This window comes from Ambystoma mexicanum, chromosome 10 (genome assembly GCF_040938575.1).
Source record: "Ambystoma mexicanum isolate Mex_15411 chromosome 10, UKY_AmexF1_1, whole genome shotgun sequence".
Taxonomy (NCBI): domain Eukaryota; kingdom Metazoa; phylum Chordata; class Amphibia; order Caudata; family Ambystomatidae; genus Ambystoma; species Ambystoma mexicanum.
Genome location: NC_090932.1, coordinates 727,145,703 through 728,299,135, shown reverse-complemented (window position 1 = coordinate 728,299,135; position 1,153,433 = coordinate 727,145,703). Strand labels below are relative to the sequence as shown.

General features: G+C 46.4%; 2 protein-coding genes across 2 annotated transcripts; one reads left to right on the top strand and one right to left on the bottom strand.

Annotated features, from left to right (window-relative positions):
* The first annotated feature begins 79,521 nt into the window (after positions 1-79,521).
* Positions 79,522-243,233, top strand: TM4SF18 (transmembrane 4 L six family member 18). The gene is made up of 5 exons (XM_069620369.1): positions 79,522-79,823; positions 120,380-120,475; positions 166,649-166,791; positions 180,945-181,125; positions 243,073-243,233. Exons 1-5 carry the CDS (start codon positions 79,644-79,646, stop codon positions 243,085-243,087), a joined length of 615 nt encoding a protein of 204 aa, XP_069476470.1. The 5' UTR covers positions 79,522-79,643; the 3' UTR covers positions 243,088-243,233.
* An 87,963-nt stretch (positions 243,234-331,196) lies between these two features.
* HPS3 (HPS3 biogenesis of lysosomal organelles complex 2 subunit 1) lies at positions 331,197-1,139,097 on the bottom strand. The gene is made up of 17 exons (XM_069618362.1): positions 1,138,831-1,139,097; positions 1,074,522-1,075,007; positions 1,011,137-1,011,323; positions 1,009,162-1,009,247; positions 994,300-994,495; positions 887,761-887,842; positions 830,783-830,937; positions 756,009-756,117; positions 755,648-755,829; positions 620,232-620,406; positions 619,897-620,127; positions 563,787-563,972; positions 561,399-561,590; positions 518,424-518,525; positions 424,521-424,727; positions 398,438-398,528; positions 331,197-331,914 (listed from the first exon to the last, which is right to left on the bottom strand). Exons 1-17 carry the CDS (start codon positions 1,139,045-1,139,047, stop codon positions 331,787-331,789), a joined length of 3,012 nt encoding a protein of 1,003 aa, XP_069474463.1. The 5' UTR covers positions 1,139,048-1,139,097; the 3' UTR covers positions 331,197-331,786.
* Between the last annotated feature and the right edge of the window lie 14,336 nt (positions 1,139,098-1,153,433).

The following is a 1,153,433-nucleotide window of genomic DNA, read 5'->3' as shown; positions in this document are numbered from 1 at the left end:
ACTTGATAACATCAATTGCTGCCTGCCTAAAGCAATCAATCACACTAATGAGATTGATGCGTTCAATGGAGCCTATAATACCGACTCCTAAAGCAAAAGAAACCACTGGAACACCTCATTCCGACTCAATGGAATTAATGCCGAAGGAGCCAGCCGTGTCCAACGACGTGGCAATAATAGTAGGGCCTGTGGAGCCACCTTCTATGTCTTCTAACCTTAAGCCAGGACTAGATGAGTGTGAACCCAAGTCCCAAGACTCTATTAAATGTGCCACTCAAACCCGACCATGCTCATCTTTCGGGATTTTCTTTGGAGCAGCAAAAAATTTTAAAGGAATAGGAAAAAATCCAACATTGGAGAAAGAAAACGCTGAGAAACCTAAAAAGCTGCTGGCCACTGATAACACCTCGAAGAAACGGAAAGAAAAGAAAAAACATTGTGAACCTCGCAATCAAACTAACAAATCTAGAAAATTTATACGCAATCTGACGTCTCCGGCCAAACCGAATTTCTTTTTAAGAACTCAAAAAAGTAATGCACCAATGCCGTCTAAAGAGACCGCAAGTAGGAGTAAAGATGTCGGCGAACCTACAGCTGAAAAGGGAAACCCCAAAAAACACCAGAGAGTGGAAACGGAAGAAGTTGGAAGCCCAGCCCAAACTTCGTCTATTGACCTTTGCAACCTATCAACGTATTCAATAGAAGATGACCGCGAGACAAACAACCCAAACGCCTCAATTATGTCGACGAGCAGCTTGGAAATAAATGAGTCCCTCAATTCTGACCAAAATGAATCCTATACATCCAAGGGAAAAAGGGCGGGAAACCCTTGGATACTAAAATCCAAATCTCTCTCGAAGGCCCCCGTGCATCGGGCCAAATCGGACTGTAAAAACCAAAAAATGCCCAGAGACGATTTGTCAGACGTGGGCTCCTTAACACAAGGCTCAGGTGGCAGCCCTATTAACATGAGAAGTCTAAATCCCAAATGTACAGCCGGACAAAGATTACATCAGGCGGTGAAGACCAGGCCTAGAATCCACGAATCAACGGTTGATAGAAACCCACGAATTGCAATCACGAACATCCACAAAGATGATCCAGATGTGAACTTGAACAGAAGGAACGTTATGCGCCTCTTACACGCGGTACCGGCTCTGAGAACTGTGACGTCTAATGACATCGCTATTATCGAATTTGTGTCTGAGAAATACACTGACAAAGTATATCTTCACATATCTTCCAAAGCAGTACGCAATACAATTCTGGCAGCAAAGGATGAAATTCTGCAGTTTGGCTTTGAGACAAGAGAAGTATCGTCTGACTTGGTAAGTCATAGACCAGTCAATTTAAAGAATCAGTTAAACAGCTTCGGACATAAAGTGCCCTCTCAAGATCACCGGAGGAGTGAACTAAGAAAAGAACTAAGACCTGAACCGCCTTTGCTCCACTCTGGGAAAATCAACAAATACGGGGCAGGCTCAAACTAGCTAGTCTCCGACAAAGAGATGAAATTGACTTCCCTGATCTCCTGGAACACAAGAGGCTTCCATCATCTCTATGAAAGTTTTCCGATTGAGCTGAACGATAATCTCATAATTTGTCTACAGGAAACATGGTTAAGATGTTCTCCTGTGAAAGAAGGCTATGTCACTATGCTGAATTCTGCAGGAAAAAATTCTCATGGACGCCCTTTCTCTGGCCTGATAACCATGATGAAAATCGGATGTGATTGGAAGGTGCTAAGAAGTGAAAACCCAAATCTGTTTGTGCAATGTACGCTGATGCAACAAAAAAGTCACGATGAGAACAACCCACAACAACTCCTCGTATTAAATGTATACTGGAATCCGGCGATGATCACCACCAAACGATTTATAGGCACGGTAACAAATATGTTGGACAAGCACATGCACAAGAAGAACAATATCATATTATTAATATGTGGTGACATGAACTTGTCCTGGTTTTCTGAGAAGGGTGTGCGAATATCCAATGACCGTGCCAATAACCCCTCAAATCAGGAGAGAAGGATCATCTGGGATAATATCATGGAGGCGTATGATTGTGATATGGTCAACGGTCAAATTGATGGCGACAGGCCCCCTAAAATTACGTGGCAGAACTTGGACACTGCAAAGGTTCTGGACTATATATGGGTCTCAAAACATGCCTGGAACTTACTTCATGAATTGAATGTAACCCCCACAAAAATCAGTGACCATGACCCGTTAGTATTACATCTGAGGATACATCCAGGAACAAATAAGTCAACAGCGACTCAAGCTCTGGAAGTAAACAACGGAAAAAACAGGCTACGATTATCTACTACTCAGATAACCAGTCTAACGGCGAAACTGGATGAAGCAGACCGTCTGTCTCTGTGTAACGTGGATTATGTATCACTCTTACCGCTGAAAAGTTTACCGACCTTGTGGAAGAAAAATTCTGAGAAAAAACATATCCATGAATGGAGCTCAAGAGTCAACGAAGAAAAAAAGCGTTTAAAGAGTGATATACGCAAGCTGAAAGCGCAAGGTGGTGTTAACAGCGCCATCCAAATAAAAAAAAGGTCTCAAACATACCGTAATTGGTCTAAGGCATTTAAATTCCAACGCGACCAAGAAAGAGGCGAACTCATACTGACCATGATAAGATCACACAAATGCAGAGACATCTGGCACACTCTAAACAACTGTACAGCCTACCAATCGACCAAAATGGCAAACGTGGTCACGGAGGCGGAGTGGAATAAACATTTTCTTAAGGTTTTCTCAGGAGATAATGAAACAGATATCAAACAAAGAAACCTAAGATCTGTAAACTGGGACTGAACCGAAACCAGGGATGACATATTATCTGCCATTGAAAAACTGAACAACTCGCGAGCCGCTGGGCCAGACGGCATTTCGAACGTTATACTCAAACAACACAAATCGGAATGGGCAAAATTGATCGAAATTCTATTTGTCAATATCAAAAAGCTTAGAGAGATACCGGCATCGTGGACATCTGCAATTATAGTCCCTATATTTAAGAAAGGCGATCGAGCTGTTCCGGCAAACTATCGCCCTATCGCCTTACTGGACACCATCGGCAAAGTGTTTGCGAACTTCCTGCAAAAAAAACTAACGAAGTGGGCTAACACGAGAGGAATTACTGATTCCAGACAAACGGGCTTTACGAAAGGCGTTGGAACTGAAAACAATCTGACCCTGTTAAACCTACTCAAGTTGAATGCTTTGGAAAAAAAAACACAGTTATTTATAGCATTCATTGATCTTCATCAAGCCTTTGACTGCATAGATCGGGAAACCTTGTGGGCTAAATTAATCAACTGGAATTGTCCAGAGGAGATTCTGTTCCCCATCATTGCATTGCATACAGCTACGACCATTCAGATAAGGCTAAATGAAGCAGGGACTCTATCGGATAAAATGAAGACCCAGAGAGGTGTAAAACAGGGATGCCCTATTGCAGCATGCTTGTTTAAACTATTCATCGCGGATATTCCATCAGCATTGAAAGAGGTGCGTTGCTTTCCACCGAAACTGAATGGATTCCACCTAAACTGCTTAATATACGCAGACGACATAATCTTAATAGACACCACGCCGATCGGTCTACAACGTTTACTACATAAATTATACCAATACATGAACATAAACCATCTGAAGATAAATACGTCAAAAACAAAAATTATGAAAATTGGAACGCTGAAAGGAACAAAGAAAAAATGTTTCAAGTGGCAAATTGGAAATTTGAGTCTTGAGGAAGTAAATGAATTCAGATACCTAGGTATAATGATATCCTCCTCGATATGTGAGAAGAGCTGGTCAAGACATCTACTATGTCGTATGAATACCTTGGCCATCCAAGGAACCAGAATTCATAACCTTTTCGGTAAATTTTCCCTGACCCCAATTCGGCTATTCTACTTGCAAAAAGTAATTCCATGTGTCACCTATGGATCCGAAGCCGGTTGGAATCTTGATTACAATCTCTGGGCAAAACTGGAAGGATATTTCTGGCGACGTGTCTTAAAGCTCCCGAAATGCTTCTCAATATCAACAATAAGGCATGAACTTGCCTTGGATGCTTTACACACAACAGTTATTTGGAAATCAATAGCTCTACTGAGAAAGATGACAATAACAGAGAAAGAACCCGCCTATGAAATCCTAGCAACCGACGACGTGTGCCCTTCAAAGACGATCCTAAACATCTGGGCCACAAGAATTTATGACATCATGAGAGCAGCCAATATAAGTAAGGAAATGCTGGTAAAATGGCCTCAACTCGCAAAGAAAAAACTAAAAGAATGGGCTTGGGTACAAAACATCGAGCGTCTGGAGAAAATGGCATCGGCGCCTAAATTGGGACCTACCATCAACAAGATAAATAAGATGCCAAGATATCTTACTCAGTTTCCTTCAAGACATCACCGTGACCGCTTTCTTCATCTGCGAATGAATGCGCTACATACAAAAGAAGTTTTACTAAGACGGAAAGCCCCAATGATCTGTGACAGCTGGTGCAGATTTTGTCTAAAGGAAACCGAAACCATAAAACATTTGGTGATTGGCTGCACTAAACTGAATTCAATTAGATCGATACATCTGAGCAAATATGCACCAACAAATGGAAATATGGAGGATTGGTGGTTTAGAATACTGAGTGGGAGCTCCGTATTTCTAACTTGTTCGGTGATAAACTTCATCGACATGCTCGATGTATAAGATTGTAGGCCGGATATGAGAACTGTAATCCTTGAGCTTCCTTAATAGAATGGGGAAATGATTAAGAAATAGTTTTTCAAAAAGTTTATTATTAAACTAAGTAAATAAAATAAAAAATAAAAAATAACATCTGCTTCTGTGATGCAGGATTGAGAACCACTTACTCCCCATAAGGCAATCCAAGGCCACTCAACCCCGGCCTGATGTACTAGTCAGGGATGGGTGGATGTTAAGGAGACAATATTCAATGCTCATTCTGACATCCTGGTTCTTCTCCTGGGAGACAACAATTGGAGAAGAGTAGGGGCTCCTGGACTCCTGAGTAATACCTGCACTGTAGAAGTCATCCAGGTCATGTTGGACAGAATCCTTCCATAAACAGTGTCTCATCATTGAAACTGATCCAGTGCTCCATGCTGTGGGCCTTTACAATGTCCCAGGAGCTCGTGAAAAATACCTCAACACATTGGGAAAGTTGTTCACGCAGCTGATCCCTGTCCCTCTCAGCAAAGCAGTGAGCTTCCAAAGTTGAGGCTCTTCGGAGCAAACCTTGTCACAGGTTGGTTATTGATGACACGTGCTGGAGCCAAAGAAATGATCAGGTCGATCTAAGCTATTGTGCTTCCTGCAGGCTGATGGTCCTGTTGGTAAAGTTGGTGATAAGGCTCTTGAAGTTCTTGAGGTTCAGGCCATCATCAATCACCAGGGTCTACTGTAGCACTAATCTTCCTGGAAGGGATCTAAACTCTCGTGCATCTATCATAAGGCACCTCAGCCATTGACCTCCTCTGAGACATAATCTGGCAGGAATTATTATTGTGGTCTGTGCAGGGATGGTAATCTGCACAAATGTGGTGGTGCCAGCATCACCAGCAGGCACATCAGGTGGTGCTCTATATGGATCTCCCTGGTACGCACAGAAAGTTCATGAATAGTCTGCAAGTATATTGCTGTGCTAACATCTTCTGACACAGCACATCCAGTACATCAAATGTTGAGGAATCGGTTGCAAGAGCTGGGGTGTTGATGGGAGTGTGGACTCTGGCTACCTCCGGTGGAAGCTGCAGTGAAAGCTGCAGTCTCAATCAGATTTCTGCAATTTTTTCAGGGGGTGTTGCCTATGCTGTGGAAAACCAGTTAATGAATCCATGGGTATCTGTATAAGGTGTTTGTGATAGAATGACTTATACGTGATGGTGAAATGTAAGCTGCCATGCAGGAGCATGCATTGCCTTTTTTTCGAGTGATGGTACCCTGTAAAGTGATTGGTGGTCCTACACGACTGGCGATCCCTATGTTTTTGTAGGCTGTGTTCAGTGATAGTGAGGCTGCAGACAGTCTACACTGGATGGTGACAAGTCATTCCTGGTCATTCCTGGCAGCAGATGGTTAGCAGGTGACACATCAGCTGATGATATTGGTGAAGCCTTGGCTCTACTGGTGTTCTAGCCTTTATGTCTTTGGTCTTTACTGGGACGGAGCATACCACTGATGAGATTACATTTGCTCAGCTTCCCGGGGCTTTCTGGCATTTCCCATGATACCGCGTGTTGTGGTTCTGAGTATGTTAAAATGGTCCACGAGCTTGTTATAGCCTGGTGGATTTGCACAGAAACAGATTGTGTGACCTTCCTGACACACTTGAAAGGGCTGAAGTGGTCTGATCTGCCATGAGTACTTTCCGGATCTTTGAGCACGTAAGAAGAAAAACTAGTGTTCACTCTCTCACATTTTCAATGCAGAGCCTCTTCCTTGCTCCAGTGGACTTGACATGGCTGATTGAGCCTCCCACATGCTAAATGGCAACTTAGCAGCTTTTTAAATGGTTAACCATGCATCTCTAATAAAGAGGCTTGAAGAAGCAGCACTGGGCAACACAGCATCACAATGAATGAGGGAGTTTCTCTCGGCTAGAACAGAAACCACCTGTCTAAATCCTCCAGATATAAGATCTAACTCAGGCACCATAATCTGTGGAATACTGCAAGGATTGAGCTTTTCACCTCTACTTGTTAACATATAAATGGCCTCGCTCATGGAACTAATTAAATGTCCTGGTCTTGCTTGCTGTAACCTCTCATATGACTCAGAAATCAGTTTTGAAAAGATTAAGAGCAAAGATACAGAAGCTACCCTTGTGAACTGCCTCACTCAATTAAATATGTACATATTGATTAATAACCTGAAAGTAAACCTAGAGAAGACGGGAATCGTGATCTCCTCAGTCAATGCCACGCATACACAACACCTTCCTGGCCTAGCTGACGAGAAGCTTAAAAATTGTAAAAATTATATGGATTCTGATGGACATTGGACTTCTGCCACCTAAACCCAACAGGCCTAGAATGACCTCTTCACAGGGGACCCTAACCATCACATTGCTATATTTATCAAGAATCGATTATATACTGATCTTATATCTCAGCATGGCATCTACCTTACTAACAAACTTCGAGCCATCCAGTACACTGCAGCATGATACTACTCAGACTTAACAGATGCGAACATATTACACCAGCTCTAAGATCACTCCACTGGCTAAGTCAAGAAAAATATTCTTTTCAAAGTGTTCCAGAGATGAATTCATCCAAGAAATATCATCCTTAACATGAATATTGAGATCCAGCTAAAACATGCTCCTGAAAATAATGCGATACACCAGAAAGAGACATAATTGATCGGCTTTCTCCAACATCATGGGTAAACTCTAGAACTCTCCACCGTTTATTCACACAGTCCACAAACATCTTTCGCTCTGGAGAATGCTAAAGGCCTGACATTTGAACTGACTCCAACCAACTTTTGCACCCATCAACTGCCAATTGGACCACATACAAAAGTGCTCCCTACTGTGCTTCACTGGAATGTGCCCAATGTGATATTGCCAATGGTGTTTTCCCCATGATGCCAATATAATGAATGCAACACAGTGACCCTACTGCCAGGTACCTGATGTAACAGTACTTGCTTTGATTCACCCCTGATGCTGAATGCAATGAGTGCTCTACAGGGAAGTGCTTGCGATGCCCAGTTAATTCCACTGTATAACACCTTGATCTCACATCATGCAGAGTTTTCCTTCAAGCCTCACAGTAACTTGGCCCTGCCGGAAACACCTACTCTGGCCCTGCAAAGGAATTATGCTCACATGCTGCTTGACTGGCACCCACAGCTTTATACTCGCTATATTGTCCCTCCTACCTTGTTCCACAATCTCAACAAGAACCAGTCTTTGCACACTGCACACTACCAGAAATGTCAGCCCATACCCGAATGACTCAGGATGTCTCCTCAAAAGAACCTACTGGTTCTGAGATGTCACCCACAGGGCACCTCCACCTCCACCAACACATTGTTAAGGACGCATCGGATAGATGCCCCAAATGCCTCACTGGGCCATCCACCCTATCATTCTCAAATGATACACCCAAACACACTTCACTCAGACCAGCTAAACCACTCACACATTGCAAAACATCAAACAAAAGAACACTTTTTCTTTTTTTATTGATACAGTAATAAAGTATCAATTTTCACAATTTCACAACAGATTAAGTTAAAAAGAAAGAAATTCAGCATTTCTCAAAATTTTTAAAAAATACCACCTATCTATTTTCATCTTACTGTTTATACCAATTAATCACCACCACAGTTACTATCATCTGTCAATCTCAAAGCTAATAAAAAATTCACAACAGCAATTCTTATTTTAGTCAAACCAGTGTTATAAACCTGCAGCCAAAAGGTTTCAGTCGTAGGCTTCAAAATGGGGTCTAAATAAAGTAATTATTTTGTCTAACAGACTCGGGCAAGTCACTACTAAATGGTGTAGAGATTCAGGTGTCACCGGATCCTTGCAAAAACGACAAATGTTCATGCTGGAAGGAATTAAACTGCATTTGGACAAAACCTCTCTGGTGTGCCAAACATTAAATCTAAAAAAAGCAGATCTCTATATTTTGCACGAGGGAATTTTAGTAAGTATGATTCAGGTGTTCTTAACTTTTTAGCATCAGTCCGATACACGTTGCATGCTTGGTATTTACACATTGTGTGCGCGTGTTAATCCAATCACATAGCAAGATTTTATTTTTAGCCCTGTTCGGATTGGTTATCAATAGTTCTTCTGAAACACTGGCGTTTTGCAAGAAATCTTGAACACTCTGTCGCCATATAGCCATAGAGCAGTATTTTGTTGTCTTTTTATAAATAGCCAGAGTATGTAGAATTGAATTTTCTTGGCAAATCATTATGCACTTGCGATACAAACTACATAACTTCCACTTATACATTGCATAAAGTGAAGTTAGCCCCAGTTTGTAACGCAGCAAGCACACTGACACAGTTTTGGGTAGTTTTAACAAGGACTTCCAAAAGGAACCTTCTAGGACTGACCAGAACAACTCATCCTTCCAGTCCCTCGTCTCAGCACCATAGATTACTGTGGGAACTGCTTTTTGACAGTAAAAGATTAACAATAGTTTCAAAGAAAACATTCCATATTTATAATTTAGTATTGAGGCCTGTGCAATTGCAGTTCTCATCTTGGATCTAACTTCTTTATAATATGGAACATCAGAATCTAATGTGTTAACATTCAAGCCCAAATATTTGTATTCTGGAACGCTTTCAAGGCGCTGAGACTGCAGAGAGCAAGTTAGATGAGTTGCCTTTTTCTTCTGAATAGTTACAATCTGCATGACTTTCAATTTTGACAAATTTACAGTAAGCTCATTATTGCTTACATATTTTCCCAAAACATCCAATAGTACCTACAGGCCCACGGGTGTTTTTCCTAACAGCACAAGGTCGTCAGCATAAAGCAGCCAGGGGATCGCAATTGACCCAAGGCGAGGGGAATCTGAAGTTACACCCCTAAATTTCCCTGCTACATCTGCTATAACGTAATTAAATAACGAGGATGCCAACAGGCATCCCTGCTTCAGTCCTCTATAGGTATAGATACAGCGAGTCAGGTTACCATCCATGGATATCCTGACCTGGATCGAGATATTTGTATGAAACTCTTGTATCCAGTACTGAAGATGTACGGGGCAAATACTGGATGCTAACTTTTTGAGTAATAACTGTCTTGAAACGGAATCAAAGGCAGTTTCAAAGTCAATAAATGCCATGAATAAGGATTGTTTCATTTGCAGTTCATGTTTTTTGATGGCATGGATTACATGTAAATTAATTGACGTCCCAGGCCTGGACGAAAACCCGATTGAAATGGATCATTAGTGCCAGAGGAGCTGGTCCATTTATTGAATTCATCCAACACTGCGTGGGCAAATAACTTCCCAGGGGCATCTAACAATGCCACTGGCCTATAATTTCGAGGGTCCGCCCTATCCACTTTTTTGTAAATAGGGATTATAATCGACTTCTGCCAAGAGAGTGAAAGTTTGAGAGTATAGACAGTCTGATCAAATATAACTCGCAAGATAGAAGCCCATGCTTCTGGGTGTTCCTTGAGCATGGCATTCGACAGCCCGTCAGGGCCAATTGACCTAGAAGTGCTAAGTTTCTTAAAGCTATACAGTGTATCCTCTTCACATATTTTTAACTGTGATATCGCATTAAGATTCAATGACGAAGGATAGTTAGCCCAAACAATGCTAGCATATAATGAAGGGTAGTACTGGGCCCAAACGTCCTCTGGCACAGCATTTATTTGTATAATTGATTGTGTGGGGACATAAATGGTTTTTATCAACCCCCAAATTAAAGCAGAGCTCTTAGAAGCTATAGAGTATAGCATGATCCTAGCATCTTTTCAGTATCATGTCCGCTCTGTGTTGTTTCATCCAATTCTTGTATCGATTTTTCAACTTAGCAATTGCTCTTTTTCTTTCTGGGAAGACTAAAGCAGACATATCTCGAATTTCCTTTCTAAGTTTGGTCTTCTGAAGTCTGACCTTTTCATGTATGAGCCTAAAGATTTGTTCTTTTTAAACAGTTGAAGAATAGCTATTTAATTTCCATCTTGATATGATATGTTGGGTTCTAAAACATCTTTGGGATATGAATTAGCTTCCAGTAGGTCTTTCAGAACAGGTGGTGTCCATCTAAAACGATTCCCCCTGGAAGATAGAGTCAGAGCACCATCATATGATCCATTAATTTCTCTCTCGATTTCATCAGCCCATTATTTTCTGAAGAAAAAAAAGGCCAGGCAGCTCTTCTACTGAGAAGGAACACTGACAAATAACCTGTTCTGTGGGAAGGTGCCCACTTAGGAAGGTCTAGAAGCAAGTAATAGCTCGCTGTACTTTTCACAGAGGAGAAATATCGATTTGCATATCAGTCTGGTCCCACCCACTTAGGAAGTTTAGCACTCACCTATTTGGGTCTCATCAGTGAGATGAAGCTATGCCTCTCTAAGAGTGGGCAAGGGGCAGTGGCATCGCCAGGAATCAAATCAAATCAAAGGGGCACAGAGGGGGCCAAAGACAAAAATAGGGGTGCACAGACAAAAGTAAGGGGAGAGCATGGTCACTGCTCGTCTTAGGTAGGGGGGCCACAAGGGTGGCATGGGGGGGCCCGCCCCCTGGGCCCCAACCTAGTGACGCCACTGGCAAGGGGTCCCCATCTGGATTATCCTGGGTAATTTAGATTGAAACCCCAAGTTCCTATACATTAAAAAAGGTCTGGGAGCCCCTCTATCAAGAATGATGAATAACCATTTCTGTGGGAAGGTGCCCACCAGGAGGCTCTACAACCATGTCTTAGCACACTGTACTTTTCACAGATGAGAAATAACAATTTGCATATCAGTCTAGTCCCACCCACCTAGGCAGTCCAGCAACAAAATGCTTGCCAATTCTCCTCTGACCAAGAGTAACAACAGCAACTCCAGATACGTATTTTGGCCTAGTCAAGCCTAATCAGTGAGGTGAAACTGTGCATCTCTAAGCACAGTAAGCAAAGGGTCCAAGTCTGGCTCATCCTGGGTAACTTAGGGTACTCCATTTCAGATTTTTCGAGGATATTCTCACATGCAACCAAATTATACATGCCCTCAAGAGTGTCAACTTTGTTACCTGCAAACCATCCACAAAGATACTTTAAGGACTAATGTGAAACTGCCTCAAAGGTTTGACTCTCGTTCTTGGTGAGCTCTCTAAAGCTCCTGAGATTCTGTTCAGGGTTTAGCAGAACCTCCTGAGGATGGTGGTCTTCATTTGTGTAAATGGGCATCTCCTCCGGAGTTAACTGAATGATTACATCAATTCCAGCCATCGGTAGGTGGCTTGTATGGGCTGCTCTCCACGACTCCACTTGCACCTCCTGGAGGTGGAAAGCTAGTTCCAATCCTTCAGACCAATCACAGATGTCTCTACCCACCTCACATGGCTGGATGAAGTCCTAGGCATCCCTTGGGTGCAACCTCTAGAAATACTTCCTTCCCCAATGGTAGTCTTTTTGCAGGCCTCCAGTTCAAGCTTGCATAGCATTACAAAGTCCCACTGTTTCTGTATCTCGTCCCTTTGTTTCTGTGCCTCCAAGGCCACCCTGCAGTCCTCTAAGAGGATCTTCCACTCAGACTATTTGGTTCTGGGGAGACAACCTTGAAACCTGGCTGAGCCATGTCAGCAAACAGAAACTTGGGAAAGGACAGAAGCCTGGGACCTGTTAGAGGCTATACTACCTGCCCTCATGGGGCTTTGGTGAGAACTGCTATTTTCATCTATCATCTGCCCAAAAAAGGGTACCTAAATTGGGTGTTCCAGATCTCTGCTGGCCCCCTGGTAACTCCTCCATTTCCCTGACGTTCTCAAAACTTTTCAGGCGTCTGGATTTTTTTACCTTTCTGCCAATAGGGCGTCCCCTCTCTTGGTACAGATCATGCTGTTTGCTTGCTTTCAAGCTTGCTGCTGTCTTTGTGTCCACTTCCATAGCAGCACAAATGCCTTTCAATGTTTCTAGCATTAGCTGCACACATTTTTATATTGCAAGACTAAGCTGTAGGAACAGTCTTTCTCAAAATCATACCACTGCCACTAGTGTGATGAAATGACTTCTGATCTGCAGGACTAGTAGGATGAGTGGTGGCTAAACTGGCTACCCAGCCCCCACACTTCTACAAGCCAATAGTGATATCAGTCAGAACAGTAATAAAAGCCACAGCTAAGAGATATACCTCCTTCACCTTTTGTGGTAACGTAGGCCAAAGGAAGACTATGCTCTCAGAAGGGGTGTGAATGTGTACCAATATTAACCCAAACAGCACTAGTACACAGTTCCAAAATAAATTAAAGAATGTCCAATCAGTGTACTATAAAAATATATACTTTAATCAAACAAATCAATTATACAAATAACTATTAAAAACACGATTAAAAGCCTGTCCATATAAAACGAAGACAGAAGAAACAGAACAGAACTGTATAAGCACACTGGATACTTTGTCATGGACGAAAAAGGCAAGGAATACAACAATGTGTTCACAAAGGATATGTCTTGCAAGTTGAAAATGCAAAAAGGGACTTTACTAGTTTCTAGCGCCCCAAAAGGTGGACCGGGGAAAAAGGTAAATTCAAATTACCTGATTCCAAAGTTAGGTAGGTCAATTGTCGCAATCAGGCTTTGAGCTGTTATGCTTGTGGGTCAAATGGGTTTCATAGATGGAGAGTTGCATTAATTCCGTGGTGGCGAGTCAGCATTATGTCAGGTTTGAACAGGTGCTCCGTGCAGTTTGAGGGAGAATCAAGCAATGCAGGTCGAATGGATAACCATGACTAGTTAGACGATCGAGCGTAGTTTGAGATCAGACCAACAGGCCATACATATATGTAGTTGTTGCCCTCAAACACAAAGAACACAGGAGGTGGACATAGGTCTAACAAGACCATGGAAACAAACAAAATTCACCAACTGTAACACGACAATGGTTGTTTATGCAATTTTTTGTCCATATCAAAGATTGTAAATAGGGAAAACTGAACACAAAATAAAAATCCATATTTGTGAACACAAAAGCTTCACAAGAAATACAGTCCTAACAGCCCCCCTAGTAGGACACTTTGTAATAGCAGATCATAAGTGCAAAGACCTAAGATGGACAGTATTAATGAAAATTGCATGCAGTAATAACAAATGCAACATGTTAAAAAAAAACTGTCAATACAAGAGCATTGTCTATTTTTTTGACAAAAAAAGACATGAGTTAGGCTTGAACGAGTGCATTGAATGGCACAATGCAACATAGCGTGAACGGCCGCAGTAACACATTACATATGCAATTGTCCAGAGGTCTGTGTTATGAATGAGTGTTCAGCTTTGTTTCCGACATGTGCTTATGGATGCAATAGTTGTGATGATACATGTTGAAATCAAGAATTACTAATAGCTAGAGTAAGTGTAACACGAGCCACTGTCAAAACACAGAGGGTTCTTAGTATAACTATACATTGGAGAACAGCATTAAAACCATAAAGAGATGGGCACAGGTCTAGATATAGTTGATGGATGCATACATTACGTTACGACTGTGAGGAATTTGATCAGCCGCACAGTGGGTGTGCGCTCGCCTGGGCTTTTTTAAAATGTTTAAATTAAATTGAATGATGGTTGATCAACCCTGTAAAATGTGTAGGGCTAAGCAGCACACATTTTCCGATGCTCACCGCATGACATACACACAGATCCATGTACCCTGGGTGTACACAGCATACAGTTGAAGTCCCCCCTGTCATATTTAGTTGGGACATGACAGGAGGAGTAAACAATGCTTCTCCAGAAGGGGGAGGAACAAACCTTCCCACTGTCATGGCTAGCCTGATTACCTAACAAAGGCTCCATGGATCCGCCATTTCTTTTTGTTGTACCCTGCAGCTGGTGGCAGCGATTCCCATACCAATCAGAGGGTAATTCAAACAAAGGCCTGGCTGCAGAGGTTAACAAAAGAGACAGGAAACCCCAACAATCTTTAATTTGCAACTGTGTCAACCTGAAGCCCGTTCCTGGCCTCAGTATCAATTGACAGTGTACTGTCATGTCTGGGACTGCATGTTTACAGTTGTTCACCAGGCAGGGGGACCCCATTCATAAGGTACAAGTATATAGTTTGCAGGAGCCAGAGCGTCTGGTCTCACCGCAGCTTCAAAGTAGGCATGCTGCTTTAATCTGGAACCACAGAGAGCTTCATTAACCAGAGAGACCCTTTGATCCACAACAGACAGGAAGATGGGTGGCACTTAGTATTACATATTTTCACCCCGTTACCTTTTCTGTTGCAAAGCACTCTGGTTATGACCCCACACATATGAGAGATTGTTGATGGGGACCCAGGACTGTTTCATTAAGATAGGCTTAGTCTAAACAAATCTGTGTGGTCCATTTGTCTTTAAAAGAGGGCAGAGCCCCTCTGTTGGCAGATCATCTGAAGGTTTCACCTGAAGCAGAAGAATGAACTCATCATTGCACCCTGGCTGAAGGTACAGTCTGCCTTATATCTCCCACCAGAGAAGGAAGGCCAGGACCTCCAAGAGAGAAGCAATATCCCTCCCGTAAGCATCTCCCAGGGAACAGAGGGGGATACCAAATCCAGAGGACACTCCAGCAGCTGTAGAACGTGTACCCATCCAGCACACAGTGTGCCCTGCAAGGCTCAGCATCAAGTTTCCTAGGTGGGAAGTGCCAGAGAGTCTCTGAACCCGAAACCAAGGACAAGTCAGCTGCCTGCAACACACTTCTCAACTTTGGGCGGTCCAACTTAAAGGATGACACAAGCACAGTGATGAAACTAGGAGAAGTGCACTGATGAGCATATACCCACCTCCACCTTAAAGGGGAAGGTCACTCAAAAATGTTATTGTCTCCAAAGATGGGCCATAATTAAAAATATATATAAAAAATATTTTTAAAGAAAGTTTCAATGTAAAACTCTGAGCAAAAGAGGCTAAAAGTTTTGTCAAGGGGGCCTCCATTTTGTGTAATGAAGCAGCCTCCTCTGTTCATGTAAAGCTCTGCTCTGGCAGTAATAATCAAGCAAAAGCCCCCTACTTGGAGCTTTTGCTTACTGCTGCCAGAGGGCAGAGCTTAACATGGAGAGGAGGCTGCCACAGTGTTTACAACTGCCTTGACTTTCATTTTACATTTTCTGTGCTCCCCAGGCCCAGGGAAGCACGGAAAGCGTAACATGAAAGGCCCAGCAATTATAAATAATTTGCTGACCCCCCCGGCAGAGTTTTCATAATTGCTGCGACTTTCTTTTCTAGTTTCCCGAGCACGGGAAACTGAAAACTAAAGTTGCAACAATTATGAAAACTTTGCCGGCAGCTGGCGAAGAATTAATAATTACCTGGACTTTCTTTTTAAGTCTCCTGGGCTCCCCCAGGCTCTGTGGAGCCTGGGAGACTTAAAACATAGCCACGGCAATCATAAATGCAAGGCGGTTCTATTCATAATTGCCGGCACTTTTGCTTTAAGTCTCCCGCGCTCCCCAGGCTCTGGGGAGTACAGGAGAATTAAATCCAAAGTACCGGCAATTATAAATATAACGTTGCTTTATTTATGATTGCAGGCACTTTTGTTTCAAGTCTCCCGAGCTCCCCCGAGCCAAGGGAGCCCGGGAGACTTGAAACGAAAGGAACAGCAATCAAAAATACAACAAAGTTGTATTTTTAATTGACAGTACTTTCGCTTTAGGACTCCCGGACTCCCCCGGCTCGGGGGAGCCCAGGAGAGTTAAAGCCAAAGTACTGGCAATTATAAATACAATGTTGTTGATTTATAATTGCAGGAAATTTTGTTTCAAGTCTCCAAGATCCCTCGAGACGGGGGAGCCCGGGAGACTTGAAATGAAATGCACAGCGATCATAAATACAACAATGTTGTATTTATAATTGACGGTACTTTCGCTTTAAGTCTCCCGGGCTCCCTGAACCGGGGGCACCCGGTAGACTTGAAACGAAAGGCGCAGCAATCATAAATACAACAATGTTGTATTTATAATTGCCTGGATTTTTGCTAAGCAGTAAAACAAAGAAGCACTCACCAGCAGGGCAGGAAGGAGCCTGCCAGTATCCTCTGGCTCTGCTCTACAGCTGTAATAAGCAAAAGCTCCAGGTACGGGGCTTTTGGTTCATTATTGCTGCTAGTGCAGAGCTTAACACAAGCACAGGAGGCTCATTCATTTCACAAAATGGATGCCTCCTAGTGCTTGAAATGTTTGACTTTGAGCCTCATTTGCTCAAAAGTTCACATAGGAACTTTCTTTAAAAATAGTTTTAATATATATTTTGTTTTATAGCCCATCTTTTGAGTCAATACCATTTTTGAGTGAACTTCCCCTTTAAAGGACATTTTTGAGCCAGTGGAGTCCCTCGAGCTGCAATCAAGTGCAACGCTGACTGTTGTTATACCACAGTTGCTTAAAAACTTCTGAGATGCCTCAACCATTGCTTCAGATCCACCGACCTGCACTGAGACAACGGTTCCTGACGCAGAGCCGCCACGTAAGCCAGCCTGCAGCCGTCCATCCAGCTTCACTCACCTAACTGTTTGCCACCTGATACCTGCAGCTGTCTCCCATCTTGAGCTCTGTCACAGAAGCTGCTAAGCACCCTGAAACCAACTCAAACCTGTTAAGCACAAAGAACATTTACAGCACAAGGTACATTCTGTTTCGGTCTCCCTGGTCCTTCTCCTAAGGCCAGAGGGAGTGTTGGAGGAAGGTGTTACCTGGCCTCACAAAGAATCAAAGAGTGACAGCTTCCACTGGCTATTGTCCTGCTGGTTACAGCAGAGACAGCCAGCCTATGGGATATATTCATAGCCTGGCCATTGCTGGCATGGGCTCAGAGAGTTGACATGTGTATGATACAGATCAGATGTGGCTTTAATAATCATGAGAACTACCAGCCAACTGAGGTATGGCCTATGTTTTAAGATTACATTGCCATCACGATGATATTTCATCATAATTATGTGGGTTTGAAACAGAGGTGCAGATTTTAAAAGCAGCCTCTGCACTGCAGTGTATTTGCTGTCACAGCAGCTGTCAGACTAGTCACCTGTGACCCATGAACCCTCTCTGTGCCACAGGAGATCCTGGGCTTCAGATCAAGGTACTGATGCAGTAGGGAATAGGTGTAAACTATTGGATCAATTTTAATGAAAGCTGATGGTCTCTTCAGCAGTTCACCCTTTCTGAGATTGATTACCCAGATTCATTTTATATTTTTAATAAAAACTTTTTTTTAAAGCTAGGGCTTTTACATCCTGCCCTGCCAGCAATCCTTCCCACATTATTCGCATAAGTGCACATGTTTGTGGTTTACAGGCATTTTTCTGTTAGTGTAAGTATTGTGGCAAATACAGCAGAGAGCCAAGTTTGCAATACTTCCTCAGAAGGGTTCATGCTAAAATCCCTATTGCAGACATATTTCAAATATAAAACTCTGTGCTCATTCATATGTTCCCAAAATGCCCTTCGTTTTTATGCAAATCGCCAGGACTTAGCCCCTCCTGCAGAGAAGACCATCTGCACTTGATTCGTTTCCTTGAAGAAATCGGGCACCCCTTTATCTGGCTGGGCCTCCACCCTCAGCCTACCCACAAGGATCCCAGAGAAAAAATCAATTTGCAGCAATGGTTTCTACCTCTAAAAAAGCACACGCTCTTTTAGATCAAAATGTTGAACACAACCACAATTTTCTTAGTACTATTAATATAACAATCATCTGCTGAGAAAAGTCTACGCGCATATTTCAATAATAAAAAACATCTGGTATTGAAAACGCAAACGCGTGTATGTCCAAGGAAATACCATGTGCGAGTGGGAAATGGCTGTACTAGATAAGAGTTCATTGCCTATTCATCTTCCTTACGAGGGCGCTCTAGAAATCCGCATTTTAAACATTTGCTTTTTGAAATTATTATTGCAGCTTGTAAAGCACTGTTGCAAATGCAAGCATCAGCTTTGCATACCCTCGGTGCATTTTGCAAACGTAAAAACCAAGGTCCGTTGCTTCACAAAGTTCATGGACTTTGCAAGAGCTCCGTGTCTGTTCCCGTAACTTTCAGTAAAATAGCAATTAATGATTCAACAAAAGTTTTCCAGGTTTTGCAATTTCTTTCCCTGAATCCTGGGTGAACCAGTTAGGAAGCCGGAAAACGCCTATTTTGTTCCAGTAATATTTGTAAATGTTTCAAATACGTGTTCCACAACGTGTACAATTTGTAGATACAATTAAGGGCCTGATTAACAGCATTTTTCAATGGGATTGTGACATTATAACATGCTTCTGTGAATAAGGCCATGTGGATTGGAGTGTTCTTCGAACAATATCTTTTTAAAATCCTTCAAATTATTTTTTGGGGGACAATGTATGGTACATTTTTCAAGGAATGAGGTTAGAATAGCGGACACAGGCACGGGAGACATGATCTACACACAATCTCCATCGCCCCATCTGTAATTCCTCATTTCATTGAATCTTGGAATCCTTGGTATGTCCTAAAACCGACTCTTGTTTCTCTCTGGCCCTTTCCATCTCCACTAAAGCCACTGCTTAAAGTGAGAGCAGAGCTTCGAGCAGGGACGTCATTTCATCAAAATTCCAAGGGTAGCGTAAGTGACATTGCATGACCCTTGACCTCCGATGACATCACAGGAAGTTATGTCATTTGACCCCATCCTGAAGTGACATCACAGGTAGCGATGGAACACAAACTTTCACCCCTTGACAAAACAGAAAAGTGGCATCACATAGCATTGTCCCTACGTACACTATGAAAAATATGGTTACAATATCAGGTGCTACCCCTGGCGACTCCCAAATGACATCCCTGGCTTTGACATACATACTCACCACACGTTGGCTGCCTCTGCTCCCCACTATCTGATTGGCCATTTTGTGTGGTGCATTGTGATCATTTTACCGCAGCGTTCTTTTTGCAGTTTAACTGTACTCGCTATTCCCTCTGCAGCCTGCCCCCCTCTGCCTCTATTTTTTCTCATTTCCAGGACCACTTTTGGTTCCCAGCCCACTCCTCCTTATTTCTAACCAGAGTCCAGAGCATTATAAAGATGGAGATATTCTGTAATGCCAACTCCTTATAGTTTGGTTGGTAGATTGATAGCTCTTGCTGTATCCCTGGGCACCTTGCATGCACGCAATATGTTGCCACTTTCTATGGATATTTTCGGGCTTCGACCAAAGTGATAATTTGATGGTTGCTTTCTGTGCTCCTTATTGCTGTGTTTAGGTCATGGAAAAATGTGCATGTCCTGGATCGTGCTCCAAAGCTTCGACCATCGGGAATAGGCATAATAACTTCAACATGCAGGACTTTGTATGCAGTAAATTCACATGCTATACATTTTACTAAAAGTACTCCACATCTACCACCACAGGTGAAGGTCTCTTCTCATGGCGCCTCTGCCGTTCCCACCCCCTTTCTCATGACCTTCATCTTCCATAGCCTTCCGATAGTCTCTATGTTCCAGATAGGTGGCAGATGGCCTCCACTGGGGGAGCTCAGGTTCCAATAGTTTGTATCCATGTCAGCACTCCAGATCAAGTCCCTTAGCCATTGGTGCTCAGTTTGAGGGGCCCTATGAGACCATGTAAGAAGGAACCAGCGCTTCGCCAGAAGCAGACACATAGCTAAGATTTTAGCGGCAGATTTTGCAAGACCACTCACTCCTCTCACCAAGCAGACTTGGGGTTTAGCGGCAACCTCTCTACCTAATATCTTTCCAATTAAGGCCAGCACCTCTGCCAATAATGCTGTATGGACAGAACTTCGTTGGGCATGATGTTCGGTTTGTTTCGCCTCTAGGGCCTCAGCTCCCAGTCCACCTGGGTGGAATTCCGATAAATAGCACCGCAGATCATCCAGAGAGACTACATCATTGGCTGCATATATCTTACTATAGAAGTCCCGAAGTGAGTATAGGATACCAGTAGGGGAGGTCTGCAGCACCTCCAGGCCCTTGAGAGGCACAATATACGCATTCCCTCTCTCACCGTGGTCCAGCCTAGCCAACGCCGGCCAGGATGTCTGGCCTCCCTGTGCATATGGGCCAACACAGGCCATGCATATACCGAACCTCATGGTCTGCAGTCTGCCTAAATCTATCCAGTTTATCCTGCAGCAGAGGGAAATATACTCTATCTAGAGAGCCTGCCTATTATAGCTCCAAGGCTTTCATTTCCTTTACCAGACCATCTAGTTCTCATCTTACCACACATAGACCACATCTCAGTGCCCATACATATTCCTCTTATATGGACTTTGAAGGCTCCAAAGACTGTATCCATCACCGGCAAGGAGTTCATATTTACCTCAAAGTAGGTAGTCATTGCTGTATCTAGATTCCCCCTTGAAGGCAACGCCATCAATTGCTTGGGGCTTAAACCACCACATGGGTTTCTTCTGCAATGTCTCTTCAAAGACAAGGGTTCACTTTTCGGAGGAGTGGTCCAAAAATGTATGGGGGAGTTTGATGCAATCCACAGTGTTGCAGGTACGTGTAGGAGTAGTTAATATGAGATCCATGTGTGAGAGTGCATGTCATGCTCCAAAAACTAAAAAGAAATATCCATCCGTTCACAGTTAAGGGTACACCAGAGGTCATGAATTTCAACAAAAGACATTGGCCCTAATTATAACTTTGCCAGTCCGGAAACAACTGTGCTGTTTCCGGCAAGTCAGGCTGCAGTAAATCATTACGGGTCTGGCGGCTACCTGCCAGTTTTACTGGCACGGTTACCGCCGGACCCGTAATGAGGGCCATTGTCTTATGTACTACCTGCACTGCCCGTGTAAGAGAATGTGGCTTAGAGCTACACATGTCCCAGATAGTGTCCAATATGGTATTAAAATGTCCCAACTAAATGATCTGAGAATAACTGGGGGTTGTCTTTATTGGGGGCGTAAATATTGACCAGTGTAAGACATGTCCCAAACAGGTACCTATGTAGTAGAAAGTAAAGGCCCTCCTGATCTAGCTCTACAGACTCCATTGTGAATGGAATGGGCTTGTGGATCAGCGTTAGCATTCCTGGGAGTTAGAGGAGTAAGATGTGAAGTAGCAGGCCAGCCCCAACGACTTGGCAAAGCCTGGTCATGCAAGGTGGGATTCGTGGATCAGTAGTATCTTAGCGTAGTGTCTCTCACAGTATGCCTGAATATTCCTAGCTTTGACCACATTGTTCAGGCCAAGGACATTCCAACTTACAACAATACATTGCTCCCCCATTATCTAGCTGAGACCATAGACTGGCCATCCGCCTGGCCATTAAACAAACATAACTTGGACAGTCGGGAAAAGTCAAACAATTACAATCAGCTGCCGAGATCATTTTACAGAACAAAACAACTGGAAACACTGACAACAAATAAGTTATTTTGCCCTCCCCACCCTCACTGCCCCCCAAATTAACAATGGCTTGCCCATTTCCCAAATCCAACTCTGGCTATCACCTAGGGCTGCACAAGAGGCCGGAACTGATGGCCCCCGGACCGGGTGCAGCGCCACCAGAGCTCCTTGATTAATTAATGAAGCAATCCAAACTGACATGTTACATTCCTACTTCGAATTTTAAACAAGCCAGTAACGGCCAGATCATTCATCCAGTAGTTAGTACAGCAGGTCATCTCATTGGTGCCCACATTCGTGGGGTTTTGACCCAGCATATGGTTCTGGGTGCATGCCAAGGGGTAGTGAGTCCACAAAGGAGTGCACCTCCTCCGTGGCCGTGAAGAGTTGAGTTGAATTGTTCTGGGTCACCCCGAGTTTCACAGGAAACAGCATGACGTATTTGATGCCTTTATAACAGAGATGTTGCTTGACGGATGCAAAGGTCTGATGTGCCTTCTCAGTGGCCAGTGCTAGGTCCGGGTAGAAGGAGACCCACGCCTCCTGATGTCGGAGCTCTCCCACTTTGTGCACTCAGTGCAGGATAGTGTCCCTGTCACGATTATTGAGTTGGCAAACAATTATTGAGCAAGGGTTTTGACCTGGCTTAACCAGGGCCTGGGATCTGTGTGCCCTGTCAATCAAGAATTGAGGAGAAAGAGGAGGATCCTGAAGTATATTTTTATTAAAGGTTTCCATAAAGGTTTCCAAGTTACTTGACAAAACCAATTCAGGCAGTCCCACAATGCAAACATTATTCCTGCATGACCTTGACTCTAGGTCCTCACCCATGTCTGGACCACTTTCATGTTGGACTGCTCGCCTCATTTGGACATCCCGTCCTACAAAGCACTGGTGCACTCCTCAACAATGGTTATGCAGCCACTTTCCCTATCGATCCATTGCTGCATGAGTTCGACCTTGCACGCCAGGCTGTCTAGCTTGCTGTTTATTGATTCAAATCCCTCTTTCAGCTCAGGAAGTATCAGTGACATGACAGGCGCTACAGTGTGATTTCTGCAGCCCTCCGATGGGTGTCTCCTGATGCCCCCTACAGTGTTGTGGAGGTGCCTTTTGGTCTCTGTTTTGGGATTTACGGTCAGAATTGAGTTGCCCCTGTTTCTTATTGCCCTTAGCAATAAGTGCACACCATTTACAACAGCAGGTGCCTTCCTGTGCAACAGGAGTTGACGCATCCACCCGGGCGCAAAATGGGGAGGGCCTCAAAGCCCCGTTCCGGTAAATCCCCCACTGTCTGCTCAGAAGAGTCGTGTCCCAAGATCCGTGAAAGCCTGCAAAAGCTGTTGTGGATGCTGAGCGCCGTCGCCCACCGCAAGCAGTCCTCTGTAGCCTCAGCTGCTGTTATGATGGGGGAACAGCACCCACTGAGAAGCTCCTGTCGGAATGCATGAAAAGGGGGCACCAACCACTCCAGGACCAGTCTGTGCAGCCCCACTGGGCCTTCCAGCCCCTGCACACACAGCCCAGGAAGGGACTCTGGGGCGGACCTGCAACCCACCCGATCACAGGGCCTCAGCTGCACTTCCCACTCTTCCACATCTGGACAAGCAGTTGCGCTGGTCCCTTGGGGCAAATCTGCCACTTGAGCTCACAGGCTCCTGGTGGCTCAGGCCACGTCACTGTATCCTCATGCCCACTGGTATCTCGCTCCCGCCTATCACTAGGTTGCTGAGTATTACCCCCTAATGACTGCTCTACCTCGAGATGCTCACTTACCTCCTCTGTGCCTTCAGCATGGGGGCCCAGCACATTTACGTCCATGCGATCTTCCTGCTTTTTATATATAAATTCATATTGTGTGAGAATTCATGCATCATGTCAGGTCACTGCCATCTTAACTGCGTCTAAAAGAATGGTGAAGCACCAAAAGGGGTGCTGGGCGAATGTATTTATTTGAACTTCGAACCACCCAAATTTGAGGTGGTTCAAAACATGTTAATTAAGTTTCGAGCCTGCTGGCTATATAAGAAGCCATGTGATTGCACTTAATGCAGTCTCAAGTAGCTTTCAGAGAGCCAGGAGGTTTTAGTGGAAGCAGACTTTGGACAGTTGGGAAAGTTACAGAGTAGTTGAGTGGGAGGAAGGTTTGGGAGAGGTGTTGATGGTGTGAGTGTTTGGATAACTAGTTTTAAAAAGGGTTATAGAATATTTTTCGATAGTGTTTTAATGTGCACTGCAACACAATCAGTTTTTCGCCAGATAACTACACAAGTGCCATCAGTGTAGTGGGAGGGAATCCCTGAGCATGGGATCAGCTTTGGAGTCCGATCTGTGGAATATACATTGAAGCCTCTACATTTTGTGTGAGAAGTATTGGGATCTGGAGAAAATATCAGTGACTCTTGACAGGATAAAGGGACAGACCATCAGGTGGGCAAGACCTATGCAGCCTAGAAGTGAGCAAACAAATGCATAGTCTACGTGCCCTAAAGTGACGTGCAGGGGGGAGCATAGACTCCCCAGCACATTTTGTGCTAATGTTTTGAGAGAGACATCCAGGGGGGCAGGAGATATCTGTCAGAGACAGTCCATTTTTTGTACTAAGTGAACTGCACAAGTGTCCCTTGGGGACCCTCGGGCGCAGACCTTCAGGGAGTCACAACAAGAGAAACCATCTCTTGATCTGAGGGAACTGTGCAGATGTCCTTCAGTGACACCTGAGAGCAGGGAGGATCAGAGAAGTCCCAAGCGTAGCTTGCGCTATTGTGCTGAGAGACAGTGATGAGACACTTGGGGTGGGAGAAGTGACAGATAAGCAGAGAGGCAGGAGATAACTGTCAGTGACCATCTCTTGAAGTGAGTGAGTGACACTTGCACAGACAATATGTCTGGTGGAGAACAGAAACTATCTAAAAGTAGGGGGAGATGTGCCGCTTGTTGCCTGTTTACACCAGCTGCAGCACTTCCTGTCTGCACTGGTGATGTCAGAACAGTGCAAAGCAAAACTGAAAGTAACATAAAAGCCCCACCCTCACAAGTCATTCTCAGGTGCATGCACTACACGTTAATGCAGAGGAATTGGGCCACAATGATTGTGCACTTAGACTTTCAGAGGAGTTTTGCACTTATAAATCTGCCCTATATTGGAGAACTCAAGGATCAGTTCTCATGCAATGAATATCCTGACAGAACAATACACATTGCACTTGAACTGCGGGTCGAAATTGAAACTTCCAGGCCTTCGTCTCCTCAACTCCCATCCTCTGAAGATGTTGGGGATGACATGGATTACTTTACCATACTTTACTAACACACGAGCACATAGCATGTGATTTGGACATGACTTTATGTGGAACCTTGTTGGAATACTCGCCAATTACTTTTAGAAAGAGCTCTGGTTTTGGGATCTATTTGAATTGAGCTTGTGTTTAAACCAGCACTAGGTTGTGTGCTGGTCTTTCCCAGGCACAGCAGTTCTGCTCTCTCACTGCATAGCATATTACTAGTGGCGCAGCCTACTCTTCTGTGACAAACCACACATATTCTATTTGCTGCAGGAAATAAGTGACAGTGAAGAGCAGGAGGAGAATACAACGACAGACACTGAGGCAAAATTAGTAGAGGATTTCCTCCACCTGTATGTAGCATCGCCGGCAGTCACGTGTGGGCGCAGCGGTGCGCACGAGGGTCAGCTGACCCACGTTGATGCAAGCGCGCAAGTTGTGCCAATAAAGCAATAACGCAGTTACCCTGCAACATCAACCTGGTGTAGGCGCAGCGTCGGACTGGCACAAGAAATAAACCCGGACACCCAAAAAAAAGTGGCCCACCCCTCGCCTCAGAAAAGTGGCCCACCCCTCACCTCAAAAAGTGCCCCACCCCTCACCTCAAAAAAGTGGCCCTCAAACCATCATCCGTGAATCACGTCAATTCACGACTTAACAGAAAATGCTAATTATGGAGGGTTCATTTCATGTGTCTGTTGCATGTTATGTTTCCTTGTGATCAGCCTCAGGGACCAAAGTACAGAATAGGAGAAACTCACCACTAAATTATGTACACCGTTGGCGAGTTCTGTTACCATACACCCAAATGAGCGTTCACCATTATTCTACTGAACTCGTCTGACAAATAGTTGGATGCGGTTTGCCACATTTTGGAAGCACGCATTTCCCTTCCCTCCATATGTTTTACATACCTCAAGTTTCAACCTTTTGTAGCCCCATGCAGCAGGGCCGGTGAAAAAAAAAACCGACGATTTTGTTAATGGCAGATGAGATAAAAACACATTGAAATGTATGGATGGGTTAGGGGTGAACTGATTTCATGGTGGGGGCTGCCAAAGCATGGCAGTGGTCAGGTGACTCAGGTCTAGTTTTGTACGACCAGGTCAGTTCTAGTGGCTAAGCGGACAGGCCAATAGTATTTTTCCTTAGACTGGAGCAACAAGCATGACCCATTTTGTCTAATAAATGTCGAATGCTGATTGAGAACCCCCCTCCCATCTTTTTTAGATAGATAAACGTCCTCTTGTACATGCCATGGTGCAAAACTGTGGGGCTGTACTGCTGGGTCACAGACTAGTTCCTGCCACAATCACGCCGCATAACAGAAACAAGGGTGGACATAATAAAAACACAAATTGTGGCCACAATTGAATATTTTAACAATATTAATTCCAGGTAGAAAGACCAGACAGGTGTATGTCTTGATTAACCAACTTGCACCAAGTTAATAGCTGTAACCAGTCCAGTCCAGGAACAGCAAAATAAATAAACACGGTCAGTATTCTACACCCGTTCTCTGTTATTGACATTCTGCTCTGGAAACAAATCATCCGGACCAGGCAGGCAGGCCAGGTTCACACACACACAGCCCTTTCAACAAAGAGTACTACACGGTCGCTAACCCTGCCCTCAAGAGTGGTATGACACTGATGAAGGAAGCTGTTCTGCTCTTGCCTTTGCATGGGAAATCAAAGTAGTTGGCCACTTTCTCAGTGTGATTTATTGTTACTGAGAACAGTTCATGTGCTACGCTTTAGGATTCAGATTAAAAAATATACTGGCAAAATGCGACTCTGCTCGACCAGACTGGTTTCTAGATTGGAATGCCAGCAAGTGGCAGGGAAAAGTAATGTGGATGCACATTATTATTTTTTTTTTGTTGCATTTATATAGCGCTATGAGCCCTCAGGCATCTAAGCGCTGCTACCACGGTGTGTGTGGTGCTCATTTATTGATCTCGGAAGGATGAGAGGCTGAGTTCGGCACTGCTGGGATTCGAACCTGCATCAGCAGGCTCTGCACGGATGTCAAAGCGAGCACTGTGCTAGAACCTAATCCCTGGCAACCAGCAGCAACCCTGGCCAGTGGCCACTTGGATGAAGAGCTGCAGTACATGATGTAAATGTAAATTTGCGTGACCAATTTTGCAGACTTTTGGGTAAAACAAACTGCACACTGTGCACCTAGTCCGGTAACACTCTCCAAAGATTGCGAGCCATCTGACATGGCAGCCGTGCTGGGGCACCGGCCCTCGGCCCCAACCAGTGCGATTGTGTGCAAGCTTGCGAGGCCCACCTCACAGGTGCATGCCCCTGCCGAGTCAGGCAGGCAAATACCAGCAAGACAGCATCTATGAATCATGAGGGCAAATATATTCAGCTCAGTGTGGCGCACCAACAGCTAATGTGTAGTTAAAGGAGGCACTGAGGCAGGCCAGGCGGCCGGGCGGCCAGGGCCACCGAGTGCAGGCTGCAGAAATCCCAGTGGAAACTAAACATGAAGAGATGTAACATTGCATTCCTGCATGCATAAGGCAAATTGTAAATATTGCTCAGAGCAAAGGGTAATCAGCGCATACCCCACTGTTGGACACAATAAAAAGGCCCTTCTGTACGGCACCGCTTTGCTGCACTGCATGCAGACAGAGACCCCCGTCACGACTGACCACCACCAATCCCAAATTCTTACCTGTCCTCAGCCCAGGAGTCTCCACAGACAGTCTACGATTCTCTTCTTCGGTCCTCTTATGGACTTCTTCGGACCGGCTCGGCCTGGTCCGCCACCGGCTGGTGGCTGGGGACTGGGGGGGCTGGCAGACGGCAGTCAGAGTGGCACTGCCACTGCTAGCACAGCACTGCGGTGTGACTGTGCAGCAAGTTGGCACTAGTGACATCGTCACGTGGCAGACTGGTCTGCTGCTGACTGCTGCTGAGCTGTGCTGCTGCACGCCGGTGTCAGTCATGTGCCGGGCTGGCCGAAATCCTCATGCCCAGGTCAGGAGAGGAGGCCAACTTATATCCTCCAAAGTCAGAGGCTCTCCGAGCAGTCACGTCACGTGTAGTCCATGGCGGCACAGAGTCTGTCAGCGGCCCAGCCCCAGGCACAACTAAGTTGCTTTCAACTTTGCAAAGTGCAACACATTCGTTGTTGTTACTTCCTGCAAAGTTGAAAGCAACTTGTTGTTAGAGTAACTGATGTGCTGCACAATCGCACAGGGGGGCCCGGGCATTGCCAGCCCGGCTGAGCCCGCCCCAGCCTCCCTGCAGGACTCCGGCCTGGCCAGCCTGCAGCAGGTGCTATAATATTAGCACTTCAGAGAGTGACTTTACTTAATCACAGAGCAAGCTGGGGCCAGGGGGCAGGCCCCAGCGAGCACAGAGCTGGAGGCGAGCTGTGATCACCAAGTGGCTGCACAGCCGCCGCCACCGCGGCGCCCGAGGCTGAGGGAGCATGCATGCATGATGCAAAATGCACATAATTATGCATGAATCGATGCTGCACGCAAATCAAATCATCACATCAAAGCAAGGTAACACAACGTGTATGTGTTACCTTGCTTTGATGAATATGCTCCAAGCCCCGGCCCGCCCTACTAGTGCCTGTGTGCAAGTTTTCTTCCGCGACTGCCAATCCATTAGCGAGGCAGCCAGCTCAGCCGCTCAGCCTCAGGGAGCTGCCTGCTGCTTCTGCTTGGGCCGGCCCGCTAGCGACCAGCCGTAGACAGCGCTGCAGGTAGCCTCAGATTCAAATCACAAAAATAAAAAAAATAAACCTGGGAGAGAATCTCAGGATCTGCAAACAAAAGGCTAGCTAGCCCCGAGTCCGGACAGGGGCCACTCGTCACTCCACATTGCCCTGTTGGAGAGGCTGTGGGAGCAAGGCAATGCCATCTCCAACTATTGCAACACGCACAGCAGAGCGCTAGGTGAGGTCTTCAGTTTTCACTTTCTTCATTTTACATATGCTTAAATTATACTTAACTAAAAAGAATCATGTGCACGCTTCCCCTTTGTTCCCCTTTATCTGTTGTGAGTTCATGGTTTGCTGCCCGAAAACAAAAACTCAACTGTTCTTGCCTGCATAACCTCTGTGTTCACTCTAAATCACATTTTAGGTGCATGTTTTCAACCTTTACTTAGTGGGTCAGATATACGGTTCCCTACCTGAAATTAAATTCAGGTGTTCTGGGCTGGACATCTTTTGTGATTTCTCAGAAAAGAAAATGTACATACATGTTTCTTAAACCTTTTCTGTACAGAGCTGAATGTGTGCTTCCCTACCAATATAACATTCAGATTTTCTCGGCTGAGTGCCTTGTGTTATCTCCCAGAAAAAATATATGCATGCATGTTTTTCAAAGCACATATTTCGTAAAAGGGATGACCCTTCACACCTTAAAATGTTTTCAAGGTGCAGCTTTGCCACAAGGGGTGATGCCAGCAGGGACGTACTATGTCTTTGGCCCACTAAATAGCTCAGCCAACCCATGGATTGCTTTCTGCCCCTCCCAGTAACTTGTATGTGCTTCACACTCAAGCTAGTCACATGGGTGTTTCGGTGTCCGGTCAAAAGTTCGAATCCAAAAGGATCGAATGCCATAGGGTCGAGTCAATAGGACCTAAAACAAAAGGGTCAGATTTCTTTTTGGGGAAATCTACATTTTCTTGGGCAGTTTCGTATAGGAAAAAAAGTGGTTTTTACTAAAAAAAAGTGGGTTTGGGGGCCCCCTCCAAAAAAAGAAAACAAACAAAAAAAAATCAACCTTTTTGGTTTCAGTCCTTTTGATTCGACCCTTTTGTCATTCAATCCTTTTCATTCGAACCTTTGACCTATAACCAGTGTTTCTATGCTACTCCGGAAAAAAATAATCAGAAATGGATTACCTTTGAAATGGGTATCAATTGTAATAAAACAATGTATTAGCGTTTAGTGAAGAGAGAAATCAGCATAGAGCACTGGAAAGAACATGTTTTTTTTGCCTTTGTGTATGTTTTATTTGGTGGGAATTTTCATGTGTGCATTGTCTTATATTTGTATTTTTAAGCGGAAGGAACAAAACTGTGGAATGTGAACTTAGACAACAAAACAAAAAATAGAAGGGATCTCCTGCACCTGACTCAGGTGTGACTGCCATGATGCAGTGTGATGTCTCCTGAGGTAGCCCAACATAGAAAAACTCCTCTCCCTTGCCCTGCGCCCTGCCACTACAGCATGGAAAATGCTGCATACCTCGGTAACAACATCCCAGGATACCTAAGAGCTGGAGTAGAATACGACAGCCGACAATGAGACAAAAGCAGTAGAGGATGGCTTTCACCTGTCTTCCAGTTGCACATCAGATAGTGGCACCCATCATCAGATGCCACCTTAAAGAACACCACTGTCACGCCCTCCCTTCACCACCGTGTTCAGAAGAACCCAGCCTGCGGGTTGTTAACCCACAATAAAAATGCAATCTTCGGCAGTACTGCACACACAAAAAGATGAAAATAAAATCTGGCCACATGCTAAAAGTCATTTTGCACTGCAAGAATACACTTTGCATAGCTCTGTGAATCGGGGGTTTGTTAGCAGTGCAAAGTGATTTCGTACCAGTGCAAAGTCACTTTGCACTGTGGCAAAAAATACCATGAATCAGGCCCTATGTCTCTTCCCCAGGTGCCTCAGCATACTGGTGGTATTCAAATGGGGCTTGTTTCCCCTGACTACCACCTCCCCACAAATGTTGCAGACCACCTTAGTGGCCTTTTTGTTGGTGGGTTCCCCTGCAGGGGTGTGGTTAGGACAGCTTTTCTGAAGTCCAACTAAGGGTTTAGTAAAACCATTCATCTGAGGCAGTACAAGACTCCACTCTTAGTATAAGGCTGTATCGCCAGAGTTCAGGGTAGCGTAGACAGAGCAGCCAGGCTTATCTTAGGACGGAGAGAGGGCTGTAGAAACAGTACAAATAAATTGTAATATAAATGGTCCAAAAAAACACTGAAACACTATGAATTGTAAAAATAAATGGTTTATTTAAATACAAGTAGAGCCAGATAAATCGTGGGGGAAATAAGTACTATCACAGATCATGTAAACACATAGAAAAACACAACACTATGCTTGAAAGTACACAGACCAAAGCATTTAATCTTATTTGAAACACCAAACAGGAGTTCTAGGGAAGTCAAAACCAATAGTTACTTTTAAATTACTTTCAGTAATACTAGGGTAGAAGATCCTATCAGTTGTATCGTGACACTCAGCAAGACATCACATAGTAATATCAACTGGAAAATATACTTTTCTGATCTAGTGAAACACAGAATCTAGGAACAGTATAAACATATAACTCTAATTAAGGATAACACAGTTATTCTAGGGTAGGTGAACCTTGGGGTGTAATATTCAATTACAGTTGCTTTTCAGTTCACAGACCAAGTGATGCAATGGCTGACTTATTTTAGGATAACACAGTTATACTTAAGGTAGGTAAACCATTTTGATGTAATATTCAATTACAGTTGCTTTTCAGTTCACAGACTAGAGGAAACAATAACTCAAATTCTTTTTAGGATAACACAGTTATGCTCAAGTTAAGTAAAACCTATACACTTTTTACAGGAGCTATCAGCAATTTAAAGGCAGTTTTTGTGTCTGTCTAAAACAGACCAGGTAAAGCAAAACCCAATGTTACTCTTTATGAATGACTTAAGGTTATTCTAGGTAGGTAAAACCTAAGGCAGACTTATTCTGGACAGGCTAACAGCAAGTCACGGGAAGCAAGATCCAGTTGGGGGATACCCATACATTTATCCTAACAGGAATAGGGAAGTGAAACCAGCAGCATTACGTTTTGGAATAGGCACAACCAAATCACAGGTGAGTAATATAACCTTACATTTACTTTCTGTTAGAATGGCGAAACAGTTTCTAAGGAAAGAAAGATGTTACATATACTTTTCAAAATGGCAAAACATTTCTAAGTAAGTAAAACAACCTTATATCTACTTAACTGAATGGCAGAACATTTCTTAGATAAGTAATAACCTTACAAATACTTTTTTGAATGGCAGAACATTTCTAAGGTAAGTAATATCTTTTGCAACTGTTCACTCTCAGAGTTACAGTTACCAACCAACTTCTTTTGCAAGTAAGTCACTTTTAAACACTGTTTTCTAGGCAAAAGGCCCAATCCTTTAAAAGTATTTCCCTTATTCTTGGAGCATGAGTGTTTTCAGTGGCAGAAGGGGGGTCACTACGATCTAGTGTCCATCAGGCAGTGTCAGGATAATTTCTTAAGTAGCAAAATTCAGAGTTCCTAAGGAAGACTGTTCAAACAGGTGAGTATTTTACTTTAGGGTTAGTTGAGGGTCCAAGGGCTTCACAGAAGACACCCTAGAAGGATTCCAGCAGGGGCCTGGGTGCACTCGACGGTAGGACTCCCAGCCACAGAAAACACCACAAAACTGCACAGGAATCACAAGGGACTTAAGGTAAGTAAATACCCAAGCCAGCGCATTACCTCAGCACAGATGAAGATTTTGCAGCAGGAGGACTTCAGGATCGGCAGCCAAAAACCTGGTCGTTGAATTGCTTCATTAAGAAGACAGAAGACAGGACACTGGAAGGAGTTTTGCAGCAAGGGTCACGGATAAGGCTCTAGGCAAGGTTTTCCTCACTGCTGGATGGGCTCTGTGGATTTGGCGCCTTTTTCAGGAGCACAGAAGAAGACAGAATATCGTTGGTCGGACTCTCGGCATTTGCAAGGTCCAGCACTCATTATGCTTCTGGAGATCCAGCAGGATGCCCACAAAGTTTCAGTGGGATTCTGAATTCGGAAGACTGTGCACCGCACAATGGCTCAAATTCCCAGAGTATTGAGGTATTGCAGCCCTGCAAGATCGCAGCTGTGGGATGGCTCAAAATGCAGGTATTCTTGAGGCTAGTGGGTCTCACTAGGCTCTGGGTCAGAGTCGTCGTTTTCAGAGTCCCCAGGTTGATTGGAAGGAAGGGCTACAGCAGGCTCTGTTTTCACAGCAGGCTCTCTGGTTGCTGGAAATCATTTCAGCTGCAAATACTTCATCATCCTCTTTGGTTTTGGTTGCAGTGGCCGACTACCTGTTCAGCTTCCAGGATTGGACTTTATGCAGGAACCCACCCAAACAAACAGCCTTGCAACATGCAAACCTGGGGGTTTGGAAGTCCTTTCAGGACAACCAGCTGCACAGCTTGAACTGTATTCTTAAAGGCAGGCTGGAAAACAATGGGCTGCAGAGGTTTGGACTCCTCCCTCACTTCCTGCCTTCACAGCCACTCTGGAGCCTGGGCGGGGAGTCCAAATGACTCCTGCCGAAGATAGAAATCACACAAAGGAATTTCCCACCCTGGATGTCAGTGGAAGGAACAAGAAATAACAAGGAACACTAACATGGCGAAACAATAAGACAGGGGCCATTTTGGTAAAATGAGTACCCATGGGTGCCTTTATCGGGGTTGTGCAAACAGCCTGCGCTAAAGGTGCACCAAATTAATAAAAAGGTTCACTGACACCAGCTATTAAAGGTAAGTTTGTCACTTAATAAACATGTTAAAGGGATCCAAAGATCCTTTCTACCTTTGGGAACTTAGTCAGAGAAAGTTAAAAGGGGAGCCTCTAGGGCAACCCAGCAACAATAGGCACTTATTGCCAAAGAGGATAACCTTTAAAGACACTATGGAGAGTCTTAAATATGACACCCATAAAAAGAGTAAAAGAGTAAAGGATTCTCTGAGTGTGGGCAAAGGTTCCGACTCACAGAGGTATAAGGAAAAATAATCCACCAGTAAAAGCAAAATGTTCTGGGGTTGACACAGGTCAGGAAGATTTATCATTTCCATGAAAATCTTACCTAACAGTTGGCAGTAATGTACTGTCATGCCTCTAAGTGAAAGCCTGAACCACTTGGACCCGAGCCCTGAGATGGTAGAGATCTACCTGAGCCTTCCTGCTGCATCAGAGCTTCAGCTTGTGGTGGCTGCTGCGCCTCAGGAGCAACCAGGGCAGTGACTGATACTAAGTCCTCTTTGCAGTCTGCTGGCTAGCCTTTTTAAAATGTTGTTCTGATTAAGAATAGGTGTTTGAATGCAGCAATTATTGAATGCGGAGAGATCCCAAAAACCTGCATACTATAGTTCATATGATATAATATGATATGATTTGGTATTTATAACGTGCCTTTATACAAGTGTTTCTAGGTGCCACAAGATAAAGGAAGGGAGACAGAGGGTTGACTAGACAAACGATCTTACTAGGCCTTGTGACATTCATATCGTGCAAGTCTAACGAGAAAGTACAGGGGAGAGGATGAGGGGAGAAGTGCAGGGAAGGGTAGGGAAAGTGAAGTCAGGGCAGCAGGGCTCTGAGTAGCTGTGAGGACAGCAGAGAACTAAACGGGTGCAGTCCCAGAGCGGAAGTGCTGGGTAGACCAGAAGGCAGTGCAAGGTGGTCAAGGGCGGGTCTATTGCACCGTGTGTGAATCTGAGGGCAACCACGCCACCAGTCAGGACGAGCAGACAGGTAGATAAGCAGAGGAGAGGGAGATCGAAGGAAGAAGAGAAGAGGAAAGTCTTGAACAGCTCCAGGAACTTCAGGTGATCCGGCTCAAGACAGAGAGGGGCAGGGAGGCCATTCCAGAGGCAGGCACATGTCGAGGAGAGAGATATATGTATGTGTTCAATGCTGCATGCAGAAAATCTTTCTTGCTACCCTCATTTCTCTTGTAGTACTCCCTTACTTTAACAATGCCTTATCGTGCAGGAGTTTTGACAATTTCTCACAGCCAAAAATAAACAAGAATTGTCATAGAGAATAAATAAAGATTAGGCTGGGTGGTATCACAGAGGGGAAAAGGAGTGGTATTAATATGTTTTAATGAAAATGCAGATCTCTCAATAAAGGTTTATAGAACGTCCTGCCAAAAACAGTATTTTTAAAGATCCTGCAATGGCGTATATGTGAAGAGGATGTGAGGGTGCTCATTTTATGCAAAGACTGGAAGGAGGAAGAATGAGACAAGTTTTCTTTGATATTTCACCAATCATTTCCACAGCTACTACTTGCCCCATTTCATTTTGTAGTTTAGTTTGTGGTTTTGGCCGCAGGTGTGGTTTTGGTGCCACCGACTGTGAGACAAAACGAATTCCATGCAGTGTGGCAAGGGGAAGATGGCAGTTGCTGATCACTACCTATCCATGTGCTGTGCCAAGCCCTAACACTTTTACTAAACAAGAGTGATCTCAGTCTTAAAGGTAAAACAGGCACAGCTAAGTGATATGCCTCCTTCAACGTGTGTGGTTATGTTGCCAGAGGGAAGGCTATACTCTCAGAAGGGGTATGAATGGGATCCAGTAGCAACCCAAACAGCAAAGTGCAACAATCCAAAATAAAAAGAAATGTCCAATTCATGTTTTATAAAATATATATCCTTAAATTAAACGCACCAATGTACAAATAATTATGAAACACTATAAAAAACCCACCCCTATATAGAGAATTAAGCAATATGACCCGAGCGGCGGGGGCATTACCGACTATGGTAATGCCCCGGGGCCCATAGTTATAGGCCTGAGCGAAACTTTTAGTAAGATTTGCGTGACTGGGGCACTAAAAGCATTTTTTTCGGGACAAAAAAAAAACCACCAAGAAAATGCCTATTGGGAAAGGGAAAACTGAGTCTGTTTTCCCTTTCCATGGTGGCCATCGGGAGCAGATGCACTGGAAACAGAAGTGTTCCCAGTGCGTATGCTCCCGAAAAAAAAGGAGAAGAAGGTAAGTGGGGTTGGGAGGGAGAGAAGGAGAGAGGGAGGGGGAAATAAAACCTTATCTGAGTCCCTGGCGGGGGGCAAAGGCAGCCTCTCAGCCGTGGGGAGGCTCGGAGCGTGGATGGCCCCGCTTTGAGCCTCCTCATTGGCTGAGGGGCTGCCACGCCCCCTGCCATGGACAAAGAGACTGGAATCCCAGCTGAGAATTGAGGGATTCTCGGCCGGGTAACGACCCGGCGAGAGCCATCAGAATGCGTGTTGCATTCTGCTTGACTCTCGCCGGGTACTAATACATGATAAGGAACAGATAGAATGATGCAGCACTGTGGGCAATGAAACAGGGCTAAAAAGGCAATAAGCAACTGCAATGAATTTAAAAGGATAGCTTTCCAGTGAAAATCATTGCAAAAGTGAACTATCCATGGTCTATAGCCCAAAGATACACCAGACGGGGTGGGGGGCATGGCTGAGTTAATAATATGTTTTTGATCTTCTTGGGTGGTCGAACTAGGCTATGAGCTCTACTGCAGTGCCTGTCTAACCAGGTTCAGGAGCTGTAAATTGTGCTGTGTCAAATGACTGAGCTGCCGTCTAGTCGATTAGAATCGGTGGCTGGAGTGCGGCATTCAAGTTGTGCGGTTCTGAAGGCTCACCATGCTCGGATCGGAAATAGAGTCAGTTTGAGATGTTGGTACCGTTGGCTCATATCATTGTGTGATGAGATGCTCCAGTTATTAGAGTCGAGGTCTGTCAGCTTGAAGTGGTGACCTTGGTGATCCGATGCAAGTTTTGAAAAGGCAGCAGTTCTAGTTTGGTCTGCAGCGGCGAGTAGGTTATTTGAGTCAAACAGTTCACTTGCTCCACTTGGCACAATGTGGTGAAGGAGCCCGTTTGACCGGTGGGATGCAGCGGTAGTGTAACGTTCACCTGGCTCCCACTGAGGCGCTGGTCTGGTCTGGGTTGCTGTGGCCTCTTCAAGCGTGATGCGCAGAATTCGGACCACCAATTGAACAGGACCCCCAAATCTTGCTTGTCTGGCCCGTAGGAATATCCTTCTGCAGATGAGAAAGGGGATTAACTGTCTGCTGAATAGTGTGCTTGCTCCCCCCTTTGCCCCTTCGTTCTTCTCTGACTTCCTCCAAAACCCCCGGTTTAAGCTCACCTTATGGTTTGGAAGGATGAACTCTCCATCCTGCTTCTGGTGCAGGGGCGCGCGTTCGTCCAGTTACTTCACTGGTTTTCAGAATGGCGCTGGCAAATCCACTTGACTTTTCTGAGCGATACGCCGTAAGTATGAAGATGCAAAAGTTCAAGTGTGAGCCTCCTTTTATGTTGTTTTTCCTGACCTGTGATCTGTCCTTTATTTCAGGTGCAGAACAAAGGCGATGCGTTGAGGGATTAAATTGCCGGTGGTAAAATTAGGTGAGTTAGTGATGAGGGGGACCCCTCTAAATGTCTTTATAATTCCCCAGTAATGTCTTTTGTCCTTTCCCCATAGGGGCCGGGGTGCGGTACCTGCCAAAGATGCGGCGCCGACCCGAGAGGTGGAATGGTTCACCAAGAAAAGCCGGTAAGTAATATGGCTGAAAATTCGGCTTTCCTCTTGTGTTCCCTTGCTCACCTATTGTCTCTTCTTCTCTCCCCTAGGTGCAGAGATGTGGCGACCGGCGCTGAGAGCCGCGATGGAGCCGGGCGGCGTCTCGGGAACAGGTGAGTGAAGCGCGGCGCTGCAGCGAGCAACGCAGTGCTTTTAAATGGAAGTCTTCCTTCAGGAATGCTGGCGTGAAGATTCCGGATGCAGGTAAGAAGGTTGAATAAGTTCTTGGTTTTCACCTTTCTCTTCTCTTCTTTCCTTACAGGTGTTCCAGGTTCGAGGCGGACGTGGCTGGAGTCCAGGTGCAGGAGCAGACACGGTGAGCATTCAGCTGCTGGGATGCAGAACAACGCGAAGCACGTGTGGCTGTCCGGGCGTGGCTTAAATAGCCTTGGATGAAGTTCCAGGTGAGTATTCTTCCACAGCCCCACCCAAGTAACAAAATAGTTCCTTCAGAAAAATAGTCCCTCCTAAGCATCATTTGGCTTGGTTCTTCATGCAGCATGGTCTGCATCAGGTGAGTGTGCAGCATGGTCTGCTTCAGGTAAGTGCACCAAACACTTCCCCTTATGAGCCTGGCGCCTATGGTGCCAGGACTGATGCCCAACATGAGCCTGGCGCCAACGGCGCCAGGACAGAGTCCAAAGAGCCCCTATAAAGGGCCACTGGGCTTTTACCCGGGGGTGTGATGCCTGCTCCCGGGGGTGCTGGGCCTGGCCTGGTGCTCCGGGGGTAGGCATCATGACAATATAAGCCATACCTGAGATTAGGGTATTATTGCTACTATTTCATACAATTATTAAAGCCACACTTGAATATGTATCAACCACTTCTCAACACTTTGAGCCAGCTCAGCCATGGACAGAATGTGTGTTCCCCCTAGACTGGCTTTCTCTGCTGCAACCAGCAGGACATTTGATCCATTATGAGGTCAGGTAACACCTCTCTCCAGAGAGGTCTGCTTGCCGAGCTTGAAAACGAACTCTCAGACCTCGCATTTCACTGTGTCAATGGTCCTCGTAGATCCGGAACAGCCTAAGCGGTTGCATGCAATAAAGGCATACATCGATAGTGGAGCTATAGGAAACTACGTGGATCGTGAATTGGTCTCCAGGATTAACCTCCCCCTGTGTCCTAAAACCAGCAAAGATGTCATCACCACAGTCGATGGAACCGAAATTGCCTCGGGACCGGTAACACATTCCACAGCTGAGGTAACACTTGTAGGTCCGGACGGCCATCGGGAGGCAGTTGTGTTTGATGTAATCAAGGCCCCACAGTTTCAGGTTATACTCGGAATCCCTTGGTTAGAGACACATAATCCTCGAATTGATTGGCGAGCAAAGAGAATAACCTTTCCAGAGTGTGCACGAACCTGCTACCCTGAAAATCTGAAGGTCAGTCTAGCATCAGTAACCTCTGTCCCCATGCAACTACCTCCGGAATACCAAGACTTCCAGGACGTCTTCCAAAGGGAACAGGCCAACACGTTACCTCCTCACAGATCGTACGATTGGCAAATCGATCTGGTGCCCGGTGCACAACCCCCTTGTAGCAGGATTTATGCCCTTACTGAGCCGGAGAATCTGCATTTGAGACAATATTTAGATCAATACCTAGCCAATGGTTTCATTCGCCCGTCAAAGTCTCCGGCATCCTCGGCTTTGTTCTTCGTGCCAAAAAAAGAAGGCGACCTTAGAACTTGTATCGATTACCGCACATTGAACCAGACAACTGTTAAAAATCGTTACCCTCTGCCTTTGATCCCTGAACTCCTTGACCAGGTGAAGGGCGCTTGCATATACACCAAGTTAGATCTCCGGGGGGCTTATCATCTGGTACGAGTTAAAGAAGGCGACAAATGGAAAACGGCCTTCCCTACAAAATATGGACTATTCGAATACCAGGTGATGCCTTTCGGGTTGTGCAACGCGCCTGCTGCCTTCCAATTCTTCATGAACGATGTCCTTCGGGAACTCTTCGACGTCTGTGTTGTCGTGTATATCGATGACATTCTGGTGTACTCCTCTTCGGAATCTGATCACAGAAAACATGTCAGGGCCGTCCTTGAGAAATTGTGCCAGCACAAACTGTTTGCAAAGCTGGAAAAATGCGTTTTCCATACCACCGAGGTTGAATTTCTTGGATTCATCCTGACACCTAAAGGGGTCCGAATGGACTCACGGAAAGTGGATGCCATCCTCAAATGGCCATCACCTAGTTCGGTGAAAGGTGTCCAAAGCATGCTTTGTTTTGCCAATTTTTATCGCAGGTTTATCCCAGAATTTTCACGGGTGGTGCAACCCATCACTGCACTCTTGCGGAAGAATAAACGTTTTGAATGGACTGAGGAAGCTGAACAGGCCTTTCAGGAATTAAAAGCTACATTTATGTCTGCACCTATTTTGAAACATCTGCGTCCTGAGCTCCCATATATAGTCGAAACCGATGCATCCAGCTTAGCCATGGGAGCTGTCCTGTCTCAGAGAGACCCCGAAACCAACCAACTGCACCCCGTAGCATTTTGGTCCAGAAAGTTCTCGCCGCCGGAGATAAATTATGCAATCACCGATAAGGAATTATTAGCCATTAAGTCCGCCTTTAAGGCTTGGCGGCATTATCTTCTGGGCGCCAGGCATACCATCACCGTGATCACTGATCACCGAAATTTACAATATTTAAAAACTGCCAAGGCTCAGTCTTCACGACAGCTCCGATGGGCTTTATTCTTTGCTGAGTTCGATTTTGTAATCACTTACCGTCCCGGCTGTAAGAATGGCAAAGCAGACGCGCTATCTCGAATTGGAATGGGAGAAATGGACACAAACTCAGAACCTGTGCCGATAATTCCCGAACAAAGAATCTTGGGGATAACCACTTTACAAACCCTTGAAGACATTCAAGCACGAGTAAAACTATTCCTGGACTCTTCATCCTTGCAGGATTGGATCAAAAGGGGGTCTGCCTTTTCAATCAACAATGGCTTACCTTACTTCCAAGGACGTTTATTTTTGCCAGAAAAGGAATTGCAAGAACTGGTTATTTCCTGTCATCATGATACTCTGATGGAAGGACATCCTGGCATTGCCAAAACAGAGGAAAAAATTCAACGACAATTCTGGTGGCCATCCTGGCGAAAGGATATTAAATCTTTTGTGATGTCCTGTGGAGTTTGCGCCCAAAACAAAGGTCAAAAAACAAAATCCGCTGGTCTTCTTCAACCCTTAGACATTCCACCAGCAACTTGGCACACCTTGTCACTAGATTTTATCATGGACCTGCCCTCTTGTAATGGATACAATACTATTCTGGTTGTGGTGGATTTATTTTCCAAGATGGCCCATTTTATTCCGTTGAAAGGATTACCTTCAGCTTTTGTTCTTGCCAAGGAATTCCTCGAAAATGTCATCCGTCTGCATGGATTCCCGTCCATACTAATCTCCGATCGGGGAAGCCAGTTCATTTCTCGTTTTTGGAAAAATTGTTGTCAACTGGCACAAATCGACGTAAGACTCTCAACCAGTCACCACCCACAGACCGATGGTCAGACGGAGAGAACGAACCAGACCCTTGAACGATATCTACGATGTATGTTGCACCAATCGGAGGGTAATTGGAAGGACATTTTATGGGTGGCTGAATATGCATACAATAACTCGATACACTCTGGAACTGGTCAGAGCCCCTTTTATACCCTATATGGACATCACCCTCGTACTTCAGACCTGGACTCACCTTTGAGCCTCGAAATGCCCGCAGTCGACCATTTGCATTCTACGATTACTCAAGCCTTCAAGGATGCTACTGCACACTTACAACATGCGAAAGAGAAATACAAAAAGAATGCAGACCTGCATCGCAAGGAGGCGCCTCCATACCAAATAGGGGATCAAGTATGGTTGGCTACCAAACACTTATCACTCAAGGGACGTCGGACTTTTAATCCAAGGTATTTAGGCCCTTACTTGATCAAAGCTGTAATTAACCCAGTGGCAGTCAAGCTAGATCTACCAGCTAACATGCAGATTCATCCCGTCTTTCATGTGTCGCTTTTGAAACCAGTGCAACCAGGAACCAGACTAATAAAGCCACGAGAACCAATCCAGATAGATGGGGAGCCTGAATTCGAGGTGAAGAACATTTTGGACTCTAAGATCTCAAAATCAAAACTTTTCTATCTAATTGATTGGAAGGGGTACGCGCCTCAGGAAAGATCTTGGGAACCCAGCGACCACGTACATGCACCTCGGCTAGTAAAAAGGTTCCATCGGAATTTCACGAACAAACCGAAACCTCCTGGGGAAAAGGCCTTGGGAGGGGCCTTGGGGGGGAGTGCTGTCATGATGCCTACCCCCGGAGCACCAGGCCAGGCCCAGCACCCCCGGGAGCAGGCATCACGCCCACGGGTAAAAGCCCAGCGGCCCTTTATAGGGGCTCTTTGGACTCTGTCCTGGCGCCGTTGGCGCCAGGCTCATGTTGGACATCAGTCCTGGCGCCATAGGCGCCAGGCTCATAAAGGGAAGTGTTTGGTGCACTTACCTGAAGCAGACCATGCTGCACACTCACCTGATGCAGACCATGCTGCATGAAGAACCAAGCCAAATGAGGCTTAGGAGGGACTATTTTTCTGAAGGAACTATTTTGTTAGTTGGGTGGGGCTGTGGAAGAATACTCACCTGGAACTTCTTCCAAGGCTATTTAAGCCACACCCGTACAGCCACACGTGCTTCGCGTTGTTCTGCATCCCAGCAGCTGAACGCTCACCGTGTCTGCTCCTGCACCTGGACTCCAGCCACGCCCGCCTCGAACCTGGAACACCTGTAAGGGAATAAGAGAAGAGAAAGGTGAAAACCAAGAACTATTTCAACCTTCTTACCTGCATCCGGAATCTTCACGCCAGCATTCCTGAAGGAAGACTTCCATTTAAAAGCACCGCGTTGCTCGCAGCAGCGCCGCGCTTCACTCACCTGTTCCCGAGATGCCGCCCGGCTCCATCGCGGCTCTCAGTGCCGGTCGCCACATCTCTGCACCGCACCTAAGGGAGAGAAGAAGAGACAAAAGGTGAGCAAGGGAACACAAGAGAAAGCCGGATTTTCAGCCATATTACTTACCGGCTATTCTTGGTGAGCCATTCCACATCTCAGGTCGGCGCCACATCTCTGGCAGGTAGCGCACCCCGGCCCCTATGGGGAAAGGACAAAAGACATTACTGGGGAATTATAAAGACATTTAAAGGGGTCGCCCTCATCACTGACTCACCTGATTTTACCCCGGCAATTTAACCCCTCAATGCATTGCCTTTGTTCTGCACCTGAAATAAAGGACAGAAAAAGACAACATAAAAGGAGGCTCACACTTGAACTTTTGCATCTTCATACTCACGGTGTATCGCTCAGTAAAGTCAAGTGGATTTGCCAGCGCCATTCTGAAAACCAGTGAAGTAACTGGACGAACGCAGGCCCCTGCACCAGAAGCAGGATGGAGAGTTCATCCTTCCAAACCATAAGGTGAGCTTAAACCGGGGGTTTTGGAGGAAGTCAGAGGAGAACGAAGGGGGAACGGGGAAGCAAGCACATTATTCAGCAGACAGTTAATCCCCTTTCTCATCTGCAGAAGGATATTCCTGTGGGCCAGACAAGCAAGATTTGGGGGTCCTGTTCAATCGATGGTCCGAATTCTGCGCATCACGCTTGAAGAGGCCACAGCAACCCAGACCAGACCAGCGCCTCCGTGGGAGCCAGGTGAGCGTTACATATATTTAAAGTGTACAACTGCTACCAGGATAGGACCGTTCATAGTTATGTGGTTTGGGATCAGAGGTGGGTGTCTTAAATGCAGCCCTGTGCTGATGTGACTTTGCTGTCACTGCAGCTGTCAAGAAAGCACCTGCTCTGTGCCACTGAAGAACGGTCACTGCAGATCAGGCTACTGATGTGGGAGGGCACATGCATACACTATGCTTTTGGCATGGAGTTTGCTGAAAGGGGGGTCTGGTTAGCAGGTCACCCTTTCTGGGTCAGAATTACCCCGTCATTTTATTCTAAATACAAAATTGAAAAAACAGGGTTTCTGCAACCTTGCCAGATGGCAATCCTTCACACTCATGGCCTGTTATCGATTGTTGACTGTTTCAGAGACTACTCTTTGACAGAAAGAGTGCACTGGTTTTTGGAGATTCAGTTTCACTTTGTTGTTTATCTGTCCTTTGTCTCCCCCTCCCTTGTGCTCCCAGTCTCTGCCTTGCTCTTAAGGTCGTTCCTCTTAAAGGCATCAGTGAAGGTTTATGACCACAACATCGCCCCATTCTTATCTTCGGACTGCTCTCATTTTCCTTCTGCTACTGTTTTGGCCACCCGCTCGTCCTTCTCGGTCACCCACTCTCCTGCAATGTTTTTTCATTGTCTTCTTGTTTCCCTTGCAGCGTTTCATCAGCCTTTCCTTTCCTCTTTCTTCCTTGTGGTGTTTCCCCTCCTTTCATTCTTGCAGTGGCTCTCTGTTCTTGGTAAACTGCTCTGGTTCTGCCCACCCTTTTGCATCCTTCCTTGAAGGGCTGCTCTCGTGCATCATTTACCATTTTCTGTAGGTTCATAGTATTCATCTTCGCTTTCTGCTTGTTAGCTCTTCTTCCTTCCCTATTCTCCCCTGAGTTCTTGCCCTACTTCACAACCACTTCCTGGAGCATGATGTTTATTCAGGCGCACTCCTGCCAATTGCTGTCCTTCATTCTCTATTTCCTCCCATCTGCTGTTTGTGTCCTGCTGCTTATCTTCTTGGATGTTTACTTGCATCCTGGTCTGCAACAGCCCATGCTCTTTCCTTCAGGTGCCACTGCCTTCCCTTAGTTTATGGTTACCCATTCCACCCTCCTGGTTCTCCTCTCTCTGTTCCTGTGGTAATTGTTTGCCTCTTTTACTTGGGTGTGTATACCACACGCTCATCCGTACACTCTTCAGTGTTTCTGTTTTGGGCATCATTTTCTTCAACATTTCTGTCGTCCCATTTCTTCATTTCCCTCTTTGCAGAGGAAAACTGTGCAGTTCGTGTACTGGCAGATGGGTGCCGGAGCTTCTTTTTGTCACTTCTGGGGCATGAGTTAGGTGTTTCTGTATACCCCCTTTGTTGGAGATATTTTTTGTGGGAAAAAAGTTTCTTACCGACCGCGTCACCAGTTGTTTCTTTTGTTGTAGGAGGAACTGCTTCTGGACTTCTGGACTCCTTTTGAACTCTGGTGTGCAGCAGGACGTGCGTTGTGATAGTGCGGTAAACTGTTGCTGCTTGTGCAGGTTCTTTTTATGGAACTTGGATTGTCTCCCTCTGTGAAGGTACAGTTCTTCTTGGAACAAGCTATAGGGAGCTCCTAAGTATGTTACTTCGGTCGGGAGGGGGGTGGTTGCTCAATGCAGCATTGTGCGCAGTCAGATTTTTCGTGATGCTGGTGTTATGTAACATTTGGTATCCCACACCGATCCAGTATTCCCTGGTCTTCGGCTGTGTTCTGCTCATTGCTGATTGGCTGCATTAAGCCTTAGCACCGCCTCCGTTAGCCTGAGCTCTTCCGAGCAGTCACAGACAAAAGCAGCAGAGTACCGAGCAAGCTTCCTCCGCTGCTGTAATAGATAAACACTGTTTATTCTCAGAGAAAGCTTTGCATTAAAATGTGAGGCTGATTTTGAGGAAGCCGTTGATGTAAAGCTTTCTCTCAGAATAGCGTATACCCACAACGGAACGAGGTTCTGCATTTCATAAACTTTAACTTGTCATTAAAATACGAGGCTTCGACTGAGGAAGCCATTAATGGCTTGTTACAGTTCATGAAATGTCGAGCTGCGCTCCGTTGTGGTAATAACAAGACAGGTACAGCTTATGTGAAATGTTTCTTAAGCCTCCCTATATTGTCCAGTCAGGGGAGTATCCAGCATTGCAAGAGTGCGGAGGTGGGTGGGGGGCATTTTAGGGGGAGGGGCCTAGCCACAATAAAAGTCCTGCTACTTTCCCCCCAAAAGCAGTGCCCGCAATTCCATATGGTCTCATTCGCGCCCTTTCCGCCCACCCATGCCCCAATCTACTTTTGTGGTAACATTACTAGTGGCATATGGCATTTTAACACACAAACAAAAATACTGCAGAATCATTATAGATGCAGGGAACTCATCTTTTAGAGCTCTGTCCAGGCACTCTGGGGCAAAATACATGCAAACTTAATTTGCATATGGATTGCACCACCAGAAATGACTTCACAGAAAAGGACATCACAAGGAGCATCATCAGTCTTTGATACTTGGAGGCACCATGGAAGTGATTTTAGAATAAGTTATCATAAGTAAGCCAAGTGGCAAATAATTTTGTGGTGCAAAATACCTAAATTGCACTGTTATATATGGAGCAACTCTATAGTCAGGCTTTTTAAAAAAAATAACAGCATGATATATTAACACATACGCTTTGATGTGATTACATGATCTGTCCAGGATCACACACTTTGGTTAAATGGTGAAACCGGGATGTGGACAATTTAAACGACGGAGTACATCTTCACAGTTTTTTAATTTATATAGATATTTATTAAGGATTCCCTTTGCATTTCATGTGCTTAAATAATACTCTTGTTATAGCAATGTCTTGGACGCAAAGCACATTGCATAAGAAACTACCCTTTCATTATTAACTTTACACTATACATCGAAATATGTTGAGCAATAAGAGGATTAGTTTTATTCTCCCCACCCAGCACGCAGAATCACAATAGCATCATGCAGATTAATGTGAGCATAACAAATCCCCCTTGGCTAAAGCCATAGTCATAATTTCATAAAGCCTGCAGCATTATGCAACCTTCTCACTGCTGATCACTCCCTCCCAAGCACATTTCTAAAGGGACACAAGTCCCTGCTAATAGTACCCCCTCCCTCCCATCAGTGCCTACTGGCTCACATTGAAATGCTCTGTTGACACAGAGCAACTTGAGAGCCCCTCTGCTGCTGCCCGGAACTCCTTGGGACATTGTCATGGCAGAAGTTTCAGAAAGGGGTAAGGTTTCCTGCTGTCAGGACAATGACTGTGCTGAGCAGGAATGCTGAATGGGAGAGGTGGCCCACGGACGAAAGTTCCAGTCAGACTCTCAAAAGAGCCTGTGTGGGGGCAGCGTGCATTTCACCCATTCGCCTGATTGAGGGGCTTCAACACACCACATAAGACTTCCTCCATTAGGTTCTACACTTTTTTGTCAAAATCTTAAATTCAAGAAAGAGCGTGAATAGTAATGTCAACCAAGTCATACATCCTCATCATATACCGCCACAGATTCCTTACATAAATCAAGAAATGCAACCTTTCAAATACAATTTTCCAACAAGGAGGGACAAATAGAAACAACCACAAAGAGCAATACATAAGAAAAGTCGGTGGGTGCAAGGTGTGTCTGTGACAGACAGCAACAGGAATATCGTCAAGACGGAACACACTGATACAACAAGTATTAGCAATGCCAACAGTTTGGGCTTTCGTGTAGGCATGGGAAAAGGCACTTGCCAGGCTCAGTCGTATTGGTATTAACTGCCCATTGATAGTTGCAGGTGCAAAATGGTGCGAATACCTGGGCATCCAAGCAGTGCCCGCAAGTTCCTAATATTATACACAAGCCAAAACTGTTGGCTTTGCCAATGCTGGTGCTTAACAGGACTTCAATGAAATAAACACAGAGTGCTTATAAATCAAGTGGCTGAATGCAGACCTGGCTTTGGCATTTTTATTGCATCAGTAGCGTGTTTACAGCACCAATTAAGTTCTGCAAACTGTGTGCCAAACAACATCTACAAGCTATGTGGCTCGCATCATATGCCGACACCTAAAGGGTTTCTGTTAAAGAAGCTGATACCTTAAAAGTAGGTACTGGGACAAGGAAGAGGAACATCGAGGTAATGTGCCTGAGAGATATGTGTGAAATGAGCATTTCTACAGATAAAGTTGACTTCCTTAAAAAAATAAGAATAAGATATGTGTTTAACTCGATTGAGATTATAACTTTATAATCTCAATCGAGTTAAACACAAGAATTGGATAACCAAGAATAACTTATCTTTTGCAGAAAGGAAAGCACTCATCTCGCTTAAAACGGATTCACGAATAGTGATCAAAGAGGCTGATAAGGGAGGCAATATTGTGTTAATGGACAGAGAAGATTATTTGGAATTGGCATCCCAACATCTTAACACTCCCGGTTGCTACAAAATAAGAACGGACAATTATCGGCAAACAGCATTGGAACAAATTGAAGCACATATTTTAAATTGGCACAGAAAAGGACTTATAACCGATGATGAACGTACTTTCCTACTTATCAAAGAACCGGTAACTCCAACCATGTATTTTTTACCGAAAATACATAAGCCCTATGATAGGATACCAGGAGGCCGCCCAATCATGAGTGGGATTGGGTGGGCCACAGAGAATATCTCGGAATACTTGGACTCAATATTCAAGCCAAGGGCTATGTAACTTCATTCGTACTTACAAGATTCTACCAGCCTTATACGGAAACTTCAAGATTTTACTTGGCAGAATACCTTCCTTCTAGTAACCCTAGATGTGAAGGCATTGTACACTTCCATTCAGCATAAATGTGCTATGATTGCAGTGGACTATACTTTCAGGCATGAATCAGCTTCCTATTATAATCACATTAACATGATAAAAGAAATGTTACATCTTACATTTGACCTCAATGTCTTCACTTTTGACAACAGGGTATACCAACAGACCAAGGGGGTAGCCATGGGTACTAAATATGCCCCAGCACTTGCGAATATCTTCATGGGGATGTTGGAAGATAAAGCAGTATACTCAGAACCTTTTCATAAAGATAAAATTCAACTTTGGACAAGGTACATCGACAATGTTTTTTGTATCATATATGGCAGCATCGATGAATTCAAGGAATTTGTGGAAAAGTTAAATCTCAATTGTTTTGACATTCAATTTACAGGAGAATGTAACAAACATCAGATAAAATATTTTGGATCTAACGATATACTCAGATGGCCAAACGTTACAAACATGGACATTTAGAAAACCAACTGAAGTCAATTCGATATTGCATGCCAAGAGCTGCCATTTTCAACCCACCATTTCCAACATACCTCTGGGTGAACATATTAGAGCGAGACGCAATTGTCAAAATAACATGAAATTTGAAGAGGAATGCAGCCTGCTACAACGACGTTTCAGAAAAAGGGGATATGCTCAGAAAGCGATACGCAGGGCATATAAGACAACTAAATGCATGCAACAGCGAGATACGTTGGAACATTGGCAATTGGATAACCCAGAGTCAAATATGCTAATAAGCTTTATTACTCAATTTTGCTCTGACCATCAGAAAATACGCAGAGTTTTGAACAAGCATTGGTGCTTATTAAAACTGGACAGTCATATCGGCGAGTTCGTGGGTGATCACCCACGTATTACATTCAGAAGAGCCAACACACTGAAATCCATTCTCAGTCCATCACTACTACCAGACATTGACAATAACAACCAAGGTACATGGTTACACAAGAAAGAATTGGGTTTCAGGAAATGTGCTGTTTGTCCACAATGCAAATATGCATACAAGCAAATAACGGAATTTGAAGATATCAGTGGGAATTATTGGACCATCAAACAAGGAATTCATTGTAAAACTATCTTTGTAGTGTATGGTATTATTTGTGTCTGTAACAAAATGTATATAGGCAGTACCAAGAGACAGTTGAGAATCCGAATACGAGAGCATCTAACCAAGATTGGCAGCCAGGACCCATCACTCCCACTAGCTGAACATTGGCAGAAAGCACACCAACTACAGCATAAATCGGAGATTAGATTTATTGGCTTACAACAAGTGACTCTAAATAAGAGGGGTGGGGACAGGCTGAAAGCATTACGACAAGCAGAAGCGAGAGCAATTTGTTATTTTAATTTGACAATTACAGGTCTCAATACTGATAGTGAGATGGCTTCATTCCTGTAGATTTAGTACACTGCAATTTTGCGATCCGATTTGGAGGTTCATTGTTATTTTATGAAGGAATAGGATGCAGTACACAGTCTGAGGTTGCACATAATGGGTCCGTAATGAGATCCCTTACTACAATTGATTGTTTAAAGTAATGCGCAAGCACAAATAATGCAGCCGTTCGATTCCTTATTTTGAAATATCCACAACATTGGAATGGTATTTCACCATTTTCTGATGCATTACAGTTGTTACTCAATACATGAGCACACAATTTACAGCCAGATATTACGGCACTATGTAATTAAATAATTAATCAATCGAATTTGTGCAAGAAAAACTTTATGTATAGATGTAGTAGTCTTTACAGCAATTATTGTAAGTTTCTGACGTTCTCTTACACGGCGCACGCAAGTGTAGAATGCCGTGGGATACGAGCTGAACGCGGTCAGTCATGGCGACGCTAGTATACATCGCCATGGTACCCGCGCACAACAATGACACGCAGTATAAGATGGCGCATGTAGTAGGCATTCGGATTGCTTGCCGACGCATGCGACCATCGTTTAGAACGAAACAGGTAAGAGCTGGACGCTCGTTTCTAAGCATACTTTTGTTGCTGTTCGTTTAAATGCTTTCATCAATGGCAGATTATGGTATACGGCATGAAATAAAGAAAGCCATATCAATCCAGTGCTTTCGTCTCAGGCATAGTTGTTTTGTTACAGTATTTATTTCCTGAACCACACCGATATACAGCGTTGGTTTGTGGATTACATTGGCTAATCTGATCGTTTGTAACGGGTAAAGGAATATTTGTGCATGTGATAATAGTTATGCTCATCTTTGAATTCAGAGGTATTCTTATAGATACAACTTAGACCAGGAACTAGTACAATTTTAAAGAACGACCAACATTTGAGAAGTGCAATTTGGGGCGTAAAATACCATACTATATCCTTGTCCTTATCTTCATCCTGTTTTAGATTGTCACTGGGGATCATACCCCGTTATTACTACATGGACATTAGTCCTACGAATTGGTTACATCTATTTTCGGGTAAGGATATCAGACTAGTTTGCATAAACTTCTGGACCATTTTATGGGTCATTGGAATAATGTGATTACAGCATTTATGATTCGATGTATTAAGATTAATAATTTTATTTCCTTTTTTCTTTGTTTTGTCCTTTTATGTATTGCTCATATTTAATAATATAACATGATTTGTTTTTTTCTACACCCATCAATCCTTCCCTACGCCCATCCTTGTTTTTCTGTTTAATTTTGGCACACATTTTCAATATGTTATGATGTACATTGTTCGGCATGATGCTTGAATGCCGGGGCAATGGTCTTTCAAAAATGTTATATATATGAATGATTTTTGGCTCATGGGATGTTGTGTTTCTTTGTGCTCATCGCATATAATAATGTGTTGGGGATGTAATTGAAAATTATATTTAGCCCGGATTTGCAAAAGGCTCAGCATAGCCGAAACATGTTATCGCATATGGGCTCAACGTGTGATGTTTAACAAAGGAATAAGATATAAAATAGATATATATCTTGATGGCGCCGAGTCCTGTATTCTTTTCCACTATATACTGTTTTTGGTGACGGTTAGGCTTTTGTTACCGTCCACATACAGTTGACCCACGACATCCTGGATCGTATCTTTGATGGCCATACAAAAATGTTTCACCTAAGATTCAACAGTTGTGCATTACCAATTTAAGGGATTGGAAGGTGTCGCCCTGCAGAGCAACTTTTTCTAAAGCCACAAATTTTGGAGATTCCTTAAATAAAGCACATAGGGCCTCATTACAACGAGTGTGGTAGAGTGATAACGGCGCCGGTAGAGCTGCCGGCGCCGTTATCACTCTACCGCCTCATTACGAGGTCTGCTCGCGGGTGCCGCTAAGGACAGCTGGTCAGACCAGGCGTCCTTAGCAGCAGCGGCTAGCAGACCATGATGCTAACAAAGGGCCTGCCATTAACAGGCCCGTTGTTAGCATTATCCCCATTCCCACTGAGCCCTATGGGGGCTCAAATGGGAATGGGGATGTACCGGGTCTGGGTCTCGTGAATGGGAATTACCTGGGCCTGCCAAAGTCGGAATGGCCCAGTAATTCCCTATTTCTGGAACCGGACCCGATACCCGGTTTGGGGGTAGCCATGCCACTAAAAACGGCATGGCTACCTCCAAACTCGTAATGAGGCCCATAGTCTTGTTATTGTTAACAAGATACTGTATTATTCTTCATAAAGCATCTATGCTGCTATCACACCCGGCTGGTGTGCATAGTGTAGTTCAGTCAACAAGCAGGAGAGCCCTATGGGAGCAACCTCACTGCCTGCCGCTATGTGCTTTCTGTGCAGTGCCCTGCGACAACCCCACACTCCTCCCCGCACCCTGAACAGTGTGCCCTTGTGGCGTGGGTCTCACCCATTAGAGCACCTGCAGGTAAGAATCCTTCAATTCCGAACATGACTAGGATACTGCTTTGGTGCATGGGTGCAGCAGGCACGCATTATGTTGCCTCTCTTTTACAATGGCCTGGGCCCACAGACCCTGAGTCAGGAGGCAAGGGAGATGTGATGCTGCAAAGTACCACCTCTTCTCTCCTGCATGTCCTTTGTTCTCACGTCCTTAGATCAGAAAATGTGCATGAGTGGAGTACTGTACTGATGTATTCCTCTTTTGTGCAGTTCAATACAGAAGCCCTGCTGGATTATTTGTCAGTGAGTAGGATTGATACAGTGTTCCCTCTGAAGCCCCACTGCCACAAGCCTGTTAAAGCATGTTAGCTGCTTCTAGTGCAGTTCTCTGTGTAATCCCCTGGTTTAGCAAAGTCTGCCATACCAGATGATACTCTAAAAAAATGGAACAGTTCCCATTTCATCAACCTTCCGGCCGTGCAAGCTGTCGATGTTTTCAACGCTGTGAGGCCTCATTAGAATATATTTCACCATGAAAATATTTGAAATAAATAAAATAAAAATGTTACCTACTCTTGCTCACATGAAGAGCACTGTAGCGAGCATATTTATCCTCTCCACAGCAATATTACCACAGTCTACATTACCAGGCTGTGTAAATCATACATTTGTTAAGAAGGAGATGCATACAGCAGGCACAGGCTGTATGTAAAAACTAATTAATTGGCATGCATATTAATGCTGTTCAAGGGTGCCACAGTGATTGGTGGTGTTCTAGAGGTGGGGATTAAACATATAACATGTGTTTATCCCTTCCATGATGATTTTCAGGATGCCACATTTGGTGCTGGAATGGTAAGTGTTTGTCTTTATCTCTCTCTACCTGTCTCTCTTACATAATCTTTGACAAAACCCCCTCCATAAACTAAATGTACTCTTGCCACTTCAATAAAACACCTTGACCATTAACCTCATAATTTCAAGGTCTTTGATAGACCCTGAAATTATAAAAGGCTCAGTCTAGAGGTGATCCTCAGATCTCTGTGATGGGGACTCAACCCACGGAACAACCTTACTGGCTGAACAGATGGCTATAGTCGGCCAGGGTCCGCAATCGCCATCCGTTATCAGCAAGACTTGACCATGATTGGCGGTGCTTGACAATGGTTGGCTATGATTGGGGATGGTGGGCCATTGTTTTTTTTTATATTTGCATTTTTAAAGCGCTCACACAGCCAGGGGGCATTGAGGCGCTGTTACAGCAATATGTCTCTTAGTTGCATATTTATAACACGCTTAATACCGAGAGGTTTCTAAGCGCGGACCCGGCGATCGAACCTGTGTTGCTTTGTGTCGTCTTGTTTGCAAGGTGAGCACATTGCCGCTGAGCTATCCTCCCGGGACGGCAATGATTGGCTTGGAGATAGGCAACCGTGGTTGGTTTGGACGTTGGCGAAAGTCAGCAATGGCCGACTGTGTTTGGCAATGGTTGCCGGCTGTCTGATCCTAAAAAAAGTTTGCTAATATGAATAATGCAAAATGCAAAATCTTTTATCTGCAGATAACCAAGTCAAAAGACAGTTCAGCCAAACAAATGCCAGACTCTATCTGCCTCTTACAACCCTTATCTCCTAGTCATCATTTAGCGCATTAATTTTGGCTCACATGCAGAGGGGAACAAAACCACCACCCCTTGGAGCCAAAACTTAAAAATTCAACATTTAATCAGCACTCAAATAATTCTACTAAAATAAAAAGTCGAATAAAAAATGAATCAAATAAGAGATACAAGTTTGAGTCCCTGTAATATAGCCTGGGGTGTTAATGTCTCTGTTTCAGAGATATACTTGTATCCTAAGGGTCAGAATTTCCCATTCCTCGTTATTAAAATTAATTTAATATAATATGTGATGTCATCAGTGATGTCATCAATGACATTTGTGATGTCATCTTTCATGTCCTGTCTGTTAGTTTTAGCAGTGCGAAATGGTGATGTGAGTTATGGTTGCTTAGCTTAACATAACTGGTGAATTTCTGGGTTTTTCGGTTTGACTTCTAACCATAACGTCCCTTTAACAAAGTGTTTTCATTGTATTTCTGAGGTTTTTCTTAGTGCAATTTATAACGTCCCTTTAACGTTTTCTCAGTGAATATATATATATATTTATATATATATGTATATATATATACACATCTATTCTTTATACAATGCAAGAAAAATCACATCTATTTACACAATTTTGTATGTTCTCTGCCTCTCGTCCCTTACCGCGGACGAAGGGTACAGTCATCCTTATTTCCCACTCTTAGTTCTAAAGCAGCACTGCCCTCCCTCCTGCACTGAGGGATTCGTACACTTTACTTACTAAGTCTTATAATTAACGTGACATCACTGCTTCTCGATACAGGAGTCCTCTTCAATTTCTACTAAAAACAAAAAAGAAAGCAAAGCAACTTCAAACCCCACGTGGTTCACACCGTCACACAGTCTGCTTCTGCATTTATACTCACTCTCCCATTGTCGTTCTCAGATGAGGTGCACTGGCTCGCTTTGGTCTTCCAAAGTCTTCCGGGACTGCCTCTCCCCACAAAGGCCTGCACTTGAGGGGGCGGGCCAGAACCGGAAGTGATCAGTCTAACCTTCTGGCTAACCCTTGCATGTGCTGCTTCCTCGTGGTCTCGTGGTCTGAGCAGTCTTCTGCTCTCTCCATGTGGACCTCGCTTCCCACTGAGTGCAGCAGAGGAGCTCACAGCTGCCAGAAGAGACTTGGATCCCCGTACGGGCAAGTCCCAATTTCAATAGTAAAAATCAATCCAAAGACCAAAATGCATAATGCGCAAGATGTGAGAAAAACAAAAGCTTATTACAACAGAGCCTAGACCAGGGAATTATCAAAAAGACATTCAACATAGTGACAGAAACTTGCTGTTTTTATAGCAAATTAAGAGGAGAAATGACAACAATGTTACAGGTTATTCATGCTTTCCCGGCCTCTGATTGGGCATCAACGATACCCAGATTCTGGTCTGATTAGATCTGGACCAGGCCAGGGCATCCTCAGTGTTGTGTGAATGTCTGTCAGCAGTAAGGGGGTGGATGAATGGGAACTGATTTGAGCTGAACGGGGACAGGACAGAAGTCCTGGTGGTGGGCCCCGTCTCTGGCTCTGCTATGTGGACATCCTCATTCTGGCCTTCCACTCTTGGTGACCTTCCCATTCTCATGACGACTGTCAGGAACTTAGGGATTCCCTGGTCATCGTCTTTTTCAATGACCCAGCAGGTGTGTGCGGTTTGCAAAACAGGGCACTTTCTTCTTAGAGTGCTCGGAAAAGTACTTCCTTTTATTCCTAGTCATATGCGACCATTGGTAGTGGGATCACTTATTATTAGTCGTATTGAATATTGCAATGCTCTCTACTTGGCCCAACCCGCAGGCTCTATACATCGCCTGCAACTTTCGCAAAATCTGGCGGCTCGGGTGGCCAATAATTCTCCCTATGGAGCACACATCAGCCCAGTGTTTCGTGCTCTCCATTGGCTCCCTGTGGCCCAGAGGATTAGGTTTCAGTCCATCTGTCTGGTCCACCGGGCCTTTTATCGCCAGGGAGCTGAGTACCTTCAAGATACATTTTGCCTATATATTCCAGGGCGATCACTTCGCTCTAGTAATACAGATTTAGTGGCAATTCCTAAAATGTGGCTATCCTTCTCGGCTGGGAAGCTGTGGAATGGTCTACCTCCTGACCGCTGATGTATTGAGAATCACCTTAAATTCAGGCGTGACCTGAAAAACCTTCTGTTTTAGATGCCCATAGGGGGGGTGACTACCTTGGAATTCCCACGCCAAGATTCCTTCTGGTGAATGTGCACGCTATAAATGCAAATAACATAACATAACATCGTCTTTTGCACTATATGTGAATCTATACAGTATCTAGCTCTATTGGCATATTCCATCCTCGTGACCTCAGTTTATTAATTAATTAGCATTGAGATCACTCCCTTTCCCATAGTGCTGATTTGACACTGCTCTTTTATTTGCTATCAGCTAGATTTGATGCTTGATTGTCTGTTCCAGGAGGAGTATGTGTGGAGTGAGCGACTGAGTAGACTTCAACCGATCCCTGTGTGAGATGTGACAGTGTGAGAAACAAAATGATAACATGTGAATCCTTTTTGGAAACAACCACATCGGTTGGCACTGTCTTACCGTTTCCATCATTGTGTACTATTCATCGCCACTTCAACCTTGCAACTCTTCATTAGAAACATGGCATGCTGTACTTTCCCTCCTCATAGTTCCATTTTCCCTGCCTCTGACATTATGTGCTGGACGTTTAGAGACCTGCAACTTCATTCTCTTACAATGACAGGAATATATATGTGTATATATATATATGTATATATATAAAAATAACAGTCTCCCAAAGTCACGTAGGCATTAGCCTCAACTAGCCATACAGGGAAACAAATTGCACAGGCACTCAAAGACCGTACTGGATAAAAAAATATTAAACTTTATTAGTAATAATTCATCACAATGATGTAAAAACAAACATTGGCAAACACCCAATGTAGGCAGACCAGGGAAAAGAAGCACTTACCCCTGTGGGTGAAAAACACCACGAGGTTCGCTCTGTCTTGAGCTTCCTCAGGCAAATATAAAACAACATTACGATTCGCATTCCAATTTCTTTTTAGGAACAACGTCTGCCAGGCTACACTACTCCAGTGGTAGGTCAGGTGACTAAACATCGTGGGACCTCCAATGGAATTGTATCTCTAATCAATCAGCCATGATGAAATGGTAAAATTGGAATAAAGCCACTACTCAGAGCATGGTGAACCGAGGAGTAGTTATAAATATAACTCAAGCTAGAGCTGTATACCACATGAGTGGCTAAGCCAGACAAACGTTTAACAAAGTCATGGACAAATAATGGGAGCATTATGTACCAGCGCTTGATTCCATAGTAATTGTCGGCTCTGTCTGATGTAAATATCAGCACTGGGGCCAGCTAGCCCGACAGGGGCAGTGCAAACAAGAGGACAAACATCAGCAGCTGCCTAAAAGACATCAATAATATATCAGCACCATTGATTGGCACCCAACGAACAAATTATTAGTGCGTGTTATTTTAACAATTCTTGCTCTAGCACTGTCGCCAAAGTGCCAAAGCAGTGCTGTCATAGCTAAAATGCACATGCATGATAATAAAAGAACACACAGCAATATAACATCATAGCGCTATGTTATTGCCAACCACTGGGATCAGCATCAGGTGTATCGTAAAGCAGTTCGCCATAAGATAACTATTGTCATCTGAGCTAAAGTGTAATTGCAAGATGGAGTATTAGCTTACAGTAAATATATACTAATGTTATGTATGTGCTTTTTCCTACCGAGAGCAGTGCTGCTCCTTGATCTTTCTGCCCTGACAGGGGTAGTTTTCCCTGCTCATTGTTTGGTTCTTACCAGCTGGTGACCTTCATTATGATACTTTTTGATGCACTGACTAGGAACCTAAGTTGTCATATGCCCTTTAAACACAGGTTTGGGAACCCAGCTAAGCTGATGGATTTTGACCAATCCATATGCACTATGTGTCCTTTAGCTCTGGGGTCCAATACATCTTTGTTGCTTTTTCATGACCTCACTACTGCAGTTCAGGCCTGTGAATGTGTTCGCCCCCTTTGCCTTAACCAATCACTGTGCGAAATTCAGTCTTGCTGTGGAACGTTACAGCTTGGTATGTGTGTGTCTCCTTGCCAGAACCTGGCTGATATTTTCTGTTGAGGGAGCAAGGGTTTTCATGCTTCAGAGATGGCCAACTAGGTCGTGAGGCCTACATGTGTTGATCAGTGTGAAGGCTCACTGTCATTTCCAATCGTAATGAGTGCCCCCTAATGTTTCTGTGACTACAATTCTAACTTGCTTCAGCTATGAACAAATAACTGGTGCAATCAGTTTTTCAAATTTAGGGAGCAATTTGTACTGGGAAACTCTCCGGAGGGGATTGCAAGGATCCACATGAATAAGGACTATGAAAATGTTGAAAATGGAGATACATGTGGAAGAATTTGCTGAGGTCTTTTGGTGCATTGAAATGTCCAAAGTCCTTCTTTGTTACAGTAATTGCTTGCCCTACTACTTCCTGGGGCTGCATTGTAAAAAACATTTGCACCGTCTTTCACCTGCCCCATCCTCTCCACTGCATGCTACCATCACTGCACTTGGATCTGCATTTGTACCCCTACTTTCTGCTTTTCACTGAAAGATATGCATTTGTGAAGTCAATAGCTTTGATTAATTATGTTCTCTCTTTTGCTCTTGGCATGCCAGAGAGTGATTAGCAATTGTCACTAGCTGAGCTAACTGTTTTGTTTGCAATCCAACACAAACTAATTTCAATTACTGGGGTCATTTTGGTTGTAGTCCTTGAACAAATGCTGCAGTGACCACCTGCTGTGCCAACTCTTCGGGACTGTTGAAGCCCGATTGTTGGTTAAAGAGTACTTTAAAGTGATCCAAATAATCGGCCAGGTGATAATAATCTAACCATAATCTACTAATAAATGATCTAATAAAACAATAATCAGTGGCACCCACCTGAAATTTGACACGTTCCTCAAACATCTGAATATGCAACAGCACTGAAGGGCAGGGAATCTGAAGAAATTCGTAAAGCACTGCAGTGCTGTGGACATTTATCTCCAATTGTTAAGTTAGCAAGGATGTATTTATTTATTTATTGTGCATTTGTAAGGTGGTATACATCAAGTAAAGTGTGTTTTTTCTACAAATTCCATTTCTTAGGTTGTGTTTGGTTGGCTGCAACTGTAAGTTCCCTTTGACAGTCACTGAGTTTATGATTTTTATTTCTGACAACATTGTGATGTTTGGCTACAGCAGAGGATCAGCATATACTCACTGTGCCAGCTAATGGACATCCTTTATACATTGGCAAACAAGGCCATTCCTACTAGACATTTGCTGTATTGGCTTTAAGCTCCAAGTACACAAATGCTGTAACAGGAAGAGACTTTACAATTTGCATTGGTGGCGCTACTTTGAGGAAGAACTATTTATCGTCATCAAAACTGCTGATGCTGTTTCTGTTTTAATGGACGGTAGTAAAAAAGGATTTGGTATACGTGGTATGCATAAATCCACAAAGTATTGAAGTGGAGGTGTCATTCCTAAAAATAAAATCATTTAGTGATGGTCGCAGTAAAGTGTTGAAAAGACTACTTCTGGAAGTCCTTAGTGAAGCAGGGCTCGCCTTAGACAAATTGTTAGGTTTTGGGGTTTACAAGTTAGCCGTGAATTTGGGTGTTAAGCGAGGTGTTTCAGCACTGATCAGGGAAGACATTAAGTGGCTGGTATCTGCCCATTGTTTCTCACACCGTTTTGAATTGCAGGTGAAATATGCATTAAATAAAACCTACTTTAGTGATGTATCCAGCATTCGAATACAGTTTTATTTAGTTGTATTAAAAAAAGTCTTGAAGGTTTGTGGGAATTGAGTACTTTGGTATTGAGTACTCTGAGATTGGCCATGGAACAATCTTTTCAGAAACCAAAAACGGTGCATGGAACAGTTGCGTCCAACATATGTTGCTAAATACTCAGGTCCTAAATAAATCCTTCTCAGTAGTGTACACACATATGGCAGATGATCCAAGCCCTGACCAGGCAAAAGCCAAGGGAGTATTGCAGCTTTTAATACAGTATTAGATCAGATGCTTTTTTGAAGCAAATTTTGCAACCCCTTCCTGGATTTTAATTTGCCCTTCAGGATAAAGTAATTGAAGGGCCAGGACTCATTAGCTTTAGTTCTACTTATAAATGACTCTGCAAACCTTGCGTCAAGACACTGCCATAGCAGCAAGTGAGCGTGATATCCTCACAAGTGAAGCCAATAAATTATTGTCTGGAACAATGTGAGTTTGTTTTCTACTGTGGGGTCCAACTAACATATGCCAATGCACAGGTTCTGAAAACTGTTTTAGAAACTGCTCAAAATATGTCACAAACATTGAAATCCCTTGTGAAGGATCATTGGGGCTCATTACGAGTACAGTAGTGTGACAAAAAATGGCAGCAATGCAGCATTAATTCTGTTTCCACCTCATTACTGCCGAATGACCGCAATGCTGATCTACGAGATTGGACGTAGTGAGGTAGTTTTATCTCCAAATAAAATTTGATGGTTAATTGTCCTCCCTACTTCCAAAAATCAGCAGAATTACCAAGGCAGAATTACCGCTAGTGGTAATTCCACTGAAATCCCACTGAGTCCTATGGACACCATTAATGGGGACCTACACCACCTACCGCCACCTGTAATCCTGTGTTGAATCCATTTGACTGTATTTCAGCAGATTTGCCACCAGAATGCCACCAAACTCGTAATGAGGCTTTACTGAGGACAGTATGTATATATGTGCAAAAGTGTTTTACAACAGATTATGGCCATCACAGCTGAAAGATTTCAAGAAAATATGGAAATGATGAAATTATTACAGCGGCAGAACACTTTTCTGATTTGATTCTGAGCTGCAGTTTTTCAACAGTTATGGAACAATTCCATTCCACGGGCAACCATTTAAAGTATTTGCTTTTAACAGCCTTTGTTAACTGCCACCAAAAAGATCTGGGTTAAACTGACCAGGCTCTATGTCACCTCTTATCCCCAGCTTGTAAAACTCATCAACATGCTTTGGGTTTTCCTGGTGTGCAATGGAGTTGTACAACTTTGATCTTCTCACAGCAAGAAGTAAAACCTATGGAGGGCAGCCCTGTCAAAGAAGACTGTCAAAATCCTCATTCGCATTGAGAATCTGGGCTCTTCTAAATACATTTTTAGCATGTCACCAAAACATCTCGGTGATGCCGATGCTGAATTAACGCCAATCACACCCAAAAAGAGCTCATGATGCATGTCAGCCACAGATTTCATTCAAACATGTGTTCCCAAGTTGTAAGATAACCAGTTACTTCTGCCCGTATACGTTTGTGTCAAACACTTGCAACATGTTCTAATTATACATGCATGAACTGTTGAGTCTTTAAGTTCTTGCACCATCGAAAACAGTGTTAGGAAAATTGCTAATCCTTTTGATTGGATTGATGGTCAAAGATCATTTATCTAGCATTTTCAAATAAATAGTTTTGCAAGACTTATATATGCCTCGCCATTGTTCAAGAGAAACATCTGTACTTTTCGGAGCACAGAAGTTAAATTTGAGCAAACAAATACTTCAATGTACCAAAAAAAAGTCAACCCAACACTCACACAATGTTGCTGAGTTGTTTGCAGTAAGTCTGTTCCACTCTACATAAGTCATCTCCACCAGCGCCAGTGAATAGGCTAAGTGCCTAGGCCTTTAAAGGTGAAAGGCTCATTATTTCCCCGTGTGGCAAAGTCCGTTTGTTGAATTCAGCTGATCATTACTATGCCCTTTGCAGATGTATGGCGAGCACACGGTTTCTCAATCAGACACGCCGTGATTTAATGAAGTGAAAAGACATGCCTTCATTCACGACAGAAAATACAAAAATCGATTTTGATGAGTGTCATTTTAGATTTCTATATATATATATATTTTTTTTTTATTTCCAAACTTTTCCGCACAGAATATTTTGCTGGCTGTCAGTCGTTTTCACGTTTGTGCTCAAATAAGGATATTCCATTAGGGAAGCAGGCCTGCATAAAAACGAATATTTAGGCCTTACATGTTCGTTCCGAGAGCTTCACAACAGAAACGCATTGAACTAAATCAAAAACACATGGCTGAGCCTGCAGAGGAGGTCAAAATATGGAGCAGAAGCTCACAATCTTTGGGGATTCACAAATACAGATGTGATCCTCAAATCAGTCAACTTGAGACCTTTACTTACTCTGATGCATTTTATCCAGGACTTTAAAAAACGATTTGTTTATGTAGTATTTGGGGCAACTAATGTGTAAATCTTCTGATTTTCAAAAAATACATCCACCTAAAAGAGAAGACAGTTTTTCTTCCGCGTTTCGGCGCAGCAACTTTGGTCCAGGTCCCATTTAGGTGCCCTCTGTTTGCCGCGGCCAAAAGGGTGCAGGGACATAGCAGCACTAGGACTTTACTGCAAACAGTAATATCCTGCCGAGATTTTTCTGGTTTCTTAAATGTATTGATATACGAAGCACTAGGGCCCAGGTCCCAACCTGCCCAGCTGCACACCTGCACTGCCTCCTGGCAACCCTTGCACTTGGGTCTGTCTGTAACCCTACAGTCCACCAACCTGCACTTTTGGAAACCTGCTGTCTGCACTTACCCTGGCACCTGCAACCTGCTGGCCGCACTTCTTATTGTTTTGATCCCATGTACAGCACTGCCCCCTCCCCTTTCCCCTGGCACTTTTCCCTTCCACCCTTCCCTGCACTTGTGCGATCTCAATGTCACCTGGCCTAGTAAGATCGTTGTCTCTGTCCTCCCTCTGTTCCCCCTTCCTTGCCTCATTGCGCCTTGAAATAGTTGTGTGTAGGCGCGTTATAAAGGCCATATCATATCATATCATAACCTAATAAAGGCAGTGCTTTGGAAGACAGCATATTTAAGCCAAACACTACATGCTCAGTACATGGGACAGACAGCTCCATGTACTGATCACATAGTGTTTGGCTTAAATACACTGTCAACCAAAGCACTGCAATGTATTACTGCTTAGGCTGACACTATATTTAATCAAGCCGGAACATCCCGGCTTCAATAGGTCCCTGCGCTGGCCAGGACCATCTTAAACACTTTTGGTGCCTTGGGCACGGACGCCTTGGTTAAACCCCCCACTAAAGCAAAGAAATTAAGGGTTCCAGGATATCTGGTCACGCCCCCTTTGTCGTGATCACAACCCATTGGTTGATATGCTGCCTCGCTGCGATCAAAATTAGAATGGGTACTCCCTTTTAGTCCTCTTACCCGCTTAATTCTTGCTGTAATAAGAATAATACATATGTAGCATTTCAAGGGAACATTAGCAGTCCACAAGGAGGGTACGTGTGGTCTCGCATGAGGACAGGGCACTTTTTTTAATATCAAAATCAGTCACGAGAAATGTTTACAGCTGTGGTAAAATGCAGGAGACTGATTGTATGAAAATGGGCGCAATTCCAGAGGACTCAGATTATCTGCCTAACAGAATGCAAAAGCACTGAAGCATTCATACAGGAGAGCAACTGGAAGCAGAGAGAAAGCTACACATACCATGACATAGCCAGCGGATGAATATTACAAGCTACCAGGAAGGTGTTCCGATCCAGACAGATTGAGATTAGAAGAGTGAAGTGGTTTTCAAGTGGTGTTTCAATTATAGAGCAAAAAAACACCTGGCTCTGGTGTGAATTATATCAATGCTTACTATTATTACAGATGAAGCAACGCTATAGCCAGTGAAACCATGTGTGAGGCTTTTTTGAAGCTCATAACCTGAGAGTGAGATCCCTCAAGGGCTGTACATTTGAAAGGTTTAGGGACTGAAGATTTTGCCAGGTTGAGCAATATGATATTAAATGAGCTGCCGAGAATCACACATTGATTAAGAGGTGTAGCTGGGATGGCATCCAATCTGCAATTTCTGTACTTCCCCACTGGCGTTTTCCGGTTCTTACCATAAGCCTGGGGCGCATGCCCTTTTCGCCGGCCATGAAGGCGCCTCTGCGCCATGATATTTTCACAGCAATTTTGTGGCGTGGCTAGGTCTCTGGGCCCTGTTTGCAGCAGCCAATGAGATCAGAGATCCATGTGCTTCGGCAGACTTGGATCTCATTTTACAGTTACTAACACTTTTAAAGAAAATAAAAACAGCATTTTAATAGTCGCAAGATAGCTACGTGGGCTGGACCAGTGCCACGTACCTGCAGATCACATTGACATGTTCAAACAAGCCAGACTAAGGCTTTCATGCATCAAAGGTACATCATTTGAGTACAGTAGAGGTTGGCAACAGTAAAATCTATGAGTATAGCTTTCATGACCCGCCAGAGGGCGGACATGGCATTTAACGGCCAGCCAGCCTGAGCTTTGGTAGGCCCGAGCAAAGTGAGGTCCTCAGCTCGGGGTGCAGGCCGTTACATGCCAAGTCCGTCGCCCTGGCCGGGGCCTGAAAGCTATTCGCACCCCGGGATTTTCCGAGGTGTGATTGTTTTCTTTTTTTTTTGTCCAACGGAAGATGAGCTCACTGCGAGCCCATGTTCCGTCAGAGGAAAAAAAGACAAAAAATGGCTGCCGCCATTAAAATAGAAAGGGGACTATCTGCCTTTTTTAGGATGAGAGCGGTCATGGGAAAAAAAGTTCCAAAAGGGCGGGCATTTTTTGTCATTTAAAAAAAATATTTTTAACATTTTCTTTCCACTTTGAATGCACAATAGCGCCCCTGAAAGGCATATTGTGATAGGTCAATCTGCCTTTCCCAGGTGCGAATACTCCATTTAAACCATTACTTACTGTGTGTCCCCTTCCACCTGCAAACTAATGCATTACAATAGGATACACCAAGTGCAAAATGCTGTGGAGCTCATGCTCCTTGACACATATCACAGTCTAATACCACAACCATTATCTCAGGTACACAGGCTCATACTTCAATAGTCCTCTAGAGCAGAACATGAGACTGCTCCTGCCTGTGTCCCGACCTGTGCGTGTCATGGGCCCAGCACTCGAACCAAGGACATCTTTATGCATGTGCAAAAGGAGCACCTACCCTAGGCTCTCCAATGTTAAGAGTTCCCAGTTTAATGATGCCTCCTTCTGATTTTAGTCACCTCCTGCAATGTTTTATAGAGTGACCTGACTAGTGATCTCTCTTTCTGGCGAATTCCAATCAGTGAAGAATCAAAAATGACTCAAGACACAAATCAGTGGTCAAACAACAAGATGCACTGATATTAAATCAATGCAATTAGAGTAAACATTAAACCATTTGTAGGTGGGCCTCTTTAATGCAGGGTAAGAATGCAAATTAACATGTGCAATGAATGTTCATATGGTTCAGTACCAATCTTATACAAGAGACAGTGGCATGTCTCCAGATGTTTTTCAACAGTTTGAGAACAGGATGGATTTCTGCTGAAAAGGAAACTAAGTCCTCCAATGATTATAACAAATAGAACATAAATAATTAATTAATAATACCGAATTTATTTAAAAGAAATATGTGGGGGTGGGATAAGGGGTTAAATCTGGTGGGGATGGGTTTGGGCTGGGGTTTTAAACATGGGGAAACAGGGAGCTTGGGGGACCCCTTGGGGATCTCCCGAAAAAACATTCAGTATGTTTTTCGTTGTGTTGGGTTCGGTATAAATTCATTGTTTATTTATTCGTTATAATCACATGTAATCGTTCTCCACAGTCCTCTAGATCTGGATTCCCGAGACCATCAAATAAAGGGACGCCTCCTACAGTTCTTTTTGTCATAGTTCAGGACACCCTAGAGAAAAATATCCTTATAGGTATTTATTTCTTTGTTCCTGTAGCCCACAAGTTAAACAAAGTCTCTCAAATCTCTCTGGGAAAAGGCTAGGCCTGCTGGGCTGCGGTCGCTGATCTATCTCTTTGCCATGTGTCCTAGGTTCATTTTCATGCTGTCACTATTATAGCCTCCTTGCCAAGGGCAAAGTCTCATGCGCGTAGCTGGTCACTGGCTCGAGTTATCGAGCTCTCTTCCTTGAAAGATCATCTGTCAGGGAACCATCTAGGCTTGGAATTCACAACAATCCTCTGGGTTGCAGTCTCAAAGAGCCTTCCCAGCCCAAGCTGTCAAATGTTCTTCTTGAGATGGGCTTGTCCAAGAGCTCTCTTGGTTTAAACTCTCATACAGGTGCCAGGCTCATTGTCTCTGGGGAATTCTTAATTGTGTCGCTTTGTTGGGTTTGCCAGGCCCACCAGCTCCAGATCATGGCTCCTGGCTAGCCTGCTAATCTCCTCTTAGATTCCCATCCTCTTGTGGCAGCAACTGTTCATCATTATCCTTTGTTGACTTGCCATTGCCACCAGATCTGGATTATGGCTCCTCTCTAGCCTGTCGCTTGTATCTTACTTAATAAACGTCTCTTTTGTTTTTCAACTTTATTCAGTGTTTTCCAGTTTACAAGAAACCTTTTATTGTGTCTCTTGTGCCTGTACATTTTTCCCCCCCATCCCCTGACCCCAGGTCCACATTGCTTTAAACTGTACTAATCCTGATATTCTTTCTTCTACCCAACGCAGGCCCACCTAGTTTTGCCTTTGACCTCTTGGCATCCGTTTCAGTCTCTGGCGCTCTTGTTTTAGCCAAAGCTGGGGTTTCTCTCTGGTCCTTACTTAATAAACGTATCTTGTGTCTGTACCTTTTGTCCCTCCCAGTGTATGACCCCAGGTCCACATTGCTTTAAACTGTACTAATCCTGATATTCTTGCTTCTACCCAACGCAGGCCCACCTAGTTTTGCCTTTCACCTCTTGGCATCCGTTTCAGTCTCTGGCGCTCTTGTTTTAGCCAAAGCTGGGGTTTCTCTCTGGTCCTTACTTAATAAACGTATCTTGTGTCTGTACCTTTTGTCCCTCCCAGTGTATGACCCCAGGTCCACATTGCTTTAAACTGTACTAATCCTGATATTCTTGCTTCTACCCAACGCAGGCCAACCTGGTGTTGCCTTTCACCTCTTGGCATACCTTCCAGCCTCTGGCTCTCTTGTTTTAGCCAATGCTGGGTTTTCTCTCTGGTCCTTGAAACCAACTGCCACTTTCAGCTGCCTTCCTCTTTTCTCTAATGCTGATGGTCTGCTTGCTTACTCCCTCCTCCAGCACCTTCTCTTTCATCTCACTTCCTTCCTTCCAGCACATGGACATGCCCACCTCTTACTCATTCATTTCACTTACCCCCTTCTGGTATCCTCTTGGCGTGCCATTTCCCAACTCATTCCATTCCCTTCTCTTGCCTCCTTCCTTCTCCTGGTCTTGCCCTTATTTAACTTGTTCCTTTCCTTTCACTTGTCTCTTTCCTGCTCCCTTTCTTGACCTGCTTCAAATTTCTGCTTTGTCTTCTTTTTCTCTTTGCTTCTGCTTTATCACTCTCCTGCTTCACCTTCATGCTGCCAACTTGTCTCAATCCTCCCTCGCTTCTCCCAAGGAGCACCTGTGGGGATTATTGTCTGGGCGTGGGGATTGGTGAAGTGTGGTGAGTTTGGTCCACAATCTCAGTATTACCTCCCATATGGAGTAAGTTATTGGGCAGCTCGTGACTCAGTGGGCTGAAGCTAAAATTGACGGCTGCCATTTTGGAATCAGACAACCCTGTCATGGCGGCCATTTCATTTCTCTATGGGTCCCTCTGTCCCATGTGTGCTGGGTCGTCTCCCACTGGCATCCTGTATTCTAGTTCTCACATTCCGAACGGCCACTGCATTCTGTTTGAGTGTAGGGTATGCGGGAGCTGACCGTCTAATCTGTGTGCAACGTACACATGCCCATTATGTCCCGCTGTGTGTGACACTCACGTGTGGGCATGAGTCACACACTGTGTTTGCTTCTCATAGTACTAATTATGCCAATAACGTTCTACCTCCTTCCTACAGGGCATGGAGTGGTCAAATTACAGAGAGTGAAAATTGGGGAGAAGCCTGGGAGAACCTCCATCTTCCACCTCCATATCTTAGTATATGGAGTCACAGCAGCAATATGAGCAGGGACAGGAGGCACTCAGGCAAACTCTCACCTAATTTGTCGTGTCCTGCTCTTTCTCTCACTCAATCATTTAACAGTAAGAGACTGGCCTCACCGAACGGGTGTGTCGCAACTAGTTCCTCAGAGCCGCACTTAGCCCACTTAGCAGCCCCACGAATGGGCTTCATCACAGGAAGCTGCCTTATTTACAATTTGTGGGCTACGATTAGTTTTTATTTGTCAAGTACCTTTGTAGCTGTGAATTGCTCCAAGGGAGGATTTGGGAAATAGTTATCGTTTGCACCCTGTAATATGAGTAAGATAGGGCTATGAATATTTTCCCATTTGCAAGTTGCGGGAAACTAGAGAGAACCAAAATGGATCCGTTTTTATGGAACACAGCAATTAACTCCTAAGTAGGCTTACTCTGCTGAACTTACAATAACATTGGATTTCAGCTGACAAACACGTTTAATAGTCTCCAATTCACAAGTCTTTGTGCCCAATCCAGATGCATTAAAATATGTTCTTTCCTAAATCCTGAGGATACAAAACTGAAGTTTGTTTAGTTGTGCACTAGATATGTTTAAAAAACAAGTTTGTTTATTTATAAAGCGCGCCAAACCCTCAGGTATCTGGGCGCATTTACAGGTTACAAAAATTGACATTGCAATAGGTAATTACAATGAAAGCTACAGAAGTTTAATTTACATTACGTAAAACAGACACTCTTAATTACACGAATACACTACAGATATATGCATGATTGCTGATATAATAATTGTGTATAAATACATGTACAGTTTCTCAACCTTTTGCAGTTCCAAATGGTCCAGTACTGTTAAAATGCTGCATCAACATGTACTCTGTTTGCATTAGAAAGCATTGGCCTGAGAATTATTTTTGCAGTTTATCTAACTCCAAATAACTGTGAAAGGTTGGTATCCTAGCTGTATTGGCGAGGATGTACTGCATAAAATAATCTATAAATAAACATTGACAGATGGCCAGACAGATGAAGGTGTGGAAATGACAGATATATATATAATCAGATTAACATTTGCAACAATGTTCGAACATTAAGACAAAAACCACAAGGATCTTAATATCACGACAACTGTGTGCATTAAGGCCTAGACAAATATGTGTGTGACTACTGGAGATTACAACCACTCCAAATACACAAATCTCCAGCTGTGGAAATAGCGAAAAAGTATTGATGTTTTGAATTTGCTGTGGACATTAGATAGTATGATAGTTAACATGTGCTGTGTTTAGCTGTGTGTGATTGTCTTGAAAAAGATCTGAGGTCGAACCCATGTTGGCAGGAACAACTATGTACTTATCAGAATATTAAAACCAATTGTGTGGAATTAAAATGTCTTAATTCAAGCAAAGTTAGATAGGATAATTAATGTATACCTTGATATACTTATCTGCGTGTTAGGAATTTGTATTTTGAAGTTAAAATTGTGTTGCTTTGTGATTTCGTCAGACGTAAGCTAATCAGTGTGTAAACTGTGACTCGCGTCATAGTTTTAATGATATGACAGACTTCATCGATTGAAATTAACCAATAGAGCGCCATTGCGAAAAATATTATTTTTGGGAGATGCGCACAAACATTGACATCTTGTGATAATTTCTGATGATATGGCAAGGACATTTTGCTAGGTTTTATGCGTACTCATGCGCCAATACAGATAGAAAAATATTTAACATATGCATAAATCATTTTAGCTCTTTGGTACATGCTCATTGCGTTTTGAACAAAACCTCTGTCTGTTAGCGTTCAATGTTATTTCCGGGTTACTCACCCATTTGGCTTGCTGGAGTCCGCAGAGCTCCTCCTCCAGCAGCCGCATTGGTGCCTGCTCTGTGCCGGATACAGTGTTCACTGAGTAATTGCTCTTCCATGTGTTATGGCAACCTCTAGAGGTCAAGAGGGGAATTTAAATTGAAATGCACAGGTAACCAACTTGGGAGTCCCCCAAGAGATAATCTCTGTCAGGTGGGGGAGACAGGCCTTAGGCCCCGACATGCCAGCAAATTCCATTTAGGCAACTGGTAGGCTGGCAGAAAATGTGAAACCTTTAGTAATGGTTCAGGTGGTACAAGAGGGTATGGATTCCGTATGTTTTCCTCAAATAATACGCTGGCATCAGCCTTCGTTAGGCTGACAGATAAAATTGCAGACCTTCAACCTGTTTATAGTTCAGACTTGCTTCCTTCAGCCAGATCTTTGACCCAATGGTCACCATAATCTTATAAAACTAATCAGATTTCTAATGAGTCTGAAGTGTACGCGGGTTCCCTTGTCATGTTCATTCATTATAAGGTGGTATTACAAGTAAGAAGGATGGGCCAGAGATGCTTGCTCCCTCTCAGGTACCCAAAAGGGCGTAATTGACCAGGAATTCTCATTACCCTGTTAATGTCTCATAATCTCCCTTTCAGATTCGGATCATTTTAATTCCCACCCAAAACGTAAATAGAAACACTCTGAACCATCTATGCCTAAGGATTCAACTATAATTGATGATCCGATTTTTGACCTGTCATTGGGTTAGCATCCCAGGCCAGTGGAATGTCTCCAGTCAGAGTTGGTTGCTTCTTGCGTTAGGAGTCCTTTAACCAGGGTGGTGCCTAGCAGAGAAACCAGGCTCATGCCTCAATTTCAGGTGTTGGCAAACAGAGGCATTTACTCATTGGCTTGAAGTCAAGGAAACCAGCATAGTGTGACTAACAGAGTGCCACCAACTTGACCTGAGCTGTCCTCCAGACCCTTTACCTTTATATAGCAGCAGTCGTCTCACCTGAGTATAATTGAGAAAGCAATTCTTGGCCTTCTACCTCATTCATTAAAGTCAGTTCTCTATTTCAATTTCCACTTGTGACATCTTCTGACAAAGTTTGGTCTGGTGATCACTTCCGAGGGGTATTGTACCTCTACCCCCATAATGATTTTCAGTCAATAATAAGTAGTTCTGCTGTCCTTACCAATTTTAACATGGGTGCTGGCGAAAATGGCACCAGTTTCTGCTGAACAGCCCTTTTTTATCCACCACAGAGCACATACTCATAAGAGGTCATGGAGAGAACAAGCTATGGCCAAGCCTAAAGAGATGGAGAAACCTCATTAACAATTCAGTTCATGATCAAATTAAAATATTGATGTATTTAGTTGAAAGGATCCACTCCCACAAGCTCAGAGTGCCCTCATCCTTTCCTGATAAAATTAATTAGACTTCAGAGATAAATTATACAATGGGCCTCATTACGACCCAGGCGGTAAGTTACCGCCTGGGTCGTACCTTTACCACCATGGCGTAAACTATGTTTACGCCATGGTGGTTGGCCGACTTACCGCCCCATTCCGAGGTTGGCGGGCGGTAAGTCCCCAATCCCCATTTACCCTTCCCCATTCCCATTTTTGCCCCATAGGGCATAATGGGAGTGGGGAAGGCGTTAATTACGCCACCGTAAATTACGGTGGCGTAATTAACAACAAGGTCCCTTAGCGCCATGGATTTTAACACCTGCTAAAAGCAGGTGTTAAATCCTCCATGGCGCTAAGGGACCTCGGAATCAGGCGGTAAGGGTCGGCGCTGTTTACGCTGCCGTAAACCCCTTACCGCCTGGGTCGTAATGAGGCCCAATGTCTGTTTCCTTCGTTTAAAAAGGGCAAGACCCAAAGAAAGGAATAGACAAGGCACTTAAGTCCTGTCAGGAAAACTCTTGGATACATGGGGCACATGACAACAAATATTCAAACTCGTTAAGAGTTTACATCGAGTGAAGACTTAACGAGTCTTCGGCCTTGTTGGACCTCCTCAGTGAGGTGCAGCCTGGTTCCCTGTGGCGCAGCGAGCAAGGGACCCACATCTGGGCAAACCCTCTCTCACAAGGAGAAACAAACTGACCACAAAAGTGATGGGTGGAAGGTTTCGAATGAATCTAAACCACTGGCAATTGCTCTGGGCAACCTTCCACACCACCGTTTGTTAGCCCGTCTGCGCCATTGCAAAAGGGGACCAGCCATGTGCAAATCAGTCAGCTGCTGTCGCCACCGAAGGTAGCAGCCCAGCCCGAACTGCTAGGCCAGGTCCCCTCTGCACAGAAAACCAAGCAACTCCAGACATGTTTCGGCCTTGTTGGACCTCCTCAGTGAGGTGCAGCCTGGTTCCCTGTGGCGCAGCGAGCAAGGGACCCACGTCTGGGCATACCCTCTCTCACAAGGAGAAACAAACTGACCACAAAAGTGATGGGTGGAAGGTTTCGAATGAATCTAAACCACTGGAAATTGCTCTGGGCAAACTTCCACACCACCGTTTTTTGGCCCGTCTGCGCCATTGCAAAAGGGGAGCAGCCGTGTGCAAATCAGTCAGCAGCTGCCGCTGGACCAGGATACCCCATTTTTAACGTTGGCAGAAAGTCGCAAGGCCACCTTGTACATTGCCCTCACTCCAACTGGATTGCCCACGACCAACAGCAGGGAACTACTCCACGCTCAAGGATAGACTAGAAGTGATGAGTGGCATACTCAGGGGGAGGGAAACCAACATTAACCACAGTGATAGAGTAGAACAACCCAAACTCAAAAATAGTAACTTAAGATCTTGTAGGGTAACCTTGAAGCGATTGTTACTTGCAAAGGATGGCCTTATTTTGAACCAATTCAACATTCTAAAACTGCTCCATAATGTGCCTTTGCTGCGATTCCATCAATCAGAGGATATTTATATAGTGGAATTTCTGATAGAGCATATAACCGACAAGGTCATCCTCCCATCTACGTTCAAAGGTTGTTAAGACCTCCCATTTGGAAATGGCCCATTTATTACTTTCTATGGGCTTTGAATGTCGAGACTTTAAAAATAAACAACGCTCAAGCTGCTTCCCACATACTAGGAGAATGTACGCACTGTCACTTAAACCTAGGGGGACCCGGAGTCAAGATATAGATCAGTCCTCTGACACTGAGCAACCTCGTGATAATTTCGAGCAAACCTCCATTGGGGGAGCCGACTCGGAAACAGAAGGCTACTCAAGAAGACCTAAAGGCCTGCTCAAGAGGACACACGCACCTTTCTGACAGTTCAAGACATACAATTAGATATCCTGGACATAATCCGTTTAGAGGAAACCTTGTTTTGGACTACCCCGATCTAGATGGCTATACCACCCTATTTACACCAGCCTACGGAGGTGACAGAGGGCGTCCTGGGACCGGTCTAGTCATCTTTGTTAAGAACAGGACGGGATTGATGGTGGAATTCTTTGACAGCCCTAACCCTTTCATGCAACTCATACTCATTGGCCTGAAGGAAGCCTCAGATATGGAAGGTCAAGGCGATCTGGTGACCAACATCTACTAGAATCCAGCCATCCTCTCCCCGACAAGGTTTATGAGTGCAGTTGCGACTGCTCTAGACAACTTCCCCAGTATTCTTTTATATGAGGGTATTTGAATTGCCCATGCATCGAGAAGAGAAATGGCTCTTACCTGCTGAACATGAGATCTGCTGCTAGAAGAGAACCCGGAGCATCGAAGTGGCGAAACCTGATGAAAACCTGGGATCTCTACATTCTAATTGGACAAATGAAGGGAGACTGTCTCCCGAAAATAACTTGGTCTAGTGGTAGCTTGTCTAGTTTCCTGGACTACGTATTCGTATCATCTTGTCTACTGCAGGACATAGTCAACTTCTAAATCATCCAGAAAATGGCAAGTGTTCAATCGCTGCTAGCATTTAGCTGGAAGGGAAGACCCATTGTAGTACGACAAATGAAACAGATGGCTCTCAAACTTTGAGGATGAAGCGACCTAGCATAACATTCTCGAAAACTTTGATGAATATGCTGATGCTTGTGGACGAAATGAACTACATCCCACTCCTTTTGGAATTCAAATCTCAGTAAAAAAAACGACTTCCTTTGGCACATGCTTGATGAAAGAATAAAGGTAGAGAAAAAACATATGCGCAATTACATGAAGCTCCTAAATCGAGGGAAAGTGGCCAACCAGCCAATACTGATGAAAAAAAGGAAACAGAAATATAGGAATTGGCTGATGATGTACAAAGCGGAGATTATGCAAAAAGAAGCAGAACGGATGTTTGCGGCCCTGGGAAAAAAGATGTTAGATCCATCCGACAAATGTTGAACCAACTGAGTGCGGGCCAACATACCCCGCTTCTGAACGTTGGCACTGAGGCAGCATGGACGACCTTCTACCAACAACTATTTGAATAAAAGACAAGTCTAGTCCAGATTGCTCCTCCAAATACAAGCAGAGGGTGGTCATTTCCACTAGACCTTTTAGACGTCAAACTGTTAATCTAGAAGCCCAACCATTCAAGAGCTCCGGGCCCAGATGGCATTACAAATTCCTTGATTAAGGAAGCCCCTGAACTTTGGATTCCTTTGGTATTTGAGCTTTTCAAACAGGTCATGAGAGTGGGGGTGATCCCAGGGTCGTGGAAATCCATGATAATCATCCCCATTTATAAGCAAGGCAACAGGGTGGACCCGTCCAGCTACCGGCTGATAGCTTTGCTAGACTCTCTTGGCAAACTATTTGCAGGTTTTCTCTGAAAAACAACCTTAGAAATGGATTAAGATTGCTGATAGAGAAGACCCGAGTGAGACAGGATTTGTCAAGGGTGTCAGAACAGACCTGAACCTGTTTTTGATTAACATTCTGAAAGGAAAAGCTTTTAATGAGAAGAGCAAAATCTACATGGCATTTTGGACTTAAAAAAGGCATGGCATGATCAGTAATGGTTATGGGCAGAAATTAAGATGTGGAATTGTCCGTCTGACTCATTGGAGGTGATCAAATCCTTGTAAGAGTCTATGAACGTTCAGATCCATTTAAATGCTCAGGACCAATAGTGACCTTTGGTGGCCTAAAACAGTGCTGTCCTTTGACCCCAATCTTATTTGGGTTATACATCTCATATCTGAGAGAAGTGTGGCACAAGACAAGAGTCTTTCCCCCCAAGCTTGGTGACCAACCAGTTGCAAGACTCCTTTTCGCTGACAACATGGTCTTGGTTGACCTCACGCCTATCGGATTGCAGCGGAGCCTGGCTGCCCTCCGTGAATACATGATCATAAATGGACTGCCTATGAACCCGGGTAAGCCCACCACCATGGTATTGGGCACTCTGGGTCCAAGGTCAAGATCTGACTTTAATACGTCAACAAATAACCGTTGATACAGACTCAATAGGTGCTTTATCTGGGGGCTTGATTAACAACAGTAAGACTGATCAACCCCGTCAGCTGGCCCTAAAGGTCAAACTAAGAACTCTGATTGCTCAGGGAAGAATGCTTCAGAGGAAATATAGAAATCGCTCTGCCCTGCCGTTGTTATCTTTTTTTTCTAGCGAAGGTCACCCTGTACTTATATACTGGGCTGAAGGTTTTCCTCTGACTCCCTGGGAAATATGGCCTTCATTAGAGGGAGTGTTTTGGAGAACATTTTTAAAGATCCCCAACCTTATCCCAACCTCAATCATTAGGTTTGAGCTGGGTTTGATCTCCTTGCGAGCGAAATCAATGTGGAAAACTCTGGCACTGTACCGTAAATGCTGGTTACCCTGTCGGGCTAAACCGTTACACATTTTGGAGTCAGCTTTATACACCTCTAGAGAGACCCTGTTAACAGAGTGGAGAAACAGCGGTGACTGACTACTTAATCCTTAACCATCTTAATGTGGACCTGGAAGATCTAATTAATAATCCTGCGAGGGTGAAGTGGAAACTATGGCAGGATGATTGGACCAACAGGATTGCAGAAAACAACCAATGTAAAGTCCAAACAGATATGAGAGAGGAACATAAGGCTTTGGGTTCACTCCTGAAGTATCTGATGACATTTCCCAAGAGATGGTCTAGGAACCAGTTAATGCATTTTTGGATGAACTTGTCCCCAACCAAACAGATTTTGAAACTCTATGGGCAGGTGTCTTTGACAAGCTCTAGGTTCTGTCTCAAGGAAGGGGATGATGAAACACTGAAGCATATATCCGTATTCTGCCCTGGGTTTACTGACATGCAAACTATATTCCTGAGCAAGATTGTCGAGGAAATGCATCTTCAAGATTCAGAAGTATTTTGGTCCTTTCTCTTACAAGGCGAGTTTTATCCAGCAACATTTGCCTTGGTGAAGTTATTGAAGGGCGCCTTTGATAAGGAGGGGAAGGGAACTTGTAGAAAGCAACTTTTTGAGGTTGATTACTATGAGGGACCTCACTGTGTTTTGGGATTTTAGAACAGGGATTTTCTTTCCGTTGTTTTTTTTCTGATTTTTAGTTGTATTTGATAAAAAGGTTTGTAATAAACCAGTAATCAATAAAAAAATAAAAAAATAAAAGAATTTGTCAGGTATAACCTTCATTTGTCCAAGCACTACTATCGTTTGCTTTGGTTCTGCAATTGTGTGACAGGTATTGCTACCATACATCAGCCGTTGACATGAAACTCCCAAGTACTCACACCAATGACACGTTGTGCCATTAAATCTACAGATAATGACACTATGCCATGGATTGGCACCAAATACATAGGTATTTACACCAATGGGCATAGATCACCATCAAATGACCAGGTACTCATATCATTGGCCAATTATTGTCAGGTATTTGCATCACAAAGTGAAGGTACTCACAGCATTGCAATGGATTATCAACAAATGCCTGGGCACACACATTATTGCCAAGTATTGCCATAAAATGTTCTGGTTCTTCTATCACCTTCCAAGTGTTGGCATCACACACTCAGGTACTTGCACAATTTTAAAAGTTTGCTATCAGTTGCCCAAGTACTCACACCATTGCCAAGAGTTGCCTTCAAATGCCCATAGACCCACACCATTGGCCATGAATAGCCATCAAATTCCCAAATACTTACACAATAAAATGTCCAGGTATTCACACCATTGCTAGGCACTGCCATCATATACATTCCCAGGGATAGTGCGTGAGGTTGTGAGTACATCATTGCTGTTCCTTCTGATAGAATGATGCTTACAAGGCAGCAGGAAAACGGACAGGGAGGACGCCGGTGTGTGAGAGGGAGAAGGGATGCTTCTCTTTTCTCTTACTCAATGCACTTTTTCAGGAACTGTCCGCAAAGAATGTAGCATGATTTTGCTCCTCCAGCCCCTCACTTATCAGGCCTTGCACACTTTTACAGTTTGAAAGGGAAGGCAGTTGGAACCGTGGGTTCTCTGGGATAGTGGAGGACAATGCCCTTGTGCTCCCTTAGTTCCGGCCAGTCCTCAAACATTGCTGCCTTTCAAGCCTAACTCGGTGAGGCAGTCAGGGTTGAGGTTATGCAGGTACAGGGAGATGCAGGGCTATGTCCTCTCACAGTTTTGACTTCACAGACAAATGCACACAGTGAAGAAAGCAGGTACCTTTTTAACCATGTGCATTCATCAGTGAAGCCAAGGAAACTGCCAGAGCATGAACAGCAACTAGCATCCTGTGTAAGAGTGGGGCTACTGTGCCACTTCCCCAATGAGAGAGCAGAATTGCCTTCCTGCTCAACCTCCACATTCCATGGCACTGTATACTGTTTGTATTCTGTATCGTGACCACAAAAGTGATGGGTGGAAGGTTTCGAATTAATCTAAACCACTGGCAATTGCTCTGGGCAACCTTCACACCACCGTTTTTTAGCACGTCTGCGCCATTGCAAAAGGGGACCAGCCATGTGCAAATCAGTCAGCAGCTGCCACCACCGAATGTAGCAGCCCAGCCCGAACTGCTAAGCCAGGTCCCCTCTGCACAGAAAACCAAGCAACCCCAGACATGTTTCAGCCTTGTTGGACCTCCTCAGTGAGGTGCAGCCTGGTTCCCTGTGGCGCAGAGAGCAAGGGACCCACGTCTGGGCATACCCTCTCTCACAAGGAGATACAAACTGACCACAAAAGTGATGGGTGTAAGGTTTCGAATGAATTTAAACCACTGGCAATTGCTCTGGGCAACCTTCCACACCACCGTTTTTTAGCCCGTCTGCGCCATTGCAAAAGGGGACCAGCCATGTGCAAATCAGTCAACAGCTGCCGCCACCGAAGGTAGCAGCCCAGCCCGAACTGTTAGGCCAGGTCCCCTCTGCACAGAAACCAAGCAACCCCAGACATGTTTTGGCCTTGTTGGACCTCCTCATGAGCAGTCCACTGATCATGAGTTGTTGTTGGATCTGTCGTACTGAAAGGGGGCCTTAAACTATCCCGGTGAGTTTGGCTTGCGAAAGGCTGAGATCATTGAAGGAATGAAGATGTTCTGGATGGGAGTGATGGGTACACGACTGAGAGAACCTCATCCTTAAACGTGTATGTGGAGCAATTCAAACAGACGTCATTGATTCCTTCTGGAATGTTACCCAAAACCATGCTCCCACCTCCCTTTGACTTAAGCTGGTCTGATAGATTCCACATAGTCCTGCTATTAGCTAGCGGCATGCATTGGTCTGTAGTTAGAGCAATGTTGGGGCATGGGTTGGGAAGGTTTCTAATCGAGGCAGGGATGTTCTTAGTAATCTTAAACTTGGAAGGCAATACTTCCTTTCTTTTTTTTCTCCTGGGGCGTCTCTTTGTCGATCCATCTATTAAGTTTCCTTTTCTTCCTTCGCTGAAAAATGGCAAAAGGTTGGGAGTCTGCTCTTGCAGTCGCCTGACCATCGGTGTCAAGAGAGGGAAACTCTCCTGGCTGATCGTAACAGTAGGTTCACCTAAAATTAGGTCAGCCGTGGGGGGGAGCTGTTGTCATATTGACCCTCCCCCGGGAACTATCAGAGTGATTCAAAGAAATGTCCCCTGTCACGTTGTCCCCATTTAGGGGCACTAAGCCCTTGGCATGGAGAGTGTGAAATTTGTATACAAATAGCATTACATTTCTTCAAATTGCTGACAGCATATATCTTAAAGCAGCAGCAGTCACCAGAGCAACCGTTTGTTGACATGGGAAAATTGAGCTAGTATTTCTTTCCTGTATGGCTTCATGTGCACTTTAATAAATGCATTTTTTTAATTAGAATAAATGCAGAAAAAAACTTGTTGCAAATTTTTTTATATGACAAAAATAAATGTGGATAAATACAGAAAAAAGGTAAACAAATATATATGGATAAATACACACCGAAATGGCAGAAAAATAAATAAAATAAAACCGGGAGCCTTACATACAGCTCTAAAACTCTACATTTCTTATTTCATTCATCCTATCGATCTCTGACTATGCCCATACACCAATATCAAAGCAGTCATTAAACAAGCTCGCTTTTCCCCTACAGGGAGCTTTTATAAACACCTAACCGAATGTCCATGCTTCTTTTTGGGCAGTTACGCACACTCAGTGGAAAATTGCCCACACAATGCATTGCTTTTTTATATTTTATGAAACTATTATTGACAGATCACAATAAGTTGTAGAATTGGGTATTATTCAAGCGTGTTATTCATTACTGTCTACATAGCGTGTTTTCCGTTTGGCTGTAGGCTATAGCGAATCCAGCTTTTCAGCCCCGCCACCCAGGAATCACAGGAACACACGGGTGTCGGTGTTACGCACCTGTTGCTCCTGGTGAAGCACTCCAGGGCAGACAATGATTGCTTGGAAACAGGCCCCAGCAACAAAGCGCGCCATGCGTGCAGCCCGCAAACAAACACGCGCTCAGGTTTGCAGCACTTAGCGATCTTTCCACGGGCTTCCACGCTCGTAATGAGTGAATAGCAACTTTTTAAAAAAACCCTAGGAAATTTTCTTTTGCCGATATGTGCACGGCGCAGAAGCTGGGAGACTGGCTAAGCTTCTTATTGATCCCGTCTGCAGTGTGCTGTATTGCTGCCAACATTTTGCTGTACTTCCCGAATGGCGACTCCACCTACGCAGCAGACAACAGACTAACCAACTATGTGTGGTATTTTGAAGGAATTTGTTTCAGTGGCGTGATGGTAAGTCCCGTTTGTGTGGACGTTGTTAACAGGAAAGAAATGCATGCTACCGTATTTTGCTCTATCAAAGAGGTGTATTTCTGAAAGTATGTATATATTGCAGAGTGCTGACTGGTGAATGTTTTAATTGGATGTGTATGTTTACATGGATGTGCCATAGCACATAGCGAGCATAGATAGGTTTCGTAAATGTGATATTTTCAGTTTGTGGTTTGCAATTGAAAGGGAAAGGATTTGAGTTTGTGTTTTCAAAGGTATATTGTTTGCGTCAGACCCAATCATGATGCTTTCATGATCTGATTTCAAAAGGGGGTCATGCATTTGTATGGTTGATTTGAGTCAAATAAAAGTCTGTAAAAGCGAAAGTGAGGTCGTTTTGTAATTTTGTTCTGAATATGTATTGTGCTTGTTTTCTTTGTGGTAATGACATGTACACTGAGTGCTTGTGATTTTGTGTTACGCATGGCTGAAATTGGATCTGTTGTCATGTTCGTTTATTTGGTTACACAGTATATTCCCACTTTAGTGGGTTCCTTTTGACCATACTGTGCTTTATGTAATCTAGGGAATTGGTGTATGTGTGTATACATTATTGTTTGTATGCGGGTGCTTTATAATTTTCATCTAAAAAACATGCAAATTCAGTGTAAAAAAAAGTTTATGATTAAGCTACATGTGTGCAACAAGACAAAGGCTTTTTAATGAGTGATGTTCAGTGCAGCGACAGTAAGAGACACCTTTGACATTCAGGGCCGATACTTTAGTTGAAAGGAAGTTGCAGTACAAAATGTAAAATTCATAGACTCCTCCAGTTATGATAAGCTACAAAACCATAGCATGCACCCTCACCATGCACTTCTCATACACACCAGGGCTCAAGTCGAGGGAACATGTGAGTGGATGGCTTCTGCCTACTCTTTTCAGAGGGTGGACGCAGTTCCCCTCTGTGTATTTTCATGGAATACAAAATATATACTTTCCTTTGCCTTCCTGGCCATAGCCAGGATTCAAACCCGGGTGGCCTGGCTCTAAAGCCAAACATTTAACTACGAGCCCACACAAATCTTTGAATATGACCTGTAATATGTCCTATTTAGAAATTTTACTACACAGGACCTGTTTTCACACAATTTTAAACATAAGGTGCGCACCTTTAATACTTAGGAAGCAAAAATGAGTGGGAACCACTGGAACATTAATCTCCTTAATGTCCTTAATACTTGGTAAATGAAGTCTCTGATGTATAGTTCTCAATAGCAGGGTAGTTTACTATGTGCAGGAGCCGGCTGTAAAAGACTTGGAGATACCCCAGTCAAAAAATAACAGTAGAAGCAAGAGACTAGGTGCAATACCCAGTCATACAGCCGCTCTCTGAATCCCAATCCGGGTTTAATTAGTTACAATGTTGGTAAACACTTAGTGTAGAGATAAAAGATGATTAGAAAAAACTCAAAAGTAGTGTTGTTTTTCAGTGATGATTTTATCTATCCAATCAAGGTTCATATGCAAAAAAATAATGAGTAGTCACTAATAATTTTTAGTGAGGAAGAGTTCTGCCACAAGTCACTCTTTCAACAGACTCAAATTGTGCCAATGCATTTCGGAATACAAATTCCTTCATCAGGGCAAGTCTGAACAACATAATCATAACATATATATTTGAAAGTAACAGTACCGTAAGTATTATAAAACAAATTCAAGCCCAAGGATATGACAATTATGTGAAACATGCGTGAACATATGTCGAAATGGAATAAGCATCCAGTTAAATAGCATATGAAAATAAAATAAAACACATACCCAGCAATAATGTATGTAGAAGTAGAAGGTGGACCGGAAATTGAAAAAAGAATAAAAGCAATCAATCAGTGAAATGTCATGCCTTCATAAAGTATGGCCAATAAAAGTCTGTGAGGTTGTTTTGTAATTTTGTTCTGAATATGTATTGTGCTTGTTTTCTTTGTGGTAATGACATGTACAGTGAGTGCTTGTGATTTTGTGTTACGCATGGCTGAAATTGGATCTGTTGTCATGTTCGTTTATTTGGTTACACAGTATATTCCCACTTTAGTGGGTTCCTTTTGACCATACTGTGCTTTATGTAATCTAGGGAATTGGTGTATGTGTGTATACATTATTGTTTGTATGCGGGTGCTTTATAATTTGCATTTAAAAAACATGCAAATTCAGTGTAAAAAAAAGTTTATGATTAACCTACATGTGTGCAACAAGACAAAGGCTTTTTAATGAGTGATGTTCAGTGCAGCGACAGTAAGTTACACCTTTGACATTCAGGGCCGATACTTTAGTTGAAAGGAGGTTGCAGTACAAATTGTAAAATTCATAGACTCCTCCAGTTATGATAAGCTTCAAAACCATAGCATGCACCCTCACCATGCACTTCTCATACACACCAGGGCTCAAGTCGAGTGAACATGTGAGTGGATGGCTTCTGCCTACTCTTTTCAGAGGGTGGACACAGTTCCCCTCTGTGTATTTTCATGGAATACAAAATATATACTTTCCTTTGCCTTCCTGGCCTTAGCCAGGATTCAAACCCGGGTGGCCTGGCTCTAAAGCCAAACATTTAACTACGAGCCCACACAAATCTTTGAATATGACCTGTATAATGTCCTATTTAGAAATTTTACTACACAGGACCTGTTTTCACACAATTGTAAACATAAGGTGCGCACCTTTAATACTTAGCCAGCAATGTTAAAGTAACATCTTTTTTTTTTTTTGGGCAAATGCGTATTTGTCTTGTGAAGTTTTTTTTTTTTTAATTGGGGAAGACAAATTGAATGATATGTGCATATGTCACTTTAAGATATGTTCCCTTCCAGTGACGTCATTTCCCCATGTGTATTGTACCCCACTTTTATTTTAGTAGCTGAGCCCTAAAACCGACACAACTGACATCACAGAAAATATCACAAATGGCATTATCGATTGGAATACCTGCAAGAGGGTTTTAGAGCACTGAGTGTAGAGCTGCCTTTTGTCTCAACCTGTTTTTCTTGTATTTCATGAACTGCATTCACAAGTACCTATTCGGTATAAAAGTATCTTGTGATTATTTTATGATCACTCCCTTTTGCACCATACAATTCCACAAGAGAACTCAGCAAAGACTCAAAGGCAGCACTTGATGTAAACCCCAGTCTTAAGTACGCATTGAACAGATATATTTCCAAAAAATCTCTAAAAGTAATTTTAAACCACAGCATATCCAATCAAGTTTTTCAGTTAGATTCGTGATATTGTTAAGGACTGTTGAGACGCACATCAAGAGCCCACCACTGCAGCGGCCCCTTCCCTTTTCCCCTCTACTGGAGGTACTGTAAAAGTGACTTATGCAGGTGGAACCAGAGGCCAGGTTTCCTGGAGACAAATTATGTGGGTGTTTTTTGTAAACTCGTTCCAATTAATGCCTTCTAGCTTTGTTTGCAGACCAGATATATTTAAGCAATATGCCCCGAGCGGGGGGGGGGCATTACCGACTCAGGTAATACCCCGGGGCCCATAGCAACACTTGAAATAGTACTCTCAGAGGGAAGCTGGATATAGGTGCCTCTTCAGGGAACCAAAGGTTTGGGAAGGCAGATGTATAAAGGCAAACATTAGGCAAAGCATCTGAGCAATAGAGTGAATTACAGATGGGATATGGGGCCTCATTACGACCCAGGCGCTAATGGGTTAACGGCGCCGTAAAAGGCTGCGGCGCCGTTAACCTATTAGCGCCTAATTACGAGGTCCCTTTGCGGGACCCGACCTTAACGGCTGGTGCAGACCAGACGTTAAAGTAGGGACCCGCAAAGGGACCTTGGTGCTAATTAAGGTGCCGCAATTTGCGGCACCGTACTTAGCGCCTTCCCCATTCCCATTGAGCCCTATGGGGCAAAAATGGGAATGGGGAAGGGCCGTGGAGGAAGAGGGAATTACCGCCCCGCCAACCTTGTAATGGGGTGGTAATTCCCCCTTTCTCCATGGCGGAGTCGGTAACTTACTGGCTTGGACCATGGTGCTAATAGCACCATGGTCTTCCGCCAGGGTCGTAATGAGGCCCATGGTGTGGAAAGTAGGGCAAAAATAAGCAGTAGGAGCTTCAAAAGGAGAGGGGCCAAAAGATGCTCCGGGCAAGGAAAGAAACGGGAAATGTTCCATCCATAACAGGTGTGGTAATGCCACATAATGGCAACCCTGTGCATTGTTATTTTAATGATGGAGGTCATCATGGGAGTTTGTGTCATAGGAAACTGCCAGGAAAATCAATTATGGACCTTGGCATCAGTGATTCTTATCTATATTTAGGACATTGACTTCTGAGAGGGATGCCAGAATAAACCATTGCAGACTCTAAAAGCTAATACATAAACCATTGCTGTTTCGTATTTTAACAGGAAGGGGCATGCCATGGATCATGTGGCGACACCAACTGATTTTGGTGTGATTTAAAGCAGTTTCTTTTAATTTCAGGGCGATGGGGACTCAATACAATAGCTAAGAAAAGTGGTAGCCAATCAAAGACATTACCTAAAGTTCAGAGAGTCTTGGGATTCCTGCCCCTACCCCGCTCTTCATACCGGCTCCACTATACACCTCTTCCCTCCTCATGTGCATTTCCCTGCCAGCTCTCGTATGTCTAGACACACCTCTACCCACACTTCTCCCAGGCATGCACCTGTGTTACCTGTTACCTCTCAACAGCTTTCCACTCTCGCGGACACCTCATCTCAACTCGCACCCAGCCCTTTCCATAGATGTACCGCTCTCCGCGACCCAGCAGACCTTGCACTTCTCAAAACTAACAGCTTTCTCAAGAGTGCACTTATGACTGACCCCTTTTTTTCCATTTGGCTCTGTTTTCCTAAGGCAAGGCATCCTAAAGGATCTTGGGGCCTGGGGCCCAGACTAATTCCAGGCCCTACCCGAACCAATGAAATCAAGGTATCCACGAGTCTCGGTCCAACCAATCGCCCTACCGTTCCCCAAACCAGAACATGTCACAATCACAACCTAGCTACATATACTACCCCGGCAGATATACAAATAAGCCAGGGTCGCTTAAAGTCCCCGTATCATTTTCCTCCTCGCTATAACCCGAATGATAAGCTAGTGGCATTTCAAGGGCACCATACATTAGCAGTTAAAGTGAAGGTATTTGGTTCTAGCAGACATTCGGGTCACTTGTTAGCAACAGCAGACACGATGAAAATACACTGGCTGCAGTATTGTTGCAGGACACAGATCAGTAACAATATGGAAAAAGTACACGTATCCCAGCATAGCCGCAGAACTCAGATTAGTAGCCTCACAGAACGTGCAGGTGCTCATGCATCAATACAGGAGACTGCTGGGACGCTACGAGAAAGGTACATATATCATAGCATGGACCGTGAGATTAGAGGAAGGCTATGGTTTTCCAGTGGCGTTTCTATAAGTGAGCAAAGAAACAAATGACTTTGTCACGTGCAAAATATCTATGATTATATGTGAAGCATCACTATAGCCAGCTAAACCATAAGTGGGACTTTTGCAATATCCTGATAACGTACACTAGGGGGTACATTAACCCATGTATCACAGGATAATTGTGACTACACAACTGACCTGTAGTAAGAAAATGACAACAAATATGCTATTTAATTAGTCATTACGATTCAGTTGCGACGACATCATGCCTACTGCTGGAGCCAGCACACAACAAAATTGCAGCTGCCACGGCAGCACTTAAAGGAATGGTTCAGTCAAAAAATGTTATTGTCCCTACGGGTCGGCCATGTGTTTTTAAGCCTAAGTCGCTCGATTTTAGAAAAATGTCCTATGAACCTTACCCGAGTTTTCATCCATTAAACGCACGCAAAAACAGGCACCAGGGAGCTGCCATTTTGTGATAATCCTATCACTTGCCCCATTGCCCTGGCTGACCCACTTTTGCGGCACTAAATCATATCCCCCGCCTCGGAGCCTGTCATCAGCAGACGCATAACGCCCGTTTCACAACGCCAAAGCACGTCTCGTGTCAACAATCGCTGTGCTTCAGCTAATGACGTGTCGCCATGGAAATGGCAGGACGCCTTTTTCCTCAATAAGTATAAACAGACCGTTTCACAACACACAGCAGCAGATTTTCGATTCCATTCCTCTCTCTGTGTTACTTTGAGTATTCTGTAACTTGTTTCTATGCTCTGGTCAGCTACCTTCGCCGCTTGTAGCCCGTGTGAACACCTGTACCATCGCTATAAATTATTTTAGTTTGTTTACCACACGATGGCTACATTAATGCACTACATGTACGAGCCCGAGTATACCGAGGAGGAACTACTGGAAAGGGAAACATGCGAAAACTATGGGGTTTCGGACGGCAGTTGGCAGGACGAATCAACGGATGAAGACACTGGACCTAGTCGCATGGACGTTGTTTCCACCTGCTGCACATGCAATCGGTGCGAGCTAATGCCAACCGAGGAGGAGAACTGCTGCTGCTGTGAAAACTCAGGATGCGTGGCCTACATTTCGGAAGGCGAGCCACGACCGCAATGCATCACCGAGCTGCCAGACTTCAGGGCAGCCTGACTCACACGGTCCGTGTTGAGGATAATGATGGTGCTTATGCACGATCTTCGCGCAACTGTTCGTCCTCGTAATCCGAGTAACGAGTAAGTATACACTCTGGTTGTGATGCCAGTACTATTTCATGGTCATCTCCTATATCCAAAATGACATCTACATATCATTGTAACGCATGAAAGTCGTTCAATAGTGTGCAGTGTCTAGATAGCATTTGTCCGAGCAGAATGCCATTAGTTACAAGAATTGTCATTGACAACACACGTTTAATAAACTTATCTTGGTCATTTAAAAACAGTTTGAATCATTCTTTTTCACAGGTGGTACAGGCTGGTGGCCTATCGTTTCTTTACATGGTGGCTTCACGGGAGGCTTGGACACCGCGTTTGAAGAGTAATACCCGCCTGTGCCGTTTGTTCCATAAGACAAACTTTCCCCAGTGACAGCGGTCAGTACAGGGGATTTTCCCTCGCTGTGCTGCAACCTGACCTGTACAATTTGTAAAGTTTTGTATTTTTGTGCCATCAAAATAAGAAACAAAATAAAACACCACATATATTTTACCAACGGTTGTTTCAATTTTTTAAATGAATCAAGTGTGTCTCCATTCAGCAGTCTTCCTGTGCCTTGGTTGTCTGCACGCCCACCGGCCCATCCACGCCCCCATCAAAGGCGGTTCGCGCCAGTGGATGCGCGCTGCCATGGGGGGCTGTCAGGGGTGCAAACGGCCAAGGTGCCAAACACCATGTACACTTCAAAAGGTATCCCACGCCCAGGGGCCATCGCTCACATGGCCTCCTCAGACCTCGTGTCTCCAGGAAGGCCTCCCCTGACGCTGGCCGCCCCTCTCCATCCACATAAGTGTGTCTCCATTCAGCAGTCTTCCTGTGCCTTGCTTGTCTGCACGCCCACCGGCCCATCCAACCCCCCCATCAAAGGCGGTTTGCGCCAGTGGATACGCGCTGCCATGGGGGGCTGTCACGGGCGCAAACGGCCAAGGCGCCAAACACCATTAACACTTCAAAAGGTATCCCAAGCCCAGGGGCCATCGCTCACATGGCCTCCTCAGACCCCGTGTCTCCAGGAAGGCCTCCCTTGATGCTGTCCACCCCCCTCCATCCACATAAGTGTGTCTCCATTCAGCAATCTTCCTGTGTCTTGCTTGTCTGCACGCCCACCGGCCCATCCACTTCCCCCATCAAAGGCGGTTCGCGCCAGTGGATACGCACTGCCACGGGGGGCTGTCAGGGGCGCAAACGGCGTAGGTGCCAAACACCATGTACACTTCAAAAGGTATCCCACGCCCAGGGGCCATCGCTCACATGGCCTTATCAAACCCTGTGTCTCCAGGAAGGCCTCCCCTGATGCTGGCCGCCCCCCTGCCATCCACATAAGTGTGTCTCCATTCAACAGTCTTCCTGTGCCTTGCTTATCTGCATGCCCACGGCCCATGCACCCCCCCATCAAAGGCGGTTCACGCCAGTGGATGCGCGCTGCCATGGGGGGCTGTCAGGGGCGCAAACGGCCAAGGTGCCAAACACCATGTACACTTCAACCTGAGAACCACTGAAATCTATGCTAATCTGCTCGTCGTCGTGCTATCCGTGAACTTCTGTGTCCGCTTCGAGCAAACTCGTCAGTGTGCTACCTGTGGCCATCTACATGTTCTCCTGCAACATACTGCTCTGCTTGCTGAATCCAACTGTTTGTTGGTCAAGGTAAGGCCATGTATCCTAGTCATATTTTGTTGATTTTTAAATTTCTATCTATTTGCGAGTAGAGTACTCAATAGTGCTATGTTCATTGGTCTCATTGCTATTGACTTGAGTTTCAATTGCTATGCTATCAATAGATCTATTTATTTTCATCTGTGTCAGTTGTCATCGAATTGCATCCTTCGGGGGTCCAGTCTATAATGTAAGCATGTTTCCTTCTTGTGCAAGACAGAACATCCAAGGGACGAGTCACATGTCCAGAGTTTAGTCACATCATTTATACATTTCTGCAACTTATTCAAATACTAAGCCGCACATGATGAACTGGTATAGTTCCGGCGACCAAAACAAACCTTGCATTGAACATGGTATGGTTAATTTACTTTCGTATGACATTTTTATTCATCAAGATTGTATAATAACAAACGTCGATATTTACTTTTCAGAATTTTCAACAATGCCTGCCTGTTCGATTGGCGGTTGCCCTTCGAAGACCCATGCTAAATCTGAAGACACTACAATGCATGTATTCCCGAAAACTGTTGATCGAATAAGAGAATGGGTCAGACATTGCGGATATCCACTGGTTGAGCTGGAAAGTAGAGTCCAACAAGTCTTAGAGGACAAGCGGGGTGATCGATACTGCATCTGCAGCCGGCACTTTCCCTCGAACATGTACGCCACATCTTGGGTAACAACGAAGAATAAACAGCGAACGACACGAAAATTGCTCGCAAACGCCATTCCCACTCTATTCATCCACATTCCGCCACTGGTGAGTCAAGTGTCCGGATTTAGCTTTAGGCCTTGCGGTAGTGTGTAGGTAGCCGAATGGATTAATTGATATTTTAGGTTTTGTGTCCCTTGTAATACTTTCGACATTGATAGGAGTGTATAGCTTTTTGAATAATGTCAATTTTTAATATTGGCATTTCATTGTCAAACAATAATTTACCTTTACAACTGCTTGACTATCCCTTGAATCTGAAGCAAGAACATTCTACATCCGCAGTTATCAACCACTTCTAGTGCGTATCAGGTAATCGGTTCCATGTAATAATGTTGCCACAATAATCTCGCCATGCAAAAATATCGCCGAAAAATGGCAGTTTTTTGTGGCGACATTATTGCATGCAACTCACGGGGGACACCCCTGCAACCTCCAAACTTTTTTTTCTTCTTTTTTTTTGTTAAAAAACATATATTTTTTTTTTGCCCCTGTCACCATATATATGGTCACCCAAATAATATTGCCACGACATTTTACCGGCGATATTATTTATGGCGACCGTATATATGGCGATGTTATTACCTGATACAAGGTAATCGTACTTGGCTATTCCGCTACAGACTTGTTTTATGCATGTCAAGTAATAGTTTTTATGTATCGTGTAATTATTTTACCGAATGTTTGGTTAGTGCTTTCCAATTGATATACACCTTAGTTATCGTCCACTGGAGTTTGTTTTCAGTTATAATTAGTGTAATCCATACTAATGCAAGTACTGTCTTTCAGGGAGATGCAGAAGCGTCCACCACATTGACAACATCCCTAGATGTTCTTCATCAGCACGAGGTATGGATACTGACAGCTCCATCGAACTAGATCATCAGAGCTGGAATACTTGTCGTTTGATTGTTCTACACAATGTTTCATTCGTGGTTAGCCATTGATATGTACCTTTGCGGTCAACCCCAAGTGTGTGTTATGTTTTCAATATTGTAATCCCTACTAATGCAAGTACTATGTTTCAGGCAGTTGATGGAGTGTCAACCCCTGCACTTGATGCAGAGCCTGACATTCAAGTAATTCCAGGGGAAGTGGAAGCGGGACCTTGAGTATACGATTCGGCGCAACAGCTTTCTACATTTACAACATCCCTAGATATTCTTCGGCAGCACGAGGTATGGATACTGACAGCTCCATCGAGCGTGATCATATAACGTGATTCCATTTGCTATACTTTCCTCCCTATTAACGCAAGTACTATGTTTCACGGAGACGACGGAGCTTCCACTACAATCACAACATCCCATTTAGATGATGCAGATCTAAATAAATCGGAGAAATAAGTTGATTAAATCTGACCATATTTAGATATTCCTTGATTCTTTTAGACAATGCATCATTTGTGCTTATCTCTTTATATGTACATGTGCCGTCGACCCCAAGTGTGTGTTATGTTTACAATATTGAAAACCATACTAACTCAAGTACTGTGTTTCAGGGAGACGACGGAGAATCCTCTACAATCACAACATCCCTTGTTGGTGATGCAGATGTAAAGAAATCTGAGAAATAAGTCGATTAAATCGGTTCATATTTAGATATCCATTGATTCTTTTAGACAATGCATCATTTGTGGTTATCTCTTTATATGTACCTGTGCCGTTGACCACAAGTGTGTGTTATGTTTACAATATTGAAAACCATACTAATGCAAGTACTGTGTTTCAGGGAGTTGCTGATGCCTCCTATCCAATACAATCATTCATGGCAGTCCATGCGGACCCAGAGTTATAGATACTGACAGTTCCATCAAACTAGATCGTCAGTGCTCGAATACTTGTCGTTTGATTGTTCACACAATGTTTAATTGATGTTTAGCTATTGAGATGTACGTGTGTGTTCATCCTCACGTGTGTTTTATGTTTTCAATATTGTGATACATAGTAATGAAAGTACTATGTTTCAGGGAATCGATGGAGCGTTATTCCGTGCTGTCTATGCGGATACAGAAAATATAGTCATTGCAGCGCAAGAGGAAGGGAAGACATGCGGAAACGAATCGGAGCAACAGCGTGCAGATGTTGAAGTTCGAGTCAAGAAAGTTGCAAAGAAAAGAAGCAAAAATAAGGTTAGTTACAAGCAGTTCATAATTTTAGAAATTGTTTTGTGCTGGGGACTATATTATGTTTTTTTCCTGTCAATTGTACTATACTTTATCTTGTGTTTAAACTGAGCATCCCTTTTCCAATCTGTCCTCTAGTTACCCGTGGGTGTACGAACTATACATACACAGACAGTGAAGCAAATGAGAGATGTTGCTTGCCAGACCATTTACACTATGGAGGAACTAATAATTCAGACGCGGCGTGTTGAGACTCGAGATGCTTATGTCCAATGGCCAGAACATGAATTGAATGTGTCCGGAGAATCCAGTAAAGTTTTATTGGACCATTGCTACAGTGCGACCGCACCGCCACAAGAAGATGATACTGAATGTATTGAAGATAGCTCTGAAGTAGTCGCAGATAAGTTCACACAATCTACACCTGCCAAAAAAATGACACCCAAAAGTTGTCGACATTGTTGTGTTCTCCCATCATTGTTGAAGTAACAGATGTTGAAATGAAAGAGAATGAACCAGCAGCAGCATTCACTGACGCATCAGAACTTGATATCAGCGATATTACTTTCAATTGTGGTGATATGTCCTCAACGATACTGTCCGAAACAACTTTGACGCCGGATGACAGTCTAATGAAAGAGGGCAAATACATAGTATTCGACAGTTGTTTGATGGATAAGTATGCTGAAATGTGGCCATTCAGTTAGAGGGAAATTATGTGGGAAGCCATTGATTCATGTGACTCGTCAAAAACAAGGCAGTAACATCAAAATACATGCCGCCTGTAGATTAAATCATACGTTCTCGTGGTCTGCACAACTGATGCTGGGGAAACTGCCAGCAGGCAATCTACTGTGTGCAGCTGCCTCACGTTTTAGTGGGTCCAGTTTTAGAAAGTTAGAGTCTTTCTTTCAGTTTGTGGGACTCCATTTCATTTCTAAAACGCAGTACTACAAATTCCAACATGATTATATATTTCCGGCCATTACTGATGCTTGGAAAATTGAACAATTGTCACTAGCAAGTACATTCGAAGGCAAACGATTCAGGCTATCTGACGATGGACAGTGCGACAGCCCTGGATTTTCTGCCAAGTACTGCACCTACCACTTTCAGGACATGGATAGTAAGAAAATTGTGAGTTCAGTGGTCGTGCAGGTGTCCCAATGCAAATCCTCAGTGGCCATGGAGAAACTAGGCTTTATAAAATAATTGGAATATCTACAATCGAGGGGAATGCACATCGACCTCATAGCCACAAACAGACACGTTTCAATTGCCAAGACAATGAGTGAGCAGTTCCCACATATTAAACATCAATTTGACATATGGCATCTTGCTAAATCAATCAATAAGAAAATCTTGGCTGCAGGGAAAAAAAAGGATTGGAAAGTATTTCACAGTGGTCCCAGTCTATCAGCAACCATCTTTGGTGGAGCTCCAAAACTTGTGAACGGTCAGTGGAAATCCTACTTGAAAAATGGTGGTCACTGATGCACCACTGTACCAACGTTCACCGCTGGACAGAAAACCAACATTTCCAACAATGTGAACATGGCCATTTGTCCACAGAGGAGGCACGGAAGAAGAAGTGGTTGATTCCATCTTCACCTACACACAAAGCCATTGAGAAGATTGTTTTCGATAAAACTCTATCAAGAGATTTGAGGGGACTGACAGAATTCTGTCACATAGGAGATTTGGAGGTGTTCCACAATATGTGCCTAAAGTACAGGCCAAAGCTATTGCATTTCGGCATACAGGGCATGAAACATAGGACTCGACTAGCGGTCTTGGCCCATAACGAGAATGTGTGCCGTGAACAATCTAGGACTATGGGAAATGTAGGGATGCCTTGCTACACTACGGCCTTTGCAAAAAGAAGTAAGAAATGGGTGGTAAAATCAGTATATGAGGAAATGGAGTACGACTTTGTTAAAGGCCTTATTGTTACTGTCCTAGAGAAGCACAGATATGGAATTTTGAGCGTTTCTGTGCACAGCACTGATGCATTGCCACCAAACATTGCCACTGTGCCATGTCCACCCAAAGCAGAGCTCGTTGAGAAGTACAAATCCTGGTTTAAATGATTGTAATCTGATGGTCTTTTTGAAAATAATGTTATTGTACAGTGTGCATACAAAGTATGCTAACCCTAACCCCTCCCTTCAACATCCTGGGTGGCGAACAAAATGGGTGTCATCTTTGACTTCTCTCTCTATTCACCTCATATCGCTGACCTTGTGAATATGTGTATGTATATATTTTTGTTGCTGTAACTAAGTTTCTCAATCTCATGTAAATGCTGCGCACTGTTAACCGAGGGGAGGCTTGCGTATTGCAATTAATAAAACAAACAAACAATAAATCTCACTTTCAACTCAACTCCTCAGGTACTTTATACTTTCCCTGACCTTCCCCCAAAAAGTCAATGTCTCCATAGTTATGGTTCTCTAGGCCTGCAAAGCTCGCGGACAACGAGGACAAAATTGTGGGCCTTAGAACGCGCCAAGCGAGGCGTTGCAGATGGGAGAGAAGCCAGTTCTCATTTGCATATTGAGGCCTAGTACATGTAGATGGAGTCGAAAATTCAAGTTCTCACAGATGGCTTTACACGGGATGTTGCAAAGTAAGAATGTATGCTCATGCAGATTGAAGGTCAGCGGCTTTGATTTTTTGCTCGCGGGCTGAAGAGGCCCGCGACTCGCACTGGCAGTATAAGGTTCTATTGTTTTTTGACCTTGAGAGACAGGGACCATGCCAAAAGGACTTCATTTGAAGGAGGGGTGCAATAACGTAAGAGACGATAAGGCTGAAAATTCTGAAACTAGACCGAGTTTCATGTTAGTTCAGTATATGAAAAATCGTTGCCACGAACACAGTGGGATTTGCGGACTGCATTACGCAGAGACACAATGGAAATGGCAAATATAATGTAACTCTTTACACGCTTTTGTACCGGAATGAAGAATTAATTAATTAATTAATTAATTAATAGATGAAGAGCAAGTAAAACGTTTGTGGGATCGTCTTTCTGCCGGGCAGAAAGACGGGAAAAAAAAGTCACATTTTTTTTTCTCAAATGTTTTCTTTTTTTATTTACATTTTTTTTTGGGTTCCGCAAGTAAAAAAAAAAGGGGTAAAACAAAAAAGATTACAAAAAAGGATGGTTGGGGGAACCCCATTTCGAACAAAAGACAAACAAAAATAGACATTAAAAAAAAAATGTCAACTTTTTTTTCTCGACATGACTTTCAACATAATGTAATTCGAAATTATCACTATAAACCGTATCCCGTGTATCAGGCAGTAGCAGTGACAGAGGTGGCTCTTCTCGGTCTGCACTCCAACATCAGTGATGTTTGGATTATGAGGTCACAGGGAGCCCTGGCATTGCAACATGCAAAGCTGACCCGTTTATTTTGAGAGGATGCCAATACACACACTCATTTTTCTTTCCATTGTAAAACCGAGCCCAGGATAAACGCGTCTCAAAATGTGGCATTTTGATACTTAACCTCTGCCCCATCAATAGGCTCTGCAGGGGATCCCCCACCTTTGTTTATAATCTGTAAAAATGTGTTTCTCCAATGTGGATTTAAGAACATGTGCAATGCTTTAACACAGAGGAAGGCCTCACAATTGCTTTTTGTGGAGAAGGAATGTTTTGCAGCCCAGCTACAATGTTTACACACGCTAACGTGTCCTATTCGATATAGTAGATATGTAACTGATCTTGGTTTCCATTATAAGTTATTGGACTCATGGGGCCTCATTACGAGGTTGGAGGTAGCCATGCCCTTAATAAGGGCATGGCTGCCTCCAAACTCGGGTCCGGGTTCCCTGAATGGGGAAATACTGGGCCATTCCGACCTTGGAGGGCCCAGAATTTCCCCATTCAGGGAAGCCAGACCCAGACCATCCCCATTCCCATTTGAGCCCCCATAGGGCTCAAATGGGATTGGGGAGCATGCTAACAACGGGCCCGTTAATGACGGGCCCGTTGTTGGCATGCTGGCCCCCTTGCGGGACCCGCTAAGGACGTCTGGTAAAACCAGGCGTCCTGAGCGGGTCCCGCGAGCGGACCTCATAATGGGGCCGTAAGGGGTTAACGGCTCCGGCACCTTTACCGACGCTGTTAACCCCTTACCGCCCACCTTGTAATGAGGCCCATAGGCTTGGTTTTATAAAGGGAAAAGCAAAACTACAAGGCTGAAAACTAAAAGGAAGAGCAGGACTGGATCAGATTCTACTGCATGAGACATGTCGACATGTATGTTTATCATAACACCAATCACTTTATTTATTACATGATGCTGTTCTCTCTCTGTCTCCATGTATATCTGCAGCTAGTTGCCTTTAGATATGTATAGTGGTGCATTCTGTTAATTGCTAATATCAGAAAGCATGTTCGCAACACAGTGTGCTCTATGCTGCTTCATAAGCACTAGCTCTGTATACCTTTCTATGATTTTGGCATACAGAAGCATCAATAAATGTTCTTATTTTAAAGAATATTTTTGAATAATGTGTTGCACCTTTAAAGATCACAAGAAATTGATGCTACTAATGGATGTTTATTGTTCTGCTGTATGTACATCATGAGCGTATCCCCCCTTTTCCGCTGCCCAGAAAACCTTGTGTGCACTTACCTCGTCTGCATCCACTTCGCCGGACATCATGCATTTACCTCTGCATGCCTTTACGTTATCCATATCTTCACATTGTGAAGGTTGTAATGGCTGTGCTTAAGGTTAGCTTAAGGTTACGGTTGGGGCCAAATGGTGCCAGCGCCAAGGAAAATGAGGTAGAAAAGAAAGGGATACAGAGGATCTCCTCCTGTAATGATGAAGTGGATGCTAGGGGAAGTGAAAGACAGGAGAAATAAAGTTATGGAGAAGTAAAAGTGTCAAAGTGAATGTATGGCAAAGTGAATGCAGGCGAAGTAAAGACATAATCCCATCATGAGCAAATGTAACTGTGAGGCAGGTGGGACATGTTTGCCCCAGTTAGTTGATGAGACTTTGCCTCTGTTTTTATAAAAATGTGTGATCCTTTTCAGATCACCATATCTCACTGTGTCTCAGTCTACTTGCCCAGCAAAATCGCAAGTTGTAATGGTAGCAGAGGTTGCGTTGAGCTTTCTTGCACTGGAAATTTCGTTTGTGTAAAGGCTGGGTTACAATCCCAGCCTCCTTACATCACTCTTGATGTGTGATACTGGGCAAATCAACTTCTTGTACAGTGGCAATACAGTATTATTGGGCATAGTCAACAATGGTGCGTTCTTACAGCGGCAATGCTGGCATTTATTGTGGAGACAGGTATCATGAAAATCGACTTTTCAATACTTACAATGCCTGAATATAGATTTATGTCAGCTGTCATGCTTCCCAATAGACTGTCCTATGGAGTAATGGATGCTTGTTGCCCAAAGGTACATTTGTCCTAGCAGGATGGACTGTAACAAAAGAATCATTAGACTGGGCCCATATGTTAATAGGAAAGGCAAAGCTACAGACTCCTAGCTGATGCGGTTTTCAGGCTACATCATATTGTCACAGGGTATTTGCTTATCAGATCTGAGCCTGGGCTGGCACTTATCAGTTTAACCGTGGCACTTTGAAGCAAATGTTAGTCTTGGTTGTACTTCATGACTGCTTTTATCAGTGTTTGCGAAGATACCACACAACACTGAGCTTACGGTGGTGTTGTTTCACTAGTTCTATTGCTCTTCAAATTGTTACATAATACCTCATTGAGGATAGCAATGTCTCGGTTTATAGGTACTATAATTTTAGATGACTTAGATGACTTTAATAGCTCGAGGTGCAAGGCTTCGGCTTTGCCACATTAAAAGCAACTTAATACAGAAACTGCTTATAAGATTACGTACCGTAAAGACCAAATGCTGGCTAAAATCTTCAGGATAATTAGGCATGAATTGATTCCTATATAATCATGTTAATTAATCAATTACAGAACAAACACTGGCAGTGCAATGAATAGTTCCATGAGGCGGGCCCAAAGAAACACATAGCAGGAATTGTACAAAAAAAAATTCGTAAAGTGTGGCATACAGAATTGCTAAGTAGTAGCAATCAAAATCAATCAAATACAGATTATGAGTTCATAAAGTGCTAAGTGCAGGATACAGGGTGCGGGGGCAAAATGGAAAATAATAAAAAAATAAATCACATGCATTAGAGATTCCATTCACACTCATATACATAGTGGCAGTAAAGTGGTTACTGCAGTCGAAAGAGGACCTTTTGTCAGAACCTGCACTGTGCTGTGCCGTTGTGCTCCGGGAACGAAAAACAAAGTCCTGGGACTCCACCCACTTTACCATATAATCACTCGAGGGCTGCGAAGCGGCCGCGAAGTGGCAGTAAAGTGGTTCCTGCAGTCGGCAGTACTTAAGACGGAGAGGAGCACCCACACTGGCATCAGCCACTCCAATGATCAACTTGACAAGAAAAGGTGGGTGTGAAGGCACAGAGCCCCCGAGGGAGAACTTGTTGTGTGCAGAATTCTATTCTGACTTATCCCCCCCCCTCCTTTTTTCCTTTCAAAGCCTGACAGCTAAATACTCCCAAATGAAAGGGGCAAAGAAGCAATATCATCTTCGGAGTGAGCGGACTGCTGCTCAGGTGACTGTAACGCTCAAAAGCAGTTAATGGCTGTGAAAAAGGTCGCAAGTACCAGATAAAACCAAAATCGCAGGCTTCTTTCCCCCACGCCTAACAACATCTTTCAGCAAAATAATCCAGGGCAGATATCTGAAATGGAGGTAGAACAGGCTCCAACCCACCCGGTTGAACTTAGTCTGTGACATTTCTGGACCTGTACTGGGTGAAACAGAGCAAAGATTAAATATTTTGCCACCTGATGGAGGCCGGAGGTCAGCTAGGAGAGAGAGAGTTAACAGCTTCTGACCCCTTGACAGAGCGACTAAGTATTTCACTGCGACTGTTTGAATCTCAAACACAAAATCGCTTGCTGGAGACGAGTACTTCAGACTTAGAGGGTGGCTCGGACTGGGAAGAAGAGGCAGACCAGTTCTCGCAGTCCCTTCCTGGTGATTTAACTGCAGATATGGAACAAATAGATCCAATTCTAGTCCTCTGGTGGCTGTGAACATCATGCTACAATCGTTTAGAAGACTGTATGATGCGGTGGTGCACAATGTCAGGGCAAATTCAATCTCACTGAGGGAGATTCAAGCCTTACTTTCAGACTGGAGTAAGGCCAAACTTGCTGTGGCAGAGGTGAATCCACCCATGCATGGTCTGAGCCCTGGAACTGGGCTAGATAAGGTTGAACCTAATAATCTATAAGCGCACATCTACAAGTAGCTATACGTATATGACAATCTTAAGTGACTTTCTGGACTGCAATCCCGAAGGATCTGGTGCGTAAATCACTTGGGAAGCAGCTTTAGGGGCTTGTTGATGTTGATGCTCAGTGAGCAGTTGTACATTTATCGTTATCCGTTTTTGGCCCATTTCATGTACTGTAGTGGAGCAGTTTGAGTTTTTTCAATCGTTTTATGTTTACCAACTTGTGCTATTTGTGATGGGTTTCCCTTGTGTTTTTGTAGCTTCCGGCCCTGTTTTTCTGTGATGGCCTGCATGTAGAGTGTGCAGTCCCTGAGGTGTAGTCGTTTGGTTGTTTCTGGCTTTCTCCCAGTCCCGCCCTCCCCTCTTCCAAATGGCTGGAATAGTCAGGTGTGTCTCTTCCTTGCTCTCAGCAGCCATTTACCCCTTGCTTTCTGGACTGCAATCTCGAAGGATCTGGTAGGGAAACCACTTGGGAAGCAGGGGCTGGTTGATGCTCAGTGAGTAGTTGTACATTGATTATAATCCTTTTTTGGCCCATTTCATGTACTGTAGTGGAGGGGTTTCAGTGTTTGTTCAATCATTTTTTTTTCTAACATGCTATTTGTGATGGGCTTTTCTTGTGTTTTTGTAGCGTCTGACCCTGTTTTTCTGTGCTGGCCTGCATGTAGAGTGTGCAGTCCCTGGGGTGTAGTCCTTTGTTTGTGTCTGGCTTTCTCCAGTCCTGCCTACCTCCCTTGATTGGTACATCCACCTGGTCATAACTGACCTTCTCAGGGCAGCCCTCTGCCCGTGCAGCCCCTGCGGCTCCCACAGAGGCAGCTCCAGATTGTGTCTGCAGGGGAGCTCAGTGGCCAGCCGCCAACCAGCAGCAACCATCAAGGTAGGTATGGCCTACTCAGAACCCAGCTTTAGGAAAGGGATGTCAAGGCCCCAATGTCCAATCCTTCTGATAGCTGAGCAGATCCAGGCCTGTGAAGAGAGAGCAGACCTTATCATTCAGTGGGAGAAAAGCTCAGCTGTAGGAGGTGACCCTACTGGAGGCCATTTGGCCATCACAGGCTGAGATCCCTGGGCATACCTGAAACAGAAGAGTCATTAGACAATTTCTCCTGCTTTCAAACACATTAATTCACAAAGTAAGTGAAGGAATGCCATGCGAAGGTCATCAATATATATTGACTGCCAAATGTAATTTCCATTGTGCAATACACGGTTTAATTAACTTCCTGTGCTATCATGAGAAGGGATAGCATAGATCAAATGTGTGCTTCCATACTTTGCCCATCTGTGAATATAAATAAGTAGCCTGGGCTACCCAAATCATTTCCCACCTAGACTGAATTGTTCATGCTGTTCACTAGTTTGGATGTCAGAGAGAAAAATTCTTGTAATTGGTCCTATTAAGAAGACAATGGGTTCGCAGAATTAACAATGTTCACAGCCCCTACTCACACACTTTACCAAGACAGTTATGTGGTTTATATGCATAAAGTACAGGGCCTTCACAGTGCAATTATGAGACATAAGATGCATTGGTGAAGAGCAGCGCTCATTAGATCCACCACATAAAGGGTTGCTTTTCAATCATTCACAAAGAAAGAAAAGGTCCTACCCAAATTAATGTTGATTCAATTTCCAATTATTTAAGCAATATGCCCCGAGCGGCAGGGCATTACCGACTCAGGTAATGCCCCGGAGCCCATAGTTTTAGGTCCTGAGCGAAGCGAAGGCCCCGGGGCATTACCAGAGTCGGTAATGCCCCCGCTGCGAGGGGCATATAGCTATTAGTACCCCGGCCCGCAAAAACTGCGTGACCGGGGCACTAAAAGCTTTATTTTTTGCGGCGTTTCGGGAAAAAAAAGACATCAAAGAAAATGGCTGCCATGGAAAGGGAAAACGGGAGCGGACGTGCTGGTAACAGAAGCATTTCCAGCGCGTCCGCTCCCGAAAAAAAAGAAGGTAAGTGGGGTTGGGAGGGTGGAAGGGAGGGGAAAGGAAAAATAAATAATTAAAAAAAAAAAAAAAACATACCTGGGTCCCCCGTGGGGGACGATGGAAGTCTCCAGCCACGTGGAGGTTCACACGGCTGGAGGCTTTCATAGAAGGTAAGTAGGATGGGGAGGGCAGGGAGGTGGGAGGAGGGAGGGAAGGAAAAAAAAAGCCTTACCTCTGTCCCCGGCGGGGGGCGAAGTAAGCCTCTCAGCCTTGGGCAGGCTCGGAGCGGGGATGGCCCTGCTTCGAGCCTGCTCATTGGCTGAGGGGCTGCCATGCTCCCGCTGGGGACAAATGTCATGGAATCCTGATGGAGGGATTCCCGGCCTGGTAACTACTCGGCGAGGGCCAATCAGAATGGCTCTTTCAGGAGCTACTGTCTATAAAATCTAGAGCATTACTGATTGATGGTTCTAGCATTGAACTGCACAGTTCAAGGGTTATTCCTTAGCAACCTCCTACTTCTTTTTTCCTGCTGGCTTCTCTTCCTCAGGATAATGATTTAATCACTTTGAATTGATATTGAGGCCTCTCGCTCTCCATATCTCAGAAGAGAAGGTGCCCCTTGAAGCTACTACAAATTCGACCACTAAAAACCTCAAGTGCATTTCCTTGGTTCTAGCAGGCCTCACTAGCACTTTGTGGGCCAACATCACATTATATGTGTTCAGGAAACATGGGCTATAGGAGCTGCACTTTAGTTAAATTATGTATCTTATGCTATCTCAGGCATTAATGGTGCAATAGTGGCAGCTTGGTTGTATGGAGTTCAACTGTATTAATGCTAAAATTGCCATCAAGGATACAAGTTCATTGTATATCCCATACCTTTCCATCCTCCTGCAGCCAGGCATGATTATTGTTTTACTTAATGTTTATAATATCTGGAACTTTTTATATTAATTGAATCTCTCCTAGAGGAGTTGTGTGGCCCACATGGCCCACTGGAGCCTTTTATTTTTGTGGTAGGTGACTCAAATATACAATTCAAACCCTTGAATGAGGCCAGGGGGCTACAAGAAGAGGAGAATGAAGCTTGGATCACGCCTGCCCTATGTAGGTTCAACCCTTAGCTTGTTTTGATTTAGAAAGCTTTTTTTCCATGCAACAGCCCATTTGAGAATGATTTCCCCTGAAAGATTACTTGTAGAAGTAACGACAATTCAAGACAAACCTATTATATTCTAATTAACATCTAGAATGTGTGTAATTTGGAAGGTTTTAGGGTTGAAAGCAATCAAAACCCCTTAATAAGTTTTAGCAAGAACCCATATGCTATTATAGATGCCAGTATCTCACTTGCCAACTGTCTACCAGTCTCTAGCATGATCCTTTGGTCATCTATAGAGCATGAGAGAAAAATCCCTATGTTATGTATTTATTTTTATATTTGTATCTGGTTAAATACAATTCAACCTTTACAAAATAACCATCAATGCATCATAAAAACAATCAATGGGAAAAAAAAGAAGCAAAATCCTCAAAACATAATTTTAATAATATAACCATAAGATGAAAAAATAAAACTCTCATCTAAAATACAAATCCTACAAGTCATATTCATAACAAATTAATAATATCGGTAAAGAACAAGACAATCAGCAGCAAAGTTCATATTCAATTCATAACAAAAACGAATAACTAGGTTTATAAAGATGAAAAGAATTACAAAAATATAATGGTTAGCTTTCAATTGGAATCACATTTAGCATCAATTCATGCCAATCTATGGAAAGGCTTCATTCAATTTAAGACATTTAAAAAACCTAAAACTGCAAGGACCGCTGAGGTTGCCTGTCTATCTAATTAATAACCTTACCCAGAGTTTTTCAGTCAATAAAAGGGGGATCATGTATTTGTTTTTGAAGTACAATGACCGATATCCCCTTAATGCTGGACAGCAGATGAACAAATGTTTTAATGTTTCTTTTTCACTCCAGACCTTGCAGAATCGGCAAAAGATTTTATCTTCAGATAACACATTTCTTCTACACAAGATAAACCTTGTAGACAGTAGTTCAAATCTGAATCAAAAGAATTCTGCTCTCATAGCTCCAGAGGAAAATTATATAAATACAAGGCCAACACTTCCAATTTCTTATGATCAAAAGTCAAATGCTCCAAAGAGCTATATGAGTGCATGGAATTCATGATATGAGTCTAGTCTTTACAATGTAACATATTGTTGACATTAGCAGGGTTATGAATTAAATCCGCACTACTCATGTCAAGTTATGCCAACATTTGATTACACCTAAGGGCCCATTGACTAACATGTCCACTTCCTTTATCTTTCAAAATCGCAGCAAGATCATTATTAACAGAATTTGCAGGAGGGACTCATATTTTCTGGTAGTTTAGCAAATACCACCATCTTGATCTACTTTGTAATGATGTTAGCCCCATCTCAAATCTAAGAGCAACTGCAGGCAAACATGGCAGAGCCTTATACACTCAGCGCCAAATTTGTGCTTCAATAATATCCATGAAATTCGGAAGCCATGACTGTACTAACTCAACCCCATCAATTAATTTCAGGATTTACTTTCCCTTCATAAAACTTAATTATGGTGTGTACCGAAAATGTACAATATTTATAACAAATCTTCAACATTTGGGCTACGAGAACATCCTCCCTAGATGTTAACATCTCCTTAATATATACCCTCCTAGGCTTCCTCATAATAACATAGCCTAAGTAAGTACATTTGTTGACTTGCACGTATTTCCATTAAGATACCATGTAACATGAACTTTTTTAGAAGATTTGGAAAATCGTATAGCTTTGGTTTTGTCCGGATTGACTCATAAGCAATTTTCACAAAACGCGGTTGGGAGCCTTTGTAAGCCAATGGGCATGTAATCAAGGCACAAAAAATCATCATCAGAAGCCAGACAGTGTACTTAAAATTTGCCAATTTCAGTGTGCAGACAGATGCTATGTCTAGGAAATCCTCCAAGTCTGAATCATACCGATTAAAAAGGTAGGGAGCTAATATGGATCCCTGCCTAAGACCACACTCAATATTAATTTTTCATTGCCATCCATATCCAATCTGACCAGCATGTTTGTATCTTTATATGAAGTCATTATTCATTTGAGTAAGCCTACACAGATCCCCCAGGCAGCAACCTTTTTCCATAACAATTCACAAATTTACCAAGTCAAATGCAAAGGATAAATCAATAGAAGCAATAAACACAAAAAGTATAATTCACCCCCTGCCATGATAGTTTCCAAAAATATTTCAGTATAAAACCATTTAGCGAAGTTCATGTGCATTTTCTAAAACCCATTTCAAACATTTTGGGACGACCTACACTCTCTTCCAACTCCATCAAAAGTGATAAAAGGACACAAGCCAAAATCTTACTGTCAGCATCTAAAACTGAGATGGGCCTATAATTCTTCAGATTCCGTGCGCAGGCAATTTAAAAAAATTGGAACTACAAATGGTGTTTCGCACGAAGCTGGAAATGTTCTTTCTCATAGAATACTGTTAAAATAACAAGTAAACAAGTAGGAATAGTGGCGCATATGTGAGGTCTTGTTTAAATAAATAATTTGAAAGCTTATTAGGGCCTGCTACACAGGAATTGCTTGCTTTAATAATAAGTTCACACATTTGTCCTCGGGATATTTGGAGGGGAGATAATTCAAATGGAGGAAATTCCCACCAAAGAACCAGTTTACCGCCTACTACATCACTGTTGATTTTAACATAAGTCCCAGAAAATTGATCCACCCACTGACTCTCCAAAAGGATTACATTGTTTCATGACTTGGAGGCTTCCCATTTCATTAATAATGGGCCAAAAATTCTTGTTAATTCTATCCTTCAAGATCTTTAACATGCTCTCTGCTTCTTTCGGGCAGATTTTAGCACGATGACCTACTTTTTGAACAGTTTGTGTGCTCTTGTTTTATCTTTCGCAGTGAGCATTGGAAGAAATCAAACCTAAATCATTCTCCATCATGTAATTAAAGAGTTGAAAACAGTTCTCACAATTAAAAGTATCCCACTTCCACTCATACGAAATAGAGGGTAAAATATCCTCCATCCTATCATTACAATTTTCAATATTTTTATATAATCCATTTATTTCTATTCCTTCCTACATTAATTTTTAATTGCTCTACCCAGCTACCACAATTAGTTTCCACATGAATTGCAAAACTGGCCATAATAAAATGATGGTAGCTCAATTCTGTTGGAGACATTTTAAAATCTATACATAAATCATAAGAACCATATCAGCAAACACATGATCCAAAACAACTTTGCTCTGCCCCATCTTCCAAGTTGCTTGCATTGAAGCATTACCCTGGGTAGTTCCATTGAGCAAATACAACTAACGTTCGCCCAGTTTCTGTGCCCACTTGGCATCACCTGACATTTTTCTTTGATGAGCCATACTCAAATCAGTACCAATCGGGGTGTCTTTCGCGGGATCAAAATGAACACATGTCGAATTAAAATCCCCTTGTATAAGAATCCGCACACCGTTCTGGATTCTATACATTCATGAATGAACTGGTTTAAGATCTCTAAGAAATCCTCAATGGGAGCCACCCCAAAATTCCAATATATATTAATAACCAAGAGTTGTAATTGCCCGTTCCCATCAGATACCTTTAAGGACACTACCATGGACCCTGTCTGAATATGTTGATTACCCATAATGCTCAGACCACCACACCCCCTAGATATTACCACAGACAAACGGCCACCATAGGAGTGAACAAATGCATTATTTTTTGCCATTTCACAGATAACAACGTAACCATCCAATAGTGGGTTCTCCAAGAGCTAAGTCTCTTGTAATAGGATGATTTAATTTCTTTTTATGAATTTACCCAAAACTGAATCTCTATATAAATTATAGTGGCCTCTGGTATTCCATGAGATCAAGTTCAAAGATCTTTGAAAGCTAAAGGCATTTCTGCTGGTCTTTTCTTTGCTCAACCGAGGACACCAATGCACCCGCTTTCTGCTAGTCATTCTTTTCCTGGGTTAAATGGGACCTAGGAGGCACAAGGAACACTTCTCTACTCCACCCAAAACCTTGGATAACCAAAATGTGTATATCCCTGAAAGCTCCACTTGCAATATTGGACCGATCTCCCCCCACATCCAACTATGAAATATTGGGGGTAATATCTTAACCCAATTGTCTGAGGGAGTGGCTTCATACACAGTAACATCATAAAGGTTTTTAGAAAAGATGTCACGAACAATTATATCAGTCCGTCTATCATCTTTCTGAAAGTCCACCCTAGCAATACCATGAGTTGTAATAGGCCTCAGATTGGGTACCTCGGCAAATAATGCTAACACATTAGATCTGTTGAGCAGCTGAGGAAATTATTCTCTAAACACGCTTTCTAATAAGAGTTGGTAGTGTCTAGCTAGGTTGCTGTTGGTACTCTTTTTCAGAGGAGAATTGCCTAGCATTTCGATGCTCGACTGCCCCAGTGGGTGGGACCAGACTGATATGCAAATGTATATTTCTCCTCTTTGAAAGTTACAATGAGCTAAAAAGTGGCTGTAGACCCTCTGGCTACCCAGAGAACAGATTATCTGGCTCTGTTTATTCTCAGGAGAGGGGCTCACAGACCATTTGCATAAATACTATATTTGTAAGTGATTCTTGTTTTGGGGTGCATTGTTATTTCCTTCATCGGGCATTCCCCAATAAGATATTCAAAATATCCAGGGGAAAGATGAATGGCTTCAAAGGAAAGTATAATTCTGAAACATACAGATTTTGTGTGAATATTTTAAATGGAAAGCTAAGTTAATATAAAAAGTTTTAACGTTTGAATGGTTTAGATGTAAAACAAAATTAACTGATTAATATTTGTATCATTAATAATAATAATCTTCATATATAAAGTTGAATGTATGTGTGTGTGTATGTTTGTCCTGCTGTACAAATCCACAACGGTAAACCCATTGCTGGCAAATTTTGCATGGATTACTCATATGTCTGGGGCAAGATTGTAGTCTATATTTAGATGCAAAAAAATGTACTCTGTAGACACCCTCACTTACTGATGCTCACCCCAATTCACCACAATAGGTACTAAAAGGAGGCAACATTCAGAAAAGTGTCAAATCTGGGAAATGGCAAAGTTACAGTTTACTTAAGTTTACTTCACGAAAAGAGAGCACAATCAATCAATCTTTCTTGGATATTTTATCAAATGTGCTGGAGCTATTAAGTGACTGAAACATGGATCCCAAAAAATGAACATCACTTGGAAAAGCTCTGTCTGATGCAAAGCAAAAATCAATATTAAGATTTTCTGAAACACAACAACAAACATCAGCACGACTTGCCGACCAGAGGAGAAGAGCAACTTTCTCCAGGGCAAATGAGATGCCAGACCATACTGAAGTAAGTTTTGCTGACAAGAGGGCAAGAGCAACATCCTCCAGGGCACATAAGGCGTTAGAGCAAACCAAAGCAAGACGTGCTAACATGAGAACAAGAGCCACTCCCTCCAGGGCAAATGAGACATCAGACCAAACTGAATCACGCCTTGCTAACATGAGGACAAAAACCACAACAATCAAGGCAAATGATATGCAGAGGAATTTAACAAGAATAGCATTAGCCTTTTCTCACAATGTAAATCACAATTACCATCTGCATCCAAATGTTGTGATTGGAAGCATGGAAACCATTTGCACTCATTGCGGAGCATACAAATGGAAAGAAGAGCCACCAGGAATGTGTTGCTCAAATAGGAAAGTCGAACTAACTCATCTCTGCCCTACTCCTTATCCTTTAGGAGAATTTATGTTGGGGACCACACCTACATCAAAACATTTCCTCGAAAACACCAGAAAGTACAAATCATGCTTTCAAATGACATCTTTTGGCACAGCTCAGGAAATTGGAGAAGCTGGCTTTATGCCAACTTTCAAAGTGCAGGGACAGGTCTACCATCAAGCTGGATCTTTACTCCCACCTGCAAACGAAGAGGCAATATTTTACCAAATCTACTTCATGGGTGAGATGACAAATGAGGCAAAACAGAGGTGTTCTAACATTGCTGATGTTCGCCAAGACATTGTTTTGGACTTGCAACAATTTCTCCATGAAAACAATGCCTATGTTCTGCTTTTTCAAGACAGCACTGGAACAAATGCCAACAGATGATTGCAAAGTTGTGATCACAGCAGATAAATCCCCAAGAAGGGTACATGAAAAAAGGTACAATGCTGCTACCACTGATGAAGTTGCCATTGTTATGGTGGATGATCAATTTGAAGGCTGCAACATTGTCCTTCAGAAATGAAACAACAATCCTTCAAAGAGTTGCAGAAACACATTGATCATATGATTCCCTACAGTATCCCATCATATTTTGGAAAGGCGAATATGGTTATTACTTTGGCATATCACAGACCAATCCAATTACAGGCAACCCTCTTCAAGGAAAAAAGGTCTCTGGTATGGACTTCTATGCTCACAGAATCATGACACGAGTCGGCGTGGAGAACCATATTCTCAAATGTCACCAGATTTTCCATCAGTTCATTGTAAACATATATGTCAAGATTGAAAGTGAACGCTTGATCTATATATGCATCAATAAAAAATATCTGTGTGTCGATGACTACATTCACCTCAAAGATGCCATTGCCAATGATGTCAATCCCAATGACTCGGGATAATAGTTATTTTGCCAGCAACCTTCACGGGCAGCCCAAGACACAAGCATGAGTATGCCCAAGATGCAATGACATATGTCGGGAACTACGGGCGCCCTGACCTTTCCATCACTTTCACTTGCAATCCTCTTTGGCCAGAAATCCTAACAAATTAACAAATCTTCGGCCTGGACACTCGGCAGTTGATCATCACAACGTGGTTGCTCAAGTTTTCAAAAGAAAATTGGCTAAATTAATGGACGTCATCACAAAATGCAAAGCCTTTGGGGACACTTGGTGCTGGATGTACTCCATTTAATGGCAAAAGAGAGGTCTTCCCCATTCCCATAAACGAATTTGACTGAAAGAAAAAATCTGACCAACAGAAACTGACCAAGTCATCTCTGCAGAACTACCGAACTTTGAAGAAGACCCCCTGCTCTTGACATCATCACCAATAACATGTTTCATGGCCAATGTGGAATTCTGAATAAAAGGTCTCCCTGCATGGTTGATGGAAAGTGTTCCAAAAAGTACCCACATGACCTGATCCTTAAAACACAGACTGGAGATGATGGCTACCCTTTGTACAGATGACGAAAACCTGAAGATGGTGGTTTCACGGCAAAGATCAAAATGCATGTTGGAACATCCTATCAGGAGATTGAGATTGACAACAAATGGGTGGTTCCTTATACACCTCTGTTGTCCAAAATGTTTCAATCTCACAAATGTTATATCTTGCCAATTGGTCAAATCAATCAAGTACATCTGCAAGTATGTTAACAAATGCAGTGACCAAGCAGTTTTTTAGCTTAAAAAAGTGGAGCAAATCTGGATGTGGTTCGCACATTTCAAATGGGGAGGTAAATAAGCAGCGATTGCTCCATTTGGAGGATTCTAAGCTTTCCCATTTATGAACGCTTTCCTACCATTGTTCATATTAGTGTCCACCTAGAGAATGCACAAAGAATTTACTTAAACCAAGACAACGTGCACCAACCACTTGAGAACCGACCAAGGACAACCTTAACTGCTTTCTTTGAACAGAATGATCCTTTTGCTACTACCAATCTGTACAGCGGCATTCCTCAGTTCTACACATGGAATCCATCTCAAAAAAGATTTCAACGTTACAAGCAAGCAGCACATGTTGAAGGCTTCCCCTGGAGTGAAATCTACGGAGACTCTTGGTCGTGTCTACACAGCACATCCATCAAATTCGGAGTGATTCTTTTTGAGAATGCCACTTCATGTTGTCAGAGGACACACATCATTTACTGATATGAAAACAACCAATGGTCAGGCGTGGGAAACCTTCAGAGATGTTTGCCAGAGAAGGGGACTGCAGACCACATGTGCCATTTCAAATCCACTCTCTCTGTGGGAACAATGCCAAGATAATCTCAGTGAGGACCCCCTTTTGCAACTCAGAAGACTAAACCCACCACTGCAAATCAATTTCTCTGAAGTCATCCTCAACAAGGCACTCATTCTTATTGAAAACATTTGTCATTCAATGTCCAGAAAAGGTCTTCACCAACTGAAAAGGGCTTCACCAATCAAAGAAGTGTCAACAATCTCCTTTCCACCGAAATTCTATGCAAGACATAGTACAACACTGACACCTTGGAAGTATACTTGGAGAGCGCCAATCTGGCTTCCATCCACAGCAAAGTATAGAAACAGCTTTAAAGACACAAATAGATGAACTCAGGGACAAAGAAAAAACAGCCCTCCTTCTCCTAATAGACATGTCAGCTGCTTTTGACCTTTTGGAGCATAAGGTCCTCTGTAGCCATCTGAAATCAGCTGCCCACTTCTCCAAGGAAGCTATTATGTGGATCGAATCTTTCTTAAGTAATAGGACTATGAGAGTATTCTCACCTTCTGCTGCAGCTGACCCTATCTCATGTAGAGTACCCCAGGCATCCTGTGTCTCGCCCACTTTATACAATATTTTCACCAAGCCCCTTTTCGATGAGCTGGACTTTTTTTGGTATCACCTACACAAACTATGCAGATGATACTCAGATTCTTCTTCCACTTTCTGGAGATTACGACACGGATTTGGCCTTGGTAAATAAAGTCTACCTCATCATCCAGGCATGGATGGCATTACCATCCATGTTCTTGGTCTATGCCTGAATGATGACAAAACTGAGATCATCATCATGGGCACTACCTCCAACCTCAAAAAACGAAACCCCGACTATACTTCCTTTTTAATTGATGGCAACTCTATAAAGGTCGCCAAAGAGGTAAAAACTCTAGACTTTTCCCTTGATTCACCCTTATCTTTTACTAAACAAGTCAACTCCATGGCATCCTCTACAGCATATACATACAAACTTATTAGAACAGGCAAAGCATTCCTCTCTAATGATAGCTGTACCACTCTGCCAGAGCCCTGCTATTATCCAAACTGGACTACTGTAATTCCCTCTACATTGTTTCCAATAAGTATATCACCAAGAGAATTCAAACTCTTCAGAACAACTGTCATGATCCCTGCTTCCAAGGGGTCAGGACTTGCCCCACGACCTTGGAAGCAGGCCCATGACTCTGATCCCAGGAACCAGCCAGTCCCTATAGGGACCCTCTGGACCTTGTCCTGGCACCAGTGGCGCCAGGCTCATGATGGTGACTGGTCCCGGCACAGGAAGCGCCGGGCTCATATTGGATAAGAGTGCTTGGTGGACCTACCTGTAGCAGACCATGCTGCTTACTTACCAGCTAACTGGTCTCCTGATCCTTCTCTGCCTGGAATTACTTTTTCTGTCTGGGTGGAGCAGGAGCCACTCCCTGGAAGCAGAACACAGGAACTCTTTTAGAAATCTGGAACTCTTTTCTTACCTGGGTGGGGCCGTGGAAGGAGACGCCTAAGCACTACAGAAGGCTATTTAAACCACACCCGATTGGTTTCACGTGCTTCGCGTTATTCTGCATCTGCAGCAGGACGCTCACCGTGTCAGCTCCAGGAAACCTCCAGCTCCAGATCCTGTGAACACGAAATAACCTGCTGGAATCCAATCTTCAGTCTTCTTCAGTCTTCTGCAGCTCCTGCAAAACAAAGGCACAGGTTAGGCTAAAGTAAAGGCAGCGAATCTACTTACCTAATCCAACGGCAGCATCCAAGGCGCCTTTTTCTGCCTTTCTCTTCCGGCATCCGACATCTGCAAAGAGAGAGAACATCGGTCAGTAATATTCAACTACAAGTTCTGCTTACCTGTGTTACGCCCGTTCCAACTCAGCTCGCGCTGCATTCCGGCACCTGCAAGGCAAGATACATCGGTTAGTAACGCTTAGTTACAAGACTGCTTACCCGTCGCTTTCAATCTGTTCGCGCTGCACCTCAGCACCTGCAAAGACAAAAGAGACATTACGGAGCATTCTCCAGCGCTAGTGCAGTCTTTCTACTTACGTGCCATTAGAAGGATAATCTTCATCGTCACAGCATCTGAAAAGGGAAAGACATAGACTTTACAGACTTAAGACTTTGAAAGAGAAGAGAACAAAGCAAAAGGAACTTTAATACTTACAAGGCACGCTCGTGCATTAACAGCGTCTTCGCTCTCAGCAAATCCTCTGCTATCAAGAGGCAGAGCTCGCATCCAGTGAAGCAACTGGATCCAGCGCCCCTGCACAAGACGCAGGATGGAGAGCCCGGCATTTACCTATATAAGGTAAGCGCAATATCAACCCAGTTCCACGGGGAAAGAAAGGGCGAGAGGGGCTAGGAACTTTCCGAACCTTCCAAACACTAATACCTTGGTTTACCCTTGCAGACATCTCACTCTTCAGCTTAAACTGTCGGTGGGAAGGGGGCCCAGTTCGGGAGCAAAACGAACCCTGCGCCTAACACTGAAGACAGTATCCTCACCAGATCAAGACCTGCGCCTCCGGGGGAACCAGGTGAGCGTTACAGAACGCGAAGCCTTACCACAAAATTCCCGCCCAGGCGCAATGGAAACCTCAGACACAGACCAGTTGGCCCAATTACTCGGGGAGTTGAGGGCGGAAGTACACGCTGCACGTCAGGAAACAAATGCCCTAAGGAGGGAGTTAGTGGTCTCCAAAGAGCGAACAGACGATTTGGCTAGACAATTGCTGCAAGCCCAAGCTGGACAAACTCCTCTACCAACCCCAAGTGGGGGCCACGCTCCTCCAGCTTCCTCGAATCCGGTACAAATCAATCTACCAGGAAATATACCTTTGGCTCCGCCCGAACGCTTTTCAGGTGATTCAAAAAGGTTTGCTGTGTTCTTCAATCAATGTCGCTTGCACTTTTTGTGCAGACCAGCCGCTTTTCCAACGGACCAGGCTAAAGTGGCCTTCGTGCTCTCTTATCTCAGTGGCAGTGCCGCAGATTGGTCTGTTCCTTTAGTGTCTCAAGATGACCCCATTCTCCATAACTTCCAGGACTTCCAAGCCAGTATGGAGAAACTGTTCGCAAGGCACTATCAGGGACAGGCCTTGGACAATGAACTTCTTTCACTACGACAGGGCAATCAAGATCTTCTGACTTATATTGCATCATTTAACAGACTAGTGGTGGAAACCGGATGGCCGGAGGATAAGAGGATCACACTGTTTTACAGAGGTCTGCGTGGGGAATTAAAAGACGTTCTGGCTCAAGTGGTAAATCCTCCACAAGACTGTTCCGAATATATCGATCTGGTAGTGCAATTGGATCATCGACTACAGAATCGGAAAGCCGATCGATCCAGATTTGAAACCCGACTTTTTTCAAGGCCACAAAGTTCTACGAAAGGAACTGATTCCGTAGAACCCATGCAAATAGGGGGTGTAAAAGGACCTTTAACCCAAAAGGAGAGGGAAAGGAGGAGACAACTGCAATTATGCCTCTATTGCGGAAACTCAGGGCACTTTCTTCGAGATTGTCCAGTGAAGCCCAAGAAGAAGATAGTAGGGGCGTCTGATAAAGGTACCGAGAATTCTGAGCCGGGAAACGACCTCGCCCGGCAAGTGTAGAGGTCCGCTTGCCGAGCGTTAAAACCAGTTCTTTGACCTCGCATTTCATCATGCCCATGGTCCTCGTGAGTCCTGAACAACCTAATCGTATGCATGCCATTAAAGCATACATTGATAGTGGCGCAATCGGGAATTACTTGGACTGTGAGCTGGCCGCTAGGATGTATCTGTCTCTTTGTCCAAAGACGGTGAAAGACGTCATTACCACCGTGGATGGGACGGAAATAGCTTCCGGACCCGTAACTCACACCACCATGGAAGTAACGTTAGTAAGTCAAGATGGGCATCAAGAGAAGATCGTGTTTGATGTGATCAAGGCCCCTCAGTTTCAAGAGATCTTGGGAGTTCCTTGGTTGGAGAAACACAATCCTCAAATCGATTGGCGAGCAAAGACAATCCGGTTTCCAGAATGCGCTTCTACCTGCTACCCTCAGCTCTCCACCAAACTAGCTGCAACTGTTTCTGAGAGTCCGCAACTGCCTCCTGAATACCAGGAATTCCAAGATGTCTTTCGGAAAGACCAAGCTAATTCTTTGCCTCCTCACAGATCATACGACTGTCAGATAGACCTGATTCCCGGATCCACTCCTCCTGTGCAGTCGGATTTATGCCCTTACTGAACCTGAAAATCTCCACCTAAGGCAATATTTGGACCAGTACCTGGCTAACGGATTCATCCGTCCTTCGAAGTCCCCGGCCTCCTCAGCTCTGTTCTTCGTGCCAAAAAAGGAGGGAGACTTAAGAACGTGTATAGACTACCGTGCCCTGAACCAGATTACAATTAAGAACAGGTATCCATTGCCATTGATCCCAGAACTACTTGACCAAGTCAAAAACGCCTGCATATATACTAAGTTAGACCTCAGAGGAGCCTACCATTTGGTGCGAATAAAGGAGGGCGATGAATGGAAGACGGCCTTTCGTACCAAGTATGGACTGTTCGAGTATCAAGTGATGCCCTTCGGGTTGTGTAACGCACCGGCCGCATTCCAGTTCTTTATGAATGACGTGCTCCGTGAACTCATTGATGTGTGTGTAGTTGCATACATTGACGACATTCTGGTTTATTCGTCCTCTGAGGCAGAACACCGAAAACATGTAACCGCAGTACTGGAGAGGCTCCGCAAACACAAACTTTTTGCAAAATTAGAGAAGTGCGTCTTTCATGTTACTGAGGTCGAATTTCTGGGATTTATTTTGTCACCTAACGGAGTTCACATGGACTCGAGGAAAGTAGATGCAATAATCAAGTGGCCCTCACCATCATCTGTAAAAGGGGTTCAAAGTATGTTGGGCTTCGCCAACTTCTATCGCAGGTTTATTCCAGACTTTTCTCGGGTAGTCCAACCCATTACAGCTCTCCTCAAAAAAAACAAACGTTTTGAATGGTCTACCGAGGCAGAACAAGCCTTTCAGGAGCTAAAGACTAAATTTACCTCCGCCCCGATTTTAAAACATCCCCGCCCGGAACTACCTTACATCGTCGAGACCGATGCCTCCAGCCTTGCTATGGGAGCAGTGCTTTCACAAAGAGATCCAGAAACCAACCAGTTGCACCCCGTGGCATTTTGGTCTCGCAAATTATCAGCCCCAGAAATCAATTACACCATTACTGATAAGGAACTGTTGGCTATTAAGTCCGCCTTTAAGGCCTGGCGGCATTATCTCTTAGGAGCCCGACACACAGTCACTGTCATTACTGACCATCGATCGTAATCTACAGTATCTTAAATCAGCCAAAGCTCAATCCTCCAGACAACTTCGCTGGGCATTATTTTTTGCCGAATTTGATTTTATAATCACCTACCGACCAGGCAATAAGAATGGTAAAGCGGATGCCCTCTCTCGAATCGGAGTAGAGGAACACATGGTTAACCCCGAGCTGGTACCTATTATTCCTGAACAAAGAATCCTGGGTTTGATCAGCATGCAATCCATTGAAGAAATTGAAACCCAGGTTAAACAACTTGTAACTCCAACGGACATACAAAAATGGCAACTTCAGGGGGAAGACTTCACAGTAAAGAACGACTTATTATACTTCAAGGAACGACTTTATCTACCCTGTACCAGCTTACAAACTCAAGTCATCTCTTGTTATCACGACTCCTTAATGGAAGGACACCAGGGTATGGCCAAGACCTCGGAAAAGGTCAAGCGTCACTTTTGGTGGCCATCTTGGAGAAAAGACATCAGAAACTTTGTCATGTCCTGTGGAGTGTGCGCCCAGAACAAGAGTCCTAAGGAAAAACCAGCAGGCCTCTTACAACCACTTGAAATTCCACCTCATCCCTGGCATACCCTTTCCATGGACTTTATCACCGACTTACCTCCCTGTTCCGGATACAATACAATCCTGGTAATCGTAGACTTATTTTCAAAAATGGCACATTTCATCCCACTAAAGGGGTTACCGTCAGCAGCAATCCTGGCTCGAGAATTTCTTGAAAACATCGTTCGGTTGCACGGCTTTCCTTCAGTTTTAATCTCAGACAGAGGAAGTCAATTCATCTCCCACTTCTGGCGGAGTTGCTGTCGGTTAGCTCAAATTGATGTTAGGCTTTCCACCAGTCACCACCCACAAACCGATGGTCAGACCGAAAGGACCAATCAGACTTTGGAACAGTACCTACGCTGCATGCTGCAACAGACAGGAGGAACTTGGAAGGACATCCTTTGAATAGCCGAGTACGCTTACAATAACTCAGTCCACTCTGGAACCGGAAAGACCTCGTTTTTTCTTTTGTATGGTAATCACCCTCGAACCTCTAGCCTGGATCAACCTCAGGATCTTGGAACACCCGCAGTTGACCACCTACATTCAACCATCACCCAAGCCTTCAAGGAAGCTACTACCCACCTTCAAAGGGCCAAGGAACAATACAAGAAAGGAGCAGATCAACATCGAAAGGAAGCCCCTCAATACCAAATAGGAGATCAAGTCTGGTTATCCACCAAATATTTACCCCTAAAGGGACCACGCACCTTTAACCCAAGATACCTGGGACCCTACTCTGTTACTGCCATAATAAATCCAGTAGCGGTCAAGTTGGATTTACCCCCTCGCATGAAAATGCACCCAGTCTTCCATGTTTCACTACTAAAACCTGTTCAACCAGAAACCCGATTGACTAAATCTCCTGAACCTATCCTAGTTGACGGAGAACTTGAGTTTGAAATCAAAAATATCCTGGATTCCAAGATCTCCAAATCAAAACTAAACTACCTGATTGACTGGAAAGGCTACGGCCCCCAAGAAAGATCTTGGGAACCTGCAGAACATGTACACGCTCCCCGACTAATCAAGAAATTTCATCGGACATTTCCTAACAAACCAAGACCTCCGGAGAAGTCAACCTTGGGAGGGGCCTTGAGGGGGGGTGCTGTCATGATCCCTGCTTCCAAGGGGTCAGGACTTGCCCCACGACCTTGGAAGCAGGCCCATGACTCTGATCCCAGGAACCAGCCAGTCCCTATAGGGACCCTCTGGACCTTGTCCTGGCGCCAGTGGCGCCAGGCTCATGATGGTGACTGGTCCCGGCACAGGAAGCGCCGGGCTCATATTGGATAAGAGTGTTTGGTGGACCTACCTGTAGCAGACCATGCTGCTTACTTACCAGCTAACTGGTCTCCTGATCCTTCTCTGCCTGGAACTACTTTTTCTGTCTGGGTGGAGCAGGAGCCACTCCCTGGAAGCAGAACACAGGAACTCTTTTAGAAATCTGGAACTCTTTTCTTACCTGGGTGGGGCCGTGGAAGGAGACGCCTAAGCACTACAGAAGGCTATTTAAACCACACCCGATTGGTTTCACGTGCTTCGCGTTATTCTGCATCTGCAGCAGGACGCTCACCGTGTCAGCTCCAGGAAACCTCCAGCTCCAGATCCTGTGAACACGAAATAACCTGCTGGAATCCAATCTTCAGTCTTCTTCAGTCTTCTGCAGCTCCTGCAAAACAAAGGCACAGGTTAGGCTAAAGTAAAGGCAGCAAATCTACTTACCTAATCCAACGGCAGCATCCAAGGCGCCTTTTTCTGCCTTTCTCTTCCGGCATCCGACATCTGCAAAGAGAGAGAACATCGGTCAGTAATATTCAACTACAAGTTCTGCTTACCTGTGTTACGCCCGTTCCAACTCAGCTCGCGCTGCATTCCGGCACCTGCAAGGCAAGATACATCGGTTAGTAACGCTTAGTTACAAGACTGCTTACCCGTCGCTTTCAATCTGTTCGCGCTGCACCTCAGCACCTGCAAAGACAAAAGAGACATTACGGAGCATTCTCCAGCGCTAGTGCAGTCTTTCTACTTACGTGCCATTAGAAGGATAATCTTCATCGTCACAGCATCTGAAAAGGGAAAGACATAGACTTTACAGACTTAAGACTTTGAAAGAGAAGAGAACAACGCAAAAGGAACTTTAATACTTACAAGGCACGCTCGTGCATTAACGGCGTCTTCGCTCTCAGCAAATCCTCTGCTATCAAGAGGCAGAGCTCGCATCCAGTGAAGCAACTGGATCCAGCGCCCCTGCACAAGACGCAGGATGGAGAGCCCGGCATTTACCTATATAAGGTAAGCGCAATATCAACCCAGTTCCACGGGGAAAGAAAGGGCGAGAGGGGCTAGGAACTTTCCGAACCTTCCAAACACTAATACCTTGGTTTACCCTTGCAGACATCTCACTCTTCAGCTTAAACTGTCGGTGGGAAGGGGGCCCAGTTCGGGAGCAAAACGAACCCTGCGCCTAACACTGAAGACAGTATCCTCGCCAGATCAAGACCTGCGCCTCCGGGGGAACCAGGTGAGCGTTACAACAACGTCCTTAGAGCTGCCCTGGGCATCTCTAAAAGAGAGCACATATCTGATATCAGAAGACAAAACAACTGGCTTACCATGAACGACAAAATCCATATCAAAACTGTCTCGCTCACTTACAAATGCCTAAATAATGCTGCCCCTCTCTACCTCAGCAAAAGATTTTGTAGAAAAGCCTCAACTAGACCCACTACATCAGTGAATTCCAACTGCCTTATTGTCCCTAGGGCTGAACTGTCCACTTTTTTCCCAGTAAAAGCTGCCCGGCTGTGGAACTCTCTGCCACCCATTATATGTGGGGGGGTCAGCCCTATTTGCAGTTTAGACTGAATCTTATCAACTGGTTTAAAATACAAGATGAGTAAAGACCCTGCACTGTATGCTACCTGACCGTTCACCTCTTCTCTTGTATAACCCTGCGACTTTTCCACTCTGTGTCACGACTTTAATGTACCAATTGTAATGACTTTTGACTGTATATTACCTATGCAACTAAGCTTTGAACCCTCTCGCAATCTCTGTATACTTGCCTGCATATTACCTATGTAACTAAGCTTTGAACCTTCTTGTTCTCTGCACCCTGATACCTTCGGGTCTGGTGCACAATACAAATGAATAAACAAACAAACAAACAAACAAGCATATGTTGCAACAAAAGAACCACATTTGGTACCAGACCAAAGAACAGCCTATTTTGAAATTCTAAATGCCATACAAGCCAAGAAAGGTGGCCTTTCCTTTCTTGATGCCCCTGGAGGAACTGGAAAGACCTTTGTCTTAAACTTGCTACTGGCAAAGGTTCGCCAGCAAAAAGGGATTGCTTTGGCAGTAGTTTTCTCAGGTATCGCTGCCACACTGCTGGTAGGTGGCGGAACAACCCATTCCACCTTCAAATTCCCACTAAACTTAGATCACAGAGCAGAGCAAGTTTGCAACATAACCAAAGGATCAGGACAAGCCAGAGTACTTTAACAAAGCTGTGTCATTGTTTGGTATGAGTGCACCATATCACACAAGCAGGCTACTGAAGGTCTGGACATGACGCTGAAAGACTTACATAGGAAAGCCAGCTATTGATGGAAGGAGCAGTTGTTGTTTTGGCCAGTGACTTTTGCCAGATTCTGCCTGTTATTCCAATGTCAACTCCCACTGATGAACTGAATGCCTGCTTGTAAGCATCCTGTCTCTGGAGATTTGTCAGGAAAATTTCCCTAACCACTAACATGCGAGTTCACCTGTTGGGAGATGTAACAAGTGGCCAATTTTCTCAACAGCTGCTTCTTAGAGGCGAGGGAAAAACTCAATCTAACACTGAAACAGGACTCCTCACTTTCCCAAACAACTTTTGCAACATCCTGAAGTCCATTGAGGAACTGAAATCTCACGTTTTCCCAAACATCAAGCTGCACTTTCAAAACCACAAATGGCTGTCTGAGTGAGCAATCCTTTCTCCCAAAAATGTCAGTGTTAATGACATCAATGCTCAAATACAAAACTTGCTACCTGCAGATGCCAAATGCTACAAGTCACTTGACACAGTCACCAAAGCAGCTCAAGCTGTCTTTTACCCAACAGAGTATTTGAATTCATTCATTGGAGCCACCAGGTATCCCATCCCACAACCTGCTCTTGAAGATTGGCGCACCCATCATGCTCCTCAGAAACCTGGATCCACAAAAGCTGTGCAATGGCACTCAACTCTGCCTCATTGAATCCACGATTCTGACAGAATTTTCAAAGGGATAAGACATATTCATACCAAGAATTCCTCTAATCCCAACTGATTTACCATTTGACTTCAAACGTTTGCAATTCCCAGTTCGACTTGCCTTTGTAATGTCAATCAACAAAGCCCAATGATAGTCGCTGAAGGTTGCTGGAATCAACTTGGAGGACGCATGCTTTGTTCACAGACAACCTTATATTGCTTGCTCCAGATCTGGAACACCAAATAATCTGTTCATCTTTCCTCCAGATGAAAAAAACAAAAACATTGTCTACCAAAAAGCACTTTTGTGACAAATTTCAATTCAAGTTTCTGTGATGTTGTTCAGAATTTGAAATGTTTTTATTTGTGAAATGAGCAAATACAAGTTTAACAATAATCTATCATGCTATTTCTGGCAGTTTTTTTAAAAAAAATCTGTAAGGCAGGGGTGAAACATTACTGTTCTTCCATTACTTGATCATTTTTTGGAAAAGACACGGCAACGCTGGGTACCTCAGCTAGTAATAATAATAATTATTATGATTACAGCAATAAGTATAATACTAATCCAACTTGTAACAGCTGAGTTGCTTATCTGTACTTATTTTTGACATGATTGCTCCACAAGAGGAAGATTGAAAATGTTCACAGATGTTGGCATATTTTGCTAAAAGAGATTTGGGCCAGTCTTTGTTAAATAAATGTAAACCCATATGGATCTAACTTTAAATACCTCATGATTCCTTGTGTAAACAAATATAGTTCCTTTTCATCCTGTGCAATATAAAAAAGGATATTTTCCAACTGCATATGACAAAAAAGGTGTCTTATGAAATGTATATCACAATGAAATAGAGCATTTCAGTCATAATACTTACAAATGTACTTGCTTTCACTACAGATACTTATAATAGCCACTCTGCTTCTTACTGTGGATCAGTATACTTGCTTTGCTTGCTGTTGCTACCCGAAAAAAGCCTGGAGCCAGAGATTCTCGGTAAGTGCCATCATGTATTTAATATCAACAGTTTCCTAATGATCAAATAAAATATAGAGTTCTCAATGTGCTTCATATTTGTTATCCTGCTGTTTGCCATTTTGCATTATGCTGATAATGTGAGGCCTAAATTGGTATTTGTGGAAGTCAAACATGATGATTTGCTGCTGATATTTATCTGCTGTCTGTTTGTTCCCCTACAGAGTACATTTACGGGCAATAGTACTTTCAGCATGTCCCAAAACCCATGTGTGCTGATTAGGCCTCAGTGTATATACAGTTTCCTGTCCTCTGGATAAAATGGTGGATTGGACAGAGTCATGGCTGGGGTAATCAACAAATGAGTCAGATGTCTGTGCATCAGTTCTCTTTCTTCTTTATTTGGAATTTACCACATCAGGGATTTGGGTTTTTGCTGTACCCACAGAGGAGTTTTACGGTTTCAACTAAGCAGTTTTGGCTTACTTCAGGTTCATGTACCTAAGACTTCTCAAGATCCCCAAAACGAGCCTTTTTGGCAGAGAACAATCACCCACAGTCTCCCGGATTTATCCAAAATTATTTGCCCAGCCTGTTTGCTTGCTCTCCTAGGCACACCATGTATTTGTCCTTTGGGACCTGCTAGGTCTTCCCGGTTCCCCCTCCTTTGCTTGCCAACATTCCCCTTTTGATTTGTCCAGTCTTTTACCCTGGTGAGTACACTTGCCTCCTGGGAGTGCAGAATACTTATCATGTTAAGGCAGGTGGCCGTCGCTAATTTTGTTAAGGGACTGTATCCCAGGCCTGTTCTTCCTTGAGTATAACAGAGTTGTTTTTATCTTGGATCTTACTAAACTTCTCGTTTCCCTAAGCTTGCTGTTTGTTCTTGGCCACCTCCAATACTGCCAATGAATCTGCAATCTTGGGATCACTCTGAGGTTCTGGCTTTCCCCAAGCTCTCCCCTCTCTTCCCAAATTGTGTGTGTTTCCTTCATGGCTTGATTTCACTTATCATTCTCTTTTCTTGCTCTTATTCGTCTCACGCAGGCAGAAATTGTGTGTTCTTCTACTTTACTATACCCAAACCCGGGTGTAGCTGGGCGCTTGAAAGCTTGTGGTTACATACATGCAAGGTAGACAGATACAGAAAGCATAGAAATATCCTGACAGGTTCACTAAACATACATATAAATTCAATTTATAGTAGTTTCCTCAACGCCAAGAAAATGTCACAAACTATCTGAAATAGTTCCTAGGTCTGTATTTTATAATTTTATGTGTCCACCTAAGTCTTCATTGGGATAAATCTTTCAAATCCACCATTTCATACTCTTGTTTAAGAATTTTTTACAAAAGTGACTTTGTATTATTTATTTTTTTATTTTTTTGTTATTGCTCACAAGCTAGGTCTATACATTACCTAGCCCAATTGGCTAAAAATAAATTTCAAAGCAAGCACAATCTATACAAAAATGGAACAAATTAGTATCCATATTCATGTGCAGAAACAATTCTTCATGTAAAACAAAATACAATTATTTACACATATTTTGAAAAGAACATTTGGGAAAAAAAACCTTTTTCTCGAAACAATCAACACATTGTAAATATTGGAAATGCTAAGTCCCTTCTTAGAGGTTGAAACCATATATAGCTGAATTTTAAATTTTTCAGTTGAATTGAGGGCATTTCCAATTTGCTAGCTAGACTCAAGGTCTACTAGCTGAACTCGGGGTCTACGTGTGACACCAGGATGGATTTAGAGGGTGTCGTACCCGTACAAATATGGATCAGAAAGTACAAGTAATCTACGTTTCGGCGGAGTAGGCAATCCCGCCTTCCTCAGGAACAGTAGAAGTCAAGACCCCTGAGGTACAGAAAAAATAATAAAAGAGAGAAAAGAGAGAAAAAGAAACATAATCCCACTAAGAATCTCAGAATCACAATCTGAGTACCACAAAATAATGTGAATCCCGTGACTCTTTGGGCATGCAACTACAAAGCCCAAAAGGCATTGGGCTCATGAGTCTGTGAAAACAGGGAGATAAAAAGGAACCAATCCCTCTATAGATAGAGCCTGTTGGAAACAGTTGCCTCTTGTGCAGAAACCATGTCAAAATCAATAAAAACCAATGTAAAACCATTAGTAATGTATCATACAATAAACACATATACATAGCATGCAGAGAGCATATCCACAAAACCATGAAATGTGGTTAGACAAAACCATGAGTTACAGCCAGAGATCAGTGGGGTGCACGGCAGATTTACAACATGCAGCACATTATGTGTGTCTGTACTTAGAAGAAATAGCGTGCCGAGAAAATGTGTTAAATATATGAACTCACATATCTGGGGCTCAAGATCGAATTTGCCGCTTGTTATGCAATCAAAAGAATGTGTAGCGCAACAGTGCGTCACGTATGAAAACAGACGTTTCTATTCAAAAGAGCAGAGTCACTGTGTAAGGGCCAGCATTAGCATAGTAATGAAAAAAGTAAATAAAATGAAAATGCAACTTTGCAACAATCGGTCACTGGATCTACCTTAAGTAACAGACGAAACTGTGCAGCATTCACTTAGCATCTTGCCACGTGTGGAGTGCTAGGGTGTCGTTAGGAAGCCATGCGCAATAGACATCGAGGTGATGCCCAGGATGGACTGCAGCCTTACTAGGTAATACGCGTCAGTCTGCAAAAAGGTAGTATGATTGTAAGCTAAGGCCTGTCCAAGTTGGATAATTTACAATACTGAGGCTAGGGTATGTACGGCCTGTATTTCTTACCTGTGTGCAGGTACAGTGAAGAACAAATAACTAACATCATCCTAGGACCGTCCCTTTTTGATTCTAATAACGGTACTGGCCCTGCCTTTATTAGTAACAATGCTGATGAATTATTAAAACTCAAGAAAAAGGGTTTTAGGACCGAACTTCACGGTCATTTCTTGAGGGAATACCTCAGAGCAAGTATTATTCCAGCTGGTCTCGTAGTACGGAACAAGCCAGGCTTGTTTCTAGAGGACGAACTGTATAAAACAGGCTTTAGCCAAATTCCAACTAAGTGCAGTAGAGACCTTATGGTTTTAACGATCTCTACTGCCCAAAGATTAGCAATTACGGCACAGAGAGAATTGGAAGCAGAAGAACTCAAATTCACTACGAACCAGCTTAATATTAATGCTAACGAGAACATTCGGGAAATAGAAAAAATCTTTGAGGAATTTAAGACTGCCACTCTAACTAAAAAAACAAAGAAATTAAGCAAAGACATACAAGAATTTAGAGTTGAAACTATTTATCCCTATCGAACTGCTGAATATCTACAAAAAAAAAATCAGCCTAGACAACAGCAAACAACAAACAATAGAAGGGGACACCGAAGGTGGGTAACTTTCTCTGATACAAGCAGTGACTCCTCTGGGGATACCCCGTATCAAACAGGGCAGCAACAACAAATATATAGATCAAGAGGACAAAGGCCTTTTTTAGGGAGAGCCCAATTCCACGCATCTCAAGGAGAATTTTACAACCAAGGATGGGAGCCTTGGCCAGGCAGGAGACGGCAACGCCAGTGGAGGAGGGGCTTCTTCCAATAGACCCCATAAATAGACTATTGAATCGCCCCATATCTGACTTACAGCAACCAATGGATATCCCCATTTTCAATCTCTCAGGGATTGAGCTATCCCCTATCAAGATGAAAATATTGGGCATGGGTCTTTCATTTGTCCCTACAAACCATACGGACTGGTTCACTATAGAAATGGAGATCAAAGCATTCTTTAGGAAACTCAGTTTGAGACACTACTTCCAAGACAGAGACGAAGGACAAAATATACAAGACACAGGTCTTCGGATCCCTTCTACATTCACCCCGTTGGACAACCAAGTGGCTAATGAAATTGTATTATTTGAAAAATGTGTTTTAGGTGATCTCCAAAGACTTAAAGGTAAAACGAAAAACAAAAGGAGTAATCTTTCCAATGAAGAAAGAAAAGCATTGTCAGAACTAATGTCAGACCAAAGGCTGGTTATTAAACCGGATGATAAGGGAGGGGGCATAGTAGTCTTCTCCCAGACAACATATAATAGGATGGTTTTGGACCTCCTAGAGGACAGACAGAGTTACCTACCATTACGGAAGGATCCATCAGCAAATATTCAGGAGCTCATCCGAGAGTCTACACAACTTGGAGTAGAAAGAGGCTGGATAACCCAAGAAGAATCAGAATATCTCAATAATTCGGAAAAAAGGACCCCCTCTTTCTATGCGCTCCCTAAAATACACAAGCACCCCTCTAGACCACCAGGAAGACCAATTGTGTCAAGATGTGGCTCCCTGTTGGAACCACTATGCAAATTTGTCGACTTATTCTTACAACCGATTAGTCAGAAGACTAGCACATATCTAAAAGATACTACTGCAACCATTAACATCTTTGAAGGAATAAGCTTTAACAATGAGAAGGAGTTACTAGTGACAATGGACATACAGGCACTCTATACTAATATACCACAGGAGGAAGCAATAGACATCATACATCAGCAACTCATTCATAATGCCACCCAACAAAGAGTGCCAGCAGCATTCATTGTAGAACTTATGGCCATTGCCTTACAGAAGAATTTCTTCAAATATGTAGACCAATTTTACCTCCAAACTGGAGGCACGGCAATGGGGGCAGCATTCGCCCCGAGTTTGGCGATAATGTTCATGGCCAATTTTGAAGACAGATTTGTACTTAGTGATACTAACCCCTTCATTTCACACGTCTCTAAATGGTATAGGTACATAGATGACGTCATTTTCAACTGGGAAGTTAGCACTCAACTACTTGGAGAATTCTTAACATACCTCAATGGGATACATGATACCATCACTTTCACTATGGAGCATGATCATCATACAATTAACTTTCTGGATCTACAGATTACTGCCAATATGGGCCATCTATCTTGCTCTCTCTATAAAAAAAACCACAGATCACAATATCAAATTACACTTCTCTAGTTTTCACCCGAGGGCACTGAAGGAAAATCTGCTTTATAGCCAGTTCCTGAGGCTCCGACGAAACTGTACTACAGTGCCAGATTATTATAAACATGCGGACCAACTAGCTGGAGACTTGCGAGAACGTGGCTACCCTAAAAAACTTGTGAAGAAAACCCTTACAAGGGCTAGGTTTACAACAAGAGAGAGCTTATTGACACCAAAAATTAAAACTGCAACACACGAGAGGGTTGCTTGTGTCACTACCTACAGTACTGAATCTTTTGCAGTGAAAAAGACCTTAATGAAATATTGGCCCATGATTTCCACCTGCCTGCCCAATCTTGGTAGGCCCCTGTTCCCCTTTAAAAGATCAAAGAACTTCCGTGACCAACTGGTTCATGCTAAGTCCGAACAGAAGACTAATACCAGCCAACGAGTTTTACGCCCCATTGTGGGGCATTTCCCTTGTGGAAACTGTAGAGCGTGTAAATTCACGAGCAAAACTATAAACTTCCAGATTGGCACAAAACAATGGGACATCAGATTTATGTCAAATTGCAAAACATGCAATGTGATTTATTGCATTGAGTGCCCTTGTGGCCTTAGGTATGTAGGCCAGATCACTCGCGCCATCTCCATAAGGATTGGTGAACATCGGTCAAGAATCAGATGTTGCAACCATGCAGCTCCGATGGTATCACACTTTTTGGAATTACAGCATTCTCCAGATGATCTCAAATGGTGGGTGATTGATGTTGTGAAAAACAGCATGAATACACAAAAAACCTCGCTGTATAAGGAAGCTAGATGGATTTACAGACTCGACTCCTTGAATAAAACCAAAGGTTTAAATGAGGAGTCAACGTTTAGGTGGGCATAGTATTGCTTCAATGTGTAAAATGAATCTCAGTACTGCAATAGATGCATAGAAGGATTATTCGCAGCAGGCATCAGTGTAGGGACATGCGTATATTGTTGGTGATTTACACTGAGGCGCCCCTGGATGACATTCCTGCTACTTTGTGCACCGAGGGTTGGCTTCTCTGCACCCGCCCGCTTTCATATATGCACCTTTGCAGTCTACTTGTTCCATTTCCCTCTGCATTGCAGGAATGCATTTTTACATTTGTGCCTTTCTGCATTTAGAACTAATTGGTGGTTATTCCATCTTCCACCACTTAGCTCCCATGGCGCTGTTGAGGTTTGGATTACGCCTGCCGGGTCTTGTGTGCCAGCAGGTTTACTATGACCACGCTTGCATGCCTCACCGACCTACACGTCCGTAGTTCTGCACGAGAGCAACAACTCGTATACTGTGGCTTCTGCACACAGGTAAGAAATACAGGCCGTACATACCCTAGCCTCAGTATTGTAAATGATCCAACTTGGACAGGCCTTATCTTACAATCATACTACCTTTTTGCAGACTGACGCGTATTACCTCGTAAGGCTGCAGTCCATCCTGGGCATCACCTCAATGTTTATTGCACATGGCTTCCTAACGGCACCCTAGCACTCCACACGTGGCAAGATGCTAAGTGAATGCTGCACAGTTTCGTCTGCTACTTAAGGTAGAGCCAGTGACCGATTGTTGCAAAGTTGCATTTTCATTTTATTTACTTTTTTCATTACTATGCTAATGCCGGTCCTTACACAGTGACTCTGCTCTTTTGAATAGAAACGTCTGTTTTCATATGTGACGCACTGTTGCGCTACACATTCTATTGATTGCATAACAAGCGGCAAATTCGATCTTGAGCCCCAGATATGTGAGTTCATATATTTAACACATTTTTTCGGCACGCTATTTCTTCTAAGTACAGACACACATAGGGTGCTGCATGTTGTAAATATGCTGTGCACCCCCTGATCTCTGGCTGCAACTCATGGTTTTGTCTAACCACATTTCGTGGTTTTGTGGATATGCTCTCTGCATGCTGTGTATATGTGTTTGTTGTATGATGCATTACTTATGGTTTTACATTGGTTTTTATTGATTTTAACATGGTTTCTGCACAAGAGGCAACTGTGTCCAACAGGCTCTATCTATAGAGGGATTGGTTCCTTTTTTATCTCCCTGTTTTCACAGACTCATGAGCCCAATGCCTTGTGGGCTTTGTAGTTGCATGCCCAAAGAGTCACGGCATTCACATTATTTTGTGGTACTCAGATTGTGATTCCGAGTTTCTTTTTCTCTCTTTTCTCTCTTTTATTATTTTTTCTGTACCTCAGGGGTCTTGACTTCTACTGGTCCTGAGGAAGGCGGGATTGCCTACTCCGCCAAAACGTAGATTACTTGTGCTTTCTGATCCATATTTGTACGAGTACGACACCCACTAGATCCATCCTGGTGTCACACGTAGACCCCGAGTTCAGCTAGTAGACCTTGAGTCTAGCTAGCAAATTGGAAATGCCCTCAATTCAACTGAAAAATTTAAAATTCAGCTATATATGGTTTCAACCTCTAAGAAGGGACTTAGCATTTCCAATATTTACACTGTGTTGATTGTTTCGAGAAAAAGGTTTTTTTCCCAAATGTTCTTTTCAAAATATGTGTAAATAATTGTATTTTGTTTTACATGAAGAATTGTTTCTGCACATGAATATGGATACACATTTGTTCCATTTTTGTATAGATTGTGCTTGCTTTGAAATGTATTTTTAGCCAATTGGGCTAGGTAATGTATAGACCTAGCTTGTGAGCAATAACACAAAAATAATAAAAAGTCACTTTTGTAAAAAATTCTTAAACAAGAGTATGAAATGGTGGATTTGAAAGATTTATCCCAATGAAGACTTATGTGGACACATTATATTATTATAAAATACAGACCTAGGAACTATTTCAGATAGTTTGTGCCATTACTATAAATTGAATTTATATGTATGTTTAGTGAACCTGTCAGGATATTTCTATGTTTTCTGTTTCAGTGATGTCCTTGACAGAGTAGGGAATTACCCTCTAGTAGACAGATACAGTCAGGCATGAGGAAAATAGATAGATAAATGGGACCTTGGTTACATTTAGGTCTGAGGAATCATGGGTGGCAAAAAAGCGGTTGCCTACAGTGAGTCGATGGAATACAGTTCAATGAGTAACAACTAGGTATCAGTATCTAGCAGACCTCCGATTTCCTTCTCCTAACTTTCTCTTCTTCAAAAATCTCCTCATATGGGCAACCCCCCTGACTGCTCTCTTGACTTTATAATTCACTCCACGTTTGTCTCCGTTCTGCCTAGTTTGCTTCTCTTCAAAGTATACACCTTTCTGTTACAGTTGCCTCATTTTGTATTGCCCTCCCCCCGGACTGTCTCCTTTGACCAGCCTTACTTGTATTTTGTTCCAACATAGGCCTTTGATTTGCTGTGTAGATGGAGCCCTGTCATGGAGGCATCCCTATGTACGCAGACACTGTCTTTTTCAATACTACCAGGCAGTCTGCACTGGGCCTACCTACATCATCCAATGGAACTGCATCACTGCCCTGATGCTAACTCTCCTCTCAGAGCATCCACCTGGCATTCATAAGCCATAATGTGTGGGTTATAGGAGTCTCTTGATATATTAACGGTTGGGAGAGTTGAGCAGTAAGGGCTTGGGCTCATTGAGGGTGATGCCACAATGAAGAGTGAATGGACTTTGCAGGGTGCTGCGGTTCTGAAGACTGTTGTGTGTGTGTGGAGTATGACACATCAGTGGAGGTGGAGAATTATGTGTCAGTGAATGCGGGGGTGCTGCAACAGTCGGGGATGATGTGAATATGTAAGATGTTGCCAATGTCAAAGTTGATAAGAATGTTGCATGTCATGAAGGCGGTGAGGGTATGGCGATTTCTTAAATTAAATTGATTAAGCAATTAATAGACTTTCGATAACTTCATATACAACATTATTTATAAGGTTTTTCTGGTGGATATGTACTTTAATATGTGTTAGTTGCAATACCGTAGAATTTCCAAGAAACAATGTGAACTTTGACTTGAAGTTCCAGGATTCAATAGTTCTCCTTTCATTCTCTATACCATTTTTAGGTTGTAACTTTGACTTCAAGTTCCATGACTAAATGCAGCTTCTCCAAATCAATTGCTCAACAGTACCAAGATCTTTGACTTCAAGATTAATTATTCAGCATTTTGACTTTCAATCACTTTCTTAATTAGCTTTAGGAGCTTTGCCTTCAGAGTCCAGCATGCAACAATTTTCTTTGGTTTCTCTTTCTCAGGATGTTTTTGTAATTCTTACTTCACATTCTTGAATGCAATGGTTCCCTCCAGTTTCAATTTATCAAGCTGTTTCAGAGGTTCTGACTCTAAGATTCAGCAAAAATGTTTCCTTCACAGCAATATTCTCTAGGGGAGTTCTAACATCCAGCAGATAATGGTTTCCTTTTATTTTGCTCTCTTAAGATGTTTTAGGAGTTGTGCGTTCAACTTCCAGAGTGCAATGAATTCCTTTGTTTACACTTTTTCAATATCTTTTAGGAGTTTTAACTTAAAGTTCCACTGTGCAATGGTTTCCTTCATTTCACATTCTGCAGAGGGCTAAGGAGTTCTGGCTCCATGGTCCAGCATTCACCAAGTCTCTATAACCCTTTGACTCTTTGTATTTGTAGTCATTCTGCCTTGGTGTTCTATAAAGCTGCACATTTTATGTGCATTTATTCTTTAAATTCTGTTTGACCTTTCAGGGTCATCACTATCCTCTCTATGGAGATGAACAGGCCCTTTCTTTATAGTATATGTATTCTGAAGTTTTATAATGTGCAACAAATTGTGCCAGGACTAATTGAGCTCACAACGGGGGCGGAAGGAGGAGCTGAGTGGTGTAGGCTGATGACAGAATCCAAGCTCTGAGTTTCTAGCAGAATGTTTGGATGGAAAGTACAGATCTAAGCTCCAGCCCAATGTTGTCACAATATGCAGACCCAAAGAGATCTTGAGAATGGTCACTGTGCTAGTTCGCTGGAACTTGGGTGTGCTTAGACAGTTCAGTGAAGAAGATTTCAAATTCATGGACAGGATATGCTGCTTGATGCTGAGTGGAAGGTAGTTGGGGACTTTGTTATAATTGCACTTGTGCATTACAGAGGGCCTTAAAAATTATTATTTGTTCTACTGGAAGACATGTTATCACTTTCAAGAATAATTTGCTTGCATCCCAATGTTTGCGCGTCAATGTGAGTCTAGCTCCCTTATTTTGCATCAGCTGTCAATGGTAGATTGAGTCTTTGTTGTGACCTACGTAGACCAAAAATGTAATGATCTAATGTGGATAGCACCAAAGCTTGAGAAACCTTGATTTGTGATGCATTTTGGGGTACGGACAATTCATTGTTTATCCTCATGTGCACTTTTAAATGCGTTGTTTTGCAGTTAGATACATTTGATCAGTGAACAAAATGCTTTCTTCGAAAAAGATGCTCAGGTTCTTTCCATACCGTACCAGATAGAAGAGTGGGAGGAACATCTGAAATAGACCTTAGGGCTAGAAGTTAGGCTGGATTGGTGTAAAGAAAACAAATGATTTCAGTTGTCGCAGGATTGTAGCACATGCCATTCTTGTTTGTCCAGGAGCAATGTGGGAATCAGATAATTTTCTGTCACTTTAAGCATGGCCTCCAAGTATGTGGGAGTCATCATTTTAGATATGAAGTAAGGTTCAGAAGAAATCAAACAGCTTGGCCAAAAGGGAAACATAAATGTTGAATTGCCAAGGCGAGACATTGGAGCCCTGGGTAACACCACAGGTTAACTGGGTGTTGTGGGAGGTAAAATCACCAGTGTGTATGTGGTAGATATGCCTCTGGGTTCTATGAATGGTTGCCAAATTATTTTTACCAACCTACACCTTTGCCGATTTTTATTGAACCAATTTTACTACTTTAATTTAAGTGAAAAGTGTGGGGGAAACCCATTCCTTGCTTAAGGCCCCAAACCCTTTCTTCTATACACACTACCCCAACTTATCATCACATTTTTCAGGGAAGAAAGTGGTAAAAATGATGGTAAAAAGTTATTCAATGAAAGTGGAGGTCGGAAAAAGTGGGGTATACCTTACTCTGGAGGTGGTTGTTGATCCAATTAAGTGCAGTGCGTTCTAGGCCAATAGTGGTGAGGAGTATTTTGAAGAGCAGGTCATTATTCATAGTGGCAAACACTGCTTGAAGTTCCAGAGGAATATATTCTTCATGGATGTTCTTGTGCAAAGCTTCAAGGAATTTCTTTCTCATAAAAAAGCTTTTGAGTGGGCTTAAACCAGATTGGTCATTGTGTAACTGCGCATGGTTCTTGCTATGTGCTATAAATTGATTGGCCATGATCTTTCGAAGGAATTTTCCCAGGAAAGGGATATTGGAGATGGCTCCATGATGGCGGTGTCAGCAGTGTGTTTTAGTCGTGGTGTGATGGTGGTTGACTTGAGTGAGGCCCTAACAAGACCCCTAGTGAGGGAAGAGTTGCAGAGTTCTGTGATGGGTTCAGCTAGAATGTGCATTGTAGCTTTCAGGAAGGAAGTGTGGCAGGTATAACATTCCTCTGCTGAGGCCTTGCACTTCCTGATTAACAAGTGTATGTACATAGCTGTAACAGCTGAGAGGTTAGCAAAGTGTATGGTTGTCGGATTGCCAAAAAGGGGAGGATGAGTAGAATTAGTTAATGCTTGACAGTCTGATGGACTTGTTTCACCTTTTCCTGGTGGGCAGAGGCAGTATCTGTGGCCAGGTTTACTGGAGAAATAGAACAGGAGGCTTGGTCTGAGAGGAGTTGCTGAGTTCTGTTTATGCTTCAAAAACTGCTCCTGTTTTCTTATGTGCATTAACAATGCAATTCTTCTCAATTGGGTAATGGTACCAAGGTTGAGGATTATTTATTAAAGCCTGTCCTAAAGAGTGTTGCAGTTTCTCTTTGCTCTCTCTATGATGGAGAGGTCTTCATCAAACTATCCATTAACGTGTTTAAATAACAGTGTCGCTAATGTCCCTTTGATAGGAGCAATAATGCCTAGTGAACTGGAGACTTCAAGCACTTTAATATGAGTAGCAATACCCTGAAGATGGATGGGCCTGTGCAGATTGCTTTTTTCAATTCATCAAAGCCTTTTTCCATTGACTCAGTCCACACGGTTGTTTTCTTTGTTGCCTGTGCTTTTTTCAAGGCCTGCAAAAGGGGCCTCATATATGATCTGTAGTCAAAGACCCATGCCCTGACATAATTACATAGTCCTAGATAACTCTGCCTTTGTTTTATCGTGTGTGGCTTGGCTGTTTTTAAAATGGCCTCAGCTCTTTCAGGGGTGACCGTCTTTCCCACATGTGAAATCAATTGACCTATGTACAACACGTCTTGTTGACAATATTGTAACTTTTCCTTGTCAACCTTTTATCCTTTGTCAGCTAGTATAATCATCTGCTGAACAGAATCGCGCCTGCAGTCTTCCTCTGTGATGCTGCAAACTAAAATGTCTTCTACGTATTGCAGCACAATGCTCTCTAAAGTAATATTGGTCAGGTCCACCTGGAGGACTCTGTTAAAAATTGATGGGTACTCACAGTACCCCTGAGGCAGCCTTATGCTTTTTAATCGCAATTGTCTAAAAGTAAACAATGTCAAATCTTGTGAGTCTTTGTGCAATGGGATTGAGAAAAATGCATTTTTCAAGTCAATCACCATGTAATATCGTGCATCAACAGGTATATTACATAAAATTGTAAACAGTTTAGGGACTAGAGGGAACTCAGCCTCTACAATTTGATTTATTGGGCGAAGGTCTTGCACTAGCCTCCAAGAGCCCCCATTCCCTTTTTTCACTGGGTAAATCGACGTATTACAAGGTGACTCTGACGTCACTAAAATACCTTGGGCCATCATGGCGGAAATTGTCTTAAAAATGCCTTCATCTGCCTCTCTAGACAAGGGATACTGTCGTGCTCAAGGTAATATTGCCCCTGGCTTCAATTTAATCTTCACTTCCCCAATTCCTTTCAGTAAGCCTATGTTATAGGGGCCAGTAGTCCAAAATGAAATTGGCACTTTTACCATATCTTCATCAAAATATTCAGGACACCTCTTTGCTAGCATCATTCTATGTGGGACTTCTCTTGATCACGTTTATCCAATAAGTAATGCACATTTCAATTATCACAAAATCGTCATATCCAAACATGTCCTCATCAATAACGTCAGTCACTCTGCAACCTTCCTCAATGGCAATTATTGTGCTCCATCGTCTACCTTTGTCATCAGTTGCATCAAGCAATGCCATATTTACTCGGACTATAGCTGCTTCTATGTCCAAGGGGACAATTCGCCCCTCCTCTTCGTCCATGGGTATCTGAGGTCTAAAGAGAAACTCATCTGCTATTCTCATGGTTCTGCCTACTAGACCTGGCAGCCATGTTAACAAAACACGTATCCCATAACGGAACACTTCAGGTTCCAACAGTATTGCTCTAGGCGCTACTTGGCCTGCATATGCCCTGATCACTTTGCACACATCTAAATAGTGCATTCCCTGTGTTGATCATACTATGCCATTGTCTGTAAACAAAATGGTTATATTCATTTTCGTCATTAAATCTCGTCCTAATATGTTGACAGGTCTTTGCCTCAAATAACGCAGTGGCACTGTCATATTGCATTCTCCTATGGAGACTGGTAATTCTTTGGCAAAAGTAACACAACTCATTGCTCCTGTAAAGCCCTGAGTATTCATGGCATCTCCACACATTGAAAATGTACCCTCATGTATGCACGAGTGCGTTGCACCCGTGTCCACTAAGAAGGAAAAAGCTTTGCCGCCTATAATTACTACTTCTACCCTAAGCTCCTCCTGTGGATTCAGCATAATAGATAGGACTGTACACATCAGGTCTCCCAGTGAGATGTCCTAATTCATGCACAGTCTCACTCCATCACCAGTGAATGGATTTCCTCCATCAACAGTAACACCTCCTATTCTACGTGTCATAGACTGTTCTGTGTTTCTGTTCTGCTGAAGTTGTATAGGAGATTGCTGCGATTCTCCTTGCGGTTGATTACCTGTTACTTGCTGTGATTGCAAGCCTTGCTGCACTCTCAGCACTTTGCACTCTTTGATCCATTTCCACCCTGCTGCGAATATGCAGGTGGATTTGGCATTGCCTGTCTTGAAAATTGATCATTCTGTACCATCCCTTGGCTTCTACACATACGAGCTATGTGCCCTGTTATTCCACATGTCCAACATACAAGTGGCTGTCTCCCCATCTGCCCATATTGCATGTTCTGATTCCCATTTTGCATATTCTGGAACCCTCCCTGATTATTCTGCCAATACCCTTGATTACCTTGCCAACCTCTCCCTCGATATCCCTTTCCCCGTGGAGCATATCCATTATTTGTCTGATCAAACTGTCTTTGGTTATTTACTTGTGGCATATGCACTGCCTGCTTCGAATTTGATCCGCCTACGTTAGTTAACATTGCCCCTTCAATGGCATACTTGGATAGCTTTTTCTGAACTAATTTTGCGTCTTCACCTTTTCATGCATCATCCTTTTTGCGACTCTTTTCCTGCAGGAGTCTGCAATAATGTGCAATGGTTAACTGGATTTTCGACCATGGTTTGGCTTCAATCCCCACTAATTTCTTGAGCTGTTTCTGTACCTGCTCTGGCAGCCCTTGGCATAATATATGATAAAATACAGGTATGGACTTCCCCCAAGCCTCACGTGTCTCAAGCACCCATGCGTCTTGAAAACTTTGAATGTAAAGTAACGGGTCCTCTCCTTCCTTCATTTTTCTCGTCATTATAGCTCCCATATCGATGGGTCCGGATATAGCACTCAAAGTGCTTTCCAAATCGCTGTTCTACAGTTATTAAATGGTGCTCCATTATGCACGGTGTTGACTGTAGTCACACCAGGGTAACCTGCTCGTGTCCATACGTCATCAGCTCTCTCACCAAGTATTGCGATTAGAAGACCTTTAATATCCCCTATAGCTAATGAATTCTCTCCCGTAATTTTTTCTAACTCATGTATCCATTTTCCAGCAATGGAAGTTACATTTGGGAGTTTACATTTTAAATTTTCTCTGTCCATCTGGGGCCATGGTATATATTATGGCCTGACCCCTCCCTTTCCCAACAAGGGGAACTGTGTCGCTCCAAACTCATTCTCATCTCTCATAATTTGTCTATCTACCGCTGGAGTAATATTCCCACATCGCCGTCTACCTGGCAATGATCTTAACCTGCTTACATAAGGCGGGCGCTCCCCCCTCTGACCATCGGGTTGCCTTTTATTTCGTTGACTGTGTCAATTCCTCTGGTGTCTTAGACATAGGTATTTCTGAATCTGACCATATTTCTGACTTATCCATAGGTGAACATCCATCTGGACCACATATATCACTTCTTTTTTCCCTCGGGAAGATTTCCCTTTCTTCGTTTGATACTTCTTGTGCCCAACTCGTACAACTTCTTTCATCATCATCTCTATTTAAGGTTAGTCTGTCTAAAGACAGCTCTTGATGTCTCACACTACAGGAGGCTCCCTCCGTGACATAAAACTGAGTGCTCTCGAGACGATCATTTTTTCCTTTCCCTTGTGATACTTTTTGGGCTCGCATTTCATGGTATACCTTATCAATCGTGTCCCCAATACTTCGTGAGTCAAACTCGTCTTCTAGATTTACTCTAGACGTACCTGGTAATGATTTGGGAAAGAATTCCTCTATATCTTCTCATGCTACCCGTGGATTGGGATTTCTTACTTCCCTTTCCAAATACTCGAGATATCGTGCTGTGCCTTCTTTTACGTTCCATGTCATCATCGACTTCTCTGTGCTTTCTTCCTTCTTCTCTTACTCTATCTTCCTCTTTCTTTTTCATATCCCTTCGTTCATATGCTCTTCGTATTTCCTAACCCCTTCGTCTTTGTATTATTTTCTCTCTTATCTTTTCCTATTCATCATCTTCTATTCTTTTTCTTTCTAGCCTTTCCTGTTCATCGACTGTTCTCCTTTTATTATCATGTTTTCTTTGCTCTTCTGCTCTCTCTTGTTTTTTAGTTTGCTCATCTTGATATAACAGTTCTTGTCTTTGTCTATCTTTCTTTTTGCTCCTTCATCTTTCAATCGTTCCTCCCTCTCCTTGTCTTTTCTGTCTTGTTAGTCTCGATCTCCCCTTTACCTTACAACTTCAATACTCTTGCCATCAAGTTTAAGCAGAATCTGACCTCCAAACCATTCGTTCTGTAAGAGCGCTATCTCATCAGTTTTATCCTCATCTCCTTTTCCATCTATTTATTTCTCTCCTTATGTCTAGAGATGTGCTTGCTCGATCATTTCTCTCCTTATCGCATCTCTCCTTGTCCCTCAAGACTTTGGAGGTTATATCTTTCTCGGTGTCTTTCTCTGGGCCTTCGTCACTACTTTGCATAGGTGACTCATATGATGGATTGCTATATCCCGTTGCTGCTTTAAGTTCTCTTAATGGGTATAATCCTTCGACTTTCTTAATCTCGTCTTTTATTTCAGATGGGGTGGGCAGAGCAGAAGGCTCTTCACCCCCTCTTTGCATATATTGAGTATCCAATCTAAAGGAGGCTCCTCCACCTTCTCGTAATCATACATTTTCCAAAGCTCTAGACTCGCTAGGTGCTTTTCTAACTTTTCCCCTGTGTACGCAGCATGCAAATATGTCATCATGTGCTGCAGATCTTCTCTCGATAATGACCTGCCTTGTGGCCACGGCATAAACATTTTATCTGCGGTCCCTTTAACCCATTCTGCACTGTATTGTTTAAGTTTAAGCACGTGCTTTGGTAGCTGTTTGCAAAGATGCACTAATGGCATACATTCTTCCTTTTTTTTAACCTTTACTTTTCTCTTTGCTACCACTTGCTTATGCTTTAGTTACAGTTTTCAGTTTTACGTCTCAATCAACATACACTTATGAACGAGCACCAACCATTGCAAGCTCCAATCCCATCACAATGCAATTTCTTTTACTTTACTCTTGTTAAAAAACAACCAGTAAAGTTAATCTTAAAATAATCAATTTTCGTGTCTCAACTTCATGTTTTTCTATTACTTAAAATATTTATTTTTTCAACTCTGACGTCATCACACCTTACAACCACATAAAACAAGACAGCCAGACTTGACCAGCCACATGTACGTACTGCTCAGAATCTTTTTCTAAGACTCGTTTTACCCTCTAGGTCTGCTCCGATTGGAACTTAAGCTAATTCCTTTAAGAAAGTATTTAACCAATCTCGTCTCCTATATGTCCCTTGTAAAGGGGGCTCTGAATTAAAAGCTTCTGCTAGCACTCTTTAAAGTATAGGAAGAGAGCGTATACTCATAGGGTGACTACACTCACAACTACTTTTTCCTCATATATTACTTGACCATACTCAAGTCAATAAAATATCTTGTTTCCCATATACATATATATTACACTCTTACTCTTGCATTATGTTTTATCCCGCTTCCCTCCGTTACTCTCCGTTATTTACTTCGCATGCATCCCTTTGCCACACTCTTTGGTCTATTCACCTACGGTTCGCATGTTTTTCATCTTTGGACCCTCGGGATTACCACCTTTGTTACCGCGTCTTCGAGCCGCTTTCCCATCTGCTTCTCGTAGATGTGGAGGGGTTTCTATGTCAAAATAGGTGTCCCATCAAACCTTTCCTTGCAAGGATTTTTCTTGTTCTAACCACTATCTACGGGGAGCTTCACGTCCTGTCAGCCGAATGGCAAAGGTTGTGCGATATTGCCGAGACTCTAAAATTACTTATGTCGATGGCTGATGGCTTATCTAATTTAACCATCTAATCTCTGCTGCCAAGTGAACTGGAGGCTTCCAGCCCTTTAAGATGGGTAGCAATACCCTGGACATGGATGGGGATGCAGATTTTACTCATACATCAATAATCAAGACGACACAAATAGTTTGGCAAAAGTTTGTCTGTTTTAATGCAAGTCTTTAAAACAGGGAGTACAACGAACATCAGCAATCGCTCGATACTCTAACTCTAACTATTTCATAAAAAAGTTGGGTTCTTATACCCATAATTGGTCGTAGCTGTTGTGTTGACCTGCATCATTACCAACGTCATCCTACGTGGCAAACTACAGAAACTTATCGGGAAGCGGGATTGGTTCTAAGTGAATAACTAAGCATAGGTACTATATCTGTATGGAGTAACGGAGAAAAGTAATAGGATAGTTAACATCAGGTGGGGCAACTAAGCCCTCCCTTCAAAATGGCCACTATGAACGTTACTAAATGTGCGACGTCCCATTGGCTACATAAACTATAGGACCCTCAACTACGTGGTCCCCTATGATTGTTTGGCTACTAACCCTCGTTAGTAATTTCCACCTACGTGAGCAGCACGCAGACTGAACAACCAAGTGCGGGTGAGCTTGTCTCGATACCAGCTTCCCCCCAATTAAAAATGTAATCCATCATCACCTTGATGGTCCAGTGTCAATTAGTCCTTTGAACTTGTCCTTGTGTCTGTACTGTTCTCTGAGAATTTTTAAGGAGTATGGGTACTATCCGGCTTCCGTGCATAGGTGTGATCTTCTTGTTCGTCCATTTCTTCCAACACGTGACTGGATACCATGAATTGAGCCTTTTCGTGTATTTGATTTTATTCTCCAATAGTCCTCTGATGTCTTTTGTTTTTGCTTGACTTTCCTAAACAGGAGCTTCTGTTCTTTCACGTTAATTGTATCTAATGTCAGCCAACTCCTAGTTTGATAAGTCCTTGGCTTTATTGGCTCAGTGAACTCCTTAGCTGAAATGCATTCGGTTTAATTCAATTGCTTTTTGTTACTGCAACACTGAACTGAGGCCTTCTTGCATTGTTCAGTACTGCTTTATACATAGCGGAAACATTCATTCTACACTTAATCCATATGTATCTATGAGGTATAAAGCTATATGTTGGCGCTTGCCACGATCTAATCTATTTAAGCATGTGGCTAGCTTCATGATTGCTTTGCTGTTTGCGTTTCATTGCATCTGTACATGTTTAAACTAACTAAATATCTTCATTAAGTTTGTGGCATACGTTTCTTCATCTTGATCCCAAGATGTCACATATCCTTGGTACTCCTTTGTTCTTTATAAATCATCTGCCTCTCTGGTCTGGTTATCTTTCTATCTGGGTGTCCATTCAACTTTGTATGACTTCACCATTCATCCTGGTCAATCAGTGTCTTTGTTTCATCAGGAATCTCATTCAAATGGTCATCATATTGCCTTGGATGCAAGTATGGTTTCCTCAAAGGGTACTTTAGCTTCCACCTTCTCTTAGGTATAAGTATTCTTATGGGTACTGCACAGAGTCCTCGCGCTTTTCTTTGCTGGTTTAACTGTTCAGTATACGTCACATATTTTGGTTCATACACTTCAGGTAATGTAGGCGGGGCAGGTGAAGTGGGAGTACTTGACTCCTCCTCTACACTAGTGTGATAGTAATCGTCTTGTTAAGTTTGCTGCATGGATAGTCTGGGCCCAAAGCAGGAAAGCTTGCAGGAGTAAGCGTGATAAATTATATTTGAAATTAGACTTGGTTAGGGGATTGCAGGATCTGGAGAAGATGCACTTGTTCAACAGGAAATGGTGATCTGACCGAGGAAGGGGCACATGATCTGTGTGGATAATTGGGAAGGTTAAAGTAGAAATAACATCCTGCATGTGGCTGTCCTAATGGGTGGGCTTGCTAACTGAGGGGGCTGGTTCCTCTGGTCTGTATGCAGTGAAAGCAGTGACGAAAGTATTGGTGCAAATCAAAGGTTTCCCAAAGGGTTTCTTTACAGAACTGTAAAGGCAAATATAGGAGGTGGGCGTATGAAGGCCTGTAGGCTACACCAGTGCCACTCTGCCACCCTTATTACCAGTGTGTCTGTTGACGAAGGTCACGCCACGTTGGAGGAACAGGGTGGAGGTAATTGTCAGGGAATCAAGTTTTGGTTAAAGTGTGGATTTCAATGCTGAAATCATCAATGGACTTTGCAATGTTGGCAGCATGACTGAAAGATGACCTGCAATTGAATATAGCAAAGGAGATGTGTCGCAAGAAAGAGGATTTTGTAACTTCAAATTCATCATTCTTTACTGGGGCTGTCTTATTGGTTTATTCTACAACCTGTGACCTATTTGGGGCATATTGCTGTGGATTGCTAATGCTAGACTTAGGGCACCCCAACACCTCTCTGTCCTTCTTGGTCACAGGCAGGGGTGACCCTTCCTAAAAACCACTATGCTCTTCAGTAGTCTAGCCAGCGGTATGAAAATCGCTCCAGGCGTACACTGCTCTTTGGTGCAAAAGAAGAAAAACACATGAACTGATTAAGGGATAGGAACCAGATTTCTGACACCAATAGGCAGTAGATCACACAATGCGGAATCCCCAAGCATGCATGGAAGTGAGAAGAACTATGATGTGATTTCTCGGAAACACTGGCATCTACATATTCTTACATGCAACTGTGTCCGCATTATCTCGGATGGGGACCTTCAACCTACAAAAGAAACTAAAGTCAAATAGACCAGGACATTTGGAATGGGTTGTTACTACTCTCTTTGAAAGATAAATTACACAAGAAAGTCCCAGACACATTAGACACACTTACTGAACACGCCACACTGGGCACCAAGCGCCAAGCAGCCCCCGAATCCAAGAGCCATGACACCAACCCTGATGCCTGGAAATCCATCAATGTTCCAGACATTCCATGATTGAAGTTTGCTCTCTGAGCAGTAGGCTGCAATGTTTATAGTGACACATAACCATTAATATCTGTCTGCCTATCGTATAACCTTTGCTCGATCTTTTGTAGATGGTGATAGCCGTCTGCTGCCAGGTACTGGACCCACTGTTTCTCATCTTCTTTGGTATTGGTCATAGAAGAAGCCTCAATTAGCTGTTATCTAGAAAAACATCTATGCAATGTTATCAACTATTTCCAACGTACATTCTAACTATTCCTGCAAGATGTTGTCCCTATGTTTAAAACAACCAAATAAGGTGCATGTGCCGGATATGTTTAGGTGGTTACAGGGATTGGTAGAGTCACTTTTACAAGAATGGTTTGTTACAGATCCCCAATCAATACACTGATGATCATTCTACAATGTATCACTTATTAGTGGTAAATGCACAGTAAAATATGCAGTGGTTGCTCCTTTTTCAATTGTGTCATATGTGCTATTTGTCATAGGGAACCAGCAACCTCTTTGCAAACAATAACTGGGAGCTCATAACATATAATCAGTTGCAATGTAATCAGTTGCGTCAAAATACAACCTGGTTTCTATTGGAAAAATAATTTGTAACACCCTGTTTCCAAGTGCTGTACTTGGACTACCTTGACCACCATGTTGTACCCTCCCTAGTATGCCTGTGATCTTATGTGCAATTCTGAAAAGAATATGTTATGTTGTATGGGCTTATGTAACAAAACTGCTTCTATTTTCATGGATACTTGATGCTTTGTTTGTATTTGTATGTTATCTGTTATTTATATAGCACCTTATGCTAAGGCGCTGTACATATGCCAATTTACAGTTCAATAGCTGTTACACATAATGATACAAAACATAATGATAAAAGAATTGGATAACAAAGTTACTTGGCGAAGAAAACTTTTCAGAGCGGCACGAAAAAAAGAATAATAATAAATAGATCGAAGAGAAAGGAGAAGAGCATTCAAGTAAAGTGGGGCAAACCGGGAAAATGAGTGAAATCGGGATTGCGCACAGGGGGGCGAGGAACTGATAAAAGGAAATATAATTGAGAATGAAGGACACGAGAAGGGACGAAAAACACACGAGAGATGTAAGATAGATATGGGCAAGGGCATAAAGAGACTTAAATACAATACAAAGAAATGTAAATTTGAGTTGAGAATGGGAAGACAACCAGCCAAGAGATGTAAAGAAGTGGAAATAGAATTGTGAGGAGAAAACGAGTACAAAGATGAATAAAATAATTGAAAACGGACTTTAAAGGAGCTAGACGAGAAACAGGAAGACCAAAGAGTAAAGCAGAACAATAAGATGACGTGGGAACATAAGTGAAGAACTCAGAAATTTAGTAGCACTAAAAGTAACACAGGCACTGGCTTTATGGATGTTGAAAAGATGAAATCGACAAGTGATAATAGAAATATGGTGAATGAAGGACAGGTCAGTGTCAAGTTGAACGCCAAGAGTACGGGCAGTAAGAGAAATAGGGAGGCGACAGGGTGGAAACAGGACGGAAACAGGACAGAGGAAGGAGGGGACGGAGGAGGAATAGTGCAAGCTGGGAAATAAAGATCATCAGTTTTTGAAGCTTTAAGGACAAGGAAGTGATCGTACATCCAGGTTTTAATGGTGGAGAGACAGGCCGAAAGATTTGTATGAATGGCAGGTGTGAAGTAGGAAAAAGACAAAAAGAGTTTGCTATCATCATCATAAAAGTGATCAGATAACTTAAAGGAAGACATAATGGTAGCAAGAGGAGACCTGTAGAGAGAAGGAAAAAAAGGACCAAGGACAGAACTTTGTGGAACGCCATGGGAGAGAGGAGAGGAATCAGAGCAAGTTCCGGCCCATGAGATCGAGTAGGAACGGTTAGATAAATAGGAATGAAACCAAGTACAGATCCGGAAAGCCCAAAGGAAGAAAGAGACTGTGAGAGAAATGTGTGATCCACTGCGTCTTTAAGACCTACAAGAGAATGCTTTGGGTTTGGTTAGTAGGAGCAGCAAGAAAAGTGTTACATTGCTTTAATCTTGTGTTAAAATGAACTGTGCGTGTGGGTACAATTCTAGGTGTTTTGGTGTGTTTTCCTTTGCCCATAGTCTGGGCAAACCCCTGGGTGGACCCGCATACTGCCTGCTTTCTCAATATATGTTATGGTAACTTTTGAAATTATGATTATGTGGGCTTGTGTTTATTTTGGACGTGGGTGCGTGTGGTGGAGTTTGTGCAATGTTGGGTTTGTGATTAATGATGTTTATGGTCATTTTTTGGATCTATGAATGTTTGCAGATTTCTTTTTTGCCGAATGGCAATTTCACCAAATTTATTTTGTTCGATGTTTCACCTTTTCTTTACCACAAGCAATAGGGGGAGACACCCTGTACCCCTCATCCCCCCTTTTCTATATATCTCTTACTGCAAACTATCATCTGTACGTTTTTTCTTTTAAAGCAGCAGAAAAGTCAGAAAAAAATTAGATGAAATTGTGGGAAAAGTGGGTAGTACGCATTTTCTTTGGTGTAGTCTGTTAAATGCAGCGGTAAAATCTCAGTTATTTTGGAAGGGTGAGAAGATTAGTACGGAGCTGGTTTGGTACCAAATGTCAAACATCAAACGGGAAAATAATAGCACAAGTTATATTGAAAAAGCACATTAAGGTGGTTGAGTGAGATAGGACAGGGTTTAATAAAATCAATTTCATATAGCAGGGCATAGACAATTAAATTGCATTTTTCTAATCGCACTTCATACTGGAGTGCATCCGCTAAGTGCGAGACCGAGTCTCGAACCTCTGCTGTTTCGAGTTATCTTTCTTGCAAGAAAAGCAAGTTACCACAGACCTATCTGCCTGGCCAGTAACTCCTGCATAACATGGCTACCAATGCATAATAAGACATGCAATGTATAACAAAGCATTCAAAGACATAGCATAGCGTGAACAAACATTAACGTCCACATGCACTACATGACCTCATCACCCACACTCCTACCAGTGGCAGTGTGGCACTGCAGACTGGGCCAGTTTTCACTTCCTCATATTTCCACTGTCACACCGTCCCTATCTCTCTCAAATAGATGCATTGCTCACTGTTTGCAACAAAGCATCAGGAAATGGCAAACGATGCGAGGAGGTGGATAAGGAACGTCCCACTTTAAGAGAAGTTCTGGGAGGAATTCATATTTTGATTCACAGAAAGCGCTGAGCAACAAACCCACAGCTCTCTTTTCATCTTGATAAGAATATTGGTTGGCTAGATGGATGCCGTTGGAAAGCTCATGCTCTCTTGCTCAGGTGCAGTGACCAGTAGGGTCTTCTGGGGTGTTTCCCCACCAGTGCAGTGGCTCTCAGACAAGGATTGGCAAATGTCTCTCTCTCTCTCTCTCTCTCTCACACACACACACACACACACACACACACACACACACACACACACACACACACACACACACACACACACACACACACACACACACACACACACACACACACACACACACACACACACACACACACACACACACACACACACACACACACACACACACACACACACACACACACACACACACACACACACACACACACACACACACACACACACACACACACACACACGCACGCACGCACGCACGCACGCACACGCACACACACACACACACTCTTTCCAACCTTGTTTTAATGTGCAGAACAGAATCTCTGTGTCTTTTCTTCAATACAGTAAAATGGTTGTTTGAATGAGCCATGGTAAGGGGGTTAAAGGGTGGGCCTCTCTGATGCTCCTTCTCTCACTACCATACCACTGTAATGAATAAAAGCGCCAGTATTGACACTTCTCTGTATTAAAAAAATGTAGGGTTGTGGGCAGGCCCTGTGGTCACACAGGCCAGCTCGATCAGTGCTGGGGGTACTCAGCAGACACCAGGAGTGCTGTGGTCACACGGCACGGACCGCTGCCGGGATCACCCTGATAGTCATGATCACACAGCAGGACATCAGCTGCCGGGGTGCCTGGACTAGCAGCTCAGCTTTTGCTGGCACAGCGGGACACTGGCCTGGGGGTACCCAGGTTACACATGCTGATCTGGGGGCACCCAGATCAGCAGAGCGGCAGGACGGTGGACACACAGAGTCAGCCTGCAAACCCAACAAATGAGATAAGGGACACAGTGCCACTCATGGAGTCTGCCCCGTTCTCCAGCATGTGCGTGCGCAGGCTCCTTTTATTTACAGTCTGTCATGACGTCGTCTTGACACATTCTTAATGGGCCAGCACCACATCCACTACTGTACATTAGACATGTTCACCTTAAATTTGTAGGTGGAAATGGACGTAAAATAAATTACACAAACGTTTCTTCAGAGGTTACCATTGGCAGAGGTGATATTTCTTGAGTATCACTGGTGGTGTTACGGAATTACCATCTCCCACAGCATTAATCACTAAATGCTCAAATTCCACTGATAGGGGTGGTAATTTCCTCTGGCAGTGTTCCCTCCCAAAACTTCGCTCACATCATCAGGAAGCCCTTGGTGCTTAGTTGCAACACATTTCCAGACCAGCTTAAGTGCACTTAACACACAATCCGCTTTAAATTTCCATGGCTTTATTAAAAACGTCGTAGCACAAATATTCATGAGGAAGGGAAAAAGAATGAGAGAGAAAAGGCTTGGCTGTCATACGCTAGATTGGGAAAGTTGGTAAGAGGGAATTCTTTTGGCCAAAACCAAAGAGCAAATAGAAGCAGTAAACCTGGAGACAGGGTAAATGGAAGCAGAAACTGTCCAGGATTTTCTTTGCAGCAGTTTCTGCTGCTTTATTTTAGCACAAGCATGTAGATGCTAAGTTGCAGTAAGGTATTTAGAAGGGGGTGTTGGAGGGTGTGAGGGTCTCGCCCGGCTGTTTGTTGTAATAAAGAAAAAGCCGCAAAACCAGCCAAAGGCAATGCAGCAAAATTGCCATTCGGCAAACAAATCATTACACGTTCATAGATCGAAGAGGTATACTGGGGAAAAAGTAGTGCATGGAAGAATTGCAGTGCTGCGGGGAAAAAGAGATGGGATTCAACCAGCAAGAGAAGGAATGCATGACAGTGACAGGCGCAGAAATAGAAAATATAGATCATAGAAGGAAAACTGAAAAGAAAGAGGAGTGAAATCAGGGAGAGCAGAAGCTGCTGAATAGAATGAGGGAAGTGGGGGAAAGCTGCAGGAACTACTGAGGACACAAATGGATCGAGTGGGACAAGCAGGAAGAACAGCTACTGAGAAGATAAGCGTAAATCCGGACAAAGGAATATGATGTGCCGAAAAGGTATAGAAGGCAGGATAATGACATCTTGTACCTATGTGGTGAGGCAATGGAACCAGGAACTGTGGACACAGGAATGGAGGCAGAATAGAACAACGGGAAAAACGTAAGAAATGAGAGGAACACATAGGGAACATGGGTCGGAACCGCTGACGAGATAGTGGTATAGACTCAGATAGCAAGGGTACCAAGAAATGCTGGGGATCGCGAGGGATGGGCTTGATGTTCACTGAGTGCAAGGACTGATAAACAGTAAGACTGAGGGACTGACAGGGAGATGAGCAGGACCTTCTTATCTTAGAGGGTAAACAGGGGAATTAGGAGCAAACAAATGCTAAAAAGAGAGGTATAGGATGTAAAGGAAGTGAGGTTAGTAACTGCCATGAATAGAGAGTGTGGCAGAAAATTCAGCGAGAGCAAGAACCCCTGACAGGGCAGAAAAGGGGGGCATTGTTCTGCTGAGGTAAGAGCCAGGTTCACAAAGGGAGGAATACAGCGAAATCAGACAGAAAGGTAGACCAGAGAAGGAAACTCTACACCAAGGAGAACTTTTTCAGGGAAGAGAGAAAGAGCGAGACAGGAGGGAGTAAATTGGGAGGAGCAAGAAATGCTTAGGTTTCTATTTGCAACTTCTCCAAATTGTAGAGTTTATATAGCAGGCTAAAGAGGGCATGGCCACAATGACTATGTTGATTAGTTCCAGGCCCGAATCTCTGGGTCCTCCAACAACACGGCAGAACTTTTCAAAATCTGCAAGAATCTCCCAAATCCTACTGCAGTCTCCACTTCTGCTCTTCCATTCCAGGCCCTCTGCACTGCACTGGCCTCCCACTTCACATCCACCTCACTTCCAACTCTCCTTCCATTCTCATCCTTCTTTATCTTTCCTCTGCCTTTGATACGACCACCCTTATAAATCAGCTCTGTGAAACCCCTGGCATCACAGACCTGGCACTGGACTGGTTGACCTCCTTCCTATCTGACCGACCTTCTCAGGTTCAACTGGGCCCTTTCCTCTCCTCCACATCACTCTCTACCTGCAACGTCCCTCAGGGCTCTATCCTCACGCTGTGGCTCTTCAACATCTACCTTGCCCCTCTGGCCCAATTGATCACCTTCTCTCCTCACTTCCAGTGTTATGTGGACGACATGTAGCTCTCCTTGAAGCTTCCCTCCACTGTCTCCTCTTCTTCCTCTCTCTCTCCTTCCTGACTGCCTAACTGCTATCCAGGCATGGTGTGCTGCTAACAATCCCTGCCTTAATGCCAGTAAGACTGATATCCTTCTCATTGGGACCTCTGCTCCTTCCTTCCCTCCTACTCTCTGGGTGCCCTCCTTCCGTCCCCTCCACTCACCCTCTTGTGAGGCTAAAAACCTGCGCATCCTCTTCAATTCCTCTCCCACCTTCTCTCCTCACATCACGGACCTTGCCAAGAAGACCCACTTTCAGCTTCACCTGCCCAGAGGCATTCTTCCTTTCATCACCTTCTCCCAGAAACTCAATGTTGCCAGGGCTATGGTCCTCTCTAGGCTGGATTACTGCAACAGCGTTTTACTCAATCTGCCTTTATCCTACCTTCGCCCACTTCAACTAATCCAGAATAGGACTGCAAGACTTATCCTTGCCTCAAGGCCATGGACCGCATCTCTCCAGCCCTGAAATCTCTCCACTGGCTCACAGTGGCTGCAAGGATCAGGTTCAAGAACCTTGGCATCATCCTCAAGGCATTCTGGGGCCTGGGTGCCTGCTACATCAAACTCTCTCTCCCTAAATACCCCCTTGCTAGAGCCCTTTGTTCTTCTAGCTCCAACTCTCTGCAGATCAGACGCTTTTCCAAGCAGAGAGCTCTTCGGCAGGAGCCTCCCTCTGAAATTGCCTCTCTGTCCCTCTCATGCTTGAGACGGATCTCTTTAAGTCCTGGAAGCTTCTCAAGACCCTCGTTTTCTCCCTCTCCCCCTCCCTCTGCCTCTTCGACTGGCTCCCTGGTCCCCTCTGAGTCCTACTCGGCACCAGGCCCTCCTAGACCAGTCTACCCTAGAACCCACCCTAACCTGCACTTGGCCTTCTGGGCCCCTTCCCTCGACTAGCCTGGCTGTGTGTGCCTCTCTACCGAGTCTGGTCCACCCCCATCCTCGCATTTAGCATGCGGTCCCCACCCCCTGCATCATCTGGCACTTGCCCTCCTGGCCACCTCTTAGCACTTGCCTAGCCCCTTGGGCCCTCTTCTTCCCCTCCTCTTCGCCCACGTGCACTTGTATGCCATTCCACCCTCTGCCCCACACTTCCCTCCCACCCTAGCATTATTCCTTCTGCCCTGACTGACCCCCATCCCCCACCCCACTCCCTTGCAATTCTCATTACTGCTTTTGCACGATCCGAATGATACAAGACCTAGTAGGACTGTTATTGTTGTTTTTCTTACCTGTTCCCGCACCCCTTTTCTTGTCTTGTGGCGCCTTGAAACACCTTTTTCTTTATAGGCACTTTATAAATACTCAATAAATAGAATAAATAAAACTGCTTTGACTGCCTATAGGGTCTCTATAGATCATGGGAAGGAGTCTGCTGCAATGGGAAAAAGGGAGGAGGGAACAATGTCTTTCATCGCTGTGCCTGATCTCTGCAGAAGCAGTTTCTACTTCTTGTCTCACCTTTTCCATTCTGGGCAAACTTCATTTTGCATGTAGTTGAACTGTGTGTGAGACATTAGGGATTAAACTGTGCTCCTGTTGTGCCACACCACAAGGGGAGTAGTAGCACCAACACTGGGCGCTGAAGTGCACAGAGGACAGGAAAGGAAAGATATGTTGTAAAATCCACTTTTTGAGCCAGTGTTTCAAGACTTTGTTGTGGTTGGAGGATATTGTCAAACGTTACTTGTAAAGGGCTGTCTTGTCTGCTCCATTCACGCACTAAGGGATCTCAAACCATTTGGCAACCCATATCATTTTACTCAAATTATGCTTATGGGAGAACAAGACTGATTTTTGAGAAAATGCCCCTGTTGTTTTAATCTGCTAATCTGATATTGCACATGGTGGAATAACTCACAGATTATAATAACATAGATTGTCACAATATTAGTACAATAATACAAAATGTACAATTCTTAATCATGGACCACTGCTATTTATTACATTTATTTTTACAGTGCTTCTTTAGCATTTTTATCCAAAGTGCTGTACACAATTATTGAATGGTACAAAGAAGTGAACAGACAATATAGCCATGCACATGAACTCACGAGATTAGGAGAGGAAAGGCCTAACAGCACACAGATTGAAGAAAATACAGTTTTAGCCATTTATTAGAGAAGTAGAGAAGTAGAGAATAGGACATACACAAATATCGAGAGTGGAAGGGTATTCAAGAGTCTAGGAGCTAGAGGCTTAAATAAGCGAAAGTAGGAGGCGTACACAGAGGACGGGGACAAACAGAAGAAACTGAGAAGCACAGCAGAGATCTCTGAAAGGGTGATACTAGGAGATCAAACAACAAAGGTGGGGAGAGCAAGTGCAAAACTGAAATTAAAACAGCTGTTTGATTGGGAGCCAATGAAGATGATAAAGATCAGATGAGATATTAGAAGTAGGGGGAAGACAGAAGAGAAGTCGAACTGCAGAGTGTAAGATAGAATGCAGCGGTAGAATGGCGTAGTTGGGGAGGGCAACATACAGGGAACAACAATAGTCATACCAACACAGAACAATAGTTTGCAAAATAATTTTTATAGATGCAAAAGTCAGGAGGGGTTGAAATGTTCCTAATATTAAAAAGATGAAAGTGACAGGATCGAGCAAGAGTAGAGTCAAAAATTAACGCACAATTTCGTGCTTGTTGACTAATGGAAAGCTGAAGGGGGGGGGAATAGACAGAGGCGAAGAGAGAGAAGAAGAAGCTGTCATGGTCATGAAGTCAGGGGCACAGGCATGCAGGGGTCACATGCACAGGAGACCTGGGTGGACACTGTCCTGGCGCCTTGGGCAAAAGTAAACAAGAACATCCATTTAACACCAAAAGGCTTTTATTATGGACATAGCACTTCAGATGCATTAACCTTGAACATTCCATCCATTAAGCATCCCCAAGTGTATTCTTGGGTGTAGCTTCTAATGGATTGCCTTTGCACATGCTCACTCTCTAGGAGTGGTAGGGTGTGGCTGGTAAACCGGCCCTAATGGGCGTACCCACGATGTCAGCTATATAAGCTGCCCAATCCTCAAGACAGATGCTTCACGTTATTCTGCACTTGCAAGCAGTGTAACGCTCACTTTCGCCTGAGGTCGGACTTACCTTTGCAGATCCTGCTTCCTGGACATCCTGCTTCCTACCAGCACACTTACCAACCGGGGAAGCTGTTCTTACCTGTACATCTCTTAGGCGAACCAAGTATTCATCTTTACACTTTCCGGAACGCCAAAATCTTCATCTTGGCACCGCAGCACGACATGCTCCATCGTCGACAGCTGCGCCGGCAAGGAAAAACAGAAGACAAGGTTAGACAGTTTAAGGTTACGCTTCGCCATACTTTGCGCTTTTCCTTAAACCATCACTTACCTGCTGTCGAACATTGCGGTAGCATCTATCTTCCATCCGGAAGCGTCTCACAGCTGCATTGGGGCCGCATTTCCATCTAAGGGAAGAAAACAGAAGAGTGACATTATTGCAGGCATAAATAGGAGCAACATATAAAGACATTAAAGAGAATGAATAGCATCACAAGAGCTCAAGAAAAACTTAAAAATCATAAGGAGCAGCATAGTCGCAGATGGACTGGACTAATCCTTGTCAGGGATCAGTGAAGGAACTAGATTCCATTCGACGTGCCCCTGCCAGAAGTAGCAGGACGGAGAGCTTATCTTTCATAATTCACAGGTGAGCATTATGGGCCGGTGTATGCTCACAGAAACCGTACTTTGGGGGTGAATGGTTTGAGAGGTACAACAATCACAGATTGGTGCACTCACACACTCTTATCTCCACGCAGGAGCAGTATCACCACGTACCACCGCTCACAGCTTTTCTACTGAGGCAGAGGCCTGAATGGGGTGATTCAAGTTCAGGGAGGGCTGCAACCGTGCCCCAATGCCTCCGCAGAGACCAGGTGAGCGTAACAGAACATGAAGCCTCTAATACTCTCTGCCTGCGCGTTATGGAAACTTCAGAAACAGATCAGTTAGCCCACCTACTAGGGGAATTAAGGGCTGAAGTACATGCTTCAAGACAGGAAACCAATGCATTAAGGAGGGATCTTATTGTAACTCGAGAAAGAACTGACGAATTGGCAAGACAAATGCTACAAGCACAAGCAGGACAGGATTCACTGCCTGGAGTGACCCAATCTTATCATTCTTCCACACCACAACAATCAACACCGGTTCAGGTGGTTCTTCCAGGAGCAGTGCCTCTAGCCCCTCCCGAACGCTTCATCGGTGACCCAAACAAGTTCGCTGTATTTATGAACCAATGTCACCTTAATTTCTTGAGCAGACCAGGAGCCTTTCCTAATGATCAAGCCAAAGTGGCATTTGTACTCTCGTATTTAGGAGTTAGTGCGGCGGATGGTCTATACCTTTGTTAAATCAAGATGACCCTTTACTCCGGAACTTTGGGAATTTCCAACATGAGATGGAGAAATTGTTTGCCCGTCATACTCAAGGACAAGCTCTGGAAATGAGTTGTTGTCAGTCAGACAAGGGAGTCAAGATCTATTAACCTATATTGCAACCTTCAATCGTCTCATAGCCCAGACCAACTGGCCAGAAGAGAAGAGGACTACACTCTTTTACTGAGGGTTACGTGGAGAACTTAAGGATGTGTTGGCGCAAGTGGTGAATCCCCCTGAGAGTTGTGCGGACTACATAAACCTGACGGTGTAACTTGATCATAGGTTGCAGAATTGGAAACTGGATTGAGCTAGATCAGAGGGACAGTCAGTTTACGTATGACCTCGTGAGAATCAGACTAAACCACATGAACAGTCTGAGCCAATGCAAATTGGTGGATTATGAAGTCCCCTTACAAAAGCAGAAAGGGAAAAAAGAAGACAACAACAGCTTTGCTTATATTGTGGACAAGCCGGTCACTTCCTCTGTTACTTCCCAATAAAACCACCCTAGAAAACGGTTGGGGCAACAGACAAAACTGATGAAGAAGAAGAACAGAACTCAGGAGATACCAATGCCCGGCAAGTGTAGGGGTCTGCTTGTCTGGCATGAAAAAGGAATCCGTACAGACCTCACATCTAGTCCTTCCAGTGCTTTTGGTGAATCACAAGCTACCATCAAAAATACAGGCCTTGGAGGCATATATTGATTGTGGGCTGTGGGTAACTACATTGACCAAGATTTGGCTCTCCGAAAAGGCCTTCCTCTCCGACAGAAGCATAAATTGGAAAAACGTCACTCCTGTGGATGGTTCTCAGCTATCATCCGGCCTGGTGACACAACACACTGAGAAAGTCAAGCTTCTGTGTCAGGACGGGCATCAAGAGGACATTACTTTCGATCTCATCGGTACTCCTCAGTACCAGATGGTATTGGGAATGCCCTGGCTGGAGAACCACAATCCAAGGATCGACTGGCGAAAACGAGTTCTGACATTTCCTCATGATTGTGCCGACACATGTTACAAAAAAGATGACACCATTCTGAAACCGAAGAAAGGAATTGTGTTGGGCCTCATCAGCTCCTTACCACTTGAATACCAAGATTACCAGGATGTCTTCAAAAAAGAGCAAGCCAATGTTCTGCCCTGCACAGACCCTACGATTTTCAAATAGATCTTGCACCCAGAGCTCAGATCCCTTGCAGATGAATTTATGCTCTGACAGAACAGGAAAATCAGCGTCTTAGAACTTAACTGGATCAGTACCTGGCAAACGGTTTCATTCGCCTGTCAAAGTCACCTCCCTCCTCGCCCTTATTCTTCGTGCCTAAAAAGGAGGGGGACTTAAGAACTTGCATCGACTATAGAGTCATCAATCAGATCACAGTAAAAAAATCAATATCCTTTACCACTTATACCAGAGCTCCCGGACCAAGTGAAACATGCTCAAATCTACACAAAACTGAATTTAAGAGAAGCATACCATCTTGTAAGAGTAAAAGAGGGAGACGAGTGGAAAACGGCCTTCCACACGAAGTACGGCCTCTTTGAATGCCAGGTCATGCCCTTCAGGCTATGCAATTCCCCCACAGCATTCCAATTCTTTGTGAATGATGTACTGTGTGAACTACTGGACGTTTGTGCTCTTGTTTACATTGACAACATTCTTATCTACTCAAATTCCATGGAAGAACATGTAGGCCATGTCCGGGCAGTCTTAGAGAAGCTTCAATAACACTAATTGTATGCCAAGTTGGAAAAATGTTTTTTCCATGTAACCGAGGTCGAGTGTCTCGGTTTCATGCTCACACCACAAGGCGTACATATGGATACACAAAAGGTGGATGCAATCCTCCAATGACCCTCACCAACATCCACGAAAGGAGTGCAAAGCGTGCTCGAATTCGCCAACTTTTAACGTCGGTTTATACCTGGGTTTTCACAAATTTTACATCCAATTACCTCCTTGTTAAAGAAAAACCAAAGTTCCATTGGTTGACAGAGCTGAAGAAGCCTTCCAGAAGTTGAAACTAGCATTCACTACAGCACCAGTCCTTCGACACCCACGACCATACCTACAGATGCTTCAAAAACAGCCATGGGAGCAGTATTGTCACAATGAGACCCTGAAACAGGACAACTACACCCCGTTGCATTCTGCTCCTGCAAATTTTCAGCCCCCGAGTTGAACTACGCAATCACAGATAAGGAATTACTGGCGATTAAATCAGTATACAAGGTCTGGAGACATTACCTTCTTGGGGCGAGACATACGGTCACTGTCATCACGGACCACCATAACTTGCAATACTTAAAAACCGCCAAAGCACAATCCTTGCGTCAACTTCGTTGAGCGGAATACAATTTTATTATCACTAATAGACCTGGCGTATGCAATGGGAAAGCAGACGCTCAATCACGCATGAGTGAAGAAAAAGAGGCTTTTACAGCATCCAACCCCGTGGCCATGATTCCTGAGGAAAGGATTCAAACCAGAATAGCTGCCACCATGTGTGTGGATGACCAAAGAACCAGTTTACAATCCCAGATGGATCAATCAACACAACAGGAATGGCTGTTAAAAGGTGACCAGTACACCATCGAAGACAATCTACTGTATTTCCAAGGACAATTATATGTCCAAGACCCAGAACTGCAAAAGCAAATCATCACAAATTACCACGATTCATTAGTGGAAGGACACCCAGAGATAGCCAAAACTCAGGCTAAGGTAAAACAAAACTACTGGTGGCCAACCTGGTGAAAAGACATCTCCCAATTGATTGAAACCTGCAGTGTTTGTGTACAACACAAGTCTCAGAAACAGAACCCCGCTGGCTTACTACATCCCCTAACAGTACCGCCAGCACCTTGGCATACCCTGTCGGGACTCCCAACTGCGTCAACTCTCGCTTCTGTGTTCCTAGAACAAATTGTTTCATTGCATGGATTTCCATCAATATTAGTATCTGATTGTGGAACGCAATTTGTTTCTGCCTTTTGGAGAAAGTGCTGTACGATTGCCAAAATCGATCTCCGGTTGTCCACAAGCCATCACCCTCAAACTGATGGGCAAACTGAAGGAATCAACCAAACTTTATAGCAATATCCCAAGTGTATGTTGCAACAAGGATTCTTGGAAAAATATACTCTGGATAGCTGACTATGCATACAACAACTCAGTTCACACAAGCACAGGGAAAACTCCATTCTACACTGTGCACAGAAGACATCCAAGGACATCAGTATTTGATCCACCCGATACCCTGGAAATGCCAGCCATACCAATCTTGCATAAAGCTATCACTCAGGTTCTTAAGGAGGCGACAGAGCATCTGACCAAGGCTAAGGAAAGACAAAAACTGTTTGCTGATCGACTTCGGAAGGAAGCTCCCGCCTACCAGATTGGAGAAAAGATGTGGTTAGCATCCAAATATATTCCCCTGAAGGGGCCAAGAGCTTCCCGGCCAAGATACCTGGGCCCCTATACTATAAAGTCCATAATCAATCCTGTTGCCATGAAATTGGAGTTACAAAATTCACCCCGTATTTCATGTCTCTCTCCTCAAACCAATGAAGTCCAATACACGGCTTAGTTCTCCGCCAGAGCCCGAAGTAATAGATGGAGAACCAGAATATGAAGTCAAATCCATCCCAGACTCCAAGGTGGTTCGATCAAAATTGTATTACCTAATTGACTGGAAAGGTTACAGACTTCAAGACCGAACTTGGAAAGCCAGTAAACATATCCATGCTCTGCGTTTAATCAGACAGTTCCATCGCAGTAATCCCACCAAACCAGGACCGGGAGGAGAACCACCCTTGAGAGGGGTTTTGAGGGGGAGTGCTGTCATGATCATGAAGTCAGAGCACAGGCATGCAGGGGTCGCATGCACAGGAGACCTGGGAGGACACTGTCCTGGTGCCTTTGCCGCCAGGATCATGAACAAAAGTAGCAAGAACATCCATTTAACACCAAAGGCTTTTATTATGGACATAGCAATTCAGATGCATTAACCTTGAACATTCCATCCATTAAGCAGGATGCATTAACCTTGAACATTCCATCCATCAAGCAGCCCCAAGTGTATTCTTGGGTGTGCCTGCTAATGGCTTGCCTTTGCACATTCTCACTCTCTAGGAGTGGCAGGGTGTGGCTGGTATGCCCACCCTAATGGGCGTGCCCACGGTCTCAGCTATATAAGCTGCCCGATCCTCAAGACAGATGCTTTGTGTTATTCTGCACTTGCAAGCAGCATAACGCTCACCGTCGCCTGAGGTCAGACTTACCTTTGAAGATCCTGCTTCCTGGACATCCTGCTTCCTGCCAGCATACTTACCAACTGGGGGAAGCTGTTCTTACCTGTACATCTCTTCAGCAAACCAAGTATTCATCTTTACACTTTCCGGAATGCCGAAATCTTCATCTTGGCTCCGCAGCACGAGACGCTCCATCGTCGACAACAGCGCCTGCAAGGAAAAACAGAAGACAAGGTTAGACATCGAAAAAACTGTCAGTTTAAGTTTGCGCTTTGCCGTACCTTTGGACCAACTGCTCCAATAATTTAGAGGGGTTGTGAAGGAGAGAAATAGAACAAATGTTTGATGGTTTGGCAGGGTCCAAAAAAGGTTTTTTAAGGAGTGGAATAACAGTGGTGGCTTTAAATGCATATGGGAAATATCGAGAAGATAAAGAAGAGTTTAAATTAAAGGATAAGGCAGTGATTAAAGCAGGAAAAATAGATTTAATAATCAGGCAGGTAAGGGCACTGAGGGAGCAGCAGTGGGAGATATGGATAAGAACATCAGTCTCAGAAATTCGGCTCAACGTTAAGGAAGGGTCATGTAGGACCGAAGATGGAAGACCCATAGAAGTGTGGAAATGTCAGTGGCCTGCAGAATTAGAGGATGTCTAATCTTCTCAATTTTAGAAAGGAAAAAGTTAGCAAATCCATTTGGCGTAAGAGGATAGCAAGCAGAGGAGTCAGCAGAGGGTAGACTAACACTTTATCTAGAGTAGAATGAAGAATGTTAGGAAAAGCGTTCTGGGACCGAACGAGATTGTGGCAATAATTACTGTGGCTTTCTTAAATTGAAAAGAAAATGACTGAAAAAGAGCAGAGAATGATTGAAAAGTAGTGAAGCGAAATGTGGGCAATTTCCTTCTGCTCTACGAAACTGAATTCTGAGATGAGCCAAGGTCACAGAAGTTTGCCCCTTGATGTGAATTTGGACCTTGGACACAAGACGTCCAAGGATGAAGAAATGCCAGAGAGAAGCTTATGTACCACCAGGTCCAACTAAAAAATCATCAACGTCCTGTAAATAGAAGAGAATCAAAGTAATTAAAGCAGAGGGGTCAAGATTCTGAAATGTTACGGTGAAAGAAAGAAAATGAAGAATTAGTAATAGGAGGAGTAGGTAGGAATAAGGACAATGAAATAAAAAAATAGTCAGCAGAAGGAAGAACATGAGGCTGAATAGGGTTAAGTACAGAACAGTCAGCCCAATTGAAAACCAGATCTAAGACTCCTCCTTTAAAGTATGCAGCAGGCAAGGGGAGTAACGTCAAATTATATGAGCGCATAGAGAAAACTAGAGGTCAAGAGGGAGGGTCAGTGGAAGAGAGGTGGATATTGAAATCTCTGAGCACTATAAGAGAAAAAGGAGCAAAAGAAAAGAGAGACAATAAAGAGTCAAAATCTTAAAAAGAGCCGAGGGTAGCTGGGGGATGATAGATTGCAAACAAGGTAAGTGAAACCAGAACAGAGAAGGAAAGAGCATGAAATTCAAAAGAAGAAAAAGAAAGGGGGTGAAAAGAAAGAGGGCAGAGATCCAATGTAGTTGGAAAAGCACACCAGTCCTGCTGCCAGATCGCAGCAGTCTAGGAGAGTGAGAGGCAGAAGTGGAGGAAAAAGTAAGTGCTGCTGAAGTAGCTGTGCCATAGTGGCAAATCCATGTTTCAGTAAGACAAAGAAGATCAACATGAAAGCAAAGGAAGAGATCCAGGACCAAGTCCATTTGAGAAACATTGGAGTGAGCATTTCAGAACCCTAAGTTAATAGAAACAGGTAGAGAGTCCTGAATAATGGGATAAGATAAGAGCATGACATTGGGCAAGCAACACGCCTAGGCCTGGAAAAGGAGATGCAGTCAGGTATATTGATGCAACAGTACCATGTAGAAAGGTAATGCTACTAGGGTGCTCAAACACACTTCTCTTCATAGTGATATCAATGTAGTTCTTAGTACCACAGACACTGAGATTTTTACCGATTTCTAATTTGACAAAAAAATGTGCATATCAAAAGGCTTTAAATGTTCCTGTGGATAACGTCCTCTCATCAAATATTAACAGTTTCAATCAGTAAGAGTCAGTGAAAGAGCTATAAAAAGGTTCACCTTACTAATCAGTGGTCATTATAACACACCTGCCGAAATGACCCCCTCCTTTAATATAAAGCGCATGAAATCAAAATGACACTAATATTTCTCCTTCATAAATGTGTTGCAGAATTATACTTTCATTGATGAGATTACCACATGATGTTTATTTGGTGTTCAGGACTCCAGATGAATAGCCACCAGTGTAACTTGTTTTTAAATACAGTAGTAAAAATCATGGAATTTATGTTCCACCTGTGTACTGCCAAGAGGTAGCAGGATCTAGTAATTTAATGCGTAGGCAAGTGACATGTAAGTTGGATCTTTGACCTTAACAACAATCTGCTATATCAGATAAACAAACTAGGCTTGGGGTGCCTACCTTAATAGGCAAGGTGTAGGGACTAAGAAGTAAATGTACCGGGGAATGTGAACATTTACATCTGATCTTAATGCAACAGACATGAGAGAGGTGTTAATGCCCTTCAGTAACCTTCATTACTCTGTGGCATCTCTTCCTTTCCAAAGTCTTTGCTTGTTGAGGTTTGTTCACACCCATAGAGAGGTATCTGTTCTTTCATACTAAAAAACTAAAAAAAGAAAACAGTGCTATACCCTGCCCCTTCTATGGGAGCTATACTTGTGGGACTACCCGAGGTCAACTCCTGTGTATTCCAAACGAAGCCCGAACACATCAAAACAATGGTACAAGTCCGGGTGTGGTGGGCGTGAATCCTTGGCTGTGACAAGAACTGGAGATTACCGGTAAGTCATCAGGAAATTTCCCTCATTGTTTCTTCTTCATCATAGTCTTGTTGAGGATGTAGCAAGCTGAGGTTGTTTTGAGGTGAAGGATCATAAGAAAAAAAACACACAGAGAACATGTTTGCAAAGCCCTCTGTATTGTAATGGATGCAGAGAAATGTGTACCACATTTCAAGGCATTGTACTCGTTGTATAGATGATAAGAAAACAAGAAATACAATTCTCACAAAATCACTTAGTTGTAGAGCAGAGAATAGGTGAAACATAATGGGCATGCACAGTGTCAGAAACAAGTAGATGATACTGATTAATGAAGGTGTTGGGTTTTGCCCAGGTGGCTGCCCAACAGATGTCAGCCATAGCTACCACTTTAATATCAGTTCAGATGGATGACAGATCTATGGAGACAAAAAGGGAGGGAGATGTCTGTAACTTCATAGGAGATTGTGTGCTTAGCCATCTAAACAGAGTGAAGGACAAAGGGTTATTTCCCAAATTCTGTTGAGGTGTAATTTCGGTCACCTGGAGATGCCCAGAGTGTACAAGAGTTATTTATGTAATTAACAGGGCGGAGGTAAAATTATAGTGGAACCATTTCTTGGGACCAGTGAAACAGAGAGGTAATTTTAGGCATAAAGAACTGAGTCAAAGTCCAACCCTCCCTACCGGTAACTGGAGAAAAAGAGGAGTGGTTAGGCCAGGATCCAGTCATCTGGCTAGGGTGATTGACACTAGGAATAAAACATTAACAAACAAAACAGGAAACGGTACAGATTCTAAAGCAGGGGACTGCAACCATTGGCTCTCCAGATGCTCACATGATCCCACTCCATTGTCTATGCTGGCTATGGCTTTTTGGAGTTGGTGTCCAAAACAGCTAGAGAGCTAATGGTTACAGAGCCCTGATCAAGAGGTTCAATGGGAAGTTATTGAAGGGTATTTAACACCAATGGAAAATCCCAGGGTGAGGGAATGTTTTTCCTGGGGGTCTTGAGACAGAAAAACTCTGTTGAAGTCGGGAGAAAAAAAATCTTCTATTCTTCCCCAATGGATGCTTTCACCTAATGTCTGCCCATTGGACTCGGAAAAAGGAGATGCAGCAGCACAGCAAGAAACACTTGTGTAAGATTTGGAGAATCTGGGGATTGTCATCGAAAATGGGTTAGCCTCCCTTGGATAGCAACAATTGGGAAAATATAACCAGTGGCAGTTGTAGATGTGATGGTTTCCTGAAACTTTTCAATCCTTAATGATAAGAAAGATAGACAGCGACCCCCTTTGCAGTCGTAATCTTTGCATACTTAGACCATCAGATTGAGTATGTTCCACCAGGACACCAGAAGTAGGGGGAAAGTAATGGGCTGGGACTAAGTGGAGGATGGAGTATCCTGCTGCTTGAGAGCTGAGGTAGAGGGGGGACAACTGTCCCCTCGGCCTTTGGGATACAATCAAAAAAGTGATGAGTTTGTGTAGTAAGCCACTGAGCCAATGTTTGTAGAGCTTATCCCATCCCTGCATGCATTTCACATATTCAGAATGTTCTTTGTGTATTGGTGAGTGTGATGCTGGAAATGCATTGGAGGGACAAGGCCTCCATGTCCTTGTTCTGTACTCCCTTATCATGTGTGTTCTGTGTTGATATCTGAAGATTTCCAGTTGGGACCCTTGGCAGTGCAGCTCTTCCTCTTTTTGGTTGTGGTGAACAGAGACCCTTGGGACACCCTTATGGCACCCATGGGTGAGGGTACAACCCTGCACCCTGAGTGTATGTTCTGGGCCCCTGTGTGTGGCCATCAGAGCAGGGTATGGGCTGGTGGCAGCTTCATGCTGATGTGACAGGAGCTCTGAGTATCCTCCATTTTGGGATGCCCAGGCCCTGCCATAGAAATCAGTGGGGCCGCTTGGTTTCAATTTCCTGTTTTCCAAAGGTCCTGGTAAAGCCAGACTCTCTCCCTTCCCCTAAGGGCTGTTGGGTGGAAGAACCATATATGGTATTATGGGAAAGTCCAGGCCAGACTGTCTGAAGCCTTCCCAGTGACTGTATGTTGTGGGTACACCCTTGGAGTGGGACCTGTGTGAAAAGAGTGTGCAACCAATATGCATTCTATGTTATCAGTGTCTGGTTTCTGTGTGTGTGTGAAACACAATGAATGAGACAGCCCTGCCTGAAACTGACAATAATGCAGTGTGGTGTGCTGAAAGGCTGGGTGCTTGCCCCAATCTACTTTCCTTGTTATGGGTGTCTGGGTGGAAGTGAATGGCCTGAATGCCTGTGAGGAAACTGAAAAAGTATCCAGAGGACTCTATTAAAATATTATGTATCAAAATGATTTATTTCACTTGATACGAAATGTACAAAAATGAGTCTATCATGTATAAATCTACACTCTAAAACACATTTAAGTTGCAGGAAGAACAGAATTTTAAAAACATTGCAGATAACCAAACTCATTTCTGCATTGAGCAATTCAATCATTCATCAACAAACATTCTCATACGCACATATACATACAAAAATACCTACACAAAGTTTTAATCTATATGTAAAAAGGGCATTCAGATGACAACATGAAAGAATTTTGAAACAAATTTCATAATATTGCAGCAATTTAAGAACATGTCATCAAATATTGGAGTGGATCTGGTTAATCATTTTTACAAAATTCATTTGATCCTGTCTCCAGCAATCTTCGGAATCAGTTGATTGGCTGCCTGCCTGCTTGAATGCCCTTCTGTGTGATTGGCTGACTGAGCCTGGCTCAGCCAAAGTGAATAAGGGACAGATGTGTATATCTGGGGACCTCTCACTTACCAAGTTGTTCAGAAGCTGAAGTCAAAACTTGAAGCTCATCCCTGATACCCATCTGGAAGAAGAAGATTGCTGCTGCATTTCCTTCGATGTAATCTAAAAGCTTTGATTCTGTTGAGGACTGATCCAACAGAGGACCTGGCTAGGAGCTACGAGGGGCCATCGTGTAAAAACTGCTATTCTTCATCGAGGTACCCTGCAAGGAAGTTCTGTGAGTCTGATGTCCGGAGAAGGGGTCCGTTGGGAATCCTGAAGAGGGCGCCTGGACATCAAGCCCCTCAAAGTCCATTGCCACCGACTGGGGTTCAGAAGATTTCCGTACCGCTGGAAGCCAGTTCATATAATGTCACCCAGAAGTGGGGACACCTTGATGCTGTGCTGCTTGACACCTGAGCTGAGAAAGCTCCACCATTGCCTAAGAACATTGGACAGAGGGCTACCTTGCCATTACCGTCGACCACTTTGTCCCACCGGAGAAAGCAAAGGTCTCCGGCTGCCGGACATTGTCCGCCTGGGGGTTTCTCACCACCCGAAGCTAACAAAGACATCTCAATGACACTGACAGAGTGAAGATCCGAGGTTCAGCCCGTGATTGAGTCCCGATCGCCGAAGCTATCCCAAGGTACGTGCTGCAGCTGCAACATCGACAGGCTAGAGGATCGCTGAACATGATTCACATCAACTGACGCCAGCTGCCGGGCCTGCACCCATCACTGAGTCTTATTTGCGTCACCAAACACTTTGCATCAAGGTTTACCGCACGCCTCACCTTCCCAGGACTACCATGATTGAACATCAAAGGGCACAGCGAAGGTCGAAGCTGAAGCATCACTGCAAGTGTTTCACTTTTCCTACAGGTTTTCAATGCCCAGGGGTTCCTGCTTGAAATGGAGTACAATCTCGAAGGATCCCGTCAACGAACCATTGAAGAAACTCTTCCACTTCAGGTAAATTGGGGTGGTTGAACTTTTTAACCAAGAAGCAAGGCTTATTGAGCATTTATGAACTGGGCTTGTTAATTATTTTACTACAGGTTACCCTGGTGAGGGGATCCTCATTTAAAATTGTGCACCTATATCCAAAGAAAACATTATGCCATTGCTTAACCTTAACCTGCCTTCCTTCCTTATTATCTATGTGGATATGTTGATACACCTTACTGAAAGATTTGTATGCTCTATTATAACTGCCAGCAGTTGATGTATTTTAAAGGAGTCTAAAGTCTAAGTGTGGTAGTGTGTTATTGAATTGTGTATATATAACTGAACCTTATTTTTATATAAAGAACTTTGGTAGCGCATAAAATAGTGTGTGGACATTCCTTTATGGGGGCTTGGGGACTCACTGTACTGAAGAACCAGCCTGCATCACCTCCTGAGAGCTTAAGCCTTGGTTGGTCGTCCATAGATACCCTATAGAGAACCCTGGCTGGGGTTCTCCGTGTCTCTACCCTACCCTATAGGGAGCAGAAGTACAGATACCCCCCTCCAGTCTTTACACTGGTGGCAGAAGTGGGATGCTGATGGTTTAAGACTCAGTGTGAAACCTTGCCACCTAAAAAATATCCACATTTTTGTATTTGAGGTTTAGTTGAGTATACTAGTATAACTACATTACATGCAATGGAATCTATTGCAAATGGCAGATTGACTAGGATGAGCTTAGAGGCTCTCCAGAGTGCTTGCCAAGAGAGAGAAATATATTTTACTGATAAGTCTAGGGCAGAGCTAATAGCTGCCCTTGTGGTCTACCAGGCATATTGTGACACACATGATGTAAATGGGGTGGGCTCTGATGGGGTCCTTACACGTGGTAAAGTCACAGATGTTGCCACTGGGATTGCCACCTCTCCTGCCACTTCTATTCTGAAACCCAGCCTTTTTTCTTAAAGGAATACCTTGGAACTTGGGTTATTAAGGATGAAACTGGCCTCTGAATTCAAAAAGTTGGAAACTGAAGCTGAATTGAAGAAAGAGGAGTTGGCACAGCAAGGGATACTCAAAGATAGGGATCTTGAACTCAAATAAAAAGACAATGAATGTCAGAAAATCCAGCTAGAGAAAGCTAGAGTGCCAAACCAGTTGAGAGTGTCAGGTCCCCTGCCACCAAGTTTATGAAAGATTTGGTTGGTGTGTATGTGGAGGGTTCTAATATCCTCTAATGGATAGAAGCATTTAGAGATTATGCTCTGCGATGTCTGTTGATGTCCATTGTACGCCCTGTTTTAGACAATTGTTAATAAAACAGAGTCCTCTGCCAACTTCCTGAGTCAGTCTTATTATTTAGTTTGAGAAGTTATTCTCCGTCCTATCCATAGTATGATGTGTTACCATGAGTAAAAGGGCCTCTAGGGTTCACTTAAACTGGTTTGAGAGTCACTGGGGCGTTCATGACACTGGATCATGGCAGAGGGCTATGTAGGTGCTCCTCTGAGAACTACCAGGTTAGCTGGTGGGCCTCCCAAATTATCCCCTATAGCCCGAGTTTCCATCCACATTGAGGACAAGACAGCAAAGCTTCCCGTCCTGGTTCAGGACAATGTGCCTGCCCACATATTGTTGGGGAATGATCTAGCTGAGTTGGGGTTGATCTCTGATGCGCTACCCCTGACTGTGGCTGCAGTCACTAGGTCTCAGGTCAATCAGAGCCTGACTGCTAGTCAGTTACTCAAGCCAAAGGGGAGACCCAAGGCAAAACGGAAGAGCAAGAGGACAACATCGGTGAAGGGGGCACCTTCTCTTACTGCTGTTTTAGCAACACACACTGTGATCCAAGCGCCAGACTGGCTTGTCCCAGTGGTAACCCTACACTCAACTCCTGAGGAAGAGCCAGAAGTCCCTCCTTAGGGAGAGGTACTCAACCAAGAGGATCAACCTAATCCTCAATGCCTGCTGACTGAAGGTGGGCCCACTATGGGAGACTTCTGTTAGGGTCAGAGAGAGTGCCACTTTCTCGAGGGGCTAAGAAAACTGGGCCAGGCCCAGGCACAAGGAGAAGTACCCAGGTCATTCAAGATCTATTGGGACGTTGAGCTCCTTTGTAGTGAGCCCACTAAGCCTGAAACCTGGGTCCCTCAAGAGGTTGGTGGTACCCAAGGTTTACAGGTGCTTCCCATGAGGTGCACTTAGCCAGTCATCTTGGCACTAAGAAGAGCAAGCAAAGGATCTCTGCACATTTCTACTGGCCCAGGATGGGAGTATAAGTGGAGTCCCACTGCCGACCTGTCCGACTTGTCAATTGTCTGGCAAGATTGGAGGCAGTGTCATTGTCCCACTGCAGCCTTTGCCAGTGGTTGGCACCCCATTTGAGAGGGTAGTCATCGACATTGTCGGTTCCTTGGACCCTTCCACATCAGGTGGATACTGGTTCATCCTGGTACTGGTTGATCATGCCACCAGGTACCCTGAGGCTATACCCCTTCTGATCATAACTATCGAAGGGGTTCAGGTGGATGCAAGGGCTTTCCTGGGCATTTTTACCAGAGTTGGCTTCCCTAAAGAGGTGGTCTCTGACACAGGATCCAACTTCATGTATACTTACATGCAAGTCGAAAGCTATCCCGAGGTACATTCTGCTGTATTTTTATATAAAGAACTTATGTAGCGCATAACATAGTGTGTGTACATTCCTTTGTGGGTGCTTGGGGACTCACTGTACTTAAGAACCAGCCTGCATCACCTCCAGAGAGCTTAAGCCTTGGTTGCTCATCCATAGCTACCCTATAGAGAACATTGGCTGGGGTACTCTGTGTCTCTACTCTACCATATAGGGGGCAGAAGTACAGATACCCCCTCCAGTCTTTCAGTGAGATCCTGAGAGACTGGAAAAAATACTAGTTTGTTCTCTGTTTTCAGTACCTGGCTGGCTTTGATGAATGTTAGTTGTGTCTTAGTACAAGTGCACATGTTGGTGGTGACGAATGACAGGTGTCACTTATATTTCAGAGCTATTGAGTGCAAGATGGCACCCCAACCCATCTGACTTATGCCTTGCTTTAAAATCTTAAAATGCTAAAAGTAGTGTCCTTACTACGTTAAGAGTGAGCCGAAATGCCTCTGTTCGCGAACACAAGGGCAGAATAAATGTGCACAACTGTTTCTTTCCACTACAAACTTAAGGATTCCGCAAAACGTGTTTCCCCAATTTCGTAATACACAAGCAGAAAAACTGGTGCTAAGTGTATTGAATCCATTTTTATCACCAGGGAAAACGTTAGACAATCCTGCCTCTGGGGTCTGTTCTGAATGCAGTGCCCTGTTTTACATATGGCAAGGATCTGCAACCTTTGGCTCTCCAGATGCTTTGAACTGTCACCTCACTTAGACCCTCATCATTGACTATGCTGGCTAAGGTTGATGGGAGTTGTAGTCCAAAACCTCTGGAGAGACGAAGGTTGCAGACCTCTGATTGCTTTTATGCAAGCAGCAACATTGGTACCAACATATGAATCTGCTGATGTTCCCAACAGTACAAAGTTGATCTATTATGGCTGAATGTGTGTACTGTATTTTGAGGAAAACCATGGTTAATGAGACGGAGGCTATGCAAGACAATAACTCTCGTTTGTTCATTTAGAGGTTGGGATCCCCACTCTTGGCGCTGCTCGGAGTTACTTTCTCGGGGTACTGCCTCATCATTTCATCGTTGGGTTTATCACAAGGACCATACTGCAACACTGTCATCGGATGGACGTATCCCTTCAAGGATACACCAGGGAGGTGAGAAACTGTTTGGAATACTCTGATTTGTGCATTAATTAGTATTGAATAAAAAATAATATTTAACTTAATAACAAATTGCAATGTTGTACATGGTAAGCATAAACAATTATGCGTGTTGTCACTGACCATGCAGTGACAATGGGGCCACACTGACTATACATTTTTTTTTCAATCTCTTCTCCTTAATTCCTGGTTCCCAACCCAGTTTGGGGTTATTATTTTTCATCTATCGTCTTCTTTCCCTCACTTAACTAGTGTAATATAAAAACATATAAGCCACAGTAACAATAAAAAACAAGGAGAAATCTGCCAACTAAGTAGATGACAATGGTGTCAATAGCATGAAATGGTGTGCTCTGCTGGTTTTATTTACAGCATGGTCTAATTCCTCCCTTAACGCAATAGAGATCAGATTGCTGCCTAAGAATATGGCACACCATTGTTAAAAGATTGTTAAAAATCCAGTCTAACGGGCCGTGGTATTAATGGAAATAAAGCCCCTCTCGGTGGGGGGCTATTACTACATCCGGTAATGCTCCCGGGGCCTTGGCTAAGGCCCTCGCTACGCTCAGACCTGTAACTATGGGCACTAGGGGCATTACTGGACATGGTAATGGCCCCCCAGCAAGGGTCTTATTGCCTTATTAGAACCCAGCAGATTTGTATTCTTCTGAGTGAAACAGTACAAATATCATTGAAATCTGTAACACTTAAAAAGTGAGGTTTCATATGAGTGATGTAGTCACATTGTGGCACATTCCATTTTGGCTCAAAGGTGCTTTGCAGGGGACCAAGCATGTCCACCTACTGTGTGAATTGCTCCCTGAAGAAGGTACAGAAGAATTCCAAACAGCACCTCCTTGTTTCCTGGATCATTAGACCTTATACACTCAGGGGATGATTCTGCATAATCTCCACGTCACAGCCAGAGACTTAGGAAGAGTCGGGAGGGTGCTCCTATGCATGAGTCAAAGACATACATTCCAGTATGGTGTTCTTTCACCCTTCTACCTTACAAACTGGATACGGATACAGCACCAAGACTAAGGTGCAGCAGCAGTGACCCAAAAGGAGTTACTGCCTCTATATGCACCCATAGATGGAGACCCTTTGCTCACTCATCTGCTAGGCTGTATAATTCTGTGCCCACAAGCCAGAGCATAGCTGTAAGTGACTCTAGAGAGATAGTCACACAGAACCATTCTTCAGTATGTCAGTCCACTGCACACTTCCCACTCCAAATAGAAAATTAGCCCAGAGCTAGTTTAATGGATGGCAGTGGTACCCACAAACAGAGAGAAGTCAGCACGGGGAAAGGTTTCTATTGTGAAGTCGCCAAAAGCCGAAATAGTGCCTTTGTGTGAGACCTTCACTCAACCCCTGCCATTACTTTCCCTGTGGAAGCAAAACTCAATGCTAAGCTTGAGTGACAGTCCTTGACCCCTTCGCAGAAGCTCAAGTGAATCTGTATCCCGTTGTGGAACTACGGTTCAGCTCCATTACTTTCACATGACTTCAAGATGGTGACACAACCCTTTCATCCTTCCATGCCTGCCACAGAGCCAATCATTATGTCTTATTACAAGCAGGGAGCTGGGGATCAGAACGATGGGCATCACCAAAACCATTTGGAAAAGCATCTTACAGGGACTAATTGAGAAGCAGGAATAGCCAATCACTGACTGGGGTTTGAGGAAGAAGACAGACCATAGGAATAAGAAAGAAAATCTAAATAACCATTCCCCCTACAAAAGGGCACTATGCCCTGCAGGGAGTGTCAGAGAGTGGGCTAGCAAGCTTGAGGCACATACAGGAAATAAGGAGCGAGAGTCTGTACCTGGAGAAGACCATAGTGAGAAAGGGGTCACAATCCTGCTGTATATATCTCAGAACCTTGCAAAAGCCAAAGCCATAGATAGGAGGAGAGAAAACCACACATCTGCTGAGGACTGTCTCAGACACTGGCAAAAGCCAGAGGCAAGGAGACACCAGTTGACAAGTACCAGAGACAGAGAGACACCAGAGAGCACGCTGAGTATTGTAGACGTGGTCAGAGTAGGATAATTGCTACCGCAATGAGCCTGCTCTGGGCAACACCCAAAAGCTGGGAGGAGACCGGACTGCGAAAAACAGAAGAGGATTTGCCCCACAAGGGAACCTATGACTGGGGGGTTATAAAACACAGCTTGACAAAAGCAAGGGCAAAGCAGACGTTGCTAGTGGGGGTGTGTAAAAGGTATCATCACCCCATTATGGTGATAATATGTGGGCCTGACACATGCAATAATGCAAGGATGGCGAAGTACTTGCCAGGATGAAAAGTCAAGAAGCATTCCAAGTGGCTTTGCCGCTAATCAGTAAGCCTGAGTGAATTGTTTTGAGGACTATATCTCTGAGATTATGTACTAGTTAAGTACACTGGAGAGGTTCTCCTATTCCAATAGATAAGTCCTTTTATCATGTTGGTTTAACCTATCATTGGAGCATTGGCATTCATTTCTTGTATGGTGGTTTGTTTGATTTCCTTACACTCTGTAGGAGCTATCCTTACCCATGCTGTTGTGGTGAATACAATCCTTGATCTACACTGATGGCAACTCATGCATGTTCTGCTGCTTCTTCTTAACAAATATAAAGAAATTGTTATTAAGGGGGAGATTTAATTTTTCCAATTTAGAAGCAGGAGCCCTCCCTATGTTGCCACATTCCTTCCTTGACCAAACAATGTGATTCTGGATCATCACTTTTTCTTCCTTGGCTTCATTTTCCTTTTCTGAGAAAACTGCTTAAATAAAGGCATACCACAGCATTAAGCTGCTTATAAAACAAAATATTATTTTTAGATAAAACTCAAAATAGTATTATAGTTCTGACCATTTGTGAAAAAATGATTTTAATTCACATGACCATCGCGCTACACAGTGATAAAACTAACATGATAGAAATATTTGCCTCCTACACTATCATTTGATAGAATAATTGGTGTTTTTGTCAGTAAACTAAAAGCTTCATTATGCTCCAAAAGGTGCTAAAAGGGCCCCTATGAACCCACTGATGTCATTTGTTAAAGCTGATTCTCCATTGGCTAATGCAAAGAACTTTCGATCTCTGTATTGGTGGCAGTGTTTGTTTACCAACAAAGATGTAAAATAATTCTATAGGTTGCCTGGCAGAGATTTGCGGAGATATGCAGCACTCTGCTTTGGCAACACAAGTGCGAGACTGACTACACACATGCTTGGTGGCAACACACTTTGAGATGGGGGAAGCATGGATGCACACTAAGTTCTTGGTAAAATCACCAAAGAGATGCATGCAATCCATACTCCACCCCCGGCTGTCCACTGTGCCCTGTGTAGATTCCTCATTTTTGTCTGCTTCTCTCGACTTGCTACCTTTGACGGGTAGTTTGGGGAAGTAGTATGAGTGGAGAGTCGAAAACCCTGCTCTACCTTTTAATTCAGTATGACCACTAGGGCATAAGAAAGCAACAATGCTGCCGTCCTCCTTTACTAAATTCATGCATAATAGAGAAATCAGCCAGTGGGTAAAACTGCAGTGGAATTACCACCAGGCACTTGAAGCCAGGACTTAGCAAGGAGGGGCTTTACCTTTTGATGACAATTTCTTGTATACCCGGGATCTTGAAGATAAAACCTGCCAGTGATGTCAGTACTTAGATATTTGATAGCAACACCTGTCCATTGATGTGAGTACCAGCACAAATTATACCAATGCTTGTTAATGGGTGTGGGTAGCTGCACGGATGATGGAAATGCCTGGCACATTTTGTGAGCTAGGATTTACAGAATTTTGTTGAATGTACCAAAATAATCTGCTTCCTAAAAACATTGGGCCTCATAACGAGTATGGTGGTGCGGGAAAAAAGTGGCAGTAACAGAATTACTGCCACTTTTTCCAGTCTGCCATATTATGAGTTTGGCCCTGGAGTGGTGGATTTACCTCTAGTATCATGCTTGAGTTAAATTATCCCACTGAATTCTGTCAAAATCCCCAATGGAGCCCTATAGACTCCAAATTATTGGGGATTTACACTGCCACCACCACTTGTAATCTGGTGGAAAATCCGGCGAACCAAGTGGCGGTAATGGTAATTCCGTTGGGAAGTATTCTGCCAGATTTACCACCAGAATACTGCCCAACTTGTAATGAGGCCCATTGTCTTTAACTCCAGTTTATTGATGAGGTTTTACAACATTATTTAGTCCAGCAGTTACTCTTCTCAGAGATGTTCATGTGTGGTGTTGATGTGTCTCTCTTGATTTAAATGTATCCATTTGCAAAATGGAAATTATGCTGGGTGGTTTATTATGCTTGCTTTATTAACTACATGGTAATAATATTTTGATTTTATTGTACACATATCTATGCCTTATCACTGTAGCTTGACGCCATTTTGAACATTGTGAACATCTGCTGATGAATGTATTAACATTGTGACTACAGACTATATAATAACAGCTTGGTGAAAAGCAGGGGGTACACGATTTATTGTATTTTATTTATTTATTTTATTTGACACTTATATAGCGCACAAAATCCGGAGGTATCTAGGTACCTTAACTTAAGAATACGGTTACAGTAAGTGCTTCAGGTTACAGAGGTGGAAGCGTATGAGGTGATTTACATCGAGGAACGTGCAAACAGGTAAATAATACATTGTGCTCCAGAAAACACATAGTGATCACATCCAATGAACCTGACCCCATGTTGCGGGTAGGCAGTAGCACACAGATGCAAAGTCAAAATCAGTGGGCAAATACATGGTGCCTACCCCAAATTGCAGGGCGGCAGTAGCACACAAATACGAACAGACAAATCAATGGGCAAATGCATGGTGCCTACCCCATGTTGCAGGGCGGCAGCAGCACACAAATACAAGAGTCCAGTAATAGGCAAATACATGGTGCCTACCCCATGTTGCAGGGCGGCAGCAGAACATAAATGCAAAAATCCACCACTAGCAAATACATGGTGCCTACCCCATGTTGCAGGGCAGCAGCAGCACACAAATGCAAGAGTCCAGCAAAAGGCAAATACATGGTGCCTACCCCATGTTGCAGGGCGGCAACAGCACACAAATGCAAGAGTCCAGCAATGGGCAAATACATGTGCATACCCCACATTGCAGGGCGGCAGCAGCACACACATGCGAGAAGGCAAATCAGTGGGCAAATACATGGTGCCTACCCCATGGGGGGACCAGGGGGGGCACACACAACATCACAGTTGACCAGGGAGGCACACACACAACATCACAGGTGACCAGGTGGGGTGGGGGACACGCACAACATCACAGGTGACCGGGGGGCATACGCAGCATCACAGGCGACCAGGGGGCGCATGGGGGGGCGCACCCAACATCACAGGTGACCAGAAAGGGGCACACACACAACATCACATGCGTCCAGGAGGCTTGGGGGGCACACACAACATCACAGACGACTGGAGGGGCACACACAACATCACAGGTGACCAGGGAGGCACACACACAACATCACAGGTGACCAGGTGGGGTGGGGGCACACACGACATCACAAGTGACCAGGGGGGTGTGGGGCACACATGACATCACAGGCAACCAGGGGGGGCACAAACAACATCACAGATGACCAGGGGGTGTAGAGGGCACACACATCACCAGGCAGAGCCAGGCAAAATAGTGCAGCCATCTTGTCATGCCACGGGCCTCCTTCTTGGAGACTTCAACATCCACCTGGGTGCCTCCTGTCCTTCCTCTGGACTCTTTTGCGACCTCTGCGACTCTCACTCTCTATTCTCTCCTCTGGCCCGACTCACTCTGCAGCGCACACTCTGGATGTTCTGATCTCCTCAGACCTTCCCCTTTCCGTCCCTCTCACCACTCCTCTCTCCTGGAGTGATCACTTTCTCCTCTCCTCTCAGCTCACCCTCTCTACCCCTCGGGCCAAGCCAACATCATCACTGCCAACCATCTTCTCGGGCATCCAACCCATGAAGCTAGTGTCAGTTGTGGCTTTCACCTCCACTTTCTCACCTCCCCCTTCCCCTCCCCTTTGGCTGACTCTCACCCTGACACAGCCCTTTCCATGCTCCTCTCTGCTATATCTGATACTCTTGATATTCTTGCCCCTGTCATGAAGATCCGCCTCAAGCCCAAAGCCAAGTGCAACTCTTGGTATGACTCAGACCTCGTCACCCTTAAACGCAAGTGCAGGGTGGCTGAGAGGAAATGGCGTGCTTCATGTACATCCTCTGACAAATTGGCCTGCCGCCCTCTCCAAAGGCAATACCGGCTCTCTGTTCTCACTAAGAAGAGAGCTCACACCCAAGCCCGCATGTCTGCAGTCTCTGACAACTCGGCTGAACTCTTTAAAATCTGCAAAAAAACTGCCCAATCCTTCCGCAGTCTCTACCTCTCATGTCCCTTCCCAGGCCCTCTGCACAGCACTGGCTTCTCATTTCATCTCTAAAACTCAGGACATTCTGTTCTCTCTCTCCTCCTCCTCCTCTCCTCTTGCTCCTTCTACTCCCTGCTCCTCTTCTGGCCCTTCTATAGCCACATCTCCTCCCTCCTTCACTGCTTTTCCACTGTTCTCCCCAGACAAGGTTTCTTGACAAGTCCGGTCACCCCTGTTCTCCAAAACCATCAAGTACCACATTGAATCCCTGGCTCCTGCCCTGGCCGACTTCTGCAGCCACTCCTTCGCCTCTGGAGTCTTCCCGTCACCCCTGAAGCACTCCCCTGTGCACCCCCTTCTTAAGAAACCCTCTGCCGAACCCTCCTGCCTGGCTAACTATCACCCAATTTCCATCACTCCATTCCTGGGCAAACTCTTGGAAAAGCTGTCCATCTCCCAGCTCAACCTTCACTCTGAATCTGTTGGCTTTCTCCATGATCATCAGTCTGGCTTCAGAGCTGCCAGAAGCACGGAAAGTGCTCTCCTAAAAATCTGTGAAGACCTGCTCTACAACCTCGATTCCAACACCCCCTGTGTCCTCATCTTACTTGATCTCTCCTCTGCCTTTGACATGGTTAACCATTCCATCCTGCTGAATCGTCTCTGTGACAACCTGGGGATCACAGGTCAGGTCAGTGGTTGACTTCTTTCCTTTCTGACCGACCCTCCCAGGTTCAACTTGGGTCCTTCCTCTCCTCTATCTTTATCTCTACCTGTGGTGTTCCCCAGGGGTCTAACCTCTCTCCCTGGCTGTTCAACCAATACCTGGAACTTCTTGCCCACCGCATTGCTGCGCGCTGCCCCAACTTCCAGTGCTATACGGATGACACTCAGCTCATTTTCAAGCTATCCTCAGCCACCTCTTCTCCCTCTCTCATCTCTGACTGTCTGTCTGCCATCCAGGAGTGGTGTGCCGCAAATGATCTTTGCCTTAATGCCAGTAAGACCAAGATTATCCTCATCGGCACACCCGCTCCCTCCTTTCCTGTCACTCTCTGGCAGGCCTCTATTGATCCCTTGCCGGCCCCCACCTGTGAGGCTAAAAACCTCGGGGTCACCTTCAACCCTACACTCTCCTTCGCTCCTCACATCTCTGACATCTCTAAGAAGTCACAATACCAGCTGCACCTTTTCAGAGGCATTCTTCCTTTCCTCTCCTTCCCCCAGAGGCTCACTGTCTCCAGAGCTCTGGGTCTCTCCAGGGTGGTCTAGTGCAACAGCCTCTTTCTAAATCTGCCTGCTTCTACTCTCAGCCCTTTGCAACTCATCCAGAACTGGACTGCGAGACTTGTCCTTGGCCTAAAGCCCAGGGATTGTATGTCGCCAGGACTGAAATCTCTGCACTTGCTCGCAGTGGCTGCAAGGATTAAGTTCAAAACCCTCTGCATTTTCCACACGGCCTTCTGGGGCCTGCGGCCTCAATACCTTCAACTCTCTTCCCAAATACCTTCTTTCTCGAGCTCTTAGCTCAGCCGCCTCCAACTCCATCAGAGTCAGTCGCTTCTATAAAGCAATGGGTTGGTGGTAGATCTCTTTCTTCGGCTGGGGTCTCTCTCTGGAACAGACTCCCTGCCTCTCTGAAACTTGAAGAGAACCATCTCCGGTTCTGGAAGCACCTCAAAACCTTTCTCTTTGCCTCTGCTTTTTCACCTCCTCTCCCCTGCTGACCTCCTGGCTGAAACTGAAACTGTACTGGTTACCTGGCCACCCTCTGATCTCCGGGCCCAGGTCCCTCCCCCACCAGTCACACACACCCGCACTGCCTCCATTGCAACCCCCGCACTTGGGGACTGTTCTGTATCCCCACAGTCCCACTACCAGCACTTGGCACCTGATGTCTGCACTCGTTGCACCTGCCACCTGCTGGCTGCACTTTCACTTATTGCTTATTTATTCTATTATCCCATGTACTGCACTTCCCCTTCCCCTCGCCCTCCCGGCCCCTGCACTTTCCCCCTTCCCATGCACTTGAGCAATCTGAATGATACCTGGCCTAGTAGGATTGTTGTCTGTCTTCTCTCTGTCCCCCCCTTTGCCTCGTCGCGCCTTGAAACACTTGTGTATAGGTGCGTTATAAATGCCATATCATATCATATCATATCATATCAATGAGGCACTAAGAGTGCAAAGTTGCAGGTAGATCGATAAAACAAGAATAAGGTAAAACGCAGGGTAGGGAATATCACATCCTGCAAGCTTCAGGATGCCTTTGAATTTAGGCATGATTTCGACTTCAAATGAAGAAATCTGCGCGTTGAGCGCAAAGCACAGCACATTAGCAATGGGCTTACCCCAGCAATGCGCGTGCTCTGTAGTGATAGTAGAAGGCAGGCGAGGTGTTGCAGGAGCCCAGGCAGCATGGCTCCTTCCACGTTGCTGTAGAGAGATGAAACAGGAAGAAGAATTAGGGAATGCCCCTTGCATGGTAACACCTGCCCTACATTTTCAATATAGACATGCCTGCTGTACTGCCTCTTACCTGAATGATGTCAACCTTTGTGCTTGTCATAGCCAATTCTCTCGTGATTTCCCTGCTCATCCAACTTTTCATACAGATTTGAGGAAAAGAGTCCAGAAATAGGCAAATACATGGTGCCTACCCCATGTTGCAGGGCGGCAGCAGCACACAAATGCGAGAAGGCAACTCAATGGGCAAACACATGGTGCCTAGTCCATGTTGCAGGGCGGCAGCATTACACACATACATGAAGGCAAATCAATGGGCAAAAACATGGTGCCTACCCCATGTTGCAGGGCGGCAGCCACACACAAATGCGAGAAGACAAATCAATGGGCAAATACAAGGTGCCTACCCCATATTGCTGAGTGGCAGCAGCATGTATATGCAGAGATAGGGGGGCACAATCCAGCTTGGAGGAGTGGGATGTGGGGAGGGGAGAGGAAATCAAGGGCAAGAGATGGGTTGGGGTACACACAACATCACAGGCGACCAAGGGGAGCGTGGGGGGAAGACACAACATTGCAGGCGACCAGGGGGGTCTGGGGGGTAGACACAACATCACAGGCGACCAGGGGGTTGGGTGGCACACAACATCACAGGCAACCAGGGGGGTGGGGGGCACACACAACATCACAGGCAACCAGGGGTGTGGGGGGCACACACAACATCACAGGCAACCTGGGGGGGCACACACAACATCACAGGCGACCAGGGTCGGGCACACACACAACATCACAGGCGACCGTGGAGGGATGGGGGGCACACACAACATCACAGGTGACCAGGGGGGGTGTTGGGCACACACAACATCACAAGCAACCAAGGGGGTTGGGGGGCACACACAACATCACAGCTGACCAGGGGGAATGAGGGGCACACACAACATCACAGGCGACCAGGGGGGGTGCACACACAACATCACAGGTGACCGGGGGGGGGGCACACACAGCATCACAGGCGACCAGGGGAGGCACACACAACATCACATGCGACCAGGTGGTAGTGGGGGGCACACACAACATCACAGGTGACCGGGGGGCATACATAACATCACAGGGGACCAGGGGGCACACACACAACATCACAGGAGACCCGGGAGGGGGCAACCACAACATCACAGGTGACCAGGGGGGTGGGGGCAGACACATCACAGATGACCTGGGGTGGGGGGTACATACAACATCACAGACGAGCGGGGGGGGGGCACACACATAATCACATTTGACCGGGGGGGAGGCGGGGGGCGGCACACACAACATCAACAGGCAGAGCCAGGCAAAATAGTGGAGTGCGGCCATCTTGTCTTGCAACAAGCACAATGAGGCACTAAGAGTGCAAAGTTGAAGGTAGATTGATAAAACAAGAATAAGGTCGAAAGCAGGGCAGGGAATATCACATCCTGCAAGCCTCAGGATGCCTTTGAATTTATGCACAATTTTGACTTTTAATAACGAAATCTGTGCGGCGAGCGCGAAGCACAGCCCATTAGCAATGGGCTTACCCCATCAATGCGCATGCTCTGTGGCGATGGTAGAAGGCAGGCAGGGTTTTGCAGGACTCCAGGCAGCATGGCTCCTTCCACGTTTCTGTAGAGAGATGAAACAGGAAGAAGAAGTAGGGAATGCCCCTTGCATGGTTTGTTTGTTTGTGTAGTTATTTGTATTGCGCACCAGACCCTGAGGTATCAAGGCGCACAAGTTACAAGGAAGGTTTATGTTACAGAAAATAAATTACACATGAAAAATATGGAACACAGAAAGGCAGAGGGTAGCAAATACATGTCATCATAAACAGAGCTAGGAACACAAAATTACACGTGACAAATATGGAACACAGTAAGGCAGAAGGTAGCAAAAACATGTCATTATAAACAGAGATAGGAACACAAGCAGGAGAACAATGTCTAAGATCTATAAGGTTCTATGTACAAGGTGGTGAGGGTGTCAGGCCTTAGTGGTATGTTGTCTTAAGCCAGTTGATACAGTTGTATCTTAAATTCTGGTATGTTTGACCCGCTCAGGGTGATGGTGGCAGGGAGTTCCAGAACTGGGCCGCTTTGACAGGAAAGCTGCTACCCCCAACCCTTGAACGTGGGAATGGATAGGCAGTTGGTGTTGATGAGTCTAGAAGGTCTAGTGGAGGGCCTTCTGTGGAATCTCTCAGAGAGATAGATAGGAGCAGCATTATTCAACGATTTGTGAATGAGCAAGGCGGTTTAAAGTAAGATTTTGTTATTGGTAGAAAGCCAATTATTTTGTTGCCTAATCTCAGATATATGTTCTCTCCTAGTTACGCCAAGGGCCGCTCTGAGGGCGTTATTTTATAAAGTGTGGATTCTCCTGATGATATATTTATTGGAACCAATGTAGAGGGTGTTGCAGTAGTCCAGCCTGGACAAGATGAGGGCTCTGTCCAGAATGATGCAGCTATTATTAGAGTGAAATGATTTGCCAGCTCTGATAAGTTTACAAGTGTAAGCGGTGGCAGAGGCCATGGAATTAACTTATTTGGTGAAGGTGAGAGTGGAGTGGAGCTAAAAGCCTAGGGTTTTTACCTTGTTAGCAACTTTAATGAAGTTGCCGTCAATTTACACCTGCCCTACATGTTCAATATCGATATGCCTGCTGTACTGCCTCTTACCTGAATGATTTCAACCATTGTGCTCGTCATAGCCAATTCTCTCGTGATTTCCCTGCTCATCCAACTTTTCATACAGATTCGAGGAAAAGACCCATTGATGATAGTTTCATAAATGTATCAAACATTTTAGTTGCTGTTTTCGAAGTTATACCACGCTTAAAATGCTACAATGATCCATTGTATCTGACCACTGTAATCGATGGGGCCAAGGAGAACTGGAGTTTGATTAATTTTCAGACTATGGCTGTCTTATTAGCAACTCTCATAGATTACATAGGGAAAACATAAGCACTGAGACTCACATTCAAGCACTTCATGTAGACGTATTTTCATTTTCTACAAGTTTTTTCACACATTCTTTTAGATGGCACAAATGTAATTAGCATGTATACCTACTTAATTAAAACAGAAAACATATATGGCCAGATATGCTTGTCATATCTGTACCACAAATGTTGCAACACATTTATGTTTTTTATGGAGAGTGCAGGAAGGCAAAAGAAACCCTTCTGGCTGTAATTGAAGAACCTGCAAATAAATAGGATTAGGATCCTAATGAGGAACGCAAGACCTTAAGAAACAGTAAAAAGAAATCATTGAAAGAAAGAAGGTGGGGAATCCTCCAGCAAGGACGTAAAGTCCAAACAGAAATCCAGAGGGGTTTTGGCCCATTGTGGCTAATGGTCAATTGGTGAAATTTCCCCCGTGTCTCAAATACACAAGGTGATGAGTGGTTCTTATACTCCCAGAGTTTCTATGATCTGGGGGATGTTGAAGTAATATCTATGAGGCATATATATTGCAGTATTGTTAACACCTCAAGAGAGGATTCCTGGTTGATATACAGACCCAGAAATTAGGAAACGTTCTGGACTTGATTGGTTACCTATTGACAATTAAAAGCAAAACCGGCTGTCTGGGTATAAATTATACTGAAATTTTTTTAATACACATTTAATAAGGCCTGAGAGTTGGAAAGGTGCAGAGGTTATCCCCGTGAATAAGAAAGGGGTGCAAGTAAATTCCTCAAACTACGGCCAAATATCTTTATTCAACTGTCTGGCCAAGTTCTTTGGCAAAGTAATATCAAAACAACTAGTCCTTTGGAGTAAAAGACACCAAGGTCTTGATGCATCTACAGGCAGGGTTTCAAAAAGGAAATGAAATAATGGATCGGGTTTTTCAGGTTTTTTATGCTGCAAAATGTGTTTATTTGCTGAAGCAGTTGTTATATTCTGTGTTTGACTGTGTTCACCGCGACCTTCAGTAGAAAACCTTGAAAGAAATGCAAGTCCCCTCATTGATGTTTGAGGCGGTCCATGAACTTTGCAATGAAGATGTTCCTTCTCTAAGATATGGCATGGGCAAGAGACAAACAGGCCATTTCCTGCTCTGAGGGGCGTAAGGCAGGAATGTGCTGAGGTATATAAAAACTACAGCAATCAACTTAAACATATTTATCTGGATGGAACCCTTAACATAGGTCCACATAATAAAAAGGAGATCCATCACACACTGAGCGTCAGAGAAGGTTGCATGACCTATCAATACCTGGATGTAAATTGAGGCTGGCAATGGTAAATCATTGAATGTCATTGAACCCTTTGTTAGAAAGTGTATTTTACCTAAAATTACATCAGGAGGTCTAACGTTAGCGTTTTATTTTAGCAGAGTGAAAATCAAGGTTATCAGGATAAAGGTTTGTATTGCAATGAAACTAAAGAAGCATTTGTTGTTCTTTTACCCATTATTTGATGAATTCAGGAAAATATACTGTCACGTTGATGTCTCCATGGACACGGCGAGGTGGGTAGTTGGGACAAGGGAAATGACGGGGAAAGGGAAGTGACGGGCTGGGGGGCAGGGCAAAGGCAGGGTATTCTGGAAGTTGAATAAAGAAGACGTTGATTCAAATGCTCTGCGTCCGCATCTTATTTGAAGTGCACCACCACTCCTTCCAGGCCAACCCACGGCCATTACATATACTGGTGGCCATCCTTGGGATTAGAACTATGCATGAGGCACTCTATCATAAGGATGTACAATTTTGGGTAGTTACATTCCTAAGAATGCATGGCTGTATAGGACCAAATACCTAGAAATGGTTCATACATACATTTGTAATTGATTGTAAGCCGCTTATGATGTAGTGGGTGAATCTGAAACTAGAGTCACACCTTTTTATGTTTACACAAAGAATGGTTTATTATGATAAGTGAAGAGATCATGGATTCATGATGATCAAGGGATAATGTATTTTAATTTTAGAGATGTTATTGTTAACACATAATGTTGATTTTGTTTAATGTGGCACTTGGTTTTATACCCTTTGTTAATATGAAACTATTTTTATAATTCTGTGGTTTAGTTGTATATCATTTATCAGTGATGTGTTTGTCTTATTTTAATGGCGTAGAAAATGGTACTATGGTTCTCGATACAATTGTTCTCAGGGACTTGTATCTGGAATACACCAATCAACAACAACGTAAGTGATATTTGAGTTCCAAAGGTTACCATGTTGCATGTTGATTGAAATTCGTCAACTGGTCTTCTTATCCAAATGTTATGCTTCTCTTTGTCCCCAGTTACCTGACCAACAGCTCCACCTGGACGCTCTGCCTGAAACCCGCATACATCGTGGAATGGAACATAGTGTTGTTTTCAGTGCTGATAGGACTCAGTGCATTCCAAGCAATCATCTGTTTTGTGAAAGCAATCAGCGAGCTACATAGGATGCTGTGCGGCACACATTCCATGGTTGTTCAGGTAACCAAAATATATATATATATATATATATATATTATCTTTGTGGAATCTGAAACCTTTCTGGTGGTGTTAATCAAAACAAGTAGAAGCTTCTGAATCAAGCGAAGCTACTAGGGATTGTACAGTGAATTCTAGTCAAGTCTACAAATGCATATTCGTCCTAGTTAAGCCAAAGTCAATGGAAACGATTAATGGCCCTCATTACAAAAGAATGAACCCATGTGGTAAATTTCCCCATTGCTCAGAATGGTACTCTGCTGACGGGTAAAAGAGGTAGTAATAAAATAATGCATCACTTCTTGTAAAAATACGAAGTGTATTTACCACAGCAGTTAAAAAAAATAAAATAAAAAATGGTCGAATTGCAGGGGCCGTGACACGGATCCGGTACCAATAGAACACACCTCAGTTATCGCCCAATTACATGGTGGCTATGCCGGATGTACCTGGTTAGTGACAGCTGGTTCTGATTTTTCACTTTTTAAGAACGGTTCAGAGCTGATCCTATTATGGGATGCCCTCCACATTTTCTAGCTTCATTATTTGTGCTAATGGGGATTCATAACACTCATACAATTGCTACCAGAGAAAATGCCTTTACCATGACTGGTAACTTTCCACCCAGCGGGTACCTGCGGATAGAATTTAGGGTGTGATAGCCAATTTGTTTTGGTATGTGAGTAGCCTAAATTAACTAATAAAATGAAGCTGCCTTAGTTAATTAATTGAAATAATGTCCATGTTCTAAAGGTTACAAGCTTTAAAAGCTGTAATGGAACTAGTGACCAATGTTTTATCCTAGAGGGTTTTAAAATTCGCCATAATTTTATCATTGATATATCTTTTATAACGTTATCTTATATTTCGATTAATTGTATGCCTGTCATGCTATTTCTGCTTTGTATTGTGAAGTATATGATGTTGTTTTTATTTTGTACATTTTCCTGTGATTTTATGTATATATATATATATATATATATATATATATGTTCATGGCAGATGACGAAAGTCGAATACAAGCTATTTGATTGATTGATTGATTGATTAAGAACTTAACTAACAGCACTCACATTCTGCAAAGGGTGGCTAAAAGGAGTGCTTTCACAGCATGTTGAAAGCCACATCCTTCCATTTAACAAGACGCGGAATGAGCTCAGATGGTATATCCGCGCAGCAGCACTAGTAATTGTGCATACACATATGGAAACTCCATGGGTTCATGTACCTAGCACATACACTTGTAAACTCTTTCTGCAGAGGGAAAATGCAGAATTTCTGATTCTGTAGGTTTTGTACACTGGTGAATATATCAGACTGCTCAAAAACTCCTTCAGATAAGTGCGCCACTTGAAGCAAGAAAGCAAACATCGAATCCCCAGCTATTAAAGATTGAAATGGCACCAACACAAACAATAGCACCCTGGATGCTGCATCCTAGCACTTGGTCGCCCTCAGGAAAATTCCAATTCTTGCAGTGGAACTAGCACATCGAGCAAAGGATGGGGAGGACCTACTGCACAGATGGTAGTACAGCAGTGGAAGATGACATGAAGGATGTAGAGGCCTTGGTTGAGCCCCAGAACTTGGGGATCAACTTCTTTGATTATTTGTGTGCCTACATCAAAGCAGCAGTATAGTTGTGTTTGGTAAAAAAAAAAAAAGGTCAGTGCACGGAACTATTTGTGATAAATAAGGGAGTTTCCTGAGGTTGAGTGTTAGTGACATTTCTATTTATACCATGAAGTCCTATTACTACCAAATTCGGGGAGCAGGTCTCCCAAAGCAGAAAGATGCAACACACCATCAAAGACAGATGGCGTATGGTGCCACCCTCCAACTGACACATGCCTGTGCTTGCCTTCTGAGCTCCACCCATCACAAGTTTATCTTGAAGAACTGCTGCCTATCAGGGATCGTGGAGAAATGAGTGGCACAAACGACCAGCCCCCTAGGTGAGAAAGCTATGTAATACACCACCCCCACACACAGCTACACACACACATCCAGACCATATAGAGAGTGTGGCTGGTGGCCATAGAAGCATACACTGCACCAGGAAGGTGATTGATTGGTATGTGGGCATGGAGGAAAGGCACGGGAGAGGACAGGTGGAATGGAGATAAGACATGGGTTGGTGTGAAGCAAAAGGGCCCAGAATGATGTTTCATCTTTCCCCTTCACAATGGTTTCTGGAAATGCAAAGCATCCGGGACTCATAGCTCCACTGCAGCGACCTGCTACTATCCGAAGCAGCATTTATAAATTGCTTAACAGAAGATTTTGCAACATTATTGGGCGGGCCGTTTGGCTACTTTAGAAAGGGTATACTTTATACACAAAACAGAGGGTAGACTTCAGTGTAAACGGCATATCCTGGATACAGTGTGCTTTGTTGCATTGCTGTCTGCATCTTACACTACATTTTAATAGAACCTAATGTGCCTATTCCATCCAATCAAGAGAAGGAGGAAGAGTTTAAGCGCAATTCATAAGATGACATTCATTTACCAAACATGCTTTAAGAGATGCATAATAATGCAGCTAGTGCCATGAACAAATATGACCTCATACACAATTTCTTTGCCAGAAAATATATTTTGTGAACACAATACTGTGTGTGCTGGCATGTCCCCCACCTAGCAGCATCAGGTGCACAGTAGAGTCACATTGCCCTTGTCTACCGCAACAATCCCCAAAGTGAGCTTCATTGTCCATGCCCACCCCCAAATTCAGCCCCACCAACATCCATTGTCCAGGTTATTTCCTTGTAGGAGGAGGTACCTGTCATAAATCAGGGTAACTGGCGCACATGGAATAACTGGAAACTTGGCCTCCATTCATTGTTCCATTACGTTTTTGGTTGCACGTTTTGTCAGCAGTCTAGTGTTTTTGCAACATGGCCGCTGCCGAGTGCTTTTATTCATTCAGCCCTCGGCGTCCGGCGCGTTGCAACGTACTTGGATTTTCACCTTTGTTGTTAGCGCTCCCACTTCATTTCTCTTAGCGGTGATCGGCCTTGCCTATTACAGTGTTATTTGCATCTTTGCTTTCATCCTGCTCTCATCAGCCTTCTGTCTCCTCCTCCTCTGTTTTTGCCGTTTATTACTCTCCTTTTCTCCCCGTTTCCCAAGTTTTGTTTCTTTCCTTGTTCTTGCCTCCCGTGCTGTGCTTTACCTTTATTAGCCATTCCTTCCCTGCTCCTGCTGGTTTTTTCGGCAGTTTTCAGCCCTGCTGCATCGTTCCTTCCGGGGTTGTTTTTACTTGAACATCTGGAATCCATCAGTTTCTGGTGTATTCTGGTACCGGACGATACCTTGCTGTGCTTGCCATACTTCTGCCACGCCCCTACTCCTTGCAAACTGGCGATCTACTCATCAGTGTGTTTCCAACATTAGTTTTTTTTTCTGCCTGTGGCTTTTTCCCCCCCACAGAGTCCCTGGCTACTTCGGGAGAGAGGTCCCTGGACTGCCATAAACTTGGGTCACAGTGGCTTCCTCTCGAGGCAGACCATAACTACATAAAAAAAGAAGGAGGTACCTCAAAGAAGAAGAAAGAAACGACTGGATACTTCATCAATATCCTCAGGTGAGGAGGAAGGGGAGGAAAGGGGATCTTTACTCTCCGAAGTAGAAGAGGATATTACTGACCCACCTGATAGCTTGCAACGCCTAACAGATAACATGTGTACTGCTCAACAAATCCAAGAATTGGTTGCTGCAGTTCAAAATTTAAACTTGGAGGTACAGACACTCAAGACTGAAAACGCGTCCCTATAACAAAGGGTTGCTGCCCGAGAACAACAAGCTTCTGATCTCCCTCCTATGGCCCTTGTTTCGGGGAAGTTTAATGGTTCCGCCAAGAAAGTCAAGGAATTCTTAGAAGCATGTAACATTCACTTCGCTTTTAGAGCGGGTGCCTTCTCCTCCGACCATGCCAAAGTGGGGTTTATGATCACACATATGACTGGTAATGCCTTGGCATGGGCCACCCCCTTAGTTTCCCAGACAGACCCTGTTTTGCAAGATTATGGGGCCTTTAAGACTCTCTTACAACAAACATTTCAAAAAACAGAAAGTGCATTCATCGCCAGCAAAGACCTATTGGATGTACGCCAAGGCAGCGCCAAATTGCTCTCTTACATCACCACATTTAAGCAATTGGCCGCTGAAGCAGGTTGACAGGAACAGGCACAATACACCATCTTTCGCAGAGGTCTGAGAGAGGATTTAAAGGACAAGCTAGCTCAGATCCCTCGTCCCACTACCTTTTCTGACCTCCTCACTGCAGATCTTCGTATAGATTTCCGCATGACTGAGAGAAGAAACGAAAAGAAGAAGAACCGTGGATCTTTGGCTTATTCCGAATCTAGCCCATTACCCTTCTCGCCTGCGATGCATCAAATAAGAGACAAACCTATGCAGATAGGAACCACTCAAGCTCCTTTTACACCTGAAGAGAGAAAGAGAAGAAGAGACGGAAGCCCCTGCATGTACTGTGGCGCCTCTACTCATCTTTTAAGAGACTGTACTGATGTGCCTCCCCGAAGGTCGGGAAACAAACGCCCTCGATAGTTAGTAGGACGGACTATCAAGGGGCTTCCTCCAGTCCCTACAGAACACTCTCTGTCTCCTCTTCTAAGATATCAGAAGACTCCCATCTTATGGTAATAGCTGTCAAGATTCAGTTCAGTGGTAAGGAAGTAGACACTCAAGCCTTATTGGATTGTGGGGCAGCTGGGAACTTTATAGATACCCTTTGGGCTGACAAGGTTGGATTGAAAAGAATTGCAAAGAAGGAAGACCAAAAGGTTGAAGGGGTGGATGGAGAACCTTTGAGCTCTGGCCTTATTACTCATACCACTGAAGAATTAAAGATCTTAATACAGCAACATTCTGAACGGTTGACTTTTGACATAATCCGAGCCACACATTTCCCTGTGATCTTCGGCATTGGATGGCTCCAGAGACACAATCCCGCCATCAATTGGACAAATAATCTATTGAGTTTTCACTCCGTGTACTGTAAAAAATAATGTCTACCTGAACCAAGAATCGAAACGGTGAAAACAGTCAGTTCTACTGAAAGAAGTGCCATCCATTGTATTCCTAGCTACCTGACTGAGTATGTTGGGGTATTCGAAGAAAAAGTTCCTATGGAGTTACCACCTCACAGACCTGAAGATTGTTGTATAGACTTGCTCCCTGAAGATTTAGTTCCTTTTGGCAGGATGTACCCTCTCTCTGTAGGTGAAAAGAAGGTGCTCAGGGACTACCTTGACGACAATCTTGCCAGCGGTCTCATAAGGCCTTCTCGATCACCAGCGGGGGTGTCTCTATTTTTTATTCCAAAGAGAGACTCAAAGGAATTAAGACCTTGTATAGATTATCGAGGGATTAATAAACTAACCATAAGGGACCGCTATCCCATGCCTATCATCTCTGAGATTATGGAAACAGTACAGGGATCTACTATGTTCACAAAATTAGATCTCCGGAACGCATATCACCTGCTTCGTGTAAGAGCAGGTGATGAGTGGAAGACCGTGTTCCATACTCCTTATGGATTATTTGAATGCCAGGTGATGCCCTTCGGACTGGTTAATGCCGCATCCATATTTCAGAGATTCATGGACCGTCTGTTTTCCGATCTGCTGGGCTAATCCACTGTGGTTTATTTGGATGATATTCTGATCTTTTCCCGTAACCCACAGGATCATAAGGAGCACATCAAGGAGGTTCTACGCACACTACAGACTCATCATCTTTTGGCCAAACCAGAGAAGTGTGCTTTTTCAAAGTCTACAATCTCCTATCTAGGGTTTATTTTGCCTGACCAAGGTGTTACTATAGATCCTCGTAAGGTAGAAGCCATCCTTGAGTGGCCTTCTCCCACTTCAGTCAAAGAGATCCAAATATTTCTTGGACTAGCAAATTTCTATCAAAAATTCATACCAGAATTCTCTCAGCTAGTGTTACCTATTACCTCTTTGCTCAAAAAGTCTTCTTCTCCGTTTCACTGGACGCAAGATGCTGAAGAAAGCTTCTTCCATCTCAAACAGAGATTCTGCTCTGCTCCCATATTGAGACAACCAGACCAAAATCAATCTTTTATCCTGGAGACGGATGCTTCAGCAGCAGCAGTGGGGGCTGTTCTTCTTCAATCTAATGAAGGTACGGAGTATCCGATAGCATATTTTTCAAAGACTTTGAATCCCAGTCAAAGAAATTATTCTGTGATTGAACCTGAATTATTGGCTACGAAATTAGCTTGCCTTGAATGGAGGCATTTACTCCAAGGAGGTCCTCATCGTTTTCTAATATGCACCGACCATAAGAATCTACAGGTACTTAAACAACTGGAATGTTACAACACCGGCCAAGAAAGATGGGCTAATTTTTTTGCCCAATTTCGTTTCAGCATTACTAACAGTCCTGGTTTCCAAAATCCGGTAGCTGATGCCTTATCTCGCTGCTGTGTACCTTATGCCAACCAAGATCAGGAAAAGGAACTAATGTTTCCCCATACTAAGATCATCACAATGGTTTCCTCCTTCCATCAGCAAGTCAGGGAGGCTTCTCTTGGAGTGGAAGGATCTACGCTATCACACAATAAGTGTCCTTACAAAAGGAAAGAAGGGCTCTACTTTATTCAAGGAAAGTTATACTTACCCACTCGTAAACACAGACGAGAGGCTCTTGCTTGGTGTCATGACTCTAAGATTGCCGGTCACCGGGGGCTAAGAGGTGCGCTGGATCTTCTCAGACGATCCTTCCATTGGTCTAACATGACTGCGGAGATGCTCGAGTATTTTCGGACTTGCCCAGTTTGTCTTTGAAGTAAACAGCAAACACAAAAGCCTTTGGGTCTTCTTCAACAAAGTCTGGTGCCACCGGGACCTTGGATGCAAATTTCTACAGACTTTATTGTGGACTTGTCTGTCTCACAAGGTTGTTCATGTGTGATGGTAACGGTGGATTAATTCTCTAAATTAGCCCATTTCTCCCCACTGGCTGGGTTTCCTTCAGCCTCTGGTATGGCAGAAGTCTTTCTGAAGGATATTTTCCGACTTCATGGTCTTCCCCAGAAAATAGTCTCTGATTGTGGAAGCTAATATACCTCAAAATTTTGGAAAGTCCTGTGTGAAAGACTGGGTATCGAAACAGCATTGTCTTCTGGGTTTCATCCCCAGACAAACAGACAGACAGAGAGACTGAACGGAACCTTGGAACAATATCTCTGTTGTTTCATCAACCGTCAACAGGATAATTGGGTTTCTCTGCTTCCCACAGCAGAGTTTGCCTACAACAACTCAATACACACTGCCTTAGGAATAAGTCCTTTCTATTGTACCTATAGTATACATCCTCAATCCATAATTCCTTCTTTTTTGGTTGGGTCGAATATACCATCCATTGAAACCACCCTTAACCAAATTCAAGAAGCCCATAGAACAGATAAGAAGAGTTTAAAAGAGGCTTGTGACCGTTGCAAGGGGCAAGCCGATAAACACTGAAGACAGGCTCCTAAATGGGACATGGGATCTAAGGATGTGCTTTCCAAAAACATTTGCCTCGCTGGGTCCATCCCTCTAAGTTATCTCCCCATTACATAGGGCCTTACGAGATGACTTCTAAAATAAATCATGTGGCCTTTCGTCTTAGACTACCCAAGGATCTACGACACATTCATCCCGTGTTCCATACTTCACTGTTACGGCCTTATCTACCAGACACCTGGGCATGATCGACTCCCCTTATGGATTTACCACCCAATCCCTCTCTCGATGAGTATGAGGTGTCACAAATTTGTGATTCTAGATATCGCAGAGGTCGTTTGGAGTATTTGGTACATTGGAAGGGATAACCTTGATCTGAAGATTCATGGGAACCCTGGTCTCACATTCAAGCCCCTCTCTTGTAAAGAAAGTTCCACAGGCCCCACCCAGGCAAGCCGGGAGGACTAGGCCTTTCGAAGGGGGCATACTGTCATAAATCAGGGTAACTGACGCATATGAAATAAATGGAGACTTGGCCCCCATTAATTGTTCCGTTACGTTTTTGGTTACACGTTTTGTCAGCAGTCTAGTGTTTTTGCAACATGGCTGCCACCGAGTGCTTTTATTCATTCAGCCCTCGGCGTCCGGCGCGTTGCAACGTACTTGGATTTTCTGCTTTGTTGTTAGCGCTCCCATTTCATTTCTCTTAGTGGTGATCCACCTTGCCTATTACAGTGTTATTTCCCTCTTTGCTTTCATCCTGCTCTCATCAGCCTTCTGTCTCCTCCTCCTCTCTTTTTGCCGTTTATAACTCTGCTTTTCTCCCCGTTGCCCAAGTTTTGATTCTTTCCTCCCGTGCTGTGCTTTACCTTTATTAGCCATTCCTTCCCTCGCTCCTGCTGGTTTTTTCGGCAGTTTTCAGCCCTGCTGCATCCTTCCTTTCGGGGTTTGTTTTTACTTGAACGTCTGGAATCCATCAGTTTCCTGTGTATTCTGGTACCGGAGGATACCTTGCTGTGCTTGCCATACTTCTGCCACGCCCCTACACCTCGCGAACCGACGATCTACTCATCAGTGTCTTTCCAACATTTGGGTTTTTTCTGCCTGTGGCTTTTTCCCCACAGAGTCCCTGGCTACTTCGGGAGAGAGGTCCCTGGACTGCCATAAACTTGGGTCACAGTGGCTTCCTCTCGAGGCAGACCATATCTACATAAAAAAAGAAGGAGGTACCTCAAAGAAGAAGAAAGAAACGACTGGATACTTCATCAATATCCTCAGGTGAGGAGGAAGGGGAGGAAATGGGATCTTTACTCTATGAAGTAGAAGAGGATATTACTGACCCACCTGATAGTACCCTGTCCCTGGATGGAGAAGGATGACTGTCCCCTGAGCAACACTGGAGGCTACTGACGGGAATATTGGGAGGGGAAGTTGGAAGAGACAGTGGTAGTAGATATATCCCATATTCCAGTAAAGCGGTCCAGTCATGGTGACATGAGACTGGGCATGCCGTGAGTCAGAGTGTAGGAGGACATTGGTGTGTGTTGAGTAACACACAGTTTACAATGTTTGGCTGTAGTGTAGATGAGCGTCAGTTTCGTTTGAGATCCTGTAGTCGTTTTTTATGGTAGTTGAAGGCATTTGGAAAGGGAACTTGGCATACGGCCAATGTGATAAGCATAATTTAAACTAGGCCAAATTTCATCTTCCATTAGGCCAAAGGCCAAAAGTAATCCTGTATGCTCCTGCTCATGCCAGGACCTCCAGAAGTGCCTGTCTATGCATTATAGCCAGTGTGATGAATTGCCATCTGGCAAGGGTGTGAAAGCCCTGGCCTTTTTGATTTGTATTAAGTAATACAATGATGCAGGCAAATCCATCCCTGAAAGGGAAATCTGCTAATCAGATTCCCCTTTCATAAGCCACTTGCCAAAAGCAAAGTGTGTACTTGTGTTTTGTTGCATCTGTGTCCTGATTCACATCACCTGCTCGACCAGTGGCACAAAGCAGGTAAGGGGCCACAGGCGCCCTCTTGACAGCTGCAGTGACACTCAAGTCTCTGCAGCACAGGGGCTTCAATTAAAATATGCACCTGTGTTCCAAAAACAACATAACCCCAAAGATGCTGTCCTGGTAGCACATATAAATATACATATAAGCCAGACCTGAGTTAGACTATGGTGGCCAGTATCCCAGCCACATTAAACTGATTTCATACATGTGACAGCCCTGGGGCCAAGTTCAGCTGTGGAAGAATTATATGTATTTCGCCCAGACAAGGCCCACCCCTGTTCACTGAAAGGACTAGATGTAGCGGATTACTTCTCTTTGTTCCTTTCTAAAGGGCAGATAAAACCCTTTCCCCCCAGGACAGCCACTCCATAGGACACTGGCCTGAACACCGAAACCAAGAGTCACTGACATTCACACAGAGCCAGGCCTCACACCAGGGGGCTGCATTTTGAAAGGCCTTTGATCCTATTGAAAGGGGAGGAGGCATAATTAGGGTGAGTCAGAGAGGGGACAGCACAGTCTTCTGCCATCTTGATTCTCTCAATGCCCCTCTCTTTCCTGTCCCCTCCACTTCGTCTGGAGCAAAGTGCATTGGGTGTGACATCATAAGGGAAAAAAAATCCACTCATTTCAAGATCAGGGGTTGGATCCCTAAAGTAGGCTAGCTTTAGTCCAATCACCTGGAGACATTTGCCTATAAAAGAAGGGGTCTCCCACCACTTCTTCGAATCATCTTGGGAATGATCTTGAAGCATCTTTGGATCATCACTTGGGGAGATTTCACTGGGCCCTGCTGAGAGAGCAGTCCTTTCGAAAGACCTCTAATTGTGAGGTGAAGGCAGGTGTTCCAAGGCAGAGACCAGTTGTGTCCCCTTACCATTCCCAGGCCCATTGGGAGTAATCTGCTGCTAGAACATGTCCTGCCTCTCTGCCAGCCACCGTGGTACCCAGGACCTCACTGTGTTAGAGGACCCCTGCAGTTGTGTGCCAGCCTCCCCTGTGTTTGGGAGTCCGAGAACAAGACTACCTTCTCCCTGAGTCCCTGGAGTCGGACTCACAGCAACCTAACAAGTGACTTGCTGCTGGATCAATCCCACTCTCTCCGAAAGTCACAATGGTACCCAGGACATCACCATGTTGGAGGACCCCTGAAGTTGTGGGGCAGTATCCCCCATTTTTGGGAGCATGAAAAAAGGACTCATCTTGTCCCTGAGCCCCTTGATTGGGACTCACAGCACCCTGAGAGTCAAGACAGCCGGGAGCCTAGTGTCATTAAACTATGTGGACCATATTTCATAAACTGTTCAACACATTTGAACTAGCAGGATCCACTGTTGCTTCCTTTTGCTTTCTCCTGATCTTCACACAGCACCAAGAAGTCTGGTCCGGTGTTGCCGAACCACCAAGAACAGAAAAGTAGGTACTATTAACTACTCACTGCTCACTTGGTCCATTTTTGGGCCATGAGACTGGTTATGTCACCTTGAACCCTCTGTGCCCGAAAGTATATATCCTTTTGTAGAGGAGCAGCTGTATACATCTGCAGGAGATCCTGCCCCCCTACTTCCCCTGTATTGGAGACATGAGACCGTACATTGCCTAACACCAGCTATCGTACCAATACTGCAGCAAGTATTTGGAAGGAGATACCCTTTGAGACAGCCCTATCGAATGTACCCCCGAAGTGATGACAACCTGCAGGAAGAACTCCATGAAGAAATATGAGAAAGAGCAGAGAAAATGATCAGATGACGTCTTAAGAAAGTGTGCACGACGTCCCAAGACATTGAAGGAAGACAATGTATGGATCCTGGAGGACAAATGACGAAGTAAAGAATTGAGTAAACTATCAAGGTGGAAAAGGAGTAGATTACACGTTAACAAAGTGTTGCAGAAATAAAAGTTCAATAAATGCACAGACGCTGAAATGCAAGGTAGATCAAGTCATCGTGTAGGCTAGCTATGAGTAGTGAATAGAATGCAGGCATAGTCACCATTGTATTGATACTGGAGATTGGTATCAAGAAATAGTAAGCCAAAAAAACCATGAAAGGAGATTGAAAAGCTGCTTCACAGCAGTATAAGCAGTCTAATGGAGCTGCGTGACGAGGCTGTCTGGCCTGAAGTCAAGATCCTAGAAATGGAGGTTGGTTATCTACTCTAAAGAGAACGAATGTGCGAAGGATGAATCTTCTCACACTAAGTTGCAAGAAAGAACCCAAAGGCTGCCAAGTTTTAATTCATTGAAAGCATTTAAAAGCTGCAAAATGGACCAAATCGTGGTCTCTTGTCACGTGAGCCAAAGATGGAAATAGAGCTTGAACTTGGAGTTCCAGACAGGATAGCGAGTGCCCTTACTCCCGTGCATTCCCAAGATGAGAATACTCTGCAAGGCCAAGTACAAAGACAAGCTGATGGCAGAAGGCATGGGTGATGAGAGATGCTGGGCTTATTGGGTGGTGAGATAGCTTCATGTCCTATCTCCCTGCACCTGGGTTTTGGCTTACATGCTGCTAAATTAATCGAATGTTCCAGACATGGCACAAGCGTGCCAACCAATTGTATTAGTCTGTATAACGAAGGACCTTGTAGCTTGTAAAACCAATGAGAAACTGTGTCTCTGATGTTCCTGAAATGACATGTTTGAAGAGGTCGGCATGTGTTATCCGCCTGATAAAGAACAGCCAATAACAATCCTAGCTCCTATATGATTGTATATCTAGATGTTTACCTTAACCAATCCCGAGCCTTGATAAATTAGTCACTCTGACGCATAAATGAGTATGCAAATTGTATTTTTTTTGGAGATCATTGAGAGACTGAGTGTACGCCCGTTGATATTCGTTGTAGCATCCCAGTTCAAGATACTTGTTAATAAAACAGTAACTTGCCATCTTCTTGAGTTTGTTCGGTTATTTGGACTCAGAATTATTCTGGTGTTATCCCAACCATTACATATGCACGTTCCAAAGGGCCATAAGCTCACCTTTCAATAACATTGTTGCTTTTGTTTGGCTTTCACCCCTGATTCATTACCCAGAGTGCTGTGTTAGGGAGAATTCTTATAAATGTGCTAATTCCCTTCACCTTAGAGACCCCCTGCAACTTTGCTGGATTTTGAGGACTTGATTTCTTACCTGGAGAGAGTGTGAGACTTTTTTCCCACTCTCTCATGTATTTTTAGTGTTTTACTCTTGTATTCTTTGAATGTGGAGTTTTAGATAACTACATAGGTATCATGTTTTCATATGTGTCACACAGCACCCTCAGTGCAGTGACACAGGGAAGCCCTTTAGGCTGTCCCAAGGTTTAAATACCTTCTCTAGGATAAATTACTGTTTAACAGAGAAAGTAAAGTGAAATTAACTTTACTAGTCTTTCCAAATTCCTATACCCAGCACACCCTATCTTACAATAGAGTGCTGGAGCGGTTACTTAGTATCCCCTATGTCTAGAAACACATGTAGCAGTCAAATGCTACCCTTTCCTCTCGAAATGGCTGGTGGCAGTGGTTTTACAACAAACTACCATGATGTTTCCCAACCGCGAACACCGGTAGTGTTAAATCGCTGGAGCCATGTTTTTCAAGATGGCGTCTGAGCCTCCTTTGTTTAAACGTGTCCCGGTCTTCTTTTTTCGCCATTTCATTTTGGAATGATCGTTCTAGAGTTTGTCTCTGCGCGCCATACCAGGTTTGGTCCCTTTGTTCCTATGCCTTTGGTGGGCGTCAGAACTGAAAACCGCCTCTGGTGCCCGAGTGTCTGGGGTGGGCAGGAAGTGAGGGAGGTGCCCGAAACTCCCTGCGCTTAGTCTGCTAGGAGACCCGAATGCACTCTGGCGTGATTGGCTGCCTGACTGTCCGGCAAGGACAGCCACCCTGCTGGGTGAGTGGCAGCTATGCTGGAATGAATGGGAGGAAACTGGATAAAAGGCAAGTCTCTTGGCTTGAAAGGCAGAGTCGACCACTGGAACGAAAGAACCGAAGACGAGCTGGAAGAGAATGGCTGTTGCAACTCCTGGACCGTTGGTTTGCCTGTTGAAGCCCTGCTGCAGGTCCGAATCACCTAGTTCATCTCAACAGAGAAGCCCTTCAAGGACGACTTCTCCCTTTGAGTTTGTGGGACCAATCTACTCGTAAACCACCTGGATACCATTCTCGGAGCTGGTTGTATTTTCCTCAGAGTGCTGCAGGAAACCGAATAGCCAGGCAGTGGGACACCAGTTTGTGTGCTTGTCTACAGCTACCGGAATTGAGGATTTGCCTTTGCCAGCTTTTTGACCAGTCCCAGTGCAATGCAGGAGTCCCCCGACGTCCTCCCTCTTGTCCCCACGACTGAGGTTCAGGAACAGCAAGATCTGCACGAACTGCCAGGAACAGACGTCTTTAGCTGCATCTTTTTCTTCATTATAAGGTATTGTCAAAACCTGACCGAGAGAACTTACCTCTCACTGCGAAAGCGCTTGAAACTTTGGCAACTTGCAGGCCTAGTCAGCTTGTGACCCAGCATATGAATCTTTCTGTTACAAACTACTTCTGAGAACTTTGGCAAATACCTTTCCGTTTAACTACCAGAACTGCCTATCCTATACAAGACTTTAGCCCATTGACTTTGACCTAACCTATTGCATTGAATTGACTCCTCTGGTGAACTCAAACTATTTGCACTGTTTAAGAACAACCATAATATTATTTTTATTAACCTATGCCTTTTTGCTCCTACTTCAAACGCTCTGAATGCCATTTTGCTCCTCCTTCAAAGTAGTTTAAATGCCTCAGAACCTGACAGTGCGAAGTATTGAAGTATATTTTTGTGTGATATAGATTGACTACTCCTAGTGAATGATTTATAACTGACTGTGAAATAAATGAATAAGTGTTTTACCAAGAAACCTTAAGTGTAAGAGTGTGTTTGAATACTTGTGATTCTAGACCTCTGTGTAACATCCTTACAGCTCAAATTCCCCTCTTGAGATAAGCCTGGCTGCTCAGCAACGCTACCACAAAACTGTGTAGTACGGGCTTATACCAAAGGTTGGATTTGCTTACACCTGTAGTCCTAGTTGTGTGTAGTGGTCCCAAAGGGTACTGCATACAAACGTGCCTAACATGGTGCATCTACTATCTTCGCTTATTCAGTGTTCTTTCCACAGGGATGGGTTTTTTGTACTGTTTTTCTAGTTATTTTGTATAGGACATGTTGTGTTTAATTACATTTTATATATTATTATAGAACCTTGATTGGATATTCCTTTATGTTTTACTGTAATACTGCACTGCTTGGGTTTCTACTGAACCACATTCACACCCTTTTTAAGAGTATAGCCTTCCGTTGGCCCATGCTACCACAAAAGGCGAAGGAGGTATATCTCTTAATTGTGCCTGTTTTACCTTTATGATTCTGTTGGCTCCTAGTTTGTAGAGGTGTGAGGGCTGAGTGGGCGTTTTAGCCTCTACTCATCCTTGTATTCCTACAGGGCAGAAGTCAATTTGTCTTAGCCAGGACCAAACAAATGTAGTGGGGAGCTGTTTGAAGGTAGCAAAAGAGCACCTTGCGGGCCAAGACAAACATCTACCTCCAGAAACAGAGTTCCAGGACCCTCACCAAACACTTAGCCAAGGTTCTAGCCCCAGATATAAGCCCCAGTCTTCACAACTGGTACTTATTATTTATGTGGGTTGAAAAGAAAGAGATAAACAAAATAAGTTGAGTTATTAAACTATCATTTTATGGTGCCGAATACCAACATAGTCCAAATGTTTGATAACTCAAGACCGGTGGACTGTCTGAGAAAGGAATATGTGAAGGTATAGTGTTTGTGTATTGTGTCTGAGAAAGGAATATGAGAAGATCCAGTATGTCTGTATAAGATAAAGTAAATCAGGCAGATGACATTTCAGGAGATTGGGCGATGTAATCCACTAAATATGAACCTTTTGATTGATCTTGGAGTTGAGTGAGAGGTTTGTGATGGGAAAACAGTATGCCAAGATGTCTTAACCCAGCTTGAGAATGGGAAGGACTCAGTCAGTTTTGTTTGAAGAGGAGAACGTGTCATAATTGAGCATGGTGTTGATGGAATTCAGTAATGGGGGAGTGCAGCTGGGTCAGGTGATTTGATTATGGCTAAGGGAAGTATATCATTGTTGCATGAAGTGGCTTTGAGGCATTTGTGGATGATGCAGAGAAACTCAGTGAGGAGAAGTTGTGAAGAATGGCATTGGGAGGCTGTGGGTGGATTGAGGGGCTGCCACAGTATGATTTAGAACTTTCAATGTTGTCCACATAGTGCTATCTTGTTGATGACAGATTTATGCTTGTTGATTTTTCAGTAACGTATGGGAGGAAGGCAGATTGAAGATGGTTGAAACAGATTGAAAAGGGTGCTTTGTTTTCACTGTCAGCCTCAGAAAATGTTTTCATGTGGGAAACAGATTTTGCCTTGTGGATTGGGAACTTTGGTGTTTGACGGCAAGGATGACAGCTTTTGTTCAAGTCCCATGCCTTTTCTGATTTCCTCATGTGGCTTTTATTGGCATTAGGATCTTGAGTATATAGAGGAACTGTTTGGGTCTGACCTTTTGTGTGTGCAGGAACGCATGAGTGCCTTTGAAGGTGCAGAGTGTAGTGTTGAGATTTTCAGCGAGGGTTTCTGTTTTGTTTGATATGTTGTGGAGAAGAGTACCAAGGGTTTTATTCTATGACACCATTGGGATATTCTTGAATGATCTTCGAGTGATAGTGAAGGGATATGGGTTTTCTAATGTGCAGGGAGGAACAGCAGATAGATCGAGGATCACAGTAGCTTTGCGAATATGTGGGTGGTTTGTGCGTGAAGTGAGTCTGAGTGACGTGAGGCGATGAGATTGAGCAGGTATGCTTTTATCATGTCGGTGAATGATGTTTCAGAAAGGTAAACATCCCCATGTTTGGTGTTGTCAATGTTGGAGATTGCTCCGGAGGCTGTGCCGCTGGTAGAGTCATCAACATATCTTTGTAGCCAGCAGGATGATAGATGAGGTGCAAGGTGGTTGGATCAGCATTGTAAGTGAGAGGCATTTGTCTGGATGCTCAGTGCCATGAGTTTAGCGAATGTTAGGATCTACAATATTGAAGCGGCCACCAGGCCTGTGACTTAATTCATAGTGAAAAATGTTTTATCCACTCGATAATTTGATGCATGGGAGCAGGATGCTGTATTCACACAGGAGGCGGCGGGGTTGGTAGAGCCATTCATCATATCCTTGTTGTAGCGAGCAGGATGATAGCTGAGGTGCAAGGTGGTTGTATCAGCAGTGTGAATGAGAGGCGTATGGCTGGATGATATTTAAGATCTGCAATGATGAAGCAGCCACATGGCCTTTGATTTTATTGATACTGAAGGATATTCTATCCAGCGGATGAGCTCAACAAAGATGGGTGTGAAGGTGAGGGTGACTTATGTCGATGTGATGAAGAGAATGTATAGATTCTACTGTGTGATTATCTCATACATCTATGAGGCATGCTGTTATGCAAAAAGTGCTCTGAGGATCCGTTGTGAAGTGGTGCAAGGTGTGCAGTTATGGTGGTGTTTTTTATTTCACTGACTTCGTGTGATGGCCATTACGCCTCACCTGTGAGGATCTGTATTCTGATGATTGAGCAGTTTCAGACTTAACAGAACTAAATAAGAAGTGTCCACAAAATCTTGACCTTTGCTATTATGACCCTTTCACTGTTTTGATGCCCTGACTGCAGGCAATGGGAGGTCTAACGATTAGGCGAGTAGTGGTATGTGGCCTGGTAAGGTAGTACGTTTTGCCCCAATCAGGGTGATTATATGGCTGCAGGAAGGGGAAGACGGGTGCAAAGATTTCTGGGGTCTGGGTAGTATTGCATCGAGAAAGCAGGTCTTCATTAGAAGACACGTCCCTAGACGGGGAGATGGTCCTGTTGAAGCATTGTAAGTGCAAAGCATTTTGCTAAACAGACTCCAGACTATCATGGGGGTAATAGAGTCATTGGGGAGGAGAAATCATAGGGATGGCACTTCGGGGACTAATGGTTCCTCATATTGTGGCCTGTTTGCTCTCTATTTCATTCCTAAAAGAAAGAAGAAGTGTGTGTTTTAAAAAAATATATATTACATTAAAAATAAAGACATCTGTGCATGCATAAAAGGTGTAGGGATGTGGACAACATTCGACATGGATTTGGTGCATAATATATTGCGAGTGGGGTGGGTTATGTACAAGGTGAGGGTTTCGACTGTGTATCCTCCAGTGTGTCTATCGCAGTATATTTATCTCAGTGTTCCTTTTAGTTGTATTTCAATTCGTGGTATGCTCACCATGTCAATTAATTTGGCTAATATGCCTCTTTGCTGATAGACCATGTTCTCAAAGAAGAAATGGTCCATCAATTCATATGGCCACTCACCTGCTAGGGTGGCAAAAATATCTGCGAGTTCACAACCGGAAGTTCGAAGCCCAAGAAAAAAGGCCTCCCAACGTGGCTGGCTGACAGAATATCAAGGTGGGAGTCTCATTTATTTTGTTCTCCTCGCACCTGCTCATTCTAGAGGGTGTGTGTTACATGCCGGTAGAAACACAGGGTCCTTGCACTTAATTCCTGCTGCAAGCTGAGAGAAGAGGGAGACAAGAGAAGCGTCCTTCCTGTACCCTCAACAGTCAACATGGCTGCTGAGCTGACTAAAGGGCGAGACGTGGTAATCATTTCCTTTTCGCAAAAGTGATATCACAGTACAAGCAGGTTAGAAGAGTGTGGCATCCTCGCTTTCTTTCCATTAAGACCCTAGTAAGCCTCCACACCTCACACCCATAATGCTTACAAGATGGAGGCAGGGAGGCTGGTAAGTGTGGCTTCTAAAGAGAGAAGACGTGTTGGTGTTCTGCTTTCCCACTTAACACTACCATAGGGGTACTAGTATATTGTCCAAGGAACAGATTTTAATGACATAGACAATACAAAATAATGGCCATATCTTACCCAACTAAGTGTATGTAAGCCTTCTAGGAGCCTGCTCAAACTAAAACCTAACAAACGTATTCACAACAATTACATTGATAAACAAATACATTATATACAAAACCCACATGGTAAAAGAAGTGCATCGAGTTGTGTATTCAATTAAAATGCCATTAATAGAAAAACATGTTTTGAAAATTAAATTTTACATACAATTAATTGATAATAAATGCAATGTAACATGAACCATTACCTAGCACCATTCTTCAATCATTACACTCTCTTACTCCATTTCTACACATTCATACTAATCATTGTATTAATCATTCCAGGGCTTATCTGAAGTGCATTATATGAAATCACACAAAAACAGGGATATAACAGTAACAGTAAACACAATCAGACTTTATAGAGCATTCCTGTATTGAAGTCTGCGGCACCGAACATGTGTCACTTATTCCAACATGTTCCTGCTCGTATTGCCCTGCATGCTTATACATTCATCTGGGGAAAATAATATTTAGTAGTTCGTTTCTGGGAAGGTTCACTCTAATTAATACAACTATCAGAAACTATATAAAATAATAAAAACAATTATTAGAATTCTTAGATTGTTATGGTACATAAGTGGTTACACCAACTAGTCTTTGGCCGAACAATTGAAGTGTTAAATTAAATACCTTTACATAGTAGCATTTAAGCATTGCCAGGTTTTTCAAGTTCATTTTCCTCCGATTAGGAATTTTGCTGCCATTTCAAATATTTATGCTTTGAATGACTTTCTCTTAAAAGAAACAGAGATTTGAAAGTATCTCTGTTGAACAGCACTACCACTGGGTAGAATTCTGACTATAATCGTGTGACAGTCCCATCTAGCTAGCTACGCTACACCTCACTGATGAGAACCAAAGAGGCTGAAACATGTCTGGGGTTGCTTAGGGTCTCACGTAAAATGGATTTGCACCGCCGGTTCAGTCGGGACCTCCGAAATTGTGGTGGGACAAAGCCTGATTTCCATATAGCCTTTCCCCCAACTTTAAATGCATGGCAGGCTGTAAAAAATGATCTGGAGTGTTGGCCAGAGCAACACCAATGGTGGTGATTTTTTCCAAGCCCCTCAACCACCCTCCCATCATCTGTTGTATTAAATGGGAAACCTTAGCACATTTTATGAGTATTAAGTGTATAATTGCAAAAATTGGAATTTGATTGGCTTTCTTGGGCACACACTGGCAGTGCCTGGTAAATTATTGGATGTTTGGGCAACGACAGCAATACCTTTCAAATATGGTAATACCTGTCACTATGATTACAATACTTTGTCTATGATAAATAGATCCCCTACAAAAGCCTTTTAACAACTACCGTATAACAGTGGGGCCGGTAAATGATGAAAACGAGGCAGGTAAATGTTTACCAAGTTCAGTTAGTGGGAACACAGCAACTCATGGGAGTACTTGGGGATGGGGAATTGACCCATTGAGAAATGTATTTAACTAATTGCTCTCAATTGTGCATTTTACATAAAAATAGGGCAATAATTCATAGAATGTGTAATTGATTCTGTAGGGGAAAACATGAAATACCCCAATACATGCCAGATTACAAACAGCACACAGGAGCATTTCATAACACATTTTCATGCTGGATGTGTCCAAAAAAAATCATAATGCCCGTCGAATATATGCCAGCACCCCCCGTTCATGCTGATAGTGCCCAAATAACATCATATGTTCTGTCTCAAACATGTATGCCATTGCTGTCCCCTTTTCATACTAGTTGTGTCCATAGACAATCATGATGCTTCTCTCTACAATATATGCAATCATTGACAGTATACAACACATTTTCATGCTTCTTGTGGACAAAAATAGTCATGAGGCTTGGCTCAATAATATATGCCAGCATTGCCTCTGTAAAACCCATAGTCATAGTCATGCTGCTTGCACCGATAAGACAATCATGAGACTTGCCTCAAAAATACATCCCAGCTTTGCCACTTTAAACTGCGTATTCATGATCCTTATGTAATACATTGCTGAGACGTGTATTAAAAATGTATGACAGCATTTTCACTGTAAAACACGCTTTTATTCTACTTATTCCCCAAAGAAAATCATTGGGCTTGTCTCCCAATATATGCGTGCAATGTCCCACTTCATGCTTGCTGTGTACACAGAACATCATGGGGACTGTCTCAATGATACATAACTTAATTGCCACTGTAAAACATAGTTTCATGCTGAGTATTACCAGCTCAACCAAATGCCCCCCTTTCTGCCCAACATGTCCCACCTGCCACTCTGTCAGTGCCCACTCCCCCCCCTTTGGCACATTCCATTTGTCTCTTAGTGCCCAATTCTGCCCCACTATCACACTCAGTGACCAATTCTGCCCCATGCGGCTTTCAGTTAATAGTGCTGCATCATATAGCATGCAGTGCCAAAAGTCTGCCCTATTCTCATTCTTAGGATCCGGTTCTGCTCCAGTGACTCTCGGGGCACAGTTCTGTACCCAAAATAACCCTCACTGCATAATAGTACCTTGACAGACCTCCGGGTCCATGTACAAACATGCACAGAAAAAAAAGCACACTTGCATCATCATTAATTTTGTGTTCACTCACAGCACACATCAAAATTCTTTCTTTCTTTTTCCCTCTCTCTTTCTCAAACACACACACACACAACACACACACACACACGCTGGAATCCACATTCACCTACCTGCAATTACCCAACTCCCAGCTAAGTTTCTCTCACAGAAGTGACAGGAAGGGGTACATTTTCACACTTTATTGGGTGACTGCCCTCGCGCAGAGGGATTAAAGACCAGGCCTACACAGGAGGGGATTCATCCAGCAATGTGTGCTTCCCTTCACACCTCCTTTTCCACATTTTCTCCGCTGACTGGAGGCAGTATTGTGCCCCCCCCAACTTATGAAAGACAGAAGGAGGTGTGAAGAGCATACATTCTGCTCGATAGGTACCTCTAGTAAATATCCATAATAATCTTCAGTAGCATCATCTGGCAGGTCTAGGCTTCTTGATTGACCATTGTGTACCACACAGGTGTCAGTGATGGCCTTCAGTTCACTAAACCCGACCCCTGACTAATGCATAGTTCTGTGCATGGTGTCAAGTAGGTGAGAGTTGGACCACTGCAAGTTCAATTTTATTATAGGCAAACTATAATGCATCTGGATTTGCAAGACCACAGAAAAGGGTGTAGGCAGCTGCCTACAAGCAACCAGCTGCCATCACATGATTTGAGTGCCTGACAATATCATGGTAACACCTGGCAAATTAAGATAGTACCTAAATGTGCGAAGACAGTACCTGAAACATAGTTTGACTACCTAGGTAGATGAAAACAATACCTGAAATATGGTGTGAGCACTTGAGCATACCATGCCACAACCTAGCAGCACAGAAACCATTTCCATGATATAAAAATAGTTCCTTTCTCATAGCTTGTTTATAGCAGGTGTAACTACCCTTAACATCCCTTTGACTTACTTTACCATCCATCCCTACGCTAACCCATCCTGAATTTACAAAATGATAGTCTACATTCTGTCTCTGGACCCTCTTCTGAAAGTCGTAAAGCAACTATAGTCAAACATGGGACAACAATGCATGCCATTTACACTGGCGTAACACAAAATGTCGTGCTCATGCAAGCCCTGCTGAGGACCCCCACTGCCACTACCACCCCCCCCCCCAACCCACCCCCTTGCTGGGCTTGGGCAGCTTGGGGCACCTGTTACGCCAGTGGCCATATATAACAACTATTAGGCATATTTTAATTGGGCACATACTTTGTGTTCAAAAGTTATACATTGGTAGACTTCTCTAAACAATGGGATTTTTGGCATTTTATCATGCCTCAGCCACCTTTACTCTACCGCACCCTTAATATGTGTGCCTTTATATTTCAATATGTTATCAAACAGACTTGCTGAGCTATTCCTTAACCACACCATTGCACAGCAAGGGACATTGGGGGAGGCAGCTTTTGATGTTGGGGAGTGGGCGGTTCCTGTGAGGGCACAGGTATTGTAAAAAACTCAAGGACAGTGGCGGCTGGTGGAGGGCCATTACCATCTGCCCAAAATGAGCAGAAGCAGCCAAGTGAAACCAGGAAACCCTACGCGATGAGGGGGCGTGGTGGTTAAAAATAAGTTGTTTAAATGGTGCATTTTTCAAGCACACTTTTTGGGAATAATAAAGGAAAAAGCGATACAATATGGAACTAGTATTTGTAGGATAATACAGGAAATAATCAGATAGATGTGAAGTTACCAACAGCACAGGAGAGCAATTCTAAACATTTTCATGACACCCGTGTCCACAATATTTGCAAGCAGTGCCACTGCAAACCACTTCAATGAATCTGTACTCAGAATATTTGTCTACATTGCCACAGAGTACAGGATGCTAGGTCCACAATATATGTCAACATTGCTAAGGTAAATTGAGTTCATGAAGGTGCACTTAAAATATGTTCAAATATTGCCACGGAACATCACATTCATGTGGCAATGCACATAGTGTGTGGCAGCATTACCACTGTATATCACTGTCATGATATTGCATTCTAATATATACCGGTATTGCCACTGTAACCCTTTTCCCTTAATCTGTGCCAATATATGTCACGTAACGCAAGTGGTCTAATGTAGTGCCATGTGCCACTATTGGTGGCCTCGCTGCACTTAGTTTTGTCAGAAAAAAGTGGATGAGGTATGATAGTGGAACAATGGGAAAGACTGAAGTGAAACCTGTGGTCTTGATGGGTGCAGGTCGGATGTACCTGGTTCCTGGGTGCCAATCTACTTTCTAAGGGTTTGGCAGAGTATGTTATCCATAGGGAAGAGCCCAACCTCAGCTAGACTAGAGCACTATGGGACTGGTTAGACGCTGATGTGGGTGAGTGTGACAGGGATATAGAGGAGAGATTTTTTTGTGGCCCAATAAGTGTTGATGTGCTAATGGCTAGTTTTGTCCATTGAGGGCAGGGCATACTGAGGCAGGGCTAGGCATTTGTCAGGTGTTAGTCAGGCATTGGTCTGGGCAGGGACCAGAATCCCTGCTTATTTCGCACAGAGGCCTAACCTGCTGTCTTCCACACGCCATAAACTCTTCTCACACAGTCCAACTTGAAATCCCCTCTTTACCACCACCAACAGACCCAACTCATCTGGTTTTGATGTGGCACTAGACCTTTGGTATCAGGGTGATGCTGAAACTCTGCAATGGGTGCTTCATGATAAAAACAGGAGTGCAAAGAATGAAGTTGGAGTGTGGATTCCCGGGAAAAAAAAAATATGTGCAGCACCTTGGCGTAAAAGGGGGGCAGGGAGGTGTACGGCTGCAGGGTGGTGAAGAGGAGTCTGTTGGAAGTGAAGACAGAGGTTTCCAATGAGACTGCAATCTCGAATTTGCAGTTTCTTTGGCACCTTGCTAACTAAGAGACTCAGGTGGAACTTCCTGACTTGTATCAAAGCCAAACGATGGTAGCATGACAAGAACAGCCATGCTATATTCATCCCGATGTTGAGGTCTGTCTTTCCAAGGGTAGAGAGGGGCTGTCGAGGATTAGTATATGCACAAGGTGTGAGCTGTTTACCACAGGTGGTCTACTGGAGCCAGGTAAGATACCACCTCACCTATTTACAACTATTTACACTACAGAAGAGAGGAAAAAGGTGAGAGGCTGTTGGGCTGTCTTTCTGAGGTACATGGGCTTTGACTGAAATATACTCTTACATTTACAACTGCTGGTCCTCCCCTGTCAGGCAGCATTAAGCTGATGATGTAAGAATGAGAGCTGGCGGGGCTAGTCTTCCAACGCCCCACTGGCTCCCATTATTAGCTGCTACATTTGTTGCCTAGCCCAAAAGCTCAGCAACAAATGAAAAAAAAGAAAAAAGATGTAGCAGGAGATGTGCCCTTGGAGAGAGGCATGCAGCACAGACCCCCATGAAAATAAAGGGCATTGGGGATTGTGTCGCCTGTCACTCAGGCGAGAGGGCGGCCTGATGCTCAGGTGGGGGGGGAGTGGTGCCCCTGACCCAAAGTGACTGGCTGCCACTGAAACCAAAGACATAAATACACTCATGCACAGACTTGCTCACTCATACACATACACAATCGTTCAACTCTTGAACAACACACACAGGCTATTACATTAAAGCAAACACGCATATAAACACTTGTTTTTTTTTAAACATATCCTTACACAGGGTCATCTGTTGCTTGTATGTTCTCTGCAGTTGAAGCAGCAGGAACAAATTCAGCCTCAGAAAGCAAGCACCACAGAAAGATTGAAACACATAGGGCACTCACCACAGTAACACAGTATATTGGCTTGGATGCCTAGAAGACAAGGGGCGATCCTAGATGCCGAGTGGCTCCACTCACTACTTGCACATTAAAAAAACAAAAAAAGACTATCAGATTAACTTACACCAGACCCACGGGAAGCATGGGGGCACAGTGTGAATCCCAAGGGAATCACTTGCTGCTCTGCCCTTCCTGGCTCCACCACTGCCAATGGGGATAGATTGCAGTACATCATTGATTTAAATATTCTGAAGCTGCTTTGCAACTTTATTGTGCAAGACTTCCATTTTGGAAGGGGTTTGAGAACAACGTAGCTTAACATTTTTATACAAAAGGTCTTTCCTGGTAGAGTATTGCCTGTCTTTATCATGCAGGCTGTGTAGGGTTATTGTTTAAGTGCCATCGAGTTTCTTCAGCTGCTATGAATTCCAGTAACTGGCTTCAGGCAATAGAACACAGTCATGCCAAGTGTTTTAATTAATAATTAACTTTCCATATCTCATTGTACGTATAACAAAGAGAACCTGTGATTAGAATTGTGCAACTGGATAAACAGTGTCTTTCTTTGTGCCACATAGAGGAGTTGCTGTGACTTCCTTTTGAGGATCTGTTCCTTTTGATACTTATTATTTCTCAACTAATTTTCCATCAAGGAAGATGTACTCTGCTGCCAACACAGTTTCAGCATTTGGCCATTCACGCTTGACTTCTGGGACCTTTCAGTGCAGTCATTCTCATGCCGGGCCTGTGGCTCTGTGGACTAATGTATCACCTTTATTGCAGTTCTTGGATTATTATTGCAGTTCTTGGATTCATCAAATGATGGGTTTTACAATTTGACGCAACTTGATAAATCATCATACTCTTTAATGTTTGAATTTTTCTGCCATCCGCTCATATCTGTTTTGAGACACACTTTTTACTGTGTAACAATATTCAAATGAAATGTATTGCTCATTGACGCACAAGGTTAAATAGAAGAGGGGGAAACCTATGAATTTTATCAATTCCCTTTTAATGATTTAGATTTTATGAAATTCACCTGATGTCCTTTTGTACTGTTATAAAATCTCAAGATGTCTTTTTTTATACTGTTTATTAAAGGTTGATTGTATTAACCATATAAGAAAATTAAAAAAAATAATAATGTATCACCTTTGGAGATCAGTGACTGACATCATGGTCACAAGTTTAAATCTCAGCAGATCGCCTCACCCCTTCATCCTTCCAAGGTTGGCTAACATTACTAAAATTGGGCAAGAAAATATATCTGTCCTCTTTACCTAGAATCCCAACTGCCTTTAGGTGCACATTTTGTTATACTCTGTGAATCTTCATTCAACATTCTGGAAAAACTACATTTTAATGAGGGTAGCTCATTTCAGCTTCACAAAAAAGAGCTCAGTCTCTATGTATGCAAAATGCACCTGCAAGTTATAAACAACCATTGGCAAAAGCCATCAGATCTGTTTAATTAAAGAGCATGTGTGTGCTAGAAGGGAAGGTGAATCCTGGGTGATACACGGGTGGAGTGTAAGTGGGGAAAGACCCCAAGACTACCATGGAGGTAATTATCCTTCAATTCAAATAGCCACTGACCTACTAGGGTGGCAAAAGCATCTGCTAGTTCACAACAAGATGGACACCCAAGAAAAGAGGCCACCCAAAGTGGCTGGATGACAGCAGAGCAAGGCAGCGTCCTGTCCCATTTTCCTCATTCTCCTCTCAGCTGCTCTTTCTTGAGGCTGGGTGTTACATTGAACGTGCTCAGACGTAACAGGACTAAACAGGGAGTGCCCACAAAATCTTGATCTTTGCTATTATGATCCTTTAACTGTATTGATGCCTCAACTACTGGAAATGGGAGGTCTAAAGATCTGGGGGGCATGGTATGTGTCCTATTGGGGTGGTATGTTCTGCCCCAATCAGGATGATCATATGGCTGCAGGAAGGGTCCTTCTGGGGTCTGAGTAGTATTGCATGGAGGAAGCAGGTCTTTATTAGGTAGAGTAAGTAGAAACACAGGGTCTTACACTACCTATTCCTTACCTAAGAACTGATTTGGCCTGGAAGGGCAGGGATGTTGCACTTAATTCCTGCTGCAAGCTGAGCGAAGAGGGAGAGAAGAGAAGCACCCTTGCTTCCTCTTACTGGTCAGCATAGCTGCTGTGCTGAGAAATGGGTGAGCAGTGGCACTGCTTTCCTTTTGCTAAAGTGACATCACAGTGCCAGCACGTTAGAAGAGTGTGACATCATCGCTTTTTTTCCATTGACACCCTAGTAAGCCTCCACACATTACACCCACCATGTTTAAAAGATGGGGTGTAGGTAGGCTGATAGGTGGGGCCCCTAAATAGAGGAAGATGGGTTGTTGTTCTCCTTTCCCACTTAACACTACCATGGGGTACTGGTATATTGCCCAAGGAACAGATTGGAGGCCACCCCCTCAAATGCATTCACAACAAATACATTGATAAACAAATACATTACATACACAAGCCAAATGGCAAGAACAATAGAAGTTGTTTATTCAATTAAAATATATTTTGCATACAATTAATTGATAATAAATTCAACATTACATGAACCAATCGCTTAATACCATTCTTCAATCATTACTCACTTACGCCATTTATACACATTCATACTAATCACTTGTATTAATCATTTCAAGAATTATTTAAAGTGCATTAGCTTACATCACTTACATACAAGTGCAAAACAGTAAACACACTCAGACTTTATATAATATTCCTGTATAGAAGTCGGTTGCGCTCGCCATGCGTCATTTATCCCACATCTTCCTGCTCTTATCGCATCGCATGCTTAAACATTCACCCGGGGAACATAACATTTAGTAGTTTATTTTTGGGATGTGTGACAAATCTAACAAACTCGTCACTGTATCTCCAAGGGAAATAACCCCTCATGTGTCCAGGGAAAGGCAGAAGCTACCTGACTCCGGAGGTGACAACCTGTGGTAGGACCAAGTGACGGAGGACAACCCTTGGGAGGTAAAATGAGACAAGGGGATCAAACCAAGTCCTTACCCCTGTTTCTAGGTAGTACCCAGGTAGCTTCCCCCCATTTTTATATGGTTTATTGTCATGTGGCTGAAGAACCTCCACTAATTGCTGCACACTAATCTTATACTTATTCTACTCACTTAATTGAAGCTGATAATATCAACACTGAGACCTGTGTACTCCCGTCCCCTTTTTACTATACTGAGAGGAGGAAGAGGAGAGGAATAATGAAGATTACCAAGAGCGGCAAACCAACGCTGCGGTCTAGTCATTGGACGTTACTATCAAGTGCTGGGACATTCAAAAGCAGAACCCCTGGGCACACAAGAGATTGGAGTCTCACAATGCTGGTTGGGACATGAGAGGAAGCGAGGCAGTCCGAAGCAAGGAAACAGTAGAAGATGGAATCAAGAGATGTCAGATCAAAAAGTGCCCACCGCGTTGCCAGGAGGAGCAGCAGGAACCACTGAGAGTAGGAAGAGTCAAGGCGAAGACAGCAAAGGCCAACAGGACACTTTCCTGGACAGCAGACGGATCGACCAAGCAACTGGAGAGACCCGAGGGATGCTGAAGCTGCCAAAGACAACTGGTAAGCCCAGAGAAGGAGAATGGGTTACCAGTGCACTTCAGGCTGAATGCTGCGTACTGGTAGAAGCGCAGAAAAGCCTATACAGGGGAACTGGAACATTAGGTTTATCTGAAGTAGGATGAATGACCCAAGGTATAAGAAGTCTAATTTATTGGATACAAGAATGATCGAATGCAAGTAGAGAGGGGAATTCTGGCACTGTCATGCAAATATTGAACAGACTGAAAAGCATGGCTGGAGAGTAAACCAGGCACTCAGTGAGTCTGGGACTCTTATCCAATTCAAACAGTGAAAGGCCCTGGCAGGAGAGCAAACCAGGCACTGAGTCTGGGACCCACATTTAAGTAAAGCAGAAAAAAGTACTGGTAGTAGAGTAAATAAGACATACAGCGAGTCTGATACACCCATGTAAGCAAGAGAACTACCCTGGCAGGAGAGTAAGCTAGGAACTAGAGAACCGGGGTAGAGCCCCCTCTTTTTTCTTTCGATATTGTGCAAAGCTAAAAGAGCTGGGTAAGATATAACCCCACCTTATTTTTTTGTGAATCATAAAGTCATGCCACTTTCTTTCTGTAGCAAGATAATAGAAAACCAAAGAATGAACATTGTGAATATTTGTGGTAGCCCAAGGAAAGAACCATTCTCCTTGTGGATCATATACCAAGAACATTGTGCACAACCACAAAGACTCTAGGGAAAAGGAAGATCCCTTCTCTACTGGAACCTTGTTTTTACTTTTCTTTTCCTCACCTTCAAGTCTTTTCTGTTCGGAACCTTGAGAAGAAGCTGTTGGTGTACAGCGCAAAGACACTTTCGCGTTATATTTGGTTTAGTGTGTGAGTGTCAGCTTAGGATTTTTGGATACAGTACAGAGCCCACTTGATTTAGACATCCTGACACAGACATTGCTTAGTTTTGTTGAGGCAGTTAAACCCCTCATAGAGTTAGGGACAGGTAGAATTTTCCCAACCCCTCATTTTCCTTTAATAAAGGTCTTTGAAAATCCCCAAAAATGCCAATGTGTCCTAGTCTTACACTTGATCCCTCAAAGATAGTTCACTCTAATTGGTAAAACTATCAGAAAACTATATGAAACCAACAAAAATCAATTCTTAGAATTCTTAGATCGTTATGGTACATAGTTGATTAGCGCAACTAGTATATGACCGAACAATTGAAGTGTTATGTTAAATACCTTGGCATAGTTACCTATTTACGCATCAATTGCCAATTCAAGTTCACTTTCCTCTTAGTAGGAATTGTGTTGCAAGTTCAATATATTTTTGGGAAACTTGTCTCTAAAAAGAAGCCAACAGAGATTTGTGATTATATCTCTGTTGAACAGCACCACCACCACGTACAATTCTCCCAGTCCCACCTAGCTAGCTACGCTACACCTCACTGATGCGAACCAAAGAGGCCGAAACATGTCTGGGGTTGCTTGGCGTCTTGTGCAGAATGGATTTGCCCCAGGAGTTCAAAATGGACTGCTGTTAGTGTGTTTGGAGAATGTCTGATTTGCATATGGTCTTTCCCCTTCTTTAATGACATGGCAGGCAAAAAGAACAATGATCTGGAGAGCTGCCAGGGAATCACCAATGGATGTGAGTTATTACAAGCCCTCCATCATCACTATTCAAGGTGGCATTGTCACCCTAAGTGGAACAGGTATGCCCAGAAGGGGCACCGGAGCTTGCTATTAGTAGAGAACCAAGCTACACTGCTCTTTGACGATGCCCAATTAGGAAGAAACATGTCTGTTTGGCCTGGACTGTCCCTTTTGGTGTGGGACAGTGCTTGATTTATATATGGTTTTTCCCCATCGTTAGTGGTATGGCAGGCTGAAAAACAATGATCTGAAGGGCTGCCCAGGGCAACACCAGTGGCTCTGGTTTATTCCAAGCCCTCCAACCATCACTCTGCAGTGTTGTATTTGATGGGAAACTCTGACACATTCTATGAGTATTAGGTATATTATTGCAAATATTGGAATTTGGTTGACTTTCTTGAGCATACACTGGTGGTGCCTGGTAAATGATGTGAATGCCAGGGCAATTACAAAATAAAAGGTCCTATTGGGCAAACATGTTTTCCTCTCTTACACCCAAATGTCATAATGAAAACACTATCAAGAAAAGGCCGAACTACTTACCAACCTGGGAACCTAGGTAAATATCCCTAAAAAGGTACTAAATGTCCCTTGTGCAGTGGTGTGCTGACCATAGAGATTGATAATGGGCTGCCTATCTAGGGAAAGGATAGAAAGAAGACTTTCCCTATCTAATCTCCCTTGTTTCAAAAACAACCTACACAAGAAATACTGTTAGAGGTGTTGGAGCCTAGTTTTAAACTACTTTTTGCTGACTATCCAACCACCACAATATAATTAAAAGGGAGGAGGAAAAATACTCCAAACTGAAGGTAAGACTGCTGCGTCTCATACATCTGTATATATCGTCAACCGGTTTCGGTGGACAGCACCATTTATTACCCACTTCTATAGCATGTCACTGCAGTTTCTGGAGTACTGGGGGTGAGAGGGTATTTCTCCCTTGTGACATGTGTTAAGTAATTGGTCAAAATTGTGCATTTTACAGAACTTTAGGGCAACGCATGAAATGCTCCAATAGATGCCAAGGTACAAACAGTACAGAAGCAATTTTATAGATATATGCCAGCATCTCCTCCTTTCGTGCTGATTGTGCCCAACAAACATCATTCCTCCTTTCTCAATAATATTTGCCAGTGCTATCCCCTTTTCATGCTACATGGGTCCAAAGAAAATCATTAGGCTTCTCTCTACAATATATGCCATCATTGACACTATATAATCAATTTTCATGGGTGTTGTGCCCGAAGAAATTCAGGGGGCTTGTCTCAATAATATATGCCAGCATTGCCACTGTAAAACCCATAAAGTCTCTTTACCATTTTCCTGTTGTAGGAAATTTGCTGATAAAAGTGCTGGTAATTATGTTACTAGAACTTTTCCCGCACTGGGACAAAACAAGTATACCGGTGGGGGTCACTGATTTTCGTCAGAGCTGGAGGTAAATCAGGCCCCCACCAACAGAAAACTGCCGGAATTACAGGCACTGATAAAACTGGTGCTGGTAATTCAGGTAACTCCCCCCTTCCCCCCTCGAGACCTATGGGGATCCATAGAATTGGGAATTACTGGGATTCTTGCCACTGGTAATATCCCTGTATTACCGGAATATCAGGTTGCGGGAATGTTAATTCGGTTTGGTGGTATCCTGCCGGTATTTCCAGCTAGGGTCACCTAACCCTGCTTGGACGGTGAAGGAAGGTTTGTGGCAATCAAAGTACACATAGGAGGTGAGAAATTGGTTGTAGGTTCAGCTAGATATCATATGTTTACTTCCTGTGTCCATGGCACGCAATCGAGAATTGATTGATTTATAATAGCCCAGCATTTACTATGTAAAGTCTCTCAGTGCAACATACCACTGGGGGAATATCTGATCATGAAGCAGTAACCTTAAGCCTAGACATGCTTCTAAAATAGCAGGGCCCCAACAGATGGAGACTGAACGTCGGCCTAATTAAAAACCCTAGGGGAGTTTACAGTTTCTACTATAATTTTGGATAGGTGTCAGAAGCGGCTGACTATGGTATCGATCAGTGAGGCTTGACGTCGGAGACTGAAGATCTGCTTGTCATCACAAAGTCCTTTCGTCTATTTCTTCCTGACCATGGCTGTCCACTGCAGTGTCTGGAGCCCCAGTGTTTTTGGGGCTTCCTGGCAAATCCTCCACAGGAGGGGAGTCCGAGAAGGGTGTGCTCTTTCATGGTGGCGGCAGGCCCTTCCAACTGGTAAGTGCAGTGATGCCGTGGACCGTTCTGCCATGCAGTGACACTGTGCTGCTGCGCTGCTAGTTACTCAACTGTGACCCAGCTGTGCCCGTGCTCACGAGCCACAAACCCATCTGGCTTGATACTGGTGCAAGGTATGTGCTGAGTGTGCCGGACGAGGGTGGTTGACATTGGAATGTCTCTTCCCTGACACGTGGCGCTGCACACAGTGCTCTGTGCTGACTGTAGAGTGCGGAGTGTGTAGTCTTCCCACTATCTTTCCCACAAACTTGCCTCTTGCTTGGGTGGAGTAATTTACCTGGAGAAGCTGTGCAGGGTGCACAGGAAGTGTGCAGCTTACACAATTGTTGTGGCCACTGCAGGAGGGCTAGCTCTTCCCTGGTTTTAACAGCTATTACTGGCAAAATGCTGGTAAAAAATAAGGACAAGGACACATTGTCTTATAACTTGCGTAGGACAGAGCAAGGTAAAGCCCAAGTGAACCATATGATATGATAGGTTATTCATAACGTGCTTCATACCCAGAGGTTTCTAAGCGCGAACCCGAGAATCGCACCTGTATTGCTTCACGTCGCCTTGCTCTCACGGTGGGCCGTTGCCGCTGAGCTATCCTCCCGACACTTAATGTTAACAGCTGTTCTCCGATGCATCTGGGGGACTTGAAGCTGTGACTGCAGTCGCTACAACTGAAGTGAAAGCAGGAAATACCAACGTGACTTACAAAATGGACAATACAATCACTATGTAGTTTTCCAAGGTACAATCTTCTCCTCTGGGGCCCACGTTTCTTGCGGAAACAAGGACTAAACACTGCACTGAATGCACTTTACGCTTCAATTGCATCTAACAATTGCACTGCCTCCGGACCACCCCTTGAACTGGGGTCTGTATCTGTACCCATACAGTCCCCACCCCTTTTTTCTTCCTGCACTTATCAGACCTACCCTGTCTGCGGCCTTAAACCGAGCACTTGCCAATTGCTGGCTGCACTACCACTGTTTGTGAAAGCACGAAGACAGGTTTGCTACAGTCTCCGCAGCGCGATAGGCACAATGGGAAAATGTGGCAGGAACCCGGTGTTGAGTATATGTGCCAAGAAAGCCCTCTCATGTAGGAAGAAGGGAAAACATGACCAAATACCTGGGGCTAATGGATATCAGCCTTCTATTTTAGGCTTCCTGGGCTCTTGGGACTCGCCAGGGGTGACCAGGTGCAGTTCTCCAGTGCCTGTAGCAGTGGAAGATAATACACGCATTTATGTTGAGGCTTTGGAACTATCTAAATATCACAGTATCACGAATGGGTCGTGGCCGCGTTTCTTTCGGCCATGGTGGCGGAGTGTATCTGTAAACATGAGGATTCATTCTCTACCTTCGGCTTTGAGTTTGCTGTTTTTCACCCATCGGGGAGTTTAGAGAAGGAGGTTAATATGGGTACAAGAACTTTGTCGGGTTCTCATAGAGTATCCAATAATAAGGAGACTGACTTTTGGTTGGTGAATAAGCAAGCACCTGGCACATGGCTGAAGGTGCTTATGTCTCCTCAATGACATAAATCTACTTATCTTGAAAATACCTTTGGGTTAATCTCCTGGAACACATGCACATTTCTTTTTTCTCCAGGAAACTTGGATGACTGCCCCCTTTGCGCTCGATGGTCTTATACTACTCTTTTACCTCTCTCGGAAACCCATAGCTGGTCGTCCTAATGGGGGTCTTTGCATTGGGTCAAGGAACACGTTAGGTTTGAAAGAAATGATGAATATGAAAACGCATAATAACTTTCTTTGTGCAGAATTGGTGAACCCCATGCTCAGTAAAGGACCTAACCTGATAGTTACTCTTTATGACCCTCTGGGTGCTCACATAACATATTGCTTGTGTGGTACACTGTCTGATATCATTAGACCTTGGCTTCTCCAACACCCAAAGGGTGAGATTATTGTATTTGGTGATTTTAATGCAGATTGCTGTGCCCTCTCTTGTGTGCTTGGGGGGGCCGACATGGTACCGGGGGTGCTTACAGGTGACAGATGGTGTGGAACCCTGGCAGAGTTTGATCTGCTACCTCTGATGTCCTAGAGAAAAGATGTGTTATTCATCTGGTCAAATGGGACTTGTAATAGTTTTGTTGATTTTATCTTTGTGATTCCGGCAATTAATAGTTATCTTCCAGAACATCATGCCATTCTTGAATTTGAATGTCAAATAATTAAACCTCCGGCAAGGAAAACCTATTTTTAACCCCACTGTAAATATCCAGGGCAACCGATTGCACTGGACAGCAGCTGATATGTGCAGTTTTAATTTGTCCTTGCCACTTTGGTGAAATCGGGGAGGGAGGCATTGAGTGAATGTGAATGGGAGCTGGAACACCTGGTAAAGCTTTATGGCCCTAGAGCTTGTAGTCATATGCACATCAGTGGGTTTGTGAAGAAGGGGGGAGCACCTCTTTGATGTCGGTGTGTTTAGGAAAAAAGGGAACTGAGCAATCCATATGTTCGATCAAGAGAAACTGTAATATGAATGAACTTGCTAAGAGGACTAGCTTTAGCAAACTGAAATCCCATTATAACTCTTGTCTGCGCAGTTATCGATCCAGCAAAGCCTGTTTAGGCTGTACATTTGTGAACCAGCTCATTAAGACCGGTGACTCAAGTACATTTTAGCATATTATACAAACCTGCAGTGCAGGCTTGAGCGAAATTGAAATCTCTGGGGCATCGGAAGTTGCTGGGCCAGCCATGTTAAATCAATCCCTGTAGTGATCCATTGTAAAACAATGGTTGGCTCCTTGGTTTGGCAAGAGGTTCAGAAGGTTGACTTGGTTAGGATCTTAATTAAGGTAAAATCCTCTAGAGCAGTTGGCCCGGACGGATTATCTAATATGACGATCAAGAGTGACCCTTGTTTTTGGGCCAAGATCATGTACCAACTTTTTCTCCATATTTGTGAAATGGGTAGATTGCCCCGTTCTTGGCACCAGTCAATTTTAATCCCAGTCCACAAAAAGGGACCTCGGCAGTTGCCAGAAAACTATAGACTGCTGCCCATGTTAGACAGCAGCTCAAAGGTTTTTCTGCTCTGCTCTTGGACCTTTTAACAGTGTGGGTGAAAGACAAGGTACTTCTGAGCATGACCCAGACGGGTTTCAAGAAGAAGTGTAGCACATTGCATTCTATTTGGGTTTTGCAGACTCTGATTTCAAATACATTGCTTTCTCGAGAGTCCACACTGTATATATGTTTCATAGATTACAGTTTCGCTTTCAATGGTGTTAATCGAAGTAAGTTGCGGGATAAGCTGAGGTGGTGGGATATTGATCCTTCCATTCTCTACTTTCTTACATCACTATATAATGACACTCATGTTAGGATCCGTTTATCTCAAGAAGGAGATCTATCTGACTCCTTTGCCACAAAGAGAGGTTTGAAGAAGAGGTGCGCTCTTGCCCCCATGCTTTATAACCTGTATGTGTAGGATTGTGCCCCCACACTGACTACAGTAAATAACCTTCCACCTTGTTTTGGTAATGTGGCCATTTGCTCCCTGGTATATGCTGATGCACTGTAATTTTGGACCATACAGCAATAGGCCTACAGCAGTCCTTGGATGGTTTGGGCCAGTATGCTAGGGCAAATGGGCAGCAGATAAAAGGTAATAAAACTAAAAATAATGACCATTGGGAGAAAAAGCATATGGTCAGCCATCCTTTACTTGGAGGCTCGGGGACCTGCTCTTAGAATGGGTCAATGAGTATTAATACCTGGGCATGAACATTAGGAATACTATGTCCCTGACCCATTTGACTAAAACAGTTTAGCTGAAGGCTTGGACAAAATGGCTCTCCATTTGGCAGGTCATTGATAACCAGAGGGTGAGGGCTCAATTGTGGCTTAACTCCGGGCCTATAAGATTTCCATAATGACATCTTTTTATATGCCTTGGAAATCCACTTGGAAAGTGCTGTGTCAGGTTAACAAAGTTGGAATCAAATATTGTGCCGCATTTTGGGCCTAGCGGAGGTGGTTTCTGTTCAGGCAATTAAGTTGGGCCTCCAATCCTTAATTTCACTGTGGAAGGTGTCGGTTTGTCATTTTTGGGCCAAAATAAGATATAGAGCAGTAGGGTGAACTTCTCTAATTGCCCAAATGGCCGAATATGCTCAGAGGTGCACGTGTAGTGTATGGTTTAAGGATATGGAGTCTGTTGTTGGTCGACACTTTGTTGAGATTGGCCTGACCAAACTGCCAGACTCAACCTTAGATTTCCATCTGTCCGGCTACGTGGAGAAAACTAGGCAAATAGACAGAATTCAATCTCTAGCACATCTGGCTGTCACTCTGAAATATGTAGGCTACTCTCATCAGGGTGATTTTGCAGAATATCGGCGTAAATATTTGACTTGTCTCTGTTACCCATCCCTTACATGCTTCATTCTTTATTTAAGGTTGGAGGTTCTACCAGTTCTGGTAAATACTGGTGCCTGAAGGGGAACCCACTGAGAAGAAAGACTATGCAAGCTGTGTAATTCTCATGTCGAAAAATCTCGTCATATTCTTACACAATGCATGGCATTGACTGATATGTATGGAAAGGCCTATGTCGACTTTACTGACTACCAATTGGATCAGAGTTGAGTAGAATCCTTGCCGCTGATTCGTGGGTTCTAAATTAGTGAGCATATTGTGGGCTTTATGGTCCATACCATGAATGTATTGAGGAATTGGTTTTGTAGGATCCCTCCTACTGTGTTTTAATGAAGTTGATAAACGTTTAGACTTATTTATGTAACTTAAAATAAAATGGTGTGCTAAATGTGATTTGATGTTTTTAACTTGATGTGTTCCTATTGTGTTTTTTAATCATGTGAAAGTTTGTTTAATCATATGAACGGAAATAAGTCAAAAAGAAAAAAAAGACAAGAAAGAGTTTGACCGTCCTTAACAGACTTGTTCGAGCTCCACATAGGGAAAATAGTACATTCCTAATATTTGTTAATCAAGGAACAATTTTGGTTATAATGCAAGAGTTTTGCAGTTCCAATGAAGCTGCATACATACAACGCCCAGCAGACCAATATTTTTCCAGACAGGAATCAAGAATGCTCTTTTCCACGAATTAGGAATGCAATTGTCTTCCATGATCCCTATAAATATTATTACTCTTTGTAGCCCACAAATCTGTGTTCTTTCTCAGTGCAATGTTTGCAAGAACATCAGTATTGAAACTCACTCTGCAGGGCTCACTCTGGATGTTCTGATCTCCTCAGACCTCCCCCTCTCTATCTCCCTCACCACTCCTCTCTCTTGGAGTGATCACTTTCTCCTTTCCTCCCATCTCTCCCTCTCTACCCCTCATGCCAAGCCAACTCCAGCACTGCCACCTACCTTCTCGGTCATCCGACCCATGAAGCGTGTGTCAGTTGAGGCTTTCGCTACCACTTTCTCTCCCCTCCTCCTCCTCTGGCTGACTGACATCTGTGTTGCTTTTAAAAGAGCTAAAAACCTAAAAGACAGACTTGTGCGCACTTACGAAGAACCAAAAATACGACCATCTGCGCAGACCACTCTGTGGCAGCTCCCTCTCGTAATCGGCCACTTCCGATGCGGCACCTGCTCAGTTTGCTCCCTTACGAAAGACATAAAAAACATTGACCTATACGTAATCAACTGGCAATACCGCCAATTCTCAAACTGCAAAACAAAATGGTCACTGTATGGGATTAAATGCCCCTGTGGACTAATATATGTGGGCAAATACAAATGCGAAATTCGACAGCGCATTAGAGAACACCGCTCTTGCCTTAAGAACTCAGTTGAAGACAAACCAATGGTAGTACATTTCAAGGCACTAGGACCTAAATACACAGAATTTACATGGTTCGTGATACAAACTGCACCTAACCCCTTTCGGGGCGGCGACCGTGATTTAGCTCTTAAGAAATTAGAACAAAAATTGACATATCGTCTGGACTCAGTTAAGAACGGTCTTAATATAGCGATAGAGTGGAGTCTGTTTTTTCATTAACTAGAACATACTAATATAAACCCTTATGACTCTATAATCCAGTCCTTTGCTATTTCACACATTTATAATCTTGTGCACCAAATTGATGGTATCCTATATACAGTAAATATCCATTCTTTCATGTTGCCTCAAGAACCTGTCGGTCATAAAATGGCTTGCTTGAAAAATGTGCTATATAGAAAAAATGTACTATATGACCGCATGCAACTATGACACATTTCTTAGATTTAGGCATTCCCAAACGTATAGTAGAATTGTCTCATTTTTCGTTTTTTGTTAAGTGTACTGTCAACTGCTTTTGATTCAATTCCTTAACTATGTCCATTTTGTGCTCTATTAACATCATTGCACCTATTCATGAATAAACCTGGTTGTCTGTCTTGCATTTTAACATCCTGACCCAAGACAAACAAGCACCTTCACCTCGAATTCAAGAACTGTTCCCATTTTTTCATTCGTTGTTTGAATACTGTATTATAATTATTCACATGTCCTCTTCGAGATCATGATACAATCCTGCATTTGGAAAAACACCTTTTTTGATAAAGTTTAAAACTGTGATTATTCCTCTATTTCTGCGCAAATACCGAGTGGCACCTCGCTCACCATCTGTATGCGAAAATCCAAACATTTACATATTATTATAGAATGCAATAAGCACTCATTTATGTCCCCTGACACTTTACTATTCTTTAAGACATGTATCCTCAGGATGTACATGACGATCCTCATGACACGCCTGACGACAGGATACAATCATTAACTTCCCTGATCACCACTGCGCATGCGCTGGAAACAAGACATTGCTCCAGGCACCCGGCGACTGAAAGCAGGTAAAACCACACATCTCTTCTCATCCCGCTCACTCACGGGAGCATCCAACTCTACATATCAGTGTTATACAGCACTGCATTCGCCGTTTTGCTATTTAGCAATCAGATAACTAACAGTAGATCCTGACTCCGCAGCCCTGTTGATTGCGGTTCCTACCCTGACCTCACGGCCATAGTTATCAACATTCTTACAGCATCTCGCATCTCTCCCGAGTTCTACATTCTTCTTGTTAACCAGGTACTTTTAGCAACATTATTTCCTTTCTTTGCCCTAATGTGCCACTAATTAGCAATTTTTGCAATTGTAGCAACATTTTGACCTGATCATTACATGTCCTTGAAACATCATATTCGATGACCTGACGTCCGCCATGACGGCCCCTGTCCAATGCCTGACAGTGCCTAATCACATTAATTAAACGGTATGTCATCCTAATCTTTACTAGAGCCCAGCCAATACTGTCTTTCTTTGGAAACACACCCACTTATTTTATTATATTTGTTATTTTTTAGATGACACTCTGAAACTTTATTGTCTTCGTGCCTCCCTGAACACGACCAGTCCTGATGACAGTTCTGACACCTTTCCTTATGAACTGTGTTACTAAACAACCGTTTACAAGAATGAACTATTCCAAACTTAAAACACTTAAATACAGTGTCGACAAGTCTCACCATGAGTCATGCACTGAGCAGGGACGTCATTTCACCAAAATGCCAGGGGTAGCGGAAGTGACATCACATGACCTTTGCCCTCTGATGACATCACAGGAAGTGATGTCATTTGACCCCCACCTGGACGTGACATCACGGGAAGCAATGGAACACAAACTTTCACCCCGTGACAAAACAGGAAAGGACATCACATATTGTCCCTAAGTACACTACAAAAAATATGGTTGCGATATCACTATAATGTTATATACATTTCCTACAAGAATGGATCACCATATGTATCATTAATATCAGTGTTTATAGGACCATATTACCAAATTACTGAGAATGCAAGCAGACGTCCAAGGCCAAATGATAATGATATGTTATTATACAGCACTTACACTTAAGCGCTTTACATAGATCAAATGTACATACAATATCAGCCAACCTGTGTTGGTACTCATTTATCGACCTCAGAAGGGTGAAAGGCTGAGTTGAGATGTTAAAGAACAGGCTAAATCAGTGACTCACCACCTGAAGTGCCTGGAAATAAACCTTTATTTTGTGTCTAGCAATTATTTGATAGAATTCCATAAAGACAAAATATGTGTTATTCCTATTCTTTCTTGTTTAGCGTCACTGCTCAAAGTGATACACCTGTGGAACCCTATTTTTTTTTTAAGAGGCCTGCACAAGAAATTCAGCCACTCCAAAAATAAAGAGCCACATGACACTGGCCACAGCCTAGGAGCTTACATTTAAAAAAAAAAGTTACAAAAAATAAAGTTTAAAAAAAAGAATCTTTTTTTTCTAGTGGTAGTAAGGGAGACCACAGGGGTAGCAAGGGAGACCTCAGGGGTTGCAAGCACGACCCCTGGCGATCCCCAAATGACATCCCTGGCACCGAGCTGTGACTCATAAATACCTCAAATATGCATTCTGCATCCTGGAATACCCCGAATTCGTTTCATGTGCATATACAAATGTCTTTAAATGTTGTTTTTTGTCATGCTATGATGTACAACTCCAGACTGCGTCAAACTCGCCATATGTCCTCTCCTATTTTTTAGTCAGTTTTTACTAGAATAAATGTATTATGTTTTTCAACATACCGTGTCTTACTAGTGTAATCTAATGTCTTTCCACTAGTCTCTAGCTAGATTTTGACATTTGCACAGCGCTTGAAAGGCAAGGTAGCTCTGACTCATCCCCTCTTCCTCTACTGACTCACAGCCTGACAAAGCCCTTTCCATGCTCCACTCTTCTATCTCTGATACTCTTGATGTTCTTGCCCCTGTCATGAGGATCCGCTTGAAACTCAAAGCCAAGTGCAAACCCTGTTATGACTCTGACCTCGTCACCCTTAAACGCAAGTGCAGGGTGGCTGAGAGGAAACGGTTAGCTTCTTGTGCATCCTATGACAAACTGGCCTGCCCCCTGCTCCAAAGGCAATACCGGCTCTCTGTCAGCACTATGAAGAGAGCCGACATCCAAGCCTGCGTTTCTGCGGCATCTAACAACTTGGCCGATCTCTTTAAAATCTTCAAGGAGCTGGCCAATCCTCCTGCAGTCTCTACCTCCCCTGTCCCCACCCAGGCCCTCTGCACGGCCCTGGCTTCTCATTTCATCTCTAAAACCCAGGGCATCCTGTCCACCCTCTTGTCCTCTCCTCATCCTCCCTTCATTCTCTCCTCTACCTCCGGCCCACTGTCGCCCCCTCTCCTCCCTCTTTCTCTTCCTTTCCTCTGTTCTCCCCTGACAAGGTTTCTAGACAAGTCCGATCTATGAAAGTCTTGTCAAAACAGATTCTTCCCTATGCTTCCAAAACCATCAAGGACTATATTGACACCCTTGCTCCTGCCCTGGCTGACAACTGCAATCACTCCTTCGCCAATGGAGCCTTCCCTTCCCCACTGAAGCACTCTCTTGTGTACCATCTTCTCAAGAAACCCTGAGCCGACCCCTCCTGCCCGGTTAACTGTCGCCCATCTCCATCACTCCTTATCGGAGTAAACTCCTGGAAAAGCTGGCCATCTCCCAGCTTAATCTTCACACTGAATCTGTTGGTTGTTTCCATGACCATCAGTCTGGCTTCAGAGCAGCCAGAAGCACAGAAACTGCTCTCCTGACCATCCGTGAAGACCTGCTCTCTAACCTCGATTATCATCTCCCCTCTGTCCTCATCTTACTTGATCACTCTTCTGCCTTTGACACAGTCAACCATGCCATCCTGTTCAATTGTCTCCATGATAACCTGGTATCACCGATCAGGCCCTTTGCTGGCTGACCTCGTTCCTCTATGATCGACCCTCCCAAGTCCAACTTGGGTCCTTCCTCTCCTCTATCTCACTCTCTACCTGTGGTGTTCCCCAGGAGTGTAACCACTCTCCCTTGCCGTTCAACCAATACCTGGCACCTCTTGCCCACTGCATTGCCTCTCTCTGCTCCAATATTCAGTGATATGCGCATGACACTCAGCTAATTTTCAGGCTACCCTCGGCCACCTCTTCTCCCTCTCTCATCTCTGACTGTCTGTCTGCTATTCAGGAGTGGTGTGCCGCCAACGAACTCTGCCTTAATGCCAGTAAAACAGAGATTCTCCTCATCACAGATATTCTCCTCATCAGCACATCTGCACCCTCCTTTCCTGTCACTCTCTGGATGGCCTCCGTTGGCCCTCTTCCTGCTCCCGCCTGTAAGGCTAAGAACCAACAGGGTCATTTTCGACTCCACACTCTCCTTTTCTCCTCACATCTCTGATGTCTCTAAGAAGTCAAACTACCCACTGCTCCTCCTCAGAGGTATTCTTCTTTTCCTCTCCTTCCCCCAGAAGCTCACTGTCTCTCAAGCTCTAGTTCTCTGTATTCTGGACTACTGCAACAGCCTCTTTTTAAATCTGCCTGCTTCTACTCTCCGTCCTCTGCAACTCCTCTAGAACAGGACTGCAAAACTTGTCCTTGTCCTCAAGCCCAGGGATCATATCTCTCAAGCACTGAAATCTCTGCATTGGCTTCCAGTGGCTGCAAGGATTAATTTCAAGGCCCTCTGTATCGTCCACAAGGCCATCTGGGTCCTGGGTCCTCAATATCTCCAACTCTCCCTTTGTAAATACCTTCCTACTCGAGCTCTTCGCTGTCTCTCTGAAACTTGAGGTGAACCATCTCTGGTTCCGGAAGCACCTCAAGACCTTCCTCTTTGCTTCTGCCTTCTCTCTTGATCTCCACTTCTGATTTCCTGTCCTATACTGCACTGGTCACTTGGCTTCCCTCTGTTTGCAGGCCCAGGTCACTACCCGCCCAGTTGCACACCCGCATTGCCTCCCAGCAAACCTTGCACTTGGGTCTGTATCTGTAACCCTACAGTCCCCCTACCAGCACTTTTGCGCACCTGCTGTCTGCACTTACCCTTGCACATGTCGGCCACACTTGCACGATCGCAATGTCACTTGGCCTAGTAAGGTTGTTGTCTCTGTCCTCCCTCTATTCCCCCTTCCTTGCCTCGTCGCGCCTTGAAACACTTGTGTGTATGCGCGTTACAAATGCCATATTATATCATATCAAATTATCATGATCAATTGCTCTAGTCAGAATGTGGTTAATTATCTGCAAACAGTTGGAAAGCACCAGCGTATGCATTCACTGCCAGTGAGACTCATAAATTCTAATAAGTGTATGGAATAAATGGATAATCACACTTGGACATTTGTTAGAGCAACACTAGCTAGTAGTAAATTAAAATCTCGCATCTACCATCCTGTATGTGAGAAAATGCTGAATTCGGCAGTGTAAAAAAGAACACAATCCCAAAATGTCAAAGAAGGGAAGCAGGGATTGCATAGATTTTATTATATGTGTATAATAGCTTTCCCCTTCTTCTTTTTCATTCTTAATTTTTATAAAGATAGTGTGAAAAGTTTATTGTTTAAACTATAACAGACTTGAATAACATTTCTTTTTTAAACTAGAGACAAAGCAGTGCTCTCAGACTCCATTACAGAGTAGTTATTTCACTCTCAATGAAGGATCTTTGGACTCTATCTGCTGCAGCGAAAGCTTACATCAGGGGAGTCCTAATTCAGAAAAGTGCGAGGAAGATAAAAGCTGAGAGACACAGGGTGTCATCCTTAGAGAAGGAGGTGGTGGGGCTGACATGATAATATGAAGGGCATCCTGCAGAAACACCTTATTGGCGCTCAGAAGAGCAACATCTGACCTGAATAACTTTGTCATGAAGAAGGCAGAGTAGTCTCTCTTTAGACTGAATACCGCACAATTTGAGCAGGGGGGAAACGCAGGATGCCTCTTAGGCGGCCAGCTCGAACAACAGAAGAAGCAAAGTGAGATTCCCATGATCAAATGTAAAGAAATGGGCAAATGTGTGACTGACCCCAATTATATAATGCAAGAGTTCTGCAATTTCTATGAAGCTCTATACACGGCCGAATCCACAGCAGACCGATCAACAGAAGGGGCTTTTTCATGGGTGGGCTATCTCTTCCAGAACTGGGGCCCCCGGGATCAGAAAATGCTAGGCAGGCCAATCCTGTTAGAAGAGGTACAGGAAAGCAAAGCAGAAATGAGCAGCAGGTATTCACTGGGGGGAGGACGGGTTACCTATTGCATTTTATATGATGTGGGGACAGAAGTGCTAACGGAAAAGTTAAATGAGGATGAGGAACAAGGTCTAAACAAAACTGAAATTAATGCAGTGATCCATAACATCATCCACAAAGCTGGCAGGAAGCCCTTAATCTGTGGCAGCTTCCTCCCGATTTTAATTAATACAGACATACAAATATTGGCAAAGGTGCTAGCTCTGAGACTTTAAAAGGTTATTACGAAACTGGTTCAAAGGGACACAAGTGAGCTTTATCCCAGGCACATCAGTAAGAGACAAAAAGCACCTGTTACTGCATTTAATCTGCCAGGAGAAGAGAGCCAAAATAGTGCTCTCCTTAGATGCTAAGAAAGCATGTGTCTGGGTAAGGTGGGGGTTACTTATTTCAAACCTTGGAAAAGTTTGGTTTGGGTTGGCATTTCATCAATAATGTAGGACTCCTCTATAATCGGCGGAGTGCCAAAGTAGGCTATGGGAGTTCCAGGTTGGACTATTTCTGCATACGCAGAGGGAGGAGCCAGGACTTGCCCCTTTGCTCTCTATGCTGGCACTGCAACCACTATCCCTAGCCATTAGACACACATGCAAATTAAGGGGATTAAGACCCCAGTCAGGGAACTAAAGGCATGCTGACATTATCTGACCCCGACACCTGTGCCAGAGCTTCTGGGGGTGATCCGTGACTTCTCCTCCTTTTCAGGCTACATAGTAAACTAGGAAAAACGCAAAGCTATGCCCCTGAACATTAACACACACAGGCATTGTTTCAAGACAGTCCAGTTTCAGTGGATGGAAGCCGACCTTAAATATCTGGGGATATACATGAGCCGAGATATGGCAGAGTTGGCCAACGATAATTTAGAGATAGTTTGGTCCAAGACGCAACTAGACTTTTCCAAATAGTTGTCACTGAATCTATCCATTTGGGGCCAAGTACATATAGTTAAAATTGTGTTAATTGCACGACTGAACTATATATTTGGACTTCTGCCCCTGACCACCCATCCTCTTGAAAAGGATAATGTGAGTCATCAAGACGTTTGTTGGGGGGAGCTTACGCCAGAGGCTCAAAATAGAGAAACTGTATGCTGCGCCGAATTTGAACAATTCACACCTTATCACCAGAGGGGAGCCACCCCCTTTGAGGCTAGAGAGGTAAGCAAGCAAGACCCTCCCTAGGGGTCGGGGCAAGTGGGACCTAACTGGGAGTGACTCCTCTCTCGGGGAAAAGAACTCCCATTCCAATAAGAAACTCCCTATCCGGAAACACGCTTTCTGCCTACATGGAAATCGGAAAGACTGTTAACCTTGTTTTCGATTTAATGATTAATGAAATGTCTACAATCTCTTTGGCTTCAGGTACTGCTGGATTCCACCTGAATGACAGAGTCAGTGAGGAAGGACATGTTCCTTTTGGATGTGCTCACATGCATAAAACCATGAGGAACTTTGAATCAGGGAGTCTGAGAAACTCCTACGCAGTTGGAGGAGAAAATCCTACGCAGAGGCAATCCTGTTATGGAAAGACTTTCTGGACAGGTGGCGGCATGCTAGATCGCAGTGCCAACGGTAGCGTGGAGATTGAACAAAGCACTCGCAAGATGCCGGAAGGCTGGCATCCTGACCGACTGGGAAGCCAAAGTCACGAGAGAGACAGAAACAGGAGAGCGACAGTCTCACCTGGTTGCCCGAGCACAGAGAAGTTGTGGTGAGCCTAGAGCCCGTCGTTCGCCACCGACACCAGACTGCAGAGGAGAGCTTGGAAGCCTGAGCTCTGCACATGAAGTACAGTGACTGCCGAGCTGAGCAAGGGAAGGGAAGCAAAAGCCCCTGAGAAGGTAACGCTGTGGAGAAGGGTGACCAGGGTGATTCATGACTGGAAAAACCATAAGGGGTACGAGAACCAGATCAACCCTAATACAGACTCAGTAAACCTATCAGTTGGAAAAAGGGTGTTGGGAAGCCCTGAGAAACCAACAGACATTAATAGTCCATGCTGGAGAAACCAAAGGGGTCACAGTAGCCTGGAAAACCCAAACAGGCAGACACTGTACTGGGCCATATTCAAGAAAGCCTGATAGCGGGTCCGAGGATTTTAGGGAGTCCAAGAAACCTGAAATCAAATGTGCAGAATTGGAAGGAGTGTGAACCTGTAGGGTTCGAGTCTGCGAGTGCAAGACAAGCTCACTGTCAATCACCAAGAGGGAAGTGGTGCAGTCATGTGAAAGAAACCTTGTTTTTCCAGAGAAGAAGGAAACAGTATGTCAAGGTTTTAATTGTACGAAAGTGCTGAACTTTGCTAGAACTTTGAGAAACCTTAGCAAAACTTTGAGGAACTTTCTAAAAACCCTGTTTCCAGAGAAAAGGAATCCAGAATTAACAAACTTGTAAAACCTGCTTTGAGGAGGAATTGGATTTTTGGGCCAGACAGAAGTCCCAGGCAGAGGCCTTATCCTGGTCGCCTTCTTTTTGTTTGTTTTTCTGAAGTGGCAGGGCCAGGTATTTGGTTAGGATTTAGACAGAGGACCTTTTACTTTGCACTTTGACATGCATTGGATGCTTTAGTTTGTTAGGTAGGGACTTCCTCTCATAGGGATAGGGACAGATAGGTGTTTTACTTTTATTTTAAATAAAAATCCTTGACCATGTCAGTAACTCATCATACTCCTTCTTCTGGTTAAAATAAAATAGAATGGGTTTTTCTGAAATTCTGTTTCCATTTTAAAACTATCTAAAATAATACCATTAAATAGAAACAATTAAACAAAAAGAAAGAGAAAAGAGGAAAGAAAACATCCAATACAGGAAGTTACAATAGACAGTTACATGTAAATCCTTCAAAAAATATCAGAAATTGAAAATTTCCGGCATATCCTTAGTAAAACTAGAAACATAAACACACTTCCCTAAGAAATTTGATCAAGGAGAAGATCAATGAAAAATGTTCTCCCAAAATCAATGTCGACCACCAGTCTTCAGCGGTATAGGTTTTATTAATTTCAATAAATCTCCTTATATATCGGGTCCTGACAGTTGTAAGGCTCGTGCAGAACAAAGTCACATGTTTTAAGGATTCAATCTCTCCCTTTATGCCACAAAATCCACAGCTAGTATCTTTATCTGATTTTCCATAAAGCGATCAAATTTGTTTAGTTGGATAAGAATTTATCTGAAATCTCAGAAAGCCGTATCTATATCTACGACACAGAAATGTAATCAGATATTTAGGGAGACAATTATAAGCCTTTGTTTCGAACTTCAAACAATCATATAATTGCATATTGCTTTTGGCTTCTAACGTCGATAACCAATCCTGCAGCAATAGCTTTTTTTAGCTTTTTTTTAGCTCTTCCTGGGTTTACACCTAGAGAGTCTTGGCCTCTCCCAAGTACTCTAAGATAGACATACATCTTGTTATCCAATAGGTCATCAAGCTCCCATTGCCCCTAACCACTTCCTCTCTTGGAATATGATAATGGAGGGGAAGGGCCTCATGATGCATTTGCAGTAAAGGGCCAGAGTGTTCCAGATCACTCCTGCAAATAAAGATATCAGACCCAACGCATAACTAATTATCGTCATTGGAATTCTGTGAGGTAGTCCTAAAATGACTTTCCAAAAGGATCCCTCAAAACAAAACCATAGTATCACAGGAGTACATAGGAAAACCTCTGCCCCATAAATTACGGTTGGACCTACTTTCGATTTGTAAAAGATCAACATCTGATGAATAGAACATTTCCTGTATTTCCTGTATATCACCCAGCCTTGCGCTATAACATTTTTCATTCTCATTTTTAGATCCAATTTCAATAGGCTACCCAAGCCTATATGCCGTCTAAAGGTACTTTTATGTTTATTTCTCAAGGCCCCTAGAATTAAAATATATGTTTTAGCAGAGTTTATCTCTAATCAATTTTCATTCATGTATGTCTGTAGCAATAGCAATCTGCGTTGTAGGCCTATAGAGGTTTGACCAGTCAGGACCAGGATGTCCGCATAAAGCATCCAACCTAGATCCTGATTTTATTATTTTTTAAATATTTTTTTTGGTTAAATAACCTTTACAAATTGTCCACATCCAAGAGCAAACAAAGACAAATTAACGAAAGTGACGAAGGTCAGAAATCAACATAAGCAAATGTAAATCACATTAAACTGCTCAATACAATTAAAAAAACAAATAATTAAAAATCACCAAATCTTATATAATCAAATATTCTCTTACTCATCCCTAAAATAAAAAAAACATACAATTTTTGTTAAAAAACACAAAAATAATTATTTCATGCTATAGCACTGACGTCCCCAGTACAGTATTAGTGTTGCGATAACCTTTGTTTACATTCAAAGATTTAAAAAAGGAAGTTACAGCTAGAGTTTCAGAAGTATTGCGTCCACTCAAACAGCGATGCCATATTTGTTGCTAACTGGCCCATTGATGATTAGAGTACATTTTTGCCAATTAGCATTCTCATTTTCTGTTCAGTTCCTTACAAAAGGAATAAAGTGTCTTGTTGACTCAGTGGATCCATGTTGGTGGCAAAATCGACAAACCAATCCCGAAGGATCAATTAGGCCATGTCGTGCAAGAATGTCTTTTGTTTGCGAAAGATTCCATCAAACTTGCATAAATGTTTGTCTATAATGTTTATCAGGTTAATTAGCAAGCTATTGAGCAATCTTCCCACGTTTTTCATATTCATGGCTTATATGCAACATGGAGGGGTAACCCAAATTTCCATCCTATCAGATTCCAATGATTTATGTTTTACTTTATTTGGATTTGAGATTAGGGTCTGATTGCTGATCTTAGGATGGAAGAACTTGGATGTCTTTAAGGAATCAGCCAGATCAGACAGGAACAAATTAAAGAGGGTCAGCGCCAGGAGCATATCTGCTTTAGACCTTTATACAGAGGAATCTCTTCAGTTAGGTTGCCCTGCATATTCAACCTGATCCAGACCTTAGTGGAAGTGTATAAAGCTTTCATTGCCAGGAGAAGGTCCGGTGGACAATCCCACGCTTTGAATTTTTTCCATAAAATTGCTCTATCAACACTATTGAACGGCTTTTTCATGTAAAAAGAAGGCTTAATACATGTTTGTCTGCTGTTTAAATAGGTTTGACTTAAAAAAATTAAAAAATAATAAGTTGAGGTTCGTTCCCACCCCCTTTACAAACCCAGATTGACCAGGAGGAATTCTGTTCGATACTTTCATCCATTTCTGAAGATGAAGAAGAATTAATGAGGCATATCGTTTGCCAAATACATCTAAAAGGACAACAGAGTGATATTTCATTTCGAAGGATCAGCCTTATTACCACTATTGAATATCAGGACGACAATCATCAGGTTCGATGTATCAGGGATGGAGCCCAGACGATTTATCCAATTGAATAGTTTTGCCAAGAAAGGTATCCACACTTCTGGAGCCTGCTTGATCATATCGTAAATAAGTCTGTTTGGGCCAGGAGCTCCCGATGAATTGGTCTTTTTAATCAGACACTCCATATCCAAACAGTCGAAAGGGATCACCCAGGATCTAGCGGTTTCATTAGGCAAAAATTGCATAGTGGAGTGGTTCGACGCAAGAAGCTCTCCATAAAATTTTACCCATTCATGCTCCGTGACCGCATTAATCAAAAGAGCTGATTGCAGATTTACGCCTTATAAAAACCAAGCCAATTCTTGTATTTCTGTTTCCGTTTTTGAATAATTCACATCTTTGCTCATTTGCAAGCTGATTAATGGCTCAAAGATCCTTCCTCAGCTATTGTTTTCCGATACAATTTTCTGATCAAATGTATGTTTTGGAATGTTCATATGTTATCTTCTGCTTGAAGCCTTAAATTAAATGCCCTGCTTCAGCTACTTTCATATGTAAGTGATTACTACCTGATGAAATCTCAGACATAAAATGCCAGCTTTCTTTTTGTTGCCTCAAACCTAAGGTGCAGGTCAATTTTAGGAGGACATGGTCACTATTTCCCTTCTCCAAAACCTCATGGTTTGGATTGTACCGATCCGAGTATACAAACCAAAGAAATAATCCAAACATAGATCTCATAGACATTAAACTGAAGTTGGCTACCTCCCATAGAACGGCTGATTCCAAACCTGGTACAAATTCTGACAAAACTAAATAAAATATGACATTATAATCATGTGCCAGTGTCATGTCAACAGGCCATAAAGCACAATGATTCTGAAATTAGGCAAGGACCCCAGCAATGTGGTTTATATATGCCTATTTGCTAAATTTTAGTGATTTATTTAATAAGCTAAATAATCCTACAATTTACTAAATGTGTGTTTAAGATGTTGAGCAAAATACTGATTACCTTATGGACAGACATTTAAGATCAGTCATCTTTAAAGATGAGAAAGGGTTTATACCTGGTGAACAATTTACACATTTATCCAATCATGTCCTGAGATTCATATATTGGGCACAAAGTAATACTTTCCCTTTGTTTATAATAACAGTACATGTAAAGAAAGCCTTTGCCTAGGTTGTATCAGTGTCCCTATGCTAGGTGTGAGGCTGTCCGGTCAAATGGTCGAAAATAAAAGATTGAATGACCCTTTAATCGAAGTCAAATGGTCGAAAAAAAAAGGTCATAAAAAAAATAAAAAAAGTAAAAAATCGACCTTTTTTTTTCGACCATTTGACTTCGATGAAATGGTCATTCGATAATTTTGTTTTCGACCAGTTGACCTACAACCCTGTCTGAGGACAGTAATGGGGTTTCTCCCTAGACAGATAACTAAATCCCTATACTCAAAAATATATGCACAACTAATTCCTATCAATTGAGATATCCACAAAGGGTATTGTCTCAGGGGTTATTTAATGTCTATATCAAACCGCAGGCGATTATGATACAAGAAAATAAGCAGAGTAAGGGAATCTGCGCTCAAAAACTCTAGGGTCAAATTAAAATATATGCAGATGGATCTAAGATCTTACACCGCTTATTTGATGCAACGAAAGCAAAACAAAAGAGAAGGTTTGGCTGGAAGGTTTAGAATTAATCTTAACCTGTGGGCAATCCTCCAGACCATCGTTCTTTGTTCTTCACCCGCCAAGCCGTGACAAAAGTGGAAATACCAAATGCAAATCAGGCTTGGTCCCAAGCCAAAAAGGGTAGTCCAACCCGAACTGCTTGTTCACATTCCTTCTGCACTAGACTTCAATCATCCCCAAACATGTTTCAGCCTCATCAGTGAGGAGTAGCTTGGGTCTCTAGGCCACGTCTTGGCATACCCGTTTCACTCGGGGTGACCACAGCAAAACAAAAGAGGTGATAGCTTGAAGGTTTAGAATTAATCTTAACCTCTGGCATTGCTCTGGTCAAACCTCTTCTTCACCTGCAAAGCCGTTAGAAAAGGGGAAAGACCATTTGCAAATCAGGCTTGGCTGCAACTTTACCAACATTAATGTAAGACATAAATATGCTTGGACTTGTTTCAGGCTACAAGATGAAGCATGCAAAGACATAACTATTAAGTAGAAATTGCACACCATCAGAAGAAAGTCCTAGACAGAAAATAAGACGCTTAGTCGTCTGAACAACAACTAACTGAAACATGTACAGTGAAAATTAGAGTTAAGTTCTTTGAGAATCCCAAAATTCTTAAAGGCCGAAGTGCCCATTACAATTATTGGCTTAAATTGATATTTATATTTAGTCGTAAGCTTATCTTCCTGAAGCAAGTTTTTTCACAAAAATATATGGTCTGCTAAGCAAAACAAATGCTTTATTGAGTTGGAGAAGTTTGAGACCTGCATTGTAAAATGGGGGACTTCCTTGCTCAATAGCGCTTTTCTCAAACAAGTAAGACCCAAAATGGTTGGACATTATTGCCAAGACTGGACAACAATTTGCAGACTGTCATTTGAGTATTCCCTTATACAGTGAACACCTTCTCTTTTGGGACTCGCCATTGTTTAGAGAGCTTTTCAAATTAAAGCATTCAAACCACTAAAGAGTGACTAAAGCATAACAAAATATTACTAATGATGCCCAATGAGGCTGAAGCATACCTGGGGATGCTTGTGATCACGTGCAGAAGGGATGTCTCATAGCAGTTTGGGTTGGACTGAACCTTTTGCACAGCATATATTATTTCTAGGTTATGTTTACATTTATACATGGTTTTCCCCTCTACTACGAATCACACACGCACTTCTCAGCCATGCCCTATGGAGATATTTGGCTACAAAGTATGAGGTTAATATCTTTGCTTTTCCTGCAATTGCATCTTCTGCCCTTTGAATGTCTTTCAATCAAAAAATTGGCTTTAAATACTTGGCTCTGACATCCTTAGATCTGGGGCAGAACAATACACTGGATCACATGAGGCCCCGCAGGCCAGGCATTCAGTGCTGTTTCGGTAACTCCAATTTCTCTTTAAGGCGCCATCTAGGTGTCTTAGATCTTCCAATATAGGTTTACTGCAAATGACCATAACGAAAAAGCAAAACGGCCTAGGTAAGGCCTTCCCGACCAAAAGCACTAAAATATGGAATGAACTACCAATATCACTGAAACTTGAATCCAACTATATTCAGTTCAGGAAGAAATTGAAAACACTGCTATTCAAATAATTCCGGAATTACGACAACCCTATTATGATGAAACAATGGCCTATTATTATGAAACAATGGCCTGGTTCACGTCTTTATCCCGTCTTTATTATCTTTTGTCTTGTCTCTTTGGAAGCGCTCTGATGCCTGCGGGCTTTAGCGCTATATAAACAAACAAATAAATAAATAAATAAGGAGGCCACTCGCAGTGTCCCTGCTCTCAAGTCACAGAATAGTGACTAGGCCTAACTGGGGGTAATAACATCTAAATATCATTCATAGCCAAAGACTTCCTTGACCTGCATATACTGCTGGCCACAGGAAAGTCTAGCACACACTCCCTCCATTGATCTTCTGCAATTCCATCTACAGGCCATTTATATCACTCCCTTAGAATCAGGAGTCATACTGGATGGCTGATCCCAATACTGCCCAAGACCCAACTTCTTGCACCAGAATTGAATGTTCATCAGCCATGGGTGGGGGATCGACTTCCTTCCAAGGCAATAACATTTATAATAATTTCCTTGAACTTATGTTGCCTGGGTGCAGTCCATCTACGGGCCCAAAAAAGTAGTGGTTTGACTGCTATTGAGTACGCAATATGACATGAGTCACATTCGAGATGCAATATAGCGTTTGGTGCACTATTGGGTTTCATCAATAAGGATTTGAGGAATTTGTTTTCAGCCACTCCTATGGTTGCTGTTTTAGCAAATTCAAGGATTTCTGCACCGTACACTGCTCCCGGGCTAGCCTGTAGTCTATATAATTCAAGGGCAGGGGCCAAAGCACCCCTCCCATACGACTGGTAGAATTTCTTAATGCCCCCACTGTGTTTGCTCAAGGTCTTGGTGGCTTTCAATACATGTTCACACAAAGAACCATTCCAAGAAAATCACAAACCCATAGGTGGTAACCTGCTCCAATATTACACCTTCTATCTCTATATGGACATTTACATGTTTGGCTGTTCTGTGTCTGAAAACAAGGGTTTTAGTTTTGCGTTTGTTGATTTCCAAATGAAGGTTGCCACATTTCTTTGAAAAAAAACACCCATAGTGTGCCTTATGCCAATTGGAGTAGCTGATAACATCGCTGCATTGTCTGCAAAAAACAGGGCCGGTAAGCATGAGCTGCCTATCTTTGGGGGGTACATGCAATTGGCCTCAAACTCTTCTATTAAGCTGTTGATATAAATGCAAGAGAGGAGTGGCACCAGCCCGCAAATCTGCCTAACCCCATCCTGCACCTCAAACCTCTCTGTATTTTCTCCACTCATCCCCAAGCACACAGAGACACTGTTGTTGGAGTATGGAGCCTGTTTTGTGGACAGTAGAACTGCAGGAATGTTATAGCCATTCAAGACCTGCCACAACTGGTTTGTAGGCACAGAGTCAAATGCTGTTTTTAGCTCAGCAAACACAGCATACAATTTGTTGTTACTCAGGCTTGTATATTTTTTAACAACAATATCAAGCTTCAGGCACTGCTCGAGGGTACCCATTCCCTGCTGGAATCCCACATGCAACTGGGTTTATTATTCCTCTTGACTCAACCCATTCTTGAAGACTCTCCAGAATAACCTTTGCATATAATTTCCCTTCCCCGTCTAACAAAGAGATGGGGTGGTCATTTTCTAGGCAGTCTTTTTAACTCTTATTTAATATAGGGATGTTTACGGCCTCCCACCAAGTGGCAGGAATTTGTCCTGACTTAATAACAGCATTACAAACTTGTGTGGCCCATATTACCAGTTTGTTTTAAAAGAGGACTATGGGTATTCAGTCAGGGACAGGTTTGTTGCCTCTCCCAAGGGCACTAATAGCCTTCTGAACCTCCTCCACAGTCACTGCAACGTCTGGGGAATACCCGAGTGGGTCCCCATTTTGTGCACCCGAGTTCAGTGAGTTACTCGGGACCCCCGAGCCCTTATACAGGTTCATGGAGCGGGCCCATCAAGTGTTCGGTGCAATGCTACATTGCAGATCGTGAGGGGCATCTGGGGCCATGCCCAATGCAAGCTTCCAAAAGCTCCACCTCACTGATGAGGCCCAACAAGGCTGTAACGTGTGTTTGGGGTTGCTGTTGGTACTCTTGTTCAGAAGGGAATTGCCATAGCATTTCGGTGCTCGACTTCCTGATATGCAAATGTATATTTCCCATCTGTGAAAGGTACAGTGAGCAAAAAGCGATGGCTGCGCACTCTCAAAGTGGGAAAATACCACAGAGCAGGTTATCATGCCATGTTCTTTCTGGAGAAGGGCGCCTGCTACCTTTTTGAACATTTTTTGCAAGGAACTTGGGGTTGGTCACCCTGAGTTACCTGGGGGAACCCAGATGTGGGCTCCCTGCTCACTGTGCTCAGTGAGGCACAGCTCCACCTCACTGATTAGGCCCAACAAGGCTGAAACACGTGTATGGGGTTGTTGTTGGTATTCTTGTTCAGAAGGGAATTGCCCATGTGGGCGGGACAAAGACTGACATGCAAATGGTTATTTCCCTTCTGTGAAAGGTACAGTGAGCAAAAAGCGATGGCTTGCGAACTCTCAAAGTGGGAAAAAAACACAGAACATGTTATCATGGCATGTTCTTTCTGGAAAGGGGCGCCTGCTATCTTTTTCAAAATAAGCTTCCAAAGGTGTGCGTGTCATTGGCCTTGCATGCCTCCTGCATGGCTTCCCATCTTTCATGGTGGAAAAGCGTTTTCTTGTTCCCAATGGTAGTTTTATAGACACATCTAAACAGCCTCATGTTTTTTGTGTCTACAATTGGACCCTCTTTAAGGCATACCAAGATGTTCTCCTTGCATAATTACACTCCTCGTCATACCAGCCCTGGCTGGTCTGTACATAATTCTTCACCTTGGTACCTGGTTTGCTAAATGAGGAGTGTAGGGCTGCAACCTTCTCTACATACTCATCCAATGCTTAAAGTGTTTCCCTAGCCAGATCACTGATGTCTGCAATATACCCAATAATTGTAGAATACATGTCTGGTAACCAATGATATGATATGATAGGTTATTTATAACACACTTAATACCCAGAGGTTTCTAAGCGCAGACCCGGGTATCGAACCTGCGTTGCCCTGTGTCATCTTGCCTCCAAGGCGCACGTTTCCCCTGAGCTATCTGCCCGAGACCCAATCTCTGTTCATCACCTCTGTCCACTTAACCACACTTCTCGAGTGACCACCAATCTCTATAGAGGTTGCTCTATGTGATACATCAGTACTGGCCTGTTTGCCAAGTACTGGTTAGATGCTACACAGGATTAGCCTGTGATCGCTCTCTCTACAGTCTGAAACATTGAATAATGTAATCAAGTGCCAATCTTTAGCTCCAATTATGACATAGTCTATTCGGCTCGAGCCATTATGCCCATAGCAAGTGTTCTTTGAGGGCTGATCCACAGCACAATGGCCGTTCCATGCCCTTAGATTAAGATCATTCAGGAGTTGTACCACGCCAACGGATAATGGGTGGGATTTCTGGGGATAGACCACCATTAGTGGTGGAATTCCCCATCTGGCGTCTTCATCGTCCCACATATTATCAACATGTCTGAGGGGTTCATACTGGAGATTTAAATCACTGACTACCAGGGTTACTATTGTAGAGCTGTCGCTACGATAAGCTCATTCATCCTTAACAGTCTATGTAGTGGGTAAAGCCCCATGGTTTGGTTATAGATGTTAAACAGATGTACCCTGACTCCTTTGTTCATAGTGAAGTTACTGAATTATAAATCAGGTGAGCCAGTAGGTACTTGGTCAGCTACCCAACTAAGCAATGAATTGACCCAGGTCAACATTTCCCCACTTGGGCGTCCTCTTGCACCCTTAGTCCCTTTGGTCATGTAGGCAGAGTACCCTTGTAGGGCTTGGATGCCCATGTTTCCTGCAAGCATATTAGGTTCAATCCCAGAATGAAGTGTCTCCAGCTCGGGTCAACCATATATTTGATCACTCCTGCAATGTTCCATGAAATAATTTTAATGTCCTTAGATGCTGGTGTTCTAGTATGTTCTGGGGAGGTGTAAGTCAATCCACTTATTCTAAGCCACAATCTGCTTGTTCTTGGCTGGGTGGTGCTCTCTGCTGCCCCAAGGAGCCTCCGCTATTTATACTTTTCAGAATAGTTGATCGTATGGTGTCTTAGAACCATTGGGCATGATTCAATTGACAAGAGCCCATCAGCCAATAATTTGCTCCTCAAGATTAGATGGATGTAGTCTGTGTTTCCCAGTGGCATCTGCACTCTGGTACATTAAATGATGTCTTCTCTGATCAATGAGGCAAAGCCCCTGGTGCTTCTAATTCATTGTATTAGTTTGTTGATGAGTGAATCCTTTTCGAATTGCCCCCTAGATAGTGCTGGGAGGTTACACATGAATACCCTACATTCATTTTTCATACATGTGCCCTTATCCATAGGGTTCTTATGAAATGACCTTGCATCGGCTCTCAAAGGTCCCATATGTAGGATGTTATGTGATTTGTTATGTGCTGTGAAGGCCTCCTGTATGGATTTACTTGCACAAATGTGTCTATTACTGCAGTGATTGCTGTGTCAATCCGGTTCTTTGGTGTCATTTTACCGGCCTGTTCATGTTTTTATGGGTGACAAGGCATCTCTGCTTATGGCACATTTACCCCGGCTATAGTTGTACAACCTGACAGGTCAGATTTCAGGTAAGCAGATAATCCTCGGGTATACTGGGTTGTGAACTGCAATCTTCTGTGTCTGGGACGGGCGGCCCGGCCTTGTTTTGTTGGTGGTAGCTCTGATGGATTAATTCCCTCCAGCAACGGTTCTGGATTGAGATTTCACTGCACAGTTGCACATCTAACAATGTGTGGCCATGTCATACTTATTAGAAAAAGTGTGTTCCGGGTCCAAGACAGTATTTATCAAAGTTTCAATTTTGCCAGGCACAGCTTTAACTAGAGTTTTAATTTCCCCCAGATCTTCCATTATCATTAATTGTCTCAGGCCTTCAGAGGAATCCCCTGCACTCTTGCTGGGGGTAGTGCTACTATCCATATTTTTATCTTTCTCAGTTTCTTGGGCCTCTGTACTGCCATGCACCAGATCCCCCGATGGGACATCCCTGTTTCATAGGGCCAAATTACAGACGACCGCTCCTTCCCCACTTGCAGGTGCCTTGTTGGCATTAGTGGCACAGGGTGTTTTAGGCTCCTCCATCAGCAGGTTTAAATTGGCAATGTCTTTTGATAGAGGAGGGCAATGGTCGTGGGTGGGACCATGGGGGGGTTATTGCATCTTTCCCCATGGATTCACTAGGTTCCATAATCTCCTCAGCTTGGCCCGAGGGAATTCTAATTGTGATGTTGGTGAACATATGGGTTTATTGGGTGCCACCCGTTTGGGTATGAGAGCGCTGTTGATACATCTTTGGGTCTCAAGCACTACTAGGTGTCCAAGCCAGGAACCCCTTTTTCACCCAGAGAGATACAGTAGTTTCCCCCTCAATCTGGTTGAGCCTCATGTCCACTTCACAACCAGAAGTGGGTCAGGCAGTGGTTTGGTCCTTCCCACTCGCCCCATGCTGGGTCTGGTAGCTGATTTGAATATTGTCTTTCCTCTTTCTGTAATAGTTTTGCAGGTGTAGAATGATGGTCTGGAGGGTTGCCCAGAGTGATGCCTGAGGTTATGATTAAATCCAAACCTTCCAGCCATCACCTCTTTTGTTTTGCTTTAGTCACCTTAAGTGGGACGAGTATGACCAGATGTGGAACCCATGCCTACTGGGCCTAGAGACCCAAGCTACTCCTCACTGATGAGGCCCAATGAGGCTGAAACATGTCTGGAGATGCTTGTAGCCTCGTGCAGCAGGGATGTGACCTTGTAGTTTGGGCTGGACTGCACCTTTTGGGGTGGGACCAAGCTTGATTTGCATCTGGTCTTTCCCCTTTCTTTAATGGCTTGGCAGGTGAAGAACAGTGGTCTGGAGGGTTGCCCAGAGACATGCCAGCGGTTAAGATTAATTCTAAACTTTCCATCCATCACCTCTTTTGTTTTTCTACATTGAAGAACACAGACAGTTACTGTGCATCATGGGTAAAGCAAACATGACACGTTATTTACCTGGCAAGTGAAATGTTATTACATAGATAGGCTGGACTACATTGAATCTAGGCCAGTCTAGCCACATAATAACAATTGTCTTTGCTTTTCCCTTGATGCACAGTTACTGTGTATTAGGGTAAAGTAAACATGCCAGGTTTTTTTACTTACTGGCCTGCATCCAATGTAAGCCAGTCTATGCAGTTAATGTTAACACTTAGCGTGCAGCCATATCCCAATTTCAAGTGTTTAGTCTCTGGTGCATTCTCATTACCAGAATAGTAGAGGAGAAAAACCCCAAGCATATGCAACACTTAGTTTGCAACATGGAGAATTATTCACGCCACCCCAACTTGCTCCAGACATCTGTTAATGGAAATGCAATACCCAACATCAAATTAAGTACCTCAGAATAATAATCCAACCCAAAAAGGTTCTGAAGACATGTCATTAAGTGACCTTGTCTGGCACAGATGCAGACTTTACAGGTTATCTTCCTTCTACAAGGAGATTCAAAATCAACCCGAAAAACCTAGACAACACTTCAACATGTACCGCCAGCTGGAATGAGATTTACAAAAACAATAAAAAAAGAACTGGGCTCAACAACACAGCTGATGGCACACCTAGTCCCACAAGGTTACAGAGGCACACATCAAATGACATAACAAATACAGCTACATGATTAGCATTTCAACCAAGTGAAAAGATCAACACAGAGGATGTTAATATTAAAACTATGGAGATGTGAGCATTAGCCTTCTGCACGGGCCTATGTTATATGTGTTATGGTTCTGCAGTTATATCCTAGATAGCGGTGCTTCTCTCCAAGCCTCCCAATTAATAGATAGTGGAACATATACATATTGTTGGGTATTAAGGCCATGCTCTATCTATTTTCATTTCAACTACACAAAATACTTCTGTGTTGATGATATTGTAATACAAAAACTCAACAGTAATTGCTTAAAATATGCTATATTTTATTACAATTATTGTGTTCATGTTACCTGATTGCTTGAAGAGTGGACAGAGCAAAACAATATTAACTAGCTATGACCATCGTGCCATATGCTGATCTAGAATTCTCTCTCCCTCTCTTTCCCTCTCACTCTGCACTCTCTTTCTAGCTCTCTCTCTCTGTCTATGCACTCTCTTCCTCTCTCACTCTCTCTTTAACCCCCTTTCACCTGATTGCGATTTTGGACACATTATCATTCTGTTACTGCATGCATTAAGCGTACAGGACCTTGAAGGTTCCGCTTGATGTGAATCTTGCAGGTCCTTCAGTTATTCTGCATTTTGGAGTCCTATCGGACTCAATGAGAATTGTATATGATCACTTGAGATCATTACTGAATGCAGTAATGCTTTTTTGTGGAGTTAATTACAGCCACTTCTGAGGTCGGGATAGTCACAGTGAGCTTGTGAGTATGACTTCTGTAGTGTGATACATTTGTATGTGTGATGTGGTTTAAAGTGTTTGGGTTTTCCGAGAAAACAATTACATATTCAAAAGTAGCAATTTTCATATTTTGAATTATGTATTCATGATATAATTCTGCTTGTCTACTTCTGTTTTGAGTACTCACACTTCATCAGTGTGTTTGACATTGTATAACTGCTGTCTTGTGGGTTTTTTCAATTCATTCTGTGTGAATAATTCAAATGTAGTTTTGAAATTTCGATTGACTTCTAATGGATAAAGTATCTGCATTTGTGTTAGCAGCTACTATGGGCGCTAGCATTACTTAGTTGGTGATGTGGGCATTACCATGTAAGGATAGCCTTAACCAGCTAATTGCAATTTTAGGTGTCCTAGCAAAGTCTTAACTTGGTCTATTTCCAGCATGGACCTGGCAACCAGAACACATGTGTTGTAGCTTCATTGTGAATCAACATTTGAAAGACCAAATGTTTGACATATAGACATTTGCTTCAATCTTACATAAGAGTAACACGAGTTAATATGAAGGAAATTATACACATGCAATTATTCTAAAACATTCACTGAATAGCAGTGCAACACTTCAAGATGAGGAACCAGTGCCCAAACATGAGCTTGTGAGAAGGTGTAGAGGAGAAGAATCCTATTATGTCACTATCCTGTAAATCAAAGAAGCTGCTCGTAATCAGGTATCAAGCTGTGAAAGAAGCCTGAAGGAAGGCAGACCTGCGGGTTTGGAAAGACCATTAAAAATGGATAAAAAAAAACTCTAAAAAATGATAATCGACATTGGAAACTCGCCAGCCTTTATTTGGAAGCAAGTCTCAAACCAGTATGATCAAACCTCCTGAAAAGCCTGCAAAGTCCCACCCATGTGTACTGGACACAGTTAGTGATTAGGATAAGACATTTGAGAATGTACTGCTTCTTCAAGCATAGCCATCCAACTTGGAGGTGAGGAGATTAGGTAGGTGTAGATCAAGCAAGATTGTAGAGGTTATCGGAAACAGCATTCAGTGCTTTGCTGAGTGAGGTGAGAGAGCAGAGGGGAAGGGTCGGAAGAGGTTAGAACATAAGGCATGACCAGATAAAGGCATTGTCACAGGGACATTACGCCTTGGGAGATCTAAGGGCAGTGCAGCTACTAGTTCACATCCGGATTCACATATCTCATGGCTCAATTACCCCTGGTGGGCATGTGTTAATCTTGGATTGGTGGATCTATTACAATGACTAGAGAAATCACTATAAATTGAAAACATTGTGACAACATGTGCCAGACACATGGTATCAATAATATGTAAAACAGTCATGTATGAACCTCTCAGACAAAACCACTGGTCGTGCCTGGTCAGTGATGTAATGCGTATTTTCTGACCAATCCATTTGTTCTTTTTTTACAGCCTGAATCCATTTAACATCGGCCAAAGACCTTGTAATCCCAAAACGATGCTGCTGTTTCGCCCATTTCATTGTACAGGTGCCTTTGAAGAGAAAATGGGACCACCAGTCTTATGAAAGTCTTCAACCGATAACAATTTTTATAATAAAGAAAACAATCTACTACACATGTGTGCATCTGTTACGTGCTGGCTAACAGTATATGAACATGAGTTCTAGTATGATTGTATTCTCATTTATTTCCCACATCACCTGACTCATTTTTAAGTCCCATTGTAAAAACTCGTGTTTGGTACTAATATGATTACTGTACTGGGTGGCATAATTATATGGAAAACATCTATTTATTGATGAGACAATTTCATTAAAGACTCCATTTGAATATGTCATGGTGATTTCACCTATCTCAGAATGTGTTCTGCGCCCTTAATGCTCAGACCTACCTGTTACAAAATTTGATGAATGTGTGATTTTTCCATTTTCCTTAACGTGCTAGGACTGCTAAAGTTGCTATATTTATTTATCTCATCACAGCATTAGAAAGGAGGATTAGTGGTAGTATCTTATATGCACTGCTAGCAGCACTGTGGGGGTGCAAATGCAATGTTCCTGAATAATGTCAGCCTTGACATGCCCATTCCATATGCCATATCACTAGAGTTGTTACACACAGATGAATACCTTAACAATACCTTATGGCAGGCACACAAATCATGAAAGGAGAGCTCCCTCAAAAATACAATATGCCCTAACGTCTTTGGCTTTATAAAGAAGTGGCGAGGCAGTGAAAACATTAAGGAATTTACTAATTCAAGGAATGACGCTAGAACTAGCGATATTACAAATTCTACAAGCATGATAGATGAAGATAAGGCTTTTGATTTAGTGGAATGGTTTTTCCCAAAGTCCTCTTTACATACTTTTGAGAGCTGTGACAATTTTTTTCAAATTGGTTCAGAGACTCTAATAAGGTGAAAACCACCTTTACCAACAGTCATCTCTTCTACATTTGAGGAGTTTAGAGGAACAAGGCAGGTTTACCCTGCCTCAATGAATACTCCAAACTTTCCTAGAACCACTGGCACGTTGCAGTCCAAAAATGCAAACATTAAAGGCATTAGGTACAATGCTGAGCAATACAATGCTATCACGATATAACTGTAATATTGGTGAATGTGCTGTTTTGGGTATGCAGAGAAGCTGGTTTAACTGCATATTCACATGATGGATCTTTACATAGGTGAAAAGTAAGTTAACACATTTTGGCATTTGGTTTTCTAGAAAACTTGCTAGCACTGTTCAAATAAACCTCAATCCAGTTCTAGAGAATATCAAGTTGGTAATGAATTAACATATATTTGTAGGTGTCTCCCTATAAAGATTGGAGACAGATTCTGTTTGATTGGTTAGACTAATATCATTTCTTTAAGCAGACAAAGGTGGCAAACAAGGACTCATTTGATTTAATGATGCTCATGTGAATACCAAGTCGACTTTAGCTTGCCATATTTTTATCTTTTTTATAGGGTGTCAAAATGATATCACATAGATGTGTACTTTAGGAATGTTCAGGAATAAAGACTCAGAACCCTGTAAGAGGAGGTTGTGTGCACAGTAGTCTTGTTGTGTATTGCTTTAACTTGGCATCAACATATATAGAAACCTAACAAAGCAACAAGAGAAATTCGGGCACAAGTCACTGGTCAGGTCGAGTATCAAAGTCCATCCAAGAATAAACATGTTGGTTAAGGGAATCTGTAGTAGGGTGAAGCACACACAGAAAGTGATATAAACCTTGAAAAAGTAACCATCAGTATCTACAACCAGTCAAAGAGTGTTGCACTGGGATATAATACTCCATGATTGTCTTGATGTCCTCCTCTGACAGAACAGATAATTACTAAATTGGCCTCTCAAATGATAACTATACAGAAAATAGGTACAAACATATGATTAATCACCTTGAGACAAGCTATGCCTAATTTACCACAGAAGGAGCACTTGAGTCTTCTAATGCCTCCAGTGGAAAAATATCTTCTTGACTGGTAGCATGTCCTGGCAATTAGCCCATTCTATAAAATGTGCCTCCTAAACTTGAGGAAGACTCTGCAGGTTTCTTCTTTCCTCGAAATAGCAAACGGCATAATGTGCAGCAAGGATTCGCAATGCAGGAACGGGGCAGGAACCCGGGTCAAGTTTGTGTATGCTGCCTAATAATGTGCTTCTGAAGTGCAGTCTCTCTCCTTTATGATTCCTCCTGGGGAACTAATGTAAGAGCGAGTCCTGTTACGTACTGCCCATCCAATTCATTTAATGAAGCACTATTCCATATCAGAACTTTCCTCTGCAAGCCCGATCCTGGGAAAGATTTCCACTGGCATGCATGCCAGTGGAAAGATTTCCACTGGCATGCATGCCAATGCGCATCCTCTGAATCCATTCCTCAGCTTGTTAATCTGTTTCCCAAATGCCACGACAAGGCTGTGCCATGCCTCTCAAAATTTAAATTGCCTGCCCTGCACCCTACCCCCACAGTCTGGCATGTCATGCATGCTCCACCAAGTCTCAGGCAGACTGTGACTATAGTGGGTCTTTGAAATGATATGTACATCAGTGTTAAGAAAACCTGTCAATCCAATCTTTAGAATTATGTCTGGCAAGCCTGGTTTGCCTCCGAAGAACCAGTTTTGATCCTCCTGGCCTTTGTCATACAGAACAGTGAGTTCCTTGATGCATGGAGTACAATCACAGCCCTAGAGATCAGCATTGCTCAGCCTAATTCAAACAATGGAAAACACCACAATGTTAACCAAAAAAGATTCAAGCCCACCATTCCAAACCTGTGCATAAGACACATATGACTCACAGTGTATGTAACAACTGTCTGAACTTTTGTGCATAGACCAAATGCTATACGGGTAAACCCTGATTCCAAATATCGACCCCTCAGTAATCTCCAAATGAGAAGTCACAAATGATGAACACCACTGATCTGTACCTGTCCGTGGTTATGCATTCTTTCCCTCTCCATGCCAGTCTCATTTGCTTAGGACTGAGGCTAATCCTGGCACAGGCATACACAAGTGATGATGCACATTGAACTTCTGGGGCAAAGGCAGAACTAGAGGGAGCCCTGGTAGGCATGCATATGGTTTAGAACCCCCGCACATGCCTGCAATTTAGCAACTTTATATGGCAAGGCATTGACTGTTCAAGAATGTGCACCTTTTACAGTTACGTCTTAAGCCTTTGTAACTAATTCCTTTCGTAGCTAAGTCCATTGGTTCAATGTCATATAGGAGTGAGGCAATTTCCTCGATCATCGCGTTAGCTTGTTCAATGGGATCCGTTAACTTTGCAATTTTTTTCCCCTGCTGGCTCATGGGGCGCATTTTGACGGCCTTGCGTTTCGACATTAGGGCAAATGTCAGTATAAATGAGTAAAAGCACCCGCTCTCGAAAATCCAGCGCATATGCCTCCAGTAAAAGTCAACACTTGCTTAAAACCCAGAACTCAGGGAGGCAATCTGAGCCAGACAGTTCCCTCTTAGTGAGTGCCACACACCAACAACAAACGTACTCTGGCACAGGATGCTAGTGGGCTACAGTAATACCATTGTGAGGCTAAAGTTGCAGCTAATACTGCTTCCATGTACCGTCACTGCAGTAAACAACTGAGAGCGTCAGCGTTTCCTTTTAAAAGAACTCTTAAGTCTCAGCCAAAAATGAGTAAAAGTGCCTGAACAAGATAGATGAGTTCTGTTATGGTACAAATTAGACAGTGAAGTTAATCAAACTTCATTATAACTCAGAAAAGCTAACTTAGTAACGCAGACGTCGCGTACCCTATATATACTCGTTAGCAATTTTCCCTCTAAGCTCTATACATGTGCGCTTGCCCAGCTTCATTCTGAGTGTCACTCAGGATATATTTATCCCATTTTTGTTGTGCACATTTTCCTGTTTTTACAGAGAATAAATGAACGGTGTATACTTCACTTCACTTTAAGGCGCTGCGCTTACCTACCAGCAGCTGACTTCAGCACGCAGCGCTACTCACCCACAAAATACCTAGGCAAACAAAGACAATACAAACAATTCAGGAGACTAAACAGTCTTTGCGCAATGTTCACTTGGAAAAGACTTTCTAGCCAGTGAAGAAACTGGCGCCTTGAACACTCGGCCTCGCTCTGAAGGCATATAACAGCGTGTGGCATCTGAACTCAGCCAACAGACATTGGCATCATCCATATGAGCAAATTGTGCCCCTGCGAATGCAGGATGGAGTGCACACCTTACTAAAGATCAAGGTAAGCCCTTAGGGGACATCACAGCACACCTTAAAGTAAAGGGAAGGGCCCAGGGGAATCAGGTGAATTCAGGTCTGAGTGTTTACCTTGTATTTGACAGGAATCCCTCTAGGTGAAAACAGGGGAAGTGAGAACTCGGGGGTCAAGGGAGGCTCATCCATCGCTCCTGCACAGACACAGGTGAGTGTGACAGAACACAAAGCCATCCTCAATACCTCTGCCAGAGCAATGGAAACCTATGAGGTAGGCCAGCTTTCCATATTGTTAGGTGAACTACGGGCCGAGGTGCATGCAGCCCGCTCTGAGGCAAATGCCCTAAGGTGCAAACTGGTAGTCAACAGGGATAAGCCAGATGACTTGGCAAGACAGCTCTTACAGACCCAAGCTGGTCTAGCATCCCTACCAAGTGGAGTCCCTCAGGGACAGCCTACCGTGGCACCTGTAGCCACACCCGTTCAAGTATTGCTTCCAGGCAACATCCCTTTAGCACCCCCGGAACGCTTCTCTGGAGATCCCAGGAAATTTGGAGCGTTCATGAATCAATGCCGCCTATACTTATATGCAAACCAGACACTTTTCTGAATGACCAAGCTAAAGTAGCTTTCGTCCTCTCTTATTTAGGAGGGCACGCGGCGGACTGGTCTGTCCCGTTAGTGCTTAGGGATGACCCTTTACTGAGAAATTATCCAGGTTTTCAGCGTGAACTGGAAAAACTATTTGCCCATCGGACTCGAGGTCAGGCCCTGGATGATGAGCTACTCTCTCTGCGACAGGGTGGTCAGGATCTTGTTTCATATGTCGCCACATTCAACCGCCTAATAGCCGAATCAGGTTGGCCGGAGGAGAAACGAATAACTTCATTTTAACGAGGACTGAGAGGAGAATTAAAAGATGTCTTGGCGCAAGTAGTTAATCCTCCCAAAGATTGCAGTGAATACATCGACCTAACTATGCAACTAGACCACCGGTTACAGGATCGCAAGGCCGACCGACCCAGATCAGAGCATAGACCAGTGTATGTCCGACCAAAGGAAACGCCCCATCGACAGGCCTCAGAAACACACTCAGAGCCCATGAAATTGGGTGTTCTCAAGGGACCACTCACCAAGGCAGAGAGAGAACAGAGGCATTAGGAAAAACTTTGCTTATATTGCGGCCAATCTGGTCACTTCCTCCGGAACTGCATGTTTAAACCTCTGCGGAAGACAATGGGGGTACTAGATAACACAGGGGAAGACACAGGCGCGGTAGCGGAAAACTCCAATGCCCGGCAGATGTAGAGGTTGATCTGTCGAGCCAGGAATGGAGCACTCAGATCTCACATTTCAGTATTTCTGTAGTTTTGGTAGACCCTGCATAGCCCACCCGAATGCATGCCCTCAAGGCTTTCATAGACAGTGGGGCTATTGGTAACTCCCTGGACATAATCACGGCAAGGACCTTGAGATTGGCATTCCACCGTAAGGACACAGTTGAAAGCGTGATGGCTGTGGATGGCACACAGCTCCTTTCGGGACCAGTAACACAGTGTACTTCCATCATCACCTTAATCTGCCAAGATGGCCACAGGGAGAGTATTCGATTCGACCTTATCGCTGCACCCCAATTCCAGTTGATTCTTGGGATACCGTGGTTACAGACGCACAACCCAAAGATAGATTGGCAAGCTCGAACCTTACTCTTTTCCACGAAATGCGCCTCTTGCTACGACAACAAAGGGATCCAAGGCAGCCCACTGCTAGCTACACAGGAAAAGATAGCAGGTTTAGGCTTGGTGGGCACTTTACCAGAGGAAAAACAGGAGTTCCAGGATGTGTTCACTAAGGAGCAAGTTAATACATTACCACCACATTGAGTTTACGACTGCCAGATCGATCTGCAGCCAGGGGCACAAGTACCGTGCAGCCGCATTTATGCCTTAACCGAGTAAGAAAACGCTCATCTACGGACCTACTTGGACCAATACCTAGCCAATGGCTTCATTAGACCATCTAAGTCACCAGCCGCCTCCCCACTCTTTTTCGTACCGAAGAAAGAGGAGGACTTAAGAACGTGTATTGATTACCGGGCCCTAAATCAAGTCCACATAAAAAATAAGTGCCCGTTACCTCTGATACCAGTACTCATAGACCAGGTGAAACAAGCGAAGATTTTCACCAAGCTAGACGCACGCGGCGCATATCACCTGGTACGCATGAAGAAAGGGGACGAGTGGAAGACTGTGTTCCGTACCCGCTATGGCTTGTATGATTACCAGGTCATGCCCTTTGGGCTTTGCAATGCCCCGGCAGCGTTCCAGCATTTTATGAATGATGTGTTACGGAAACTCCTCGATGTCAGCGCAGTCGGCTACATCGATGACATTCTGATCTACTCCACCACTCCCCAAGAACACGTAACCCACGTGCGGGCTGTACTCCGTAAACTGCGTGAAAACCAACTGTACTCAAAGCTAGAAAAATGCTCCTTCCATGTCAACGAGGTAGAGTTTCTGGGATATGTATTGACACCGCAAGGGATCAAGATGGACAATAGAAAAGTGGAGGCAATCCTCACTTGGTCCAGATCCACGTCTGTAAAGCGAGTACAAAGTTTCCTTGGGTTTGCAAACTTTTATCGGCGCTTCATACCAGGATTCTCACATATTGTACATCCAATAACGTCCTTGCTGCGCAAACACCGAATGTTTGAGTAGACACCAGTGACGGAAGAAGCTTTCAGAGCTCTCAAGGAAAAATTCACCTCAGCCCCAATACTGCAACACCCACAGCCCGATTTACCATACATCGTGGAAACGGATGCTTTAAGCATTGCCATGAAGGCCGTATTGTCTCAACAAAATCCTGAAACCGGATTCCTTCATCCCATAGCCTTTTGGTCAAGGAAATTTTCCCCAGCTGAATTGAACTACGCGATTTCTGAGAAAGAACTCCTAGCAATCAAAAGCGCACTGTGTGAATGGCGACATTACTTACTAGGAGCAAAACACACCATCACAATAATAACAGATCATCGGAACTTGCAATACTTACGCTCAGCAAAAGCTCAGTCTTCTAGGCAGCTCCGTTGGGCCCTATCTTTAATGGAATATGACTTTGTGATCACCTACCGCCCCGGAGTTAAGAACGGGAAAGCGGATGCGTTATCCCGCATTGGCACACGAGAAGAAGTCTACAATGCCCCTAACCCGGTGGAGATCATACTCAGCCATTCTCGGCCTCTGCACCGGCCCATCTCCGTTAAACACACTGCAGGAAGCAATAAAAGAATATATGGCTGAAGAAGACCTACTGGCTTGGGACACAAAGGGAGATCAGTTCACCATTCAAGACAAACTACCATACTACCAAAAACGCCTCTACGTTACAACTAACGATCTGCAACAAGCAATCATATCAGACTACCACGACTCGCTGTTAGAAGCCCATCCGGGTATAGCCAAAACCATGAAGAAAGTAAGCAAATCCTATTGGTGGCCAACTTGGTGAGAGGATATTGCCACCTACATAGGCACCTATGAGGTGTGTGCACAAAAAAAGACATCCAGGCAAAAACCAGCCGGCCTCCTTCAGCCTATCACCATTCCGCCAGTGCCCTGGCACACAGTATCAATGGACTTCGTCACTGACTTACCTCCTAACTCAGGTTTTAATACCATCCTCGTAGTAGAGGACCTCTTCTCCAAAATGGCCTATTTCATAGCTCTAAAAGGTATTCCCTCAGCTCAGACTCTGGCACAGGTTTTTCTAGACCGAATCGTCAAGTTACATGGATTCCCTACCCTAATTGTTTCTGACAGAGGCTGCCAATTTGTATCTCGTTTTTGGAAAAAGTGTCGTGCCCTGGCAAGAGTGGAAGTCCGTCTGTCTTCTAGTCACCATCCCCAAACTGAAGGCCAAACTGAACCAGACCATGGAACAGTATTTTGCGCTGTCTCTTACACAAAACAAGCCAAAGCTGGACAGAAATACTATGGATGGCAGAGTATGCCTACAACAACTCAACACATTCATCAACTCAAGCAACACCCTTCTTTACTATATATGGTCGAAACCCCAGAACGTCAATCTACGATCCGCCAGAAAATATTTAAATGCCTGCAGTAAAGAATCTGCATGCCAGTATCATGAAAGCAGCCAGAGAAGCCAGCAGGAACCTACAGCAAGCCAAAGAAACACAGAAAAGAAACGCTGATCACCATCGACAAGAAGGATTATCAGGTGGGAGACTCGGTCTGGCTGGCAACTAGACACATTGCTTTAAAGGGTCCCAAAAAATGTCAGCCTAGATACATCGGCCCGTATACGATTGAAAAAGTCATTAATCCAGCAGTCATGAGACTGGCGTTACCTCAACATATGCGCATACATCCCGTATTTCACGTGTCACTATTAAAACCAGCACACCCAGGAACCCGAACTTCCACACCTCCTGCACCCATACAAGTGGGTGAAGAAGCACGAGAATATGAAGTAAAGAACATATTAGATTCCAAACTAGTACGAAAGACCCTGTATTATTTGATTGACTGGAAGGGGTACAGACCCCAGGAAAGATCATGGGAACCATGCGCACACGTGCATGCCCCTCGATTTGTGCGAAAATTCCATCGGAACCATCCTGAGAAACCAAAGCCCTCATACACACCATTGGGTGGGGTATTCAGGGGGAAGACTGTCATGGGTATCAGGCAAACAGTTCGGGCAAGCTGGGTGGAGGCTTGGCAGGCCTGGCATAGGCACACAAAGAACCCATAGCAGATCCATCCGTTACTTCCTTCCTAGCGTTTGTAGTAACTTTCTGGTTACCACTTCCTGTTGCCAAACAGGAAGTGCATGACAATCCATGAGCTCTTGAGTGTTTGGGTTTTCCTGGTTACCACTTCCTGTTGCCGAACAGGAAGTGCATGACAATCCATGAGTTCTCTAGTGTTTGGGTGTGGCTGGCTATATAAGCCACACCCAAGAATCTTCCAGTGATTTGTGTTGCTTACTTTGAGCTGCATCAGCAACACACTCGCCGTGCTCTGGATCAGCCAGCTTCTGCTTACCTGCTCCGGATCATCCTGCTTCAGCTTACCTGCTCCGGATCTTCCTGCTTCAGCTTACCTGCTCCGGATCATCCTGCTTCAGTTTACCTGCTCCGGAACATCCTACTACTCTGTTTACCTGCTTCGGATCCTTCTGCTTCAGTTTACAGGTACTCCGTGTTTTCTCCACGCCGCGGCTATCTCCGGTCAAGAGGGGACTTCAACACCGGCATCTGTAAGAACAAAGAAGAACAGCATTAGCGCGCGCACTGCAATAACGCTGCACATACTCACCGAATCTTCCTGCGACGCTGGTATCCAGGTCAGTTGTGCGAGCGCACAAACCCCTGCAAAAGAAAGAAGAGACATTAGTCATTGCGCTCGCCCTAATAACGCAGTATATACTTACCAATATCTCTGTGCAAACTTACCAGACAACCAAGTCTTCGGTAGCGCTGAACCCGGACTCGAGGCGCTAATATCACGTAATCCACTCCTGCAAGGGAAGAAAAAGGAGAGACATTACCAGGTGCGCTCGAATTTAAGGCGCTGCACTTACCTACCAGCAGCTGACTTCAGCACGCAGCGCTATTCACCCACAAAATACCTAGGCAAACAAAGACAATACGAACAATTCAGGACACTAAACAGTCTCTGTGCAACGTTCACCTGAAAAAGACTTTCTAGCCAGTGAAGAAACTGGCGCCTTGAACACTCGGCCTTGCTGTGAAGGCATATAACAGCGTGTGGCATCTGAACTCAGCCAACAGACATTGGCATCATCCATATGAGCGAATCGCGCCCCTGCGAATGCAGGATGGAGTGCACACCTTATTAAAAATCTAGGTAAACCCTTAGGGGACATCACAGCACACCTTAAAGTAAAGGGAAGGGCCCAGGGGAATCAGGTGAATTCAGGTCTGAGTGTTTACCTTATATTTGACAGGAATCCCTCTGGTTGAAAACAGGGCAAGTGAGAACTCAGGGGTCAAGGGAGGCTCATCCATCGCTCCTGCAGAGACTCAGGTGAGTGTGACAGGTGATGATGGATGATATGCTAATTGGTGGGAAGCTGGTGCTAAGACGATCTCACCCGCACCTGGTTGTTCAGTCTGCGTGCTGCTAGACCTAGGTGGAAAAGTACTGACGGGGGTTAGGAGCTAACCAATTGTAGGGGACTGCCTAATTAAGGGTCCAATAGCTTGTGTAGCCAATGGGATGTCATACATTTAGTGACATCCATAGTGGCCATTTTGAGGGGAGGGCTTAGTTGCCCCACCTGATGTTAAGTGTCCTATCATCTTCCTACACTGCTCTATACAGATATAGAGCCTATATTTAGAAATACACTTAGACCCAATCACACCCTCCGTTAGGTTTTTGTAGTTTGCCACATAGGATGACGTTGGTAGGGGCGCAGGTCAAAACGTCAATGATGACCAATTGTGGGTATAAGAGCCCAGTTTTTTTTATGAAGTAAGTAGAGTCAGAGGATCGAGTGATTGCTGATGTTCGTTGTACTCTCTGTTTTAGATACTTAACACTAAAACAGACAAACTATGCCAAACTATTTGTGTCGTCTTGATTATTGATGTATGAATAAAATCTGCATCCCAATCCATCTTCAGGGTATCACTACTTATCTTAAAGGGCTGTCTGAGAGAACACACAGCTCACTTGGTAGCAGAGATAGGATGGCTAGATAAGATAACCATCGGCCGTCGACATAAGTAACTTTAGAGTCTCTGCAATATTGCACGACCTTTGCCATTTGGCTGACAGGACGTGAAGCTCCCCGTAGATAGTGGATAGTGTAAACAACTCCTTGCAAGGGACGGTATGACGGGACCCCTATTTTCAGATAGAAACCCCTCCCACATATACGAGAAGCACATCGAAAAGCAGCTCGAAGAGGCGTTAATGAAAGCGGTGATCCCCTGGGTCCGAAGAAGAAAAACATACTAACAGTGAGTAAATAGACCAAAGAGTGTGGCAAAGGAATACATGTATAGTAAATAACAGAGAGTAACGGAGGGAGGTGGGATAAAATATAACATAAGAGTAAGAGTGTAATATATATGTATATGGGAAAGAAGATGTTGTCTTGAGTGTGGCCGAGCAATACTTAAAGAAGAATAGTTGTGAGTGAGACCAGGATAAGAGGATACGCCCTGTTCATAATCTTTAAAGAGTATTAGCAGAAACCTTAATTCAGAGCCCCTTAGTGGGACATATCGAAGACGGGAATGGTTAAAGATGATCCTAAACTAATTGGTTTAAGTTCCAATCGGAGCAGATTTTAGAGGGCAAGACACATCTTAAGGAAAAGATTGTGAATAGTATATGTAGCCTGTCAAGTCTGGCTGTTTGTTTTATGTGATTGAAAGGAGTGATGACGTCAGAGTTGAAAGAACATTTTTTATGTAATAGAGAAGTGTGAAGTTGAGACACAGAAATTGATTGTTTTTACATTTTTATTTTGATGGTTGTTTTTTAGCAAGTTTAAAGTAAAAAAAATGTGTTTTGACGGGATTGGAGCTTGCGACGATTGGTGCTCCCTCATATTGTATGTTGATTGAGATGTATTTAAAAAATCTGTGATTAAAAATGAAGTGCTAGCAAAGAGAAAAGTGGAAGGTTAAAAATGGAAGAGGTTACTCCATTAGTTTATCTTTGCAAGTAGCTGCCGAAACACGCGCCCAAACTTAGACAGTAGAGTGCAGAATGGGTTAAAGGAACCGAGGATGAAATGTTTATGCCATGGCCCCAAGGTGGATCATTATCGAAGGCACTCCAGCTGCATATGATGACATATTTCCATGCAGCGTACACGGGAAAGAAGCTAGAAAAGCACCTAGCGAGTCTAGAACTTTGAAAAATGTACCAACAAGAAAAGGAGGAGGAGCCTCCTTTAGATTGGATACACAATGTATGCAAAGAGGGGGGTGAAGAGCCTTTTCCTCCACCCGCCCCGTCTGTAACGAAAGACGAGGTTAAGAAAGACGATGAGTTATACCCATTAAGGGAACTTAAAGCAGCGGCGGAATATAGCAATCCCTTGTATGAGTCACCTACGGAAAGTAGTGACAAGGGCCCAGAGAAAGATACTGAGAAAGATGTAACCTCCAAAGTACTGAGAGACAAGGAGAGACGCGACAAGGAGAAAAGTGATAGAGCAAGCACATCTCTAGATATAAGGAGAGAAATAAAGAGATGGAAAGGAGACAAGGATAAAACTGATGAGATAGCTCTCTTACTGAACGAAAGGATGGGAGGGCAGATTTTACTTAAACTTGATAGTAAAGGCATCGAGGATGTAAGACAAAGGGAAGATCAAGACGAACAAGACAGGAAAGACAAAGAAAGAGAAGAACGATTGAAAAATGAAGGAGCGAAAAGAAAATATAGACAAAGACGAGAACAGTTATATCAAGATGAACAAGCAAAAGAACAGGAGAGGGCAGAAGAGCAAAGAAAACGTGACAATAGACAAAGAACGTCTGATGAGCAGGACATGATAGCAAGACAAAGAATAGATGATGAACAGGAAAGGATAAGAGAGAAAAGAACACAGAGACGAAGGGATGAGGAGATACGAAGAGCATATGAACAAAGGGATATGAAAAAGAAAGAGGAAGACAGAGTAAGAGAGGAAGCGAGAAAGCACAGAGCAGTCGATGACGACATTGAACGTAAAAGAAGACAGAGAGCATGCAATCTCGAATATTTGGAAAGGGAAATAAGAAATCCCGATCCATTGGTAGAATGGGAAGATATAGAGGAATATTTTCCTGAATACGAGTCATTACCAGGCACTTCTAGAGCAAATCTAGAAGACGAGTTTGACTCAAAAAGTATTGGGGAAGTGATTGATAAAGTATATCATGACATGAGAGCTCAGAAGGAAGGAATAAAATGATTGTCTCGAGAGCACTCAGTTGTATGACACGTAAGAAGCCTCATGTAGCACGAGACATAAGGAGCTGTCTTTAGACAGACTAACTTTGAATAGAAAAGATGACGAGAGAAGTTGCACAAGTTGGGCACAGGAAGTGTCAGACGAAGAAAGGGAAACCTTCCAGGGGGAAGAGAGAAGTAATGTATGTGGTCCAGAGGGATGTTCGCCTGTGAATAAGGGAGTAAGATGGTCAGATTTAAAAATACCTGTGTCTAAGGCATCAGAGCCACTGACACAGTCAGACCAACATAAGGGGCAACCCCACGGTCATAGCGGGGAGTCCCCGGCTTATGTGAGCAGGTTGAGATCATTCCAGGTAGACAGCGATGTGGGAATATCACCCCAGCAGTGGACAGACAAATGATGAGAGATACGAAGGAGTTTGGCGCGTCACAGATCCCTTTGCTAGAAAAAGGAGGAACGAGGCCACAGTATATATCATGGCCTCAAATGGACAGAGACAATCTAAGGTGTAAACTCCCGATTTTGACTTCTGGTGCTGAGAAATGGATACACGAGCTAGAAAAGAAGATAGGAGGAAATACATTGGCTATAGGGGACATTAAAGGTCTTCTGATCGCCATACTCGGTGAGAGAGCTGACTATGTATGGACACGGGCAGGCTACCTTGGTGTGTCTACAGTCAACACTGTGCATTATGGAGCGCCGTTTAACAATTGCAGAGCAGCAGTTTGGAAAGTTCTTCGAGTACTATAGCCAGAAACGTCCGCTATGGGCGCTATAATGACAAAAAAGATGAAAGAAGGAGAGAATCCTTTGCTTTACATTCAAAATTTATAAGGCGCCTGGAAGCTTGAAACTCAGGAATTTTGGGGGAAATCTATAACTGTGTTCTATCATATATTATGCCAAGGGCTGCCAGAGCAAGTGCCGAAACAGCTAAAGAAATTAGTGGGTATAGAAGCTAAACCGTGGTCGGAAATTCAGCTGACCATTGCACATTACTGCAGACTTCTACAGGAAAAGAATCGCAAAAAAGATGATACTCGAAAAGGCGAGGAGGAAAAATTGGTTCAGAAAAAACTGTCCAAGGACGTCATAGAAGGGGCAAAGTTAACTAGTACAGACGGATCCAAATCACAACAGATAATGAACATGCCACAGGCAAATAACCAAAAGCAGTTCGATCGAATCAACAATGGATATGCTCCACCAGGAAGGGGTTTCCAAGGAAGAGGTTGTCAAGGTAATAAAGGTAATGGCAGCATAATAGGGGAGATTTTCAAAGCCATCAAGGTGGGTTTCAAAATATGCAAAATGGGCAGATGGCGGAGGCCACCAGGGGGCGCGCAGGCAATGGCTGCCTGAACGTGCTGCTCTCCCCGAAGCCAGGCGTCTAGAGGGAATTGAGCCCCCCCCGAGAACCCCCTGGCGGGCCCAACGCGGCGAAGGGGACGGGTGAACCCTCGGGGCGCCCTGCGAGAGAAAGAGCGGAGCCCGACGACCCCGGGGTTCCCGAGATCGGGTCCAGCGAAAGAAGACGCGGCCTGAACTCTTGAACGCGGCCCAAATGGGCCCCACGCCAGAGGAGGGACAAGGCCTCCTCGCCTTGACGAGAGGCCGGAAGTATTGCGAGCCCGGCGGCGGCTCGGGAGACGGGTTCCCCCCTCCCCTCCCCCAAACTGCCCGGACCAGAGAAGCGGCGCAACAGCGCCCCCGGCCCGGGAGACCGTCCCGGAGCGCTCGCGGTTGGATCCGCTTGAGCGGAGCGCTCCGGCGCTCAGACGCCCTCCGCCCCCATCGGGAGTCCCCAGGGCGGGCTGCTGCGGCCCTCGGGGTCCCGGAGGAGGGGGGTGAGGAGAGTGAGCGGCAGCGACGCGGGGAGACCCGGGGCCGCTCCCCCGCTGGCACGGGTGGGGATATCTCCCCGCACACCCAGATTAAGCACGGGGGGGCCCCCGGAATACATCGACCCCATCCAGGGGGGTCCAGTCTTGGGCGCCCTGCCCCCCCCCTACGGACAGAAGAACTTGGGGTGGTCGGGGTGTGAGGCCCCCACCCACTGTTGGTGGGGCGTGTGCCCGCCCCCCCACGACACGAGAGCCCTCGGGCAGGGCGTCGGGGTCGTGGTGCCCTCCGCCCCCGCCGGCCCAGGCCACACGTGACACCCTTCTACGGGGCGGCCAGAAGAAGCCCCGGACCACTGCGGCAAACATCGAGCGGGGTGTGAGGCCCCCACCCAGGGACAGGTGGGGCGTGTGCCCGCCCCCCCCAAGAAAAGACTAACCCCCAGGAAACAGCCAAGACCCATCTGTTTCGCGAGCGGAGCGGCCTCGCCGGGCCTCCCCCCCCTTGCGCCCGCGCCCCGGGAGGGAGATCGAGTGCGGACCCAGAGTGGGCGGGGGTCGACACTGCGAGGTGCAGGTAAATACCAGATGAACTGGCGAGAAGCCTTACAGGGATACCGTTTCCAGGAGACCCCCAGAGGTAACGTGAGTACGAGCCCCAAAGGAACTATGGCCCAACCCGAGGCCCCCTCATCGGCAGCAATGGAAAGAGGCTTTGCCTCGATTTTGCAGGAAATCAGGGACATGCGTTCCGATATAGCCCAGAAGTTTGAAAAAATGGACCAGAGGGTGGACAAGGTCGAAGATAGACTATTACAAGTGGAGGCCAACCAATCATCAACAGCAGCCCAGGACATACAACTATGTATGAGGCTGGAAGCCCTGGAGAAGAGGGACGAGGAAAGGGCCCGACAGATTGATGACTTTGAAAACAGGGAGAGGCGGAACAACCTCAGAATTTTCGGGGTACCTGAAGCGGAGGGGGAAACGGAGAGGGACGTCACCCGAATAGTGAAGGACATCATCATCCTCCTATTCGCAGAGGAGATGACAACCAAGCCCACATTTGACAGAGTGCATAGGGCAGGGGGCAGAGCGGGGGCCCCCGGTCAATTTTGGTCCGGTTCCACTATAACTCGGAAAAGACAAAGGTGCTGGAGGAGGCCCGAAAGACCAGAGAAATCACCTACAACAACGCTCAGGTCTCAATATATCAGGATCTTTCCTCCTACGCGCTGGCCAAGCGCAGACTGTGCCGACCCCTTACGCTGCTATTCAAAGAAAAGGGCGTGCGTTATAGATGGGGCTACCCCTTCTCCCTGAACTTTGAATTCATGGGCCAACGCTCAACCCTGATCACGAAAGAAGACATCCGGAGTGCTATTCAAGAGTATACAGTGGATCTGCATCCCCGGAGGGGACCAGTGGGACCAGAGAACCTCAGAACAAATAGCCCCGGCCCGTCCGGAGAGAGGAGAAGGCGCACCGGTGCAAGGAAATTTCGGAAAATGAACACCCCATCACCAGCAAAAGCGGGAGAACGAAACGACCCCGAGGACTGAGAACGGGGGTGACCCACCGAATCCGGGACGGATATGCGCAGATTCGGAGAGTCTACCACTACTACCGTCCCCACGAACAGCAAGTACAGGGGACATATGGTCGGTTTACAGCCGGGGGGGAACATTGGGGGCTCGAGAGTAGGAGCTTTTTGTGTGAAATGCCTGGCCGAGGTGGGCAGGCTGGTGGTTCGGCCAAAAGCCAGCAATGGCAGAACTAATTGGCTGGACGCCGGGGAGGGGGGTGGGGGTGTTTACGGGAGTTGGGGTTGTTCAGACACGGTTGGAGTACGGGGGGCAGTTGGGGTGTTCTAGGCCCACCCGGGGGGGAGGGGAAGGGAACAAAGGGGACCACAAAGTAGAACCAAGGGAGCACGTGAAGAAAAGAGATACGAGGGTATTGACCGAGAGGGAGGGAATCTGGGACTATGGCTGATAGTCTGCCTGCCCTGGGAGTGGGCTCCCTCAATGTACGGGGCTTAAACACGCCCACAAAGAGATCCCTGGTCTGCAGAGAGTTTAGAAGGGCCAACCTCGACATCCTCTTTTTGCAGGAAACCCACTGGCCACGGGGGAAGGAACCCAAAATCCGGGGAGGAGGTATTGGGGAGGTCTTCAGTGCATCCCACAAAAATAAAAAGAGAGGGGTGGCCATCTTGGTGGTGAGGAACGTGGGTCTCGAGAAAGAGGCTGTGCTGAAAGACCCAGAGGGTCGCTACCTGATGGTGCGGGGATCCCTGCAGGGATCCCCACTTACCCTAGCCGTTGTCTACGGCCCAAATGAAGGCCAAATTCAGTTCTGGGAGGAGGTGAGGGACAAACTCAAAGGCTTTGTCCACGGGACGGTGGTGTGGGGGGGGACTTTAACATGGTCTTGGACCCAACCCGGGACAGGAAACGAGCTGGTCCCCAGGCCCCCAGGGCACCTGATGAGATCATGGCACGGGGCTTCCAGAGGGTCAACTCGGAGCTGGGCCTGGTGGACACGGTCCCGACCCCTAGAACGGACACCCCCCTCTTCATTTACTACTCATCCGTACACACGTCATTTTCCCGGATAGACTATGTCCTGGTGGACAAGACCCTGTATCCATTTGTCACTGGCCATCGGGTTGACCCAGTCCCCTGGTCTGACCACGACTTGGTCCGAGTCACCATAGCAAGAGGGGGTCTTAATGAACACAGGGGAAGATGGAAGTGTAACGATTCCCTCCTGAAGGACGAGGTCCTAGCCCAGGAGGTTCTTGACGCCATTGCAGATTTCTTTGAACTCAATGACAACGGTGAGGTGCGAACACACACTCTGTGGGACGCCTTCAAGGCAACCCTGCGGGGAGTCCTGATCCAATTGGGAGCCCAGAGGAAAAGAGAAAGGGAAGCCCAGGAACGGCATCTGAGGGGAAAAATCGCCCAACTCCAACCGGGAGGCCCCCCTACGGAGCCCCTAAATCGTGACCGGGTGGCCGCCCTGGACGACTACAGGATCCAACTAAAAGACCTCCTCCTCCACAAAACAGAGAGAAGCCTCCACCTGGTTAAACAAAAGTATTATGAAAAAGGGGACAGGGCGGACAGGATCCTAGATTGGAGACTGAGGGAGGTACAGAGGAGTAGAATGGTGAAGGCAGTGAAGAACGAGGTGGGGGAGCTGGGATATGATACTTCCCACATTGGAGAGGCCTCCTCGTCCGAATACAAGGGGGACGGGGGGGAGATCGAGGAATTCCTAAACTCCATACAGATCCGGTCCCTGACTAGGGAGATGGCGGAGGGGTTGGAGGGTCCGGTGACCGAGGAGGAGGTGGAACATGTGATCAGTGGCATGATGGTGGGCACTTCCCCGGGCGAAGATGGCTACTCAGTCTACTTTTACAAAAGGTTTCGGTCAGCCTTCGCCCCCCACCTGGTCAAGGTGTTCAATGCGGTACTGGAGGGGGGCCCTCTCCTGGACTCCATGATGGAGGCAATCATTGTAGTGCTCCCCAAGGACGGTAGAGACCCTTCGGAGTGCTCCTCCTACCGCCCGATCTCCCTGCTGAATATTGATGTCAAGATCCTGGCCAAGGTCATCGGGAGCCAGGTGGAGGGGATCCTACCGAAGCTGGTCCATGGCGACCAGGTGGGGTTTGTTAGGGGGAGACAGGGCTCAGATAATATTCGTAAGACTATAGACTTGTTTCACTACGCCCAGGTGTCGGACCTAGACGCGAGCGTCCTTTCCCTGTACTCAGAAAAGGCATTTGACAGGGTCGAGTGGAGGTTCATGGAACTCACCCTTCAGAGGATGGGCTTCGGGACACACATCAGGGACTGGGTGGCCGCGTTATACAGGGCCCCAAAGGCCAGAGTCCAAGTGAATGGTAGATTATCAGACCCATTCCCCCTATCACGAGGAACAAGACAGGGATGCCCACTCTCCCCACTGATCTATGTCCTAACTATGGAACCCCTGGCAATAGCAATCAGAACACACCCAGACATCAGGGGGATCAGGAGAGGGGATGTAGAATTCAAGCTCTCCCTGTTTGCGGACGATATCCTGACCCATCTGGTGGACTCAAGATCCTCACTCCCCCCCCTCCTGTCCCTGCTGTCCGCATTTGGGCGCTTTTCAGGCCTAAAGATCAACACATCTAAATCAGTCCTCCTCCCCTTGAGAACTCGGGACCCAGGCCTGGACTCTCGGGACAGTCTGGGGGGGAATAGCGGTGGGGAAGACCTCTATCCGATACCTGGGGATCTTTCTGACCAGGGACCTGTCCAATCTCGCCCCCGCCAACTACGACCCCGTTATGTCACAGGTCACCGCCGATTTAAGGAGATGGGGCTCCATGATCCTGTCCTGGTACGGCCGCATGACGGCAGTGAAAATGAATATACTCCCGCGCTTACTATACCTCTTCACCGCTCTCCCTACCAGCGTCCCCGACCAAACCTTCAGGGTTCTCCAGAACGCGGTACGCGAGTTTGTATGGCAGGGCAGGACCCCGAGGACCGCGAAGGCCATTCTTACCTTACCGAGAGAGGAGGGGGGGTTCGGGCTGCCTGACTTCCAGCTTTACTTCCGCGCCGCCCAATTGCGCGTCCTCCTGGAACACATGAGGGAAGGGATGGGCACATACTGGTCGTACCTGGAGGACATGGATGCGCACCCACTCAAAGTGCGCGACCTCCTATGGGCCCCACATAAATACATCCCGAACAGACTCAAATCCCACCCAACATTGGGAGTTCTCTGGGCAATCGGGAGGGAGGGCCCCCAAACGGCACATCTGACATCATGGCCGTCCCCGATGTCATCCCTTTGGGGTCACCCACTTAGACTGGGAAGCAGGGGGTTCCGTAATGCACAGTCCTGGTCAGATTCAGGGATGGAATGGGCTGGACAAATGTTTAAAGAGGGAGAATTCCTACCATACGAAGATTTGAGGGTCGCCCTCGGCCGGGAGTCAATCTCCATATTCGAGTACCTCCGCCTGAAGGGTATCCTGTGTGATCAATCATGGGGCCAGAATCTAAAGAGACAGATGACCCCCTTTGAGAAACTACTCGACACTGCAACCTCCAGGAAGGGGGCGGTATCTGCAATGTATAAAATCCTTAACACTGTTGACCTCGGGAGAAGGAGGGGGTTCCGCACTTTTTGGAACGACCTGGCCGGGGAAGAAATCTCGGAGGACTCCTGGTCGAGGATATTTAAAATAGCATTCCACTGGAACCTGTTCACAGCGGACATGGAGCACAACTTTAAGATCCTACAGGGGTGGCACAGAGACCCCGTCAAACTGTCAAAAATGTTCACGGGAACATCCCCCGTTTGCCCGAGGGGATGCGACCAGGCAGGCACGAGGGGCCACATGTGGTGGCACTGTCCGAAAGTGCAAACATACTGGGAGAGGGTAAGGGGTTGGATTGCTGAAGTTACGGAGGAACTGCTCCCCCATAATCCCCTGACAGTGCTGCTGGGCCTTCCCCCAGAGGATACGGATGTATACAGATACCCGAGAATGTGGGAAACAATGCTGAGGGCTGGGAGGGTGGCCCTGGCCCAGAAATGGAAGAGCAGAGAGACTCCCGCGAAGGAGGACTGGCTACTTAAGGTTAAAAACATGTTCTTGATGGACAAGTTAACGGCGATGATGAACAATGACATGAACTCTTTCCAGACTAACTGGTACGGGGTACAGCAGATCTGGGGATGGGAGGTCCACTGATGCTCTGGGAGGGAACATGGATGGAAAAGGGCGCCCACGGCCCGGGGGACAGCGGATGACACACAGCCAAACATGCAGTTGAAATTCTCGCTCTTTCCCGAACTCCGGTCACACAAAGTTTGCAACGTGTCTACTGGGTTCAAGTTATTGGGGGGGAGGGTTTGTCTTTTTGGGAGGATGAGAGGGGGGGGGTTCTTTTTCTTTTCCTTTTTTTGTTTGGGCTTGTGACTTGTATACTCTATGGTAAAGCTTTTAGTCTGTTTGTTACATTACGAAAATGCTAATAAAATAAAGTTTAAAAAAAAAAATGGGCAGATGGGAAGGCCACCGCCTATATCTTGGACGTGTGGAATGACAGGACATTTTGCTTGTACATGCAGAAGTCAAGGCATGGTACAGAATGATCAGCTTGGGTTTCAAGAGGTGGGATGTCAAATCCACCTTCATACTCGCAGCAGAATGGAGATGGGTTTGCGCAAAATCAAACAGTGCAGCAGTAAGCGCCGAGAGTGCAGCAGGCCTTGCAACCACAGCAAATGACAGGTAATCCACCACAGGGACAATCGCAGCAGTCCCCTATGCAGCTACAACAGAACACAGTTACAGGACAGGTATCGAATCCTAGAGTAGGAAGTGTCACTGTTGGTGGAGGAAATCCTTTTACAAATAATGGGACAAGGCTGTACATGGAATAGGACAGCTCACTGGGAGACCTGATGTGTTCCATACTATCCGTGACACCAAACCCTCATGAGGAGTCAATGGTGGATGTCAGTATAGGAGGCACATTTTTTTCTTCCTTAGTGGACACGGGTGCAACACGCTCATGTATACTAAAGGGCACATTTTCAATGTCTGGCAATGTCGTGAATACTCAGGGTGTGCACCAGGACCCCAAAGGCCCATAAAGCTCGGGGTTGCCCAATAGCACTTTAAGATGAGGCAGCAGCACCCGTGAGATGGATGGGGATGCAGACTAGTACTCTAGCATCAAATCTTAATGACAACTCAATAATTTGGCAAACGGAGTCCGTTTAATGACAAGTACAAAAAACGGGGAGTTCAGTGAACATCAGCAACCACTCAATCTTCCTTCTCGCTTAAACTCCAACGAACTTCATAGAAAACACATCTTTTATACTAAAAACTTGTCATCACTGACGTGTAACGCTTAAAATGTTGCATGCAATTCTATTGGTTATAGAAAGATAACTTTACTATAGGTACTATATCTGTACATGGTAACGGGATGACAGGATTGGGTAACCAGGGTCAGGTGGAGCATCTAAGCCCTTCCTTCAGAATAGCTATTGTGGACGTCACTAAAAGTGCAACGTCTCATTGGTTCTACAAACTATAGGATCCTAGATTACTTGGTCCATTATGATTGGGTTGGCACCAAACACCCTCATACTTTTCCACTGGCTTGGCAGCGTGGAGAATGATCGGCTAGGTGCAGGGTGCTCGCCCACTCTCCCAGCCTTCCCCCAACCATTGCCATCATCAATCACCTCCCCAACAACATGTGTCAATTATTTCTTGTTGGCTGGCCTCGAGACTGAATCTCTGTCTGGAAGAGTTCAGATATCTGTGCATGGCACAAGGCTGCACGTAGGTGTGAAGGCCCCAACTCTTATTGCTTGGCAGGTCACGTGATTCAGACACCGTGAAATCTTCTAATTTTCCAGGCAATTCGTGTCTTTGATTTAGCTTTCTGCCTACCACCTGCCTTCTGCTGCTTATCTAGACTTCTTTGAACAGGATACTCCGCTCTTTGCTTCATAAATTGTATCTACGGTTTGTCTATGTCAGCCTATGTGATCTTGGATTCGTGGTACGGGTTGCATGCGTCTGAGTTTCGTTTCTTGTCTTTTCGTTTTCGATTCTCGTGTTGAGGGGCTCATCTCCTGCGGCCTTTAGTAACGTTTGGTTGAGTCTGCTCTTGTGCACAGTAGAAGTATATCTTCAGCACGCTTATGGCATACGCTTCTTACATATGACATCACTCATTTCACTTTAAACTCAGGATGTCGCTTATCCATGGTGTTTCGTCTCTTTTCGTCATTCGCAGGTTGTCATATCTTCTATATGTGAGTCAGTCCGGATTCCTGTGACATCACCATTCGTCTTCCTTTAGGACTTTCTTGGCTTCTTCAGGCATTGGGCCTCATTATGAGTCCGGCATCGCCACCCGCGAATGGGCACTTACCGGCCCATTACGAGTTGAATGGGCCGGTAATTGCCCATTGGCGGGTTGCGGTAATGCTGGGCTCCTCATCCCCATTCTGCCATAGTCGTCATGTGCCCTTAATTCTCCCCACAAAACACACACAAACACACTACTATGCATACTCTACTTGCACTTTGATAGTAGGACATATTATTTCATAAGACCACAATAAATGCGTCTAAACTTCTATATTTGGAATGCACTCACTTGTTTATCTAAAAAATGCTTTGGAACATTATACGGACAGGCACTCACAGTATCTAAGTCCCCATAATGATGGTATAAACCCCCATACATTCATGCACACACACATGTACACAAACATAAACACACAAATGCACAGGCACTTGCATGCGCACATACGCTCCTAGACACACACATACACACATACACACATACACACATACACTCAGCCGGACACATACACACACAAGACATGTTTGCACTCAGTTCTATGAGCTGTGTAACAGAAGCCTGTAATGGCAGAGGTTGAATACCAATTGCCTGGCCTGGCCATGCTGAGCCACTTACAGCATGCTGCCTGGGATCAGGGACATAGGGAAAAGCAGGTACCTCTTTCCCTGTGCTCTTAAGTACAGTCAGGTGAGTAAGGGTAAGCTCAGGGAGAATGCGAGCAGTGGAAAAAAGGTTAGCTAGTGGTATGATTCTCTTTCTTTACTCATCGCAGTGAAGCTCTTTGAGGGTAGACATGCCCTCTCTCAAAAGAGACAAGCTTGACTAAAAACCGAAACTCCTCACTGCAAGTCGCCAACAGCTAAGCCTGTTTGTCAGTGCTTGGCATGATCAAATGCATTACGTTGAGCATTGGATGACCTCTGGCTTTGGCCACTGGTGTGCACCCCCCAACTTTACCTTCACTATAAGAATCTGCCCATGCATGTTTCTGACAGCTCTACACAGTAGCAGCAATCATGCTCTTTGAAGCAGAACAATTATTCAACCCTAGTTTTTGATTGAGGCGGACTGTCCAAGTTAGTAAACAGCACCTTGCCCAATTCTCAAAAGAGGGCATTGCATTTCTATGTTACTGATTATTTTTTGTCACTTATAGCCTTGTTCAGCATTTCATCATTCCCTACCGAAGACCTGGTGAATCTATCTGTCAAACAATTGCTATGGGTAGTGGTCAATTTTCAAATATAGATGGCCGCAGTTATTTGAATAGTTTAAAAGCAAATTCAGGTGTGCTTTCCTCCTGCATTGCACTGTTTGCGACAGAATAGTTTAAAAGCGAATTTAGGTGTGCTTTCATCCTGCATTGCACTGTTTGTGACACAATAGTTTAAAATCGAATTTAGGCATGCTTTCATCTGCTTTGCTTGTGACTGCGCTGACTGATCACTCCCTCTGCCCTGTCTGTTTTTCTGCTCCCTTACCCTTTCAGTTCCCGTTTTTTATTTCCCCATTCCCTTTGTGCGCCTCCTGCTTACCTCCCCCCCCAAGTAGCTCAACTGCTCTGCCTGGTTAAGTGTACCACACCCTGTGCCCTCTCTATGGTGCTTTCTATCCCTCCTATCTTCTCTAACTGCTTCTCTATCTCCTATGCTTCACCTCTCACTAAGTCTGGCAGGAAGAAACTCAAGAAGGATACACTGGGCTCCAACCCAGGCCTGCCTATCATCTACATCAGTGTCTCTGACCACAGAGACTCTTGCCAACATCCTCTTTGTTGTTTCTTCACCCGACCTATGGATTCTTCATATGGTCTCTCTGCTCTCTCCTTACTCTTCCTCACACATGAATGGTGGCACCCACTGGAAGGTCCTTCTTGCTGTATTCTCCACCTCCAGGGTCATCTTAAATGTCTATTGGAATGGTACCATTCTGGTACAAGGGCCTCAATCCAACCTCCTACTTACGTCTTACCAAATTTCCACGTTCCTCTTCACGGGCTCCCTTGCCATTTGCTTTCACGTCCTCCCTGGCTCGCTCACCTCCTCCTGACAATATGGCCTCTCACACCATGTCTCCTTTACTGCCTGCAACACGCCTGTCTCCCTTGCCTGAACTCACCTCACTGGCATCCTTGTCATCTCCTCTGCCTCTACCTCCTCCTACCTTTATCTCTCTGGCATTCTTGCCGCTTACAGGGGGGACCCCTGTTCCCTGTACCCCCCTGTAAGTTATTCAAAAATGGCAACCTGCTCCATGTTGCCACGCTTAACTCTTGCTCTGCTGACAAGCAGTCCTCTGATATCTGCCACCTCCTTGAACTCCTTAATCTTGATGTTCTTGCTCTCACTGAGACTTGGTTTAAGGACAGCTCTGTCCCAAATTATGATGCACTTCTGCCTGAAGGCAGCAATATCCTCTCCAAGCCCAAGTCCAACAGGCCAGGAGATGGGGTAGCCCTCATCTTTGCTGAGTGGATCCCTGTTTCCGTTATTCCCACCCAGGCCTACTCCTCCTTTGAATGCCTGGTCTGCATGCTCTCTCTCCTGTCTCCTCTCTCTCTTTGGCCACTTTCTATTGGCCACCTGGCCTGTCTATACTCTTCCTCTCAGAATGGGCGGACCTGGCCTCTGCTCTCCTTTCCTCCTCTTCCCAACTCCTTCTGCTGGGGGATCTTCACATACACCTTGACTCTGCCGACTCTTCAGGACCTCTCTGCAACCTATGTGACTCTCTTTCTCTCTCCTTTCTACCTTCTGGCCCGACGCACACCGCAGGCCATACCCTGGATGCTCCCATCTCCACAGACATCCCTCTCTCTATCCCTCTCACTACCTCACTCTCTTGGACAGATAAGTCTCTTGAGAGCATGGTCAGCTAACGCGAACTTGGACCCGATGTGTCGATTTTGTACACAGGAAACTGAAACTTTAAAACATTTAGTGTTATTTTGTATCAACTTACGAACACAAAGAACTTGATATCTGGGCCTTTGGAGCGAGTCTCATCCGTCTCTTAATGCAGACGATTGGTGGCAACAAATGTTCAATGGAATAGACAATAAATGAATACTGCCATTGACATATTTTTTGGCGATAATTGAAAAGCGGCTACGGCCTAAGAATATTATGACTGTTGTGGGCCACGCTACCCTGTGCTTTAAAGTATAGGTCTTGTTTTGAGAATGTAAAAACATAATGAACACAAACTGTGAGTTGATAAAAGAATACACTGTAAATAGATGTAATGAGTAAATAATGAATGGTTTTATTTTAAAGGTTTGTATGTAAACCAATAAAATTAAAAATTAAAAATTAAAAATAAAAAATAAATAACTCTCTTCTCTCTACACACTTGAAGCTCTCTTCTCCTTTACCACTGGCACATCTTGCACTGCTGAATGCGTTTAAGGGCTTTCGGCCCATGAAAAGAGTGTCAGTTGCTGCCTTTGCCTCCACCTACTCTCCTTCTTCGACTCCTGTGGCTGACTCCCACCCTGACACAGCCCTCTCCAACTTTCACCTTTCCATCTCCAACACTCTCGACATTCTTGCCCCTGTCATGAGGGTCCTACTGAAGCCTGCCAGAAAGTGCAACTCTTGGTACTACTCCGATCTTGCTGCCCTTAAACGAAAGTGAAGGGCAGCAGAATGGAAATGGGGATCCTCAGGTGCACCCTCTGACAAGCTGGCCTGCTGTCTTTTTCAAAGGTAATACAGACTCCTAATCCGGTCCAAAAAGAGAGTCCATATTCAAGCCCGTACCTCTGTGGCATCTAACAACAAAGCCAACCCTTCCAAAGTCTGCAAGCAACTGGCCAACCCTACTGCAGCCACATCGTCCACTGCACCCACCCAGGCCCTTTGCTCGGCCCTGGCTGCACACTTCATTGCCAAAATGCAGTACATCGTGACCTCTCTCGCCTCCGCACCCTCTCATGCACCAACATCTCTTGGGCCCCCCACAGCCGCCCACACCCCTCACTCTCCTCTTTCCTCCCTCTCCCCTGTTACACCTGAGGAGGTCTCTAGACAAGTCTGGTATATGAAAGCCTCTTCCAAACAGGTGGACCCAGGACCCTCCAAAACCATCAAGGACAACATTGACACTCTCGCCCCAGCCCTGGCAGACCTATACAACCTCTCCTTCACTACTGGTGTTTTCCCCACTTCTCTCGAGCACTCTCTTGTGCACCCTCTGCTTAAAAAACCTTCTGCCAACCCTTCTATTCCAGCAAATTACCGCCCAATCTCTATCACTCTTTTCCTGGTCAAACTCCTGGAGAAGTTGGCTATCTCTCAGCTTACCCTCCACACTGAATCTGTTGGGTGTCTCCATGACCATTGGTCTGGCTTTAGAGCATCCAGAGGCACGGAAACTGCTCTTCTGAACACCCATGAAGACCTGCTCTCAAATTTTGTCTATAACTTTCCCCCTGTCCTCATTCTTCTTGACCTCTCTTCTGCCTTCGATACGGTAAACCACAACATGCTGATATCCCGTCTCCATGATACCCTGGGCATCACAGATCAGGCCCTGGCGTGGCTTGCCTCCTTTCTCTCTGACCGTCCTTCCTGGGTGGAACTTCGGTCTTTTCTCTCTGCTATCACTCTCTCTACTTGTGGTGAACCCCAGGGTTCTAACCTATCCCCCTGGTTCTTCAATGTTTACCTGGCACCCCTGGCCCGCAGGATCTCTGCCTTCACCTCCAACTTTCAGTGTCATGCGGATGACACACAGCTCTCTTTCAGGTAACCCTCAGCCGCCGCCTCCTCCTCGCTCATTCCTGACTGTCCGCAATTCAGTCTTGGTGTGCTGCAAACAATCTCTGTCTTAATGCCAGCAAGACAGAGATCGTCCTCATTGGGACTCCTGCTCCCACCTTCCCACTCTCATTCTGGCTGACCTCCCATGGCCCTACACCCTCACCCACTAGTGGAGCAAAACATCTGCAGGGTATCTTTGACTCCACTCTCTCCTTCTCCTGTCACATCTCGGACATCTCTAAAAAGTCCCACTACCAGCTGCACCTCCTCAGAGGTATACTTCCTTTTCTCACTTTCCCCCAGAGGCTTACAGTCTCCAGAGCCCTGGTCCTCTCGAGACAGGACTACTGCAACAGTCTCTTTCTCAAGCTGCCAACTTCTACCCTACGACTCCTACAACTCATCCAGAAGAGAACCACAAGACTTTACTTGGCCTCAAGCCCAGGGACTGCATCTCTCCAGCGCTGAAATCCTTATACCGGTTCCCCGTGGATGCAAGGATCAAGTTCAAGACCCTCTGCATAGTCCACAAAGCCTTCTGGGCCCGGGCCTGCACTATCTACAACTCTCTCTCCATAAATACTCTCCTTCTAGAGCCCTCTGCTCGTTCTCTTCCAACTCTCTGCAGGTGAGCCATTTTTCCAGAGATTTGGGGGTGGATCTTCATCCTCAGCAGGTGCTTCACTCTGGAGCAACCACCCTGCCTCTCTCCATCTGGAGCCTCTGTACTTTACCCAGAGCACTGCTTAACTGTTTGCACTTGTTACCCTCCCCCTCTCCTTCACCTCCTATCTGTGCACTTACATTACCTAGAATGCCCTAGGCCTTGTTCGCCTGGCCTAGTACAGTAGTTGTTTCTGTATGTTCTCCGCCTCCTTCCCTCCCCTATCACCTCACTGTTTTGTCATGCACTTCCACTATCTGAAACATCGCTGGCCTAGTATGGCAGGCTATGGATTGTATGTCTTCTCCCTCTCCTCCACCGTTCGCCTTCCTTCCTGTTTTGCACTTCACTTGTAATAATGCCCTCAGGTCTAGTATGCTAGTCATTTTTTGTTAGATCATTTGGAATCTTCAAGGCCTAGGAATCACTCTGTATTCCTCTGTTCCCTTCCCACCTTGAAGTGCTTTGAAGCACTTCACTTGTGTATAAGTGCTTTACAAATAAACAATTACAATTACAATTTACAGATCATGTATAAACAGACATTTTGGTTTGCATAAAAAGGTGTTCTTCATAAGTGGCTATGTGAATGAAAAAACGAATTGGAGCACTGCTTCTTGAATGAACTGCTGTCTGTGAGTCTATCTCCTATTTTTATTGAATGATTGCTTTGATGTACCATTGGTGGCTACTGTAGCCACTGATGCCAAGTTCACAAGCATAGCTTTTTAGCATTGTTAAAATCAATAGCGATATCATTACATTACAATTATGATGACAAAACATAAAGCCTACTGTTTTTCTTCTTCATTATGTACTTTTTTTCCAAGTCCCGGTAACACATTTTTAGATAAAGGAGAGAAGTTTGTTGGTTCAATTTATAAGAAGGCCTTCTACCGCGAATTTACAGATGCAAGTTTCACCACCCGCAAACAAAGGACTGCCCAGGAGGAGCACCTGAGTATTCTAGGTAAGGCACGAAATTGATAAATCACCAATACAATATTGTAATAGTCATTCTTTAGGTGTAGTAGCAATACCTCTGTTGACATTTTAAAAAAGTCCTTCCCCGTGATCTAAATTGACTCTTAGCAACTCGCACAAAAGTACTTGCCTGCCTGTCTTCCAGAAAAACTGTCACCCCGAATAAGGTGATGGACTAACTTGCTTATCAGTCCAGTATGCAGTGATTATATCAAATTCAAAACAACTAATATCATAATAACTAATTCTGGAAAGAAATAAAAATGGGGTTGTGTTAGGGAATAGTGGAAAAGAAATTAGTTATTTTGGAATTAGTTGTTTTTGATTTGTAATTTTTTCATTAGTTGTAATTGCAAGCAACCTCCTTATCTGACTAACTAAGTTTCCTTTCTCTGTTTTACGGTTTAATTTCTTTGTGGTCTTTTTTAAAAGGCTGACCTTCTGTCTAGTCACAGCTGAAAATCATGCAAGTCTTTCTCTGTTTATACATTTGGACTTATGTTTCTGTATTATCCTTACACCCTAACACCTTGTGAGTTTGAAGGGCTGGGATGGGGCCTGTCTTCTGAACAAACTGTAAGAGATTGATTTTCAAAAGAAATCCCTTACTGTTTCACGACATGTCCTAAGACACATCTTGGGGTAGAGAGGTCCTAGAGTTCTGGCCTTTCTTATTGTTAATATTGTGGGATTCAGTGGAATCAGGGCCGGACTGGGAATGAAAAGTGGCCCTGGAAAATGTTTTCAAAGTGGCCCCATATTCTGCTGAACGAGCGAGCACAGCGTGTGAGCCCAACCCTTCTATGTGGGTATTGGCAGTATCCTCCAAGAAAATGTTGAATAAAATTAGTCAAAATGAGTGCATTTAAAGCATGTTTTAAAGATATATGGATTAAAAAGTTAGTTTTAAATAAGTTCATGATCTCTCAAAGTAGATCTTCAATGATAGAGGGGCCTGTGACATTACACGTTTTGCAGATGTGAAAAACTAATTCTGGTATTAAAGGTGCCCAGAGAACACGCATCCCTATCCATGTCATCCTATTCCCGTGCTGGTAAGTGCACACAGATAATAGACATTCTTAAACGAGCATTGGCAATGCCATCAGTTTTGGCTTTTGTGTAGGCATGGGAAAGGCATTTGCCAAGCACTTTCGTAATGGTATTAACTGTCCATTGATAGTAGCAGCTGCAAAGTGGTGAGAGTACGTGGGCATATAATAGCACAGCCTGGTGAATGCCTAATATTGATACACAAGCTCAAACGGTTGGCTTTGCCAATGCTTGTTTTTAAAAGGACTTCAGTGAAGGACACGCATAGTACTTATAAATTGAGTGGCTGAAGGCAGACCCGGTCGACATGTTTATTTCACAAGTAGCACTTTTACAGTTCCAATAAAATCATTAACTCTCAGAAGACTGCTTTGAGAAAACACTGGCAGGCACTTTAGGCACACAGTTTGATGGTAAGGCTTGATAAAGCTAGCTCAAATACAGCATAGGAGGACGTGTTTTGGGTGAACAGGGGCAGAAAGCTGGTAGAAATGGCCATAGGGATTAGCAAAGCCATGCCAGTCAATGGGTGGGTAAATAACCAAACAATATGTACAAGCTTTGTGTCCCGCCTCACATGCTATTTCTTCCTAGCTGTACTCTAATGCAATAGTTTCAGTTTATAGGTGGCACTTTAGCCAAAACTAACAAAAAGGTTGACTTGGTATGAGATCAGTGAGTTATGCCAATGAAGCGCCCACAATGCTGCAACAAAGTGGTTCGGCACATGTGCCATCAACCATAGTGGTTTGCTTTTCGGTGGCTCCACTTCGCCAATGCCAATGTGTTTGGAGAGTTTGGGGCCTCATTCAGCACCATACATGCGGCGAAGGGGGTGTTTTTTTTTTTACCTGTGCCCGTTTCACCTTTTTGATTGGAATCACTGTTGTTTTGTAGAAGTGAGAGGGCTGAGTAGGCGGGCTAGACACTACTCATCCTTGTACTTCTGCAGGCAGTAGTCATTTTGTCACTAGCGGGAAAGTGCAAGGCTGCTCCGACCTCAGGTGGAACGAGTGGTTGTAGAAAGGTCAGATGCACAAAGCAAAGTGATGAGTCAAAAGGTACAGTACGAGGTCGCTCTCACCTCCCTGCAGGTGGATGGCACAGAATGTGAGAGCTTGCCGACCACAAACCCCACATTCAAACAATAGCTACATTTTTCCTTACAAAAAATGTTTGTTTATTGTATTTGTATTTATTATTCTTATATAGCGCTTTACTCCAAAGCGCTTATAGCTGAGTCAATTTGGCAGACTGTCACACAAGACATCCTGGTTTGTGGTCCTAGCTTCAAGTCCACTCTATTCTGCCTCTACCTATATTTAGCAGGAATTTCACCAACTACAACAGCAGCGAGACAGGACAGTGATGTCAAGAAGCTACAAGAATACTTTGATAACGTTAGGCCTAGCACAAACATAACTATTTACTAAGTCAGACAACTCAAGATACAAAAGATGTGCGCAGATGCTAGGTCCACTCTAGTGGGTAATTACACAACTCACTCCATCAATCTCCACAGCCACTGACTCATGCCTGCATTGTACACAGCAGACAAATCGGTGCTTTGCATGCTGCACACTCCTGAATTGTAATTCCCTGCACAGGACACAACGCTCCCTGTGAAGACTCTTCCCTGTTCAAAGTAAATCATCCATGCAAGATTATTGCGCAATGTCACCAGGCACATGGTCCTTCCACTTGACTGCAGTTGAAAGTACCTACGCCTTCTCTGTTAATTGCTTTGCTTTCCATCCCATCCCGTAGGTTTCCGATTGCCTTTTGTTCCCCGCCTCCCTCTGCCAATTGAAACGCGTGGCCCAATTCCTTGCTCTTGTAGAATGTGTGGAAAGGTTGCCGCTTATCGCCCAAAGAACCGGTCCTTTAAACCCCAAGTCTGGCCCCTTGCCAATATACATAAATTGGCCACAAAGAAAACCAATAACCAGGACGCCAAAAATAAATAAAGTGCAAGTATTAGCAACAAGTCATAAAGAAAACAGAGGAGAAACGCGATATACGATAATCAATGAGTCCACCCAATTACCAATTGGTCATCCAGCAATGCACTCCAAGAAGTTCCAGAGGAATAGGTGGCCTGGCTACCTTACCCTGAAACGGCAACATGACTGACTGACTGAGCTATTCCTTGAACGTGACAAAGCAGGAAAGTGCACCCATTTATAATGCCTTTCTCATCATCAAAAATTAAATAATATAAATAAGTATAAAATTGCTACTATAAAAGGCCAATGTATAATCATACCATCTCCCACTAAAACTTCGATCTATGTGCTTGCTCTGGCATCGCCACATCCTTTGTGCCAACTCAAGGCCACGCAATTTAAGGCACCACGTGCACAACAGACTAAATAAGCACTACCACACCATTGATACATTACCATTCGTATGCTCCATTATATCTGCAAAATAAATAAATAACAAGTGGTAGCCGTGAGTGTGTGGCAGGCGCAACTGGCGCTGGCGCCATGGCAGCACATGGCAACTTGCCGAAGTGAGCGTGCCCTCCATTCCCTGTAACAATGTAAAACCATTTGCTGTTGTTGCTCTGTATTCATGCAGTGTCACAGCCTGCACAGGGCCTGCTAGTACCATTATGGCACTACCTGGCAAATGCCTATCTCATGCCTACACAAAAGCCAAAACAGTTGGCTGTAACAATGCTTGTTTTTAAGGCATACTTCTAACACCTTTACCAGTTACGGATTCATATGTTCCCATCAGGGCTTCGTGTCTGGCCCGTATCACTCTTATAAAAATATGAAATATAATGAATGGGATTGAGCGAGCGAGAGCGACCAAAGGCGCAGGAGAATGTGTGGTCCGGTGTGAGGGGCAGAGGAGGGGTGGACAGCCTAAGGGAGAGCCGAAGGTGTGCTGCGGGGGGAGCGCAGGTGGTGTGAAATTTGAGCTCTGGACACAGGGTGGGGGAGGGACAGGAACAGTACAATCTTCGGGTTTTAAACTAAACATTTGGCAGCAGAGCTCAGGCGCATGGGATCATGGAGGCGACATCTTAGGAGACAAGGAGAGCACAAGACAGTGCGAGTCAAAGAGAGATGGAACCTAGAGAGGGAGGGCGAGAGCCAGAGTGAGAAAGAGAGCGGGAGAGGTAGGGGGTGAGGGTGCAGAGAGAAAGTGACAGTGTGAGGCACTGGGGGCTGGTTTGTGCCCACACCCAGGGCGCCACGAGGGGAGCCTGAAGCGTCTTGCAGCTTACCTGACACTCAATATTCTTGACTTGCGTCTTGCAAGTTGCTATTAGGCCTCATGCAGCCCAGGCCAGCTCCCTGCAGCCTGCCCTGCTGACCCCGCTGCCAGTGCCAATGTGTGCACAGTGCACGTGACGCAGCCTGAGCTGCCCAGCCCAGGAGGCCCTCATGCACAGGTGCGGGGCGGGCCCAGCCCAGCACTGCTGCTGGGAAGAAAAAAAATTGCAGCGCATGCCTCGGTCGCACTGTGGTGGCAGCCAATTCAAGGCAAACCACCCAGGCGGAGCCGAGGCAAAATCAATGCAATGTTTTTAATGAAGTGTATCCTTCCACTCATAAAAGAGGCCCTACGGCCCTAAGGCCTACAGGGGGATGTCCCGGTGGGGCAGTCCATCCCTTGGCTCGGCACAGACGATGCCAGGAGCCTCGCGCTCGCTGGCTCTGATCGAGCACATCTCGGGGTTGCCAAGCCCCCAAACAACCAATGGCGTGTACCCTACCCATCCGAGGATACAGTAATAGTGATTTGTGGAATGAACCCCTGTGTCTGACATAGTGCTAGTGTAAGCTTCAAGTGTACCAGCACACAGTTAGTTGGAGCTCGAGTGTATAGCAATAACTGTGTAAGCTTCAGTTACACAGTTTGTGACAGAATAATAGTGAATGGCACATATGTCAGAGTACAATACAGTAATGGTACACGTTTCATGTGTGCAATTTTAGATACAGTTATTGCTTACTGCAACTGCATGATACAGTGACAGTGCAACCTTATGCTGTGCATTTTTTACACAGTTATAGCCAATGGCAGATTAGCCAGTTAATCACACAGTGACAGTACAAGCTTCTGGTATACATTTCTGGACACAGTTATAGTTAATGGCAAGTAGCCAGTTAATCACACAGTGACAGTGAAAACATTTGGTATACAGTTCAACACAGTTATAGCCAATGACAGAGTTCCCAATTAATCATACAGTGACAGCCCGGTTCGCCACTACAACAGTTTTAACAAAAAGGTGCAACCCACAATTCTTTTCAATTGCAGCACGTTAACAGGCACAGTACCTGTCAACGTGCTACATTTGAAAAGAATTATGCTTTTGAATTTGGCGTGAGGGAGTTTAGACGTGGCTGCATTGTCAGCCACGTCCAAACGTCCCGCGCGCCAATTCAGCTGTGCCAGAAAGGCTCCTGCGCCAAAATGGGTGCGCCGAACTGGCCGGTGGCGAAACAGCAGCGCCAAAAGAGGGTGTACCGGGCCTGGGGTCACGCGGCAGCATTTATATTTGCCGGGGGTCTTTTTCAGGTGTGCAGTCACTGTTTGAAAGGATTAGCGCTTCTCACGGGCACCAATGGAAAGTAGCCACATTGGCGAATGGAAATGAATTACTTTTGGGGGGTGGGTGGGAGGGGGCCGGAGTGTGGCTCAAGAGGGAACAGTTATTTAATTTTGATAAAATGTGTTGGAATTTGTGCAATGAGCGAACTTGACACAGCCTTTCAAAAAAACTTGCATTGTAAAACCGCACACATGTTAAACATACAATGCATTTTAGTTTAAAGTGTCGGATCTAAAAAAGTGCAAGGTTATATATAATGGGTCTAAACGTGTACTGATGTATAGCACAAGTGCACGGGTCGGTATTGGAGTCAATGCGGAACGCGTGGCACGGGGGTGCAGGCACTAAAATGCCAGCACTGGTGTGTGAATAACGCCAGGGGCTTCGCCTTGTGTTGTGCGTGGAGCCGGCTGTGGGTGTTGCTGGAATGCAGCGGGGGAAGGGGGAGGGGGCGGGAGGGTTGGATGGCCTTGTTTTGGTGCATTTTGGGATACTCCGAGGTGTATGGGCGGTGGGAATCTGGGTCCTCCGGGGAGGAGTTGTGCGCCTTCGCTGCAAGGCCCAAGGAGTCCGACCTCCCTGCACGGGCACTCGGACACCTAGGAAGGGTCGGCACTGTGGCACCGCTGGCTAATGCCGTGGTGAGTGATTGTTCAAGTAGAGCCCGGGAGAAAGTTAACTGCTTTTAACAATGACGCTGCCCTAGAGCACTTTCATTAGAATGTGTAAAGGAGTAAGATGGCCCCAACCATGGTGGGTTAGCCCCTCCACCCCCCACCGAAATGTAGGTTTGATGCACCCCTGGTGCTGACTTGTGTCCTTGCTCCTGGTTCATGATAGCTGCAGCAGGGGGCCAGGGGCACGCACGTGGGGTTCCTCTCGTGCCCAGCACATGAGGCCCTCATGCACAGGTGCGGGGCGGGCACAGCCTAGCCCAGCTGCTGGGAAGAAAAAAAATTGCAGCGCATGCTTCGGTCGCACTGTGGTGGCAGCCAATTCAAGGCAAACCACCCAGGCGGAACCGAGGCAAAATAAATGCGATGTCCTTCCGCTCAAAAAAGAGGCCCTACGTGCCTGAGGCCTACCGGGGGATGTCCCGGTGTCCCGGTGGGGCAGTCCAGCCCTGAGTGGAATTGCTACTGCAGGTTTTATATCCCTCTCACTCATTTTGGGTATGAACAGCCAGTGCTCTAATCTCCTCTGGCTTTGTCCTTTATTAGGATACTAAAGGCTTAACGTTGTAGCATTAGTGCTTTCCCCACCTTAAGGTAGGGTACTCTTAATGTCTAACATTTCTAGGATAGGTTGCTTAGGTTACCAAATAACAAGTGAATGTAGGCTTTGTGACCTCAAATCTCGATATTGGCAGGAGTGGGTGGATATGTATCCTTTCTAAGGGTTTGTTCTTTGGGATACCTCAGTACGTGATGGAAGAGTTCTAACACTTAAAAGGTCCTATTCATTTAGAAACCAAAGGCGTTGTGGCTGCAGGCTGTCATACCCCTAACCATTGACTGGTATTGGGGGGATCTCTATCCCTTCCCATGATGTTGTTTGTAATATCAAGTCCCATGCAGTTGCTAACAGGCTTATCCCTTCTCACTCAATCTCAGGGAGCAGGGTGAGAATCCTCCCCCTGTGGTATTAAAGGCTTAACTTTGCCTCATTCCTCTTTTACCTGGCCTCATCATCCGTGATTCATCAGTTGCTTTTATCTGTTGCTTGAGATGTCAGCATGTATGTGTGTTAGAAGGGGTCACAAACAAGAGATAAAAGGGACAGAAACGTTTAATGAGAGACAGACAATTTTTGAAAACATCATATTACCTTTTTATAGATTCATGTTTCTACAATTTCCTAATTACCCAGGTACAGTTTTATTTATTTATTTATAGTTACATAAAGCGCAAACTAGACAGGCAAGTGTATCTGAGCACTGTACAATCAATAGTAACAAGCGTGCAGGTATACACATTCATAAAAATACAATTCAGTCATTTATAAAAAAAGTAATTACTAACAAAATCATATCTCAAAATGTTCATCCTAACAAAGCTAAAATACAATGTGAATTACGCTCACAGAACAACAATTTAAAAGACAGATTTTCCATTATAAAACCTACAATGAAAAACTTGACCCCAGAACGATGTTGTAACCACCTTCCGGAATTTCAGATAATGGGCCATCATTCTAATCTCTGAAGGAAGCACATCCCAAGATTTCAGGGCAGCACCAGTAAAAGCCTGGTTCATTGTTACAGAACATTTAAATTTGGGAGATTCCAATCGTACTGTTACTCTAATCAGGAAGATAGTCAACATTCCAAACTCACAAGTGTGGCTCAAGGTTCTCAAAGCCCCTACATAACACTCCCCTGGTTCTTGACATCTTTGAAAGAGTCTGTGGCACTCGAAAGTAACATTCTTATTAGGGTCAAAATGGCTTTGCAATTTTTGAACTGCAATGGTGTAATCATTCCTCTCTCCTGTGCCACCTTCTACTTCTTTAGGCAGCCCATGATAAGCAGTGCGCCCCTTCCTCCCAGGTTATGTAGGAGAACAGCTTGCTTGCTTGCAGGGGCACATTTTTTGCCACCTATGGCCACCAGATATGTGACAAAAACTTCTTCCATCTATCCCACTTGATGTGGGGGGTGGGTGCCTGGCTCAGCCAAAAACTGGAGCCGAGGGGCCATACTTGCCGCTGCCATGATTGTGCGGGGCACCAGGGTACTCAACCCAACTACTCACTTCTGGAGTTTACTAAATATTTCTCCTTCTACTGTTTATTTTCTTCACTAACAATCTTGTCCCTCGAGAGACCTTCCCAGACTCTCACCAGGGCTGGACTGCCCCACCAGGACACCGGGACATCCCCCGGTAGGCCTCAGGCACGTAGGGCCTCTTTTTTGAGCGGAAGGACATCGCATTTATTTTGCCTCGGTTCCGCCTGGGTGGTTTGCCTTGAATTGGCTGCCACCACAGTGCGACCGAAGCATGCGCTGCAATTTTTTTTCTTCCCAGCAGCTGGGCTGGGCTGTGCCCGCCCCGCACCTGTGCATGAGGGCCTCATGTGCTGGGCACGAGAGGAACCGCACGTGCGTGCCCCTGGCTCCCTGCTGCAGCTATCATGAACCAGGAGCAAGGACACAAGTCAGCACCAGGGGTGCATCAAACCTACATTTCGGTGGGGGGTGGAGGGGCTAACCCACCAAGGTTGGGGCCATCTTACTCCTTTACATATTCTAATGAAAGTGCTCTAGGGCAGCGTCATTGTTAAAAGCAGTTAACTTTCTCCCGGGCTCTACTTGAACAATCACTCACCACGGCATTAGCCAGCTGTGCCACAGTGCCGACCCTTCCTAGGTGTCCGAGTGCCCGTGCAGGGAGGTCGGGCTCCTTGGGCCTTGCAGAGAAGGCGCACAACTCCTCCCCGGAGGACCCAGATTCCCACCGCCCATACACCTCGGAGTATCCCAAAATGCACCAAAACAAGGCCACCCAACCCTCCCACCCCCTCCCCCTTCCCCCGCTGCATTCCGGCAACACCCACAGCCGGCTCCGCGCACAACACAAGGCGAAGCCCCTGGCGTTATTCACACACCAGTGCTGGCATTTTAGTGCCTGCACCCCCGTGCCACGCTTTCCGCTGCGGAACGCGTCATTGACTCCAATACCGACCCGTGCACTTGTGCTATACATCAGTACACGTTTAGACCCATTATATATAACCTTGCACTTTTTTAGATCCGACACTTTAAACTAAAATGCATTGTATGTTTAACATGTTTAACATGTTTAACATGTGTGCGGTTTTACAATGCAAGTTTTTTTGAAAGGCTGTGTCAAGTTCGCTCATTGCACAAATTCCAACACATTTTATCAAAATTAAATAACTGTTCCCTCTTGAGCCACACTCCGGCCCCCCCCAAAAGTAATTCATTTCCATTCGCCAATGTGGCTACTTTCCATTGGTGCCCGTGAGAAGCACTAATCCTTTCAAACAGTGACTGCACACCTGAAAAAGACCCCCGGCAAATATAAATGCTGCCGCGTGACCCCAGGCCTGGTACACCCTCTTTTGGCGCTGCTGTTTCGCCACCGGCCAGTTCGGCGCACCCATTTTGGCGCAGGAGCCTTTCTGGCACAGCTGAATTGGCGCGAGGGACGTTTGGACGTGGCTGACAATGCAGCCACGTCTAAACTCCCTCACGCCAAATTCAAAAGCATAATTCTTTTCAAATGTAGCAGGTTGACAGGTAGTGTGCCTGTTAACGTGCTGCAATTGAAAAGAATTGTGGGTTGCACCTTTTTGTTAAAACTGTTGTAGTGGCGAACCGGGCTGTCACTGTATGATTAATTGGGAACTCTGTCATTGGCTATAACTGTGTTGAACTGTATACCAAATGTTTTCACTGTCACTGTGTGATTAACTGGCTACTTGCCATTAACTATAACTGTGTCCAGAAATGTATACCAGAAGCTTGTACTGTCACTGTGTGATTAACTGGCATGTGTGATTAACTGGCTACTTGCCATTAACTATAACTGTGTCCAGAAATGTATACCAGAAGCTTGTACTGTCACTGTGTGATTAACTGGCTAATCTGCCATTGGCTATAACTGTGTAAAAAATGCACAGCATAAGGTTGCACTGTCACTGTATCATGCAGTTGCAGTAAGCAATAACTGTATCTAAAATTGCACACATGAAACGTGTACCATTACTGTATTGTACTCTGACATATGTGCCATTCACTATTATTCTGTCACAAACTGTGTAACTGAAGCTTACACAGTTATTGTTATACACTCGAGCTCCAACTAACTGTGTGCTGGTACACTTGAAGCTTACACTAGCACTATGTCAGACACAGGGGTTCATTCCACAAATCACTATTACTGTATCCTCGGATGGGTAGGGTACACGCCATTGGTTGTTTGGGGGCTTGGCAACCCCGAGATGTGCTCGATCAGAGCCAGCAAGCGCGAGGCTCCGGGCATCGTCTGTGCCGAGCCAAGGGATGGACTGCCCCACCGGGACATCCCCCTGTAGGCCTTAGGGCCGTAGGGCCTCTTTTATGAGTGGAAGGATACACTTCATTAAAAACATTGCATTGATTTTGCCTCGGCTCCGCCTGGGTGGTTTGCCTTGAATTGGCTGCCACCACAGTGCGACCGAGGCATGCGCTGCAATTTTTTTTCTTCCCAGCAGCAGGGGCCCGCCCCGCACCTGTGCATGAGGGCCTCCTGGGCTGGGTAGCTCAGGCTGCGTCACGTGCACTGTGCACACATTGGCACTGGCAGCGGGGTCAGCAGGGCAGGCTGCAGGGAGCTGGCCTGGGCTGCATGAGGCCTAATAGCAACTTGCAAGACGCAAGTCAAGAATATTGAGTGTCAGGTAAGCTGCAAGACGCTTCAGGCTCCCCTCGTGGCGCCCTGGGTGTGGGCACAAACCAGCCCCCAGTGCCTCACACTGTCACTTTCTCTCTGCACCCTCACCCCCTACCTCTCCCGCTCTCTTTCTCACTCTGGCTCTCGCCCTCCCTCTCTAGGTTTCATCTCTCTTTGACTCGCACTGTCTTGTGCTCTCCTTGTCTCCTAAGATGTCGCCTCCATGATCCCATGCGCCTGAGCTCTGCTGCCAAATGTTTAGTTTAAAACCCGAAGATTGTACTGTTCCTGTCCCTCCCCCACCCTGTGTCCAGAGCTCAAATTTCCCACCACCTGCGCTCCCCCCGCAGCACACCTTCGGATCTCCCTTAGGCTGTCCACCCCTCCTCTGCCCCTCACACCGGACCACACATTCTCCTGCGCCTGTGGTCGCTCTCGCTCGCTCAATCCCATTCATTATATTTCATATTTTTATAAGAGTGATACGGGCCAGACACGAAGCCCTGATGGGAACATATGAATCCATAACTGGTAAAGGTGTTAGAAGTATGCCTTAAAAACAAGCATTGTTACAGCCAACTGTTTTGGCTTTTGTGTAGGCATGAGATAGGCATTTGCCAGGTAGTGCCATAATGGTACTAGCAGGCCCTGTGCAGGCTGTGACACTGCATGAATACAGAGCAACAACAGCAAATGGTTTTACATTGTTACAGGAAATGGAGGGCACACTCACTTCGGCAAGTTGCCATGTGCTGCCATGGCGCCAGCGCCAGTTGCGCCTGCCACACACTCACGGCTACCACTTGTTATTTATTTATTTTGCAGATATAATGGAGCATACGAATGGTAATGTATCAATGGTGTGGTAGTGCTTATTTAGTCTGTTGTGCACGTGGTGCCTTAATTTGCGTGGCCTTGAGTCGGCACAAAGGATGTGGCAATGCCAGAGCAAGCACATAGATCGATGTTTTAGTGGGAGATGGTATGATTATACATTGGCCTTTTATAGTAGCAATTTTATACTTATTTATATTATTTAATTTTTGATGATGAGAAAGGCATTATAAATGGGTGCACTTTCCTGCTTTGTCACGTTCAAGGAATAGCTCAGTCAGTCAGTCATGTTGCCGTTTCAGGGTAAGGTAGCCAGGCCACCTATTCCTCTAGAATTTCTTGGAGTGCATTGCTGGATGACCAATTGGTAATTGGGTGGACTCATTGATTATCGTATATCGCGTTTCTCCTCTGTTTTCTTTATGACTTGTTGCTAATACTTGCACTTTATTTATTTTTGGCGTCCTGGTTATTGGTTTTCTTTGTGGCCAATTTATGTATATTGGCAAGGGGCCAGACTTGGGGTTTAAAGGACCGGTTCTTGGGGCGATAAGCGGCAACCTTTCCACACATTCTACAAGAGCAAGGAATTGGGCCATGCGTTTCAATTGGCAGAGGGAGGCGGGGAACAAAAGGCAATCGGAAACCGATGGGATGGGATGGAAAGCAAAGCGATTAACAGAGAAGGCGTAGGTACTTTCAACTGCAGTCAAGTGGAAGGACCATGTGCCTGGTGACATTGCGCAATAATCTTGCATGGATGATTTACTTTGAACAGGGAAGAGTCTTCACAGGGAGCGTTGTGTCCTGTGCAGGGAATTACAATTCGGGAGTGTGCAGCATGCAAAGCACCGATTTGTCTGCTGTGTACAATGCAGGCATGAGTCAGTGGGCTGTGGAGATTGATGGAGTGAGTTGTGTAATTACCCACTAGAGTGGACCTAGCATCTGCGCACATCTTTTGTATCTTGAGTTGTCTGACTTAGTAAATAGTTATGTTTGTGCTAGGCCTAACGTTATCAAAGTATTCTTGTAGCTTCTTGACATCACTGTCCTGTCTCGCTGCTGTTGTAGTTGGTGAAATTCCTGCTAAATATAGGTAGAGGCAGAATAGAGTGGACTTGAAGCTAGGACCACAAACCAGGATGTCTTGTGTGACAGTCTGCCAAATTGACTCAGCTATAAGCGCTTTGGAGTAAAGCGCTATATAAGAATAATAAATACAAATACAATAAACAAACATTTTTTGTAAGGAAAAATGTAGCTATTGTTTGAATGTGGGGTTTGTGGTCGGCAAGCTCTCACATTCTGTGCCATCCACCTGCAGGGAGGTGAGAGCGACCTCGTACTCTACCTTTTGACTCATCACTTTGCTTTGTGCATCTGACCTTTCTACAACCACTCGTTCCACCGGAGGTCGGAGCAGCCTTGCACTTTCCCGCTAGTGACAAAATGACTACTGCCCGCAGAAGTACAAGGATGAGTAGTGTCTAGCCCGCCTACTCAGCCCTCTCACTTCTACAAAACAACAGTGATTCCAATCAAAAAGGTGAAACGGGCACAGGTAAAAAAAAAAACACCCCCTTCGCCGCATGTATGGTGCTGAATGAGGCCCCAAACTCTCTAAACACATTGGCATTGGCGAAGTGGAGCCACCGAAAAGCAAACCACTATGGTTGATGGCACATGTGCCGAACCACTTTGTTGCAGCATTGTGGGCGCTTCATTGGCATAACTCACTGATCTCATACCAAGTCAACCTTTTTGTTAGTTTTGGCTAAAGTGCCACCTATAAGCTGAAACTATTGCATTAGAGTACAGCTAGGAAGAAATAGCATGTGAGGCGGGACACAAAGCTTGTACATATTGTTTGGTTATTTACCCACCCATTGACTGGCATGGCTTTGCTAATCCCTATGGCCATTTCTACCAGCTTTCTGCCCCTGTTCACCCAAAACACGTCCTCCTATGCTGTATTTGAGCTAGCTTTATCAAGCCTTACCATCAAACTGTGTGCCTAAAGTGCCTGCCAGTGTTTTCTCAAAGCAGTCTTCTGAGAGTTAATGATTTTATTGGAACTGTAAAAGTGCTACTTGTGAAATAAACATGTCGACCGGGTCTGCCTTCAGCCACTCAATTTATAAGTACTATGCGTGTCCTTCACTGAAGTCCTTTTAAAAACAAGCATTGGCAAAGCCAACCGTTTGAGCTTGTGTATCAATATTAGGCATTCACCAGGCTGTGCTATTATATGCCCACGTACTCTCACCACTTTGCAGCTGCTACTATCAATGGACAGTTAATACCATTACGAAAGTGCTTGGCAAATGCCTTTCCCATGCCTACACAAAAGCCAAAACTGATGGCATTGCCAATGCTCGTTTAAGAATGTCTATTATCTGTGTGCACTTACCAGCACGGGAATAGGATGACATGGATAGGGATGCGTGTTCTCTGGGCACCTTTAATACCAGAATTAGTTTTTCACATCTGCAAAACGTGTAATGTCACAGGCCCCTCTATCATTGAAGATCTACTTTGAGAGATCATGAACTTATTTAAAACTAACTTTTTAATCCATATATCTTTAAAACATGCTTTAAATGCACTCATTTTGACTAATTTTATTCAACATTTTCTTGGAGGATACTGCCAATACCCTCATAGAAGGGTTGGGCTCACACGCTGTGCTCGCTCGTTCAGCAGAATATGGGGCCACTTTGAAAACATTTTCCAGGGCCACTTTTCATTCCCAGTCCGGCCCTGTGTATCATCCTCGGACAACAACCAGAATTAGTACAGAGAATAGCAAAATATGCCCATGTACGTCAACAGAAAAGACAAAATGCATAAAAAAAGCTGAAAAACACAATGATATGTATGCAATATGTGTCTAAATTGTATTGCCACTTAAGTACCTTGTATTATATTACATTGTATTATCTTATGGTAGCCCACCTGCTAGCAGTGTCTTGCTGGTTGTTCTCAGCACAGGAGCATATGTGCCTATTGAGTTATGCGCCATTTAAGTCGGCAGGGCCACCTGGGTATAAATAACGTAAACCACCTTTTGAGTCACAGAGCACTTTATGAAAGTGAGTCTGATTAGCAGACCTATTTCTCATGCAGAATCCAATCATTTGAGCTCCCAAAATCTGAAGAAAAAAAACCACTTGGAGGTTTACTCTAGCAGACGGAAATCTGTCACAGCACCTATATTGCTAATTACTTATTAAAGCCCTAGTACACTATACAAGTATTGCTGGTTTTATCCCTGGTGCTTTGTCCACATTTGCATCTTGTTAGAATTGGAACTAATGGCAGCACAAATGTGGCAATTGTGCTAGATCTGATTGTCATGCTAAGAAAATGTATGTGTGGTTGCTGTTCTGGCTCTACAACCGGCTGTTCAGACCAGTCATTAAAGTAGTCGCAAATTAACAAGGGGGGTCCTGGGAGTTCCTCTGCCAGACCTTAGTCCTGGTTGCGAGAGACTTACCCAGAGTCTTTAGCTCACTATCTTTCACAGAGAAGAAATATCCTAAACATATCAGTATTTGTCCTGCCCTGGGGCAGTCCAGCACCGAAATGCTAGGCAATTCTCCTCTGAACAAGAGTACCAACAGCATCCCCAGACACGTGTTTCGGTCTGGTTGGACCTCATCAGTAGGGAGGAGCTGTGCCTCTCTAAGAATAGTGAGCAAGGGGTCCACTGTCTGGATTCCCCTAGTAACTTAGGGTGAGACCCAAAGTTACTTGCATATGCAAATTAACAAGGGGGGTCCTGGGAGTCCCTCTGCCAGACATTAGTCCTGGTTGCGAGAGACTTACCCAGAGTCTTTAGCTCACTATCTTTCACAGAGAAGAAATATCCTAAACATATCAGTATTTGTCCTGCCCTGGGGCAGTCCAGCACCTAAATGCTAGGCAATTCTCCTCTGAACAAGAGTACCAACAGCATCCCCAGACACGTGTTTCGGTCTGGTTGGACCTCATCAGTAGGGAGGAGCTGTGCCTCTCTAAGAATAGTGAGCAAGGGTGTTGCAGGGTGAAAGCGAGCGTGCCACCTTAAATACTGGACCACCTTAAGTCAAAGAGGAAGGACCCGACACGAGGGACAGGGAGGAAGAGGAGGGGCTACTAGAGCCCGGGAACAGATCTGTGTAGAGGGCAATAAAGGAGGTTGTTTCCTAAGCTGTCTCCTGTGTGTCTTTGTACGAGATGGCCCCCTCGGGGCTCGCAGGCGCAGAGGTGCATGTTGGCCCCATATGGTGGTCCCAGTGAGGAGTACAACAACTGGCGACGAAGTGATTCGAACCCTACGCTATGCGGCTGATGGAACTAAACTGATTGTATGATGCACAGTCGATGACGGAGGGGGCACAGTGAGCCCAACAAGACGGGTGCGCAGAGCCCAGCAGTGTGACAGGCTAGGAGCGTCCAGCAGAGCCGAGCGGACAGGATAGCAACACGGGAGAGGAGGATTACTCTGCCGCGTAAGAGGCGCCCCCGCAGGAGGAGAGGTGGGTGTGAGGAGCCCAGCAGACCGTACCGCAACCCAGGAGCGGCCCACAAAGAGTGCCCGGCTATGCAGGCCACAGAGTACGTGAGGCGCAGGTGACGTCCCAGCGAAGAGTTGAGTCAAGAGGAGCACAGGGGACAGGATAAAGCAGTGAGCCCAACATCGCAGGCTGCAGAGGAGGTGAGGTGCGCTTCCCACAGCAGCAGGCCGCAGAGCAGAAGCGGGGCAGAGACACTGGTACCGACGGGGACAAGAGCCCAGCAGCACGGCACCAAGGCGGGAACAACCGTCGTGGTCAGCACCCACTGAAGACCCAATGCGCAATGCGTGAAGACCGCCAGATGATGTGAGGATAGGAGCAGAGGGAAGGACACAGAGTGCCCAGCTGAGGAGAAACGCACGACGCACTGGCCAGTGCACCCTCCATCAAGAGTACGGGCCAAGCAGGCAAATAGATACACGTGTCTTCAAGGGACCCGGCACTGCACGTGTGACATCACTGGCCCTTGCATGAGAACCGGAACTACATGAGATGCAGCGCTGAGTCAGGGAGATGCCAGCATTGGCAGGGCAGAGTCAGCCAAGCTTGGCAGAGCGCAGCGTGAGACCCAACACCGTGGGCGAGATCGACCCACAAGAGAGAGGCCACAGGATTGCAGGAGGGCCCACTTCACACATGTGATCCAGCGACCAGCGTTACGAGACAGAGGGAGAGACACCCGAATGGCATGAGGAGTAACACTATATGGCTGAGACACATCACAGTACCAGAGAAGCCCGCACTACAAGTGAGGCAACACCACCTGAGTGAGACAGCACATCAGTGGACACCACTCTTTTAGGTGACAACACTGAAGGAGGCACTGCACCGTGCAAGCTAAGACGGCGCGAGAGGCAGAAGAGGCCCGTGTGCCACCAGTCAGAGCACGCAGGACCGGCGCAAGGAGAGGAGCGGCACAGGACGGTGCCAAGAAGAGGATTGTGTGCCCAGCAGAAGTGGCCACAAGGAGCAGGCATCGCTGCCTGTGGTAGAAGAGGGTAATCGGACCCTGCAGAGCCAAAGAAGGCTGTAGTCCCGGTGTGCCCAGCAGTGGAGGTGTAGCATGCACTGCTACATCTAAGAGTCCATCGGGAGAGTAGGGGAGCCAGGCAGGCGGAAGAAGCACAGAGGAGCCCCAACACAAAACGAAGACCGTAGCGGCCCAGAATGGGAGGCAACAGACACCGGTAAGGAGTCCACACCCCTCCCCCATCGGGGCATGTAGAACAAAGGCCTGTGCAAGCGTCGCAAAGAGGCCCGCGCCCCTCACCCACCGCCACCTGCCAAACGAAGAGCAGCGCCAGCAAAAAGCACCACAAGCGCGCCAAAACGCCCCTGTGAGTGTGAAAAAAAAAACAAAAACACAGGGCACACTAACTGGGACACCATCATCCCGCCAGCCATGACGGCAGCGAACTGCTCGCAAAAGCGCCAAAACGCTCCCGCGAAGAAAGGAATGTTTCTAAATATCAAAAGGGAACATACGAAACTAACATACCGGGACATGACATCGTGCCAACCCAGGGGGTCCACATCATAAAAGCAGCACGAAACCGCAGAGCACGAGTCCAAGTGATAAAAGACACACATGACAAGTGCGTTATGACAAGACTCCGGAGGACACCGGCGCCATCAATCCTGAGGCTCACAGAGGGTTAACCAGAGGAAAGCTATAAGGGCCAATCACCGACCACCACTACAGTGTCCACCACACACCACGCAGACCACCGGTACTGCAAGTTGCCAAGCCCACAGAAGGACAATAACACGAATGAGCAACACCACGAGGATAACCACAAGGTGGGAAGCCATCACGTCGCTCACACCACTGCTGAGGACCAAGGGCACGCATTTGTAGACTGCCAACAGCCCCAAAAGAGCAAAACCACGCCATAAGCCACAGCCCAGGGAACCACAGACACACGTAGCAGCCCATACAAACCACCTGCAATGATGACAAGAACATGCTCACAACAGAGACTACCAGAGACTGCTCATCGGAGTGCCACCAGCAACGCGGGAACGACTTGGGAGCTGGCAATGGGAAAAGGCGGTCTGGCAACGCCACACACCACCCACTGAAGACCCAAGGAGCATCAAGAGATCTCATGCAGAACTAAAACCCTGTGGAGGGATACCGCTTGAGACCTGCTGCTCTCAGCTGGCCAGCAGATAGCCCAGTGAAACACAACATAGAGGGTCAAGCACGAACATTGTAATACAGCGTTGTCGCAGAGGAACTAACACAGGGACGATTGCCACGGGAGATTTATGGCACATACAGCATGTAACAGACCACGGATGGCATGAGGACCAGGACGTAAAATGGCCGGTTACGAACCAGGAGCATGGCGCCGGAGAACAAGGATGAGAGCGGATTGACAGCGGGACCGGAGAACGACAGGATAGCAGTACCGCAAAGAGCAGGTGATGGAGGAAGATCTTGATGACCCTGAGGCAACAGCAAATGAGACAGCTTCAAGAGAAAATTACCCAAAAGGAGGGGGGCAAGGAAAAGTGAAGGGAAGAGGGGGAAGTCCACCCACAGTGGAAAGGGGACACTCCGCCCAACAGCAAGAAATGAGAGGAAGGCAATTCGCCCACATAGATGGCAGCCCACTGCACAAGTAGCAGGAAGGCCCAAGAGACCCACAGCAGAAAATGGAGCCCAGAAAGGAGGGCAGCAGAAAATGGAGCCCAGAAAGGAGGGCAGCAGAAAAGGGAGCCCAAAAGGAGGGCAGCAGAAACAGCAGAAAATGGAGCCCAGAAAGGAGGGCAGCAGAAAAGGGAGCCCCCAAAGAAGGGCAGCAGAAAACGGAGCACAGAAAAGAGAGCAGCAGAAAACGGAGCCCAAAAAGGAGGGCAGCAGAAAAAGAAGCCCAGAAGGAGGGCAGCAGAAAAGGGAGCCCGAAAAGAGGGCAGCAGAAAACGGAGCCCAAAAGGAGGGCAGCAGAAAAAGAAGCCCAGAAAGGAGGGCAGCAGAAAAGAGAGCCCAGAAAAGAGGGCAGCAAGAAAAGGAGGCACACAGGAAAGGAATCCCAGGTGGAAGGGCCAGAGGACAGAACAGGAAGGAGTAGGACACCTGCAACAAAAGGAACCCAGAAAAGGGAGCCACCGGAAAGAACAAGACCGACTGCTGAATACCACAAAGGATAGCCCAAATACGCGACTACTGCACAGCAATCACATCAGCAAGGAGCACTGCAGGACAACAATAGAAATGGAGCGATCTGCGAGAACGGAGAGACTCAGGGAGGAGGACATAAGAGCAGCGGCTAACAAGACTAAAGCGCACACAGCAGCGACCACCAGAACGCAATACAAGTCGCCGACCCCACAAAGATGTTAAGCAGGGGGGAGGTGTTGCAGGGTGAAAGCGAGCGTGCCACCTTAAATACTGGACCACCTTAAGTCAAAGAGGAAGGACCCGACACGAGGGACAGGGAGGAAGAGGAGGGGCTACTAGAGCCCGGGAACAGATCCGTGTAGAGGGCAATAAAGGAGATTGTTTCCTAAGCTGTCTCCTGTGTGTCTTTGTACGAGATGGCCCCCTCGGGGCTCGCAGGCGCAGAGGCTGCCAGACATTAGTCCTGGTTACAAGAGACTTACCCAGAGTCTTTAGCTCACTATCTTTCACAGAGAAGAAATATCCCAAACATATCAGTCTTTGTCCTGCCCTGGGGCAGTCCAGCACCGAAATGCTAGGCAATTCTCCTCTGAACAAGAGTACCAACAGCATCCCCAGACTCCTGTTTCGGTCTGGTTGGACCTCATCAGTAGAGAGGAGCTGTGCCTCTCTAAGAATAGTGAGCAAGGGGTCCACGTCTGGATTCCCCTAGTAACTTAGGATGACCCAAAGTTACTTAAATATGCAAATTGACAAGGGGGGTCCTGAGAGTCTCTCCCTAGTGATGAGGTCCAACCAGACCGAAACACGTGTCTGGAGAATTGCCTAGCATTTCGGTGCTGGACTGCCCCAGGGCAGGACAAAGACTGATATGTTTGGGATATTTTTTCTCTGTGAAAGATAGTGAGCTAAAGACTCTGGGTAAGTCTCTTGTAACCAGGACTAATGTCTGGCAGAGAGACTCTCAGGACCCCCTTTGTCAATTTGCATATTTAAGTAACTTTGGGTCATCCTAAGTTACTAAGGGAATCCAGACGTGGGCCCCTTGCTCACTATTCTTAGAGAGGCATAGCTCCTCCCTACTGATGAGGTCCAACCAGACCGAAACACGTGTCTGGGGATGCTGTTGGTATTCTTGTTCAGAGGAGAATTGCCTAGCATTTCGGTGCTGGACTGCCCCAGGGCAGGACAAAGACTGATATGTTTGGGATATTTCTTCTCTGTGAAAGAAAGTGAGCTAAAGACTCTGGGTAAGTCTCTTGTAACCAGGACTAATGTCTGGCACAGAGACTCTCAGGACCCCCCTTGTCAATTTGCATATTTAAGTAACTTTGGGTCATCCTAAGTTACTAGGGGAATCCAGACGTGGACCCCTTGCTCACTATTCTTAGAGAGGCACAGCTCCTCCCTACTGATGACGTCCAACCAGACCGAAACACGTTTCTGGGGATGCTGTTGGTACTCTTGTTCAGAGGAGAATTGCCTAGCATTTCGGTGCTGGACTGCCCCAGGGCAGGACAAAGACTGATATGTTTGGGATATTTCTTCTCTGTGAAGGATAGTGAGCTAAAGACCCTGGGTAAGTCTCTTGTAACCAGGACTAATGTCTGGCAGAGAGACTCTCAGGACCCCCCTTGTCAATTTGCATATGCAAGTAACTTTGGGTCTCACCCTAAGTTACTACGGGAATCCAGACAGTGGACCCCTTGCTCACTATTCTTAGAGAGGCACAGCTCCTCCCTACTGATGAGGTCCAACCAGACTGAAACAGGTGTCTGGGGATGCTGTTGGTACTCTTGTTCAGAGGAGAATTGCCTAGCATTTCAGTGCTGGACTGCCCCACGGCAGGACAAAGACTGATATGTTTGGGATATTTCTTCTCTGTGAAAGATAGTGAGCTAAAGACTCTGGGTAAGTCTCTTGTAACCAGGACTAATGTCTGGCAGAGAGACTCTCAGGACCCCCCGTGTCAATTTGCATATTAAAGTAGTCGCAGACACAAATGCCTGAGATTCCTGGTATACACTCAGTTTGCATATGACGTACCATGGCATGTCATGAACTTCCATGTCCAGATATGCCATGTCATGATGTATCATGTCATGTTATATGACACAGCAAAATATGTCATGTGACATATCATAATTCTTTGTCATATACCACAGAATGTCATCATATACCATGTTGTGTCATGAGATATGTTGTCAGGTTTTCTCACATAATGATATGTAATTTTATGATTTGTCATCTCTTGTCCTATGCCATATCTTGACATGGTTTGTCATTTCATGTTATGAAATTGTTATGATCTGTCATGAAATATTTAATTTGAGGTTTTGAAACATGGCATGTGCATACAATGGGCCTGATTCCGAGTTAGGCAGTCCAGTAAAAAAGTGCAGTATTGGTGGATACCGGCAATTACCAGACCGCCCAACTATTTATGGCCAGTGGAGCACCAGGGGTTACCTTCAGCGAAATGTTGGAGTTAAGCCAGGTGCCCTACTGGCCAAAAAAGCCCTGGTTACCGCCACGGAGAATCCACTCATGGAGTCCAATCAGACTGCATGAATGGGGATTTACACCATACCGCTGACCCCGTAATCCAGCGGCAATGCCGCCGGACCGGGTGCCGGTAAAGGTAAGTACCAGATGCCGGTATCCTGGCAGCTCTACCGCCAGGATACCGGTATAGTCGGAATGAGGCCCAATGTAATTTCAGAGTCTTGCCAGTGAATGATATGTCATGCTATGATATGTCATGATGTAGTACAGGGGCGTTGCTAGGGGCGGGGGGCTAAAGGGGCTATAGCCCCTGATATTTTGGCTGTAGCCCCGGATAGAATCTCAGGAGCTACAGCCAAAAGACTAGCTAGCCCCAAGTCCCAACAGTTCCGACATCAGCTTAGCCCCGGGTCTTTTCCAGACCTAGCAACTCCCCTGATGTAGCATGTCATTCCATAGCATGAAATGTCCAGTAAGGTCCCAGACTGGCATTGCAGGAAGTCTTGAGAACCTTAGTAAGTTCCCAATTTGACAATCACAGTCATCTTGGTATAACCATTTAGCTCCCAAAAAGCAATGGAAATAGAATGTGAGTTAACTTTGAAACATCTCCTACTATTTTTCGGTTGTGAATCATGTTATTTATTTTAATCGGTGCAAGATAATTTGTGACACCAAAATGCTTTACGATTAAATCCCTAGGTGCCTACTCTAGTATAAATTCCAGCTGTCCAGTTAGAAATGTTTTCTAGAGGATCCGGTTGACATTATGGGCCTGATTCACAGAAGCGTTTTGTAATGGCGCAATCCCTGTGAATCAGGCCCTATACGGGGTTTTTATACTTTTACTGAACAGCACATTCCACTTGATTCCAGTATCGTCTCGTAACCACTCTTTGGCGTTTAACGATGTACATTGACTTCCGTTCAGACTGTTATTCAACCAGTTGAATGTCCTTGTTCATTATGCTGGGTAAACGTAGTGCAGTGTCAATTGTACCAACTATTTCTGCCTTGCCAACTGATAGTTCCACTGGGGTGTGCGTTTGTACACTGTGGCAAATAAGTATACTGTGATTGCAGAGCAGTTACCGCTTACAGAGGCATGGAATCCTTCACAGATATGCAGTCTCTAGGTGAGCAGTGATAGCGGTAAAAACAAAATTGCAATTCATTTTTGTTATTCATCCAGGACAAACACAAACGTACACATGGAACATTCCTGAGAGTTCTGGTCCTGGAGAAGGGCATGGTGACTGGATTACATGGCCTTACTTTTCAATGGTGAATCAAGTCAAGGTACAGTATGTTAAGTATTGCACACCTGCACCTTTTTATGGTATAGTGTACTCCTGACAGGCTTGCCATTGAGGAAATGATGGCAGGGTAGGCGTCTCCTGTTCCGTAGTGCACACCAAGTGTCTGTCTTGCTAAACTGTTGGGGGGGGGAAAGAGAGAGAGAGAGAGAGAGAGAGAGAGAGAGAGAGAGAGAGAGAGAGAGAGAGAGAGAGAGAATGAATTCAAGTGGGAATTCTCCATTTTCTGAACGAAGGTGAGCTGTTATAGACAACATAAATTTGTTATCAACGTTTTAGCTCTCAACGAAATTGGTAGCCAAATGTATTTGGAAACATTTAAGCTTCTTCCAGCTTGCAAATGGAAATCAAACATTGCAGGTTATCTTGTTATTTATCTGGAATATTTTACAAGGATAACATGATTTGATGATTGCATATTTTATGTATTTGTACACAAAGGAGAAAGGGCACAACAACCCATTTCAAATTTACCAGATTCACTGATCTATGCTAGACCAGGTATGTGGTTACAGGCCTCCCTATACTTGAAGTCCGGAAAAATATAGACTAAGGGCCTCATTACACGGACGGCGGTGGACCAAGGTGCTATTAGCACAGAACCAGGCTCACCCGTCCGGCAGACTTGCTGCCGACGAGGGGCAAGCTGCGGCAAGCCGTGGTCAGGCTCCTGTGCCACGTCCTCCTTTTCAGGATGAGCCACACTCGGACGATGAGATATCTCCCACACAGGTCATGGCGTGCAGGCGTTGAGCCCCATGGAGGTTTTTTTTTGTCTCAACATCATCGCATGTGGGTGTTGAGGTGCACCCTGTACCTCCCCCCTCCTGGGTGCCCCCACCCAGGTCGTATGTGGCCATTTTTGATTTTTCCTTTTAGTTTAGTTAATATTGACTATTTGATAGTTATTTTAATTAGGTTATGTAGGTTGTTCATTGTTAGTTTGATTAGTTAATATAATTTAATATTGTTTGTCTATTGTGCATTTATGTGACAGTGTGGTGCTTTGTGGCTTTTGAAAGCATCCACTGTCTGTTCCAGCTGGGCCCTTCAAGCTTGTCTCGTGTATGTGTTTGCAGCTTGGGGTCCTGACTCACATAGGCCACTCCTGCATCCCTTATCCATGGGCTCGCTAGGATGGTTCGTTGCTTTGGACTTTCCTCATAAGTGTGGCCTGTCTGCTGCTGTACTACTTGTGTTAACACCCCTAGTGGGGATTGGTTGCATTATATCCACCCCATGTCTGTAATCAATTTGGGTGAGTACGTGCTTGATGACTCCATTAATTGATGTGGATTGTGATGTATGTTATTTTCTTGCCTGTATACGTGCTTGATGCACTTCATGCTGTAGACAGTTGCCTGCACCCTTAGCCTGTCAAAGTGACACTGATGGTGGGAGGAGTTTGGATATAGGCCTGTAACCTGGACCAGTGACAACCAGCATGAAGACACACACACAGGGAACTTTCCAGCCTTATTAATTTATTTTATGCCCTTTCTGCAGGAAGATGAGCCTCCACACTACCTTTGCCAGCAGACACAGGGACGAGTAATCCAGAAAACTGGCCACATTCGGTGGTGCAGACGTGTGGATGTGTGCGCAAGCAGAAGCACATGGCTTGTGCTCAGACGTCCGACAGAAGCAGACGTGTTTCCAGGAACTCCAGGCAAGGTGAGCAGCACAAGGGCACACACTGCAGCCAACCTTCCACCAGGCCACTTGCACATGTATGCTAAGTAGCACCAGTGCTGGCGAGCTTTGCCAAGCATTGTTGGAGAAGCACACAGTACAGCTGACATGTGTTGAGGGCCAAATGCCAAGTGGCTTTAAAAGTTGTCAGGGGCACACGCAGGGGCCATCAAACATATCCTCGAGTACCCCCTGCTCCATTGAAGCAGAGTTATTAGGGCAGTAGCGTTCCTAGCCAGAAACTGATACAGCGCACAGGGACACCCAGCGAGGCACAGACTCATGGGCAGTGCATGTCATTTGCATGTGCAAATTGCCACGTGCACTACCTATTGAAACCTGCAGCTGCCAGAACACAACTTGTACTAAAGTTGCACCTCGCTATACGCATCTAGCAGCTCACCCAGGAACCATTGTATCATGTGTGATTCTTGACGAATTGGTCTTCCATTTCCCACGCGTCCACATGCGCCTGCCTTACTACATTGACAGTGTATGATCCATCAGGGGGCCAAGCTAAAGTATGGGTACAAATCAGCAGACGGGTGTTTTTGGGGCATGGATGGTGTTGTGTGTGTGTGTGTTGTAAACACACATTCAGATTAGTAACTCACGCTCTCTTTGCAGCATTGAACTGCTCCTGTTACTGGACCTGAGAGTGCGCAGGCAGGAGGCCAGCACTCACTCCAGAGATAAGTCTCTCTTTGGCTTGCATTTGACTCATTTGGTACAATGTGCATAATGAACATGTTTTCTCAAACTGAGTATGTGTTTTTGTGAATAGTTGTATTTTGCCTACTTTCCCTTGCAAATCCACCTCCCCTCTCCTGCCCCTCTTTCCGGTTATGCTGAATACCAATGCATGTCCAAACCACATATCCCTGGACCCTCCTTCCCTGTCGGGGTCTCAGAGGCCTGTGTAAGTTTGACCTTGCAGGCGCCCAGACCACAGAGGGGGTGGTTGGTTCGTGCCACTCCTGTGCCTGAACACCTGAGCTGTGACACTAACCATCAGTTGTTGCATCCTCATTGTATGTTATGTACTGTAAATGGTACCCATCCTGTTGGACCATTGTTCAACTGTGCTACCTTGGTTGTTCTATCATTGTGCTTGTACATGTGCAGCACATGATCTATTACCATTTGGGTATCCTGTACATGCGTCATTTGGTTATTGATTTGATTTGTCATTTTCATGTGATGCTCAAGGTGTATTTGCAACACAATGGCTGCTCAAGGTGCTGTGTGCATGTGAACAGGCATTCAGTGTTGTGTTCATGCTACGACTGGTGGATAGCATTTGTGTCTGACTTTGTATGTGTGGGAGGTTGTTGGTCAGTCATTTCATCTGATTCCATGTCAGGCATCATTGTCTCGTGCCAGTTTTCATTTATGACATGTCACTTTGTATCTTATTGGTCATGTGTTGGCCTTTTGCTATTGCATGCTATGTCATGGTGTGGCAGACAAGGGTCATGTGGTTTGGGAGGGTTGGGTGACATACCAGGGATTGTGCTGGCCTGTTTTGCAGGGGTGTGTGATACACACCTTGCATGTGTTCCTTTTGGTCACACAGGATTGGTTATGTTTAAGTAGCTAGGGATGCACACAATGTAGCACCTCTGGGCAACATTTTCAGGGTGGTAAGGTTGTGACAGTTGACTGTCTCTTTGTCATCATCGATTGTCACCTGGTATGTGCCAGGCCTGTGTGCACTCCGCAGGGGTGCGAGTTTAGGTGAAGAATGTGGCCACAAGCTGGGTCTGGGCTGCCTCGCCACATGCCCTGTCCCCTCCCATGGGCAGTGCCTGTGCCTGTGGTTGGGGATGTGGGGGCACCACCATGTCCACCGGTACCTCACGCTGTGTTGCAACATTGTGCAGGACACATGCTGCCACAATGATCCTGCACACTACTGGGGGTGCATATAGTAGCTGCCCACCAGAACGGTCAAAGGAGCGGAAGCGTGACTTGAGCACTCCGAATGTGCGCTCCACTATGCCCCTGGTTGCAATATGGGCATCATTGTATCTTACCTGGGGTGGTGTGGTGCGGTTCCGGATTGGCGTCATCATGTGGTTGCTCAGAGGGTAGGCACTGTCCCCTGGGGAGGTGATAATATTTGTGGTTATTAAGGTTTGGGTATGTGTCTGTGTGTGACATGCATGCATGTGCACAGGCATTTGTACTCACCTAGGAGCCATGTGTCACCATGCTGCCCAGCTTCCAGGGCCCGGCTCAGGGTGGACATTCTGTGTATGAAACTGTCATGGGTGGAGCCAGGGCAGTTTGCATTGACAGAGATGAAGATTCCTTTAGCATCGCATACAACCTGCACGTTGATGGAATGCCAGTGCTTGCGGTTTCGATAGATGTGCTCAGTGGCCCTAGGTGGATGTAGGGCCGCATGGGTGCAATCTATGGCACCAAGCACTTTGGGGAAGTGTGCGACCCTGTAAAAGAAAAACACAGGTTTGGCAGAAAAAGTCACAAAACCACAGCGCTTGTATGAATAAATATTAAGAGTGCACATAGGATGCAGGTGCCTGAGAGGTGTGGGAGTTCCAGAGAGTAATTGAATCCCTCAGCCTTTCCCTGCTTAGCTGCAGCTTTCTATTTTAGTCCTGTTTCTATCTTCGCAGCCCGGGCTGCTTCCTTTCACAACACTTTGGCTTTTCCTGCTGTGCTGGTAAGATGGTTTTTCATGGCCCCACTGACACTTGCATTTAGTGCACTTGCACGTCTCAATTCAGCAATACTTAATTCTCCCTAGTACCAGTCAATTACTCTCTGGAATTAGATCACGTAATGCTTGGTGTGTTTGCTTCCTAATCACATTGTCATTACATAACTTAGTTGGTACGTTACAATTGCTTTTGCAATTCCTGATGCTTAGAAATTTTGTGTTTCCTACAGAAATTACTGAAATTGTGAAGCCGTGAGGTACAATTTTCCTTTTTAAATTGCTTTTTAGTCTACATCACATCTTTTCACTCAATTTGGTTACATCCTTTCATAATCTCTCTTTTCTTTACGATTTCAGAGAGTTTTCTGGCACTGTCCTTCATTCAATTTATCTTAGGTCCCATCTCCCATTTACAGGTACTGTTGTAATTGGCACCTTTTTGGAAATAATTCTGGTATATATCCCTGCTTGTAATTTAACTTACATAAGAAGTACCCATTATTGGGCTTTTTGGTCAACCTTGCATCTTTGAATTCGCTGTTACAGTGACTCCCGTGGATGCATGTTAATTTTTTGTACTTTTTTGTTTGCCTTGCTTTCTGTGTATTTCTTGCATCCCGGCACCATGGATTCTCCATTCATCTCAACATCATCCAATATGTGGTACTGTGTCTTTTTAATTACCTACCAGTGATGCTGTGGTTTCCCTTATTTTTATCATGACCTTTGATATAATGTGACCATTCAATCCTTTTCTTTTATGTTGTGACCCTTTTTTTTATGCCATATGACAAACTTATCTACCTATACCTTTTGTTTGCCTCTGTGTTTTATGCCTCTTGCCTTGTTTTTGAATTTACACAATGCATGGTTTTTATACCAACATTATTTGTTTATTGGTGCATAATTGTCTATGATTTTGTTGTGTATTATGTTTAGCCTCGGATGAAGAGTCGGTTTAGACTCGAAACACGTGTCAGGCTACTTTGCAAATAAATCCATCAGACTTATAACCACACCTCTCTTTAACCTGCAACACATGCCTATATTGCACTCTTGGGCCCAGTGCGACTGAGAATTGCCCGTGCTCTGATTGTCCCACCCTGTACAAGTTCAGGACCACAGCCAGCCTTTCTGCGGGTGTTCTGGGCATGTATATGTGCCTGTGGACTGAGGGGCGTGCAGTGATGATTGCCAACACCTGTGGGGTGACTGCGTGGCCTGTGAGACCCCCCCACTATGGCAGTTGTCTGCTGAAATGACCCAGTGGGCAAAAAATGCAGGACATTGAGCACCTTCTCCAAGGGGGCTCAATGCTTGGGAGCACAGTGTGGGGGATGTAAGGTCATCTTCCCACTCCCTGACGAGGTCTAGGATGATACGAGGTGGAAACCTATACCTGCCATAGACTTGGTCGTTAGGCATCCCAAAAAGGCTGGTTTTGGAAAAAAAAAGGCGGGCCCTGGCTATTCTCCTCCACCTGCGGTGTCCCACGATCAGTGCTGCGACAAATGGGGCATTCATCGTAGCTGTATACACGTGTTTGCGCGCACTTTTATACTGTGTGCAGGGACGCTTCGGCTGCCTTCGTGTGGCGGAAGTGTTGACGCCTATGCGCGTCTTTTGCCGTGCGTGGGTTTCCTGTATTCAAATCCATGAATATGTGTTGTTCGCGTGCGTGTGGGCATTCCGTGTATTTCCCTGCAGCACTTCCCCAGCTATGCCTTCTTTTTCACGCGTTGTTCCCCATTCCGCATGTTACGCCCCGTGTCCCACCCCCTTTTCGGTGTGTGCACGGACATTGTGCGCTTTCCCTGTGCGCGTCACGCACAGCGTTCGGGATGTGCAATGACGGGTGCGCCCGTGTGCGCCACTCACGGGTTTGGCGCACATCCCGAGGAAAACACGCGCAGGGACTTCCATGGATCGCACGGATCGCCTATTTTTTCATGCTTGCGCCAGCTTGCGCCAAGATTTTCGGCGCACGTTTGTTCCATGAATCGGCCCCTATACGTCCTAGAACTGTCCGCCGACTTCCCAAAAATGCACAGGGCTCTGCACTGTTTATTTGCCACTTCTAGTTTTAAACTGTGAAAGGTGGCTCTGAAAAGAGCCTTTTTTTTGTTCTTTTATATTTTTTGTTTTTTGTTACACACGACACACTAGGAGAGGAGGGGAAAGGAGGGTAATGAAGGGACACCAACCACAGGGACAAGAAAGGGCAGGTGGAGAGAGGAAGATGTAGGGTGGGCCTTAGGTAAGTAGCAGATCTTCTGGTGCTCTGTCACCGCAGTCTCGAAAGCACTTCGAAGACTCTCCCCCCTGCAGAGTACTGCATCGCAGTATATACACAATATTGTGACCCTCAAAAGGTAAGGCTCAACAGCATTGTGAATGGCCTGTGATGCAGTTGGAGGGATGCGCTCTCCCACAGGAGTGTCTCTTGTGGTGAGAGGAGTGGAAACGGGGCATGTGGTAGAGGAACTCAACCTACTACGTTCATCACAAGGTACAACCTTGCGAACGGCCCCACCGTGGAACGACTTCAGGTGTCGCTTCATGGATGTCGTACCAAAGCTGTACGAACCACATCTCCCACGACTCAGCACCATTTTGCACTGGTTGCAGGTGACCTTGTTCACACGTGCTTTTGGTATATTACCATGAATGGTAAACAATCGCCACACCCAAGACTCCCGGCGAGTGCTGGTAGTAGGGAGTTCCTCTACCTCATCCTCTACATCCTCACGCCTGTTTCCCCTCTGCTTGGGGAGGTGGTGGTGGTGGTGTTGGAGGGGTTGGTGTTAGGCAGAAACCTGTGCAGTTCCCTTTGGGAACACTGCAAAAGATTTAGGACTACAGGTGTTAGCAGTAAACCCACTTGGTAGCAGTCTGTACCACCCAGATTTACCTGGTAGCTGTGGCTGAGCAGTCAGACTTCCCTCAAGAAGAGTTAGACAGTATGCAAAGTATACACAATAGGCACTCAGACACAATAGCACAAGCAAACACTGACCAGAGCTTTGGTATCAAAGTATATAATTATTTATTTAAAAACACACTGTTTGAAAGACTCCAGAACTTTTATGGTAAAACACTCTAAACACAGTTACTATTATAATATATACAACCCTTATTCCTTACCAGACAAGACTTAGTTAACACCACTTATTTCCAGACAGAGGTGAGCGCTTAACTATAGATGGCACTCCAATAAGTTCATGAAAAAGGGAGGGAAAAAGGCAGAATATATGAAGATACACCACTCTAAGATTTAGGAACACTTTTAGCAAGGCAGAAGAGCAAAAGTCACTTGTGAGCCAAAGTCCATAGGCTGGGCCCACTTCTAGAGAGAGCAGAGCACAAATGCGCCCAAAATCACACAGTTGCACTAGGCTTTGAAAGTCTTGCAGAGAGTTTGAAAGTGTTTAGAGAGTTTTAGAAAAGTTTAGCCAGGGTGTCCCAGGCTAACCCAGGTTCAAAGGCCGGGGGCTAAATCTACCCTGTACAGTCGGTTGGCAAGGGAAGCCAGGCGGAACACGGTACCTTAAGTGGGGAGGATCCTCCAGCGGTGGCAGTTGTTCCTGGCAGCGGGTGCAAGTCTCGGCGTCGTCCAGGGGAAGAGAAGATCTCAACTTGGAGGAAAGATGAAGGTCGCTGCACTGCCAGGGAAGAAACCAGCCGCTGAGTTTTCCGGTTAAAGGTATTACCCTTTCTTTTGCGGTCGTGGTAAAACGTGGTATTCCGGTTGCCGGGGTGCTTGGCACAGGCAAGGTGGCCACGAGATGCGTCGGGAAGGCGAAAAGACGGTGAAACTGGTTATCCCCACCAGTCAAAGGAAGAAGACTCTCCGGCGGGAGATCTCCTGTGTCGTTGGGAAAAGTGGTGAGACGGTCCAGCAGGGCTCCACCAGTGGTGTCGTCGTGGCAGGTCGGCTCAGCTTCTCCCTCGTCGGATTCTTGGGTCCTGTGGCGACTTCTGAAGTTCCAGTCCCCAAAGCCCTGCTTTTATGCAGAAAACCCCCATTCACTCAGCCTAGCTGTCACTCAAATATGCTTAGTGGAGAGCCGGCCGGCTCACCACTTGGGCCAGTCAGGACGGAGTGCGACTTGAGTTGCCTAACTAAATTCCCCTCCACCCCTCCTAAGTACCCCAGACAGAGTGGCACCACTTGGGAGGGCTTCTGTGGAGAAGCCTGCCAAAAAGTGGAACAAAGGGCTCGACTTGGGTTGGAGTCACAGAAGAGAACACAAACGCCATTTTAGAACCGAATTTTGGCGAAAAATACCAACCGGAGAATTAATAATAATTAAATAAACCGGCGGTATGTTCGAGGCTATCGTAATTAAATAAATAAAGATAGTAGCCTCGAACAATGGAAAAATCCCATAGAGAAATATTTGCGGTTGAATATAAAAAGTAGTATCCACTGCCACCAGCCAAAACTCGATCAGGGGGGACGGAGACGTGCCCCCTCGACTAACAGACCCCGGGGCAATAGAATTGCCCCGGCCAGTACGTCCACAATATGATGGTTTGTACTGGTTCTGTTCAGAATTCAAGACTAGTAAAGTCAATGGTGACTTCACATGCCCTGGGAGACAGTAGTCAGTCCTAGGGTGTGGAGTCTATACTGGGGGGTCAGTATGACACCCCTGTGTTACTGCACTGAGGGTGCTGTGTAACACACATCACAAAAACACATGAAGCCCTCTGGAGTAAAAGACCCCAAAGCCCATTAAACACATCTAGATTCAAAGGAATACACTCAAATCATGTCCAAGAGTGAGGGTAAAAGAGTCTCACTCTTGGCAGTAGAAAAAAATGAACCCCAAAAATCCAGCAAAGCTGCTGCGGGACTCACTAGGTTAGGAAATTCAGCCTAAACAGAGAATTCTCCCTAACAGTTGGGGGTGGTGCTGAGACAGATGTAGCAACAGCAGCCATGGATGCCATCAGGGTTGATGAGATAATCTCAGCAAGAGCAGCAAAGGCAGCAGAAGTCAATCTGCAATAGCCAGAAGCACAATGAAGATTAGCTCTGAGGTGTGGCCTTTTATGGGGGTCAAGGGGTGCGCTTCGCGGACAGATCGAACACCCCAAAAAGGTTAAAAAAGTTCCAAAAAGTATGTGGAAAGCCAGGGTCATTGTCTGGGACATGTGCAATGGTGAATTTTTACTGTAAAATAATTTGGATTGTCTGAAAAAGTTCTTTTAAAATGTTGGGGAACCGGACAGTGTCCGCAAATCAGGACACATGCTCAGCATGGGTGCGGTCACATGATGACGTCGGGAACACGTCCGTGAAGGGAACGGGTGTCCGCAGGACACAAAATGCACGGGAACGGTCATGCGCATGTGCGCGGGTGTTCTACGGACAGTGTTCAAGTCCTCAAACAAATTGATACATTCAGTTACGGAGAGGCGCAATGTTCGCAGGACTTATGGGTGTGGTGCGCATGTGCGTAGATGTTCTACAGACTCTACGGACAGGTATAGTGTCCTTAGGACACCCCCATTTTGTTCATTTATGGACATCCCGGAGATCGAGTGTTTTCTAATAACAGTTCCATCTTGCTTGCGAACGGTACGGACAGGTATAGTGTCCTTCGGACACCCCCATTTTGGCTAATTATAGACATTCAGGACAGGCGCGCTGTCCGCAGACGCCCCAACTGTCAAAAATAAGACACAAAGGATTGAATTAAAAGACACATTTTTTTTTTTATTATATACAGATACAAAATTTATGAAAGAGGGGGAAGCAGAAACTGACACAAATACAGGGGAGTAGGAGTTTTGAGAGGATGGATGGGAGGAGATGAAGGGATAAAAGTCTCATCATAACGTTTTTCTTGGTGGTGAGGGTTTGGGGATAGTTGACTGAGACATGGAGAGGGGGAACAGGTACATGTGGGACAATGGTATTTAATTTTTTCTTTTATGTGGTCCTCCACAAAATGTTTCAAAAGAATGAAATTTTCCATGAGCATGTCCATTTTTTGTTCCATGCGCTGCAGAGTATTTTCCAATGTGTCTTTTGGTGTATTATTTTAAATTTTTGTATGGTCTGTTAAAAAAAATAGATATGTTAAGTGCACATAAAGTAATGATTATTAATTTGCTTATAAACAGAAGTGTCTACCATTATTATTACTGTCTTCAGACATTTCCTCACATGGGAAATGTTCCTCAAGCCATTCAAAAGTACTGGACATTTCTGTGTAAAAAACAAACATATATTAATTTTAGTGTACCTAATACAAAAAGTTTAGAAATATGTAAGAAAAATGAAGTTTACTTACTAGTTTTTGGTAAGTTGTGTTCTTACTGTTGTGTAGGTCTGTTGTTGCTCCTAGCTGTGCAGTTTCTGTGAGGTAATTATGTTGGAGGCATATCTTTTTTGTTTTGGTATATTCCATTTTCATACATATGGTATTTAAATGGATGTTGATGTGTTAGATATATAGGTTCCACTTCTTATTTATTATTACATATCATGTGTTTATGTGCTGCTTTTTGAACTTGTGCAGTGTTTATACGGCATGATAGAACAATTTAAGATACCCCCCGAGTGTTTGGGTAGTATTGATGTTGTCCGCGTCCGTTCGCAGACATGCGCACAGTCCCCGGACATCAAAATCATTAGCGGGAGGTTCAGTATGTTCTATGTTACTTGTCTATAATGTAAGGGAATCCTAGTAAACATCTATCAAATTCACACTGTGAAAATGTATATTCAGTAAAAAAAACTTTGATAAAGGGAGGTTATAGTTAAGTTGTGCTACTAAAAACCTATGAAATTCAGTAAAAAAAAACGTTGTTAAAGGGACGTTATGGTTCCAAGTAAAACCGAAACCCCCTGAAATTCGCCAGTTATGGTAAGCTAAGCAACCATAACTCGCGCCACCACCGTGCACTGCTAAGACTAACACCCAGGACATCAAAGATGACATCATTGATGATCCGTTCCCATCCTTCTGAGTTTTGCTACAACTAGCGCCAGACAATTGGAAAAAACACTCTTGGTGCTGACTTTAGCCCGAACGGTAGCACCCGGAATTGGAAATGCAGGTCTCCTACAGCACACCTGAGGAACTGTCTGTGGGCAGGATGAATTGGAATGTGGAAGTATGCGTCCTCCAAGTCCAGAGTGGCTAGGAAGTGGTTTCTGTTTAGCCACGGTAGGACACCCTGCAGGGAAATCATCTTGAATTTGATGCGTTTGATGCATTTGTTGAGCGCTCTCAAATCTAATATGGGTCTCCACTGGCCGTTTTTCTTCTTGATCAGAAAGAAAGGGGAGTAGAAACCTTTTACCTTCCGGGGGGAAAGGAACTGGTTCTATTGCTGCTTTGTGCAGTAATTTTTTAACTTCGGACATGACTTGCTTTAGCATATGCACTTTGCGAGGGGTGGGAGTAAGGGATGGAGGTTGGTCTAGGAATTGTATGGTGTGACCCTCACGGACCACCTTTAACACCCACTTGTCCGATGTTATCGAATACCAGCGTTGAAAAAATTGGCTTACTCTTTCCCCCACAGGTGTGTGACATTGAGGGGGAAGAACCGACCTGTCCATTTTGTTTGTTCTGGGCTTTACCTTGGGCAGAGCAGCGTCTTCCTCTTTGGGAGTACTTGTTGGAGGATTGGTATCTGTTGCCCTGGAATGTGTTTCCCTGCGCTCTTTGACCATAGGAAGATTGATTATATCCTGTCTTTTGACAACGAGTCTCGAAAAGGGCAAAAAGACCTATGGTCTCTATATTTATCCTTTAAGGAACTGATGGCTCGAGTTGTGTTTGTGTCTGTTTTAATTCCTTTTATGTGGTCATTGACCTTCTTACCAAATAACTCTTGCCCATCAAAGGGCATGTCCAATATTTGTTCTTGCACATCGGTCTGAAATTCGTGGCTTTCATCCAGGCCTGTCTCCTTAGTACAGTGCCGTGAGCCATCTGCCTGAATCCTGACTCAGCCACATCCTGACTCAGCCACATCGACTGCAGCGATCATGTAATCCGAAGTAGCTTCTCCGTCTGCAATGATTGACCTGGCTTCTTCCTGGAGATCCACAGGTAGATGTTTGATCAGCCTGGACATGCAAAGCCAAAGCTTGCGGTCAAACCTAGCAGTCATGGCCAGCGCGTTGCCCGCTCTAATAGTGAGAGATTCTCCAGAAGACACCTTTCTGCCCATGGCCTCCAACTTATGACCTTCCTTGTCTGGCGGTGCTGACAGTGGTGATGAAGGGTTGGCTAACTTTTTTCTGGCCGCTACAGTGATAACAGAGTCTGGCTTAGTATGACCCCTAAGACAAGGCGGTGCTGAGGTCTTGAAACCAGCGCTGGCGTGGACAATGATGTGGCCAGTATCTTCGACCCAGACTCCCATATGGTGTCGAGAAGAGGAATGGTGGTAACCGTTCTTCTGCGCTTGTCCCTGTGCTCGTAAAGCACTGATTTCTTCTCTTCTGATGCAACTTGTAAGTCTGCAGTAGTATGAAATTATACTAAATCGTCCGCTGGTGACAAATCACCTGGAGAGTCTTTCTTTCTGGGCTTCTCAACAATATAATCATCCCATTCGCTGGGAGCATCAGGATCTTGTGTGATCTCCCCTTCTTCAGGGTCTGAGAAATTCCTGAACGGGTCCTCTTGCCAATCTGAGACTGACACAGACGATGGCACCATAGATGATTCTTGAACCGGAGATCGAGGTCTATGTGACGATCCTGGAGACGGGACCTATGACCCTTGTCGGTGAAGCACTGAGTGTCCTGCTCCTGGATCTACGTGGAGGCTCAGGCGATCGTGCTCTTTTCTGTGGTCTACTCCTGGAAGGAAAGTGTCTTGGTGTACAATGTCGAGGTGAGATGTCCCTCTGGGGGTTCTCGACTCCTTCAGGACAGATTACCTATTCCTTTCTTCTTGACATCTGTTGAATTCCTCGATGATCCTTCGCATCGATCCCATGATCACAGGGTCATAAGGATCGGCAACAACCTCAGTAGACGGCTGTCAGGGAGGACTGGGTTCCTTGGGGGTGAGAAAAGGTTGCTCACCAAAAATATTTGGTGTCTGAGAACTCCTCTTGAAGAATGATGTCAGGGAGTTCTGTCATCTCTTTTAAAGAAGATAATTGTGCTCCAAGTGGTTTAGGAGCCTCTGAAACCAGAGGTGTTGCTCCCACAGGCTTTGGGAGACTGCTCACATTGGATGGTTTATCCATGACGTCCGCGAGGGGCGTTTTGGGCCTTATTTCTTCCGTAGACGAAGAAGTTTGCGGTGTCGTCGACGGTACTATCGTCAACGGTGATTTCGTGGATGAAGACTTTGAAGCTTCCTTTGTCAACGACTGTTTTGTAGAAGTTGACCTCGACGATGAGGATTTGGTCGTAGACGATGAGGCTTGGAGTGTTGTTGTCGTCGATGAGGGTTTCGTCGACGGCTTGGTTGTCAGCAGGTCTCTATCTTTACTGCCGCTTGTAGACTGCTTCTCCGTGGACGACTGCTCCCCCCCCCTGGTTTTTTTAAAAGACCTCCTTACCTTTGGAGGTGGTTTTTTCTTCAGGATGTCGTATCTTGTGGCCTCCAGAGCCCAAGGGAGGCATGGAAGAAGTGGTTTCCTGCTTTATCTTACTCTTTAGAGTAGAAGAGGAACTCCTTTCCACTGAAGAGGTCCTTCTCTTAGAAGTTTGTCTCTCAGATGGTTTAGTAGATAGTACAGTAGGTGTTTTGGCAGACTCCTTGTCAGAGGACAGACCTTTGGCTGCTAGATGTAACAGAAGTCTCCTGTGTCTGTCTTGCAGGGTTTTGGTGGAGAAAGATCTGCACATTTCACATTTATTGATGTCATGAGGGTATAGGCAGTAGATGCAGTGGTCATGTGGATCCTTCATGTAGACCAGTTTTTTCCTGCACCTCGTGCAGTCCCTGAAAAGGGAAGGCTTCTTGGCAGCCTGAAGTTCAGCCATGCTGAGGAGAAATTCACTCAACGAATTTGAGGCAAGAAAAAGGATTCTCGGTGCCCAAAAGTTCAGAATAGATAGCCCCTAAGTAGGGGAAAACAGTAGAATATATTTTAAAAATATATACTACACAAAAAAGGATAAAAATATTCGAAAGCTCAGAGAGCTGGAGGATTCCATCCGACTGCGGTGAAAAATCTGAAGATGGCTTACTGGGGCGCAGCTTAAGCCCTGCCACCTCATTGGTTGGGGCCATAGAGGACCAAAGTGAGGTTGAGGGACTACACAATAGAATGGCTCATAGGCCACAATGGGGTATTTACATGCATTCTCAATGGAATAATGGAGGTATATTAAAAAAAAATGTATAATTATTTTTTAATCACTGAGGATTCCCAGTCTGACGACAGGGAATATTCAAGCATCTGAATCTATGAAAGATCCAATGCTGGAGAAGTGTTTGCTACCACACAAGTCCAGTCCTCTCATGAAATGCTGGAACAATCGCCCGTAGAATAAAGTTGTTTAGATCCACATACAAGTGGCCCTGTATAACGCCATACTTTCTGGGCGGTATGAATAGTGCACAAGCTTTTCTTTTTTCTGTTTTTCTTCATCGGCTGGTGGGTGGGGGAGGTGAGTAAGGGATACTGTGAAGCAGGCTAGTCATGTTGTGCTTCTCATCACTACATTTGTCATCTGTAATGGATGACTGTGTTTTCTTTTGCTGTTAAAACAATAAAACAAATTTAAAAAAGAAATGGTGCCGCAGTGGTGTGCCATTGTGAAGGGGAATTTCGCATTTGGTCTCAAGTGCAATTGCCAGCCCATTATTGAGCAAAGGCGGCAGATTAATGGCTCTAATAACAGCACTAGTCATGTCAGAAGGGCACAAGGCCGACATTCTTTCAGACTCAGCATACGTCACCTCCAAGGTGCACTCAGGGTTGCCTCGATGGGAAAGGAGCGGGTCCAAAAGGAGTGATGGGTCCTGTATGGAGGGCATGGTATCAAACAGTAAGACAAGTGATCACAGTTCAAGGGTGTTTATTGAACTTCAATTGGGTTTGAAAAACTCCTATATAAACCCAAATCTAAAGGTGGGAGCAAGCTATGACCATCAAATAATAACACAGGCCTAGTGGTGTCTTGGCAAAATAAAGGGGCCTATACTAATAAACCTATTGCCAATCCTTACTTCTAAATACAAAGAGTGTGGGAAACAATGTTTATGCAAAAGAAATGTATTCAAGAAATGATATGTCAGGATATTCAAGCCGTTGGCTTCCCTTCCCCACGTTTCCAGCACGGGACAAAGGGAACACTCGAGCTTAGCACAGTCTCTGGCTTCTCTAGCACGAGGATGCAGTTAAATACTTCAACATCAGGGCCTTCTAGGCCAAAGTCTCTTATTTCAGAGGACCTGATGCAACACGACAAACATCAAAGTTCCTTTTCCTCAGGATGCTCATGTACAAAATCTCGGGTGATTTTCTGTTCACCCCATTTCCCCCTCTGCCGGGCCCAGACCCACTTTAAAACAAAACTTCAATTGGTCTCCCTCTGCCGGGCTTGGACTAAATTCACATACTTTTCTAAGCTTTCTCTATTTCATCAGAATCAAAGACGTTCGACTGGGCGCAGGACTTTGCTTGACCCGTCTCAGGACCACTTCGAATTACATTTATTCATTCTCTTTCAATTGGTCTCTCTCTGCCAGGCTCGAACCAAATGTATCTACTGTTTTTACTTTTCAGCTGGATACCTTACAGAGACCTTTGATTGAGCACCCACACAGTGCCGGACCACTCTGTGAAAGGTATTGGATCTTGCTTTAAATTTCAATCACTCATCAGCAGTTTAACTTCACTCGCGTCTCTTATCACACACGTTTTAACAAAGTCCGTTCCATCACTCGCCATACAATGTTGCTGCTTGCTACCTTGGCTTCAACACAGACCGGTCTTGTATCGTTCTCCCTAACTCACTGGTTGTGTTGACTTCACTGATGCAGCTCTGTTCTTAGAGCCAGGACAGTACCAAGGCGTCTGGTGATTTTCTCCGCCTTCATTACTGAGCGGGAGGGCCCCGGGTTTCTCCGACACCAAGTGCAGGATTCCTGGTCTCACGCTTTCTATTCTCCAGGTCTACGAAAATTAATGGTTCCTTGTTGAAAGGGTCAAGGGAATTTCCCTGCATAATCTCCTTTGGTTTCGCTGTCTTTCCCCTCTTGCTCAGCTGCTGTCTCAAAACTGCTGTTTCCTCGTGTGTTTTGCCTCACTCAAAGTGTGCTCTCGTGCTCCGCCTTATATCCGTGTGGTGAAGTGTAATGGAAGTCAGGTGTGAGTGACTGTCAATAATTGGCTGACCTCACCTGACCATAGTGTTGGGAGATGTCAGGTAAACAGCTTGGGTGTTAGTCTGTTTTCCCTTATAGCGCGGGGACTAGTGGGTGAGACAGCTTCTGGTTTCTCACAGTCCCCCGTTCAGCATTCAGAATTACAGGCACGGTTAATTGATGTGTTAACGCTCCCAGTAGAGGTAGCAATAATAAAATGCCCCGTCCACACAGGCGGACTGGATTTTGTTTCACAAGGTAATGATATGGCCGAAAGAGCAGCCAAAGAAGCAGTCAATTTGCCTGAAGGAACTGCCAAATTATTCCCAGGTATAAAATAAAAAGTATCCATGATGGCACTAGCGTTGAAGCGACCCGAAAGCTCTGACTTTACTGAGCCATTTAATGCACTGCCTATTGTTCAGGTCACTGAATTACAGGGTGAAGTGTCCCAAGAAGAAAAAAGAGTTGTGGATAAAAGGGGCAGACAAGGGCAGTCTTTGCCTAGGAGCGCTGAGGGGTTAAACTTTTTCACCTGTGCCTGGCCTCTCCCTCTTCAAAAAGTCCTCCAGCGCCAAAGCCGCAGCAAAGAAGGGCAGTCTTTGTGGGCTGCAGGGATATGGGCCGTGGACGAGCGGCTTATTCAGCTCCTTTTCCTGTTCTCCTTGGAGGTGATTATATCCTGGTAGCTGTTGATTTTGACATCGATTTCTAAACGTGACAGGAGCAAAGTGGAGGAGACAGATTCTGGCAGCCCCTTTTGCTGCCGGGCATTCCTTGCTCTGACACACTGCATTTGCATTTATATTTGCATTCTGGATTAGATGCTGTGTTTTGTTCCGAATTGTGCCCTGTTTTAAATTGTGTTTTTTACATAACCTATATTAACCAAGACGGGCAAAAGGAAGGCAGAGAGTGTAATCCCAGTGGCAGAGTAAAATCTCTAGACTTTACCAACCTATAAATTAGGTCAACCAGTTAATATCGAAAATCATTATTTATATGATCCAGATGGCCTAGTAGCGCTAGTTGTTAATGTTGAAGGTACCCTGGGCACAAAAGATGTGGGGGGTGTAAAACCTTGCTTGGGCTCTGCTTTAAATTGTGTGTCTAGTGGTCTGGATGACTTGATTTCCCCATGTAACAATTCCCCTGTGAGGGGGTCACGGCCGGTGGCCAAGCAGCCACACATCCCTAAAGAGGACCACATGCTACCCTTCCAAGTTGCCCCCAACTCTATAGAAGGTGGCAAATATTTTGTTTTGTAGGTTAATGGGTCTGACCTATTAACTAACATTATTGAGACCCATATCGCTCCAAATAAAGAAATTAGGGCAGTGGCGGGAGAGACGGTGAATGCCCTTGTGAGTGTGGTGAGTGGGCCCCCATGCCCTTCTACTAGGACCCCCCACCAGACTTTGCTAAACGGTTTGATCCCCTAGGCCCAAATGGGGTGAGGGGGATACTGTTGAAGAGCTCCCGCCAGCCAATGATGGGGAGAGCGAACTGAGGGCCCCATGGAAGTTAGTATCTCCCAGCAGCAAAATAAAGTAACCTATTGAGGGACTACCTCTGCAGTATGGGGACCTCAAGGAAGTCCATTGGGGGGTTGGTGTCAGGGTCACGAGAAGTGGGTTCCCAGACAGAGGTATATGGGTGGGGGGCGGCTAAACCTCAAGTAAGTGAAGAAGCTAGGGCAGCTAGCATGAGCGTTTCCTTTCTTAAGGAGGAAATTGCTGCTATCCCTGATGGTTATATGGGCCCACCTTTGGGCCATCTAAAGGATCTCAAAGGGTTGATTGACACCATTAACAACAAAAAAATCAGGCCTCCACATGTGGAAACCAAAGCAGGTGGTCATAACCCACTTGCGTGCCCTCCTAAGCCGGCTGTAGGGACAATCTTGGGGGTGGAGGGTTCCTACTCCGCATGACAGGGAAGGTCCCGGGGAGCGTAACTGTGGAAACTTTTGCGCTGTAGTGGGGCCGGAGTTGAGGGTTCATAATAATGATGATGAAGTAAGAACGATGTCCGGGGCATACAGACCCATTTGACACACTTGTGTCCATGAGTTGTATAACCAACATCAGGGGCCTAAACACCTGCACCCGCTGACGGTTTCTACTTCCAGGCGTAGAGGGGGGACTGAGACCCCATGATCTTGGTCAAATTTACAGCCTCTAGGCGGACCTGCGGGCTCGGGGACCCCATTGATTGATTTATTTAACGAATGTGGAAACAAATGTTTCCTGTTGTTTAACCGCTATAATAGACCTAATAGGGGTTCAGGCTTAGATACCCTCTTGAAGCTCCAGGAACTATTCAATTCTAATCGTTCCCCTATACTGAGGAGCCAATACGTATTGGTTGCGGGAGACACGAACATCCTGTTGGAACTATTGTTGCTTATGGAGGACCTTTGAGATGACCAGGACTCTGCCTGGTTCATTCCTCCATTGCGGTCTAGCTCTATTAAGAGAGTACATAAGGCTGTAGTAGAGTTGGCATGCACTGTTGCCAACCTGCATCTTGGAGCCTGTAATGGCAGAGTGGCAGGAGACCTGCCGGCACATTCAACTTTTAGGGGCCCACAGTGACAGTCCCACATTGATTTTTTTTTATTTAGGTCAGCAACTGGTTTAGGACCAGAGAAATTGTCATAATTGACAGGAGCAAAAGTGACCATAGGCCATTATCCTTAAGCTGTGGCCTGGATAGTGGTGCGCCTCAAGGTGGGTTACCCTGGAGGCCTAATCAAAATATCATTGTGGAGGGCCATGCTAGAAAATCAGTGAAATCGGTGGACTGGTCTGAGAGGGGTGCAAACCAGGAGATGTATGCGGCCATTGAGGGCAAGGTGGGCGCCATCTGTGACCATAGTCTTTCTGATGGGGCGGTCGTTGAAGAATTTGAATTGATGGCTAACCTAATGTCATTTTTGACTGGCAATGGGATCAATGGATATGGTTAAAATTTGGAAATTTGGTTACACCTTGTGAGTTAAGTGGTGAGCGGGCTCTACAATGTTTTATACCGGGTTTTGTATGGCAGACCCATTTTTCCATCCTATATTCAGAAGGAGGGTCGGTGGAGCTGGATGGGTGTAATGCCCTGTTGGCCATCCCCATTGAAGGGGTTTTGTCCATTTCCGATAAAGAGGTGGGGGAGGCTTTACGCTCTCAGAAATTGGGTAAAGCCGCAAGGCCGGATTTGTTACCAGTGGATTTGTACCGCAACAAACCATCTATTTGGACCCCAGTGCTGACTAGAGTTTTCAACGCGGCTATTTGCACAAAAGTAGTCCATAGCACTTGGAGAGGGGCCACAATTGTACCTCTATACTGTAAGGAACTCAATGGTGGCAACAGTAAAGACAGACACAAGTGATCACAGTTCAAGGGTGTTTATTAAATTGCAAATGCTGGGTAGAAAAACACCTAACCTAAACCTAAATCTAAGATGGGAGCAAGCGTCGACCATCAAATGAAAATAAGGCAGTCCTTGTGGCGTTGTGTCAAAATAAAAGGCCTTATGCTAAGAAAACCTATTGCCAATTCCTTACAACTAATTACAAAAAGAGTGTGGGATAGGGTTTTCAATAAAGAGCGTTCACAAATAATAAGCCAGGATGTGATTGCCAAGGGTCTCCCTTCCCCATGTTCTCAGCACGGGACAAGGTGGGACCTTGGAGCAAAGCACACAATCGAGCCTTCTCAGTACGAGCCAACAGTTCCATATCGGCTATAAGGTTCGTTGACTGTTAAGTCTCCTTTCAATAAAAGTCTCTTGCCTTCAAGGTCCTGATACATTCAAACAAACAAACACAAAGTTCTGTTCCACATATACTTTGGGTGGCGGCTTCACCCTTGAGCCCCCCCTCTTCCGGGCGCAGACCCCTCACCATTTGTATTCCACAAAACAACTAAACAGTTCCTTTTCTCAATGAACCTTGGGTGATGACTTTCCACACCTTGATCTCCCTCGGCCGAGCTCGGACCCAACTGACAAGGGGGACAATTCACTTCTCCTCGTCTAGCATTCACAAATCTTCATTGTCGTTTTAAATAGTTCATCAGGCTTTGCCCTTGGTGGTCGGTTCACTCGATCCGGTTCACTCTCGCCAACTTTTAACAAACAGTTCACTATGGGACTTTAGACTTTGCCCCTTCTCGTTAGCATCCCTCCGCCGGGTTCACTCTAGCCAATTTTACGAAACACCGTTCATTACTGATTTCACCATGCAGGATTAATTTCCCTTCTTCCCATTCATCAGTCGGTAAAAGACTTTCGACCGTACAGAGGATTTTACAAGACCACTTTGACCTCTCTTCACCTCTTCTCAAGGCCTTCTGGTTATGGTAGTCTCTACCTTCGGGTAATCACCCTGAGTTTTCTGCGTGAGCACCCACATGGTGCCGGGCGCCTCTGTTGCAGGCTTTCCCCTTGCTTTCTCAAAAGTTCCTTCAAGCTTTCCAAGGTTCAAATTATCAGTTTGCTACTTTTCGCTCAACACATCCCGGTTTCTTATCGACTCTCCCCTCGACTCACTGGCTTTGATGAACTGCTTGGCTTTCTTCTCCTTCAAGTCAAGGTTGGTAGCAGAGTGAAAAGCGTCTCTCCCTAGCTTGGCTATCAGCTAAAGAGGCTCTTGTGTACCATCAACATCTGCTGCAACACATGCTGGCCTTTGTTCGCGGTCTTATTCTTCCATCTGCTGAGGTTTCACAGGCCTTGATAGGAAAGGGCAAGGTTACTTCTCCCCTTGTCACCCTCTCGCTATTCACCGTCTTTCACCTCCTCTTGAACTGTCGTGCTGAGTTAGCTCTCACGTCGTGCGGTCTGCCTTGCTCGTCCTGTACTCTCGTGCTCCACCTTTTATCCCTGTGGAGGAAGGGCCATCAGGTGTGAGTGATTCTGGTCAATTGCCTGACCCTTGTATTGGGACATGTCAGGTAAACGGCTCTGGTGTTAGTCCGTTGTCTTTTGTGTTGTGCGAAAGTGTTTGTAATGGAAAAGAGGGGTGCAGTGCTTTGGAATATCCTTTGTGGTAGGATGGGGAAAAGGTGTTGAAAGAAAAGGGATACTGCGTCTCAACCATCAATGTCCCACTCCCCAAGAATCCCACCCAGGTGATCCTCCCTCACTGGTCCACCCCCAGGAACTGGATCCAATAGCGATGGCCGTGTCCTGACCACCTGGATGACAGATCCCCAGGAACTAGTTAGGGAGACACCTTCAGGTTTCTCACAATACAAAAAAGGAGGCAAGGAGCGGCCAGCAAATTAGCACCCTATATCACTATATGATTGTGCAGGGAAAACCTTTGGTAAGGTAATGCAAACTAAACTTCAGGGCTGGGTGGACGGCTCAGGCATTATTAGTAAAGTGCAGACAGGGTTCAGAGTGTGTAGGGGAACTGTTGACCACTGTTTTTTACTGTTTTTACTGATTGAAAAGTAAACCAAACTACTGAAAATGAAGTTATATGTCATTTTTCTTGATTTAAAAACAGCGTTCGACTCAGTCTTCATAAAAAATTGTGGCAGGTTTTTGAGACAAGAAATGTACCACATCCCCTTCTAGAAGAGATGAAATTGCTCCATGTTATAACTTTAGTGCCAGTTCGTTATGGGACAGGTACAAAACAAACTAAATCCTTTGAGGTAAATTGGGGGGTTCAGCAAGGATGCGTCCTGGCTCCGCTCCTCTTCTTGCTTTACATCAAGGAAATAGTGAATGCTTTGGAGCTAGGTGCATTGGACAACACTTTATACCCGTTCATAGTCCCCTTCTAATATTGGTGTAAAACAGTTGATGAATCCTTACTGCACTTTGTTACTATACCCTGCCTTACTTCCCTTGAGGCGTAGCTACCTGAGACCCATTTTATTGGTGCTGTGCATAAGAAATACACGCAATGCCATGTTCCTTTTCTCTTATTACTCAGACTGGAAGGTCATTTTTCTATAGCTTGATATGTCCATCGTGCTTGGCTTTTAAGAAGTAGATTGCTCTCCCCCGAGGTGGAGGTATCAATTTTAGGTTTTTGTATTTTAACCTTTTAGGTAAAATTCATCTTAATATTATGTATATGGATGTACCATTCCATTTTGTATTAATGGGCCTTTGGTTTATATGTAATAATGGTTAAACCTAATAATGCTTTATAAAAATGTAATTGATAAAAAGAGGGTGTTTCATTCTCCCCCACAGATTTAGTGTGGAGACAGAACAGCACAGGAAAACCGGTAATGCCCAAGAAATTACATGATGTAGCATTAGAGAAGCTGCATTATCCAGCCCACGTGTCAAAGGAATATAAAGACAACAGATGCCCACACTCTTGTGGAACCCTCCCGTCCCTCGCACACCCAATATATGTTGATTAAACAACCAATGATTCTTAGTCTTTTGTCTGAAAAAAAGATTCTGACTCCAATAGTGTTTCTAAAACAATGTTCTTATGAAAAGTATTACTTCATATCAAATATGTATGAGCAAATAGATGTATCATTCCAAACAAAACGAACTTCCAAATGATTTGTCTTCAAATACTGGGTAACATTCTAAGTAATCCAGTTCTACATAGGATAAGTCTAAACAATGTCATTTATTGCCCTTCTGGCACTTACATATTGACTATGTCGATATGCAAGATAGATGTGCCTCTACTAGGTACATGATAGTTGTGGCATGTCCTGTTTCATGTTGGCTTGAGGCTGGATCCTGTGCCCATAATAATGCAAAATCGGCAGCCAAATTATTGTTGCAGGAGGCATTGTTGAGGTGGGGAATGTGTGATGGATTGAGGATAGACAATGGGCAACACTTAGTCAATTACCTCTTCAAGGAGCTTACAACCCTCCTGGGGATAAAACACTGACTATGCTCAGTGTACCACCCGCAAGCCAATGGTTGGGTAGAACGTTTGAATGCCTTCTCAAAGAGCGCTTGGTCAAGTTGTCGGCGACTATTGGCAAAAAGTGTAACGCTCACCTGATTCCCACGGAGACGCTGACCAGGTCTGGACTGCTGCGGCCTCTTCTAAGGTGATGCGCAGAACTCGGAAGACCGACTGGACAGGACCCCCAAATCTCGCTTGTCTGACTCGCAGGAGAATCCTTCTGCAGATGGAGTAAGGGGATTAACTACCTGTGGAGTAGCACGTCGGCCTCCCACTTCCCTCTTTCACTCTCCTCAGACCACCTCTGAAATTCCCCGTTAACTCTCACCTTAAGATTAGAAAGGACGAGCTCTCCATCCTGCTTCTGGTGCAGGGGTGCGATTATATCCAGTTACTTCACTGGTGTTCGGATTGGTGAGGATCCAAGCTTCCTTGACTTTCCTGGCAAGGTGCCGTAGGTATACTGTTGTAAAAGTTCAAGAGTTGGCCTCCTTTTCTATTTTGCCTTTATATTCAGTAGTCCGTCTCTTATCCCTTTTATCACAGGTGCTGAGTGAAGATTTCGCGCAGAGGAAACAATTCGCCGAAGGTAAACTCAGGTGAGTTTATGATGGGTGGTTCCTTTAATGTCCTTATATTCACCCACTAATGCGTGTGTCTTTTTTCCCCATAGGGGCCGGGGTACGGTACTGCCCAAGAAGCGGCGCCGACCCGAGATGAGGAAAGATTCTCCCAACAATAATCAGGTAAGTCTTATGGCGAAAATCTGGCTTTCCTCAATATGTTCCTTTTGCTCACCTTTTGTTCTTCTCTTCCCCCTTAGGCGCAGGTATGCGGCGGATCGTGCAGATGGTCGCTAAGGAGCACGGAGATGCCTCGTGAACAGGTGAGTGGAACGCGGCGCTGCAGCGAGCAACGCGATGTGTCTTTAAAATAAATGTCTTCCCTTAGGATCGACGGCATGATGACTCCGGACTCCGGGTAGAAGCAGGTAATGTTCTTCTGGTCACCTTTTCCCTTCTCTTCTTTCCTTTCAGGTGTTCCAGGATGGAGGCGGGCGTGGCTGGAGTCAGGATGCAGGAGCAGACACGGTGAGCGTTCAGCTGCTAGGTGCAGAACAACGCAAAGCGTGAGCTGCAATCTGGGCGTGGGTTAAATAGCCCCCAAAGTAGTTCCAGGTACGTATTCTTCCCCGGCCACGCCCGAGTGGCAAAATAGACCCACAGGTAAAATAGTCCCTTTCAGGCCTCAAAGAGGTCTGGATCTGGCAGCACGGTCTGCATCAGGTAAGTTCACATAAACACTCCCTTTATGAGCCTGGCGCCTATGGCGCCAGGACTGAGGTCCAAAATGAGCCTGGCGCCAAAGGTGCCAGGACAGTGTCCAAAGGGCCCCTACTAGGGGTTGCTGGCCTTTTCCCCGGGAACATGATGTCTGCTTCCGGGGACGCTGGTCCTGGACTGGTTCTCCGGGAGTAGGCATCATGACAACACTCCCCCCCCCCCCACAAGGCCCCTCCCAAGATTGTTCTCTCCGGGGGGTTTGGTTTGTTTGGGAAATTCCGGTGGAATTTTTTTATTAACCGAGGTGCATGCATGTATATGGTCACTAGGTTCCCAAGACCTTTCCTGAGGCCCGTATCCTTTCCAATCTATTAGATAGAAAAGTTTTGACTTTGACACCTTGGAATCTAAAATGTTCTTCACCTCGAATTCAGGTTCTCCATTTATTTGGATAGGTTCTGGTGGCTTGATTAATCGGGTTCCAGGTTGTACTGGTTTCAAAAGTGATACATGAAAAACAGGGTGAATCCGCATATTAGCTGGTAGGTCGAGTTTGACGGCCACCGGGTTGATTATGGCCGTAATTGAGTAAGGCCCCAAATATTTTGGGTTAAAAGTTTGAGGTCCTTTTAGCGATAAGTGTCTGGTAGCCAGCCATACTTGGTCTCCTATTTGGTATAGAGGTGCCTCACTTCGATGGAGATCAGCATTCTTCTTGTATTTTCTGTTGGCTTGCTGTAAATGTGTAGTTGCTTCTTTGAAAGCTTGAGTTATTGTAGAATGCAGATGGTCTACTGCGGGCATTTCGAGGCGAGTCAAGATCTGAGGTTCGAGGGTGATGCCCATATAAGGTATAAGGACTTTGCCCAGTTCCAGAATGTACCGAATTATTGTATGCATATTCGGCAATCCAAAGAATATCCTTCCAATTACTTTCAGATTGATGCAACATACACTGTAAATATTGTTCAAGGGTCTGGTTAGTCCTCTCTGTTTGACCATCGGTCTGAGGGTGGTGGCTGGTTGATAATCTTACGTCGATTTGTGCCAGCTGACAACACTTTTTCCAAAAATGGGAAATTAATTGGCTTCGCCGGTCAGAGACTAGTATGGACGGGAATCCATGTAAACGAACGATATTTTCAAGGAATTCCTTGGCTAGGACAGAAGCTGAAGGTAAACCTTTTAATGGAATGAAGTGGGCCATTTTGGAAAATAAATCCACAATAACAAGAATAGTGTTATATCCATAACAAGGAGGCAGGTCTGTAATAAAATCCAGTGACAAGGTGTGCCAAGGTGCCGGTGGAATGTCTAAGGGTTAAAGAAGGCCGGCTGGTCTTTTATTTTTACCTTTATTTTGGGCACAAACACCACAGGACATCACAAAGGATTTAATGTCCTTTCGCCAAGAGGGCCACCAGAACTGTCGTTTAACCTTTTCTTCCGTCTTGGCAATACCTGGGTGCCCCTCTATTAGAGTATCATGACAACGAGAAATAACCAGTTCTTGTAATTCTTTGTGTGGTAGAAATAAGCGCCCTTGGAAGTAAGGTAGATCATCATTGACAGTAAAGTAAGACCCCTTTTGAATCCAATCCTGCAAGGCTGTAGGTTCCAGGAGTTGTTTAACTCTAGCTTGAATGTCTTCCAGTGTTTGCAAAGAGGTCATGCCCAGAATTCTTTGTTCGGGAATTATCGATACAGGTTCTGAGTTTGTATCTGTTTCTCCCATTCCTATTCGGGATAGAGCGTCCGCTTTGCCATTCTTGCTGCCAGGACGGTAGGTAATTACAAAATCGAATTCAGCAAAAAACAAAGCCCATCGGAGCTGACGTGATGATTGAGCTTTGGCAGTTTTCAAATATTGTAAGTTCCGGTGGTCAGTGATCACCGTGATGGTATGTCTAGTGCCAAGAAGATAATGCCTCCAAGCCTTAAAAGCGGACTTAATGGCTAATAACTCTTTGTCAGTGATTGCATAATTGACCTCAGGTGCCGAGAATTTTCTGGACCAAAATGCTACGGGGTACTGTTGGTTAGTTTCGGGATCTCTTTGAGACAGGACAGCTCCCATGGCTAAGCTGAATACGTCGGTTTCGACTATGTATGGGAGATATGGACGCGGGTGTTTCAATACAGATGCGGAGGTAAATTTAGCTTTTAATTCCTGAACGGCCTGTTCGGCTTCCTCAGACCATTCGAAGCGTTTATTTTTCCTCAAGAGTGCAGTGATGGGTTGTACAATACGTGAAAATTCCGGGATAAATCTGCGATAGAAATTGGCAAAGCCAAGCATGCTTTGAACGCCTTTCACAGAGCTAGGCGTTGGCCATTTGAGGATGGCATCCACTTTTCGCGATTCCATTCGAACTCCTTTAGGTGTCAGGATGAAACCAAGAAACTCGACTTCTGTGGTATGGAAAACACACTTTTCAAGTTTTGCAAACAGTTTGTGTTGGCTCAATTTCTCAAGAACTGCCCTGACGTGCTTTTTGGGATCAGATTCCGAAGAGGAGTACACAAGAATGTCATCGATATATACGACAACACAAACATCGATGAGTTCCCAAAGGACATTGTTCATGAAGTTTTGGAAGGCAGCAGGTGCGTTGCACAATCCGAAAGGCATCACCTGGTACTCGAATAGTCCATATTTGGTGGGGAAGGCAGTTTTCCATTTGTCGCCTTCCTTTACTCGCACCAGATGGTAAGCCCCCCGGAGATCTAACTTGGTGTATATGCAGGCATCCTTCACCTGGTCAAGAAGTTCAGGGATCAGAGGCAAAGGGTAACGGTTTTTAACAGTTATCTGGTTCAATGCGCGGTAGTCGATACAAGTTCTGAGGTCGCCTTCTTTTTTTGGCACGAAGAACAAAGCCGAGGATACAGGAGACTTTGACGGGCGAATGAAACCATTGGCTAGGTACTGATCTAAATATTGTTGCAAATGAAGATTCTCGGGTTCAGTAAGAGCATAAATCCTGCTACAAGGGGGTTGTGCACCGGGCATCAGATCGATTTGGCAAACGTACGACCTGTGAGGGGGTAACGTGTTGGCCTGTTCCTTTTGGAAGACGTCTTGAAATTCTTGGTATTCCGGCGGTATTTGCAAAGTGGCAGAGGTTACTGTAGCCAGGCCTATATTTGGATTTCCTGGATAACAGGATTGTGCACAATACGAAAAGGTTATCCTCTTCGCTCGCCAGTCAATTCGAGGATTATGTGTTTCTAACCAAGGGATTCCTAGAATTACCTGAAACTGTCCTGACCCACTAGTGTCACCTCTGCAGTGGAATGTGTTACCGGCCCAGAGGCGATTTCGGTTCCATCTACTGTGGTGATGACCTCTTTACTGGTTTTAGGACGAAGAAGGAGGTTGATCCTGGAAGCCAATTCACGATCCACATAGTTTCCTATAGCCCCACTATCGATGTATGCCTTTATTGCATGTAACCGCCCAGGCTGTTCCGGATCTATGAGGACCATTGGCATAATGAAGTGCGAGGTCTGAGAGTTAGTTTTCAGGCTCGGCAAGCGGACCCCTATCCTTGTCGGGCGTGGTCGTTTCCCAAATCAGGTTCCATATGGTTCTTATCCGCGGCTCCTACCGCCTTATTGGGCGGTTTTACTGGGCAAGCTCGTAAAAAGTGTCCAGAAGCCCCATAATAAAGACATAATCGCATCTGCCGTCTTCTTTCACGTTCTTTTTGAGTTAAAGGTTCTTTAACCCCTCCAATTTTCATAGGTTCAGAAACATCGGCACCCTTGGGGTTAACGTGAGTCTTGACCAACACCCGTGTCTCAAACTTGGACCGATCTGCCTTTCTGTTTTGAAGCCTGTGATCTAAATGGACCACTAAGTCTATATATTCCATGCAGTCTTGGGGCGGATTTACAAGTTGGGCAAGGACATCCTTAAGTTCTCTATGTAGACCTCGATGAAATAACGTGATTCTTTTATCCTCTGGCCACCCGGTCTCCACAACCAACCTATTGAAGGTTGCGATATAGGCTAAGAGATCCTGGTTACCCTGTCGTAGGGACAGAAGTTCGTTGTCCAGAGCCTATCCCTGAGAGTGCCAAGCAAATCTTTCCATGCGTGTCTGAAAGCCTTGAAAATCCCGGAGTATTGGGTCATCTTGAGTAACCAGTGGAACTGACCAATCGGCAGCACAGCCGCTGAGATATGATAATACAAAAGCTACCTTGGTTTGGTCGTTAGGAAAGGCCCCAGGTCTGCAGAGGAAGTGCAATCGGCATCGATTCATGAATACGGCGAATCTTTTGGGGTCCCCGGCAAAACGTTCAGGTGGGGCCAACGGCATATTTCCAGGTAGATTAATTTGCACTGGGTTACTTGAAACCACTGGGGCGGGAATACCCCCTGAACCTGGTAGGGGAGTTTGTCCAGCCTGACCTTGCAATAGCTGCCTGGCAAGGTCATCAGTTCGTTCCTTAGATACAATTAGTTCTCTCCTGAGAGCGTTAGTCTCCTGACGAGCGGAATGCACTTCGGCCCGTAATTCCCCCAATAGGTGGGCCAATTGATCAGTCTCGGAAGTCTCCATAGCGCCTGGGTGGGAAATTGTAGGAAGGCTTCGCGTTCTGTAACGCTCACCTGACTCCCACAGAGACGCTGACCAGGTCTGGACTGCTGCGGCCTCTTCTAAGGTGATGCGCTGAACTCAGACGACCGACTGGACAGGACGCCCAAATCTTGCTTGTCTGACTTGCAGGAGAATCCTTCTGCAGATGGAGAAAGGGGATTAACTACCTGCGGAGTAGCGCATCGGCCTCCCACTTCCCTCTTTCACTCGCCTCAGACCGCCTCATAAATTCCCCGTTAACTCTCACCTTAACGTTAGAAAGGACGAGCTCTCCATCCTGCTTCTGGTGCAGGGGTGCGATTATATCCAGTTACTTCACTGGTGTTCGGATTGGTGAGGATCCAAGCTTCCTTGACTTTCCTGGCAAGGTGCCGTAGGTATACTGTTGTAAAAGTTCAAGAGTTGGCCTCCTTTTCTATTTGCCTTTATATTCAGTAGTCCGTCTCTTATCCCTTTTATCACAGGTGCTGAGTGAAGATTTCGCGTAGAGGAAACAATTCGCCGAAGGTAAACTCAGGTGAGTTTATGATGGGTGGTTCCTTTAATGTCCTTATATTCACCCACTAATGCGTGTGTCTTTTTTCCCCATAGGGGCCGGGGTACGGTACTGCTGAAGAAGCGGCGCCGACCCGAGATGAGGAAAGATTCTCCCAACAATAATCAGGTAAGACTTATGGCGAAAAATCTGGCTTTCCTCAATATGTTCCTTTTGCTCACCTATTGTTCTTCTCTTCCCCCTTAGGCGCAGGTATGCTGCGGATCGTGCAGATGCTCGCTAAGGAGCACGGAGATGCCTCGTGAACAGGTGAGTGGAACGCGGCGCTGCAGCGAACAACGCGATGCGTCTTTAAAATAAATGTCTTCCCTTAGGATCGCCGGCGTGATGACTCCGGACTCAGGGTAGAAGCAGGTAATGTTCTTCTGTTCACCTTTTCCCTTCTCTTCTTTCCTTTCAGGTGTTCCAGGATGGAGGCGGGTGTGGCTGGAGTCAGGATGCAGGAGCAGACACGGTGAGCGTCCAGCTGCTAGGTGCAGAACAACGTGAAGCGTGAGCTGCTGTCTGGGCGTGGCTTAAATAGCCCCCAAAGTAGTTCCAGGTACGTATTCTTCCCCGGCCACGCCCGAGTGGCAAAATAGACCCACAGGTAAAATAGTCACTTTCAGGCCTCAAAGAGGTCTGGATCTGGCAGCAAGGTCTGCATCAGGTAAGTTCACATAAACACTCCCTTTATGAGCCTGGCGCCTATGGCGCCAGGACTGAGGTCCAAAATGAGCCTGGCGCCAAAGGCGCCAGGACAGTGTCCAAAGGGCCCCTACTAGGGGTTGCTGGCCTTTTCCCCGGGAACATGATGTCTGCTTCCGGGGACGCTGGTCCTGGACTGGTTCTCCGGGAGTAGGCATCATGACAAAAAGTGCCTGTTTTGCTTGCCTCTCACTTTGTTTGCATTAAGCAACTCCCCTGGTGCAAATCATCATTTGACTCCACACGAAATGGTTACTGGCAGGAGAATGCATGCACTTCTCACTCGTGCACATACAATTTTGGATGCTAACAGTTCAGCCCAGATCCTTGGTGAAGAGTTCAATGCATACTTCAATGAACTTACAAAGACTCTAAAATACATATCTCGTTGGATGCACCCATGCTCACGCTGGCCAGGGAGACACCACACACAGACACAGCAGGAGAAGAGTGTATCCCTTCTGCAGCACTGCCTCTCTACCCAGGCGATAAGATTATTATTTGAAATTTCACAAGTAACTGGGAAGATCCTCGCTTCACGGTACTGCTTACAGTGGTCTACTCAACGCCGAATGCTGTCAAGGAGTCCAACCACCGAGCATGTATCCATCATTCCGACGTCCAGAGACAACAGCACCAGCTCCCTCGGAGGAGAGGAGAAAAACTTGATGGAGAGTATATCTCAGCTTTCATTGAATTTTTACTCTGCTATAAGGTTATAGAAGAGGCCCATGGAGGAGATGGAGGATATGCCTTGCTGTAGTAATGGGAATGGCAGACAAATATTGTTTTATGGTATAGGTTGGCATTTGTGGGGGTGTTCTCTCTTTTTTTTAGGTTTCTATTAAAAAGGATCACAAAGCACTGTCAAAAATAATGATGAATGAATGAATAAGAAGGAAAAGAAGCGTATTTAATGCAGATGTGTTTCACAATGGTATTTTGGGGCAGGCAGGACACAGCAACTAGGAATGTGTGGTGCAATGATATGAGGCGTGTGGGACGTGAGAGGGGCACAAAAGCTTTTTCTTCCCCAAGAAGTAACGGTTGAGGAAGGGGGGTGCAGTGCAGTTTCATCAGACAGCAGGTTTGACTATTTTTGCTTGGATCCCTATGTGGTTGGTGAACATTTGTAAAGTGACTGTTCCCAGTAGTCGTTCTGCTGCTCATCACCTTCTGTGCGGGTCAGCTGATATTACGACACTGTAAATGTACAAATGGGAGGAGGATGTATATAATGTCCATGAACGTTGGTGGGGACGGGGATGAAGCACATAGTAAACACTTGTGCTCAACACAGTCTGGAGCAAATGAGCGTGATGCACAAGGGGTAGTAACAATGCCGCCTGCAAACGCGGAGGAGTATGATGCCTTTTGGGTGGCGTGCTCAGCTGATGGTGTGTAATAACAGAATCTTCCCTGAAGGAATATGAGGGGGAAAAGGGGAGCATGGATAGGGTAAGTGGGATATGGATACCCAAGATGGTAAGTAAAAACATGACGAGCAAGAAAGTGTCGAACGATAGATCGAAGGCGGGAATGCGGTAAAGGTGCAAATTCAGCATTGCCAGGAGGGGCACACCTATCAATTATGTGACTTATGCGGGGAACACAGCGGGACAGTGGAGGGGGCACTCCTGGAGGTAAGGACATCATTGAGAGCTGTGCTTTGCTGTGTGCGCAGGTGCAGCCGGATAAGTCAGTGGGGGAACAGTGGGGATTGGGGGAACCAAGTGAGGCAAGGGGTAAGGGGCATGAGTAGTGGTTAGAAGTGGTAGTGTAGCACAATATGAACAACATGGCAGGCATTTTAGAGTATTGGCTGCAGGTAAGTAAAATATTTGTCTTTTCTCAGCCATAGGCATTGTGCCCTGAGCAAACAATTTCTCGAGCGCTCAGCTGTAGCAGTGTGCTGGAGAAATGTTGCTAGTTGGCCATTCCCAGGAGAATGGAGCCACAGGGGAATGGAGTCAACAGATACTTTCGAGGCCAGCGAGCCAGGCACCTGGGTGCTCGCTGGGAAGTGTAGAGAATTACAAATTAAATGCAGCCAATGAATATCCAAACCATGGTGGCGTAAACCAAATCGCCACTTGGCAGAGTCATGAGAAGAGGGCTGTGGGGCGAGCAATGGGGAACCAGTCCTGGAAGAGGTTTTGATGTCCCTAGGGTCTAACAGTGTTTTGTGTTCCTGCTGATGTCCATTGGGCACCTTATTGGTTGTGTATAAAAAGTTTGCCCATAGTGAGTGACGTTGACAGCTCTCTTCCATCAGTTGTGTTGCAACGTGCTGTTTGAACCGTGCACTCCCAGCTGCATATGGGACTAAATAAAATGTGTTCGTCCTTGGTGTACGCTCCCTTTTGGATTACTTTGGTGTTCCAGTCGTTATCTGCTTTGGAGGACCACTGATACAGATACTATGTGACAGCTTGATCAAATTGTTCGTGGGACTCAGCTATATTCTAAGGGGGCAGTGCTATAGGAGGACAAGTAGCAGGAATAAAGTGTATGAACCCCTATACCAACTGTCTGCAGTTGAGGGCTCTGCTATACTTTACATGCAGCGTACACGCGCAGTGAATGATATGCAGCCATAGTCAAATGAAAGGACAATTGCAGAAAGTCGGATATCCAGATTAAGTAAGTTCACTTTTAGGTCATGCAGGATGCAGAGAGTAAGCCTCAAGTCTGCTGCAAGGAAATATATAATATTGAGAGACATTTTTGAGAGAATAAATTAAAATAGTCTGACCGTGTGGGTCAGTTCGTCTGCATCGTTCCACTTAAGCAAACATAAATTGGGCTCTTTAGACAAAAGAGAAGAGGGGGAAGCAAGTAGCCATAGAAGAGGACCAGCAATCCTTAAATGTATCTTGTTGTAGACATCAGAATGCTAGAGAGATATGAAAAGCAGGTTGTCCAAGAATATGCTTACATTATTCGTTTCTGCAGAACGTTGTGATCTCCTACAGATCCCAGGAGCTGGGTTGCTGAATCGATGCCAATAATATGGATTCAACCTCTGATGAAATAGGGACGAATCATATTGCTGAACATGTCTGCTATATTTGCGAGGTGTTTTTGCAAGTGATTGCGTAGTAGGAAAAGTTGACATCTGGATCAGTTGAGCTGAGGGGTTTGCGAATGGTGTACTTATCAGTTGCGCAGAGAAGCTGAAAGATTATGGTTGGGAGTTGTGCCGATTTCCATCTACTCTGTAGGGGTATAAGATCAACCCTCAGTCTCCCTAACCCTCAAACAGTAATTAATGGTGTCCTTGTAGTATGGTCTGGATTTTCCTTCTGGTTACAGAAGGATTATGTGAGACATGGTACTCTTTTTTCTGGTTTATCATTGAGGTCCTAACAACTTGGCTTTAGAACATCCTTTTTAATATTCCCACTGGTTTAGAGCTTTCTCCATAATCCTATCCTTCAGCATCTGTGGCGTATTCTTTAAGAGCCAGTTCAGGTTTTTCATTTGTCTTATTAGTGAATCTTGAAAGCAGTAGTGCTTGACGCTGACCCACAGGGAGCCCAATGCACGATGACGCGCTTTGAAGCACTTCACTTGTGTATAAGCTCTTTAAACAATTACAATTACTCAAGATTTTTCCAATAAAGGACAGTAACTTCTGGATTCCCATGTGACGATCCTCTGACTTATGACTTCATGTGGAGGAAAATACCCTTGCAATCCATCCCCTGGTCCATCACCCACTCGGTCAGGAAGGTACTCTGCCTCCCAGGTTGCTTCAAGGGACATCAACAATGCTAGACATGGGACTTTTCCAAATTCCAACTTCAGGGGCTCTGTGGTGACTACAAAGCAGGCTCAGGAGGGGAAGAGTGTCTCAGAGGATCCCCCATGCTGGGTCTGCATTGAGGAGAGGAGACCTCGTTTTTCAGACCCTCTGTCCTAGCTTACTAAATGGGATCTTGACAGAGTACAATGTTCTTTGTCATCACTATTGACCTTGACTGCACTTGTTCTTCGCCAAAAAAGAACTTCAGTCAAAATATAAGCCCAGCCACTGCTGAGAAATTTTATATTCCAATGCACAGAATGTGACATACTTTGTCAGAATTTTCCTAAGCACTGCAGAAAAACGTGCGGAACATAAAAAGGTTTAAAATATATATTCTTATATATATGGATACACACACATCTATAAAATCAGAGTTAAGGCTACCGTTTCTTGTTGCTCTTAAATAGCCGCCCATAGGGTATACCCCAAACAATATTTGTAACACTAAGGAAAAGGAAAGTCCAATTCTGAAATGCATAAATACAAGATGTATTTTTACAGTTATGATTTCCAATTAGATGGTCACATCTTCATTTCTTTCATGTAATATGTCAAAGGTTTTTCAGTGCCATTCACAGAATCAGCACCACATTGGTTTAACAAACCCATAACTTTTCTACCCTTGGCCACAGAGAAAAATGACTGGCTGTTCGAACCAGAGACAAGCTGCTATGTGCCCGCTCCAGCCACGAAGGACCAAAAGCCTCCCGGGATACAAACTCTGCAGGCTGATTAGAGATGTACAAGGACAGCGCTTGCATTGCTAAACAGATTACAACGGTACCGAAAGTTACCCATTTAATGATTCTGGTTTGAAAGAAATGATGTGTAAACACCATAGAAAATGGTCTATATCACATACCAGAGCATACACGTTAGGGCATTTTATTGAACCATGAAATATCTATGAAATTCTATATACACTTAAATATTTACAGATATTAGATGTATGTCTTTCTTTGGGAAACATATCCATACTTGCATTATACTTCCGACATGTTTTAAACTGTAGCTACAGCTTAATTGACATGAATAACCATGCTGACTGGTCTACATTACAAAGTATATGCCATTAAATTCAAGAGGCACAGATTAATGTAGTTGAAAAAAACATTACCTAGTCTATACTTGGTATGCCAGCATACCATGCATATGTTCCGGTTAAACCTACTGATTACTTGGTGCTGCCTAGACTGTGGGTGTGCACACAGTAGTGGTCCTTGCGATTTTTCAAATACAGGTATGTTGTCTGTAATTAGCCAAATTCCACAGCACAATTCAGCATTATACTTCCATCCAGACTATCCTGCTTGGCCTATTGTTTACTCGGATGATGCACTGTCCTGATTACTATATCACACTTAGTATTATTATTTCAGGCAATGAATTTCTTTGTGCTGTGTTGGAGAGCATATGGAAGAAAGAAAGCAACATTTCCATCATCCGGGCAGACACTGAGGAAGTCTCTGAGATCCAGTTCCATGGCAACCACTGTTAAGGTTTCTGTAAGTAAATAAAAGCAACAGTTAAACAAAATGTATAGTTACAGTGGTATTTTATCCAAGCCATACATTACAAAGAAAAGTTTCTAGGCAGTGTAAGGGTGTAGAAGTAAGGCTCAGACACAAAGGTGGCATAATTTGGGAAAATGACTTTTATTAACTAAGAAAGGGGTGGGAAAAGGCCTCCCTGTGCCCAATGCGAATAAATCAACAGCTACGCAACATATGACACGCTGAACATAATTTATGCTATAAAGTGTCTGTGTGGGATCTACTATGTAGGTCAGTCTAAGCGACAAGGCAAGCTTCGTTGGAATGAACATAGATTGTGCATTTGCACCAACATGAACTCGGCTGTTGCAAGACATTGGAGTAACAAAAACACATCAGCCAGATACAAATTTGAGTAGTAGAGGAGGTGAACCAATGCACATGAAAACCTAAGCAGACGTTTGGATCAACAAGAAACATATTGGATAGATCGACTGGACTCCCTGACACCAGGGGGGATCAATGAAGAAATAAATTACATTTGCTACCTATGAACACAGGGATTGCTGTTATGTTATGGAGTGTTATGTTATGTTTCATGCCCGTTCCCATATAGTCTTCTTATGAGGTTCAGATTAGATCATGCGAATATTAACAAGATCCCCATCTACAGAGATGTTGAGTGATGAGGTAACTATGTTAATTGCCTATGATGGTCCATTGTGGCATATCATATGAACAATGAATGAATTTTACTTGTACTGACCGATACGTATCGCTGATGAGTGTGTCTCATCGGTATCGACAGGGTCATATGACTTAACATCAAGCGATGGACACAGTACTGAGGTCCCTGAACTGTGATTACTATAATGTTGGGATAACCATGTGGCCAAGTGAAGTTACTATATACATGTATATTAGTGACTTATGACATGGTTTTCTAAACAAGGTACATGATTGGATATACATATACTAGTAACTTTTGCAATGGCTTTACTAGTTAACAACATACATAACATGACTGCTAGACACAGAGATATGATAGTGTTTTACATTCACTGCTAAAAGAAAGACAGCATCCGGCATCCCGCAGGCCCTGGTTCCAGGAACCTGCAGGACGTAAGGCGAGGCAGCGCCACCACGGATGGTGCTGCTTCGCTCAACTTCGCCGGAACCTAGCAAGGTTTCATGTTCACTTGCGCAACTATTGCAGTACACTAAACAGATGTGTTTGTAGTGTATTCTGATTCCACATTCAACATAATTTAGCATGGTAACTAAGGACGCTCACCAAGCGTATCCCGAAAAACGTCAACACTCTGGCAGAAGCGTGTGCTGTGTCACCTAGCAACGCCCCGTAGCATCACATCAAGGCTCCAGTAACTTTTTATTTTCGCGCATAAATGAATTCAGTTGGTACACTAAATAGATGTGTTTTAAGTTATTTTTTCTTTTTCTTTTTCCTGTTTATTATTTACAATCGATCAGACCTGGTATGCTAACTAGGTCGCACACCAAGCGAAACACGACACGTCAGCATGCAGACAGACATCTGAATCACAGATATCAGGGCTCTCTTAGAGAAATGCTGGCTTCTCGGAGTGGCGTGAAACAGCATTTGTAAAGCTTGACAGTAGGTAAGCCCATATAGATAGAAGATTAGAACTATAGCACAAGGTTTAACAGCATCTAACCACAGTGTGTGACAGAGAATTTCCGATCTCTATTTTATACAGTGATACTGCACGAACAGCAGATTTTGCATGAAAAGGTAGGCAGAATCCTATCTCTAGATCATGAAACACCATGTACGTCCACAAGAGTAATGACTGAAAGTATTACAGCCTTTGGTTATTTTAGATTTATGCTGCTCTGAGATCCATACGCCAACTTCACACCACATGGCAACTCTCTCAGGTACTGATGTGTTTTACAGCATGCTACCATTATTGATAGACTAATTATCATATTAAGGGCAGAACCACAGGGTTTAAACAATCTGTTGTCTGATTTTGTTTCCGATTTCTCCTGGTTCTACACCACTGCAACTTATTGAGGAATGGTATGTGCGATTCCTTTTGTTTTGTTGTTACTAATTTTTCTTTTGAGTGTTTTTTTTTACTGATTTTCATCACTATGGTGCGTTCAATGTAATGTTGACACGTATTGGGTAAATGCTATTGTATCCCTAGATTAACCTCGTACAGTGCCCTAAACCCTGAAGACGGACATATTCCAAAATGCATTGGCAATCAAGCACAATGGCACTGAATTGTTGGGCGCACTTCAAGCCTCTGAATTAAATTTTGGAATTTAGCTAAATCATAATAATCTTTTTGTCTGTTGATTTAGACCATTACTTTGAAAACAAGTCATATCAAACAATCAAATAGCAACTCCAGAGGAGAGCTTAAAGTGAGCACACCTGGAATCAGATTAATTTCTCGCTCTTTCTTTTCTCATTTATTGTTAACCTTGATCGAAAGTCTCAAGGTGCGCTACAATACAAATAACTTTAGATTTAATCAACTATAAATCACCAGCGGTGCCCACCCCCAATCACCCAATAAATGAGAATTAAGCCACAAAGGAAAAATAAATAGATCACAGGGCTGACTTCCATGTAAAGAAAAGAGTGGGGTGGGGTGAAAGAAGAGATGGGTGAATAGTGAGACACTGTTGAAAGGACAGTCAAGTGTCAGAAGGGTGGGCAGATCACAAAGTGCATATTTCTGAGACTGCAGCATGCCAGGGCAGAGATCGAACAAGATTCTATTTCAAGAGCGATGCGGATGACACTGAACTCATTTTCAGGCTCCCTTCTGCCACCTCTTCTCCTTCTCTCATTGTCTGTCTGCTATCCAGGAGTGGTGCGCCGCCAATGATCTCTGCCTTAATGCCAGTAAGACCGAGATTCTTATAGAATTTTGAAGTATTTGTAGCATGCACACAACGAACTTAATCGTATCCTGGCGCAGATGGTAAATTTCGTGGCACAGAAACAATCATACTGAGGACAGATAACACAGAACTTGAAACAAAGCTAGACAATCATCAGACTTACTTAAAAAGGTAAATCTTTACGCCTGCTCTGAATTTCAGCAGGGAAGTGAAGACTGTCCATAGTCGGGGTCCAGCCACTGAAAAACATCAATCACCTCTTGATCAGTAGTTTGTCCCCGGAATAACAAGACAAAATTAGTGTTTAGATCTGAGGGCTCTAGTTGGTTGGTATCGCTTCAATTTATTAATCAAGTAGGCTGGTGCCAGCCCATTCAGACATTTGTAAACCAAGCACGCCATTTTGAATTTGATCTGATCGACCACCGCCAACCAATGCAGTGATCGGCGGAGACCAGATGTATGGGTGTTTTTGGTTACCCCAAAGACCAGTCTTACACCCGCATTTTGAGCCTTTTGGAGGTGATGGATCTGATTGGCTGGAACTCTAGCCAAAAGTCTGTTGCAATAGTCTAAATTGGAACAGACTAAGGCCCCAACCACCACAGTCCGATCAGTAGTGGGTACATAGGGTAGTGCTTGATGCAAAAGTAGGGTGTTGTAGAAAACTGATTGGACTTTGGCTGAGACCTGGGCATTACAACCCAAGTCACTCTGCCAAATACAGCCAAGATTCTTTACTTTAGAAGAATACTTAAGGCTGGTACCCAAAAACTGGAGTGGGGGAGGACATTTATTTCCTATAAGGAGATGCTTAGGACCAAACAGAATCACCACCTTTTTTTGGGTTGAGCTGTAGCCAATTCTTTTCCATCCAGGTACCAATTTCTTCCAAACACTTGCTAACCAGGGCAAGGGCTTCCTCCACATCATCGAGCCTGATATAAAGCTGGGCGTTGTCAGCATACGAATGAAATCTGAGATATTTCTCAAGGATATTCATAAGGGCACAAAGATAAATATTAAAAAGAAGTGGAGAGAGTGCCGATCCCTGTGGTACACCACAGCACTAGAGAAGAATGTCAAAGAAAGCCACCAACCTGGACACGTTGTTGCTGGCCAGTAAGGAAAGATGTGAACCACTGTAACGCACAGGGGTCCACCTTCACAAGATTTTGCATACGATCCAGCAAAATGCCATGGTCCACCGTGTCAAATGCGGCAGACAGGTCGAGCATTACAAGCAGGGAGAGTTTACCTCCATCCCCAACCTGCAACATCTCATCCCAAACCGCCATCAATGCTGTCTCTGTCCCATATAAGGCATGAACGCTGGATTGTAGAGGGTGAAGGAGGCAATGGTCCTCAACATGGTCCTGCAGTTGTTTAGTAACAACTTTATCCAAGATTTTGCCCGGCCAAGGAAGCCCAGCGATTGGCCGATAATTATTGTAGTCCTAAGGGTCCAGACTGACTTTTTTCAAAAGCGGTGAAACAACTGAAAGTTTCAGGGCATCAGGAATGAACCCCTGGGTAAGTGACAAATTGACAAACTTAGTCACAAAAGGATTGAGTTCCAGTGAAAGCCGTTTAGTGACTAGGGCAGGGATTGGAAAAAAGAATCATTGGTAGGTTTCAGCTCAGACAGAAGAACAGTAATATCTTCCTCAGAGACTTGCTTAAAACTAAACTGAGCTCTATCAATCGATGTCATATTCGAATCATTAGGTTTTTCATTAGCCAGGCTCAAGGCCTCTAGTTGGGGGGCTAAGTCTGAATTTCTATTCAGCCTGATGTTGTCTTGAATATTCACAATTTTATCTCTAAAAAAGTTATTTAGGCCAGTAGCATGCAACACAGAAGAAGCTTTCACTGGTGCATATTTATTAGGGTTGACAAAATCAGCAATTGTTTTGAATAGCTCTTTGGGACTATTCAATGCTGTTGTGATTTTATTTCATAGAAACTTTGATTTAGCAGTGAACACCGCTTTTTTGTAATTAGTCAGGGCTTTACTTGCCAACGTGTGTTCAATAGACTTAGTGCAAAACCATTGATGTTCATAATGTTCATGTTCTTTTTTCAATTCAAAAAAATCTCTAGTAAACCATATTTTTGAAGGCCTTTGGTAGCAATATTTTTTAGGGGAGCATATTTAGTACAGATGTTACTCATGATTTGAGTACCTTCTTGAAATAGATCACAGTCATTTAGCAGAGTACACTTACCCAATGCTGTGCTCAGATCTATCCTGTGTATATTATCCAAATCTTTTTTCTTTCGCATACATTTAGTACCAGCAAAGGCTCGAGAAGAGTCATCATGTTGTTCTGCGTTAATACAAAATACCCTAAGATAGTGGTCGGTCCAATGGATGGGGAACATATCACCCAAACTGATCCCTTTTCCTCTTGCCAGTGCTAAATCAAGGCAGTGACCCATTATATGAGATGAGGTGTGGGTTAGTGTTACAACCTCGTGCTGAGCTAGAATTTCATGTAGTTGCTTTGATTCCGATTTTGTGATGTCCTCTAGCCAGATATTAAAATTGCCAATGCACAACAGTTCCTTATATTTGCTACCTATTGAAATAAGGAAATCGTCTAGGCCCTCCAGAAATAATACTGCTGACCCAGGGGGCCTGTAGACCAAAATAATAAGAACTGAGACATTTGGGGATAAGGAAAAGGACATAGATCCAATCTCAGAGACATTATCCCAGTGTAAGGTTTTAAGATAATCAAATATTAGATGTGAGCGATAGACAACTGCAATCCCTCCAACAGCTTTACTTGTCCTATTGATATATTGAATGGCATAACCTTCTGGTATCAAGTTATGAAAAATTGAATGGGAAGTATCTGTAAACCATGTCTCGGTGAAAAACAACACATCCAGTCTATAAGACTCAATTAAGAGACACATTTCTGTTGCAAGAGCAACAGCTGATCTAGTATTTAACAGCCCTGCTGATATTGACAACTGATCATTTAGGGATGAAATGGTGCATTTACTTTCCAATTTAGGCTTTTCAATTCCCATCATTCGAATTTTAGAAAGTGCATGTAATGAGAAAGACCCCATGTTGGTATTCAACCCCAAAAGCATATCCCTTAAGTAAACAAGGCTTACAATAGTTCTCAAATTTGAAAACGAGGGACAGAAGCCAGGAATTCGAGAAATACCTAATTAAGGTGAAAGGTGCTTACCTATAGCGGAAGAAGATGAATAAATATGACAGAGAGATTAAGCAGCATGCCACTCCGTCCACCGCGACCCGGCCGAACAGGCCAAACAGGCTTTGCGCCGACGTGAGCCAGCTATGGCCTGCGTCGCGTGGTCAGTGTGTCAGTAGAGGGTGCGCTGACTACAAGGCTAATGGGAACTGAAGTCACAAAGCCACACGCCGTTCGCGGGTAAATTAGCATGCTTTTGCAGCGCAAAGCAAGTCAGAAAACAGTTTAAAAATGTATTAAACAGGTGCAAACTAGTATTATGAAGCTAAAATGATTTAATTTCAGGAGATATTAAAAACATCAATCGTGAGTAAACAATTAAACTAGCAGCTAGGCAATGTCTAGAAACAAAATTACAAGCATTTGTTCTCAGTTTCTGGCAATTAATTCAAACAGAGGTAAGAATGTAGCTTCCATCGGCATACCCTGAGACATCGGCACACCTGCTCCCACCTTTCCTGTCACTCTCTGGCCGGCCTCTCTTCGCCATCTTCCTGCTCCCACCTGTGAGGCTAAAAACCTCGGGGTCATCTTAGACTCCAAACTCTGCTTCTCTCCTCACATCTCTGACGTCTCTAACAAGTCATACTACCAGCTGCACCTCCTCAGAGATATTCTTCCTTTCCTCTCCTTCCCTCAGAAGCTCACTGTCTCCAGAGCTCTGGTTCTCTCTAGGCTGGACTACTGCAACAGCCTCTTTCTAAATCTGCCTGCCTCTACTCTCGTACCTCTGCAACTCATCCAAAACAGGACAGGAGACTTGTCCTTGGCCTCAAGCCCAGGGATCGTATCTCTCCACGACTGAAATCTCTGCACTGGCTCCCAGTGGCGGCAAGGATTAAGTTCAAAACCCTCTGCATTGTCCACAGGGCCTTCTGGGGCCTGGGCCTCAATACCTTCAACTCTCGCTTGCTAAATATCTTCCTTCTCGAGCTGTTCGCTCATCTGCCTCCAACTCCCTCACGGTCAGTCGCTTCTCCAAGCAACGAGTTGGTGGTAGATCTCTTTCTTCGGCTGGGGCCTCCCTCTGTAACAGCCTCCCTGCTTCTCTGAAACTTTAGGAGAACCAACTCTGGTTCCGGAAGCACCTCAGACCTTCCTCTTGCTTCTGCTTTCTCTCCTGCTGATCTCCTGGCTGAAAGTGCACTGGTTACCTGGCTACCCTCCGATTGCGGGCCCAGGTCCCATCCCCGCCAGTTGCACACCTGCAATCCCCCCCCCCCTGGAAACCCCTGCACTCGGGGACTGTTCTGTATACCTACAACCCCCTACCATCTCGTGACACCTGATGTCTGCACTTACCCTTGCACTGCCACCAGCTGGCTGCACTTTTAATTTATTGCCCTATTTATTTTACTGTTTATCCTATGTACTGCACTGCCCCTCCCCCTTTCTCCCACACCTTTCCCCTTCCCCTCCTCCCCTGCACTTCTGCAATCTCAATGTCAATTGTCCTAGTAAGATAGTTGTCGGTCTTCCCTCTGTTCCCCCTCCCTTGGCTCGTCGCGCCTTGAAACACTTGTGTATAGGCACGTTATAAATGCCATATCATATCATGGACTGCAGATGTGCAGCAGTTTTGGGTCACAGTAGGGTGGCACAGATCCAAACAAACTATTAAAGCTTCATTATTTACTGTGACCACTGAGCATGACATAAGTGCCCACACTGGTGCAATCAGTATTAGAGTCATGCTCTTGTGCTGGCATTTTTGCTTTTTTATTTTGTGTGCATACAGCAATATAGCATTTTGCACAATGTTTAAAAGAGCATATACATGTGATAACATATGATCAGTAATAAAAACAAATCCACAATAAAATAACATGTAGAAAAACTCAATAAAATTCAATTTAAGTTTAAGAAAATTCACAATAAATGAACATATGTTCTGCAAAGAAACACACTTAGAACATGTCAAAGCACTTTAAAATTCTCATCTGTTTCCCCTTGATGACTTCATTTTTTGAAGGGCCAATAACCAAATGTGGTGTGCTGCAGCTGTAATTACAAGCGAGTCAGCTGAAAAAATGGGAGGACCAAAATTGGTCAAATTGTATGCTAGACTCTGTGCTGCCTAAATCAGCATATCCCTTCAGATAAAGACTTCTTAGTTCAGGGCAACCAGTCAAAATATGTCTCGATGTTTCAATAAATTGATTGCAGATGCAGCAAAGACGCTGTTCATGTTTAATGCCACTCCATGCTCCCATATATTTGTATCCAAAGTAGTATATTTAGGCAGAGATATGTAACAAAGTGACACAGCCTGGGAAAACGCAGCTTGGTTAGATAGTTTCTCGGTACTACATGTTCATATCCCTGCATAGTATATTCAGTGTACCTTTTCTTGTTTGAGAGTGCTGCTATGTTTTGCACTCTGTCCCAATTTAATGATTTAGTTTTGTACATTTTGGCAAATATACCAAATTAATTTTTTCTAGGTATGTCAAGTTCAAGCTCTTTTAAATGCTGGGAGACCGTATCGGCCAACTCTCTGAATGCCAGATTGTTCTTCATGTTATTCACATGTTTCGCCATTAAAACCACTAATGTTACCCAGTTTTATTCTCTATGCAACAATTTAATATGAAGCTTACAGCGTGCCATTTTCCAGAGCATGTTGAGGGAGGTCTGCCAAAGTTCTAGGCATAACGCCTCTACCGGGACAGACTTCGGCAAGCCTGATATGGAGCAGAGTAGTTTTCCTTCAAGGCCCCTGAGCCAGCCAATATGCTTTCTGGCAATGTTTCTAAGCTGTATATGTCACAGGGAATAATGCTCTTTCTATATACTTCCAGAAGGCCTTCAACAGGGCCGCCACATTTCCTATTAATGTTGTATTTTATCACTTGCCATCGGCCCATAACTTGTATATAATGTGTCTTTGTAAAATGTTATTGACGTAAAAGATTGAATAAGCCGCCCAAGATATGTATAGGAGTTTACGCCCTCAAGACATTCTCCTGCTACGTACCATTTAAAAGGAAGACTACAGTGTTTACTGTCTCCCAGGGTCATGACCTTAGTCATACTATGGTTGACACCAAGACCATTTTCTTTCACATAGGAATAGAGGCCATCAATCGATCTCTGCAATACCACCGGGGTTCGGTCTATAAGGAACGTGACGTCCACATGTGACAACCATTCCACAGGCCTTCCAGCTAGTTTCGGTGGGAAACTGCGACTCCCTTTCAAGTATGTATTTAAATCTGACACGTATAAATTATAGAGTTCAGGGGCAAGGACAAAGCCCTGTTTTAATCCTAAATTAGTTTTGATATATTTTGTATATACAACTCTAAACGAGACACTGGCGTTAGTATGAAGAGCTTAGATATAGTACAGCAGAGAGGGATCAAAGCTTAGATATAGTACAGCAGAGAGGGATCAATCCCCCATTTTTCCAATGTTCTCCACAGTGTCTCCCGGATGACACAATCGAACACTGAGTAATCTCTAAAGCATAAATAAATGCAGTTGTTAGTCTTCCGAGATGCCTCTGCCACCAGCAACTCTAAGGCCCATATGCTATGGGTTGCACTACATCCTCTTCTGAAGCCTGCCTGAAGCAGGCTCAGTAGCTTCTTATTCTCCACCCATTCATTTAATTGTTTGAATAAAATGGTGGAAATAATATTGCTACTGGAATCAAGCATTGCAAGGAGTCTAACATGACTAGGCTCAGTTAACAGTCCCCTTTTGTGGCCGCGAATCAGCATCGAGCGACGCCAGCAGTGTAAAATTGGTGAGCAGTAGTTTATGCCAGGGTTTTGCTTAATTACTCTATTTGGTCCATCACCCATTTACCCATCAGGCCCTAGTGCTCTACATAGCTTGAATTTAGTTTTTATCAATTATTTGTCCTCTTAATCAAAGATAATGTTTCTGGCTAATCGCTCCTGCTTTGCCCCTCTAGGTTCATAGACCTCAAATGTTTTATCCCAATAAAGTTTGCCGATGTATCCACACCAATAAATATGGTCTCATTTGGGGTTTGTCCGGTATAGATGCCAGAACTTCTTGGCATCATGGGATTTTATCAGCCTAAAAATCAGTTTGCAATTTGCTGAGTTTCCATCTGTTTTGTTTGTTTGTTTGTTTATTTATTTTATTTTTAATGCGCACCAAACCCTGAGGTAACAGAGTGCAGCAAATAAGAATATGCAAGGCTTACAAGGTTACAGATATATCATACGGTGACCACATACATATGCAAGTAAAGGTTATTTACTGTCAGCGGATGGGTAGAAGGTAGAGTGTTACATGTTCTAATTATAAACAGTTACATTGTATATAACTGAGTACAAATTCAAAAATAATTTACAAGTTGGATAATGTCAATGATTGCAGTCAAGGAAGAATACTTGGAAGAGTGTAAAATGTTCAAGTTATATACAGCTATGGTACAAATTCAAGGATGATTTATAGCTGGATGAATTTCTGCAAAGTGAAATAAGCTAGAGGAGAGAAACTCCCTATCCAACAGTCAGGTTGAGATGGGTGATAAGTCGTTTTCTAAAGTGCAGGTAAGGTTGGTCTACTCGCAACTCATGAGGCAAGGAGTGAGTTCCAGAGTATAGCAGTCGTTACAGGGAAGCTGTTACCACCAATCGTAGTGAGCCTGAATCTTGGCACCACCAGACAGTTGGTGTTTCCAGTTCTAGTAGGCCTACTAGAGGTTCTTCTCGTCAGTTTGTCTGTTAGGTAACTGGGTGTGGCATTGTTTAAGGCTTTATGAGCCAGGGAGGCAATTTTTAGCTGTATTTTATTATGAGTGGAAAGCCACTTATATTGAAGTCTAGTTGAGGAGATGTGAAGTCTTTTGTTCATGCCTATTGCAGCTCTTAAAGCATTGTTTTGTAGAGTTTGTAAACTCTGAATGATTACTTTATTGGCACCACTATAGAGGGTGTTGCAGTAATCTAATCTGGAAAGTATGAATGCTCTAGCCAGGATAATACAACTTTCATTTGAGAGAAAAGGCTTACCAGCTCTGATGAGCTTACATGTGTAAGCGGTTGTAGAGGCTAGAGATTTAACTTGTTTCACAAGGGACATGGTGGAGTCAAGGTAAAAGCCAAGGGTTTTTACTTCTTTGGATACCTTAATAATAATAATAATAATTTGTGCGCCCTTTACCACTGCTTATAATTTGTTCTAAGTCTATTAAGTTTGTTCTTTCTCCGTACTTTGGTTAAAGACATTGAACATTTGGTACTGTGGATGTCTCTGCGATACTGTTTCGATGTTTTTTGTATTTCAATGTCAAAGACAGCAGCGTACTTTTCCACCAAATTGTTATTATGTCAACCATTTGTAAGTGAGGAGGTAATATTTTGTACTAGTATATTTCTATTACATTCTTTCCCTTCAAACCTTTCTCCACATGCTGACAGATGCCTGATTAATAACATATTCACTCTATCTACATTTGCCGTCGACCACCAGATCAGGTTCCCCTAAATCTTACTAGTGGCCTGCGCATCTGCCTCCCAATGCCACTTTTTGTATTGTGTTGTATTGTATGTTTTATTTATTTATAGAGCGCACCGGGCCCTCAGGCAACTAGGCGCTTGCAAAGATTTAGCTTACAGGTACATATTAGGTTACAGTTACATCTGAAGGAGATACAAAATACAGTGTAATACAAGGTACAGGGAAACTTCACAATATGAGTAAGCAGGTATAAGGCAATACATACAATAGATACAATATTTACAAATCGTGAGGATGATATTAGTGGTCATTGGTGTGTAGCCATGATTTGACGTTAGTCTTGAAGGAGGAGAGAGAGGGTAATGCTCTTAAGGTGTCTGGTAATGAGTTCCAGCGATGTGCTGCCAGAACTGGGAAACTGGATCCTCCAGTTTTTTAAAGTTTAAAGTTGGGGATTCTGATACTATTAGCCTATGCCTTTCTGATAGGTCGTTCTGAGGTGTGTTTGTTGAATCTCTCCATCAGGTAGGTGGGTGCCTTGTTGTTGAGGCAGTTGCAAGTCAGGTTAAGTGTTTTAAGCTTGATTCTGTCTTTGATGTCTAGCCAGTTGGTGGAGCGTCTTGCGTTGGAGATATGGTGGATTTTAGGGATGCCTAGGGCGGTTCTTAGGGCATTATTGGGTTTGGCGTTTGTTAATGTTGTGATTACTGGTGCCTAAATAGAGTGTGTTGCAGTGATCTAATTTGGATAGGATTAGTGCTTGTGCAATTGTAATGCAGCTATCAGCGGTCAGAAATAGTTTGCATGCGTACATCAATTTGCACGTGTAGCTAGTTGCCGAGGCTGTGGCATTTAATTGTTTATTGAGGTTGAGTGCAGAGTCTAAGTAGAAACCTAAGGTTTTTACTTCCTTAGCGACTGGATGCCGTCAATAGCGATGGAGTTGTATTGGTTCGGGAGTTTGCGCAGTCTGTTGGGAGACCCTATGATTAGTAGTTTGGTCTTTTCGTCATTAAGACATAGACCATGGGTGGCCATCCAGGTTTGTATGATTTGGTAGATTTTATTGATATGCCCTACATCTTTGTCGTAGTCTCCCTGAATAGGGATGGGGATCTGGGTGTTGTCAGCATAATTAGTGTATGAGGCACCCAGATTGTCAAGTATGTCGAAGAGAGGCTTTGTAAAGATGTTGTACAAGGTAGTGGAGACGCAGGACCGCAAGTGATGGGAACTGGATCTGCAGATGAGGTGGGTCAGAAGACTCATAATTCTATTGTCTAGAAAGGAGTTTATCAATGAAGACGCCTCTTTGTAAAAATTGGCAGCAGATTTTAGGTGGTTGCATAGAACTTTAAGGTCAACCAGATCAAATGCAGCGGAAAGGTCTAAGAGTAGGAGAATGGAAATTTCCCCCATGTCTTTCCTATCAACCAATTGGTTTTTAAGATCGAGGAGTGCTGTCTCGGTTCCATGTCTTGGACGGAAACCAGATTGTCGGGTGCCTAATAAGTTATTGATCTCTAGATAGGATTGAATCTGGAGATAGGCAGCTCTATCGAGAATTTTGAGGAGAAATGGAACTGCTGCAATTGGCCTATTGTTGGTTGGGACGTTGGGGTCCAGATTGTTTTTTTTTAGGTGGGGTAGTACCCAGGCACCTTTGAGATTGGTGGGCACAGAAGAAGATTTGAATGAGGAGTTGATGAATGTGGTGACGAAATGAGCTAAGTCATTTGCAGCTTCCTTAATAACGGGTGCTCGGCATTTATCACCAAGACACCGGGAGGGCTTGAGTGATCTGATGATAGTTTCAGCCTCACTATTTGAGATTGACCTGAATTTAAATTGAATGGATGCTTTAGTTTGGTTTTTAGCCTGTTCTTGTAAAATGGCTTCTTGGGTTGAGAGAGCAATCTTATGAAGCCTTGTTTTTTTTGGCTAGTATTGCTAGTATTGTATCTTGAAGCATAGGGCATTTTGTATGTTGGTGCACCAAATATTGTTTTTGGTACATGAGTCGTTGGGGGCATTTGGGGAGTCTCATTCTCCAAGTATAGAAAAGATTCCTCTGGTACTTGAGCTAGCCTTTTTGATTCTTTCGTTGAAGGTTTCTTTTTTCATTTGTAGGATTTCTTTTTTGTATCTGCCTGCGAGGGAGGTGAGAGTATTTTTGTTCTGCAACGACAGGTTCTTTTTCCAAGTAGATTCTGCCTGTCTTTTAGACTAGGGGTGAACCAGGTATTAAGATGAGCAATGGGTTTTTCTTTGCTCAGTTTTAGTGGAGCTATAGTGTCTATGGCAGTGTCGATAGTGTTATTGTACAGGTCAACCAATTCCGTAGGATCAATAGGGAGGTGGGTATGGTTGGTGATGGGTTGAATCAGAGGTAGGAGGTTAGCGACAGTTATGATCTTTTTGCATCTGATGAGGGCTGGCAGTGCCAAAGGCTTAGGTGCATTTGTTTGGGGGCTATCTTGGTTAGTGAAAGAAATCAAGGAGTGGTCTGTCCAGATACACGGTTCAGTGGAAGTGATACATGTGGTGCAGTTGATATCTGTGAACCAGTCCAAGATGCGACCTTTAGAGTGAGTGGGTTCAGTGTTCCTAATAGTAAGGCTGGCTTCAGCAATGGTGTTTGCCAGGGTAGCGGCGTTGGGGTCTTTAGGGTCATTAAGGCCCAAATTGAAGTAACCAAGTAAGAGGATTTGGGATCCAGGTTTGGTGTTGGTGTTCAGAAGAGTCATTTTGTCTTCGTCAAATTAACCTAGTGGTCCTGGAGGTCTTTAAATTGCATGCATGGTAATGGTACGTGAAGGGGATATGTTTTTTTTGTTTTGTTGATTTAAGGGATTTGGTAAGGGTAGGCTTGGAGTGCGAGTGTGGAGGTGGTTACGAGGATTGAAAGGGTGAGTGCTTTGAGGGAGTGAGTGAACTGTCTTGCGGTGTAAGTCCCTTGTATACATTTTTTACCTAGTTTGTTATTTTAGATGCATGGTAATGGTATGTAAAGGGGATATGTTTTTTTGTTTTGTTGATTTAAGGGGTTTGGTAAGGGTATGCTTGGAGTGCAAGTGTGGAGGTGGTTACGAGGATTGAAAGGGTGAGTTCTTTGTGGGAGTGAGTGAACTGTCTTGCGGTGTAAGTTCCTTGTATATATTTTATGAGGATTTGGAATCCAGGTTTGATGTTGGTGTTCAGAAGAGTCATTGTGTCTTCGTCGAATGAACATAGTGGTCCTGGAGGTCCGTAAATTGCATGCATGGTAATGGTATGTGAAGGGGATATGTTTTTTTTGTTTTGTTGATTTAAGAGGTTTCGTAAGGGTAGGCTTGGAGTGCGAGTGTGGAGGTGGTTACGAGGATTGAAAGGGTGAGTGCTTTGAGGGAGAGATTATATGGTAATGTGGCTATAAATACTGCATGGTCGCTTAGTCCATTAAAGTTATCTGAATAAGACTTTTTCTGGACATGTATCGCGTGGGTAGCAAATATAGTATCTAGGCAAGAAGTATTATCGCCGCTTCTCCACATCGTAAAAGTAAGCAGTGACTAACAACTCGTCGGGACCATAGGCAACAGATCAAAAATTTGACAACAATTCAGTCCAAACTCTTCCCTTGGTCAGCAGTTTTTTCTGATGGCTTGTGAAATTTACAGTGTTAGTGTCAATAAGCTCACTGGGATACTCATTCAAAGTACTATCATCAATTGCGATACAGTGCATTAAAGTCTCCTGCAATTATTATGGCTTCCCCCGGTGCTCGTGCCTGCCATTCTTCTAATTAATTTTTAAGTGCATCCAAAAGGGTTAAAGTATGCGTACCATCTGGCAGATTGTATAATGTTATGGCCAACAAATTCATGTAACGTGTAGGAAAATCAGAAATCAATGAATAGATGAAATTATCAGCCACTATAACCGGAGTAGCCGGTGGGGAAAATGGACGTTCAAACTTAAGTTCTGTATACCCCTCTGCGGGCGATAAAGGATAGTACCCATATGGGGGCGGTGCAGAAGGAATTCCTGCACCCTCCTTTTCGGCTTTTCTTCCATGATTTTAACACTATGGCCCTTCCTGCAATTTTCATAAATCCTCCATAGCTCTAAGATATTTAACCGATTCTCTAGTTTCGAGCCCTTGTAGTCAAGAACGTATGCAAGTTCTCCAAGACTCCTGTGTCATAGGCCCCCTTGATAGGCCAAGAATTTAGCATTTTCCCCTTAGTTTCATGCAGCCATTGCCTATGGTACTTTAGAATTTTCGCCTTATAGCCAGGAATTACATGACACGAATGATTCAACAGAGTCTCCATTCTCCACCCCAATGTTTCACAAATAATTTCACAAAAAACAATACTGAGACGTACCTGCAGCACAAAATGTTACACATATCCTAGTTGCTTAGTCATTCCCCACACTCACTCGCTGTTCTTCTTTATACCGCAATTACCTCGCTCAGCTACTCGCTTTAATTCTACTTCTTACTCTTACATAAATGATTAAAAGATAGCATCTTATCAAAAACACTCACCAGCCAACATCTCCAAAATATAATCCCGATACGAGCATAGGAGGAGCACATTGCTTTTTTTGAATTTTTATTTTTTTTATTGTGAAGCGGTTTATAACTAATCCTTTTCACTGCAGCACTACTGCTCTCGCTTCCTTCTTTTACTAGTACGGCCTTCTCTCCTACAAAAACGTCTTTACCTGACTACAGGAAGTTTCCCCTTCACTACTTTCACTAAACAAGAACATTTAGGTGAGGGCTCTGCCCAAACAGCCAATACACAATGAAGACTACCAAGGGTGTACTGCAAGAAGTTATCTACGGGTGGTCTTATGATAAAATGTCACCTCACCTCTAGGTGAGGGCCCCCACCAATCAGAAAAGCAAACTGAAGGGTATCAGGACAAACCTTGCAATGACCGTGCTGGGTGGGATACCACCGCACACCTCTAAAATAACAAACGAGGTAAAAAATATATACATGGGACTTACACCGCAAGACAGCTCACTCACTCCCTCCCTCAAAGCACTCACCCTTTCAATCCTTGTAACCACCTTCACACACTCTCACTCCAAGCCTACCCTTACCAAACCCTTTAAATCAACAATAGTTCTCTCTTGCTTTACCCCCTCAAAAGTTCACTCACATGAACCTGAGGCACTCCGAAGCATTGCTTCGTCAAGTCACAGCTGGGCCACGGCATCACACCTCCAGGGAGCAGACGGACCTTTAACCAATATGTCGTCCTCAGACCTCTCTTTCAACGTGTACCGAAGGCTGGTCCCCGGAGTGAGGTGCTGCAGCTGAGTGGTGCGGACAGAAGACCCTGAAGGTCACGGAAAGCTTTGGGTCCTGGCTGGCTTGCCCATTTGTGGGGGCGGACTTCTAATTTCTAATTACATCAACATAAGCAGTGCCACCACCTGAGGAACGAGTGCACGATTTTTACGTTAAAGCAATTTTATTGTACAATTGTCCAGGGAGCAGTTAGATGGTACCGCAGGACTAAAATAACCCAAGTCTAAACAAACCACATCAGTTCATACATTTTATACATTATTGCAACAGTTAAAACACTCCCAGAACTTTATTACAAACCGCCCCTCACACATGATTGGACAAAACATACACAAAGAAGTTCCATCGTTTTCCATTTCTCTCCTTCTCATTTGTCATTGACAATATTTACTACCATCTCCAGATCATATTCGAAGTCCACCTTTGTTGGGGATTGGTCCATGTTAGGTTGTGATATCATGACATATAATAAAACATTGAATTATAAGCATAATTCATTACTAGCAACAACTGGCCTAAGGCCTTTTAATCTTAAGTGTGATTGAATCACGTCTGCACGGATACCTTAGCAACATGAGGAAAAGATGAGCAAATAGGATCTCTTTAAACTACCTGTAGAGAGGCAGATGTGCATGTTAGCTCTAATCCCCGCCCCTTCACCTCTGTCATACTGGAAGAATAACAGGAAGACACTGGGCCTCATTACACGGTAGGCGGTAAGGGTTTACCGGTACCGGTATTTTACCGGTACCGGTAAACCCTTACCACCTTACTACGAGGTCCCTTTGCGGGTTGGTGAATTTAACGCCTGCTTTTTGCAGGCTTTAAAAACCAACCCGCAAAGGGACCAGGGAGCTAATTACGGTACCGCAATTTGCAGCACCGTAATTAGCGCCTTCCCCATTCCATAGAGCCCTATGGGGCAAAAATGGGAATAGGGACGGGCAATGGGGGAAAGGGGAATTACCGCCCCACCAACCTTGGAATAGGGCGGCAATTCCCCTTTCCACCAAGGCGGTGCCGGTATTTTACCGGCTTGGACCAAGGTACTAATAGCACCTTGGTCCACCGCCATCCGTGTAATGAGGCCCACTGTGTATGACACCAGGTATCATCCCAATACTGCATCGAAGATATGTGAGACGTTATTAATTCAGGTAACCGTACCAAATGTACCCTCACACTGACGTGGTGAAAGGATGTCTGCATACACCACTACACATAGAAGACACAGAAGAGATGTAAGTGGAATTGGACAAGAGTAAAGTGACATCATAAAGAGAAGACACAAGGACGCACTGAAACGATATGCGAATACTTAAATAATGAAGACGTAACTGAAGTAACAAAGTAAACATATATGCAAATACTAAGAAAATAAGTGAGAAGAGAATTAGTAGATGTATGTACGCTGAAACACAAGGTAGATGAGACATATAAGAGCTTGCTGCAGTAGAAAATATAACACGGGTAAAGCGGCCATGATGAAAAGATGGACGTCAACTCTGTATAAATAATAAGCAAGAGGCCTTGAAGAGAGAGACCCTGGCTGCAGAGCTAACAGGCGCTGGAAAACAGCCTAATGCGAGAAACAAAGTATATCTGTTTGGCTTAGGATCAAGGATACCACATCAAGGCACAAGAGTCGTCGAAGAGGATAAGCTACATATGCACTACATATTTTTCTTAGATTAAGTAAAGGAGTGAACAGTTGCAGGTGCCAAGTATTGAACAATGAACGATGCAGAAAGCATATGTAAGACTGAGCAACCAGAGGCCAAGAGGAGTAATAGCAACCAGTATAATTGAATCAAAAAGTACTAAATAAAAGGTCAAGATGGACAAATTCGTTGTCTCCTCACACGTGGTGTAAGACCAGAAAACAAGGCCTATTCATTAAGCTCCAGACGAACATGGCGATGTACCTTCACTCTCTTAAAGGTCTCAACGAAGAGAACAGTCAGCAAGGTCAACTACAAAGAAGAAGCCTTGGCTTAGGGCCTAACGGATGAGAGATGGTAAGCTAATTGGCCAAGTGAGCAGTGGTCTGATGTTGTTCCCCGCACCTGGGTTTCATTTTGCTTACGTGCTGCTAATAAGCCAAATCTTCATGGTTGGGAGAGAGTTCCAACCAATTATGAGGGCTATTGTAGCAATGCACCATACATTGTTGCAGAAGCCAATCCGCTGCTTTTATTCTGCTATTAATCTATTTTTTTACATAGTTAGAGGTAGTTCAAGGTGTGCCTACCAGATAGAGGGCAGGCAATTAAGTGACTAACACCTAAAAGTAGTATAGGTATATATGTTTCCACAACCAATCGATCCTCAATCTTTTTGATAGGTTTTACTGTTTGCCATGTAGGATGACGTCATAGCTGACGTACATCAAGGTACAACGCTTTTGTGTAATTGAAAGGTAGTTGTGATCAATGTTCCCTCTAATTATTTTTCTCTATGTGCGGAACCGGGTTGACTGTTGTGCGCACGTTATTTTCCATGTGCACCACGTACTAATGAGATAAGCCACTTTGTGAGCTACCGTCGCGTCGCAGAAGAGAGTTTGGAAAGGAATTTCCTCTTCCCAGCCATTGCAATTCTTTAAAAATCTTACAACACTTTTTCCAAGACTACAATATCTGCCACAGCACCTTGCAAACGTACTTCTGCACAGATAAAAATGTCGGCCTCATTACGAGTTTGGTGGTAAGTATTAAAGTTGCAATTGATTTACCGCCAACTTTACCACTACTCCAAATTATGATCGCCAGAATTTCCACTGCAGTAATTCCGCCTCAAAAGCCACACTGAGTCTAATGGACTCAATATGAATGGGGAATTACACCGCCACTACCAGTTGTAATCCGCCGGAAATTCCTTCGGACCAAGTAGCAGTAACAGTAATTAATTTGGGCGGTATTCTGTTGGATTTACAGCGGGATACCGCCCCAAGTCGTAATGAGGCCCTGTATGTTTTATGCCACTGGAAAATCACTCATTTTTATTGCAAAACACAAATATCTCTTAGTTGGGCTCCCAGATATCCCGTGCAAACAATATTTATTCTAAAAGACATTTTTCTTTGTATTCTGATTTTTCAAAAAAAGGGAATTTTATTCTTGATGCGCTAATCTCGTGGTTAGCTGACATATGTTTCGACCCAAGAGGTCTTTATGAAGGCTGGTGTGTTATTGTTCATTGACCGTTAGGTAGGTTGGCTCTTGGTGGTGGGTTGGGGTAGGTGGGTTCCACTCCTTGAATAGGCTGGCTTGTCAGTCTATTACTGCTGCAAACGACGTCCCTGGCATTTGTAGCCCTCAAATATCTCTTTTCATAACTGACTGTCAAGAAACTCAGACAGAATACAGTTGCCGATGGGTTAATGGCAATTAAAAGCAATGTGTCAAGAACATGCTGAAAGGAGTTCAAGAGACACTTTAATGAAGTAATTCAAGGGCCAGGAGAACATGTTTCTAATAATTTGTGTAAGGATGATAATTGCATCAGAATAACTGCAAATTAGAATATGATGATCCAAAATTCCTGTGCCTCTGCTTGCTATCCACATTATGTTCGCCTGTGGGTAGTGATAACATCAGCCTTAGAGCTAAGAGACATATGCACCATGCAGGTTTACTCCCTAAAAAAAGGAAAATGTGCCTAACTAAAATGAGAAACAATAAACATACCATTGCTTCAATCCACAAAGCTCCACTGATATGTTTTTGAATTAGTGACCAGTAGAGCAGTGGCATAGGAAGGAACTCTAATAATATTAATGCCCGATCTCCAAAGGAATTTTATGGGGAAAGTACATCTTTTAATAAGCAGAAAGTATCCCTATTGGCAAAGCTAATGACATTTTACTCCCTGAAAAATAATTTGACTCCAAGTAGAGCAAAATCTGATTAGAGCCCTGCTTGTATCCCTCACATGGGGAGCAGAACTACAGAACACATAATAAAGTGTATGGTTTTGCCCACCCTTCCGCACCACAGCCTAGATAAAATTAAACAAGAGCCTTACTGAGGTTTATTATGGAGTCCTGTTGAAGAAAATCACATATATGCTTTTTAAGTTAATAGCATCAATTCATCAGAGATATAACTGATTGAGTGCCTTCTTCTTTAACTACGCACCCCTCTTCTGTAATTCCTTTTTATCAGTTAAATAAGATGCAGGGGAATGCTAGAGATGGAACAAGTTACTTACCTGTAACTGTTGTTCTCCAGCATGGGTCTGGCATGGATTCACATGCTCATGAATATTCCCTGTCGTCAGGCCGGGAATCCTCGGTATAGAAAAAATCTGTATCAGTTTCGTTTCTGATCTGTCTTTCTTAGTAGTAACCAATCACTGGTCTCTGGGTCATACTGCCCCCAGCCAATGACTGCCCTCTCCCTAAGCCCCGCCTCTGGCAGCCATCCTCAGATTTGGTAGCACGTAAAGTGGCAGTATGACCAAGTGAAGAGCCGCAGAGGGGTAGGCGGGTGGGTCCGCATGTGAATCCATGCCAGACCCATGCTGGAGAACAACAGTTACAGGTAAGTAACTTGCTCCTTCGCCAGCATGGGGTCTGGCATGGATTCACATGCTCATGAATATAAGAATACATAGCAGTATACACATGCAAACCACGGGAGGTGGCAACTTGCTCAACATTAAGCAATCCCAAAACACTCAACATTAAGCATCCCTTACCTCCTCACCAGGCTCACCTTAAGCGAACAGGTTGCGCAGCACTGCTTGGCCGACCCTGGACTCCTCCCTGGAGTCCCGATCGACGCAGTAGAATCTCGCGAAGGTTTGTGTCAACCTCCACGTCGCAGCCCTGCAGATGTCGAGCAGGGGCACACCAGAAAGGAATGCCGTAGTAGCAGCAATCGCTCTGGTCGAGTGGGCTCTCGGATGGCCGGGCAGCGGTCGGTTTGCCAACCGGTGACAGTGCATGATGCAGCCGGAGAGCCATCTGGAAATGGAAGCCTTCGAGAGAGCCTTCCCTTGATTCACAGGTCCAAAGTTTACAAACAGCTGTGATGTCTTCCGAAAACTCTTTGTGCGGTCCACGTAGAACTTCAGCGCTCTAGCTACGTCCAGTGAGTGCAGAGTCCTCTCAGCCGGCGACGAAGGCGACGGGAAGAAAACTGGCAACACAAAAGGTTTGTTGAGGTGGAGGTCTGACGGCACCTTGGGCATGAAGGAGGGGTGCGTCCTCAGCACCACCCTCGTGTCGTGAAAAGTCAAGTATGGTGGCTAGCAAGATAGGGCCTGGATCTCTCCCACTCGTCATTCGGAGGTGATGGCCACGAGAAAAGCTGTGTTCCACGACAGAAACTTCAACGGTGCCGAATGCATAGGCTCAAATGGGACCCGCATGAGCCTGGTCAGCACCACGTTGAGCTCCCACGCCGGGGCAGGGGCCTTCACCGGCGGGAATGATCGGAACAATCCTTTCATGAATTCCTTCACCAGCCGATGAGACCACAAGGACGCCCGTCCCGTAGTCCCGGTGTATTGTGAGATGGCGGCCAGATGTATTTTGATGGAAGCGCGAGCTAGTCCAGCCTTGGCCAATGACAGTAGGTATGGCAATACTTGAGGGGCCGTAATCCGCAGAGGGTTAATCTTCTTTGCACGGCACCAGACAGAGAACCTCTTCCGTTTATGTCCGTAGCACTTGAGAGTTGAGGACGCCCTGGACTTTGCAAGAACCTCTCTGCAGTCGGCTGGGATGTCGTACCCTCCAAACTCTAGTGCTGCAGGAGCCAGGCCTGCAAGTTCAGCGACTCTGGGTTGTGATGAAGAATGGCGCCTCCTTCTCTGGAGAGAAGATCCGCGTCCGTCGGCAGCTTGACTGGTGTGGATGCTGACAAGTCCAGAAGGTCCGGGAACCAGATCTGTCTCGGCCACCCCGGTGCGACGAGGATCATCCTGCACCGGGACCTCTTGAGCTGGTTGATGAGCCAGAGCAGCAACGGCAACGGAGGGAACGCATAAAGAAATAGGCCGTCCCAGGGGAATGAGAAAGCATCGCCCATGCTCCTCGGCTGGGGGAACCTTCGTCAGAAGAGTCGATCCACTTGATCCTGGCGTATTTCCCACTCGAGGCACGAGCGCAGCTCTCTGCTGAGTGAGTCGGCGATGGTGTTTTTTATTCCTGCCAGATGAAAAGGCACCAGAAACATCCCTTGGGCGACGGCCCAATGCCACAGATCCTGGGCTTCCTTGGATAGGGTAGTGGATCTGGTTCCGCCCTGCTTCTGGATGTAGAACATTGTGGTGGTGTTGTCGGTGAAGATCCTCACCACCCTGCCCTTGAGGGACGGGAGAAAAGACCTGAGGGCCCAGAACGCTGCGCGGAGCTCCAAGATGTTGATGTGGAATGACTTCTCCTCCGGGAGCCAAAGGCCTCTCGCGTGAAGATCTCCGGAGTGCGCTCCCCAACCTTCCAGGGAGGCATCCGTCGTCACCGTCACCTGGTGAGCTGGGGTCTGAAAGTCCATGATCGCTGACAGATGAGAGCGGGTACCCCACCACCGGATCGCCTGACGGAACGTCTCGTTGAGTGGGATCCTGTTCTCGAAGCTGCCCGTCGACTGGACCCAGCGGGCGTCGAGGAACTCTTGTAAGGGGCGCATCCGAAGCCTGCAAAGGCGCACCAGCTAAATGCAGGAGGACATCATCCCGAGGAGGGACTTGATAGATCTTACCCTGGCCATGTCCGTGGCCAGCAGACGCTGCACCTTGCCAAGGATGGTCCTGGTCCTTTCCTCCGACGGCGAGGCCAGCCGCGCCACTGTGTCGAGCTTGGCTCCCAGAAACAGGGCGACTTGCGACGGGACCAGGTGGGATTTTGGAAAGTTGATGGAGAACCCCAGGTCCGTGAGCAGCTGGACCGTCTTCGCAGTGTGCTCCACGGCGAGCTCCCTTGTCCTTGCCCGGATGAGCCAGTCGTCCAGGTAGGGGTAGACGTGAATCCCCTGCAGGCGCAGCCGCGCCGCCACCTGTGCGAGGTACTTGGTGAACACCCTGGGTGCCAACTTCAATCCGAACGGGAGGGCCTTGAACTGGTAGTGCCGCCCTTGGACTACGAACCTGAGGAACTTTCGGTGTCTTTTTAGAATGGGGATGTGGAAGTACACATCCTCCAAGTCCAACAACAACAGGAAATCGCCCTCCTCCAGCTGTCCCAGCACGTGCTGGAGGGTGACCATCCGGAACTTCTGTGCCTTGATGTATCTGTTCAGTCGTCGCAGGTCCAGGATGGGACGCCATCCTCCTGTCTTCTTCTTTACGAGGAAGTACCTTGAGTAAACTCCAGAGCCCTGAAGCCTCTTTGGGACGAGCTCGATGGCACCTTTCTTGAGCATTCCCCTTACTTCCAACAGTAGTTGAGGGACGTCATTTTCCTTCCTGGCCACGGGTGGAACGCGAGGGCACTTCTTCTGGAACTCGAGAGCGTGCCCTTGGGCCAGGGCGTCCAGCACCCAACGGTCAGTGGAGATGGACTCCCACACGCTGACGAACCTCGTCAGCCGGCCTCCCACCAGGGTGCTTTGGCGGGGGCCCGACCACACGGTCGGTTCAATCTTATTTGGAGACTGCCGTGCCTCCTTGACCTCCCTGTCGACGACGACGGGCACCACCTGACTTGCCGCGTCCCCTGTAGGCCTCCTGAGACGAAGATCTTGCCGCTTGGCGGTAAGTCGAGGAGCCACTGCCGGATCCCTTGGAGGCACCTTGTCTGCCTCCGGAGCTCTTAAAGGACGGCCGTCGTTGGTGGAGCACTCCCAGTGCCCGGGCAGTCTCCGTGTCTGTCTTGAGAGCGTGAAGGGACTCATCAACCGCCTTCCCAAACAGGTTGTTCCCGTCGAAGGGCATGTCCAAAACTTTGGTTTGTACGTCCTGGCAGAAATCCGCCACCTTGAGCCATCCTCGTCGTCTCAGGCAAACGCCGTTGCCCAACTGACGGAAACCGGTGTCGGCGATGTCCGTTGCCACCGTGATGGCATGGTCCGAAGCAATCTCACCTTCCTGTAAGATTTCAAGGGCCTCAGCCCTTTTGGCGTCCGGAAGGAAGTCCAATAGAGGGGCGATTTTGAACCACAACTCCCTTTCGTAGCGGGCAACGATAGCCATGGCGTTGGCCGCCTTGATAGTCATCGCTGCGGATGAGATGACCCGTTGTCCCATCGTGTCCAGTTTCCTGCCCTCGCCGTCCGGCGGGGAAGTTGATGTCGAGGCCGATGCCCCCCCAGCTTTCTTCTTTGCCGCCGCCGAGACGAGCAAATCCGGGGTAGGTTGCGCCCAAAGACACAAGGGAGCAGCGTCGGGGACCCGGTACTTCTTCTCGTACCGGTCCCTCTTTGCAGACGCTGTGGCAGGTTTCTTGAGGAGGGCGAGCCCCTCATCCCAGATGTCATCAAAAAGTGGTACGGCGAGGACCGCCTTCCTTTTAGCCTCGCGCCGTTGGTAAAGGAACCCTTCCTTCTTCTTCTCTTCGGGGCAGAGCTGGAAGAGCTTGGATGCCCTGGAAATCATGGCATGGAAGGATCCAATTTTGTCGGGCGGGGATGCCCGAGCAGGGGGTGACGGGGGACACGTCCCGTCGTCGCCGCCGTCGTCATCTGTACCTGTCGCAGCCGTGTCTGTGCCTGTATTATCCCCGTGGGTAGTAGACCGGGGGGAAGGCAGAGCAGGCCGCAGAGGTGGGAGAGGTGGCGGAGGATGCGTCCTCCTCTTCTTATGCGGTGGACTTTCCGAAGGTCCCGGCTCCGGTTCCCCCGTCGGGTCTGGCTCAGGTACCTCCCTCGGGGGGAGGGGCAACCTTGTCCTTATCTCCGAGCATAAGGCCTGAATCGCTGACAAAATGGCCGCCGAAGTGTCCTGCGGCACCGGAAACGACGGGCGCGAGGGCTCTTGAGGAACCTCATCGGCAGCACCGTCGCTCTCGTCGTCGCCCTCGTCGGGATCCCTCCCGATGGGCTGGGCCTCCTCCACGACTTCAATGAGCTGTTCTTCAGAGGTCGTGTCCGTATCCACGATGGTCACCTGCCCCTCCCCCTCATTTTCCAACGGGGACTTTGTGGGGGTCTTCTCAATGGGCCTGAAAGACGACTCCCTCCGCGATGGCAGGGAGACTCTGGATCCTGAGGTCGACTCCACTGGCGTAGCCTCCACAGGCTGAGCCAGGGCCTCTGCGACATCCTCGATCAAGGTCTTAGCAGGGTGAATTAAGGCCATTGTCACCTTCTGTATGCATGGGGCCTTCACCTTGGGGGGAGGGTCTGAGCCTCGCTCCCCCTCTGCCGGAATCTTCGAGATTGACTGGGGCCTCTCCAGAAGCTTCGCCGGGTTCTCGGACTTCCTCTTACCCGAGCCAGAGCATTGGCTTGTGGTTGATGGCGCCGGGGAGGATGCGCCCTGCCTGGCAGCCAAGGAGCCCGACCATTTGGCGCTCCCGGTGCCAGCGGACTCGCGGTGCTTGGCCTTTTGTTGGGCCCCCGTCGCCGGGACTTAGAAGACCGCTCGGACTTCTTTTTCTTCTTCTCGCCTGACGGGCTGTTCCCTTACAGCCAGTTGGCGAGACGGAGGTGGCGATCCTTCATGGTCCGCTCCGACATGTTCCCACAAAACGCACAGTCCTTCTCCATGTGCGTCTTGTCCTCATGGAGACAGTAGAGGCATAACGAATGCTCATCCTCCTTGAACACATTCTGAAGCTGGCATCCAGGCAGGTCCTGAACAGCTTCCCGGGCGTCGAGCTTCCTTTCTCCTGGGCCATGTCCGGGGTAGGCCTCGGAACTGCTGGAATCCTCCAAAAGCATAACTCGACAAAATCTTCACCCTTGAGGGGCGTAGAAAACTACAAAACGGGTCCCCGTTGATCGGATGTAGAAACGGTGGAGCTTGATGCTCAATTTAACCGAAAAATTAGAATAATCTCCTGAAAAAGCGTGAAAACGCAGCAAAAGCTCGAGAGCTACAGCACGAGGACTCCCAACACTTGAACGTGCGGTAAAAATCTGAAGATGGCTGCCAGAGGCGGGGTTTAGGGAGAGGGCAGTCATTGGCTGGGGGCAGTATGACCCAGAGACCAGTGATTGGTTACTACTAAGAAAGACAGATCAGAAACGAAACTGATACTGATTTTTTCTATACCGAGGATTCCCGGCCTGACTACGGGGAATATTCATGAGCATGTGAATCCATGCCAGACCCCATGGCTGGAGAAGATTTGGTTATACTGAAAAGCTCTCAGCAGCTGAGCATAGAAAGAAAAAGAAGATGCTTTTGTCTAGATGGGTACTAGAATTTCCAATCACGCAACACATTTCCTTCAGTGTACTACCGAAACGTGCTGCTTTGTTCATCACCCGCAAGGAGTGATGCTTACACCCTTACCCCTTCCCCGGCCCCTGTGCTTGCCTCCAATATTAGTTGATAGAGCACTTTAGAAAGTGAGGGATTGTAGCAGTAAACACTCACTGGGATATTTGAAGACCCACAATACTTTGCAAGCAAGGCATATTTAAATGCCTCAACATATGATGTGCATTTTAAGAATGTCATGACCCTGCATGTACTCAATTCTTTGGCAGTGCATACAAGCTTGTTTGCAACATACCCCACCCTTACATCATTGTGTAGGATTACACAAGTGTTCAGTGAAACTGTTTTTGTATAGAAGCGAGTTACCATGTAACGTGTGAACTTCGATGCCCAAAGGAACTCTGAACACTTGGAAACAATGCAGATTGTGTGAAAAGCATTCTCCCGTCTGGATATTCGGTGCCCTGATGCTGCGGACAAGTAATCCCAGGCATAGCCCATATGCATTATCCCCTGTAGGCAAAGTAAATGATATTGCAATGTTGCTCTCTACTTGTAGGGTAATGTTAGTAATGCTAAAGTAGGAGACGTTGAGCATCACATTTTTCTTTTCATAATCTTTAGAGGGCATATTAATATTTGAGTTTTATAATGCATTAACTTACAAGGGGGCTGCTTCAAAGCACTTGCGTGACATATGTACAAAGAAGAGGAAGCATAGGATTTGGTTACACATCCAAGTAGCCTTCTTACTTACAGTGAGTATCCGATATTTGAGCTGGTAGTTCGATTATATAGTGTGGGTGATGCTTTTGGTAAGGCACAATGAGTAACAGAAATTCTGGCACGTGAACGTTATTCATGTTACAACAAACATAAAACAAGTAGATGTAGGTACACGTCTGCTAACCTGTCGCAGAGCCAAGAGAGGAAGAGTCAAAGTTGTCCGGTAGTAACTTAATGTAATTTGGGAAAGAAGTTAAAGTCATAAGGTAAATGTGTGGTAGAGTCAGGTTTAGGAGTCATGGGTGGGGAGGGAAAATGTTTGGTTAATGTGTGCAGGCATATCGTGGTTAGTTTCCTCTGTTCGTGGAGCCAGTTTTTCATATTCGTTTTTAACCTCTTGTGTTGTATTTTGCTGTTAGGGGTCTTAGGTGCATAGTAGTGTAATGCAAATTAGCACAGCATCAAGACTAGTTGCTTATTTTAAGAGAAATAACATTTTAGGTAATTGCTGTGGCTTGTGCCTTATTAAATCTTTTTGAATAGGTGAGAATTGTCTGTGTGCGCTGCTAAAAGTCTTATGAGCGGCACCCAGAAGGAAGCTGGGCAAGTGCACATGAGCACAGCTTAGAGGGAACATTGGTTGTGATTGAGTGAGCTGCAATCTGTTTGTTCACCAGGTTCCCTTACTTTATTTGAGCTAATAATAAAGTTGTATTTTGCCATACTCTTTGAGTCTGTCCGGTTAGTTGGGTCTGAGGTCGTTTATTGGTAATTCCATCTGGCACTTGGGAACGCTGCAGGTGCTACTGCACATAACTATTGCTATCTTATCTGCCTTAGTTTACTGGCTCAACTTAAGTCATTATAATTAATGTGACTACCACTCCAGCACTTATGTCCTCTGGTTCCATGCTGAGAAAGCAAAGGACCACCGAACACCATGGCTCTGGGCGCCATCTTACCCGATCTTTATTGTCGGCCCAAGCAAATGGCCAAACCCCTCTGCGCAACTTCAATGCAATGGGCAAGAATACATCTGTTCCCTGCAGAACTGTAAAGAAATAAACCACTGTGTCCTGTTCACCGGCTGACCTACTGGGCTTACACGCTTTGAGAATCCGCCTCTATGTGGCACACAGCCTCCTGTTCCTGGGCCCATCCTGCAAGTTTTGTTTGGAAAATTTCACCAAATATTTTATTACTTATATTCAGGAGTGAAATGTGCCTGTCATTACCAGGATCCCCAAGGTCGCCTGTTTTGTAAATGGGACAATTTCAGCTAAATTCCATGAAGAAGGTTTCATGCCTGTGAGAAGAATTGCTTTTAACCACCTATGCATATAGGGCACTCATATTGTTGGCTCGCTCTTGTAGATGTCAGCAGGAATAAAATCTGGATATTGTGCTTTCCCTTTCATCTGCACAGCAACTGCCACTTCATTCAAGCCCCTCAAACCCAATAAGGCCATGGGTTGAAAAGGCTTATGTGCTAAGGCTGTTAACACCACATTTAAGTCCTAAACCTGGAAAAGCCGGAGAACAGAAGGAAATAAACATGAGAGACCTTTTAAGTGCTTCTTGACTATTGGATTGGACGCAGAGAAGATTGCTTCCTCTGAATTTGTATATGATCCGATCGTCGCTAAGTAAGTGCAGCAAGTTTCACTTGCACACCTGGCTGTGCTAGATGCGCTGAAAAAGATAAAACATTATGTAGGAAGCAGTTAACAGGCTCTATCCCCTTACCCTTGGCCCAGAAGCAGAACCTAGTCCATTGCTCTTGTATTGGACTCTAGGTTAAGCCATCCATTGCGTGCTGAATAATCTGTAGATTATTGTCTGATAACCCCCAACGCCTTAACATTAGCTGATCAGGAGTCATGCTGCTAGAGATTTCCGGAGCTGGGTGCGTCACTGCCCCTCCTTGCTGTGTCAGCGACCAATGCAATTTTAGGATGCAGGGATCCTGAACTGCTAGCTGTAGTAAGTCCGATAACCACACTCGAGTGGGCCAGCTAGGAGATAGGAGGGTCATCCCACTGTTGATCTGAACTTGCAAATCAACCTTTGCAGGGGGAAAGTCAGGGGAAATGCATAACACCATAGGTTGTGCTAGTGGATCTGAAACGCATGCCCAGCAAGTTGCTGCCCTACCCATGATGCAAAAAGGTGACATATCTATTTCCGGGTGGCCACAGTCCTTACATTTTGGGCTGAGGGAATGCCACTGCAGCTCCCACTCGTAATTGTTCCTGCCTAACCTGCTTAACATGCCTGCCTCTGTTGCTGTCCCCCAGCAGGTGAAATGCCCTGAGAAGGATCTTGTGAGCAAGGGCCCATACGAAAATCCCCACCGTCATAATGCTTAAGATAGTGGATCTGGTCCCCCCATTTGTTTATATAAAACATTGAGGTTGAACTGTCTATCCTCACCAGGACTATCTTGCCCTGGAGCTGTGGGAGGACGAATTTCAGAGTCAATCCGATAACGTTGAGTTCCAGTGCATTCATGTGGATTAGGGAGTCTCACCTGCAGCATAGACCATGCATAAAGTGTTTCTCCAGGGTGGCCCCCCTGCCCTCTACAGTCAATTTGGTTGTCACTGCAACAGAGTGATCTGGGTGCCAGAGCCGCGCCCCTGCTATCACATTGCTTCCCTCTATCCCCCAGTGAAGATCCTGATAGAGCGAAGCTGAAATGACAACTTATCCACCTGTGAACCTGTCTGTTGGTCTCAGTATGTTGCCAGATGGATTTGAAGCTGCCTTATTCTCAGTCTGGCATGCGGGACTGTCAGGCTGCATGACGCTAGTAACCCCAACAGGTGCTGAAAACACCATGCAGACGTTGCTTCTCTGTTCAAGAAATGGTAGACCGTCTTCTGAATATCTCCAACCCCTCCTCTGTGGGGAACATCTGCCCCTTCACCGTGTCCCAACTGACACCCAGGAAAATTATATTCTGCCTTAGAGAGAGCAGAGATTTTTTCAGATTGAGCGAAAACCCCAAATGGTGAAGAACATCCACGATTCTCTGGCAAGAATGCCAAGCTCCCTCCTGAGACTTGGCTCTTACCAACCAATCGTCGGGGTAGGCATACAGGTGATGTCCCTCGTTCCTGTAAAATGGAGGACTATTCTGTGCATCTGAAGATACACATCCTTCAGGACAAGGGAGCACATCTAATCTCCTGCACAGAGACTCTGCAATTTGAGCTGGGGTCACAATCTTGAACCGTTCCAGGGAAACTGCGAATATTCTGGAATAGAAACCCTTGTCTCTGCTCAAGGATGGGGCAGGCTGATTTATCCCTGAAGAGACAATTTCCTGTAGTAGTGCAGGTGATCCTATCTGCAACAGAGGAGGGGAGCAGGGGGGAGTCTGAACCCTGAGGAAACTTGAAAGAACCCAAGGGTTTTTGAAGAGATGATGCCAGCTACTCGAAAACAGAGTAAGTCTGCCCCCAACTGGAGAGCTGTGGACCCGGACAGTGATATCATTGATTCTTGATATAAGAGGCTGAGGAAGAGGAGTGGAAAAATCCATTGGTAGAGGTACGCTGCTGTTTCCTTCTATGCGTACTCAAGAGTTCTGTCTGGTTGCGAGCTCTACGGTCTTGGAACTCCTTAAATTCACCAGACAACCTTGGCTTTTGGCCTGGTTTGCCCTGTGCCTGCATGTACATTTTTCCCACTGGCTTGGTGAGGATAGCAACAGACTCAGCAGTCTGTGTACAAGTCTTCTTTTTCGTAAGTTCCTCTTTCGTCGAGTAATGGAACAATTCAGACCCTTCAAAGGGCAGGTTGAGGATTCTATCATGCACATCTGCAGAAAACTGTGTGGCATGTATGCATGCTGTTCCTCGCATGTCCACTCCCACACCTCTGCTAGCAGTGTCACTATGTGCAACCGCTGACTCTATGAGGTGTGAGAAACTTGAGGCGTTTCTCCCAGGCTATTCCCGGGGACCCTTTGTTCAGGTGGCCAGGGGAGGGCCACTGCTCTTGGATCCCAACCCTGGGGGCGAATGAGCGAGGGAGGATCACCTGGCCAGAGGGTCCTTGGGGTCTATGGGAGACGCACCTTTGGGCAAGCCATGGTATTCCTCCCGTTCCGATACACCCCTACCCGACATCCCCTCAGTTGTCATGGGATATTATCATGTCCCATCATACCCCAGTACCTTTCTGTAAGGAAAAGGAGAAAACGACCAGGGGAAGTAAAAGCCAACAAAAATCCATTCACTCATCACAATATATTTACCCCCTTCATCCTTACGAAAACCTACATGGTTTTTTCATGATTTCCAGGAAAACACCCAACTCTCACAATCCCTACTTCCATTCCAGAAGTCCAACTACTGGGACGAAGAAGAGGCAGATGGGAGTCATGGGGATTACCCTTAGGAATCAATGGGCAATGGATTCCTATGGGCAGTCTACATGGTGTCCCGATAATAAGGACAGGCAGAGTCAGGCAGTGGAGGACAACTACTTACACCTGACGCCAATCAACTCTTTTACAAAGTATAAAAGGTCAGATTTAATGCTGAAAGAAGCAGAGACGCCAGGAGGAAGGAGCCAGAACATAAGCAACCTTGGAAGGCTTGGAGTGGGAAGGACTGCCAGGACACTGAGCTTGTAAGCACCAGAGAGGCTGCAATATGGCGGGAAACCTATACACCCAGAAGGCTAACCCAGGGGTAGTGGAGGCTGCCTAACCGTGCCCAACCCAGAACTCCTCCCCTGGGTCAGGCTTAAAGACCCAGGCTCTTGAGGGGCAAGAAGTGAGACCCTGACGTCAGGAGATATTGCATCTGAACACTGAGGCACTCTGGGATTTGAAGTCCAAAACTTTTATTTTGAGAACAGTGAAAGAGGAGTCTAAGCCCGACTGAGGGAGAACCCTGAGGAGTCAAGAGCGAGGCAGTGCACGAGAGAAAGTGGTACTTCCAGGCAGAGTTAAAGGGGGGCGAAGGAGAGCGAGAGACCAGGAGGCGGAATCCAGGAGGCTGGAGAGTGAAAGCACCTTTGTCGAGAGACCGCTACCGCCTAGAAGCCAAGGGGGCTATGCAGGCTAGCCCAGCAGAAAAGGAGAAAGACGGCATACAGTGCTACAAGGTTACCAGCGGGCCCTCCCGTGTGAACGGCAGAGTTGGGGAGGCGATGAGGCTGAAAGAGTAACAACCTTTGACTCCGACATAAAACAGATGCGATAAAAGGAGACTCCTAAACCCAGCCGGTGAGTTAATTAAAGCAGCGAAAAGTCTGTTCTGTGGTTTGGAGTGCTTGCAACATTGAATGTGAACATTGCTTTATGAAAACTACAAAATACCAAAAGGCATTGCATTTAATACATTGTGAATCGAAGTGGTCCTGCGACGAGTCAAGCAAAATCCAGCGCTGTTGAAAGCCTTCGATTTTTGATCCATAGAGGGGGACTCAAACACGACGGAGGGATCACCAATAAAAAGGTAAAGAAAGCTAGGGGAAGGGAACCCCGGAAGTGAATTGAGGAAGGTGTGAGCCCGATCGAGGGGACCTATAATTGCAGAACGAACATTTATTAAGGAACTTTTGTGTGTAAACTGTGTAAAACCGAGGAAGGTTAATCTGGACTTGGGGGAAGGGAAACCCGAGAGGCCAAGCCTCCTGAACTGATAGCTGAATGCCTAAAGGCCAAGATAGCCCTGACAGACAGGGTTAGCAGTTTAAGGTGTATTTGCATAGTTAAAGTGTGTCTCTACGGCAAGTGTTCCACATCACCCACGTGCTGTACGTGGGGCAAGAACATTGTGTTAAAGTGGGTGTGAGCCTGGAGGAGGGGAACCCGGGGTGAACAGTAAATCACACGAGAAGTTGTACATGTGAAATCCTAATAAGAGAGGAACTTTAATGTTTGTTAATGTTTAATGTTTGTTGTGTTGCATCAGGCCTTCTGAAATAAGAGATTTTGAATGGCAAAGAGACTTTAGCACAGAAGGCCCTGATGTTGAGGTTTTGGACTGCATCCTTGTGCTAGAGAACCAGAGAGTGTGCTAAGCTCGAGTGTGCCACCTTGTTCCGTGCTGAAAACGTGGGGAAGGGAAGCCAACGGCTTGAATATCCTGACATATCATTTCATTAACACTTTTCTTTTGCATAACATTGTTTCCCACACCATTTGTATTTAGAAGTAAGGATTGGCAATAGGTTGATTAGTATAGGCCCTTTTATTTTGACAAGACTCTACTAGGACTGAGTTATTATTATTAGATAGTCGTAGCTTGCTCCCATCTTTAGATTCAGGATTAGACAGGCGTTCAATAAACACCCCTGAACTGTAATCACTAGTTTCAGTCGTCTTACTGTTGATACCATGGTTACCTTACATGGCCCTGCGCTATTACCGTTGCCTCTGCAAGCCCTGCATTAAAAGCCACCTGCCTGTCGAAAAGTAAATCTTGGAGGAAATCCCCAACCTCCCTACATAGCTTTTGATTTGCTCCAGAAGCACAGCATCTGGGTTAGCCTGCATGAGGTGCAGCCCGAATTGACATGAGCCTTCCTACCAAAGGCTTCTAAGAGCTTGTCCGCTTCAGCTGGGCAACTCAAAGAAGATGAGCCGCTGAGGAGCTCGTAGACTTGGAACACAGCGAGGCCACAGTCACTACCGACGAATGTGGCAGTGGGTGTGCCGAAAGCATCAGTGTTTCACTCTATAGCTCTCTAAAACTTGCATCTAAACGCTTGTTCATATGTGCCATGAAGTGTGATTTTTGTCACACCTTCTTATCTAGCATTACGACATCCTTCTGACATGTTATGCCAGAACAATTGGAAGCCATAATTGAAAGCATTTCCGAAAGGACTGCTGGTTCCTGTTGAACTTGCTGGGGTTTGTTTATTTGTTTGTTTATTTGTTTGTTTGGTAATGCGCACCAAGCCCTTGGGTAGACGGGCGCAACAGAAACAAGAAATCTTAAAAGCTTAGTTAGAGTGCAAAGGTAGCAATACATAGAGCAGTCATTGCAGTAGGAGCAAAATACAAGATACAGGATACATCAAATACATAGCAATGATCCTGGTAAGTCAGGGAAGCATTAACATGAGTCTCAGTATATCCACACATACATAAACACATATGTGTATACGCCTTACATGTCTACGTCATCATACGTCCATGGTGCATACAAATATGACAGAGCAGACAGCCATGCGTGCATGGTTAACCATAGTACAATGTAGTCTGGCGGAATCAAGTATTGTGTAGGGGCCGGAAAGGTGGAAGTGTCAGTTAGGTGTCATTGGTGTGCAGCCAATTGAATATCTTATGTCTGAATTTAGGGTAGGGTTGTTCTAGTCTGAGGTCAGCTGGTAATTTGTTTCAACATTGTGCAGCTTTAACAGGGAAGCTGGTTGCTCCCGCTGTAGAGCGTTTGAACCTGGGAATCTCCAAAATAGATGAGTTGGCAGATCTCATAGGACGAGTAGCTGTTCTCCTACTAATTTTATCCATTAGGTATGGGGATGCTAGGTTATTCAGGCATTTGGAGGTGAGGGATGCTGTCTTGAGGAGAATTATGTCTGTTATTTTCAGCCAGTTAACCTCTTTTCTGAATTCGGTAATATTCTCTCTGTAAGGGATGTTCAATGCTGCCCTCAGGGCAATATTCTGCAGTCTTTGAATTTTGTCTGTAATATATTTGTTAGCTCCTGAGTAAAGGGCATTACAGTAATCTAATCTTGACATGATAAGAGCATTGTGGCTAGTGTGGTGCAGCTCGCTCTCGAGAGGTATGGTCTGGCAGCTCTGATGAGTTTGCAAGTATACGTTGTGGATGAGGCGAGGGAGTTGACTTGCTTTTTGAGGGTGAGAGAGGAGTCCAAGTAGAATCCTAAAGTTTTAACTACAGACATCACCTTGATAGGATTGTTATCAATGTTAAAGGTTGTGTAGTTTGGGCTGAGTTTTTGGATATTGGCTTCAGAGCCTAAGATTAGTAACTCTGTTTTTTCGTCATTCAGGCAGAGGCCATGGGATGCCATCCATGCCTGAATGAGGGTGTATATTTTGTTCACCAAGGCTGAGTCCGCCTCGAAGTTGCCCAAAAGGGGTATGAGGATCTGTGTGTCATCTGCATAGTTAGTGTAGGTGACACCCAGTCTGTCCAACTTGTCAAACAGAGGCTTGGTGAAAATATTATACATAGTAGGGAAGACGTAGGAACCTTGTGGGACCCCGCAGGTTATTTTGATAGGGTCGGCCGAGGCTGAGATAGAGAAGACTCTCACGGTCCAGTTAGCTAAGAAGGATTGGACCCAAGCTATAGCATCTTTAGTGAAGTTGGTGGCAGATTGGAGGTAGTTGCATAACACTGCATGGTCCACCAAGTCGAATGCTGCCGACAAGTCCAGTAGGAGTAGCAAAGCTATTTTTCCATTATCCTTTAATTCTTCAATTTGCATCTTAAGGTCTAGCAGCGCTGTTTCAGTTCCATGGAGAGGACGGTAGCCCGATTGTCGTGAGCCAAGTAGGTGGTTGGCTTCCAGATAGTCCTGGATTTGTATGTAAGCAGCTCTATCTAAAATTTTAAGTAGAAATGGCACAGTGGTTATGGGTCTGTAATTGGTGGGGATAGGTTGGGGGACCCCTACAAACTCTGCCAATCCCTCCATTCAGTCATGGAAAAATGTGGCAGGGACAGAAGTCTTGTCGTCGTTGTCATCATCATTTGAAACCGTGGTTGCCATCCCAGAATAGACTACCTGTCAGACTCCTGCCCTCCCTGTGCTACACCCTGCATGAGAAGCTGTAGCGCAGGGTTTTGCACCAGCGTAGGCAACAGTGGAGGCAGTGAGATTGATGGTGGAGAAAGCAGTGGCAGAGGCAGCAGCTGTATTGGAGGCAGCTGCGGCAGCATCTCAGGAAGGACCTCCTTAATAAGACATTTTAGAATTCCCGACAATTGCTGGGATCTCATTATGGCCAAAAATCTGTCAAATAATCTGTCCTCAGAGACTGCTCGAGCAGGCTGTTGCTGATGTTCGGCCCCCAGCTGACGAACTGGGCCTTCCAGGCTGCAGTCTTGATTGATGCGACGGTTCTCCTGAATGTGGGGAGGGTAGAAATATCCTTGCTGTGGAGACCAACCCTCTTTGGGTCCTGCATCCCTCATGTGAGCCTGAGGTGAGGATGGGTCCCTTCCTGTTTGTGTCGCCAATTCTGAGGGTGTGGATGCACAGGAAGTTCGAGATTGCCCCTGTGCAGCTGATCCAATGCCTGTAGTGGGACTTGCTGCCATTTTGTGGACGTAAGCAGTTACACCCCAAGGTTGCGCGGGAAACTCTATTCCAACGCAGTGTCCCTGCTGCTAGGCCTCTGAAGGCCCTCAGAGGATACTCCAGTACTTGAGAGGACCTACCAAGCTTTTCCAGGAGGTTCTGCATCCTCAGTCGAACGACTGCTAGTCTGGTGGCCTGAAGTGCATTTAGGCGCCCCCTGACATATACACCCGGGGAAAGAGCCAGAAGGCCCCTCACATGTATGTGTCATATCAGAGCTTTTATGCCCCTCTGTGTCAGCCCAGTAGGACCACTTGATCCCTCAGCACGTGCACTGGCAGCTCTTTCGCGCGTTACAAATGCCATATCAAATCATATCATCATAGGCGCCTCAGGTCTGACACTGGTACTAGGATCAGAATTACTTTGTCAAGCAGAATACCTCCTAGGAAAGGAATCCCCCTGCTGACTTACCTTGTCCTGCGATCTTGTTGACTTGTTCATGAATTTCTTGACCTGGTCCGACGGTGATCTAGCGACGAATTCGGGCTACTTGGCTAGCATGTTCTCAGGGTCCTAGGCGTCGAGCCCTGCAAGCTGCACACGCATTCCACCGGTGATCGGTGCCCAGGCACTGCAGACAGTGCGTGGGGGTCTGATGCCGGGAATGAGCGATTGCACGAGGCACACTTAGTAAAGCCCCACCCCCCTGCGGCCGACATGCACCGGGGAGGCAAGGAACCGAAAGCTGGTGAAGTGAGATGAAAAATGAAAAGGCTTGGGAAAGCTGTTGCACGGCAAGAAATGCTCATGCCATCGCTGGTAGGTCTGTTGCCATCCGTGTGAAAAAAAGGACTGAGGTCAGGCACCGGAGAGCAGGGCTTGTAGGAGTGTTGACACCCAGGCCTCGCATCCACGCGCTACAGCAAAATGTAAAGGGGAAGCTCAATTGTTTCACTGACAAAAGGTTCTGTCCCGTCCCCATGTGGGGACCTCCATACTGTATGCAGGAAATGGGACGAAGCGTAGGAGTACACTATTTTAACTGGAGCCACCGAGAGGTTAAGTTTGATCAGGCAAGCTTGTGGTTGTAGTGAAGTTAGAAATGTCCTTCGCTCTGATTTTGCTTTATATTTATTTTTGTCTGACCTTTTTTTGTTAAAATGATTTGTATAGCGCTTTATGCCTTCAAGCTCCTCAGTGGAGTTTGAACCCGTATTGTACGGCATACGCCTGGTAGCAAGGCAAGCATGTTCTCGCTGAGTTATTCTTCCTTCTGTAAGGATGGGTGTCTTGGGAATACTAAAGCCAGACATGGTAGAAAAGTTAGTGCAAATTTAACGTATATTATGGTTCTTTACTTTTTACATTTGGCTTATTTGTATGGTAAAAAGCATTCAGAGCAAAGTGGGTCCTTGGCTACACTTTGCAGTACAACTTCTGTTGATATGGCTGATGGGAAGGGTTCCCAGGGCTGTTTCAAGTTTGCTTGTTGCTTGTAATTGCAGAAGTGGGTGTAGATGGGATGCCTGTTTTGTCATTGGGAATGTGGCTGTGGGGCAGGGTAAGCAGTTTCTTGACCTGTTTTGTTGTTTTGTGTTAAGCGTTTGGCTTCAGGGCATGCAGGATATGTGCTGGTAGAGAGAGGGCAGACATTTTTTTAAAAATGTGACTTGACCCTGGGAATTTACTTTTTAAACATTTAATGATCTATGATTGCGGGGGATGCAGACGGGCTTCGTGGATGGGGAGTAGTTTTACTGGTGGCAGACCCTTACACATGCACAGATTTCAGGTTTCCTGTGGCTATGTGCTAGAAGGCCATGCAGTGATGTTTCTGCTTGGTATTCTGTGACTTTCAGTTTTCCTACATTCCAAATTGGAAAGAAAAACTACAAGTCCCATACTTCAAAGGGAAAAGCATAGGACTGAATGGCCTCCCTTCAACATGGCTACAGGAATCTTGAGCACTCGGAACAGGGTGGAGGGATGGGGGTTTCAGGGCACATGTGATTAGCATTTGTATAGATCTAGCCTACGGGGCAGGGGTGGCTGCCATTTGGCTTACTGCCTGTCATTTGCGTAGCGTTGCTCAGGGAGATTAGGGAGGCTGGGTGTTTTGTAGTTTGCCTAGATCTCTAAGTGGTTGGGGAAGGCAGCTAACATGCTTGTATTTATTCCTCAATAATGTTAGGCGGCAGTATCCAAACACAATACAGACTTTTCATTTGCACCAAGAAAAGGGCCCACATCTAGGCACGGGTCTCGGGTGCATCCAACAACACTGCTGAACTCTTTAATATCTGCAGGGAACAAGCCAACCCATCCACAGTCTCCTCCTCACCCCTCCACTCCCAAGCCCTCTGCAATTCATTGGCCACACACTTTACTACTAAAACCCAGGACATCTTGAGCACCCTTGTGTCCTTCTTCTCCCACCGCTCCTCCTTCCTCCTCTCTCTCCTCCTTCTCTCCATCACACCTGATAAGGTCACCAGAGTTGTCCGTTCCATGAAGGTCTCCTCCATACAGGTTCCTCCCTTGCTGCTCCAGGACCATTAAGGACAACATTGGCTCTCTTGCCCCTGCACTTGCTGATTTCTGCAACCACTCTTTTGCCACTGGACCTTTCCCCCTCCTCCTTCAAGCTCTCCCTTGTACGCCAGTTCCTGAAAAAAGACCTTCAGTAGATCCCACTTGTCTACACAACTACCACCCTATTTCTATCACCCCCATCCTTGGGAAACTCTTGGAGAAGCTGGCCTTCCTCCAACTTACTTCTCATACTTAACTTGTTGGCGGTCTCCATGACCAACAATCTGGATTCTCAGCATCCAGAGGTACAGAAACTGTTCTACTGAGCACCGATGCGAGCAGTTCTTTACGGGTGTTCAACTCAAGCAGATTGAGAATCTTGCGAAAGATGAAAGCCTAATTATTAAACCTGCTGACAAAGGGGGAGCCATAGTTGTTATGGACTTTGAGTACTACCATACAAACTGTTTGAATCTATTTTTGGACGAGGGTGGGCCGGGAGGATAGCTCAGGGACAACACACTCGTCTTGGACGCAAGACAACGCAGAGCAACACAGGTTTGAATCCAGGGCCTGTGCTTAGAAACTGGTCCTCCGGTATTAGGGGCGTTATAAATAAAATATTACATTACATGTCTGGTATCCCGTAACTGAGATTGTAAAAAACGTTGGATGTAGATGAAGAAAATGGTTGCATCACATCTAAAACCAAAGAATGTCTCATAAACCCCTTCCCGATCACACCGGTCTTTTACGCCTTACCCAAAATGCACAAGCATGCAACAAAACCACCATTTAGACCAATTCTGACTGGTACAGAAGAACAAGGTAGTTAACCCCTGGTAGCGTTCTTTCCACTGCCTGTTCCTCCCACGTATTCCTCATCTTTCGATATTATCTTTTCCATCTTCCGCTGCTTTGGAAAGAAAATTCGGCAGAGGGTGCTTTACATCAATTTCGTCGACTTGATGACCATTGAGGGCCCCCGTCTCGAGGCTGACTTCATTACAAGTATGTATAGTACATTGAGCACCCGTTGGATTCAGTTCTGTTCTCCGAGCCCCGTTTTCCTTTGCGAATTACACGCTTTGCATCATACCGTATCAGACTCTAAAAGAGCGTTGAAGTGTAATGGCTGGAAATTCTACAGTGGGGTAGGTTGGGAGGGGCGATGAAGAATATGTGGGAGGAACATGCAGTTGAAAAGAACATTACCAGGGGTAATTAACGTGTTCTTCAAATGGATTGTGTCCTCCAACGTATTCCTCATCAGTGCTGGTTTTGGAGAAAGGAGTAAGACTGTTCAGAGTTAATATTAGTCATGAACCAAATGAAGGACTGCCTTTCCAAATCCTCCTTCTTGTGGTGAAGATGAGTCTAGACAGTAATGTTTTGCAAAGGTGTGGATAGTAGACCAAGTGGCTGGCGTACAAAGGTCCCTTATTTGCACCCCTCTTTGTAGGGCAGCAGATGGTGCCATGCCCCTCGTATAATGGGCTGTTAGGCCTTATGGAGGGTCTTTCTCAGGTAATCTATAGCATTCCCCAATGCTCAGAATATTCCATCTGGACAGGGTTTGTTTCTTTACTGCTAGTCCTAATTTATCACCTGTGTAGCCAATGAAGAGCTGCTCATCTTGCCGAATCTTCACCATTCACGAAATATAGAAACTCAGAGCTCTTCTTGGGTCAGGTCTTTGTAGCCTCCCCCTCTTCCTTTCCAGGATGAGGGGGCAGGGAACAAGTTGGTAAAACAATCTTTTGAGATACATGGAATTCAGAGACTATTTCAGGTAGAAACAAAAGGTTTTACCTTAAGAACAACTTTGTCTCTATAAAAAGTAGTAAAAGGGGGTTTGCAAGATAACGCCTGAAACTCGCTCACCCTGCTCACAAAATAGTCTTAAAATGTCAGATATTTTAAAGGACATGAATAAAGAGGCTCAAAAGGAGCACACATGTGACATTTTAGGACAGATTCAAATCCCAAACAGGGAAACACATTGGTGAGCCCCTTTAGAAATTGTATAATTAAAGGATTTTTAAAGTATGATGCTTCCTCAGAAGAGCACTTAAAAATAACCTTAAGTTTAAAAGTGCTGCCAAATAACCTTTTTTTTTAAATGTTTAATTGTTTTTGGTTTAATCATTTAAAACCTTTACAAAATCAATTTTCATTTTTATACATTACATATATACATTGGCAAAATGTGGGGGCCCCCCTGCGAGCCATGCTGAGGGGGCCCCCCCTAACTCGGCAACAAATCACTGGTCGCGCCACACTCGGGCCGGCATAGATTATTTATCACGCTTGCGAAATACGCACGAACGTGGTGCTGAAGGGATATGCCACGCACTGCACTAGGAGAAAGATATAAATATGTGTTTTAACGCAATATGCAGCACACTTTCTGAGAAAAAGTGCCTAAAAAGCCAGAGTGTTTGCAATTGTTTTGTAGGGTAACACCAATCCAATAGATGCAAATCACCAACAGTGCACAGGAACATCAATACTTTGCTATTAAAAATGCCATGGCACAATGAAAACATGTCCAACTGGCTACACAATGTAGACCAGTGTAGACACGTAATATCATTACAATAAAGCATGCCAGGCCAAATTTAGACATACCTAGACTGGTCGCGCCAACATGCCAGTCAAAGCATTAACACTCATCAAGAAGCGAACACACATTCAAGCCTGTGGCCTCTAACAACACGGCCAAACTCTTTAAAATCTGCAAGGAATTGGTCAATCCTGTTGCGGTCTTTTCCTCTCCTGTTCCCTCTCAGGCCTTCTGTCTGGCTCTGTCATCTCACTTCTCTGCTAAAACTCCTGTCCTTCATCTCCTCTTCCTCTTCCTCTCTCTGCCCCTGTTTGGCCATCTTTACCTCTCTTCCTCCTTTCTCCTCTTTCTCTCTGACAACACCTGACAAGGTTTCTAGACAAGTCTGATCTATGAAAGTGTCATCCAAACAGGTGCTCCTCTGCTCCTCCAAAACCATCAAGGACCATATTGACAACCTCGCTCCAGTCTTGGCCGATTTCTGTAATCACTCTTTTGCCACTGAAACGTTCCCCTCTCCCCTTAACCACTCCCTTATGCACCCACTCCTCAAGAAGCCATCTGCCGATCCTGTCTGCCCGGCAAACTATCGCCCAGTCTCCATCACCCCTTTCCTGGGCAAACTGTTGGAAAAGCTGGCCATCTCCCATCTTACTCTCCACACAGAGTGGCTGACCTCCTTCCTCTTGGACAGCCCCTCCCAGGACCAACTGGGTCCCTTTCTCTCCGCTCCATCCTCTCACCATGGTTTTTCAACCCCTACTTGGCCCCTTTGCCCCTCCTGAACTCTACCTTCTCCTCTAACTTTCAGTGTTATGCGGCTGACACTCCACTTTCCTTCAGGCTCCCCTCAGTCTCCTCTACTCTCTCGCTCATTCCTGACTGTCTATCCACGATTCAGGATTGGTGTGCCTCCAACGATCTCTGCCTTAATGTCAGTAAGATGGCGATCCTTCTCATTTGGACTCCTGCCCCTGCTTTCCCTCTCTCACTCTGGCTGCTCGCCTTTGGCCCTTCCTGTCAGGCAAACAACCTTGGTGTCATCTTTGAATCAACTCTCTCTTTCTCTCCTAACATCTCGGATGTCGCCAATAAGTCCCACTACCAGCTGCTCCTCCTCAAAGGAACTCTTCCCTTTCTCACTTTCCCCCAGAAGCTCACAGTCTCCAGAGCCCTGGTTCTCTCTAGGCTGGAGTACTGCAACAGCCTCTTTCTCAATCTGCCTTCCACTACTCTCCACCCTCTGCAACTAATCCAGAATAGGACTACAAGATTTATCCTTGGCCTCAATCCTAGGGATCGTATCTCTCCAGCCCTGAAATATCTCCATTGGCTTCCAGTTGCTGTAAGGATCAAGTTCAACACCCTTTGCATTGTCCACAAGGCTTTCTGGGCCTGGGGCCCGCACTACATCCAACGCTCTCTTCCAAAATATCTTCCTTCTCAAGCCCTCCACTCAGCTACCTACAACTCTCTAAGGGTAAAACACTTCTCCAGGCAGAGAGTGGGGGTAGATATCTCTCCTCTGCAGGTGCTTCCCTCTGGAATAGCCTCCCTGACCCTCTCAAACTTGAGCTGGACCACCTGAAGTTCCGGAAGCAGCTCAAAACCTTCCTCTTCTCCTCTGCTTTCTCTCCCTCCCCTGCTGGCCTACCTGACCTACCTGTCCGCTGTACCGACTGATTGCTTGGCTACCCTCAGAGTCTCACTGAGTCCAGTCTCTTTCTTGATCAGTCACCCTTGCACTGCCTCTGGACCTACCAAGCACTTAGAGGCAGTAACTCTAACCCTACAGTCCCTTGTTCGCCTTGCAATACCCAGAGCCACGCTGCCCTGGCTGCACTTACTCCGAGCATTGCTGCCCTGTTTTTCCCACCCCTCTCCCTTGCACTCCCCCCTCCCTTTCCCCTTGCACTTCTCGTTCTCGCACTTGCATGATCTGAATGACACAAGGCTTAGTGAGATCATTTGTCTTGTCCTCCCTCTATCTTCCCTCCCTTTTCTTATTGTGCCTAGAAACACTTGTGTACCGGCACATTATAAATGACTTATATCATATCCTTTGATCACAGATGCCCAGGAAAATATACAATGCCGCAGTAAGAAATGGCTAGACTGGCAGCACCCAAATGGCAGTCTAGCCAGGTAATTCACTTAGCAGGACTGCTTTATCAGAAATGCCCAGTTAAAAAAAAGTCATACCAAACTGAGGAATGACTAGACTGGCTGCACCAAAATGCCTCTCTAGCCACTAATACCACATATCATGCCTGCTTAACCTGGAAATAGACAGCATTATGATTTGTTGCACATTCCTGCCTCCCCCCCACACATCCGCTCTCCCTACCACCCCTACCCCAACCTCCAAAATCATCTCCTTGGCCCAGAATTACCTCCATGTCACTCTTCCTTGTCCCAGAGTTTACGTATGAGGTTCTTTGCCTCATAGGTAAGTACTGGGATGAGGAGGAGTGGGACTAGAAGTAATGAAGAGTGCAGTTAGCCAAGTCGGGCATTACCTCCATTTACCTCTACCTCATCCCAGTACTTGTGTATGAGGCAGAGTGCCTTATACACAAGTACTTTCTCATACACACTGGGACGAGGACGAATAGGGCTAGGAGTAATGAGTAATGAAGACATTAAACACAAGTATTGGTACAACACCATTGAGTTGACTGGGATTCAGCACTCCCCCTGAAAGTTTGGGCTATGTTTGTTGATTCGACCTGGCTGACCTTTAGAGCAGTTGCCAGGCAGAACAGGGCGCAGGTGTTAAATGGCACCTGGGTTTCTCTGTTAACAAGAGCCCAGCTAATACTAACAAAGCATTTCACTGTTAATACCTGCTTTCAAATGCCAAATGTTTTATGCAATTGAAACCGTGATGTGGGTTTAATACTTGCATGCCAGGGGAGTGATTGGAAGGGTAGAGAGGGAACAGGAGACCACTCATTCAGCCAGCAGACCATAAGTGGGTGCTTTCAACCTTAAAGGAGAGAGTTAACTGCTTGTGACATTGAAGCTGCACTAGAATAGTCTCATTAAAATGAGTAAAGAAATGAGATGCCCCCACCAAATAAGTTTGCCCCTCCCCTACCGCCCATGAAGTTAGCGCCTCTCCCAACATTTGAAGGGTTAGCCCCCCGAAATGTAGGTTTTGTTGCACCCCTGAACGCAAACACACACACCAATCACCATATACACACATGCACACCCAGCCATCCATACATTTAAGTGTGCATTATTTTACCATACAGTCACACCCAGGCAGCCATGCATACATTTAAGTGTGCACCCTTTCACCATACATTCACACCAGACACCCACCCATACATTTTAGTGTGCACCCGTTCACCATACACTCACACACGCACACATCATGGGGTTGAGGGGAGTCCTAATACTTCAAAATGAAATTGGGCATCATTACAAATATGCCAGTCTGGAAACAACGGTGCCGGTAAGCTTACCGGCACTGTTGTTTCCGAACCGGCATATTACAGCTCTGCGGGCGGTTGCCGTCCCCCCCGGGAGGTCAGATCTGCCGGGCAGAATGGCCCGCACCCACATAGTTTTCATGGAAGCACCATCGTCCCCATTCCCATAGAGTCCAATAGGGCTCTATGGAAATTGGGACTTACCATTTGCCGGCACCTGACTTCCAAGACCACAGGGGGTTATAATCCCCTGGTGTTACTGGGAAGTTGGGCACCAGTAAATCATTACGGGTCCGACGGCAACCTGCCGCTAGCACCAGCACGGTTACCGCCAAACCCGTAATGAGGCCCTCTGACTTCATAAAGAAATTATTTCCGTTAAGGACCAAACCATAACGGAAATAATTTCTTTGTGAAGGTAGAGCGACTTCAAAAATAAACTATTTCTTTTTGAAGTCATAGGGCTCCCCCCACCCCATGAGATGGAGGCCTCGAGCCTAGCGCCTTCCATGCCATGGGAAGGGCGGAGCCCTCAGACTTCAAAAAGAAACTTTCTTTTTTTAGTCACTCTGCCTTGATAAAGAAATTATTTCTGTTAAAGAAATAATTTCTTTATGAATGAAGACTGAATTCAAAAGAAAAAAAATAAAATGTTTGAAAAATAAAAAAAAATTTCTCCATTGGGGTCCCCTCCTAGGACATGTGTGACGCCAGTGCATATATAACATAAAAGAAAATACAAAACGTACTGATAGCTCATTCAATCAATCGCTCCGCTAAAACATTACAATTTAAAAAGTAAAAAAAAGAAGAAAAATAAGGAAATTTGAAACAGAACTGAAGTCAGCAATCAGTGTTAATACATGATATTTTACACATTGTTAATTTGGATTTAATTATCTGTATAACCTTTGATTTAGGCACATAGATGGAAAAGAGCAAAATAAGCTTGTGCTGCGGGCAAGTTGTTAGTCATGATATTGTCATGATCTCTGCTTCCAAAAGGTCAGGGTTTTCCCAACTCCCTTGGAAGCAGATCCATAACCCAGGTTCCGAGTGCCAACCAGTCCCAATTGGGACCTTTTGGACCCAGTCCTGGCGCCAGTGGCACCAGGCTCATAAATATGCCCAGTCCCAGCGCTGGAAGCGCCGGGCTCATAATGCTTGGTTGGACTTACCTGCAGCAGACCATGCTGCTTACTTGCCTGCCAGTTGAGCCTCTGATCCTCTTCTGTTTGGAACTACTTTTCCTGTTGGGTGGGGCAGGAGCCACTCCCTAGATTCAGAACACTGGAACTCTTCTGGAAAGCAGGAACTCTTTTCTTACCTAGGCGTGGCTGTGGAAGGAGACACCTAAGCACTACAGGAGGCTATTTAAACCACACCCGATGGATGAATCTTGCTTTGCGTTATTCTGCATCCTCTGCAGCAGAACGCTCATCGTGTCTTCTGCATCTGATCCTGGGCCTAAGGAAAAAGGCTTACCATCCTGAATCCAGTCTTCAGCAACACCTATAAAGACAAGAAAGAACAGGTTAGCATTACGGTCTTCAGTGACAGCTCTTCACTTACCTGGTCCATCGGCTGTCACCAACACCTCGCGCTGCATTCCGGCATCTGAAAGACAAAGGCTTACCTACTCTTCGTGCGCTCCGGAGGTCTTCACACTGCATTCCGGCATCTGAAAGACAATAGCTTACCAACTCTTTGCACGCTCCGGAGGCCTTTGGCGCTGCATCCCGCATCTGAAAGACAAAACAAGGTGCGTTTAAAGACATTGGGGAACTTTAATACTCACGTGCCATTACTCCTTTCCACATCTAACCCAGTGGGTATTCCGGCACCCTGCAGCCGCTCCGAACTTGTACCTGCAAAATAAAAAGACAGTTAGAGCGCATCGTGAAGCAGGCAACAAGCGCTTACTTACGTGCTTCCAGGCGCTTCTATTCATCACACGGGCTCCATCTTCAACTCACTTCAGCCCGTCATCCGCCATCGCCGGAACCCTGCAAAACAAGAAACATCATTACTAAAGACTTTAAAGACATTAGAATTACTCGAAACTTACCGTTCGTGCAGTAAACGACGGACAGCAGTCCTTTGAAGTCAAGAGGCCTGCTCCCCTTATCCAGTGAAGAAACTGGTTACAGCACCCTGCCCCGAGGCAGATGGAGAGCACGGCGTTCACTTACCTAAGGTGAGAGCGTTAACCTTTGGGGTTCTACAGGAGAAGAGAAAGGGAAGGAGAGAGACATTCAATAACCCAGTTCCTTAATCCCATATTTTCTATCTGCAGACATCTTACCCTTCGAGTCAGACATACAGTGCACAGAGGTCCAGCCCAAAGAGCCAGCCGTGTGTTACACATCACCTTTGAAGATACGGTATACGCCCAGTCAAGACCGGCGCCTCTACGGGAATCAGGTGAGCGTTACAGATATACTTAGATATACAGTCAATAGTGCCTCAGACAATTTACCCTCAATAAGTGAAAGTATGTCAATCAATTCAAGGTAAGTCGTTGGCTGTAACCCTCCATACATCGTTTCCACAATGATTCCCTGGCAGTGTGGGTTTTATTCAAAGAACACAAATCAAAAATTCGAACACGAGGTTCCTCGAAGAAGTTACAATAAACCACCAGATGTTTCAAAGTTTCACTCTCATCCTCCGACACACACAAACGACATATACCTGAACCCATTATTCCCTGGCATCTATACCAATATTAGTTCTCGCATAAATTGGTAATTGCTTTAACCTAAAACGGAGGTACGTTTTTCTTGCAGTTGGTGAGGGGAATTGAATTAGATCTTTTGGTCTGCCACCCCATTTCCTACGAAAGAGATTGTATTCATAAAAGGAAGAATAGGTCCCCATCAAGTCGAACATGATGCACCAATGGTATCTCTGTTATTTTTTCTTTTGGCTCGGCAGACACGTACTCATTGACTCAGGAATTTCATTGATCGCTTTAAGAATTGACTTGAGTTTTAAAGTGAGTTTATTCAGGGAACGAATGTTGGGGTCACCAAGAATTTTGTTGAGGTCCACATATAAAGTATTTTTTGGAGGATCAAGTATTTTGATATAATTATTTAAGCTTCGCCAATTACACTTTACTGAAAGTGGTAACAAGTTAATCTCATGGCATAACAATGCATTACGAATGGATGGTGCTAAACCCAAGACATTTTTCCATAATTTCCCCTGTAAGGCATCAAGAAAATCATCTATCGCAAAGGTGCACATGTCCAATGGAAATAACAAGATAGGTTCTACTTTAAGTAAGTAGAATTGAATAAGGGGTAGCAAGGAAAACATACAGTGTTTGTGGAGTATACATTTTGACTTTATGATTTAAGAATGTCTTCCACATGCTCAGAGAGTAAGTATCTGTAAGTGCATACCCTAAGTAACGAATCAGAGGGGCATACACAATATCGGTCCCATTAAGTGACCAAGCAAAATGGGTAGGTTTCCGTTTGACATCCGCGAAAATTAAGATATTTGATTTAGCAGGATTTGCTAAAAGGTTGTGTTCTTTTGCAAATTCTGCAAATAGATCTAATTTTTTTTGCAGACCAAAAGGGGTTCTGTAAAAAAACAGCAGATCGGCGAAGCCTATACAGTCCAATCTGATGGAGACTAGTTTGGCTAGAAAAGCTACTGCATCTTGCCATGATTCATCAAAACCTAGGAGGTATAAGTTAAATAATACTGCCGCCATATTGCACCCTTGTTTGACCACCATTTCTGTAGAAATGGGGTTAGTGAGTGCCCCCTCACGGTTCAATCGAATGCGGTAGTTGGTGTTTTGGTGAAGTAGCGCAATAAGGGCTACCAAATAGAAAGGAATGCCCATTTGTAGCATTTTTAGCCAATAACCTTTAATGGTTCAAATCTGAAATTGATCCAAATTCTTATCTCTGCACCAGTCTCAGAACCTGTTCTAACAGCAACGGTACAACGATTTGGTTGCTGGCCTTCTGGCTGAAAGCAAAATCTCCATCAAGTCATCCGGGAGGTCCCAATCCGTATATCTGAACCTCTCAGAAGTCATGCGTGAAGGATGAGTGTCTTGACCTCTGGATGGAGAAGCCTGACCCTCCTCTCGTGAGAGAAGGTCCTCTCTTTGTAGAAGATGCATTGGAGGGCAGATGGACATGTCCAGATGGTCCGGGTACCACGTCCTCCTGGCCCAATCTGGAGCAGTTAGGATCATGGATTTTCCAAACTTTCTGAACCTCCCGATTATGTGAGGAATGAAGGGGACTGGAGGAAACGCATACAGGAGTGGAGATTCCCAGTCCACTACAAATGCGTTCCCTAGAGCTCCTCTTGGAGGAAATTCCCTGGAGCCAAACAGTTTGCACTGGTCACAAACAGGTCTACTTGAGGGGTTCCCCAAAGGGCGAAGATCTCTTGAGGGACTTCCTAAGCTAGTTCCCACTCGTGGGAGACTGTGCTCTGCCTTCTCAGAGTTAGTGCTGCCGTGTCCTCCTCTCCGGCTAAGTGAATCGCTGATAGAGAGATTCCTTGCTGAATTGCCCAGAACCAGAGCTGCATTGCCTCTCTGCACAGTGGTCGAAACCCTACACCTCTTCTTTTGTTGAGGTAGTTCATGTCCACTGTGTTGTCCATCATCATCTGGACATTCTTTCCCCGTATGGAGGGCAGAAAGGCCATTAGCGCTAGTCTGATTGCCCTCAGCTCCAAAAGCTCCCCAGCCAGTGAGAGAGGGGTCCCTAACTACAACTATCTCCGGCCATGGTTTCCAAAAAGGTTCTCCCTTCAGAATGTTGTCCTCGCAGGACCACCACAGGAGATCCTGCACGACTCTGCTCGGAATCCGAAGAAGGTCTGACATCTTGCCTGAGAATTCAGACCGCTGAGTCCTAAGAGCCCATTGGAGGGATCTCATTCTCAGGTGAGCCTCTGGCACCAGGAAAATGCAGAATGCCATGAGGCCGAGCAATCTTAGAAAGTCAAAGGCGGGAAGACGCTGTGCACTCTGGAATTTGGTGACCCTCTGCATAATGTGTTGAGACTTCACCTCGGGTGGCGAGGTTTTCCCTGGGGGTGCATCCAGGACTGCTCTGATGAACTGGAGCCTTTGTGATGGTATCATGTGGGACTTCTTGTAATTGACGGAGAAGCCCAGTCTGTGGAGAGTGTGGCAGGTGATGCTGAGATGTTCCAGGGCTTGTTCGGGAGAACCTGTCCTGATCAGCCAATCGTCCAGGTAGGGATAGACGTGAATCCCCCCTCTAACGAGACTCGCTGCCACAACCGTCATTAACTTAATGAAAACTCTTGGGCGGAGGTCAGCCCGAATGGCAGAACTCGAAAATAATAATGGAAACCGGCAACCGCGAACCTCAGGTACCTACTGTGCTTGTGATGGATAGGCACATGAAAATAAGCATCCTGACGTCCAATGACACCATCCAATCCTGAAACTGGAGGGACTGAAGGATCTAAGAAAGGGTAACTATCTCGAACTTTCCTTCCTGAGGAACTTCTTCAAGTATCAAGTATCTCATGTCCAAGATGGGTCTCAATCCCCTGTCCTCCTTGGGGATTAGAAAGTATGGGGAATACCACCCTGTGTTCTATCCCGCTACAGGTACTGGTTCTATAGCCCCTTTCTCTAGCAGGTTCAATATTTGCTGCACCAGGAACACATCAGGACTTTTGAGTGAGTGGTTCCTCAGTGGATGACTCTGAGGTCTTTTTATGAATAGGAGACAGTAACCTTGTGCTACAGTTTCTAATGCCCAAGCTTCTGAAGTGATGCCTCGCTATTCTTGCAGATGCAGAGACAGTCTGCCTCCCACTGGGGTCTTGTGGATTACGACCTCAGAGAGGTTTTGAGGACCACTGGGGTAAGATTGTTGTGGCTGTCTGATTGTGATGCTAAGTGATTTTGATACTGCTTTAGAGGTCTGCAGCTTCTCCAGGCTTTCGTCCACCTTGCTACCAAACAGTCAAAAGGCTTATTGAGAAGTCTGGTGCAAATCCCGAATTTCGCAACCATGCAAATCTGTGTAGTTCGGTGTGTAACGCTCACCTGGTATCCACGGGGATGTCACTCAGCCTGTTCTGATCTCTTACGACCTCAAACCCTTCCCTGGAGGCTATTTGACTGGAGACTGGGCCTGAAACACAGGATTGTTAGAGTTTAACTCCCTATTGTCTCTGTGTGCTTGAACTCCTTCTTCCCCGGGGTCCAACCTTTCCCTTTGATCCACAGCTCATCTTGTTTTCTTGAATAGTGTCCTCTCCATCCTGCTTTCAGCGCAGGGGCGCGTAGATTGATGCGGGCTTGTTGCTGCCTAGTTACTTCACTGGCAAGAGTCCGACAGGTAAGTATAATGAGTCTTTTGAACAGTTCTCTAACTTCGTTCCTTTCCTTCCTTCGATGATGGCCAGAGTCCGAGGATGGCAGCGTGCTGCTGAGATGAGTAGGGCGAAGGTGAGTGAGAGCGCGATGCGCGATGCACCCCTTTCGTATTTGTATTGAACTGAGTTCTTTTCCTGTGTCTTTTAGGTGCTGCAACGTTTTCAGCGTGGATGCTGGTTATGAAGAACAAATGCGGTGAGTAAGAGCGGTATACGGCGCCTCTAGATGTTTCCACGCTAACCTGGAGCGTCTTTTCCATCTTGCAGATGGATGAGAAGTTCCGGAGACAGAGTTCCCCCAGAGCGGCTGGGATTCAGGTAAGCGTTTGAAGCTCGTACAGTATTTAAAAATAAGTAAAGATTTGCAGAATGCTTACTAATGCCTTTTTTCTGTTTTTTTCCCCTTTCCTTAGGAAGCGGCGTGCCGGGATGGGAATGACACCGCTGAAGATGCCCGCAGAACAGAAGGAGCGATGAATGATGGGCAGAAGCGCCGCAAGGTAAGGCTGTTCCTAATGGTGTTCTTGTTCTTGCAGGAGCTGAACGTAGAAGAAAGATGCAGGCCTACTGGAGACCGATCCGAACACTGAGTGTCAGGCTGCAGGTGCAGAAAACGCAAAGCATGTTTCTCAGCCTAGGCGTGGCTTAAATAGTCTCTGGCTATCCTAGGTGTCTCTGGGCTGAACCACACCCAAAAGACTAGACTACACATGCAGTTCTGGGAACCGAAATATGTGGGGGCATCCATTTTATCCCCATCAATGCACTACAAGTCCAATCCCCAATGTTATCCTATGGAAGTGAGTGAGTCTGGTGCCACAAGCGCCAAGTCTGACTCCAAGTGGGTCTTTGGAGGGATGGAGAGGCCCTTGAGGGCCATGTAGGTGATCGTGGCCTGGCTCCAGCCTAACATCTTGGAGGGCTGGGGACATGAGGGGCAGGAATCATGACAGGTTCTTGTCACCATGGATCGAATGATGCTGTCAGCAGTATGCAGTCCTGACTGTAGAGACTTGCACATAGCCTCTGTTGCGTCACTTATGATAGCCAGGAAGCCTTCTCTGTCTCCCCCCTCAGGAATGTGGTCAGCCACCATTGCTATACAATCCCACAGGGAGAACGTGAATTTTGATAAGCAGATTTCAATGCCATGCTTCCTGCAGAAAAACTCTTTCTTGCACAAGCATCCACTCGATTATCGTCTCTGTCAGGAGGGATAGTGGGATATGCGGCCTGTTTGTACTAGGATGTCCCTGCCTGAATCACCAGGCTTTCTGGTGTGGGGTGCTTTGCCAAATATTCAGAGTCGCCGCTAGGTGGTCTATACTTCTTGGTGAGGTTCTTGTTCACCGCAGCAATCGCCTCAGGTGCCTCCCAATTTGTCTTAACCCTTTTTTGAAGGGCAGCGTGAAAAGGAAGGATTGGATCCTTTTGTGGAACATGGTCCAGGATATCGGTTAAATCATCCTGCTCAAATGGGGAGAAGGCCTGCTCCAACCTAGAAAGTCAACCACTTTGGGTCATGAGTTGTCTATATGAGGCTTCTGCATGGTCTGAAGGGTCTGGTTTTGCAAATTCCAATTTAGGTGATATATCCACCCCACTGGCTGTCTGGAGGATCTCATATAAATCCTTCAACCTGGACTCTTCTGATAGTAGAGCCTCGTTAGGGGTACCGAACTCCAGGCCAAAAGGCGGAGTGTCCACATCAGAAGGTTCATGCTCTTTATAAATTGAAGATACAGATTTGAAGAACTCTTTTCTCGGTGCAGATTTGTATGTTTTCTCCACCTCCTTTGCTAAAGACGTCGATGGCTTTGAGCCTGTCGTCGACAGTTTCTTTGATATCAATGGCATCGACGTCAACTACACTGGAGGTCGATGACATAGACACTGATGGTGTCGATGAAGCTTTTTTCAGAGACAGCGCCCTTGAAAGGCTAGACCCTCGACTCAAAGGAGTCTTCGATGAAATGTCATCAAGTCGAGGCCTCGATGGGTCAATGGCTTACGTACCGGGCTCGAGGGAGCACATGATTTAGCCTTTGCCTTCACCTTGTCGTCTTTATGCAGCGCGACCATAGCATGGCTTCTCTCCTTATACTTCAAGGGGGTCGGGGCCTCCTGCTTGAATATTTTCAACATTTCTCTCCGAAACTCTTCCCATTGGGCAGGAGTGGAGGATTTGGTCGGACGTGTAAGTGTCTCAGGGAAGGAATCACTACAGGCCGATGGAGACCTGCGATGCCTCTTCTTCGACTTCTTAGTCGAAGACAAAAAATGGTGATATCCACTCCTGGAGCGAGATCATTTTTTGGATGATTTTAGTCTCCTCTTGACTCGTCGGAAGATCAGGTTTTAGATTTGGATGAAGGGTATTTTGAGGGGGTCCTAGCCGCCACTAGTTTCACTTTATGCTCTTTTAGAGCCTTACCTGTCATCGCCCGACCGAAGTTGCAGTCAGCCGTTCGATGCTCTGTGCCCAGACACCACAGACACACTCGATGAGGGTTAGTGATTGACATTTTGGCACCGCAATCGTGGCATTTCTTTAAACCTGCCTTTGGTGTCGATGGAGCTGACGATGAAGACTTTTTTCCTCAAGTGTCATAGTTTTTAATAAAAAACCAAAGCACGCCGTAATTCTCTCAAAGTGAAAGCTGCGTTGGAAAAACAGAACTGAAGCAAAAGGATGCTGCACGTACTATATATACTGGTGACAACGTCAACCTCGAGACAGAGACCCTCGAGGAACATTGTGTCGGCTGAATCGATGCACAGCGATCTCTGCCAAAAATAAATTCTGAAGCAGCTGAAGCTGGAAAAGATCATATCAAAAGATGAGGAATACATGGGAGGACACAATCCATTTGAAAGTGTTTTTTTACCCTCTTTCCATCTATATAGACAAAGTGTTACAACCTCTCGTTCAGTCCACAGATTCGTACTTGAGAGAAACAACCCATTTTTTTAATGGCCTTGAAGATGTGAAGTCATTACAAACCTCTCATATACTGATCACCCTAGATGTGGGCAGTCTCTACACATCCATACCTCACCAGGAAGGCCTGCAAGCAATGGAATGGCTGATCCTCAGAGAGGACAGCATAAGAGCCAACAGGCAATTAATCATTGAATTACTGGTCATTATTCTTCTTAACAGTTACTTTAGATATAACACCAAGTACTATGCACAAATTTCGAGCACCTCATTGGGCTCGGCAATGGCTCCCACATATGTAAATACTTTTGTATGTACTACTTGAGAAGAGATAGATACAGGAAAACACTGACTGGCCACAAGATCTAATCATCGGGAAGAGATACACAGATGACAACTTTGGAATATGGGCAGGCACTAGGACTCAACTAATGGAATTCTACAAAAACCTCAACGAGGTCCATCTGAGGATTAAATTCACCATTGTAATTGGGGATCCATGCCTCCATTTTTTAGATGTGCAAGTGAAAATCTCTGTTACGTTATGTTATGTACCTGTTTATAACGCGCCGATAGCCTGCAGGCCTCAGGGCGCCGGGAGTACCGGAGAGATCTAAATCTAATGGTTATCATTGGAACAGGTAAGCTTTCAGCAATTTCCTGAACCTCTGATAGTTTGCTACCAGCCGTAATGTTATTGGCAGTTTGTTCCAGCATTGTGCTGCCTTCACTGGAAAGGATTTTCCACGCCCATGCGCACGTTTTGCTCTAGGGATATTCAGATTGGCCTTGTCAGCTGATTTAAGGCATCTTTGGGGAGTATACAAGGAGAATTGTTTCTTGAAATAACTCAGAGCCTCTCCATACAAGCATCTATGGACTATGGTCAGGGCCTTGAAATGTACTCTCTCCTCCACCCTTAACCAGTATAAGGCTCTTCTCCACGTTGATACATGCTCCCTTTTTTTTAATACACTTAACAAGCCTAACTGCGTCATTTTCTATGACTTGGCACTTTTGTATTTCCCTCTTTGTGGCTCCTACCAGTAGGGCATTGACATAGTCAAGACGCGACAATATGATGGCTCTTGCTATAGTAGCTACATTCACTGCCTTAATGAATGGTCTTATGGCTCTCATGAGGCGCATAAAATAAGCATTGTTTTTCTGCAAGTATTTGACCTGAGCCTCAGATCCCACAGATGCTTCCACAATCTTTCCTAGAGTTTTCACATAAGGCATCACCAGGATTTTGGCCTCTTTGATGGAGAACGTCTTGTATTCTGTCCCTAACTTAGATCTGGCCTGTTGTGTTCCAAAGATCATCAGTTCGGTTTTCGTATTATTCGGGCACATCCAGTAGTGTTGCAACCAGTTATCAATGATGTGATAAACCTCTGTTATTTTTGCACTATCAATACGATAGTCTCCATTAAGTTAAAAAATGAGCTATGTGTCAGTTTAGAAACTGACTTCTATGACCCGTTTGCTTTAGCAAATCTTATTGCGCCCTGATGCCTGTGGGTTCCGGCGCATTATAAAAAGATAAAATAAAAATAAATAAATACCATAAGCCTACAGATGTCAATAATGTTTAACATTATGCCAGTTTTCACCCAAGACAGATGATGCAAAACCTTCAATACAGCTGATGTTTACGTATAAAGAGACTAACCACTAACACAGACTCTTTACAAAACGAATACAGAGAACAGGAAAACAAATTCCCATCTTCTAAGATCTTTATTTTGGCTGTCAAGCCATACAAGTAGACACAAATAAAGGAAAAATAAAACTATTGGATCTTGCAAGTAGAGACAACATTCGAAGATTACAATTACGCCTCAAAAGTGCAGATAAACTCATTAAAACATCGTAAATATAGCAGCCGTCTGATAACATAAAATAAGGCTGCTGTGTGTCGAAGAGAGAACTCTCGCAGCTTCATCCACTTTGGCTATTAATAAGCTGATTCATAGTTAATCACATACTCTTACTTCTACGTAGCCAAGCTCTATGTATAAAATGGGCTGTTCAAAAAACTACATGCAGATCTGTACCCTGTCTCCAATATTTAACAGCCAATTCTAGTTGGCGAATCCCTGCATCCCTCAAAATCGGTCTCAAATACATTCTTCTCAAATTCATTAATCTTGGACAAATCAACAGAAAATGACCAATTGATTCTTTGGAAGCCCTACAAAAATGGTGTTCCCTTGAGTTAGCAGGTCGTCATTTTTTTGTAAAAGAAGCAACTGGTAGTATGCCAAGTCTAAACCTTAGATATAGAGACCTTTTGAATGCAGGAGTTACAATGTCAAGCTATTACATAAAACCAAACAACGTCCGAACCTCCAGGTATGCCAAATCAATTTTAGTTTAGCAGCGTCTAGTACCAGAGCCTTGATGCTCCTCAACTTTAAGTTAGCTTTCATGGCCATTACCTGGGCTGTTACAGGTACATGTGGGTTTTCCCATAACCCTGGAACATCCAGGTCCTGACAAATGGCCTGGACATGCCAGGTCCACTTAGTACTTTTGCCACCTTCCAAATCCAAAAGAGATGACAATGCCACTCTATGGGATTCCAAATCGCGTTGTTTCCAAATTCTAGCCCAAAAAAACCTGGCCGAGTCCGGATCAAAGACAGGGCCCGTGGTCCAATCTAGTTCTAAATAAACCAAGGATGTGGGTGCACTGGCCGGCAACATCAGTCGTTTTTCTAGAAAATTCTGCTCATAAGTTTTAATCTTAGAGATGTCGCCATGTCCCCAAAGTTCAGCAACATATAATGCTGCAGGAAGAGCCTGTTTTCGAAAAAGATCCAAAGCAGGGGAGTTAGCTCCACCTCCATGCCTTTCATAGAAAGACAATATAGTCTCGGGAGGATAGCTCAGGAGAAACACGCTTACCTTGGAACAAAGGTTCAATCCCTGGGTCCGCGCTTAGAAACCTCCAGGTATGAAGCGTGTTATAAATGACCAATCATAATCATAATCAACACCCACTTTCTCCAAGGTGATTGAAGTTTTTAAAATTTGGGACGCACAGCCACCTGTTTCCTGAAATCTCAGACCTAAATAATCATAATGTTTCACCTGGTCAAGTATCGTTCCACTAGCTTTTAGTCTCAATTGGTTACATGTCGAGTAGGGAGGTTTAAACACCATGACCTTTAATGGGTCAACATTCAGCGAAAGGCCATGATTTGTCAACATTCAGCGAAAGGCCAAGTTCTTCACATTTATTCAGAGAAATTGAGAGGGATTTCTTTTAAACCTTGGGGCGTTGTAGAAATAAGGAGAGCATCGTCTGCATAAAACAGAGCTGGGTATTTCTTTAAGGCCATTTTAGGGCTATCTTGACATTCACAAACCAATCTATCAATGATTTCCTGAATGTAAATGTTAAACTAGAGGGAGGCCAGGGCGCACACATGTCTGATCCCGTTCTCTACATTAAAAGGGCGAGATAAGTCCCCTCCTAAACAGTATCTTACATTTGCCCTATTATCGGAGTACAGCTAGGAAATTATGTAGATCACATTCTGAGGGCCATTACGTGCAATGAGAATTTGCCAAAGTGTTTTTCTACATACTGAGTCAAATGCAGTTCTCAGGTCTAGAAAGGCCACGTATACATTGATGTTCCTCAAAATTCTATACTTTTGGATTAGCAGAGAGAACATAAAGCACTGGTCAAGGGTACCCAGTTTGCCCTAAATCCACTCTGTATATCATGAATTATGCAGTCCATATCTACCTATTCTTGAAGGTGCTTTAATACTACTTTGCTCGAACACTTTCCCTATACTGTCCAGAAGTGAAATCGGGCAGTAATGTGGGTGGATGGGGGAATAAAAGGGGTAGGGTGGGTGTGTGGGAATACAGAGTGTTGGGTGGGGCTAGAGAGGGGGTAGGGTGTGTGGTGGGGGTAGAAAGATAGGGGATAGGGTGGGTGGGGGTAGAAAGATAGTGGATAGGGTGGGTGGGGGTAGAAAAATTGGGGATAGGGAGGGAGGGTTGGTGAGGGGATAGGGTGGAAGGGTGTGTGAGGGGATAGGGCGGAAGGGTGGGGATAGAGTAAATGGCGATAGGGCACATTAGAGGTGAGCAGGCCAGGAAGATGGAGATGTTGGACCAGGTAAGTGGATTCAGAGGAGAGGAGGAGGGCCACAAGCAGCCATGAAGTAGTTATCCACAACATGAGGGTTTGGGCGGGGGAAGAAGAGTCATGTGCAATGCACTCCCCTTCAACAATTGACCTGCCACCAGTCACCACGGAAAGAGGTCGCCACACAAGTTATCGTACTGTAACGAAGGCTGCCTGCATTCTCCGCACAAGGTACTCGCGTCTGGAGGTACCTGCGAATTGGCAAAGTATGCACGGATACTGTAGGCAACCACCCTCTTCTTCCACCTAATGAGATATATCAGATGGACCACTTCTTACTCTCCCACCCTTTCCATCCCTTCTTCCCACCACCACATGGCGTAAAGTATGTTTGCCAAGCCCTTTCGGCGCCGAACTGTCCACACATAGAACATGACAGTGTAACCCAAAATTGTGACGCACAGCACGCTTTCCTCCAGCCAACCAGCGGGCAAGTCCAATGTTCGCCGACATCACCCAACACTCCAGGCCAATGAGACTTTGGACCGCGGAGCGAACAGCAAATGGGACCGTGGAGCGGAGCCAGATATCACTATTCTTTTAGAGGTGTACATTTTAGCTGTTTTTAAATAAAGTACTGGACGGAGTTTCACCAAATTTACCAAGCCACCGCTCCTGCCACAAATTTGGTGAAAATCCGTCCAGCCGTTTGCCCTGTAGGCCTGCGCAAAGTTTTTCTCCATTCAGTCTAAGGTAGAAAAAAAAATGTGGGACCCCCCCTATAAGTTTACCCCCCCTCCATGAAACCTCACCCACCTTCCCAAAACAATTCAGAGAGGCCCATATACTTCCTATGAGATGAGCAACTTAACCATAACTACACGGCCGCTACCGCGGACCGTGTAATATATATATATAAATATATATATATATATATATATATGATACATTACTCACCGTAATCGTATTTCTGATCCTTGTATCTGCTTAGATTCACATGCTGTGCATAGGCCGACATCTAGTGGAAGCTGCAGAGTATTACAGTTTGTTTTTCGAAACTCGAAATTGGGCGTCGACACAGGGCGTGCCAGTAATACTATCCCTAGTGTGACGTCCACTGTACCCATGATCCCTCACGCGTGTAGGACCCACAGATTGTATATTTTCTGGCATGAGGTAGCATGAGGAGAAGCGCGAGTACAGATGATCCAAGCAGATATAAAGAAAGGTAAGACTACAAGCATCCATGCGCCTTCTCTCAGAGGGGAGGAAGGGTGGGTCGCATGTGAATCTAAGCAGATACAAGCATCAGAAATACGATTACGTTGAGTAATGTATCCCTTCTGAGGCTTGTGGAATCTGCTTAAATCACATGCTGTGCACAGATTAGCGAGCAGTACCTGAAGAAGGAGGTGGGATGTGAGAAGGGTCATGAGCAAATAAATGTCTTAGAACCGCTTGTCCCACTTGGGTATCTGTCTTGGAATGGGTGTCAATGCAGTAGTGCTGAGTAAAAGTGTGAATAGAGCTCCAAGTAGCTGCTTTGCAAATGGTGTCAAGGGGGACATTTGCAATGAAAGCCAGAGTGACCCCAATGCCTCTTGTAGAGTAGGCTCTTGGCGTGAAAGGCAGAGTCTTTCCAGAAAGGGAGTAACACAGCTGGATACAGTTAATAATCCACTTAGAGATGGCACCTTTAGAGACGCAATCCCCCTCTCTGCCTGTAGCTACAGAGACAAACAGTTGGTCTGTTTTCCTTAGCGGTCTGGTCTTGTTTATATAGTAGAGGTCCACCCTACGCACATCTAGGGTGTGTAGTTTCACCTCAGCCGAGCTCTGTGGGTCTTGGAAGAAAGCCGGAAGCTCGATAGACTGGTTCACGTGGAATTTTGAAATATAGGTGAGAACCTAGGGTGTGTGCGTGTAAAACCAGTTTATCTTTATGGACAGTAAATAAAGGATCTTGCACTGACAGAGCCTGAATTTCACTGACTCTTCTTATGGATGTAATAGCTACTAAGAAGGCCATCTTATAGGTCAGGTGTTTGAGACTGCTTTTATGCATGGGCTCAAATGGGGGGCCCATGAGTTTAGATAGCACCACGTTAAGGTCCCATCCTGGTGGTGGGTTAGAAATAGGAGGGTGAAGTCTCTTTACTCCTTTCATGAAGGCTTTAACTACTGGTACTTTCCACCACAACACCTTGTTATGGGAAGTGGTGTATGCCGACAGAGCTGCCAGGTGTACCTTCAGTGAGTTAAAAACCAGTCCTGCATCCAGCAGGTGGAGCATGTATGTAACAATAGTGGAAGGAGTGCAATCAGCTGGGTTGATTTGTTTATTCTGGCACCAGATAACGAATCTCTTCCATTTGTCAAAGTAGCAGTGCCTCGTGTTTGGCTTCCTAGATTCCTTTAGGATGTCCATACACCTCTGTGGTAAATTGAGATGTCCGAACTCTATGACCTCAGGAGCCATGCTGCCAGGTTCATTGAGTTAGGTTGAGAATGCACTGTTTGACCTTGGTGCTGGGACAGTAGGTTGTACCAGGCCGGAAGTTTGATCGGTTCGCACACCGCTAATCTGCGTAAGTGTGGGAACCACGCTTGTCTCGCCCACATGGGAGCAACCAGGACGAGCGTCATCGACTCTCTGTTCATCTTGTTGACCACCTTCCTGATGAGGAGTTGGTGGAAAAGCGTACGCAAACATTCCTGACCAGTTCATACACAGGGCGTTCCCCTGGGAGTCTGGTTGGGGGAACCTGGAAGCAAATCCTGGGCATTGTCTGTTTTCGCTTGTGGCGAATGGGTCTACAGTGGGGAAACCCCACTGAGAGAAGATATCTTCTACGACTTCTCTGTGTAGACACCATTCGTGTTCTTCTGGGAGGGGGTCTCTGCTTAGAGCATCCGCTAGAGAATTGAGATCCCCTGGAACATGTTACGATGACAGGAAGATGTTCCGTCTGAGTGCCCATATCCAAATTTTCTGGGCAAGCTTGGACAGATTTGGCGAACGAGTCCCTCCTTGCTTGTTCAGGTAAAACATGGCTGTAGTGCTGTCCGTCCGGATTTGCACTGACAGATTTAGCAGGTAGGGCTCAAACGCTTGAAGCGCTCTGAATACTGCCAGAAGCTCTAGCAGGTTGATGTGATTCTTGGCCACTGAGTGAGACCAGAGACCCTGAGCTGTGTGGTGGAGATGGTGAGCTCCCCACCCTGTTAGGCATGCATCGGTTGTGACTACCGCCTCTATCTCAGGATCGTAAAAGGGTTTTCCCTTGGACAGATTTTCTCTTGTCCACCAGTTTAGGCTTTGTACAAGTGTTGGCGAAACGACCACTAGATCGTCCCACTGACCACTTGCCAGAGACCACTGTTTCGCCAACCATTCCTGCATGGGACGCATGCGCAGGTGTGCGTGGGGGACCAGGTAAATACATGACGCCATCATGCCCAGCAACTGCATTGCTTTGCGTGCCGTTATCTGGCGACCGGACTGATATTGCGGAATTTGCAGCAGTATATTCCAAATTCTTTCCTCGGAAGGAAAGGTCAACCCCTCTTGAATGTCTAGGATAGCTCCGAGGAACTGTTTGGAGGTGCTTGGCACCAGACTTGACTTTTTCTCGTTTATTGAGAAGCCCAATTCGAAGAGGAGGTCGATTGTCCTTTGAATGTTTGTTCTGCAAATTACTGGGGTCTCCCCCGTGATGAGCCAGTCGTCCAGGTAAGGTTACACCGGGATTGCCTCCCTGCGTAGGTGTGCTGCCGCCACCGCCAGTACCTTGGTGATTACCCTTGGAGCCGAAGCTATCCTGAAGGGCAGTACCTTGAACTGGTAGTGCCGACTGTCCACCTTGAAGCTCAAGTACTTTCTGTGCACTGGGAACATGGAAATATAAAAATAGGCATCTTTCATGTCCAATGTTGCCATGTAATCCCCCTTTTTTAGGAGGGGGATTACCTCTTGGAGAGTAGTCATGCGAAATTTTTGGGGCTTGACATACTTGTTTGCAGGCCGTAAGTCCAATACTGGGCGCATTGTCAAATCCTTTTTTGGCACAAGGAAGTAAGTTCAATAAATACCCTTGTTTACCTGGTGTCCCGGGACGAGTTCTATCGCGTCCTTTGCTAGCAGTTTGACAATCTCCTCGAGGAGGATCTTCTGGTATTCCAAAGAATGTATTCTTTGTCGTGGAGGATGGTTCCGGGGACGCTCTAACAGTTCTATGCAGTACCCTGCGGATACTGTGGACAGCACCCATCTGTCTGATGTGATCCCTTCCCAAACTTGGGTGAAGTTGGAAATGCGTCCCCCTACTGGGGTTGCGTGAGAAGGGAACCTGAACGGAGCGTCACTGTTTTGGTGGAGGCGTGCCGCCTCCTTTACTGGGACTGCCTCTACCTTTAACACGTCCTCTTTTATTAACCCTGCCGTAACCCTGGGTAGACTGTTGGTTATTATTGTTCCAGGGTGTACCCTGCCCCTGGGAATAGTTAGATCCTCTCTAGGAATTTTGGCCGTGTGGGCGACAAAAATTGCCATTCCCTCTCTGATTAGGGGGTTTATTGGTTAGTTGGCCTAGGGATTTGAGTGTCTCATACTCGTCCTTGGCATTTTTCAGCGTGTCCTCGACTGCCTTATCAAACAACAGATCCGGCTCCACCGGTTTATCTAACAATGATGCTTGGGTTTCAGCTTTGAATCCAGACTGCCGTAACCAAGCGTGTCTCTTGATAACAGTTCCTTCTGCTATCAATTTGCTGGCTTTATACGCGGCATCAAAGGTTGCTTTTAAAATGCAACCGGACACGGCTCTGCCCTCCGCCGCAACATGTGCCAACTGGCTCTTTAATGGTTCGGGGGCGGAGTCTATGAGTGCCGTGACCTCTTCCCACTGATGGCAGTTGTAGCTGGCCAACAGGGTGGTGGAGTTGGCAATCCTTGCCTGGTAGGCGGAAGTGGAGGCTACTTTCCTGCCCAAACCATACAGTTTCTTGCTCTCCTTGTCGGGAGGAGCTTCGGACGATGACAAGGGTGTTCCAGCCCTCTTACGGGTGTTTGAAACAACCAGGGGGTCCGGTTTCAGATGCCCCCCTATATACAATGGGTCTGATTGGGCTGCCCTGAAAAGTTTCTCAATCCTGGGGTTCACCGCCCTGGTGAGGTTAGGATTTAAAAGTGAAGGGTCTATTCTTCTCCGAATAGACTTAAGGATAGGGATGGCCTGAGCAACAGGCCTCCTTTCTCTCACTAACTCTTCGGCGAAGTCCCTCTCCTCTTGAGCACCCTGGGTGTCAATGTGGAAATGTTCTGCCGCTCGGGACAGAACTTCATTCAGGAGAGGTTGATTGTCGACAGGGGAGTCGGTAATCGGGGGTTCTTTCTCTACCGAGGAATCTACTCTGTAGGTTTCAGGGTCTTCCTCTTCCTCTTCTTGGTCCTCATCATCCCCATAGTAGCCCGTACCAGTTTGCTCTTCCAACATGCCCAAATCTGGATCCTCACAAAAGGATGTATCTCCTTGATATTAAGAGTAGGGCTGTATATAGAATGGGTCCGAAGACCGTGTTGGGGCTTCAAACCGGGACTTCTTACTTGGAGGTATTGGATCCTTAGAGCCTGAGGGTGCTGACCCGTCGGGAGTATAGGAGAGAAAGTGTTCAGGGTTTTTTGCGTAAAAATCTGCCAATGAAGACATCCTTCACATAACCCTGTTTATGTCATCACTAGACCATTCTCTAGAACTGGGAATGATCCTTTCTGGGGCTTTCTCCGCCTTATCCTGACTAGACTTACTGGTTTTAGCAGGGGTCCTAGAGATAACGGAGGACTGGGACTTGTCTGTCCGTTTATGTGGAGTGGGAAGTTTTTGAGGTGTGTGAGGAGGCTGGGACTGCTTCCTCTTTTGTTTTCCCCCCTCCCCGTGGGTGGAAGTTTTTTTTTTCCTGCTTTTTCGCCCCTTCGGAGCCTTCCGACGCCTGGCGTCAGGGTTCGGGGCTAGTGTCCCTATCTTTAGAACGTGGAGGTAGGGACTCGGGAGCCGCAGTTACGCGGTCTGCAAGCGCCGACTCCTGGAGTGCGGTCTGGGGATGGAAGTCGGCTTTGTCTTCAGACGATCGAACTTCCGTTACCTTGGGGAGCGAGGCACTCTTGGCAACAGTGGATGATTGCCTGGAGTCATGCGGCGATCTAGATCGAGAACGCCCAGAGGATACCGATTCGTACCGTTCTCTCTGTACCTCTTTCCGAGAACTCAACGTGCGCGTCGAGTCTCGATTGGACTTCATGTGCTTTGTGGAAGTGCTGTGGGTAGCGCTTGTGTCGCCGGGGGTCTTCCCCATAGCCGCCCTTCCGGACGACCTTCCGAGGTCGGGGACTTGCGCTCGGCTGTATCTTGATGCCACGCCACGTTGCCCTCACCGTCTGAAAGCACGGCGTCGCTGCTATCGCTGAAGGCGCCCTCTGCTGCCATGGCCTCCTGACGCCTGGCGTGGTGGGCCCAACGCTTGATTGAACGGTCCTTAAGTGTTTTCGGTTTAAACCTACTACACGCTCTGCAGTTCGCCTCGGGGTGGTCCCTCGGAAAGCAGAGATTGCACGTGGCGTGTCTGTCAACCCAAGGGTACTTGCAGTTGCACTTGGAGCAGAATTGGAAAGGGGTACCCTCCATACGCACCTTGTGGCAGCGGGCTGTTAAGTGGAGGAATATATAAGAATGTACCTATATACCAAAAGAGTGTAGAGTATGTCCACCTCCCACTCTCCCTACTTGCAGGGCCGAGGCCAGAGGCCTTCCGAGGCCCAAATCCATCGTGCAGCTGCCGACGGTAGACTTCTTCTCCGGGCCGGCGTCGAGTGTGAAGTTCAGTGACTCGACGTTGGGGTGGAGAATGGGGAAAATATACAATATTTTGCAAAAGTATGGCTAAGGCCAGGGTACTCCGTGAAATGCTTCCGACCAGTATGGCAGAAAAAAACAATCTGAGGGTCCTACACGCGTGAGGGATCATGGGTACAGTGGACGTCACACTAGGGATAGTATTACTGGCACGCCCTGTGTCGATGCCCAATTTCGAGTTTCGAAAAACAAACTGTAATACTCTGCAGCTTCCACTAGATGTCGGCCTATGCACAGCATGTGATCTAAGCAGATTCCACAAGCCTCAGAAATAAATATATATATATATATAGAGAGAGAGAGAGAGAGAGAGAGAGAGAGAGAGAGAGCGAGAGAGAGAGAGAGAGATAGCAGTAATTCTTAATTTCATTGTTACGGAAACTGTATTCATCACAAGTTAGGTGTTTACCTTTCAAAGCGGAGACAAGTACATCATTTTGACCTTCATCAATCCTGGTCCGTTTACAAAGTTCAGGAAGCAATTTGTTCCACCAAAGGGCCTATTTGAAAAATATATACATTTAATTAGAAAATGTCACTCTCATTGCACACCTAGATGAACAATCATCTACCTCACATACAGATGAGACTTTGACCAAATATAAAGAGGGAAATGGAGCATTTTGCAAAACAATCACATGGAAGACCAAGCAAATGTATTATCCTATCTATGCGCACAATCACAACCCATACACCGTGTTGGGTGACGAGCCTTTCCATTGTGCATGTTTTTCATTTCTCTTTCACCATTCAGCAAGCGATACTTCAAAACAATTAATAAAAAAAAGAAAAGGGCGTAAAGGAAGCAATAAAAGGGAAGCTAAAGGGACACAAGAGAAGCAGCCTAGAAGATGCACATTAAAAAAGCCACTGACAAAACGTCTTAGATCCCACCTGCTCTGCCTTCCACAAGACCAATTTACTTTGTACCTGTATATAAACGGCAATGTTAAGCACACAATGGTAAAAGTGTAGGGATGGTAAGCTGGTCTAGCAGTTGCCCTAGGAGTGCAAAGTTACTTCAGAGAGTAACACGAACTTAGATACTGACCCCTTACACAATATTGAATGTACATTTTCAAAAAAGTCATTCCCCAGCATACCATGGACAATTGAGCCTCTGTCTCTGTGCCTTCTGTGAAACGCATGAAACATCATCCAGTACTTCCTACTGATACTTGTACTATCGGCTGACACGACGAAACCAGTAGCGGTTTAATACTGGTTTAACACGAATAAACCAGTAGTGTGATAAGAGACTAATTGCCTGAGCAAGCAGTCTCTCATACATTTCTCCCCAATCCCTGACCTGAACATGAACGGAGGATAGCACAGGGGCAACGTGCTGGTCTTGGAAGCAAGATCGCACAGAGCAACAGAGGTTTGAATCCTAGATCTGTGCTTACAAACCGAACTCAGGTATTAAGTGGGTTATAAAAAAACAATAAAAATAAATAAATAATTGTGCCACTCCACCCTCTCCAGAGTATGGTGCGAGATGCAAACCAGACTACACATGTGCAAGGCTTCAGCCATACCAAACATGTTGCTTGATCTAGCGTCCTCTAGAGTAAGCACTTTTATCTCCAAGTTGGCGGCAAGTGCACAGCGTACCATGCTGCGTTTATGTTTAAATGGCTTTGTTTAGGCGTCAGGAGCATGGTAGTGGTAGAGGTGTGAATGCTGGGTTCGGACCTCTCAATCAATGCTTTTTTCTTCTGTGAACTTTTATGACCAAAATGGCCTAGAATGGCCCACAATCAAAAGAAAATTATAATATCAAACCTCAAAATGTGCACTAACTACTAGCCAATTGACGACTGATATTTCTTTCTTGCAGAGCACAAAACGGTGGGATGTGGGCATGACTCAGTGAGTGACTTTTTATGCCCGGCTAGTAGCTTGCAATCTGATATTTTATCCTTGATAACATGATCCATTGTACAAAGTATCATTTTCAATCTTCATCAAGGAATGCTGAACTATGTTGTATTGCTGTGCTGTTACTTTAAAATAAAATCGCCCACAATTAAAACACACGACTTCATTGAAATGCATGCTACTATGTGTTGATCCCAAGGACAAGGTTATTTATTTTGGCTTCTTGTAGTGCCCCCATGCAACCAGATGACTGTGTTTTGAGAGAGGGATTGAATGTTTATCTTTAGGTGTGTAGGCTGTAGGTACCCTATGTTACCAAAGTTGTTTCTTTAATCTTGTTAAATGCGTGCCCACACACACATAAAAATCTTCATGGTGGGTGAGCAATGGTTTGTACAGAAGCTACATGTCCAGTCTCTGCCTCTGATCCACAGCAACTGACCCACGATCAAAACACGCTTGAAAAATCATTCACCTTGAATGTATGGATTACATCTTCAAGGCATCCAGGATACTAGAGAGCAGATGGTGGGGAATAGAAAGACATAACATTTTTACTGTACTGTACAGGTGCCAGTAGGAAGTATAAATATCTAATTAAATGCCTGAAATATTAATTTCCATCATGCTATCATTCAATTTGTTCTTTTCCTGGCATGGACTGTATGCAATGGGAACTTTGTTCGGGTTTAACAATAACATTTTGTGACGCAGAAAACATTGGTGTCATCTTCGACTACTCTCTCTCGCTCCTCATATCACAGACCTTGCCAAGAAGGCCCACTTTCAGCTGCATCGCAGAGGCATTCTCCCTTTCTTCCGCTTCCCACAGAAACTCACTGTATCCAGAGCTCTGTTCATCTCTAGGCCGGACTAGTGCAACAGCCTCTTCCTCAATCTGCCGAAATCCTCCATTCGCCCCCTTCAACTAATCCAGAATAGGACTGTGAGACGTATCCTTGGCCTGAAGCCCAGGGACTGCATCTCGCCAGCCCTAAAATCGCTCTACTGGCTCCTGGTTGCTGCAATGATCTATTCAAGACCCTCTCCATCATCCACAATGCACCCTCCTAGCCCAGGGTCCATCCTCCCCTTCTCCCCCCGTTACCCCCAGCGCTTGCACGATCCGAATGACAAGACCTAGTAGGATGGTTGTTTTCTTCAGCCCCCGGCCCTCCCTTGCCTTGTTGCGCCTTGAAACACCTTTTGCTGTATAGGTGCATTATAAATACCCCAAAAAATAAACATTAAGAGCACTGTTTGGGCCAATATTACTTTATGTTTACAACTGATTTGACCGAGGATTAGAAGTCCCATAATGAATTGGACTATGAAATGAAAGTCCAGACTGTGGTAGTGTTTGTGTGATATTAGTGTGGCTGGCAGCACTGAAGCACTGCAGTTGAGTCGAGTGCCTGTATATAGGCACTCGACTCAACTGATCTCTGATGTACTGTTCTTGGTTGATTGCTTCCTCAAATAACAGTGGGTAAAAGGGTATTGATTGAAGAAAAGTGTCTGAACTGAGCGAAACCTACGAATGTATACTAATTATACTACCCTTCTACAGTACAAATCCCTTACAGGTATTGGTTGTGCATGGGGTTCGAACTGAGACATATTAGAAATATGTGAATTGTGTCAAATGAAGACATTTTCTGTATCCAACAACTCCACCTAGGCCAACAGTGGCCACTCCAACATGCACACAATGTTTTAAGTATCTACTGTCTATATGTGTGTATTGATAAAAACATTGCTTATATGGCAGAGCTGGTAAACTGACTTGAAGAAAAACATGGCATAAATACAATTTAGATATCTACTGTAAACATATATTCGTTTGTATACTGGGGGAGGCAGGGGGGACAGTGACAGAGTGAATCACACCCACAGATCCATGGGTTTCCCAGACAAGAGCTCTAACCTATGGTCTTCCAACGCCCTGGATAGGAGTCATACCTGAACACTCATGTGTCTGAGAATCTCTCATGTTAGGGTCATCACAAATGCAAGGGGCTTTCATAGATGTTAATGCATGTTTTGAGACTGATGTACTTATGATATGATATGATAGTTTATTTATATAGCGCCTATACAGAATGTGTTTCAAAGTGCTTCAAGGCAAGGGAGGGAACAAGGGAAAATACAATGACATTCTTACAGGCCATGAATGGTAAGGATGTGAAATTAACTATCACACTCGGCCTGACGACATTTCAGATAGTGCAAGAGCTAAGAAATAGATGAGGAAGGGAGGGGGGGAGTGGGAAGGAAATGGAAATAGACAGGCGACTGCCGTACTAGGCCTAACGACATTTCTGGTAGAGCCAGAGAAAAATAAAAAGGAAGGGAGAGGGGTGCAGAAAGGGAGGGGAGGAACAAAACAAGCAACTATCCTAATAGGCCTGATGACATTTCAGATAGTGCTGGAGGGGTGGGGAAAAAAAACAAGTAAGGGGAGGGGGGGGGGGGGACAGACGAGGTTGCTATCATACTAGGTCCAGAGACAATTCTGATAGAGTAAGTGCATAGAAGAAAGTCAGGGGAGGAGATAGGAAAAGGGAGAAAGGGAGAGGAGGAGAGAACAGAAATTAAGCAGTCAAAAAGAGTGGAGAAGCAAGAGGGGAGAGCAAATACAATTGCAGAAGTCTGTAGTAACACATAATGTTGCAAGCCAGGATACAAGATGAAGATGGGAACAGCATGATTCAGGGCACCATGAGTACAATATGCAAAGGAAGTCCAGCATGAGAGTTGAGAAAGGGTGACACACTGTGAATCAAAGTCCATAAAAGTCTAATCCAGCATTGGCCACAAGACGGTGATGGTGAAACCAGAATATAACAGGACAGACTCCTGCAGAATTAGGCTGGAGGGGGGATTTGAGGGGGAGTGGGGAAACAGGGTAGAGGGGGGAAGCAAGGTAGAGGAATCAAGCAAAACAGGCAACACCTGTGTGCAAGAAGGGAGGGGGGCACAAGTGAACATCACAGGAGGACCAGAGGGGGTGGGGATGGCCTGTGGGGACAGAGGGAGTAAACACATGTTGGTGCATGCTTATCTGCTGTCTGAGCAGGGGGTCGGGCCCCGGGTCCTCCTGGTCCGAACAAGTCCAAACAGGAATTGCTCTTTCCTTCGTCAGCCCTGTTTGCCCAGGTCCAAACAGGAATTGCCCTTTTCTTTGTCAGCCTGTTTGCCCAGGTCCAAACAGGAATTGCCCTTTTCTTTGTCAGCCCTGTTTTCCCAGGTCCAAACAGGAATTGCCCTTTTCTTCGTCAACACTTCGCTTTGGATGCCCGGGCGAGAGACGCCCTTGATCTAACAGTTAAGAGCAGGAATGAAGAGACAGTACTAAGAAGGTGGGTTGGGCTGAGGCCAGGTGACCTAGATCCACTTGCACATGCTTCCCATCTGCAAAGGAAGAGGCTGGAGGGCTCCTTAAGTAGGGAAAAAGAGCAGCAACCTGGAAGGCGCTAGGTGGGCAGGGCTTAAACCAGGGGCTTAAATAATTATTTTCCTTTATAGGATACAGTGAATGTTAAGAGTTAATAAAAAGGCACAGCAGATTAGCCTTTGAAGGAGACCGTTGATATCTGAAACGCGTCTGCAACAAAATTCTGTCAAAACATACTTATTACAGTGTTGGTAATTTTGATGTGTGTGTTGGATAGAAGAAAAAACGTTTTGTGTGTGACGTTTTACATAAATGTTGTTTGAATATTAAACATTTGTAATTCAAAAACAAGGTAAGTGCACCAGAATTACCTGTTGGCAACAACGTGTTCTAGATCAATCATTTTGTGGCTGCTGATTCATCTCCGACTCTACTCTCTCCTTCACCCCTCATATCTTGGACCTTGCCGAGAAGTCCCACTTCCAGCTCTATCTCCTTAGAGGCATCCTCCATTTACTCACCTTTTCTGCATCACCCACAAGGCTTTGTGAGGCCACACGATCTCCAACTCTCCCTCCCTAAATACTTCCCTGCTACAGCCCTCTGCTCCTCTAACTCCAACTCTCTGCTTGTCAAACGGTTCTCCAAGCAGAGAGTAAGGGTCAGGTCTCTCGCCTCGGCTGGTGCCTTTCTTTGGAACAGCTTCCCTGCCCCCCTCAGACTTGAGCCGGATATCCTTAAGTTCTGGAAACTTCTCAAAACCCTGCTTTTCTCTACCTCTTTCTCTCTTTCCTTTCCCTGCTAATCATCCCACTGCCACTGAGACTCATGGCCTGGTCCTCCATGAATCTCACAGGTTACCAGGCCCTCCACCCAGTCAACACCAGCAACCGCCGCCCCACTCAGCACTGTCCCTGCGGGGCCCCGGCCTGGCGGCTGTGCATTCCACCTGTGGGACTCTTCCGCCCTACCACTTGCAATTGGTCTCCACCCTGGCTCCCCTGCACTTCCCTCCCGGGCTAACTTGCACGTACAAAGGTTACAAGGCCTAGCAGGACCACAACTGTACGTTTACCATTTTTACCAGTGTTATTTTACCCCTTTTTCTCCCTCCCCACTCGTCTTGTAGTGACTGTGTATTTACCGATTTTGCCACTGTTATTTTACTCCCATTGCTCCCTCCCCATTTTGTCTTGTGGCGCCTGGAAACAGCATACGGGTGTATAGGTGCCTAATAAATGCTTAATAAAATATAATTTAAATAAATTAACACTGGCCCCCTTTGATATGCAAATGCAGGGGAAAGTATGTGGGCGAAGGGAAAAGAATCGCTGTTATTCAGACGTTTAAAGGGAGACCTTCTATCCCTAAATGCCTTTCCATCCCTGACCTGTCTTTGACTTCCCATAAGGCTAAATGGTTCAAGGATTCTAAGCACCTTCCCTTCCTTTATAACTCCCTTAGGTGCATTCCGCTTCATGCCCTTTTGACTTGCATCTGCAGCAACTGTCTTTTATAGAGCAATGGAATGGCTGAAGAAGCACTTCGATAATGTGATTGTCTTTAAGGATGACTTGCTAATGTGTGGTGTGAACAAAGAACTACATGATTCCACAATCAGACAAATGCTACAGATTGTAGGCGCTTACCTGATTTTAGGTGTTTAACTGTACAGAGAGAAAAATTAAAGATTGGGGTCCAGGAGTGAGGTACCCACAAAGGGAGTTAGGCCCTGCACAAACATTGCTGATGCCATTAGGCATGCTATGTGTTCTTAGGATAAGGTTGTGCTTTGTTTCTTTCTGGGCTAGCCGAATACCATAAAAAAATTATAAGCGGCTATTGCTTCACTCAAAAGCAGGGTGGGTTTAAATGGTCAAATTAACAAGTGTGCTTTTGAGGGTATCATAGATGATATCAGCAATGCTCCCACCTTGGGAATATTTTCATTGTCAGACAAAATTGTGCTCATTATCGGCACCAGTGGACTCGGCCTGACGACGACACTCGTCCAAGTGAAGGTTAACTGTAAAAATTATGCTTTTGCCTCGAGAGCAGTCAAGGAGGCTGACGGTAACCACTCTGTGTTGGAACTAAAACCCACGGCTGCGGAATGGGCCATTCAGTATGTCAAGTTCTATTTTTGTGGCAAAGGATTTCTTAAGTTTGCTCTGACTTCAAACCACTTGTCCAGATTTTCTCCTGGAACTGAGGGCAGAATGCCACCCCACGCATATCCAGGTGCCCAAAATGCAGCAGCTGATTGCCTATTCCCGCTTCTCATTGAGCTTCCTAACACAGTGGGACACACAAAACAGGATGTGGTGTAAGCCAATATGAGGCTAGCAATCATTCCTGAAGAGGTTTGGGAATCGAGTGAGACAGGGGACATCATCCTGAAAGGTATCAGAAAATGCACTGTTAATATTCGTCCTGCAGAGAGATTTATGGGCATCACATTAAGTCAAAGAGGAGCTGCTCATCATGTAGTGAAGTTGGCAAGACATAGCAACAATATACCTGGAGAGGGCATAAGGAAATCTATTCTCCAGTTAGCCCTTGAAGGTCATTTGGGGAGCAAGCGCTTCAAGAAAGGTACAGCCCTACTGATTCCTCAAGGTAGATAAAACTGCCAGAAGGATGTGATGGAAGCCATCTGCTCTGAAATTATCCCATTTTTAAAAGATGTGATTTTTAGGAAAAGTTTCCCTGTTGAAAAAATGACAGTGAACGGCAATATAGCTCGGACGCCATGATGCCTTTCTTTTAAAGCACTACCATTACACATACCAGACAACTATGTACCACCCTCAAGCAAATGGCTGGGCGCAGAGGGTCAGTTGCTTGTTTAAAATTGTGCTGTAATTGGCATTGAGTAGGGGCATTCCTGGAAATAAGTGTTAAAAGCACATGGTGTGTGCATAGTGTACCACACCACACCCACAACTCAGTTATCACACATTTTCTCAATTAACAGGTACTTTACTAAACTCCAGTTGCCTGGGCAATGTCCGCTGTGATGAAAGAACTATTGCTCTGTAGGAGCACAGTGATGGGTAGTAACTGGCTAAAATGCCTACTTGGCCTCACACCATTACTAAACCAGCAGTGATCCAAATCATAAAAGTGAAAAAGGCAGGGCCTGAAATGTATACCTCCTTTGCCTATTTTGATAGCGCAGGCCGAGGGTAACATATCTGGAGGAGGGGCGAGAGCTGAAACAAGTAGCAACTCAAACAACTTAAGTACAATGGTTCCAAAATAAAAGAATTTCCCCATCAAGGTTCTATAGAAAGAGGGGTAATTAAATAATAGAAATGCAATCAACTAACAAGCAAACACTAGAAAAATCCACCTCTTTAAAAGGAAACACAGAGCATGCAGACTTTTGAGAAAGGGCATTCAGGGTTGATCAGCAGGGGAGTTCAGGCAAGAGGCTTGGCAACAATATCACTAGTTCAAGAATATGTTTTTGTTGAAAAAGGTACCGGGGGGCTTAAAAGTCAATATGGTCCCAAAATGTGGATAAGGGGGACAGGGTCTCTTCACAGTACCTTTGGCTTCTTCTCTTTGGGGGATTGAAAGTGTTGAGCCAGGCTTCTATGAGCTTCCTGAGGCAGTAGATTCAGTGTTGGGTTGGTCCAAGCAGCAACAGCACATGGCACGAAAAGGTTTGAGACAGGCAGGCGATGTCTGGGTTGGTGTAGTTCCCAAGCAGTTTGATGCAGTAATCGGGCCCAGAGTTGTTTCTTGACTTCTGGGTTGCTGGGGGACAAGGTGAGTCTTAGGTATGTACTTCAACTCCAGGAAGTTGTCTGCCACTTACATGGGGTCCTTCATCTCAAGTGGGCAGGTCCTGGGTTCAAGTGCACAGCCAGCAGAGAGGACTTTGTCCAACAGCGGTGTCATCCCTGCTGTTTGCTGGTGATGCTTAGGGGGAGAGCTCACCTCTGCCTTGAAAGATTCTGTCTTCTGCTCTATAACAGAGGACTTTGGAATTGACTATCCAAACAGCGTTCCAGATGAATCCTTCTTTCATAATCCTCTAACAAAGTACTTTTCTCTGTTATACTGTGGCAATTCAGCTGAAGGCACATTACACAGATAAGCAATGTAAGCTGTTATTCATCTCTACACAAGCCAAAGTACTGCACTGCTATTGTTTACAGAAAATTATCAATAAACACATGGTAACCAACCCTACAGCTATGCAGAGTACCACCTACATATACTCCTTAAAAACGGGCACATATACCCAACAAAAGATAGCGGACAATAGCTGAGAGACTGTAGGCACTGGATGGTGGATGAAATGCTCTGTGACGCCACCGCGGAAGATAGTTCTCATACCAACCAATTGTCGAGGTATGGACACACGTATGCCCACCCAGCGTAGCTGGGCAACCACTGGAACAAGGCATTTCGTAAACACCCTTGTGGCCAATCGAAGGCCGAATGGCAGAGCTCTGAATTGGTAATGCACGCTGTCTACTAGAAACCGTAGGAAGCAGCGGTGTGAATAGCTAATAGGGATGTGAAAATATGTGTCCTCCAGGTGTAGGGATGCTAGAAAATCCCCTCATTGCAATTGAGAGGGTACTGTGCCTGAGGAACTTGTTGAGAACTCAAATCTAAGATGGGTCTCCAACCCCCTGACTTTTTCCTTAACAGGACGCATCTTGAATAGATTCCTGATCACTTCTGTGTGTCCAGGACTGTGTCAGGTCAGTAATGCGAGGCGGACAACTGCTTGTTGTTTTCTCAGTGTTAAACATTTTATTGATAACAAAGAGAAAATCCCCAACTAGTCTAAGGTCTAAAGGGATTACTCATAGCATACACAAAACTGGCCCTCACACTAAACAACACATTTAAAATATATCATGAACAACATAAATAAGTAAATACCAACAACCAGTAATTTGGATGACCTTCACCTTTCCTGGGTATATCCCATCCCCAGGATTGTTCAAAGTTGGTTCCTCCAAATGTTTAAGAAAAGAAAAAGTGAAGTCCTTCTAAGTTCTAAGGGAAACAAAAGTTCACCAAACAAATAAATCAGCTGGTAACTGTTCTTCAGCTTTCTGTTGAAAACTTCTCCCTTCCAATTCCAGGCAAGAAAACAAAAACAATTTTAATCCTGGATATCCTCTTTCCAAGATTATGCTGCCACAGTTAAAAGATAAGGAGAACCACTTCAGCTTCAACAACTGTACATATATTTGAAACCTCTGCAGTGTCTTTGGTATAATAGTCAGGATGCTTCTTCTTAGGGTGTTGCTTTCCTCTTGACAACCCACTTCAACTACCGTTACTGTGGAAACAGACTCCTTTGTGCCACAGTATGCGGCTTCTTCAACTACCTTTAGTGTAACATTCACTGACAGTTATATTCAAAACCACTGTCCTGGTAGTTCTGCTTCGACTTAAAACTTGATTGTTTTTAGACAATGTTAAAGACAAGACTCTTCGACCTCCACAGGTAGGCAAAGCACTCTTCTTTCCTAAGTTACAGGAAAAGGGCAGCCTCTTTGCCTCTTCTGTCTGTCTTATTATTGTCACCAAAACAACCTGCCTCTGCTTCTAGATTGCTTTTCTCTCAACTTCACCAGTCTCAGCATTACAGATTGTCAGTTTAATGTTCTAACATGCACCCAGCTCCCTCCCCCAGCTTCATTCATACCTTCTGGGTTCCAGTGGCTACCCTGAAGCTGTATTGCTACTCTTCGAACTTTAGATAACATGTCACACTTGTATCAGAGGACACTAGACCTTTAACAACTTCATAATGCAGGTGGTTAGATTTCAACAGGGCTGGTTTCAATATAGAAAGGATGTGCATACTGCCTTGGGTAATGTTTGTTCTTTCCTCCAGTTCTGCAACTTTTACATTGACTGAATGCTTGTTCTGGATGTTTCAAGGTTCAAACTTCTAAAGAAAAACAGATTTAGGTACACATGATCAGTCTTTGATGAAGATTTTTAACTTTAAAGAACTGTACAGAATTGTACTCCCTTTCATTCACACAGAGTTATACTTTTAATCCGGTCGGGAACCACAATTGTTCACACGCAACCTCTCTGATGGAATATTCTGAGTAATTTGTAAAAGCGTTCCCCTTCCTGATTGGAGACACGCCACCACTCTAGTAAAGTTAAACAGTTCAACAATTGAAAATCGAAAAAGCTTTTCGCTACACACAAGCACTCAGACTTGCATTAGAAGTGCATGTGATACATTTCCATTGTTAGCAGGACTTTTCACAATGACAAACAACTTCTATTCGCTACAGGGTCAGGATTAGTAAGCGCCTGCCTTTCCCTGGCCACTGGAGGCGGGTCCCAGACCAGGTTTCTGGGGAGAATCCCATCAGATTCCTCACAGGACCTTCTCCACCGCCCCCTTGGTTAGCAAGGTACGCACCTCCGGTAGTAGCAAGTTGTGAAATCTTTCCACCTTGCTGACTGGGGGAATGTCCGGCAGAGTTTGGGTACATTCCAGGCAATTTCCGTGTTGGAGCAGGGAGAGCACCCATTTGTCGTTTGTGATTTTTGGCCATTGTTGGACAAACTGCGATAGCCTTCTTCCTAGTGGGGTCCTGAAGTGAGAGGGAGGGAACCTGGGCTGAGAGGAGCCTTGCTTACGTTGGCCACCTCTATATGATTGAGAACTCCCTCTGTACTGGGCTTCTGTGGAGAATGTCAGCATTTTATACGAGGATTAGTAAATTCAGCCATAATCCCTTGAAGTCCTGGTAAAACAGAATTTTGTTGATCCAAAAGGTCTGGCACCGCTGCTGTCGTGTGCCCACGGAGCGGGCAGTCTCGGAGTCCGTCTTAATGGATTGTAGGGTCTGAAATACGTCGCTTTGAGCCAGCCCTGCCTTCTGACGATGGCCATATTACTCAGCTGGCAGAATCCTGTGTCTGCAAGTTTGATGGACACCATGATGGCATGGTCCGGTGCCACCTTGCCCTCATGGAAGAACTCCATAACTTACCATTACTTACCTTCTGGGAGGAATTCCAGAAGAGGACCCAGCTTATACCATAACTCGCGGTCATACCTGGCGAGAATGGCCATGGTGTTCACTGCCCTGATGGTAGTGGCTGTGGTGGTGATAACTTTCTTGCCAAATGCATCTAAACGTCTTCCCCCTTTATCAGGTGGAACAGAGCACGACGAAGATGGGTTGGCTGACCTCTCACGGGCAGCAGTTGTGACAACAGAGTTAGCATGGGCTGCGTGCACAGGCAGACAGAGGCAGAGCCAGGGGCCCTTTACTTTTGAACAAATCTGTCTTTCTTTGCCAGCGCTGTCGAAGGAGGGGCAATAGTGACAATACAATCATCCCTGATATCCTCCAGAAGAGGAATAGATAACATGGATTTCTTTTGGAATTCCCTCCGCTGGTATGGAAGGCTGTCTTCTGTTCTTTTGGTGCGAGTCTGAACATCTTGGCATCCCTTCCCATGAGGGTGTGAAAAGACCCAATTTCCTCAGGGGGTGAACATCTGGCAGGAACCTCATCTGTCGTCTAATTCATCAGTGTCAGTTGTATGCACTGACAGCATATCATCCTGAGGATCGTGATCCGTGTATGTGTCAGTTAGCTGACCCGGATGTGGCAGCTGCTGTTCCGATCTAGTTTGCTGTAAAGGAGAGGCTGGGACTCTCTAGCAGTCACCCCAATTATCAGCAAAGAACACTTGGACTCAAAGACTCCCTGCCACAAGAACTGAAGACTCAGCGATAGGGCAAGGATCAAACCAGAAAAGCAAGTATGCTCTGGAGCTCTCGTCTTCTAAGCATGTGTCACCCAGTTTTATCCCGGTGTGACGTCATAAATCCAGGTTCTGTCCCAGAAACCTATCACACATTTACATTGGTCAGTTTGGGTGAGCTACATATAGAAGATGTATGGGTTACTTCTACAATTGGATAGCCATACCTAGTGGCTCCTCCTAAGACCACCTCTACTAGTATCAATCTACAATGTTGCAGGGTCGCAGAAAGACCATTGGCCCTTGCAACAAATTATATCCCCACGTGAAAGGTGAATCTGGATTGGGCAGAATGTGTCCTCCCATCCCTGGGACCCTGGACGGTTACCAGACTGAGTGTACTATTTCAAGGCAATGGGAATGAACATGGAGGTGTGAAGTGTTCCCTAATATTGCCATCTCTGATCACCTAAGCCTGGGTGAGTGCATTCAGCTTGCAGGTCGTGGGCAACACTTGTAGCTTTTTCTCTTCTGGTTTGATGGGAACAGTCATCTTCGTCTACCTTGGCTGAATGGGCATTGTCCTGTTTGGCTGGGTCGCGTGTGTGGAGACCACAAAATGAAGCAGTCCTGCTTTTAATTATGAGGATTTTAGCCTGATTTTCTGCAGGTGGCTCAGTGCCTTGGTAACAGGAAATTTCCTGTCTCCACGTGTTCTTGGCTGGGTGCCTCTGACTGTGGCGTTCATATCAGCTTTTCCATGTACTCAAAGCCTGTCTCTCCTTTGCCTTTCATTATAGAGACCTATAGCTTCCATATCATTCCCTATGGCTTCTCTATGTTAGTAGCAGTCAAGCATGTGAAAGCTAATATATGAACTTTTTGTATCTTGCGGTTTTTGCTTTGGCAAAGGGTATGGATATAAAGAAATATGTTTGTGTGTCCGTCCTCTACCTACATTGGTCTTAAGCATGTGCTTTGTGCTTATATGCAATAAACTAGTGAATGTTTGTTTAACTTCATGAATGGATGAATATGTACTTCATGTATAATGCAGCTGTGTAGTAATGTCAGTGATGATGTGATTAATCTCTGGTTCACCAGTTAGTCGGCCTGCTCGATCAATGTCATTTTCATGTCGTCCAAATCATCGATTGGATATGGTCTGAACGGCTGTCTGAGAGAATGACGCTTCTCACATCTGAGATACATCGAGGATTGGAGTGATGGGCCTAAAAGTGAGGCACATCTGTCGCTTCTCTGCTTTGTGTTGAGTCGTGTGAGGAAATGCTGAGATGGAACAAGGGTATGACTGGTTTTGGTGAAGGCAGAGAGTGGATACCAAGGTGGTCAAGGTATTTAATATGTACACAGAGAGATCTCTGCTTGCAGGTGCTGGAATAACTGGTACAGGAGTGTGTGCCCTTGTTGGGGCAAGTCTTCCTTGATGCTTTGGAGCAACCGGTTGTTGAGGCTGGTCAGACAAGCTCTTTGCCTTAGATGGAGGAGATACCTTCTTTGTTGGAGTATCCTGAGGAGAGGTGTGAGGGGAGGAATGAGAGGAGGAATGAGGTGACATCACCACACCCATATCGTCGTCAGAAGATAGGAATTGTTGACTCGATGCCCAGCCGCCGCTGTCACAGATCCTGTTGGTAGAACTGTCGTCATTGTAGACAAAGTGGTCATTGACGGTATAATGGCAGTGGATGGTGATGATGTCGTGGTCATCGACAGGGTGGAGGTCGTTGAATATTTCATGGTAGATGACGATGTGGTAGTGGACTGTTTCAGAGTGGCGTTCGCTGACAGGTTCATGTTTGAGGTGGTTGACGAAGTGGTAGCCGATGGTTTAATGGTCAGCCTAGTAGTCAACGACGGTCTGGAGGTCGAAGATGATTTTGTCGATGACAAAATGGGCCTCACTGTCTAGGATGTCGCTGACGCAGTGGACCTTACCGCCGAGGTCGACGGTCTTAAAAAAGTTGGTGGAGGTCAACAAAGAAGTGAATAATGAAAGACCACTGACCTTAGGTGTTGACGGTCTGGCAGGCTCTTTGGAAGTTATCAACAGAGACTTTGGCCTGATTTTAGATGGTTCTCTCTGTGCCCTTTTACTGCCTCTGAAAGAGTCGCCGTGCGATTTGAACCTCTTACTAGAGTTAGTTTGCTCGGTAGACCTACCCTGCCTGAGTGAAGCATGACTACGTACCAAAGCGAAGTCAGAGGGCACTCCAGCGTCCTTCAGCCACACAACTAACCCTCAGTGATGATCCTGGAGGCATTTGTTGGAGAAGGATTGACAAATCTTGCAATACTGGATGATGTGGTGTGGGTGTAGACGGTAAATGAAGTCTTTGTGGTGATCATCAACAAAAACATTCTTTAGGCCACAGCGGCCACATGCCTTGAAAAAGCTTTCGCTTGGATTCAGCTATGAGGAGGCCCAAAACCGCAGGCAGCATCAAAAAGTCAGGGAACCGAGGGTGGCGGAGGCTGATGACAATAGTGATTGTTCCCACTATCGACGATGTTGACACCTCGTTGAAAAAAAGACGTTTTGAGGATGTTTGGATAAATTATGATCAAATATCGAAGAAATATATCCAGAGAGATTTTTGAGGACTCCCAACACAAACATGCAGACAAAAATCTGAAGATGGCGGACATGTGTGGAGCTAAGTGAGCCTTGCCTATTGGCTGAAGCAGTACAACCCAAAAAGGATGCTAGAGCAGAAAAGTGACTCAAAGTTTCAGTTTAACCTGCTCTAAATTACAGAGGAATCCCAGTCTAATGACAGAGAATATTCACAGCATGTGAATCCATTAAAGATCCAATACCAGAGAACAGTAAATACATGGTAAGCAGCCCTACAGATAAGCAGAGTACCACCAACATTTACTCCTTAAAAACAAGCACATACACCTAACAAAAAAGAGTGAGTAAAAATATTCACAACAAACAATAGGAAACCATGGACACAGAGAAGCCTGCCTCCCTGCTTCCACCCACACAGCTATACATACATTTTCAGACCAGAGGTAGCAACAAAGCATTTCCACTGGAAGGATTATTGCTTTAGAAGAACAAGTTACTTTCTTACCTGGTAACGTTCTTTCGATGGGATGGTCTGACGACGTATTCCATATCTACGACAGGTAATGTCCACAGCTGTGCTGCTTTGGAAAATCTTTGGCGTCTGCGTCCTGCGTCGATGCGCCGTCCCCGAGGACCTCCTCCGACGGCCGACGTCACCCGATGTGATAAGTAGGACGCACAATGCCCATAGCCTCAGTTATAGTTTTTTTCCCAGAATGTGTACCACCAGATTTCTGCCAGTCAGACACACAAGGCCTTGCGGAACGCAAGCTGCAATCGCAAAGGAAATTCTGCAGCGGGGAAGGCAGGGAGGGAGCGATATGGAATACGTCGTCGGACCATCCCATCGAAAGAACGTTACCAGGTAAGAAAGTAACTTGTTCTTCGAGGGGATTGGGTCCTCTGATGTATTCCATATCTATGACAGACTCCCAAAGCAGTACCAAGCAAGGACGTGGGAAAGAATTTAGAATACAAATTTAGCGTGCCCAATCAAATTGCGGAATAGAGAACTGCCTTGCCAAAGGCCAGATCTTGCCCTCTGATGGAATCGAGGGAGTAGTGACTGAAGCCCAGGTGGCTGCATCACAGATGTGACGAATAGGAACTCCCCTCTGCAGAGCAGTAGACGCAGTCACTCCCCTGGTAGAATGGTCCCGCAAGCCAGCCGGAGGATCCTTACCCGCCATGCGGTAACACTCGGAAATAGCTAAAATAATCCAACGAGACAAAGTCTGTTTCGTCACAGCTTGTCCCAAACGCTTTCCAGCGTAACCAATGAAAAGTTGATTGTCCACTCTGAACCGGGACATGCGCGAAATATAAAAGATCAACGCTCTCCTAGGATCAAGCCTATGGAGCCTCTCCTCTTCCTTACCAGGATGTGGAGGAGGATAGAACGCCGGAAGAACAACCTTCTTGCTCAAATGAAAGTCCGAAACCACCTTCGGAAGAAAAGAAGGACGAACTCTAAGGACAACCCTGTCCTTATGAAACACAGTGAAGGGTGGCTTAACTGAAAGTGCCTGTAACTCACTCACTCTGCGAGCGGAAGTAACCGCAACCAAAAACACAGTTTTCAGAGTTAACAGCCTCAAAGGGCAAGAATGTAAAGGCTGAAACGGAGCACCGATAAGAAACTTAAGAACAAGGTTCAAATCCCAACCTGGCACCAGAAAAGGTGACAGAGGGAACACATTAGTGAGCCCTTTCAAAAACTGAGAAATTAAAGGAATTTTAAAATAGGAACACTCTTCAGACGAGCGCTTAAATATGGACAGCGCCGCCAGGTAACCTTTAATGGTCCCCACTTGCAAGCCCCTGTGGGCCAAAGAAAGCAAAAAAGACAGAACCATGGGAATGTCACATTCAAAAGGATCCACATTCTGAACTCTGCACCAGTCGCAGAACTTTCTCCAACGGCAACGGTACAGAGACTTAGTTGCCGGCCGCCTGGCCGAGAGCAACACCTCCATCACATCTTCAGGGAGGTCCCAATCCTTATACCTCAACCTTTCAGAAGCCAAGCGTGAAGATTGAGGGCTCTGACCTCTGGATGGAGAACCTGACCCCCCTCCCATGAGAGCAGATCGTTTCGGTAGGGAAGACGACGTGGAGGGCAGATGGACAAGTCTAGAAGGTCCGGGTACCACGTCCTCCGGGCCCACGCCAGAGCAATGATGATCATCCGGGAACCGAACCTCCATAACCTCCGCAGCACTTGCGGGATGACGGGGACTGGAGGAAACGCGTACATCAGTGGGAATGACCACTCCACCACGAACGCGTCTCCTAAGGCTCCTTTTGGAGGAAATTCCTGCGAGCAAAACCTTTCGCACTTCCGGTTGACACTGGAGGCAAAGAGATCCACTTGAGGGGTCCCCCAAAGGGCGAAGATCTCCAGGAGAACCTCCTGAGCCAGCTCCCACTCGTGAGAGATCGAGCTCTGCCTGCTCAGAGCGTCCGCCGTCTCGTCGTCGTCTCAGGCCAGATAAACAGCCGAGATCGAAACTTCCTGCTGGATGGCCCATAATTCGAGCTGCATCGCCTCCTTGCACAGCGGAAGTGACCCTGCCCCCCCCTTTTTGTTGAGGTAGTGCATGGCCACCGTGTTGTCCGTTAGAATCAGGACACTCTTTCCACGCACAGTCGGCAGAAAAGCCTTCAGGGCTAGCCTGACGGCCCTCAGCTCCAACAGATTGATATGGAATCTGGACTCCGACGGAGACCAACGACCGCTGACTGTCAACTCGTTGGCATGAGCTCCCCATCCCGTGAGGGATGTGTCCGTCACGATCGTCACCTCCGGCCAGGGCAGCCAAAATGGGGCCCCCTTCATCAGATTGCCCTCGACGGCCCACCACAGAAGGTCCCGGGGTACTGAGGGCGGCACCTGAACAGGGTCCGACAGCCTGCCGGAGGACTGAGACCACTGGAGCTTGAGTGCCCACTGCAAAGATCTCATCCGCAGACGAGCCTCTGGCACCAGAAGAATGCAGGATGCCATGGGGCCGAGCAGTCTCAAGTACTCGGACGCTGGGAGATCCTGGGCAAATTGAAACTTGTGCACCATCTGCTGAATGTGAAGAGCCCTCACCTGAGGAGGAAACCACTCCCCCAGGGACGTGTCGAGCACTGCTCCGAAGTAGTGGAGCCGCTGCGTTGGTGTCAAATGGGACTTCTTTAAATTGAGGGAGAAGCACAGCCTGTGAAGGGAGTGGCAGGTGACGGACAGATGATCCAGGACTTGCTCGGGAGAGCTCCCCCTGATCAACCAATCGTCCACGTAGGGGTAGACGTGAATCCCCCCTTTCCTGAGATGCGTTGCCACCACCACCATGAGCTTGGTGAAAACCCTCGGGGCGGAGGTCAATCCGAACGGCAGGACCCGAAACTGAAAGTGCGAGTCGCCAACCGCGAACCTCAGGTACTTCTTGTGCTTGGGATGGATCGGCACATGGAAGTAAGCATCCTTGAGGTCGAGAGACATCAACCAGTCCTGAAGTTGAAGGGCCTGGAGGACTTGAGAAAGAGTCACCATCTTGAACTTGTCCTTCCTGAGGAGTTTGTTCAAACCGCGCAAGTCCATGATGGGTCTCAATCCCCCGTCTTTCTTCAAAATCAAAACATAAGGGGAATACCATCCCTTGTTCCTCTCCGCTACAGGCACCAGTTCTATGGCGCCTTTCTCCAGCAGGGCTTGAATTTCCTGCGCAAGGAGCGGATCCGGACTCTTCAAAGAGAGGCTCCCTGGTGGATTGTCGTGAGGCCTCTGCCGAAAAGGAAGACAGTAGCCGTGGGTTATGATCTCCAGAACCCACACATCCGAAGTAATGGCTTGCCACTCTACAAGATGCTGCGCCAGCCTTCCCCCAAATGGCGAACCATGGGACCTGGCCTCATGACTGAGTGGTAGCGGCTGCGGCATTGCCCAAGGGCAAAGAGGCAACTGCCCAAGCGTCCTTGGCACCTCGAGTACCTTTATTTCCACCTCTGGCACTCTTACGATGGCCTCTTTGACTGCTAGCTCCCCTCGCTTTACTGAGGACGAGTAATAGCGAAAGGAACCTCCCCTCCATTGCTGTCCCCTAGGATGAAAAGGCGGAGGTTGGCGAACTGCAGCGCCCAACGACTTTGCTGCAGCTTTGGAGGTCTGCAACCTCTCAAGGCTCTTGTCAGCCTTGCTGCCAAAAAGGTGCTCACCATCAAAGGGCATGTTGAGGAGCCGGGACTGCACATCAGGAGCGAACCCAGACTTCCGCAACCACGCAAACCTGTGCATTACGGTGCTCGCTGCCATGGACCGGCTGACACAATCCGCCAAGTCCAAACCCAACTGAACGGCCTCACACATGGCATCCTTGCCATCCTGAACCATAGCAAGGAAACCATCCCGTTCGCCCCCTTCGGAAATATGTTCAGCCGCTAATGCAACACAGTTCCACAGAGTGTGTGTGAAACGAGACAAGGCACATATGGAGTTGGCCGCCTGAAGCGCCATACCCCTGCACCACCAAACTCTCCGGAGTGGGGTGCCTAGACAACTAGCAGGGGTCGCTACTGGCTGGACGGTATTTTCGCGACAAAGACTTGCCCACTGCCGGGAGACTCTCCGGAGCAGTACAAGCCGACGCCACCCTTCTCTGCAGAGCCATATGAAAAGGCAAAACCGGGTCAGTGGGGGGACCGAGATCAAGGATGTCCGTGAGATCATCCTGAACGAACTCCCCTGGGGGAGCTGACCAACCCAAATACTCGGTGACCAGAGACATAAGGCGCCGATATGAAGAATCGGCATGAGTGCCAGGCTCTGGCCTACAAAACTCCACCTCCGGAGAGGTGTCCAGTCCACTGGCATCATGCAGCGACTGCCGCAGGTCATCAAACTGGCTATGGCCCGAGATAAGTTCATCGGGAACCGTAACCGGAACCAAGCCACCATCAGAGCCTTCATCACCCTCTGAAATGTACTCCAGACGGGGAGAGGAAGACCTCTGGGGACCAAAGAAGTGCCTGACCTTAGCCAGAGCCTTTCTAGGGGCTAACCCCGTGCCACGGGGCCCCTCCGACACCACCGCCTCGAAAGGCGTCAAGGGCGTCGAGAGAATCGGCTTCGACGTCAGCTGCAGCGCCACCAGCATCAGCGGCGTCGACACAGGCCTCGAAGCCGGAGCTCCGAGCGTTTCTCTCGATAACCTAGGCACCGACGGTGTCGACGACCCCCTCGGTGGCAGAGCCTCGAGAGAAACCGTCTACGACCTTGGCGCCACAGGCGTCGATGTCTTCTTCGAAGCGCGTCTAGGACCGGGAGCTGGAACGGGCATGGCGAGAACGGCTACCCTTGTCCGAGCGGGACCTCTCCCGCGAGCTGTGCCGACCACCCGAGCCTGAAGGCGTACGGGCGGTGTCTCTCGACCGGTGCCGACCGACCCCACTCGGAGGCGCGGACGGACCGGTGCCCTGCGATTCAAGAATCGTTAGCATTTGCTTCCCGAAGGAAGCCCATTCCTCTGGTGTCGCTTGCATGGAGGGATAAGCGACCCGCCTACGGGCGGAGTCCTCGGAAGAGGACGGGGAAGGCGACCTATGCCGGTGCTTCCGGGAATGCCTCGAAGAGGCGGAGGAGTGGCGAGACCGACTCCTGGAAGGAGACCCACTGGACTTCCAACGATGATGTGGAGAGTCGCCCCTTGAGTCATCCGTCGAAAGCCCCGCAGACCTCGACTTCCAGGGCTTAGACACCCGGCCTACCGACAGCTTCTTCTTGCGTTCCCGCAAGGCCTTTGCCGTGAGCGACTGGCAGTCGACACAGTCGTCCGTATCGTGGGCCTCCCCGAGGCACCAGAGGCAGGCGTCGTGCGAGTCCGTGACCGACATCTTGGACCCACAGTCCCCGCATTTCTTGAAGCCCGGACGCGGGGTTGAAGACGAAGAAGACATCGCCACGAACAGGTCTACGCAACAAACCGAACAGGTTCAGCGATCCGAGAATTGAAAACAGCAAACTCCAACGAGTCGAGGCCAACAAGTTCGCGGAAAAAACGGAACTGAGGCTATGGGCGTCGTGCGTCCTACTTCTCACATCGGGTGACGTCGGCCGTCGGAGGAGGTCCTCGGGGACGGTGCATCGACGTCATCGACGCAGGACGCAGAGGCCAAAGATTTTACAAAGCAGCACAGCTGTGGACATTACCTGTCATAGATCTGGAATACGTCAGAGGACCCAATCCTCTCGAAATGCATCTTTTTAATTGGACAAATTACTATATGCAAACTAGTGTGGCATACAAAAAGATATCTGTTTTGGTGTTAAAATTATATATATTGTTTACTCACCTAAATAATATCCCCACTGGGGATGGTAATCCCTTATCAGGCCTGCAACCTGAGGTTCTCCAGATATTTTGGACCAGGACTCCTACGATCCCTCGCCATTGACTTTGCCGGCTCAGGTTGATGGGCGTTGTAGTCCTAAACGTCTGGAAAGCCAAAAGTTGCATTTTCCCCAAGAAAATCATTTTACTCCCAAAACATCAAAAAAGGATCAAAAGTCACAGCTAAAATGTTATCTGGAGCCTTGATTGTAGCCACAAAAAAAGAAATGTTTAAAAATAAAGGTTACAATTAAATAAAATTAATTGGCAAAAAATTGACAAGACCAGAGATGCATTTAAATTGTGAGGAGCTGGTTACACTCCCATCTTCAATGCGTTAACAAGTAGCATTAATATTTGAGACGATTTGTGTTTGTTAAATTCGACCTAGTTTATTGTTTTTTTAAGGTGGGCCTGCTTGCAGAAAAGGAACAAGTTACTTACCTGTAACTGTTGTTCTCCAGCATGGGTCTGGGTATGTATTCACATTCTCATGAATATTCCCCGTCGTCAGGCCGGGAATCCTCGGTATAGAAAAAATCAGTATCAGTTTCGTTTCTGATATGTCTTTCTCAGTAGTAACTAATCACTGGTCTCTGGGTCATACTGCCCCCAGCCAATGACTGCCCTCTCCCTAAGCCCCGCCCCTGGCAGCCATCCTCAGATTTGGTAGCACGTGAAGTGGCAGTATGACCAAGTGAAGAGCCGCAGAGGGGTAGGCGGGTGGGTTCGCATGTGAATCCATGCCAGAGCCATGCTGGAGAACAACAGTTACAGGTAAGTAACTTGTTCCTTCTCCAGCATAGGGTCTGGCATGGATTCACATGCTCATGAATATAAGAATACATAGCAGTATACACATACACAACCACGGGAGGTGGCAAAAGGCTCAATATCAAGCAATACAACAACTCAACATTAAGCAACTCTTACCTCCTCATCAGGCTCACCTAAGGCGAACAGGTTGTGCAGCACTGCCTGGCTGACTCTGGACTCCTCCCTGGAATCCCGGTCGACGCAGTAGAATCTCGTGAAGGTGTGCGTCGACCTCCACGTAGCAGCCCTGCAGATGTCGTGCAGGGGCACACCAGACAGGAACGCCGTAGTAGCAGTGATCGCTCTGGTCGAATGGGCCCTCGGACGGCCTGGCAACAGTCGGTTTGCCAACCGGTGACAGTGCATGATGCAGCCGGAGAGCCATCTGGAAATGGAAGTCTTCGAGAGAGCATTCCCCTTGATTCACAGGTCCAAAGTTCACAAACAGCTGTGATGTCTTCTGAAAACTCTTTGTACTGTCCATGTAGAACTTCAGCGCTCTAGCTACATCCAGCGAGTGTAGAGTCCTCTCAGCCGGCGACGAAGGCGACGGGAAGAAAACTGGCAACACCAAGGGCTCGTTGAGGTGGAAGTCCGACGGCACCTTGGGCATGAAGGAGGGGTGCGTCCTCAGCACCACCCCCGTGTCGTGAAAAGTCAAGTATGGAGGCTTGCAAGACAGGGCCTGGGTCTCTCCCACTCGTCGTCTAGAGGTGATGGCCACGAGGAATGCTGTCTTCCACGACAGAAACTTCAACGGCACTGAATGCATAGGCTCGAATGGGGCCCCCATGAGCCTAGTCAGCACCACGTTGAGCTCCCACGCCGGGGCAGGGGCCTTCACCGGCGGGAATGATCTGAACAGTCCTTTCATAAATTCCTTCACCAGTCGATGAGACCACAAGGACGCCCGTCCTGTAGTTCTGGTGTAATGTGAGACGGCAGCCAGATGTACCTTGATGGAAGCGTGAGATAGGCCAGCCTTGGCCAAAGACAATAGGTACGGCAATACTTGAGGGGCCGTAATCCGCAGAGGGTTAATCTTCTGTGCACGGCACCAGACAGAGAACCTCTTCCATTTGTGTCCGTAGCCCTTGAGAGTCGAGGATGCCCTGGCCTTCGCAAGAACCTCTCTGCAGTCGGCCCGGATGTCGTATCCTTCAAACTCTAGTGCTGCAGGAGCCAGGCCTGCAAGTTCAGCGACTCTGGTTCGTGATGAAGAATGGCGCCTCCTTCTCTGGAGAGAAGATCCACGTCCGTCGGCAGCTTGACTGGTGTGGACGCTGACAAGTCCAGAAGGTCCGGGAACCAGATCTGCCTCGGCCACGCCGGTGCGACGAGGATCATCCTGCACCGGGACCTCTTGAGCTGGTTGACGAGCCGGAGTAGCAACGGCGGGAACGCATAAAGGAACAGGCCGTCCCAGGGGAACGAGAAAGCATCGCCCATGCTCCTCGGTTGGGGAAACCTGCTGGCGAACCTCCGGCACTTGGAGTTTGCCGCCGTCGCGAACAGATCGATCTGGGGTTCGCCCCATTGCTGGAAGAGTCGGTCCACTTGATCCTGGCAGTTCCCACTCGTGGCACGAGCGCAGCTCTCTGCTGAGTGAGTCGGCGATGGTGTTTTTTATCCCTGCCAGATGAAAGGGTACCAAAAACATCCCTTGGGCGACGGCCCAATGCCACAGATCCTGGGCTTCCTTGGATAGGGCAGGGGATCTGGTTCCGCCCTGCTTCCAAATGTAAAACATCGTGGTGGTGTTGTCGGTGAAGATCCTCACCACCTTGCCCTTGAGGGAGGGAAGGAAGGACCTGAGGGCCCAGAACACTGCACGGAGCTCCAAGATGTTGATGTGGAGAGTCTTCTCCTCCGGGAGCCAAAGGCCTCTCGTGTGGAGACCCCTGGTGTGCGCTCCCCAACCTTCCAGGGAGGCATCCGTCGTCACCGTCACCTGGTGGGCCCGGGCTAAGAAACCTGTTCCCGCCGTCAGATGAGAGCGGACACCCCACCATCGTATCGCCTGACGGAACGCTTCGTTGAGCGGGATCCTGTCCTCGGAGCTGCCCGTCGTCTGGATCCAGTGGCCGTCGAGGAATTCTTGCAAGGGCCGCATCCGAAGTCTGCAGTGGCGCACCAGATAAATGCAGGAGGACATCATTCCGAGGAGGGACTTGATAGACCTCACTCTGGCCACGTCTGTGACCGGCAGACGTTGCACCTTTCCCAGGATGGTCCTTATCCTTTCCTCCGACGGTGCGGCCCGCCGCGCCACTGTGTCGAGCTGTGCTCTCAGAAACTGGGCGATTTGCAACGGGACCAGGTAGGATTTTGGAAAGTTGATCGAGAACCCCAGGTCCGTGAGCAGCTGGACGGTCTTCGTAGTGTGTTCCAAAGCAAGCTTCCTTGTCCTTGCCCGTATGAGCCAGTCGTCCAGGTAGGGGTAGACGTGGATCCCCTGTAGGCGCAGCCGCGCCGCCACCGGTGCTAGACACTTGGTGAACACCCTGGGCGCCGATTTTAATCCGAACGGGAGGGCCTTGAACTGGTAGTGCTGCCCTTTGACCACGAACCTGAGGAACTTTCGGTGTCTCTTTAGAATAGGGATGCGGAAGTATGCATCCTCCAAGTCCAACGACGACAGGAAATCGCCCTCCTCCAGCTGTCCCTGCACGTGCTGGAGGGTGACTATCCGGAACTTCTGTGCCTTGATGTATTTGTTCGGCGCTCCCGGTGCCCGCGGACTCGCGGTGCTTAGCCTTTTGTTGGGCCCCCGTCGCCGGGGCACCCCCACAGGACTTAGAAGACCGCTCGGACTTCTTTTTCTTCTTCTCGCCTGGCGGGCTCTTACCTCTTACCTTCCAGCCAGTTGGCTAGACGGAGGTGGCGATCCTTCATGGTCTGCTCCGACATGTTCCCACAAAACGCACAGTCCTTTTACTTGTGCGTCTTGTCCTCATGGAGACAGTAGAGGCAAAACGAATGCTCGTCCTCCTTGAAAGCGTTCTGAAGCTGGCATCCAGGGCAGGTCCTGAACAGCTTGCCGGGCGTCGAGCTCCCTTTCTCCTGGACCATGTCCGGGGTAGGCCGCGGAACTTCTGGAATCCTCCAAAAGCGTAACTCGATGAAATCTTCACCCTTGAGGGGGGGGGGTAGAAACTCCGAAACGGATCCCCGTTGATCGGATGTAGAAATGGTGGAGCTTGAGGCTCTATTTAACCGAAAAAAATTAGAAAATCTCCTGAAAAAAGCGTGAAAACGCAGCAAAAGCTCGAGAGCTACAGCACGAGGACTCCCAACACTTGAACGTGCAGTAAAAATCTGAGGATGGCTGCCAGGGGCGGGGCTTAGGGAGAGGGCAGTCATTGGCTGGGGGCAGTATGACCCAGAGACCAGTGATTGGTTACTACTGAGAAAGACAGATCAGAAACGAAACTGATACTGATTTTTTCTATACCGCGGATTCCCGGCCTGACGACGGGGAATATTCATGAGCATGTGAATCCATGCCAGAGCCCATGCTGGAGAAAATAAGAATTAAACAAATGATTTCAAATAAACCCATTCCATTTAGCTACTTCAACTAAAGAACATATGAGCCATTCAAGGAACCCCAAGATGAGTTCTAAATCTTTAAAAAGCACAAGCACAATCCAAGCAACAGAGATAAGAGGTTAAAAAAAAGATTATTTCTAAAACTCACCAGTCTACCATCTTTTAGCTCGTGGCTGGCGTATGGTATGACTGCTTCAGGGCATTGGTCCAAAAGACTGTCAATAGATTCTTCATATTCTCCTAGACGTGTTTTACAGAGAACACGTAGGCTGAGTGCAGCATTGGTTTCTTGTGGGACAGTCTCCAAGGAAGGAAGAACTGAAGAAATGGCAACTGATGGCCCGCATAAAAGAGCCTAGAGAGGTCCAATAGGAAAAACTAGGTTAAGACTGAAGAACAAAAAGGAAAACATCTTCAACTGTATGTATAAAGTGGCATTTTGTTCATTCTTAGAAAATAAATAAAGCGTGTGTAAGTTCACACAATGTCAACTCAGCTCGTCTCCCTCCATGGAGTGTCCTGTCCATGTGTAATCACCACCATAAAGAAATGTGTCCACAAGGGGCACTGCAAAAACCACCAACTTAAGAAATAATGCAGCGTAACTTTTAACAAATTACACTGCAATCTTCAGAAATGAAAAACTGAATCGTGACCAAGGTTATCAGGTATCTAACATGGCAAACGTCTTTCCAGTTCCACTTTTGGCAAATGCCCTATTCTGACAGATATGTGTTTCCGTTTATTAAGAACGGTAGCAACTTCTATTTTACTGGACGCAAAATCTAGTTGCGTGCCCATCTATAATTACAACGTGGATAATGTAGGTCTCAGTCATATCAATTCACCTTTGTGGGCTACAAGATAAACTACTTTAACAGTAAACTATTTGCTGCTACATTACACTAGCCAATTTTTACTTTGTCATGTATAAAAACACAGCTGGCTTCATATACCGATTTCGTGCCGTATGTGAAATCCTTTTGCTTTTGTTCAGATCACAAGTAGGGCACAGCTGCCCATTAGAACGCTAACATGCCGCAATGATATCACAGACATTACATAGGCATTCACTGGCCTCATGCAATGACCTTACAATGAGCCCTTTTATAATGAATATGTGCCATTTTTATAATTACTGGGAGATTTTTGGTTAAATAATCATGCCTACAAATTGATGTGCCCTTTGATTCAGTAATACAGCATAAAGGATGGCTTTTGGAAGGAAGTTATCTTTGGAATGAGCAATATGAGATGTACCTGAAAAGAAAACCAGGGCAATGCGGGAAACTGCTAGCCACCTTCAATATTGAGTCATGAACTAGGTGTGAACATTTTCTACCCCTCTACTTTCAGACCACCTAAGTACTGGTGATTAATTGGGTGATTAACTATCATTTCTGCTAACAGCTCAACGATCGTAGGTAACGGCCCGAGTGAAGCATGGGCATTACTGAAGGGCAGCGAGCAGTGAAGGGCATTATAGTGAAGAAGAGCAGAGGCTGTGTGGGAGAGGCAGGGAATAGCTAAGCAAGGTTTGGAGAGTCAAGGTGCGGGTGTGCCAAGTAGGAGTGACAATGGTAAGAGAAGGCAGGGGCGAACATTGCGCAGGGCGAGGCAGAGAGGAGGGAAAGTGGGAACCAATAACTTGCTCCGCTTGATGTAACTGGCCAGAGCAGCGAAACAGAATGCTAATGAAAACAAGAATCCTTACATTATAACTCACTGATAACTCACTTAAGTGAAGGGTAATAGGCTGCATCCTTAGGAGGAAGGAAGGAACATCCCTTCCGATCATCCCAGTATGGAAGCAGTCAGGACCAACGTCAGCAAAGGGTGACCAATCGTTACCTTGTTTGACCATGCAGAGCATATACACTGCTACCATAGACAACTGAATGGCAGCTTATGGGGAAACACTAGCAATATTCTCATCATCACATTTTGTTATTCAATGTAAAAACAAAGCCTAATTTACGGAGGTATTACAATATTTCATATGATATGAAACTCATTTAAAAAGTAGGTCTTTCAGCAGAACATGAAATGCGCAAGATGTATTAATCTCAAATCAAGCGTAGCAAGAACAAGAGTGTGATACCTTCAAGTGGCAGTTAAATATCCTTGTTATGGCTACAGAAACACTGAGGTTATAGGGATGTGAAAAACTGCATCTGTAGCGCAAAAGTCAAGTTTGGAAAATTTCATATACAGATCTCAGGAACCAACATTACATTGATGTGGAAAATACTAGGTAATCAGTTTATGTGGCACAAGAACTAAGGTTGTAGGCTACAAGGGTGGGACTCATTTCAACATAAAAGCTGCTGCACATTACACTAGTTCCTAACCAAATACAGAAATAGGTTGTCACAAAGGCATTCCTAAAGGCAAGACAAAGCCTAATTATTCCAGGTCTCAAACCAAAAAGGTGTTGCAAACCTCCAAGCTTTAATATACAAGGCCAGTTTTGATCACCATGGCAACTAGAGCAAGCATTTTCAGATTGCAACTACTGACAAGTTGCGGCTTGTGTGTTGTGAAGGGTCTGGCGTTGCCCCGATTTGGATCACCGAAAACCGATGACTTCATACTATGGTGTGTGGTTCTTTTACTGGCTCCATCATGCACATGCGTATTGCATCAGTGGCACCGTCGTTTGTGATGTAGAATCAACAGGATAGGTAAACAATATATTGTTCAACCATCTTTATTATTACATTGTTCAAAATGTGTGGGAAGAATGCCCATAGTACATAGGGTCTTCCAAAAAACACATAAGGAAGACTCTACTAACCGTATCAGGATGAGGTTTACTGAAATGATGCAAGGGAATTTTCTACCGGAATATCAAGTCTCAGAGGTATAGCGCCCAGTTCCCCTCTTGATTTTACCCCCCAACAAGTGCTTCTTCTCTGATGCCTCACCCTCTAGTCACGTGGCATCAGCCTCGGCTGATGGAAAAATCTTTAAACATACCTCTGGGCACTTCTTACCTTCCTGCTATGGTTTTTGTCAGGCTGTGTTACTTTGAACCACCAGCCACCCATCACCCTCTTGGGACAAAGCCTCAGCTGTTTTATTTCAGCTACTAGTCTCTTATTTTAGATTTTTCTTTTTTTAAGTGTATAAAATAAAAACCTGGCCTGAGGGTTCGGCCTTTTCAGGTTTACCTTTTGTCCTAATTGATCTAATAATAGTGGTCCTAATTGAGCTTCTGCACAATTGACCTTTACCTGTATCTTAGTTCTTTTATATATGCGTGGGGTGGGTTTGGGATAATCGATGATATAATGGGATTGGGTGGGAGGTTGCCTGCGAGCAATTCTCCCGTGATTAATTGTGATTAGAGCAATTCGTATACATCCATATCATTCAGTATAAGCAATTTGAAATGAATACATTTAAAGAGACTTCCTAAAGACAAGGAAAGAAAGGAAGAGGTGAATAGATGGAGGGACAGAATTCAAAGCCTAAAGAGGCGCCAACAAAAAGGCTTGAGGCGAATAACAAGCATGTTTAAAAAACGGACTGTCTAGACGCAGAATATCTGCACTCCTGGTCTTCCGCGAACCCACAGAAATGCTTTGCCAAATAAGATGACCAAGTACCCCAGCCACATACTACAAGCAGCACATCTACAACAGTGAGCGCAAATGAATAGGAAGCAAATGAAGAGAGCAGAGAAGGAGTGGTGTGTTCAAACTCCTGCACAGTTGTGATTAAACGAGCAGATGAGTTGATTGGTTTCTTGAGAGTCGCTAGAGTAGAAAAAAGCAAACCTCAGACGTCAGTATTTTCACCATCCAAACAGGTGTCTATGGTGTATCTCTCAACATGCTTTCTGGTTTACTGGCCTCTTGCATTTGCCGAGGATCTATCACTCTGCAAACTTTCAGCTTGCATGCGTTCTCTGGGTCTGATCTCTGAAAGTGCACGAGATAGAACTTGGATTTCAGCTTATCTTCCTTCTATGGGCCTAATCTCTGCCAGAGTCTGAGAAATAGCCTTCAGTATGGGTCAAGCCTTCTTTCTAGTTACTCTGAAAGCCCCCTCCTCCTCCTCCTCCTCCCTCCTGTTGTAAAGGTCCAGGTTCAACGCTGCCAAGGGGGGGCACGCAAACCAGTTGTGAAAGTAATGCGGTGACATCGAGAGTGACATGGTGGGCGACATTGTGGATGGGGATGTCATTGAACGTGGTGCTGCTTGCATAAGGGGACAGAATTAGGCACAGCGCGAGAAGTTACATGGTGGAACGCAATGAAGGGTGGGTGCTGTGGGCACGGGCACCGGGGGAGAGGAGGTACAAGGGGCCTTAGGGGGTAACGTGGTAGAGGGGCTTTTTGAACAATATATGAACAGTAGATGAGACATTTTCTTGTAGGCCCACGTTAGGAAAGCATTTCTCGCAGATAGCTCATAATAAAACAGCTGCAGGCTTGTGTGTGAAAACCAGCATGAATTTCTTGAACATTAAGCAGAAACTATGTGCAGAAATGTTGCACAACTGAAGTTTCCCAGGATAACGCAGACCCATCAAAGACGCTCAAAGAGATACTTCCGAGGTCAATGATCTAGGCACCTGGGTGCATGAGGAGATTTGGTAGAGAAATAGAAATTAAATACAGTTAATTTAATTCCAGCCACAGTGTAGTATAGATTTTTCAGACTACACTTGGCAGCAAGGGGTGAGAAGGGAGCTAGGCGGCCAGAGCAAGGGTTATGGGGCGTATGACGAGGAGCCAATCAGCAGAAAGAGGTTTTGGTGTCCCTAGGGTGCAACATTGGACAGTGTCCATGCTGATGTCCGCGGGCACATTACTGGTTAGACTCGGTGTGAATATCTCACCCCTTGCCATTTCAAGCCATTTTGTATATTACACATTGCCAACCAACGGCAAACAATCACGTAATTGAGGGGCGGCGTGGGAATGTTCACGAGGGGTGTTAATGTGATTTTTTGTCAAAGAAATGTTCTACTCAATCATTATAGGGGACTGACATAGTTCCAACAATCTGCTTCTGTAACCTGCCCTAAGAATGTAACTAAAATGTATGATAATTTTGTAATTTGGGTATAAAATGTTTAGGTCTGTTTAGATCAACAAGGCGGACTATCTAGCTGGATTCCCACCTCTAAAGGGCTAAACCAAGGGTGCATACTTTCCCCCATGCTGCTTAATCTTTATCTTTTGGATTTAGGCCTAGCCATTGCAGCTTACAGCCTTTAGAAAAAATCTCAAAACTTCTCTCTTTAACTAAACCACCACCACTCCCTGCCAGAAAACTATACACTGCTAATGTCTTTTAATCATGCATATATGTATGTGTTTCTATGTGTAACTAAGTTCTTTCTCTTGCTGTAACCAGTGCCACGATGCCCTAGGGCTGTTTTGTGCGCTTAACAAATACAAATAAATAAATAAATAGCTAATCCATCTGCTTTTCCACCGAAATTGGGGCATGTTTCTCTACACTAGATGGGTTATGAAGATGATATTGAGATACTTGACTTAACCCCCCAGCGGATTGCCGTCTTCAATGATCCTTCTGAAAGCATGTTGATATAAATTCCCATAAAGTGAATATCACTAAAACTAAAATTATGATCCTGGGTCCTATGCTCAAGAAGACGAAAAGGTTGACCTGGCATATGGCTGGGGAGGTAAGTGAGGTTGTCGAAGATTATAAATACTTGGGAGTTAATTTGGACTCCAAACTGTGGGGAGTTACTCACTTGGAACAAGTTAACACCAAGGACTCACAGAGAGTTGGCACCATTGGTTCGTTTGCTAATAGGGTGGGGGTTATTCACTTGTCGTTTTGATCAAGTTATACAAACTAAAATCTTACCTATACTTTTGTGGTGGGCTGAGATTTGGGTTTTGTGGACTTTGAAGGAGATGATTAATATTGAGACCGGCATCTTGAAGAGACTATTGAGATGTCCTTCTTACACCTCAATAGAAATGATCTATTTGAAATGTGACATTTTACTGATTTATGTTAATTTCATTTACACTGTCTGGTGTTGTACTGTAAGATCGTTAACGCACCAGAAAATTCCTGCGGTAAATTGATATTTGGGGTGTTAACTATCAGAGCAAGCCTGATGCCTGCCAGTTTCATTGTAAAGATCAGGCAGATTGGTGACAGGTGGCTTGTGTTTGCACCAGAAACTGTACTGACAATGTCACTTAGCCAATTTAAACAAACTATGAAGGCTATAATACTAGAGCAGACCAAGGAGCAACTGATTGTCAATTTGGCTACGAAATCCAACGCCACAAGATTCATTCAATAAATCCAGGACCCGGTAGTTGTCCAAGCTATATCCATCATTTCTTGGGAAACTATTTGGTTTTGGACTACATCAGACTGAAAATTAACACAGTGAAGACACTCGACAGGTGCCTGGTTGAAAGTCCTGGGAAACGTTAGATTCTGCCACTTATGTGGTAATATGTTATTAGAATCTGTTAAACACTCACTCACTGTGTGTACATCGTTAAAGTTGCTTAGACTGAAGGCCCCTAGAGCAGCAGGCTTGGAGGAAAATCTGCCCACCGAGGCTCTTTGGGCCCTCATTATGAACAGTCATGAAGCGTGTATTATTCATTTTGTTATTCTTTGGAAAAGAATTACAAGTATCATCGACATTTTGGTTTGACGACTTTAGCCTTTTGACGATAAACATGTTAATCTGTTTTGGAGATGACTGTACCTTTGCTTCTGTTGGTTTTATGTTTTTATTGGATTTTAAGGAACAAGTTACTTACCTGTAACTGTTGTTCTCCAGCATGGGTCTGGCATGGATTCACATGCTCATGAATATTCCCCGTCGTCAGGCTGGGAATCCTCGGTAAAGAAAAAACCAGTATCAGTTTCGTTTCTGATCTGTCTTTCGTAGTAATAACCAATCACTGGTCTCTGCGTCATACTGACCACAGCCATGACTGCCCTCTACCTAAGCACCGCCTCTGGCAGCCATCTTCAGATTTGGAAGCACGTGAAGTGGCAGTATGACCAAGTGAAGAGCCGCAGAGGGGTAGGCGGGAGGGTTCGCATGTGAATCCATGCCAGACCCATGCTGGAGAACAACAGTTACAGGTAAGTAACTTGTTCCTTCTCCAGCATGGGGTCTGGCATGGATTCACATGCTCATGAATAAAGAATACATAGCAGTACACACATGCACAACCACGGGAGGTGGCAAAGGCTCAACATTAAGCATCACATCAACTCAACATTAAGCATCTTACCTCCTCACCAGGCTCACCTCAGGCGAACAGGTTGCGCAGCACTGCTTGGCCGACCCTGGACTCCTCCCTGGAATCCCGGTCGACGCAGTAGAATTTCGTGAAGGTGTGCGTCGACCTCCACGTAGCAGCCCTGCATATGTCCAGCAGGGGCACACCAGATAGGAACGCCGTGGTAGCTGCGATCGCTCTGGTGGAATGGGCTCTCGGACGGCCAGGCAGCGGTCGGTTTGCCAACCGGTGACAGTACATGATACAGCCGGAGAGCCATCTGGAGATGGAAGCCTTCGAGAGAGCCTTCCCCTGATTGACAGGTCCAAAGTTCACAAAGAGTTGTGACGTCTTCCGAAAACCCTTCGTGCGGTCCACGTAGAACTTCAGCGCTCTAGCTACATCCAGCGAGTGCAAAGTCCTCTCAGCCGGCGACGAAGGCGACGGGAAGAACACAGGTAACACCAAGGGTTCGTTGAGATGGAAGTCCGACGGTACCTTGGGCATGAAGGAGGGGTGCGTCCTGAGCACTACCCTCGTGTCGTGGAAAGTCAAGTACGGGGCCTTGCAGGAAAGGGCCTGGATCTCTCCCACTCGTCGTGCGGAGGTGATGGCCACAAGAAAAGCTGTTTTCCACGATAGAAACTTCAACGGGGCCGAGTGCAGAGGCTCGAACGGAGGTCCCATGAGCTTGGTCAGCACCACGTTGAGCTCCCACGCCGGGGCCGGAGCCTTCACCAGCGGGAACGATCTGAATAGTCCCTTCATGAACTCTTTCACCAGACGATGAGACCACAAGGACGTCCGCCCCGTGGTTCTGGTGTATCGGGAGATCGCAGCAAGATGAATCTTGATGGACGCGTGTGCCAAACCAGCTTTGGCCAGCGTCAGCAGGTACGGCAGTACTTGGGGAGCCGTAATCCGTAGAGGGTTAATCTTCTGTGCGTGGCACCAGACAGAGAACCTCTTCCATTTGTGTCCGTAGCATTTAAGAGTCGAGGACGCCCTGGCCTTTGCAAGAACCTCTCTGCAATCGGCCGGTATGTCGTATCCTCCAAACTCTAGCGCTGCAGGAGCCAGGCCTGCAAGTTCAGCGACTTCGGGTCGTGGTGGAGGATGGCGCCTCCTTCCCTGGAGAGTAGATCCGCGTCCGCCGGCAGCTTGATCGGCGGGGACGCTGACAAGTCCAGAAGGTCCGGGAACCATATCTGCCTCGGCCACGCAGGTGCGACGAGGATCATCCTGCACCGTGACCTCTTGAGCTGGTTGACGAGCCGGATTAGCAGAGGCAAGGGAGGGAACGCGTAGAGGAACAGGCCCTCCCAGGGGAACGAGAAAGCATCGCCCATGCTCCTCGTCTGGGGAAACCTGCTGGCGAACCTCCGGCACTTGGTGTTCGTCGCCGTCGCGAACAGGTCGATCTGGGGTGTGCCCCACCGTCGGAAGAGGCGATCCACCAGATCCTGCCGTAGTTCCCACTCGTGGCACGAGCGCAGCTCCCTGCTGAGTGAGTCGGCGATGGTGTTTTTTATCCCTGCCAGATGAAACGGCACCAGAAAAATCCCTTGGGCGACGGCCCAATGCCACAGGTCCTGCGCCTCCTTGGACAGCGCTGGGGACCTGGTTCCGCCCTGTTTCCTGATGTAAAACATGGTGGTGGTGTTGTCGGTGAAGATCCTCACCACCTTGCCCTTCAGGGACGGAAGGAAGGACCTGAGGGCCCAAAACACTGCACGGAGCACCAGGACGTTGATATGCAGGGACTTCTCCGTCGGGAGCCAGAGTCCCCTCGCGTGCAGATTTTCGGTGTGCGCTCCCCACCCTTCCAGGGAGGCATCCGTGGTCACAGTCTCCTGGTGGGCTGGGGTCTGGAGGTCCATGCCCGCCGTCAGATGCGCGCGGGTGCCCCACCACCGTATCGCTCGTCGGAAACTCTCGTCGAGCTTGATCCTTTCTTCGAAGCTGCCCGTCGTCTGGATCCAGCGCGCATCCAGGAATTCTTGCAACGGGCGCATCCGGAGCCTGCACATGGGAATGAGGTAGATGCAGGAAGACATCATCCCGAGGAGGGACTTGATGGATCTCACTTTGGCCGCGTCGGCCACCAACATCCGTTGCACCTTGCCCAAGACGGTCCTGGTCCTCTCCTCCGACGGGGAGGCCAGAAGGGACACTGTGTCGAGCCTCGCTCCCAGAAACAGTGCGACTTGCGCGGGCACCAGGTGGGATTTGGCGTAGTTCACGGAGAATCCCAGGTCCGTGAGGAGTTGGACGGTCCTTGCTGTGTGGACCACGGCGAGCTCCTTCGTCTTGGCGTGGATGAGCCAGTCGTCCAGGTAGGGGTAGACGTGAATCCCCTCGCGGCGCAGCTGCGCCGCCACCGGTGCGAGGCACTTGGTGAATACCCTGGGTGCCGACCGTAGTCCGAAGGGAAGGGCTTTGAACTGGTAATGACGCCCTTGGACCACGAACCTGAGGAATTTTCGGTGCCCCTTTAGGATTGGAATGTGGAAGTAGGCATCCTCCAAATCCAACGACGATAGGAAGTCTCCTTCCTCCAGTTGACCCAGGACGTGCTGTAGGGTGACCATCCGGAACTTCTGCGCCTTGATGAACTTGTTCAGCCGTCGCAGGTCTAGGATGGGGCGCCATCCTCCCGTCTTCTTCTTCACGAGGAAGTATCGCGAGTAGACTCCGGAGCCCCGAAGCCTCTTTGGGACGAGTTCGATGGCGCCCTTTCTGAGCATCGCCTTTACCTCCAGGAGAAGTTGAGGGACGTGAAGTTCTTTCCTGGCCACGGGGGGGACGCGCGGGCACCTTCTTTGAAACTCGAGCGCGTGGCCCCGGGCCAGGGCGTCCAGCACCCAACGGTCGGTGGAGATGGACTCCCACACGCTGACGAAGCCCGCCAGCCGGCCTCCCACCGGGGTGCTTCGGTGGGGGCCCGACCCCACGGCCGGTTCAATCCTGCTTGGACGCGGCCTTGCCGCCTTGACCTCCTTGGCGACGACGGCGGGGTCCGCTAGACTTGCCTCGTCCTCTGTAGGCCTCTTGCGACGACGAGCGGGCCGCTTGACGGTAGGAAGCGAAACCGCCGCCGGAACCTTTGGAGGCGCCCTTGCCTCCGCCGCTCCGAAAGGGCGTCCGTCGTTGCTGCAGGACTCCAAGGGCCCGGGCCGTCTCAGTATCCGCCTTGATGGCCTGAAGGGAATCGTCCACCGTCTTCCCAAACAGGTTGTTCCCGTTGAAGGGCATGTCCAGGACTCTGGTCTGGACGTCCTGCCGAAAGTCCGTAGCTTTGAGCCATCCACGACGTCGAAGGCAAACGCCGTTGCCCAGCTGGCGGAACCCAGCGTCGGCGATGTCCGTCGCCACGGTGATGGCGTGGTCCGAAGCCACTTCACCTTCCTGGAGGATCTCAAGGGCCTCCGCCCTCTTGTCGTCCGGCAGAAAATCCAGCAGGGGAGCCATCTTGTACCAGAGCTCCCTGTCGTAGCGGGCCACGATAGCCAAGGCGTTGGCCGCTTTAATCGTCGTCGCTGCCGACGAGATGACTCTACGTCCCATAGCATCCAATTTCTTTCCCTCGCCGTCCGGCGGGGAAGTCGATGTGGAGGCCGCACCCCCCCCCGCTTTCTTCCTGGCTGCCGCGGAGACGACGGAGTCCGGGGTAGGCTGCGCCCGGAGGCATAGGGGGGCCGTGTCCGGGACCCGGTACTTTTTCTCGTACCGGTCTCTTCTAGCTGGCGTCGTGGAAGGGTTCTTGAGGAGGGAAAGGCCCTCATCCCAAATGTCGTCCAACAGAGGCACTGCGAGGACCGTCTTCCTCTTGGCCTCGCGCCGCTGATAAAGGAAGCCTTCCTTTTTCTTCTCCTCAGGGCAGAGTTGGAAAAGCTCGGAAGCCCTGGAGATCATGGAGTGGAAAGATCCGATCTCGTCGGGCGGAGAAGCCCTGGTGGGAGGCGACGACGGAAAATCCTCGTCGTATGCCTCGTCGTCCGTACCCGTCGCTGCCGTGTCAGTCCCCGTATCATCCCCTCGGGTGGACGGGGAGGAGGGCTGGACGGGGCGCGACGGTTGAAAAGGAGGTGGAGGATGGATCCTTCTTTTCTTGGTAGGGGGAACACCAGAAGGTCCTGGTTCTGGATCCCCCGACGGGAGAGGTTCCTCCGTCGGTAACGGTAGCCTCGTCCTTATCTCAGTGCATAAGGACTGTATGGCCAACAAAATGGCCGCCGAGTTGTCTCGCGGCGTTGGCAGAGGGGAATCCGACGGGCGAGCAGGGGCCCCGTCGGTATCCTCGACGATGTCGTCGTCGTCACCTGCATCGGGGCCCATTCCGACGGGCTGGCCTTGTTCCACGCCTAGGCCGTGGCTTAAGTCCTCGATCAGCTCCTCTTCTGAGGTTGAGGCCGAATCTACGACGACGCCCTGCCCCCCCTTCTTCTTCCCCACAGAGGGTTTCACGGGGGTCCTATCGATGGGCACAAAAGAAGACTCCCTCCGAGGAGGCAGGGAGATTCTGGGCCCTGAGGTCGCCACCACTGGCGCAGCCTCCACAGGCTGGGCCAGGGCCGCCGCGACCGTTTCGATAGAGGGCTTGGTCGGATGGATCAAGGCCTTCACCACCTTAGGTGCGCTCACCGCCTTATCCTTGAGGGAGGGGGCACTGCCACGCTCCTCCTCTGCCTTAGAGCTCGACCGGGGCCTTTCCAGGAGCTTCGCCGGGTGCTCGGCCTTCCTCTTACCCGACCCAGAGCGTTGGCTCGTGGTTGATGGTGCCGGGGAGGGTGCGCCCTGCCTGGCGCCCGTAGAGCCCGACCGTTCGGCGCTCCCGGTGCCAGCGGACTCGCGGTGCTTGGCCTTATGTTGGGCCCCCGTCGCCGGGGCGCCCTCAAAGGTCTTAGAAGACCGCTCGGATTTCTTCTTCTTCTCGCCAGACGGGCTCTTACCCTCCAGCCAGTTGGCGAGACGTTGATGACGGTCCTTCATGGTCCGTTCCGACATGTTGCCGCAAAACGCACAGTCCTTCTCCACGTGCGTTTTGTCCTCATGAAGGCAGTAAAGGCAGAAAGAGTGTTCGTCCTCCTTAAAGACGTTCTGCAGCTGGCATCCAGGGCAGACCCTGAACAGCTTTCCGGGCGTCGAGCTTCCCTTCTCCTGGGCCATCTCCGAGACCGGGCCTGAGAAGCTTCTGGAGTCCTCCGAAGTGTAGCTCGACGAAATCTTCACCCTTGAGGGGCACAGACGAATCCGACACGGGTCCCCGTTGATCGGATGTAGGATCGGTGGAGCTTGAGGCTCTTTTGACCGAAGAATCGAAGTTTTTGTGAAAAAGCGCGAAAAAATAGCACTAACGCTCGAGAGCAATAGCACGAGGATCCCAACACATGAACGTGCGGTAAAAATCTGAAGATGGCTGCCAGAGGCGGTGCTTAGGTAGAGGGCAGTCATTGGCTGTGGTCAGTATGACGCAGAGACCAGTGATTGGTTATTGCTACGAAAGACAGATCAGAAACGAAACTGATACTGGTTTTTTCTTTACCGAGGATTCCCAGCCTGACGACGGGGAATATTCATGAGCATGTGAATCCATGCCAGACCCCATGCTGGAGAAATGTAAATTCATTTGTTTTCTTTCTTATGACATTAAAAGTTGACTTAATTGTTAGCTGTATAATACTGATACAAATAATAATAATACAATGTTTAGCTGCAGTGGGCGCCGTTGACAGATCATTTCATTCAGTTCAGTTCCATAGGGATGTCTGTACCGTGTTTCCCAGCAGTTTGGGTTCGATAGATTTGCATTACTTCTTGCTTGTCCTTTTTGGATCGTTTTTTTGTTCCTGTGATTACCTTTACCGGAGGGCCCCTGGTACCTTGTGGAAGCCCCCAATATATCCCCAGGTCCCTCGGCAAGCTGAGGGTATTCATGCTGCGCTCCTGGGAGAGTGGTGTAGGCGGGATGAGAACAGTTTGAAGTTCACCAACGAGTAGGCCCAGCAGACGCAGAGTTTGCAAAAGTCTGCCTGATACTGTTCTGTCTTGATGGTCGTGAAGATTATGTGAACCTCCGTCCCCAAGTACCACACAGGGAGATAGTAAAACAACCCCCTGAGTGATCCTTGAGGCCACAGGTGTTGAGTGCCAAAGGAGCAGGAACCTGGAACACCGGAAACCATCCGACCGCTGTAAGGCAAGCAAGGATTAAGTACAACACAATGGCAAGGCAGACGGTAAAGTAGAAAGTAAATCGCTACAGGGCTTACCTAGGCGGAAGAGGAGTGAGATGGTAACCGTACCCTGAATAGAGACAAATAAAGCAGGAGCATATGTATGTCCGGCAGCAGCAAGTGGTGGAAGAATCACTGGTCAGCACTCTAGATGGAAACAAGCTGTGACACCTGTGTAGGCTGTGATGTTATATGCTCAGTAATCGGAGCGGGACAATCCGTAAGCAGTCCAAAAGAGTTCTGAGGTCAAGAGTCGAAGAGTGTAAACAAGTCCGAGGGGAATTCCAAATCAAAACCAGTTAGCAGTACCAGGAGTCGGTGGAACAAAGGCAAACACGAGGCAGTCTGTAATCCAGGGGTGAGACAAAAGGAATCCGTTATACTCTCTGTAGTCCAAAGCCAAGATCAAGAAGGTCAGGAAACATCAAACAGTACTGAAGCGAAGCAGCTGTGCAGCACTGTGTCGGCGCGTAATCGCTGTCTTTAACTGCGCTAAGAAGTCAGGTGACACAAGCAACGGTGCCGCGTGTTGCATGTTTCTCCAAGCGCTTCCGCGTCACGTGGTCAGTGATAACATCAATTGGTTGGCTTTTCTTGGTCACATGACGCGGAACCAGGCTGGGCCAGAGGCTACGGCGAACTGTCGAGCAACGCCAAGGCAGTTGCCAATGGAGAAACGGTCGCAATGACCTCGGGCGACCAACCATGCCCGTCTTCCTCCGTGTGCGCCACCTATGAACACCACAATGCTGCTGCCGACCTAACTGGGTAAGTGGGGGTAAATGGGTAGATGAGGAGCTGGGCTAACGGGCGCCTGAAGGGGTGCTTGCACTAGAGTGATGGTAACCTGTAAAAGGAACAGTGTGCATGACAGATACCAAGTGCCGCCCACGCTCAAAGGGAGGTGCAGGCTGTGGGTAAAGATTCAGCATTAAGAGGACTTGAGGATCTCTAGGGCACGTGAGTGTACCTTTGCAAGAATGAGCAGCGCTGTGCATGTGCAACCGCAGCAGGGATTTTTATGGTGTATAGGACGCACCCTACAGGAGGAGGACGATCGTCCGTAGTAGTCGTAGATATTTGTTCCACCCCTCCGATACTGCGAGGGTGTGTGGTGGTCACATCTGTGGAAGAACAGATGTTTGTAGATGGTGGCAGACTTCCATTAGATGTAGTGCAGGCGATTGTATAGTTGCGCCATTTTTTATGTGGATTGAGAGAAGAGAGTATTGAGATAAGCGCTGGTTTATTATTGAGGCGAGCACGCAGTAGACTAGAAATATTATGGTATATTGTGTAAGCTGAGGTTGAAGGGCTAGCGCAAGAGTGTTGCTGTAAATAGTAGTGCTTAGTGGTTGTTCAAGTAGCTTAGTGGCCTGAGGAGGAGGAAGGGCCAGGAAGCTGTATATTAAAAATAGATTATTTGGTAGTTAGAATTGTGTGGGCCTGTGGCGAGGGCCATTACATTTGATAATAATAATTGGACGGGCCTCTGAGTGTTGTTTTGGTGTAATTAATGTAGATGGCTGGTGTGTATGTGTGAAGTGAGGAGAGTGCTGAGTGAGGGCCAATAGTGATTGGCTTTTTTATATATTACATGGCCTCCGGTAGCAGCCGGATAGTTATTGTTAAATTGCTTAACTCATAGAAAGATCACGTTTTGGGCCGCTTATAACTTTGGTGGCGTACGGAAAGTCTGCACCAAACTGGGGCTTGGGTCTTGATCCCGAAAGCATGCTTTTGCACATTTGGTGTAAATCTGTCCAGTAGTTTTAAAAAAAATTGGTAGAAAGTAGGCTAAAAATAATTAGTGACGCATCTTGGCCAATCAGGTGGTAGCTTGGTGTCCGCGAACACCAAGCACGCACGCTGATTGGATGTTGAAAAACGTGAGGTGCATCATCATTTGTGAAACGGTCGCCATATTGCATCCGCGGACTGCGGCCTTTGTACGTGGACAGCGCAGTGTGAAAAAAGTCTGGAAAATACATTTGGGGTTATTTTGTGGCCGAAAGAGTATCTGGAAAGGGTGCTGGAGTGGAAAAACGATACGATGGACCTGTTTTCATAGGTGAAAAAAAGCTGTGTAGGTGCCGCTGAGTCCGCGGTAAATTTTCCTGTCCGCAGATACAGACATTTGTACGTGGACGTCATTGGGATTGGAGGTTTGGGGGTTCTGGGTTATTATTTATTGTTCATATTCATTATATGGTTAAATTGTATTGTTGTGGTTGTGGCCAGAGGGCAGAGGGCATATTCTTGGGGGCATGGCCTTAGCCAATGCCCTAAATAATCTGGACACTGGCCATGGCCATATTAATATGTGTACAGTCATTATAGGTACTGTAGGATAGTGCTTATAGAATCTATATTTGTTTCTGTGTGAAGAAAAAAAAAGTACAATGCCGGGTATGGATACTTAGTTGCATATGGTGATATGGCTGGAATCTCTGGTATAATTTGTAAACAAGATTGTTTAAAACCTTTAATTGCATACAAATGTACATATAGATTTACTTTTTTGAAGCTCATAAAAAGTACATTGTATGTTCTATGTTTGGTATGCAGCGGGGTAAGGGTGCATTGTGTGGTGCTCCCTCTGGAACTCTCTGGACGCTCCTCGCTGGTTCCTGTATTGGCCATGCCCCCCCTCCCGGACAAAACTGGACACAGCACCGCGTGCCAGTGAAGACTATGGCAGGGTAAGGCCGTGGTTTGTGGCGCTCCCTCTGGGACTCTCTGGCTGCTCCTCGCTGGTTCCTGTATTGGCCACGTCCCCCTCCCAACATACAATCAAGAATCTCGCCCAACCTCAGAACCCCTGCCCAAGGAGGTTTCCACCACTCAGGGATGTAACTGTGCACAGGTGCTTTCTGAGCTGTCAGAAATAAAAAATCTGCTATTAGTGTTGATAGAGGCCCAGGAGAGGGGAGATGGTTCACACGGGAAGGTCCCTTGTGCACCACCAATGGTTAGATAACCCGTCTCTCCCACTCTCAAAACCCACAACCAAGCCAGCAACAAGTGGATTGCTGTTCCTAATAGAGAACGTCAACAGTCAAAAACCCCCGGCCAACACCCCCTGCAAGCACAATGCTAATAGCTATAAGCTGCAGTCTCAGCTTGAGAAAATACAGCAGAACAGGCCCAGCAAGGCCCCTACCATATAACGAGAACACTATAGAACAGTGTGAAGGACCCTGGATCTCGTAGACACTGCAGTAGGGGGAGCAGATCCAGGTATTCTGATTGTGAGGGGCCAAGAATAAATGCCATGGTTTTCATCCATGGGGTCCCCAAACTAGCCAGCTACAAGCGAGTACCAAAGGAAGCTCTCTTCAATAAATGTATACACTGGTTCTGCACTGTTGGGGAATGTGCTTTTGTCTCCAGGGAAGCTATAATGGATTGCAATAGAATGTCTGGTGAGGGTATTAACTCCCAGGACTCCGTGAAACTAGTCTTATAGGACCAGAGAATGGCTAGAAGTGTATTGGGGAAATTTGGGATTAATGGTTGGACTGCTAATAGTAGCATTCAAATTAGCTCATCCTCTCACCAAGGACCGGGGGGGGATCTACTTGGAAGTACCCCATTCAACTATGTTCTATCTGGCGCGAACCTTTACAGCCCTGGATACTAGATTGATGGGAAGCCAACGTGGTATTGGGTTTTTGGAGCTCTGTAATGCACCTTGACTATAAAGGGGATTATTCCTTCTGCTGGGACTGAGGGGTTCTCACGGGCATGCAGTTTTGTAAACTATTAGTAAATTGTAGTATACGTTTCTGTTAGGATGTACTTTGATGGTCCTATGCCCGAATAAAGTTTGTTACACATTAGTAAGTGGTACACTGGTGTTGTACTAACACGAAATAAACATTGGGGGAAAAAAATCCATAGTGGATAAAAAAACCGACTGTATTTACATACAGATTTTGGCATTTACATGGTTTTAAAGAAATTATGAGTGATGAGTTACTCACCGCAGTGAATAACGTACTCTTAGTCCATAGTCCCCTTTCATCCATGCGCTACCCTGACTCCGCCACCCAGCGCCACTCCTCAGTCCCCATTGGCGCGTCGACAATATTTAACATTGCCTAATGACACCAGTATTATTAAGGGGGAGGATGGTGGGACGTATGGAGGAAACGGGACTATGGACTAAGAGTACATTTGTCACTGCGGTGAGTAACTCATGATTACTCTTACGTCCCGTCCCCTTTCCTCCGTACTGCATGGGCGATTACAACTGAATGTAGCCCCAGGGTGGAGAGGAGACCCTCCATAAGCAAAGAAGTTCCTTAGGCCCACCTGTCTGAAGGCTGTGTCTGATTTAGAGCTGGTGTCCAAACAGTAATGCATACAGAAAGCCGAAGGGGTGGCCCAGGTAGCCGCCCTGTTTATGACTTGCCACAGGACCTGTCACTGGAAGGCGGTGGCCGTGGCCTTGGCTCTGACCGCGTGAGCGTGCATGTTGGCTGGCAGTGGCTTTTGCTGCCCCTCGTAGGCCTCTTTGATGGCCGCAACCATCCACCGTGCAATAGAAGCCTTGGATGCCTGATAGCCGGGTCTGGAGCCCCCGAAGGTGACAAAAAGTGCATCCGACTTGCGGAAGCCCTTGGTTCTGTCCAGATAGAATTTCAGAGCGCGTCTGACATCCAGACAGTGGAAGACTTTCTGAGCCTCGTCCTTGGGGTCAGCGAAGTACGTAGGCAAGACTATTTCCTTGTTTAGATGAAAGGCAGAGGATACCTGAGGTGGGAACGCCAGGTGAGTCCACCGGACTACCTTGTCCCTGTGGAAAGTGGTGTAGGGTTCTGAGGCCACCAGAGCTCGCTGACTCTGCGAGCGGAGGTAAGTCCCACCAGCAAAGCAGTCTTAATGGTGACCAGCCTGATGCCCGCGGATGCCATTGGCTCAAATGGTTTGTGCGCCAAGGCGCCCAACACCACATTGTTTCCCACACGGGGTGTGGTCTCTTGATGGGCGGGTAAAGCCTGGACAATCCTGCCAGATGTTTCTTGACAATCGGGTTGGAGGAGGAGTAGACCTCCACCTCCGAATTTCTGTAGGCCCCTATGGCTGGCAAGTTTGTGCGAAATGTGTCCACCTGAACGCCTGAGTGCGCTGGATTTGCTCTTATATTGGCTCCTGATTGCCTTGCTCTTTGCGCCCTGAATGTTCTCCAGGTTAGCTTGTGATAGGCTCAGGTGCTTTAGGGTGATCTGCTCAGGAACCATGCAGCGAGGGCTAACTTCTGAGGTGCTGAGGTGCCAGGCTCAGTGGAAGGCAAATGGGTAGCCTGTCCGTGAGGCTGAGCAGTTCTGAGAACCACGGTCTCGCTGGCCACCAGGGAGCCATCCATCAAGATGATGCTGAAGTGACAAGCTTCTTGCGGAGTACCCTGGTGATCAGGGGTGTGGGAGGAAAGGTATATGCTGTCATGCCTTCCCATTGAATCTGCAGTGCGTCTCCAAGGGAGCCGGGGCCCAGCCCCTGCCAGGACACGAACTGCTGGCACTTCCTGTTCTTCCAGGAGGCAAATAGATCCACCTGCGGGTGGCCCCCAAGTGTTGAAGACCACCTGCTGCACCTGGTAGTTCAATTGCCATTTGTAATTGTCCACTCCCAGCCTGCTGAGCCTATCCGCTTCCAAGCTGGCTTCCCCGGGGAGGTGGACGGCCATGAGGTAGATGTTTTCCAGTGCCCATTCCCACATGCTGACCACTAGGCTGCACAGCGGAGGGGACCTGGTACCCCCCTGCTTGTTGACATAGCACATGCTGGTGGAGTTGTCAGTCTGGATAAGGATGGTCTTGCCCCAATGAGCGGAAGGAAGGGTCTGAGGGCTAGCCAAATAGCCCTTAGCTTTAGCCAGTTGACATGTGACTCCTGCTCCTGCCGGGCCCAGACTCTGTGGATGGTGTGGCTGTCCAGAGTGGCTCCCCAGCCCTCTAGTGAGAAGGCTGTAGTGATGATGGCCTGTGGGGACGGCAGCCGGAAGGGCCTGCCCATCCGCAGGTTGCAGTCCCTGGACCACCACATGAGGTCCGAGTGGAGAGAAGGGGGTATGCTGACCAGCTCCGCTTGGGAGCCCCTCTCCTGATTCCATGAGGCTGCAAAGTGCAGCTGTAGTCTCCTCATCCTCAGCCTCGTGTGTGGCACGGCCAGGAGGACCGCAGCCATGATACCCAGTAGGTGTTGGTACCACCAGGGCGAGATCACTGCTCTGGTAAAGAAGAGCGTCGTGGCCCTCTTGATGGCTGTAAAATTGTCCTCCGACGGAAAAACCTTCTCGGAGCTTGTATCACAGATGAGGCCCAGGAAGGGGAGGCTCTGCGCGGGCTGCAGCTGGGACATCTTGAGGTTCATAGTGAACCACAGGTTGTGAAAAGTGTTCATCAGTGCGGAGGAAGTGTGGGTAACCCCCTCCGAGGATCTCGCCCCGACGAGCCAGTCTTCCAGGTACGGGTAGACATGATGGGCCTGGGCCCTGAGGAGGGCTGCCACTGCATTCATGAGTCTGGTAAATACCCTGGGGGCTGAGTTCAGGCCTAAAGGATAGCACCTTGTACTGGAAATGACACCCCATGATCCTGAAGCATAGGCAGGTTCGATGAGGTTGCCAAATCGGGACGTGGAAGCAGGCGTCCTTCAGATCCAGGGAGCACATCCAGTCTCCCCCGTCTAGTGTCTCCGCAATGAGTGCTGGTGTAACCATCTTGAATTTGTGAAGAGGGAGGGAGAGGTTAAGGGTGGATAGGTCCAACACAACTCTCAGGCTAGCCTGGTTCTTCTTTTGTATGGCGAAAATCCTGGAATAGAGGCCTAAGCCTCTCTCAGAGGCTGCCACTTCTTCCACTGCTTGGCTCTCAATGAGCGACCGGATCTGCACGAACAGAGTTGCCGTCCCAATCTGTGGGAGTGGAGGAGGGATGAGAGCGAGGTATCGCTAGGCGGTACCCCTTGGATACTACAGAGAGGATTCAGGGGTCTGTAAAGTTCTGGCACCTGAAATGCACGTGAGAGGCAAGCCTGCCACCCTCCGGCTGCTACTGAGAAGGGGGACTGGACGAAGCCCTTGCTCCCTGCCCTTTCTGTTGCTTGCGCCGGTGCTGACTCGGCAAGCGGTCAGGTTATCTCGACCTTCATTCCTGGAATCCCCAGAACCCACCAAACGCCCACCTCTTGTCGGAGCACTGATGCGACTGAGTGTACGCCTTGAGCGTGACCTTCTTCAGGATAAAGAATTTGCAGTCTGCAAACTGTTCTTTTTATTTTTTTTTATTTAAATTTTTTTATTATTATTTATTTGTATTGGTTTTAAAAAGAAAAACCTTTACAAAAAAAAAGAAAGTAATTTTTTCACAATTAAGCTCATTAAGCTTAAAAAGTAAAACCAATGCAGACAGGCAGAAAGAAGAAAAATGCAAAAGAAAAAGAATACAAGAAAAACCCGGGGGCTACAAAGGGGACCAATCGCAGCACGGCAACGCTCTTTCGGGGGGCGAGTGACTTCCTTTTATGATAGAATAGAGCATTTTTTCATAACTTCTACTATTGTTGCCGTCTGCATGATCTCTTGGCAGGCAATCAGCCTTTCCCAGAAAAAACTCTGATGTTAGACTCTCTTCTTTAGCTACAAATTCCCTAAGTAACAACACTCTTGTTTCCCAGGTTCCTTCACACTCCAATAGTAGGTGTCTTAGGGATTGTTGGCTTGGAGAGTCACATTTTCTACAGAGTTTTTTTGTCTTGGTCTCCCAGATTTCTTCTGGCCAAGATTTCCCCGGTGTGGGCTAGGTTTAGCCTAAGTCTCAAGAAATTATTTCTTATTCCCTTTTCTGGAAACTTTTGAAGGTAGCGAGCAAGGGAACCAAGCTTTTTGTCCAACTTTAGAAAATGGTTAGGGGGATTAAGATTCCTTACTCCGTCGATAGTTTCGATCCAATCACTTATTTCTAGTGTCTTTTTCACTTTCAAGGGATTGGCTACTAAAGTTTCTAATGTCAAGTCGAGCCTAAGCAGGATACCTCTGACTTTCTTCTCCAAACCAAGGAGTAACTGGGATCTTGAGTTTTTAAGGTGTTCATTCCTCTCAGAGCAGAGGGAGGTCTTACCTGCTATCGTTATTTCATGGAATCATGGTATAATTTTCCAGTCTGCTCGACATTCAAGAGAAACTAGACCTAGTTCGAAGCATAGGCTCACCAGAGGGGTGCACATTGGGAGAACCAAAGATGTTTTCCACCGAAGACCCTCTAATTTGTGTTAATGTACCATAGCAGTGGTTTTGCTTCCAGGCCATAGAGAAGGACTGGAACTGCTTTGGCCATGTAGAACTTGATAAGAGGGAGAATAGAAAATGTACAAAATTTTGCATTTCAGTTTTTTCATTTGAGGAATGATCTTTATGGCTTTTTCCATAATTGCTGTATTCACCCTGTTGTTAGCGGGAGAGGCGAAGATTTCGATTTGTATCCAATTTTTATCCAATTCCTCGTTGGTGGTAGAGTGGAAGAGGTCACTACCCTCGAACGCAAGGTCCAATATGCGAACCTGGACGTCAGGATTAAACTTAGTAGCCCAAAGCCAGGCCGTCCATCTCATGTCTGTGGCAATGCAGATGGCCCGGCAAGAGTTATCGACTTGGGCCACTGAGGACTCCATGATGTCCTGGGCCACCAGCTTGGCTTCTTCTAGACCTGCTTTGAAGTGTGTCTGGCTCTGCACTGGAAGTTCAGGAAGGAAGTCTGCTATTTATCGCCACAACCTCTGGTTAGCGGCTGCCAGCATGGCTTCCGCGTTGGTCTGAGACACAGGTGTAGGGAGGTGTTCGAGTACAGCTTCTTCCCATATGCCTTCAATATCTTCTCCTTCTTCTTGCCTAGCAGCACCGAGGATGCGGTGGCCGAGGGCGACTGAGGCTTAGAGTAGAGTGATGCTGCAGCGATCACCGAAGAATGTGGCTGGGGGTGCGTTGATAACAAGAGTGTATCCCCTTCCCTCTGTCTATTCTTGGCATTGAGGCGCCGATTGACAGGTTGGGCCGAGTGTAGCAATGTGCCACCCCGTCTTGGCCAGTGGGCTGCAATGTGGAGACCAGAGCCAGAGGCTGCTGTGGTGGCTGATGTGGAACCGCCTGTACAGTGGGAGACAGGGGAGCCGAAATCGGAGCAGTCGGCAGGGGCAGCGGGTGCTACGGTGGGGCCTGTGGTGCCGGAGCCATGGGAGGAATGACTATGGGCGCCGGTGGAGTGACCGGAGGGAGCAAGTCCCTGACAGCATCTCGTAGGATGGCCCCCATCTGGGGGGTTCACATAAGCGCCAGGAACCTTTCGAAGAACCTGTCTTCTGAGGCATAAGCGGAGGCAGGGGATGTTGACGGAGTGGCTGGGGGCTGCTGGGGCTGGAACGCACTCTGTCTAGGTAGCAGGGAAAACCTGCCCTGCACTGCTGAGGGATAAACTGTAGGCCACCTACCTAGTTGACACCAGTTCCACCTTGAAACTCGTTCAACCGCCTGCTCTGTTCCAAGGAGTGGCATCGGACGAGCGGCCATGTTTTCTGGTGCGGCACCAATGCTGTCGAGCTGCGTGCCAAAGTCGTGGTGCTTGGCTCCCTGGGTCCGGCCTCCACCAGAACTCTTGGCTTGGTTGTGGAGCATGAGGTCTACCCGGCACCTGGGCTTGGAAGGCATGTTGCCCTCGCCATTGTTGCTGGTAGTGCTGCGTGCAGGTGCCCCTTCGGGCATTGAGTCGGTACTAGGGCATTGCCCCTCGGGTGCACACCCGGTAAAAGAACCTTGTGGTCCCTTAGCACTGATTCCGGAAGGATCTGACAACCACTCTGCCGTGAGGCTGGTAGCTGGACTAGCCGCGGTGTGTGTGCTGGTTCCTCCCGCTTCGGCGTTTCCTCGGGAAGGAGTCGCCCTTACGGAGTGGCATGGAAAATAGCGGCCCACTTTTGGGCCTCGATCTCTACTCAAAGTTCTTTAAGTCCTCTGGAGGCTACCTTTCAAAGAGCTCTCTCCACCTAGTTAGCCTGTTCTTCAGTGCGCGTGGGGTCAGTGCGTCGCACGTGGTACAACCTTGCCAGCCATGGTCAGGGCCAAGGCAGAGAAGGCAAAGAGCGTGGGGGGTCAGACGTAGGGAAGAGCCCCTCGCAGGCTGGACATCGGCTGAATCCCGCTGAAGTTGACATGCGCCAGGGAGGAGCGTGACGCCGGAGGACCGCGCACATGAATGACAAAGAGTAGACAAAAAGATAGAAGAAGAAGAGTTCTGGGAAGAATACGTGATATTACATGGCTGAAGCCAAACTCAGGAGCGCTGCTGAAATGGGCCCGTTCCCATCGATGCGGAAAAGTGGACTGATGGGTGGCGCTGGGCGGCGGAGTCAGGGTAGTGCATGCTCCCAGGGCCGCACCCCAACGTGCCTCTAAATTTAACAGGGAAGAAGGCTTCTTCTGGTGACAAAGGTTCCATCTCCCGTCCCTTCGAAGGGACGCCCATGCAGTATAGAGGAAAGGGAGTGGGATGTAAGAGTACATACATGTTTTAGAATACATATGTGTGGTAGCATGAACATATTATGTGTGTGTAAGTGTAATAGGACATTTGTTTGAAGTGTGTTGTAATTAAGGGTATGTTTAAAGTATTCAAACTGTATTGTATTTGACAGGTACTAGTTTGTTGTATGGAAGTATTATGCAAGTATAACTGTGATGGCATATTTAAAGTGTATTATCATGAAGGGTATGTTTAAACTAGTTAGATCACTGTTGGCGTATTCTGTTTGTTGTACTATACTTTAGTGAGTAAATTTGGGTTGAGGGAATATTAAGTAGACATTTGATAGATTTTCTGGTAACCTATGTTTTACAGTAACGAGTTACATTCAAACCAACCACTTCTTTGTTTGACAAATGCAATATAGTAGCATGAAGTGGTTGTGACACCATTGTGGTAGATTATGCCTACTTTCTTGCCAAGAGATGCTTGGCCTTGTGTAAAGCTACTGAGCTTACCGTTATTTTTGGTACCATCTGCATTGTACCTTAGAAGCATTAGTATAACATTATGGCCATTTGATATTATTTTTATGCTGGAATGATTGTATCAATTGCAAAAAGAACATACCATGCCATGATGTGCATTTTGCAGAAGCTGTTGAAATGGAATGGATTAATAATTAGGTATGCATATATAGACAAATCTTTCATTAGGGATGTGTTCTTGTAAAACATGGTTGCATAGAGTGCATGTGTATGCGATCTGGAAGATTACATTTATAGGGATGTTTTTGTTTCTAGTATTTGTACTATGCACATTAGGAATTCCTGTGGATCTTCCTGTGTGTTTATGGGGAATTTTACCATCCCTGAACATTAGTCCAATTCTTGCCTTATACCTGAGACACTGTAGGTGTGCTCAGGATTATTTGTAGCATCTGTATGAAGGAAGAGCATTTGCAAACACAACTGGTCCGAGCAGTTTAAGTAAATATTGTGAACAATTGGTGGCAATTGGAAGAGAAGATTGATTGCTACATTTCCTTAGCAATTTACTCCAGTAGTGTTTATGTATTTAAATGGACCAGAGAGTCGGTCCACTGCATCCTTTGATGGGTCTGCAGTTGTTTTGTGAGAAGAGACAACTGTCTCTTTGTCTTCTGATGGATGTGCAATTGTTTTTGGACTAGAGGGTTTTGTGGTTGTATTATCTGATGGAACTACAGCTGTTTTGTTTAGTGGTATTGCAGCAAGATCTGATATAGTTTTTGTTTGTATTAGTTTTCTTTTTAAATGTTTTCATTGTTTAGGTATATCTAGATGGGGTGTACAGTGCACATAGTCTGCTGTATTCCAGGATACAAGCAATGTCTGCATTGACTTTGCTTGCCTCTAAGTTAACTAGGAATTGACTACGGAGTGTAAAAAAGACATGAAAGTGCTACGTAACTCATACCTTCTTTGAAGACTGTACTGCCAATGTCAATCAATGCCTGATCTAGAGTTAGACCATGTGATTGGTGAATAATGACAGTATATGCAAGAGATAGAGAGAATTGTTCTGTGCAGACGTACATGTCTTTGAAAAGAAGGAAATGTGCTATTGTGCTGCCTATTCTTTTAACTTCTCCAAGTTTGTCAAAGTGGATGTTGACAAACTGAATGGTGTTTTCATGTGCATATGTTTGCAATACAACAACTCTACCAATTGCTCCATTGACTAAACCTTGTTCTACATCAAGGTTACGTTTTAGAATTGCGCTGCACTTTAGACACAGAGTTAATAGTTTTTCTAATCCAGTTGTGTTGGAGATACATTTGTCTAAGCTATTTAGTTGTGTTGTTGCTTGTTGACAAATAGAGAGTGTCATGCCATGCACTTCTAGTTTGTCTGTGGAGTTGTATTTCTTTTCTTTTACATTTTTTCATTGAATTGACTACAATTTGCAAGGGTTGGCATTAAGGACACGCGTTTTATATTTTGTTGAGTTAATTGTTCCATCACAACAGGGGCGGATGTCTTTTGTCCATATAGCTCATGGATAAGTCTAGTTTTTAAGATGTATTTTGCATGTTTAGTAAGCATACCAATTCTAATGCTTTTAAAAATTTTGCATAGGCGAGATCTGCAGACTGACGCATGTTTTGAGTTAGTTCTCTGTAGCAAAAATGTTGCCAGAGATTTACATTTCCAATGCTGCTGAGTGTACTCCGGCATTCTTTGTGTCCTAATGTTTTGAAAATAGGTTGACCTGGGCGTGGCTTGGAGCGCCATTGATGTGGCTGCTCCCCTGAGGCCCGCCGTGCGAAGCCCGCCGCTTCTGGGCCCCTAATGCGGCTCCACACCTCGATACCGGAGCCCAGCTGATCCCAAGGACGTCGGAGGACCTGGGGCCCATGCAGGCTGAAGCGGGGACCATGACGCCCGACGGGGACGAAGTTATCCGCTCCGGTTCCCCGAGCCGTCCTCAGCGACGACTCCCCAAGATGGCGGCCGTGCTCGTCTCTCGGCCCAGGAGGGCGGGGAGAGCTTCCTGAAGCCGCATCCAGACGCGGCTCAGCTCCTCAAGCGCCCGGGGCGCGGCGGAGCGACACCAGTCCCCCGGACTTCTCCTCCGGTGGTCTCCCTGAGGCTTCCCGCACTACCAGCCCAAACCTGCACGCGACTGCCTGACGAAGGACGGCACGGACGGTGCCCATCAGGTAGGGGCTGCTGGGGTGAGGAACCGGGTGGGGGGCTGGCCTCCCACCCCTTCGAGGCCACACAGGAGAGGCCCTCCGGACCTGCCACAGCGCCTGGGGTGGGGGCCGCGCCATCACCACCCCCCCTCCTCCGCCCTCCGGCGGGCTCCTGCCTCCGCCCCTCGCTGCCCAGGACCCGGAGATCCGGACCCCATACGCCGCACTCCTGGGGCGCCCCGGCCCATACCATCATCTGGGGCCTCCGCCCAGGCCAGAGACCTGGAGGTCCCCTCCCACTACCAGCCCCACCAGGGGATCCAAGCCTGGGTCCAAGGAGGAGGAGCGGTTTAGGCCGGGCCACGTTGAGTGACCCACTGCTGCAAGCCCCGAGAAGAGCCTGATCAACGCTGCCCGCATGGAGCCCCGGCCCGGGGCCCTCTCTGACGCCCCCCGAAGCGCCTAGGCTAACCCCCGGGCCTGGCCGCATTTCCATCCCGGGCTACCCCTGACTCCGGAGGGGTAGCCCCCTTTGGCCTCAGAAGCGACCCGACTGCGTATCTCCTGGGGCGCCCCGGCCCACTGCATCACCCGCTCTGCTCTCTCTGGCCTAGTCCCAAGTGGGCGCACATCAATCTATCTGCCCACCGGAACCTACGCCCCACACATTTGCCCACCACCAAGATTTGGAGAGCTCACCCCCTTATCTGAAGCCACTGTGCACCGGCCAAGCTTGGAACCAGCATTCCCTTTCCTCAATCAAGAGCCTTGACGCTCATCCACAGGGTGGGCCTTCCAAACCATCTCCCCACCCACGATTCGCCAACATGTCGAGACAGTCGAAAGCCATTAAAAACGTGGACATTGCTACCATGCTCACCGCTCCTGACAGGGGAAAGAAACCGGACTCAGTTACTCCCACCCCAATGATCTCCCAGGAGGAGGGTGACACCCCAGCTACCAGAGGTGATCTACTGGCGTTTATGGCAGACATCAAAGCCGAGTTTCGGTCCTGCATGTCGGAACTCACCTCCAAATTGGAACAAACGGACCACAGGGTGACCGAAGTGGAGCAAAGACTGAGCGAGATCGAGGACCGCTCCCAAGACCAAACAGCTGCCATGGGAGATATTCAGCAAACAGTAAGAGCCCTCCAAGACAGGTGCGAAATCCTCGAATACAAACAAGAGGACCTGGAAAACAGAGCTCGTCGGAATAACCTCCGAATCCGGGGAGTTCCGTCCTCAGTCCCCGACCAAAATCTTGCAGGCTACATAGGAGACCTCTTCCAAATCCTCCTCCCACAACTAGATAAATCCCAACTGCTGCTGGATCGGACTCACAGACTGCGTCCGCGTCGGGGAGTAGACTCCGACCAGTCCCCGGATGTCATAACGAGAGTTCACTATTTCTCCACAAAAGAAGCTATCTCCGCTATCAGTCGGTCCGGAGATGATCTCTCCTTTCAAGGTCACCCTCTTCAAATTTATCAGGATCTCTCCTTCTCAACCCTTCAGAAAAGAAGGGCTCTCCGACCTTTAACCCTCTTCCTCCAAGAGCGTAAAGTCAAATACAGATGGCTCTTCCCCACAGCACTGCAATTTTCTTATAATGGCTCCCTCCAGAGAATATCCCATTTAGAAGATGCCGCTAAAATCATGCAGACATCCTCCTCCCCGGAGGGAACTACCGCCCCAGACTTGGAAGCCTCGGGGAGCCCTACGTCAGCCCTCCCTCCCCAACCCAGGCGTCCTCCATGGTCCAAGGCCTCCCGAAACAGGAGAAGATAACCCGAGTTCGAGCGGCCCTAGATGTCCTCCGCTCCTCCGGCGTCCCGGACACCCAACGCCCTTTCAGCTAAATTCAGAAACAGTAACTCCGGCCCAACACAGTCCTACGTTCGCCCGGCGCGGCGGGCTTCCTTCACGGCCTATGCCCCCCTCCAAGGTCCGCTTCATCTTAGAGTCCTTGGATGCAAACGTTACTTTGCCAGACACAATTGGCCCTGTTGGCCTGGGGTGGGGTTACATCCACAATGTTTCCCACCCCACTAGTTAAAAAGTTGGCCTCCCGTTGGGGGCCTCTGTTAAAACTGCAAGTGCGGTACAGATCACCTCTACACCCTCTTCACGATGGCAGCTAATGGACAACCTGGAGTCCCCCCTCCATCCCCCAAGCAAGGAACCGCTGGCTCCCCGATCCCGGAACACCAGACACTGAGATGCCTTTCCTGGAATGTTAACGGACTCAACTCTCCCCCCAAGCGCAAATCGATTCTCCAGAAGCTACAAGATGAGGAGGCCGGTGTGGTGTTCCTTCAAAAGACTCATCTCCTCCCGGCAGACTTTGGCCGGTTCCGATCTAGCATGTATCCACGCCAGTTCTTCGCCTCAGGGAACTCCAAAAAGGGGGGCACAGCAATTATGTTTCGGAAAGACCTGCGCCCCCAGATCTTGGACTCCATGATGTGCCCGGAGGGCCGCTTCGTGGCCATCAAGTGCCTCCTGCTGGGGGACCTCTACACCTTGGTATCGGCATATGCACCCAACTCGGGACAGGCAACTTTCTATGATTCCCTGGGCTCCTCCCTCTCAAGCTTTGCGGAAGGCCAGACAATAATCGGAGGGGACTTCAATGGGGTTCCAGACCCCACAAAGGACAAATCCAACCCCCCTGCTCTTGGCGAGTTCGGTCAGGCCCTCAGTCTGCTGCGGCTCTTCAGAACCCTGGAGGTGGTGGATACATGGCGGGTGCTTCACCCCACCGAGAAAGACTACTCTTTCTTCTCGGGCGTTCACCGAACTTATTCCAGAATCGACCTCCTTCTATCTTCCCCCCAAACTCTCGCCCTCGCTAATGAGGTGTCGATAGGCCAGCGAATTCTATCGGACCATGCTCCGATAATAATGGAACTAAGCATTCAGAACACCCACGCCAAGGCGACACGCAGATGGGCGCTCTATGACCCAATCCTCAATGATATGTCAATCAGAGACAATATAACCACCACCATCAAGAACTTCTTTGAGGAGAACCCAGCCGCAGACACCTCCCTAGCCAATAACTGGGATACAATGAAAGCTGTAGTTAGGGGATCCTTGATAGCCCAAGGCGTAGCTTACCATCGAAACCGGAAACAAGTCCGTCTATCCCTGGAGGAGGACTTGCGAGCAGCTGAGGAAGCCCAGAAAAAGAGTGGCTGGTCTCCCAAGACACAGAGAGCGCTTCGCTCGGCCAGGAAGAAACTGGAGGCCCACTATGCAGAACACACTGAGCAACTTTTGGCGAAGACCAAACAATTTTACTATGCCAAAAGCAACAAGGCCAACAAGTTGCTGGTGGCCAAGCTAGCTAAAACAAGACGGACCAACACAATTATAGGGCTCCGGGACCCACAGGGGGTGATACATCACTCCGAACAGACGAAACTACAACTAGCTTCGGACCACTTAACCCAGGTCATGACAGCACCCCCCCCGAGATCGGTCAAAGCATGAGGCATACCTGCAGAACGCAGCCCTGACGCGTCTCCCGGACTCCACACGAGAGCAGTTGGAAGCCCCAATAACAGATGAAGAAGTTGACGGAGCCATCAAGGCCCTCAAATCGCGGGCCCCGGGCCCAGACGGATTCTCCCCGAGGTTCTATAAGATATTTAAGCTCCAGCTTATCCCCCACATGGTGGCCCTTTTCAACTCTTTCCAGGTCTCGGGATCTGTAACCCCCACAATGCAAGAGTCGGTGACGGTCCTCCTTCCTAAGCCGGGGAAAGACCCGAGAGATCCGGCGTCATACAGACCCATCGCCTTACTGAATATCGACGCCAACTTGTACTCGAAGATTTTGGCCAACCGCCTGGCACTTATCCTCCCGGAAATAATCCACCCCGACCAAACAGGCTTCATTCTTCACCGAGCAGCAGGGGACAACATCCGGCGGACTCTGAACCTAGTGAACATCGCCCACCGCGACTCCCAAGGCCTTGCCTTAATGGCCCTGGACGCAACCAAAGCCTTTGACAGAGTCGATTGGTCCTATCTGGAATGCACCCTGGAAGCATTTGGGTTCGGCCCCACAGCCCGAGCCATGATCCTGGCGAACTACAAGCAGCCTAAAACCATCCTCAGGATCAATGGCGCCCACTCAGCCCCGATACCTCTGTCTTCTGGGACAAGGCAGGGCTGCCCGCTGTCACCCCTACTCTTCGCCCTCACAATGGAGCCCTTCGCCCAGAAGATCAGGCGGAATGAATCCATTAAGGGACTTCAGGTGGGCCCGTCCCACCACAAAATCGCTCTTTACGCGGACGATGTACTATTGACACTCATGGAAGCCAGTACCTCAGCGAAACACGCCCTGGCCGAAATAAAGGAATTGGGGGAGGTCACCGGCTTTACTGTCAACTTCGCCAAATCAGTGGCCCTAGGAATCGGCCTCCGCCCAGAGGAAAAAGAGGCGTTAACGGGTCTGTGCCCGATTGAATGGCGGGACCATTCGTTCCCCTACCTAGGAGTTCTCATCCCAGCAAACCCAAAGGAGACCTATCAGGCGAACTTTCCCAAACTGATCAAGGAGCTGGAGGGAGACCTGAAGCGCTGGACCACGCAAGAGATCTCACTAATGGGCCGGATCACAGCCGTCAAAATGAACCTGCTCCCTAGGTTCCTCTATGCCTGCTCATCTCTATCGGTGCCCTTCCCGACCCAGACCCTCCACGACTTACAGAGGAAGATATCGAAATTCATATGGAAAGGCAAAAAGGCCAGGATCCCCCACAAGGGGTCCCGGACCTGCAGGCCTATAGGGCAGCGGCGCAACTGTCACACCTACACGCCTGGCAGTCGAGCACAGCCCGCCCCAGATGGGTGGAACTTGAGCAAGCCCAGCTCCCGCTCCCCCTCCGGTTCCTCCCTCACATCCAACCCTCTCTCAGGGCGCGCTGGAAGGACATCCTACTGACAACGAAGCAGACCCTAAGCTCCTGGGACTGGGCTCTAAAGCAGAAAGGAATCCCGAGGGGCCGAGGCCCCCTTTCGCCGATCTTTCACAATCCCGACTTCTCCCCGGGATCTCTCCCCCGCAACTTCCAGAATTGGATAGACGGGGGCCTTGAAACCCTGGGGCAGATGTACTCCGAAAACAGACCCCGGACCTTCGAACAGTGCAAGGAGACTTTTCGGCTTCGAGAGAGGGACAGATTCACATACTGCCAGCTCCGCCACTGGTGTTCACACCCCCAGACCCTCCAGGCGGCAACTCGCCCCCCGACTCCACTGGAGCTAACCCTCGCGGATCTGCCGGCTAGAGGAAGAACTTCAACCATATATAGATGCTTCTCGGGGGACTTTCTGGCGGCAAAAACTCGATCCATGGCTCAGTGGGAGGCGGACCTAGGCCATCCGTTCGATGACCAAACTTGGGTAGACATATGGTCCCGCACCCACTCCTCCTCCACCTGCGTCACCAACAAAGAATGTGCATACAAACTCACCCTGCGCTGGTATTACCCCCCCTCTCAGACTCCACCACATGAATCCACAAGTGGACCCCGCCTGCTGGAGAGGCTGCAGTCAACCAGGCTCTTACTTTCACATGTGGTGGACATGCCCCAAGATCCAGCAATTCTGGACCAGGTGTCTCTCAACCATTGAACAAGTCACCGGCTCCGCCCTCCCACTGGACCCTGAGACAATTCTACTGGGGATCCCGGTCCCCGGAATCTACCCCCGCTCCAGCAACAGGGCTAAGCTCCTCACACAATGCCTCTTGGCGGGCAAGACAGTTCTGGCCCGTTTCTGGAAGTCGCAAGACGGCCCCTGCCTAGCCCACTGGTGGGGAAAATTGTGGGACATTTTAATAGCGGAAAAGGTCACCGCTGCGAGAGCAGGGACTCTGCACCGCTTCCAGAATGTATGGGCTCCAGTGCTGGACTATGATCAGCGATTTCCTGCAATGACGTTCAAGCCAATCAACGCCCGTTGGGCCCTGGGGGACCTGGAGAGTACGCACCAGGCGGGGGTGATAGACTGAATCTCTGGCCCGGGAAAACCGGAATGATGGGGGGAAAGGGACACAGCCAGAATCTTTTCTTTGCAATGTTATACTGCCACCCGATACTGTTTGTAACCTATACTGCCTTGCTATAAATAAACATATTTAAAAAAAAAAAAAAAAATAGGTTGACCTTTTACTGGTGTGAACTGTAGGAGGTCTACCAAAATCAATAAGGTGTTTTCCCCCAAACAGTTCTTCAAAGTCAGTTTTTAGGACTTCTTGCATTCCGAGATGAATTAAAGCCAGCATGAGGCAGGAAACCATGCTTACTTCATCAATCAGGAAGACTAATTTGTTTCAGAATTCTGCGTACTTCAGTAGCAGCTTCTGCTGATCTAGTATTCTAATTTGTTTTGGTGTTTTACTGGGAGGAGCAGTAGTCAGTGAAAATATACACCTCTTATGTGGTAGACAGGTAGACCTGTGGGGGCTGTTACAACAGCTGAAAGGTTGTTTGTTAAGTCTTGTAGAAATTATTTTAATAAAGTTTTGCCAGAACCAGCTGAACCACTTACATATAAGGAGCAGAGGTTTATAATTTGTACAGCTACAAGTTTTAGTTTCATGTTTAAAACCATGTTCAGTTTCTTCAGTGATGTCTAGATAAATGGCGAGTTGTTCATCATTTAGCTGTGATTTGAGCACTGATAAGTCTTCTTCGGATTGCATAGATTGATAGATGGTATTTTCTACCTCAGACATGGGTGTTTGTGCTTCATTTAGAATGAGTGGTTCTCCAAGTGGTTCTCGGCTTCATCTAGTAGAAGTTCAATTTCTTCCTCTTGATGGCGTTCAGTGTCCAACAATTGTTTGAATTGTTTGAAATTGACATTTGTTATACTGCTTTCATTTGCAATGAATGCAAAATCAAATGAGTCCTAGTCACCTTCTTCTTTTCTCCAAGGTTTGAAAGGTTGTAAGAGGGACATCTATGTTGCAGAGATTTACATAACTTTATTTGATTAATTAGGCTGTATTCTGTAAGTTTTACTAGGCTTCCTTCACAATATGAGACTGAATATTTGCCACCTGTCTCATCTGGCGTGACATTGTTTTTGTAGGAGTAATTGTGGGCTACTATGTCGTACAGGCACATGTTTTCCAAAGCAGTACTTCAGTTTGGGCAGTATGTGTCAATTAAATATTTTCTTTTAAATCTTTTGGCTGTTGGGATCATTTGTGGCTATTGTTTCTATCTCTTGGTAGGATTTCAGTACCATTTTTCGTGATGAAGCTGGACTAAGGTTCAGCTAATGTTTTCAGATTTCCTGTACAAGGGTGTACCTGTTAAACAGTCTGCAGCTGTGTAGACCCCACATTCTCTGTGGGAGAGGATTTTTATTCTGAAGATGTACAATTTTTGGGACAGTGTTTTGACAGATGATCTGTCATCCCAGAGGACTTTTAGCTCTGTCTTCGCAGCTTTGGTGAAATAGCATGTGACATATTTTATAACTGCAATGGAATTGTCTACAATTTGTTGTATGTCTATATTTGCATCCCACAAGAGGGCGATGATTGCATTGTAATCATTGATGTACTTGGATGCTTTGTCCCTTTTAATGTTGTATGTGTTTTAGGGGATTTACCTTTTACACTGTGTCTAACACATCAATCTATTTACTTGTCCTTTTGTACAAACGGGTCTAGGGAAGCCAAAGCGACATTTGGTATAGAATTGTATTTTGTTTTTATATCGACGTCGGCAGTGCAAAACACGTCGTACACTCGAAAGTCTTCGCCCCTTTTTGTTAGCATACCTCTGCCAGGTTCACTCTTGCCAACCTTTTACCATACAGTTCATACGCTTATTTCACCAAGCGTGATTCATTTCCCTTAGCTTCGTAATCATCTGTAGGTCAAAGACTTTCGACGGTACAGAGGATTTTACAAGACCCCAGAATGGCCACTTTGACCTCTTTCCGCCTCTTTCCAAGGGCTTCTGGATCTGGTAGTTTCTACCATCGGGTAATCGCCCAGAGTTTCCTTCCTAGGCACGCACGTGGTGCCGGCCTCCTCTGTTTCTGGTTTTTCCCCTCTTTCCACAATTGTATATTTCATTCGTTCAAAGTTCAAATTAGCCGTTGGCTACTTTTCATTCAACGCAGTTCAGTTTCCTATCGATTCTCCCCTCAACTCACCGGCTGTGATAAACCGCTTGCCTTTCTTTATCCTCAGAGTTAAGGTTGGTAACACCGAGACCAGCGTCCTTCCCTGGTTTGGTTATCAGTGGAGGAGGGTCTCACCTGACTTTGCCTGACCCTTGTATTGGAACATGTCAGGTAAACGGCTCTGGTGTTAGTCGATTGTCTTCCGTGTTGTATGAAAGTGTTTGTGTTGGAAAAGGGGGGGCAGTGTTTTGGAATATCCAACGTGGTAGGATGGCAAAAAGGTGTTGAAAGGAGGGGGATACAATGTCTCGCCCATTGGTGTCCCACTCCCACTCCCCAAGGATCCCCCATCCAGGTGATCCTCCCTCACTGGTCCATCCTCAGGAACTGGATCCAATAGCTATGGCTGTGTCCTGGCCATCTGGATGACAGATCCCCGGGGACTAGGCAGGGAGACCCCGTCAGGTTTCTCACAATTGCCAGAATGAGAATGACAAAAATTAATGGGTGGGTCCATTCAGAGGAATCGTCCGCAGACCTTTCTCCTGTTCGTGGACTCGGGAGATTAAAATAGGCCTTTTAAAGTTGTGAAAAGCTGAGAGATCAACTAAGAATGGCTTTGGGAGCTCTGAAAGGGTAAACTTTCAACTTCAAACTTTCTAGACTGACCAAAAATGTAGTTTCAAAATGTCCGCCGAGTACGGATACCAATCGCAGACATGTCATTACGCTGCACGGGCGCGGTCACATGACACTGTCTCGGGAGTCCGCAATGCCGTCAGATGTTCGTGAACGTCAGCGAACAAAAAATGGCACAAGAAGTTGTAGAAGTTGATAGAAGTGTTAAGAATGCTGCTAGGAGTTGGGGAATGGCAATGTTTTCACTTGAAAATTCCTATATTGGAAAATACAGTTTGAAAAAGTCTGCGGTGTCTGGACACCGTTCGCGGACACATCATTATGCCGCATGGGTGCAGTCACATGATGACATCCGGAGAAGTCTGCAGCGACATCCGTGGAGCACAGCAGCAGGAGTCGCTGGGCGTATGCACAATGATGTCTGCGAGAGGGCAAGCATATCCGTTGACCAATTAAAAGTGTTTAACGCAGTTATTGCGTGTGAAGACACAAACATTAATTTAGTCAGCGGACTACCACTTGGAGTTAAAAAAAATGTATTTATACAATTATATACAAGATACTGATAGTATCAACAATAACAATTTATGAAAGGGATGGGGTATCGGAATGGGAAACATACATGGGAGTGTTTGGAGTTTCTATAAAGTCATTAGGGGAGGCAGGGAGAGTAATTTCATCAAACTGTCTGTGATTTATGCTGTCTGGATTTGATTGGGGTGATTGCTGAGGGGATAGGCGTCAGGAAATTATAAGTTATACTGTAGTGACTAACGTACTCTTAGTCCGTAGTCCCCTTTCCTCCATACTGCATGGGCGTCCCTTCCAAGGGATGGGAGACAGAACCTTTTTCACCAGAAAAAAGGTCCTCCCCTTTAAATTTAGAGGCGCGAGGGGTGCGGCCCTGGGAGCATGCGCTGCCCTGACTCCGCCCTCCGGCGCCACACCTCAGTCCCCATAGACGCATCGACAATAGATTAACATTGCCTAATGACACACGTTTATTAGGGGGCAGGATGGTGGAACGTAGGAAGGAAAGGGGACTAAGGACTTAGTCACTACAGTGAGCAACTTATAATTACTCTTACGTCCCATCCCCTTTCCTCCATACTGCATGGGCGATTACAACTGAATGTAGTCCCAAGGTGGAGAGGAGACCCTCCTTAAGCAAACATGTTTCTAAGAACCGCCTGTCCGAAGGCAGCGTCTGATCTAGAACCGGCATCCAAACAGTAGTGCTTGCAGAAAGCCCAAGGGGTGGCCCATGTGGCCGCCCTGCTTATGACTTGTCAGGGGGCATGCTGCTGGAAAGCGATGGCCGTTGCCTTGGCTCTGACCGTGTGGGTGTGCATGTTGGCCGGCAGTGCCTTATGCTGTCCCGCGTAAACTTCTTTGATGGACGAGACCCTCCAACAGGCTATGGAGGTCTTGGAGGCCTGATACCCCGGTCTTGATCCGCCAAAGGTGACGAAAAGTGAGTCCGACTTGCGGAAGCCTCTGGTCCAGTCCAATCAGAATTTCAGAGCACGCCTGACATCCAGGCAGTGCAAAACTCTCTGTGCCTCGTCTTTGGGCTCAGCAAAAAACATAGGCAGTGCACTATTTCTTTGTTTAGATGGAATGCGCAAGGCTCCTTAGGTAGGACTGCTGTGCTGAGTGTGTCCGCAAGAATATTTTATCTTTGTGAAACATAGTATAGGGCTCTGAGGCGTCCAGCGCCTGGATTTCACTTCTCCTGCGAGCCGAGGTGAGACCGACTAGCAGGTCAGTCTTAATGGTGCCCAGCCTGATGTTCGTGGAGGCCATTGGCTCAAATGGTTTGTGCGCCAGGGCACCCAACACTATATTGAGGTCCCACACGGGGTGTGGCCTCTTGCCGGGCGGGTAGAGTCTGGCGAGAACGTCAGATGCTTTTTGAAAATGGAGTTGGAAGGGAAAACCTCCTCTTCCGAGTTCCTGTAGGCCCCAATGGCAGCCAAGTAAGTGCAGCAAGTGTCCACCTGCACGCCCGAGTGAGCGAGGGGGCCGAGAACGAAAGCATGTTGTCCAAAGTATATGCAAGGAGGTCGATATCCGAGTCTGCCCAGTGGCAGAACCTGGTCCACTTGCTCTTATACTGGGCCCCGGTAACTTTGCTTCTAGCGCCCTGTATGATCTCTAGATTATGCAAATTAACAAGGGGGGTCCTGGGAGTCCCTCTGCCAGACATTAGTCCTGGTTACGAGAGACTTACCCAGAGTCTTTAGCTCAATATCTTTCACAGAGAAGAAATATCCCAAACATATCAGTCTTTGTCCTGCCCTGGGGCAGTTCAGCACCGAAATGCTAGGCAATTCTCCTCTGAACAAGAGTACGAACAGAGACCCCAGACACGTGTTTCGGTCTGGTTGGACCTCATCAGTAGGGTGGATCTGTGCCTCTCTAAGAATATTGAGCAAGGGGTCCACGTCTGGATTCCCCTAGTAACTTAGGGTGAGACCCAAAGTTACGTAAATATGCAAATTAACAAGGGGGGGTCCTGGGAGTCCCTCTGCCAGACATTAGTCCTGGTTACGAGAGACTTGCCCAGAGTCTTTAGCTCAATATCTTTCACAGAGAGGAAATATCCCAAACATATCAGTCTTTGTCCTGCCCTGGTATGGTTTCTGTTGGTACTCTTGTTCAGAGGAGAATTGCCTAGTATTTCGGTGCTGGACTGCCCCTGGGCAGGACAAAGACTGATATATTTGGGATATTTCTTCTTTGTGAAAGATAGTGAGCTAAAGACTCTGGGTAAGTCTCTCGTAACCAGGACTAATGTCTGGCAGAGGGACTCCCAGGACCCCCCTTGTTAATCTGCATATTTAAGTAACTTTGGGTCTCACCCTAAGTTACTAGGGGAATCCAGACGTGGACCCCTTGCTCACTATTCTTAGAGAGGCACAGATCCACCCTACTGATGAGGTCCAACCAGAGCGAAACACGTGTCTGGGGTTTCTGTTGGTACTCTTGTTCAGAGGAGAATTGCCTAGCATTTCGGTGCTGGACTGCCCCAGGGCAGGACAAAGACTGATATGTTTGGGATATTTCTTCTTTGTGAAAGATAGTGAGCTAAAGACTCAGGTTAAGTCTCTCGTAACCAGGACTAATGTCTGGCAGAGGGACTCCCAGGACCCCCCTTGTTAATCTGATCTCTAGATTAGCCTGGGACAGGCTGAGGTGTCCTAGCGTGACCTGCATAGGAACCACACTGTGAGAGCTAGTTTCTGTGGTAGGGGTGAATGACCCTGCCCCCCTGCTGCGCCAGAAGATGCGCTGAGCCTGTCGGAAGGCGAATGGGATGTCTCTCCGAGAGGCTGAGCAGCTCCGAGAACCATGGCCTGGCTGGCCACCATGGAGCTATAGGAATGACGCTGAGTTGGTGAGACTCCTCGATCTTGCATATCACCCTGTGTATCAGCGGTGTGGGTGGAAATGAGTCTCCCAGAGTGCCGGGGCCCTGCCCCTGCCAGGAGGCGAACTGTTGGCACTTCCTGTTGTGCCAGGAGGCAAAGAAGTCCACCTGGGGGTGTCCCCATCTGCTGCAGATCTCCTGAAGTATGAGGTTGTTTAGCTGCCACTCGTAATTGTCTGCTCCCAGTCTGCTGAGCCTGTCCGCCTCTGGGTTGGGACTCTGCCGGAAGGTGGACGGCCGTGAGGTAGATGATGTTCTCTAGGGCCCATTCCCACATGCTGACTGCCAGTCTCCACAGTGGCGGGGACCTTGTACCTTCCTGTTTGTTGACATAGAACATGCTGGTAGAGTTGTCTGTCTGAATGAGGACGACCTTGCCCATGATAAACGGAAGGAAGGATCTGAGTGCTAGCCAATTGATGTGGTACTCCTGCTCCTGCCAGGTACAGGTGCCATGGACACAATGGTTGTCCAGAGCGGCCCCCCATCCCTCGAGAGAGGAGTCCATAGTGATGCTGACCTGCAAGGTAGGTTGCCGGAAGGGCTTGCCCGTCTGCAGCTTGCAGTCCCTGGACCACCATGTGAGGTCCGGGTGAAGAGAAGGAGGAACGATGATCATCTCCGCCTGAGAGCCCCGCTCCTGGTTCCCTGATGCCGCGAAGTGCAGCTGTATTCTCCTCATCCTGAGTCTCGTGTGCGGGACGGCCAATAGGACTGCTGCCATGAGACCCAGTAGGTGTTGGTACCACCAGGCCAATGTCACTTCTCTGCTGAGGAAGTGCGCAGTGGCCCTCTTGATGGCCGTGATCTTGCCCTCCGAAGGAAAAAAATCTCTCGGAGCCTGTGTCCCAGATGAGCTCCAAGAAAGTCAGAATCTGCGTAGGCTGCAACTGAAAGTTCTTGAGATTGAGCGAAAAGCCCAGCTCTTGCAGTGTGTTCATGAGGGCATGAGAGTTGCGGTGCACCGCTTCCGGAGATGAAGCCTTGACGAGCCAGTCGTCGAGGTACGGATAGATGTGGTGGCCCTGAGCCCTGAGGAGGGCCGCCACTGCATTCATCAGCCTGGTAAAGGCTCTGGGGGCCGAGTTGAGGCCAAAGGGAAACCCCTTGTATTGGAAATGGTAGCCTATGATCCTGAATCGTAGAAAAGAACGATGAGGCTGCCAAATCGGGACGTATAAGTACGTGTCCTTCAGATCCAGGGAGCACATCCAGTCTCCCCTGCACAATGTCTCTGCTATTAAAGGTGGCGTAACCATCTTGAATTTTTGCAGAGGTAGGGAGAGGCTGAGGGTGGAAAGGTCCAGCACAACTCTCAGGCCCGCCTGGTTCTTTTTCTGAATGGTGAAAATCCTGGAGTAGAAGCCCAAGCCTCGCTGGGAGGCTGGGACGTCGTCCACTGCCTGGCTCTCATCTATGCCAAAATAGTTGTTGTCCCAAACTGTGGGAGTGGAGGGGAAGAGGGAGGAGAGGCTGGGATGGGTAGGCAGTACCCCGTGGATACTACCGAGAGGATCCAGGGGTCCACAGAATTCTGGTGCCAGAACTGTGCATGGAGAGCAAGCCTGCCCCACACTGGAGACACGTGCCCCGGATGGGCGTGTCATGCCTTCTTTCCCTCTGAGGCTGTTGCGGAGGAGGGGGACTGGAAAAAGCCCTTACTCCCCCCCCCTTTTGTTGTTTGCGCCGATGTTGGGTCGGCGGCAAACAGTCAGGCTGCCTGGACCTCTGCTCTTGGAAGCCACGGAACCCTCTCTATGTACGCCCCTTGTCCGAGCGCTGCTGTGACTGGGTGTAAGTTTTGGGCATGGTCTTTGTAAGGATGGATAAAGACTTGGCCGTTTGTGAGCTGTTTTTCTTTTTGTCAAGCTCCTCGTCCGTGGTGGAGTGGAAGAGGTCACCCCCTTTGAACCTGGACATCCGGGTTGAATTTAGTAGCACAGAGCCAGGCTGTTCTTCTCATGTCCGTGGCAATGCAGATGGCCCGGCCAGAGGTGTCAATGTGGGCCACGGTGGACTCCATTATGTCTTGCGCCACCATCTTGGCCTCTGCTAGTCCTGCCTTGAATCGTGATTGGCTCTGCACCAAAAGCTCTGGGAGGAAATCGGCAATATCCCACCAAAGCCTCTGGTGAGCAGCTGCCAGTATTGCATTCCGTGTTGGCTTGACGAAGATGCAGGGACGTGTTGGAATACAGCTTCTTCCTGTATGCCTCCAAGACCATCTCCTCCTTGCCTAGCAGCGCTGCCGAGGAGGAAGCCGAGGACGACTGAGGTTTGGAGTATAGTGATGCCGCAGCGATCACTGTAGAGTGCGGCTGAGGGTGGGCCGATAGCAAGAGTGTATCCCCCTCCATCTGCCTGTACTTGGCATCCAGGCGTCGATTGACCGGCTGGGACGAGTGGTGCTTGAGCCAGCCCTTCTTGGCCAAGGCAACTACGTCCTTCTGCATCGGGATCCCTGTTCTTGCTGCGGGACGTAGCGTGAGGACTTCGGCAAGGACCCCCCTCTGATGGTTGCTCAACCTCAGATTGAGGAAGGCCCAAGTACCCTGCCAACCCCGCAAGACGTTCATGGAAGGCCTTGGTTGATGATGGTGTGTCAGGGTCCTCCTCCTCATCTGTGTCCACCTGAGGGTCCGGTTGGTCCGGCACCGGTGGAGGGGTTCTGGGAGCCGTGGGCTGGGGCATGGAGACCGGACCCGGAGGCTGCAGCGTAGGCTGGTATGGAACCACCTGGACAATTGGTTGAGGAGCCGGAGCGGGCGGCGGAGGCTGAGCATGGTCCCATGCCCATGGAAGGGACGCCTATGCAGTATGGAGGAAAGGGGACGGCACGTAAAAGTACAAGTAGGGCATTGATAATAAACATTTCTAATGACATGATTTTCCACATAAATTACACATTCTTTTAAGTTATTGCGGAGTTCATCCATTTCCAACTACATGTTCCCAATTTCATTCCGTACAGTTGGGATTGGGTTTCTGGTTCTTCGGGTGCATAAATGCTGTGTGGTGTGGTTTGCACTATAAAAAATATATATATATATATTATTTCAATAAGTGCTGTATAAGTTATATTATTTGTTTACATTCAAAAATGTATTTACCATTAAAGATTTCATCATCACTCATTTCTTCTTTGCAGAAGTTTTCTTCTAGCCACCTAAGTGTGTTTGCCATTTCTGTCAAAATAGCAAATGGTAATATTGGCTTATGAGGAATGTTTATGTAATGAATTGTAATAGAAAAATAAACATGTACTTACAGTTTGGTAAGAGATTATTTTCTGATGTGTTGCTGGTGTATCTTCGTGTGTATGGAGAGTTGTACTAAACTGATAATATGAGGTGTAGAGTTATGCTTTGTTTTTGGTACATTCCATAACATTGTGTGCTAAATGAAAAATGTATTTGTTCATTTCTAGATGTTGAATTGTGTGCAGAAGTATATTTGGGTGTGGTAAATATTAGTAATCTTGGTTCATTATATGTTTTTGTTATTAGAAGGGTACAAAGGGTTCTATTGCCCCTGAGCTTGTGGGCCTTTTTGATGCTACCTGCAGTCCACAGACGTTTATACTGTTCGCGGACTGTAGAGCTGCACGTTGGGGGCGAGTAGGATATTAGGAATTTGTAGCAAATTAGGGCGTACTGGTAAAAACCTATTAAAGTCAGTGAAAAAACAGTTAAAGGGACGTTATGGTTACAAGTGAAACCGGAAAACCCCACAAATCTGCCAATATGGTAAGCTAAGCATCCATAACTCGTGCCAACACCAGGACATCAAAGATGACATCACAAATGTTATTGATGACATAACATAGCACATTAATTATGATGTAAAGTCCCTACAAGGGTTTGTGTTTACAATGTTGATAGAAACATATCAGGGGTGACTGGGAGACCTCTCGTGAACTACTGAATGTATTAAAAAAGGTACTAATCTAAACAAAACGTTATATTTGAGTGTTGTTAATAGAGCAATAACAGTAGTTATAGAAGCACAGTCATTTTAATCAGAAACTATTTTGAAAGCGGACCCTCTGCAAGAACACCCAGACCACAGCACCAAGCGTAAACGTCCGAATCAATATGGGAGGCGGCAGAGAGTGGTACCCAATTTTCAAAGGTGGACATTAGAGAGATCCTGTTCGATCTAAAGGCAGGCATTGGCAGTCTTGACTCCAAGCAAGACTCATTGTCCTCCAAGGTTGACCTATTGCAACACTGACTGGACAAACACGTCGACCACCTGGATGAGGTGGAGCATAGAGTATTTGGGCTGGAAGACGAAAAAACCTCACTCATCGCCAAAGTGTTGTCACTTGAGGTCCAGGTCAAATCGGTAACAGCTAAAGACGAAGATTTGGAGGGAAGAGCCTGCTGCAACAACATTCGCCTGGTCAGTGTACGGGAATGGCAGGGTCTGCCCAAAATGGAAGAATTTGTGGAGGCCCTGTGAAAAGAACTGTGCAGAGAGCCCACACTGTCCCCATTGTTTGTGGTGGAGAGAGCTCACTGCATACCTGCGGCTCGTCGTTTATCAGGAGCAGCACCCGACCTATCATCGCACGCCTCCTAAACTATAGAGCCCGAGACACGGCTTATTACTAGTGGAAAGACAGTTCAGAAATAAAACTGAAACTGATTTTTTCTTTACCAAGGAATCCCAGCCTGATGACAGGGAATATTCATGAGCATGTGAATCCATGCCAGACCTCATGCTGGAGAAAGTGCCTGCTTATGTAAAGATTGAAACAGATGGGAAGATCCGGGCCTCACTGCTTCGGCATCCCGAGGGCTGATGGGGCTTAACATGGCAACATGGAATATTAGAGGGGGGAATAATCCCGCCAAGATTCGGAGCATCATACAATACCTAAAAGACACCACATTGATGTGGCTTTACTCCAGGAAATCCACCTTACTCCCTCCTCTGAATGTAAATGGGGTGTTGGTTTGGGATGCCACAGGTACTTCTCCTCCTACTCCTCCTATGCCAGAGGAGTAGCAATCTTGATAAGGGGTAAAGTTCTGACGATTATAAGTTGGCAGGGATGACATTGGGAGCACACTACTAGTACACGGAGTGCTTGAGGGGGTAGAGGTGGCCCTGGTAAACTCATATGGGCCAAACGTAGATAACTCAAACACATTTGATTGGGTTATGACACAATTAGCTGGGTACCGAACAGCCACGATTGTGGGGGGGGGGGGGAATTTGAATACTGCACTAGATCATATGTGGGATAGATCGGGAGCAGGCCATAGTGGGATGACTAGGGCAAGCCTTCAAGTGCGAGAAATCTGCACGACGTATGATCTTGTCGATGCATGGAGATAACAGACCTCATTATGAGTCACCCAGTATGGAAATAACGGTGGCGGTAAATCCGCCACCACCGTTGTTTCCATACCGGGTGATCTCGAGTCCTGCAGGCGGAGGTGTCATTCCCGCCAGGTCTGACCTGGCGGGTAGAACACCGCCCGCCTGCAGGCAGACGTGGAAACAACGGCACCATCACAAGATGGTGCCAGTGTTTCCATGGTCCCCATTCCCATTGAGTCCTATGGGACTCAATGGGAATGGGGATTTACCGAATTCCGCCTCCGGAAATTCCCGGGACACTGGGGGTCGTAATGCCCCGGTAATTCCGGGAATCATGGAGGCGGAATGGTAATACGAGCCCGGCGGTAACCGAGCCGGAAAAACCGGCAGGTTACCGCCGCACTCGTAATGAGGCCCAACGTCACTTAAAGGTCCGAGATTACACATACCACTCCTGGGTTCACGGCCGAAGCTCCAGATTAGACTATCCGTTACTGTCCTGAGAGGGGGGGATTACATTGGGGGAGCAGCCTCATTCTCCCAAGAACACTGTCCATTCACTCCCCCGTGCTATTAGAGTCCGTGCCACAGACAGGCGGGAGTAGAGTCTACTCTTGGTGGTTCAAATTGGGTGTGCTCCCGGACCCAGTATTTACCCAGGAACTGCGGGGAGAAATTCAGTCCTTCCTCCAAGATAATGAGGGGTCAGTCCCTTCTGAAGGAATTTTATGGGAGACCCTCAAATGTTATGTCAGATGGGTCAGCATGCCCAAAGAAAATGGAATTCTGCGGGTCATCAGAAGGGAAGGGAACTCACTGATGGGGAAAACCGGATCAAGGCGTTAGATGGGGAATATGCAGGAAAGCCGACACCCCTGACCTTAGCCCAACTCTGTGAGGAACTCGATCGGTTTAGGGCGAACGCTGAACGGGAAATCCGGTGAGGGACAGAAACCGGGAGCACTCCTGGCACGTATGATAGCAGCAGATAGACGTCCGCCTCTAGTAGAATGTGTGAGGCATCTCCAAGGGGAGTTGGTTCACTCTGAAGAGGGCATAGCAGAGGTGTTCCAAGCCTTTTACCAAGATTTGTATGGCTCCAAATGCCCGAGAGACCCAGAGGCCCTGCATGGCTACCTCAAGGAGACTGAGCTATACTGGGTGAAAGCACACCTACGGGAATCTCTCAATAAATCGATCACCATAGACAACATTTTGACAGTGATCAAAGAACTCCCGGGGTCCAAATCACCAGGGCCAGACAGGTTAACAGGGGAGTTTTACAAGGCTTTCTCCCCTATTCTGGCACTGCTCCTTCTTCGCGTCTATGAAGAGGCGTATGCAAGGGGGACTCTACCCCACATTGCGTGAAGCAAATGTAGTGTTACTATATTAACCTGAGAACCCTCCGGAGGAGTGTGCCTCGTATAGGCCAATTTCCTTAATAAATGTTGACAATAAGATCTTTGCCAAAATCCTAGCGAGGAGGCTACTCCCATTGATGCCCGGATTGGTACTAGAAGATCAGGCGGGTTTCGTCCCCGGAAGAAAACACCACGTTTCTTCGGGATCATTGAGGTATTGGCCCTTTCGTCTGAGGCAGTTGCGGTTCTTCTGGACGCTGGAAAAGCCTTCGACTCTGTCGAATGGCCCTACCTTTTTGCAAAAAAACGTGGTCTAGAGTCCCACTTCATCAAATTGTTCTCCCTCCTATATACAAACCCTTCAGCAAGATTCGTAATAGGGTGAGTAAGATCAGCCCACTTCGACAAGATTAGAGGGACCAGGCAGGGATGTCCTCTGTCTACGCTACTGTTTGCCCTTGCCATGGAACCGCTTGCAGCAGGCCTAAGAAAACAACAACTCGAGAGGGGACTTAATCTGGGACCACACAAACTGATTATATCGTTATATGCAGACAACGTAGCACTCTTCATTAGCGTCTGTTAGGAAGAATTCTCTGTTTAGGCTGAATTTCCTAACCTAGTGAGTCCCCCAGCAGCTTTGCTGGATTTTTTGGGGTTTATTTTTTTCTCCTGCCAAGAGTGAGACTTTTTTACCCTCACTCTTGGACATGACTTGAGAGTGTTTTCTGTGACTTGCTATGTGCTTATGGGCTAGGGGGTAATTTTCCCCATAGGCCATCATTGGTTTTTGAATGTGTGTTACACAGCACCCTCAGTGCAGTAACACAGGGGTGTCCTAGAGACCCCCAAACATAGACTCCACACCCTGGGACTGACTACTGTCTCCCTGGGTCTGTAAAGTTACCATTGACTTTACTAGTCTTAACTTAGGAACTTAACCAGTACAAACCATTTAACTGTGGAAGTACTGGTAGGGGCAATTAGATTGCCCCTGGGTCTGTTGTCGAGGGGGTACTGTCCCGTCCCCCCTCGCCGAGTTCTGGCTGGTGGCAGTGGATACCACGGAAATATTCCACCGGAGTATTTCCCAATGGGATTTCCCATTGTTTTTGATGCACCACTTTTTGGTGCAATGTTAAAGGTACCGCCGGTTGATTTATTTAATATAAATTCACCGGTTGGGATTTTTTGCCGGAACTCGCCGTCAAAATGGCGTCTAGGTTCACTTCAGTAACCCTGAACCTGAGTCGAGCCTTTGTTCCACTTTTGGCGGGCTTCTGCACAGAAGCCCTCCAAAGTGGTGCCATTCTGTCTGGGTACCACAGGGGGTGTGGGAGGGGGTTTAGGCACCCTGGACTGAGTTGCCTTGCCAACTCATGTCGCACTCTAGTGTGATTGGCCCAAGTGGTGAGCCACCCCGCTCACCACTTAGCATGTTTGAGTGACAGCTAGGCTGTATGAATGGGGGTTTGCTGCATAAAAGCAGGGTTTTTGGGACTGGTTCTTGAGAAGTCGCCACAGGACCTAAGAAGCCGAAGAGGGAGAAGCCGAGCCGACCTGCCAAGACGACACCACCGGTGAAGCCCTGCAGAACCGTCTCACCACTTTTCCCGACGACAGAGGAGATCTCCCGCCGGAGAGTCTTCTTCCCTTAACTGGTGGGGACAACCAGTTGCTGTCTTCTTTTCGCCATCCCGAAGCATCTCGTGGCCGCCTTGCCTGTGCCAAGCACCCCGGCAACCGGGATACCACTTTTTACCTCAACCGTGAAAGAGGGGTAAAAATCCTTTGTGACCGGAAAACTCCACGGCTGGCCTCATCCCTGGTAGTGCAACGACCTGCAGCTTTCCTCCACGTCGAGATCACCTCTTCCTCGGGACGACGCCGCGACTTGCACCCACTACCAGGAACGACTACCACCGCTGGAGGAATCTTTCCACTTTTAAAGGTACTGTGTTCCGCCCGGCCTCCCTTGCCACCGATTGTACGGGGTAGATTTAGCCCTCGGCTCTCGAACCTGGTAGGTCTGGGACACCCTAACTAAACTTTTCGGAACCGTAGTAAAACCTTTTTTACTCACCTGCAAAGACTTGTGACATTGTGTGATCTTGGGCACATTTTTCGCCTGGATCCCTCTAAAGCGGGCCCCGAACTAATTCTCCTTGTTCCACCATTGACTGTCTTTGCTAACCTTATGTGAAAAGTGTTTTACCTCACTGCTCTCTTTATTTCTGCCTTTTCCCTCCCTTTTGGTAATACTTGTTGGAGTACCCTCTAACGTTAAGCGCTCACCTCTGGTTGGAAATAAGTGGTGTTAACTTAGAATTGTCCAACAAATGATTAGGGATGTGCATATGAGTAATAGTAACTGTGTTTGACTTTCTTATCTTTTCTAATGTGCTAGTGTAATTTATGAGTGTACCTTTAATAAATAAGTTTATACTTTTACACCTAGCTCTGGTCAGTGTTTGCTTGTGCTACTGTGCCTCTGTACCTATTGTGTATCCTCTGTATACTGCCTAACTCTTCTTGAGGGAAGTCTGACTGCTCAGCCACAGCTACCACAGTGAATCTGTGTGGTGCAGACTGCTACCAAGTGGGTTTACTGCCAACACATGTAGTCTTAAATATTTTGCAGTGGTCCCAGAGGGAACTGCACAGGTTTCTGCCTAACAGCGTCCCATAGATTAATTTAAACCCTGTGATGCGAGAGGTACTCAGATTCAGGATCGTCTATGGCCTTATGATTCATCACACAAAGTCTGCGGTGTTCTCCCTTACAGCAGAAGACAGAGTATACCAGGATGAATTTAATCCTAGGTGGGACTCCTCCGGCATACGGTACCTAGGGGTGATGCTATCCCAAAATCATGAATTGTTCTGCGACAATTACAGGAAGAGCATTGAGGGGGTCTGCAAAAAGATAGTGAGGTTGCAACATCTTCCACTCACGCTCCTGGGGTGCATATCTATTGTCAAAATGATTATATTCCCCTAACTATTGTACCTCTTTGTTAATGTCCCGTTACTGTTATCGGGCAGCTTCTTTCGGCACTTGCGAGGACTGATCCTAGATCTCCTGTTTGCCGGGGAACCTGAAAGGGAGGCCTATACAACGCTTGTACAGCCAATGACAAGAGGAGGCTTAGCTTTACCAGATCTCGAATGTTACTAGGCGGCACAGGCACAATTCCTGGGACACTGGTACGCCACACACTTCGTACAACCACATGTTCAGGTTGAAAGGACATTGATGACCCCCAGCTTACTACGAGCAGTAATCATTGAGGAACTCTGAGTCCCACCCGACATGCTAAATGTGTTTCTAATCACATACGCAATATGGAAGAAGATGGCCGGGAGGGGCAGCATCCTCAGCCTGTACTCACCTCTCCTGCCAGCGAAGCACATCCCCGGGCTGGCCATAACGAGTGAGTGGGTATATCTGCAATGGGCAGGCAAGTTAGGAATAGTTTGTGGATGGGATTTTCCTCACTGTGCAACAAGCAAAAGAGGGGGGGGGTGGGGTGGGGTGACTCGGCGCTCAATGTCTTCCTGTATTTTAGGCTCCGCTACACTCTTAAGGCCCTTTTCCCTCATTCCCAGCACAACCATCGGTGTGGCTTCCTATTGCACAGGGTAATTCAGTCACAAGCGGAGGGCCGGTTGATTTCCCGAATCTATATTGACCTGATGTTAGACGGAGCAGGGGGGGATAGAAACCCCAAAGAGGAGTTGGGAAATAGCCCTAGGGGACTCAATTGAAGAAGACTGGGCCTATATACTGAAGCAGACCCAGAATGTTTCCCTTAATTTCAGGTATGAATGTATTCATTTTAATTTTCGTGCATCAGGTGTATCATACCCCAGCCAGGCTACACAAACACTTCCCCAAAACTCCGGATGTATGTATTAGATGTGGCCACACCCCAGCGGGTTTCCTCCATTTGGTGTTGAGTGCCCGAGGGTTCACCAGTTCTGGTCGGAGGTGCTGCAAAGATTTCACCGATTGTTGGGGAAGCACTGGAAATTAATCCATTTGTAGAACTGTTGGGATGCACAGGTCTCTACAACCCACAGTAAGGTGTCTAGCAGGACTGCTGTTAGTACTGGCCCGTAGGAGTGGCCATGGCCTGGAGGAAGGGTCGCCCCCCCCCAGTGTTCAACTGTGGCTCTAAGATGTTGCCTACTGTCATGACACTGAAACTGCTTTCATCAGGGACCTTCCCTTGCATGTGTGCCCCCCTGAAGTTTGGGGCCCGTATACTCAATACTTGATTACTATTGCAGACTGACAAAAAGACAATGGGCCTCATTACGAGTCCGGCGGTAACCGAGGCGGTAAAACCGCCTGGTTACCGCCGGACTCGTATTACCATTTCGCCTCCGTGATTCCCGGAATTACCGGGCCATTACAACCCCGGTGTCCTGGGAATTCCGGAGGCAGAATGGTGTAAATCCCCATTCCCATTGAGTCCGATCTTGTGATGGTGCCGGTGATTTCTCGTCCGCCTGCAGGTGGGCGGTGTTAAACCCGCCAGGTGAGACCTGGCGGGATTGACGCCTCTGCCTGCAGGAGTCGTGATCACCCGGTATGGAAACAACGGTGGCGGCGGGTTTACCGCCACGTTGTTTCCATACCGGGTGAGTTGTAATGAGGCCCAATGAGCTGGCAACGATATCTCATACTTCATATTCCTGAGACTGTGATGCCTATGCACTGCTTGGAATTGTGCACACACTGAGGTGGGGGAGGGCTGGAGGGAATTGGACTTGTAAGGAAAAGGGGCGGCGCGGTGCCGGCAGCTCTGAAAATAGACATTGTTGCATGAGCAAGTGACAGTTGGAGGCAGGGGTGCTGACTTGTGCAAGCGCTTCTTAAGTTTCTCCCTGGCTACCTGTTGGTGATTTTGGGCATGGCAGGCACGGGCCGAGCAGAGCAGGAGAATGGACGCAGGAGAATGGAAGAATCCAGGCCGAGAGGTGAAAACGAAACAAAGCGTTTCTGCGCTTCATTTCTAGCATGGGACGGAGCAGGCTATGACGGTGGCCCGTCCAATGCGAAATCAGCTCATGCCTGGGGAGGGAAGTGCCGGCGAGCCCTCCCCCAGGCCTCAGTTAAGTGATCTGAGAGTGTATGTGTGAGCACGCTGGATATTGCCGGCATGTCTTTGCGCACCCTATACAGTGCGTCGTTAGGCTCACTCTGGTGCACGCTGTGAAAACTTGTGGGTGCATTTGTTACTGGCTGGCATTGTTGCTCGCCGTTCACAGTGCGCTACACAAATTCCTGTTGCACGCTGTTTGATGGCTTGTGTGGGGCACGTTTGATATATTGTCATGCACCATTCATAGTGTTCTGAAAGTTCATGAAGTCTGCTGTGGAAACTAAAGTGCGGGCAACATTGTGAACTTTCTAAGAACATTTCTGATGGGTGGAAATCTGGGTCTGCATTTGTTTGCATCAATTCAAAGACCGAGAAGGAAATGCAATGTTGTATGTGCTGCTTGCTCTTGTCATTTTCATGTTGTCCAAAAGTCATTATGGTAAACATGAGGAGCGCATTAAGGTGGTGACTCGAAAATCTGAAGAAGCGCAATTCAGGAAGTGGTGCATGGGAAATATCACATGTTGAAGTTGTGCATTGTCTATTCATGTTGTTTGCAGTGTCAGTTATCTATGGCCAGCAAAAACTATATGTGCTTATGTCTATTGCTCTATTAGGTAGGAAGTAGGATTAGGCAGGAAACATTAGGGTATTTACATCCTTATCAAGAAGGGTGTAGTACTGAGTTGGAGGTGTCAGGTGGTGCAGTGTTTTCGTATATTTCTTTCCCTATGTTTCCCCATACCTATCCAATTGCAAGGAAACCCTAAACCTTTTCTGGGTTTCCCTAAACACCCCCTACCTATCCACAACCTCTCACTAGTCCTCTTCCCTCCTTCGGCTGCCTCGAGGTACCTGTTATATTTAAGTCAGCGGCTTGTGCCAACCAAGGTGGGAGGAGTCAACTACATTTGGCTTCCGTGGATATGAAGGAGTTGTGAGATACTCCAGGGGTGTGACAGGACTCCACGGTGGGTTGTGTGTTGTTGATAAATGCAAAAATAAAGTATTTTTAAAAAACTATATTTGCGTGAGCTCACAAAATCTCTCACCTACATTTCGCACCAGATTCAACCACGTCAAGGCAGGCCTGCCAATCCATCAGCACAAGAAACAGATGTTCGTAGCACAGCCTCCTCTTTATCCAGGCAACAAGGTTCTAAAAACGCAACATCACAAGATCTTGGAAAGAACCACGCTTCAGCAGACCCTTCACTGTGACGTACTGCACCCCAACAGCCGTGAAGATAGCAGAGAGGCGCCTGTGGATTCATCTTACAGACGTCGTCTGGACAAGATCGGCGCTCCCCTCGCAGGAGAAGTGAAAGTGGCCGACTAATGGGAAGTATACACCAATTATCAATGAAATGTTTCTCTTCCTTCCACCTGCATAGAAAACCTTTGAGCAGGCGGAAGGAGTTGCAGCATGTAGAGTCAATGGGAGATGGAAAGAGACTCTATAAGCTATGTTGGTATAGTGTAGTGTTTTTATTTGATTTATGTTTATTTGGTTTTTAGGTGAAAGGGGACATTATTACTAGGAGTAATAATAAAGGAGTATGCAACAAGTGAGAAGTTTTAATTCTGAATTGTTTGGAGATGGCAACAGGGGCAGACATGGCACTACGTCTGGCAACATAAGGCATGACAACACTGAGTGGTGGTGCGAGAAAGGGCCGATGACACATGTTATGTACGCCCTCTCATTCCACACGTAACAGGGACGCCCAAGCTCTTTCTCCCTCAAGAAGTGGCAGTCGAAGAGGGGGGGGATGCTTGATGTGTTTGTCATTATGTAAAACAAGGGGTTTGTTCAGGGACACTCGGTTACTGTCCAATAGATAGATGGGGGTGGGGGAGTACATGCCGACAATTATATGAAACACATTATATTAGAATATGTGACAGAAGGGGCACGAGGGGGAGCACATGTTCACAACCCACAGCAAATGAAAGTGCCACAACACTACAGGGCACAGTATTCCGTGATGCCATACAGGACCATGGATGTTCTTTGAGTGGTTTGTTTTACATGATGGGGCATGGGAGGGGGAATGTTGCAATGTAGGGCGGAAGGACTGGTAGGTTTAGAATAAAAAGTAGTGAGAAAAATGAACAGCTGTCGTTTAATTTGGAATAAGACTGTTCACACCCTAACGTGCAATGAGAAAAAAAACATGCATATAAGGGAACTTGCATGCTTTTCTTTGTGTTTTAAATCCAACAGCTCAATATATTCGGGGACCAACACTGGATGCACCAAAGTGATGAGTATCCAGTCGCCGAGGAGCGGGACCAGAGTTATTATGGACCGATGGTGGGCATGCGGGACCCAGGCATGCACCCAGCTTCCTCCAGATTGAGGAGGCACTTGCTCCCTCGTCACTCTACACAGCACCGCCCTGGTGGTGCCCTGTTCATAACCAATTCTGTTTACAGATCATCCTGCACTATTGAATAAAGATTTTTACACTAAAAAAGCACTGAGCACACACGACTAGTATTGGGACCAGACATCCCAGCCCACATCCTGAAGGCACACACAAGACATGTAGAAGCCCGCGAAAGCATCCGTGTTTCGCGGGAAAGTACATGCCCAAATAAGGAAGGCCCCGGGTCGGCTCGACCTGGGGAAGGTGAAGGGAGCAAGACGGTCAGCGGACAGGACAAAGGAGCCTCGTGGTCTGGCCATTTTGGGAGCCAGGCCACCATTTTGGGTTAAGCGCGAGAACCGAGCTTAGAACGCCAAAAGGAGCTCAAAACACAAGAAACGATTGCTGCCACCACTCCCGTCCCTGAATCACTTGCACCGATCAGATACAATCCTAAACGAGTATCTAGGGCCTGTAGAAGGCTAGAGACCCAAGAGAGCTGTAACTTAGCTTACAGTGCCCTCTTGTGTCATGTTGCACGAAAGCCGCAACATGATAAAACAGCGTTTCCCGGTACTGACTGTTTTAAGGGCATGTCAGTTTCCCCGTAAGAAAGGAGCGAAAGCCCAGAGGAGTGCGGCAGAAGGCTGCACTTCTCTGGCAAAGTCAAGAACAAGGTGAAAAACAACAGCAAAAAGTTTAGGGGTTTCCACATGGAAGGAAAATGACCTACAATTACGAAATCTTTCCTAACAGCCGCCGCTGGGAGGTATATAGCCTTTGTACTCACAGTGGTCGGCGCATTGCAACCTTTCGGTTACTTTTCCTTGCTGGTTAATACGCTCTCAGTTACATCCCCCCTGCTTCACACCGAAGCGTTCCTTTCTCTCCTTTCTCTCTTACTATCCTTCCGGCCGCTCCCCTTCTCTCTCTCGCGGCTTGCTTGCCTTTCACCCTTCTGTTGTCCGGCACGCTCCTCTCCGCTCTCTCCGCTCCGGCTCCTTTCTGCTTTTCTTTTCTACCGCATCTCTCTGTCAAGTTGGGAAGCACGAGAGGACTGCGTACCTGGTTTCTTGGTAGATGATCTTGCCGAGGTAGCCAGTCTGGAATCAGTCGAAAGATGAACTTGTGGCACGAGGGACCAGCCTCTCCGCCACCCAAAACTGGTACTGGGTGGAGGATGGACCAATTCCCAATGTCACGAAAAGCACTCTCCTGATTAACGTGACAAAGGGACTGTGCAAGCACAGACAGGAGAGGCTATTGTCTGTAAACGATCGTAGGCAAAGAAGGAATCCGATGAAATCAAATCCAAGAGTTCGTGAACTGAAGCGTAGGCCACCGATTCCAGTGCGGCAAGTATACTCTTAGTCCACAGGAACGGATGTAGAGGGCTAGGCCGGACTGGAATGGGAGGAACCAGGCTGGAATAGGCGACCAAACTGAAAGGGACCGAAAGAGAACCCTAGGGCCGCAATCAAAGGGGACCCCGGAATGGTACGCAGGCAGGCCCAGGGGAATCCCAGGTAAGAGTATGCTGGTAGGCCTAGAGAGATCCCAGGTAAGGGTAAGCTGGAAGGCCCAGGGGAACCCCAGGTGAGAATATGCTGGCAGGCCCAGGGGATTCCCAGGTAAGGGTAAGCTGGCAGGCCCAGGGGAACCCCAGGTGAGAATATGCTGGCAGGCCCAAGGTGGACTCAGGTAAGTGCTGGTAGCCCAGGGTGGACTCAGGTAAGTGCTGGCAGCCCAGGGTGGACTCAGGTAGGGTGCAGGCAGCCCAGGAAGGACTCAGGTAAGTAGCTGGCATCAAGGTAGGAATGCACACAGAACGGAGCAAACCGCGTTGAGACGCGGCCTGCCTCGATATGCGGCTCCTTTTATGGGTCGCCGGCGCCCGTGAGGCTTGAAACGCACGCTGCTTCGCCTCCGACGGGCTTACCCAAAACGAGGCCTGGACGGCAAGCCGCTCCCAGGACGCGAGCCCAGTCCACGGCGCATGCGCGGAACCGAGACAGAGGTCTTCCGCGCATGCGCCGTGGCCCTCCGGCCCCGGCACGAAACGCTCTCCCTCTGGTGAGTCCCCAGGCGCGGAAGCGCAGGTAGACTCGCCAGGAGGTGACGGGGAGAGCGGGCGCAGTGGACCCCGGTCTCCCACGTGGCATGACACTATGCCCCCTCCCAGGAAGGCCCGGGGCCCCGGGTTTCCAAGGAAACTGCTTATGGAACTCACGCACCAAGCGGGGAGCATGCACATGCCGGTGTGGTTCCCAAGTACGATCACAAGCCGGGTACCCTTTCCAATACACTAAATAGTGGAGCACCCCCCTGCGATAACGGGCATCACAAATCTCCCGAACCTCAAATTCCGGGACGCCGTGCACAACGACTGAGGCAGGGCGAGGGCAGGAGCGCCCGTAGGTATCGACAACATAGGGTTTTAACAAAGAGACATGGAAAACTGGGTGTACATGCCAAGAAGGGGGCAACCGGAGGCGGAACGCTACAGAGGACAGCCGCTTGGTAATGGTGAATGGACCAAAATAACGGGGAGCCAGTTTGACAGGCAAATTGTGAAGTGGCAGGTTTTTAGAGGACAACCACACCTTGTCCCCGACTTGTAAACCAGGTTCCACACTCCTCTTCCTGCCCGCCTGTGCCTTCATCCGATCCTTGGTTTCTCTCAGGATCTTGCGTGCCAATTCCTGTTGCTGTTGAATGTTAGAGACCAGGGCATCAGCGGATGGAACAGTACTGGCAGGTACGGGATGGAAAGGCACCAATTTGGGATGTTGGCCAGTTGAGCAGAAGAACGGTCTGACCCCAACGGAAGCATGAACAGTATTGTTGTAGGATACCTCAGCAAGGTCTAAACCCAGCCTTCCAGTTGGACTGAGTAGCGTTAGCAAAACAGCTGAGGTACTCCTCCAGAGTCTGATTAGTCCTTTCGGTAAGCCCATTGGTCTGTGGGTGATAACCAGAGCTTAGAGCTCTACAAATTCCCAGATGGCCACACACCTTGCTCCAAAAAGAAGAGATGAACTGGGAACCGCGATCTGAAATGATCTTCTCCGGAAGGCATGTAACCGATAGATTTCATGTAGAAACGCTGAAGCCATTTGGGTCGCCATAGGAATTTTGTTAAATGGGATGAAATGAGCAAGTTTGGTGAAACCATCGACAACAACCATGATGCAGGTAAACCCTTCGGAGGGAGGCAGATCCACAATGAAGTCTGTGGCGATGGTATGCCATGGGTAAGGTGCCACTTCAGTAGGTACCAGTAACCCCAACGGCCGTCTTCTCGGAATCTTGCACTGGGCACAAACAGGACAGCTTTCGACGTACTTCTGAACTTCGGTAGCCCATCCAGGCCACCAAAACTGTCGGGATATCAATTCTCCTGTAGCTCTCATTCCTCTATGACCTCCGATAGGCGAATCGTGAAATCCGTGCAATATGCTTTCTCGGATTGTTCCCTTTGGGATGTACAGCCTTTTCCGGAAAAACAGAAGTCCATCATGTTCATACACTTATCAACGCCTCAGAAGGGCCGACCTTTCGGGATCCGTCCGGGTGGCATCAGCGATGGACTCAAGGTGAGGAGACAAAGTCAGTAAGAAATGCTGAGGGGAGATCAATGGCTGATTAGGACAGGGCGTCTCTTCCTCCTTCTCCAGAGATCGGGAGAGAGCATCTGCTTTCAGGCTGGAGGTTCCTGGAACGTAAGTGACATTAAACACAAACGGTGAGAAGAAGAAGGCCCACCTGGCCTGACAGGGTGTTCGATATTGTAAAGAGCGTAGGTACTGCAGGTTGCGATGATCAGTCCGAATCTCCACGGAAAAGTAAGCTCCAAGTAGGTGATGTCTTCATTCCTCAAAAGCGGTCTTAATAACCAACAGTTCCTTTTCAATAACCGCATAATTCCTCTCGCTGGGACTCAATTTGCGAGAGAAATAGGCTACTGGATGTTCAACTGACGTCGCAGGATCTTTCTGCAGGAGAACGGCTCCGACCGCAAAATTGGAAGCGTCCGCCTCCACAATGTAGGGTAGATCATCCTGTGGATGGCGCAGAATCGGGGCAGCCATAAAAGCTGACTTCAAGGTGTCAAAAGCTTGAGAAGCAAAGGAATCACACTTGAAAACTGTTTTACTACTGGTCAGCCTGGTGAGGGGCGCTGAGATCTGAGAAAACTGTGGAATAAAGCGCCTATAAAAATTGGCAAATCCCAAAAAGCGTTGAAGAGATTTCACGTCGTGGGGTTGTTTTCCACTCTTGTATGGCTTGCACCTTCTTGGGATCCATCTCTATCCCATCTTGATTAATCACAAATCCCAAAAACTCGATACTAGGCTGATGAAAGCAGCACTTCTCCGCCTTAGCGAACAGATGATTGCAGGACAAACGGCGAAGGACCTCCCGAAAATGTTCCACATGCTCTCCCAAGGATTTGGAAAAAAACAGGATATCATCCAAATACACCCAGACTGTTAAACCAATCAGATCACCAAAGATGTTATCCATAAACCGTTGGAAGATAGCGGGGGCATTGCATAGACCGAATGGCATGACCCTATATTCATAATGGCCAAAAGGTGTCTTGAAAGCCGTCTTCCATTCATCTCCACTCTTGATGCGGACCAGGTGGTAGGCCCCGCGTAAATCTAGTTTGGTGAAGATCCGAGCAGTGTGTAAGGTTTCTAGAATACTACGAATCAAAGGTAATGGATATCGGTCCTTTGCAGTTATGTCATTTAGTTGCCGGTAATCTACACAGGGCCTCAAGGTGCCTTCTTTCTTCTGCACAAAAACATGGTAAATCCTGCGGGCGACTTGGACGGAACGATGTATCCTTTCTGCAGACAATCTGACAGGTAGTCCTGAAGTACTTGTCTTTCGTCCCGAGTTAATGCATACAGTTTCCCATGTGTGTGATGCTGGAAATGCATCTGAGGGACAGGGCCTCTGAATCCTTGTCCTTTTTCTGTTTTTACCGTGTGTTCTGTCATGTTTTCTGCCCAGGAGTTCATGAGGGACTCCTGGCAGTGCAGCTCTCTCTTTTGGTTTGGTGAACAGACCCATGGGATACCCTTATGGCACCCATGGGTAGGGGTACAACCCTGTGCCCCTAGTGTATGTTTTTGGGCACCTGTGGGTGGCCCACAGAGCAGGGTATGGGCTGGTGGCAGCTCCATGCTGAACTTGACAGGTGCTCTGGGTGTCCTCCATTTTGGGATACCCAGGCCCTGCCATTGGGATCAGTTGATTCCTGATAGAAACAAGATGGCCCCTGTGGCCTCTTGCTTTCTATTGCCTGTTGTCTTGTTTTTCCCAAAGTCCTGGGAAGCCCTGACTCTGTCCCTTCCCCCTGACTGGCTGTTGGGTGGAAGTTCCATCTATGGTGTTGTTGTGAAGGCCCAGCTAGACTGACTGGAGCCTTCCCAGTGACTGTATGTTATGGGTACCTCCTGTGGGTGGGACCTGGGTGAATCGAGTGTGTGACCAATATACACTCCTTGTTGTGGTTGTCTGGTTTCTGGCATATGAGACAAAGGCTGAGACAGCCCTGCCCGAAACTGGCCTGAATGCAGTGTGTAGTGTTGAATGGCTGGGTACTTGTCCCAATCCACATTCCTTGTTGTGAGTGTCTGAAAGGGAGGAGTGTGGCCTGAATGCACTGTGTGCCTGATTGGCTGACTGACTGCATGAATGCCCTTCTGTGTGATTGGCTGCTGTGTGTGTGCCAGCAGTGTGGATGAGAGACAGAATAGTATATCTGGGGACCTCTCACCACTGGAAATTGTTCAGAAGCGTTCAGAAGCTGAGTCTCCACTCAAGAGTAACTGGATTTGCTGACCCTCGACGCCCAGCTGGAAGAAGAAGACTTGCTGTTGCTTTTGCTTCGACCGATCCGAAGGCTGCCGTGTTCGTCGAGGACTGACCCGAGAGAGGACCTGGCTAGGCGCCCTCTTCCCGTGCTCCGAGGGACCATCGAGCACCGCTGAATCTTCGCCGAAGCGCCCTGGAAGTCAGACCCCCGAAAGGCTGCCGACCCGAGACGGGACCGCCGAGGAGATCGAAGTGAAGCACCCGGACCTCGACGCTGTGGAAGTCCATTGCCGTCGACCAGGGTTCGCAGGTCTGTGTAACCGCTGGAGGCCCGTCGAAGTTGTGTTGCCCAGCCGTGGGAACCACTTGACGCCGTGCCGCCGACGACCGGAGCCGTCCGCTCCTTGCCTAAGAACATTTGAATTGAAGGACTTCCTCGACCGCACCGTCGACCGCTTTATCCTGCCGGAGAAAGTCGAGGACGACCAACGCGCCGAGGAGAATCCGCCGGTGGGTTTCCCGCCACCTCACGACCCCAAAGACTCGAGCGACTCGACGCCCTTGTTGGGCTACCGTCATTCACAATCTTTGCGGTCCAGAACTAGTGTCGCCGAGGTGCCCCGCACGCCTCTTCCTCGCAGGACGCCGACGTCTCGACGCCGACGAGCACCGCTCGGATCGAAGCCTGCCGCCTCATCGACGCCGTTCTACCCTGTTTGTTGTCGGACGTTCGACGCCCCGTGTCCCCCGCTTGAAAGGGAAGGCATTCAAGAAGGGCCGTCGATTCCCCGACACCGAACACCGAGTTCCTCGACGCTTCTCGACGCCTCTCGACGATCCGTGACTCCTGCTTTAAAGGGGGTCATTCAAGAAGGATCTGTCGACGCCTCTTCGAAGAACTCGACTCCACCAGGTACATTGGGGGGGTAAAAACATTGTAGGAGAGAATAAGACTATTGAACAATATATGGACTGGGCTTGTGTTATATCTCTTTATTTTACAGGTTGCCCAGGTGGGGGGATCTCCACACAGAACTGTGTCCAGTAGCTAGGGCCAGTATTCTGCCTATGGTTTCAACCATCTGTTATCTCTCCTCTCTCTATTGCTGGTTTCCTTCTTATTGATCTGTGTGCCATTTTTACAGTAATGTGAATGCACTTTAATGAGGTCTAATATTAGTGGTACCACTTTAGAATTGTAGATATTTACCATTATAGATTTTCCTGAGCACAAAGTGCGTTATTGTGATAAGTGTACATAACCTTTGAATATTAATTATATAAAGACTGTGTTTTCAGTAATACAGTGTGTGGACATTCCTTTGTGGGGGCTTGGGGGATACACTGTACTTAAGAACCAGCCTGCATCACCTCCTGAGAAGCTAGGCCTTGATTGCTCGTCCATTGCTACCGTAATAGAGAATCTTGGCTGGGGTCTTCTGTGCCTCTCTTCTACCATAAAGGGAGCAGAGGTACAGACACCCCCTACCGGTCTTTACAATGTGGAATGACACAGTCCGGCAACAACTCGATGGAGCAGTCGAATGAACGATGTGGTGGAAGGGGTATGTCGCCTGGTTCGGAGAATACCTGTTCAAAGTCGGCATAATCCTGCGGAATCAGAGAAGTGGAACAAAGGCTGACCCCACTGCCATGTGTTTCCAGTGAGGTTGAGAAGACCTGGGTAGGGGCTGATTAATTGCACTTCTGGGCGCAAACTGCGGAGGAAAAGGTCAAGGTCTGTGTTCTCCAATCTATTACCGGGTTATGGTGTTGTAGCCAAGGTAACCCCAGGACCACCTTGTAGGTAGGGGACTTAATCACATCCAATGCGAGTTCCTCGGAATGACTGACAATCTGGAGAATTAGACCCGCTGTAAACCGTCGGACGGGCCCGGAGGACAAAGGAGTCCCGTCAATGACCTCTACGGGTAAGGCGGTGAGTCTAGGCAAGAGCGGTATCTTGTGACTGGAGGCGAAAGCCTCATCAATGTAATTGCCGGAAGCTCCACTGTCTAACAGCCCAAAGACTTCTAGATTCTTGTCAGGCAACTTGATTCGAATCTTCAAGGTCTGTAATACCGCAGGTTGCATGGGAAGAAGTACAGAACAAAATGTGGAAACGTCTGAAGAGGGAATTGGACCTGTCGCAGCCCTTCCAATACACGACAGGTCTTTCAGTTTCCCGTCTTCTTCTTCTGTGGACGTAAAGGACATGTACCCAGATAATGCCCGGCGGCTCCACAGTAAAGACATAAGCGTAACGTTCGTCTCTGCTTCTTTTCTTCCTCAGACAATGGTCCTCTCACGGCTCCCAATTGCATTGGCTCTGGTCCTAATTCAGTAGGTCCGAACAATCTGGCGGGTAAACTGGTCGTTCTAGGATTGTTTCGATCGAGCCAACGTCTTTCAGCCTTTCGTTCAGCTAACCTCTGGTCGATGCGGAGCACCTGATCGATCATATGTTGTAGACTTTCCGGTTCGGGAATATGGAGTAGCTCGTCCTTGTATTACTCTCTCAAGCCTCGGCGAAACAGGGTCTTCTGCGTGATTTCTGGCCACTGAGAATCGGTTGCTAATAATCGGAAGCGGCTGATATAGGTTATGATGTTGGCGCTTCCCTGTTTGATATCCATCAGTTGATTCTGTGCAGCAGAGGCCAGGTTTGGCGTTTGGAACACCTCAAGGAACGCCTTTTCAAAGGCTGCAAAGTCATTCAAGATAGGACTGTTTGTAACCACAAAAGGAGTTGCCTAGGCTAAAGTATTCCCGGTTAAGTTCCCCAAGATGTACCCGATCTTGGCTTTGTCATTGTTGAAATGAGTCGATCTGAAAAGAAAATGGATTCGGCAATGGTTACAAAACTCCCCTACCTGTCTAGGGTCTCCATCAAACTTGATTGATGTTGTATGAGCCAAAGAACTCTCCACCTGTGAGGTACTCAATACTCCTTGGGTTATCATTTGACGTAACGTCTGATTATCCTGACGCAAGGCGGCCATCTCAGCCCTGAGTGCTTGTAACTCGTTCCGCAGGTCTTGCGAATCCTCCATTTCCGAATCTGAAGGCAGGCGTCTCAATCTGTCAAGTTGGGAAGCACGAGAGGACTGCGTACCTGGTTTCTTGGTAGATGATCTTGCCGAGGTCACCAGTCTGGAATCAGTCGAAAAATGAACTTGTGGCACGAGGGACCAGCCTCTCCGCCACCCAAAACTGGCACTGGGTGGAGGATGGACCAATTCCCAATGTCACGAAAAGCACTCTCCTGATTAACGTGACGAAGGGACTGTGCAAGCACAGACAGGAGAGGCTATTGTCTTGTAAACGATCGTAGGCAAAGAAGGAATCCGATGAAATCAAATCCAAGAGTTCGTGAACTGAAGCGTAGGCCACTGATTCCAGTGCGGCAAGTATACTCTTAGTCCACAGGAACGGATGTAGAGGGCAAGGCCAGACAGGATGGGGAGGAACCAGGCTGGAATAGGCGACCAAACTGAAAGGGACCGAAAGAGAACCCTAGGGCCGCAATCAAAGTGGACCCCAGAATGGTATGCAGAGAGGCCCAGGGGAATCCCAGGTAAGAGTATGCTGGCAGGCCTAGAGAGATCCTAGGTAAGGGTAAACTGGCAGGCCCAGGGGAACCCCAGGTGAGAATATGCTGGCAGGCCCAGGGGATTCCCAGGTAAGGGTAAGCTGGCAGGCCCAGGGGAACCCCAGGTGAGAATATGCTGGCAGCCCAGGGTGGACTCAGGTAGGGTGCGGGCAGCCCAGGAAGGACTCAGGAAAGTGCTGGCAGCCCAAGGTGGACTCAGGTAAGTGCTGGCAGCCCAGGGTGGACTCAGGTAGGGTGCAGGCAGCCCAGGAAGGACTCAGGTAAGTAGCTGGCATCAAGGTAGGAATGCACACAGAACGGAGCAAACCGCGTTGAGACGCGGCCTGCCTCGATCTGCGGCTACTTTTATGGGTCGCCGGCGCCCGTGAGGCTTGAAACGCACGCTGCTTCGCCTCCGGACGCCGGCGTACCCAAAACGAGGCCTGGACGGCAAGCCGCTCCCAGGACGCGAGCCCAGTCCACGGCGCATGCGCGGAACCGAGACAGAGGTCTTCCGCGCATGCGCCGTGGCCCTCTGGCCCCGGCACGAAACGCTCTACCTCCGGCGAGTCCCCAGGCGCAGAAGCGCGGGTAGACTCGCCAGGAGGTGACGGGGAGAGCGGGCGCAGTGAACCCCGGGCTCCCACGTGGTGTGACACTCTCCGCGGTTCTGTCTTTAGCCGACTCCGCAGCTTGCATCGCTGCATCAGCTCATTCTGTTTCCCTTCTGCGGTTCCATTCTGGGTTTTAGGTAGCAGACTTCTTCTCTTCCTCTGGGTGTTTCCCGGATTGTACCTACCTTGCTTATCTTCATTTACCAAGTCACTGCTACAAGTTCTGCTTGGACTCAGCTCTAATATTACATGCGGCAACAGACCTCCATGAGCCTTTCTCCGGCAACGAGTTACACAGCATCTCATCTCATCCACCGGAAGGTTTTTTCTGCCTTTGGGCTTTTTCCCCGTGTATGCAGCCTTCTCCTGGGATAGGAGCCACAGAGCTGCAGCCCACAGGTGACCACTGTGGCTTCTACTCGAGGCAGGCAGATTCAGCGAAAGAAAGAGAAGGACTACCTCTCACAACGACACCTGCATCAAGTAGCTCAGGTGAGGAGGGAGTTGAAGAGAGCGGGTCGAGGGAGGACCAAGGGGAATTGGACAGATTGCAACACCATAAAACAGCAATGGCCACAGCTGAAGGGGTCCAAGAGCACTGGACCGCTATTCAAGGATTGTCACAGGAACTGCAGACTGTTAAGGCAGAAAATACAGTCCTCAGGCAGCTAATAACCGCTCGTGAACAACAACTGACTAAACTAACACCGATGGCCTTAGGCTTGGGAAATTCGATGGGACACCTAAGAAGGTAAATCCTCGAAGCATGTACCGTGTATTTCACATTCAGACCCCAGGCTTTTTCCACAGACCAATCTCGTTTTGGCTTTCTCATCTCAAACATGACCGGTAATGCCCTTGTATGGGCTACGCCTTTGGTCACCAGCTCAAACCCAATGCTACAAGATTTCAGGGGTTTTCAGGCCCTTCTCAAACAGACGTTTGAACGACCAGAGTTGACTTTCACAGCTTTCGAAGACCTACTTGATGTACGCCAAGGTTCATTGGATCTCCACTCTTATATCACTACCTTCAAGACGCTGGTAGCAGGTGCAGGCTGGCCAGAGCAAGCACAATACGCCATCTTTCTGAGAGGCTTAAAAGAGGAGATAAAGGACAAATTGTCTCATTCTCGCAGACCTCCAACTTTCTTGTCCTCGGTATTACAGATCGAATACCGCCTCCAGGAGAGACGAACGGAGCAAAGACGTCACTTAGGGAACCTCTTTTTCAATGATCCTCAGTTCTCCCCCACACTCTCCAGAGAGGAACCAATGCAAATTGGGGCTACTAGGGCGCCACTTACGTTCGAAGAGAAAAGACGCCGGCAAGAAAAGGGACTGTGTGCGTACTGTGGCTCAGATAAACACCTCCTCAAGGATTGTTCGGAAGTACCGCCATGGCAGTCGGGAAACAAACACCCTCGGCCCTAGAAGGGACGGGTTCCCGGGGGTTAGTCACAGGCCCTAGTCCCTATGTATCCCTCTCCATCTCATCCTCTGGACTCCAAGAAGATTCCAGTTTGATAGTGGTCACAGTACTTCTGGACATCGACCATCGCCAAGTTGAGTCTCTGGCTCTTTCGGACTGCAGTGCCTCAGGCAACTTCGTCGATACTGCATGGGCAGATAAGGTGGGTCTTCGGAGGCTTGCTCACAAGGAAGGACAAAAAGTCGAGGGCGTGGATGGCTCGCCCCTCTCTTCAGGGCCCATAACACATACTATTGAAGACCTGCAAGTTACTGTTTTTCAGCATACAGAGCTACTCAGATTCAACATCATCAGAGCGGCACATTTCCCAGTCATTCTAAGGATCACCTGGCTCAGGAATCAAAATCTGTGCATTGACTGGGCATTTAATCAGTTATGTTTTGAATCCGTCTATTGTAAGCAGCACTGTCTTCCTCTCACCAACTACAGCAAAGTACAGGCTATGACGGTACCACTTGAGGGTCACATACGAGTACATGCGCTTCCCCAATTCTGTGCGCAGTATCACCAAGTGTTCATGGAAAAGATACTAGTCGAACTGCCTCCTCATCGACCCGAAGACTGTGCGATAGACCTAGAACCCAACGCACTGGTTCCATTTGGTCGCGTGTTCTCCGTCTCACAAACCGAGAAACAGGTTCTGCAGGGTTACTTGGACGTCAACCTACACAATGGTCTGATCCAAGCATCCAAATCCCCTGCAGGAACTTCCTTGTTTTTCATCTCAAAGAGGGATTCAATAGAGCTAAAGCCCTGTATTGATTACAGAGGGCTGAACAAAGTAACCATCAGAGACCGCTACCCAATGCCCTTGATTACTGACATCATTGAGGCTGTGCAAGGGGCTACATTCTTTAATAAGATCGATCTCAGGAACGCTTACCATTTGCTTCGCATCAACTCAGGAGACGAATGGAAGACGGCCTTTCATACTCCTTTTGGGTTGTACGAATACCGGGTCATGCCGTTCGGGCTAGTAAATGCACCTGCTGTGTTCCAGCGGTATATGGACCGGATATTCTCGGGTCTCATGTTCATGTCTGTCATTATTTACCTAGACGACATCCTGGTCTATGCTACTGACCCAAAGGAACATCACAAGCACGTGCTAGAGGTATTAGACCGTCTTCAGGCTAATCATCTACTCACCAAACCTGAGAAGTGTGTTTTTGGGGCTTCTTCAATCCCCTACTTGGGCTTCGTCCTGTCCGAATACGTAATCACCATGGATCCGCGTAAAGTTTCTGCCATACTCGACTGGCCAGCTCCTTCCTCCTTCAAGGAGGTACAAAGATTTCTTGGTCTGGCAAACTTTTACAGGCGGTCTATCCCCAAGTTCTCCGAGATAATCCTTCCCATCACTTCTCTTCTCAAAAAGGACTCAGGGACGTTTTTGTGGTCCTCAATGGCAGATAACAGCTTTCGCCGTCTTAAAACCCTTTTTTGCACTGCTCCGATTTTACAGCAACCTGTATCTCCGACAACGTCCTATCACCCTAATCTACGCATAGAGCAAAGTGTATACTTGAATCTTGCCAATGTACCTGCAAAATGTGATGTCTATCCATGAGGAACATGGTTTAATCCCTATCAAGAACATTGCAGAATATTCAAATGTGGTGCAGGACATGCTCGAAGTTGCAGTCCGAGAGTTTTCCAGCTCGCTGGCACCTTTCTGGATGCATAAAAGGTATTTGACCCGGTGGACTGGGAAGTGATAGCCAGAATATGACTGACAGCTACCTTTATTGGAATAATCCAAGCATGCTATCAGGATTGACCATTGGTGGTTAGATTGGGAGTTGAAGATTTCAGGACTTTCAAAATTAAGCGAGGAACCAGGCAGAGCTGTCCCCTTTCTCTTTTCCTTTTTGCAATCATCATTGGGCCCTTCACAGAATATTTGCAAAGAAAGAGATGGGTTAAACCTTTTTTGTGGTAATAGGGAGGTAGCCATGTTGGCTTTATATGCAGCTGCCACTGTGGCACTCACAGTTGACCTAATTCAATCAATTACGGAGATTATACCCAGGAATTTGGCCTTGTGTCAGACTATTCACTAAGTGTATGCAGATCCCAATCTACAGTAATGGAATTGCCTGCAGTATTATGGCAATCAGGTTGACACGGTTAAATATTTAGGCACAGCACTGTACAAAGACCCAAACGTAATTGGAAAGAAATGTTTGAACCAGGTATAGAGTTGTTGTCTTTAATGCAGACATGGTGAATCCTCCTTAGCTCAGTAATAGGACGGGCCCTATTTTGTGCCTTGTTTGTGCATCTCAACCCTCAGTGGTTGTCATGTTAATTCTAAATTGTACTCCTTCATTTGGTGTGAGAAGGGCCCCATCAAAGTAGGACTTGTTTGCACCGAGACTGTGAGAATGGAGTCTCACGCCTGGATTTACAAAGCTGCAACTAGACAGCTCAGTCTTCTTGCTTGAAGGAAATTCTGTTAACAGGGGCCAGTTTCCAAGGGTCATGTCAATCCTGAAACTAGAGGTACGATCGGTGAGTTCAAATTTGGGGACCCCAATTTCTTTAACAAAGAGTGGTGCAGAAGCCTTTACAAACCTTAATGCATCCATGGCAAGAGATGAGAAGCAAATGTAAGCTTCCTAAACTGCTCACCAATACCAGTCTCTCAGGAATTGGGTTTTACACCCAATATTTCACAATGACAATGTCCATGTGGGATGCGTTGGGCATGAATCGATAAGGTCAATATATTTCATAGGGATCTATATTAACCATTGATCAATTAGCTCATACCTATGACATTTCTAGAGAAGATTTTCAAATGTTTGCACAGGAGGCATGTTTTAAGGTTGCTTGCTCCCCTGCAAAAGATCCTAGGAAATTGAGAAAATATTTTCCAATCAGTTGAGAGGAGAGACACAATCTCAAACTACTACCCACTGTTTTGTCCAATAGGTTGGTGGGAGATGTAGTGTAAGGAAATGGCTTTTATTCTGAAGGCGGAAGGACATGTATATTGTATTACACAAATGTTTAAGAACCACTCAAAAGGTGGTCCTCCCTATGATGTAAAGTCTCTACCAATTTAAACTCAAATTATGGTGCTATTATACAACATCCAGATTAAACAAATATAGTAAGACCATAAACTACCAATTTCCGAAATGTGGAGAGTGCCAGGTGGACCAGATTCATATGTTTGTGGGCTGTCCTGTTTTGCAAGGCCTTTGGTGGGAAATCTCCAGCAAGATGGGCCTTCCTACTCGACAAGTTCTTTCACAGTCTTGTTTACATATCCTTCTTGGCTTTGACCTCAGACTAGGAGATCTGGGGGCAAGCGGTAAGGGGGACAAATTTGTTTTTCATAGTATTTTATTGGTCCATTTGGCAACAGATAGAGTTTGGAAAGATCAAAGCCTCCCTCAAGTAGTACTTGGTTAGTGAATTAATAAGTTATTGTTGAAATATGGTTGCTCAGGTTCCTGCCCTATGTGTCATGTTAAGCACTTTTATGCACAAAATATAATTTACCAGAGACAGTAATGTTATTATTTACTATTTATAGGAGTATATTTTGCAGGCTTGCATATTATTCCATTTGGTGGTGGAAAGTTTGGAAATATACCAAAATGTCACCTCCAGAACTGCCGAAAATGATTATAAATTAATATTATATATGTGGGAGGGGGTATGGGATATAATACCAGTATGGTGGGGTTGCAGGGGGGTCTCCCCCCTGCATTTGTATGTGGTGTAAAGGGGGTTGGAAAAAAAGTTGGTATTTTCGGCCGTTGGACTTCTGGGGGTCGCAGTAATCACATAGATCCAAAAGTTTTGTGAAGTAATTCTTTTTTTTTATTCTAATGAGCTTTGCCTCTAACTAGGATAGGCTTTTATCTGAATTGTATTAATAACCAAATTAAAATCTATGTCAAGACCGGAGGTGAGCATTATGCTTAACGTCTTTAATCACTGCTTCCAACAGCTCTTTAAAACTCCTATTTTATAAAAAATAAAAGGTTTTTAACATCAGCCACCAGCTGCATAACAGAAAATCACCATTCAAACAATAAGAGAGAGGAGAAACTACGAATCGCCTTGATCCTCTCGTTCTTTGTAGTCCTGAGGCTCTCTCCCTATCCTCCAATCAGGATCCCTTCCATATTACATAACATGCCCCCACTAGGTCCGTTCTTCTTCATTGTTGCTGCTCTCTTACAGCTAAGTGCTGTTTTCTTTTATTCCCTGCACTGTAAACTTATATAATTTTGCTTGACATTTATTATCATAACAAGTGTGTGGTAAAGCATTTGTAGTGCGCTGTAATTGTTTTTTCACATGTGTTAGCGTGTTTGATTTGTCCCTCCTTTCATGGCGCGTGACCGCAAGTAATCAGGGACTCGAGTAAGACTTTTAGTCATAGTGTGGCAGACCAAGCCTGTGATCAAACTAGCTCGCCTCAGGGCTCCGGTCTGCCCACATATCTCTTTCCTCCTCAGAAGCCGACATACGCCAGTGCGCGAGGTCCCCTGGGAGGAAGGCTGATGCGACGCACATAACGCACAGTGCGCATGCGCATTAACAAGGATCTCCTTAAATTCTGGAAACTTCTCAAGACTTTCCTCTTCACCTCCTTCTTCTCACTCTCCCTCCCCTGCTAATCACATCTTTCTGCTCTCTCTCTCCTCTACTTCTGCTCACTGACGGGCTGCCAGGTGCACCTTCAGAGCCTCACAGGTACCAAGGTTCCTCGTCAGTCTCCTGCACTTGCCCCCAGGCCTTGTACCTGCCGCAGCACTACTGCACTTCGGGTGCGACCTATGAGAGTGGTATATCTCTGCAATTAACCGAGGTTCTGATTGGACTGGGTGCACTTGGCCCCTGTTGCCCCCCTCCCCACGCACCTGCATAATCTGCATAATCGGAATGTACCATGCCTAGTAAGAGTAAGACCGTTTGTCTTTTTTCCCTATGTCTTCCCCTCCCATGCATGGTTGTGCTTTTAAATACTTGAGTACAAGCGCATTATAAATAAACAATCAATCAATCAATCAATCAATCAAATATTTTACCTACGGAGCCAGAAAACAGGAGCACCTCAGCAAATTCTTCCTTTTCTCTGGCGTATTGTGGCCTAATAACGCCAGCAGCTAAACGCTTGGCTCAGGCCCCCCTAAGGCAACTCGAAATAAATATATATATTTAAAAAAAGAAATATACCAACATATCTTCTTCGCCTTCTTACACACACAACTCCTTATAGAAGGAGTGTGAGTGTTAACCACCTCACCTTAGCCTTCCTATAAAGCCATTGCAATGGCCTGTGACAAGGGGACTACAGATGGAGCGAAGACAGCGAGCAGGACATAGGGGACAAGGAAGCAGACCTCTCCCAGAGCTTCAAAAGAGTAGTCACACAAGGAGTGAAACCCCTTCAGGAAATGCAAAAACAAGGGGGGGGGGGGGGTTCTGAGAGTTTCTCTACTACCGGCCTACATCCCAGGTTAGAGTCTCAACCAGAGTCTTTAGCTCACCGTCCTTTCACAGAAGAGAAATTTCCACTACATATCAGTCTTTGTCCTGCCCAAGGGCAGTCCAGCACCGAAATACCTGGCAGTTCTCTTCTTAACAAGAGTACCAACAGCAACCCCATACACGTGTTTCAGCCTGGTGGGGCCTAATCAGGGAGGTGGAGCTGTGCCTCTCTAAGAACTGCCAAAGTATTTCAGCTGGAGACTGGATCCGGAGGCGCTAGGGACGGACGCCTTCCTACACTACTGGACAGGGCAAGTCCATTGCCCTTTTGCCCGATTCGCAATGCTGGCGAGGGTACTAGCAAAAGTGTGAAGGGACAGAGCAGAAATAGTGATTATGACACCAGAATTGAGATCGCAAACATGGTTTCCAGTTCTGATGGAACTTTCTTCGGATTTTCCCCGGAGGATTTTGCATCAAGCAGATCTCCTGACGGATCAGTCCGGGTCAGTGCATCCACTATTGCAGGAACAAACTCTAGCCTTGATTGCATGCAGAGTTTCAGGTGCAGATGGAGTTTGTCAGGACTTTCAGAAGAAGCTACAGTGCTCACCAGTGTGTCCTGGGCTCCCTCCACCGTAAGGAGCTATAGTACCGCTTGGCAAGCCTGGGAGATATGGTGCAGGGGGACGGGGGTTTCCTCCAATTTCAGACCTTACAGTGCAACTGATAAACTTTCTAGCGAGCCTGCCCAGTCAAGGAAGGGATTTCAAGACAGTGGGAGTATGCAGATCAGCCATCTCAGCCGGATATGAATTAGTCGACAGCGCACCAGTAGGAGAACATCCAGCAGTAGCTAGATTAATTAAAGGAGTGAAAGTGAGCAAACCTCCTCAGCCGAGGTACTCTTCCTTGTGGGATGTGAACATGGTGCTAAACCTTTTCGAACAATGGCCAAATAACGACCTCCTATCGACGAAACAGCTATCAGGGAAGCTTGCAACCCTACTATGTCTAGTATCCTGTAGACGTGTGTCAGAAGTAAAAGTGTTAGAGATTGACAGGAAAGTCTTTTACCCAGAGGGAGTGGCGTTTAGCATTGCGTAGCACACAAAAACCGGCACGTTGGTTATCTCGTACACCTATTTTCCAAACAGCAAGTTATGCATAGCCCAGTGCCTTAAGAGATACGAGACTGCAACAGCAGGGGTAAGGCTGCAAGGCTTGGTCCAATTATTGATAGTGCAGAGGAAGCCGTATCACGCGTTAGTGACAACTACTGTAGCAAGATGGGTGAGAGAGATTATGACCTTAGCAGGAATTGATATATCATTGTTCGGAGCTCATTCCGCAAGAGGAGCTATGGCTTCCAAGGCTTTTGCGGCAGGAGTCCCGCTGTAGGAGATCATGAAAGCAGCCGATTGGTCTAGTGACTCGGTTTTCAAAACTTTCTACTTTAAGGCGATTTCAGCTATTGCTACGGAAGTGGTAGCGAGCTTTGAAGAAGCATAATGCTTGCATCCGGTCTTGACATAGAATGAAGATTGCCCAGGCTTACAGCGCAGGAAGTCTTGATTCTATTAAAGACACAGAGGCAAGCATTATCCCACCCAGAGAATATGCAATGTAATTTATTATACAGTATATAATTGAGTAATTGGTAGCGTATTCCCCTGCCTAACAGTATGTGTCTCTATTAATGGAGGCGATGACCATAAGAGCTCCCAAGAGTAACTGTAGACAATGGTGGCAGGGAGGATAGCTGATCCTCAGAGGATAAGAAGCTAGTTGGACAGATGAGCGATCTCTGAGGACGCTAAAAGAAGTTTACTTTGTGTTCAATACACTGTTGATCAATAACCCTAATAGAAGCATACAAAAGAAGAGGAAAGGACCTAGTGGGGGCATGTTGTGTATTATGGAAGGGGTCCGATAGGAGGATAAGGAGAGAGTCTCAGGACTACAAAGAAGGAGAGGATCATGGGGATTCATAGATTCTCTGCTCTTTTGGTTTAAATGGTGATTTTTTGTTATACAGTCAGTGGCTGATGTTAAAAAAAAATTAAGAGTTTTAAAGAGCTGCTGGAAGCAGTGATTAAAGAAGTTAAGCATAATGCTTGCCTCTGTGTCTTTAATAGAATCAAGACTTCATGCGCTGTAAGCTTGGGCAATCTCCATTATGGTGTAGATATGGAATTGCTGAAACAACTTGGTTGAAATGTCATGTCTTCTTTTTTTGTATGCACTGGTTGGCATAATCAACGTTGTTTTTTTAAAAACACACTTAACGGGCTCTAAAACCACACAGGAAACAAACTCTAAATTCCAAAGTAAAATAGAAACAAGCAGGTGCCAGAAATGCATAAATCCCCAGGTGAAAACCCCTCTACCTGAGAAGGCAGCAGCAAACAATGGTGAGAGGGGCAGAGGCTGCTCACCAAAGAAACGGCAAGAGAACATGGAATAAATTAAAAATGGCCACCAGCCTTTCCAAAGCTTCCTCCCGCCTCTCCTGGGTTCTCAATAACAGCCTAATTTCCAATCAGAAGACAGCAGAGAACCACCTGGCTGGTTAAGCAATGACACACGTGTCACCCAAGTTAAGAGTTGTAACAGTTAGATATTTATTCTCAGTTTCAGTAAGGAATGACTTGGGTCAAATGTGTATTACTATTAAAGGGGTTCTCTATAAACAATAAGGGCTTTCTACTAAAATGGTGTCAGTGATGGGTTAAAGCAAAAGTGTGGTTTCCTCTGGTGTTCTACACATTAGTCTTCTAAATGGTAAAGTTCCGAAATCCTAATCTTAAAACTCCCTGCCACCCCATTCTACAAAGCAATGTCCCAAAATGAAGTGGCCAACAGAATGATTTCAACATAGTCTTCACAACATAAATGGTCAAAACTTTGGATAACACAACAATTTTCAAACTTACTCTAAAGAGTCCATCTTAAAGTTAATACAAAAAGACTTGCTTTCGACTCTAGACTTCAGGACATTTCACAGGATTTTACTTCTCACGCTTCTGTTCCATAAGCCACAAGCCGCCCAAAGCCTGGCAATGTCGACTGCTATATTTCTCCCCAGCCAAGCAGTTTTCAGAATCCACAAAAAATGATATTTCTTTGATCTTAGCTACTTCGGAAACAAGACCGTCCTGGACGTTCAAGGTCTGAGATTTGGTAACAGACCCTTCCTGGACCTTCGCTTTCGCAGATTTCACAAGCAGTCCTCCATGGACCGTGCCTTTCTCAGACTTCATAACAAATCGATCTTCGTCAGGCTTCAAGACAAATCAAATGGTTATTTCTTTTCTCTTTCCTTGTCAGGCACTCAATTTTTTGTCAAGCTTGTCCCATGGGCTAGCGCTCACGCATCCTCCACAAGCTGTTGGTGGTTAGCATGTTTGTGGATTGCCAATTCCTCTAGCATTATGGGAGGTGCGTAAATCCACATTCAGGCAATCCACCCTCCTCTAGGTTTCCAGTGCTTAGCAGCTTTGTGCCAAACCTTCAGGTAACGACTCCCCAGAATTCAGCCTTTGCCAATGCTGTCAACCTCTGGTCTGGTCTTCCCCCTGTAGTATTCCTTTCTATCTAGGGAGCAGTGTTCTGCATGTCTGTTTGTACCGACATTCTCTACCCGACTGTTCTTTATTCCACCCTTTTAATATACAGAGTTGGAGGGTGTGTCCCAAGTCTTCCTTTGATTGGTTATTCCATCTTGTAATTAGTTACTCTCTTCAGGACCTCTAATTATATTTCTTACGTTGTTATAAGTCCAAGTTCAGCATTGGTTAATTACAAGGTGATTCAACAGGTTTATGGCCCATGGTCTCTTATAGAGTGTGAACGGCCAAATCATCAAAGCACTGTTTCAGCACTGGGACGGATATGCAGTGTGGGAGGAAGGAAGTTACGGGAATAGGAAGGTTTTCAATTCCTTCCTACAAAGTTATGATGCTGCGACAGCTCCGTAAATCTGGTGGTAAAATGTTCCAAAGCTTGGCTGCCAGAACTAGTAAAGATCAACCCAGCGCCCTGGAATGCTTAAAACAATTATCCAGAAGAAGGGAAGCATGTAATGAACGTTTATTCCACGAGGGGGAATATCGCTTAAATATTCTAATAAGGTAGCTGGGGACAGTATTCTGCACAGCTTTGAAAACTAATGTAAGTGCTTTGAACCAAATTCTGCTTGACACAGGTGACGTTTTCTCAGGGCAGAGGAAATGTGCAAGCTAGAAGGGAATCCAACAACTACACGTGCTGCTGCATCTTGAATCATTTGTAATTTATTTACAACATATTTCAGTGCATTGAGCAATAGAGAAATGCCATAGTTCAAACATGAATTTATGACGGTGCGGGCAATACTGGTTGCGTGCTCTTCCGATGTTCGCTTCATGTTCGCTTTAAGATATTCTTTTTATAGTATCATTACTGGCACTGGGCACATAACTAGCTCTGCCAATGTATATGCCAGTACTCCTATGTAAGAACATACTCCCATTGGTTTAGCCATTAAAAGTGACACGTCACAATAGGAAAACCTGTCCAAACTGGTTCCAAAGAAAGCCTGTCTAGACCCATAAGAACACTTATGCTTGATTCATCATTGATGCTCAGTTAATAAAAAGTCATGCTACAGTAAAAAAAATATACAGGCCGCTACAGCAAAGCTTGCTTTTTTAAAGATGCCAAGTAATAAAAGTAATGAAACGGTAAGCAATAGCTAGACTGACTGCACCAAAATGCCAGTCTAGCCAGGTAATGACGCACATGAACTTGGCTCTGCCCGAAAATATCAATAAAACATGCAGTCAATAAACGATGTGGCAAAAATGCTCCAGTGATTCCCAGTGTCCCACATGCATCCCTGTTCACCCACCGATCACTCACCCATACATCCACTCTCACATTCACTCACACTGGATTCACCACAAAGGCACACACCAAACGCCATGCAGAACATTCAAACACACACATCACATCACTTCTCATTCAGCCACCAGTCACTTACACCTTCTCTTACATCCACGTATTGCATTCTCTACACAGGCACACACCCACCCACTCAGAACATTCAAAAACACACATCACATCACTTCTCATTCACACCTTCTCTTACATCCACTCATTGCATCTCTACACAGTGTGATAAACCAGATGGTGTCTCAGTCACTAGTCCCCAGGGATCTGTCATCCAGGTGGCCAGGACACGGCTATCGCTTTTGGATCCAGTTCCTGGGGGTGGACCAGTGAGGGAGGATCATCTGGGTGAGGGGTCTTCGGGGAGTGGGAGTGAGACACTGGATGGCGAGACACGGTATCAGCTTCCCTGTAACACCTTTGTCATGATATGATATGGCATTTATAACAGGCTTATACACAAGTGTTTCAAGGCGCGATGAGGCCAGGGAGGGGGAAAATAGGAAAGACAGAGACAACGATCCTACTAGGCCAGGTGTCATTCAGATCACTTTACCCCATCATATCAGATAGGAAACATAGGAACTCTATTGCCCCCGCCCCCTTTTCATACACAAACACACAAACACTTTCACACAGATAGCCCGCTCTGGGAGAAAACAGACTAACACCCGAGCAGTATACCGGACGTGTCCCAATACATTAATCAGGCACTTACTGACCATCACTTACACTTGGACTTTCATTAATCTTCCGCACCCGGATAAAAGGTGGAGCACGAAAGCACACTCTGAGCGAGGCAAAGCACACGCGGAAACAGCAGTTTCGAGACGGCAGCTGAACGAGAGAAGAAAGAAGCAAACCAGGAGGGGATTGTAAGGGGAGGAAGTTCCCTTGGTCTTTCCAACAGGAAACCGTTATTTTCAAAAGCCCCCGAGATTGGAAAGCATAAGACCAGGAAACCAGGCTGAAGAATCTTGTATTGTGTGTCGGAGATACCCGGGGTCCTCCTGCTTCACTAATCAAGGCGGGGAGAAGCAGCAGCAGCCGCTGTGGTACCGTCCTTGGCTCCAGGAACAAAGCAGTGTCAGTGAAATCAACACAGACACTGAACTGTGGAGACCGTTACAAGACTGCTTTGTGTTGAAGACAAGGTTGCAAGTAGCAACATTGTATGGCGTGCACTAACATTATTAAAACGCGTATGATAAAGTTAAACTGATGATGAGTGTTTGAACTTTGAAGAGACTTTTGAAATGATACCTTTGACAGAGTGGTCCGGCACCGCGTGTGTGCTCAATCGAAGGTCTCTGTAAGTGTTAGGCAGAAACATGTGCAGTTCCCTTAGGGACCACAGCAAAAAGCTTAAGACTACAGCTGTTGGCAGTAAACCCAATTGGTAGCAATCTGTACCACCCAGATTTACCTGGTAGTTGTGGCTGAGCAGTCAGACTTCTCTCAGGAAGAGTTAGGCAGTATATAGAGGATACACATTAGGTACCAAAATACAGTAGCACAAGCAAACACTGACCAGAGCTTTGGTATAAAAGTATATAATGATTTATTTAAAAACACACTTGTAAAAATACACTGGCACTAATATGTCAATCAAGTTCAAACACAGTCACTAGAAATATGTAAACCTCCCTGATTAATTATTCGACAAGTCTTAAGAAAATAACACCACTTATCAACACAGAGGTGAGCGCTTAACCAAGATGGCACTCCAATAATTATTTAAAAAGGGAGGGAAAAGGCAGAAATATGAAAACACACAATACCAACACTTTAAAAGAACCACAGCAAGTCAAGAAAGGCAGGGTCTACTGTAGAGCAAAAAGTTCATAGGCCAGGCCCACTCTTGGAGAGAGCAAGGCGGAATGTGCCCAAGATCACACAGTTGAAGTACACTTTAAACGTCTTTGCAGATAGTTCAAAAGGAGTTGGATCAGTTCAGAAAAGTTAGTTAACAGGTTCCAGGTCACCCCAGGATAGAGAGTCAAGGATTTAAGGGACACCTTGAACAGTCTGTTGCAAGGGAGACCAGGCGGTACACAGTACCTTAAATGGTGAGAAAGCTCCAGCGGGGCAGTTGTTCCTGGCAGCGGGTGCAAGTCGGTGCTTCGTCCAGGGGTGCTTGGCACAGGCAATTCGACCACGAGACGATCCAGGAAGGCGAAAAGAGGGCGAACTGGTTAACCCCACCAGTTCAAAGGAAGAAGACTCTCCAGGATGAAGATCTTCTCTGTCGTCGGGAAGTGGTGAGTCGGTTCAGCAGGGCTCCACCGGTGGTGTCGTTGTTGCAGGTCGGCTCAGCTTCTCCCTTTTCAGATTCTTTAGGTCCTGTGGCGACTTCTGAAGTTCCAGTCCCCAAAGCCCTGCTTTTATGCAGAAAACCCCCATTCATCAGTCCTAGCTGTTACTCAAACATGCTAAGTGGTGAGCTGGGCGGCTCACCACTGGGCCAATCACACAAGAGTGCGACTTGAGTTGCCAAGGCAACTCAGTCCAGGGTGCCTATTCCCCCCCTCCCACACATCCTGTAGACCCAGACAGAGTGGCACCACTTTTGGAGGCTTCTGTGCAGAAGCCTGCCAAAAGGGCTCGACTTGGGTTTGGAGTTACAGAGGCAAACACAAACCCCATTTTAAAACCGAGTCCTGGCGAAAAGACCCAACCGGGGATTAAAAATTAAATAAATAACCCGGTGGTATCTTTAACATTGCACCAAAAAAGTGGTGCGTTTAAAATGAATGGGAAAATCCCACAGGAAATATTCCAGTGGAATATTTCGTGTGGTAACCACTGCCACCAGCCAGAAACTCGACGAGGGGGGGACTGCACAGTGCCCCCTCGAAAAACAGACCAAGGGGAAATCTAATTACCCCTACCAGTACTTCCACAATATGATGGTTTGTACTGGTTCTGTTCACAATTTAAGACTAGTAAAGTCAATGGTGACTTTACCTGCCCTGGGAGACAGTAGTCAGTCCCAAGGTATGGATTCTATGTTTGGGGGTCACTATGACACCCCTGTGTTACTGCACTGAGGGTGCTGTGTAACACACTTATCAAAAACACATGAAGCCCTATGGAGTAAAAGACCCCATAGCCCATAAAACACATTACAAAGTCAAAGGACATTCTCAAATCATGCCTAAGAGTGGGAGAAAAAGAGTCTCACTCTTAGCAGGAGAAAAAAAATAAACCCCAAACATCCAGCAAAGCTGATGGGGGACTCACTAGGTTTGGGAAATTAGCCTATACAGAGAATTCTCCCTAACAGTAAGGTATCCAGCTGAGAAGTAGAGAAGTGAAAGTTAAAGGGTTATATTAAGAAGAGAATCAAGAATTGTGAATCAAAGAGATCCTATGATAGGTCAAGCCAAAACTGGTGTTGTCTTCGAATTTGATGCAGTAAAAAAAGATTTGAAAAAAAAAAGAGAAATTTGGTCGAGCCCGGTTGAGGGAGACCAATGGAAGGTTTTGTGTTAAAGTGGGTCTGAGCCCGGCGGAGGGGTACCCGGGGTGAAAAGTGAATCACTAGAGAAGTTGTACATATGAGAATCCTGAAGAGGAAGGCACTTTGAATGTTTGTTTGTTGCATTAAGCCCTCTGAAATAAGAGACTTTGAATGGCAAAGAGACTTTGGCTCAGAAGGTCCTGATACTGAGATTTTGAACTCCATCCTCATGCTAGAAAAGCCAGAGTATGTGCTAACCTTGAGTGTGCTGCCTTGTCCTGTGCTGAAAACGAAGCTAAGGAACAAGTTACTTACCTGTAACTGTTGTTCTCCAGCATGGGTCTGGCATGGATTCACATGCTCATGAATATTCCCTGTCGTCAGGCTGGCAATCCTCAGTAAAGAAAAAATCAGTATCAGTTTCGTTTCTGATCTGTCTTTCTTAGTAGTAACCAATCACTGGTCTCTGGGTCATACTGCCCCCAGCCAATGACTGCCCTCTCCATAAGCCCCTCCCCTGGCAGCCATCCACAGATTTGGTAGCACGTAAAGTGTTAATATGACCAAGTGAAAAGCCGCAGAGGGGAAGGAGGGAGGGTTCGCATGTGAATCCATGCCAGACCCCTTCTGGAGAACAACCGTTATAGGTAAGTAACTTGTTCCTTCTCCAGCATGGGGTCTGGTATGGATTCACATGCTCATGAATATAAGAATACATAGCAGTACACACATGCACAACCAAAGGAGGTGGCAAGGCTCAACATTAAGCATTACATGAACTCAACATTAAGCATCTCTTACCTCCTCACCAGGACCACCTTCAGGCGAACAGGTTGCGCAGCACTGCTTGGCCGACTCTGGACTCCTCCCTGGAATCCCAGTCAACGCAGTAGAATCTCGTGAAGGTGTGCGTCTACCTCCACGTAGCAGCCCTGCACACATCCAGCAAGGGTACACCAGACAAGAGCGCCGTGGTAGTAGCGATCGCTCTGGTCGAATGGGCTCTCGGACGGCCTGGCAACGGTCGTTTTGCCAACCGGTGACAGTGCATGATACAGCCAAAGAGCCATCTGGAAATGGAAGCCTTCGAGAGGGCCTTCCCTTGATTCACAGGTCCAAAGTTCACAAACGGTTGTGATGGCTTCCGAAAACTCTTTGTGCGGTCCACGTAGAACTTCAGCGCTCTAGCCGGCGATGAAGGCGACGGGAAGAAAACTGGTAACACCAAGGGCTCATTGAGATGGAAGTCCGACGGCACCTTGGGCATGAAGGAGGGGTGCGTCCTGAGCACCACCCCCGTCTCGTGAAAAGTCAAGTATGGAGGCTTGCAGGAAAGGGCCTGGATCTCTCCCACTCGTCGTGCGGAGGTGATGGCCACAAGAAATGCTGTTTTCCACGACAGGCACTTCAACAGTGCCGAATGCAGAGGCTCGAAGTGTAACGGTCACCTGGTATCCACAGGGACGTGACTCAGCCTGTTCTGACCTCTTACGACCTCTAACCCTTCCCTGGAGTCTACTCGACTGGAGACTGGGCCTGAAACACAGGATTGGTAGAGTTTAACTCCCTATTGTCTCTGTGTGCTTGAACCCCTTCTTCCCTGGGGTCAACCCTTCTCTTTAATCCACAGCTCACCTTGTTTTCTTGGAAAGTGTGCCCTGCGTCCTGCTTTCAGCGCAGGGCCGCGTTGATTGATGCGGGCTCGTTGCTGCCTAGTTACTTCACTGGCAAGAGTCCGACAGGTAAGTATAATGAGTCTTTTGAACAGTTCTCTAACTTCTTTCCTTTCCTTCCTTAGATGATGGCCGGCGTCCTGCGATGGCGACATGCTGCTTAGCGTTGAAGGTGAGTGAGAGCGCGATGCACGATGCGACTCTTTCGTATTTGTATTGAACGGAGTTCTTTTTCTGTGTCTTTTAGGTGCCGCAACGTTTTCACTGTGGATGCCGGTTATGAAGAAGAAATGCAGTGAGTAAGTGCGGTATGCGGCGCCTCTAGATGTTTCCACACTAACCTGGAGTGTCTTTTCCCTCTTGCAGATGGATGAGAAGTTCCGGAGACAGAGTTCCCCCATAGCAGCTGGGATTCAGGTAAGCGTTTGAAGCTCGTACAGTCTTTAAAAATAAGCAAAGATTTGCTGAATGCTTACTAATGCCTTTTTCTATTCTTTTCCCTTTTCCTTAGGAAGCGGTGTGCCGGGATTGGAATGACACCGCCGAAGATGCCCGCAGAATAGAAGGAGCGATGAATGATGGGCAGAAGCGCCGCAAGGTAAGGCTGTTCCTAACAGTGTTCTTGTTCCTGCAGGAGCTGAGCGCAGAAGAAAGATGCAGGCCTACTGGAGACCGATCCGAACACGGTGAGTGTCACGCTGCAGGTGCAGAAAACGCAAAGCATGTTTCTCAGCCTGAGCGTGGCTTAAATAGTCTCTGGGTATCCCAGGTGTCTCTGGGCTGAACCACACCCAAAAGACTAGACTGCACATGCAGTTCTGGGAACCGAAATATGTGGGGGCATCCATCTTGTCCCCATCAATGCACTACAAGTCCAATCCCCAATGTTATCCTATGGGAATGAGTGAATCTGGTGCCACAAGCGCCAAGTCTGACTCCAAGTGGGTCTTTGGAGGGATTGAGAGGCCCTTGAGGGCCATGTAGGTGATCGTGGCCTGGCTCCAGCCTGACATCTTGGAGGGCTGGGGACATGAGGGGCAGGAATCATGATACGAAGGGCGCCCCCATGAGTCTGGTCAGCACCACGTTGAGCTCCGATGCCGGAGCCTTCACCGGCGGGACTGAACGGAACAGTCCCTTCATAAACTCCTTAACCAGGCGATGAGACCACAGGTATGATCGTCCTGTAGTCCTGGTGTAGCGGGATATCGCCGCCAGATGTATTTTGATGGAGGCATGAGCCAGCCCCGCCTTGGCCAGCGACAGCAGGTACGGCAGTACTTGAGGGGCCGTAATTTGCAGAGGGTTAATCTTCTGTGCACGGCACCAGACAGAGAACCTCTTCCATTTGTGTCCATAGCACTTGAGAGTTGAGGAGAGTTGAGAGTTGGCCTTTGCAAGCACCTCCTTGCAGTCTGCTGGGATATCGTACCCTCCAAACTCTAGTGCCACAGGAGCCAGGCCTGTAAATTCAGTGACCCCGGGTCGTGATGGAGAATGGCGCCTCCTTCTCTGGAGAGAAGATCTGCATCCGTCGGTAGTTTGACTGGGGGGGGACGCTGACAAGTCCAGAAGGTCTGGGAACCAGATCTGTCTCGGCCACGCCGGTGCGACAAGGATCATCCTGCACTGGGACCTCTTGAGTTGGTTGACGAGTCGCAGTAGCAACGGCAACGGAGGGAACGCATACAGGAACAGGCCGTCCCAGGGGAACGAGAAAGCATTGCCCATGCTCCTCGGCTAGGGAAACCTGATGGCGAACCTCTGACACTTGGAGTTCGCCGCCATCGCGAACAGGTCGATCTGGGGTTTGCCCCATCGTCGGAAAAGCCGATTCACTTGGTCCTGACGCAGTTCCCACTCGTTGCACGAACGCAGCTCCCTGCTGAGCGAGGCGGCAATGGTGTTCTTTATCCCTGCTAGGTGGAAGGGCACCAGAAACATCCCCTGGGCAACGGCCCAATGCCACAGATCCTGGGCCTCCTTGGATAGGGCCGGGGTCCTGGTTCCTCCCTGCTTCCGGATGAAGAACATCGTGGTGGTGTTGTCGGTGAAGATCCTCACCACCTTGCCCTTGAGGGACTGAAGAAACGACCGGAGGGGCCAGAACACTGCTCGGAGCTCCAGGATGTTGATGTGGAGAGACCTCTCCTCTGGGAGCCAAAGGCACGTGAAGATGTCCGGTGTGCACTCCGCATCCTTCCAGGGAGGCATCCGTCGTCACCGTCTCCTGGTGTGCTGGGGTTTGAAAGTCTGTGCGCGCCGCGAGAGTCGCGCGGGTGCCCCACCACCGAATAGCTTGGAGGAAGACCCCGTTGAGCAGGATCTTGTCTTCGAAGCTGCCCGCCACTTCCATCCAACGGGCATCGAGGAATTCCTGTAGAGGTCGCATCCGCAGCCTGCCTAGTCGCACCAGGTAGATGCAAGAGGACATCATGCCGAGGAGGGACTTGATGGACCACACCCTGGCCACGTTTGTGGCCAGCAGGCGCTGCACCTTGCCCAGGATGGCCTTCGTCCTTTCCTCCGACAGAGAAGCCAATCGCGCCACTGTATCGTGCTTGGCTCCCAGAAACAGTGCAACCTGTGACGGCACCAGGTGGGATTTGGGGAAGTTGATGGAGAATCCCAGATCCGTGAGCAGTTTGACAGTCATCGCTGTGTGCTCGATGGCGATCTCCCTTGTCCTTGCTCGGATGAGCCAATCGTCCAGGTAGGGGTAAACGTGGATCACATGCAGGCACAGCCGTGCTGCCACTGGTGCTAGGCACTTGGTAAATACCCTGGGCGCTGACTTCAATGCGAATGGCAGGGCCTTGAATTGGTAGTGCCGTCTGTGGAATACAAATCTGAGAAACTTTCGATGTCCTTTTAGAATGGGGATGTGGAAGTAAGCATCCTCCAAGTCCAGCAACAATAGGAAGTCACCTTCCTCCAGCTGTCCCAGCACGTGCTGGAGGGTGACCATCTGGAACTTTTGGGCCTTGATGTATTTGTTTAACCGACGCAGGTCCAGGATGGGGCGCCAACCACCTGTCTTCTTTCTGATGAGGAAGTATCTTGAATATACTCCGGAGCCCCAGAGCCTCTTCGGGACGAGCTCTATGGCACCTTTCTTGAGCATCGCCCTTACTTCTAACAGCAGTTGAGGGACGTGATTTTTCTTCTTGGACTCGGGAGGAATACAGGGGCACTTCTTTAGAAATTCGAGAGTGTGCCCGTGGGCCAGGGCATCCAGCATCCAATGGTCGTTGGAGATGAACTCCCACACTCTGACGAACTTTGCCAGCCGGCCTCCCATCAGTGTGCTCAGGTGAGGGCTCGACGCTACGGCTGGTTCAGTCCTGCTTGGAGGTGGCCTTGCCGCCCTGGCCTCCCTGGCGACGGCGACGAGATCCTCCTGACTTGCCGCGCTATCTGTAGGCCTCTTGCGACGAGGACCGGGCTGCCTGGCGGTACGCAGAAGAACCACCGCTGAATCCTTTGGAAGCACCTTGCTTGCCTCCGGAGTTCCGAAAGGGTGGCTGTCGTTGCTCTAAAACTCCCAAGGCCCGAGCCGTCTCTGTGTCGGTCTTGATGGCCTGAAGTGACTCATCCACTGTTTTTCCAAACAAGTTGATCCCGTCGAAGGGTATGTCCAAAACTCTGGTTTGCACGTCCTGGTGGAAATCTGTTGTCTTGAGCCATCCCTGCCGTCGGAGGCAAACACTGTAGCCCAACTGGCGGAACCCGGTGTCAGCGATGTCTGTGGCCACTGTTATGGCGTGGTCCGAAGCCACTTCACCTTCCTGCAGGATCTCCATGGCCTCCGCCCTTTTGTCGTCTGGCAGGAAGTCCAGCAGGGGAGCCATCTTGGACCACAACTCCCTGTCATAGCGGGCCACAATCGCTAGGGCGTTGGCCGCCTTAATTGTCATCGCCGCAGACAAGATGACTCGTCGTCCCATGCCGTCCAGTTTCTTTCCCTCGCCGTCAGGTCGAGAGGTTGAAGTTGAAGCAGTCGCCCCCGCCACTTTCTTCTTGGCCGCCGCCGAGACGACCGAATCCGGGATCGGCTGTGCCCTAAGGCACAAAGGGGCGGAATCGGGGACGCGGTACTTCTCGTACCGATCCCTCTTGGCAGGTGTTGTGAACGGGTTCTTCAGGAGAGCAAGTCCCTCATCCGAGATGTCGTCAAGCAACGGCACCGCGAGGACCGTCTTCCTCTTGGCCTCGTGCCGTTGATAGTGGAAGCCTTCCTTCTTCTGTTCTTCAGGGCAGAGCTGGAAAAGCTTGGATCCCTTGGCAATCATGGCATGGAAGGAGCCAATTTCGTCGGGCGGGGCGACCCGAGGGGGTGGTGATGGAAGGTCCATCCCGTTGTCACCACCGTCGTCATCCGTACCCGCCGTGGCCGTATCTGTTCCCGTGTCTGTCACAGGTTTCACTGTTTCTCACCTGTTTTCGCTGCTTGGCGGAATCCTTCGCCGGGGTTTTCTTCCGTGCTGTTCGGGTCTTGTATAAGCCCGCTCGGCCACCTTCGGATTCCAGGATTCGTTCACCTTCTTCGTCCGGGATCAAGGAACTCCAGGAAGACCAGGAAGTAAGGCAACCTTCTGGGGCGGACCGCGTGGAACGCGGAAGGATAAGGTACAAGGAGAGGGGAAGGAAAAGGAGTAAAGAATGGGTTCCGGGAATTTGGGAAGCAACACAGTTCCAGGAGCACGAACTACGACACACGTCAAGCCACAACTAACGGTAGCGTTGAGACGCGCAGAGCCGCAGGGGAGTGGCTAATTTATAGAGCGTGCTGCCTAGGACGTAAAGGTCGATAGACTGCGTTCCGTGTATACGGCCATGTTGGGTGTGCTACCGCAAGTAATCCCCGACGTGCCAGGGACCAGGAAGACCAGAAAGGGCGTGATAGATGGATCATGACAGCGTCCTGCCTAGGATCAGGGGATGGAGATGAAGGTCTGGAAGGGGGAGGGGGAACTCTCCTCCACTTGTTTGGAGAGCTTCCCGGCAGGCCCGGTTCTGCTGGGTCATCCGTTGGGGGGTAGAGGCAACCTCGTCCTTATCTCTGTGCATAAGGTTTGAATTGCCATCAAAATGGCCGCCGAGTTGTCCTGAGGCACGGGCACTGGTTGCGACGGGCGCGATAGTTGCTCCTCCTCCACAGGAGCCTCGTCGGCACCACCGTCGCTCTCCTCATCCACCTCCTCGGGATTCCTCCCGTGGGACCGGACCTCCTCAAACCTCTTGTTGAGGCCCTTCACGATTTCAACCATCTCCTCCTCAGAGGCTGTATCCGTGTCCGTAATGGCCACCGCCCCCCCCTCTTTTCCCACGGGGGTCTTATCGATGCGCTGAAAAGAGGATTCCCTCCGCGGTGGCAGGGAAACTCTGGGCCCCGAGGTCGCCTCCTCTGGTGTAGCCTACACAGGCTTCGCCAGGGCCGCCATGACTCCCTCGATAGAGGCCTTAGCCGGGTGAATCAAGGCCTTCACCACCTTGGGCGTGCTTGAGACCTTCACCTTGGGGGGAGGGTCACTGCCTCGCTCCCCCTCGGCTGACTCCTTCGAGATCGACTAGGGCTTGTCCAGAAGCTTACCCGGTTCTCAGATTTTCTCTTCCCCGAGCCAGAGCGTTGGCTCGTGGTTGATGGCGTCGGTGAAAGTGCGCCCTGCCTGGCAGCCAAGGAGCCCGACCCTTTGGCACTCCTGGTGCCCGCGGACACGTGGTGCTTTGCCTTCTGTTGGGCCCCTGTCGCCAGAGTGCCCTCAAAGGACTTAGAAGACTGCTCGGACCTCTTCTTCTTCTCACCTGCCAGGCTCTTTCCTTCCAGCCAGTTGGTGAGGTGGATACGCCGATCCTTCATGGTCCGTTTCAAACATATTCTTGCAAAATGCACAGTCCTTCTCCACGTGCGTCTTGTCTTCGTGAAGGCAGTAGAGACATCTCGAATGCTCATCCTCCATGAAAACATTCTGTAATCTGCTTCCAGGGCAGTTCCTGAACAGCTTGGATGCGGGCGTCGAGCTTCCCTTGTTCTGGGCCATGTCCACGGGGCAGGCCTCAGATCTTCTGGAATCTTCCAAGAAGCGTAACTCAACGAAAACTTCACCCTTGCGGGGCGTAGAAAATTCCGAAACGGGTCCCCGTTGATCGGAAGTATAAACGGTGGAGCTTGAGGCTCGATTGACCGAAAGAAAATGAGATTAAACTCTTTGAAAAAACACAAAACACAGTAAAAGCTCAAGAGCTAAAACACGAGGACTCCCAACACTTGAATGTGCGGTAAAAATCTGAGCATGGCTGCCAGGGGAGGGGCGTAGGGAGAGGGCAGTCATTGGCTGGGGGCAGTATGACCAAGAGACCAGTGATTGGTTACTACTAAGAAAGACAGATCAGAAACGAAACTGATACTGATTTTTTCTTTACTGAGGTTCCCATCCTGACGACGGGGAATATTCATGAGCATGTGAATCCATGCCAGACTCCATGCTAGAGAACGGCTCAACTATCCTGACATATCATTTCTTGAACACTTTTCTTTTGCATTACATTGTGTCCCACACTATTTGTATTTAGAATTAAGGATTGGCAATACGTTTATTAGTATAGGCCCTTTTATTTTGTCCACACTCTACTAGGACTGCATTATTATTATTTGATGGTCGTAGCTTGCTCCAATCTTTAGATTTAGGATTATATAGGTGTTTTTCAAATCCAATTGAAGTTCAATAAACACCCTTGAACTGTGATCACTTGTGTCTGTCTTCACTGTTTGATACCATTCCTTCCTTGATTTGACTCAATTGAGACAAACTGGGGGACCCTAAAATTCCAGAAGCTTAGTCAAAGAGCCTCAGATCCCTCTATCGCTAAGGAAGAATCCATAGGCTTTGATATCTGCAGAAGCAGAGAAGATACTATCCCTCCAGAAAAAAAGGAATGATTCCCACACACTTAGTCCTAATACCTGGCCTGGAAGTTCGGTATGGATGTCCTAGCTGGTGTCATAGACCCAACTTCCGGGGAGACATAAAGGTTCTCATGCAGAACCATGGCGAAACTGCATTTGAAGCACGTTGTAGGAACAAAAATTGCACAGGGAATTCTTGCAAGGGCTTTATTTCCCCGTTTTCAAGAAAGTGAACCAGAAGAAACTGAGAAAGGTAGCTTTGTCTTTGGAGAAGCCAATGAACCATTCACCACTGAGGCAAAGATAGAAGAAGAACATACCATCATTCTCGATCTAGTCTTCGGCCAGCAAAATGATCCAGCACCCGCAGAGGCTTTCTTACAGCTGATTCCTGAATGGAAGGGAAGGGAAGCCCTTTTTTCTTCTTAAAGCAAGAATTACTGTATAGAAAGAAAACCTCCAGAGAAGGCCCAAGTAAAACTGAATTAGTAATCCCCAAAACCCATCGGAAGATCGTACTAGAGATGGCAAATTTTCATTTGACAGGGGGACATTTATGACAATCGAAGACACGAGCTCACATCAGTGGGAGGTTCTACTAGCCAGGTATCCATGCCGACATAAAGAACTTCATTCAGACATGTGAAATATGCCAGAAAACCAGTGCGCATATTCCCTTACCTGCCCCTCTGAACACCTGACCAATAATAGAAATCCCTTTCTCCTGAATTGGGATGGATAGAATTGGACTGTTGGAAACCTCTAGACCGGGTAACAAATATGTACTCGTAATCGTTGATTACGCTACACGATACCCAGAGGCATTCCAACACAACACAACAAATCTTAAAACACCTATTGCCATTTTCTTCTAGGGTTGGTTTCCCCAAGGAAATTCTAACGGATTAGGGGTCCAATTTTATAAGCAAACTCATGGGTGAAGTCAAGGAATTACTTCATATTTCCACCTTAAGAACCTCTGTTTACCACCCCCAAATGGATGGACTGGTAGAGAGATATTTAACAAAACCCTTAAGATGATCTTGAGAAAGTTGGCAGATAAAGATGGGAAAAGACTAGCATTGCATGATCCCCTGGGCCCTATTTGCAGTAGGAAAGACCCCTCAGGCGCCCACCGGATTCTCTCCCTTTGAACTCATTTATGGTATAGAACCAAGAGATGTCCTAGATATGCTCCAGGAGACCTGGGAAGAGAGAGAAGAGGCAGCTATTCCCCTCTCACAAAGAGCTACTCGACTGCAAGAGTATATGAAACTCATTCAAAATCTAGTCTATATTCCCATGGAAAAAGCCCAAGTCCAAAAAAGTCCACTTACGACTAGAAGGTAAACTTAAGATCCTTTTCAGTAGGATAAAAGGTATTAGTCCTCTTACCTAACTCTGAAAAAATAAACTTGTCTCAAAGTGGCATGGGCCATATGCGGTACTAGAGCAAACAGGGACCTGTACCTATAAAATAACGCAACCTGACAGGAAGCAAAAGACCCACCTTTAGCACAGAGTGGAAAGAAAATCCTTCCACAGCCACTGCCTCAATGTCTTGTTTGGTACCAGAGAAAATAAATAATTTTGAGCTGATTCCCCAAGAGCTATCTAGACAAAAACAAGAAGACTTAAACGATCTAGTCACAACATTTCCTGATATATTCGGCGAGAAACCAGGGAGAGTACACAGCACCTATCATTATATCAGAACGCCAAAAAAATGGTTAATTCGAAACCATATAGACTCCTGGAAGCCCGAACACAGATCATGGTTGAGGAAATGGAAAAAATGCTGAGGGCAAACATTATCAACCCTCTTCAAGCCCATGGTCCTCTCCTATTGTGTTAGTCACTAACCCCAATAATTCCTGGAGGTTTTGCATAGACTTCTGGCAGGTCAACACCATCTCCTACTTCGATGCCTATCCTATGTAGCGCATCGACGAATTGATCCGTAAACTCGAAAATGCCACATTCCTATCAACCCTAGACTTAACCAAGGGGAATTGGCAGGTCCCAGTACACAGACCTGATAAGGAACTGACAGCTTTCTCGATGCCCCTGGGACTATTCCAGTTCAAAGTCCTCCCTTTTGGCTTACCCAGGGCCCCCAGCACTTTCCAATGGCTTATGGACAGGATATTACAGCCCTACTCTGATTTCTGTGGGGCTTATATTGACAACATAGTCAGTTGTAGTAAGACTTGGTAAGACCATCTTTTCCATCTCTTTACTATTACGAGAGCCCTTAGAGAAGCCGGCTAAACTGACAATGCATCCAAATGTAAGCTGGCTCCATTAGCCGTGAAATACCTTGGCTTCTTTGTAGGGAATGGCAGTGTCCAGCCACAACAAGAAAAAGTGAAGGCCGTCCCAGACACCCCAATGCCAAAGACCAAGAGAGACCTCAGGGCATTCTTAGGATTATTTGGTTATTAGCCTAGATTTATCTCCAATTTCTCAGACAGAACACTTAGGTTCACAGACAAATTAAAGAATTCTGAACCCCAGAAGATTCATTAGACTGACGAGGACAATGTATGTTACAACAACTTAAAGCAAACCTTGTGCCAGTACCCGATCCAAAAGGTGGTAGACTTTTCAAAAGAGTCTGTGCTATAAACTGATGCCTCCCTCACAGAGTTAGGAGCAGTTTTGTCACACATTTGTGATGCATTAGAACACCCTATCCTATTCACTAGTCAAACACTCTTCCCACCTATAAAACACTACTCTGTGTTGCAATTAGAGGTCCTTGCCATCAAATGGGCCATCACCCATTTGAGATACTATCTCCTAGGACAGAAGTTCACAGATCATTCTCCTTTAGTATGGATAAGCAAACTAATGGACTAACGCTCGAGTCATGCAATGGTTCTTAGACCCGCAACCCTACTGTTTCACTGTGGAGCACCGAAAAGGTAGAGACCAGAGGAACATCGATTTCCTTTCTCGGTTTCCCTGTGAAACAGATGTGGCTACATCGCATAAGGGAAGGGCATGTGAGAAACCGGAAGGTGTCTCACCCAGTAGTCCCTGGGGATCGGTCATCGAGGTGGCCAGGACACGGCCATCGCTTTTGGATCCAGTTCCTGGGGGTGGACAAGTGCGGGAGGATCACCTGGGTGAGGGATCTTTGGGCATTGGGAGTGGGGCACCAGATGGCGAGACACAGTATGCCCTTCCCTGTAAAACCTTTACCCCACCCTTTCAGATAGGATATGTAGGAACTCTACCCACCCCACTTCCTACACAAACGCTTTCACATGGGCAGCCCGCTCTAGGAGAAAACAGACTAACACCCGAGCAGTATGTCTGACTTGTCCCAATAAAATAGTCAGGCGAAGTCAGGCAATTACTGACCATCACTCACACCTGACTTCCATTAAGTTTCCCCACACGGATAAAAGGTAGAGCACAAAAGCACACGCTGAGCGAGGTAAAGCACACGAGGAAACAGCAATTTCAAGACAGCAGCTGAACGAGAGAAGAAAGACGGCAAACCAGGATGGGATCACAAGTAGGGAAGTTCCCTTGACCTTTCCAACAGGAAACCGTTATTTTCAAGAGCCCTCAAGATTGGAAAGTATAAGATCAGCAAACAAGGCTGAAGAATCCTCTATTGTGTGTTGGAGATACCCGGGGGCCTTCCGAGTCACTAATCAAGACGGGGAGAAGCAGCAGGCGCCATGGTACCGTCCTTGGCTCCAAGACCAAAGTAGCGTTAGTGAAATCAACACAGCCGGTGAGTTATGGAAACCGATAAAAGACTGGTTTGTATTGAAGCCAAGGTTGCAAGAAGCAACACTGTATGGCGAGTGCTGGAATGAACATTGTTAAAACGCATATGATAAAAGACGCAACTAAAGTTGAAGTAAAGTTGAACTGCTGATGAGTGTTTGAACAAGAGACTTTAATACAATACCTTTGACAGAGTGGTCCGGCACAGCGTGTGTGCACAATAGAAGGTCTCTGTAAGGTATCCAGCTGAGAAGTACAGAAGTGAAAGTTAAAGGGCTATATTAAGAAGATAATCAAGAATTATGATTTGAAGTGGTCCTGCAACAGGTCAGGTCAAAATCGTATGCACAGTCGAAAGTCCTTGATTTTGATACACTAAAGATAGTTTGGAAAAGAGATACATTTGGTGCGAGCCAGGAGGATGGAGACTAATTGAAGGTTTTGTGTTAAAGTGGTTCTGAGCCCGACAGAGGAGACCCGGGGTGAATAGTGAATCACCAGAGAAGTTGTGCATATGAGAATCCTGAAGAGGAAGGAACTTTGAATGTTTGTTTGTTGCATCAGGTCAACTGAAATAAGTGAGTTTGGACCTCAATACGAGTATGGCGGTAAGTGGTAAAATTGGAGGTAACTAGGTTACCTCCAATTTTACCACTATGCCAAATTATGAGTTTTGGTGTTGAGTGGAGGATTTACCTCCAGCAAAACCCTGGAGGTAGATCTTTCCACTAAACTCCAAAAATATCAGCAGAATTGGCGGAATAACCCTGCCAGTAATTCCACAAAAAAACCTATTGGGTCCAATGGACCCAAAATAAATGGGGATTTACACCGCTACCACTTGTAATCAGGCGGAAATTCTGTCTGACCAAGTAGCTGTAACAGTAATTTGTTTTCTGTGGATTTACCGCTGAATTACCGCCATACTCATAATGAGGCTCTTTGAATGGCAAATAGACTTTGGCACAGAAGGTCCCGACCAGAGATTTTGAACTGCATGCTCATGCTGGAAAAATCAGAGTATGTGCTAAGCTCAAGTGTGCTGCCTTGCCCGCGCTGAAAACATGTGGAAGGGACGCTAACGGCTCACCTATCCTGACATATCGTTTCTTGAACACTTTTCTTTTGCATAACATTATTTCCCACGCTATTTGTATTTAGAAGTATGGATTGGCAAAAGGTTTATTAGTATAGACCCTTTTATTTTGACCAGACTACTAGGAATACGTTATTATAATTTGATGGTTGTGGCTTGCTCCCATCTTTAGATTTAGGATTAGATAGGCATTTTTCAATTGAAATTCAATAAACGCCCATTGAACTGTGATCACTTGTCTCTATATTCACTGTTTGATACCATGCCTTCCATAAAACAGGCACTCGCCCACTCACCTAGAACATTAAAAAACACACATCACATCACTTGTCATTCACTCACCAGTCACTCAGACACACATAGCATTCTCTACACAGGCACACACCCACCCACCATATTCAAAAACACACATCACATCACTTCTCATTCACCCACCAATCACTCACACTTTCTCTTATATCCACTCCTTCCATTCTCTACAGAGGCGCACACATCCACCCACCCACCCAGTATATTCAAAAACACACTTCACATCATGTACACATTTCTTTTAAAAGCCTTCTTACCTTTTTCTTGCAGCTTTGGTCTGTCCTTCCAGGCCACACTCGGCTCCTCCGTGCTGCTCACAAACAGGAACCAGGAAGCTGCAAGAGCTTACTGGTTAATGTGTGTGAGCTGTCAGGAAGCTGAGGGACAAGCGATTGGAGCCGAACATGGCATGTGACATGTGCCACAGGTCATGGTCAGCGCCAACCCTCACTGAGCACCTACCCGGCTCAGCCTTCACCCTAATGGGTGAGCACTGGGCCAGGGACCCACTAGACCTGTTGTAGCAGGACCACACACATTGCAGAGGGCCCCCGCTTCAACAGAATATTCTATTTATTTTTGTGGAAAAAAAGTTGAGGTTACAAGGGAATCCCCAGGGGTTGCAACTGCGCCTCCCCAGGGGTCGCAGTTGCAACCCCTGGCGACCGCCAAACCACATCCCTGTCTGGGACACCAACAGAAGGGAACTGAGCAAGCAAGGAGAACTTCCTTGTCGCAAGGGTGGCACTAAGCCCAGTCATCAACAAAGAAGGATCTGGGACTTTGTTAACACCAAAACAGAGTGGCAAACTGTACATCAAGCTGAAGATTGTGAGAAATAACTTTTTAGACGCCAGGCAAAGTGAGCCATTCCCCCTGGCTTTGTTAGAAGCTGTATAGATCTATACCAGGAGAAGGGATCCATTCTCATAGATGTTCAATTGCATAAAGGCTGTGTGAAACCCGCAAGCCAGGGGAAGGGAGAAATTCCCCCTGGCATTCTTGTTGCAAGAGAACATTCTTTTAAACACAATCCGAGCATCAAGAAAAGAGAGACTTTCTCCTAAAGGACATTTCTGTTAGATTATCCTTTAGTTGTAGTGTGATGGATAACAGTAGGTTGACACAGGACAATGGAGTTTGATTTGGCAGACATTTGGACAGACCCTTTACTATTGGTTTTGAGGGAGGGAAACCACTCTAAAAAGATGGAGATAGTGAGGGTTTTTTTGTGCACAAATAAAAGTCTATAATCACCACCAAGCCACCATTGTGCCAGCTTCCTTCTTCGGCACCCTTACAAGCAGGACTGCCCCACATGTGTCCGTCTTCGACCCTCCTTAATGACTGGTTGTTTCCAATGTCAGTTGATGTGTGATTGCCCCTGTGACAACCAAATCTTTGTGTGATAACTGAGTGAGCATGGTGTGGGATGCCCATAAACACTCTCCAGATTCGGAATGCACAAGCTTGTAGGGGCCCCTCTCCCCTTTGGCCACTCCATTGTCAGTCCCCAAGGATAGGCAAGACTTCATTACATCTGGTAAAAGAACGCAATTGGAAAGGATATGACAGACACTAGAAAGGCTTTTTAGCAAACCATTTTTGCACTTCAAATCGTGTGGGGTGCATGCCACTCAGGCGTTGGTGGAACTAATTAGCTTTTATGATAGTAACGTGTCATAAAATGTGTATGCTCTGTTACTTAATGGCCCCCAAAAACACTTTTAGCAGGAACTTTTTTAATCAATAATGCGCACACCATACTGGATGCTACACATGGGTGACTACAAAAAAAAAGAAAATAGAAAATGCTTCTGGTTATTACTTGACAAATACCTGTAGTTTGGCAAGTCCCATACTATATGTTTCTGGTAATGATTCAAGTGGCATCAAAGTTATCCAAGGGTAAATTAAGCCAAAATGGCTGCATGAATTAATCTGAAACAGACAAATCTTCATTAAAAAAAAACTCTGAAAGAAACATGTTTAAGTAAACTGTAAATCACACTAAACACTCTTAGTAGCTTGCAGGTACAAATACTTGCGTTTAGAGAAAAATACTTTAAAAGAAATGATTCTAAACATTACTGTCTCATGTTAAATAATACAAAAAGAATACATTTTACCATTTGTATAATTTAAAAACATACACTGTTATACTTTTTTTGATAAGAACATATCCATAAAAACAACATAAATACAACAGAAACATTTCAAAATATAATAGTGCGTACAATTCAGTTAATTAAATACATGAATTCTTCATAGCAAAACATAAAATAGGATAATCCAGTACATACTTTTAGCCTCATACTTTTTAAAATAGGGCAAACACAAAGAACATTAACAAACAGCACATATGTCCTACATTCAACATACAATTTAGTTAATGTAAAACATTTTGCTAAACAAATTGTTTACCTATCAGTCTCCATAGGGCATGATGATAATTCGAAACTGCATGGCATATACTAACTTTCAAGCATAAACAGTTTTAAAGCAATTGTTACCATTCAGAATGTAAAATATGAAATAAGGGCATCAACTACCTTTTTCAGTTTCTCTTACATAAGGGGCAGAATAGTAAATGGTGGCATTTGTCTGATGTTCCAGATGACCATTTCGATGTAGCAATTAGGACTATTCACAGGTGTTATTTCAGATATACATTTGTTGGGGTGGTTGAAGAGCATAATAGGACTCTGCCCCTTTGCAGATGTATGTTATGTTATTAGTCTTTTATACTGCAATCGTCACCGGTGTAGTGGTCTTAGAAGCACTGAGCCTTGTCCATGTAGAGACCAACTGGCAAAACCACCCAGGGTGGCAGCCAGACTGTGGTCTGCAAGGAATCAAGGAGAGTGGGAAAGGTTAGGGTGACAAAAATGTACAGTTAACTCACATAAAGGAAAATGTAAACAGAAAGGTAAGGGATAGTGATCATTGAGATGAATTTATAGTTTTTAAAAGTTTTGACCAAAAGAAAATGGAATGAAAAGAAGGGATGGGAGCTTTCCTTATTGACTAGCAGAGATTTTATGGAGACAGTTACTAGTAGGGTAATGAGATTATGTTAAGTCAAGCTGTGGATGTGCAGGGGCCCTAAAATGTGCTCAAGAGTGCCTGGCAGTTGTGGGGGCTACTAATCAAAGAACCTTATTGGATTACCTCTGGCTGATAGCTGGAGTGGGTTGTCTGAGCTGTCATAGCGAGGAATTGGCTGTGTGCAGGATAATTGCTGAGGGACACACACCGAGTGTTTGTTGGAGGATCTCCACCACTCAGTGTTGGGGAGATTTTTGCACACTCCTCTGTTGAAGATAATGTAACCATCTAATCTAATGATAGAACTCTATGTCACCCCAAAGTAAATACCTGACTCTCCAAAGGAAGTTGTAGCACAGCAACCAGGCTTAGCTTCTGGAGTGAGGAAAATAAAAGTATTCCTAATAATCACCACAAAACATTACATCACACTGATTTACTGAACAATGTACACTTTTATTACACGGTCACACATATAATATCTTTGTTGGGGAAAATAGGTACTCAGGTGAAACATAACACTGCACAGCAAGTACATTGTCAGTTAAGACTTGACTTATTCTTTACACAAAAATGCAAGCTTCCTTTCTGGTGGAAGACACTATACATAAAGTCTTATAGCAGTGTAGAAAGTAGAGGGCAGTCCAATAGACAATAAAAGACACAGGATGTATTGCCATAGTCGGGATCAAGGGTGCTACACAGAATCTAATCAGTGGTTTCCTGCTGCACTCTAAATAAAAGTATTATTCATAATACATATGGACACAAAGCAGTGATAACACTTAGAGGTAGTAAATAAGGAAATAATGTCCAACACAGCGAGGAGGGCTGCAAAAGTCTAGTATATATTTTAGACAGACAGTATTACACTCCAAGGAGGGAAAACACATCCACACTCCTTGATATGCTGCAAATCCTAAACCAGACGTGAAATACATAGATTTAAAAATCCCTCATAAATCAGAGGAAGTGACTAAAATCCAGAGCTTGATGGAGAACTCCAAGGATTCTAGAAAATGTCAACGATCAGGTAAGTACTAATGTCACTGTCTAGGAGCTCTAATGTTGTAAAAAGCACCCCCTTATGCCTTATGAAATAACAGGACAAAGTCTGTAGGCTGACCTGCAGTATTATGAAAAGCCAAGCTTAGTCCCAAGTTCATCCCCACAGTATTAATTTACAGATGGCGGAAGCATTGCCACAAAGGGAGACGTTACAATAGCATAAAGATGAGAACAAGTAGTGTGCCAGTTTATATGGGTGTAAACAATTTGGAAATATACCAGGTACAAAACAAACAGAAACAAAATGTATGTAAGAAAACAGGTGACTAATAAAGGTAGCATTAACCTAAGCGGGCAAGTACTCCAAAATAAAGAGAAGTACTAATTCAATATACAAAATTACATTATTAAGCATCACTGGATGTAGTGGTGGGGTCATGTACCGGAGAAGGCAGGGGGAACAACCTCTTAAGCAAGTAAGTGAAGTTTATGCTAAGCTTTGAAGTGATCAAGGTTGGGCTAGCTTTGACCGTTATGGGTAGCTGGTTACAGGGGAGCGGGGCAAGATGGGAGAAAAAGAGGCACAGGGAGGGATTGGAACTGTAAGTTAAGTGCATAGGAGGATTGACGGACGACAGGGTGAGTAAACTGAGATACAGTGAGACAGGTACCGAGGAGCTGGACTATTGACCAGTTTATAGATTAGGAGAAGGAACTTGAAAGAGAGCAGTTGTGTATGGAGAGCCAAATGGCATAGGCAGAAATGTGGGAGGATCTGGGTAGGTTGTAGAGAGTGCAGGTACAAATGTGGAGGACTTTGTCTGGAGGGAGGAAAGAGTAGAGAGGAAGGCCAATGAGTAGGCTTGAATAGTAGTCCAATTTTCTAAGCTAAAGAGTGGACATTAGAGTTTTTGTAGAGTGGTTAGTTTGGAAAGGATGAATTTTCTGAATGATGAAGAGGTTCATTCGAGTGGCAGAGCCAGTGATAGTGATGAATTGTTGCAGTCAGTGGTAGCTCGCTATGAAAGAGGACCCCAAGATTGCGAGCCTTGCATGAGGGAGCAAGAAAGTCAAATGGGAACGAGATAAGAGAGGAAAGGGGAAGGGAGGGTTGACATTAGAAGCCGGGAGAAAGAGGTCATCCATTTTTAAAGCATTCAGCATGAGGCAGCGGATAGCCATCCAGTGATGAATTGCAGTGAGACACTTTGTAATCTCTTCCGAGATGGTTGGGGTGATGGAGAGAAAGTACAAAAAATGTTTGAGTGTCATCAGCAAAAGGGTGATTTTGAAAGACAAAGGATGAGATATGTCTTGCTAGAGAAGATTTATAGAGAGTTAAAAGCAGAGGTCGAAGGACTGATCCTTGGGGGACGCCGACAGGGAGAGGGATGGGGTTAGAGGGTTGCAAGTTTCAAGAGATTTTAAAGGATGAACCTTCCAGGTAGGAGGAAATCCAGGCAACAGCAGATTTGCAAACCCCAGGTCCTGTAGAGAGGAGTGGTCGATAGTGTCAAACAGGTTGAGTATAGAAGAGAGTGTGTAGTGGTGACCATTAGAGAGAAATGTGGAGACATTCATGAGTGCAGTCTTGGTGGAGTGTTTACTACGGAAGCCAGATTGAAGTAGATCTCCAAGGCCATTCTCCTTGAGGTACTTAGTGATCCAGTTAAAGACCACCCACTCGAGGACTTTTAAATAATGGGGAAGAAGAGAAACTGGGCGATAGTTTACTGGTATGTTTGGGTCTGAAGAGGGTTTCTCAATATGGGTAAGACATTTGCAGAATGAAGGAGGGGGACGAGTCCAACTGGGAGAGAGAGGTTAAAGAACTCAGAGATACGAACAAGGGATTGAGGTTAAATCTTGGACCATTTGGAAAACAAAAGGGTCGATAGTAGTGCAAGATGGAGTGGCACTGCGAAGGATGCCTGCTAATTAAATAGGAGAGGTAGGGGCAAAGTAGTAAAGAATAGAAGAGGTAGGGGGAGAGGTGCCGACAGAAGGAGGGTTGGGGAGGGAGAGAGGAAAAGGACTGTGAGAGTGTCCCGAATGTTAGAGATTTTAGAGGAAATGTAGTGAGGAAAGTCCTTAGCACAAAGGGAGGAGGGGATGGATATTGGCTCTGGAGGTGTGAGCAAAGATCGGAGGTAGATGAAAGTTCACAGGTGTGATTGCAAAGGGAGAGGAATTAGGTTTACTGAATTGGAGGATTTGGCAGTGTCCAGTGGAGGGGTTAGGACAGCAAGGGAATTTTGTAGGCTAGGAGTAGGGAAGGTGTCCGTAACTTGCACCAGCATTGTAGGTCACAGCACATGTTTGTTTTAAGGATCTGAATTTCAGGTGATGAAAGGCTGAGGATGGCAAGGTGTGAATGTGTGGGTAGGATATTGTTGGCCAAATGGAGTCATAAGTGCATAGTGCAAGTCAGAGAAAGCATGGTCAATAGAAGAAGCATGAATAGGGGAAAGAGACAAGAGTAAGATCTTCACAGCATTAAGGTAGGGGCCCAAGAGAGTCCTGTCTGATTATCTCTTAGTCATTAAAGAAGGGAGATAAGGAGCAGAAGGTGGAAAAACCAAGATGTTCAAGATGAGAATAGTGAATTAGCGAGAAAGACATGGTCAAGAGTTCCCGCCAGAGTCGGTGGGCTGGGCGTGGTCAGAAAGAGGGATTTATGCTCAAGGCAGGTGGCTTCAGAGAACTTGGCAAGGATACGGTACCTCAGCACGTCAATGGGGATGCTGGTAGGAAGTGACTCAAGGAGAAGAGTCACATCAAGGAACAAGCAGTGGAGGGAACCAGAGTGTTGATAGAGAGCCAGTACAGTGACAGGTGTCGGAGGGAGGAGTTGAATAGTGGCCTATTCCAAAGAGGAGTTGTCAGAAGGGGTAGAGGGGCAGTGCTGAGGGTCTTATTGATAAGGAGCCCCACACCACCATCTTTTTCAATAGATCTTGGAGAATCTGAGAAGGTAGCAGAGTCGGTGTGGAGATCTACAAGTGTAGCAAGAGGGCAGATTCAGGTTTCTGTTGAGGGTGATAAGAGTCAAAGTGGTCAGTGATGTAGGAAGACTTGTAGAAAGATTGTGCATTCCAGAGGCCAAGTGAAAGAGTGACAGGACGTGGGAGAGAGGAGCAGCTGTTGAGCAGTATGCGAGGGGGGATAGATGAGGCTGGAGATCCTGGAAGCATGGAAGCAGGGTGTGGGGGAAGGAGGGAAGAAGGAAGATGGGGAGGACGGAGACTGGTGCAGAAGATAAGCTAAATAAGGAGGAATGGAGTGAAATCAAGAAACATGATGGATGGTAGAAGAAATAGGCAAGTGAAGACAATGAAGAAAGGGTGCAGCCCAAGAGAGGGATAGGGTAGGTGGGGAATCAGAAAGGAAAGGTGTGAGTGGCTTGCTGATAAGAAGGAAGTGTAAATTCTGAGTTGGGCTAGAATGGGCTATGGGTAACCAAATGACAGTTAACAGACCCAAAACAGTGATGTTCCTTTGTCCTGTGAGGTAACAGAATCTGCAGTGAATGGATAGTCAATGAGAGGAAAGATGTCTGTGCATGAAAGCAGAACTCAGATAAAGGTTGAGTTTTTTTAAGTATAAAGAAGAATGCAGCTGCCCCCAGGGAACACCAGTAGAGACCCTAAATAAGTGACCCAATGCTGGGTCCAAGTCCCATCAATCCAGGAGAAGAAAAGCTGAGCAATATTTAGACCCCGATGTATAGCAAGGGAGAAATGCAATTGTGGGGGACCAGCAAAACACGAATATCACTGAGGTGGGCGCTCAAGAGCCCAGCCAGAATATCCGCCTTGGTGTGAGCTTCCATTCTGCCCTCATCTATCTGGTCTTTATCCTATAGTCCTGAGGCAAACTGCCAAAGTCATTGCCTACTGCGGGTGCGAACATGCAGAGCACAATTTGAGCTCTTATACAGCTCTGACAGAGGCTGTTGCCGGTGCCTGCCCGTGCTGCTCGCCCTCTGCTGAATGCTTCTTCCAGCTTTTTCATCCACGAACCGCACGTGTGAGCCGTACCGCAGGGGCTGGGGACACTAGAAGCATGTCAGCAGTATCTTACACGGGTCGGCGGATGCCTCGCCCCAATGACTGACGCCACCATAGTTTTCCAGATGCTCCTGATTTGATCACCAGGAAGCCTGTGTCTTGATCATCAGCCCGGCAGGGCCTGCATACAGTTGCTGCTGGCAACGCTGCTCATTTAAGCCTTGGATTACACCAGAGTCAAGTGGGACCTCCACAAACACGAAGCGCCTTGGAGAGCGAGGCGGGACTCGCTGTGCAGCCCTCTGGTGCTGGAGCAGTGGTTGTCTGGAGTGGAGGCATGCTGGGAGCATTTACTGGAGTCCTCCATGGCTGCTCGCAGCTTGGCATTACCAGGTGGCTCTGGAAGGTTTAGTCAGGCATCGCAGCCTGCCGGAGCGGGTGCACAGCAATGTCTGGTGTACTTTTCATATCCTGGCGTTTCTGCTCTCCTATGCGCTGGGTACTGCAGGGGTTCCCTCCATACTTTGCATTGCTGGATATCATCCTTTGCCCTGGAATACCTGCACACAACTTCATCTTGGGGTTGTAAATTATATCTGCAAACTGAGGCCTGGAGCTCATAAATGGGGGCTGACTGTAGTTGCTTCACAGGGTCACAGAACATTTGCCAGTCCTGACGTAAGGGGAGGATTCCCCTACATAGGGCTGGTGGATCTTTGCCCATTGCTGCTTATTCATTCTGTGGTCTCAACCTGAAGATTTGGTGAGATAAGTGGCTGAATTCATCCATATCTAGCACGTTGTGCTATGGATAAGCTAGAACGGCGACAGACCAAGCTGCAATTTGCGTCATCAGCCCACAGTAAGGCGACGAGGGCGTCATGATTGGAGACAGCTGAAGCTCTGAGACCTGCTCCCAAGAGCTCACCTGAAGACATGCAGGATTATCAAGGATATGTTTGCCCAAATACAGACTAGAATTCAGGCTCTAGACACTAAATTAGATACCCTGACCTGCAAAGTGGATCATGTGCAGGTCAGACTTAAACATCGTGACATGTTGAATGAAACTGAAAAGCGCTCGTCCACTGTGGAGGATGAATCCTTGGCAGCCTCAAGAGAAACAGCCAAGCTGCGGAAGGCATTTCAAAATGTGCCTGAGAAGCAAGACGACCTTGAATCACGTTCCTGTAGGAACAATCTTCGGATGATTGGAATATCAGAATCGGACACTTCCAAACCTATGGAACTCTTTGTGGAAACTATCCTTCCTGATACGTTAGGCCAGAATGGCTTTTTATTATCATTTGTTGTTGAGAGGGCTCATTGTATCCCTAGTGGAAGAAAGCCTGTTCCTGCAGCTCTGGCATGACCCATTATTGCTCGGCTACTTAATTACCGGGACAGGGATTTTGCCCAGCATCGATCTCGGGAACATGGAGTCCTTACATTCAAAGGTGATACGATGTGCCTGTTCCCGGACTTCTCTAACAAGGCCCAAGCCTCCAGGAAAACCTTTTTGGACATCAAGCGGCAGCTGCAAGAGAAAGGCTTCAAGTATCCCATGCCTTTTCCCACCAATCTCCGGGTAGAATACAAAGCAAGGCAATGCTCTTTCATACACCAGAAGAGGCTGCAGACTTTTTGGATTCATCGTTTGCAGGCTCAAACTCCTCCAGGAGTAGTTCAGGAGGGAGTGGCTGATGGTGGAACGTATACCCTCAGCCTAAGGTTGGTCAATAGGGTGGGGTTTCAACAGACATGTTGGTGTTGCTTGTGGGGGTCGGGGAGGCGGGCGTGAGGTTGGGTATGTTGAATTTGTTTTTTTGTTGTTGATTGTTCAAACAGCAGGACTTTTGTTGATTGCTCAGACAGCTGGATATAATGGCTCAGTATGAATTTTGGTAATCTGCCTACTAATATCCTTGGCACAGCAGGAGCCAGTAGGGGTGACTATACTAATCGCCCTATGGTTCCACATGGCCTATGGAGCAAACAAGCACCACTAGTAAACCTGCTTTAAAGATGGTCTTTAGGGATTTTCATGGCTTGTAGGGGGGGGTTAAATGTATGACTTGGAATATGTATGACTTGGAATGTTGAGGCCTTAATTGTCCCTCCAAAACTAGGAAGGTGTTACTGTATATGCAAAGGCACCAGGTAGATGTCGCCTTTTTGCAGGAGACCCACCTCTGCCCGTCAGATGAAGCTAAATTAGCCAAATCTTGCTGCTGCCATAGGTATTTCTCGTCTTTCTCACATTACTCTAATGGTGTCTGCATAGCTATACAGGGAACATTAGGGTTTCGCTTCTCTGACCTGGTGAGGAACACAGAGGGGAGGGCGCTGCTTCTCTCTGGGGTGGTAGAAGGCCAGGGAGTCACATTTATAAATTATTATGGCCCTTACACCGATTCCCTTGACACTTTGGAGTTTATTGAAACTCATCTGCGGAAATATCCGGCCAATATTGTTATATGGGCAGGGGATTTCAATGCAGCAGTCATGAATCCTGACCTGGATAGATCAGGGGGGCGGGTGGGGGTACTAGACCCGTCTCAAGGGCCACGCTTAAGATTCAGCAGATATCCATCACTGGTTAACTGGTGGATATGTGGAGGGATCGTCATCTACTAGATAGGAGTTACACATTTAACTCAGCAGTACACCACTCGGCGCCCAGATTGGATTATATATTGGTTTCTTGGAGGAGACTGGCTGTGTAACTGAATGTGATATTTTGGTGCGTACCTGGTCAGACCATGCGCCCATGGTTGCAGATGTGGTTATTCTGGGTAGGATGCAAGGTGGTAACAGTTGTTTTTTTAAGAATTCCAGCTTTACCGACGAGCTGTTCCGTGAATCCACTCAGGAAAATATTGTCAATTTTTTCAAGACAATGAGGGCACAGCGGCCTTTTATTCTGTGCTCTGGCAGGCGTTCAAGTGTGTACTCTGTGGAGTATGTATAGCCAAAGAATTGGGAATTCGTAAAGCCATAAGGGCTAGGGTCCATGTTAATGGGAGACAACATAGGTGATTTATGGAAGCTTATCTAAACAAGCACAAACTGGCTGACCAGAAATGAAGGCCAATACATGTTGATAGAACTTCCTTGTTTAAGAAAAGTAATTGCACATCAGATATGAAGACAGCAATACAGAAATACAGATGTTTGGATATAATTAAATCAAACTGTCATCCCTGCAGGTGAGAGAGTAGTTTTCCAAGCTTACCCACCGATGAATTGTGACTTACCATGCAGCTAACAATAGTTTTGCAAGAAAGAGAAATGTACCACCACGCATAGCCACCTATAAATGAAGGTTAGTACATATTGTAAGAATCATCCTGTCTAAATAAAATAGAAGAGCAATTGCATATAATAAATGAAGAACCCAAAACAGATGGTTGGGTCTAATGTAATCAAATTGTTATTTTTGTAGGTGAGACAGTAGTGTTCCAAGCCTCACCTATTGATGAATCGTGATTCACCACGTAGCCAATAAGAGCATTTCAAGGAAAAGAAATGCACCACCATTCCCTGCATGTGAATTACTTACAGGTCAGTAGCCTAGTATGGAAGAAAAAGTCCGGATATGGAAACATATCACAGACAACCTTTTGAATTCATTTTTTTTGTTCATTTTTTCGTTCACTTTGTACCCTATAGATTCTAGAAGATAAGACTAAGTGCCGAATGGTGTGGGGTGGCGATGCCTCCTACCTTGGTTATTACATATGGTATGTTTCTAGAGTGACGAAAGGGTGGGGGGTAAGGATCGTCTCCTTACCAACAACGGTGACCATTGTTCTCATGGGCGGTTGGGAACCAGGAGGAGCAGGAGAGACGAGGTGCAATTGCGGACTTTCAAGGGAGGTGTCGGGGGCCAGCACCGGGAAACAGTGGAAGCAGAGATAGAAGACTTGCAGAGAGCGCCTTCCTACCCATACTGATTACAAAGGCTTTCGGCTACGTTCCCTGCTGCAGTTAAACAAGTCAAAAAGGCCCACGGCTGCGAACATCCGAAGCTGCCAACAGTAATCACGAAGGCGAATTACGAGACCCCGAGCGGGAGGCAGTGGCTGTTAAGCGCTGGTGATGACGAAGCGGTAAGGAGTGGGGGAGAGGAAAACCCTGCGAACCGTATAATGAGGTGCGGCGAGCTGCAACGTGTGGCGCCTATAGCCCACACACAGAACAAAGGGGAATAATGGTGAAGTAGTGAACAGCCCGCCACAGCCCGCCACAGCACTAACTTTGGGAAAACGCTCTCCCATTCACAGTCCCCTCGGGGGAAGCGCAAGACATGGGAGGGACTTGAAGCACACAGACGTAACCTGGAGAGACTGGTCTGTAGACAAAGTGCCTCCCCTCACCTGGTAACCACCCTGCAGAGATGTGCATGAAAAGACTGTTAATAACTATCACGGATTGGTAACACTTGCAGCAGGGGGCCGAAGTTGGCTGCATTCATCACTACTCGAAGGAGCAGTGTGTAAAAGAGAAGCATACGCAGGGCTGGGCCCAGAGTGCTCAGAGAAGACACAGCATATTAAAGTGGGCAAATAAGTGCGACTGGGGCCCACCTTGCTGGTCTGCAGTAGCAATTGCAGTGGGTCAAGCACAAACAAAGGATGCTCAGAGGTAGTAGTGCGCAAGCTGAATATAGTGCACAAACAAGCTGCAACCACAGCGGGGAAGACACAGGGGAGGACGCAATAAGAGACTGCTGACCGTGAGCAGAGTACGATAGCCCCTGGATAACAGTACTGCGAATAACACCAAACACCCACCCAGTGGCCCTTGCAAGGGCAGTGAGCGGGGAAGGGGCAACATAACCAGATCTGACAAAAGACTGTCCCAAAAGAAGGTTGCGTGGCTACCAAAGACAGTAGTATTCCAGCCTCAAGATAAACACGAGAATCACGGATAGTAACTGTAAAAGGAGCACTTGGTAGCCACATGATTTGGGCTGATTCAAAGAGCTGGGCACGGTAGAAAGTGAAAAGATGGCGTCAAAAGGTAGTAAAACAAAGAACAAACAGACCACGATAGAAGCATATGTAAGAGAGCAAGCAAGCCCCACCGATGCGGGCATCGAAGGAAAAAAGGGAGGGCCCACTGCGCACCCAAGAGAGCCTATGGACGCAGGAAACCAGCAGATTCTAGAGGCAATTGCTACACTACATGCAACACTGGAAGCCAAGATTGATGCAGTAGGAATTAATGTAGGCCTCTTGCAGCAGGATGTCAGAGCCTTGGCAGAACGCACCGGCAAGGTCCGAGAAAACACTACCGCAAGAGTGCAAACATCCAGGGACGTCGATGCCCTGCTGCAAAAAGTGAAATTGCTTGAAGATAGGGCGGAAGACGCTGAGGGACGAGCGTGGTGGAACAATATCAGGATAGTGGGCCTGCTGGAGGGAATGGAGGGGTCGGACCCCACCACGTTTGTCGAAAACTTGCTACTGCATAAAATTGGATCAGGAGGCCTAACACAGGGGTTCACTATCGAGAGGGCGCACCGTTCCCTGACCAGACAACCGCCACCAGGAGCTCACACACAAAGGGAAGGGAGGAAAGCCTGCCATAGTTGTATGCAGACTATACATGATAATGATTTTATGTACGAATGTATGAATGAGAGAATGTGGGTTTGAGAATTTATGTCTGAGATGAGAAAGTTATGTGATTATGTCTGCAAAATGGAAGAACAGTTTTTAGTAAGTACATACAGTTATATGTTGATTTAATGATTTATTGAATACATTTGGTATTTTTGGAATTATCTGCGTCATCCTGATCTACTGGTCCACCTTTTGCTATTGTATGATGTACTTTACCTGAGGGACCAGGGATTTGATTGCAGGTAAACCCCTTTATTTATAAAAAGGTATATGTTAGACGCCATATGGGTCTCCTCTAGGTTCTTGCGAGGAGAAGGAAGGTCATGATATGGGGTAGATGCTGTTCTCTGCTGCATGATCTTTGGAAAACTGATATTTTGTACTGTCACGATTTGGAGGCTGAATACTGTGCCATTTTGCACCCTTCTGCCAGACCGAAGAATATATGTGGTCCATACATTGCTTACCCTGTGTCCCACACACAGCATAATTCTAATGTTTCTGTGGACTCAGCCAGTGACTCATGTCCCTGATACGACATGGCATGATGCTACTGTCCTAATTATGTTTTTGATGATTATGGAAGAACTGCTGTCTTACTCCTGGAAAAGCTGGCTATGTCCCAGCTTGAACTTCACACTGAATCTGTTGGTTGTCACAATGACCCTCAGTTTTTCTTCAGAGCAGCCAGAAGCACGTAAACTGCTCTCCTCAACATCCGTGAACACCTGCTCTCTAACCTCGATTCTAATCTTCCCTCTGTTATCATCTTACTCAATCCCTCTTCTGCCTTTGACATGGTCAACCATGTCAGCCTGCTCAATCGTCTCCATGATAACTGGGGCATCGCCGATCAGGGCCTGGCCTGGCTGACCTCTTCCTCTCTGATCGACCCTCCCAGTTCCAACTTGGGTCCTTCCTTTACTCTATCTCACTCTCTACCTGTGGTGTTCTCCAGGGGTCTAACCTCTCTCCCTGGCTGTTCAACCAATACCTGGCACCTCTTGCCCACCGCATTGCCACTCTCTGCCCCAACTTTCAGTGCTATGCCGATGACTCTCAGCTCGTTTTCAGGCTCTCCTCTGCCACCTCTTCTTCTCTCATCTCTGACTGTCCGTCTGCTATCCAGGATTGGTGTGCCGCCAATGATCTATGCCTTAATGCCAGTAAGACGGAGATTCTCCTCATTGGCACACCTGCACCCTCCTTTCCTGGCCCTCAGGGTCATCTTCGACTCCACACTCTCCTTTTCTCCCCACATCTGACTTCTCTAAGAAGTCAAACTACCAACTGCAACTCCTCAGATGTATTCTTCCTTTACTCTGCTTCCCCCAGAAGCTCACTGTCTCCAGAGCTGTGGTTCTCTCTAGGCTGGACTACTGCAACAGTCTCTTTCTAAATCTGTCTGCCTCTACTCTCTGCCCTCTGCATCTCATCCAGAACAGGACTGTGAGACTTGTCCTTGACCTCAAGCCCAGGGATCGTATCTCTCTAGCACTGAAATCTCTGCATTGGCTCCCAGTGGCTGCAAGGATTAAGTTCAAGACCCTCTGTATTGTCCACACAGCCTTCTGGGGGCTGGAGCCTAAATACCTCAAACTCTCTCTTCGTAAATACCTTCCTACTCAAGCTCTTTGCTCCTCCAACTCCCTCAGGGTCAGTCGCTTCTCCAAGCAACAAGTTGGTGGTAGATCTCTTTCTTTAGCTGGGGCCTCCCCCTCTGGAACAGCCTCCCTGTCTCTCTGAAACTTGAGAACCATCTCTGGTTAAGGAAGCACCTCAAGACATTCCTCTTTGCTTCTGCCTTCTCTCTTCCTCTCCCCTGCTGATTACTGTCTGGAACTGCACTGGTCCCTGCCGCCCAGTTGCACATCCGCACTGCCTCCTGGCAACCCTTGCGTCTTCAAAGAAATGTGTGTACTTGAAATAAATGTATATCTTCAGAACCACACAGTTGCTTGTACGATCTCTCATCCTGATTTTTTGATATTTATATGTGTACCCTCCTGGGTATATCAGGACCCTGCCAGGCGCCCTTATATTAACTTGATTTAGCACAACCCGTGGTTGTAGGGCTATTCAATAATCGAGAGTATACACTAGATCCTTATACTCCGACACTACCCAATATGGACAAAGTAAACATTGTGTCCTATACGGACAAGTACTTTCAGAAACTACTGGGCACGACATCCGCCATAGGATCAGAAGGCGGAGCAATTGCACAAGGTGCAAACAAAGATCAACTGGACACCATTCATCAAAAGAGAAAAAAAATCATACATACAGAGATGCATGGAACTTTCATGGTCGAATACCTCATACCGGAAGGGCTACAAGTGAAAAACATTACCCGGGTCTTCACGGACAATCCCACGTTTAAGACAAACGTCAGTGGGGTTGGCAACAAATGCAGCCGCGATTGGTTTATCCTTATCATTGACACCACCCAAGAAGAATGCAAGAAACAAGGAGAAGATCTGGCTGTATTGGAGAAAAAATTAATTGAGGATACAACCATCAATGATGCAAAAAAGAAATTAGAAAAACTAGAAGAGGAATTGGCCAAATTCAAACAACTCACCGTAGATCGCAAGGTACAGAAATTCAGGAAGGATCTCGCAAACTATGCTGAGGAAAAGACATACCCATACCTCAAAGATACCTATTATAGCGATCTACAGCAACAACAACAAACAAATTACAACAGACGTAACCGTGTCATAAATCTTTCGGGAAGCTCGGGATCTTCTAGCGGCAGTTCCACCAGTTCAACTGGTGGCAACAGGATGACTGGACCACCACCACAACACCCTTTTTTTCCAGAGAGGGGGCCAACGGGGCAGACCGAAGAGTTGCCCACAACAAACGGGCCAATACATGAGGACATGCCAATGGTACTCCAATCAGCCTTAACATCAATCCCCATTTTCAATTTGTCATCAAGAACATGGAACCAAGCAGAACAGACCCTCCTTGAAAGAGGGCTATCATTTGTTCCTGCAACAAAGGCAGATCCTTTCAAAACAGAGGCCGAACTAAGAAGATTCTTTCGTACTCTAAGACTAAAATACTTTTTTGAGGTATACTTACCAGAGAAACAGGATTCTGAAAACATCATCATCCAAAAACCTGATACATCATCAGACAATGCGACAGGCTTGAAACCCAAGTCCAACTTCACTCCCCCCCCATACTATCCCAGGGGAGTTCGACACTTTCAAGGAAATAGTCATGAAAACAATCACCAGCGGATTAGAACCTAAAAATGTCTACCATGATAATTTGAACAAAGAAGAAAGGCAATCCCTCAGTAACCTGAATGTGGATAAAACCATAACCATAAAACCAGCCGACAAAGGCGGTGGGATCGTGGTCATGAATACCGAAGACTACAACAAAGAGTGCCAGCACCTTCTAGATGACACCACATCGTACAAGAAACTCAATAGGGACCCCACGCAACGCCTACAAGAAGGAATCAGCAGTCTCACCAAACACGCTGAAGAAGAAGGATGGATTTGCCCTGATGAACGCATTTTTCTGAACAAGATACATCCCAGGACACCAGCATTCTACATTTTGCCCAAAATAAATAAACATGCGACTAAACCACCTGGTAGACCCATTGTCTAAGCGTGTGACTCCCTACTAGAACCTCTATCATTATGCACAGACTACTTCATGAAACCTTTCGTTGGCAAGATGCAATCCTACATCAAGGACAGCACAGAAACCATTAAGATCTTGGACACCGTCAATCTGACCACCGACTCTATCCTTGTCACAATGGACGTCGAGGCCTTGTACACCTCTATCCCCCCCAACAAGAAGGATTACAAGCACTTGCCACCTGCCTCGAAAAAAGGACAGATGTAACAACTACTCCCACCAATTTCATCCTGGAGTGCATTTGCATAGCCATGGGAGAAAACTTTTTTTCTATTTGGACAACAGATGTACCTACAAATCAAAGGCGTGAGCATGGGTGCAACATTCGCACCAGACGTGGCCAACCTCTATATGGCCCAGTATGAGGACGACAACATCTATCACGATAACAACCCTTGCAGGGCGCACATCAAGATATGGCATCGCTACATCAATGGCGTCCTCTTGATTTGGCAAGGCAGCAAGGACTCACTATTGGACTTTCACCATTGGCTTAATCTACAAAATACTCACATCAAGTTCACCATAGACTAGGACTTTCAAGCCATTAATTTCCTCGACCTGCATATCTACCGCTCCGGAGACCTATTGAAAACTGAACTCTTCCGAAAACCTACTGATAGAAACAGTCTCCTTCATTTTTCCAGCTACCACCCCCAAGGGTTGAAATACAATCTCCCCTATGGACAATTCCTCCGCATTCGCAGGATCTTCACGGACAAAGAGAAATTCGAACTACATGCCAAACAACTGCAGACACGTCTAGGACAGAGAGGCTACCCAAAGAAATCAATCAGAATGGCCAAGAAAAGAGCAGCTAACACCAACCGCGCCATCTGTCTCACCACAAGAAAAAAAGATCCCATAGACAGGACTGTCTGTGTCACCACATTCAATCCTGTGAGCAATCTCATCAAGACTACGATCAATAAACACTGGCACCTGATCAAAAACGAGGGCAACCTAGCAAAAAAACCTTTGTTCGCCTTCAGGAAAAACAAAAACCTTAAAGACACTTTGGTCCATACTTTTATGGAGCCCACAAAGACACCAGCTACACTGTGGAATCTTCCACCAGTTGTGGGCCATCACAGCTGCGGCCATTGTGTCGCGTGCCGTTACACCACCAACAGCAAAACCTTCACCCATAAGGACTTTACATGGAACATGAACAACCACACCAATTGCGAAAGCAGATATGTGATTTATGCCATCAGATGCCCGTGCAACCTGGTATACATCGGCAAAACCATGAAACCCGTGAAACAGAGGATTAATGAGCGTAGATCTTGCATCAGAAATCAAGTACAAGACAACCCTTGGTCGAACACTTCAACAGAAAAGGCCACACACACAAACAATGTACCTGGACTGTTTTACAACTACAGCCACAGAGACGCGGAGACGACATCAACTTGGCCCTCATCAAACTGGAACAAAAATGGGTCCCCAAACTCGATTCAGTCCGCAATGGTCTTAACATCACCGTGGAATGGAAACACTTCTGGGAATGAAATCCATCCACTCATGAGATACCATGTCCTTCTTTCCACTCCTCTAGCATCGTCTGAGGAGCCCACAATTATGAGCACCCCCCTGTTCTGCCTTCAACAACCCACCACAGAAAAACACATGCCCCCAACACTGAGGGACGATGTATGAAGTCATCTTGTTCCTGTCCTGGAATGCACCACCACATGCAATGTTAACCAAGCATGTACTCACGTGTAATCATCTCCTAATTGAGAAAATACCTTTTTTCAATGTCAATACCACGACAGTCAATGTACACAGGATATAAATGTCTTGGAAGCACGCACTGTTGTGAATTACACATGGCCCTGTGCGTATGAATGTTTTAGACTTTGCAAAGAATTCTATGTACTATGTTGCATTATCACATGTTTCATTGCTGCCGGTTTGTTATGTGACCATTGACGTTCTAATACAGCGTGACTTATCCTTGCGGATTGCTCACGTTCTTTTGTATTCAGTTATACCAAACCGCATGCCTTATTAACGAAGCGCACCCCCATGTTTTATTGCTGCTGGTTTTGTTATGTGACCATTGACGCTCTAATACAGTGTGACTTATCCTTGAGGATTGTTCACAATACGGCTACCACAATTGCCAACGTGTTGGAACTCTCAGACTTTGGAATTTACTCACTTCTATCCGGCTGTTATGTATACCAGACTACATGTCCCAGACCACCTGGGCTCCCAGTAGTCCGCGCTCCCCCGAGGCGGCTGCTTTCATTTTCGCTTCCCGGCTCGTCCTCTATTGGGTGACCTCCACTAATCCATGTGGCGAATGAGGATTGGTTTAGGCATACCCCTCCCAGCACGTCCTTGCATCCCCATTGGCTCCCAAGTCACACAGGGACTTGCTTATCACTGGGCATGTTATCTCACCCACAGATATTACGGACAGCACCACATCCGGGTCAATCCTGATGAAGGCCAACACTCAGACAGGCTCCAATCCAGCCCTCCATGGCCGAAACACTCCTGTGTCGATCTCCTGTGACACAACTGAAAAAACCCCTCTTTGTGTATGTTCTGTAGATATTGTTGTGTACACCCTGTGTTAACTACGCCCTGGACCATTTTTCGTCCTGGGTGCACTTTTGTTCAACTGTAGGTCTATCCTACTGTCATATGTGACTGTGCCCCTATCTGGAGCGTTTACCTCAACATCACAGAGGTTGATACTCACCTTGTATTTCCACTGTATATAATCACACCTGTCCGTTGACATTCGCTTTCGTGCTTATCCAGCCCTCTCGCCAGTGCAAAGGAGCAGGAGTTCCTCGGACCAGCTTCTGCCCCTGCAGGAGCAGCGGGCACCTAATAGCAAGCCGACCTGACCAATTCCACAATTAAGGTAAGCGCTAGACTGTAGCGCCATTACCGAAATGTATCCATCTTCAGCATTGCATCTGCAACTTTATTTGAATCTCATCATATTTGAATGAAGGCCAGGCCAACGTGCTGCTTAGATACTACCGAATCGCTTGAAACAGCGCTCCCGCACCGGAATCGCCATTGAAGTACACAAGGTACTTGATTTTAAAAATGGCCGACTGCTTTTCCACCGGCTGACCAGCTTGCCTAAGGCTACTCCTGCAAGCTACACCGATAGGCTGTCCTGCCTATTTTATCCCGCATTGGCTGCCGGCAAGCGAAGCCGGCCCACATCTATCAAGGCCCACTGCTACAAGGCCAGCACCTGTTCGATGCCTGTTTGTGCCTGTGTCTGCCGTCTGCCAGACCCCCTGTCTGTCATACACCAGGTAACTTTTACGCTCAGACTGCATTATCACTGTGGCACATTGCCTAGTTACATTCCCCTACGGCTGCCTAGTACCACATTCGCTTGTGGCACACCAGGAAATGGCAAATAGAGTGCAAGAAGTGCTCATTGCTGGACTATCTTAAAACTGTTTTAAAAATTGCCCTTTGATTGCCTGCCTAGTTAACTGTATCTTGATCATTTGAAACTGCCATGATTAACAGTCACACTTGTGAATTGCATTCAAAGCAGCCTGATTCTGCTCGACTGACACTATAACTGCATTTAGAGTGCCTCCTAGTAAAGGTATTCATATTGCTACCACTTGCTTGGCCACACTGGCAACTACATCAGCAATTTGCACCTAAAGCACCCTGATTCTGCTCGACTAGCTGAAATCGCACCTAGATTGCCTCCTTAGCAATTGCATTTAGACTGTTGTAACCTGCCTGATCATTGCCCGTTTTTGTTGCATATCTACTACCTTTAACCTGATTGCAGAAAAAACGAATCTAGTTGATCTAATGTTTATGCTTACTGTAACTGGCTCTACTTTAGCCCTGATTGTAGATAAATCAAATCTAGATGATCCAACATTTATGCATACTGTAACTTGCCTGATACTTCCATTTTCTTCCATGTTCTTAGATGAGCGCCCGATCCCCCCTCAAATACTTTTATGTGCTCCCTGAGTCAACTCCCAACTTTGCAGGCACTCGCCACTGCTCCTTATGAATGTCCGCATTAGCTGCATTAAGTGCCTCATGCGTCTATGCACAGTTGTTCCTACTGTCTGCTCTGAACTGTACCCCTTTCTAGTGGTTTACGCTTGGCAGTGTTCCTGTTTAAATGCGTTACACTGTTTTTGTCTAAATGCGCTCCACTGTGACATACTGCCAATATTGTAATACTAGTTGAATTGATTTTACTTACCCATAAGAACTAGTCAGCTAGTCTTACCTGTTGCCTCAGCTATTTTTGCTCTGAGAACCCGTATTCAGGTCGCCTGTTATGTATCCACTAGCTACCAGCCCACCCATGCCTGTTCTGGTAAATTTGCATTTGGTTGCCTGTTCTAGTAAATTCTAGTAAATTTGCCTGTTCTAGTAAACTTGCATTTAGGTTGCCTTTTCTAGTAAATTCACATTTAGGTTGCCTGTTCCAGTAAATTTGCTTTTAGGTTGCCTGTTCTAGTAAATTTGCTTTTAGGTTGCCTGTTCTAGTAAATCTGCTTTTAGGTTGCCTGTTCTATTAAACTTGCATTTAGGTTGCCTGTTCTAGCAAATTTAGATTGCTTGTATTTGTCCACCAACCACCAGCCCACCTATTCTTGCATGTTCTAGCAAACTCGCATCTAGGTTGCCTGTCTTAGTAAACTTGCACCTAGGTTGCCTGCATCTGTCTACTAGCTACCAGCCCACCTATTCCTGCCCATCTCAGTAATCTTGCATTTAGGTCACCTGTAATTGCCCAACAGTTATCAGACAATGCTTACCTACCTTCACCTGCACTACTAAGTTGCATGTAGGTGGCCTGCACTCCAAGCTAACTACACTAGATTACTATGTATCTACCACTATTCTACACAGTTCTACTCAGATTCATCCTCTATTTGACCACCCTTCACATCTCAAACCTATCCCAGCCACAGACTCAGCTACCTCACGGAAGTGTACCCCAGGAGCAAACCATCATGGCCACCAATCCTTGCAGCCTCCAACAGCGTACCGTAAGACTCTGCGCCAGACTCCCAAGAATTTATGACCCACTATCTAAGGCCCAACCCACATCTAATCACAATAGGCACACCTTTCATACCACCAACACTCTACCACACATAGACAACATTGGCCAACACCGACTACAACTCAACAGTCGAATCTTTAGAGAATCCACCTCCCCCCCAAAATGCCAACACAAAGTCCAGCCTACCTCTGCCCCAACTACCCTACCTGGAATAAAAGGCGCCCTAATAAACGCCCGCTCTATGGTAGCCCATGCCACTGAAATAGCAGACATAATCCAAAATGAAAACTTAGATCACCTGGCCATTACGCAATCCTGGCTTCATGCCGCAGCAGGACCAGCCATCATGTTAGCCATCCCAGATAAATATACTCTTATAAGCATGGATCGCACCACGTCTAGAGGTGGCGGCCTTGCTATAATTGTCAAAAATCACCTAGCCCTAAGACTCTCCTCACCCCATAATAGCAACTCCTGTGAATCCCTCACAGCTAAACTCACCACTGCCAACAACCAAACAATCACTATCCACCTGATATACCGACCACCAGGCCCCCTAGGTTCCTTTGAAGAAGACCTCATGAACCTATTATCTGACAATCTAAAAAAATCCACTCAATATCTCATCCTAAGCGACTTCAACCTTGGATTCAATGACCCACGTGACCCCAATGCCTTACAAATTAACAGCACCCTTGAGGAACTAGGATTTACCCAAAAGATTACAGATCCTACACATATCAAAGGAAGGACCCTCAATTGGATTGCCGAACATAACTGCCCAACCACCATCACTTCGATAATGCCTCAGCTCTGGTCCGACCACCACATGGTACCCTTCACCCTAGAAGCCACCACACCCATGAACAACAGCATCCTAGCTCCCACCGCACCTACCAGAAATAAAAAAAATATTACCCCTGAAAATCTTATCCCCCCTATTCTCCCCACCTTAAACTCCATCTCAGATCAATCTGACCCTGCCTCCATGGTAGAAAAGTACAATGAAGTGATGCTTGCCTCTCTGGACGCTATCGCACCACTGAAAATTAGGAAGAGCAAACCCTGCCAACACCCAAATACCTCGTTCACACCCCTACTGACAGACATTAGACAAAAGAAACGACTAAGTGAAAAAACGTGGAGATCAGACCCCTCAGACATCAATAAAAATAACCTGAAGAAATTAGCTACCCTCTACAAAAACGAAATAATCCTTGCGAAACGAACCTCCTACAACACCCGCATCACTCAAGGCAAATCCAACACCAAAGAATTGTTCGCCATCCTAAAGGAAGTAGAATTCCCTATCCAAGCTCCAGATTCTTGCCTCAAGGATAAAGACAGGTGCACAGGCATACAAAATGCCCTGGCCAACAAGATAACAATGCTCCAGGCGAAGATCCACAACAAAAAAGCTTCCATAACTATCCCAAATACTGTCAACATAGGCACCCCCTCCAAGGCTACCACAAATTCATTACCAACTCTGAAATCTACTCCTTCTCCACCCACACTTGACACCCCTCCCTTCTACTTTCGTAAAATTTCCACTAAAGAAGTCGAGAAAGTCATCCTCATTCTCAAACCCTCCAATTGCCAGGGCGACCCATGTCCAGCCCAAATCATAAAAGACGCTGCCCGTGAACTCTCACCCTTCATCACTAAACTCATAAATGCCTCTTTCACATCAGGCACCATACCTAGCAAGCTGAAACACTCCCGAGTCCTCCCCTTCCTGAAAAAAGCAAACTTTGGACCCTTCCATCCCAACTAATTACCGCCCCATAACCACTGTGCCGTTCCTACTGAAAATTCTGGACAAAGAAGCTTACCTACAAATTCAGCACCACCTGGAACTAAACCACCTCCTAGGAGTTCGACAGTCCGGCTTCAGACCACAGCATGGTACTGAGACTGCACTCCTAGACCTTAAGGCACAAATAGACACCCTAAGAGATAAAGGTACAACTTCACTCCTAATACTCCTTGACCTGTCTGCCGCATTTGATTTAGTAGACCAGGCAATACTTTGCAATCATCTGGTCACGGCAGCCTGCTTCTCCCATGAAGCAGTCACATGGATCCAGTCCTTCTTAGATAACAGGACAATGCGAGTTTTCTCTCCTCTAGCAGCTGCAGACCCCGCACCTATCTCATGCGGCGTACTCCAAGGATCATGTGTATCTCCCACCCTCTACAATATTTTCACAAAGCCCCTTTTCGATGAACTAGACGGTCTAGGTATCACCTACACTAACTATGCAGAAGATACACAGATCCTCATCCCGTTGACGGGAGATTATGACAAGAATTTGGCCTTTGTGAATAAAGTCTACCTCATCATCCAGGCATGGATGGCCTCTCACGGTCTATGCCTGAATGATGACAAAACTGAACTCCTCATTCTAGGCACTTCCTCCAACATCAAAAAACTAGGTCCCAACTATGACTCCTTCATAATCGACAATAACATCATCACTGTGGCCAAAGTAGTCAAAACCCTCGGCTTCTACATAGACTCCACGCTTACCTTTGGTAAACAAGTGAATGCCATGGACTCAGCCACCTCCTACACCTGCAAGTTAATTAGAGCAGCCAAGCCCTTCCTCTCACCCAACAATTGCGTCATTCAAGCAAGGGCACTAATCCTATCGAAATTAGATTACTGCAACGCCCTCTACATAGGTAGTAACAAATACAGACACTTCAAAATAATGCCCTGAGAGCCGCCCTAAACTTCCCTAAAAACGCCCATATATCAGACCTCAGGAGATCTACTAACTGTCTCACCACTAATGACAAAACTCTCCTCAAAACAGCATCCCTTACACACAAATGTCTCAATCACGCAGCCCTGCAATACCTTATAGACAGATTCACCAGACAAACAGCCTCTCGCCACCTAAGAAAAGCTAACTCCAACCTTTTGTTAGTACCCAGATTCAAACTCACTAAATCTGGCGGGAGTAGCTTCACTGTTAAAGCAGCACAATATTGGAACTCCCTTCCCCTGCCCTAAGGGAAGATCTCCCCTACCGGCAATTCAGATCCAATCTGATTCAATGGCTAAAAGATCATGATGCCTAACTTCACCCTTCCGACATCTAGGATCTCATGTATTTTTTGTATATTTGCTCTGCCTTGTTTATGTCAGACCTGCATTCTTGTAAACTTACTGTATATACATCTGTGATTCTTTGATAATACATATCTACAGCATTGTAACCGTAGATGTACCCCTATGTTTAATCTGTAACCTGTAACCTAAGCTGAACAACCCTCTTTATGCCTTTGCGCCCGAATACCCCTGGGTCTGGTGCGCAATATAAATAATAAAAACAAACATCGAAAGTTGTGTAAAATAATTAAGAATTCGTCTTCAAAGAAATTTGTGTTCTTGAAATAAATGTATATGTTCAGAACCACACAGTTGCTTGTAGGATCTCTCATCCTGATTTATTTTCTATTTATATGTGTATCTGTAACCCTACAGTCCCCTACCTGCACTTGGACACCTGTTGTCTGCACTTACCCTTGCACCTGCTACCCGTTGGTCGTCCTTCTTGTTAATGTTTTTGATCCCTTGTACAGCACTTCCACCCTCCCCTTTTCCCTTCCTTCTCCGCTGCACTTGCGCGATCTCAATGTCACTTGGCCTAGTAAGATCGCTGTCTCTGTCCTCCCTCTGTCCCACTCCCTTGCACTGTCACGCCTTGAAACACTTGTGTATAGACGCGTTATAAATGCCATATCATATCATGTTATTTTGTTATGAAAAAAAAAAGAGTTACAAAATATTCTTTCAAAACCCAAAGACTGTAAAGACCCCGAAGGGTGAGAATTTTCAATAACCCATCTCTACCCAAGGACCATAGAGAGGTACGCATGTTGTTTGCTTCCAGAAAGCTGGTGAAACAACCCAATAAGAAGCATTCATCTTTTTTGCAGTGCAAGTTGAAGGCTCCAGTTACCCAGTAACTTGAACATTGTGCCAACGACAACCCTGATGGCCCAAAGGAAGAAAAATTGTCCTTCACAGGAGTAGGAGCCACCATCCAGAAGTGGAATCTGTGACAGGGGTGGCCGCAGGAGGACAGAGGAACCTGTGCATGGCAGACACTGGTGAAAAAGCAGGCTAACGTCTATGGTACACCAGCAAAGCGGCCTCTGCCGCAGGAAAATGGCTGCAGCAACTCAGGACTGCCCAGAGAAGCAGGTGCTACAGTCCAAAGGCTAATAGCAGTGTAGAACATCCTACACAACAGCCCCAGGACTGAAGGCCCAAACAAACAACATAGTGGAGTCTGCAGGAGGATGTCTAACAGCAGAAAACTCAGACTGAGATGTGTTTAAGCTACTGAATCCAGGCAATATGGACAAATCAGGGCCTAATAATACAGCACTGGTAGGAAACGTCTCCTGCAGGTCAGCATATCTGCTTCTTCCAAAATACAGCAACAAGAGAGTGAGCAGGGACTGTGAGGACCCTTAACTACCACTGTTCAAAGGGGCTGTCTGCGGCCAGCCCAACAATCACAAAGGCAATAGGTGGCCAACCATTATGGTTGGCTATTAGAACTGCCACACAGCCCAGACCACCCCGAGGACAATAAACTACAAAATGGCAGAAAGTAGGAATAGAAAATACCCATTAGTACCCCAATGGTTACTATAAAGGTACAATGGGCTACACAAGCGGGCTTGCATGCCTGGGGAATACAAACCTAAATATTAGTAGTCACCAGCCTAGCTCAAGAAGCATCCCTGGTCCTGAGAGCCTTAAGAGCAACCTAGAACCACCTTTAAGGAGTAAAAAGGTATCTAGTGACAGGGGGTCCTCAGCAAAAGTCCCCCTGATTTCCAAAATAAATTCAGAAACCCAAACACCAAAAAAGGAAAAATTAAATCAAAAAAGTAAGTGTCCCATAAACCTAGCCATACCAGACTGGCCTCCCATAGAGAAGTGAGCACCAGAGCCCCTCCCGTCTCCCCATACATAGTGAACCAGTGGAATGCAAAACAAGAGAAGTAAATTAGAGGTACCTTTGTAAAATAATGCATGACAGGTTTGCTAGGTCAAAGGGGCTCTTCACATTAAACACAACAGTCTAGAAAGGTAACTGTGAATTTGGAGGCCTGAAATGCAGAGACTGCCTTTCACCTTAGGTATAAACTTGGAAGGCCTTCCTGCACTGCATAGCTGTGCTCAATCTGAAGGCTGAGGGAACGGGAGAGTACACACACGTCTACTTATTCTGTAGGCTCCCAATGACCAAGTTCTATAGACAAAAAAGCCGGAAGATACTGCAAGGGTGAGTTTGTTTTGATGTGAGACTCCTCTGGAAGTAAGGCTCTCGACCTAGCTGTCTGGAAGTTCTTGGGGCCTGGAAGGATCTTTATGGGGATGGTAATGGTGGTGTGGGATGCTGCATTCCTCTTGGGCTGAGACTGGGCTCCTCTGGGAGTCGTTCTGCATGATCTAGCCTAGTCTATCCTTCTAAATCTGTGCTACTAGAAACATTGAAAAGTAAGAAGAAACTGTTCCTCGCATTTGTGGACATGCAACAATTTTTTAACAGTGTAAACAGTGGGCTCCTTTGGCAGAAATTGATAAGCTGGAAGTGTCTGCCAGAGTTACTCAATCCTGTGAAAGCCCTACATGCTGAAACTACTATTCATGTTCGCTTAAATCAGACAGAAGAATTAACAGACGAGATTGCGACATCAAAAGGGGTAAAACAAGGATGCCCGTTGGCGGCACAACTGTTCAAGCTATTCATTTCTGACCTGCCATTGGCCCTAGAGGAAGTAAACTGTTTTCCACCAAAAGTAAATGGTCATCAAATCAGCTGTGTAAAGTACGCTGACGACTTGGTGCTGACAGACAGCACTCAAATAGGGCTGCAGCGATTACTATTCAAACTGCATGAGTACTTAATTAAAAACAACTTGAATATAAATACAACACAAACGAAAATAATGAAAATGTGCCTGCAAGAAGGAGCAAAAAACAAAAATTTGAAATGGCTGGAAGCGGGAGACCGCATTGAAACAACAACAGCCATTCGTTCCCTTGGAGTGATATTTAATACATCAATTTGCGAATGGCCCTGGCAACAAGACCTAACAAGTCGAATGACCACCTATGCTATACAAGGAGCAAAACTACATAAAGAGTATGGAAAATTCTCATTATGTCCGATCCTGATGTTTTACACAAAAAAAGTAATTCCAGCAATGACTTTTGGAGGAGAAACAGCCTGGAATCTGGATAAATAAATCTGGCAAATCCCCGAAGGCCAATTTTGGCGAAGAGTGCTTAGACTGCCGAGATATGTTTCAATGACACTTTTGCGACACAAACTCGCACTAAATTCCCTATACAGTACAAAAGTGTGGAAATCTTGTGCAGTCTTGAGGAAAATGATAGTAAGCACTCCTTCGCTACCCTACAAAATACTTGCTCCAAGAGCGTCAACCAAAGACAATGATCTGCTGAAACGCTGGACAATTAAATTAGACAACCTTTTGAATTCAGCAGACATAAAAATAGAGACTCTCATAACACATCTACAGCTTGTCAAAAAAAGGTGCAATATTGGTTCTGGATTCAAAATACAGACAAAAGAGCAAAATTTCGATCTGCACTTAAGCTTGGAGCCGTTGAAAATGGTCTCGACAAACAACCAAATTATCTGCTACGATGTGTCTCGGCATCATCGAGACCAGTTTCTAAAACTTCGGCTCAACGCGTTAAACACAAAAGAGATGCTGTGGTTAAGGAAAGACAAAGACAAAAAAGACAACCTATACAGACATTGCAAGGCAGAACCAGAAACACTAATGCACTTAACAGAATGTGTGGAAATCACTAAACAGAGATGTCTTTTTCTCAGACTTTTTGCTCCATTAAACGGAAACATGAAAGATTGGTGGATCCAGGTGTTGTCACGGCATAACATCAAACTATTATGTGCTGTTGTCTATTTCATGGACGTGATACCAACTACTGATTAGTAGGATTTTTCTTCTTCTTTTTCTATTCTTTCTTCTTCTTTTCTTTCTGCGTCCGATTATGTTTAACGTTTCTGCCTTGCTAGACGAGATAGGAGTGTTCTTTGTAACAAAAGTTTGTATTAACTGAATATTACAATAAAAAAAAATAATCTGGGCTACAGTTAGCTTGTTCTGTTAATGGTGGACGCCAGGGGAATTATAGGCTTAGAAGGGTTGCAGGGTCTGCTTAGAAGCTTATATTTGAAGGTCTGCATTCAGTGTTGTGGTCCTTTATTTGAACGTTGTGCTTTTAACATGCATTCAATTATTTGAGCATTTATTTGGTTTCATATATCACCTTCCAGCTCCTTTACAGCCCATGTTGACCTTGTACACAGCAGCAGGACATTGCAAATCTGACATCACAAAACATGACATAATATAGCATGACATAAAACAAGGTATCATAGCATGCTGGTAGAGATGGGCAAGCTACGAAATGTATATGAGGACCGGGACAGAGTGAAACCGAAAGTCTGGCTTGGCCTTAAAAGCCAACTCACTAGCCAAGCCACTGGAAAAGATTTATTTATAATAGACTGCCTAATATTTGGTAAATAACATTAGTGCAATAATAAACATGTTGTATCTAACATCACCATAAAAGATGTGACAATATTCTCAAAGAGTTACAAGACAATCGGAATAGGTTTTCCACTTTCACTATGTAAATATTTGTACAAAACAAGCCAATTGAGGGTCCAGGTCTAGGGGGGCGTCCCGGCATAATTTCCCTCAACCTTGAAAGGGGCTCCCACGCTCACTGCTCAAGAAGGTCGGGTAACAGTACAGATGCCCTCTTTTGCCAGATGAATTAGCCCTATTGCACGGAGGCTTAAAGGCCATAGCTTTTTCAACTTCCTCAGGGACTTCCTATGAGACCGAACGGGAAGTCAAAGTGGCCTGGTGAATTTTATTTTTTTTTCATTTTGATTTTTAAGTGCGCATCTAGCTAGAGAGCAGCGGAGCGCTGTACGGAGTATGAGAGCCAGCATTTGGACTGACATCTTTTAACAGTAGGGCAGTACTGCGAGGTCTGTGCGTCAATATGTGCGTACACTGGAATTAGTCCTTGGTCAGGTGTTGTTGAAATAGCCATGTTTTGAGAGATTGGTGAAATTGGAGAATTGTGGGGGCATTCTGAGCCAACACCGGAATAGTAGTAGTCGTCATTTGTATAGCGCCTTTATCCCATTATTATGGCCTCATTAGGCTTAGGATGGGAATGCCCTCGGGGGACCGAAGTCCTGGTGGAAAATTGTGTGAGGGCTAGATTGCATGTGCGCATTAGGCCAGGATAAGGAGTTATGAGGGCTGGCTGAGCTCCAAAAAGCTACCCATGAAGTCAGGCACAAGGATGGGTGCCGAGTGGGGGAGGGGAGTATGTGTGATAGCAAGAAAGACTTGTTAAGTGTCCAGCAAGACCGGATTTTGTCGTAGTCGTCACTGCATTGTAATGCATGCAGGTGGGAAGCCATGTCTGTGGCCGAAATTCACTTAAGAGGTGCACGCATACAGACCTTCAGGCTTGGACGGAGCCTAGTGTTTCAAGCAGTTGGGTGCTAAAGTCATCTATAAGAGGCTGCGCTATCTCTTGGTGGAATAGAATATGATGGACAAGTACATCTTCTAAGCGTGATAGACAAGCTGGCATCCTGGACCTTATGATTCAAGTACCAAATATATTCTGAGTGCATTTATCATCAATCCCTATGACAGTAGACAGCCTATCAGTATGGAACCTCTAAATGTGCAGTCAAGGAGGGGTGCAATAGATGAGAACCCAGTACTTATTTCATGCCCTGGGTAGGCTATCCTAAAACCTTTCTTGAGTAGTATAGCGCCTACCCTTAGACTGTCAGGAGCTATATACAGGATGCGTGTGCAGAGCAGGCAGAGAGAAGGTGGTCAGGTGGGCTGTTGTGTGTTAATATACAATGGGGGGTGTGGGGATTGAGTGTGCAGGGCTGGACATTGCTTCAACGGCCGGCATCCGCCTGTTGGTGTATGTATACATGACTTGTTGGTGTTGTGAAGTGGTTGAGGCAGATGCATGTGAACGATGCCGTGATGACAGAAATGGGGGTGGGGGAGAACGTTTCAGGTTGCTGTGGGGAATAGCCAAGTTTTTAGGGCCTTTCTGAAGGAGAGATAGTTGTCAATGTGACGGATACAGAGTGGAAGGGAGATCCAGATGGAGGGGGATTGGACAGAGATAGGTGATCCGCCCAATTTGGTGGAGTTGTAGTGGGGGATAAAAAGGAGAAGAGCAAAACCAGATCTGAGGTTTCTGGTGGGTTGATAGCTTGTGAGCTTATTTTTTTTATTTTGTATTATTATTTATGGTTTATTGAAACCCTTATAAAATACAAGAGTCCATGACACAGAATAGACATGTTTAATGTTTCATTCACTGGTCCTCCTAGATTGCTTTGTTGCCATTATGTTCATGTTCCATGTCGTGCCCGCATGCTGGTTTCTAAATATATGTTTTGTTTGTCCTGGGCTGCAGTTTGGGTAGCACTATTTCAATAAATTTCATTGGCAGAAGGTAACAGCTACAATAACATTCGACAGTGAAACAGGCTTAAATAGAAGCTGGACACTATGGAATGGGTTGGAAAGCTACTTCTGGAGAAAGGTCCTGCATATGCCAAGACATGTTCTGATTGTACCAATCCACTACGAATTGGGGCTACACTCATTGCAAGCAATAGTACTATGGAAAAAAGTGTCACTATTGCGCAAAGTGATGACGTCATCAGCAAAACCATACCATATACTAGATTTACCAACATCTGAGTCATATACAGGACTATTGAGCACATGGCATAAGAAATGTCTACAACAGTTAGATCATTTAGACATTTCGATTGATACACTTAAAAACAATCCCTGTGCTTTGAAGAGAAAGCTGACCTATATGGACTGGATTGAAACCATTAATAAAAGATTAAAATACATGTCCTCATTGGATTTAATGTGTGAACCTAGAGCAATTCAAAGTATCCCAAACTATTTGGAGAGGTTCCCTAGATACTATCATCGCAATCAGTTTCTGTGGCTGCGATTGAACCTGTACCCAACTAAAGAGATGATGCACTTGAGACACTATGTGGAAGTTTTGGATAACCATAGTCGCTTCTGCAAAATTAATGTGGAGTCAGTAAAACACCTGATAATCGAGTGCACTGCACTGAATATACAAAGGTGTTTTTTTCCTGGGAAAGTTTGCTCCGAAGAACTTGGATATGGAAACGTGGAGGCAATTAATTCTGTTGGGTAGAAATCAAATGTGCACATGCACGGTAATTGATTTTCTGGACAAAATCCTGAGTAACAACTAGTGGCTGTAAGAGATAAAAGTTCTTGATTTAATTATGGAATACACGAAGGATAATAATACAATAATGAAATGGAGGGCTTGAAGTACTGTAATTATGAAATAACGATTCAACTACATTGTTTAGATGGGAGAGATGTGCAATATAGGGGAGATGTAAAATGAGATTTTATTTTTACTTAAAAGGAAATGTAATTAAAAGTTTGTCCAGAGACAGGAAAAGCAAAGCGGTTCATCACAGCCAGTGAGTCGAGGGGAGAGCCGATAAGAAACCGAACTGTGATAAATGAAAGTTAGAAAATGGCAGAAAGAGGGGTGCCCACAGTGAACTGTTTAAAAAGATATTAAGATTTGTGAATGCCATAAGAGGAATTGATTTGAAAAGCTGTAGTGAACGCAACTGAGGGAGGCCAATATTTGAGAGGGGTCTGAGCACGGAACAGGGGGATCCAAGGGTGAGAAGTCAACAGCCACCAAGAAAAGCCATAGTGAACCCGATGGAGGGAGGCAAACATTCGAGAAGGGTCTGAGCCCGGAAGAGGGGGATCCAGGGGTGAAAAGCCATCACCCAACGACATGTGAATGTAACAGATAAAAGTGTTTGAATCCAAACCATAGCTAACCCGATGGAGGGAGGCTCATATTCGAGAGCGGTCTGAGCCCAGAAGAGGGGGAGCCAGGGGTGAAGAATCATCACCCCCAAGTGCAATCCGAAAGGAACTTTTGTAGGTTTTGAACCTATCAGGCCCTCGGAACCAAGAGAGTTAACCACCGAAGGTCCCAACATCAAAAGGAACTTTTGTGGAACTGAGCCCGGAAGAGGGAGATCAAGGGGTGAATAGGCATCACCCAACGTGCAAGCAGAAAGGAACTTTTGTTTATTATTTTGGAACACATCAGGTTCTCGGAGGCAAGAGACTTTTTGTAGAAAAGAGATTTAACCAACGAAGGCCCTGATATCTAAGAACAGAACTGTAAACTTGTGCTGGTAAAGCTCGAGCCTGTGCTGTGCTTCGGAGTCCCACCTTGTCCCGTGCTCAAAACGTGGGGAAGGGTGTCAGGAATGTGGCACTCCCTCACCAGAATACCCCTCACAAGAATACACGGTCTCGCCATGCCCCAGGCTTAAGGCCCCTCATATTTCACATTCCCAAAATGCTTCATTCCTGCAGCGTTGAAGGTTGCCCTGGCAACCTTGGGGACAGTACGGTAGTGCAAGGCGCTTGGCTGCACGTACCGTTGCCAGGGGAACAAGACGCAAGCTGGTTCAGTTGCTTGCGGCTGATGCCGCTCGCCCCACCTCTTGCTCTCTTTAAAATCTTGGCGGGTCGTAACTCCTTGCTTCTGTTTGAAGTTGCGGCCCATCGTCGTTTCCCATTTTCGTCCCATGCTCGCGGTCTCTGACCTTGTTTCCCAGTCCAGTATCCATCCTTGTGTGTTCCTGGTCAGGAAAGCAGCCGTAGTTCCAAACTCCTCCTGCTTGTCCTTCTGTTTTTGCCTTTGACTCCACCAACGCTGACTTTGCTACGTACCTGGACTCCGCCTGCATAACGTTTTGTACCTTACCTGCTCACAACCTGATAGACCGCTGCCACGTCTCTAGGGACTCCGCCTGCCTAACATTCTGTACCTCAGCTGCCCGCAACCTGTTAGACCCCTGCTAAGCTTTCTGGGCTCCAATTGCTTAACAGATTGTTTAGTTATGCTGGCATGTTGCGAACCTCCTTCTTCCTCATGGTTTCCTTCGGGTTTGGTCCTGGATTTCTATCTGAGCACAGAACTAAAGACTCTATCCTGCTCCTCCACGTGCTCCATCCCGTTGCTAGTACGTCCTCATGCTGACCGGGAAGAAGGCCCCTTACCTTACTAATCCTCCCTCCTTTGCTGTTGTTTGTTACCATTTGCTTAACCTTTGGATTACCACAACTACAGCATCTTACTGATTCCTGTCATTTGCCATTTAGGTAAGGGACACTCCTTGCATCCTCCATTTACCCCTCACCCGGATTGGCTCTTATTGGTCTTCTGTTCCTATAGGGTCTGCCATCCAAATAAGAGCCAGTATGCCAACATCCAGGCCTGCAAAACATTGATCAGTATTCTGGTCCGGAGTGGTTGATCTGAAGACTCAGGTTAGTCCAAACTGCTTAGCAATTCACTGTCTAGTTTGGGTATACCTCAGCTGATACCTGTTCCTTTGGTTTACAGCTGGTGTCCGTGACCTATCTGAACTGTCACACTGCTCTTTTGATCAATTAATCTCTTGCCTGTACAATTGAGCATGACAAGGATACATTGATAGAAAGATCTCCCTCCTGTCGGAGGAGACCTGAGCCTACTGGTCTAGCCAGGTTCCAGGGTTGTGTCCACGTGAAGAAGGTCGTGTCCACGAGTAAAGCCATCCGCCTCTGGGGCTAAATTACAGCGTGTCACGACAAAGGGAGACCCCCGGCTACCGCATCCTGACTTATCAGTTTTGAACACTTCTTTCTTCCCTGTGAATCCAATCCCACACTCTTTTCGTATTAGTTGTAAGGATTGGCAATAGGTTTTTCTTAGTATAGGCCCTTTTATTTTGACAACACGCCCCTAAGACTGACTATTATTTGATGGTCGTAGCTTGCTCCCATCTTAGATTTAGGTTTAGATTAGGCGTTTTCCCAACCCGTATATACAGTTTAATAAACACTCTTGAACTGTGATCACTTGTGTCTGTCTTTACTGTTGCCACCATGAGTTCCTTACAGTAGGTTGATCTTGGGGAGGGGGTTTCCTTGTTTGCTTATGAGTCTCATGTTTAGATATCTGCATGATATTATGTGTGGATCTCCCGTCCGCTTTGTCTGTTATACTTGTCATGAATCTCTTAAGAGTGTACTTCTCTGGGCTGAAACATAAATTCAATATGATCACTGTCATTTTCTCCTGCCCACCAGTGGGTTAATGTTCAATGATCACTATTTGGATGAAGAGGTTCAGGTTGATGGTTTCCATGACAGACAGTCCATTATATCTGCGCATTAGTCGTGTTGGCTAAGAGTGTGCTATAATCTGCCAAGGTGGCAATCTTTCTGCCAAAAGTATGTACCCTTCTACTTTCTCTTTCCAGGCAGTGTTCGGTATTAGGGAGTGGTGCATTGGCCCGTTTGTGGGCTGTGGTTGCTGCTAGTTGGTGCTGGCCTGAGGGACCCGGGATGTACATAGGATCACATGGAGAAGGCTTGTATTTTTCACAGGATGGCGGAGAGAGTTTTCAATGCGTTTCTTTAGTGATTTTAGTAATGATATGCAATGAATGACCTGCAATGGGTGCCGGTTTGCTTTTCTTCCAGGACATCCTGAATAAAATCCATGACCCCATCAGATGCAGACCTTTTAGGTAAGGTTGTGTACTGAAAGTTGTCCTCTGTTGGCAAGGATGCTAAAGGCAGTTCGTCTTCATCTGGTGGCACCATCTGATCGTTGGGGTCTACATGCTCTTCCTCATCTGGGGAGTATTCCCCCTGATCTACATCATCATCCTTTGTGTCTAGGTATGCATCACCCTCATTCACAGGAGCAGGGTCTGGCAGCAGCCTAGCAAAATGTGGGGGCCACCTGTGAGCAATAATGAGGGCCTCCCTCCAAGCTTTATACAAATCACGGGCCACCCACACTCCGGGCCAGCTAGGACCCCACATATGTGCAATGCCCATTAAGATAATTCTGCTGCAGGGGCACGCTGTGCACTGCACTCGGTGAAAGATAAAAGATTATTAATCAAACCTTACATTTTTCACCTAGTGTAGAAGCAAAGGAGCGGTACCTGGTCCCTGGGATCCAAATGCAACAGCCACTCTGCGTGGCCAGTAATATTATGCACAGTAATGTTGTAATAAGAAAACATGTTCATGCTGTCTCTGCCAATATATGCTAGCATCCTCATGAAAGACAACACTTTAGATGGCTCTGCCCTTATTGCCATCTCATGCCACCTGAAGAAAACCAGTTATTGCTGGCTGCACAAATGCTTCTCACACCACATTGTGTAGGCCCCCGACATGCCAGTGGGGTCTTGCAGTGTTTTTGTTAAGTTTGTTGTGCATCAGCAGTGAACATGTCTGAATGTCTTTTCTATGACCTACGCTTACTTTCCTCAATGAACGTTACAACCTTGGCCATAGTGTCCTTAAAATCCTTCATACTCCACACTTTTGGGCATGAAGTGTAGTCTCTGAGATGACTGGTGATTAAGTGGGAGTTTTTTTTATCTCAACCACTTCCACCTCGTAATGTCCCCAAACTACGCAGGGGTTCTGAGAGTTCAAAACTGCCCTTTTTTCTTTTAATAAACTAGGGAGGAGTAGGCCCTTCCTCGATAGGTGTTTTCTGTGGGGTTGGATGTTGTTTTCTTATGGAATCCCTTTTCTTGAACCCTTAGGTTTTTCCCCAGGGAGTTAGGCTGGTGAATTGAGTTTTTGTTTATCGACGTCTGCACTTACTGTGCTGGACACCTGGGCCCGGTCTGACTCCTTGTGACTTAGAGTCAATCCTGTTTTCTCAGTGAGCCTCTTGTAATGGGTTCCCACTCGTGTCTGTGTTTTTCCTTTTGAGGACAGGCAACGTCTCGCTCACCAGAGGACTTCTCCACAGTGCAATGTGACACCAGGTCTTCGGAGCTGGGGGCCAGCTGCGAGGCCTTCCCTGTTGAATGCCTCAACACATGGCTTCCTTCTCGGGGTCACCGTCAATCCCTGCCGCCAAAACCCTGATGTTGAGACCCTCTGCCGAGGCACCAGTCCAGGTTGCATGGCGTATGCCACCCAGTCTTTTTTGGATTCCCATTAAGGTTCTTGAGGTTCTTGAGCATGATTCCTTGAAAGGCTATTAATGCACACTTTATATGTATCCTTCCTAGGGACTCTGGAGCTGCAGTCGGGATATCATTTTAACGGGGTGTTATCAATTAGGGTGTCTGGAATTAGGCAGAGCCTTGGGAAAGGACAGGGAAGGGAAAAGAGGTACTCTCTAAGGGCATAACCATAGAAAAAACTGACCCCCCCTAGCGCTCCCTATTATATTGTATGCCTTGGCAGCATTGGTCATCGACCGGTTTTGAGTACTGTCAGATCCTTCCCAGTGTTAATCTTTTGTGATCCTTCCCAGTGTTAATCTTTTGTCCATCAGACTCAAAGAAGCATTCTGCCGTTGAATGAAGGACACTTTCTCCACCCCAAATACTTGTGGCCAACAGACTGCAGAAAAGAAAACAAGCATGAAGGATCATGGGTCTCTGTACACAAGTAATAAGGATAGTGTGACAGGAACACCCTTCCAATGCCACTTCTTCTTCGATATACTCCAGGACAAACACTAGATGGCTGCCTGTACAAAGCATGTGACTGTAAGCAGATTCACAAGCCTCAGAAATATATATATAATGTGTATGTTTGGTAGGAAAGATGTATTAGAATAAAGAATTCTATCTCAATTTCTACTATAACACTAATAGCCATTGTATTCTAAATAAAAGCCTATGGCATTCTGCAAGTTTGGTCGAACCAAGACTTCATTTTGAAGAAATGTAATGTGCTTGAAGTAAGATCTTAGCTAACAAGGGCAAATGTTTCATTGTTTTTACTGTGCAAGGATCGGTTTTAGTTTTGCGACAGTTTTTGGTGCTCCAGTCATGAACTGCACACAAACATTTAAGGGTTTGTGATCAGTGTATGGGAGTTGTTGGCATATGACTAGTAAATGATTTCCGAAGAACAAATTAACTAGACTAAAGTGCAGAGGTAAATATCGAAAAAGCAGTTGAGAGACATGGTGAGGACAAGTAGTTTACACACTACACACAGGAGCATAGTGCCACAAAATGTTTTTATTAACCATTAACCAAATATTGTCAGTGATTTACCAATGTAAAGTGGGTTCTTGTTAAGTGTCCAACAATTTCAAGGATGCATGCCCAAATCATAACGTTAAGAGATCTTGCCCTCCTGCAGCAACATACACAACAAAACAATTTTCAAATATGTGGCCGACAGAAAGTTTTTAATCCTAGTCTTAGCAAGTCTTCAGCCTCCTACCTACCCTAAGCTTTCAGCAAAATGTTCAGCCAACAAAAGTATTAACAATTCCTAGTCTAAATGTCCAGCCCTAAACTAAGAAAAGCAAAACTGATAGGTTCTCCTGTGAAGGCTCTTCAAGGGTTTACTCACAGTCTGGACCACTCTTCAGTCTTTCTGCTTTCAAAATGCCTCAGATGACTTTTCCCAGGTGTCAGGTTCTTTGGTTCCTTTTCTGAGGATCCTTCTTTCAGGCTTGCCCAAGCTTCTAGTTTCTTCAACATTCATTTACTATCCTGCCACACACCTTGCAGAATGTGGGTCTCCTTCGGGTCCTTCAGTTTCACAGAATTACTGGAGGTCTCTTCTTGATCTTGGGTTTTGCAGCATTCACTTGAGGTCTCACCTAAACGTTGGGTTTCACAACATTCACTTGTAGTCTCTCCCAGACTTTGGGCTTCTCAGCATTATCTTTTATGGAAATTTCCCCCACCCTCAATTCAAGGTCCTTTTCAGGCAGACTATACTATGTCATTCTCCTATCGCAGAGCTCTCTGCAACAAGCGCTTCACTTTCAGACTTTCTTCTCTGTTCAGGAACATTTCCTAGGTCCGCCTTTCTCGTAGCAGTCTGCCTGTTAGGACACAGAGGCGCAATATGGTAGTGGTGGCTTGACACGTCGTGATGCAATTCAGGCTTTCTGACAATATACCCTTCAAGAGTACGAAAGGACAGATTGAGGTGAGTATTGCCAGAAAATATGGTACATCCTGGTACTCCAACAGCTGGCTGCAAGATAATTAATCAGACATTAACATGAGGAATAAGGCAATGGATGTTCCAAAGCAAGATACTGAACTGATACTCAAAAACAAGAAAATCAGACTGGGACCGAATTGGAAATAGCAAGAAAGGAATAAAAAAGTAGTCTTCAGCTTACCAAATGAGTGCCCTGGATAGTTGCTGCAGAAGAGTTGGGAATGAAATTGCAGTCCGAGAAACACAATGTTCTGTTTTCCTATACCCGCCAGCACGAGGACGCCTAAAGAGTTAATTGATCCTGGCGCTGTTGGGCTGATGTCTCTTTGATCCTGCGCCGATGCGCCAATGTCCTTTGGTCCTTGCGTCGATGCGCAGCAGTCCTGAATGTCCAAAGTGTATTTTGACAGTTCCAGAAAAAGATATGAGACAGGTAAGAGTTGTGAAATGGTGTAATTGCAATCCGTGGACGTTCCAGGTTCGTTATGAGCAGGTAAGACTTGGAGGATTAGACAAGTGCAGTCTGTGGCCGTTCCGTGTCGGATATGAGCCGGTAAGACTTGAGGGATTAGCCGAGTGCAGTCTGTGGCCGTTCATGGTCTGGTTTGAGCAGGTAACACTTGAGGGGATAGATGGATGGAGTCCGTGGCCATTCCGGATTCGGTATGAACAGGTAAGACTTGGGGGATTAGCCGCGTACAGTCCGTGGCCGTTCCGGGTCGGATATGAGCAGGTAAGACTTGAGGGATTAGCCGTGTGCAGTCCGTGGCCATTCAGGGTAGGATATGAGCAGGCAAGACTTGAGGGGTTAGCCGAGTGCAGTCCATGGCCGTTCCGGGTCTGGTTTGAGCAGGTAAGACATGAGGGATTAGCCAAGTGCAGTCCGTCGCCGTTCCGGGTCTGGTATGAGCAGGTAAGACGTGAGGGAATAAGCGTATGCAGTCCTTGGCCGTTCCGGGTCGGGTATGAGCAGGTAAGACTTGAGAGCGATGACATGGAAGGAGCAAGGTAGGTCACAAGGCGGGCAGGGGATTCAAGAAGTCAAGAAAACAAGGTACAAGGTACGTAGCTTTGAAAATAGATAAATTCAGACGCGCCGCTGTGCGCGGAGACGCGGCTTAAGTACTGGTCACCTGACCGTACGCACAGGACTGCACCATAGGCCTGAACATCTACGCGAATACCATGGCCGCCAGCATTTCCATGGTAACCCATAGCGTTCTGTAAAAGGATGCGCAAGAAACAATGTAGCACGAGTCCGAGGCTTGGCAGACCCCTTCAACTTGGACTCAAAAACGTTTTCTCCCCTGGGTTTGCTAGACAGTTTGTTATTACGTGAACTCCTCCTATGATTATCTGACGAGGCATAGAATGGAACTGCCCTTCTATGGATAAGTCCTCTCTAAGGTGACTGCCGAAGGCTGGCAATGGCACAGACTACCTCTTTCCAGGTAGCAGCTTCCCCTGTGTATCCAGGGTAGGTGTGGAAGCATGTGGCTTCCTCCCAAGCACTCCCCTAAGCTTCTTCCTTTCGCAGTCTCCTTTTGAATCCAGGCAGCACCCACAATCATGTTTGCTTCCTCCGGGATTCTCCCTCTTACAGAACTTTTCCAACCTGTTTGATAGTCCTTAGGCTGGGGAATAGTTCCTGAGGTTGTCTCTTCCCCATGTGGTTTTATATTCTCGTCTGTGATTGGTTATTCCCCTTTGGATTATCAATTCCTCTCAATATGTCATTGTTAATCTAGGTTTGGTATTGGAGGCCTTCTATTAATGGTAATATGCAGCTACCAGGTTTCCAGGGTGCATGTGGCCATACATCATCTTGGAATTGTTTTCAGCCCTGTCAGAGGCTGAGCAGCATCCCACTGTCTCACTTGGCTGATAAACTCATTTTCGGATATCCTCGGCTATATGAGAGCTAACAGGTGTGGTCTGCAATCACTTATGCACCTGTTTCTCTTGAGGTAAACTAGCAGATTAAGCCCAAAGGCAAAGGGGGTTCGCAAAAACTGCAGGTTCACAAACAGTCCTCAGCTGTAAAATGTTTGCTGCTCCGGTACGCTGACCTTTTTTAATCCCTGGCAATGTTCTCTGGGAATTGGGGTTCTCGTGGCATTCTTGGATGTGGGGTTGTGACATCTTCCCAGGAACCCTGATGCAATGTTGAACTTGGGTACTTGACCTGGTAGTTAAATGACCACTAATTGGCCAGCTGTTCAATATCGAAACTCTAGTGGAAGGAGACCATAGCAAGTTCCACTCTACACACCCTATGGTGTTCACAAGAAGTAGCGTCCAGTCTAATCCAGTGTTCTGTGACTTGCTTCTTTCATCAAAAGAGGTAGGGAGTTCCTCTTTGAGCACAGATGAAGGATTATGGCTTGGAGTAGAACTGACAGGAGCAAGGATCTGGGATCTAGTGGGACCAGCAGAGCTCAATCCTGCTTTAGAAATGCATGCTGCCATCATCAAAATTAGGTTCTTCCTGGAAGGTGCACAGACTCACAATAAACCCACTCCCAGCACCATCAAAAACTCAGCTAGTATGGCCAGAAGGGTATCCAGTGATGAATTTGCCTGGGAAAAGGTTGCCACCTGTCAGGCTGAGATCCTGGTGTCTGCGGAAGCTGCTGAACCCCCGACAATCCACCCAAAATGTGGCACTCTGAGCTGATAATATATATAACCGCTCAGTTTACCTCACTTCCAGGGGAAAGGGGGAAAGGACAAATTAACAAACACCAGGCTGGAAGCTATCGACTAGCTGGTTCTTCACCTGGTACTTCTCTTCAGAATGCCCAGAGAAGTGATAAGCAGACAAGACTTCCTTACTTGTTGACCAGAATCTTAAAGATCATTCAGCCTTCTCAGTAGGTCCATGAATGTAATATTTAACTTTGTAGTTCGTCTTTTTAACCTCAAGATTCTTGAACAAAGTCTTAAGTTCTTTAAATAAGTTTAAGGAAGTTCTTTTAAGTTCTTGTATTTCGTTTTATATTTTCTTTTTAGAGTGTCTTTTACTCTTGAACGGTTTTAAACTTGCGATGAAATTTTCACGTGGAAAAATCCTGCACACACGCTAAAAATCCAAACCGCGGGTAAAACGCATACGCGCTGAAAATCCAAACCGTGGGATAAAACACACGCGCTTTAATCCAAGTCGCGGGAAATACGCACACGCGCTGAAAATCCAAATAGCGGGTAAACACACACGCGCTAAAGTCCACGACGCGAGTTAAACACACTCGCGCTAAAGTCCAACCCACAAAAAAATACGCACACGCGCAAAAACCAAATCGCGGGAAAAAGCACACGCGCTTTTATTTTATCACGTGACACTTCTGAGAGCTCGCGCGGAAGCTCCACATAGATTTGTTCTTGCGCATGCGCAGATTCGAAACGCGTAATAAAATACACACGCAAACTCGCGTAGCAAAACCCTCGCGTATATGAACAGAAAACGCGAGTCAAAAGTTCACGCTCGCGCTTCACTCTCACGCGCAGAGTCACTCGCGCAGGCTCAAGGTAACGGAAAAATCACGCGCTAGTTTGAAATGATACGTAGGAAAGAAAACAAACGTACGCGCTACAGTTTTTAGATACGAGTTTGCGATTTCAATCCTTTTAAATTAATATAACCTTTTTACAAAGTTTATCAAAACATGGAAAGTCACTTATCTCGTGATAGAGTCTTGAAAACTTCTTTTCTCAGAAAATTGGAAATTTCTCACTCCTGTCCTGTGTCTCCACGAAACTCCATACACGACTCCTGTTATATTTTCAAAGATGCCGCTCGACTGCTTGAAACTTGACACCCCTGAACAAGTTAAGAAGGAGCAGCTTAGCACACGACCTCTCAGCTGGGCAAAGACGATGAAAGGCAGTTTAGAATGTTCACTGTCCTCCCTATAAACTCCAGCCAATTAGAATTTAGACTGAGAACCTCCATCTTGGCTTGGGGCATTTTCCATAGACTGCAATGAAGGTTAAGGGCAAAATTGGCTGTTTAAAAATATAACCCATAATAACTTCCCAAAACCTTTCTATACTAAATATGTGTCTCCCCTGACCCAATGTAAATGAGTATATGTTACTGTATGTAAAAGAATATGTCACTCCAACCTGACAGTACCTGACACCACCAAAGTTTGCACTCCCATGAAAATCAAGCACTTCCCGAAATAGTCTAGGACTTGAGTTAAAATAGTAATTCATATCTGCACTATAATATGTGGGGGAAGGCTTTTAGGGGTTAACAGAGAAAGAAAAAAAAATCGTGTATCTGCCGACTTTTTCCCATGGGAATTTTTCAACATTGAACCGACAGAAGACTGTATCTGGTGCAACATAAGAAAAATATCAACACATGTTTGCTTCATGTGTGTGAAGGGATGTACAGTGAAGCATTTTCAGTTGGAGTACTATTAGCCATTTTATTTTTAAGTCTATCGACCACTACATGCACTCGTAAAAGATATGCATAAGGCAAGCAGCCCATCTCTGGTCAGTGTGGTAAAGTAAAGACAGCCTTGAATATAGGGATGATCTCATTAAGTCAACACATTTCAAAATCTATTTGGGGTTTTTAGAATCAAAAATAAATAGCATTTACCCTCCAATGAAAATAATTTTAGGTCAAACTTGTAAACACATCTAAAGATATTCTGAAAAAGTTCCCGATTTTACAAATCGGTTGGCAGAGGATAGCCGCCACAACTAACAGCTTTGTAAATGCCTACTCTTGGCAGGTTGCTAAGTGTGCTTTTATAAAAAAATGTCTGCCTACTGACTCAGCCTAAGGGCTGACGAAGATCCTCCAAGCATTCCATCTAATTTGCAGTGAGTCCAGCACATTTATATGTTGAACTAAGCAGTTCAGTGCTAAGCAATGGATAACTCTGTATAATGAGCTATGCAAGTCTTCACACGCTCACTGATGCAGGGTAACAGAAAATTGAGACCATGTTCAATGGTTTACAATTCTGATCTAGTCAGTTTAAATACTTCACCCTCTCCCCCACCTCCAGGACAGCAATACACAACTATAAACACTCACAGTAGATAGGGAAATGCAACAGAGGTCTCTCTCTCTTCTGTGCCCAAAATAAGTAAACCACCACAAAATAGGTTCCATTGGGTGCATTGGTACAGAACTGGTAATAAAAAAACATGAAAGAAGTATATCCTTTACCAGATCTTCGGTTGTCTTCAGTGGCTTGGTATCAGGATGTTTTACTTTTGATATCATGTCAATATAATGAGAAGTAAGTTTGTGCAGAAGGTCTTGAAGAATAGACTCTTGAGGACAAGAAACGACAAGGGATTCCCAGAAATCGACCAACAACTGTGGCACATTGTCGTCTTCATAACTTTCACACAGCTCCTAAAGCAGAAGCACAAAGGTAATCATCAATGGAAAGCATTTACTGTAAAATCCCAGTCAAAATGGTCGTTGTTATCTGATAGCTCTTAAAATGTACATCTTGCTGTAATTAGCTCTCTGTATACCAATGAGTAAAAAAACATCAAGAATAAAGCTCCTGCAGGAGTTCCTGTATTTATTGCAAAAGGGGAAAACCTGGATCCTTTACCGACATGAATGGTGAAACATGGAAAAAGAATCTCAATCCAAACATTCAATAGACGGTTCAAAATCAAAATAAGACACTTGATCACAAAAGCGTGATTGTCAGTTGCGAGAGCAAGCTCATTTTCTATTGAATCTTTAAGAACACAGTCACTGTGTTGAAAAGCCAAAGGATGCAGAAGCACTACCAGCTGCACATAGTGCACAGGGAAGGGGGGCCCAATCTGGGTGCAAGACCAAGTAATTCAGAAATCATTTTGGTGTGAACCAAGCTCAACATACCTTACTCAGCCACATTTTGAATTGACAGCTAGTCCTCTCCCTCACCACCTCAAAATCTACTAACTTTGATACTTCCTGACATCTCATTCACTAACTGCAAAAACTGTAAGTAACATTAATTACAATAGTGTTTTGTATCTGACAGAAATAACCATGATCACCTGATCAATGATCATACCCAGAATTAACTTAAAACCGAAAAATGCAAGCAGTGAGATGGCTGGACGAATTGGTTGACCTGGCATCGATATTGGCCAAAAGACTTATCGCCATGGCATGGTACAACCAAGGTGGGCTTAAAACAACAGACCGGATGAGGGAACGGCTCACAGCTTTGCTCAGGATTGGGGAGAGAAACCCCTGTACAGTAATAGCTGGTAGCATATAAGGGCAGCATTACTTAGCAGGCGATTGTATCCTTCTGATGATATGGCCCCACAAGGACATGTTATACATTTCAATTGCTGAATGTAATGCTATAACAACACCGGGATAGGGCGAAGATGACTGTGGCTGGATCACTCTGTTGTGAGAGACCTGTACTGCATCTTTCATGCATGACCAGAGAGAGGGGGTATGGAGGGGAACGTGGGAGGTTTTCTTTCCAGACCAATTGCATGCATTGATCAATATTATAAGACAAGTAATGACGTTAAGAGTTTTTGATCATTGCTAATAAAGTTATTTAAATAAAAAAAATGCATTTCAGTATCATAATTGACATTTGAGGAAAACACAGGGGGGGTTGCAGCAGCATTAGGTATAGATGGATGGGAGATAAAGTCAAAGTCCAAGGGGACTATGGGGGTGGAGCTATCATAAAAGCAAGGAGAAGGTGTACATCTGAACCAAGCACATTAAGATTGTATTTTTGGGTTAGCATGAATTTAGGAGGGCTCGGGGGGAGAGACAGTTGCTGCTTTGACACCATGAGTAACTTGTAACACATTAAGGATTAGATTCAACACCTTGATCCCTCAAACTACAAGCCTTTCCTTACTGATATTGCAACAAAACAACCAGCCACATATTAGTGCTTGGCTACTTGGCTGAGGAAATATGAACTGATGCAGGTGCATTCACATTATGGCGGCCTTCCCAGGGGTAGTGTGCAAACGTGTGGACCTACCATAAAATACCTTCATGATCTGCCAATTATCAGTAACAGCTACTTAATTGTGCCCCCAAACCCAACCCCACCCCACCCCTACGATCCAGCATTATACAAGCAGGTTAATCTTATTTGAATATTGCTAACTTGGCCTTTTCCTACTGTTAAATAATTCACAGTTCATGTTTTTGATTTGGGGGGCCAACTTCAATTCTGCCCCACAAATAAAAGATTTTCTAAGTCTATTATTATAAAAATAAATAGTGTTATACATGAAACAATAGTGCAAGCTTAGACTACAGAGTTTAATTCTCCACCCTCACTCTCCTGCCACACACAGACACACACTTACCTTAGCCACCTAAGACTTCCTTCTTCCGCCCAGCCACACCCGTCAGCCCTTGCATGCATTAGTGTGCGTCCAGGCACGTGTCAGTTCGATTTTTAAAAATGCTTGCAGAAGCCTCCAAGCTGTCTTTCTAAATCGATCTTTTTTATGTTAGGTGATTTTTAAAAGAGATGTTAACGTCACACCAAGCTAAACACAATGTGTCCAAACAGGCAGATGCAACAAATCTACTAACAGCATACAAACAAACCTTAAAATACAGCGTTGCTTCATTTAGCTCGATTTTGCTGTGTTCATGTAAAGTCACCATTGATGCCACCAGCACACCAGGCCGCGAATCCTTGAGGGAAAGGGCCAGTTGCGTGGGATGAATTTGTTCTTTTCTGCGGTGAAGTAGCAGCCGTGGTTCATCTAATAACCCGCACACCAGCATCATCTATGCAAATGCAAAATCATGCACAAGTTAGGTATTAAAAAATGACAGGTATCTATCAACATAAAAGGGCAACATGTTTTGTGCTAAATAGCGAATAACACTCCCTATCTTCAGGTTCGGGATGCCAGATACCTACAATGTAGAACAATTTCCGATACTGAGCAGTGGCATTCACACATTATCTACTTTTATTTCAAACAGCAGAACCAAAGCATAGAAATGTTTTAATAAATCACATACCAGAAAAATAAAATTTAAACTGGACTACAATCAAACTTGGAGACCGCTAATAGGTAGAGAACTTGCCAACGGCAAAATAAATGTAATTCTCAAATACCCTTGGATATGCAAAAGTAGCAACTAAAATCAAGCACAAAATGTGTTCTAAATGTGACATAGAAACACACTTAGCGCATGCTGCCTTTGGGCCCTACTAATCACATGCAAATTGCAAAACGTATAATGTCATGTGATATGTGGTCACTAAAAATTAAACTAGATCACTACCTGTCCCAGCATCCTCACTCGCTCAAAGTCACCGGACTGAGTAGTGATTTGGCAGCATAGTGTTGGTAGAGGGCATCTTTAAGGAACTGCCTTTGCTTTCAATCACAGACCTAAGCAAACTACGAAACATGCTGGAGAAAATGGAATACTACAGTCTGACAAAGAAACATTGAAAAAGGAAATGCAATAAAAAAAATGAGAAAGCTAGGTAATTTAATTTGAAGAAATGCAGAATAAATGAACAAATAAGAATTTACAAAGCCAAAAAGTCTGGCTTTGTAAATGTAGAGGGTATCATGTTTCTGTAATGTCCCCACAGGACATAACAGGCTAACCATATACAAATGTAAAGCTAGACGTAGGTACTCATTGTACGCAAGAAAGTCTTAAGAGTCCCTTCCACCTTTGCTTCAGCTTTATGTCATGAATATTTTTTAGCATTAAGTTCCATCGAGAACCAACATGGGTCGCAACTCTTATATGTTTGTGGCCCTTAAGGTTAAGGTAAAGGGCCCCTTAGTCTACCTGGGTCAGTAACTTGACACAAAAGGTTATACTGATCTGAATGGTGGCAGCATACTTTAATATAGTATGTGACGAATTGAGGTAATTTGCCCCACAACCTCATGGGGGAGCCCCCACTTGAGACTAGGGAGGTGAGCCTGCATAGCAATACCCTCCCTAGCGGTAGAGGCAAGTGTGACTTCACCAGGAAAGACTCACGCTTTGGGGACAAAGACTCCGATTCCGACGAAGAACTCCCTAGAGAACATATCAATAATACCTCTTCAGATGTATCTTGTTAAGTGTTGTGTGAAGAAAACAATATGTGTTATTGCAAACTGGAAACAGTTACTATTATTTTAATTACAGAATTCCTATAGACTAAGACGAAGAAGACAAGCAATACGAGAAAGAGAGAAAGGAATATGGTATTACCCCGGAGAAGTCCCATGGCTACGTAGTGTCTGAAAAGGGAGAAGCATAGAGGACTGGGAGAAAAAACTGAGTTACAAAATTGATCGCATGCCAGCACTGAGCAGAGGCTGAATAATCGGTATCTCGAAAGATCGAAAGAAGAGGAACAAGACTGAGGGGCACAGCGTCTCACAATGACGCAAGGAAAATAACCGAAATTGACAGTGTCCCAGAAGCTGGAAAACAAATTAGAAGGAGAGTGGTGGCATGACCACAAGAAACTAGTACTGGACTTGCAGTCCTTTAAACCACGCCGATACCACACAAAGAAACAAACCGGTAAGAGAGACCGGAGAGGCCGCAAGGCTCGGAGGAAGAGATATGAAGGACATTTTAAAGGCCCACCTGACAAAGAAAAGAGAACGAAAACCCCAGCGACGTTATCCTTGCCAGTCACGGGTAACAGTGAATACAGGAGACCTGGGAGGGGGATTGAGAAGCGAATGGGAATTTTCACACTCGTCCCATTACAGAAAAAGCAACTACAATATTAAAAACCAGGGAGGTAAATGATAAACCCTAGGGGAATACTCAAACTCGTCCTAGTACAAAAAAAACACTATCATTTTAAAAACCAGTGAAACCAATAAGAATCATTATTGGAATACTCAAACTCGTTCCAGTGAAGAAGAAGAGTATATGAAGTTGATGCTTAGAAAAGTGAATGAGAATCATTATTATAATAATCATATGCTCTTACTTGTCTCAGTGAGAGAGAGGAAAACATTCCATTAATACCGAGAAGGGCAAACCTTCATACTCCGCTCAATCAAGAGGGACTAAGTAAAGAAGGGAGACCAAAAGCCAGAAAAGGAATCAAAGGAGAGAATTGCAAATCCATAATAATCTCATCAGGGGAAAAGAGGAAAAACCCTATTGATAAAGGAAGTTACAAGGAAAACAAGCAAGAAGTGGAGAACTAGAATATAAGAGCAAAAGAAAGGAAAGTCCATGAACATCCAGAATGATATGATATGACATTTATAACGCGCCAATACACAAGTGTTTCAAGTCCGATGAGTCAAGGGTGGGGGAAGAGAGGGAAGACAGACAACGATATTACTAGGCCAGGTGTCATTCAGATCGAGCAAGTGCAGGGGAAGGGGGAAAGGAAAGTCCTGGGGGGAGAGGGGTGATGGGAGGGAAAGTGCAGTACATAGGATAATAAATAACAAGATAAATAAAAGAACGGCCAGCTGGTGGCAAATGCAGGGTGAGTGCAGACAGACTGCAGGTGGGGGGACTGTAGGGATACCGAAAACAGCCCTCAGGTGCAGGGGTTGCCAGGGAGGCAGTGCAGGCGTGCAACTGGCAGGGCATGGGCCCGAGATCAGACAGGTGGCCAGGTAACCCTGCAGTAACAGTATCAGCAGGACTTCAGCAGGGGAGAGGGGGAGAGAAAGCAGAAACAAAGAGGAAGGTTTTAAAGTGCTTCCGGAACCGAAGCTGGTTCTCATGTTTCAGGGAGGCAGGGAGGCTGTTCCAGAGAGAAGCCCCAGCCGAAGAAAGAGATCTACCACCAACTCATTGCTTGGTGAAGCAACAGACCCTGAGGGAGTAGGAGGCGGATGAGCAAAGAGCTCGAGAAGGGAGATATTTAGGAAGAGAGAGTTGAAGATATTGCGGCCCCAGAAGACCTTGCGGACAATGCAAATGATTTTGAACCAGTGCAGAGATTTCAGTCCTGGAGAGATACGATCCCTGGGCTCGAGGCCAAGGACAAATTCCGCAGCCCTGTTTTGGATGAGTTACAGAGGGCAGAGAGTAGAGGCAGGCAGACTTAGAAAGAGGCTGTTGCAGTAGTCTAGCCTAGAGAGAACCAGAGCTATGGAGATAGTGAGCTTCTGGAGGAATGAGAGGAAAGGAAGAATACCTCTGAGGAGGTGGAGTTGGTAGTGTGACTTCTTAGAGATGTCAGAGATGTGAGGAGAGAAGGAGAGTGTGGGGTCGAAGATGACCCCAAGGTATTTAGCCTCACAGGTGGGAGCAGGAGGAGGGCCCAGGGAGGCCGGCCAGAGTGTGACAGGAAAGGAGGGAGTGGGTGTGCCGATGAGGAGAATCTCAGTCTTAATGGAATTAAGGCAGAGGTCATTGGCGGCACACCACTCCTGGATAGCAAACAGACAGTCAGAGATGAGGGAAGGAGAAGAGGAGGCGGAAGGTAGCCTGAAAATTAGCTGAGTGTCATCCGCATAGCACTGAAACCTGGGGCAGAAAGCGGCAATGCGGTGGGCAAGAAGTGCCAGGTAGAGGTTGAAGAGTCAGGGAGAGAGGTTAGACCCCTGGGGGACACCACAGGTAGAGAAAAAGATAGAGAGGAAGGACCCAAGTTGGACCTGGGAGGGTCGGTCAGAGAGGAAGGAAGTCAGCCACGCCAGGGCATGACCGGTGATACCAAGGTTATCGCGGAGACAATTAAGCAGGATGGCATGGATGACAGTGTCAAAGGCAGAAGAGAGATCAAGCAAGATGAGGACACAGGGGGTGTTAGAGTCAAGGTGGGAGAGCAGGTCTTCACAGAGGTTCAGGAGAGCAGTTTCCGTGCTTCTGGCAGCTCTGAAGCCAGACTGATGGTCATGAAGGCAACCAACAGATTCAGTGTGGAGATTAAGCTGGGAGATGGGCAGTTTCTCGAGGAGCTTGCCCAGGAATGGAGTGATGGAGATTGGGTGATAGTTATCCGGGCAGGAGGGATCAGCAGAGGGTTTCTTAAGAAGAGGGTGCACAAGGGAGTACTTCAGGGGGGATGGGAAGACTCCAGTGGTGAAGGAGTGGTAGCAGAAGTCAGCCAGGGTGTCTATGTGGTCCTTGATGGTTTTCGAGGAACGGGGTTGAACCTATTTTGATGACACTTTCATAGATCGGACTTGTCTAGAAATCTCGTTGGTGGAGAACAGGGGAAAGGCAGAGAAGGAGGGAGGCGACGTGGCAGCAGAAGGGCCAGAGGAAGAGCAGGGAGTAGAGGGAGTAGAATGAACTGCATGCAATGATAAAAGCAGTCACCAGAGACTATTTGAAAATACACTATTGAACATGCAAGAAGTGAACACACCAGGAGAAGTGAGTCATTCTCCTGTCTTTAGTTATTAGGTTAGCGGTAGGGTAAGATAAGATTAGTTTGGACAGTGGACTTATTACTTTAGACTTTCACTGACGACTGACGAGTACCTTAGTTAATTAGGTAGGGAAACCTCATAGTATAGGGAAAGGGAAAGACACACAGGTTATCTTTTGTTTAAATAAACTATTCAGCTAAATGAATGATCAGAGTCCGCACTCTCCTTCTGACCCACCATATACGGTGTCAAGAGTGGAACTGGGACCAACTGATCAAAGATGGGGACCCGTGCAATTTACTAAGTTAACTCCCAAAGCCACCCCAGAATCCATTGGTACTGAACTCAAAAGCACCACTGAGATTGTAATACCACCAGGTGAAAGACGCCTAATCCCTACTGGGCTGATATTAGCCTCCCTAAAGGAACACATATAAGGTTAGCCTCCAAGTCCGGGTTAGCCTGGATGTATGGACTAGATATGATCGCAGGGATCATCGATCCAGACTACAGTCCTTCTACACAATCACAGAAATAATTCATACACTGTAAAAGAGGGGGGAAAGATAGCCCAAGGGATACTAGAAAAATCTCTATTCCTAATACCACAAGCGGTTGATACCCACAAGGAAACAGATGGCGGTACACAGGGATTTGGAGGAAACAGACCCCATTCCCCCACACTCCTCTGAAAACATAAACCTCAACAAGAAATGAAGATGTTGATCTCCTTCCCAATCTGGCATTTGCTCAATGAAATGACCCGATTCCTACTAAGGCTTTTTCCAAGGTGGTCCCAGAGGAAAGACAAAATCAGGCCAGGCCCTTCTGCCTAAATAAAAGGATTTATTGCATCGGGGAGACACGAGTTCAGAAGGAGTACCCCGTGCCCAATTGGTAATCCCACGAAGTCACAGGAAGGTGGTGTGAGAACAAGCCCACTTCCACTTGACTACAGCCCATCAAGAAGTTTGGAAAGACTCAAAGCCAGAAAACACCAAAGTTGTACTGGCCAGGGGTATTTGCCGATGTCAATAACTTTGTAATGATATGCGAGATCTGTCAGAAAACTGCAACCACTTCGACCCCCCCTGCCCCCATTACAACCATGCCCTATCACCGACGTTCCATTTTCAAAGATAGCAGTGGATATAGTGGCCCTCTAGAAACATACAGACTGAGTAATCGTTTCATCTTCGTGATGGTTGATTATGCAACATGTTATCCTGCAACCTTCCCATTACGTAATAATATCACGCAAAAGATCTGCAAGCATTTCATTCATTTCCTCTCGAGGGTTTGGTTCGCAAAATAGATCCCAACAGAGCAGGGCACCACCTCTATGTCCAGGGAACTACACTTTGCTGCCCTGGAGTATGATTTGGTGACGATCAGGAATTACCATGGACGTCCCTTGGGAGCGGCTGAAAGGGATGAATTTCTGGGATCTACAGCTGCTGGAGTTGCCCATGAAAGTCAGTGTGCTTTGGACAGCACTGATTGGATGTTCACAAAAAGGTTGGAAGGGCGCATGTATGTATGACTGACGATAGGGGTACCCTCTACCCTCCAGTTTAGCATGAAAAACTGAAACTTTGCACCAAGAGTTTTGTTAACTGCTGGGATTTCATCCTGAAGTATCCATAAAGTCAACTGACCTAAGTACAGTAGTAATGGAAGCACTGCACAAGGATCTTTTGAGCAATGGAAACCAGACATTGAAGCTCTGCCTCTCCTGAATCGTTTCCAGTGCTCCTTTCACTAGATCCAGATGGGCCATCTGGATCCGTTCTTCAGATGGCATTTTTGACCTAGCACTGCACCCTTGTGACATCCCAAGGTGGCCATCACCTCAGCTGGACCTTTTGCCTGATAAATGAATATGTGTACCGAGAGCCTTGTAACGTCCTCCCGGAATGGAGGCTTTAAATGATGGATCCTGGTGCACTTTCTTCAAAAGTAACCCCAGCGACGACTGTTGAACCATCAATCCACAGTTGCTGAGCTCCAGCTTAATTAACTGCATGTCTTCAGGAGATCTCCTTAGCCTCAGCTAAGCTCCTAGGGTCAGAGTGTACAGTTGCTGACGTTTCACATCCAGCAGAAAACTGCAACCTTTTCTAAAACTTTTCCAAGTACTTAATTATGCAGGCTCCTCAACAGTGTTGCTCCAACATCTCTTCTTCATCACAAATTCTTCGCCGAGATCCCTAGATTCAAGGAAGACACCTGTCCATCCAGCAGAAAACCCCAATCTCCCCTGCTCCAGAGGCTACTTCTGCAGGCTCTGAACTTGTGTTGTTCCAAGCAGACTTCCCATCCAGAACCGAATCACAACCTTCTGACTGCTCATGTCACTACTCATTTCTGCAATCTTCCATTCTGTAGAGGAGTGAGTGACACTGCGCAGCTCAACTCTTTGAATGGTTCGCCCTGTCCTTCAAAAGGCCTTCTTTAGCCTGCCATTTGTTCGTGAAAAACATTGGGCCATTGACTTCCATTGGGGGCCATAGAAGAACACTGCACTTAGGGTTGGGAGGTGCGGAGTAGGCCCCTGGTGAGGCCTGTGAACTTACACAAGGTTCATTTGGACTTTGTGGGCATTGAACTACATTTTCTGATATTCTAAGGGCACTAGCTTTCATTTGTCATCATATTCTAAAATGTTATTACTGTATTACTTACCTCTATATTTCATACTTATTTCCTATGCACACCTTTATTATGAAGAATATATTTTTTAAGATACATTGTGTGGAACTTCACGTTACTGTTTCATACTCAAAATATTTACTCTTAATAGGCCTAGTGCTGCAAGAGAATCAGAGTTCCAGGGAAGAACATAAGTAAGGAGAAGGAAGTCTTGAACTTCCCCCTACAAAAAGCTTTGGAAAAGTATATATGTTGAGCACAGTTCAAGATTAAGTTCTTAAAGAGTTGTGAAGTTAAGTAAAACAAGCATTGGCAATGCTAATAGTTTTGGCGTTTATTGTTCTTTGCGTTTTGCATTTATAGGCACCTACGTGCAAGGAGAGGGCAAAGTTTGAAAGGTGCATGCGATAAGGGGTGCAGTTGTGCAATAGAACGAGAAGAGGAATAGAGTAAGGAAGGAAGCCATTGTTGGAGGGTGTCATCGATGATGAGCAAGAGGAAATATGAACGAGAAAGGGTATCTTCTATATGCATTTACTTGGTTTGCATTTTCATATTGTCAAGGTGTCAATGGATATGGTAAGGTTAGCTGTAAGGTTGGTACCAAGAAGGGGTTGGTGTGAATAATATGGGTTAGAAAACAAAGGGGGGGGCACAGGGATTCTACCCCTGTAATGACGAAGTGAATGTAAGAAGAAGTGAAAGTTTGAAAAGATTGAAATTAAAAAGGTCTGAGGGAGTAAATGTTACACAGTGAATGGACAGCAAAGTGAATGCTGAAGACAAAGACATGCATCCCACACAAGGCATGCATGATCAACTGTCTACCATCATTAGATGTGCAATAGATGACAAGTATCTTTGAAACGTTCTTGTGTTGGTTTGTTTTCTATCCTCCTAGACTAGTTCTGAACATGTGTCAGGATACGAAAGCTCTAAAGGTGGTTCCCAAAAGGTGGCCTGCAGTGGCACCTTGGGACGTGTCTAAGATACACGCATCTCCAGCAGACATTAGTCAGCCAGAAATTGGCATTCCGCTATGATGGTCACATGCTTTTCAATGCTGTCATCACCAGGCTCCTCATATACAACCACCCATTGCACCCAAAACCATTGCATGCTTTATCTCTTTTCCTCTCAACACCGCCCCCACACTGACATTCATCTTATACAAATAAAATACAGAGTCAGTACACACTCTACTTTTGAATTATTATTTGAATACAATAGTACTGAATGTATTTAGGTAATCAATCTGCTGGAGACTGAGCTGCACTATGGATGTCTTGTATAGGAGTTTTTGGAACTCTGATGATAAAGGGATAATGGACTGGCCGCAATGATGTGTGCCCAGCAATGTTGAGGGAATAAACGACTATTGGGAAAGACTTAAGGAGGGACAGAAAAGGAGAGCATGGGGAAAGCATGGTTTCCTGGCGGCTGCTGGCTCAGGCAGTGCCATAAGGCACAGGAGGCAATGTGCTGCAAAGTGGTCCCTAGCCCCACCAACTGCTGAAAAGCGCCCACTGTGTGCACAAGAATAGCACCACCGGAGTGAAGCAAAGAATAGCAAGGCCCTTAGCATTGGGGACAGCCCAGGAAGAAGACCGCTTCAAGCATGCTCTCCCACAGTTGGTGAACTGTGGGACGACAAGTGCACCATGGATCATGTCATCTTGAGAATCCACCACTGGTAGAATGATATCCTCAAGTGGCAGTGACACCCAAAGCAGCCTGGGTGAAGAGTACATCTTGGGCTATGTGAGCTGGGTGGCCCAATGAGGAGATGGTGCTGGACTGCAGCGTGCCATGTTAAGATGACAGGAGACACGGCTGAGGAGCGGCACAGACTCCATGAAAATCAGACAGCTGAGAAACAATGCAAATGGGATGCCGTGGCATGAGGAAGGGGCCGGGCAAGCCCCAGAGAGAGCACTTCCCTGGCAAAGACACTGCAGAACACAAGAGGTATGAGGAGCTTAGCCTGAACTCAGCGTTGGGCACAGTCACAGACTAAGGATGGGCCTGCTCACCCTAAGCACTGCTCATGCAGGTAGCCCTATGGTGAGTGGGCCCCACATATAGTAGAGCACCCAGCCTGTGAACAGCTATAATGAGAGCTACCTGCCTCACTAGATCTCAATCTAGCCTCATATGAATGGAATGCCTCATGGTACCGCTGCCGTGGACCCTCAACTCTAAACGTGGAAGTCAAAGGCTAGTTAACAAAGGAAATGCTAAAACAGTATAAGTCGTCAGGGTTGCATTTTGCATTACTTGTTCGATACAGCATCTCGTGTTTTACAATGCAGGAGTTTTTGTTATACAAGGCGTCACGAGATCGCTGGTTACCTTTTCTTCCTGGGGAGCGAGACGGTTTGGCTGCCAGTCTGTCGGTGAATCTTCGCAAGATGAAAAGGGCGACGCAGGGTACTGATCCAACACCCTCCTGACACTAAACAACAGGATTGAGCTGAACCAGCTCCCAACGCCACGGGTAGCACTTCTCTGATTATCGTGACGTCAGGAAAGTCTAAACACTGACAGAGAAGGCTTGGTGTAGTCCGCTGCAGAACTTGCTGATGGATGGTCTGATCTTCAGAGTATTCTTGGATGTAGGCGCAGGCACAGATACCAGCAGGGCACAAGACCAGTAGATGACTGAAGGAATTTGGTAATGTGAAAGCTGACCCTCCAAGAAATGAAGGACTACAGCAAGGGGTGGAATTCGGAACTTATCCACCCCAGGACCGGACCCCAAGAATCAAGGACTAGGCAGGGGAACAGAGAAGGCAGGGACCAAGAACTGGACAGGGACCCCAAGGGAACAAGGCAGGAGCAAGCTAGACACGCAGAGCAAGGCTCAAGGGTAGCAAAACAGGAACTAGGGTCTCAGGCAAGGCAGGCCCCCAGGAGCGCAAACACGACGCAATGTTTCCCTGTCTGCAGAGGCTATTCATAGCCTGGGGTCAGAACGAGGCTTGGAGCTCAAACCTCTGTCTCTGCGCATACGCGGAACGTCGAACGCTGATGTTCGCGCATGCGCAGGACATTCACGATGGCTGCGCCCAGGGAGCCGGGAGCCCGGACCGCGGGAAGCCGACGAAGACGCCAGTGTGGATACAGTCTCCAGGAGGGAGACTGCAGGAGCCGAGGACCCCGACCCCTCGAAAAGGTAAGTGGCGCGGGCGGCGTGACAGTTTTTAGCTGAAATAAAAGAGAATTGAAACAATTCACAATTTGAGTTGCAGAACTAGCCGCCCATCCACCATCTCAGAGGTTTGCCGTTAGCTGCTACTTAGTTAAGGCAATTCATGTATTTTCTAAAAGTGACATTTGGAATGGCCATCCATAACGGATATAATGAAAAACTGCAATTAGGCTGTCCTGAGATGAAGTGTGCCGAGATCTTAGAAGAATCTGATCACAAGAAGACACATTTCACAAGCAGGGGCTGCTAAACTGGGCAGGTTTTAACCAAGTTACATCGAGTGCTATAAGTAAAACTCAACAAAACAGTAAGTGCACACCAGCTGAGCTCCCATTCTATAACCCAATCGCTATGATTGAGGTGAAGGCAAAACACAAGACAACCATGGGGAAATCACCAATGCAAGCAAATCAACCAAACCTGTGAAAATGTAAGGCTAATGTAGTAAATAACATGCTATGTCAAATCCTGCCACCTAAAATGCAGCCCAACAGAGATGCAAAGGCCAAAACACAAACACAGTTGAGCAAGAACTCAACGCCTTTGTGTGGTTTACGGACCTGTCTGCACTACACGCTGTATTACACAAACACCATTTAAACTCATGACAACACTCACTTCATTCTGAGCATACCCCTCTTCCCATCAACAACCAATATGTAATATGCATTCCAGTCAATGTCCCCAACAATACCACCACGCCAGGAATAAACACACAAATTATGATAGCCCTACACTACCACTTGTCCCTTCATCCTCGCGTGTCCTGGGATCTCCATTTAGCAAGAGGGAGCACTCGCTGTGCTCAGAACCCTCGACGTATGCTGCCCCCCAAACCTGCAGTTCTCCTACGCTTCCCCGCGCCCGGACCATAACAGCTTCTTAGCCACGTTGGCCATACTGTCACTGAATAATCCGCTCACTGGGATGCAGTTCTAGTGCCTAGTACTCTGGGTTTAATTGTTGACGCGCGGCTTTGCCGGCGTGATGAGCTGCTTCCTGCGGGGGACTGGGGAGGAGTCATTGTCCAGCAGCTGACTGACAGCCGCTCTGTCTGGTGGGATTACCAGTCCTCTTTTCCTGGTATGGAGCGTTAGGTAATCACCCTGAACTAGTAATCGCCATTGCATAGCTACGCTTGCTCTCCTTAATTCTAATGATAGTTCACACAAGTATTCCAAATTAAAAACATATTTTTGAAATACATCATTGATTTTTGATGATTTTCAAACATGATTAAAGTTAACAACAGATTTAAAATTTAAATAAATTATAGTGTATGTATATAATGTTCATAATATTTGATTTCATTAAAACGATAATTGAATACACTTAATTTACTAAAAGTTTATACTAGCTTGGAACTCATTAAAGCACGGGCGAAAATGGCGAAAGCACAGCCCTCCTTGAAAAAAAAGGCCCAGCTGGTGCTTCTGCCATTTCATCGCCTAGAGACAGCAAGTTGCCATGCCAACGCCATAGATTGCTCCCGAACTCCCCTTTCTTCTTCCTCTTCTACAGTACCAATGTTTTAAGCATTAGGTGGCACTAGCGCCACCAAATGTGCCAAAACCAAAAAGGATTTAGGGTTTCCCTTGAAGGACAAGATATTGGTTGAAGGGTTATTGGCAATTGAGTCCAGAACCTATCCTAAACCTGGGACCTCAGTCTCACTGAGATCCTGCCCCTCTAATGAGCGGCAACAGACAATACTTGGGCAACCAACAAATATTGGGAGGCCCAACTTAGCCCCCCCAGGTGAAGGGTTAGAAGAGGTGGATTGACACCCTGCCCCCCCCATGCCAAAATGTCCCACTATGACTATGGGAATAAGGGTGCTGTCCTGGAATATTGCCGGGACAGAGAGCCATCTGAATGACCCAGACTGGATTGCCTTGACAGATAGCTGCAAGATCATATGTATCCAAAACAATTGGGCCCTATCACCAATTGAGGGAACAGGGGTTCAAGGCATTCAGCTCTCCAGCAGCCAAAGGCACAAGAGGGAGGTGATGGGGGGTCTATTGACCTTGGTGTCAGCAGGATCAGGGTGGGAAACAGAAAAAAGTGACTTGGGTTCACCTAATCTCCAACTGGTAATCCTTAAAAACAGAGAGGGGTATACTCTACTCATATTTAATATATACAGAACAGACCATACGGAATGCACCCACTGGGGACCCTAGTACTTTTAAAGTAACTGGTTGATAGTTGGGAGCATGACAAGCACAGGAAACTCCACATGCTAGTTGGGGGTGGTTTCAAATTGCAGTTCGAACTCCTGAAAGAACTGGAAGGACTATGGGATGAAATAGATTCAGTGTGGGAGATACCATTACTAGAGGCCAGTTATCCCTCCTTCTGATATGCATTAGACACAGCAAAAATACTGCACGGACTAAACTTAAGGGTGTGCAATGGGAGGTGTAGTGGCGACCAACCTGGAAGGAATACCTTCTTTGAGTTTGAACGTTCCACACATATAGATTTTATCCATGTGCAAATGACCTATTGGATGATTTTTGTATCATCGATGGTAGAGAAAGCAATCATAAACCACTTTAGTTGTCAATGAGATTATTTAGCAAGCAGGGTGAAATATTGCCGCTGGCTGTGCCAGTTAGGAGCTCTGGAAACACCCAACGGGTCTTCAAATGGGATTACATAGAGGCAGCAGGACTAAAACATGTTATTTACCAAACGACCATGCCAAATATCGAGAATATATGTGACGGTGACCTTATTGATAACAATGTCCTGGCTGAATATGATAACCTGGTAGCCAGTCTCTACTCATTATTCACAAGACCAGCGAATGAGCTAAAACAAAGAGCAACAGGGAAGCCAGATTGGTTTGTCAACGACTGTAGACTGGCAAAGAAACAGCTAGTGGAATGTCTAGTCACTGAAGGGAAGGTGGCCAGAGAGGAGCTGCACTTACGGAGTCCCATTACAAAAAGAAAATAAGGGTGAAAAAAGAGGGACACCATAGAGCGAAATGGGACGATCTCCTGGAGGCAGCCATCAAGAGGGATGCCAAGGCTTTCTGGACCCTGATCACAGATAAGAAGGGAACAAACGACAATAGGTTTCATTGTCATAGTCCACCTAAAAATTGGCTTAACCATTTTAGTGGACTACATAAAGATGCCATGGTCCATGGGTGCATCATTAGAGAGGGACCTTCAGCAAAAAGCTTAGTGTTGAGTTACTATAAGAGATCTATGATGATCACCCGTGGAGGTAAAAAATGCAATCTTGAATTCCAAAGTCCAGAAAAGTGGCAGGGCTGGATAAGCTACTGATTTATTTATTTTGGGATGAACCGGATATATGGGCACCGGTTCTATTGAAGTTGTTTTTAGCAGTGGTGAAAACTAACGATATTCCAGATAGTTGGCACAGTGCCAAAATAGTACAGATTTACAAAAAAGGACACAGAGAAAAGTCTGGCAATTACCTGTCTTTTTCTCTTCTCAATGCCACAGGATTCCAAAAAGTAACAAGCACAGTTGAGCAAGTGTCCTTGCCCCGCTCCTGTTTCGCCTTTATATTAACAAAGTCATTTTGAAAATTGGTGGCTGAATGTTCTGGGGCAGGCTTGAACCCTCAAAGCTCGGCAGTGACATCATTCCTGCATTATTCCTTGCTGATGATGCAGTGCTGCTGGCAAAATTACCAATGGGAATCAGGCGACGCCTGGAATGTTTCACCACCAAATGTTGTCAACTGGGCCTGACCCTAAGCAAGAACAAGACAAACACTGGTGTTCAGACCATCGAGAACAAAGCCCTGTGTATGCTCCTTGATTGTAGATGGAACTAGCCTTGAACAAGTAAGCCACTATGACTACCTGGGAGTAAGGTTTACCGATACCGGGGCATGGTATGGCCAGTCTAAACGGTCCCAGATTGTTTTGGGAAAAAACAGTGGTGGTTTGAGATTTCTTTTGGTGGAGCATGTGCAGGCAGCCATATCTCGCACCATCAATATCTATAGACTACAGACCACCTCTGCAGCCCTATATAGAGCTGAACTGTGATGGTATAGCAATTGTCAGAATTTGGGGACTGTGGAGAACATGTTTTTGAAAAGGATGTTTAGGCTACCAAGGAGTTTTCCCAATGTCCTGCTATTGTTGAAATATGGTCTCGAACCGATTGTATCCCAAATAGCCTGGAAACTGGTATTATATTGGGCAAGACTCTGGGTGATACCAGAGCTGAGAAAATAGCAAGAGGCTCTTACGGGTTTGCTTAGCTTTCCAGGAGGGAATTTGCTGCCATGGCCCAAACATGTATGGCAGCAGTTATGTGTACTGGGCCTCAATGAACTTTGGCAGAACCCACAGAATGTAACTAGCTGTGTTAAAAAGGAGCTGAAGTTGGCTGCCCGACAGGCTATTTATGAACACCTTGTAAGTTTGTGCCTACACTTGAAAGTAGGACTGAATTATTTGACTGTGAAAACTGAAAAAGGCACTGAGCAATACCGTGATTTAATACCACAAGCCTATGCTTGTACACTATTTATGCAATTCAGAATTGGTATCCTCAAGGTTGCAAAATTCATCCGAGGATGGAAAGGCCATACTTCTGGAATTTGCCCATTGTGTGATGCATGCTCTGAGACGATAGTGCATGTTTTGTTATTCAGCGAGAAATATAAAGAACATAGTTGTTGCCACTGCTCAAGAAGGCTTGTGTAAACGGAGTCGCAGAAGCCTTAAAACTATGTCAATCATTCACGTCCACGTTGTATCAAGAAATATCGGCCTACGGCGCTCAGAAACTGTCCAGCCTCAGGGAAAAATGGTAAGAGGATATAAGCCCCATGGAGCCCGAGGAATGGGTGGAGGCGCTGATGTTCCCTCGTGAGATTGGTATATCTGCCGGGCTCCACCTCATACAATATAAGATAGTGCACCGGGTTTACTACTCTTGCATCAAATTATTTGAGTGGGGGCGAGCTGAGAATGATGGATGCTTAAGATGCGGGGGACTGGCATGCACATTCTTTCATACCCTATGGTAATGTCCTCGGACTCAACTATTGTGGGGGAAATGTATACGCATGTTGTCAACAGTAATGAATGTGGAGGTCCCCAGACACCCGAAAGTGCATTACTTGGGATATGGGGGAGGAGGGGTTCACTAAGCACAAGAAGATCTTTCTTGTTGTTGACTTGGGACTAATTAAGAAAGTCATTGTCTTAAAAAGGGGCTCATCGGAGCGCCCTCGGATGGTCAACTGGTCTGCTGAGATGGACATGTGTATGGCCTTGGAATGGTGTGTGTGTATAATAAAAAGGGATGTCCAGCAAAGTTTATGAAGGTTTGGGGTAAATGGGAGGAGGGTGGTGGCGGGTAGGGGAGTTCAATGGGCATGTAGAGATGTTCGATACATTCGTGACTGACTGTCTCGCGGAACTTCTGCAAAATATCCAGCAACTTTATTTTTTGGGTAAGGGTTCAAAGCTGTTATGTCAAGCAATGTTGATATGTTTATGGTGGGATTTGTCTGTTTTTTCTTTCTGGGTCTTGTTTTTTTTCATGAAAATAATAAAAAATGTTTTAGTAAAAAAAAAATATATGTCAATCAACTAGAACTGTCAATGATATACACTTTGTGGCAAGATATATCTACCGAGCGTGGTATTGCAAGAACTATTTGATTGGGCAACTGAACAAAGTTTGACTATATAAGGATTTTATTGTTTTGTTGTTCTTAAACTATGGCATGTGACTACTGTTTTTAAATATATCAGTCCATTTTATTATGGATAATCATTGGTCCCTGGATGTGATAAACACGAGAAATGTATTAGCTATGAGGGAGGCTGAAATAAGGTATGCAAGCTCATTCCCCATGCTGTGATTTTCTGAGTGACCACCCATAGGATACTCATTGCTGGGGCCACTTCTTTCTGCCATTGATTTGGTTGCAGGGTGTCCATGGGCCGCAATTTCAGAGGCCAAAGTCAGTGTAGAGTATGGTTCGGACAAGACAGAGGTTGCCACCGCCAATGGGATGGTTCCAAAGAATCAGCGGGATGGCCCAGAAACCTCAGGACAGCAGGTAAATCAGGTCCCACAACAAGAGGAGACCCCCAGGATATGGCAGAGATGGACAACAGGAAAGAAGAGAGAGCTCTAGGCAGGTCCCTCTTCAGTCTGGAGAAGCAGGAGATATGGTGTTCAACCATAAGTCATCGACCTGCCGAGTCCCAAGCTCTAGATCAGGACTGTGACCGGTACAGTGGAGAAGCCTTGGCGGCAGCTGAATAGCCCACAGGAGGGTCCAGAAGCACTCTGAAGAATTCTGACGGTGGGCTTCTCGTATAAGGATCTGGGTCTGGGTGGTCCCACCAGTCAAAGGGTCAGAGCACAGACAAGGAGCTTCTGGAATCGCAACAAGAGAGGCATGACTTCACTTGGACTTGACTTTGGCAATGATGGTTGCCCACCTAGCAGCAGTCTCCCGGGTTTGCAGCACAGGCTCCTCTTTTTCTGGGACTTGACTCGAGTGGACAATTCTCTTCTCATCCCAAATTCAGTATGGGATCTGCCCCAGTCCACCAATGGCAAGGATCTGAACAATTTAAGGGCTGTCCAGGCATGGACAGCCACAAACCCCATTCCTGAGATAACAGATATCCCCTGGTTGCAGTGTAGATTCGGACAAGTCAGCACTGTCCTCCATATCTGGCCAGTGCAAGCTCACACACACCCTAACTTTGCCCGTGAATTCATACAAAGTGCATGCTTTTCCAGGCCAAAGGGCAAGATGGCCGAAGGAGAGGGAAAAAACCACATGGCACAGCCATTTTGAGTATATGGGTAATCAAAATGGCATTGCACATTGAACAATAATGTGCATGCACTGAAACAAATGGTGGATCACAATCTACTTCCACCAGCCTGACCAAGGCAGCTCAAAAAGGTAACAAAATTGTTATTAAGAAAAGGGATACAAAGTACCCCAGTAGCACTCCTCTATAATGTGAGATATAATACATGAAAACAAATACAAGAACATCGCACAGGTAACAAAGCCCCCATGCACTGGAGACCATAAGGGGTGACTAGTGTCCCCAACATAAGATGTCAAGCCAGGGAAGTAAAACAAAAATAATTTACTTACCTCCAAATGTCAGTAAAGGGTTCAAGCCATAGCAAATGGCCGAGGTTCCCATTGATGCCCAAGCAGTATGGCAATTTTTAAAGACAACTAAACAATACCCCGGTTCAATGTACTTCCATCGCCCGTTTTGCTTCCACAGAATTTTTTGGCAGTTTAAAAAGAGATTTTCCCATCATATATTCTGGTAATATATGAGGATACATGGGGTGAGGTTTTCTTTTTACGAATAAACTAACTTCCTTTTTGCTATCCATATAAGATTTCTGCATGCTAGCTCTATTTGCATTTTCCATTGAGAGCAACACTAGTTGTTTACAACACTATATATTCCTTTGGTATTAGGAAATACTAAATTTGATGCATGGGAACATCTGAAATAATCGGTTTTCACTTAGGGTGTTGTAACTTGAATGTGTTTCACCTATGGTGATGAGAACAAGGTAAGACTTTAGTTTAATAACTTACTTTAAAGCATTCTAATTACTAGAAATATAAAAACAATATTTCCTGAAATTTATCTCAGCTAAAACACACTTTTGACGCAATTAATTTATGTGGACCGAAGTGAAGTAATCCATATAATAAACATCCAGAACATTCTCCCTGGTAATTAACTAGGTATCCACTATCCTATGGAATTTTGTGTCCCTTTTACAATGGAAACTATGACTTCCTTTATCTGTACTGTTGCATACATTTCTATTGTATTTTGCTTTTCCCAAACCAGATTGGAAAATGATTTATAAAAGCAGGAACTGCTATCTCAACCACATCCTCCCTTACCAAGAGTAATACAATACTACAATTAATCGAAACATGTTTGCATGTTGGTAGTCTAAGTGAAATCATAAGTCTGCCTTGTTTATAAATAGTATGCTTCTTTTGCTGGTTTATCTAATTTGGAACATTATTCCCATAAAGCATCTTTTTGTTCATTTAAAATCACCATTGGCCAGTGAATTTGAAAACATTGTTTATATCTGAATAATATATTAAGCATATGTTGGAATACACTTTTGAGATTTGGAAATGCACATAGCTTAAATGAATAAGAATAAATGTGTTATTCATATGTACATAGAAATATCTTTGAATAAATAAATATTGAGGTTACATATACTTCTGTGAGATTTTTCAAATGTGTTTTACTTCTTTATTGTAGGTTATTTATTTAAAAAACATAGGTAATGCTAAAGTTTTTCTTATCTTTTTAATGTTAGTTGTGGGTTTCCTCTCTCATTTCAGCAGCAGGACCATTTTGTAAGCTGTGTAAACATCTCTAAACATCATTATTAAATATTACGATAGAGGTCAGAATAATAGAAGCAGTGTACTGAATGTTAATAAAGTTAAATATTAAAGACTAGTCACCCTCATGTCCATGTAACATTGCTTTTTCATTCTGCATTCCGAAAACCCTCTATCTCTTCACAACCATTATTCTTCATAGGGCCATCATCTTTTTTTCATTCTCTTCTCTCTTTTCTCTGCCTTTCTTTGCCTATTACTGCTTCAAAGGTTTACAATTTATAATGCCTTTTATTGGGAATTCCAAGATGGCCGCTGAGCAGGGTAGACGTGCGTGAGCGGTGCTCTGTCTCCCGGCTCGAGGCCTACACAGCGTAGCTTAATAATTCATGCAGCTGCGGTCCCCGGGATAACAGTGTGACTGGTGGAAAAGATTATAAGCAGTGAGGAGCAACGAAAGAAGAGGCGAGCGTGCATGCTCGAACTGCCTCCCTCAGGCTACGCCAACACACAATATGGAAACATGGCGCCCTATGCACCCGGATACTGGATGCCGACGAAGACTGGAGCCGCTGGCGTACCAGAGTGCCCATCGGGAGGAGATAAGTCAACCAGCCTGCGTTTGTGAGGTAGAGGTCCCCCCCACACCCAGAGGGACAGGCACTCACCTCGACCAGCGGGGAGCAGAGGGGGAAAGAAGCACCGTGCGGCCCAAGAGGGAGACGCCAGGATAAGCGGAGCCGGATGCCGGACAGGCCCAGCCAACAGTACCTGTGCTGACACGTGGAGAACCGAGGAGAGGGGGTGCCGGCGAGGCGAGGAGAGGCCTGGAGCAGTGCGGCCCCTCCCCCGCCCGCATTCGGCAGAGCGGACCCCCACAACGTATACCGGGGAAAAGCGGAACCCACAGAGGAGCCAGAGCAGTGAGAAGGCTTCCCCAGCAGGCCCCGTGCCCCGAAAGAGGAGAAGGCACCCGGAGGGAACAGCCCACCCACCTCCAGATGACAAAGGAGTAGGTGGCAGCGGCACACAGGTGGGGACACCCACAAGATAAGAGGTGAGGTGAGGTGGCATGTGGAGGGAGTTTCCCGAGAGGAACGGGCAAGAGGCGCAATAAGCAGGACACACAATCCATCTCCCCATAGACTTGGGCCTCATAACGCGGGCCTAGAAAGGGTCCAAAAACCATAGCAGAATAAGACACAATACCAAAGCGGCACAGGAGGGACGTGTGGGGATGCCCCCCCTGCCCCCACCTTAAGAAAACCCCAACAATCCCACAGACAAGTGAAGCCACAACGTGGGCAAAGAGAGGAGGCACAAGGAACACCTAGGCCATAACACCAGCACGATATACCTAAAATAGTCCCAGTAAAAAAGAACACGCAGAGCGTGACCCGACACACGTGTGGAGCTAAGATAGCACACATGTCAAAGTCTAGGAGCAGGCAATCACACGCAACAACATCAAAAGGGAAGCAGGACCAGAATCTGGCTCTACTCTGGGGGACGGACACACAAGGCCTTTCGAAAACGTCCGCTCACAAGGACAAAACAAAGTTCCCAAGCGCCGAAAAGGGAAGAACCGACATGGCCACTAAGGAAGACATGAGAGACTGGTTTAAAGAATTCCAGGAACAATTTATGGCCTCAATGCATAAACAATTCAATACCATGAAGGGCGAACTGAAACAAACAGTGCAAGAGCTGAAACTAGACATGGGCAAACTAGAAGAGAGAACCGATATATTAGAGAGAATGCTCCAGAACTTGGACGATGAAACCCAGCAATATGCAGAAACGCAAGAGCACCTGGCCAGACTCTCACACAATTTGGAGATACAATGCGAAGACTTAGAAAACAGGTCTCGGAGATCAAACATACGAATTAAGAACATGGTAGAGTCGGTCGGAGATAAAGACCTAAAAAACCGCAGTGCAACAAGTGTTCAAAGACATAATCGATGAAGAAGAAGAGTCAGCAATTCTCATAGATGGAGTCCATAGAGTGGGCCCGCGACGGGAAGGGGAACCCAGAAATCGCCCCAGAGATGTGCTAGTAGCAATGGCCTCATACACACAGAAGGAGCACAGCCTACAAAAGGCTAGGACGCTAATCAGATAAGAATGAATGGAGCCAACATTCAACTATACCAAGACTTGGCTCAATCAACTCTCCAAAAGCATAGAGAAATGGCCCCAATCACAAAAGAACTCACTACAAGACAAATCCGATACAAATGGACTTTCCCATTCGGCCTCCTGTTTACATGGGAGGGCGCCCAACAGCGAATAACCACGTGCGAGGAAGGCCAGAGAATTATGAATATGCAGGGAGACCCTGAGGGGAATGCACGACCCAGAGAGCCCACGAAAGGGGGAAGGGCCCAGAGAAGCTGGCAAACCACAATATCCAAAGGGAAGTGAGCCATTACGAACCAGGAACACAAGAAGCCATCATCCCCATTGAATCAAGGAGAAACCACTTAGAACACCAGTGTAAACAACAGGAGGAGGCAGAAAAGGACGGGACCGCCGGCAACCAACATGGTCGGCCAGAACCGGGAAGAACAGAATTACTGCGAAAATCCCAAGTGGGGTTTAGGACCCCTCACAACCAGGTCACCTGAGTTAAAGAGGGCATGGCGTGAGTGGCAACACGCCCGAGCGATCATAGGGCCCTGAGCCCTCCTCAGGGTTGTTATGGGGGGAGGGGGGAGTTAAGGGAATTGTTAAAGGGGAAGTTGGAAAGGGGGAGGGGAAACACACCGGAAGGCAGAAGGTTTAAGACAAAAGATCTCGGCGAGACATACAAGACAAGAGAACTCATATAAAAAATGGGCCTAAAAATCCTCACATATAGCATAGGTGGGCTAAACTCCCATGTAAATACAAAAAAGGTGGAACACTGCCTACAGAAAGAGAGATTCAATATCCTGACGCTTCAGGAAACTCATATAAAAAAACAAGACAAAGGGAAAACCCGAATCAAAGGATACACACATATCCTCCAAGCCAATGACCTAGAGAAGAAAAGAGGGGTACTAATAGCATTTGCTAACACCCTAAACGTACACATTCAGGAAACGCTACTGGACAAACAAGGTAGATACCTGTTTGCAAATGTACAAATCAAAGGCTTCCCATTGACAATAGCAATGATATACGCCCTCAATGTGGGCCAAGACGGATTCATAAGGGATTGTATAGACAAATTGGAATCCTTTGCGAAGGCAGAGATCATCTTAACAGGAGACTTCAACATTGCATGGGACCCATGCACAGATCGATCAAAGCCAAGACACCCGGGGCAGGGTACCCCCCCAATGGCGCTTCCACACTTCAGAAGATACTATGAAGCGGCCCACTTGTGGGTCCTCAAAGAATGGATCCCTGACAACTCCCCAAAGATATGGGAGTCACAAGACGGAGCGGTGGCTAAGAACCGACTCCGCAAACTCCTCTGGACTAAGCCAGAGCATAGACATCAGAATGTCCAGATCAGTGAAGTGATGAGAACTCCACTAGACATATGGAACAAATCAACCAGAAAAGAAATTCTGACAATCGACCCAGCCCCCTTTATGCCTATACAAGACTACCCAGAATTCCAACCAGGCATGGAGAAGGGTGCTTACCAGAAATGGGAAGAAGTAGATTGCAAATACAACCAACTCTGCCATTGGCTTTCCTCTCCACGGATAAAACAAGCTGTGAGCAGAGAGCCGAGCCCATTTGAGAAATACATACTGACTCACCGGAACCAAAAAATGTATCGGCCACATACAGATTTCTCAATACACCAACAGAAAATGTCAAGTGGCAATACATGAAGTTATGGGAAACTACGCTGGAGAAAGCGATAACAAAAGAACAATGGGACTACGTATGGCGCATTATCCCAAAATGGTCTAAAGCCACCCAGGTGAGGGAAGCATGGACAAAAATCATGATCCAATGACATTACACCCCCGAAAGACTACATAAAATGTATCATTCCACCCGAAACAAATGCTGGATGGGATGCAACTCCGCAGGGAACTGGAGACACATTTGGTGGGACTACCCAAAACTATCACAATTCTGGTCAGACGTAAAAACTCACATGCAAACCATGTTCAACGGGGCCGAAAATCTGCAAGAAGAGGTATGGTTGTGTGTGCTGTGGAACCCTAGAGATAAGACACTGACAATTTCCCAAAAAAAGAAGTTCATGGGATTCCTAACAGCGGCCTGGCTAGAAATAGCACAAAAATGGAAACACCAATCTCCACCGACCAACCTGGATTGGCTCAGAAGAATCTGGACCCATATCGCCATGGAAAGAATTACGTACAACATCCAGGGAGAAGCCCAAAAATGCATCACAGACTGGGGAACAGCACTAGAACATCTACAGAGCGATTATATGCTACAATGGTGCCACCACAAACTCTGCATCTTGGACCTGTTTAAATAAACTAAAACTCTAGAGGTCTTGAATCCGGATCAGAGACAATATCCACAATCCGGTGGGAGGGGGGATATGGATGGGAGGGGAAGAGTTTAGGACTATGGTTCAGTTCCTTTTTTTTCAATTTTTTGATTTGTTTTTCAATATAAAATTGTAATAAAAACAGTTTGGAAAAAAAATGCCTTTTATTTAAATTCTATGTTGTTCTCATTTTTCTTTTAAAAAGATTGTCACTATTTATTTACATTTTTGATGTTCTTTCCTGGATAAAATTGCATTCTGTCTTTGACTTTAAAATGAATAGGTGCACATGTTCCTCCTTTTGACCAAACAAGTCCAACTTAGTACCTTTCAACATTAGAAAGAAGGAAGGGTGATCTGTGTCTCTCTTGCACCTAATCCCATCGACACAAGATCAACCATCAAACTTATTTTTCAACTCATGTTTCTATCTCCACCTCAGAGGCAGTCACCTGCAGCCATTAAAACAACACTTAATGTGCAGCGATCTGTGGATAAGCCATGTAAGTTTAAAGTAATACATCTAAATCATCTAATTGTGTTTTTTCTTTGCATTTTGGAAGTCGTGGTTTTTAAGTCTCCATTGTTAATGAAGGGAGGGAGAATTAACTACGGAGAATCTATGGAAAAGTAAGCATTAAACACTGATTCCACTCTTTCCACATGAACAACTCCAACTCATTTAATTTTTGGATCTCTTACAGATCTATTGATAATCGAAAGAATGGTTGAAAAAAACCTTCCAATGGATTTTGTGATTTATGTGTATTTAACCGCATCTATTTTTGAAATCATTTCCAAAAAGATTTATGTAGGAGCATCAGAGGAGGTTTTGCTATACAAATGGTAAGAATGTACTTCATCTGAGCTGCCATCTGAGCTGCCAATTTACCATAAAGAACCGCTCCAGTATGGTTGATACCCACATTCTGCAAGTCAGACACTGCATCTGACAACTGAATGGGGAATTTTGATTAGGAAGTAAAAGGCAGTGACCGGGTCCGTAGAAGAGTCACAGCAATGTGAAGACCACAGGTTAAAGTACCTCTGGCTGGGGAGCCAATGGGCAAAGAAACATCCAGTGCCTCACTATTAAAAACGTATCCAAAACAACATGTCTGCTCTTCTTCACCTCTTTACAATGTTAAGACAGGTTCCATAAGTCCAAAAATGGTGCTAATGTAGACCATCAAAACAGCGCCTTTGACATATTATTGGTGATTCAGAAACCCTTGAGATAGAAGCAACCGATAAGTACCACTGTTGTCCTTAAGGACTTTCAGCATTCAAAGAGGCACTCATTACAACCCTCACGTAATGGACAGAAACCTTCAGATGAGCTGAAGATATTAAGTATGAAAGGCGTGGGCCAGTGTTTCAATGGTATTGGTTTATGCTGCCATTTGTGCACCCTTGTGCCTGAGCTCAGCACAATGGACTTAAAAACGGACAGAGGGTATTTCTAAACAGGCAACAGCTCAGTACTGTGCCAACATTTTCTGCCAAAATTAGTCTCTTAATATATCACTTAATAACTTTATTAAAAAAAGAAATTACTTTTTAGAGTTTAAAAGACTTTAATTCAAAGATCTATTTCACACTGCAAGGCTCTAACTGATCCATATGCAGCGCTTAGATTTTAATTTTCTTAATGGTAATGATTCCATGAGAGAAAAGTGATTTGACCAAGACCACACACTTTCGTTCAATTGATGTGAGGATTAGACTTTATTCAACTCAAAACAAGGGGGTCGGACCAAGTACAGACAGACCTAACACAAACTTCACCTTGAGAAAGGGTGCAAGTTTAAGCTGAAGAAAATAATTATGAGGAATGGCTATAAGCAGTAATATTAAGTTACTTTATGACCAGGATCCAAATAGCTTCACCTATATATTGAACCGTGGTTAGAACGTACCTTCTCTGAAGGTTTTATGCAAAGTCGAGCACAGTTCTCTGGGGTTGGCTGCTCCTGAATCCATCTATTGCTGGAGCACATTGACCCTCCTGTGATGTAATAATGGCTTAACTTTCAGATACTGGCCCTCATTACGACCCTGGCGTTGGACCATGGTGCTAATGGCACCATGGTCCATGACGGTAACTTACCGACTCCGCCATGGCGGAATGTGGATTACCGCCCCATTCCGAGGTTGGCGGGCGGTAATTCCCCATGCCGCCATGGCCCTTCCCCATTCCAATTTTGCCCCATAGGGCTCAATGGGAATGGGGAAGGCGCTAAGTACGGTGCCGCAAATTGCGTCCCTTTGCGGGTTGGTAAAAAGCAGGCGTTAAAGTCTCCAACCCGCAAAGGGAACTCGTAATCAGGCGTTAAGGGTTTAACGGCGCCGCCACCTTTTACGGCGCCGTTATCCCCTTAACGCCTGGGTTGTAATGAGGGCCACTGTTTGATTTCTTCTCCATCTGTCCCATGATATCACACTTGACTGGGAGTGGTTATCCCATAGTCAATGGGGATTTCACCAGTTACCTGGTCTATCGAAGGGCACTGCAGGCACAGATGTCCTGCGCATCACAGGTTCCTCTCTAGTCACACGTGAAAAGCAAGTTCTCTGGATTCTGGTTTCCACTGAGTCATCTGGATTTCATGACCAGCTTCCCCCTTCTGACTTGGGGGTTACCAGTAGTACCTTCAGCTCAAATGTACCCATGCTCTGATTTTCAACAGGACAACTATAGTTAGATTTCCCACCAGAGTCTAAAGTATGTCTCCCTAATGTTTTTCTTGGTCCCTTTTTCTTTGTTTCTCCCAGCAAGTGGTGTTAATTATCCTTGGTGGGCTTTCCAGTCCCACAGAATCTGGACTACGCTCACACCCACTCACACCTGCCACAAGGATGACTCAGGAAGTCAGGTGCTACTACAACTTTCATTAGTCCTAGTCATCATAGTCAATGAGGAGGGATCAATGGAATCATAGTCCAAAACATCTACAGAGCCATGGGTTGCAGACCCCTGCCTTACAGCAACATTCTGCAACCACAGATGCAGCATACACAGTACTCTAGGCATTTACAAAATGGCTGATCCTTTCCATACAAATGTTGTTTTGCTTGATTTCATGGACCTACACGCTTTGTAGTTGCATGTGTATATAGGACGTACATTGGGCAGGGTAGACTAAAGGAACTCTTACAGACAACATTCTACAACCCTAGACCCAGTTTACAGAGTAGCCCACGCATTTACAAAATGGCTGTTCCTACCCACACTAAGCTGCTTCGCTGTGTTGCACATCCCCTGTTGACATTTCTCAGCTGGTATAGCATGGGATCGATGTGCAGGAAATGTGCACTTGCTTTTGTGATCACATACGCCACACACAGCAGCTGCCCAGTTTAAGAGAGAGAGTGTTAGTTCTGCTGCCTTCGCTGACATTTTCCTCAGATATCTTAGCAACTTGTGTAAAATTTGTAAATTTAAGAGCACAATTTAGTCAACAACCCTTCAGTGAGACTGCCCAACAGTCTCGCTCCTCCTTCCTTTCTTCTGTAGTGCAACTAGCTGTTAATGGGTGAGGCAGTACCATCCCTGGCTCAAGGAGACCCCGTGGGCAACAGCTCACACTTTGTGCATTTGATAATCACAGACAGCCAATTCATACCTTTGTAAGGACAGCGCTTAAATCTGGATGAACAAAGCATAGCTGGGTTTGCCCTGGTCCCAACATATAGCTTTGGCACAAGAAAGGAATTCTGCCTGAGACCCTTAGCTAGCAAGGGGCCAGAAAGACTGCAAACTCAAGAATGGGGTCTTATTAGAACGTCAATCATATCCCGTAAAACCCAACACAACACACTGCTCTTCAGTATCCTGCAGCCGTTGCACTGCTCAGTCCCCCTTTTAAGGCCAAGGTGCTGCACATTTATTTGAGGAATCCACACTCAACCTTCCCTCTTTTCTGCAACTCGTTTCATTGTGAACAATCCTCTGCAGAGTTGCAGCATCACTCCAATACCAAAGGCCTGGTGCTGCATCGAAAACTGGAAGTTGTGTCTGCTTGTGGTGGTGGAAGGTGGGTATTTCATTATGTACTGAGTGAGAAGAGCTTGGAGCTTGTGGGAGACAGCGGGGTAGCCATGTGCACAAAATGAACAGGGATTCTGGCCCCTGACATGACAAACCCCTGACAAACGCCTTGCCGTGCTCTTAACAAGCAATTGTCCCAGCAGGTTATGGAGAGTAGCACTTTAGCATGGTAGAATGAGGTTTGTGGCATTGCTAAGCCTGCTAACCAACATATTGAGGAAGGTGAAATTGGTGACTGTGTTTCTCAAGTTTCATGCTGCCTTCCACTGAACCGTAGCAGGTTATGTTAATATCCGAGTTCCCACACAACACCTTTCCCTCATCTGCCGATGGCAACTAGTAGAAGCTTGTTTTGTTTCTCAAGGGGTGCAATGTATCTATTAGAAAGATAGAGACAAAGAGAGAGAGAGACAGTGACGGAGAGAGAAACAGAGAACGAAAAAGGGGGAAGAGCCAGAGAAAGAAAAAGAAAGAGAAAGAAGGAAAGATAAAAGAGAAAGAGAGAAAGATATGATATTAGGAGCTTGAAAAATGGGAACCTTCTGTAAATGGCCACCTTCCACCTAATGACCAACTCCCCTGTAAGATCTACCACCTTACACTATGCACACAAACCCCAACTCAGACAGCCACCACAGGCATAGAAGCACATCAACATTAACCAAGCCACAATTAAGTTCTCCTCTTTGGCCCTGGCGAACTGTCCCACATCAGTGGCTAACCAGGCCCAAAGCGCGGTAGTCCATCAGATCTTGGGCTCTCCCTGTAGATAACATACTTTCAGGTTTCTATGCCAAACCCATAGACAGCAGATTGGCACTCAGGAACCGGGTAGTTCGGACCTGCAGCCATCAACACTACAGGTTTTGTATCTGCCTTTCCCAAAGTCCTACTAATAAACCCCAAGCCACATTTATTTTACAGAGCAAAGAGCAGCGAAGCAGACAGGTGTTATATAAGAACACCTCCATTACCTGAAACGGACAGATCCCTTGTTTGACAGGTTGGCTCAAGGCAGAATGACAAGGTGGGATGAGGACTGAGACATAGGAAAGGAGAACAGAGAAGGAATTACCAGGATAATAGTGTGTGGGCATGAAATATGAGAAAGGAGGGAGCCCAGACTCAAAGAGAGGCTATGTGTTAGCGGTCAGAGGTAGCAAGTCCTGGTCCCTCTTCACCCTGACAAATACATTGCGGCTATACCAATCAAAATGAAGCTTGATTTCAGCACTAGGCCATTAAAGCATACAAATACATACAACATATGAATAAAACAAATTAATAAACAATGGATTAAAAACACAAAATCTTCAATAGTTATTTGCATTCAAATAGCAGTGGGATAGAAAATTACAATGTATAAGGTGCATTTCCGTTTAAAACAGTTACTCCAGTCATTCATTTTCATCTAGGAATCCTCAATTTCTGCAATGCTATGTTTCTGCTCCAACAAAGGAGCAACTAAACAATACCATATTAATCCAGAAAACCTCAACCAAAATATAGCAGCATAGTTAATCAAGAATTAGAATGTCCCCTTATCAATTACTAACAGGCAGCCCTTCTCCTGCTGCTCGACCTGTCAGCCTCCTTTGACCTGGTGGACCATCAGATCTTGGGGCACCACCTGGCACCGGCAGCTCACTTTTCACCTGCAGCCATCGCCTGGATCTCATCCTTTTTCGGACGGATCTACGAGGGTCTTTTCAGCTACAACTACCGCCTCACCTGCCCCTATCACCTGTGGCATCAAAAAAGGTTCCTGCGTCTCCCCCACGCTCTACAATATCTTCACCAAGCCTCTGTTCGATCTTCTGGATGTCTCTGGGATATACTACACAAACTACGCCGATGATACGCAGTTCCTACTCCCCCCTAACTGGAATCTACTCCTTTGTTAGATTCACTCTACAGTCAGCCTACCAAACTATACAGGGATGGATGGCCTCCCACCATCTATGTTTGAATGATGACAAGACGGAAATTCTTACAGTCCTCATGCACAATACACTCAGCATTCTAGACCCATACTTCAAAATCTTTCTCTATTGATGGCAATACTATCCCAGTATCCAGTACGGTCAAGAACCTGGGCGTGTACCTAGATGCCACCCTATCACTAACAAGGCAAGTCAATTCCATTGCTTCTTCAGGGGCACACACCACTAAGCTAATCAATGCCTGCATACTCTTTTTGTCTACTGACAGTTGTCTTACCATAGCCGTGCCCTTATTGGCTGCAGGCTGGATTATTGCAATGCTTTATTTGTAAGATCCTCCTCTCATAACATTTCTAAACTCCAGGTCATCCAAAATAACGCACTAAGAGCCGCACTAAATATCCCACTGCGTGACCACATTTCTGCTGCCAGAAATGTACACTGGTTACCGATTCGTGGGAGCATTATTTTCAAAACTTTGGCCATCATGCACAGATGCTTTGCGGACACTGACCCCAGATACTGCTCTCAGAAACTAAAAAAAGTTCAATCAGACAGATCCCCTCCACCCCCCACACCCTGTTCATACTACTCCCACAGACACATCATCCCGAGATTCAAGCTGAAGAGATCTGGGGCAGAGTTTCCCAGTTATCGCTTCTAAGAATTGGAACTCGTTACCCTTGTCCCCGAGATCAGAACAATCCTACTGGACATTCTAGAAACATATGAAGACTCTACTATTCTCTCAGAAAGCCACCCTGATCTACCATGTCACGTTTGGACATGAACTGAAACTACTTGTCACCTACTTGATTTTACCATGTTGTAACCAGCGCCTTGATGCCTCCGGATTTAGTGCGCTTTTATAAATGCAAAAAATAAAATAAATAAATAAAAATGTTGGCGCAGTAGAGCAAAGAAATTAATAAAACCAAACCCTAAATTGTAGTGGGAAACACTTTATAGGGACCTAGGTCCGTAAGCCTGGGTCCACTGTGTGAGAAACCTGAAGGTGTCTCTGCGAATAGTCCCAGGGGGTCTGTCATCCAGGTGGCCAGGACACGGCAATCGCTATTGGATCCAGTTCCTGGGGATGGACTAGTGAGCGAGGATCACCTGGATGGGGGGTCCTCGGGGAGTGGAAGTGGGACACCGACGGGTGAGACGTGGTGTACCCCTTCTTCCAACACCTTTTCCCCATCCTACCATGTAGGACATTCAGAAACATTGCCCCGCCCCATTTTTCTGCACAAATACTTTCACACACCACAAAAGACAGACAACGGACTAACACTAGAGCTGTTTACCTGACATGTCACAATACAAGGGTCAGGCAAAGCCAGGCAATTGACCAGAATCGCACACACCAGATAGCCCTTTCCCTTCCCCACGGGGATAAAAGGTGGAGCACGAGAGCACAAAACGAGCAAGGCAAACAGCACGACGAGACAGTTATCCAAGACCGGCAGTTCAAGAGGTGGAGAAAGGCGGCGAGAACCGAAAGGCTGCAAGGAGAGAAGCGACCTTGCCCTTTCTGACCCAGCCCCGCGAGACCTCCGTGGATGGAATCATAAGACCGCGAACAATAGCCCAAGTGTGTTGCAGCAGATGTCAACGGTACAGGGAGTGTGGAGACGCTTGCTATTGTGGTACCAGCTTTGACTCCAGATACGAAGAAAGCCAAGCGGTTCATCACAGCCGGTGAGTCCAGGGGAGCACCGATAAAGAAACCGAACTTTGTTCAATGAAAGCCGCAAAGTGGCACATTGAGGAAAGTTCAAAGAACTGTACATTTTTTAGGGAAGACCAGCTGCAGACAAGTCCAGCACCACGTGGTTGCTCACTCGAGAGACTCTGGTTGATCCTGTGTTTGAAGGAAACTACTGATAACAGAAAGCCGTAGGAGAGCTGCCAAGGAAGGTCAAAGAGGTCATAGAGGAGTCTAGCAAAGTCCCTGTACAGTTGAAAGTCTTTGACCGAAACAACATTAAGAAACACAAGGCATGTGGATCCCAAATTAAGAGAAAGCAAAAGGAATTGTGAAATGTCAAGAGTGAACCCGAGGGAGTGACGCCAATAAAGAGGGGCGAATTCTAAAGTCCCAACGAACAGTGTGCTGACAAAAGTGAACCCGGCAGAGGAATGTCCACAGTAAACTGTATAACAGTTTACTGTGGACATTAAGAATTGTGAATGCCAAGGTGGAAATATCCTTGCAAAAGGCCGTAGTGAACCCGACGGAGGGAGGCAAATGTTTGAAGGGGTCCAAGCCCAGAAGAGGGGGATCGAGGGGTGAGAAGCCATCACCCCAACGACAAATGAATGCGGTCGCGAAATGAACCCAACGGGAGGGAGGGAGGCTGATATTCGAGAGGGGTATGCGCTCAGAAGAGCGGGACCCAGGGGTGAAGAATCCTCATCTCAAGAGTAATCTGAAAGGAACTTTTTGTTTGTAATATTTGAATCTATCAGACCCTTGGAAGCGAGAAAGTCAACCACCGAAGGTCCTGACATAGAAAGGAACTGTTTGTGGATCTAAGCCCGGAAGAGGGGGATCCAAGGGTGAAAAGCCATCACCCAATGCACCTTTGAAAGGAACTTTTGTTTGTTATTCTTGGAGTACATCAGGTCCTCAGAGGCAAGAGACTTTTGTAGAAAAGACACTTAACCACCAAAGGTCCTGACAGCTGAAGCTGGAACTGATGTCTCGTGCTTGGAAAGCTCGAGTGTGTGCTGTGCTCAGGAGTCCCGCCTTGTCCCATGCTCAAAACGGGGGGGGAAGGGAAGACCCCCGGTAACCACATCCAGACGTATCATTTGTGAACACTTCTACCTTTCTTGAAAATCTTATCCCACACCCTTTTGTATTAGTAGTAAGGATTGGCAAAAGGTTTTTCTTAGTATAGTACCTTTTTATTTGACAAGATGCCACTAGAACTGCCTTAGTTTTCATTTGATGGTCGTAGCTTGCTCCCATCTTAGATTTAGGTTTAGATTAGGCATTTTTCCACCCCACCGATACAGTGTAATAAACACCCTTGAACTGTGATCACTTGTGTCTGTCTATTCTTGATACCATGTCATCCTTACAACTGTTATTCACAAAACTCTTTCTCCAATGGAAAGCACCAATTAAAAATGACGATACAGCAAAAAACAAAGGGAAGACTAGGCTCAATTTCATACGTTTAACAGCTTCACTTCTGGTTCTTATGCCTTATTGAGAAAAAAAAATCAGAATCAGTCATGTACGTCTAACTATTTCATGTAAAGGACATGTGAAAAAAGAGTGCAGTTCATACTCGACTGGGAAGTTACATAAGGGGCATCCGTTCCCTAGTGGGCTGTAAACATTGCAAGTGACAATATACCAAGGCAACATTGTGTGAATAAAGTTTTCACTTGTGGTTGAACAGGAAAATCAAGATAGGGTTCCAGAGCTAATTGAGTTTTGACTAGAATGTTATCAGATGAAAGGAGCAGAGAAAAACATATATCTAACTTATCTTTCAACACCCAGTCAGTAAAGATAGACTGGGCAGACTGGCGCTATACAAGAACGCCTACATTACCTGAAACTGACAGATATCTTGCCCTGTTCACACAATGACAGGTTGGACCAAGGCAGAATGGCATGGCGGAATGTGGACTAAGGCATAGACAAGGAGAACAGAGAAGGAGTTACCATGGTAATAGTGAGCGGGCATGAAACATGAGGAAGGAGGGAGCCCAGACTCAAAGAGAGGCAAAGTGTTAGCGGTCAGAGATAGCAAGCCCTGGTCCATCTTCGCCCTAACAAAGACATTGCAGCTATACCATGAGCTGGCATAAAAGACTGTCCAACTGACTTAGACTTGTTAAATTTGAGGAATGAGGTCAGAAGATATGGTTCTGGACTACTGAAAAACTGGCACCACCATTAGGAGGTGAGACATTATCATTCCCAGTGTGAGAATTGGTTTTTATTTTCATCGTACTAGCTTTCTTTTACCCAATCTCATTACTGTGTATATCAATCGAAGTATGTGAACGGTCCTTTCTGACGTCAGTCTTTTGTACAACCTACAATGACTACATGCACGCAGACACACATGCTATGCTGCAGCTTTGTCTTTACCTTTCATCTCTGCACTTCTTTCAGTCTATGGCACTCTTGGACTGGACAACAGAGATGTCTTCATTGCCATCTTGCGGTACAATACCAGCACATCTTCCTCTATCATCCTCCTTCCTATGCCTGAACTTCCTCTGTTCCGTCTCCAACACCTTCCTTTCAAGTCGACTTCTAGGGCTCTCCTTTGGCCCTGGTGGATCTCAACTACTTGTGGGTGTTCCACGGCACAGCAGGTTGAATTTACAAAAGATGGGGCTGCTATCTTGGAATCAAGCAGGCCCATCATAGTAGCCACCTGATTCTACCACCATTCCCTTCAGCTAGTGTGCATTGTCTGCTATCGCCCAACTGCGGCATGTGGGTAACTGCAAACCTGCCGTCTGATTTGCAGAAGCAAGTACCTGGTGATCTTGCAATCTTGTTCCCATCTGTGGACTAGAAGAATGTCTTTCTCCCCAGGATTCGCTCTGTGTTCACAAGCAGGGATCGCAGATTGCGATCACGGGAAGACCCTTCTGCTATCAGAATTCCTTTGATGCATATTCCCATGGGCAACATGGTAATATACTCATCCAGAACAGAACCGCAAGACTTATCCTTGGCCTCAAGCCCATGGACCGCATCTCTCCAGCGCTGAAATCCCTTCACTGCCTCCCCGTGGCTGCAAGGATCAAGTTCAAGACCCTCTGCATTGTTCACAAGGCATTCTGGGGCCTGGGACCTTTCCACCTGCAACGCTTCTGTGGAAATGTCAATTTTATCTGTTAATCAGTTCATAACAATATGGCTTAAAGGAGAGCTTGCTACAAAACAATCTGGTAGGAGCCAATTACAAATGCCATTCAAAAGATTAGGCCTCCTTGCTTTAACACACAAAGCTAAAACATTAGGCCTCACGTTAGAGGTCCCTGCTTAAAACTGCACAATGCATAAAACTTGCTTACGCTTGCTGGAATTCAAGATAAACAGTATGACCTCTCACCGAGATATGCGTGTTGAAAGTACATCAGCTCATCCCAGATGTGAGAAAATTCTGCTGACATTAATGAGAAATTTACAGTAAACCATTTTATTAATACAACGAGACCGGCAGAAACACTTCCCTTTTTCTGCTGCTTTTAACCTTTGTACACAGTAAAGCCAAATTGTAAAACAGGGAATTTACACTTCCTACTTAAATACTGTCCCTCACAAGCCCTTCGCTCATCTACCTCCAAGTGAGACGGTTCTCCAAGCACAGATTTGGAGGGAGATCCATATCCTCAGCAGGTACCTCCCTCTGGAATAGCCTCCCTACCGCCCTCTGTCTTGAGCCGGATCTCCTTAAGTTCTGGAAACTCCTCAAGACTTTCCTCTTCCTTCTCTCCCCCCCTACCCTGCTAACCTAGTTCTCTGTTCTTTCCCTCTCTCCCTCCTCTTCCTTCCAGCTTGCTGACTGGCCACATGGTGTACCTCAGAGTCTCACAGGTCCCTGGCAGCCCCGCCAGTCCTCTTTTGCACTCGCCTCAGAGCCCTACACCCCTTCCACATTCACTGCACTTGAGAATTAACCCAAGACAGTGGCTTTCTCTGCACTTACCCCAGTCTCAACCGACTGGGTGCACTTGATCCTCCCCCCTCCTTGTGACCTTCTGTGCACTTGCATGATCCCTACGCTCTGCGCCTGAAGTTCGTCTGTCTGTTTCTCCCTTGTATTCACCCCTTAATCGCACTGGTAAAACAGCAGAATCGCTGTTAGGACCATTTACCGTATCTCACACTGTTAAATGTATTTTTTATGCACTTATGCTACCTGTACAGACTATTATCGTCTCAGAAATTCAAGGACTCTGAGCGACTGTTTTTCCCCCCTTGTTCTCAGCTTCCTTGAGCGCTTTGAAACATTTGCCTGTATATAGGCGCTATATAAGGGATACATTACTCAACGTAATCGTATTTCTGACCCTAGTATCTGCTTAGATTCACATGCTGTGCATAGGCCGACATCTAGTGGAAGCTGCAGAGTATTACAGTTGTTGTTTTCGAAACTCGAAAAGGGACGTCGACAGGGCATGCCAGTAATACTACAATACCATACCATACCATACCAATACCAATGAGGCAACAATGCGAAAGTGTGTGGAAGTGTAAAGCAGTTCTGCAGTAATCCCCAGACTTTACTCAGCGACGAGCTCTGGTGCCTGCTACTGTGCTTGGGGGTGGTGCTTGGCAATCTGTACATTAGCCTTAGCTATCTAAAAACGCCGGCCATTACTGCGAAAGCGCACACACAAGTGGAGGGCAGGTAGAACCTGTGCCTTTATTTTCTTACTATCTTATTTTCATTTTAATATGTACTCTCCGAAGTCTGTCAAAACATACTGATTCCATAAGCACAGAACAAATGTTTGAAATGGCACGCAATATGCCCCTACCTACGTCCCCCAACAATGCTACAGCTTTTCCCCATGTGATCCCTACTAGATCGACTGGTGGGACTGCAGCTCAAATTCTACAGTGTGAACAGGTTGAGATGGAAATAGAAGGTGGGGTGCTAAACACAGAGGTTGCAAACAATCTGGCGGCAAGTGACGAACTGGTTAACCTTCTGGACAAACAGGGTGATTTCATTCAGGGAAACCCTCCGTGATCCCCCCAATTTACTCTGATAATAAAGAGGTCGGAAATGCAACAGATACTTCAGCTACCTCCTATGCCTTCACACCTTTTCGGGAACCACATGCGAATTCTGCTACAAATATAACAAGTACTTCTCCCAAAAACACTCAAGAGTGCAGAGAAACCACTGGTTGCTTTAAATTACGTTCTGTCTTCCTTTGTCCCTTTATATAAAGGAATTAAGCAAGGAGTTGCAGCACCACTCAATTGTTCTATAAGGGATTCAAAGAAAGTTAGATACAAAAACTAATGAATCTGAGTTTAAGACTTTCTTCCTGCCAAAATACGCCTCACTACAAAAAGGAACATAGGATCATTTGCAAGCTATTCTAATGTTGCAATGTGATGAAGGGGCATCGCAAATGGAGTCTGATCCATTGACATATTTAAATTCTGCTCTATTACCATTGATTGTTGCTGACTTAAAAGGGGGTTCTGAAATTGGTAAAGAACCCTCATAGAAAAAGGCAACACGAAAGCAAAATAATATCATCCAAGGGGGGAAAAAAGACCAAGAATTGCAAGGCTCAAAAATTGCAAACTCTAAATCTATACGACCTAAGTTTAATTCCGAGGGAGAAACTTCCCCCCCCACCCACTCCCGAGAGTAATAATGAATACTTTCTCAGAGGGAAGAGACATTTCAGAGAGCGAAGATCAAGATTCCCATGGAATGGAATACACATACCAACACAGGCACGAACCTTATAGGAATGATTTACGTCAGCAGTTTGCGCAGTTAACAGATAAAAAAAAAAAACCTGTCCACTGTGTCATTGTGTGAGGATTTATTGGCCCAACCTCAAATGGCAGTGGTAACAGGGGAACATACAGTGGCTCATAGAATAACTGTGCCCGTGCAAACCAACCTTAAAGTCGTGCCTTTAACATCTATTCCTGAAGATAGAGCTTTTGCAGTTTTCAAACCAATAGGGCCCAAGAATGTCGAAGGATGCTGTACCTCAATTAACGTGACTCAACCTTATATTAAACATAAAGAAGAGAGTGGGGAGTTCCTAAAAGGTTATAAAGTGGGGGAAATGGATAGTGGGAATAATGGGTGCTGCGCTCCTATAAACCAGACAAATGGTAGATTGGGTGTGGGAAAGAATGCAGAAAACCTGCATGCTAAATTGTTTGCTTTGAATGTTCCCAAAGTAACAGTTCAAATAGGTGTAGGTCCAGGTAAAAAACAAAATGTTTTTAGTATTCTCAGGGGAGTTTCTGTTCAAAACAATATCCTGGGAGACACAAATCATAAGAAAGATCCCACGACTGAACAGCATAAGCAGGACATTGGATGTGGGACTTTGGTGCCCATGAAGCGTATGTTCACAATAGAATGTGTTTTTAGGGACGACCTAGGTTTGATTCTGAACAGAACAGCAATCTTAACAGTGTTTTCTGAGATTCTGAATCTGTTCACAATCAATACTAGGGACATTGAACGCATGGAATTTAATCACCCTGTGCGCACTAATATCGTCATGTGGAATCAAATTTGGTTGCAGAGGTGATACTCCATGAGAAACCCCATCTTCGCTCTCTAGGCCTTATGGTAAGTGAATTGACTCTAGCCAAGACCTTAAGGTAAAATGATGCTGTGGCACAGAAACACAAAATATAATGAAATTAAGGTAGCAGTTGTCAGCATGGGCCTAACTATAGAGTGGCTAATTTCACAGAGGTAGGGGGTGGGAGGAGTGGTGACGATTGCGACTGGTCTTGGTTGTCGCATGCTCTTGTAAGTGACAAGAAAGACAAAGTAGTAAACCATACCCTCTAGTAACTGAATTCCCTTTTAGGATAATGTCTTGGAATTCTAAGGGCCACTCAAAATGGTTAAACAATACTAGGCTCAATAGTATATTAAGAAACCATAGCATAGTCTGTATGCAGTAGCATTAGTTGATACAACCCTGTTAAGAGGTATTCCTCCTGTTCTCAGTCAGCCCAGAAGGGGTCCTTGGGCAGACCAAAGGGGGGGGATTAATCACACTCATAAAAGTGGCTATGGGATCTCAGCAGTAAGAGTTGTTCTTCCAGACTGGTGATTTGGCGGTGGAATTTAAAATGCATGCCAAAAAAGGAGAAGATTGGCAGGAGAAATTGGGTCAGCTAGAAAATGTTCTGTACAGACTGCAAATGTTGATTAAGAGTTGGTGTCATAGGGGGCGATGGGCCAAATCATAATCTTAGGTGACCAAACTCCACTTGTAAGACATTTGATCATGACAGTAAAGGCAATAAAACTGAATGCCATGGAGTTTGTGGGACGAAAAAGGTTGGTGATGGGGCCCTTTCGTCTGCATGTATGAGTTCATTGGGCCGCCTTAAGGTTAATGGGTGTAGATAAAGGTGATGTACTGGAAATCTTTACCGGGTTCAGGGGGAACGCAAAATCTACTCTTGATTATATCTGTATGGATGAATCGCTGCTTAATACCTGTTTAGAACTAGGTGTCACGGCTACCCCTTGGAATTACCACTGTAACTTGAGTTGTCTGACTAATCTTCATCCGGAACATTCGTCTCTTTAGACTGTTTACATTTGAGGTGGTGGCCAATATGGGTGGTAACCGAGTTACATGGAATACTGGAACCATTAACAAATTCAACGAAGTGATAAAGCACTTTTTTGATTCTACATATTTTCAACATAAAATGGGGATGTTTTCTATTGACTGCTTAGAACAAGTTATATCCTCAAATTTGGTTCCGAGGAACTATAAAAATACCTCTTCAAATACGACTAAGGGGAACACACAATCACATGACAAGCATAGCAGCAAAGAAGCAAGAATTGAGGGTTGCAATTAGATCGGTTAGGAGAGACAGTTTTACTGTTGTGGAAAAAAAGCGAATGCTATCTGGACTAACTTTGAAATGTAAAACCTGGACCAAAGGCCAGAGAGCTAGGCTGCAATACATGGACTGAGTGCAAATGCTGGGTTGTCTTAGAGGTAACAACTTAGAAAATGTTAGGTCTTGGGTCATTTCAGTAAAGAATGCAAAAATAAAATGCCAGAATAAACGTGGTGGCAGAAAGTTCATGGGTGATACGCTGAGTCTTTGTGCAGTGAAGACAAGGCCGAAGAATTTAACTCAAACCTATTAAAGTTTGAGGAAAGGGACCTTTTAGCATCAACTGTTCACCACAGAATGTCCTTGACACTATTAAAGGGGCGAGTGAGTCTAGAGCTCCAGGTCCCAATAAATTATCAAACAACATTTTTAAGAAAAAACCTTTATGTTGGCCAACCATCTTGTCCGTTTTGTTCCAGGAGATAGGAAAAAAATAACTTTTCACTGCCACATGGACATTTTTACAAATAATCCCAATTTATAAACATGGCTTGTGTTCTGAGCCACGAAATTATCTCCCATATCAATTCTTGACGCGGGCAGCAAGATATAGGCTGAAATGTTCTTAAAACAACTCAAGCATTGGGCTGTAACTGCTGGGTCTCTTAGTAAATGGCAAACATGATTCAGTAAAGGCCATGGAACATTGAATGGGTACATTCTGAAGCATTGTCAGCAACTGGTACTAGATGGGAGCTATACATCCATCTGTGTTGCAACAATAGACCTTAGGCCTGCCTTTGACTTGGTAAGCAGAAACTTGCTATGGCCAAAATTGAATGTGTGGGGTATTCCATCTGGTCTTTTAAAGCTCATAACTAGGCTTCATACTTCCACAGTGGTACAAGTTAGTTTAAATACATATGGGCAAATGACTAAAGAAACCCCAGCTAAGAATAAATTAAGACAGGGGTGCATTTTGACCCACTGTCTTTTCGATCTGTGTCTCATATTTGGGAGAAGCTATTGAACATTCAGCATTCACTTCTCCTAAAATAGGACAGATATGAATGTTGTGGATGGACTATGCAGATGATTTCCTGCTGCTGGATATTCAGAAGTTCTACCCTCCCCCCTTTTCCAACATGAACACTTTCCTACACCATGACAAGCAACGGACTAACACCCGAGCCGTTTACCAGACATGTCCCAACACAAAGGTCAGGCAGAGTCAGGCAATTGACAAAAACTATGCACACCCGACGGCCCTTTCCCTTCCCCAGAAGGATAAAAGGCAGAGCACGAAAGCACACTTCGAGCAAGGCCGAACGCACACTGAAGTAGTTATTCTGGACCGGCAGTTCAAAAGGAGGAGAAAGGCGGAGAGACCTGGAGGGATGACCTGAAGGGAATCGCCCTTGCCCTTTTCAACTCAGACCTGCAAAGCCTCCAAAAGGGGAATCATAAGACCGGGAAGTCGAGCTGGCGTGCGGTGTAATAGGTGTCAATGGCACACAGGGCCCTCCCGCTTTGATGGTCAAAACGGGGAGAAGTGCTTGCCACCGTGGTGCCGCCCTTGACTACCGAGACAAGAGACTAACAGTTCAGCACAGCTGGTGAGTCAAAGAAGACCGATAGTGAAACCGAACTGTGCTGGGCCCAAGGTTGCAGGAGGCAACCTTGTTGAACAAAGGACTTGTGTAATTGAACTTTAAAGGAACCCTAGGAAAAAGTTCACAAGCAGAATGGTCAGGTGTCGCGAGATGCTCAGTCGAAGGACTCGGACTGAAGCCTTTTTGGTGAAATGTTTTTGTTGAAACTACAAAGATCAAGAGGTCTAGGAGAGGTTAGTGTAACGTGCCAAAGTGGATACAAAATTGGAGTGATCTGTGAAATAGGCAAAAGTGAAACCGACCGAGGGATGCCTAAGAATCAAAGTAACCAGTGACACATCCGAGAACCAGATATTAATAGGACTGCGTGAAGCCTGGCTGGGGGCTTTAACCCCTTAAGTGCCAAGGACAAGGCATCTCGTCCTTGGCATTACGTTTGCAGTGCCAAGGACGAAATACCTTGTCCTTTTTTGGCACTTCACTTTGTGCGATCGCTGCAAAGCAGCAATCGCACAAAAGTAAAATCCAGCTCCCGGGCGATGTGAGGGGGAGGTTCCTCCTCACGGCCCAGTGGTTGGATTTCCTTCAGTTTCACGTCAGCATGCATAATGCATGCTGACGTGAAACAAAGTAAATTTCACTGCGGCAGCCATTTTCGGCTGCCGCAGTGAAAGAGAAGGTGAGTTTCCTTCTTTTTCTCCCTCGATCTCCAGCATTATTGTGCCGTTGAAATCGAGGGAGGTGTCGTTGGAAAGGGGAGACTCTCCCTTTTCCAACGACACCTTCCTTGAAGTATTACTGGCCCGGATCGCTCGATCCGCGCCCAGCAATGCCACTAGACGACCAGGGATCTGTTTTTGAAGCGGGGGCTAGGGGGCCGCTTACATAGTAAGCGCCCCTCTCCCCCCCCCTGGTCCCCAAAGCATGGACAGTATGTTTTACCCACCCTGCTAGGGCTCCCTGGGACTGCCGCTGTGCTTCGGGATGGTCAACCCACATGGGAGACTGTCGCCCATGGCCGGTGATATAACCCCGACCATCCTGGAGCTCTGGCTGGCCTGCGTTACAGCTTCTCCCCACCAGGTAGCCTTGTCCCTGGCCTTGTGCAGCTGTCTCCCATGTTGGTCGACCGGCCCAAGTCCAGTGGTAGTTCCGGCAGGGTCCCCATTCTTACCCATAGGGAAAGGCTGTAATGCAGCCCAGCCACAGCTCCAGGCTGGACTTGTGGACGGTCAACCCCCATGAGGGACACCCACCCAAGGCCAGGGACCTCACCCCTGACCATTCAGGAGCTCTGGGTAGGCAGCATTACAGATTTTTCCTTAGGGAATGGACGGGGATCCTGCCAGGTGTCCCTGGGATTGCTGCTGGACTTGTGGACGGCGACACTTTCTTTTCCGCCCAGGTAGGTGCACCCACACATGTGAGGTACTGTTTTCATCTGGACACCTTTGGGAATGTGGGAAGGTAGGACAGGTGTTGTTGGCGGCCTGTTTCAGTAGTTTCCAAATTTCCCAAAATTCCGGTGTTCTATGCACTACCAAATGTGCGTAAGGGGATATGACCACCCCCTGGTAGACCAATTGTAGCCGGGATCGATTCCATTTTGGAACCACTCTCCCAATTCGTAGATTTCTTCTTGAGGCCACTAATTCCCAAAATGCGATGATACACCAAGGATACCATGAGCATTCTGAATATGCTCCAGAGTGTGACATTTGATCCTACTACTCAATTTTTGGTGACGTTGGACATAGAAGCCCTTTATACCAACATCCCTCAGGCACCCACCCTTTAGATAGTAGGAAAAGCTCTTACAGATTTAGTGGTCCCTCCAGTGGTCCCTATTGAGCTCATAGTACAACTGGCAGAGCTTGCACTTACTAAGAACTTTTTTCTTTACAAAGAGACCTTCTATGAACAATGCTCTGGCACTGCTATGGGCGCTACCTTCGCCCCTTCCTCGGCCAACCTATAGCCAACCTATACGTTGCAGAATTTGAGGAGACTCATATATACCAGTTATCCAATCCCTTCAGGACACAGGTCACCTTGAGGACGCGGTATATAGATGACGTTCTGGCCATCTTCACAGGAACAGAATCAACATTCAGAGAATTTCTGACTTGGCTCAATTCAAGAGATAGATATCTGAAATTTACACATTGCATTTCTAAAAAGATCATCCATTTCCTTGATGCAGAAATAACATCAACATTGGGCCACTTGGCCACCACGGTCTTTCGAAAACCTACTGATCGCTATTCCCTTTCAGAATATTCCAGCTTCCATCCGAGGAGTCTTCGCGAAAATCTACCTTTTGGCCAGTTTCTGCGATATAGGCGCAATTGCTCAACCACACAGGAGTATGATGTACAGCCACACGTACTCACAGACCGCCTATTGGAACGTGGATATCCCAAGAAAACTGTGAGAATAGCAAGGAAACGTGGAAGATATATCCCTCGGGATATAACCTTGCAACAAAAACACGACCAGCCGGAGAAAAAACCATTACGACAGTTTCAGTTATTCTAACAAGATCAACCTTATCAAAAGGGAAATCATCAAACTGTGGCCGATACTCAATGTAGGACCAGTCACTCTACCTGTACCACGGTTTGCAATGAAAAAAAGAAAGAACCTGAGGGACACTTTGATACATTCATACACACCGGCCGTGGAGACCATCGGGCAGACAACCCTATAGGAACAATACGGCTCCACAGGGACATACACCTTGTGGTCAGTGCAATGTATGTACACTTACCAAACGCACAAAGACCCTAGACCTAGGTTTAAAGACACCGTGGAAACAAATTGCTCTAACCAACTGCAATACCTCTAATCTTATTTATATGATAAAGTGCCCTTGTGATAAGAGATATATTGGCATGACAACTTGGCCAATAAAGAAACGTATCCAAGAGCACTTATCATGCATTAGGATCCACCGGGACAATGCATCACTGGTTGATCACTTTACCAGGCTGAACCATCAGGCCAATGAACTTGAGTGGACGATCATAGAAAAAGTGAAATGTCCAAGAAGAGGAGGGGATATGAGCCATCTCCTCTTAAAACGTGAACAAAAATGGGTGTTCCGCTTAAAAACAGATAAGTTTGGCCTGAATGAGAGCATACCGTGGCATTCCCTGGCCATGATTACTTAAGTCATTGCCTAAGCCCTTAAAATTACATATTTTCTGGGGTTGTTGTCGACTGAGCTATGACATGTGAGACCACCCCACCACATTGTAGATATCACGTGACACACCCCTTAGGCGTCTCTCCATCCGTCATCTATAGAATGGATGCCATACAATCATCATGGCAAGGACAGACACTAAAATTAGTGATTTAAACTGGATATGCACACAGACTCCTGGCATTTTTGTATGGAGCACATTCCAACTGACTATCTATCACTTTGGGTCATGGTCCATCTTTGACATATTCTAACTGTCCTTTCCCTTTTTTTTGATAAAGGGAAATCCACATAGAGATATAGCATATAGCAGTACATCAGTGTGCCTGACCTGGTCACAATAAGCCTGCCTTACTTCCGGGCTGTCACGTGAATTAGAAGTAATACAATCACCGAACAGACAGACAATATCATTATATGTCTGCTGTCTAAATTATCAGCATACATAGGGACCTCATCCTTAGATTGTTCCGGCCGTTTTATTGTCCGCGCATATCAGCATACGAGTATGCCCGCTCTGGTCCCAACGCGTCTGCCTGACTTCCGGGCTGACCGCGCGCACAGACAAGCGCGCTCACGTGACACGCTCGAGCATGTCACGTGACACAGAAACGAAAGACTCATCAAACAGCGAGCGCGACATAGTCGTGTTCGCGCTCGTCTTTGCCGTTGCATTTCTATCACGGCGCTCGTCAAGGAAGGTGCATGCAAGTAAGTCCTGGAGATTAATTGGGCCTGTTATAGCTTACCAGCCATACGAACGGGACATGGTTTCATTGAGTGCAGGGAACTTGTTCCCTTAAAGAGTCAGCTTATCCCTGCCTCCAATCCTGATTCCCTCAGACCTTGCTAAAACTACTAGCAATACTGACCCACAATTGATGCTAAGATCATGATACATGTGGACAGTTACATAAGTACGAATCATTGCCCCTAATGCTCCTATACTTTCATATTCACTTACAGATTAGAAGCATGGTGACTGGTCAGTCATGTTGTGCCTCTGTTTGAGGTATATATCCAATTTACCGATCTAAAGGGAATTAAACACATGGTGAGTGTACTTCTGCATTTAATTAATGGAATGATCACTACATTCTAATGACAATTGAATAAATGCTTGGTGTATACAATGCTGTGGCCTCATCCCATGGTGCAATTGTTATAAACGCAATACAATGAGGACATTGATAGTGACATACTATGATTGAAGAAAGAAGTGGTGTTCAAACAGTCTTTGATTGTATAGATGAATGACACATACTAATGTGTCTATTCATAATCCAGTGCATGGTATTTAGCAGCCTTATAGTGACTGTGGTTTACTTTGTTTTGATCCCACAGGCTCCCTCCCAGACTGTTCCAGTCCTATGACACCTACGGCAAGGTGGTAAAGTACTATTCCATCTACCGTATTTTGCTTCACAGACTGGTTTTCAATTTACGAAGTATACTAGTTTTGAGGAACCTAAGACTGCCCTAATGAATGTGGCTTTATCAAAATTATGCCACTGAAACCGGCTGACGGTGTTTGCTACACTTAAAAAGGCGCCAATTCGCCTTTTGTTGAGAGTTTGAGCAAACCTTTTTACATTGTCCTACTTCCCCTCAGTAAAAACCAGCTCTAGACGGGAAGTAGTGATTGTATTGTCTTTGTGTTTGAGGAAAAGGAAAGTCTCCTAATTCCTTGTATTTGTGTCTTTTTAACCTTAGCAATCCCGGGTCAGTGAGACTATCTATGGGTCACTAAAAATGTTGTTATCCCATTAGATGCCCCACGAGTGCTTAAAAAGGAATAAGATCCTTTTACCTTCTCTGGTGCGTTTCCCCTTCACTTTAGTCTCTTCCAATTTACATACACTTGGAAGAGAGCGGTACAGGACTTCCAAGGCTGAATGTGTTACATACTATAGAAGCGGGTAATTTCACTCTTATTCTGTTACTATTAGACAGGCGTTGTAACACCGCAACCTAGTTGAGAGTGCACATTAGGCAGGGATAGCTTTTTTTTCGCTATATCCTACTGTCTTCCTTCACAGCCTTGACTCTACTTTAGCTAGAACTAGCTTTACTTGTAGTCCATACCACAGGTTTTGGCCTTGCCAACTGAACCAATCCCGGGTTCCATTTGGCTGCTAATAGTTCATAACACAGATGTGTTTTGCCTGTTTATTGTGTGAACGTAATCTACTAAGGGCAATACCCTGTTAACTTTATATAATTTGCCCTCTTGTTTAGTAACCACCTGTCTTCAAGCCAGGATGTTCAAACAGTGAGCCATGCTCCTGCTTGTGCGGGATCATCAAGAGATCGCTGCAAGTCCTTTGTTGAAGTCAGCAGTGCTTGAGGCGCCACTTTGGCAACCAGAGGCCACACAGAGTTGTTCTTGCTTTTCCTCCCCCAAGCGAGGCCTTGTGAGGTCCCTGCTCCTTGCTTCCTCTGCGCCGGTCTGCTGTGTGACGAGCGTGGGGGGCCCCCGCTTCCACACGGCACGCCCAAACCCGGAGAGCGGGTCTCCCCCGGCAGCTGGGAGGCTGCCACCAAAATCACGCAAATACTAGGCGGAAACCTAGTGGAGATGGAGAAATGAAAGTACTATTAAATGCAGATGCTGCGGTTACTCTCAACCTGAAAATTCAAAAGATTACCTTCTAAAAATACTGCTGTGGTTTGGTAAAGTCTCTGTATATGCCATAGATTGGAGTAAAAGGGTAGTATTCCCATGAACATTTTCTTGCAGGAGGGCTATGTATAATCCATGAAAGCTTCAGTGGACATTCAAACATCTTGGTATCTGATTGAGGTGGAAAGTGAATAATTTGATTAAAACAAATCTATGTCCTATTATGTATAAATTGGCTGCTTCCTATGAACTTTGGAGAGCTCTAAACCTTTCATTATAGAGGAAGGTAAATGCCATTAAACTGTGTACATTAACAACATTTCTTTCCAGTCTCTTTCCCAAAACAACCTTAATACAAATTGTATTCTGGATTTAATAGGATACTAGGGGAGTCAGCAATACTGCGGTCTTGCATGTTCAGACCAATGCAAGAGGGGGTTTATGCATGCCAATGCTAAATGTATAGCAGCAGGGCTTCACACTGCAATCCTCACATCATTGGTTTATTGAGGAGGACAATGGAAAACCTGGATGGCACTGACTGGAGAGAGCATTTGTAGAAACCTTTCTACTGCCGACTATACTTTCCTTGACTAAAGTAACCTGGGGGGGGAGAACATAATGTACCCTATCACACATACAAGTGGGCTGATAACTTTCAACTTTCACTTGAATATAAGCGGCTACAAATATAAGCTGGGACAGATGGAAGAAACTTCATATTGTGAATTGGGCTCCTTACTTGAACAACTGTCTGTTATGGTTGAGGGTGAGGTAGCTGCTAGTCTGAGCCTTTGCAGAGTAGCGAGAGAAAAAATGCCTTTAGCTTCTAGTATTTATAAGCAACTAGCAAAAAGTACCCATACTCCACACGGGTTCTTTAGAATGGCATGATAACATTCATCAATTGTCGAAAATCAATGATCCTGTAGGTCGCTGTTCTGAATCGCTTGATGTGCTTTGCATTCTGAAGTAAAGTGGACTGAGAATGGGCACATGTGGCTGACATACCCCAGAGCATACTGGGAACTTCTGGGAACTCTCCCACCGGTCTCCTCACCCTGGCACAGTGCAGTGCATTACAAATATCTCAGAAACAGTGAGTCCTAGGGCCTAGAAATGTGGTTTTCAAGGAGTTTAGTTCCTCTTGTCGAGATGCTTAAAATTAGCTTTGTCCAGTCCTTCTATAACCATATTGTTGTTTCGCCAATTTCAGGCAACCGTCTCATCTGTGAAGGGGTTGAAATACCGGAAAAGGGTGGGGTGTCCAAATGTCATGCAGCCAGTAATGTCCGGAAGGTCCTAACAGGTAACTATGCAACATTTGGTGCAGATTGTAGAAGGAACAAACTAACAGATGTTCTACTTTATATAAAGAGAGACTATGTGGGAGAGATGCTTCTATTCGCGACTTCACGAAATGAAGTGCACAATGGACAGCTGAGTTGGTATATGAAAGAGATTACATCATTTGGAAAATAAAGTGTGCTATTTGATTGTCATGAGCACATTAAATGTGGGCCTGAGGCCAATACAACAAAAAGTGGTGTTCTATAATTACTGGACACCTGTTAATATAGCCAAATTAGTACTCTTTAATGGGGTTGATCCCGTGCGCCTGGAACTCTGGTGCATCTCTTCTAGGAACGCGTTAGGATGATTGTATAGATTTGGTCTTGGAGTCCCAAATAGCATAATCCCCAATTCAGCTATTTTAAACAAAGCATTTCAAAAGATTTTTCAAATCCACAAAAATTATAAATTTAGAGCTTTGATAGTTGGCAAGAAACAAATATTAGAGGGCTTGAAAGGGGAAGGTACAATCCAAAATAGATAATGTGGTTGATAACACTTTGTTACTCTCAAAGTATAAACACATACATTATCATCAATGCAAAATCAAAAGCCTTTAGTATTATTAAATTTTTTTACAGTTTTTATTAACAGCGCCATTTCAACACAGTGGCACCAAACAGAAATCACATTATAAAACAGTGCCAGCTAGCGTTCCTCCAATTTCTCCAGGTCCATCCTGTCAATTGAATATAAGCCAACTTTCACATTGAACTACCTCATGGACAGTATTTCAGTATTGCTGTATCAATGCAGTGCTACCTTTTACTCTACTGCAGGGGTAAAAGGTAGCACTGCAATGTCCAGTTAGTTAGAAACCTTGGGCTCTTCCGCAGCCTCTTTCATCAAATAAAATCAGAAGTAGCCCCAAATGTCCTTTGGCCTGGCTGTCGGATGCACTATTTCCCTGTATATCTCCTTGCACTTGTTCTCTTTGAGCAGCTCTCACAGACATTGATGATTGAATGGTGTGCTCTTATCCATCCATTTCCAAGCAATACATTTTCTAGCCAACCACAAATGCCAGGGCCACAAATCGACTTAATGTTTTTGGTAAATGGGGGGAGGGCCCAAAAGACATATCAGAGGGCACTCTATAGCTTCAGTGCCAGTGACAGCGGCCAGTGTCTCTGCAATCTGGCTCCATAATTGTGCAAGGTGGGCATGGCCAGGTCATATGGATAAAGTCAGCGCCCATCTGCTTACAGTTAGGACATGCACCAGTCGCCGTGGGGTCCATTATTTTAATTTAAGTGGGGTATAGTGCGCCTGGTCCAAGAATCGGTACTGCAGTGCCCAATGTTTACATTTCAGGGAAATCTACCGGCACTGCTAAGCTCTTGGCCCAGCGTGTGCTATCAATGGGGGATCATAAACCAAGCTCCCACCTTGGTCTAGCTGCTGAGATTTCAGTCTGCATAGTAAATAATTGTATGAGAGTGCCTTGACCTCTGGATGGAGAACTCAACCCTCCTCTCGCGAGAGAAGGTCCTCTCTTTGTGGAAGACGTATAGGAAGGCAGATGAACTTATCAGAAAGGTCCAGGTTCTAAGTCTTCATGGTCCAATCCAGAGAAATTAGGATCATGTATTTCCTGAACTTTCTCAACCTCCTGATCATGTGAGGAATGACAGGGACTGGTGGAAATGTGTACAAGAAAGGAAACTCTCAGTCCACTATGAATGCGTCCCCTAGAGCTCCCCTTTGGGGAAATTCTCTGGAGCAGAACAGTTAGCACTTCCGGTTGACACTGGTCACCGCAAACAGATCTACTTGAGGGATGCCCCAAAGAGCAAAGATCTCTTGAAGGACTTCCTGAGCTAGCTCCCACTCGTGAGACACTGTGCTCTGCCTGCTCAGGGCATCTGCCGCCTTATTCTCCTCTCCGGCTTGGTGAACTGCCGATAGAGAGATTCCTTCTTGAATTGCCCAGAAACAGAGCTGCATTGCCTCTCTGCACAGTGGTAGTGACCCTACACATCCTCTCTTGTTGAGGTAGTATACGGCCACTGTATTGTCTGTCATTATCAGTACATTGTTTCCCCATACAGAGGGCAGAAAGGCATTCGGCGCAAGTCTGATTGCCCTCAGCTCCAAAAGGTTGATGTGTAGTTTGAACTCCGATGGAGACCAACAAACTTTGACCGTCAGATCATTGGCATGGGCTCCCCACCCATGAGTGAGGCATCCATAACTACTGTTATCTCTGGCTATGGCTGCCAAAAAGGTTCTCCATTCAGTATATTGTCTGTGCAACCCTGTTTGGAACCTGAAGCAGATCTGACAACTTGCCCGAGAACTGAGACCACTGTGTCCTGCAATGAGGCCGGTGAACCTCAAAAAGGCGAAGCCCAGAAGAGGCTGGGCACACTGCACACTTCGAGATGGTATCATGTGGAACTTCTTGTAATTCAGGGAGAAGCCCAGTCTGTGGAGAGAGTGGCAGGTTACGCTGAGATGTTCCAGGGCTTGTACGGGAGAACAAGCCGTGATTAGCCAATCATCCAGGTAGAGGTAGACGCAAATCCCCCCCTCTCCTGAAACCTGCTGCCACCACAGCCATCAACTTGGTGAAAACCCTTGGGCGGAGTTCAGCCTGAATGGTACTTTCTGTGCTTGTGATGGATAGGCACATGAAAGTAAGCATCCTGAAGGTCCAATGGCACGATCCAATCCTGGAGCTGGAGGGCCGGAAGGATATGAGAAGGGTGACCTTCTCCAACTTGTCCTTCCTGAGGAACCTATTCAAGCATCTCATGTCCAAGATGGGTCTCAATCCTCTGTCCTTCTTGGCGATTAGGAAATAATGAGAGTATCACCCTTTGTGCCTCTCTGTCACAGATACTGGTTCTATAGCACCTTTCTCCAGCAGACTCAAAATTTCCTGCAAAAGGAACAGATCCGGAACTTTGAATGAGTGTCTCCCCAGTGGATGATTCTGAGGTCTTCTTAAAAAGGGGAGGCAGTAACCCTGGGCTATGGTTTCCAACACCAACGCATCTGAAGTAATGCCCCGCCATTCTTGTAGATGCTGTGAGAGTCTGCCTCCCACTGGGGTTTTGCGGGCTAAGGCCTCAGAGAGGTTTTGAGGCAGCTGAAGCAGCGGTTGAGGGTAAAGTAGCAGTTGCTTGCGCAGACTTAGCATCTCTCCCTCATCCACCATGAGGATTTTCTTTGGCTCCTTCGACCAGCCAATGCTCTCACTCTACCAAAGGAGGAGTAGTAGTAACAGAAGGACCTACACCTCCAAGCAGGTCCACTGGGATGCAACGGTTGTGGCTGTCTGATAGTGGCGCCAAGTGATTTGGCTGCTGCCTTCGAGGTCTGCAGCTTCTCCAGGCTCTCGTCAGCCTTGCTACCAAACAGCTGAGTGCTGTCAAAGGGCATGTTGAGGAGTCTAGACTGCACGTCGGGTGCAAATCCCGACTTCGTCAACCACGCAAACCTACGAAACACTGTGCGTGCCGCCATGGCTCTGCTGATGCGGTCTGCAGAGTCCCATCCTGACTGAAAAGACTCGCACATCGCCTCCTTTCTGTCTCTCACAATGTTCAGGAAGCTGACTTTTTTTGTATATGAAACCTTTGCTACAAGTGGCATTAGCTGATTTTAGCGCCATGCTTCCAGCAGAAAATACTATTTTCGCCATTTTATTTAAACGCTTATCGCCCCTATCTGGCGGTATGTTTGAATATGCAACTTGCTTCGATGTAGCTGTGAGAACTACTACGCTCTCTGGTGTTGGGTATTTAAACAAGTAGTCTGGATTACTACTTGAGGCCCTGTACTTTTTGGTGAGGTTTTCATTTACTGCCTCCCAATTTGCCTTAACCCTTTTTTGTAGGACAATATGAAATGGTAGTGCAGGGTCCTTCTGAGGACCCTTATTCAGAATATCTGTAAGGTTGTCCTGCTCAAGTGGAGGAGAAGGCCTGCCCCATCCAAAAAAGTCTATCACCCTGGACATAAGTTGTCTGTATAAAGCATCTGTCTACTCTGCCGGGTCTGGTTTGCCAAAATCAAGCTCTGACGATGTGTCTATGCCACTTGCCGACTGAAAGTTCTCATAGAGGTCTTTTATTCTGGACTCCTCCGAAATAAGGGCCTCAGGAACATTGGGAGTTCCAAATTCTAAACAAAACAGAGGAGTATCTTGGTCTGATGGTTCATGTTCCTCACAAATGGAGGATAAAGAGTTGAAAAAATCCTTGCTTGGGAGTGGCTTGTAGGTTTCTTCAACCTCCTTCGAGGAAATCGAAGGTTTTGTTGGTAATGGCGTGGATGACTCCGACGCTGATGATGTCGATGGTTTCTGCGTGATGGCTTTGGTAATTTTGGCATCGATGAAGCCTTCGAGGGTCTTGACCCCCCCCCCAACTCGATAGAGTCTTCGACGGTTCTCGAGGGGGTTTCAGGATTGTCTCCCGGGCTTGAGGGCACGCAGGATTTAGCCTTAGCACTTTACTTGTCGGCTTTTGACAGCGCGACAGGAGCATGGCTTTGGTTTTCTCCTTCGAGGGGGCTGTGGCCGCTTTCTCAGAAGATTTCCAGCATTTTTTCCCGGAACACCTCCCATTTGGCAGGAGTTGCCGACTTACTTGGGCAGGCTATTTTTCTCTCAGGCGAGGAATCTGAGGAAGTGAAAGGAGACATATGGTGCCTTTGCTTCATCTTTCTCGATGAAGATGAGGAATGGTGTGAACTGCTCCTAGAACGGGGGGCATTTCCTCCGAGGAGAGTAGCCTCTCGACTTATCAGACGAGCACCATATTCGACGGGGTTGTCGAGGGGAATTGTGTAGGGGGCCTACCCGCAACTAACTTCCCCTTACGCTCCTACAAAGCCCTACTTGTCATGAACTGGCAAGACCAACATTCTGCCGTCCTGTGCTCGACAACAAGGTACCACAGGCACACCGATAGGATCTGTGAGAGGCATCTTGGTGCTGCAGTCAAGGCACTTTTTAAACCTGGTCATTGGGGTAGATGAAGCCGATGACGAGGCCATTTTGAGATGTCGCAGTTTCAGAGGAAACCGAAGCGCACCGTAATCCTCGAAGCGTTGGCTATTGCAGAAAAACAGAACTGAAGCCAACAGGCGCTGTGCATACTATATATACCAGTGATGATGTTGAACTCGAGACGCAGGCCCTTGCGGGGCATCGAGTCGACCGCATCGACGCACAGCGCCCTCTGCTAAATTTGTTTTTCTGAAGCAGCTACAGCAGGAAGGGTAGATATCTAAAGATGAGGAATATGTGGGAGGACACAAATCAAATATACGTAAATACATAGCCAGTCATGCAGGGGAACTCTTACATATCCCTGGCTAGGCATGCTAATGGGACAACACAGCAACAGGTGAATGGTGCTTTTAACTAAAATACAATACAGAGTGTACAAACAAAACACAAGAACTAAACAAAGGGTCATCATAAGACTTTAGGGGGTGGCTCCAGTTCGACCAGTTAGACTTGAAGAATGTTTCCCCGAGCGCCTGTCCAAGCTGGACCAGTCCTCATCACATAACCAAGCTAGATTCTCTGGAAACCTCAGCGATGTGGCCAGAACTCTTATGTTGGCAACAAAGAAATCCATGGCGTTTGCCGGGGAAGTGAAGAAGTGAGACATATTTGCGTGGATATTTTTAAACTTGACAGGAGATAGCATTGGATATGCAATATGTCAGTCGCATAGAAACGTATTCACATTGTTTAACATTTTCCTCAGAGACTGCACAATAGGACTAAAGTTCGGGAATACCTGAAGGGTGGCAGAGTTGTATTGCAGTGCTCCTTTTTCTATAGCCGCCTTAAGGATTAAATCGGTCCCAGAAATTCAAAATCTTGGTGATGATCGGCATGGGTGGCTATCCTGGGGCAGGTCTGGGACCCAACAACCTGTGTGCCCGCTCAGTCTGGAAGTGCTTGGCGAAGACAGAGTTGCCTAGGATCGGGGATAAGTGCTTTTCCAGGAATATTTCCAGTGGGCCAGGTGTAGATGTTGTTGGAAGACCCAGAATGTGGATATTATTTCTGCACGATCAGTTTTCGGGTCATCTGCCTTTGCCTGCACCACTTAACTCTGAGCAAAGGGATTTCACCGCCAATTAAAGGCCAGCAATTCAATCCTCATTTTTGGAAATGCTTTGTTCAGCTTAATTCATCCTGCCACACAGCTTATCAATCTTGACATTAGAAGACTCCACCTTTGCCGACAGGGTATCAATCTTTTCGCCAATTGAGCCAATACTATCCTGCAGGGTGCGCATGACCAGCATGATTGGATACTCCGATGGATTCTGTCGGAATCGTCGTAGTTATTGCAAAGGTCAGTATCAGATTGATTGGGTGGCTGGGTCATTGTCTTTGTAAAATTATATAACTTAGCCTGCTCCTTTGAGGGGTTATGTTTGTGTGCCATCGCTCCTAAGTGCACACCAGACTCCTGATAGTAGTGCGAATACAGATGCTTTTCACGTATCTGACCCTCTTGAGGGGCAATAGTGGGACTAGGCCAGTGCCGCCCAGTTAACCCAGAGGATAGATCCACAAAGACAGCATAGCCTCCAAGCTGCATCATGGGCGGTGACTAGACTTGGAAAATCGGAAAGAGGCCATATCAGATCGGCGGGTCAGTTCACCCAATGTCCCTCTAAAGGCCCGGCGGCTCACATCGTATATTCAACTGCTCTGCTGATGTCTGCTTGCACATTCGCCCGCCCCGCGTGGAATGAGCAGATCTCCAGAGGGTCTACCTTGAGCCCCGCACAAACCTCTACCAGCACCAAGAACAAGGGCGCACCACACAGAACCCACCACAGGAGCCCACGGCATGCCACACCAAAGCCGGCGCGGTCCCCGGTTGGGTGGACCCCCAGCCTCCGAGGCAGGCACCTCCAGCTCGATCGCCCACAAGGGCACCCAGTAGTGCAGCGGTTGCACTTACTTGCCACTGATCCCTCTCCAGCAACGCAGGCAACCGTTAACTTCTCGAGCCGTATCTGGGCACGAGTCCGGTGTCTCACGGCGTCCTCCAGGTCTCGGAGCATTGATGAGCAGCGGCAGCTCCGGCAGGTACCAGACCTAGACCCAGCGATCTCTATCAGCTGTACACTACTTATTGGTCCAGCACTGCGGCCGACCACTGCTCTAAAAGGAGGATTTTTAAAGGATCTGCCAGTTGAGCACTGGAGCTTCAGTGAAATGCAGCCATGCAGCCGGCTGCCTGACAGTGTCCCCTAAATAAGAAAACAATATGATCAAATCTGGGACAACATCGATGATCTATACTTCGATTAACAGCGATCCTGTAATCATTTTTGCCCCGACCCCTAAAATTATTATAGACCTTAACGCATTCCCTAAGAGATGCGCCAGAGTTCCAGGAACCCGTGAACAGCCCTAACAAAGATCAGACACACAGAGTGCCAATCTGGCCATGTTAACAGGTGTTCAGTTAATTACAGAACACCATTTTTTGTTGCATTAGCCCCGGGCTCACATTGAATTTGCTCAGGACTATCAAATAGAATACTGTTTTTTCCAAATTGTGTAATATCTTTCATGTGCCAACTCAGCTGTCTATTGTGCTATGGAGAAGAACAGGGTCATAATGTTAAATAAGGTAACATCTGATTGTTGTCCCGAGAATTTTGTCTTGCATTACCTTAATGACGTCTAGTTAAGACTTTTTATTTTGTTTGTGTGGGCAGGCTAGGGGGGGGTTCTATCTTGTATAACGGTACCTTGTCTCATTTGTATGGAGAAATAATTCTGAACATTAAGATCACTAAGTTTAATTAGTATTTCAAGGTGCATCTTTACCAACTTTTTGTGTGTGTTGGAAAGTGGATCTTGAAAAGGTGAAGGTAGACGCAATGATTCTGAGTAGACTAAAGGTAATAGAAATATATTCTCCCTCATCATAAACAATTATAAAAACTCTTATCAAAGCGTTCTACTTGACACCAAACATCAATAAAAACATGAAAGGAAAAGTAAATGCAAACACACGTTCATTCTTTGGTTGGAAAGAAAATATAAAGAAAACTATTCTTCTAACAAAAGTAGGATTCCAGCAAAAGATGTAATGAAAACCCAGGTAATGTATATGGTATTATAAAACAAAAAACAATTAAATAATGAAACCATTAACAGTTTTTAGTGCACCCGTTTAGTTAAAAATATTTTCCCAATTAAAACACAAAAAATGGCATAATTTACCAGAATGGGTTCTCAATATTTAGTTATTTTGAGTAATCAATACCAAATACATTAACTCACCTCTGTATGTTTTTCCATTTCTGTTTCGAAAACTTTGAAGTCTTGCATTTTCAGGGCAATGACAGCCTTTGTAAGCGTCACTAGAGTGGATGGCGCAGCTCTCTCCAAGTTCTGCAGATATTTCATTGCAATTTTTGGGCACACGTTCTGCATACAAGGACTGCATAAAGCATGAGGTATCTGATTTTTCTCTGCGTCATTTAATATATGCAGTGCTTTTGTTGCAGCTTCCTGTACAAATCAGAAAACAAAATCTACGTATTTTCTTCCATCATTTAAAAAGAACGCAGTTAAGTAGTTGCATCATATAATTTTAGTAAGGATGAAACACTTACTTCATTTAACTCTTCATCTAGGTCTTCAAAAAGAGAATGCTTTAGATAAAAAATAAACCCCTTTCCATATTTCTGCGATTCTTCATCTAAGCTTGTTCTGCTCAGAATGTCAGACATTGATAAACCAGACATTTTGTAGTAGGGCAGGGCAAGATGAGAATATTTTGTGTCAAACCTAGAAAAACATTTAGAAACAATACAGTGCAACATTGAAATTAATAATATATAACTAGCTGCACATGTTTTAGATGTTAAGACATTTTCAAATGAAACCCAAAATATTTTTGAACAACACTTTGACAAAGCCAATAGTTTAGGTTTTGCATAGTAAGGAAACGTTTCTATCTTAAGGGATCATGGGGTAGAGGGGCAGAGGGAAGGGATATAGGGCAAAAGTGCAAGTTAGAAAAAACAATGGGTGTAGTGAGGACGCTCCTGAGAGAAAAACACAGAAAGAGTGGAAGGATGCTGAAAAGTGATTTACAAACGTCATATTAAAGGCATACTCGAGTAAAAAATTGTATTGTCCCTATGGGTCGGCCATGTTTTTTTAAGGCTAAGTGGCTCGATTTTAGAAAACTTTCCTATGGACCTTACCTGAGTTTTCGTCCATTAAACGCACGCGAAAACAAGCACCTGGGAGCCGCCATTTTCTGATAATCCTATCTTTTCCCCGATCGCCCTGGCTCACCAGCTTTTGCGGCACTAAATCAATTCCCCCGCCCCTGAGCCTGTCATCAGCAGACTCGTACCGCCCATTTCCCAACGCCAAAGCACGTCTAGTGTCAACATTCGCTGCGCTTCAGCTAATGACGTGTCGCCATGGAAATGGCAGGACTCCTCTTTCCTCAATAAGTATAAACAGACCGTTTCACAACACACAGCAGCAGATTTTCGATTCCATTCCTCTCTCTGTGTTACTTTGAGGATTCTGTGACTCGTTTCAGTGCTCTGGTCAGCTACCTTCGCCGCTTGTAGCCCGTGTGAACACCTGTACCATCTCGGTAAATTATTTTACTCTGTTTACCACACAATGGCTACAATAATGCCCTACATGTACGAGCCTGAGTATACCGAGGAGGAACTACTGGAAAGGGAAGCACGCGAAAACGATGGGGATTCGGACGGCAGTTGGGAGGACGATTCAACAGATGAAGAGCCTGGGCCTAGTCGCATGGACGGCATCTCCACCTGGTGCACATGCAATCGGTGCGAGCTAATGCCAACCGAGGACGAGAACTGCTGCTGCCGAGAAAACTCGGGATGCCTGGCCTACATTTCGGAAGGCGAGCCACGACCGCAATGCATCACCGAGCTGCCAGACTTCAGAGCAGCCTGCCTCACACGGGCCGTGTTGAGAATCTTGATGGTGCTTATGCACGAACTTCGAGCAACTGTTCGTCCTCGTAATCCGAGTAACGAGTAAGTATACTCTGCTTGTCATGCGACTCCTATTTCATGTTCTTCTACTACATCCAAAATTACATCTACATATCATTGTAACGCATGTAAGGCGTTGAATAGTGTGCATTGTCTAGATAGCATTTGTCCGTGTAAAATGCCATTAGTTACAAGAATTGTCATTGACAACAAACGTTTATTAAACTTATCTGGGTCATTTAAAAACAGTTTGTTTCATTCCTTTTCACAGGTGGTACAGGCTGGTGGCCTATCGTTCCTATACATGGTGGCTTCACGGGAGGCTTGGACACCGCGTTCGAAGAGTGATACCCGCCTGTGCCGTTCGTGCCATTAGAGAAACGTTCCCGAGTGACAGCGGTCAGTACAGGGGATTTTCTCTCGCTGTGCTGCAACCTGACCTGTATAGTCTTTAAAGTCTTGTATTTTTGTCTCATGAAAATAAGATACAAAATAAAACACCACATTTATTTTAACAACGTTTGTCTCGATTTTTTAAATGAATCACATATATCTATACTATCAATTACCATTGGATTATACAGACCTTCGGGTCTTGGCCACTATAATACACTGGTTGAAGTCTGGGTCTGTGCTCACAAGAATCTGCGGTATGTGGCATTTGTTATTGATAAGCAACGATATACTATCATTCATATAAAGGCGATATACTGTATATTGATATAAAGGCGGTTCGCGCCGGTGGATGCTCGCTGGCATGGGGGGGGGCTGTCCGGGGCGCGAAAGGCCAAGGTGCCAAACTACATGTACACTTCAAAAGGTGTCCCACGCCAAGGGGCCATCGGTCACATGGCCTCCTCAGACCCCGTGTCTCCAGCCAGGCCTCCCCTTGAAGCAGGCCGCCCCCCTGCAATCCACATAAGTGTGTCTCCATTCAGCAGTCTTCCTGTGCCTTATCTGCACGCCCCAGGCCCATCCATCCCACCCCCCTGTATCAAAGGCGGTTCGCGTCGGTGGATGCTCGCTGGCATGGGGGGGGCTGTCCGGGGCACGAAAGGCCAAGGTGCCAAACTACATGTACACTTCAAAAGGTGTCCCACGCCAAGGGGCCATCGGTCACATGGCCTCCTCAGACCCCGTGTCTCCAGCCAGGCCTCCCCTTGAAGCAGGCCGCCCCCCTGCAATCCACATAAGTGTGTCTCCATTCAGCAGTCTTCCTGTGCCTTATCTGCACACCCCAGGCCCATCCATCCCACCCCCCTGTATCAAAGGCGGTTCGCGCCGGTGGATGCTCGCTGGCATGGGGGGGCTGTCCGGGGCGCGAAAGGCCAAGGTGCCAAACTACATGTACACTTCAAAAGGTGTCCCACGCCAAGGGGCCATCGGCACATGGCCTCCTCAGACCCCGTGTCTCCATCCAGGCCTCCCCTTGAAGCAGGCCGCTCTCTGCAATCCACATAAGTGTGTCTCCATTCAGCAGTCTTCCTGTGCCTTATCTGCACGCCCCAGGCCCATCCATCCCACCACCCTCTATCAAAGGCGGTTCGCGCTGGTGGATGCTCGCTGGCATGGGGGGGGGCTGTCCGGGGCGCGAAAGGCCAAGGTGCCAAACAACATGTACACTTCAAAAGGTGTCCCACGCCAAGGGGCCATCGGTCACATGGCCTCCTCAGACCCCGTGTCTCCAGCCAGGCCTCCCCTTGAAGCAGGCCGCCCCCCTAAGACCACGACATACATACGTCATTCATTCACAAACACACCCCTGTTCCAAATACTTTATAAACCACTTGATATGTCTCATGAGAACATCTTTGTGCTTTGCAAGTCAACTCCTGAACGTGTTACCTGGCAACCACCGAGATCTACGCTAATCTGGTCGTCGTCGTGCTATCCGTGAACTTCTGTGACCGCTTAGAGCAAACCCATCAGTGTGCTACCTGTGGCCACCCACCTATTCTCCTGCAACATACTGCTCTGCTTGCTGAATCCGACTGTTTGTTGGTCAAGGTAAGGCCATGTATCCTAGTCATATTTCGCAGATTTTCAAATTTCTATCTATTTGCGAGTAGAGTACACAATAGTGCTATGTTCATTGGTCTCATTGCTATTGACTAGAGTTTCCATTGCTATGCTATCAATAGATCTATTTATTTTCATCTGTGTCTATTGTCATCGAATTGCATCCTTCGGGGATCCAGTCTATGATGTAAGCATGTTTCCTTCTCGTGCAATACAGAACATCCAAGGGATGAGTCACATGTTCAGATTTTAGTCACATCATTTATACATTTCTGCAATTTATGCAAATACTAAGCTGCACAAAATGAACTGGTACAGTTCCTGCGACCAAAACAAACGTTGCATTGATCATTGTATGATTCATTTACTTTTGTATCAAATCTTTATTCTTGAAGATTGTATAATAATGTCGATATTTACTTTTCAGATTTATCAACAATGCCTGCCTGTTCGATTAGCGGTTGCCCTTCGAAGACCCATGCGAAATCTGAAGAAACTACAATGCATGTATTCCCGAAAACTGTTGATCGAATAAGAGAATGGGTCAGACATTGCGGATATCCACTGGATGAGCTGGAAAGTAGAGTCCAACAAGTCTTACAGGACAAGAGGGGCGATCGATACCGCATCTGCAGCCAGCACTTTTCCTTGGACATGTACACAACTTCTTGGCTAACAAAGAAGAATAAACGGCGAACTACACGGAAATTGATCGAAAAAGCTATTCCCACTCTATTCGTCCACATTCCGCCACCGGTGAGTCAAGTCTCCGGATTTAGCTTTCGGCCTTGCGGTAGTGTGTAGCCGAATGGATTAATTGATATTGTAGGTGTTCTATCCCTTGTAATAATTTCGATATTGATATGAGTGTATAGTTTTTTGAATAATGACATTTATCAATATATTCTTTTTCGATTTCATAACCCACAAACGAAATGTGTATATATATGGGAACAGGGAACTGTGCTGTATTGAGCATTTTTCAAGTATTCTGTCGGCTTACATGGCTATTTTTAATATTGGCATTTCATTATCAATCATTAATTTACCTTTACAACTTCTTGACTATCCCTTGAATCTGAAGCAAGAACATTCTATATCCTTGACGTGGTCGCAGTTATCAACCACTTCTAGCGCGTATCAGGTAATCTTATTAGGCTAATCCGCTACATACTTGTTTTATGCATGTCAAGTAATAGTTTTATTCTATCGTGTAATTATTTTACCGAATGTTTGGTTACTGCTTTCCAATTGTTATACACCTTAGTTATCGTCCACTGGTGTTTGTTTTCAGTTATAATTAGTGTTATCCATACTAATGCAAGTACTGTCTTTCAGGGAGATGCTGAAGCGTCCGCCACATCTACAACATTTCTAGATGTTTTTCAACATCAGGAGGTATGGATACTGACAGCTCCATCGAGCATCATCATCAGAGCTGGAATTCTTGTCGTTTGATTGTTCTACACAATGTTTCATTCGTGGTTAGCCGTTGATATGTACCTGTGCTGTCGACCCCATGTGTATGTTATGTTTTCACAATTGTAATCCTCACTAATGCAAGTACTATGTTTCAGGCAGTCGATGGAGCGTCAACCCCTACACTTGATGCAGAGCCTGACATTCAAGTATACGAATCGGCGCAACAGCTTTCGGAAGTGCGCACTACATTTGCAACATCCATAGATATTCTTCAGCAGCACGAGGTATGGATACTGACAGCTCCATCATGCGTGATCATATAACGTGATTCCATTTGCTATACTTTCTTCCCTATAAACGCAAGTGCTGTGTTTCAGGGAGACGACGGAGCTTCCACCCCAATCACAACATCTCATTTAGATGATGCGGATGTAAAGGAATCGTTGAAATAAGTCGATGAAATGTGATCATATTTGGATTTTCCTTGATTCTTTTGGACAATGCATCTTTCGCGGTTATCTCTTTATATGTACCTGTGCGTTCGACCCCAAGTGTGTGTTATGTTTCCAATATTGAAAACCATACTAATCCAGGTACTGTGTTTCAGGGAGACGACGGAGCTTCCACCCCAATCACAACATCTCATTTAGATGATGCAGATGTAAAGGAATCGTTGAAATAAGTCGATGAAATGTGATCATATTTGGATTTTCCTTGATTCTTTTGGACAATGCATCATTTGCAGTTATCTCTTTATATGTACCTGTGCCGTCGACCCCAAGTGTGTGTTATGTTTCCAATATTGAAAAGCATACTAATGCAAGTATTGTGTTTCAGGGAGATGCGGATGCCTCCTCTCCAATACAACCATTCATGGCTGTCCATGCAGAGCCGGAGGTATGGATACTGACAGTTCCATCGAAATAGATCATCACTGGTCGAATACTTGTCGTTTGATTGTTGCACACAATGTTTAAATCGTATTTGGCTATTGAGATGTACCTGTGTGTTCGTCCTCACGTGTTTTATGCTAACAATATTTTGATACATAGTAATGAAAGTACTATGTTTCAGGGAGACGATGGAGCCTCATTCCTTGCTGTCTATGCGGATACAGAAAATATACTCGTTGCAGCGCAAGAGGAAGGGAGGACATGCGGAAACGAATCAGAGCTACAGCGTGCAGATGTTGAAGGTCGAGTCAAAAAAGTTGCAAAGAAAAAAAAAACAAAAAAAGGTTAGTTACAAACAGTTAATAACTTTAAAAAAAAATTTGTGGTGGGGACTATTTTATGTTTTTTTCTAGTCAATTCTACTACACTCCATCTTGTGTTTAAACTGAACATCCCTTTTCCAATCTCTCCTCCAGTTACCCGTGGGCATCAGAACTATACACACACAGACATTGAAGCGAATGAGAGATGTGGCTTGCCAGACCATGTACACTATGGAGGAACTATTAATTGAGGCGAGGCGTGTTCAGGCTCGAGATGCTCATGTCCAATGGCCAGAACATGAATTAGCTCTGTTTGGAGACTACAGCAAAGTTGCATTGGACCATAGCTACTGTGCGACCGGACCACCACAAGAAGATGTTATTGAATGTATTGGAGATAGCTCTGAAGTAGTTGCAGATCAATTTACACAATCTACACCAGCCAAAAAATTGCCACCAAAAAACATGTCGACATTGTTGTGTTCTCCCATCAATGTTGAATTAGCAGATGTTGAAATGAGAGAGAATGAACCAGCCGCAGCATCCATAGACGCAACAATACTTGATAGCAGCGATATTACTTTTCAATGTGTTGACATCTCCACAGCATCAAAAGCTGAAACAACGTTGATGCAGGATGACAGTCTAATGAAAGAGAGCAAATACATTGTATTCGACAGTTGCTTGATGGAAATTATAAGTATGCTGAAATGTGTGCATTCCGTTAGAGGGAAAGTATGTGGGAAGCCATTGATTAATGTGACTCGTAAAATGAAAGGCACTAACGTCAAAATAAATGCCGCCTGTAGATTAAATCATAGGTTCTCATGGTCTGCACAACCGATACTGGGGAAACTGCCAGCAGGCAATCTACTGTGTGCAGCTGCATCACTTTTTAGTGGCTCCAGTTTTAGAAAGTTAGAGGCTTTTTTTCAGTTTGTGGGACTCCATTTCATTTCTAGTGCGCTGTACTACACATACCAACGTGATTATCTGTATCCGGCCTTTAGTGATGCTTGGAGAATTGAACAATTGTCTCTAGCAAGTACATTCGAAGGCAAACGATTCAGGCTAGCCGGCGATGGACAGTGCGATAGCCCTGGGTTTTCTGCCAAGTACTGCACCTACCACTTTCAGGACATGGATAGTAAGAAAATTGTGAGTTCGGAGGTCGTGCAGGTAACACAATGTACATCCTCAGTGGCCATGGAGAAACTAGGATTTATAAAATCAGTGGAACATGGGGATGGACATCGAGCTCATAGCCACGGATAGACACGTTTCAATTGCCAAGACAATGAGAGAGCAGTTCCCATATATTAAACATCAATTTGACGTATGGCATCTTGCTAAATCAATCAATAAGAAAATCTCGGCTGCAGGAAAAAAAAAAGGTTTTGAAAGTATTTTGCAGTGGTCACATTCTATCACCAACCATCTTTGGTGGAGCTCAAAAACTTGCGAGGGGTCAGTGGAAATACTACTTGAAAAATGGCGGTCACTGATGCACCACTGTACCAACGTTCACCGCTGGAAAGCAAATGAACATTTCCACCAATGTGAACATGGCCCTTTGTCCCCAGAGGAGGCACGGAAGAAGAAGTGGTTGATTCCATCATCACCGACACACAAAGCCATTGAGAAGATTGTTTTCGACAAAACTCTATCAAGAGATTTGAGAGGACTGACAGAATTCTGTCACACAGGAGATTTGGAGGTGTTCCACAATATGTGCCTAAAGTACAGGCCAAAGCGCTTGCATTTTAGCTTTTGGGGCATGAAACATCGCACTCTACTAGCCGTCTTGGCCCATAACAGCAATGTCGGACGTGAACAATCTAGGACTAGGGGCAAAGTAAGGATGCCTCGCTACACCATGGTGTTTTCAAAACGAAATAAGCAATGGGTGATCAAATCAGTCTATGATGAAATGCAGTTCGACTTTGTGAAAGGCCTTATTGTTGCTGTGTTAGAGAAGCACAGATATGGAATTTTGGACGTTTCTGTACAGAGCAGTGATCCATTGCCACCAAACATTGCGACTGTGCCATGCCCACCCGATGCACAGCTGATTGTAAAGTACAAATCGCGGTTTAAATAATTGCAATAGGATTGTATTTTTGTAAATAAATGTTATTGTACATTGTACCAGTAAACCTAACCCCCAACTTCACCATCATGGGTGGCGAAGAAGCTGGGTGTCATCTTTGAATTCTCTCTATTCACCTCACATGTGTATGTATATATTTTTCTCATGTCTCATCTCATGTAAATGTAAATGCTGCGCACTGTTAACGGAGGGGAGGCTTGCGTATTGCAAAAAATAAAACAAACAAACAAACAATAAATCTCACTTTTAACTCAACTCCTGTGGTACTTTATTCTTTCCCTGACCTTCCGCAAAAAATTAAATGTTTCAATTTGGGCTGCAAAGCTCGCAGACAACGGGGACAAAATTGGGGCACTTAGAACGCGCCAGCCAAGCAGGCCGTGGCATTTGGGAGAGAAGCCAGTTCGCATTTGCACATTGAGGCGCACTACATAGACGGATTCTAAACTTCAAGTTCTCACAGATGCCTATACTACGTGATGTTGCAAATAAAGAATGCGAAGGACAGTGCACAGATGAGGCCCACAAGTCGCACTGGAAGTATAAGGGTCTATTGTTTTTTGACCTTGAGACAGGGACCATGCAGAAAGAACTACATTTGAAGGGAGTGCGCAATAACGTAAGAGACGATAAGGCAGAAAATTCAGAAACTAGACCGAGTTTCAGTTTTAGGTCAGTATACGAAAAATCATTGTCAAGAGCACGGTCCGTTTTACAGACTGCATTACGAAGAGACACAATGGAAATTTCAAATATAATGTAAGTAAATCTTTACACGCTTTTATACCGGAATGAAGATTTAGTGAATGGATGCATGAATAAGTGAATGAATGAAGACTGTAAAAGATGTTAAAACTGTTCGTAGTGGGCACATGGGCATGCAGGTTCACTGGTGTCACCGATCTCGCTCCTTGGCCCAGCCACTTTTCCCTGCACTACGGGACTGTCTCTGTATCCTTCAGCCCCTTGTCCCGGCATTTACCTTGCACTTGCCACCAGCTGGCCCTATTATTTAATTTGTATTCAACTATCCTTGTACAGCCCATCCCCATGCGCGATCAGTATACACTTGACACTCAGTATCACTATACACTTGAGTATACGCGCGTTACAAATGCCATATCATATCATTCCTCATGCATGTAGAGTGTCGTTTATCATTGTGTGTTGCCCTAGATTTATCTCGTTACTTTTCGCATTTATGTTAGAGAAGAACATACTCCATTGAACTACCCTTGCAAGCAAATAGTTTCTGATCGGCCGTAATGAATGAAATGAGTAATATTGATGAAGTTCGGCTAGTGAGACTAATTATCATTTATTTGTTTTCTTAACAGGTATTTGATCCCGTTCTGCAACTGCCACCTGTTTGAGACACCGGCGGACGGATTCTTCAGCAGACACCTGCAGCTTCGTGTCAACAACTGGAGCACGATCACCATATTATGGGACGATCGCCCTTACGCTGTACTAGTGGCTAGAAGTAACATAACAAACTTTAGGCTGGACTAGTGCCTAGTTGATGGAACAGCCTTGCGGTTCACCGTGCTTCCAAAGTGATTCTTTTTACGAAAATGAACACCCTGTGTGCCATAATGGAACAGCGCGTGACCCAAGATGAAACGGAACAGTTATTGCGGATACAGATAAAAGAAAATAAATGTCTTCCGGAGTTCATATGAATATTCTCTAAACATTTGATGCCAAATAAATGTACTTTACCAAATGTACCGTGTTGCTGTTTCATTGTAAAGTACAGTTTCATATTCCGAATTGTGGCGCGCTGTGTTGTGAGTTGATCTGTGTTGGTTTCCGGGTTCTGTGTGGAGTCACGCAGAAGACGACTGGGCGCGTTTGCCTACGCAGCACAGTAACATCACGGGGAGAGGCGGGGAATATGAATGTTTTGATAATGTCAGGCTCAGGGGCGGGGGAATTGATTTAGTGCCGCAAAAGCAGGTGAGCCAGGGCGATCGGGGAAAGATAGGATTATCAGAAAATGGCGGCTCCCAGGTGCTTGTTTTCGCGTGCGTTTAATGGACGAAAAACTCAGGTAAGGTCCATAGGAAAGTTTTCTAAAATCGAGCCACTTAGCCTTAAAAAAACATGGCCGACCCATAGGGACAGTAACTTTTTTTACTAGAGTATGCCTTTAAGGTGGTTAGTCGGGTTTATTGTTAAGAGTTGAATGAATAAACACTTCAAGCGCCAAGGGGTTATGTAAACAACATTAAGGAGCAACGTCTGAAAAAATGCAACAGTGGGGATAACATAAAAAGTGGGTTTGGTAGGTACTGCCGTCACACCTCAGGTTGCTCTCTTTGTTTTGAACCAATGTGCAAAATCGCATTCATGTTAATGTCAATTAAGGTAACATCGGATTGTTGTCCCGGCTTAATTATGTCTTGTTTTTCACTAACGTTTTTATTTATTTATTTTATTTATTTTAATTTTTGTATCGCGCTGCATGTCCACAGGCCTCAGGGCGCACATAAAACATAGACAGGACACACAACATGCAGAAATCAAGCCAGAAGAGAGATGAGCCGACAGAAGCCAATTAATCTGGGCTGAGTTAGAAAAGGTGTTAAACAGTTGTGCAATTACTTCTAGTGAAGGCTTTTTATTTTCTTCATCATCATAAAAAGTTTGATAACATAAAAAGTGAGTTTGGTAGCTGCTGTTGTCACACCTCAGGTTGCCCTCTTTGTTTTGAAACAATGATAAAGATCTTATTCTTAACTGTTCTCTATCCCGCCCTAATCTAATCCTAGCCAAAATCCAACGATGGGCAACACAAGTTCCAACTACAAGCTTATCAAGTCTTTCAGCCTCCAGGCTAAACCTATTCTAAAAGAAAATGACCAAGGGGTCTCCAAACTAATTGTAAGCAAGTCCAGCCTTTATCCTAAATAGAATCACAAGTGTGTTTTCTGGTACAGAAGCCCCTCAGAATACGACCAGCAGCAAGGGTTTCCATTACTTAAGTATTTCATGTGTTCATATACACAGAAATATGGTGCCCTCCAGTGAGGGTGCAGGAGTAAGGTTCGGACACAAGTATGGCATTATTTTGGTTATAAACATTTATTCAGAAAAAAAAGGAGGTTGGAAAAAGGCCTTTTCTATCCCTAAAACAAAGAGGAGTTTCCCCGCATCAAAGAAACTAAGGAAAACTGTCAGAATGTCCAAATGAAAATAGTCTGTCACTGTTGTGTCCCAACACCCTACTTCTGACCCCTAACACTATTAACTAATGACTAATGTGCAAGGGCTCCAAAACGCCAAAGCAAACTACTAGTGACAGTTCTTGCCATTTCAAAGTTCTCAAAGTCACAAGTGTTCAAAGGAAAACAAATATTCAGTTTCTTAACAAACAAAATTCCATTGACCAGATTTTTGTTCCTTTCCCCTTTCTTTTAAGGGGTTTTGATTAGGAGCTTATCTTCTCCTTTTCAGTAGTGGACGGTCTTTTCTACTCTTAGGTATTCAGACCCTCTTATTCTCAGGTCTTCATCTGGGTGCAGGTGCCAGACTCGCAAAGCTGTATCACAAAATGTTCAGTTATTCTCTTGACAAATATATACTTCCGCCTGGACAGTCTCTGTTTCCCGTAAGGTCCCAGACGCTCTTATTTGATCCTCATGTGGGTTTAGGGCCCAGACTCGCAAGGCTGTAACAAAAAGTCTTGTTTTACTTTCCTGCCAAGTATGTTGTAATGCGTGCGCAAAAAGTAGCTAAAAAAACATGGCGCTGTTGTGCAGCCATTTTGGACATTCACTTCCAAAACCGCAATGGAAGTCTACGTTTCTGTGAGTTCAGTTAGCAGACATGAGTTCTGCCACGGCTGCGATATGTATATTTCGAAGCAGATGAGCTCATTATGGAAGGCTAGTTGGCAAATTGTTCAAACAAGGACACGCCAAGAAGGGAGTCAGAGTTGTGCAGGTGCAATGATAAGGGGTGCTGGGAACGAGCGTGCGGAAGACAAACTGGGTTTTTCCACTATTAACTGGATTTTTCTGCTGTGTGCTCACCATGCTTGCATTCTGTCCTTCGACCAGGAACGGTTGGCAACCTGAGGTGGGCAGGGATTTGTTCCCCATAAGAGAAGAGGTATCCGGGTGGTAGACAGATTTGGAACCCTGAGTGATGAAGTCTTGCTGAGAGGGAGGACGCTCCGCTCCAGACCCTGTTAGCACATCTGATCTCCTTGCCCACCTGCTTTGGGACTGGGTAGCGTCGTAGTGGGCAAGATTAAGTTTTCTCCTTCGACTGCACTAACAGTGATGTAACTTGTCTATCTTTACTTATGTATATGTCTTTGTATAACCAGATCTATTCATTTTCAGAGTTGTTTGTATTTTTATATCTTATATGAATAAAGGGCCTGTAAAGAGCCGTTTATATTCTAACTATGTGTGATTGCCTCCCGGAGTCCAAGAGCATTTGGTCAGTGTAATAAGTTGAATGGTTCTGAGCTCATTACACTTGACAGAAAAGCAAAACATGTGTGTCACTTTCATACGGGTGCGGGTTCCAGACTCACAATGCAGCAACTCCACGACTAGGTTTACTCTCCTGCCAAGTATGCATGTCCCTTTCAAATGTCTTAACACTCTTCAGGGTCCCAGATCCTTTTGTGGTTTGCAGAATTGGTCTCTTATATGGGTGGTGGTTATAGAGTCACAATACGTGATCACCACAGCTTGGTTCAATCTCCTGCCACCCCTGTGGTTCTCATTCACTTCCTTCAGTTACTTTCAAGGTCCCAGACCATCTCGTTGTCTGTTTCTCATGGGGGTGCGCATCACCTTCGGACCTTCAGCTTTTCTCGGTATGCCTGCGTACCTTTTCTCTTGGTTAGTGTCTCCCGAGGAATGGTCCTCTTCTGTGAGGCTCCGGCAGCAATTGGAGACTTGGCTTCGCTGTTCGTCACTTTGCAGCCTTTGGCGTCCCTCTGAGAGCGGCTAAGTTCCGCATTGCAGCTCTCCGGTTTGGGGGATGCCCGAAGGTTGATACTGGTATCTACTCATACCGTCCCTTCTTCCTGGACTACCAACGGTGTACCTCTGTCATCCGTGCGCAGTGTCTCCCCCTTTGCTACTGGGCTTTCTGATGCGGTTATCGCGGATGCTCTCTCTCGGTGTCCCAGCTGACAGGGATTTTAACATTTTAACTCCTCCACCTCCCTGTTGGATTGTTCTGGACCAATCAAATATTGCAGAAGACTAGACCATTCACTCCAGTTCTCTAGCGCGATCTGAATCCTCCTGAGCATCTTCTTCTTCACAGTAATTGTGTAATCTTTACACAGAAAACAATAGTGAACCCTGGTAGTCTAGTCAGGTCCGAGGTATTAAGTTGACTCACTGTACAACAAAGGATGTTGGCCCTATCTGAAGATAGGAAAGACGAGTTGGTCTTCAGTAAATGGTTTGAGATAAAGCCAGATTATACTGTGTTCCCTGGGTAGGGTCGTCCCTAATCCCATAAGGGGCTTCCTCTCCCATGTGATCCTCACCCTGTGTACCACCCGCAGGTGGACTATTGCACTCTGGACGCACCACCCTGGCTCCACGGGAAAGATCTCCCCTAAGGAGAGAAGTGAAGACATCCTAAGATTCGTCACACCTCCACATCATCTCTCAGGCCATACACTCACCTACCGTTCGCTAACTTGAAGTTGAAGTATCTCCCCACCCAACTAGCGGGTTATTCTAGCATGGGAGCACTCTCAATCCACACAGAGTAATCTTCAGGCAGAGGGTCCTTGTCAAGCAGCTGACCTTACCCTCCTGCCACGTCTTGCGTAATTCTCTCTCTTCCAAAGGGTTGCTGGTGCAAAGTCCACGCTCCAGGCCCTCCAATTCCCCCCACATAGTTGGAACCTCACATTTAACAGCTCAAATCTAGGAGCATTCTCTCCTCTGCTAATCTGAAGGTATTTGTCACATGAGTCTTGCCTCCTCTCGATCAGGATTTACAGGTGGAAAACTCAGGCTTCAGGATCTCCAATCTCCCTCTAAAGGCCGGGTAGTTTAATGGGGTGAGTCTAGTACATAATCTCACTCTCAACTAAGCTACGTGTTCCTCTCACAAGCTTCCCTAAATACTTCAAACACCCACAGGTGCTCTGCCAGCAGTGACTGCTAGCAAGGGAGTGAAGTTGAGCTAGCTCCCCTCTCAACCATGGGAGTGCTCGTCAGCCAGCTGATTTCACCTTGCTGCCACAGGCCTTAGTTTGTTCTCTACTTCTGTTGCGGTGAGTCCAAACAGTCAATCTCACCCGATGCGGCTTCAAGTATTTTCCCACCCACTCTCTACAGGGTCTCCAAACATTAGACAACTTCCTCCAGGCAGGGGCCTCCTTTTTCATCAATGGAGCTTTGAAGAGCACAGCTGCTTCCTCAGGATGCACCAAGTATACTGATTCATCCTAACATCAATTTATGATCATAGTTCAGTGGAACACTTTGAAACCTAGTTTGTGATTGGCTCTCTCCTACGGCAACCTGCCCCTGGCACTCTCGATTGGTCAGGACGGGTAGGGTCCTACATTTTATCCATCAATAATGTAAGTGTTTCTGTGATTGGTCAAGACTTAATTTAGGACCCTTACTTTCCCTTATGGACCAAAAAGAAGTGTGTGAGGATTAATAGGCCTCTTGAAAATTACAATGGGTGATGTCTCACGGAACTGAACTAATAATAATTATTTCATATTCAGGACTCAGATAGTAAAGAAGAGTGCGATAGGTCAGTATTCATATTATAAAAAAATATTATTTATTTAATATGCATATAGCCACAATAGGCTTTACTTTACATATGACATTCTAAAATCATCATTTTATCATACATCACAATAGGCATTCTCTATAAAAATACAACACTACATAAAATACAATAAAAAGCATATAGAACAACTCTAAAATTTAGTAAAGAAAACATCCTGAGATAATTATTTAAGAATTGCAAGGCAATACTCATAAAAGTGCATCATATGATAGCTAATATTAAGATCATGTCCTTTAAGAAGTTTCTAACAGACCTCATCCATATTATTTAGGTCACAGCTGTTGTTGTATGCTTTAATATATCTTAGTCTTATGGCACATAAACTTTCACATACACAGATCAGATGATATGCTGTCTCAATGAGATCATTCCCACATAGCCAACATCTTCTATTTTTTCCTCATGATACCAAGTCTAGATCCCAAAATTTCAAGGCATTCAGACATGTTAAATTTAAACATTAGGTAACAATGAATTGTGCGAGGATCAGGGTATGCAGTTAGATAAGACGGGATAACAGTACAATTTGCTCTATATTGTAAAAACATCCCGCTGTTAGTTTTCGTTGCTAATTGCATTGTGTCTCTTTCTTGGCCAAAAGCCAAAGTCTCCCTTCGCTGGGGAATATGCCAACCAACCAATGACATACTCTTTTGCCCATTTATAATATGTAGATTTCCACCAATCAGTATAAAATACATTATTCGAGTCTATTGTATTGAATGTCTGGATCATGTCAACCATTAATGTTCCATTAGCTAAAATACATAGCTTTGTGTATAACATGGCAGATCTGTATTCCACAACATCACAGATCTGCATTAAGTTGCACTCTAGAATTAATGTATTCAATAGGTAGGGCTTTCGGCATATGAAGAACTATTTTTAAAATGTTTCCTTCAAAACTGTTCAATTCAATTATTAATTTTGAGCCCCAAAACTCAGCTCCATATAGTAAACACGATGCAAGTTTTTGCCTCATATAACAACAGTATTTTCTTGATAGATATCCCTGCTTGCTTTCCAATGAAATTACTTAATGCCGTAGTGCTATTCACACATCTTGTCTTAATAGCGGTCCACTGTTGCTTCCATGAAAAATGCCGATACAAGATCACCCCTAGGTATCTATAGCATTCAACAATTCTAATTTTTTGAATATCAATGGTCCATTTTACATTTTTATGAGGTACGCGGTTAGAGCTTTCTGAAAAGACTACAACCTTTGTCTTTCTAAGATTCATCTTAAGTCTGTTCTTCAGCGCAAATGCTTCTAATACTGATAGTTTGTACTGAAGACCAGCCGGTGTATAGTCTAATAAGAGAAGATTGTCCGCATAGCCAAGCCAGCAAATTCTCAAGGGACCCATCTTTAAATCATTTGCCAATATTTTGTTGAAAGCCTCCATTAAGTCTGCTAGGTATACTTTAAAGAGAGTTGCAGCTAAACTACACCCCTGCTTAATACCTATGGATGTTGCAAAAAGCCCAGATACCTTACCCTCTCCATCTAATCTTACTTTTACAGAGGTATTTGTGTATACAAGTCTGGTCACTGGGGGGATATTGCAACGCATCAACTTATTCCAAAGTCTATTTCTTAAGATAGTGTCAAACGTGGCAGAGAAATCTATAAATACTGCATATACCGGAAGCTGTTGTCTTGCCCAGGTGTATTCAATAGCTGATCTACAATGGAGATGTTATGCAAAGTAGATGATTTCGCTTTAAATCCGGATTGATTTGAAGGTCATATTTGATAATCATTAATCCATTCGGTCAGTTCAATATGCAATATTTTAGCGACGATATTCGCTGGTATATCCAGCATCATTAACATCTGATAATTGCCTTGGTCTTTGCTACAGCCTTTTTTAATGTACCGGTAGTATGGAGCTTTCCTGCCATGTTTTTGGCACCTTGTTGTTCTTTCCTATCCATCCAAACAATATGTATAGCGCATTAGCCCATTTGTTTGGTGATACTTTCAATAGTGCACTACACATACAGTTAGGTCCCATAGTCCTTGAAGAAGAGAGTTTTGAGATTAGTTCTTTGATTTTCTCTAATGATAGACTGCATTCCCATTTACTAGCCAGCATCATTGCTGTTTCATCAGGGGTTCTGCTGCACCTAGCGTTCTTCCGATATGATTAGACCATTCAGATTCAGTCACACAGTTACAAAGTGCGCCATATTTCATTTGCTTTCTCTCTTTTATGCCATCACAGCCATTTCCTATGTTCAGTCTTAAACTTGATTTTCAAATGTACATCTTGCACATTAGTATCTATGATTGTACTAATTGTTTGACGCAACCGTTTTGTTGCATTGTGAATATCATTGTAGTATTTAGGCATGTTCCGGTGGTTCACATTCCACCGTTCACTAGTTGACAAGGATTTTTCGTTTATGTGCAAAGACATATTTTATTGAGACTATTGCTTTTTCATAGGCTTCTAACATTTTCAGGTAATGTCTGTTATTGATTGAAAATGATCAATGAAATTAGCAAGTTCTATTTCAACTATCTGATTGCCCTTTACCAAATTTGTGGGATTCCATGTTATACGATTACCCGCATTATTCAATGTAATGTTTCCAACCATATCATAGTCATTCTTCTCTAATTTATCATTCATTAAGAGTAGGAAGAGAGGGAGGTGATCACTCTATTCTCTACTACCAATGGACATGTCACAGACAATATCTTCAGCATCTCATTAATTACAATATAGTCAATAGTAGACATGCTAAATCTTCCTATTTTCATTGGTTGTCTCATAGGATCACTTATGCTTGTGCCATTCAGTACTTTATCTTAAAATTCCAAATCAGCTGGTTCCAGCCCTTGGCATGTCTATTACTAGACTCAGGTTTATATGGTCCTGATTTACAATTTATCGTGTCTGCCTTAGAAACATCAACTAGGACAGCATTAAAGTCACCTATCAAGATAATCAGGTATTTTGAATTGTATTCTATCAATTTTATGAATCGTTTGAATATTCACCTTTTTAAAACTGCCATTAGGTGGATTATATAGCTTAATCACTAGCATAGATGGATATTCATCATTTTCAGTTTGAATCATCACAGCAAAAACCATGTCTGTTGACCATTTAGTATCAGCTCCTATCCACGGGTGGCGTATAGATGTCAAGAGACCTCCTTTGGGATGTCCTAGCAGGCCTTTTTTTAATTGGTCTACGTATGGTGGTACAACCATCAATCTCAGAGTCTCCTCACATCCACGTCTCTTGTAGAACAACTACGACAAATAAGTTCATATTTTCTAATAATCCCTCTTCGGCTATATAACGGGAATTCCCTCTAGTGTTCCAAGATAAGACTAAGTCAGTGTTATGGAGATTGTTTATGGAATCGTGCTTTAAAGGCTACGGGGAGCCATTGCCAGTAGCCTTCAGATATATCAGTATCAGAGTCTGTTTGTTCTAAGTTCACATTTGTTTTTGGCATTTTTTGGTAACATTTAAGGTCTGGCTGCTTACTGTTTTTCACTACAACATCGCTGTGTTTCTGATAATTTTGAGTCTTAATAGGCTCATGTTTAGTTAGATTCATATATGTCTCTTGACACAAATAATCCAATTTTTTAAAATTCCATACCATATTGTAACATGTAATCAAGAATCACCTCATTAGTACACCATATCTTTGAGGTCACTCTATTCGTATCAACTAGCTGGTCGACAATACGTAAATCTTTTGAAGTAATCATTCTCAATTAAACGATTTGGTGACATAAGTCAAGAATCCGTTTTCTATTGAGAAATATACCATCATTCTTTGTATCATCAACTTGAAGTTGAAGGGCACGTATCTTGCTAAACACAAGATCATTATTTGTTATTTCATTTAGTTTGGAAGGATTGGCCCGATCCGGCTTTTCATTCTCAACAGCCATTGCACTTGGAGCTTCATTTTCAGCTATTTCAATGAAAATATGTTGCAGATTAGGTAGTTCACTTTCTAATTATCAGTGTTTTTTAAAACTTTTTTCTTCCTTACTTTAACTATCTTACATTCTTTTTGGCCCAATGTTACTGGGGCATTTTGCATTGAAAGTTTTGCATCTGCTAGATAGTCACTTATGTCATTAGGTCTTTTACTTTTCTTGTTCTTAATGTGCTTATCTTTGGGTATAGATGGTACATGATCTGGTATCACAAATCTTTTTTCTTATTATTAAGTCTTATCGGAGAGTTCACCATTTTACTAGCATCATTGCAACACATATTATGTGTAGGTTGTTCTTCAACAATACTAGTAATATCGGTCCCTATCCGAGCGTGAATGATACATCAATTTTTTCTCTTCTTCAATCTTCTATCTGTGTACATTGCTGCTTGAGAGAACAATGTTATTTGTTTTCTTTTGAGGGTCTTTATGCTACCCTTCGCTTTGTACATGTGACTTATTACTACTCTCTGTTGTCATGTAATTACTGGCCTGAGAGCCTCCAACAAATTCTATATGACTATCTTCATTACAGACAATATCACAACATTTATTTGGTGACAGGATTACTGTGTCTGTGTTTGTGCTAGTATCTGAGTATTTTCCGCCCTTTATTAATGCTTTTATGCAAAAGTAATGAGTCAATGTCAAGTTTCTGTTCAATATTTTCACATTTGTCCACTAAAAAGTGGCTAACAGATTTTCCAGTGCCTCAAACATTTCATTCGACTGCATACTTGTAGTACTTACATCCATTACATCCCTTAGTTTCTCGTCGGTGAGATCTATGTGGGTCAGAGATTCTGTGCTACCAGGTTGTATGGGGTTAGATGATGGAATTTCATCAGTCTGATCTGCAATTGCAACAAGCTGCCCAGTTTCCGGATCAACTTCAATTCTTTCGATAGCTTTTACATGAGTTTCTGGGAGATCATCTACAGTGCTTATAGTACCTATGGTATCTTCACTAGACACATCCATAGTTTCTTGGGGGTCAGCATAATTTATTTCATTATCACCCACAGTGTTTGCCCAGATCTCATTTTCATCAAGTAGTGGTGTTATTTCCTTTTCTGTGTCCAATAGGAGTTCTTGTTCTACATATTCATATTCAATATACATTTTATGGATTATGACCGGAATTTTGTGAATATTCGATTTTACATTAACCTGTTCTTCAAGTGTATCGCCTAAACCTGCCTAAGGATTTGGAATGCTCATCTCTTTTGTTGTCTTTTGTTATATCTATCATGTTAGTCAAGGTCATGGGCACTGTAATATTCATAATCTCAGTATCTGAGGGAAGGATATTTAGCATTTGGGTAATGAATTGTGTTCCCATACATGGCAGTGCTGCGCTGTATCCTTCAGATAGGGAACATAATGTTGCCTCTTCTTCTATATTACTAAGAGTGTGTTTCTTGTCTCCCTCTGAATGTTCTTTTTTTGCCCAAAAACGTGTCATTTTTGTTGGCCACGAGTCATTAAGAAGGCCTTGTTTATGTATGGATTTATGCGCGCTTGCGCAACTTGGGTGTTTGGGACAGGCTTTATTTTCCGAATCGTTTTGATCATAGCGATCCATGTTTCTAACCCGAACGTTCTCACGTAACACTGACGAGTACAATGGTACATCTTTTGGGTTTTTACTTTGAATCATATTGCTTGTAATAGGTCGTCACTTTCACACGTTACACTGTTACTTCCCAAACAAACACAGCGGACTGGATAAAACAATCACGGCAACTATAGCGACCAACTGCTGCTTGTTTGTAAATCTTCTACTCCACTCTGGGCAAGATTCATTCGCAAGCACTAGTTCTGATGGCACACACCCGTTGTATGCATACTTGATGTTTGAGAATCTGCCGCGTTTCTACTTTAATACAATCCTGCCAGTTGCCAACAGCAGATCATATTTCTTTACGAGTTCACGGGACAATCATGATAGACTAAATGGAGTAAAAAGCTATCACTGCACTAGCGCAAACCAGCCAACAAGTACACTTAGCAGTGCACTTCCGTGGATGTGCGCAAGCCCGTCTGAAATAGGGTTGCTGGGAAATGAGGGAGTGGCTTGCTGATTCACTCTAGATACTCTGTATCTCTTTCAAAACTCCAAAACAGTGTATCCCAACAGCAAAACAATACACTTAGCAGTGCACTTCCGCAGATGGGGAAACATTATTCATTCTTTGTTATAATCTATGCATTAAAACGTTTTTGTCACACAATATCATTCTATTATTCCATATAAACCAGTGATAACACTAAAAACATACATGTTTCTCACATATTCCTGAAAACATAATCTAACAATATATACAATGAGCAAAAAAAAAGCCAATTATGTTGTATACAACAACGACTCAAGGAGATAGAAATTCCCTTCACTTTACTCTAAAACATCTATATATCATCTAATCTCACTGTTCTGTTACATGTCAAATTTAAGTCAACTAGACGTATTCCAGAGAAGTATAACCAATATTAATCTAATCGTTAATTACTGAATATCCCTATATGCTTAGTTTCGACAACAAAACCATCTAATTCTATTCAAGAACTGATGTTCGTCTTCTTCAGGAGTTGAAAAATTACCAACCACTTATAATTTGTAGACGTGATCTAATATTTTCTTAAGTATTTTTTCTTTTGATTCTTTAGCACCATCTTGTAATCAAGTGTGTTAAACAAGTTCTAAAATGGATACAAACATTTAAAACAAACAATAAAAAACGGACCATTCGCTGTTCCTACAATCACTTGAGATCCTAAAATTCAATTTAATAGAAGTACCCGAGTTTCTTCTTCCTGGTATGGACACGGAAAGACCTCCATCCACCCGCCAAAAGATGTGCACAATACTTTACAATTTATCTGCAGAGAAAAAAAATCGATCTGTCCCGTGTCCATGCCAGAAAGAAGAAACTAGTAAAGAATGAATACATTTTTATAATATGAATACTGGCCTATCACACTCTTCTTTACTATCTGAGTGCTGAATATGAAATAATGAATATTAGTTCAGTTCCGTGAGACATCACCGATTGTAGTTTTCAATGTTTCATTCCCCGATGTCCACGCTGAAGGGGACACCCATCCTTTTGCATAGCTTAATAGGGCTCTGACACAGTCGGCACAATCTTAGCATCAGGAAAACACGATGCTGCAGCTCTGCAGCATTCTGCAGTCATCCAGAGTCTACAGGCAAAAATGTGCATCTTCTCCATCTCAACGGAATGTAAGCGAACAGGTCTTCCCTCTGCTTTCTCCTTTCCTGATACATGATCACGCTTGTGAGTAAAAGTTAATTGATCATGGGTTGTCTCTGCAGTCTGATTGCTGAACCCCCCTATGGCTTTCTGGGGACTTTAGACTTTCTCAAAGGCTTTTTGTCTTGGCTTGCTCATGGGAGTCGAGTTTAAAGTAGGGTTGTTATAGGAACGAGGGGTGAGGACCCACTACACCCACCCTTTTGGGGGCATTTCAGGTATCAACCAATTATTTTGGTTGCATGGGAATTAACTTGTATTATGACTTCACATTTCGCACACCAATGGTTTCTAGCCCATTTCAGGCACAGTCTTCAACCTGAGACGGAGAATGAGAGGAAATGACATCCTCTCGTTGCTTGGAAAATAAGACACCAATCAGCAGTGAACCAGGGAAGGAAAGCCCACAGAGGTACAGGCGAGAGCAATGCTCACGGGTCAGCACAGGAAGCAAGACCTTCTCCTGGGAGGTGTGGCTGAGAGAGGCAAGCACACTCCTGGGGAGGCAGACCAAAGCACAAATCAGCCCATGGGAAACCCCAGCTCCCCTGCCGAGATGGTGACCGGATAAGCCCGGTCTCGGAGGGTCTTCAGCAGCGCGGAACGCCAAAGAAACAATTGAATGTCGCCACGACAAACACACATAGAAAACCATGCAGGAAGGCAGTGGGAAGGGTGCGACAGCTCCAACAAAAACAGAATCGCTGGACGCCTACTATGAGACAGGCACGTTATCAAGAGATACACAGACTCAAAAGTAACAATTTGAAAACCTTTATTATCAAACTTTCTGGGGTTGATGTAGGTAGTTGATGTAATGCCTCTCTGACCCTAACACTAAGTGGGTTGTTCCCTCAACTGATGTTTCTGAGGGTCATTGATGTCCATAAGTCCAAAACCAAAGTTTGTCTGTGACCAAACCTATGCTTGCCTTAACTCTTAAACCAAATATGATAGGGGGTCTTCTTAAAGGAAAAATGGTGATTCAAAAGAAAATGTAAACCACAGTTGCTTTCAGGTAGTCTTACCAATCAAAAGGTGTAGTTCTGCCAGTTCAAAATAGCTCAACTCAAAAGGGTTGACCTTGGAACCTTCCACGCAGGGCTCTTGCAGCAAATCAATAACGTTGACAATGTCTCTGGGTCTCTTGGGATTCCCTCCCGCAACTTTCGATCCTTCCAGCTCCAAACAAAAAGACACAGTTCCTGTTAAGCTTCTCAGGGTTCCCTTCCCCAAGTCTAGGCCTCTCTACACAGGGTTCAACAATGTCTTTGGTGGGCTTCATAGGGTTCCCTTCCCCAAGCTTAAGCCCCTCTGGTTTCACCCAAACGAAAAAAAGTTCCTCTTGTCAGAATGTAACTTTCACTGTACAGTTCTTTCACGGGGGTACTATCAGAGACTTTCGAGAACGCTGGGTTCTTTGCTCCTCCCAGGCGTGACCACTCTGACCTCTAACCCCTCTTATTCTCTGGTACCTTTTCCTCTCCTGTGTCTCTTTCACTCTTTCCTTTCTTTACTTTATTGTGCGCCCTGCACACCACCTTTTCCTGACGTGCACACTTCAACTTCTTTTCACGGTGCTCTGTTGCACCTTCTTTTTTCTCACTGTGCTCTCTTGCACTCTGTGTTTGTTTTGGGTTGCTTGCACCCTTTTCTCATGTTCGGGTTACATTCACCCTCTCTTCATTGTCAATTTTCCTTCTCACTGTCCCTTTGCTGTCTCTCTCTGTTTTGGGTCGCTTCTGCCCCTCTCCTTATCTTCGCGTCATTCACACCCCCTCTTAGCTGCTTTCTTGCCGCTGGCGCACTTGCTCTGTCTTTCTTTACTCCTGTGCCTCTAGCGCACTTTTTCTGATATACCGCTTTTCTTTCTCTTGCTGCTTTTCAGCTTTCGCCTGCTGCGCTTTGACTTTACCTTCTTTCACTTTGCTTTCTTTACACTTTCGCTCTTTGAGCTCTTCCTTTCACATCGCTCCTGTCCCCGCTCCGGCCACCCGGACACTACAGAGTTTCTCTTTTCTTCACAAAACTCTTCAACAGTAGTGCGGCGCCGGCAAGCAGGTCAAATCAGTTCAAATGGGTTTGGGTCAAGGCCAGGTGTACTGCTTGCCAAAAAGTGCACACAGACATATATCTTTTTTATCACCAGTACACTGAAGGGCAAACCTTGGACACAGGTAGGCAATGATTCACACATACACACACAGTTAGAAGATAAGTTAGCTCTATACGGCTATTTATTCAAAAAAGGAATACATAACTGAATAAACTGCAACAGGAACAAATCACAGAAAAGACAGTAATCTAATAAGAATACATCACCGTTGGTGCATTAAACATCTTCATCTTGCCAGAAGCGGCTGGAGAGCCCCAGAAACAGTCGTCAGGCAGTGAGCACCAACCAACATGCCCGGAGTGAAGTATCCCCCCTCCGACTGAGGCCTTTGCTTTCTGTCTGACCTTTCCAGAGTACTGCATTATAAGCACTCTGCAAAGGCGGATGGCATTTTTTTTTAACCTTCTGGCATGAGCATCTGCGCATTGGTGGTTTACCGTTTGTCCCCGGCTGAAGTGACCTACGGTAACCTCAAGGAGCAGAGCTCTTCCCTTTCTTTTTTTATTTTTTTTTATTTAAACTGATATAGTTTACATATGAAACTTTTCATTTGTCAGTTTTGATATTGTGAGTCTTCTTACATTGTTTTCAGATTACAAACATTAGGAAAGATCTAATAGACAAAAAAAAAGAATAAAGGGATAGCAAAGTCACAGTGATTACTGTCAGGTCCGGGGCTTGTCGAGATCCAGTATGTTGGTTAAGAAGTGGGCAATTGTGTATATTAGTTTTTTGTCTTTGCCGACTAGGATCTTTGACCATCTGGTTTCTGTGTCCATTTGTTGTGCAGAGATCTTAAAATGTTCTCCAAAGAGCTCTCTCTTTTGGGCAAGTACCGGGCACACTATAATGATGTGGTGCAGTGTTTCTTGCGAGGCAGAAGCGGCAATATCGCTCTGTCATGATGATTTGTCTCATTTTCGCCAGTCTGTCTCTCGTGGGGATCATTTTCAAGCAGACTTTCATGAATATGTCTCGAATTTTAGAATCTGGAAAGATTTAGGTAGCTTGGAAAGTCATTGATAGCCCTTATGTCTATTTTGCAGTGTAGATTCATGTGAAATGTTTTTTCTCTGATGGTGTTGGCCCAGTCATTCCGCCCTATCTTTATTTTTGCGTGCTGCGGGCGTTGTAGTAGCATTTCTACAGAGATGTCTTCCTTTATCAGTTGTTGTTCCATATTATGTTTCCATGTATTCAGTACAGTGTTATTTATCGCATTGGGAATTGTCTGAAGAATTTGCATGGCCAGAGTTTTGTCGTTGTTCGTTAGTTTGTGAAACAGGTCAAGTTGTTTCCATAAAATAATGGATGCTAGGGACAGTGTTGCAATTTCAAATCTTATTCTTGCCATCGGATAGTTTTTGGGTAGAGCAAAGATCTTCCGCCAGAACGTTGCTTTGAACTTTTGCCACTTAAGATGTGCGGAATTGATCATTGTTTCATTCCCATAAGTAATTATAGGAATTACTTTTCGTCTATAAAATGAGATGGTAGGCTTGAGCGAAAATGTTCCATATTTTCGGTGACAAAAACTACCTTGTCTGGCTAGACACTGTATTTTTCCTTCAAGGTTGCGCACCTATTCGTTTTCCATTCTGGATTGATTTAGGAGGATGCCAAGATATTTAAAGGTAGTCACTGCTATAAGGTCTTTGCCATCTAAGTAAAGAGTGGGGTGTCTTTTTTTCCTGTTTGGTAAATTCGTTAAATTCATGATTTTGGTTTTCTTGGCGTTGATTTGAAGTTTGTTGGTTTTCACGTAATCGCCCATCATCTACAGGCTTGTTCGTAGGCCAGAGGTCGTTTGTCCATCAGGACGATGTCATTGGCGTACATCATTATAGGGATTGCCACTGAGTTGATCTTGGGAGGGCTGAGTGAGTGTGCTCTCATATCGTCTTTGAAGTCGGCTGTAAACAAGCTATATAGGGCTGCCGTGAAGGGGCAACCTTGTTTCAGTCCATTCCATGTCTTTATAGGAGTTGCTGTAACCCCACCTTTTGTTAGCCTAATAGAGATCGAGGTATTAGAGTATAAGAGCTTTATAGGCGCAATGATCTCATTGGGCATTTCCAGGCCGTTAATTTGTCCCACAGTTTTTGTCTATTTATTGCATCGAATGCCATATGAAGATCAACGAAAGCCACGCAGACTTGGGTTTTATTCTGGATGGCTTCGTGCTTAATAAGGTTAAGAATCATTACGTTCACGTAGGTTCCAACAATGGCCATGAATCCGGTTCGTCTGATCGCAAATCTGTTTTCCTTTTTTGCCAACTCAGTTAGTTTGTTCAGAAGAAAGGTGGCAAACAGTTTGCCCAAGGGATCGAGTAAGGAAATCGGTCGATAATTGGTCGGATCGTCCCTATCACTTTGTTTAAAAATTGGAATTAGCGTTGCATTTTCCAAGTCGAAGGGATTTGATTGAGTTTGTCGATGAGGGTGAATAGTTAATCCGTCAGATTCGCCCACATCTCGGGGGCTTGTTTGATGGTGGCATTCGATAGCCTTCAGGGCCCGGGGCACAGGATGAGTTGAGCTTGTTAATCATTCCCAGTATGTCTTTTTTATCCCATACTAAATTCCATACCTGGGATGATGTGGTTCAATATTAGGGAAATCTGAAGGTCACAGTTTGTAGATCGTAGAAAAGTGTTGTATCCATTTGGTATCTGTCACGTTTGATATCAGCTGGTTCTGATGTTGTGAGTTGTTATTAAGCAAGTTCCATAGCCCTCTCAAATTTCGGTTTTTAAATGTTGCAAGGATGGCTTCTGCATCCGTTTGCTGTAATGACATTATATGCATTTTCTTCCAGTTGGTATAGGTTTGTTTAGATAATATCAAAAAGATTTTTTTGATATTATCTTCGTTGATGTTTTTCCTCAATAATCTGAGTTGTTTTCGCAGTTCTTTCTTTTTATCTGCGATTTCAGTATTGTAATGGTGTTTGTGAATCTTTTTCCCTGTATGGGACACCTTTTTTTGGAACTGGATCAGAAGCCATTCATATTTCAATTTTGCATTGTCTTCCATGGTCGAGTTTTTAAAGGAATTCGGTAGGCCGGTTATTTGTGTTTGGTTTATTCTCAGTCTTTCTTGTTCCAGTTGTTTCTTTCTCCTCGAAGTGTGACCTGATCCGAATACAGTGAGTTTGCGGTGGTCGCAATTCGAGGTCGAGACCAGTAGACACATAGGGCCTCATTACGACCCAGGCGGTAAGGGGTTAACGGCGCCGTAAAAGGTGGCGGCGCCGTTAACCCCTTACCACCTAATTACCAGGTCCCTTTGCGGGTCCCGACCTTAACGGCTGTTTTTTACCAGCCGTTAAGGATTGGACCCGCAAAGGGACCTTGGAGGTATTTACGGTACCGCAATTTGCGGTACCGTAACTACCGCCTTCCCCATTTCCATTGAGCCCTATGGTGGCAAAAATGGGAATGGGGAAGGGCCAATGGGGAATGGGGAATTACCGCCCCACCAACCTTGGAATGGGGCAGTAATTACGCCATTCACCATGGCGCAATCGGTAAAATACCGGTGGCAACCATGGCGCTACTAGTGCCATGTTTACCGCCTGGGTCGTAATGACCCCCATAAATGTAATCAATTATGGCTCTGGAATTCCCTCAGGTTCAAGTGGGTATTATGTTGTTTTGATCATCTACAGCTTTTTCTGCAAGGCTCATATTTCTCACTGTGATTTCTTTATTCCATCTACGGGTTCTGGACTTTAGGTCGCTGTGTTCTAGATGATGGCCGTTTCTGTCAAAAAGGTGAATAGTGAGGTTGCCGCATATAATAAAGTCAATATTCTGATACTTGGCAGCAGCTTCATCGATGGTGGTGAAGACGCCGTCTAGGAATATGTCATTATTAATGGCCAATGGACTCCAATACAGGTTTAGAATTGCCAAAAATCTGAGTTGGAATAGTCTTGTGTGTGGTTGGCTTCTATGTTGGGCTTCATCTAAGATCCTTATGATGGAACATTGAGTCCATGAGTTCGTATTAGTAGTATCAGCTATCGTCCAAACTGGGTCAATTTTAATCATGGTCAGTAGACCAGAAGAGGGTCTTCCTTGGTGTCGTTGTATAGCTGGATTCAGAAGGGTTACGTACCCTTCGTAGCAAGGTGTTTGCGCGATCCAAATTTCCTGTAGGCATATAATGTATAACCTCTCAAGATCAGGAGCTGCTTGGTCATATAGATGGCAATGTTCTCTGGTGTTCCACGAGCACAGCGACCAGCTATAATTATGTTGGGTCGTTGATGGTTATGACTAATTTCCCTCGTCGTTTGACCATTGCTCTTGGTTGTCATCGTATTCTTGCCATATGAAATGTTTTGTATAATTAGTTTTCAGTCTGTAGTAAGGACTTTCTCTTTGGAGCCGTTGAGCGATTGTTAGGGAATTATCGTTGGGCTGACTTGTGTGCCTTCTTTGTTGCTGTTTCCTGCTACCTCTATCCACTGTGTCTATTGGTTCTTGTTTTATGTTTTCCTGCATTTGTTTTAATTTGCGTGGGTGGGTCTGTGACTTCCAAATATTGGAAATCCAAGCTATATAGGGTATGTTTCATTGTTAAAATATGCTTCAAGACATCTTTCTCTAGGAGTTCAATCTGTACCTTGTCCAGTGTAGTATCATCATCAAATATCACGACTTTGATGTCATCCGATCGTATTGTCTTCAGATAAGGGGATAGTCGTAGCACGTTCGTCCTATTGAGTATCAAAGGGTTGGTTCTTCGCTCCACTCTGGCTAGATTGATAAATAATTCAGCTTTTTGTTTCTGTGGGTTGATAAACGTCGGTAGCTGAGGCTCTTGTCTTTTTCTTTGTATCTGGTTATCAGCATTTCTGTTGTTTTGGTGGTTTCGTGTATTCGTGCTCTGCCAAGATGTTAGGGTGTCGTCTTCCTCAAACCTCGCTGTTGCAGATCCGGTATATTCTGTTGGGTAGGTAATCTGAAGTAATATATTAAATGTCTTCACTGGTGAAGTCTATTGAGACTGAATGCACAGAGATTTCAATGTCATATTGATCAATGATGATTAACGAGGAGTAGTTTGGACTCGTGGATAGATCGATTGTCTCAGACTCTGTCTTCGTCTTGGACTGTTAGATGAGGGTCTGTTGTAGGTTGTTTGTTATTGAGTGATCCGGTTTGTGTTGACTTGACAGCCCTCTCTCCAGCATCTAAATTCTTTTTTGGTCTGTTTTGAAGGTGTTGTTGTGGCAACGTTAAGTTCCTAAGAAATTCTCTTGATCTTGTCTGTTCTTTTTTTCCCCCTTTCCTTTAGTCGTTTTTTAAATGGTATTATTGTTGGTTCGAGAGAAAATTTGGAATGTGTCGACTTGTTTCGTCAATGATTTGTTCTCTGCTGGCTTCGGTATTGTGGCAGAATGCGTTGTTGGGTTCATGGCTGGAACCATTATTTCCGTTGCTTTTTCATTCGTTGGAAGTGTAGTTGCTGAAACTGTTTGGGGTTGTGGCATAGGGTTGTTTTTATCACTGCTATTCGCATGGTCAGTCTGAGGGTTTGTCTGTCTCTGCGGAATATCTTTCATCCACATCAACCGGTCTGAGGTCAGTTTTATTTTTTCTGCTTGGTCTGCTCGTGCCATATCAAAAAGTCTTGATTGCCAGATCTTTGTTTGTTCTGCTTCTGTGTCTAGTCTGTTCTCAATGTTAATAATGACATTTTCTATGTGGATCTGTTTGGTGTGGATCAGGGCCAAAAGCGTTGCTTGTTCTGCGATGTTATCGTTGTTGGTTTTGTGTAATTTTAAGAAGGGAATCATGGACTGTGAGGTGATTGCGATTAACATGTTTTGGAGGTCTATCAAATTTGTCGGAATTCTATGTTGTTGGCATGCTTCAGGACTTTCACATTGGCATCTAATTTCATTACATGCCTCTCTTGGATCTGCAGTGTTGGTTTTTTTCTTGTATTGCAGTCTTTTTCCAGACTAAGTAGTATGCTTCTGTTCTATTTCTATTTCATATGTAAACTGGTTCTGTGCTGTTTTCTGTTGGCTTATAAGAATCTGTATTTCGTTATTGGTTTGAAGATGCGCCAGTGTGTTTCTTTGAGGTCTTCTGTCAATCGGAGTTGAGGTAGCTTGGGAGTCCTTTGTCCTTGTATCATAAACGTCCAAAAACATCCTTCCTTTTTTCTAAGCAGCTCATCTGAGACTCTATTTCCATAATGTCTAGGGACAGCCGGGCAGCCTTGGTGTTAGGAAAGTAATGTGGTCGTAGTGTGGCGTCTTCCGGTTTTGACTCTGGATTATAGAGTTGTTGCCATTTTTGCTAGGCTAGCTTGGCCTTTTATTTTTTCGAGATGTCAACCTGTTGATTCAAGTCAGACATGCAATGATCGATCGAATTGGTTGTTGGTTGATCTGATTTGGCAAACAACGCCAGATTGTATAGAATTGCCCGGTCCGTCTTGCTGATCCTTTGCGTGTTGTTATTCGCTTTGAGTCACTGGGTCTCCGAGATAGCTTCTGCTAGGTAGATGGGTAAAGCTTTGAGTTCTTTTTCCCCTCGACGGATCAATCGAGAGTGTAGGATTTATGTTCCTATTTGTCTGAATCTGCTGCTTACTTTTGTTCTGATCGTTAGACGGGCTTGTCTCTCCCCTAATCTGAGGAGTAAGATGCCTCTGTTGGTTGTCTTTCGTATCAGCATTGGGCTTAGGAAGAGGACGGAATCTTGGTTGTTGTAATATATCACATCTGGGGGAAACACAACGAGCGAGGAGAGACGCGGGCTCTGGGTACCATGGTATACGGCGCTCGATGGTGGAATAGGTGATCTTCGCTTATTGTATCAGTCTTGATAGCTTGGTTCTCACGGGTGTCCTCTTGGTATCCCCCCTCTTTGCTCTTTGTGAGGTGTGGCCTCGCCGTCGCTGAATCCACGACCATTCACGCTATCATAGGGTTTCGGATTCAATTTCACGGGTGTGAAATCAGCAGGCTTGGTGCATGTCTCTGCTGTAGACGCGGGTGTTGTAAGGAGAGATGGTGATTTGTCATTTGTGGATTCTTTCATGTTAGCTACTTTTCTATGTTTTTGAGTAGCACTTGTTCCATTGTCAATTGCGCCGCAGGGTGTGGAGAAAGCGGCAGCGTGTTCGTCACGATTCTGCCATTCTGCCTAATTCGTGGTCCTGAGTTGTTGGCGATGTTCTTGGTATGGGCAAAGCGTGTAAGTCTAGCAATGGTAGCAATATGTGCTATAATCAGAGGGGTACAAAGGGAGTTTAGACTGTGCACAAGATCAAAGGGGTCCTCCCCAACAGTCTCTCATGCTCGTAGTCACCGATGTAGATAGGGGAAGCAAGCAAGATAAAAAGGGGCCTTGCCCCGCAGTCTCTCAGTCTCTCATTCAGCTGTAGGTGGCAATAAACGTGTCCCAACGCTCCAGCTAGCACTCCCCTGCAGTCACTAGGTCACACTGGTACTGCAGTGGATTCAAGCAGCGCACGAGATCCAAGAGGCGCTCCCCTGTAGTCTCTCGTTCGCACAGTTACTGAGATAGATTGTGGTAGTATGGGGGATCGAAGGGGCACGGGCCCGTGGTCTCACGTTCACAAAGAGGTGGTAACAAAAAAGAGAGACTTGCACACACGGTCTGCGTCCCTGCAATAGCAGATTGGTTCAGTTCTGGGATAGGCTTGCAGCAGCTAACGAAATCCGAAAGGACCTGTTCAGCAGTCTTTTGTATTTGAAAGCAAAACCGCTGTTGCAGCTCTGGTAGCAAAAGGTGGAGGGGTTCGTTGACGGGTGGCGCAGAAGGGGCGGACCTATGCGAGTTCTGCTCACCGGGGTTGAGAGGCAGATAGGATCTTCGTTCACTTGGGAGGGACCGGAGGATGCTTGTCTTCTGCTGTGCCTCAGGCTACTAGCAGCAGGTCTCGGGAGGCTTCCGGGGGTGAAGAAAGTCAAGGTCCTATCTGGATAATGTTAGCGGGGCCGCGGAGCCCGCAGAGCCCACAGACCAAAAGACTCTGCATCTGGACTGCACGGCCCAATCTGCAGTGTATCTGGGTATTTTACTTGGATAGTAGTGAACAGCAAAAGAGGACAGGGTTCCTCACAGGACACTGGAGAGGCAGGCACACCAAAAGACTCTGCAGCCGGACTCCGCGGCCCGCTCCGGAGTGTATCTGGGTATTTCACTTGGATAGTAGTGAACAGCAAAAGAGGACAGAGTTCCTCACAGGACACAGGAGAGGCAGGCACTCCAAAAGTCTCTGAAGCCAGACTCCGCCTCAGCTCTTCCCTTTCAGAAAACAGCCAAGACAAAAACTTTGTAATGCATCCTCAACTTTGACCGTCCATGGCAACCTTATCAAGCACCGGCCTGCACCTGCGGATCAACGTCTTCTCGCGCCCTGTGTCCTTGGATGAGAAATGCAAACTAACATCAGCAACGAATAATGTTGCAAAAAAAAATGTGTTCCAGTAAAATAATGCTAACGATGCTGAAAATCTGTGTACAATTCACAGCAAGTGCAGCTTTCACTGAGGCATGGAGCAAATATCCATCATGGCTCCGAACGCACCAGAATGCACTGCGCACCAGCACCATATTTCAGCTCAAAGCATTACAATCCACCCTTGGATATTTGACTTCCATAGCCCAGTGACATTGGAATCGGTTTCTGAAACCGCTGAAGCATCATAATTAAGTTGGGAATGCATTGAATACAACAGCATGCAAGGTGTAACGGAGGGTACCCCCGATATCAGGAATCCACGAAAATAGCCAGTCCCACCAATTCCCAATATAATCTTGAGACACATGGGATATCAAGTCTTTCAAACCTTGAACATGCTTTTCAATAGATTGTGAATGATCGCTCAGATTAAAACACATACCTTCAACTGCGTAACAAACTAGGTTATGATTCAGCAACAAATAATCAATGGCAGCTTGGTTTTGCAAAGCTGCCTTTCTAATAATTTTGCTATCAAGAAGCAACTTCTCGAAAGCCTGAGAAGTGTGATTGAGTCCTTTCACGACTAAACATACTAATTTGATTAAAGATGCATAGCCCCCAGCAGCTAAACCCCAAACTCCCACTAATGAATAGGCCAGCGTTAATACCTCGGTCTCTGATAACAAATGCACATGTGAATCACAATTTGAGGATAGCCCTACAGATTCGAAAGTTGATCTTTTGCTTGCTTCGATATACATTTGGGTGTAACGGAAACATCATTAATCCTAATCATGTTAAGGCACATGGACCTCCAGAAATGTTAGCTGGAATGTACGTGTATGTGATGTTGCCACATGAAGAAAGCCATGCCGTAGGAAGTTTCACATGATTCAGATGACTGGCAGCTACCTCTGTGTAATTACAAGTCATGGTGTTATTTACATTGGTACATGTGCTTGGAACTCATGCACACAATTTCTACTCGAACACAGTTGGATTTTTCTGTTTAGTTAGGCTCAGATGTTGGCATTTGCCAATTTCTTTCAGTTCACAGGTCATATGATAGCAAACATTGCCTTGAGTAATATTGTAGGTTAAAATTTGTGTCAGGTTTCTCCATTTGCAATTTGTTTCTTGGCAAAACGTGCAATGCTCATAGACGGAAAAGCACTGCCATACATCGGAATCCTGTACTGAAGAATCATTATGCATGACCCTGAAAATTTGCCTCAGGATCGGAGCAGGAGTTGGCACTGCTACTAAACAGGTAGTCAACAAAACTTCTGCATGATGCATGTCAGTCAGGCAGAAATGTTTAAAATTTGCCGTGCTAGATATGCCCATATGTTCTCCGTTTGGGCAATCATTGGTCAATATCTTCGTCGCCCTAAGGAAATCTCTTGCACAGCCGACATCAATGTATTCTGTGTTTGCAACTGACCCATCCTTCGCTTTCCACAAATCCCGTTCTTCGGTCTGGCCGGGTTTTTGGAATCAGCATATGGCTGCCTTTGGACATCATTTCTCAACATCATCAGACTCCTATGGATCAATGCCACAGATGTGACATTTTGCATTGGTTGCAGCATGCCGTTTGACTCTCCCGAAAGGAGTCCATTTAGTCCCACTGTTACACCAGCCAGACATAGGATCTACAAAACAAATCCAGAAAAGAGATATCAGTGTTGATACAAGTAACATTTGGCTGCGGGCACATAACCCCATCTTTCCTTGCCAAGTTCCATCACTAAGACTACTTGGTCCTTGCCTGATGCAATAACATCTGCGGGTACCGGTGGGCCACTTGGTTTTTCGACACACACTTTGGCGCCCGGTACCATGTTGTCTGAAGAGCAGAAACCACGATCCCCACGGGTAGTTAACACTGTGGGGGGCTCCCCTTTTTTGATCATGGACAACATAACTGGTAGAATAACCAATTGGGCTACTCTATCTACCTAATGAATCGGCAACACTTGGCCTCCACTGTTCATTCAAATGATTTTGATTTCTCCTTGGTAATCTGCATCTATGACCCCTCCTATCACTTGAATGCCTTTCAATACTAGTCCAGACCTAGGGGCAATCCATCCCATATGTTCTGGTGGAATCTGTACTCCAATCCCTCTTTGAATCACAATTATGCCTCTTGGTTCTAACCTGATCTCTTCATGAGAATGCAAGTCTACCCCTGCTGATTCTGGGATTGCTCGGTAGGGAGTTAAAGAACAAGGTGCAAATTCCCAGTACATTAAAGTCTCTATAGCTGAATTGGGTTGAATCTGTAAAGCAGGGGTCATTAATCGCAGCATTGGGGTATCATGGTTATTCACTGGTCTATTATTCAACACCTGAACCGCATCAAACTCTCGATCAGGCCAGCCTGCTAAACTGCCATTGCCAGATTTGTGCAGCTGTTCTTTCAACAACCCATTCATTCTCTCAATCAGACCTGACGCCGCTGGGTGGTAAGGGACGTGGTACACCCACTCAATGCTCTTTTCCTGACAATATTCCTGAATCAATTTGCCTTTAAAGTGTGACCTGTTGTCACTCTGAATTTGCAAGGGTACACCTATTACAGCGTAATCTGATGTAACAACTTAATGGTGTTCAGTTGTGTAGCATGTTTACACGGCAATACCATAAAATATCGGATGTATCCACAATGGTGTATGCATATTGACAGCCTTTGCTGATTGCCATAGGACAGATCTAATCAATCTGCCAGATTTGCCCTGGTAACTTTCCTCTTCGCAATGTATCCTGGACAGTTTGAGGGATGGGTCTATTCTGTTGGTGTTGACACAACGGACATAGCACAATGATTGTTTTCACTACCTCTAAAGGGACACTGATCCCTCGAGCTTGTGCCCACCCAAGAGTAGCTTTTTCTCCAAGGTGCCTACATTTCTGGTGAGCCCACTTGGCCAGACCCTCCAAATCATCCTTGTGAGCCTCTGCGTCCACAGATAAAATCTTTGTGTGTTCATTTGCAACAGAATGAAACCAAAGTTCTAATGAATCTGAAGCACAATGTGCATCTACAAGATACCCAGTGACTTCACTTTGTGATACCATTTCAACAATATCTTGCCACAGTTCCTTTGCCGACAACTCTTTTTAATGAATTTCCTATCCATTCTTTTGCCATGTTGGCAGCCACACTGCCAACCCATTTGCCACTGACCATGAATCTGTGTACAAATGACATTGACCAGGGGTCTCTTGTTTCAATGCTTGGTAAACTGCATAGAGTTCTGCAAACTGACTGCTATTTCCTTTCCCTGATGTTGTCAAAATCTTTTTTGTCTACGGATTGTACAACACCGCTTTCCAATATCGCTCGGTTCCCACATAGCGAGCCAAGCCATCCGTAAACCAGGCATGTTCTGTCTGCTCTACTGTCAGATCACCATAACGTACTCCCCATTTTACGGGAGACTCACGTTTTTCAGTCTCTTCCTGTGGTATGTAATCTGTGGGTGGTATGTTGGCCACTTGCTCATGCAATTTTGCAACTCCACCCTTTCCTGATTTAGCTCTGTCTTGAATGTACCACTTCCACTTGATTATGCTGGCTTCTTAAGTGTGTCCTGTTCTGTGTGTCTTAGGAGAGCTCAATACCTATTGCATATCAGGTTTTCAGGCCTCATGATATGGTATGGTAATGTTTATTTGTAAAGCGCCTATACACAAGGCAAGTGTTTCAAGGCACTCAAAGAGGGAGGGAACAAGGGAAAAAAACAACAGTCATTCAGAGCCCTTGAATTTCTGAAAGATACAAGTCTGCAGAGGCAGAGTAAGTACATATAATACAACTGACAGTGTAGATAAGGAACAAGTTACTTACCTGTAACTGTTGTTCTCCAGCATGCGTCTGGCATGGATTCACATGCTCATGAATATTCCCCGTCGTCAGGCTGGGAATCCTCGGTAAAGAAAAAACCAGTATCAGTTTTGTTTCTGATCTGTCTTTCGTAGTAATAACCAATCACTGGTCTCTGCGTCATACTGACCACAGCCAATGACTGCCCTCTACCTAAGCACCGCCTCCGGCAGCCATCTTCAGATTTGGAAGCACGTGAAGTGGCAGTATGACCAAGTGAAGAGCCGCAGAGGGGTAGGCGGGAGGGTTCGCATGTGAATCCATGCCAGACCCATGCTGGAGAACAACAGTTACAGGTAAGTAACTTGTTCCTTCTCCAGCATGGGGTCTGGCATGGATTCACATGCTCATGAATAAAGAATACATAGCAGTACACACATGCACAACCACGGGAGGTGGCAAAGGCTCAACATTAAGCATTGCATCAAACTCAACATTAAGCATCTTACCTCCTCACCAGGCTCACCTCAGGCGAACAGGTTGCGCAGCACTGCTTGGCCGACCCTGGACTCCTCCCTGGAATCCCGATCGACGCAGTAGAACTTCGTGAAGGTGTGCGTCGACCTCCACGTAGCAGCCCTGCATATGTCCAGCAGGGGCACACCAGAAAGGAACGCCGTAGTAGCTGCGATCGCTCTGGTGGAATGGGCTCTCGGACGGCCGGGCAGCGGTCGGTTTGCCAACCGATGACAGTACATGATACAGCCGGAGAGCCATCTGGAAATGGAAGCCTTCGAGAGAGCCTTCCCCTGATTGACAGGTCCAAAGTTCACAAAGAGTTGTGACGTCTTCCGAAAACACTTCGTGCGGTCCACGTAGAACTTCAGCGCTCTAGCCACATCCAGCGAGTGCAAAGTCCTCTCAGCCGGCGACAAAGGCGACGGGAAGAATACAGGCAACACCAAGGGTTCGTTGAGATGGAAGTCCGACGGTACCTTGGGCATGAAGGAGGGGTGCGTCCTGAGCACTACCCTTGTGTCGTGAAAAGTCAAGTACGGGGCCTTGCAGGAAAGGGCCTGGATCTCTCCCACTCGTCGTGCGGAGGTGATGGCCACAAGAAACGCTGTTTTCCACGACAGAAACTTCAACGGGGCCGAGTGCAGAGGCTCGAACGAAGGTCCCATGAGCTTGGTCAGCACCACGTTGAGCTCCCACGCCGGGGCCGGAGCCTTCACCGGCGGGAACGATCTGAACAGTCCCTTCATGAACTCTTTCACCAGACGAAGAGACCACAAGGACGTCCGTCCCGTGGTTCTGGTGTATCGGGAGATCGCAGCAAGATGAATCTTGATGGACGCGTGTGCCAGTCCAGCTTTAGCCAGCACGGCAGAACTTGGGGAGCCGTAATCCGTAGAGGGTTAATCTTCTGTGCGTGGCACCAGACAGAGAACCTCTTCCATTTGTGTCCGTAGCATTTAAGAGTCGAGGACGCCCTGGCCTTTGCAAGAACCTCTCTGCAGTCGGCCGGTATATCGTATCCTCCAAACTCTAGCGCTGCAGGAGCCAGGCCTGCAAATTCAGCGATTTCGGGTCGTGGTGGAGGATGGCGCCTCCTTCCCTGGAGAGCAGATCCGCGTCCACCGGCAGCTTGATTGGCGGGGACGCTGACAAGTCCAGAAGGTCCGGGAACCATATCTGCCTCGGCCACGCAGGTGCGACGAGGATCATCCTGCACCGTGACCTCTTGAGCTGGTTGACGAGCCGGATTAGCAGTGGCAAAGGAGGGAACGCGTAGAGGAACAGGCCCTCCCAGGGGAACGAGAAAGCATCGCCCATGCTCCTCGCCTGGGGATACCTGCTGGCGAACCTCCGGCACTTGGAGTTCGACGCCGTCGCAAACAGGTCGATCTGGGGTGTGCCCCACCGTTGGAAGAGGCGATCCACTAGATCCTGCCGTAGTTCCCACTCGTGGCACGAGCGCAGCTCCCTGCTGAGTGAGTCGGCGATGGTGTTTCTTATCCCTGCCAGATGAAACGGCACCAGAAACATCCCTTGGGCGACTGCCCAATCCCACAGGTCCTGCGCCTCCTTGGACAGTGCTGGGGACCTGGTTCCGCCCTGTTTTCTGATGTAAAACATGGTGGTGGTGTTGTCGGTGAAGATCCTCACCACCTTGCCCTTGAGGGACGGAAGGAAGGACCTGAGGGCCCAAAACACTGCACGGAGCTCCAGGACGTTGATATGTAAGGATTTCTCCGTCGGGAGCCAAAGGCACCTTGGGTGCAGATTTTCCGTGTGCGCTCCCCACCCTTCCAGGGAGGCATCCGTGGTCACTGTCTCCTGGTGGGCTGGGGTCTGGAAGTCCATGCCCGCCGTCAGATGCGCGCGGGTGCCCCACCACCGGATCGCTCGTCGGAAACTCTCGTCGAGTGTGATCCTTTCCTCGAAGCTGCCCGTCGTTTGGATCCAGCGCGCGTCCAGGAACTCCTGCAACGGGCGCATCCGGAGCCTGCACATGGGAATGAGGTAGATGCAGGAAGACATCATTCCGAGGAGGGACTTGATGGACCTCACCTTGGCCGTGTCGGCCACCAACATCCGCTGCACCTTGCCCAGGATGGTCCTGGTCCTCTCCTCCGACGGGGAGGCCAGAAGGGACACTGTGTTGAGCCTCGCTCCCAGAAACAGAGTGTCTTGCGCGGGTACCAGGTGGGATTTGGCGTAGTTCACGGAGAATCCCAGGTCCGTGAGAAGTTGGACAGTCCTTGCCGTGTGAACCACGGCAAGCTCCCTTGTCTTGGCCCGGATGAGCCAGTCGTCCAGGTAGGGGTAGACGTGGATCCCTTCGCGGCGCAGCTGAGCCGCCACCGGTGCGAGGCACTTGGTGAACACCCTGGGTGCCGACCGTAGACCGAAGGGGAGGGCTTTGAACTGGTAATGCCGCCCTTGGACCACAAACCTGAGGAATTTTCGGTGCCCCTTCAAGATGGGAATATGGAAGTAGGCATCCTCCAAATCCAACGATGACAGGAAGTCTCCTTCCTCCAGCTGACCCAGGACGTGCTGGAGGGTGACCATCCGGAACTTTTGCGTCTTGATGAACTTGTTCAGACGTCGCAGGTCCAGGATGGGGCGCCACCCCCCGTCTTCTTCTTCACGAGGAAGTATCTCGAGTAGACTCCGGAGCCCCGAAGCCTCTTTGGGACGAGTTTGATGGCTCCTTGAGCATCGCCTTCACCTCCAGGAGAAGTTGAGGGACGTGAAGTTCTTTCCTGGCCACGGGGGGGGACGCGCGGACACTTTCTTTGAAACTCGAGCGCGTGGCCCCGGGCCAAGGCGTCCAGCACCCAACGGTCGGTGGAGATGGACTCCCACACGCTGACGAAGCTCGCCAGCCGGCCTCCCACCGGGGTGCTTCGGTGGGGGCCCGACCCCCCGGCCGGTTCAATCCTGCTTCGACGAGGCTTTAGCGCCTTGTCCTTGGCGACGACGGCGGGGTCCGCCAGGCTTGCCTCGTCCTCTGTAGGCCTCCTGAGATGATGAGCGGGCCGCTTGACGGTAGGAGGAGAAACCGCCGCCGGAACCTTTGGAGGCACCCTTGCCTCCGCTGCTCCGAAAGGGCGTCCGTCGCTGTTGCAGAACTCCAAGGGCCCGGGCCGTCTCGGTGTCCGCTTTAATGGCCTGAAGGGAATCGTCCACCGTCTTCCCAAACAGGTTGTTCCCATCGAAGGGCATGTCCAGGACTCTGGTCTGAACGTCTTGACGGTAGTCCGTAGCCTTGAGCCATCCACGCCGCCTAAGGCAAACACCGTTGCCCAACTGGCGGAACCCAGTGTCGGCGATGTCCGCCGCAACGGTAATGGCGTGGTCCGAAGCCATCTCACCTTCCTGCAGGATCTCCAGGGCCTCTGCCCTCTTGTCGTCCGGCAAGAAGTCCAGCAGGGGAGCCAGTTTGTACCAGAGCTCCCTGTCGTATCGGGCCACGATAGCCAAGGCGTTGGCAGCTTTAATCGTCGTCGCTGCAGACGAGATGACTCTGCGTCCCATAGCGTCCAATTTCTTTCCCTCGCCGTCCGGTGGGGAAGTCGATGTGGAGGCCGCACCCCCCCCGCTTTTTTCCTGGCCGCCGCGGAGATGACGGAGTCCGGAGTAGGCTGCGCCCGGAGGCACAGGGGGGCCGTGTCCGGGACCCGGTACTTTTACTCGTACCGGTCTCTTCTAGCTGGCGTCGTGGACGGGTTCTTGAGGAGGGTGAGGCCCTCATCCCAAATGTCGTCCAATAGAGGCACCGCGAGGACCGTCTTCCTCTTGGCCTCGCGCCGCTGATAAAGGAAACCTTCCTTCTTCTTCTCCTCAGGGCAGAGTTGGAAAAGCTCGGATGCCCTGGCGATCATTGAGTGGAACGATCCAATCTCATCGGGCGGAGAAGCCCTGGTGGGAGGCGACGACGGTACATCCTCGTCGTATACCTCCTCGTCCGTACCCGTCGCTGCCGTGTCAGTCCCCGTATCATCCCATCGGGTGGACGGGGAGGAAGGCTGAAGGGGGCGCAACGGCTGAAAAGGAGGTGGAGGGTGCATCCTTCTTTTCTTGGTAGGGGGAACACCAGAAGGTGCCGGTTCTGGGTCCCCCGACGGGAGAGGTTCCATCGGCAACGGTAGTCTCGTCCTTATCTCAGAGCATAAGGACTGTATAGCCAACAAAATGGCCGCCGAGTTGTCTCGCGGCGCTGGCAGAGAGAAATCCGACGGGCGATCAGGGGCCCCGACGGTACCCTCGACGATGTCGTAGTCACCTGCGTCGGGATCCATCCCGACGGGCCGGTCTTCTTCCACGCCGAGGCCGTGGCTTAAGACCTCGACCAGTTCCTCCTCCGAGGTTGAGGCCGAATCTACGACACGCCCTGCCCCCCCTTTTTCTTCCCCACGGGGGATTTCACGGGGGTCCTATCGATGGGCACAAAAGAGGACTCCCTCCGAGGTGGCAGGGAGACTGAGCCCCGAGGTCGCCACCACTGGTGTAGCCTCCACAGGCTGAGCCAGGGCCGCCGCGACAGTTTCGATAGAGGGCTTGGCCGGATGGATTAAGGCCTTCACCACCTTAGGTGCGCTCACCGCCTTATCCTTGAGGGGGGGGGGACACTGCCTCGCTCTCCCTCCGCCTTTGAGCTCGACCGGGGCCTCTCCAGGAGCTTCGCCGGGTGCTCGGCCTTCCTCTTACCCGACCCAGAGCGTTGGCTCGTGGTTGATGGTGCCGGGGAGGGTGCGCCCTGCCTGGTGCCCGTAGAGCCCGACCGTTCGGCGCTCCCGGTGCCAGCGGACTCGCGGTGCTTGGCCTTATGTTGGACCCCAGTCGCCGGGGCGTCCTCAAAGGTCTTAGAAGACCGCTCGGATTTCTTCCTCTTCTTCTCGCCGGACGGGCTCTTCCCTTCTAGCCAGTTGGCGAGACGATGGCGGTCCTTCATGGTCCGCTCCGACATGTTGCCGCAAAACGCACAGTCCTTCTCCACGTGCGTCTTGTCCTCATGTAGGCAGTAAAGACAAAAAGAGTGTTCGTCCTCCTTGAAGACGTTCTGCAGCTGGCATCCAGGGCAGACCCTGAACAGCTTTCCGGGCGTCGAGCTTCCCTTCTCCTGGGCCATGGCCGGGCCTGAGAAACTTCTGGAGTCCTCCAAAAGCGTAGCTCGACGAAATCTTCACCCTTGAGGGGCGCAGACGAATCCGAAACGGGTCCCCGTTGATCGGATGGTGAGTCGGTGGAGCTTGAGGCTCTTTTGACCGAAAAACGAAGTTTTTGAGAAAAAAACGTGAAAAAAAATAGCACTAACTCTCGAGAGCAATAGCACGAGGATCCCAACACATGAACGTGCGGTAAAAATCTGAAGATGGCTGCCGGAGGCGGTGCTTAGGTAGAGGGCAGTCATTGGCTGTGGTCAGTATGACGCAGAGACCAGTGATTGGTTATTACTACGAAAGACAGATCAGAAACAAAACTGATACTGTTTTTTTCTTTACCGAGGATTCCCAGCCTGACGACGGGGAATATTCATGAGCATGTGAATCCATGCCAGACCCCATGCTGGAGAACAGCAAATAGGTCTGACGACGATCCAACATGCAAAGAGTGGAGACAAGGAAGATAGACAATCTACAAGGCATGGTACATTCAGATTGTGCAAGTGCACAGACGGTACAGGAGAGGGGAGGGGGGAATAAGTGCAGGAGGGGCTGGGGAGAAGCCCAAGTGCACCCAGTCAGTCAGAAACTGGGGTAAGTGCTGAGAGATGCCACTCTCATAGGTCATTGATATGATAGGTTAGGTTTGGTTATTTATAACACGCTTAATACCCAGATGTTTCCAAGCGCAGACCTAGGAATCAAACCTGTGGTGCTACGTGTCTTCTTGCTTCCGAGGCGACTACGTTGCCCCTGAGCTATCCTCCTGAGACCTAGTGACCATTGACCTAGTGCAGTGGCTATGAGGCAAGTGCAGGCCAGGAGGCAGTGCGAGAGGACTGGCGAGGGTGCCAGGGACCTGTGAGACTTTGAGGTGCACCAGGCGGCTAGTAAGCAAGACGTCTGGAAATGGAGAAGGAGAGGGATAGAGCAGAGAGAGAGGTTAGCAGGGTAGAGGGAGAGAGAAGGAGGAGGAGAAGAGGAATGTCTTAAGTAGTTTCTGGAACTTAAGGGGATCAGGCTCACGACGGAGGGCGGCAGGGAGGCTATTACAGAGGGAGACCCCTGCTGAGGATAAAGATCTCCATCCAAATCTCTGCTTGGAGAACCAGCTAACACGCAGAACGTTGGAAGTAGATGAACGGAGGGCTCAGGGAGGACAGCATTTAAGTAGGCATCATTGCAGATAGAAAGGTCCCTAGCCCCAGAAAGCCTTATGGACAATGGAGAGGGTTTTGAACTTGATCCTTGCATCCACAGGGAGCCAGTGGGGGGATTTCAGCGTCGGAGAGATGCAGTCCCCGGGATTGAGGCCAAGGATACGTCTTGCAGTTCTGTTTTGGATGAGTTGCAGAGGGCGCAAAGCAGAGGCAGGGAGGTTGAGAAGATCAAGTTACTTACCCCTGGTAAAGTTCTTCCGACTGGATGTCCTTCCCACATATTCCTTATCTTTGATATTTCCAATATCCAGCTTTGCTGCTTTGGAAAAAGAATTTCAGCAGGGGGCGCTGTACGTCGACGCCAGTCTACTCGATGTCCCTCGGAGGCCTCCGTCTCGATGTCGACGTCAACGAAGGTATATGTAGCATGCGCAGCACCCGTTGGCTTCAGTTCCGTTTTTTACGAGTGAAGGATTTATCTTGTACCTGAAGGTTACTCCTCCTGAGAGAGCGCAGACTGTAATCGCAAAGGAAATTCTACTGCGCGGTAGGTTGGGAGGGGTGATTAAGAATACGTGGGAGGAACATCCAGTCGAAAGAACGTTACCAGGGGTAAGAAACTTGTTCTTCGAATGGATTGTGTCCTCCCACGTATTGCTTATCTTTGATACATTACCAAAGCAGTTTATAGAATTTGGAGGAGGGAGTCCGAATTTTTTATGACATTTGAATCGTTTGCATGGGTGTGAGTGCACGGAATGCAACGCTGCTTTGCCAAATGCCGATTCCTGGCCTGAGGAAGAGTCTAAACTATAAAGTTTAGTAAAGGTGTGTACAGGCGACCATGTGGCAGCCGCACATATTTCCTTTATTGGTACTCCCCTCTGTAAAGCAGAGGAAGGTGCCTTCTGGAGGTTCCTTTCCCGCAGGTTTGTGACATTTTGATATTGCCAATATAATCCATCTGGATAGTGTTTGTTTGGTAATAGCCATACCCAATTTGTGACCTGAAAAGCCCACGAAAAATTGGTCATCCTGTCTTAACTTTCTAGATATATAAAAGCTCAGTGCAGGTTTAGGGTTAAGCCTGTGAAGTCTCTCCTTTTCCTTCCCAGGATGTGGAGTAGGATAAAAAGATCTTTTGTGTGAGATGAAACTCACAGAAAATGTTGGGTAGAAAAGTGGGTTTCACCTTCAGCACCACTTTAGCTTTGTAAAAGATAGTGTAAGGAGGCTTGCAGGATAAAGCCTGTAGCTCACTCACCCTTCGGGCAGATGTAATCGCTACTAAAACAATGGTTTTGAGGGTCAGTAGCCTCAAAAGACAGGAGTGTACTGGCTTGAAAGGAGCCCCCATCATAAACTTCAACACTAAGTTGAAATCCCAAACTGGGACTTTAAAAGGGATTGTAGGGAAAACATTTGTCAGACTTTTTAAAAATTGTACTATTAATGATATTTTAAAGTAAGAAACGTCTACTGAAGTGCGCTTAAAAATAGAAAGCGCAGCTTAGAATCCCTTGATGGTATCTGGAGCCCCAGATTGGCCAGATGAAACAAAAAGGATAACACCATAAGTGTATTACATGTAAATGGGTCAACGTTCTTATCTCTACACCAGCTGCAGAACGTATTCTAACAGCAGCGGTACAAAGATTTAGTTGCTGGCCTTCTGGCCAAAAGCAAAAATCCATTAAGTCATCCAGGAGGTCCCAATCCTTGTATCTCACCCTCACAAAAACCATGAGTGAAGGCTGAGCGTCCTGATATACGGATGGAGAACCCGACCCTCTTCTAGGGAGAGAAGATCCTCTCTTTGTGGAAGACGTATCGGAGGGCAGATGGACATGTCCAGAAGGTCCGTGTACCACGTCCTCCTGGCCCAATCCGGAGCTTTTCAAGATGTTCTCCTGACAGGCCCACCACTGAAGGTCTTGTGAGACTCTGGTCGGGATTTCTAGGACGTCTGACATCTTTTCTGGGAATTGGGACCACTGAGTCCTGAGAGCCCATTGAAGAGATCTCATTCTCAGGCGAGCCTCTGGCACCAGAAAAATGCAGGATGCCATGAGGCTGAGAAACCTCAGAATATCAAAGGCTGGTAGATGCTGGGCATTCTGGAATTTGGTCACCATCTACAGAATGTCTAGAGCCCTACCACTGGTGGCAAGGCTTTTCCCAGGGATGCATCCAGGACTGCCCAATGAATTGGCGCCTTTGTGATGGTATCATGTGGGACTTCTTGAAGTTGATGGAGAAGCCCAGTCTGTGAAGGGAGTGACAGATATAGCTGAGATGTTCCAAGGCCTGTTCTGGGGAACTGGCCCTGATCAGCCAAGCGTATAGGTAGGGAGAAACGTGAATTCCCCCTCTCCTGAGACTTGCTGCCACAACCGCCATCAGTTTGGTGAACACCCTCCGGGCGAAGGTCAGCCCAAATGGCAGAACTCGAAACTGATAATGAGAACCACCAACGGCGAACCCCAGGTACTGTCTGTGCTTGGGATGGATCGGCACATAAAAGTAAGCATCCTGGAGGTCCAATAATACCATCCAGTCCTGAAGCTGGAGGGCCTGAAGGATCTGAGAAAGGGTTACCATCTTGAACTTTTCCTTCCTGAGGAACTTGTTCAAGTCTCTTAAGTCCAAGATGGGTCGCAATCCTCCATCCATTTTGGGGATTAGAACATACGGGGAGTAACAAACCTTGTTCCCCTCCGCTACAGGTACTGGTTCTATAGCACCTTTCTCTAGCAGGGTTAGTATCTCCTGCATAAGCAGAGGATCTGCAACTTTGAAAGAGCTGTTCCCTGGTGGTTGACACTGAGGTTTTTACAGAAAAGGTAGGCAGTAACCTTGGGCAACTGCTTCCAGTGCCCATGCAACTGAAGTAATAGCCTGCCATTCTTTCAGATGCTGTGACAGTATGTCTCCCACTGCAGTCTTGTGAAGCAAGTCCTCAGAGAGGTTTTGGGGCGGCTGACACAGTGGCTGAATGTAAGGCAGCCGCTGCTGTTGCAGTCTTAGTACTTCTTCCCCGTCCACCGCAGGGGAATCTTCTTTGCCCCCTTTGAGCTGGCTGTCCTCTGCCCCTTCCAAGTGTGTAGTAGTGACAAAAGGACCTATCTCTCCAGGGTGTACCCGTGGGGCGGTTTGGAGGTTGTCTAATTGCAGCACCAAGTTTGCAGCTTCTCCAAACTCTCATCAGCCTTGCTTCCGAATAAATGAGTGCCATCAAAGAGCATGTTGAGAAGTCTGGATTGTATGGGTAAAATCCTGACTATCTCAACCAGGCAAACCTGCGCATCACTGTACTTGCTGCCATAGCTCTGCTGATACTGTCAGCAGAGTCGAGACCAGTCTGGGGGGATTGACACATTGCAACTTTCCCATCCTTGACAATGTTTAAAAGCCTGTCTCACTCTTCCTCTTCGGGGATATGCTCAGCCGCCATATAAATGCACTCCCAAAGGGTGCAAGTAAACCTTGCTCACGTGCACGTAGCATTAGCCGATTTCAAGGCCATACACCCAGCCAAAAAAACATTTTTGGCGAGGGGGTCGTACCGCTTGTCATCCCTATCTGGAGGGATTGTAGGATAGGCATTCTGCCTAATGGTGGAGGTGGCAGCTGGAACCACCAGACTCTGGTGTTGGGTGTTTGGACAAATAAAACTGATCAGAGCTTGAAACTCTGTATTTTGAAGTCAACTTCTTGTTGACAGCCTGAATAACCTCAAGTGACTCCCAGATGGCAGCCACACACCATCGTAAGGCTTGATGGAAAGGCACAATTGGGTCCTCTTGTGGTTCCCCTGTCCAAATGTCAGTTAAATAGTCTTGCTCAAAGACTGGAGTTGGTCTCGACCAAACCATATACTCCATAACTCTTGACATCAATTGTCTGTATGTCACGTCTGCATGGTCACCGGGGTCTGCCCTTCCGAACACAACCTCTGGTGAGGTGTCTAACTCCCTGGCATCATGCAGGCATTTTTGTAAGTTTTAAATTCTAAAGTCCTCTGAAATTAATGCCTCAGGCACTGATGGTGTTCCATACTGTAAACTAAAAGGTCTGGATTCATCAACGGATTCTTCTGCATCCTCATAAATAAGAGGAGAGGGACTTGAAATAGTCAGCCGTGGGCAATGGCGCATATATCTTCTCCATTGTAGATGCCGTCATTATATTAGTGGTCAAAGGAGCCGAAATCGACAAGACTAAACGTTGACGGCTTCGAAGGCTGCGTCGATGGCTTCGACACATGTAGCGTCGAGGAGGTCGATATTCGAAGCATAGATGGCTTCTCGTAAGTTATTGGCACCGATGGAGTCGATGACGCACCTTTCGACCCTGAAGGTGTCGACGTCGATTCTTTCGGCGTCGATGACGTTGACGACTCAGTCCTCGAGGGGACTTTTGCTTGACTCGAGGGATCCTTCGACTGCTCGAGGAATCTTGCCCACCGGGTCTGAAGACGTACGGCTTTTGTGCTTATGAGATCTTTCGACCAGAGCATGGCTTTTGGGTGTAGTCGAGGGGGACAAGGCTGCGTTCTCGAACACCTTTAAAATTTTTTATCTAAACTCTTCCCACTGGGCCAGTGAGGCAGATTTAGTGGGGCAAACAACCCGTTCGGTGAGGAACTGGTAGACGAGGAAGATGGCGATCTACGTCGCCGTTTCTTTTCATGTCTAGATTATGATGAGTGGTGTGAACCATTACGTGATCGGGAGCGTTTGTTCTTCTTGCGACGAGGAGAAACCGTTCGACTCGTCCGAAGTTGTTGGTTTTTTCGACAAGCTTCCCTCTACGCTCTCTAAGGACTTTTGACATCATGGACAGGCAGTCCTCACACTCCGATGAGGGATGAGTCGACCCCAGACACCATAGACCGATCCTATGAGGGTCCGTAATGGACATCTTCGCACCACAGTCACAGCATCATTTCATGAAACCCGACTTGGGAGTAGAAGACGCTGAAGACAAAGCCATTCTTCACAAATCCACTTGAAGAATTAAAGATTTTACTCGAAGAAATTATCAAAGACTTTCCTCTCAAGGAATGAAGCGTACCGATTCCGAAGCGTAAGCACAGAACAACGGAACTGAAGCCAACTGGTGCTGCGCGTGCTACATATACCATCAGTGATGTCGACATTGCGTCGATAGGCAACGACGCCGCTCCCTGCTGAAAATAAATTCCAAAGCAGCAAAACTGGATGTTGGAAATATCAAAGATAAGGAATACATGGGAGGACAAAATCCATTCGAAAGAGGCTGTTGCAGTAGTCCAGCCTGGAGAGAACCAGGGCTCTGGAGACAGTGAGCTGCTGGGGGAAGGTGAGAGAAGGAAGGAGGTGCAGATGGTAGTTAGACTTTTTAGGGATGGCCAAAATGTGAAGGGAGGAGAGAGAGGAGTCAAAGATGACCCCAAGGCTTTTTGTCTCGCAGGTGGGTGTGGGCGCAGGGCCAAGGGACGCCAGGCAGAGAGAGTGGGAAAGAGGGAGCAGGAGTCCCAGTGCGAATGATCTCAATCTTACTGGCGTTGAGGCAGAGATAGTTTGCAGCACACCATAACCAAATTGTGGACAGGCAGTCACATATAAGCGAGGTAGAGGAGGTGGCTGAGGGTAGCCTGAAGGACAGTTGCGTGTCATCCGCATAACACTGGAAGTTAGAGATGAAAGTGGCAATCACACGTGCCAGGGCAGCCATGTAGACACTGAAGAACAAGGGGTACAGGTTAGAACCCTGGGGAACGTCACAGGTTGAAAGAGTGACAGTAGAGAGAAAGGGCCCAAGTTCCACCTGGTATGGGCGGTCGGAAAGGAAGGAGGTTAACCATGCTAGAGCCGGACCTGTGATTTCCAGGGTGTCACGGGGACATGCGATCAGGATGTTGTGGTTTACCGTGTCAAAGGCAGAGGAGAGGTCAAGAAGAATGAGGATAGAGGGAGTGTTAGTGTCAAGATTTGAGAGCAAGTCTTCACAGGTGTTCAGAAGAGCAGTTTCCGTGCCACTAGATGCTCTGAAGACAGACTAATGGTCGTGGAGGCAACTAGCAGATTCAGTGTGTAGGGTGAGCTGAGAGATAGCCAGCTTCTCCAGGAGTTTGCCCAGGAAAGGGGTGATAGAGATGGGGTGGTAGTTTGCCAGAACTGAGGGGTCGGCAGAGGGTTTCTCAAGCAGAGGGTGCACAAGGGAGTGCTTCAGAGAGGTTGGGAAAATTCCAGTGGCAAAAGAAAGATTGCAGAGATCAGCCAAGGCTGGAGCGAGAGAGTCAATGTTGTCCTTAATGGATTTGGAGGGGCAGGGGTCCAGTTGTTTGGAAGAGGCCTTCATAGACCGGATTTGTCTAGCGACCTCATCAAGTGAGATGGGAGTGAGAGAAGAGAGAAGTGGTGGAGGGGCCAAGGGAGGCTCCAGAGGTGTTGGTGTATGATGTGGCATGGAAGTGAGAGAGGAAAGGACGTCTTGGGTTTTCCAGGTGAAGTGTGCTGCCAGGGCCGAGCAGAGGTCCTGGGTGGGTGTGACAGATGAGGAGGCTGCTGTAGGATTGGCCAGTTCCTTACAGACCTTAAACAGTTTAGCTGTGTTGTTTGATGCCACGTGAATAAAGGTTATTTTCTTGGTGTGGATGCAGAGTCGATATTGCCTTTGAAGGAGGAGGCAGGCCAGTTTGGCAGAGGGTCCGCCTGACGAATTCCATTTCCGCTCAGCTGCCCTACACTTGCGTTTAAGGGCAGCCAGATAAGTGTTGAACCAAGAGTTGTCTTTTTGGAAGGCTTCAGTCGGACCCTCATGACAGGACAAGAGTATCAAGGGTGCTAGAGATAGAGAGATTGAAGTTAGCGAGGGATGTGTCGGGGTGGGAGTCAGCCGTAGAAGTAGGAGGCAGAGAGTATGTGGCGGCAAAGGCAGCCGCTGTCACTTTTTTCATGGGTCTGGTGACTTTGAATCCGAGTGGCTGCGCCGGGTGTGCTGATGCAAAAGGAGAGGAGAGCTTCAAGTGTGAAGAGAGAAGAGAGTGGTCCATCCAAGAGAGAGGTGGTGAGAGGGATAGATAGAGGGATGTCGGAGGAGATGAGAGCATCCAAAGTGTGGCCCGCTATGTGCACAGAGCCAGAGGGTAAGATGGAGAGGGAGAAAGAATTGCATCAATACATCATGCCCCACTGTCATTTGCTCAGTATCGACAAGAGCCCAATAACATGCCAGCAACTGCTTCTCAAACGGAAGGTATGTGTTACCAGCCTCAGGCAACTTACAACTCCAGAATCCTAATGGAACACGTTTTCTGTCCTATTTCTGCCACACACTCCAGTTAGCATAATCGTCTTGTACAGACACATTTAACTCCACTTCGCCTTCCTCCAATGGCCACAAATCAAGGACCTGCTGCACTGTGTCTTTTGGCAAATCAAATGCTCTTTGCTGCGCCTCCCCCTACTGAAATTCATATTTCTTTCGTGTCACTTTACATAAGAGGGCCAGTATCTGCCCTAGATGGGGTATGTGCTGTCTCCAAAACCCAAACAGCCCTATGAACTGCTGAGCTTGTTTTTTGTTCATCAGAGTGGTGAACTCAAGGATTTTCTGTCAGGCCTTCTGCACCATCTCTCGATGCCATGTATGCCACTGAATCCCTAAGAATACCACCGTCTCAACTGGCCCTTGAATTTTGTTAGGGTTTATCTCCCACCCTTCCTTCGTCAACCCTTCCATGATGACTTCTAACTAAGTTCGCACACTTTGCTCATCTTTCCTCTGAATAAAAATATTGTCAATGTAGTGAGAGATTTGTATGTCAGGTTTACATGGTATCTTGTCTAAGTGTTCTGCCACCAGACAGTGACATATGCTCGGGCTATGTAGGTACCCCATAGGTAATCTCGTGAAGGTGAACGGACGACTGTTCCAAGAAAATGCAAACTGCTTGTGGCACTTCTCATCAATTGGCACAGAGAAAAATGCATTGGCAAAGTCTACCACTGCATACCAGGTTCCCTCAAACCTTTGTACTTTCTCTAACAAAGTAATGGCATCTGGGAATATAGGCACTAAAGGAGGAGTGTGTATATTCAGCTTGCGATAATCCACAGTCATCTGCCAGCTTCCACCCACCCTTTTTGAGAGGCCAAAGGGGATTGTTCCAAGCCGTAGCCAGAGGGCGTAACACTCCTGCCTCTACATACCCTTTGATGGTGTCTGAAATTTCCTTATGCCCCCCAGGAATGCAGTATTGCTTCATCGATACACGCTTGGTTGCCAAGGGCACACGCACTGAGGGCTTTTTCAATTTGACTACGGTATCTGGTGTACAAGTCAATGAACTCACTCCAAACTGATAGGTTTCACCTCCAAGTCCCAGAATCAACCCTTCCAAAATGTCAAACCCAATTATTTACTCAGGTATCGGGACAATCAACACTTGAGATTTCTGCTTTGTGAAATTGCCTATTTTCATCTCCACTCCTGTTTGTACTGCTGGGGTTTCCTTCCCCCTCAGCCCTGTAATGGTAAAGTGTCTATCTTAAAATCGTATCAGATTTCCGTGAATCAAAGAGGCCTCCGCCCGCTATCAATCAATGCCTGCACCTCGTGTGTTTCCAGGCCCTAAAAAAATCTTAACATTAACATGAGGTCGCCTATCAACTTTTATGCGAGCAGACACTGCCAGAGCTCGCCCTAAGTCAAATTTCGAATGAGCGTATCCAGACTCTGACTCTAACATGGCACTCACCATCTTCCTCAAATCAGCTTATGTTGGCTGGTACAGGGAAGGGATCCCCTTAGACCCTTCTTCCTGTTCCTTCTCAGGAGGAACTGAAGGTGAGATGTCCCTCTGTAACTTAGTCACCACCTGTCTCTTAACCGGTTTATAGCACTCTTTCAATGCAAACCCTCTCTTTATGTAAAGTTCGTACATCGCCCTTGTTTCAATGCCATCAGTTTCTTCTCGTGGCACACCATCTTTCAACAAGGCCAAAAACATATCCTTTCTAGACACTCAGGAGTCTCTACTATCTTGCCTACTACCTTCAGTTCTTCTCTATCTCTTGTGTCTTATCTTCACTTTTGTCCCATTCCCCCCAAGTCTGCCAATTACCGGACAGCACCCACTACCTCATCAGTGCTTTGTTTACGACCCATGTGAGCAGTCTAGCACTTGCCGACCATTCCTTGAGGCATTCATCATTCTCTTTCTGAACCACTTCCACTATAACCGTCAGGAGCGCTTGTGCTCTATGTCCCATCGGCCCTTCTTCCCATTCCTCTTTGGTAGAATACTTGTTCATACACCAACAGTTGAGGGCTCTCCCAGCAGCCTGGCATTCCCCCTATTTCCCTTTTCCCACTTTTCAAGGCACTGCAACTCCTTTAGTGTTACTACTCTAGCTTCCCCTCGGTTTGGGCCGTCCAGTATGTATTGTATCATTTTGTCTGAGCTCCAATAGTCTTCTATCATCGTTTGAGTTGTTATATAGCTGTCCACATAGGGAACCTACTTTTGTGATATCCACCGCAGTGTGGCCCATTTCCCTTGAAACTCGCCGCTTGTCGTGCACAGTGGCAAGTACATAAGGCACTGTGCCCTGGCTGCTGGAATTTCTGTCACTACGAAAGTCCTGGAGGCCGTCATGGCGTAGGGGTTGAGAGAACACATGTAGCAGCCCTCACTTGAGGTTTCTCTCCCCACCTTGGTCATATTTTTTTTCCTTCCTGGTCTGCTATGACGATGGCAGCATGATGCAAGGCTGCTGCAGTGCATCCTCTACCACCACAAGTCAGGCATACAGCAAATAAGGTCAGCCCCCCTGGAATGAGCATCGCTTGCGGCACACTCCAGGGACATAGCAACTTTAATTTGTTTTAAAAAGAAGATTGCCTCACTTGCAGTTCATTATTCTGTGTACAAGTGCCTGCATCTATGTGAGGCCACCTGTTCTATCTTTACTTTAGCAATTGGTTTGCCATTCCAAGATGGACGGCCCCCCTCGAATCCACTGGAGGGCCTTGCTGCTTGTTCATGGATGGGCAGTGATTGGCTGAAGCCATTCTTTAATGGGCCAATCACAGAACCAGCAGGCTTGCCGGCCCACCTCCCAAAGGCCCAACTCCTTAGGCTCCTGTCCGGTCCTGGCTGTGCATTGTGGGTCACACTACCCCTTCTCAACCCATCATTATGCACCTGGAGGCTTGGTACCTCATCCAGGTGCTCTTGGTATATGTGATCGCCCCCTCAGCTATCATGTTAAGTGTGGGCTATTGCTATACTGCCTGCATCATCCTCCGGACGTTGTGCCTCTCATGACAATCTCTATAAACTATCTTCGGAAGGCACCTTTCCTTTCTTTTCTCTTTTTGTTTCCAAGCACCAAGCTTCCTTCTTGGACTTTCACCTCCACTGCCTACACCCCTGTACTGCTGTGCTGCTATACCTGTTGACCTAAAAAGAAAATCGTATTTAGCTGTGCTCCCATCCTGATTGTTTTGCTGATAAAAAAATCGAATTTGGCTGTGTGCACATTATAATTGTCTTGCTGCTGTTTAAAATCGTTTTAGCCGTGTGCACATCCTGCTTTTCATGGGAATGTGATGACAGGTTACCACCGTGTCCTCTGTCTTGTCTGTTATCTGTTCCCCTACCCTTGTCATCTCTCATCATTTCTTCCCTATCCTGTGGGTCTCTCTGTGCGCTTCTCCATTTGGTCGCTTTGCTCTCTCCATACTCTTCCTCACACATAAATGGTGGCACCCGCTGGGAGGCCCTTCTGGCCTCCTTTTCCATCTCCATAGCCATCATAAATGTCTATCGAAATTGTGCCATCCTGATACAAGGGTCTCAACCCGAACTCTTACCTTTTGATAGGCTTCTTCCTCGCCTTATCAACCTTCCTCTTTCCTCCTCACTGGCTCCCTTGTCACCTACTTCTACAGCCGTCCAGGCTCCCCTGTCAACTATGCCCACCTGGGCTTTCTTGGTATCTACTATCCTCACCACATCCATCACAACTCCCGAACTGTCACTTTCAACTGTACAGGCTCCCATGCCTACTCTCACTACACTGACAACCTCATCAGCCTCTCCTACCCTACTGCCTTGGCCACCCACTGCTGCCACATCTGGAGCCCTCCTGCAGCCCCTTGCATACTGTCTCCGTTGCAATCTTCCACTATCCTGGCTCCCTTGCCTGCACCCCCCTTACTGACACCCTTGTCAGCCTTGCGTCCCCTGCCTCCCCCTAAATCTATCCCTCAGGCACTGTTGCCGCTTACAGGGGAGACCTCTGCCCCCTTTACCCCCCGTAAGTCTTTCAAAAGTGGCAACCTGCTCCGTGTTGCCACACTAAACTCTCCCTCAGATGTCAAGCACTTCTATGACATCTGCCACCTCCTTGAACACCTGGACCTTGATGTTCTTGCTCTTACTGAGTCATGGTTTAAGGACACGTCTCTCACAAGTTTTGACACACTTATCCTTGAAGGCTATATGATTCTCTACATGCCTAGGCCCAACAGGACAGGAGGTGGAGTAGCCTTGATCTTTCCTGAGTGGATCCCTGTTTCCATTATCCCCACTCAGGTCTACTCCTCCTTTGAAAGCCTGACCTGCAGTCTCTCTCTCTCTCTCTCCCCTGTCTCCTCTCTTACTCTGGCCACCTTCTATCGGCCACCGGGCCAGTTCACCCTCTTCCTCTCAGAATGGGCTGACCTGGCTTCTTCTCTCCTCTCCTCCTCCTCCAAGCTTCTCTTGCTGGGTGATGTTAACATCCATCTTGACTCTCCGGACTCCTCAGGACCTTTCCGCAACCTGTGTGACTCCCTTGCTCTTTCCAATTCAACTCTCTGGTCCAACGCACACTGCTGGCCACACCTTGGATGCTCTTATTTCCCCAGACATCCCACTCTCTATTCCTCTCACTACCCCACTCTCTTGGACTGATCATTCTATTCTCTCTTCTCACTTGAAGTTCTCACCACCTCCTGCCTTCAAGGTCATCCAACCCATGAAAAGAGTGTCAGTGGTTGACTTTGCCTCCTCATACTCTCCTCCTTCTACTCCTGCAGCTGACTCCCACCCTGATACAGCCCTCTCTAATTTTCACATTTCCATCTCCAACACTCTTGACATTCTTGCCCTTGTCATGAGGGTCCGACTGAAGCCTGCCAAAAAGTGCAACTCCTGGTACGACTCCAATGTGGCTGCCCTTAAAAGCAAGTGCAGAATAGCGGAACGGAAATGGGCATCTTCAGGTGCACCCCTCTGACAAACTGGGCTGCAGCCTTCTTCAAAGGCAATATAGACTCTGCATCCAAGAGAAGAGTCTACATTCAAGTCTGCATCTCCGCAGCGTCTAATAAAACGGCCAAACTCTTCAAAGTCTGCAAGGAACTGGCCAACCCTACCGCATCCTCTACACCTACCCAGGCACGTTGCTTGGCCCTGGCTGCACACTTCACACCCAAAATACAGGACATCCTTTCCTCTCTCTCTTCTGCTCCGCCATGCAGCAACATCACTTGGGCCCCCCTTGACTGCCCCCACCGGTCCCCCTCTGCTCTCCTCCCTCTCCCCTGTCACACCTGATTAGGACTCTAGACAAGTCCGGTCTATGAAAGCCTCCTCCAAACAGTTGGACTCCTTCAAAATCATCAAGGACAATATTGACACTCTCGCTCCAGCCTTGGCTGACCTCTGCAACCTCTCCTTCACCACTGGAGCTTTCTGTTCTTCTCTCGGGCACTCTCTTGTGCACCCTCTGCTCAAAAAACCCTCTGCTGATCCGTCCATTCCGGCAAACTATCACCTAGTTGGTTGGATCTCCATCACCCTTTTCCTAGGAAATATCCTGAAGAAACTGGCTACCACTCAACTTACCCTCCCATACTGAATCTGTTGGTTGTCTCCATGACCATCAGTCTGGCTATAGAGCATCCAGAGGCACGGAAACTGCTCTTCTGAACACCTGTGACTCCAACTCTACCTCTGTCCTCATTCTTGTTGACCTCTCTTCTGCTTTCTATACGGTAAACCACAACCTCCTGATCACCCGTCTCCGTGATACCCTGGGCATCACAGATCAGGCCCTGGCGTGGCTCGCCTCCTTTCTCTCTGACCGGCCCTCTCAGGTGGAACAAGGCCCCTTTCTCTCCTCTACCACTCTCTCTACTTGTGGTGTCCCCCAGGGATCTAACCTTTCCCCCCGGTTCTTCAATATCTACATGTCTCCCTTGGCCCACAGGATCTCTACCTTTACCTCTAACTTTCAGTGTTATGCGGATGACACGCAGCTCTCTTCAGGCTACCCTCGGCCTTCTCCTCCTCCCCCTCCTCGCTCATCCCTGACTGTCTATCCGCAATTCAGGCTTGGTTTGCTGCAAACGATCTATACCTGAATGCCAGTAAGACAGATGGTCCTAATGGGACCCCTACTCCTGCTTTCCCACTTTTTCTCTGGCCTGCCTCCCTTGGCCCTGCGCCCTCACCTACCAATGAGGTAAAAAATATTGGTGTCATCTTCGACTCCACTCTCTTCTTCTCTTCTCACATCTCCGACATCTCCAAAAAGACCAACTACCAACTGCACCTCCTCAGAGGTATTCTACCTTTTCTCACTTTCCCCCAGAAGCTCATCACCGCGAGAGCCCTGGTTCTCTCTAGGCTGGACTACTGCAACCGCCTCTTTCTCAATCTTCCTACTTCTACTCTCTGTCCTCTAGAACTCATCCAGAAAAGTACCGCAAGACCTATCCTTGGCCTCAAGCCCTGGGGCCGCATCTCTCCTGAGCTGAAATCCCTTCACTGGCTCCCCTTGGCTGTAAGCATCAAGTGCAAGACCCTTTGCATAATCCACAAGGCTTTCTGGGGCTGAGGCCCGCACTATCTACAACGCTCTCTTCCGAAATACTCTTCCCTCAAGAGTCCACTGTGCGTCCTCCTCCAACTCTCTGTGGGTGAGCCGCTTTCACAAACAGAGATTTCGGGGTAGATCTTTATCCACTGCAGGTACCTCCCTCTGGAACAGCCTCCCTGCCTCTCTACGTCTTGAGCCGGAGCACCTGAAGTTACGAAAATGCCAACCTCCTTTCTTTTTGCTCCACCCCCTTCTCCTCCCTAACTCTGGTCAGTTTTTTTCCAGAGCCTACAGGTCACAGGCCCCCCCCTGCCAGTTTTTTGTACTTGCCTCTGGGCCGCTGCACTTTGTTTAACATTACTGTACTTTCAGCTTACGCTCCTTGAGAGGGGCAACCTCTCTGCACTTAGCCCATGGCCCTGCAGGACCGGAGTCCTTGTTCCCCCCACCCACCCTCCAGTCTCTGCACCTCCGTCTGTATGTATGAACGACCTAAATGTACTAGGACCAGTTAGTTAGTCTGTCCTGTGTCCTCCCTCCCCCAACGTTTTTCCGTCGCCCCCCTCCCGAGCTTGGTCTCAGCTGTACCACTTCATGCACATGCACTTGTACTAGGAGAAATGTCGTCAGACCTAGTATGCTAGTTTTTCCGTTTAGATCATTCGGAATCCTCAAGACCTAAGAATGATTACTGTATTCCCTTGTTACCTTCCGGCCTTGAAGCGCTTCACCTGTGTACAAGCGATATATAAATAAACAATAAATAAATAAATGTGCTGGTACCACACGTTATTGGTGATGTGAGCCGAATTGGTCATATAGGCATGCACATACTAAAAATGAGTGTTAACGCTTCACTTAAGCATTTTTACTTCTTGGGCAGCGCTGGTGAGCAGCTTAGTTATAGCTTCGATCACCAATGGAATGGGTGTTGTGTTAGCATGTGCTTGAGTGTGTGTATAATACAATGCAGCTCTCTGCAGTGCAAAGAGGGTAAAGAGGTAGCGACAGCAGAATGCAAAACATTTCAATACAATAACCCTTGGTGTCCATGTGTTGCGTGTATGTACGCCATTGGCGTTGTCCATGAGCACGTAATTGATGCTTACCAAAATTCAAAATCCTTGGTACGATGAACTTTAGGATTACTAAGCAAGGCGATAATAGGCACTTCACTTCTTTTAAGTATCGGATAGCTGCTTGCAACGTAGATAAAAAAATCATAAACAAAGAGTTTTACTGGCAACATTTGATTCTTGTCTCTGTAAATTCAAAAGTGCTTCTCTTTTGTATTGTGAAGGTACAAAATTGCTCATCGAAACTCAGTTCATGCAGGTTTTCTGGTTGCTAGTGTAAAAAAGGACAGTGTACCTAAGCTAATTTTCTGCATGCTCCTGTCTAGCCCTAGTCCTGGAGCATGTCTGGATCTGTCGCACTTCTTCCTGTGTGGCACCGTCTGCATCTTGGGCAAGGGGGATCTCCCAGATAATTCCAAGCCTTTTTCCCTACAAACTTTACAGCTCTCTCAGTGTCTTCCTCTACAATAAAGGGACCGTTCTACTGATGCACCGTCTTCATCATTCTTCTTTGGCCTCCCCTGCCGAGCCTGTAGTTGTTGGGAGATGAAAGAAGCACCAGCGTCATCGAAGCGAGATATTCGTACATTTCAATAGGCGAAACAGTAGCTGCATTCTGGTCATCCGTCAGCGCTCTAGTGGGAGGAGCAAGTGGGAGGCGCATGCATGGTCAACTAACCACCTCATGGAGAGTTAAATGGTGGTCAGAGGCAGGCTGGCTGCGGAATGCAAACAAGGCTGTGGGTTGTCCATGAAGCCACCCCTTTTTCAGAGTAATTTTCCCTTTTGCAATCTTTTCTTTGGGCAGGCCGTTGAGGCGTTGACAGATCCCGTTCGCCTGTGGGTGATCAGCGCAGGAAAACTTGTGCTTAATCCCTTGCGATATGTTCAAATACTTTGTTTACGAAGTGCGGCTCATTTTCGGAGCAGAGGACTTTGCACACACCCCATAGTGGGAATACCTCTATAACGAGTAACTTTGCAGCACAGGTGGCATCGAGGTGGGTGCATAGACCGGCTTCGATCCATTGAGAAAATGGGCAAACGATCACTAGCATATACCTGTAGCCATTACAATTTTGAACCATGTCCACTGTCAGAAACCTAGGGGTATTCTCCCATGTAGACTCTGAGAATCCTCTATTCAGGTGGCCATGGGCGGGCCATTGCTTTTGGATCCCAACCCTGGGGTGGACGAGCGAGGGAGGATCACCTGGGTAGGTGAGTACGGTGTCGCGCTCATGGGAATACCCCAGGCGAGACACAGTATTCGAACAGGATGGAAGGTAAGGAGGAAGAAGTCCCCGAAGCCTTCATGGAATACGCATGTACCATTGTCCCTGATCCAAGTAGGAGGCTGAAATATCATGCCAGAACAAAACCTGGCAAGGAGGAAGGCCAGATGAGACAAGAACCTGGTTCTAACCTCAACATATCTTTGTCTTCCCCTGGTTCATACCATAGGGAGTATTATCAAGACCAGTACTATCATGATAGGATGTCTGGGGTAGGAAGTAACCAAACAAAAGGGGAATCAACCCTGTTGTATAACAGGGCCAGGGGATTCCCCTCTCTACTCTGCCAATTAACTTATCATAATTTAACATATAAATTTCCATTCCCGTCTTGTCCTGTCTCCCCCTTCCCATTTCCAACAAGTACTGGGATGAGGGAGAGGCGACCGGGAGCAGTAGAAATTACCCATAGACATAGAGAGAAGCCTACCACATTATACCATTAGGCTGTCCCGAGTCAGGCAAGGTCAGGCTGTTTACCTTAACCATTCACACCTGACTCCACTTGACCCTCCGTTATGGTATAACAGGTGTGGCACTGCCAGAGAAGATGAATGAGCTAAGTTTGCTGGTTGGCACATGGAGGCAGCAGTACAAGAAGCCTGGAAAGTCCAGAGGAGAGCAGGAAGCCGAGACGCTGACCTTGTGTGCCTGGAGGGTTGCAGCATGGCGAGGGAGCTGTGTCTGCATGGAGCCGGAGTCAGGCGAGTTGCTAATTATTGATATCTGATAAGTCATTTATAACACACCTGTGTACTAGTGTAAGGGACTGTAGGGTTGCAGATACAGACACTTAAGTGCTGGGGGAGCCCGGGGGCAGTGCAAGGACAACTAGACATACAGGAGCCTGGGCCCTAGTTTGAGTGGGTAGTTAGGTGACCAGTGTGCTGAGCAGTCGGGGACATCAGCAAGGGACATGGAGAGAGAAAGCGGAAGAGAAGAACAAGTTACTTACCCATGGTAACGTTCTTTCGACTGGCTGTTCCTCCCACGTATTCCTTATCTTTGATACATCCATTTCCAGCTTGCTGCCTCTGAATTTTATTTTCAGTAGACGGCGCTGCGCGTCGACATCCCTCGAGTTGATGTCCATCGGAGGCCTCCGTATCGACGTCGACGTCATCACAGGCATAAATAGCCGCGCGCAGCGTCCATTGCTCAGTTCCGTTTTGAAGTGTTAGACTTGTCCAGGATGAGATGGTTACTACCCTTGAAGGAGCGCAGACTGCAAGTACAAGGGAAGTTTTACTGCAGGGAAGGATGGGAGGGGCGATAAGGAATACGTGGCAGCAAAATCCAGTCGAAAGAACGTTACCATGGGTAAGTAACTTGTTCTTCAAATGGATTGTGTCCTCCCACGTATTCCTTATCTTTGATACACTCCCAAAGCAGTAATGTATAGGAGGAGGGAGTACAATTAGATTGCTTTAAGTGTGCACAGAGTCAATACAGCTTTACCGAATTTTGTTTCTTGGCTAGTGGAGGAGTCCAAACTATAGAATTTTGTAAAGCTATGTGTAGATGACCATGTTTCAGCTGCACAAATGTCTTTTATTGGAACTCCCCTCTGGAGAGCTGATGAAGCTGTGATACCCCTGGTCGAATGAGCGCTTAGATGTTGAGGAGGGTCTTTACTCGTCAATTTATAGCATTCCAGAATTGTTAGGATAATCCATCTTGAGATGGTTTGTTTGGTGATGGCTAGGTCCAGTTTATGTCCTGTGTATCCCACAAACAATTGGTCTGCTTGTCTTAACTTCGCCAGTCTGCTAACATGGAAACTCAAAGCTAGCCTAGGGTCAAATCTGTGCAGCCTTTCTTAGTCTTTTCCAGAGTGTGGAGGAGGGTAAAAGGAAGGTAGAGGTTTTTTTTTGAGTGATATGAAACTCCGGAACGACTTTTGGGAGGAAATAAGGCTTCACTTGAAGAACGACTTTATCCTTGTGGAAGATAGGGTGTGGAGGTGTGCAAGCTAAAGCTTGTAGCTTGCTCAATCTTCTGGCGGAAGTTATAGCCACTACAAAGACAGTTTTGAAAGTAAGAAATCTTAATAGGCACAAATGGAGGGGTTCAAAGGGAGTACCCATTAGACATTTTAGTTCTAGATTTAAGCCCCACAGGGGAACTTGGAAAGGAGTTGGAGGGTAGACATTAGTCAACCCTTTCTAAAATGGAACGACTAAAGTCATCTTAAAGTATGGAGTTCTTCATCTGTGCGTTTGAAAATTGATAGCGCAGCTAGGTAACCTTTGATTGTGCCGACTTGTAGCCCTAGATTTGCTAAGTGTAGCAGGAAAGATAACACCATCGGTGTATTGCATGAAAAAGGGTCAATATTCTTATCTCTACACAAGCTGCAGAATTTGTTCCAGCGGTATAGTGATTTGGTTGCTGGTCTTCTGGCCGAAAGCAACACCTCCATAACGTCATCCGGGAGGTCCCAATCTTTGTACTTCAGCCTTTCAGAAACCATGCGTGAAGGCTGAGAGTTCTGATATCCGGATGGAGAACCTCGCGAGAGAAGATCCTCTCTTTGTGGACAGATGAACATGTCTAGAAGATCTGGGTACCACGTTCACCTGGCCCAGTCTGGGGCAATTAGGATCATATAATGGTCTACCTGAATCTTCTTAACCTCCTTACTACATGAGGAATGACGTAGACTGGAGGAAATGCGTATAGAAGCGGAAACTCCCAGTCCACCACAAACGCATCTCCTAGAGCTACTCTCGAGGGAAATTCCCTGGAGCAGTACAGTTTGCATTTCCTGTTGAGACTCGTTGCAAACAGATCCACTTGAGGGGTTCCCCAAAGGGCGAAGATCTCTTGACGGACTTGCTGAGCTAGTTCCCACTCGTGGGAGACTGTGGTCTGCCTGCTCAGAGCGTCCGCCGCCGTGTTCTTTTCTCTGGCTAGGTGAACTGCCGATAGAGAGATTCCTTCTTGAATTGGCCAAAACCAAAGCTGCATTGCCTCTCTGCACAGTGGCAGTGACCCTACGACTCCTCTTTTGTTGAGGTAGTGCATGGCAACTGTGTTGTCCATCATTATCAGAACATTTCTTCCCTGTACCGATGGCAGGAAAGCCTTTAGTGCTTACCTGATTGGTCTCAGCTCCAATAGGTTGATGTGTAGTTTGGACTCTGATGGAGACCAACGACCGCTGATGGTTAAATCATTGGCATGGGCTCCCCACCCAGTGAGTGTGGCGTCCGTCACTACTGTTATCTCCGGCCATGGTTTCCAAAAGGACTCTGTTTGGAATTTGTAGGAGATCTGACATCCTTCCTGAGAATTGTGACCACTGGGTCCTGAGAGCCCACTGAAGAGATCTCATTCTCAGTCGAGCCTCTGGCACTAGAAAATGCAGGATGCCATGAGGCCGAGCAACCTCAAAAGAATCGAAGGCCCGAAGACGTTGGGCATTCTGAAATTTGGTCACAATCTGTAGAATGTCTTGAGCCCTCACCTCTGGTGACTAGGCTTTTCCCAGTGGTGTGTTCAGGACTGCTCCAATAAATTGGAGCTTCTGTAATGGTATCATATGAGACTTCTTGAAGTTGAGGGAGAAGTCGAGCTTGTGGAGGAAGTGGCAAACATAGTCCAGCCGATCTCGAGCTTGTTCCGGGGACACACCGCTCTAATCAACCAGTCGTCCAGATAGGGATAGATATGAATCCCCCCTCTACTGAGACTTGCTGCTACAACCGCCATCAGCTTGGTGAAAACCCTTGGGGCGGAGGTCAGCCCAAATGGCAGAACCCGAAACTGATAGTGAGAGCTGCCAATGGCGAACCTCAGGTACTTTCTGTGCTTGAGATGGATTGGCACATGAAAGTAAGCATCCTGAAGGTCCAGAGATACCATCCAATCCTGAAGTTGGAGGGCCTGAAGGATCTGAGAAAGGGTTACCATCATGAACTTGTCTTTCCTGAGGAATTTGTTCAATTCTTGCAAGTCCAAGATGGGTCTCATTCCTCCGTCCTTTTTCGGAATTAGAAAATATAGCAAGTACCAAGCCCTGTTCCTCTCCGCTGCAGGTACCGGTTCTCTAGCACCTTTCTCTAGCAGGTCTAGAATCTCCTGCATAAGGAGCAGGTCTGGAAACATCAAAGAGTTGTTCCCCGGTGGATGACTCTGAGGCGTGCATAGGAAAGGCAGGCAGTAACCCTGGGCAACTGTTTCCAATGCCCAAGCATCTGAAGTAATAGCCTGCCATTCTGTCAGATGTTGAGTTAGCCTGCCTCCTACTGGTGTAGTAAGACCTCAGAGATGTTTTGGGGAGGCTGAATCAGATGCTGAGGGTAAGGCAGCACCTGCGGATGCAGACTTGGTAACGTTGCCCCGTCCACTACAGGTGAATCGTCTTTGGCCCATTTGAGCTGGCTGTCCTCTGCCTTTTCCAAATGCGGAGTAATAGCGAAATGGACCTACCCCTCCAGGGTGTACCTGTGGGGCGGTTTGGAGTGTGTCTAATTGCAGCTCCAAGGGATTTGGCCACCGCTTTGGAAGTTTTAAACTTCTCCAAACTCATCAGCTTTCTTACCAAATAGATGGGTGCCGTCAAAGGGCATATTCAGAAGTCTGGATTGCACATCAGGAGCAAACCCAGATTTCCGCAACCACGCAAATCTGCAGATTGTGGTACTAGCCGCCATGGCTCTGCTGATGCGGTCAACAGAGTCGAGACCGGTCTGGAGGGGCGCACACATCGCCGCTCCCCCCGTCCTTGATAATGCTCAAAAAAACGTCTCTCTCCTTGGGGGAGGTAAGCACACTCCCAAAGGGTGTGGCTGAATCTTGCCAGCGTGCATGTGGCGTTAGCAGACTTAAGTGCCATGCTGCAAGCCGAGAAGACCTTCTTGGTCATGGCGTCACATTTTTTGTCGTCACATTCCTGCAGGATTGTGGGGTATGCCGACTGTCTGCCAGATGAAGTTGCAGCTTGGAGTACTAGACTCTCTGGAGTCGGGTGTTTGGATAAATACAGAGAGTCTGCAGCCGACGCCCTATATTTTGCAGAGAGCTTTTTACTGACTGCAGGAATCACCTCCGGAGTCTCCCAATTTGCGGACACCTCTTTCTGCAAGGCTTTGTGTAAGGGAACTATAGGGTCTGCTTGAGGTCGCTTATCTAAAATATCCGTTAGGTCATCTTGGCCGAAAGTGGGTGTGGGCCTAGACCACCCCATTTACTCCATTACCCTGTTCATAAATTATCCATAGTTTCCTTCTGCATGGTCACCAGGCTCCGGTTTACTGAAGTCTACTTCTGGAGAGGTATCAAGACCAGTTGCCTCCTGTAAGAATTCTAATTCTTGCAGATCCTTTAGCTTGACCTCTTCTGGTATGAATTCCTCTGGTACAGGAGGTCTTATAGATTCTAAACCAAAAGGCTTTTCTGAACCGGAGTCTTCCCCTTCTTCATATATGGAAGATAAGGTTCTGAAATAATCAGAATGTTCGAGAGGTGTGTATGTTTTTTCAAGTGATGAGGGGGCAACATTACTGGCTGAGAAATACTCAAAATTGTCGAAGTAGAAGTCATAGGTCTCGATGGAATTGTAAAAGGCATTGATGTACTCGAGATTGGCCTCAATGTTGTTGAGGGATTCGAGGTTTTCTTCGATGTTGCCGATAGGGCCGACAGCAGTCTCGACGTCCTCGGAGACTTCGACGGCTCAGGCGTAGGCGGTGTTCGAAGGAGTGGGCGCACGATGCGTCAGTAACTTTTCCTTCGACGAAGTCGCTGATCGCGTCGATGATGCAGTTTTCGACTTCGAGTGTAATGTCGACACCTTTTGCGTCGAGGAGGCTTTTTCTGTACTAGAGGGGTCATGATGCTCTCGAGGAGTATGTTTTGCCAAGGTCAACGACTCACGGCTTTTATGTTTATCGGGTATTTTCTACCCGGGGTATCGCCTCTAGGCATCACTGAGGGGGACAAGGATGCGTTCTCGAAGACCCTTAACATTTTTTTTTTTAAATATGTTTATTTTAAACCAAGGCAGGACAATTTACATAACACATTGCATAAGGATATTACACCAAAATTCTTTCTTCTTCGCTCATGTTCACCCCCCCCTCCTCCCCTCCCCTTTTTGGAACCCCTCGCTCCCCCCTCGTCCTCGGACCCCAGATGGCTGGCCCTCTGTAGGCCCTACCCCTCAAGTAGGCCCTTGGTCTCTCAAAGTCCATCGCGCGCTGAGGGGTTTAAATGTTAAGGTGGGAAAACGCTGATCGAACTCCAGCACCGGGGGCCATAGGTTCTGGAAGCGGTGCAGAACCCCCGCCCTAGCCGCTGTCACTTTTTCAGCAATCAGGATGTCCCAAAGTTTACCCCACCAATGGGCCTCGCACGGGCCGTCAGGGGACTTCCAGAAGCGGGCTAGCACGGTTTTGCCCGCCAGGAGGCATTGTGTCACTAGTTTCGCTCTATTCCCAGAGCATGGATAGACCCCAGGGGTCGGAACCCCCAGTAGAACTGTCTCGGGCTCCAAGTGGAGGGAAGCCCCTGTGATGTGATCGATTGTCGTCAGGCACTATTCCCAGAATCGCTGGATCTTGGGGCAAGTCCACCACATGTGAAAAACGGAGCCCGGTTGGGAGCATCCCCTCCAGCAGGAAGGCTCGACCTGGGGGTTCATGTGGTGTAATCTGAGGGGGGGGGGGTAGTACCATCGAAGCAATAGCTTATATGCACATTCCTTATTGGTCACACAGGTGGATGAGGAGTGGGTGCGGGTCCAAATGTCTACCCAGGCTTGCTCCTCGAGCGGGTGGCCCAGGTCGGCCTCCCATTGGGCCATGGCTCGTGTCCGTACGTTCAAGAAGTCGGTCAGGAAGCGTCTGTACAGGGATGAAATCCTACCCCGGGATGGCAGAGCCTTCAGCGTTAGTTCCAGACCGGTGAGAGGGCGGACCGCCGCCTGGAGAGTCTGGGGGTGAGAGCACCAGTGACGGAGTGGGCAGTATGTGAATCTGTCCCTTTCCTGGAGTTGAAACATCGTCTTGCATTGTTCAAAGGTGCGTGAGACGCTCCCGGCATATAGTTGCTCCAGGGTCTCTAGGCCTCCATCGATCCAGTTCTGTAAGTTCCGGGGGTTTGACCCCAGGGAGAAGTTTGGATTGTGGAAAATAGGGGAGAGAGGGCCTTGTCCTCTTGGGATGCCTTTTTGTTTCAGGGCCCAGTCCCATGAGCTCAGCGTACGTTTAGTAGTTAGGAGGAGTGTCTTCCAGCGATCTCTCAGGGGGGCCTGGATGTGTGGGAGGAATCACAGGGTGAGCGGCAGTTGGGCTTGCTCCAGGTCTACCCATCTAGGGCGGTCCGAGAGGATTTGCCAGGCATGAATGTGTGCTAGCTGTGCTGTCGCCCTATAAGCCTGAAGATCGGGAACCCCCAGGCCCCCCAACGTCGAACTCCCCAGCAGGGTTTTGAGGGGGATCCTGGCTCTCCTACCTCTCCAGATGAACCTGAGCATTTTCCTTTGTAGGTCCTGGAGCGTCTGCCTAGGGATGGCCACCGCCAGGGCGGAGCATGCATAGAGAAACCGCGGAAGCAGGTTCATTTTTGCAGCCATGATCCGCCCAATTAAAGAGATTTCCTGGGTGGACCAGCGCCTCAGGTCTGCCTCCAACTCGCTGAATAATCTGGGGAAGTTCACCTGGTATGTGTCCTTTGGGTTCGCTGGTATATGGACTCCCAAGTAGGGGAAAGCTTGTTTCTCCCATCTGATCGGGCATAGCCTGGACACGGCCTCCTGTCCTCCTGACGAAGGCCTACGCCCAGACCCACTGACTTAGAGAAACTGACAGCGAAGCCAGTGACCTTTCCGAAGTTAGCTATTTCCTCCAAGGCGTGTTTGGCTGAGGTATTGGGATTTGAGAGAATCAGAAGAACGCCGTCGGCGTACAAAGCGATTTTATGTTGGGAGAGCCCAACCTGGGGTCCCTTAATAAACTCATTCCGTCTGATTCTTTGGGCAAATGGCTCCATCGTTAGTGCGAAGAGGAGGGGGGATAAAGGGCAGCCTTGTCTCGTTCCGCAGGACATGGGGATCGGGGATGACAGCAAGCCGTTGATTCTCAAGAGGGTTTTGGGGGATGCGTAGTTGGCCATCACCATAGATTGGAAGGTTGGGCCAAAGCCAAAAGCCACCCAGGGTGAGTTTCATGAATGTCCAGTCAACTCTATTGAACGCCTTGGTGGCATCCAAGGCCATCAATGCGATACCCTGGGCGGACCGGTGGGTGTTTTCAACCAGGTTCAGGGTTCTTCTGATATTGTCCCTGGCCGCTCTGTTCTGAATGAAGCCCGTTTGGTCGGGATAGATTAGGGTCGGAAGGATGTGTGAAAGCCGGTTGGCCAGGATCTTGGAATAGAGGCTCACGACTATGTTCAGCAAGGCAATTGGCCTATACGAGGCTGGATCCTTGGGGTCCTTCCCGGGCTTGGGGAGGAGGATAGTTGTGGACTCTTGCATCGATGGTGTCACTGACCCAGTTTCCTTGAATGAGTTGAAGAGTGTTACCATAGGGGGGGATTAGCTGGCGTTTGAATATCTTGTAGAATCTGGATGTGAAGCCGTCTGGGCCCGGGGCCTGAGTTTTGAGAGCTTTAATGGCTTCATCGACCTCCTCGTCCATTATTGGGGCTTCAAGGATGTCCCTCGTTGCAGTAGGCAAGCGTGGTAGGGCCGCCCCTCAAAGGTATTCCTCTTGTCGAGACTGGTCCCGCGGGGGCGCAGTCATTACTTGAGTCAGGTGGTCCACTGCCAACCGCTGTTTCTCTAGTTCGCCGTAGTGTGTCCTACCCAGCGGGTCTCGAAGCCCCACAATGGTATTAGCATGTCTTGTTTTGGCCAGTTTGGCAACTAGGAGCTTATTAGCTTTATTGCTTTTGGCGTAGTAGAATTGCCTAGTCTTGGCCATCAACTGTGCAGTGTGATCAGCGTAGTGGGCCTCCAAATTCTTTCTGGCTATACGGACGGCTCAGTGAGATTTGGGCGACCATCCCTTCTTTTTCCGGGCCGCCTCCGCTGATTGCAGGTCTTTTTCGAGGGTTTGCCGGGTCTGTCGGCGCTGGTGGTGGAACGCCACCCCTTGGGCTATCAGGGCTCCCCTGATCACTGTTTTCATCGCAACCCAGTTATTTGCGAGGGAAGTGTCCGTAGTGGGATTGTCTTCGAGGAAGTTTTTAATTGTGGTTGCTATCCTATCCCTGGCCAGCATGTCGTTAAGGATGGGGTCATAGAGTGACCATCTGCGCGTGGGGTTGGATCTGGGGTCCTGGGTTCGAAGCTCCATGATTATCGGTGCGTGGTCTGACAGAATGATAGGGCCGATGGAGATATCCTTAGCTGCGGAGAGGGTTTGAGGCGAAGTCAGGAGGAGATCTATCCTCGAGGAGGTTCGGTGGACATGGGAGAAAAAGGAGAAGTCCCTCTCTGCGGGGTGAAGCACCCGCCACGCATCCACCACATCCAGAGTTCTAAATAAGCGTAGGAGGCTGAGGGCTATGGCAAAATAGCCAGGGGCCGGAGGGTGAGATTTGTCCTTGGTGGGGTCTGGCACTCGGTTGAAGTCCCCCCCACCCAGAATCGTCTGGCCTTCCGTTAAGCCCGAGAGGGCGGAACCCAGGGAATCATAGAAGCTTGCTTGTCCCGAATTGGGCGCATAGACGGAGACAAAAGTATATTGATCCCCCAGCAGGAGGCATTTTACTGCCATGAAGCGACCCTCTGGGCACGATATAGAGTCCAAGATCTGGGGGTTGAGGCCTTTCTTGAAGAGGATCGTTGTGCCCCCCTTCTTGGATCCCCCAGAGGCGAGGAACTGCAGTGGGTATAGCCGTAATCGAAGACGCCCAAAGTCCGCTGGGAGGAGGCGAGTCTCTTGCAACATTGCCACTCCGGTGTCCTCATCCTGTAGTTTTTGGAGGATCGATTTCCGCTTAGTGGGGGAGTTCAGCCCGTTGACGTTTAGCGAGAGGCCTTGTAATGTCTAAGCTTCTTGGGTCAGGAACCCCGCTGTATTGAGTTTTGGTGCAAGGGAGCTGGGGGGTAGGTCGTCAGATGCTATCTTTGGTGTTGGATACGCTTGAGAGGACCTGCTCTTGGGGTTTTAAAGAGAGCCCCCAACGGGGGGCTAACATTTTAACTGGCGGGGAGGTTGACATTGTGAGTGCGGCCTTCCCCTTGGCCAACGGGGCCAGTTGCAACATTAAAGTGACTTGAATTTCCAAGGACATAAAGGTGGGACAAACCTTGGAATGGGCATGAGCCGTAAGTGAAGCCCGCCGGATCAAGCTGTGAGAACCTACGATTGCTTCGGAGTGGCCAAGTAATTGTGTAGGGTACCAAGGCCCCTGACTTGATCGTGTGGGATTGATTCCCGTTATCTGCCTGTGTGTCTTTCACCTTCTTCTGTTGCGCGGGCGGTCCTAGACCATGCGGGTCGCTTGGGCTGCGGGGTGGGGGAGTGCTCCTGGTTATCTGTTGCCTCTGAGGATGACGGGGCGGCCCCCGCGGGGGAGGAAGGGTTCATGATTTTGTTGGCGTCTTCTAGATGGGCAATTCTCCGCAGGGAGCCGTTGAATGAGAATTGCAGGGCTGTTGGAAAGAGCCACCTGTATCGGACCTGGCATTCTTGCAGGGAGAGGGTTAGGGGTCGAAGGGCTTTCCTCTTCTGAAGGGTTAGGGGAGAGAGATCCTGGTAGATATGGAGGCGTCAGCCCAAGAAGGTGAACTCATCCTTTGAGAGGCTGATGGAGGATATGGCCTCTTTAGTCGAATAGAAGTGGACCCTGGTGATGACATCTGGGGGTGGGTCTGTTTCCACCCCGCGGCGAGGGCGGAACCTGTGGGTGCGGTCCAGCAATAGCAGGTGCTTGTCCAGATCCGGGAGGAGGGCCTGGAAGAAATCCCCCATGTATTCTGCCAGTTGCTTATCCGAGACCGAGGAGGGAACACCCCGGATTGGGAGGTTATTGCGTCGGGCCCTGTTCTCCAAGTCCTCCTGCTTGAACTCCAAAATTTCACATCTATCCTGAAGGGCTCTAACTGCTTGCTGGACTTCGTCCAGTGCCATTGTGTGGTCCTGTGTGTGGTCCTCGACCTCTCCCAGTCTCTGCTCCACCTCAGCGACTCCGTTGTTGGTTTGTTCCAGGTTGGTGGATAGCTCTGTCATGCAAGCTCTGAATTCGGCTTTGATGTCCGCCATAAATGCTAGTAGGTCGCCCCTGGTGGCCGGGGGATCGCCCTCCTTTTGCTGGTCTTGTATGGCGGGTCTGATGGTATCGGGCTTCCTCCCCTTGTCTGACGCCATCAGCATGGCAGCAATGTCCGCATTTTTGGTGACTTTCGCTTGTTTGGACATAGTGCCAGGAGAGAGGCGGGAGATGGGATTAAGTGGAAGGATATGTTCTTTACTTATGTTCAGCTTGATCAGCCCAAGGTATTGTCTTGTGGGTGTTGTCCCAAGGCGAGGAGCAGTGGGTCCGGAGACCGCCCACCAGGGTAGCTCAGGAGGCAGCCAGCAGCGACGAGGGGAGCGAGATGGGCCGGGGCGCCCCAGGAAGAAGAAGAGTCCTCAGGGGCCCACCACAGAGCCCCCTCCGCCCGGAGTCCTGAATGCGTGCCTCAAAGAGGGCCCGGGGCTTTCCCCCAACAGGGCAGGATGTGTGACGGCTCAGCCGGCCGTGGATTCCCTCAGGAGCGGGGGATGGAGGGGAGGAGTCCGCTGCGGGTGAAATGGGATGAGGCTGGCTCCGGACGGGGCAAATAGGCGCCGGCGCGGGTCCCTCAGGCCGCTGGGGGACCCCTCACCCGGGCCGCCCCATGCAGAAGAAGCCCTCAGCGGAAGGGTAATGCAGGCTTGGGCCCCCGGGCGGGGCAACACCCGGGGGGATAGCTGGGGTCCACGGAAGTGGGACCGAAGTCAAAATGGGCTGGGGTGCCCCTGGAGTTAGGCCCGCAGGCCTGCAGCCACTGGTGTCGGCGGCGCCTTCCAGCGCGGAGCCAGGCAGGCGGGGGAAGACCGCAGGAGGAGGAGACCAAAGAGCCGGCAACCGCGGCGGGCTCCCAGGTAAGAAGTGCCACGGCCTCCAGCGCCAACCCTCCTAGCGGGCGCCCCCCTCAGGGCCGGGGGCCACGCCGCAGGTAGTCCTGCGCTATTGCGCCAGTGGTGAAGAGCTGGCTCCGCACCGGAGCGAAGGGCGGACTTCTCTCCCGCCGTGCCGGTGTCGGGCACTTCAGTGCTGGATGGGCGAGAGGGGGGGGAAGGGAGGCCCTCAAGCACAGGGCCACCTCCGAAGGTCACAGCGCCGTCTTTGGGTCCGTGGGCCGAGAGCACCCGCCACCGCCATCTTGGATATGCGGAGTCCCACGCCGCGAGGAGACGTTGGTCCCGCTGGGTCCCCGCGGAGCGGTATGCTCCGATTTTTGGGGAATCACTGCTCCATATCCTCCGACGGCCCCCGGTGTTACTGGAGCCTCGGTAGGATCTCGGAAAGCTTCATTATTGGGCTCGCTCAGCGGGCATCACACGGGAGGCTTCAACGGAGCAGCCACATCGATGGCGCTCCGAGCCACGCCCCCCTGACCCTTAACATTTTTAAACGAAACTCCTCCCACTGAGCCGGGGAGCTGTACTTGTTGGGGCATGCAACTTTTTCTGGTGAACTGGAGGACGAAGATGAGGGCGATCTATGGCGCCTCTTCTTACTGTGTCTCGACGCGGATGAGTGATGCAATCCATTTCGAGATCTCAAATGGAGTGCTTTCTTTTTTGACGAGCAGACGACAGTCTTGACTCGTCAAAGGTCAATTTTGAAGGGGTAACATATTTTACGATCCTACCTCTTGCCAGCTTCCCTCTGCGCTCCTTCAAGGCTTTCGCCGTCATCGATAGACTTTCTTCACACTCTGAACACGGGTGCTCTGGCCAAAGGCATCATAGACAGATCCTGTGGGGATCAGTCAAGGACATCTTTGTCCCACAATCCCGGCATTTTTTAAACCCGGATCAGGGCGTCGAAGGAACAGACGAAGATGCCATTGTGGATTGAAGAATTTGATGTTTTTTCTTCACAAAAATTTCAAAGATTTGGATTCACTGACAAACCGAGCGTTACGTTCCCAAGGCTCATGAAGCGCAGAAAAACGGAACTGAGCGACGGACACTGCCCGCGACTATTTATGCCTGTGATGACGTCGACACGGAGGCCTCCGATGGACATCGACTCGAGGGAAGTCAACGCGCAGCGCTCTCTAATGAAAAATAAATTCTGAGGCAGCGAGCTGGAAATTGATATATCAAAGATACGGAATACGTGGGAGGACACAATCCATTTGAAAAGGAAGCTCTTCAGTAACTTCCGGAACCGGAGGTGGTGCTGCTCAAGTTTGAGAGAGGCAGAGAGGCTATTCCAGAGGGAAGCCCCAGCTGATGAAAAAGATCTACCCCACACCACTCTCTGCTTGGAGAGGCGTCTGACCCTCAGAGAGTTGGAGGTGGATGAGCGCAGGGCTCGAGAATGAAGATGTTTAGGAAGAGAAAGTTGGAGGTAGTGTGGTCCCAGGCCCCAGAAAGCCTTGTGGACGATGTAAAGGGTCTTGAACTTGATCCTTGCAGCCACAGGGAGCCAGTGGAGAGATTTCAGAGCTGGAGAGATACGAACCAGAAGCTTGAGGCCAAGGACAAGTCTTGAATTCCTGTTCTGGATAAGTTGCAAAGATCGAAGAGTCGAGCCAGGGATATTCAGAAAGAGGCTGTTGCAATAATCCAGCCTAGAAAGTACCAGGACCGTGAGCTTCTGGGGGGAAGGTGAAAAAAGGCAGAATACCTTTCAGGAGGTAGAGCTGATAGTGTGACTTCCAGGCCAGTGCTTGTTCCACTGGGATGTGTGCTAGTCGCAGGGGTATCTGAGGAGCAGGTGGTGAGACCCTTAACTCGGCCCACAGAACCCGAAGAAGCTGCGTGCCAATGCTGCGCCATGCAGGTGAGTTTTGTAGCTGGAGAGAGAGAGAGAGAGAGAGAGAGAGAGAGAGAGAGAGAGAGAGAGAGAGAGAGAGAGAGAGAGACTCAGTAGCGCACCTGTGGCTGGAGGGGGAGCAGAGATTTGAAAGTGGAAAGTGGCACAGGAAAAGGAAAGCAAGGAAAACAAGTTGCACAAGCAGTGCAGAGACAGGAAAAGACAGAAGCGAGGGCGCGAGCGAACCGAAAGCAGAAGAGAGGGTGCAAGCGACCCGAAAGACAGAAAGAGTGTATTTGAAAGTTGAAGCAAAGCAAAGAGGGCACGAGCGACCCGAAAGACTTAAAGAGTGCATTTGAAAGAACTGTAAAGTAAAGAGGGTGTGAGTGACCCGAAAGCAGACGAGAGGGTACGAGCAACCCAAAAGTAAGAGAAGAAGGTGCAAAGGTGCACAGCAAAGTGAAAAGTGTGCCAGGGGCACGATAAAGCAAGAGGAGTGTGCAAGAGGCACAGCAAAGAGAAAGAAGGTGGAGGAGTGCACTGCAAAGTGGAAAGAAAAACAAGACAGAAGAAAAGATACAAAGCGTGAGGAGAGGAGTCAGAAGTCAGAGTGGTCGCGCAGGAATGGAGCAAAAGCCCAGCGTTTTCGAAAATCTCTCACACTGCCCCATGGAAGGAACTGTGTGAACTTTTGTTTGAGGCCAGAGGGTCTTAAGCTTGGGCAAGGGACCCTGAGAGTTCTGCAGATAAATTTTGAACCTTTGCAGGAGCGGCCTAGACTTGGGGAAGGGAAGCCTGAGAGGCCTGAACAGAACTATTTTGTTTGGAACTGGAAGGAGTAAAGCTTGGGCCATATACCGCCAGGCAACCCAGAGACATTGTGAACTTTATTTGCTGCAAGAGCCCCACGGGGAAGGTACCAAGGCCATCCTTTTTTTGTGTTGAACTATCTTTTTTCTGAAACTGGAAGAACTACACCCGATGGTAAGGCCACGTGAAAACAGTTGTAGTTTACATTCACATTTCTTTTTGAGCCACCGTTTTTTTCTTTAAGAAGACCCCAGAACACATTTTGTCTAAGAGTTAGGACAAGCATCGGTTTTGACACCGACAGGCTTTGGTTTTGAACTTGCGGACATTGACAGCACTTAGAAACATCAGTTGAGGGAACAACCCCTTTAGAGTTAGGGCCAGGTAGGCATTACACCAAACCAACAAAGATTTTCAATAAAGGTTTTCGAACTGTTGCTTTTGCGTTTGTGTATCTCTTGATACCATACCTGTCTCACACCACGTAATCTATGTGTAAATGTTGGAAGGGCCCATTAGGGTGGGGTGTTGCTCCTCTCACTACTCGCAGTGTGTGTCCTGCTGTGAATCTTTGGCAAACAATGCAGTTATTTAAGTAGGCAGAAACATGCTCCGTCAAGATGGGACAGAACCAGTCTTCCGCTTTATGCGCTGCAAGACCCTCTTTACTTAAATAGGTCGGGTAGTGGAGCTTCGTTAAAGCTGTCTGGAGTAATGCGAGGTTCATGACCGTCTTCCCGGTGCTCTCTTGTCACATCGCATCCGTGGGGGATACTGAACACCCCATCCTTATCCACAATTCCTTCTCTTCTACTGGTGCTCGTCCCTGTAACTCCATTATCTGGGTACTGGGCAATGAACTAAACCTTTCTTGTATTACCATGCTTCGCACATGTGTGTCTCTATATCAAACTCCTTTATTTCTGGAAAGTATGCAGATTTTTTCAATGCTGCATCTGCAGCTTTGTTGCCATGGGAAACCATGTCCTCCCCCCTCATGTGGGCTTGGTAGCTCAATAGTTTATGGGAGTTGTAGTGCATCTATGAGTCTGTCCAATAGGAGCGCATGCGGCACCAGCGTGCGGCCAGCACGTCAGAAGCTTAGCCTTTTCTATCGTGACCGTCCTGCATTTACTATTGACGTCACGTACGCAGAGTCGGAGTACACTGTTATCGCCTCATACTCATGTGTTCCTAATGCTATTTTCAGTGCTACCAATTCAGCTTTTTGTGCTCAGAAACGCAAGGGTAACCTGGCACTTGCCACTATTTCAAATGTCCTGTTCTGTCTCCATTTCACCACTGCCATCCCAGTATGTCGTTCCCCTGATATCTGGTCAATGGTTGAGTACCCGTCAATAAAGAGTATTTCCCCCTCCAAGAGGGCATTTTCTCTGACCCATGGGATATTGTTACCATATTCTGTGTAGTTGGTGCAGTCATGTACTTAGTTTCCTTCCTCCACTGGCTCTACTATGAATGTCACTGGGTTTACAACTCTGCATCTGATTACCTCGTATCCAAATGCTCTCTGTGTGGTCAGTGTGCTTTTGGGCTTCTCAAGAATGGCAAAGCGGGCATGATTCACGTAGAAAGTTGTGCTTCAGCCCATTGTGATACTTGCTGATCTTTCAATGCAAAGGCAGCAGCAGCCAATGCTTGTTTGCAATGATAATGGCCTCTCATCACTGGATCCAGATGCCCACTGTAGTAGGCTATTGGTTTGTGCCCCAAGGTGGTTTTATGTGTGAGCACTGCTATCATCACTACTCCATTTCAGTGCAAGAAACATTCTGCACTGTAATCGGGGATTCCCAAAACTGGGGCTGTGCATATTGCCCTTTTCCATTCATCAAATGCTTCTGTCATTCCACCTGTCCAGATTAATTTGCTGCGATCCCTTTGAGCTTCCTTAAGTCTGTTTAAGAGGGGTCTAGTGTATGAGCTGTAGTTGAACACCCAGGCCCTACTGTTAGGCAGAATCCTGTGCAGTTCCCTTATGGAACACTGCAAAAAGATTAAGACTACAGGAGCAGCAGTAAACCCAATTGGTAGCAGTCTGCACCACCCAGATTTACCTGGTAGCTGTGGCTGAGTAGTCAGACTTCTCTCAAGAAGAGTAGGGCAGTAAGCAGAGTATACACAATAGGGTCAAAACACAGTAGAGCAAACACTGACCAGAGCTTTGTATAAAAAGTATATAGTTATTTATTTAAAACACACTTTAGGCAATACACTAGCACTCTAAATGAAAAGTAATCTAAAACACAGTCAGGTAAGTATACACACCTCCCTTGATAACTATCAGACAAGTCAGGGTTAAAGCATAACTATTAGTTAAGGCAGAAGTGAGCGCTTAACCTAGATGGCACTCCAATAGTGTAGGTTAAAAAGGGAGAGAAAAGGCAGAGCATAAAATAAAACAGTTCCGAACACTTTCAAGAGTTCAGAGCAAGGGGAGAAAGGCAGGTTATACTGTAGAGCCAAAGTTCATAGGCCAGGCCCACTTTAAATGGAGCAAAGCAAAATGTGCCCAGGATCACACGGTTTAAAGTGCACTGAAAGTCTTTGCAGAGTGTTCAATAGAGGTTGGGGTGAGTCAAAAGATATAGTTAGAAGGCCTGGAGCCAACCCAGTTTGGAAGCCAAGGATTTAAGTGTCACCTTTAGCAATCTGTAGAAAGCGAGGCCAGGCAGGACACAGTACCTTAAAGAGAAGGAAGCTCCAGAGGGGGGCAGTTGTTCCTGGCAGTGGTTGAGGTTCGTGGTTCCGACTAGGGGAAGAGAAGATCTCGTCGTGGAGGGAATGTGGAGTCGTTGCACTGCACAGGGATGAAACCAGTCGCGGAGTTCCCGATTAAAAGGTGCAGTCCTTTTATTTGCGGTCAAAAGTGGTGAGCTTGGCTATCCGGCCGCCGGGGTGCTTGGCACGGGCGATTCGACCAAGTGACGTCTTTGGAAGCGAAAAGGGGCGAACTAGTTGGTCCTACCAGCTCAAAGGGAGAAGACTCTCCAGCAGAAGATCTTCTCTTGTCGCTGGAAAAGTGGTGAGTTCGTTGCAGCAGGGCTTCACCGGTGGTGTCGTCGGTTGCAGGCGGCTCAGCTTCTTCCCTCTTCGGATTCTGAGGTCCTGTGGCGACTTCTGAAGTTCCAGTCCCAAAGGCCCTGCTTTTATGCACAAAAACCCCCATTCATCAGCCTAGCTGTCAATCACACATGTTAAGTGGTGAGCCAGGCGGCTCACCACTGGGCCAATCAGAGTAGAGTGCGACTTGGGTTGCTAAGGCAACGCAGTCAAGGGTGCCAATTCCCCCCCTCCACCCTTCCTGTGGAACCCAGACAGAGTGGCACCATTTGGAGGGCTTCTGTGGAGAAGCCCGCCAAAATAGTGGAACAAAGGGCTCGACCTTGGTCAGAGTTACAGAGACATACACAAACGCCATTTTAGAATTGAGTTCTGGCAAAAAGACCCAACCGGGGATTTAAAATTAAATAAATAACCCGGCGGTATCTTTAACATTGCACCAAAACAAAAAGTGGTGCGTTTAAAATCAATGGGAAAATCCCGTAGAGAATATTCCGGAGGAATATTTCGCGTGGTAACCACTGCCACCAGCCAGAAACTCGACGAGGGGGGATCGGACAGTGCCCCCTCGAAAACAGACCCAGGGGTAATCGAATTACCCCTTACCAGTACTTCGACAATATGATAGTTTGCACTGGTTCTGTTCACAATTTTGGACTAGTAAAGCCAATGGTGACTTTACATGCCCTGGGAGACAGTAGTCAGTCCGAGGGTAGGGAGTCTATGTTTGGGGATCACTGTGACACCCCTGTGGTACTGCACTGAGGGTGCTGTGTACCACACATACAGAAAAATAGATGATACCCTATGGAGTAAAAAGAAACCCCATAGCCCATAAGCACATAAGTCAAAGACATACCTCAAATCATGTCTAAGAGTGGGAGTAAAAGAGTCTCACTCTTAGCAGGAGAAAAAAAGACCAAAAATCCAGCAAAGCTGCTGGGGAACTCACTAGGTTTGGGAAATTAGCCTTATAAGAGAATTCTCCCTAACACTCACCCCCCCCCCCCCCAGACTAAGGGACACAAGGATTGAATCCACTCCTGGATGAATCTCATACCTCTAGTTGGTTGTAAACATCCTAGAGAGACCATATCAGCATTTTGGTGGTAACACCTTGACCTGTGTTCAATGGATAAACCAAAGCTTTTCCTTTGTAAGCTATATGACCCACAAACCCTTTGAGGAACATCTTTCTTGTTAATTTTATAGGGGATCTGATTGACCAGTCCCTCAGAAGTTAGTACAACTTCTGAACCTGTGTTAGGCTTTTTCAAGGGGTCCTTATAAAGGATCCCCTTAGATCTAGAGGGGCCTCCAAGGTTCCTCACCACCTCTCTGTTGGGTGCAGGTTGGATCTAAGTCCTCTTGGTTGGAGGGGTTGGTGTTAGGCAATGTACCTGCTTCCCATTCCTCTTAGATCTTACCATACCTACTTCAGGAGTTTCACTCACAATAGTAGGGTTTGGGTTGGAATCTTCAGTAGAAGGTCCAACAGTCTCAAAGTTTTTGGCCTTAGACCTTTCTTTTCTGGTTTTCCACCAGCACTGAGAATTACCAGTTCTCTTAGGTCTAGGTAGGGTTCCAGTTGGTCTATCCTCCTCTTCCTCAGAAGCAGGGGGGGGAGTCAGAGACTCTAAAACTGGGGGAATAATGATGGAGCTTGGTTCGGGCTCCCATTTCCCTAACATTTTAGCCTGAAATGTGCCTGGGTTAGAGGTCAACTTACTAACACCAGGGCTTGTAGTGGGGTTCTCAGTAGAGGTTCCCACATGCTTAGAGTGGTCATCAAGGTGGCCTCTCTAGCCAATTTGGTTAGGTTCTGTTGTTCCATACTGGGAGGCCTGGGGGTACTGGACACTACTCCTAAAGATCTTAGATCATTCCCTAACAGGACTCTCCCAGGCACCTCAGTCTGAACACTGACAGGAATCATTACTGTCATTTTGTTACACTGTATGAGGACTGGTAGAATAGGAACCATTTGGACAGGGCCTCTAGACATCTTAGTGGGACCTTTGGGTGCCTTAGCAACATCCCAGGCCTGAATAAGCTTTCATCCACTACTGTTCTGCTGGCCACAGAGTCTCGCCTGGCAGGAGTATCCTGGCCATTGACAAGAACACTGTCTATGTAATAAACTTTAGAGTTTTCTGGTATGGAGTCATACACACTCCTATTCTGATTACTAACCAGACCCATGGACCCCAATGATACACTTGCTTGAAGACCCAAAGGTTCTTCAGCAAAGACTTCAAAGTGAGCACTAGCCATTTGGACTTCCTCCTCAGGAGTGAAGGCTAAGGAGAATGTGCTGATCCCTGCAGGTTTACCCTTACATCTGGGATCTCCTTTGATGTTGTCAGTGGCCCCACAGAGATAGCATGTTCCAAATGCTCTCTGGAATGGTGGCTTGTTCTGACCTCCTTCTGGTTTGTGACCAGAGGGTACACTAGCCTGATGGGGTTTCCCTGGTGGCTTATCCTGGTTATTTTGTTGTTTCTGGCCCTCTTTGGTATGGGAGTTATTAGAATTCTCTGGATTCACTTTTGGTGGCTGCTTTCCCTCATCCTTTTTCTGAGTGACCCCTGAATCCTTGTGAGTAGCCCTGTTCGCAACCCACAAGTCAGCAGCCTTAGCCAGCTTGCTATGATCTATTTCCTTTGAATCAGCTAAGTGCTGTCTGAGCTCAGGAGAGCAGGCATCATAAATTCACCCCAACATCACAAGATTTCTCGTTCCCTCATAAGTATTCATTCTGTAACCCTTAATCCATCCCTCTAAGTTCTTCAAACTTTCATTAACCCAGGTAGCCCAAGGGGTACCATCATGCTTTTGAGGGTCCTAAACCTCTTAAGATACTGGGAAGGGGTTTTCCTAAATCTAGCTATTAAAGCTAACTTCACACATTCATAGTCCATCCTATCCACCTCCTCCAACTCCATTACCACATCAGATGCAACAGGGGGGAGCCTAGAGAACACCCAAGGAAGCAACTGATTCCCTGTGATGTCCTGGAGCCCATGATTATATTCAAACATAGCCAACCAATCTAACACATCCAACTTAGGTTCATACATACCCACAATCTCTTTAGGCATCCGGGGTCTTTTGGGACTGGCACTCCTAGCGGATCCGGGGAGAGAAGCAGTTTCAACAGATAATTTCTTCATCTCCAGTTCATGCTTGAGTTCCATTTCTCTGAGCATTAGTTCTTGGTGCTTTTGTTCAGATTGGGCACTCATTCCTTTGAACTCTAATTCAAGTCTCATTTTTTCTAGTTCAATGAATTCAGGACTTAATATGGGACCTGACAAAGGTCCAGTAGACATAGCTTGAGGTGCTAGAGCAAGCAGAGGGGCAGTGGGGACAGTTACATTAGCCTCAATTTCCTCTTCTGAATCTACAACAACATTATCAATACTTTGATCCATATTACCTTCATCACTGTGGTCTACATTTGCTGGGGAGGTAGGTTCCTCTGAACCACTACCCAGACTTTGGTTTTCTAACAATCTTTCTATTAGTTCCAGTTTCTTGCCTTTAACAGGAAGATCCTTATGTCTACAAAGAACTCTTAAAGAATCAGCAGTTTTTGCAGAAAGGCACTCCTGGCTGTAACTTTCCATAGTTTGACGTGTTAAAAATGAACTTTTACAGTGCTAAGCTTTGAGGTTAGTTGCACTAAGGTATTTAGACACTCTAGATACTCAATACGCATCCCATCGCTGTACACCAGTGTTAGGCAGAATCCTGTGCAGTTCCCTTGGGGAACACTGCAAAAAGAATAAGACTACAGGAGCAGCAGTAAACCCAATTGGTAGCAGTCTGCACCACCCAGATTTACCTAGTAGCTGTGGCTGAGCAGTGAGACTTCTCTCAAGAAGAGTAGGGCAGTATGCAGAGTATACACAATAGGGTCAAAACACAGTAGAGCAAACAATCACTGACCAGAGCTTTGTATAAAAAATATATAGTTATTTATTTAAAACACACTTTAGGCAATACACTAGCACTCTAAATGAAAAGTAATCTAAAACACAGTCAGGTAAGTATACACACCTCCCATGATAACTATCAGACAAGTCGGGGTTAAAGCACAACTATTTGTTAGGACAGAAGTGAGCGCTTAACCTAGATGGCACTCCAACAGTTTAGGTTAAAAAGGAGAGAAAAGGCAGAGCATAAAATAAAACAGTTGCCAACACTTTTAAGAGTTCAGAGCAAAGGGAGAAAGGCAGGTTATACTGTAGAGCCAAAGTTAATAGGCCAGGCCCACTTTAAATGGAGCAAAGCGAAATGTGCCCAGGATCACATGGTTTAAAGTGCACTGAAAGTCTTTGCAGTGCGTTCAAAAGAGGTTGGGGTGAGTCAAAAGATATAGATAGAAGGTCTGGAGCCAACCCAGTTTAGAAGCCACAGATTTAAGGGTCACCTTTAGCAATCTGTAGAAAGGGAGGCCAGGCAGGACACAGTACCTTAAAGAGAAGGAAGCTCCAGCGGAGGCAGTTGTTCCTGGCAGTGGTTGAGGTTCGTGGTTCCGACTAGGGGAAGAGAAGATCTCGTCGGGGAGGGAACGTGGAATCGTTGCACTGTACAGGGATGAAACGAGCCGCGGAGTTCCCGATTAAAAGGTGCGGTCAAAAGTGGTGAGCTTGGCTATCAGGCCGCCGGGGTGCTTGGCACGGGCGATTCGACCAAGTGACATCTTTGGAAGGGAAAAAGGGCGAACTGGTTGGTCCTACCAGCTCAAAGGGAGAAGACTCTCCAGCAGAAGATCTTCTCTTGTCGTTGGAAAAGTGGCGAGTTCGTTGCAGCAGGGCTTCACCGGTGGTGTCGTCGGTTGCAGGTGGCTCAGCTTCTTCCCTCTTCGGATTCTTAGGTCCTGTGGCGACTTCTGAAGTTCCAGTCCCAAAGGCCCTGCTTTTATGCAGAAAACCCCCCATTCATCAGCCTAGCTGCCAATCACACATGCTAAGTGGTGAGTCGGGTGGCTCACCACTGGGCCAATCAGAGTAGAGTGCGACTTGGGTTGCTAAGGCAACGCAGTCCAGGGTGCCAATTCCCCCCTCCATCCTTCCTGTGGAACCCAGACAGAGTGGCACCATTTGGAGGGCTTCCGTGGAGAAGACCGCCAAAATAGTGGAACAAAGGGCTCGACCTTGGTCAGAGTTACAGAGACAGACACAAACGCCATTTTTGAATCGAGTTCTGGCAAAAAGACCCAACCGGGGATTTAATATTAAATAAATAACCCGGCGGTATCTTTAACATTGCACCAAAAAGTGGTGCGTTTAAAATCAATGGGAAAATCCCATAGAGAATATTCCAGAGGAATATTTCGTGTAGTAACCACTGCCACCAGCCAGAAACTCGACGAGGGGGGACTGGCCAGTGCCCCCTCGAAAACAGACCCAGGGGCAATCGAATTACCCCATTACCAGTACTTCCACAATATGTCAAAGACATACCTCAAATCATGTCTAAGAGTGGGAGTAAAAGAGTCTCACTCTTAGCAGGAGAAAAAAAAAGACCAAAAATCCAGCAAAGCTGCTGGGGAACTCACTAGGTTTGGGAAATTAGCCTTATAAAATAATTCTCCCTAACACTCACCCCCCCCCCAGACTAAGGGACACAAGGATTGAATCCACTCCTGGAATTCTCCCTAACACCTACAATAATTGCAAAGACCAAAAAATTGCTGAATCTCCCTCACAGTCTTTGGTGGTGGTGTTTTCATAATCGCCTCTGCCCTTTCAGGGGTTACCTTCCTGTGAGAAAAACTGTCCAATATATAGAACCTCTTCCTGGCGGTACTGTAATTTTGCCTTGTCCACCTTATATCCCTTCTCTGCAACTGTACTGAGTCTTTTCGACACTGCTCTTCTGTCCTGCTACATATAAGAATGTCGTCCATGTGTTGGATCAATGTGCTGTCTAAATGTACATTTCCCAGGTCCATTTGAAGGACACTATTAAATATGGAAGGAAATTCACAGTACCCCTGTGGTAGCCTTGTAGGTTTCCACTTTTTATTTCTATATAGAAACAAGGCCAGGTCCTGAGATTCTTGATGGAGGGGAATTGAGAAGAACGCTTTCCTCTAATCACCGTGAAATGTGTGGCTTCTGATGAAATACTACCTAAGATTGTCGCTGGATTGGGAACTATAAGAAACTCTGCTTCAACAATATTATTCAGAGGGCGTAAATGCTGAATGAAATGCCATGAACCCCTGTCGCCTTCTCCACTGGGTATACAGCAGTGTTGCATTGGGACTCTCATGGTACTAGTATTCCCTGTTGAACTAGCGTGAAGCTGGTTTAAAAAATTCCCTTTTCTGCCTCTTTAGACACGGTATTGTTTTTCCCTCAGATAGATCGCTCCTCGCTTCAGTTTGATTTTAACTGCTCCTAATCCTTTCAACAGGGCAGCGTCATACGAGCTGTTGGTCGATAATATGCTTGGCACCTGTGCTAGGTCTTCCTCGAGAAAAGATGGTGTTTTTCATCAGGGCCATCCTCGGTGGGACTGCCCTGTAATTAACTCTCATCCAGTAAGTAATGCTCATGAAAAATATTGTCTCATTATCTGAAAAGTCATCCTGAAACAGTTCTTCGCCTGTCAAGTCAGTCTGTGTCCTTCTACTGTGATTACTGCTCTCCAAGCTTTCCCTGCATCATCAGTCAGTGAATTACTATTCTGTCATCCCTTAATATAACTGTTTCCAATTCTAATGGGAATATATGTCCATCCTCCTCGTCCAGGGGAATTTCTGGCCTGAACAAAATCTCGCCTCGTAGGCAAAGTAGTTTGCCCTGTATCCCTGTGAGCCATGCTAGCATTTTATTAGCTCCCTACTGGAACACCTCGGGATCTAGGGGCACCTCCATCTGTACAGTTTGGCAGCATGATGCTTGGATACATTCTCGTGCATTCATATAGTGAATCCATGGAGTGAAACACACTATCCCCTGCTCAGTAAATTAAATCCTAACACAGGACCTAGTGGGTCCCCTATCTACGAGAAAGGAGAAAGTCTTGATACCTAAGGTTACCTCCCCACTCATGGTTCCTCTTTCTGGTCGGATGTAACAGATCTGATTGAACACATCAAGTCAGTCTGTGGGCTGTCCTATTGTGGGTATATTCTCATCCCTGTCGCTGTGAAAGGATTCCCTCCCACTATGGCCACATACCCTAGCCTCGGTGTGGGAGTCTGTACTGTGGTGTCCACATTCCTCGTGGTTATGATGTTCTGCCGTGCCAGTGTTTGCAGTGATGTCTTTGGTTTCTGTGCTTATACTGGTGCTTGCAGTGCCTGCATAATGGGTTGTTGTGACTGTGCCAATGTGTGTTGTGCTGGTGCCATTTGTGGAGCATAGGTCTGTGTCTGTGTGTGATCTTGGGCATAATAGTCAGGTTGCTCTGTAGTGTATGCTGGTGGATGTGTCGTCCCCCCTCTTGAGTCTTGCCAATTCTGTTACATCCCTCCCCTCCTTCTACAAACCCGGGCTATGAAGCCAGACTTCCTGCATGTCCAACACTGTGGCACTGAGGCTGTCCCTTGTTAATTCCTTCCCCTCCTTGTTGCGCTTGGTATCCTGCTCCTCTCGCCCTGGGCACGCCTCCTCTTCCCTGTGGCCAATAGTTAGCGTCCCCTCTTCCTGCAACACTTGCTGCTGGTTCTGTGTACTTTGAGTAACCACTCCCTCTGCACTTGTCAACATTGCCCCTTCCATTGATAGTTAGATCATTTTTTCTGAAATGACTTCACTTCTTCTTGCTTCCTTTCCTCGCGTTACTTTCTTGCGTTCTCTTGCATCAGCAGACAATAATGTCCTATATCGACTGAATTTCCGGCCACAGGTTTTCCTCCATCCCCACTATTTTCTTCAATTGGTTCTGTACTTGCTCTGGTCATCCCTGACTTAGTATGTGGTAAAATAAACCCACAGTTTTGTCACATGGTTCACGAGTCTCAAGACGCCAATGTTCTTGTATCTCCTGAATATATTGAATTGGGTCTTTGTCCTCCCGCATTTTGTGTGCCATAATGGCGCTTATGTCAGATGTGTCTGGGTATTGTACTCTCAGGGCCTGCCATACGGCCGCCCTACAGTTATTGAAAGACGCTCCGTCATGCGCTGTGTTTTGTGCTGTCACTCAAGGATACCCTGCTTGCTTCTTAACATCGTCAGCTACCTCCCCAAGAATGGCAGAGAGCAAGCTCTTCATGTTGCACACTGTTAATTTTGTCCCTGCTGTCAACCTTTCAAGCTTGTAAATCCCTTTTCCCGCCCCTGCAGTCAGCAATGGCAGTTTATTTATTAAATTTATGAAAACGCCCAGACCCATTGGTATCACAGCGTTGTACATTACATAGATAGGGTAGCAGAGAAAAAACAAAGAACGGCCAGGGTATGCAAACCAAGGTATGATATTATTCGTATTTATGAAACAACCAGGCCTTGACTAGTTTTTAAAAGTGGAAAAAGATCACTTGTTTCTGATGTGAGTGGGTAGCGAGTTCAGCCTTCATTATGTGCTCCATTTCCTTAAAGTGTCTCTTTCTGGTTTCCTCTCTTTCCCACTCTTGCTTTTCACCCCATTCCTCCTTCTGTCTGAGCCTTTGTTCTTTGCTACTTCTCTAAAGTTCTGTTTTCCTCTTTTCCCTTCTCAACTTGAACTGTCCCTCTTCTTCCTCTTCAGCCTTTCTTGTTGCCCTCTCCTCTGCTTCCTTTTGTTTTCTCCTCCTCAGTTTCTTCTATCTCTTTCTCCTTCTCTAACTTCTCTAATTCGCTCATCTGTTCCTGTCCCTTTCTCTTCTCTTTCTCTTCCCCCATTAGTCCTACCCATTCTCTTTCCCCCTCCTCTCTTCTCTTTTGTTTATTCTCCTCCTCCTTTTCCCTTCCTTTCTTAGCTTTCCTCCTCTTGATTTTCGAGCTCCGTTACACCCCTCCATCTAGTTTAAGCAATATTTGCCCTCCCACCAACTCATTCGGTTGTCTCTTCATCATTGAGTCGCTTCCTCAACCCACAGCAACTTTGCATGCAGCTTGCAGCGCTCTTTACATTTGCCATTCATGGTGCCTACTTTATGATTCGTCAGCTTAGCTCCACCAACTGCGTCTTCGCTACTGTACGCAGGAGGTGCATAGACAGGGTTAGAGTAACCTGCCGCTGCTTTTAGTTCCTTCAAGGGGTAAAATCCCTGACCTCCTGTCGGTGAGTCAGTTGTTTAAAGAGGAGGAGTAGCCGTGGGTGCTTTGCCCGCCACATCATGCTGGCTGAGCATCCACTGTCTCTTGGGTGGTTCCGCCTCCTCGTCCTCTAACATCTTCCATAGCTCCAATATCGCTAATCTATTACTCAATTTCTTTCCTTTGTATGCAGCATGCAAATATGTGGTCATGTGTTGCAGCACAGATTTCGAAATACTGCCTCTTTGGGGCCACAGCCTCATCATTTTGCCCTCTATTTTGCAAGTCCATTCTGCGCTATATTTGGATATCTGGTCCTTATTTCATAAAAGGGACTTGCACACATGTCTGAGGGGAGGGTGCATACCACAATCCACCCACACTTAACTTCCACCCACAAAAAGGCCAATCCAAACCTCTAAGTGCTCCCAGAACCCAACCCAATGGTACTACAATCTCTTTGTCCTCAACAACCTCAAACTCTTAAGCTAGCCAAGCCTCTGCTCCTCAATCAACACCTCATACCGCTATAAAACAATGCCTTTTCCCCTTTTCTTCACCACCATCTCTGTGCCCCACTCCGGGCTGACAACCTCCTATTAATGTGCTATGTCCTATTTACAATTTCCTTCTGACGTCATCAACCACTATGCATGAAACAAATATGAGGTTCTGAGAGATTATTTTTCAGATTCTCTTTTATGTAAGTGTTTTTATTAATTGATTGTATCATTCTTTTTTTAAACCTGTGTTTTTTAACTTTTTTAAATGCAATTATTTATGTGACTAGGCAATGTATGTATTGACTTGAAGGTATGCAAAACCGAATAAAAGTCTGCAAAACAAATATGAGTGCACTCTCAAACCACAATAATCAAAATACCCCACCATAAGTACCCTACAGCCATCTTCTTTTACTCACAGGGGATTCATCTCTTAAAGATGGCAAGCATTGGCAACCGTGTCTGCCCTTGGGCTGCCCAATTACAAACCCATGAATTCAATATTGTCACAGAAAAGGATACACACAAGCAGTGTTAACACAGACACGTAGGGCTAAACATTGCCCAATCGTGTTCTACTGCAAAGCACTGGATCCCTGAGAGGCAGAGTTAGCACCCTGCCTGCAGTCTGTGGCCATAGCTGCACTAGCAGTACAAAGCTTTTAAAAAAGTGTTAGGATCGCCCTTTGTAACAGCAGTACCACATATGATCCCAGCATTATTGCTGAAAACCACAACACAACATTTGTCCACATCAAGACAAAAACATGAATTGCTGATGTTGAATTCGGAAAATGTTGCCCTAACAAGTTGTCCAATGTTAAATACAGTCTTGTTACTGCTATGCTCAGCAAATGGGGAAGAATAGGACTGTGTATCATATCATATCAAAGGACAAGCGGGTAAGCATTTTTCCAGATTCTAGCTATGTTCTTGGAATAGTGCATGATTACCAAAGTCTGTGGAAAGAAAGAGGCTGAAAGTAGCATGGTCTACAATAAAGAAAGCCCATTTTGTACATGCTCTATTAGAATAAATAATGCCACCCAAATAAATCCCAATCATAAAATGTGCAGCACACCAAACCCCCAGAGTATGTCAATGGAGGGAATGAGCTTGCAGATGAAACTGTGAGAAAGACTGCTCTTTCTCTTGGAACCTTGTCAGAGAAGTGTATGCCCCTAAGGCAAATGCTGTCCAAAATCCCACAACATGATGCACTGTAACATTTTGCAGAAAACTAGTCGAAAGTTCCAAATACAGGAAAGCATGCATGGAATAGATCTCGATGTTCCTTTCACAATGATAAGCTTTGGAAGTCATGTGAAAAACATTTAGTGGCTTGCCAAGCACTCCATATTATTTGGTGCGTATACTACATGGTATGGTCCACATGACAAAAGGGGGAGTGACGGCACAGATGAGGAAGGAATGGCATGTTCCAGGTATTTCATCAATAGCAAAACAATTAGTTCACCAGTGTTTGATTTTCTAGCAACAAAATGTAGACCATTCAGCGAAAGTGGAGCGGGCGGGGGGCGGGGGGGTACACCAGGCTCCATGGGTGCCATTTTCACAACTCCAGGGCAATTTCACAAGCTTACCGAAAGTGGCAAGCCTGGAGTTCATATTGATAATTGCCAACATGTTCTTGGAATGGGTTGACACTTACCCGACTCGTAAGCCAGACACTCGCTGAGGTGAAGGTGTTGATACAAAATGTTATGCCATGGTTCAGGGTACCCATGATTATCAATTTTCATAGTGGCACACACTTCACAGGGAAATGAATAGAGAAGCTGTCTAAGGAACTAAATACGTAGCAGAAGCTCCATTAAACTTATCACCCACAATTAAGGGGTTGACGGAAAGACACAATGGCATCCTTAAAAACAATATTGCAATAATACAGGTAGAAAATGGTTTGAAGAAGAGGCCAGATGCACTGCTGCTAGACTCTGGTGGGCATGTGGGGCAAAGCAAATAAGGATGCAGGTTTGAAATCAGGTGAGACATTTATTGGCAGGCGGATGCGTCTTACAGAGGTTTTACCACTCCCCTTAGTCAGGGCAACATGCAATTGAAGGATGCTACAGTACTTAATTACTGCAGAGAATTAGGAAAGGTTGTGAAATGTGTTTATCGGCAGGTGCAAGAGGTGCCACTGAGGAGGCCAGCATCGTTGTGTCACTTGTTCTAGCCATAAAATCTTGTTGACTACTAATAATGCGATACGCTGCAAGAATGCACCAACGTTAATCCATCTTAGTCAATATAAATCAGCAATGCGACAATCAATGGTCCTGATGTACCTGCTAGCTTTGCGTGTTTTAATTTCTTTATTGTGCCGGGCATCAGCTGAGAGAACATGGAGACTTAAATGCCTGTGAAATTAGCAACACAGCACATGAAAAGGAGTATGCATAATATATCTCTAAATTAAAAGTCGCTGTGGTAGAAGACGTGGTCAAATGCAGTTTGGCAGGGAGACAATTGCAGGATTGCATCCTGGGAATGAGGAATGACCTATTACAGGGTTTACTTCTGGTATGAGGGAGTACACCTATGGACAAATGCCTTTGCCTGTACAGAGTGGGTACCAACAAACTGGAAGCACAAGCACTTGCAAAGGCAGCACCTAATTAAGACTGGTCAAAGAAAAAGTCCATTCAGAAAAAGCTAGAGAAACCTGCAGAAGTGCAAAATAAAGGTCAGGAAATAGGAGTGCCTGGTGGAAATTTCAAAGCTGACAGCACTTTATTTCTGTACGAGTTGTTTACGTACATAGGACATGGACATAGTGAAGCCACATCCATGAGAGCAGATGATGAGGCAGCCGCAGCCATATTAGGGCAGGTGGCACAGAGAGAATGTGAACTGGGTGGCTCACACACCCGGAAGTTCAATAGGCTGCAAGTAGGCTATCTCGGGCGCTGTCCAGGGTTCAGGTACACCCAGTGTTACAACTCCACATCAAATATGAATTCAAGCTGGACTGCCTGAGAATGAGAAGGAAAGTCACATGGGAACTAGGTGCTTGGTCTCGCAGGTGGGACAAGTGGAATAGTACAGGGCTTGAATGGTGCTCTAAAAACATGCCATCCAATGCCGCAGGATGTGCAGTTAGATAGTCCATTGTAAATATAGCTGACTAAATGTATTTATTTATTTACATTTATAGAGCGCACAACTGCCCTCAGGCATCGCAGCGCTATTAAAGAAGGCTTACTTGGTTGCATAAGTGCTTGTGAAGACATCCATGCATACATGTTACAAAGCCCCATGTAGTAGGGTGCGGCATATTTAGTTACATAGTGCTTGCAAAGACAAACAGTTTGCGTAACCCATCTCGCAGGTCAGCAGCAGGATACAAATGCGTAAGTCAGATTAGGTGGGACAGGCATGTTGCCCAACCACTTCTTGTAGGGTGGCAGCAACATATAAATGCAGAGGTCAGATCGGGTGGCACAGACATGTTGCCCAGCCCCATGTTGCAGGGCGGCAGCAGTATTCAAATGCAAGGTCAAAAATAGGTGGCACAGACATGTTGCCCAACCCCTTCTTGTATAGCAGTGTGCTGATGCGTTGAGACATTTTAGACAGGGGGAGGAGAGGTGGGATGGGGGGGTGTGGATGGCGAACTGGTGCAGCATACGGGTGACCAAAATAAATATTGGGGGTGGGGGGAGACAGGACAAACATACGGGTGACAAAGGGTGTGGGGAGAGAACACAAGCATATAGGCGTCCAAGAGGGTGGGGGAGATAGCACACAAGCATACGGGTGACCAAGGGGGTGGGGGAAACAGCGCACAAGCATACGGGTGACCAAGGGGGTGGGGGGAGACAGCACACAAGCATATGGGTAACCAAGTGGTGCAGAGACAGTGCACAAGCATACGGGTGACAAAGGGGGCGGGGAGACAGCGCACAAGCATACGGGTGACCGAGGGGCTGGGGAGATAGCGCACAAGCATATGGGCAAACAAGGGGGTGGGGGGGAGACAACACACAAGGATACTGGTGACCAAAGGGGTGGGGAGACAGCATACAGGCGACCAAGGGGGTGGGGGGAGACAGCACACAAGGATACAGATGACCAAAGGGGTGAGGAGACAGCACACAAGCATACAGGCGACCAAGGGAGTGGGGAGACAGCACACAAGCATACAGGCTACCAAGGCAGTGGGGGGAGACAGCGTACAAGCACACGGGTGACCAAGGCGGTGGGGGGAGACAGCGCACAAGCGTACGGGTGACAGAGGGGGTGGGGGGAAGCACAAGCACACGAGTGACCAAGGGGGTGGGGGGAGACAGCGCACAAGCATACGGGCGACCAAGAGGGTTGGGGGGAGACAGCGCACAAGCATAAGGGCGACCAAGGGGGTGGGGAGACAGTGCACAAGCATACAGGTGACCAAGGGGGTGAGGGGAGACAGCGCACAAGCATAAGGGCGACCAAGGGGAAGATGGGGGGGAGACAGCGCACAAGCATATGGGTGACCAAGGGTGTGGGGGGAGACAACACACAAGCATAGGGGTAACGAAGGGGGTGGGGGGAGACAGCACACAAGCATACGGGCGACCAATGGGGTGGGGAGACACCACACAAGCATATGGGCGACCAAGGCGGTGGGGGGAGACAGCGCACAAGCATACGGATGACCAAGGCGGTGGGGGGAGACAGCGCACAAGCATACGGGTGACGAGGAGGTGGGGGAAAACACAAGCATACGAATGACAAAGGGGGTGGGGGGAGACAGCGCACAAGTATACGGGCAACCAAGGGGGTGGGGGGGAGAGAGACAGCGCACAAGCATACAGGTGACCTGGGGGGGGGGGGAGACAGCGCACAAGCATACAGGTGACCAAGGGGGTGGGGGGAGACAGCACACAAGGATACAGATGACCAAAGGGGTGGGGGGAGACAGCACACAAGCATACAGGCGACCAAGGGAGTGGGGAGACAGCACACAAGCATACAGGCTACCAAGGCAGTGGGGGGAGACAGCATACAAGCACACGGGTGACCAAGGCGGTGGGGGGAGACAGCGCACAAGCGTACGGGTGACGAGGGGGTGGGGGGGAAGCACAAGCACACGAGTGACCAAGGGGGTGGGGGGAGACAGCGCACAAGCATACGGGCGACCAAGAGGGTTGGGGGGAGACAGCGCACAAGCATAAGGGCGACCAAGGGGGTGGGGAGACAGTGCACAAGCATACAGGTGACCAAGGGGGTGAGGGGAGACAGCGCACAAGCATAAGGGCGACCAAGGGGAAGATGGGGGGGAGACAGCGCACAAGCATATGGGTGACCAAGGGTGTGGGGGGAGACAACACACAAGCATAGGGGTAACGAAGGGGGTGGGGGGAGACAGCACACAAGCATACGGGCGACCAATGGGGTGGGGAGACACCACACAAGCATATGGGCGACCAAGGCGGTGGGGGGAGACAGCGCACAAGCATACCGATGACCAAGGCGGTGGGGGGAGACAGCGCACAAGCATACGGGTGACGAGGAGGTGGGGGAAAACACAAGCATACGAATGACAAAGGGGGTGGGGGGAGACAGCGCACAAGTATACGGGCAACCAAGGGGGTGGGGGGGAGAGAGACAGCGCACAAGCATACAGGTGACCTGGGGGGGGGGGGAGACAGCGCACAAGCATACAGGTGACCAAGGGGGTGGGGGGAGACAGCACACAAGGATACAGATGACCAAAGGGGTGGGGGGAGACAGCACACAAGCATACAGGCGACCAAGGGAGTGGGGAGACAGCACACAAGCATACAGGCTACCAAGGCAGTGGGGGGAGACAGCATACAAGCACACGGGTGACCAAGGCGGTGGGGGGAGACAGCGCACAAGCGTACGGGTGACAGAGGGGGTGGGGGGAAGCACAAGCACACGAGTGACCAAGGGGGTGGGGGGAGACAGCGCACAAGCATACGGGCGACCAAGAGGGTTGGGGGGAGACAGCGCACAAGCATAAGGGCGACCAAGGGGGTGGGGAGACAGTGCACAAGCATACAGGTGACCAAGGGGGTGAGGGGAGACAGTGCACAAGCATAAGGGCGACCAAGGGGAAGATGGGGGGGGGGACAGCACACAAGCATAGGGGTAACGAAGGGGGTGGGGGGAGACAGCACACAAGCATACGGGCGACCAATGGGGTGGGGAGACACCACACAAGCATATGGGCGACCAAGGCGGTGGGGGGAGACAGCGCACAAGCATACGGATGACCAAGGCGGTGGGGGGAGACAGCGCACAAGCATACGGGTGACGAGGAGGTGGGGGAAAACACAAGCATACGAATGACAAAGGGGGTGGGGGGAGACAGCGCACAAGTATACGGGCAACCAAGGGGGTTGGAGGGAGACAACACACAAGCATACGGGCGACCAAGGGGGGGGGGAGAGAGAGAGACAGCGCACAAGCATACAGGTGACCTGGGGGGGGGAAGACAGCGCACAAGCATAAGGGCGACCAAGGGGGAGATGAGGGGGGGAGACACCGCACAAGCATACGGGTGACCAAGGGGGTGGGGGGAGACAGCATACAAGCATACGGGTGACCAAGGGGGTGGGGGGAGACAGCACACAATCATACGGGTGACCAAGGGGGTGGGGGAGACAGCATACAAGCAAACGGGTGACCAAGGGGGTAGGGGAAGATAGCACACAAGCATATGAGCAACCAAGGGGGTGCAGATACAGCACACAAGCATACGAGCGACCAAGGGGGTGGGGAGGCAGCGCACAAGCATACAGGTGACTAAGGGGGTGGGGGAGACAGCACACAAGCATACGGGCGACCAAGGGGGTGGGGAGGCAGCACACAAGCATACGGGCAACCAAGAGGGTGGGGGAGACAGCACACAAGCATACGGGTGACCAAGGGGGTGGGGGGAGACAGCACACAAGCATTCGGGCAACCAAGGGGGTGGGGGGAGACAGCACACAAACAAACGGGCGACCAAGGGGGTGGGTGAGACAGCACACAAGCACACTGGTGACCTTTGCACACCTGTATCGGACAGGTAGCTGACAGGGGCCTTAGGATCAGGCCTTCGGAGGCGGGCCGGCCAAGCCTGGCGGCTTCTCATTGGACCACTAGAGTGGAACATGAGCCAATGGGGGCAAGGTTCCAACAGCCCAGAGAAAGCAGACCACAACAAAATGTGCAGGCCGCCATCTTATAATGGTGGCTCGCAGATCCATGAGAAGGTGATAATGCAGTTGTAGACGAGAATGCACGCACATGTGCAAAAACACAAGGTAGTCCAGCACACAGAGTAATAGTGCCTCGATCTTAGTTGCAGGGAGGCAATTAGGAATCATGGCAGCGCCGCCGTGAGCGTGCCTATGAGGGCCCAGGGAGGCCTTACCTTCATGTCCATGGTGTGTTCAAGCTGCATCAGGCAGCATCCGATGTTAGGAAGGGGGCCCATTGTCCGTCCGACAACTGCCCTGCCGATGAGCAGGACATTTATCACACCGACTTTTCTGTACAAGGCTCATATTTCAAACTTAAGAGATAAGACATACCTAGTGTCACTGAATGAAATTTAACTATACTTTTTGTTGCAGGATGGACAGTATAAAGGAAGTTAATCTGCCATATGATTATTCCTTTGCCAAAAAAAAACAATCTCAACTCAATAAGTATTATAAAATAAAATGATTTATTTACTACAACATAAAGGGCCTCTTTACAAGTCTGGTGGTTTTTCTGCGGTATATCCACCGAAATACCACCAAACAGATTTTCCGTTACCACCACTTGGTCCCTCAGAATTAGCACCAGATTATAGGTGGTGGTAGGGGGTGTTCGTCCCCATTTATTGGCAACCATAGCTCCATGGGGATTTCGGCAGAATTACCACCGGCAGTAACTTTGCTGATTTTTTGGCGGTAAGGTGGTGGGTTTTCCTCCAGCTTTAAGCTGGAGGAAAATCCCCCCAATTCGCGAACAAAGTTGTAGTACAGCAGTGCAGTAATGCAGCAGTAACAGAGTTACTTCAGTTTTGCTGCCGTTTGTTCCTGGACCGCTGTATTTATAATGAGGCATACTTCCTTTGTGTTTCTACTAAGGATCCAAGAGGCACACCCATTAGCCCCCTGCCCCCTCACTCCGGGCTCCCTTTGTTGCTGAGTCCAAGTACTGCACATTTGTCAATAATATCTTTCTCAGTTTAGGTCTTTTTGGATCAAGTCTCACTTTATTTGACAACCGCTGAATTCCTCTTGCCCTTTGCAGAGGGTGTCAGTCTTGTGTCCAATGTCCCTTGTTTGCAAACTTGCAACCTTCATTCCTATTGTTTTGCTGATGTTTATTGCTAAATGAATGGTAGGCAGGTGTATTGCAATTGCTCCAGTTCTTTAATAACAGCTGTGTTTTAACAGCAATCACTCATGATTCCCTAAAAAGGCTTCGGTTCACAGCAAACATTAGAATAGAATAGATTTTAATATCAGAATGGCTTGCAGTCTCTGGTTTATGTTGCATTTCCTTGAACCATGACCGTTGATAGGATTTGGTTCAAATAACACTGGGTTCTTACCTTCTGATGCAATCTCTCTTTCCAACATCTTAAGGTTCGAGTATCAAACTTGACTGTTGTACGTTAAGACTTACTTGTAACAACAATGATTGTTTTGGATAAGGCTTTGTTTTGCAGCATACATCAGTCTTGATTACAACATTGGACTCTTGATATTTGGTAAGACGTGGGTTCAACATCAATGACTCAGACTCTAGGTTTTGGATACGATTATTGCCAAGTATGCATTAATTTTGATTATCACAGGTGACTTGTGGTAAGAATTATTTCAACAACTATACTTTCTGGTTTACAAGCCTGCATCAACTTTGTTTATCACATTTGATGCTTGGTATTTGCCAACGCTTAGTTTCAATATTAAGGTTGATTTGTGTTTAGAATAACTTAATTTTTGGGATTCCAAGATGGCCGCCGTGCACTGAAGACGTGTGGAGGCCCGATAACGAGGATGCTCTATTAGGGTATGGGGCCTCCCTGCTGGTACCCAAAGGAGGAAAGTCCGACTAAAGCTGGAAGAAACGGTGATACACAGTGTAACCGTGCCCGAGCACCGACACAGTGGAACCAAGAAATAGAAATCTTGTGTGAGGCGGGAAAGTAGCTCACCCTTAATAAAGGACAGAAGGAGGCTTTGCTAGCTGTGTGGGACACAATCCGGAAAGATACAAAACACTGATCCACCTGTGACCTCAAACAAACAAAGAAAGGTCAGAAGTGAGGGACAGCATGGCGTGCCTTTCATTTAAGGACATTTGAATTGGCCCGTGTACACCGCAGGGACCAAGTAGAATGTCCCCCTCTCTCCTAATATTCTGTAAAACTAGGACATGAGAACGAGTGGCCAGAGGGGGCATTGCAGCACGACATCCAACGGGCTGAGGAATTTGCCAGTAACCCGTTTGAAAGCGAGTTCGGATTCTCTACACATCCTGCAGGGATGCAACTTATTGGAGGCGGCGATTCAAGATAAGGGGACTGGTAGTTAAACAGACAGCTATCACGGCTGGTCACAAGCCTAACTTAACACAGCAGAGCTTCTCCCTTATTACTGTGGGGACGCACAGGCTATTGGGAGGCAGATAACGGTGAATAGATGGTGCACAAAGCAATGGACCCCCAGGGCACGCGGGAAGACCAGAAACAACTGAAGACAAGGCAGATGTCTTGGGTTAGGAGGTGTGTCCGCCTGGAAAACGCAACCGACGCACAGGAAGTGCCTCCGTTAAGGCAGGCACTCTATGGCGGGTACAGAAAAGAAAGTCGCTCTGCCGGGATGCTCCAATCCTCAAACAACAAAAGAGAGTCCGCTACAAGATGTTTGGGCTAGAACTACCAGAATCTGTACCCCTACTCTAGCCACTGAGGGTGCAACAACAATGGCGGGACCCAAGGAAGACTTTCAAGTGTCACTCACAGCTGCATTCCAGACGCAATTTACAGCATTCACATCCGAGATCAAACCTGGGTGAGCATACGGATGCAAATGAAAGATTCAAGATAACACGCAATCAGAGAAACTGATGGAACATTTGGCAAGATCAAAGCATAATCTCGAAATACAATGTGAAGACTTAGAAAACAGGTCTCTTAGGGAGCTCATTTGTATCAAGAATCTCCCTGAATCAGTCGCTGACCCAGACTTAAGAGAAGCAGTTATTTCTATCTTCAAAGACCTACTAGGTAACAATGCAGAAGAAAAGATTCCCCTGGACCGTGTCCACAGGGTAGGCCCGAAGAGATCCAATCCAGGGGTGAGCCCTATAGATGTGTTGGCAGCGTGTGGTGTGTACCCACAAAAGGATCACATTTTAAGGGCAGCCAGACAAGCAGACCCCAATCTCATACAATGGCTCAAACATACAACTGTATCAGGATGTTTCTCCACTTACTCTTCAAAAACATAGGGAGATGCGGATTGTGGTAAAAACATTACAAAACGAAAAGATAAAATATAGATGAACATTCCCATTTGGCGTGAAATTAGCAGTGGATGGGAAGCAGCACAGGATCACCTCTCGGGAAGAAGGAATAGAACTGCTAAACATTGAAGAAGATGATGGAGACACCCTTCGAAGTTGACAACAAGCGCCTGGACATCAACTTCTTGCGAGACTGCGTGAAAGGCTGAGCGGGGATGTAGAAAGCACTCGACACAAAGGATCAAGCTGAAATCGATGGAAATGCAGCCTTAAAGGCTCGATGGAAAGTCCCAAAAAGTGATACCACCTGTGTGAAGCGAGAGGAGACTTTTGAGCTATGTGCTATTTGTGTTACTGCAACGGGAGCTTGAGATGAGGCGCTCTGACTAGGAATCTGAGGCGAGGAGGCAAAGCAGGTTTTAGGATACCCTATGGGGAACCCTGGAGGAAATGGTGAACCACGGTGGAGGGCCAGTGCCCGAAGACACAATAGGTACAATGGGTCACACCAGGGAGTGGGGAGGGAGGACAAAGGGTGTTACAGTTAAGGGTTAAAAGGGGGGGTGGATCAATCAGTGTCAGGGGAGACCGGCAAGAAGAGGAGGAATCAGAAACCAAGGGCAATGTTTAGGCTTTGGGCAACGGGCACATTTACAATATTAACAGGACAGCACATTCAAGTGTACATCACTTACTATTCAGGGGTTAAATACCCCTGTGAAACGAAAAAAATTTGAGGGGTTTTTAGCGCAACGTTTTCCAGATGTATTGGCATTGAGGAGACCCACATAATGATCTGATATAATATGATATGGCATTTATAACGCACCTACACAAAAGTGTTTCAAGGCGCGACGAGGCAAGGGTGGGGGAACAAAGGGGAGACAAAGACAAACGATCTTACTAGGCCAGGTGACATTGAGATCGCGCAAGTGCAGGGGAGGGGGGAAAGGGTAAGTGCGGTGGTGAGGGGATGTAGGCAGTGCAACACATAGGGTCAACAGTAAAGAATAAATAAAATAATAAGGCAATAGGTAAAAGTGCGGCCAGCTAGTGGAAAGTGGAGTAAGTGCAGACATCCATTGTCATGGGCTGGTGGGGACTGTAGGGATACAGAAACAGCCCCCAAGTGCAAGAGTTGCCAGAGAGGCAGTGCAGATGAGCAGCTGGCGGGGTAGGAGACCTGGGCCCGAGATCAGAGGGTAGCCAGATGACCAGTGCAGTTTCAGTCAGGAGTTCAGCAGGGGAGAGAAGTAGAGAAAGCAGAAGCAAAGAGGAAGGTCTTGAGGTGCTTCCGGAACCAGTGATGGTTCTCCTCAAGTTTCAGGGAGGCAGGGAGGCTGTTCCAGAGGGAGACCCCAGCCGAAGAAAGAGATCTACCACCAACTCGTTGCTTGGAGAAGCGAGTGACCCTGAGGGAGTTGGAGGCGGATGAGCTAAGAGCTCGAGAGGGAAGATATTTAGGAAGAGAGTTGGAGGTAGTGAGGCCCCAGGCCCAAGAAGGCTTTGTGGACAATGCAGAGGGTTTTGAACTTAATCCTCGCAGCCACTGGGAGCCAGTGCAGAGATTTCAGTCCTGGAGAGATACGATCCCTGGGCTTGAGGCCAAGGACAAGTCTCGCAGTCCTGTTCTGGATGAGTTGCAGAGGGCAGAGAATAGAATTTAGATTTTAAAAGAGGCTGTTGAAGTAGTCCAGCCTGGAGAGAACCAGAGCTCTGGAGACAGTGAGCTTCAAGGGGAAGGAGAGGAAAGGAAGAATACCTCTTAGGAGGTGCAGCTGGAAGTGTGACTTCTTAGAGACGTAAGAGATGTGAGGAAAGAAGGAGAGAGTGGAGTCGAAGATAACCCTGAGGTTTTTAGCCTCACAGGCGGGAGAAGGAAGAGGGCCAAGAGAGGACGGCCAGAAAGCGACAGGAAAGGAGGGAGCAGGTGTGCCGATGAGGAGAATATCACTCTTACTGGCATTAAGGCAGAGATCATTGGTGGCACACCACGCCTGGAAAGCGGCCACATGGTCAGAGATGAGAGAAGGAGAAGAGGTGGCGGAAGGGAGCGTGAAGATGAGCCGAGTCGTCTGCATAGCACTGAAAGTTGGCCCAGAGAGTGGCAATGCGGTGGGTAAAAAGTGCAAACTATTGGTTGAACAGCCAGGGAGAGAGGCTAGACCCCCTGGGGAACAGCAAAGGTAGAGATAGAGATAGAGGAGAGGAAGGACCCAAGTTGGACCTGGGAGGGTCGATCAGAGAGAAAAGAGGTCAGCCAAGCCAGGGCCTGATCAGTGATACCCAGGTTATATGGCGACGGTTGAGCAGGATGGCATGGTTAACCATGTCAAAGGCAGAAGAGAGATCAAGTAAGATGAGGACACGGGTATTGGAGTCAGTTAGAGAGCAGGTCTTCACAGATGTTCAGGAGAGCAGTTTCCGTGCTTCTGGCAGCACTGAAGCCAGACTGATGGTCATGGAGAAAACCAACCAATTCAGTGTGAAGATTAAGCTGGGAGATGGCCAGCTTTTCCAGGGCAGGAGGGGTCGGCTGAGGGATTCTTAAGAGGAGGGTGCACAAGGGAGTGCTTCAAGGGGGCAGGGAAGACTCCGGTGGCGAAGGAGTGGTTGCAGAAGCCAGCCAGAGCCAGAGCAAGGGTGTCAATGTGGTCCTTGGGTTTTAGAGGAACAGGGGAGAACCTGTTTTGACAAGACTTTCATAGATCAAACTTGTCTAGAAACCTCATTTAGGGAGAACAGGGGAAAGGCAGAGAAGGAGGGAGGAGAGGTGGCCACAGAAGGGCCAGAGGAAGAGAGGGGAGTAGAGGGAGGAAGAGGAGAGTAAGAAAGAGAGGACAGGATGTCCTGAGTTTTATAGATGAAATGAGAAGCCAGGGTTAGGGAGAGAACAGGAGAGGTAGAGACTGCAGCAGGATTGGCCAGTTCCTTGCAGATTTTAAAGAGTTTGGCCGAGTTGTTGGATGCCGCAGAGACGCGGGCTTGGATAAGGGCTCTCTTCTTGGTGCGGACAGAGAGCCGGTATTGCCTTTGGAGCAGGCGGCAGGCCAGTTTGTCAGAGGATGTACAGGAAGCACGCCATTTCCTCTCAGCCACCCTGCACTTGCGTTTAAGAGTGACGAGGTCTGAGTCGTACCAGGAGTTGCACTTAGCTTTGGGCTACATGCGGATCCTCATGATAGGGGCAAAGACATCAAGAATATCAGATATAGCATAGTGGAGCATAGAAAGGGCTGTGTAAGGGTGTGAGCCGGCCGAAGGGTGAGGGAGGTGAGAAAGTGGCAGTGAAAGCCTCAACTGACACACACTTCATGGGTTGGATAACCGAGAAGGTAGGTGGCAGTGCTGTGTTGGTTTGGCCTGAGGGGTGGAGAGAGTGAGCTGGGAGGAAAGGAGAAAGTGATCACTCCAGGAGAGAGGAGTGGTGATATGGATATAAATTGGAAGTTCTGTAGCGATCAGAGCATCCAGAGTGTGCCCTGCAGAATGAGTCGGGACAGAGGGGAGGGTAGAGAGTGAGAGTGACTCGCAGAGGTCGCGTAAGAGTCCAGAGGAAGGACATGAAGCATCCAGATGGATGTCAAAGTCTCCAAGGAGGAGGAGTTGAGTTGACGAGACCAGGAGGGAAGAGGAGAGGTCCGCCCACTCACTGAGGGAGGAGGAGATCTGACCAGGTGGCCGGTAGATCGTAGCCAAAGTAAGAGAATGGCTAGGAGAGAGCGAGAGAGAGAGAGCTTGCAGACGAGGAATTCGAAAGAGGAGTAGGCCTGCGTAGGAATGTCAGAGGCAGGAATCCACTCAGGGAAGAGACAGCAGGACAAGTGTAGAATCCATGTACAGCATTATCCCATAATCATACAAGCCAACATGCAAAAGAAGGCGGCCAGCGTTTTAATAGCTATTAGAATTGGGGTGCAAGTTAAAATAATTTATATTAAGGCAGATAAGGAAGACCGTTATTTATTATAGCTGAAATAGAATAAAAAACAATTACCCTGGCTTCGATCTATGGCCCAAACTGGGGAAAAACATTTATGGAGGTGGAAACGGAGGTGGAAACGTTTATGGCAGGGGAAATATTGATACCTGGGGATTTCAATTTGGCATGGGACCCATGTCAAGATAGAAGTGTGAAGATCCAGTATGGCCACCACCCTTTCTCGCAAGGGCTACACTTAAAAGAAGAACAACTGGCGATCTCTGATGTGTGGTTTACTTTGAAAGGGACAGAGAAAGGGTACACACATTTCTCATACGTCCACAAATCATTTTCACGCATAGTATTTGGTCATCAACCACGTTACTAGGCTATATTACAAAAATGGAGATTCATTCAATAGCATCATGCACCAGAAATCGAGCTCACCGTTCCAGGAACAACATATGGAATATGGCCCTGGGTTTGTCCCACAGATCTTTTTCTGGACTCTGGTGAGAGGGATTGGGGGGAAAGATTTTGGAATTCTTCGAGCTGAATGATACAGGTGAAATAGCGACAAATACGAAATGGCATGCTTTCAAGGCAACGTTTCACGGGGAACTTATTTCAGAGGGGGCTCTTAGACATAGGCAAAGGGGCGCTTTAGAGTCTGAGCTGAAGGGCGAACTGAAGCAAATGATGAAAAAAATGGAAATGGACGGCAGGTTAGCCACTAGAAAGGCATATAGAAATATAAGTGGTAGACTACAGCTTTTGCAAATGTCAAAAGCTTTAAAAAGTGTATACGCGAATCAAAAATATTTCTGAAAAGCAAATAAAGCTGATCGATTGCTGGCCAGGCAGCTAAAACAAAACAGGGTATCCCGTACTATTTTAGGTATAAAAGATACTCACACGAAACTGGTTACAACAACCCCACAGATACTTACACAATGTGTTGTTTTATTCTACTCTATCAGATACCCCAAACACCACAGCCCAAAAGACATATTTACAAACGGTTAAGCTTCCAACTATTACGGCTTTGGAACGTGAACAGCTTGAACGTGAGATTACGATTGCAGAGGTTTCACAGGTAATTCAGGCCTCCCCCCAATAAGGCTCCAGGCCCCGAAGGATACTCAGCCCTATTTTTCAAAACGTATAAATCAATACTGGCCCCTATACTGAGAAAACTGTATAATTCATTTAAAGACACCAGACACATAAACCCCTCTATGGAACAAGCTAAAATGATTCTTTTTCCAAAACGTAATAAAGACGCGACAGCATGTGGTTCATACAGACCTATTGCCTTGATTAATCTTGACGCTAAAATTTACACAAAAATCCTTGCTAACAGACTAGTGGACATTTTACCGTCCCTAATCCACTCTGACCAATCAGGGTTCATTAAACATCGACAAACCCATGATAACATCAGAAGGGCGTTACACTTGATAGAGAAAATAACTAAGAAGAAACAACCAGCGTTCTTCCTGTCCTTAGAGGGTGAGAAAGCGTTTGACAGAGTCGAATGGTCCTTCCTGTTTCAAACTTTAGAAGCAATGGGGTTCGGTCCAAAATGTATTAATATGATTCAACTGAATAACAAAGATCCCAAAATACAAAATAAGGTTATTAGTTAATGGTCAGGTATCTGCACCAAATAATTACATTGCAGAACTAAACAGAGATGCCCACCATCACCCTTCTGCAATACATTTGGAACCTCTCTTAGCTAAAATTAGGCAAACCGCCCAGATTCATGGGATACCGTTTGGGGGAGATGATCATAAAATATTGGCATACGCAGAAGATATACTGATTACGGTTACAAACCCGGTAGAATCCTTGTTGGCGGTCACGAGGGAATTGGAGGAATACGGCAAAGTAGCTGGTTTAAAAATAAATATGACCAAATCTGAAATACTGAATGTGTCCCTTAATTCGACCGAGCTAGCTCAAGTGTCGGCAAACACTACATATGTTTGGGCGGAGGATAAAATGAAACTAATATGAGTATATTTGACTAATACTTTACAGTTATTATATAAAATAAACGCCCCCCCCCCCCCCATTCTTGAGGAACTTTGACGCTTGCTTTTAAGATGGGGTCCACTTACAGTGTCATGGCTAGGGCCGATAAACACAGTGAAAATGTCAGTCTTACCCAAGGTGCTGTACTTATTTCAGGCTCTTCCAATACCTATACCCTCGTCATTCTTTCATGATCGATGATTTCTAAATTTATCTGGAACAATAAAACCACACGGATTGCAATGAAAACACTAATGATTCCTACATATAAAGGGGGCCTGAGACTTCCTAACTTCATTAAGTACTACCAGGCAGCACACCTACAGGTGCTGTGTGACTGGTTCTCTTCAGCAACCAAGAAAAAAGGGGTTAACGTGGAAAGGGCAATCTGTGGTACCCGTAGAGCGGAACAACTTTGGCTCCCTAAACAAGATTGCCCCACAAACATCCACGCTAGCCAAATGACACATATAGTTGAAAATATTTGGGGTACATTAGTTAAACAACTCCAAATTATAACATATCCCTCCCCTTTCACACCAATATTCGGGACTATCCACAGTTTACACCAGGCTTGGAAAAGGGTTCCTTCCCCAAATGGAAAGAAACAAACTGCACTAAAATTCGAGACAGGTTTCAGGGCACTGACCTCAAATCTTTCGAACATTGTAAAAGGGAACTAGGTCTATCAAAAACAAGACAGATTTCAATACTTTCAGATTCGACAATGGCTACTGGCCCCCCTGGAACAAAACAGCGGCCTCCAGACTGCTAACAACATTTGAGAAATTCTTAATTTCAAATCCGGGGGATAAAGCACTTATTTCCAATCTCTATTGCTTTATACAGGAGGGATTCCCAGTGGGCAACTTGAGACATGTACAGAACTGGCAGCAGATACCGGGGCGCGTAGGAATGGGAGACATTATGGAGGGATATTCTAAATGTACACGCTCCCTGCAGATTAGAGAAGCTTGGTATAAGGCAATGCTAGACTGGCACTATACCCCATATAGGCTATATAAAATGAAACTAACTAATACAGATATGTGTTGGGGGGGAATGCAATGGCAAAGGTGACTGGTTACATGTGTGGTTGGATGGTCCCAAGCTGACTAACTACTGGGGAACCATTAATAAACATATCTAACAAATGTTTGGAGGGCGGCCCCAGGGCCATATAAAGGACCTGTTGTTGGGAAATGCAACATCAGAACAAAGAAAATGGGCCAAACAAAAACGGAAAGAATACTGTATCTTGCAGGTGGTGGCCTTGGTAGTCATAGCCCAACACTAAAAGGTTAAAGACTGGTTCGTGAAGGTTTGGAATTGTGTGGCTTTAGAATGGTTGACTTATACTGTTCAGGGGGTGCAAGCGGCTTTCTTGAAAGAATGGGAAATGGTTCTTCAATTCCTATAAAATTATTACAATGTTACTCTTTGTTCACACAAACTGTGGTTTCTAGGAATTACATAGACTTTGACTCTTGATATTCCTAGTCTGCGGGAAGGAAGGAGGGAAAAGGATGGTTGCGATGGGGGATGGAGACCGAAGGTGGATCCAGGTGGGAAGGTGGGGAGGGAAAACTGTTTTTGTTTGTATAACTTGAAAGGCCAATAAAAAATAAAAATAAAAAGTAATTTGCCAGCATGCATTCATTTTAACTGTTACATTGTTGCAAAACAATGGCTCGCCGTCTCCTGACCTTAGAGGAGGCTTTGTTTCCGGCATACACAATTTAAGGCTCACGTTTGATAACAGCTTTTGGTTTATGACAAGACAATGTGTACATAACACTTGGCTCCTTGTATTTAATAATACTTGGTTTCTTGGTCTTTCATGGAATTTTGTATCTCAGCATGCATTACTTTTGTCCTTCTTACTATTCACAGACTTGCCTTGGGGAATTAGATTACATGTCCAGCATTAATAATTGTTTAAAGTCTCTATGTATGCTTTTTCCGTTCGCAATTTAGACTTTGCCTGGGGAATTAGACTTGATAGGCCAGCATTAAATAAGTTATGTTATTTTACTTCATATTTATAAAGCACCTATTGCCATACATTAAGGCTTTGAAGCTATGTAGGTTGAATGGCCCTTCGTCAGACATTAATCTGAAGAGTCGAGAGGAAACAAAGCAAACACATTGCATGCAAATAGTAGTTGTAATTTAAGCAACTGTACAATTATTAGCAGAAATGATATTATCTAACTTGTAGAGTGAAGAGTGTTAAGGCACGGCATAGTCTCTAACATAGCAATGTTAGAGACTATGTGACAGCCGGGTCACATTTTTCATGGGACTCAGTCATATTCAAAGGGGCACAACAGTAGTGGTGGAAAGAGAGATGGTTTAAATCTGTGTATCAACCCCAAGGGCAACTGACTACAGTTGAGGGCTCGGCTATACTTGACATGCAATTACATGCACAATTTGTCAGATATAGTCCATGCATCCTCACTTGTCAGATCAAATTAGAGAATTACCAAAGCTATATGACTTTCAATGGCCCGACAACTCAGCCAGCCATGTGTGCATACAGAATGAGCTATTATTTTAAAGTTGTATGAGCCTTACCATTGTTAGCAATATTCTCAGAATCCTTCAGATGCACGTAACACCAGCCGCAAGTTACTGCACTCTTCAGATTCCTTATCCCTTGCAGTCAAGGTCTGAACCTCTCCAGTCACAAACCTTTCCCCTCATGTGACCTAGTCTGCTTAAGACATACTTTCTAACCCCTATGCCAATCTCCAGAGACTCTTTCTTTACACCCATCTGCATCGCACCCTGTTCCAGTCAGCCTCCCCATCCTCCATGAGCCTCTATTTCTCTCTATTTGGCTCTTCTCATGCCCCTCTCCCCAGAGTACATCAATCCTGAACTTCTTTGTGTTCTTCTCCAGACCGACTCTCCTTAGGCTGGGTCTCTATGGCCAAGAAACCTCCCTTCTCTCGCTCTGCCCCATCACTCTCCCCCCTTTACCTCTCTATCCCTAATTGGCCCTAACCTCTCTCTCTCTGTCTGTCTGTCCATGGACGACTATGTGCATTATCTCAGTCCCGAGAAGCTTGGTTTCTTTCCCCTGAGCTGCTCCATCTCGGGGTCTCTCTATCAGCCCTATCAACCCTCCGTCATCGTCAGATTTGTCATTTCAGAAGAACCTTTAATTTAGCATTGCATAACTAGAAGTTTGGTTACTCTATTAAAGATCAACCTGAAGGATGTGGTAGCATAGAAGTTAATCTTCCATTATTCCCAATTATTAAAACAAGACTATAAAAAATTCCCCCTTCACCTTATTTATTTCTATTATATACCTCCACCCCTATTACAACCACTAATAGCGAACCACAGGCATCAAGCATTACCTTTTTGATTTCAGTCAACAAGCCAATCTCATTGTAGTCCCAGGCTCACAACATCTCCTAGAATACTATCCTGCCCTTATGTTCTCCAACCACATTATGACTTTAAAATTGTCTATTCTTGACCGAGACACTCCTGAAATTACAATTACAGAAAGAACGGACTTACTTTCATATATTGGAAAACAAACGGTATCAAAGGCCTCTACCTATCAAACTAGAAGGGGTTTGAGTACTTCTTGAGTCCATCACGCAATCAAACACTATAACATTACATAAATATCATACCTTGAAACTGCCTCACATATCTCAAGTATTTATGTTAAACCATCTTCATAACGGGGGCGTGGCCTGGAGCGCGGACTATGCAGTCGCCTCCTTGATGGCCTCCGTGGGAAGCCCGCTGCATCCCAGCTTATGAAGGTTCCCAGGCAGCGTTTTGGATCCCAACTCGATGAGGGGACGTGGGAGGGTCCGGAGCCCCGCCGCTGAGCTGCCGGAGCCCAGATTTACCGAGACAACGAAGATCGGACCGCCTGCATTTCGCGGCCCCTCCGCCGCGCAATCCAAGATGGCGGACGGGACCCAGCGACGACGGCCGAGACGCGGCCTCATCATCGGAGCTCTTCAGATGGACCCCTGAGCGCACCGGCGACCCGGCTGACTTCCCAGGCGGCGGGAGACGAGGTAGGAGCCTCGGGCCCCGGGCCCCCCCCCCCCTTTTGCATCCGCCTCTGTCCCGGGAGAGGAAGACCTGCAGCCACCTCAAACACACCGGGGGCGCACCTCACCGCGCAGCGGCGGTCCCCCGGCTCTCGCCCTCCGCTACGCCCCGCCGTCACTCTGGAGGAGGGGGCTGGGACCGAAGAGTTCGGAGGCGAGCAACCCTGCACTGCCAGCACGACCACCAGGAATCCGGCGGGCGCCCGTGGCGATCTGGACCCGCGCCCTCCTTCATGAGAGCTAGGCCTGAACTAGCGGGCCCCGGCACCTGATCTGCTCCCGCTCGTCCCTTCGTTTGCTTCCTGGGGCGCCCCGGCCCACACCCACCATTCCAGTGAGACCGGGACGACATCTTAATGCACCAGAAGCCCCTACGTGCAACCAGGACATCGGAACACCCATTCTAGCCCCTAGAGGGACCCAGGCTACCCTTAAGCCATCGCCACTACTGCGGACAGACTACCTGTGGTCCCTGACCCACGCTTGCTGGACCACGCCATGTCTAGGCAACCGAAATCCGCCAAGTCCTCGGACATAGCGACAATGCTAATGTCATCCGACAGAGCAAAGAAACTGGACACCCCTCCCCCCGCCTCACAAGAATCTCAGGACAACAGGGGACCGTTAGCAACTAAAGAGGACATTCGAGATTTCATGGCTGACATTAAAACCGAATTCCGATCATGTATGTCGGAACTTACGGCCAAGTTGGAGACCACCGACAAAAGGGTCTCGGAGATAGAACAAAGAGTGGGGGAGATTGAGGACCGAGCCCAGGACCACGCCTCTTCCCTGTCGGAGATTCAGCGCTCCGTCGGGCTTTTGCAAGACAAATGCGAAATCCTGGAGTATAAGCAGGAAAACTTGGAGAACAGAGCCCGGCGCAATAACCTTCGCATTCGAGGGGTCCCTATGTCGGTTCCAGACCAAGAGCTTGCCGGATACGTGGGCCTCTTCTTTCAGTCTCTCCTCCCAGATATGGCGGATTCACTGTTGCTACTGGATCGCACTCACAGACTAAACCCTCGCCGTGGAGTTGAGTCAGACGGACCTCCTGATGTGATCACCAGGGTGCACTTCTATACAACTAAGGAAGCCATATCAGCAATAAGTCGCTCTGAGAATGAAATCACCTTCCAAGGGACTCCCCTTCAAATTTACCAAGACCTATCTCCGCTGACCCTTCAAAAAAGGCGAGCCCTTCGCCCACTAACCACCTTCCTTCAAGCCCAAAAGGTTCGCTATAAATGGCTCTTTCCTACAGCCTTGCAATTCTCCTACAAGGGCACCATACGCAGGATCAGTCACCTAGATGACGCTGGAAGTATATTGCAGCCGGCCCCCACTGACTCCTCGCCCGCACAGGCCACTGAAGCGGCAATTGACTCGGACCTCATAGCCTCCCCTAGGTCCAAACAAAATACATGGTCGAGGGTTCCGAGATTTAGGAGGAAAAGATAACCTGGAACGACCCCGCAAGGGACCCCTCTGACCCCTGTGACCCAGCTCAGCGATCCTGGCGCAGCGGAACCAATCGCTTCTCTTGAAAACACGGATGGATTTCATCCCTGATGCAGCGGGCCTCTCCCCCACGGCCCATGCCCAGCTTCAAGGTACATTCCACCTATGAGTCCTTGGAGCAAACCACTTACGTTTCCAGCCATGTTGGCTATTCCTTGGTTTACGGCCCCGTTGGCCAGGGGAGGGCCCAACCCCATAACGGGTCCCCTACCCCCAGTTAAAACTTGGACCTCCCGTTGGTGGTCTGAGCAAAAGTTTCAGAAGCAGGTTAACAGATGGTCACATCTCCCACGACATAATGGCTGATCCTCCAGTGGCTCCCCCCCTCCCACAAGCTTCATCAGCGACCCCAGGTCCCGCTCCGGAACAGCAATCCTGGAAGTTCGTCTCTCTAAACGTCAGGGGCCTGAACTCACCGGCCAAACGCAAATCAATTCTACAAAAACTCCAGAATGAGGCCGCCGCCGTGGCCATGCTACAGGAAACTCACCTGCTACCGGCAGACTTCAGCCGCCTACACTCTCGTGACTTTCCAAAGCAACTCTTCGCATCCGGCAACTCCAAGCGAGGTGGCACTGCAATCCTGTTCCGGAGAGGGCTGAATCCCCAGATTCTAGACACCATAAGCTGCCCGGAGGGACGCTACATAGCGGTGAAATGCCTGCTGGCAGGACAGCTGTTCTCCCTGGTCTCCGTATACGCGCCGAACCTAGGCCAAGCACCCTTCTATGATTCGCTCACCACAACTCTCTCTCCCTTTCTGGAGGGCCAGATAGTGATCGGTGGGGACTTTAATGGGGTCCCGGACCCCGTAAAGGACAAATCGCACCCACCCTCCCCCGGAGACTTCGCCACGGCCTTAGCCCTTCTGCGCTTGTTCAGGACTTTGGGGGTGGTGGACTCATGGAGAGTGCTCCACCCATCTGAAAAAGACTTCTCCTTCTATTCTTATGTTCACCGGACATTCTCCAGGATAGATCTCTTGCTAATTTCCCCGCAAATCTTCGCCTTCACTGAAGAGGTGACCATAGGCTCCAGAATCCTATCCGATCACGCACCGGTCACCTTGGAACTCCGAGTTCAGGGTCCCCCTGATCCCCAGAGACGTAGATGGACACTATACGACCCCATCCTTAATGAGATGCCACTCAGAGACGCTATCGCAACCACAATCGTCAATTTCTTCAAGGAAAACCCCAGCGGAGATACCTCCTTAGCTAACACCTGGGATGCAATGAAGGCAGTGCTGCGGGGAGAACTGATTGCCAAAGGGGCAGCCTATCATAGACATAAACAACGAACTCGTCAGGCCCTGGAAGAAGAACTGGAGAGGGCAGGAAAAACCCACAAGGAAAAAGGCTGGACCCCTAAAACGCAGCGAGCTCTCCGGACAGCAAAACAGAAAATTGAAGCCCACTATGCGGAACACACCGCCCATCAAATGACGAAAGCCAAACAGTTCTATTATGCCAAAAATAATAAAGCAAACAAACTACTGGTGGCTAAACTCGCTAAGATAAGAAGAAATAACACAATCGTGGGCCTACGGGACCTGCAGGGCAAGACGCAATACTTAGATCACGACAAGCTTCGAATTGCATCGGCCCACCTGACCCAGGTAATGGCCGCCCCGCCTCGGAAGGCCGAAGAACAGAGGGAATACCTGCAAAGCGCGGCGCTCCCCCGACTGGAGGACGCAGCCCGGGACTCGCTGGAAGCCCCGATCACCGGCGAAGAAGTCGATGAGGCGATAAAATCCCTCAAGTCTCGAGCCCCCGGCCCGGATGGCTACACGACAAGATTTTATAAAATTTTCAAACCACAACTCCTCCCACCCCTGGTACAGCTCTTTAATTCATTTAGAACCACGGGCACTATAACCCCGTCAATGCAAGAATCAATCACCGTCCTGCTGCCTAAACCTGGCGGCGACCCAAAGAATCCTGCGTCCTACAGACCGATTGCTCTGCTCAATATAGACGCCAACATATACTCCAAAATCCTAGCAACCCGCCTGTCCCGGATCCTACCAGAGATAATCGACGCCGACCAGAGTGGCTTCATCACACACCGTTCTACAGCTGATAATATTCGCAGAGCTTTAAACCTGGTGGAGCTGGCCTCCCGAGACTCCCGGGAACTGGTACTCCTGGCCCTGGACGCAGTTAAGGCCTTTGACAAAGTGGACTGGAACTTCATGAGGCTTACTCTCGAGGCCTTTGGCTTTGGCCCAGAGTTCTGCGCCATGACTCTGGCTAACTATTCTGCGCCCAAAACCTTTCTCAGAGTCAATGGCATCCTTTCTTCCCCTATTGGCCTGACCTGTGGAACCAGACAGGGCTGCCCGTTGTCGCCACTGCTTTTTGCACTAATCATGGAACCATTCGCCCAACGGATCAGGCGAAACCCGGAAATCAAGGGCTTCCAATCGAACACATCACACCATAAACTGGCCCTATATGCAGACGACGTCTTACTAACCATCACAGAACCTCGCACTTCCTTCCCTCAGGTCCTAGCCGAGATAGAGAGCTATGGAAAGGTCACCGGCTTTGCCATCAACTTTCAGAAATCAGCTGCCATGGGGGTGGCCCTTTCCCGGGAGATGCGGGAGGCCCTGGTCCCACTATGCCCGATACAATGGTCAACTAAGAGCATCAGCTATCTAGGGGTCCAGATCCCAGCTGACCCGGGGGAAGTCTACCGGGCAAACTTTCCCCCACTGTTCACGGAACTCGTGGCGGACTTAAAACGGTGGACGGCGCAAGAAATCTCACTGATGGGTCGTATCACGGCCTGTAAAATGAACTTGCTGCCGAGGTTTCTATATGCTTGCTCTTCGCTCCCAGTACCAATCCCGGCACCGGCCCTTCAGAATCTGCAGAAGGAAATGTCACGGTTCATTTGGAAAGGGAGAAAGCCCAGAATCCCTAGGACCACGATGCTGGGCAATACTAAACTAGGTGGCCTCGGAGTCCCAGACCTACAAAAATATCAGTTGGCGGCCCAACTAGCCTGTATTCGAACATGGCAGATACTTACCAACCGCCCGAGATGGGTGGATCTTGAACAGGCGCAACTGCCGCTCCCGCTACGTTTTCTCCCACATATCAATCCCTCCGAGCGCCGCCAGTGGCAGAACCTCCTGAGGTCCACCAAACACACGGTGGCTACCTGGGACAAAGCGCTGAAACAAAAGAAAACCCCAGTGGGACTTAGCCCCTCCTCACCGGTGTTCCTGAACCCGGCCTTCGCGCCTGGCTGGGCCACCCGAAACTTCAGATCCTGGATAGCGGGAGGCCTGGTGACCCTGGGCCAACTTTTCGAAAGAGGACAGCCCTGCACCTTTAGGCGATGTAAGGAACTCTTCCAACTTCGTGAGCAGGACAGATTTACATACATTCAGCTGCGCCACTGGTGCTCCCATCCACAGACCCGCCAAGCTGCCACCCGCCCCCCCACAGCCATGGAACTGACTCTAATTGACCTCCCAACTAGGGGGAGCATCTCCACCCTATACAAACGCCTCCAAACTGACTTCCTAGTCTCTAAAACCCGGTATATGGCCCAATGGGAAGCAGACCTGGGCCGCCCAGTCGAAGACCAGCTGTGGGTTGACATTTGGTCGCGGGCTCATACTTCTTCATCTTGCATTACGAACAGGGAAGGCGCCTATAAAATCCTCCTCCGCTGGTATTATCCTCCCCTAAGGCTACACCATATGAACCCCACACTCAACCCGAATTGCTGGAGGCAATGTGGCCAAGTAGGGACTTTCCTTCATATGTGGTGGTCATGCCCGAAGGCCCAGGCTTTCTGGAAACAATGCCTAGCAACAATCACAGACATCACTCAGGTGCGACTTCCCCTGGAGCCCGAGCCCATCCTCCTGGGAGCCCCAGTCCCCGGAATCTACCCCAGATCTGGCCATATGGCCAAACTGCTATCCCAATGCCTATTGGCGGGCAGAAACGTAATAGCTCGCACTTGGAAAACAGTAGAAGGACCGCTAATGCCCTTCTGGTGGGTTAAAATCTGGGACATCTTAATCGCAGAGAAGGTGACGGCTGCCGGGGCAGGCCGCCTACATCGCTTCGAAAACATTTGGGGCCCACTCCTAGACTTTGATCGGAATTATCCAGCCCTGACATACAAGCCCCAAATAGCCAGGAGGACTCTACAGGAAGATAACTCCCAGTGGCAACGGGAAGAAGAGGAATGTTAAGACACGAGGGTGGGAGGGGGTGAACAATCTACTGTATCTTCTTTATGCCATTTGTCGGAATTGATCGTTTTGTATTGCTTAAACCTGCCTGTTTAAAATAAATATTTTAAAAAAAAAAACCATCTTCATAACGCCACCTGGTCCACCCAAAGTATCCACATGCTCACCCTCTTTACCATCCTCTTATGTTCCCAAGTTCTTTCTTTTGCTTCCACAGACTAATGGTCTGGATAGCCTGGACAAGGGCACAATATGGCAATTTTTTTTGAGACAGGCCAGGTGCTCTGAGACTGCTTTGGTGGTAGTCTGGCACAGCATAAAAGTCCCTCAACATAACATGTCCTGCTCATCCTTCATATCGCCCTCCCCCCAAACCACCCAATACTTAAATACACTGGCCAGCCAAAACTGCAAGCAACTAGCAAAGCATTAAGATCACCTGGCATTACTGTCAGTTCTACACACACATATAGCACACCATTGCGTACAGCACAAATGGCTATTGTGAGGTTTTGCATATTGCCTTCGCCTATTTTCCCCAGTAACCCTAGCGCATGTATGCCTTGCGAGACATGGCACCATGAGGTGTGGTGAACCAGAAGGATGACACGGACGATTAGAGGCGTTTTGAAGGCGTTTTATTAAAATAAAAGAACCAAAACACCTGACTATTCCTATCGCTATGAGGGAAGTTTCCTACCTAATAAAACAAAAACTAAGAGTGTACTTTAAAGTCCAAAATAAAGTTCTTCAGTCTGAAATCATATCGGACTAACTGGCCCTACCACTTTAGGAAAACAAAAAATTGAACTAAAATGGAAAAGGGAGGCTTTGTACAATAGCTTCAGCGGGGCATCTGCCTGGCCCAATTTATACTTGGTTTGTTCTGGGTTTCAAAGTTCCTTTTTCCGCAACAGGATATTCTTCCCAGTCTTTCTTTCAAGGTATGGGTTTCACTCTCTCATGTTTATAAAGAAAATTGTCTCTATTTCCTTTCCGACAGGATTTATTGTAAACTAACAAAAAAAACACACTTCCTTCTTTGAGACCTTGTGTTTTCCCCAAAGTCCTGTTATCCTAATGAGGGTTATTTACTTTCACTAAAGTTGTTTCACGTAGGGTGGCTGTCCACCCTGTCCTATTAGAGCTCTGGACCAGAGCTCTGGACCTTCTGTAGCTCTCTGAGCCTTAATTCAACGTGTTCATATCTCTTCCTCAATCCCCCTTTCATAGAGTATTTGCACACTCAGGTTTCTCAGGCTGCCGTACCCTTTAAAGCTTTGCCAGCTGTTATTCACATTATTCGTATTTTAATCAATCCCCCTTTCCTAAGATATTTGCACACTCAGGTTTTTCAGGCTTCCGTAACCTTGATAGCTTTGACAGCCATTAATCACATTGTTCGTACTTGCAACAATATGCTCACGGTTGGGTTACTCAGGTTCCCATAATATCGTCAGGTTTCCCCGTGGCTACTTGTTTCTGTAGCTACGGTCCAACGTGTGCAGAGCTTGGGGACATGGGCTCCCCCATATGATCTTTTTTCAGCGTTCATTACCGGCCCCCCACCACACATTCATGGTCACACCACCAGATGAGATGTGGCCATTCCCATCTCTGCTCCCTCTCTGACCTCGGCTCCTCGTTTGGGTAGAACACCAACCCTCAGGCGATCGGTTCGTGCCATGCTCGCCTTCCTTGCTGCCACTGGGTCTGTGGCCTAGTGCGAGTCTGCCCCTCCAGGACGTCAATGATGCGGAGGCTCACCTCTGCGTAGCGGTTCGGTTCCCTCTGTAGGAGTGTCCGCTTTTATACATACCACAGGAATAAACAGAACAGTGTCCTTCGCTGACCATGGCATTCAGCCTGTGTTCAGCATTGCATGTAGCCAATACATATAAAGAAGGAGCTTTGTAGAATATAGTAATTGGAGATATTAAAGTCTTTTCCACATCCATATATGCAGACAAGATGGTATGGACTGGGAGTTCGGCTCTGGAATGGGAGTCCTTGTCCCCAAGAGGGGAGTCACTCCAAGTAAGGTCTCTCTTCCCCAGACTCCTAGGGAGGTTCTTGCCTAGCAGGCCCACCTCCCTACCACAAAGTGGTGGCTCCACTCTGGGGAAAAGGGAAATGATGAAACTAGTTTGCGTGTGTATTTTGTTCTTCTAAATCGGGATTTACAACAGGTATTAATATAAAAATTGACAGAGTAGCCAACCGTCTGAAAAATTTGGAGTGTCCCAGTCCAAACCCAGGTAGTAGTCGAAAATGATCAAACATGCAAGGCACGTGGCTTATTGCTCCTCCTCACAGCACAACTGTAGTGGCGAGTAGCAATTTTGGGCAGCAGCCCACCTTCCTGCGAGCAATTGTTCAGCAAGCTCTGCCATGTTGTCCAGCTGCCGAATCACTGAAAAGTTCCAAGCACATAGGGTAGGAGGCTTCATCCTGAAATCTGTTGACAGGATCCCTTGGGGCTGTGTCGATGACGCGGTTAGTAGATAAACTTTAACTACAGAGCTACTCCAATAGTTAAGCCCCAAAATAAAGGATCAATTAATTATCGAATGGTCAATATCAGCAAAACAAAAGAGGCCATGGCTAGAAGGTTTAGAATTAATCATACTTCACCTGCTAAGCCATTACAAAAGGGGAAAGATCATATGCAAATCAGGCTTGGCCCAACCCCAAAAGGGGCATGTCAGCCCGAACTGCTAGGTCAAATCCCTTCTGCACGAGACCAGAAGCCTCCCCAAACATGTTTTGTCCTCGTTGGGCAACATCAGTGAGGAGTCGCTTGGGTCTCTAGGCCCAGCAGGCCTCAGTGGAGCTCAGACTTGCTCGACTAAATCCCAAGCACTGGCGATTGCGATTGTTGAATCTAGAAGTGTGTCCATTACCTCCCAGTGAAAAGTTGAATTTAGAAGTATCCTCCATATGAAAAGTTGAATCTAGAAGTGTGTCTAATACCCCTCCGTGCATAGTTGATTTTAGAAGTGTGCATAGTTGAATTTAGAAGTGTGTCCATTACCTCCCAGTGAAAAATTTAATTTAGAAGTGTGTCCATTACCTCACAGTGCCAAGTTGAATTTAGAAGTGTGCATAGTATCCTCCCAGTGAAAAGCTGAACTAAGAAGTGTGTCCATTACCTCCCAGTGAAAATCTGAATCTAGGAGTGTGTCTAACACCTCTCAGTGCATAGTTGAATTTAGAAGTGTGGCTAATACCTCCCAATGAAAAGATGAATTTAGAAGTGTGTCCATTACCTCCCAGTGAAAAGTTGAATTTAGAAGTGTATCCATTACCTCCCAGTGGAAAGTTGAATTTAGAAGTGCCTAGTATCCTCCATGTGAAAAGTTGAATTTAGAAGTGTCTAATACCCCCAGTGCCAAAGCTGAATCTAGGAGTGTGTCTAACACCTCTCAGAGCATAGTTGAACTTAGAAGTGTGTCTAATACGTCCCAGTGAAAAGTTGAATTTAGAAGTATCCTCCATATGAAAAGTTGAATCTAGAAGTGTGTCTAATACCACTCAGTGCATAGTTGATTTTAGAAGTGTGCATAGTGGAATTTAGAAGTGTGCCCATTAACTCCCAGTGAAAAGTTGAATTTAGAAGTGTGTCCATTATCTCCCAGTGCCAAGTTGAATTTAGAAGTGTGCATAGTATCCGCCCAGTGAAAATCTGAATCTAGGAGTGTGTCTAACACCTCTCAGTGCATAGTTGAATTTAGAAGTGTGGCTAATACCTCCCAATGAAAAGGTGAATTTAGAAGTGTGTCCATTACCTCCCAGTGAAAAGTTGAATTTAGAAGTGTGTCCATTACCTCCCAGTGGAAAGTTGAATTTAGAAGTGCCTAGTATCCTCCATGTGAAAAGTTGAATTTAGAAGTGTCTAATACCACCAGTGCCAAGTTGAATTTAGAAGTGTGTCTAATACCTCTCAGTGCCAAGTTGACTTTAGAAGTGTGCATAGTATCCGCCCAGTGAAAATTTGAATGTACAAGTGCCTAATATCCTCCATGTGAAAAGTTAAATTTAGGAGTGTGTCTAATACCTCTCAGTATAAAGTTGAATTTAGGGGTGTGTCTAATACCTCTCAGTATAAAGTTGAATTTAGAAGTGTGTCTAATACCTCTCTAATACCCCTCTAATACCTCTCAGTGAATAAGTTGCATTTATGTTGTGTGCCTAGTACCCTCCATGTGAAAAGTTGTGTCTAATACCTCTCAGTGCATAAGTTGCACTTATGAGTGCCTAGTATCCGCCATGTGAAAAATTAAATTTAGAAGTGTGTCTAACTGAATTTAGGAGTGTGCCTAGTACCCTCCATGTGAAAGTTGAACTATGAAGTGTGTCTAATACCTCTCAGTGAAAAGTCGAATTTAGGAGTGTGTCTAATACCTCTCAATGCATAAGTGTGCCTAGTACCCTCCATGTGAAAAGTTGAAATTAGAAGTGTGTATAATACCTGTCTAATACCCCTCTAATACCTCTCAGTGCATAAGTTGCATTTATGAGTGTGCCTAGTAGCCTCCATGTGAAAAGTTGAATTTAGAAGTGTGTCTAATACCTCTCAGTGCATAGTTGAATTTCCTCTATGTGCAAGACTTGAATTTAGATTTGTATCTAACAACCTCTCTGTGAAAAATTGACTTTAGGATTGTGCCTAATAGCCTCTCTGTGTAAAATTGAATTTAGAACCGTGCCTAATAGCGTGCCTGGTTGAACCGACTAATCTCCCTAATAACCTTGCTGTGCAAAGTTGATTTTAGAATCATGCCTAATACCCTCTCTGCAGAAGGTTGAATGTACAGTTTAATTTAGAAGTGTACCTAATAGTCTAATATCATCTCTGTGTAAAGTTAAATCTAGAAGTGTGCCTAAAAGTGTCTCTGTGCAAAACTTGAATTTAAAAGTGTGCCTAAATATCCCCTCTGCCCAAAGTTGAATTTAGAAGTGTCCCCTCTGTGCAATGCTAAATTTAGAAGTGGACCTAATAGCGCACCTGGCCTGAATTTAGAAGTGTGCCTAATAACTTACCCTAGTTGAATTCAGAAGTATTCCTAAATACCCTCTCTGTGCAAATCAAACTTGGAAGTGTGCCTAGTATACTCTCTGTGTACGTTGAACTCGGAAGTATGCCTAATATCCTCTCTGTGTACATAATATCCCTCTCTGTGCAATAGTGTGCCCAGTAGCGTTGAGTTATTAGCTGAATATAGAAGCATCTCTAATAGCCTATCTGTACAAAACTCAAATTAAGAAGTGGGCCGAATACCGCCCCTTGCTCGAATCTAGAAGTGTACCTAATAGCGTGCCCCCATTGAATTCAGAACCACAATTAGAAAGCCCTCCTAAACTGCACTTAAATGTCCATCTAAAACCATACCTGTGGTGTTGCTACATTCAATTTCTCCCTAATAGCTTACCTGTATTCTAGCTTACTAGAAGAAAGCCTACCCAACAGCGTAACTGTGCTGTATTGGTAACCAAATAGGCCACCTAATCAGCATATCCTAAGGTCTAGCTACACTTCAAAACGGCCTAATATCTGCAGCCTAGTACAACTAATACACTAAAACCTAGAATAAGTGAATAATATCACCCTGCTTAGTGGAACCCTGAAACCAAGACTAATCTCATCCAGTGATATAGCCGAACTTATAAAGTCCAATAAAGTGTAAGTTCCACCTGAAACTACACCTAACAGCTCATACTAACCATGAGTGCACCCACTACACCAGGGTTTGCCGGAAACGAACACCGTGGACCGCCTCCACTCTCCCGTCTGCCTTGCCTCCCATCCCCCCTTCCCAAAATCAACCCACGCACCTTCACATCCCTTACCCTTACCCCTTCCAAAACCGAGCCAGAGGGGCACGATGGCGAGCCAGCCACCCTAAGACCACTGCTCCCCCGAACCTCACCACCGACCAGCCCACGTTGATCATACCCGCTCCCCTCACTATCATACCGGAACACCCTGTCCTGCAATCATCCACCCCCGCCTTTCCCACAATCCCCCACCATCTTCCCCCGACCACACCCTTTCCCCTCCCTAAAAACGGCACGGCTAGCCCTAACAAGAACAGAAGCCTCATCCCTCTCCCCCTCTGACCACCCCACCCTCTCTCACACACCAATCCTAACAAAGACACTAAAGAGGAAACGTACCTGGTCCCGCTCAATCTCTCAGCACTCTTTGCCTCTTCTGTCCCGACCCACCACCTCTTTCCCCCGATCACCACCTTCTCTCCTCGCTTCACCCTTCCTGAAACCCCTTTCCCTCGATTTCTCACCAACTGCAACTGAAACTCCTAACCGCCCACACCCCACCTTCAAATCCCCCGGGCCAAACCCAATCATCTTAACACACGCATCCACCCACTCTGACCCGAAACCCGCCAACTTTTCTGCTCGCCCACTTTTCCCATCGATCATCAACCACCCTACCCCTCTCCCTCCCCAGCTTCCGCTCTCTCCGCCCACCCCCTTCCGCTCCAGATCCAACACCAACCTCACCTACCGAAGTGAACTGCATCCTATTTAATTCCCGATCCGTAGCAAAAAACAGACATTGCATCTTTGACCTCCTCACCTCTGACAAACCAGACCTGGTTTTCATCACCGAAACTTGGTTCTCTGATGACTTTGCCCCAATCGCCAATGAAGCCTTCCCCCCTGACTACTCCCTCATCCTACTGAACTCTCCCTCTAGAGGTGGGGGAATAGCATTCGTCTTCAAGTCTCACTTCCACGCCTCAATCATCGACAACCAACCTTCCATTCCTTCCTGCAAATCACTCCTCGTTAAACTATCCCTCTCCCCATCTTCTGTTTCCTAATAATCTACAGACCCCTGGCTAATTCTCAAACAACCTCTGCGACTCTATTGCCACCCTTCAACTAAACTATCCCGACCTCACCCTCCTTGGAGACTTCAACATATGGCTCGACATCCCCACCAACCCTATGACACACTCTATGGTTGACGGTCTAGACGCAATTAACCTGCAACCCCACATAAATGGCCAGACTCACTATAAAGGACACACTCTGGATGCCATCTTTAGCTCCGACAACCGGATACACCTAACCCCCGCTCTATCATCTGGTCTGATCACTTCATTGTTTCTTCGCCATTCGCTCACCCGACCCCCTTCTCGTACCCGAATCTGAACCTCCGAAGCTACGCAAATGCTGGTAAAAACTAATAATCATTCCTGACCTAGCCAACGCACTCCTCCAGTCTCCACACCTACCTGCCAACTCAATAAACAACTAACCCCCCCCCGACGCCTTTGACTCATGGCTCAACACCTCACTAATGCGGATCACACCCTCTTGCAAACCATCAGTCCGCCGTGGCCTGTTCCCTAGATGGTTCACACCTGAGTTGAAAACTACTAAACAACTATATAAATACCTAGAACGCAAATGGCAGAAAGACAAAACCCAAGAGAGCAGAGCCAACCTGGCCCGACACCTCCATCAGTACAAGGCCGAAATCCAGAAAGCAAAAAAAGCCCACTACAACTCCCGAATCCTAAACTGCAAAATCCCCAGCAAAGAACTTCCCAAAATCATCTCTGAATTCACCCAACCGGCATGCACTACGACCATCCCGACCACCTCACAATCACTGTGTGACTCTCTCTCTCTCTCCACTTTTACGCCATGGCTCTCGAAAGAACAAATGCTCTAACCACCAAACTGGCTCTCTTACATCCACCAGGCAACCCCCCCTACACCTGCCAACCCACCGCCTGCGATCACCACGCAACCAACGTTCAAATCCTTTAGTCCAATATGACCAGACCAATTTCTCGAACTTGTATCTGCGCGCAAACCATCCGGGTCTCCGCTAGACCCTTGCCCGGCCACAACCCTCAAAGAAATGTTCCACCTGCGCAGGAGAACACGCAAGATCCATCATAAATGACTCCCTTTCCTCGGGTATTTTTCCCGACGCATTCAAAACGGTTCATGTCAAACCTCTAATTAAAAAAAACTTCCCTCGATCCTCTCAAGCCCAAAAACTACTGCCCCATCTCAAACACCAGGTTCCTTGCCAAACTCATTGACCAAACCGCCTACTCCCAACTAAATGCCTTTGTCGAGGCCAACAATCTCCTAGACCCCACACAATCAGGTTTCAGAGCCGGTCACTGAACTGATACCACCCTAACCTCAATCTGGGATGACCTTAAAATGACGGCAGACTCCGCGGGATGCCCCGCACTAATCCTTCTTGACCTATCCGCCACCTTCGACACGATCAATCACTCAATCCTCCTTGACCGCCTCCACTCCCTAGGAATTTGTGGAACCGCTCTTAAATGGATAGCTTCATTCCTCAAAGATAGGTACCAAATTACTATACTCTACACCTATTCCTCCCAAGCCCAACCAGTCGACACAGGAGTCCCACAAGGAGCATGCCTATCTGCCCTCCTGTTCAAACTCTACTTGATAACCCTCCCGCCAATAATTTGTTCACACAACATCCTGTGTTACAACTACGCGGATGACACTCAACTAATTCTAAAACTCCTGAACTGAAAGCCCAACTGCCAACCTGACCTCGCATCCTGCCCCCTTGACATAGAGCTCTGGATGACCCAAAGCCACCTCTTGTTAAACCCCTCCAAAACTGAAATCATGTTATGAGGCAACTCCGAACTTCTACCACACCCACTACCCCGGCCATCCGCCATGGGCAACTCACCAACCCCCTCTAACTCAGTGAAAAACCGTGGATGCACCCTTGACTCTGACCTAACACTCTCACGCCAAGTCAACAATGTATCAAAGTCCTGCCACTACCACCTTAAAACCCTTAGGCACATCCTTCCATATCTCTCCTTTCCCAACAGACTCACCGCGGTCCAATCATTGTTATATCAAGACTGGACTACGCAAACCCTCTCTACCCCGGAGTCCACGCTTATCAACTGAATAAACTTCAAACGGCACAAAACGCTGCAGCCAAACTGCTACTTGCGCTCGGCCCAAGAGACCACATCTCCCCAGCCCTTAAGACTCTGCACTGGCATCCAGTGGCCAGAAGGGTGACTTTCAAAACCTTATGCATCTCCCATCGAGCGTTACATAAAACCGGACCTCAATATCTTCAAGACAAGCTAAAACCCCATCACCCTCCACAAACTCTAAGATCAAGCTCAGCCGGCCTTCTAGTCATTCCGAAGACAAACTCAGTCAGGTTAGGCAGATCATCATTCTCATCCTTGGCCCCCACGCTGTGGAACGCACTCGCACCCCACATCTGCCTAACTGAAGATCTAATGTTTTTCCGCAAACTACTGAAAATCTGGCTCTTCCCCTAAAACCAACCCGTACGCAAACTAACCCAAACAGAATAACAGCATCTCAATTACACCAATCTAACAAACTACTAGATGCGAGAAATTGACATCTAATAACCGCTAATATAAAATAAAAGGACAAAAAGAATAGAATGAGTAAAGTAGATCAAAGCTGTGAAGTGGATAATAAGAATAAATCGTACGAAAACAGTAACAAGATTTAAATCAATGAAATGGATGAAATGCATGAATGAATGAAGTGAATGGAGTGGATAAAATCACTAGAATGGATGAAGCGTATGGAACGGATGAATGCGCTAAGCAGATGAATGCGTTGAGCAGATGAGTGTGTAGATCGGATGAGTGTATAGAACGGATGAGTATGTTGAGCGGATGAGTGTGTAGAGCGGTCGTGTGTGTAGAGCGGATGAGGTTGTAGAGCGGATGAGGGTGTAGAGCGGATGGGTGCGGAAGTGTGTGTAGAACGCTGGAGCAGATGAATGTGCAGACCAGATGAGTGTATAGAGCGGATGAGTGTATAGGGCGGATGAGTGTATAGAGCGGATAACTGCGTATGAGCGAACGACTTTGTAGAGCTGATGAGTGCATATAGCAGATGAACGCGTGGAAAGAACAAGTGCATAGAGCAGATGTGTGAGGAGCGGATGAGTATGTGGAACAGATGGAGCGGAGGAGTGCTTGGAGCGGAGGAGTGCGCAGAGCGGAGGAGTGCGCAGAGCGGAGGAGTGCGCAGAGCGGAGGAGTGCGCAGAGCGGATGGGTGAGCAGAACGGATGGGTGAGCAGAACGGATGGGTGAGCAGAACGGATGGGTGAGCAGAACGGATGGGTTAGCAGAGCGGAAGAGTGCGCAGAGCGGAGGAGTGTGTAAGAATGAAGGAGTGTGTAGAGCGGATGATTGTGTAGAACAGACTAGTGGGTAGAGCCGACTAGTGTATGGAGCAGACGAGTACGTATGAGCGTTTGAGTGCATAAGAAAGGAGGGGTGCGTAAGAGCGAGTAAGTGCATAGAGCAAGTGGATGTGCGTAGAGTGGAGCAGTGTGCAGAGCGAATGAGTGCGTAAGAAAGGAGGGGTGTGTAGAGTGAGTGCGTAGAGCGGACGAGTGCATAGAGCGGATTAGCGAATGAGTGCATAAGAAAAGAGGGGTGCGTAGGTGCGAGTGAGTGCGTAGAGCGGATGAGTGCGTAGAGCGGATGAGTGCGTAGAGCAGATGAGTGCGTAGAGCAGATGAGTGCGTAGAGCAGATGAGTGCGTAGAGCAGATGAGTGCGTAGAGCAGATGAGTGCGTAGAGCAGATGAGTGCGTAGAGCAGATGAGTGCGTAGAGCAGATGAGTGCGTAGAGCAGATGAGTGCGTAGAGCAGATGAGTGCGTAGAGCAGATGAGTGCGTAGAGCAGATGAGTGCGTAGAGCAGATGAGTGCGTAGAGCAGATGAGTGCGTAGAGCAGATGAGTGCGTAGAGCAGATGAGTGCGTAGAGCAGATGAGTGCGTAGAGCAGATGAGTGCGTAGAGCAGATGAGTGCGTAGAGCAGATGAGTGCGTAGAGCAGATGAGTGCGTAGAGCAGATGAGTGCGTAGAGCAGATGAGTGCGTAGAGCAGATGAGTGCGTAGAGCAGATGAGTGCGTAGAGCAGATGAGTGCGTAGAGCGGATGAGTGCGTAGAGCGGATGAGTGCGTAGAGCGGATGAGTGCGTAGAGCGGATGAGTGCGTAGAGCGGATGAGTGCGTAGAGCGGATGAGTGCGTAGAGCGGATGAGTGCGTAGAGCGGATGAGTGCGCAGAGCAGATGAGTGCGCAGAGCAGATGAGTGCGCAGAGCAGATGAGTGCGCAGAGCAGATGAGTGCGTAGAGCGGATGAGTGCGTAGAGCGGATGAGTGCGTAGAGCGGATGAGTGCGTAGAGCGGATGAGTGCGTAGAGCGGATGAGTGCGTAGAGCGGATGAGTGCGGAGTGCATGTGGAGTGGAGTGCGTGGAACGGTTTGGAGTGCGGGGAACAGATTGGAGTGCGGGGAACGTACTGAGTGCCTGGGGCGGACTGGAGTGCGTGGGGCGGACTGGAGTGCATGGGGAGGACTGGAGTGCGTGGAGCAGACTGGAGTGCGTGGAGCAGACTGGAGGTGCATGGAATTGTGTGACATGCATGGAATGGTTCGGAGTGCATGGAGCGTTTGAAAGAACATGTAACCCATCATATCACATTGCCACGCTTACTCTCTTCTCTACACCACCATTCAACTAGAACACAGAGATACTATGACACCATTCGGTATAACTGTTCTCATACCAACATCTGCTGCATACTCCCCATCGCTCTAAGTAAACAATGCTGGTTACACACCCCCCAGCCAGGCGTTCTCCCCAGGCCTAACGCAGCCACACTCGGTCTGGATAAATCCTTCCAGAATGAACACATGCTCCTGATCTCTCAACCACCACACCTACTGCTAAGAAGCAGCTATTACACAAATGTCACACCAGCTGCACACATATCGTGTGCTCACACGCACCATTTGACTCTCTCTACTGACTTGAACTCCGGTTCCCAAGGGCGTTTGTTTGTTTATTTTATTTCTATAGCGCTCCGGACCCGGGAGTAAAATGGCGCGTTCAACCTACCAGCGCCTTCAGATCATACCAATAGTACATAAGGCGCTATATAAATGTAAAGTAACATAACATAACATAACATATCCTTGTGGTGGCAGCATCTGTATTCTTTGCAAATTATGAAGATAGTCTTTATCCCAAGAGGCAGGAGCTGAACCCCTTAAGAAGGTGAGATGTGTGCAATACGAGTAATTGTGTACAGCACATGGGGAAAAGTTTGCCGGCATTGTGGGATGAGAATGACAACCTATTTTAGTCCTACCAATCCGTAGAACCCGACATGTCTGCCTCATCATAAAGCAGTTCAACACCTGCTGTTGACCAACTGGAAAGATGTCAATAAGCAAGTACTATCACGATCCCTGGTTAAAGCAATCTATGTCATTTGCATTTGAAGCCGAATTTTCCACTAGTGATGAAAGTTGTTTCCATAGCTTGCAACCTTTCGGTTCAGAGTTTCTTGAACTGATGCCTCCCCATCAAGGCTGCACATTTAAGAAAATGGAGATAACTTTGAAAAGAGGTTTTGCAGTGATTACAGCACCATCCATTACTAAAGATGTCTGTTTACTCTATGATAGCACTCAACAGCAAGGACCCTTTGCTGTAACTCTTTCTTCAAAGCACCCATAAACCAGATTCCTGTTAGAGTTCAAGCAGTGTCCAAAATACCACCCTGCAGATTCCCTGGCCTACAGCTTCCATCAGCCCCAGCCAGTATAGTCTGTGGTAAGGGATCAAGGGAGTTGCAGAACAAAACATCTGGATGGAGACAGTGGCTACCTCTGTGCTAGACAGTACAGTGACTGTACTTTGCTTCACAGCAGTGGCCTAATGTCAGCAGTGATTGCTCACCATAAAATCTGGCGGAAGGCCTGGAGGATCAAGCCCGCCCATAATCATTCCTTCTCCACCTACCTCCGAGAGCACTCCTCTTTTCTGACCCAAATGGAGAATGAAGATTTTTGCTAACAATTTCCTTCAAATAAATCTTCTAGAACACTGTCATTTCGCCAACCTCATCCAGAGTTAACTACTCCAGGAGCATGGCTAGGTGTCCTTTCGATGTAGGGCTCATGATTTAAGGACCTTCTATCTCGACAGATCTTAACCACAGTTGCCAATCCAGACAAAAAAGGAACGACAGAGCCCTTATCATGCATCGCAATTATAAAAAGGTGTTCAAATATCAAGTGCCTCTCGACTTGGACTACATTTGTATTTTTTTGAAGAACATGGATGTAATTTTGATTAGAAAATACTTACAATAACACATTTACAGATGGCAGAGGCATATATAGCACACACTAACATGTGGTGAGCAACTTTATGAGGGTTTTAAAAAATAAATACACGTTTTTTTAAATAAGAAACAAGTGATTTGCACAAAGGTAATACTACCCTTGGGAGAGTGGAGTACTTTATACTAAAGGGAAGTACAAAATATACATTACATTATTAAACATGACTGGACATACATTCCGCAAACCTATAATATAGTAAACAGTGAGTCTTTTTTAAAAGCAAAATATTCAAAATGAACCACTTCCAGGACAACTCTGAGAAGACACAGTTAAAACAGATTTAAAGATCTGCTCAGGATCACACACTTTGGTTAGGTGGTCAAGCCACCACTTTGGCCCTGTCCGTGATTCATGCACTTAACCACATACCTTCCCAGCTTTAATTAATGCTTTAATTAATATAAATATTTGTGAACATTTGGGTTTGATGAGCTTTAGTAGAAGTGTTTTATAGCATAACTTGAAAATACACAAATTACAAGTAACGTGGCAATTGAAATCATTCAAGAAATAAGTTGAGCAAAAGGTCTATAGTTTTAGTTTTATTTTCCAAATTCTGAATAAAAGACTGAGGTATTGTCAACCAAAGTTGCGAGCCTAAACAAATTCTTGGGTTTTGAAACTGTAGTAATTCCACATAGCATGCAGCAATGTAGGCACTCTTTCCATTTCCTATCTTGTCCATTTACATCCTTTAAGGGACAACAGGCCCTCTGCTCAAAGGTCCACTCACTACTCTTTCTGGGCCATCGGCCGCTAATCTCTCCAGCTAAAATGCTCCGCTTACTGTAGGGGAGGCAAGGTATCACAAGTATGACACTGACACAATGGGTACAATTTGTAAAACCTTTATGGAAATCGTTGTGGTTGGAGAAACTCCTATTTTGCCCTATAACTAAGATGTGAGCAATCTCGACCATCAAATAATAAATAACACAGTGCTAGTGGAGTCTGTCAAATTAAAATGGCCTATGCTAACAAAACCTAATGCCTGCCCTATCTCTTGTACAAAAAGTGTAAAAAGGAGAAATGTATGCAAAAGGAAAAAATCAGTATTTAAATGAATAAATGTGATTGAACCAGCTCTCCTCCCCACGTTAGACCTCACAGAGCAAGGCTGTCCCTGTAGGCAGGATGACACACTCTGGCTCGGCTTCCAACACAAACAGTTCCAAAACGTGGATTGAGGCCCATCTGGCCTTCCACGTTTAAGTCTCTTTTCTCGACTTCCAAAATAATGTTTCAACCAAAAAATTCAATAAAGGTCCCTCTCTGTCGGGTTCAGACCTTTCACCACACAGTTCTCGTAGGTCTCCCTCTGCCGGGCTCAGACCTCTCACAATAGAGTTCAACACAAACTTTCAAGGGGGATCGGGGACTCCCTTCCCTAAGCATATTTCACTTTGGGTCTCCCTGTGTCGTGCTCGGACCACTTCCGGAGGTCTAAGACTTTTGAATGTGCGTGGCTTTCTTTACAGACCACTGCAGGACCACTTTGACCTTCTCTAGGAGTTAAACTTCTTTATTTCACTTCAAACAATGTACTTTTCACAGAGACTTTCGAGTGGGCTACTTCCTTTCACAGGACCACTCCGTTACTTAGTATTGCAGTTGTCTTTCACTTCAAAGTTCGTTCACTGGTCTGCCTTTCCTCGCGTCTCATTCACACTTGGGCAGCCTTCAATTGCGATTATAATGTTGCTACTTCATACTGCAACACACACCGGTTTTTCAGGTCGCTTGCCATATCACTGGCTGTGTGCGTCTCTTCTTGATTTTGCGATTCCCAATTCACAAGTCAAGGTTAGTACCACAGGCTTTGCCTTGCCTCCCCAACTCTGCCTTTCGCCAGGGAGGGTTGCTGGCGTCCCTGAAACATAATGCAGTCTTCACTTGTGGGATCTGGCCTTCTCCATGTGTCTTTTGCGGCCTGACGGAGGCAACGACCTCCAGTAGGGAACTCTTGGGGTTTTTGACCACCTGCTCTTGTTCCTTGGTCCGTCGCTCTTGTCATGAACCGTTGTCTGCATCCCTTCTGGACTTCGTGGTCCCTGACCATAGGGGATTGAATGCAATAATCCTTCCAACATGGCCGCTTGATACGGGAACGCTGCTTGGCAGTCTCTTCGCTCCACGCTCTACAAAACAGACACGACCCAGTGGCTCTGCGCATCTCAACGCTACCGCTTGCTGTAGTTGGACATGTGTTGCCGGAGTTCGCTCGGGGCTTCATTCTGAATCCTGGTTCCCGGTTCCTTGAATCCCCCTTCCTTCTTTCCTTTCCTCCAACTTACCTCTGAACCTCCTGGATTTTCGCCCACGCACGGGTCACAGCGTTCCATGCCTCCAAGTTCGGACATTGTTCCTTCCTAGTCTCCGTCCTGGATATCTGAATGTATTCTGGAGTTCGATTGTCAACCTAACGCAGGAATCCGAGGATCAGCACACAGGTTTATACAAATCCCGGACCGTGCGAAAGAAGACACCACAGAAGGTCGCAAGCAAACAAAAAAAACAGGTGAGAAGGGGAAAGACTGTGTCTTTGGGTTCTGTCTTTTATTCGTGTGAGGAGAGCTAATTGGTATCAGGTGTATGCAGTTAGAATAAAGTGCCTGACTTTGCCTGACCCAATTAGTGGGACATATCCAGTACGATGTGTGAAAGTTAATGTTGTTACTCTCAGTCATCCTCTTCCTCGGCCCAGTGTTTGTATAACAAATAGGATGGGTTAGATAAACAAAATAGGAAGGAATACCGCGTCTCACCATCGGCTGTCTCACCCCCACTCCCTGAAGACCCCTCACCCAGGTGATCCGCCCGCACTGGTCCACCCACAAGGTCTAGATCCAAAAGCGATGGCCATGTCCTGGCCTCCTGAGGGAGATATCCCTGGGGACTAGCGGGTGAGACACCCTCTGGTTTCTCACATTAAACAGAGGAAGGTGTTCAGAAGTCATTTCACAGACTACAAGGGAAAATATCATAGAAAGTGGGAGCTGCGAGTAGTGGTTTCGGACTGTGCACCAGGGCACATCAAGCAGATACTGCTTGTTTTGATAAAATGACCACAGAATAATCTGTCATGTATTTGTTTTTTTTTTCATGGTAGCACTCACAGTAAACTTTGCCCGGGCTCAGGACTTTGTTCCCCCTATGACTGCTACCATTAGTTTCCCCATGTGTGTTGACCTCCATCTGCATCATGTATCCATTTTGTCTGTTTCAGCTCCTCGATGACTCTCGGAAGCCTTCTTTCTCACAACTTGAACCTCTGTTCCACCTCAACACTCTTCATGGCTCACGATCGGATACAGTCTCAATAGCCAAGCTGCTCTGGTTCTCCATGTTTGACTCTCATTCTCTCTTTCACACCATCACCAGGCTCTGTGTCAGCTGGTGCCACTTTCATGTACAGGCTCAGTGATCTGGTCGGTGAACTCCTGCCTCCTGTCCAGCCCCTACCGCCCAGTAGACTCTCCTAGCACCAATTACATCTATATCTTTGCTAATCCTCCCTGAAAAAAACTCCTCTAGATTGCTTGCCCCTTTCAGGACAACATGCTTCATCCTTCACCAGCAGATGTGCTCCTTTCTTCCACTCATTCTTTTTCTCACCACCTTCTTGCAATACTCTGGTGATTTTGAAGTGCCAGCAATCACACGGACTGGGTGAAATGGGGATTGACATGAAAGACGCAACCATCTTTCCTGAATGGCTTCTGAGAGGGGCCTCCAATGCCACTATTGCCTCCATATTCTGCACTTTTGTGTTTGTATCAACAACAACAACAAAAGAGAGCAGTTTATTCAACAGTGCAGTGAGAAATGGAGCCATATATAAATGAAGCGTAAAAAAACGGATGCTAGCAAAAAAGTCCAGAAAAGAAATAACAAAAGAAAATGGCTATTAGTGTGACTTTTGAAACCTTGTCAACATCAAAAGAAAATAACACAATATGTTTACGATGGGAGATCCCATTTGATGAAGTCCTGTAGATATTATATAATGAAGGCTATATGGTCTATTATGACACAAATAACTGTTGTTAGTTATAGAAAAATTAGAAAAATTAGGCTATAGAAAAGGAAATATGTTGCACTCGAAAAAATAAAAAAATAAAAATTGGGGGCACAAGTTATGGATGAACATTCCAAGGAGAAAAGAAATCAAATTTGGCAGCCACAACAAAAATGAAAGCACAATGCCACTATTAGGCAGCAAATATTTTCATGATTTAATATTTTTGTTTCATATTGACAGAAGTCTGTCTGATTTAGTCTTGACTTAATTGTATTAATCTTATTATAAGTATGTAAAGAGTATGAGTTACTCATTATAGTGAGTGAAGTACTCCTAGTCCATAGTCCCTTATCCTCTCTACTGCATGGGCATCTCAGAATAGAGGAGGGACCGGAACCTTTTGCCCAGTAAAAAAGCAAATTTTCCATTTAAATTTAGAGCATGCAGATGATAGCCCAGCCCTCAAACACACCACAGCCCCTCTCTATAGCGTCTGGCACGAGGCCTCTGTCTAGCCTACTTATTTTTTGGGGGGAATAGATGGCAAGTCATATGGAGGAAAGGGGTTCATAGAAAAGAATTACTTCAGTTACTACGATGAAAAACGTATTATTACTCCTAAAACCTCTGTCCCCTTGCCTACATACAGTATGGGTGATTTCCATGCACCCACTAAGATGCGAGGAAGATTATTGTGCTTTGGTTGCAAACAAGTTCTTTAGAACTGCCTATCAGAAAGCAGCACCTGACGTGGAGCTGGTGTCTAGACAGTAATGTTTACAAAAGGAGGAGGTGGAAGCCCAGGTAGCTTCCTTGCTTATCACAAATGGCTCTGAATGACTACTACTGTGGTCTTAGCTTTGACTCTATGTCCATGAATTCATTCAGGGGCAGGTTATGCTGCTCAAATAGCAGACACCATCCGCATGGCTATGGAAGCTTTAAAAGCTTGTTTGACTGAAAAAGCTCCACCAAAAGTGATAAAAAGAATGCTCGAATTTCTGAGCATCTTAGTCCCACTAAGGTAAAACGTTACCTCCTTTGCAAATCCAAACAATGCAAAGTTTTGTCTACATCAGATTTCGCATCTGAAAAAAGTGCATGAAGAAATATTTCTTGATTAATATGCAAAGCTGAGGACCTTGGGCAAAAAGCTGTGGTGAGTACAAAGCACCACTTGTCCCTGTGGAAGACTGCATAAAGCTTTTGGTTGGCAGCTGCCAGCATAACATCTGCATGGGCCTGTCTGAGATGCAGGCCTAGGTTGAGATAGACCTTCCTGCGATAGGCTTCCAGCAGTCTGTCTTCCCTGGCTAAGCACTAGGAGGATGAGGAAGCAGTCGAAGACGCTGCCGTGGACGTCTTGAATATAGAGAAGCCGCTGCCACCACGAAGGGCTTTGGTTAAGGATGCAGAAACAACAGAATGGTCTAAATCTAGCATTCAGACTCTTATTTACTGGCAGGGTTGTGTGGGCTTTTGCAATATCTTTTTTGCCAGCATTAGCATATCATTGTGGAGCAGAATTGCAGAGCCATTGGCTGCTCAGAGCATTAAAATCTGCCATTATCCCTGCTTAAGGTTGTTCCTGCTGTGGGGTAGATACCCTAAAAATTCTTCAAGGCCTTCCATCAGGGCATGAAAGGACTTTGTTGAGGACAGTGTATAGATGACTTGTCTCCCTTTGTAGTATGGATAGTCGGAATTGGATCCCAAATAGAGTCCTCCTGAAGTGCTACTGGGGCTTGTGGGGGCTGTGGCGATATGGGCTCAATCAGCTGAGGATGTAGGGTCGAAGTCGACGGTGTTGGGGACAACAGAGGTGGAGGAGGTGGCACTGGTTGAGGTGGAGGATGGGGCTCCATCTGAGGAATTGCCTCTCTAAACAGGCCCTTGATGATGCCAGTCATATGCAGCGGTTTCATGACATTCTGAAATCTATCAAACAATCTCTCCTCACATGCGGCTTGAAGCCTGAGCCAGTGCTGAAGGCGTCCATGTAGCTGAAGGCTTCCGAGGGGCCTGTTTAGACGGATACACTCCCTCTTCCAAGTAACTCAAAGATGACAAAGATGAGGGGTATAAAGTGCACCAAAGTATTTTAGCCCCTGACCAACCCACCATTGCACATCATTCTCTGTATGAAGGTGGTGCCGATAGTACCAACTTCCTATTTGACTGAGTAGCCCATGCTGAGGGTATGGGCCACATGAAGAGTGCCCCTCCTCCTCTGAAGAAAAGACACTGATACACCAGATTGCTTTGCTGCCATTATTCTGGTACTGCTAACAGGAATGCACAGGAAACTAGAGTTTGGTGCAGAACCTTGAAGTCTAGGCCTATGGAGGCCCTCAGGTCTTGACTTGGTAGTGCAGCAGACCTCAGAGGAAACTCTGGGAGTCATGCTGCACTCAGGTGTTGGCCTGGTAATCTGACTGTGTTTAGGCACCTCTCAGGGGTGAGCCCAGTGCTAGGGCTTTGAAGCCAGTGCCTGGTTCAAGATCCAGCAGACCCCTCTGCGCTGGACCAGGTAAAGTCCATAGAACCCTCGACATGAGCATTGGCTGCCTTGCAAACCTCAGGATGTCTGCCGGTAAGAGGATTGAGTGGACCCTTCTCAGGAGGGGAACTCCCTGGAAAGGAACCCTCCGTCTTAAGTGCTCTGGAAAAAAAAGGTGATTCACCTTGCCTTGCTTGACAGACTTCGACTTGCGTTGCACAAAGGCTTCGATGCTTTGGAATCTTGCAAGAATCTCACAACAACTGGGGAGACTGTTTTAAAGCAACCTTGAGGTAAGGCACTCAAGCCAGATCCCGTTGGGGATTAGAGGCCGGGAAGGATCCCTCACAGGATGCACACCTGCTGAAGTCTCTCAGGACCGACAATCACTGGGGGAGCAAGGCACCGCCGGCTACTTATGATTAAAAAGAAAGCAGGGACAATTTGTTTGGCAGATTTTTTTTGTTTAAACTCACACGCTCACAGAGTGCAGGACCGTTTCCGTTGGTGCAGCACAAGGGGCTGAGCATAGGTGCTGTGCCATGTCACTGCACGCTCTAAATTTAATAACAAGGGAAATGTTCTTTTGTGAGGGGAAAAAAGGTTATGTTCCCATGCAGGGATGCCCATACAGTATGTAGAGAAAGGACATAGGAGGAAACTGAGTTGTGTGTTAATATGTAGATATTATTTTGAGTCACTGAAAGGATGCATCGACTTCTACCAAAGGGCACATCAGAGCGAAAAAACAGGGACAAATAAGTAACTCTACCCAGGAATAAACATGTAGTACATACGCAGAAGCACAAGTAGATGCCTGTACGCAAGCTTGAACAGTTTTTAGATATGCAGTATTGATACCAAAATAAATTGCCAGAATTGCACCTGTGAGAACACTCATGATAGCTTTGCCCCAGCATGCAAGCATTTACCCTTATAAGGACACACCTGTAGCGGCTTTGCCCAAGGTCAAAGTACAAGGACAAAGGCAAATGAACACAGCTAGGGCAAAGGGGAAGGACTAGGGCAAAGTGGAACGACTGTGTCGAAGATGAATGACTGACTACGGAGAAGGACTATGCCAAAGGAATGGGACAAAGGGGAAGGACTAGGCCGAAGTACTATGATGGAGAAGAACTGGGATGAAGCACTAAGATATAGAAGGAATTGGATGAAGGACCATGAGGAAGAAAAAGCATAATGGAGAAGAACATGAAAAAAGAGAAGGATTATCAAGTAGGATAATGACGACGGATTATGGTTAAGGCGAAGGAATAGGATGAAGAAGACTGATGGACAAAAGACTAGGGCAAATTACTAGGATACAAAGAAAGAACTAGGGGGTTAGGACAAAACTGTTAAGATGCAGAAGAACTAGCCGAAGGACTATCATGAAGGAGGACTAGAATGAAGGACAACGATGGAGAAGAACTGAGACAAAGAAGTACAATGAAGGTGGACCAGGAAGAAGGACCATGATGAAGAAAAATGATGTTATTGAGAAGGGCGAGGATAAAATAGAAGGACTATCAAGTAGGATCATGATGAAGGTTTATGATTAAGGAAAATTAATAGGATGAAGAAGGATGAAGGCCAAAAGAACTACGACAAAGTACTAGGATACAAAGAAAGGGCTAGGTGAAAGGGAAAGGGCTAGGATGAAGGGGAAGTACTAGGACAAACGACTATGATAAAGTTTAAAGATTGTGACAAAGACGAATCAAAAAGACTATTACAAAGGACTAAAACAAAGGATAAGGACAAATACTATGATGAAGGACTGCGATGACTGAGAAGGACTAGGACAAATGACAATTATTTAGAGAGGCTAGGACAAAGGGCTATCAGGAGGGAGGACTAGGACAAAGGAGTTTGATGAAGGAGAAGCTGTACCACAACCAAGAGGACTGGGATCAGGGATAAAGGAGGGCAATGACAAAAAGGAAAGAACTAGGATTAAGAGGAAGAACTAAAAGAAAGAATTGTGAGCATAAGCATAACAAATCTGTGATGCAGCCAGTTAGCATGACAAATCGAAAACCCAGTTTAAAAAGTGTAAAAAATGTAATTAGAACAAAACGTAAATACCTGCTAAAGCAGTCTCCCAGCAGTACGCAGCTATCTTTGAATGCTTTTAACAGGTTCTCCTTTTCTTCCATGTCTATTAGGTTGTGGTCCATTAGAGCTGCCCTTACCAACAAATGAGCCTCACTCAAAAGATGGATGCTGCTCTGTGTTCTGATGGTTGTATAATTCTTGCTGTACTCAACCTAGAAAGATGCAGTTGTTTAAACACCACTCCAATTTTCAAATGCAGGACTTACAATCAAATACATAAAATCTACTTTTGTGAAGCAAGCATCAGAAGAGCTGCAAATATGCACATTTGTACACAGGAAAAATAAATTCAAGTTGTTTCATTGCTTAAAGCAGAATTTGGGTATACTACCATTTCCTTGTAAAGTTGGCTGGTCGAAATTGAGTTTACTACATATAAATTCCATCCAGGCTCTGCCTCGGCAAGTGTCTCACGTTTTGAGAAGACAGACTTCCTAGAACTGAAACACAGCAATCTATTAAACACATAACAAATATTCAAAGGCTTAAAAATGTTACATCACTGAATAAAAACACAAAATATATAGCTTTGAATGTATTCAATGTATTCAGAGACGTTATTCTGTGGTATTACATCAATATGGACAGTGACACAAAAGGTGATATTTCAGGGTTAGGGTTTTATGCTACCAATGCACATTTTGTTTGGCTCAACTTTGTTTATTCCTTTTAGAAAACAGTGATAAGTAAACAATATCAAAACAAACTAAGAAAATTAGGAAAAGTGTCTCAACAAACATGCAGTTCGGTGTTTAAGAAGATGTACATAAAGGCGATCAGGTGATTTGACAGGTACATATTCAACCTCTCTCATCGGAGTAAATGTTGAATGTGCCGTAGGTTGATTGTATGAAATAGTTAAACCAATATCGATGTGGGGTGCGGGGGGTCGGAGGGGGATATTTATGGCAGAGAAATAATGTTTTAACAAGAAGCGTCTAATAAATGTCACTTAAAGAAGTTTGGCAGTGTCCAGAAAACTGGCCCATACTTAGTATAACTTTGGGAGGGTTTCAGTCCATGTGGTCTCTTTTTCATTGGCCCAGGTGTCTCGCGATTTATGTCACCTGTAAGCTATCAAGTCTACTTCAAGGTTTTTTCTGGGTTAGGCAATTGTTAATCTGGCTGCATTTAGAAGGTGTGTTATTAAAGCTGCCTCATTTTCAGAGGTTCCATATTCCCCCCTCCTGGTTTGAGTCGCCCAGGATCAGAAGCAGTGGTTTCAAAGCGAATGGAGTATTAGTGATATCTTTGATTCTAAAAAAGGATCTCCTCCCAAATGGTGTATTCACAGACAATGCCACCACATCTGTCCCATAGTGCCTGTCTCCCTGCAGTTTCTTCAACTAAGAGGCAAATAGTTAGTTAGGAATCTTTGGAGACGTTGTGAGGTACAGTATCAATGGGACATGATCTAATATGCGCATTCTTTGGTAAAAGTGCTTCTGGCACTTTGTTTTACCTCTTGTCCATATCCGGGTCCAGGAGTCAGTTGAAATGTAAATCGAGAGACTTTTGTCCCATTGAAGCAAATGGGGTGTTTCCTCATCTTGATTAATTTTATCCAATAGTTTATAAAGTGGCAAGACCATGTCCTTTTTTATGGAGTCCTACTGCCAATTCTAGAGGGCTTGATTGTCTGCCAGCAGCTGCTCGGACCCCTATGCTAGATATCCAATGTCAAAGCTGCCAATTAACAATGGGGAATCATTATTTGTACAATCTTCAAAAGGAAAGGGGCACTCTTTGACTAAAATAATTACTTAGTTTTCCGAGGCAACCATTAAATGAATTTTGGACGGTCATACATTTGAGACCAGGGGTAAATTAAGGATTGGTGATGACTGAGGAAAGGGGACTGTTGGGAAAGTTTCTCTTTTAGGCAACTTTTCCTCTGTAGTGTACGACCTCCTCACCTTTTGCTTTTGTTTTCACTGGACTTATGCTCATTTCTTATGGGGAAATGGGCTACTTCTTCAGACTGGCAGTACTGGAAAACTAAGCATACCTTTTGTCTTTTTACTTGTTATCTCTTTGGGTAACCTTTTCATATTGCACACAGTATCCTTCAACGTAGTGCAATGTTTCAACCTAGACTTACACCAAAGTGATTATTGACTACTTTTAAATGTGCCTAAATACAAGCTGGTGGCAGCAATTACATTTTTATCATTTTTCCTATATTTTTAGTTAGTAGTCAGATAGATGTGGTAAACGCGAATGAGCTAACAGTGGCTAGTGTCCTAAAATGGCTGTGCCACAAGGTGCCACAAGGTTTTTCACTTGTTCTTTGGCCACTTTGTTCTTTGGCCGTCTTCCTGCCTTCTCGGGTCACGAATACCCTTGTATGGCCATGCAACTGCCCTAGAAAGTTGCCATGTGTGTATCGGCTCAGGAAGTAGGCTGGAATAGTCTCGTCCCAATCCACATACTGGTGCCTGTATGACTGGTGTGCATACAGGAGTCATCCCCATAGTGGTGCCTGATTGGACCACTGCTGGTGTATAGGAGTGGTGCAGATCTTGCTACTGGAGGACTGAGTTTGATCACTGAGAAACCTGAGGACGTCCTCACATTTACTTCCCTAGGATCATTTGCTCAGGTGGCCAGGGAAGGGCCATCGCTTTTGGATCCTGACACTGTGGGTGGACAAGGAAGGGACGATGACCTGGGTAGGGGGTACCTGGGGTGTGGGAAGAGGATCCCTGAGTACGAGACATGGAATTAATTTCTTTCCCATCCCAAACTATCTTACCATCTGTCGGCCTTTGCAGGTTGTCAACCCTGCATAAACCTCCCTCCTCCAGGTTTGCAGAATATACTGAGACAAGAACAGAACAGTGAGGAACAAAGTCTACTACCCATCTCAGAAAACGTCCTGAGAGTAGAAAAGGAGACAAACAATCACAAGGGACATACACTTCCTTTTATAAAACCCACATCAACAATTCTCATTTAATCCCACAGAGTTCCAAGAAAAAGAAGAGAGTATTTAGGGGTCGAGACATGGTATTCCCCCCGTTCCTGACGATCCATCCTAACCCCCTTTGCCTTTGTAGGCTACTGTGACTGTACCTTATCCCTTGACAATGTGCAAAGTACTGAGAAGAGGAAGAAGCATCCTCGAGCAAGGAAGATTAGCTGGATGGAAAACCACTATGGTACTGGGACGAAGAAGGCGAGGTCTGGAGGCTTTGAAGGTCAGGCATGTCCCAGTGATTGGCTTGATTGGAGTCAGACAAGCCAATCAAAGCAGATACACCTGAGAGCCCTTAACAGGGTACAGGTGTATAAAAGTCTAAGCATCAGCACACAGAGAGAGCGCGTGAGGAAGAGCAAGAAGGTTGATCTGAGCTGAGTGTGTCCCAGAGAGAAGAGAGTACTGAGGCGCTGGAGGTCTGCACAGGAATGCAGACGGTGTTGATGTGGCGAGGAAGCCGTGTCTACAGGGAGCCGGAAAGAAGAGTAACAGGGAGTTGCATGTGCAAGCGCCCCCCTTTATTGTGGCCAGAGACTGCCCGTTACCGTGGCTGGGAGCAGCAGCTCAGGGCATTCAAAAGGGCAGGAGAAAGAACCCTGACTTTAGTGAAGGATGAGAAAGCCAGACGCTACCGCCGGTGAGTTTTCAAGCAGGAAGGAAACCTGGCGCGCGTCTTGTGTGTGTTGATACACGGTAACTGAATGATCATGTATGGCAGGCTCTGAGAAACACAGAAGTGCCAGAGCAAAGGAAACGCCTAGCCAGTAATTGACAAATGAACAAGACATTGTAGCCGATTGCAACTCCCAAGATCGCTGAACAAAAAGGGAAGAAGCTGCTGAGGGGAGCTGGCGAAGTGGGAGCAAAAATAGAAAAGTACATAACAGAAGTTAAGGAAGCCAGAACTAGGCAAGAGAGCCAGAAAGAGAGTGTAGGTTGTTGAGAAAGAACCGCTAGGAGCGAATGATGATGCAAACAGAACTTTGAAAGAAGGTGAAGTTCCTCAAAAATTAAAGGGGTCCAGAGAGGTGCCTGGAACACGTGAACTGAACTGCCAAGAGAAAGAAGGGGCGAAGGGCAAAGCCGGGGTGACTGGTTGCATAACCTGTTATAGGTGGATCGTGTGGTCTAAAACTGCGCCTAAACCAGGAAGCGCTAACGCATTGTGAAAAGCCCTGAGGCCTGACATTGTGCCAAGCATAAAAGAGCCACTGGTTGCGCAACCTGCAATGGGTGGACCGTGCGGTCTGAAAACTGCGCCACAACCAGGGGGTCGGGGGGGGTGCTCCATCGAAAGAACCATCAGGTGAGAAGAGCATGCAAGTGCTGTGCAGTGAAGGAGAACAGTGTAAAACTTGGGGAAGGGAGCCCTGAGTTTGAAGTGCATACTCCGTTACTATTTTCTGTGAACTTTATGATTGGTCAACTTTAACCATATAAGGATTTCATGAAATGGTGCCTGAGATTTGAGGAAGGGAACCCTGTACTCTTTGTCAACCTTTGTGTTGAACTGAACTTGGTTATTAAAAGCTCAGATGGATTGAAAATAGAGACTGACCCAGCACAAGGTACACGTCTGGCTAGATCCTGTGAAAAGAACTGTTTCCCGACCTGGGATTGGGAGCTTGTGATTGGGCCAGAATTTGTGTTATCAACTTTTCAGTTAGACTATCCCTTCACTATAGTTTTTTTTCTCTTAGTTGTGAGGGCAAGCATAGGTTTGGACCCAGAGAGACTTTTTGATTTGGACACTTTGACCTTCCTTAATTTCTTTAGGGGGGGTATCTCCGCCATAGCGATAGGGCCTGGTAGGCATTTCACCCATCCTGATATTATAAATAAAGGTTTTCAAACTGTATCACCTGTGTCTGTGTCTCTCTTGATACCATGCCTCTCTCACATCACTCATCTGAATTTAGAATAAGAGGAGTCCTGCAACTACTTCAGCAGATAGGAAGAGGAGCCAAGTATCCTGTGTAGCTGTGCAGAGGACGAAAGACCGGAGGACGAATCCTGACGAGGCCTAGCGACAATTCTTGCTGCTGTCCCCTGAAGCCCTGCTGGACTACCTGATCTCAGAAGACCATTGCTGGTGGTTTCGGCCCTTTGAACTGGTGGGACCAACCAGTCTCGAAGCTTTCTCATGAACCTGCAACCTGGAGCCTTCGGAAGTGTCTCTGGACCAACTGGTGGGCAGACCAGCTCCGTTTTGGGCTACCATGCAGGAAGCGTCGCCGTTCTGCTTTTTGGCCTGGAATTTTGCTGGTCTCCAGCTAGTCCTAAAAGTCGCCTTCCTGCCACGTTTCAGCATTCCAGCATTGACGGGTCCTGTTCTGGGAGGCACCCTTTGTTGGAGGCTACTGAGACACTTGTTGTCGCCTGTGTGCAGTGACTGTCGCTGGAACCGGCCATCCCCCGTCTGGTAGAGTCTCCCAAATAGTCTTACATCGGTAACTGCTGCATTTCTCCATTGTAAAGGGTTTCAATCAGGTCTCGGACCCGACCAGAACCTTGCTTGCACCAGCAGCTTCTAGACATCTCCAGCGATCCCCATTCGGCCTGTCAAGTCATTTGGGAAAATCAGAGTACGGACAGTGACTAGTCACAATACATGCCGGTGCCCCCATCTCCTCCATTATAAAGTTTGTAAGAACTTTGATTTATATTCCATGCCATTGCATTTAACATGTTAGTTGCAAATGCTGCTCTAGAAGTTGGGAAAAGTAATGTACTTACCTATAAATCCCTTTGAAAGACTTCTGAGCCAATCTTCACACCCACAGGAACATTTTCTAACGTTTTCCCAATTTAGGGCTTCTAGCCCTGTGGACTGTTGATACAATTGCCCAACTACTTACCTTTCCCTTCAGGTAAGTTTAATTAACTAACTGTGACCTCCACGCTTCCCTTGATTGGTTTAGGCTGGCAGCGTGCTGCACTTAGATGGACTTGAAGTGGGCACTTGTGTGGCACTTTATAATGTTAAGGAAACAAAACAGACTGACTACCCCTCTCTCTGAGGTCCTTCGATAACACAGATGCAGGTGCTAGAATACTGTTGCGTAAATCTACAGTAAGTACTTTTTGAGAGAGCGATTTATTTAACACAGACCGTTAAATTATGAAGATATAGATCATTTTAATAATTGGTTAAAAACCACATATTTTTTAATTTTTTTTTTACATTTATAGGCTTTTTCATACACCACTCATACCTTTCGTAACAATTAATTCGTACTGTGACATCAGGGTTTGACAATTTAAATTTTCTTTTGGCATATTAGTTGTTGATAATATACATGACATCCTAAAAAACAATTGTTTTTTCTATAGGTCGACATATGTTTTGGCCCCTTATGCTAGTACCACCGTTGTCTACGGTAGTCTAAGGAATCTTTAATGGGCCATCTTCAGGACAGTGATGATTTTTTTAGAAACTTGAAGTCTTCACCCCTTTCTTTTCCATACGAAAAGCCAAATCTGTGGTCGAAAAATATTATTCTGGACCACGGAGCTAGAGTTGTAGGGTATCTTCTATTTTACCCCTTGTCAGGAGCCACTAAGCTTCTTGATATAGATGAATCTTCAGTATTCTCTGCTTCTGTACTGCTTGGTTGGTTGTAAACGCGTAAGAACTGTTTACATTGGCAGCATCGAGAGTAATGCCTCTAGTGTTTGTTAGCAGAGGACAGCGTTTCAATTCTTCTAGCGTCCGCTTGTCTATTGCTCAGTAGTTTTCTTTATTATGTTAGCCTGTCCATTGCACCCAAAGATATATGACGATAACCTATCCATTGCACTTAGATCAATAAGTTAGCCATTGTAACACAAAGACATATGCAGTATCCTTGATATTGCACTTAGAAGATACCTAAGGTAGCCTATTATAGAACTTATAAGATATATAGGGCCTCATTACGACCCTGGCGGAAATCGAAAAACGATGGCGGAAATGGAATACCGCCATCGAATAGCGCTCGGTGCGACTATGACCCGTCACCGCAAAGTACGGAGCCATTAGCGCCATCGTAGTGAACGCCAACGCTAACTGCACCAAGTACGCGCGCGCGCCCCATGCCAAACCGTAAATACCACCATGGCGCAAGGGTACGCGAATTCCGACCCTAGGGGACATGTACCTAACGCCATCAAGCATGGCGGAAAGTACCATTCCGCCATGGTGAGAAGTACGGCATCGCGAATCAACCGTAAACGGCCCCACTGAGTGCCTGTACACCGCTCCCTGCCCACAAAGTACAACTCCCCGTAGGTGCAATGAAGTCACAATGCAACCAGTGAAAAGTACAAGTCACCCATGCATGCCAACGAACAAAAGAATCACAAGAGGGGTCAATGGGAGCTGCAGGGCACAGATGGCACGAATACAGAAGCCATTCCAATGGACATGACCACAATCCCCCCCCCCCCGAAACGCACGCAAACACAGGCACCTGTGACCAGCAATATTCCGAAAAACACAACATTCCACCAGTCCACCTGGCTGACCGGCATCTGTTACACAAAACCCAATCCCCCGCCCCTGAGCATGACAACATTCAAACAGTCATATTGGCAGCCCCCATCCCTGACCTCACTCCGTAGGCAAACGCGCCCAGCACAGTACCACGCAACTAAACTCCGAAGCTGAAACCCAATGCAGATCTCCTCACAATACATCTCTCCCCAAATAGGAATATGCCACATCACTCGCAAAGAAGAACGCTACACGGCCCATATCAGAATAGAAATTTAATGCACAACAAAATCACCAAGCCCATACAGCCATTAGTCCATGAACTCCAAAACACATATCACCATTGTGTGCTGCATCCGCAAGGAATGACCAGCTACTACTTGTGTGACGCCCTGTTCCATCATGGTACACAGAGCCACATTCACGTACGAAAAGGCAACATGGAAGCGCACAGAACCGCAGGGCCTTCCCAATGGGGAGGCACTAGTCCAGCTGAAAGGCCGAAATGTTGCTCCGAGCCACTAGTACTGCGTAAGGGCATGTGGCCCATTGGCGATCGTCCCATAAGATCGTAATGCTGCTCCACTGATTAACACGAAGCAGCAGGTGTCGGGAGTAAAAGCCATCTGCAGGAGTGGCATACAGATGGCAGTGGCAAAAGGGGAGGAGATACCTGTCAACCAAAAGAAAAGAAAAAGAACAGAATGGCCATCAGAACTACATTCCAACAACTCACTTCAATGATCACACTAAATCCACAGCCATATGCATGCTAGCCCACTCCAAAGGATCATCACCACCCCAAAACCACTTGCGACTCATAACCATCTATATCGAGGTGTAAACACCATCACAAACGAGTGTACCTGTGCATGCATCTGTCAAAACAGATTCCATCAGATGGGAATGTTAACGTGCATGGACACAAGTGTCTGAAGGCGCGTCGAGACAGGGAGGGCTCACCAAGGCCAGATAGACGATGGTCCCACTATGGCAGCCCTGCATCACATAGCGCAGGGGAGGCAGATAGATTCCAAGAAGCCCTGTACATGGCAAACCCTGTATCAAATCACCTGCCCATGCATCCATGCATCATTCCCTCATCCCGGTATAAAAACGCCTGAATATTTACTCACATGAGATTAGAAATTTCCATTGAGTCTGTGCGTCATGCAGCCTGCAAAATCCACAGTGCCCCAGCCCGTAATTCCAGTGTTGTGAAGTAACATGTATTTGGGAACGTCCGGCCTCATCGGCCACGTCGCTATTGCGCATCCCAAACTATTCATATCAATCATTGCTTCCTCGCCATGGCCCCTGTCTCAAGGACATTGAACAATAGAACGTTATATTTGCAGTCAGACCTGTGGGCATCTCCCCGGCGCTAGCTGAAAACCGAAAGCGCCGCCCTTCGAATTCCTCATTTGCAACATCACGTCGGAAAGGCATCTGTGGCCGTTTGAAATCACAAATTAATCCATCTATTGCGGCTGTGTGTGAAAATGGCAACTCCCTTCACCCACGATTGGGACGCCCCGCCCGTCGTTGCAACTCGGTACAGTGATGCATGAGGGCCCACCGTTACTAGAGTACTACGTTCCACTGACCCATCACAAGTCTGTTCGCGACTGCAAAGATTGTATGTGAACCAATGGGACCATAGCCGAATGTACATATCAACAAATGTTACACGGCCATCGGGTACAAATACATGAATGCAATAGCAAGATGCCATTCCTCGAATTGCAGGGTTGTGTGCGGGACGTGCTCGCCCAAAGGGGAGAGCAGCTTGCACAGGTGGAATGAATCACCACAGGTGGAGGCCATACAGCCTGAAAACACATACATTGCACACCCAGTCTCCTCCCACAACCACACCCACTCCGAAATGCTCCCGGCAGGACTCGCGATGTTGGCCCTGGGGGACCTGATAGCACTGCAAGTACTCCAACTCCAAGAAGAAGACGAACACCAACTACAACCGGCCGCACGGAGGAGACGCAGGAGGAGGAGGAGGCCAAGGCAGGGCCAGCAAGGGCCGCCAGCACAGCCACTACCACCACGCAGGCAGCCCGCAATCCCACGCCTCCGAGCACATCCGTTCAACCTCACTGATGAGCAGATCCACACCCTCTACCGTTTGGACCGGGACACCATAGCCGCCATTGTGGACATGACACAGGCTGACCTTGTCAGCATGATAGATAGCCCAACCGCCATCCCACCCCTACTGAAGGTGGTGTCTGTACTACACTTCCTGGCCACAGGCACCTACCAGCACACAGTCGGACAGTTGCATGGCATTTCTCAGCCACTGTTCTCACGGACACTATTGCAAGTGCTCGATGCCCTCCTGCAGCACGCAGACGACTACATCTCTCTACCACGCTCGGAGCAGGAAATTACCAACACAAAAGTGGGATTCCATGCACTTGCCGGCATACCGGGTTGCATTGGTGCCATCGACTGCACCCATGTGGAATTGGTCGTCCCACATGCCATGGAGGCCCAGTACCGCAACCGAAAACAATTTCATTCCCTGAATGTACAAATGGTGTGTGACTCCAACAGGATCATTACACATTGTTGTGCCAGATTCCCTGGATCAACCCATGATTCTATGGTCTTGAGGAACTCTACTATACCACGCTACATGGAGCGACACGCAGGGAACAGATCCTGGCTACTCGGTGAGTCTCATTTCATGCATGATGATGTGGGGTATGTGATGCGGCAATGACCTGGCAGGAAGGGGGGGGGGGGTGTGCGTACGTAGCAATGGCATTCCACATCATACGTTTATCGTCCACATACAGGTGATGCTGGGTATCCACTGAAGAGATGGCTCCTCACACCAGTCCGGAACCCACGGGACCAGCATGAGGAGGACTACAACCATGCCCACTCACGTACCCGTGTAGTCATTGAACAGGCATTCGGCCTACTGAAGACTCGTTTCCGCTGCCTCAGCAGGTCTGGCGGGGCACTCCTGTACCGCCATGAGAAGGTTGCAAAGATGGTCATGGCATGTGTCATGCTCCACAACATGTGCGTACGTAGAAATGTGCCCATGCCCCCTGACGCAGAACTGCAAGCACCTGATGATGGTCATGATGAGGGTGGGGATGTGGCAGCACCTCAAGGAGTCTGCGAGGCACCGGAGGGCCGTGACATTCGTCAGCATGTCATTGATGCATGCTTCTAGCACTCACGCCTGGTGGCTGATACATGGACACGGGACTCGTGGCACTGTGTGTGTCTGGTACATGCACAATATGGACTGTACGCCTATGATGGCCTAGTACACTAAGATCATTGTCCACACATCTCATTGGTTGATCGTGCACTGTTTATGGCATATGTGATATCATGTTGAACACCCTATCGACCCGCCACCCAAGTGAGCCCAACACACCCCCTCCACCCTCCTACCCGAACACCAGTGTCCAAAGAAGCTCATTGTCAGTGGGCTGTCGCTATTGCAGGCCCCCTCTGCGGGTATCAGGGGCACCCCTGCCTGTGGAGCGCAGGTTCCTCCCAGATCTACGTTGGGGGCTGCCCTGGACGGAACTTGCAACGGATGATGTCTCTGCCTGCTCACGTCCATGCATGTCCCTAAGGGTTTGTGAGAGCTCAGTGAGCACACGGCGCACTGCGGCAAGTTCGGCACATACGTCTTTGGACGTCGCATGCAGTTCCCCCCTCAGGCTCTCGGTGCTTCTCTCCATTTGGACTCTCAGGCTCTCGGTGCTACTCTCCATTTGTGCCCTTAGTGTCTCTGTACTTCTCTCCATTTCTGCCCTGAGTGTCTCAGTTGATGTTTCTATGTCTGCCTTAGTGCGCCCACATTCATCGGCATGGTCCTTGAGGAGCGTGGCCAGTTGCTGCTATTGCACGATTAACTGGTCGAGGGTCTGTTGCCTCTGCTGGGCCATGGCCATTTGCGGGGGTGTCACAGAGGGGCTGTTGACCTCATGTTGCCTTGCCACAGGGCTTGTGGGGGATGGCCAGTCGTCGTCTTGTGGGTGCCCCTGCGTGGTATCCTCATGTTGTACGGGATGGGACAAACAGGGGGAATGGGACAGGTCATGGATGGATCTGACTTCGACATCCCCGTCTTCTGTGTCGGAGCATGCTGCCATCAATGGGGTGTCACCTATGGTGCTGCTGCCACCAGAGGCAGTGCCTTCTGTGGCATCCGTTGGGGGGACCTGTGGTGGTGGTGTTGTGGGCATGCTGGCTGCTGGGGTGCCTGTTGATGTCCCCTCCTCTGTGCTGCCACCTGTTGTGTGCAGCTGCCGTGTCTTGATGCGTGCAGCTGAGGTGGAGGGTCTTTGGCCGTTGGTCTTGGCCCTCTTTGCAGGTGTGCTGGTAGGGGTGTCCTGATGCTCGTCGTTTGGATCGGACCCTGTGGTGGAGTAAAGGAGGGCGAGGGTTATTAATGGGTCTGTGGGTATTGGAATGGCATTGTATCACATGCATTGGGGTGGTACATGAGGGTGATTTGGGTCGGTGCCTTGGAGGTGCTTTCATTTGTGTGTGGAGTGAGGGTGCAGTTGTTTGGCAGCCTGCAGTTAGGGTGTGCCTGCTGGACGTGTGGTGGGTGTTTTAGGGGTTTTTAATTATTTATGTATTTATTGTGAGTTTTAAAGTGCGCTATCAGGGCGATGTGTGTGGACGTTCTCCTGGACATGTGTTTCTGTTGCACTATGTGGACACATGGTACTTCACATGATTGGACATTGTGGATTTAGCATTGTTTTATCTGGCCCACCTACCTGAATCTTCGGATGTCTGCACTCCTTTCTCCATCCCTCCGACTCCCTCTATGCTCTCCATTCCGATGGTGGAGGCACAGATTTCTTCCCAGGGGGTCAACTTGATGGGTGATTCAGGACCTCCCCCGGTGGCTGTGGCAATGTTGCGGTTGGCAGAGAGTATGCTGCGGACGCGTATCCGCAGGTCGTCCCATCGCTTTCTGCATTGCTGTGGGTTGCGGGGTGCGGTCCCCACCGCACTTACCCGCTGTGCCACCAGAGCCCATATGGCCTTCTTGTTCGCAAGTGCCGTCCTGGTCATTTGCGTGGAGAAGACGACGGCAGCATTCTCCTGGAGGGTCTCTGTTAGCACGGTGAGTTCCTCACGGGAGAAGTGGACCTGCCGCTTGCGGTCGCACGCTTTCTTCGCTACTTTTCCCATTTTTCTTGGTTTCGCTAGGGTGGATGACGGGTTGGGGTGTGTCTCGGGGTAGTGTTTTTAGTGGTTGTGTGGTTTTAGTGGTTTTATAGGTGTACGGCGGGATGTTTCCCGTTCCGGGCCCATGTTTTTACTTCCGTTTCCGTATATTTACGGTCACCGTACTTGCCGGTAGGCGCACAGTGCGGTGTCCGCTGTGATGGGTGGCGGTATTGCACCTAGGGCGCCGTACGGCGGCGGTGTGGGCCGTTTTGGGGTCATTTCCGCCATCGCGGACTTTGCACTTCCGCCATGCCGTGGTGCTCGTGCCCGATGGGTCGGAATGGGCCGCACTTTGCTCCTTTGTGCAATGGCGGAAACGCTATTTACGCTTTCCGCCAGGGTCGTAATGAGGGCCATAGTAAGACTGTAAGGGTAGCCTGTCTTGAGTTTAGAGATTCCTATGATCCCAAGATCTTATGGTAGCTTGTTTAAGGTAGCCATTCTAGTGCGCTTTTAAGACTTTGAGGGTAGTGTGATAAATCCGATGGACTCATCACTGTTTTCCTGGCGGTGACCACCTCCCACGTGGCCAGGGGATGGCAGCCACTACCTGATCCTGACCCTGGGAGCTGCTGTATGAGAGAGGATCACATGGGGGTGGGGGGGAAGACAACCTCTGTGCAGATATGCAGACTTCATCGGGTGAGACGCAGTATCCCCTTTCCCCTCTCAGGATGAATCCCCTATTTGCAACAATCTAATGGCCCATTGTGGTATCTTCCCTCTTTCACCTAGGGAGAGTTTGTGGAAAGTTTTGGTCACAACCCAAAAGCCAACTCTCAACTAAACGGCCTCATAAAATTATGAAAGACTTTTCCCAGCTCCAAATACTCTTCTTCCAGACATAGTTTGCCTTTAAATCCTATTTCAAACATGTATACAGTATTCTCAGAAAGGGACAACTGTTCCGACAACACTGGGACGAGGAAAGAGGAGAGGGGCAATGATGATCACTTCCCACTGTCAGTATTCTAGTCCTTTCCCAAATCCTATTGGCCAAAGCCAATACAAAAAGGAGGAGAGGCTCAGGGAAGTGAGAGAGGGGTCCCTGGAGGACCTAGCTGCAGGAATACTGTGCTGGAGAAGGGTAGAAAGGCTGATAACTCCTGTGCCAAGACAATAAAGGAGGCACCCTTGCCCTCCAACTGCCTGTGGGGAGCTGGAAAGCACTAGAGGTGTCAAGGAAGCTGGTCCACGCCGTCCAGGAGCAAGTGGAACCCCTGGGCATCAGCAGAGTGCCCCAGCCCAGAAGAGAATGCAGTATCCCTCACTGGTAGGGAGACCAGAGACAATTTGTTGTCTTCCCCAGCTGGGGTGAGACCCGTTGAAGTTGATGGTAACAAGACCACAGAACTTTGCTAGAGAGAGAGGGCTCGCCCTCTCTATTGCAGAGAGTCAAGCTGCTTGAGAGAAGGCGCTGCCTCTCCTTCGGAGGCTTATGGAAACTGGAGGCAGGAACCGGTCTGGCGGAGCAAAAGGGCTCACCAGAAAAGAAAGTGAAGGGAAGGAACGTTGTGAGAGCAAGTCGTGCTGTGGAGATGCCAGGAACCACGAGAGGGTCCCTGGGTGTTCGCCAGCTCAGAGAAGCTGCGTTGCCCTTACTGGAGCCTGAAGGAAAGCAGGTGTGCAGGTGCAGAGCGGCGAGAGGAGTGGGAGAGACATTGGAGCAGTACCAAGAAGAAAGCAAGTGGCAAAGCTATGCTGCATATGTGCGAATAAGACCGAAGACACAACACAGAACGGGTGAGTCAGCCCATGCAAAGTTGGGGCCCAGGGCGTTTTGGCGACTGCGCCAGCCAAAGTTTGGATATTGGAAAGCTGAAGATACAGAAACAATAAGAAGATTGGATTAGAAGTAGGAAGGACAGAGTACAAACACACATCCTAATAACACATGAGTGCACGAAATGCAGGAATGCAAATGGAGGGAAAGCTTGAAACCAACATTGTGTCACGACCCTCACCCAAAACCCCCTCTGGCAAACCCATTGGCCAGGTGGAGTCAGGACTCGGGCCTCTAGAGCCTGGCATACTCTTCAAAAGCCCTCATGGGGCCAGTCCTGGCTCCTATGGCGTCAGGCTCATACACCATGAAAAACAATGTGCTTGGGAACTACTTTATTGTATTGTCAGCCAACATGGAGGCATCCACATAGCTTGGTTCCTAAGAACCAAGCTATGCGGTCTAGTGTTTTGGGTGTGGTAGCCTAGAGACTACTTTACCTAGACTATTTTGTTGGGGCTATTTAAACCACACCCGAGCAAGACAACACTCTTCGCGTTACTTTGCAGCTTGCAAGGTGACGCTCACTGTGTCCAGGTATTCCCTCGAACCTCAGAGAAGCAGAACCTGCAAGGAGACAAAAGGAACATCATTAGCAGCAGCATCTTACCTGCAGTCTTCATCTTTAAACACCTGCAGCTACTGAGAACAGCTTCCTCAAATCTGCACGCCTCCCGGACAGAACAACCTGAAAGAGGAAGATAGAGGCAACATTAAAGAAAGCAGTAGAGACATTTACAAATTACAAACTGCTCAAAAGGCTTACCTGGCTGGTCGCCTCTCGGCTGGCACCACTCCGGACATTCCACTTGCGCTGAAGAACACTGCGACCTACAAGGAAGGAAAACACAGCTCAGCAAAGGCAAGACTTCGCAGCGCTGTGCATTGCGCTTACTTACCGCATCATAGCGCTCTTAATGCGCCATCATTTACCAGCGGGGCTCAACCAAGCCAGTCCGCTGCGCTGAAGCTCTGCATACCTAAGGGAGAAAAAAAGAGACTTTTTAAACAAAGAAAGGCATGCAGGATAGAAACAAAAATAAAGAACAGCAATAAAACCTACCTGAACAATATCAAACGGGCCGGCGTCAGTGAAGTAACTGGACCGCACTAGCCCATGAAAGACAACGCGCCCCTGCAAAGAAGGCAGGACGGAGAGCACGCCTAATTCTACCACAAGGTGAGGAGAGGGCGCAAGAGGGACTGAAATCATACGGGGGTGGAGGGAGGATAATGACCCCAGTCGGTCAGTCTTGAACACAGTCCTCCCGTATTTTCAGGCAGAACCTTCCCCGCAGACCACATCAGGGCAAAGCTGAGAAGCATACCAGCAAGTAACCCAGCTGGGTGGCGTCCCTGTGGATACCAGATGAGCGTAACACAATAAAACACAATGCTATACCGAATCAAGGAAAGTATATGCAATTTTGAATATAAAGAAGAAACATAAGCAATATGAGAAATCCTGGCAGGAGAGTATACCAGGATGTGCCAAGTATATAAGAAGTCCTGGCAAGAGAGAACACAGGGCAATTTTAAGTGCATAAAGAGATCTGGCAGGGGAGTACACCAGGCAAATTGCAAACCTATAAAGAGTCTCAAGACTAGACAGTGTTTGTTGAACAAAGAAGGACGTTTTGTTAAAGAAAAGGATTTATAAGCCTAAACAGCTTTATACCCAACAAGATAGATTCCGAGAATTGTTCGACAAAGTCATTGTTATACATTGAAGAATCCAGGGGAACCGAAGCCCTCTCTGGAACCAAGGTCTTTCCATCTTGGGGAACATTTACGTTGGAGCTGTTCTATTTTTATTTATGAACACTTTTTGCAGATATCAGGTTAAAGACATTTCCCCTTCTCACTTTATTATTTTGTTTGTAGTGTGAGGGTCAGGATAGAATGTTTGGACACGAGGACGGCCTTTGATTTCCGACATCCTGACACAGACAGTTTCTTCGTTTTTGGTAGGAAAACTCCTTTTAGTGCAAGGTCAGGGAGGCATTTTCCCAACCCATTTCAGTTAAATAAAGGTCTTTAACCAAAATCATGACAACTTTATGTCCGGCTTTCATTTCTGTTCCCTCACAGTAGCCTGTGCATAGTGTCTAGAAGAGGCTAGGAGGGTACCTGCTCTTTTCACACAAGACAACCAGACCACACAGCGAGATCAAAGATAAACTTCATCTGAGTATAAGGTACGTATAACACACCACTTCGTTGAACATCTGCCGCAGGCCCGGCTATCCATTCACACACATTAGAATGCAGCTACGACTACAACAAATTTGGTCTAACTGGACACTTATGTCTTCGCCTCCTTACACCAGACTTGCCTCAACACATTTGCCATTCAAATACAGCGACAACCTATGACAAATTTGGTCTACCTGGACACATAATAAGCCTCTTGCACTAGCGCACTCTCGTGACCTCCCTCAGCACCCATGCACGTGCCTTACCTCTTGGTTTGCTTTCTGGAGCCTAGCCATCTGACCAAATGCATAATCTTGGTGAAATCCCTACACGCATTCTAAGCCTTTTCTGAGAATTCTCCCTTAGCTGGACTTCGGTCCCCGAGGGCGTTCCCACCACAAGCGCGGTGAGGCCATACAAATGGGAAAATGTGCTATATACATGACTACTACTTCTAAACTCCCAGAGTTTCCATGTTCACTATAACTGGGGTGGCCTTCTAAACTCTAGCCACCAGGTCAGAGTTTAGAAATCCATCATAACAGGGACCAATGCCTAGGGTCACCCTATGGATTCTCTGTGCATATTATAGTATATTTAATATTGTCTTGTGGGGGAACGTCTAGCTAAGCTGGACGATTTCTCCAGAAACAGGATAGAAGATAATGGGATTGATGCAGCATTTTCCTCAATGTTAACCCAGCTTTTGGAGGGAGAAGAGGTTCTCCATTGGAAAATGTGCTTGATTTGAGAAGCTAGTATCTTCTGATGTTATCCATAAGGTGCCAATTGCTTGTGAGTAAAGCAGAATTGACTGAGATTCTGGTGAACTTGCTTTGCCAAATAAATTCAAAAAGATTGTTTTGGTGGAGTTGAAGATTGCGATTAGGATTTTTAGTAGGGAGGCTACTAAAAGTGTAAATGAGTCTCGGCATGATGTTCATTTTGAGTTTATGTATTCTTCATATCCATGAAATATCTAGTGGGACCATATTGTTAAATCCTGGGACAGTCTTTGAAAAGAGGGATGATGTTATGTTTTAATACATTTTTATTTCGTAGGGTTGGTTTGACTTCTAAATAGTTGAGAGATGTGTTTGACCAGCTTAAATTATATTTCTTTTTGAGAAATTACAGTATTTAATTGTTTTTGGAGAGGTTTAGGCCCCGCTATTTGGAAATGTTCTCCAGAAATCTTGCTACTGAACTAAATTCAAGTCAAGGTTTCAATCTCAGGGGTAAAAGATTTCTCAGTTCGCTTGAGAAATAAAAGGATGTTATCGGCATAAAGAGCCACTTTGAGTATAATAATGATATTTATTTGTATTTAGACAATTATGACTTCTACAAATTAAAATTACATAGACATAATTATAATAAATATAAATGCATAATATACATAAAAACAAAAAATACATACAAAAGAGACAATTAATAGAACTTTCAACACATTACCATTATATACGATCACGTTGCTATTATTTACATAAAATTATTGAATCAATTATTGTTTTCCATTTTTGACCATATTTAACTTCTATTGAGATTGATATGCATACTTTAAACGTGGGTGTGCACAGTGCAAATTATGGCAAGATTATTTATTTAATGGCTTAAACGCTTTTCTATTTGTAGCCAAAACCAATTAAAATTACAAAGCTATAGGGCTCGCACTCCTGTATCTCGAACAAAGGATCTCCAAACAAACAGCGACCAGACCCTCCAGGGCCGCCTATGCCAACTGCATCCTGATTCCTCACATGCGTAGAGTGCATGCTGGGGGCTCGAGCTTCCCAACAATGGCAGCTTCTCTCTGGAACAACCTCCGAACAAGATCAGATCAATCGAATCCCATGCTGCCTTCCGTAAGGCCTTAAAAACTAGGCTCTTTGTCTAGAGGTCTTACCCATGTACGATTCCTGACATATGCTCCCTCACTGAATGTGTCACACCTTACAATGTATAATACTGTTTCTCTGACTGTGTCACTCCTTACAATGTATAATACTGTTTCTCTGCAACTGTACCTACCTAAGCAAACTTTATATACTTTTTCTTGAGCCGCTAATTGTAACCCTCAAGCAAGCCTTCTTAAAGGCATGGTCTAGTAAAAATTTCTATTGTCCCTACGGGTCGGCCATGTTTTTTTAAGCCTAAGTGGCTCGATTTTAGAAAACTTTCCTATGGACCTTACCCGAGTTTTCGTCCATTAAACGCACGCGAAAACAAGCACCAGGGAGCCGCCATTGTCTGATAATCCTATCTTTTCCCCGATCGCCCTGGCTGACCTGCTTTTGCGGCACTAAATCAATTCCCCCGCCCCTGAGCCTGTCATCAGCAGACTCGTACCGCCCATTTCCCAACGCCAAAGCACGTCTCGTGTCAACATTCGCTGCGCTTCAGCTAATGACGTGTCGCCATGGAAATGGCAGGACGCCTCTTTCCTCAATAAGTATAAACAGACCGTTTCACAACACACAGCAGCAGATTTTCGATTCCATTCCTCTCTCTGCGTTACTTTGAGTATTCTGTGACTCGTTTCAGTGCTCTGGTCAGCTACCTTCGCCGCTTGTAGCCCGTGTGAACAGATACCAGTACCACCGCTATAAATTATTTTAGTTTGTTTAACACACAATGGCTACAATAATGCCCTACATGTACGAGCCCGAGTATACCGAGGAGGAACTACTGGAAAGGGAAGCACGCGAAAACGATGGGGATTCGGACGTCAGTTGGCAGGACGAATCAACAGATGAAGAGCCTGGGCCTAGTCGAATGGACGGCGTCTCCACCTGGTGCCCATGCAATCGGTGCAAGCTAATGCCAACTGAGGACGAGAACTGCTGCTGCCGAGAAAACTCGGGATGCCTGGCCTACTTTTCGGAAGGCGAGCCACGACCGCAATGCATCACCGAGCTGCCAGACTTCAGGGCAGCCTGCCTCACACGGGCCGTGTTGAGAATAATGATGGTGCTTATGCACGAACTTCGCGCAACTGTTCGTCCTCGTAATCCGAGTAACGAGTAAGTATACTCTGCTTGTCATGCCACTCCTATTTCATGTTCTTCTACTATATCCAAAATTACATCTACATATCATTGTAACGCATGTAAGTCGTTCAATAGTGTGCATTGTCTAGATAGCATTTGTCCGTGTAAAATGCCATTAGTTACAAGAATTGTCATTGACAACAAACGTTTATTAAACTTATCTTGGTCATTTAAAAACAGTTTGTTTCATTCCTTTTCACAGGTGGTACAGGCTGGTGGCCTATCGTTCCTTTACATGGAGGCTTCACGGGAGGCTTGGACACCGCGTTCGAAGAGTGATACCCGTCTGTGCCATTAGAGAAACGTTCCCGAGTGACAGCGGTCAGTACAGGGGATTTTCTCTCGCTGTGCTGCAACCTGACCTGTATAATCTTTAAAGTCTTGTATTTTTGTGTCATGAAAATAAGATACAAAATAAAACACCACATATATTTTAACAACGGTTGTTTCGATTTTTTAAATGAATCAAGTGTGTCTCCATTCAAGGATGGACGTCAGACATCTGTGCTCCGAATGGGTGAAGGTCTGGTCGCTGTGAAGCAGGGTGGTCACTATCTATCTAAGCTAACATAACATATTCTCGATAATGCATGCACTAAATAACACTTGTTCAAAGTCTTTCAGTAGGTTATGTCTCTATAAAAGTCACACATATATCTATACTAACAATTACCATTGGATTATACAGGCCTTAGGCCTGAAACTGTTTGTTGGTCAAGGTAAGGCCATGTATCCTAGTCATATTTCACAGATTTTTAAATTTCTATCTATTTACGAGTTGAGTACACAATAGTGCTAGGTTCATTGGTCTCATTGCTATTGACTTGAGTTTCCATTGCTATGCTATTAATAGATCTATTTATTTTCATCTGTGTCTATTGTCATCGAATTGCATCCTTTGGGGTCCAGTCTATAATGTAAGCATGTTTCCTTCTCGTGCAATACAGAACATCCAAGGGATGACTCACACGTTCAGTTTTTAGTCACATCATTTATACATTTCTGCAACTTATGCAAATACTAAGCCGCACATAATGAACTGGTTTAGTTCCTGCGACCAAAACAAACCTTGCATTGATCATTGTATGATTCATTTACTTTTGTATCAAATCTTTATTCTTGAAGATTGTATAATAATGTCGATATTTACTTTTCAGATTTATCAACAATGCCTGCCTGTTCGATTAGCGGTTGCCCTTCGAAGACCCATGCTAAATCTGAAGGCACTACAATGCATGTATTCCCGAAAACTGTTGATCGAATAAGAGAATGGGTCAGACATTGCGGATATCCACTGGATGAGCTGGAAAGTAGAGTCCAACAAGTCTTACAGGACAAGAGGGGTGATCGATACCGCATCTGCAGCCGGCACTTTTCCTTGGACATGTACACAACATCTTGGGTAACAAAGAAGAATAAATGGCGAACGACACAGAAATTGCGCGAAAACGCTATTCCCACTCTATTCGTCCACATTCCGCCACCGGTGAGTCAAGTGTCCGGATTTAGCTTTAGGCCTTGCGGTAGTGTGCAGGTAGCCAAATGGATTAATTGATATTGTAGGTGTTCTATCCCTTGTAATAATTTCGATATTGATATGAGTGTACAGTTTTTTGAATAATGACATTTATCAATATATTCTTTTTCGATTTCATAACCCACAAACGCAATGAATATATATATGGGGACAGGGAACTGTGCTGTATTGAGCATTTTTCAAGTATTCTGTCGCCTTACATGGCTATTTTTAATATTGGCATTTCATTATCAATCATTAATTGACCTTTACAACTTCTTGACTATCCCTTGAATCTGAAGCAAGAACATTCTACATCCTTGACGTGGTCGCAGTTATCAACCACTTCTAGCGCGTATCAGGTAATCTTACTAGGCTAATCCGCTACATACTTGTTTTATGCATGTCAAGTAATAGTTTTATTCTATCGTGTAATTATTTTACCAAATGTTTGGTTAGTGCTTTCCAATTGATATACACCTTATTTATCGTCCAGTGGTGTTTGTTTTCAGTTATAATTATTGTTATCCATACTAATGCAAGTACTGTCTTTCAGGGAGATGCTGAAGCGTCCGCCACATCTACAACATTTCTAGATGTTCTTCAACAGCAGGAGGTATGGATACTGACAGCTCCATCGAGCGTCATCATCAGAGCTGGAATTCTTGTCGTTTGATTGTTCTACACAATGTTTCATTCGTGGTTAGCCGTTGATATGTACCTGTGATGTCGACCCCAGGTGTGTGTTATGTTTTCACAATTGTAATCCTCACTAATGCAAGTACTATGTTTCAGGCAGTTGATGGAGCGTCAACCCCTGCACTTGATGCAGAGCCTGACATTCAAGTATACGAATCGGCGCAACAGCTTTCTGAAGTGCGCACTACATTTGCAACATCCATAGATATTCTTCAGCAGCACGAGGTATGGATAATGACAGCTCCATCATGCATGATCATATAACGTGATTCCATTTGCTATACTTTCTTCCCTATTAAAGCAAGTGCTGTGTTTCAGGGAGACGACGAAGCTTCCACTGCAATCACAACACCCAATTTAGATGATGCAGATGTAAATAATTTGTTGAAAAAAGTCGATGAAATGTGATCATATTTAGATTTTCCTTGATTCTTTTGGACAATGCATCATTTGCGGTTATCTCTTTATATGTACCTGTGCGTTCGACCCCAAGTGTGTGTTATGTTTCCAATATTGAAAACCATACTAATCCAAGTACTGTGTTTCAGGGAGACGACGGAGCTTCCACCACAATCACAACATCTCATTTAGATGATGCAGATGTAAAGGAATCGTTGAAATAAGTCGATGAAATGTGATCATATTTAGATTTTCCTTGATTCTTTTGGACAATGCATCATTTGTGGTTATCTCTTTATATGTACCTGTGCCGTCGACCCCAAGTGTGTGTTGTGTTTCCAATATTGAAAAGCATACTAATGCAAGTACTGTGTTTCAGGGAGATGTGGATGCCTCCTCTCCAATACAACCATTCATGGCAGTCCATGCAGAGCCAGAGGTATGGATACTGACAGTTCCATCGAAATAGATCATCACTGGTCGAATACTTGTCGTTTGATTGTTGCACACAATGTTTAAAACGTGTTTGGCTATTGAGATGTACCTGTGTGTTCATCCTCACGTGTGTTTTATGCTAACAATATTTTGATACATAGTAATGAAAGTGCTATGTTTCAGGGAGACGATGGAGCCTCATTCTGTGCTGTCTATGCGGATACAGAAAATATAGTCGTTGCAGCGCAAGAGGAAGGGAGGACATGCGGAAACGAATCGGAGCTACAGCGTGCAGATGTTGAAGGTCTAGTCAAAAAAGTTGCAAAGAAAAAAAAACAAAAAAAGGTTAGTTACAAACAGTTCATAACTTTAAAAAAATGTTTGTGCTGGGGACTATTTTATGTTTTTTTTTCAGTCAATTCTACTACACTCCATCTTGTGTTTAAACTGAACATCCCTTTTCCAATCTCTCCTCCAGTTACCCGTGGGTGTCAGAACTATACACACACAGACAGTGAAGCGAATGAGAGATGTGGCATGCCAGACCGTGTACACTATGGAGAAATTATTAATTGAGGCGAGACGTGTTCAGGCTCGAGATGCTCATGTCCAATGGCCAGAACATGAATTAACTGTGTTTGGAGACTACAGCAAAGTTGCATTGGACCATAGCTACAGTGCGACCGCACCACCACAAGAAGATGTTATTGAATGTATTGAAGATAGCTCTGGAGTAGTTGCAGATCAATTTACACAATCTACACCCGCCAAAGATTTGCCACCAAAAAACCTGTCGACATTGTTCTGTTCTCCCATCAATGTTGAAGTAATAGATGTTGAATTGACAGAGAATGAACCAGCCGCAGCATCCAGAGACGCATCAGAACTTGATATCAGCGATATTACTTTCCAATGTGTTGAAATCTCCACAACGTCAAAGGCCGAAACAACGTTGACGCAGGATGACAGTCTAATGAAAGAGAGCAAATACATTGTATTCGACAGTTGTTTGATGGAAATTATAAGTATCCTGAAATGTGTGCATTCCATTAGAGGGAAAGTATGTGGGAAGCCATTGATTAATGTGACTCGTCAAATAAAAGGCAGTAACGTCAAAATAAATGCCGCCTGTGGATTAAATCATAGGTTCTCATGGTCTGCACAACCGATGCTGGGGAAACTGCCAGCAGGCAATCTACTGTGTGCAGCTGCATCACTTTTTAGTGGCTCCAGTTTTAGAAAGTTAGAGGCTTTCTTTCAGTTTGTGGGACTCCATTTCATTTCTAAAGCGCTGTACTACATATACCAACGTGATTATCTGTTTCCGGCCATTAGTGATGCTTGGAAAATTGAACAATTGTCTTTAGCAAGTACATACGAAGGCAAACGATTCAGGCTAGCCGGCGATGGACAGTGCGACAGCCCTGGATTTTCTGCCAAGTACTGCACCTACCACGAAAGAAAATTGTGAGTTCGGTGGTCGTGCAGGTAACACAATGTACAACCTCAGTGGCCATGGAGAAACTAGGTTTTATAAAAATCAGTGGAATATCTACAATCGAGGGGAATGCACATCGACCTCATAGCCACGGATAGACACGTTTCAATTGCCAAGACAATGAGAGAGCAGTTCCCACATATTAAACATCAATTTGACGTATGGCATCTTGCTAAATCAATCAATAAGAGGGAAAAAAAAAAAGGTTTTGAAAGTATTTTGCAGTGGTCACATTCTATCACCAACCATCTTTGGTGGAGCTCAGAAACTTGTGAGGGGTCAGTGGAAATACTACTTGAAAAATGGAGGTCACTGAGGCACCACTGTACCAACGTTCACTTTTGGACAGCAAATGAACATTTCCACCAATGTGAACATGGCCCTTTGTCCCCAGAGGAGGCACGGAAGAAGAAGTGGTTGATTCCATCTTCACCGACACACAAAGCCATTGAGAAGATTGTTTTCGACAAAACTCTATCAAGAGATTTGAGAGGACTGACAGAATTCTGTCACACAGGAGATTTGGAGGTGTTCCACAATATGTGCCTAAAGTACAGGCCAAAGCGCTTGCATTTTAGCTTTCGGGGCATGAAACATCGCACTCTACTAGCGGTCTTGGCCCATAACAGCAATGTCGGACGTGAACAATCTAGGACTAGGGGTAAAGTAAGCATACCTCGCTACACTAAGGTGTTTTCAAAACGAAGTAAGCAATGGGTGATCAAACCAGTCTATGATGAAATGCAGTTCGACTTTGTGAAAGGCCTTATTGTTGCTGTGTTAGAGAAGCACAGATATGGAATTTTGGACTTTTCTGTGCAGAGCAGTGATCCATTGCCACCGAACATTGCGACTGTGCCATGCCCACCCGAAGCACAGCTGATTGTGAAGTACAAATCCCGGTTTAAATAATTGCAATACGATTGTCTTTTTGTAAATAAATGTTATTGTACAGTGTACCTGTAAACCTAACCCCTACCTTCACCATTATGGGTGGCGAACAAGCTGGGTGTCATCTTTGAATTCTCTCTATTCACCTCACATATGTGTATGTATATATTTTTCAAATGTCTCATCTCATGTAAATTTAAATGCTGCGCACTGTTAACGGAGGGGAGGCTTGCGTATTGCAAATAATAAAACAAACAAACAAACAATAAATCTCACTTTTAACTCAACTCCTGTGGTGCTTTATACTTTCCCTGACCTTCCGCCAAAAATTAAATGTCTCAATTTGGGCTGCAAAGCTCGCAGACAACAGGGACAAAATTGGGGCACTTAGAACGCGCCAGCCAAGCGGACCGTGGCATTTGGGAGAGAAGCCAGTTCGCATTTGCACATTGAGGCGCACTACATAGACAGATTCTAAACTTCAAGTTCTCACAGATGCCTATACTATGTGATGTTGCAAATAAAGAATGCGAAGGACAGCGCCCAGATGAGGCCCACAAGTCGCACTGGAAGTATAAGGGTCTATTGTTTTTTGACCTTGAGACTGGGACCATGCCGAAAGAACTACATTTGAAGGGAGTGCGCAATAACGTAAGACGATAAGGCAGAAAATTCAGAAACTAGACCGAGTTTCATTTTAGGTCAGTATACGAAAAATCGTTGTCAAGAGCACGGTCCGTTTTACAGACTGCATTACGAAGAGACACAATGGAAATTTCAAATATAATGTAAGTAAATCTTTACACGCTTTTATACCGGAATGAAGATTTAGTGAATGGATGCATGAATAAATGAATGAATGAAGAGCTAGGAAAAGCAAGTAAAACATGTACGTAGTGGGCACATGGGCATGCAGGTGCACTGGTCTCACCGATCCCGGTCCTTTGCCCAGCCACTTTTCCCTGCACTACCTACCTGCACTACGGGACTGTCTCTGTATCCTTCAGCACCTTCTCCCGGCATTTACCTTGCACTTGCCCGCAGCTGGCCCTATTATTTAATTTGTATTCATCTAACCATGTACAGCCCTTCCCCATGCGCGATCAGAAAGACACCTGGCCTAGTAGGATCGTTGTCTGTCTGCCCTTGTTCCCCACCTGCCTCGTCACGCCTAGAAACACTTGTGTATAGGCGCGTTACAAATGCCATATCATATATCATATCATTCCTCACGCATGTAGACTAACTGTCGTTTATCATTGTGTGTTGGCCTCGATTTATCTCGTTACTTTTCGCATTGATTTTAGAGACGAACATACTCCATTGAACTATCCTTGCAAGCAAATAGTTTCTGATCGGCCGTAATAAATAAAATGAGTAATATTAATGAAGTTCGGCTAGCGAGACTAATTATCATTTTTTTGTTTTCATAACAGGTATTTGATCCCATTCTGCCACTGCCATCTGTTTGAGACACCGGCGGATGGATTCTTCAGCAGACACCTGCAGCTTTGTGTCAACAACTGGAGCCCGATCACCATATTATGGGACGATCGCCAAGGGCCCACATGCCCTTACGCTGTACTAGTGGCTAGAAGCAACATAACAACCTTTAGGCTGGACTAGTGCCTAGTTGATGGAACAGCCTTGCGGTTCACTGTGCTTCCAAATTGATTCTTTTTACGAAAATGAACACCCTGTGTACCATAAAGGAACAGCATGTGACTCAAGATGAATCGGAACAGTTATTGCAGATGCAGATAAAAGAAAATAAATGGCTTTCGGAGTTCATATGGCAATTGCTGAATATTCTCTAAACATTTAATGTCAAATAAATGTACTTTACCAAATGTATTGTGTTGCTGTTTCATTTTAAAGTACAGTTTCATATTCCGAATTGTGGCGCGCTGTGTTGTGAGTTGATCTGTGTTGGTTTCCGGGTTCTGTGTGGAGTCGTGCAGAAGACGACTGGGCGCGTTTGCCTACGCAGCACAGTAACGTCACGGGGAGAGGCGGGGAATATGAATGTTTTGATAATGTCAGGCTCAGGGGCGGGGGAATTGATTTAGTGCCGCAAAGGCAGGTCAGCCAGGGCGATCGGGGAAAAGATAGGATTATCACAAAATGGCGGCTCCCTGGTGCTTGTTTTCGCGTGCGTTTAATGGACGAAAACTCGGGTAAGGTCCATAGGAAAGTTTTCTAAAATCAAGCCACTTAGGCTTAAAAAAACATGGCCGACCCGTAGGCACAATAAACATTTTTCCTAGACCATGCCTTTAAGTATCCTTGATTGTGCCTCTATGCCCGTGGGCTGCAGTATGCTCTACAAATTACAAAATAAAAATAAAATAGGCAATAAAGTGCTTTGTATATTGACGTTGTGGCATAATTAAGAAAATAGCACAACAAGTCGGTAGATCTAATTGTGTCATAATTATGTACTAAACCTTCATATGTATACATATATAGAGCACCCGAATTCGCATATTTGGTGAATAAAAGCTTTGCTGTTTCAACAGTATGAGATAGTTTGCTAACCCTACAGAATCTCTGATATTCGTAGTTGCAAAATCAACATTCATAATGAAGGGTTTGGACTCTGACAAACATTATCTCCTAGAGACTATCCAAGCCTTCAGGGTCTTTCTTGAGTACTATGTTTGCAAGCCCGTTTGGGCCGGGCGTCCTAGAATTGTTTAGTTTAGTAATTAATGCCTTGCGCATATCAATGCTAGTATCCAAAGGCCACCGAGCACTCGTCAAAGGCTCTTGCAATGGGCAGATTTTAGTGCTCTTCATTTTTGGTCTTAGATATGACATCCGTGCCTCTTCATCTATCGGATTAATGGCTTGCTTTTCTTTTGATCCTTTAGCGTAAGTAAGTAGGTATTTGTCAAAATGCGCATATTTATGCCTCAGAGCACCTATCATCCATTGCCATTCTATGTTTTATATAGAGAATTTCCAGTTTATGACCCAATTTCTATACTGAGACTTAACTTTATGTATCTGTATCTCTCTTTCAGTTTATGAATCTATAGATGATTTAAGATTGAGTATCTCCCTTCCCATCTTACGCTGGAGTCATGAATCATATTATGAAATGGCTTTGTTTGTACTTTATCAGTGACCAGGTGTTACACACCTTCCAGAGCACCTACCTGTACTACTGACCAGGCAATCCACTTCTCAATTTCATTCGCCATAAGAAATGTAAACTTCTCTCTGCGCTGCAATTTAGAGTAATTTGAAGAATTTGTATCGTGCACACAACAAACTTAATCGAGTCCTGGCGCAGATGGTACCTTCTGAAAGAAGAAGAATTAGCCTAATGAGTAATGATGCCACTGAAATACAACAGGGAACCGTGTCAACCATCTCTATTTAAACAGGTAAGTCTTTAGACTCACTCTAAAGCTCAATAAAGAATTTGCCTTTCTTAAATTCAGTGGGAGGCTGTTCCACAGTCTTGGTTCAGCCATTGAGAAGCTACGATCTCCTCTTGAGACACAGTTAGTCCTAGGAATGATAAGAAGGAGTTGATCTTCAGACCTGAGGGCACGGGTTGGTTGATAGCGCTTCAATTTATTTATCAGATAGATTGGTGCCAACCCATTCATACATTTGTAGACCAAACATCCTATTTTAAATTTTATACGGTCTTCCACCGCTAAGCAATGTAATGACCGACGCAGCCCACAGATAGGAGTTTTCTTGGCAACATCAAAGACCAGCCTTACTCCTGCATTTTGGGCTTTTTGAAGGTGATTAATCTGTTTGCCTGGGGCTCTAGCCAAAAGTCCATTACAATAGTCTAAATTAGAATTGACTAGAGCCCCCACAACCACAGCACGGTCAGAGGCAGGTAAATAGGGTAGTGCTTGGCGTAAGAGGCGGATGTTGTAGAAGACCATGTACTTTGGCCGAGATCTGACCATTACAGCCCAGATAACACTGCCAAATACAACCAAGATTCTTTACCTTGGTGGAGTACTTAAGGCTGGTTTCCAAAAACTGGGGAGTTGGAGGGCAGCTTTTTCCTTCCAGCCGATGTTTTGGGCGAAATAGTATCACCTCCGTTTTTTTGGGATTAAGTAGCAACCAGTTTTTTTCCGATCCAGGTCCCTATTTCTTCCAAACCCTTGCCGACCAGAACAATAGCACCCTCCACATCATAAAGCCTAATGCATAGCTGGGTATCGTCGGCATAAAAATGGAATCTTAGATGATATTTCTCCAAGATATCCATACGGCCACGAAGATAGATATTAAATAGCAGTGGAGAAAGTGCTGATCCTTGTGGCACACCACAACACTGTGTCATGTATAATTTGTGTGACCCCGTCTATATTTTCTTTTGGCCAGTATATTTTACTGCCTGCATGGTTGGTAGTAGTGCCTTCTATACCAGACTTTGTGGGTTTGTTCAAACAGATCTCCATTTTCATTTGGCATGACGACAAACTCAGTGACTAGTTCCAGAATGGCATTGCTCCTGAAAATATAGTCGACAGTTGGAAAACTTTTGCCACAGCTCCAGGTTACTTGTCTTGGTTGTTCTCCCCTAGTGCTGTCATTTAGAAATACTAGTTCCCATTCTTTTAAAAAAGTGATACATTTTTGACCCTGTCCGTTAAGATTTTTTTGCAAAAGAGAACACACACCAGCAACATTGGTAAAAGTAGCACAGGGTCGCTATCGGGATAACAATCATTCAAATCCCTGCCAACAATCTGTAAATGATGATCTGCTGTGCCCACCCACTGAACAGCACAGTACATCAATATATACAAAATGTGTGTCAGTATGTAAGCACCCAAGGGTATCAAAAACATTGATTAGCAATATGTGCCTAATTTCGGAAACCAGTCTTAAATAATACCCCTGTGGTAAGCACATTATTGTTAACTTCCTTTAGTGCAATTATACTGGTACTTAGAGTCGATTTTATCCCCTTTATGAGATACCCAGAGCGGCATCCCTTGGGTGCCTTTTTTGCTGGTTCTTGAAACAAGCAATATCCATCAATGCTAATGGGAGGAGTCAATCACGTTTCTTGGAGCATGAATATATCATGTTCCAAGAGATTAGACAAAGAGCATCCCTCGGCCAAGAAATGTGTAAAGAGCATCCCTCGGCCAAAAAATGTGTATGTCCTTTTGTATTCCAGCTAGCAATGATTCATAATCATTTGTTCATCATATGCGGCGTAGGTAGGAAACTCTTCAGCCATTCCCAGCCAAGGGCATTCTCGACTTGGGTGGGAGATGGACCAGTGTTAGATTTTGATGTTAATTGGCCAGTTTTCGAACCGCCCAAACCTTTGGGACAGCACACCGTGCCGAGAGCACTACATTCCTTATGATCTAATGTGTAATCCAGCTTGAATCATTGTGGCTGTTTCTACTAGACAGCAGTGGATTCAAGTACACCTCCCTCATCCTGGATCAGTTGTTAAACATAGTCAAAGTCACTTGTATTCAAGATCCTGAGAGTTGGTATCTTTCTCAGCAATTTCAGAAAAGCAGATAGATTTTATCTGCTTGAGGCTTTAGTGACCGGCTCAGGCCCAATTGTGAGGATTTTTGGATCCAGCTTTGTTGGCTCTGCATCAGGCATGGTTTGTTGTGGTATATTATTAGAATGTTCTCCTTCTTGCTTTCTTTTTGAATTTATTTTTCGCGACACTCTCTGCAGCAATGTGCATAGAGCAAGTTATAATTTTTGACAAAGATTCATACGAAAGGTGATTTGCGGAATCCGCAGTGTCTATTACATGCGCTGGCTCATCATCTTTGACCAGCTAGCTGGTTAATGTATCAGCATTCCTTTCCTGCCTTTTCTTCCTTCGAGAGTCTCTTCTTTTTTGCTTTTTAGATTTTTGAGTGGGGGGGAGACTATTGTGGAGTTTAAAGGCTTGTTCGTGCTGACATCACCGGGTGGTGGAAACACTGGTAACATTTTAACTGCTATGCGTCCAAGTCGCTTTGCCTGGCGCCTGTCATGATGCCTACCCCCGGGGACCCAGACCAAGTCCAGCAACCCCGGAAGCAGGCATCAAGTTATCCTAAGCAAGCCCAACAACCCCTGCTAGGGGCTATTTGGGTCCAGTCCTGGTGCCTATGGCGCCAGGCCCATATGGAGAGGCAGTCCTGCCAGGCTCATAGATTAAAACTTACCTGATGCAGACCATGCTGCAAACTTACCTGATGCAGACCATGATGGAAGAGCTCCAAGCCAAAAAAAGGCTTGGAAGGGACTACTTTACTTACGGACTATTTTTTACTCGGGCGGGGCTGGGGAGGTATACTTACCTGGGACTACTTTGGAGGCTATTTAAACCACGCCCGAAGAGCAGCACACGCTTCGCGTTATTCTGCATCCAGCAGCGTAACGCCTACCGTGCCTGCAAGTCTGCATCCAGCCTTCTGCCATGCCCGCCTCGAGTTTGGAGCTCCTAGAAAAAGGGAGAAAGAAGGAGAAAAGGTTAGAACAAGAACAATACCTTTGATCCTTACCTGAATTCCCGATCCATCGCGCCTTCGAGCTGGAAGAAAGAAGTTATTTTATGCGCGTAGCCTCGCCTGCTGCAGCGCCGCACTGATCTCACCGGCCTTCGCAGCATCTTCACATTCCACCGCATCCTCCTGCATGTTCCCGCCGCACTCCGGGACCTAAAGAGAAGACAAGAACAGCAAGGTGAGCCAAGAGAATACACAGAGGAATATTAGTTACCCCCCCCCATAGACTTACCTGATTTTACCACCGGGGGTACTATTCCTCTTCACGGGTCGGCGCAGCTTCCACTGCATCTTCGCTGAACCCCGGTCACTAAGGGGAAACAAAAGGACAGAAAGGTGAAACAAAGGGACTGACAAGGGGAACCCTCCTCACCACAATAGACTTACCTAATTTTATCGCCGGAGGTATTATTCCCTGAGACTTCATACTTTCTCTCAGCGCCTGAATAAGGGAGAAAGCAGCAGGTTACATATTGACATTATTTTATCGAACTGTGTTGGAAAATACAAATCCTTACCAGAATACTACTGGTTGCCACAAGGAACTTTTCATTAGGGTCAAGCTGCAACCTGCAAGGAATCGGACAAGAGTGAAAGTCAGGCATTTGAACTCTTACAAACTTTATACTTACGGCGTCTTGCCGGGAATCTCGGAGTCAATATTGTTCTGGAACTCGTCAATTCCTTCGAGCCAGTGAAGCAACCGGTTATCAACGCGCCCCTGCGCTCAATGCAGGATGGAGAGCTCATCTTTTCAAACCATCAGGTGAGACTATAAGAGGGGACATCAAAGGTGATCGGTGGGGAGAACAGCGGGGGTGGGAGGATTTATGCTCAACTCCACGAGTGGTTAATGCCCTTTCTCCATTTGCAGAAGAATATTCCTACGGGCCAAGCAAACGAAGCTAGCTGGGCCAGTCCAGTCCGTCATCTCGGCCCTACGCGTCACATTGGTGGAGACCGCAGCTGTCCAGTTCCGATCGACGCCTCTGTGGGAGCCAGGTGAGCGTAACAGAACGCGAAGCCTACCCACAAATTCCCACCCGGGTGTTATGGATACCTCAGAGACTGACCAATTGGCCCAATTACTAGGGGAACTGAGGGCTGAAGTGCATTCCGCCGTCAAGAAACCAATGCTCTTAGGAGAGAACTGATTTTGTCAAAGGAGCGAACTGATGACCTTGTTAGGCAACTATTGCAAAGCCAGGCTGGACAAGCACCCCTACCTGGTTCCGGGGGAAATCCAGCTCCTGTGTTATCGAGTTACCCTGTGCAAATAAACCTACCAGGAAATATTCCATTAGCTCCACCTGAACGCTTTGCTGGAGATCCCAAAAGGTTTGCCGTGTTTATGAACCAATGCCGCTTGCACTTTTTATGCAGACCTGGAGCCTTCCCAAACGATCAAGCCAAGGTAGCCTTTGTATTGTCATATCTCAGCGGCAGTGCAGCTGATTGGTCAATTCCACTAGTTACTCAGGATGACCCAATTCTTCGGGATTTTCAGGGCTTTCAAACGTGCATGGAAAGACTATTTGCCCGGCATTTCCAAGGACAGGCCCTGGATAACGAACTTTGGTCCCTACCACAGGGTAACCAGGACCTTCTATCCTCCATCACAACTTTTAATAGGTTGATAGTGGAAACGGGATTGCCTGAGGTAAAACGAATCAAGTTATTTCATCGAGGGCTTCGAGGAGAACTCAAGGATGTCTTGGCTCAAGTCGTGAACCCACCTCAAGACTGCGCTGAATATATAGACTTAGTGGTCCAGTTAGATCACAGACTTCAGAACAGAAAGGCTGATCGAGCCAAGTTTGAGAATCGGGTGTTGGTCAAAACCCACGCTAACCCCAAAGGAGCAGATGCTTCAGAACCCATGCAAATCGGAGGGGGTTAAAGGATCCTTAACCCAGAAGGAAAGAGAAAGGAGACGGCAAATGCAATTGTGTTTATATTGTGGAACTTCTGGGCATTTTTTATGGGATTGCCCTGTAAAACCACCCAAGAAGGTGGTAGGAGCTGCTGATAAAAGCCATATAGAGTCAGACTCGGGAACGACCACGCCCAACAAGCGTAGAGGTCCGCTTGCCGAGCTTGAAGAAGGATACTCAGACCTCGCATTTCATCATACCAATGGTCCTCGTAGATCCAGGGCAGCCATCGCGTATGCAAGCAGTAAGGGCATACATTGATAGCGGGGCCATGGGAAACTATGTGGACTATGAATTGGCTTCCAGGATGAATCTACCTCTCTGCTAAAAAACCACCTCAGATGTCATCACCACAGTCGATGGAACTGAAATTGCCTCTGTGCCTGTAACTCATTCCACCGCAGAGATGACACTATTGGGTCAGGATGGGCATCGAGAGACTATTGTGTTTGATCTAATCAAAGCCCCACAGTTCCAAATAATACTGGGGATACCTTGGTTGGAAACACATAATCCTTGTATTGATTGGCGAGAGAAGAGAATAACCTTCCCGGATTGTGCACAAACCTGTTACCCAAAGAAAAGTCAGAACGCAGGCCTGGCCACAGTAACCACAGCAGTCATGCAACTACCTCCAGAATACCAAGAATTCCAGGATGTCTTCCAAAAAGAACAGGCAAACACCTTACCTCCTCACAGATCGTACGATTGTCAAATCGATCTCATACCCGGTGCACAACCCCCTTGTAGCAGGATCTATGCCCTTACGGAACCTGAGAACCTTCACCTACGACAATACTTAGACCAGTACCTTGCCAATGGCTTTATCGCCCATCCAAGTCCCCTGCATCTTCAGCTTTGTTCTTCGTGCCCAAAAAGGAAGGTGACCTCAGAACGTGCATAGACTATCGCGCATTGAACCAGATAACTGTTAAGAACCGATACCCATTGCCTCTGATCCCTGAACTACTAGACCAAGTGAAGGATGCTTGTATATACACTAAATTAGATCTCCGAGGGGCATACCATCTGGTACGTGTAAAAGAAGGCGATGAATGGAAGGAAGACTGCTTTCCGCACTAAGTATGGGTTATTCGAATACCAGGTGATGCCTTTCGGGTTGTGCAATGCACTAGCAGCCTTCCAATACTTCATGAACGATGTCCTTCGTGAACTCATTGACGTTTGTGTTGTCGTATATATCGATGATATTCTAGTATACTCCTCTTCAGAATCTGACCATGTGAAGCACGTCCGAGCAGTCCTTGAGAAATTGCGCCAGCACAAACTATATGCAAAACTGGAAAAATGCATTTTTCATGCCACAGAAGTTGAATTCCTTGGGTTTATCCTGACCCCAAAAGGAGTCCGAATGGACTCACGAAAGGTAGATGCAATCCTTAAGTGGCCATCGCCAAGATCAGTTAAAGGAGTACAAAGCATGCTCGGCTTTGCCAATTTCTACCGCAGATTCATCCCGGGTTTTTCACATGTTGTACATCCCATCACAGCACTCTTGCGAAAAAATAAACGCTTTATGTGGACTAAAGAAGCTGAAAATGCCTTCCAATAGCTGAAAGCGAAATTCACGTCTGCACCTGTATTAAATCACCGGCGCCCCGAACTTCCATACATACTGGAAACTGATGCATCCAGTCTAGCCATGGGAGCTGTCCTGTCTCAAAAGGACCCTGAATCTGGCCAGCTTCATCCAGTAGCATTTTGGTCCAGAAAGTTCTCGGCACCCGAGTTAAACTATGCGTTTACCGACAAGGAGTTATTAGCCATTAAATCCGCCTTCAAGGCTTGGAGGCACTATCTTCTCGGTGCCAGGCATACCATTACTGTGATCACCAATCACCGGAACTTACAGTATTTAAAGACAGCCAAGGCCCAATCGTCACGTCAACTCCGATGGGCATTGTTCTTTGCCGAGTTCGATTTTGTAATAACCTATCGACCAGGTTGTAAGAATGGTAAAGCAGACGCCTTATCCCGAATAGGGATGGGAGAGGCAGAAGTGAACCCAGAACCAGTACCTATAATTTCCGAACAAAGAATTCTTGGCATGACTACTCTTCAGACACTAGAGGACATTCAGGTAAAGATACAGCAACTCTTTGATCCTACAGCCCTGCAGGACTGGGTAAAAAAAGGCCCGGACTACTCTGTCACCAATGATCTGCCTTATTACCAAGGGTGGCTATTTCTGCCACACAAGGAACTACAAGAGCTAGTCATCTCCCGTTATCATGATACCCTAATGGAGGGGCACCCAGGTATTGCAAAAACTGAAGCTAAAATTAAAAGACAATTCTGGTGGCCCACCTGGCGAAAGGATCTTAAATCATTTGGGATGTCTTGTGGCATTTGCGCCCAAAACAAAAGTCAAAAGAAAAAACCAGCTGGACTCTTACAACCTTTAGACATTCCGCCTACACCATGGCACACCTTATCGTTAGACGTTATTACTGATCTACCCCCATGCAATGGATTTAACACCATTCTAGTTATTGTGGATCTTTTTTCCAAGATGGCCCACTTTATTCCTTTAAAGGGATTACCCTCAGCTTCAATCCTGGCCAAAGAGTTCCTCGAAAACATTGTTCACATAACCGGATTTCCGTCCATATTGGTCTCTGACCGGGGCAGTCAATTCATTTCACATTTTTGGAAAAAATGCTGTCAATTGGCGCAATTCGATGTGAGGTTATCGACCAGTCACCACCCCCAGACCGATGGTCAAACGGAGAGGACCAACCAGACTCTGGAACAATACCTGCGTTGTATGTTACATCAGACTGAGAGTAATTGGAAAGACATTTTTTGGATCGCCGGATATGCATACAATAACTCAGTACACTCTGGAACTGGACAAAGCCCCTTTTATACCTTATATGGGCACCATCCTCGAACCTCAGACCTTGACTCACCCCAACATTTAGAAATGCCCGCAGTGGACCATCTGCACGCTACGATTACACAAGCCTTTAAGGAAGCAACTACACATTTAAAACGGGCGAAAGAAAGATGCTGATCGGCATAGAAGTGATACTCCACAATACCAGATAGGGGACCAAGTATGGTTAGCCACAAAACATACCTCTAAAGGGAACACAGACCTTTAACCCCAGATATTTGGGGCCTTACTCTAAAGCCATTATCAACCCGGTGGCTGTCAAGTTGGACTTACCTGCTAAAATGCGAGTTCACCCCGTCTTTCATGTGTCACTTTTGAAGCCAGTGCAACCAGGGACAAGACTAACCAAGCCACCAAACCCTATCCTTGTAGACGGAGAACCCGAATTTGAAGTTAAGAACATCCTGGACTCCAAGCTGATAAAGTCAAAACTCTTTTATTTAATCGACTGGAAAGGTTACTGACCACAGGAAAGGTCATGGGAACCTAGTGACCATGTTCATGCACCCCGATTGGTGAAAAAATTCCACAGAAATTTCCCAGACAAACTGAAACCACAGGGAAGAACGACTTTAGGAGGGGCCTTGTGGGGCGGATGGGGGAGTGCTGTCATGATGCCTACCCCCGAGGACCCAGACCAAGTCCAGCATCCCCAGAAGCAGGCATCAAGTTATCCTAAGCAAGCCTAACAAGCCCTGCTAGGGGCTATTTGGGTCCAGTCCTGGCGCCTATGGCGCCGGGCTCATATGGAGAGTCAGTCCTGGTGCCATAGGCGCCAGGCTCATAGATTAAAACTTACCTGATGCAGACCATGCTGCAAAACTTACCTGATGCAGACCATGCTGCAAGAGCTCCAAGCCAAAAGAGGCTTGGAAGGGACTACTTTACTTAGGGACTATTTTTTTACTCGGGCGGGGCTGGGGAGGAATACTTACCTGGGACTACTTTGGAGGCTATTTAAACCACGCCCGACGAGCAGCACACGCTTCGCGTTATTCTGCATCCAGCAGCGTAACGCTCATCGTGCCTGCAAGTCTGCATCCAGCCTTCTGCCACGCCCGCCTCGAGTTTGGAGCTCCTAGAAAAAGTGAGAAAGAAGGAGAAAAGGTTAGAACAAGAGCAATACCTTTGATCCTTACCTGAATTCCCGATCCATCGCGCCTTCCAAGAAAGAACTTATTTTATGCGCGTCGCCTCGCCTCCTGCAGCGCCACCGGCCTTCGCAGCATCTTCACATTCCACCGCATCCTCCTGCATGTTCTCGCCGCACTCCGGCACCTAAGGAGAAGACAAGAACAGCAAGGTGAGCCAAGGGAATACACAGAGGAATATTAGTTACCCCCATAGACTTACCTGATTTTACCACTGGGGGTATTATTCCTCTTCACAGTCGGCGCAGCTTCCACTGCATCTTCGCCGAACCCGGCCCCTAAGGGGAAACAAAAGGACAGCAAGGTGAAACAAAGGGACTAACAAGGGGAACCCTCCTCACCACAATAGACTTACCTGATTTTACCACCGGAGGTATTATTCCCCGAGACTTCATACTTTCTCTCAGCGCCTGAATAAGGGAGAAAGCAGCAGGTTACATATAGACATTATTTTATCAAACTGTGTTGGAAAATACAAATCTTTACCAGAATACTACCGGTTGCCACAAGGAACTTTTCATTAGGGTCAAGCTGCAACCTGCAAGGAATCGGACAAGAGTGAAAGTCAGGCATTTGAACTCTTACGAACTTTATACTTACGGCATCTTGCCGGGAATCTCTGAGTCAATATTGTTCTGGAACTCACCAATTCCTTCGAGCCAGTGAAGCAACTGGTTATCAACGCGCCCCTGCGCTCAATACAGGATGGAGAGCTCATCTTTTCAAACCATCAGGTGAGACTATAAGAGGGGACATCAAAGGTGATCTGTGGGGAGAACAGTGGGGGTGAGGGGATTTAGGCTCAACTCCACGGGTGGTTAATGCCCTTTCTCCATTTGCAGAAGAATATTCCTACGGGCCAAGCAAACGAAGCTAGGTGGGCCAGTCCAGTCCGTCATCTCGGCCCTACGCATCACATTGGTGGAGACCGCAGCTGTCCAGTTCCGATCGACGCCTCTGTGGGAGCCAGGTGAGCGTAACAGTGCCTCTCTTAGGTTTTGTAGTTGATAGAAAACAAAAAGCCCTCGTCCATCACCACTTCTAATTGCGAGTCTTGTTTCTTGTCGCCATCGTTAGTGTAGTTACTGGAGGCCTCTTCAATGTTGCTTTGAGCATTAGTAAAGCGATTACTGGCTGCATTTTGCTCAAGCAGGTTTGTTAAATGAAGAATGGCTTCCCCTGTCTCAAATCTTTGTGGATCCTACCACATAGTTTAAGAAGGATCATGGTGGTAAATTCTAGTACTCCAATGTTCAGTATTGTGGTGGTGGTTTCTTGGTCTTCTTACGATGTCGGTCTTTCCCCCCTTGACAGGGGTGGGCTCCTCCGTCTCGGCCTTCGAGGAATGGACGTGTGACCATGCCGGAGACTTGCCGACAGGTCAGCCCAAAGCCAGTTTCCGGGCCTCTCACGCAGGGATTTCAGCTACATCTTTGTGCACGACATGCAGGCGTCCGTGTCGTGACTAGCACCGAGACACCATAGACAGACGTCATGGCGGTCAGAAATCGTGGCATCGCCTGAAGCCAGAAACCCTGTGGGACGACATTGCGTTGATGTTTTCGAGAAAAAAGCTTACAAAGTACAATAAGAATGTCGAGTAAACTCGAGTTATGTTCCTGATGCAGCATGCAAACACGCAGAAAAAAGGAACTAAATCATGGGGCGTAGTGACGTGGTATATATACGATGCCGGACATGTCCGGAGCCGACGACAAGACAAATCGACGGCCGAGTCGAGGTCCACTACGCCCCCTGGCGAAAAGTCTCTGAACAGCAAAGCAGGAGATGGATATCTATCATGATGAGGAATCTGCGGGAGACGGTCTTGAGCAACCACTGGTCTGATGCAACCCCCTCCCATGCGTGAAGGAATGATGACAACCGTCCAGGCACCGGGGAGGTATGGGAGGGGACCCAGACTGGCGAGTGGTTTTGATGCGGAGGGCGGGGAGCCTCTTGGGATGGAATTTCTGGCTCTACCCTTGCGTCTGCGTTGCACCCTCTGCTGGTATTTGCTGCTGCCAGTTGAAACTAAATCGGACGACCATCGGGTACTTCCTGCACCATACTGTCCATGAGGAAATCGGGAGAAGGACTTGCCCAAAATGAATGGCGAGAGTTTGCACCTCCCCGCTGTTGAAAAGGTTTGGCTGTGATTTGGTTGAGAGATTTTTAGTGTCTCATGCTCTTTTTTCGCTGTTTCCAAGGCATCATCCACAGCCTTACCGAACAAGTTTGATTCTTCCACAGGCTTGTTCATCAAAGAGGCCTTAGTCTCTGGCTTAAAACCTGAATTCTTTAGCCAGGCTTGCCTCTTGAGAAGAGTGCCCTGTGCTAGGATGCGTCTTGCCGTCTCTGCAGCGTCTAGCATGTTTTTAAGGATATTGTGGGTCACCTGCCTTCCCTCAGAGACAACCGCCGGCAGGCGTGATCGCACAGATTCAGGGACCTCTTGGAAGCCTTCTTGAAGCAGGTTCCACTGCACCATAACTCACGAGATGAGTACTATTATGTGCAATTCTCGTAGAATATGCTGCCTACGTGGTGATACGCTTGCCAAGGGCATAGAGTTTCTAGCAGTCTTTGTCGGGGGAGCCTCTGCAGTAGACAGTGGCACCCCAGCCCTTTTTCTGGTGGTGGTAACAACCAGGGAGTCTGGTGTGGCATTCCCCCTAATGTACTTAGGGTCAGATGGGGAGGGGCGAAATAGTTTCTCAACCCAAGTGCTGACAGCCCTTGTAAGGCAAGGGGAGAGTAAGGAAGGTGTAAGGCGCTGCTTAATGGAATTCTGCAGGGAATGGCTTGACTTGTAGGAGATCTTTCCTTCAGAATGCCCTTAACAAAATCAGAGTCCTCGACAGCTTCCTGTGTGGCAATATGGAAGTGGTCTGCGGCACTCTTCAGGATGGCACTGAAAGCCATTTGGTCGTCAATAGGCGATGGCTGCCTCTGTTGAGGCGAGGAGGGCGGGTCCAGACAAATGACTTCTGGGTCACGAGCTGGAGGGGGTGAGAGCCAAGGTGCTTCCCTCTGCTGGCTGATCTTGTCCCCAATCTGGGCACTGATCAGTTGTGTCCTGCCCAAAAGTATTGTCCTCATGACTGTAGGGATCCTCGTAATATGTTTCTCTGGTTCAGAAAAATCAAAACTTCTTTTCGAACCTCTCTCTGGTCCACAGGGATGAAGCAGAGGTGTCTGGAGGAAGGAAAGGCTTTCTAGAGGGAGGGGAATTATCAGATAAAGCACTAGAGAGGGGTTGGGGCCCTTCAGAATACTCCTCTCGACAAGAGGTGGTGCTTTTTGGACGTTCCGCCACTGAAACAATAGCCGCAAGACTCTTGCGTAACTTTGGCGGCTGCATGAGGGATTTTGACATGCCTGTAGGCGTCGTCGCGGTTACCGGCTCCGCCGAAACCTTTGGAGCTGACATGCTCTTAGACTGCGTGTCGGCACTTGTGTGCTTTTTAGAAGAGACGCCCTTATGAGAGGACTGCCTGGACGCATGCCGAGAAGACGGATGCGGGGAGGGCGCCGGACCGTGAGGTTCAGCAGTCACGTCGAAGTTTTTGGCGGGGCTGTTGGCGTCTGATGCTTCGTCAAAGTATCCATCGAGGAAGCTCGGAGGGTGCATGCCGGGGTGTGATCTCCCCATAGCAGTACCGGTGGCCTGCCTGTCGGGGCTGGGGATGGGCACCTGGGAACTGGACGGTTCAGCCGAAAGGTCTGTGGCCTCCACATCGGAGCCATGGCTGCCGCTAGAGTCCTCGTCACTCGAGGCGACGGCGCCAACGGGGGATTGACTTTTTCGTCCTACATCGTGTAGGCCTCCCACCACTTTGTCTGCCCATCTATTAACGTCTTAGGATGAAAGAGTTTGCAGGATTACAGGATCGCTCGTCGTGGTCACGAGGTAAGCACCTATTGCATTTGCAATTGGTGTCCTTCTAGGGGTATTTTCCGTTGCAAGTTGGACAAAACTTAAATGGAATCCTCACCATAGCAGAGGTAAAAGGCAGCAGTCAGACCAGAAAAGGAAAGAGAGGGGAAGAGAAAATGCATTCTCAGAAAAGAAGCAACCCAGGGCCCCACTCTCCCTACTGTAAGGGCCTGGCCAGAGGGCCGAGGCCATGCGGTCAACAGACATCGATCGATGCACAAGTCGCTGAAACAGCAGTTGGGTGGCGTCGGCATAGAGAATCACGCAGTGGTATTCGAAGAGAATTGAATGAATAAACGAGCATTGGTCGTGGGACAACTAATAATGACTCTGGCAATATTAACTCTGACGAGCTCCACATAAGGCGACCAACTAGTTGGGCAGAAAAAAACAATCTGAGGGATCTCGACGCGTGAGGGGTTTTGGATACACTACACAACACGTTAGGGATAGTATTACAGTCACGACCATCTTAACGTCCCCTTTCGATGCTCGAAAGAAAAAGGCAATACTGTGCGATTACCACTAGATGCCACACTATATGCACAGCATGTGATTCTAGGCAGATTAACATGCATCCGAAAATATAGTTACACAAGACAAAATGTTTAAGTGTATGCAGGTCTATTAAAAGTGAAGTGATGCTGCACCTTCTATTCCCTAGACCCTCCATCTGATGCGGTGTATGCAATAATGGAGGACATCAAACTTGTGATGGGTTACTTGAAATCAAACACTCAAGACTGACATCAATGGTGTGCGGCTATCACACCACCTTCTTAGCTTTGATACACAACACCATTTTTCTGGGGTAGTAAAATTTGCAGAACAAACAAAGTGTCCATATTTCATGGACACTCTCATCCCTTGCACACCTATGGTCACTGAAAAGAATCTTTCAGTCAAATTTTAAGAGTGCTTTCAATCTTATTACACAATTTTACCAACCGAGTAAATGGTATAACAATTTTTAGGAAAGTATCTGAATTACCACAACTGGCAATTTATTCATGAGGTATGCAATATCACACATATAAATCATATAAATCATATCAGTTCATCAAATTCATGTAAATCGTTGCATTGCTTAATGTAGTATTCATTGCATCAATTTGAGTTTGCTTGTTCAGTGATATCAATCAACAAAGAAAAATGTTTAAAACAAATACATATCAAAGAATAAAGATCCACGCGTTTCGAGAGAGTTCTCTCTTCTTCAGGAGCAAAAAGTTAATATTTTAAATCTTCAGTTATCGCATTAGGTTCACATTTCTAGAACGTAAATCACAGCAGTTCATGAATTAGCATGGTTTCTCTGTGCTTTGTGTTTCGGCTGCTGATACCTATGTGAATTTATGGGTACTTCTTAAATTATTTTTCTTATGGGGTCACTGGTACCGTGTCTCAGTCTCAAGATTCATCTGTGAAATTCACATTTATTGTGCGTTAATTATGCTATGTTGGATGTAGCGTTATAAAAATGTGTTGGTGTTAACAAACCAATTACCCGCCATTTGTATTAGAGATGTCTTTAATCTATAACTGATATCCGTTCAGTTTGAATATTGGCGTCACTTCTTGAAGTAGTAGAGAGTGCATAAGGTTACCTAAAAGGCAAGTATTTCAAATTGAGTGCTGCTCCTCTGCTAACTCATTGGTTAAATAATGAATGGCTTCTGGACGTCAGCCACCGACATTCTATGTCGTGATGTGAACTTGATGAACCGATATGATTTATGTGTGTGATATTGTATACATCTTGAATAAATTGCCAGTTGTGGTAATTCTGATACTTTCCTAAAAATTGTTCTACCATTTACTCGGTTGGTAAAATTGTGTAATAAGATTGAAAGCACTCTTAAAATAGGACTGAAAGATTCTTTTCAGTGACCATAGTGCAAGGGACGGGAATGTCCATGAAATATGGACACTTGGTTTGTTCTGCACATTTTATTACCTCAGAAAAATGGGCAAAGCTAAGAACTTTTGATACCAGAGTCAGCTATTTCTCCCCTGCACCCTCAACATTAACAAATTCCGTAAGAGCTACGTCATAGCTCTAAATTGATGAACAAATAGAATACTAATGATAAAATAAGGTGTGCTTAACCACTTCTCAATTGTGAATTGTAATAAAATGTGCACCACTGCCAACAAGCACTACCGAAAATTGTACAAAATCCCTCCAATTGATGTCAGAGGTGAGCTTGTCGTTGGTGCAGTCGAAAGTTACTGTGAAAAAGATCCTCTTCTGCTGACTTTCATACTTATCAGTCTGCATGAAAAACACACATGGTCTGTCAACACAAAACTGACAGCTCACAACTAAATGCAAATTGCCAAAGCAGATGACCAAGGCTCAATGAGAATCAGCAGCTTAAAACTGTTGCACAAATGTGATGCCTGGATTAAATCCATTTACAAAAAGCCCAATCACTGAAGCAGGAGAAACAAATGTGAAAAATGTAAAGATAACTGTGTTTTACATAACATTTCTTAACAGAGTACAGACGAAATGTCCCAGGCAAAAGAACAACTAGCAATGGAGCAGAGCCTGGCTCTCCACTAAGTAGAAAAACAGGAAGTTGCAGTAAGAGCTTGGTGACATCGATTAAGTATTGTAGGGAAGGCATGGTATCATAAGCATGACACTGACACAATGGATACAATTTGTAAAACCTTTACTGAAAATGTTGGAGTCGGAGAAACTCCTATTTTGCCCTACAACTAACACGGGAGTAGTCTCAACCATCAAACGGTAAACAAAACAGTTGTTGTGGAGTCTCTCAAATCAAAATGGACTATGCTAACAAAAACCTAATGCCTGCCCCATATCTTGTACAAAAAGTGTAAAAAGGAGAAATTTATGCAAAGATTCAATCAGTGTTCAAAAAAATAAAAGTAGCTGAGCCAGCTCTCCTCCTCACGTTAAACCTCACAAAGTAAGGATGTTCTTGTAGGCAGGATGATGCACTGTGGCTCGGTTTCTGACACTCTAAGCAGTTCCAAACCTTGGATTGAGGCCCGGCTGGCCTTGCACTTTAAAGTTTCTTTCTTGACTTTCAACATTGTATTCCAACGTAAAGTTCACAAAGGTCCTCCTCTGTCTGTCTCAGACCTTTCACATCACAGTTCAATACAAACTTGCCGTAGGGCTCCCTTCCCCAAGCTTATTGTACTTCGGGTTGCCCTCAATCGGGCTCAGACCACTTTCGGATGTCGAAGACTTTCAAATGTGCTTGGCTCTCTTTAAAGACCACAGCAGGACCACTTCGACTCAAACTTCACCTTTATTCTCGCTTAATTCACTTTTGTTGTTTGTTCCCTTTATAACTTCAAACAATGTACCTTTCACTGAGACTTTCGAAAGGGCTACTTCCTTTTGCCAGACCACTCTGTTACTTAGTATCACTGATCTCACAGCTGCCTTTTACTTCAAAGTTCATTCACAGCTCTGCCTTTCTTCGCATCTCATCCACACACGTGCAGCCTTCAAATATGCTATAATGTTTCTACTTCATTCGCTTTAAAGCACACCGGGCTCAGGTCGCTTGCCAACTCACCGGCTGCGTGCACTTCTTTCTTGTTTTGCTACTTCCAATTCACAAGTCAAGGTTAGTACCACAGGTTTGGTCTCACCTCCCCAACTCTGCCTTTAACCCAGGAGGGTCGCTGGCGTCCTTGAAACACAATGCCATCTTCACTTGTGAGATCTAGCCTTCTCTGCGTGTCTTTGGAGGTAACAACCTCCAGTAGGGAACCCTCTGGGTTTTCAGCCTGCTGCTCTCATCCCTTGGTCCGTTGCTCTGCTCCAGTAGGTATGCCTTTGTCCCGTAAGTTCTACTCATGTACCGCCTTGCTCAGAGTGTGTCTTTAGGTGTTGCCTTTTATTCATAATAGGAGAGCTAAATGGTATCAGGTGTATGCACTTGGTGTGAAGTGCCTGTTTTTGCCTGACCCGATTAACGAGACATGTCCAGTACGATGTGAGAGAGTTAGTCTGGTTACTCTCAGTCACCCTCTTCCTCGGCCCAGTGATTGTGTAAAAAGGGGGGCGGGGGAGTTGGGACATCTCAAAATCCTACAAAATAGCATGGGGTAGATGAACAAAAAAGAGGGGGAATACTGCGTCTCACCCCCACTCCACGAAGACCCCTCACCAGGTGATCCTCCCGCACTAGTTGTTAGGGAGAATTCTCAGGTTTAGGCTGAATTTCCTAACCTAGTGAGTCCCCCAGCAGCTTTGCTGGATATTTGGGGTTTATTTTTTTCTCCTGCCAAGAGTGAGACTCTTTTACCCTCACTCTTGGGCATGATTTGAGGGTGTTTCTTTGACTCTAGATGTGCTTAATGGGCTATGGGGTCTTTTACTCCATAGGGCTTCATGTGTTTTTGTGATGTGTGTTACACAGCACCCTCAGTGCAGTAACACATGGGTGTCATAGTGACCCCCCAATATAGACTCCATACCCTGGGACGGACTACTGTCTCCCAGGGCATGTAAAGTCACCATTGACTTTACTAGTCTTAAATTCTGAACAGGACCAGTACAAACCATCATATTGTGGATGTACTGGCCATGGCAATTCAATTGCCCCGGGGTCTGTTAGTCGAGGGGGCACATCTCCGTCCCCCCTGATCTAGTTTTGGCTGGTGGCAGTGGATACTACTTTTTATATTCGACCGCGAGTATATCCCTATGGGATTTCCCATTGTTCGAGGCTACCAACTTTAATTATTTAATTCCTATAGCCTCGAACATACCGCTGGTTTATTTATTTAATATTCATTCTCCGGTTGGTACATTTTGCGAGAACTCGGTTCTAAAATGGCGTTTTTGTTCGCTTCTGTGACTCCAACCCAAGTTGAGCCCTTTGTTCCACTTTTTCACGGGCTTCTCCACAGAAGCCCTCCAAAGTGGTGCCACTCTGTCTGGGGTACTTAGGAGGGGTGGAGGGGGATTTAGGCACCCTGGACTGAGTTGCCTAGGCAACTCAAGTCGCACTCCGTCCTGGCTCACCACTTAGCATGTTTGAGTTACAGCTAGGCTGAGTGAATGGGGGTTTTCTGTATAAAAGCAGGGCTTTGGGGGACTGGAACTTTAGAAGTCGCCACAGGACCTAAGAATCCGACGAGGGACAAGCTGAGCCGACCTGCTACGACGACACCACCGGTGGAGCCCTGCTGGACCGTCTCACCACTTTTCCCAACGACAGAGGAGATCTCCAGCCCGGAGAGTCTTCTTCCTTCGACTGGTGGGGATAACCAGTCTGCTTCCTTTTTCGCTTCCTGGAGCATCTCGTGGCCGCCTTGCCTGTGCCAAGCACCCCGGCAACCCGGATACCACGTTTTACCACTACCGCGAATCAAAGGGTAGTACCTTGAACCGGAAAACTCCGCGGCTGGTTTCTTCCCTGGCAGTGCAACAACCTTCATCTTTCCTCCACGTCGAGATCTTCTCTTCCTCTGGACGACGCCGCGATTTGCACCCGCTGCCAGGAACAACTGCCCCCGCTGGAGGATCCTTTCCACATAAGGTACCGTGTTCCGCCTGGCTTCCCTTGCAACCGACTGTACGGGGTAGATTTAGCCCCCGGCTGTCGAACCTGGGTTAGCCTGGGACACCCTGGCTAAACTTTTCTGAGCCTAACTAAAACCTTCCTGAACTCCCTGCAAGACTTTTTAAGCCTGTTGTCATTGTGTGATCTTGGGTGCATCTGTGCCCTGCTCTCTCCAAGAGTTGGCCCGGCCTATGGACTTTGGCTCACAAGTAACTTTTGACTTTCCTGCCTTGCTTAAGAGTTCCTAAGTATTAGTGTGGTGTATTTTCCTACATTCTGCCTTTTTCCCTCCCTTTTTTGTTAACTTATTGGAGTGCCATCTATAGTTAAGCGCTCACCTCTGTCTGGAAATAAGTGGTGTTAACTAAGACTTGTCTGATAAGGAATAATGGATGTATATATAATAATAGTAACTGTGTTGAGAGTGATATACAATAATAGTGCAGGAGTGTTTCAATCAGTGTGTTTTTAAATAAATAATTATATACCTTGATACCAAAGCTCTGGTCAGTGTTTGCTTGTGCTATTGTATCTGAGTGCCTATTGTGTATACTTTGCATACTGCCTAACTCTTCTTGAGGGAAGTCTGACTGCTCAGCCACAGCTACCAAGTGAATCTGTGTGGTACAGACTGCTACCAAGTGGGTTACTGCCAAACACCTGTAGTCTTAAATCTTTTGCAGTGGTCCCAGAGGGAACTGCACGGGTTTCTCCAATCTCCCCGGAGAGTAACGAGTGAGAGACCCTCTGGTTTCTCACAGTATTTAAAAGGTTGGACCATAGTGTAAGGGGAATGAACTTTAACAGTCTTGACCTGCTAAATATTCATATAATCTATAATGAAGTCGTTTTCAACCTTGCTTCTTATATTATATTGACTCTTTAAAATCAGTTAACAATTTACAGATGCAATGCTGTTTTCTACGTATAACACATACTGGTTCTGGAATACGCACAACCGTTTTAAAACAATCCAACCAATTTTGCAGAGCTTTTGCCACATGCGTTTAGTGATGGGTCACCTAGGACACAGGTGATGTGGTATTACGAGACAACTCGGCAACAGTTGGCCAAGTCAGAAACTGGGCTAGAGCTGGTCCCTCTACTAGGATCCCACCCTCCCATTCCCAGGAACAAACAGTATCCTGCTCAACCCTCCCAGGCAAAGTGGCCCCACCTGTGCCATTAGCAAGGTAAAGAAAGGTGGGCACCAGTAATACTTAAACCAATTTAGTTAAGAATTCTTAACATAGTTCCCTCCCTACAGGCGGCCTTACGGGAACTCCATGCCTTTGGGCAGGTCGCTGGCTTTGCAATCAATTTCAGGAAATCGGAGGCACTGGGGGTGGGCCTGTCCGCACAAAAGTTAAGGGCGGTTCGGACTATCTGCCCGATCCGCTGGAGTATGACTGCCATAGCCTATCTAGGGGTCCACTTGACAGCTTCGACGAGAGATCTCTACGGGGCAATTTTCCCTCCTGTGATTAAGGCAATAGAGCAGCACCTGGAAAGTAGGGCAAAGCAAGAAATCTCACTGATTGGACGGATTGCTGCCGTCAAGATGAACTTCCTCCCCCGGTTGCTAAACCACTGCTCATTCCTCCCTATAGAAGTCCCCAAACCCGTAATTGAAAGACTCCAACGCAAACTATTGGGGTTCGTTTGGTGGGGGAAGAGACCTAGGATTCCTAAGAGGGTGTTGATGGGAAGATCCGTGTTGGGAGGTGTGGGGGTCCCAAATCTATCAAAATATGCAGTAGCCGCCCAACTGTCCCACTTGCCCATGTGGTCGGTGGAGACCCTGCCCCCAAGATGGTTGGAAATAGAACAAGCACAATGTGTCCTGCCCCTCCGCTTTTTGTCCTTTATTCCCCACGCAATGTGCAAGCAATGGCCCCACCTATTATCATCAACAAAAGTCACCCTGCGGGTATGGGACAGGGTTCTGCGGGGGGAAAAATATTGCTAGGGAGGTGGGCCCTCTTACTCCCGTCTTTGGCAATCCGGCCTTCACACCTGGCATCCGGCAGAGAGCGTTTAAGAGATGGAAAGAGGGAGGCCTAAGCATCTTGGGGCAACTCTTTTCAGAGGGCCAACCGCACACTTATGAAGATTGTAAAAAAACAATCTAAACTCTCTGAGGTGACAGGTTCACATACACCCAAGCTCTACCACTGGATTACACACCCCGAAATAAGAGAAAGCCACAAGACCCGTAAGCTTATTAGAACTGAACATTAGGGAGCCCATGCATAAGGGGGATCTCAAAATTGTACACTGTTGGAGGAGGACCTCCTGTCCCTGTGTCGCCCTCCAACTTGATGACGGGGCATAGGGGGAGATCTGGGCTAGAAGCTGAGCCTCGTCCAAATGTGTGATGCAGATCCACCAATTCCAGGCCGCAGATTGCACCACCTGTTGCCGAAATTGTGGGGCACAGGCTCGTATTTCCACATGTGGTGGGATTGCCCCCTAATACGAACCTTCTGGGAGAACATTATACAGGTGACTCACGAGATTACTGGCAGGCATCTCCCACTATGCCTAAAGACTCCTCGGGACGCCTTGCGAAGGGATTTATCTGAAATCAGGGAAGCGGGTGAAATGAATGACCCACTTGCTGCTGGCAGCGCGCATCACTACCACCCACTGTTGGAAATCGGCAGAAGACCCGAACCTGGGGCACTGGTGGATTACAGTTTGGGACATTTTGGTTGCTGAGAGGGTTTCAGCTGCAAAAGGACGGAAAAAGCTCCACCAATTCCAAGCAGTCTGAGCACCCCTACTGGAACACGACCGCAAATTCCCAGCCCTGACCTCTAAACCATTGCTGATACAGTTATACTTGGGCCCGAAGAGGCGTAGTTGAGAGAGACAATCTGAACACTGAGGGACAATTGGCAGGAAGATGGGAGGGGGTAAAGGGAAGCCCTGCAGATTGCATGTGATATATATCTTCGGAGGTTTTCTAAAGATTGAAATGTTATGTTATTGCTTCAGCTGTGAAACTAATAAAATATGTAAAAAAAATTATAGAATCAATCTAATAGTTTTGGAGCAAAATGGTGGAAAATACCTTTGGCACAAGGGTATACAATATCAAAATAAACGTTCAGAGTTCCGTCTGGAGTAACCATATGCTCTCACAGTATCATTCAATTAATGTTTTCTATTTTCTGTCACCCAGTTGATTAGAGTTCACATCATCATAAATCGTATTCCCCTAGTCAAATATAAGAACTCAGTTCTTTTATTCCATCATAAAAGGCAGTATGCAATACAGTGTGTCCTCAAGCCAATGGATTTCAGAACCTGGTCCGTCTTCAGGGCGAAAAACACTATTAAATCATGCATCAATAAAATCGGAGAATATCAACCAAATATGCGAGTGTATAATCAACCATAAGAGTGCATCAAAACAACAATTCACAATAGAAAAGAAAAATACATATAGGAGAAAAATATATTAGTATCAAGTCAATGCACCAATTGTAAATCTCATAGAAAGCACATATGTACTTGTTAAATACCTGCACATGCATATCCGAATCGGGAACTAAGCACAAAAGAGAAAAAATAGAGAGAAAACATATGTATAATAATGTGCTCGACTTAAACTCCAGATGGTGTCTAAAATTGTAATCAGTAATGAAAAATAAAATTTAGTGCAGGCGTTACGCGAGTAGTTCTTGCAACCAGGGTGGGGTTGATAAGAACTACACACTAGATTAATCCACACGGAAAAAGTTGAGAAAAGGACAATAGGAAATATACTGTCAATTTTAATAGTCAAATATCCCATGTGGGGCCATAATGTTTGCAAAAATGTGCTGTGAAAACTCCCTTGTGTTACCTGGAGTCCTCAAAGTCTCTCTGAAACGAGTCAGAAGCCTGGAAATGACGAAGCCATGCTGCTAACGCGGCCTTGTCTTACCTGTTTGTATCTCTAAGCGTATTACATTGCCTGTTGAACATTAGCGCGGCTTCTAGTAATAGATTTTTTTTTACTGAAAATAAAAAGGAAATGTAAATACATAGTCTGCACTGAAATAGGCCTACAACGCCACCTGGACGGCTAGCAGAAATATGCGGACAATAACAACTTAGAAGTCAACAAAAAAAAACGAAAATCTTAACTATGAAAAGAAGCAACAAACACAAAAAGAAACTATTCAAATGGTTTCTGAAAAACATAGAAATAGTAAGCACTCCCTCATTTAAATATCTGGGAATTACGATTTGAAACAGCGTAGTAGAGACCCAAGCTCTGGACATGCACAACACCAAGACCAGGGCCTTGGCAAGTCAAGCCTTGATCTCGAAGCAGAAATACTGCAGATATTCATTAACACCAATATTAGATTTCTACAGATCCAAAGTAACCCCCACGCTCACTTATGGATCCAAAGTATTTATTAACTTACCATTGAAATGGTGGCCCCGAATGGAGGGTCGTTTTTGGAAAAAAGTACTTGCTTTGAATTGATTGAATTGAATTGATTATTTATATTGCGCCTATACACAATGTGTTTCAAAGCTCTTCAAGGAGGGAGGGGAACATGGGAGAAGAACAAGTTACTTACCAACTGTAACGTTTTTTCGATTGGATGTTCCTCCCACATATTCTTCATCTTAGATATATCCTTACCTTCAGCTTTGCTGCTTTGGAAAAAAAATGTCTCTCTCTCTCCACCAGAGGGCGCTCCTCTGGAGTTTGCGGCGTCGATGTCCCTCGGCGGCATCCGTCGAGCACCGACGTCATCCGCTGTATAAATGCCTCGTGTGCGCCCGTTGGCTTCAGTTCTGTTTTTTCATATATTGTAGTCCATGGATTATAGTTAATGGCATGCCTCTTTTGACCGAAGCCTTAAAAGAATTTAGAGTGTAATTCACGTAAACTGTACTGCAGGGTCGGCTAGGAGGGTCGATGAGGAATACGTGGCAGGAACATCCAATCGAAAGAACGTTACAGTTGGTAAGTAACTTGTTCTTCGAATGGATTGTGTCCTCCCACGTATTCCTCATCTTAGATAGACTCCCAAAGCAGTTTCATCCCGGAGGTGGGAGTACAGAATATTTATAATCGTTTACAGAATGTAGTACATATTTAGCAAACAGACTTCCTTGAGAAGAAGTTGAGTCCAGGGCATAATGTTTTATAAAGTTATGCATGGATGACCATGTGGCTGCTGCACAAATACCTTGTACAGGGACACCCCTTTTTAGTGCTGTTGAAGTTGCCATGCTCCTGGTTGAATGAGCTCTCAGTCCATCTGGTGGTTCTTTCCCAGCCAATCTATAGCATTCTGTTATAGCCAAAATTATCCATCTAGATAATGTTTGTTTAGTTACAGCAAGTCCCAATATGCGGCCAGTGTACCCTACACAAAGTTGATCACACTGATGTATTTTTGCCAATCTTGAAATCTGGTATCTAGTCTATGTAGTCGCTCCTCCTCCTTACTTGCGTGAGGAGGGGGGTAAAAAGTAGGCAAAGTTATTTTTTGTGACAGATGAAAATCCGAAACAATTTTTGGCAAAAAAGATGGTTTAACTCTAAGAACTACTTTGTCTTTATTAGATGGTGTGAGGAGGACCGCTAGAAAGCGCCTGGAACTCACTCACCCTGCGGGCTGATGTCAATGCCACAAGAAGTATTGTTTTCAAAGTAAGGAGCCTTAGCGGACAAGGGTGTAAAGGCTCAAATGGAATGCATGTGAGGAATTTCAGAACTAAGTTCAAATCCCACACTGGAACCTGAAAAGGTATTGGTGGAAATACATTATTTAGACCTCTTAAGAATTGATTAAAAAGGTATTTTGAAGTAAGATTCTTCCTCTGAAGAGCACTTGAAAAGGGATAGCGCTGCCAAGTATCCCTTTATCGTACCAACCTGGAGTCCCAGATTAGCTAAATGGAATAGAAAAGATAAAATTGTGGGGATATTACATTGAAATGGGTCCACATTCTTTTCTCTGCACCAGTCACTGAACTTGTTCCAACGACACAGATACAGAGATTTGGTTGCTGGCCTTCTGGCCGAAAGCAAAATCTCCATCACGTCATTCGGAAGATCCCAATCGTTATATTTCAACCTCTCAGAAGCCATGCGCGAAGGTTGAGTGTGTTGACCTCCGGATGGAGAACATGACCTTCCTCTCGTAATAGAAGATCCTCTCTTCTTGGAAGACGTATTGAAGGGCAGATGGACATGTCCAGAAGGTCTGGGTACCACGTTCTCCTGGCCCAATCCGGGGCAATTAGGATCATGGTTTTCCTTTACTTTCCCAACCTCCTGATTACTTGAGGGATCACAGGGACTGGAGGGAATGTGTACAGTCCACCACAAATGCGTCCCCTAGAGCTCCTCTCAGAGGAAATTCCCTTGAGCAGTACAGTTCGCACTTCCGGTTGGTAACAGCCGCAAACAGATCCATTTGAGGGGTGCCCCAAATGGAGAAGATCTCTTGAATGACTTCCTGAGCTAGTTCCCACTCGTGGGAGACTGTGCTCTGCCTGCTCAGATCGTCCGCTGCTGTGTTTTGCTCTCCGGCTGGATGAATTGCCGATAAAGAGATCCCTTCTTGTATTGCCCAGAACCAGAGCTGCATTGCCTCTCTGCACAGTGGTAATGACCCCACTCCTCCTCTTTTGTTGAGGTAGTACATGGCCACCGCGTTGTCTGTCATTATCAGGACTTTCTTTCCCTGTACCGAGGGCAGGAAGGCCTTCAGCGCTAGTCTGATCGCTCTCAGCTCCAATAGTTGATGTGTAGTTTGGACTCCGATGGAGTCCAACGACCTCTGATTGTTAGATCATTGGTATGGGCTCCCCATCCCGTGAGAGAGACGTCCGTCACTACTGTTATCTCCGGCCATGGTTGCCAAAAAGATTCTCCTCTGAGGATATGTTGTCTGCAAGCCCACCATTGTAGATCTTGTGCTACTTTGGCTGGAACTTGCAAAAGATCTGACATTTCCCCTGAGAATTGGGACCATTGAGTCCTGAGAGCCCATTGAAGGGATCTCATTCTCAATCTGGCTTCTGGCACCAGAAAAATGCAGGATGGCATCAGACCGAGCAACCCAAGAAAATGGAAGGCCGGAAGATACTGGGCATTCTGAAATTTTTTTACCATCTGCAGAATGTGGTGAGCTCTCTCTTCGGGAGGCGAAGCTTTGCCTGACCAAGTATCCAGGACTGCTCCGATAAACTGTAGTTTCTGTGATGGTATCATGTTTGACTTTTTTAATTCAGAGAAAACCCTAGTTTGTGAAGGAAGTGGCAAGTCTTGGACAGATGATCCTGGGCTTGTTCTGGGGTATGTGCCCTGATCATCCAATCGTCTAGATAGGGGTAGACATGAATCCCCCCCTCTCCTGAGACTCGCTGCCACCACCGCCATCAACTTGGCGAAAACTCTTGGGGCAGAGGTTTACCCGAATGGCAGAACTCGAAACTGATCAACGCAATGAATATGGAAAATTTGCAAAAGTTTGTTAATCGAACTATAAACAACGTATTTTTTTTAATAAAAAAAAAGTCCAAGATGGGTCTCAGTCCTCCGTACTTCTTTGGAATGAGGAAATATGGGGAATACCAACCCTTGTTCCTTTCCGCTACAGGTACATGTTCTATTGCACCTTTCTGTAGCAGGGTTAAGACTTCCTGCAACATGAGCGGATCTGGATGTTTGACAGAGTTGTATCCCAGTGGGTGATTCTGAGGTTTCTTTTGAAAAGGAAGGCAGTAACCTTGGGATACTGCTTCCAGTGCTCAAGCATCTGAAGTAATGCCCCGCCATTCTTCCAGATGCTGTGAGATCCTGCCTCCCACTGGGGTCTTGTGGATCAAAACCTCAGAGTAGTTTTGCAGCAGCTGCAGCTGCAGCTGAAGGGACAGATGCCGCTGCTGGGGCAGATCTAGCACCTTTTCCTCGCCCTGAGGAAACTTTCTTCGACCTCTCTGACTGGCCTGTCCTCTTCCTCTTCCGATTGAGGAATAATAACGAAAAGGACGACCCCTCCAGGAAGATGAGCCTGTGTAGGGGCACTGTTGGGGTTGTCTTATAGCGGCACTGAGAGATTAAGCCGCTGCTTTGGAGGTCTACAGCTTCTCCAAACTTTCATCCGCCTTGCTGCCAAACAACCTCGAGCCGTCAAAAGGCATATTAAAAAGCCTGGATTGCACATCCGGCGCAAAACCAGACTTTCTTAGCCACGCAAATTCAACGTAGCACCGTGCGAGTTGCCATGGACCTACTGATACTGTCAGCTGTGTCCAAATGAAGGCATTCTCCCGAAGCCTCCTTTCCATCCCTTAGCAAGAAAGCAATCACGTTCTTCACCTTGTGGGATGTTTTCAGCTGCCGCTGACATGCAGTCCCACAGGGTATATGTAAAGCTTGCCAAGGTGCAGGTTACATTAGTGGATTTCAAAGCCATACTCCCTGATGAAAAAAATACTCCTAGACCATGCATCAACCTTTTTGTCGTCCCTATCTGCAGGGATTGTGGGGTATGCAGCATTTCTAGTGGAGGTAGCTGCTTGAACTACCAGACCTTCTGGAGATGGATGTTTGCTTAAGTATTCTGGATCAGAATTACAGGGTCTATATTTAGATACAAACTTTTTATTAACTGCCGGGATGGCTTCAGGGTGTTCCCATGCAGAATTAACCCTCCTTTGCAAGCCAATATGAAATGGGAGAATGGGGTCTTGCTGAGGTGTTCCTGATAGAATATCAGTCATATCATCATCTTGATAGACTGGTGAATTTCTACCATTAATTCAATGACTCTATTCATTAGTTTTCTGTAGCCCGCATCAACATGCTCTGATGGGTCTGGTTTATCAAATTCGTATTCTGGAGAGGTGTCAAGACCACTTGCTGTACAGGCATTCCTGTAAATCCTGAATTTTGGATTGAGGATCAATTAATTCCTCCGGAACAGGCCTTGTGCCAAATTTAACACCAGCAGAGGTGATTTCTTCATCTGCTGATGATTCTCCCTCGTAGATAGATGACATGGTCCTAAAAAAATCATGCCTATTCTCAGGGTGAAAAACTTTTTCAGGTAATGTAGGTTTTTCCCTTGTTAAAGGCTTGGGTGTCGACGAAAACGTTGGTGGTGCCGATGCTGTTACAACAATCTTCGATGATCTCGAGGCAGTCGTCTAAGGATTTGTAGGAACCATCGACACTGTAGAAGGAGCCTTTGAATATGTCGACTGCGTACTCGACATAACCTTTTTAGAAGGTGTCGACGCCTTGTACTCGAGAGTCTTCGAAGACTTCGATGGCGTCGATGTCGACTTTGATGGCGTATGATAGCTTGACGCCATCTCGTTTCCCTCTACCGCCGCTTTATGCACCATTAGGTCTTTTTTATGAGGTGACCGGGAAGAGTCCCTGGACACCCATGACAACTTTTTGTCAGACTTCCTTGTTTTGGATTTTCCCCTGTCACGTTTCTCTTGAGTAGGTGCATGGTCTTCTTTAGATTTTTTTGAGGGGGTCTGGGGGCACGTCCTCAAAAATCTTTAACATGGAAACTTTAAAGGCTTCCCATTTACTCAGAGAGTCATGCTTCGAAGGGCATGCTATCACTTCCTCAGATGATGTTGAGGAAGAAGAGGGAGAGGGAGATCTGTGCCGTCTTTTCTTTGTCTTTTTAGAGGACGAAGAGGAAGACTTCCCGGATCTACTCCTCGATCTATATTTCTTATGTTTTACCGAAGACTCGGCCGAGTCTTTCCCCTTCGAAGTAGACTTAGATGAACCCTCCCCCATCACCAGTTTACCTCTGCGTTCTTTTAAGGCCTTATGGGTCATCGACTGGCACGAACCGCAGTCTTCAATTCGGTGGTCGGAACCGAGACACCAGAGGCAATTTTTATGTGGATCGGTTAAGGACATTTTCTTTCCACATTTTAGACATTTTTTAAAACCCGTCTTCGGTGTGGAAGGGTTCGATGAAGACGAAATTATTTTTCTTCACAAAGACTGAAGCGCCGTTTGTAACGATCCAAAGCGAAGCTAACGGAAAAACGGAACTAAAGCCAACAGATGCGCTCGAGGCATTTATACAGTGGATGACGTTGGTGCTCGACGGATGCCGCCGAGGGACATCGATACTGCGACCTCGAGAGGAGCGCCCTCTGGTGGAGAGAGAGGGAAAAAAATTCTGAAGCAGCAAAGCTGAAGATAAGGATATATCTAAGATGAGGAATACGTGGGAGGGCACAATCCATTCAAAATACAGTTACATTCTTAAAGGTCCTTGAAGCAAATCAGAATGTGAGAATATCTATCATATCATAATAGATAGTACAAGTGCATGGAAAAATAAGGGAGAGGTGAGGGAGGAAAAAAGGAGACAATACTAGCAGTAACATTGCTATGCCTGACGACAACTGTTGCAGTGCAAGAGTGACAAGAGGCGGGGGAGGAGGAGAGGTGTGGGGAGGGGAGAGAGGGTAAAAGGTTAGGAACAAACAAGTGACTAGCTTAAGGGTCAGCGACTGATCAAGGTAGTACTGGGGAGGGAGTGGGAGGAGAAGACAAAGAGGAAAAAGGGGAGACAGACAAGCTGTTATCAAAGATCGGAACATTGATAAGAGTAAGTGCTAAGATAAAAGAAAGGTGAAGAGGGAAAGGGGAGGGCATGATGGCAGCTGAGGGGCGGGCAGCTACAATTACTATGCCTGACAGCAATTGAGGTAGTGCTGCAACCTTTCACAGGACAAGGGGAGGGAGAGGAAGGAGTGGAGGGCAGGCGGCAGGAAAGGTCAGGCGACTACAATTACTATTCCAAATGACATTTGGGGTAGTGCCTGAAGTTTGACAGAAGGAGGGAAGGAAGGGAAGGAGGGGAGGGGGAGGCTAAAATGGAGGGCGCACAGGATGGAAAAGCAGGCAAGGGGTGGGGGCAAACCATCACAGGGAGCAGAGAGACCCACACAGAAGGCATTGGGTGGGAGAGGGAGCAATATTGAGGGGAGTTGAGGGGGAGAGGGGTGCACAGACAGACTCAGGAGCATGGGGGGCACATCCGAAGGACTCAGGGGTATGGGAGGGAACACAGAGGGACATGGCAGCATGGGGGTAACACAGAGGGACATGGGAGAATGGAGGGCTTGAGGGCCACACAGAGGGACATGGGGGCATGAGGGGGTACACAGAGGGAATGGGGAGGCACACAGAGGGGCATGATGGGGGCACACAGAAGGGGCATGGGGGCACACAGGCGGACATTGGGGTATGGGGGGAGCAGAGGGACATGGGGGCATGAGGGGACACGCGGAGGGACATGGGTGTATGGGAGGGATCACAGAGATCGGGGCATGGGGGGCACACTGAGGGACATTAGGGGCATACAGAGGGACGTTGGGGGCACACAGAGGGACATTGGGGGCACACAGAGGGACATTGGGGGCACACAGAGGGACATTGGGGGCACACAGAGGGGCATGGGGGCACACAGAGGGGCATGGGGGCACACAGAGGGGCATGGGGGCACACAGAGGGGCATGGGGGCACACAGAGTAACATGGGGGCATGAGGGGGGACATGGGGGCACACAGAGGGACATGGGGGTATGAGGGGGCACACAGAGGGACATGGGGGGCGCACAGAGGGACATGCAGGCATGAGGGGGCACACAGGGTCATGGAGGTATGGGGGCACACAGAGGAACATGGGGGCATGGGGACACAGAGGAACATGGGGGCATGGGGGGCACAGAGGGACAAGGAGGCATGAGGGGCACAGAGGGACAAGGGGGGCACACCGAGGGACATGGGTGCATGAGGGGGCACACAGAGGAGCATGTGGGCATGGGGCACACAGAGGGACATGGGGGCATGAGGGGGCACACAGAGGGACACAGGGGTATGGGGGAGCATACAGAGGGACATGGTCATCAGGAAAGAACTAGGCCTATGCTCACTATCTATGTCGGTTCAGTGGAAGAAACTGAACCAGTTTGCAAAATGTCTAAACCATCCCCATATGTCTATGATGGAAGGGATCCAACAGGAGCTTCTACATGGCACAAACCCTGTGATTAGGAAATGGGTCAAAGAGTGTGTAAAACATTAGAAGACTTTGAAACCCAACTGGAAGAGTGGATTCAAACCCCAGCGAAAATGAATAAAAAATGAAGACACAGACACAGGATCATTACAATAGGGGAAGTAACCCTAAATTGATGCCCGGACCTCAACCTCTACAATACGGGAGAAATCCTAGATGCCAGAGATCCCTCTCATTGTAAGAGCCCATCTGGTAGATTCTGTAAGCAAATTGATATGAAAGAAACCTTGATGCACCTCTTCACCATCTGTTTGTTCTTCTCAATACAAAGGACACGATTCTTTGGGCATCTCCTAAAAGACTATCGAACAGTAACAGCAGACGCTGACCGTTCTGAAAACTCCAACGGTAATCACTACAGTGGGCTTTTATAGATCAGTCTTGGAAAAAGAGCTCAGAGCGAAACACAGTGTTGATGACCTCGGAACATAGATGGGACATTTTGGACAAGAGGGGCCAAGAAAGAAGGAAGACGAGCGAAATGACCAATACATAGGATACTCATTTGCACCTCTTTTGTTTAGCTCGTTTAATTGCTAAAAGTTTTATGTAAACTTAATGCAATAATAATAAAAAAAGAAAAGAAAAAAGTCTGCAGTTCACATAATGTCCATCTACCAGTGTTTTTCTTCATGAGGACACTAACAGCAAATAGATGACTGTGAATGTGAGATACATCTCGGTAGCTCGAGTTGTTTAAAATATATAACTGAAAGGTCTACAAAAGATGATTTAAGAATACAGTATAGATCACATTAGCCAAGTAATGGATCCTGGTAGATCTCATAATGAGAACATGTATACAATTGAAATGGGAAAAACCATACACATTAACAAGCAGTAATCTTAGTGTCTAACTCATGGATAACAATCTAATAAGATAAACAATGTTATTAATGTAACTAAATAAAGCTCGGTGTCAAGTACATGTCACTGCAGTGGGCATGTACATTCACTGACCTCTGAAGTGTGATAACATCCATGATAAATTGACAATCACCAAACTAATACATGACCATCATAATGTCAGCTGCTTTTACACTCGATACCAGCATAAAGATTTATTTCTGCACCATTACATCCAGAATACGGACAAATAACCAAGCTTATAGGAAAAAGCTGCTTCAAACAAAACAAATGTAATTCACTTCTTCGTTGATTCCACTGGGGGTTAAAGCATCTAGTCTCTCGATCCAAAAGGTTTCCATTTGGTCCAAACTTTTTGCCAAATCCTCATGAGTGTCTCTCCTTATGATCATATCCACCACCTGGAATCGGATCTGGGATATTTCATGCCTTTTTTCTATCCAGTGTCTTGCCACTGCTGAATTCATATTTCTGGTCCATATACACAAACAGTGCTCATTCCAACGTTGTTTGCATGGTCGTTTCAACTGTCCAACATAATATATTCCACAGGGGCATTTGATTGCGTAGATCACGTTGTTTTTATCACATGTTGCATAACGTCTGATCTTCATTTTCTCTCCTGATCTCGGGTGGTTAACAGTGTTGCCCTTAGCTACAAACCCACAGTTGGTACAATGGAGGCATGGGAACTTACAGTTTTTTTTAGTTGACAAACGTTTTTCAGTTTGTCTGGTGTTTACCAGGCGATCTCTCAAATTACCTGTGTCATTACCATCTCTGGACAGCATTTAAAATGCCACCACTCACCCCGCCCAAAAAGATAATTGTTAGACTTCCCAAATGGAACTTTGACAACAACAGTGCAGAGGCAGGAACCCCTATCAGCCCAGGATGGGAGGCCTACCAGGGAGAAACCCAGAGCCAATCCTACCCCTTAGGGGGGTCTGTGGCAGTTTAGAGGGACCCCAATTACACCCCTCCTCCTGTTGTGCCAGCATGCTTCTGTGCAGTGCATCTTTTTCTCATGGCATACAACCTCAACAACATCCTTGCCAGTTTTTTTCTATCTTTCCCAGAGACTCAACATCAAAGCAAGAAACCAACAAGAAGCTTCCAAGGGAGGGCTGTGTCGAGCACCCGATAGCAGCAAAAAACCAGCAAACCGACTGCAAACCAGCAGTTACCCAATCTCTCGCCAGGTATGTCCTACTGGGAGAAAACAATGGAGAGAGAGAGCAACAAATCCACAATGCCGGCATGGGGCAGAGAGAACAACCAGGTGATTGCCACAGGCTGAATCCGCCACCACCAGCTACCCTGGACCACCAGGAAATTGAGGGAACTAAATCCCTCATCCTCTTGGAACTTATCTACCAATGGGACCCATGAATTGTATATATTGTATTGTAAGGATATTTATAGAGTAAGGCAAAGACTAAAAAGGCAAGAAGGCACTAGGTTGAGTGAGAGAAAAATGAGGGTGCCATCAAAAGCAAAGCTAGAACAAATATATTTTTAAAGCCTTTTGAAAGAGAAGATATTCAGAAATAGTACAAAGATCGGAAGGCAAAGGGCTCCAGAGCATGGGGCCATCACCGTAAAGGATCTTACACCCGCTCTGGCACGACGGATCCTAGGAATGCACAGCAAAGATTGATTGGCCGATCGTGGAGGTCTGCTAGGAATGTAGGGCACAAGTCTGGATTGTAAAAACATTGCCCCACAATCATGAATGGCCCGATGAACAAGACAGAGGATTTTAAACTTGACCCGGCACCTGGTGGGGAGTAGGTGAAGTGGATGAAGTAGGCCCTGAGAATGAGTTGGTCTGGGGGCTCTCAGAGCAAGGAGGGTGTCTGCATTTTGGAGAGTTTGCAGACGTTGTAATAGAGCGTCAGGTTGGCCCAAATAAATGCCATTGCAATAGTCCAGGGAACTCATAATAGATGCAGTCACAATTTTGGACCTAGGTTTGAGCGGCAGGAATGGCAACACTTTTTTCAATACTTTCAATTTGGCGTAGCCGAATTGGTAAACTGCAGAAATCTGGGCTTCTCTAGAGCCCGTGGCCATTAGTTTGATCCCAAGGCTCTTCACTATTGGAGCAGATTCCAGATATGGGCCCAAATAGTTTGGCCAGTAATCACAGGTCCAGGGCTGTCCTATAGTATTTAAGCCAACTAAGAGGATCTCGATTTTATCTCCATTACGTTTGAGCCAATTATTGGCCATCCAATCCGCTGCTGCAGACAAACAGTCCTTCAATTTTTGATGGGGTCAGATGATGGTACGTCAAGGCGAAAGAGAATCTGCGTGTCATCAGCATATGAATAAAAATGCACTCAGTCAAATTTGCCAGAGCCCATATGTCTAAGTTAAACAGAAGGGGAGACAAAGCGTACCTCTGGGGGGCTCCACAATTGAAAGCCATGGGCAGAGAAGTAAAAGGGGGAAAGGAAACAGTTTGAACACGGTTAGACAAAAAGAAGAAGAACTACTTCAGCAGGATGCCCGCGATTCCTGCCTTCCGAAAACAATGAAGCAGGCTCTCATGGCCAACAGTGTTAAAGGCTGCAGCAAGATCAAGGAGAATTAGAGCCCACACCTCTCTGCGGTCCTGAAGCAGAGCAAGATCGTCCATGAGAGCAACCATCACGGATTCTGTACCCATATCGGTACGGAAGCCGGACTGTAAGGGATGACGCAAGTGATTAGGTTCCAGGAAGGCAGAAAACTGAGGGGTCACAATAGATTCCCTCAATTTCATGAGGACTGGAAGCAGCGAGATCGGCAGGTAGTTCTCCACTATTGCAGGATCAGAAGAACAAGTTACTTTCTTACCTGGTAACGGTCTTTCGATGGGATGGTCCGACGACGTATTCCATATCTATGACATGTAATCACCACAGCTGTGCTGCTTCGGAAACTTTTTCGGCGTCTGCGTCCTGCGTCGATGACGTCGATGCGCCGTCGTCGAGGACCTCCTCCGACGTCCGACGTCATCCGATGTGATAAGTAGGACGCACGACGCCCATAGCCTCAGTTATAGTTTTTTCCCCCAGAACGTGTGACTTAAGTCAACTGCCAGTCAGACACAAAGCCTTGCGGAACGTAAGCTGCAATCGCAAAAGAAATTCTGCAGCGGGGAAGGCCAGGCGGGAGCGATATGGAATACGTCGTCGGACCATCCCATCGAAAGAACGTTACCAGGTAAGAAAGTAACTTGTTCTTCGAGGGGATTGGGTCCTCCGACGTATTCCATATCTATGACAGACTCCCAAAGCAGTACCAAAGCAAGGAGGAGGGAAAGAATTTAGAAACAAAATGTAGAATAGCCAATCAAATGGCAGAGCAAAGGACCGCCTTGCCAAAGGCCAGATCCTGTGCTCGGATGGAATCGAGGGAATAGTGACGTACAAATGTATGTACTGAAGCTCAGGTGGCTGCATCACAGATGTTGCGAATAGGAACACCCCTCTGCAGGGCAGTAGACGCAGCCATACCCCTGGTAGAATGGGCCCGCAAGCCAGCCGGTGGGTCCTTACCCGCCAAGCGGTAGCACTCCGAGATGGCCAAAATAATCCAGCGAGACTAAGTCTGTTTCGTCACAGCTTGCCCCAAACGCCTTCCAGCGTAACCAATAAAGAGTTGATCATCCACTCTGACCCGGGACATGCGTGAAACATAAAAGCTTAAAGCTGTCCTAGGATCAAGCCTATGGAGCCTCTCCTCTTCCTTACCAGGATGCGGAGGAGGATAGAATGCCGGAAGAACAACCTTCTGGGCCAAATGAAATTCCGTCACTACCTTCGGAAGAAAAGAAGGACGAACTCTTAGGACAACCCTGTCCTTGTGAAATACAGTGAAGGGAGGCTTAACTGAAAGTGCCTGTAACTCACTCACTCTGCGAGCGGAAGTAACCGCAACTAAAAACACAGTTTTCAGAGTTAACAGTCTCAGAGGGCAAGAATGTAAAGGCTCAAACGGAGCACCCATAAGAAACTTAAGAACAAGGTTCAAATCCCAACCGGGCACCAGGAAAGGTGACGGAGGGAGCACATTAGTGAGCCCTTTCAGGAACTGTGAAATCAAAGGTATTTTAAAGTAAGAACACTCTTCAGACGAGCGCTTAAAGATGGACAGCGCCGCCAGGTAACCCTTAACGGTACCCACTTGCAAGCCCCTGTGGGCCAAAGAAAGTAAAAAGGACAGAACCATGGGGATGTCACATGCAAAAGGATCCACATTCTGAACTCTGCACCAGTCGCAGAACTTACGCCAACAGCAACGGTACAGAGACTTTGTTGCTGGCCTCCGGGCCGAAAGCAACACCTCCATCACGTCCTCAGGGAGGTCCCAATCCTTATACCTCAACCTTTCAGAAGCCAAGCGTGAAGGATGAGGGATCTGACCTCTGGATGGAGAACCTGACCCCCCTCCCGTGAGAGCAGATCGTCTCGGTAGGGAAGACGACATGGAGGGCAGATGGATAAGTCGAGAAGGTCCGGGTACCATGTCCTCCGAGCCCACGCCGGGGCAATGAGGATCATCCGGGAACCGAACTTCCGTAACCTCCGCAGCACTTGCGGGATGACGGGGACTGGAGGAAACGCGTACAGCAGCGGGAATGACCAATCCACCACGAACGCGTCTCCTAAGGCTCCTTTTGGAGGAAATTCCCGCGAGCAAAACCTTTCGCACTTCCGGTTGACACTGGAGGCGAAGAGATCCACTTGAGGGGTCCTCCAAAGGGCAAAGATCTCCAGGAGAATCTCCTGAGCCAATTCCCACTCGTGAGAGATCGCGCTCTGCCTGCTCAGAGCGTCCGCCGTCACGTTTTCGGCTCCGGCCAGATGAACTGCCGAGATCGAAACTTCCTGCCGGATGGCCCAGAACTCGAGCTGCATCGCCTCCCTGCATAGAGGAAGTGACCCTGCCCCCCCTTTTTGTTGAGGTAGTGCATGGCCACTGTATTGTCCGTCAGGATCAGGACATTCTTCCCTCGCACAGACGGCAGAAAAGCCTTCAGGGCTAGCCTGACGGCCCTCAGCTCCAACAGATTGATATGGAGTCTGGACTCCGACGGAGACCAACGACCACTGACTGTCAGCCCGTTGGCATGAGCTCCCCATCCCGTGAGGGATGCATCCGTCACGATCGTCATCTCCGGCCAGGGAAGCCAAAATGGAGCCCCCTTCATCAAGTTGCCTTCGACGGCCCACCACAGAAGGTCCCGGGCGACCGAGGACGGCACCTGAATCGAGTCCGACATCCTGCCGGAGGACTGCGACCATTGCGTCTTGAGTGCCCACTGCAAAGATCTCATCCGCAGGCGAGCCTCTGGCACCAGAAGAATGCAGGATGCCATGAGGCCGAGCAACCTCAAGAACTCGAACGCTGGGAGCGTCTGGGCATGCTGAAACTTGTGCACCATCTGCTGAATGTGAAGAGCCCTCATCTGGGGAGGAAAACACTGCCCCAGGGAAGTGTCGAGCACTGCTACGATGTACTGGAGCCGCTGCGTTGGCGTCAACTGGGACTTCTATAAATTGAGGGAGAAGCCCAGCCTGTGAAGGGAGCGACAGGTGACCGATAGATGATCCAGGACTTGCTCGGGAGAGCTCCCCCTGATCAACCAATCGTCCAGGTAGGGGTAGACGTGAATCCCCCCTTGCCTGAGATGCGCTGCCACCACCACCATGAGCTTGGTGAAAACCCTCGGGGCGGAGGTCAATCCGAACGGCAGGACCCGAAACTGAAAGTGCGAGTCGCCAACCGCGAACCTCAGGTACTTGTTGTGCTTGGGATGGATCGGCACATGGAAGTAAGCATCCTTGAGGTCGAGTGACACCAACCAGTCCTGAAGCTGAAGGGCCTGGAGGACTTGAGAGAGAGTAACCATCTTGAACTTGTCCTTCCTGAGGAGTTTGTTCAAACCTCGCAAGTCCATGATGGGTCTCAATCCCCCGTCTTACTTCGAAATCAAAAAATAAGGGGAATACCATCCCTTGTTCCTCTCCACTACAGGCACCAGTTCTATGGCGCCTTTCTCCAGCAGGGCTTGAATTTCCTGCGTAAGGAGCGGATCCGGACTCTGCAAAGAGAGGTTCCCCAATGGATTGTCGCGAGGCCTGTGCCGAAAAGGAAGACAGTAGCCGTGGGTTATGATCTCCAGAACCCACACATCTGAAGTAATGGCTTGCCACTCTACAAGATGCTGCGCCAGCCTTCCCCCAACCGGCAAACCATGGGACATGGCCTCACGACAGAGTGGGAGCGGCTGCGGCGTTACCTGAGGGCAAAGAGGCAACTGCCCGAGCGGCCTTGGCACCACGGGTACCCTGTCGTCCACCTCTGGTACCCCTGCGTTGGCCTCTTTGACTGCCAGCTCCTCTCGCTTTACTGAAGGATGAGTAATAGCGAAAGGAATCACCCCTCCACTGCTGTCCCATAGGACGAAAAGGCGGAGGTTGGCGAACTGCAGCGCCCAACGACTTCGCTGCAGCTTTTGAGGTCTGCAACCTCTCAAGGCTCTCGTCAGCCTTGCTGCCAAAACGGTGTTCCCCGTCAAAGGGCATGTTGAGGAGCCGGGACTGCACATCAGGAGCAAACCCCGACTTCCGCAACCACGCAAACCTGTGCATTACGGTGCTCGCCGCCATGGACCTACTGACGCATTCAGCTAAGTCCAAACCCGACTGAACGGACTCACACATGGCATCCTTACCATCCTGGACCATAGCAAGGAAACCATCCCGTTCGTCCCCTTCGGGAACATGTTCAGCCGCTAACGCAACACAGTTCCACAGAGTGTGCGTGAAACGTGACAAGGCACAAATGGAGTTGGCCGCCTGAAGCGCCATACCACCAGAAGAAAACACTTTCTTCGCCCAACCATCAAAACGTTTGTTGTCCCTATCAGGAGGGATGGTAGGGTACGACGCCTGCTTCGCCGGGGCCGTGGCCGCCTGCACCACCAAACTCTCCGGAGTGGGGTGCCTGGTCAAGTAGCAGGGGTCGCCACTGGCTGGACGGTATTTTCGCGACAAGGATCTGCCCACCGCCGGGAGACTCTCCGGAGCAGTCCAAGCCGCCGCCACCCTTCTCTGTAAAGCCCTATGGAACGGCAGAACCGGGTCAGTTGGGGGACCAACATCAAGGATGTCTGTCAGATCATCCTGCACAAACTCCCCTGGGGGAGCAGACCATCCCAAGTACTCAGAAACCCTAGCCATAAGGCGCCGGTACGAGGAATCAGCATGGGAGCCAGGCTCAGGCCTACAAAACTCCACCTCCGGAGAGGTGTCCAGTCCACTGGCATCATGCAGTGACTGTCTCAACTCGTCAAACTGACTATGGCCCGAGACAATGTCATCCGGAACCTGACTAGGAACCAGGCCATCAGAATCCTCATCCGCCTCTGAAATATAGTCCAGGTGGCGAAAAGAAGGCACTCGAGAGTGCTTGCTCTTAACCAGAGCCTTCCTAGGGGGTCCACCCGTGCCCCGGGGTACCTCCGTCACGAAAGGCGTCGAGCGAATCGGCGCCAGCGTCGAGAGAACCGGCACCGGCGCCGAGAGGATCGGCGTCGACGTCGAGGAAATCGGCGTCGACGTCAGATGCAGCGCCTCCAGAATCGGCGGCGTCGACACAGCCCTCGAGGCCGGAGCCCCATGCGTGTCCCTCGACGACCCGAGCGTCGACGGCCTCGACGACTCCCTCGAAGCCGGAGCCTCGAGAAAGCCTGTCGACGCCCTCGACGCCACAGACGTCGATGCCTTCTTCGAAGACCTCACAGGAGCACACGGTCTCGAACGCGTCGAGGACCGGGACCTGGAACGGGTACGCCGAGAACGAGTCCCCTTGTCCGAACGGGACCTCTCCCGTGACTCGTGCCGACCACTCTTGCGAGCGGTGTCTCTCGACCTCACACGACCGACCCCACTCGGGGGCGCGGACGGCTGAGTACCCTGCGACTCAAGAATCGCCAGCATCTTCTTCCCGAAGGAAGCCCATTCCTCTGGCGTCGCAAGGCTAGAGGGGTAAGCGACGTGCCGGGCAGAGCCCTCCGAAGAGGACCTGGAAGACGACCGGTGACGGCGCTTCCGAGAATGCCTCGAAGAGGCTGAGGAGTGGCGAGACCGACTACTAGAAGGAGACCCACGAGACTTCCGACGATGACACGGAGAGTCACCCCTCGAATCATCCGTCGAAAGCCCCGCAGACTTCGACTTCCGGGGCTTGGACACCCGACCTACCGACAACTTCTTCTTACGTTCGCGTAAGGCTTTGGACGTGAGCGACTGGCAGTCGATACAGTCATCCGTGTCGTGGGCCTCCCCGAGGCACCAGAGGCAGGCGTTGTGAGGTCCGTCACCAACATCTTGGACCCACACTCCTCGCACTTCATGAAACCCGGACGCGGGGTCGAAGACGAAGTAGACATCTTCAGAAGGATTTTCAAACGAACAGGCTCGAAGAACCGAGATAGAACAGAACTCCAAAGAGTCGAGGCTTTTAAACCGAGAAACACGAAACAACACGTTCGCGGAAAAAACGGAACTGAGGCTATGGGCGTCGTGCGTCCTACTTATCACATCGGATGACGTCGGACGTTGGAGGAGGTCCTCGACGACGGCGCATCGACGTCATCGACGCAGGACGCAGAGCCGAAAAAGTTTCCGAAGCAGCACAGCTGTGGTGATTACATGTCATAGATATGGAATACGTCGGAGGACCCAATCCCCTCGAATGTGCCTTTTTTAGTAGAGGAGAAATCAGAGCATGTTTGAGGGGCTAAGGAATGTGTCCTGTCGAGAAAGAGTATTGAAGTGCACAGTAAACACAGAGATAGACTTGCTAAAAGCAGCTTGAAGAGTGCGATTGGGAATTGGATCAGTAGAGGAGGCAAACCTAAGTTTCAGCAGTGCAGAAGAGACTATACTGCCTGTCATTATACTGAATTGAAAGGCACTAGGTGAGGTTTCTTCAGTATTGAAAATAAATCAATGCAGGAGGGTCTACATGAACTGGCCTTCCTCTATTTATCAATTCCCAAATGCTACAAATTGTGGCCCTGAAAAATGATGCAATACGATCACAGTGTGCTTGTATTTTCAAGATCTTTAAAGGAAGTTGTGTAGGAGGGGTCTACTCCTTAGCAACTAGAAACAGTTCCAGACAAAACAAGATGCTGTTATAATGCCCTCCACAAAATGACAAGTTTTAGCTTATTTTAATTGCAGTGTGATGTGTGGTGCGTGCCTGTATATAGGCTAATTTAGCAGACAATTCAAGATAGCCATTATGCTACCTCCGTTCAGCTTGTCGGCATTGTTGCCTCAACAGCCTAAGTGCTGAAGAAAACCATGGAGCAGAAGGCTTAACATGTCCTGCTGAGCGCCTGGAGGGGGCCACAGTGTCTGCTGTCGTCTGTGTGGCATTGATAGGGCGCAACAAGGATTTTTTGTTTCGCTTGTTATTCCTCTTTGAGTGAGGACTGTGATTGAATCTGAGATATAATCAAGAGAAACTTTGGACCAATGTCAACAAGCCTTGAGTAGAACCACAGGTCTATGTTTGGATTTTGGGAAAGAGAGGCAGAAAGGTAGAAGATAATATAGTGATCCGACAATAGCAGAAGCCGGGGAGGAAAGATGCAAAGGCCGTCAAATTCAGAAAATATTACATCTAGCCGATTGCCTCCCATATGGGTGGGACTGTGATTTCTCGGAGTAAAAGTGCAGTCGGCCAAAGAAGAAACCAATCTGTCGACTTGCTGGTCATTAGAATTGTTAGGGTGCAGATCAAAATCACCAAGGATGACCAATTTAGAGTGCATCAGAGAAAGGTCAGCAACAAGCTCTACTAAATTATCCAAGAACTAATAAGTTACATGTTCAAGTGGGCGATAAACTATTGGGAAATGAGTCGAACTCTCAGCTGAGGGCTGGATCCTAACTAGCAATAGTTCAAATGGGATTTTGTGAGTCCGAGCAGTAGAGCAACCAAGCAAGCTCTTAAATATGATGGCAACTCCTGCACCGGATTTAGGTGCAGGACAATCGAATTGCAAAATGCTATATTGGTAGTCGGGGGAGGGGGGGATTTGGACTATGCCTGGGCCAGAAGTAGTAGTCAGACAAGTCGTCTTGGTCGGATATAGAACATCAGGCTGAAATTCCTCCAAAATTGAATGAATGTTGTCACAATGAGAAACAGCTAACCTAGCATTAATTAGAAAGCCTTTCAGGAAGGGCACGTCAAAGATGCTTGTTTCTACCAGGACCTCTGGGAGTAGGGTGACAGTGAAGCCTCTAGGCCAGCGAAGATCTATTGGGGCTAGGGCAGTACGTTTGTTATGCGCATAGATGTGTCGTGTATATGGACATTAGTATTTTGGTGTGTCTGGTAGGGCCCAGGGACCGGAACAGTCCCGGACGGGCACAGACGTGCCCACTGCACCCGACCGATGCGCAGGCCGTCTAACACCTCTGAGCCGCCAGAGCTGTTCTATGGTGAGCGCATGTGGCGAAAGTAGGCAGGCCTTAGCCCACCACCATGGGTTGGGAAGACTGGTCCTCTTTCCCTTGCCGATTTGGCCCCATCAAAAAAGGGAGGAGGGAATTTAAGGGAGCAACAGAAAGCAAAAGTGTGGGTTACCCAGGACCGGTCAATGGAGGAGGTGAATAACCAAGAGACCTTCAGGAGGGATGAGCAGCAGAGTGTGGAGCCGATTTTTGAAGATGGGGATGTATTGACTAGTGGGTGAAAGTGGTACTGCTTGTGTGTGTGTGTACATGTTTTTATGGAGAGTGTGGTTAGAAATACTAGTGCAAGAGGTGATAGTTAAGTGTTGTCACTGAGTGAAAGGATGGTGTTTGAGTAGTTGAAGGGAGGGAGTCGTAGTGCAGAGAAGGGAGTAGTAGTGTGGAGGAGGTAGTAGTAGTGCAGGGGAGGGAGTAGTAGTGCAGGGGAGGGAGTAGAAGTGCAAGAGTGGAGGCGAGGCGTAGAGGGAGTGAGAAACAACAGGCGATAGAAGATTGGAGGGAGGAGTAAGAAAGTAGGTAAGGAGAAAAGGGAGAGGTGAGAGTGAGCATGATAAATGGAAGACCGAATCCAACATCTTATCTGTAAGGCACCATTCCCATATCCCAGTAACACCAACAACTGGACAGAGTAGGGAAAGTTTAGCTGTCCCATAGGGAGTTTAGAGAGATAATGGATTCTTAATTCAGGTCCTCCCAACTAGCCAAAGACAGAACTACACAATAGGAGTCAAACATCTGTATATACTAGCGTGGGGTCAGGGATGCCTGGGTTATACGACGAGAGAGGGATGGTACTAAGGCTCACAAATACTTCAACCATAAAACTTTAAACCGCCTCTGAGAGATGGAGTGATTATTTTGCTCTAAGTGACAGAACCCAAAATGCACTGTACACATGTCTCAACTCTGTCCCTCTTTACCCCAACAGTTGGCTTTAGAATATAGATTTCTACCCTTAAAGTGAAAAGAAAGTGTGTTCCCCACTGAGGGGCCTGGCATGAAGGGCCAGTGCACCCTTCATACACATTTGCCTAAGAAAGCTGAAGGGGCCCACAATATAGTTGAAGGATTAATGGGATACTAAACCCTAAAGTACACTTTGAAAGTTACAATCGAAAGAGGTCAAGCCACAGGGTCCAGAATAAGCATACTACATGGGATCAGTTTCACAGCTCCCCAATTTGCTCAGATAACAAGAAAGATCCCAGTTTGTTTTGCCCCAACTGAATAGGCCTGGTATCCCGGAACAGGCTGTAATGGTTGATTAGGTGCCGGTGAATGCTCCAATACATTTTGCATGCCACTACTAAAGGCAACCTTAGATTTGGGGTAGTTTTGGCCACTAGACCCAGTCCTCCTGGGACAGGAAAGGCAGGCCACACAGAGGACCAGTGACATTGCCCAGCTGATAATTATTGCAGTTCCAAACTCATACTTTGTCCCAAATAATTGTATTTCCATACCACAAAAGGGAACAGCAGGCCCCCAGTCATGGCAATGCAAGCCTTCTTTAACTGGTCATATCCACTGCACTTTGTGTACATCATGCCCATGGTAGTTATACCCATGCCAATAGCACCCAGCACAACTGACAACACAATCAGAGCCTGTGGAGCCTGCACATTAGTGTCCAGCTTCAGCATGCTTTAATACACCTTGAACTGGATCTGTCTCATGCTCTCTGAGGTGCAACTCATCCACAGTCCCTGATACACAGCCACCACCTTTGTGATGGGTCTTCAGCTTAGGAGCTCATCTTCCACTGAAGCGTGATGATGGCTGCGAGGAGTGCAATCCGGAACAGCAGCACCAGGACAACGCCTAGCATTTGCAGCAAGAGTTAGAAATAGCTCCTGTATGTTTCAGGCCATGCAGCTCCGCTGTTCTCCAGCTCAGCCCTCTCCACCCAATCCAGATCAACAGTCTTCCACCCTCTCAGGGCCCTTCTGTTATGCACCAGCCATGGAAGTTATGGTATAGGTGGAGATACACCTAACATGGATGCCTTTCTATGTCCAGTTAATGGTCTAGCCTTCCACCAAGATGGCGTCCGGAGCGTATATACGGATCACGCACAGTAACAACGGTGCGTTGTATCATCGTTAATTTCTAACTTTGTTCGTTGCCCCTTTGCTCGTGTTTTTCTGTCACACAGAAAATGTACCTCCTCCTTCCTTCTTGCCTTAGCCTTTTCTCCCTTTCTGCAATCACTCGCGGTGTTACCCCTTTCAGGTGTATTACTCATCAGCGGTTTATTCTGGTAAGTTCACGGGAGTTTATTTTCTCATTTCTTCGGTTTTCTGTTCCTTTACTTGTATTTTACTATCTTTCTAATTCTGCCTTATCCACTACCTTTTTTCTCATTATTCCTTTTTGCTCTACCTTTTCGCCTTTCCGAGGCTCTGTCTGCTTCCAGTTCCTCTACCAGTGAACTCACTCACTGCTGCAATTATACTACGGTGCCGCAGCTCCCGGTACCGTAGTTTCCTACGAAGCCGCTGGTCCTACGCACCGCCTGTCTTCTACGGTACCTGCCGAGTCTTGCAGTATCCCCAGACAACATCTGCCTTCTGCGGTGCCTTCTGGATTACAGTTCTCTTCGAACAGTGTCTGCCTCCTGCGGTGCATGCTGGATCTTGTAGTTTCTCCATACTACAAGTCTGTTCTTGTCCTTGATTGCTTGACATTCTTCAGCATATCTACAACCCCTAAAGACCCTTTGTCACCACGGCGGAATCACTGTTAGCATATTGGATACTCCTTCCCACATTTGAGAAGATCCGCTACACAGGGTTTTTTGCCAACGGCTTTTTCCCTGGAGTTTTGGGACTGGCTCCTGGGAGATCACCGGATTTGGTACCCATCCGGTCAAGGTGGCCTCCGAGGAGCCACGTCCTTATTTACGTCAAAAAAGAACCAAAGAGAAGAAGGAATCAAAGAAATACCGAAGAAGACAGGATTGGTCCACTTCTACTAGCTCTACCGGAGATTCAGGTGAGTAGGATTTGGGCATAGAGAAAGGGGAAGTTGTAAGTTTTGACACCTTCACAATGACATAAGGTCCCTTTGTGTCTCAATGTACTTAATTAAACTTCATTTTTATCGAGTTCTGAATTGCTTTAGCTTTGCATGAAGGACAATAGCTGTATAGTTGCCCCATCAACTAACATTATGGATCAGCTACTCTGGCATCCATGGTAATGGAGAATCAAAGCAATCTAGAAACCTGATTCAGCTTACTATATTATCAGGAGACATAAATGGGAAAATGCAAATAGTTGCTACACTTTTGACATGAGGCCCCATCTAATAACGTATCGCCTGGGGAAACCTTAAAGTTAACATTTTCCTTTTGAAATCAAATTCCAAATACACCTAAAAAGAAGTACAAATAAAAAAACTGGAGTGCTCAGCAGCTCAGGAATGCAATGTGTTTTCATTATTACATTATTTATGTTAAATCGTATGTTTAATAGTCTTAACTCTCTTTATGGGATGAGCAAAAGGGTTTATGAATGTCGTCTTGCTAAATCAAATAGCATCCTAGCATTAACCGAATCCCAAACCAACTAAAAGAGCTCCTTGTGTGTGCACAAGACAACCAACCGCACAATGGTGAAAGGCACTTACCAGGCTTTCCGGTCCACTATTCCTGCCTCATTTAGAACATTGATTGTCTTTGTCCCTGGGGAATAGTCCCTCATTTATGTTTAGGTCACCTGACTAACCAGTGCTGTATACAATATAGCAGCAATTACGGAATTTCAGTGGCACCCTCCTCAGGCGAGGAGCGCAGGGCTCCACCCCAATTACAGTTTCCATCATAGATTAACAACTCTTTGCGCAAACCAGTTTATCCCGGCAGCATCCATTGGCACTGAACTGGTGGCCTTGTCCCTGTGATCAGCGACTACAATGGCAACCAGAGTTGCCTGGTGCGAATACAAACAGGGTACCATAGCCAAAAGCCAGCTGAGATTTAAGGACAACAATAAACATTGAGGGCACACAGGATAGTATAATGACAAGGTGTACATAAAAAAGAGGCGTTTCTCTTCCTTCTTATCTTTTATCGAGGAAGAGCCTCCCGGACCCATCCACTCCATATGTGGGGATCCCATTCATCCCCAATTAAAACATATTATTTCCCTGACTTACTTATTTTTAAACTTTGTGTTTGGCTGAGGGTCTGTGACCTTCCACTATATCCAACAATGAACCCGGTGGAATCACTAGGCCCCCAAATTGAGACAAAATGGCTAACTGTAGCATAATACTATGACTATTGGACTTGATTTGGTTACTCCATGTACTCTGAATCACAAGGAGACGTAGAGTAAGAAATGGTCCCAAACAGGTCGTTAAAATCACCTTCATGTGGACAGATGGCATTGCTACTTACACTTTTCTTTTAGGTGTCTTCTCTCTCTCTGTTACATCTTCTGTGTTTGCTTTTGTTAGAAGAATCACATGGTTTCTGAAATGGCAAATAGCTTTCAGTCCTATAAAGAGCTGCATTCGTAAGGCACACACATCCAGTGTCACTGGTGGACAAGTCTGCAAATGGGAAACAAACATACAGATAAGGTTTAGCTATGTAGCCCTTTGCGCATTCATATATACGTTAATCGTATAATTCACTTTTCACAATAAGTTACTACTGCACACTGTTGAGTGAGTAACATGTAGCTGATTTTAATTATTCAATTATTACAGTGTATATACACATCAGTGCGATTTATGTTTATACATATATATTGAACTTGTGCCATAATTGTAAATTTGAAGAATCAACAAAAAGTTGACTCATCAGATATAATGACCGAATATTGATACTTCATTCTGCGTCAAGGTTTTCATGTTTTCTTTACAATAACAGCCATGTCAATTAGAGCTCAGACATACATTGGAGAGGTGAAAATAATGAATTTCTCATCAAAAGTAACACACAATGTAAAAATACAGACAACTTAAAGTAAAATTAACCAAATGTATTACTTTACTTTTTGGGAAAAAGGCCCGTCCAAATAGATGTTCGGTTTCAAAAACGTACATCTGCTTTATTTTTGACTAAGTAGAAGTTGCTAAATGTCCTATACAAACCTAATTTACTCATCTCTTCTTTTGAATGTGCCTATTTTAACTAAGCTATATTTTGAAGAGTCTGTGTCATCATCACCTTCCAAACTCCAGTCTGGCAGCTTCACCTGATCATATGTGTGCTTTTTTTTAATTAGATTATGGTTATTTAAAATACTGAAGCAGAAATATTTTTGGAAATACCACCAAGCCAATTTTCCTTTGTTTTAATATTTACATTATTGGTTATTTCTGCTGAATTGTTGTTACTGTGTAGCTTTTCCAAGTGAGTATTAACAACAATGTTGTAAACATGAACACATTGTTCTCATCGACAAGAAGCAATTTAAAGTTATTGTATGTAATTTCCTCAGCAACAGTATAAGCACTATTGCCCATCATATTGTCATGATGATGCACCCGAATTCTTTACAGTCAGGACCATGGACAAAAGGTTGAATAATGTGCTAGCCTAGACTACAAATTCCAAAAATGTTACAATTTCTAATAGCTCTTATTTGACTATGGGAATGATAAAATGGTGCAATTCATACTATTTTAAAAGCCCATAAACCTGGTGATAGGGTAGCAACTCACGGAAGAGGGTTAAAAGCAACAGCCCAGTACAACATCTTTTTCATACACGGACAATGGCAACAGAGCCTCACAGCATTAGTGCATTCTTCTGACAGAACTGGAGTTTACTGTACACGAGACTGTCGACTGTCAATCCATTTAATTATAGACCAGTATACACCAAGGGATAATGACCTGCCACCAAGTTATGGCCCAAGGTAATGCTGAGGGGGAGAAGTTCGGGAAGGGTCATTTTCTCAAGCGATAATGACTACTCCCAAGGCCTATTGGCACATGGTGCTAAGAGTAATACATGTCTTGGAGTTTTGGGGGTGAAATAAAAACGTTACTTTGATAGTGAGTAATGTAAATAGACACAATGGGGGTCATTACGACCTGGGCGCCAAGGGATACTGGGCACCGGTAATGACACAGGTGCCTGTAATCCCTTTGCGCCCTATTCCGAGGTCCCTTTGCGGGTTCCTCCCTTAACGCTTGGTTTTACCAGGCGTTATGGACGGGACCCCCAAAGGGATACCAGGGTCAAAATTTGCGGTACCGTTATTGATGCCTTCCCCCTTCCCATTGAGCCCCATGTGGGCTCAAATGGGAATGGGAAATGGCTTTTCAAATGGGGATTTACCGGTCCCGCAAAGGTCGGAATGGACCGGTAACTCCCCATACCACCAAGTCGGTGGCGGTACCCGTATTGGTGCTAATCATGGCGCTAGTAGCGCCATGACTAGCACCAACCTCGGAATGAGTCCCACTGAGTTAGTAAATTGAATGTGATTTTATTTTGGAGGGTTTAAATAACAAGGTTGTCTTCATAAGTTAAGCATTTTTATTGCAAATTTGGTTAAACTGGAGTTGGTTTAAAATAAGCATGCATCAAGCATCATGTACAAATAAACGGTTTATCTATAACAAAGTGAAAGCATATTCACATATTTTAGCTTTCTCTCCTTTGTATTAAATAGGATGTTGCCAGGAAAAAAATCCTCCCAGAGATAAAGTTTCTATTGAGAGAAACCTTGCCTGGAAAATACATTATGGTTTCCATGTTTGCTTTTGAAGTCAGAATGTTCAAAATACAGTCAATGCTAGCAGTTACTGGCTGCACTCTGAACCTTCTCATTGTTTGAAAGGAGGTCAATAACGTTCTCTATGTACTAATATGCTTTAAATCATTACCTGTAATAAAGGGTTAGTCTGTTGGACCCTGGGGGTTATATGCCAAAATGCATTGAAAGTTACCTTATGTTTTCGCATTATGAGAGAAATGTATTACAACAGACTTCAGATAATTTGGTTGTCTAACCAGAAACAGTGGTCAAGGTAACGTGATTCCTTACATCTTTAGAAATAGTTCACAATTTATTTGCATAACATGCCACTTCAGTGCTTTGCAACTAATAGTTTTAAAAGTTGAATGCCCGAGCAGCTTTAAGTCCCCATTTTTTGCACAATAAAATGTTAGTTTATCTTTTCAAACATGATTCACGTAGACTCAATATTTATGAAACGCAAAGTACACTGAAAGGACCATGAAAGGAACAGTTGTGTGTCTGCTGCCTTCTCCTAAGCAACTTTGTTTTTTTGCAGTGGGTTTAAATAAGACAAGGAAACCTGGTTCCAGAGACTTTTTATATCCGGTACAAACAAAATGCATTTTTAAAGCTGCCTGCCTTGGGATCCTTGGGAACCGGAATCCCTATGAACTCGAATTGTTTTTTACAGGTGGAAAAAAATGCCAAATCCATAAGGACTACAACATCTAAGCCCTCATCAAAATGTGATGTAGGTGAATTTGCAGCACAGAGCTGTTGGAGAAAAATGACAACGTATTTTAGTAGCAGAGTGCCTTCTCTTTTACTGGTTTATGTTCCACTGTTCCATGCGCCCAAATTACACACAGCAAAAGGACCCTAATGAATTAAGGCTCCATGGATAGTATAGCAGATTATAGGCATTCAGTTTGAAAACACCAAACTTTGAAAATGAAAACTCGAAAATGAAAGTTCAAAAATACACTTTTGATATATTTAGCACTGCTCTGCACCCAATTTGAAATGATAAGTTTAAAAATAATTTCATTGGTGCATTTAGTTTATGTTATTTTTTTATGGCTTCATTTTTCAGTCAGAGCAGAACAATCCCATTGGGTGTTCCGGAAACAAATGAAAACGTGGCTATTCACGTAACAGACCTTGTCGTCTTGCCTTCAGACAAACAACTTTGCTCATTCTCTGTAACACTGTTCTAGTAACTATCTTTCAATTGTCTTATTATTTGTTTACCTTTCTCCCATGCAAGCTACACCCCTTCAGTGCCAAGGACGAGGTATCTCGTCCTTGGGATTACCTCCCCAGTGGCAAGGACGAGATAGCTCGTCCTTGGCACTTAAGGGTTTAATACAGGAGAAAATGTTAGAAGACTTTTAATGGTGAAATACCAACATCACCAAAAAACCCCATGGCAGTTTTAATGCCTACAGGTTCGGTGCTCAATACAAAAATACAAATAAATAAATAATAAATATCGAGATAACAACCAGAACATACATACAGTGGTAGGTAGGGTCTATGCCCCAGGATATAGATAACAATAACATACATGTTAGCCACATCAAACAAACGAGCTTCCGAGTTACACACCCAGTCCAGGAGCAGAAAGAGCGGACAGGAAGAACAAAGGGTGCAACACCTCGACGCGTCACTGGGCCCAGCCCGAATAGAGCCCATCCGAGATCAAAGCAGAGCAAAGTATTTCAACTGCCAGTTGGGCGCTTTATCGTCAGACATGGGAATCTGTTACTGGAGATTAAGAGAAGCAGCTAGCGGTGGCGTGACCACTGAGGGACCGCAGTAGACCAATGGTCCTTGCAATGATGCAGAGACCACTACACGGCTGGAGTTGAAAAACGCCCCAGTGAATGGGACACCAGAAAGCCATCGTAGGTGATATTGTGAAGTACATGAGAACGAAAGAAGACAAAAAGTCTGCCAAGTGAACAGGGAACTCCAACCTGACCAAAAAGAAGCCCGGTGACGTTATCTCTGAGATTGAAAGGCAACAGGAAAAGCGGGAGACGCTGTCAGGGATGGCACTCTATTAAGAGTGGCACAGGATACCCAAAAAAGGGTTTGAGTGGTTGTGCCTAAATAAAGTGGACAGAGAAGCACACACACAGCAGAAAGGAAAGAGAACGAAGAGTAGCAAGGAAAGGTACAGAATGAATTCCCTCTTGGGGTGTATGCAGATATAGGAAAAGAGTATTCCACGAACCTTAGGAAATACTCAAGCCTTCTGCACAGTTTGCTATAACAGAGGCCCATGCTGTTTGCTCATGACTTGGAACAGCAGCTATGGGTGTCTGTAATGTAGAAACGAGACAATGGAAGGGGCAGAGGTTGACTGATGGGAACCAATAGACAAGCTCTGTACAAAAGGGTCTACAAACAGGACAAGAGAAGATACTTGCAGACAAATCCAGGAAGAGGAGGTTGATAGCAAACTAGCAGAAGGAAATGAAGGGAAAGTCGTGTAACAGGATAGGATAGCAGAGGACAGTAAGGAACAAGGTTGAGAGCTCAGAGGAGCAGGAAAGCAATGAGCAAGCCCACAGGAGCAGGGCTGTAAGGTAGAGAGTCCAGAGGGAAAGGGCTTAGGGCAGCAGAGTAAAGCAGGCTGCACGGCAAGGAACCCAGAAGGACCGGGCAGCAAGGAGTGAGCCCTGAGGGGCAGGGCCGCTGACCGTAGAAGGTTGCAGAGGACTGTAGAGGGCTGCTAGGCCGAGAACCCAGTGGAAAAAGGTAGGTAGTAAGCAGCGGAGCGTGATCAGCTGCAAAGTAGGAAGCCCAGAGGACAAGGGCTGTAGGCAGCCGGAGTGAGGCAGGCTGCAGAGCAGGCAGCCCAGAGGACAAGGGCTGAGACTGGAAAGCAGCAGAGCGTGATCAGCTGCAATGTAGAAAGCCTGGTAGGGCAAGGGCGGAGGCTGGAAGGCAGCAGAGCGTGATCGGCTGCAATGTGGAGAGCCCGGCAGGGCAAGGGCGGAGGCTGGAAGGCAGCAGAGCGTGATCGGCTGCAATGTGGAGAGCCCGGCAGGGCAAGGGCGGAGGCTGGAAGGCAGCAGAGCGTGATCAGCTGCAATGTAGAAAGCACGGTAGGGCAAGGGCGGAGGCTGGAAGGCAGCAGAGCGTGATCGGCTGCAATGTGGAGAGCCCGGAGGAGCAGGGCTGTGAGGAAGAGAGCCTGGAAGGCTATGGCTGTAGGCAGCGAAGAGTAACAGGCTGCAAGGCAGGAAGCCCAGAGGAGCTGGACTGAGGCAGGGAGCCCAGAAGGCTAGGGCTGTAGGCAGCAGGGTGTAGCAAGCTGCAAGGCAGGGTCCAAGCAGGAGTGATGGTAAACAGCATACAAAGATCCGTAGAAAGACACGAAAGGTGGAGGAAGGTCTCTCAATGCAAGAGGCTGAGCCACTGCAGGCAGCAGACTTTTATACTGCCTAGTCCAGCACAGAGGCAGGCTAATTGGTTGCACCTGGCTAAGCACACCTGCAGACAATCGGCCACCTCCCTCTCTGTTCCTGAGTTGGTGGAAGCAGAGCCAATCCCTAGGGCTTCTGGGGGGTGTAGTTCCTTTGATGACCAATAGGAACAGCCAGGAATCGATGCTTATAGCCAAGTGCATTGTGGTATGCGTAGTTTGTTGGAAAAAATAATAAAGCACCAAAGTCTCGCAAATGGGAAATAAAGTCCCCAAAGTAAATATAGATTGATCCAAGAGTCTCTTGTAAATAAATGATAAACAAATAGTCCATATTGAGCGCAAATGGATGCGCCCATGGCGCAGGCATGACAGACCCGGGAGGGAAACAGAGAATCGGGAACATTCATAATCATATCATTCACGACAGAGAGACGATAGCAACGAGAGCAAGTGAAGGAGAATCATTACAAAAGTTGTCCTAACCTCCTCAGTCAAGAAACAGAGACGATAATAGAGAAAGCAAGACAAGTGGATGAGAATAATTACAGGAATGATTATACTCGTCTCAGTCAGGATAAAGAGACTATTACTAAGAAAGCCAGAGAAGTGAATGGGAATTATTGTGAGAAGCCTTGGATCCATCTTAGACTAAGACAATAACAGTAAACCCAATGGAAGTGAAGGGTAATTGTTATACAAATAATCCTACTCGTCACAATCAAAGTAAAGAAAGCCTTGGCAAGGAAAGGATATCACTTGATCAAAGAAGTCAAAAGAGACTATTTGAAAATCAGCTATAGAACCAAAGCTGGCAATAGGTCAAACCGAAGAGATGGGAGTCATTCTACTGTCCTTAGTTGTTCTGATAGTGGTAAGTTCAGTTAGTTTGGACGGTGGATATATTATTTTAAGACATTTACTGACAAGTACCTTAGCCAGTTTTTTAGGTAGGGAACACCCCATAAAAGTAGGGACCGAAAGGTATTTCTTTTCTTTAATAAAGTCCAGTTCAAAAATCACATAACAGTCCGCATCCTTCTTCTGACCCGCCACAATGGATAACACGTATATCGTCATTCGGGCGGATCCATCCGCTAGCGGTTCCATTATCAGGGTGAACATTAAAGGTGAAAGTGGGCATTCCTGGTGCATACCCCTCGAGATTGCAATCAGGGGAGACAGTCAACCATTGATCCGAATTCTAGATTTGGGGGCACGACAAGCAGCCATAATCAATCTGATGAAGTTAGCACTGAATCCAAATGTCTGAAGCATCTAGCAAATAAACCATGTGGCAGGTTAGAAGGAATAGACGTACACTTGAGGGACATTTCTACTTCTGTTTATTAAAATAGGATAAGGCATACCTTTCCCTATTGTTAGAGGGGAATCCATGCCTACCTAAATAAACGAAATGTGATAGTTAGTTGTCAGGAAGTCTCAAATGAATATGTCCACAGTGCAAAGTAGTTCTAATTGACCCTACCACTATTTTAACTAAGTAGATCAGGAGAATATCTCCCTGGTAGTCCCTTATTGAAATGTTTCTTCTTTACTCAAAAGTTCTCTTTAGTATGATATCTTTAGATAGTCTCGTGCCACCTTCTGGATAAGTTCTAGCAACACTTTCACACTTCACTTGTGTCTTTTCTCCTCTTCAGGGTCCGACTTTTGACAGTCCTTCTTGAAGCCCTTTTTTTATAGTTGGTTCCAGACTTGTGTGCCTTTCCGAGTCCTTTATCCCAGACCTTCTCAGTTTGGGTGTACTTTGACCTTCCCACTTTCCTGGGACTTCTCAATTTGATTATGTCTGCTCCTATCTGGTTCACTTCATTTCACTTCCCATTCATACTTTTAGGATTCTCTCTCTGGTTGGTTCCACTCTTTACTTGTTAAACCATGGGATATTTCCTCTCTTCCCACGGCATTGGTTGCCAGTCCTTAATGACTTCTCTTTCAGACTTATTCATTATTCTCTTTATTGCTTAATTACAGATCCACTTAAATGTTTTTATAGGTGGTATTAAGTCACTTACCAGTAACTATTGTTCTGAAGCATGGGTCTGGCATGGATTCACATTCTCATGAATATTCCCTGTCGTCAGGCGGGGAATCTTCAGTAAAAGAAAAAACAGTTTCACTTTCACTTACAAACTGTATTTCTCCTTTAAACCAATCACTGTCCTCTGGGTCATACTGCCCCCATCCAATGACAATGATCTCCCTAAGCCCCTTCTCTCGCAGCCATCTTCAGATTTAGAAAGCACTTGAAGAGGCAGTATGACCAAGAAGAGCCGCTGAGGGGTCGGAGGGAGGGTTTGCATGTGAATCCATGCCAGACCCATGCTGAACAACAATAGTTACAGGTAAGTAACTTACACCTTCTCCAGCATGGGGTCTGGCATGGATTCACATGCTCTTGAATAACAAATATATAGCAGTACAACATTACACAACCACAGGAGGTGGCAAGGCACAACAGAAGCAATTACACTTATCCCTGGAACAGACTCACCTCAAGTAAGTTGGTTGCGTAGCACTGCCTGGCTGACTCTGGACTCCTCCATGGAATCCCTGTCGATGCAGTAGAATTTTGTGAAGGTGCGTGTGGAGCACAGCGTAGCAGCCCTACAGATGTCGAGCAGGGGCACACCAGACAGGAATGCCGTCCTCACAGCGATCGCTCTGGTGGAGTGGGCTCTCAGACGACAAGGCAGCAGTCGGTTAGCCAAACGATGAAAGTGCATGATGCAGCCGGAGAGCGATCTTGAAATGGAAGTCTTGGACAAGGCCTACCCATAGTTCACAGGACCAAAGTTCATAGACAGTTGTGAAGTCTTCCGAATACTCTTTGTCTGTGTGACGTAGAACTTCAGTGAGTTCCCATGACGGGGCAGGAGCCTTCACCGGCGGGAAAGATCTGAAAAGTGCTTTGAGAAACTCCTTGACAAGTCAATGGGCCTCATTACGACCCAGTCGGAGGACCTTGGTGCTATTAGCACCATGGTCCATACCGGTAAGTCACCGACTCCGCCAGGGAGAAAGGGGGAATTACCACCCCATTACAAGGTTGGCAGGGCGGTAATTCCCCCTTCCTCCATGGCCCTTCCCCATTCCCATTTTTGCCCCATAGGGCTCAATGGGAATGGGGAAGGCGCTAAGTACGGTGCCGCAAATTGCGGCACCGTACTTAGCACCAAGGTCCCTTTGCCGGTCCCTACTTTAACGGCTGGTAAAACCAGCCGTTAAGGTCGGGTCCCGCAAAGGGACCTCATAATTAGGCGCTAATAGGTTAACGGCGCCGCAGCCTTTTACGGCGCTGTTAAACCATTAGCGCCTGGGTCGTAATGAGGCCCAATGGGACAAAAGCGAAGATCTCGAAGATCTTCCTGGCAACCTGGTGTAGCGATGAGATAGCTGCTAGATGCACTTTGATGGAGGCGTATGCCAATCAGACCTTAGCCAAGGATACGAAAGGGGTCATCTTTTTGTGACTGGCACCACGTAGCAAAACGCTTCCACTTGTGACCGTAGCACTTCAAGGTCAACAACGCCCTAGATTTTGAGAGGACCTCCCTGCAGTCCGCTGGCAACTCATATTCCCCCAAACTTTAGGGCTGCAGAAGCCAAGCCCTCAGGTTCCTGGATTGTGATGTTGGATTGCACCTCCTTATCTAGTGAGAAGATCCGGAACCACTGGCAGCTTGGTCTAGGCGATGCCGACAGGCTGAGAAGGTCTGGGTAACAAATCTGCCTCGGCCACGCCCAGCAATGAGTATCGTCCTGCATTGGCACTGTCGGAGTGTGTCGATGACTCGTAGCAGGAGAGGTAATGGAGGAAACTTGTACAGAAACGCCCCTTCCCAGGGGCAGGAGAATGTGTGTTCCCCAGGCTCCTCGGTTGGTGGAATCTGCCGTCAAACTTCTGGCATTTGTAGTTCGCTGCCGTCGCAAAGAGATCGATCTGGGGCCTGCCCCACTTGATGAAAATGTGGTCCACCTGGTCCTGCTGAAGTTCCCACTTGTGGCAGGAGTGCAATTCCCTGCTGAGGGAGTCTGCAATGGTGTTCTTGACTCCCGCTAGGTGAAGATGGACGAGGAACATCTCTTGTCCGACGGTCCAGCGCCACAAGTCCTTTGCTTCTTTGGAGAGCACTGGGGATCGAGTGCCCCCCTGTTTCCTCATGTAGAACATGGTAGTGGTGTTGTCCGTGAAGATCCTCACCACTTTGCTCTTCAGAGACAGAAGGAATGACTTGAGGGGCCAGAACACTGACCGTAGCTCCAGGATGTTGATATGGAGATCCTTCTCCGGCAGCCACATGCCTCTGGCGTGCAGGCGTCCGATGTGGGCTTCCCAGCCTTCGAGGGAAGCATCCGTGGTGACCGTCTCCTGATATGGAGGGTTTTGAAACGACATGTCCAGGCGACGCCCCACCATCCTATCGCCCAACGGAACTTGTCGTCGAGCAGGATCTTGTCTGCAAAGCTTCCGGACACATGTATCCAGCGAGCGTCCAGGAACTCCTGAAGAGGTTGCATTTCCAACCTGCAGAGGCGAACGGGGTAGATGCAGGACGACATCATGCCGAGCAACGACTTAAAGGCTAGCACTGTGGCTGTCTTCATCGACGACAGTCGCTGCACCTTCCCTTGAATGGCCGCTACCATCTCTTCAGAGGGTGATGCCAGGCAGGACACTGTATGGATTCTGGCTCCTAGGAACAGTGCATTCTGCAATGGTGTTAAGAAGGACTTTGGATAGTTGATGGAGAATCCCAGATCCGTCAGTACTTGGACGGTCGTCTCTGTGTGTGCAATGGCCAAATCCCACGAGCGGGCAGGGATGACCCAGTCGTCGAGGTATGAGTATACGTGTATGCCCCATAGACGTAGATGGGCAGCCACCGACGCTATGCATTTTCTGAACACTCTGGGGGCCGACTTCAATCAGAAAGTTAGAGGCTTGAACTGGTAGTGCTGACCCTGCACTACAAAACACAGAAACATCTGATGTTTCTTGTGAATGGGGACGTGGCAATAGGCGTGTTCCTGGTCCAGTGACGTCAAGAAGTCTCCTTCCGCCAGTTGACTGAGCACGTGTTGCAACGTGACCATCCTGAACTTTTGGGACCTCAAGTATTTGTTGAGACGTTGCAGGTCTAGGATGGGCCTCCAATCCCCTGTCTTCTTTCTGACTAGAAAGTATCTGGAATAGACTCCGGAGACTTGGAGCCGTTGGGCAACTAGCTCTATCGCCCCTTTTTGCAGCATGGATGTGCTGCTCCTGACAGGTAATCAGAGGGATCCGCGGACACCTGCGTTGAAACTCCAGGGTGTGTCCCTAGGCGAGAGCGCCCATCACCCATCTGTCGGTGATCTTCTTCCACTCGCTGATGAACCTCGTCAGCCAGCCAGCCTCCCACTGCGGTGCACACGTGGGGGCCTGGTGTCCTGTCCACTACCGTATGCCTGGGAATGGCCTCTGTAGGCTTCCTGAGTCGTGGATCTGGATGGCTTGTGGTACAGAGAGGAGAAACCTTTGGCAGACCTGCTTGACTTTCCCCTCGAGGAGCGAAAAGAAGAGCAATGCTGCTGGAGAGTGCACAGGGAACGGGCCGTCACAGTATCCACCTTGATGGCCTAGAGGGACTCGATGACGACCTTCCCAAACAAGTTCTCTCCTTCGAAGGGCATGTCCAACACCTTCGCCTAGACCTCCTGCCGGAAATGTGTGGCCTTCATCCAGCCTTGTCAAAGAAGTCAGACACTGTTCCCCATCTGCCAGAATCCTGTGTCAGCGACGTCCAAAGCCACTGTGATGGTGTGATCAGACGCTACTTCCCCTTCCTGGAAGAGAGTGATTGCCTCCATCCTGTTATTGTCGGAGAGGAACTCCAGAATAGGACCCAGCTTGTACCACAGCTCCTTGTCGTACCTGGCTAGGATCGCCAGTGCGTTGGCCGCCTTGATAGTGGATGCTGCGGTGTAAATAACCTTCCTTCCCATGGCGTCCATCCTCTTACCCTCGCTGTCTGAAGGGACCAAAGATGAGGATGGGTTAGCCGACCGTTTCCTCATGGCCACCGATGCCACAGAATCCATCGATGGTTGCGACCTCAGGCACTTGGGTGCGGAGTCCGGCACCGATACATCTTCTCCAGCCTATCCCGTTTTGCTGGAGCCCGTGCAAGGGTTCTTCATAAAGGCCAGGCCCTCTTCCCACACGTCATCCAGAAGGGGCACCGCCATGATTGTCTTCCTCTTGGCCTTGCGCCTCTCGTACAAGAAACCCTCCTTCCTGGTTTCCTCGTGCACAAGCTGGAAGAGCTCGGAGGCTCTGGAGATCATGGGGTGGAACAACCCCACCTCGTCCGATGGGGACACCCTAGGTGGAGCATCCAAATGTGGTGACTCGCCATCTGCTGCGACAATATCTTCGTCGTCGTCCATGGTCATGGCGTATCTGTCCCCGTGTCTGCTGGGATGAGGAGGCTGAAATGGGGGCGTCAGATGACGCTTCCTCTTCTTCGTTGGAGGCTTAACAGGGCCCTGAGGGGCCACCGGAACTGGGCACAGGGGCATTGTTACACTCACCTGGTATCCACGGGGACGCCACCCAGCCAGTTGGTCGTTGGTGCCCTTCCCAATGATTTCCTGGTGTGGTCTCGTTGTCGATGGGATTCCGCCTGGTTGTCGGAATCGGTGGGCTCTCCGTCCTGCTCTCTGGGCAGGGGTGCATTGTCTTTTCTGGGTGCGGGCGGTCCAGTTACTTCACTGACTGCTGCCCTTGTAGTGTCTTTCAGGTAGGTCTTATTGCGATTGATGGCGTCATAATTCTTGCATGCCTTTTCTCTGTTCTAAATGTCTTTTTTTTTATCTCCCTAGGAACGCGGAGTGTCCAGTTGGAGAACTGGATATGCTGGTTCTCACCGGAAGATGGTGGCGCGCTACAGCGCTATGATGCGGTAAGGAGGCGCTTTGCGTAGCGCAGCGATGTCTTGTCCTCACTGACCTGGGCTTTTCTCTTTTCGTAGGTCGCAGTGAGTTCCCAGCGCAGATGGAGTTCCAGAGCTATGCCGGCCGAAAAGCAACCAACCAGGTAAGTCTTTAAGCGCTTTGTGGTTGTAATGTCTCCACTACCTCCTTTAATTATGTCTTCCTCCTTTTCTCAGGTCCTTCGATCCGGGCGGTGAACTCCACCAACAGAGCTGCTCAGGAGCTGCGAGCAGTGAAGGATGATGAATGCAGGTAAGATTCTGCTGCTAACAATGTTCTTGGTTTTTCTGCAGGTCCGGAATTCACCAGGCTCGTGAGAAAGCTGGACACGGTGAGCGTCACGTTGCTAGAAGCAAAGTAACACGAAGCGTGTTGTCTTGTTCGGGTGTGGTTTAAATAGCCACTTTAAAGTAGTCCATTTAAAGTAGTCCCTAGGCCACCACACCTAAAACACTAGACCGCAAAGCTTGGTTCTAGGAATCAAGCTATATGGATGCCTCCATGTTGGCTGAAAGCCTAAATAAAGTAGTTCCTCAAGCAGATGTCTTTCCTTACTGTTGAGCCAGGCGCCAAAGGCGCCAGGACTGGCCCCAAGAGGGCCTGAGAAGTGGATGCCAGGCCTTATTAGGGATCCGAGCCCTGATTCCACCTGGCCAATGGGCTTGTCAGTGGGGATCAGGGCTGAGGGGCGTGACAGCACTCCCCCCCAAGGTGTGTCTCCTGCCTGGTCCAGGTTTAGTTGGGAAGTTCTGATGAAACTTCTTGATCAGACGTGGTGCATGGATGTTCTCACTGGGTTCCCAGGATCTATCTTGAGGCCCAAACCCCTTCCAATCGTCGAGATAGTACAACTTGGCTCTAGAGTACTTAGAGTCCAGCTTGCCCTTGACTTCGAATTCTGGTTCTCCATCTATTAGTATAGGTTGAGGTGGTGTCTTGATTCGTATACCGGGTTGCATTGGTTTTAAGAGGGACAAATGGAATACCGGATGGATTTGTAGATTAGGTGGTAAGTCCAATTTGACGGCTGCTGGGTTGATAATTGCCTTGATGGTATAGGGTCCCAAATATCAAGGATGGAAGGTCCGGGTCCCTTTGTTGGGTACGTATTTGGCGGCTAACCAAACCTGGTCTCCTACTTAATAGTCTGGGGCCTTTTGTCACAACCCTCAGCCCTGACCCCCACTGGCAAGCCCACAAGCCAGGTGGAATCAGGGCTTGGATCTTTAATAAGGCCAGACTTCCACTTTTCAAGCCCTCTTGGGGCTAGTCCTGGCACCTTTGGCGCCAGGCTCATCAGTTGGGAGAGGCATCTGCTTAAGGGACTACTTTATTAAGGCTTTCATCCAACATGGAGGCATCCACATAGCTGGGTTTCTAGAACCAAGCTATGCAGTCTAGTGTTTTGAGTGTGGTGGCCTAGGGACTCCTTTACCTGGACTACTTTACAGAGGCTATTTAAACCACACCCGAACAAGAACACATGCTTCGCGTTACTTTGCTTCTAGCAACGTGACGCTCACCGTGTCCAGCTTCTCGCAAACCCGACGAATTCCGGACCTGCAGAAAAAACAAAGAAACATCGTTAGCAGCAGAATCTTACCTGCAATCTTCATCCATCTCTGCCCACAGCTCCTGGGCATCTCTGTTGGAGGAGTTTGCCGCCCGGATCGAGGGACCTGAGAAAAGGAGAAAGACATTATTAACGGAGGTACTAGAAACATTACAACCATAAAAGCGCTTAAAGACTTACCTGGCTGGTTACTTCTCGACCGGCACTGCTCCGGAAACCCAGTCTGCGCTAGGTACTCTCCGCGACCTACGAAAAGGGAAAAACACAGGTCAGTGAGGACAAGGCATCGCAGCGCTATGCAAAGTGCCTCCTTACCGCATCATAGCGCTACAGCGTGCCATCATCTCCCGGTGAGAACCAGCACATCCCGTTCTCCGAGTGGACACTCCACGCCCCTAGAGGAGATAAAAGAGACATTAGAACAGATAAAAGGCATGCAAGAAATACGACGCCATTAATTGCAATAAGACCTACCTGAAAGACACTACAAGGGCAGCAGTCAGTGAAGTAACTGGACCACCAGCGCCCACAAAAGCCAATGCGCCTCTGCCCAGAGAGCAGGACGGAGAGCCCACCGATTCCGGTAACCAGGTGAGAAGAGAACCTGGAGGGGCTGGAAAGATAAGGAGGTGGGGGATTAAACTGCTTACCTTGGTCACCCAGTCCCGACAGTCTTCATTTTCCAGGCAGATTTCCCTTGACACCGAGACCACAGGAGAACCATCAGGAACTGCATCAGCGACCAGCTGGCTGGGTGGCGTCCCCATGGATACCAGGTGAGCGTAAGACCTTTTTCCGATGATGGTCGGCGAAGTGCTTTTGTTTTTCTTTAGCATGAATAAGATGTTCCTTCGCCTTTCTGAACGCCTGAGTGATGGTTGTATGAAGAGTCTTTACTGCAGGCATTTCCAAGCTGGCAGGAAGGTCAAGTTCTGATGTACGTGGATGTCTACCATACAAGTTGTAAAAAGGTGTTTGGCCCGCGCTAGAATGTACAGAGTTGTTATATGCGTACTCGGCTATCCACAGTAAGTTCTTCCAATCTCTCAATTCATGGTGCAGCATGCAACGTAAATACTGCTTGAGGGTCTGGTTGGTCCTCTCGGTTTGGCCGTCTGTCTGGGGGTGGTGACTGGTGGATAGCTGGACGTCAATCTGTGCCATTGCGCAACATTTTCTCCAAAAATTGGATACGAATTGGCTGCCTCGATCGGAGACCAGAACTGATGGAAAGCCATGCAGCTTGACAATGTTTTCCAAAAATACTTCTGCTAAGGTGGATGCGTCCGGGAGACCCTTGAGAGGAATAAAATGTGCCATCTTTGAGAACAAATCCACGATTACAAGAATGGTGTTAAAGCCTTGACTCGGTGGCAGATCAGTGATAAAGTCGAGAGAAAGAGTGTGCCATGGAGCGGGAGGGATGTCCAGTGGTTGTAAGAGACCCGATGGTTTCTTTTTCTGTGATTTATTTTGTGCACAGACGCCACAGGACTGAACATACTGGACAATGTCCTTACGCCAGGTGTCAGGTTGCTTGATTGTCGTGAACAGTATTGAAACCTCCGTCCCCAAGTACCATAGAGAGAGAATACAAAATTACTCCCTATGCGATCATTGAGGCCACAGGTGGGTAGTTCTTGCAGCTCGGATCCACGGGAAATGTTGAAACCCAAGGCAGCTGTAAAGAAAATCTTTATTAGCAATCAACTGAGCACAGTACAAGCAAACAGGCAGAATAAAGAACAGGGCTTACCTAAACTGATTGGTGAGGAAGCCCAGAACCTAAGATAGTTGGTAATTCCGTGGATGGGCACGTGAGCTGGTTTCCCCGATGACAGTAGGGAGAAGAACCGTAGGCTGGGTTAAAACCCAACTTGCCCTCCTGTAACTTGATGAAACAAAAGGACCAAAATCCAAAGTACTTGATAACATAATGCAGCGAAGAGACAAATGCCAAGTCCAATTCAGGGTAATCCAAGACAGTCCAAAAGGCGTTCCGAGTTCGAGATGATCCAGCAAACAGAGCCAAAGACATGAGCAAAAGCAAATCCAAAAACAATCCAAGAGTCAAGAAGCTGTGAAAACACAAGGTATCTAAACGCTGTACAGAGTCCTCCAAAGAACAGCTGTGAAGCGCAGATGTGCGGAAGTTCAACGCTTAAATAGCAGAAGCTTCAGCGTCACCTGATCCGCGACGCGTCACGTGAGCGTGGTCTCCATGATCGCGGACTTGACTTTCTGCAAGCAGCGTCCTGTAGCCGGCGTCTGCAAGCTCCATGTTGCAGACGCCATGGCAGACGCCAATGAAGGAATGGAGAACCCCTGAGTCTGCATGTGTGGCCCTTGGGGTAAACCCGCTCACGTGACAACCTTCCACTGTGAGGGACATGGAGTGGAAACCTGACTGGGGAAACTGGTGTATTGTGAGTGTTGCCTGTCCTATTGTCTGACCTAGATGTTTGCGAAAAAGGGACAGAAAGAGAGGACAGCGTGACACCAGGTAGGCCACCAAAAGTTCTTTTTTCCTTGGCTAAAGTTTTAGCGATTCCAGGGTGTCCTTCGATCAGCGTCATGAGAACCTAAAATTATATGCTGTTGTAACTCCATTTCGGGTACATATAGCCGGCCTCTAAAATAAGGTAACTGATCCTTGATGCAATATTGTTCTCCTTGAGTTTGCCATGCAAGGAAAGCATCTGGATTCATTGACTGTCGAATTTTGTTTTGTAATTCGGCTTGTGATAACGCTGTTGTGATACCCAAGAGTTTGTCTTCAGGTATGATGGGTACCGGGTCTGGAGTTGTATACACCATTTCATCAGTGCCCATTCGAGATAAGGCGTCAGCTTTCCCATTCTTGACCCCTATTCGAAAGGTGATCACGTAGTGATATTCGGCAAAGAAGAGGGCCCACCGTAACTGGCGTGAAGACTGGGCTTTGGCTGTTTTGAGATATTGCAGGTTCCGGTGGTCTGTGATCACTGTAATGGTGTGTCTAGCTCCCAGAAGATAGTGTTGCCACGCCTTGAAAGCGGACTTGATGGCTAGGAGTTCTTTGTCCGTGATAGCATAATTTTTTTTTTTAACAACTTTATTTATATTTGCACACACGTTATGCACATACATTAGCAACTTTCTTTGATTATACAGACATACTACATATACAGTTCAATAGCCTTCTGTTTTCAGGTTTTCCGGTTCACTGAGGTCAGCCAGATATTGCTTGTATCGCGACCATATGTTTATGGGTCTACTTTGTGGTGTGACCAAGTCAATATACAGTTCTTCAGTGTCATTAATCCACACCATATCTCTGTTCCAGTCCTCTATTGTAGGGGGTTGTACATTCTTCCATCTCATCAATATGACCCTTTTGGCTATGAGCAGACTCAGATTCAATAATTTCCGCCACATCGGATTCAGTTTCCCTTCTGCCCCCAACATGCAAATCCGTGGTGTCCATGTCACCGGCTGGTCTGCCATCTTGTCTAGAGCCCCGCATACCTCTGACCAATAGTGTCTCAATTTGGTACAGTCCCACAGCATATGAAATATGTTAGCATTTCCAGCATTACATCTTGGACAGGCACCATTCGATGTGGGATATAGCTGCTTAAGCCTTAATGGAGTGTAATGTATCCTGTACACTATTTTATAGTGTATCAGTTTAAACCTTGAGTTGCATGATATCCCTTTAGTCAGTGCGCAAATCCGAGACCACTCTTGATCGTCTATCAGTTGCCCCAAATCTTGCTCCCATCTCCCTTTAGCTGTGTGGGTTACCGCAGGGCGTGTTTGTGTTATAGTTTTGTATAGCGTAGAGGCAGTGACCTTTTGGGTACCTCCTGTAAATATATAGCCTAATGCCATATTTATTTCTGGTTCTTCTGGGAATGTTGGGTGGATTCGTTGTGCCATGGCTGCAACCTTATGGTATTGCTGTTTATGCGTGTGTGTGTTTCCCAGTGTATCCTTAATATCCTCCCAGGGTATAAAGTGTTGGTCCAAGAATAACTGGCCCCACTGTGTGATACCTTTAGCGCTCCAGTGCCTTGCTATTTCACTATCAACACTGAGTGGTGTGTGTGGATCTCCCCATATTGGCATACTTGGATGATATAGTTTACTGGCACCATATATGTCAGTAATTCTGGACTATGCCGTGGTTGTGACTTTGGAGGGGTTGGTTGTATTGTACTGCTTCGGGGTGGGCCTGGTCATCCTTTGCAGCGCCCCTATCGCCTCTCTCTCTTGTGGCGACAGGGAAACGTCAGTAAAGTTAAGAAAGGATGTGGCCCATCTTGCCGCTTGTTGTGCCTGTGCCGTCAAGTAATAAAGTTCCATGTCCGGTGCCATCAGTCCTCCCCTTGGATATGTGTCTGTCAGGACTCTCGAGTTTAGTCTGGGGTGTCCGCCCCAGGCAAACTTTGCACAGGCGCTATTGATTTTGGTGAACAGAGCGCGGCCGGGCTATACCGGAACCGTACTAAAGAGGTAGAAAAGTTTCGGTAGTATCACCATTTTGATTAAGGCTAACCGTCCTGCCATTGATATTGGGAGTACATTCCATCGTTTCATTTTAGCGCACAGGGTGTCTGCAAGTGTCGTGTAATTCAATGCTCGGGATAGTTGGGCCGTTCTGGCTATGTGGGCCCCTAGATACACTATGTGTATCGGACTCCATATAAGTCCGTGAAGGTTCCGGGGTTGTGGTGTGGCGTCTGTGAGCGGGAATATTTCTGATTTGTGGGGGTTGAGACGTAGCCCCGAGTATTCGCCGAATTTTCCAACCTCTGCCAGGACCTTGCCGAGCGTACTGTCTGGGTTTTTTAGGTATAAAAGAATGTCATCCGCATATAGCGTTATAATTTGCAATTTGCCTTCAAATAATATCCCAAATAAGCTGTAACGTGATCTGAGAATATCTGCCAGTGGTTCTATAACTAAGGCAAAAAGCAAGGGGGAAAGCGGGCAACCTTGTCTGGTACCTCCCAACAGCTCCAGTATGCCCGTGAGGGCTCCATTCACTTTTATCCTCGTGTGTGGCCGAGTATATAGCTCCTTAATCCACTTTATAAATTGTGGGCCAAACGCATAGTTTCGCAGCACTCCGAATAGAAAGGGCCACGAGACTGCGTCGAACGCTTTTCTCATGTCTAGGGACACCGCTATCCCCTGAGTGGTAGCAGGTATGGAGGTTATTATCTGATGGCATCGGGGTCGCGTTCAGTCCCATTACATACAAACTGAAGTGTTTTGTGTATTAGTATCGCCGCCCCCCTTGCCCTAGTGGAGTAGGTCGTGAAGTATTGATGAGTGCCCCAGTTCGAAATCAATTGGTCACCTTGTCGAGGGCCTATAATGCGTCTCCTGGAGGAAAATTATCTTAGCTTTTTGTCTATTGAGGTAAGCCATGATCTTCCTTGGCTTAATCTTAGATCCCAACCCCCTGACATTCCAGCTCAGAGCATTGATAATTTCGGTGTTAGGCTTATCCATTATCTATGTAGTATTTGCCATGTTGTGTGTCTCGATGTGTCTGTAATTTGGCCTGAAAGATTCTGTGCCCGGACCCTGTGTGCTTTTTGTGCTTACAACCTTGCTTTTTTAAACAATAATCTAACTCTCCCAGTCTTTTCCCTCCCCCCCTCCCTCACAGTTCCCCGAACTTCAACCGTGCCTTGGTTTCCTCCCAACACTCCACCCCACATCTTCTCAAGCACCTGCTACAAGGGGGGCTGCCGCGTCTCCTGCGCCCAAGCCATCCATAATTATAAGCGTTGTCTCCAGTTCTGGCTTGTTACTCTCCTTTATTTTGGCATCTTCGAATCAGCATTTGTGTTATGTTTCTTTACATTGTTTCTCGACAACTGTAGTATGTGGCTCCCAACTTGGAGCTGTCTCTTCGCTGGTCCTATTTTCTTCTTGATCATAATGTCTGCGAAGCTGACTCAGATTTCTCCTATTGGTTTTACTTCCAATTCAGGATTGTCCTTTATTCAGCGGTATGTGCGTCTCTATGAAGGTCGCAGCTTCCTCAGGGAATGTAAAAAAGTACGCCTTATTTTGATGTTGGATCTTGAGTCTGGCAGGATAGAGCATTGCATATTGTATCTGCCGATCACGTAGCATCTTTTTGATTCCTGTGAAAAGCTTTCTCTCCTGCTGGACTGCTAGGGTGAAGTCTGAGTAGATGCATATTGTGCTGGTTTCCCACTTAAGCTCTTGTTTCTCTCTTGCAGTTTTTAGGATCAGGTCTCTGTGTCTGTAGTTAAGTATACGAGCTATAATGGGCCTGGGGTATGCTCCTGGTTTCGGTTTCGGGGCCAATGTTCTGTGCGCCCTTTCCACCATGAATACAGACGACCATCCTGGTTCTCCAAACAGTGTTCGCAGAAGATTTTCCACCGCTTTCTCCATCGTTCCTTTAATTGCCTCTTCCGGAACACCTATTATACGGATGTTGTTTCTCCTTGATCTCGCCTCTAAGTCTTCACACTTAGATTTAACTGTCCCCAGTTCAATGGCCATCGTGGATACCGTGTTCTGCAGTGTTTCCATCTTGTCTTCTACTCCCGATATTCTGGTTTCTGCCTCCGTCATGCGAGCCGTTGTTTTGTCCAGCTGTGTTTTGATGCTTGCAACACTTGCCGTGATTCCGTCCAGTTTGTCTGTTAGCGTTGCAAATCCCTGTTCCATAGCTTGGAACACCGCTTGTGGGTCTCAACCTGTGTTAGCATTGCTTCCTCTCCCTCGGGCTCGGAGCCTTTAGGCATTGTGGTTGTTTATTTCTCAATTGTACCTTTGTTCCTTTTCGGGCCAAAGCTTTTGGGCATTGTCTCTGGTCTGAGAATTATGCCGGTGTCTTCAGCTGGAGGATCACTGATGCGGTGAGCCCAGGGTATGTCTCCTCTGCATACCTTGTTATTATGTTCACTTAGTATGGGTTTGGTTGGTGCCCCGATATTCCTTGCGTAGTTCTCTGCTAGGATCAGGGTATTACCGGCCGACCGGGGGTTTTGTTAGAGCACAGTTCAGTGTGGGTGCCCTTGCCCACCCCCCATAGTGGGCTGCAGTGGCTTCACTCCGCGTTTCTATGTTCTCCATGGCTTTCCTGTCGGGTCGCCGAGGGGTGGGTTTGTATAGTACCGTGTCACCTCTGTGGTAGGGGAGGCAACGTTATTCGTGCCTCTTATTTAATCACTCTTTAAATGCGGCGGGAGCGACCTCCAGCCAGCCTTACTCCGGTTTTCAATCATCAGTCTCTTAAGGCAAGCACCGGCAAATCGACAGTCGTCCGCCCTCCTTCCCCACTCGTCAGCTGAACCCCGGCCCTACCCGCAACCAGCGGCGGTCGCGGTGATACGCAGCATGGCCGTGCGGCCTACCTTTTCTGTTGTGGGCCGGGTCTCCCGGATATTCTCTTCTTGTGTGGGGAAGTCACTTTGTTGTGGGCGGCAGGGGGTCGGCGGGGCGCTCTACGAGGAGCGGAGCACCCACGACACTTCCCGCCGTGCTGAGAGATCTCCGTGCATCGGTCGCCGCCTCCCCTCCAGCAGCTCCCGCGCCGGACTCCTCCTCTCAATCTTGGGCGAGTGCATCACGTTGTGTCCCGTTCAGTTACAGAGTCCCGATTCTGCGAGCCACTGTTCCTTTTTTCCCAAGATTTTGTGTGGGTGGTCTTGGTTCACTGAAGCATATTTTCCTTAAACTTCGTGCCGAACCGGAGTGTATAAATGTTGTAAGCAGGCTTTGTGGCCCAGGATATCGCCGGAGCTTACATGGATGCCGCCATTTTGTTCCGTGCGCATCAGCGCCCCCCGCCCGTGATAGCATGATTAATTTCCTGGGGAGAGAATTTTTTTGACCAGAAGGCCACAGGATGCAGCTTGCCAGTTTCTGGATCCCTTTGTGAAAGGACCGCTCCCATTGCCATACTGGAAGAATCAGTTTCTACGACATAAGGGCGGTCTGGACGTGGGTGCCGCAGGATTGGAGCGGAGGTGAACCTTTGTTTCAGTTCCAGAAAGGCTCTTTTTGCTTCCTCAGTCCAAGCAAACTTTTTATTGCTTTTTCGTAGCAGTACTGTGATTGGGTGCACAACCTGAGAGAAGTCTGGGATAAACCGGCGGTAAAAGTTTGCAAAGCCTAGCATGCTCTGTATCCCCTTCAGAGATGCTGGTGATGGCCATTTTAGAATATTGTCAACCTTATGTACATCCATTCTGATGTCTTTCGGCGAAAGGATGAAACCAAGGAATTCTACTTCGGTGACGTGAAAAAAACATTTCTCCAGCTTTGCATACAAACGATGTTGGCGGAGCTTGGTGAGGACTGAACGAACATGCCTGATATGATCTTGTTCTGAGGCTGAGTAGACCAAGATGTCATCAATGTACACTAAGGCGCAAACGTCAATCAGTTCTCTCAAGACAACATTCTTGAAATATTGAAACGCTGCGGGAGCGTTACATAAGCCAAAAGGCATGACTTGATATTCAAACAAGCCATATTTGGTACGGAAAGCGGTTTTCCACTCATCTCCGTTTCTGACCCAGACTAGGTGGTATGCTCCCTGAAGGTCTAATTTGGTAACGATCTGGGCATCTTTGACTTGGTCTAGCATTTCCGGGATAAGAGGCAAGGGGTAGCGGTTTTTCAAGGTTATCTGGTTTATTGCGCTGTAATCAATACAGGTCCTCAAGTCCCCTTCCTTTTTCGGTACGAAGAACAAAGGACTGGCTGCTGGGCACTTAGATGGGCGGATAAATCCATTTGCAGGGTACTGGTCCAAATAGGATTTCAGGTGAAGGTTCTCTGGTTCGGTAAGAGCGTAGACCCTGCCGCAAGGGATTTGTACCCCAGGAATAAAGTCAATTTGACAATCATAAGGCCTAAGCGGCGGCAATGTGTTAGCCTGCTCTTTTTGGAATACATCTTGAAAGTCACGATATTCATCTGGCAAAGTATTAGTTACTCCCAGAGTAGAGGCTCTAGTATTGGAAGTCTTGGAGACACAGGAGTCGGGTTCCGGGTCAGGAGAGTAGCAAGTTAGGGAGCAGTTGCTGGAGAAGGTTAATTTCCGTGCCTGCCAGTCTATCAAAGGGTTGTGAGCAACCAACCATGGCATCCCTAGTATCAACCGGAACTGAGGTGCCTTTATAAGATCAAACGAAATACACTCCCAATATCCATCCTGGCACAGCAAGGTTACTACTGCTGTGCACTGGGTTACTGGTCCGGAGGCGATTTCTGTCCCATCCACGGTAGTCACTGTAACGCTCACCTGATTCCCGTAGAGGCGCCTGTCTTGACTGGCGTATACCGTATCTTCAAAGGTGATGTGTAACACACGGCTGGCTCTTTGGGCTGGACCTCTGTGCACTGTATACCTTACTCGAAGGGTGAGATGTCTGCAGATAGAAAATATGGGATTAAGGAACTGGGTTATTGAATGTCTCTCTCTTCTTCCCTTTCTCTTCTCCTGTAGAACCCCAAAGGTTAACGCTCTCACCTTAGGTAAGTGAACGCCGTGCTCTCCATCTGCCTCGGGGCAGGGTGCTGTAACCAGTTTCTTCACTGGATAAGGGGAGCAGGCCTCTTGACTTCAGAGGACTGCTGTCCGTCGTTTACTGCACGAACAGTAAGTTTTGAGTAATTCTAATGTCTTTAAAGTCTTTAGTAATGATGTTTCTTGTTTTGCAGGGTTCCGGCGATGGCGGATGACGGGCTGAGGTGAGTTGAAGATGGAGCCCGTGTGATGAATAGAAGCGCCTGGAAGCACGTAAGTAAGCGCTTGTTGCCTGCTTCACGATGCGCTCTGTCTTTTTATTTTGCAGGTACAAGTTCGGAGCGGCTGCAAGGTGCCGGAATACCCACTGGGTTAGATGTGGAAAGGAGTAATGGCACGTGAGTATTAAAGTTCCCCAATGTCTTTAAACGCACCTTGTTTTGTCTTTCAGATGCGGGATGCATCGCCGAAGGCCTCCGGAGCGTGCGAAGAGTTGGTAAGCTTTTGTCTTTCAGATGCCGGAATGCAGTGTGAAGACCTCCGGAGCGCACGAAGAGTAGGTAAGCCTTTGTCTTTCAGATGCCGGAATGCAGCGCGAGGCGTTGGTGACAGCCGATGGACCAGGTAAGTGAAGAGCTGTCACTGAAGACCGTAATGCTAACCTGTTCTTTCTTGTCTTTATAGGTGTTGCTGAAGACTGGATTCAGGATGGTAAGCCTTTTTCCTTAGGCCCAGGATCAGATGCAGAAGACACGATGAGCGTTCTGCTGCAGAGGATGCAGAATAACGCAAAGCAAGATTCATCCATCGGGTGTGGTTTAAATAGCCTCCTGTAGTGCTTAGGTGTCTCCTTCCACAGCCACGCCTAGGTAAGAAAAGAGTTCCTGCTTTCCAGAAGAGTTCCAGTGTTCTGAATCTAGGGAGTGGCTCCTGCCCCACCCAACAGGAAAAGTAGTTCCAAACAGAAGAGGATCAGAGGCTCAACTGGCAGGCAAGTAAGCAGCATGGTCTGCTGCAGGTAAGTCCACCCAAGCATTATGAGCCCGGCGCTTCCAGCGCTGGGACTGGGCATATTTATGAGCCTGGTGCCACTGGCGCCAGGACTGGGTCCAAAAGGTCCCAATTGGGACTGGTTGGCACTCGGAACCTGGGTTATGGATCTGCTTCCAAGGGAGTTGGGAAAACCCTGACCTTTTGGAAGCAGAGATCATGACAGTCACCTTGTCCCTGGTAGATTTAGAACACAAAGGGACCCCCATCTCTGCTGCCAACTCTTGATCTATATAGTTCCCAACTGCTTCGCTGTCGATGTATGCTTCTACGGCATGCATCTTTGACGATTGTTGGTGATTTATTAAGATCACGGGTATCGCAAAGTGTGAGGTCAGTGGCTCTTTCTCATCACTCGACAAACTGACCTCTACGGTTGCCGAGCTTGGTAGTTTTACGATTCCTTAACTTCATCCTTTTATGTGGCCCCGACTGTCCTCCTTGGGGGTTTTATTGGGCAGTCTTTCAGAAAATGTCCTTGTTTTCCACAATACAAACAAAGTTGCTGTTGTCTTCTGTTATCCCGCTCTTGTATTGTTAATGGAGGTCGTATCCCTCCGATCTGCAAGGGTTCTACGGCGTTGTCTGGCCCCCGTGGCGCATTGTCTTTAGGCCGAACATAAACTATACTCGAGAGTCTGCTTTGGACCGGTCTGCTTTTCGGTCCTGCAACCGATGGTCTAGCTGCACGACCAGATTTATGAATTCGGTACAGTCTCTGGGGGGGATCAACTACCTGGGCCAAGACGTCCTTTAATTCGCCTCGAAAGCCTCGATGGAATAACGTGGTTCTTTTGTTTTCTGGCCACCTGGCTTCAGCAACCAGTCTATTGAAAGTTGCAATGTAAGTTAACAATTCTTGGTTCCCCCGGGATAAAAGTTTGTTATCCACTGCTTGTTCCTGGGTATGGCGAGCAAACAGTTTTTTTCGTTTTTCTCTGGAACCCCCCATAGTCCTGTAACAACGGATCATTATGGGTCACCAACGGCACCGACCAATCCGCTGCCCTTCCACTCCAGTATGATAGGATGAAAGCTACCCGAGCTTGGTCATTTGGAAATGCCCCAGGGCGACAAAGAAAGTGAAGGCGACACTGATTTATGAATGCTGCATACTTCCGTGGGTCGCCCGAAAACTTTTCTGGTGGTGCCAGGGGAACTGTTCTAGGCAGCGTGATCTGTACTGGTGTGGGGGTATAAGATGGTGAGATAGGTGTTTGCATCGGTGGATTTCCTCCAGGCATAGGAGTCTGCCCTGCCTGCGATTGCAAGAATTGTCTGCCGATTTTGTTGGTGCGCTCCTTGGTCACTATTAGGTCTCTCCGGAGTGCATTAGTCTCTTGTCGGGCTGAATGAACCTCAGCACGAAGGTCCCCCAACAATTGGGCCAATTGGTTGATTTCTGATGTTTCCATGGCGCCCAGGTGGATTATTTATGTGAGGCTTTGTGTTCTGTTACGCTCACCTGGTATCCATGGGGACGCCACCCAGCCAGTTGGTCGTTGGTGCCCTTCCCAATTATTCCCTGGTGTGGTCTCGGTGTCGATGGAATTCTGCCTGGTTGTCGGAATCGGTGGGCTCTCCGTCCTGCTCTCTGGGCAGGGGCGCGTTGTCTTTTGTGGGTGCGGGCGGTCCAGTTACTTCACCGACTGCTGCCCTTGTAGTGTCTTTTAGGTAGCTCTTATTGCAATTGATGGCGTCATAATTCTTGCATGCCTTTTCTCTGTTCTAAATGTCTCTTTTTTTTATCTCCCTAAGAGCGCGGAATGTCCACTTGGAGAGCTGGATATGCTGGTTCTCACCAGGAGATGATGGCGCACTATAGCGCTATGATGCGGTAAGGAGGTGCACTGACCTGTGCTTTTCTCTTTTTGTAGGTCGCAGTGAGTTCCCAGCGCAGATGGAGTTTCGGAGCTATGCCGGCCGAAAAGCAACCAACCAGGTAAGTCTTTAAGCGCTTTGTGGTTGTAATGTCTCCACTACCTCCTTTAATGATGTCTTCCTCCTTTTCTCCTTTTCGGGCAGTGAACTCCACCAACAGAGCTTCTCAGGAGCTGCGAGCAGTGAAGGATGATGAATGCAGGTAAGATTCTGCTGCTAACAATGTTCTTGGTTTTTCTGCAGGTCCGGAATTCACCAGGCTCGTGAGAACGCTGGACACGGTGAGAGTCACGTTGCTAGAAGCAAAGTAACACGAAGCGTGTTGTCTTGTTCGGGTGTGGTTTAAATAGCCACTGTAAAGGAGTCCAGGTAAAGTAGTCCCAAGGCCACCACACCTAAAACACTAGACCGCATAGCTAGGTTCTAGGAATCAAGCTATGTGGATGCCTCCATGTTGGCTGAAAGCCTAAATAAAGTAGTTCCTCAAGCAGATGTCTTTCCTTACTGATGAGTCTGGCGCCAAAGGCGCCAGGACTGGCCCCAAGAGGGCCTGAGAAGTGGATGCCAGGCCTTATTAGTGATCCGAGCCCTGATTCCACCTGACCAATGGGCTTGCCAGTGGGGATCAGGGCTGAGGGTCGTGACAGGCATCCCCCAACTGGATCTCTGACACCAAGGTGTGCAGGGTCGACAGAATGTCCAGAGACAAGTCCCTCGGCTGAGCTGGCAGGATCGGAAAACTAGGCCCTGCACCGTTGTCACAGTCGTCGTCCTCTTCCACGTCCTCCTGGACTGTGTGCAAGGACTCCTGTTCCTCGTTGTCCATGGACAAGACATCCATGGCTTGAGCCACAGCCTGGGAGGGCTGTTTTGGGGCCTCCTCAGCCCCCCCACCACCCTCCACTTCCCGGCGAGACTTGAACCAAGGTCTGAAGTCATTGTGGCGGTGTCACACCTTGGGGCCAGGGATACCTTCTGTGCTGCGTGGGCTACCTTCACAGGGTCAGCCCCCTTAGCAGTCGTGATGGCAGCTGTAACCAATTCCATCGTCAACAAAGTCTTAGCCTGTACCGCTTGGGCCTAGGCTGTTCAGCCTTCTTCTCCTCAGTCCGCGCTTCTCAGACTTTTTCCACAGTTTAGCCTGGCTATATGATTTCCTTTCTGAGGAGGAGCTTGCTTGCCGGCTGGCAATGGAGGCGGAGGGTGATGGCGATTGCGCCCTTTCCACGTTGGATCCGATTCCGCAGCAAACCTGGTGGACTCGGACTTGCGCTTCTTAGCCTTGTCTTGTGCCCCCACGGATGAGGCGTCCTCAAAGGACTTAGAAGTCGGTCCTCGAACCGGCCGGTCCTGGATGAGGCATGACCCTGCTCGGAGCATGGGACAGAGGTGCTATCATTAAGCCACGCCGCCAGTCTACTGTGCCTGTGTCTCGTCATCTTCTTGTAGAACCCGAGGCATATTTCGCACTCCACCCCCTTATGGTCTGTATGCAGGCAGTAGAGGTATTGCAGGTGCTCGTCTTCTAGAAACACATTCCGTAGCCCGCATTTGTAGCAGGGCTCGAAGAGGGACCTTCCCTCCTTCTCCGTCATGGTCGGAGGGCACGAAGTAGGCCTGATGGCCTTCTAGAATCTTTGACTATCTTCCCCCTTAAGGGGAAATTCACTGACAACGGATTCCCACTGTCGGCACATGGAGAAGAGACCACATTGGCTCTTTTAGAACACAAATAGAACCTTTTTCCATTGAAAACACTGAAGCGTGCAGGAAAAATCTGAAGATGGCTGCCAGAGGAGGGGCTTAAGGAGAGGACTGTCATTGGATGGGGGCAGTATGACCCGGGGGACAGTGATTGGTTTAAAGGAGAAGAACAAGTTACTTCTTACCTTGTAACGTTCTTTCGAAGGGATGTTCCTCCAACGTATTCCTCATCTTAGATATATCCTTCCAGCTCTGCTGGCCTCGGAAAAATTTTTCTCTAGAGGGCGCTGCGCGTCGAAGTCCCTCGAGTCGATGTCCCTCGACAGCCGCCGTATCGACGCTCGACGTCATCCTGCCTATAAAGGCCGCGCGCAGCGTCCGTTGCTCAGTTCCGTTTTGTAGCCCACAGTATTACTGTCTGGACTAGACTAATCACCCTGAAGGAGTGTAAGCTGCAACAACAAGGGAAGTAGAACTGTGGGGATGGATGGGAGGGTCGATGAGGAATACGTCGGAGGAACATCCCGTCGAAAGAACCTTACAAGGTAAGAAGTAACTTGTTCTTCGAAGGGATTGTGTCCTCCGACGTATTCCTCATCTTAGATAGGCTCCCATAGCAGTATTCTATATTCGGAGGAGGGAGTACTGACTTCACGCTGTCTTCTATTGATGAATAGAATGCAGTACAGCCCTTCCAAACCTAGTCTCTTGACTGGAGGAGGAATCCAGATTGTAAAAACGTTTAAAGGTATGGACAGACGACCATGTAGCGGCCGCACATATGTCTTTAACCGGCACGCCTCTTTTGAGGGCCGATGAAGCTGCAATACCTCTGGTCGAATGAGCCCTAAGGTTTTGAGGGGGCTCTTTCCCTGCCAGTTTATAACATTCCAGAATGGCTAGAATGATCCATCTGGAAATGGTCTGCTTAGTTATTGGTAACCCCAGCTTGTGACCTGCGTAACCTACAAACAGCTGGTCTGCCCGTCTTATCCTGGCTAGTCTGCTAATGTAAAAACTTAAAACCCTCCTAGGGTCTAGTCTGTGTAACCTCTCTTCCTCTTTCCCCGGGTGAGGAGGAGGATAGAAAGATGGTAGGGTAATCTTCTGAGTGATATGGAATTCAGAAACCACCTTTGGAAGGAAATTAGGCTTCACTTGCAGGACAACTTTGTCTTTGTGAAAGATTGTATGAGGGGGTTTACAAGAAAGAGCTTGTAATTCGCTCACCCTTCTAGCAGATGTAAGTGCTATTAATAAAACAGTTTTAAGGGTAAGGAATCTTAACGAACAAGAATGGAGAGGTTCGAAAGGTGTACCCATCAGGAAAGTTAGTACTAAGTTTAAATCCCATAGGGGAACTTGGAATGGTCTTGGGGGATAAACATTGGTTAACCCCTTTAGAAACTGTATTACCAAGGGTAATTTGAAATAGGATGGTTCTTCCGCAGTACGCTTAAAGATAGATAGCGCTGCGAGATAGCCCTTAATGGTGCCAACTTGAAGGCCTGAATTTGCCAAATATAGTAGGAAGGACAAAACCATTGGTGTACCACATGAAAATGGGTCGATATTCTGTTCTCTACACCAGCTGCAAAATCTGTTCCAACGGCAGCGGTATAAAGACTTTGTTGCTGGCCTCCTTGCCGAAAGCAACACCTCCATAACATCATCAGGGAGGTCCCAATCCTTGTACCTCAGCCGTTCAGAAGCCAAGCGTGAAGGTTGAGGGTTTTGATGTCTGGATGGAAAACCTGACCTCCCTTCTGTGAGAGTAGGTTCTCTCTGAGAGGAAGTCGAATTGGAGGGCAGATGGACAAGTCTAGAAGGTCCGGGTACCACGTTCTCCTGGCCCAATCCGGGGCAATTAGGATCATGGTTCGCCGGAATCTTCTCAACCTCCTGATCATTTGAGGAATGACAGGGACCGGTGGGAACGCGTACAGAAGCGGAAACTCCCAGTCCACTATGAACGCGTCTCCCAGAGCTCCTCTCAGAGGAAATTCCCTTGAGCAGAACAGGTCGCATTTCCTGTTTAGGCTGGTGGCGAACAGATCTACCTGAGGGGTTCCCCAAAGGGCGAAGATCTCTTGAAGGACTTCCTGAGCTAGCTCCCACTCGTGGGAGACTGTGTTCTGCCTGCTCAGAGCGTCCGCTGTCAAGTTCTTCTGTCCGGCTAGGTGAACTGCCGATAGAGAGATTCCTTCTTGGATTGCCCAAAATCAGAGCTGCATCGCCTCTCTGCACAGGGGTAGTGATCCTACGCCTCCTCTTTTGTTGAGGTAATGCATGGCCACCGTGTTGTCCGTCATTATCAGGACGTTCTTCCCTTGTACAGCTGGCAGGAAAGCCTTCAACGCAAGTCTGATGGCTCTCAGCTCTAACAGGTTGATATGTAGTCTGGACTCCGATGGAGACCAACGACCGCTGATGGTGAAGTCGTTGGCGTGGGCTCCCCACCCCGTGAGTGAGGCATCCGTGACTACTGTTATCTCCGGCCAGGGTTGCCAAAACTGTTCTCCTTTCAGAATGTTCTCCTGACAGGCCCACCACTGAAGGTCTCGAGCCACCCTGCCGGGAACCTGAAGAAGATCTGTCATTCTTCCTGAGAATTGTGACCACTGAGTCCTCAGTGCCTACTGGAGGGATCTCATTTTCAGGCGAGCCTCTGGCACAAGGAAAATGCAGGATGCCATGAGGCCTAGCAACCTCAAAAAGTCGAAGGCTGGGAGACGTTGGGCATGCTGGAACTTGGTAACCATCTGTAGAATATCTTGAGCCCTCACCTCTGGGGGCGAGGCTTTTCCCAGGGAAGTATCCAGGATCGCTCCTATGAACTGGAGTCTCTGCGATGGTATCATTTGTGACTTCTTTAAATTGAGGGAGAAGCCCAGTCTGTGAAGGAAATGGCACACGTGATTTAGCTGGATCTGAGCTTGCTCCGGAGAAACAGCCCTGATCAGCCAATCGTCCAGGTAGGGGTAGACGTGAATCCCTTCCCTCCTTAGACTTGCAGCCACTACCGACATTAACTTGGTGAAGACCCTCGGGACGGAGGTCAGCCCAAATGGCAGTACTCGAAATTGATAGTGAGAGTTGCCAATTGCGAACCTCAGGTATTTCCTGTGTTTGAGATGGATAGGCACATAGAAATAAGCGTCCTGAAGGTCCAGAGATACCAACCAGTCCTGAAACTGAAGGGCCTGGAGGATCTGAGAAAGAGTGACCATCTTGAATTTGTCTTTTCTGAGGAATTTGTTCAATTCTCGCAAGTCCAAGATGGGTCTCAGTCCTCCGTCTTTCTTCAGAATGAGAAAGTAAGGGGAGTACCAGCCCTTGTCCCTCTCCGCTACAGGTACCGGTTCTATGGCACCTTTCTCTAGCAGGTCCAAAATTTCCTGCAAGAGGAGCGGATCTGGAGCTTTCTGAGAGCTGATCCCCGGTGGATGACTCTGAGGTATACGTAGGAAAGGCAGGCAGTAACCTTGGGCGACTGTTTCCAATGCCAAAGCATCTGACGTGATAGCCTGCCATACCGTCAGATGTTGAGTCAACCTGCCTCCTACAGGTGTCCTGTGAGGGGAGTCCTCAGAGTGGTTTTGGGGCGGCTGATGCAGATGCCGATGGTAAAGAGGCACCTGCTGTTGCTGCGGCTTTAGAATATCTACCCCGTCCACCTCGGGTAGTTCTTCTTTGACCCCTTTGAGCCGGTCGTCCTCTACCTCTTCCGAATGCGGAGTAGAAGCGAAAGGACTTGCCCCTCGCAGAGGTTCCTGTGGGACGAAAAGGAGTCTGATGGATTGCAGCTCCTAGGGATTTTGCTGCAGCTTTTGAAGTTTGCAGTTTCTCTAAACTGTCATCCGTCTTTTTCCCGAACAAAGAAGAGCCATCGAATGGCATGTTCAAGAGCCTGGCTTGCACATCTGGGGCAAAACCCGACTTTCTCAACCAAGCGAATCTCCTGGTTGATGTACTTGCCGCCATTGCTCTGCTGATACTGTCAGCCAGGGCTGGACTGCCCCACTGGGACACCGGGACATCCCCCGGTAGGCCTCAGGCACGTAGGGCCTCTTTTTTGAGCGGAAGGACATCGCATTTATTTTGCCTCGGTTCCGCCTGGGTGGTTTGCCTTGAATTGGCTGCCACCACAGTGCGACCGAAGCATGCGCTGCAATTTTTTTTCTTCCCAGCAGCTGGGCTGGGCTGTGCCCGCCCCGCACCTGTGCATGAGGGCCTCATGTGCTGGGCACGAGAGGAACCGCACGTGCGTGCCCCTGGCCCCCTGCTGCAGCTATCATGAACCAGGAGCAAGGACACAAGTCAGCACCAGGGGTGCATCAAACCTACATTTCGGTGGGGGGTGGAGGGGCTAACCCACCAAGGTTGGGGCCATCTTACTCCTTTACACATTCTAATGAAAGTGCTCTAGGGCAGCGTCATTGTTAAAAGCAGTTAACTTTCTCCCGGGCTCTACTTGAACAATCACTCACCACGGCATTAGCCAGCTGTGCCACAGTGCCGACCCTTCCTAGGTGTCCGAGTGCCCGTGCAGGGAGGTCGGGCTCCTTGGGCCTTGCAGCGAAGGCGCACAACTCCTCCCCGGAGGACCCAGATTCCCACCGCCCATACACCTCGGAGTATCCCAAAATGCACCAAAACAAGGCCACCCAACCCTCCCGCCCCCTCCCCCTTCCCCCGCTGCATTCCGGCAACACCCACAGCCGGCTCCGCGCACAACACAAGGCGAAGCCCCTGGCGTTATTCACACACCAGTGCTGGCATTTTAGTGCCTGCACCCCCGTGCCACGCGTTCCGCATTGACTCCAATACCGACCCGTGCACTTGTGCTATACATCAGTACACGTTTAGACCCATTATATATAACCTTGCACTTTTTTAGATCCGACACTTTAAACTAAAATGCATTGTATGTTTAACATGTGTGCGGTTTTACAATGCAAGTTTTTTTGAAAGGCTGTGTCAAGTTCGCTCATTGCACAAATTCCAACACATTTTATCAAAATTAAATAACTGTTCCCTCTTGAGCCACACTCCGGCCCCCTCCCACCCACCCCCCAAAAGTAATTCATTTCCATTCGCCAATGTGGCTACTTTCCATTGGCGCCCGTGAGAAGCGCTAATCCTTTCAAACAGTGACTGCACACCTGAAAAAGACCCCCGGCAAATATAAATGCTGCCGCGTGACCCCAGGCCCGGTACACCCTCTTTTGGCACTGCTTTTTCGCCACCGGCCAGTTCGGCGCACCCATTTTGGCGCAGGAGCCTTTCTGGCACAGCTGAATTGGCGCGAGGGACGTTTGGACGTGGCTGACAATGCAGCCATGTCTAAACTCCCTCACGCCAAATTCAAAAGCATAATTCTTTTCAAATGTAGCACGTTGACAGATACTGTGCCTGTTAACGTGCTGCAATTGAAAAGAATTGTGGGTTGCACCTTTTTGTTAAAACTGTTGTAGTGGCGAACCGGGCTGTCACTGTATGATTAATTGGGAACTCTGTCATTGGCTATAACTGTGTTGAACTGTATACCAAATGTTTTCACTGTCACTGTGTGATTAACTGGCTACTTGCCATTAACTATAACTGTGTCCAGAAATGTATACCAGAAGCTTGTACTGTCACTGTGTGATTAACTGGCTAATCTGCCATTGGCTATAACTGTGTAAAAAATGCACAGCATAAGGTTGCACTGTCACTGTATCATGCAGTTGCAGTAAGCAATAACTGTATCTAAAATTGCACACATGAAACGTGTACCATTACTGTATTGTACTCTGACATATGTGCCATTCACTATTATTCTGTCACAAACTGTGTAACTGAAGCTTACACAGTTATTGTTATACACTCGAGCTCCAACTAACTGTGTGCTGGTACACTTGAAGCTTACACTAGCACTATGTCAGACACAGGGGTTCATTCCACAAATCACTATTACTGTATCCTCGGATGGGTAGGGTACACGCCATTGGTTGTTTGGGGGCTTGGCAACCCCGAGATGTGCTCGATCAGAGCCAGCGAGCGCGAGGCTCCTGGCATCGTCTGTGCCGAGCCAAGGGATGGACTGCCCCACCGGGACATCCCCCTGTAGGCCTTAGGGCCGTAGGGCCTCTTTTATGAGTGGAAGGATACACTTCATTAAAAACATTGCACTGATTTTGCCTCGGCTCCGCCTGGGTGGTTTGCCTTGAATTGGCTGCCACCACAGTGCGACCGAGGCATGCGCTGCAATTTTTTTTCTTCCCAGCAGCAGTGCTGGGCTGGGCCCGCCCCGCACCTGTGCATGAGGGCCTTCTGGGCTGGGCAGCTCAGGCTGCGTCACGTGCACTGAGCACACATTGGCACTGGCAGCGGGGTCAGAAGGGCAGGCTGCAGGGAGCTGGCCTGGGCTGCATGAGGCCTAATAGCAACTTGCAAGACGCAAGTCAAGAATATTGAGTGTCAGGTAAGCTGCAAGACTCTTCAGGCTCCCCTCGTGGCGCCCTGGGTGTGGGCACAAACTAGCCCCCAGTGCCTCACACTGTCACTTTCTCTCTGCACCCTCACCCCCTACCTCTCCCGCTCTCTTTCTCACTCTGGCTCTCGCCCTCCCTCTCTAGGTTCCATCTCTCTTTGACTCGCACGGTCTTGTGCTCTCCTTGTCTCCTAAGATGTCGCCTCCATGATCCCATGCGCCTGAGCTCTGCTGCCAAATGTTTAGTTTAAAACCCGAAGATTGTACTGTTCCTGTCCCTCCCCCACCCTGTGTCCAGAGCTCAAATTTTACACCACCTGCGCTCCCCCCGCAGCACACCTTCGGCTCTCCCTTAGGCTGTCCACCCCTCCTCTGCCCCTCACACCGGACCACACATTCTCCTGCGCCTGTGGTCGCTCTCGCTCGCTCAATCCCATTCATTATATTTCATATTTTTATAAGAGTGATACAGGCCAGACACGAAGCCCTGATGGGAACATATGAATCCATAACTGGTAAAGGTGTTAGAAGTATGCCTTAAAAACAAGCATTGTTACAGCCAACTGTTTTGGCTTTTGTGTAGGCATGAGATAGGCATTTGCCAGGTAGTGCCATAATGGTACTAGCAGGCCCTGTGCAGGCTGTGACACTGCATGAATACAGAGCAACAACAGCAAATGGTTTTACATTGTTACAGGGAATGGAGGGCACGCTCACTTCGGCAAGTTGCCATGTGCTGCCATGGCACCGGCGCCAGTTGCGCTTGCCACACACTCACGGCTACCACTTGTTATTTATTTATTTTGCAGATATAATGGAGCATACGAATGGTAATGTATCAATGGTGTGGTAGTGCTTATTTAGTCTGTTGTGCACGTGGTGCCTTAATTTGCGTGGCCTTGAGTTGGCACAAAGGATGTGGCAATGCCAGAGCAAGCACATAGATCGAAGTTTTAGTGGGAGATGGTATGATTATACATTGGCCTTTTATAGTAGCAATTTTATACTTATTTATATTATTTAATTTTTGATGATGAGAAAGGCATTATAAATGGGTGCACTTTCCTGCTTTGTCACGTTCAAGGAATAGCTCAGTCAGTCAGTCAGTCATGTTGCTGTTTCAGGGTAAGGTAGCCAGGCCACCTATTCCTCTGGAATTTCTTGGAGTGCATTGCTGGATGACCAATTGGTAATTGGGTGGACTCATTGATTATCGTATATCGCGTTTCTCCTCTGTTTTCTTTATGACTTGTTGCTAATACTTGCACTTTATTTATTTTTGGCGTCCTGGTTATTGGTTTTCTTTGTGGCCAATTTATGTATATTGGCAAGGGGCCAGACTTGGGGTTTAAAGGACCGGTTCTTGGGGCGTTAAGCGGCAACCTTTCCACACATTCTACAAGAGCAAGGAATTGGGCCACGCGTTTCAATTGGCAGAGGGAGGCGGGGAACAAAAGGCAATCGGAAACCTATGGGATGGGATGGAAAGCAAAGCGATTAACAGAGAAGGCGTAGGTACTTTCAACTGCAGTCAAGTGGAAGGACCATGTGCCTGGTGACATTGCGCAATAATCTTGCATGGATGATTTACTTTGAACAGGGAAGAGTCTTCACAGGGAGCGTTGTGTCCTGTGCAGGGAATTACAATTCGGGAGTGTGCAGCATGCAAAGCACCGATTTGTCTGCTGTGTACAATGCAGGCATGAGTCAGTGGGCTGTGGAGATTGATGGAGTGAGTTGTGTAATTACCCACTAGAGTGGACCTAGCATCTGCGCACATCTTTTGTATCTTGAGTTGTCTGACTTAGTAAATAGTTATGTTTGTGCTAGGCCTAACGTTAGCAAAGTATTCTTGTAGCTTCTTGACATCACTGTCCTGTCTCGCTGCTGTTGTAGTTGGTGAAATTCCTGCTAAATATAGGTAGAGGCAGAATAGAGTGGACTTGAAGCTAGGACCACAAACCAGGATGTCTTGTGTGACAGTCTGCCAAATTGACTCAGCTATAAGCGCTTTGGAGTAAAGCGCTATATAAGAATAATAAATACAAATACAATAAACAAACATTTTTTGTAAGGAAAAATGTAGCTATTGTTTGAATGTGGGGTTTGTGGTCGGCAAGCTGTCACATTCTGTGCCATCCACCTGCAGGGAGGTGAGAGCGACCTCGTACTGTACCTTTTGACTCATCACTTTGCTTTGTGCATCTGACCTTTCTACAACCACTCGTTCCACCTGAGGTCGGAGCAGCCTTGCACTTTCCCGCTAGTGACAAAATGACTACTGCCCGCAGAAGTACAAGGATGAGTAGTGTCTAGCCCGCCTACTCAGCCCTCTCACTTCTACAAAACAACAGTGATTCCAATCAAAAAGGTGAAACGGGCACAGGTTAAAAAAAAAAACACCCCCTTGCCGCATGTATGGTGCTGAATGAGGCCCCAAACTCTCCAAACACATTGGCATTGGCGAAGTGGAGCCACCGAAAAGCAAACCACTATGGTTGATGGCACATGTGCCGAACCACTTTGTTGCAGCATTGCGGGCGCTTCATTGGCATAACTCACTGATCTCATACCAAGTCAACCTTTTTGTTAGTTTTGGCTAAAGTGCCACCTATAAGCTGAAACTATTGCATTAGAGTACAGCTAGGAAGAAATAGCATGTGAGGCGGGACACAAAGCTTGTACATATTGTTTGGTTATTTACCCACCCATTGACTGGCCATGGCTTTGCTAATCCCTATGGCCATTTCTACCAGCTTTCTGCCCCTGTTCACCCAAAACACGTCCTCCTATGCTGTATTTGAGCTAGCTTTATCAAGCCTTACCATCAAACTGTGTGCCTAAAGTGCCTGCCAGTGTTTTCTCAAAGCAGTCTTCTGAGAGTTAATGATTTTATTGGAACTGTAAAAGTGCTACTTGTGAAATAAACATGTCGACCGGGTCTGCCTTCAGCCACTCAATTTATAAGTACTATGCGTGTCCTTCACTGAAGTCCTTTTAAAAACAAGCATTGGCAAAGCCAACCGTTTGAGCTTGTGTATCAATATTAGGCATTCACCAGGCTGTGCTATTATATGCCCACGTACTCTCACCACTTTGCAGCTGCTACTATCAATGGACAGTTAATACCATTACGAAAGTGCTTGGCAAATGCCTTTCCCACGCCTACACAAAAGCCAAAACTGATGGCATTGCCAATGCTCGTTTAAGAATGTCTATTATCTGTGTGCACTTACCAGCACGGGAATAGGATGACATGGATAGGGATGCGTGTTCTCTGGGCACCTTTAATACCACAATTAGTTTTTCACATCTGCAAAACGTGTAATGTCACAGGCCCCTCTATCATTGAAGATCTACTTTGAGAGATCATGAACTTATTTAAAACTAACTTTTTAATCCATATATCTTTAAAACATGCTTTAAATGCACTCATTTTGACTAATTTTATTCAACATTTTCTTGGAGGATACTGCCAATACCCTCATAGAAGGGTTGGGCTCACACGCTGTGCTCGCTCGTTCAGCAGAATATGGGGCCACTTTGAAAACATTTTCCAGGGCCACTTTTCATTCCCAGTCCGGCCCTGCTGTCAGCCGAATCAATGCCCGTCTGGAGGGATTCGCACATAGCGTCTTTACCGTCCTGTATAATATTCAGGAACGCATCCCTTTCTTCTCCCTCTGGGATGCAGTCAGCCGCTGTAGAAGCACACTCCCAAAGTGTATGGCTGAACCTAGCAAGGGTGCAAGTAGCATTAACAGACTTTAATGCCATGCTACAAGCTGAAAAGACTTTCTTTGCCATAGCATCATATTTTTTATCGTTCCTGTCCTGTGGGACTGTAGGATAAACCGTCTTGACATCGGTAGAGGATGCTGCTTGTACCACCAGACTTTCTGGGGATGGATGTTTAGACAAAAACTCTGGGTCTGTGGAAGATACCCTGTACTTTGCAGACAGTTTTTTATTTACTGCTGATATTACATCTGGGGTTTCCCAGTTTGTCATGATCTTTCTCTGAAGAGCTTTATGAAAGGGCACCACAGGATCCTCTTGTGGGCCTTTGTCAAGAATATCCGTGAGGTCATCTTGCTGGAAAGATTGTAAAGGTGCAGACCACCCCATGAACTCTGTAATCCTGGCCATTAAGGCTCTGTAGGGGGTTTCAGCATGCTCCCCCGGGTCTGGCTTAGCAAAATCCACCTCAGGGGAAGTGTCTAACCCACTTGCCTCATGTAAAGAATCATGAAGATCCTTTAATCTGCGCTCTTCAGAGGAAAATTCCTCTCTAACTGGGGTTACAGGTCCCTGTAACTCAAAAGTGGCTTGTTCAGACAAATCACCCTCTTCTAAAATTGAGGATATAGTTCTCAATTGTTCTGAACTCATAAAGGGAGTAAATCCCATTTCCAAGGCAGAGGGTGCCGAACTTGTCATTATTGGCCTCGAAAACGTCGATGTCGTCGACGCCGACGTCGAAGGCTTCGAGCGTGGCGTCGAAAACAGAGGTGGAGGCCTCGAGGACCTCGACAGAATTGGAATTCTACTCGACAATATCGACGTCGAGGGCCTGGGGATAGTCACTGGATGTGTGGTCACCGTGACTTTTCTTGGCGTCGACGCCGGTGTCGAGGCCGGTGTCGAGGCCGGCGTCGAGTCGACAGACCCGTGTGTCGAAGGTCCCTTCGACAACGGCGTCGAAGACATCGACCTCGATGTCGACGGAACCTTCGTCGACGGCGTCGACGGAACCTTCGAGGAAGGTTTGGAGGTCATAGTCCTGCTCGAGGGTTCGAGACGCGCTCGAGAGGTTTCTTTCGCCGGGTACTGCGACTCGCGGCGTTTTTGACCTTCGGGTCTTTCGACCAGAGCATCGCTCTCGGCAGTCTTCGAGGGGGTCGAGGCCGCTTTCTCGAAGACGCTCATCATATTTTTTCGGAATTCCTCCCATTCAGCCCGGGAACTATGTTTCGTGGGGCAAGGGATTCTTTTTGGCGAAACAGAGGAAGAGGAAGACTGAGAAGGGGATCTTCGACGTCTCCTCTTCGAGTGCTTCGATCTCGAGGAGTGATGAGACCCACTCCGAGACCTGGAGCGCGAATGGTGACGAGGAGACGAATGTCTCGACTTCGTCGACGAAGAAGAAGCTTTAAAAGTCTTACCTTTCTCCAGCTTCCCCCTTCGCTCCTTCAGGGCCTTAACTGTCATGGACATACAGTCCTCGCATTCCGAACAATGGTGTTCAGCTCCCAAGCACCACAGACAATTTCTGTGAGGATCGGTCAACGACATCTTTTTCCCACAATCTCGACATTTTTTGAAGCCGGATCGAGGAGTTGTCGGTTCCGACGAGGAAGCCATCGAGTACGGATCGAATAACTCGAGGAAAATAGGATTGATCTGACTAAGAACTGAGCAACGGTATTCCGAGGCACCGAGTAAGCGCGGAAAAACGGAACTGAGCAACGGACGCTGCGCGCGGCCTTTATAGGCAGGATGACGTCGAGCGTCGATACGGCGGCTGTCGAGGGACATCGACTCGAGGGACGTCGACGCGCAGCGCCCTCTAGAGAAAAAAATTTCCGAGGCCAGCAGAGCTGGAAGGATATATCTAAGATGAGGAATACGTCGGAGGACACAATCCCTTCGAAATACAGTTTGGAAGTGAAAGTGAAGCTGTTTCTTCTTTTACACAGGATTCCAGGCTGACGACGGGGAAAATTCATGAGCATGTGAATCCATGCCAGGCCCCATGCTGGACAATTTGTCATTTTCACTGGGACAGGTTTTTCCTGCTTCATAATGATGTCCAGCGTCCTTCTGGGTCTCCCATTCTCCCAGTTACCCATGTGTCTGCAGGAGAATGCTGTCAGGCTCAGCGCTTGCACGAGTTTGCTTCCTCTGCTCTGGATCTCGTGCTTCTCGATATTTCCGGCATCGCCCCTTTGGTCTTCTCTCTCTGTGTGACCGGTTAGGGTTGCAGGTACCAGAGAGTCTCATCCACTCCCCACCTAGATGGTTTCGGCATAGTTCGATGGGCACACATCACACCACAAAGTCTTCGCGGTAACGCCACCACCGGGTTATGATTCCTTTCTCTGTGGTTTCTCGTTAACGCTGGGCCTCCATTCAGGACTCCTCTGAAAGTCATGGGCTTGGTGGGTCTCCTTCGCTCTGCCTCTCCAAGGCGTGATGATGTCAGGGAGCTTCCCCTTATAATGGCCAATATATTATTGGTTAAGGGTGCGGAGTAACCCCGGTCTGGCCAAATGCCAGGAGGCCCTTGTGTATGTGATGTCCTTGGGAGGGATGGGCATGACATTCCATGGCTTCTCCATTTGAAATAATGGCTCATGACACTAGGGATAAGTGACTATGGGAATGTCCCGGCACTGGATTCCACAAATGCTAAGGCAACTGCAAAAATGACATACAGTATAAGAGGAACAGACTAGTTGTAATGTGCTCCGCACAGGCTAGTGGGCCTGAATACTTAAATTGTAAGAGCATGCCAGGGTACGAGGAATACCTCGATGTCATCGCCCAAGATGTATGCCTAGGCATTACACATTAGAGTCCGATTGGGATGGTTGCCAGTAATGTCTTACACCTGCAAATGGGACAAGTCGTTGGGCGAAAGCTGCTTGATCTGTGGCACCGTGACCGAGAGTCCCTTTCACTTTCTTCTCATATTTGAGGGCGTTGGAGATTTGAGAGGAAAATACTTAAAACCATTGTTTACATTGTTCAATATCTGAACGACCAGGGAGGCCATGCAATGATGCAAATCACCAGACAATTTGAATGTAGTATTTTTGGTCTCAAAGTAAATTCATCGGGCATAGCTAAAAAGGAACACATTTTTAACTGACAAGCACTGAAATGTGATCTACTGTGACATATGCATTTGCACTTTATAACTTCTGTCTTAATCAATGAGTTATGTTTCATGCCTTAGAGCGATGATTGGGAGAATTTGTTGTGCAACTGTGCTTTTAAGGATTTTAACTAGTTACTTTGTATTTATGTCTGTCAGAATTGCTTTATTTTGTACCTGATGGCCGATGCCGGATAAAGGTTTTACAATGACAATTATGATCCTCCATCTCCTTCTCCGTCTTGTCTCTCCGCAGTGACCTGATGTCAGGGGGTTTGCCCATCTTATGCTCTTCTCTCTCTGCATCTCTGCTGCTTGTTCTCTCTCTTCAGCCTTTTCATCTCAGTTAAATGTGTTCTTCTCCTTAAAGAGCCAGCTTCTTTTACTTGCGCATAGTAGTGTATTTTAGTTTTGTTTTCAGCCAAACAGCAAGGCAGTACAGTGCTCTTCTCAACAGATAGTCCCATATATTCTGCTATGGTGGATGGTCTAGGGAGATCCTCACAGTAACAGGAGTCCTTGTCCCTTAAGGAGGAGAACAGACAAATACCCTCAATTCGTCACAACCCCCAGTCCACCCAGTCAAATGCTCTGTTAGCATCAAGTGGCAGCAGCACCATGGGAGTGCCGGTGCGCTTACTGTAATCGATAATAATCACCCGGCATATACTGTCCTGAGTGTTATGGTCCAAAAAAAGCTGATCTGATCTGGGTCTATAACAGATGGAAGCACCTCCATCAACCTAAGAGACAGGACGGAACTTGACGATGGCCACATAATTCCTGTACCTAAGCAGACACATTTTGTAACCCAATAGGCTATTAGCCTTGTTGCCTTGTGAGTAATAAAATTGTATTGTACGGAGTAACGAAGTAGCTGTCTCTGTAGCCAAGGCCGCCTCCAACTAAGCTCTTGACCAGTTGCACCTACCTATAAGCCTTCTTGGAACATAAACATTAATGGATACACTCTTCCCCCTCTATCTTGTCTTCCAAAGACTGTCTAGACTTATATTTGGCCAAGAAAAGGGACAAGGAAGAACTGATGATCTATCCTCTGACAACTGCCTTCGTAGCATCCCAAATCACATCCAGGAGGGAACCACAGTCAGCATTATCCCAGAGGTAATTTTGAATTACGTCACCAATATCCCAGCAGAAAACGGTCTTGGAGAAGGGGATCATATAGCCTCTATTTCCAGGCCACCAGATGGGTAGTTATTTGAATTCTGACTGAGGCAGTCACTGTCGCATGGTCGGAGAATAATTTGAGAACAATATGGATGCCCTCCAAATATGGAAGCAATAATGAACAAAACAGCAGGAGATCAATTTGAGAGAGGCCCCAATGTACATGGGAGAAGTGTGTGTAGTTTATCTACTTGTCGTGAGAGAACCTCCAAATCTACCAACCCAAACTCCTGCAGACGTCTCGGCAGGGCAGTGGTATTCTTGTAGTACACTGATGTAAGGGGCAATGACTTGTCAATGGCAGGATCAGGCACTAAATTAAAATCGCCTCTACATGAGGATCTCGCCTTCTGCAAAAGAGGCGAGGGATGGTGACGGCAATAGCAAAAGCAGGTAATAAGACTGTGCCCTGATCAGGAAGGTAAACCGATGTCAGGGTCATAAGGTGACTGAACAAGTGTCCCATCACCAAAATAAATCTGCCATGAAGATCCCTCAATACCCCAATGTTATGAAAGGAGTAGCACTGGAGAGCAGGATCGCTGTGCCTCTCTTTTTTAGATGAACAGGAAGCAAAGAATTGATTATAGAGTCTTTTCATCCTTTACATGTAGACAAGTTTCTTGGAGCATTACCACCACAACCCAGAGAGATTGGAATCTATTCAATAAAGACTTGCTTTTAACCAGTTAATTCATACCCTGGCCATGGAGGGTGACTAAGCCAAACGTTTCCATCTGTGTCCCTACAAGCAAATCATAGCTGAAGCTATGAATGAAAAAACAGGGCCAACCACCTCAGGACGACGGGGGAACCACCCACCAATGAACATTTAACACCCCAATGACATTTTGTTGGAAAACTCAGACCTCTAAACAACTACCGGGATAGGAACTTGGGTGCTGAAAGCAAACAAATAAAACTAACTTTATGCCTAAGGTGGCTTTGGGGCAGTGAGTGAAAGTGCCCGACCCGCTGCCTGCTCATGACTCACCAAATTAAGCTTTCAACACTTGCACAAAAGCCTTGCTAACACTGGCCACGACCAGTTCAACTAGCTTAAAAGGCAAAGCAAAACAAGTTCACAACCAGCCGGGTAGGTGAGTCCATGTGATCAGCGTTCCGTGCTGTGGGCGGGCACCTGATTTGAGGAACCTGTGATGAATGGAGGGATTTAGTAATTCCCCAAAGGGGGAGCGCCCCTTCATGTGAGGCTAGGGAGGTGAGACCGCTCTGCAACACACATAGAGGTCAAGGAAAGTGGGACTTCACCGGGAGAGACTCCCCCTTAGGAGACAAGGACTCACGTTCCCATGAGAAACTCCCTACAGTTGCACACACTAAGGCCTACATGACAAGCTTCACAATACCAAAGACCTTTGTGTATCAAGACTGGAACGAAGAAACTCCTCAGAGATAACATTATCTTATTGGAAATTAATGTGTCCCTTTAAGTCCAAATAGGCAATGCACTGTTAAATAACGTACCTATTATGCTTGAGCTAAAACATGGCGCTGGTGCGCAGTGTATTCTGGGAGCACTCAGAGCCATAATGGATATTTACTTCATGCCGCAGTGAAAAGCTGTACTCATTTTGATGAGAGCTGGATTTACTATGCTGAAGAAAACATGCTTTCCAAACCTGGTATGCAGTCAAGGACATTCTGCTGGGAAAGCTGGCTTTGTTATGTCTTGTTATGAGTTATGGGACTGTTTTCCGTGGCGCTTGTTTTTAGAGGAGGGAAGTACTTTGCTCCTTGAGGTTACTGTCTGTTGACCCAGCTGGCAACCAATGGCTGCCCATCAATGCGCAAGTGCGCTGCCAGAAGGTTCGAGAAATTACCACCCCTTTTTGAGGAGTGCATATATGCGGAACCCCTTAACGGTCAGACGGGACCTCAGTCGGAGGGGGGACGCCTCTGTCCGGCATACCTGTGGGCCTTACAGCTGCTTCTGGCTAGATGAGGGATTCAGTTACGCCCACGGTGATTTATTTTCCTTTGAATTCTCTGTTTTTCTTCTGTGATTTATTTCTGTGTTATCACTTGTTGCTTCCAAGCTTTGAATAAATAGCCGTATAAGTGTTCATTAATTTCTAAGAGTGTGTGTGGTTGTAAGTCATTGCGTCGTCTACCTGTGTTTAAAGTATTGGCTCCGTAATTGCACTGGTGATTAATGACTGTCCATGCACTCTGGGCGAGCAATACAGTACCCTGGGTGGAGACAGAGAGACGAACTCATCTATGCGGTCTAAAGAGGGCACACACTGCATAACCCTGGGAGGAGGCGGAGTATGCACCAGAGATGAGAACTACGAGTTTGAAACTTGCTTGAGAAGATAAGCTGGAACACCGAGGTTATGGCACCAGATCGGCATGAGAGAGCATCCGGGCAGGAGCCTGGTGCAGGAGGCTGAGACGCCAAAGTCACAGCGCAGCACAGACACAAGAAAACCACAGGGCAGAAGCTAAGACAGTAGAACAGACCTGCAAACCCAGCAATGGCAAAGGCAGCAAATCGAGCCCGTTCCCAGGCTCGAGAATAGGTTACCAAGGAACAAGGCTCCCAAGGACGTTCCCGCTCATAAGAAAAGGTAACAGGGAAATGGAGGACAACGAGGACAACAAGGGAGAGATTATATTGGGAGGATAACTCGTTCCAGTATAAACTAGGAGACAAACTAAATTATCAGGAAGACAGAAATAGAGGCACTAAGAAGCTAAAGATTAAAGTGTTAAAACAAGGAATAACAATACCCTGGGAGAAGGGAAAGCCCATAAAATGTTTTATATCAGAAGAAGATGTCAGAAAAACTGGACATTGTGAATCAAAAAATATACCAGAAGGCCAAATAAATAAGCCAGAAGAACAAATCATGTTGAATTCTAATTGAGAGGGTGCTAGAGAGCCGACCAAGATGGCGGCTCCCTAAAGAGCTCCGTGCAGCTCCCGACAAAATCAAGATCAATCTGCACTTCTGTGGTGACCTCTATAGCTTTCATACTGCTGGAAGATTGCAGTAGGTGCTACCATTCATAACAAGCCCATTGTCGTGGCTGACAGGGCTCCCCTTGACGAAAGATCCATTTCAAAAAGGCAGCTGTCAGAGGCCTGAGGGCCCTCACACATGGAGGCCTTGTTGGCGGCGCCGCAGACGACACTGATGGAGGAGGGGCCTGAGCGTGATCGCGCTGCCGGTGTGGCGGAGGAGCCGCCGATCAACTGCGGGGATCCCAAATGCCGCGTATTAAGGTTTGCCGAGCGACCCCGGCCGCATCAGCTGTGTCGGTGAACGGAGCCAGCCCAGGCACCCAGAGGGACAGAAACGTGGGTGTGCCCGTCATTGGAAGCGGGCCTCATCCGCCAATCCAGTGCGGCGGGGGAAGCAGGGGCTGCCGCCCATAAGCGAACCTCACAAGACAAGGAGGTAAGAGCATCCCAAGTCGAGCGCGACGCTGCTGGCACACCGACTCTCCCACCCTGCACCTAGCCAGCATAGCGCTGCGCTCCATCAGGCATCGGCCCACCCCCCCTCCACCTCCTGGACAAACTCTGAGAAACGTCCATCCCTCGCACCAGGATGAAAAAGAACGCAAATCAAGGATTGAAGCGCTGGCGGGCGGGCAGCGGAAGGCTGCTCCCCACACTCTCTCGCACTAAGCACAGATAACTGGTTGCGTCACCCCTACCCCTTAGATCAAAGTGGTGTGCGGAGGGCAGCGAAAACAAGAGTGCATCACCATCCTAAACCACACGGAACCGTAGCTCCCACTGGCATCACCCAACCCATTCCAGACCCCAGCGCCGGTCTCCACAACCGGAACCAACGATGAACCATCTGGACATCCCCCCTCTAATACTACAGGGATAAGAATCACTACCAAAAACTTAATCCACGGCCACCAAAGACACTCACCAGAGCAGGGGTGACCCCCCTCGCCACTCTGGCATTAAATCTCCGCTTTGGCCAAAGCACCGTGAACCCCACCAAAGTAAAGCCTACAGACAACGCCAGTCAACAGGGTCACAGGCCCCACGGCATCCCCCTAACAACGATACCGCAGAGCTGCGTGCACTAAGAAACATTCAACACAGGAAATCAAAACTAGCGCCGATGTGCGGCAAAAATACCCCATGGGCGCCGAGACACCTTCAAGCGCGGACCCATCACAGTATTCCGCAATCCCTGGTCGAACCCTCCTGGGGCGCCCACAACGCACGGGCAGTACGACGTACGGTGCCAACTCCACCAGGCTTCCATCACTAATACTCCCAATAATAGACTATCTCTACACAGCAGTCGAAACCTCGAAGCCAGTCAGCCAAACCAAAGAGCAGACCAGAGTCACCTGTGCAGGAAATTATCCATAAAGAGGAGCAGTCTCGGAACTCTGACATCAGGGAAATCTTACTAGACCTGAAAGCAGGCATAGGAGGTCTTGGCTGCAAACTCGATACGCTAGCCTCAAAGGTCGACCAACTGCAGTATCGCCTGGATAAACATGCGATAGACTGGATACAGTCGAACAACGCGCATCAGACCTGGACGATGGTGCAACGTCTCTGGCCTCAAGAGTGTCAGCGCTAGAGACACAAATGAAGACTGTGTGCGCAAAAACTGAAGATTTAGAAGGACGATCCCGAAGAAACAATATTAGGATCGTTGGGGTCAGAGAGCAACAGCTCGGAATCAAAATGGAAGCTCATGTAGAAAAAATCTGCATGGAACTGTTTGGAGCCGAAACCCTCTCCCAGCTGTTTGTGGTGGAAAGGGCACACAGGGTTCCTAACACTAAACCGATCCCAGGAGCAAACCCACGCCCGATTATATCGAAACTTTTAAATTTTAAAGATTGTGAGTCGATACTCAAGTCAGCCAGGGAAAAAGGGGACCTCCATTACGATGGGGACAACATTCAATTCTATCCGGATTTCTCCCCGGCTGTCCAAGCACAAAAAAGGTCATACACAGCCGTCAAACGTCATAACCAAATACTGTATTCAATGTTCTTTCCTGCAGAATTACGCATCCATTATGAAGGCAAAACCCAATTTTTCAATTCGCCGGAGGAGGCCGGTCACTACCTCGACCAAGCTGGCTGCAGACCTGCCTCTACCAACCCGAGGCCACAGCGCAGAAACCGGATGAGGAGAGATCCACCATAAACCACCACTAGCACATAGCAAGATGTAAAATCAAGGCACAATCACAACCACAAGAACGCTACCACAGAATCATAACTCTACAATTCAAGGGAGCCCTTCCCCTTGGAAGGCTTCTAGCGCCCCGAGCACGGCACTGTTAACTTTCATGTTCATAAGGGGGGGATCAACGTGGGCCAGTTGGGGTTTGCCTACGCAGGTGAGGGATAACTGTTATATGAAGTCGCCTTCGACAGCTCACCTAATCTCTATCATAAGTCAACCTCAGGCTCCCATCACGCCACTCAAGAAATCAAACAGTTCCTTACACACCATCATGGTTCCACCAAGTTCTGCCGTCTACCATACAACCATAATTAAGCATTCAGCCACCATCCGCCAGAACAGCTTAAAGTAGCCACCTGGAACATCCGGTGAGGCAATCATCCAGCGAAAACGCTGAGAATCCTCCATCAAGAGACACAAAATTAATATAGTCTTGCTGCAAGAGACCCATCTCCTTCCAGAATCAGAACATCACTGGGCCAGGCTATGGGGTTGCCACAGGTACTTTTCATCATATTCTTCCTACGCGAGAGGGTTAGCTATCCTGATTGACAGAAAGGCCAACTTCAGCCTGATAGATTCTAAGAGAGATACAGAAGGAAGAACCACTATTGGTGAGGGGGATCCTCGCAGGGAAAGAAGTAGTCCTGGTAAACTCATACTCCCCCCATACAGACGGCCCGAATAACTTCAACTGGGTCATGTCACACTTGGCAACGACCAGCTCAGCAACAATCATCTGGGGAGCAGATCTTAACACACCATTAGACCCCCAAATAGACAAATCACACAATACACTTGGTCGTCCTTCCAAGGCTAGTCTCCAGGTTAAAGAAATCTGCCAAACATTTGACCTAATTGACATTTGGAGACACTCCAACCAGGACTCGAGAGAATACACGTTTCACTCAGCCGTCCACAATACCAGTTTGCGCATCGACTACCTGATGCTATCGGCTCAAAGCCCATTCCGATGGGGCCCCAGCCAAATTCTCCCCAGATCCTTCTCCGATCACTCTATGGTAACACTTGAATGTACGCTATCTAATGCCAAACCAACAGCACTTAACTGGAGATTCAAGCCCGGATCGCTTTCGGACCGCGTGTTCGCAACCGAACTACAACAAGAAATTACATCCTTCCTAGAGGTGAACCAAGGCTTGGGCTTTGTGGGAAACACTAAAATGCTATATACGTGGCATATGGATGGCGAAGGAGAATGGTATTCTGAAATTGATAAGACGAGAACTGACAAGCAGCGAGCTCCGTCTAACGGAGCTAGAACACGAATGCACCATCTCCGAGGAATCACAGCCCCAAGCCGACCTAAAAGAAGAGCTGCTGAAGTTTAAAGAAACAGCAAATCGAGAGCTAAAGTTTCTGGGGCGCAGACAGCAAATCCGTCAATACGGCAAAGGCCAAAAACCAGGAGCACTGCTAGCCCGCTTAATAGCTATTGACAGAAAACCTACGTGCGAAGAACGAGTCTGCAACCCACAAGGGACTCTAGTATACGAGAGGAAGAAATTGAAGATACGTTTCGTACCTTCTATCAAGACCTATATAGCGCTAAACAAACCCCACATCCCGAGATATTACAGGACTTCTTAAATGACACTGAACTCTATTGGGTGGCCAGCGAACTTCGTGAACCTTTAAACGCACCGATATCATTGGAAGAAATTACGTCAGCCATTAAAACTCTCCCAAATACCGAAGCCCCAGGCCCGGATGGCCTTACGGGTCAATTCTACAAGGCCTTTGCGACCACCATAGCCCTGCTATTACTGCAAGTCTATGAGGAAGCCCTAGACCGAGGGATACTCCCACCAACGCTGCGTGAAGCCAACGTTATCCTTCTACAAAAAGCAGGCAAATCCCCAGAAGACTGCGCCTCGTATGGGCCAATCTCCCTGATTAACCTGGACAGTAAAATACTGGGCAAAATTCTAGCGACACGACTACTCCCTCTTATGCCCGCATTAGTGCTAGGCCGCATTAGTGCTAGGCGATCAGGCAGGTTTCATTCCTGGGTGCAGCACAACTTATGGTATCAGAAGACTGTTCGGCGTCATAGAGGCACTCGAACTCTCACAACAGGCGATAGCCGTCCTACTCGACGCAGAGAAGGCCTTCGACCCTGTCGAGTGGCCCTATCTCTTTCTTTGCGGTACTCAAACAACTGGGAAACTTCTTCATCAAAATGGTCTTGGTGCTCTACAATGAGCCTCGCTCCTCCATCACGATAGGTAATACGAAATCCTCCAGTATAAAACTAGAACGTGGGACCAGACAGGGTTGCCCTTTATCAGCACTCATTTTCGCTCTGATAATGGAACCCCTTGCCTCATGGCTGTGCGCCCAACAACCCCATAGGGGCCTCACCATCGGACCCCATAAATTAGTGGTCTCACGTTACGCAGAGGTGATCCTGTTTGTCCATGACCCCCAGACCAACCTCAACCCGCTAATGCGTGAAGTGATTAAGTTTAGTAACATCTCTGGTCTCAAAACTGATCATTCCAAATCAGTGATATTCCCCCTGACACTGCATACTACTAAATTCTCAGATGACCACGGTTTCAGGTGGGAATGCTCCCATGTCCGCTACCTGGGTATGCTTATGTCTCTTAATCACAGCGATATATTTAAAGACAACTACGAGACTACACTGGGAGCACTCCAAGAGCGTATACACAGGTGGAGAACACTCCCGCTAACACTCTGGGGCAGAGCCTCACTGATCAAAATGGTGATCCTCCCCAAACTCCTCTACCTATTCACAAATATACCACTACATCTCCCACGGTCCTTTTTAAAAAAAAAGTTAAAAGCCTGATTCTGGATTTACTATGGGCGGGAAAACCAGCTAGAGTAGCCCTCGCAACATTAGTACTACCAACATCACACGGGGGCCTCGCTCTCCCGGACATCGAGAGATACTTCTGGGCGGCCCAGGCACAATTCTTAAGCCACTGGTACATCACACATTTTATACGGCCACACGTCCAGATAGAAAGGGCCCTAGCATCTCCTAACTTACTACGAACAGTCATCATTTCCCACATTCCGGTACCTCATAACATAATGTACACTGTCCTGGCCACCTACTCAATTTGGAAAAAATAGCACAAAAATACGGGGTACAAACCAGATTTTCTCCCTTGCTGCCAATCAAATTCATCCCGGGTGTCCCTCTAACAGCGGAGAAGGTCTTCCATCAATGGCTCAACAAGGTCAACATCCAATCTCTCTGCGACCTTTTCCCCGATGGCACATTTATAACACCCCAGATGGCCAGAGAAAAAGGAGGTGGCTCTGCACTCGACACGTTCATCTACTTTAGACTACGATACACCCTGCAAGCTCTTTTTCCATCATTCCCTCGTCAACCAGCAACATGGGATATACTGCACAACACAATCCAGGCGAAGGGCGGTTAGTCTCACTGATATACAAAACCCTACTAACAGACACAGCAACCATCGACACTCGCACAAAAACACGATGGGAAACAGCCATCCAAGCCACAATACCTGAAGAAGATTGGACCTATATAGAGCGTCAAACCCAAAAAGTAGCGATCAACACACGTTTTAAGCAAATCCACTTCAATTTCGTGCATCAAACTTACTTTACACCAGCCAAAAAACACACACAACACCCAGAATCAGCAGCACAATGCGAAAGGTGTGGACTCACGGCCCTGACTTTGTCCACCTCGCCTGGGACTGCCCTGAGGTATCCCAATTCTGGATGCAAGTCCTAGAAACAACAGCCGCAATAATAGGTGAGGAGCTGTTGCCACTCCCTGCAGTGGCCCTCCTTAGTCTGACCAAATACTTACACTCCTCAACAAGAAAATTTGCGGCCCTCCTCCTGGTACTCGCACGCAGGAGAATCGCTATGACGTGGGGTCGGGGACCAGTTCCCACTCTAGCAGCCTGGAAAAAAGACATTTTGTACTGTCAAGATCTAGACACTGAATTCCTGCGAACGCTACCCCTGCACGCACAACCTCCCAACATATGGGGACCCTACGTTGCATATCTACTCTTGACAGCAGCTAACACAGACTCACAATTGCAGACCCCATAAAGTCTGCAAATGGACATGAACCAACTTGAAGCACAACTAACCACGAACTGTGGAAAAAAAGGGAACGAGCCACCAGAAACAGCCATTCGATACACAGGCAAGGGTGGGAGGGAAGCATGAGATGGTGAGCCAAGTGGCGTAATTGTTGTTGATGCACCCTATTGGTGAATTCTTGTTTGTTTTTATGCAGAAAATCTAAACAAAAAGTTTCTAAAAAAAGTTGAGTTATCATTCACTCAGAGGGAAAGGCTACCTGAGTAATAGTATCCTTGTAGGATACGTAGGAAATAGCAACAAAGATATATATATATATCTATATATATATTGGAAAAGAGGCCGAAAAGGGATTCCAAAAAGAAACGGAATAGTTACAGAGAGTAATAAAAGAAGTTACAAGAGGCTGTCTGAGAATGTCATATTAGTAAACCAGTCTACAGATTGGTATTAAAGTAAGCTCAAGGAGAATGGAGTCGCTCGTGGAATATATGTTTTCCTAGTGGTAGGGTCAATTATGATAGTTTTGGACTACAGACCATTTCTTTTGGACTTTCACGACTGATTGTTGAGCACCTTAATTAGAAATATAGGCAGCAACATCCCATAGAGATAGGGAAAGTTAGGCATTATCCTTTATTTTAATACAAATTCATTAATCATGTCCACAAAGTGTCTGTGTCCTTTTTCTGACTAGCAACAAACCCTGGGCACCAACTATCCCCTCTCCGACACCTGGGACTGCTGACCCTGAACCAAGGCCCTGCACGTGGCTGACTAGTCTTGGACTGAGTGGATGCATTCTCCACGGATGGGCACGGGCAGGAGCTACTGGAGGGGAGATTCAAAATGAGAATAGCTTCCATCATGTACCTGACCACTTTCCGCTCTCCGTCGACTTCATAGATCAAGGAGCATGGAAATCCCCATCTATATTTAACTTTGCTCCCTTGCAACCATGAGGAGAACCGCTGCATTTGCTTCTCTTTGACAATGTCAATGGAGCAAGATCTTGAAGGAGCATCAACTTTACACCATTATAGGAAAACTCTGAGCGTGGGCCTCCTTCGTGATCTTTTTTCACCTTGTAGAGGTGGACTTTCATTAAAACATCTGGAAATTAAGCTATTCCGTAGCTGAGTTGCCTAGTATACACTGTGTGTGCGGTCGAGTTCCACTGACTCCAAATGTTCCGAACCCAAGAGAAGAGTGTTCAAGAGGTCCCAAACTTAAGAGTAGCCCGAACCTTGAACCTGAGTGGGTATTCCATGAATCCAGATGTTATCCCACTTGGACCTGTTCTCAGCATCCTCCTGACACTCCTGTAGGAGCCGCTGCTGTTCATCCTGGACGGAAATTGTATTGTCAATGAGCGATAGGTCCTAACTAAGTTCAAAGGTTGTGTTCTCTACATCATCGAACTGGGATTCAGCAACCTCAACCCTCTTGGTCAATGGCCGTGACCTTCTGGGTGAACTACAAAACTGCGCTCTGGAACTCTCGCTTCATTTCAGCCACCATCTGCAGGAGATCCTGTTTGGTGGCGGGAGCCGCCAAGTCACCCTGATCTTTGGGACATCCACCTCTTGAACATGCACTGAGGGTTCAGTCTAACACAGCTTGTCCTGAACGTGCATCATGGCGATGACATCAACACACTTGCCAGATTTCATGGATTTGGGCACCATCCCAAAAGTAGGTACCACCTCCAGGCACTTCTGGCATCAGGGAGATGTCAGAGGGTGTGGAACTCAGCTGCACGCAGCAAGGCAAACCAGTTACATAGAGGCAGGTGGTCGACGTCAATGCCTATCAAGCAGGACAGGAGTGGGTGAAATCCTGCAGGAACTCTGCCGGAGAAGGGAGGCTCTACATAGACCAGAGGATAGGGGAGCAGCCCTGCTCTGTAGACTCCATTTGAATGAGTGCTTAATCAGGAAGGGGGATTTCATGGGGCATCGTGGAAAAGTGCGAGCCCTGTAGTTCACCCGCAAGAAAGTCCTCACAGACCACAGACAGGATGACAGGGGTTCCCTTAATGCTGCTCAAAACAAGCATGTTGCCAGCATTTATACCCAAAGAGATTCAATATGGAGGGAGATGAGCAGGGTCCAACCTCCAACAGGGCCTCTCCAGGATTACCAGGGAGCAGCCGCCATGGAGAATTCCTCTCCGGGAACCATTCTGCAGGGTCACACACGCACTGTTTTACTCCCTTAATCCTCCAGGTGCGCTGCCTCCGAGGGGAAAACTCTCCTGCATACCCAGGAAAGCTGCCTGGGCCCTAGCAAAAGCAGCAGAGTCAATGCTGCGGGATAATGAGCGCACACTCACTAAGTCAACATCTTGGGCAGCGACTGCTGCCAAGGGCACAAATCTTCCAGCTCCTCTGCGCAAGATCGATACCTGGTGTCGACTGCCCCCCTCCACATTCTTCAGGGCAGAATGACTGTGGAGCAGTGCAAGCCAGCTATGCGGGTGGCCCCTAGAAGTACAGTAGGACAACTGCCTTGTCCAGCATCAAGGAGCCAACATTGAGCTCCTCCAGCTCGACACTCGGCATAGCCAATCCCCTTATGTTTAAAGTGATTTTTCTTCTGCTGCCCTTCAGCTTTCAGCTGTCCCAACCCCTCTCCTGTCCTATAATTCATGTTCCTCGCTCTCTAGTCATGCATTTTATTTGACTAATGGCAGGTACCCCATTTATCTTCTTTTTGTCCTTCGGACAGCTCCTCGTATTTTCACGGCATGTAGGTGTCCTACACTATGTTTATTTTATATTACAACTGCTTGGTATTTTCCATTCCCCTCTGTCCTGCAACCACACAACTCCTATTCATTAATAATGTGGAGCCTTCATTTTTTCAAACCTTTTCTCACTTTTGGTTTGCAAACTTTACAGTGTTTTCAAGCTTTCGAAGTTTAATATTTGAAATAAACACTATACCCTGTATAGGCTTAGAGGTTGGCTTTCTGTGTACTACTTTCTGACCCAATGCAAGTAAATGCATGCACTATAGTAGGCAAACAATTTAAGTTTGTCCCATGCATATCCCATCCCTCCTTTCCAATGTGTTAATGTCATAGAATAAAGACATATGTGGGACCATCGAAGCCTATAGAGTGTATGATCATAGCATGTTATTTCCAGTTAGTGCAACAAAGCTAGAGACCATATCGTTTTGTGCATTTTTTCAAAATTAATTTGCATAATGTGTTCAACAGTAGTAGATTATACAATACAGAAAGATGGAAGTCAAGTAAGCTCACATAAGAAATTAAATACTATTCACAATCACATGGAACTGCAGATTCCAATGACTGTTGTGTATGACCTCCTGCCATTTCACTGAATCTTTTTTCACCTAAATACATTTCAATACAAACTTGTAATTGAAAAAACATTACACCACAGAAAATACCCTGTTAATTAAAGTGATGAGTTGTAAAGTGATAGGGTCAGCGCTAGGGTTAGAGAAATTAATAGGGGCAAGTGTTTAGGGCTCAATTAGAATTAGGTATAAAGAGTGGCTTCATTTGTTTTGGAATTTTTTGCGTATCAATTTTAGAATAGCAAAGCAAACTTAAATGCACAGAGAGAACAAACACAAGCCACAGATCAATATCAAAATTAGAAAGAACCTGTGCAAGAGATATTCAAAGAAAAGAAAGCCATTAACTGCTTGGGGTTTAGAAGTAGGGTTAGAATGTAAGGTATTGTCTAAGAAAATACAAAATTTAGAAAAACCAAAAAAAAATATTTGCAAATGAGGTGGAGAGGGAAGTTGTGTTTGGAAAGGAAAAACGATGTTCAATTATATTACATTACAAATTGTGCTATTCGAGTGCAAAGGTCAGAGAAATTGAATTCTGGTAAAATATGACCTAATAAAACAACATAGATTCATCTTCTACACAGGCAATATTGTCCAATCAAGAATAGAACTAGAGAGTCGTCACTCCTGGGAGGTTGCTGGCAGACTAAGCAGTACAACGATGTAGTCAAGGAATCCATCCTCCATTGTGCATGGGTTTAAACAAAGGGGAATATGGCTTAATAAGAACAGTGGAACAATGTTATTTATTTGAAACCAAAGAGGATTTCTTTTTTTTGTTTGATTAGATACTTAGACAACTAACCCAATTCCTGCCAAAAGCTGTGATGGTTGAACTGTGTCACTGAGGTCATGGACAAGGCATACAAGTCGTCCTAAGTATCAGATGTATTGACAGGAAAGCTTCAGATTTCAAGAGCTACTGTAATTTTAGTTCAACCACTGAGTGTGGAAGGGAGGCAGGAGTCTGGTGCCAGGTGATACATTTGACACTCTGGAGTCCAAGATAAAAAGACACATTTAATTAAAATATCACACCATCATCTGGGTGAAATATTGTAATCAACTATAGCCAGCTTCAACCAGGTTGTGATCTAAAAGTACTTTGTAGCAAAACACGTAGCGCACAACAAGCAGCCTTACAGTAGATTTCTAACCAATTGATTCCATGACTAAGACTTCCATGCAGTCAGACCTTTCGACATTTAGCAAAAGCATCAGAGAAGAGAATTGACAAAGCATTGAACTATTTTGCAAACACGTTTTATTATTCTGATCAAGTCAAAACCCGTCACAGAAAATCAACAGTATTTTAAACAATAGCTAGAAGGTACCTTCATCGTGGTATCAATATATGGATCATCATCCCGAGCTGCTGCTGCGCTGCAACGTACAGTGAAACACTGCAGGTTCGTACTGCAAAAGAGTAACAAGAACAGTTAATTTACAATTAGTCCAGAAACAACAGTCATGCAGTGTTTACAATTATACTCCGTCAAGACACAGTCAGAAAACTAAACAGTATTCCTCATGTTGAGAGAATGAGGATTAGCAATTAATTTTACTTTCAGTCAAATGCAGTCAATGCAGCAGAAGGCAAGCTTGTGAACTTCTACTTTGAAAATACAACGTTGAGCTACTTTAAAATGTTATGTATGAGGCAGGTAGTGTACAAAGTGATTCATGCATCACAAGCCTCTGGAAGTCTTCATAACATGCCAAGAATAGTATCAAATACAGAACCCGGAAGGCATACACAGCCTGAAGCAGAGCATCATTGATGCTGTGTCTAAGTTTCCTGCCCATTTGTGGAGTTCATTAGTGGGGTGGCCAAGGGAACAGAGTACCACCCATGAAAGAAGATTATGGGGCTGGGAGCAGTCTTGGGAGGATCTTCTGGTCATGCTCACTGAACCCCTATCCCAAGGCAGGGTTCACTCACAGGATCCCTAGTAGACACCCTTCCTTTTTGGAAGGGCTGCGAGCTTAATGGGACAAAGGATCAGGGACGTTTTGGGTCCCCTGTACCTAAAGGGCCCCAGCAGTACTTGCTCAGGTCACTTGAACCAACCATGGAGGCATACACCTGGGAGGTGTAGACCATCTAGTAGAAGGTAAATCTGTCTCACCACAAAACACAGTATTCTCAATGCCACTGGCAACTCAATAGCTACTGCCCTTTTAAGGGAGGTGAGGTACTGTGATCCCACAGGACCGACAGTGGCTGTACACCAAGCACTTCTCCCGCAGAAATCCCATCTAATTCTAGAGAGGGATCTGAAGTAGGAAGGGGAAATTGGACGGTCAACCAGCTATCCATTGCCTCCACTCTCAAACAGTTGAGAACAGAGACAACGGAGTCCACCCTAGAGACCGGGTTTGGGGAGGATAACCAGAAAGCACACTGCCTAGGGGGAGAATAAGCCAAACCCAACTACCACATCGAAAATCGAATCCATCCACTGGGAGCCGACCACCCCATGCGATCCCAACATCAAACATCAGCTTCCTGAAGTGACACACCAGAGTTTCTTTATCCAGGGAGAAACTGGAAGGGTAGGACCAGGCTGTCGGGTACAGGGAGGATAACCCAATGGGAGTTGTGAGCCAAACCCAAGGCCCATAACCAAACTGTAATCCACCTGAGGGGGCAGAGCCAGATATCTAACCAACATGCCAGCTAACACACCTGAACCATCCCCCCCTTTCACCAGAGGCGCTGGGATCCGAGAACACAGTTCTATAAAACATACTGCCTCACTCTGCAAGTGTGGGAATTGGGGGAAGGATCTGGAGACTTGAGAGAGGAGGCAAGTGCTATTTTGGATCTGGTCAGAGGAGAGAGCAGGAGGTTGCTCAAGACCCAGGGGACTGGAGAGATCTGGAGTGGTGGACCACATTGGTACCACAGAGTTCAGTAGAGAGGATGGGACAGTAGCCTAGAGAGGGGCTGCACATGATTCCAAAAGACTGAAAGAGGTATTGGGCCAAGACACCAGGAAGGTGAGAGGAATGGATAAGGAGGGTTCCCTAGTGAGGAGGGTGGTGCTAACAGGAGCAAAGAAGGGCAGCGAGTGGTGATAATGGTACAGTTGAGGGTGGTGCCCACATGAGTGAAGAAGGATCCCAAAGGGGTGAAGCTCTTAAAAGTCATACCAGAGAAGAGGAGGGTGGTGCTCAAAGGAGTAAATAAGGGAAGGATAGTGGCAGCAGTTCCCAAAGGGGTGAAGATGGTGAGAACAATGACAGTGGAGAAGAAGGTGAAAGCCTTAGACGGGAACGTTTTGATTAAGCAGTGTACTCTTGTGAAACAGGGTAAGGAGTATGGGACAGAGGAGACAAATAAGAGAAACGGCGGAGGGCGACTAGGATTATAGGAATTCAAATGGTTAAAGGTAGAGTTAAGTAACAGAGAGGCCAGGGCAATGGGGATACCAGTTGGATCATCACTGGACGGGTAGATGACAGAGTAGTGGGATGTACTCTTAACCTGACGCACATCCTTGAGTTTGGGGTTTGTCCTAACCTCATGCAAAGCCCTCTTGAACCTGACATAGGGACCAGACATTTCTTTTAGGGTCAAAATCTGTTGACCATGCGAGGCCCCGTCCTTTTACCTCAGGTTCCAATAGGAAACTAATTAAGGGCTATTTGCTCTCCCCAAGGCACCAAAGATAGCAGACGATTAAGTGGAATGATAACAGAGACAGCCTATCTACGTCTTAATGGAACCATGTTATGAGGGAGCACAAGGTGACAAGTGACATTTTTTAAAGTCACAAGCTTTGTGTCAAAGGTCCCTTGACCTATACAGCTGCTTTTGATGGTGAGGCAGTGTTGTGCCTTTCGTTTGTGAATACAACCCCCAATATGTCTTGTCAGTATAGTGAATGGAGTAAGGCTTTCCAAAGTAGCTCAAATAAGTATATTCAGCCCCATTTATGAAAAATATGAAACTTAAGGTGACCATGTTTATTCTCACACCACTGTCCATCTACTGAAGTCTCTCACTCCAACCTTTGCAGTCCATCCTATTTGCAGCCAGAAAGAAACTGTGCCATCCAAACAACAAGGCTTTGTGGTTACGAAAAATGAGACATGGCTGTTTTCTGCAACATGCAGTATAGATGCTGTTCTCAAATTAAAATGAGTGAGGCAACAGTGCAAACGGGGAAGTTGGTAATTTGGCAGACATTTTAAAGTTGAAGCGTTGGCATGTCTCTTCAATGACACAGCTATAACAGGCATAGATAAAGTAAATGGATCCAGATTTGCAAATGTTGAGGGTATGACTGGTCATGTTAGGGCATAGCTGTCAAGTGCGTTCTGAAATTGTAAACTTAACTATTCATTAGCTCTTGTCACAGATGGCGCTCAAATCACATCCTCTCTCACATGTCTCCCATGGGCTGTCCTTCCTAACCCAAGTTTCATAACCGCAGGTTAGCACTATTGACCGGCAATCCCTTCTGTCTGTTTTCTGTCTTATGCTACGGATGACTCCCCAAGACGCTGGCTCTCTACAACTTCCTCAGGGACTTCCATATGTCTGTACTCTATCCAGTTGTTATTTTTCTGAGGGAATTAGTTAAGTGTCTTGCACTTGCTCAGTTCAATTCAGGCTTGTTCACTCAAGCCCACGCTCACCTTTCCTCTTCTAGTCTCAATGTCCCCATTTCTCCTTACTCCTCCCACCAATTCTCTGTCCCGCCGATGTTTCAACACTCTTAGTTATCGCCTCCACTCTTTGATGTTACAAAAAATCAGAAATAAGGGGCTAATACTCCTCTGCGCTCAGCACCATATATACTGAGTAAAACAAATGTGATTTTGTTTATCAATATAAAATCCTATTTTTATTTGACGTGGATAGGCAGCATAGGTTCTTGATTGCAACTCTAAACCCAATGGCCCTCATTACAACTCAGGCGTTAAGGGTTAACGCCACCGTTAACCCTTAACGCCTGATTCCCACCTTAACGCCTGCTTTTTGCAGGCGTTAAGTTCCATGGTGCTAAGGCACCTTGGTGCTAATTACGGTACCGTAATTTACGGTGCCGTAATTAGCGCCTTCCCCACTCCCATTATGCCCTATGGGGCAAAAATGGGAATGGGGAAGGGAAAATGGGAAATGGGGATTTACCGCCCCACTCACCTTGTAATGGGGCGGTAAATCCTCCATCCGCCATGGTGTAAACGTAGTTTACACCATGGTGGTAAAGTTGGTGCACTTAGCACCTCAGTTGTAATGAGGGCCAATGTCTCTTAGGTTAAATAGATCAAACAATTGTATCATCTCAATGCGCCAGACACTAAGGGGGTAATTCATAGATTACAGCGCAGAGGCAGCGCATGCGAGCAGCACAGAGAGGGAGCTTGCGCCAGCGTACGTGCCAAACAGCATTCTGGCGCACCGCGTATTCATGGAATTACCAAGCCATTTTGAGCACTGGCGCAGAGAACATCCCGCAGTGCCACTTACGCCCCCAAGAACGCCCCTTGCGCAAGGAAAAACCAATGAAATCCCCAATGCAGCGCAAAGGGCCGTGCTAACCCTGCACCAGCTAACAGGGCCGCTACACTGCAATCGCGCGAGCGGGGAACGTGTAATCCTGGGGTGCGCATGAAGTTTCACACGCGATAGGCCCTGGGCGAGCGGGGTACGTGTATTCCTGGGGTGCGCAGGAAGTTACACACGCGATAGGCCTTGGGCGAGCAGAATACGTGGATTTCTGGGGAGCGCAGGAAGTTACACACGCACGCAATAGGTCTTGGGGGAGCGGGGTACGTGTATTTCTGGGGTGCGTGGGAAGTGTCACACGTGATAGGCCTTGGTCGAGTGGGGTACGTGTATTCCTGGGGTGCGCGGGAAATTTCACACGTGATAGGCCTTGGTCGAGCGGGGTATGTGTATTTCTGGGGTGCAAGGGAAGTTTCACACGCGATAGGCCTTGGGCGAGCAGGGTACGTGTATTTCTGGGGTGCACGGGAAGTTTCACATGCGATAGGCCTTGGGCGAGCGGGATACGTGTATTTCTGGGGTGCACGGGAAGTGTCACACGCGATAGGCCTTGGGCAAGCGGGATACGTGTATTCCTGGGGTGCGTGGGAAATTACACATGCGATAGGCCAGGGGCAAGCGGGGTACGTGTATTCCTGGGGTGCGCGGGAAGTTACACACGCGATAGGCCTTGTGCGAGCGGGGTATGTGTATTTCTGGGGTGCGCGGGAAGTTTCACACGCGATAGGCCTTGGTTGAGTGGGGTACGTGTATTTATGGGGTGCGTGGGAAGTGTCATACGCGATAGGCCTTGGTCGAGCGTGGTACTTGTATTCCAGGGGTGCCCCAACGCGAATTGGCAGTGTATGTCCTCCCAGGTGAGGCCCCCACCACCCTCCCCAGGGCCTGCAGGCAGCCCACAGCCCAGGGGACTACCCTGCACCCCTGGCCATGCCCCGCAGGCAGCCCATACACCCTGGCCATGCCCCCGAGCCAGCCCACATGTCATCATGCACAAGTGACAACCGACACATGTCCCCCTGCACCCCCACCCACCCAGCAGTGACAGGCACCTGCCAGCAGGCCCCGACTCATGTCCGCCTGTACCCCCACCCACCCAGCGGTGACAGGCACCTGCCAGCAGGCCCCGACTCATGTCCCCCCCCCAACATGTCAGAAAGATGCACAATCATGGGCCTCATGTCCACCAAAATCCCACAGCACGCCACCCCAGTCTTGAGATGCAATGAATTTTCCAATCCACCCCACACTGACATGCCTATCCGATGACACAAACCAATAGTCAACTATGTACATCAACACATGTTCGTCAAAAACACACACACACACACACACACACACTGATTGTGTAAACCCACATTTTCACATGCATTAACCCAATGAGGGAATAGCACAACATGGAAGTAAAATATCAAAATGTATTATGATCAAAAAGAATGTAATGAAATGAAAGCATAAAAAAATGTCAAACATGAAATGAAATGCATGTCCAAAACATAATAAAATGAAATGTAGAAGCAATCCAAAGAATTCCAAAAAAATTATCGTCCAAACTCTCCGTCCACCAAAAAACCCCAAAGGAAACGTAAAATGTAAAATCCATTGATCCATGGTGAATTTCCAAAAATAAGTTCTCATAAATCCAATGTTCAACTATGTACAACGAATTTTCAAAGGGTCCATGAGCCCAACGAAAGAAATTAAACCTATCAAAGAAACTACCTAATAAATAACTATATACAAATGTGTGGGGCATAGTCCAATCACCCCAAAATAAAGCAAAACGAAAATGAAACCTAACACTAAAAACTATATACAATGGCGGCGGGCTAGTACGACGGCTCACTTTCCAATTTCCCGGGCCAGGGCATCATCAAAGTCCTGCTCTAATGTCCTGGAGGCAGCCCTCCTCCATGGCCCTGAGGGTTCGCAGGGACAATGACATGTTCAACTCCAACTCCATGCGAATTGCCTCGAGGCACTCGGCCCGCCTCAGCGCCCTCCGCATGGAGTTCCCTGCCCTGGCCATTGTGAGCCGTGCCTCTTCTGCCCGCCGCCGCTCTGCACCTATGGCCTGGACCAACTGCTGCCACACGGAAGACACTCCCAATCCTGGGTCCTCCTGCCCTTTGGCCAATGCCTGCCCCTCGGATGTTGTTGACCCCGAGCCATCATCGCTCCGACCTTGTGCCTGCTGCTGCTGTGCCTGTGTCTTGGCTCTTGCTGCCTGCACGTCCTCCTCCGGCTGGGGTGCAGTTGTTGTGGTGGCCACCCCTGCTGGACGTCTGACTCCCGACTGTGGCAGGGATGTGTCCTCCACCAGCCTGGCCGCTGGGTCAGTGGCAGCTCCACAGGTTACCCAGGTGATACATGGATGGGAAGATGGCATGGAGGACGACTGGCGCATAGGGGGTTCAGGTGAGGAGGTGGTCGGAAGAAGGTCCAGCACATGGAGAAATCCAGCACTGGTGACCAGTCCCAGTAGGTTAACACGGTCAAAGAGGCATCCGAGATGACGTGAAGTGTCTTCACGAAAACACTGCAGGTCACCTCGTATACCCCGTTGACGCAATGCTATCCCAGCCAGGACAGGCTCAACCCGTTCCCGGATTGCCACGTCCGTAGGGAGAGGAAGGCCAGTTGTTGTGCGCTCATCCCCTCCCTGAAAACGGGTCTGGACGTAGGCATCCCTGCTGGTGCGGGATGATGCAGTCACAGGATCGGGGACAGCATTACACACAGGCACCTCCGTGGCAGCCTGTGCTGCCTCCTGTCCCTGCTCCTGCACTGCACCACTAGCACCAGTGGAATCCTCACCTCCAGACCCCGTGTGTGTCCCTTCCACAGCCTCCTCCTCCACCAAACCCCCCACCAACCTGGATGACTCCGTGCCATCTTCCTCCGTTGGACCCAGTGGGGTCTCAGATGCCCCTTCTGCTGCCGAGGAGTCCACCTCCGACCTCCGCCTCTTGGACCTACCCTCGGCAGCTGCGGCCTGGGACGCGGCACCAGACTCCTCACTCCCCGACGAGATGACAACATGGGAGGGGAGCTGGGCCTTGCGTCTCCGGCTGGCGGTGCGATCCCTGCCGCTTTGCTCCACAGCACCCTCTCCGCCCTCTTCATCAGTTGACGCTGCAGACAGGGAGAGATAGAACACAGGCATCAGGGCACTGTACAATGGACTGATACACATATGACAGTTGTACATGAGTGGCAGTGTCAAACTTCAGACATGGCATCACACTCCCCAACACAAATGTCATTTCAACTCACACACATGAGCAAATCAACAGGAATGTTGCACCAGGCAGCGCCATCCATACACACAAACAACAGCACGGGCAGCCGAAGGTGAGCCTGACATCACATGCAACACGGGGAGTGCAGAACACATGCACACACGCCACCAGACTTACATGCATCTGTACATCTCCACCACCTGTCGCAGTGATGACATCGGCATCCATGTCACATCTGGCATTCAGCCTCCTACATGTCAGTGTCACATGCATCCATGTTGCATCACAGTTGCACACTTGTCAAATACAAACACATGCACATGTACATAGTGCAGATACATGCAGCAGGAACCAGCATCCATGCGTGACACCACAACCATGCCACAGTACATACACATAATTTTTACACGTGTGCACCCACACATGCATTTGCCCATCATGCTTGCCAACACATACACCATTGATGTGTCTCACACATGAGAGGAATCACATGTGGCTGGTTCATGTCCCTGTACATACGCATCCATACATGGCCCTACAAAGACATATGTGCAACCTGCACACTCCTGGCACACCACAACACGCACAACGTCCAATCAGTACCCATGTACACTGCCTCTTGTTAAGACGGATTTCTGAACTCTGTCCTGGTGGCGCAGAAGTTCAGAAGGCCAACCTAATTACTTGGAACAGGGTAACCTCTGGACGAGCCAGACCAATCAAGGTAGCGATCGCGGCGGTCAAGACTAGGTCTCAAGAGGGGTGAGGGTGACTGAAAGCCCGCAATGAGCACACAAAGCAAGAGAGCTTACAAACTACTCCAAACAGTTGTTATATCAAAAATATATACACATTTATTTTAAGGCCTTTAAAAATAATGACCGTAGCGAGAAAATCACAATATCACAATATTAAGCCAACACATACCAATACCATACCAATACAATATATATACAAATACGTCAGTCACAAGCGTTATATGCACGAAATGGGTAGTCCGCCTAAAAGGGAAGAAAGACAGGCGGTGCAATAATGCTTTAGACTCAGTTCGCCTTCAGAGGCACCTAACTAGATGGAAGTCCGAGCCCTGCGACGAGTGGAGCCTTGTGCTCAAAGTACCTGCACACGCTGGTGCCAACGGGCAAAAGGAGAAGCTCTTCGGAGGAAGTCAGGCAGTTCGGGTTAGTGCACCACAGAAGAAGAACAGGTTCCGCTACTCAAGCGCAGCCTCCACAGTGAGCAGAAGCAGAGCGCGAGTACGGACAAAAGGGTGCTGTTTTTACACAGCGGGGAAAAGCAATGGGCTACTGCAGGAGGGCGACCAGATCCTAGCTATACTACTCACCGGTCCCCGATGCAAGCAGACCCAGGCTTCTCCACGTTAGTTTCAGCAGCTGGCAGGTTCAGAAGAGCCGGGAATGCCTCGTCGTCGTGTAGAGAAAAAAGACGTCCCAATCGAAGAAACCTGCACAATTTTGTCACCACAGCAGGGCAACGGAGCGGCCTTGTGTATCTGAGCCAAATGTACACTACTCACTTCAGACTTGGGAACGCCAAGTGTACGAAGCGTGTGAGAGTGACCAGGACTCGAAATACAACACAACCTGGCGGCGGTTACAGAGCAGAACTCCCGTGTAAGCTGGTCAGTCAACTGGATGGCCCAGAGACGCTTCCGAAGGCTTACTGGCAGGAGATGATGAAGATGCTGAGAATAGCTGTTCCCGCTATTCCAAAGGTCGAAGTACCAGTACAGGCCTTCTGGTTCGATCAAAGGTGAAAAGGGTTTCACAAGGCGACAGCAGTGCAGAGCAGAAGTCCTTCAGCGGGACACCAGCGATTCCTCAGTCCAGCCTCTCGTTTGCAGGATACTTGGCTCCTGTATTCCTTCGTTCGTGAGAACTCAGGAGATCGACATGGTAGTGGTGTTTCCAGCCCCCTCTTATCCACGGTTCCCTTCGCACCAAAACGGAGGGGAGCCAATGGGAGATCCGCTCATCAACACACACACCATTCGTGGACCAATCACGGACCACGGTGGTCCCAGGCATTCACACTACCCTAGACTCTCTGGCACCCAGGATGTGTATTGGGACCAGACATCCCAGCCCACACCCTGGAGGCACACAAAAGACATGTAGAAGCCCGCAAAAGCATCCGTGTTTCGCGGGAAAGTACATGCCCAAATAAGGAAGGCCCCGGGTCGCTCGACCTGGGGAAGGTGAAGGGAGCAAGACGGTCAGTGGACAGGACAAAGGAGCCTCGTGGTCTGGCAATTTTGGGAGCCAGGCCACCATTTTGGGTTCATCGCGAAAAATGCGCTCAGAACGCCAAAAGGAGCTCAAAATACACAATACATGACTTGCACCGATCAAATACAATCCTAAACGAGTATCTAGGGCCTGTAGAAGGCTAGAGACCCAAGAGAGCTGTAACTTAGCTTACAGTGCCCTCTTGTGTCATGTTGCACTAAAGCCGCAACACGATAAAAGAAACTACGGGAAACAGCGTTCCCCGGTACTGACTGTCTTAAGGGCATGTCAGTTTCCCCATAAGAAAGGAGCAAAAGCCCAGAGGAGTGCGGCAGAAGGCTGCACTTCTCTGGCAAAGTCAAGAACAAGGTGAAAAACAACAGCAAAAAGTTTAGGGGTTGCCACATGGAAGGAAAATTACCTACAATTACGAAATCTTTCCTAACACCTCTCCAGGACCTGGATGTGGAACGCTGGGCGTATACGTTCCAGGACCCTCATTTGGTTGTTGTTTAGGCGGACCCGGCACCCCTTGGCATCTGCTGCCTTCAAGAGGCGCTGGGCCTTGTTGAGGGTCCTAGACCTGAAGTCCTCCCAGCGCTTCCAGACGTGTTGAATGTCGCAGACTGCCACCCCCTCCTCGTTGATGGCAGTCACAATGTCCATCCAGATTCTCTTTCGTCCTTCATTGTCGGTGCGCAAACTTCCAAAGAGGGCATCATACTGCCCCAGGACTTGCTCCACCAGCATACCAACTTCACTGGCACTGAAGCTGGTAGCCCTCTGCCTCTCTAGCTGGGGGTTGCCAGTGGTGCCAGATGGTGTTGTGTCCAACATGGCAACCCCAGAGGCAGGTGTGGGTGGGCAACTGGGTCCTGGGGATGGGGTGTGGAGTGATGGTATCCCAGTCGGGAGTCTTCTGTTCCAGCAGGGTGGTCACAGCAACTGCACCCCTGCAGATGGCTGACGTGCAGGCACCAAATAGCAGGGCACGTGGGCAGCAGGCAGGCAGGCAGGCAGCAGCAGATGGCAGGTGGGAGCGTGCTCGGGGCTCTGCGGGGCAGGACAATGGCCTTTTGGGCAGGAGCATGGTCTTCCGTGTGTTGTCGCGTGGCCAGCTTGATACGGAGTGATTTGGCACGTGAAAAAAGTGCAAGTCAGCGTGTAAATCGAGGAAAGGACCTTAGCACGTAAGCGCGTCTGTGATGTTACGTGCACGGGGGTTCCCCTCGTGATGGGTGCATAGTGAATCAGCACGTGAAAAAACTGCACGTCCGCATGTTAATGCGTGTAATCCGAGGAAAGGGCCTACGCACGTAAGTGACGTGACGCGCGCAGGCTTTTCCCTCAGCACGTGTTAAAGGTGAGCGGCTTCCGGCAGTTCGCTGTATGTGCCTTTCGTGGAGACCGACGTGTGTGTTGCTACTTCGTGTTGTTTCGCGCACCATCACTACTTCACAGCGCATCAAGGACGTGTCTCTTCTTTTGGCGGGGGTATTAGCTACGCGTGTTTTTCATTATCACGCTAGTCTGACGGTGAGTCGCGCATGCTATTTATCCCACTTCGGGTGCCCCTGTGTATCGCATACCCGTTTTAGAGGTCATAGTAGCATGCGTGTCCCACGCATACGTGTTTTTCGTGTCCCTGGGTGCCACCGCGTACTGCAGGAGCTTAATTCCACACACGTGGGCTACTGGGGTGCGTGCACGGTTTTACTGCAGTTATGGGGTGCCTGAGAGTTGCGTGACCCGTCATTTCATCACCGGGGTCACATACAGCCTTGCAGGTGCAGGGGTGCTTATAACATCTTGTATCCCACCCCCTCCACCCCAATTGCCCAGGACAATTGTCGCTTACACCTCTCATTGGCACTTCTCCATCTATGCCATGGTTGGGAGGCCACCAAAGGTGAGGGGCGCCTCAGCTGGGCGTACTCCTTGTGGCAGGTGTGGTCAGGGATGTGGCCGGGGTGACCAGGGAGTAGGGGGACTCCAGGGTGTCCAGGCTGGCTGCAGACGGGGAAGAGGCAGGGGTCCACCAGCTCCGGACAATGTTGTGCCACATGTTGGTGCAGTCATGTCACCACCCCCTGCGGCTCCAGGAGATGCAGTTCTTGCATCTGGCACTGGCGCCTGTGTGACCCGGCAGTCTGTTTCATCGAATGCCATGGGCCCAAGGGTAGTGGTAGCTGCAGGTGCAGCTGTGGACACCACCGCCCAGGCTCAGGGTCTGCCAGCACAGGCTGCGTTGGCACTTGAAGAGTCCATGGAAGATTTACAGGTGGTCAGGAGGCACACCGTAGGTGCACGCAGGGCTGCCCAGACCGAGGCATGTGTCCCTGGGGCAGTAATCCCATCTGCTGCCCCGACCAGCCAGGTGTTGGCAACTGCAGGGGCAGATGCAGCCAACACGACCCCGGTTGTGAGTCTACCAACCAGGACAGTCCCGGTCAATGACCCTGGCCCAGCAGATGTTGCTTTGCAGGGTCCATTCCAGGGCACCCAGCAGCCACTGATGCAAGTCAGGGCCTCACTCCATGTTCCACTCTCTCTGCTCACTCCACCAGTGCCACTGCCCATACTGATCAGGGCAGCATTTGCCAGCCAGGGTCCGGAGCAGCACCCAAGAAGAGGCGGGTTGCACCTAGTCTTTCTGCAAGCAGGAACTGGACTACCTCGTGGACTACGTGGGGGACCACAACCGTGACATGATAGTGGGGCCAAATTGTCAAACTACGGCTGCCCATTGTGATACCCAGTGGAAGCAAGTTGCAGAAGATGTGAGTGCATTCGGCCATGAGGTGCGCACAGCCCAAGAGTGCAAAAAGCGTTCAAATGACCTCAAATGCAGCGCCAAGGCGAAGCGTGCCTCAAATTACAACATGACTCTGGTGACTGGCAGTGGGCCGGCACCTGAGGAGGTAGACTTCACTCCGCACAAGTCACACGTTGCGGAGTTCATACCACCAGAATTGGTCGAAGGAGTGGGAGAGATGCAGGACTTTGATGCCCAGTCCAGGGAGTGCTGCTGCATGTTTGTCGAGGCCATGGTTGTTTTATTCGTGTCATGTGTTGGGCATGACTGCCACTACATGTCATGTGTACATGGTTCTCATGGGTGTCCTGTCAAAGATTCAACACCAAAAGGATTGAATAATGAAAGGGTCGAGGTAATTGGACCTAAGACAAAAGGGTCGAATTTCTCATACAGAATATATATGGTTAATGGTTTTCGTGTAGTTAAAAATAAAAGTGGTTTATGCTACAGTAATTGGGGGGGGAACCCCCAAACTATTGGCCCAAAAAAAATCGACCCTTTGGTTTTTTGGTCCTTTTGTTTCGACCCTTTGGTCATTCGATCGTTTGCATTCGAACATTTGACCTAGAACCGTTTTCATGTGCAAGTCATGCAATGCTTCACTGATGCTTGCCTGCTGTGCAGGATGGTGGACATGTTGAGCAGACAGGGACTGTCCTCATCACCACACTTGCACCATACTCATATGCTAGTCACCCGTATGCCCCTCCGGTCCATGTTCCAGCTCACTGGTCCTTCTGCATGTAGCCTGGGGTGTCCTTCCTCTCAGCACTAAGACTATGTCATTGCATGACTGACGTGCATGTGTCCACTGCCTGCATGTGGGTACTCCACGTAGGCATGCTCCTTTGCCCCCCCCACCTCCCCTGCACCCCAATTTCACCATTGCACTGTTGTGCATCATTTTGCGGTACTGCAATGGCCTGATCAAGCCTCCTGTGTGCATGCGAACTTCCACCAGCCAACCTGCCAGACACATGCAGTGGGGTACATCCTCTGTCCTTCATGCAGGGCGTCTCACTTGGACTGTGCAGATGGCAGATGTTCCGCAGGGACCTGATTGCCCATTCATGCTCCATGTGCATTCCACGGGTCCCCCTATGTGTCCTTGACTGGATGCTCATTGTAGTACGTGTCCAGGGTGACCGACATTTCATGCCATTCCTACATCCATCCCATGGCCACTCTGGCCCAGTCCTGCATCACACACATGTTTACGGTGTCACAGTCTGTGTGGGGCACAGTCCTCCCCCAGTTTCAGGCCCACTGACTCTGTCCAACTGGTGTAGTGGGTTTTGCACACATGGGTGTACTACTGAGGGTTCGTCATGTGTCTTGCTTACTGTCCCATCATCATCTGCTGTGTTAGTTGACTCAGATGATGCCATTGATGCTAGTCAACACTGGCTGCCAATACACAGGTCTCTGGTCACCCTTTTGCCACCATGCAAGGCATCCCTGCATTTTCACTCGGTGGGGGGGGGGTTGCTTGTAGCCATGCAACCCATTGCATGCACATTGCACGTGATGCCTGAACTTGCCCATGCACTGCCTTCACATATTTTGATGCACATCATGAAGTACTTGTTCATGTAGATAGTGAGTAACGTACACATGTTCTGCATTGCATCAACCTACTTCGGAGCCATGTAACACCGTTCTACATGCGTACTCACTGATGCAATGTCAAATTGTCCAGGCATGCATGGCAGGTTCTCTTTTGTGTGTGACATGTCTGCTTCATGTGTTGGCTGTCTGTGTGATGTCCATGTGTGACTGTGGTAAGTGCTTCTAACATGTGTACTAATGTTTCTTTCTCTCCACTTTACAGATGATGACGCAATGGAGGCAGAGGATGGTGTTGTCATGCCAGGCACAGGGTTGTTATTACAACCGCAACCCGGCACAAGTGAGGGTCGTGGGGTGGTAGACCACGAGAACCCACGTGTGCTACAGTCCATCTTGTCTTTGGCTGGCAATGAGTCCAGCCCAGATGACCACTCTGACGACCATGTTGAGTTGCATGTGCATCAGGTCCATACGTCAGGAGTGAGTGATTCTAATGTGAAGACTCCTCTTACCGCGACACCTGCAGAGAGAGGCCAGACAGCGGTGGGACCTCCGCCTGTGGTGGATCGGGACGCAGGGTCACCCTCCACACCAGTCGCTGATGTGCCTGGGGCATTACGTAGATGGGGGCATGTAGTCGTACAGCCGCGGGCGGTGCCAACCCAACGAGGACACCCGGTCCTTGGGTCCCGCAGGTGTCAAGCCCAGCAACGCGGTGGGCGCGCGCCACCGAGGTATACTGAGTGGGAGCAAGACATGACTGCCAATTCAGAACGTCAGGGGGCAGCACTGATAACATTGCTGTGAGCATGGAACGTGTGGCCCAATCCGTGCTCCCCCTGTAGGTGCTTCTCCAGCGGCAGGCGGCGCAGTCCACGGCCTGCTCGCTCAGATAGGGCACGCCAGGCTGAAATGTTGTCTCTGCGTCAAGCAATTACTGCTCAGCAGGAGGCACACATGGAGACCTGAGGGCTGAGTATCAGTCCCTCAGATCCACTCTGGGTGCCCTCTTGACGTCCCAGAGGGTGCGGTCCGAGGAGAGGTTTGAGCAGCGTGAGTGTAACATCTCGGCTGAGCTACGTGCTTGCCAGGAGGTGTATCAGTTGTCCAGCCAGACCACGCAGGAAGAACTCCGTGTTACACGTGTTACCTTGCAAGAGCCAGGAGCTCCTGCCAAGGTGAGCAACACAAGGGCCCACACCGCAGACTACCTCCCACCAGGCCACTTGCACATGGATGCTAAGTAGCACCAGTGCTGGGGAGGTTTGCCAGGCATTGTTGGGGAAACACACAGTACAGCTGACATGCGTTGAGGGCCAAATGCCAATTGCCTTTACAAGTTGTCAGGGACACGCGCAGGGACCATCAAACATGTCCTCCAGTACCCCCTGCTCCATTGAAGCTGAGTAATTAGGGTAGTAGCGTTCCTAGCCAGAAACTGATACAGCGCACAGGGACGACCAGCGAGGCTCAGACTCGCGGTGAGTGCATGTCATTTGTATGTGCAAATTGCCACGTGCACTGCCTATTTAAATCTGCGGCGGCCAAGACACAACTTGTACTGAAGTTGCACCTTGCTATACGCGTCTTGCAGCTCAACCAGGGACCATTCTATCATGTCTGATTCTTGACCCATTGGTCTTCCATTTCCCGCGCAGCCAAATGCGCCGGCCTTACTGCATTGACAGTGTATGAACCATCGGTGGCCCAAACTAACGTATGGGTACATGGCAGCAGACAGGGCTGTTTGTTTGTGGAGAAGTCACTTCATTTGGGGCATGGATGGGGTTGTGTGTGTGTGTGTGTTGTACACACACATTCAGATCAGTAACTCACCCTCTCTTTGCAGCATTGAAGTGCTCCTGTTACCGGACCTGTGGGTGTGGAGGCAGGAGGCCAGCACTCACCCCAGAGATAAGTGTCTCTTTGGCGTGCATTTGACTAATTTGGTACAATGTGCATGATGAACATGTTTTCTCTGATTGAGTATGTGTTTTTGTTATTAGTTGTATTTTGCCTACTTTCCCTTGCAAATCCACATCCACTCTCCTGCACCTCTTTCCGGTTGTCCTGAATAACAATGCTTGTCCATGCAACATATCCCTGACCCTCCTGCCCCGCCGGGGTCTCAGAGGCCTGTGTTAGTTTGACCTTGCAGGTGCCCAGACCACAGAGGGGGTGGTTGGTTCGTGCTACTCCTGCGCCTGGACACCGGAGCTGTGACACTACCCATCAGTTGTTGCATCATCATTGTATGTAAGGTGAGGGCGTGGCCTGGAGCTCATGGTGGACAGAGGCTGAGGCGCCGAGCTCCGGCCAAGACGCCGCATCTTGATCCTTTTTCGCCGTAAGCAGGCATACCTCCGGGGCCACACTGAACCACGGTGGTGCGGAAACCAATCCTCATCAAGAAGTAGTGCCTCCGATAAGAAATCGGGACGCAGAATGTCCACAATCCCGCCGTTCTGCCCTACCCCCCCCCCGTCCCCGCCGGCACCTAAGATGGCAGCCGTTCCATGACGCCGCACCAACTCGAGACCAGGCAGTCAGCTATTCCCGCCGCAGCGCCCGCAGGAGGAGAAAGGCACCAAGACCGCGGTCGAGGCACGCTCTGAAGACTGCTACGATTTACCGCCCCTTACAACACGAAACGCACCGGGCATCGGAGGGCCGGACGCAGCTCTTTCCCCGGGTCTGACCGCGGAAGCCCAAAAACGCAAGGAGGAAACCGCGAGGAGACACAGCATCGGCTCCCTGCCATCAACGAGACCACTACGTTGCCAAGTCCCGTGGAGAGCGGAGCCAAAGTCACTGAGGTGAGGAGACCTGGGGGGGCAGGCCACCAGACTAAGGGGGCTATTCGAATCACCAGCATAAGGGCCATAAGCGAGAACTGAGGCACGAATCTCACCAGACAGGCCCAGCGCTAAAGCGCCAGACTTTAACATGTCCTCCAGGAGCAAACCGAAACCCTACACAATGGACACGTACGTCACCACCAAGTCAAAAAACTCAGCCACCCCACACCTCCACACTCCAGAACCTGCACAATCAAAGGGTGCTTATTCCGCCGAAAATCAAACCACAGTACTAGAAGCCATAGCATCGCTGCGCACATTCATCGATTCCAGAATAGACGAATTCAGATCAGACATCCAACTGATGCACCAGGATGCTAGAAATTTAACAGAAAGGGTGACGAACTCCGAATCGGCCATAAAAGAGACGACGGAAGAAACAGTCAAACTGAAATCCAAAGTCGCAGACCTTGAAAGGCAGGTTGCATCCGCGAGGCCAGAGCAGAGGAGGCCGAGGGACGTGCCAGGATACTGGGAGTGCCAGAAGGCGACGAAGGCCCGAACCCAACAGCTTACGTAGAGGCCTTCCTACAACAAGAAGTAGGCGCAGGAAAACTCACACAAGGCTTGAGCCTGATACCTGATACCTGGATGGGACCTGACGGCGCGAGAGCGCCTGAGCACCGTGAGAAAAACGCAGTCGCTGGGCGCACCAGTTCCAGTTTTGTTAAATGTTATTCTAGTTACACAGTCTTCACACTAGCGCAACCAACAAGGCAGAGGGCAAGACAGATCACAAGCAAAACCAGAACTAAGAACCGAGATCTGGGAACCACCGAGGACGATCAACAACCGATGGGAACCACAGGAAAGGGCAGACGCACAGAATCCAACACTCCATCCCAATGGCGACACAATTGAAAGTGATAACTTGGAATGTACATGGTATGGGATCATACTTGAGAAGGAATAGGATCCAATCCTATCTCCGCAGAAAGAAGGTATCCATTGCACTACTCCAAGAGACCCACCCGTCGAAGGAGTCCTCGTCCAAGTTAGCTGAGCGGTGGGGAGGCACCGGGAAAGGAGCACCCTACTCTAGCAATGCTCGAGGAGTTTTCACGTGGGTGAACCCGAACGTGCCATTCTGCCTACTGGGCTCGGAGGCAGACCCTGAAGGCAGGTATCTAGTAATATGGGGAACCATTGAACATACGGCGGTCTGTATAGTGAACTCCTACTTTCCACAACACGGAATTCCCTCACACCTTGAAATGCTCTGTGCCAAAATTACGCATCACAGGGAAGGCACCTTCATATGGGCTGGCGACTTTAACTGCTACAGAAACGGAAACATGGATAGATCCACACCCCCCCCCAGCAAACGAGAAACGCCGCCACTCAAGCACTCAACGATGCGCTGGATCACCTCAACTTGGTTGACATTTGGAGAGAACAACACCCCAACGAAAGAAGCTACTCATATTACTCGGCCCCTCACAAGATTCACACAAGGATCGATTATCTGTTCATCAACAGAGAGCAAACCTCAATGGTTGACGCAACAGCATACCTAGGCTGATCGATCTGCGATCATTCTCCATTAATTATGGAATGGAAATTAAGGGGACCAAGACCACCGATCCCGACATAGAAAATGCCCACCGCAGCCCTCACGGATCAAGAATTCAGGGAAGCCCTCAGCAACAAACTTGGGGACTACATAGACAATAATAAAGGTTCTGTATCAATCTGGAGCACGCTTTGGGAGGCGATGAAGGTAGTGATAAGAGGAGAGGTGATAGCGGGCGCTGGAGGCATCCGGAAACACCTGACGGCAGCCCTAGAAGAACGAGAAGCTGAAATAACACGCCTCGAGGCATGCACTGTCGCCACCCCGGAAATGGAAAAGAACCTACAAGAAATTTGCGAAGAATTTCGCACAACCTGGGACAGGCTAGCCAAATTTGACTTTGCAACAAACACCGCCAAAACCCACAAAGAAGCCGATAAACCAGGCAGGATACTAGCCTGGTTATGCAAGCGAGAACAACCAGACACACTCCTACAGAGATCATAACTGAGAACGGGACAACATGCAGGACCCAGCAAGATATCAACAACGCCTTTGCGGAGTTCTACTATAAACTATATTCCCACGATAGGCAAATATCCAGAGAGGAAATCAAGAACACACTGGAAGAGATTGGGCTACCGAGACTATCCGAGGAACAGAGAGAAGCTTTGGAAATGGAGATCACTACAGAGGATGTTAAGGAAGCTATCAGGTCGCTGGCCACCTGTAAGACTCCTGGCAGTGACGGCCTCCCGTCTGAATTTTATAAAGCTTACGAAGATATCATCACTCCGATACTACATGAGGTCTACACGGAGGCATACGAAGTAGGGATACTCCCTAACACTATGAAAGAAACAATCATAATCCCCATGCTTAAGCCCAACAAACCGCCCACGGACTGCGATTGATACCGCCCATTAGCAATGCTAAACTACGACAGTAAGATCCTAACCACTATCCTAGCCAACAGACTTGCAAAGGTGGTGGGAACCCTGATTCACGACGACCAAAATGGCTTCATCCCAGGACGCAACACCACGGCCAACCTAAGAAGACTTCAACACACTATGGCGGAGACCGCCGCGAGAGACGAGGATCTTGCGGTACTCTCACTCGACGCTGTCAAGGCCTTCGACTCCATATTCTGGGAATGGTTGGTCGAGGTGCTGAGGGAGTTTGGATTTGGAGAGGGTTTTGTGAGATGGATCAAGGTGCTCTACAACTCACCAATGGCAAGAGTGAAAACTGGAGGGATGATCTCGAAGCCCTGGGAGATCCAGAGAGGCACTAGGCAAGAGTGCCCGCTATCACCGATGCTATACATCTTGGGCCTGGAACCAATTGCCATCTATTTTAGACAACAGATCTTCAACGCAGGCATTAAACTGGGCGACCAACACTCCATAATATCCCTGTACGCCGACGATGTACTCTTGTATGTGAAGGACCCACAAATAAATGCACAAGTCATACTAGACGTCCTCGACAACTACGCACTTTACTCAGGAATCAAGTTTAGCAGATCGAAATCCTGTGCATTCCCGCTGGCAAGACCCAAGACGCCTGGCAAAAACTGATTTACCAGTAGTTGGGATAAAATGGCAACCCGAAGCATTCTGATACCTGGGAATAAACATCCATCACACCCCAGAACTCACACGCGACCACAACACCGAAATGGCGCTGAAGGGACTCCGCAATTCTATGAAATTCTGGTCAAAACTGCCACTTGCTATGATGGGTCGGGCGGCCATTACAAAAATGATAATTCTCCCCCGCTTCCTATACTTCTTCACGAACATCTGTTACTATATCCGCCCCACCTTCTTCAAGACACTTGAAATATTAATCCGAGACTTCCTATGGGGCCCTTCCAGACACAAACTACCCCTCACAGTCCTCACGCTACGACACAAAGAAGGCGGAATACAACTCCCCGACTTTCAGATATACTACTTAGCTGCACAGCTCAGCCACGTGACAAGGTGGCTTCAAGACGAACAAAATAATGAATCTGCGCTATTGAGACAAGTACCCTCCAATCTCTTCCCCAAGGAAGTACTCTGGAACCCCCTCAAGCAGACACAGAATGTCCCCATGATAGCGAAATTAGGAAGACAGATCTGGACCAGAACTCGCTCCATTCTTCAATCGAGCCATCCATATTCACCCAACTCTCCCATCCTAGCGGATGCATGTAAAACCACGACGGATCTGAGGGTAGCAAGAAGCTGGGAGAGTGTCGGGATCTATGTATGGGGGGACATGTTCGAAGAGGACAAATTCAGAGACTTTGAATCGATGCAGGAGGTTGAAGGACTCTCCAGCGGCCAATTTGTATGGTATCACCGACTCAAACAGATCGCCAGAAGCAAATGGGACAGCTGGCCCGAGGAACCCACTCCGGACCCGTTATTACAGGAGATGTACGAGCTAGCGGATGGATGGAAACCGGTAACCCGGCTCTAAAGCCGACTGATGGATAAACCTGACCCCAAAGGCATAGCACTCAAGGAGAGATGGGAAATGGACCTGGGCATCACACTAACCAACAAAGAATGGGAAAGAATTTTGTTGTACCCAAAAGAGGTGTCCCGCAACGCCAGGTTCAGGCCGATACAACTGAATACCCTATACAGGACGTACATGACCCCACAGCGAGTGGCTAAATTCAACAAGAAAGTCTCACCGAATTGCCCCTGGTGCGGCAGCGACACAGCCGACATGATCCACATGTTTTGGACCTGCAATAGGGTAAAGACACTCTGGTCCAAAGTTAGGCAGACCTGCACAACTGCTGGCATAACCAGATATGAGTGGGACCCTAAAGTCTGCTTATTAGGAGCTCACCCCAAAATAAGCAAATACAGACACGTAGTCAAACTGATGGACCTATCCTGCATCCTTGCGAAAAAAAACTATAGCTATGGCCTGGACGTCCCCAGGGGGCCCGAGATATGAACGCTGGATTAAGGAACTAGAAAGGTGGTCCGAGGCAGAGACCAGAGCATGGCAGGAAACGGCCAACTATGGAACAGACGAAGCAAACAACAACCTTGAATCGTGGAAGGCCCTCCTAAGAGATGTGCCCTTTACTGCAGACCACAAACCCCCCTGAAGGGAACCCCAGAAACAACATAATGCCAGGAAGAGGTTCACCTAAACTTCCAAAGACGCCCAACTTGCCCCAACCTCGACACCCAAACTCACAAATTCACCTACCTCTGCCCTTGTATAGACACCAAAGATACCACAACTCCTAATGAAGACTGTTTTGTTTGTTTGTTTAACACCTCATTTTTTGTTAAATGTTAACTATATTTAAATGCTAATAAAATACGTTTTAAAAATAATCATTGTATGTAAGGTACCGCAAATGGTACCCATCCTGTTGGACCATTGTTCAACTGTGCTACCTTGGTTGTTCCATCATTGTGCTTGTACTTGTGCTTTGACATTTCCTGCTACTTCAAGTCATCAACTAGAGACTCTTCCAGGGATTTTTGGTGCTTACAGCCTTTTTCCCTGGTTTGTGGGTTTGCCTACTTGGAGTTCTATGCGATTTGGTATTTTTAGTAGTCAAGGTGGACTCTGAGGGGGCTGGACCCTATGTACACGCAAGCTGGAACATGGAGACCAAGGGGTAGGGTGATCCTGTAGCCAGGTAGACTTGGAGGAAGAAGGCTGCATACCCCAGAGACAGTTGTTCAGAAGGTCACAGTAATGTGTAAGGGAGGGCATGTTGTTGTTGGACAGTTGGCTTGGCCTACAGTGTTTTGGGCACTCTGACATTGTAATTGTGGGGTACTATGTACATGATGTGTTGTGCTGCTCAATGCCTGTTCCTGTGTTGTCTTTACTTTTCAGGTGTCAGGGGACTGGTGTGGTTTAACATGCTGGGGTGTTCACATGGCCAATGTTCACATGTGATGTGTACAGGACACCGAGGGTCACTTGATTTCACATGCATATATTGAGTGCATGTCCCTAATGACACACACAGTTGCACAATGATCCACCACACGTACATCCACACTTCCATGGCCACAGGTGCACACAGATTGCATTCTCATGCCCGCGGTGTCCATGCAGCACATGATCTATTACCATTTGGGTACCCTGTACATGCGCCATTTGGTTCTAGATTTCATTAGTCCTTTTCATGTGATGCTCAAGGCGCATCTGCAACACTATGGCTGCTCAAAGTGCTGTGTGCTGAGCAGTGTGTTGCAGGAGACACACACAGCACACGGGTTCGGAAATCAAGATTTTACCATGTCCAATGTGCATGTGAACGGGCATTCAGTGTTGTGTTCATGCTACGACTGTTGGAAAGCATTTGTGTCTGACTTTGTATGTGTGGGAGGTTGTTGGTCAGTCATTTCATCTGATTCCATGTCAGACCTCATTGTCTCATGCCAGTTTTCATTTATGACATGTCAATTTGTATATTATTGGTCATGTGTTGGCCTTTTGCTATTGCATGCCATGTGATGGTGTAGCAGACAAGGGTGATGTGGTTTGGGAGGGTTTGGGTGACATACCAGGGATTGTGATTGACTGTTTTGCAGGGGTGTGTGATACATGTGTTCCTTTTGGTCACACAGGATTGGTTATGTTTAAGTAGCTAGGGATGCACACAATGTAGCACTTCTGTGGCAACATTCTCAGGGTGGTAAGGTTGTGACAGTTGACTGTCTCTTTGTCATCATCGATTGTCACCTGGTATGTGCCAGGACTGTATGCACTCCGCAGGGGTGGGAGTTTAGATGAAGAATGTGGCCACAAGCTGGGACCGGGCTGCCTCACCACGTGCCCTGTCCACTCCCATGGGCCTGTGCCTGTGGTTGGGGATGTGGGGGAACCACCATGTCCACCGGTACCTCCTGCCGTGTTGCAACATTGTGCAGGACACATGCTGGCACAATGATCCTGCACACTACTGGGGGTGCATATAGTAGCAGCCCACCAGAGTGGTCAAGGGAGCGGAAGCGTGACTTGAGCACTCTGAATGTGTGCTCCACTATGCCCCTGGTTGCAATATGGGCATCGTTGTATCTTAGCTGGGGTGGTGTGGTGGGGTTCCGGATTGGCATCATCATGTGGTTGCTCAGAGGGTAGGCACTGTCCCCTGGGGAGGTGATAATAGTTGAGATTATTAGGGTTTGGGTATTTGTCTGTGTGTGACTTGCATGCATGTGCACAGGCATTTGTACTCACCTAGGAGCCATGTGTCATCCTGCTACCCAGCTTCTAGGGCCCGGCTCAGGGCGGACAATCTGCATATTAAACTGTCATGTGTGGAGCCAGGGTAGTTTGCATAGACAGAGGTGATGATTACTTTAGCATCGCATACAACCTGCACGTTGATGGAATGCCAGTGCTTGCGGTTTCGATAGATGTGCTCATGTGCTCAGTGGCCCTAGGTGGACGTAGGGCCACATGGGTGCAATCTATGGCACCAAGCACTTTGGGGAAGTGTGCCACCCTGTAAAAGTCCTGGACCACGGTATATGTGCCTGCGGACTGAGGGGCGTGCACTGATGATTGCCAACACCTGGTGTAGACTGTGAGACTCCACCCACTATGGCAGTAGTCCGCTGAAATGTCCCAGTGGCCAAAAAATACAAGGCATTGAGAACCTTCTCCAAGGGCCTCAATGCTTGGGAGCACAGGGTGGGGGATGTAAGGTCATCTTCCCACTCCCTGACGAGGTCTAGGATGATACGAGGTGGAAACCTATACCTCCCATAGACGTGGTTGTCAGGCATCCCAAAAAGACTGGTCTGGGGTAAAAAAAATGCGGGCCCTGGCTATTCTCCTCCTCCTGTGGTGTCCCACGATCAGTACTGTGACAAATGGGGCATTCATCGTAGCTGTATATACGTGTTTGTTGTTTGCACACACTTTTATACTGTGCGCGGGGATGCTTCCGCCTGCCTTCGTGTGGCGGACGTGTTGGCGCTTATGTGCGTCTTTTGCCGTGCGCGGGTTTCCCGTATTCGAATCCATGAATACGGGTTGTTCGCGTGCGTGTGGGCATTCCGTGTATTTCCCTGCAGTACTTCCCCAGTTACGCCTTCTTTTTCATGCGTTGTTCCCCATGCCACGTCTTACGCCCCGTGTCCCGCCCCCTTTTTGGTGTGTGCACGGACGTTGTGCGCTTTCCCTGTGCGCGTTGCGCATGACGTTCGGGATGATGCAATGATGTGTGCGCCCGTGTGCACCACACACGGGTTTGGCGCACATCCCGAGAAAGACAAGCGCAGGGACTTCCATGAATCGCACGCTTGCGCGTGTGCTTTCTTTTTCACGCTTGCACCAGCTTGCGCCACTTTTTTCGGCGCACGTTTGTTCCATGAATCGGCCCCATTATGTATAAGAGTCTTCTCCTAATTTAGCGCAGTAAATCAACCAAAAATGGCTAATAAACGGTTGTCATTGATACACAAGTATTGTTTTTAATATTCAGCCACAGCCAACAGGTGTTTCGACATTATGGCCACAGGGTTTCGTCTGGGCTATTGTATCATAATACATTTAAAAATGATACACATTTGGGTTGCAAAAAAAGGAATTATATATGAACGTTAAAACCAAAAAATCAAATTCACAACAAAATTAATACGGTGTGGTTAGACCATTAAACCACACATTACACACAATTATCAGTGTACGAAAAAACCATATAAGAATTACAAAAGTACAAACCAGAAGACAGGCCAGTGAGGAGTCACACGAAAGGGGAAAAAGAAAAGGAAAAATGCATTGACAATCTACATACTTATAAGCTAATCTGATTAAATTGGACTCTACTGTTAGCTGTTAAAACCTGTGCATTGTTATCAGTGGTGCATTGACTTGAGTCCAAATGCACAAGCGCACTCCTGTGTCCACCACCAACACTCCACATAGTTTGATTTCAAAAACATGCGGCTGTACAATTCTGCTCCTACACCATCACCCTATCAGTGATCAACACTACCTTAATTAAGGCTGTGAGAATGCTAATCAAATTAAATATTAAATATAGTTTTACCGTTTGTGCTGCTCACAATCAAAGTCTTCCGATTGGTATGCTATTCTCACTCATCTGGAACATCATATACTCTCCCAACAATTCTATCAGAAAAGGAGAAAGGCATAACATATCTTATACCAAAAAACCTTTTTACTGATTTAGTTCCAGTAGTCAAATATATCTTACCTAAATCATTCCTTGCATTATTGAGCTAAAATGTTCTTAACGTTCCTTGGTCTAATCCTCGACATAAATCTTGAGATGAGACCGGTACAAATTATATATCACATTTTGTCTATTCTACCAAACATCTTTTACTCATTCCACAAATTCCAAAACAGCCCTAATGCATTCTTGTGCCCCTACCAATAAATATGGTCTATGAGTAACAAACTCAGCAACCCTTAACCAATTGTCAAAATTGAACTGACAAATATATAGATGTCAATATTCTTACCTAATAGCTCTGCCCAACCTTTCAATCTCAGTAAAATGAATGTATGGATCATCTCACAAATTCAGCGCGTTAGTTCCCCACACACAGTTCCTAGAAACAATAAGCACCACACCTATATATCAGTAAGTGTCTTCCAATAAGCCTGGACCGTTACCCTTACCCAATCTCATGCTACAACAACCTGATTCTATCAATGGGCCCCTGCCAAACAATGAAAAGGCTGGGCATTCTACATAGCGCACACGCGGCTTTTAGTATTCTAAAGCTACATATTCACAAAGATTACATCCAACACTGATATCTTGCTTCAGATATTGTTAGCATTAATAAGTACCAGGTTTGTACACAAGTTAGTATTAATTTTCAATTCGGCTCATAATAAATGCAGATGTAGCAGCACGAGAATATGTTTAATATTGGAAGCACGTTCAGTTTGTGTAGAATACACAAAGCAATTCTGTTCACACACAATTTTACCCCAAAAAAACAAATATGCTATTAAAATGTTACTGTCATTTGTACTTACTTCTGTCAGGCTTAAATAAGCCACAAGGCCTCTACAGGGCAACAGAAATCGGCGTTCCGCACGGCGCAAGGGTGCCACCTTTTTTTCCTTACCTTTACATAGCGGCCATGATGTCAGACGGCAACGTCTGATGTCATAGGTCATTAACATGTGTAAACAGTGACGCTCACACAAACCGATGCAGTGCGTGTTGAACGTTAAAGTCCAATTCCCTTCAACAAACAAAACTAATGTCACAAGATTATGCTAACAGTTAGCCCAATTATTATTTTGCTAGCTTTGCTACTGTAGGTTCTTCATTTCACTGCATGTCTCATCTACATCTTAAATCGTATTATAAAATATGGTTGAGTCTTGTTGGTGGACAAGAAATTGCACCAGTGCATTCACCAATTATGCTTTCATTACTGCATTTGTGTCTGTGTTTCCTTTGATTCACATTGCATTTGTTTTCCACAATACTGTGCAGGCAAAGGGTATGAATACCACTTTACTTATACTAATTTTGCCCAATCCATTAAAAGAACACCATAAATGATATTTTATGTTTACATAGGCCCTCATTACGACCCTTGCGGAAAGCGACTGACCGGACCGCCACAGCGTAAATAGCGTTTCCGCCATTGCACGAAGGAGCAAAGTGCGGCCCATTCCGACCCATCGGGCACGAGCACCACGGCATGGCGGAAGTGCAAAGTCCGCGATGGCGGAAATGACCCCAAAACGGCCCACACCGCCGCCGTACGGCGCCCCAGGTGCAATACCGCCACCCCTCTTAGCGGTCACCGCAGTGTGCGCCTACCGGAAAGTACGGTGGCCGGAAATATACGGAAACGGAAGTTAAAACACGGGCCCGGAACGGGAAACATCCCGGCGTACACCTATAAATACACTAAAACCACACAACCACTAAAAACACTACCCTGAGACACACCCCACCCCGTCAACCACCCTAGCGAAACCAAGAAAAATGGGAAAAGTAGCGAAGAAAGCGTGCGACCGCAAGCGGCAGGTCCACTTCTCCCGTGAGGAACTCACCGTGCTAACAGAGACCCTCCAGGAGAATGCTGCCGTCGTCTTCTCCACGCAAATGACCAGGACGGCACTTGCAAACAAGAAGGCCATATGGGCTCTGGTGGCACAGCGGGTAAGTGCGGTGGGGACCGCACCCCGCACCCCACAGCAATGCCGCAAGCGATGGGACGACCTGCGGTTACGCGTCCGCAGCATACTCTCTGCCAACCGCAACATTGCCACAGCCACCGGGGGAGGTCCTGAATCACCCATCAAGTTGACCCCCTGGGAAGAAATCTGTGCCTCCACCATCGGAATGGAGAGCATAGAGGGAGTCGGAGGGATGGAGAAAGGAGTGCAGACATCCGAAGATTCAGGTAGGTGGGCCAGATAAAACAATGACAAATCCACACAGTCCATCCATGTGAAGTACCATGCGTCCACATAGTGCAACAGAAACACATGTCCAGGAGAACGTCCACACACATCGGCCTGATAGCGCACGTTAAAAACCACAATAAATACATAAATAATTAAAAACCCCTAAAACACGCACTACACGTGCAGCAGGCACACCCTAACTGCAGGCTGCCAAACAACTGCACCCTCACTCCACACACAAATGAAAGCACCTCCAAGGCCCCGACCCAAATCACCCTCATGTACCACCCCAAAGCATGTGATACAATGCCATTCCAATTCCCACAGACCCATCAATAACCCTCGCCCTCCTTTACTCCACCACAGGGTCCGATCCAAACGACGAGCTACAGGACACCCCTACCAGCACACCTGCAAAGAGGGCCAAGACCAACGGCCAGAGACCCTCCACCTCAGCTGCACGCATCAAGACACGGCAGCAGCACAAATCAGGTGGCAGCACAGAGGAGGGAACATCAACAGGCACCCCAGCAGCCAGCATGCCCACAACACCACCACCACAGGTCCCCCCAATGGATGCCACAGAAGGCACTGCCTCTGGTGGCAGCAGCACCATAGGTGACACCCCATTGATGGCAGCATGCTCGGACACAGAAAACGGGGATGCCGAAGTCAGATCCATCCATGACCTGTCCCAATCCCCCTGTCTGTCCCATCCCGTACAACATGAGGATACCACGCAGGGGCACCCACAAGACGACGACTGGCCATCCCGCCCAAGCCCTGTGGCAAGGCAACATGAGGTCAACAGCCCCTCTGCGACACCCCCGCAAATGGCCATGGCCCAGCAGAGGCAACAGTCCCTCGACCAGTTGATCGAACAACAGCAGCAACTGGCCACACTCCTCAAGGACCATGCCGATGAATGTGGGGGCACCAAGGCAGACATAGAAACATCAACTGAGACACTTAGGGCAGAAATGGAGAGAGGCACAGAGACGCTAAGGTCACAAATTGAGAGAAGCACCGAGAGCCTGAGGGGGGAACTGCATGCGACGTCCAAAGACGTATGTGCCGAACTTGCCGCAGTGCGCCGTGTGCTCACTGAGCTCTCGCAAACCCTTAGGGACATGCATGGACGTGAGCAGGCAGACACATCATCCGTTGCAAGTTCCGTCCAGGGCAGCCCCCAACGTAGATCTGGGAGGACCCGGCGCTCCACAGGCAGGGGTGCCCCTGATACCCGCAGAGGGGGCATGCAATAGCGACAGCCCACTGACAATGAGCATCTTTGGACACTGGTGTTCGGGGGGGAGGTAGGAGGGTGGAGGGGGTGTGTTGGGCTCACTTGGGTGGCGGGTCGATAGGGTGTTCAACATAATATCACATATGCCATAAACAGTGCACGATCAACCAATGAGATGTGTGGACATTGATCTTTGTGTACTAGGCCATCATAGGCGTACAGTCCATTTTGTGCATGTTCCAGACACACACAGTGCCACGTGTCCCGTGTCCATGTATCATCCACCAGGCATGAGTGCTAGAAGCATACATCAATGAGATGCTGACGAATGTCACGGGCCTCCGGTGCCTCGCAGACTCCTTGAGGTGCTGCCACATCCCCACCCTCATCATGACCATCATCCGGTGCTTGCAGTTCTGCGTCAGGGGGCATGGGCACATTTCTACGTACGCACATGTTGTGGAGCATGACACATGCCATCACCATCTTTGCAACCTTCTCATGGCGGTACAGGAGTGCCCCGCCAGACCTGCTGAGGCAGCGGAAACGGCCCTTCAGTAGGCCGAATGCCTGCTCAATGACTACACGGGTACGTGAGTGGGCATGGTTGTAGTCCTCCTCATGCTGGTCCCGTGGGTTCCGGACTGGTGTGAGGAGCCATCTCTTCAGTGGATATCCAGCATCACCTGTATGTGGACGAGAAACGTAGGATGTGGAATGCCATTGATACGTACGCACACCCCCCCCCCTTCCTGCCAGTACATTGCCAAATCACATACCCCACATCATCATGCATGCAATGAGACTCACCGAGTAGCCAGGATCTGTTCCCTGCGTGTCGCTCCATGTAGCGTGGTATGGTAGAGTTCCTCAAGACCATGGAATCATGGGTTGATCCAGGGAATCGGGCACAACAATGCGTAAAGATCCTGTTGGAGTCACACACCATTTGTACATTCAGGGAATGAAATTGTTTTCGGTTGCGGTACTGGGCCTCCATGGCATGTGGGACGACCAATTCAACATGGGTGCAGTCGATGGCACCAATGCAACCCGGTATGCCGGCAAGTGCATGGAATCCCACTTTTGTGTTGGTTATTTCCTGCTCCGAGCGTGGTAGAGAGATGTAGTCGTCTGCGTGCTGCAGGAGGGCATCGAGCACTTGGAATAGTGTCCGTGAGAACAGTGGCTGAGAAATGCCATGCAACTGTCCGACTGTGTGCTGGTAGGTGCCTGTGGCCAGGAAGTGGAGTACAGACACCACCTTCAGTAGGGGTGGGATGGCGGTTGGGCTATCTATCATGCTGACTAGGTCAGCCTGTGTCATGTCCACAATGGCGGCTATGGTGTCCCGGTCCAGACGGTAGAGGGTGTGGATCTGCTCATCAGTGAGGTTGAACGGATGTGCTCGGAGGCGTGGGATTGCGGGCTGCCTGCGTGGTGGTAGTGGCTGTGCTGCTGGGCCTTGCTGGCCCTGCCTTGGCCTCCTCCTCCTCCTGCGTCTCCTCCGTGCGGCTGGTTGTAGTTGTTGTTCGTCTTCTTCTTGGAGTCGGAGCACTTGCAGTGCTATCAGGTCCCCCAGGGCCAACATCGCGAGTCCTGCCGGTAGCATTTCGGTGTGGTTGTGGGAGGAGACTGGGTGTGCAATTTATGTGTTTCCAGGCTGTATGGCCTCCACCTGTGGTGATTGATTCCACCTGTGCAAACTGCTCTCCCCTTTGGCCGAGCATGTCCCGCGCACAACGCTGCAAATCGGGTAATTGTATCTTGCTATTGCATTCATGTATTTGTACCCGATGGCCGTGTAAGATTGGTTGATATGTTCATTCTGCTGTGGTCCCATTGTTTCCCATACTATCTGTGCAGTCGCGAACGGACTTGTGAAGGGTCAGTGGAACGTAGTACTCGAGTAACGGTGGGCCCTCATGCATCACTGTACCGAGTTGCAACGACGGGCGTGGCTTCCCATTTGTGGGTGAAGGCAGTTGCCATTTTCACACACAGCCGCACTCGATGGAATAATTAGTGATCTCAAACGGCCACAGATGCCTTCTCGACGTGATGTTGCAAATGAGGAATTCGAAGGGCGGCGCTTTCGGTTTCCAGCTAGCGGCGAGGAGATGCCCACAGGTCTGACTGCAAATATAACGTTCTATTGTTCTATGTCCTTGAGACAAGGCCCATGGCGAGGGAGCAATGATTGATATGAATAGTTTGGGATGCGCAATGGCTACGTGGGCGATGAGGCCGGCCATTCCCAAATACATGTTACTTCACATCACTGGATTTACGGGCTGGGGCACTGTGGATTTAGCAGGCTGCATTACGCACAGACTCAATGGATGTTTCTATTGTCATGTGAGTAATCATTCAGGCGTTTTGATCCCGGGATGAGGGAATGATGAATGGATGCATGGGCAGGTGATTTGATACAGAGTTTGCCATGTACAGGGCTTCTTGGGATCTATCCGCCTCCCCTACGCTATGTGATGCAGGGCTGCCATAGTGGGACCATCGTCTATCTGGCCTTGTTGGGCCCTCCCTGTCTCGACGCGCCCTCAGACACTTGTGTCCATGCACGTTAACATTCCCATCTGATGGATTCTGTTTTGGCAGACGCATGCACAGGTACACTCGTTCGTGATGGTGTTTACACCTAGGTATAGATGGTTATGAGTCGCAAGTGGCTTTGGGGTGGTGATGATCCTTTTGAGTGGGCTAGCATGCATATGGCTGTGGATTTCGTGTGCTCATTGAAGTGAGTTGTTCGAATGTAGTTCTGATGGCCATTCTGTTCTTGTTCTTTTCTTTTGGTTGACAGGTATCTCCTCCCCTTTTGCCACTGCCATCTGTATGCCACTCCTGCAGATGGATTTTACTCCCGACACCTGCTGCTTCGTGTTAATCGGTGGAGCAGCATTACGATCTTATGGGACGATCGCCAGTGGCCCACATGCCCTTACGCAGTACTGGTGGCTCGGAGCAACATTTCGGCCTTTCAGCTGGACTAGTGCCTCCCCATTGGGACGGCCCTGCGGTTGTGTGCGCTTCCATGTTGCCTTTTCGTACGTGAATGTGGCTCTGTGTACCATGATGGTACAGGGCGTCACACAAGTAGTGGCTGGTCATTTCTTGCGGATGCAGCCCACAATGGTGAAATGTGTTTTGGAGTTCATGGCCTGATGGCTGTATGGGCTTGGTGATTTTGTTGTGCATTAAATTTCTATTCTGATTTGGCCCGTGTAGCGTTTTTCTTTGCAAGTGATGTGGCATGTGCCTATTTGTGGGGCGATGTATTGTGAGGAGATCTGCATTGGGTTCCTGCTTCGGGGTTTAGTTGCGTGGTACTGTACTGGGCGCGTTTGCCTACTGAGCCCGTGAGGTCAGGGATGGGGGCTGCCTATATGACAGTTTGAATGTTGTCATGCTCAGGGGCGGGGGATTGGGTTTTGTGTAACAGATGGCGGTCAGCCAGGTGGACTGGTGGAATGATGTGATTTTCGGAATGTTGCTGGGCACAGGTGCCTGTGTTTGCGTGCGTTTCTTGGTGGGGGACTGTGGTCATGTCCATTGGGATGGCTTCTGTATTCGTGCCATCTGTGACCTGCAGCTCCCATTGGCCCCTCTTGTGTTGCTTTTGTTCGTTGGCATGCATGGGTGCTTTGTACATTTCAATGGTTGCATTGTGACTTCATTGCACCTACAGGGAGTTGTACTTTGTGGGCAGGGAGCGGTGTACAGGCACTCAGTGGGGCCGTTTACGGTTGATTCGTGATGCCGTACTTCTCGCCATGGCGGAATGGTCCATTCCGCCATGCCTGATGGCGTTAGGTACATGTCCGCTAGGGTCGGAATTGGCGTACCGTTGCACCATGGTGGTGTTTGCGGTTTGGCATGGCGCGCGCGCGCGTGCTTAGTGCAGTTAGCGTTGGCGTTCACTACGGTGTCGCTAATGGCTTTGTACTTTGCGGTGACGGGTCATAGTCGCACCGAGCGCTATTCGATGGCGGTATTGCATTTCCGCCATCGTTTTCCCCTTTCCGCCAGGGTCGTAATGAGGGCCATATACTCATATGCTCTTCTAGGTCAGAAACATTAGCGCTACTAATTCAACAATTGGTACCGATCCTCTTTCTTGGTAAAATTATAACAGAAAAAAACAATTATCATCATTCAGTGCTTTCAAGGGAAAAGCTTCCACAGACATACTTATATCCACTGTTATTTTTTTTACCAGTCCAACAGTTAGTAGCCATATTTAAATGTCAATCATATCTCAATCTTTTATGCCAATTGTTGTTCTTCCATAATTTCAAAGGCTTGTCGCAAAACATACACTTAGACATCTGCAATGTTAGCAAAATACATTGAGTTGGTTCTTCTGCTAACCTCATTCACAGAAAATAACCCATTTCATAATCTGAATTGAGACCTCTAACAACAGTTCTGTATTTACATATAATTTTTGCTTCCAGCCTTCGGAGCACCCTTTCCGTTACCGCCTTTTGGGTTTTTATATATTGTTCTTAAACCAATAAATCTGATTCCTGCCTTGTCATCCAATTGATGCATTCCTGCAACTGAACCGCTAATGGCAATTTATCTTCTTTGTGTAGTGCATTTAAATGCTCCCTTATTCTTGTACGGAGTTCCCGTATCATGCTCCCTATATGAACAAGACCGCACAGGCAAATAATTCCATAAACCTCAAATTTTGTCCTGCAATTAATGAAATCTGTTATTTGTAGTTCCTCATGTATATTGATCTTCAAACATTTACATTCTTGTGTATATTGACACATGCTACAATTGCCACATTTGTGGAATCTGCATAAATTATGATGCAGCCATGTCCTTTTAGCATGTATCGCTTTTAAAAAAGATGGACTTAAAACAATCTTTAGTGTTGGTGCTTTCGGGTAGACTATACTTGGTCTGTCTTCAATCTAATCTCCTAGATCAGGATTTAATGTTAGGATTTCCCAATGTTTACACATTAATGTTACGCACCATACAGTGGCTGAATATTAAAAACAATACTTGTGTATCAATGACAACTGTTCATTAGCCATTTTTTGTTGATTTACTGTGCTAAATTAGAAGACTCATACATTTAGTTTCTGGCGCATTGGGATGATACAATTGTTTGATGCACTCTTTGATGTTACCTCTCCTAACACCTTCACTATACTACCCCCTCCTCCACTCTGCTGCCCCTTGCACACTCTGCTGCCCCTCCCACATTCTACAGTCCCCACGCGCAATACTCCTACTCAAACACCCTCCTTTCACCCTGCTGTCATACGCTTCACATACACTCTACACTAGTCTTACTAAATACTCACCACGCAAACACACAAGCTCACACTTCAGTACCCTTCCACTCATTAAACCAATGCCTCAACTTTTCAAATAACTGTCCACTGATTCCTCCTTGCTCCTGCTGGTCTCTTCCTCTGGCCTCACCTTTACAACCCTCAACTTCCCGTTTCCTGTCCCCTTCTTTATACCTCCCTTCTTCCGGTCATCAGTAAGTTTTCCCTAGCCAGTCAGCCTATCTCTTTTCCCTCCAGGGCGTGTATGTGGAAACAAAAGCTTAAGAATGTGGATAAGCGCCACCCCCACTCTCTGCACAGAGCCACATCGGGTTGGTGTCTTCCGGGTCAGTGTCCCAGTCTGCATCAGGGTTTCCATGGCATTCATTCTTCCTGGTAAGTAAAGTCTCTGAGGGGTGTCAGGCACCCCTCATGTCCATGGTGGGCAAAGATTGAAAAGAAGTCTCTGGTAGCTCATCCGCATGGGTGCCAAAACAAGACGCTAATTGTTGTATTCTTGCATAGGTACATCAACACCACCCTCGCTTTATCAGGCTCTCCTTGCTGCTGTCGCGGTACACTAGATGTATGGCATGAGGGAGGGTTGCTTCTGTTCATGGATATCTCAGTCTCTGTGATTGTGACGCAAACAAGGTGTGTTAGGTAAGGTTTGGCGCTTGTCTGCTCGCCTTATTTCTCCACAAAAGAGAGAAAAAGATTGGCGAGTAGCTGGACAAAGTGGCATGGTGTCAGACAAAGGTGTAGTGCTAAACTTGTAGATAGGCACAAGGGGTAAGGGTTGAACTCTCCTTGGCTGCCTTTTACCTCAGGGCCACGACTGGCCCCGAGTTGTATGCCTCACTCCCCTTTCGTGACAAAGCCAAGGATAATGACCTAACAACACCTGGCTAGTCACAGGTTTGGGTTCACTTTACATTATTTGAAGCAAGAGGTCAGGAAAGTGAATGCTGGACCAGCTCCCAATGTACGTGTACTTATGTCAAGAGTTTTGCTTCCTTGTGTTGTATGTAGCCAAATGCTTCATATTTCCAAGCTGTTCTGGCCACGTTGTGTGTAGATGATTAACACACATGTGTTTTTATTATACTAGAATTTGTTTTCCATTTTTGTGAATGCATGTTTTCACCCCCCTTGTGTGTAGTGCTAAAGTGTTTGGGGCTACAGCTCGAAAGTAGACTGCTTTAACCTGGACAGCAGCAAATCACCCAAATTACATAATTAGACCTATCAGTTTGCTCTTTTAACTGTGTATGCTGTTGTATTGCAGTGGTGGAAACAAACTTTTTTTGTGATCAAAAAGCAGGTCCAAAAGTTTTGCTGCACAAGTTTTCAAATTTGAAGCTTTCAAGTAGGCACGCACCACATTGCCACTGCTAGGGGCATACTGTCAGCGTTGCCGCCTTCTTTAAAGATTTGAGGTGAATCAGCCTCCTTCTCACCGGAGTCCGGGTCCTCCTGCTGTAATTTCTGTAGGCTTCCTTGGTGTCTAGTCAAATGGTCGACACAATTTGGTCGACAGGACAAATGATTGAATTTTTTTTTTTAAGTTATATATTTTTTTAGGTTTTCGTTTAGGGAAAAAAGGGGTTTTTAGCAAAAAAAATGGAGTTGGGGGGGACCCCCACCAAAAAATAAAAAAAATGTGAAAAAAATAAAACAAAAATTCGACCATTTGACCTGTCGACCTTTTGGTGTCGACCATTTGTCCTGTCGACCATTTAGATTCGACCAGTTGACCTACAACCGTCTTCCTTCCCATATGCTTCTTTTTTTTTATTTGCAGATGTGGCTTGTCATGGGATGAAGCCACCGTGGGAGTTGAAGACAACCACCCAGGGGCCCCTTTCCGGAACAGGGGAAAAAGCTCTTAGGCACAAAAAAACCCTTTCTCAATGAAGCTGCAGGTGAGACCGGTATCAGGAAGCCGCCGTGTGAGTATGTGGCCAAGGGCGGAGCGGACGGAGAGAGGCGAGAAGAAAACAGAACCAAAACTCGCTAGGAGGAGCAGCAGCAAAAAGAAGGTAAGTCAGAGTGAAAGTGGAGGCGGGGCGGCCAGAGCACCAAAGGAGAACAATCAAACGAAACAAAGTTGACAAGCTACGAAGGAGCGGAAGGAGAGGGGAGCTAAGAAGGGGAGAAGACAGAAAGAAGAAGGCCGCCGTAGCGGGGATAGGGGAGGAGAGCCAAAGGCAGAGTACCGTGTGTACTGAAGCAGAAGAAACTAAGCGATGCCTCCCAAAGAGGAAAGACGGGACGACGAGCCAATGGTTGCAACGCACTTTCCGCCTGAAGGGGAGGAGAGATATACCCGCCGGCAAGACAGTGTCGGAACAACTAGACCGCTCGACGTGATCCCGAGAACTAAACAGCACTGTCATGGCTGTTCAAACGCCAGCGGTCCCAGAGACGCCTATCGACTCGGAACATGACACATACCCCAGTCTGCTGTATCGCTTTTTGTCTTTGCTTACAGAGAGCTGCTGCAAGTTAGTCTCCTTCACAAGGTTAAATGTTGGAAAACTCTTTGGCACCATTCAGAGGCAAAAGTGGAGAAAACGTGCCCATTTCATCAAATAAGTGGGATGATTAACAAGTGAGGATGGTGAAGATGTTGACCTCTTTAAGAGCTAAGACTGAATACTGATAGAAAATGCTTACCAGCCAGATCCCAGCTCTGGCTCACCTTCACCAGAAAATGAAAAACTTGCAGAGTCAGGACCTTGCCCTTCCCAATCGGCTGCAGTAACCATGTCTGACTAAGCAGACAAATACCCTTGAACTACAAGCGTCCTCTATTAAAGAATTATATTTGTGTTCGTGGTGGAGCATCAAAGTGCAACAGAGAACTAAAGATGGTCAAAAGAGAGACTGTCAGTTTGACTTTGGGAAAATGTCCCAGGCCTGTGGTTTCTCTGGAGGATACAAAGCTTTTTGGCATCATGCACTTCAACTGCTTAACAGATGGAGCTGGCAGATACATTTCCTAATAGTATTAACCCGGTTAGGAAGAACATCAGGGACATTTGGCACTGGAGCAACTGGAGGTAGGACAGGCAATGTATCTATGGGGATCGGCTCCAGAGGCTGGGCAGAAGGAGGAGCAACTGTCCCAGAGTTTGTCACCCTTATCTCCATTGCACTTATCCATTGTCATAACATCAAAGAACTGGTGTGATTCTGACCAGGAGGCGATCAGGCCACAAACAACCTCCTCAGATGAACAGAGGAAGGACACTGAAGAGCACATGATGTAAACCAGCACATAGAGTACACCAGAAGTCCACCAAGACTGAGAAAAGCCATGCAATGTCGATAGGCCTGGCAACTGCTGGATGGTAAAAGACAAACGCTGAGGACACTCAATGTTGGTTAAAAACACTAACAGGACTGTAGGCAGACACCAGGAACACTACAGGTGCAACGATCCTCCAGAAGATTACATACCCGTGGTAATGTTCTTTTGACTGGATGTTCCTCCAATGTATTCCTGATCTTATGATATTTCCATATCCAGCTTTAGCTGCTTCAGAATTTTTTTCCAGCAGGGGTGCTGCGCGTTGATGCCTGTCGACTCGATGTCCCTGGAGGGCCTCCGTCTCAGTGCCAACATCATCGATGGTATATAGCGCGCGCAGCAACCATTGGCTTCAGTTCTGATGTTTACGTGTATTGGATTATCCTACACCCGACAGCTACCCACCCTGAAAGAACGTAAACTATAATAACATGGAAATTCAATTGCGGAGAAGACAGGAAGGGGCAATGAGGAATACGTGGGAGGAACATCCAGTTGAAAGAAGGTTACCACGGGTAAGTAACTTGTTCTTCGAATGGATTGTGTCCTCCCACGGATTCCTCATTTATGATAGACTCCCAGAGCAGTGTTTGTATTTCTGGAGGAGGTAGTCAGAATTTTCAGTTTCAAAATAGGATTTGTTAGTTCCTATTGGCCTGTGTGTACAGCATGTAACACTATCTTCCCAAAACCACCTTCCCCTGTCCTGCATTGGGACTCCCCTCTGTAAGGCAGAGGAAGTAGCCATGCCCCTGGTCGAATGTGCTCGGAGACCCTCAGGAGGATCCTTTCCAGCTAACTTGTAGCATTCAGAGATTGCAAGGATGATCCGCCTAGACAACATTTGTTTTGACACCGCCATACACACCTTTTGGCCCGTATATCCAATAAAAAGTAGATTGTCCTGTCTTAATTTAGACATTCTGGAAATACAAAAGCTAAGTGCACATTTTAGGTGGGGGATAGAAAGAAGGTAGAATGAATTTTCTGAGTTAAATGAAACTCAGACACAATTTCTGGTAGAAAGATAGGTTTAACTTTAAGGACCATAAAGAAGACTGTGTAAGGAGGCTTACAGGACAAGGTTTGCAGTTAACTCACCCTAAGGGCTGATGTAAGGGCCACTTAAAGAATGGTCTTTAAAGTCAACAATCGTAATGGACAGGAGTGGATAGGCTCGAATGGAGCACACATTAGGAATTTTAGAACTAGGTTGAGATCCCAAACCGAGACTTGAAAAGGGACCGGAGGAAAGACATTTGACAATCCTGTCAAGAATTTTATGACCAGTGGAATCTTAAAGAAAGATACCTCTTCAGAGCAGCGCTTGGAAATAGATGGCGCTGCCAGATAACCATTAATTGCACCAACCTGGAGCCCCAGATTAGCCAGGTGTAAAAAGAACGATAACAACATAGGTGTACTGGGGGGGCATGGCTTAATAGCCATGTAATAGGTTGTGTTTCAGTGGAGGTCCTGTAGATCCTGCACGATCCTGGGGCGCACATCTGTATGGCGGTACATGCGCAATATGAAAATATACCCACAGCTGAGGGAATATGCGAGGAATGCAGTGATTGCTTTCATGAACGGAACAGAGATGCAGAACTGAAGATACATCGAAGATGAAAGTAACACGGGCTGGCGGAGAGTGAAACAAGATGGCGGTCACCTTAAACAAAGAGAGATGCCAGCGACCTATTCTGCAAACAGTTGAGGTTGCAACCGAATTGGAACTGAGAAACGAAACCGGATGGGAATGCTAATTAACAGCCACAGGGAGCATGCAAACTGACTTTCAGCACTTGGTTGGTAACGTGTGCAGCAAGATAACACTACAAAACACGGCGGACGGCGTCCATAAAAGCAGGAGCACACAGAATAAAAGCGGAAACGCTGCCCTGAGGAAAAGAGTATAGCGGCTGGGCGCCCGTAGACACCAACCAAGCAAACCCCAACAGGCAGGCCGGACTGGCACAAGCACGGCAAGAGATAGCAAAGTGCACAGGGTGGAACAACCCGCCCTTATGATTGTGGACAAGAGGTGCATAAAAGGTTCGGAGGTGCAGACTGCCGTATTGCACCACCAGGAGGTAAAGGTCCGGACACTAGAACTGCTGAAACGCGACGGTATTACTATGTTCGTGCTACAATGTATCAAGGGCAAGAGCGTGAGATGGTAGCTTGAGACTTCGAAGAGAGAGAGCGAGGGGAACCGAAACAAAAGGGCACAACACCGGCCAAGACAAAGAACGAAGAAAGCAGACACATGCTGGAAGGTGGATTAGACTAATCCTGTACGGAAGCACTCACAGACTGGGCAGACAGAGCCCAACAATACCCGGGGCACTTGCTGGTCCCCATATACACCGCAAGGCGGCCTCCCCAGCTAAGGAGAGTGAGGACAACACCTTGGGCTGGACTGAGGACTGGATGGCCTCAGGGCCGACAGAGAGCCGAGTTGGGGAGAGCTCTGGGCCAATGGGTGCACATGACCACTGGCTCCTGAGGGATTACTGCACAGACCGGCGGTGCTACACTGAGTGAGCGCAGGTACGTGGGAGGACACAGCCCACTCGAGGAGGGGGGCGTGCAATAAGGACACATCTGGACACAGCTGTATTGGCCCCTGCAACGCCAAGAGCGGCCTGGCGCCACGTGGACTTCTTGCACGTGGGGTAATGCTGCCAGCTTGCGCACAGACAACATAGTAGGATGTCTTCCAAAGTTGTCAAGCCCAGGAACAAGCAGCCCATGCTGGAGGCCTTTGTTAAGTCGCCCCAGGGCGCAGAAGGGAGCAAAAGTAAAGACACGAGTACGGCAGTAGCTGAGACACCGGGCACGATCCAGGAAGTGCTAGCAGTCCTGAAAGTTGCCTGGGAGACTAAACTGGGCCTGGCAATGAACGATCTGAAAGTGGGCCTGGACCTCAAAATTGGTGCGGTCCAGGAGGAAATTAATTTGCTGAGACAGGACGTGCGTACGCTTGCAGAGTGCACCGGAAACTTGGAAAAAAAAATAGCCCCAAACACGGCGGCATGTGCCGCCCACGGATCGGAGCTGCATGCCCTTGTGCAGCGGGTGGACAACCTGGAGTACAGGGCGGAGGAGGCAGAAGGGCGCGCCCGATGCAATAACATTCGTATTGTTGGTTTGCCAGAAGGAACGGAAGGACCTAATCCGACAGAATATGTAGAAAACATGCTCCTGCAGGAGATAACTGGCAGAGCACTGACCCAAGGGTTTGCAATTGAGAGGGCGCATAGGGCCTTGACGAGGAGACCGCCCCCAGGAGTCCCCCCACAGCCGCTGATCGCAAAGATCCTAAATTATCGGGAGAAGATACTCTAATTTTTCCGGAAGGGAGGAACGATCGAAAGGGGGCCGGCGAAAATCACGGTGTACCCGGACTATACTTTGCAGGATGAACTACGGGGCGGTGAAAAGAAAGTTGAGAGATGCCGGCCACCGCTATATGTTGCTCTACCCAGCCAAATTGAAAGTGTTCTACAAGAACAAAACCCTGTTTTTCGAGACGCCCAAGGACGCTATGGAATGGCTGGATATGCAGGGTCGCCCTCAGGAGCCGGATGTCCAGACGGGAGTCGCAGAAGATAAGTAGTATGCAGCTGAGTCATCTTTGGTGACATAGCTAAGACATTGGGACTTGAATATAGTGTTAAATAAGCTTGTGGGCAGTGTGCTGCAGCAGATGTGTGCTGGCAGGTTCCGTTGGATGCAGCTATCCCATTCAGACTAGTGGGAGCTCCAGGGAGACAATCCTTGAACCCCTTAGTAGTACATTTAGTTAGGTCACTGTTAGATCGGCGACGCCCCGCTGGGTCCTAGTCCTCGGCTTCGAGATAGGACCAGACGCGGGTGGGCCTGAGATCCAGGGATGGAGATGGGCATTTGTTGGGGGTGGGGAGGGTGGGGGGGGGAGGGTTGTGTGCAGTGGGGTGGAGTTTTGGGAAGGGGAAGGGGGAGTTATGGAGGTTGGGAGGGCTAAGAGTCGGACAACGGGCATCAGGGAAGACATCGGAGTGGAGGGTGGAGGGGGAGTACATCGAATAGATGGCATCGGGTAATCTCAGAGTGGCGACCTGGAATGTGTGGGGCCTTAACAGTTATCTAAAATGCAACAAAGTGATGATGTACCTAAAGAGGATGTGCATTGACATAGCCTTGCTACAGGAGACCCACCTCACCAAGGAGAAGTTGGAGGTGGTCAGTAGAAAATGGAAGGGTAATGTCATAGGTGCCACATACTCGGCATATGCAAGAGGGGTGATCACTTGGGTGGCACCGCACATGCCGTTTCAGCTGCTCAGCTCGACAATAGACCCAGAGGGCAGAATGGTGGCGGCGGCGGGACTCCTGGAAAATAGGGAGGTGAATATCATAAATCTGTATGCCCCTAACCATGACACAGCGGCATATTTTAGGTCCCTATACAGTAAAATTAGCCCCCTGGTGGGTGGCGTGATGGTGTGGGGAGGGGATTTCAATTGTACCCTGAACCCTAGGGTAGACATGTCAGATGACAAATCAGGAAAGCCGGCGCCAGCAGCTAAAGCATTGAGAACACTGTTGATAGACCTCGGTCTAGAGGATGTGTGGAAAAGGCTACACCCAATGGAAAGGCAGTATTCGCACTATGCAGCGCCACATGACCTGCATACAAGGTTGGATTACGCGTTTGCTGCTGCGGAGATAGTGGGAGAAATGCTGGGGGCCGAATACAAGGCCAGGGTATTATCCGACCATTCACCTTTGGTTGTAGAGTGGCAACATCAACACCCCAGAGCGCGTATCCCGACATGGAGGCTCAGAACTGAGGCTCTACAGGATGTGGAATTTCGAGAGGACCTGAGGGAGGCCATCGAGGAATACTTTGAGATTAACACGGGCAGTGTACGTTCTGTGGGAACAGTATGGGAGGCTTTCAAGGGGTAGCCATATCAAAATCTAAGGGGCTCCAAGGGTGTATTGAACGGAAACTGCTAGATACAGAAAGAGAGCTGGAAGGCCTTGTTCAAAGCGAGGGGACCGCCCGAGAGAACAGCGCCAAGATAAGGGACTTATAGTTAGCTTGTAGTGAACTCTGGGACAGATTATGCAAATTATATTATAAGAAATATACGGAGAGGTTACACGCAGGGGGGATAATCCGGGTAGACTACTGGCCTGGCTATACAAAAATGAGACCGCCCATTCGGTGATCAGAGAGGTCAGGGATACGAAAGGTCAAATCTATAACACCCAGAAGGGGTAAACGGGGAGTTTCTCAAGTACTATAGACGATTATATGAGGATACAGGAGAGGATATGAGCCAGGAAATACTGGAAACAATAGAGGATGTGGGGCTGCCCATCTTGGATGACCTAGAACGCGCAGATCTAGACGCCCCCATTACCTTGGACGAACTGGAGGAGTGATCCAACACCTCCCTACATGTAAAGCGCCCGAGTCCGATGGGCTACCTAGCGAGTTTTATAAAACATACAAGCAGGAGCTACTCCAGCCACTGCTGGTCATGTTTAATGAAGTCTATGAGCGGAGGGAACTGCCGGTGTCCCTCCGCGAGGCAGTGATCGTCCCGCTCCTGAAACCAAGTAAGCCGGACGTGGAATGTGGATCTTACAGGCACTTGTCCATGCTTAATCAGGATAGCAAAATACTCACGGCAGTGCTAGCCAAAAGGGTAAAGAGGGTAATTGGCAAGTTGATACACCCAGACCAAACAGGTTATGTCCCCGGTAGAAATATCACAGACAACCAGAGGGGGCTGCACCATATCATTGATCAAACCAAGGAAGATTTGAGCGAGATGGCTATCGTGTCGTTGGACGCGTTTAAAGCCTTTGATGCGGTGGTCGTGGTTGAAAGCAACCCTGAAAGGATATGGAATGGGACTAGGATATATTAGATGGGTCCATTTGTTATACAGTTCCCCGACTGCGAGAGTTAAAACTGGACCCACAATTTCAGATAAATGGCAACTCAGCAGGGGGACCAGACAGGGTTGCCCCTGGTCACCCATGTTATACATTTTGGCATTAGAGCCGCTGGCAATATGCCTACGGCAACAATATGGGGAGGTGGGGATTCGCACGACAGGGGGCACACACCTGATATCACTATATGCAGATGACATGCTCCTCTACTTGTGCTACCCGGAAGAAAACCTGCAATATGTGCTGGAGGTGATGGATCGTTACGCCACCTTCTCGGGCATATCGGTGAACTCCGGGAAATCTAGCTTGTTCCCCCGGGAGGGTATAGGAGCACCTCTTCGGAGAGGCTACCCGTCCTGAAGATACCCTGGCAGACCGTGACATTCAGGTACCTGGGCGTGAACATTTACCATAAGATAGAAATAGAGCACAAACATAATACAGAGAAAGCGATCGAGGGAATTAGGAATAGCATGGCGTTCTGGTCTAGATTACCCCTAGCCATGATGGGGAGAGCAGCTCTGCTCAAAATGGTTGTTTTGCCCAGACTCTTGCATTTTTTTCTGAATGTCCCGTACTTGATCCCCAGACGCTTTTTTGTGAGACTCCATGGCATGTGCAGGGGTTTCATATGGGGCAACTCCAGGAATAGGGTGGCCCTGTGGAAGCTACAGAACACTTGTGAAAAGAGGGACATAAACCTGCCAAATTTTGAACTGTATTACTTGGCGGGACAGCTGTTGTATGTGGCCAGGTGGTTGTGTGTGGAGGACTAGGGGGAAGCTAGGCTTTTGCAGGGTGACTCAGCCCCATACTTCCTAAGAGAGACAGTGTGGATGCATAAAACCAAGATGGTTGGGAGGGGGAGACTATTGGAGCTGGGCTGGGAAGTTTGGCGTAGGGCATGGAAAACGGTGGGCGACCCAGACTCGCTCTCTCAGCAAGCCCCGCTAGTGGCGCTATGTGGGGATGACCCCCAATTGTTCGAAGCGGTTCGCAGACACTGGGAACCGGTGGATCTAGCCACCCTCGGAGATGTATGGCAAGAAGGGGAGGTATTGGAATTTCAGAGGTTGCAGGAGGAGACAGGGGTACATAGAGGCCAATACATTACATATATCAGGCTCATTAAACGGGTAAGAGGCAGGTGGCCTGAGACGGTACTAGCGGAAGAACCTGATGCCACCCTGGAAATGATGTATGATATCTCACAGGGTGGGCATGAAATATCTAGGATATATGAGCTCTTAAGAGCGAAGGCAGAGGGGGAGCTGCCTGTCATGCATGCTGGACGTGGTTCTACCTCTTACGCTCATAGAACAGCTAGATCGTTCTATTCCAAATGACGGTTGTTCGATGCATTGCCGGGAAAACGACGACTGCACTTTTCACGTCGCTAAATTCACGTAAATTCTGCTTCGTCACGTGAACTACGGCATTACGTATATAAGTAGCGTGGAAACTTCACTCGCTGCTTCTGATCGAATCATTTGGCGTTGTATAGCTGAACCTCCGATCTGCGTCCTTGCAGTTCCTCAGCTGCTTCTTGGGCCTTCTATAGCGTGTTTTCCGCCACACGCTGATTCCTGGAGCTGTTTGTTCGCGTGTAATTCCACACGCGCACGTTGTCTTCAAGCGCTGCTGTCCTGGGCTGCGTGTATCCGGTTAGCGTGCAAATCCACAAGCGCACGTTGTCTTCAAGCGCGGCTGGCTGGGCTGCGTGAATCCTGTTCGCGTGTAATTCCACACGCGCACGTTGTCTTCAAGCGCGGCTGGCCTGGGCTGCGTGAATCCTGTTCGCGTGCAATTCCACAAGCGCACGCTGTCTTCAAGCGCGGCTGGCCTGGGCTGCGTGAATCCTGTTCGCGTGTAATTTCATACGCACACGTTGTCTTCAAGCCTGCTTCCAAGACTGCGTGAATCCTATTCGCGTGTAATTCCACACGCGCACACTATTTTCTTCGCGGCTGTTCAGAACCGCGTGTACTTTGTTTATTCCACAAAAGGGCGCTATTTCCAACTCCTGGCACCTGTGATATTAACAGGTGGATTTATTCATTTCTATACTTTTTTCTACGTGGGAAGGAAGCTTTTCAAGGACTGTTGGAAGGTGATAATGAACAGTACTTTGGACGCTATCCTGTGGTGCACCAACCCGGTATCTAGCGTGAGCCTCGTGCCGTTCGGGATAAGTCTCCCTTACTAATCTTCCCTTCCTTGTCGTTTGTTCTATTTCTGGATTTTCCTCAAGAGACTTCTGCTGGATTCTTCTACCCTAGTCATAAGGTCAGTGTGTGAATTAATGCCAAATACTGTTCTATCATAGAGAGTCGATTTGGGGCAGTTTCTTATGATACTTTATTTTGTTCTAGGCTGACTTCCTATACTTTACCCACGCCCTTTCCAGTGATCCATCTCTCTGCCTGTTTCATCAGTCAGAGAGTTGTATCATTTGGAAGGTCTAAACTTGACTTCACAACTATCAAATCGTGTGAACAGGGATCCGGAAGACCCTACCACCTGTATCCTTTTGAGTACCGTATCCTTTTCAGTCAATACTTTGGTGCTTTATGACAGAATCAGAAGCCATGGAGGGTACAGATCCTTTAACTGTTTTGACTCAGTTGATCAGCGATTTGAGAAATGAAATGGTTACGGCACAGGACATGTTACGGCACCGCATGGACGTTATGCAAGACGCCATGCACGCTAGTCCTCAGGGAGCACAGATTCCAATGGCCACTGCATCTGGATCTGGGACTACGACACTCCCACAGGAAACTATTAACGTGGTTATGCCCACTCAGTTTCCCTTGGCTCCTCCGGAACGGTTCACAGGCGACCCCAAAACCTATAGAACCTTCGTTAATCAGTGCCGACTCCATTTTCTTTGCCGTCCTACATCGTTTCCTGACCTAACCACAAAAGCAGCATTTGTGCTTTCCCATTTAGGGGGTACAGCTGCTGCTTGGGCTAACCCTTTGTTGGAATCAAATAGCCCTTTGTTATACGACTGTGATGATCTTTTGGCTGCTATGAGTAAAGTCTTTGACATGCGTTATGCTACTCAAGCCATGGATCTGGAGTTACTTAATCTACAACAAGGCAGTCAACCTCTTTTGCCTTACATTGCCCGATTCAATCAACTAACAGCCGAAACTCAATGGCCTGAAGGCAAGAAAACGGCTGTTTTCTACAAGGGTCTTTCAGAAGAACTGAAAGATGCCTTATCCACGGTTCCGGTGGTTCCTACGGGATTCACAGAGTTGCTCGATTTGGTTCTACAAATCGATGCCCGAAGAAATGCTCGGAAAGGAGAGAAAAAACCATTCTTACAAGCATCGGTTCGTTCGGAGGCACCGGCAGTTCCCTCGAACGACCCTGAACCAATGCAGATTGGTGCTGTGAGAGGCCGGTTGTCCAATGCAGAAAGAGAGAACCGAAGAAAGAACAATTTATGTATGTATTGCGGTTCATCCGAGCATTTATTAGCGACATGTCCTAAGAAACCAGTCAAGCGTTCGGGAAACGCCAAAACTCGACAGTAGCAGGAGTCCCTGTGTCGAGTGTTTCATCGGACTCCAGTACCATTCCTAATCACGCACCTATAGCTGTCGAGGTGATATTACGTTGTGATGACCAAGAATTGGTTTCCAAGGCCAGGGTTGATTCCGGAGCCACTAACAATTACATAGACATCACATATGCCAAGAATTGTTCCATACCCCTTGTAAACAAGAACACACCTGAAACGGTTAATACAGTGGACGGATCTGTTTTGATTTCTGGTATGGTAACCCAGGATACGGTACCTATTCAGATGACATTATCTAATAGTCATTCGGAAGAAATCGTCTTCGATGTCATAGCTGCTCCGCAGTACAAAATAATACTTGGTCTTGCCTGGTTGACCCTTCATAATCCCGCCATTGACTAGGTTTCGGGATTGCTCCAGTATCCTTCAATTTTTTGCAATGAACATTGCTTAACCAGTCAGGAGGTGTCAAACAATTCACATATATTGGCCTCTATGGGGGGAGGTTCAACTATTAGTGTGGTACATCAAAGCGATACAACTATACCATGCGAATACACTGAGTACGCTGATGTTTTTGATAAAGGCCAGGCAGAACAACTGCCTCCACATCGACAGTATGACTGTCCGATTGAACTGATTCCTGGAGCTAAAATTCCTACAGGTCGTGTATATTCATTGACTCCAAAAGAAGACGTTGTGTTGAAAGAATACATCGATAAAGCTCTAGCGATGGGATTCATACGGCCATCGCAATCACCTGCTGCATCTCCTCTTTTGTTTGTTCCGAAGAAAGAGCGAGATCTAAGGCCTTGCATTGATTACAGGGCACTTAACGATATCACCATAAAAAATCAGTATCCTTTACCGCTGATAAACGTTCTATTGGATCAATTAGGTACTTCCAGGTACTTCACTAAATTGGACTTGCGAGGAGCATACAATTTAGTCCGCATTCGTGAGGGCGATGAATGGAAGACCGCTTTCAAGATGCGGTATGGTCTTTACGAATATTTGGTGATGCCTTTTGGTCTGTGCAACGCTCCCGCTACTTTTCAGTTCTTCATGAACGATATTTTCAGGGATATAATAGACCAATTCATGGTGATTTATTTGGATGATATACTGATTTATTCATCGTCTTTTTCAGAACACGTCAAACACGTTTCTACAGTCTTACAAAGACTCAGGGAGAACCTTCTTTTTGTGCAAGCCGAGAAATGTGTCTTTCATTCACAGGAAGTGGAATTCCTGGGTTACGACATTACCAATCTAGGTGCTCGAATGAGTCGTTCCAAAGTGAAGGCCATATTGAATTGGCCTATTCTGCACAATGTCAAGTCATTACAGTCTTTCCTAGGCTTTGCAAATTTTTATCGCAGGTTTATTCGTTCCTTCTCCAAAACAGTGGCTCCTTTGACGGCTTTAACTAGTTCCAAAGTTCCTTTCTGTTGGAACCAGAATGCCCAAGCATCTTTCGAGATGTTAAAGGAAGCATTTACCACCGCACCTGTGCTTCAACATCCAGATCCAGATCGCCAGTTTATCGTTGAAGCGGATGCATCCAGTGTCGCTACTGGAGCGGTGCGCTCACAAGTTTGCACAGAAACCAAGGAGGAGCACCCAGTGGCTTTCTTCTCTCGCAAACTTACCCCATATGAACAAAATTACACCGTCACTGAGCGGGAATTACTGGCAATCAAGGATGCTTTCCGAGAATGGCAACATCATCTTCTTGGGGCCAAACATCAGGTGTTGGTGTACTCTGACCATAGAAATCTTCAAGCATTCAAATCTATGAAATGTCTTACGGCTCGACAGGCCAGATGGCATGTCTTTTTTGCTCAATACGATTTCCAGGTCACATATCGTCCTGCCAGAGAACACGTTAAGTCGGACGCTTTGTCTCGCATTGGTGAGGAGGCGAAGGAAGAATCACTGGTGCACAATCAGTTGTTGGCAGATCATGTAATATGTAGTTGTTCTGTTCAACCATCCTTAAAAACGAAGTACAGGAGTGGGTGAAAAATCATCCACAAGTGATCCAGGATATGAATCTGGACGTACATAACGGTTTACCTTTCACACAAGGAGTGCTCTACTTACCAACGTTTTCGACGCGGAATAAGGCCCTCAAGTGGAATTATGATTCCTTGATCGCAGCCCATCCTGGACAGAAGAAAACACTAGAGCTGCTTAAAAGATGGTGTTGGTGGCCATCCATGACAAAAGATGTCATAAATCATGTATCAACATGTTCTGTATGCATCCAATGCAAAAACACTCCTGGTAAACCAGTGGGCTTACTCCAGTCCCTACCTGTCCCTAACAAACCATGGGACATGATATCTATGGACTTTGTGGTAGAACTCCCACAAAACCATGAATACGATACCATATGGGTTGTGGTGGACTACTTCACTAAAATGGCTCTTTATATTCCCTGTATTGGTTTACCAACAGCTGCTGTTCTGGCGGACCTATTAGTTCGACATATTTTCCGTTTCTTTGGTCTACCGTCAGTAGTCATCACGGACAGGGGCTCACAATTTGCGTCACGCTTTTGGAGAGCACTAACTTCAGCATTACTGATTGATGACAGAATGTCCAGTGCTTATCACCCTCAAACTGATGGACAGACCGAAAGAGTCAATAGCACTATGGAACAATATCTGCGGTGTTTGTGTCTGCAGTTTCAATCAGATTGGCTCAAGGTCCTGCCGGCAGCAGAATTCGCCTACAACTCCTCCTATCATAGTGCCATAGGCACTTCACCTTTCTATGCTCTTTACGGACAACACCCCCGATCAATACCTTTGGATTCCAGTTTGTCTTTGGATACTCCTGCCGCAGGTCATACTTTTCGTGATCTTAAGAATCTACAGAGGAAAGTGAAGCAGCAATTGGAGCAAGCTAAAAGACGCGACAAATTCTATGCCGATGCTCATAGAGTACCTGCACCTGTCTACAAGGTTGGTATGAAAGTATGGTTGTCCACTAAGAACTTGAGGATACCAGGCAAAAAGAAATTGTTGCCTAAATACATTGGTCTGTATGCAGTACTCCAAGTAATTAATCCGGCTGCTGTCCGTCTGGCTTTGCCGCAACGATGGCGAGTGCATCCTGTATTCCACGTGTCACTCATTAAGCCGTGTTCTGAAGCTACCAGATTGCCTGTACAGCCTGTTGCTATTTCTGTGAGGGATTCAGATGAATACGAGGTACAGGACATACTGGATATGAGGCTACGTTCTGGTAGGCCGTATTATCTGGTGGATTGGAAGGGCTACGGTCCCGAAGATAGGTCCTGGGAACCTCTTTCCAATATACATGCTCCTGCTTTATTGAAGCGTTTTCACTCGAAGAGGGGAGAGGTTGCCCCTTTGGGGGATGGCACTGTCATGCATGCTGGACGTGGTTCTACCTCTTACGCTCATAGAACAGCTAGACCGTTCTATTCCAAATGGCGGTTGTTCGATGCATTGCCGGGAAGACGACTGCACTTTTCACGTCGCTAAATTCACGTGAATTCTGCTTCGTCACGTGAACTACGGCATTACGTATATAAGTAGCGTGGAAACTTCACTCGCTGCTTCTGATCGAATCATTTGGCGTTGTATAGCTGAACCTCCGATCTGCGTCCTTGCAGTTCCTCAGCTGCTTCTTGGGCCTTCTATAGTGTGTTTTCCACCACACGCTGATTCCTGGAGCTGTTTGTTCGCGTGTAATTCCACACGCGCACGTTGTATTCAAGCAAGGCTGGCCTGGGCTGCGTGAATCCTGTTCGCGTGTAATTCCACACGCGCACGCTGTCTTCAAGCGCGGCTGGCCCGGACTGCGTGAATCCTGTTCGTGTGTAATTCCACACGCACACGTTGTCTTCAAGCTCTGCTGGCCTGGGCTGCGTGAATCCTGTTCACGTGCAATTCCACAAGCGCACGCTGTCTTCAAGCGCGGCTGGCCTGGACTGCGTGAATCCTGTTCGCGTGTAATTCCACACGCACACGTTGTCTTCAAGCCTGCTTCCAAGACTGCGTGAATCCTATTCGCGTGTAATTCCACACGCGCACACTATTTTCTTTGCGGCTGTTCAGAACCGCATGTACTTTGTTTATTCCACAAAAGGGCGCTATTTCCAACTCCTGGCACCTGTGATATTAACAGGTGGATTTATTCATTTCTATACTTTTTTCTACGTGGGAAGGAAGCTTTTCAAGGACTGTTGGAAGGTGATAATGAACAGTACTTTGGATGCTATCCTGTGGTGCACCAACCCGGTATCTAGCGTGAGCCTCGTGCCGTTCGGGATAAGTCTCCCTTACTAATCTTCCCTTCCTTGTCGTTTGTTCTATTTCTGGATTTTCCTCAAGAGACTTCTGCTGGATTCTTCTACCCTAGTCATAAGGTCAGTGTGTGAATTAATGCCAAATACTGTTCTATAATAGAGAGTCGATTTGGGGCAGTTTCTTATGATACTTTATTTTGTTCTAGGCTGACTTCCTATACTTTACCCACGCCCTTTCCAGTGATCCATCTCTCTGCCTGTTTCATCAGTCAGAGAGTTGTATCATTTGGAAGGTCTAAACTTGACTTCACAACTATCAAATCGTGTGAACAGGGATCCAGAAGACCCTACCACCTGTATACTTTTGAGTACCGTATCCTTTTCAGTCAATACTTTGGTGCTTTATGACACTGCCTCAGCTGAGGCATGATTGGGAGGAGGAGATAGGAGAACCCATGACAGATGGCAGTGGGATAGAGCTCAAAGGTACCATAAAAAGGTGTCCCGGAATGCGAGACTCCAGCAGATCCAACTGTATGTTACCCACAGGGCCTATCTGACCCCTGGAAGAATAGCCAGGTTTGGAGGCTCAGCCATACAGAAATGCCCCAGGTGCGTTGAGGAGGAAGCAGGGTTGCTGCACATGTTCTGGGCTTGCCCGGAGGTGCACAGATTCTGGGAAGAAATAAAGATGAAAATGGCCGGTGGGGGTGTGGTGCTGGATGTGGGGTCTCCTGGGGAATGCATGCTTGGGAATTTCCCCAGGCTACGTAATCTAAAGCATATCAACAAAATGAAGGATCTGGCCTATATGCTGGCCAAGCGCAGGATTGCAATGTGTTGGAAGGCGGCCCATAGGCCTACAGTGGAGACATGGTGAGCGGACCTCCTGAGATGGGCAGAAGCAGAAAATGCGGTTTGGTTTGAAGCTGCCACCAGGGGGGAAGAGGAGGTGGGTCCCCTGATAGCCTGGAGGCAACTAGTGACCTCAATGGCAACCCCTCACCAGGTCAATCATGAAACAGAAGCCTCAGATGAATCGATAAGCACTGAGATTCCTGAAAATGCTCATGCAGATGACACTGAAAAGATGGCTCGAGTTTGTGGGGAGGGAGGGGGGAGGACGGGAAATTTATAATGTGATGGTTTGACACCGATTATGAACGTCCTAAAAGTTGTAATGCTTGGTGTGTTGTTTAAAATAATAAAAATTGTTTAAAAAAAAAAAAAACATAGGTGTACTGCATGTAAAAGGGTCCACATTCTTATCCCTGCACCAGCTGCAGAACTTCTTCCAATGGCAGCGGTACAAAGACTTTGTTGCCGGCCTTCTGGCCGAAAGCAAAATCTCCATTATTTCGTACAGGAGGTCCCAATCCTTATATATCAACCTCTCAGAAACCATGTATGAAGGTTGAGTGTCTTGAACTCTGGATGGAGAACCCGACCCTCATCTCGCGAGAGAAGGTGCTCTCTTTGTAGAAGACGTATTGGAGGACAGATGGACATGTCCATAAGGTCCCTGTACCACGTCCTCCTGTGCTCTGCCTGCTCAGAGCGTCCGCCGCCGTGTTCTCCTCTCTGGCTAGGTGAACTGCCGATAGAGAGATTACTTCTTGAATTGCCCAAAGTCGGAGCTGCACTGCTTCTCTGCACAGCGGTAGTGACCCTACGCCTACTCTCTTGTTCAGGTAGTACATGGCCATTGTGTTGTCCGTCATTATCAGGACATTCTTCCCCCGTACAGGGGGCAGAAAGGCCTTCAGCACTACTCTGATCACCCTCAGCTACAAAAGATTTATTTGTAGTTTGGATTCCGATGGAGACCAATGACTGCAGATTGTCAGATTGTTGGTGTGGGCTTGCCAAGCCGTGAGTGAGGCGTCCATCACTACAATTATCTCCGGGCATGGTTGCAAAAAAAGGTTCTCCTTTAAGAATGTTTTCTTGATCGGTCCACCACAGAAGATCTTGTGCTACTCTGCTTGGAACCTTAAGGTCGTCTGACATTTTGCCTGAGAATTGTGACCGTTGAGTCCTGAGAGCCCATTGGATGCATCTAATTCTCTGGTGAGCCTCTGGCACCAGAAGAATGCAAGATCCCATAAAGCTGAACAACCTCAGAAAATCGAAGGCCGGAAGACTCTGGGCATTTTGGAATTTGTTGACCATCTGCAGATTGTCTTGAGACCTCACCTCGGGTGGTGAGGCTTTTCCCAAGGATGAGTCCAGGGCGTCCGATGAATTGGAGCCTTTGAGATGTATCTTGTGGGACTTCTTGAAGTTGAGGGAGAAGCCCAGTTTGTGAAGGAAGTGACAGGAGGAGCTGAGATGTTCCAGGACCTGTTTGGGAGAATGTGTCCTGATCAGCCAATCGCGCCAACGGCGAACCTCAGGTACTTTCTCTGTGCTTGTGATGGATTGGCACATGAAAGCAAGCATCCTGAATGTCCAATGACACCATCCCGTCCTGAAGCTGAAGGGCCTGAAGGATCCGAGAAAGGGTAACCATCTTGAACTTGTCCTTCCTGAGGAACTTGTTCAAGTCTCTTAAGTCGAAGATGGGTTTCAATCCTCCGTCCTTCTTGGGGATTAGGTAGTAAGGGGACCACCAATCCTTGATCCTCTCAGCTACAGGTACCGGTTGTATAGCACCTTTCTCTTGCAGGGTCAAGTATTCCTGCATAAGGAGCGGATCTGGAACTCAAAGAGCTGTACCACGGTGGATGATCCTGAGGCCTTTTTAAAAAGGGAAGGCAGAGACCTTGGGCCACTGTTTCCAATGCCCATGCATCTGAAGTAATACCCTGCCATTCTTTTAGATGCTTTGAAAGTCTGCCTCCCACCAGGGTCTTATGGACTAAGGCCTCAGACAGGTTTTGAGGCAGCTGATGCAGAGGCTGAGGGTAAAGGAGCTCCTGCTTGGGCGATCTTAGCACCTCTTCCCTGTCCACCACAGGGGAATCTTTTCTGACCTCTTTCATTCAACCTGTCCTCTCCCTCTTCCAACTCAGTAATAGCGAGAGGACCTGCCCCTCCAAACTGTACAAGTGGGGCAAGTAGGTGGCTGTCCGATTGCTGCGCCAAGGGATTTGACTGCAGCTTTGGAGGTCTGCAGCTTCTCCAGGCTCTCGTAAGCCTTGCTGCCAATTAAATGAGTGCCCGTCAAAGGGCATGTTAAGAAGTCTAGACTGTACATCTGGAGCACATCCATACTTTCTCAACCGGGCAAATCTACATGTTACAGTGCTATCTGCCATTGCTCGCCGATACTGTCCGCAGAGTCAAGACCAGTCTGGAGGGATTTACACATTGCATCTTTCCCCATCCTTGACCAGGTTTAAAAAAAGTCTTGTTCTTCCCCTTCAGGGTTATGTTCAGCCACCATCGCAATACAATCCCATAAAAGTGAACTTGGCCCATACTCCCTGCAGAGAAAACTTTTCTAGCCCCTTTAAACCCCAACCCTGCAGGCTGATGTTAATGCCTGAATCTTCCACACATAAGCACACGTCTGAAACTATGTGTTATTGTGAAATATCAAACTATCCTGATGTCATAGGTACTGGGATGAAGACAAGCTTCAGAATGCTACAATCGAGTAGGATGAAGGCTCGATCAGCTTCTGTCAATTGGACTGACGTTACGCTGGAGCTGTCCCCGCTATTTAAACTGAACAGCAAAGAAGGACTGTCTTCTTTGTTTTACTCTGACCCGTCCGGCGATGACCAGTGCAGATCTAGCATGCTGAAAGCTGTGATATGTCCAGAAGGAGAACCTGGCCCCTGAAGGGAGCAAATCCCTTAAGACTGGGCTTGGGTTCCGGGAAATGGCAGTGAGACACGTCTCCAAATCTGCTGAGGGAAGCGTTGGGACGCCGAGAAGCGTCTTGCGAGTTGGATGGGAAACGGCGTAGTGAACCTGTAGAGACAGTGGCGCAACCTGTAGTGGGTGGACCTTCTAATCCAACAACGGTGCAGAGACCGCCTACCATAGCCTACAGCAGAGCCACGCAGGTGAATATGTGGAGAAGGCAAGAGACTGTGGTGGTGGCATGACCCGTTGTTGGTAGACCGAGATGTCCAACAACTACGCGAAACCACCAGCAGTAGCTGTGCATGGAAAGAAGAAGGGTGTAGAAAAAGCATGGAGAAAGAAGTGGAAGCAGAGAAAGTGGACCCACGACCCGTGGTGAAACAGATGAAGGGTCCTGCGGCATAAGGTAACGGGAACAGGAATACGTCTGGGGAACCAGGAAGATGCGAGAGCACCCCTACAGTATATAGGGTGTCTGAAATCACAGCCTACGGCTACGATAGGGGTACATATACACATTCACACATATATATTAAATATATACGTGATGCAATATTAGATATCTTTTCAGTTCAGCTACCTAATCACAGGAGAGACTGGAACCTGAAAATTGAACAAAGGCTGACTCGCAGATAGATTTATGTCAATGTTGAGTTGATCCACTGTTCCACGTTTTGTACAACTCCAACTACACACATAGAATGTATATGCTTTGTAACTGATGTTATGGACTAAAGAAATGTAATAGCATATAATTCTGTTTGACGCACATGTTTGTTTGACTGGTTTATACTTCGGTAACATATGTACACTTTGCGTTTTGTTTTTAGTATCATAATGGTTTGTATGCATTTATTTATAAATTATGTTTGATGGCGTACACCCATCTCATGTTAAAAGATGTCTTGATTAAATACGAACATCAATATTTTGAAAAAATTACAACAATGTAGACTGTTTCTCATTTCAGCTACTCCACTATTATGGACAACTTGTATACCTGTAAGAGTGTTTTTTCAGATCTAAAACAGGTTCTTGGTTTCTCTTGTTGTTCTTCCTCAGGCTGAGGACATTGCACCTGTTCACCTCAGCCTCAATACTTGTTTTGTTTTGAAGCATTTTTCCTCACTAGGAACTTGCATAAGCATGTTGGGAACCCACCCTTGGTTGAAGATGCGAGATTGTAAACAGTAAAGAGGTAAAAGGAGTAGTGAACCATTTTGTAACAAATCCCTGGCCAGTTCCACAAGAGTGTGGTGCTGGAGAGTCGAGAGGATTCAGGGAGCATGTTGTAGTCCCAGTGGGGACAGAATAAAGAACATAAAGCAAGTTAAGCCAGTGAAAACCGCTATAAGGGAATTACAAGTATTGTTGAGAACTGTGAAAGACATTGGGAATCCAGCTAGGAGAAGGGAGTCATTCTCGTAGCATCAAGAGGATCCCGTAGAATTGTTTTGTTTGCTTTTTAGAAGCTGGAACTTTTATGGAACTTTTGTTCTGAACAACCTGTGAATCTTTGGGACATGTTACATCCAGGAGAAGGGAGTCATTCTCCTGGGTTACAGTATGAGCAAAACTTTATATCATTTATTGTAGTGACAGGGACAGAGTAGAAACTACACTTTGGTACACCTAAAAACAACAACCTCAGTAGAGGAGAACTGTCTCAGATAAGAACATTGTATTCAGACAAAATTACCACCAAATGCCAGGGAGACAAGGGCGCCCTGGTAAAACTCAATACCGAAGACTACATGAACGAATGCGATCGACAATTGAACAATCAAACAATCTATGCAGTCCTGGACCACGACACTACCATTGAGATCATGATCGATCTGGAGAACGTTTTGGCAACAGCTGTAGAAATGGACTGGACCCCACACAAGACAAAAGTATTTCTATTTACCCAACCTCCACTGGCACTGCATTTCTATCTATTTCCCAAAATCCACAAAAGTATGCAGGAACCACCAGGACAACCCATCGTTGCAGCCACGGGAGGAATCCTGCAACCCCTAGGCACTTCCACTGACTTCTTTCTCCAAATGATCATACAAAAAACACCCACTAACATCAAAGATACTACCCACTTCTTGCTCACATTGGATAAGATCAACTTGAGGGAAAAAGACATTTTATTCACCATTGATGTAAGTAGTTTGTATACGAGCATTCCACATGATCAAGGACAGGAGACCGTTGAATGGTTATTACAAGAAGAGTCGATCAGAGCATCCAAAGAATTCATTATGATACTACTGAATTTTATTGCATTCAATTTTTACGTCGAATAGAACAACACTTTTTTCCTTCAAACATCAGTGACAGATATGAGAGTGACCATGTTACCAGCATATGTGAACAGCTTCATGTATAAGTTTGAAACAACACACATATTGAAACACCCAGTTTGGCAGAAATACATCAAAAAGTGGCTACACTACATTGATGATATCTTTGGAGTCTGGAATGTAAGCAGGGAAATGTTGGATAACATTCTACTATACATAAACGCAATAGACCAAAGGATCCAATTCACAGGAGAAGTGGGCAACCCTGACATATACTTTTTAGATGTCCAAGTAAGAATATATGAATGCAAGATTCCCACCATAGTTTTTATCCTCAAAATACTCTTAAGAACCTACCTTAAGGGTAGATGCCCAGAATTAAAAGGAAAGGATTGTGAGCGACCCAATAAAATATGAAGCCGAAGTAGCCAGACTTTGCGAGAAACTGAAAGAAAACTCTTGAACAAGACCTGATGACAGCAGCTACTAAGACAACTTTACATACATGCAAAAATCTGGTACAGAAGAAGACCAAATGTAATTCACCATTGATGGTGTTCTTTTCCAAATACTTGACTCAAAGCCAACAGATCAAGCGATGTATTTCATTTCTTTTTTTTTGGGGGGGAATTTCTTCGGTTACATACCACACACCACAACCCCATCCCCCTTCCCACGACCAGCGGTGTCTTTCGTAATTCAACTGAACTTTAGCAAAGCATTCATCTTATGTCCCGTAATTTAGTGGAGCCTTAGGCAATGTTCAAAATCCTAATATTCTGTGGACATAAATATATTCTATAATCATCTTTTAAGTAATCCAGCAGTATGCCCCATTCAGACCTAAATCTACTACCATCCCCTTGCAAGTTGTAGGTCACCCATTCCATGGCTAATGTTTGCCAAAGTTTATAAAGCCACTCATGGTAAATTGGTGCCACCTCCTTCTTCCAGTACCGTGCAATCACCAGTTGAGCAGTTAGCATCAGAATCACAAATGCCTTTTTATGTGACTCATCGCGTCAACCAAAGGCCCAATAAGCATTCATCTGCCCCTACTGGTGTATTGGCCCCCAGAACTTCCCGTATTGTTCAATTAACCTGCCACCAAAAGGGCTGCACAACTGGGCATGACCACCATACATGCAGTCAATCGCCCTTTTTCTTGCCATTTCGCCAACAATCTGATGACGTCCATTTGAAAATTCTATTAAGTCTCTCTGGGGTGTAGTACCATTGAGGACGCATTTTATACCAGAGATCCGTTAAGTGGATAGACCGTGTCAGTTTTGGAATATTGTCCCAAAGTGATTCCCATTCTCCCTCTGCAATTGGGCGTTTTAAAGTGCCTTCCCATTTAGTCATGTATAGCCACTCCATTCGGGGACCCCCCCCCCCCATTAAACAATGTGTACATCGATTAAATCAAGTGGGTATCTCCCTTATGTGATGTGATATATTTCTCAAATGCTGTTAGTTGTCTTCCTCCTTGAGTTTTATTTGGGGGGGGGGTACATAGCCCAGTGCCGAAACTGATAATAGCTAAATCGGTACATTTCTGACAGAATGAAGAACTATTTGCATTGTTCAAAAGTTTTAATTTCCTGGCCTAATTTTAGATCTTTAAGCCTTGTACAACCCCCTCCATTCCATTTTGCAAAAGCCTTAATCTCCAGCCACGGGAAAACGGTGGGTTCCCAAATATTGGTGTAAACGGGCCAGGGATCGTTGTTATGTGTTTTTGTCTCACTACTTCATCCCATATATCGCTCACCAGAACCGTAATTTATGATGCATTCATACTTAAAGGGAGATCTACTTTAGATAACCAAAGAACCTTGGCTAATGGAGCTCCCCCACCACTGCCCTATCCATAGCGAACCAATATTTGCTATCATCTCCTGTCAACCATTGTTTCAGTATCCTTAACTGTGCTGCCCAGTAATAGATTCTAAAGTTCTGGAAGACCTTCCGTCCTCTATTTTTCGGTGCCATCATCGTCCGTAAGGCCACCCATGGTTTTTTCTTCTGCCAGACAAAGTTGGAAAAATGCAGTGGAGTGTTTTAAAAAAAGTGTAGGAATTGGATCCGGTAATGCCTGAAAGTAATAGAGAAACCGTGGTAAAGTCAACATTTATATAGAGGCCATACATCCCATCCAAGATATATATATAAAGGATTTCATTTATGTAAATCCCTTCTCAAAGCATCCAGCAGTTTAGGAAAGTTAGCCTCATATAGCATTGTCACAGATTTAGTTATAAACCCCCCCTGTCTGGTGCCCACCTCCAAGAGTATCGGACGTGATAGTTGCCCACTGATGGACAGCGGCACAATTGGGGAATGATTATTGCCTGTATCTCTTTTTTAAATGCGCGCCAAACCTCATTTTTAGCATTGTTTGAAAGAGGAAAGGCCACTCCACCCTATCAAATGCTTTTCCAGCATCTAATGCGAGGAGCATCGGAGGGATACCCCTTCACTCCACTTTCTCCAATAGTTGACATACCCTTCTTAAATTATCAAAGGTCTGGCGGTTATTAATAAATTGCTTGATCTGGCCTTATTGATATATAAAGTCTATCCTCCATTCGCGTGGCTAAAATCTTAGTATAGATATTTGCAGTAATGTTAATTAACGCTATTGGTCTATACAACCCACACCATGCCAGGTCTTTGCCCGGTTTCGGGATTACTATCAGTTTGGTTTCGTCCATTGATGCTGTTACCTGCCCACTTTTTTCAAAAGAATTATATAGGCTCGTCAAGTGGAGGGAGGGGGTCAGAATTTGTCCATATTTTTTTTAGAAAAAATGGCTGTAAAACCATCTGGGCCCGGGGCCTATTTTGATGGAAGGTTCCTTATGGCCGCAATCACTTCCTCTTCTGTAATATCCTCCTCAAGCTCCTCCCTATCCATTCCCGATAGCTTTGGAAGAGATATACCAGCCAAATATTTATTTATCAGACCCTCCTGTTGTCTTTCAGAGGAATACAACGCTGCATAAAACTTTTCAAAGCCTTTTATAACCCCTTCTGTGCCCACCACCTCTTCCTGCACCTGTTCAGTTTACTATCGGCTCTCCCTACGACTCACCGGCTGTGCTGCCCTCCTTGTCGTTTCTTGTCTCTGGAGTCAAGCACTGTGCCACGGTAGCAAGCGTGCCTCCCTGCCTTGGTTATCAGTGCGGGAGGGTCCTGTGCACCGTAGACATCTGTTACAGCACACTTAAGCTGTAGTTTCCGGTGTAAGGATGACATGGTATCAAGAATAGACAGACACAAGTGATCACAGTTCAAGGGTGTTTATTAAACTGTATTTTACGGGTTGAAAAACACCTAATCTAAACCTAAATCTAAGATGCGAGCAAGCTATGACCATCAAAATCAAAATAAGGCAGTCTATTGGCGCTGTGTCAAATAAAAGGGTTCACAAGAAATAAAGAAGTGTTCACAAATGATAAGTCAGGATGCGGTATTCATGGTCTCCCTTCCCCACGTTTTCAGCATGGGACAAGGCGGGAGTCTGGAGCACAGCACACGCTCTAGCGTTCCCAGCACAAGACGACAGTTCCGTTCTCAATTATCAGGACCGTTGATGGCCAAGTGTCTTTCTATGTAAAAAGTCTCTTGCCTTCAAGGACCTGATGTGTTCAAAATAACAACAAAAAGTTCCTTTGCAAGGTTACGTTGGGTGATGCCTTTTCACCATTGGATCCCCCTCTTCCGGGTTCAGATTCCTAAACAGTTCTTAGCGATATCAGGACCTTCAGAGGCTAGCTTTCCTGCTTCCGATGGCCTCATAGATTTAATGTTAACAAACAAAAAGTTCCTTTAAGGTTGCACTTGAGGTGATGTTTCTTTACCCCTGGGTCCCCCTCTTCCAGGCCTCAGACTCCTCTCGTACACCTGCCTCCCTCTGTTGGGTTCAGTCTGGCTTGTATTCAAAAACGATTTCTTGGTTTCATTCAAGTGCTGTTGGGGTGATGGTTTCTCACTCCTGGATCCCCCTCTTCCGGGCGCAGATCCTTCTCAACTGTTTGCCTCCCTAAGTCAGGTTCACTACAGCTTTCTATACAATCTCCTTTGTGATATTCACAAATCTTAATGTTTTAAACAGTTCACTGTGGACAACCCTCTGCTGGGTTCATTCTTGGAAATACACTGTTCTTTGGGACTTTAGGCTTTGTCTCTTTCTATTGGCATCCCTCCGTCGGGTTCACTTTTGACAATCACACAGTTCCTTCTACTTTCTTACGATGTGGGATTCACTTCCCTTAGATTCACGATCATCTGCCGGTCAAAGACTTTCGACTGTACAGAGGATTTTACTAGACCCCTCTATGACCACTTTGACCTCTTCTCGCCTTTCCCAAGGCCTTCTGGTAATAGTAGTTTGTCCGGGTAATCGTTCAGAGTTTCTCGAGTGAGCATCCACATGGTGCCAGGCTCATCTAGTTCTATGTACTTTCTGCAATCAGCCATTTGCTACTTTTGTTCAACACAGTTCGGTTTCTTTATCAGTTCTCCCCTCGACTCACCGGCTGTGATGAACCGCTTGGCTTTCTTCGTATCGGGAGTCAAGGCCGGTACCACAGTAGCAGGCGTCTCCCTCTGTCCTACTCATCAGCGTAGGCACGCTCTGTGTACCGTTGACATCTGCTACAACACACTTGGGCTATTGTTTGCGGTCTTACGGTTCCTTCCCAGAGGTATCACAGACCTTGGTCGGAAAGGGCAAGGTCGCTTCTCTCCTGGTCACCCTTTCAGTTTGCGCCATCTTTCTCCTCCTCTTGAACTGCCATGTCTGGATAGCTGTTTCGTCATGCAGTCTGCCTTGCTCGTATTGTGCTCTCGTGCTCCACCTTTTATCCCTGTGTGGAAGGGAAAGGGCTGTCAGGTCTGTGTGTGATTCTGGTTAATTGCCTGATGTTGCCTGGCCCTTGGGTGGGACAGGTCAGGTAAAAAGCTTTAGTATTAGTCAGTTGTCTTTCGTGTCGGGAAAAGGGGAGAGATCGAGTTTCCAAGTATTCTGCGTGGTAGGATGGGGAAGAGAGGTTATATGGAATTATAGTCCTGGTACTAGGATGGGTAGGTGATTTTGGAAGGGTACGTTTGGTCGGGTTTGTAAAATGAATGGGGGGATGGTGATTTGTCAAAGCAGATTGTGAGTTTGGAAAATAACTAGAGTAACGTGGAAAAGACTGATCGGGAGTATTCAGGTACCTAACACAAAGAGAGGGATCCTGGGAGATGTAATTTCCCACGGCACTGGGGTTTAGATTCTTAGAGGGTTTACCATAGGCGGATGGTTGGTTGGCTTTGGGCAAAAGATGTACAATGAGAGGAAGGTAGGCAGGTGTAGTACAGCCTACAAAGGCCTCATGGATCTCATCGTCCTCTCCTCCTTCCTCGGTAGAATTCTGCATCTCACCTGGCGTATTCCCCTGAGCACAACCCCGAGTTCCCCTACCCAGCTGGTCCTTCCCTCACTTGGCTACTCCTAGGGTTTGGATAAGAGAGGGCTAGTTCTTCTCTGGCCACCTGAATAAGGGATTCCCAGGATCTACTCCGGAGAATAACCTCAGGTTTCTCACAGCAGTCTTATGATTCTTTTCATGCAGGCTTTGCGGTCTTGGGTCGAAAAGGGCAAGGGCACTTCCCTCCTTGTTGTCCTTTCCAGTCTCACCGTCTTCCTTCTCCGTTTGAACTGCCGACCTGGAATAGCCGCTTCCTTGTGCATTTGTACTTGCACAAAGTGCGCTCCCATGCTCCGCCTTTTATTCCTGTGGTGAAGAGAAAGGGCTGTCAGGTGTGTGTTGTGATTGTCAATTGCCTGGCTCTACCTGATCCTTGTGTTGGGAGACATCAGGTAAATGGGTCTAGTGTTAGTCCGTTGTCTTTCACAGTGTAAGAAAGTGTTTGTGTTGGAAAAGGGCGTGTGGTAGAGCTTCTAAATATCCTACGGGGTAGGATGGGGAAAAGATGTTATAAGGAAGGGGATACTGCATTTTCGCCCGTCGGTGTCCCACTTTTACTCACCAAAGACCCCCCCCATCCAGGTGACCATTCACACCCCCCCATGGTCCACCCCCAGGAACTGGATCCAATAGTGATGGCCTTGTCCTGGCCACCTGGATGACAGGTCTCTGGGGACTAGCGGGTGAGACACCTTTAGGTTTCTAACTCTCTTTGCTGATTAGCAAGAGTCTGAAGGCTGACTCCATGTCCACTTTTCCCAGCATCGCCCCTTTGCCGGTGGCCCCGACTAGTTTCACAGAGTTGTCAAACGTCATGTAGGTCACCCTGTGCATCTCCTCTTTAAGGCCATCAAATACTGACTCCCCAGCCGGGAATGTCATGCGCCCCTTCTATGTAAGGGTATGGGAACGATGGAGACGCAGCCGCCATTGAATTGCTCCGCTACGTTACACCGCTGTGCTTTCAGCGGTCTAGTTTTCCCTTCTGTCATGGCCGCCGCCGCCGGCTTTTTCTTCACTCCCGACCAGCGGCGGTTGCGTTGCAACTGGTTTGTTTCTCCTTCGTTGCCAGCGCTTCCGTGAGTTTTCTCCTTGGCTTACCGCCCTCCTATCTGGCGTCTTCGCCTTTCTCCTTTTTTGATCCTTCTAATCTTCCTGTCGCCCTTTGGGTCTCTTGCTCTCGGCGCCTCTCTGCCTTGCTTCAGATCGGCGTCTGCCTGTCCCGCCTCGGCTCCTGCGTCCTGGGCTTCCCCGTTCTCCCTCCACTCTCCTGGGGTTTCCTTTCCCCCCTCGCTCTCATTCCCTTCTCTCGTAACGGTGTCGAGCAGTTCTATTCCTGGATTCATTACTTACCTGAGGGTTCGGAAGATCTCCACCGACAGATCCGTACTCTCTGGGGTTTTTTGCCCTCGCGGCTTTTTCCCCCTCTCGCGGCTGCGGATCCGGGGCCTCTGGTTCCCGGATATTCTCCGGCAACCAGCGTGGCTTCGTACCGCGGCCGGCCATACCTGCATAAAAAGAAAGCTAAAGAAAGAGATAAGAAGAAGATGAAGACCCCCGCCACACTTTCTTCAGGTGAGGAAGAGAGTGGAACAAACGATTTTGACATAGAGGTTGATTCACATGACAGCTTGCAACGCCACAAAGATCCCGTGATGGCAACCGCTGAACAGGTCCAAGAGCTGGTAGCAGCTGTGCAGTCCTTGAATATGGAAGTGCGAAATTTAAACCAGGAGTTACAAAATATCAAGGCCGAAAACACTGTACTCCGACAGTTAGTGGCGACTAGAGAGCCCCGCAATACGGATCTTCCTCCCATGCCACTTTCATCGAGAAAGTTCAACGGATCTTCTAAGAAACTCAAGGAATTTATAGAGGCCTGTAATATACAATTTGCCTTTCGACCTACTACATTTTCCGCCGATCTAAGTAAGATCGGGTTTTTGGTTTCTAATTTATCAGGAAACGCTTTGGCCTGGGTCAGTCCCTTGGTCATAGCAGACGATCCAATTTTGAGGAATCGGGACGCTTTCCTTGCAAGGTTTAAACAGACCTTTGAAGGGCCAGAAGTCACATATATGGCTTGTGAAGAATTGCTGGAGGTCCATCAAGGACAAATGGATCTTCTATCCTACATCACCAAATTTAAACAGCTTGCTACAGAGGCTAACTGGCAGGAGCAAGTCCAATTCACCATCTTCAAGAGGGGACTTAAGGAGGAATTGAAGGACGAACTTGCAAGGATTCCTCGACCGGCCTCGTTTTCAGAACTTTTGTTTTTCACTCTACGGATTGAACATCGTATCAATGAAAGGAAGCAAGAGAAGAAGAAGGCTAGAGGGGCTTTCAGCCTTCCCAGTCCCTCAGTTACTCCGAGGATTTCCCCGAATTTCTCTAAAGATGAACCCATGCAGATTGGCTCAATGAGGGCGCCACTCACTCCAGAAGAAAGAAAAAGACGCAGTGAAGCGGGTCTCTGCATGTATTGTGGTTCTGCATCTCATCTGCTTAGGGATTGCCCCGATGTCCCTCCAAGGAGGTCGGGAAACGTATTGCCTCGAACCTAAATGGGACCTCGGTTCGAGGAATAAACAAGGGTCCCTATGTAACCTTGTCAGTCGCCCCTTCCCGCATGAACGAAGACGCTCGTCTTATGGTGGTTTCATTGCATTTGTCCTGGGGGAAAAAATCTGTGGACACGCTGGCTCTAATAGACTGTGGCGCCGCGGGAAGCTTTATGGACACAGTATGGGCCAGCAAGATGGGTATCCAACAAATCCAGAATAAGGAGAACCTCAAGGTAGAAGGTGTGGCTGGCACTCCTCTCTGTTCTGGGCCGATCACCCACTCCACAGAAACCATTCAGGTGACCATTCAGGAACATAAGGAAGAGATGTCGTTTGATATCTTTAGGGCCGCCCACTTCCCCATAATTCTGGGCATTTCTTGGCTACGCCGTCACAATCCGACCATCGACTGGGCCACTAATACACTCAGCTTTCTCTCTCCCTACTGCAGCCAGTCGTGCTCGAGTTCTCAAAGATATCAGACAGCGGTATTACGGACTTCAGAGTCTCCCATTCGTACCATTCACTCAGTTCCACCGTTATTTTCTGAATATTCCCAAGTGTTTGTTGAAAAGATGGAACACGATCTTCCCCCACATCGCCCGGAGGACTGTGCCATTGAGCTTATTCCTGAGGCATTGGTTCCATTTAGTAGGATGTTTGCCTTATACCTCAAGGAGAAATCGGTTCTTCGACAGTACCTGGATGCCAACCTCAAAAATGGCTTAATCCAACCCTCCAAATCGCCCGCTGGAGCATCACTTTTCTTTATCTCTAAGAAGGATTCTGAGGAGCTTTGGCCTTGCATTGATTATCGGGGTCTCAACAAGGTCACCATCAGAGACAGATATCCCATGCCCTTGATATCCGACATAATCAAGGCAGTCAAAGGGGCAGTGATTTTTACCAAGCTGGATCTGAGGAATGCTTATCATCTCCTACGCATCCGCGCTGGAGATGAATGGAAGACGGCATTTTGAACCCCGTATGGGCTTTATGAATACAGGGTTATGCCCTTTGGATTAGTCAATGCCCCTGCGGTCTTTCAACGGTTTATGGACCAAACCTTTTCTGACCTACTTTTCCATTCGGTCATCATCTATTTAGATGATATTCTAGTCTTTTCCAAATCAGCCCAAGAACACACTCACCACTTACATGAAGTATTCAGGCGCCTTCAAGATAATCGTCTATTGGTCAAATCCAGTAAATGCCTTTTTCAAGTATCCTCAGTTCCTTATTTGGGGTTTATTGTTTCCAGGGATAGAGTTCAGATGGATCCCAAGAAGGTGTCTGCAATCACTGAATGGCCCTCTCCTTCTTCCATAAAGGACGTTCAAAGATTCTTGGGTTTCTCGAACTTCTATCGCAAATTCATCAAAGATTTTTCCTCTACAGTGGCTCCCATCACTTCTCTTCTTAAGAAAGATCAACTACCTTTCAAATGGTCTTCGGAAGCGGAAGAGGCTTTCAGAAGTTTAAAGGGAAAGTTTTGTTCAGCCCCCATTCTAAAACAATCAGACCAGACTAAAAGATTTATTGTGGAAGCCGATGCTTCAGCGGACGCGGTGGGAGCAGTCCTTTTGCAGGAGCATGAAGGAGTAGAGCATCCAGTGGCCTATCTCTCCAAGACTTTAAACCCTAGTCAGAAGAATTACTGTGTGATTGAGCGAGAGCTTCTGGCCATCAAACTGGCGTGTGAGGATTGGAGGCATCTTCTTCAAGGGGGAGTCGGTCCATTCACCATTAGAACAGACCATAAGAATCTGAGATCTTTAAGGAACTTGGAATGCACGAAGGCCAGACAGGCACGTTGGGCTCATTTCTTTGCTCAGTATGATTTTAAGATTACATATGTTCCGGGAGCCCAGAATGTGGTAGCCGACTCGCTTTCACGTCGATGGAATACCAAAGAACACTCGACCCGATCAAAGAGAAATTTTTCCCGGATCAGGTATTCATTGGAACCACGGTGTCATTCCTCTCTCAGGTTAGGTCCGCCAATGAAAGATTACCACCTCCTGACTCTGTAGCCACCAAGTATAAGGTTGTAAAGAAAGAGGGGTTGGTATTCGTCGACAATAAGTTGTACATTCCGTTACCGGATCTGCGCAATCAAATATTATCATGGTGCCATGACCATAAAACAGCAGGACATTGAGGAATAAAGAATACAGAAGATCTGGTCAAAAGTTCTTTCTTTTGGCCCGAAATCTCTCCCGATGTCAGAAGACATATACAATCCTGTCTCCCTTGTGCCCGTGGTAAGCATCGATACCAGAAACCCATTGGTCTTCTTGAGCAAATCCCACTACTTTCAAGACCCTGGGAACAGATATCCACAGATTTCATCGTAGATCTAACAGCATCTCGGGGGGCACACTTGCATAATGGTTACTGTGGATTCCCTCACTAAGTTAGCCCACTTCTCCCCACTTCTGGGACTACCCTCCGCATTCAAAATGGCGGAAGTTTTCATCCGAGATATTTTTCGCCTTCACGGATTACCCAACAAGATCATTTCGGATAGGGGGAGTCAATTTACCTCCAAATTCTGGAAAGCCTTATGTCATCGGTTAGGAATCACTCGGGCCCTCTCATCAGGCTTCCACCCACAGACTAATGGTCAAACCGAAAGACTTAATGGAACTCTTGAACAATACCTTCGATGCTATGTCAACAAGGCCCAAGAGGACTGGTATGATGTGTTACCCTTTGCAGAATATGCATATAACAATTCCACACATTCCGCTCTTGAACTCAGTCCTTTCTTTTGTACCTATGGGCAACACCCCAAGGGCATTCTGCCAATATCATCCTCCGAAGTCGTGTGCCCTTGCATTGAGGCTCGTTTATTGCAGATCCAGGAAGCCCACAAGACAGCTGAACAAGCTTTGGTTGAGGCTCGCTCAAGTTACAAGAGATGGGCGGATCGAAAAAGAACGGAAGTCCCACCTTTTAGACCGGGCTCCAGAGTTTGGTTATCCACCAAATACCTACCTCGATGGGTACGCCCTTCCAAGTTATCTCCTAGGTTCATAGGTCCTTTTACTGTAGTATCTCGCATCAATCCGGTGGCCTTTCGCCTCCGGCTACCCAAGAACATGAGTAAAATACATCTTGTTTTTCACTCCTCCTTGTTGCGTCCTGCCTCCGCAGACATTCCCACTACCCCGGTACCTCGGCGCAGGGGAGTGGAGGACACGGCTGAAGAAGAATATGAAGTGGAAAAGATCAAAGACTCACGTTACCACAGAGGGAGATTGGAATTCCTTTTTTCCTGGAAAGGTTATCCATCATCAGAAGACTCTTGGGAACCCAGTTCTCATGTCCAAGCCCCACTTTTGGCGAAGAGATTCTACCGGGCCCATCCGGGTAAACCAGGTTTCGCCCGCACTGGGTGGGGGCATACTGTCATGCACCCCTTCTATGTAAGGGTATGGGACCGATGGAGACGCAGCCGCCATTGAATTGCTCCGCTACGTTACGCCGCTGTGCTTTCAGCGGTCTAGTTTTCCCTTCTGTCATGGCCGCCGCCGCCGGCTTTTTCTTCACTCCCGACCGGCGGCGGTTGCGTTGCAACTGGTTTGTTTCTCCTTCGTTGCCAGCGCTTCCGTGAGTTTTCTCCTTGGCTTACCGCCCTCCTATCTGGCGTCTTCGCCTTTCTCCTTTTTTGATCCTTCTCTCCTTCCTGTCGCCCTTTGGCTCTCTTGCTCTCGGCGCCTCTCTGCCTTGCTTCGGATCGGCGTCTGCCTGTCCCGCCTCGGCTCCTGTGTCCTGGGCTTCCCCGTTCTCCCTCCACTCTCCTGGGGTTTCCTTTCCCCCTCGCTCTCATTCCCTTCTCTCGTAACGGTGTCGAGCAGTTCTATTCCTGGATTCATTACTTACCTGAGGGTTTGGAAGATCTCCACCGACAGATCCGTATTCTCTGGGGTTTTTTGCCCTCGCGGCTTTTTCCCCTTCTGGCGGCTGCGGATCCGGGGCCTCTTTTTCCCGGATATTCTCCGGCAACCAGCGTGGCTTCGTACCGCGGCCGACCATACCTGCATAAAAAGAAAGATACAGAAAGAGATAAGAAGAAGACGAAGACCCCCGCCACACTTTCTTCAGGTGAGGAAGAGAGTGGAACAAACGATTCTGACAGAGGTTGATTCACATGACAGGGAAGGAGAGGTGATGGATGAGGCAAAACTGCCTCTTCTTCTTTGGTACAATGCCTAGAGGGGAAACTTTGAAATTGTCCATCTGAGGTACTGAAAATGGACCTGCTACCTTCCCTAATAATTCTTTTCACAATTTATTGTTTCACCACCTTTATTTCAGACTTCAGATTCTCGGCCTCTCTGTGACCCATGGTCCCGGATGCAGGGAACAACAAAACACCCTAAAAACCCTTCCCAAATAATTTTAGCATCCGTGGAGTTCTGGTAATAATTTATTAGAGGAAGTATTCTGTGCAGTTTTATTGGGGAGGGTAGTGTACTGCTGCCACCTGGAGGAATCAGATTACTTCCGCTTGGGAGCCTCCTTTTGCTTTGCGCCAGTGGTCTTCTTAACAGCCCTACAAGAGCCTGTGCTGTGCCCCCCCCCCCTTAGCACTTGGTGCATGCATGCTTAGATCTACATGACTTGCCAAAGGGGCTCGAATTTCCAGCATATGGCTTGCTCTCCCTGCTGATAGCTGGACCTATTGTTCCAGGAAGAGCGACAACGAAAGAATCCCCTCCTTTCATCCCAATATGAGACAATTTTTCTTTATTATAATAAGGCTTCTCAGCTTGCACCCTGTTCCCAAATTCCTTAGCGGCTACCATTTTCTTGATGAAAATTATGGCATCTACCTCATTCCATGCTATTGCGGGCCAAATCAGCATTTTTAACCTGGAATCCCGAACATATTACAGCCATGCATCCCCATCATAGGTTAAATAAGCATCATGAATATACTGCTCATAAACCCATAAAGCTCCAGCGGCCCCTGGGTATTTTTCCACCATGATGGATGCACGCATCCTGAAATCAGCCAACCAATTGTGTATTGTTAAATCCTTTTTCACCCTGTCTCTCTCTTTCTTCTCCATATCTTTTTCTGACAATTGGCGCATGTCCAAGTCCGTCTGTTCTAGTTCCAACAGGGTCAAAATGTCTATGAATTCCTTCTGCCATATCCTCTCCTTAATGTGAGAAGGGATGTGCCATACTAATGCATTCCCTTTTGTACGTAGAGGTGCCAACCCTGGCAAGCCTCTCCCATAAGTAGTACTGCCTCTGGCGCTATCCCCTTGACACTGACTGTTGCATGGCAATGGCTGCAAACTCTGCAGGTGTGATAGCTCCCCCTGTACCAGTGACCTCCCATATCATCTAATTGACTTGTCGCAATGGCACCAGGCCCCCCTGTCGCCCATGTTATCAACTGCTCTCTCTGTCTCCCCTTGTTGGTTAACCAACAGTGTATTTCCCCATACTTAATTAAATGCATTAACATTTCCACATAACAGTGCCCATTATTACCATTGCCCATGCTTGTAAGCACTGCATTATGATACCTTTTACATGCTCCAAGGATGCAGGTACCTCTGATGCCTTCACTGCTGAGATGGCTGCATGCGTGCTGCGCTCACTGCTGCTCTCCTATGGTCCTTCTCCAACAGGAGCTGCCAAGGTGGCTGCAAACCCCTGCTTTCTTCCTCTGCTCATCTGTCCCACTTTTGTTTTCCCAGCCTCTCTCTCTGTCTTAGCTGCCTTTGTCCATTGTCTTCCCATTAAGGTTTTCCTACTCTTAACCACTGGCTCCTCTTCTCCCAAAGAAATCAGTTCTTCTAGCACCTGTTCCTCATTTGATGCCGGAAACAGAAGTGGGGACTGCAACCAGCTACTGGATGGTCCTGGTGTGCCCCTGTCAAACTTTGTTGCCATTCCCTGAAGCCAGTTGGAGCCATGTCTGGATGCAGCCGATCTTTCCATGTGGAGGAACTGCTCCAATACGAGCTCAGCCTTCCCTGTGCCCAAGGTAGCTTCCCTCTGTGCCTCCATTCCTTAAAGCCTGCTCCCCAGCATTAATGACCTCTCAATTGTCTTAGTTCCTATGCCTTTCTGGTCTGGATTATTCAGAGGAGAACTTCCCAGATTTCACTTCACTTTCCCCTAGGTGTCCTGCAGAGGGCTTTGAGGCACGACTTGCCCCTCATGGCACACTCACTGAAAATGGTTGGTTAGTATATACGGTTACTTGCTTGCTCTGAACCTGTGTTCTGCTAGTTCTATGGAGGTTTGATATCTAGCTGCAATTCCCTGGCTGCTGCTCTCAACAAACAATCCCTAGTACGCGCTCTGTCCAGGCTCCAGTGAGCCAGTTTCAGCGCTCTTCTGTCTCGATGTCTCTGCAGCCAAACTTCGTCACCCGTGTTTAAACACTGCTGCGGCCAGACCGATAACAGTATAAAGGACCACGCTGCTCGGATGTGATGCAGAGCTGCTCACGCTGTCTTCGCAGCGAAATCCCAAGTGATCCGCACCAGCGCGGCCGGTCCAACCGCTGTACAAAAGGTTCCCGCTGCCAGGTCTGTGCTGTCGAAGCGACTCCTTCCGAATGCCTGGAACCTTCTTTTCTTCGTTAACTCGCAGTTCACGCGGTTAACTCTGTATGAGCCGGTGGATTCTCCACGGCTTCAGGGGCCTGACTGACGAATCCAGAAGCGGCCTAGAAAAAGGCACACACACTGCTCAAGCCCACAGAGCTGTAGACTGCATCTCTGCACAGCTCTCTTCGGTTATGCAGCACTTCAGCTTCAGAGGGTCAGTCTTGAAAATGTTTCAATTTCGTTGCTTGCATGATGGAGACAGCAGCACCAGGGAGGAAACTAATGCTGCCCTCTGCAGCCAACCTCCCTTTATCCCTAGGGAGAATAAAAGCCCCCCTGTCCGGCAGCATTACCCACAGCCCACCAGCGTTTGTTCCTTTTGCGGGCTTGCAGCCTGTTTTCCCAGGCTTTGCTAGCCGCCCCGCACAATTTCACAGGCTTGAGGCCTGACTTCCGCTCCTGATTCCCTGAGGGGGCCAAGGCACCGTTATCCTTGTGCCCCTTTGTTGTCACTGCCACAATCACTCAAATCGTGAATGTGCAATGGCTCCCCACAACATTGCATAGATCGTCCTCACAAGATTTGTACACAGGGCCTTCTAAACCACAGTTGGAGTCTACCACCTTTCCCTCATATACCATATACAAAGAGCTAAGACCTCAGACTTTAACACTGCATCCATGTGGGCCCTGTACTACACAAGAGAAACAGAACACCTCCCATGGTCTTTCATCAAGCCCAGTAGCGTTCCTCTTTCTTTCAAGTACAATTAACAGCCTGAACTTGCCAACTCCCCAAAGCCCTAACCAGCATCCTCAAAGCGGCAAAGGTACGCTCAGATACCAACACCAGGGCTTGTGCTACTTCTTCGTTCGTCCTATGCTGACCACGTTCTAAAGCCAGGAGGGGCAAACACTGAGAATCGACAGAGCTTTGGGGCTATCAAGACCAAAGGCATAGAAAATGGCTTGTGCAAGTTTACATTCCCAGCCTGCATGCAAAATTGCCCAAAATAGCCCAATGCAGCAAATCACTCCGCAGCTGGGAAATGGAAAAACCTGGCCGACTTGCTTCTTACAAAGCTGCTGATCACAGCAAATCCTGTTAGGGAGCTCCTCTTTGGGTAGTACTGCGGAGGAGTTTTGAAAAAAAAAATGTGAGTTGGTCATTTCATGCCGTGGCATTTCTGGTGCCAACCAGATATTCTCCGTTCAGAACCTCATTTTACTCCCCCTCTCTTTTGTAACAATAGTTTTGACAAATGTGTGGTTTACGTTACAAAAATTTGACAAAACCGACAAGGACACCTCTTCCCAAAACACAACCAGCGTATTTAATTCTGGTGTCTGACAGAACTGCAAGTCCTAGAATGCATTTCAGCTCGGTAGGCAAAGCGAAAACCAGACACTAAAGTAATGTGTTCATTCATCACTAGACATAGTGAGCTTGCATAGCCTGCCCTAGTTACGAGAGGAAAAGAAAATGGGCTGTGTTTCTTCTGTACTAACGAGCGATTAAATCCGGGGCTGACTGTGCACTACTTTACAAGCAGGAACATGCCTACCAATTGTAATTAAATAATTTCAAATGGCTCCAATAAAGGAGCTATAAAGAAGTCTTCTACAAGGGATATCTGCATGAAAGTCACTCAGCAACGCAAGGGGAAAAAGTAAGAACATTTCCGACAGACGTCTGGGCCTTGCTGTGATGAGAAAAGGGCACATTTTTTCCGCCACAGACCTGATTAGTAGACTCTGGCCCTTAGCCGAGCAATACAGTGGTTCATAAAATGTATTACTCAGAGGATGAATTATGGATCGAGACTGCAAAAAATATTTGTTCAGTTTATGTTACTTTCATCTAGTTAGTGTGGTGTGTGGCTGCTTTTACTGGGGCGTGTTGCCCCTTTAAGAACACAATGACTCGAGGTAATAAAAGGGCTCTCTGCGGGCACTGTGGCAGAGACCCAGAAAGCGGCAACCCTGTGTCTGTGTCATTTACTATTGTGTGCTTGCCATGTGATCACAGCCTGTGTTGGATCCTCGGCCTGTGTAACCACAGAGCCGAGGAGCCCATACGCTGGGTGACTCCAGTGTTGGTATCATGTCGGGGGATTCCAACTCGGCAGGGTGACCCCTGCCGAGTGATACGCTGCGTGAGCCCCAGCACTTTTGTCCAACCGGGTGATCCCGGGCTGCTGTGTGTCCTGCTTGGGTGCTCCAGAGTAGGATACAACAGTCAGTGTAATCCATTCACAAATTTTGCAAAGTGCCATAAAAGCATACAAAACACAAAGGTTTTGGCAACACGATTTTAAAAAGTGCAAGTTGAAAAAGTCAATTCTCTAAAAAGCATACCGTAGGAGTCTGTAACCTCTGACTCACCAGACGCTTTAGACTACAACTTCCATTAGCTCTAGCCAGCAATGTCAAAGGATAGTGCGAGTTGCAGTTAATACAAATCTGAAGTCTCTCATTTTGCAGACTGACCTACAGTATGTGACTGAAAGACATCTTTACGTGGATACCCGCAGGAGGACCCAATATGTCTTCCATGTGGATTTACAGATAGATGGGCAAAAACCCAAAGTCCTGTGGAATACCTCAAGGTGCCCTTCCCTAAAAAGGTCGTTGTGGATTGGTTTTCCGTGAATCATCCCGTGCGCAAATTTTCCAACACAAGGGTGACGGCTCAACGCGAAATGGAGCAGTGTACACACTTGAAGGTATGCAAAAACCCATTTTAAGTAGATCTCTTCAGAGATGTCAAGGCCAAAAGGAGATTTGCCTGGAACACATTTGCACAAAATTATAGAATCTCCAGATGAAATCCTAACCGTACGCCCAGTATTAACGATGTGAGGTGTCTCCCAGCGACAACATTTAATTTATTTTATGCAATTTAAAATTCCTGCCAACGTGGTACACTGCTGCATATGTGTATGTCTATTTATAGTTATGCAATCCTGAAACACTTTCAGTAAAAGGTGAAATAAATATACTTTATGATTCAAAAATCTACTTTTCTCAGCACACTAGACGATAACATTTCTCATCAGGCTAGAGATTCTCTCCCGTCAGAGATCGAAGCACAACCATCAGTCCTAGGCACGAATCCAGGCAGTGGGAACTCAGCATTAATAACAACTGAGTGGACGGAGGGGGCATTTGAGACCCCCCCTCCCTTATTCCTATGCTTCCTGGGTAGGCCCAGTCACGGCTGCTTTGGGTCCAGGGCCGCGGCCCCGGGGCTCTCATGCTGGAACACCTTTAGGAACCATGAACCCTTTCATACACAAATATCAATAAGGACTGTGATACTCTTATGCCCACCTGAACATGAATAAATCCAGGGGTAAAAGAGACTCCATTTTGTAAATACTGACTCTGTCTTAGTAAATGGCTACTGAGATTTCGCCCCAGCCTGTAGCCATCCCCGCTAAGCGCACACAGTGAGCCAGATCCTCCCCCCAACTCCTCCCCTCTGCCATCCACACAATCTGCCTGCTTCCCATGAGAAAGCTGGCTGCGAGAACGCAACAATATCCCCAATGTATCATTTGCCTTCCGACTCCCTTCACTGACTCAGATACAACCCATTGCAAAGGCCAGAACAAAAGCTATCCGTCTCTGTAAACCTGCCTCGCACCCTACAAGACCCCGGCCATAAAAAACATAATCCCCGTGCACATTAGGACAAAGTCAACAGTTGGAAAAGACCTTTAAACCCGCAAACCTTTTTTTTTCTTTGATATAGATAAAAGCAAGCATGCTTTCTCACCTCGTGCAAAATTGCATAAACCTGCCGATAAACCAAGAGGGCCTATGAATAAACAATGTAAATATATATATATGTGTGTGTATAGTTGAAAATTCGTATGCAACCTTGCTACATCGAAAGCATAAAACATGGTAACCCATAAACTTTGAAACATTCATAACACTAATTACAAAGGTTAACGAATAACGAAATGTAGATGTGTATTTGTTCGCACAATACTACCTCACTTTTTGACAAAACTGACTGTAACTGCAAGTATAATGTCTGATAAATATGATCCTTAACTTATCCGCTCCTCGCTGGTGGTCACATAGATCTTTAATCATAATGTGTGTTTATGGACAAGTGATTTTTCGAGTCAGACATGTTTTGTTAGTTGGCTGCTTAGTGACAAACCACTTGTTTCTCGTCTGTAATAAAGCTAGTTAGTTATGAGAAGATAAAAGTATGATCTGAGTCTATGTGATTTTAGTACATAACAGCAAGCCACATGCTAAAAACCTTATGTTAAATGTCACTGCATATTATGAACCCAGACAGCTAGAGGGGGCCTCTAGACGCCTCAGCTCATTTCGAGGGCAACAAGGAGTTAGTGATGTTTGGACATTTGAACACGAGCCCCCATAATGAAGTGCATGCCCACCATATTATGTGCCTTTGTGACCCAGTCATCCTGGCTACATATTTGAAATTATTTTTTATTGATGCTGAATGGACACCTCTGACCATACAATGACCCCTCAACCTCTACCCTCTTGTCTAGTATATTTTGAATGTGTATTGACATTAGAGTAATACCTTTGATAAGGTGAATAATTCACGACCAGCAGTAAATAAGCCTGCCTTATAGCTATGTTTTCACAAGTGTTAAGATACCAGCCTTGCCGCCGGACAAACGGGTCAGAGTTTTGAATGGATGAGAATGCATGGCCACAAGAGCAAAATGTTACAACGATAGGATGTCAGGAAGCAACAAGAGATGAGCCCAGCTGAATTTTTGACCCCACATCCCATGTCACATCACCACGTGCCTGCGGACCAATCAGCTATCGCTGCCCCTATAGGTGCTTGTTCTTAGTGTCCAATCCCGATTGATTTTTGTGCCCCTTAGGCCTCCCCCTCTTGAATGATGAAAACTGTATAAAAATAAGTTCCAACATGTTTTCTGTAGAGCGCTCTCGGCGTGAGCAGAGTAGATTCTGTTTGCCCTAATTTAGTAAAGCCTTTAACCGCACTCTCACCTGGTCTTGGTCTTATTCCCTCCTGGGATGTACCTTTATTGACTCTGTTGGGTGAATTGCCAGCAGTTTTGGGGGTTTCACACTTTCATTGGTGACCCTGACGCGATAGCTTTCTTCCCCGTCCTTCTGGCACGAGGCGCCCCACGGCTTTGACCGAGAGCGCGCTCCCTCAAGTGCTACCCGCCAACGGCAACCGGTACACTTAGACGTGCGCACGCAGTAGGGCGAGCCGGTACGAGATCCCTCTTAACAAAACCTAACGTACCACTCGCCAGAGCCGGGCGTGGTCTTTGAGCGAGGAGCGGCGCACTGACCGATCGGGTCCAGAGGGTCTCGGATAAAGACGGACACGTGAGTATTAAGATGAACAAAGTGTGGAGGGTTGTAACTAGAGGGAGAAGAGGGAGCTCTGGGAATCTGGGTCTTTTCTATATTCCATACTATTCTCAATCTATCACATATGGCCATTAGGACACGTGACGAAGTATAAAGTGAGAAGTGGTGAAGGGTAATCCTATCTCCTTTGGGGGGTGGAAGGCGGCGCTGTCTCGACTAGTACAGGATACATGAGTATGAGAAATTGAGGTAAAATAAGATAAAGTAGGAGTCCAAGGGGAGACCCGGAGTAGTTCTTAGAAACGCTTTTTTCCAACTTCATCTATTCTCTCTCTCTTAAGCAAAGGACCTGAAGTAAAGTGGAAGGAGATATTAAATATAGTGAAGAACAGAGAACTGGGCAAAGATAGAAGAGGTGTAAGGGGCAGGGGGAAGCACTTTGTGTTGTTTATGTTTTTGGTGTCTATGTGAATTGTTAAACGTCTGTCTTCTGTGTGAAAAGCGTATCCTTATGTACGACAACAAAAAGTAACATTAACGTCATACGAAAAGTTTGAATGTGTGCCGAATGTGGTTTAAGAATATTGAGAAAGGAAGTGAACGTTTAAAATTAACTATTGAGAAGGAGCGTAAAATGTGTTAGATTGTTGATTGGAGGAGGAAACAGGCTTAGAACGGAAGTGTCAGGTAAGGTGTATTAAGAGTAAAAGTATAATGGGTGCAGAAACGCCCCTTGCCATATTTGCAAAACTTTACTGGGATATGCGGATAAGATAAGAAAATATCACAACCAGTGGATCAAGGAGTTGAAAGGGGAGGGACTACCCCAGGTGTGGCCTGAAGGAAGCTCCTTTGCCAAGGAGGTGTTAGACATGGTTGCCACTTGTTTATTTATTAAGTATAAGGGAAAATAATTGCAGAACAGGAGAGAGATCTTGGACCTCTGGCGCCCATTTGAGGAGGTGCCCCCAAGCAAGGATAATGAACATGGTACAACTCCCTGACAACAGCTGGCAGCACAGGGCCCCCCCACAAGATGAAAAGGTAGTAGAAGTAACACATATTTACCCCTTATTGTCAAAGCCAGTGCCCGCAGAAGGATATAGTGATCCTAGCGCAACCCACCGCACCCCCCGCCATTAAGCTGTCCCGCGCAGCACCATCCCCGTATGAGATCCAAGGACTACCAAATGTCCCTACAATTGATATCAACAAACTCACACAAGATTTAGATTTGTGATTGACGATAGCTCGGGCCGAGTTATCTCGCTTAAGAACTATGGGAGAGCAGGGAGGGTCAACCCCCAAGCAGAGCAAACTGAAATGCCCCAACTGAACGTGAGGGCAGAGGAAGATGGATGGAAAAAAGGGGAGATACTTTTTCGAATCAATGACACTCCTACGCAAATCATAGAGATACATACAGCGGACAGCGAGAAGGAGATAGAAGAAGGAGGGGTAGTGTCGGACTGAGAGGAGGAATATTGGAGTGACTTAGAGGAGCAGGAGGAAGAATGGAGAAGGTTAGGACTAGCCACTGGTGGAGCCTCAAGCGGGGAGGGGTGGTCTCCCATGGAAGAATGGAGGGGGAGGTTGAGAAACAGAACAGGGTGTATGGCTGTGATCGGTAAGAAAGGGAAGAAGGTGAGTATTAAGAAGAGAGGAAAGAATTTACAGTTGCCATGAATACACAGGGGGGTGGGAAGGCCAAACTACATAACATGGGCGCAGATGGACAAGGCCAACTTACTCAAACAACAACCCCCACTATCCGGAGGTGCCAGTAAATGGATATATGCCTTCGAAAAACACACAGCGGGAGTACCCCTGGCAGTGGCGGATGTCAAAAGTCAGCTCGTATCAGCAGTGGGGAACCAGGCGAACAGGGTCTGGGCAAAGGCAGGGTTCCCAGGAATAACATTAGATTGTGACCTCCACGATGGGGCCTAATTTAATACAGTATGAGCGCGCGTGTGGATGTGTTGAGGGAAATATTCCCAGACACCCCCGACTTACAGTCAGTGATGCAATGCATGATGAATGATGAGGAAGATGCGATGTCCTTCATTCTCCGGGTGCAGGACATGTGGAGAGCGGAAACGTGTACGGCCTGGGACCAATCAATGTCCCTGTTCTATTTCATAATCAAGAAGTGGCTCCCAAAGGAAGTACAGAAGGCCCTTGACAAAATAGCTGGGATAGAAGCCAAGGGGTGGCCTGAAATTCAAAGCATCATAGTGCACCACTGCAAGAGGATCAAAGAGAAAGAAAAAAGATAGCTCAGCGGCAGTTGGCAGATGAAGCAAAATTAGTGCAAAGTAAGCTACTGAAGGTCAGTGACAGGATCTGGAGGAGGAAGGAGAACATCTGGGCATACCAATGCAGATGTGGAAAACTGGACAGGTAATGGTCAGGACCAGTGGGCAGGGGAAAACCAGTATGAGGGACCACAGTGGCCAGCGAGAGGGGGGCGAGGTAACAGGGGAGGATTCAGGGGATCAAGAGGAGGGGGTGCAGGGTATGGAGGGCCCAGAGGGGGAATGCAAGGGCAATGATGGAACTGCGGGAAGTGGGGACATTTTATGAGGGATTGCCGAAGCAGGCCTAACAATTCGTACCCAAACAAACATCAGGCTGGACACCCCCATCCGGGAAGCCCTTATGGGCTACCAATTGGCGGAAACCGGCAGGCCTACCAGGCCGACCCGCGGGACATGAATGAGCGCCCATTACCTCCGCACGACACATCTTCACATCCCCCAGTGCCAGAACAATACCGCTCCCACACGGAACAACACCTATGCCACCACAGCAAATGGGGCACCGACTGCTCCATGTAGGGGGCCAGCAATGGTAAACAGGAATGTTTTCGATGTAGACAAACTTCCATGGCATTCAGCATAGGACAGGCTACAGAGAGCACTTGCGTGTCCAGTACTATCGATAACCCGTAACGCAGCAGAGGAACCACTTGTTGGGGCAGCGATAGGAAACAAACAATTCATTTTCATGGTAGATTCGGGAGCGGAAAAAACGTACCTCAGTGAAGGCAGGTTTCCGCTTTCTAATCGGACTTTGGAAACTCAGGGGTTCTCTGGGGCGGTGGTCAAGGTTCCATTCACTGAAGAGTTAGACATAACAGTGGGAGGGAAAACTGTACGGGCCCCAGTGTTATACTATGAGGAATCACCCGTCAACCTGCTGGGAAGAGACCTTCTCAGCAAGCTCAACATGACCATCTTGTTTACCGAGAGGGGAATAGTGTGCTCTACGCCAGGCATATGCACAATTCGTGGCATGTTAGTGATACACACAGAGGCAGATTTTCCACAAACACAAGGCGTACCTGTAAACCCTGACATGTTTCTCCAAGGGCTAAGAATATTAGCGCGAGTAGTACCAGAACTAAAAAACAAAAAAATGGAGGGTCCCCTCAGAGTACATCTTTCGTCCAGTAGCAGACCTAGAAATAGTGCCAGGATCAATTGTGTCCCTGGACATACACGCAGTACAAGTATCAGCCCAGAGAATAGCGGTGATAGCAATCGACATGCAGGGATGCCAGTGGAGAACAGTGCTGTGCATCAACGCCAATAAGGCCTTGCAAGATTTAACTGATGAAGAACTCTTTTGTGATACAGAGGGCAACAGGGAGATAGTAATGGAAATTGCAATTCCTTGTGAGTCATGATTCAAAGGAGGGAGGTGCAATCTCCCCTCATGGCCGAGATCAAAACCCCCGCCCGCATACTTTGAGGAAGACATGTCCCGAGTCCCACAGCAACTCTGGACCACAGGCCCGCATGATGTAGGGTTATTGCACGAAGTGACCCCTGTAAAGATTAAGCTCAAACCCGGAGCCATTTTGCCACGGGTGAAGCATTACCCCATATCGAAAGAAGCTGAAGAAGGTATAAAAGACACAATATATGCATTAATGTCACAGGATATAATAGTGCCATCTAACTTGCCCTGCAACACGTGCATTTACCCAATCAAAAAAGCCAAGGGAGGGACGTGGAGGATGATTCAAGATCTACGCCCACTCAATGACGTGTTACAGAAGGAGTTCCCTCTTGTTCCAAATCCTGCCTCAATTCTGTGCAGTATTCCCACCGAAGCAACCCATTTTACGGTGGTGGATCTAAAGAATGCATTCTTTTTGATCCCACTTGACCAAGGTTCCTGGTACCCGACAGCATTCACGCTAGGGGGGAAAAGGTATGAACATTGCAGGTTGCCCCAAGGGTATTGCGAGAGCCCCAGCATTTTCAACAGAGTATTGCACAAAGACCTTGGGAATATACACACAACGAGTCCCATAATTCAATACGTAGACGATCTATTGGTCTGCGGAAAAAGCGAGGATGCGTGCAGAGATGACTATCATCCTACTGACACACTTGGCACAAAAGGGGTACAAGGTATACAGGCAGAAGCTGCAGTACTGTCTAACAGAAGTACTGTATCTAGGACAGTTAATTTCCAGAGACGGCAAGAGAATCATACCAGACAGGGCATCGGCAATAAGAGCAGTGAAGGAACCCAATATTGTAAAAGAAATGCAAACATTTCTTGGCATGTGTAACTATTGACGTGCCTGGATTTTGGATTATGCAGCATACACAAGGCCTCTACTGGAACCACTTAAGGAAGCACAGGGAGAAAACGCAAACTTGCAATGGACACAGGAGATGCACACAGCCTTCAATACACTTAAAGAACTAATATCTACTGCCCCAGTCCTCAGGACCACTAATTATGAGCAGGAGTTTTACCTATTCTCACACTGCAATGGCACACTCATGAGCGCTGTACTGACACAAAAAACATCCATGGGCCATAAGCCTCTGGCGTTCTACAGCGGGACACTAGACGCAGTGATGCAGGGACACTTCGCGTCCGAACAAGCTCTCGCAGCCGCTGCATTCACGATTGAAAAGAGCTCGCAATCGTGATGGGATGCTCCGTCACGCTATATGTGGAGCACTCTCTGTTTGCAATCCTTGAAAGGTCAAAAAGCACTTTGACCACTCAAAAAGCCACAGCATATGAACTGATTATTTCTAGTGCCAACATTCATATTGTCCGATGCAAGACCGTAAACCCAGCCACATTTATCACAGAAGCATGCACTGTGGAAGACATGCAACAGCACGACTGCACCACATACACAGGAAATGAGGATGACACGTCTAAAACACATGAAAATGCATTGACAGAAAGGGAAATTTACTTTGTGGATGGGTCTACCTCCATAGATTGCGAAACAGGAGAAAAGCATGTGGTAGCAGCAGTAGTGCGGGTAGAAGATGGGGAAATTGAAGTAATCGTGCAGAAAAGACTGCCCCCACATTTTTCAGCTAAAGCAGCAGAACTAGTGGCACGCATAGAAGCACTCCATGCGGCAAAAGGTTGTATGGTCACCATTTACACAGACTCTGCATATATAGCAACAACAGTACATGGGGGACTAGCGAGATGGGGGAGAATAGGGTTCCAAAGAGCAGATGGGTCCCCGGTACAACACGCAGCATTACTAGGAGAATTGAGTGATGCCCTAAAGGAACCCACACTTGTCGCAGTGGTAAAGTGCCAAGCCCATACCAGAGGTGATGACGTCATCTCATTAGGGAATACGGCAGCGGACGCTGCCGCAAACAAAGCATCTTATTTACCAAAGGTACCAGCAGGTGATTATATACTGCAAAAAATAGTAGAAGAGATATAGCGAGAGGGCTTTAACTCCATACCAATTTCTCAGATAATTGATCTCCAGCACAATGCGCCTAACAAAGAGAAGGAGATGTGGCTGAAGAGGGGATGTAGTCAGTCATCCACTGATTTGTTATGGAGACAAAACAACACCGGCACAGTAGTTATGCCAATGACCCTGCTAGATGTAGCATTCAAACAGCTACATTTTCCAGCCCACAATGCAAAGCAACACATCATTGCAATGCTAGGCATAACCCATAAACTCTGCGCGATTTATCATCCACAATCGAATGGCGCTGTGGAGAAGATGAATGGATTACTCAAGAGTAGATTGTCCAAACTATGCCACACACTCAAAAAGAACTGGGTGTATTGTTTATCCCTGGCGCTTTTTGAAATGAGAAACCAACCACCTGTCAACGCATGAGATAGTGACAGGTCGGAGGATGCATACAGCCCATTCACCCCTGCGCAGACAATCAGATGCCCATCAAAGTGCCACTGTCTTAGGTGAAGAATTCCATGAATATCTCAGAAATTTGACAAAAACAGCACGAGCGATAGCAAAGCAAATGGCACCCCGCCTTCACACAAGACACCTCCACTGACACAGCGGCCTTAGCCGCAGAGAGTACAGACTGCCAGCTGATGACCGGTGACATGGTATATGTAAGAAGTTTTGTGCGGAGATGGAATGGGCCGAGATTTCACGGCCATTACAAGGTAATCTTTTGCATACCCACCTCAGTCAAGGTGCAGGGACGGCGGTACTGGGTGCACTTCACCGATGTGTGTAGAGCCCATGGAAACATAAATGATCCAGACAATCAAGGGGGTGAGAATGAGGTTAGCATACAATCATAGAAAATAAGGGTACCCAAGGACAAGTGTCAAGTAAACAGGAAGACAACTCAGTAGCGATGAATGTGTACATAATTGAATAAGTAAATATCGTCTTATGCCTGTTGAACAATAATAAGTTAATGATGAAGTGCTAACAATTGATTCCTTCCCTGACCTGTCCTCTCCCTACTCTGTTTATGGTTTGGTTTCTTAAGCACCTGAAATGCCAGTTAAGAATAACACCTTTCTTTTCCCAACAAAGTGATACCACCGCTCCTTGCCTCCCTCGGTTCTCCTCCCCCAGAATAAAATGTGGAGGAGGGAAACAGAGGGATGCAGTAACCCAGAGAGGGTGTAAAAGTGTAAAACCGAATATGGTCACGAAACTAATTATGTTGAAAAAGGGATGACCCAAATTGACAAAGAATGGAGTGTCAAAATATTGATTGTCACGCTGGTCTCCATTTATGCGCCAAATGATGACACAGATCGCTCCTGGTCGGAGATGAAGCTCAAAATTATTACCTTTACTGAAGGTGCGTTAGTGGTGAGGGGTGATTTTAACATGGTTCTTGATTACTTGTGTGATAGGATGCCCAGTCGCTGGTGGTGGATTCCCAGCTGCAAAGAAGCTTTGCGTCTTCCTTCCAGAGCACCAATGAGGAGCTAGGGCTTTGGGACTTGGCGCAGGAAGACCCTGACACCCTTTTCACTTTTTTCTCGAAGCCTTATTCTTCATTCTCTAGAATTGATTATATCCTGGTCGAAAGGGGGCTTTACAACAGAATCTCAGAGGTTTCTGTGGAGGTGACTCCGTGGTCTGACCACGACATGGTGAGGGCACAATTAGGGATTCCCGTTGTTCTCCCAGGGCGGAGGCAGTGGACATGCAATGACCTCCTGTTGAAAGATAAGGAGTTAGCTCGGACTGTTCTGACCTCTATTGAAGATTTTTTTTTAGTTCAACGACGACGGGCAGGTGGGCCTTGACGTGGTCTGGGAAGGCTTTAAGGTTACAATCAGGGGTGTTCCTTATTGGGTTGGGGGCGGCGAGGAAGCGAGAGAGGGGTAAGGAGGAAATGCTTCTTAGGGACAAAATGGAGGCTATCCAGCCGAAGGGTAAATTAAGGTCCCAGATCTTCCCGGGTAAGTTGGCAGATCTTCAGCAGCTCATGGCGAAACTAGCTGCTCTGCTGGTGGGGCAGACCGAAAGGAAGTTGTCCTTCCTTAAGCAGAAGTACATGGAGAAGGGTGAAAAAGCTGACAAAATTCTAGCATGGAGACTTGTGAGCTTAGGGAGAGTAGGCAAGTGGAGGCTCTTGCCCTGCCAGATGGTATGCTCTGCCGAGAGGATTCTGCGATTGCTGACAAATTTGGGAGGTATTATGAAAGCCTATACAAATCTGAATACGATGGAGATGGGGCAGATATAGACGATTTTTTGGAGGCTTTACCAATTCCCTCCCTTCCCTCCGAGAAAGCCACCCTCCTGGAGAGCCCTATTTCACCCCAGGAGGTGATAGACACTATAGGTGCTATTAAATCGGGTAAGGCCCCGGGGGATGATGGGTTTTCTTTTTTTTTTATAAAACATTTCGGGATGCTTTGGCCTCATTTCTAGCTAAATTGTTTAATGGTGTTCTGGACTTGGGGCATCTCCCCTCATCCATGCTTTCGGCCCGGATTGTTGTAATCCCTAAGGAAGGAAAGGACCCGAGAAGTTGTCAGTCGTTCCGTCCAATTTCCTTGCTTAACACGGACGTGAAGATTTTAGCTAAGCTTTTGGCGAACAGGTTAGCGACCCATCTCCCTGGCCTAGTGCATGGTGACCAGGTGGGTTTTGTACCAGGGAGGCAGGGAAGCGACAATATTAGGAAGTCACTCGGGTTGATGCATGAAGTGGCTCTTTCGGGGGTGGAGGCTTATCTGTTATATTTGGACTCGGAAAAAGCTTTTGACCGGGTTGAGTGGGCCTACCTGAGCAAGGTTTTAGTGAAAATGGGTTTGGGGGCTAGATTTTGTAAATGGGTAGCAACTTGGCCAGGGTGGCAGTTAATGGAGTGACCTCGTCTCCCTTCTTTCTTTCCCGACGAACAAACCAGGGGTGTCCGGTTGCGCCTCTGTTTTATGCTCTGGCGATTGAGCCCCTAGCGATAGCGGTTAGAGAGCATTGGGTACAGCAGAGGTCAGGTGTGGTGAGCTGGAGTTTAAACTCTCGCTGTTTGCGGACAACCTTTTGGTGTATGTAACTAATCTTAGGCAGTCGCTTCCGAGTCTCTTCAATCTAATTAGCACTTTTGGTTCCTTATCCGGGTTGAGAATTAATCGTACGAAATCGTGTTTGATGCCTATGGCAAGCTCTGACTTGGAGGTGGGGTAGGGGCCCACTTGGGAGGGTATCAGAGTTGAACGGGAGGCGACGCATTATTTGGGGGTTTTGATTCCGAGGGATCTAACGAAGCTTTATGAGGTCAATTTCCCTCTGGTTTTGGTGAAGATTCTTGCCGACCTCCGGCGGTGGTCCCCCTTGACGCTATCTTGGTTCGGCCGTATGGTGTCGATCAAGATGAGCGTGCTTCCCCGTCTGCTTTACTTGTTTTCCTCCCTCCCGGTCATTATCCCAGAGTCATTCTTTAAAGCTCTTCAGTCGGAGGTGGTCCGCTTTATCTGGAGGGGAAAGAAACCGAGGGTTAGATACGATACTTTGACTCTTCCGCGTTCATTCAGGGGCTTTGAGCTGCCTGATTTTTGTCGATACCGTAAGGCAGTTCAGTTGAGGGTGTTCCTGGAGCACTTAAGGGATGAGATGAGAACGTACTGGTCATATATTGAAGATGTCCATGCTCATCCCAGAAAAGTGAGAGACCTCCTGTGGGCAGTGGGAACCCCATTTCCCAGAGCTGTAAAAGTACACCCCACCTTGTCAGTGTTGTGGTCGCTGTGGACCCCTGCTTTTTGGCCTACTTCACTGAGCCCTCTGCCCTGTCCAGTGGACAAAGTAAAGAACTTAGGGGTCATTCTCTCCACCTCCCTGTCCATGACAAATCAGGTCTCAACGGTCTGTCAATCTACCCACCACCAGATTAGGGTACTTAAGAGGGTCCTTCCTATGATCCCAGAAGCTATGCGCCCTCCTGTGGTGGCTGCATTAGTCCTCTCACGGTTGGACTATTGCAACTCCCTATACCTCGCTCAGCCGGTGGGCCTTCTCCAACGTCTCCAACGCATGCAGAACCTGGCAGCTAGATTGGCCACAGGTTCTCCCTATGGAGCACATATCTCGCCAGTGCTTCGCCAACTTCACTGGCTTCCAGTGGCCCAGCGAGTTAAGTTTAAGTCACTGTGTATTGTCCACCGAGCAATCCAGGGCCTAGGTGCTGAGTTTCTTCAAACCAAATTTGCCCGATATATCCCGGAACGTAATCTTCGCTCCCTGAATACCAACCTCTTGGTGGTTCCTAGGTATAACCGGGAAAGACTCGGTGGCAGAGCCTTTTCCATTGCTGCAGCCAGGCTGTGGAACACCCTCCCACTGCCACTCAAGTCTACCTCTAACCATTTGGCTTTCACGAAAGCCCTGAAAACTACTTTATTTTAGCTCTCTGACTATTACTGCCCTTCCTGTTTGGTAGCTTCCTCACCAGCGCCATGATGCCCTTGGGCGACCGTGCGCTTTACAAGTCCAGGTAACATAACATAACAACAGCTGTGGAAGAATGATAGGGGGAATGCGTCCCTTTCTTCTTGGCCCTCCCCCCTGTCCTCGGTGTGGGCAGAGTTGGTCGGACGGGGGTCTGGAACGTGCAGCCCAGCTGTTTAGGCAGGGTGTATTTATAGACTATGATAGTCTCGTGGAATCTCTGGGCGCTCCTCCGATTTCTATTTTTGACTATGTATGAGAGAAGGGCATTATTACCGACCCCCACTGGGTCGCAGACCTAACTCGCCCCCCCCGCACTCTGTTGGAGAGAGTGATTATCGATTCCAATAGTAGGAAAGGTTCCCTTTCTAAAATTTACAAAGCGCTGATTACGGCAGATGTAGAGTTCAGGCAGCCTTTTAAGAAACATTGGGAGGGTTGGGTAGAGGGGGAAATAGGGGCAGCTACTTGGTCGGCCGTTTTTAAGGTCCTTTTTTCGGGATCCCTGTACACAGCGGCAATGGAACATGATTTGAAGATGCTGCACGCATGGCACCTTTCTCCAGAGAGAATTGCCAAAATGTACACGGGGTCCTCCCCACTCTGCCCGAGAGGTTGTGGTCAACGGGGGTCCTGGTTTCATCTTTGGTGGGGTTGCCCTTCTGTCCAGTTTTTCTGGTCTGAACTCCTGAGCTGAATTAAGGAGATTACGGGGGCTGATTTACCCTTGCAGCCTCTTGTACTTCTCTTTGGTGTTCTGGCCTCGGAGGAGGAAGAATTGCCCTTATCACGAGTGGCCCAGGCCATGTTACGGGCGGGGAGGCTTGCTTTGGCTCAGAGGGGGAAATGTGCTGTGATGCCTTCTAAAGCAGACTGGTTAGCAAAACTCTGGGTGATCTTTACGTATGAAAAACTTTTGGCGATTACTCACGACACCATGAACTCCTTTTTGCAAAACTGGATGGTGGTTTTGCTTCATGAAGAATGTGAATCAATGAGACTTTGATTTATGAGACTTTTCATATGCCTCGAATATTTGTGTTACCGCACATGATGTCATGGACCGGCCTTTGTTTCTATAATTTGAGCCCATTATGCCAGTATTGATTGTAATTTTGGTCCCGATTTTGTGTGATGTTTTCTCTCCTTAGTTCCTCTAGGTATGGTTTAGGTTGAGTGGGAGGTGGGTGAGGGGGGGGGAACGGGGTGGAGTTTGGTCCAGGGGTTTCCTGGAGAGAGGGACGTAGCCTAGCTAGTCATATGGTGGTCAGTCATAATGTAGAATGCAATAATGTAGAAAGTCAAAATGTCGATTTTTTTTTTTAGAAAACAATGTCGAAAAACAATAATGTCGAATTTTTTCTACTTCTACATTTTTTAGAATTTTTTCAAAAAAAATAAATAAATATATATATAATTAAAATGTGTTGAGTATGAGGGGTAAGAGGGTGGTGAGGAGGTGAGAGGGTGGTGGGGGGTGGGGGGGTGGCCGGGGGGTGTTGGGTGAGGGGGGTTGGGGTGGGAACCCCCCCTAGTAAATGATACTCTTCTTATTTATTTATTGATAGTGCTAATTGACTTTTTTTCCGACATTTTTTTTTCTAAAAATTGACTCTTTTCATTATATGTATAGGTTTTCGACATTGTTTTCTACATTTTTTTTTCTACATTTTTGTAAGTCGACATTTTTTTTTCTACATTATGACTATAAACCTAGTCATATGAATGCATGTTGTTTGTGTGTGCAGTAGTATTCGTTTCAACATTGTTTGGCCTGTTTCTATACTGGGTGATCGCTTTCATTTCAATAGGTGCCAGCCAGGGGGGTGTGGGCCTTGAAACAATTAAAAAGGAAACTCAGGTGGCCACCAGGGGGCGCACAGATGTCCTCAGCCTCTGTGTGAGCTCTGTCCCCTTCGGTCAAATAAGTGGTTTGAGCCCCCACTTACCGACCCCCCCACCCTAAAATTATGGCTGGAGTGGATGCATGAATATCCCCTCCCTCACATGGAGAAGACCCGAAGAAAATCGGACACAAAATCACCTCAAAATCCATCAAGGAAGCGGTGCGCCCCTGCATCGGCCAACACGACATAGATGAAGCGAAACTGAAAGCAGCGTGCCTGCTGGACATTCGGAGGCGGGCCTGTTTGGAGACAGTGTGTGCCGGAGAACAAAGGTAGACTATCAGAAGACACCCCCTGACCGAGGTTCTCAACGGGATGTGGGCACTGGCTCTGAAGCCGGTGGTCACCGTCACGGCTGTCTACAGGGGCGGAACGCAAATTGAAATAGACACAGCGCTGGTTCTACGTGCTGTGGAAGCGCCAGAGGGAAGATGAACGGTGAGTCCCGCCCGTCCCTGGGAGCTGCTGCTAATGTCTCACTGTACTACCGCATACCGCTTTGTACTCTTTCCCATCTGAGCTGCTGAACGAGACGCACACCAGCAAGGCAACCAGATCACGTGCTGTCCACGGACCTGGAGCTGGCTCACAACGCTCCCCACATGCAACCCAGCATACAGCAAATAAATCTGTAAACCCGGCACCGCGTTCGGCAGGCCTACGCAGCCCTCTCCCAGCAAAACATATCGGAAGGGCGAAAAAAAACATTAAAAAAATAATAAAAATAATAATAATAAGAAGAAAATAACGCCGGGGGCAGGACCCCGCTGGGGAAGGATCAGGAAAAGAACCCCGCAGCACCCCGGGGGAGCGGCGGACCGGCCCTCCCGCCACGGGGGCAGAAAACATCTACGTAGCCACCTCACACAGGGCTACCTACCACGCAGAACTACTCCGGAGGCACACAGGGAGTGCACGGCCCCGGCCAGGATCCCATTTTGACCCCACACAGTGCCTCGTGGACAAAGCAGGGCTAGGCCCAGCTACACAGCGGAGGACACCCCCCTGGGAGACGACAGCAACTCTACGGCCCAGGTGAGAGGCCCCTGCCGGCAGCCGGTGGGGCGTGTGCCTGTCTGGGCGGCCTACCCCATCCCTACTGGGAAGAATAGCCTGATCCTGTAGGCCCCACCCGAGCAACGCACACTGGCACGTCCCTGGGTCAGCGGAATCCACCTATAAAGACCATCCAAATCTGGGCATACCACGCTGCTGGGCGGAGGAATAGGAGGAGAGTGGGGTTTTACCCTCTACTTCTTCCAGCAAGTGGAGGCCCCTGTGCCAACCCGTGGGGCGTGTGCCCGTTTGCAGTCTGCCAGGACCTAACCAACCAAAGAGGTTGACCTGGGTGTGTGGCCCCCGCCGGGACCCGGTGGGGCGTGTGCCCGCCCAGAGGCCTCCTCCCGCCCAACAGGCCCGATTGGGGGGCTGCCCCACCTTTAATTAGGACCAGACCCCACGCATAAGAGACCCACAACAACTCGACCCCGGATCAGCGCAGCACAACCTCAGGGGCCCACTGGGCCACGACCCACCAAGCAGCTGGGGGGCAATAAGCACCCTAGCCCCGGAGGGAGACCCCACGATCACGCCGCCCAAGAGAACTGACACACACCTCCGGCGTCCTCCGCATCATCGCAACCCCGGCCCACCCTGAACTAGCAGGCTGCCCGTGACCCAGGTGAGAGGCCCCCGTCCTCAGTTGGCGGGGCGAGTGCCCGCCTGGAGGGCCGCCCCACCCCCTTGCAGGGGACATTCCATCGACTACAAAACCCACTGATGCGACGCACTACGGACTGATCCTGGGGTGGCACGGCATTACCCCCTAGAGCCCCCCGGACAGCAGCGGACCCCGCGGCAAAGGACCAACAACACCCCATGAGCTGGAAGAAGGCCCTACAAACGTTTCGCTTCCAAGAAACAGCAAACACGACTGAGGCCCACACTGTCTCCGGAGCCATGGCCCACACGGAACCCGCAGGCCAACCCGCAATGACGATGGAAAAGGGCTTCGCCTCCATCCTTCAGGAGATCAGAGAAATGAGATCCGACATTGCCCAGAAGTTCGAGAAACTGGACCAAAGGGTAGACAAAATTGAGGATAGGGTCCTACAAGTGGAAAACTATCAAACGTCCTTTACATCTCAGGAAATCCAATTTGGCACACGGCTTGCGGCTTTGGAGAAGAGGGATGAAGAGAGAGCCAGGATCATGGACGACTATGAAAACAGGGAAAGGCGGAACAATCTAAGGTTCTTTGGAATTCAGGAGACGAAGGGTGAGACGGAGAGAGCTGACATCACCCTTTTGTTTGTTGAGGAAATGACGACGGAACTCACGTTTGACCGGGTACACAGGGCCGGGGGAAGAGCGGGGGGCCCCAGAACGGTTCTGGCCCGCTTCCACTATTACACGGAGAAAGCCAAAGTTCAGGAGGCTGCGAGGAAAGCGGGGGCGATAACCTATAACGGCGCACAGATCGCCATTTTTCAAGATCTTTCAGCTTACACCCTAGCCAAACGGAGGATGTGCCGCCCTCTGACACAACAACTGAAAGGGAAGGGTGTCTGCTACAGATGGGGATATCCCTTCTCCCTGTCCTTTGAATACTCTGGCCAACGCACAACGTTGGTAACCGAAGAAGACATTAAAGGCGCTATTCAAGATTATGTGGGCGAACCCGCCCCCCGGAGGGAACCAGTGGGTCCGGAGGCGCTCAGAGGGGGTACCCCCGGGCAGCCCAACCCCAGAAGGAGGAAAACCGGCACGAGGAAGTTCAATAAATTGAACACACCACCAACACCAATGGAGGAGGACCGGGCCGACTCAGGGGGGTGACACCAGCGACCCCACGGAGATCATTAGGTCTAGAAAGCAGAAAGACACTGGAGATGCCTGGTTTGCTGCACCCCCTTGTACTGCAAGTATAAGGGGGCATAGAGGGGATCATAACTGTGGGAACCGAGAGATGCACCAACCAAGGCCCGGGAGAGTAACCAAATTGGGAGGTTCGGGGGAGCGCCGAGAGGGGGGGAAGGGGGGGGACTCACGGTAGCGAGCTTGGGATCTGACGCCTGGCCGAGGGGAACCGGCTGGTGGTCCAGCCAACAATCCAGGAATGGAAGAACTACATGGCTGGATGCCGCGGAGGGGTGTGGGGGTTTGTTTACAAGTTGGGGGTTTTAGGGCGGGGAATGAGTTGGGGGGGATGTTGGGGAAACGTTTCAAAGAGATCCAAACAAGAAAATACAGTAAGCAGGGAGGGAGCGTCCATGCGACACCGGTGACCAAGGGGAAAGGCGACAGCGACTATGGCTGACGACCGACCGGCCCTAGGGGTGGGAACCCTGAATGTGCGGGGCTTGAACACCCCCACGAAAAGATCCCTAATCAGTAGGGAGTTTAGGAGGGCTAAGCTGGACATACTCTTTGTGCAGGAAACACACTGGGCGAGGGGGAGGGAGCCCAGGCTCCGGGGTGGCGGAATTGAAGAGATATTCTATGCATCCCACAAGGGGAAGAAAAGAGGGGTTGCAATTCTGATCGCTAGGGGGTTGAGTTTCGAGAAAGACTCCATCCTAAGGGACCCCGAAGGCCGCTACCTCTTCGTACGAGGCTTCCTACAGGGATCACCCATAACCCTGGTGGTTGTATATGCCCCGAACGAGGGCCCGGCCCAATTCTGGGAGGGAGTGGGGGAAAGACTGAAAACCTTTGTCCAATGCCCATTGGGGGTGGGAGGCGATTTTAATATGGTCCTAGACCCATCCAGAGATAGACAACGGGTAGGTGCACCAAACCCCAGACCCGCTGGAGACGCCACGGCTCGCTGCTTCCAAAGGGTGAATGATGACCTGAATCTGGTGGACACATTACCCACCCCCCCCCCCCCCCCCCCCGAGTGGGGACTCCCTCTTTCTCGTACTACTCCTCCACCCACAAAGCCTTCTCCAGAATAGACTATATCCTTGCGGACGAGGTACTCCGACCACACATAGCGGGTTACAGGGTAGACCCCGTCCCCTGGTCTGACCACGACTTGGTTAGGGTCACCTTGGCAGGGGACTGGTGCAGAGAGCGGAGGGGGAGGATGGCTTTTCGGTGTATTTCTATAAGAGGTTCCGGTCCACCCTGTCTCCATACCTGGCGAAAGTTTTCAACTCGGTATTGGGAGGGGGCACTCTCCCCGACACCATGATGGGAGCCATTATAGTGGTCCTTCCCAAGGAAGTTAAAGACCCGAGGGAGTGTTCGTCCTATCGACCCATATCGTTGCTCAACATCAATGTCAAAATCTTGGCTAAGGTGGTGGGTAGGCGGATGGAGGGGATAATGCAGAAGCTAGTCCACGGGGACCAGGTGGGTTTCATTAGGGGCAGACAGGGTTCGGATAATATCCGCAAAACGATAGACTTGGTCCACTTCGCCCAAAATTCAATTCTCGAGGCATGCATTCTGTCCCTGGACTCGGAAAAAGCTTTCGACAGAGTAGAATGGAGATACACGACCCTCGTCCTCCAACGAATGGGCTTTGGGACGCACATCCTGACCTGGGTTACCGCCCTCTACAGAGCCCCTACCGCAAGGGTCCAGGTGAATGGAGTGCTGTCAGAATCTTTCCCCCTCACCCGAGGGACTAGACAGGGCTGCCCTCTTCCCTCCTTCTGTATGTCCTCACGATGGAGGCTTTGGCCATAGCGGTTAGGTCCCACCCAGATATCAGGGGTATCGGAAGGGGAGAGGTGGAATTTAAGCTATCCCTATTTGCGGATGATATCCTAGCATATCTAGTGGACCCGGGCTCTTCGGTCCCTCCCCTCCTGTCCCTGGTTAGTTCGTTCGGGAGGTTCTCAGGCCTGAAAATAAATACCGCCAAGTCTGTCCTCCTTCCGATGCGCCTGGTGGACCCGGTACTAGACCCCCTGACTAGGTTTAATGCGATAGCGGTGGGCAAGAACAACATAAAATACCTGGGGGTTCTCCTCACTAGGGATTTAACAAAACTAGGGTCTTCCAACTATGAGCCCATGCTAACTGAGATCGCCTCTGACTTGAGAAGATGGGGAGGAATGATCCTCTCATGGTACGGTCGGATGACGGCAGTCAAAATGAACATACTGCCTCGGCTTTTATACCTTTTTACAGCCCTCCCAACCCAGGCACCCGCTCAAACATTTATAGACTTACAAAAGGGGTCCGAGACTTCATTTGGCAGGGGAACACCCCGCGGATTGGTAGGGCCACCTTGACGCTTCCAAGAGAGGAGGGGGATTTCGGTCTCCCAGATTTCCAACTGTACTATCACGCAGCGCAACTACGGGTCCTTCTAGAACACATGAAGGAAGGTTTACGGACATATTGGTCATACCTAGAGGACATGGATGTCCACCCTCTGAAAGTCTGTGACCTCCTGTGGGCTCCTCGCAGGTCTATCCCGAAAACAAGTTCTATCCCACCCTACCCTGGGTGTTCTCTGGGACATTTGGAGGGAATGCCCCCGGACAGCACATCTTTCTTCATGGCCGTCCCCCATGACCTCCTTTTGGGGGCCCCCCCTCAAATTGGGCAGCAGAGGGTTTAGACAATCCCAGAGCTGGTCAGATGCGGGACTGGAATGGGCGGGCCAGCTGTTCAGGGAGGGAGAATTCTTGAGTTATGAGGACCTCCGGGAGGGAATGGGAGGCGGGACCCTCTCCATTTTCGAATACATCCGTCTCAAGGGAATCCTCAATGACCCCGCGTGGGGCCCTAACCTGCGGAGACAACTAACTCCCTTCCAGAAACTCCTTCACTCAGCAACCTCTAGAAAGGGAGCGGTCTCCCGCATGTACACTGTCCTAAACACCCATGACCTCCAGACTAGGCGAGGTTTCCGTGTTTTTTGGAGTGATCTAGCGGGAGAGGAGATATCAGAGGACGCCTGGGCTTGCATTTTCAAGATATCGTTTCATGGCAATCTTTTCGCCTCAGATATGGAACACAACTTTAAAATCCTGCAGGGGTGGCACAGGGACCCAGTAAAACTCTCGAAAATGTTCACAGGGGTATCACCTGAATGCCCGAGGGGCTGCGGCCAGTTAGGGACTAGAAGTCATATGTGGTGGCTATGTCCGAAGGTACAGACCTATTGGGAAGCGGTGAGAGATTGGATAGCGAAGGTAACAGAGGACCCTCTACCCCTCAACCCGCTGACCATGCTGCTGGGCCTCCCCCGGAGGAAGCGGAAATACACTGGTACCCAAGGATGTGGGAAACTATCTTGAGAGCAGGCAGAGTGGCCCTAGCCCAGAGGTGGAAGAGCCCGGAAACACCTTCCAAAGAAGATTGGACAAAAAAACCTAAGAACATGTTCTTGATGGACAATGACTCATGCTCATTCCACGCTGAATGGTATGGGGTCCAGCAGACATGGATATGGGATGTCCACTAGTCCCGAAATCATGCCCCCGGTTGGTCGGGGCGCGACCACCGCTGTGAAGGACAATACCCAAATGGGGGCTCCCCACAACCTCGGGCGACGTCGGCTTCAAGCCAGTAACTGAATGGGTCACATGTTGCGGCGCTTCAAAGACCTGGGAAAAGATGTGAAGGTTTGGTCTCTTTTCTGCTGTTATGTTTGGTTTGGACATGGTGAGGGGGAGGGAGAAGGAGGGTCGCCTCAGTTAGGCCCCGTTTTCTGTCTTTATGTTTTACAAAATGCTAATAAAAATCAAAGTTTAAAAAAAAAAAAAAAAGGAAACTCATTTAATTTGGGATGGAGCTAAACTGATATGGTGTCACAGGGTTCCCGAGGATGAACATAATAGTGATAATACAAGTACTCCTCACAATAGAACTATGCAAGCTACTTTACCGGCACATAATTCCCAGGTCAATGTGTACACGATGAATGACCGAACCCCATCATAACTAACTTGGGTGCAAAATCATCCATATCCAACAATGGTACCAATCCCAGAAGTAGCAATGTCTAATGACCCAGCTAGTAGTGAAGGAGGTAATAAGAGCAAACCCATGTCAAGTACTTATTACAGTTTATATACACAGTGGGACGACACAAGGGGCCAGAGGACTGAGGGGGAATAGCCAAGGAGAAGAAGGAGGGAAACTGCACAGGATAAATGGGAAGAACAATATAGATTTGGCCTGGACACAATTGATGATCCACAGCACGCCCACCAGACAAATAAATGGTATGCAGACATGAGCCAAACAGCAAAACAAACAACAAATGAGAGCTGCTATGTCTGCTCACTCATTCCTCATGCCTCAGGGACTCCCAAAGTACTACTGCTGCAGGAAATCCTATTTGCAGAGGTCCAGTGTCTCCTACATCTTGCACTGTGTCAAATTAAAAATACTTTTCAAGCACACACAGTTACTTTTGAACTTTTGCAAAATGAACGAACATGTTACTCCCGGCCGCAAGGAGTAATTTGTGTAAAAGAGCTGTTTTTGGTAATAAAAGGGACATTGCACCTGGACAATTAGCAGAAGGAAGAAATACAGTGCAAAGCAGAAGTGCTGCAAGGATTGTCTGAGGAAAAACTATTCTGGGTACAGAGAACATACGCTCCCATATGGACTGAACATATAAGTAAACTCACGTGGGTCAATGCCATCGAGAGACCCTTTAAGCTGCAGAAAAACATTTTGTATGAATTGTGTTTCCATGGTGAAGGAAAGAGGGACATCGGAAGAAACGAGAACTGCAGCAAGACTCTCATAATACCGGACATGAAGAAGGGAACAGCAGCACTAATGGACACATATGGGGTCTGTGGCAACATGGTATACCTGCACCTTCCACAATCCTGGAAAGGGACGTGCTCCCTGGCAACGTTGCACTCAGCACTGATGGTAATCGCCGAGAGCCATATCAACGGAGAGAGCAGGCATGCAGTGATCGAAGGTGAACCATCCCCAACTCTACCCGGGGCAGAACCAGCATATGCCATAGACGAAGAAGGTACCCAAGACCCACATCGGAGAAGGAAAAGATCATCCAACTACATCTCAGCTAAGTCTTCCGAGCTCCTGGCCCAAATACCAGACGGATTCGACTTTTCAGCTCCGTAGAGACATTCTTTGCGTCCCTCATTCCTAGCATCCAGTTGAGAGCAAATGTCAGGTGGCTCCAGATCACTCGATGGGAGCTCATCCAATTGGCCAACGACACTGAAGAAGGATTTAATGTCATTAAGGTAGAACTCCGAGCCTTACGGTTAATGACAATGCAGAATCAATACGTATTAGACTTATTAACAGCAATCGATGGAGGTGTTTGCTGAAGACTCGGGAGCGCATGTTGCACATTTGTACCATCTGCAGATGCTGAGAACGGTCCCCTCCCGCACGTCATAGCTGCAGTACAAGACCTTGGCGAGCGGATGAATAATGAAGGAGGGGCGAAGCCTAGCACCTGGTTTGACAATCTTTTTTCGTGGGTGCCCTCTTAGTTTGGGATGACCGTGAAGCTCCTGGTGCCACACATCATCTTTTTACTCCTCATTTTTTGTGTGTATCAATTAGGACTCCGATACTGCGCAAACACAGTGCCAAATGGTGCACTGATGATGGTAACAATGGGACGTGCAAATGGTGTGGCACAAATAAAACATGAGGCTGAAGTACAAACTGGAGAACACACAGAGCCGAAATACAGAATGACTGCTGTATACAGTACAGGACACATAGTAGATAGTTTATACCACACAACTATAAAAGAGCCCAGAGAGTTAGAATGGTATAAGGAGACATGGGTAGATCTGGAGGGTGATGGAGGGTGTATTTATATGAGCTGTACTCCGGATGAATATGCTTGAAGGGGACACAGCCTCAGGGCAGTATGCAGGGCATGGATGCCAATAAAAGGGACACCTGCATGGGACGAAGCAGTGGCAGAAGAGGAGGAACATAAGGGATTGAGACAGTTGTGGTATTCGTTACTTAAGTAACGAAAGGGGGGAATGAGTGGACGGAGGGGGCATTTGAGACCCCCCTCCCTTATTCCTATGCTTCCTGGGTAGGCCCAGCCACGTCTGCTTTGGGTCCAGGGCCGCGTCCCCGGGGCACTCGTGCGGGAACACCTTTAGGAACCATGAACCCTTTCATACACAAATATCAATAAGGACTGTGATACCCTTATGCCCACCTGAACATGAATAAATCCAGGCGTAAATGAGACTCCATTTTGTAAATAGGGACTCCATCTTAGTAAATGGCTATTGAGATTTCGCCCCAGCCTGTAGCCATCCCCGCCAAGCGCAGCACACAGTGAGCCAGATCCTCCCCCCACCTCCTCCCCTCTGCCATCCACACAAACTGCCCGGTTCCCATGAGAAGGCTGGCTGCGAGAACGCAACAATATCCCCACTGTGTCATTTGCCTTCCGACTCCCTTCACTGACTAAGATACAACCCATTGCAAAGGCCAGAACAAAAGCTATCCATCTCTGAAAACCTGCCTCGCACCCTACAAGACCCAGGCCCTATAAAACATAATCCCCGTGCACATTAGGACAAAGTCAACAGTTGGAAAATACCCTTAAACCCACAAACCTATTTTTTCCATTGATATAGATAAAAGCAAGCATGCTTTCTCACCTCGTGCAAAATTGCATAAACCTGCTGATAAACCAAGAGGGCCTAAGAATAAACAATTTAAATATGTATACATGTGTATAGTTGAAAATTCCTATGCAACCTTGCTACATCAAAAGCATAAAACATGGTAACCCATAAACTTTGAAACATTCATAACACTAATTACAAAGGTTAACGAATAATGAAATGTAGATGTGCATGTGTTTGCACAATGCTACCTCACTTTTTGACAAAACTGACTGTACTTGCAATTATAATGTCTGATAAATATGATCCTTAAGTTAGCCGCTCCGCGCTGGTAGTCACATAGATCTTTAATCATAATGTGTGTTTATGGACAAGTGATTTTTCGAGTCAAAGACATGTTTTATTAGTTGGCTGCTTAGTGACAAACCCCTTGTTTCTCGTCTGTAATAAAGCTAGTTAGTTATGAGAAGATAAAAGTATGATCTGAGTCTATGTGATTTTAGTGCAGACAGCAAGCCACGTGCTAAAAAACCTTATGTTAAATGTCACTGCATATTATGAACCCAGACAAACAGAGGGGGCCTCTAGACGCCTCAGCTCATTTCGAGGGCAACAAGGAGTTAGTGATGTTTGGACATTTGAACACGAGCCCCCATAATGAAGTGCATGCCCAACATATTATGTGCCTTTGTGACCCAGTCATCCTGGCTATATATTTGAAATTATTTTTATTGATGCTGAATGGACACCTCTGACCATACAATGACCCCTCAACCTCTACCCTCTTGTCTAGTATATTTTGTATGTGTATTGACATTAGTGTAATAACTTTGATAAGGTGAATAATTCACGACCAGCAGTAAATAAGCCTGCCTTATAGCTATGTTTTCAGAAGTGTTAAGATACCAGCCTTGCCTGACGGGGCCAAACAAATGGCTACATTTCTGAATGTGGGCTGTGTAGTTGCCAAAAAGTGTGTTCTGCAGAATTGGAAGAGCCTCCCTACCCCCTCTTTCCAGAAGTGGCTAAACCTACTCACATGGTCCCGTAACTGTGAAGAGGAGTACCTTAATATGATCCCTGCTCGTTTACGACCCAAGAGCATTTGGACTGCTTCTAACACCTACCTTCATAGTCTGGATGAGATCTCGTCCGCAACGGGGTCCTCCCAGCCCTCTCATTGAAGTACTGTTACATCATAATCTACCGTAATGTCCTAATCCCCACCTGGTGATGTATCATTGTCCCGGTCTTTTCTGACTTGTTAATGTATCCCCTGATGCATGTATTGTAATCATTGGTTGCTCTGATGTATGTGTTTGCTATATGCCTCTGCCAACAAAAATAAAAGTAAAAAAAAAAAAAAAGATATACCAGCCTTACCGCTGGACAAACGGGACAGAGTTTTGAATGGATGAGAATGCGTGGCTACAAGGGCAAAATGTTACAACAATAGGATGTCAAGAAGCAACAAGAGATGAGCTCAGCTGAACGTTTGACCCACACCCCATGTCACCCCACCACGTGCCTGAGGACCAATCAGCTATCGCCACCCCTATAGGTGCTTGTTCTTAGTTTCCAATCCCAATTGATTTTGTGCCCCTTAGGCCCCCCCTCTTGAATGATGAAAACTGTATAAAAATAAGTTGCAACATGTTTTCTGCAGAGCGCTCTCGGCGTGAGCAGAGTAGATTCTGTTTGCCCTAATTTAGATAAAGCCTTTAACCGCACTCTCACTTGGTCTTATTCCCTCCTGGGATGTACCTTTATTGACTCTGTTGGGTGAATTGCCAGCAGTTTTGGGGGTCTCTCACTTTCACACCTTTTATTTATTTTATTCTTGGTTTAACTGCATTTCAACAGTTTTTACAAGTAAGTTCCCATCTGTGTGTTTCCATAAGTGTCTCCTAGAATTAATAAAATAATTGAATGGAAGTCTCTTTATCTTCCCCTTATTTGTTTATAAGATTTCTAAGTTAAAGCTTTCCAATAAATTGCCCACTGTGATCACTGGTTTCCACTTGGCCCCATTCATTAAGTAGGTCCACCAGTACTCTTCGTCCAGTTTACAGAACTTGGAAAACAGGTGACTTAGGTGAATCTTTCTGTTAGACGATAGGCCAGTGCATTTGAGGATCAGATGACTTAGAGTTTCATTAGTCTCAAAACAAAAATGACACGTGTTCTCCCTTGCTTTGTCTCCGATTGCCAGTATTTTGTTGGTTTTTAAGACATTTAACCTTGCTCTCAGAAAGGTTGATAGGATCCTTTTGTTGGGGAACTTCAACAGATAGTTTATGGGTTAATTCAGTTTTTGGGCGTTAATTGGTTGGTGTCTGGTTAATGTGTTTCTTGCAGCCTCCTCCAAGGTGTTACACCAGTCATGTTCTTGACATTTCTTTGCCGATTTTGTTGGGTTGTTGTATAGTTCCTCCTCAGAGCTACCGATTTCTTCAAGCAAAGTAAGATTGTTACGAAACCAAAGAGTTAGCATTTTGTTTGATCCCTTTTTTTGTTCTTCCCGGATCATCTCGTGCATTTTTGAATATGAAATTTGAATTTTCCGGAACTTTTAAAGACACCAGGCTTAGTTCACTCCTGATTGATGCCACCGGAGTGGATGACGGCAGGCACAAAATGTTTCTCCAAACAAAGCCTTCAAGTTTTTTCCCTTTGTGTTTATAAGTGTGGGGAATCTCGTATGGAGTGCTATTTTAGAATGTGGCATTAGAATTCCCCTTCGGGAAGAACAGCCAGCTCCTACAAGGATACAACAGTGAATGTTCAGACATAGCGCTCAACTTAAAGCATGTCAAGTGTGTGTGTTCCGCCAAGTCCAGGTTTCATCCTTTGCACTCTGGCAACTGTAGTTTTGCCTCAGGGCATCTATAGCCAGCTTGTATGGTTGTATCTTCTGCTGCAGAAGTGGGGTTTTACTGTTTTAGTTCTTTTTCTGCGATTTGAGTAAATCCTGTATTTTTGTAGGACCGTGCACGGACATGCCTTTTGTTTTGGTACTTGCCTCACTATTGTTTGTAACTGTCTCCTGCATACTCGCTTATCTGGAGTACAGCCAGCCCATCCATCTTGCCGTCGTTAGCTATAGAGGAAAACGAGTCACTTTGCCTGTGGCACAAACACCCGAGACAACTAGTCATACAAATGTATGTGACGTTTGAGATGCCCCTCATCTTGAGGAAGGATAGCTCAGGGGCAACACGTTTGTCTTGGAAGCAAGACAATGCAGTGCAGAACAGGTTTGAATCGGTTCCATGCGATATTTTCGCCGAAAAAATATCGCGATGCAAAAATATCGCCATATTTATGCGGCGAAAATAACACATGGACCCTGCGGGGGACACCCCCGCATAATTTTTTTATGTGCGGGGGTCACCCCCGCAACTAATATTTTCGCCACCAAAAATATTGCCTATGGCCGTTCCCGACGACCATATGTACGGCAATATTTTTGCTGGCGGAAATATTACCCGATACCGTTTGAATCCCGATCCTGCACTTAGAAACCACTCATTGGTATTAAGCGTGTTATAAAAGAACAATTATAACATAATAAGGAAGGTAAATTAAATGAGCACCTAGGGTTTTCATATCTCAGACAACCCTTCTTGAAGCCAAAGGTTTATGCCAATTTCCAAAGCCTTGTCCCGCAGAGGGTTCAATGTATGCATTTGAGAGATGAGGAGAGGTAGAGGGACTGAGTGGGGAGTTCAACAGTGCAACATTTTGAAAGCAAAATGAGGGTTTCCTGCCGAGGCCAGTGGTAGAGGTGTGGGGAATCGACTAGGCTGTTTCGCCTTGTTAGGCATTTTATCATGCCTTGCTATGATGTCTAATGTTTTGTTATGCATCTCATGAATCTTTGAATGCTTGCAACGCCATGTTATGATTAGTATATGTAGATCAAGGGATGGCAAACAAAAACAATGAAGCAGCCCAGGAGCTGTTGGGGGGTGGGCAGTGAAAGGTGCCTAAAACCATTCCAAGGCTGGTGGAGTGCAAAGGTAGCCCAGAGCCAGCTTGGGGAGATGTGGATAAGGGAAAAAAGGGAATCTGAACCTGCCCACAGGTTGAAAGGAGGGATGGGGTGCAACAGGAGACCAAAACAAGCTCTGGGATGGAGGGTTGAGGAGCAGAAGGAATCCTGAACCAGAGACTAGCCCAGTCAAAGTATTTTGGGGAGTGAGAGCGGGGAATGAAGGGAGCCCAGAAACATCCAGCCAAAGGATAGGGGGAGGATGGGTGGGGTGGGTTGCAACAGGAATTCTGAAACAACCTAGGGGTTGAGAGAACGCATGGGGTACAAAGGGAACCCATATCCAGATCCAGTGTTCTTGAGAGATGGGTGGCAGACCTTGACTTGGCTACCCTGTGATGGATGCTCTAGTAACAGAGAAGATTAAGGGCTGGTTACACGAGCTGCCGTGCTGAACAATCAAGGCCTTCTGCTCTAAGGTGGGAGGTGGGAATAGTCCAGCAATTGTGAACAATGTGGATGAATGGGTGCAGTGACCGGTGATGTGGTGGCCTGTCGGATGGGAATTCCTGGCTACAGGGCACCTTGCAGTTTGAATCTCTATTTGGAAAGTTGGGACGTAAAAGGTTTGTTAGGTAGCAAATAAATCTCTTTGTTGACTGAGTTATTGTTTTTTTTTTTAGACAAGTAAAACAGAAGTATTTTTGTTTTAACAGGCTTTCTTTGCCCCCATTAGTTACCACAAATGAAAATATGCCTACGGTCTGATGACATCAACACAACAGGACGAGATGCGCATCTATGTATTATTTTGGGGAGTTGATGAAGCCTTTGCCCTATTTTTTAGAAGGAAAAATGACGTGCAGAAGCTCATCTACAGGGCTACCAAGAGGCATTTACGTAGCACACTGCAGCCTTCATCAGCAAGTCAGGCCCTTTACATGTATGTCACAAACTTGGCCATACAGGCCACTAAATTGACCCTTCCTGTTCTGCAAAATAATCTATGTGTTGGTTACATTTAGATGAACATGTAAATGGACAATGCGTTTTCATGTTATATGTTAATCAAACACAAAATATACCGTGGGCAAGGATAGACTTGCCTCCACACCCAGTAACTAATCTTACAGCAATGATGGCCAAGATTGAAAAGAATAAAGCAGGTGAAATAACTGTACTCCTACTCATTGGGCCCCCTGCCCGTTTGAAGAGTCTCCCCCAGGACTACACATCCTTCGTCATCGACGGCCACAAGATCCTCGTCGCACCCTCTGTTAAGACACTTGTGGTCTACCTCGCCTCATCTCTCTCCATGTCCCACCATGTCAACCATATCGCCTCGACATCAGGCTATGCGATTAAACTAATCAACACTAGCAAACCTTTCCTCACTACCACTAACCGTATGGAAGTTGCACACGCACTAATATGCTTGAAAATTGACAGTTGCAACTCCCTGCTTTGCGGCACCTCTGAAAAAAAACCTTTGCAAACTTCAAACTAACCAGAACAATGCGCTCAGAGCCGCCCTTAACATTGGCAAACAGGACCATATATTAGATGCCAGGAGATCAGCCCACTGGCTTCCAGTTAAGGATATAATCTATCTCAAAATCCTATCCCTCACACACCGCTGTCTTTTGAATGACTCTCCAGGCTACCTTGCTGCCTATCTAAGAAAAAACGCCTCAGAAAGACCCACTGGGGCCGCTTACAGTCACGGCCTCGTCAACCCAAGGTTCAAACGTGCTAAAGCAAGGGGCTCCATTTTCCCAGTCCGGGCGCCATCTCTCTGGAACAAGCTACCCCCTCACCTGCCTGCAGCATCTTCCTACAATGTTTTCAGAAAGCATCTTAAAACATTGCCCTTAAACTTACTCCCCCCCCCGCCCTGCCCCCACTGACTTCTGTTTGCTGTACATGCAACTAGCACATAGATGCCTATGGACTAAATAACAGATCAGAGTGAGGTTAACGTGTTCAATTCCTTCTTAATTCGTTTGTACCCGTGCCGTTCTGTGTTCAACTGCAGCCAGTGCCCAGATTTTGAACAAATCAATTTCTTCAGCATGCTGCTCTTTCACTAAAATGTCTGCAAACACCTGAAAGGGGAGGGGGCACGATACATACCCCTACAGAAAAGCTTAATAGCTCGGAGTGTACTATGGTTGTGCATTGTTGCAGTGTAAAAGCCTGTTAAGATAGCATAACATGTAGGAAGGCTTCCATCGATCTCCACGTGTCTCTACACAGCCATGCCATGGGAAACCCTCAGACAAATCTTTTTTTGCTTGCCATCTGCGGTACGTAGTTATAAGAAAACATTTTAAACAAAGAACTGCAACGTGTAGCTCAATCGTCTCTTAAATAGGGTACACAAAGACCAGCACACTCAGAAATCATTTCAAACACACACACATACTTCAGACATACTTTCTGCACGAAATAAAGTGACACATAAATCTACACATCCACACTGGACATTTCTTAAATGTATTCTTTTTCTGGTGTGCTCGTTTTAAAATACACTGTCAATTTATTGCTATGAATTTATTTGCGGTGTTAGACATCCAAAAGGTAAAAAAAAACGGATCTCCACCTCAGGCCCGTCAACAAAAGTACAACGTTCCGTTGTGTTCCCCTTTATTACACTGTACAGTTAATGTAGAAGTGTTTGAGAGGAAGGGGTCACTCGTTTACGAGCAAATTCAACTCTCAGCCTCTAAGTGGAATCGCAAATGACAGTCACAAGACCGTGAGGAATTTGTTCAGATGGTCAGAGAAAACACAGACTAAGTGAAAGCTCGTGACGGTGATTTGGTTACTGGAATAGAGACAAGTCAATTGAAGAAAATGCACTGTACAGGGTTCAAAATCGATGGGAGCTATTTAGCTCCTGCTTCTATCTTAGGAAAGGCTGGTTAACTTGAAACATGAGTTACCAGAGGCTACTTTTGACTCCACACGGCAACTGGCACATACAAAAATACATATGTGATATTAGCTCTGTATGTTTGGTAATATAAAGGTGAATAAAGGACACATCTAATTGACAAATAAAGCAGAATGGAACATACATCATGGAAAGAAATATAGTGTTTGCATCTTATGGGCAAGTTAGAATTTTGGTGCGCCTTGTACTAGCTTCAAGCTCTTGTGAGGTAGCTGCTGCCTACTGGGTGATGCCCAATACCCAGGAGCTTTTTGGCTCCAGCCCATCAAATCTAAATTTCGACTGCTACTGTATAGTAACAGAACATAGCATACCTTGTAATGACATGTAGAAACTGTGGAGTAAGCACTGCCTGCTGACACCGTTCTGGATACTGATAAGTGGAAATCAACGCTGGTGACTTTCCAATTGTGTAAAGATAGCCAACATGGGGCATGGAAAAAAAGCAAAAAAGACTCAAGAGTTCTCTTCCCTGAGCTGAAGGGTCCCCATCTTCTTTACCAAAACAACCTGTTCAAGAAAAAAAAGAACAGTCACCTGAAAATGTCAAAAAGATTTCCCTTAAAACACATAACTGAGCTTTAGGCATTCTTACCGAAAGCTCAACCACAGAAGTATCAGGTACACATGTGAGGAAGCAGGCCTGTCTTTATCCAACAAATAATCTGCAAAGAGCGCGTTTCCCACAGCTGGTGAACATTGAAAAGAAAGCAGTCGGGCGGAAACTTGAATAATGTGCATAGTTGCACTTATTTCCAACAGTCAGGCGAACTTCCTCACTGAGAAAATAGAGTGGGCTGGACATGTAACCTCAGAAAAAGACTTGCGACCTCAGAAGATGTTAACCTGTGAAGTGTGTCATTACTTAAAATAAATAGAAAGACAGCCTCCATGCTAAGGGCAGGAAATACAACGGGAAACCAGCGTTACACTTTTATACAACATACATATAACGTGATGGCTGGGATCTTGAAACAGGTGGTGATGCAACAGCCAATTCGGATTGAAGCACGCAGTACAGCAAAGCGGGTTAGCTTAACCCTTCCTTTGTTGGCTGCTATCCTAAAGAGGAACCCATGTGCTATTCCAATACCTCCAATGTCAAATCTTCCACAGTACAAAAAGCAGCATTTCACGTATGCAACCATCAGAAAAAGGTTCACCCAACAAAAATACTCTATGGGGAAGCAACAAAAATTCAAGTAAGAACACAACTACAGTGACTGAAACAATGCAAACTGATTTTATAAAGCATTCGCACCCGGGAAAGACAAATTGACCAATCACAATTCTCCTTTCCCAGGCGCGTTTGTGCAGTCAATGCCCGTGAAAACAACATAGAAAAGGGAACCTTTTTGGAACCTGTTTTCCATGGCCGCCGTCATCCGAAAAGGGACCTAGTCCCTTTTGTATTTTAATGGTGACAGACATTTTTGTAAACTTTTTTTTTTTTTTCCAATGGGAGATATGGTCACGCAAATTGGAGGTATGACTTGGAAGTTTCTACTAATGTTGTGGAGGAGGCTGGTCCTAGTTTTAAAATTATTTTGGCTAATGTACTGTCTTTAGCTGCTCATGCAGCTTTTGTTAATGATATTTTGGGTGCTCAGTCTTTATGTGCCTTACTGAGACATTGCTTGGGGTAGCTTCTGTGCCTGACTTGCTACAGGCACTTCTGGAGAATTACAAAATCATTCACTTAGATAGGACTGGGCCCAACCCTGGTGGGGGTGTTACAAGTATATTTGGATTTGTTTTCAGTGTATTTAATATTCCACTTCGCCACACTGTTGTAGGGGTTACTGCATCTCCTACCTGCTCAGTGCATGTATTGATTATCTATAGACCACCTGGAACTCATACTGGGTTTCTAAACTCGTTTCTTGAACTTGTGGCTGAGCTTCAGGTGAAATATTCGAAATTAGTTATTCTGGGTGATTTTAATATTAAGTTTAATCTTCCCTGTGGACCTGTTTTAGTCAGTTTTTTAAATCTAGGCAATATTCCCGATTTAGTGTTTTCGATGGAGTCTCACATTATTGCCCTCCCTGTGGAGCCGGTGATATGGTCTAACCATCATTTAGTGCCATTTATGTTAGGTCTCTCTGCTGCTTTGCCCAAAACCCTGGTTTCATTAGCCCTTTGGCGCAATAGGCTCTCTGCTAACCAGACCACTGTGTTATCTAATGTTGGGAAAGAATGCAATACTAGCCCTATTGTCAGTTTATCATTGCTGACTAAATGGCTAGGGGATGCAGTTGATTTGGTTGCACCTCTAAAATTAACTCAGCTCCGTAATCACTCGTCGGACCATTGGTTCTCCGATAAAATCAAGGCTGCTCGCCTTGAGGTAAGTCAGGCTGAACGCAAATAGCGGCGCTAATATGGGATACCCGAGAAGGCGGCGTATCGGTTCCATGCTAAAAAAAAGGCATAGAATTATCATAAAGCCATTTTTGCGGCTAAGCAAACCTTCTTACTCAGAAAGTTGTTAATGCTATTAACCAGCCTAAGGAGGTATTTTCTATTGTTAGATAATTATTATCTACTGCTAACTCCTTGCCTATAGCTATGCATATACAACTATTTTGCGATTCGTTGGCCCAATTCTTTATTTCTAATTTGGACACTATTGGGGCTGATATTCATTTGGCACATTGGAACTCTCGTCAGTCCTGTTTTAGCTGCTGATGTCATTTGCTCCACACATGCCTGGTCGAAATTCCCATCGTTTTCTGACAAAGCGGTGGGGAAGGCAGTTTTTCAACTTAAATAGGCATCTCCTTCTGATCCTTTTCCTCGGGTGGTCTTTAAAGGGTATGAGGTCGTTTCATCGACAGTCGTTTTTTCTGTCGGGTGTTTTTACGAAAAACCTCCTCAAAATATTTGGGGGGATTGGTGGAAAAGGGCCGATAAATGGTTGCGGTGGTCAGAACAGTAAACAATAGGCACGGTAGTGGGTACTTGAAGGATGGGGGGATCCCCCAAATAAAAATTAACACATTTGTATGACTTTTCAGCAACATTTTTCATAAAAACACCAGTCGAAAAACTACTGTCAATATGACATAGAACCCGTTAAAGATATTTTTCCTGCCATGATTACTTGGGTTACCCAAGCTATTAATTTTTCATGTCACTCTGGCCATATTCCTTTGGAGCTTAAACAGTCTGTAGTTATTCCTCTTCTCAAGAATCCATCACTGGATTCCATGGTGCTTGCTAATTTTCGTCCTAGTTCTCTTCTACCTCTGTTTATGAAACATTTGGAATCTTTGGCGCCTCCTCTTCTTTCTTCCTTCTTGAACACCCCTGGGTTCTTTGACCCCCTTTCAGTCAGGATTCCTTCCGGGACATGGCACGGAGGGTGTCTTAGTATCCGTCGTTGACGACATGGCCAGGCTGGTGAACGGCGGTTGAGTGGCTGGGCTGATATTGTAAGATATTTCTGCAGCCTTCGACACCGTTAAACACCCTATTATGTTATCTTTCCTGGCTGATAGGGGGAAATCTCTCTCTTGCCCCTTTTTCTTCTGTTTCTTGTCCTTCGTCTTGCAAAGTCCCTCAAGGCTCCACTTTGTTCTCTACTCTTTGTAATCTTTATATTCAGCCTCTTGTCTGTCTTATCCGCTGCTTCGGCTTCAGTTGCTACTCGTATGCCAATGACACCCAGATTCTGGCTCGTTTAGAACTGGACCAGGTGGAGGTGTTGTTGCGCTTGAGTCAGTGCCTGGGGGCCTGGATGGGCAGGAACTGGCTGAGGTCAAAATGGGGACAAGACTGAGGTCCTGGTGGTGGGTTCTCCTCTTAATCCCACTCTTTGGACTCCCTCTTTTTGGCCTGTTGCACTTGGTGATTTTCCTCTTCCTGCGACGGCTGTTAGGAATCTTGGGGTTATCCTGTCTTCGACGTTATCTATGGCTACACAGGTGAGGGCAGTCTGTAAGGCTGGATATTTGGACATTTCCATATAAGGATTCTGCGCAAGGTCTTGCCTTTTTTACCTAGTCATCTGCAGCCTTTGGGGGTGGCCTCACTAGTTTTGACCAGTATAGACTACTATAACTCCTTGTTTTTGGCTCAGCCAGTGAGGCTTATCCACCAGCTTCATCTGTTGCAGAATCTGGCGGCTGGGGTGGCGACCAACACTCCTTGTGGTGCCCATATTACTCCTGTTTTGCGCTCTCTCCACTGTCTTCCAGTGGCTAGACATGTGGAATGTAAGGCCCTTTGTTTAGTTCATTAGGCTTTTTATCATCAACTATCCATGCAATAGCTTCCCCCCTTATCTTCCTGCGCGAGCCCTATGTTCTGGGAGTGCTTGTCTAGTCTCTGGTCCCAGGGTTTCTTCTGTCCTGAGTCGGTGGTCGTGCCTTCTGTGTGGCAGCTGGCAAACTCTGGAATGCACTCCCTGTTGTTCTTAGATGTACTCTTAACCATTTGCAGTTTAGACGTCTTTTGAAAATGTTCCTTTTTTAAACACTGGTTGGGGTTGCTTGTCAGATGTTCTCAGTGCCAAGATGCGCAACGGGCCTACGACGCTTCATAAAATGGTTAACATAACATAACACAGAGCTCATCTCCCGTGGAAAAGAAAATAATTTAAACTATCCACACCCTGGGAAATCGCGCAGTGCAAATAGCTATCAAGCCCCATGTGGGGGGGTGAACATGGCTGGGGGGGAGGGGTGGACATGGCATTTAACGGGCCGCCAGCCTGAGCTTTGGTAGGCCCAAAAATACAGGCCTTCCAAAACTCGGGATTGCCAGGCCTTTAAACGCCATGCCACCCCCCAGCTGGGGCGTGAAAGCTACATTAACCTTCTGCCATTTTCGTTGGCCTCGCTGCACGGGACTGTAAGAAAAAAGGGAGGGGGTTGTTAGTGAGGTACCAGGAGAGGCAGATGCAAAACCTGTGGTTTTGATGGATGCAGGTCAGAAATACGCGGTTGCCATTCTACTTCTGTGGGTTTGTCATAGGCACTTCGGGATAGGTAATCTGAAGGAGTGAACCCAAAGGACTGATAGGTTGAAGTGTTTGGGATGTGGTTAACCAATGATGTGGAGGAGTGCAATAGTACCAAAGAGGAGAGCTGGACATACCTTGATTACTGTTGACGTGTAACAGCTAGGTCTTTGGTGGCAGTTTATGGGGGGGTTGTGAATGTAGTGTAAGGGGGTAATACATTTAGGAGGGTTATTTATTTGGGGTGGGGGGCAAAGGTGTAGGTGCTTCAAAACCAAAATACCAGATGTCCTCTGTGGACTCCTACCACTGGCCTCTTGCAAAGTCAGTGTGAGTGTGTGTTTTCTCTTGTTCTCTCGCTCAATCGAAGTACATTCTCTCTGATATAGTCTTCCCAGTGTGCAAACTAAAAAGGGTGCTGCTTAAATACACAATTGTACTTCTAAATAAACCACAGTTCACCTATATGTTAAGCAGGTTTGCCAGGTTAGTTTGTACATTGTACCAAGAATATTACCATGACAGCTTCACTCTGTCGCCACATTTACATTGTCCACAGAGCGTTTGTCAGCTTCAGTGTTATGCATTTGTAACCGTAGCTAGGATATAGCCAGGCTAATTTCATATTGCAAGCAAAACATTACCCCGTGTCATTTTCACAATTGACTAAAACCACTTCACAATTCCTCCAGATTTAGGCTGTGCTACTTTGCACCGACAATGAAATACGCAGCGCAGAATTGCCCCATGGCACCAAACACTGCCTCCAGAATTATCCAATGGCAACAGTTAACACTCACAAAACGTTCCCATAAATCTGCAAGCTTTTACACCTTGAGAAACAGATCTGCAGAGTTCCACCAACATCACAGAGATTAAGTGTGGAGAGCTTGAGGCAAATTAAGCACAGTGCCTCATATTGTTATGGAATTAAACTTAGGGGTCTATGGTGAAACAGATACTGTAAATGTTTCCGGTCAATTAAATAATACACCTTCATAGAAAATAGGAGGGGCTTGCCAGACACCCAAACAGCTTTGAAGCAAAGTTCCTAGCTCACAAGCAATGACATTCACCTCTTCCCCTGCTGAAAAACCAAGGTTTATTATTAGTTAATCTACAGCTCAGTGCACAGCATTTAAAAAAACTGCAGTTGGGGTTGCTGTTGCACTGCGGCGAAGATAGCGACTCTCTTCTAGAGCTCCCGCACCTGGCGCTAACCAAGGACTAATATTCATCCTCCCAACTGCTTTGGTGCCATTTAAAGATTGCTGGAAGAATCCCTACATGCCCACCAACTTGGAGACCCTTCTTTGACCCCGCTGCGATACCGGATCACAGTGGATTGGCCACTGTACATTTGGCAGAGCGGCCAACGAAGGGTGCTCTGTACCGCTCGTCTGCCATTGAGGTCTAACTTCAGCCGAGGCACAAACCCAGGCTTGGGACACATTCCACCCGTGTGCTGCACTGCTGGCGGCCCCCCGATCGGTGGGCGGCGCTCCTGCTGTGAGGGTCGACCTGATCGGCACTGAACAGCCGTCCCGCTGGACCTGGAGCGGCCGCCCTTCTGAGCAACTGGAGGCAGCACAGCATGCCAGAGGTGATTCCTTGCTAGAGACCTTCCACACCATGCCATTCTAGCGGGACCAACAGGGGAGCCCCGGTGCCACAGCCCCTTCTCAGAGACACTGAGATTAATCACTCCAAAATCCATAAAATCCCCCTCTTTTTCCTGCTACCTGCTTTGCTGCTCCTCAACTCTGCATGGGTGCGCTGGGAGGCCATGTGGCAGACCTTACAGCGACACTCCTTTCTCTTCCACCCTGCAATCCTGCAGCTGTGCCAAATACCTGCACCTAACGGCCCAGCAAATAAAACGCAGTGTACCTCTGAATCCGGGGTGGCCGCCAGACTACAAACTGTGACACAATGCATGGTGCTGGGGTGAGCCCCTCCCTAGGGAATCCTCCCCACCTCACCACCCTTCCGAGGCCACAGCGCCACAGCCCATCCTGGAAGAAAACCAGGGCAAATCACCCACAAACGCCCTCATTCTACTGCAGCCTGGGGTGCCTCCAGCTCCTCAACCCTACATGATAAAGTGAGTGCACTGGCTAGCTGGCCAGCTCCAACTTCTCCAGCGTTTTTCTTCTGAGCAACTGGCAACCCCAGAGTCAACCCCAATCTCTATACTATTTCTGTGTACCCAAGACTTTGCTGCCACACCATCCAAATAGAAGATCAATTGGGGGTGCCCTGACCGCTGGATCCAATACAGGCTTCTGATGGCTGTGACCACCTACACAGCCACCCATTCAAACTGACACAGCCCAAGTAAAAGCAGGGGCTGACCCCTTTACACTGTCTGTGCCCCACTACAAATGGTCGGAGCTTCGCTGTACTCGTCTGTACGGGCACATTGCTCAGCTACCTCGAGCCCTGCCCTCTTCTACCTCACCCTCTTGACTCCTGGATACGAGATACAACACCTTGATACATTTTACATACCAGTATGGTCCTAGCTGAGGCGCCCAATACTATCGCTGGGCCTGCAGCTTTTGTTCTCCATACCTACCCTGATACATAGGATGACCAAGGGAGGAGCTAAGAATCGGCACTCTATGAATCAATATACTAAATACACACCTAGGACCGTTACCACGTCCACAGCAACCGTTGATGCAGAGCCCGAGGCTGTCCTGATGAAACCCTCCGAGACCCAGCGCCAGTCACAGTATGCAGGAGGCATTCGCCAAAGTGCATAGCAAACTTGATGATATGACAAGCACCATACACTATAAAGACGCGCATTGATAAAATGGACCTGCGTTTGTCGGAGGCTGACACGAGAGTCGGCACGGTCGAGGACGACATGTCCACCATGACGGTGGTACTGGCTACACTCTCCAAGCATGTACTCCAAGTGGAGAAGAAGAATGATGAATTGGAATTGCAATCTCGCCATAACAACATTTGCATCATTGGAGTCCCCGAATGCAGCTCTGAACCCTCCCTCGAGCTCCAGATTGAGTACACTCCACTGCCACTCCTAAGGAACCCCTCACTGTAATCACACTTTGAAGTTGAGCGGGCTCACAGATCCCTAGCTCCCAAACCCAGGCCTGGGGTGCCTCCACAACCCATTATAGCCTGCATACTTAACTACCGCAACTGAGATGCAATGCTGCGGGCGGCCCAGGAGCCAGGGGACCTCATACTGGGCTCCAACAGAATACATATATACCCAGACTTCTTGGCAGCCGTCCAATAAGAGAGGAAGTCCTTCCTGGCAGTGTAGAAGTGGCTGCGGGATAACGACATGAAATATGCAATGCTATATCCTGCCAAACTGAGGATCGAATGGAGTAATAAAACGTATTTCTTCACTATACCTGGGGAGGCTATAACATTTCTGGACGAAGCCTTGCCACAACTGCAAATCCTGGCTACATAGCTCATTAGCGGTATTTGTCCTTCATTGACTAATCATACCTATACTTGGTTCCATGTCATTCCATCGCCTGTTTTTATTTTGCAGCATTTTTTGCTGCATATTTTTTCCCGCAAATACGCATCAATTTATTTTAAAAAATGCTGTATGGGGGGTTAACCCCCAAACTCCCCTTCTCACCTATTTAGAATCTAGCACCCCAAACCCCCAGAAACATATCCCTCTACCCACCCCCTCCCATATTTTTCAATGTTTTTTTTTGGGTAAAAAATCTGCAGCAAAAAAAAAGAAGGGCGATGAAAGGATGTCGCACCTTATACTTACACCATAGCGGAGAACCTGTTGCGGGGTCGACCCGGTAAGACTGTCCTGCCGCCACAACACTATCCAAGAATCCTAAATGAAGGTCTCCTACTCCACGTAGTTATGATGGGGTGATCGTAATACTATTCTGTAACTCATTGTACGAATTATGTTGGTACATTTCCTTGTTTCTGTATACATGAAGTCCAACAATGCCTCATGTTGCACTCAAAGTTGTGGGAGTTACCTGTGTGTTATCATTGCCCCATTTCTGTGGGCGATGTGGGTGGGGGGTTGGAGGGAATGTTGGGGTTGTTCTTTAAAAGACAAAAACACTTGGTACAAGCCATTAACATGGGCAAGTAAGATTTGGGAACTAGACGAAGCATTGAGATCGGCACAGGTTGGATCAAGACACTGTGCGTACCGCAGTGGGAGACATAACTCTCCTTAGTTGGAATGTTCGGGGACTGGGCAACCCGGTCAAACATCGTAAAATGCATTTATATGTGGAAAGACAAAGTCAAAATCCTTTTTTTGCCAGAAACCATGCCCTCTCTGTAACTTGTGACGGGTTCACTAAGAACTGGGGTCCACACCGCTTCTATTCATCCTATTGCTCACAATCTGGAGGTGTCATGACCCTGATTCACAAGTCCCTGCCATTCCAGGGCAAACACTCCAAAACAGACCCATTGGGTAGATATGTACTGGTGTACGGATCCCTCGCGGGGAGAGAATTAGTGCTAATTAATGTTCATGGCTCCAATGTGGACGACCCTCAATTCTACAGGAACGTAATTGGTGAACCTGATCAGTATCCATGGATACCGATAATATGGGGAGGTGACTAACACCATTCTGAACCCATGCTTTGACAGGTTCACCCACACTCACAGAGCCTCTAGGCGAGCGGCCTCCGCTATCAAGGAGGGCATGCTCTCACTACGACTTGTGGACGCATGGAGAGCATTACATGGGGTAGATCGATCCTACTCTTTCTATTCATCGATCCACGATTCCTCTTCTCGTATCGATTTGTGGCTCATCTCGGATACGCTCCTGGGGTTCTAGAAGCATGCATGCTACCTTTTCTGACCATGCTCCAATCACCCTAACACTTACGACACTGGCTAAGCCCTGCAATACCTGGAGGTTTAAGTCTCTAGCACTTCAAGACACTGCATTTGCATTTACAATCGATGAACATGTACGACTATTCTTTGAGGAAAATGTGGGCTCTGGTGAATTCGGCTGGTACACTCTGGGAGACTTTCAAGGTCTACATTAGGGGAATCGTGATGTCCTCAGAGTTTAGTGTTCTTAAAGCAATCCGGCGGAGCATAACTCTGTGCGAGGAGACACTTAACAACTGGAGCGGGGCCTAACTTCTGACCCCCCTTTGGACACACTGACACAAATTAAAGAGGCCATCGACACCTTCAACGCTGAACGCGAAGTGAAGTTCTTCGATACCCCTGCGGCGGCTAGGAAATATGGGGAGGGTGACAGACCTGGCAAACTACTTGCTCACATGGCACGCCAAGAAAACGGCAGTGGGTGCATCTCGGTCGAGACCCACCCTGCCGGTGCCTCAGTACACACTCCCAAAGCCATCAATGAAGTAGTCACACAGTGCTATATGGAACTTTACACCAACCAAGACACATGCAGAACGGAGCAAATTGACATGTTTCTTAACGCTTTACCGCTCAGCCAACTCTCCAATGACACTAAAACCCTGCTTGATCTCCCGATCACCCTCGCTGACATTACGCAAGCTATTAATCTATTGTCCACTGGGAAAGCCCCAGCACTGACAGCCTCACGGCTGAGCTATATAAACGCCACAAAGAAACCCTAGCACCTCACCTTTTGCAGGTGTGGCAGGAATCGCTCAAGTCCTGTTCACTCCCCCCCCCACCACCATGTGGGAGGCAGTCGTCATGGTTTTGCTCAAGCCTGGGAAACCTGCAGACCAATGTGGATCCTACCGCCCGCTCTCCTTAATTAACACGGACGTGAAAGCATTTGCCAAAATACTTGCTACTCGATTTATGCCAGTTAAGCCACACATTATTTATCCTGACCAATAGGGCTTCATTCATTCCGGGCAGATCCACAGCTCTGGATCTGTGACGCCTTTTCAACATTTTAGCACGGATAGACCCTGAGGCTCAAGCTGTGGCTGTCACCTTAAATATCCAGAAAGCATTCGATTCTGTGTCATGGAAGTTCATGTACGCTGTATTGGTGCGTTGCGGGTTCGGCTGTAGGTTCCTAGATGCCATCTCCCTCCTTTATGCATCACCAGTTGCTAGGGTCAACAGAAACTGGTTATTATCTCCTTAGTTGAAGATAGGTAAGGGTACTTGACAGGGCTGCCCCTTGCCTCCCCTGGTACTCACTATTATCATTAAACCCTTGGCAGATATGATTAGTCTTAAACATAGTCACCGGTGGGGGGGGTCCGAATGTCGATAGACCCGCAAATAATTTCACTCTATGCAGACGATGCGCTGCTATATATCCGGTATCCGAGGGTGCACCTAACAACCGTTAGGCAAGACATTTTGACCTTCGGAAAGATTTTGGGCCTCTGAGTAGACTGCAATATCTTACCCCTCACAGAAGCTACTAAACCACCTCCAGACCTTCAGGGGTTTAAAAGGTCCCCAGAAACCATCCGATACCTGGGGCTGACGATTGCATGAAACTGCCTCTCCCTGCAAAACCACAACTACACAACCTACATGGCGCAACTGCGTCCTAAATTTGCCAACTGGTCCTGCCTACCCATCACAATCACCAGTAGAATAGAGCTCCTGAAGATGACAATACTTCCTAAACTCCTATACTTGTTTTTAAACATACCTCTATGGCATGGCACGGCACTGTTCATTGATCTGGACAGCGAAATCAGTAAATTTGTCTGGCAATCACGCGCACTCAGATTGAAATGGGAGACGATGACTCAACCATTTGACTGGGGAGGGTTTGCCGCACCTAACTTCAGATTATGTTGGATGGCGGCAGAGGCGCAGTGCGCGGTTCACTGGTTCAGTGATGACTCTTGCACCCCCAATGTACAACTATAGAAACTCTCAGCGGGAGACTAAGATCTCCGATCGTTGGTTCTCCCACCTGGGATCACGGATGATTGCAGCTTCGACCCCGTCAGCGTCATGAGGACTTTCCTGTTTGGACTTGCATCCCCTCCCTGCCGCAAGTAGACTCCAGATCTATTAATATTTGGATGCAACACGGATTCTCTACACTGGGGTTGCTGCTCATAGAGGGTAACTTCATCCAATCGTCTGAAGTTCCTGAATTAATGCGTGGCCAAACCTCACAATGGCTGCAATACGCTGGCGTCCGCAAGGCTACCAAGAAATTATGGGATTTCTTCCCAGTTAATCCCGAAAACGACCCATGCTAGGATACGTGGTGGCCTCAGAAGACAACCGCAGACATGTCTCATCATTGCACCACCTAATCCAAACTCATTCCACCACACCACACTACAATGCACTAGTCAAATGGCCAACAGACCTCCAACTAGATATAGGCGATGACCTTTGGTCCGATATGTGCACAAAAATAAATAATGTATCATACAACTCCTGTTTCAGGCTGATACAACTAAAGGTGTTGCATAGGTATCACTACACCCAAGGTCGCCTTCGGTTGTTCTCCAGGGAAGGTGCCGGGGCATGTCCACGCCCGCATGTTCTCAATGCCAAATATGTTCGTATGATATGGGATTGCCCAGGACTCGCAACCTTTTGGAAAGATATATGTGCGATATTATCTGAAAACGTTTGTAAAACTGTTGCCCCTTTGTCCCTAATGTGCCTGTTCCACATTTCTTACCCCCCATCATTAACTATGTGTAAATATGTACGACTGTGTCTTGTTTTGGCCAAACGATGTATCCTACTACAATGGATTAGTCCACACACCACCAATAAAGACCATTGGTTAAGAGATGCAGTGTGGACAAACAAAATGGAGGACGAGTGGGCGCATATGCAACCACCCCAATCCCATCCCATTGATATTGGACTCCACTTAAGTCATATCTTCTGCACAAAAAGCCAGAACCTGCGTCACCCACTAGCTCACTGTTCACGTGAGCTACATCCCGCCCACTATCTGGTCTTTCTAGACATAAGTTGAATCAGCCCATCCCAATGGTCTATCCTTATATCCTCAATTGTGGTCTGAAAACGCCTGTATGTAATTGTCAACCGACCTGACGCCACTGTCAATAATGTAATTTCTTTGAACTTGTACCATATCTTACCAAGTGTACCAATAAAGAAAGTGTTAAAAAAAAACTGCAGTTGGGCAGGTGACAGAAAGGTGTATTTCGCACACAGTCAGACTGCACACCTTGTAGAATGCACTTGGTAAATACGTTACCATGTAGTAAAATCGACTTTTGTTATATAGACATGACTGGAAAATGTTGGAGTAATAATAAAAGATTGTGTATAGAACACTTGCTACTGGAGGCCTGCAGTTCCAAGCACTGTAGACACAAGTGGTTTATGTGACCCAGTTCAATTGCAGGCATAATACTGGCGTGATTTGTACACGTGATATTTACATTGCACTCACACTGATGTCACAGGAGCACTACTATATCTTTTCATGCTGTAAGCATTACATAGACGATACTTCCATTGGTTTACTCAGGTACAGTCGAATTGCATTGTGTGTTCTGTTCATAAAACTGACAGCACAGGTTAGGTCCTAGAGATGCGGCATAAGTAATGCTGTTTTATAAGCTTCTTAAGTGCTGCTTTTCTTAGCTAAGGTGCTTAGACTAAAGGATGCTCCAACAACAATCTTCCAAGACCGGAAAAAAAAGTCTTATTGTATGTAGCGTTTAACAAATGAGCTGACCCATCTAGCATCAAGATGTAGCGTGGCAGCATCTGGGCTCAATGTAAAACATCCAACACAACGGTCAACCTTCACTTGGTACAATATGACACAGTCTATAAACGTAGTGCCATACAAGCTTGTAACACTTCATTGTTGAGATATCCCGGTTACTCCCCCATTGCAGACGTGGACACCCACTTGTAAACACTAAAGGTGTGGGTGTGGTGGGTACACTGTATATGCTGTGGCGACGTTCCGTCCCAGTTGTGCTATAGGTCAATACTGGTTGTAGAATGTGAACACTTTCCCGTCCACAAGGCATGCTGGCTTCTTTTAAGAAAGAAGCATTTCTAACTTCTGGAAAGGATGCAAGGGATTTGAATATTAGTGCTGAAACAGCAATAAAGTAGTTTTAAAAAAATGTAAAACAAGTACTAAAAATGTAAACTGGGTGGGGGCAGGCTCATATACTTCCCTTCTTTCATTTTAATTGTTAATCCCTTTCTTTCAATCTGTTTGTTTTAAATTGTTCATTACTTTTTTTTTAAATATCAATTTCTGCAGATGCAAAGCCATATAATATATAAAGTGATTTGCACAAGCTGACACTATTCTGAGTATTACAGCATAACCAAGATCAGCTAGTTCCAAAGTGGGCAAGCTTAAAGGCTGGGACAGACAGACCAACGACACCCATTTATCTCTCCCACCCGTTTTAATTTATATCTAATTACTTCCTTCCTTCTTTCCATTCATTTCAGCACGTCATCCATGCCTTTATCTAATCTCATTCCTGACTTCCTTCTCGCCGTCCTTGAAGAGATTGCTATACAAAAGCCATTAATTGTTGGTCTCATATTTTGAATGAGTATATAAAGTAACTTGTGCATCACAGGCCTTCCAACGGTGTAAACTACTTATTACCAGAATTGCAGTTAAATGTGTCATCTTTAAATATCAATTTAATTTGCAGTTATACTTGTATCCAAAATGTTGAATGTGGCTTCATTTCTGTGGTGGACTGGTGCAAACTGGAAACGACTAGTAAAAAGTTGTGTTGAACCTGCTTGTCATTTTCTTTTTTTTTTTATAAAAAAAGGTGAAATAGTAGACACAGTAAGATAACGGCGGACCATGCATACAAATTGTCTAAAGAATTATTGCTGTGCCATGACCTTACCTTTCAAGAGCAAGCCAATCTATTTCTACACTTCTTAAAAGCATGTGGACGACAATGCTTCTGCTCTGGAGTAAGAATCAGCAGGGCATTCCCCTTAGACTATCTAGCAACATGTCACTATTCATGAGCAAACATAATTCAATCCCGCATATTATCTACGCTAAGAAAGCAAACACACTGCTGTCATATTTTTCGAGACAAATGCTATTAGTTTAAAACATATAGCATAATTTCATACAAAGGTGAAGGTCTATATTCGGGCCCACTGTTTGATCTGCCTGTGGAATTTCTACATTCGATGATAAGTGTAAAAGTCAGGCACATAGAAGATATGTTAGGCCTCAAACAAAGATATTAAAGTTGGAGAAAAGTGTTTTTACCTGTCCTGTACATAGGCAACATTTGAAGAGAGTGCAATCGCGTTTCTTCAACAGGGCACACTTGGGAAAGGTCGGGTGTAAAATATCTAAAGAAAAAGTATAATTCGATCAATAACGATTTATAGCAATTGCGTTTTTACACAGCGTAGATTTGTATCATAGCTAGAAGTGAAACGGTGGAAATCAATTTGCTCAGAAGCTCATCTAGTAAAACGGACAACTTTTTCTTCAGTAAACTCTCATACTTAAGCATAAACTAAGCTTTGTGCATACAACGCTTTTAGGAATAGAGCCTTCTTTTTAATGTGCTAAACTCGTACCAAGAGACCTTCTTTCTTTAGCTCCTATTTATAGCTTAGGTATTACATTAATTCAGAAGTCATTTCAATTGACTATTTCGCATTTGATAAAGACCGCCCATTGTAAATCTTCACATCAAAACCCACAAGTGTCAGTGCACTTGTAGGTTTTTGCAGAAGCTGTCACCACTTTTTCTTGACATCCCACCCCAGTCCTCCTCCAAATGTATCTGAGCAGTACACCTTTAAACATCACTGAATTGGTCGTTCGACTACTTTTGATACACAACTCTAAATTAATGTACATGAATAAATTCGTGTGAGAAAATACAGCACAATGCGTCACACCAAATAAAGCTTTGGCACTGAACTACTCACAGAAAAATAGCTCACCCAGCCACTCAATAGTGTACATCTATATGAATCCAAGAACCCTTGAGGAATCAATTTGCTAAAAGGTGATTTAAAGTGCAACTCGTGAATTCTGTACAACTACAGCCGGATTAGACATCTTTTTCTAAGAATTCTATGCCCACAAATCCATTTCTAAAACATTGTAACGCCATAACGAAAACCCAGGAAAAACAGCAATGCCATTGGGGAGTTTCATAAAGACTGCTTTTATGATGAACTTCCAGAAACATAGAACAGGGCAGGCAGACTTCAGAGGTTCAAAATGGAGACCTACCACACGCCATTGAAATGGAATACCTTCTACCTGTGATAGAGAAAAGAAAGGGCAGAGTAGGTTCCTCCCCGACATCATTGATCCCTTTTACAGAATCCTCCAAGCATTCGGCACACAGTTCACAAAAAAGGCATACCAGAAACATGGTTACACAACCGTTGGTTTCATCACCACTGTACTGCTCCATTCTGGTTCATAACTTTGCTTAAATGGAATACAGCACAGAACCAACTATCCATTTTGAGAAAACGAATGTCCCACTGTTCATCTTTATGCTTGTCAACCGTCAAAGAGAAAAACTGCATAGGTGTTTTACCGTCAAGCTGCAACATCTCTGGGAAATTCCCAAGAGATCTATTTTAACAGTGCATTACTTTATCCAAAAAGTGTTAGGTCTGGTTTTGTTTTCATCACTCTGCATAATGTTCTATTTTGTGCACCTCTCTCACCGGCTACAAAATATCATTTTTAACTGCGTTACCCACTAATCCAAAGTTTTGAAAGTGGAATGTCTCATAAGGTATCAGAAACCTTACAGTTGAATATTCTCACCAGCTATTCTGTTTCCAGCCTACGTTTTAGCACAGTACAGCAAGTTTAAGGAGGCAATGCAGAATGTATTACAGTGACATGAGTAATCCTCATTTAGATTTCAAACTACCCACCAATCCGAATCTCGCTTTAACACAGAATGTTAAAAGGTTTGCACTTAAAAAATATAATATCGTAAATTAATGTGAGGCATATAACACCAGCTGTCCTATGAAAATGAAATGGTGCATCCTGGTAAACACTCTGACCTATATTTGGTAAGAATGTAGTCAGAACAATGGTAGCTATATTAGAAAGTCTGGTATGAAATATTCAAGTTGAGAAAATATGCAAAATACAAATAGAAACAAGTAAGCTCACTTTACCAAGGACTTAGAATTTGGAATATGCAAAATGAATAATGACAAATGATCATTAAACCCATGCTACACCTCACCTGTACAATATGTAGTGAAGTTGGTAATCTATGGTGCCTTCTTCGGTGAGCCCTGTCGATTCTAACTTGACCGAAATTCGAGAAGATTTACTTTCTTTTCCAATGAGCTCTACCGGCCTCTGGCAGATAACAAATTCGTCCAACTCATCTGTAGACGGTGGTGCCTCCAACATTGAGGCTTTTGGGTCTATAAATAAACAAATGCAATGAATGGCATTTTGTCACAGCAGTAGCATCAATGGAGGGAGGGAAGGGTTCCCAATACATTTCGAACAATTGGCACGCGTACCTCACACGGTTTTGACACCAAGGAGAATAAAGTGGTTTACATATAATCAATGCATGCTTGTTTGTAAAGTGATGCAAACTCACACATGTTTACTAACAGAAGTTGGAGAACCTGACGTGATTTTTTTTCTCTTATTACAACTATTCACATGTTCTTCTTGCCGTTTCTGGTGGTCAATCACAGTAACATCTCGAGACAGCAACCACATGGTAGTACCCAGCCACCCACTGCGCCAGACTTGTGCTAGTAATAAAAATGCATTCCATTTCTAATGCTGTCGCATTAGCAGCAGGAAGGCTCCCAAAACCAAACTCCCGGTTCGTGGTGGAACTTGGGGACTCCAATGACCCACACATGTATTTGGTTAGCCTGATTTGCCAGGGGGTGGGGAAATCTAAATATTTGCAGAACGCTTTGAGTAACTAAAAAGGTACTCTGTGAAGTTCCCTCGCATGTATTAAGAGTGCAAAGCAGTCCCTCCAGGTTGGAGGTCAAAGTCAGTTAAAGGGGTTCAAGCAAAAACACTGCTATCACTTGGGTAGCTCTGGGTAGCTCTGCAGAATTTGATCACCACTCGGTGTAGGCCCATGCTGCGGTTCAGGGGCCTTGGAGCAGTTCTGGGGCAACTATAGAATTGGGTAGTGGTAGGTGCTCATTGGACAAATGAGGGAGTAAGGTAATGTATTGTTCTTTTTGGAATCTGTATAAGCTAAACGTTTTTTACGTAAATGTGTAAAGTTGTAATTAATTAAATCACATTATTAATAAATAAAATGGGGCAAGTTAGAGGGAGTGGGATGTGAAATGGGCAGTTTTGGGAAAATGCCAGTGAAATTAGCCATATCAGGGACAATGGGGCAGTTTAGTTTTGGGGTGCAGGGGAATGGCATGAGGCAGAGGAACCTGCCATGCAGCATTTTTAGAAGCAATGCGAGTGGCGCGGAGCACACTGGCGCCCAGTAAAACCTGCCATCGTGCAGTTCAGCTATGGAGCAATTTGAGGGCAATGAGAGAGACATGGGGAAAATTAGAGAGTAGCAGAAAAGGGCATGGCCAGTTCTGTAGGTAATGAACGACAGGGGCAATACAATAGTTCTGGAGCAATAAGTGATATTAAGTAAATCAAAGGGCACAAGACCGGTACATGGGGCAGTTGCACGAGCAGCGAGAGTGGCATGGCCAGTTCAAAGGCAATGGGCTAGGTCGGTTTTGGGGCAGTGGGAGCCTGGTACAGTTCAGAAGGCAAATGTACAAAAAAGGGGAAGTGGAATGCTACACGAGGCAGTTGTTGAGGTAGTGAGATCGTTCATACAGGTACTTGGGAGGAGTGTAAATAGGCAGCAGAGAGTTAAAGCGTTGGAGAGGAGAGCTGCGAGGGGGTACAGAGAGAGAGGGAGGAAAGGGAAATGAAGGATGGAAATGAACAATTCTAGTGGATAAGTAGACAATTTTGGAAACAGACGTTCTGAATTTTAAACCTGGCCGCCACACTTGAGCAAAATTGTGTGTTTTTCAACAAATCGCTATACCTCCAAGCCCTTTTGTTTACTTGTCCATCAAAGTTGGGCTGCTTAGAAAATAAAATGAAGTCCAAAATAAAGCCCTTTATGAAAGCAAAAAGGCTGGCCAAGAGAGAGGGGATGTGGCCTAGTGGCAAAACTACTGGATTCGGAACAAGGGGATATGAATTCCACTCCCGCTTGACCAAAATTGTGTGATATTGGGCACATTACCATTATGCTCTTTGTAAAGCAATGAATTGCCTTACGTTATATTAAGAAAAAAACTGTAGACCAATATAACAGTTTACATTTACTCGAAGCGATTCAAAATGATTGAAGATTTGCAGAAGGGGGATGATGCAGCCTAGCAGTACACTTGCAGACTTTGGAACCATTCCCAGCTACCTATCAAAACGCTCTGGCCATGGGCAAATCATTTGATCTCCCTATTCTCCAGACAGATGTGATTAGAATAAGGCTATCAAGCAGAATCTGCAACACTTACAAGCAAGCAAGCGATCAACAATAACAGCAAGCAGGGAATTAGCAATAGTGATGAGTAGGTATGCCTATCAAATTTGAAAGTGCTTAGAAACAAATGGAACACTAGTAAATAGAGTGATACGACAAGAAAGACTCGTAAACAGAGATGTGGTTTATGAAACAAAATATAGATTTTCGAGCGTCAGAAAAGTTTGCATTGTAATCACTGGCATCTTTTTGGTGTTGCAGTAACTACCCGATGTTACTGCATGCAACCGTTCTGAACCGCTTTGCAATCTTCAGATTAAGCACTCAGACTATTAGCATGTTAAATTATTATGGCTTTAACTTTGCTCGTTTTGATAGCTCGAGATGTAAGCACATTTGCAATCTGTGTATCAACATACTGCAGCTTCAGCTTTACAATAAATACTGTTAAAATGGATTTACTAACCAGTGTTTCCTACGTCCTTATCAAATGGTATTCTATTATCTATTATTCCATCTCTGGTTCGGGAAGCACCTTCCTTTGCTTCTGCTTTCTCTCCTCCTCTCCCCTGCTTAACTCCTAACTGAAACTCCACTGGTCACCTTGCTACCCTCTATTCTCGGGCCCAGGCAATGCCCCCCTGGGGTTATTTCTGTAGCCCTAAACCCCCCTACCAGCACTTGACACCTGATGTCTGCACTTACCCTAGCACCTGCCACCAGCTGGCCGCACTTATTTATCGTTTGGTTTTTATTATTTACTGTTTATCCTATGTACTGCATTTCCCCTTCGACCCCCCTCCCCTGCACTTTCGGAATCTCAATGTCACCTGGCCCCGTAAAATCGTTGTCTCTGTCTTCCCTCTGTTCCCCTCCCTTGCCTCATCGCGCATTGAAACACTTGTGTATAGGCGCGTTATAAATGCCATATCATGTCAACTTTGATTGAGGTTGATCTTTTAACATAGCCTCGAGGATAGCTCAGCAAGTTAAGCTGCAAGGATAGCTCATCAAGTTAAGCGCACGCTACAGAAATATGTGTTCACCTTCCATTCATATCCCCGCAGGGACCCGCCCTGTCTTCCTTTCCAGGTCTATAAAGTACCATGAAGTTTATTGTGGAAATAATACAATTACATTTTTGGGAAATTTGGGAACTCCCTTCTTATGAAATGATACATCTGCTTACAGTTCAGAACGCCACGAGTAGAATTGTTCTTCGGCTGAGGAAATGCTTACCAACAAATTAAAAAGCATAATTTGGCTTCCGGTTCGTACCTGTTGGCAGGTGTGTTGATCTAGGCTATGCTAATGTCAGGGCTGGCTGGCCGTTTGGTTGTAGCCCCTGAGCTTTTATCCAGGGCTACAACCAAAAGACCCGGGGATATAACCACCCTCCCCTCCAGGCCCCACCTAGCGATAGCTCTGCCCATTGGTACTGCTGCACTCTAGGTGAGCTGTTTTTATTTTTGGAGTGTAGCAGTCTACTCGTGCATCTCTCAGGGCCCCTGAACTCTTCTTGAAGTTATGACTGGGACCACATCCATTTTACATCCACCATAATCGGTTACCATGACCTTGACCCGAGCAGACCTGCCCGCTGCCTGTTTGGCCTACTAGCTGTCTGAGCTGTTCCATGGTTAATTGCAGAATGCAAATGTCAATGTCCAGCCGGACAGGCCATCGCCCAAGCCTGGGCTGCGATTGCACCCCATGGGGCTCCCGCCATCCGTGAAAGGGATCATTATCATGTCCCGGGGGTGACCGCTCATCTTCAAAGTCTTGAAATTGAGACCCATCTTTGACTAAACACCGCAGGCGGATGCAGAATCCATCGACATCCGTGTTTTCCTGGAGATGGAAAGCGTAACTTGGTTTTCAATGACAGCCCCACCTTGAGCCCACAATAACAATTTGCCCCCGTCACCGGCTGACAAAAAAATAAACAGACGGTCTAGACAGCTACCTTTGGTTTCAAAGTCAAAGGTCAAGTTTAACCCCCGGATAAGGTTTCCTTCTATGAAAGTACAGGTGCACCTGCTTTACTGAAAGGGGGGCGGGGTGCACAGCGAGGCAGGGGTCATGCATAGGTTGCTACTTTATGTGACATTTGTAATTGTCATGGCCTCAAAGACCTTGGGGTTGTGGGGGAGTTTTGACAGAACGAAGTCCGAACATACCTAATAAATAGTGCACTGCAAGATAATGCACATGCTATTATGCATGCCCGGTCACATGCAGATAAGGAGTGCGTTGCATGCTATTCTACATTTTCGATTGCATCCCAATGGGCACTTTTTAGCAGAGATGACTAGTTCTGTCTGTAGGACTTTTATGTGCAGGAGAAACCAGTGTGGAAGCACCTTTAGGGGCTGGTTGATTCTGAGTGAGTAGTTTCACAATGATTGTAATCCGTTTTTGGCATGCTTTATGCACTCTTTTGGAGTGGTGTGTGTTTTTTCTAATATATATATTTTTTTAAAAAATGTTTTAATTTATTTAATTTTTTATATATCTATATTTTTTGGTGAGCACTGTGTGCCAATCTGTTGTCTGTCTAGTGTTTCTTTTGGCTTCTGAGCCCGTTGTTTCTGTTCTGGGCTGCATCCAAAGGGTGCCGTCTGTGGGGTCTAGTCCTTTGTTTGTGTCTGGCCTTTTCACAGTCCCAACCTCCCCCTCCAAGCCACCCACCTCACCTGATTGGTGCGTCCACCTGGTCATAACTGACCTTCCCAGGGCAGCCCTCTGCCCGGCAGCCCCCTCAGCTAATGGTCCTTGGCAAAGGGCAGCTCCTACAGTAGCGGCTCCAACGCATGTCTACAGGTGTCCGCAGGAGAAGCAAAGGAAGCCAGCAGCCCCAAGTTGTCGCGCTCTGAAACAATTGTGTATGAGCGCGATAGAAATAAAATATCAATCAATCAAAAGCAGCCAACAAACACCAACAAAACTAAGTGTGGCATGGGTGGGGTGCAGAGCAATTACTCTACTCTAGAAAGCCCTCGCCACTCTACCTCACCTCTCCATAACGTAGACTACCATAGAATTACGCCATGCATTCATAGAGAGATTTGTGACCACAAGCCTAATTCCATTCTTGGCCTGACTGTAAATGTTGCATTGCATTGCGCACTAACACACTAGCCAATGTTAACTAGTGCCATATCTATACAGAAATGTTAAGATTAGCCCGCGTCATCTTTAGACAGGTGTAACAATGTTAGCATGCACCACACTTCGATGAAATTCCTAACTTTAACTTGCGTCACATCTAGATAGAAATGTGAATGTAAGCATGCGCCACACTTGGATGAAACTGTAAATGATGGCAAGTGCAACACTTGATTGGAATCGTGATCATCAGCCTGCCTCACTTCTAGACAGAATATTGAAAATTAGCAACGATGGAATAGTGAATGATAGCAAACATCAGACAGACATAACTGCAAGGAAAGCAATGCCAACTAACCAATCCACTAACAATTTCATCCCTCTGCATACACTTCTCAAATTCTAACCAAACACAACCACAAGCCTAAAACGCAGCAATCCGCACTAACTTCACTACACTGCAACAACAAACAGAACCCCACATAGACTTGCACAACAGCACACGATTACCGACCATAAAACACCCCAAACCCAGCCGACGGACCCACTGGGCTGAGGCTGCCATCAGCACATCACTGCTCTCTTGCACTTTTCCAGCTTATTCCCACTAACTCAGCCCCCTCTCCCTCTTTCAGAGCCGCCAGATCGCCAAGGAACCACTCCGGTGGTGATAGTGCGTGGTACAAATATCCTTTAACATTAACATATTATTATTGAAAGGATGTTTCATGTAGATGATCATGTTGTCTTCCTTTCCTATCGTGATTGTCCTTCTTGTTGGTTATTTTGACAGGATATCATTTATTATGAGTCGAGCATCCTCTCATATTTGAAGCCAGTGGGCTTCATTACCAGTCTGGCAGAAACACTGCCGGTGCTACCGGCGGGTTGCCGCCAGACCCATAAAAAATTACAGGTGCTTGACTTCTCGGTGCCACAGCGCTATTACAAGTCCGGCGGCCAGGAAGTCAGGCGCCAGTAATTTTGTTAATACCCACTCCCATAGAATCCAATAGGACGCTATGGAAGTGGGGACACGGAAGCTCCGTGACGGCTTTTCCTACTGTGACCGATGTGCCAGCAGGGTAAGACCTGTTGAAGCACAGCGGCTACGGCAGGCAAACCCCTAGTTTGCCGGTCCAGAAACAAGGGTGCCGGTGAGTTTACCGGCACCCTTATTTCCAGAACGGCTGTTAAGATGAATTTCTGAACTTTGACCTGGTGGGCAGAGGTTCAGAAATCCATCTTAACAAATTGATGGCAGTGGTGGGATAGGATCAAAGGCATCCTGTGTTGCGCACTGGTAAAAGTACTCTGATTACACTTACACAGGACACATATTGACCTTAGTAGTAACGTAACAGTAAAAGCTAACAACCTAAAACATGGAAACAATAACCAACATAACCTTGAATGCTTCCAAGTCAGAAACATTGAGAATGATGTGTACTGAGAGAGGCTTGCCTGCTCAAGGTACAAAGATTGAAATGAGACAAAGGATCAAGGATTGGCAAGAGGTGCAACTTGATGCCATTACCTCAGATGAAAGTGCAGAAGCCGGTGGGGCTGCTCTCACTGACAGATCTGACAAGTCTGTCGCTGCACTCATCCATGGGGCCCACGATGACAGGGAGGATGTGTTGTCCCAAGTTTTCTCTGCCAGCTCTGATGCTGATGCCATGCTTGAATCCAAGAAGCAAGAAGTGCTGTTTAAGCAGAAGGAGCAGGAGTTCAACATGGCAACGCTGAAAGTTGAGCAGGTAGAAAAACTGAAGGACAGGGATCACCAGTTGGAACTGACCAAGCTTCAGGCTACAACTGGCTCCTCCAAGGGATCTGTACATGGGTCTGGGTCCTCCTCTCATCCACAATTTCCTAAAGATCTAAGATCTGCTCAATGTATATGACGAGAAGAATGACATTATGGACTGGGTGACTGCATTTGAGTATACAAGTGAATTTCAAGAGGTTGTGGATGCTGACAAGATTGCATGGCTGCTCAGTCAACTACTGACCACAAAAGTGATGGGTGGAAGGTGTCGAATGAATCTAAACCACTGGCAATTGCTCTAGGCAACCTTCCACACCACCGTTTTTTAGCCCGTCTGCGCCATTGCAAAAGGGGACCAGCCATGTGCAAATCAGTCAGCAGCTGCCGCCACCGAAGGTAGCAGCCCAGCCCGAACTGCTAGGCCAGGTCCCTTCTGCACAGAAAACCAAGCAACCCCAGACATGTTTCGGCCTTGTTGGACCTCCTCAGTGAGGTGCAGCCTGGTTCCCTGTGGCGCAGCGAGCAAGGGACCCACGTTGGGCATACCCTCTCTCACAAGGAGAAACAAACTGACCACATGGGTGGAAGGTTTCAAATGAATCTAAACCACTGGCAATTGCTCTGGGCAACCTTCCACACCACCGTTTTTTAGCCCGTCTGCGCCATTGCAAAAGGGGACCAGCCATGTGCAAATCAGTCAGCAGCTGCCGCCACCAAAGGTAGCAGCCCAGCCCGAACTGCTAGGCCAGGTCCCTTCTGCACAGAAAACCAAGCAACCCCAGACATGTTTCGGCCTTGTTGGACCTCCTCTGTGAGGTGCAGCCTGGTTGCCTGTGGCGCAGCGAGCAAGGGAATCCACGTCTGGGCATACCCTCTCTCACAAGGAGAAACAAACTGACCACAAAAGTGATGGGTGGAAGGTTTCGAATGAATCTAAACCACTGGCAATTGCTCTGGGCAACCTTCCACACCACCGTTTTTTGCCAAGCTACTCCTCACTGATGACGCCCAACAAGGCTGAAACATGTCTGGGGATGCTTGTGGTCTTGTGCAGAAGGGATGTGACCTTGCAGTTCGGGCTGGACTGCCCCTTTTGGTGTAGGACCAAGCCTGATTTGCATATGGTTTTTCCCCTTCTGTAATGGCCTGGCAGGCTGAAGAACGATGGTCTGGAGAGTTGCCAAGAGCTTCGCCCGTGGTTATGATTAATTCAAAACCTTCCAGCCATCACCTTTCTGTTTTGCTCAGCCAACTACCCCATTCTGGCTCCTGTGCCATTATGGAAATGTCTAAGGCTGAAAGAGTAGACTTTGCAAAATTAAAGCAAACTCTCAGCTTAAAGTTTGGGAAGACTCCTGTCCAATACTTAAAAAGATTCAAAGAATGACAAAAAAAGAAAAAAGGTAACACTTGGGTGTCCTATGTTACTGATTCCTTGAAAAACTTGACTGGCTATATTGAAGGCTAAAATGTCTCCACCTTTGAGGGTCTGATATGTTTAGTCATGCTTGAACATATTTTTGCATCTTGTTCCCCTGAGCTTAAGCAGCACTTGGCTGATTCAAAGGAGTTATATCATAAGAAGCTGGCCATTGAAGCAGATTTATGGATGTCACACAGAGTGTCCCATAAGGACAAGACTACTCCTGGTAAGCAGGAGGAGGGGAAAAAGCACAAAGATAAAGAGGGTCGGGATCTGATAAAACTTCCTCTCAAAAGAGCCACAAAACAAAATTCAAGGGTAATTCACAAGAGAATGTTCAGGGTAGTTAGTGGGAGTTATCCTCCCAGATAGAACTCTGGTTATAGTAGGCCTCCCTATGCCCCAAGACCCAGTGGATCTTGTGTGGCATGTGGAGCAAATGACCATGTGAAGGGGGACCCCAGATGTAAGGTCAAAACTATGGGGGTCCACTCTGAGTCTGGCCTTCCCCTCCTATGAGGAAGGGTTGATCACAGGGGTATCCCTCTCCTCAGACTCCTTCCCCAGTGGGATAGAATTTGAGTTAGTCCTAGTTCTCCAGGGTTCCTGGGAGCCAGAAAGTCTCAGAGGCTTATGCTAGCATTTCAGATAATGCAAAGCACTACTTTAAGGACAGTGTGCTAATCAATGGAGTAGATACTCCTGCCCTTAGGGATAGTGGGTCCAGCAGAACTGTGGTGAATTCCACATTGGTAAACCCAGAGGAACTTGTCAGAGCTCCTTTGATGCCCACCAAGTTAGCTGAAGGCCCACCTCTCAAGTTCACAGTAATGCCTGTAAATATTACTATACATGGTACTATGGTCAGGATTCCAGTGAGCATACAGAGGCAAGTCCCAGGTAAGGTCCTGCTGGGGAATGATCTCAGAGACTTCGGCCTTGTAAGTGACACAGCAGAGAAACCATGCACAAAGTCAAGAACTAGTGCTGCATTGGCAAAGCCCAAAGCTAAAGGGCAAACCCAAGGCTAAAGGAGTCAGGAAAGGCAGGAGAGGTAAAGAACACATCCTCCCTAACTCACCTAGCACTGAGGTGGAGGTAGTTGGCAAAACACCTGAACCTGACGAGGAAGAGGTGTTGCCTGAAATTCTTAATCCAAATGACCAACCTGAACTCCAAAGTTGAATGGTGGAAGGTGGTCCTGATAGAGTTGAGTTTAGTATGGGCCAACGTGAGTGCCCATCTTTGGAAGGCCTAAGGAGACAGGCCTGCTCCCAGCTTGAGGGTGAACGTCCTGGGAAGCACATGGTGGACTCCTCTACAGTGAGCCCACAGAGTCTACAGAAGGAGACCATAGTGGATTGGTGGTTCCTTTTCATGTAAGACCCTTCCTCTTGCAGCTGGCTGGTGCATGAAGTCCCCCTTGCTGGTCACCTTGGCATCAAGAGAACCAAGCTAAGGTTAGCCATGCACATCTACTGGCCCAAGATGGCGTGCAAGTAGAAAGTCACTGCTGGAGTTGTGCCACATGCCAGTTATCTGGAAAAAAAGGCACAACAATCCAAGCTCCTCAGGTAACACTTCAAGTTGTGGGGTTACCATTTAAAAGGGTAGGGATTGACATAGTTGGTCCCCTTGACCCTCCAACATCCTCAGGCAATAGGTTTATCCTGGCCAGCCATGCCACCAGGTATCCTGAGGCCATCCCATTAAAGATCAACTCCCAAGTCAGTTGCAAAAGCTTTAATTGGCTTATTCACTCGGGTTGGCTTCCCTAAAGAACTTGTGCCTGATAGGGGCAGCAACTTCATGTCCAAGTACATGCAAGCCATGTGGAAGGGGTGTGAGGTTACTTACACGTTTTTCCCAGCATATCCCCCTCACACCAATGGTTTAGTTGAGAGGTTCAATAGAACCCTCAAAAGCATGATTGGGGCTCTGGAGGAGCACCAGAGGAGGAAATTGGATCTCTTTTTACTCTGCTTGTTGTTTGCCTACAGAGGTACCTCAAGAAGGGGTGGGACCCTTAGCTATAGTCAAGGAGGGATGGGAGATGCCTACTCCCCCTATCATTACCAATGTAGTGGACTATGTGCTAGGTCTAAGAAAAACAATAGTCCTCCTGATGGGTCAGGCTAGTGAGAAGTTGAAGGCTGGGCAAGCTCTGGTGAAACACTAGTATGATCAGAAGGCTTCCCTGATCAACTTTACACCATGCCAGCAAGTTCTGATCATGAACCCTGTAAAGCCTAGAGCTTTACAGGGTGATGGGTCAGGCCCTTATACAGTGGGGGAGTCACTGGGTGAGGTTAATATTTAGTGGACCTTGGAAGGGCTGGACAGGCTCCAAAAATGTGATATGTGAATAGGCTGAAGGCATTCATCCCAAGAGTTGAAACGCTGTTGGCTTCAGATGTAGAGGAGGAAGAGTCGGAACCCCTTCCTGATCTGTTCCAGGGCAGTCCTTCAGACAGCTCCATTGAGGGCGTCAAAGTGGCCCCTCACCTGACTTCTGTTCAGCAAGATGAGGTGAGAAGCTTGCTGAGGCAATTCTCCCCCTTGTTTTCCCTAGCTCCTGGTTTGACACCTTGGTGCAAACATGATATTGACACACAAGATCGTGTACCTACCAAAATGTAGGGGATACAGGATGACAGATAAGGCAATATCTTACATCAAGGCAGCGATCAACAAAATGTTAGATCCTTGGGCGATTGAACCCTCCAGTAGTCCTTGGTCCAGTCCTGTGGTTCTGGTACCAAAAGCAGGTTCCTCTGAGTTGAGGTTCTGTGTGGATTACAGGGCTCTGAATGCTGTCACCAAGACAGATGTACACCCCTTACCTAGCACTGATGAGCTGGTGGATACTTTGGGTACCTCCAAGTACCTGAGCACATTTGACATCACTGCAGGTTATTGGCAAATAGCCCTAGCAGAACATGTCATGGAGAAGACAGCATTCTCAACTCCAGAAGGCCTTTACTAGTTCAGGGTAATGCTCTTTGGGTTAGGAAATGCATCTGCCATTTTTCAGAGACTTGTGAATCATGTCCTTAATGGGTTGGATGAATTCCGTCTTGCATATCTGGATAATATAGTAGTTTTCAGTGCCACCTGGGAGGATCATGTGAAACACCTTAGAATTGTGTCGCAGGCTCTTCAGAAGACCCACTTGACCATAAAGGCCAGTAAGCAATCTTCTCAGCAAGTGGACAAGACGGGGACTTTCCTATTAATATTGAAGGAGTTAAAAGATCAATCCACTTGCTATTTTGAAATGAGAATTCTATTGGAGTGTCTATTAGCAACATCTAAAATGGGTACAAATATTTTAGAAGCTCTCCCAAATAAGCTTGTTCAGCTATGGGGAGACAAAACTAATATTCCTAAAAACTCATTTGGACTTCAGAATAACAAACAGGGGGTAGCAGCTCCATCTACAGAGTTACCTTCAGTTTTGGAAACTCTATTCCTCATATACAAAAATCAACTTCTTCAAAAAGTGAGAAAAAAAAATACAAAAATAAATAAAATCGCAAAAAAGTAAGAAAAACAAATTGCTGTCCGCTCTTCATGATCGAAGGAAAAAAGCTTCCAAAAATACCTGGAGAAAATGTATTATAGAGGAAAAGGACCTATTACATACACCCGGGATAGTAGTGGTAAAGAAGGGAGGGGTGATCACTCCCCCTGAAACGAATATTGGCACGTATAGCCTTCCTTCTAACACCCTTTCAGAGGAGATGCACCATAAAGCAGCAAAGAAAAAAAATATAGCAGTTCCAAAGGGTTCAGATTGTTCTCACCCACAACAATTCAAATCCTTTTCAATCATAGAAGCCACACTCTCAAATGGGAGAGCAGCGGGAAATGTATGAATTGTTTGCAAAACCAAAAATTCTTTCTACCGACATTGCAGCGGCTGTGCTAGGAACTCCGACTCCAGCAATAGCAATTAAACTTGCAGAAACAGAATCGGATAGCGCACAAACTGACTCCACACTACCCCTCCATCAACAGTTGCATAAGCCTATCACTGGGCCAGAAAGTTTCCCCGTGCCTAACCAGATAGTTGATTTGACAAGTGACAAGGATGCAAGTGTACAATCAGAGTATCGATTGGCATCCGACAGGCCTAATGAAAGTAACATAAATTCTCTCATTCGGCCTACTATAGAAGAACAATTTAGGAAAGAAGGGGGAGCAGTAGACTTACAGAAAATAAAGGGTCCCATTATTCCGCCCCTTAAAACCCAAACGAATGTCAACGCGGAAGCATATGCCGCTCCAATGAGGGACCCAAAGGCAACCTTGCAGCCTATTATACCAATCTCCATCCAAAATACTACAGAGCCAGTACAAAGCTCCACAGGGGTGTCTCTACCAGTTTTAGACAAAGGTAAATGCAGGCATCAAACAGGTGAAAAAAACAGAGTTTAGTCCAAAAAGCTATCTCCAGACAGACTTACGATACATAACGTGGAGAAAGTCGGCCGATCCGGACCCCCCTAGTGTCCTTTATATCCTCTATTCGATTGCAGATATCATGAATAGAGCACGCTCTCTTGCCCTATTAAATGACATATCGTCACTAAAAAATCTATCAAGTGTGGATATTAAGAGAGTTGACTTCATCCATCCTATGTGCTTTGATCATGTAAGACTAGTTTTTCATTAAAAATGGTCTTCCAAAAAGTACTGGCAGAGGTTGAGCAGCTGAATAGTTTGGGCTTTGACTTGCTGATTTTCAGTGAAGGCAACTTAGAGAGGGAGGCCTTTCCCCAAATCGCACCACGTTTGTCACAAGACAATTCTAATCAACAACAAAAAATTGAAGGGGAATTCAGTGGGGATCAAGAATCCAGCTGGCGATGGCTAGCCTTAACATTAAGAGATTCTATCTGCCAGCTTCAAACACTGAAACAACAGCTTTAACCAAGACAATAGATTAGCAATTTTGTGTTGGAACTCAAGAGGTAACACACATTTATTCTCCTTGCATGAACTATGTAAAAAATTGAGGAGTAAGAATCTCTTGTGCATTCAGGAAACATGGTTACTTACACCAGTGCATCTTGATGGCTTTGTGCGTTGCTATATTTCAGCTACTAAGGGATCAAGGGGCCGCCCGTCTGGAGGCCTCTTGACCACCTTAAAGCTGGGTATGGGTTTGCACATGGTTGAAACATTTGTAATTGCTCCTCGTGTTTTGAGCTCATTGGTAAAGGTGGAGGGTAATGAGGGAATTTCTCATTTGCTGATTCTGAAGGTGTAATGGTCTCCTGGTGCAAAGTTGTATGAGCCAATTCTGAAAATGGAAGCAATTATGGAAAAATGCTCTTCGAAATGTAAAGCTCTTCACATACTGGTTATGGGTAACTTTAATCCAAATATGACTCGGGGTGATTTGCATTCAGACAGTGATCTAGTCATAGAGAATCTATCAGTGACACCTAGAGAAAGTTTTAACGAGTCAAAGCATGAGGGAGATTCTCTTTGAAAAATTACAGCGGCGGCATTCAAAAAAAAAATGACTTGCTAATCTGGAATTTGTTATTCATCTCATGGGGTCTTGTCTCATTACATTCCATACTCAAACCGGAAGTGCCTTACAGTACTTGGTCATCGGGCAATAAGACCTCAGCAACTGATTACATCTTTAGTACGGAAATTATTGTTAGCCTAGTAGAAACATTCAATATAACTGCGACAACTTTGAGCGATCATAAAATGCTAGAAGGAGACATAAACCTCTTAAGAGGTGCTTGTTCTTATCAAAACACTTCTCCAGATCTAGGTTTGAATTGTGCAAAAAATCGAATTGTATGGCACCCTGGTAATGTTCAAGCATGCAACAATATGTTTCGGAAAGATCACATCACAACATCATTGGAGCCGTGACTCGGTATGGAAAGCCCCAGAAACAGAGACCTCAGGGCGTACCCTGGTATCCAGAGCCACAGACGAGCTGGGCTTAACATTAGCACCCAAAAGGTGAACCTCAGAACTATGTCCGGTACTGGCAGGTCCGCTGCAGGAACCCTCGGAGAACACCGGTACGCCTATTAGCCCCTAGGGCACCTCAGAGGAACCCCTGGTGACAGAGCTACACAAGCCCCTCCCGGACCTGGAAGACCCCGGGAACGAATCCCCTGGCCGGGGTGCACTAAAAAGTAAAGAACTTACTGGGCGTTTCTTCTTTTCATTGATGAAAAGCTGGAAATGAGGTGGAGGAATGCACTGAAACACCTCCTCCCACCGAAGAAGACGATGACGCTGGAGTGCCGGACGGAGAGGGAGTCGCAGTAGAAGCACGAATCCCAACAACGTTCCGGGCCTAGGCACTCCAAGCAAAGAGAGTGGGGATCCGCCCTAGCGAAGCGACGTTCGCATGAAGAACAGGACACGAATCCCAGATGCTCCAGCATAGAAAGAGGACTAGATGACTGAGGAACCAGAGCAGGAACGAAGGACAAAGGGAATAAAAAATAAACTTCTCAGTGATGCTAGTGCGTCCAGCCCCAACCGCACGGAGAAAAGGACTGATTGGCGATGCGCGGGGCAGAACTCAGGAGGGCTGGATTACGGCCACGTGTGGTAACCCATGTAAAAATAGAAGAAGGCCAAAAAATTACAATTTTTGATGCTTTTTACAAAAGTGATCCGGGCCGGTCCCGAAGGATGGAATGTCCCACAAGTAAGGAGGAAAGAGGACAGGACGTAGGAGTATTTCGATTGTACAAGGGGTTTGGCTTAACCATTGCATGACCACTTCCACACCTCACGCCAGTCTCCCCTAAGGCCTCTTGGTACTTGTAGTTTCAACAATCCTAGCTCACTGCGATCCCTTTGTTCAGGAGAGGGGTACCAGCTAGTGACCTTCGAATGAGCTCCCACAAGGCCCCGGACCACTGCATTTCTGATACCAAGTTCATTCACAAAAAAGAGCTCTGTCTAATAATCTTCTTCCTTCATGTATGACGTTGCCACTGCAACCTTCAGCCTATCACAGTCAAGTCTGCTATCCGATCTTCCAACTCACAGGCTGTGCTGAACTCATTGGCGTTTCTTTTGCCGCCTGAGTCCAGGACAGTACCACAATGGCAACCGCATCTCCCCGCCCTGGCTATCAGTGCAGGAGGGTCCCATGTACCGTTGATATCGGTCACACCATTCACCAGCTGCGACTTCCGGTCTTATGTTTCCTTTCTCAGAGGCTTCACAGGTCTGGGTTGAAAAGGGCAATGGCAATTCCCTCCTTGTCGTCCTTTCGGATTTCACCGCCTTTTTCCTCTGTTTGACCTGCCATCCAGAGTAGCTTCTTCCTTGTGCGTTCAGCCTTGTTCAGAGTGTGCTCTTGTGCTCCGCCTTTTATCCCGAAGGGAAAGGGAAGTCAGGCGTCTGTGTGGTTATCGGCAATTGCCTGACTCTGCTGACACGTGTGTTGGGACAGGTCAGGTAAACGGCTCTGGTGTTAGTCCGTTGTCACTTACGGCGTGAGAAAGTGTTTGTGTCAGAAAAAGGGGTGTGGGGGTATAATTTCTAAGTATTCTACTGGGCAAGGCAGGGAATAGGTGTCCTAAGGAAGGGGATGCCCAGTCTCACCCTACTATGTCCCACTTCCACTCCCCGGAGACCACCCATCCAGGTGATCCTCCCGCTGGGTCTACCCTCAGGAACTGGATCCAACAGCGAACGCTGTGTCCTGGCCACCTGGATGATCGATCTCCGGGGACTAGCGGGTGAGACCCTGTCAGGTTTCTCACAACGGTAAACAGTACATCTCATATTTAACATTTGTCCTTACAATTATAATATAGAAGTGAGTAAGCTAACCAGGAAAAATAGCATAATACACAATATACAACTTGTAAAGTATGCGCTTCACATTGGTAAGTGTATTTATGTATACATGTGACTACTTAAAATAATATACCTTATGTAACGTTAGTAACACGGCATACATGTGATGCACTTTACACCTTTGACAGGTGCATATGCCAAACAGTACATATAACATCATCAGCATACATAATAAATGCTATACTTGTATAATGTCTACTTTCAACTCTTGTTAAATGCATACAAATTTTAGTAGCAGCTTAAACACACAGTACGTACAAAATCATCAACGTACAAATAAAAAAGTACCCACATTAAACATAATGTGCAGCTTGTAAAATTGTACGCTTAAACTACTTAGTGCACTAAATCAAACAATCTTCTAATATGTAATTTATTGATAACATTTTACATATATATTTTACAATAAATATTCTAATGTTACTATTACTATAAAGGTCATTAAAAGACACATTTTACTATTTTAACACAAGTTCTTTTTTTATAGGTGAAACATCAACATGAAGAGAAGATGAGAATATTGGGAAAAGGAAAGAACATAAACATCATCAAATCTTGTAAGTAGGATATATGATAAAAACATTTTTTTACAAGTAAAACCTGCAAAATTAACAAAAGTAAACCCAAATTGTATGGTACAATATGTGGAATTGTAACAAAAGTAAAACAATATTTCAGTGAAATAATGGTTAAAGAAAATGTACGTTTCTCACAATAAACAAAAAAAAAATTAAAAAATGAAACACATGGTCCTTTAATAAACAAACAGTCCCTTGTTATTTGATTTCAGCTGGAAAACACAAGCCTGAATAGAAAGCGGTAAAAGAAAAAAAAAGAAATCACCACAAACATTCTTTCAAAAAGGGACACAAAAAGGGAACTTAAAAGCGAACATATCACCAGCCAACACGAAGTTGAAATAAACACTCCCATTGATGACATTCCAACTATTGGTAATGTCACATAAGATGTCGAAGATATCATCATTCCACTTTATTTTCGACCGATAGGTCATAAAAGCCATACAGCACAAAATAAAAACCAGATCAAATACAGTCAATAAAAGAAAAAAAAAGAAAAACATTGAATGACATACAGTCAACATTACAAATTGTGCCAGATGTGCAATGTGTGCAAATTATGCAAAAAGTGCCTCCATAAAAACTATACATGCTATACAAAATGAGCATACAGTTCCAATCTTAAATCTAAATATGTTAAACCAATTTTCAACATTCTGAACAATTGTGCCAATATTGCAAGAAAAGAAAGGAAGAAAAGTAATTCAATAAATACTGTGCTAAGTGGCATAACAATTCTTATAGTTCATATATTTCTTTGGGTGAAAGGTCATTAAACAAAATCAAGATAAATGCGACACATCAAGTAAGAATGAGAAAACACCAGTTGGAATCAAATATTAAAACAGGTAAGGGTCAAGACCAAGGCACACATAGCAATTTACGGCTGATTGCTGATTACAGCTTTTCTAACAAACATTGCCCTCTTTAAAAAACATAGGAAGGCCCAGGATACATACGGAGAGTCAGTCAAAAGAAGATAAAAAAAAGGTCGGACAACATTACCAAATACAGAATATCTTCAACAGGTTCCCCACACAAAAGGCAGCCTGGGGTATCTGGAAATCCAGTCCGGCTAACAGCATTTGCCCTCAAAATCAAACAATTGAATCTAGCTCTTGTAATCAGTCACCTGTCCGATTTTGTATGAATTCAGGTAGGATAGGGCTGTAATGCATCAATCTGACTAAGGCTGCTAAAGATCTGTTAGCATTAACCAGAAGCTCCATGGACTCTTGCTTATTTCTGACTCAAAGGGTAAACAGAGCCCTGTATAAATGTTCTTGTGCGGCTGAACGGATGTTAGATGAGGAAAAAAGTATTGTAACCTGTAGTAGTGTCAATTGTTTGTAGAAGAAAAATAGCTCCGGAGGTTTCCACCAATCAACTCTGTCCAGCAAGGTTCTTATGATAAAATGTGTTAAAACCCCATTAGGGTTACACTATATACGTAGCCAATGCACAGTGGAGCAAGTCGCTAGGCATCTTCAAATAGCCTGCTCCGAGTTCATAATGTGCTGCTGTGAAATTGTGAGCTAAACCCGAGAGGCCCAATAATCGCTTGAAAAGTTGATTTTCAAAAATGTGCATTTCCGCAGGATTGACATAACCCCACAGCGTAGCACCATATGTGGCGACCTCGCACTTGGTCTCACAGACCTTCAAGATCATACCTTAGGATTGACCTTGGCACATATCAATGAAACATGATAAGCCCCCAAGTTATTGACTCATCTTAATTTAGTTTTTCTGTAAATGGGCTAAACCGGTTACTGCAGAAGAATATGGCCGGCTCTGAATTTTTTGGGAAAGTTTGGTGAGGTTTGGTCAAGGGGGGGCAAAGTTATAGTGGGGGTCTCAAAATGTATTTTTTCCCATAGACTGAATGGAGAAAAACATTGCTCAAACTTACAGCCGAAACCGCTGGGCGGATTTTCACCAAATTTGCAGCAAGAGCAGCAGCTTGGTCTCGAAAGCGTGCATTTGTAAATTTGGTGGAAATCCGTCCAGTAGTTTGTTTTTATAAAGACAAAAAAGTAGGTCCAAAAAAATTTGTGATATCTGTGTCTGGTCCGCGGAAACACTTCCCTGTTCGCTCCGCGGACAGGACACTGATTGGCAAGAGGGTGTACATCATGTCCGCAGACAGGCAACGTGTTCGCTGATTGGTTGGAGTGAAGCGTGAGGTGCCCCACATTTTCACGATGCGCCCACCATGATGGATCCGCGAACATCCGCGGACAGCGCAGCGTGGAATAGAGCAGGAATCCAATTTTGGGAGTGTGTGGTGTGGAAGAATGGTTGGAGAGGGTGGGGGAGTGAGAGATGGGTCCAATGCTGTACTTGTTTAGGTTGGAAAAGGCTGTGATGTGACTGCGGTGTCCGCGGTCATCGCGGCTGTTCGCGGGCATACCAATCGTTGACTGCACTACTGGGTATTGTATTATGCTCTGATGTATTGGTTTTGGGTAGTTAGTCGAGTATAGGGTGGAGAGGGCATGCATTGAAAACTTTGTGCATTGGCTGCAAGTACTGTATTAGTATGTCAAGTGAAGTGGATAGGGTTTGGGGAGCTTGTGTTATGTTTTTGGGTTGTGGTCAGTTGGCAGATGTTTGCTTGAATGGGTGAGTTATGCTGCAGTGGTTGTGGTCAGGGCCTAGAGTCTTGGGTGCATGGACGAAGGCCTAAATGCACCCAAGGTTCATGGCCAAAGGCCTAAATGAACCCAAGACTCTAGACCATGTCCACAATCACCACAGCATAACACACCCATGCAAACAAACATTTTGACTGTGGTATGTGGGCTGCATAGGGGGTATGATTTCAAACGTTTTGTACTGGTTGCCAGTAGTGTAATAGTATTTATATGACACTGGACATGGTGTGTGGTAGTTGGTTTGTTGGACTGTGTTCAGAATGTTGGTATGTAAGACTCTAGGCATTTTGGGTTGTAGTTAGTGGCCAGGTGTTCGCTTGCATGGGTGTGTTATGTTGAAGTGGTTGTGACTCCAATCATTGTATACTTACTGTTTGCTTTGTTGAGGCTGTATGCAGTGTTTTGTCCATGCCATGCACCCAAGACTGTAGGCACTGGTTACAACCATCGCAGCATAAGACACCCATGCAAGCAAACATTTTGGATTGTGGCGAGTGGCCAGGTGTTTGCTTCATGGGTGTATTATGTTGCGGTGTTTGTGACTCCAATCACTGTATACTTACTGTTTGCTTTCTTGAAGTTGCATGCAGTTTTTTCATGGTATGGGAAATTGGAGCAGACATTGTTTTTTCATTCTCTGTGATAAAAGAAAAGATCACGTTAGTTAAGGTAGTTTGTAATGAGTTATTGCATTGCACAGTAGACATTTCTGTACTTTGTCGGGCCTCATAGTTAGTACTTTACAAGCACTATGCTTCAAACCAGTGTACTGTGCAATTTGCCCAGTTCCTGTGTTTGTTCGTAAAATCATTAGGTCTGTGGGAAAAGAAATCCATGCAGTATTAAAAAAAAAACTTTCTACGTTATGGTACAATATATTTCAGTGGTTGATTTCAGTCGGATGAATTGAATAGGTTTATGGTTTTTGGTTTTATGGTACTATATTTTTGGTGGTTGATTTCAGTAGGAGGAATTGAATAGGTGTATGGTTTTTGGTTTGGAAGTGGTGGTACTATTGTAATTAGATACCAGTTGGCGTATTCTAATTGTTTCTTTCTTGTTACATTTTAGTAGTATTCATTTATCGGTTTGTTTGGTTGTTGCAGAATTTTGGGGCAGTTAGATACCTGTTGGCGTATTCTAACTGTTGATAGTTTTGAAGTTGTCGAGAGTATTTTTATACAAAATAAGTGTTGAAGGGTTTCCTTAGAAAAATGTATATTGCAGTTGTCTGGTTGTAGTTAGATACCGGTTGGCATATTCTAACTGTTTATAGTTTTTCACTGTTAGATAGCTGTTGTCTTATTCTATTATTTATGGATTTAAAGGTTATTGAGGACATTTTGTAGATGTTTATACTCAGATTAGTAAATACATTTTGGTTTTAAGAATATTAAGTAAGCATTTACAAGAATTGCTGGTAATCTTTGTTTTAGAGTAATGGAAGTATCATTACATTCGAACCAGCCACATTTCTTTTTTATGTATGCAGTGTAGTGACCTGCATTGGTTGTGGCTGCTGTGTGGTAGATTATGCCTACAGTTTTGAAGGTTTTCTTACAAAGTGATACTTGTCCATGCGTGAATCCAGTCAGCTAGCAGTTGTTTTTGGTACCATCTGCATTGCAACGCAAAAGCATTACTATTACGTATTCACTATGTGACTGAATTTGTAAAGTGGAACGATTATCAGAATTGCAAATAGTACATAATCTGCCATGGTTTGCATTTTGTACAAGTTGCTGAAATGGAATGGATTCACAGGTATGGATACATACACAAAGCGTTAATTAGGGATTTGTTCCTCTGTCGCGTGGTTGCAGAGAGTGCATGTATGTTTCCATATGTATGAAATCTGGAAGATTTCATTTATAGGTATGTTCTTGTAGTAAGTACATTAGATATTCTTGTGGATCTTCTTGTGTGTTTATAGTGAATCTGACCATTCCAGCACATTAGTCCAATTCCTGCCTTATTCCAGAAACACAGTACACACATTGCAAACATAATTGGTCTGTCCCGTTTAAGTAAATGTTTTCAATAATTGGTGGCAATTGGAATAGAATATTGATTGCTACATTTGCATAGCAATTTACACGAGTTGTATTTGAAAATATGAATGGACCAGACAGTTCTGTGTCCAAGTAATTTGTTGGAAGTGTGCGTTGTTTCTTTGAAGAGGTAGTTGGTTTGGTTTGTGCAGTAGATCCTTCTTTGGTTGTGGTCATTGATGAAGTATTAGCTTCTTATAATTTCTTTGGAGGTATGGTTGTTAGATCCTGTATAATTTGAGTCTGAACTAGGTTTATTTTACAAACATTTGCTTTAAGAGGAACAGGATAGGTTTTGAGATGGGGTGCGTAGAGTGCACATAGTCTATTGTATTCTAGAATGCAAGGAATATCAGCGTTTACTTGACTTGCATCAAAGTTGTCTAGAACTAGTCCTTCAAGTGCCCGTATGCGTGATAGTGCTACATAGCTCATGCCTTCTTTAAACACTGTGCTGCCAATATCTTTCAATGCTTGATCTAGGGTAAGACCTTGTGATTTATGAATGGTGACTGCGTATGCTAGAGATAGAGAACATTGTTCTCCGAGTGCATACATGTCTTTGAAAAGAAGGAATCGGGCTGTTGAGCATCCTATCCTTTTAATCTCTGATAGTTTGTCAAAGTGAATATGGACAAACTGAATGTTGTTGTCACGTGGGTATGTTTGAAAGCCAACAACTGTACCAAGTGCTCCATTAACTATTCCTTGCTCCACGTCAGGGTTACGTTTTAGCATTACTCTACAGTTTAAAGATTTTAATATTTTCTCTAAACCAGCTGTGTTCGAGATATTTTCTAAGGTATTTAGTCGTGCTGTGTCAGACCGTGCACGTCCTGTTTGTCTGTGGAGCAAATTTGAACTATTGGTTGCATTCAGTTTACATTTTTGTGTGCTAATTCTTCAATGACATCAGTAGCACATGAGTTATGGCCGTATAGGTCATGGATGCGTCTGGTATCAAGAGACTCTGTGCTTCTTTAGATAGAACACCAATCCAAATACTTTTCAAAATGTTGGCATAGGTGAGGTCTGTAGACTGACGCATGTTTTCAGTTAATTCTTTGTATTGGAAATGTTGCCAAAGATTGACATTTCCTATGCTGCCAACAGTTTTACAGCATAGTTTGTGCGCTAAGGTTCTAAAAATAGGTTCACCTTTAACTGGTATTAATTGAAGATGATCTCCGAAAACAATAATTTGTTTTCCTCCAAAGAGCTCTTCGTAGTCTGTTTTGAGGACCTCTTGTAATCTGAGGTGAAGCAAAGCCAACATTAGGTTGGAGACCATGCTCACCTCATCTATTAGCAGCATTTGCATTTGTTTCAAAACTCTGCGTAGTTCTATTGCAGCTTCTGGAGAAAGTTTGTAGTAGTCTCATTTGTTTTGGTGTTCTACTGGAAGGAGTAGTAATCAGTGTAAAGTGACACTGCCTATGTTGTAGGCAGCTAAACCTGTGGGGGCAGTTACAACAGCTGACAGTTTGTTGTTTGTCAATTGTTGGAGGAACTTGCTGATGATTTTCATTAAGAATGTTTTCCCTGAACCAGCATGACCACTCACATATAGAAGTATAGGTTTGTAGTTTTGGCAGGTACAAGTTTTAGTTTCGTGCTTCATACCATGTTCAATTTATTTTGTTATTTCTTGGAAAAATGCTACGCTGTTCATTGTTTAGTTGTGATTTTAGTAGAGCAAAGTCTTCTGTAGATTGCTCATACGGACACATGGCGTTTTCTACTTCAGTCATGGCTAATTCTGCCTCATTTGCTATTAGTGGCTGTCCAAGTGGTTCTTGGCTTCCTGTTACAGAAGGTTGACTACTGTCGGGAGTGTCCTTATCTAGTTGCGCCTGGAGTAGTTCTTCTTGTTGATGTTCATTGTGCAACATTGTTTTGTACTGTGTAAATTTTACGCCTGCTATAGTGCTTTCATTTTCTTTGAAAGCGTCTTCATAGGAGTCATAGGTATCTAGTAAATCTTCTTCGTTTCTCCATGGTTTAAAACGTTGTAGCAGGGACATGTAATTGCAGTTCTTTATGTTGAGAAGATTTTAATGGCAATTTGATATGATTAATGAAGCTTCGTTTGGTAAGTTTCACTAAGCTGCCTTCACAATTTTCCACTCTGCATCTACCTTTCTACACATCTGGTTTAATATTATTTTTGTATGTGAAGGTTTGGGCTACGTGGTATAGACAAATGGGTTCCAAAGTGGTACTCCTGTTTGGGTAGTATGTGTCTGGAAAATTGATTTTCAAAATGTCTTGGCTGTTGGGATCATTTTTGGCTATTGTTTCTATGACTTCATATGATTTGAGAACTCTTTTTCTGAATTTAGCAGGACCAAGCCTTGGCCATACTATGTTTTCAGATTTTCCATACAAGGCAGTACATGTTAAATGGTTTGCGGCTTCGTAGCAGCCACATTCTCTATGGAGGAGCATTTTTATGCCTAAGCTGTACAATTTCTGATAGGTCATCCCAGAGGTCTTTGAGCTCTGGTTTTTCTGCTTTGGTTAGGTAGGCTGTGACATATCATGCAACTGCACTGGAATTTTCTGCAATTAATTGCACATCTACATTTGCATTCCATAGGAAGGCAATGATTACATTGTAATCATTGATGTACTTTGATCCTTCTGTTTTATTTATGCAGTATGTGTTCCTAGGTGATTTACCTTTGACCCTGTGTCTAACTGAAGACATGAAGTTGTTCACTTGACCTGTTGTTGCAACTGGTCTAGGGAAACCAAAGCGGCATTTGGTATAGTATTTCCCTTTGTTTTTATATTTGCGCTGACAATATTTCTGACACTTGTGTCTTTGAAATTGTAAAATGTGTGCATGTAGGCCACTATGTGTAATTTGTGAAGGGATTCTACAAGTGACATATTTCTGAATGAACTGCAAAACAGTGGCATCACTGTTCTGACCAAAATTAGGAGTATCTTTAATCCACAAAAGCATGTGGATGTGCGGTGCTCCTCTGGCTTGGTATTCTTTTCTCCAAAGAAGTGTTGCACTTCTCTGAGGGGAGGCACTGTATTATTACAAATGAAGTGTAGCATGGCAATAAAGCAATGATGGAAATATCTTGATACATTTACAGGATCTAGAGAGCAGAGTTCTCCTGGTGTTTTGATATCTATATTTGTTTTGTCTTTTTCTGTGCGTAGGAAATCGTGCAAATCTTCCCATGTATATTCTGCACAACTTAATGTCACAAACCATGTGGGTGGGCCAAGGTTTCTTATCATACACTGTAATTCTGCGTGTTGTCGAAACCAGTATTCTTTTGTACCACGCATGTTTGCTAAAAGGTTTGTAATGCTCAACAGTAAAACTTAATCTTTTTCTTGCACTTTTTGTAGTGATTGCGTAGCAGACATATTTTGAAAATTGGTACCCGATTTCAATGTGTGTGCAACTCCGTAGCATAGAGTTGCTAGTTCACTTTCAAAGAGAAGGTGGAATATGTATTCCACGTTTTGTCTGAATCGGGGGTCTTCAGAATACATTCGTAAAGAGCGGCATTCTGATGCTGTTATTTGTGTGGGTCTTTCATCGTACCTTCCTCCTTTTCCAGTCGGAAAGAGTAGAGGGAAGGCTAGTACTTCTATCCTTTTTTCCCATATGCCGATTGGAGATCCTTTGGCTTGCCGCATTTGGTAAGTTTTCAGTGCATCATCTATGGTGTCTTTAGAGTGCAATGGGTGAATTGTATAATGGTCTAAAATATTGGATTCTGTCGTAGCATCTAGAAGTTGAAATTGGCCAGTTTCTGATGAGTCTTGAATTATTTCGGTGGTTTCCCTCAGGTTTTCTTCAATGTCTATTTCTTTGTAGTATTCATTGTTGTCTTTTAGATATTGCAGGACTTCTCTAACTTTATGTAAGTCCACTAGTTGCTGCCAATTTTTATTGTCTTTTGTAGGTACCCCTTTTACTAGGATAATCAAAGATTGTTCTATTGGCCGTTGCACTCCCAGAGTGTGCACATTTTCTCTGAGATCTAATGCCAAATAAACTACTTTGGCATGAATGCCTTCTAGTATTTCAGAGGGAGGTAGTTTTGCTGTTTTTGGTTGAAGGCGTATTATTGCTTGAAATGGGTGCATGGGTTAAATTGTTGCAGTGGTTTTGATAGTGGGAATAATTCCAAGTTATTAGTGATAGCACCTGAAGGTATTTGGTTGTTGTCAAGTTTTGCAGTGCAGTATTTGCAAAGTATTGGAGGGATTAGTAATTTCGGATTTGTTTTCTGCTATAAGATAGAGAGCCAATTGGAACTACTTGGAATCTTCCTTGTCTTCTATTTTGTACATTATGGCTACAGTTGTTGTACTATTTTTATAAAATGTCCTGCGGCAAAACACACACACACATTGTTTGGTACTTCAGCAGGTGTACTTTTAAACTTTAGTATTTCTTTTGTGTATGTGTGTAGTAGTAGGTTGTAAAGTTGTTGCTAGTCTGTTCTAAAGATATTGAATTTTTTAAGTAGCTTTCACAAATATTTTCTCTGGATGTGCTCTATTTCTTCGAGTAGTTCTTTGGCTGCACCATGTAGAAGAATGTTATTTAAATTGGCCAGTACTAAAGCAGGACTTTTGGCATAGTACAGTTTATGAACGAGATTTCTTACAGTTGAATGGTGTGTTCCTATGATTTTGATATGGTGGAAGGTGCTTTTGCAAATAGGTCCAGAAACGCAGGCTAATGAATGTCCTTGTAGTCCATAGTTTGTAATAGTTTTATTTTCAATTTGTCTTTGCCTTTTACATACTGATTGAGGAACTGGCATAAAGATGTGAAAGATTTTTTGCCTATGTTACACATTGATGTGCAGGGCCATTTGTAGACTGGACAGATTGGTTCAGTGGAATGGAGAGTTGATGCTAAGTTTGCTGGAGATATTTGTGTGAGCAACATTTCTTGTTCCACGATGGTATTATTAACCTTTTCATACCCTCATCCACTGCTATGTAGGGCAATTGGGTTTGTTTGCTTTTGTTTGTACGTTTCTTCATTGAAATATGGTTCTGTGCTGGTGGTGCGACTCCACTAACCTGCACAGATGTTTGCGAAGCTATCTTTGTTGATATTCCGTTTGTTGAGAAGTCCTTATTGTAGTTTAGTAGTCATTTTTGTTAGTGGTTTCATTCTGTTTAAAACAAATATAAATAATTTCCTTTTGAGAGCTTCTAGAATTAGTTTTCTGCGGTAGGTTTTAAGGGTTGATCATGATTTCTCTCCTGTTTTTATAAGTTTTTGAAGGACTCTATGGTGGAACATTTTTTGTAAAATCATTTTTTTGGTATGCTTACTTGTGGCTACATCAATATTTATAGGTGCAGTGTTAGCACTAGTGGTAGCTGCAGTCTTTTTAACAACTGTCGGTTTAGTTTTACATTTTGAAAGAGGAGTCAAAGTTTCTTTACTGCAAGCTGCTTTAGTTTCGCTTAGTGACTGTATTAGCTGTTTTGTTTGAATTTTTTGTATACATTCTGCTAGAGGCAGATGCCTATTTTGTACACTTTTATTTTGATTTGCTCTATGTTTGCGTTGCTTTCTACAGAGTTGCTTTTTGGTAGGCATTCTTTGGTGTCTGTTGGAGACAAAAAGAAAGTCTGGGTTGGGACAATGTGCAATGTATGTGTGCATTGTGCATGAGTGTGTGAGTATGATGGTAGGCATGTATGTACAGGTTTGCGATTGTTGAATGGGCGGTTACTTCAGGTTGGGAAGGCTATTCTCGAATTTGTGTTTTACTATACTGGTGTTGAGATAACAATACAAAGTGTGCACCTGTTGAGGTGCAATTACTAATACTGAATTTAATGCTGTAGGCTTGATACAATTGTTCTACAATACTAGAATTTTACAATGTTTGAGTAACAGTTAGAACATTATGACAGTATTGCACTTACTTTGTTGGATGCAAAGAGTAGGTTTCTTCTGGGTTCTGTCTTGTATTTCAGATGCTGCAGGTTTTCAGGAGTGTGGTCTTCACTACAATTGTGGAAGAAGAAAGTTAGCACATGTGTGTGAATGTCACAGTAATTTCCCTTGAAGAATAGATTAGTTACATTTGCGAAAGGAGTTCATTCAAGAAAGAGGTACTGTATGTGTTAAACTGCGTAGCTTTGTGTATGAATGGGGATTTTGGAGCATCAGCTTCATTGCTAAGGGGGTTAGTGGAGTATTTATAGGTGTGTCCTATGAGGTGCACTTTTGAAAGTACGTGTTGCTGTTGCACTGTTTAGTGTGGTAATAGATTAGTAGAAGTTGGAGTAGGGTGAGGAAAAAAAGCTTGGAAAAATGTACCGATTGAAAGTGAGAATGTTTTTGTGTTTGTACTTCCATTAATTATTTTTGTGCATAGATGTTTCCTACACGAGTGCTGGAAACCTTTCAGTTCTTTGACTTTGTTATCCACATTCCTATTAGCACTGTTCTGAACGTACACTTGTATTTGTTTGGTTTTGCAAGTATGGCAAGTGTCAGACATTCTGTTTAAATAAATGCATTTTATGTACTTGCAATGCGTTTGTAAGATAAAAGCTGGTCTCCTGTTTTGTGTGCATTCTAGGAATTTATAATAGTGTGTTAAGGGGTAAGTGGTTGTTAATATGACAGAAGGAAATAAGAAAAAGATAGGTTGGACATTGCAAGGAGTAATATGGGTAAATTAAAATTTGGAAAGCAGACAGATTTGTAAGTGAACTTGATTATAGGAGATGGGAGACATTAGAGTATGCTTTTTTGCAGATTATGCAGGGTCAATGCAGGTATCCTGTTCATATGCATTTATAAAAGAGTTGCAAATGTACTGTAACCAAAATATTCAGACCTGTAGTTTGTATAGATGTATGTAGATGTTGATGAATCTGGCAGGAGAAATCTTGACGAGTTTTACAGTAGTTTTAGCTTTAGGTGCTTTGCAATCACAGGACACTTGTACTCAGAGTGATGAACAGTACATCTAAAGTGCTAAACTGTGATGACAGAGTTAGATGTAGAGTTCTTGGATGGGATTGGTGGATGGTTGTGTGACTGTTTGACAGTAGCCAATGAGAGAATGGTGTAGAGAGTGAAGTGGAAAGGGAAGAAGGGCTGCCCCCGTGTTACGGGGTCCACAGACACCACGGCTGTTTGTGGACAGGGCGTGCCACATCCAGGGCTTCTCAGCATACCTGGCATAGAAATAGGACTGTGGGCATTAGCCAATCAGGTGCTGATAGTGTCATTCATAGGGACAGAGGGTAATCATTATTTTCATTGCTTTATGCGGAGAAGATGGCTGTGGTTGCAGAGATGGACAGAGTCAGAGTGTGGATAGTGGGAGATGGTTTTGTCACTTATCTGCAGTGGTATGCAAACATGTGTGGCTTTTCTGACAATCTTGGATTGCAGGGAGTGGAGGCTATGTGGTGTTATGTGCCAGGCAGACATTTGCAAGGTGTATTTTCACTTTGTAAAAATATGGCTCTTTTTCACACTCCAGATAACTTAGTGGTAAATTATGGAGGAATGTATTTGGGGTAACTGAGTGCAATAAGTTTGCAGGGTGCACCGAAGCAGTTGCTAAAGGAACTGAAAGACCTATTTCCATCTGCAAAGATAATTCTTTCCCATATACCACCTAGGACTGAATGGATGTATTGTCATGTCTTTAATCCTCAACAAGACATACCAAGATCTCTCGTTAATAAAGGAATATCTTGTTTTATGTATTCTGTAGGCATGTCATCATTCCAAAATGAGAACCTTTCGGAATATGGTACCATTTTTTTTTGTGATGCAATGACTTTAACAGATTGTGGTAATGCAATATACCTTAGTAATATTCAGAACTCAATCCGAAAGTTCTTGTGAAGTCATGTAGCAGACAAAATCTGAAAAAAGCCAGAAAGAACTCCCAAAAAAAGGCTCTTTTCATAGCCAACATCAAAGGGGAGGTGGAGTACACAATTTAAATTTTCATTTACCACTCTCAGATTTAACGATCGCGCGTGTTACATACATAGATTTTGAGGCTGAGAGCCATGCAAATGAGACTGTGCAGGCCAAGGGATTGGTCAATAAGGTTTACTGGGTGTGATGTGTAAGGGGAGACTTTGGCAGAAAGTCTGTTTCCTGAGAGGAGAGCAGATAGCTATGGCAGTGTTTTTCAGAAGGCAGAATGTCTAGTTTTTGGGCGACTCATGGATAAATTGGTTGGAGGTGCATGCAGATCACTGTGGAGTGGCTGAACATCTTGGATTCCCTCATGTGGATGTGCACTGACATTGAGTGCGAGGAATAAAATGGCTGGATTTGTTTTTTTTTTGTGCTACTTTGATGACACACCGTCATCCAGACACTATTATTATTCATTGTGGAGGGAACCGTTTAGGACATATTACTGGAATCTCCTTGCAGTTTGCAATGAAAGAAGGACATGTTTCCAAACTCCAGAGTAATTTTTTCTCATATTGCACCAATGTCCACAAGGCTGTTCGCGCTTTTTTGAGAGATGTTGATATGTCCTCTTTTCACAATGAAAATATTATGTTTCGAAGCACACGCATTTTCCGCAGAGACGGAGTACATCTTACTCATGCTGGGAATCAGATTTTTCAGCAAAATATACAAAATGCATTGCAACCCTTTTTGGAATTATAGCAATCCTTTTTCCAGTAGGTGTTGACCACTTGAAGTTTTCGAAACACAAAAAACACCACAAAAAGGCTCTTTTCAGAGCCGCCACTTCATCCCAGAGAAGAGTGCAATGATTTTGATAGCGCAGCACCCCAAAAATGTACATGTCCGCGGACTGTCTGCAGACTTTTCAAAATGCACAGGGCCCAGCAGCATTTCATTGCCACTTCTATTTTTAAACTGTGAAGGGCGGCTCTGAAAAGAGCCTTTCTTTGTCGTTTTTTTGTTGTTTTGTATTTATTTTGTTTTTTTTAACAAGACACACAAGGAAAGGAAGGGAAGGGAAGGGAGGGAGGGTAAGGAAGGGGCACCAACCATGGGGATGAGAAAGGGCAGGTGAAGAGAAGATGTTGGTTGGGCCTTAATCAGGTAGGTGGCAGACATTCTCATGCTAATGGACCTTAGCCTCGAAAGCACTTCGAAGTGTCTCCCCCCTGCAGAGTACTGCGTCGCAGTACATACACAATACCGTGACCCTCGAAAGGTAAGGGTCTTCTGCAGAGCGTATGGCCTGCGAGGCTGGCTCAGGGATGCGCTGCCCGACAGGGGTGTTTCTTGTGGTGACAGGAGCAGAAACTGAGCATGCTGTAGAGGAACTCAACCTACTACTTTTATCGCAGGTGACGACCCTCCGAATTGCCCCCGTGTGGAACGATCTTAGGTGTCACCGCATGGAAGTAGTCCCATAAGTGTACAAACCCGGTTTGCCGCTACTGACGTCCATCTGGCACTCAGTACAGCGCACCTTGTGTGCACAAGCTTTGGGTACCCCTCCAACGGTGGTAAACAGCCTCCACACCCAAGATCCACAGGGGCTGCGAGTAGTAGGGACTTCCACTACCTCAACTGCGTCATCATCTTCATCACTCTCTGCATCTTCGTGCCTGTTCCCCTCTCCAGGCCCTTGGGGAGGTGGTGGCGGTGGAGGTGCTGCTGAGGTAGAGGCAGTAGCAGCAGGAGCAGCCTGGGATGCCATCAGGAAGGTTATCAAGAACCAGGAACAGCAGGAACACAACAGCAACCTGCACCAATTGTCCTGTTGAGCTATTAGCAATAGCTGTGAAGACAGGAATGACCGTCAATGCCAGTAAATGCCAAATAGAAGCAGTGCTCTGTCTTGGAAATACAAAAGCAGAATGAGGAGCAGCTCTGGGGAGTGGCCTTTTATAGGGATGCAGGGGAGCGCTCCGCGGACAGCCACGCCATCCGCAGCAAATTCATACACGAAAAAGGGCTCAAAGCGTTCCAAAATGTATCCAGATCTGTAGGGGCATAGATTGGGACCTCTACAAGGGTGAAGTTTCATTGAAAAACATGTTGGACGGCTCAAAAAAGGGCTTCTTTAGGGTCTGGAGGCCCAGACTCTGTCCGTGGACAAGGACCTGCGTTTAGCATGGGTGCGGTCACATGACGACATCGCGGACACATTCGCGAATGGGACGGCTGTCTGTAGGACACCGAATGCGCGGCGTCGGTTGTACGCATGTGCACGGGTGTTCTACGGACAGCGTTTGGGTCCCCGAACTAATTAAAAGTGTGACACACGTGCAGCGGACAGTTACAGACAGGCACAATGTTCGTGGGACCCGAGGGTGGGATGTGCATGCGCACAAGTCTCTGCCGGACAGGGTCAGGTCCCCGAACTGATTAAAGGTGCGTCACAACTTTGCGGACGGGTTATGTGTTCGATGGACACCTGCATTTCGATTGCGGACAATACAAACAGGGGGGGTGTTCTTAGGCCGCACCATTTTGATTAGTGACGGACAGGCGGACAGATTATGTGTCCTATGGAACCTCCATTTTGATTGTGGACAGTGCGAACAGACATAGGGCCTCATTACGAGGTGGGCGGTAAGGGATACCGGGCACCGTTAAGGAGACCGGTGCCGGTAATCCCTTACCGCCCAATTTCGAGGTCCCTTAGCGGGAACCATAAAGGACGTGTGGTCTGACCACACGTTCTTTACACACCCGTGAAGGGACCTTGGAGCTAATAACGGGCCCGCAATTAGCAGGCCCATTATTAGCGCCTTCCCATTGAGCCGTATGGGGGCTCAAATGGGAATGGGGAATGGCGATTTAGCAGGTCGACCTAGGGCGGAATGTCCCAGTAAGTCCCCACTCCACCAGACCGGACCCGGACACGATTTTGGAGACAGCCATGGCGCTAATAGCGCCATGGCTGCCTCCAAAGTTGTAATGAGGCTCATAGTGTCCTCATGACACCCCCATTTTGGTTAATTTCTGATATTCCAGACTGCCGCGCCGTCCGCGAACACCCTAACAGCCTTTTTTTTTTAAAAACACAGAGAAATATAGGAACAGTATACATAATACTTTATTATTGTACAAAAATATAGAAATTATGAAAGAGAGAGGGAAGCAGAAATTCAGACATATACAGGGGAATATGGGTTTTCTACAAGTTGGATGGTAGGGGAGGAAGGGACTGAGGTCTCATCATAACGTTTTTGGTGATGGGGATTTTTTGGGGCTGGTTGACTGGGACATGGAGAAGGGGTACAGGTGCACGTGGGACAGTGATATTTAATTTTTTCCATGATATGGTTTTCTACAAAGTTCTTCAAAATAATGAAATTGGTCATTAAATGATCCATTTTTTGTTCTAAATGCTGTAGATGATTTTCCACAGTGTCTGTTTGCTGTTCCATTAGTACATGATGTACTGTTTCAGTATTATTCTTATTTTCTATATGTTCTGTTAGATAAATAAAAATGTGTTCGGTACATATAAAATAATGTGTATTCATTGGCTTACTTTGACAACTGCAGTGACTGCCATTAGTATCACTGTTTTCACTCAGTTCATCCCAGGGAAAATGTTCTTCAAGCCACTCCAGATTGCTAGGCATTCTGTGTAAAAAAAAAAAGAAATTCTTTTTTAGTGTATCCTACTAAAGAAAGTTTATAACTATAGGAATTAATGTAGGGTACTGAACAGTTGTTTTTTCAGTTTTCCTGTTACTGTTTGTAGGTGTGCTGTTGATATTTGTTGTGCAGTTTCTGTATAAAGTATCAGTGAGGTAATTCTGCTGAAGGCATATATTTTTTTTCTTTTGTTGGTATGTTCCATTATGTTTCATATGCTATGTAATTGGACTGTTGGTGTCTTACATATACAGTTTGTACTTTTTTAATGTCATTTATTTATATGCTGCTCTTTGAACATGATTCAGTGTGTTTGCTGTATGATACAACAATGTAAGATACCCTGTGAGCTTTTGGACAGTGTTGATGTTGACCGAGACCGTCCGCGGACATTCGCGTGGTCCGCGGACATTGCAGCCACTAGCATGGGTCAGGGGGTTCAGTATGTTGTATGGTATATCTATATAAACTAAGGGTATCCTAGTAAAAACCTATCAAATTCATATCATCTATATCTATATTAAGTTGAAAGGGGCCCCTAGGGGTCCCTAACGTCTATGGAAACAAGGCGAGTCACCACACACGATAGATATGCCAGACACAAGGTTGTATTCCCAAAGCTAGGGTTTATTGCAAAGCAAAAGTCTCAGTTGGCCAACTCGGTCTCACGCCCCACAACGTGTATCTCTAGACCTCGAGGGACGCAAGAGAGTGAATTACGTTCCTCAGTTACATATATACAAAATGCATATCAAACAATCAGCTATGACATGTTTAACACCCCCCTTTTATTGGGTTTCTTTGAACTTGGTGTGATGATGGACATCTCCGACAACTATGACACCTTCAAATATCTATTCTAGTAACAATTTGCAATTTGTGAGCGCGGAGGCATCTTTCTGTTGTTGAGTAGAACACAGCGCGTCTGTTCTTGGAAGCGAGCTACATACGGGGGGGGAAGAGTTGCATTCCAAACCTTGCTATCTATTAGGTGCTATTCGTGTCCTGGCAGCCGACACGCTCTAGCGGGGCTCAGCAAAAGGGGGCCGTAAGAAAAGCATAATTCAAGCCTTTTGCTGTATTATTCTAACATATTCTACCATATATGGAGACTGGCTGGCAGCTGCGAAATGATTAAATGCCCTGCAGCTGTGCTTCAAGGCTACATTTGGGAGGGAGCCGGGCATTCTTCCTGGCGCTGCCTACGTCGTGTTTCAACAACTCTTGTTATCCTCACGGCCCTGCGGCCTTTTCCTTTTTACGTGCAAACAACAGTGTTTTACAGTCAAGCAGTGTAAGCAGAAAATATACTGCGAAGCAATAGGAACAGAAAGCAATGAGCAATGGTTAGAAAACAAAATGGCAATTCATGTTACATCAAAAATGGCCGTTCATTGGCAAACTCGAAAACCTATATTCTGTCATATCGTGCATGAGACGGTTGGCCCACGGCCACCAAAATATGTTTCTGGTCACAAAGTAGAGATATCCATTTTTCTAGACTGACAAACCCTCCTTTGGCCGTATGCCAAACGTCTCATCTATTTATTGAAACCTCCTCTAGTGATGATGAGTCTGAAGTACTTGTGTCTGAATTTTGCATGAATCGTAAACATCATCGTCTTCATCAATATCTTTTGCCATCAACTCTTTTACGGTTTTCATCTCATTTGGGTCTTGGTCAGCTCGACCATGAGGTTGTTTTTGTCATCATATGCATACATCCTTCCGTACATCCCTCAGTTTCCTCAGCGCAAACTATTGGTAGGCAATGTATGCAACAACAGCACGTTAGGAATATTCCAAACACCACTACTAATATTGAAATCAACTTCCATCCCCAAGAACGTAGTATTCCCCAAAACCAAGATCCTATTCCCCAGCCCCCTTCTTCAGTAGGCAGTTCAGAGCTTAGGACATGTATTTTCTTTATCGATTCAAAGATCGTAGGGGAATAGTCTTCGACATAAACGCAATACGCTGATCCCACTATTTTGCAAATTCCCCAACAATCAACCAGGATCACATCGAGAGCCATTCTATTTTGCAGCATCATTAACCCGATTCCTCTTTCTTCCAACGTCATGTTAAATAGTATATCTGTTGTTGTGTTTATGGTATTTTTTAGAATTCTGGACAACTGCCTTATATTATAGGAGTTCACTATCTGCCCTAAGAATGGAATAAATGATTTCGCTACATCAGTTGCTATCAAAACACCCTCGTCAGTCCTTTTAACTCTAGTTCTGGATAGTCTGGTCATTTCTGCTGTTTCTAAGAGGAATACTCCTGGGAACAGTAGACCTAGGTAACATGTACCTCCCCAGTTTCTGGGCAACCAAGGATACGCTTTCTCTCCACATATAAAATAAACTGGATCTCCTACATATACTGGTTCTATTTCCCATTTTAATACCACTGTATTCATACATCCAGTATATGTTCCGACTGAAAAAAAGAGCCTTTCTTTTTTAGACAAAAAGGGACAGTTCTTGGGCTATAATTCACCGTGTAAAATGGGGGGGATTGCATCTTTGTCCCCTTCTGTTCGTACACAAAACGTCATTACAGATGTCTTTTCTGGTGGGGACAATCTATCTCGTCTATTTTGTCGTGTTATCTTTCGTGTACTTTTCCTCGTGGGCTAAGGGGCTATTCCTTGTGCTTTATGGAAAATTGAACAACTCACAGGCTTCATTATTATCTCTTCAAACTCATTCATGTTGGTTCTGTCTAATTGACCCGTACTACTCTCATTCCATTTCCCATAAAACATTGCACCTAAAGATGCACTACATGCAGAACTTAATGGTAATGGCTGTACATACAACCCTATTCCTTTCCCAGCATGCTGTGGTAAATGGTGTTACGCTCACTTGACTCCCACAGAGGCGCCGGTCTGATCTGGGCTGCTGCGGCCTCCTCCAGCGTAACGCGTAGGGCCGAGTTGTGTCGTTTGTCTGGCCGATAGGAGTACTCTTCTGTGAATGGAGAAATGGGAATTAGCCACCCGTGGAGTTGAGCGTAAATTCTCCCCACCCCCCGTTGTTCTCCCCACTGACCAACTCCGATGTCCCCTCTAAAGTCTCACCTTATGGTTTGAAAGGGTGAGCTCTCCATCCTGCTTCGAGCGCAGGGGCGCGTGATGGACCAGTTGCTCCACTGGTCGAAAGAATTGGTGAGTTCCAGGGCTATTTTGACTCTCCCGGCAAGACGCCGTAAGTATGCAGTTCGTAAGAGTTCAAATGCCTGACCATCACTCCTATCCAATCCCGTAATCTGTGGTCTTCTCCTTTATTCAGATGCTGAGAGAAAACCAGAGTCGAGGAGTTATACTTCCGGCAGTAAAATTAGGTAAGTCTATGGGGGAAGTGGCTCCCCTTGATTGTCCTTTGATTCACCCTGTTGTGCTTTTGTTTCCCCTTAGGGGCCAGGGTGCGGCGATGTTGCAGTGGGAGCTGCGCCGACCCGAGGATAGGAATGGTTCCCCCGGTGGTAAATCAGGTAGGTCTTAGGGTGGTAACCAGTATTCCTCTATATGTTACCTTGGCTCACCTTATTGTCTTCATCTCCCCCTAGGTGCCGGAATGCGGCGGGAACATGCAGGAGGCTGCGGTGAAACGTGAAGATGCTGCGAGGAACGGTGAGTGCAGCGCAGCGCTGCTGCTGGCGATGTGACGTGTTTAGAATTAAAGTCTTTCCTTTGGTTCGATGATGCGATGGCTCTGGAATCAGGTAAGAAGCTGGTAAATGTTCTGGTTCTAACCTTTCTCCTTCTTTCCCTTGTTTCTAGGTGCTTTGGGTTCGAGGCGGGCGTGGCTGAAGTCTGGATGCTGCTGCAGGCACCGTGAGCGTTACGCTGCTGGATGCAGAATAACGCGAAGCGTGTGCTGCTCTTCGGGCGTGGTTTAAATAGCCTCCAAAGAAGTTCCAGGTAAGTATTCCTCCACCGCCACACCCGAGTGGCAAAAGAGTCCCAAGGTAAAGTAGTCCCTTCTAGGCCTCTTGAGGGCTTGGATCCCTTGCAGCATGGTCTGCATCAGGTAAGGCCAGATAAGTTTTCCCCTTATGAGCCTGGCGCCAAAGGCGCCAGGACTGTGTCCAGATGGCCCCTAACAGGGGTCGCTGGGCCTTTCCCCGGGAACGTGATGCCTGCTCCCGGGGCTGCTGGACCTGGCCTGGTTCCCCGGGGGTAGGCATCATGACAGCACTCACCCACCCAAGGCCCCTCCTAACGTCGTTCTTCCCGGTGGTTTAGGTTTGTCCGGGAAATTTCAGTGGAATCTTTTCACCAACCGAGGTGCATGTACGTGGTCACTAGATTCCCAAGACCTTTCCTGTGGTCCATAACCTTTCCAGTCAATCAAATAAAAAAGTTTTGATTTCACCATCTTGGAGTACAGGATGTTTTTAACCTCAAATTCGGGTTCCCCGTCTATAAGGATGGGGTCAGGTGGCTTGGTTAGTCTTGTCCCTGGTTGCACTGGCTTCAAAAGTGACACATGAAAGACGGGGTGAATCCGCATATTAGTCGGTAAGTCCAACTTGACGGCCACCGGGTTGATAATGGCCTTAATAGAGTAAGGTCCCAAATATCTCGGGTTAAAGGTCTGTGTTCCCTTTAGCGGTATGTGTTTTGTGGCCAACCATACTTGGTCTCCTATCTGATATTGTGGAGCATCACTTCTATGCCAATCCGCATCCTACTTGTATTTCTCCTTCACTTGCCTCAAATGTGCTGTTGCTTCCTTAAAGGCTTGTGTAATCATGGAGCGTAAATGGTCCACTGCATGCATTTCTAGGTGTTGGGGTGAGTCAAGGTCTGAAGTTCGAGGGTGGTGCCCGTATAGGGTATGAAAAGGGCTTTGCCCAGTTCCAGAATTAACTGAATTATTGTATGCATATTCAGCGATCCAAAGAATGTCCTTCCAATTACTCTCAGTCTGATGCAACATGCAACGCAGGTATTGTTCAAGAGTCTGGTTAGTCCTCTCCGTTTGACCATTGGTCTGGGGGTGGTGACTGGTTGATAACCTCACGTCGATTTGCGCCAGTTGACAACATTTTCTCCAAAAACGAGAAATGAATCGACTGCCCCGGTTAGAGACCAGTACGGATGGAAATCCATGTATACAAACAATGTTTTCAAGAACTTCCTTGGCTAGGATTGAAGCTGAAGGTAGCCCCTTTAAAGGAATAAAGTGGGCCATTTTGGAAAAAACATCCACAGTAACAAGAATGGTGTTAAACCCATTGCAAGGAGGTAGGTTAGTAATAAAGTCCAATGATAAGGAATGCCATGGTGCAGGCGGAATGTCTAATGGTTGTAAGAGTCCAGCTGGCTTTTTCTTCTGACTTTTGTTTTGGGCGCAAACGCCGCAAGACATCACAAATAACTTAATGTCCTTTCGCCAGGTCGGCCACCAGAATTGTCTTTTGGTTTTTGCTTCGGTTTTTGCAATACCTGGGTGCCCCTCCATCAGGGTATCATGATAACGGGAAATGACTAGCTCTTGTAGTTCCTTGTGTGGCAGAAACAGGCGCCCTTGGTAATAAGGTAGGTCATTGCTGACTGAAAAGTTCGGGCCTCTCTTTACCCAGTCCTGCAAGGCTGTAGGATCAAAGAGTTGCTGGATTTTACTCTGAATGTCCTCTGTGGTTTGTAGAGTGGTCATGCCAAGAATCCTTTGTTCGGAAATTATAGGTACTGGTTCTGAGTTCACTTCAGTCTCTCCCATCCCTATTCGGGATAGAGCGTCAGCTTTACCGTTCTTACAACCTGGGCGCTAGGTGATTACGAAATCGAACTCGGCAAAGAACAATGCCCATCGGAGTTGACGTGATGATTGAGCCTTGGCTGTTTTTAAATATTGTAAGTTCCGGTGATCACAGTGATGGTATGCCTGGCACCGAGACGATAGTGCCGCCAAGCCTTGAAGGCAGACTTAATGGCTAATAGCTCCTTGTCGGTAACTGCATAATTTAACTCAGGCGCCGCAAATTTTCTGGACCAAAACGCTACTGGGTGAAGCTGGCCAGTTTCAGGGTCCCTTTGAGACAGAACAGCTCCCATGGCTAGACTGGATGCATCAGTTTCCACTATGTATGGAAGTTCAGGGCGCGGATGGTTTAATACAGGTGCAGACGTGAATTTCGCTTTCAGTTCTTGGAAGGCCTTTTCGGCTTCTTCAGTCCACATAAAGCGTTTATTTTTCCGCAAGAGTGCTGTGATGGGATGTACAACATGTGAAAAATCTGGGATGAATCTGCGGTAGAAATTGGCAAAGCCGAGCATGCTTTGAACTCCTTTAACTGAGCTTGGTGATGGCCACTTAAGGATTGCGTCTACTTTTTGTGAGTCCATTCGGACTCCCTCCTGTGTTAGGATAAACCCAAGGAATTCAACTTCTGTGGCATGGAAAACGCATTTTTCTAGTTTAGCATATAGTTTGTGCTGGCGCAATTTCTCAAGGACTGCTCGGACGTGTCTCACATGATCAGATTCCGAAGAGGAGTATGCCAGAATGTCATCGATATATACGACAACACAAACCTCAATGAGTTCACGAAGGACATAATTCATGAAGTATTGGAAGGCTGCTGGTGCGTTGCACAGCCCGAAAGGCATCACCTGGTATTCGAATAATCCATATTTGGTGCGGAAGGCAGTCTTCCATTCGTTGCCTTCTTTTACTCGTACCAGATGGTATGCCCCCCGGATATCTAGTTTGGTATATATGCAAGCGTCCTTCACCTGGTCTAGTAGTTCAGGGATCAGAGGCAATGGGTATCATTTTTTTACCGTTATCTGGTTCAATAAGCAGTAGTCTATGCACGTCCTAAGGTCACCTTCCTTTTTGGGCATGAAGAACAAAGCTGAAGATGCAGAGGACTTGGATGGGTGAATAAAACCATTGGCAAGGTACTGGTCTAAATATTGTCGTAGGTGGAGGTTCTCAGGTTCCCTAAGGGCATAGATACTGCTACAAGGGGGTTGTACACCGGGTATGAGATCGATTTGACAATCGTATGATCTGTGAGGAGGTAAGGTGTTAGCCTGTTCCTTTTGGAAGACGTCTTGGATTTCTTGGTACTCTGGAGGTAGTTGCATGACTGCTGTGGTTACTGTAGCCAGGCCTGCATTCAGGTTTTTCTTTGGATAACAGGTTTGTGCACAACCCGGGAAGGTTATTCTCTTTTCTCGCCAATCAATACTAGGATTATGTGTTTCCAACCAAGGTATCCCCAGTATTATCTGGAACTGTCGGGCTTTGATTACATCAAACACAATAGTCTCTCGATGCCCATCCTGACCCACTAGTGTCATCTCTGCGGTGGAATGAATTACAGGCCCAGAGGCGATTACGGTTCCATCGACTGTGGTGATGACATCTGAGGTGGTTTTACGGCAGAGAGGCATATTCATCCTGGAAACCAATTCGTAGTCCACATAGTTTCCTATGGCCCTGCTATCGATGTATGCTTTTACGGCATGCATACGTGATGGTTGCTCAGGATCTACGAGGACCATTGGCATGATGAAATGCGAGGTCTGAGTGTCCTTCTTCAAGCTCGGCAAGCAGACCTCTACGCTTGTCGGGCGTGGTCGTTTCCCGAGTCTGACTCCATATGGCTTGTTATCAGCGGCTCCTACCGCCTTCTTGGGCGGATTTACAGGGCAATCCCGTAGACAATGCCCAGAGGTCCCACAATAAAGGCACATTTGCATGTGCCGTCTCCTTTCTCTTTCCTTCTGGGTTAAGGGTCCTTTAACTCCTCCGATTTGCATGGGTTCTGAAGCATCGGCTCCTTTGGAGTTAGCGGGGGTTTTGACCAACACCCGGTTCTCAAACCTGGTTCGATCTGCTTTTCTGTTCTGAAGTCTATGATCTAACTGGACCACTAGGTCTATATATTCAGCGCAGTCTTGAGGTGGATTCACGACTTGAGCCAAGACATCTTTTAGTTCTCCTCGAAGTCCTCGATGAAATAACGTGATCCGTTTTTCCTCAGGCCACCCAGTTTCTACAATCAACCTATCAAAGGTCGCGATGTAGGATAGGAGATCCTGGTTACCCTGCCGTAGGGACAAAAGTTTGTTATCCAGGACCTGTCCTTGAGAGTGCCGGGCAAATAGTCTTTCCATGCTGGTTTGAAAGCCCTGAAAATCCCGGAGCATTGGGTCATCCTGAGTCACCAGTAGGATAGACCAATCGGCTGCACTGCCGCTGAGGTACGACAATACAAAAGCTACCTTGGCTTGATCGTTTGGAAAGGCTCCAGGTCTGCATAAAAAGTGCAAGCGGCATTGGTTCATAAATACGGCAAACCTTTTGGGATCTCCGGCAAAGCGTTCGGTGGAGCGAACGGAATATTCCCAGGTAGGTTTATTTGCACAGGGTTACTTGATACCACAGGGTCTGGATTTCCCCCGGAACCAGGTAGGGGTGCTTGTCCAGCTTGACTTTGCAATAGTTGCCTCGCAAGGTCATCAGTTCGCTCCTTTGACAAGATCAGTTCTCTCCTAAGAGTATTGGTCTCTTGACGGGCGGGATGCACTTCGACCCTCAGTTCCCCCAGTAACTGGGCCAGGTGGTCAGTTTCTGAGGTCTCCATAACGCCCGGGTGGGAAATTGTAGGTAGGCTTCGCGTTCTCTTACGCTCACGCGACTCCCACAGAAGCGCCAGTCTGATCTGGGCTGCTGTGGATTCCTCCAGCGTAATGCGTAGGGCCGAGTTGTGTCGTTTGTCTGGCTGGTAGGAGTACTCTTCTGTGAATGGAGAAAGGGGAATTAGCCACCCGTGGAGTTGAGCGTAAATTTCCCCCACCCCCTGTTGTTCTCCCCACTGACCACCTCCGATGTCCCCTCTAAAGTCTCACCTTATGGTTTGAAAGGGTGAGCTCTCCATCCTGCTTCGAGCGCAGGGGCGCGTGATGGTCCAGTTGCTCCACTGGTCTAAGGAATTGGTGAGTTCCAGGGCTATTTTGCCTCTCCCAGCAAGACGCCGTAAGTATGCAGTTTGTAAGAGTTCAAATGCCTGGCCATCACTCCTATCCAAACCCGTAATCTGTGGTCTTCTCGTTTATTCAGGTGCTGAGGGAAAACCAGAGTCGAGGAGTTATACCTCCGGCGGTAAAATTAGGTAAGTCTATGGCGGGAGGTGGCTCCCCTTGATTGTCCTTTGATTCACCCTGTTGTGCTTTTGTTTCCCCTTAGGGGCCGGGGTGCGGCGATGGTGCAGTGGGAGGTGCGCCAACCCGAGGAGAGGAATGGTTCCCCCGGTGGAAAATCAGGTAGGTCTTAGGGTGGTAACCAGTATTCCTCTATATGTTCCCTTGGCTCACCTTATTGTCTGTATCTCCCTCTAGGTGCCGGAATGCGGCGGGCACATGCAGGAGGCTGCGGTGAAACGTGAAGATGCTGCGAGGAACCGTGAGTGCAGCGTGGCGCTGCTGCTGGCGATGTAACGTGTTTAAAATTAAAGTCTTTCCTTTGGTTCGACGATGCGATGGCTCTGGAATCAGGTAAGAAGCTGGTAAATGTTCTGGTTCTAACCATTCTCCTTCTTTCCCTTGTTTCTAGGTGCTCCGGGTTCGAGGCAGGCGTGGCTGAAGTCTGGATGCTGCGGCAGGCATGGTGAGCGTTACGCTGCTGGATGCAGAATAACGCGAAGCGTGTGCTGCTCTTCGGGCGTGGTTTAAATAGCCACCAAAGTAGTTCCAGGTAAGTATTCCTCCACCGCCACACAGAGTGGCAAAAGAGTCCCTAGGTAAAGTAGTCTCTTCTAGGCCTCTTGAGGGCTTGGATCCCTTGCAGCATGGTCTGCATCAGGTAAGTCGAGGTAAGTTTTCCCCTTATGAGCCTGGCACCTATGGCGCCAGGACTGAAGTCTCATATGTGCCTGGCGCCAAAGGCGCTAGGACTGTGTCCAGATGGCCCCTAACAGGGGTCGCTGGGCCTTTCCCCGGGAACGTGATGCCTGCTCCCGGGGCTGCTGGACCTGGTCTGGTTCCTCGGGGGTAGGCATCATGACAAATGGGCACATACCCAGCAATTTGTTTTCTTCAGAATTGCATGTGTCATTTTCATGATTAATAACAAAGTATTATTCCCAAAACCTTCCCTGTGTCTTTCTTCCATTGGGGGCAGGGTATAGGTAATCACCTGAACCGGGCTTTCAGTAGTGGATATATTAATTATTGGTAAAAACATTTCTAATGGGTGTATCGCTTCCACATACCATAATATTAGGGCTGTCGATATTGGTGCTACCACGATCATAAAGCACATTATTATTGTCAGTGCCAGCATACAATTCGTTTTACCATGCGTTTTTCTTAAGCTTACAGTCTTTATAATTGACTCATTCTCAGCAGTGGTGGTGCAGGAGGCGGCTGGAACCGGTCCCGGCATGTTTCTCGTCGTCCTTCTTCTTCCTTATCACAGTTCGTCGTGGATATCTCTCTTCGTCGCGCCTGCTCAGATGTCAATAAGTTCAACGGAATTGTCACAGTTCAGTTCTGCCAGTCCTTAATAGCCTTGATTTGTTTATTCATTTTTAGGCAAGATCACTTGTCCTTTCTCATACTTTTCAGAGGACCTTTGATCAGTTATCTTATTGCCTTAGTACCATGTGCGCTCTGGTTCCTGACACATGTACTTTTATGATCGCACCGAGGAGCCGCAAGTCTTGAATTGTCCGACTTGCACAATTCTCACGCTTCTCTCCTCTACACCTCTAGTTCCTTCTCCGTCCATGAGCTGAACCAGAGAGAGGTTGACATAAACACCAAAAAAGAACTGCGGATCACTTTGTCTTTCGAGGCCGCAAGTTGTATCGCCTTACTCCTGGTATTGTGTGATCTGTGAACAGTGCTGGTGCACTTCCAGATTCAGGCTCAAAGTCGGCCTGTGGCGCTACTGCAGGTGCTGGTGTGCACCGCGCCAATGATGCAGATCCGTTCTTTGGCGTGCTGGCAAGTGCTAGTGGGCGCCAAAGGGGTACACGATTTGTTTCTGCTGGTATTTGCAAGGCAGATTTCGTGTCGGCCAGCAGTGATGTTGATTCTGCTGGGCAACGTTGGGGCACTCTTTGCCCTTCCCCCTCTTTGACAATCGTCTCAGGCTTTGTTTCGAGTTTCACTTCTCGTTTTGGCAGATTTGTTGGCTGCTTACTGGCAACAGTTTCTTCCGTTCCTGGGACCGCTGTCTCTTTCCGGTCATCAGGGTCAGGCAAGTCTTTCAGTGAAGTTGGAATCTTCTTGGCATGGGTGGCATGGATCCACGACTTCCTTCCATCCACCTGTATTGCCATCTGCGTTGCCAAGAGTACTTGATAGGGCCCGCGCCACCTGGGTGCCAACGAGGACTTTCTTTCAAAATTCTTTAGCAGCACCAAGTCTCCAGGCTCCAGCGCATGCCCCGGACCAGTGTATCTCACTGGTAAAGCCTCTTGCACCTGCTGATGAATCAAAACGCAATTTCTGCATTAAAAGGCCACAATAAGGACTAAGCACACAATGTTCTACCTCACTAAGTCGTTTTGGCTGTGGTGCGCACCATACATCTGCCCACCCCTGTATTTCATTGGCCGTAGCTTCGGCCTGCATTTCTTTGACAGTGGCAACTCCATTTTCTATCATACAGGGTACTTGCTCTGTTTGAACCGTCATCATTTTGGTATTTAAATCAGTGGCAGTTTGTTTCGCAATTCTGTCTGCGAACACGTTTCCCTCTCCTACTTTGCATGTTACCTTTTTGTGTGCCTCGTATTTCACTATTGCCAGGCGTTTTGGAAGCGTGAGTGCAGACAGCAATCGTACGATCAAAGGGCCTTGTTGAATTCTGGCGCCATGTGATGTCAAAAACCCTCTCTCAGCCCAGAGTCGACCAAAGTTATGAACCACGCCAAAAGCATACTGGCTATCAGTATATATATTCACATTCAAATTTTCAGAAATCTCGCAGGCTCTGGTTAATCCTCTTATCTCTGCGGCTTGTGCCGAATTGTAGGGAATTCTTTTGCTTTCTACAACGCTCTCTAGGGTAGTGATAGCATATGCAGCAGTTGTCGTGCCATCTGGTTATTTAAGACATGAGCCGTCACAAAATAACTCTCCATCTGGCTCTTTCTGTGGGGTATCACTTAAATCAACTCTCCCCTTGGTTTCTTCCTCAGTGACCACTAAGCAATCATGGGGGGGTGATTCATCCTCCCCAATTTCTTTTATGCGTAGTGGCATTAATTCTGCAGGATTCAAAGCGCTACACCTCATAATTTGGATATGGGGTGCGAACAAGATAATCTCATATCTTGTCAATCTAGCAGAGGTGAGGTGTTGCGTCTGTGTCCTATTTAATAGAACGTCTATGGCATGTGGCACAATCAAAATTAAAGTGTGCCCCAATACCATCCCTTCCGTTTGTTTCACTGACGCAGCAGCCGCCGCGAAAGATCGCAAACATCGTGGTAGTGCGCGTGCTACAGGGTCCAGCGCAGAAGAAAAATAGCCGCATGGCCTATTTCTTCCACCTTGTTCCTGTGTCAAAACCGCCAACGCACATCCTTCACTTTCACACACAAACAGTCTAAAAATCTTCTCATAATTCGGCGTACCCAAAACTGGAGCCGAGCATAATGCAGTTTTCAATTCATCAAATGCTTTCTGACATTCCTCATCTCACTGTAACGGCATAACCGCATCTTTTTTAGTCAAATTCACCATCGGCTTTACAATTAACGCAAAATTACCAATCCATGGTCGGCAATATGAAGCCATGCCTATTATGGCTCTGACTCCTTTTTGTGTCTTTGGAATAGGCATACAAGAAATACTTTCTATGTATTCTGGCGTTAGCCTTCTCCCTTCTTTCGAAAGTAGGTAGCCTAAATAGGCCACCTCCTTTCGATTATATTGAAATTTCTTCAAACTAGCTTTATGGCCATGTGCCGCTAGGTGTGACAGTAGTAAAACAGTGCTTTCTTTACAAATCTCCTCTGTGTCTGCAGCTAATAATAGATTGTCTATGTATTGCAAGAGTACACAACAAACTGGTAATTCTAGCATGTCTAGCTGCTCTTTTAATGCTCTACTGTAAATACTTGGGCTTTCCGTGTAACCTTGCGGAATCCGCGTAAATGTAAATGATCGTCCTCCTAATGTGAACGCGAACAAATATCTGCTGCCCTTGTCCACTGGAATACTGAAGAACGTGTTTTTCAAATCCACTACACTAAATATTCTGCTGAAACAGGTATCATTATCAATATTGCAGTGACATCTGGCACTAGAGGAAATTGTGGATTTACTACCTTGTTCAATGCGCGCAAATCAATTATAAAACGGTATGGTACTTCATTGCCTCCTTTTTTATAAACTGGAAGAATCGGGCTGTTGCATGTACTGCCTGTAATTTCCTCGATTACCCCTAGTTTCACCAAATCTGTAACAATACTCTTCAATCCTTTCTCACCTTCATCCGAAATTCTGTATTGGGGCATTCGCAGTAGGGTAACACCTTCTTTCAAAATTATCTTTACTGGCTCCATCTTTAAGCATCCTACATCATTGTCATGCATTTCCCATATACAGGTTGGCACTTTACTTAGTTCTCCTGGTAAAGTTTCAGACATGAATTCTGACACAGGGGCATCGTGTGGCCAAATCGTTAGGAACACTCTGTCTGCCGTGCAATGTATAACGGAACCTTATTTATTTCCACAAATTTAATCCCAACAAGTTCTCCCCACAATTTTATGTTAAAAGGAAAGGACAATGTTCAGTAAATGGTCCTATTGTAACTGTGACTGGTTTGGACACTGGATTTATGACTGGTGTACCTGCGAACCATACGGAAACATTATTTTGCCCTGACAGTGGTATATCCGGAACCAAGTGGTGGTCTATTGAACACTTCTGCGCTCCTGTATCTACAAGAAAGCGGTGCTCCTCATTCCCGACTCTCATTTCTACGTAGGGTCCTCTCTGATTCACGGGCATAGACACTGTTTCTGACCCCTGTCCTGGGCTGTCCTATTGGGGAAATAGCACATCGTCCGATGTGTAATCATTGCTGTTACTGTAATACGTGTTTGGCAGTGTATCGAAAACGTTCCCACTCTTTCCTCTATTTCCCCCACTCTGGTTTCGCTGTCCCAGACTCTGGTTTGGGGCATTTTGGTTTTGGTCTTGGTTTTGATTACCTCCATTATTGTGATGCTGCGGCATACTATTCCTATTTGGTCCATTTGCTCCTTGGTGCCCTCTATGCTGTCTCCTCTGACCAGACCCATTTCTATTCTGCAGATGCGGACATTGCACTCGCCAATATCCTTCCTCCTTACAATACGCACACTGATTTGGTCCCACTGTGCCCCCATGCATATTCGAATTACTCCTTCCTTGTGCGTTCCCTCGCTCTCTATTATGTCCTACTACTTGCTGCAGTAGTACCCGTGTTTTCAGATTTACCCTATCCCTCTCGTCTTTCTCTTTTCCCGCAGTCACTCTGTGCTCATAATATTGGGCCATGTGTAATACTTCGCCCAACGTTTTTGCTTGCCATGCACTCTCTGATGTCATTATTAGCTCCTGGATTGGAAGTTTTAACCCCCTCACATATTTGTCAACAAATAACCTCTTTCCCGCTTCCGAGCCCACATCCTGCCCACTGAAGTCTGTGAATACTTCTTCAAATCTATTAAAATAATCTGTAGCCAACTCATCCTTGCGTGTACACATGCAGTCAATTTGTCCCATTGAATTCTTTTCTCTGGGACAATTTCTTTTAATTTCTGCACTATACGTGCTGGTAATGCTACCAAGTTCGGTCCTGGTGTTCCTCCAACCGCTTTATTCCTGTCTTCTATTATCAAGTCCGCCCATGTGGCGCCAAAGGCCGTTACATCATCTACCTTCCTTATTTGTTTCCATATGTCTGGCAGAATCACCGGGAATATTAGGTCTATGTCACCCATGGTAAGCACGGATTATTGCAGGTAGGACTCTACTTCCTTGTAAAACCCTGCAGGATTCTTTCTTATATCAGGAATCGTCTGCTTTATGTTGTTCACCTCCTGTCTGTAAAAGGGGACATGCACATATTGGGCGGTGTAATGGGCTGGTGTTACCTGCGCCGCTACATTGCCCGCTGCGGTAACCTATACTTTGGGCACAAAGGTAGGTGGGACCTCTCTCATAGGAAATGCCCCACTTACTGTCCCTCCCCCTTCTCTCAGGTGTAACAATATTCCCAGATCCTGCAATAGGGCTGTTTCTCCTGTCCCTCGCTCTAGTACTCTTCTATATACTGCCATTATTTCGGGTGGGCTGGCCTTATCATTTTTTATATCTTTATCTAATAAATGTTCAGCCATCGACTGTAGTGCTTTTCTTTTAATGGGCATGGAATATTCATCAAATATCTCATGTATCTCCATTGTGGGAATACTGGGATCCGACATCCATCTAAACGCTTCTCGTATACATACTTTTAATTTGTCGCCCCTCTGCACTGACGACATTGAATGTCATCGTTGTATATACGGCGCTACAGTTTCCTTCCTATGTCTCCTGATATCCCTACTCCTGTACCCAGGTGTAGCAAACATTTCGGCATAATCATTATCCAATTCATTTTTAAGTTCAAAATGTCCATATACATGTTCTCTCACTTCTTCATCCCTCTCCCTAGAGCGTGCTGATGCATTCAAATCTAACAATCGCTGCGGTGGTAATTTCCCAATTAACTGTTTCCATTTCTCCACCAAATATTCACCCATGCATTCCAACACTACCTGTCTTTTGTTGCTTCTTCGAAAGTCATACATCGAAGCCAATGCTGCCATCCCATCATTCTCGTCTTTATACATCTCTGTCTGTTGCTGCAATTCCACCTTCCTTTCTTTGCTGATCGCACTGTGAGTTACCCTCGTGCATCCCTGTTGGTCAGTCCCGCTTCTTGCCCCCGCGGTTTCAACTTCAACCCCGGGAGGAACTGACAGTCCCGAGTCTGTGTCTGAGGCGGGAGGTGCGGATGGGACAATGGGAACAGGGAGTGTCTGTAGTGGGCCTGGTTGGCTAATAGGAAGTGCTACGTGCGCGGTCTGTGGCTGTGGGAGGGCTCGAGCTAACGAAGGGAGTGCTTGGGCTACGGGTGGGGTTTGGGCAATAGCTACTGACGTGCCTGGCCTCACTTCTGATGTTGGGCCTTGTTGTGCATGGGTCAATATGTTTTCTATCAATTCATCTGCTATGTGTAATTCTCGTTGTGGATATATCTTTTCTATATTCAACTGGTCACGCCTACCTGCCCTTCTTAGACTCTCAGTCCACTCCTCCTCTTCTTTCTCTTCTGCTACTTCACCTTTCAATTTATGCCTGCGCGCATGCTTCGCTCTGCTTTTAAATCGGAGCATTGCTTCCCTTCTCCAGTCTTTAATAGTCTCAAATGCTGCAGAACGCGCTTTCTTTCTCATCAACACCCTTTCCAAGTTATCTATTCTCGCTATCTCAAAACTACCATTAATCAGCCACTGATGGTCTTGTTGCTTTCTAGTTTGCCTATGCCAAGTCTCACAGAATATTATCGCACCCTCTCCATACTTCACATACATCTCATATGCCAGCGTTCCCCCAGGTGGTACAATTTGGCCATCTTCCAAAGATTGTCTACCACAGCGGAAAAACCCTGCTAAGGTGGACAATACCCCAAGCATGTTTCAACCTTCCCCCTGGTTAATCAACCTTACCTAGGGCGTTTGATTTTGCAAAGTCAACTCTCAACCAATATCAGGATTACTTTGAATCGTGGAATGACTCACCTGATAGATCAAGTCGTCTGTATACTGACGCACCAAATGACGTTGTGTCTGCGTTTCCTGGCTTCCGCCTCGTTTCGGGACCCTCGCCTCCTTGTTCTCTAGCCAGGCACGTCGATCAGGGATCAGATGTGTGCAGATCTGCAAAGGAGTCTCTCATCACTTCTACAGGGCACCCCGAACACCTCTTCATCCCGGCTTGATTGTCCTGTCCTCGCCGTTCTCCGCCGTATTCAATTACAACGTTATGCGATGGAACAAGTGGGGGAGGGTCCCTACTCGGGCGCCATCTTGAAAGGGGCCCCTAGGGGTCCCTAACGTCTATGGAAACAAGGCGAGTCACCACATACGATAGATACGCCAGACACGAGGTTGTATTCCCAAAGCTAGGGTTTATTGCAAAGCAAAAGTCTCAGTTGGCCAACTCGGTCTCACGCCCCGTGACGTGTATCTCTAGACCTCGAGGGACGCAAGAGAGTGAATTACGTACATCAGTTACATATATACAAAATGCATATCAAACAATCAGCTATGACATGTTTAACACCCCCCTTTTATTGGGTTTTTTTGAACTTGGTGTGATGATGGACATCTCTGACAACTATGACACCTTCAAACATCTATTCTAGTAACAATTTGCAATTTGTGAGTGCGGAGGCATCTTTCAGTTGTTGAATAGAACACAGCGCTTCTGTTCTTGGAAGCAAGCTACATACAGGGGGGAAGAGTTGCATTCCAAACCTTGCTATCTATTAGGTGCTATTCGTGTCCTGGGAGCCGACACGCTCTAGCGGGCTCAGCAAAGGGGGGCCGTAAGAAAAGCATAATTCAAGCCTTTAGCTATATTATTCTAACATATTCTACCATATAACGAGAATGGCTGGCAGCTGCGAAATGATTAAATGCCCTGCAGCTCTGCTTCAAGGCTACATTCGGGAGGGAGCGGGGCATTCTTCCTGGCGCTGCCTACGTCGTGTTTCAACGAACTCTTGTTATCCTCACGGCCCTGCGGCCTTGTCCTTTTTACGTGCAGACAACAATGTTTTACAGTCGAGCAGTGTAAGCAGAAAATATACTGCAAAGCAATAGGAACAGAAAGCAATGAACAATGGTTAGAAAACAAAATGGGGATTCTTGTTACATCAAAAATGGCCGTTCATTGGCAAACTCGAAAACCTATATTCTGTCATATCGTGCATGAGACGGTTGGCCCACGGCCACCAAAATATGTTTGTGGTCACAAAGTAGAGGTATCCATTTTCCTAGACTGACACAGTGAAAAAAAAATTGTTTGAGGGACGTTATGGTTAAGTTGCGTTACTAAAAACCTATGAAATTCAGTGAAACATTTTTGTTAAAAGGGACGTTATGATTACAAGTAAAACCGAATAACCCCTGAAATTTACCAGTTATGGTAAGCTAAGCAAACATAACTTGCGCCACCACTGTGCACTGCTAAGAATAACACCCATGACATCTAAGATGACATCACAAATATCATTGATGACAACACTGATGACAGCACATGTGCATTTACTTTTCATAGGAAGTCCCTACTAGGGGTTGTGAATGTAATGTTGGCAAAAAAGTGTCAGGGATGTTCGGGAGATGTGTAATGAACTACATACTTGATTATGCAATGTACTGTTTCAAAGAACATTCCATTGCAGTGTTCTTTCTAGTACAGAAACTTACTCATACAGAAACGTAGGCATTAGCTTCAGCATACACCATAGAGGTGCAATATTTGTAATTGTCCAATGTTAGATAGTAAAACAGAAAATGCTTCTGTATCAGACTTTTCCGTACTGTGAAACATGTACTAGGTAGCTAATAATGCATCACTTACTACATACTTGTACTAATACACACAAAACATAAAGAGACCACAATGCATACAAATATGTGGCTTATGTAGGGAGAGTAAAATAAGCAAACAAGAGGCAGTATCATTAGCAACTGTGTATAACCTACATGATTATTTTCACACACAATGTATGTGCATCATAAGATGCAATTGAACTCTAAGGAAATTAGTGTAAGAACATGTGAGAACGGCAACCTCTACAAATGTAATACCTTTTGAATTTTAAGTGTCTGCCTGTCAGTGAATAAACCCACCTGGTCTAGATATGTCAGTGAACAAAAAAAGAAGGTGCTAGACATGTGAGGTCATCAGTGATATCATCAATGATATTTGTGATGTAATCTTTGATGTCACGGGTGTTATTCTTTGCAGTGCACAGTGGTGGCGCGAGTTATGGTTGCTTAGCTGATCATAACTGGCGAATTTCAGGGGGGTTTCAGTTTGACTTGTAACCATAACTTCCCTTTAACAAAGTTTTTTCACTGATATATATATTACTGGGCCTGCAGTAGCGGCCAAGTAGTTATGGTTCAGTTGCTCATCTCATAGGAAGAGCACTTTTTGAGTGGCTTTTAACTTTGCTCCCTCTAGACGAATCCTCACCTAACTTTGCAAAAAAAAAAAAAAAGTACATGGCCGGCTCTGAATTTCTTTGCAAAGTTTGGTGAGGTGTGGTCAAGGGGGGGCAAAGTTATACGGGGGGGCCCAACATTTCTTTTTTTACCCATAGACTGAATGCAGAAAAACTTTGCTCACGCCTACAGCCGAAACTGCTGGACGGATTTTCACCAAATTTGCGGCAGCAGCAGCGGCTTAATCGCAAAAGTGTGCTTTTGTAAATTTGGTGGAAATCCGTCCAGTAGTTTTTTTTTTAAACAACTAAAAAGTAGGTGCCAAAAAACGAGTGATTTCTGTGTCCTGTCTGCGGACACACTTCCCCGTTCACTCCGCGGTCAGGACACCTATTGGTCGGTGGGTGAGCGTCATGTCCACGGACAGGCAACATGCTCACTGATTGGTTGGAGTGAAGCGTAAGGTGTGTCATATTTTCTCGATGCGCCCGCCATGTTGGATCCGTGGACATCCACGGACATCGGGGCGTGGAACAGAGCTGGAATCCAATTTTGGGGAGTGTGTTGGTGTGGAAGAATGGCTGGAGAGGGTGGTGGAGTGAGAGATGGGTCAAATGCTGTATTTGTTTATGTGGGAAAAGGCTATGATGTGGTTGCGGTGTCTGCGGTCATCGTGGCTGTTCGCGGACATGCTGAGCAGCGCCCAGGAAGCAGTCTGCTAGGGGCTGGGTGAGCAGTGTGAGAAGGACCAAGGGTGCAGAGATGGGCCCAAGAAGCAGTTTGCTGAGGGCTGGGTGAGCGGTGCGAGAAGGACCAGGGTTGCTGGGAGGAGTCCAAGAAGCAGTCTGCTGGGCGCTGGGTGAGCAGTGTGAGAAGCAGCAGGGGTGCAGAGAGGATCTTGCCGTTTTTTCTGTTCTTTCTGTTTTCACACACAAATGGAACAGTCATGACAGCAGTGCTAACACAGAGGACCACATAGGGGTATAAACCCCTCGCATATTACAGTGGAAAATTAGATCCAGTTATGAGAGGACACTTTCCTTGCGAACAATAGTTGGCAGCAGCCGCATTCGCTATTGAGAAGTCTACCAGCATTGTGATGGGGTGTTCCACGACTTTATTTGTTGAGCATGCTTTGTTTGCAGTTCCAGAAAGTGAGCAGACTCAACAACGTGTGGAGGGACGCCAGTGGTGGGGTCTCATGTATTGGTGTATAATACATGCGTGCTCAGCATTTATTATTATTTTTCTGTTTCTGCTAATCCACACTGCTTACTTTGTTGGTTCCCGAAAGGTAGCAGTTCCTTTGATCCTTCCCACTCCAGTGACGTATGTAGAAGTAACTGTTGCAAAGAGACCAAGGCCATATGTGATTATTCCTACACCAGTGACTTATGTGAAGTCACCCATTTCTCTGACAAGTGTTCCTACCATTCCCCTGTAGGAAGGACCGTTTTTGATATACTCCATGATCATTATGTGCACACTCGTTTTACAAGAAAGAGACCTAAGAGAAGCGCAAGGGAAGACGATTAGGAGTTAAATGATTATCTAGATAGCACAGCACATTTGGGGAACAACATGTGGTATCAGGACATAAAAGAAGTGGGAAAAAGAACCTTTAAGGAGCTACTATGTGTATGCTCTCCTACTTTATGCTATGGGGAAGTCCAAGATATTCATAGCTATAGAAATAGATGTCCAGACAGCTCATTGCCCGACTCACCTTGCACTCTGCCATACAAGAGGTCAGTTCCAGGGTTGAACAGCATCCTTAGTATGGGCAACCGAATGGACAGCTCCAGAAGAAGATGATTACGTTCAAAATGTAAAGACAAGAGAAAGACCACACACCAGAGATCGTGTGATAAGATAGGAACAGCCTGGGATGAAGGGAGCACTAATCACCAGAAAAGTTGGAAAGAACCAGCAGTGCGGTCGAATCTTTGATGTACCAGGAATGAAGGATGGAACAGTAGTGATATGGACCACTACTGGGCTTGTGGATCCAGAGCATATATGAAGCTGCTCAGAGACTGGGGAGGACTGTGTTCTATAGTAATTGTTCATGTTCCAGCATTGGTGATTCCGAAGAGTGACCTGAACATTGGTGAGTTTCCAAAAGCAGATGCTCACCTGAGGAAGAGGAATTCAATTGGATTCCTAAATCGAACAAAGAGGGAGAACTATTTATCAGCTAAATCAATAGAAGCCTTTAACTCTATTTCATATGAACACAGGTTGTTCAGTCATACTTCAGCAGTGTTTGCAACAATCTTCATGCAAGGGATCCAGACGATGGCAAATGCAAAATGGTTACAGATAACCAGATGGGAGCTACTGCAGACTATCAATACTACCATAATGGGATTCAATGCTTTCAAAGAAGAGCTGCGAGCCATAAGACTGATGACTCTACAGAATAGATATGTCTTGGACATGATTACAGCTATGGATGGAGGAGTTTGTGCAAAAATTAGAGAATCATGTTGCACTTTTATACCTTCTCACGATGGAGAATGGAACCTTGACAGAGACCATAACGATGCTGACGAATTTACACGTCAAGATGGAAGATGAAGTAGAAGACATTGCAGATGACAGCTGGTTTGCGCCAATCTTTTCATGGGTTCCGCAATGGATGGCGAATATCTTTGAGCTTCTTGGAGCCTTGTTGGTGATGATCATGTTTGGATTCTGTGTGGCCAGAATAATAATCACACAGTGCAAGAAGGCAGTCAAGAAAGCAATAGGAATGAAGATCATGATCAATGTCGAGTCAGGGTTTGAACCATTTTAATATCTTATTTATTCTACTATCCCATGTACTGCACTTTCCCCATTGCCTTCCCCCTTGCACTTTTCCCTTTCCCCCTTCCCATGCACTTGCGCGATCTGAATGACACTTGGCCTAGTAAGATCCTGGTCTGTCTTTTCTTGTTCCCCCTCCCTTGCCTCGTCGCACCTTGATACACTTGTGCATAGGTGTTTTATAAATGCCATATCATATCAAAGAGTTGATAGATGAAGAAATCAGAGACTATGTAATGGCAAGTATTCACGCACCTGATGGAACGAAGTTCCTGTATCTGAGAAACCACAAGAAGTATGTGGGAAGATGGATCTACTGCAGCCCGAATGGACAATGCAGTCTAATGACCTGGAGTGTTGATGACCATGTGAAATCAGCAGGATGTCTGAAAGGAATAATAAAGATATGGACTCCAAAGAAGCACTTCTTCAGAAGAGGATGTCTAGATGTGAAGACTGATGGGAGATTGGTCGATGAATCAACCAGAGGCGGGAGTGTAGAGGAGGAGCTAAGTACCTCTACCGGAGGTCCCGCCCCCATGTTGCCTTTATGTTGGGAACCGGAAATTGCGACATGCGCAATTCCAGTGAGGGTACCTAAACCGCAAAAAGTCCTTGAAAAAAGGTATCCATTGAGAAAGCCCTATATAGTGTTTCTGCAAAAAAATTACTGTCTTCTGAAGGAAGTTCCCGAAACAAATGTGTAGATGAGTGAAAGGGAAGACTAGTGACGTCACAAGAAACAGAAATGACCAACCCAGAAGAGATGTCGATAGAATTGAGCAACATTTTGAGAACCAAGTGAAGATTGCATGTGCAGAGAAGCAATGAAGAAAATGCAAAGCTGTTGTACAGATGCAGTAACACAAGTAGACCAGGTAATCATAAGGCTGGCTAAACACAGTGAATAGATTGCAGGCAATGCACCAATATGTATAGGTGTGTATAGAATCTGGATGTTCCACAACGCATTTTTAGCAAACTTGGACCCTGTGCATAGGCGGGCTGAAAGTGTGGTGCAGTTGAATAAAATAGCTGACGGCAAGGAAGATTAGAGATGGCTTGCTGGCCCAGTTTCAAGAGTCGGTGCCGCCAAGAGCCTGGTTATCTACTCGAGGAGCTATAATGAACGTGGGAAGTAAGACGTGCTTTTGTTTGAGGTGCAATGGAACTGCCAGGTGTTATTCATTTAACATTATTAAATACAACGAAGGAGCTCAAAACGTGGTCTCCTGTCACATGATCAAGTTGGAAATAGACTTTGGGTCGAGCTACACCGACACCAGAAGATAAGGTCATGCTCTCACTCCCTTTTATTCCCAGAGACGAGGAGCAACTGCAAGGCCGAGTTCAAAGACTTAACTGAAGACAGCAGGAGTGATGATGGATGTTGGGCTAATTGGGTGAGGAGGCATGACCACGCCAACCCACATGCACCTGGGGTAACCAGATTGCGTGCTGCTAGCAAAAGGAATGTTCCAGAGGCGTACAAGCGTGCCAACCAATTGTAGAGGAGCCCTATAGTTTGAGAAGTCAATAGAACGTTGTGTATTAGTATGACACGGAAGAGGACTTGCACTAGTGGTGGACTTAGTTGTCCACCTGACCTTAGAGACCCAATCACGACCCCATACCCCATAGAAAGTATACTTTGATGTTCCCTTTAAGCCTATCACAAACCCCTGTGGGTTTTCTTATTTTGCCGCGTAGCAGGACGTCAGTAATGACACATTTTTAGTATAAAGTTGGGTTTTTTATTAAATGTTTTGAGATCTCGTTGAGCGAGCTCTGAGGTGTCTGTTGATGTCCGTTGTACCCCCCATTTATTGTTATTAAAACAGTTATTGTTTTTGCCAAACTTCCTGAGTTAGTCTGATTATTGATGTATGAGTAACATCTGTATCACCATCCATCTCAGATACTGTTACCTCATCTTAAAGGACACTCAAGGGTTCTGCCAGTGGGACTCACCCTCTATCCCGGGCAGCAGAGATGGTCCGGAGGTGCATGTATGAGATGGAGCTGCGGGATGTTTGGATGTTGCTCCACCCAGAGTGTAGCGAATATTCGTTCTACTCGCGTTTGGACTATATGCTGGCGAGCCCGCCCCTATCTGACATAATATTCCGGAGTGAAGTGCTTAGCCTCGTCAAGCTGTATTTTCAAGAAAACATGGGTTCGGTATCCACGACAGGCTCCACGTGGGAAGAATTTAAGGTAGTTCTGCGGGGGTGGGGCATGTATGTCATTGGAACTGGGAGTGTTGAAGATGATTCGAAGACAATTAATCAAAGTAGCAGCAATGCTTCGTCACGAAGGGGGTGCCACAGATATTGCAGCCATACGTGCCATGGATGTTCATGCAAGGCATAAATTAGTTTTCAAAAATTGATTCGCAGAGTTTGCTAATTAAATGTATTTTGATTAGCAAACAGACCCATTTGATTAGCAATTTTGTACTAATATTAATGTCACAAGACGTTATTTGTACTCAAGACATGAAATGAGAAACAATACAGCAGTTCTACGTGCCGCTGAAATAAGACGTTCGTGAGAGGAGTCAGGGCTTGCCAATTCTTTACATTTCAGCTAGACCTGCAGGTCGGGTAACTTAGTTTACCTATTCAGCCTAAGAGAAATGCACTCGACCCATAGGAATGGAGGGCAACAAATTTAAAATGTGATTTCTGTCAAACGGTGCATCTTACTACGAACCCACTTTCTTTGGCACACTGCTTCTCCCCAGAGCCCAGCCATGCACAGGTCAACTTTTATTTGATATTTACTGCAATGTTAAATAAAAGTTTCAAACTTCTTTTATAAATGCTACTCGCCCTTCATAAAATCTACTCGACTATGCGAGTAGGCAAAAAGACTTTGCGAGCCATAGATTAGTCTGTCAAATGTTAAAGGTCAGCTGTATGAATGGACACAAATAAATATCATAAAAAAGGCTCTGAAAACAGTTTGGCCAGTTGTCTCCCACAGGTGGTAATATATAATACAATCATAAGCATAAAGCAAAGCGAGCTCTGAAGGCCAACTACAGTTTTGGTATTGCAGTAGATCAGGGGATGTACAGACTGGATGGAACTACTGATCACTACTTTGCATACGCATCTAGTTTGCTTTGTGTATCATTATGTAAGAGGCAACAAAGAGACTAAGCAGAGTGGATTGGGTAGCAGACAGAAACTGGGCAAATTAGGTGGAATATAGTAGTTTGTGGTCATCTCACTTTCAGGGTACCTGGTATAAAGCAACAGGGTGATAATATAGAATGTCGAGGAGTATGGGTACGCTCATGGGTTGAGCACCAGTTGCAAGATGTATGCAACCTGCAGGTTACAGAACCAGGTTTGTCATCAAAAGCATTTGATCATGTGATCATGTGCATTTTCAAAAGTGTTCACTCGTCAATATGATGCATCTTTCCCAACAAAATTAAATACAGTTCACACTATGACATTTAGATACACTAACCTAAACATTACTGCAACGCATGGAGATGATGCAGTGTTTTACAGTATCAATACTGTAATTATGCATTATGTAAGCACTTAAATTTTAGGAATGGAATTGCATCACTGTCTTTAAAAAAATATATAAAGTTGACACATACATCTTTTTGCCAGCCAGGATATAAAAAGCTCAAGAATGGAGGAGACGATTACTTCTTCACTTTCTCTCCATTAGCACTTGAAGTGAACATAGAAAAGAGGGTGAAAAGAGCACCAACTGTAAGAGAGGAATGCAGGGTGAGCTGTGCTTTCATCGAAGAGGACAACTGAAATAGCTAACTTTACTACACAAGTGTCCATTTGATTAGCAAACCTACAGAATTGCACAGAAAATTGCTATGCGACACTGCTTATTTTATGCCTTGTTATCTTGTCATGTGGTGGTAGAACCGGACGCCATACTGGACGCTCTCCGTCTATACTATGAACAATTATACGCATCTAGGGGGACATTGGCCACAGAAGAATAGCGGGGCATGTGAGCAAAGCGTCCCTCCCTGTGCTACAGCGGGAAGCAGTCGAGGTGTCGGCTAAACCAATTACACAAAACAACATCCTACAGGCAATACAAGCTTTGCCTTCTGCTAAAGCGCCCGGCACAGATGGTAGAATGGCAGAATTTTAGAAGGAACTTGGCCGGAGGTAGTTAAATACCTACTGTCTGTGTGGGAGGAGGCGTCGAAGATGGGCTATCTCCCCTCCACTATGCGAGAGGCGGTCATAACTGATGTTGAAGCCTGAGAAGGATCCTATGACTGTGCCTCGTACCGTCCTATTTCTTTGCTAAACTTGGATACCAAAATCTTCACCAAAGTGTTGGCAGATTGACTGCTCCGGTTTGTCTCGACCCTTGTCCATACAGACCAGTCTGGCTTCATACCTGGGAGATCAACCTCTCTGAATCTGCGCAGGCTCTTTGCCATACTGGCCATGATCGACCCCAAGGTGCAGGCAATGGCAGCGCTGCTTGACATGGAGAAAGCAATCGACTGTCAAATGGAATTACCTATTTGAGGAATTGCAGCTGGTGAGCATCCCGGAATACTACTCGAAGGTGGCGCACCTGCTTTACGCATGGGTGAACGCTCGGATAGGTCTGGGCGGCAAGCGCTCCAGGGCTTTTAACTTGGATAGCGGGGCCGGACAGAGGTGCATGCTATCACCACCGCTCTTCGCAATCGTGATTGAGCCATTGGCGGCCAGACTGCGCAAGTGTCACCTGACAAGGGGCCTGGAGTTGGGAGGGGCTAGGGAGTTAGTGTCATTGTATGCGGACAACGCAATCTTGTACTTTAAAGACCTGATGATAAATTTGCTGTTGCAGGAGGTAGCAGAGTTTGGTCGGTTCTCGGGGCTTAGAATAAACTGGTCAAAGTCGATCCTGTTCCCGTTAAATAAGTCTACTGTTAGGCCCCTTGATATTGGAGGTTACAGATGGGAGCAGACGTCAGTCACATACTTGGAGGTGCGGGTAAGCCGAGATGCTCGATCGTTGCTGGAGGATAATCACCTAAGGTACCTTCATACTCTGAAGACCACAGTAGAGGGGGTGCTGCAGACTACCTCTCTCACTACTGGGCCGGATTGCGGTTGCCAAAATGGTAGTGGTCCCCAAACAGCTCTACATTTTCCAAAATATCCATGGGTGGCTGGGAGTAAGCTTCTTTGCTGAGCAAAAGGCCCAGTCAGTTAAGCTGGCATGGTACCCACGTGCCCCCCAAGTTAGCTGGGACACTTTGGTTCTCCCCAGGGAGTGTGGCAATGCTGGTGCCCCCAGACATTGTGTTGTACTTTCTGGTGGCGCAGTTGTACTTCGCGTAATTTTGGATGCCGAGTGCCCCATACTACCCGCACGTGCGTAAAGGAAAATGATTGGTGCGCCCTTTCGCACTACAAGGGGTTCTGGTGTCGGGTAGAGTGTCAGATAAATGCAAATTCGACCCAGTAGTGTGTACAGTGCATGCATGGAACAGGGTTTTTGAGGCGATTGCTGGTTGATATTCCCTTTGACCCGGGTCTTCAGCTATGGAATATTGAGTGCTTAGTACCGATATATGACAAGGCTGTGGCTCAGGAGGGGAGGGGCATGGGGATATAATGCATGGCTTATCTATATCCTGAAGAGACATTTGTATCACAGGAACAATTCTCTGCTAAAATGGGCGTAGGGTTCCGACAGAGACTACAGTACTTCACAATCCGGGCCACTTTTAGAGAGTGGTCCCCGTAGTTTCCTGATATGCCTCCCGCACACCCATTGCTCAAATACCTGCTGGGGTCTCCCGCTGCAAGGCGGGTGGTCTCCGCACTGTATGGGCTAATCCAACACGATTCTCCCCGGGAGACCCTGAAGTGTAGACCATCCTGGGAGGAAGCACCCTTCTCAAACCAACAATGGGCAATGCTCTGCGAGGGCATGCATAGCGGGGCATTTAACACAAGGTTACAATTGATTCAATTCAAGCCCCTGCATGGGCGTACCACGCTCCAGGTCACCTCCACCCGTTTAATCACACCAGGGCGGATAGATGCCCGAGATGTAATGCTGAATCTGCTGATTTTATTCATATGTTGTTGTTGTGCCCTAAGCTGCGGGACATTTGGGAGGGGTGGTGAAGGCAGTCTCAAGTATGCTGAGCCGAGAAGTAACCTGTACCTTGCTGTGTTGTATGTTTGGCTGGCTCCCTGGAGCGCCCAATCAGGGCTGGAAACTGCTAACGACATGCATGATAGGTGCACAGCGAGGTATTCTGTTGTGATACACTAGCCCGACCACCCTAGGAATAAGGTCCTGACTCAGAGACTTGGTCTGGCTTAGCAACACTGATAACGAATATGGCCTTCTATGTGGGCAGCAGAACAGACCCAAGAACATTTGGGGTCCTTTTGTGTCCTATCTGCTGGCTCTGAGTCGGAGCTGGGGGAGCCATTGACTGCACCGCAGGTAACTGGTTAGATTGTAAGCTATGCAGAAGAAGACAATGCTGCGCCAAAGGACGACTTGCGAGCGGGCCTGTTTGACCCTGCTGCCTCCCTGTTGGTAATCTACTTAATTTGTGTTTCTGCCTCTGTATTCCACTGTATTCATGTACTGTTGGATGGTTTGAGACATGAATCTCTTAATAAATAACTTTTTTTTACAAAAAGAAATGTATGTGCCAATTATATTATCTACTGAGTAATGAAGTGACGCAACATGGAACTTTGTATATTTTAGTAAAAGGATGGAGCCTCAGCTGAACAATGTCAGGCTCCCAGTCAATCTGTTCTTGTTACTTGGTGAGGGGCTGCATTGTGACAAAACGTAATTAAAACAAATGAGTCTGTGGGTCATTTTGGGTGCTAATTTACATATAATCTATGCTATTCGACCAGCAGCCACTGTGGATTTGTGGATTACTTTAAGACATTAATAAGTTATTTGTAACACCACTCTTTTAGCTCATCTGATTTAAATCTTTAAATTCTTTATTGTTCCATTTTCTGAACTACTGTCTGGGAGAGTCTTTTGTGGCTAAAAGTGCAGAATTTACATTTTATATTATATCTTCTAATGTTTATTTTTGAAAGTGGGTCTGTCTGTTTATCTAATATAGAAATGAAGCCCTAAAGAAGTCCTAAAGAAGTCCAAACATGGGTACCTTTTACGAGCAATCGGATGGTGTGGTTGAAAGTTGCTAAATTGGCAAGCCTAGTCAAATAATACTTATTTTGCTTAATTTACGGTTGCTGAAGTGGCGCCACTGGTGATAAACTTAGAACTGATGCTCCTTTTGCTTAATAAACAAACATAGCTATTTTGCTCAACAAACATGCCTAACAAAAAATAATAATGTACTTAAAAACGACCATAACAAAAGCTAAAAATGTTCCAAACATTAGTACAAGAAATATTGGAAATTTAAGACAAGAGAATCCGATCTTTTAGTCTTAATGCCACCCAAGAGTCGATCTACTTTTGGAGATACCAGAATAGAGACAAGCCAGACAACAAGCTGATGCAGCCAGACAGGCAGCACAAAGGCCGCAAGAGACCCCACAAAAAAAGGCAAAATAGACACCGTCTCGATGAAGCTAGGGATACTTCAAAACGACAGCAAGATACACCACATCAACATCCAACAAGCCTCCAAAGTAAAACGGACAGACAAGGTAATGTTTTTGTTTATGTCCCTAATGGAAAGACATGCAGCATTGTGTATACTGAGGTGTTCAGTGACAAAGTTAATAATTCCAAAGTGTGTAAAATGTATGACTGTGCGTTGATGAAGAATGCAGAACTTTTTAGCCAATTCTTATGTCTGTTTGTAAATCTGTGGAAAACCATGTTAAATGTTTGGTCACTTTTCAAGCCCGGGCGGCGCCGGCTATTTTTGCTAGTTAGTTTATATATACACATATACTTATACGCACACAAATGTCTGGGTGGCATACCATGCTGGAACATATGGAAAGTTGTTCACTTTGAATGATTTTACCTTCTGCTTGCTGCTTTGTGGTCCTGTTCATATTTTCCAATTCAATGTTACTTGTCTCCTCTGAACCCAGCAACACTTGAAAAATTACAACTTCAAATTCGGTAACAAAGGATACGTAACCAGCACACAAAGCAATCTGTAGAGGGGTAACGTTGATATGCAAGATGAGGGAGCGTTCAAAATCCAACATCTCCAAGTCATTACTAGCAATCTCATGCTTCAAGGAAAACAGGACAAGCTTATTTCTGCAGCCAACCAGGAGATCTCCTTGAAAAGAACAACAAGAGATGCAAAGTGGGGGCTCGGAAAGAGGCAATTCCACAATTTCCATCTGATCTCTAGAGACTCCACTGCAGGATGTCTCGAGCTTCAACCCTACCATCCGGACACTAACCCGCGAGTTCCCATTCGATTTGCACCTCCAGTTCATATAGGTCCTTAGGGTGGCAACCTTGTTTTTCTCCTCGATGGTAACCAAGTAATCCCCTGAAAGAAAAGAAAAAGAAAATGTACTCCATGCAATGAAAGTATTCAAGTATGCACAAACACATTTGCTACAAGTCAATAAGTGCTATTTATCTTTACACTACTTTGCACCACATAAAAGATGTCCTCTAATAGCAAAATAATATAAAATCTACATTCTAGGATTAATCTTCCCTCTAGTGGTCTACTCACACTAGCCCAGTCAGCCTTAAATGTCACCATTTAGTGTCCTACTTTCAATGTGGCAAGTCTGTCTAACGTGGGGACAGCCTGCATGGGGGTGCATGGTCACAGGGAATTTATGTTTGTTGCTAACTTTACAAGTTATGTCACCTCACCTGGACCACAGATCATTTTAAACAACAGCTTTTGCAAGGAAAAGAAAAGACTATAGTGCTTGTTTGTTCATCTGCCGATAAAAAAAAAATCCTGTTAATGAAACCACAGATCTAGTATCGGCCTGCAGGTAAGTCACAATCCTGTGTGATAAGATTCACTTATGAAGTCGCATGAAGGAATTCTGAGGGCCAGGGGAAACTGCCTTCACGGAGATACGATCCCTGGAGATGGTATATGGGGGATCCCTCAGAGCCCATTCAGTCCACTGCCACTCACTCTAAAGCAAACCTCACATCTACCACCACACATAAGGAAAAATGTCACACTGGTGAGCTACGTTAAGATCTGTAAGGTTGGTAGTAGCGAGGGATGCCCAAATGTAGGATATATAATATGGCATTTATAACGTGCTTAAACAGAAGTGTTTCAAGGCATGACAAGGCAAGTGAGGGGGAACAGAGGGAGGACAGAGACAACGATCTTACTATTCCAAGTGACACTGAGATCGCGCAAGTGCAGGGGAGGGGAAAGTGCCAGGGGAAAAGGGAGTAGGGCAGTGCTGTATATGGGATCAAAACAATAACAAGAAGCGTGGCCAGCAGGTGGCAGGTGCAAGGGTAAGTGCAGACAGCAAGTGTTCAAAAGTGCAAGTAGGGGACTGCAGGGTTACAGATACAGACCCAAGAGCAAGGATTGCCGGGAGGCAGTGCAGGAGTGCTACTGGGCGGGCAGGGACCTGGGCCTGCAATCAGAGGGTATCCAGGTGACCAGTGCATTATACAACAGGAAATCAGCAGGGGAGAGGAAGAGAGAAGGCAGAAACAGAGAGGAAGGTCTTGAGATGCTTCCGGAATCAGATTCTCCTCCAGTTTCAGAGAGCCAGTGAGGCTGTTCCAGAGGGAGGCCCCAGCCAAAGAAAGATATCTACCACCAACTCTTTGCTTGGAGAAGCCACTGACCCAGAGGAAGTTGGAGGAGCGAAGAGCTCAAGTAGGAAGGTATTTACGAAGAGAGTTGGAGGTATTTAGGACCCAGGCCACAGAAGGTCTTGTGGATAATGCAGAGGGTCTTGAACTTAATCCTCACAGCCACTGGGAGCCAATGCAGAAATTTCAGTGTTGGAGAGATACGATCCCTGGGCTTGAGACCAAGGACAAGTCTTGCAGTCCTGTTATGGAAGAGTGCAAGAGGGCGGAGAGTAGAAGCAAGCAGATTTAGAAAGAGGCTGTTGCAGTAGTCCAGCCTAAAGAGAACCAGAGAATGTAGACACAGCAACTCAAATTATGAGGGGATTTATGAGAAACTCTGCATGCAAGGCAAGCCTGCCGATCCCCTTGAACTCGCCCAGTGCCATGCATCCTAAAGTTGAAAAGCCCCCAGAGCGGCAGGAGGAATCAGAGATCAAGGGGGAAACACAGTTTTACGAACAAAGGGATACCAACAGATTATCGCCAGCTGTGCAGGAAGCTGACGGGCCACTACTTAAGTCCAGAATTATTTCACAATGGCGGACCACGAATTTACGCACTCGGCTATTGAGATCAAATGACAAACATGCATCATGCATCACATGATAAAGGAAAACACATGAGAGGAAGTTTGTGGAAGAACGCCAACTGGACAGGGTGTAAATGCCCTAGCTTTTTCTTTTTTTTTTTTATTCATATTAAATGACATGAGTATTTCTGTCTGCTAATCAAACCACCTTTCATAAAACTCCATGCCAAGAACACAGTGCATACATGTGCCCTTGCTGGACAAGTCAATAGACATCTGCAGCACCTGCTCTTCAGTGGCACAGGGCAGGTTCAAAGGTCACATGTGCATGCCCAACATCTGCTGTGGCCCAAAGGCACTGCCGCCAAAGGTGGCATTTTAACTATTGCCACCTCTGATTCAAAATGTCACCTTATCAGTCTGATGGCAGTGCAGTCTCAAATAATAAACTATACCTAGGTACGTTATGGTGATTGATAAGAGCACACAATTATTAAAGTTGTAATCATTTATCAAATAAGGGTCAGCTCCGTTAGCCCAGACCAGATATGTGAGTGATGTGTATTCATGGCAGACTAGCGGTCTCCACTTCAGCAAGTGAGACAACAGGTAGGATGCTGCCTTCCTTTGAATCCTCAGAAGGAAATGTAACACCTCCTCACAGGGATATGAGCTCTCACCAACTCTCCTGAAAACCGTCCTTCAAAAGGGGAACTTGCATAACAAAGACCAGCCTATCACCAGGATGTTGAACGCCAAATGGCATTTGAAGTCTGCTGGCTTGGGAAGGGGACAGAGTAAGAATAGCCAAAGGGGGGGGAGCTGGATCCAAGAACGTGGGACCACCTCCTTGCGTTTGTGTTGTGCTCCCTTTCCTCCCTGTCCACTCCATTTTCTATAGAACAAGGCACTCTGGATATGATGCAAGAACCCAAGTGTCATTTGTCGCAGCAACGGTTATTGAACACATTAGACGGGGCTTACTTTTGTCCACTTCCCAGTAACAATGTGTCTTTATAAGAAAGGTGTATTCCACTCCTTCCTTGATTAATTTTGGATGTTCCAAGACAAAAATAATTCACTGGACCTTTGCTGGGAGTGCAGTCTATTCCAAAATCCTTAAGCAGTGAGGTGAAGACAGAAGGCATCCAAGGTAGAGTAGAGCTCTGTCCCCAAAGCATCCCAATGGAACATTGGGGGGGGGGTGACTGCTGTTTGGTCTCCTCCTATGCAAGCTGAACTGGAACCAGGCCACACACTGCGGGTGAACAATCACCTCTAGGGGACAGTTACCTTCCCTAGAGTAGTCATTCAGAACAAAAGGACTTACTCTGTCCTGGAGCTTCTCAATTGGGACTCCCAGAAACTGAAAATCCGAGGGCAGCTGGAATCCTGTTTGCACACCTTCAAACCGCATTCATAACACATCTGATGCCCTTCGAGTCGATAGGCGCATGCTGTGCTGCTTTCAGCACTCTTTCTATCTTCGAACCGGCTTGACATCGCTTTGCATAAATGGTGCTCATCTTGTGCCTCGACCATTAGCTCAACGCTACAGAAATATTTGACCCCACTCAACTAGAACTATCAGGTCATGGGCCAATTCAACTGTGCAGTAACATTTGATTCAACCGCCGACCCGAACCTGTTGTACCATTCAAATCGCATTATATCAAAGCTCACAATGCCCTGTTCTGGAGAAGACTCTGCGCTGGAACCACGTGGCTCGGTGGATCTCAATCCTGGTTTGACCAAAGGGAGAGGAACGCGAAACACAGTTCAACACTCTCAAACCACCTAAGACCAAGAACTAGGTACTATTAAAAAACCCTCCCTCTTTGTGCACTTTCAGGACCATAGTGGCTATAAGCCCCCTTTTCAAACCTTTTTTCTTGGAAAAGACATCCTTTGAACAGTGACATTGTTGTAATTGCTTGCCTGATCACCCCAGCTCAGGTACCCAGAGTGCTAGCCTATACCAGTTCTGCATTTTCTGTATTCTCTTACATGTGTGAGTTTTGGTTTTGGTTTCCTTGCATTTTTGTTTAATTAAAGTAAATATACGTTTATGGAAACTTGACTGGACATTCGTCTATTTGAGACATTTGTACTATTGCCAATTGGGTTGCTACTGTTATCAACTTTCACCCCTCCTGATAATACAGCCCGCTATCAGCCTAGGTTACCACAAAAGGCAAAGGAGGAATACCCATTGCATGGTTTGAAATTACAGGGAGATAATTAGTTCCTGCTGCTAGTCTAGGAGGACCTAGTTAGCTCAAATCAGCAGTCACTAGGTGCTACCTTTGTCTCCCAGGCTTGCTGGCACTTTACAAACATACATATGTTACATTAACTTTGAGTAATTGAGAATGTTAATAAAGAAGAATTAGGACACATCTAGTATGCATTTGTAGTTTGCCTCTCCTGTGGAAATTGCGGTGTGCTGTGTACTCGCTCCTTGTTTCCCTAGCGGCAGCTCCTACACACTGGGTGAAGCCTGACACGCAGGAACTGGTTTTAACTCCTGCTCACTGAATCATAATTTCAAAACTGCTGTTGGGCTGTGTCGGTTTTACCTTCACGATTGGGGTTACAGCTGTGTTTAGTAGAAGTGTGTGGCCGGGTTTAGCCACTACTGATCCCTGTACTCCTTCAGAGCAATAGTAATTTTCTCAAAGAGGTGACCCACGAAATGCCAGGACCCTGAATTAGGGCTGATAGTGGCCAACCAATCAAAGGCCCTATTGACACATTTGAATCTTGTGCCACAATGTACCAAATCAGAGGTATGCCAGTGGTGTTGGAGTCTGGATGCTGTTCCAGAAAAATGGATCATTAGAGGTAAGAGTAGGAGGAGAAAACAGGATGGGTCTAAGCCAAATAACTAATTTTCTGAGAGAATTTAGAGACTTGATGCAAGGCACCTACTGGTGTTACAACCCAGAGGCTGTAAGGAGCCAGGAACTACTTAGAAGAAGCTTGATTAGCCTACTAAAGTCTATAGTCCAAATTGTGGTGGAAGTAGAGAGTCTGCCAGATTTGCAGAAGAGTACTAAAACAATCATAGCCTGTTCAGGCTCGAGCCTGCCAGTTCCTAAGAAGCATCTGAAGAAACACCTGTAGTGAAGTCAAGGGATAATACCTGCAGAATGAAAAGCACATGGGGAGGGGGCAGAGGAATCCTGCCCATATTCTGGTGTGCCATGGTAAGGTATGGAAACAAACATCCAAAAGCATTAGGAGACTGTTAACCAGTTATTGTGTGCTTACCAGCCAAGGATCCCTAGTACTCTCTAAAGGTTATTCTCCAGCTTCTCAGGGCAAATGGAGAAAGCCCAAGGTCTTGCCTTGGAAGAAGAGTCAAAGCCAAGAAAGAAGAATGCTCGAGTACTTTAAACACAACTAGACTGAGTGATCTAAAGTGCATTTTCAGGGTACAACAACCCTGAGATCTTGTTGGTTAGGGAATTGTAAATTGGATCAAGGACATTAGGTCACTTTAGACTAGACCCATGCACCACCTCCATCAGTCCTCCATGATGACACTTACAATAGAGCCTTTCCTTATGTGTTTGAGTTAACATACTGTAGAGCGAATAGGAGGTTCCCCCCACTAACCCTGATCTGGAGTCCGGAAGGGGATTAAAGTAAATGGCAGGCCAGAGACTAGACCCCCTGATCCATATTAACCACATCTGGATTTGAGGCAAATGGAGATAGCAATGGAAGTCTGGAAAGGCGAACACCATATGATCCTGGGGATAGGGACATTTACCTGTGTGTCTTAAAGTTGTAGCGCATGGCCAGCTATTGATTTAAGATGTATCCTTGGGTTTGGTCTATGAAGAATGAAGTGCGTTTGACTGAGAATAAAAGTGAATGTACCCCTCTATAGGGAATTACATTAAGATTGATACGCAGCTGCTAAATGTAGCTCCTGTGGATCCAAGATTAACCAGTAACAAGGAGCTACCACTGGGGAACGAGGACCTTGTACATAGTGTACCGCAAATCTAACTTCCACACAAAATAAAAACATATAATTGTGTCCGTTATTTATGACCACTTATGCTTTAAATGTTGTATGGATGTGTCCTAATCATTATTTATAGATTGTCCCAAACGCACAGAGTTAAATTTGCATAGTTGTGTTTGTTCGGCATTAGTTAACCTGGGGAGCCAAACGCAGCTCCTGATAGATATTGGTAGCGAGCTAACCAGGTTCTACAAGGCAAAAAGCAGGAGCTAAATATTCCCAGTGCCCCTCAATTTCGAAACCAGTGAATGTATTTAATTCTGTAAAAACAGCCTTCAAAGGCGCGCCTCTAAAGCATGAATCAGTTATAGTTTGTATTCAGTCATTCACACATATGCCAAAGTAACTGGTATTGCAATGCAGGTATCAAATATCTAGGTGCCATTGGCCCCTGCTTGTAGTTGAGAAGAACCTGGATAGTTTAAACCAGAATAATTGATTGAAATTGCTGGGGGCTATTTAGCTCTTGCTTTGAACCTGGAAAAGCCTCGTTAGCTCATAGGTACCAGGAGCTACCTTTTATTCCACAAGCCAACTAGCTGCATTCAAGCACACCTGACAGTAAATCAGTCTAAAGTGCATAAGCCAGTATTCAGTATGCAGTGTACAAGAAGCACAATCATAATAATTCTAGCAGCATGGAAATCTAATCTCAAACCTTACCTCCCCCCCCTAGACAGGCTCCCTTGCCTGCTATGCCTTCCTCCTCCTCCTCCTCCTCCTCCTCCTCGTCCTCCTCCTCCTCCACACAGGCCCCCTTGCCTACTGTGGCTCCCTCCTCCTCTGCACAGGCTCCCTTGCCTGTTGTGCCTCACTCCTCCTCTGCACAGGCTCTCTTGCCTGTTGTGCCTCACGCCTAATCTGCACAGGCTCTCTTTCCTTGCCTCACTGTCCAGGCTCCCTTGTCGGCCTTGGCTTCTCTGCCACCCTCCACTATCCCTCTGAATCGCTTGTCACCCTAGTGGGGGACCACGATTCCCTGCGCCCCCCGCCGAAGACCTTCAAAGATGGCAAGTTGCTCCATATTGACACGCTTAACTCTGGCTCTCGATGTGTTCGCCATCACAGAGACATGGTTTAAGGACAGCTCTGTCACAAGCTTTGACACACTCCTCCCTGAAGGATACAGGACCCTCTCTGTGCCAAGGCCCAAGGGGACAGGCAGGGGAGTGGCATTGATCTTCCATCATCCCTACTCATGCCTACTCCTTCTTCGAGTGCCTAATCTGCAGGCTCCCACTCTCACCTAAATCTTCTCTCTTTATGGCCACCTTCTATCGGCCACTAGCACAGTCCACTCTCTTCCTCTCGGAATGGGCAGACCTGGCCTCCTCTCTACTCTCCGCCTCCTCTCAACTCCTCCTGCTGGGTGACCTCAATATACATCTGGACTCTCCAGACTCCTCAGGACCTTTCCACAACCTATGCGATTCTCTCTCGCTCTCTATCTTACCCTCTGGATTCACGCACACAGAGGGTCACATCTCCACCGACATCCCTCTCTCTATCCCTCTCACTACCTCGCTCTCTTGGACGGACCACTCTCTTCGCACTTGAAGCTCTCCTCTTGCATCGCCACACTCGGCGCAGCCACTCAGTTTCAAAGTCACCAGACCCATGAAAAGAGGAACAGCGGCTGCCTTTGCCTCTACGTACCCTCCTCCTCCTACTCCTGCGGCTGCGGCTGACTCCCACACCAACACAACCCTTGCTAACTTTAACCTCTCTATCTCTAACCCCCTTGATACTCTTGCCCCTGTCATGTGGGTCCGACTGAAGCCTTCCAAAAAGTGAAACTCTTGGTACGACTCCGATCTGGGTGCCCTTAAACGCAGGTCTAGGGCAGCTGAGAGGAAATGGTATTTGTCAGGCGGACCCTCTGAAACTGGCCTGCCGCCTCCTTAAAAGGCAATATTGACTCTGCATCCACACCAAGAAAAGAGTGTTTATTCAAGCCTGCATCTCCGCGGCCTCAAACAACACAGCCAAACTCTTCAAAGTCTGTAAGGAACTGGCCAATCCTATAGCAGCCTCCTCCTCTGTCACACCCACCCAGGAACTTTGCACGGCCCTGGCTGCACACTTCATCGCAAAAACTCAAGTCATCCTTTCCTCTCTCACCCCCACACCACACGATACATCAACACCTCTGGAACCTCACTTGGCCCGTCCACCTGCTCTCCATCTTTTCTCACTCCCGTCACACCCGATGAGGTCGCTAGACAAGTCTGGTCTATGAAGGATTCATCCAAACAGGTGGACCCCTGCCCCTCTAGAAGCATTAAGGACAACATGGACTCTCTCGCTCCAGCCTTGGCTGATCTCTGCAATCTCTCTTTTGCCACTGGAGTTTCCCCAACCTCTCTGAAGCACTCCCTTGTGCACCCTCTGCTTAAGAAACTCTCTGTCGACCCCTCCATTCTGGCAGACTACTGCCCTATCTCCATCATGGGCAAACCTCTGGAGAAGCTGGCTATCCCTCAGCTCACCCTCCGCACTGAATCTGCTGGTTGTCTCCACAACCATCAGCCTGGCTTTAGAGCATCCAGAGGCACGTAAACTGCTCTTCTGAACACCCTTGAAGACCTGCTCTCAAATCTTGACGCTAACACTCCCTCGGTCCTCATTCTTCTTGACGTCTCCTCTGCCCTTGACACAGTAAACCACAACATCCTGATCTCATGTCTCTGTGACACCCTGGGAATCACAGGTCAGGCTCTTGCGTGGTTAACCTCCTTCCTTTCCGACTGCCCATCCCAGGTGGAACTTGGGTCCTTTCTCTCTACTATCACTCTTTCAACCTGTAGCGTTCCCCAGGGTTATAACCAATCCCCCTGGTTCGGCAATGTCTACATGGCTGCCCTGGCATGTGTGATTGCCACTTTCATCTCTAACTTGCAGTGTTATGCAGATGACACACAACTCTCCCTCAGGCTATCCTCAGTCACCTCCTCTACCTCGCTCATATCTCACTGTCTGTCTACAATATTCAGTCATTGTGTGCTGCGAATGACCGCTGCCTCAACGCCAGTAAGACTGAGATCATTCTCATTGGGACTCCTGCTCCCGCTTTCCCACTGTCACTCTGGCCGACCTCCCTTGGCCCTGCGCCCGCACCCACCTGAGAAGCAAAAAACCTTGGGGTCATCTTCAACTCCACTCTCTCTCCTTCTACACTCACATCTCAAACATCTCTAAAAAGTCCAACTACCATATGCAACGCCTCAGAGGTACTCTTCCTTTTCTCACCTTCCCCCAGCGGCTCACTGTCTCCAGAGCACTGGTTCTCTCAAGGCTGCACTTCTGCAACAGCCTCTTTCTCAACCTCCCTGCCTCTGCTTTGCGCCCTCTGCAACTCATTCACAACAGAACTGCAAGATTTATGCTTGGCTTTAAGCCCTTGGACCGCATCTCTACAGTGCTGAAATCTCTCCACTGGCTCCCTGTGGCTGCAAGGATCAAGTTCAAGACCCTCTGCATTGTCCACAAAGCTTTCTGGGGCCTAGGACCTACCCATCAGCAACAATGCCTACCTAAATAATGTCCTGCCGGTTCTCCAAGCAGGGATTTGGAGGGAGATCTTTATCCTCTGCAGGGGTATCCCTTTGGAACAGCCTCCCTGCCCCCCTCCATCTTGAGCCTGATCTCCTTAAGTTCCAGAAACTCCTTAAGACATTCCTCTGCTCCTCCTACTTCCCTCTACCTCTACCCTGCTAACCTCTCCCTGTGCTCTACCCTTCTCTCTATCGTTTTCCGCACTGCTTGCTGACTGGCTGCCTTACAGTCTCACGGGTCCCAAGCACCCTCGCCAGTCCTCTTGCACTTGCCTCCAGACCTTGCACTTGACTCATTGTTACTCCACTTGGTCAATGGCCCATGAGAGTAGCATCTCTCAGCACTTACCCCAGCTTCTGACTGACTGGGCGCACTTGGTCCCCCACCCCTCCGGCACTTGCCCCCCCACCCTCTCCTGTACCATCTGTGCACTTGCACGATCTGAACATACCATGCCTTGAAGATGGTCTTATTCCCTTATCTCCCCTCCTTGCATTGTGATGCCTCAATGCACTTGGAAAAACTGCAGAATCGTCATCAGACATATTTGCTGTTATCTTCACTGTTAATTGTATTATGTGCACTTACTCTGCCCATGCAGACTTGTATCATTCAGAAATTCAAGGGCACAGAATGACTGTTTCCCCCCCCCCGTTCCTTCCCTCCTTGAGCGCTTTGCTTTGTGCAAAGGCGCTTTACAAATAAATATGACCATACCATACCATGCAAAGCATAAAATACAGTGACTGGAATCAAAGGTGCAGAGTGCAGTTAAAAGGTCACATTCGCTTTGCAAGAAGAAGGAATAAACTTGACAAAATAAGAGCATGATGGCAGCCTATAGTTGTCATTGTGTGGCATAATGAGCAGCATCAAAAGTAAAATATTGCATATCCCAATCTTTATCCCAAACTGCGATGCATGGGTGGTGTGGCAAGTTCAAATGCATTTTGCATGTGTAGAAAAAGCTTTGCCATATGCTCTCAGCATAATCTTGGCAGGCCCCGCAATTACCGGTCACGATCTGCCTTTAAAGTGCAGTGTGCAGAAACAATTGTGCAATGTGCAATTAACACAATTCTAGGAGCATGGAATTCATATCTACATCTGAAGCCCAAAGCACAGACGCTGGAAAGCAAAATGCAGATTACATTTAAAAGACACATACGCTATGATATAGAATATTAAGCTAGAACATGCAGCACAGGAGCATAATAGTAGCGTTGAATTCTTAAAAGCCTCTAAAGTGCAACGTGAAATGTCCAGTGTGCAATACGCAATGTGCAAACGGCAAAGAAATGAACATGATAGCTGAAATCAAATGCTGCCTGCATCTAAAGTGCAAAAGGTCACAAAGGAGTCGTATTTTAAATAAGACCTTAGTCATAGCCAAGAGCAATGTGCTAATTCATTAGGCATAGTTCTAAGTTAATACCATAATATAAACCCCTGAGTGCAATATCCAATTGATAGGAACCATGCACACTAGCAGCATATGCGAAAACATCTCAGATTGCAAGAACCTCATCAGTGCACAATAAAATAGCACAGTGCTCATAGACTACCCGTGGAAAAGTACTTTCAACAAAAATCTGACGGTACTGGGATGGAAAGTGCAGAGAGCCATCTTATTCGGGATATCTGAATACTAGCTTCAAGAATTCTGTTCCGGATGAGCTTACTAATGTGCATGATGCAATACCTTGCCGGCTTTTGCTTCAAGCATTCCATATCATTAATATGTCGTCAATATAGCGCCCCCAGTAAACAATATATCTTTCTGTGAATGCTGGATGTTGCCATGCTTGATTGATCTCAAAATGTCCCATGAACAGGTTTTGCGTATGAGGGTGCAAAAGTGTCTTCTAAAAAGGAAAATTGAATAAAATATTGCAACAGCCGCAATATACACTTAAGGGTGCAGCATCCAGGTAAGGTAATAGTTAATTTTTGCACTCAGAAATCGCAGAAATAGGAAGCAAAAGCCGGCAAGGTCTGCAACATGTTAAACAAAACTTTGATAATAGGCTTTCCTAAAGGCAGATCTCGTGCGCTCATATTTTGAAAAAAAGGAAAAAGAAAATGGCAGACATCTTTGAAAGCCGAGAAGCAGAAGAATTGTTCTTACGACATAGACAGACACCTGGAGATGTACGAGCATCTCAGACCTCAACGTCAATGAGGAACCTATTTGAAATATTAGAAGAAGTTTCTAAAAAAGAACTAGCGAAGTGGTGGGAGATGAAAACTTTAAGAATGTACATGGATATGGGAAGAATCCCACGAGGCTTAAGGATATGTATCTTCCCATCCTTCGAGGATGAAGACATAGAAGATTTCCAAGATTGGGAGACACTCCTCACAAAAACATCAAAAGATATGATTATTAGAATTATAAATCATTCAGCAATTGCACATGAGAAAGCATTAGAAGAAATAAAAGTACTAAAAGAAACAATTGAAAAATTAAATCTTCCTGAAATAACTTTTAAAAATTATCAGATATTGGATGATTATTTAAACAAATTCACAGAGGAACTGAAATCCAAAAAACAAAAAGCATTTCTAAAGGATGAAATTGATTATAAGATTTGAAAAGTATATACTTATCAGAGAAAATATGACATAAAAGGAAAAACTACACTGATTTCAAAAGCTTATCCAAAAATTAAGAAATATGTTAATACACAACTACTCAATCATCAGATACAGAAACGTACAGTGAAATGGAAATAGAAACAGAAGAAGTACCAAGTACATCAAACAAAATACAAGAATTCAATTTTTTAGAAGAATTCCACAGGCACAAGTCCATCACAAAAGCAAATTTTCAACAAGGGATGATGAATATAAGAGGCATGAGATCAGGTATAAGCGAAAGTACATCAACCAACTTACCAAAAACAAGAGAGGAAAAAGAGGAGGAACGCAAAAACAAAGGAGGAGGAGAAGTAGGAATGCAAACCAGATCACAAAACAAAAAGACCAAGTGAATTTAGTAATGAACTTAACTGGAGAACAAGTGGACAAAACATTAAATACAGTGCTCAATAAAGGATTAAACTACAGTCCATCAAACAAAGCAGATCTTCATACACAAGTGGATTTGTTCAAATTCTGTAGAAAATTGAAATTGAAAAAATATTTTGCTGAAGTAATGAACAAAAAAGAAAAAAGGGCAGAACAAGAAATTTCACCACTCACGGTTGAAATTGTAGAAGGAACATTGAATATCATGAACCTTACTGAGGAAAATTGCGCTACAGAAATGTTTTTGGAAGAACAGAATATGTTCTGTGGGGCAGAATGTGCTTTTGGCTGCTCAAGCGACTTGTGGAACTCGATCGAAAACATCTTTTGGACTAAAGTCCTTGGTTTACCTAGAAGCACTCCCTCTGCATGTATACGATATGAGCTGAGTAACATCTATCAATGCAAGAGTGATTTGGAATTCATTGACCTTGTTTCGAAAAATGTCTCTTAAAGATCTTACCTTGCAGTTTAAAATTCTTTTAAATCCAGGAGAAATCAATAAAAACTCTGTACTGTATTTATGGGTGCAACAATGTAAAAACGTGCTCATAGAACTAGACACAGACCTCGACACACTACATATTAATCCTGATCATGTCAAAAACAAACTTTGGAGACGTGATTGGTGTGAGACCTGTGATCTTAGACGCACCTATAAACTTATGCAAGATGCTCCAGGTGAAAAACGAGCGTTAAACGAGATACACATTCCTTGGAAACAATTTCCTGATGAAAGGAAAAGAAGACTTTATATGATGTTTCGTTTTAATATTTTTAAAACTCGCGAAAGAACTAACTGTTGGGTAAAAAATGAGTTGCATTCTGATGTTTGTCGATTGTGTAATGAAACCAAAGAAACTTTAAAACATCTTGTTCTATTTTGCGTGGGTCTCACTGAGGATAGAACTCGACAATTTGGAAGTATCTCGTTGGAAAGAGCGACCTATCGTGTAAAAGACTGGTGGCAACTAATGTTTCATGCAACCGATCAAAGACCAATTTTAGCGTTAACCTTTTTCTTGGAAGCTATGGCATCACGACTTGAACAGCTTGAGGATGAGGGAACATACAACTTAGAAACTACGAGCGTGCCTCGTGTCTAAACACTGTTCCAAGTTCATGTTCCTGTGGTCGTATTTGATGTATTAAGTTGGGATCGATCGAGTGTGAAGTTTTGTAACTCGCTTGTGTTTGTCTGATGAGTTCTATCTTCCTTTTCTGTTTTTTTTTTAAAGGTTTATTATAAACCATATTAAAAAAAAAAAAAAAAAAAAAAAGAACAGAATATTAATCCTTTTCAAACGCAAGAATCAAATTTGAAATTGAAATCAAAATTAATTTCTAAAATGACAGAAAACAATGTGATAGATGTTTTTCAAAAAATGGTTAGTGAAGATCTGAGACAAAATTATCTCAAAAATAAACCAGCGAAATTCAAACATAATCTTTCACTTAAAGAATCAAAAGCTATTGACGCTCTTGCTAAAAACAAAAAAAGGGTAACCAAATCCGCTGACAAAAGGAGGTAACATCGTTCTCATGCAAAGAAATGACTACATAACTGAAGGAAATAGACATTTGAGTGACAGGAATTGCTATTGCATACTCCAAAAAAATCCAATTAAAGAACTGCAGACTCGATGGCATCTTATGATTAAAAACTGGGAAGAAATGGGCCTACTCTCAGAAGAAGAATACAACTACTTAGATAACACCTACCCAATAATGCCCTTAATATATTTTTTACCGAAAATTCACAAAACATTCAACCAATTTCTAGTATGTAGACCAATAATAAATGGCATAGGCTCACTAACAGAGAGAGCCTCACAATACATTGATCATCATCTACAGCCATTAACAACCAACCTAGCATCGTTCTTGAGAGACAGTAAACATGCAATACAACAGTTGGAAGAAATCCCTTGGGAGAAAAGCTTTATTTTTGTAACTTTAGACGTGGTGTCTTTATATACCAGTATTGAACATCTTAAAGGTTTAGAAACGACTGAATTTTTTCTAAAAACAAGATCAATTTCATTTTTTCAACAAAACAAAATGATTCTAGAAATGTTGCATTTTGGTTTAACCAATAACATTTTCATGTTCAACAAAATAATATATAGACAAGAGCAGGGTACGGCGATGGGGGCCAAGTTTGCACCCTCATACGCAAACCTGTTCATGGGACATTTTGAGATCAATCACGCATGGCAACATCCAGCATTCACAGAAAGATATATCGTTTACCGGGGAGGCTATATTGACGACATATTAATGATATGGAATGGTGACACAAGGAAACTACATGAATACATCAGTTATTTGAACACAAATGATTACAACATTAAATTCACGGACAAAATAAGCCCAGAGAGCATAGAATTCTTGGATATACAAATCTACAAGGATGGAGATAAGATCTTGACTGATCTATATATAAAACCTACAGCAGTAAACAAAGTGTTACATGCAGAAAGTAACCATGTGAAGCACATAATTAAAAATATAACTTATGGTGAAATTCTAAGAACAAAACGATATTGCAGCTCAAAAGAAAAATATGAGGAACATGTTCTACTTCTCAAAGAAAAGTTTATAAAGAGAGGCTATAAAACTGAGGAAGTAGAAAGAGCCATAAGAAGAGCTGAAAAAATACCCAGAACTGAATTGCTGAAAGACAAACCAAAGTTGAAAAATAAAGAAACAAAGGTAGACTTCATTACCACTTATAATAGTGAAGCATACATTCTAAAGAAAATTCTGAAAAAACATTGGAATATTCTACAAAGTGATGATACGGTCAAATATAATATAGAAGCTAAACCAAGGATAATTTATCGGAGAGCTCCAACATTGAAACAAAAAGTCAGCCCAAGTCATCTCAAAGAAGATAGAACTGAGATTCTCAGTCAATTTCTAAAAGTGCCGGCACCAACAGGAACTTACAGCTGTGGAAATTGTGTAACATGTAATCAAATGGAAAATGGAATTAAAGAAATAAGATTACCAAATGGAAGATATGAAAAGATAAAACAATATATTAATTGTAACACAAAATATGTGATCTATGCAATTACGTGTATTTGCAAAAAAAGATATGTGGGAAGTACTATCAGAACACTAAAGATCAGACTTCAAGAACACATAAGAGCTATTAAGAATAATTATATGAGATACCCTATGCCAGTGCATTACAATCAAGAACATCAAATAACTGAAATTAAAGAAATCAAATTTCTAGGCATTGAAAGAGTTGACACAATGGAAAGAGGAGGAAATAGAGAACTTCAGTTAAGAAGAAGAGAAGCCAAATGGATATGTACCCTGGATACGTGTCACTCTGGACTGAACTCAGAGCATGAGATGGCTTATTGGCTATAGAAAGCTTAATTTTGAAAATAGAGTGCTAGACTTTTCAAATATATAATTTCTTTTCTTATTATTTCCATGCTTTATGCCGATAATTCTTGATTTTTAATATAATTGCTTATTCCTTTGCTGTGTATCATTATTATCGAATGCATTAACACAAGTATAGATTGTTGATTATGTATGTTAAAAGGTTTTCTTTTTAATGGACTGATTTATCCATCTTTCCTTTTCCCACTTTCTTTTTGTTCCTTACCTTTTACCTGTAAAGCTGCATCTGTCTGGTCCCATACAAATCTTTGATCCATATATAAGAGGCCTCAAAGGAAGGATACACTAAAATAAGGAACATACTAAAAAGACATACATTTATTATAGCTATATCAGAATTTTGTAATAAATAAAAATGGATGAATTAGTCTGGTATCACGGCAAAAACAGTAAATCAAAATGGCCGCTTGACGCTATGGCGTGACGCTGGACGCCATCGCGTAACGTGACGCGGTGACATCATGCGTCACACGATCGCAGTCTTTATAAAGGACAGAAAATTTAGTAGAAAGGCAGCGCGGATCCTGGCAGACTGGAGGCAATCGTACCGAGTTGAACTGAAGGTAGTTTTCTTTTGAATAGGGAAAGCAAGTAATAGACTCCGGGCTGGAAAGATACCTTATATATTTTTGGTAATATTTAGCTTTGGGTACCATGGAGAGATTTATGGAAACCATGAATTCCACTACCTTAAAGAAGGTTTAAAATAAAGTCTGGGAAACTACAATAGAGTTTGGGCTAAACTTATGATACCTTCTCACATTATTTACAGAAAACTTACTAAACAATATCTTCTCAAATGAGTGAGTCAAAAATGAAAACGGAATAAATAAATTAGAGATATAAGTGCCTAATGAAGAATCTAGGTGAGTATAACTAATAAGCAATGTAATCATAATTGTTCACCGCATTTCACCACTATCACTCATGATTTAAATATACATAACACAACTAAAATGTACTTAATTTTTTTTCTTATTCTCTTTCATATTCTCTTTCTATTCAGTATCTCTCCTGATGAACCACGTGCACAAAACCTGGGGAAACACATGTTGAGAGGAAACAAAATCAGTATGTGAATTAATGAATGAAAAATTAAATTACATGTAATCCTGTTGATGTGACATATATTGTTTTTACCAGAAGCACATTCCTCATAAGTGTCTTCTAAAAAATAGGCTTTCAGGCAATTAGGAGTCAACACTCTCCTCTCGCTGTTCTTGGGCGGTTCAACTATGACAAACCAGGCTTCTTCTTGCGCAAGTGGATAGAATCAAGTTTGGGTGCAACAATTTATTTATTGCATTTCCCCCCAAAATTTTGAAAATAAATGTGCGTATGGTATCATTTTTAGAATTGCGGCTGTACTAAAATTCCGTACATCCCAAAATGTTGAATAATTATTCCATACTATCCCATTATTGAGAACAGGGGGAGCAGAGTTTGTGGGGGTGGGGGTATCCCCCGCTTTCCTTAAATTTAAAGCAGGTGGAGGGGAAATCAAAAAAGGACTCTGTGGCATCAGTTCCCATCCACGTAAGAGAAGGGAAGGGAAGGGAACTAGAGTCGCAGGGAGACAGGGGAGTTGGCAGCACACAAAGAAGTGGGCCGCCAAAAGGTAAGTAGGACGGGGGGGTGTAGCGGCTATGGGGAAGTGGGTAACATAATAATCACGAAGATCCATTTATTGGGCATTTATAATGCACATATACATCACATGGTGTTTCAAGGCGCTTCACGATACCTGTAGATGCAAGACGATACCTGTAGCTCCAAGCAGCAAGCAGGCAGAGAGTCGGTACAAATCTGTGGCTCAGAGCAGTTTGAATGCAGTGTTCGAGTGATGTAGTTCAGAGGGCTTACCAGGATCGGTTCGAATATCGGTCTTGTCTGATATGTAGTAACTGCTGGTTAGGGTCGGCGAATAACGTTCCAGCGGTTCGAGTTGAGGTCCTGTCAGGGCATGAACCTGTGATCCTAATGTTCTGACATGCGGTTTGATGAGATAGCAATTCAATTATTTGATGTAGAGTCGGTTTGAATCATTGATAACTACTGGTTCGGGTTGATGCGTGACACAATGCTTTCAGTGGTTTGAGACGAGGTCCAGTGATGAGCGACTATTTGTGGCCAAACAGGTGAATGTAAAATGTGCAAGGTTGGTCACTGTAAATCCCTTGCAGGGACTGCTGGAATAGATAGTTTATGTGTCAGCAGATTCATACATGTGATTTAAAGTGACCATTACTAGCATCGATAGGTTGTGGCATCAGAATCATGCAAGAGACTTTACACTGAACCTCCTGAAAAGAAGGTGGCTAAGCCAACACCCGGGGCATAAGTACTAACAAACAAGAAGAAACACAAATTGGTGTTACATGAAATCAATTAATATTCTTTAGAAAGACAGCATAAATGAAAATTAAAATGGTTCACTTCTCTGTGTTATCACACATATGGCTCTTACCCTGTTGGTACTATGAATGAAATGTTGGTCTTCCAAGGGCAAGATCAGTATTTATTTTTGGGTGGTATCTTATGAAAGGTTATTGGAATGCTGCCAGTGTTTTATTATTGCTTCGGAACCGGTTCATCCTCACATTGGATGTTCTGATCTGTGGCTGTTGAAATATGAGTTCAACTGTGAGGCTGAGGAGTGCAACCTAAGTTTAGATTGTGGTGTGAGGTTAGTTTATCTTGGAAATGTTTTAGCAGTTTAGCGCTGTAATGTGAGGCCTGTTTTGGACGTATGTTGGATCTGTTTCTGTGTGCACATTTGTTGCCAGTGGGGCAAGTTAAGATTCAGTGTATAGTATGATAGAACATTTTTAGTGTCGCTGGTGCGTGAAGCGACCTCTGTTTATCCAGGCAATTCTTACTTTAAGTACATCAGTTGTGATTTGTATGTGTTTAACTTTTGCCTCAACAGGAATCCAACAGCAATTGTGGACTTTAGGCTGCGGCACGCACTTGTCAAGGATAATTATGCCTTCATTTACTGTGTCCCCATGTGGTCCGATTACAGCACGCTGTCTGGGCTGAGGATGCGTGTTGTGTGTCTTGTTTGTAACTTGACTGGAGGCCTAGTAAACCATTAGTTAAGTTGGGGCAGCCAGTGTAGTTGTGTTGTTGTAGAGTAGTGGCAACCGTTGGGGGCTCTGGCCTACTTACGTGTCATGCCGGTATTTTTTGGGGTTGGTAAACAGGTACCATTCGAGCTCTGGGAGTGTTGGACACTCATGTGGAAGGTAGGCATTAGATGCCTGGTTTAGTTGGGGTGTTGTACATCCAGGGTTGGGGTGTTAGACACCCGGTAGTGGAATTGGAGCACCATAGACCTAGCTGGTTTTGGGGTTTCTGCTGCCATGAGTTTTAGCCAATGGGGTGTTTTTACCATGGAGGTTTGTTGTGTTTGGTGCCTTTTGGTAGTTGTGGTTCTAGTGGTGTTCGTCACCAGGTGTGCTATCCAGTGCACCACCGTTTGTGGATATGGCGGTATGGAGGTGGCTTGGTTGGCTGGCTGGTAGTGGGTAGCCAGTAGCAGTTCAGAGAGATTGAGGCTAGTCCCCTAGGGCGAGTGTGTGTTTGTCCTGTTGATCCATGTGTAAGGACGATGAGGGGTTGTCTTGGAATGGGAGTTTACCTCCTTGTTGTGTTGTTACGGAATGGAGTTTACTGTTTCAGAGACTTTGGTCTTGGTGAATTTAAGAATTCTGGAAGCTCTCGTTGCTTTTACTCTTTGATTTCTGGTTTAAAGGAGGGAGATATGTTGTAATGTGCTTTTCCCCTTGTGTCTTATGCTGTGAGCGTGTGAGCTGTGAATGCCTGTGGAATGTTGGAACATGGAATGCAGAGTGTTTTCCTTTGAGTGTTCCTTGAATGTCAGTTGGAAGTCAGCTGCCTGAGAAGGAGGGTGTCAGTGGATGTCTCTGTGTCTACATAACCTAAATGCACTTACCCGATACATGTAACCTGATAACTTGTAACAAGACCATGAATTAAAGAAGTTATAATTCCTACCTGTGCAGTCTCATTCCTGTAAGGGAGTACCATTTTAACAAATGGCTTGTTAAATGACCCATCACTTACAAATTGCCCCCACTTTAAAGGCTGTCAACACAAAGTGCAAGAGGTATAGGGTGTGTGTCTCCAGAGCAGTACAGAATAAGCATTCCTTTGTAACAAAAGAATCCTTAGCTTTTTCTCAGGCCACAAGCTCAGAGACAGCTGTCTGGGTGGACAGACCCTTCTTGCACACAACCTGCCCTGCCTCCTCCCCCCGCCCCGAGCAATTTAGCTCTGCTCACCGGGCAGCCACCCCCACCCCAAGAAATGGGTCTGATGCACCTACTTCAAGCCAACACATCCAGTTCCTTGTGAGATACTGATACAGGTTTGCATTCTATTCTGGGAAATGCAGACTCCTTAAGAATGTGCCCAGGTTGATTCTCAGCACAACTAACTTATCTGCACTGACTCCAACTTTTTCAGAACAGTCGGGAGCACAGAGCCAGCAAGGGCTAGAGTGCACAAAGACACAACTGATGGTGAGCATACAGCACTTGGTTCGGCGTTGTCTGCCAGCACCCCCAAGGGGTTGAGGCTGGTTCCGCCCATACTACTATGAGAAGCGTCGTAGTAGATGTCATGTGGCAGGCTGTAGCGTGTGGTGACGTGCCATCAGCACACATACCAATAAAGACGCCCTCGCTTCGGCATGTCTTTAGTGCACAAGCGGAGACCGTGAAAGCAGCACCTCTGTCTCTGTTTCTCTTCTTGTCTAGGCCCCGCGCCTATGTACCGCCGGTCCTCCCCCTTGGGACACAACACTTGCGACGGGCAGGAGTTGAAGGCAGCCGAGTGTCCTGGGCTACGCGGATCTGCACTATCATCCGCTGCCGGCAGGAATAGTGGCAGTGTCCCGACAACCGTGTGCGACAGCGCGCTCTCCATCCTGCCACCATGACGTTTCACGTAACGGTATCCCACCGGTAAGAACGCGACAATTCCCCACGTTTATAGCATTCTATCCGATACTGGTGGTATGGCAAATTATACTATTGAAAAGATCTATATTGAGACTCTGGCCCCCCATTCTCGTCATACTGATCAAGCTGCACTGTTCACATAGCAGGACACCGGCAGTCCCTCTCTCTCTCTCTCTCTCTCTCTCTGCAACAAATCTACATGGGAAGACCAGCATGCCTCCACGATTGGGGTTGCGGCTCTCTGTTGGAGAGTGCAAGTGTGCCCTGGGGCTCAGTGTCTCTGATGGGTGCGTGACTGTTGTCGGTGTAGGGTTACGGCTCCTGGAGGAGTGCCTGTGCACCTACCTGACACAATTTGCCCATAAAGATACAGGTTTCTGAGGATTGAGCTCATAGTGGAGTGCCTGTGTGCCGTCACCACAGTGGTGCCCATAGAACACGGTTGCTGAACAATCTGTGCTGGTCTATGTGTCAACACACATTTACACCATGTTTAGAGACGAAGGAGCAGCAGTCCCAAGAGGAAGACTCCCCCCCCCCCCCACTGCAAGGGTCCTTGGCACCTATTCCTGAAGTTGATGCAGACAGCTCGCCTGCAACATTAGCCCCTAAACGGAGCATGTGGATTAAATGTCTCAACATGTATTTTGATGAGACTAGTGAACTGAGTGACCACGCCCATAAAGTCCATGCTACTTTACTCTGCGGGCCCCGCGGTTCACCGTATCTTCGAGCCCTTACGCCCCACAGACGGCACTTTTGCTGCAGCCTTATTCGTCCTAAATAATTACTTCGCCCCCATGGTGAAAACGGACTACGAAAAGTTTAACATGAGGTCAGCTACGCAAAAAGCTGGTGAAAGTTTGGACAGTTACCACTGGTGTCTGCACCACCTTGCATCTACTTGTGCATGGACTGATGAAGATGAGGAGGTGCGTCTGCAGCTAATAATAGGGTGCCTGACGACAGAACTGCAGCGACAGATCCTGCATGAGCCGGGCATCACCATACCCCGTACATTCCAACTGGGATGCTCACACGAGTTAGCAGATGCCAGAGCATCCCGGATGGAGTCAGCACTTAAGTCAGTCAAATTGGAGGACGTATATGCTGTGTGCAGACACAGTCTGGCAGAGGGGGGAGAAGGTCCCCATGGCAATGAAGGGATCAGCCTTGTGCAGCCAACAATACAGCATGCACCCTGTGTGGCTATGACCTACCCCACCTAAATTAATGCCCAGTTAAGGACACCCCTGTGGCAGATGTGGTATGCAGAACCATTTTGCTTGCGTATGCAGAGCACAGGCTCCCCCGGCCCATTTGAGAGTTAGAGAACGTCAGAGAGTACTGATTCAATGCAACATCGCTCAAGTCGTGGCAGTGTAAGAAGCTCCACAAGAGGCAACCTTTTTTCAAGAAAATTAGGATGAAGAGGATGTCTTCTTTATTTCGTCTGTACTGACAATCAATGGAAGAAGGAAGCACCAGCCCAAGTGCGTGGTGAAAATACTGGACATGCATTTCCCCATACTCACCAACACTGGCACATTTGTCAGTGTTATGGCGGACGCCCACTATCAGGCATTACAACCTCCCCCACCACTGAAGAAAACGGGAGTATGCTTATTCACGTTTGGAGGCAAGATCCCACTGCTCCTGGAAGGCGCCCTTGTGGCTCCCGTCCGATATGATCGGGTATCCATCAAAGCATGATTTTTCGTAATCCCGAGTGAGCGACCAGACCACTTTGCGCCTACTGTGTATTTGTGGAAGATGTACAAACACTGGTAGGGAGATTCAGTGATGTTTTTGCAGGCATCGGACAGATGGTAAGTGATCCGGTGAGACTCCACATTCATAAAACTGTTCAGCCTGTAGCACTGAAACACCGGAGGGTGCCATTTCACCTGGGAGAACAAGTGGAACAGGAACTTCAAAAACGACCTAGACATCTTTGAGCCAGTGGAGGGCCCCACCCCTTGGGTCTCCCCCATCGTGATCGGCCAAGCAGCCGGATTCTGTTAGAATATGTGTCGACATGCGTCCTTCCAAATAAGGCTATTAAAAGGGAGCGTACATTATGCCCACTATTGATGACATCATCACTGACCTACGGGGAGCCACGTTCTTTTCCAAGTTAGACCTCCGAACTGGCTACCATAAGCTAGTCTTGCACCCAGAGTCAAGATAGATCCCCACCTTTTTCGATCCGCAAATGACTCTTTAGATACAAGAGGCTCAACGGAATATCCTTGGCCGCAGAGGTTTTTCAGAACACTATTTGTGGTGCCCTTTCCGGCCTGTCAGGGGCACTGAACATCAGTGATGATATTCCTATGTTTGCCCGATGTGAGTCTGAACATCTGGAGTGCCTGAACATGGTACTAGAATACATTTGTGCTCTTAGACTGACATTGCATGAAGAAAAGTGTAAGTTCCTAAACTGGAGAATCAAATTCTTCCGATTCATTTTTCAGGAAGGAGGTGTTTCCGCTGACTCTGCTAAAGTCCAGGACATTCGCATGGCCAAAGCTCCAGAGACGGTATCCGAGGTGAGGAGCCTCACCCGGATGGTCCCCTACTGTGGCCGTTTCATTAAAAACCTGCTGGTAATATCGGAACCACTGAGGAGCCTCACCCGGAGGGAAAAAGCATGGCAAAGGATGCCACTAGAATAGCAGGCGTTTGATGACCTTAAGAAAGCCCTGTCGGAAAAATGCACATTGGAGTTCTTTGACCACTATCTCGAGACCAAACTGGTTGGAGACACCAGCCCTTTCAGCCTGGGAGTGGTCCTCACTCAAATTACCTGGCGGGATGATGTCCAGAAAATTCCTTATGCAAGCAAAGCCCCGAGTGTCCCGGAACAGCACTACTCCCAAATTGAGAGGGAGACATTAGCGGTATTGTGAGGCTGTCAATAATACTATTTATACATTTTTGGCACGTCAGTGTGGGTAGTGACCAATCACACGCCGCTACTCCCCATAATGTCTGGCGCATCTGAAAACGCCCCCCCCCTAGCCAGGCATTGCAGAAGTACAGCGTGACCCTGGTGTACAGACCAGGTACAGGGAACGCTGCCGACTACCTATCTCGGCAACTGCTGGGAGGTCACCCGTACAGGATGAGGGTGCAGATGAAAACACAGGAATATGTGTGGCTGGTCACGGTTGTGGCCATCCTAAACTCAATGGAAATTGAGGAGTTGAAAAGAATGTCCAAGAATGACGAGTGATTCGGCATACTGGAAGACGCCATGCCACAAGGCAAGTGGAAAAACATCCTAGGGAACCTCGACAAGCGCACCCAAGAAGCTAAAACCACCCAGACACACCTGTGGCATGTGCAGCATGAACAAACCTTCACAGAGATTGGACTCCTGCTGCGGGCTCCAGAATAGTGATGCCAACTGCACTGGTGCAGAGGGTCATACAACTGGCTCACCATGGAGTTGCAAAGACAAAGGCCCGACTCTGCCTCAATGTGTGGTTCCCGGCGCTGGAAGAAAAGGTTGAAGAATTTGTGAAGGGGTGCATATGGTACCAGGTGGCCTCCCCCAAACACACTGAGACTCGCATCGAGTGCATGGATAGGAGCGAGGCACCATGGGAAACGGAACATGTGAATTTTGGCTCCACTCACTTTTTGAACGTGGTGGACCAGCGGTCCCGATACCCGGAGGTCGAATTTGTGCCGTCAACAGCCCTACAAGATGTAATCCCTGTATTGGAGAAGATATTTGCCGCTCATGGGTTTCCCGGCATGCTGTGCTCGGACAACGGGCCCCTGTTTCACAGTGGTGGGTTCTGAGAGTTCCTGGAAGGGAGCGGAGTGCGCACTAGTAAGGTCACCCCTGTGTGGCCATGTGCCAATGGCGAACCGCAATGCTTCTTGCAGACACTGAATAAAGCCTTTTGCATCGCCCACAGGCAAGGCACGTGCAAGAGAGCTTTAGTTCCGTTTTTACTGCATGACTACAAACTGTTCTGCTGAAGTGGCACCTGCTGAGGCCCTCTTCCAACGCTGCCCTCAGGGTCTCATCCCAGACAATGGGCAAAGATCGCCTGAGACCATCAACAATGATGAGGTGAGGGAAGAAAGAGTTAGGATCAGTGAGCGAGAAAACCGGAGAAGATACCTTTGGGATTACCCAGTGATGCTGGGAGAAAAAGAGTTCTAGCACGGACCCGAAATCCCACAGGGAAGCTATCCCACAAGTACGAGCCACAATCCAAGTCGTTGAAGTCAAAGGATCCATCATGGCCTCGGATGGCATCTGGACAGTTGTTGTTGTTGCTCTGTCTCCCTTCTTGTCTAGGCCCTGAACTTGGTACCACTGGTCCTCCAGAGGCGGCGTCATGCATGGGCTAGGGAGGGCTAAAGCCCCCCCCACTTTAAAGCAGCAGGCAACACTGTGCTCTTACGCCCAGCTCGGGCTCAGACCGCTAGAACCCGTCACATTTTTCACCTCAGAGAGCGGTGCATGTACTTAAGCAAATACACCACTCTCTGAGGTAAGAAAACAAGCATTGAAGTGAAGGTAGAGGCAGAGGACAAAGATCTGCCATCGGTAGACCCCCGTCCCCATGTTGCAGCTAAAGGCTTAAAGGCATGGTCTAGTAAAAATGTTTATTGTCCCTACGGGTCGGCCATGTTTTTCTAAGTGGCTCGATTTTAGAAAACTTTCCTATGGACCTTACCCGAGTTTTCGTCCATTAAACGCACGCGAAAACAAGCACCAGAGAGCCGCCATTTTCTGATAATCCTATCATTTCCCCCATCGCCCTGGCTGACCTGCTTTTGCGGCACTAAATGAAATTCCCCCGCCCCTGAGCCGGTCATCAGCAGGCTCGTACCGCCCATTTCCCAACGCCAAAGCACGTCTTGCGTCAACATTCGCTGCACTTCAGCTAATGACGTGTCGCCATGGAAATGGCAGGACGCCTCTTTCCTCAATAAGTATAAACAGACCGTTTCACAACACACAGCAGCAGATTTTCGATTCCATTCCTCTCTCTGTGTTACTTTGAGTATTCTGTGACTCGTTTCAGTGCTCTGGTCAGCTACATTCGCTGCTTGTACCCCGTGTGAACAGATACCAGTACCACCGCTATAAATTATTTTAGTTTGTTTAACACACAATGGCTACAATAAGGCCCTACATGTACGAGCCCGAGTATACCGAGGAGGAACTACTGGAAAGGGAAGCACACGAAAACGATGGGGATTCGGACGGCAGTTGGCAGGACGAATCAACAGATGAAGAGCCTGGGCCTAGTCGCATGGACGACGTCTCCACCTGGTTCACATGCAATTGGTGCGAGCTAATGCCAACTGAGGACGAGAACTGCTGCTGCCGAGAAAACTCGGGATGCCTGGCCCTGGCCTACATTTCGGAAGGCGAGCCACGACCGCAATGCATCACCGAGCTGCCAGACTTCAGGGCAGCCTGCCTCACACGGGCCGTGTTGAGAATAATGATGGTGCTTATGCACGAACTTCGCGCAACTGTTTGTCCTCGTAATCCGAGTAACGAGTAAGTATACTCTGCTTGTCATGCCACTCCCATTTCATGTTCTTCTACTATACCCAAAATTACATCTACATATCATTGTTACGCATGTAAGTCGTTCAATAGTGTGCATGGTCTAGATAGCATTTGTCCGTGCAGAATGCCAGTAGTTAAAAGAATTGTCATTGACAACAAACGTTTATTAAACTTATCTTGGTCATTTAAAAACAGTTTGTTTCATTCCTTTTCACAGGTGGTACAGGCTAGTGGCCTATCGTTCCTTTACATAGTGGCTCCACGGGAGGCTTGGACACCGCATTCGAAGAGTGATACCCGCCTGTGCCGTTCGTGCCATTAGAGAAACGTTCGCGAGTGACAGCGGTCAGTACAGGGGATTTTCTCTCGCTGTGCTGCAACCTGACCTGTATAATCTTTAAAGTCTTGTATTTTTGTGTCATGAAAATAAGATACAAAATAAAACACCACATATATTTTAACAACGGTTGTTTCGATTTTTTAAATGAATCAAGTGTGTCTCCATTCAAGGATGGACGTCAGACATCTGTGCTCCGAATGGGTGAAGGTCTGGTCGCTGTGAAGCAGGGTGGTCACTATCTATCTAAGCTAACATAACATATTCTCGATAATGCATGCACTAAATAACACTTGTTCAAAGTCTTTCAGTAGGTTATGTCTCTATAAAAGTCACACATATATCTATACTAACAATTACCATTGGATTATACAGGCCTTAGGGTCTTGACCACTATAATACACCGGTTGAAGTGTGGGTCTGTGCTCACAAGAATCTCCGGTATGTGGCATTTGTTATTGATAAGCAACGATATACTATCATTGATATAAAGGCGATATACTATATATTGATATAAAGGCGGTTCGCGCCAGTGGATGAGCGCTGGCATGGGGGGCTGTCAGGGGCGCGAAAGGCCAAGGTGCCAAACTACATGTACACTTCAAAAGGTATCCCACGCCAAGGGGCCATCGGTCACATGACCTCCTCAGACCACGACATACATACGTCATTCATTCACAAACACACCCCTGTTTCTAATACTTTATAAACCACTTGATATGTCTCATGAGAACATCTTTGTGCTTTCCAAGTCAACTCCTGAACGTGTTACCTGGCAACCAATGAGATCTACGCTAATCTGCTCGTCATCATGCTATCCGTGAACTTCTGTGACCGCTTAGAGCAAACCCATCAGTGTGCTACCTGTGGCCACCCACCTATTCTCCTGCAACATACTGCTCTACTTGCTGAATCCAACTGTTAGTTGGGCAAGGTAAGGCCATGTATCCTAGTCATATTTCGCAGATGTTTACATTTCTATCTATTTGCGAGTTGAGTACACAATAGTGCTATGTTCATTGGTCTCATTGCTATTGACTTGAGTTTCCATTGCTATGCTATCAATAGATCTATTTATTTTCATCTGTGTCTATTGTCATCGAATTGCATCCTTCGGGGGTCCAGTCTATAATGTAAGCATGTTTCCTTCTCGTGCAATACAGAACATCCAAGGGATGAGTCACATGTTCAGATTTTAGTCACATCATTTATACATTTCTGGAACTTATGCAAATACTAAGCCGCACATAATGAACTGGTATAGTTCCTGCGACCAAAACAAACCTTGCATTGATCATTGTATGATTCATTTACTTTTGTATCAAATCTTTATTCTTGAAGATTGTATAATAATGTCGATATTTACAGGGTAATTCATAGAATTTCGCCGAAAAGTGTTGCAAGCGGCTGGCGCAGAGTGTCCGCGTGCGATTGTCTGCGCCAGGCACCTGCGCTAAAACCGATTTCCGCGCACAGCGTATTCATGGATTTCAGGCTCCCAAACCAGCCGTGGCGCAGAGTATCGCAGCGACCTTGCAGCAGCGCCAGTAACGCCCCCAAGAACGCCCTCGCGCAAGGAAAAGCCATCAAAATCGCTAAATCATCGCAAAGGGCTGCGCTAACCCTGGACCAGTTTACAGGGCTGCCAAACAAGGAACGCAAAGCGGGTAACGTGCATATCAGGGGTACGCGTGAAGTTATACACGCGATTAGGCAGGGTGCCAGGGTACGTGTATTTCAGGGGTGCGCCGGAAGTTCAACACGCGATAGTCCAGGGAACGTGTATTACAGGGGTACGCGGGAAGTTCAACACGCGATTGTCCAGGGAACGTGTATTACAGGGGTACGCGGGAAGTTCAACACGCGATTGTCCAGGGAACGTGTGTCCAGGGAACGTGTATTACAGGGGTACGCGGGAAGTCTTACATGCGATTAGCCAGGGGACGTGTAATACAGGGGTACGCGGGAATTATCACACGCGATTTGGCAGGGTACGTGAATTACAGGGTTGCGTGGGAATTATCACACGCCATTTTGCTGGGTACGTGTATTACAGGGGTGCGTGGGAATTATCACACGCGATTAGGCTGGGTGGGTCCTCACAGGTGTTCCCTGTACACCCTCCACGGCCCCTGCAGGCAGCCCACAAAACAGGGGACTACCCTGCACACCTGCTCATGTCCCCCTGCACCCCCACCCCCAGCCACCAGGGGCGCCCACCACCAGGCCCCCACCCATGTCTCCTACCACCCCCACCCCTCAGCAGTGCAGGGGCAGCCTCCACCAGGCCCCCCACTCATGCCCGACTCATGTCTCCCACCACCCCCACCCCCCAGCACTGTGGGGCACCTGCCAGCAGGCCCCAACCCATGTCACCCACCACCCCCACCCCCCAGCAGTGCAGGGGCATCCTCCACCAGGCCCACACTCATGTCCCCTATCACCCCCACCCCCCAGCAGTGCAGGGGCAGCCTCCACCAGGCCCCCACTCATGTCTCCCAGCGTGCTACGTGTATTTCAGGGGTGCGCGGGAAGTTCCACTCGCGAATAGCCTGGGCGCGTGTATTTCAGGGGTGCGCGGGAAGTTCCACACGCGAATAGCCTGGGCGCGTGTATTTCAGGGGTGCGCGGGAAGTTCCACACGCGAATAGCCTGGGCGCATGCATTTCAGGGGTGCGCGGGAAGTTTTACACGCAATTTCAGCAGGGTACGTGTATTTCAGGGGTGCGCGGGAATTCTCACACGCAATTTGGCTTGGTACGTGTATTACAGGGGTGCGTGGGAAGTTACACACGCGATTAGGCTGGGTGGGTCCTCACAGGTGTTCCCTGTACACCCTCCACGGCCCCTGCAGGCAGCCCACAAAACAGGGGACTACCCTGCACACCTGCTCATGTCCCCCTGCACCCCCACCCCCCAGCAGTGCAGGGGCAGCCTCCACCAGGCCCCCACCCATGTCTCCCACCACCCCCACCCCCCAGCAGTGCAGGTGCAGCCTCCACGAGGCCCACACCCATGTCTCCCACCACCCCCACCCCCAAGCAGTGCAGGGGCAGCCTCCACCAGGCCCCCACCCATGTCTCCCACCACCCCCACCCCCCAGCAGTGCAGGGGCATCCTCCACCAGGCCCCCACCCATGTCTCCCACCACCCCCACCCCCCAGCAGTGCAGGGGCATCCTCCACCAGGCCCCCACCCATGTCTCCCACCACCCCCACCCCCCAGCAGTGCAGGGGCATCCTCCACCAGGCCCACACTCATGTCCCCTATCACCCCCACCCCCCCGCCACAAGGGGCACCCTCCACCATGCCCCCACTCATGTCTCCCAGCGTGCTACGTGTATTTCAGAGGTGCGCGGGAAGTTCCACTCGCGAATAGCCTGGGCGCGTGTATTTCAGGGGTGCGCTGGAAGTTCCACACGCGAATAGCCTGGGCGCGTGTATTTCAGGGGTGCGCGGGAAGTTCCACACGCGAATAGCCTGGGCGCATGCATTTCAGGGGTGCGCGGGAAGTTTTACACGCGATTTCAGCAGAGTACGTGTATTTCAGGGGTGCGCGGGAATTCTCACACGCGATTTGGCTTGGTACGTGTATTACAGGGGTGCGTGGGAAGTTACACACGCGATTAGGCTGGGTGGGTCCTCACAGGTGATCCCTGTACACCCTCCACGGCCCCTGCAGGCAGCCCACAAAACAGGGGACTACCCTGCACACCTGCTCATGTCTCCCACCACCCCCACCCCCCAGCAGTGCAGGGGCACCCTCCACCAGGCCCCCACTCATGTCCTCTATCACCCCCACCCCCCCCAGTCACCAGGGGCACCCTCAACCAGGCCCCCACTCATGTCTCCCACCACCCCCACCCCCCCAGTCACCAGGGGCAGCCTCCACCAGGCCCCCACTCATGTCTCCCACCACCCCCACCCCCCAGCAGTGCAGGGGCAGCCTCCACCAGGCCCCCACTCATGTCCCCTATCACCCCCACCCCCCCAGTCACCAGGGGCACCCTCCACCAGGCCCCCACTCATGTCTCCCACCACCCCCACCCCCCCAGTCACCAGGGGCACCCTCCACCAGGCCCCCACCCATGTCTCCCACCACCCCCACCCCCCCAGTCACCAGGGGCACCCTCCACCAGGCCCCCACTCATGTCCCCTATCACCCCCACCCCCCCAGTCACCAGGGGCACCCTCCACCAGGCCCCCACTCATGTCCCGTATCACCCCCACCCCCCCAGTCACCAGGGGCACCCTCCACCAGGCCCCCACCCATGTCTCCCACCACCCCCACCCCCCAGCAGTGCAGGGGCAGCCTCCACCAGGCACCCACTCATGTCCCCTATCACCCCCACCCCCCGCCACCAGGGGCACCCTCAACCAGGCCCCCACTCATGTCTCCCACCACCCCCACCCCCCCAGTCACCAGGGGCACCCTCCACCAGGCCCCCACTCATGTCTCCCACCACCCCCACCCCCCAGCAGTGCAGGGGCACCCTCCACCAGGCCCCCACTCATGTCCCCCATCACCCCCACCCCCCCAGTCACCAGGGGCACCCTCAACCAGGCCCCCACTCATGTCTCCCACCACCCCCACCCCCCCCAGTCACCAGGGGCAGCCTCCACCAGGCCCCCACTCATGTCTCCCACCACCCCCACCCCCCAGCAGTGCAGGGGCAGCCTCCACCAGACCCCCACTCATGTCCCCTATCACCCCCACCCCCCCAGTCACCAGGGGCACCCTCCACCAGGCCCCCACTCATGTCTCCCACCACCCCCACCCCCCAGTCACCAGGGGCACCCTCCACCAGGCCCCCACCCATGTCTCCCACCACCCCCACCCCCCCAGTCACCAGGGGCACCCTCCACCAGGCCCCCACTCATGTCCCCTATCACCCCCACCCCCCCGCCACCAGGGGCACCCTCCACCAGGCCCCCACTCATGTCTCCCACCACCCCCACCCCCCCGCCACCAGGGGCACCCTCCACCAGGCCCCCACTCATGTCTCCCACCACCCCCACCCCCCCAGTCACCAGGGGCACCCACCACCAGGCCCCCACTCATGTCCCCTATCCCCCCCACCCCCCCAGTCACCAGGGGCACCCTCCACCAGGCCCCCACCCATGTCTCCCACCACCCCCACCCCCCAGCAGTGCAGGGGCAGCCTCCACCAGGCCCCCACTCATGTTTCCTATCACCCCCACCCCCCCAGTCACCAGGGGCACCCTCAACCAGGCCCCCACTCATGTCTCCCACCATCCCCACCCCCCAGTCACCAGGGGCAGCCTCCACCAGGCCCCCACTCATGTCTCCCACCACCCCCACCCCCCAGCAGTGCAGGGGCAGCCTCCACCAGACCCCCACTCATGTCCCCTATCACCCCCACCCCCCCAGTCACCAGGGGCACCCTCCACCAGGCCCCCACTCATGTCTCCCACCACCCCCACCCCCCAGTCACCAGGGGCACCCTCCACCAGGCCCCCACCCATGTCTCCCACCACCCCCACCCCCCCAGTCACCAGGGGCACCCTCCACCAGGCCCCCACTCATGTCCCCTATCACCCCCACCCCCCCGCCACCAGGGGCACCCTCCACCAGGCCCCCACTCATGTCTCCCACCACCCCCACCCCCCCGCCACCAGGGGCACCCTCCACCAGGCCCCCACCCATGTCTCCCACCACCCCCACCCCCCCAGTCACCAGGGGCACCCTCCACCAGGCCCCCACTCATGTCCCCTATCACCCCCACCCCCCCCGCCACCAGGGGCACCCTCCACCAGGCCCCCACTCATGTCTCCCACCACCCCCACCCCCCCGCCACCAGGGGCACCCTCCACCAGGCCCCCACTCATGTCTCCCACCACCCCCACCCCCCCAGTCACCAGGGGCACCCACCACCAGGCCCCCACTCATGTCCCCTATCCCCCCCACCCCCCCAGTCACCAGGGGCACCCTCCACCAGGCCCCCACCCATGTCTCCCACCACCCCCACCCCCCAGCAGTGCAGGGGCAGCCTCCACCAGGCCCCCACTCATGTTTCCTATCACCCCCACCCCCCCAGTCACCAGGGGCACCCTCAACCAGGCCCCCACTCATGTCTCCCACCATCCCCACCCCCCAGTCACCAGGGGCAGCCTCCACCAGGCCCCCACTCATGTCTCCCACCCCCCCACCCCCCAGCAGTGCAGGGGCAGCCTCCACCAGGCCCCCACTCATGTCCCCTATCACCCCCACCCCCCAGTCACCAGGGGCACCCTCCACCAGGCCCCCACTCATGTCTCCCACCACCCCCACCCCCCAGTCACCAGGGGCACCCTCCACCAGGCCCCCACCCATGTCTCCCACCACCCCCACCCCCCCAGTCACCAGGGGCACCCTCCACCAGGCCCCCACTCATGTCTCCCACCACCCCCACCCCCCCAGTCACCAGGGGCACCCACCACCAGGCCCCCACTCATGTCCCCTATCCCCCCCACCCCCCCAGTCACCAGGGGCACCCTCCACCAGGCCCCCACCCATGTCTCCCACCACCCCCACCCCCCCAGTCACCAGGGGCACCCTCCACCAGGCCCCCACTCATGTCCCCTATCACCCCCACCCCCCCAGTCACCAGGGGCACCCTCCACCAGGCCCACACCCATGTCTCCCACCACCCCCACCCCCCAGCAGTGCAGGGGCAGCCTCCACCAGGCACCCACTCATGTCCCCTATCACCCCCACCCCCCCAGTCACCAGGGGCACCCTCCACCAGGCCCCCACTCATGTCTCCCACCACCCCCACCCCCCAGCAGTGCAGGGGCAGCCTCCACCAGGCACCCACTCATGTCCCCTATCACCCCCACCCCCCGCCACCAGGGGCACCCTCAACCAGGCCCCCACTCATGTCTCCCACCACCCCCACCCCCCCAGTCACCAGGGGCACCCTCCACCAGGCCCCCACTCATGTCCCCTATCACCCCCACCCCCCCAGTCACCAGGGGCACACTCCACCAGGCCCCCACTCATGTCCCCTATCACCCCCACCCCCCCGCCACCAGGGGCACCCTCAACCAGGCCCCCACTCATGTCTCCCACCACCCCCACCCCCCCAGTCACCAGGGGAACCCTCCACCAGGCCCCCACTCATGTCTCCCACCACCCCCACCCCCCAGCAGTGCAGGGGCACCCTCCACCAGGCACCCACTCATGTCACCCACCACCCCCACCCCCCAGCAGTGCAGGGGCAGCAGGCAGTCAGGCAGCAGCAGGTGGGAGCGTGCTCGGGCTCTGGGGGGCAGTAGTTCGGCCTTCCGGGCAGGAGTGTGGTATTCCGTGTGCGTACGCGTGGCCAGCTTGGTACGGAGTGATTTGGCACGTGAAAATCCTGCACGTCAGCGTGAAAACTGAGGAAAGGCCCTCAGCGCGTAAGCGCGTCTGTGACGTGACCCGCACAGGTGTTTCCCACACAGCACGTGATGACAGAGCACACGTGGAAAGACTGCACGTTAGAGTGTAATCGCGTGGAAATGGCCCTACACGCAGAAGTGACAAAGCGTGTGATTGGTGGAAATGGCCCTACACGCAGAAGTGACAAAGCATGTAATTGGTGGAAATGGCCCTAGCGAGTACACGCCGCGTAAGTGACGCTGGACGTGTGGGCCTGTATAAAAGGTACGTGTAGAACACGTTTTCCTTGTACGTGCTTTTCGTGGAGAGCGAGTGGGTGAATTCTGTACTTCTTGTCGTTTCACACGCGATTTACTTCACGGCGTTTCAAGTTCGTATTCCCTGTTACCTCTGACAGATTTTTCTCTTTTTTCTCTTTTACTGGTTTACCTGGGCCTGTTCCCTCAAACAGTGTTCCCTTCTACTGTTGTCCTGTCTCCTCAGACAGCGTACAAATCTTCTTTTGGCGGGGGTGTTGCCAACCAAACGTGCTCCTTTTACACGCTCGTTTACCAGGCAGACGGTGAGTCACGCACGTATCTAACATCTGTGCTTGCCCCGTGTGTAGCCTACCCCTTCAGAGGTCATTCTAGGCTGCGTGTGACATGCATACGTTCATTCTTGTGTTACTGGGTGCCACAGCGTAGTGCAGGTTTTTCTTTCTGCACACGTGGTCTAGGAGGGGTTGCGTGCACGTCATCTCCCTTTTTTGGGCCTCCTGTGCGTTGCGTGACCCGTCATCTTTCCCCAGGGGTTACATTCAGCCTTGCTAGAGCACTAGGGTACAATTACCATCTGGTACCCAACCCCTTTGACCCCCAATTGCCCAGGACAATAGTCTACATCCACTCCCATACGCACATTAACATCAGTGCCATGGCTGGGAGGCGAGGATTCCGTAAGGGTGGCAAAGGTGGAAGAGCCACAAGTGGTGGCCGTGGTGGATCCGGTAGGGGACGTGGTCGTAACTTGCAGGGTGAGCCTGTCCCCCCATGTGTGGAGGACCAGTCACGGGCACCCATAATCCCCCCCCCTCCCGTTGAGGCTGATGCGGCTGACACCATCCATGCTCAGCCCTTGTTGGACCAGCCCATTGTGGCACCAGACCTGGCTGACTCCATGGCTGACTTCCAGGTCAGCAGGGCTACGACACGTGCGCTGGTGCACGTTGATGCCATCATGCCACGTGGATCTGGGGCAGCAAGGTCATCTGCTGCACCAAGGAGGCAGGGCGGAGAGGCTGCAGGGGCAGCTGCGGCTCCATCCACCCCAGCCCTCACACACCCAGCCAGGACAGTGTCGGTCCTAGTCCATGCTGCTGACATTCCCCCTGACACCATCACACTAGAGCCAATGCCTGCACCAACTCCCATGCTGAGTGTGCAATCCCACACTCCTGATACAGAGTCCACCAGGGCTCCTGCCCCTAGTGTCCAGAGCGGCGCAGGACACTCAGGATCACCACCACCTTCCAAGCGGAAGAGGAAGAGTGCTCGTCCGGCACAGGCTGATGCCCCAGACACGGCTACACAGTCCGGCCCGTCCAGGAAGCCCAGCTTCACGGATGACGAACTGAATGCACTTGTCCAGTATGTGTCCGGACATGACAACGAGATGGTCATTGTTGCAGGATCCAAGACCACACCTGCACAACGCCAGGCACACTGGCAGACCGTTGCGGACATCGTAAGTGCCCTTGGAATCGTGAGGCGCACAGCCAATGATTGCTATAAGCGCTGGAATGACCTAAAGCGCAGGGCAAAGAGTAAGCTGGCCTCAAGTCATGCCGCAACTCTAGTGACTGGAGGTGGGTCTCCAGTAGTAGACATGGAACTCACTCCACATGAGTCAGTCGCTGGGACCTACGTCACGGAGGAACAGATCCAAGGCGTGGGAGATCTGGCTGATTACGAGGCATTGTCCGGTGAGTGCACATGCATGTGTGTGTCATCCATGTGCATGGTGTGTGTGTGAGCGCTTCTGTTTGTGTGCCAGGTGAGAGTGTGTGCGCCTGAGTCGTATGGGTCAGCCATGTGCTTCATGCAATACTTCCTGCGCAGCTGCATTTGGCCATAGCAGTATCCCTTCTGCCAACAGTAGACATCTAGCCCAACTGCACGCCAGTTACCCTTGAAGTGTCACCTTGCCACAACATTGTTGCTTATTTTTCACTGTTCATTCAGTCAGATTGTTTGCATTCCCCCACTTTTACTAGCCATGTCGCTGTCCACTAGTCACATGTCTGACATGGCAATGGTGAAGTGGAGTGACTTTGTTACCTGGATATCATTTGTACACACATGTCCCTGTGCAATTGGACCATTTCAGACTGGCAGCTCCAGGTGAAAAATCTGACCTGTTAGAATTAGAAAAGCAATTACATGCGGGAACTGGACTGAATGAATAGGTGCTGCCCTCCTCTCCATCTTCACTCAATAGCAATGATACATGCCATCTGTGTGATGGCATGTGTGTTTCACCTGGCAATCACAGGCCAATGTGTGATGCCACTGCCAGGCAGCATGCAGAAAATGTGTTCATTTTCCATCTTGGTGTCATCAGTGTGTGCCATTTGCCTGCACTTCATACGCAGTGAGGGTGCATGCATGGGAGGGTTTTAGTCATGTGGGACATGTGTCAATCAAGTACTGGTTCTCTTGCTTCTCAGCCCTCATTGTGTGCCATGGTGCTAATGCCGGTTTCCATTTCTTTGTTTTCATGTCTTTGAAGGGGAAGACGCACCTGATACTGCTGGGGTTGTGGAGATGGTGCAGACCCAGGAGGGGTCCGAGGGCCGACCAACCACCAGTGAGGGACGTGGTGTGGTGGTGGGGGAGAACCCACAAGTGCTGCAGGTCGTGCTCTCAAGGGGTGTCTCTGGCTGCACCTCCCCCGAGCTGTACTCAGGTGTTGATTCAGATGAGACCTATGTGCCGTCGCAGGTGAGTGTTCCAGGGAGGGATTCTGTTCTGTCTCACCCACCTGCACCAGGGTCAGAACCCTCCATGGGGATGTCAGTGTTGGCAGCTACGCCTTCGGTGGTTACGGATGCAGGGTCACACTCCGCGACATCTGATCCTGTTCCTGGGCCAGCAGATCAGAGGGGGAATGCAGTCCTGCAGCCTCAGGCAGTGCTGGCACAGCAAGGCGCAGTTCGTCTTGCCCCAGACAGGTGTGGTGCCCGCCGACGTGGTGGCCGTACGCCACCCGGCAATACCGCATGGGAGCAATCCATTTACGGTATGGCAACCCAACAGGCTGCATCATCCGAGATGATGGCTCAGGCCATGGATAGGGTGGCCACTTCCATTGTCCCCCCAGAAAGGCTGATGGAGCGACTAGAGCAGGCAACCGACTCCATCTGCCAGTCACACAGGGAGGACATGTTGGGGTCCAACAGGGACAGGCGGGCGGCACTGGCGACTCTGCAGGAGGCCATCTCCATTGAGTCCCAGGGCCACAGGGAAGCCCTGAGGCAGGAGCTCCTTCACCTCAGGACGACTCTTGTTGAGCTTGAGGCTTCAACACACCAAAGGACAGAACAGCAGCTGGAGCGTCTCACCCGTACGCTCTCAGCTGAGATGCAGGCAACGAGGGCGGAGGTCCGGGCATCCCGTGAGTTGTTGCATGGGGACCTCCGCACACTCATCTTCCAGAACCAGACCTACCACACCCGCATGCTTGCAGCCATGGAGGAGCAGACTAGGGCCTTGCGTGGGCTGCCTCCCATAGTGCAACCACCTCCGGATGCAGCTGCACAGGGTGATAATAGCGACAGCAGTGATACTCCCACAACAGGGTAGCCGTGTGGGCCATGAGCCCATGGAGATGTTTTATTTTCCCAGGATCCACGCAGGTGGGTTCTGGTGTGCATCCTGTCCACGGACCTCCTGGGTGGCCTCCCAAACCCCCCCGGGCCCATCAATGGCCATTTTTGATTGTTTCTTATTTTTATTTTTATTGTTATTTATTTTATTCCCTATTTTTTTGGGACGATTTGTTGGCTTCCGTGGTTCCTGTGGGCATACGCTGCATTGTGGCTGGGCACATGCAAGCTTGTCATGTATTTGGGTTCAGATGCTTGGGTTTGAGTCACACACACCCCTCCTGCTTCCCGTTTCCATGGGCTTGCAAAGGGTGTGCCCAAGTGACAGTGAATTACACAGTGACGTTGGACTCCCATGAGCTGTGTGGGCAGTCTGTAGTCAATACTGTGTATACATTCCTAGTGCATATTGCTGTTGTGTTGTACACTGCATGTTGCATTGATGTGAAACTCATCTTCTGTGTCTACCTCCCAATTTGCAGGTCCCTTCCTCATGTCTACACAAGGACCTCTAGTCTGGAGATGGGGTCCATGTTGGCAGCAGTGCACCTACAACTCTACATGGCGCCAACACTGCACAGTTGGTAGTGGTGGGAGTGCAGGCATTTCCAGGTGGTGAGACTACTAATATGTAACATTTGTGATGTCATGTTAATGGTACTACGTGCTCAAGTATGTTGTTGGTCCGGCATTGCTGTGAGCATTTCAGGTGTTGCAGGTTTCTAATAGGGACACTGTACATAGTGAGACTAGTGTCATGTTGTGGGGATTACTTTGTTTACCTGCAATTAGCATGACATGGCACGGTGTGTCGTGTGGCGGTGCTGGGGTTGGGTTGGCTGACATGGCACTGTCCTCTTGTTGCATTTTGCAAGTGGGTAATCATTTTAGCTGCTTGAATGTGTAACTTCACAAAACTGCATTGGTGGTGTCTGTGTGGGTAGGGATGCACACATTGTGACACTTCCAGGTGAACAATCTCAGGCTGATATGGTATTCACGGTTCATTCTCCAGACATTCAGGATCAGTGTCAGGTTGAGTCATCATTGATTGTCAGATGGAATGTGCCAGGGCAGTGTGCACTCCACAGGGGTGTGATTTCTATGTGAAGTAATTAGCCACTAGCTGTGTACGGGCTGCCTCCCCCCGTGCCCTTTCCCCTCCCAGGCGCAGCGGCTGTGCATGTGGTTGGGGATGTGGGGCCACCACCATGTCCACGGCCAGGCCCCGGCGTGTTGCAACGTTGTGCAGGACACATGCTGCCACTATGATCCTGCACACTACTGGGGGAGCGTATAACAGCTGCCCGCCAGAACGGTCAAGGGAGCGAAAGCGTGACTTTAGCACTCCGAATGTGCGCTCCACTATGCCCCGGGTCGTAATGTGGGCTGTGTTATATCTTACCTCGGGTGGCGTGGTGGGGTTCCGAATAGGCGTCATCATGTGGGGGCTGAGAGGGTAGGCACTGTCCCCTGTGGAGGTGGTGATTGGTATCATTGGTGGGGTTGTGACCTTGCTCAGTATCCAACATGCATGCATGTGCAGTGGCATACATACTCACCAAGCAGCCATGTATCGCCATGCCGCCCAGCTTCTAGGTCCCGGCTTAGGGTGGACATTCGGTAAATGAAGCTGTCGTGGGTGGAGCCGGGATAGTTGGCATATACTGAGGTGATGATTCCCTTGGCATTACATGCTACCTGCACGTTGATGGAATGCCAGTGCTTGCGGTTCCTATAGATGTGCTCAGATGCCCTGGGGGACGTAGAGCCACATGGGTGCAGTCGATGACACCTAGCACTTTGGGGAATCGTGCCACACCGTAAAAATCCAGGGCGACAGCATGCCTTTCTGCAGGTGTTCTGGGCAGGTATATGTGCCTGCGGACTGATAGGCGTGCAGTCATGATGTTCAAGACCTGGTGTAGGCAGCGTGACTGGGTGGCCTGTGACACCCCACCCACTATGGCACTTGTCCGCTGAAATGATCCAGTGGCTAAGAAGTGCAGTACATTGAGGACATTCTCCAGGGGGCTGAGTGCTTGGGAGCACAGGGTGGGTGATGTGAGGTCATCCTCCCACTCACTCACCAGGTCCAGTATATTGTGTGGTGGAAACCTGTACCTCCCATACACCTGGTCATCAGGCATCCCGAAAAGGCTGGTTCTGGGTGTGAATATTCTGGCCCTGACTATCCTCCTCCTCCTCCTCCTCTGGTAGCCCACTGCCACTGCTGCTAGGAACGGTATGTTCATCCTGGCGTCTGAGCTTGTTATTGTTAAAGTGCGCAAATTTATGCTTTGCGTGTATTCTAGGCGAGCGTGAGACCCGCGCACCCCTGGAATCCAGTTCCCAGTCCAATAGCGTGTGGAAATTCACACGCACCACGGGATACAGCGTGTGACCCGCGCACCCCTGGAATCCAGTTCCCAGTCCAATAGCGTGTGGAAATTCACACGCACCACGGGATACAGCGTGTGACCCGCGCACCCCTGGAATCCAGTTCCCAGTCCAATAGCGTGTGGAAATTCACACGCACCACGGGATACAGCGTGTGACCCGCGCACCCCTGGAATCCAGTTCCCAGTCCAATAGCGTGTGGAAATTCACACGCACCACGGGATACAGGTTCGCTGACGTACTTGCGTGTGTAAGTGCCCGCGCACCCATTAAATACACGTACATAGGCCAATCGCGTGTACGCGCACTTTTGTCCAATTACACGTGATGACACTCTGACCTGCAGTATTTCCACGTGTGCCCCGTCATCACGTGCTGAGTGGGGAACACCCGTGCGGGTCACGTCACAGACGCGCTTACGCACTGAGGGACTCTGGTCCAATAGAATCGCGTATGCGTGCTGACGCGCTTACGCGCTAAGGGCCTTTCCTCGGATTTCACGCTGACGTGCAGGATTTTCACGTGCCAAATCACTCCGTATCAAGCTGGCCACGCGAAAACACACGGAAGACCACGCTCCTGCCCAGAAGGCCGAGTTACTGCCCCCCAGTGCCCCGAGCAGCCTCCCACGTGCCATCTGCTGCTGCCTGCCTGCCTGCTGCCACCGTGCCCTGCCATTTGGTGCCTGCACATCAGCCATCTGCAGGGGTCCAGTTGCTGTGTCCACCCCTGCTGGAACTGAAGACTCCCGACTGGGATTACATCGCTCCACAGCCCAGCCCCAGGACCCAGTTGCCCACCCACACCTGCCTCTGGGGTTGCCATGTCGGGCACTTCCACATCTGGCACCAGTGGCAACCCCAGGCCAGAGGGGCACCAGCTTCACTGACACCGAAGTTGGTGTCCTGGTGGAGCATGTCCTGGGGCAGTATGATGCCCTCTTTGGATCGTCCCGCGGCAGCAAGGAAGGACGGCAGAGGATCTGGGCCGACTGTGTGGTTGCCATCAACGCGGAGGGGGTGGCAACCCGCAACGTCCTGAAGATCAAGAAGCGCTGGGAGGACTTGAGGTCCAGGACCCTTGTGAAGGCCTGGCGCCTCGTGGAGGGGGGCCGGGTCCGCATGAGTTCCATCCAGATGAGGGTCCTGGAACGCGTGCGCCCAGCCCTCCACGCCCAGATCCTTGAGAGGGAGGCCCGTCTGGAGTTGAGGGGTAAGTGTCCAAGCATTACTGTGTGAGACAGGGCATGTTGCGGTGTGCTGGTTCTATGATTCTTGCCTGTATGTGTGCCATAGGCCATGTATGCATGTATGTGTGCAGGGACATCATGGTAATGCATGTGCGACCAGTGATGTGTGACCCACATGGTTGTTGCATGTGTTCAAATGCCGCATGGGGAGCCCTATGCAGATTTTGAACATGAGAGCATGCCAGTCTCTGTACCTGGACATGGGTGGGGGTGAGGGATGGGTGCTGATGCCAGGTACATATATGGTAGCCATGTCTGTGTGCCTGACCTGCGTGTCTGTGACTTGTGCATGCCATGGATGCATGACACATGTGTGTGACAATGCACAGATTCAGTGAAGCAGCCAAATTACCCTTGTATCCGCTGTGTTTGAGGCCAGATGGATGTGACTGAGGTGAAGTGTGTGCATGTGATAGGCATGAGCCATGATGCATGTGAGTTACATATCATTGAATGTTTCAAGAGTCCATTGGACATGCATGGAAATGTCCATGGCATGCACCATGCCTGTTACTGTGTGTGTTTTGCCTGGACTGACCCATGTGTTGTGGAGGGACATGATGGAAGTGTACTTTGACAGTGGTGCTCATCTGCTATTGCTTCCTGTCTAGGGGACCATTGTACAGTGCCCTGATGCTTGTGTTCTTTGTCTCCCTCTACGCAGCGGCTAGTGAAGAAGAGGGCGGAGACGGCGCTGTGGAGCAAGGCGGCGGGGATGCCCCCACGGCTGCAGCGGAAGGGGTGGGTGAGCCCCCACAGGGGCCTGCTACGGTGGGAGACGGTGAGGAGCCATCCAGGTTGGTGGTTTGCACAGAGGAGGAGGAGGCCGCCACTGGGGCACACATGGGGCCTGGTGGGGGCATCCCTGCTGGTGCAAGTGGTGCAGTCCAGGGCCAGGGGCAGGAGGCAGCACAGGTCACCGTGGAGGGGCCTGTGCATGTCGCTGTCCCTGACCCTGTGAGTGCACCACCATGCACCAGCAGGGATGCCCCGTCCCAGGCCCGTCCGCAGGTAGAGGGGATGTCCATGTCACCTGACTCCCCTCCACCTGCGGACGTGGGAACCCCTGGCCGTGTGGAGAAGGTCCTGATTGGGGTCGCGATGCGCACGGCTGTGATTCGTGATGCCGTGCGTGCTTCCCGGGAGGACGACGCACGTCATCACGAAGTGCACCGTGCCGACGTGGCCCAATTGGGATTGGCCATGTTCGGGGGTTTTCTGCATGTGTTGTCCAATCTGGCGGCCCTCTCCTCCTCTGTGCAGGCTATACACCAGTCGTTCTCCTTGCCGTCTTCCGGCCCAGATGCCACCAGGGCCCCCTGTGGACCTGCCCCGACCAATGCAGCCAGCTCGGTGGGGATCCCATCCCTGCCACAGTTAGTCGGAGGTCCAGCAGGGGTGGACAACACAGCAACTGGACCCCAGCAGGTGGAAAATGTGACAGCATCATCAGGCAGGGCACGTGCACGACGGCGTCGGTGGTTTCCATCAGCCTGGATGCCGTCGTGCTGGCAGCAGCAGGCTCGACGTGGGAGGCATCATGGCTCAGGGCCTTCAAGATCAGAGGGGCAGGCATCGGCCGGAGGGCAGGGCAACCCTGGGATGGTGGTGTCTTCCGTGTGGGAGCAGTTGGTCCAGCGGATAGGTGCGGAGCGGCAGCGGGCGGAAGAGGAGCGGCTCACCATGGTCAGGGCGGAGTTCTCCATGCGTCGGGAGTTGAGGCGGGCTGAGTGCCTCGAGGAAGCTCGCAGGGAGTTTGAGCTGGACATGGGGGTTATCCGTGCGAGACCTCGGGGCCAGGACAGAGTCCCGCCTCCAGGACATCGACATGGAGTTCGAGGATGCCCTGGCCAGCAACATCACCGAGTGAGCCGCAGGACTTGCCCGCTGCCTTTGTATATAGTTATTTAGTTAGTTAGTGTTAGGTTTCCTTTATTAATTTCTTTTTTTTTTGGACCGCTCGGACAATGGCCACTTTTTTGTATATATTATTTTCATTAGGTAGTAGTAGGTTTCATTTATGGTGTTGGGCTCATGGACCCTGGAATTTTCGTGTATATAGTTTGCTTTTGGAAGAAACATTTTTTTTATTAATTATTGTGTTCACCATGAGGAAATGGTTTTTCATTATTTTAATTCCACATGATTTTGCTTTGGACAACATTTGTTTTTGGATTACTTTTTTTTTTTTATTTTTACATTTGTTCTCGGACATGGACCATTTATTTTGTTATCGCCATTGTTGTATGTTTGATTTTTTTACTTATTTTTCATCTTCAATACATGTTCTTTTTAACTTTCACTTGTGGTATTTTCTCATTCGTTTCATACATGTCATGATATGGGTTTTGACATTGACTTGCACCCATTGTGTATGTGTGTGTGACGGACATGTGTTAATTTACAGACTTGCCATTGGGGTTGTATCATGTAATTGCATTCACTATGTGGGTGGATGCAATCCTTGCCTGGGTGTTTGTGCTGGGAATGCTGCCCATTACTGCCATGATTGAGTATCGTCAGGACCTGGGGGCAGGGGGACATGAGTGGGGGCCTGGTGGAGGCTGCCCCTGCACTGCTGGGGTTGGGGGGTGGTGGGAGACATGAGTGGGGGCCTGGTGGAGGGTGCCCCTGCACTGCTGGGGTGTGGGGGTGGTGGTAGACATGAGTGGGGGCCTGGTGGAGGGTGCCCCTGGTGGGTGGGGGTGGTGGGTGACATGAGTGGGGGCCAGGTGGAGGCTGCCCCTGCACTGCTGGGGTGTGGGGGTGGTGGGAGACATGAGTGGGGGCCTGGTGGAGGGTGCCCCTGCACTGCTGGGGTGTGGGGGTGGTGGGAGACATGAGTGGGGGCCTGGTGGAGGGTGCCCCTGGTGGCTGGGGTGTGGGGGTGGTGGTAGACATGAGTGGGGGCCTGGTGGAGGGTGCCCCTGGTGGCTGGGGGGTGGGGGTGGTGGGTGACATGAGTGGGGGCCTGGTGGAGGCTGCCCCTGCACTGCTGGGGTGTGGGGGTGGTGGGAGACATGAGTGGGGGCCTGGTGGAGGGTGACCCTGCACTGCTGGGGTGTGGGGGTGGTGGGAGACATGAGTGGGGGCCTGGTCGAGGGTGCCCCTGGTGGCTGGGGGGGTGGGGGTGGTGGGTGACATGAGTGGGGGCCTGGTGGAGGCTGCCCCTGCACTGCTGGGGTGTGGGGGTGGTGGGAGACATGAGTGGGGGCCTGGTGGAGGGTGACCCTGGTGGCTGGGGGGTGGGGGTGGTGGGAGACATGAGTTGGACATGGGTGGGGGCCTGCTGGCAGGTGCCCCACAGTGCTGGGGGGTGAGGGTGGTGGGGGACATGAGTTGGACATGGGTGGGGGCCTGCTGGCAGGTGCCCCACAGTGCTGGGGGGTGGGGGTGCAAGGGGACATGAGTTGGTGTTCATTAGTTCAAGGAGACATGTGCCTTTGCTGGGGGGCATGCCCATGTTGGGTGGGCTGCCTGCAGGACATGACCAGGGATGCAGGGTAGTCCCCTGTGGTGTGGGCTGCCTGCAGGGGCCGTGGAGGGTGTACAGGGTACACCTGGGAGGACCCACACTGTCAAATCACATGTGGGACTCCCCGGCACCCCTGAAATACACGTACCGTGCAGAAATCGCGTGTAAAACTTCCCGCGCACCCCTGAAATACACGCGCCCAGGCTATTCGCGTGTGGAACTTCCCGCGCACCCCTGAAATACGCGCCCAGGCTATTCGCGTGTGGAACTTCCCGCGCACCCCTGAAATACACGCGCCCAGGCTATTCGCGTGTGGAACTTCCCGCGCACCCCTGAAATACACGCGCCCAGGCTGTTCGCGTGTGGAACTTCCCGCGCACCCCTGAAATACACGCGCCCAGGCTATTCGCGTGTGGAACTTCCCGCGTACCCCTGAAATACACGCGCCCAGGCTATTCGCGTGTGGAACTTCCCGCGCACCCCTGAAATACACGCGCCCAGGCTATTCGCGTGTGGAACTTCCCGCGCACCCCTGAAATACACGCGCCCAGGCTATTCGCGTGTGGAACTTCCCGCGCACCCCTGAAATACACGCGCCCAGGCTATTCGCGTGTGGAACTTCCCGCGCACCCCTGAAATACACGCGCCCAGGCTATTCGCGTGTGGAACTTCCCGCGCACCCCTGAAATACACGCACCCAGGCTATTCGCATGTGGAACTTCCCGCGCACCCCTGAAATACACGCGGCCAGGCTATTCACGTGTGGAACTTCCCGCGCACCCCTCAAATACACGCGCCCAGGCTATTCGCGTGTGGAACTTCCCGCGCACCCCTGTAATACACGTAGCCCGCTCCCCCAGGCCCGATCGCGTGAGGAACTTCACGCGAACCCCTGTAATACACATAGCCCGCTCCCCCAGGCCCGATCGCGTGTGAAACTTCACGCGAACCCCTGAAATACACGTAGCACGCTCCCCCAGGCCCGATCGCGTGAGGAACTTCACGCGAACCCCTGAAATACACGCACCCAGGCTATTCGCGTGTGGAACTCCCCGCGCACCCCTGAAATACACGCGCCCAGGCTATTCGCGTGTGGAACTTCCCGCGCACCCCTGAAATACACGCGCCCAGGCTATTCGCGTGTGGAACTTCCCGCGCACCCCTCAAATACACGCGCCCAGGCTATTCGCGTGTGGAACTTCCCGCGCACCCCTGTAATACACGTAGCCCGCTCCCCCAGGCCCGATCGCGTGTGAAACTTCACGCGAACCCCTGAAATACACGTAGCACGCTACCCCAGGCCCGATCGCGTGAATTACTTCACGCGAACCCCTGTGATGCACGTACCCTGCAAATCGCGTGTGAGACTTCCCGCGCACCCCGGTATACATGCACACATATTTTTTGTCAGCGGGTGTCCGTGTTTGTGGGTACCCCTTTGCACGTCATTTTTCCTGGAGGGCCACAGTATGGGACATTCATCATGGCAGTATATAGGTGCTATTTGTTGGCGCACCTTTTGGCGCACATTTCTTACAGCCGCAGAGACGCTACCGTCTGCTTTCTTGTGGCGGTCGTGTTTGTGCCTGTGCGCTGGTTTGAGCGTGCGCTTTTTTGCCCTATTCTATTCCATGAATACGTGTTGTAGGCGAGCGTGTGGGCGTTCCGCGCACTTGTGCCCTGTACTTCCCCCGTGACGCCCACGTTTTGGCAAGTTGTTCCCCATTCCGAATGTTACGCCCGTGTTCCGCCTACTTTTGTTGCGTGCGCCGCGCTATGTGCGAATTTCGCTGTGGCCTGTGCGATTTTCGCTGTGACCTGGCGCACGCTGTTAGATGGCCTGTGTGCCAACGTGCGCCGCGCACTTTTTTTTCGCACATCCGCTGGTTTTCTCGCGCACGGCCTTCCATGAATCGACGTGCGCTGCTTTTGGTGCGATTTTCGCACTTGCACTGCGATTTTCGCTATTCCACTGCGATTCGCACGTTTTTGCCCACTTGCGCCGCGCTAATTATTCCATGAATCGGCCTGTTTCTTTTCAGATTTATCAACAATGCCTGCCTGTTCGATTAGCGGTTGCCCTTCGAAGACCCATGCGAAATCTGAAGGCACTAAAATGCATGTATTCCCGAAAACTGTTGATCGAATAAGAGAATGGGTCAGACATTGCGCATATCCACTGGATGAGCTGGAAAGTAGAGTCCAACAAGTCTTACAGGACAAGAGGGGTGATCGATACCGCATCTGCAGCCGGCACTTTTCCTTGGACATGTACACAACATCTTGGGTAACAAAGAAGAATAAACGGCGAACGACACGGAAATTGCTCGAAAACACTATTCCCACTCTATTCGTCCACATTCCACCACCGGTGAGTCAAGTGTCCGGATTTAGCTTTAGGCCTTGCGGTAGTGTGTAGGTATCCGAACTGATTAATTGATATTGTAGGTGTTCTATCCCTTGTAATAATTTCGATATTGATATGAGTGTATAGTTTTTTGAATAATGACATTTATCAATATATTCTTTTTCGATTTCATAACCCACAAACGCAATGTATATATATGGGAACAGGGAACTGTGCTGTATTGAGCATTTTTCAAGTATTCTGTCGCCTTACATGGCTATTTTTAATATTGGCATTTCATTATCAATCATTAATTTACCTTTACAACTTCTTGACTATCCCTTGAATCTGAAGCAAGAACATTCTACATCCTTGACGTGGTCGCAGTTATCAACCACTTCTAGCGCGTATCAGGTAATCTTACTAGGCTAATCCGCTACAGACTTGTTTTATGCATGTCAAGTAATAGTTTTATTTTATTGTGTAATTATTTTACCAAATGTTTGGTTAGTGCTTTCCAATTGATATACACCTTAGTTATCGTCCACTGGTGTTTGTTTTCAGTTATAATTAGTGTTATCCATACTAATGCAAGTACTGTCTTTCAGGGAGATGCTGAAGCGTCCGCCACATCTACAACACTTCTAGATGTTCTTCACCAGCAGGAGGTATGGATACTGACAGCTCCATCGAGCGTCATCATCAGAGCTGGAATTCTTGTTGTTTGATTGTTCTACACAATGTTTCATTCGTGGTTAGCCGTTGATATGTACCTGTGCTGTCGACCCCAGGTGTGTGTTATGTTTTCACTATTGTAATCCTCACTAATGCAAGTACTATGTTTCAGGCAGTTGATGGAGCGTCAACCCCTGCACTTGATGCAGAGCCTGACATTCAAGTAATTCCAGGGGAAGTGGAAGCGGGACCATGCGTATACGAATCGGCGCAACAGCTTTCGGTGGTGCGCACTACATTTGCAACATCCATAGATATTCTTCAGCAGCACGAGGTATGGATAATGACAGCTCCATCATATAACGTGATTCCATTTGCTATACTTTCTTCCCTATTAACGCAAGTGCTGTGTTCCAGGGAGACGACGGAGCTTCCACCACAATCACAACATCTCATTTAGATGATGCAGATGTAAAGGAATCGGAGAAATAAGTCGATGAAATGTGATCATATTTAGATTTTCCTTGATTCTTTTGGACAATGCATCATTTGTGGTTATCTCTTTATATGTACCTGTGCCGTCGACCCCAAGTGTGTGTTGTGTTTCCAATATTGAAAATCATACTAATGCAAGTACTGTGTGTCAGGGAGATGCGGATGCCTCCTCTCCAATACAACCATTCATGGCAGTCCATGCAGAGCCAGAGGTATGGATACTGACAGCTCCATCAAAATAGATCATCACTGGTCGAATACTTGTCGTTTGATTGTTGCACACAATGTTTAAATCGTGTTTGGCTATTGAGATGTACCCGTGTGTTCGCCCTCACGTGTGTTTTATGCTAACAATATTTTGATACATAGTAATGAAAGTACTATGTTTCAGGGAGACGATGGAGCCTCATTCCATGCTGTCTATGCGGATACAGAAAATATAGTCATTGCAGCGCAAGAGGAAGGGAGGACATGAGGAAACGAATCAGAGCTACAGCGTGCAGATGTTGAAGGTCGAGTCAAAAAAGTTGCAAAGAAAAGGTTACAAACAGTTCATAACTTTAAAAAAAATTTTGTGCTGGGGACTATTTTATGTTTTTTTCCAGTCAATTGGACTACACTTTATCTTGTGTTTAAACTGAACATCCCTTTTCCAATCTCTCCTCCAGTTACCCGTGGGTGTCAGAACTATACATACACAGACAGTGAAGCGAATGAGAGATGTTGCTTGCCAGACCATGTACACTATGGAGGAACTATTAATTGAGGCGAGGCGTGTTCTGGCTCGAGATGCTCATGTCCAATGGCCAGAACATGAATTAACTGTGTTTGGAGACTACAGCAAAGTTGCATTGGACAATAGCTACAGTGCGACCGCACCACCACAAGAAGATGTTATTGAATGTATTGAAGATAGCTCTGAAGTAGTTGCAGATCAATTCACACAATCTACACCCGCAACAAATTTGCCACCAAAAAACCTGTCGACATTGTTGTGTTCTCCCATCAATGTTGAAGTAATAGATGTCGAAATGACAGAGAATGAACCAGCCGCAGCATCCATAGACGCATCAGAACTTGATATCAGCGATATTACTTTCCAATGTGTTGAAATCTCCACAACGTCACAGGCCGAAACAACGTTGACGCAGGATGACAGTCTAATGAAAGAGAGCAAATACATTGTATTCGACAGTTGTTTGATGGAAAATATAAGCATGCTGAAATGTGTGCATTCCATTAGAGGGAAAGTATGTGGCAAGCCATTGATTAATGTGACTCGTCAAATAAAAAGGCAGTAACGTCAAAATAAATGCCACCTGTAGATTAAATCACAGGTTCTCATGGTCTGCACAACCGATGCTGGGGAAAACTGCCAGCAGGCGATCTACTGTGTGCAGCTGCATCACTTTTTAGTGGCTCCAGTTTTAGAAAGTTAGAGGCTTTCTTTCAGTTTGTGGGACTCCATTTAATTTCTAAAGCGCTGTACTACATATACCAACGTGATTATCTGTTTCCGGCCATTAGTGATGCTTGGAAAATTGAACAATTGTCTCTAGCAAGTACATTCGAAGGCAAACGATTCAGGCTAGCCGGCGATGGACAGTGCGACAGCCCTGGATTTTCTGCCAAGTACTGCACCTACCGCTTTCAGGACATGGATAGTAAGAAAATTGTGAGTTCGGTGGTCGTGCAGGTAACACAATGTACATCGTCAGTGGCCATGGAGAAACTAGGATTTATAAAATCAGTGGAATATCTACAATCGAGGGGGATGCACATCGACCTCATAGCCACGGATAGGAACGTTTCAATTGCCAATACAATGAGAGAGCAGTTCCCACATATTAAACATCAATTTGACGTATGGCATCTTGCTAAATCAATCAATAAGAAAATCTCGGCTGCTAGGAAAAAAAAGGTTTTGAAAGTATTTTGCAGTGGTCCCATTCTATCACCAACCATCTTTGGTGGAGCTCAAAAACTTGTGAAGGGTCAGTGGAAATACTACTTGAAAAATGGCGGTCACTGATGCACCATTGTACCAACGTTCACCGCTGGACAGCAAATCAACATTTCCACCAATGTGAACATGGCCCTTTGTCCCCAGAGGAGGCACAGAAGAAGAAGTGGTTGATTCCATCTTCACCGAGACACAAAGCCATTGAGAAGATTGTTTGACAAAACTCTATCAAGAGATTTGAGAGGACTGACAGAATTCTGTCACACAGGAGATTTGGAGGTGTACCACAATATGGGCCTAAAGTACAGGCCAAAGCGCTTGCATTTTAGCTTTCGGGGCATGAAACATCGCACTCTACTAGCGGTCTTGGCCCATAACAGCAATGTCGGACGTGAACAATCTAGGAGTAGGGGTAAAGTAAGGATGCCTCGCTACACTAAGGTGTTTTCAAAACGAAGTAAGCAATGGGTGATCAAACCAGTCTATGATGAAATGCAGTTCGACTTTGTGAAAGGCCTTATTGTTGCTGTGTTAGAGAAGCACAGATACGGAATTTTGGACGTTTCTGTGCAGAGCAGTGATCCATTGCCACCGAACATTGCGACTGTGCCATGCCCACCCGAAGCACAGCTGATTGTGAAGTACAAATCCCGGTTTAAATAATTGCAATACGATTGTCTTTTTGTAAATAAATGTTATTGTACAGTGTACCTGTAACCCTACCCCCTACCTTCACCATCATGAGTGGCGAACAAGCTGGGTGTCATCTTTGAATTCTCTCTATTCACCTCATATATGTTTATGTATATATTTTTCTCATGTCTCATCTCATGTAAATGTAAATGCTGCGCACTGTTAACGGAGGGGAGGCTTGCGTATTGCAAATAATAAAACAAACAAACAAACAATAAATCTCACTTTTAACTCAACTCCTGTGGTACTTTATACTTTCCCTGACCTTCCGCCAAAAATTAAATGTCTCAATTTTGGCTGCAAAGCTCGCAGACAACGGGGACAAAATTTGGGCACTTAGAACGCGCCAGCCAAGCGGGCCGTGGCATTTGGGAAGAGAAGCCAGTTCGCATTTGCACATTGAGGCGCACTACATAGACGGATTCTAAACTTCAAGTTCTCACAGATGCCTATATTACGTGATGTTGCAAATAAAGAATGCGAAGGACAGCGGCTTTGATTTTCAGATCGCGCCCAGATGAGGCCCACAAGTCGCACTGGAAGTATAAGGGTCTATTGTTTTTTGACCTTGAGACAGGGACCATGCCGAAAGAACTACATTTGAAGGGGGTGCGCAATAACGTAAGAGACGATAAGGCAGAAAATTCAGAAACTAGACCGAGTTTCATTTTAGTTCAGTACACGAAAAATCGTTGTCAAGAGCACGGTCCGTTTTACAGACTGCATTACGAAGAGACACAATGGAAATTTCAAATATAATGTAAGTAAATGTTTACACGCTTTTATACCGGAATGAAGATTTAATGAATGGATGCATGAATAAAGGAATGAATGAATGAATGAAGAGCTGGGAAAAGCATGGAAAACGTGTTTGTAGTGGGCACATGGGCATGCAGGTCCACTGGTCTCACCGGTCTCGGTCCTTGGCCCAGCCACTTTTCCCTGCACTCCCGACCTGCACTACGGGACTGTCTCTGTAACCTTCAGCCCCGTCTCCCGGCATTTACCTTGCACTTGCCACCAGCTGGCCCTATTATTTAATTTGTATTCAACTAACCATGTAGAGCACTTTTCCCCCCTCCCCCTTTCCCCATGCGCGATCAGAAAGACACCTGGCCTAGTAGGATCGTTGTCTGTCTGCCCTTGGTCCCCACCTGCCTCGTCGCGCCTAGAAACACTTGAGTATAGGCGCGTTACAAATGCCATATCATATATCATATCATTCCTCACGCATGTAGACCAACTGTCGTTTATCATTGTGTGTTGGCCTCGATTTATTTCGTTACTTTTCGCATTGATTTTAGAGCCAAACATACTCCATTGAACTATCCTTGCAAGCAAATAGTTTCTGATCGGCTGTAATAAATAAAATAAGTAATATTAATGAAGATCGGCTGGCGAGACTAAATATAATTTTTTTGTTTTCATAACATGTATTTGCTCCCCTTCTGCCACTGCCATCGATTTGAGACACCAGCAGATGGCTTTTACAGTAGACACCTGCAGCTTCGTGTGAACAACTGGAGCACACTGACAATTTTATGGGACGATCGCCAAGGGCCCACATGCCCTTACGCTGTACTAGTGGCTATAAGCAACATATCAACCTTTACGATGGACTAGTGCCTAGTTGATGGAACAGCCTTGCGGTTCACCGTGCTTCCAAAGTGCTTCTTTTAACGAAAAGCAACACCCTGTGTACCATGGCGGATACAGATAAAAGAAAATAAAGGGCTTTCGGAGTTCATATGGCAATTGCTGAATATTCGCTAAACATTTAATGTAAAATAGATGTACTTTACCAAATGTACCGTGTTGCTGTTTGATTTTAAAGTACAGTTTCATATTCCGAATTGTGGCGCGCTGTGTTGTGAGATGGTCTGTGTTGGTTTCCAGGTTCTGTGTGGAGTCGCGTAGAAGACGACTGGGCGCGTTTGCCTACGCAGCACAGTAACGTCACGGAGAGAGGCGGGGAATATTAATGTTTGGATAATGTCAGGCTCAGGGGCGGGGGAATTGATTTAGTGCCGCAAAAGCAGGTCAGCCAGGGCGATGGGGGAAATGATAGGATTATCAGAAAATGGCAGCTCCCTGGTGCTTGTTTTCGCGTGCGTTTAATGGACGAAAACTCGGGTAAGGTCCATAGGAAAGTTTTCTAAAATCGAGCCACTTAGGCTTAAAAAAACATGGCCGACCCATAGGGACAATAAACATTTTTACTAGACCATGCCTTTAACTGCAAGCTCAGCTTTTACATGGCCCATGCTTCCAATAATTACAATTTACTAAAAAAAAGTGTATTTGTGTGCATGCAGGGATTGTATCTATGCATGCATGTATGCGAGGGAGTGTGTAAGTGGGTGTATGTTTGTATGCTCGGAGATGTATGCAAGTGCACACCTATGAATGAAGGCAATGTGAATGGTGTAAATGGGTGTGACTGCGCTTGTTATTGAGCCCACAGTCTAAATATTATGGGTGCTTCTGTGAATGACAGATCAGCTGTGTGGGTGAAGGTGTCTTAATGTGTCTATATCTCTGTGTGTATGCACGCTGGGGCCTGGCGAGGCGCATTGGAGCATGAACATTTTTTGACAAGAGCATGCAGTTTTTGGGAAAAGGAAAGCCAACTTGAGTGCTTTTATGTGATGGTGGGGTTGGAGTGGGGGGGGGGGAAATAGTACAGGGGGGCTGGGTCTTACTGTGGCATCGAATGTTGTACTCGCATTAAGGGTAAAGCCAACATGAGTATTCTTACATGGGGAGGGCATGTTTCCTTATTTTGACTTGGCTTTTTATTTTACTAGTGTTAAGGTCAAAAGCAACATAAATATTCTTACATGTTAACGTTAAAGGACATTTATACTGCACACTACCACCACCGGGGTGGTCCCCTGGCGCTTTGGGAAATCTGAAAAAATAAGAGGGTAGGGGAGGGTTAGTAGGGTGTAGCGGGATAAAGATAGAGTGAAATTTGTAATGTCCTGTTGGCAGCTTCATTTCGGGTTAACACTGTTCGCTGATCATGAGTGTGGTTTACTGATCAGGAGGCTCCCATGTGCTGTTGTGCAAGACTATGTGTGGTTTGTTTTGTTATTGCAGTGTAGTTAAGTGCGTGCGGTTTGCTGTGCAAGAAAATGGTTTTGTTTGTTTAGGGTGCGAAGCGGTGTAAACCGAGAGTTGAGTTTTTTAGCATGTGTGTTAGTGGTTACCCCGTTTCTGACATCTGTGCTGTCTGCTGGAGTGTTCCTTGGTGGTTCGCAGTGGCATGTCTCTGTGACTGGCTAGTGATCTGTGGGCGGGAATTTGGTTAGGGCGTCCCCTCCCAAGGTTGAAATCACAAAAGGTTGCAGGTTGCTTTTTGGTTGTCAGTGGGGTCTGCCTGCCACTGCCTTCCTGAGCTCTTCGGGCGCGGTCCACGCCCTCCCAGTCCTAAGCGCTCCCTGTCCTGTTGGGTGCTAGTTTATGATTAATGCTCATTCATCTCCAACTATGGTCCCTGTCCCTTGGGCTTTGCCTGGCATAGGGGTTTGGCTTGGGAGAGGGAGAATCGTGGGCCTCCTCCCTCCCCAGCTACTTCTTGCCACATGTGTTTGTTTGTGACACGCACCATTTCCATTGGTGTCTGTTAGTTGATTCCGTCTGGTTCGGAGGTGAAAAGCCAGGTTTTGAGTATTTAGGTGGTCCTTTGTATTGCACATTTCTTTCGGAAGGGTATTCCAAGTTTTTGCTGCCTGGTGGGAGAATGAGGATCCCACACGTTTTTTTCTTGATAGCCTGCTGAGCAGTCGTACTGGCTAGCCAGCTAGAGCATGTTTTCTTACTGTGGCATTGCCGTTTATTAGTGGTGTTAAGGCTAAAGGCAACATAAGTATTCTTACATTTGGTTGGTGGCATTCATGAAGCCTGCAAAGCAATGTTTTTTTACTGTGGCATGTCATTTTTTCATTGCCATTAAGGCAAAGCCAAAAGGAGTATGTTCTTACATGGGGATACTAGCATGTATTGTCAGAGCCAGCATAAACATGCTTCGTTATAGTATCGTTTTTTTTAAAAAAACATTTTATTAATTTCAACCAAACAATACAAACCAAACAGGCAGTGCATAGATCAACAGTTCCATTGTACATTGCTTACTACTAGCCACTGCTTCCCTTATCCCACCCCCCATTTCGAACTTATTACTTTACACATTCCGTTTCTGCTTCCTGTGGTAGGGTCTCTCCTTCCATGGGTTCTGCTGGGTCTCGTACTGACCCAAACATCTCTGCTATCAATGATTTCCAGGCCATCAGGGACTCTGTCTCCTCCTCCTCCTCCTCCCCAGCATTGCTCGTTTCTTGCCATACCATGGTTTCTGCCTCTGCCCATTTTCTGCAAATCTTTCCACCACACCTCCCCTCTCGGTCTATGGCATGTCTTCCACCCCATAGCGATTCTCCTCTTTGCAAGCCATATGCCAGATCTCTCAGTTTACCCACCAGCTTGAGCTTCTGTGATTTTGGGAACCCCCCCCAACAAACAGGCCCACACTGTGTCCACTACAATCTTGACCCCCTTCTCTGCCAGTTTCCGCTTCACGTCGCTCCAAAAGCGTTCAATGACTGGGCATGACCAGAACACATGCACCATGCCCGCGTTCTCCTCATCACACTTGGGGCATGCTTGCCGTCCTGCATTCTCAAACCTCAATATCCTCTGGGGTGTCATATATGCCCTGTGCGCAATATACAGTTGTATCTGTTTCAATCTCGCATTTCTAGATACCTTCTTATGATACCTCTGAGCCGGTTCCACATCCCGTCCTCCATCGGTGCTCCTACTTCCGTTTCCCAATCTAGTCTCAACTGTGTGACCTCCTTCCCTACTTTGAACATCAACATCTCATATACTCTAGATATCTCATGGCCCCCTTCCGCTTTGTTGTATATCATATCTATGGTGGCATCTGGTTCTTCCTCCAGCACGGTTTCGGGCCATATTCTCTTCATTCTCTGCACCATTCTGTGATATAATATACTGGCCCGCGTTCAACCCAGTTTCTTCCCACAGCCCCTCAAAGGTAATAATAGAACCCTCCCGTCAAATATCACCCATTGTTGCTAACACAACCGGTTCCCAGTGGTTTCTGATTATCATTCTTAGCTGTTCATCTGTCCCTGTTAATGCAACCAGTGGTACCTGCGGAGAGCATGGAGATGGGTTTTCCATCATCTGGCATGCCCTACGCCACATCTTCCACCCCAGTAACATCATCTTGGGGCACCCTTTCATTCCTGCCTTGGGTACCCACATCATCTCTTTCAAATAAAATGGTGCACAATCTTGTCCAAACAGCCTGGATTCAGAGGTCTCTTCATCAGAGAGCCATTTGGCAACATACTGCAGTTGGCTCGCTACATAATAAACCTCATAGTTGGGCAGTTTTATCCCCCCTTTTTCACAGAAATTCTGTAGCTTCCATAGCACCACTCTGTTCCGCGTGCCATGCCACAGGAAATCCCTGCACATACTGTTCAGTTTTGTGAATAACTTCTTAGGTATCAGGTATGGTATGTTCCCAAAGTAGTGCAGGAGCCTAGACAGGACCACCATCTTGAGCAGTGCTCCACGCCCCATCATTGCTAAGGGCAACCTCACCCAAAATCGCAAGCAATTTTCAATTTTTTTAATGGCCACCTCTGTGTTACACCTATGCTCCTCATCCACTGTGTGGTATGTCTATCCCTAAGTACCGAAATGTACTGACCGCCCATGGTACCTGCAATACGGGTAACTGCTCCAATGGGATCCCTTTGTACCCACCTAGTGGGAACATGCTAGACTTCTGAGGGTTCACCGCTATACCAGACAACCCTGCATATCTCTCCATTACTTCTAGAATATATTGGAGATTTTCTTCCGGGTGCCGCAATTACAGCAGCATATCATCTGCGTATAGGGAGATCAGATGTCGTTCCCTTTTCACCTCAATGCCTATGGTATCATATTGTTGTCTCAAGTATATTGCTAAAGGTTCCAGGGCCAGTATGTAGAGCATTGGAGACCATGGACATCCCCGTCTGGTGCCGCTGCGAAGCTGCCACCTTTCTGATATCAATGATCCTGTCTTGACTCTAGCCAGCGGTTCACTATACAGTATTTCCGCCCACCGTACGTATCTAGGCCCCAACCCATAGCACTCCAGGGCCGCCAGCAGCCATGGCCACTTGACCGAATCAAAGGCCTTTATTGCGTCCAAGGACACGATTGCCATTTCACCTGCATTTTCGCTACCGCTCTCAATAATTCGTTGGAGTCGTCTATGATTATTAGCGATGTTCCTATTTGGGACATAACCCGTCTGATCAGGGTGTATTAGTCTACCAATAACCCTCTTCAATCTATTTGCCAAGACAGCCGTCAATATCTTGCTGTCTTGATTCAGCATCGACAAAGGTTGATAGGAGCTGCAGCTGTGCCCAGGCTTATTAGTTTAGTTTAGTTGATTCATTTGTATTGGGCACCGGACCCGAGGGTATGAGGGTGCAGCAGCAACAAGGTTATTCGTAGCGTGGTTACATGTTATAGTGCAGTACAGTAATTACAATGGTTTTATAGATACAATACAGTAAATACAATGGATAATAGATGGTTGAAGCAGTCATGCAAAAGGCAAAAGTTTACGGATTTACAAATATACATATTTACAAGGAGGATAGCGGTGAGGTGGGATGGATGGAGTTAGCGGTCATTGTTCTTTAATCAGTGTATGTAGTTGCGTCTAAAGTGTGTGTAGGTTTGGGGTGTCCTTAGAGAAGGTGGTAGGGAGTTCCAGTGTTGGGCTGCTTTCACCTGGAAGCGGTTTCCACCCATTTTGGTACGTTTGAATCTGGGAACTGTGATAAGATTAGCGTTGGAGATTCTGGTAGGTCTGTTGGGCTGTGTTTACTTATTCTATCGACTATGTAGCGGGGGGGAGCGTTGTTGAGGCATTTGTGTGTTAGTGAGTCTACTTTGAGCAGGATTTTATCTGTTGTGTTGAGCCAGTTATGGGCTCTCCTAATGTTGGAGATATGTTCTCTCTTGGGGATGCTGAGCGCTGCTCTGAGAGCGTTATTTTGTAACATCTGTATTTTGTTAGTAACCTGTTTGCTAGCTCCTACGTAGAGCGCATTACAATAGTCCAGTTTTGATTATACGAGGTCTCTGGCTAGTGTAATGCAGCTCTGGGAGGATAAGAAGGGTTTGGCTGCTCTTATAAGCTTACATGTGTAGGCTGTGGAGGATGCCATACAGCTAACCTGTTTGTGGAAGGAGAGGGAGGAGTCGATGTATATTCCTAGGGTTTTCACTCCCTTAGCTACTTTGATCGGGTTCCCATCTATAATGAAGCTGGTGTAGTTGTGGTCCAATTTGGTTATGTTTGTGGTGGAACCAAGTATAATGAGTTCAGTCTTGTCATCATTCAGGCATAGAATGTGAGATGCCATCCATGCATGGATGATGAGGTACACCGTGTTCACCAAGGCCAAATCATGGTTGTAATCTCCCGTCAACGGGATGAGGATCTGGGTATCATCGGCGTAATTAGTGTAGGTGATAGGTTTGGGAAGCGGTATTATAATCGCTTCTCTCCGTGACTCTGGCAAGCTCTCCGTCTCAAACGCTTCATTTAACATTTCTAAAAGTGGGGGGGGAGAACCTCTTCCATGTATACTTTATAAAATTCACTTGGGGGTCCATCCGCCCCCGGGGTCTTGCTAGTAGTCAACTGTCTCACCACCTCCCCCAGTTCTTCTAGGGTAATTGGTGCATCTAGCTCCTGTTTCTCCTTCGCACTTATCTTTGGCAATCCTATATCCTCCAATGTTTCTGTTATCATAGCGCAACTGCTCTTACCGTCGTCTCCATATAATAACTTATAATAGTCTGCAAACTCTTGGTTAACTCCCTCTTGGGTGTCCGCTACACTACCATCTTCCCTCATTATGGTCCTGATTGTGACTCTGGGGGTCTCGCTCTTATATAGCCACGACAAGAGTCTTCCTGGTTTATCCCCTCCCCGCATGCTGTCTCTCTACATATTTTTTTATAATTGAGGTTACACAATCTATCCCAGTTCTCCGCACATTTTTGCTGTAGCATGAGTATCAATTCTAATTTCTCCTTAGTGCCATCTTCGCCCCTTAAAGCCTCTTCCAGTTTCTCCTCCGTCTCTCCTAGATCAGCTAGAATCCCACCTTGTAGACCTTTAGATTTTGCTATGGTTACCACTCTCATCACAACTTTGAAGGCCTCCCACAGTGTTCCTGCCGAGTCCACACTACCAATTTTCGTCTCAAAATAGTTTACAATCTCCTCCCTCATGTCCTCCCTAAAGAAGGGGTCTCTCAGTGCTTCCGCTCGTAGGCGCCATGTCGGAATCCTCGCTCTCGGGGGGGGGGGCAGTATTGCCATCCGAGGATCAGGGGCGAGTGGTCCGAAAGAACCCTTGCTTTATATTCCATTTGTGTAATCTCTGTTATCACTTCAGGTATAGTAAAGACATAGTCCAACCTCGTGTGTAACTGCTACGGGGCAGAATAACATGAATATTGCCTCTCCTGGGGGTGTCTCATTCTCCATGCATCTTCTAGACCAAAGTCACTAAGCGATGTCTGCAGCGCTTTGGCAGCAGGGGCGGGTCTTTCCATCTTCCCATCCGATCTATCCACCCTTGGGTTAAGTACGCAGTTAAAGTCCCCTCCCCAAATCACTGCGCTCCCCACACACGTGCTCAGATTAGTACACAATGTTCTGATGTACGCCGCTGTGTTCTGGTTCGGGGCGTACGTATTTAGTTTGCTTATCTCCCTATTTTCCACCAGTCGCCTCAATATAACCATCCTCCCATCTGTCTCAGCTAGCTCTTGCAACCGTTGAAATGGGACATGTGGCGCCACCCAAATAAGCACTCCCCTGGCATAAGCAGAATATGATGAGCCCACCATCACCCCCTTCCACTTCCCAGCAATCGTATCCATTTTCTCCCCAATGTCTGTTTTTTGCCTACGCAGGTACAACATGACCTTATTTCTCTTTAGATAACTATTGAGCCCCCTTACATTCCATGTAACTATTTTAAGGTCCCCCGTGGCTTATTCAAGTTCCATTCCACCTCCCACAGGTGCAGTCTAAATCTAAGTTCCATTCCATTCTGTATAAGCTTGTTCCCCGGTTTAAACTCCCCTTAACCAAAAACACACCAAACTCCCCGTTCCCCCCTCCCACCTCCCATCCCATCCCCTCCGCAACATCACCCCCCACAACTATTGCCCAGCTCCATCCCTGGATCTCAGGCACCCCCGCATCTAGCTCTTTCTGGCTATCGCCTGTACTCGAAGCTCCGCAGGGTGAGGTCGCCCTAATGGCTAACCTACTCCTACTACTACTATTGCTCGGGAGGTAGGGTGCTTTCATCCTGCCGCTCCTGTTTGCTTCAGTTCAACCACACATTGCTACTCAATTTACGTATGTATATGAACTGCTATATTCCAGACCCTTAAATTTGACACAGTCAAAGGTATCACAACCAAATATCAACTTTACTCGGTCGCACCCCCTTTATCTTAATCTCTATCATAGTCACTGCTGGGGTACCCACTCATCGTGACATCAATATTCATGCAATATCCCAATCACTTATCGTGTTCCTCTTGAGCCTGCTCCATATCTCGTTCCGGGCAACCCTGAAGATCCAGCCATGTCGTTGCTTCTTCCGGAGTGTCAAAAAAGTACATCCTGCTTTTGTGCAACACTTTCAATTTCGCGGGGTACAGAAGCATGTATTTGATTCCGGGCCATGCATAACCTCCTTTTGATTGCCACATAGCTGTACCGTTGCCTCTGGACCAACATTGTATAGTCAGGATACGCTGTGATGGTGCTTGAAGCCCTTTCAATCGTTCCCCCTTTACGAAAGTACTCCAAAATCTTCTTGCGATCTTTATAGTTCAGTATCTTTGCGATTATCTCCCGGGGAGGGGCCCTAGGCTTCGGCTTTCTCATAAGGACTCTGTGTGCGCGCTCCACTGCAAATCCTTGCGAGAGTTTTTCGGCCCCTATTTCTTGTAAGATTAGGTTCTCAACATAGTCTGTAGGGTCTTGGCCTTCCTCCCCCTCCGGCAGGCCGACCACGCGGGTATTGTTCCTTCTTGCTCTCCCTTCCACTTCCTCCGCACGATTCTCCAGGTTAGCTACCTGTTGCTTCAGTATGTGAACCTCCTTTGCATTGTTGATGCTAGTATCCGCGTTGGTTTTCACTGCACTCTCCAGGCTGCTTGTTCTCTCTGCCAACGCCCTAACATCTTGTCGCAGTAGGGTGACTTCTATGCCTACTGCATCTATTTTAGCCTCCAGGGAAGTGCGCAGGTCTAACATCGCTATCCCCCATGAGTCTCTCAGCTCCATAATAGCTGCTAATATCTGGTGATTTTCAGTCGCTACGATTCTCTCCACCGGTGCTGTCGCGCCTTTGGGCACTGTGGTCGCAGGAGATTTCTGCGTTTTGGCGAATGCTTCCATTGTGGATGGTTTGTTCTTGTTCTTGCTTACGGCCTCTCGCCCTGCCATCTTGCGGCCTCAGTTATGTGTCTGAGGTTGCTTGTTCTCTGGTGTATCAATCCTGCTCCTCTGTTTTGATGCGGCACCAGTGTATCGCTCCAAGTCTGGGGCAATTATCCTAGAGGAGCCCCTGTATAAGCTTGTGTTTGTTGGGATATTTCACTGAGTGGGTTGTGTCCTCCCACGTTTCAAATTGTCTTGCTGCGTCTTGGAAACTACTCTTTTCCCCTATCGTGATCATCCAGCTTTTGGGCTCTTTGCAATCTTCACACTACTGCCTGTATCCGCAGCAGTCTCTCTTATATCATCATCAGCTTGGATCCACCCTGTATGCCGTGCCTTTCTATGGTGGCGTCCACTTTCTGGCTCTTTCACTCCTCGGGGTTGTCTGCTTGTCTTCAGCCCCACAGAGTGCCCACAGCTCCCAATATTGTACTCCTGTTTGTCTCTACGAGCACAAGATCCCCTCCATCAGTGCCAGCCCAGTGGTCTGTTAATATGTCCTCCCGTATCTACAAGGTGTCCGTTTCCACAGTTATCAGCTGCTGATATTATTAATGAGCAGCCGCCTTTTGCACCAGCTGCCCTTTCTGCTGGAATCCCAATAATCTGTCTTCCAGCTCGACTCTCGCGCACCTCCGTCCTCTGCGCGGCCGTCCCGAACTCCTTCATCCCAGTCCAGGCATCCACTACTAATGTTGCCACGCATTCCTGCGGTGCACCCGCTGCCTCCACTACAATGTATCGGGCAGTTCTGGTCCGCTGCGCCTGTTCTCCGCACGAGGAAGCGTTCGGATAGCCGCTCCGAATAATCTCTGTCCCGCGGCGCCCAGCCACATCAGCTTCGTGCAGCCAGCTCCCTCCGATGGAACGCTCGGGGAGCGCCACATGCGGCTACAGTATCTCTTCGATCCTCCGCTCGCAGGCTTGCCGCACCCTGCTGCTCAACGCGAGCTGATACTGTGATAAATATGTGCTCCGCTGGGTACCCCGTCTGGAGCCAGCTCTTCGCTTACTGCTAACAGCCCAATTTCGGGGGTGGAGTCTCGATGCCTTTGTTGTCCGCAATTTTGTGGGAATACGTGCCCACCAAGTCCCACGCATAAAAGACTATATCTCCGGCATGCTTACACCGATAGGCTTGTAGTTTGCTGATGTCGTGGGGCACACATTCCGACTCCTTTGCTAATATTTCCAGAAACTTTTAGATCAATTTAAGCGCATTACCACGGATCGCCGTTGGATCAACAGGAGCTGCTGCACCGGAGCACGTCCTACTTCATGGCTAGTTAGCCATGCCCCCATCCTTTGTTATAGTATCGTTACTGTCATTATGGACAGAGCAAACATGATTAGTTTCTTATGTGGGAATAGTGGCATATATAGGTGCACCAGAATGGACATGTGTGAGCACAATCGATATGAAAATGCTTTTTTTACACTTGCAGTGTACTGGCATATAGTAGGTTAAGTCACTATGAAAATGTGTTTGAAAATGCTCCTGTGCATTATTGGTGGCTTGGCATCTAACGGACTTGTTATGTTTTAGCCTGCAAAAAACGATTGTAAACTGTGTGGCTTTTTACCTAATTTATCACAGAAAGTGTACTGAAAAATTATTTTAACCTATTATTCAAAAAAGGTTCTTAAGAGGACAACCGCCACCCCCCCTTTATTGGTTCCCCCTCCCACACCACTCTCTGTCATTCCTGTGCATTTGGCTGGGGGCAGAAAAAGTGCCCTTGTTCTGTGTGCTCCCCCTCGCCCCCATTCTTCCCTCCCGCCTCTCCCCTCCCCTTGGAACATAACAGTATATATGTCAAATACCAGACGATCCGATGTTTAAATATAGTAGAAACGTCGCAGACATTCGCAACTTCAGCAACCCATCTAATATTTGTGGAGAGTTGGCAATGCAAACTGACCCTTACCTTTGTCACTGTAACTCATCTGCAGCACTCTTCCCAAAGTACTGAAGGTGCAAAGAAGACTCCAGTCCTCTCCACGAGATGTGAAGACTTCCACTTTGCAGCCGCCAGCGCACACCACGAAGATGCAGTCCCGACCGCAGCAACATAACTCGGGCTCCTGCCGCGCTGGCACGATCTGTTGCGAACCGAAGGGATGACAGTTGTACAGCTGCACCATCTCCACACTGCTCCAGCCCAGTCAGACTGAACTATTGTGACGAGAGTCATTAGTTCCTATTAGAGGAATGTACCTAGCAAAGCCTCCTGATCACGTGCCATCACAGAGATCGCAGCTCGTGCTCCTTAACCCGTTTGAAGGCAGTAGTTTGAGTAACAGGCACCGTGCAGTTTCCGCATGCGTACACGGGCTTTCCTGTGCCAAGGAGAGAAACCTAATTAGCTGCCTGTACGTTTTCCAGGTCGATTTGACGTGACTCAGGTTTTGGTCCTAAATAGTGGCAACATACTTTCCAACATTCTTTTAACAAAAAGAAGTAGGATTTTTCAAGTTTCAAAATTAGTAACACAATAATGGCATGATATCCAATGCCCTCTAACATGATGAGATCACGTAATGTATTGATCGGAAAAGATGCTTTTAATCTGGGCAGTCACTCTGTAGTACAACCCATCAGATGCTGTTTTCGTTTACATTCATTTTCATCGCTCTGTCCCAACTGAAAGTAAGCATTTTCTATGTTGCATAACAATAAATTCCCTCTCCTCCCGTGGTTCAATAACCTGCCACTCTTATTTAATTTCTTACTACCCTAGCACTGTTACGGTGCGCGTGGGCACCATGTCAGGTGACCCACGCACTACTTTTTATAAAAGGGGGAGGGCTTCCCGCCTCGGGGCAGTCGTTCCCCGTCACACTCCAAAGATGTCTCGGGTCGTGCTTCAGCGGCCCGGAGTGACCTGCCACATAACAACTGGTGACAAGAACTGGGACCCCAGGCGTGCCGTCCTGAGCGGGAGCTCCAGCACTCCTCGTCCCTCCGGGCGCCACCAGGCGGCCCCTGCCTTCCCCACACCCAGCTGTGTTGTCAACGGCAGCACGAGGGCCGGCGCTGGGTGGAGCTTCTGACGGCAGGGCCTACTGAACCTTGCCTGCCCAACGCATACATGTCAACATTCCAAAGCACCTGGGAGTCCTATAGGACTCTATGGGAGTGGAGAGACGGACCACCAGCACCGTTGCTAACAGTGGCGGTACTTCCGTGACAAGTCTGCCTAGCCGGGTCGCTGCACCCGGCATGCCAGACCTACCAGGCATGACTGCCCCAGCAGGCAGACTCGTAGTGTGGCGTTACGGAAACAAGGGTGCCGGTAGGCTTACCGGCACCCTTGTTTCCGGACCGGCACACTCACAATGAGGCCCATTGTCTCAGAAGTGCCTTCTATCAGTACCTGAGGGAGTACCGGGCGACGTCCCAATGCTCCACAGGGGTGGTGCCGGCAGGGTCCATGTTCAAGCGATGTACAAGAGGGCTCTTGCCAGTCACAGGGGACCAGGATCCGGCGGTGATCGAAGACGACCGAGTGGCGGAGGAAAGGAGATCCAGGAATGAGAGTGGGAACGCTAAAAGAAGACTCAGACCATATACACTAGCGCCATGAAACAAGGTGATTGTGAGAGACAGGCAAACCCAAGGGAAACTGTCCTTGCCATATGAACCCAACCCGATGGGCGTGGTAGCTGTAAAGGAATCCTTGGTTACTGCCTCTGATGGGACTGCAACGGTCACGAGAAATGCCAGTTTCTTCAAGAGAATTAGGGAGAACGACCAGCCAGTGGCATACCCCGGAAGAAGACCCGCAGAAAAGTCTGATGAAGGTGGAGGGACTGATCATTCTCAGATTCCCCCAGACCAAGGGGTCGCAGGTGAGGAGAGGCCGAGCTGGAAAGGGGGCCAGCGGTATCCACACCATGCAGGTCGGGGGAGACCTGCTAACTTGGAGGATTATGTGCTGGACACATGAACCGAACAGTGGGCGATGTACCTAGTAACTGAGTAACTAAGTTTGCTGTGTGTGTTTAAATTACCAGTTGTTTATCTGGTGGACTAGTTCTTCATTTGTTTTGTTGTTATGAAAAAGGAGGAGTGTGGTGTTCCTTTAAGAAACACATACGGCGTAGTGACGTACTCCGTCGCGAGTGAGAGTTAATAAATGGGGCATGGCCCGTGGTGCGCCAGAGCACGTGCAGAGCCCGGACGAATAACAGTGTGCCTAGTGTCATCTGTTGGACTGGGGGGGGCTCGCTGTGCGCACAACCCCATGGGGGTCGATACAACAAGCCCCCGCATGGCAACTCTGGCTGTGTATGAGGGATGGCATGGGTGCCCCCAAGCCATGATCCAACCATGTGCCCACAGTCCAACAGGGTGTCCCTGCAACAGCGTGTGTGGGCTGGGTACCCCCAGCAACTGTGTGTCTGGCCCCGGTGCCTCTGAGATCCAGAGATAACAGTGGGTATGTAGCATGGTAGAAGTGGGGAAATAACTGAATTATGGAAGAATATCCTGTTTTTTTGATGGGGGACATCGGATTCTGCCAATGTTTGGTGAAATAAGGGAGAAAGACCTAACCAGCCATCTTCATGGGCTTCCCTGCCCCACTCCGACAATACTACCACAGTCTAGTTACAGATGGTGAATTTGTAAAGTGGCGGGGTGTAAGGCTTTTCCCTGAATTTGACAAGTGAGCTTACCTAAACTTTCAGAATAGTTGACTAATAAAGTAGAATTTACACTCTGTTGTGCACGGCAACCCATGAAATAATCCAATAGATGCAAGGTCACCAACAGTAGACAGGAGCCTTTTGCAACACGTGTTGATGCTGGCTCTGCCCAAAGAAATATCACTACAATATATTCCAGCACTGCCCTGCTTTCAAGAAGGATCTGTCCAAATCAGATCTTGACGTATACCTCTGGACTTTTTAGTCCCCTGGCCAGGTTAAAAATGACAGTTTCATTTTGGGTGGGTGAGAACCCTTTGAACTGAATGGATGTGTAAGGTGCTTGGCGGGTGAGAGAACCTATTCCAAGGAAGGTGACACCTGGCAAAAAAGTGCCAGTTGAGAGGTATGCATGAGGGTTCTCCACCTTCCATTCTGGTTAGAAGTAATGAAGCTAGTCTCAACAACCCATGCCATTGTTGCCACTGAAAATCACACGTTAATGCTGCTAGTGCCCAAATAAAACATGAGGCCTGTCTCAACAATATATGCCTGTCCTGCCAGCCTTTCCTGCTGCTAGTGCCTAATTAAATTCTGCAGTCCTTCTCGTTATATGCCCATTTTGCCCCTAGTTCTACATCATGTCACTCTCCATCACCACAAACTCTGCCACAGACACACACAATGAAACCATTTTTAAACGTAGCTTTTATCTTTTTTTATAAGCCTAAAAGCCAGGAATGTTTAATTATTTCAAACGTGACATTGGAAAACAAGAGGTCTCCCTAAACGGTCCTACATGTCTTAATAAGTTCAAGACTTAGAAAACCCCAGAAGAGCCCATGCAACTTCTTGTTATATATAATGTACACAACATTTGCACATCATTCAGCTGTAACACTCCAGGACGTGCTGAGAATTTTGAGAGGTAAGGTCTACCCCTGTGTTGTTCGCCATGTCTGATGCCAGGGACACAATTACCCTGGTCTGTGCTGCAGGATTGCAGAGAGGCACACCAGAGGAGTAACCGGAAGAATCCAGTTCAACGATGCAGATGAAGAAGAACCTTGGAGTGCCAAGGCAGAGGCCCAAGAAGTCGTAGTCGCATCCCTGCACAAAGCGAGCATGAAAGAAGAGTGTAAGGAAGGCATGGTATCAAGAATAGACAGAAACAAGTGATCACAGTTCAAGGGTGTTTATTAAACTGTAGAGGCAGGTTGGAAAAATGCCTACTCTAAACCTAAATCTAAAATGGGAGCACGCTATGACCATCAAGTAATAATAAGGCAGTCCTAGTGCTATTGTGTCAAATAAAAGGGCCTATACTAAGAAAAATCTATTGCCAATCCTTATGCTAAATACAAAAAGAGTGTGGGATAGGGTTCACAAGAAAGAAAGTAGTGTTCACAAATGATAAGTCAGGGTGTGTTAGCCGAGGGTCTCTCTTCCCCTCGTTTTGAGCATGGTACAAGGTGTGACTCCTGAGCACAGCACACTCTCGAGCTTTCCCAGCACGAGACAACAGTTCCGCTTCAAATATCAGGACCTTCGGTGGTTACGTCTCTTTTCTATACAAAAAAGTCTCTTGAATCCGGGGATCTGATGGATTTCATGAATAACATACAAAAAGAAGTTCTGTTTTAAATGTACGTTGGGTACATCCACCCCTGGATCCCCCTCTTCCGGGTGCAGACCCCTCAAACAGTTTTTTTTATCAATGAGGACCTTCAGAGGTTGTTTCTCCTACTTGTGAGGACCTGATAGGTTCACATAACAAATGAAAAGTTCCTTTCAAACTGTACTTGAGGTGACGAATCGTCACCCCTGGGTCTCCCACTTCTGGTCTTAGACCCCTCTCGAATGTTTGCCTCCCTCCATCGGGTTCACTCTGGTTTTCATTCACACGCTTTCCTCTTTTGGTTTCACAGTTCTTTGGGTGACAGCTTTTCACCCTTGGATCTCCCTCTTCTGGGCTCAGACCCTTCTCAAATCTCAGCCTCCCTCCGTCTGGTTCACTACGGCTTTTCAGAACAATTTCACCTGTGACCCTCAGAATTCTTAGTGTCTTTTTAAACAGTTTGCTGTGGACACCCCTCTGCCGGGTTCACTTTCGTGAACACACTATTCATTGGGACTTTAGACTTCGTCCCGTTCTATCGGCATCCTTCCGCCGGGTTCACTGTTGCCAGTTCTTTCCTTTTACACAATTCTTTCCTTGAATTGACTATGCGGGATTCACCTCCCTTAGTTTTCCAATTACGTGCAGGTCAAAGACTTTCGAATATACAGGGGGTTTTGCTAGACCCCTGTATGACCACTTTGACCTTTTATTTGCGGCTCTCTTAGAGCCTCCTTGCGACTCTCCTAGGGCCTTCTGGTATCGATAGTTCAACAAACACAGGATTAACCAGAGTCTCTTGAGTGAGCACCCACCTGGTGCCGGACACCCTCTGCAGCTGGCCTTCCTTCAATCTTCACAGTTCTTTGTACTTTTCATACTTTGCCACTTTCATTCAACACAGTTCGGTTTCTTATCGGTTCTCCCCTCGATTCACTGGCTGTAATGAACCGCTTGGATTTACTTGTATCTGGAGTCAAGAATGGTACCATGGTAGCAGGCATCTCCCTCTGTCCTGCTTATAAGCGTAGGCATGCTCTGTGTACCGTTGACATCTGCTGCAACACACCTGGACTATTGTCTGCGTTCTTATGTTTCCTTCTGCAGAAGCTTTCCAGGTCTGGGTCAAAAAGGGCAAGGTTGCGTCTTTCCTTGTCGCCCCTTCGGTTCTCGCTGCTTTTTTCCTTCTCCTGAACTGCCATGTTTGGATAGCTCTCTCTTCGTGCCGTCTGCCTTGCTTGTATTGTGCTCCACCTTTTATCCCTGTGGGGAAGGGAAAGGGCCGTCAGGTGCATGTGATTCTGGTCCACTGCCTGACTCTGCCTGACCCTTGTGTTGTGACATGTCAGGTAAACGGCTGTGGTCTTAATCCTTTGTCTTTTGTGGTGTGCAAAAGTTTTCGTGTGGAAAAAGGGGGGCAGTGTTTCTGAACCTTATATTGGGCAATCAGAAGGAACAGTGCCCAGATTGGGGAGAAAGAGACTAAAAGTGGCTGAAGAAACAAGAAAGACAGCAGTCTTCCTGAAGGGAGAACAACCGTGAGACTTATAGATTTGTAAAGGAAGAGCAAGACCTGGCTGGAACCCTGGACAATATTCCAGCACTCGATGAACTATGAAGATAGGCAAATGCCTATAGTAAAGAGTCAAAGGGGTGCGGGTCAGAAGCCATCAACCATCCCTTTCCTTGAGCAAATTCCCCAAACATGATTTGGCTGTTTTCTGTTTTCCATTTTAGAAGACCCGGAAAGAAACTAGGTTACATTAGGTTTTCTAGATAGAGGACTTTATTTATGTTTATACAATCTGACATCCTGACAAGCACCCTTTTTATTTGTTTCTCTTTAGAGTCGGGCTTAAAATCCAAGGTTTAGAGAAGGATCAGGCCTGCAGAAGTGCAGTTGGGGCAGTCTGTGGGGCGAAAGCCAAGGATAGCTGAGTTGCTACGTGCTGTTGCACGGACTGGAAATGGCCTATGTTAGGGGTTAGCAGTATATTCATACAGTGTATATTATACAAGTATAGGATTGTGTTTACAGCCCAGTGACTTGTATTATATTTGTATGGTGAAATGCCTACGTGCCTTCAATGTCATTGCCTAACACTTGAACTGTTAACTCGTTGCCACGTAATTGCCATCCTGTGAAGGACCATCGTGTCTCCAATGCCACTGCCAGGCCCGAGATTTGCTAATTATTACACACTGAATTACCACTTTATGAACTGTGAATGGCGAATTGCCCATGTGCCTCGAATGTCATTGCCTAACCTTAGACCTGCTAAATAGTCGATAGTTTAACGCCAAGCCTGTGACATGACATGACTGTATATTTGCTTCTAGCGGCCCAAACTGCCACACCTTGCTTGCGGTCCGCCATCTATGGCTCACCTCTGCTCTCCTGGTGTCCCTATAAGCCCACTACTGATGAATGTACTTAGCTCCTGCCACTAAACACTTATTCACCTTTGATCTACTGATGCTATGTACTAGCTCCCCTTATTAGAGGTTCAATATACAGCCCCCGCTGTCTATTATCAATACATGGCTAACTCACATAGGGTAACACTAACCATGTCTACATTACTAACACCAACTCATGCCATAATACCTACTAAGTTCCTACCTGCACTGCAACCTGACAAGACTAAAACCAATTTTAAACTAGGAACTACATTGAGTAGCCATTGCCCTCTCACACCTATCCAATGGATCCAGCTATATGCCACTCGGCCTACACCCAATCAATCATGTCCTGTACACATTAGGAACTGTAGACTAGGATCCTGACTAAAGAATGGCCAGTTGTTTCCTGCTGACCGCAGAACTTGTCCAAGTACGAAGGATACTCCCACTAGGACAATGAGGGGTAATCATGATTACCACAATAATAGTAGCAACCTGCCCTCTCCTGCCAATAATCTTCCACTCACAGACATTTCTATCTCAGATGCCCCACCAATTAAGGGTGCTCTCATAAACGCAAGATCAATTCTAACACATGCGCTAGATATAGCTGATCTCATTGTAACTAATAACCTGGACTTACTAACAATTTCTGAAACCTGGCTAAACTCTGCAGCAGGCCCAACTCTATCACTAGCCATACCCGAAAATGACACGATCCTCAGATCCGACAGAGAAGCCACTAGAGGTGGTGGAGTAGCCTTCATTGCCAAAAATAATCTTGGGCTAAGAGAACTCCTGAATCAACGGTTCCCTTCAGGAGAACTTCTATCCGTCAAATTGCCCCTCACTACCGCTCGCACCATAACAATCCACCTTATGTACAGACCTCCAAGCCCAATATCCTCATTTGAGGAAGACATTACACAACTCCTCACCTTTAACACTAAACCTGGCTCCCAAATTATGCTGCTGGGTGACCTAAATTTAGGCCTCAATGATTCCAACAATGATAATGCAATAGCACTAGCCAATGCAATTACTGAGCTAGACTTCTCTCACCGCATCACCAATCCTACGAACAGCAAAGGTAGAACCTTGGACTGGCTAGCAGACCTAAACTGCAACACTAAGATCTTGTCCAACACACCTTGCGCCTGGTCTGACCACCATGTTATCTCCTTCACCATTCAGGACAGCCTGCGCTCAAACTCTGGAAATACACAAGTACCACCAGCACTCACCAGGAATAATCGCAATATCACATCTGAGAAATTACTGCCATTATAACAGCCTATTACCAATCAACCCAAGCTTACGAGCATGGACCCATCTTCTCTCATGGAATTGTACAATCACACTCTACTTCAGGCTATAGATAAAGTAGCTCCTTTAGAAATGTGTAAAGCCAAGCCACTTGCACACCTAAACACGTGGTTTACTACTAACCTGAAATCCCTCCGCAGCACCAAAAGAATTATAGAAGCAAATTGGAAAACAAACCTACAGACCTGAGCAATGAAAAATTCACAACTGCCTCCAACAACTATAAAGCTGCTATCTTACAAACCAAAAGGGACACCTACAATGACAGAGTTACGAACGCTAACTCCGGATCCAAAGACTTGCTCACCATCCTTAGAGAATTAGAATCCCTTACACCATGCTAGAATCTTGTATTAAAGACGCGACCTGGTGCGCAAATATACAAAAAGTGCTTCTAGATAAAATGTCTCTTTTACAAACTCAAATAGAAACTTCAAAACTTAGCCTGCCAGCTGACACAAAATTCTTAGAGCCACGCGACCTATCTACCAAACCCTGCAGTCCATTTGAGTTTGCCCCTGTCTCCATAAGGGAAGTAGAAGGAATTATATCTAGCCTTAAACCATCAAGATGCCAAGGGGATATCTGACAGCCAACAATCATCAAAGAGGCGGGGTAGGAGTTTGCTCCATTCATCACCTCCTTAATAAATGCCTCCTTTGAAATGAGCACTGTTCCGTCTAACTTGAAAGATGCCTGGGTCCTTCCGTTACTCAAAAAACCAAGCCTTGACCCCAACATCCTAAAGTACCTTTCTTAAGTCAACCATAAAGTCCTCTGCAAACACCTGACTTCGGCAGCCCATTTCTCCCCGAATGCTGCTGCATGTTCCAGGAGGATAGCTCAGTGCAACGTGCTCGCCTTGGAAACAAGACAACACAAAACAACACATGTTCGATCCCCGGGTCCGCGCTTAGAAACCTCTGGGTACTAAGCGCGTTATAAATATGCCACTAAGAGACATATTCCTGTAACAGCGCCTCAATGCCCCTGGGCTGTGTGAGCGCTTTAAAATAAAAAAAAAAATGCAAATGCAGATACAGTCCTTCCTTGCCAATAGAACCATAAGCGTATTCGCACCGACTACGTTGGCAGAGCCTGTCCCAGTCTCCTGTGGAGTACCGCAGGGCTCTTGCGTCTCCCACACATTATATAATATCTTCACTAAGCCACTATTTGACCACCTAGACGACTTGGGTGTCACCTACACCAACTATGCGAATGACACCCAAATCCTCATTCCCATTACAGGCTCTCACGATATAGACACTAAATTGCTCAATGAAATATACCAATTTATTCAGGCATGGATGTCTATCCACAGCCTCTGTCTTCATGACGATAAGACAGAGCTACTCGCAGACTCGACTAAATAAGCTAGAAAACAGATTCAAATCCTTCAATATTGATGGCATCGATATCAAAGTCTCTAATGAAGTCAAAACACTTGCCAATTATCTTAACTCCACCTTCACACTTACTAGACAAGTTAACGCTACGGCCTCAGCAACAGCCTACACGTCTAAACTGATCAATGCCTGCAGACCCTTCCTGTCCCCTGACAGCTGCAATACCCTTGCCAGAGCAGTTATATTATCTAAACTAGATTACTGCAATGCTCTGTACCTAGGCACGTACAGTCGCAATGTGAAAAAATTGCAAGTGCTTCTAAATAATGCACTAAGAGCGGTGCTCAACATTCCGAGAGCCAACCACGTCTCCTCAACAACACGCAATGTCCATTAACTTCCAGTGCAAGACAGAATCAAATTTAAAACACTAGCTATAACACATAAGTGCCTCTCAAACTCAGCACCAAAATGCTTGGTGAACAAATTCACTAGAAGTCAATCTTACAGACCTACCTTAATAGATAAATAAAGAACAACTGGCGACAAGCTAATTGGATGCAGCGACCTCCGGCTATATTGCTGATGTCCCTGTGGTGGCAGACCGGTACGTCATCCTGAGGAATTGGATCCGGATCGCCGGATTGGAGAGGGCGTTCATTATAAGGTGATCCGCTCGGCGGACTCTGGGTTGCTGCGACTGGCGTCCCACATTTGGCAAGTGTGGAAAAAGTGCCCAGGACTGTGGGTGCTGGGGCACGTGAGCGGGTGCCCGTTGTGGACATCATTGCAGGCTGGTGAGAGCTGTCCCAACCGCTGTATTCTGTGGTATGCTGACATTGGCCCTGTTTCGTGAAGGGAAAGGAGGCTCTGATACACTGCAGAGTGCTTAGAGGAAAGCACCCGCATGCGTGAATAAACGTTTGGCCATTTTGGTGATTTCAAAGTGCTAATCTACATTGATCTGCCGGCATCTTCTTCGTCCAGGTATTCTGAATAAGGATTTGTGATCAGCATTTCCCCGCTCCGCCTCGTCCCAGTACTTGGTGTATATTTATGTGCAAGCTGTGCAGAAACAACTTGCCCTTCTTAGAAATAACTTTGTTCTGTCAAGACTGTCTCCATGCTTAGTGGCTCGGCGTACACGGCTACCATTAGCTCTCAACTGTTGGTTACTTTTATTTTCTGGAGACAGCCTGGCCTGCTTGTCTTGGAAGTATGGCGCGTGTGCCTGAATGAGTGTTTTTCCTACCATCACCTGGTGAGCCCAAGGTTTGATGGATTGGAGGAACGGTTTCAATAAGTATTTTCTAGCTGTGTTTAGCGCCAACTACTCTAAGAACAGGAAGGAAGCTATGCTGTTCCCTTGGTGCTAACAAAAGTGCCGGAGCTCTTGGGACTTGATGATGTGGGACAATTCGAGAGGAGTATTGCTAAGTTGGACAACCATTATCATGTGCTTGTCATGCCCGCGCCGCTGGCGCACGCATTGGCAACCATCATGGACCACTTGGTACTCATTTATCCTCCTAATCCTCTTTGAACAACTCCTATTCACGCCGTGGTCTTTTATTTCCATTTGCTCAACTTTGGTTCTTTCTTGTTTTATTCAATTACCTACATTTCCCATAATGCACCTGGCTACAGTCCTCATTTCCTGGCTATTCTCATTCCTCGTTATTGGGACCACAATCCCTAGCGGCCAGTGCTGCTTCCACCTGCTCAGGACCAGAGAGGGAGGAGGCAGATTGTCTTCAGGTGTGCTGCTCCAGGTGCTGTCAATTAGCCTGCCTCAGAACAGGGCAGGGCTGCATATAAGCAGCTGCCTGCAGGAGCACAGTGTCTTGCATCTTGAGATCTCCCCGCTCCTGTTTGCCCTGACCCTTTACTTTGTATGCTGTTCCTGTTGCTGCATTATCCTGTTTTGATCCAGTGCCCTTTCCGGGCTCCCAGCCTTGCAGCCGATCACGCTCCGCTGCCTTCTACCTACAGCCCTTGTCCTCTGGGCTTCCTGCCTTGCAGCCTATTACAGTCCTCTGCAGCCCTCTACAGTCAGCGGCCCTGCTCCTCTGGGCTCACTCCTTGCTGCCCTGCTCTTCTGGGCTCCTTGCCTTGCAGCCTGCCTCACTCTGGCTGCCTACAGTCCTTGTCCTCTGGGCTCCCTGCCCTGCAGCCTGCCTCACTCCAGCTGCCTACAGTCCTTGTCCTCTGGGCTCCCTGCCCTGCAGCCTGCCTCACTCTGGCTACCTACGGTCCTTGTCCTCTGGGCTCCCTGCACTGCAGCCTGCCTCACTCTGGATGCCTACAGTACTTGTCCTCTGGGCTCCCTGCCCTGCAGCCTGCCTCACTCCGGCTGCCTACAGCCCTTGTCCTCTGGGCTCCCTACCTTGCAGCTTGCAACCCTCTGTTGTCTCCAAGCCCTTGTCCTCTGGGCTCCCTACCTTGCAGCCTGAACCTCTTCACTGCCTACAGCCCTTGTCCTCTGGTCTCCTTCCTTGCAGCCTGCTCCCTCCGCTGCCTACAGCCCGTGTCCTCTGGGCTCCTTCCTCGCAGCCTGTCTCCCTCCGCTGCCTGCAGCCCTTGTCCTCTGGGCTCCCTGCCTTGCGGCTTGCTACACTCCTCTGCCTTACAGCCTGTTTTACACTTAGCTGCCTACAGCCCTGCTCCTCTGGGCTCCCTACCTCGCGGCCCTATTCTTTTGGGCTCTCTGTCTGTCGCCTACTACTAATCTCTCTCTGTCCTGTTCTTCTGGACTCCCTGCCTTGCAACCTACTACAGTCCTCCGCAGTCCACTACAGTTTGCCTGCACTTAGTGCCGCTCTTGACTGCAGACCTGCTTTCTACTTTGCAGCCCTTCTGTTTTCCTGACTGCTGCTCCCTTGTTCTCTTCCTTGAGTCCTCTGTACTCCACCTTAGGTTATCTACTTCAGTCTAACTGCCTTTCCTTCATTTCCTTCTGCTAGATTGCTCATTGACTTCCTTTTCGCTGGATATTTCTGTTCTTGTCTTCTCATGTGTCTTATGTAATCCCTTTGTACAGAGCTTGCCTGTTGGTTTCCGGCAGGCAACCTCTGCCCCTTCCCTTGTCGCGTTTTCAGTGTTACAGACACCCACTGCTGTTGTTCCAAGCCATGAGCATACAGCGTGGGCCTCTGTTATAGCAATCTGTGCAGAAGGCTGGAGTTTCCTAAGGTTCGTGGAACACTCTTTCCCATTTCAGCATACACCCCAATCCAGTTTGTTTGTACCTTTGTATCTTTTGCCCCTTTTGGCTCACAGCTACAGTTTCCTACTTTTCTTTCTTGTTGAACTTCCTGCTGTGTGTGCTTTTCTGCTACTTTACTTCAGCACAGCCACCCAACACCTACCTGGGTACCCTGTGCCACTCTTGACAGAGTGCCATTCCTGACAGTGCTAGCAAACAATATTCTTGCACGTTATCACTTTGCCACCAGGGAGAAAGAAATGGGTAAATCGATTGAGGAATTTGTCACAGTCTTGAGGAGTTTGGCCATCAAATGTTTTTTTTACCCATTGTCAAGACAAACATATTAGGGACCAGTTGATGATCAAATGCATCAATGGCAAGATCGGGCAGGAGGTGTGGAAAGATTGTGATCGTACTCTTGATGGGGCGATTGCGGTTGCGAAAAATATTGCGTACACTGCACTGTGTATCAAATAGTTACACACAAAAAGTGGTGATAGTCACAAGACGTGGGTGGAGGATGGTATGGTCAAAAAGATGTCTAAAGCAGCTCAAAGGCAAGGTGCCAGCAATCAGAAGAAGTGTGACCAGAGAGGGAAGGACAGCTCCAACCAAGGTAGCCTGATGACTCAAAGTGCCAAGAGCGCTTGACGTCCGTGGTGTCCACCAAAGGTGGAGGTCAGAAATATGCCAGGGAGAAAATGCTATCGATGTGGTAGTGGGAATCACTTGGCATATGACAAGGAGTGTCTGGCAGTACACATTGTCATGAGTTTGGCCTTAGAGGAGATTTTGCTCGGTGCTGCACGAATTTCAGAGTTTTTGGTCAGATAAGAGAAGTTTATGAGGAGGAAGATGGTGATGAATATGAGGAGATGGCGAGGCAAGTAATTCATTCTGTCCAGGCAGTGTCAGGAAGGTTAAGAGGAAGAAGCCATATGCATTGGTCTCAGTAAATGGTGTTTAAATACCCATGTTAATTGACAGTGGGGCAGAATATACAGCGGTGGGTGTATGAGTGTGGAGAGATGATCAAAGCAAATGCAAATGGAAATCATTGAGGAAGTTGAAGCTTCCGAATGGGTCAGCCCATTTGTGGTTGTGCAGAACCCCAATGGCACTGTAAGACGTTGTATCAACCTCAGAAACTTAAATGGGAATGTGGTAGCTGAGAAATTTCCACTAGGATTGCTGATCTTTTGGCGGGTGTCGCTGGAGCACAAGTGTTTTCTATTTTAGACTTGAGAGCTGCCTACCATCAAATTGAGTAACACAAAGATTCAATGGATTTTATTACTTTTATAACACCTGTTGGTTTGTTCAGATTCAGGAGCATGCCATTTTAGCTTGTCTCAGCAGCGATTGTATTTCAAAATGTGATGCACATGTTGTTGGAGAATGAAGTGGGGCTGATGTTTTATCAAGATGATGTGTTGGTGTGTGGTGTGTCAATGGAGGAGCATGATGGTTGGTTGAAGAGGGTGCTAGAGATCTTGAAAGAAGCTGGTTTGACCATAGCTAAAGAGAAATGTACATTCAGGGCTGACAAAGTTACATATCTTGGTCATGAGATCACAGGGCAAGGAGTAAAACCGAAGAATGACAAAGTGGAAGAAATTAAGATGCATGAGCCCAGGAGTAAAAGTAATGTGGCATTGTTCTTGGGCTAGTAGAGTTTTACAGTAAGATTATTAAGGATCTTGCAGCCAAGACTAAGAACATAAGGCACCTTACGAAGAAAGTTGTAGTGTTTCATTGGGATGATGAGTGTGCCAAGGAATTTGAGTGTGTCAAACATTGTATATTTCAGGTGCCACTATTAGTTGGTTTCATGGAAGGGAGAAAACGATTTACACAGAGGCGAGTGATTGTGGTCTTGGAGCAGTTCTTATGCAGGAGAGTAATGGAGAACTGCCATTGAATTTGCATCAAGGGTACTCAAGGAGGCTGAGAAGAAGTATTCAGTGGTAGAAAGAG

What these genes read in the sequence shown, in the direction of transcription:
- TM4SF18 (XM_069620369.1), top strand. Translation starts at nt 79,644, where the DNA reads ATGTGCACGGCGCAGAAGCTGGGAGACTGGCTAAGCTTCTTATTGATC. An exon ending in TTTGTTTCAGTGGCGTGATG is followed by an intron (nt 79,824 to 120,379) that starts GTAAGTCCCGTT and finishes CTTTCACTACAG; the next exon opens with ATACTTATAATAGCCACTCT. An exon ending in CCTGGAGCCAGAGATTCTCG is followed by an intron (nt 120,476 to 166,648) that starts GTAAGTGCCATC and finishes TTGTTCATTTAG; the next exon opens with AGGTTGGGATCCCCACTCTT.
- HPS3 (XM_069618362.1), bottom strand. Translation starts at nt 1,139,047, where the DNA reads ATGGTGCAGCTGTACAACTGTCATCCCTTCGGTTCGCAACAGATCGTG. An exon ending in AAGACACCTAAAAGAAAAGT is followed by an intron (nt 756,118 to 830,782) that starts GTAAGTAGCAAT and finishes GCTGTGTTTCAG; the next exon opens with TTCTAGGAAGTCTGTCTTCT. An exon ending in GCCAACTTTACAAGGAAATG is followed by an intron (nt 755,830 to 756,008) that starts GTAGTATACCCA and finishes GCATCTTTCTAG; the next exon opens with GTTGAGTACAGCAAGAATTA.